Source organism: Castor canadensis, chromosome 17 (assembly GCF_047511655.1).
Source record: "Castor canadensis chromosome 17, mCasCan1.hap1v2, whole genome shotgun sequence".
In the NCBI taxonomy this organism is placed as follows: Eukaryota; Metazoa; Chordata; class Mammalia; order Rodentia; family Castoridae; genus Castor; species Castor canadensis.
Genome location: NC_133402.1, coordinates 50,370,739 through 51,521,661, shown reverse-complemented (window position 1 = coordinate 51,521,661; position 1,150,923 = coordinate 50,370,739). Strand labels below are relative to the sequence as shown.

The 1,150,923-nt window shown below is 40.9% G+C and overlaps 17 protein-coding genes, 2 non-coding genes and 4 pseudogenes across 64 annotated transcripts; 9 read left to right on the top strand and 14 right to left on the bottom strand.

Annotated features, from left to right (window-relative positions):
• The first annotated feature begins 16,938 nt into the window (after positions 1 to 16,938).
• Positions 16,939 to 24,880, top strand: LOC109683583 (IQ domain-containing protein F1-like). The gene is made up of 4 exons (XM_074059295.1): positions 16,939 to 17,203; positions 20,703 to 20,767; positions 23,465 to 23,575; positions 24,446 to 24,880. The coding sequence occupies exons 1-4, from the start codon at positions 16,939 to 16,941 to the stop codon at positions 24,878 to 24,880; spliced, it is 876 nt and encodes a 291-aa protein (XP_073915396.1).
• On the bottom strand, positions 19,143 to 19,272 carry LOC141418694 (small nucleolar RNA SNORA31). The gene has a single exon (XR_012443351.1). It is a non-coding gene; the product is annotated as a small nucleolar RNA SNORA31 (small nucleolar RNA).
• An 8,719-nt stretch (positions 24,881 to 33,599) lies between the features above and the next one.
• On the bottom strand, positions 33,600 to 38,774 carry LOC109683582 (IQ domain-containing protein F5-like). The gene is made up of 2 exons (XM_074059294.1): positions 38,702 to 38,774; positions 33,600 to 34,042 (listed from the first exon to the last, which is right to left on the bottom strand). Exons 1-2 carry the CDS (start codon positions 38,772 to 38,774, stop codon positions 33,600 to 33,602), a joined length of 516 nt encoding a protein of 171 aa, XP_073915395.1.
• Positions 38,775 to 68,010: 29,236 nt separating this feature from the next.
• On the top strand, positions 68,011 to 68,497 carry LOC141418582 (small ubiquitin-related modifier 2-like; annotated as a pseudogene).
• Positions 68,498 to 70,920: 2,423 nt separating this feature from the next.
• On the bottom strand, positions 70,921 to 75,680 carry Iqcf2 (IQ motif containing F2). Its single transcript, XM_074059293.1, has 3 exons — positions 75,513 to 75,680; positions 72,065 to 72,142; positions 70,921 to 71,304 (listed from the first exon to the last, which is right to left on the bottom strand). Exons 1-3 carry the CDS (start codon positions 75,678 to 75,680, stop codon positions 70,921 to 70,923), a joined length of 630 nt encoding a protein of 209 aa, XP_073915394.1.
• Positions 75,681 to 88,460: 12,780 nt separating this feature from the next.
• Positions 88,461 to 91,254, bottom strand: Iqcf3 (IQ motif containing F3). Its single transcript, XM_074059292.1, has 3 exons — positions 91,108 to 91,254; positions 89,516 to 89,566; positions 88,461 to 88,856 (listed from the first exon to the last, which is right to left on the bottom strand). Exons 1-3 carry the CDS (start codon positions 91,252 to 91,254, stop codon positions 88,461 to 88,463), a joined length of 594 nt encoding a protein of 197 aa, XP_073915393.1.
• Positions 91,255 to 123,105: 31,851 nt separating this feature from the next.
• On the bottom strand, positions 123,106 to 124,162 carry LOC109678048 (IQ domain-containing protein F5-like). The gene is made up of 2 exons (XM_074059291.1): positions 124,151 to 124,162; positions 123,106 to 123,555 (listed from the first exon to the last, which is right to left on the bottom strand). Exons 1-2 carry the CDS (start codon positions 124,160 to 124,162, stop codon positions 123,106 to 123,108), a joined length of 462 nt encoding a protein of 153 aa, XP_073915392.1.
• A 3,119-nt stretch (positions 124,163 to 127,281) lies between these two features.
• Positions 127,282 to 190,529, top strand: Iqcf6 (IQ motif containing F6). Its single transcript, XM_074059290.1, has 2 exons — positions 127,282 to 127,641; positions 190,230 to 190,529. Exons 1-2 carry the CDS (start codon positions 127,282 to 127,284, stop codon positions 190,527 to 190,529), a joined length of 660 nt encoding a protein of 219 aa, XP_073915391.1.
• A 23,557-nt stretch (positions 190,530 to 214,086) lies between these two features.
• Positions 214,087 to 224,852, bottom strand: Grm2 (glutamate metabotropic receptor 2). 4 transcript variants are annotated; one of them, XM_074059138.1, is made up of 6 exons: positions 224,730 to 224,852; positions 222,526 to 223,112; positions 219,453 to 220,290; positions 216,472 to 217,547; positions 214,854 to 215,098; positions 214,087 to 214,639 (listed from the first exon to the last, which is right to left on the bottom strand). In XM_074059138.1, exons 2-6 carry the CDS (start codon positions 222,973 to 222,975, stop codon positions 214,597 to 214,599), a joined length of 2,652 nt encoding a protein of 883 aa, XP_073915239.1. In that variant the 5' UTR covers positions 222,976 to 223,112; positions 224,730 to 224,852; the 3' UTR covers positions 214,087 to 214,596. The 4 variants fall into 4 exon arrangements, with proteins under 4 accessions (XP_073915239.1, XP_020023848.1, XP_073915240.1 ...); XM_020168259.2 differs by having other exon boundaries at positions 214,854 to 215,034; XM_074059139.1 differs by having other exon boundaries at positions 222,526 to 223,013.
• A 2,645-nt stretch (positions 224,853 to 227,497) lies between these two features.
• Tex264 (testis expressed 264, ER-phagy receptor) lies at positions 227,498 to 258,471 on the bottom strand. Of its 4 annotated transcripts, none has more exons than XM_020168256.2 (6): positions 258,333 to 258,471; positions 257,363 to 257,429; positions 255,204 to 255,495; positions 245,463 to 245,684; positions 231,392 to 231,569; positions 227,498 to 228,080 (listed from the first exon to the last, which is right to left on the bottom strand). In XM_020168256.2, exons 3-6 carry the CDS (start codon positions 255,459 to 255,461, stop codon positions 227,797 to 227,799), a joined length of 942 nt encoding a protein of 313 aa, XP_020023845.2. In that variant the 5' UTR covers positions 255,462 to 255,495; positions 257,363 to 257,429; positions 258,333 to 258,471; the 3' UTR covers positions 227,498 to 227,796. The 4 variants fall into 4 exon arrangements, with proteins under 4 accessions (XP_020023845.2, XP_073914989.1, XP_020023846.2 ...); XM_074058888.1 differs by having other exon boundaries at positions 231,401 to 231,569; XM_020168257.2 differs by lacking the exon at positions 258,333 to 258,471 and adding an exon at positions 257,673 to 258,175.
• Positions 258,472 to 260,727: 2,256 nt separating this feature from the next.
• Positions 260,728 to 367,216, bottom strand: Rad54l2 (RAD54 like 2). Of its 6 annotated transcripts, none has more exons than XM_074059349.1 (22): positions 367,058 to 367,216; positions 333,701 to 333,949; positions 291,385 to 291,586; positions 290,009 to 290,148; positions 289,466 to 289,582; positions 288,941 to 289,167; positions 287,933 to 288,115; positions 287,665 to 287,798; positions 285,828 to 286,024; positions 284,488 to 284,830; positions 283,711 to 283,888; positions 280,226 to 280,477; positions 279,906 to 280,024; positions 278,637 to 278,755; positions 276,895 to 276,994; positions 275,854 to 276,059; positions 275,325 to 275,497; positions 274,637 to 274,833; positions 271,863 to 272,062; positions 270,184 to 270,273; positions 268,214 to 268,306; positions 260,728 to 266,728 (listed from the first exon to the last, which is right to left on the bottom strand). In XM_074059349.1, exons 2-22 carry the CDS (start codon positions 333,837 to 333,839, stop codon positions 265,734 to 265,736), a joined length of 4,404 nt encoding a protein of 1,467 aa, XP_073915450.1. In that variant the 5' UTR covers positions 333,840 to 333,949; positions 367,058 to 367,216; the 3' UTR covers positions 260,728 to 265,733. The 6 variants fall into 6 exon arrangements, with proteins under 6 accessions (XP_073915450.1, XP_073915449.1, XP_073915451.1 ...); XM_074059348.1 differs by having other exon boundaries at positions 366,987 to 367,209; XM_074059350.1 differs by having other exon boundaries at positions 367,046 to 367,209.
• Positions 367,217 to 367,277: 61 nt separating this feature from the next.
• On the top strand, positions 367,278 to 468,524 carry Dcaf1 (DDB1 and CUL4 associated factor 1). 7 transcript variants are annotated; one of them, XM_074059343.1, is made up of 25 exons: positions 367,278 to 367,417; positions 367,634 to 367,882; positions 411,142 to 411,259; positions 413,345 to 413,421; positions 416,490 to 416,563; positions 419,483 to 419,596; positions 426,056 to 426,193; positions 427,962 to 428,474; positions 428,781 to 428,882; positions 431,709 to 431,867; positions 435,520 to 435,699; positions 436,464 to 436,673; positions 437,587 to 437,756; positions 442,918 to 443,042; positions 444,158 to 445,421; positions 445,974 to 446,172; positions 447,123 to 447,205; positions 447,832 to 447,916; positions 451,646 to 451,879; positions 452,306 to 452,399; positions 452,926 to 453,030; positions 453,393 to 453,466; positions 453,975 to 454,076; positions 461,011 to 461,263; positions 468,086 to 468,524. In XM_074059343.1, the coding sequence occupies exons 3-25, from the start codon at positions 411,150 to 411,152 to the stop codon at positions 468,142 to 468,144; spliced, it is 4,524 nt and encodes a 1,507-aa protein (XP_073915444.1). In that variant the 5' UTR covers positions 367,278 to 367,417; positions 367,634 to 367,882; positions 411,142 to 411,149; the 3' UTR covers positions 468,145 to 468,524. The 7 variants fall into 7 exon arrangements, with proteins under 7 accessions (XP_073915444.1, XP_073915445.1, XP_073915446.1 ...); XM_074059344.1 differs by lacking the exon at positions 367,278 to 367,417 and having other exon boundaries at positions 367,595 to 367,882; XM_020172790.2 differs by lacking the exons at positions 367,278 to 367,417; positions 367,634 to 367,882 and adding an exon at positions 401,453 to 401,662.
• On the top strand, positions 383,221 to 383,628 carry LOC109692270 (large ribosomal subunit protein eL32-like; annotated as a pseudogene).
• Positions 468,525 to 472,411: 3,887 nt separating the features above from the next.
• On the bottom strand, positions 472,412 to 475,253 carry Rbm15b (RNA binding motif protein 15B). The gene has a single exon (XM_020172788.2). The coding sequence runs from the start codon at positions 475,150 to 475,152 to the stop codon at positions 472,468 to 472,470; it is 2,685 nt and encodes an 894-aa protein (XP_020028377.2). The 5' UTR covers positions 475,153 to 475,253; the 3' UTR covers positions 472,412 to 472,467.
• Positions 475,254 to 477,116: 1,863 nt separating this feature from the next.
• Positions 477,117 to 480,208, bottom strand: Manf (mesencephalic astrocyte derived neurotrophic factor). The gene is made up of 4 exons (XM_020172786.2): positions 480,051 to 480,208; positions 479,225 to 479,352; positions 478,414 to 478,555; positions 477,117 to 477,364 (listed from the first exon to the last, which is right to left on the bottom strand). Exons 1-4 carry the CDS (start codon positions 480,133 to 480,135, stop codon positions 477,180 to 477,182), a joined length of 540 nt encoding a protein of 179 aa, XP_020028375.1. The 5' UTR covers positions 480,136 to 480,208; the 3' UTR covers positions 477,117 to 477,179.
• Positions 480,209 to 481,269: 1,061 nt separating this feature from the next.
• Dock3 (dedicator of cytokinesis 3) lies at positions 481,270 to 1,043,140 on the bottom strand. 10 transcript variants are annotated; one of them, XM_074059333.1, is made up of 54 exons: positions 1,043,012 to 1,043,140; positions 920,523 to 920,606; positions 877,332 to 877,372; positions 790,872 to 790,927; positions 754,559 to 754,655; positions 706,461 to 706,609; positions 691,250 to 691,334; positions 685,239 to 685,280; positions 684,401 to 684,555; positions 639,112 to 639,193; positions 632,779 to 632,839; positions 631,446 to 631,593; positions 604,015 to 604,103; positions 599,196 to 599,321; positions 589,110 to 589,234; positions 587,515 to 587,677; positions 586,900 to 587,006; positions 586,178 to 586,349; positions 585,711 to 585,808; positions 583,469 to 583,552; positions 582,736 to 582,836; positions 579,852 to 579,933; positions 567,283 to 567,453; positions 563,683 to 563,875; positions 558,467 to 558,594; positions 556,003 to 556,149; positions 554,373 to 554,471; positions 545,590 to 545,684; positions 543,883 to 543,958; positions 543,394 to 543,494; positions 543,065 to 543,123; positions 540,806 to 540,954; positions 527,154 to 527,239; positions 523,603 to 523,629; positions 523,379 to 523,474; positions 521,979 to 522,039; positions 521,368 to 521,461; positions 518,641 to 518,789; positions 513,925 to 514,011; positions 512,509 to 512,613; positions 503,868 to 504,009; positions 502,687 to 502,853; positions 502,452 to 502,538; positions 501,837 to 502,016; positions 501,134 to 501,217; positions 500,895 to 501,011; positions 498,461 to 498,582; positions 497,081 to 497,219; positions 496,410 to 496,557; positions 490,893 to 491,011; positions 489,467 to 489,554; positions 485,647 to 485,769; positions 485,024 to 485,106; positions 481,270 to 484,113 (listed from the first exon to the last, which is right to left on the bottom strand). In XM_074059333.1, exons 1-54 carry the CDS (start codon positions 1,043,046 to 1,043,048, stop codon positions 483,604 to 483,606), a joined length of 6,216 nt encoding a protein of 2,071 aa, XP_073915434.1. In that variant the 5' UTR covers positions 1,043,049 to 1,043,140; the 3' UTR covers positions 481,270 to 483,603. The 10 variants fall into 10 exon arrangements, with proteins under 10 accessions (XP_073915434.1, XP_073915435.1, XP_073915439.1 ...); XM_074059334.1 differs by having other exon boundaries at positions 490,893 to 490,993; XM_074059338.1 differs by having other exon boundaries at positions 496,410 to 496,491.
• LOC141418617 (importin subunit alpha-1 pseudogene) lies at positions 501,007 to 510,774 on the top strand (annotated as a pseudogene).
• Positions 789,360 to 789,524, bottom strand: LOC141418748 (U1 spliceosomal RNA). The gene has a single exon (XR_012443393.1). It is a non-coding gene; the product is annotated as a U1 spliceosomal RNA (small nuclear RNA).
• Positions 906,315 to 906,433, top strand: LOC141418682 (small nucleolar RNA SNORA73 family; annotated as a pseudogene).
• Positions 1,043,141 to 1,068,201: 25,061 nt separating the features above from the next.
• Mapkapk3 (MAPK activated protein kinase 3) lies at positions 1,068,202 to 1,095,972 on the bottom strand. 7 transcript variants are annotated; one of them, XM_074060163.1, is made up of 12 exons: positions 1,095,659 to 1,095,787; positions 1,095,294 to 1,095,570; positions 1,076,857 to 1,076,996; positions 1,075,610 to 1,075,674; positions 1,075,035 to 1,075,114; positions 1,073,158 to 1,073,281; positions 1,071,965 to 1,072,040; positions 1,071,527 to 1,071,651; positions 1,070,716 to 1,070,801; positions 1,070,353 to 1,070,465; positions 1,069,507 to 1,069,554; positions 1,068,202 to 1,068,474 (listed from the first exon to the last, which is right to left on the bottom strand). In XM_074060163.1, exons 2-11 carry the CDS (start codon positions 1,095,516 to 1,095,518, stop codon positions 1,069,545 to 1,069,547), a joined length of 1,044 nt encoding a protein of 347 aa, XP_073916264.1. In that variant the 5' UTR covers positions 1,095,519 to 1,095,570; positions 1,095,659 to 1,095,787; the 3' UTR covers positions 1,068,202 to 1,068,474; positions 1,069,507 to 1,069,544. The 7 variants fall into 7 exon arrangements, 6 of the variants coding, with proteins under 6 accessions (XP_073916264.1, XP_073916261.1, XP_073916263.1 ...); XM_074060160.1 differs by having other exon boundaries at positions 1,069,444 to 1,069,554; positions 1,070,353 to 1,070,433; positions 1,095,659 to 1,095,783; XM_074060162.1 differs by having other exon boundaries at positions 1,070,353 to 1,070,433; positions 1,095,659 to 1,095,783.
• A 6,781-nt stretch (positions 1,095,973 to 1,102,753) lies between these two features.
• Positions 1,102,754 to 1,107,397, top strand: Cish (cytokine inducible SH2 containing protein). Its single transcript, XM_020174396.2, has 3 exons — positions 1,102,754 to 1,102,946; positions 1,105,417 to 1,105,637; positions 1,105,845 to 1,107,397. The coding sequence occupies exons 1-3, from the start codon at positions 1,102,927 to 1,102,929 to the stop codon at positions 1,106,375 to 1,106,377; spliced, it is 774 nt and encodes a 257-aa protein (XP_020029985.1). The 5' UTR covers positions 1,102,754 to 1,102,926; the 3' UTR covers positions 1,106,378 to 1,107,397.
• A 21,380-nt stretch (positions 1,107,398 to 1,128,777) lies between these two features.
• Hemk1 (HemK methyltransferase 1, mitochondrial release factors N(5)-glutamine) lies at positions 1,128,778 to 1,140,419 on the bottom strand. Of its 14 annotated transcripts, none has more exons than XM_020174393.2 (12): positions 1,140,281 to 1,140,419; positions 1,138,244 to 1,138,321; positions 1,137,772 to 1,138,155; positions 1,137,386 to 1,137,477; positions 1,136,975 to 1,137,068; positions 1,132,615 to 1,132,749; positions 1,132,263 to 1,132,327; positions 1,131,956 to 1,132,005; positions 1,130,943 to 1,131,051; positions 1,130,025 to 1,130,120; positions 1,129,744 to 1,129,857; positions 1,128,778 to 1,129,618 (listed from the first exon to the last, which is right to left on the bottom strand). In XM_020174393.2, exons 3-12 carry the CDS (start codon positions 1,138,000 to 1,138,002, stop codon positions 1,129,582 to 1,129,584), a joined length of 1,023 nt encoding a protein of 340 aa, XP_020029982.1. In that variant the 5' UTR covers positions 1,138,003 to 1,138,155; positions 1,138,244 to 1,138,321; positions 1,140,281 to 1,140,419; the 3' UTR covers positions 1,128,778 to 1,129,581. The 14 variants fall into 14 exon arrangements, with proteins under 14 accessions (XP_020029982.1, XP_073915089.1, XP_020029981.1 ...); XM_074058988.1 differs by lacking the exon at positions 1,140,281 to 1,140,419 and adding an exon at positions 1,139,990 to 1,140,265; XM_020174392.2 differs by lacking the exon at positions 1,140,281 to 1,140,419 and adding an exon at positions 1,139,189 to 1,139,249.
• A 107-nt stretch (positions 1,140,420 to 1,140,526) lies between these two features.
• On the top strand, positions 1,140,527 to 1,150,052 carry C17H3orf18 (chromosome 17 C3orf18 homolog). Its single transcript, XM_020174426.2, has 5 exons — positions 1,140,527 to 1,140,808; positions 1,142,521 to 1,142,900; positions 1,145,345 to 1,145,370; positions 1,146,039 to 1,146,186; positions 1,147,408 to 1,150,052. Exons 2-5 carry the CDS (start codon positions 1,142,667 to 1,142,669, stop codon positions 1,147,486 to 1,147,488), a joined length of 489 nt encoding a protein of 162 aa, XP_020030015.1. The 5' UTR covers positions 1,140,527 to 1,140,808; positions 1,142,521 to 1,142,666; the 3' UTR covers positions 1,147,489 to 1,150,052.
• The last annotated feature ends 871 nt before the right edge of the window (positions 1,150,053 to 1,150,923 follow it).

Sequence of the window (1,150,923 nt, the reverse complement as noted above, 5' to 3'; positions counted from 1 at the left end):
CTCATCACAGCAAGCACCCTGCTTGGTGGAATGTGTCAAAAGAACCCTCAATTTTCCTAATTTCATCAATTAGGCAATTTACTCCTGCTGTGAGGTGAAGGCAGCAAAGGAGTGGAGAGGCTGATGGGACCGCAGGAGCACAGTGAGGCTCCCTCCTCTCAGTGGAAGAAATGAGCAGGGAAAAAGGAAAGCCGTGAGATAACTGGGACTGACAGCTGAGCCTCTCAAGGGGTGGTGTGGTCCCCTCTGGGGAGGAAGCCACAGGGCACCTCCCTGCTCCTGTGCTCTTGAGGCAGGCCTTCTTCTCACTGACATTTGGCTCCTGGAGCTGGAGGAGTCAAGCTGGAAATTCTGTTAGGGATCAGAAGATGGTAAGATTATGTCTGGCCTCAGTTGAGCTCAGCCTCCTGAAGAACGTGATAAATGACATAGGGAAGTCCCTGAGCACACAAACCCTTTCCCATTGGTATGTTCCCAGGAGGAACAAAATTTGAGAAGGAACACTCACATTTGCTCTTGTGACTCCCATTCTCAGCCCTGCACGTTGGGGCTTTATTGCTGCAGTTGATTCTTGAGTAGCAGCTGTATCAGCAAAACTGGTGCCTTCAACTTTTTCCTGGACCTCTTCACTTGCCTTGGCAAAATCGGCTGGTCTGTGAGTGCATCCTCAGCTCTCAGCTCTGTTCCCTCATCTCTTATCCTAAAACTCAGGGTCTAGGCAGTTACTGTACCTGGGTCTACAGGTCAACTGAATGGGTCTTCTAGTCTCAGCCGAGCTTTTGTGGTTGGGGGCTGGGGGCTCTGCTGACTTGGACCTGTGTTTGGGGCTTTGTTGGCAGTAGGCCAGTTGAAGGCCTTGACTGGGAGAGCTGGACTTTCTTCATGGCTAGCCCAGGCTTGTTCACATGTCTGGATAGGGTTCCAGGACAGTGAGCAGAGACATGCAGGCCATCTAGAGGCCCAAGCTCTTGGATCTAGTATTTCCATCACATTCTGTTGGCCAAAGTGAATGGCACATCAGCCCAGATTCCAGGGGAAGACTCCCTTTCAATGGAGTGACTGCCATGTTGTTGCAAAGGCTAGTGAAATGGAAAAATTCCTTTCTGCAATAAAACTCACATGTGTCTGGCCCAATCTAGAGCATCACTTCCTCTCCCTCCTGCCAGCACTGTTGTCTCACTCCTGAGCAGGCAGAGAGAGGATGTTGGTAGAGGGTAGTCTCAAACTGTTGATCCAGGGGGAGTCGGGGATGGAACAAGCAGACCCTCAGACCTCGTAGGAGGTGGTGCGTCAGATGAGCAGTTAGCATCCACCGTAGGAGAAAGGTCTGAACCTCTGACACCCCCTGCTCCCCATGGCACCAGTCCCTTACCACCCTGGGGAAGCTTCTGCCAGTCCTGACTCTGAAAGAGAAGCTGGGATCCAGGAGGTGAAAGTGATGGGCCTGGCAACCTGCTTGATTTCCAAGGTGGGACCATCCTGAAGCCTGAACTTCGACTTTCTGCAGCCCAGTGTGGGGAGGGCTGAGGCTACTTCATGGGGATAGTGGCAATATCTGTCCTGGATACCTGTGGTCTTGTCTGCCAGGTATTCATTTCTACTTCCTTCTGGAAATGGAACCCTAATTTTTCTTGGGAAACTATCACCTCTCCTTGCTGCATGTCCATTGTCTATCCATCCATCAGTCCATTGGCTCAGCAAAAATTTGAGGTCCAGTGATGCCTTGGCTCCTGTCTGGGCCATGGGGATACAGTAATGAACAGGAAAAAGCTTCTGCATTTAGGAAGCTCATCCTCTGGCAGACACCTAACAAAGCCAGATGACTAGTGTTAAAAAGAGGTGACACAGTAAGAAGGCAGGAGCAGGTGCTCTGTAAGTTCTCTGATGTTAAGCAGACCTGATGGCAGGAAGATGGAGAAGAGCATCACCACACTTAGAGCAGCCTGTGCAAAGGCCCCCAAAACGAGAAGCAAGACACACAGAGGGCCACTAGTGTGGTAGGTCAAATGATGGGAAGGTGGGAGAGTTAGCAGTGGAGGACAGGTCAGTTGAGGAGGGGGGGATCTTGGGGGTCATAGGAAATTCCTGGGGTTGTTTTCAAAAGCAATGGAGAACAATGAGGGTTGACAACAAAGTGACTGGAGCTAGTCACATTAAAAAGGTAACTATCCAGGCTGGGAGCCGGTGACTCATGTCTAATTCAAGCTACTTGGGAGGCTGAGATCGGGAAGGTTGAGATTTGCGGCCAGCCTAGGTAAATAGTTTGTGAGATCCTGTTTCCAATATAATCAGAGCAAAATGGATTGGCGGTATGGCTCAAGGGGTAGAGCGCCTGCTTTATGAGTGCAAAACCCTGAGTTCAAACCCCAGTCCCACCAAAAAAATAAAAACACCTGTCTGGCTTCTGAGTTTGATAGGAGTTTGAGGAGAAGGGAGGCTAGTTAGGAAGTTATGGTAGTGCTGTCATGAGTAAGATGATGGCAAGGGGATGGCAGTAGAGGTGGAGACACAAAAGTGTGTTTGAGGTGAGTGTTTGGAGATAGAGCTGACAGATCTTGCTGATGGATTGTGGGATGTAAGATAACATGGTGGACAATGGTGATATGTTTACCAAGATGAGGAAGATGGGGTGGGGGAGGACCAGGATGGAGAAGCTTTCTTGAGCTTGCAACATCCAAATGTCCAGTAGACACTGGAAAGCTGAGTGAGCAATGTGTTTTTTTGAGACAGGGTCTCACTATGTAGCCCAAGCTGGCCTCAGTCTCCTAAATGCTGGGATCACAACAAGTAGGTGTCACCATGTCCAGCTAATTGCTGTTTTATTGCTGGTGTGAAGCCATGGGATCTGGGCTGCCATCTACCCCGTTTAGGATTGGGATGGGCCCTGCCCTTACCCAGACGATTGGATTATCAAATTTCTATAGCCATGGTGGTTGTTCGGGGATGGGTGCATGAAAGTTGTCAATCTAGTTGGATTCAAATTTGGGATTTTTACTTGGAGTTGTTGGGAAGAGAAGTGGCTCTGTGAGGATGAGGTGGGAACTGTTGGGTGGCCATTTTGTCACCATGGTGTGTGTGTCTGTACTGTTAAAAGGAAAGGGAGGGGTGGAGAGGGAGAAGATGCCAGGACAGTATTGTTGGCACTTCTGCATTCAGCTGTGCCTCCGTGGCCAGCCTCCCCTTTGGAGCCAGCTTGCGTTTTTCTCTCACGTTAGCCTCTAAAAATAGACTAACAAATATGGACACATGGTTTGAAGGCTAGGTGAGGACACAGGAGTGTGGAGGGACAGAGTTGAGGCATCCCTAGGCTCTGAATAAGCCACATGACACATTAATGAAAGAGTCATCATCTGTTGACCACACAAAGACCTACAGCTTTGAGACATCACTGACGCAGGCCTCTCACCACGTGGGGCAAATGTGACTTCCTTCCCACCCCATCTCAGTCACCCACAGATGGGGCAGCACCAGGAAGGAGTGGGGTAGATGCTTTTGGGGGCAGCCTCACCACTCACAGTCCTGGGAGTGAAGGGGTCCTAGGATCTTCCTCAAAGATCTGCTTCCCAGGGCCTCCTGCCTGGAGAAGTGTTTGGACATCAAACTCCCCGCAGGAATGGAGACAGAGTGACAGCTGGGCCAGGGAGGGGTGGGCTGCCAGCTCTTCTCCAAGAAGTGCTTATTCCCCTGTCCCTCCTCTCCTGGGGGAAGATACTAGACATCTTTTTGTGCACTCTCTTGCTATCTTTTGGTGAAGTGTTTGCTCAAGTCTTCCATTTTTTAAATTGGGTTGTTTGATGACTTATTATTTAATTTTGAGAGTTCTTGATATGCTCTTTATAGAAGACCTTTTAAGGATTGATTGATTTGCATATAGTTTCTCTGGTTTTTGCAGATTTCTTTTTCTTTTCTGGTGGTACTTGGGTTTGAACTTAGGGCACCACCCTTGCTAGGCAGGCGCTCTACCACTTGAGCCACTCTGCCAGCCCTAGGAAGCTTTCTCTTCCATTTGTTAATAATGTCTTTCACTCAGCAAAAGTTTTAAAATTTTGGTCTTTTAGTTTTCAAAAACTTTAATTTTGGGTTTTTTTCCCCTTATGTTCTTAGTTTTAAAGTTGGGAAATTTGAAGTCAAATTGGTCCATTTGTTTTTCTTCTGTGGATCATGTTTTTGGTGCCATAGCTGACAACGCTTTGCTTAACTCAATATTATAAACTTATTTGTTTGTTTGTGGTGCTTGGGATTGAACCCACACTTGCAAGGCAAGCGCTCCACCCAGCTACAGCCCAGCTGCTGTTAATTTTTTTTTAATAAGTAGGAGGTTTACCCTGAGGTTTCTCCCCCACACACCTTTCCTTCTCTTTCTTTCTTTCTTTTTTTGTTTTTGGCTTATGAATGTGCAATTGTTCCAACATCATTTAAAAAAGTAGACCATCTGAAGCCAGCTTTCTGGCACAGCCCTGCAGTCCCAGCTACATTGGAGGCTGAGGCAGGAGGGTCATTTGAGCCCAGGAATTTGGGGCCAGCCTGGACAACATAGTGAGACTCTGTTTCAAATAAAAGAGAGATGGGCTGGTGGAGTGGCTCAAGTGGTAGAGGAACTGTCTAGCATGAGTTCAAGCCCCAGTACTGCCAAAAAAAAAAAAAAAAGGTAGAGTGAATGTAGCTCAATGATAGCGTGCTTGCTTAGCATGCACCAAGCCCTGCCTATGAACCCTTGAAGGACAACTAAAAACAAGAACGATAAAACAGAAGCACTGGGTACAGGTGGCTCATGCCTGTAATCCCAGCTACTTGAGAGGCTGAGGTCCAGGTCGAGATTGGAGCTTAGCCTGGGCAAATAGTTCCTGAGACCTCATCTCCAAAATAATCAGAGCAAAATGGACTCCTGGCGGTGCGGTTGAAGCAGTAGAGTGCCTGCTTTGTAAGCGGAAAGCCCTGCGTTCAACCCCCAGTTCCACCACAAAAAAAAAAAAAAAAAAAAGAGCAAGTGCAGGGCTGGAGGTGCCCCTCAAGCACTGCCTAGCAAGTGCAACTCTGGGTTCAAATCCCAACACCACTAATAATAATCTATCTTATCTGTCAGATCTTTTAGGAGAGCTTTTTTTTTTTCTCTTTAAAATCTCACGTTTACTACAAAGAGCCAACCCTGATTCTCAAGAGGGCTGATCAGTAGAATTTTTGGCATGGGCACCAGGGCCTCCAAACAATATGGTTGGCACAGTGGGGGTCAGCTCCCAGGGGCCACGTGACCCCATCCTGTACTGCACGTGGACCGGAAGTCCAGGCCCTCTGACCACGACAGGCAGTGCAGAGGAAGGACAGGCTCCAGCGCACTGTCACCAGGGGATGCCCTTGAACCTTGAGGAGGTCGTGCCCCCTCAGCAGTGGCCAGGAGTGTAGACCAGAGCCCCTCACCATGTGAAGCCGCAGCCGGGAGAGGGTAGAAGCTCTTTATAACTCAAGTTGGGGAAGCTACATTTTAGCCCTAGTTTGCAGTGTTTATCATATATTGATGTAGAATTGTTTCAAATACTCTTTTTGAATCACCTGATGAGATCACGTGGTGTTCTTTAGTTTGCTTACAAGATGGGCTATATAGGGTGATTTGTGAATATTGAACCAACCTTGCCTTCCTAGGATAGTCCATGTTGGTTGTTGTGGACTAATCTTTTTATATTTGATTTTTAAAGATTTGATTGGCTAGTATTGATTTTGTTTCAGTGTTCATCAAAAACAGCCTTTATTTTCTTTTAATATCTTTGGTTTGGTATTAGGGTGATTCTGGCCCCTGAAGTCACTTGGAAATAGTTCTGATCTATTCTCTGGAAGACACAGTGTAGACTTGGTGCTATTTCTTCCTTAAGTGTTTGGTAGAATGTGTTAGTGAAGCCATGTGGGTCTGGGAAGCCAACATGGTTTTTATTGGAAAAATTTTAACATCAAAGCCAATTTCCTTACTGCACATAGAACTGTTCCTGTTACCTATTTATTCCCAAGCAAGTTTTGGAAGTTTGTAAGTTTCAGTGAATTTATCTTTTTTTTTTGTGGGGGTGGGGGTTGGGGCTGGGGTGGGGTGGAGATGGGGGGGAGATGGATGGGGGTGGGGATAGTGGTAGGGATCAAACCCAGGGCCCTGCGTGTGTGAGTTTGAAGATGATATGCATAAGAATAGTGTTTTGGTATTTATCCTGCTTGGTGTTCCCTGAGTTTCGCAGGTTTATGGTTGGCTATCTAATTAATTTGGAAAGTTCTTGGCTGTTATTTCTGCAAGTGTTATTTCTGCTGTGTTATTCTTTCCTCTCTTTTTGGTATTCCAACTATACATATTTTACACATTTTTAGAATTTTCCCCAAGTTCTTGGGTCTTCTGTTCCATTTCATTTTCCATTCTTTTTTCCTTTTCACTTCAGTTTTGAAAAGTTATTTTTAGTTGGCATATATTAATTATGGTTTTGAAAATTTCTAATGGCATATGTTCCTGCTCACTGAGTGTTTTTCTCAGCCATAGTCTAAGTCCACTGATGAACCCATTGAAGACATTCTTCACTTCTGTTAGGGTGCTTTTTACCTCTGACATTTCCTTTTGATCTTACTCAGAGTTTTCATCTACTTGTATTACTCATCTGTTTTTGCATTAGTTTTCCATTTGATCTCTTTCCATATGAATCTGAATTATTTTAAATTCCCTGTTAATTCGACTTAGGTATCTGAGTTTTTTTGTGATGATTGTTTTGTGTCTTCAAATTGTATGTGTGTGTGTTTTTAGCATATCTTGTCATTTTTAAATTGAAAGCTAGTCTTGTAATGAATGATAGAAGTTGAGGTACTTGCCTTTAGTATGAGGACTATGTTAATCTGCTAGGATTTAGGCTGTGTTTAGTATCCATCATTCCTAAGTATTTCCTCATGCCCCTTGGCTATCCCTTCCTCTTGTCTCTCTCTCATCTCTCCAGATTGGAAGCCACCAATCTGCTTTATGTCATTATAGGTTACTTTGCATTTTCTAGAATTTTATATGAACAGTATTATGCAGGGTATATCCTTTGTCATTTCTTCCCAACAGCAAATTAATGTTGAGATTAATTCATATTACTACAGTTGTTAATAGTTCATTCTTTTTTATTGTTCTATAGCATCCAACTGAATGGGTGTAAAGCATTTTCTCTCTCCATTTGTGACAGGCAGGAAGCTTAAATAGGGCGTATGGGCATGTGAAGGAGAGAACTGTGAAACTGCAAGGTGTACCCATCCTGACACAAGCCATTAGACTGTGGATGTGACAATTGTCAGTTCTGTGAGGTGTGAAGAACAGTGCTTTAGATCCCTCACACTGTTCCCCATTCTTGGGACTTTGCATAAGTAAAGACCCTGCCCAATGATAACCTTTGCTGCACTATCATAGTAAAGCATTTCTTTAAGAGCAGGTCTGCTGGCAATAAATTCTCTTCATTTGAGAATGTCTTTTATGCCACCATTATTCTGGTAGCATGTTTTTGCTTGATACAGAATTCCAGGTAACAATTTTCTTTTTTTTTGGTACTGGGGTTTGAAGTTGGGGCCTTGCACCAGCATTCTATCACTTGAACTACAACTCCAGTCTTTTTACTTTAGTTTGTTTTTCAGATAGGGTCCCCTGCTTTATGCCTGGAGTTGGCCTTAGACAGTAATTCTCGTATCTCCACCTCTCACCTAGCTGGGGTTGCAGGCATGTACCACCGTGCCCAGCTTGTTTTTTGAGATAGGGTCTTGTTAATTTTTGCCAGAGCTGGCATCAGATCATGATCGTCCTATCTCTGCCTCCTGTACAGCTGGAATTACAGATGTGTACCACTATGCTAACTCAACAATTCTTTTTAAGCATTTAAAATATATTCCAGTTTCCATCTCCATGTTTTTTAATGAGAAATCTACAGCCATTTAAATCATTGTTGCCCATTGGCAATGCATCGTTTCTCTCACTGCTTTTAAGATTTTTTATCTATGTTTTCAACAGTTTTATTATGACATATCTGTTTCATTGTTATTATTATTATTATTCTTGCAGTACTAGGGATGAGTTCAGGGCCTACACCTTGAGCCACTCCACCAGCCTTTTTTTGTGATGGGTTTTTCAAGATAGGGCCTCTTGAACTATTTGCCCAGGCTGGCTTTGAACCTTTGTGCTTCTGATCTCTGCCTCCTGAGTAGCTAGGATTTTACAGGCGTGAGCCACTGGCGCCCAGCTCGTTATTATTTTTTAAGTATACCCTTCTTGGTGTTTAATGAGATGCTGTAAATTTAAGCCTTTTACCAAATTTGGGGAGTTTTTAGCCAATATTTCTTCAAACAATTTTTCTGCAGAAGTTTCTTCCTCCTGTCTTTCTGGATCTCCATGAATGTTAGACCTTTTGCTGCCGTCCCACAGCTCACTGATGCTTTGCTTATTTTCTGATATTTTCCCCTCTATTCAGATTAGCTAATTTCTTTTGTTCTGCATTCAGGTTCACTGAGTTCTTCGTCATGTACATTCTGTGAATTCACCTCTTGGTGAATTCTGTATTTTAATACTATATTTTCAGATCTAAAATTTCCATTGGCTCTTTTTTTAAGCTTAGTTTAGGTTTTGTTTCTCTGCTGAAAACTCCTATCTTTCCACTCGTTTAAAAAGAGTTCACCTTTACCTCATCAATGATGGATAATGTCTAGGTTACTTGGGAATAGTATTAATTACTTTTTCCCTGAAGAATTGTGTTTTCCTGGCTCCTCATATATTGAGTAATTTTTGATCCTGTCCTTTACATTTTAACTGTAGTATCCTTGGGTAAGGTTTATTTTCCATTTTAGCAGATAATCAAACCAGTTAGATTAAGGCCACATAATTGCTTTCTGTGGGTAATGATTCCAGTGTCAGATCAGTTTTCAAAGCCTTTCTGTATTGTCTGGGTCTGCCCCATACCTGTGTGGCTTGGGGGTTAGTCTGGGATTTGTCAGTGATTCATATTATAGTGCATTTTTCAAAGGATATGCAGGTCAGGTGTTAGCTTGAGGCTTGTGTTGGTTTTGCATAGAATTAAAGTATTCTCTTCTGTATGTCTCTCTCTTTTCTGAATTTACCTTATTCTTCTTCTCAGTTCACAGATACTGTGTTCTTTGCTTCTCTGGCTAGAATTATAGGTTTGTTTTAGATCCCCACATCATTGTGGTTGTTCCATGTGTGTAGAGATACCTTTCAGGTGAAGGGTCAGGAGAGGAGAGAGGAAGAGAGGAAGAGATGTAGTGATTTGGAGAACTTTGAGACCACAAAGATTCTTTTGTACATTTTCATTAGCTTGGGAGCTGTTTATTTATTTATTTATTCATTTTCATTCATATGTGCATACAATGTTTGGGTCATTTCTCCCCTCTTCCCCTGCCCCCTCCCTTCCCCCCCGCCCCCTCCCGCCTCTCCCACCCCCTTGCTACCCGACAGAAACTATTTTACCCTTATCTTTAATTTTGTTGAAGAGAGAATATAAGCAATAATAGGAAGGAACAAAGGTTTTTGCTGGTTGAGATGAGGATAGCTATACAGGGAGTTGACTCACATTAATTTCCTGTGCATGTGTGTTATCTTCCAAGTTAATTCTTCTTGATCTAACCTTTTCTCTAGTTCCTGGTCCCCTTCTCCTATTGGCCTCAGTTCCTTTAAAGTATATACATTACTTTCTTTGCGTTGAGGGCAACAAATGCTAGTTAATTTTTTAGGTGTCTTACCTATCCTCACACCTCCCTTGTGTGCTCTCGCTTTTATCATGTGCTCAAAGTCCAATCCCCTTGTTGTGTTTGCCCTTGATCTAATGTCCGCATATGAGGGAGAACATACGATTTTTGGTCTTTTGGGCCAGGCTAACCTCACTCAGAATGATGTTCTCCAATTCCATCCATTTACCAGTGAATGATAACATTTCACTCTTCTTCATGGCTGCATAAAATTCCATTGTGTATAGATACCACATTTTCTTGATCCATTCATCAATAGTGGGGCATCTTGGCTGTTTCCATAACTTGGCTATTGTGAATAGTGCCACAATAAACATGGGTGTGCAGGTGCCTCTGGAGTAACCTGTGTCACAGTCTTTTGGGTATATCCCCAAGAGTGGTATTACTGGATCAAATGGTAGATCAATGTCTAGCTTTTTAAGTAGCCTCCAAATTTTTTTCCAGAGTGGTTGTACTAGTTTATATTCCCACCAGCAGTGTAAGAGGGTTCCTTTTTCCCCCACATCCTCACCAACACCTGTTGTTGGTGGTGTTGCTGATGATGGCTATTCTAACAGGGGTGAGGTGGAATCTTAGCGTGGTTTTAATTTACATTTCCTTTATTGCTAGAGATGGTGAGCATTTTTTTCATGTGTTTTTTGGCCATTTGAGTTTCTTCTTTTGAGAAAGTTCTGTTTAGTTCACTTGCCCATTTCTTTATTGGTTCATTAGTTTTGGGAGAATTTAGTTTTTTTAAGTTCCCTATATATTCTGGTTATAAGTCCTTTGTGAAGTGTAGCTGGCAAATATTTTCTCCCACTCTGAGGGTGTTCTCTTCAGTTTAGAGACCATTTCTTTTTATGAACAGAAGCTTTTTAGTTTTATGAAATCCAATTTATCTATGCTATCTCTTATTTGCTGTGCTGCTGGGGTTTCGTTGAGAAAGTTCTTACCTATACCTACTAACTCCAGAGTTTTTCCTACTTTTTCCTATATCAACTTTAGAGTTTGAGGTCTGATATTAAGATCCTTGATCCATTTTGAGTTAATATTGGTATAGGGTGATATACATGGATCTAGTTTCAGTTTTTTGCAGACTGCTAACCAGTTTTCCCAGCAGTTTTTGTTGAAGAGGCTGCTATTTCTCCATCATACATTTTTAGCTCCTTTGTCAAAGATAAGTTGGTTATAGCTGTGTGGCTTCATATCTGGGTCCTCTATTCTGTTCCACTGGTCTTCATGTCTGTTTTTGTGCCAGTACCATGCTGTTTATATGGTTATTGCTTTGTAATATAGTTTGAAGTCAGGTATCGTGATACCTCCAGCATTGTTCTTTTGACTGAGTATTGCCTTGGCTATTCGTGGCCTCTTGTGTTTCCATATAAATTTAACAGATTTTTCAATCTCTTTAATGAATATCATTAGAATTTTGATGGGAATTGCATTAAACATGTAGATTATTTTTGGGAGTATGGACATTTTTACTATGTTGATTCTACCAATCCATGAGCATGGGAGATCTCTCCACTTTCTATAGTCTTCCTCAATCTATTTCTTCAGAAGTGTATAGTTTTCCTTGTAGAGGTGGTTCACATCTTTGTTAGGTTTACACCTAGGTATTTGATTTTTTTTGAGGCTATTGTAAATGGAATTGTTTTCATACATTCTTTTTCAGTTTGCTCCTTGTTAGTGTATAGAAATGCTAATGATTTTTCTATGTTGATTTTATATCCTGCTACCTTGCTGTAGCTATTGATGATGTCTAGAAGCTTCTGAGTTGAGTTTTTTGGGTCTTTAAGGTATAGGATCATGTCTGCAAATAGGGATATTTTGACAGTTTCTTTACCTATTTGTATTCCTTTTATTCCTTCTTCTTGCCTAATTGCTCTGGCTAGGATTTCCAGTACTATGTTGAATAGGAGTGGGGATAGTGGGCATCCTTGTCTGGTTCCTGATTTTAGAGGGAGTGGTTTCAGTTTTTCTCCGTTAAGTATAATGCTGGCTGTAGGTTTGTCATATATAGTTTATAATGTTGAGGTACCTTCCTTCTATTCCTAGTTTTATTAGAGCTTTTATCATGAAATGATGTTGTATCTTATCAAAGGCTTTTCTGCATCTATTGAGATGATCAAGTGGTTTTTGTCCTTGCTTCTGTTAATGTGGTTTATTACGTTTATTGATTTTCGTATGTTGAACAACCCCTGCATTCCTGGGATGAAGCCTACTTGGTCGTTGTGAATAATCTTTTTGATGTGTTGTTGAATTTGGTTTGCCATTATTTTATTGAGGATTTTTGCATCAATGTTCATTAAGGAGATTGGCCTATAGTTCTCCTTTTTTGGAGGTGTTTTTGCCTGGCTTTGGGATAAGTGTAATACTGGCTTCATAAAATGTGTTAGGCAGTTTTCCTTCCCTTTCTATTTCGTGGAACAGTTTAAGGAGGGTTGGTATCAGTTCTTCTTTAAAGGTCTGATAAAATTCAGCAGAGAATCCGTCAGGTCCTAGACTTTTCTTTTTGGGGAGACTCTTGATTGCTGCTTCAATTTCATTTTGTGTTATAGATCTATTCATGTGATTAATTTCTTCTTGGTTCAGTTTTGGATGATCATATGTATCTAGAAATCTGTCCATTTTTTAACGATTTTCAAATTTATTTGAATATAGGTTCTTTAAGTAGTCTCTGATGATTTCCTGGACTTCCATGGTGTTTGTTGTTATCTCCCCGTTTGCATTCCTGGTTCTATTAATTTGGGTTTTTTTCTCTCCTCATTGTAGTCTGGTTTGCCAGGGGCCTGTCGATCTTGTTTATTTTTTCAAAGAACCAACTTTTTGTTTCATTGATTCTTTGTATGGTTTTTTTGGTTTCTATTTCATTGATTTCAGCTCTTATTTTTATTATTTCTCTCCTATTTGTTTTGGGATTTGCTTGTTCTTGTTTTTCTACGAGTTTGAGATATATTGTTAGGTCATTGATATGGGATCTTTCAGTCTTTTTAATATACGCACTCCTGGCTATAAACTTTCCTCTCAGGACTGCCTTTGTTGTGTCCCATAGGTTCCGGTAGGTTGTGTTTTCATTTTCATTGACTTCCAGGAACTTTTTAACTTCCTCTTTTATTTTATCAATGACCCATTGTTCATTAAGTAATGAGTTATTCAGTTTCCAGCTGTTTGCATGTTTTTTGTCTTTACTTTTGTTGTTGAGTTCTAGTTTTATTGCATTGTGATCAGATAGAATTCATGGTATGATTTCTGTTTTCTTATATTTGCTGAGGCTTGCTTTGTGCCCTAGGATATGATCTATTTTGGAGAAGGTTCCATGGGCTGCTGAGAAGAATGTATATTGTGTGGAGGTTGGATGAAATGTTCTGTAGACATCAAGTAGGTCCATTTGATCTATGGTATATTTTAGAGCTAGGATTTCTTTATTGATTTTTTGTTTGGATGACCTATCTATTGATGATAATGGGGTGTTAAAGTCTCCCACAATCACTGTGTTGGCGTTTATATATGCTTTTAGGTCTTTCAGGGTATGTTTGATGAAATTGGGTGCGTTGACATTGGGTGCATATAGCTTGATAATTGTTATTTCCTTTTGGTCTATTTCCCCTTTTATTAGTATGGAATGTCCTTCTTTATCTCATTTGATCAATGTAGGTTGAAGTCTACTTTGTTAGAGGTAAGTATTGCTACTCCTGCCTGTTTTCCGGGGCCATTGGCTTGGTAAATATTCTTCCAGCCTTTCATCCTAAGCCTGAGCTTATTTCTGTCAGTGAGATGGGTTTCCTTGTAAGCAACAAATTGTTGGATCTTCCTTTTTAATCCATTTCATCAAATTCCTTTTGATGGGTGAATTAAGTCCATTAACATTAAGTGTTAGTACTGATAGGTATGTGGTGATTCCTGTCTTAGTTGTTTGAAGGTTTGATTGTGTGTACCTAAGTTGATGTTACTCTCTACTTTCTTGCTTTTTCTTTTCCTGTGGTTTGGTGCTGCCTGTCTTTTCATGGTTATGTTGGGTTTCACTTTCTGTGTGCAGAATCCCTTGCAGAATCTTTTGTAGTGGTGGCTTTGTGGTCACATATTGTTTTAGTTTCTGCTTATCATGGAAGACTTTTATTGCTCCATCTATTTTGAATGATAGTTTTGGTGGGTAGAGTATCCTGCGATTGAAGTTATTTTCATTCAGTGCCCGGAAGATCTCACCCCAAGCTCTTCTTGCTTTTAACGTTTCTGTTGAAAAGTCTGCTGTGATTTTGTATGTTATTTGTTTTTTCTCTCTTACAGCATTCAATATTCTTTCCCTAGTTTCTGTACTTGTTGTTTTAATGATGATATGCTGTGGGGTAGTTCTATTTTGATCTGGTGTGTTTGGTGTTCTGGAGGCCTTTTGCATCTGTATGGGAATAGATTTCTCTAGATTTGGGAAATTTTCTGTTATTATTTTGTCGAATATATTATGCATTCCCTTTGCTTGCACCTCTTTTCCTTCTTCAATGCCCATGATTCTCAGGTTTGGTCTTTTGATGGAGTCGGTGAGTTCTTGCATTTTCTTTTCACAGGTCTTGAGTTGTTTAACTAATAGTTCTTCAGTTTTTCCTTTTATTACCATTTCATCTTCGAGTTCTGAGATTCTTTCTTCTGTTTGTTCTATTCTGCTGGATTGGCCTTCCATTTTGTTTTTCAGTTCTGTTTCATTCTTTTTTCTGAGGTTTTCCATATCCTGGGTCGTTTCCTCTTTAATGTTGTCTATTTTTGTCCTGAGTTCATTTATCTCTTTATTAATCATGTTCTTTGTTTCACTTTGGTGTTTATACAGTGCGTCTATGGTTTCTTTTGTTTCTTTTTGTGCTTTTTCAAATTCTGTATTTTTGTTGTCTTGGAATTTCTCGAGTGTCTCCTGTACATTTTGGTTGACCCTATCCAGTATCATCTCTATAAAATTCATTGATTACCTGTTTTATTTCTTCTTTCAGATTGTTCTTATGGGCTTCATTGGGTTCTTTGGCATAATTTATCTTCATTTTGTTGGAGTCTGGATCTGAGTATCTGTTTTCTTCATTCCCCTCTCATTTCTGTACTAATTTTTTGCTGTGGGGAAACTGGTTTCTCTGTTTTTTCTGTCTTCCCGTCATTGCCCTTGGTGTTGTTATTGTCCCTGTACTGTGTGCAAATTAAGTAATTTCTAGCTTGTAATAATAGCAATGGTGATATTTAGAATGGAAGGGTGAGAGGAGATGGAAAGCAAAGAAGTTAAAGAAAAATGGAATAACAAACAAGTAGAAAAAAACAAACAAACAAACAACAAAAAAAGTTTCAAAGATATAAACAGGGAGAGATAGTGTACTAATCAACAGTAAGCTGAACAGGCATTAGAGAGACTGAGAGAGGATTGAAAATAAAAAAAGAAAGAAAAGAAAAAGAAAAAGAAATAAATGAAAAAAATACATAAATCTCCAAGTTCAAATGCGATAAAGTTTCAATCTTAATAAATTTGGTGTTTGTCCCTCAGCCTCCAGTCCTGGAGATGGTGTCTCAGAAGTAGTTCTATCATTGTCTCATCAAAGGGGAACCAAAAGTAATAAAAACAAAACAAAACAGCACAAAACAAAAAAACCCCCACAAAGTGTCCCAAGTTCAAATGCAATACAGTTTCAGTAAGGTTTTCAGCATGCAGGTGTAGTTCGGTTATTGTCTCATCAAAGGGAGAGAGAAAAAAAAAAGAGTCTGGACACAGTTCTGTGAATGGTATCTGCGGCTGTGGCTCACCTGCCCACTGCCGTCAGCCTGCTGTTTCTGGAGGCTTTATTTATGCAGATCTCAGGGGTGAGCTTAGCACTCAACTGGCCCCACAGTCTTTATTTACTCAGAGTTCTCCTGGGCATGATGCCACTGCTACAAGCTTTCCCCTTTCCAAACATGCTGGGGGAGGTGACACTGCACCCGCTTTCTCAGGCCTGCATGTTTATTTACAGTTCACATGGGAAGTGGGTCTTTCCCCCTCTCCTGTGGAGTTTTCCTCCCACTGCCACTTTTCAAGCTTTCCCGCCCCTGATTGCTGGGTGTGTGCCACCACCCCTGCCTTCTCCAGCCGGCTTGTGAGGAATTTCCCCTCTCCCCCTTCGGCGCTCAGGGCACCCCACCCTCTTTGCTACATGTCTTTGTTGTTATTGTTTATTATTCAGTTTCTCTTTTTTTCTCTGTGTGGGGGTCGGTCTGTCCAGGGGGCTATGCTGATCTGGCCCAGGGTTGTCTGTGGGAGTACTGCGTACCACTTAGCTCACCTTGTTGTCCGCATCTTCCCAAGCCGTCTGGGTGCTCATGTCTGGCGGCAGTGCGGGACCCCTCCTGGTTTCTCTATTTAACGTGAAGTGGAGATGCTATGCACAGGCTGGAGGTGTGGAGGAGTCAAAGTTTTGCCTCTTCTCAGTGGTTTTTTCCTGTAATGTGTATCTCCAGCATCTCTCCAAGATTTTACTTTAGGAGGCATGCTTTCTGCTTCCTCCCTCTAGCCACCATCTTGGAATTCCTTGGGAGCTGTTTTTAAGGTGTCTGTGCACCACTACCATGACACTGCAATTTTGTGATTGCATCTGACCTTGGGAAGAAGAAGATGAAGAAGAAAAAGACAAAAACCAAGGAGAAGGAGAAGATGAACATGAAGAAGATGACAAAGGAGAAAATGAAGATAATGAGGAAGAAAAAGAAGGTGAAGAACAAGTTGAAGAGGACAATGAAGATGAAGAAGGTGAAGATGAAGAAAACAAAGAAATTGATGAAGAAGATGGAAAAGATGATGTAGAAGATGACAAAGAAAATGAAGGTGAAGATGAAAATGAAGAAGACATAGATGATGAAGAAGACGTAAAAGAAAACAAAGAGGAAGATTAAGAGGAAAGTGATGAAGCTGAAGATGATGAAGAAAGAAAAGATGAAGAAGAAGATGAAGCAGGTGAATGTGAAGGTGATGATGAAGAGGAAGATGAAAGGGAAATGATGATGAAGAAAAAAGCTAATACAAAGAGAGAAGACACAAATGAAGAAGGTGAAGGTGAAGATGGTGAGGAAGACAAAGACAATGCAAGAGAGACAGTGAAGATGAACATGAGGAGGAAGATGAAGAAGACAGAAAAGATGAAGAGGAAGAAGAAAAAGATGAAGATGACAAAATGAAGGAGAAGATAATGAGGGCAATGAAGAAGGAGGTGAAAGCAAAGAAAGATGAAGAAGGCAACAGAGGACAGCAAAGAAGAAGATGAAGACAAAGATGGTGAAGTGGAAGATGAGGAAGGCGAATGTGAAGAAGAGGATGATGAGGGGGAGGAAGGCCAATATGAAGAGGACAGGGAAGGGGAAGAAGAAGAAAGCCAATATGAAGAAGAAGATGATGGTGAAGAAGGCCAATGTGAAGAAGGGGACAAAGAAAATGAGGAAGGAGAAGATGAGGAAGGACAAGAAGACATCTATGAAGACAGCAAAGAAGACAGTGAAGATGAAGAGGAAGACAGAGGAAGAAGATGAAGAAGATGAAGACATGAAGAAGAAGATGAAGACAAATGGGAGAGGAAGAGGAGGAGAGCACCACAACTTCTGGTTTGAGGAAGTGCCTTTTTTGGTGGAAAATGATCCTCTAGGATTATTTGCTATCCACACTTGTGCAGTTCTGAATTTTGGCCTGGTTTTTATTTGGCGGTACTAGGGTTTGAACTCAGGGCCTCATGCTTGCTAGGCAGGCACTCTTACAGCTTGAGTCACTCCTCCAGCTCTTTTTGGTGATGGATTTATTTTTGAGATAGGGTCTGATGAACTAGTTGCCTGGGGCTGGCTTTGAACTACAGTTCTCCTGGTCGCTATCTCATAAGTAGCTAGGATGATAGACCTGGCTTTGGCCTGCTCTTGACTTTTACTTGAAAACTGGAATGCACAGTTCTTTAGTTCTTTCTTTCTTCCCCATTTCTTTACTTTTGTTTGCTTTTTAGCATCTAGTTGCTTTGGTTGTAATCACTGGGAAAGATTGCCTGTAGTACACTTATTCTGCCTTTCTATCTCTGAACTCACTGATATTTTAAAGAACTTTTAAAAGATGGTTTTATATTATTGCCCACATATTTGCCACCTTTGGGGATTTTAATTCCTACCTGCTCCTCTGAGCTTCAATCTGGATCTTCCTTTTGCATTTCTTATAAGTCTGATGTAATGAATTATACCAGCTTTTGTTTTTCTGAAAAGTGTTATTTCACTGTCATTAAAAAACAAGGTAAAACTGGCACCAGTGGTTCATGTCTGTAATCCTAGCTACTTGAGAGACTGATCAGGAGGATTGCGGTTTGAGGCCAGCCCGGGCAAATAGCTCATGAGACCCATCACAAAAAATAACCAGAGCAAAATGGAGTAGAGGTGTGGCTAAAGGGATAGAGTGCCTGCTTTACAAGTATGAAGCTCTGAGTTCAAACCCCAGTCCCACAAAAAAAATCCCCCGAACAAACAAACAAAATCCCCTAAGGTAAAATAGAACAAAACAACAATACAAAGCAAGGTATAATTTATGTACAATAAAATGAAGAAATCTTAAATATGCAGTCAAATGACTTTGGGCAAATGTATATATCCCATAATCCATATATCAATGTATAAAACATTTCTGTCACCCCAGAAAGTTCCTTGCCTTTTTTTTTTTTTCCTTTTGATGGGACTGGGGTTCTAGCTCTGGGCTTTGAACTTGCAAAGCAGGTGCTATACCACTTGAGCCACACCTCCACCCTATTTTGCTCTAGTAATTCTGGAGATGGGCGTCTCATGAACTATTTGCTTGTGCTGACCATGAGCTGCGATTCTCCTGGTCTCAGTCTCCCAAGTAGCTAAGATTACAGGCATGAGCCACGGCACCCAGCTCCCTGTGCTCCTTTCTAATCAATCCCAACTCCCAAGGTAGCCATTGTTCTGATTTCTGTTGTGATGTATTAGTTTTGCACATTTTAAAACTTCATATCAGTGGAATTGTACAATATGTCCTGTTTTGTTTGACTTTTTTGTTTAACATAACGTCTGTAAGGTTTATCCACATCAGTTAGCATGATTTCTCTTTTTACTACCCTGTAGTATTTCATTTTGTGAATATGTCACAGTTTATTTAACTGTTCTCTTGTTTGTAGGTATTTAATATTTCCAGCGTTTGGTGATTCCGAATATAACGCTACTAGCTTTCTTATACAAGTCTTTTCGTGAACCTGTGTTTTAATTTCTCTTGTGTAAATACCTAAGAGTGGAATTGCTGAGACACAGGGTAGGTTTATTTTTAATTTAAAAAGAAATAGCAAAATAAGTTTTTGTATGGTAGTACCTTAAAAAATATATGAGAGTCTCATTTTCTGTACATCCTTGCCAATACTCATTATTCTCAGATTTTCCTTTTCCTTTTTCTCTATTGATGTGTTCTCCAATTCAATCTAGGCTGCCACAAAGATAGAAAGTATAGGGATTATTTTATTTTGCATCCTAGTGGGTGGTCTCAGGTTTTCATGATGTATATTTTTTAAACCATCATAAAGAATGCATAATGGTATTGATACATGACAGTGATGCACCTCTCCCTGGGCACCTGGGCAGGAGTTAAGCATTGTTAGTTAGAGCACTGTTAAATACTCATGAGCTTTTGTTTTAAGCACCTTATATTCTTTATTTTTCCCTTTTAATGCGCTGAGATGTTGGGGGCTGAGGAGACTTCACTTCCTAATTGACAGCTGTTAGACCTTCCCTGGGACCCCGGCTGACTTGAGTGAAGAACTATCAGCACAGCAGCCAGCTCTCATGCCAGCACCAGCTGTACTCTGTGGACATCTTGGGGAAGTCACATGACATCCATAGCTTGCTACTGAAGTGCCTTTCCATCTTCTGAAGGCACTGTCTCAACAAACAACTTACACCAGACATTATGTCACCCCATAAGCCTTGGAAAATTCTAGATGACTCAATTTTCACCTAGGCCAGGCGGGGCTCACTTCCTTCTGATGCCCAACAAAAGGCCTGTGACTGGTGCAAACACAGCCCTTTATTTGCATGAGGGAACTTCTATGACTGGTGCAGATACTCTGTCACACCTCCTTTCTGCCTGTGCAAGAAGGTGTTTGCCTCATTTTGTAAGCAGCTGGGAGACACCCCCTTGTGCTGCCCTGTTTTTTTTTTTTTTTTTTTTTGATGATATTGGGGTTTTAACTTAGGGCTTTGTGCTTGTAAAGCAGGATCTCTACTGCTTGAGCCAGACCTTCAGTCCATTTTTAATCTGGTTATTTTTGGAGATAGGGGTTTCATGAACTGTTCATCTGGGCTGGCCTCAAACTTCTATCCTCCTGATCTTAGCCTCCCAAGTAGCTAGGCACCTTGACCTCTGCCCTGCAGCTTTGCCAGAGCAGGTCCAATAGCGCCTCTCAAGTGGTCTTCCTTGCCACTTTTGATTCTCATCATTAGTAGAGTTGCTGGGCTGGTTACACAAAGACAGGAGGAGAAGCAGCAGAGGTGGCAGCAGTGGCTGGATGGCAAGAGCAGCAGTGGGGTGGGCAAGCAGTTGTGGCATCAGGAGCTGTGGGCAGGAGCAGCATGGTGGTGGCGGTGAGAGCTGCAGTGGACATCTGGGGCCATCTTGGGTAGAGCAGTAATGAAGCCAGCAGTGGCACCTGCAATAGGGGGAACCATGTACAAGAGTGAGATTGGAGGAGAAGGTGGCCAATCAGGACCTCCCTTGTGGGCAGGAGCGTTGGTAGTCTATGGGGCTCCCCGAGTTGGTGGGATAGGAAATAGCAGGGCTATCCATGGCATGGTGGGGTTGTGAAACTGACATCAGCGAAGGTGACTGGAATCCAGGTGGACATAGTGGCATTTGCCTAAGTGCCTTGGGTCCTGACCTCAAGGCATGAGAGAGAGCTGTCACACTGTCCACCCTGCGTGTCACCCCCAGCCAACATTGTCAAGTGCTCTGGCCCCAACCCCAGAGCGTGAGAGCTGTAACACTGACCTCTATGGAGAGCTGTCAGCTGCTCCACACCTGATCCCGGAGGTGCGGACATCCGTGCCACCACTGCGGCTGTCAAACCTCTCAGGCTCGATCCCCAGATATGGAAGCCAGTGTAGCCACTATGACTGCCAGACACATTGGGCCCCAACCACTGAGGCCAGGGGTCTGTACTGCCATCCCCAAGGCATGGGAGCTGAGACCCTAGAGGGTGCCACCTGCCATGCCTGCTGTCATCCACTGACAGCTGCTATTTGCAAAAGTGTCAGGGGGCCAGAATAACTGGACAAACTTCTCCTCACCTACCCAGGACTTCTGTCTGGGTAGAGCAGAACAGTCCCAGTCGTTTGTGACATATTTGACCCAGATGGGAGCCCTCTTTTTGAGACCCACCTAACAGGACAATGGTGATGATCAGCATGGACCTTCCTGTGAGTGAAAAGCAGCCGTCTGAACCTTTGCTTCAATGTCAGCCATGAATGGCAAGGTCCCACCCCAGCTGCTTCTGGCTGTACCACCCTCCCACTCCAGAAGTGTCAACTCTTCCCTACTCCCCTGTCCTTTATTTTGGAGTAGAGCTCACTTGGTTATGCTCATGATGGGTAACTTGTAATAGCCCTGGTTTGATCACCAGGGCAATTGCAATTCAGTTGAATTTTGGATTGGTTGAACCACTTCCATAGTCTGATTCAGAAACTTTAGTTGGCTACAGGTTAGATGCCTTGGAAACTCTATTTGAGGTTGTTGGTTAAGTTTTAATAGTGGTTTTCATCTTGGCTCTGGGGTTTTACTCTGGTCTTGGGGACTTTACTTTGTGTCGCCAGTCATACCACAGTAGTGGCCTTGATGATATTTTCTGAGATTTTTTTTGGGGGGGTAATAGGGTATGAACTCTCTTCTGAGACTTCAATTACATGTTTAACAGGTGACTTGAAGATGTTCCATAGCTCACTGATGGGCCTTCCTTTCTTCCTTCCTTCCTCCTTCCTTGCTTCCTTCCTTCCTTCTTCCCTCCCTTTTTCCTTCCTTCCTCTTTCCCTCCCTTCCTTTCCTCCTTCTCTCCTTTCCCTTCCTTCCTCCCTTCCCTTCTCTTCCCTTCCCTTCTTCTCCCCTCTCTTTTTCCTCCCTCCTTTCCTTCCTCCCTCTATCCCCCCTTTTTTAAATGGAGTCTTACTATGTAGCCCAGGCTGACCTCAAACTTGCAATCTTCTTTCCTCTGCCTCCCAAGTGCTGAGATTACAGACATGTGCCACACACCCAGTTTATCTTCTTGTCTTTCAATAAGCTGAAGCCCATTGATTTAGATTGTGAGGAAAATGGGGATTACCCTTCCAAAAGCATAAAACTTTCACCCCATGTGGATGTGCGCAGATGTGTGTTGGGAGGTAGAAAACCTACTAGTGTTACAACATTATCCTTCTTAAATGGACATGTGCTATATCATTTTTGTCGCTCCAAACCCACAGCTTCTCACCTTCACCTTGTTTACGTTTATGACACTCCCAGGCCCAAATGGCCTCTTCCTCTTTGCCCCAACAACCCTCTCCCCCCATGGGACTCTTCTATACTTACCCCACACATTCAGTGATCCCTGGGGCTGTGACTCTGTGGGGACTCAGGGAAATCCAGATCATGTCTAGGTCCATGACCCTGTAGAAGGGGGGTCCTACTTGTGCAGTAGCTACCCTGAGGCCCAAGGGTAGAGGGAGACATGTGATCATGAGCCATTCAAGGCTGAGATGGTGGCCCAGTCTGGGTCCTGGGCGCCTGCCACATGGGTTTTCCTGGACACTGTGTACATGGGTCACACATAAAACAGCAATTCAACACTTCCGTTCAAAGGAAACAGTCTGAGTAAATACTTTTCTCCCCTTTTATATTCAAATATGCCCATAATTAGGTTCTTAGATACTTCTGTTTATATACGTGTTTTCACTTACAAACGCATCTTGAATGTACATCCTCATCAGTAATACAGATCAACTCATTTTTAATAGTTACATAGTATTCTAAGGTAGAAATGGACTATAAACCATTAAACCAATCCCTATTGATAAATATTTAAGTTTTTCAATTAAATGTTATTACCAAGCTGGGGACCAGGGCTCACGCCTGTAATCCTAGCTACTCGGGAGGCAGAGATCAGAATGATCGAGGTTTGAAGCCAGCCAGGGCAAATAGTTTGTGAGACCCTATCTTGAAAAAACCTATCACAAAAAATGGGTGGTGGAGTGGTTCAAGGTGTAGAACTTGAGTTCAAGCTCCGGTACTGCCAAAAAAATGTTATTACCAATGACTGACCATCTTCATACACCATTATACCAATAGGCTGGTATTTCTGGCATTTTGACTTTGAAGCCAGAGCTTTGAACATTTATGGTAGAAAAGAATGGGCAGCACTTTGTCTTTTCCTTGGAGAGGCTTCTCTGTTGGTAGCCCCCTGGTGCCTGAGTCATAGTTGCTCTTATGACATCATGGTCTCCCTCCTCCACTCTCACTCATGCCATGATTGGCTGAACACGGACCTGAGGGGTTTTGAACCATCTACACCCAGTCCATGTGTGACCAATGGTGAGTAAAAGAGAACCAGACATACTGGGCTTGTTAGGGATGTCCCCATAGACTTCTCAGGATGAGGGGCTCCTCTGACATCTGGAGCCATGGAAGCCAGGGATGTGTGTAATGTATGGAGAGGGAGGGGCGGTGGCCTCCCTCTTACCGTTCCCCATCTGCTGATCTCAGGAGGAGGATCAGCCTAAAGATACTAATGTATCTGCTGAAGATAACGACCCTCAGAAGACGGAAAAGCTGACTGACCTATCCTCAGCATCAGTGACCTTGAAGAAGGCCAAGGTAGGAGGAGCCTTGGCTTGGGTGTCACTGATCCTTGACTCCTAGTTTTGTGGCTAGTCTTTTGCATGGTCTGGACCTAAGAACAGGAGGAAACACATTCTTGTTTCTCCTCCTTTCCCATTGTCTTTTCAGGCTAAAACTGGTTCAGAGACAGAGCAGACAGTGCTCATGTGAAATTCAAAATAGTACTACCTCTCTAGGGCACACAAGGCTGGGACCGGGAAGGCCAGGACTGTGTTGAATGGAATGGACAAGATAGGGGAAGGTGTGTGTGTGTGTGTGTGCATCTGTGCATGTACATTTGCTTGTCAATTAAGATTAAAAGTGTGAAAGTCAAGGCAAGTGAAGATGGGGAAGAGACGACGCAGAACTTTATGGTTGGGGAAACTTTTACTATGAGGACATGACAGAGGGAGGGAGCAGGCTGTGAACTGATGTGGAATCAGGAAAGGGAGGGTGGGGGAGCAAAGGATGTCACTTCCCCAGCTGGTGGGAGGGTCTGAAGGGAAGGGCCATGGGTCCTGGGTAGGTGGGCAGGCTCACACAGAACAGGTAACCCTTGACCCATAGAGCAGAGTTTTGGCTATAGGCTGGTTACCCTGAAGGCTGTGATGCCAGGACAGATAAACCCCTGTTTTATGGATGGGGATGCTGAGACTCAAGGAACAAGGGGATGTGCTTGTGGCCATTAACCTGGAAGTAGCAGTGGCAGGACTCTGACCTGGTCTGTTTCTAGCCAGTGCCCTGCCCAGGGCTGCAAATTTCAGAAGGCCCTGATAGACGGGCAAGACCTATCTTAGTCCCAGGACTCCCTGGGACTAAGGTGGTTGGGGGAGCATTCTTTAAATGTCCCCCTTTTTTCCTTGCAAGTCCTCAGAAAACAAGGAGAAAAATACGCCAGTTGTAAAGATCCAGGCCTGGTGGCGGGGGACACTGGTTCGTCGGACGCTGCTGCATGCAGCCCTCAGGGCCTGGATCATCCAGGGCTGGTGGCGGCTGATGCTATCGAAGCTTATGAACAAGAGGCGGCAGGAGATCCTGGAGACATTTTCACAGGAGGAGTGGGCAGTGGTCAGGCTGCAGTCCTGGGTCCGCATGTGGCGTGTCCGCCGGCGTTACTGTCAGTTGCTCAGTGCTGTCCACATCATCCAGGCCTATTGGAGGTGCCACATCTGTGCTTCGAGGGGTGTCATCAAGGGCCACTACCACATCACATCCAACCAGCTGCACCTCGAGCTGGAGGTCTTGCTAGGCTCAGGGCCTTTCATTGTGACGGAGTGTATCCCCCTCCCAATAAAGCAGTGATGTGGTCTCCTGCAGACTTTGTCCACCAAGCTCCAGGAGGGCAGAGCAGATGAGGGGCGATCTTGGCATCTTGCTTACTAGCTCTGAGGAATCCCGTCTCCCTGTCCAACTGGGGCTGCAACCTTATACTCAGCCTCTAAGACAGAATCTGAGATCCAAACTGGGAGCTGTTAGCCCAACCAAGTGCTTACTCCCACCTTGAACCCCATCTGTCTCTCAAGCTGGGACAGTCCCAAATGATGGCTAAGAGACCTGGGCAGCATGGGAGGTTCCACACTGTTCTACTGCCAACCCTCCCCTCTGGTGCATGTCATACCCCATGCTATCATGGGCCCAGGAGCTGAGGAGGCTGGTCCAGGTACAGCTGGGTCCTCTGAAAGTCCCTTCCTGAGACATGTTGCCACCTGGGGAGGGAATGGGGCCAACTGGTGATAAAAGGCTAATTAAATGGTCAAGAGTCTGCTGCCTGTCTGGATATTGTTATTCCACAGGTTCCTGCAGAGAGAGAGGCCTGGGTTCTGGGTCCTTCCCTACAAGGCTATAAGCTCAGAGCCCTGTGTCCAGCTCAGCCCCATTGACTCTGGTGAGCTGGTCCCTTAGCTCACAGAGTTTCTGAGATGCTGCCCAGAGGTCTCAGGCTCCAGCTCCCTATCATCTTTCCTGTTTTAGGTGTGAACTCTGTATTTTCCCTCTCGCTCTCTTTTTTTTTTTTTGTGGTACTGAGGTTTGAACTCAGGATTTTGCATTTGCAAAGCAGGTGCTCTCCCATTTAAGCTTCACTTTCAGTCCATTTTGCTCTGGTATTTTGGAGATGGGGGTCTCTAGAACTATTTGCCTGGGCTGACCTCGAACTACAATCCTCTGGATCTCAGCCTCCCAAGAAGCTAGGATTAGAGGCGTGAACCATCACTGGCACCCAGTGAGCTCTGTATTTTCTGCTTCATATCCTGCCCGTGTCTTTCTTAAAGCCTGTTTCTCCCACTCAGAAAATTTCTCTCTCACTTTGCTTCCCTTTGCCTTGTGTTCATTGTCTTAAAGCAAAGACTTCTGAGAACCTGAGTCAGGTTGCTGGCTCTGCTTCTCATTGCTATGTGGCCATGGACAAATCAACTCCCCACTCTGAGCCCAAGTTTCCTGAGCTGTGATCTGAGACTAATTAGCCCTACCTTTCAGGATGAATATCAGGCAACATAAAACTTCAGCATCTTCAAAACATCAAGTTGAATCTCTTAAATTATTTGTCAATTACACTTTAATAAAGCTCAAAATATCCAGCATCAGCAACAAAATAAAGCATAGACATTAAATACTGAGGGTCTGTAGAAAAGGCAGCAAATTCTGGGGTCAACTGGAGTGACCCACAGCCCCTGGTTACTGAGCTAACCCCACCCCCAGGCCGCCTCAGTGACAGAGCCAGGGAATATGTTTGCACATCTGCACAAACAATACAGCTCTATTTCTATTTCTTTCTACATCTATATTGAGGTGTCTGAGTTCACACTGACACCTTCAGCTACAATCTAGACTCAGCGTTCATTCTAGTTCTCTCCACATTTCTAACTCCTCTTTCTGAGAGAGAGACTCCTGGTTCTTATTATCCTTAATGAATTTTCTTGCATGACTCTCAGGGAAGCCAAGCAGTTGGCAAGAGAGGGACTGTGTCCAGGTGAACCTGAGACTGGCCTTGGGCAGGAGTGGCAGGGCCTGGTGCCATGTGACACTGATACTTCACCTGGAGAGCTCACCCCATGGGTCTCCCCTGAGATCCATGGAATCAGGGATGCGACACTCATTAGTAGGCTAAGGGGAAATCTAAAAACCAAAGATGAACACCCAGTAAGAGTCACCAAGCTTTGGAGGAAGCCAACAGCAAGAAAAAACGTGCTGTTGTTTCCCTAAACCTCAGAAACACAAACGTGATAGCCAAAGGAAATTTAACTGGGAGTGGTGGCACATGCCTGTAATCCCCACATGCAGGAAGCAGAGGCAGGAGGATCTTAAGTTTGAGGCCAGCCTAGGCTACATAGTGAGATCCTGCCTCAAAAAAAAAAAAAAAAGAACAAATAAACCAACGGATGGGGATACAGTTCAGTGGTAGAGTGTTTGACTAGCATACATGAGGTCCTGGGTTTGATCACACCCCCCGCCCCCAACACACAAAGAGTGAAATTAATATTCTCAGCCGACAGAAGACATCTTGGGTATGAAAGAACAAACCATCATTTAGGAGCTATTTACGAATCTTAGAAAGGAACACCATTGTCAAGATTAATACACGGGATGCATAGCAGGAAGGAGAAAGGGCAGATTTGAGCATGGAATGTTTGACAAGAGAGCCCTCTTGGATTGCACACAAAAGGGCAGAGAAAATAAAACAGGGCAGTGATCCGGGAGTTCCAGTCATGGTTGAGTGTGTGTCCCTGAGAGACGAGGAACAGAGATGAGGCAACGACATTAAAGCATGAATGAGTTTCCCAGAGCCTAAGGGACTTACTTGCCCTCAAGAGATGACGAAAAGCAGATGGAGCACCACACAGATCACAGCACAATGTCATAACTGATGGAAACAAAATACTTAGAAAATTCAAGAGGAAAAGACATCAACAAATGACCTGGCAGGGAGTAAGTTTCAGACTGACATCAGCAATCTCTATAGCAATGCTGGGTGCAGGGAGAATGCAGCAACATCCAATGCTCTGAGCACAGAGTGGCATGCTACTAAACTGTCATTCAAGTGTAAGGACAAAATAGAAGGTATTTTAATTAATTCAAAGTTTGGTCCCCATTAAAGATTTCTGAACAAGGTGTGGTGGGTCATGTCTACAATCCCAGCTACTCAGGAAGTGATCAGGAGGATGAGGCTTGAGGCCAACGGGGGAGAGAGGGAGTTAAGGAAATCCCAATGTCTACAAACCAAGCTGGGCATGGTGGCGAATGACTGTGATCTCAGTTATGAGGGAGGCCGTGGTCTGAGGGCAGCCCAGGGCAAAAACGTGAGATCATATCTGAAAAATAACTAAAACAAAAAAAGGGTGGGGGGTATGGCTCAAGTGGCAGAGCACCTGCCTAGCAAGAACAAGGTCCTGAGTTCAAACCCCAGTACTGCCAAAAATTTAAATAAAAACCTCTGAAAGTATTTCTGGGAACTTAACTCCATGACAACAACAAATCCAGGAAATGATACAAGAAGCAGTAATGAACACAGATTCCACTGAAATTTATTGTCATAAATGAACAAGATTTTTCTATTAATAGGTATAGTTCCATAAAATATGTACACTGTTTCAGATGACATCAGCGTAGGGAGCTGCTGAATGTAAAATGGGTAGAGAAAAGGAAATCTGGCTGAAGTTTTTGCCTGATTTGGGGCACAAATACTGATTTGTTTCAGACTTCCCATCATGCCAAATAAAATAAGTGCTAAAATTTAAGTGTAGCACTAGAAGAAGAGGAATAGGCATATATCTTCTAGAGACATCAGCAAGGCTGAGCATGGTGGCTCATGCCTGTAATCTCAGCTACTCAGGAGGCAGAGATTGGGAGGAAAGTGGTTGGAGGCCAGCCCACGTAAAAAAGTTAGGGAGACCCTGTCTCAATAAACTGGCCATGTCTGTGATCCCAGTTAAGCAAGAGGCCACAGGCAGGAGGATCATGTTCTGAGTTCAACACCATGCAAAAATATGAGACCCTATCTGAAAATAACCTGAAGTAAAAAGGGATGGTGGTGTGGTTTGAGTGGTAGAGCATTTGCCTAGCAAGTATAAGGCCCTGAGGTCAAACCCCAGTCCCTCCCTCCTCCCGGCAAAAGAAATTATGTTTGGCCAGAGTAGAAATCTAAAATACAGTGAGTCAAACAAATCAGAGGTTTGTTTCTACATCAGAAGTTGTTTGTCTGCAGGTGTAGTGGGGCTCACCTATAATTCCAGCACCTGGGAAGCTGAGGCAGCAGGATCAAAAGTTTGAGGCCAGTACAGCCTACATAGTGAGTTCAAGGCCAGCCTGGGCCACATAGTGGGAACCTGTCTCAAAAAAAAAAGCTTAAAAAAACCAAAACAACTGAGCGTGGACAGTCCAGGCCTGGTGTGGCTACTCGTAATGTCATCGCAGAAGTACGCTCCTACTAGTTTGTCACTCACTGTTCTCATGCTCTCAAAACGGTTACCTTAGTGCTGGCTGTCAGGCTTACATCTCAGGGAAGATGGAAAAACGCCCATTTGAACCCAGGCAGCCTCCTTACAGAGCTTTTCCAGAAGATCCACCCAGTGACTCCTTCAGACATCTCATTGGCCAGTGAGTATCACATGACTACTCCAGCTTCAAGGAGGCTGGAAATGTTCATGTAAATGAGCATGTTGGCAGCCAATCAAATCCCAGTTCTTTTGGTGAGCAGGAGGTGGGGTGGCTATGGGCAAGCGGCTTGGATGCTCTGTGGGCTGGGGCTGTGTGTAGCTCAGTGGTAAAGTGCTTGCCTGCCAGCTGTGAGGCTCCGAGTTCCAGACTCAGGACTGCTAAAAAAACAAAACAAAGCAAAACAAGACACCAAATCACTTTACACTATCTGACACAATTTCTAAAATAGTAGAAGGGGAAAAAAGTTCACCAATCTGAAACTCTTACCAACTTAACCAAAAACAGGGAAAGGGTTGGTGGAGTAGCTCCAGGGGTAAGAGCACCTGCCTAGCAAATGTGAGGCCCTGAGTTCAAACTCCAGTGCCACCAAAACCAAACCAAAACAAAAAACGGGGAAAGAAGAATGGATCATAAGGAAAAAAAAAAGCCTTAAAACACAAAATAAGATGGCAGTACGTCCATACATAGTAAGAATCAGTAAACATGAAGTAGTTATATCCATGAAATGCAGCACCTGGGCTCCCCTTCCACAAGAGACTTGCCTCAGCTCCTGGAAGTGCTGGCTGCCCCCGAAGGGGCTCCTTCAGGGATTACCTCAGTGGCAGAGACCCTGCTTTGCCTGAGGCCAGTCTTTGCCAGGTGCCAGCCACAATGCCTGACCCAGGTGAATGGATAAAAGAACCTGGTCACTGGATGCAATTTCCTATGGGATCTGTTGAGCACAGGTGGCAAGGAAATGCTATCAACAGCCATGTATACATTAATATGATGAAATGGGTCAATTCCTTGAACCCAAAACTACCAAAACTTGTCCAAGATGGAATAAATAACTGGAGTTATCCTATAGCTGTTTTCAAACTTGAAGTTGTAGTTAAAAACTTTGCAGATGGTTTTAACTGGTAAGTGCTATATATTTTATAAATGAACACTACTGATTCTGCACCTTCCTCTCCCTCCACCACAAAATAGAAGAGGAGAAGACACTTCCCAATTCATTTGTGAGGCCAGTGCTACCTTGTGCTGTGGCTTGGATTAGTGGCTTTCAGAGTTCCATGTATTAAAATCTGGGTCCAGGGTGATGCTCTCAGGAGGCAGTGGAACTGCTGAGAGGTGGCGCCTTGTGGGAGGGCTTCAGCTACTGTCTCCAAAGGGGATGGTAGGACCCTGTTCTCCTGGTCTCCTCCTCCTCCTCTTTCTCTGCTTCCTGATATAAACAGTTTGCTCTGCTATGAACTCCTGCCACAGTGTGCTGGCCTCACTAGAGGCCTAAAGAAATGGAGCCACTCAACCTTGCACTAGAACCTTCAGAACTGTGAACCAAAATAACCCTTTAAAAAAATAAGTTAATTGCCTCATGTATTTTGTTATAGTGATGGAAGACTAACAAACACACCCTGATACCAGGACCAAACAATAACAGTTAAAAAATAGAAACTAAATAGATCAATATACCTTATGACAATTGAAGTAAAAACATGACCATTGAAGTAAAAAAAAATCAACAAAATATTAGCAAATCCAAGTTTGTAGTCTATACTAAATACACAGTATATATTATACACACATGCATCACAACTAAGTGGGCTTTCTTTCAGAAATACAGTTTCAGTATTTGAAAACCAATTATTTACAACTCACTATGCCAATTTGGTCATATCAATTGAAACATGAAAATATTTGACAACATTCAAATGTGTTAAGTGTGCGTGCATGTGTGTACACTAGGGACTGACGGAGGCCCTCACACCCCCAGCTCCAAACATTAACATTTGTTCCTAACAAAAGCTCTCAGCAAATTAGGACTAGAGAGGAATTTCCTCAACTTGATAACAGTTACCTACAAAAATCCTACAGCTAACATCCTACTTAGTGGTAAAAGACTGAATGCTTTGCACCAAACAAAAACAAGAATGTTTACTCCCATCAATTCTATGTATTGAAAGCCATAGTCAGAAAAAAAAATAAAAGATACACAGATTGGAAGTGAAGAAATAAGACTATCCCTGTCTATAGGTTTTTCTATGTAGAAAATACCAAGGAATCCACAAAAGTCTAGAATGCACAAGAGAATTAATCAAAGTTGCAAGAAACAAGGTTTGCACACAAAATTTGATCATGTTTCTATATACTAACAACAACTGAAAACTTAAATATAAAAATTATTTACTAGAGTTTCATAAGATGAAAAATTTAGGTATAAATCTGATAAAATATGTACAGGATCTACTTTTTGAAAACTCCAAAAAGGCAATGAAAGAAACCAAAGAGGGCCTAAATGCTAAATGTGCTGGAAGACTCGTCATAGTAATGATGTCAGTGATCTCAAAGTGACCTATAAATTTATTGCAATTCCCATCAGAATTCCAGGATTTTGTGTGTGTGTGTTTGTGCGGTGTTGGGGGTCAAACACATGCCAGGCAAGTGCTCTATCAATAAGCTGTATCCCCAACATCCAAGAAAGATTTTCAAAGCTATAGTCAAATTGATTCTAAAATTCAAATGGAAAGTCAAAATGATTACAAGAACCAAAACACTTCTGAAGAAGAACAATAAAATTGAAGAAATCATTCTATCTGATTTTAAGATATTACTGTGCTTCAGGGTTAACTAAGGTTGTGGTATTGGTGAAGGATAGACCTATATGTAAATGAAATAGAGAGAGATTCACACAAACAAAGCCAATCCATTTTTGACAAAGATGAAAGGGATTTCAATGGAAAAAGGACAAATGTTCAAACAATTGGAAATCTCTTTGCAAGTAAAATTGAACCTCAATGTAATTCTTATATAAAAACTCAAAATGAATTGTAGACACAAATGTAACATGTATAACAGTAAAATTTTAGTAGGTAACATAGGAGAAAATCTCCTGGGGTTAGAAAGAGTCCATAGAAGCAAAAAATTATAAATCTGACTTCATCCATGAAAGAGACTATTAAGAGGGCTGGAGTCGTGGCTTAAGTACCTAGCAGAGATAGAAATGGGAGTGTGGTTCAGTGCTCACCTAGCATTTGTGGAAACCTAGGTTCAATCCCTAGCACTGCAAAAAAGAGGAGGAGGAGGAAGGAGAGGAGGGAGAAGGGGGCAAGGAGGAGGAGGAGGAGGTGAAGATGTGGCAAAATTGGAATCTTTGTGTACTGTTGATGGGAGTTGCTGTGGTTCCTTAAAAAAATAGTGATAGGGGTTGGTGGAGTGGCTCAAGTGGTAGAGCATCTGCCTAGCAAGCATGAGGCTCTAAGTTCAAATCCCAGTACCACAAAGAAACAAACAAAAATTAACAGTAGGGTTACCACATGATCCAACAATCCCATATAAGCAGGATCTTGAAGATATGTTTGCATACCCATGTTTATAGTCACATTATTCAAATAGCCAAAAAGGTGGAAGCAACACACATATCAATCATGTAATAAAAGAATAAGAATTCAATGGAATATTATTTAGCCTTAAAAAGGGAAACCTGACACATGAATGTCAAGGATATTATGCTACGTGAAATAAGCCAGTGACAAAAAGACAAGTATTGTCGTGTGAGTGGAATTCTACATAACATTCACAGAGGCAGAAAGTCGCATGGTGGATCTCGGGATGAACAGAGGGAGAAGCAAAGAATTACTGCTTAATGGGTACAAAGTTTCTGTTTTGCAAGATGGAAAAGTGCTGGAGGTAGATGATGGTGAAGAATGCATAACAATGTGAACGGACTTAATGTCAGTGAGGTGTACACTAAAAAGTTCAAATGGTGAATTTTATTTTATGTATATTTTACAATTTGTAAATATATCTTAAATGAGAGAGAGAGAGAGAGAGAGAGAGAGAGAGAGAGAGAGAACGTGCGTGCAAACATGGAGGCTGAGATTGGGAGGACAGCGGTTCCAGCCAAAGGGAAAAGTTCACGAGATCCCATCTCAACAGAAAAAAATGCTCCGCGCGTCATCCCGGCCACAGCGGGAAACAAATAGGAGGACCATGGTCCAGGTCGGCCTGGGCAAAAAGCAAGACCCCATCTCTAGAATAACCAGAGCAAAAAGGACTGCGGGCATGGATTAAGCAGTATAGCACCTACCCTGAATTCAAACCTCATTCCCCCCACCACCAAAAACCAAAACCAAAACCAACAACAAGAAGCCAGGTCCCCATGTTGCAGTGCTACAGCAGGCACCTTGCACACAGTGTCCACCTGGAAACTCTACCTCTCCCCCCACGCAGACACTGCTAACCCATCACAGACCCTTCTCATCCAGCCCCACACCTAATTCTCAGAGCTGACTTGGGAGGTGCCTGGCATCTGCCGTGGGCAGCTCCGACCATGACCTCCAGGAAATACGTCTGAGAAAAGGAGCTGAGGACACAGATGTAGCAGACCTGGTCATTCTTTTATAGGAAGGGGTATGCGTTGCTGCACCTTACAAGCCTGAGAGCCCAGGGAGATTTCGAGTTGAATATTCAGTTGGTTTTCTTTGATTTCATAGTTGCCCTGAATAAAACCACGACTATGGCAGCTGTGCCAGCGCCAGTAGACCTGGATGATGCGGACGGCGTTGAGCAAACGGAAGTACCGCTGGCGAATGCGCCACATTCGCACCCAGGACTGCAGCTTCACTGCCGCCCATTCTATCCGTGAGTAGCGCTCCAGCTGCGTCCGCTGCCTCTGGACCAGCAGCCTGGCCATCGTCTGCCTCCACCAGGTCTGAATGATCCAGGCCCTGAGGGCAGCGTGCAGCAGCGTCCGGCGCACCAGCGTGCCTCGCCACCAGGCTTGGATGAACACAGCTGCGGAATTTTCCGTCATGGTGGTCTTTTCTTTGGGGCCTTGCAAGAGAAAACAGAGAATGCTGAGGACACAGGGAACTCGGGGTGTGACAGGCAGGGATCCTGATCTCTATCAAGGGTGGTCTCTTTCTCCAAAGCTCAGCAGTCACAGTTAGACTCAGACCACCAGGTTGGTGTCTCGCCTTTGCTCTCTCTGGTTGATGAACATGGACACATCACCTTGGTCTTGAGTTTCAATGTCTCTATTTGTAAAATGGGTACACCTACCCTTGCTACATCTCCCAATTTTCCATGGACCTAGTTGGACAGTCTAGAGCAGAAATACCATGATTTAGAGGTAAGTGAGCTTCAAATTTCATCTGGCAAGGACCACCTTCCTGGGATCCATGACCTTCTGTTCAGACCCCGCCCACCTGCTGGAAAAACTGGCATCTTTGGTTCAACCAGATGGGTACCTTCAACTTCAGGAGTATCCTGAGGCAGGGTACCCATCTACCTCCCAAAAGCAGTGAAGGATTCTTCTGTCTTCCCCATGTTACCAACAGCTTAACCTTCAATGAACACATACTTTGGTACAAACACACACACACACATAAACACTAACACACACGTGCTAGAACTGGGCCTTATCATTCTCTTCGAGGATAATTTAAAACGGTTTGTTGCTCTGCCCTTGAAGTTTGGGGAAGGAAAATGCGGGTAAAGATGAGGGTGCCCTCCCTACCACTAGGTGCCAAGCCACTTTCCTGGATTTTTCTGGGACTCCTAACATGGAGAAGGAAGGATCCCTTCTCACAGAGCTATGGGAAACTTACACTGCCCTCTGAGAAAGTTTGGATGGATCTGTTTCACCCCTGACTTGGGGCTAGAGGATCACACCCCCTCAGGTCAGTTCTCTAATAAGTTACCCATGGTTAGGGGTTAGATGGTTCCATCGCCCTTCAGTCTGCACTCCTCCAGCCTCTACTCCAGCAGGAAGAGTGGATGGGGAGACAGCAATGATGTCATAAGGGCACCTGTGATGCAGACACCAGGATGGCTCCCAACAGTCATCCTGAAAAAACCTAGATGGACCTGTCCTCTCTTTCCTACCAGAATGACTACAAAAAAAGAAAACCATCTCAAATACACAAAAGTATCTAGCAATACTCATTATTACCCAAATGATCTTCATTAAGTGGATTTCAGTTCACTTAAACAGTGGCATAGCAAATAGCAATTAGAATAGGTTTGCTCTATGTGGGGTGATATAAGTACAAACTTAGTGAGTGACACAAGTCATGATGAAGAACCAGGTGATCCCAGTAGAAGCACATGTTTATACATATGTTATAAAGGCACCTTTTATTAAAAGGAGGCAGAGTAGATACAAAAAATAACAATGATCCTCTCCAGTAAGAATAGTTTAATTGAGGGAACAGGACAAACTCCCTCACTGTAACTGACCCCCTGAGGTCTGGCTTATCTGCAGACCCTGAAAGAGCAGGACACACAGAAGCCAAAAAATCACAGGAATCTCCCAGACCCAGCCTGGGCCCCATCTCAGACTCAGTTCAAAGTCTTCTGTCTTCCTCTGCCTCTGATGGCCTTGAGGCCACGATCAGACATACAACAAGTGTCACTGAACAAGCAGGGACCTGCCTCTGACTGTACCCAGCCTCTGAAGATCCACCTGGACTTTGGGAGGTAGTTACAGTCCCTGGGTCTCTGAGGCACGTGTTTGTAATGCGTGGAGTGAATATGGGAGAGGCTTGGGTAGGTCTATAGAGAATGCACAGAAGAAGAGGAGGCCATTTGAAGCTGAGGAGCATAGCAGGACAAAGAGGCGGGGAAGACTGGTGTAAGGTGGAGAAATAGTGGGGTACAGTGTGTGCAGCAGGGCTGGAAACACCCATTTGAAGGTGAAGGTGTTGACCAGGCCAACACCTGAGAGACCTATGTCTATTAGATGCCTCCACCTGCCTGCCTCAGAGGTAAGCCCCCAGTCACCGCATTCCACAGTGCATGTTGTCAGCAATGGAGTGACATTAGTCCCACTTCTCAGCTGAGGAAAAGAGAGAGGAAGAGACCAGGGTGTTGCAGTCTCCTTCAAGGGCATGCCCCCCAGTAATTAGAGATCTCCCACTAGACCCCAGCTCCTAAACGTTTATACCACCTCCAGTCATGCCAAACTGAGGACTAAGCCTTCAACACATGGGCCTTTGGGGAACATTCCAGATCCAAACTATAGCGGTCACATTCTGAGGTACTGGAAATTAAGACTTCGACATACTCCTTTGGGAAGACACGTTCAACACCGATCATAGCCATTCACTGACTGCAGGAGTCCCCTTAGGAGGGGACATAGCCTTGGTCAAATCTCTTCTCTATGGCCAAAGCCAATTCCCAGTGGCAGACATCAGTGACCCAACATCAGCAAGTATTCCCAACACCAGTGAGACGAGTCATCTGCTGTGAGGGGAGAATCCACCAGCCCTTCTGTTTGTGCCACTCAGATCTACCTCCATCCCATAGCAAGTTTTCACCACTTAAAAACAGCTTCTTCAGAACTCCAATTGATCTTAGCTCGGAACAAACTCAAGTCTCTACTGTTACCATTTATTTTGAGGCCATTACCCATACTCCTTTTCCCTTCATCCACTTTCCTTTCTAGATTCTCTCCACCGTTGATAGCATCTCTGTTGGGATAGGTGGTCTACCAGTAGGGGAGGTGGGGGTGGTGATCTAGACCCTCCTCTCTGGTGCTGGGATCTCGCTCTCTGATTGAACTTTTCAGGCCTTGACTGCAGTATAGGCGTGTCTGCCATTACATCTGGGCAGCAAGGCACCAAGAGTGAATCGTCCTGCCCTCACAGCATGGCAGCAGCCCAGCTTCTAATGACAGGGGCTAATTGTCCCAGCCACTGTGGTGATTTCTTCATTATCTGCACATCTCTTGCAAAAGGAGACTGAAGTGACCAGGTCACAGCCATAGCTCTAACTCTAATGGAACTTTTACTGTGACCTCGGATGTCTGCCTTTCATCCTTAGAATCTAGAACCTTTCATCAGACAGAAAGCACAATTCCCAAGTGGACAACTGGAAGGAGTGGCAACAGACCCACTACCATTTCCACACATTGGTTCTTAGACATGTACGGTCTACCTATTAGGGACTGAACACCATGTAATGGGTATTGATTAGAGCATGAGGCAGATTGCTACTAACTGTAGGTCACGTTCAGCACACTGCCTGTTTTTGTATATCCTGCAAAGAATGATTTTTACATTTTTTTCAGTGATTGGAAAAAATACAAAAGAATAATAATAATTCATAACATGAAAATTATATGAAGTTAGAATCTCTGTGTTCATAAAGTTTATTGGAATATTGCTATGATTATGTATTTAGATATTGTCTAATAGCCACATTTGCACTACAATGACAGAGTTAAACAGTTGTGACAGAGACCATATGTGGTACTCTCATCACTTCCCACTGCTACTCAGCCCACAAAAATCATAGTGGTCCAGTTATAACCAGTCTTCTGCACGCTACACCTACTGCTGTACTGTGACCATTGTTCATACCAGTGCATACCCATTGTTTCAAAACATGTACACAAAAAAAGCAGACTTTAAATGTCACATTTTAAAGACAATGTCAAAGTATTGTTTTCATTACACAATGACACTAAAGCTGTGCTGAAAGAATACAACATTAGCCAGGCATGGTGGCACACACCTATAATTCTTGCATTTGGGAGGCGAAGGCAGGAGGCTGAGTCATGCGTTCCAGACCGGTCTGGAGGGCTATATAGCAAGACCTTGTCTCAAAAAAAAAAAAAGAAGAAAAGAAAAAGAAAAAAAGGAAAGAAAAAAAACAAGATACCATATATCAACACTGCCAGATTTAGCAATCCACAATATTCCTAATTCACAAGAAGTCGATGATGATGAAAGTTGGAAATTTTCAGCAGTATATCTCATCACAGTAGAATTTATTTACAGAAAGGATAAAGTGAAAATGAGACTGTTTTCCCACTTACTCATTTGCTAGCCAAGCGAAGAAAGTTATTACCAATAGTGAGTTAATGAAATCAATGTGATTGCAGCAGACAAAGAAATGTGTCCAGAAAATAAACTTAACACTGTTAGCCTTTTAATGAAAATAGTTGCTCAAAGAATTAAAGACAAAGGGAACAACATCAACAGCAAGTGATTTCAAGTGGTCTTCCTTGGCTCCTAAAATGAATTGACAGTTGTACCAATGCAGGCCAGCTGTTGTTTCTTGAAGGGGCAAAGGCCAAGTTTGAAGTAATTGAGAATTAGCCTCTATAAATAGTCTGTTTGGAATAAATGTATGTGAGAATAGTTGTTGGAGAAGTTGAGAAAGAAACTAATTTAATACCACTTGAAATGGGATCTTCCAAGATCTGATAAACATGATAGTGAAAATATGGGTGGGGCAGAAAAAAAGCTTAACTGGATAATCTGACAAAGTCCACCAAAAAGCACGGTGCCTAAAGCCTGTGACATGCATTGTTCTATTATTCATTGGTAGGTGTTTTGTGGAAAATATTGGAGTCCATTGGGGGTTAGTATGTCAGTGGCAATTTTACTTGGCACTGACTTAACCATAATCAGTTCGAAGAATTTTTGTCAGAAAAGAAGCAGAATGTACTGACTTAACTGGCCACACAGCAGTTTCGTGGCTTACCTGTGACAAGGTTTGATTGAGAACTTTTAAGCTCAGGGTCAAAGTTAAAATTTTTCTGAATGAAGCAGGCCATGGTGGTACATGCCTGAAATCCAAACTACCCAGGAAGTAGAGATTAGGAGCGTCATGGTTGTGGTTCAATGCCAGCCAGGGCAAAAAGTTAATGAGACTCCATCTCAATGAATAAGCTGGCATGGCAGCACCTGTCATCCCAGCTACATGGCAGGCACAGGTAGGAGGATCAAAGTCCAGGCCAGCCCTCAAAAACTCAAGACCCTATCTGAAAAATAACTAAAGCGAGAAAGGGTTGGGAAAATTGAGCACCAGTAGCTCTCGCCTCTAATCCTAGCCCCTTGGGAGGCTGAGACTGAGAGGATTGCAGTTCAAGGCCAGCTCATGCAAATAGTTGGTGAGATCCCCATCTCCAAAACAACCAGAGCAGTATGGACTGGAAGTGTGGCTCAAGTGGTAGAGTGCCTGCTTTGTAAGCTCTAAGGCCTGAGTTCAAACCTTATTCCCACCAAAAGAAAGAAAAGGATTTGGGGTGTGGTTCAAGCAGTGTAGCATCTGCCTACAAGCACAAGGCCTTGAGTTCAATCCCCAGTACTGCCCTCCTCAAACAAAACCAAAAACTGAATGGCCCTGTGAATAAGCTGCTCCATGGTCTTCATGTTTCTTAATTAATTCACCCTAAAATCAAAGGGCAAAACAATGGTGATAGGTAAAATTTGTACTCTGGTGAAATCTCAACAAGTAATTTTGAATCACAAGTAATATCAGCTTCTCTATATATTTCCTGAGCTATCAAAAGTTCAAAAGGAAATGAGCTATTCTTTCCCACACATATTTGCTGTCTTTTCTGAGTGCAAACTTTAGGTCCAGCAGCAACTGTTTTTCAGATTTCTATACAAGTACCAGGGGAGTTTTTATATTTCTAAGTATGTTTTTCTAAGCAATTGAAGAGCAGCCAGGTATTCAATCGGAAACAATTAATCTACAATATAATAACAAATGTCAAGAGGAGAATCTAATATAACTCTATAAATGTCTCCCAAGTGACGCGTTCTCAGTCAAGCTCATATGCTCATGATTGATAACAGTAAATGTTTTACACAGTACCTGTATTGTGAAAAAGACATTTTCAAAGATGCAACATGTAACATTTCATCACAGACAAGTGCTTGTAATTGATTTTGATGATAGAGTACTAACTTTCAGCCTCAATGAAATGAAACATTATTCCTCCCCCAAATTGCAGTACTTTATTTTCATTATTACAGCTATATCACAAAAAATGTACTTAATTTTGAGCTGGCAAAGTGGCTCAAGCAGTAGAGCACCTGTCTAGCAAGCATAAAGTTCTAAGTTCAAACTCCAGTACCACACACACACACACATACACAAAAAAAGTTTTAAGAAGTCTACTCAATTTTTATTATGTGTTAAATTTTCTCAATAAAAAATTTGTGAAAGTTTTCTGTATCACTACCTGTACATCCTAACATCAATTTTGCCTCTGAGCCTGTAGTCTCAAATATTTACTGTTTCTTTTCTGGAAAAGTTGACCATTTTCCTAATGGCTAATGATGTTGAGAAACTTTTCATGTGCTTGTCTTCCATGTATCATCTTCAGTTAAATGTCTGCTCAAACGTTTGACCATTGTAGCCGGACATGGTGTTACATACCTGAAATCCCTGCACTCAGGAGGCAGAGACAGGAGGATCTCAAGTTCAAGGGCCAACCTGGCTACTTAGTAGCTGCTTGTCTCACAAAAAGTAGACCATTGACCATCTTTTAATTGGGCTGTTTATTTCTGTATTAGCCAGAGCTCTCCAAGAGAAACAAACCAATAGAAGATATAGATATAATCATTAAAAATGATAGAGATGATAGATAGCTAGATCGATGTAAAGATAGAGGTAGCTATACAAATAGATATAATAAAACATAGATATAAAGATACATAGATACAGGTATAAAGATACATACATATAAAGATGAGGTAGATAGATAGATAGATAGACTATGGGAGTGGGTCACTGCGATTATGGATACCAAGCAGTCCCACAGTTTGCCACCTGAAAGTCAGAGAACCAGGAAACCTGGGGAGGAAACCTCTGGATGTCCAAGGGCCATAGGACCAGGAGCTCCCCAGGAGAAAAATGAATGTCCCAGCTCAACAAGAGGGAGGGAATTCATCCTTCCTTGGCCTTTTTGTTCTATTCTAGGCCTTCTTCAGTGTCTTAAATGATGGCCACCACATAGCACAGGACAGTCTCCTTTATTCAGCCTAACATTTCAGATGCTAAACTCGCCCAGAAACATCTCACTGACTCCAGAACTCAAGTTTTAGCAGCTACTAGAGCATCCTTTAACCCAATCAAATTGACACACAGTAGCCATCACAATTACTGATGACTTTTGAGTTCTTTATGTATTATTTATATGAAGAATATGTATGTTATAGATACAAATTCTTTTTCAAATATGTGATTTCTCCCATTATCTGGGTTATATTTTCATTCTCTTAACAGTATCTTTTTTCATTCTCTTAACAGTATTTGGGTTTGAACTCAGGGCTTCGTATTTGCTAGGCAGGCGCTCTAACACTTGAGCCAAGCCTCCAGCCCTAGCTTGAGTATATTTAAGATTGTTTATAACTCTTCATCTAGTAAATCAGGTATCTTGTCTTTCTCAGGGATGGTTTCTGTTGATTTGCTTTTCCCCTTAGACTCAGTATACATTGTTTCTCTATGTGACTTGTGATTTTTTTTTGTTGAAAAGTAGACATTTGAATATCAGACTGTAGTAATTCTAGACATCAGTTTCCCATTGTTCCCCAGAGTTTACTGGGTTTCTGTTTGCTGTGAAGTGTCACTGTGATGGGGATCAGTCCAAGGTATCAATTTGAGGCCTTCTAAAGCCTTCTTCTCTGTCCCTGTGCCTTTACACATGGTGGCTTTCTGGATTCCCCTTTATATGTGGTTGCTTTTGCATGTCCCATTCCTTAAATGTCTGACTCTCAAAAAGGGAAAAAGAGGAGTGAAGGGGGGGAGGGCTCCAGATCTTTGAATTTCCTGGAAGTTACTTGGGTTAGACAGGGAGAGGGTACAACAATGGTGATTGGATAGCAGCAATGACTGCCTGCTTCTGTCTGAACTTCCAGAAGCAGCAATTGTAATCAGAGCCCAGTTCCCAGATATTTGGAGGCTGGAGTCTTGTTAACCACTGTGGTTCCTACAAGTTGAGTGCAAACTGCTTTGGAATACATGCCCTGCTTGGGGTTGGAGTCAGGGCAGGTATGAGGTGGTACTACCAGGTGAAGAGCTGAAATTGAGAAAAATGAATCCCAACTTGTCATCTAAGTTTCTGGACATTGTAAGCCTTCAGACTGACTCCAGAGTTTCAAAGTAGTCACACTGGACAGATTGTGGCAGTGCACTTTCTGTCTCGATGAAGAGATGAATTTTTGGTGACTTCTATTCTGTTGCCTTTTTCTACCTCCATCGTCATGCATGTGTGTACAGAAACTTTCCTTTTTTTCTAAATGAATTTTTATTTACTTATTATTTTTTTGGTGGTACTGGGGTTTGAATTTAAGGCCTCATGGTTGCTTTGCATGCACTTTATCTAGGCATACCTCCACCCTTTTTGATTTGGTTATTTTTGAGGTAGGGTCTTGCATTTTTGGCCAGGCCAGCCTGGACCATCGATCTCCTATTTACGCTTCCTGCAAAGCTGGAATGACAGGTATGTGCTACCATTCCTAGCTTTTATTGGTTGGGATGGGGTCTTACGAACATTTTGCCCAGGCTATACTTGAAACACAATCTCCCCAGTCTCTGTCTCCCCAACATCTAGGATTATAGGCATGAGTCACTGCACCTAGCTAAATTTCCTTTTGTTTTTCTGGAATAAATGACGAAAATACAATTTCTGGGCTGTATAAGATTTGCATAGTTAGTTCTTTAGGAAACCACAAAATTGTTTTCTGGAGAGATTATATTGTTTTATGTTTCTACCAGCAATGTCTGAGAAGTGTGGTTACTCCATAGCTACACCAGCACTTGGGTTTGTCATTATTTTTTATTTTAACCATTATGATTAATGTGTAGTGATTTGTTATTATGGGCTTAATTTGCATTTCCTTAATGGTTAATGAAGTTGAACAGATTTTCAAATGCTTATTTTCTGTCTATCTATCTATCTATCTATCTACAGCCTTGCTTCCATGTATTAAATTCTATTTGGTCAAGGTGTGTATATTCCACTTTATGCATTGTTGACTATAAAATGCTAATATTTTATTGTGGGTTTTGACATCTAAGTTTCTGTGAGTTTTTTTTTTTTTTTTACAATTTTTTTTCTTGTATTCTCTGTGTCTGATTTTGGTATCAATGTAATGCTAGTCTCATAAAAGCTGGAATGCTCTCTGGTCTTCTATTTTCTGAAAGGGATTATGCAAACTGGTTTTAAAATTTTTTAAAGTATTTGTTTAAAATTCTCCAGTGAGGCCATAGTGGCTTGAAAGTTTATTTTAAGGGAGCTTTTAAAGTAACAATTCAATTTCTTTTTTTTTTTTAATCATATGTGCACCCAATGTCTGGGTCATTTCTCCCCCCTCCCGCCAACCCCTCCCTCTCCCCCCACCCCCTCGATACCCGGCAGAAACTATTTTGCCCTTATCTCTAATTTTGTTGAAGAGAGAGCATAAGCAATAATAGGAAGGAACAAGGGTTTTTGCTAGTTGAGATAAGGATAGCTATACAGGGAGTTGACTCACATTGATTTCCTGTGCATGTGTGTTACCTTCTAGGTTAATTCTTTTTGATTTAATCTTTTCTCTAGTTCCTGGTCCCCTTCTCCTATTGGCCTCAGTTGCTTTTAAGGTATCTGCTTTAGTTTCTCTGCTTTGAGGGCAACAAATGCTAGCTAGTTTTTTAGGTGTCTTACCTATCCTCATATCTCCCTTGTGTGCTCTCGCTTTTATCATGTGCTCAAAGTCCAATCCCCTTGTTGTGTTTGCCCTTGATTTAATGTCCACATATGAGGGAGAACATACGATTTTTGGTCTTTTGGGCCAGGCTAACCTCATTCAGAATGATGTTCTCCAGTTCCAACCATTTGCCAGTGAATGATAACATTTCGTTCTTATTCATGGCTGCATAAAATTCTATTGTGTATAAATACCACATTTTCTTGATCCATTTGTCAGTAGTGGGGCATCTTGGCTGTTACCATAACTTGGCTATTGTGAATAGTGCCAAAATAAACATGGGTGTGCAGGTGCCTCTGAAGTAACCTGTGTCACAGTCTTTTGGGTATATCCCCAAGAGCGGTATTGCTGGATCATATGGTAGATCAATGTTCAGCTTTTTAAGTAGCCTCCAATTTTTTTTTCAGAGTGGTTGTACTAGTTTACATTCCCACCAATAGTGTAAGAGGGTTCCTTTTTCCCTGCATCCTCGCCAACACCTGTTGTTGGTGGTGTTGCTCATGATGGCTGTTCTAACAGGGGTGAGGTGGAATCTTAGTGTGGTTTTAATTTACATTTCCTTTATTGCTAGAGATGGTGAGCATTTTTTCATGTGTTTTTTGGCCATTTGAATTTCTTCTTTTGAGAAAGTTCTGTTTAGTTCACTTGCCCATTTCTTTATTGGTTCATTAATTTTGGGAGAATTTAGTTTTTTAAGTTCCCTATATATTCTGGTTATCAGTCCTTTGTCTGATGCATAGCTGGCAAATATTTTCTCCCACTCTGTGGATGTTCTCTTCAGTTTAGAGACCATTTCTTTGGATGAACAGAAGCTTTTCAGTTTTATGAAGCCCCATTTATCTATGCTATCTCTTAGTTGCAGTGCTGCTGGGGTTTCATTGAGAAAGTTCTTACCTATACCTACTAACTCCAGAGTATTTCCTACTCTTTCCTGTATCAACTTTAGAGTTTGTGGTCTGATATTAAGATCCTTGATCCATTTTGAGTTAATCTTGGTATAGGGTGATATACATGGATCTAGTTTCAGTTTTTTGCAGACTGCTAACCAGTTTTCCAGGCAGTTTTTGTTGAAGAGGCTGTCTTTTCTCCATCGTATATTTTTAGCTCCTTTGTCAAAGACAAGTTGGTTATAGTTGTGTGGCTTCATATCTGGGTCCTCTATTCTGTTCCACTGGTCTTCATGTCTGTTTTTGTGCCAGTGCCATGCTGTTTTTATTGTTATTGCTTTGTAATATAGTTTGAAGTCAGGTATCGTGATACCTCCAGCATTGCTCTTTTGACTTGAGTATTGCCTTGGCTATTCGTGGCCTCTTGTTTTTCCATATAAATTTAACAGTAGATTTTTCAGTCTCTTTAATGAATGTCATTGGAATTTTGATGGGAATTGCATTAAACATGTAGATTACTTTTGGGAGTATAGACATTTTTACTATGTTGATTCTACCAATCCATGAGCATGGGAGATCTCTCCACTTTCTATAGTCTTCCTCAATCTCTTTCTTCAGAAGTTTATAGTTTTCCTTGTAGAAGTCACTCACATCTTATGTTAAGTTTACACCTAGGTATTTGATTTTTTTTGAGGCTATTGTAAATGGAATTGTTTTCATATATTGTTTATCTGTTTGTTCATTATTAATGTATAGAAATACTAATGATTTTTCTATGTTGATTTTATATCCTGCTACCTTTCTGTAGTTATTGATGGTGTCTAGAAGCTTCTGAGTTAATTTTTTGGGTCTTTAAGGTATAGGATCATATCGTCTGCAAATAGGGATATTTTGACAGTTTCTTTACCTATTTGTATTCCTTTTATTCCTTCTTCTTGCTTAATTGCTCTGGCTAGGAATTCCAGTACTATGTGGAATAGGAGTGGAGATAGTGGGCATCCTTGTCTAGTTCCTGATTTTAGAGGAATGGTTTCAGTTTTTCTCCGTTAAGTATAATGCTGGCTGTAGGTTTGTCATATATAGCCTTTATAATGTTGAGGAACTTTCCTTCTATTCTTAGTTTTCTTAGAGCTTTTATCATGAAATGGTGTTGGATCTTATCAAAGGCTTTTTCTGCATCTATTGAGATGATCAAGTGGCTTTTGTCTTTGCTTCTGTTAATGTGGTTTATTATGTTTATTGATTTTCGTATGTTGAACCACCCCTGCATTCCTGGGATGAAGCCTACTTGGTCATGGTGAATAATCTTTTTGATGGGTTGTTGAATTCGGTTTGCCATTATTTTATTGAGGACTTTTGCATCAATGCTCATTAAGGAGATTGGCCTATAGTTCTCCTTTTTGGAGGTGACTTTGCCTGGCTTTGGGATAAGTGTAATACTGGCTTCATAAAATGTGTTAGGCAGTTTTCCTTCCATTTCTATTTAGTGGAACAGTTTAAGGAGAGTTGGTATCAGTTCTTCTTTAAAGGTCTGATAGAATTCAGCAGAGAATCCATTAGGTCCTGGACTTTTCTTTTTGGGGAGACTCTTGATTGCTGCTTCAATTTCATTTTGTGTTGTTGATCTATTCAGGTGATTAATTTCCTCTTGGTTCAGTTTTGGATGATCATATGTATCTAGAAATCTGTCCATTTTTTATTGCATATAAATTTATTTTATTTTATTGTTTTATTATTCATATATGCATACAAGGCTTGGGTCACTTCTCCCCCCTGCCCCCACCACGTCCCTTACCACCCACTCCGCCCCCTCCCTCTCTCCCCCACCCCCTCAATACCCAGCAGAAACTATTTTGCCCTTATCTCTAATTTTGTTGAAGAGAGAGTATAAGCAATAATAGGAAGGAACAAGTGTTTTTGCCGGTTGATATAAGGATATCTATACGGGGAGTTGACACATTAATTTCCTGTGCATGTGTGTTACCTTCTAGGTTAATTCTTTTTGAGCTCACCTTTTCTCTAGTTCCTGGTCCCCTTTTCCTATGGGCCTCAGTTGCTTTTAAGGTATCTGCTTTAGTTTCTCTGCATTAAGGGCAACAAATGCTAGCTAATTTTTTAGGTGTCTTACCTATCCTCACCCCTCCCTTGTGTGCTCTCACTTTTATCATGTGCTCAAAGTCCAATCCCCTTGTTGTGTTTGCCCTTGATCTAATGTCCACATATGAGGGAGAACATATGATTTTTGGTCTTTATTGAGTTTTTGTTTGGATGACCTATCTATTGATGATAATGGGTGTTAAAGTCTCCCACAACCACTGTGTTGGAGTTAATATATGCTTTTAGGTCTTTCAGGGTATGTTTGATGAAATTGGGTGTGTTGACATTGGATACATGTAGGTTGATGTTATTTCCTTTTGATCTATTTCCCCTTTTATTAGTATGGAATGTCCTTCTTTATCTCGTTTGATCAATGTAGGTTTGAAGTCTACTTTGTCAGAGATAAGTATTGCTACTCCTGCCTGTTTTCGAGGGCCATTGGCTGGTAAATCTTCTTTCAGCCTTTCATCCTAACCCTATGCTTATTTCTGTCAGTGAGATGGGTCTCCTGTAAGCAACAAATTGTTGGATCTTCCCTTTTAGTCCATTTCATCAAATGGTGTCTTTTGATGGAGGAATTAAGTCCATTAACATTAAGTGTTAGTACTGATAGGTATGTGGTGATTCCTGTCGTTTAGTTGTCTTAGTTGTTTAAAGGTTTGATTGTGTGTACCTAAGTTGAGGTTACTCTCTACTTTCTTGCTTTTTTCTTTTCCTGTGGTTTGGTGCTGCCTGTCCTTTCATGGTTATATTGGGTTTCACTTTCTGTGTGCAGAATCCCTTGAAGAATCTTTTGTAGTGGTGCCTTTGTGGTCACATATTGTTTTAGTTTCTGCTTATCATGGAAGACTTATTTCTCCATCTATTTTGAATGATAGTTTTGCTGGGTAGAGTATCCTGGGGTTGAAGTTATTTTCATTCAGTGCCCAGAAGATCTCTTCCAAGCTCTTCTTGCTTTTGATGTTTCTGTAGAGAAGTCTGCTGTGATTTTGATGGGTTTACCTTTGTATGTTATTTGTTTTTTTCTCTCTTACAGCGTTCAATATTCTTTCCCTAATTTCTGCACTTATTGTTTTAATGATGATATGCCGTGGGGTATTTCTATTTTGATCTGGTCTGTTTGGTGTTCTGGAGGCCTCTTGCAACTGTATGGGAATAGCTTTCTCTAGATTTGGGAAATTTTCTGTTATTATTTTATTGAATATATTTTGAATTCCCTTTGCTTGCACCTCGTCTCCTTCTTCAATGCCCATGATTCTCAAGTTTGGTCTTTTGATGGAGTCGGTGAGTTCTTGCATTTTCTTTTCACAGGTCTTGAGTTGTTTAATTAATAGTTCTTCAGTTTTTCCTTTAATTATTCTGCTGGATTGGCCTTCCGTTTTGTTTTGCAGTTCTATTTTGTTCTTTTTTCTGAGGTTTTCCATATCCTCTGTCATTTCCTCTTTAATGTTGTCTATTTTTGTCCTGAGTTCATTTATCTCTTTATTATTGTTCTTCATTTCACTTTGGTGTTTATACAGTGTTTCTATGGTTTCCTTTATTTCTTCTTTTGCTTTTTCAAATTCTCTATTTTTGTTGTCTTGGAATTTCTTGAGTGTCTCTTGTACATTTTGGTTGACCATATCCAGTATCATATCTACAAAATTCTCATTGATTACCTGTAGTATTTCTTCCTTTAGGTTACTCTTGTGGGCTTCATTGGGTTCTTTGGCATAGTTTATCTTCATTTTGTTGGAGTCTGGATCTGAGTATCTGTTTTCTTCATTTCCCTCTGGTTCCTGTACTAATTTTTTGCTGTGGGAAAACTGGTTTCCCTGTTTTTTCTGTCTTCCCATCATTGCCCTTGGTGTTGTTATTGTCCCTGTACTGTGTGCAATTAAGTATTTTCTGTCTTATAATAATAGCACTAGTGATATTCAGAATGGAAGGGTGAGAGAGGATGGAAAGCAAAGAAGTTAAAGTAAAAGGGACGGACAAGTAATTAAGTAGAAAAAAAGAAAACAAAACAAAGAAACAAACAAAAAAAGTTTCAAAGATATAAACAGGGAGAGATAGTGTACTAATCAACCGTAAGCTGAACAGGCATTAGAGAGACAGAGGATTGAAAATAAAAAAATAAAAAAATGAAAATAAAAAATAAAGAAATAAAAAAAATAAAAATATCCAAGTTTAAATGTAATAAAGTTTCAGTCTTAATAATTTTGGTTTTTGTCCCCAGCCTCCAATCCTGGAGATGGTGCCTCAGAAGTAGTTCTGTGGTTGTCTCATCAAAGGGGAAAAAGACTGGAAAAAACAAAATAAAACAAAACAGCACAAAACAAAACAAAAAAAACCCCCAAAAAGTGTCCCAAGTTCAAATGCAATACAGTTTCAGTAAGTTTTTCAGCATGCTGGTGTAGTTCGGTTGTTGTCTCATCAAAGGTAGGGAGAGAGAAAAAAAAAGTGTGGAGACAGTTCTGAGAATGGTATCTGCGGCTGTGGCTCACCTGCCCGCTGCTGTCAGCCTGCTGTTGCTGGAGGCTTTATTTATGCAGATCTCTGGGGTGAGCTTAGCACTCACCTGGCCCTGCAGGCTTTGTTTACTCAGAGTTCTCCTGTGCATGAGCCTCTGCTACAAACTTTCCCCTTTCCAAGCACACTGGGGGAGGTGACACTGCACCTGCTTTCTCAGGCCTGAGTGTTTATTTACAGTTCACATGGGAAGTGGGTCTTTCCCCATCTCCTGTGGAGTTTTCCTCCCTCCACTGCTTTTACAAGCTTTCCCGCTCCTGGTTGCTGGGCATGTGCTGCCGCTCCTGCCTTCTTTGGCCAGCTTGTTTATTTACAGTTCCGTGAGGGATTGCACCTTCCCCACTCTTCGGAACTCAGGGTGCCCCACCCTCTTTGCTACATGTCTTTTTTGTTGTTATTTTGCTTAATACTCAGTTTCTCTTTTTTCCTTGGGTGGGAGTTGGTCTGTCCAGGGGGCTATGCTGATCTGGCCCAGGGTTGTCTGTGGGAGTACTGTGTACCACTTAGCTCACCTTGTGGTCCACGTGTTCCCAAGCTTTCTGGGCACTGGCGTCTGGCGGCAGCACGGGAGCCCTCCTGGTTTCTCCCTTTAACGTGAAGTGAAGATGCTCTGTGCAGGCTGGGGGTGTGGAGATGTCAAAGTTTTGCCTCTTCTTGGTGGTTTTTCCTGTAAGGTGTATGTCCAGCGTCTCTCCAAGATTTTACTTTAGGAGGCACGCTTTCTGCTTCCTTCCTCTAGCCACCATCTTGGAATTTCTAATTCAATTTCTTTAATGATTATAGAACTGGTCAGCTCATTTATTTCTTCTGATTGAGTTCGTATTGTGTGGTTTTTAGTAATCAATTCCATCTAAGTTCTTGAATTTGTGTGAGTAAAGTAACTGATATTATTCACTTTCCATGATTATTCTTTTAAATTACACATCTTCACAATGAATACTAAGAAATAAAAACAAATGCTTGAATACCCACACGACCACAAAGAAACCTCAAATGGGAATGGAACAAGGCAAGATGGTGGACTGGAAGCATCCACTGTTTTTGACTCCATGAATGAGAAGAGTCAGATAACACAGGAGAGATATTCTGATGAAAGAAAGAGAGGAAGAACATTGGCAATCACAGAAGAGGTAGCAGGACATCAGAAAAGCCATGAGAAACAGGCCACAGTGAAAAGCATCACACAGTTCTAAGCCCTATCCCCAGAACCCTGGGAAAGGGAAGAGATGATGAATGAACATTCACAAGTAAGCCAGACTGACTGCTTTGGTGACAAACTGGCAATTCTGGCTGCAGGATAAGCCCACACCTCCCTCAAGCCTTAAACCCCATGCAGAGATTTGGTTAGATGTTGACTGTCCAGTGCAGAAGGCTATCCTCAGTGAAGAAAGATGTTCTGTCACTCCCCACATTTTTTTTCTCATTGCTTTTTATTTTTTATTTTTGGTTCATTTATTCACATGTGCATACATTGTTTGGGCCATTTCTCCCCTCTGCCCCCACTCCCTCCCTCTTCCCCCACCCCCTCATTTCCAGGCAGAACCTGTTCTGCCCTTTTCTCCAATTTTGTTGAAGAGTAGACATAAGCAATAATAAGAAAGACAAAGTGTTTTTGCTAGTTGAGATAAGGATAGCTATATAGAGAGATTCCTAGCATTGCTTCCGAATTGATTCATCTCTACCAGACATCTTTACTACTTCCTGGTCATCTTCCCATAATGACATCTGTCATTTTAAGGTTACTGTATTAGCTCCTTCAAGTGGGCACATCAAACACTTTCAAGTTTTAGGTTTCCTTCCCTTTCCCTGTTCCTCCTGTATGTGTTCTCCCCTTAGCATGTGACCCATGTCCAATAATATTACAGCATTTATTTTAGGTCTAAAGTTTGCATATGAGGGAGAACATATGATTTTTGGCCTTCTGAGCCTGGCTAACTTTGCTTAAGATGATGTTCTCCGGTTCCATCCATTTACTTGCAAACGACAGATTTCATTCTTCATGGCTGAGTAAAATTCCATTGTGTATAAATACCACATTTTCTTAATCCATTCATCAGTAGTCTCCACATTTTTTATCTTCTCTTTTTTATTTTGTTTTCATCTTTTCTTTTCTCATTAGGATATATTCATTGTACAGGGAGGATTCATTGTGACAATTCCAAATAGGCTTATATTGTACATTGGTTAGATCACCCCCACCGTCTCTCCTCCTTGCCCCACTTAAAGCAATTGCGAGAGGTTTCTTTGTTCTATTTCATATAAGTATACCAAGTCTGCCCACAATATACCCTCACCTTAATCTCCTTCATTCACCCTACCCCAATCACAAGTACTTCCCCCACCATTGTACCTATTTTACAGTCCTGTCTTTCATTATTAATATTTAAGTCAATATTCCAAGGGATTTCTCAATGTATCCCCACTGTGAGTCTACTTTACTTTGATCAGTTAAACCCCTTCCATTGCTCTCCCTTATCTTTTTTACCTCCCACCCCCATTTTCACCAGCTTTCAACACACATCATTATATCCTCTACCTTCACAGATGTTATGTTTTACAGTATTGTCGATGCTCTGACATTCTCTTTTCCTTTCCCTCCTTCCCCAAGTTCCATAGAGTAGTTCCACTATTACAAACATTTTTGAGTTTGTAAATGATCATGTTTGTCTTTGTGCATGTTTATCTTTTGGATCTATCTTCCACATATGAGTAAAAACAAGGCCTTTGTGTTTCTGAGCCTGGCTTACTTCACTTAACATGATGTCCTCCAATTACATCCATTTACCTTCAAACCACATATCATCATTCCTTATAGCTGAGTAAAACTCCATTGTGTATATATACCACATTTTCTTTTTTTTAAATTCAAATTTAAAATTATATGATTTTTATTAACTTTATTGTATGTTTTTATCCCTTTTGCAGCTAACATCTTGATGTTAATTGACACTAACATATGATTTACTTTTTCATGTTATATACATATTTTAAAATTTCAACCTTAACATTACTATTAATGATTAAGTGATGTCTAAGATTTCTTGACAGTGCATCTTGACTTTACAATATATGTCATTAAGTCAGAGTTTGTGTTCAAAAGTGACTTAAAATAATGATCAGTTTGGTATATTTGTATTCAACTTAAGTATTTAAAAAACTTTTTAATTTTTAAATATTCAAATGTATAAATTTACTTGGTATAAAAGTTAAAACTTCTACAAAGAGATATGCTCAGGTTTGTTCTCACTCCAATCCTTCCATCCTATTCCCACCCACCTCTGTATGTAGGGAATGGTGGTTAATACTTCCTTCATTTTTGGCAAGAAAAGCAAATAGGCACATAAGTTATAATTTTCCCTCCCTTATTTTTGTAAGAAACACTTTATATTACAATAAACTAAACATGTATGAAAGTAGAGGGTATAATGAATACAGATTCAAGAGTAGTCAATTCATGGCTGCTCCTGTTTTATGTTACCACATTTTCTTGATCCATTCACCAGTTTTAGGGCATCTGGGTTGTTTCCATAGCTTGACTATTGTGAATAGTGCTGTGATGAACACGGATGTACAGGTTCCTCTATTGTATCCTCTATTGTATTGTCTTACGTTCCTTTGGGTAGATGCTCAGGAGTGTTATCACTGGATCAGATGGCAGTTCTATCTTTTAGCTGTTAGAGGAATCTCCATATTGCTTTTTATAATGGTTGTATAATTTGCATTCCAGCAGCAGTGTATAAGGGTTCCTGTTTTGCCACATCCTCACCAGAATTATTTGTTGTTATTACTCTTGATTATGGCCATTCTAACTGAGGTGAGATGAAATCTTAGTGTAGTTTTGATTTACATCTTTTATAACTAGGGAAGTTGAACATTTTTTTCATGTATTTGCAGGACATTTGAACCTCTTCTTTTGAGAATTCCCTGTTTAGTTCATGTGCCCATTTCTTCATTGGGATGTTGATTCTTTGGAGGTTGAGTTTTTTGAGTTCTCTGTAGATTCTGGGAATTCCTTAATTGGAAGAGTAGCTGGCAAAGATTTTCTCCCATTCTGTAGGCAGTCTCTTGAATCTAGTGACTTGTTCATTTTGCTGTGCTGAAACTTTTGTTTGATGCAGTCCATTTGTTCATTCTTCCTCTTAGATGTTGAGCCTTTTGAGTTCTGCTTAGGAAATCGTTCCCTGTGCCTATCTGTTCCAGTGTATTTACTGCTACTTCCTGTAGTTGTTTAAAAGTTTCAGGCCTTATATTGAGCTTTTTGATCCACTTTGAGTTCATTTTGATACAGGGTGAGAGGCAGGGATCTAGTTTCAGTCTTCTACATGTGGATATCCAGTTTTCTCAGCAACATATGTTGAAGAGGCTGTCTTTTCTCCATTGTGTGTTTTAGGCTCCTTTGTCAAAGGAGCTATAGCTGGTGAGTTTATGTCTGGGTCTTCTATTCTAATCCATTGGGTCTTCTTGTCTGTTTTTGTGCCATTACCATGCTCTTTTTATTGCTTTGGCTCTGTAGTATAGTTTGAAGTTGTGTATTGTGATGCCTCCAGCACTGGACTTTTTGCTCAGAATTGCTTTGGCTATTTGAAGTCTTTTGTGTATTTTAGGATTGATTTTTTCTATTTCTGTGAAGAATGCCATTGGAATTTTGATAGGGATTGTGTTGAACATGTAGATTGCTTTTGTTAGTATGGCCATTTTCACAACTGGTTGATTCTACCAATTTGTGAGCATGGGGGATCATTCCATCTTCTGATGTCTTCTTAGATTTCTCTCCTCAGTGGTTTATAGTTTTCATTGAAAAGGCCTTTGGTTTCCTTCATTAAATTTATTTCAAGGTATTTTATTATTTTTGAGACTATTGTAAATGGGATTGTTTCCCTGATTTCTTGGTCTGTTCATTATTGGTATATGGGAAGGCTACTGATTTCTGTAGGTTAATTTTATATCCTGCTACTTTGCCAAATGACTTTATGATTTCTAATTTTTTGGTAGCGTTTTTAAGGTCTTTTAGGTATAGAATCATGTTATCTGCAAATAGGGATAGTTTGATTTCTTTCTTCCCTATTTGAATCCCTTTTATTTCTTGCTTTTGTCTTATTGCTCTGGCTAGGAATTCCAAAACTATATTGACTAGGAGTGGGGAAAGCAGGCATCCCTGTCTCATTCCTGACTTCAGCAGGAATGGTTTCAGTTGTTCTCCATTTAGGATAATGTTGGCTATAGGTTTTGTCATATATAGCCTTTATTATGTTGAGGAATATTCCTTCTATTCCTAGTTTGTTCAGAGTTTTTATCATGAAAGAGTGTTGAATTTTGTCAAAGGTTTTTTCTGCATCTATTAAGAGGATCATGTGGTTTTTATCCTTGCTTCTGTTTATATACTGTATTACATTTATAGATTTATGTATGTTGAACCACCCTTGAGTACCTGGAATGAAACTGACTTGTCATGGCATATGATCTTTTTGATGTGTTGTTGAATCTGTTTGCCAGTATTTTGTTGAGAGTCTTTGAATCTATATTCATTAAAGATATTGGTCTATAATTCTCTTTTTTTGTTGCATCTTTATTGGGTTTGGAATGAGTATAATGCTGTCTTCATAGAATGAGTTGGTAGTGTTCCTTCCCTTTCTTTCCTGGAAAAGTTTGAGGAATATTGGTATTAATTCTTCTCTAAAGGTTTGGTAAAGTTCGGCCTTGAATCCATCAGGTCCTGGGCTCTTTTTTGTAGGGAGGCTCTTTATTACTGCTTCAGTCTCATCACTTGTAATATGTCTATTTAGGTGGTTAATGGTTTTTGCTTCAATTTGGTTGGTTATATGCATCTAGAAATGTATCCATTTCTTCTAGATTTTCCAGTGTATTTTAATATGTTTTCAAAGTATTCTCTAATGAGCCTCTGGATTTTGTTAGTATTTGTGGCTATATCCTTTTTTAATCTCTGATTTTATTAATTTGGTCTTTTCCCTCCTCTGTTTTGTCAAGTTGGCTAAGAGTTTGTCAATGTTATTAATCTTTTCAAAGAACTGACTTTTTGTTTTATTGATTCCTTGTATAGTTTTTCTTTTTTTTTTGGTCTTGATGTCATTGATTTCAATGACATTGATGTTATTGATAATAAGATTTTATCTTTATTATTTCTCTCCATATGCTAGTTTCAGGTTTGGTTTGATCTTGTTTTTCTAGAAGTATAAGGTACATCATTAGTTGTTTATTTGGGAGGTCTCTGTTTTTTTTTAATGTAGGCACTCATAACTATAAACTTTCCCCCTAGCATGGTCTTTGCTGTGTCCCACAGATTCTGGCACATTGTATTTTCATTTTCATCAGATTCTAGGAACTTTTTGATTTCTTCCCTTATTTCTTGGGTGACCCACTGGTCATTCATCAGTGTGTTGTTCAGTCCCCAGGTGTTTGAATATTTTCTTTGGTTTCTTTTGTTGTTGAGGTCTAGTTTTACTCCTCTGATCTGATATGATGTAGGGGGTTATTTCAGTTTTCTTGAATTTGTTGAGATTTGCTTTGTGGCCTAAAATATGATCCATTTTGGAGATAGTTCCATGAGCTGCAGAAAAGAATATGTATTGCATGGTTGTGGGGTGAAATACTCTGTAGATATCTATTATGTCCATTTGGTCTAATGTGTGCAGTAGCTCTGAAGTTTCTTTATTGATCTTTTGCCTAGATGACCTATCTATTGATGACAGTGGGGTATTCAGTTCTCCCACTATCACTGTGTTAGGGTCTGTTTGTGCTCTTAAGTCCATTAGTGTTTTTTTAAATGTAGTTGGGTACCCCTATATTTGGTGCTTATATGTTAAGAATTAAGAACAATTCTTGGAGCATTTCCTCTAACTAATATGAAGTGACCTTCATTGTCTCTTCTGACTGACTTTAGTCTGAAGTCTACCTTGTCAGATATAAGCATAGCTACTCCTGCCTGTTTATGGAGTCCATTTGCTTGGAAAACTTTTTTCTGCCCTTTGACTCTAAATCAGTGTTTATTTTTTTTCAATCAGATGAGTCTCTCATAAGCAACATATGGTTGGGTCTTTTTTTTTTTTTTTAACCCAGTTTGCTATTCTGTTTTTTGATTGGGGCATTAAGGCCATTGACATTCAGTGTTAGTATTGAGAGGTGCATGGTGTTTCCAGTCATTTTTATTCCCATTGTTTACTTTTTATCTATTCCTCATTTACTGGTTTGCTTGGTGAAAAGGGTTTACTCTTTCTTGCATCATTCTGTCTCACTCTAATTTCTTCTTCTGTGTGTAAGAGTCCTTTAAGTATTTTCTGTAGTGCTGTCCTGGCAGTCATGAATTCCTTTAGTTTTTGCTTGTTGTGGAAGGGTTTAATTTCTCTCTCTCTCTCTCTCTGTCTCTCTCTCTCTCTCTCTCTCTCTCTCTCTCTATATATATATATATATGTATACATATAAACTATATCTATAAACTGTAGATATAGTTTGGATTCACAGCCTACTCCAACAGCCCTTTTTTGTGATTTTTTTTTTGAGACAGGATCTTGTGAACTATTTGCCCAGGCTGGCTTTGAACCACAATCCTCCTGATCTTTGCCTCCTGAGTAGCTAGGATTACAGGCATGAGCCACCAGCACCCAGCTAGGAAGGATAGTTTTGCTGGATAGACTAGTCTAGGTTGACAGTTGCTTTCTTTCTGGGCTTGAAATATGTCTTTCCATGACCTTCTTGCATTTAGAGTTTGTGTTGAGAAATCTGCTGTTATTCTAATGGATTTGCCTTTATATGTGACTTGTCTTTTCTCTTTTGCAGCTTTCATTATTATTTTTTTGTTCTGTAATTGAGTGTTTGATTATGCTATGTCTGCATGTGTTTCTTTTTTGGTCCTGATTGTCTGGTGCTCTATAAGCTTCCTGTACCTTTCTCTAGGTTGAGAAAGTTTTCAGCTATTATTTTACTAAATAGGTTATCTATGCCTTTAGCTTGTATCTCTTCTCCTTTTTCTGTAACCATGATTCATAGGTTTGGTCTTTTCATAGTGTCCCAGATATCTTGCATGTTCCATTCATGTTTTCTTAGGATTTTTTCCTGTTCTTTTACTCTTTGATCTAATTCTTCATTTTGTCTTCCTGATATTCTATTTTCAACTTGCTCCACTATATTTGCTAAGCTTTTGATTGAGATTTTTATTTGGGATCTTGAGATGTTCATTTCAGATTGATCTTTCTCAGAATTTCTATATCTTTATTGAGTTCCTCTTTCATATCCTGCATGGTCTTCTTATTTTCATTCATCTGTTTGTTTACATTCTCTTTGAGCTCTTTTAGTTGTTTATTCATATTCTCTTTGAGATCAGACACTAGCTTTTGTGTCTCTTCTTTGAGCTCACTAATCATTCTATTATTTTTTGGAATTCAATATTTGATATTTATTTATTTTCATTGTTTTTTAGATCTTTACTATGAAGCTGGCTTTTGAGAGGGAGCTATTGCCTTGCTGTTTCATGTTTCTGTGTTGAGATTTATGCATCCAGGGTTGTTTTTGATTCAGGATTCCAGTCCCTTGTGCTCTCATGGTTGGGGTTTTATGAAGGATTGTACAGGACTTGGCAGTGGTTAAGCTCTGGTGGTGGTTAAGATGGGGGGTAGTGGCTAAATATCAATCCCTTCAGCTTCTTATTCTCAAGATGTTGAATTCTATCCCCTGCTTCACATAGGGAAAGAAGGCTTAGGTACTAAAGCTGTCTCTCAGTTATTGAACTGCAGCTTTGAAGTTATGGTAATCACTGATGATCAGTTACAGCTGACTCAGTTCCATACTGTTCCAGTATGTTTGTTTTTCAATTGGAGCAAAGATGAATCTTTGTGGTCCTGGAAGGCTAAAGGTAGGAGGAGTTGTAATGGGACAGAGAAAGAGGGAATGGTCTAGTGGGTAATAAGAGGTAAAAAGTTTATGTAACAGGAGGGGGCAGTGGCTGAGTTAATATAAGGTGTTAATTAGGAGGCGGAGTAGAGTGGGTAGAAGAGATCAGGTAAGTAATAAAATAGGGGTGAAATGGGGGAAGAATATTGGAGAAAATTTAACAGGCAGATAAACAAATATAAACTCCACAGAACTGAAAAAAAGAGAGAAAAGAAAATCTAAGGATCCCTTTTATCTATTGGACTTATTTGTCCTGAAGGAGGATTGCGGGAAGGTGGACAAAGAGAAAGGAGATTGATAGCTAGGGAGTTTTTCTGGCAGTTGACAGGTAGAAAGTATGAATTGGGGAGGGTAGTAGAAAGGAGAGAAGAAGAGAAGTTTAGGGTTGTAAACTTGATGGTGGTTTGAATGTCTGCAGTGAGAGGGGAGGGAGGGAGGTAGATCAAAAGAGGAAATTGGGGAGTAGGAAGGCAAAACCACTGTTGGAATGTACAGAAAAAGAAAAGAAAAAAATAGCTACAAGTAAATGAGTAAGAGATCTACATTATAGTTTCGGCAGCACTTGGCATAAATTTTATGTAAAAATTGTGAATTTTCTATTTCTGTTGTTCTTCCATCCTTCTGTGTCTGAGTCTTTCAGTCCACCAGATGGCAGGCTAAATTGTATACCTGCTTTTGGGTTAGTGACTGGTGCTGTAGAAAGAGAGGAGTTTGCAGATCTAACTCTTCGGGGTTTGTTTTGATCAGCCTCACCCCATTCACATTTGTGTTGTTCCCATATCTCAAGGTCCCCAGAACGTATATACTGTAGTTATGCACCAAGGGCAGGATTTTGTCCAGTTGTTGTCCAACCTCTGGTGGGGTTGGAGGTGCAGCTCCCTGATGGCAGTGCTGACACACTGTTACCCATTCCCTGTGACTTTTGTGGGTTGCTGCTGGGTCCCAGTAAATTTTCCCTGCTGGGCACCTGCTCCTTGAAGGCCTTCCACTGGTGGTCATGAGAGCTCAAGTGTGGGTCTCCCCGGCAGCAGTAGGAGCTGTTCAGGCTTCAGAGCGGGATTCACGCCCTCCAGGGAAGTTTGCTACTTGCTCCAGAGAGGGTTTTTGTTCTGGGCCACAGCATGGTGAGGCTTCACTTCTGCTCACTGGGTCCTCACAGCTCTCCTCAACAGGTTTCATGCTGGGCACCTTTGTTGTTTGAGTGCCAACCTTCTCCATGCAGTTCTTGTGCTGAAGGTTTCAGCTCTTCCAGCTCCAGTGGGGGAGCTGCTGCTTGGCTCCCTGTTCAGCTCTGGTGACTCCCCACATTTTTTTTCCTTTTTCTTTTATTATTCATATGTGCATACAAGGCTTGGTTCATTTCTCCCCACTGCCCCCACCCCCTCCCTTACCACCCACTCCGCCCCCTCCCTCTCCCCCCCCCTCAATACCCAGCAGAAACTATTTTGCCCTTATTTCTGATTTTGTTGTAGAGAGAGTATAAGCAATAACAGGAAGGGACAAGGGTTTTTGATGGTTGAGATAAGGATAGCTATACAGGGCATTGACTCACATTGATTTCCTGTGCATGGGTGTTACCTTCTAGGTTAATTCTTTTTGATCTAACCTTTTCTCTAGTTCCTGGTCTCCTTTTCCTATGGGCCTCAGTTGCTTTTAAGGTATCTTCTTTAGTTTCTCTGCGTTAAGGGCAACAAATGCTAGCTAGTTTTTAGGTGTCTTAACTATACTCACCCCTTCCTTGTGTGCTCTCGCTTTTATCATGTGCTCAAAGTCCAATCCCCTTGTTGTGTTTGCCCATGATCTAATGTCCACATATGAGGGAGAACATACGATTTTTGGTCTTTTGGGCCAGGCTAACCTCACTCAGAATGATGTTTTCCAATTCCATCCATTTACCAGCGAATGATAACATTTCGTTCTTCTTCATGGCTGCATAAAATTCCATTGTGTAGAGATACCACATTTTCTTAATCCATTCGTCAGTGGTGGGGCATCTTGGCTGTTTCCATAACTTGGCTATTGTGAATAGTGCCGAAATAAACATGGGTGTGCAGGTGCCTCTGGAGTAACCTGTGTCACAGTCTTTTGGGTATATCCCCAAGAGTGATACTGCTGGATCAAATGGTAGATCGATGTCTAGCTTTTTAAGTAGCCTCCAAATATTTTTCCAGAGTGGTTGTACTAGTCTACATTCCCACCAACAGTGTAAGAGGGTTCCTTTTTCCCCACATCCTCGCTAACACCTGTTGTTGGTGGTGTTGCTGATGATGGCTATTCTAACAGGGGTGAGGTGGAATCTTAGCGTGGTTTTAATTTGCATTTCCTTTATTGCTAGAGATGGTGAGCATTTTTTCGTGTGTTTTCTGGCCATTTGAATTTCTTCTTTTGAGAAAGTTCTGTTTAGTTCACTTGCCCATTTCTTTATTGGTTCGTTAGTTTTGGGAGAATTTAGTTTTTTAAGTTCCCTATATATTCTGGTTATCAGTCCTTTGTCTGATGTATAGTTGGCAAATATTTTCTCCCACTCTGTGGGTGTTCTCTTCAGTTTAGAGACCATTTCTTTTGTTGAGCAGAAGCTTTTTAGTTTTATGAAGCCCCATTTATCTATGCTATCTCTTAGTTGCAGTGCTGCTGGGGTTTCATTGAGAAAGTTCTTACCTATACCTACTAATTCCGAAGTATTTCCTACTCTTTCCTATACCAACTTTAGAGTTTGTGGTCTGATATTAAGATCCTTGATCCATTTTGAGTTAATCTTGGTATAGGGTGATATACATGGATCTAGTTTCAGTGTTTTGCAGACTGCTAACCAGTTTTCCCAGCAGTTTTTGTTGAAGAGGCTGCTATTTCTCCATCACGCATTTTTAGCTCCTTTGTCAAAAATAAGTTGGTTATAACTGTGTGGCTTCATATCTGGGTCCTCTATTCTGTTCCACTGGTCTTCATGTCTGTTTTTGTGCCAGTACCATGCTGTTTTTATTGTTATTGCTTTGTAATATAGTTTGAAGTCAGGTGTTGTGATACCTCCTGCATTGTTCTTTTGACTGAGTATTGCCTTGGCTATTCATGGCCTCTTGTGTTTCTATATAAATTTAACAGTAGATTTTTCAATCTCTTTAATGAATGTCATTGGAATTTTGATGGGAATTGCATTAAACATGTAGATGACTTTTGACTCCCCACATTTTTGAGAGCGAGACATCATCTTGAGAGGGGGACTATTGTTTGAGAATGAGATACTCTGGGGGCTTGAAAACAATCATGGCTCAGGGAGTCTTGGGATACCCTAACAGTGTCTGGGTGGGAGACAGTTGTGAGAGATGGTCATGTGGAGGGAGATGGTCTGACATGGTTCCACACAGAAGTTCAACAGTGGGGAGCTCCAGCAGTGAATGGCATCGTGGTCAGATGCTCTGCTCTCCCTGAGGAGAAGTGAGTCCAATTGCCTGTTATGATGGAAACAAAGCACCAGGCCTGTGGCTGGCATAGTATTTGGCCTTCAGGATCTACCTCCTAGCTGAAAGTGTTGGCTGCTAAGTGTGTCTGAAGGCCCTGAGCCCAGACTCTATAAATCACATGATATCCATAGCTTCCTCCTCCATGCGTAGAGGTGAACTGCTGGGCAAGGATCTGAAAGCACTGAGGCCCACATCTAGAGACTGAATCCCCATGTGTTTGCTGCCAGGAAGGACTAAGAACCCTGGGTTCAGACCCTCTGAATCACAAGACTTCCATAGCTCCCTCCTCCCAAAGCATGGTAAACTACTGGACAGGGTCTGTAAGTATTGAGACCCAAAGGCAGAGTGACTAGGTCCCTCAATTCTCCTCCAGTCAGGGCAGAATTCAGTGCTCTGTTTGTTCCCCCACTCTCTGATGCATTCAGGGGTCACTCCAAGCTTTGGATACTTGCTACTCCTGGGTACACAAACTGGGGAGAGATTGTGGAGCAAATGGGAACCTGCCTAGCCTATAGGCTATAAAGCTCCCTGCAGCCAGCAGTGGCTCCTAGTATACAAAAGAAGGGAAGCTTTTAAAGTGAAATCAACCCAGAAGTGTACAACCCACCCTCTGAGACTCCAGCTAGTTTTACCTCTATCTGAGTAGTGCTGGAGATTAGGCCCAGTATCCTGGTCACATGGGCAAATGCTTGACTACTAGGCTCTACTTCTAGTCCAGTGTTGAGAAATGGACCTCAACATGGCCATTACACTACACCTGAGCCTGGTCCCACCTAAATATTGAGACTATTTCATACTGAAAGACTATAGGCAATTAAAACTTCCAACAATGACTTGGGCTCAGATGCACAAATCTTAATGTAGAAACACAAGAAATATGAAAAAATGAGGCAGAATGATGTCTCTAAGTCTCAACAACTTCTTAGTAATACACACTAATGATAGTGCAGTGGATGGAATGTCAGGCAAAGAATTAAAAAAAGTGATTATAAGAATGATCAATGAAATTTAAGAGGACGCAAGTAAATACTAGGATCAACGCCAAGAAATCTCGAGGAGCTGAATGAAATAAGACAATGCAGGACATGAAAGAGAATTCAATAAAGATATAGAAATTCTGAAAAAAATATCAAATTGAAACTCTGGAAATTAAAAGCTCAGCAAGCCAAATAAGCTCAGAAGTTCTCTCTAGTAGACTGGATCTACTTTAAGACAGAGCATTAGGCTCACTCAAGCAAGGTAGATGTATCAGAACATGCAGATGAAGATAGAGAAAAAAACTAAAGAAGTAGGAATGGAAGAAATGGAGCATGTAAGACCTCTGGGACACCATTAAAAGAGCAAACCTATGAATCATGGGCATAGAAGGAGAAGAGGTGCAAGCTAAAGGCATAGAAAACATATTCAATAAAATAGAAAATCTCCCCTATTTTTTTGGCAGTACTGGGGTTTGAACTCAGGGCCTCATGCTTTCTAGGCAGCACTCCTATTGCTTGAACCACTTCACCAGCCTTTTTTTTGTGACAGGTTTATTTTGAGATAGGATCTTGTGAACTATTTGCCTGGGGTTGACTTCGGACAGTGATCTTCCTGATCTCTGCCTCCTGAGTAGCTATGCTACAGGTGTGAGCCACTGGTACCTGTCAAAAAAATTTCCTGAATCTTGAAAAAGAGTTGGTCATCCGGGTACAGGAGGCTTTTAGGACTCCAAAGAGACAAGAGCAGAAAAGAACCTCCCTGCATCATATTATAGTTAAAATAGTAGGCATATGGAACAAGCAAAGAGTATTGAAAGCTGCAAGAGGATGTGCCAAGTCACCTATAAGCAAATCCATTAGGGTAACAGTGTATTTCTCAATAGAAACTTTAAAAGCAAGGAGGGCATGAAATGATGTATTTCAAGCCCTGAAAAAAATAAATGCTAGTCTAGATTATTATGCCCAGCAAAGCTATCCTTCATAATTGAAGGAGAAATAAAAACCTTCCATGATTTAAAAAAATAAAGCAATTCATGACTACTAAACCAGTGCTTCAGAAGATACTTAAAGGAATCCTATACACAGAGGTGGATGATAAACACAGTCATAAAAATATGGGTAAAACTAAATCTCACTAGATGAGTATACAAGCAAATGAGGAGTAAGGAAAAATCAAACACCACAAAACCAATAAAATGGCAGGAACTTCCACATAGCTTTCAATAATAACTCTGAATATTAATGATCTAAATTATCCAGTCAAAAGACACAGCATGGTGGACTGGATTGAAAAAACAAGACCTGATCATTTGTTGCTTACAAGAAATGCACCTCACTGGCAAAGACTTCAAACCAAAATTAGAAGAAACAAAGAAGGTCATTTCATATTAATAAAGGGAACCATCCATCAGGAGGATATAGCAATTATAAACATATACATGCCAAAAGTTGGTGCAAACACTACTTCACATAAAAACACAGATAGACCTCCTAACACAACAATAGTGGGTGACTTTAATACTTGACTCTCACCAACAGGTCATCCAGACAAAAACATCAGCAAGGAATTAACACTATAGATCAAACGGACTTAACAGGCACAGTCACAGAATACACAGTCTTCTCAACAATCCATGAACCTTTCTCTAAATAGATCATATCCTAGGACATAAAGCAAGTCTTAATGAATAGGAAAATTGCAATAATTTCTTGTATTTTACCAGACAGCAGTAGAATAAAAACTAGAAATCAATAACAAGAGAAACCACAGAAAATTTCCAAATACATGGATACTGAACAAGTCACTGTTTTAAAAACAGTATGTCACTATGTAGCTCAGGCTATCCTCAAACTTGAAATCCTCTTGACTTGGCCTCCCAAGTGCTGGGATTACAGGCATGTTCCACCACTCTCAGCTAATAATTCAATCTTGAACAGTGGGTCATCGAATAAATAAGAAGGAAATCAAAAATTTTCTAGAATCAAGTGAAAATGAAAACGCAACTTACCAGAACTTTTAGGATACAGCAAAGTCAGTACTAAAAGGAAAGTTCATAGTTGTGAGTGCCTTCATTAAAAAAAATAAGAGAGATCTCATATATAACCTCAAGCTCTTAGAAAAACAAGAACAAGCCAACCCCCAAAACAGTAGACAGAAAGAAATAATAAAGACCAGAGCAGAAATTAATGAAATGGAGACTAAACAAACAGTACAAAGTTGAATCTTTTAAAAGATTAACAAGCCCTCAGTCAAATTAACCAAAAGTAAAAGGAAGAAGACAAAAACTAATCAAATTAAGGATGAGAAAGGTAACGTAACAAATACTAATGAATCTGAGCACAGCATTAGGGGATACTTCTAAATCTATGTTCTAATAGACTTGAAAATCTAGAAAAAATGGACATGTTTCTAAGTGCACGTGATCTACCAAAATTATATCCAAGAGGATATAAACCACCAAACAAATCTATAACAAGCAATGGTAATGGAAGCAGTAATAAAGACTTTTCCAACAAAGAAAAGCCCAGGACTGGATGGACTCACACCTGAATTCTATCAGGCTTGTTCAGAAGAACTAAATCCACTGTTCCTCAAATAAGAAAAAAAGATGTCAAATTATCTCTATTTACAGTTGATGTGATCCTATACTTAAAAGATCCTAAAGATTCCACCAAAAACCTCTTAGATCTGACAAGTACTTTTGGCAAAGTAGAAGGATATAAAATCAACCCAGCAGCTTTTCTATATACCAACAGCAAACAGGCTGAGAAAGAAATCAGGAAAATAATCCCATTTATAATAACCTGAAAAAAATACCTGGGAATAAATTTAACTAAGGAGGTGAAAGACCTCTCCAATGAAAACTATAAAACACTGAGGGGAGAAATTGACAGACACTAGAAGATAGAAAGGCCCCCCATGTTCATGGATTGGCAGAATCAATATTGTGAAAATGGCTACACCACTGAAATCAATCTATGAGTCAATGCAAGCCCCATGAAAATTCCAGTGTCGTTTTCACAGAAGTAGAAAAACAATCCTATAATTCATATGGAAGCAAAAAAGACCCCAAATAGAAAAAGCAATTCTGAGTGAAAAGAACAATATTAGAGGTATCACAATATCTGACTCCAAACTATACTACAGAGCAATAGTAACAAAAACAGCATGGAACTGGCACAAAGGCGACACATAGATCATTTGAATAGAAGACCCAGAAGTAAGCTCACACAGTTACATTATCTGATTTTGACAAAGGTGCTGAAAACATACATTGGAGTAAAGACAGCCTCCTCAACAAATGGTGTTGGGAATTTGGATCTCCACTTGACGAAGACTGAAACTAGATCCCAGTCTTTCACCCTGTATGAAAATCAATTCAAAATGGATCAAAGACCCTAATGTAAGACCTGAAACTACTACAGGAAAGCATAGGAAAAACACTGGAACATAAAAGCATATACAAGAGAGTAGGACTCCAATAGCTCAGGAAATAATAGCAAGGATTGACAAATAATGTTGCATCCAATTAAAAAGCTTCTGCACAGCAAAGAAAATGGTCACTAGAATAAAGAGACAGTCTACAGAATAGGAGAAAACCTTTTCCAGTTATTTATCTGACAAGGGATTAATACCCAGGATATATAAAGAGCTCCAGAAATTAAACACTAAAAGAACAAATAATCCAATTAATAGATGGCAAATGACTTGGACAGACATTTCTTAAAAGAAGTATGATGGCCGGCCAATAAATGCATGAAGAAATGTTCAATGTCCTCAGCCATAAAGGAAATGCAAATCAAAACTACACTGAGACTCCATCTCACCCCAGTCGGAACGGTAATCATCAAGAAAGCGAACAACAAATGTTGAGGATGCATCAGAAAAAGGAACCTCACACACTGTTGAATGCCAATCAGTGCAGCCGCTAACGGGAACAGTATGGAGGTCCTCAGAAAACAAAAATAGCAATACCACATGATCTTGCTGTGCCACTGCTGGCATGTATCTGAAGGAATGTGAGTCAGCATACAATAGAGACACCTGCACGCCCGTGTTCAAAGCAGCATCATTCACAGTAGCCAAGCTATGGAATCAGCCTAGGTGGCCATCAGCTAGTGGATAAAGAGGTGTGGTATATATGCACAACAGAGTATTGTTCAACCACAAAGAATGAAATCATGTCGTACCCAGGAAACCAGATGGAACTGGAACTTGTCATGTCAAGAGAAACGAGGCAGACTAAGAAAGACAAATATGGCATGTTCTCTCATATTTGCAACCTAGACCTAAAAAAAAATGACACATGTGTAAAATGGCAGGACTGTATCCCGGGGAGCAAAAGGACAGGGTGAATGTGGGGTGAATATGATGAAAGCATATGTGCAATTAGGATAATGAAACCTGTTAAATTGTTTTAAAAGGTGGGGGGTAGGGGAGGAGAGATAAGAAGGAGGAATTAAGCCCGGCCCTGGGGCTCAAGCCTATAATCCCAGCTACTCAGGAGAAGGAGATCAGAAAGATTGCAGTTTGAGGCCAGCCTGGGCAAAAAGTTTGCAAGACCCCATCTGACCCAGTGGCTGAGGGTGGTGGCATACACATGACATCTCAGTTATGTGGGATGACAAGTACAAGGATCACTGTGTAGGCTGGCCCCAGGACATAAAGCAAGACGCTATCTCTAAAATAACCAACAGAAAAAGGGGAGGCGGAGTGGCTCAAACGGTAGTGCTCCTGTTATCAAGCACGAGGCTCTGACTTCTACTCCCGGATCACTAGGAAAAAAAAAAAAAGAAAGAGCAATTAATAGAAGGGTGAGTTTGATTAAAGTACATTATCTTCATATAGGGAAATATCACTGTGAAACTTCTTTATACAATTAATACACACTAAGAAAAAAAAACAAAGAAAGATATGCATTATGGTACATGAAAGAAACCAGACTCGAAAGGCTACAGACTGTCACTTCCTTTTACCTGGCATTCTGGGAAAGCCAAAACAACAGGGACAGATACAGATCGGTGATTGCAAGGGTTTGGTGGTGGGGTAGTGATTGACTATCAAGGCCACAGGAGAATTCTGCTTTATGTATTTCAAAGCCCAGCTATTAGGCACATATATAGAAAATATTAATTATTGTGAATATTGAAAGATACGATAATAAGGTTTTTAATTTTTACAAATGTCTCATCTATTAAAGACATATTCTAAAGTATACATGTATTAAATTGTGTAATTTTTTTTTAAGATTACATGCTCCAGTAAGTAAGCAATCAACTCTGTACCCTAGTCAGAGGGGCTGCAGAAGATCAACACAGAGAACCACTGGCTTGGCCAGTTGGAATAGTTGTGATTTCAGTCAGCAGAGCGAGAGGGGACAGAGACTGGAACACTTTCTTTTGCTGCTCCTGGTGCTGCTTGCTCATGGTGAACCTGATACCTCTTTTGTGAAATGGCCGCTGAGGAGACTGGCACTTGCCATGGCCAACAAAAAGCCCAATGAAGGAGTCAAGACCGAGAACATAAATCATATTAATTTGGGGAGGATGGTTGTGTGGTGCAGTTGATGATTAAGAGGCATAGCTGGGCATTGTAGCTCACATCCGTAATCCCAGCACTTGGGAAGCTAAGGCAGGAGGATTGCCAGGTGGAGGCCAGCCTGAGCTACAGTATAGCAAAACCCTGTTTCAGGAAGCAAAACAACAACAAAAAGATGAAGAGGCACACACCACTTAGTAAGCTAATGAAAACCACTGTATACTGTGACCAACAGGGTTTGTCAATGAGGCAGAACAGATTCTGATTTGACAGGCAGTCAATCAATGAAAGACACACCTGTGCAGTTGGAAACGGAGGAGGAAGAGACAATGGATGGGTTCCAGTGGCAGAGACACACCTGCACAGTTGGAAGTGGACAATGAAGATACAATTGGTGTGTTCTAGAAGTAGACAGGAAGTGTCTACTGACAAGGGAACCTGCTACTTTACTCCAGAACTCTGTTCTGATAGACCAAGAGTACATTCTCAGACCACCACACCCCAACTCCTACAGTCTAGTTTTCTGTATTCTTTGATTTTCTCCTTCCCCATTCTTTCTTCTATAAAAAGTAACTGGGTTGTGTGCACGAGCACATCGCATGTTTGTTTTATTTATTTATGTTTTACTAAATGGGCAGTGGTATATTTTGACTGACATAAATGGAGATGAGACGGGGAAATACTGGTCTGTAAAAATTCCTCCTTTTTCCACTCAGCACTATCCAGCTGTACATTCAGCTCTTATCTTTATATTCCACTATGCTGTTTTGCTCTCACTGTTTAAACAAACCAACGCCAACAACAACAACAACAGCAAAATCATCCTTATATGCCTTGCTTAATTGGAGAATTTTAGTGCTTTTCATTTATCGTTGTAAAACCAAGGACAATTTTGGTCTTCAATGGTTTTCTTTTTGGTTTTTGGCAGTACTGGGGTTTGAACTCAGGGCCTTAAGCTCACTAAATAAGCACCCTACCACTTGAGCCATGTCCCTAGCCCTCCAAGGACAATTTTGTACCTTTTTTGTTTTTATTATTTTTTTGTTTATTAGCATATATTAGTAGCACAGGGCATATACACATACGATTACAATATATCTTAATTAGGCTCACCCCCTCCATCATTCTCCCTCATCCCTCCTCCCCACTTCTTAGAAAAATTTCAGCAGTTTTCATTGATCTATGTTCACACATGTATACGAAGTGCATCCACCATATTCACCCTCCTTCACTCTGTCCCTTGCCCTCCCGACTCCCACTGGTAGCCACCTCATACAGGACCTGTTTGCCCATCCTGTCCTTCAGTTTTTGAAATTACATTGATTGTTCAAGGGGGTTTCGCCTTGGTATTTCACACATGTGTATTTCATCCTTTAATCAGAGTCACCTCCTCTGTTACTTATTCTTTCTCTATCACCCTGGTAACTTTTTTGGTTGTAACTCTTCCATGTAGGGCAATCTGTCTTTAAGCAGGGACTAAACTACTCTAGCAAAATGAATCCCTTTTAAACAAAAGTCAAACATTCTGTTTAAATAAACTTCCTATTTAAAATGAGAAAAAAGAGGGCTGGTGGAATGGCTCAAGTAGTAGTAAGTGTGAAGACTTGAGTTCAAATCCTAGTACCACCAAAATAAATACATTAAAAAAATGAGAAAAAAGAAAGGAAGACTGGAATGGATTGAAGAGATAAATGGGAAGAACAGAAGTGGAAATAGTGGCAGTTTTTTGGTATGAGGAAAAGCAAAAAAAAAAAAACTAGAACAGAGATTGGTGAAGGAAGTATTTTTTAAAGAGGCAGACATTGATGATTTGGATAGCAGGGCTAGGCATGCAGGATCAAATAGCTTGAGACGGCAACAGGATAGTAGAGATTGACTTTTGAGGGAGACAAAATTTCATATGTAGGAAAAGCAGTAAGTGTGGGATGGAGAGTGAGGTGGTAGGAAGCTGGGATCCAGTCTGTTCCTCATTTCTTTAGCCAAGTGGGTGGTGACATCATTAACGAGTTCTAGGGCAGAAGTGAAATTGGCACTTGGAGAGGAGATGTTATAAATCCATACAATGGAAATGCAAACATGGGCGAAACTTATTCAGTGAGATATGTAGTCATGCATAGACTAAGACCATGCCTCATATCTTGCTGATAAAATCAGCAAGAATTGGGATAAGTGTAGGGGGAGGGGGACTATCAGAGGGCACCCTGCCTGTCACACTGCCCTTGGAGAGGGGAGTTTTGGTGAGGGAATTGTGGAGAAAGAACTGTGGAGCTGTGAACTTCTATTTTCTACTAGTTCACAGGCTTCTCACCTGCCCATTGTTCTGGCACTACTAAGGCCAACTTCCTGTCCACCTGGGGCCACATGGCACTGCTCCTAGGACAGTCAGCCAAACATGGCCATTTTCTCTAGATGGTTGCCACAGAGGAAACTGAGGCACCCAGACCCTGGGTAACACTCACCCCAGGCTACAGAGCACAGCCTCATAACTTATCCACATATGCAGGGGTGCCCCCCACAGTCTTCAAGGGATGTAGCCCATGTGTCTCCCAGACCCCTGACTGGGTAGGAAGGAATGTGGCTGGGGATGGGACCTGGAACTTCTGGGTCTGTCCTATCAAGGGCAGACTGGGACCTCAGTTTCTGTTTTGACAGCTGAATGAGTGGTATATGACTATTGTCAGTTTAATATGGGGGTCCATCAACACAGGGGGAAAAGCTCACTGAAGTTCTAAGAACAGGAAGTTGCAAGACCCAAATTTCAAGATTCCCACTAAATGGGGACACCATGACACACCAGACCAGGTTAGACCTTTACTGGGGACAGAATACACAGTGCCTCTTCTTGCCAGACCTTAGTTGTTGACAATCTCAATGTGGAACTGCAGGTGAGTGGCGGTGATCACACAGTGGCCCCGGAGGTGGGAGCAGGTCTGGCAGTTGTGGCATAGCCAGTGGCACTGGATGACGTAGATGGCGTTGAGCACCTGGCAGTATCGCCAATGGATGCGCCACATACGAACCAAAGACTGCAGCTTGACTACCGCCCTCTCTCTGTTTGTGTAGTCAATCAACGCGGACCTCCGTTTCTTCTGCACCTTCCTCATGAGTATCAGCCGCCACCAGCACTGAATGATCCAGGCCCTGAGGGCCGCGTGCAGCAGGACCCGGCGCACCAGGGTACCACGCCACCAGGCCTGGATCTGTATTGCTGTTTTGTTTTTCTTTCCCAACTCATTCTACACAGATATAAGAGAGACCACTCAGGGAACTTCCTGCCACCAACTTCCAGGGTCTTCGGGGAAGGGGTCTGGGCTCTCTCACTTAACATCAGCTCTTCCTCAGAGTTCAGGGGAGTTAGCAGAACACTGACCAGGGGAGCCAGGACACCTGGTGGGGACACTTGTTTTCCACCATGGACCCATCAACTCTCCTCAGAGTCACAGTGTCCTCTCCACCACCTCACTGGTGACCAGGTCAAGGGGGAAAGCAATGAGTAAGTAAAAGGTACACTAGGGGTGTACCTTTCGGTAAGGGAACTAGGAGCTCTCTTAGTTCCACTCCATCTCTTCAAGGATTTGGGGGAGGGGGCTCTTAGAGCTTTGGCCTGTTTTTCTCTGTTAATGCCTGACCCCAAACCCACAGGAGCATTTCTCTCTGCCACAAACACCTATTTTGATACTGTGGTAGGTATGCAACCTCACTGCATATTCTGTGCCAGATTCTCCAAATGTGCAACATTCTATTCCCTAGTTCAGAGACCTTTGCTTCTAGCCCACACATTTTTTTTGATGGATTTCATTCTTAACAATCATTTCTATGCCGCAGCCAGACCCAGCTCCAGAGTCCAGGTGGAGAAAGGGATGAAGGGAAAATGAGCCAATATTGATTGACTGCTGGTTATTTTAGACTCAGGTTCCCTAAGAGAATGCCACAGCCCCATGACATGGCTATAAAGGATCTGGATTTTTTTTTTAAACCATGTGGAATTCTACTCACCAGGTTTTTCTGTTGCTTCTTCCTCTCTTTAATTTTGTCTTCTTTTTTCTTTACAATTACAACTACTTCTTCCTTACCCTGTCATTAGAATTAAATGGAAAATGCAGAAATGAGTTAAGAATGTTGTTTTTCTATGGCTCTCTCCAAAGGCACTTACTTCTTCAGAATTCCCTCTTTTCCCAAGACCTGTGAAGTCTAGGGTGAAACCCGCCCATCCCTAGTCCACCAGGTCTCTTACACAAAGTAGATTCCCCATGGCCTGTCTCTAGATGGTTCATTACTCCTGATTTCTCTGCTTCCCAAGGCCTGCCATGACTAAATCTATGAATTCACAATCACATTATGACATAGTGGTTAGGGTATCTTCCACAGGGATGAGTCTTTCTCAGGAAAAAGCTCCATGGGAACTTGTACCACCTGTCTGCTTCCCTCTGTCACATGTGTCAGTGCTCAGGATGGAAAAATAGGGCACTTGAGTGGCATACCATGCCAGTGCTCTCCTGCTGGAAAGGTCCTCCACAGTCCTTTGGTGTGATCAGTCATATAAAGTGCAGGATGGACTATGATAGTGTATTACTACACATCTCCCCAGGGTGTTCTCAGATACAGAATATCCTGCCTTCCCTTGACTTAGGCTTCTTAGGAACCTGAGAAAGACAGACCAGAAAAATCTAGAAAGAAGTAAATAAAATCAAGACTTAAATGCATAGGAAACAACAATGGGTCATGGAAAATAAATTTAAAGATGATATTTTAATAAGATCTGCACAACAGAGAAATGCCTCATAAACTTGGGAGCTGGAGAAAGAGAACAGAGTAGAAGGAGAAAGGTGAGATAACGGGGATTTAAATAAATGTAAGAGAACATAATAACATTTGACCACTTAGAGGAAATGCCTTCCTAGCAAAATGTAACTTGCCAAAATTAAACAAAGAAAATGTGTAAAACTTGATATTGTTGAGAAGGCCATTAAAGATCCACCATAAATAAGGCACCAAGACCAGGGAGATCCAATCTGAATTTTTAAAAACATAAATTCAGATGTTTCCAAAGATATTCAAATTCTGGATTTCCATCAAAAATCTCATGGGGCCAGTGGTAATTTCCTGAACATCATGTTAGGATTTTTGACTGTATGTGCATTTATTTTGAGAAGAAAGGCTCTGAGGTTTTTTGTTTTTTTTTTGATACTGAGTTTTCCCATCTACAAACATGGACTGTGTTTCCATTTGCTTAGGGAATTCTTTCATGTCTTTCTATAATGTTTTTAAATGTCTGTAAACATCTTCATTACTGAATTAATTTTGTGGTGCCGGGAATTGAACACAGGGTCTTGTGCATGGTAAGCAAGCACTCTGCCATTGAGCCGCACCTGCAGCCTCAGGTCTTTTTGCAAAGTTATAATTCACATTCCACAAAACTCACCATTTAAAGTTGCGTAAGTAGTGGTTTTTCGTATATTCACATGGGTGCACAATCATCACTTCTATCTGATTCCAGCACATTTTCATCACCCCCAAAATAAACACCATAACCATCAGCAGTCAACACCCCCATTATCTCCTCTCTCAGTTCCCGGTGACAATTAATCTAATTTGTGACTCTATAGGTTTGCCTATTTTGGGTATTTCACATGACCAGAAATCACATAAGTGGACTTTTGTGTCTGAGTTCTTCCCCTTGGCATAATGTTTTCAATGTTTGTCCACACTGTAGCATGCGTCAATACTTCCTAACTGTCTGTTACCAGATGATATATACCATTGCACGGGTTACACGTGTTTATCCATCCAGTCATAGGAGTTTGGGCTGTTATGCATACTGCTTTTAACATTCATGCACACGTTTTTGTGCGGACATGTATTTTTCTTTTCTCCTGAGTATATCTCTGATTGGAACTTCTGGGCCATATAGCAAACTATATGTTTAGCCACTTGAGTTTCAGACACACTGTTTTCCTTAGGGGTTAGACCATTTTACTTTTCTTCCAGCTGTGATTTACTTTTCTTCCATACGCTTGTGATTACAGTCCCAGCCCTTACCTTCTGATTAGTTATCCTACTGGAGAAGTTTCTCCAGGTTTTTATTTTTTGATGATTAATGATGCCCAACATATTTGTGTGCTCATTGACCATTTGTGCATCTATGGAGAAATGTCTGTTTAGGTCCTTTGCTCATTTTAATTGGGTCACTGATATTTTTATTATATTGTAAGAGTGCTTTATATATTCTAGACACAAGTCCATTATTAGATGCAAAAGTTTTTCTCCATGCGGTGGCTTGACTTCACTACTTTGACAGTGCTGTGGAATGCACAGATATTTTTATTCTTACGAAGTTCAATCAATCCATTCCTTACCCTCTCTCCTCAGTTGCTTATGTTTTAGGAGTCATATTTAAGAAATTAGTGCTCAAGCCAAGGACATGAAGATTTATATCCCTAAATAGTGTCTTTTAGAAAGCAGGGTATCACTTCATGTGATGCTTTTATTTATGTACACCTATGTAATATAAAATATATAAGCTATAGAATATATCTCTTTTTTTCTGGTGAAATCAAATATTTTATTCATCACATGGGCAATTTGAAATCGCCACCTCCCTCCCCCACTGATTCCAAGGTGACATCAGAACAAGGGAAAAGTCCTAATCATTTTACCTCTTAAATGCCACAGTATAGACCACAGCTGGTAAACGCAGAACACCAAGCGCTCTGTGGAAGAAAAGGGAGGTTCCGCACTTCCTGTCTCAGGCTGATGGTAGGCACCTGGAGGCAGAACTGTCCTGTGCAGGTGTCTCTCATCCAACTCAGCTCTTCTCAGAATATTCCCTCTTTCAGCCAGTACCACGTTGATCTTCATGTCCACAGGCACCTCTTCTATGGGTTCCAGGGCCATTACCAGTATTCAATATTGACAATCACCTTTTTTCTCTATCCAGCCGGATGCACACGCCATAGGCTCCATTTGGTTATGGTTTGTAGAATCACTTCTTAGAAAACTGCACACCCAGAGACATCCACCTAAATGTGCACAACTCCTCCATGGCAAGGTTGCAGCTGACACCATGTTCCATCCTTGGAGGTGCTGGTCATGTTCCTCATCCAGCCTCTCTACCCCATGATTCACCCCACAAATTCTGAACAATTTAGTATGGGGTCTCATTGCTGCTGACACCCCACTCAGCTATTCTGCAGATGATAGGGTCATTGGTGTAAATCTCTTTCTGCCACCATCTTCTGAGATGAGATGAGATGAGAGAGAGAGAGAGAGAGAGAGAGAGAGAGAGAGAGAGAGAGAGAGAGAGAGAGAGACAGCGCACACCCTCCCACCCTCCAAGGATAGCCTGGCACCCTTTGAATTCAGTGCAGGTCCCACACAGTGGTTAACATGTCACAGTCCTCGGCTAGGTGGTTGTTGCAGGTATTGCCAAGAATGTGACTCTCACCCTGGCAGGTTGTTTGCTGCTCACAGGACCCAGCGTTGCTGAAGATGATGGGTCCTGTGCTGTACCGATGACAGGGAGGAGGCCCTCCTTCCTCTTGATGATGTTGAGGGATCTGCCATGGCGTCGGTACTGCCAACAGTACTGGGGAATGTGCTGGTTCCTGGTCATGCTGGCATAATTAACAACATCACAGCTTTTGGGGAGATTTGATGGGGACAGGTATTCATGTGGCTGGGGTATTTCTTACAGCCCAACTGCACCAGTTGGTCACCATGCAGGTGTGGGTTGTAAGCCTAATCCTGGCAGAAGTAGAGGCCAGCCTGCATCATTCCTACCTTCAGCATGAGCAGCAAACAGCAGTGGCCATGCTGGCCAGAATGATGCCATGACTCACGGGGGGTCTGGCTCAGGATTCTTGACCCAGCTCAGGTTCTTGCTCTGGTCCAGTGTACCCTGAGTTCTGCATCCTGACCTGCCCTCCAATGTGCTCCACTTGCCCTGCTGGGCCCTTTAAGTGGTGTGGTGGCTGGGCGATAAAATGTGTTTTTTACTGTCAATGAAAAAGAATGTTTACAAGCCTTTTATTACCCAAAGCTTAGATTACCTATAATATATGTAAAGAAAAAAAGGAGGTCATGATAAAGAATTATATTGCTGTGCAGGGATGGCTCACATCTGTAATCCTGACACAGAGATCAGGAGGATCATGGTTAAAGGGCAGCCCAGGCAAATAGTTTGCTAGATCCTATCTTGAAAGTTACCAACATAACAAAGAGCTGGTGGACCACCAACAGGTGTTGGTGAGGATGCGGGGAAAAAGGAACCCTCTTACACTGTTGGTGGTAGTGTAAACTAGTACAACCACTCTGAAAAAAATTTGGAGGCTACTTAAAAAGCTAAACATTGATCTACCATTTGATCCAGCAATACCACTCTTGGGGATATACCCAAAAGACTGTGACACAGGTTACTCCAGAGGCACCTGCACACCCATGTTTATTGTGGCACTATTCACAATAGCCAAGTTATGGAAACAGCCAAGATGCCCCACTACTGATGAATGGATCAAGAAAATGTGGTATCTATACACAATAGAATTTTATGCAGCCATGAAGAAGAACGAAATGTTATCATTCGCTGGTAAATGGATGGAATTGGAGAACATCATTCTGAGTGAGGTTAGCCTGGCCCAAAAGACCAAAAATCGTATGTTCTCCCTGATATGCGGACATTAGATCAAGGGCAAACACAACAAGGGGATTGGACTTTGAGCACATGATAAAAGCGAGAGCACACAAGGGAGGTGTGAGGATAGGTAAGACACCTAAAAAATTAGCTAGCATTTGTTGCCCTCAATGCAGAGAAACTAAAGCAGATACCTTAAAAGCAACTGAGGCCAATAGGAGAAGGGGACCAGGAACTAGAGAAAAGGTTAGATCAAAAAGAATTAACCTAGAAGGTAACACACATGCACAGGAAATTAATGTGAGTCAACTCCCTGTAGAGCTATCCTTATCTCAACTAGCAAAAACCCTTTTTCCTTCCTATTATTGCTTATACTCTCTCTTCAACAAAATTAGAGATAAGGGCAAAATAGTTTCTGCCGGGTAGCGAGGGGGTGGGGGGGTGGAGTGGGTGGTAAGGAAGGGGGTGGGGGCAGGGGGGAGAAATGACCCAAGCCTTGTATGCACATATGAATAATAAAACAATAAAAATTAAAAAAAAAAAGGGCTGATGGAGTGGCTCAAGTGGCAGTAGTGCCTGCCAAGCAACTGTGAGGCCCTGAGTTCAAACTCAACTACCACCACTACCACCAAAAAAAAAAAAAAAAGAATTGAATCCACTAATTCTAAGAATTTTACCTAAGCACTCATACATTTGGTAAGTTCTACAAAAATGTTGAAGTCATAAGCTTATGTAGGAGGAAAAAGTTAGAAAAAAATTCACTTATACTTTCTTTTCTATTAACTTAGGTAGTTACATTTTCAGTGTCCTTTATTTCTTAATATGAATTTAAGTTACTGTCTAAAGATTCCTAATAATATTTATTGTAGGACAAATCTCCTCATTGTGAACTCTCAGTTTTTGTTAATTTGGGAGTGTCTTAATTTTGTCTCTTAAATTTTTTTTTGCAGTACTTTGGCTTGAACTCAAGGCCTACACCTTGAGCCACTCCACCAGCCCTTTTTTTGTGAAGGGTTTTTTCAAGATCAGCTCTTGTGAATTATTTGCCTGGGCTGGCTTTGAACCACGATCCTCCTGATCTCTGCCTCCTGCTAGGATTACAGGCATGAGCCACTGGTAACTGGCTCCTGTCTTCATTTATTTACACACAGTTTTGCTATCATATAATTCTTGGTTGACAGTCTTCTTTCAGCACTTTGGCTTGTCATTCCACTGCCATCTGGCTTCCATAGTTTCTGGTGAGAAATCAGTTTGTGATTTTTTGAGAATCACTTGTATGCAATGTGTTACTACTCTCTTGCAGCTTTCAATAATCCCTTTTTGGGGTAAAGGATGGTAGGGCATGCCTGTAATCCAACATTTGGGAGGCTGAGGCAAGAAGACTGCAAATTCAAGGCCAGACTGGGCTACATCATGTGCCTCTGGTTCAAAAAAGAAACAAGCTCCTCTCTTCTCCGCTCCCCCCCCCAATTTTTTTTTGTCTTTGTCCTTCAACAGTTTATGTGTCTAGGGGTATATATCTTTGAACTTATTCTAATTGGAGTCTGTTGATCTTTCTTCTGGCTTGACTGGGAATTATCTCCCACAGGCTCATGTTGAAAGCTTGGACTCCAGCTGGTGGGGCTATTTTTGGAGGTAGTGAAATTTGGGAGGTAAGGTATATGGATGTGGTAGGGCCTATAAGAAGGAAGTAGGTCACTGAGGACATGACTTTGAAGGTATATCTTGTCCCTGGTCCCTTCTTCCTGTGTCTCGCTGTTTCCTGGCTGCCATAGGAGAGCAGCCTTCTCTGCCACATGCTCCTGCCACCATAATATTCTGCCTTACATCAGTCCCAAAGCAATGGAACCAAGTGAGCATGGAAACTTTGTACCAAAATAAATCTTTCATCTCTTAAGTAGTTAGTGTTATGTATTTGTCATAGCCACTAAAAGTCTAATTAATTCAAGCTTCTTATGAAGATTTATCTTTTTAAATAAATTTTGAGAGTTTTTAGCCATTATTTCTTTAAATATTTCTCTGCCCCTTTCTCATTTGCATCTTCTCCTGGTATTCCAGTGTGTGTGTGTGTGTCTGCCTGTCTACTAAAGTCTCAGTTAGCCTAGTGGTCAGATAATGATTGGTAAAATTTCCTTGAACTTCTAGAAATAGTAAATCCCTCAGTCTTTGCCAAAGATGTCTGTGCGTGAGTTGAGGTTGCCTCTGATACTCAGCCAGGCAGATTACAATTCATTTCCTGCTTGCATAGATGCTCAAGGTCAGCCATTGAGAAGAGTCTTTTCAGTTCTGGCCTGAGCATGCACAGGAAAGCCTATGGCATCTGTACCCCCAGGAATATGCAGAACCCTTCTAAATCCCTATGGACACAGCATTAATCATTTTCCCTCTTAGGTTTTGATTGGTCTTGTGTGTGTATTCCTTCTTTCCTTCCTTCTTTTCTCCCTTCCTTCCTTCTTTCCTTCCATTCATCCACTGACACTTAGGTTGTCATATCTTGGCTACTATGAACAATATTTCAGTGAATATGGGAGTACAGATTTACCCTCACGATACTGAAGTGGAATTCTGGGTTGTTTGGTAGCTATTTTTAATTTTTTGAGGTGCTCTCATATTGTTTTCCATGTGTCTATCCCAATTTTTATCCCACCAACAGTGTATAGGGATTTTTTTTCTTCACATGCTTGCCATCACTTGCTATCCCTTGTCTTTTTGCTAATGCCATCCTACAGATATGATGTAATGGCTCATGGTGGTTTAGGTTTATCTTTCCCTGATGACTAGTGATGTTGACCACCTTTTCACATATCTGTTGGTCATCTATATATTTTCTTTGGAAAAATGTCTTTTCAGGTCCTCTGCCCATTTAAATTTTTGATTTTTTTGATATTAACTTTTATGTTTTTTAAATATATTTTGAATAGTTACACCTCATCAGATACATGGTTTGTAAATATTTTCTCATATTGCACAGGTCTCCTTTTCATTCTGATTGTTTGCTTTGCTGTCTAGAAGGATTTCAGTTTGATGTAGTACTGCTCACTTAGTCTGTGTTTTTTGATATCACATGTAAAAAATATTTGCCAAAACCAAAACCAATGTTGAGGAACTTTTTCCTTGCATATTTTTATATTTGTAGGTCTTATTATTTGAGTCTTTAATTTATTTCAAGTTAATTTTTGTGTATGGTGTGAAGTAAGGGTCCAATTTTTATTCATATGCATGTAGATACCCAGTTTTCTCAATACCATTTATTGAAGAGACTCTCATTTCCTCATTGTACATTTCTGCCACCCTTGTTAGGATTAATTGACCATTCAGGGTTTATTTCTGGGCTTTCTGTTCTGTTTCATTAGTGTATGTGTCTGTTTTTATGCCGGTACCACCCTGCTGTGACTACTATAGTTTTGTAATATAGTTTTGTCATCACAGAGGAGTCAAGGAGGTTCTTTTGATAGAGGAAAAAAAAATCCCTCAACTCATTACCTGGTACCCAGTTTCTATGGTTTTTGCATGCATTGGTGAAAAGAATTTCAAGCTAATTCACAAACTAGAAGGTGAGAAAAAATTTTATTAGGCAAGAAAGATAAAGCAGCAAAAAGTGAAAGGAAAGGGAAACACATACCAAGAGCTTGGGGTGCAAGCACTAAAGACACAATTTATGGCTCTTTCATTAGGACTATTTATATTAACTAGCTCAGTGGCTAGGCACCTGATAACTTTTAATCATTTTGCTATTGCAGTGTTTTGATATCATCCAAGCATGGAGACATTGGGTCTGGAGTAATCTCACTAATCAAAGGGTCTTGTGACATGGGCACCTATTTCTTGTAACTTTTATGGGCATTTTTCTGATCAAGAGAATTGCTGCACCTGTCATTCTTGCATATTATTTATCTGGGCCAAAATCAGAGCATTTGTAGAAGAATTACTTCTCTAATATATATTGTAACTAATTGGGGGTGTGCTGTAAGGAGAAATGTGTGTGCTTTTTAAAAAAGATTATCTAATACAGCATTTAATTTTAAAGCCCTAGCTCTTTGTTTTGTCTTGCTTTAGTTTCCATGCCCTTGATTTTGGTTGCTTTTATTTCCTTGACACCTGTCCCTATTTTATCCTGCCTCAGTTTGAAATCAGAAAGTGTGGTGCCTCCAGCTTTCCTCTTTATTCTCAGCTTGCTTTGTCTGTTCAGGGTCTTTTAAGGTTCTGTATGAATTTTAGTTGGGATTTTTTTAAATGCCTATAACATTCCTGTCATATTTGAAATGCTGAATTTTAGAAAACCTTTCATTTTTAGCAATACTATACTAAGGGTAAAATGCCACTTGAGGAACTGGTTGGAAGAATTCTAGCATTGGATCAAGTTTTTTAAAAATAGAAACTAACAAAAATGTAGTTAAAATTATCCCCTCACAATTAAAATGTTAAAATGATGTTATTTATAAGGAGCAATTGAGTTTCTTGGCAATCCTTTGAAGATAATTTTTAAAAACTTAGTGAGACCTTTCTGATAGCCTAACTTTCTTAATGCAGCCTGGCAGGACTATGATAGGGACAGAAATCACAGGTCAAAGGGGCCACTGAGCCAGAAAGAAGCAAAGCCAAAGAGAGTGGGTAGAGAATGAAGAATTTTCCTGATATCACATTATAGTCATTTATATTACTGTCATTCTGCCTTTATTATATTTTGGAACTTTCTTTTTTTTACATTCTGAAAAAAATAAATGTATCTTATACTGTATCTCCAGTTATTGTAGTATGATAAGCCTAATAAAAGTAGCTATTTAGTTTGAGAGATGACAAGTGTAGCCAGCAATCCAGATTTGTCTGTAGTGGCTTAATTCATTACCTGAGTGTCCCAGTTTGGACAGTAAACTATATGGTTACCCTAGATAAACCCTATTGACTTTGAACTTTTGACTGAAACTCAGTGGGTTGTTGCTCTGCTGATTCCATGAGGAAGTAACCTATAATTAACTAATTAATTAACATAGTTTGAATATTTATTTTTAAATTCTTTCTAGGAAGCAGAAAAACAGCTACTTTATTCAACTCTTTTTTACTGGGTTGAGTGGTCTAAGAAGACACTAGTCCAGAAGATCCCAAGAGACACGAATTGCAAAACAGTAGCAAAACATTATTGAAAGAAAAGGGAAGAAAGTAAAAGGAAGCACTGCAAAAGAAAAAGTAGTGGGTTCCTGCCAGGTGGTGTGGAAGTATCGATCTCTTTGTTTAAAGATCATTTTATAAGTTTAAGGTGGGAACAATCTGGGTAGTCCTTAGGGAAGGGCTAGGGTGGCTGGCAGGTTTGATTGACACAGCTTTGTCACATAACAGGGGTGTTCTGTGGTGTGCTTATGCTAATTTCCAGGTCTTTAATTGTATGTATGAGGTATGACCATTGTCTAAAATTCATAAGGTCTTAAGTAGAGGACTTTACCTGAGAGGTCAAACTGGGGGCTGACCTCCATTCTACCAGGCACACCTGGCTTACAGTTGCCCTTTTGGCCACTATCTTGCAAAGATGTTTATGGCTGCCAGGGTATTTACAACTTAGAGGGGATTTATTGCTCTGTAGATGGCTCAGGGTGGTGTTGGGGGAGTAGTAAAAAGAAAAATCTAGCATGAGAATATCTTTTAAGAGAAAGGAGTCCCATGGCCAGTTATCTTCCTGTTGCTAGTCTGCCTTATATTAACAGTACAAAATAATTATAACCTGGTTAGTGAATCACATAATTCATAGGGCATTCCTAGAATATGGCAGTAGCTGTTACATAAAGTACTGCTTTATAATTATTTCATAAGAACATGCATTTTACCTGTACAAAGAGAAAACAGTCCTTTGCTGGGTACTCTTTGTCCATAAAATAGAATGGTAAAGTCTTGGACTTGGTTTTTCCCTCCAAGGCATTCCCTCCCCATCATCCTCCAGGGCATGCTGGAAAATGCACAGAACTTCAGAGATACTAGAATCATATTCAAACTTTGTTGTTCAAATAAACACTCATTTTTTTTTCATTTTTCTTTTATTATTCATATGTGCATACAAGGATTGGTTCATTTCTCCCCACTGCCCCCACCCCCTCACCACCCATTCCGCTCCCTCCCCCCCCAATACCCAGCAGAAACTATTTTGCCCTTATTTCTAATTTTGTTGTAGAGAGAGTATAAGCAATAATAGGAAGGAACAAGGGTTTTTGCTGGTTGAGATAAGGATAGCTATACAGGGCATTGACTCACATTGATTTCCTGTGCGTGGGTGTTACCTTCTAGGTTAATTCTTTTTGATCTAACCTTTTCTCTAGTACCTGTTCCCCTTTTCCTATTGGCCTCAGTTGCTTTAAGGTATCTGCTTTAGTTTCTCTGCGTTAAGGGCAACAAATGCTAGCTAGTTTTTTAGGTGTCTTACCTATCCTCACCCCTCCCTTGTGTGCTCTCACTTTTATCATGTGCTCATAGTCCAATCCCCTTGTTTAAACACTCATTTTTTAAAGGCCAAATTAGGTTACTTTTTGAGGTGTATAATTCAGCAAGAGCAAATGAATGTGAGTTCAATTTTGGGCTATTTTTCCTTTTCTCAAAAATCTTGGTCACAAGGGGCTGGAGACACAGATCAAAGATAGAGGGTTTGCCTAGCATGCACAAGGCCCCAGATTTGATGCCCAGCACCACAAAAAAATACTTTATAACATATATTCATTCAAACTTAGAATGTTTCTTATTTCTAATGGTAGTGTACAATAAAAACAGAATTTTTTTTAGTGGGACTGGGATTTGAACTCAGGTGCTCTACCACTTGAGCTACACCTCTAGTCCACTTCTCTTTAGTATTTTGGAGATGGAGTCTCAGGAACTATTTGCCAGGGCTGGCCTCAAATTGTGATCTTCCCAATCTCAGCCTCCCAAGTAGCTAAGATTACAGGCAGGAGCCACTGGCACTCAGCTGTTCATTTAGTTTTAAAGAATATTTAGTTATCCTCTGGTAGCTAAATAGTAAAGATCATTCTCAGACTAGGTTTTTCTGTGCTCTGTGCCCAATTTTAATATAGCAAGTACATTTCAATAAGATCTAGCCCAAGGAATTTTTGGGGGTGGTGCTGGGGATCGAACCTAAGGCCCCTCCTACATACTAAGAATGTATACTATCACTGAGTTATGGCTCTAGCCACCAAAGGGTTTTTACCACTGTAGCTTAGCATGTTCGTGAAGTTATCCAAAGGCAGCATTCTTAAGAAATGATGGTGGAGTGGCTGAAGTGGTATAGTGCCTGCCTAGTAAGGGCTGGTGGAGTGGCTGAAGTTTAGAGCGCCTGCCTAGTAAGCATGAGGCCCTGAGTTCAAACCTCAGTACTGCCAAAACAAAACAAAAACAAACAAACAAAAGGGAAACTTCCAAATATTGGAAGAAAAGACTTGATTTTCCTTTCTTAATGAAATGATATTTTCAGAATCAGAGCAGAGATCTATTCCAAGCAAGTAATAATGCCTACTCTTAGAAAGTTTTCCTTGTATAAAAAGAAAAAAAAAAGTCAAGTTTGGTGGTGCAGACCTGAGAATCCCAGCACTTAGTAGGCTGAGGAAGGAGGACAGCAGGTTCCAGTTCAGTCAGGGCTTCATAATGAATTCAAGGCCAACTTTGGTTGGGTTAAGTAGATGCTATCAGTATTTGGTGAAATCTGGTGGTGTCTGAGTAGCAACTTCACTGATTCATTGATTTAAGCCATTATTCAAAAATGAATCCCCAACCAAGTCCTGGTGTCTCACAGCTGGAATACTAGCTACTTGGGAGGCTGAGATAAGGAGGATTGCAGTTTGAGGCAGTTTGTCTTGCTTTCTTTTTAGAAAACGTTTTTTTACTAGTATATATTAGTTGTACAGGGGGATATTTATTAATATTAATAATTATAATTAACTTATAATGTTTTATATATATAGTGTTGCAGTAGATTGTGGTGTGGGATGAAATTATATGATGTCTGCTATTTGCTTTAAAGTAATCCCATGCTGTTGGGAGTATGTTTGAGGGGACAGTATACATGAATAAGACTAGACATTTAAAAAAAGCAATTATTGAAACAGGGTTACAGGTCCTTGAAAGTAAATATATTTTTAGAAATTGTTCTGATAGGTTAACAGTATGTTTTCTCAGAAATATGGATAAGCTCTGAGACCACAGGAATTATCATTCATTACTGATGAGAATGTAAATGGCTGACCTCTATAGAGGGGAAGTCAGCAGTATCTAGAAAAATAACTTATGTACTTAAACTTTGATTGGAATCCAAATTCTAGGAATTTATCCTAAAGATTCATTGGCAAAGACTACCAAATGATATATGCACAGAGATTTTTGTTGCAGCATTATTCGTAATATTGAAAGTCTGGAAAACACCCAAATGTCCATCAGTAGGGGCCTGGTAAACAGTACTCATTTACAGGGTGGAGTGGAGTACCATTCAGCTGCAAACAGGAGTACACACTGCTATTGTGTGGACTTCGCGCTATTACACGTGGAAAAAGAATCAGGGTAGAAAGAAACATTTGAAGCTGCTATTTTTACTCAAAGTGTGTGTGCATCTCTGTTTGTGTGTGTGTGTGTGTGAGAGAGAGACAAATGAAATAAACCATTATAGGTACCCATGGGGAGAGTGTGGATATTTTCTTGCAGTTTTTACCTAAGATACATGTGTGTACATAATTGGAAATAAAAATTAAGTCAAAGTTTTAAAAACACAATTTCTCAAGTTGCAAGCAAAATGAAACAGTAAAGCAAGTTATGATTGTGTTGTTGGCTTAATCACACAGAGGCACTAGTTTGGTTACCTTGGTAACCAACCATCCTGAGGCTATCCAGGAGCTGACCCCTAACACCCACATGTGACCCTAACAATGTAGAAAGTGCAGATAGGAGGATCTTAGTCTGAGACAAGCCTGGGCAAAAACTATGAGACCCTACCTGAAAAAGAACTAAAGCAAAAAGGATGAGGCTCAAGGATAGAGCATTTGCCTTATAAGTGTGAGACTGAGTTTAAACCCCAAAATCGGCTCCCACAGCCCAAAAAGGTCACTTGGGTATATTTGCACGTCTTTAAATTCTCATTTGTTCAATACATATTATGAAGTATTTATGATGAAATATTTTGGGAAATGGAATTTGCAATAAAATAATCCAATGGATTGTATCTCTATATGACATGTACAGAGGGACCATGCTATTCTATCTACTAGTATATGTTAACATTTGAACAAATGAGCAAAAGGGACAATAATTAAAGCCAAGAAAAGAACCTACAGGCAATTATAGTTGTCAAAGCAAGAGACAATGCAGACTTGTACTAGGGAGTCAGTACTGGAAATGGAGAAAAACGGTATGGACTATATTGTAGGGATAAAGCCAACAGCATTCGCTGATGGATTGATGTGGGAAGGAATGGATAGAGATTAGTGAAAAGGAAGATCCAGAAAGGAATTTGAATGAAGCAGATCGAATGACCAAAACACAAAGAGAAGCAGGTTTTGGAGAGAAGCATGATATGTGGGGATGAGAAGTGCTACTTCTGTCCATTATATTTGAATATTAGTCATCAAAGCAAAATGTCAAGTAGGAAGTTGCACTGATGGCCTGGAATTCAGAGGATCTGTCAGGAGTGGGGATGAAGACTTGGGTGGCAGCAGGGAATAACAGATATGAAAGATCAAGTGACTGGAGAGTGTCATCTGGGAGTGAAAGAGGTTTTGGGACTAGGAACTCTAATAGGTCACCCATTAAGACACTGATCATTGGAGAAGCCATCAATAAGGTTAAGAGTAGGCAGCAAAGAAAGAGGAAAAATAGGAGAGAGTAGGGTGTTTCTGAAGCCAAAACTTTAGCCTGATGCATAAATCATGGTAAGGTAGAGCATTGAAACTAGAGAAATTGCAGTAGTTGGTGATTTTAGATGGTGTTAACTTTTACTCTTTAAACAGCCAGCCAAAACAGAGACTTAAATAACTGTTTATTGAGCTCACAGTTCTGTGAAGTGACAATTTGGGCTAGGCTCAGCAGGGTGATTCTTCTGTTCTTAGCTAGGCACATTCAATATGTGTGGTCAGTTGGCAGGGGAGTGGGGGTTGGTGGCTGGTGATATAAGATGGCCTCATCAGAGATGGTTCATCTTTTCCCCATGTGGTCTTTCAGGCAATAGTCTCATTGTTCACATTGTGGATGACTGTTGCAACACTTCTTACAGGCTAGCATGGGATTGACAGAATATCACTTTCTGGCCACCAATGGCCAGAGAGAGTCATAAGGAGTAATACAAGAGGAGGTATGTAGCTTCTATTTCTTATGTGATGGAGTTAAAAAGTCACATTGCAAAGAGGCATGGATTTAAGAAAGGAAGCAATTTAGATAATTTTTGCAAACAATTTTTCTCAATACCTTTGATCACCGTAGTCCCTGTAGAGTTGAGAAACCCAAATGTAGTGAGTTTAGGAGAGAATAGGAGGAGTGGAACTAGACATGTGACAACATGTTTTTCTCTGAGATGCAAAGACCCAGAACAGGATGTGGTCAAGGATGGACTCTAATTATGGAGGACACTTCATATGCTAATGAAAATGATTTAGTGAAAAGGCAGAAATTAATTTAGAGAAACAGATGAGATTGCAGGATTGAAATCCTAACAAAGACAATAGGGGATGGCCAAAGAAAAATCAAAGGAGCAAAGTGTGTGTGTGTGGAGTGGCCCTAGGTGGGAACAAAGATAATTCATGTCAACAGGGGGAAGGCAACAAATGTGGGACACTGGGGTGGAGGATGACAGAAGAAAGATGGGGGTCCAATCTACTGCAATTTCCTCAGTTAAGTGTGGTGACTTCTTCATTTGAGGTCAAGAGGAAGGAAGAGAGAGAGAGGGACATTTAAAGAGAGAGGAAAGAATATGAACTCTTTAAAAGGCTAGCTTAAGAAGTATCTTGAGAAGCTTGTCCATTAGAAATTTGTGATCCTGAATATAGACCAAAACCATAGAACACTATGACTTTTCTTCAAGGAACCTCAGCTCATCTGAGCTCACCTGGGGATGAATTAGACATGTGACAGGTATGAAGCAAGTAGACAGCTACATTTGTCCAAAGGTAGAGAGGGTGGGGGGCTTTTGTGGGTAAATTTGTAAGAGTAGGAATGAAAGCTTGAATGGCACAAGTGGCAAAACATTGGTTAGGTCAATCTCTGAAGAAATCCTAATTAGACTGAAGAAACATTTGGATCTGTGCATAAGAATTAGTATTTCAATAGTAGGGATTGACAGACTTTTTCTGTAAAGGAGCAGATAGTATGTCTATTAGGCTCAATGTTCAATCTCCAAATGATAGTTTTCTGACCTCTGTCCTAGAAGATAGAAGGCAACCATGACAACAGTGAAAGACCAGGATGGTTAATGTGAATATTTTTGCTGTGTTCATTTATAAAGAGGTGCCCAGAATCCTCAGGAATGTAAAGCCCAGTTTTTCCCAATTCCAAGTTCAGAAGACAGGCATGGTTTCAGGGTTATGTAATGGGATACCTGGCTCTATGGGAATTTCATGGTTTGGATGCAGAGTCAGGCCAAGCAAGGGTCACAGGCACTGTGGGGATTAGTGAAGGTAACTTCACTGAAGTCTTCCCCCTAGTCCAGGAGGAGGGGTAGGATCTGAATCCCTGTGGTCCCAGGGTTGTGGAGATCACTGAGACAAAACCAGGTCAGGCATTTATTAAGGCACGGGAGCCAATTCTTGCTGTAGGCCTTTAAATGGATAAAATTTCAATGTGGAACTCTGGTTTCTTGGAAGCAACTTCATATTGAACCTGCAAAAGGCTATCCTTCTGGAAGATAAGGCTGCTGTCCGGGGCCTGGAACACACAGAGACACTGGCATGTTTGGCATACACTTTGGCGACACTGGCACATGCGAAACCAGGACTGGAGCTTGACTGCTGCCTCTTCCTCGACGGCATAGTTCCTCAGCAGGATCTGCCTTAACTTATTGGCCCGCCTGTGAAGGATGGTCCTCCACCAACACTGAATCATCCAGGCCCTGAGGGCTGCAACCAGTAATGTCCGCCGCACCAGGAGTCCACGCCACCAGGCCTGGATCTTCTTAGCTGCCTGGACCCTTTTTTGTCCTGTTTTTGGAACACGTACCTAACCAAGCAAAGAACAGGACACACAGTGAACTTGTCACCATCAGACACAGGTGGTTTTCTTAACAGTCAGCCCTTCCCCTGATGGTTCTAAGGATGAGATTTTACTTCTACTTCTGTCTTGTCCTTGGTTGTGGTCACATCAGCTACCCACTGAGCCATAGTATCTCATCTATAATGTGGGGATACACTTGCCCTTGCCCTGTGGACTTCACAGGTCCATGGAACCAGAGGCAACACTTTCTGATCCAAAAGACCTTTCATGGATATGAGAAAAAAGATGTTCATGTGGAAAAAACTCTGTGTCTATGGCCTGCATCTTAGTCCTGAACCAGCCTGTGACTCTGCTCCTGTTGCCTCATGTGGTATCACAGTCCTCTGGAGTCTTCCCTTACCTCACTTCTAGTGCTGTCCACTCCTTCCTCTCAGTCACTCAACATCTTTGTGGGTCCAGACCATCCTGTGTCTGCCTTTCCACTTCCCACTGCTCTGTTACCTGTCATCTGTGTGTCCTGTACCAAGTTCACGTGGGATAGGAAGGGGATTTAGGGCACAGAAGAGCAACACAGAAACAACCCCAGTGACACGTTCACTTCCAAAGACTCTGAGGTTAGGAGGTCAATGGTTTGTAGTTCATTCATGCTCCTGTGTCCCACCTACCTTCTGTTTCTTTCGCTTCTGTTCAATTATGTATGTATCTTGACCACACTTCTGTAATCAAAATGGGGGTGGGGGGATTATAGGTGAGGGCCTATAATCTGTGCAAAGTCCCCACCACTCCAACTCCCCAATCTTCATCTGGATTCCACAGAGTTGTCTGGGGCTTCCCTCTGCTACAGATCATCTCCCCAACCACAGTGTAGTGAGTATGACAGTCTTACACAACATTCACTTCCCATGATGGGGGCAGAGGTTCAGGTGATCATCTCCCTCTGATTGCTGCTCCTTTGACCCTGCAGGCACAGGATGGGTGGTGGAGGAGATGGCTATGATGTCACAAGGGCAATTGTGACCCAGGTACAAGGTTGTCTTTCCAGGCTCAAAGATGTTGGATGAAGAGGAAACACATGTCCCTCCTGCCAGGGATAGACCAGAGTCCTCAGGGCCTATGAGTGTGTCCTGCCCCAAGGATGATCTCTGGTCTGGCCCACCCCCAGGCCCATTCTGTCCTTGGCCAGAGGAGAGCAGCTCATGTTGTAACAGGAAGGTACATGGGCTTCCATGTACCCCTGACTCAGACTGACTCCCTCTAACCTCTGCCTTTCTACCATGGTGCCCTTCCTTAGGAGGGAGAAATTTCTTCTTTAGTGGGGACCATAGTAAGTATGAAGAGTATTTTACTCAGTTGTGACAAAACACCTGAGAAAAACAAAGGAGGAAAGATTTATTTTGGCTTAAAGTTTCAGAGGTTTCAGTTCATGGTTGACCGGCTCCCTTGCTTTTGGACCATTGGTGAGGCAGTGCAACATGGTAGGTGGGCATGGCAGAGCAAAGGTCTCATTTCATCATAGCCAGGAAGCAGAGAGAAAGGAAAGATCCAGGGACAAGATATATCCTTCAAAGGTATGCCTCAGTGACCTTCATCCTCCAGCTAGGTCCCACCTTCTGTTAGCCCACTTTGCTATGGACTCATCAATGGTTATTGAAATTAGTACCTTCATGATCCAGCTTCTACAGTGCCACCATCTGGGGATCAAGGCTTAAACACATGAGGCTTTGAGAGGGATACTTCACATCCAAATTATAACACTCTGCCCCAGGCCCCCAGAAGGCTCATGCCCATCTCATAATGCACAGTGTATTTAGTCCATTTACATGAGGTCCCAAAGTCCCAACAGTTTTAGCATTTCTCAAATGTTTAAGCTCAAATCTCTTCTATAAAATCAAAAAGAAAACTTGATACTTCTAACATATAATGACACACAGCAAACCATTCCCATTTCCAAAAAAGAAGGAATCATACCAAAGCAAGACCAAAACCCAATAGAACATTAAATCTTGTAGCTTCATGTCTGGCATTGGAGTATATGGTGGCAGGAGGTGGGCCCCCAGGGACTTGGGCAGCCCCACCCTGGCAATCTTGCTGGCTGGCCCACATGGCCACTCTTAGGTTGGCTCTGCTGGTTGCCTGTGGCTTTCCTTGGCAATTATTCCACATTCCTGACATCCCTAACTTCCTGGGATCTCCTTACATCTTTGGCTTCCCTCTTAAAGCTTCATCTTGCAGGGATTCCAAAACTGTCACACATTGCCTTGCTGCCAAGGGTTTTCTTTGAAATCTGGGTGGAAGTCTCTGTGAGCCCATAGCTTTTGCATTCTGCATGCCAGCAAGCCAGCATCATGTGGATGAAACCAAAGTCCACTGCCAGTGGGGTCAGTGCTAGGTCCACTTGGACCATGGCTACAGTGGCCTCTGAGTGTTTAGCTGGCTGAATGTCAGGAAACACTTCAGTAGGTGGCCTATGTGAATGAGGCACTCTGGAGCTCTCTTCTCAAAGCAGTCTTTCAAATGAGTTTACACCTTTATATCCTTGAGCCTGAATCTCAACTGCTGAGATCCCCCTTAAGGCATCTTCCCTATTATTCTACTACAAAGTACTTGGTTTCTTTTTTTTTTTTGGCAGTCCTGGGGTTTGAACTCAGGGCTTTGCACTTGCTAAGCAGGTGCTCTTCTGCTTGAGCCAAGCTTGCAGTCCTTTTATGCTCTGGTTATTTTGGAGACAAGATCTCACTTTTTTTCCCAGTCCATCTTGGACCATGATTCTTCCTATTTTATGCTTCCCATCATAGCTGAGATGAGCGCACAAATGACTAGGCCCAGATTTTTTCCATCAAGGATGAGGTCTTGCAGACTTTTTCATCTGGGCTGGTCTTGAACAGGGTTCCTCCTGATCTTGGCTTCCAACATAGTGGGGATAACAGGTGCTCTCACTACTCCCAGCTATTGTCTTCTTTTAAATGGCATTAATCTCTTCCTCAGTCACAATCTATCTTTGTTCCAACTTGAAACACTCTCCCTTTCTGGCTAAATTGCACATTTTTTCAAATCCATCTGCTCTGCTTTTTGTTCATGAGTCTCCCTGTAAACTAAGCTAAAAGTGCTCAGCAATAGCCATACTGCTTCTTGAAAGGTGCACTGCTTTGAGATTTCCTCCACCAGAGTCACTAGTCTATTACCTTCAAGTTCAGTCTCACTCAAAGGCCTTTAGTCTGCTAGAATTCCTGTTCCAATCTGAAATCTCATGAGCTTAGCCTTTACCCTGTGTAATCCCATCAGCATTTTGGGTTTTGAGTTCCTGCCAGAATCTCCCTTTAAGTTCTGTTTACAGCATTCTGAGCTTTCTTCTAGCTAGGTTCTTTAAACCTTTCCAAATTCTTCCCACAAACCATAGGTTTCTGAACCACATTGTCAGGTATAAACACAGCAATGACCTCGCTTTACCAAACTAATTTATAACATGTAAATCTTTTGGAAGGGGACACTTTGTGTCTATCGCCCTCTTAACAGAGGGTGAGTGCATGAGGCTGAGGATTTGTTATGATGAGACACCTTAAAGGGAGGGGCAGAATCTGTGTCTTCTTTCACGTGGGAGTGATGGACAATGTTGTGAAATGAGGTTGGGAAATGTAATCAGAACTGGCTGACTGGTTTGGAAACATTTTAAAACATGGCCACTGCCATCACCAGAGGAGTTTCAGTGGGAAGGGGACCATTCTTATACACAATGACCTCTGGAAAATTCCTCTACTCCCAAGAAGTGTTAGACTCAGGATGGAAGAGCTTGAGTGAAGCAGCACAGTTTGGGAAAGTAAGTCACAAAACAGCCACAGAAGTGCTTTATTATTCATTTTTATCTGCTTTCTGTTAGATTCTGAATTACCTTTTACACTGCAGTCTTTACCAAGTGACAAGAACACAGTCCTGCCTTGAAATGAAATATTCCTATCTCTGCCTCTCCCGTCTTCCCCTCTCCTTCTCCTTCCCTCCCCTCTCTCCCTTCCTTCCTCTCTCCTCCTCCTCCTTCTTCTTCTTTGGCAATACTGGGGTTTGAACTCAGGGTTTCACACTTTCTAGGAAGGTGTTTACCACTTGAGACACACCCTATCCCTTGTTAATTCTTTTTTAAAGTTCTGGTAGAATTCAGTCATACATCCATCTGGTCCTGGGCTACTCTTTGATAGGAGACTGTTAATGCTTCAATTTCATTCTTATCATAGATCTGTTTAAGTTGTTTATATTTTCTTGGCTCAATTTTGGTAAGGTTATATGTGTCTAGAAATTTATCCAGTTCTTCTAGATTTTCCAAGTTATTGGAATATAAGTTTTCAAAATATTCCCTGATAATTCTCTGACTTTCACTGGTACTGGTGGGGTGGGGAGATGTTGAACCTAGAGCCTTGAGCTTGCTAGGCAGGTGCTTTACCTCTTGGCCCACACCACCAAACCTTTTCTGGTTGATTACTTTTAAGATAGTGTCTTTTTATGCACGGCCTATTCATGCTTTCCACATAATTGGGCTAATAGATGTGTGCCATCATGCTCTGCTTTTTTTGGGTTGAGACAGGATCTTGTGGACTTTTTGCCCATGTTGACATCATACCATTATCCTCTTGATCTCTGTCTACCCTAGTAGCTAGGATTACAGGTCTGAATCACTGAACCCAGCACTGAATTTCATTGGTAGTTGTTGGAATATCCCCCCTTTTTAATCTCTAATTTTATTAACTTGGGTCTTCTTTCTTTTGGTTAGTTTGCCCAAAGGTTTGTCAATCTTGTCAGTTGATTGAATTGAGAAAGGCCTATGAGATTAGTAAAGCATACCTCTGGGCATGTCTGCGAGGATGGTTCCAGACAGGATTAACTATGAGAGGAAGACTGACCCTAAATGTGGATGGGGGCCAGATGGTATAAAAGGGGGAAAAGGAAATAGCCAATGAATATGGGCATTTCTGCCTATTTCTAGTCTGTCATGATGTGAGCTGCTATGTTCCACCACACCCTCCCCACAATGATGAGGAGGTCACAGTAATGATAAAACTAATACACCCATTAAATTGGGAGCAAGGCAAGGATGTCAACTTTCCTCAATCTTCTTTAACAGGGTACTAGAAGTTTTTGCCAATGCAATAAGACAACAAAAGGAGGTGGAAGGTCCATTGATCATAAGGTAAGAAAGAAAATTTTGCATGTGATATGATTGTATATGAAGAAAATCCTAGGCTGAAGGATTGGCTCAAGTGGTAAAGCACCTGCCTTGCAAGCATGAGGCACTGAATTCAAACCCCAGTACTGAAAAAGAAAAGGAAAGAAAAGAAAATCCTAAGCAACCTAGAAAAACAAAACACAAAAACCCCTCCTAGCACTAATGAGTTTGTCAAGGCTTTGGGATGCAAGTCAAACAAACAAACAAAAAAAGTCAACTGTATTTCCAAATACAACAAACACTTGGTCCCCTAAATTAAAAAAAATTAAGCATAATTTGTAATAGCTTTAATAAATGAAATAAATACCTTGTAAATATCACAAAGCATATGCAGTCCATGTTTATTGCGGCACTATTCACAATAGCCAAGTTATGGAAACAGCCAAGATGCCCCAGCACTGACGAATGGATTAAGAAAATGTGGTATCTATACACAATGGAATTTTATGCAGCCATGAAGAAGAACGAAATGTTATCATTCGCTGGTAAATGGATGGAATTGGAGAACATCATTCTGAGTGAGGTTAGCCTGGCCCAAAAGACCAAAAATCGTATGTTCTCCCTCATATGTGGACATTGGATCAAGAGCAAACACAACAAGGGGATTGGACTATGAGCACATGATAAAAGCGAGAGCACATAAGGGAGGGGTGAGGATAGGTAAGACACCTAAAAAACTAGCTAGCATTTGTTGCCCTTAATGCAGAGAAACTAAAGCAGGTACCTTAAAGCAACTGAGGCCAATAGGAAAAGGGGACCAGGAACTAGAGAAAAGGTTAGATCAAAAAGAATTAACCTAGAAGGTAACACCCACGCACAGGAAATCAATGTGAGTCAATGCCCTGTATAGCTATCCTTATCTCAACCAGCAAAACCCCTTGTTCCTTCCTATTATTGCTTATACTCTCTCTACAACAAAATTAGAAATAAGGGCAAAATAGTTTCTGCTGGGTATTGAGGGCGGGGAGCGGGAGGGGGTGGAGTGGGTGGTAAGGGAGGGGGTGGGGGCAGGGGGGAGAAATGAACCAAGCCTTGTATGCACATATGAATAATAAAAGAAAAATGAAAAAAAAAAAAACAAAGCATGTGCAGAATTTGTATGGTAGAAACTACAAAAGACTGATGAAAAAATCAGAGATCTAAAATTGCAGAGACAAATCATGCTCAAAGATTGGAAGATTCAACATAGTAAACATGTCAATTCTCCCACATTGTAAAACTTCCAACTGGCAGCTGCCTATTCAGTCTTCCTTGAAACCATCCCAGCAAGTGGTTTGAACCCCAGGGAAACTATTGCTGAAGAGAAAGGCCTGGTGTCTTTTCTCCAGCATAGTTTTGCAAGAAGCAATTAACCAAGCAAAGCAGAGGATACCCAGTGAACTTATCACCCTCGCACAGGCAGTTCTCTTAATAGCCAGCCCTTCCCCTGGGGTTGAGGACCCAGGAGACCTTGGATGAGGTTTTGCTTCTACTTTTGTCATGTCCTTAACTAAAGCCACATCTGCTACTCTCTGAGCCACAGTGTCTTGCTTATAATGTGCAGATACACTTGCCCTGTGGATTTCATAAGTTCATGAACCAGAGGAAACACTCTGGTCCAGAAGACCCTTTATAGGTATAGAGCCAAAGGAGCCTCAGGAAGAAATAACTGCTTTTATGGCCTGCATCTCAGCCCTGAAGCAGCCTGTGATGCTGCATCCTGATGCCTTGTGGTGTCACAGCCCTCAGGGGTCTTCCCTCATCTCACTTCACATCCTCTTACCTCCAGATCACTGTGGGCCCAGGCCAATCTTTGTCTATCTTTCTATTTCCCACTGCATGTGTCCCACCTTTCTTGTGTCCTGTGCACAATTCACTCAGGAGGTATTTAAGGGACTGCGGGACCAAAGATGGTTCCTCCACTTCAAGGCACCAAGTGTACAGGAGATAAAAATCTGTTTCTCTCACCAACTTCTATTGCTCCTTTTTTTTTCCTGACTTATCTTTATCTTGACCAGATTTCAGCAATCAAAATGCGGGATCATAAGGACAAACCTGTGCCCAGCTCTCCACCCTTTAACTGGGTCGCCTGGCCTCATCCAGGAGAGAAATATTCCAGAAGGGCAATGCTGAGCTAAACTCAGTGGGACCAAAGATGGTTGCTCCATTTCAGGAGACTCTGAAGGCAGAGGATCAATGGTCTCTGGTTCTCTCACCTAAATTCAGTTTCATTATTGCCTCTGATTCATCTTTATCTGCAATCATAATATGGGGGGAGGGTCATAAGTAAGAACTGGCCTCTGTGCAAAGTCTCCACTGCCCCATCTCGCCACCCTCTTCCTGGGTCCCCTGACATCATGTAGGCACCATCTGCCCTTGAGGGAGCAAGTCTGAGAATCTTATATAACATGCATTGCCCATGGTGGGAGGGCAGAGGCTTAGGCGGTGATCTCCATCTAGGTGCTGCTTCTTTAACCCCAGCCATGTAGAGTGGTCATCTCCCCAGCAGGCCATGACCATGATGTCACAAGGGCAACTGTGACCCAGGGATCTGTTTGTCTCCTCCAAGCTCAAAGGTGTTGAATGAAGAGGAGCACCCAACCACTTCCTTCCTGCCAGAGATGGACCAGAGTCCTCAGAGCCTGTGACTATGTCCTACCCCAAGGATGACTTCCATTTTGGCCACTGAAAAGAGCAGCTCGTGTTGTCACATGAAGGCACATGAGTCTCCCAACTTGCTGGCTTAACCTGGCTTCCCCATCCACTGCCTTTCTTCCATGGTGCCCTTCCTCAGGATGGCGAAATTTTTCCTCTTTTTTTTTTTCTTAGAAGTGCTGGAGTTTGAACTCAGGGTCTTGTACTTGCTAGGCAAACTCTCTTCTACTTAAGCCACACTTCCAGCCCAAGAAAGTTCTTTTAATGAGGACCAGAGTGAGTGTGGAAGGTGAGCAGATGGGACCAAGGAAGTGTCATGGTGAAGTATCTCAGGCAAACTCTACTCCTTTCCTCTTGCTGTGGTCACCTTCCATTCCTACCACAGTCCTTTTGTGGCTTGGTTTTGCAACCTGTGTTCCTTAACTCAAGTTCTTCCATCTTGTGCCTGACACTCATGGGGGCAGAGGAATTTTTCTGACAGAAGGCAAAAATGGTCCCTTTTACCCTGTAGACACCTCTGGTTGTGGCAGTGGCCATGTTTAAGGAATCCATATTTCCAAATGAGTCTTGTTGGGCTGTCCCCGCTGTCACACTGAGTGCATTTCCCAGCTGTGACATGACCTCCTGTTTCACAGCCTTGCCTTTCACCTTCCCACAGAGCTTCTGCCCCTCCTCAGACACTCCTGCTTCATCTCCCTCACCTTCCTTCAGGTGAGTTGTAAGTTAGTACTGATTATGACCTGGTCCTCACTTTACTGTGACCATGGGAGTATGACAGATGCTGTGTGGTGGAGCACTCTGATTCCCTGTCAATTCCTGCCTGGCATCTTAATGCACTTTTCATTAGGAAAATGTTGAAATGTGCACAGAACCTGACAGAGCAGCCTATAGCACCCATGCCATAACCAGTGGCTTCCCTTGTTCTCACTGAGCTGTGGGAGTTGTCCTCAGAGCACATGTGCCGAGGTGGCCTGGCCGAATCACAGAGATGGCTGCTGCATCCCACCATCTCTGGACAGGGCATCGCCCTTGTAACCTCTGCCCACTGCATCTGACTGTGCTGAGGTATACGATGTAGTGGTGGGGGTCATGGCTGTTTCACGGGCATGTCTCTGATGAGGACCTGAGTGGACTGTGAGTTTGGAGAGTAAGTACCTGGGCTCCAGGCCTGACACAGTCCCCTCAGGCTGAGTATCTGCAAGTGAGTTGGCCTCTATGAGGAGGCCTGTCTCCTCCCAGGTGGAGTGGAAAGACCACCATTCTGCCTTCTTGCTGGAGCTCTGTGGGAATTCATGTGAGTGAAGTGCTTGGAATGATGCCAGGTCCTTGTATCTGCTCATGCCTTTTGTTGGTGCACACCAGCTGTTGGTGTCTCTGTGTCAATTAGTACTTTCTGTTCTTCGCCTGTTTTTCTATTGATGCCCATGTCTTTCCTTCCTTCCTTTCTTCCTTCCTTCCTTCCTTCTTTCTTTTCTTTCATTCTTCCTTCCCTTCATTGCTCCCTCTCCCTCTCTCCTTTCTCTCTCTCCCTTCCTCCCTCTGTTTCTTCTTCTCTCCCTCCCTTCCTTCCTCTTTCTCTTCCTGTCTTTCTTTCTTGGCAGCACTGGGGTTTGAACTCAGGGTCTTGCACTTGCTACACAAGCACTCTACCACTTGAATCACATTCCCAAGCCCTTTTTGCTTTTAGTAGTTTTTTTTTCAGATAAAGTCTTGCGCTTGTATTGCCCAGGCTAGCCTTAGACTATGATCCTCCTAACCTATGCTCCCTGCACACTGGGATTATAAACTTGAGCTACCATGCCTGGCTTGTGTTTGAGATATGAGGATCTCGTTAACTTTTTGCCTGTGGTTCGCCTTGAACTGCAATCTTCTCATCTTTGCCTCCCAAGTAGTTCCCTGTTTTTCTTGAATACTTTTTTGGATAACTCTCTGTTAGATACAAATTTAGCAAATATTCTTTCCCAGGCTGTCTTCTGCCTTTTAACTTTTTCATGATTGGCTTTCTTTCCACAGACTTACTTAATCATGACATGATCAAAACTATCTAGTTTCCCTTTACTAATTTGCTTTTATAATTTTGTAAACAAGGGTCTTTACATGTAGAATCTTATGTTTTTTTTTTTTACTGGATTCTGGTTTGCTTTTACAATGAGGTCTTCTAATTCTTAATTTTGATGCTTATATAAAAGGACTTCATGAAATAGTTAAAAATTTTTTCCACAAAGATTATCAGGAACTACACAATATAATCATCTACCAGCTTTCTGTCTTATTACCTCCCAGTAGGCTGAAATATGCTCCAGGGTCTTAAGATTGCAATCAAGTTTTAGTGGAAAAACCCCCAAGTTGGGAAGTGGGATTACTTCCAATGTTTGTCAAGGACTTAGATTGGTGTACGCAAGGTAGTAAGATGCCTTAGTATAAGAGGATCAGGGACCTTAAAAAATATACACAGCCAAGCATGTCAGCACACACCAGTAATCCCAGTCCAGGAGGCTGAGGCAGGAGGATGGTGGCTAACCAGTTTGAGACCAGCTTGAGCAACATAGCAATGTTATAGCCAAAACCCCCCCCCCAAAAAACAAAAAACAGAAGAAAGAAAAAGAATATACACAGAGAAAAAGGAGGAGGAGGAGTTGGAGGAGGAAGAGAAGGAGAAGAAGAGGACATGGGATCTCATGTCCTCTTAGCTTAGTATTTTAGAGTCTTTGGTCTGTCTTTATTGGTTTGATTTTAATTTTCCCACAGATGTTTAATGGATTATGCATGAGGGAGAAAATCATTGAAATGTATTACATTTTTGGACAACAATTCCACTATAAAGCCTCAGTTATACAAGTAAGCCTCACTAAGGAGTAAACTGTACAATGTTACACAGTGAATTCAAACACAGTCTTATAAAACAAAAGATCCCACACATGCTGTACCAATCCTCCACATGCCTGCATAGCCAACCTTGAATCTGAGGGCATTTCAGCAGTTTGTGAGAAATTCTGCAGTGGAAATTACACCAATCTGTTTAATAAGGCAGAGGTAGCTCATGAATTTCCTTTTTCAATACTTTCTGCAGCTTCTATTCTACCTTCAGGGGCTAATTCTTTTAAGTGGTTTTGTGGGAAGGGTAGTCACTCCCGATATCTGGCAGGACAAAATAAATATAGAATCTGAAGCCCGCTGAGTGAGAACCAAGGGACAAGTTACTCTTGTCATATGCTGTGGTTTGTCTAAGCGTCTCCCAGAGACCCATGTATTAAAGGCTGGGTTTCCATCCTGCAGTGCTATTGGGAGGCGGTGGTACCTTTAAGAGGTGGGGCCTGGTTGGAAGTTTTTCCAGTCATGTGGGGGCATGCCCTTAAAGGGCACCTCTTCTTTCTCTTTTTGCTTCCTGGCTGCCATGAGATAAGTAGTCTCCCCTGCCATGTACCCTCCTCCATCATGCACTTCCTCACCACAGACTCCAATGAGTCCCACTGACTAGGGACTGACACCTCCAAAATAAACCTTCCCTTTTTTTTAAGTTGATTTTTTTTGCAGTACTGTGGTTTAAATTGATTAAACCTCTGGCATTTTATTACAGCAATGCAACGCTAGCTAATATATCATCTATTCTAATAGCCACTAGGAAAATGAACTGTCCCCAAGTTCATTTCCTAATTAAAGCCATGATTTTTCCAAAATAGTTTCAACCATGATTTTGATTTTCCCAAAAATCAAACTTATGGTCATAAGTTAAATCATTGAATTAAAATGGTAAGTATAATTTTAATGTGGCTGCATGTGTCACTTGGTTTTCTGTCACTAAAGTGACAAAAAACTAGAGAAAAACAACTTAAGGGAGGAAACACTTATTTTGGCTCATAGCTTCTGAAGCCTTATTACATGGTCATGGGCTCCATTGCTTTTAGGCCTGTGGTGAGACAGAAATATGGCAGAAAGGCCTGGTGAAGGAAAGCTACTCTCACCTGATGGTAGCCAGGAAGTAGACAGCCCTTTGTTTGAGGACATTTTTAAAATTGTTTTATTATTCATATGTGCATACAATGCTTGGGTCATTTCTCCCCCCTGCCCCCACCCCCTCCCTTACCACCCACTCCATCCCCTCCCTCTCCCCTGCACCCCCTCAATACCCAGCAGAAACTATTTTGCCCTTATTTCTAATTTTGTTGTAGAGAGAGTATAAGCAATAATAGGAAGGAACAAGGGTTTTTGCTGGTTAAGATAAGGATAGCTATTCAGGGAGTTGACTCACATTAATTTCCTGTGCATGTGTGTTACCTTCTAGGTTAATTCTTTTTGATCTAACCTTTTCTCTAGTTCCTGGTCCCCTTTTCCTATTGGCCTCAGTTGCTTTTAAGGTATCTGCTTTAGTTTCTCTGCATTAAGGGCAAAAAATGCTAGCTAATTTTTTAGGTGTCTTACCTATCCTTACCCCTCCCTTGTGTGCTCTCCCTTCTATCATGTGCTCATAGTCCAATCCCATTGTTGTGTTTGCCCTTGATCTAATGTCCGCATATGAAGGAGAACATACGATTTTTGGTCTTTTGGGCCAGGCTAACCTCACTCAGAATGATGTTCTCCAATTCCATCCATTTACCAGCAAATGATAACATTTCGTTCTTCTTCATGGCTGCATAAAATTCCATTGTGTATAAATACCACATTTTCTTTATCCATTTGTCAGTGGTGGGGCATCTTGGCTGTTTCCATAACTTGGCTATTGTGAATAGTGCCTCAATAAACATGGGTGTGCAGGTGCCTCTGGAGTAACCTGTGTCACAGTCTTTTGGGTATATCCCCAAGAGTGGTATTGCTGGATCAAATGGTAGATCAATGTTTAGCTTTTTAAGTAGCCTCCAAATTTTTTTCCAGAGTGGTTGTCCTAGTTTACATTTCCACCAACAGTGTAAGAGGGTTCCTTTTTCCCTGCATCCTCGCCAACACCTGTTGTTGGTGGTGTTGCTAATGATGGCTATTCTAACAGGGGTGAGGTGGAATCTTAGTGTGGCTTTAATTTGCATTTCCTTTATTGCTAGAGATGGTGAGCATTTTTTCATGTGTTTTTGGCCATTTGAATTTCTTCTTTTGAGAAAGTTCTGTTTAGTTTACTTGCCCATTTCTTTATCGGTTCATTAGTTTTGGGAGAATTTAGTTTTTTAAGTTCCCTATATATTCTGGTGATCAGTCCTTTGTCTGATGTGTAGTGTTTGAGGACTTTGTTGTAATTACTTCTTCAAGACTTATTCTAATGCTTCCTTTGTGAGATGTCACTTACTTTTCAACTCTGGAAATTTTTAAAATTTTCTCTTTATCTCTGATGTTCTGAAAGTATCATGTGAATAAAGTAGAGATAGTTTAATTTTCCTGTACCTTTATGTGTTGTGTACCTCATTATTATTAGCCTTTTAGTTTAAAATTTTATGTCATTCACCTCCAAGAAATATTGTTGTATTAGTTTCTTCATCACTCCTACTCATCTATTTTCTTGATTTTCTGCTTTTATAAATTGTATTAGTTCTAAGTATATATAGCTCAGAGGTAAAGTGCTTGCCTATCATAAGCAAGGACCTGGGTTCTGTCACCAGCATTGAGAAAAAAAAAGATAAAAGAAACAAATTCTATTAGTCAGACCACAGATTGATTTTCTAATTTTCCAAGGTTTTTTTAAACAATATTTTTCATCTTTTTGTCTTTTTGTTCTACTTTCAGAAGGACTTTCTCTATTTTCTTATAGAACCTTTCTCATTCTCTGAGTAGTTGTTTTACAATACTATATTCTTCTTTCATTGATTTGTTATATCTTATTGGTCTCAGACTATTACTTATGGAGTATTTCCTTAACCTTTTCCCTTCTGTCCCCAGTATTATTTCTTTTAAGCCATTTACCTCAGTTTTTGTTTTTATCTCGATCTTTCATGTTCGGATTTCATACAAATGTTGATGATCTTTGATTGCTCATTTATACATCTAAGATTGGAGCACCAAAATGTGAAAAGGAAATCAATGAACATGGGTGGAACTGACTTTCTGGTACCATTCACTATAAGTTGACAAGACACTGGGAGCAGAGCTTCCTTAGCCAAGAAACCCTGGCTGCATGCTTGTGTTAAATATCACCAAGGCTTGCAGTCACTTACTGTGCAGCCTTAGTGCTGCGTTAATTGACTAATTCCCAGAGCCAAAGAACTCCCAGAGAAGGGGCCAGAGAGATGGGGAATGAAACTTGATTGGAAGCCCACAGGGAGCTGAGTTGGCACAAAGGACCAGAGCCTCTCTATTTAGCACACATTTAATTATTGCCTCTGTTTTCAGTATGGTGATTTACACCTACCTTCAGCCATGCCTAAAAATCCCCTGGTATGGATGCTGTCTGGTTGAGCTTAGGCAGGAAATAAACCTCTCTTCTGCTGATTTGGGGAAGGACTATACCTGGCTGTATGCAGGAAGGAGGAGAATGGAGGAAACCCAATAAATCCATAAATGTTTATTGTCCACTTCAGATTCTCAGTGGTTGGTGCCTCCGTTACACACTGTGTTATAATTTTCGTTTTCAAAGTATTTTAGTAGGACTTAGCACATTCCAAACCTGTGTCTCTTCTTTTTACAAAATCGACTTACCTAGTTGTAGACTTTTTTTTCTTGATCTGATTATATTTTTTGCAACAGTTTGTCAAGTTCTTAAAACTACTGATGAGGTTTTTTTTTTAAAATCAGAATTCACTTTAATTTTGTTACAATCTGAGCTTAACTGATTCACTTGGACATAATTGATAACCTTACAATGTCAGGTCATTCTCTTATTGAATATAACCTCTGTTATCTGTAGAAACATTTCTCATATTCCTAGTTTCTTCAGTTCTTTTATCTTGAAAAGGACATTGAATTTTTGTCAACAGCTTTTTCTGCATTTATTGAGATGATCATGTGATTTTTGTCCTTCATTCTGTTTATGTGTTGTATTAAGTTTACTGATTTATATGTTGTATTAAGTTTATTGATTTGCATGTGTTGAGTCATCCTTGCATTCCTGGAGTGGAACGAACTTGATTATGGCATATGATCTTTTCAATGAGTTGTTGAATTTGGTTTGTAAGTATTTGATTTACAATTTTTGCATCTATATTCACCAAGAAAATTGGTCTGTAATAGGCTTGTTCTTTCTTGTGTCTTTATCCAGTTTTGGTATTAGGGTAATATTGGTCTCATAGATTTTGGTAGCATTCCTTCCCTTTGTATTTTCTGGAATAGTTTGAGGAGCACTTGTGTTCTACTTTGAAGGTCTGGCAGATTTCAGCAGTGAACCTGACCAGTCCAGGGCTTTTCTTTGTTGGAAGACTCTTTATTACAGCTTCAATTTCATTACTCATTATAGATCTGTTTAAATGGTTTATAACCTCTTGGTTCAGTTTTAGTAAGTCATGTGCATCTAGAAATTTATCCTAAATGGATCAATTAATTTAGGTTTTCCAGTTTATTAGAATATAAGTTTTCAAAGTATTCCCTAATGATCTTCTGAATTTCATTAGTAATTATTGTAATATCTCCTTTCTTATGTCTGATTTTTAAGTCTTCTACCTGTTCCTTTTTTGCTTAGTTTGACTAAGGATTTGTCAATCTTGTTTATCTTTTCAAAGAACCAGGTCTTTGTTTAATTGATTTTTATATTGTTTTCCTTGGTCTTTATTATTTCTTTCCATCTACTGATTTGGGGTTTGGTTTGTTCTTATTTTTCTAAGCTCTGAGGGTACATCTGTCATTGGAATTTTTTGGGGGGGCGTACTGTGTCTTACACTCACGCTTGGTGGTTTCTACCAGTAGCAATCCACTCTGGTTTCATTTTCTGTGCACACTCTGAGCACAGATGCTGGCTGCTTTGCTGCATATCCTGGTCTCTGGTATCTTTTGCAATATCTGCTGGGGGTGGGGGTGGGAAAACACTATGGGTTGCAAGTATCCACAGTGAAGCACAGGCTGGGGTGGGGGCAGCAGCGGATTGCATGTTTGCCCTTGCCTCCCTACTCTGGTGTTCTGAAACTTAGCTCCTGCATGCAATCACTAGCAAAGGCCTCAGTGTTTGATTTCTGCTAGGATTTCTCCAGAGTCAGGAAAATGTAGTGACCTTTTACTACCAAAGCAGTACACTCAGACAAGGCCTTCTTAAGCTGACTTCGTCACACTGCACCATGATTATATGCTGGGAAGATGAGAAAGCTTCCTCTCCAGAGCCAGTATGCCATGTGGATTCCAGATCCCCTGTCTGTTCAGGCTGCACTTCTGAACTGTGCTGAGGCCTGCACTGCTTGTGTTTTCTGAGCTTCTCCTACTTTCTTTTGCCTCTACTTATGCCCCCTACTACCCCCAAAATGGTGCTGGGTCACTCTTTCTTGCCCTCTGTTCTGCTTTCCAAAGTCTGATTTTGTAAGTCTCTGTCTACTCACAGTTAAACTTCAGGCCCTTCTCACTGTCACCCACCTTGAATAGTGACTGCTGTCCCACTTTCCTGACTCTGTCTTCTGGAGAAGCTGGGTGCTTCTCTGCTACCATCTTGGATTCTCTGGGATGTAGCAGTTGACCAAATTAACGTTAGACTTGACTGGATTTGTTATTGGATCTGGCTAAGTCAGCTGGAATAAATTTGGCATGGGGAAAACATAACACTCATGAACTGGTTGCAAGAATGTAGAAGAGTGTGTGGAGCTTGTCTGTATATCTGTCTTGTAGTACAGTACTGTTTCTGCAGGTAATGCTAACTAATTGATCACAAGGACACTGATATGTGTAGTTTATGTATCCTGCAGGTTGGAAGACTGAACCCAGAACCTGGCAATTAGGTTGTTAGAGGAAAGAAAACCAGTGTAAGTTTTGGGGATCTAAACAGATGTTTACTGGCTAAATAATTTCTAGCATGAAGGTTAGGTAAAGGTTAGTACCTTTCCTGAGACTAAAAGCACATTTTCTACCTGGGTTAAATTTAGGGGCGGGGTGTGACATGGATACAAGTGACATAATTGCTCCCCTTGTGGGATTGTTTGTGGTATTTCCAGCAGTCAGAGAAATTCCATCATTTTTCAATCCGCTGTTTAAGGACATTGATAAAATCAGTACGCTACAAGGAAATTCCACAAATGAGTCAAACAAGGGTTCTTATTCTAGGGACTATGAGGGCCCTTCTGGTAAATATCCCTCTCTATCTTGTGTCATGGAGGTGCACAAATGAGAATCAAAGCAAGCTGATAGAGATAAAAGGAAACAAATTCACAAATAAGGGGTAGGCTATGGATGAAGCAGTGTGATTCTGAGAGCAAAGATAAGGATGACTATTAGCAAGGTAAGTAAACCGATTCCAGGTACAAAATGCACAGAGGCCCAGGATTACTTGTTTGATTTAAATCTCTCATGTGTTCATTTTAAAAAAATTAGTGTATATTAATTATAAAGAAGTTTAATTGTGATATTCCCATATATATATTTGATTGAATTCACCCCTTTAATTGCTCATTCTTATCCTCTTCCCCCTTTAAACAACTTTAATGTGTTTTATTATTCTATTTTCATACATGCATGTGTATGATCATATTTATTCTTCTTTCAGCCTGTCTTTTCACATTCTCTCCTCCTATCGGTTCCCACCTCCAAATAGTCCCTCCCATTTTATACTACTGCCATTCTTTTTTTGTCTAGATTTTGCATAAAACACAGAACATACAATGTTTGTCTTCCTCAGTCTGGCTTATTTCACTTAACATGATGATCTCCAGTTCCATCCATTTTCCAGTAAGTGGCACAATTTCATTCTTCTTTATGGCTGATGGTAGTCTTGGGTCTGAAAGCTACTCAACCTTATTGATGGAACTTATTTCATTAGGTTCAGTGACTATCCTTACCTGGGTGTGATGGGCCCACAACATCACTTCCTGTAACTTTTAGGCAGAATTAGTAGTCTGGATTACAGGGTAAGAATCCTTCCATTTAAGTTCTAAAGTCTTAAAATAGACCTGATCCTCTGTCTGAGAAGGAGGTCAAGTCAGGTCTGATGATGAAGGCAACTCTTGATTTCCATCAAGCCTTTAAGACTTTATTTCTCAAATTTGAGTGGCAGAGCTTGAGTTTTTCCATATCCTATAGTCTTCCACATTCAGGTCCAACGGGGGTGGAACAACCATACATTAACTCATATGGGCTCAGTTTTAACTTGCCTTTTGGAGCAATCCAAATCCTCAGTAAGGCTGAGTAATGAGTTCTACAGAAGGTGGGTCTCCTGGCACAGCTCCTTTTAAGAGTTTGATTGGCATATCCTGAAGACTGGGATCTCCATGTAGCATTTAACTGCCATTTAATACCTAAGGCTCTGGAAGTACTCTTGGTAAATAAGGACTGAAATGCTGGCCCATTATCACTTTGGATAGATTATCCAGAGATAATCTTTAATAAAAATTTTGATACCTCAAGGGCCATTTTAGTCCTGGTGCAAAAGTCCTCTACCCATTCCAAAAATGTATCAGCGAGGACTACGAGATACCAGAAACTTCCCCGAACTTTGGGCATAACTGAAAATTTACTCTGCCAATTCTTGCCAAAATGGCTATTTCTATATTGAACACAGTAAGCTGTTTTTTCTTCCTCCTAGGTTCCTAACTGGGTGAGTGTTAGGATTATTGAGGTAGCCAATGGATATGCCTCTGCCATCCTTTTATTAGCTTTGGAAAGTGGTTGCTGCTATCATCTTGCAAAAACAGTTGTAGAGAGCTTCCTGTCCCAAATCCACCTTTGGTGGGCCTCTCTAATAGCCTGCTGAACTATAGTAACCATGGGGGCTTATTAACCATCCAGGGTACCTTTATTTTCTCCTTTGGGGAGTACATGGGAATACATAGCCCCTACCACCCTTGCTGCCTTCTAAATTGCTGGCCTGCTTTATTATTTCCTCGTTTTCTATTTGATGACCCTGGCAGTGTACTACAGCCACCTACTTAGTCATTTTGAGAGTTTCTAGGAGGTGGAGAATTTTGGCATCATTTTTAACTTTCTTCCTTTTAATAGTCAACATACCTTATTCCTTCCAGATGGCCCATGAGCATGCAAAATGGAGTATGCACACTTAGAATCAGTATTTGCACTAAGACTTTTCCCTTCCCCAACTCCAGGACCCTTATCAGAAAACAAGCACCCTTTTTTATGTTGAGCTTTCTGGCAGCAGAGCCATTAGCCTCTATGGTCTCATCTAGAGCAATGATGGCATATCCTGTATTCTCTTCCCATCTTAGATGAAACTCCTCCCATCTATAAACCATTTGAGCTCTACATTTTCTAAAGGTTTACTTCTAGAGTCTAGCCTACTAGAATAGACCTTTTCCAACATCTCCAGACAGTTGTTAGATATCCCAATATCTTTAACGGGAAGGAGAGTGGTGAGTTTTAGATTATTATTATGTACTTGGAGGGTTATATTTGGATTGTCAATGAGCCTCATGTGTAATTGAAGAGTTTGACTTGGGTTCTATTTCCCTGTCTTTTATCAAGGACTGAGTATAATAGGTTATCCAAACAGTCAGGGGTTGCCCAAAGGATAACTTTTTTGTTTCCTTTAGCAAAAGGTAGTGGCAGCCACAGACTGAAGGCAGGGTGACTGTCCCTTTGCTGCTGAAGTCAACTGTTTAGAAAAGTAAGCCAGCACTTGAGTGAAAGTGTCCAAGTTTTGAATTAGGACTCCCAGGGTCACACTAAATCTCTCACGGACAAGATTTGCTCAATCCAGGAATTCTTTGGACTTTCATAAATTGATTTTCAGTTCTAAGAATGCCTGATTACACCTCTGGATTTTAATAAAAAGGGTCACCATATTTTCCTTTTAATTGATTATACAAAGGTCAGGCTATGAGACCAAAATTGGGAATCCATAGTTTGAAGAGTTGAGTATTTTAGTCTGAGTTTTCTTGGGTTGTAGTGGCTATGAGGATGTCATTCACACGCTGGAGTAAGTTTCTCCAAAACATCCTTACCCAGGACTTCTCCAAATATTGTGGAAGAACTTTTAAATCTTTGAGGAAGCACTATCCAGCATAATTGCTGCTTTTGGATACTCTAGGGGATCCTGCCATTCAGGGACACTTAGAAGCCAGGGCCACATAGAAAAAGGCATCTTTAATATCTAAAGCTGAATACTAATTCTGGTCTAGGGGCAGGGTAGATAATAGGATGTACAGCTTAGATGCCAGTGGGTGAATGTCTTCAGGGACCCCATTTATTGCCCTGAGGTCTTGAACTAATCTCTATTAATCATTGGATTTTTTTAACAGGAAGAATGGGGTTGTTACAAGGAAACTGGCACAATAGAAGGGGTCCCTGCCTCAAAAGTCCCTCTGTGACTGGTCTAATCCCCAGAAAATCTTCTAGTTTGAGTAGCCACTGTGTTCTATTTGAGGGAGTGAAACTGGGCTCTATATAGATGGGAGGGGCTGTCTTAGCACTCCCTACCTTATCAACAGCTCAATCTGATAGGTTAATTCCTGGTAGATCTACTACAAAGTCCAGCATCTCCTTTCTTGAGAATGACAAGGCCATTGCCAGGAGGTGGATCTCAGTCTTGAAAGATTTATCCTTTAGGTATATAGTTGCCTCTAGCTTTGTATAACAGAGCTCTTCCTAGCAAAGGTATGGGACACTCAGGTATGTATAGAGAGGACCAAGACAAAACCTGGCTTCCTCTAAAGTTTCCAAAAGTAGCACAAATTTTGATTTTTCCCTCCATTGTAATGCTAGTATTCTTGATGATGTTGTTCTGCCCTAGTGTCAACAAAAAAGTCTATTTTTCCCTCTCCTACTGTTAAAGTTAGCCTAGGCTCCTCATGGGTAATTTGGGAGGGGGGGGTGGCTGTCCAGGAGCCACATGAGCCCTTTACTGTTCTTATCAAATTGCACCATCTGCTGGAATAACTTTGTCCCTGGAAGACAGAGTTTGCAATTCCCTTTCTGGACACTGTCTTCTAGTGCCTCTTTTTGCAGTATGTGCACTGACTAGGGTTCAGTCTGTAGGTTCTGTGCATTCCTTCTAGTCAAGAGGGTGGGTGACTCACCAGTGTTATAGGGCCATCTTCCAGTAGACCCCATCAATCCTGGCTGACAATGGAGGGCAAGAGACAAAATGTTGGCCATCCTTCAAGCCCTTTTATTAGCCTCTGTAACTTCTGCTTCTAAGTCTCAATTGTTAAGCTGAATGAGGGGGTGTTTGGTTCTACTTCTGACTTTTGTAGTTTTCTATAAATGTCAGGAGCACTGTAAGAACTAAAATGTGATGGTGGAATACATTCACATTTGATGGAGAGAGGGATGGCCCCTCCCTATGTCAAATCAAGATGTGTGTTGGTATAGACTCTTAAATATTCCTGGCACCTTTCCATAAATGTCAAGGGGTCTTCTTTTGGACCCTGGGTTATCTCCCTGATTTTACTCCAATTGATGGGCCTTTTCCCTGCTGACTGGATTCCCTTAACAACCATGGTATGAAAGTGAGTGAGATAGGGATGAAGGAATAACTCAAGTGATAGAACACTTGCCTAGCAAGCCTGAGGTCCCAAGTGACCTGCATTTGCCTCTTGATTGACTCTTGTCTGCTTCTTCTCTTGTCTTTGATAACACTAGGGCTTCCTCCTCACTCATCAGCAGAACATTAAAGAGAGTAAGTACATCAGTCCAAGTGGGCTAATGGGTCTGGAATAGTCTCCTGATTAAATTAAAATCATCTGGATCTTTTCTTGGAAGTCCCTCATATGATCTTTCCAATCATACAAGTCAGAGGAGAAGAGCACACACACAGTGTCCAAATCCCCATTTCCCCGAGGCATCTCTCATAAGGAAAATTGTCCCCTTGGGTTGGTACCTTGTTCCATTTTTAATGCTGGTAGGGCTAAGAGCTTTCTCTGATTTCTCACTTTCTTGTGGGAGAGGGAGATAAAAGATAGGTAGAGATTTATAAGGAGGGGGTTCAATTTAGCCAAGAGATGGAGCAATGAGCATTGGGGTAAGGAATGAAGAGGAAATAGGAGTGGGTCTAGAGGACAGGAAGGGGGAAGAGGGAACCAGAGGAGTCCAAAGTGAGGGTAGAAGAGAAAGTACATCCACCAGGTCACCCGCCTAAGCCAGCACAGGGAGCAGTGGTTTATGCTTTTAATTTCTCAGAAAACTCCAGTCCACACTTCTTTTGGAGCCCTCCATTTTGATAAAGACAGCCATAAAGAACTGAACATATAGAGTCTCATCCCATTTCTTTAACCTTTGTCAATATAAGTCCAATTGTAAAATCATGTTATAATCTAAAGATCCATTGTTTGGCCACATTTTCCTAACCCCCAATTCATCTCAAAGTCAAGCCATACTGGAGTAGAAAATGAGTTGTTTCCTTGTGTCAGGAGATGATATATAAAGAACCTCTAATTCTCTGGGTCTGAGACCTGTCTGCCCATACTTCTGATTTTAGTTGCAAACTTACTTCCAGTTTCCCCGAGGCAATTGCCTACACTAATCCCCCAATAATTTTCTCTTGCTCTTCTGTGTCCACAAAAGTATTTCACATAGTAACAAAGGTGGAAATGCAGGGGGCAAAAAACTGCTTTCTGTGAGGATTAGAGTACACCCAACAGCAGCAGTGAGAACAAAGACAAAATAGGACATAATCCTCTAGTGACAAAAGTTCCGAAAGGAAGGGTAAAAAGTTGGTTCTTGAGATATAAATTTCCATCTCCCAGATATAGGATCTTAGGAGCTGTGATATGTACAAATGAAACCATCAATCTTGTAAGTGGAGAAGCTAAACAATCTAATAGAGCTTTGTTTGGACCAAAAATAGCAGAGCTGAAACTGTGTGGAAAATGAAAGTTTGAAAGGGAAGTGGGTGGATAGAAACATTCCTCAGAATTATTACCAACAAATGCAAGTGAAGGGAGTTCTAAGCATTCCCCTCAGGAAAGGGAAGTCCTTAATGAAGGGAATGACAGAGATAAGTAGAGACAGAGGAGAGAGGAGAATCAGTAAAGAAGGAGGGCTAATTTTTATTAGCATATATTAACTGTACAATGTAATGGGTTTCATTGTGGCATTTCCATACATGGATATAACGTACTTTGATCATATTTACCCCCTCTATGACTCTTTTTAAATCTTACTCCCCCTTTCCCTTTCCATATCCCTGATGGTCACCCTTTAGGTTTCATGAATTTTTAAATTTTTTCCCCTCAAATCCACATAAGAAAGAAAATGTGGTATTTGTCTTAGTCTGGCTTATTTTTCTTAACATGAGCTTCAGTTACATCCATTTTCCTGTAAATGATTTTGTTCTTTATGACTGAATATGCTCCAATGTGTGTATATACAATATTTTCTTTATCCACTCATTCGTTGATGGCCACCTAGGCTGGTTCCATAACTTAGCTATTATGAATAACGCTGCTGTAAAGATGGGCATGCAGTTATCTCTACAGCAAACTAACTTTGATTCTTTTAAGTACACACTCAGAAGTGGTATAGCTGGATCATAGGTAGTTCTATTTTTACTTTTTGAGGAACCTCCATAATGATTTGCATAGAGGCTAGATTAATTCCCACCAATAGTATATAAGGGCTCCTTTTTCCCTGCATCCTTGCCAGAATTTGTTGGTTTTTGTTTTCTTGATGGTAGCCATTCTGACTGAAGTGAGCTGGAATCTCAGTATAGTTCTGATTTGCATTTCCTTAATGGCTATAGATGTTGAATGTTTTCCAAGGTGTTTATTGACCATTTTGTACATCTTCACTTGAAAAGTGTCTGTTCAATTCATTTGCCCATTTATTAATTGGATATTTGCTCTTTTAGTGTTTACTTTTTGAGTTTTTATATATCTTGGATATTACTCACCTATCAGATGAATTAGCTGAAAAGATTTTCTCCCATTCTATAGGCTTTCTCCAATTTGTTAACTGTGTCTTTTGTTCTGTAGAAGACTTTTAATTTGATACAATCCCACTTGTCAATTCTTGCTCTTATTTCCTAAACTATTAGAGTCCTATTCAACAAGTCATTGCTTGTGCCTGTATCTTTCTGCTGTGTTTTCTTTTAGTAGTTTCAAAGTTTCAGGGCTTACATTAAGGTCTCTGATCTATTTTGAGCTGTTTTTTGATCGATAGAGATCAGGTTTCAGTGGATATACGGCTGTCCTTTTTCCCAGCACCACTTGTTACAGAGGATGTCTTCTTTTCAAATTTATGGTTTTTGGCACCTTGGTCAAGAATCTGACGCCTATAGCTGTGTAGCCTTTTTTTCTGGGTTTTTTATTCTATTCCATGGCTCTCTATGTCTATTTTTGTGCCAGTAGCTAAGCAGTTTTTATTATTATGACTCTTTTTGGTTTTTGCATCAGTAACTAGGCTGTTTTTTTTTTTTTACTGTCACTCTTCGGTATAGTTTGAAATAAGGTATTGTGATACCTCCAGCATTGCTCTTTTACGCTCAGGATTGCCTTTGCTATTTGGGACTTTTGTGCTTCCATAGGAATTTTAGGATTGTTTTCACTAATTCTGTAAAGAATGTCACTAGAATTTTGATGGGAATTGTAACAAATCTGTAACTCACTTTCAGTAACATGGCCATTTTCGCAATATTAATTTTGCCAATCCATGAATATCAATGGTCTTTTTATCTTCTAGTGTCCTTTATTTCTTTCTTCAGTGTTTCGTAGTTTTTATTGAAGTAAGTCTTTAATGTATTTGGTTAAGTTTATATGTAGGTATTTTATTGATTGTCTGTTTGAAATTATTATGAATGGGATTGTTTCCCTGATTTCTTTCTCAGAGAGTTCATTGTTGGTGTATAGAAAAGTTTCCAATTTCATATGATGACTTGGATCCTGCTACTTTGTTAAAATTGTTTATTGGATCTAAGAGTTTTCTGGTGGAGTCCTTAGGGACTTTTAAGTATAGGATCATATCATTTGCAAACAGAAAACTTGATTTCTTCCTTTCTTGTTTGTATCGCTTTCATTTCTTTCTCTTGCTTTATTGCTTTGGCTAAGAATTTAAGCACTCTATTGAGTAAGAGTGGAGGGAGTAGACTCCCTTATCTCATTCCTGATTTTAGAGGAAATGTTTTCAGTTTCTCCCCACTTAGTATGTTGACTGTATATTTATCATATGTAGACTTTATTACGTTGAGGCATGTCCTTTCTGTTCCTAGTTTGTTCAGGGCTTTTATCATGAAGAGATGTTGAATTTTGCTAAGGTGTTTTTCTGCATCTATTGAGACGATCGTGTGATTTTTTTTGTCCTTGATTCTATTTATGTGCTTATTTCATTTATGAATTTGCATATGTTTAGCCACCCTTACATCCATAGAATGAAACCAATTTGATAATGATGATTGATCTTTTTAATAAGTTGATGAATTTTGTTTGCAAGGGTTTTAGTGTCTATGTTCATCAAGAAAAATGGTCATTAGTTTTCTTTGTTGTGTCCTTATGTGATTTTGGCATCAGGGTAATACTGGCTTTGTAGAATGAGTTTAGAAGTATTCCTTCCCTTTATTTTTATAAAATAGTTTGAGGAGTATTGGTGTTAGTTCTTGTTTAAAAGTCAGGTAGAATTCATTAGTGAACCTGTCCATTCCTAGGACTTACTTTATTGGGAGACTTTATTACTGCTTCAGAGTTACTGCCCATTATAGACCTACTAAGTGTTTTACACCCTCAATTTTGATAGTCCATATGTGTCTAGAAGTTTATCCATTTCTTCTAGACTTTCTAATTTTTTGGAGCATAATTTTAAAAATTATTCCCTAATGATCCCATTGGTTTCAGTGTTATCTGTTGACCTTTTTTCATCTCTGATTTTATTTGATCTCTCTTTCTCTCTCTCTCTCTCTTTCCTTCACCTCCCCCCACATTTCTTTTCCCCAAATATCTATTTTGTATTTACCTGTTATTTTTTAAATGTGCATTAATTACTCAAAATTAATTATGACATTTGGTTATATTCATACCATTACCCTGTCTTGACCCCCCTCCCCCTCCTGCTAGTTCCCTTCCTCTTCCCAAATAGTCTCCCTGGTACCTTTGTGTCTTTTTTTAAAATGTAGAGTCTCCATATGAAAGGAAACATTTGATATTTGTTTTTCTGAGTCTGGCTTATTTTGCTTAACATGATGTCCAGTTCCATCTGTTTTTTCTACAAATGATGTAACATTGTTCTTTATGGCAGCAAAATACTTCAATGTGTGTATGTAGCACCTTTTCTTTATCCCTTCATCCATTGGTTGGCACCTAGGCTAATTCCATAACTTGGCTATTGTGAATAGTGTTATGTCTGGGTGAGCAGGCATATCTATAGTAAGCTGTCTGACTTTGATTCCTCTGGATCTCTACCCAGATACCCTTAGTTTGGCTAAGGATTAGTCTATTTATTTATCTTTTCAAAGAACTAACTCTTTGTTTCATTGTTCCTTTGTGTTGCTTTTTTTTTTTTTTTTGGTTTTCATTTCATTAATTTTAGCTCTAATCTTTATTATTTCTTTCCTTCTATTAATTTGGGGATTTACTTATTCTTGCTTTTCTAAGGACGTGAGCTATATTATCAGGTTATTTATTTCATACCATTAAGTTATTTATTGCAGATCTCTTTGACTTTTTTAATGTAGGCTTTATAGCCACAGATTCTGTTGAGTGGTGTTTTCACTTTCATTTGATCATGGGAAGGTTTTTTGTTTTGTTTTGTTTTGCTGTACTGGGGTTTGAGGGCCTCACACTTTTTAGGTAGATGCCCTACCAGTTGAGCCATGCCTCCAGTCTTATGTGGGAAGTTTTTTAATCTTCCCCTACCCTAATTACTTCCACAATCCACCAATCATTCAAAAGTATATTATTCAATCTGCATATGTTTTTATAGTTTCTCTTGCTGTTGAGTTCTTGTTTTATTTCATTATAATCGGATAAGATACAAGACTGTTACAGGATTTTGTATTTGTTAAGACATATTTTATGGCCTTTGTTTTGGTCAGACTGGGGTTTGAACTCAGAACTTCACGTTTGCAAAGCAGATGCTCTACAGCGTGAGCCACACCTCCAGTCCATTTTATGGCCTTAAATGTGATCTATTTTGGACAAAGTTCCACGAACTGCTGAGAAGAATGTGTATTCAGCATCTGTTAGATGGAATATTCTGTGTATGTCTGTGGTACAGTTTATCTGCGGTACAGTTTAACTCTGAAATATCTTTGTTAATATTTTGTCTGGATGATCTATCTATTTATGGGGTTGGGATATTGAAATCTTCCATTATGATTCTGTCTGGATCTGTCTATTCCTTTATGTACAGTAGTGTTTGTTTTATGAAATTGGGCATACCAATATTCTGTGTATATATATTTACTCTAATTGTTATATATTCTTGAAGGATTGTTCCTTTTATTACTAGATAATGGCCTTCTTTATTTCTTCTAATTTTTGCTTAAGACCTGCTTTGTCAGATATGAATATTGCTACTACTACTCACTTTTGAATTCCATTTGCCTAGGATATCATTTTCCATCCTTTCACTTTCAGTCTGCCAGTGAAATGAGTTTCTTGCAGACAGAAAACAGTTGGATCATGGTTTTTAATCCAATCAGCCAGCCTGCATCATTTAATTAGAGAGGTAAGACCATTTATATTCAGGGTTATTATTATCGAGGTGTATGTGGTAAATCCTGTAATTTTTTGTTTTTTCTTTTTCCTTTAGAGTTTGCTGGTTTACCATTCACTTTAAAATGTTTCATTCTTTCCTAATTCTCATTTGTTCATCTATTCTTCTCATAATAGTTTTCTTATGAGAAAGAAATTTTCTTTCCTGAGCTCTCATGATTATGACTGTCTTTCTTCCTCATCTATGTGTAGAATTTCTTTAAGTATCTTCTTGGCATAGGGGTCATGAATTTTTTTAGTTTGTGTTTATCTTGGAAGGTTTTTATTTCTCTATTGTGTTTAAAGGATAACTTTGCCAGATATAGTAATTTGGCTGACAAGGTTTTTGTTTAATGGCTTGAAATACATCAGCCTAGGGTTTCTGCTGAGAGTTCTGCTATTACTTTGACAGGTTTGTCTTTGTAAGTAACTTGGTGCTTCTCTCTTGCAGCTTCCAATTTTCTTTTTTTGTTCTTGGCATTTTAACTATAATGTAACATGGAGAGGTTCTTTTCTGGTCATGTCTATTTGGGGTTCCAAATGTCTGTTGTACTTGGATGTCCATATCTTTCCTTAGCATTGGGAAATAGTTTCATTGAATAGGCTTTCTGTGCCTTTAGCTCATATCTTAATTCCTTATGCTATACCAAAGATTATTAGATTTGGTCTCTTTATTATGTCCAGAGTTTTTGAAAGTTGTGGACATAGTTCCTTTTCAACTTTTATTGCTATCTTAATATAATAATTTCTCAGCCTTGTCTCCAATTCATGATATTCCTTCTTCTGCTTGATCTAGTCTCTTGGTGATGGTTCCCACTGAGTTTTAAAATTTGATATATTAAACTTTTCCAAAATTTCTATTTTTTTTCAGAATCTTATTCTGAAAAGTAAGTGGCTGAATTTCTCATCCAAGTCTTGAATTGACTTCTTTCCTTCATTTATCTGTTTATTTGAATCCCTTTGAGGTTTTTTAAAAACTAGACTTTTGAATTCTTTGTCTGACATTTCAACTATTTCAGTATCTTTGAATTTAGTTATTGAAGAGTTATGAACTTTTGGAAGAGGCATCTTGCCTTTCTTTTTTTATTTCTTGTGTTTCTACATTGCTATTTGTACATCTGTTGTGATGGATACTTCTAGTTTTATTTGGGGGTTTTTCTTGGTGAGAAGCCTTCAATTCATTTAAGGTCTCAATCCCCACTACTACTCAGAGGAGAGAAATCAAGCCACAGTAACAATATCAATAATTCAAAAAACAGAGCATATATATTTAAATATAGTAAAATATTTATAAACAACAACTCCCCCAATAAAAATAAAGAAAGGAGTTAAGATGCTTACCGTATAAACTAGGAATTTATAAATTAATAAAGTAAATGGCAGGCAGAATTGAAGAAGCAGCTTCTGTCAATGCTGCAGGCCTGGAGCAAGGAGAGATCCTTTCTGCAAGAAAAGCAGAAATCCCCACCTAGACCCTAGATCTTATGAAATGAAAGTCTTCAGCCACTGGATGAGGGGCACTAAACTATTACCTGCAGAGTGCAGTGGAAGAGACCTCTTATATATAGGAGATGGATGGAAAAAATCTCTATCCTACATTGCAGATGGTGCCAGATATGAATCTGCTTTGTCCCTGTTTATGGTCAGATTTTCTATCCTTTGTTTTTCATAAATATTCAATAATGCATAAAAATTAGCAAAATAAAAGTATTAATAATTAAATAATAAAAAGAAAAAGTACAGAAGAAGCAAGATAGAAATGAGAGGAAAACCATATGGGATAATGGTATGAGACATAAAAGTAAGGGAAAACAAAATTAAAAAATACAGAGCAAGATAAAACACTCAAAAGAAAAAAAAGTCAGTCATTCCTCTATGCCAAGGAGATGGGGAATGGGAAAGACTTCAATTTTTCTCCAAGTTTGTCACTTTGCAGTTTACTTAGTGTGGGAGCAGGATGATATTGAGTCATTTTTTTCTCTGAAGTCCAAACAGGATAGACCAGAGAGAGCTATTTGCAGGCTGAGCTCTGCCCTGCCTTTCCCATTGAGGTACCCATGCTCCTATGACTGGTGCTGGACTCAATTCCTGCCAGTGTTCTCCTTATACAGGCCAGGAAACATGTCAAGTATGGGAGCTGCCCTGAGCCACTAGCTGAGCCCATAGACTCCTAGTTGGATGCCCCTTCTCACCAGAAGTGTCTTGCCAATGCCCAGTCAGGGGCTGCATTTCCACCAAATGTTTCTGGGACTCTGAAAATGTAGAAAGCAGTCAAATCAAAGCAATCCATTCTGGGGGGTAAGGGGTGGGGTGTGGGGACAAGGCATGGCACTGAGTTATCACATGTGCCCTGCCCATGTTGTTCTCTGTCCCAGTGCCCTGCTTGCATTCCCACACCTGTACTGCTCTTTTTCCCAGAGGTCAGGCTACAGTCCCCAAATGTAAGTGCCCTCTACTTCCTTCTGCAGCAGTGCCCACACTTCCCACCACATAGACCTGTGTCCCTGGGTCTGCATCCAAGTCACAGTTTTCTGAACACACACTGATTCTTGAAGAGGTCACTTGTTTAAGCCAGCACAAAAGGAGAGCCCCTGGGGTTTGGATGAATGCAAAGGCTTCTGCTCCCTCTGCCTGAAAGGTTTGACTGTAAAACCTCTCTTAAGATGATTCCCCACCACAGCAACAGTGAGCAGGCTAGAAAGCACAGAGGGCCCCTTCTTCAGTGTCTGCTTGCTATACAGATCACAGATTGCCTATCTTAAACTGAGTTTTTGCAGGATGCCATGTTGGGCATTTATGTAGATCACCAAGGCTTTCATTTCTGTTTTGCTTAAAGCCCTACTAAAGGGGATTTTCCTCCTTCCTTACCATTTTGTCTCTGCTTGATGTTCGGGTTCATTGTTTCTTTCACAAATCTAAAGTTCCATATCTTTGAATTTTGCCTAGTCTCTGTCTACTGCACTCCTGTGCCTTTCCACACCACCCTCTTTTTTTTCTTTCTTTTATTATTCATTTTTTTCCCTTTTTCTTTTATTATTCATATGTGCATACAAGGCTTGGTTCATTTCTCTCCCCTGCCCCCACCCCCTCCCTTACCACCCACTCCACCCCCTCCCTCTCCCCTCCCCCTCAATACCCAGCAGAAACTATTTTGCCCTTATTTCTAATTTTGTTGTAGAGAGAGTATAAGCAATAACAGGAAGGACAAGGGTTTTTGCTGGTTGAGATAAGGATAGCTATACAGGGCATTGACTCACATTGATTTTCTGTGCGTGGGTGTTACCTTCTAGGTTAATTCTTTTTGATCTAACCTTTTCTCTAGTTCCTGGTCCCCTTTTCCTATTGTCCTCACTTGCTTTTAAGGTATCTGCTTTAGTTTCTCTGCGTTAAGGGCAACAAATGCTAGCTAATTTTTTAGGTGTCTTACCTATCCTCACCCCTCCCTTGTGTGCTCTTGCTTTTATCATGTGCTCAAAGTCCAATCCCCTTGTTGTGTTTGCCCTTGATCTAATGTCCGCATATGAAGGAGAACATAAGATTTTTGGTCTTTTGGGCCAGGCTAACCTCACTCAGAATGATGTTCTCCAATTCCATCCATTTACCAGCGAATGATAACATTTCGTTCTTCTTCATGGCTGCATAAAATTCCATTGTGTATAGATACCACATTTTCTTAATCCATTCGTCAGTGGTGGGGCATCTTGGCTGTTTCCATAACTTGGCTATTGTGAATAGTGCCACAATAAACATGGGTGTGCAGGTGCCTCTGGAGTAACCTGTGTCACAGTCTTTTGGGTATATCCCCAAGAGTGGTATTGCTGGATCAAATGGTAGATCGATGTCTAGCTTTTTAAGTAGCCTCCAAATTTTTTTTCCAGAGTGGTTGTACTAGTTTACATTTCCACCAACAGTGTAAGAGGGTTCCTTTTCCCCCGCATCCTCGCCAACACCTGTTGTTGGTGCACACCACCCTCTTTGAGATTCATGGAGACACAGGAAAGTGTTGGGTATCTCTAATCTGCCATCTTCCTAGAGGAAGGGATATTTTTGAAGCACTGGAAACAGCTTCAGAGAACAGGATAGGACACAGGCAGTCAGATAGGCTGTAAACTTCCCTTTAACCATAGAGTAACAGTGCTGAATAGCATTAAAAGGAAACACTGCTAAGGACAAGATATGTAGATAAACATTATAACAGGACATATACATTATCAAATGTAGATTCTGATATTAGAAGGCTTCCAGAAATGTCCTGAAAATTGAACCCCAACTCCCAGATCCTTACTAGGGGCCTGGAGTCCACAGCAGAGTGATCTCTTCCCTCTAGGAGCAGATTTCAAAACTGGAGGGTTGGTTCCACCACAAAAACATCTCTCAACTCCCAGAAGCAGGACCACTGAAGGGTTGGGCATCCCTGCTTGTTTTCTGGGAGCAAGCATACCTGTCTTACTTTCAGGTACTGGGGGCATATGGCTAATCAGACCTCACAGCCCCTTATTGGGGCTCACCCAAACTGGATTCTTTCTCCCTCTCAAATTATGAACCCAATAAAACTGAGTGCTGATTATGCAGTGAAGGAAGGTATATTCTTTGGGGAGAAATAGCTCACAGATCAGTTTCCTATTGGAACAAAAGATGAAGGTCCCTTTTAAGAGTAAAGGGAAAAGGAGAGGATTTTTGATAGTGAGAGATTATTCATCACTTTTTCCAGGGTGCGAGTTGGGTCCATCCTGGAGATGAGGGACTGCATTCCTTTAATCTTTATATGATCTAGTTTCAGACTGGGTCAGAAGCATACCAGGCCAGGATGGTACTGGAGGTTGGGAATATAACAATATAATGTTAGGTCACAATATTACAATGAGATGGTAATGAGTCTGTGCATGAACAGCAGGGCCATGTGGCATCCTTTATGGCTGAAACTAGTTTTGCATGGTGTGTAGTCATTTTTGAAAAAAAATGACAAGGATATACAAAAATCAGAATCAGTGTAGATGGCTGGTGGGATTGTGAAATGGTATAACTGCTAACCATTCATAGTGTCATAATTCATAAGAGCCCAAAGTGCAAACAATCCAAATATCCATTAACAGGCTTATGCAAATCCAGTGTGATATATCCACACACTGGAATATTGTATAGTCATGAAGTACCCATGCTTGCTACAGCATTAATAAACTTTGTAATACTATGCTCAGTGAAAGAAGCAGGACACAAATAATGTATGATTATGATTCTCTTTATATGACTAGGCAGACCAGGTAAATCTATGGACATGGAATGTACATTTTGGGGATGCAGGTCCTGGAGGAGTCGGGTAATGGGGAATAGTTGCTTAATGAGTACAGGATTTTCTTTTTAAGGTAAAAAAATATTTTAGTGCTGATGGCTCACACCTGTAATCTTAGCCACTTAGGATCAGGAGGCTTGCAGTTTGAGTCCAGCTCTGGAAAACAGTTCTAGAGACCCCCATCTCCAAAATAACCAGAGCAAAAGGTACTGGAGGTGTGATTCAAATGGTGCTGTCCTGCTTTGTAAGCATGGAGCCCTTAATTCAAACCCCAGTCCCACAAAACAATTTTCTTTTTTTTTTTTTTAAAAATATAGATAATGATCACTTAATAAGGTGAATATACTAGATCTGCTGACTTGTTAATCTTTTTGTTAATGATTAATCTTACATGGCTAAACTATAGATGGTTAGTCTTATGTGAATTTTGCTTAATTGTACAAACACACACAGTTTTGTATTCTTTCATTTGACGGTTAATAAGACACAGAGGAGATCAGGAAACAAAGTTTATTGCATTAATCTGTCCTGGAGAAGGCTCCCTGTGTGCCCTCAGGGTCACAGAGGGAGCTCCAGGTTTTGTGGGAGCAACAGGACAGTTAGGCCTGTCTTATTGGTATTTCTGTGGAAAGGAAGGGAAAGGCAGGCAAACAGCTTAGAACTGGCTAGTTGGAAGGCCAGAACCCCTGGATGTCAGGCACTGTGAGGTCCTGGTACAGAGCCCAGCTCTCCTGTAGCTGACCCTTTGATGGGAGGGACAGAAAGTAGACAAGGAGCTAAGATAACCTCAGGCCCTGATGAGGGCATCACACACAGGACAGCAGAGTCAGGAGCTGGAGCCAACAGGAGGTGGGCAGGTGCCCATGTGAATCAGGGGCAAAAAGGAGCCTTCCCCCACCAGAGGGAGCATTTGTGCAGACACAAACCTGAATGGAGAAAGAGTGCTCCTTCAGTAGAGGACACACTAGGGGGGCAGGTGGCAAGTGCAGACTCTGGGAACAGCTTGGGGTGTTTTGCTTTGATGACTAGAGCAGGCACTGGGGAAGTGAAATGGCCAGGGCCAGACCATGTAGGGTCATGTGGACAATAGGGAGGGCTTTTGAACTTGTTCTAAATTCAGTGAGGAAACATTGGAGGATGAAGAGTGAAGGATGGCACAGGTCTCCATACTGCACAAGTAGAGGGGATCATTTACATAGACCACAGTGGAGGAGCATCTCTTGAGTTGGTTGCCTTGGCAACCCTGCATCTCTCCCCAACCCTCCCACACCTCTGGTGACTCAGTCACTGGACCCTGATCCTGCAGCACCAGGAGCTCCCATATATCTGATATCCCAGAGCAAACGTGTGAGATGCTTTGTGTAATTTCCCCTGACCCTTTGCTGAGACAGGGACTTCCAGGAGCTTGTGTAACAAAGATACAGTGACACATATGTGGAGCAGACCGAGTTAGTGTTTTATTGGAAAGGGGATGCAGTCCATAATCCGACAAATCTGTGGCCCCATAAAGATATCAAGCTGGAGTTTTAGTTGGCTTGCTGTGAGCTCATAGCTTCCCCCCAAAGCGCCACGAGCATGGCAACTATGCCACCGCCAAAAAGCCTGGATGATGCGGACAGCGTTGAGCAAACGACAGTATTGCAGGCGGATGAACCACATTCGGATCCAGGACTGCAGCGTCACAGCTGCCCGTTCTTGCCGCACAAACGACTCCAGCATCTGCCTCCGTTTCTTCTCCAGCAGCCTGGCCAGAGTCTTCCTCCACCAGAACTGAATGATGCAAGCTCGGAGGGCCGCGTGCAGTAGCGTCCGGCGCACCAGCGTGCCTCGCCACCAGGCCTGGATCTTTCTGGCTGCGAGTTCACTGTTAGCAGGAGGCTTCTTTGTCTGGAAAGTGGGCTGGAAGGTTAAGAAAGGACACTCAGGGGCTGGCTGAGTGGCTCAAGTGGTCTAGCAAGTGTGAGGCGCTGAGTTCAAACCCCAGTACCACCAAAATAAAAGGACACTCAGAACATATTCCCCACCTCTCTAAGCTCCAGGGTGTGCCAGGAAGGGGTCCTGAGCCTGTCAATGATCATCTCTTCCTCTGAAGTTTATGAGCACTGTGCAAGGCTGAGCAGTGGGACCTGGGAGAGCAGGAAGGTATCCCTGCCTCTGGCTGCCATGTCAGTGAAAGTCATGTCAGTTAATGGACACACATCACCTTGACCGCTGAGTCTCTCTGTTCCCATTATACAATGAAGTGCACCTGGGCTTGTGCCCTCACCTGGACCTGGTGTACACTTAGATTCATGGGATCCACCTGGGGCTGGCAGCGTGGCTCAAGTGATAGAGTGCCTCCCTAGCAAGCTGGAGGCCCTGAGTTCAAACCACAGAATTGCAAAAAAAGAGAGCCCATGACCTCCCCTTTAGACCCTTCCACCTAAGGGGAAGTGACATCCTTTGCTCCTCCCACTCTCCCCAGGCTCCACCTCAATCCACAACCTGTTCTTACCGTCTTGCTCATGCTAATATTAAAAGCTTCTCTTCTCCACACAGTTTGGGGTCTTTCTCATCTATTTCCTATTTTCACTTCTTTTGCTTCCCGCACCATAAACATCAGTTAGCACAAATATACATGTGCACACACACACTTACTCCTGTACAATTCTAGACGTGGGTTTCTCTTTGCTTTGCCATACATTCCCCAAACACAGCCCTCACCACCTGACTCCCAGCTTTGCATGGTTTGGTTCTCACTCTCTGGGTTTCTCCTCCCCACACCAAGTCTGCAGGTCTCTGCCAACTGCCTTTCTCAAGCTGGTAAGGCAGCTGGAGAAGCCAGCCAAGGACAGGATAGGGCTTTGGATAGGACAATCATTTGTCCTAGATGGCTGGGACGTTTTTGGTTTCTGATGGGTGTTCTGAGTAATAGTTAATAACATGACTTTCCACTCATACATGTGTCCTGTTGAGACAATAAATCCCATGACCATTCCAGGCTGTGGGCCACAGAGAAGACCATCATCAGTCTGAACCACACGTGCAAGAGAGGTGGCAGATCAAGGGTCACCCCTAACCTTGGAGGCCTACACCACCTACCTTTGGACGGGGTGGGGGTGCAGGTTTTTCCTCTTTTTCCTTTTTCTTTTTCCTTTTTGTTTTTTTCACCCGGTACACAACTTCTTCATTAAAGGTACAGCACCCAGCATCTTTCTGTAACCAGAGTTAAAGGGGAGAAGTGTGGGTAGGTTGATCTTTGTATAACTAGGTACCAATTCTAGCACTCAATTTCCTCAGTTGCCGGGATCTCTAGTGCTTGTGTCCTGATTAACTATGTAAATTTTGAGTGTACCAGCTGTCTCTTACACCACAACAACCGCCCATGTTTTGGAGATAGATGGTCAAATCTCCTCAGGTCTGCAATCCCCTCAACTGCCCATGGTTAGAGTTAGGGTGGGTCCATCATCTTAGGTCTGCTTCCTTCCAGCCACAAGTCTGGCAGGAAGAGTGTGGGAAGGGAGAGTCCAATGATGTCATAAGGGCATCTATGATACAGGCACCAAGAAGACTTCCAAGAGTTGGACACTCTTTAGTGGAAATGTTCATGCTTTCCTGAAGATATGCTTGAGACTGAGCTACACAATGAGACACTGGCCTGGTGCCAGTGGCCCATGCCTGGTAATCCTAGCTACTCAAGAGGCAGAGATCAGGAGGATTGGCTGGCAAATATTTCACAAGACCCTATCTCAAAAATATTCAACACCACACTCACACACACACACACACACACACACACACACACACACACACAAAGGATTGGCAGAGTGGCTCAAGTGGTAGAGCACCTGCCTAGTAAGTGTGAGGCCATATGTCAAACCCTAGTACCACCAAAAAAAAAAAAAAAAGTAAGGCACTAAAAACAGTGTTTCATTGGAATAAAGGTGTATAAAGTTAGTCATTTTGGTCCAGTTGAAAAGACAAAGTTGAGAAAATTTACTATCTGTAGGGAATTCAATACATGGATTTCAGATCAATCATACAATGGAGTGAAATAATGATAGAAAAAGTTTGTGACAAAATGTTCAACATATGATTTACAAAAGGAGATTTAGAAGTGGCTCAGACACATTGTTTACATGAGGCACAGTGAGATATCCCCCAGACATCCTAGAAATGGCTAAAATAAGGAACACGGACAGCACTGAATGACAACGGACACAGACAAGCAGCAACTCTCCCATCCTGTTGGTGGAAAGTCAAGGAACAGCAGAAGCACCATGGGAGTGGCTTGGCAGTTTTTAATAAAGTTTTATATGCATCCACCCAGTAACTGAATAGTTCCACTCCTAGGCACTTACAGATGAAAAATGAAAACGTGTCTCCAAAATGCACGTGCATGATGTTCTAGCAGCATTCTTTTGACTAGTAGGTCAAAAGTGGAAACAACACAAATACCTACAAAAACATGACTAGAGAAAGAATTAGTCATTTTCATGTAATCAAATAATACCCAGCAATACTGTAATGGGATCAGACACCTACACATGCTCACAATTACAGCTTTAGCCCAATATCTAAACTCACTTTACTGACCAGTCTACTTTCAGTGACAGTTTTAAAATGATGGGTTTTTTTTTCTATCTCATTGTCCTAGAACTCAAAAATGTGCCTACAGCTCCAGACAAGATGGTTGTGCTCCTCTCCTTATCTTACTGACCATGGGAATAAAAAACAAATTTTAAAATGTCCAAAACAACAAAGGATACAACTCTGGAGATTGACACCGGTACATCAGAGACTAAGTAGACCTACGGCCACCACCCTGCCCAAAGCCACACCCTGGCCCTCACACCCAGAAGCTTGTGTGCCTGGGCCTTTCTTTAAAAACCAGTACTTCACTCTCCCCCCACCAGTAGGACTGTAGGGTTTTTTTTCTTTTTCTTTAAGGTATCAGCTCATACAGTCATTTTGCCTGACAAGATTAATAAACCTTTACTTCCTTTTCTGCAAAAACCCTTCTGCTATTTGTAAATTGACATTAAGTTTAGGGGACCAAATTTCTGGTATCAATAATAAGGAACACACCGTTAGCCAGAGAAATGTAGCTGAATCTGGAAAACAGGATGCTAAGTGAAAGAAGTCAGACATAAAAGAGCACCTACAAGATGACTCTGTGTACATAAAACACTAAAACAGGCAAAACTCCTGTTTTAGATTATCATATATGTCGACAGTAGAGACGTATCACCTTCAAATGGCACAAAGAAGCAGAGACATATATATATCTTAGTTTGGGTGGTGGTTAGCAGGGAATACAGAACTGTGGCAAGTCATCAAACCAAGCACTTTATGAAACCACGAAGAGAGAATCTGTGTCTCTATACTGATGTGAAGGAGTATGAGGGAAAAAGCTGAATTAAAGAACAATATGGTATCTATCTATGTTTCTGTGCATGAGTTATAAAGCATGAGAAATAGGAAGGTTGAAGATTAGGAAAGTATACACAGTAAGAATGAGCAGTGATTACCTTTGGTGAGGATTGTGGGACTGGGCGCAGGCAGGGTAAACTCCCTCACTGTGGCTGAATCACCTGTGTCTGGCGTATTTGGAAGCACCCACTTATCAACCTTCTAGACAGCAAGATGCATTCAGGCCAGAAAGCTCTTGAGGCCCCATGCAAAGCTCTTATTTATTTGACTGCTCTTTCTCTGCCCCTGAGGGCTTCCAGACCACAACCAAGAGATGGGTCGGGCAGTTGGGCAGCCACTGCAGAAGGGACCCATCTTTGCTTGCTCCTGGACCCAGAAAACTCACTGGGAGCTGTGAGGTCAGTTTTGGCAGAAGAGCATCAGGTTTGTGGAATCAGTGTGAAGCTCTGGCCCCCCTCAGAGCAACTGGCCCAGGGAGCACTGAGAAGTGAGTGTGTCTGCAATGTGGAGGGTGAGCACATGGGAAGGAGGCTGGTGAAGGCTGTAGGGGAACGCAGGGATGGCAGAGGCCATGTGAGGCTGGGGGTTCTGTGTAGTTCATGGGCTAAGGGACTGTTAAGTTGCAGGACAGAGAAAGTACTGGAGCAATGTGTGAATGGGGAAGGCTCAGGTGTACCCTCCTTGATAACATGTCAGACAACCTCAGTGCCAGAACAGCCTCTGATTTCCTTCTTGCTATGGACCATGGCCCCATAATTTTCAAATAATTTAATAATTTTTTTCTTTTCAATTCGCTGAAGCAGAAGTTTTCAGTTGGATCAACTTTTTCTGTTATCCTTAGCAAAAGGATTCATCCCAACCACTTAGCACATTGTCTTGAAAAGTGAGAAGAGTCACTGCTATATCTTTAGCCATTGCTTTGTTTTCAACTTCCTTTTCCCTTTGCTAACAAAAAATATAGATATGTCTAGTTAGAGCAAGCAAGGAAGTTATTTTGTTTTGTTTTGTTTTGAGATAAAGTTTCACTTTGTAGCACAGGCTGGCTTCAAGCTGAAGAGCCTCTTGCCTCTAAAATCCTCCTGCCTGACAGATTTCTAGATACATATGATCATCCAAAACTGAACCAAGAGGAAATTGATCACCTGAATAGATCTATAACACAAAATGAAATTGAAGCAGCAATCAAGAGTCTCCCCAAAAAGAAAAGTCCAGGACCTGATGGATTCTCTGCTGAATTCTATCAGACCTTTAAAGAAGAACTGATACCAACCCTCCTTAAACTGTTCCACGAAATAGGAAGGGAAGGAAAACTGCCAAACACATTTTATGAAGCCAGTATTACACTTATCCCAAAACCAGGCAAAGACACCTCCAAAAAGGAGAACTATAGGCCAATCTCCTTAGTGAACATTGATGCAAAAATCCTCAACAAAATAATGGCAAACCAAATTCAACAACACATTAAAAAGATTATTCACCACGACCAAGTAGGCTTCATCCCAGGGATGCAGGGGTGATTCAACATACGAAAATCAATAAATGTAATAAACCACATTAACAGAAGCAAAGACAAAAGCCACTTGATCATCTCAATAGATGCAGAAAAAGCCTTTGATAAGATCCAACACCATTTCATGATAAAAGCTCTAAGAAAACTAGGAATAGAAGGAAAGTACCTCAACATTATAAAAGCTATATATGACAAACCTACAGCCAGCATTATACTTAACGGAGAAAAACTGAAACCATTCCCTCTAAAATCAGGAACTAGACAAGGATGCCCACTATCTCCACTCCTATTCAACATAGTACTGGAATTCCTAGCCAGAGCAATTAGGCAAGAAGAAGGAATAAAAGGAATACAAATAGGTAAAGAAACTGTCAAAATATCCCTATTTGCAGATGACATGATCCTATCCCTTAAAGACCCAAAAAACTCTACTCAGAAGCTTCTAGACATCATCAATAGCTATAGCAAGGTAGCAAGGATATAAAATCAACATAGAAAAATCATTAGCATTTCTATACACTAACAATGAGCAAACGGAAAAAGAATGTATGAAAACAATTCCATTTACAATAGCCTCAAAAAAAAATTAAATACCTAGGTGTAAACCTAACAAAAGATGTGAAAGACCTCTACAAGGAAAACTATACACTTCTGAAGAAAGAGATTGAGGAAGACTATAGAAAGTGGAGAGATCTCCCATGCTCATGGATTGGTAGAATCAACATAGTAAAAATGTCTATACTCCCAAAAGTCATCTACATGTTTAATGCAATTCCCATCAAAATCCCAATGACATTCATTAAAGAGATTGAAAAATCTACTGTTAAATTTATATGGAAACACAAGAGGCCACGAATAGCCAAGGCAATACTCAGTCAAAAGAACAATGCAGGAGGTATCACAATACCTGACTTCAAACTATATTACAAAGCAATAACAATAAAAACAGCATGGTACTGGCACAAAAACAGACATGAAGACCAGTGGAACAGAATAGAAGATCCAGATATGAAGCCACACAACTATAAGCAACTTATCTTTGACAAAGGAGCTAAAAGTATACGATGGAGAAATAGCAGCCTCTTCAACAAAAGCTGCAAAAAAAAAGTCTGCAAAAAACTGAAACTAGATCCATGTATATCACCCTATACCAATATTAACTCAAAATGAATGGATCAAGGATCTTAATATCAGACCACAAACTCTAAAGTTGATACAGGAAAGAGTAGGAAATACTCTGGAGTTAGTAGGTATAGGTAAGAACTTTCTCAACGAAACCCCAGCAGCACAGCAACTAAGAGATAGCATAGATAAATGGGACCTCATAAAGCTAAAAAGCTTCTGTTCATCAAAAGAAATGGTCTCTAAACTGAAGAGAACACCCACAGAGTGGGAGAAAATATTTGCCAACTATACATCAGACGAAGGACTGATAACCAGAATATATAGGGAACTTAAAAAACTAAATTCTCCCAAAACTAATGAACCAATAAAGAAATGGGCAAGTGAACTAAACAGAACTTTCTCAAAAGAAGAAATTCAAATGGCCAAAAAACATATGAAAAAATGCTCACCATCTTTAGCAATAAAGGAAATGCAAATTAAAACCACACTAAGATTCCACCTCACCCCTGTTAGAATAGCCATCATCAGCAACACCACCAACAACAGGTGTTGGCGAGGATGCGGGGAAAAAGGAACCCTCTTACACTGCTGGTGGGAATGTAGACTAGTACAACCACTCTGGAAAAAAATTTGGAGGCTACTTAAAAAGCTAGACATCGATCTACCATTTGATCCAGCAATACCACTCTTGGGGATATACCCAAAAGACTGTTACTCCAGAGGCACCTGCACATCCATGTTTATTGCGGCACTATTCACAATAGCCAAGTTATGGAAACAGCCAAGATGTCCCACCACTGACAAATGGATAAAGAAAATGTGGTATCTATACACAATGGAATTTTATGCAGCCATGAAGAAGAACGAAATGTTATCATTCGCTGGTAAATGGATGGAATTGGAGAACATCATTCTGAGTGAGGTTAGCCTGGCCCAAAAGACCAAAAATCATATGCTCTCCCTCATAGGTGGACATTAGATAAAGGGCAAACACAACAATGGGATTGGACTATGAGCACATGATAGAAGGGAGAGCACACAAGGGAGGGGTGAGGATAGGTAAGACACCTAAAAAATTAGCTAGCATTTGTTGCCCTTAATGCAGAGAAACTAAAGCAGATACCTTAAAAGCAAGTGAGGCCAATAGGAAAAGGGGACCAGGAACTAGAGAAAAGGTGAGATCAAAAAGAATTAACCTAGAAGGTAACACCCACGCACAGAAAATCAATGTGAGTCAATGCCCTGTATAGCTATCCTTATCTCAACCAGCAAAAACCCTGTTCCTTCCTATTATTGCTTATACTCTCTCTTCAACAAAATTACAGATAAGGGCAAAATAGTTTCTGCTGGGTATCTAGGGGGTGGGGGGGGAAAGGGAGGGGGTGGAGTGGGTGGTAAGGGAGGGGGTGGGGGCAGTGGGGAGAAATGACCCAAGCCTTGTATGCACATATGAATAATAAAAGAAAGAAAAAGAATTATATTGCATATGGCAACTCTGAGGAAAGATCAAAAAAAAAAAATCTTCCTGCCTATCTCTCCTGATTGCTGGGATTACAGTTGTGCATCCAGGCACCACACCCAGGAACTCTATTTTAATAAATGACTGCTACAAACTGATGTTTATCTAGATTTTTGACCTCTCTGGATTATTGCCATATTGTTTCATTATTTCCACCTATTGCCTTTCCTCTACCACTCACTTTCCCTATCTTTTGTTGGATTAGTTGAGAATTCTTTGGAATTTTATTCCTTTAACTATTTTAGAAGTTGAGGGAGAGTGCTTGTTGCCCAGCCAGTCTCTCCATTTTCCTCATTTCCTCCTTAATCAGAGCATAACTATTTGGGGTAGTATTGTACTCAGAGTAAAGGGGGTAGGGAAAGCTCTTTCATCAGCCCCATTTGCAGAAGTGGGGGTTATGTGACACTCACTGACTAATGAGTTGTCAACAGAAGTCACCTGGTGGTCTTCAGGGAAAACAATGTAGGAGACTGTCTCAGGACAGGATGGCCTTTTTGCCTCTAACCCTTTTATTTCCTGAAATGTACATGTGCTAGCAGGCACTCTGGCAGTCATTTTGAGACTCTGAAAATAAGAGTCCAATCACAGGCAAGGAAAAGTGTAGTCATAGAAGAAGCCTGGATATAGGCAGGGGTGGCCCATATCTAGATAAAAATAATCTAATAATCTAAGTATTTGAGCCACTGTTGTTTTGGTTTCTATTATAGTAACCAAACACAATTCCTTCTTGACATGAAATTAATAGGTCTTATTTTGAGACCGGGTCTTGCCATGTAGCCAATGCTGGCCCTTCTGCCTCATCCACGTGCTGGAATTACAGACATGTGCATTTTATTTTATAATTTGCTATTAACATCTAGAGCAAATCACTTTTTCTCATCTCATTCAAAATTAGGCAAGAAGTTTATTTAGGTCAATTCCTTTTCCCAAACCCACTCCTCCAACAACCTCACATGTTGTTAACATCTTGAATATTATTTCCAAATTGACATTAAAGTTTTTAAAGTCAAATTTTTAGACTAAAGAGTAAATTTTTCTGGCTTCTATTGAAATGCTGCTGAAATTTAATTCCCATTGGGATAGGATTAAGAGGTGGTCCTATAAGTGGTAATATTCTTTATAAAAGACCCAGTGTGTTGCATTTTTTTTAAAGCAGCACAAATGGGCTAAAACATGACTGCTTTGGGTAATTTCCCTTTTAGGTTTTGTCTTTCATAAAGCCCATCGCTTAGTATGTATTTCAGGGAAGTGTAGGGAACTTTCTGGATCTCTGAAGATAAGAAATGGTCCTGAATTTGCTCCTATTCTTGAATAATACTTGGGGACCATTTATAATTCTGTGCTGAAAGAGAACTTTCTTCAGAAAGCTGGAGTGCTACTCCTCCCTTTTGCCCTCACTGTTACAGCTGAGAAAGTGGGTGTCAATCTGACTTACTGAGAGTTGGCTTTATTTCCTCTTTAGATATTTCAGTATCTCATCTTCAGCAGTTGAGATGGTGCTACAACATGTTTTGGTTCCATCTGTTTTCAGTCATCTTGGTGCAGTTGGCTGGTTGTCTTCAACTGGGATTCCTTCTAAAGAATCTCTTAAAAACCCTCTCATCAATGGCAGGAATCTGTCATCAACCCTTGGAGTGATTCCTCCCTCTACTCTGCAATTCCTTTCTTAGGAGCATTTGACTAAAGCTGGAATCTCTTGATCTTCCTTTTTGGTGGGGTGGTCTATTGTAGATGTGACATCAGTGGGTGGTCTCCTGGGCAGGGCCTTCCTGAGCAAGGCTGTCACGTGGCACCAGCCCTGCTATGCCTCTCCAGCCTTGCCACAGATCCCCCTGGACACAGGTCTTCTCTTGCCAACTGCATGATTATATAAGTTTTTGAAGTTTGGATGAAAATATTGTAGCAGATTTTCCTTAGTACTTAGAATTTTCCTCTGCAAATGGAAAATGTCTCTTTTAAAAAAATAAAGTACTTCTTCTATGGTTCTCATGATTTTTTTTTCACTTTTCTTCCTGAACAACTCAGTCTGAAAGTTATTGGGTTGGGCAGTGTGACATGAGTGTGTCTGGGAAGAGCTCCATCACAGCACAGAACCAATGAGGATGCCAAGCTGGGCAAGGAAGGCTTTGAAGTAGAGGGGTGCTCGGCAGAGGCACAGGCTGAGGCAGGAGGAGTCCACACAGGTGTTCAGTGATGTATCACTACTGCATATCACATCCAATGGCATAAGGAGGGCATCCTTGGTCCATAGGAAGTTGGAAATTGAGCACCATAAGGAGGAACGCATAGAAGGTCCTGACATTTTCTATCAGCTCGGGTTGGGCGAAGAGGACATTTACATGGACCAGCAGACCAATGAGGGGGCAGGAGCCCAATAAGCTGTTAGGAGCGTATTCGTATGTAAGGTTCTTCTTGACAGTGCTGGAACCTGAGAGGGGTAGGGAAAGTGTGTGGGAGGGTGAATATGGTGGAGATATTATGTACTTGTGTATGAAAATGGACAAATGAGACCTGTGGAAACTATTCCAGGAATGAGGGAGGGGGAATAAAGGAGAATGGTAGAGGGGGTGAATTCAACTATGACATATTGTAAGCACTTTTGTAAATGTCACAATGTACTCACAGTACAACAATTTAAAAAAAGAAAGAAAGGTATCCATGTTGGATGATAGCCTAGCATGGTGATGATAGACCCTGAATAGGTTATGGTGGGGCATCCACAATAGAACAACATGTGACATGGATGTCAGAGCTTAGACAGAATGAGGAGGTATGTGCATGGGAGTAGGGCAGCAGTGGCAATGGAAGATTGTTCACAAAAGGGAAGATCAATCAAATAAAGTAATTTTGAACAATGGGAGCCTAGGTGTCTCATTCTAAGAAATAAGAATTAGAAATATAGGGAGATTCCATAATGGCTCCCACAAAGAAGAATCAAAAGAACAAGTGAGAAGCTGCATGTCAAGGTGGGTGACAATGGACAGGCACAGGAACTCAGCAAGCGAGACATGGGAACCCTGTGAGACCCAGAGACCTGGGATGGCAGCATAGAGAGGAACAAGACACATTGGCAATCACAACCCTAGCTCCTTGGCTGGGAGACTCCTGATTTCCAGGAAAATGTAGACAGGAGACTCCTAGCAGGCCCCATCACCATGGTTGCTGGCTAACCCAGCTATAGGAGAGAGTCATCAGTGGCTTGGACCCCAACTAGGGGAGCTACCTTAGGATGCAGGATAGCTTTGCTTCAGTGAAAGAACCCACACCATCGTTCCACTAACTCCCAGAGCCTAGGCTGTTACAGCATGGCACCGTCATACTGCCTTAAGGTAAGTGGAACATAAGCCTCTGTATATCCCTATCTCTAGGCCCCACAGATATTCCATCACACTAGAACGAAGAGCTACAGCTTTATGAACTCAACCAGGGCCAGCAGTGCAATTGTGATCACAACATTCTACCCCACATGGTGCTTGCACTTCACAGGACAAATGGTTAGCAGGGGTGTGCCATCTGCAAGACCTGAGGAACCAAGGTACTTGCTCCTTGGGACCTGGAGCTTGTCCCCACCACCAATTGTCTGCTGCTGCTTTCAGCTCATGCATCACTTCTGGGCCTGAAGGTGTGCACTGCATGCTCCACTGCTGCTGTCAGTGCCCAAAGCCACCGATTACAGCTGAAGAAGTCATAGGGATGCCAGACACACAGGTGGCACACACCTGTGATCCAAGCATTTGGAGGCTGAGGCAGGAAGATTGCCTGAACTACAGAATTTAAACAAAGAAGCTACAGGGAGTCTACACTATGGCACCCAAATGGAATCAAAGACATTGATTGATACACCTAGATCTTTAGGAGAAAACCTTTTATTACAAACGCTACTGCTGTACCCATGAACAAATATCAATTTAGGGACACAGGAAGTAAGAACAAAAAAAGTAATATGATGCTACAAAGGAACACCATAAACCTTTAGCAACAGATCCTGAAGAAAAGGATATTGGCAAAATGTTCAACAAAAAAACTCAAAAGAATTATTCTAAGGAAACTTAGTAAGATATAAGGGAATACAGACAGATAGTTCAATGAATTTAGGAAAGCAATTCATTATATGAATAAAAAACTCAGCAAAGAGATAGTGATTATAAAAAAGAACCAAACAGCTAGGAACAGTGATTCACACCTATAGTCCTAGCTACTCTGGAGGCAGAGATCAGGAGGATTATGGTTTGAAGCCAGCCTGGGCAAAAAGTTCAGAAAAAGGGACTGGAGGTATAGCTCAGTGGTGGAGCACTTGTCTAGAATGCATGAGCCCCTGGGTTCAATCCCCTGTACCACCAGAAAAAAAACTCAGAAGATCCACCCCCCATCTCAACCAATAAAGCTGGGCGTGGTGGCACATGTCTGCTATCCCAGTGAGAAGGGAAGTGCATATGGGAGGATCCTAGGCCTGGTCCAGGATCTTTGGTGATGATTTCAAACAAGTGAGACCCTGTTTGAAAAATAACTGAAGCAAAAAGGTCTAGGAGTGTGGTAAGTATGATACCCTGAGTTTCAACCCCCCATATCGCCAACAGAATACAATTGAAGTCTGGAATTGTGGTACATCCCTGTAATCCAGAACTTGGAAGGCTGAGGCAGAAGGATCATGAATTCAAGGCCAGCTGGGCTACATAGTGAGATCCTGTCTCAAAAACAAAACTGTTCTTGAGAATCTCACCAACAGTCTAAATCAAGCTGAAGAATTTCTGAACTTGAAGACAGGTCTTTTAAAATGTCCCAATCAGACAGAAATACAAAAAAGAGCAAGGAAAGTCTCCAAGACTTGTGGGGCACCATTAAATTTTAAAAAATTGAATTACAGGGTTTCCAAAAGGTGAGGAGCAGGGAAAATTCATACAAAAACTGTTCAATGAAATACTGCTAAAAATTTCCTCAATCTTGGGAAAGATATGGACATCAAGGTTCAGGAGGCCCAAAGGAGCTAAAATAGATTTGACCAAAAAAGGTCCTCACCAGAGAATATTATAGTCAAACTTAAAATCCCAAAGAATTCTAAAACTGTAGGAAAAATTCATTTAATGGAAATCCCATTAGACTAACAGCATATTTCTCATCAGAAATCTTACAGGCCAGGACAGAATTTATAGTTCTGAAATTAAAAAAAAAACTGCCAACCCAAGAATATTATACTCACAAAAGCTATGTTTCAGAGTGGGTGAGCTGGCTCACATCTGTAATCCCACCTACTTGGAAGACAGAGATGGGAGAATCATGGTTTGAAGCCAGCCTTGGTAAAAAAAAAAAAAAAGTTAGCAAACCTTGTCTCAAAGACCAATCCAGGCATGGTGGTACACACCTGTAACTCCAGCTATGCAGGAGGTGGAAGTAGAAGGATCTCAGTCTGAGACCAGCCCCAGGCAAAAAGCATGAGACCAAGAAGAGCTGGAGGCATGGATCAAGTAGTACAGTGCTTGCCTAGCAAGCTCAAGGCCATGAGTTCCAATCTCAGTACTTCCAAAAAAAAAATCATGAGAAAGGAAGCAAAAGCTGAAGTAATTCAGCATCACCAGAGAAGCCCTGTGAGAAATGTGTAAAGGAGTCCTACATCTGGAAGCAAAAATACCACCATGAAAAGCAAAAATACCACCATGAAAAGATGCAAATAATAAAATTCACTGGTAAGGCAGATATATGATTATATAAGATATAAGTTATAAGGATTAAACCTTATAACTAAAGAAATACACCAAACAACAAAAATAATGAGAAATAAGCTATACAAAAAGATCAGAAAGCAACAAAATGTCATGAGTAAGTTTTTACTTATCAATAATAACTTTGAATGAAAACAGATTAAATTTCTGAATCAAGAGATAAAGAATGGCTAAATGGATTTTTTAAAAAAAGGCCCAATTATATGCTGTTCATAAGAAACTCACTTCACCAGTAAAGACACATAGATTAAAAGTGAAAAAGATATTCTATACAAGTGGAAATCAAATGTGAACAGGAGTAGCTATAGTTATATCAAATAAAATAGACTTCAAAGCAAAAACTGTAAAAAGAGACAAGGATGCCATATAATGATAAGGGATGAATTAAACAAGAGAAATGAAAAATGATAAACATAGGTACCCAGTGCTGAAGCGCCAGTTACATAGAGCAAACACTCATAGACCTAAAAAGAGATAGGGGCTAGTATAATATGAGTTAGAGACTTCAACACATCCCTAAAGCCTCTAAGTCTTATGGGACATGATTAAATGAAAAGAAACATGGAGAATTGACTAAGTCCTTGTCTGTTGCAGGAAAGTACAAGATGAACCTGGATCACATTTTGGGGTCAGAAAATAAGTGCTCAAAGAATGAGGACAATATGACAAAAGAACTCAGAAGCCAGGTTGAAGAGGCTCTTGCTGGACAAATGTAGGATATTTTGAGTAACAAATATAAAGATATTAATGTTTCATCACCAGAGGTCTAACGTAGGAAACAGATGGTCCATACTTAATCACTTTGAAGTATACCTGTGGACGATTCTTACTTACCAAGCGAAGGAGAATAAATGTAGAATGGAGATGTCTGGGAGATACCAATTTAATCAGCTGATCAAGATATTAAACCACACGGCTAAGGCACAAATTAAAATCGCACACGGCTGAAGGGAGCTACGAGAACACAGTGTCACTTCCACGCACTTCCTGCCAAGCACAGAACGACATAGCATGCTTCTAAGTGGTCCTTGTATCAAAGAGGAGTGTCAGGAACAACTTTTAGAAATACAATGAAGGGACTGATGATGAGTTACAACAAATCAACACTGTGGGAGGCTGCTGAAGCAGTGTTGAGAGGGAAATTTGTATCGTAGCCTTAAACCAATAATCTAAGCTCCCAAATCAAGAGGCTAGAAGAAGAACAAAATCAACCCAAAATGAACAGAAGGAAAGAATTGATAGAAATAAGAGCAGAAATCTATAAAATAGAACAACAGAATCAATGAAACAAAGAACAAGGTCTAGGAAAAGATCAACAAACCTCTAACAGGAGTGACAAAATAAAAATAAGACTCACATCACCAATATTGGGAATGAAATAGTTATTATCTCTACTAAAAAGATAACCAAGGGGATACCATGAATAGCTTTACTCACATAGATTTGTCAACTTAAATTAAATGAACCAAACTACCATAATTTAGTCAATAAGAAATAGATAATTGTTCTAGAACTATGACAGAAATTAAATCCATAATTTAAAAAAACTCCATCTAGGTTTCATTGGAGAATTTTAACAAACACTTAAAGACTGAATTAAAATCAAGGCATGGTAATTTCAGTTATTCAGGAGATGGAGGTAGGAGAATCACAGTCCAAGGTCAGCCTGGGGAAAAGCTCGAGACCCTACCTGAAAAAAACAAACTAAAAGCCAATGAACTGTGGGTATGGCTCAAGTGGTATCAAGCACAGGCTCTGAGTTCAGTCCCCAGAGCTTCCAAAAAACAATAGAATTAAAACCAATTTCTATACTGCCTTCCATAAAATAGGAAAATATGAAACTTTTCTTTTATTTAATGAACTCGATACTATCCTGATACCAAAACCAAAAAAAATGTGTCAATAGTCTTCATGAATATAGATGCAAAAATCTCTGACAAAATATTTTTAAAATTCAGCATTTTATAAAAGAGTTATACAATAGGACCAAGTAGGTTTTATTTCAGACTTGATCAACATTCAAAAATCAATTGATGTAATTCACTGCATTAATAGGCTAAAGAAAAATCATATCAATTAATGCATAAAAACACCTGACAAAGTCCCAATACTCCTTCACATAAAGAACTCCCAGAAAAATAGGATTAGAGAGGAACTTCTTCAACTAGAAAAAGAACATCTACAAAAAGAAAATTAAGGCCCTACACCTAACATTGTACTTTATAGTGAAAGTCTGAGTGCTTTGTTACTAAATTGGGAGCAAGGCAAGAATGCCAATTCTCCTCAATCTTATTTATCAGAGTGCTGGAAGTTTTAGCCAATGCAGTTAGGTAAGAAAAGGAAATAAAGGCTACACTGACCAGAGAGTAAGAAGGAAACTGTTTATCTTTTCAGATTACATATATATATATATATAAGAATCCTAAGCAATCTACAAAACAATTACAAAAAAACCCTCCTAGAACTAGAAGGTGAGTTCATCAAGGTCTCAGAATGCAGGATGAGCGAGCAAGTCAACTGTATTTCTACATACTAACAACACATGAGCCCCCCTCAAAAATTTTTAAATGCCAGTTACAATAGGTTTAATACAATGAAATACATGGACATGACTTTGATGGCAAAAACTACAAAACACTGATGGAGAAAAATGAGAGATCTAAGTAAGTAGAGACAAGAAATGCTCATGGATTAAAAGACTTGACATAATAGATCTCCCACATTGTAAAACTTTCCATCCCAACTGCCTACTCAATCTTCTTTGAAACCATTCCAGCAGGAAGGGTGGAGGATCTTTTTGCCCCATGGGAGGGTGGGAATCTAGGGTGCCCACTCTACCTTAGCTAGCATGGGTCAAGGTGAGGTCATAGATTTTTCTCTGGTGTTTGGCTGGAGTAGAGTGGTTATTGTCTAACAATAACAATATCGTGTTAGTCTGCCATTTCCTGGTGTTTTAGCAAAAGAGAGTTTTGTGGGAGGGGGGTATTTTTGTCCTTTCTCTTCAGTGTCTCCTGGTTTCTGGCTTCTTTACTTCCAAGTATAGGATATATGAAGCAAAAGAAGTTCCAGGGAACTCACCTTGGATCATTTCTTGGGTTCTGAAGCCCCTAGTCACTTTGATTTCTTTTCTCTACCTTTCAGTCTTGATGTATATAAATAAATACATTAGTCATGATGTATATAAATATATATATATAAAGTGTAGGGATTTTAATTGAACACTGTGAACTTTTAAAACTCTGAATCTCAAGCTGAGCATTCTCTGCATTAAATTGGGCTTTATCTGCTTGCCTCTTTCCTAGGGAATTAGCCTCAGTCACTGGCGTGGTGTTACCAGTTAAAGGGCTGCAGCGGTGGAGGACACTGGAACTATCTCTCGGTGTAGCTTGTTCCCAATCAGATTGTGCTGAATCCAAAGAGAGCTCTAGATTGCCCATGAGAATTGGCAGGGACTAGTCAGCTGACCTTGATGTTGAAAAGGAGCTCCCTCCTCAAACACATCTGCCTCACTCAGGTCCAGTCTCCAGGGCTGACTACTGACAACCTCTACCCACTCACAGGCACAGGTCTGGAGGGCTGTTGAAGAGCATAAGCTGGGTGGGTGTTAAGAGGTGTTGGCTTCCTGCCTCTCTTCCTGACACATGCTGTGTGACTCCAATGGCAGGTGCCATCTACCTGGGAGATTGTTTTGCCAAGTGGAACCTCTCTTCTGCCCCACCCCCATCAGCCTCCAAACCTAGCCAGCAGATGTTTCTACAGGTTGTGTACCAACCCCCTGCCCCGCCCTGCCTTAGATTCTAACTTCATTTCAAAATTATATTTGGATCATTTATAGAGCAGAAAGAATAAGTCACTTGAGCTCACTGAGTACTTAACCCTTCAGAGACCAGATTTTAAACACCCCTCCTCTCACCCTAGTGATATCTCCAGGAACTTATCTTGGAGAATTTCACACAGTCACCTTACAGAGCTAGACATTCAGGAGAGGCACAGCTCCCACAGGAATGAAAGAGGGTGCTTCTCTTCTTGCTTTGGAAAGAGGAAATTGTCCTAAAGCACCCAAAGAGAAGAGCCTCTCAGACAAGAGAAGCCCGTCATAGGCAGTAGGTCTTGGGCTGAACCTTGGCAACTATACCTACCAATGGTGTTCAGTATGAGACTGGTCCTTGGACCTGAAAATACACCACAATATACCTGGAGACTTTTTCTACCCTCACAGAAAAAGGGCTTTGGGGCTGGGGCAAAAGTCCCTCAGCTGTAAGACCCATGAAGACCCCTAGTTCCCTACACACCTCCTGAATGGTTCCCCCATTCCCATGTAAGGCCCAACCCTCCAAAGACTTCAGACTTCTAGAATGAAGGCTCAGAGATGAACATCTGAGGGACCCAAGGTGAGTGAGGGACCTTGGGCCTAGAAGACAATGCAGAGGCCATGAGACCAGCTGAGAGGGGGGTTGAGTCACAGATGTGAAGAGACAGGGAGATCCAGCAGAGCAGAGGCCCATCAGCACCCACTGAAGCAGGCCCAGCAGAGGAGTGGCAGCCTGGAGAGGGAGCAGAATAGAATTGGGGCTCGGGGAAAGGCATGGCACAGCTGCTTCTGAGGATGTGGGATTTAGAGGCTATGCACCCAAACCTATGACCTCCAGAGGCAAAGGGAATCCTTCTCCCTGCCACCCCTGTCCTCCCATGCTTGTTCGCCCACCCCCAGCCACTCCTTCCCTCCCCCATGTCGTGCCCAGTTCTCCCTGGAAGTAGCCAGCAGAGAGAAGGGAGCCTTGTTGCTCAGACCCAGGGGAGGAAGGCCACAGGCACAGCTGCTGCCTCCAGCCCTGCTCTGGCCTTCCCTAGGAACTGGCTCTGGCTGGCTGCCTCCTCCCCTATCCCTGTGAGATGTGGTGTCTGCCCTGCTGTTGCTCAGCTGAGGTGTCCTGTTCTCCTGGCTCACTGCCAAGCACTGTGCTGCCCCTGAGGGCCCTGGGGCTGGAATCCCAGCCTTCCCAGCTGGCCTTGCTGCAGCTAGACCCTTGGGGCCCTGCTCTGAATGATGCCTGGACAGGGGCTACAGGAAAACAAAACCTAAATTCTATACTCCCTGGGGAAAGAGGTTGGATTAGGTCCCTGTCTCTTTCAGGATCTCATTCAGCTGAGCCTTAAGGTGTCCTTCAGAAATAAACCTTACCAGGTCTGCTATCAAAGACAACAGCCTATGGTGGCTTGGGCCAGGCCCTCATGCAATAGACCTCCCAGTTATACCACCAGATTGGTCAAGTTTGCCAGTTTAGGTTTAGGTATAGGTTTTCCCATTTCTAGGTGTCTATGTCAAAGAATTATCTATTTCAAGTGTACTGGGCAGATGTGATAGGACATGAGGAGGGGTTGGGGCATTGCCTGGGGGCCTCAGTCTAACTGCATCTGCAGTCACAGTTGGCAGCTCAGAACTGGGCCTTGTTAAGAGCTAAAAATGGCTCTCCAAAAGATATCACTGTCAGCTCCCTGGAGTCCGTGAGTGTTACATGAAAGAAAGATGTGATTGACTTAATGGATTTTGTGAAGAGCGGGGGAGCTTATCCTGGCCTATCTGGGTAGGACCTAACTGTAGTCATGTTTTCTTATAAGAAGGAGGCAGAGGGAGTCTTGAGAGAGACAAAAAAGAGAAGGTGATATGAAGATGGAGACAGAGTTGGAATGATATGACCTCAAACCAAGAAATGCAGAAGCCAGAAGTGTCAAGATCCCCATCTAGAGCTTCTGGAGGGAGTGAAGTCTGCTGACACCTTGATTTCCACTGATTTGGTGGTAATTTGTCACAGTAGCCACATAAATACACACACCCCTTAACTTTTAAGTAAACTAGTAAGTTCCCTTTTTGTCTTCCATGTCCATTTTCTGTTATTTGAAGAGTCTTTAAATAGACAGTAGTCTTCATTTAGACAATAGTTTAGTTTAAGAGAAGGGAGACAGGCAAGAGAAAAGGTGCTGTGTAGAGATGGATGTTGGTGAGAAGAGGGTGACTTTGAAGGCAGAGGGAAAGAGGGGGAGAAGAGGGTGACTTTGAAGGCAGAGGGAAAGAGGGGGAGAAGAGGGTGACTTTGCAGGCAGAGGGAAAGAGGGGGAGAAGAGGGTGACTTTGCAGGCAGAGGGAAAGAGGGGGAGAAGAGGGTGACTTTGCAGGCAGAGGGAAAGAGGGGGATGTCTGCCAGTATGATGATGCGGACACTGTCATAGGAAGGAAAAGGCAAGGGGAGGCAGCACAGAGACAGAAAATTTATTCACGATGTAATAGTGATTGATGGAGCTGCCTCATCTGAATGTTTGTGTCCCTCCAAAATTTATATGTTGAAACCTAATCTCCAGTGCAGTTGGATTAAGATATGGGAGCTCTGGGAAGTAATTAGGTCATGAGCCTGCAGCCTTGGTGACTCAGGGGAGCCATGTCATTCTTTTATCATGCAAAGACATTTTCCCCTTGTGAGGATGCCGCAACAAAGTGTCATTTATGAAGCAGAAAGTAGCTCTCCTATACTTTGCTCTTGGATTCCCTGACTCCAGAACTCTGAGAAACAAATCTTTGTTGCTTATAAATTACTCAGTCTAAAGTATTTTGTTATAGCATCATGAATGTATTAAGACAAGAGCCATTATGAAGGTAAATTATGGAGTAAGAACATCCATGATATTCCCAATCTTATGTGTTGGCATATGCATGCATGAGAGAGAGAGAGATTGAGACAGAGATAGTGAAAAAGAGACAGAGAGAGAGAGAGAGAGATGATGTTATTCTGAAACATGACCACAGAATTGCCAAACTAAGGTTGCAGAAATGGAACCTGTTCATTTATGCAAGGGCGAGTTGAAAGTCCAGCCGTGAGAGTGACTGTCTCGGGGGTGAATGGAGATGTCAGCCTTTTGATGTCATATCTACAGTCTGAAGTTAGTGCTGGGGCTTGAACTCAGCTCCTCACGCTTGCTAGGCAGGTGCTCTACCACTTGAGCCACTCTATCAGCCCCTTAAAAAATATTTGAGACACACAAAAAAAAAGACATGATCTTTCTTGGAAAAATGAGCCAGTTTTCCTCTTTTCTCACTAGGATGTGAAATCTATCTAGTTAGAAATGGTTTCCTATCACTGCTGGAAAAGACTCTGAGTCTGGAAGGTAGTAGTATCAACATCGGCCTGGATCATGAACCACAGCACTTGGCAGAGGTTTGCACGGATGTACCACGTGCAAAACAGAACTGCAGCCCAGCCACCTGGTTTATATAGAACCCTCGCCTCCTCCTCCAAGCTGCCAGCCTTTTCTGTTCCAGCAGACTTGCTAGTCTTGGCCTCAACTAGCACTGAGTGAGCAAAGTCGCGAGCACAGCACTGAGCAGTGCTCAGCCCTGCAGTGTATCATAGTCAGGCAGAATCTTCACGGCAGCTTTGGTCTGCTGTGCATTCTTTTGTCTTCAGTGGGGGAGGGCGGAGTAACTTGGACAACCAGCTACCCACATCTCAACCCTAGTGTCTGCCAAAAAGGGAACCCTGGTCTCTCACTTAACAACTAATTCTTCTTTGTATTGTTCCAGAGACGTGGACAGGTGCCAACATACATTAGAAGTCCTGAGTCCGTGTCCTGCTTCAAGCATATACTCATGAATATATACACATTCTCATCTGTAAGCGAAGACACACGTCCTGTTCCCTTTTCAGGCACAGGATCCAGAAGATGACACATGGTGACCTATTAGTATGAGAAACTCTGTTCAGGAAACCAAGACTTATCAAATTTCTTGGAACTTTGGGCCTAGACTATTTTTTGCCTTCAATTTTGTCTCAGTACCTAGTATTAAGTCCATGGCCTTATACATGCCGGGCATGTTTTCTGTCCTTATCTCTATTATTTTTCTCCTTCCACTTCTATGAGGTTTAAATTTCTTTTGTAACTTCTTAATATGAGTAATTACTTATTGGTGTTCTACCTTTCCGAATGCGTCCATTTGAAATACTGTATTTTTCTCTAAGCAAGTTTTAGCTATATCCCACAACTTTTGATATGTAGTATTTTGTTTGCACTCATTTCAAAATATCTTCTAATTACTATTTTTATTTCTTCTTTGACTTATAGAAATTGCCTAATTTCCAATACTCAGATTTTTCTATTTGTCTTTGTTATTATTGATTCATGGCTTAATCCAACAGTAGTCACAGGACACAATCATATGATTTAAATTCTTTCAAGGTGAGATTTGGTAGTCAATTTTGGTAACAATCCACATGTGCTTGAAAATAATGTATTTTAGTTATTTGCACAGTGTTCTATACTAAATCAATGCTATTGCTTGTACTCTTTAAATATTCCATACCCTTACTTACTGACTTGTTCCTTCGTGTTCTATCAGATTCTATCAGATGTGTTAGAATGTCCCATTGTGTTGTGTGTATATTTCTCCTTGTGTTTTTGTCAGTCCTTGATTTATATAGATATATAAATATATATTATATTAAATATACATATTTTGTTAGATGCACACCAATTTAGAATTGCTATGTTACCCCTATGGGCAAATATTTGTCATGATGAAGCAAGAATCTTCATTTTGGATGATTTGCCTTAAAATATGCTTTGTCTGATAGCAATAGTTATACTAATCCCTTTGGTAGCATTTGTATGCTTTATAATTTTCAATCTTTCTATATTTTTCTCTCATAAGCAGCATGATGGATTTTTTTATTCTTTATGTTTTATTCTGAGACAGGGTCTCACTCTATAGCCTTGATTGCCCTCCAGTGTGGAATCCTCCTGTTTTCTCCTCCCAAGTGCTGGGATTACAGGTGTGAGATACCATGCTCAGCCTTAAGCATGCTGTTTCGTTTTGAATCCATTCTGATAATTTTTTTTTTTGTCTTCTAGCTGGAAGCCCTTTGTCCATTTGTTTTATATAATTACTGGTATATTTGCTTCAGTGTACTGTCTCACTATTTGCTCACCATTTGTTTCATCTATTCCATGTATTTTGTCTCCTTCTCTATCCTTTCTTTCCTACTTTTGACTTGATTTTTTTTAACTATTCACTTTTCCTGCACCCCCAGTTTCATTAGCTTGGAAGTTAAGCAGTTTTTTTTAACATTCATTTAGTGATTATCTTAGAAAACAGCCCGTCCAATAGAAATGAAATGAATGTTGCAATATAACCTGTGCGCCATATATGTAATTAAACATTTTCTAGTAATCATAATAAAAAGGAAAAAGAGAAAAGCGAACTTAATTTTAATAATGTATTTTATCTAATCCAATATATTCAAAATATGATTAGTTCAACATATAAGCAATATGCAACTAGCAATGGTAACATTTTCCTTCTTTTTCTTGCGGTAAGTGTTTGAAAGCTGGTGTGCTTTGCAAGCAATGTCTGTGCGACATTTCTAAGCATCAACAGCCACATGAAGCTAGGTTCAGTTGCCATACTGAACCAGGCAGCCCTGTGGAAACACAGGATGCACCCTTAGCTTTTGAATCCTTGGTGTCATTTTAGTACTTTTACCTCTTTTCAGATAATACAAGGAGCTCAGAACCTTTTAATTTCATCTTTCCAACGTACATAATTATTATTTAATGTAGTCCACGTTCACTTATCTTTTCACTGATAGTTTCCACTGATCCTAAATCTCTGCCTACCATCTTGGTTCATTTTCTTTCTTCCTGAAGAATACTGTCCACATGTTTTCTGTTGCTATAACAGGATACCCAAGGCTGAATAATTTATAAGGGGAAAAGGTGTATTTGGGCTTATAGTTCTGGATTACTGGGTTTGACACTGGCATCTATCTACTTAGGTTCTGGTAAGATCCTTGTGCTGCTTCAACTCATGGCAGAAAGTGGAAGGTCAAGCAGTGCATTCAGAAGAGAAAACTTGAGAGGAAACCTTGCTTTACAGTTTGTTTTTCCCCTAGCATTGTACAGACCTCTTGGCTACTATTCCCAATTGAGTGGGTATGGTTATGTCTTCTAAACTATGGTAAATGCCCATAGCTTGTTTTCTAGATGGTTCATTCACCTAGCACAGGGAAGAAGAGGGAAGGAAAAATTATGAGATCAAGAGTGACCTTAGCCCAGGGATGAGGAGACTTGAGTCTTCTTCAGGAAGAAACTCAATGGAAAAGGACTTACCACTTGTCCATTTCCTGCCTGTCAAAAATAAGTTAGAGGATGCAGTGGCCCATACCTGCAAAACCTACTTGGGAGGCAGAGATAGGGAGGGTCACGGTTTGAGACCAGACTGGGCAAAAAAATTTACAATGCCCCCATCTGAACTAATAACTGGATATGGTGGTACGTGCCTGTCATCCCAGCTATATGGGAAGTATAAATAGGAGGGTCGTGGTCCAGGCCAGCACAGGTAAAAACACAAGACCCTATTCAAAAAATAACTAAAGCAAAAAGGTCTGGGGGCATGGCTCAAGTAGTACAGTGCCTGCCTACCAAGCACAAGGCCTGAGTTCAAACCACAGTATCTCCAACAAAAATAAGTTAGAAGTGTAAATTAAAATATGCAACACCGGAATCCCATCACTCACCAGGGTCTCCTCGTGTGTGGGTCATGTCCACTTCTTTCCTTACATAGTCTCTCAAGAAAACAGAAAGAAGCAAGACCACATTGCCTCTTAAAAATCCCCTCGTGTCTTTTTCTCATGTCCTCATGGCCTGCACATGCTTCTGTTGGCTCTGATCTCTTGTCTTTGAATCTAGTCTTCTTTCCTCTTCTTCTGTGGGCTCTTAAGGATTTTCCTCTCAGATAAATCTATATACTACCCAGCATGCATCTCTCCAGCTCTCCTCAATGCTTCCCATTAAAAGACACATTTCCTCTTCATTTTCACCATTTCATATAGGTGGGGAAAATAACAAAGTGGCCATTATGACAAAATCTGTAGCCTTCATACAATATCTACTCCCAAACTCTTGTTCTTACTACGCAGGAGAGGGTGCAAGATGTCCAGTGGTAATATCTTTGGGCTGGTGCCTCCATTGCCTTCCAGAGGAAGCTAGATGAGCTGGGACAGCCAGTGGCAGGTGAATGGGACAAGTTCCACCAGGACTTCCTAGAAGACCAGGTTCCCCTAGACTTTACCTATCCATCTATGTGTTCACCATGACTCTAGGCCATAACAGTGGTGAGATAGCTAGGAAAGGATTTACTGTTTCCTTTCATTACAAGAAGCAGAGACTGCCTTTGGCTTGAAGGGCAACCCAAGGTCAATATGGGGAAGTGAATGTTCTGAAGATGCAGGAAAAGAAACAGTCATAAAAGAGAACATCTCAAAGACCCAAATGGAATGTGGCTACCCCTGGGACTCCCCAGGAGTGTAGTGAGGTTCACTCCGGGCTAGTTACTCCAGTTGGCTAACTCCTTTATGGTCTACTCTTTCTTCTTGCTACCATTACTCCACAATCTCTCTCCTGTCTGCCTTGTAACAATGACTGCTTCATAATTATGGTCTGCCATGCCCACCTGTGGCCAGGCAGCCATGCCTATATGATCCTCCTTTCTGCTTCTCTGCCCAAGGTTCTCCACTTTTTCCAGTTCACATTTCAGGGCATGAAAATATTTTCTATTAGTATATCAAGTGTGTTTGAGGTCAAGTTTTAACATAGACCATTAGATTTTTCAAAAATTATCATTTTTCTGTCTGCTTAGTTTGTGAGTGTCTAAAATAGGTATGTAAGTAGAATGTTCTGCTTTTCTCTGTAGTTCTATCAGTTTTTATTTATATATGTTTGACATTATATTTTTGAGTACCCACAAGTTCCAAATTATTTTAGCTTCTTAGATTAGTGTTCCTTTTATTAGTTTAAAACAGTTCAAGCCAGGTGACTCACACCTGTAATCCTGGCTACTTGGGAGACTGAAATTGGGAGGATCAAGGTTCAAGGACAGTCCAGGTAAATAGTTAGTGAGACCCCCCCCCCTCCAAAATAACCAGAGCAAAATGGACTGGAAGTGTGGCTCAAGGGGTAGAGTGCCTGCTTTGTAAGCACTTAGTCCTGAGTCCAAAGCACAATCCTACAGAAAAAACAAACAAACAAACCAGGAGTTCACAGGCTGGGGATATAGCTCAGTGGGAGAGTGTTGCCTGAGGCCTTGAGTTCAATCCTCAACTCTTCCCAAAAACATAAAACAGGAGTTTACAAATTTTTTTTTCTGTAAAGAACCAGATATAAATATTTAAGTCCTTGCCATCCACTCAGTGTCGGCAGTCACAGGCAAAAGGGACGACTGTGCTCCAATAAAACATTATTTGTAAAAACAGGTAGGGGGTTTGATTGACCAGTATCAGTTCACCAACTCTTGGAATAAAACATTTTTATTTCTTATATTTAAATTATTTTTGTTAAATAGCTTCCTTTATTGGAATTTGCTTGACATCTCCTTATTCTATCCCTTTGCTTATAAACTGTATTACTTTGTTTTAAATGTGACCCCTATAAATATTATATAGATTCATTTGCTGTTTTTAATCTAATCTATCAACCTGCTTTTTTTTTTGGCAGTACTGGAATTTGAACTCAGAGCCTTGCACGTCTCAAGCAGGTGTTCTACCACTTGAACCATGCCCTTTATGCTTCAATTATTTTTTGCATAGGGTCTTGAGCTTTTGCCTGGGGCCGGCCTCTGATCATGATCCTCCTAGCTCTGCCTTCCAAGTGGCTAGAATTACAGGCATGAGCCACCGAGCCACCTAAACCCACTCAGTTTAACCTGCTGGACACACTGATTTCTAATCTCTTTGAACTTACTTCTGCTCTTAGTCTTTGATTCAGGTCTGTCTCACCCCCACAGGGTAGGTCAGTAAGTCAAACTCCAGGCACGACGACTTTAATGTAGTACTGAGTTTCCTTTGCCTTTAGAAGACACAGATCGGTAGATTTAGTCTCCTCAGAGTCCCAGGAGACTCCTTCACCCACAAGGAGCAAGGCAGGTACAAACAATTGTCAGGGACCATTTTAGTTCCCCTGGTCTTTTATGTCATTCTGGACACATACAGGCACACAATCAGTATTAGAATCTGCAACTCTTCTAGACCAGAGCATTCAAAGCAGTCAGGATAGATAAGCAGTCCCTGGTGCAGGGCTTTTCCTCAAGCACACAGATACACAACACAGAAAACCAAGGCCAAGATCTGACCAATCTGATTGGTAAGGACACGATAAGCCACTTTAGATTCTGATTGTTTATGTGGTTCTCCACTCACACAACAAAAAAGGAACAACACAGAAGGGGCCTGATGACTGCCACACGAGTTATGGGGTACCTAGCTGTTGAGGGGCCAGTTTTAGACTGCCACTAAGGGTTTGTGTCCTACAGCTCTGTTCTGAGCAGGGCAGGGCAGAAAACCTCATACCTCATCAAGACCTAGGAGGAGCCTCCCAAGGAAGACAAGGGCCTCAGAGCACCTCGTGCAAGCCTTCCATGATCTTCTGGGCTGGGAGGATCACAGGTGTTCTACCAAGACTCAGTTGAATTGTAGTTTGAACCTCTGTAGCATTCAGAGACAGGTGTATGGTCACTATGACAAAGTCATCCCTACAACAGCATCCTCTGATTTTCACATATTTAGCTAGGACTTCTCAGGATTCTAAGCCACCCCATCAGATACCCTAATTAGTTGTTCAGCTTGGGTTTTAACAAGTCTATTTTCTGTGTTTTAGGCAATAATGGGTGGCAGTGACCATCTCTAGGACTTCTAGTAGAGTTATCAGTACTTACAGTACCAATTGTAGACAAGCTTCCCATCTGTAGGCAAGCCAACTAAATACATCATTGATCCTGATGCAGTCAGAGGTGTTGGCCACAGCGCCCACCCCACTTTAACCAGGCATCAGGACACCTGGGCCAATACCATTGTTCATCTCACACTGTAAAGTTTACAACCACTATAGTCTGAGAACCATACAAAACAGTCTAGCGATATTATAGGATGAGCTTAGCCATCAGGGAAATCCAAACAAATCCATCTCATGCCAGTCTGAATAGCTATCATCAAGAAAACACACAATAACAAATGCTGGTGTGGATGGGGGTGGACCCTTATACACCGTTGAAGGGAATGTAAATTAGTGCATCCACTATGGAAGTGAGTATGAAGGCTCCTCAAAAAACTAACACTAGAATTACTATATGATCCTGCTGTACCACTCCTGGCATATATCTGGGGAGAGGATTTTTGTTTTGTTTTGTTTTTTTGTCTTTTCTTTTTTTTTGGTGCTGGGATCGAACCCAGGGCCTCACGCATGCTAGGCAAGCGCTGTACCACTGAGCTACATCCCAGCCCTCCTGGCATATATCTGAAGGAATGTAAGTTAGCATACAATAGAGGCACCTACACACCAATATTTATAGTGGCACTATTCACAATACCAACTTATGGAATCAGTCTATGTACCCACCAAAAAATGAACAGATAAAGAAAATGTGGTATACACTGTACATACACTATATATATGTGCACAATGGAGTATTATTCAGCCATAAAGAAGAACAAAATTATGTCATTTGCAAGGAAATGATGGACCTGGAGATCATCATGTTAAGAAAAGTAAGCCAGACTCAGAAGGACAAATGGTGAATGTTTTTCTCATATGCAGAATCTATATCTAAAAAAAAAAAGAACATAAAATAGGTACAGTTTGGGTGGGGGAACAAATGGGAGTTAGGAGAAGGAAAAGGGGGGCAGAATATGAGCAAAGCATACCATGAGCACGTATGAAAAGGACATAATGAAACCTTTAAAAAGTGTGTAAGAAGTTTTAACAGGGGTGCTTGGGGAAGAGGGAATAAGAAAATGAGAGGAGATAAACGGCATCAAAGTACATCATGCACTGTTCAGAAATGTCACAATGAAATCAGCAATTAATATATGCTGATGGAAAAGAAAAAAATGTATCACAGGATGAGGCCGAAGGGAATCTTGTCGGTGTCCCAAGCGTCATCTTGCTTTGTCATCTTTAGTAAAGACTACTCCGTTCTGGTTGTTGGGAGGTTTCCAGACTTGTTAGACTAAGTTTTCATTGGTCAGTGAGGGTGGGGGTGGTGGCAGACTGGGTTAAAGTGGCCAGGTGCCCTGCAGAGAGGAGCTGGGCTTAATGGTCCCTCCCTTTATCTCTGCCCATCCAGGGTCTAAAGTGATCTGTCCTTAGCTCAAGAATGAAATTTGGCTGTGTTCCTACAGACCCTAAGCTAGCCTAGATAATCTCCTGCCTCCTGGTGTGTGGACTGCATCATGGTTACTCCATATTGATGATCAAACGCTTCCCAAGAAGTGGTCTCAGAGAAGGGAACATGGAGGGCACCTTTGCAAGCAAAGGAGTCTGCAGAAACTTGCTTGCTTTTGCACTTGATTCACAAGGTCCTTCCTTATTGCTGGAAAAATCTCAACCATTTTCTCTAGGAATTTCACATCTGTACATCAGGTCTTTCTGACCCATCTTCTGTCCCTCTCCCTGCCCCCTTCCTGACTTTGCTTCTGCCATAACAGCCTTCTTCTTATTCCTCAATTATATGGGGCACTTTCCTGATTCAGTGCCTTGACAATCAAACCCCACTTGGTTGCTCAATGTCTCTCCTCTCTCCCCCTTCACCTCTCAGTGACAATTCCCCTGACCGCCTGGATAAAACTGAGACTTCTTCTCCACCCTAGCACGCTCTGTCTCCTTCCCTGTTTGGTTCTTCTCCATAGCAAGTACTGCTGTATAAACACTCCCCATAACTGTCCCGTAAGTAGAGGAATCTTGCCTTTTCTTTTAACCACTGGGACCCCAGTCTTTACAACAGTGTCTAGCACATAGTGGATGCCCAATAATGAAGAAGAACTGAGTGAATAAATTTGGCTCAAGGTCGTTCACCCCCTTGCCCTTCGACAGGCTACTCAGTCCCGGGTTATAGACACGTTTGCCTTTTAGCCACAAGACCTGGTCATAGATCCCAAGCAACACTAAGCTCAGAACTTCTCTTCAAAGGTTTGTTCTTTCAAAAAGTATTGAAACTCCATATATGGCAACTCCACATATAAACATTTATTGTAGACATCTGTTAAAGCAAAGAATAAGACAGATGAGCCCTCCATTCACAGAGGTCACCTTCCCATGTGAGATGAACAACCTATGTGGCTTCCATGCACTGGGGAAAATGCCATTTGTGACTGTATGCTAACAGAAGAAATTTATGGAGTTCATTGTCCAGTTCTAACAGTAGTAACCCTTACAAATATGGAGCCGAGGAGTAAAAAGATTCCTACAAAAGCCCTGGCCTAGCAATACCACTCTTGGGGCTATACCCAAAAGACTGTGACACAGGTTACTCCAGAGGCACCTGCACACCCATGTTTATTGTGGCACTATTCACAATAGCCAAGTTATGGAAACAGCCAAGATCCCCCACTACCGATGAATGGATCAAGAAAATGTGGTATCTATACACAATGGAATTTTATGCAGCCATGAAGAAGAACGAAATGTTATCATTTGCTGGTAAATGGATGGAATTGGAGAACATCATTCTGAGTGAGGTTAGCCTGGCCCAAAAGACCAAAAATCGTATGTTCTCCCTCATATGTGGACATTAGATCAAGGGCAGACACAACAAGGGGATTGGACTTTGAGCACATGATAAAAGCGAGAGCACACAGGGAGGGGTGAGGATAGGTAAGGCACCTAAAAAATTAGCTAGCATTTGTTGCCCTTAACACAGAGAAACTAAAGCAGATACCTTAAAAGCAACTGAGGCCAACAGAAGAAGGGGACCAGGAACTAGAGAAAAGGTTAGCTCAAAAAGAATTAACCTAGAAGGTAAACGCACAGGAAATCAATGTGAGTCAACTCCCTGTATAGCTATCCTTATCTCAACCAGGAACACTTGTTCCTTCCTATTATTGCTTATACTCTCTCTACAACAAAATTACAGATAAGGGCAAAATAGTTTCTGCTGGGTATTGAGGGGGTGGGGGGCAGAGGGAGGGGGTGGAGTGGGTGGTAAGGGAGGGGGTGGGGGAGGGGGGAGAAATGACCCAAGCCTTGTATGCACATATGAATAATAAAAGGAAAAAAAAAAGCCCTGGCCTGTTGGGCAGGGTTCATGCCTGTAATCCCAGTTACTTGGGAACCGATTGGTAGGATCGAAGTTTGTGGCCAGCCCCCTGTCTCAGGTGTAGTGTGCACACCTGTCATCCCAGCTGTGCAGGAGGCATCGGTAGGAGGATCACAGTCTGAGACTAATCCTGGGTAAAAATGTAAGACCCTCCCTGAAAAAGCGAAAAAGGGCTGGGGGCATGGCTCAAGTGGTAGAGCACCTGCCTAGGTAAGAACAGGGCCCTGAGTTCAAACCCCGGCACTGCCAAAACACAAAACAAAACAACAAAAACCTGGCCTAATCAGCAAGCGCAGAAGGAACTCTGCCGCTGATATTTTTCTTGCCACTAGAGGGAGCTCCTCATCAGTCAATTTAATACGCTTAGGAAAATGCTTTGGGAAAACAGATGTTTTGAAATGTTTCCTTCTTTGTGCAATTTTGTTACCAAAAGTAATGCGGTTCACTCATAAAACATCATAGGTGAAAAATTAAATTTTTGTAAATATTTTTAGAAAATGTTGTATTGGTTTAAGATCCACTTATTAAAAATATAAAAATACAACACTTTCTGGTTGGTTTGTAGAACAGCTGATTATTAACAGGAAATATGGAATCTTCTAATCAGACTTCAGAAAAAATCTTTGCATGATTGGTGGATGCAACTGGAAAGAGACTGTGCTGAATTAAGAAAAAGAACAACAATCTCGTCTTCCCTCTTAAAGAGGATCTTTTCCAGTTTCAACAGCCATTAAAATCACTATCAGCTACTAAACTCCAGAACCAAAAGATCACTGTAGGGCAAAGGATTACAACCAAGACTTACCCCCAAATTAAAAACAAAACATAAAAAGCAATTCATCCACTGAGTCAAAGCACATGGAAAATTCCATAGAAAAACAACTGATGAAAAATATTCTGAACATATGAAAAGATGTTTAACTCACCTATAAAAAGAATTAAAAGAAGTCTGGCACCTGTGGCTCACACCTGTAATCCTAACTATGTGGGAGGCTGAGATCAGGAGGCTCATGGGCTAGGCCAAATAAATAAATAAATAAATAAGTTCATGAGACCCCATCTCAACAGAAAAAAAAAAAAAAAACTGGGTGTTGTGTTACTTGCCTGTCATCCCAGGTACTGTAAGAAGCATAAAATAGAGGATCAAGGTCTAGTCCCTCCTGGGCAAAAAGGAAGGACCTATTTCCAAAATAATCAGGATAAAAAAGGGGTAGGGACATGGCTCAAGAGATAAAGTGTCTGCTTTACAAGTGCAAAGCCCTAAGCTCAAACCCCAGTACCATAAAAAAAAAAGATATTAAAAAGAATACTCTATGCAAATTTATTGGAGGTCAAATTTGAAAATAGTGAAGAAATAGATGATTTCCTGGCAAACTGTACATTAGCAAAATCAGTCCAAGAAAAAGTGCAAAACTTTACTAGACACTCAGTACAGAAGATTATATTGTTATATATTAAATACTACCCTGGAAACAAATGAATGTTTTATCTAACCTTTACAAAGAAAAAAAATACAAAGCTTTTTTTTTTTTTTTGTGCTGGGAATCAAACCTAGGGCCTGTGCATGCTAGGCAAGTGCTCTACCACTGAGCAAGCCTCCAAAGTCTTTATTACACGTAATAGAAAAAAGAAAGCAGATTCTTTATTTCATTTTACCAAATCAGCTTAACCTTAACACCAAACTTTTTTAAATGGACCCCAAAAGAAAAATAAACCAGAAGTTGGTAAAAAAATTTTCCTATAAAGAGCTTAACAGTAAACATTTTAGGATTGCTGGCTATATGGTCTCTGTTACAAATATTCAATTCTACAGCTTGCAAGAAGCAGTCCTAGGTAACATGAAATAAATGAGCTGGTAGTGTTCCAATAAATCTTTATTTATTGGACATTGAAATTAAATTTGATATCATTTTCACAACTCTTGATTTTTTTCACAACCATTTAAAATGTAAAAACCATTCTTAGGTCACAAGCTGTACAAAAACAGGCAATGGGTTGGTATTGGTTTGTGTACAGTAGTTTGCTGATCTCTGCAATAGCCCCATAATCAGTATTAATATAAAGATGTGACATTAGACATTGTCAGATAGAATCCAGCAATGTGTCAAAAGAGTAAGACACTAAGAACAAATGAGGTTTATTCTAGGGATGACTCAATACCAGGAAAAATTAGCATGTCTTTATATGAATAATTTAAAAGAAAAACAAAAGCTTCCTGATCAAATCAATATATACTGGAAGCACTGCTCACAAGGTTCAGCAGCTGGGCTTGATGAAATATGGTCAAAATAAGAACCAGTTGCAATGGCTCATGTCTATAATCTTAGCTAGATTGGGAAGATTGTGGTTTAAAGCAATCCTGGGCAAAAAAAGTTAGTACGACCCCATTGCAACAGAAAAAAAAAAAAAGAAAGAAAAAAAGCTGGCCATGGTGGCACACGCCTATCATCTCAGCTACAGCTGGAAGTGTCAAATGGGAAGATCACAGTCCAGGCCAGCCCTGGCAAACACTGAGACCCTATCTCAAAAACACCAGAGCAAAAATGGCTAGAGGCATGGCTCAAGTGGTAGAAGACCTACCAATTGTGGGGCCCTGCATTCAAACCCCCATACTCCAAAAAAAAAAAATACAATAAGATCAGAAAAAATGTTCTTGGATGGTCAGAGTGTTAATGTTCTTTTGAGATAGTCTGTGAGTCTATGAGTCTCTGAGTCTGTGAGCTCCAGCAAATCCTTTCACACTAAGGTATAGTCTACACTTCCATGACCTCATTTGCACGCTAACTTACTTTCTTGATGTTTTCTCTTCTTCCCCTATACTAGATTTTCTCTCTATAATCAATATTTTTCTCTCCATACAATTTGAGACAATACTCTATAACCAACTGATTTGGAAGTTTTCCAGACAGTAAACCAGAAATTAAGAAAGGAAAAAATAGATACAGCCAGGCATGGTGGCACACACCAGTAATTCTAGCACTCAAAAGGCTGAGGTAGGAGGATTAAGGCCAGTCTGGGTACATAGCAAGGTCCTGTCTGAAATAAAACAAAACAAAGCAAAAAAAGAAAAAAGAAGAAAGGAAGAAAGAATAGAGATTTATTTGACTAGGTCAAAATTTAAAATGCTTCATTGGCAAGAGGTGCTTTCATAAACAAATTAAAAAACATAGGGGAATTGCAAAGTTGATGACAGATAAAGGAGGATTAATGCCTGTAATTATAGTGTCGTCCCAAACAGATAGCAAAACCACAGCCAAATAGAAAAACAGCCAAAAGAATCTGAATAGACTAGTAAATATATTTTCAATAAACCTATGAAAACATCCTCAGTCTGTTTAATAGTCCTGGAAATGCAAAGCAAAGCAACTGTGATATTTCTTCCTACTGTTTAGATTGTGAGGATCTGTAAATGTGATAAATGCCTACTGCTGGCAGAGACACACGGTGCTCTCATACGTTACGGTTGGTATAAAAATGTGAATTACAGCTTTTTTTTTTTTTTTGCAATATGTGAGTTTGAACTCAGGGCCTCACACCTGCTAGACAGACACTTTATCACTTAAGCCATGCTCCCAACCCTATTATAGCTTTTTAAAAGAATAATTTGGCGTCATCTTTGACCCCAAAACAATACCTCCCATATACAAGATGCCCTGAACTATTACATCAGTGTGTGATAAAAACAACAAACAAGGTAACACCTACCCGTCAGTAGGGAAGGGAATAAATAAACTGTGGTACTTCCATTTCATGGGATATTAGTTTTCAATAAAAAGCACGGTTAGACCTCTACCAGATGATCTGGTAATGTTCCCACAATGTGTTGTGAACGGAGATGCAAGATACAAAAAATATGATCTAATCTTACATAACAGAGACAAACCCCTATCCGTGAAGTAGATTGACAGGTAGGATTCTATGAGCAACAGGAGAAGCTACAGGACGATAATTTAATATTATTTATGGGAGAAAGGCAACTAATGAGTGTTAATTGAAAAAAATGAGGAAAGGAAAGGATAAATATTAAGAAGATAGTTTCAGACTAAACTTGAGCAAGAGGTCAGCAGCACAAAGCAAGAGGAACAAGGCCAGTGTGGGAGACCCGAAGCGGGCCCTTATACTGTTCCTGTACCATCTCCTCACACCCCCTTAAAAAGGCCATTATCAGGTGCTTGCAGAGGAAGAACTGGGAACTGATGGCAGAACTCAGCAATAAAAAACCACACAGGGCTCCAACTGCCAGCCAAGCAAGTGTAACAGGGACATAACTTACCTGTCTACTTGACACAGCCAAACAACGACAAATCCCAGGCCTATAGGAAACACTTTTTAAGATGTGGGACATTAGGCAACAAAAGACAGTGAGCCCAGAAAGATGAACACAGTTGGCCTTGAAAGGGTATCCAGGCCAGGGCACAGGAAGGGAGAAACAACTCCTTGAGTTGAGGGGAAGCTGGGAGCCCAGGGAAAACAAAGTGGCTAGAATTCACCATACAGACCATAGGAAAGGAGAGAGCTGAAGAGAGAAGAAAGTTTGCAGATCTCCAGAGGATGTCCCTTGCGTATTCATCAATACCAATCAGCTAGAGGAAACTATCTGAGACCAGGGAAAGAGCCACACTTACAGAGAACAGTACCCAGTGCCCAAGAGAGTTAGTTACGGGGCCTGTTCCCACCAGCCAGAACAGGTGTATGGGACACCAGTACTCAGAAGGGTTTTCCTTCAGTAGTGGGGAATAATTAAGACTAAATATGGCTCTCACCTTACCTAATAAAGTTTAGAAGCAAGATGCAAAAGGCTCAAACTGTTTTCAAGCAACAACTGCTTACAAAAAAAAAACAGGAATATTTATAGGAATACAAAAATATCTAGAATCCAACAAAATAAAATTTTCAGTGTCTGGCATCCAGTCAACAATTACCAGGCATACAGAGAAACAAGAAAATACAATCCATGATGGCGGTGGGGGGGGGGAGGGAGGGTGGAAATCAGTCAATCAAAACTGACCCAAATACCAGACTTAGAAGACAAGGACATCAAAGCAGCTACTGTAACTGCACTCCATATGGTCAAAGTTAAATATAAAAGCATAGAAGCTATTTTTTTTTAGAAAAAGACCCATATTGAACTTCTAGAGATAAAAATGACAATGTCTGAGATGAAAAATACAACTGGCAGGATTAACAGATTAGACAGGACAAAAGAAAGAAAGGGAGAAAGGAGCCAGATGCTCACACCTGTAATCCTAGCTACTCAGAAGGCAGAGATCAGGAGGACTGCAATTCAAAGCCAGCCCAGGCAAATGGTTTGCAAGACCCTATCTCAAAAAAAACTATCACAAAAAAAAAGAGCTGGTGGAGTGGCTGAAGTGGCTTGCTAGGGCTGTCTAGTAAGCATGAGGCCCTGGGTTCAAACTTCAGTACCAAAGGAAAAAAAAAAAGAGATGGGGGAAGGAAGGAAAGAAGGTGGGAAGGAGAGAAGGAAAGAAGGCAGGAGGGAGGGAAGGAAGGAAGGAAAGAGAAAGGAAGAAGGAAGGAAGAAGAAAGGAAGGAAGAAGGAAGGTAGGAAGGAAGGAGAAAAAAGGAAGGAAGGAGACCACCACTGAGCTGTGGGCATCTTCAGGTCACTTAATACACATGTAATTGAAGTCTCAGAGAGAGCTGGGCGGAAGGACACAAGTTCATCACTTATAGAGAAAAGGCGTATTTTGCCTCCGGTTTCAGAGGTTTCAGGCTGTAATTAGTTGGCCCCATTGTTTGTAGGTGTGTGGCAAGGCATCATGGTGGGAATGTGTGGCAGAGAGAAATTGTTTACCTAGTGGCCAGGAAACAAAAGAGAAAAATAGACAAGGGTCCCACAATCAGCTTTGAGGTCATGCCCCTAATGACCCAAAGACCTCCCATGAGGCCCTGCCTTTTAAAGTTTCCACCCCCTCCCAAAAGTATCAAACTGGAGACCAAGCCTTTACCACAGGGACTTTTGGGGGGACTTAGTGAAACCATAACAAAAGGAATAAGAAAAATTATTTACAAAAACATGACTAAAATTTTTCAAATTTGCTGAAAACTATAAACTCCCTGATTCAAGAAATTCAATGAAAAGCAAACACAAGAGACAAGAAGAAAGCATCTGAACTGAGGTCTCCTGCTACCAGTAAGACCATGAACTTGAGTGTGGATCCTCCAACCCCAGTGAAGAATTCAGATGAAAGTCCAGCCACTACATTACAACCTCAAGACCTAACCACCCAGATAAGACACTCCTGAACTCCTGACCCACAGAAACTGGGAGGTAGCAATTGTTAGTTGATTTACACACACACACACACACACACACACACACACACACACACACACAGAAAGGGAGAGAAGCACACACACACACACACTTTATAGAATTTCCTTTTGAAAAATTGAAAATAGTAAAAAAATAGTAATTTCTATGCTCTGCATACTTTGAAAAAATGGAAATTAAAAAAAATTTTTATTCATATGTATATACAATGTTTGGGTCATTTCTCCCCTCTTCCCCCACCACCTCCCTTATCCCCCACCCCCTCCCTCTCCCCACCTACCCCCTCACTACCAGCAGAAACTATTTTGCCCTTATCTCTAATTTTGTTGAATAGAGAGTATAAGCAATAATAGGAAGGAACAAGGGTTTTTGCTGGTTGAGATAAGGATAGCTATACAGGGAGTTGACTCACATTAATTTCCTGTGCATGTGTGTTACCTTCTAGGTTAATTCTTCTTGATCTAACCTTTTCTCTAGTTCCTGGTCCCCTTCTCCTATTGGCCTCAGTTGCTTTAAGGTATCTGCTTCAGTTTCTCTGCATTGAGGGCAACAATTGCCATCTAGTTTTTTAGGTGTCTTACCTATCCTCACCCCTCCCTTGTGTGCTCTCGCTTTTATCTTGTGATCAAAGTCCAATCCCCTTGTTGTGTTTGCCCTTGATCTAATGTCCACATATGAGGGAGAACATACAGTTTTTGGTCTTTTGGGCCAGGCTAACCTGGAGAACTCAGAATGATGTTCTCCAACTCCATCCATTTACCAGCGAATGATAACATTTCATTCTTCTTCATGGCTGCATAAAATTCCATTGTGTATAGATACCACATTTTCTTAATCCATTCGTCAGTAGTGGGGCATCTTGGCTGTTTCCATAACTTGGCTATTGTGAATAGTGCTGCAATAAACATGGGTGTGCAGGTGCCTCTGGAGTGACCTGTGTCACCATCTTTTTGGGTATATCCCCAAGAGTGGTATTCCTGGATCAAATGGTAGATCAATGTCTAGCTTTTTAAGTAGTCTCCAAATTTTTTTCCAGAGTTGTTGTACTAGTTTATATTCCCACCAGCAGTGTAAGAGGGTTCCTTTTTCCCCACATCCTCACCAACACCTGTTGGTGGTGGTGTTGCTAATGATGGCTATTCTAACAGGGGTGAGGTGGAATCTTAGTGTGGTTTTGATTTGCATTTCCTTTATTGCTAGAGATGGTGAGCATTTTTTCATGTGTTTTTGGCCATTTGAATTTCTTCTTTTGAGAAAGTTCTGTTTAGTTCACTTGCCCATTTCTTTATTGGTTCATTAGTTTTGGGAGAATTTAGTTTTTTAAGTTCCCTATATATACTGGTTATCAGTCCTTTGACTGATGTGTAGCTGGCAAATATTTTCTCCCACTCTGTGGGTGTTCTCTTCAGTTTAGAGACCATTTCTTTTGATGAACAGAAGCTTTTTAGTTTTATGAGGTCCCATTTATCTATGCTATCTCTTAGTTGCTGTGCTGCTGGGGTTTCGTTGAGAAAGTTCTTACCTATCCCTACTAATTCCAGAGTATTTCCTACTCTTTCCTATATCAACTTTAGAGTTTGTGGTCTGATATTAAGATCCTTGATCCCTTTTGAGTTAATCTTGGTATAGGGTGATATACATGGATCTAGTTTCAGTTTTTTGCAGACTGCTAACCAGTTTTCCCAGCAGTTTTTGTTGAAGAGGCTGCTTTTTCTCCATCGTATATTTTTAGCTCCTTTGTCAAAGACAAGTTGGTTATAGTTGTGTGGCTTCATATCTGGGTCCTCTGTTCTGTTCCACTGGTCTTCATGTCTGTTTTTGTACCAGTACCATGCTGTTTTTATTATTATTGCCTTGTAATATAGTTTAAAGTCAGATATCGTGATACCTCCAGTATTGTTCTTTTGACTGAGTATTGCCTTGGCTATTTGTGGCCTCTTGTGTTTCCATATAAATTTAATGGTAGATTATTCAATCTCTTTAATGAATGTCATTGGAATTTTGATGGGAATTGCATTAAACATGTAGATTACTTTGGGGAGACATTTTTACTATGTTGATTCTACCAATCCATGAGCATGGGAGATCTCTCCACTTTCTATAGTCTTCCTCAATCTCTTTCTTCAGAAGTTTATAGTTTTCCTTGTAGAAGTCACTCACATCTTATGTTAAGTTTACACCTAGGTATTTGATTTTTTTTGAGGCTATTGTAAATGGAATTGTTTTCATATATTCTTTCTCAGTTTGTTCATTATTAGTGTATAGAAATGCTAATGATTTTTCTATGTTGATTTTATATCCTGCTACCTTGCTATAGCTATTGATGGTGTCTAGGAGCTTTGAGTAGAGTTTTTTTGGGTCTTTAAGGTATAGCATCATGTCATCTGCAAATAGGGATATTTTGACAGTTTCTTTACCTATTTGTATTCCTTTTATTCCTCTTCTTGCCTAATTGCTCTGGCTAGGAATTCCAGTACTATGTTGAATAGGAGTGGAGATAGTGGGCATCCTTGTCTAGTTCCTGATTTTAGAAGGAATGGTTTCAGTTTTTCTCCATTAAGTATAATGCTGGCTGTAGGTTTGTCGTATATAGCTTTTGTAATGTTGAGGTACTTTCCTTCTATTCCTAGTTTTCTTAGGGCTTTTATCATGAAATGGTGTTGGATCTTATCAAAGGCTTTTCTGCATGTATTGAGATGATCAAGTGGTTTTTGTCTTTGCTTCTGTTAATGTGGTTTATTACATTTATTGATTTTCGTATGTTGAATCACCCCTGCATCCCTGGGATGAAGCCTACTTGGTCGTGGTGAATAATCTTTTTAATGTGTTGTTGAATTTGGTTTGCCATTATTTTGTTGAGGATTTTTGCATCAATGTTCATTAAGGAAATTGGCCTATAGTTCTCCTTTTTGGAGGTGTCTTTGCCTGGTTTTGGTATAAATGTAATACTGGCTTCATAAAATGTGTTTGGCAGTTTTCCTTCCCTTTCTATTTCGTGGAACAGTTTAAGGAGGGTTGGTGTCAGTTCTTCTTTAAAGGTCTGATAGAATTTAGCAGAGAATCCATCAGGTCCTGGACTTTCTTTCTGGGGAGACTCTTGATTGCTGCTTCAATTTCATTTTGTGTTATAGATCTATTCAGGTGATTAATATCCTCTTGGTTCAGTTGTGGATGATCATATGTATCTAGAAATCTGTCCATTTCTTTAAGATTTTTGAATTTATTTGAATATAGGTTCTCAAAGTAGTCTCTGATGATTTCCTGGACTTCCATGGTGTTTGTCGTTATCTCCCCTTTTGCAATTCCTGATTCTACTAATTTGGGTTTTTTCTCTCCTCATTTTAGTCAGGTTTGCCAGGGGTCTGTCAGTCTTGTTTATTTTTTCAAAGAACCAACTTTTTGTTTCATTAATTCTTTGTATGGTTTTTTTGGTTTCTATTTCATTGATTTCAGCTCTTATTTTTATTATTTCTCTCCTTCTATGTGTTTTGGGATTTGCTTGTTCTTGTTTTTCTAGGAGTTTGAGATGTATCATTAGGTCATGGATTTGGGATCTTTCAGTCTTTTTAATATATGCACTCATGGCTATAAACTTTCCTCTCAGGACTGCCTGTGCTGTGTCCCATAGGTTCTGGTAGGTTGTGTTTTCATTTTCAGGAACTTTTTAATTTCCTCTTTTATTTCATCAATGACCCATTGTTCATTAAGCAATGAGTTAATCAGTTTCCAGCTGTTTGCATGGTTTTTGTCTTTACTTTTGTTGTTGAGTTCTAGTTTTATTGCATTATGATCAGATAGAATGCATGGTATAATTTCTATTTTCTTATACTTGCTGAAGCTTGCTTTGTGCTCTAGGATATGATCTATTTTGGAGAAGGTTCCATGGGCTGCTGAGAAGAATGTATATTGTGTAGAAGTTGGATGTAATGTTCTGTAGACATCAACTAGGTCCATTTGATCTATTGTATATTTTAGATCTTGGATTTCTTTTTGATTTTTTGTTTGGATGACCTGTCTATTGATTATAATGGGGTGTGAAGACTCCCATGACCACTGTGTTGGAGTTAATATATGCTTTTAGGCCCTTCAGGGTATGTTTGATGAAATTGGGTGTGTTGACATTGGGTGCATATAGGTTGATAATTGTTATTCCCTTTTGGTCTATTTTCCCTTTTATTAATATGGAATGTCCTTCTTTATCTCATTTGATCAATGTAGGTTTGAAGTCTACTTTGTCAGAGATAAGTATTGCTACTCCTGCCTGTTTTCGGGGGCCATTGTCTTGGTAAATCTTCTTCCAGCCTTTCATCCTAAGCCTATGCTTATTTCTGTCAGTGAGATGGGTCTCCTGTAAGCAACAAATTGTTGGATCTTCCTTTTTAATTCATTTCATCAAATTCCTTTTGATGGAGGAATTAAGTCCATTAACATTAAGTGTTAGTACTGATAGGTATGTGGTGATTCCTGTCATTTAGTTGTCTTAGTTGTTTGAAGGTTTGATTGTGTGTACCTAAGTTGATGTTACTCTCTACTTTCTTGGTTTTTCTTTTCCTGTAGTTTGGTGCTGCCTGTCCTTTCATGGTTATGTTGGGTTTCACTTTTTGTGTGCAGAATCCCTTGAAGAATCTTTTGTAGTGGTGCCTTTGTGGTCACATATTGTTTTAGTTTGTGCTTATCATGGAAGACTTTTATTGCTCCATCTATTTTGAATGATAGTTTTGCTGGGTAGAGTATCCTGGGGTTGAAGTTATTTTCATTCAGTGCCCGGAAGATCTCACCCCAAGCTCTTCTTGCTTTTAATGTTTCTGTTGAGAAGTCTGCTGTAATTTTGATGGGTTTACCTTTGTATGTTATTTGTTTTTTCTCTCTTACAGCCTTCAGTATTCTTTCTCGGGTCTCTGTATTTGTTGTTTTAATGATAATATGCCGTGGGGTAGATCTATTTTGGTCTGGTCTGTTTGGTGTTCTGGAGGCCTCTTGCATCTGTATGGGAATAGATTTCTCTAAATTTGGGAAATTTTCTGTTATTATTTTGTTGAATATATTATGCATTCCCTTTGCTTGCACCTCTTCTCCTTCTTCAGTGCCCATGATTCTCAGGTTTGGTCTTTTGGTGGAGTCGGTGAGTTCTTGCATTTTCTTTTCACAGGTCTTGAGTTGTTTAATAGTTTTTCAGTTTTTCCTTTAATTACCATTTCATCCTTGAGATCTGAGATTCTGTCTTTTATTTGTTCTATTCTGCTGGATTGGCCTTCCATTTTGTTTTGCAATTCTGTTTTGTTCTTTTTTCTTTTTTTTCTGAGTCACTTCCTCTTTAATGTTGTCTATTTTTGTCCTGAGTTCATTTATCTCTTTATTAATTGTGTTATTTGCTTCACTTTGGTGTTTATACAGTGCTTCTATGGTTTCTTTTATTTCTTCTTATGCTTTTTCAAATTCTCTATTTTTTTTGTCTTGGAATTTCTTGAGTGTCTCCTGTACATTTTGGTTGACAATATCCAGTATCATCTCTATAAAATTCTCATTGATTACCTCTAGTATTTCTTCTTTTAGATTATTCTTGTGGGCTTCATTGGGTTCTTTGGCATAGTTTATATTCCTTTTGTTGGAGCCTGGATCTGAGTATCTGTTTTCTTCATTTCCCTGTGGTTTCTGTGCTAATTTTTTGCTGTGGGGAGACTGGTTTCCCTGTTTTTTCTGTCTTCTCGTCCTTGCCCTTGGTGTTGTTATTGTCCCTGTACTGTGTACAATTATGTATTTTCTAGCTTGTAATAATAACAATGGTGATATTTAGAATGGAAGGGTGAGAGGAGATGGAAAGCAAAGAAGTTAAAGAAAGAGGGAAAAACAAACAAGTAGGAAAAAACAAAACAAAGAAACAAATTAAAAAGTTTCAAAGATATAAACAGGGAGAGATAGTGTACCAGTCGACAGTAAGCTGAACAATTAGAGAGAAAGAGAGAGGATTGAAAAAAAATAAAAAATAAATAAATGAAAAAAAAAATAATTTAAAAAAATCTCCAAGTTCAAATGCAATAGTTTCAGTCTTAATAATTTTGGTGTTAGTCCCTCAGCCTCCAATCCTGGAGATGGTGTCTCAGAAGTAGTTTTGTCATTGTCTCATCAAAAGGGAAAAAAACAACACAAAACAACAAAAAAAAACCACCACAAAGTGTCCCAAGTTCAAATGCAATAGAGTTTCAGTAAGTTTTTCAGCATGCAGGTGTAATTCGGTTGTTGTCTCATCAAAGGTAGGAAGAGAGGAAAAAAAAGAGTCTGGAGACAGTTCTGAGAATGGTATCTGCAGCTGTGGTTCACCTGCCCGCTGCTGTCAGCCTGCTGTTGGTGGAGGCGTTATTTATGCAGATCTCTGGGGTGAGCTTAGCACTCACCTGGCCCCGCAGACTTTGTTTACTCAGAGTTCTCCTGGGCACGAGCCACTGCTACAAGCTTTCCCCTTTGCAAGCACACTGGGGGAGGTGACCCTGCTCCTGCCTTCTCTGGCTGGCTTGTTTATTTATAGCTCACGTGGGAAGTGGGTATTCCCCCCTCTCCTGTGGAGTTTCCCTCCCACCACCACTTTTACAAGCTTTCCCACTCCTGTTTGCTGGGCATGTGCTGCCGCTCCTGCCTTCTCTGGCCTGGCTTGTTTATTTACAGTTCTGTGAGGGATTCCCCTCCCTGCCTCTTTGGCTTCAGGGTGCCCTGCCCTCTTTGCTAAGTGTCTTTTTTGTTGTTATTGCTTATTATTCAGTTTTTTTTCTTTTTTCCCTGGTTGGGGGTCAGTCTGTCAGGGGGCTATGCTGATCTGGCCCAGGGTTGTCTGTGGGAGTACTGCATGCTGATTAGCTCACCTTGTGGTCTGCATCTTCCCAAGCCGTCTGGATGCTGCTGTCTGGTGGTGGTGTAGGAGCCCTCCTGGTTTCTCTGTTTAACGTGAAGTGGAGATGCTATGTGCAGGCTGGAGGTGTGGAGGAGTCAAAGTTTTGCCTCTTCTCGGTGGTTTTTCCTGTAAGGTGTATCTCCAGCGTCTCTCCAAGACTTTACTTTAGGAGGCACGCTTTCTGCTTCCTCCCTCTAGCCACCATCTTGGAATCCCTGCATGCAGGTTTAAATTGAAGATTTACCAGTCTGTTCTGGCCTTGGCTTTCACTGTTGAGGAGCTCAACATAACCCCCATCTTTTACACATGACTCTGGGAGTTGATATATACAATGTTGACTTCAGTACATGGTCAGTATTGGAGACTGCCTCCATTTGGCTCTCTGGACAGTACAAGATCCCTAATTACACCATCTTCTGGGGTCTCCCTGACTTCTCCTCCCAGCACCTGAGGTCTGTGGAGGTCACAGCACTGAGCGCTCCCTTCGCCAAAAATGGAAAATTTAAAGCAAGTTCACAATTACATTTACTTTAATAAATACACATGAATAGAGTCATGTCAGCAAAAATAGTGGAATGGAGAACTCCAAGAAACTGTCCTTCCACTAAAGCAGTAAACCCATCCAAAAGTGTCATGGTCAATTTTCATGGAATCTGAAAATGAATTAAAGCTTACAGTAGTGGAGTGAATGCTTAATCAAGAAAAACAAAGCAACCCTGAATCTTGATTAGAGAGCTTGGTGGCATATTTAACTTACCCTAGCCCCATTGCCCACTCACTCCCCAGATCAGCAGCAGCCTTGAAGACCATACTTGCCTTTCCAGGATAGGCCTAGTGCCAGTGAAATCAGAATGGACATTATTCTCAAAGAATTACACTTTCCCTTTATTTTGCCCAACTCAGAACTCTCCAAGATGGTGAGGTGGCTAGCTGGGAGTTTTCGTGGAAAACATTTAAAAGCAAACAAACAGGCTGGTGGAGTGTCTTAAGTAGTAGAGTGCCTGCCTAGCAAGCATGAGGCTCTGAATCAAAGCCCCGGTACCACCAAAACAAACAAACACACTAGCCACTGCCACCTGGTATAAGAGGTAAGAGTTGATGCAGACAATTGAAAAGACTGGGAGGAAGAGCCTATGGAATGGGGCACTTTGGGGAACCACAGGCTTTGAAGAGCCCAGGAAAAGACAAAGTCCAGCCCAAGCTAATGGGACAATATACCTGCAAGATCCAGACCCTTAACCACAAGACTCTGGAAAGTTAAGACAACTGGTGACTAAAAAATCCCTCCATGACTTAGCTATAGTCAAGGGTTGCCTCTCTAAGTTTCCAGATGAGGACCCCTTCAGATGGCATTTTGCTGAGCTGATACTTAACCTATCATGGGGCCCACTGGCTGACCTTGCTGCCTATTGTCTACCAATCAGCCCATGATACCTTCCAGGCCACTCTTCACTGTTATTGCCAGCTTTGGCAGGCCAAGGTATGTGTGCTTGCCCACAACCTTAGGGGATCCTCAAGTAACCTAACCATTCTCTGTCTGAGTGCACCTCCTCCATTCAGCTGGAATGAGTCTTGTGTCTTCTTGGGGTAGAGTTATCTTGACTTCTGTTGGGAGAATTTGCTACAGCCACTTTTTCCATACCATGCCACCTTCAACTTCACCACAACCACCCAATCTTAGATAAATCCTTGAAGGTCTCCAAAAATGCAAGGTCATCCTCACATCAGAGATAAAGATTGCCCCCAACCCTGCTATCATTTCCTCATGATAGATAGTCCCAATATTTTCATACAGTGGACTGAAATCAGGGCCAATTTCAGATGTAATTGTTGACCTGTTACACCACAGCAAAGCTCCAGCAGGAAACACTTATCCATGCTTACCCAGAATGTAGCATGATTCCTCTTACTTGGCACCTTAGAAGTCACTTCTAGCACAAAACCCTAAGTTAAAGCCCAACTGCTCCATGTCGAAAGTGTATATGTTGCTATACAACAACATATAAGAGATCCCAAGAAGGGATCATATCTTTACATATCCACCCCAGATAAAAATGACTTGGGGATGCTTAGGATCTTAGTACCCAGTCTGCCTCTGGGGCCCAGGGGTAACACAGTCCATTGGGGGGGTTCCCACATTTGTCCTTGGGAGTACACTGGTAGTCTTCTGGAACCTGGGACTTATTATATACACTTAATTCCTATAGCCCTACTCCCACCTCCCTCAACACAAGGGCAAAAACAGAGACCAGAACCACTACTGTAACTTTGTGTCCTAGTGTCTTTGGGTTTTCCTTTATATTCAACCATCCAACCTCCCTCTCACACACACCTTGATTTCCTACTAGGCCACATCCATCACAACAACAGCAAGCTGGTTTTACTCCCATGCTCTTGGAGTATACTAGTACTCTTTTGCTAGCATAAATTGGAATGAGCACTGCAGCTCTAGCCATGAAACAACAAATCATCAGGCCAATATAAATTTGTCAATTGCACTAGCTAAACATATAAATCTGTGAGCAGCATAGCTTTTGTCCTGATGTGACAGTCACCTGAGTCTCTAGCCCAGGTGGTATCAAATAATCAACTTGCACTGTGTGTGTGTGTGTGTATTTGTGTGTCTGTCTGAGATTCTGTTTGTGTGTACCCTAAATTATTAGTGGGGAGGGTTCTGTGCCACCTTAGGAACAACTTGCTACATTTACAAAAATAACTCTGAACAAATACAAGTCAGTTTACAAGCCATGGCTCAACACATATTGGTATATCATAACCTTACCCAGGTTAATGCCAACTGTGGTTCTGGGTAAAGATTTCACCTGATCACTTGGCTCAACCCTACATAATGAGGTAAATGGTTGTGCATAAAATTTCAGGTCATGGCAAGTGCCTTCATATTGTTTGTTTAAATATACTCATCAAATGCCTTACTAGGCTCCTGACTCAGATTTCACCCTTAGCTTTTAGTGTCTCCACTATTCACATGGAATCCATCATTGTACACAAGGTCTAATGCTGAGGCATCATGGGATTGGTCCCAGTTCTCCCTTCTGGCTCACATTCAGGCTCTGCACAAGCAGAAAGTGAAGTCTAATGCAGAGTTGCAAACTGGTGTTGTGAACTGTTGCTCACAGTTGTAAACTGGCAGAGAGCTGAAGACATATCTCAAAATCATACAGAACCCTTTGCAAATACTGAGAGTTTGTGTGGGTGGTTTTGTTTTGTTTTTGTTTGTTTTGATTCCAGGCACTTAAAAAAAACTCTTTTAAGTCACAAACTGACTACTAACAGTACAAAGACATCAGTAGCCATGTAAATCTTTATAAAATCATTTTTTAAAAAAAGTTGTGAAATAAACAGCAACAGCTACAACAAGCAGCAATTACACATTCTGGGCAAGGAGTATGAACTGATTTCCAGAAATGGCACATGTCTAGAAATATTCAAAGAATTCAGTTTTCAGTAAAAAATTATGAAGCATGCAAGTAAAGTATGGCCCATATACAGGAAAAACAATAGAAACTACCTATGAAGAAGCACAGACATTGAACTTACTACACAAAGACTTTAACTCTTTGAAATATTCCCAAAGAACTAAGGGAAACCATGCACAAAGAACTAAAAGAAAACATGAGAACTATGTCTCATAAAATAGAGAATATCAATAAAGAGAAATTGTAAAACAGGAATTAGAGATACTGGAGTTAAAAGATACAATAACTGAAAAAGGAAAATTCCTTAAGGGGATTTTGAGCAAGCAGAAGAAAGAAATGGTAAACTTGGAGACAGGTTAATTGAAATCACCCATTTTGAGGAATGGAAAGAAAAAATAAACAAAAACTGAGAAAGTGCATGGTAGGTAGACTACCTGCCCTAATAGGAAAAGGGCAAAAGGGGTCCTTTGGGATGAAATTAAAAGATACTAGACAATATAAATAAATAAACTAGACACAAATAAATACAGAACACTGGTATAGGAAGATACATTAGTAAATATAAAAGTCAATATGGTGTATTTTTTGTTGTAACTCCTTCCACCCACCCCTGTCATTTAAAAGACAAATACAGAAGTCAACCATTACAAATACATGTTGAAAGATACACAATGTATAAAATGTTATTCATGATAATAAAATATAATGAGAATGTAACTACACCAAGTTTTTATATACTGTTGAAATTAACTTGCATTAATTTGAACTATATTATTGCAAGTTAAGGTGTTAATTATATCAGAGCAACACTAAGAAAATAACTACATATATGTTTATATATAGCACAAGAAACAAGAATGGAATCAAAATAGTTCAGTAGAAAATACCTAACACAAATAGGCAACAGAGGAGGAATTGAGGAACAACAAGGATATGACATATGGGAAAAAATATCAAAATGGCAGAAGTAAGTCCTTTCTTATCAGTAATTATATTAAATTTAAATAGATTAAACTCTAGTCAAAAGGCAGAGAATGGCAGAATGGACAAAAAGAAAAATGATCCAAATATCTGCTTTATACAAGAAACTCTTTGGTTTCAAAAGTCTATTTGTTTCAAAGACACAAATAGATTGAAAGTGAAAGGATGGGAAAAGATATTCCAGGCAAAGAATCCAAAATAGAGCTGGAGTAGATATAATGATATCAGAAAAAACAGATGTTAAGAAAAAAAATGTTATAGTAGCCAAAGAAAGATATTATATAATGATAAAAAAAAGTCAATCCATCAAGATAAAGTAATGGTAAACATATATGCACCTAACAAGAATCCCAAAATATATGAAGCAAAAACTGACAGAAGTAAATGTAGAAATAGTTTAAAAACAATAGCTGGAGACTTTAACATCTCATTTTCAATAATGAATAGGTCAACTAGACAAAAGGGAAATAAGGAAATAGAATGTTTGAACATCATTCTGTAGCAACTAGACCAAACAGACTTATACAGAACATTTTATCCAAAAGCAGGATACCCATTCCCCTCAAGGGAACACAGAATCTTCTCCAGGATAGATCATATGCTAGATCACAAAACAAGTTTCAGTAAATTGAAAAAGATAGAAATTATGTAAAGTATCTTCTGATCACAAAAGAATGTCAACAGAATTCAATATTAGAAGGAAATCTAGAAAATTCACCCATTTATAAAAATTGTTATCACACTTTAAAAACTAATGAATCAAAGAAGAAATCACAAAAGAAATTAGAAAATACTAATACGAGTGAAAATAAAAGCTCAACACACTAAAATTTGTGGGATGCAGAAAAAGTAGTGCTCAGAAAGAAAATAATAGCTGTAAGTGCCTATCTTAAAGAAGAAAAGGAGGAAGAGGAGAAGAAAGATATTACCAAGTGTGGTGGTGCATGCTGTAACCCCACAATTCAAGAGGCTGAGGCTGGAGGACTGTAAATTCAAGGCCAACTTGGGCTACATAGTGAGTTTAGGCCAGCCTGGGATAAGCTCAGCAAACAAACAAACAAAACAAATAACTAAAAAAATGTATTATTATTATTATTAAATTAAAATTTAAAAAATAAGTGGAAGCAGGAAGATCATGAGTATGAGGCCAATCTGGGAAAAGTTAGTGAGACCCTATCTCAAAATTAAAAAATACAAACAATAAGGTTGGAGGCACAGCTCAAGTGGTAGAGTGGTTGCCTAGTATGTGCAAGGCCCTGGACTCAATCCCCAGTACTGTTAAAAATAACAGCAAAGAAAGAAAGAAGAAGAAAATCAAATAAATACAAAGTAACCAGAAGGAGAGAAACAATAAAGATCAGGGTAGAGATAAACTAAACAGGAAATAGAAAAGCAATAGAGCAACAAAATCAAAAGTTGATTATTTTAAAAGGTCAACAAAATTGACAAATATTTAGCTACAATAAACAAGTGAAAAGAAGACTTAACATCAGGAATGAAAATGTGGTCATTACTACCAACCTTATACAATAAAAAGGGCTATAAAATCATACTGTGAACAATAGTATATCAACAAATTAGATAACCTAGATGAAATTGTTAAATTTCTAGAAACATACAAACTACCAAAACTGACTAAAGAAGTATTAGAAAATTTTAATTAAGCCTGTAACAAGCAAAGATACTGAATTGGTAATCAAAAAAGTTTTAATCAAGAAAAACCCCAGGAGGAGATCCAAGATGGAGGTTATGGCATGAAATCAGAAATCTTAAGCTCCATGACTTCAGAAACCACCTTGAGACATTGGAGCTACACTTGGGTAATTCTGATTGCTTCTAGCCAAAACAATAACTGCCATCACATTAGGCACACATAAAATTCAAAGACTGACCTTTAAATCAGCCTTTAATTGCACCTAACAGTCATGAAAATCCAGCATGGCACAGCCAGCAAATCGTGTCCAGCCCTGGGAAAAAAGCCCCCAGCTGTTTCCTTTCTTTCTTTTCTTTCTTTCTTTCTTTCTTTCTTTCTTTCTTTCTTTCTTTCTTTCTTTCTTTCTTTCTTTCTTTCTTTCTTTCTTTCTTTCTTTCTTTCCTTTTCTTTTCTTTTCTTTTCTTTTTTCTTCTTTTCTTTCTTTCTTTCTTTCTTCTCTTTCCTTCCTTCCTTCCTTCCTTTCCTTCCTTTCTTCCTTCCTTTTAATTTTTCTCCCAAGAAGCAGAAGACAGCATCAATCAGAATTAAACTCTGCAACATCCCAGATCCCTAACCTATGGAAAGCCTCCCTACACTGCTGATCCATTTCTCCCCACCAGCCAGTTTCAGTGGTGCTTGCAAGAATCTGCAGAATGAACAGGTAAGCATCACACACCATGTGTGACACTCTTACCCACCCCTTGGGAACATAATCTAGTGCAGCCCCTGGGCAGACTGAAACACCTCCCCAACAAAACTGAACAGTATAAACAGAACTATAATCTAATACCAACATGGAATTGGGGATGGAATGCTGAACCTGCCCCAGAGAACAGATGTGGAGCAAGGAGCCGAACTCTCAGTGTCAAATGCATGTGGGTAAAGCAACAAAGGCTGAGAGTGGGGGTGGGGTGACAAGCCAACCTCCCAGAGGAGCTGTTAGCACCCAGCAGAGGTTGGGAGAGGCACAAACGCTGAGAGCAAGGCTAGGGTAATAAGCCAACCTCCCAAAGCAGGAAAGGTGGTGGATCCCTGAGCTGATCTTGAGGGAAGAGGACAGTATTCAAAACTGAATTGCCCCACCTTGCTGGAGGAGGAGCTGACCAAACAGAGTTGTAGCTGAAGGGCAATGCAGTTGCCACCAGGTGAAAACAATAACAGCTCTGAATACCCTGCACAAACTGGCAGCTTACCTCACCTCCCAATTGCAACTAACCTTGTGGACAGAAGGAACCAAATCCTACACACAAGCCAGTCACCTGTGAGACCATATCAGAGCTCCCACTTGTATGCCAATACCAGGATTGGACACCTAAAGAATAACTCCAGAACTTTTATCAAAAGACTGAACCTTTTGCTTTTCTGTACCTGGTGTTTTAGTTGTGTGTGTGTGTGTGTGTGTGTGTGTGTGTGTGTGTGTTTGTATTATTAACTTCACCAGCACTATTTTCTTATCCCTATTTTTACACCCTTCATTTTCCCTACTTTTCCTGTGCTATAATCCATTGTTCTCCCTCCCAACTACTCTTTCTGCCCCTTCTCATCCACTCTTTCCCCAGCTTCACCTCCCCTCCTATCCTCCCCCAACCTCTGATCACACTACCCCTCCCTCCTTCACATTCACTACCTGCTGACTAGCCTACTATGCCAACTGTACACAACCCCAGCCCCCTGCAATCCTTAACACAAGCATCCTTCACTACAACAACAGAAATACACCCAAACACACACAAGGGCCACAAAACCCAGCAGCCTCCATAACTCTTTCCCTACCCACCCACTGCTTTTCCCATCCCCCCTTTTTAGTGCCACCTTTGCCAATTACTCAAATTTCTATATCTAGCCTAAGAACCATTACTCCCCTCCATGCCCACTGTTTATAGATATTATCACCAAGGGGTTTTCTATATAATATGTAAACAACTGGTCTGACATTGAAGCTGTGAATTTGTTACTGCTAAATTATACCTCCAGGCCAGGGACAGAAAGAGCACATCAACTTAGCTAACAACCAAGTCAGTCACAACACAAAAATTTAAATCAAGAGAAAGCAAACAGGCAATTAAAACCACCAACTAGCCTATCAAGAACATTATTGCACAGCACCAAGTGGAGCAAAGAGAAGAAGGAATGGAAATCATTATCCTCAAAAAAATAATTCGATACAGGATTCAGTGGGAAATGAAGAAAATGGATACACAGTTCCTGACCCCAACAAAGCAATGATAAAGCTCACTAAGGAACCCAGTGATGCCCCCCCCAAAAAAAAAAAACCACTCAAACAGGAAATCTTGGAAGAAATATCTGAGAAATTCATGGAGAATATACTAGACATGGTTAACCAGAACGTACAAGATGCACTCAAGAAATTCAAGAAACCAAAAATAAAGAACATGAGACGACCCAGAAGGGCTGCAGTGCAGAGGGTGAGGTGGCGGTGGGTGGTGCAGAAGATCGGAGCAAGCCAGCGAGTGGGAGCCGCAGTTCAGAGCTCAGGACTCTTGTGGGGCTCTGATGGCAATGAGGATTCCAAGATGGCAGCTAGAGGGAGAAAGCAGAAAGCATGCTTCCTAAAGTGAAATCTTGAGAGACACTGGAGACACACCTTGCAGGCAAGGCCACTGAGAAAAGGCAAAACTTTGACTCCTCCACACCTCCAGCCTGCGCAGAGCATCTCCACTTCACGTTAAACAGAGAAACCAGGAGGCCTCCTGGGCTGCCAGACACCCGCACCCAGACGGCTTGGGAAGACGCGGACCAGGTGAGCTAAGCAGTACGCAGTACTTCCACAAACAACCCTGGGCCAGATCAGCATAGCCCCCTGGACAGACTGACACCCACCCAGGGAAAAAAGGGAAACTGAGTAATAAGCAATAAGAACAATAAAGACACGTAGCAAAGAGGGTGGGGTGCCCTGAGCGCCAAAGAGCGGGGGAGGGGAATCCCTCCCAGAACTGTAAATAAACAAGCTGGGCCTGGCTGGAGAGGGCGGGAGAGGCGGCGCATGCCCAGCAACCAGGAGCAGGAAAGCTTGTGAGAGTGGTGGAGGGAGGAAAACTCCACAGGAGAGGGGAGAAGACCCACCTCCCAAGTGAACTGTAAATAAACACACAGGCCTGAGAAAGTGGGTGCAGTGTCACCTTTCCCAGTGCTTGCAAAGGGGAAAGCTTGTAGCAGCAACTCCCACACAAGAGAACTCTGAGTAAACAAAGTCTGTGGGGCCAGGTGAGTGCTAAGCTCACCCCAGAGATCTGCATAAATAAAGCCTCCAGCAACAGCAGGCAGACAGCAGCGGGCAGGCAAGCCACAGCTGCAGATACCATTCTCAGAACTGTCTCCAGACTCTTTTTTTTTCCTCTCTCCCTACCTTTGATGAGAAAACAACCGAACTACACCGGCATGTTGAAAAACTTACTGAAACTGTATTGCATTTGAACTTAGAACAATTTGTGGGGTTTTTTGTGTGTGTTTGTGCGGTTTTGTTCTACTTTATGTTTTGCCTTTGATGAGACAACTACAGAACAACATCTGAGGCACCATCTCCAGGATTGGAGGCTGAAGGATGAACACCCTAATAAGACTGAAACTTCATTGCATTTGAACTTGGAGGGTTTTTTAAAATTTTTTTATTTTGTTTTATTTTATTTTATTTTATATATATATTTCCTTCATTTACTTATTTTTTATTTTTATTCTTATCTTTATTCTTTTTATTTTTTATTTTCAATCCTATTTCTGTCCCTCTAATGCCTTTTCGGCTTATGGTTGATTAGTACACTTTCTCTCCCTGTTTATATCTTTGAAACTTTTCTTGTTTGTTTCTTTGTTTTTTTTTCTACTTGATTATTTGTTTTTCCCTTTTCCTTTAACTTCTTTGCTTTCCATCCCCTCTCACCCTTCCATTCTAAATATTACTAGTGCTATTATTACAAGCCAGAAAATACTTAATTGCACACAGTACAGGGACAATAACAACACCAAGGGCAATGACGGGAAGACAGAGAAGACACAGAAACAAACAAATGAACTCAGAGAGGACTTTAACAAACACCAAAGTGAAACAAAGGGCACTATAAAAAAAGATATATGAATTAAAAATGACAACACAAAATATAAAAGAGGAGTTGAACAAAGATATGGAAAACCTCAGAAAAAAGAATCAAACAGAAATCCTAGAAATAAAAAATCCCTTTAGTCAAACAAAAAACAGTGGAAGGCCACTCCAGCAGACTAGAACAAGTGGAAGACAGAATCTCAGAGCTCAAAGATAAACTAGAAATTAAAGAAAAAAACAGAAGAAATTTTTGTTAAACAACTGAAGAGCTGTGAAAAGAATATGCAAGAACTTAGCAACTCCATCAAAAGACCAAACCTGAGAATCAGAAGCATTAAAGAAGGAGGGGAGATGCAAGGCAAAGGGATACATAATATATTCAATAAAATAATAACAGAAAATTTCCCAAATCTCAAGAAAGTTTTGTCCATTTAGGCACAGGAAGCCTCCAGGACACCAAACAAACTTGGCCCCATGACATACTATCATTAAAACAATAAGCACAGAGAACAGAGGAAGAATATTGAAGGCTGTACAGAGAAAAAACAAGTAATGTATCAATGTAAACCCATCAAAATAATAGCAGATTTCTCAAAGGAACCTTAAAAGCAAGAAGGGTATAGAGTGAGGTATTTCAGGTACCGAATGAAAATAATTTCAACCAGAGGATACTCTAACCAGCAAAACTATCATTCAAAATTGATGGAGCAATAAAAATCCTCCATGATAAACAAAAGCTAAAACAGTAAATGACCACCAAGCCACCACTACAGAAGATTCTGCAAAGAATTCTTCACAGAGAAGATGAAAGCAAACAAAACCATGAGAGAATGGGAAGTATCAAACCACAGGAGAAGAAAAGACAAGGAATTAGAGAGTAGCATTGATTCTGCTGCACACAATCAAATCCTTAAACAACACAAACAACTAAATGGCAGGAATCACCACATACCTATCAATGTTAACACTGACTGTCAATGGACTTTACTTCCCCATCAAAAGAAGGACACTTCATACTAATAAAAGGGCAATACATCAAAAGGATCACAATTATCAACCTATATGCACCCAATGTCACTTCACCCAATTTCATTAAACATACACTAAAGGACTTAAAAGCACACATAAACTCCAACACAGTGGTAGTGAGAGACTTTAGTACCCCATCTATCACCAATAGGTAGGTCATCCAAACAAAAAATCAACAAAGAAATCCTAGAACTAAATGACACCATAGATCAAATAGACCTAACTGATGTCTACAAAATATTTCATCCAACAACACCACAATATACATTCTTCTCAGCAGCCCATGGAACTTTCTCCAAAATAGATCATGTCTTAAGGCACAAAGCAAGCCTCAGCAAATATGGAGGCTAAATAACATATTGCTCAGGGATCAGTGGATCATAGAAGAAATAAGAAAGGAAATCAAAAGTTTCCTGGAAGTTAATGAAAATGATAACATGACCTACCAGAACCTATGGTACACAGAAAAGGCAGTCCTAAGAGGAAAGTTTATAGCCATGAGTGCATATATTAAAAGGACAGAAAGATCTCAAATCAATGACCTAATGATACATCTCAAACTCCTAGAAAAACAAGAACAAACAAAACCCAAAACAAGCAGAAGGAGAGAAATAATGAAAATAAGGGCCAAAATTAAAGAAATAGAGATTAAAAAAAAAACATTCTAAGCATCAGCAAAATAATAAGCTGGTTCTTTGAAAAAAATAAACAAGATTGACAAGCCCCCAGCAAACCTGACTAAAATGAAGAAGGAAAAGACCCAAATTAGTAAAATCAGAAAGAAAACAGGAGAGATAACAAACAAAAACCAAGGGAATCATCAGAGACTACTTTGAGAACCTATATTCCAATAAATTGAAAGTCTTGAAGAAATGAACAAATTTCTAGATACTTATGACCATTCAACACTGAACCAAGAGGATATTAACCACCTAAACAGATGTATAACATACACTGAAATTAAAGCAGCAATATGCTCCCAAAAAAGAAAAGTCCAGAACCTGATGGATTCTCTGCTGAATTCAACCAGACCTTCAAAGAACTAACACCAACACTCCTTAAACTTTTCCATGAAATAGAAAGGGAAGGAATACTGCTTAACTCATTCTATGAAGCCAGGATTACACTCATCCCAAAACCAGACAAGGACATATTCAAAAAGGAGAACTACAGGCCAATCTCCTTAATAAATATTGATGCAAAAATCCTCCACAAAATAATGGCAAACTGAATCTCCATGATCAAGACGGCTTCATCACAAGGATGCAGGGATGGTTCAACATAAGCAAATCAATAAATGTAATACAGAACATTAATAGAAGCAAAGACAAAAACATTTTATCATCTCAATAGATGCAGGAAAAGCCTTTAATAAGATTCAACACATTTCATAATAAAAGCTTTATGACAAACCTATAGCTAACATCATACTCAATGGGGGAAAAACTGAAACCATTTCCTCTAAAATCAGGAATGAGACAAGGATGCCCGTTCTCCCCATTCCTAGTCAACATATTTTTTTGAATTCTTAGCCAGAGCAATAAGGCAAGAAAAAGAAATAAAAGGAATACAAATAGGTAAAGAACTAGTCAAAGTATCCCTATTTGCAGATGATATGATCTTATATCAAAGACCCAAAAAACTCCACCCAAAAACCCCTAGACATCATAAACAGCTTCAACAATGTAGCAATATATAAAATTAACTTACAAAAATCAGAAGCCTTTCTATACACCAACAATGAACAAATTGAGAAAGAATATAGAAAAACAATTCCATTTACAACAGCCTCAAAAAAAATCAAATGGCTAGGAATAAACTTAACAAAGGATGTAAATGACCTCTACAAGGAGAACACAAACCACTGACTACAGAAGGTGGAAAGGTCTCCCATGCTCATGGATTGGCAGAATAAGCATAATAAAAATGGCTAGACTACCAAAAGCAATCTACGTGTTCAATGCAATTCCAACCAAAATCTCAATGACATTCATCACAGAGATTGAAAAATCTACCCTGAAGTTCATTTGGAAACACAAAAGACTGCAAACAGCCAAGGCAATACTGAACAAAAAGACCAACGCTGGAGATATCACAATACCTAACTTGAAACTATACTACAGAGTCATAGCAATAAAAACAGCATGGTAGTGGCACAAAAACAGGTATGAAGACCAGTGGAACAGGATAGAGGATCAGATATGAATCCACACAGCTATGCCTACCTTATTTTTGACAAAGGCACCAAAAAATATGATGGAGAAAAGACAGTCTCCTCAACAAATGTTGCTGGGAAAGGTGGTTGTCTGCTTGCAGAAAACTGAAACTAGGTCCATGCCTATCACCCTATACTAGTATCAACTCAAAGTTGATTAACGACCTTAATATCAGACCCAAAACCTTGCAGTTAATACAGGAAAGAGCAGGGAATACTCTGGAAGCAATAGGTATAGGCAAGGACTTCCTCAGTAGAACTCCAGTAGCCCAGCAACTAAGAGAAAAGATGGACAAATGGGACTACATGAAATTAAAATCTTCTGCACAACAAAGGATATGATCTCTAAATTGAAGTGACCAACTACAGAGTGGGAGAAAATATTTGCTAGCCATACATCAAAGGACTGATAACCAGAATATACAGGGAGCTCAAAAATTAAACTCCCCCAAAATCAATGAACGAATAAAGAAGTGGGCAACTGAACTAAACAGAACGTTTTCAAAGGAATAAGTCCAAATGGCCAAAAAACATGTGAAAAAATGCTCACCGTCCCTGGCCATAAAGGAAATGCAAATCCAAACTACATTAAGGTTCCACCTCACTCCTGTTAGAATAGCTGTCATCAGAACACCACCAACAATAAATGTTGGTGAGGATGTGGAGAAAGGAACCCTCATACACTTCTGGTGGGAATGTAAGCTAGTACAACCACTTTGGAAGACAATATGGAGGCTTCTTAAAAAACTAAACATAGATCTGCCATATGATCCAGCAATACCACTCCTAGGGGTATACCGGAAAGAATGTGACTCAAGTTATTACAAAAGCACCTGCACACCCATGTTTATTGCAGCAATATTCACAATAGCCAAGCTATGGAAACAGCCAAGATGAGCCACTACCAATGAATGGATTAAGAAAATGTGGTATTTATACACAATGGAATTTTATTCAGCCACAAAGAAAAATGAAATTTTATCATTCACAAGTAAATGGATGGAACTGGAGAACATCATCTTAAGAGAAGTTAGCCAGGCTCAGAAGGCCACAAACAGCATGTTCTCCCTCACATGCAAATTATATACTTAAACAAATGCAGTAATATTATTGGACATGGGTCACATGCTAAGGGGAGAGTGCACATAGGAGGAATAGGGAGAGGGAAGGAAACTTAAATTTTGAATGTGAATGATGTGCTCACTGTAGAGGAGTGAATATAGTAATCTTAAACTGGCAGAGGCCACTATGGGAAGGGGACCAGGAAGTAGTGAAGAGGTCTGGTAAAGATAAACCAGTGTGGGTTGCAAGACACATGTACATGGAAGCAACATTAGAAATCTTTTATATAGCTATCTTTATCTCAAACTAGCAAAAATGCTATGTCTTTCTTATTATTGATTATGTTTTTCTCTTCAACAAAATCAGATAGAAGGGTGGAACAGTTTCTTCCCGGAAGTGGGGGAGGTGGGAGGTGGCCCAAACTATGTATACACATGTGAGAAAAATGTAAAAATGATTTTAAAAAAACCCAGACCAGCCTGCTTTACTGGTATATTTTATTAAACATTCAAAAATACACACCAATCTCTCTAAAATTTTTTCTCAAAATAGAAAAATAAGGAACATTTTCTAACCCATTCTTTGAGGCCAATATTACCCTGCTACCAAAGCCAAAGACACTACAAGAAAATGAAGACTGATACCCCTTATGAATATAGACTCAAAACTCCTTAACAAAATACTAGCACATCAACTCCAATCGCACATAAAAGGATTATACACCATGACTGAATGCGAGTTATCCCAGCAATGCAAAGGAGGTTCAACATAAGAAAATCAATGTAATACACCACATTTAATAGAATAAAGGGGAGAATTACTTGGCTATCTCAGTTGATGCAGGAAAACTAACAAAATCCAGTGCCCTTTCATGACAAAAACATTAAGCAGACTAAGAATAGAAGGGGACATCCTCAACCTGATAAAATGTATCTATGAAAAATCCACAACTAACATCATACTTAATGGTGAGAGATTGAAAACTTTTTTGCTAAGATTGAGAACAAGACAGGGATGTCTGCTTTTGACACTGCTATTCAGTATTGTACTGGAATTCCTAGCCAGAGAATTAAGCAAGAAAGAGAGCTGACAGACATCTAAATTTGAACAGATATTTAAACTAGCTCTATTTGCAGATGACATGACCTTACATATGGAAAACCTGAAAGAATCCACTAAAAGATTTATAGGCAATAAACTAATTCAACAAAGTTGCAAAAAACAAGATCAACCTGCAAAAATCACTCATATTTCTATACACCAGCAATAAACAATTTAAAAATAAAATTAAGAAAGCAATTCTATTTATAATAGCATCAAAAGGAATAAAATTCTTAGGAATAAATTTAACCAAACAGGTGCAATACTTGTACACAGAAAACTACAAAACATTATTGAAAGAAATGTTTTAAACTTCTAAATAAATGGAAAGACATCCACGTTCACAGGTTAGGGAACATAATACTCTCCAATTGATCTACAAATCCAATGCAATGCTTTATCAAAATTCCCACTGCTTTTTTTTTCTTGCAGAACTTGACAAGTTAATTTTAAGGTTCATATAGAATTGCAAGCCACCAGAATAGCCAAAACAATCTTGAAAAAAATGGGGGACTCATATTTCTCAATTTTAAAACTTACTACAAAGCTACAATAATTGAGACAGTGTGGTACTGGCATAAGTATAGATATATAGATCAATAGAACAGAATTGATAGCTAAAAATAAATTCATAAATCTACATTGAATTGATTTTCAACAATGTTCTAAGGGTGAAGCATTTTTAAAAATCTAAGAACAACTGGATAACCACATGCAAATGAATGGCTGCATTCTTACCTCACAACATTTACAAATGTTAACAAAATCAATTGAAGATTTAAATATGATGAATAAAGCTGTAAAACTCTTAGAAAAAAACACGCAAGTAAATCTTAATGATCTTGGATTTGGCAATGGATCCTTAGCTATAACACCAAAGTGCAAATAACAAAGAAAAACTAGATAAATTGGACTTCATCAAAATTTTTTTAAATTGTGCAACAAATAACATTATGAAGAAAATGAAAAGGCTATCTATAGAATGGGAGAAAATATTTTCAAGTCATATGTCTGATAAGGATCTGGTGCCCCAAATATATAAAGAACTCTTACCATACAACAGTAGCAAAAAGCCAAATACAGTCATGCACTACATAGCATCATTTCCAGGATAGGCCACATAAGCAGCAATGGTCCCATAAGATTATATTGCCCAGTGATGTCAGAGCCTTCTTAGTACATCCTGTGATGTTTACACAATAATGAAATTGCCTAGCAGAACATTCTCAGAGCATGTATCCTATTAATAAACAGCACATGGCCACAACCAATTAAAAAATGAGAAAGGATTTAAATAGACATTTCTCTAAAGAAAATAAACAGATGACCAACAAGCACATGCAAAGATCAGTATCATTACTCCTGGGGGCATGAAAACCATTATCACAGTAAGATACCACTTCACACTCACTAGGATAACTATAATTTTTTTTTAACAAAAAGAAAATAACAAGTGTTGGTGAGAGTGCAGAGATTAATGGGAATGTAAAATGATTCAGCTGTGTGAAAAACAGTTTTGGGTTTCCTCAAAAAGTTAAACACACAAAGAAAATAAAAACAGAACAAAGTTAAACACAAAGCTGGGCAGAGCAGCTCACATTTATAATCACAGCTATTCAGGAGGCAGAGATTGGGAGGCTCGCAGTAAAGGGCCAACCCAGGAAAAAAGTTAGCAAACCCCATCTCAACCAATAGCTAGAAATGGTGGTGTATGCCTTTCTTTCCAGCTATGTGGGAAGCATGAATAGGATGATTGTGGTCCAGGCCTGCCTGGGCATAAATGTGAGACTCTATCTGAAAAATAAAACAAAAATGGCTGGGGGCATGGCTCAAGTGGTAGAGCATCTGTCTAAGAAGCATAAGGCTCAGAGTTCAGCCTCCAGTACCACGAAAAAATTAAACACAAAATACCATATGACCAATTCTTAGAATGAAAATTGAAAACATTATGCTAGGTGAAAGAAGCCAGTCACAAAAGGTTGCCTAGTGTATAATTCCACTTACATGAAATGTACAGAATATGCAATATATATATATGTATATATATCTTATGTGTGTGTGTGTGTGTGTGTGTGTGTGTGTGTGTGTGTGTGTGTGCTATCTGTAAGTGTCCAGAATACCCTCCAAGCTGGGACCAATAATAATGCAGAAGATAAAACACTGACTGACAAGGGAAATTTTGGGTTGAAATGTATGAATTTTTACAAGAAAACATTCATTTTAAAATTTAAAATAAATTATTTTAATTGAAAACTTAAATCACAATGTGTATAGTATAAAGCATGGAAGAAGCTGGGTGTGATGGCACAGGCCTGTAATCCCAGTACTCAAGAGGTGAAAGCTGGAGAATCACAAGTATAAGGCCAGTCTGGGCTACAGAGAGAGATCCTGTCTCAAAAAACCAAGACTGGGGATGTAGCTCAGTGGTAGAGTGTTTGCCTGGCATGAGCAAGGCCCTGGGTTCAATTCCTAGCACTGCTAAATCTCTAAATCAGACAACCCAAACTGATCTAATGAGTTTAGACCTGAAACAAGCAAAAAACAAACAAACAAACAAACAAAAAACAGCTACTTGGTTGAGTGACAAAGAAAATGCTGACTATTTTTGTCTTTGTCTTGATTTTTTTTGTGTGGGTATTATTCATATCCTGAATTATCTTCCTTATTTCACTCAGCTTTTTACTTGCAGTCTCTTTGAGTTCATTCAGCTGTTTATTTGTATTCTCTTTGAGTTCATTCAAGTGCTTATATAAGTCCTTTTTAATTTTGTTGAAAATTCTTACCATCATTCTTTTGAGTTCATTGTTTGAGATTTCATCCACTTCACTATCATTAAGTCCTTTATTGTGGAATTGTTGACTTTGGGAAAAGACATGTTGCCTTGCTTTTTAATATTACTTGTGTTTCTACATTAGGATTTATGCATATGAGGCAAGATTTTGGTTGGAATTTTAAATCTGTGCACTTTCAGCTGAAGTATTCACAGTGTTTAGACACTATTAGGGAGTGTCTGGATTGTGGTGTATTTTGTCATTACTGAACAGGTGCCTGCAACCTGCATGGGTATGGTGCATGAACCTGACTAAGAGTGGTGGGGAATGAGAAATAAGACACACACAGACATACAGACATTAAAAAAAAAAAGCTGTGGACGGGAGGGCTGCATGTTCCTGATGGGAAACGTGAGCACCTACCTGAGCCAGAGTTTATTTTATAGGTCAGTACAAGGAAAAGACTCAGATAAAAATCAAGCTTCAATAATTCTTGATGCAAGGTGAAAGGAATGAGGTTTGGTGGGCTAATTTTCCTAAGACTAATGAAGCTTAATTACAACACATCAGTTCTGGAAACATCAAGGCACACAGGACACCTTATCTAAGGTATTGATTAATCTGGCATCAGGGAGTCTCCTAACAGTTCTGGTACTTTATCTAGTTTTGCATCAGGGGGCTGGTATGTGGACACAGCAGGTTTTATTCTTCAAGGAGATGTGAGAACAAAGGTCAAGACACCAGGTACTGGAAAAAATATGGTAGAAGAGGCTGTGCAAACTTCTACCATGGAGAGGCTGTGCAAACTTCATTATATCCCAGTCCAGGGTTCATGCCTGGTCTATAGCAGACAGGGGGTGTGGCTCAGTAGTCAAGCATTTGCCTACAGTGCTTGAGATACTGGGTCTGGCTCCCTACTTCACTTAGAAGATTAGCTGCAGAAGCAATCACAATTGCAAACTTACCAGATGTTTACACACCCAATTTCATCAAATAAATACTATCAGACATAGAAGCACAAAGAAATCCCCCAACACAATAATAGTGGGTGACTTCAATGTTCCACTCTCACCAGGTCATCCAGACAAAAAAAATCAACAAACTTCAGAATCAAATGACACTATAGACCAAGTGGACTTAAGAGACATTCACAGATACTTCATTTAACAGCTACATAATAGATATTCTTCTCAACAGTCCATGAAACTTTCTCCAAAATCAATCACATTTTTGGACATAAAACATGTCTAAAAAATACAAAAAAATTGAAATAACCCTCAATATTCTATCAGACCACAATGGAACAAAACTAGAAGCCAATGGCAAAAGAAATTACAGAAAATATTCAAATACATGGAGACTGAACAATATGCTGATGAATGACCAATAGGTCATTTAAGAAATTAGAGGAAAAAAAACCCTAGAATCAAATGAAAATGAAAACAGAAGTTTTGGAATACAGCAAAAGCAGTGCTAAGAGGAAAGTTTATAGCTATGATCATCTACATTAAAAAAAAGCAGGGATCTCAAACAAAGAACCTAATAATGCCCCTTCAAACTCTTAGAAAACAAAAACAAACCAAACCCTAAATTAGTAGAAGAAAGAAATAATAAAGATTAGGGCAGCAATTAATAAATTGGAGACTTAAAAAACAATATAAAGAATCAATGAAACAAAAAGTTGGTTCTTTGAAAAAATAAGCAAGATTGAGAATCCCTTAGCCAAACTAACCAAAAGAAGGAGGAATAAGACCCAAATTAATGAAAGTAGAAATTAAAAGGGAGATAGCATAACAAATACAAATGAAATTCAGAGGATCATAAGGGAATACTTAAAAAACTTTTATTCTAACCAACTGGAAAATCTAAATGAAATGGATAAATTTATAGATGCATATGACTTACCAAAATTGAACCAAGAGAATATAAACCACTCAAACAGATCTGTAAGAAGTAATAACATAGAAGCAGAAATAAAGACTCTCCCAGCAAAGAAGAGCTGAGGACCAGATGGATTCACTAACAAATTTTAGCAGAGCTTTAAAGAATTAACACCAGTGCTTCTCAAACTGTTCCACAAAATAAGAAAGGAAGGAAAATTTATGAAGCCAGTGTTACTATGGATAAAACATAACAACAAAAAAGAATATTATATACCAATTTCTTTCATAAATATAGATGCAAAAATTCTCAATAAAATACTTTCAAATTGAATTAAGCAACACATTAAAAAGATAATACACCATAATTAAGGTGGATTTATTTCAGGAATGCAAGGGTTTTTCAACATAAGCAAATCAATAAATGAAATACAGCACAGCATTAGAATCAAGGACAAAAAAATGACATGATCATCCCAACAGATGCAAAAAAAAAGAGCCCTTGACTATATTCAACATCCCTTTATGATAAAAACTCTGAATAAATTAGGAATATAAGGAACATACCTTGACATAATAAAGGCTATATATGAAAAAATGATAACCGACATTATACTAAATCGGGAAAATCTGAAATCATTTTCTTTAGAGTCAGGAATAAGACAGGTTATCTACTTCCCCCACTCTCATTCAATATAGTGCTGGAATTCCAGAGCTTAAGGCAAGAAAAATGAATAAAAGGAATAGAAATAGGAAAGGAAGAAGTTAAATTATCCCTTTTTGTTGATGATATGATCCTATACTTAAAAGACCTTAAAGATATTACCAAAAAACTTTCATGTCTTATAAGCACTTTTAGTAAAGTATCAGGATAAAAAAATCAACACATAAAAAGCAGTAGCTTTTCTATATACCATCAATGAACAGGCTGAGAAAGAAATCAGGAAAACTATCCTATTCACACAATAGTCTCAAAAAATGAAATACTTAGAAATTGCTGGGTGCCAGTGGCTCATGCTTGTAATCCTAACTACTCAGAAGGCATAGATCTGAAGGATTGAGGATCTATGCCAGCCCAGACAAATAACTTGCAAGATCCTATCTCGAAAATACCCAACACTAAAAAAGGGCTGATGGAGTGGCTCAAGCAGAAGAGTGCCGACCTAGCAAGGGTGAGCCCATGAGTTCAAACTTTGGTATTGCACCCAAAATTAAATACCTAGGACTAAATTTAACTACAGAGGTGGAAGATCTCTACAATGAAAACTACAAAGCATTGAAGAGAGAAATCTAAGAAGACACTAAAAGATGGAGTGACCCCCATATTCATGGATTGGCAGAATCATATTGTGAAAAGGGCTATATTATAAAAAGCAATCTACAGATCAATGCACTCCTCATCAAAATTCCAATAAGATTCTCCACAGAAATAGAAATAATTGATCTTAAAGTTTATATGGAAGCACAAAAGACCTGGAATAGCCAAAGCAATCCTAAACAAAAAAGAGCAATGCTAGAGGTATCATAACACCTGACTTCAAAGTATACTACAGAAAAACAGCATGGAACTGGCACAAAAACAGACACATACAACGCAATAGAATGGAACAGTAGACCCAGAGGTAATCCCCACATTCACAGCCATCTGAATTTTGACAAATTACCAAAACTATACACTGAAGAAAAGACAGTTTCTTCAATAAATGGTGTTGGGAAAGCTGGATCTGCACTTGTAGGGCACTGAAGTTGGATCCCTGTCTCTCTCCCTGTACTGAAATTGATTGAAAATGGATCAAAAACCCTAATGTAATACCTGAAACTTTGAAATAGGGAAACACTGGAAGATATAGGGATATGCAACAATTTACTGAATAAGACTCCAATTGCTCAGGAAATAAGAGCAAGGATTAACAAACGGAATTGCATCAAAATAAAAAAGTTCTGCACAGCAAAGGAAAGAGTCACTAAACTAAAGAGACAGCCTACAGAATAGGAGAGAATCTTTTCCAGCTATTCATCCAACAAGGAATTAATAACCATAATATATAAAGAGCTAAGAAACTAAACTCCAAAAGAACAAATAATCCAATTAATAAATGGGCAAATGAATTGAACAGATATTTCTTAAAAGAAGAAGTACCATGGCCAATAAACACATGAAGAAATGTTCAACATCCCTGGCTAGAAAGGAAATACAAATCAAAAGGATAATGAGATTTTATCTCACCCCAGTCAGAATGGTTATCATCAAGAATACAAAAAACTGTTTGTAAGAATGCAAGGGGAAAAGGAACGCTTATACACTGTTGGTGAGGATATAAATTAGTGTGGCCACTATGGAAATCAGTATGTAGTTCCCTTATAAAATAAAAATAGACCTAGCCTATGATCTGGGACACCACTACTGGGCATATATGCAAAGGAATGTAAGTCAGTATACAATAGAGACACCTGCACACCTATGTTTATAGCAGCACTATTTACAATAGTGAATATCTATGGAATCAGCCTAGGTGGAGTATTATTTAGTCATAAAGAATAAAATTATGTTATTTGCAGGAAAATGGATGGAACTGGAGATCATCATGTTAAGTGAAATAAGCCAGGTTGAGAAAGGCACATATTGCATGTTTTCTCTCATATGCAGAATCTAGCTCTAAAATGCATGTATATATAACGTGAATGTAAATGTGAGACTATTTGGGGGGACAAACAGGAAGGGAAGAAGGAAAGAAAATGATGGAAATCAGTAATATTGAAGTACATTGTAGGGCTGGCAGAGTGGCTCAGCTGGTGGAGGTCAATGCAGGCCAAGATGCTGGAGCAAAGACGGTGCCTGGCACTCCGACTCTACACCTGCCAGGAGTGGGCAGTGGTGAAGGTGCAGGCACAGGTTCGGATGTGGCAGGCATGCAGGCGGTTCCTTCAGGCTCGCCAAGCAGCCTGCATCATCCAGTCTCACTGGCGATGGCATGCCAGCCATACCCGAGGTCTGATCCGGGGCCGCTATGAGGTCAGAGCCAGCCCGCTGGAGCTTGACATCGAAATCTTCATGACCTAGGGAGCTGGCAGAGCCAAGGAGACTGGATCTCCCTCCAGTAAAAATACTTACTGACCACAGGCTTGCCCTGTAGAGAGTAGACCCATGGATGAAGGCTCAGCCCCTAGCTTTCCTGCCTTCCACCCAGAAAGACTAGCAGCCCTATCCCCAGGGACCCATCCTAGGCCCCTGCTCCTACTATCATACCTGGCCAATCCTGCATCAAAAAATACCCCAGGGCCCAGGTCAATGTCCCACGCCTCAGTCAGCCTTGTTTCAGGCCCCTCCCTAGTTGGGGTAGAACTTGGTTTTATTTTCCTGCAGCCCCTGCCCAGGCATCTCCATTCAGAGCAAGGCCCCAGGGAGTCTGTCTGCAGCAAAGCCGGGATTCCACAGCCCATTCTGGCAGGGAGCCAGGAGGACAGGGCACCTCAGTTGAGCAACAGCAGGGCAAGCTCTGTGTCTCACAGGGATAGGGAAGGAGGCAGCCAGCCAGAGCCAGTCCCTGGGGATGGCCAGAGCAGGGTTGGGGACAGCAGCTGTGCCTAAGGCCTCCCTTCCCTAGGGCTGGGCAACAAGGCTCCCTTCTCTCTGCTGGCCACTTCCAGGAAGAACCAGGCATGACATGGGGAAGGGGAAGAGTCGCTGGGGATGGGCAGACAAGCAGAGGACTGGGGTGGCAGAAGGACTCCCTCTACCTCTGGAGGTCACAGGTTTGGGGGCACAGTCTCTAAATCCTGCCATCCTCAGAAGACCCCCTTTCCCCCCACCCCAACTCCACTTCACTTCCTCTCCAGACTACCACCCCTTACTGGATCTGCCTCAGTGGGTGCTGACAGGCCTCTGCTCTACTGGGTCTCCTTTTGTCTCTCTGCCTCTGTAGCTCAGCCTCCTCTCATCAGGTCTTATGACCTCTGCTTTGTCATCTATGTCCAAGGTCCCTCATCACCCTTGTTTCCTCAGGTGTTCATCTCTGAGCCTCAATCCTGAGACCCTCCCCAAGGTCTTTGGTTGGTTGGGCCCTATGTGGGGGTGGAAGGACTAGTCAGGAGGTGTGCAGGAGGCCAGGAGTCTTTGTGGGCCTTGGGAGATGCTTTCCCCAGCCCCAGGCCCCTTCTGTGTATTGTGGGGGGATTTTTGGGGGCAGGTCTCCAGAACAACTGGATGTGAGGGAGGTTTCAGGGTTCAGTCTGGCAGTGATGCAAGCTGAGTACCTGTTTTCTGACTGGATGCCACTCTTCCAAGGGACCTCCCTTCTGAAGATCCAGGCACAGGTCTCTCCTCCCCTTCTCATCAGTGAGTGATGTGAGAAGTCAAGTCTACAGGGGAGCTTGACAGGAATTCCGCAAGACTAGCCTTGCATCTCTCAGCAGTGACAAGCATTTGAAACCTGGGCTGACAAGAGTTAAAGACTGATTCTCAGCCTTCATAGAACATTTGCATCACCTAAGGCATTAAAAAATACCAACCCAACTAGAGAATCTACTTTGGTGTAGATTTTGGGCTGGTGTGAGGCCTGGGCATTAAGGTTCCGATATATGGCCACAGTTTGGGAAATGCTGAGTTAAGCCCTTCCCAGCTGGCCTTGTAACCCAACTTGGAGAGATGGTCAAACGGAATTCTGAGTTTAACCCAGCAGGATTAAGGTCATCAGGACTTCTCGCTGTCTGACTTTTTTTTTAAATGCAAAGTGTAACCAGGTGCCAGTGGCTCATGCCTATAATCCTAGCTACTCAGGAGGCAGAGATCAGGAGGATCATGGTTCAAAGCCAGCCTAGGCAAATAGTTCATAAGGCTCTATCTTGAAAATAGCCATCACAAAAAGGGCTGGCACAGAGCAATTAGGCAAGAAGAAGGAATAAAAGGAATACAAATAGGTAAAGAAACTGTCAAAATATCCCTATTTGCAGACGACATGATCCTATCCCTTAAAGACCCAAAAAACTCTACTCAGAAGCTTCTAGACATCATCAATAGCTATAGCAAGGCAGCAGGATATAAAATCAACATAGAAAAATCATTAGCATTTCTATACACTAACAATGAGCAAACGGAAAAAGAATGTATGAAAACAATTCCATTTACAATAGCCTCAAAAAAAATCAAATACCTAGGTGTAAACCTAACAAAAGATGTGAAAGACCTCTACAAGGAAAACTATACACTTCTGAAGAAAGAGATTGAGGAAGACTATAGAAAGTGGAGAGATCTCCCATGCTCATGGATTGGTAGAATCAACATAGTAAAAATGTCGATACTCCCCAAAGTAATCTACATGTTTAATGCAATTCCCATCAAAATTCCAATGACATTCATTAAAGAGATTGAAAAATCTACTGTGAAATTTATATGGAAACACAAGAGGCCACGAATAGCCAAGGCAATACTCAGTCAAAAGAACAATGCAGGAGGTATCACAATACCTGACTTCAAACTATATTACAAAGCAATAACAATAAAAACAGCATGGTACTGGCACAAAAACAGACGTGAAGACCAGTGGAACAGAATAGAGGATCCAGATATGAAGCCACACAACTATGAACAACTTATCTTTGACAAAGGAGCTAAAAATATACGATGGAGAAATAGCAGCCTCTTCAACAAAAACTGCTGGGAAAACTGGTTAGCAGTCTGCAAAAAACTGAAACTAGATCCATGTATATCACCCTATACCAAGATTAACTCAAAATGGATCAAGGATCTGAATATCAGACCCCAAACTCTTAAGTTGATACAAGAAAGAGTAGGAAATACTCTGGAGTTAGTAGGTATAGGTAAGAACTTTCTCAATGGAACCCCAGCAGCACAGCAACTAAGAGATAGCATAGATAAATGGGACCTCATAAAACTAAAAAGCTTCTGTTCATCAAAAGAAATGGTCTCTAAACTGAAGAGAACACCCACAGAGTGGGAGAAAATATTTGCCAATTATACATCAGACAAAGGACTGATAACCAGAATATACAGGGAACTTAAAAAACTAAATTCTCCCAAAACTAATGAACCAATAAAGAAATGGGCAAGTGAACTAAACAGAACTTTCTCAAAAGAAGAAATTCAAATGGCCAGAAAACACATGAAAAAATGCTCACCATCTCTAGCAATAAAGGAAATGCAAATTAAAACCACACTAAGATTCCACCTCACCCCTGTTAGAATAGCCATCATCAGCAACACCGCCAACAACAGGTGTTGGCGAGGATGCGGGGAAAAAGGAACCCTCTTACACTGTTGGTGGGAATGTAAACTAGTACAACCACTCTGGAAAAAAATTTGGAGGCTACTTAAAAAGCTGGACATCGATCTACCATTTGATCCAGTAATACCACTCTTGGGGATATACCCAAAAGACTGTTACTCCAGAGGCACCTGCACATCCATGTTTATTGCGGCACTATTCACAATAGCCAAGTTATGGAAACAGCCAAGATGCCCCAGCACAGACGAATGGATTAAGAAAATGTGGTATCTATACACAATGGAATTCTATGCAGCCATGAAGAAGAACGAAATGTTATCATTCGCTGGTAAATGGATGGAACTGGAGAACATCATTCTGAGTGAGGTTAGCCTGGCCCAAAAGACCAAAAATCGTATGTTCTCCCTCATATGTGGACATTAGATCAAGGGCAAACACAACAAGGGGATTGGACTATGAGCACATGATAAACGCGAGAGCACACAAGGGAGGGGTGAGGATAGGTAAGACACCTAAAAAACTAGCTAGCATTTGTTGCCCTTAATGCAGAGAAACTAAAGCAGATACCTTAAAAGCAACTGAGGCCAATAGGAAAAGGGGAACAGGTACTAGAGAAAAGGTTAGATCAAAAAGAATTAACCTAGAAGGTAACACCCACGCACAGGAAATCAATGTGAGTCAATGCCCTGTATAGCTATCCTTATCTCAACCAGCAAAACCCCTTGTTCCTTCCTATTAATGCTTATACTGTCTCTACAACAAAATTAGAGATAAGGGGAAAATAGTTTCTGCTGGGTATTGAGGGGGGGGGAGCGGGAGGGGGTGGAGTGGGTGGTAAGGGAGGGGGTGGGGGCAGGGGGGAGAAATGAACCAAGCCTTGTATGCACATATGAATAATAAAAGAAAAAAAATAAAAAATAAAAAAAATAAAAAAATAAATAAACAACCTATATTCAAAAGTATAATAAATCACTGATTAGAGAGTCAAAAAAAAAAAAGAAATTATTAAGATGGTAAATTTTATCACTAAAAAAGAAACCATTCTAACAACACCAACAAAAATATGGAATAAAGAGTATAATCATCAAAAAAAAAAAAAAACAAAACAAAAAGGGCTGGCAGAGTGGCTCAAGATGAACTCCCTGAGTTCAAGTCCCAGTACCACACACACACACACACACAAAAAAAAAAGCAAAGTGAAACCAGGATCCGTAGAGAGAGCAACACTTTGGGTCAAAACCCTTTTCTAGAAGACCAAGCTTGGAACACCACCTTGGATGTCTCTCCAATAGCCAGGGGTCCTAAACACCAGGAATGGTGTAGAAGTATGAGTGGGTACATTGGAAAACCCCAAGGCAGAGGAAGTAAATGGCCACAGCAGGGAGTCAAGAGCGAGGCCTCACTGTCAAGTGATGCCATGGTCAACATCAATAGAGCCACCTTTCCCTCAGCAGCAGTGAGGTTGTTTGTGGGACCCTCAGAGGCAGACCCCACCGCCCTCACTGCTCGTCTCCACCACTGTTGAGAATGAGCTGAACAAAGAACTCTTGCTGAGAACGCATGCATCGAAACACTCAGGGAGGAAGTGAGGTAGACTGGCAGTTTAGGGACGGGAGTGGGCCTGAGCGCGCTCTGGGAGGATCTCCACCAGGTAACATGTATCCTCAAGAGATTCGTATCCCAGGCTCTCCCATCAATAAAGAAATGTATTGACCCTCAGACTGGCTCAGTCTACAGGTCCCTAAGAAGGTATTCCAGTGACTGGGGACCCATCTCCTGCAGTTCCCTTTGAAGCTAGAAGAAAGGCTCCCCAAATGTGATCTAGTCTCCTTGTCCCTGGGGTCCTGTCCTGTGCTCTCAAGCACCATACCTGATACATTACCAACCTCAGTTATGCTCACATAACTCCAGAGTCCCCATTCTGCCTTATCTTTTGCCTCTCTCTGTCCCAGATGCCAAACCCAAGGTGAGGTAGCCACCAAAGCCACTGCCACGCCACGCTGGAAAGCTTGACAGGGCTGATCACGTCCTACTGAAAATACATGCACTCATACACCCCTGCCTGCACCCCACCAGAGGGGAAATGTTTGGTGTGCAGAAGTTTGAGATTGTTCAAAAAGTAGTCTGGAAGCAAGTGATTATCATGTAGGGAGTTGAAAGAAAAAAATGTTTTATGGGCACTACCAAAGCTGGGTTTTCATATTACTTGTCAACAAAGAATTTAGCAGAGAGTTTGACCATAGGAGGATGACAAGGGATTTTGAGAGTGTAAGTGGCACTACTAATAAATATGCTGAGAACACCAAGTACAAACCAGAACTTTCCTAGGCAAATTGGGAGCTACTACCGTCAGGAGTTATTGTTTTCAGAGGACTGCAGGAGGGGGGAGTGGCAGGAGGGCAGATAAAGAAAGTTCAAGGGCTGGGAGTGTGGTGAAAGTGGTAGAGCACCTGTCTAGAAAGAGTGAGGCCTTGAGTTAAAATCCTAGTACTGAAAAGAAGGAGGGAGGGAGGGAGAAAGGAAGGGTGAAAGGAAGGACAGAAGGGAGGGAGGGAAGAAACAGAGTTCTAGCCAGACAGGAAGAGGCAAAATCCCATCCATGGCCCTGAGGCAGAGTACGAGGAGGCTGAGGTGCTTCTGTAGCTACTGCCTCCAGCCCCTCTCCTCCAGTCACCCCAAGGAGGTCTGGGAATATAACCTGGAGAGACTTCATGGCTCAGAGGTGAAAAGCAGCAAAGCCAAGGGAGGTGCCCAAGTGGCACTGCCCCCATGAACACAATCTCCAAGATGGTGGGGGTGGGGGGAGAAGTGTCAAAAGGACTGGTGGTCTCAAAGAGGCCACAGACTAAGGAACCTCACCAAGGCAGGAACCAGGGCAGCATAGTGAGTGAGTTTAGGAGCCAGGCATTGGCTCACGCCTGTAATCCCAGCTACTCCAGAGGAGGAGATCAGGAGAATGGAGGTTTAAGGCCAGCCAGGCAAAAATTTCTTGAGACCCCCATCTCAACCAGAGGCTGGGCACAGTGGCATGTGCCTGTCATCCCAACTACATGAGGAAGCACAAATGGGAGGATCAAGATCCAAGCTGGTCTGGGGAATTATGCAAGGCCCTGTCTCAAAAATAACCAATGCAAAAATGGCTCAAGTGGTAGAGCACCTGCCTAGCAAGCACAAGGCTCTAAGTTCAAACCCCAATACTGCCAAAAAAAAAAAAGTGAATTTAGATCTGGGAGGACAAGAAGGTTCAACTGTTGGGCATGGACTGAGGACAACATGGGACCAGGAGAACAGCAGGAAAGAACCAGCCGAGGACGGAAAAAGTTGTTGAAGCCAGGTGATGACTACTCACTCTAGCTTTTGGATATGTTTAAAGTTTCCACAAGAAAAATAATGAAAAAGCAATTTTAGTACAAATGCTAAAAGAATAAAGTTTACCTAATAAATTCCATCAATCAGGACTTGTGGTAGCTATCAGAACAAAAAGGTGAAAAACCATGTCTTAAAACAAAAGTTTGTTTTCCTCTCTCATAATGAAGCCTAGCAATGGGAAGACCACTGCAAAACAGCCGCTCAGCGTCAATGGAGTCCCATTTCCTTCCCTGTCTCCACACTGCACCCTGGGATGGGACCCTAACTAGTCCTCATGATCTCAAGGTGATTCCCACCTAGCCATCATGTCACATTTCAGATAAGAAGAGGAAAGGTAAAAAATAAAAAAAGGAAAAAAAAAGAATCCACTCCTGCCAGTTGAACTCATTTCCTTTAAAGGCCTTTCTCAGAAAGGCCCAGCCACTTCCACTTATAATCCATTGGGTAGAATTGTTACCTGGCTCTTGCAGATATAAGGCCTTATATTGCCATGGTGACTGAATTTAGGCATATCCAAAGAGGTGAAAGTCTGCTGTAATATAAACTTCCAGATCTCTGCTGTTTAACTGAAGTGCATTTCTCATGCAAAGCCTGCTGGGGTCCAGGCAGTGTTTCTCTGTGTGTTCGTTGGGCATTACAGGCTGCTCTACCCACGTTCAACTCCATGTGGGGATGAACTCCTGTGATTGCACCATCCTAGCTGAGGAAGGAAAGGCAGGAGAGAAGAGCACCAACAATTCTAGCTTTTACTTGGAAGTGTCATGTCTCACTTCTGTGCCTTTTTGTTTGGTTGGTTGGTTGTTTTAGTGGTGAGGATTGGACCTCACACAAGCTAAGCATGATCTACCACAAGCCCTGCCCCCATCCCCTTGTTCCCATTTTCTTGGCTCAGTAAGCCATGTAGCCATATCTAATCCCTAAGACAAAGGAATTTCAAGCTCCTTTGTGACACTGGTGAACAAACCAATGTCCCCCACACCAGGACTCTATACATGAGGTAGAAGTAAGGGTGGATATTGGGAAAGCAACCAGCAGCCTTGGCCACACTCCCAAAGCATTATGGGAAAAGATGAAAAAGAAAATTCACTTCAATAGAAGCATGAAATGAAGAAAAAAATAAGAAAAGATGATAGCTAGAGGCTGGGTACCAGTGGCTATTGCTTATAATCCTAGCAACTGGGGAGGCAGAGCCCAGGAAGATAGTGATTGCAGGCTAACCCTAGGCAAAGAGTTCTTGAGAACTCACCTCACCTCAAGAGCTGAATGATAGCTGAGCACAGTGGCATGCTTGTCATTTTATCCACAGGGAAACATAAAAAGGGATCAAGATCCAGGTTGGCCAGGGCAAAAAGCAAGATCCTATCTCAAAAATAACCACAGAAAAAAAGGCTGGAGGCTTAGCTCAAGTGGTAGAACACCTGCCTACCAAGCATGAAGCCCTGAGTTCAAACCCCAGTACTACCAAAAAAACAAATAAAACCCAAAGGTAGCTAGAAAGTCCAAAGATGGAACTCAATCCATATTAAATGAAAATGGGTAAAATTCATCTATTAACAGAATCTCACATTGGGTTTTTAAAAAATCTAACCATATGTTGTTTATAATGGACACACCTGAAATGAAAGGAAGCTGTAGGCTGAAACTAAAAAAAAAAAATAAAAGAAAAAAGCAAAGCAAGAGAGAAACTTTAACTGTTTTAAAATAAGTTTAATTATCTCTCCTGAGACAAAAGTATAATGAAGATACAGCAATTAATTTCACCCAGAAGAGCTCACAGTCATGAAGAGTGAGAGAGGGGCCGTCAGTGGATAGGGAGGACCATAATTTGGAAAAGGGAAAACAAGAGGAGAGGGTACCACATGAGTCAGGACGGAGGCAGCTAAAGACTAAAATGCTCAGAAAGAACTGGGCATGGTGGCTCATGCCTGTAATCCCACTACTAGGGAGGTAGAGATCAGGAGGATCAAAGGGGCTCGAGGCCAGTCCAGGCAAAGTTCTTGAAACCCCATCTCAATAAGCTGGGTGTGGTTTAAAAAATAACTAAAGCAAACAAGGGCTGGGGCATGGCTCAAGTGGCAGAGCACTTGCCTAGCAAGTGTGAGGCCCTGAGTTCAAACCCCAGTCCTACCAGAAAGCAAATGCTCAGAGAGGCAAAAGGATGAGGCAACCAAGACTCAAACGCACACATCTGACTCCAGACCTGTGCTCTTAGCCACTCTACTAGCTGCCTCTTCAAGAGACTTGTTACTTTGGCTATAAGAAAGACCCGATCTAGGGGTGCTTTTGAAGAAACACACACAGACACAGAGAAACACACAAAATCACACACACAGACAGAGAAACACAGACACACACAGAGGCACACATACAGGCACATACAAAGAGTAAGTGCAGTTACAGGATAAAATGGAAAGGACATGGGTGGCCTTTGCCACCAAGAAAAGTCCTACAAAATGTGAAACAGCAGATCGTTGTGCTATTAGCCATTCCAGAGCTGGGCGTGGTGCACACCTGGAAGCCCAGCACTCCAAGAGCAGAGGCAGGAAGATCGCAAGGCCCAGGCGATCCTCCTTTTTTTCCAAAAAAACAAATGAAACCAAGTACTGTAAGGTATTCCAAAGTGTGGAAAGTGCAGAAAACTATCTATGATGTAGATATAACATTGATGTCAAAGCCAGACAAGTATGTGTGAGAAAGAAAAATTAAGACCATTCTCAATAATAAATATAGATAATATTAACAACAAATATGGATGTTAAAACCCCAAATAAAATAATAGCAAATTGCAACCAACCATAGATATATGAGATATATGATACATATATATATGTGTGTGTGTGTGTGTGTATGGTAAGTTTTCTCCAGGAAAGCAATAATGGTTTAATATTAAATTCATCAGCACCAGTGGCTCACGCCTGTAATCCTAGCTACTCATGAGGCAGAGATCAGGAGGAACACAGTTCAAAGCCAGCCTGGACAAATAGTTTGAGAGACACTATCTTGAAAAAAACCCATCACAAAAAAGGGCTGGTGGAGTGGCTCAAAGTATAGGCCCTGAGTTCAAACCCTAGTACCACAAAAAAAAAAACAAAACTCCATCACCATACCTATTCTAAAGGAGAAAAATCATATAATAAAATCAAACATCCATTCCCATTTTTTAAAATTACTAATAACGTATAAAGAAAAGAAATTTTATACTAGGGATACAAAGAATAAAAAAATCAAATATTGACTTCTGACTTCGAAAATAGATTGGTGAAACTCACAGCCAAGACAAAATCTTTAAAATCAAGGGTTTTGGTTGTCAGGAGTCACGCTTTTTGAGAAATAACAGCTATGAGATTATAGTTCTAAAAATCTCAGGTCTTAAGAAATTAGAAGTTGTCAAGCACTGTTGCTCATGCCTGCAATCTCAGCTATGCTGAAGGTAGAAATGGGAGGGTAATGGTTCAAGGCCAGTCCAGGCAAATAATTCCTAAAGATCCCATCTCTGAAATAACCAGAGCAAAATGACTGGAGATGTGGCTCAAATGGTAGAGTGTCTGCTTTGCAAATGCCACACCCTGAGTTCAAACCCCAGTTCCACAAAAAAAAAACAAAAACAAAAAACCAAGCTGGATGTGGTGGGAGGGGGATGAGGAGAATGGGAATGGTAGGAGGGGGAGAGGTGGAAAAGAGGAAGAAGGAGGAGAGGGGGACTGGGGGACGGGAAAGGAAGAAGAAGAGGGAGAGGGAGAGGGAGGAGGATTCTTGTAAAGCTACAGTAATCAGGACAGTGTGGACCTGGTGAAAGAATACACATTTGTACCTATGGAACAAAATAGAGTCCAGAAGTAGATGCACAAATATAGTCAACTGGTTGCAAATGAGCAAAAGATATTTGATGGAAAACAGATAGCCTTCTCAGCAGTGGTAACAAATGGACATCTACATGTAAAAAATGAATTGAGACAGACATTACATCCTTCACAAAAATCAACTCAAAATGGATCAAAACCCTAAATGTAAAATACAAGACTATAAAACTCCTGGAAGGTAACAGAGCAGAAAATCTAGGTGACCTACATTTGGCAATGACTTTTTAGATACACCAAAAACAAGATCCATGAAGAAAAAAATGATAAATTGAACTTCATTAAAATTTAAAAAATTCTCAGCTCTGTTCAGAGGATGAAAAGAGTCCACAGACTAGACAAAACATTTCCAAAAGATATATATATATATATATATATATATGTATGTATGTATGTATGTACACATGCATCTGTATATATATGATAACCTGCACCAGTGGCTCACACCTGTAATCCTATCTACTTGGAAGCTGAGATCTGGAGAGTAACAGTTCGAGGCTAGTCCAGGAAAACAGTTTATGAGACCCCCATCTCCAAAATAACCAGAGCAAAATGGACTAGAGGTGTGGGTCAAGCAGTAGAGTGCCTCCTTTAGCAAGTGAAACCCTGAGTTCAAACCCCAGTCCCACCAAAAAAAAAAAAAATATATATATATATATATGTATTTGTATATATATTATAAAGGACTCTTATCCAAAACATACAAAGAACTCTTAAAGCTCAACAATGAGGAAACAATCCAACTTAAAAATGATCAAAAGATCTGAATAGACTTTTCACTACAGAAGATATACCAATGGCAAATATGGTAATACACTCAACATCATATGTCATTAGAGAATTACAAATCAAAACAATAAAATACCACTACACACCTATTGGAATGACCAAGACTCAAAATTCTGGCAACAACAACTGCTAATAAGGATAGGGAGCAATGGGAACTCATTCATCTCTGATGGGAATGAAAAATGAAGTAACCATTCCAGAGGATAATTTGGCAGTTTGAAAAAAATAACTAACTAAATAAATAACTTACCATATGATCCAGCAATTGTGCTCCTTGGTATTTACCCAAATGAACTGAAGACATATCCACACAAAAATTGCACACAAATGTTTATAATAGCTTTACTCATAATTGCGAAAATAGCCAAGCAACCAAAATGTCCTCCAATAGGTGAATGGAGCTGGGTATGGTGGTTCGGGCCTGTAATCCTAGCTACTTGGGAGCAGAGCTCAGGAAGATTGTGGTTCAAGGCCAACTTAGGGAAGTAGTTCTTGAGACTCCCATCTCAACAAATAAAAGCTGGGCGTGGTGGTACATGCCTGTCATCTCAGCTACATGAGAAGTAGTAAAAGGAAGATCACATCTAGGCTGACCTGGGCATAAATTTGAGACCCTATATGAAAACTAAAGCAAAAAGGGCTGGGAGCTGGAGGTGTGGCTCAAGTAGTAGAGCACCTGCCTAGCAAGTGCAAGACCCTGAGTTCAAAAAGTACTAAAAAGAAAAAAAATAGGTGAATGGATAAATACACTGCGATATATCCATGCAATTTAATATTATTCAGTGACAAGAAAGAATGAGCTATCACGACAAACACACACTGTTAGGGTTTGTATATGAAGTGTCCCCCGGAAGTCTGTACATTGAAAGGTTGGTCCCTAGCTTGTGGATCCAATCATTAAGAAGTCATTGGATCATGAGGCTCTGCTTCGTCGATGGAATAACCCATTGATGGACTTGTAATTTAATGGAAGTATTAGGAGGTGGGAAGAAGAAGGTTGCTGGGGACAAGCCTTTGAAGGATATCTTGTCCTGGGCCCTTTTCTCAATCTCAAATTCTCTCTCTCTCACTCTCTCTCTTCTCCCCCTCCTTTTCCCCTCCCCCTTCCCCTCTTCTTCCTCTGTCTCCCATCCCCACAGCTCAACAACCATGAGGTGAGCAGTTCTACTGTGCCATGCCCTTCCAGAAAATGGAGCCCGTGGTAGATTTTTCAGTGGACTGAACAAATCTGAAATTGTCAGCCAAAATAAATCTTTCTTTCTTTAGACTGTTTCTCTCAGATGTTTGTCACAGAGACAAAAAGTTTGACTAACACACACACACACACACACACACACACACACACACACACACACAATGAGAAAGAGGTCACCAACCAGGTATTCTGACTATCAGGACTTCTAAGGGTACTGAAAACTCCTGAGAAAGGGCTGACTGTTAAGAGGAGGAATTTAGTCCCTTATCAGAGAGTCCCTGGGGCTGAGATGGGTGATAGAAAGTTCTCTCTTTTGCTAAGAAAATAGTACACAGAGTGCAGGGACATCCATTGAAGGTACAGTAAACCGGCTGTGTTGCACACAGCCCCCAGGGCATGTGTCAGCAGATGGTGGGTGACACTTGTTTTGCTCCATACAGCAAAACAGGAGGGTGGTGAAGTTTTGGTCTCTGTGGCACGTCCACTGTTTCTGATGAGAAGTCAACCACTATTTTTATTGTTGTTCATCTAAATTCAATGTGTTACGTATTTTCTCTCTGGCTGCTTTAAATTTTTCCTTTTTATTTTTGGTTACCAGTTTGACTGTTATATTAGACACACTGTTGTTGCTGGGACAAAATTCCTGGCATTAACAAGCACAAGGAGGAACGATGCATTTTTGCTCAGTTTCAGTGGTTGAAACCAACTCGTCTATAGTTGTTGACTCCATTGTTTCTGGGCCATGATAAGGCTGAGGAGCATCGTGGTGGAAGATGTAGAGAAGCAGAGATGTGTACCTCATGGCAGACAGGAAGAAAGAGTAGCAGGGAGGGGCTAGGGACAAAGAATATGTTTCCAGAACACACCCCAGTGACCCACTTCCCCAGTTAAGCCCCACCTCCTACAGCTTCACCATCTCCCAATAGTCCATTCAAATTTTGAATCCATTATTGGATTAATCCATTGATGAAGCAGAGCCTTACAAGCAGTATCTGGGGTCAAGTTGTAGCTAGATGAGTCTTTTGAGTGACACTTCATCCCCAATCTTAACAACTATAATGTCCCACTGGAGTTCTCCTTCTATTCATTCTTAATTTATGTGGGTCTGGGTTCTGTAGGTTGATGAATTTCATTGATTTTGGACATTTTGAAATTATTATCACTTTAAATATTTATTCTGCTCTTTCTCTCCTGTGATTTTTGGGTCATGATTGTACATATCATGCATCTTACATATTAGATTATTTGATGTTTGGGGGTTTTCTCCATTCATTTTTTTCTTCATGTGCTTCAGTTTTGATTATAGCTTATCTTTGAGGTAATGGGTGGTTTTTTTTCTTCTCTGTATCCAGTTTTCTGTTTAGTTCATCCAATTTATTTATTTATTTATTTATTATTTATTTATTGGTACTGGGTTTTGAATTTGGGGTTTCACACTTGCTAGGCAGGCACTCTACCTGTGGAACTACTCTGCCAATCCTTTTTTGTAATGTTATTTTTGAAAGAGGGTTTCCAGAACTATTTCCCTGGCTGGCTTCGAACCACAATCTTCCTGATTTCTACTTCCTGAGAAGCTAGGATTGCAGGCGTGAACCACTGGCACCCGGCTAGTTCGTCCCATTTTAAATTTCAGATTTTTTTTTTTTGATGGGACTAGAGCTTTGGACTCAGGTTTGTGCTTGCAAAGCAGACACTCTACTTTTTTAGCCACACCAACAGCCCTAAATTTTAGACTTCTGTGAGTTTTAAATTCTAGGCTTTTCCCATTTCAATTCTGGAATTCCCATTAGGTTCATTTTCAGAATGTCCTTGTCTATTACATTCTCCATCTGCTCACTGTTCTCTCATTGTTTTCTGTGAATTAAACATTAATATTAGCTGTTTTAAAGTCCTTGTTTGCTAATTCCAACAGCAGAGTCATCTAATAACCTCTTCCTATTTATTATTCCCTTATTGTTACAATTTTTGCTATTGTGTTAAGGCAGTACTAGGGGTTGAGCTCACTTTTGCTCTCCCACTTGAGCCACACCCATAGCCCTTTCTGGTTTAGTTTTTTCAATGGGGTCTCACTAACTTTTTCCCCAGGCTGGCCTCGAACCTCCCAATCTCCACCTCCCAAGTAGCTGGGATTACAGTTGTGAACCACCATACATTTTTTAAGTGTCTACAAATGTTAAAAAATTATCTTGGATATGGTAGAGGATATTACTGTGTGTTGTGTTACTTTGTTATTTGTGTTATTTGCCTGTTAATAATGCTGCATTTTCTTTTTTTTTTGTTTTTTTTCATTTTCTTTTATTATTCATATGTGCATACAAGGCTAGGTTCATTTCTCCCCCCTGCCCCCACCCCCTCCCTTACCACCCACTCCACCCCCTCCCGCTCCTCCCCTCAATACCCCGCAGAAACTATTTTGCCCTTATCTCTAATTTTGTTGTAGAGAGAGTATAAGCAATAATAGGAAGGAACAAGGGGTTTTGCTGGTTGAGATAAGGATAGCTATACAGGGCATTGACTCACATTGATTTCTGTGCGTGGGTGTTACCTTCTAGGTTAATTCTTTTTGATCTAACCTTTTCTCTAGTTCCTGGTCCCCTTTTCCTATTGGCCTCAGTTGCTTTAAGGTATCTGCTTTAGTTTCTCTGCATTAAGGGCAACAAATGCTAGCTAGTTTTTTAGGTGTCTTACCTATCCTCACCCCTCCCTTGTGTGCTAAAGCTTTTATCATGTGCTCATAGTCCAATCCCCTTGTTGTGTTTGCCCTTGATCTAATGTCCACATATGAGGGAGAACATACGATTTTTGGTCTTTTGAGCCAGGCTAACCTCACTCAGAATGATGTTCTCCAATTCCATCCATTTACCAGCAAATGATAACATTTCGTTCTTCTTCATGGCTGCATAAAATTCCATTGTGTATAGATACCACATTTTCTTAATCCATTCGTCAGTGCTGGGGCATCTTGGCTGTTTCCATAACTTGGCTATTGTGAATAGTGCCGCAATAAACATGGATGTGCAGGTGCCTCTGGAGTAACAGTCTTTTGGGTATATCCCCAAGAGTGGTATTGCTGGATCAAATGGTAGATCAATGTCCAGCTTTTTAAGTAGCCTCCAAATTTTTTTCCAGAGTGGTTGTACTAGTCTACATTCCCACCAACAGTGTAAGAGGGTTCCTTTTTCCCCGCATCCTCGCCAACACCTGTTGTTGGTGGTGTTGCTGATGATGGCTATTCTAACAGGGGTGAGGTGGAATCTTAGTGTGGTTTTAATTTGCATTTCCTTTATTGCTAGAGATGGTGAGCATTTTTTCATGTGTTTTCTGGCCATTTGAATTTCTTCTTTTGAGAAAGTTCTGTTTAGTTCACATGCCCATTTCTTTATTGGTTCATTAGTTTTGGGAGAATTTAGTTTTTTAAGTTCCCTGTATATTCTGGTTATCAGTCCTTTGTCTGATGTATAATTGGCAAATATTTTCTCCCACTCTGTGGGTGTTCTCTTCAGTTTAGAGACCATTTCTTTTGATGAGCAGAAGCTTTTTAGTTTTATGAGGTCCCATTTATCTATGCTATCTCTTAGTTGCTGTGCTGCTGGGGTTTCATTGAGAAAGTTCTTACCTATACCTACTAACTCCAGAGTATTTCCTACTCTTTCTTGTATCAACTTAAGAGTTTGTGGTCTGATATTAAGATCCTTGATCCATTTTGAGTTAATCTTGGTATAGGGTGATATACATGGATCTAGTTTCAGTTTTTTGCAGACTGCTAACCAGTTTTCCCAGCAGTTTTTGTTGAAGAGGCTGCTATTTCTCCATCGTATATTTTTAGCTCCTTTGTCAAAGATAAGTTGCTCATAGTTGTGTGGCTTCATATCTGGATCCTCTATTCTGTTCCACTGGTCTTCACGTCTGTTTCTGTGCCAGTACCATGCTGTTTTTATTGTTATTGCTTTGTAATATAGTTTGAAGTCAGGTATCGTGATACCTCCTGCATTGTTCTTTTGACTGAGTATTGCCTTGGCTATTCGTGGCCTCTTGTGTTTCCATATAAATTTCACAGTAGATTTTTCAATCTCTTTAATGAATGTCATTGGAATTTTGATGGGAATTGCATTAAACATGTAGATTACTTTGGGGAGTATCGACATTTTTACTATGTTGATTCTACCAATCCATGAGCATGGGAGATCTCTCCACTTTCTATAGTCTTCCTCAATCTCTTTCTTCAGAAGTGTATAGTTTTCCTTGTAGAGGTCTTTCACATCTTTTGTTAGGTTTACACCTAGGTATTTGATTTTGTTTGAGGCTATTGTAAATGGAATTGTTTTCATACATTCTTTTTCCGTTTGCTCATTGTTAGTGTATAGAAATGCTAATGATTTTTCTATGTTGATTTTATATCCTGCTACCTTGCTATAGCTATTGATGATGTCTAGAAGCTTCTGAGTAGAGTTTTTTGGGTCTTTAAGGTATAGGATCATGTCGTCTGCAAATAGGGATATTTTGACAGTTAATAATGCTGCATTTTCGTTTAGTTGTATTACTCCTTGGTTTGGGTTTCAGAGTGAACAGTACATAGAATGATTCCAAGGCTGACTTGCAATAGTCATGTAGAAATAAACTTTCGTTGTACTAAGTTGCTGAGATTTGGGGGGGCTTTCCACACTTAGCCCATCTTTACAAATACATGGCACTTCTTGCCTTCTCTTGGATCTTATGACGTCCACCTCTTCTCCTCAGGACTTGCTTAGTCACCTGAAAGCTTGGGGAGAAGTCAGGGGGCACCTGTTGGGGAGACTGCCATGGTTCGAGGATAAAATGTCCCGCTCAGGCTCATAGAGTAAAGCCTAGTTCCTCAAGCTGGTGGTGCTATTTGGGGAGGTGCTAGAAACTTTAGGAGATGGGGCTTAGCTAGAAGAAGTAGGTGTAGGGGGGCATGTCCTTGGGGCTCTCTGTGACCCTGGCCCCGTGCTTCCTGGCTGCCGTGAGGTAAGCAACCTTGCTTCTCCATGCCCTTCCAGTGTGATCTACCTTACCCCTGCCTAGATGCAATGGAGAGAGCCAACCATGAAGTGAAACCTTGAAACAGTCAGCCAAAACAAAATTTCCCCCTTTTAATTAGTTTATGTCAGGTATTTTGTCACAGCGATGAGAAATTAGCATAGAAATTTGGCACCAGGAGTGGAGTTTGAACCCACACAGACATATGTCCATTGGACTTTGGGGAAGGGTTTACATTTTCAGTCGTAAGCAGTGTAGTTATACCATGTCAGAGAAATTATGACCTTGCTTTTGTATTTATTTGGAAATTAAATATGGCATAAGGAGATAAGTTTGGACCTTAAATTGTGAGTTAACTTGATGGTTAACTTGACTGGATTGAAAGTTGACTAGGAGATTAAAGCAAAGTTCACTTTGTGTGTGTCTGTGAGGGTGTTAAATTTTCTGCTTCAGTATTTTTTGGGCAACACTGGGACGAGGGTAGTTGAATTCAGGGCCTTGCGCTTGCTAGGCAGGTGTGCTACCACTTGGGCCACCTGCCCAGCCTGAAAGGGTTAAATTTTCTGTGTTAGAAATTATAAATGGAATATTATTCAGCCATTAAAAGGGATGAAATTCTGTCATTTGCTACAATATGGATGAATCTGGAGGACATGATTCAAAGTGAAACAAACTAGGCAGACAAATACTGCATGATCACACCTATAAATGGAATCTAAAACAGTTAACATTCACAGAAGCAGGGAGTAGAATGATGGGTGCCAGGACCTGGGGGTGGGGGCAGGGATGAGGAAATATTGTTCAAAGTGTACAAAGTTGAAGTTAGAGCATAGTGGTTATAGTCAATAATAATGTGTTACATATTTGAGATTTTCTAGGAGGAGAGAGATGAGTGATAACAATGGGTGGGTGAATGTAATTCAGATATATTGTGATCACATATGTAAACATTACAATGTATGCCCCTGTACAACAATTATACGCTAACAAAAAAATCTAAATAAGCGAAATACAAAAAAAATAGAAAAATTCTAAGACGTCTTAAAGATCTCTCTCTCTCTTTCTCTCTCTCTCGCTCTCTCTCTCACTCACACACAAAAGATAATTATATGGAGTGATGAAAAATAGTTTAGATGGTAAACCTTATGTTATATACAATTTATCACAATTTTTAATTGTGTTTTTATACACTAACAACTAACAACTAGAAAATGAAATGAGAATGAATGTAGAATTTTTAAGTCTGTTGAAATCACCATAAGAAGGGGACTAAGGTAGAAAGGAAAATAAAGAGGATGAACCAATTTGGGTTAAAATACACATATACATGGAAATGTCACAAGGAAACTCCCTGTACACCTATGTTAAACAAACGCCTTTTTTCAAAAACAGAGAATAGGACACGGGTCCTGTCTGGGTGTTGTTACCAGTGGGAACATGGAGGATATAAGAAAGGGTGTGGGAGGGTGAGTATGGTGGAGATATTATGTACTTGTGTATGAAAATGGACAAATGAGACCTGTGGAAACTATTCCAGGAATGGGGAGGGGGGATAAAGGAGAATGGTGGAGAGGGTGAATTCAACTATGACATATTGTAAGCACTTTTGTAAATGCCACAACATATCCCCAGTAAAACAATAATATTATAATAAAAAATAAAATGAAATGACACTTTAAAAAATCACTTCCAATATCATTGAAAAATCAAATGCTGAGGAATAAACTTAACATAATAACCGTAAAACTCCTGTACTAAAAACTACAAAGCAATGCTGAAAGAAATTAGAAATTGAGATAAATGAAGAGCTGATGAATTCATGGACTGAATGACAATCCTATTAACGTTACAATTTTCCTCACATTGATTTTTTTTTTTTTTTGCAAAACCGGAAAAGCTCGTTCTAAAATTCGAAGAACAACCAAGATAATTTGGGAGGGAAAAAAGCATAATGTTGGAGGGCTCACCCTTCCTGATTTCAAGATTTCTATAAAGCTGCAGTAATTAAGACAGAGAGTAGTGTTTATTAGGACAAACATATGGATAAATGAAACATAATAAAATCCAGAAATTACAGCCAAGGATGCCAGTATAACTCAGCATGGGCAAACAAAGTCTTTGCAAGAAACCATCCTGCACAACTGAGTATCTGTGTTGTAACTTCACACCACACACAAAAATTAATTCATGAAAGATCAAAACTGGGCACAGTAGATCACATCTGTAATCCCAGCTACTCAAGAGATCAGGAGGATCATGGTTTGAAGGCAGCCCCATGCAAAAAGTTAGCAAGATTCCATCTCAACCAATACGCCAGGAGTTACGGTGCATGCCTGTCGTCCCACCTACGCAGGAGACAGGAGGATCACTGTCCAGGCTAGCCCAGGGAAAAACATGAGACCCTGTTTGAAAAATAACTGAAGCAAAGAAGGGTTGAGGACATGGCTCAAGTGGTTTTGCACCTGCCTAGCAAGCACAAGGTCCTGAGTTTAAACTCTAGTACCACCAAAGAAGGAAGGAGGAGGAGAAGGAGGAGGAGAAGGAAGAGAAGGAGAATAGCCTAAAGATTAAAAAGAAGAAGAAGGAGGAGGAGAAGGAGGAGGAGCAGGAGGAGGAGGAGAAGAAGAAGAAGAGGAGGAAGAGCAAGAAGGGCAAAAGACCTAAAAAGCTAAAGTGATCAAGTTTCCTGCAAACATCAGGAGAGGAGTGACATCCGTGACAATGGTAGAGTAGGTGGCTTCCTGAGACCATCCTTCCGCAGAGGTGCTGGAAGCCCACCTGTCTTCCTCCCACAAACCAGGACCAGGTGCCCTGTGTGGGGACAGAGAGGAGCAGCAGACCCTCAGCTTGTCCTCATATACGAGTCCTCCCACCTAGATTGCCAGAAGGTGACACTGGGGGCAAACCCTCCTCAGATGCTCTGTGACTGAAGAGATCTTTACCTCTAAATATCACCCCCCTTTCCTAAGCTCCAAGGGATCTTTTATGGGGAAGAATGTCTTCTGTGGGGAAGAGCTGTGCAGCTCAGGAACTTCCATTTTTACTTCAGATTCATTTTCTTCAATTAGAGTCAAGTAAAATTAAATCTTCACTTAAAAACTAGACATATGGTATGATCCCATTTTTATGAAAGTATTTCTATCCCTCCTATCTGTAAAAACGCATAGAAATATGTCTAGCATGCTGTACCAGAAATGTTAATGATGGTTATATTTGAATCATGAAACTTGAGGTAATACTTTTGATTTTCTTTTTGTATTTTTTCTGCAATGTTTAAAGTGTTTATAGGGAGCACATACTGTTTTCACAGAATGAATAAAGTAATTTTTCCTTTAAAAAATATGACATCTTGACAAGTGCCCCGAGGACTAAAAGCTTTGTTTCCACGTTCTTCTTCCTGCTCACACATCTCCCTCAGTCTCCTCCATGTCCCTCTTCCCTACCTTCCCACCCCTCACTTTTCTCCTTCCCTGTGGTCCCCGGAGCTAGCTTCTCTTTCCTAGGCTGAGAACATGCCATCTCTTTGTGTTTAACCCCAATCCCCCACTAAACCTTTGGGAGAGCAGGAGTAATGACTTTCTCCTTTTTCTGCTGGAACTTGAGGTAGGCACAGTTTTAGTTTCAAGGGTTTGAGGCCCTTGGCAATTTCTCCTCCCTCCCCACGACCTTCACATCAGCAAGGAAAGCAAGACAGGTGGAGTGGAGTAGTGGGAAGTGGACGCTGGCCTGAATGCAGCTATGACCAATGTTCACCCTCAGGATTCTGGGGGATGGGACAGCTTGAGTCTTTGTCCCCAGCACCTTTGACTAATGCATCACTGACTTCCTCTCAGATGCTGATGTTCTGTCTCAAAGGTCTGCTACAGACAGGGCTCAGATATGGGAGAGCATCCCTCACCAGGACTGCCCTTGTGACATGCCCAGAGACAGAGGGGCCTGAGCCACCTCTGCCAAGCCACCGGAACACATGGTTGAGTAAGAGGGACAGGTTAAGGGCTACCCTGTGGTTTTCACAGGAGCAATGCAAAGGACAGGTGACAGGATGGAAGCAGGGGCAGGGAGGATCTTTGAGCAAAGCCATGTGGAAAAGCACCCAGGCCTCCATGTAAACTCTGGCTATCAAGGCAAACAACCTGGGAGTTGTGATTTTGGCTGGTCAATTCACCACGATGGGCAACTCCGAAGAAGAATCCCAAATGCTTGAAATATCTGGTCCTCAGTCCCCAGAAGGAGCAGGACTCTCCTTTGAGGACTCCAAGTCTAGAATAAGCAGACCCAGCAGGTAACCCCATTCCCCTAGCAGAGCTGTCAGGGCTTTGTGGGATGTAGATTATGGCCTTAGTGAGAAGTGTAGGGAGACATTAGTCCAGGCCACCCAGGGATGGGAGGAGGACTTGGGGTGTGGGGAGCTGGTGGAGCCTGCTGAGGAGTGAAGGCCACTACTCACTGCCCACAGTATTATAGGGTGGGGAGAAGATGGCCAGGTAATATAAGCGTGAAGGCTACAAGTGCAGAGGAGCGAAGGGAGCAGGCAGGAGGAAAGGGGTGTGGTGGCATATGTGAGGGCTGGCTCTTAGGAAGTCTTCACTCACTTCTTGTACTTCTCACCTGGCATCTGGCTCTTCCCTTAGATGATGGCAGGGATAGAAGGTTCTCCGACAAAGACCCTTTATTATTGTTGTTGTTGAGACAAGCTCTCACTACATAGCCCAGGCTGGTTCAGGATCCTCCTGCCTCAAGCTCTCGAGTGCTGGGATTATAAGCATGACAATCCCACCTGGCTCCCTTTGTACCTTTCTGGCTGTGAACCAGGTTCATTACTACTTTTTTTTTTTTTATATTTTAATGAAAACCCCTGAGTCATATGTCCTCTTGAGGCCAGGGATGATAGGCGAATGTTCACTGCATCCAGGTTGGCAGGAAGACCCAGAAAAAGCCACACTGGAAGGGGGGAACCAGTGCTCCAGGTGCCATGGGGCACAACTCCTTGGTGCCCAGCCCTTGGGAACTGTGCTCAAACCAGGGTTATATGGGCATAAGAAGCTGGGATAGAGGTTACTTCAATGAGATTGCCAAAATTAGCAGGTAAGAAACAGGAGGCTCAATTAAATTTGAATATCAAATAAACAAAAATTTTTAGTGTGTGTCCCAAATGTTGTGTGGGAGACTATACTAGAAAAGTATTCACTGCTTATGACCTCCATACATTTTACTTTTTTTTTTTAACATTTTACTTTTCATCCCTACATCCCACACATTGGTTGAGAAGAAGTCATTCTTGCAAGTTTTCTTTTTTCATTTTTCTGTTTCCATTTTTTAAATTGTCAACCCAAATTTCCTCAGCTTTCCCACCCGCGAATGCAAATGAGTTCACTTGAAAATCACAAATGTCCTTGGCCTACTGGTCTAACACAGAATCTTGTCCCCTTGAGGTACCACAGCCATTCTTCTGGTTCAGTGCCCACTGCCCTTTAGGCCACATGAGGGCAGCCGTGGCCTGCCCTGAGCCTGGACGTGAGGCTGGGCCTTGGTGCCCTCTGCTGGTGAGCCCCAGATGGCAAACTCAGGAGATTCTGGGCTCTGTCACTGGTCCTCCAGACCGAAGTCCTCCAGGGACTGGAGAAAGGACTGACTTCTCACCAGGCCAAACAGCAGATGAACTCTTCAACTGACCAGTATCTACCCTCCTTCTCACTAGCTCTTTCTGACTTCGTCAAGTGAACAGGTGACTTTCGGTCCCATGCCTGGCTCTGAGCTGACCAGTGGCTCCTCCACCTGCAAGTCAGCCAACCGTGGAAAAAGCACAATGTTCCCAGGGGTCACAGTCACTTACCCATTACTCACACCTGGGTATCCTGCATCCCAGGTCCCTAGGGAAACGTTCCCTGGACGGCCAGATGAGTCTGGCCATTTTAAACCTCCTGCCCTCATCCTGGGAGCACATTGACCAATCTGTAGGGGCCCTATTTAAAGAAGGATGGCTAATTTATTTTCAGTCTCCCTAGCAGGCAGGACTGGGTCTGTCTTACTGACTGCCAGGTCTTATCATCAGTCACAGAACAGAGTCAACAAACACTAGCAGAATGGAGTGTGGGAGACCAGGGAGGTTGTGAGGGGCTTCCCTGAGTCAAGGACAAAAAGTGATTTTTTTTTTAAAATAAAGACACTTTATTTACAGATAATACAAAATAAATCACAGGACAAACTACTGTGCAGGGCAGGTCGGGGAGCGAATGGCCTCCACCATAACCACCCTCTCCATCCCAGAGTAACTTATATAAAAATTAAAAAGGCCCAAGGAGGGGGAAGGTCTGGGCTGGAAGCACCTTTGCTGCTGGGGACTGGAGCTTGCATTCTTCAACCACCTTGTTTTGTTACAGGGCAGAGTGGACCCCGGCTCTCTCCCACTCTGAGCCCCGGGCCTGGCAAGTGGGGGACACAACAGTGAGGGTGGTTGGTGGACATTGTAGAGGTTCCCCAGCTAAAGACCCTGACTTCTGACTCTGAAGGGTTGGGACAAGTGGGTGGGTAAGTGATTTTTAGAGTGGGCATTATTGCAGTGTTCCAGCCGACTTCCTCCTGGCCATGGACGTGGGTCTGTACTGGGCTCAAGGGAGCAGCCATGTCAGGGCAAGACTGTGGGGTCTTCAAAGCGATGATGTTGTTGAGTCCACCACCTCACGGCCATTGCAAACAGTGGGGACAAACTGGGAACCAGACCCTATGGAAAGAAAACCAGAGGTCAGGGCTGACCCTGAGGTCCTCTGAGAAAGGTAGCAGGGGAAATAGGAATGTGGAGGGACGCATGTTCTCTATGCCTCCCTCTGTGTTCAGTGTCATCCTGAGGGCACCCCACCCCAGACAAGGAAACTCAACCTGGGGCAGGGCCCCCATGCCTGAGGACCTGGGTGGAGAGGGTTGCATAGGATGCTGACCTTGGCCAAGGCTGGAGCTGGCCCTGGCAGCAGCACTGCCAAAACGGCTGGTGGGCGCCCGGTGGCTCACCACATTCTTCTGTGGCTGGAAGAGGATGATGTGCAGCTTGGGGGCAAAGAGGCAGCCAAGCACCACAGAGCCGCTGAGGCTGACCGACACGCACATGGTGGTGGTCTGCACCTGCGGTGGGGAAGTTGGGGAGCAAACACAGGTCAAGGATGTCCGTGCGAAAGTCCTGCCCAGGCTGTAGGGAAAGGAATTGGGGAGATGGTAAGCACCCACTGGACCTTGGTCTATTTGCCAAGCCCCAAAGAATTTCTAGGAAAGATGGACACAGTCCCAGCATCAGCCCCAGTGGACCATTCTTCCAAAGATACCAGAGTTCCAGCTGTGAGTGAATATGCAGAGTGCATGTGTGCATAGGGGTGTGTGCATACAGAGGTATGTGCATGGCATACATGCATGTGGGTGCATGTGTATCTGTGTGGTTGTATGTGCAGCAGTGAGTGCTTGGTGGTGAGGGTGGGTATTTGGGTATGGATGAGTGTATAGACAGGGAGATGTGTGTGTACTGGGTGTGCCAGGATGTATGTGTGCACACACTTGTGTGTATACATGGGATATGTGTATGTGTGTGTTTCCATGTGTGCAGGTATGTGTTTGTGAACAAGTGTGTATGTGCATACATGGTTGGATGCTGTGTATGTTTATGTCCCCAGTGAGTCCTTAGCTGCCTGTGATTGGCATGCAAATGCAAATCATATGCAAAAGAAGTCTGAGTCAGTGTAGATTCCCTCCCCAACCCTGGCCTCCACCACCCAAGCAGGTGGCCCAGCAGGTGCAAGCAAAGCAGACAAGCCCAGCAGTCCCGGACCCCCAGCACTGTGCCACCACACCTCTTTCCTGAGGAAAGCACCTGGGCCCGGACTTTTGCTATCATTTTTCTGCTCCTTTAATTGCTAAAACCCTGTCCTTTGCTCCCAAGCTGAGTGACCTTGGGCAAGGACTTGACTCTCTGAGTCTCTGTTTCTTCATTAGTAAGATGGGAAAGCTGTGGCGCTTACTCCAGAGTCACGAGGATTAACCAAGATGATCTGCTTATCCTGTCACCTCCTCAGAGAGGTCTTTCCTGACCATCCCACCTGAAGAAGCCATTGCGCCTTGGAGCCCAGGACACCCATTGAGACACTCAATGCCAGTTGGAACCAAATTTGCTTGGAAGCCAACTGGAGTAGTTTGAACCTTCCTCAACCCTCTCACCTACCCTCTGCTTCACCTCTCCTGCCTTCCTCCATCTGTCAACCCCTTCTCTAGCCAACCCCTCAGTGGAGCAAGGCAGAGTCTCTGCTCACTGCACCCCCATCTCCTCCCAGGTTAGTGGATGACTCCTGAGTCCTTACATCTCTTATCGCTCTCTAACTTGAATTTCCCCCTTTGTCCATTTTGCCAGGCCCTACTCAGTCCTCCCACCTTCTCCTGAGATCCGCACAAGACTGTTGGCCTCTGAGTGAGCATTTAACCTTGTGGAGACTCTGAGTTATCAGTAGATAAAATGAGATACCAGGAAACTCTGGGTGTTTGTCCCACCCACTCCCACCTCTGTGGCAGGTGGCTCACCCGATAGTCACTGGAGGTGACATAGAAGATGGGCAGGAATGCCAGCCAGATGATACAGGTGGTATACATGGTGAAGCCAATGAACTTGGCCTCGTTGAAGTTCTCGGGGCACTTGCGGGTCTTGAAGGCATAGAGCGTGCAGAGGGCGATGAGGAGCACGTTGTAAGCCAGGGAACCCAACATGCTGGCATCACGGTGATTGCAGCGCAATGTCACCACCTCCCGCCGTTCAGGGGCTGTCTCCTTGCCTGTGCCTGGTGCCTCCACCACTAGCCAGGCAGCCACAATGAGCAACTGGCCTGAGATAAGTGCTAGGCAGATGGCCACCTGTGAGGCAGGACTGATGAAGCGTGGCCGCTGGGCACCCTCCCGGGCCCCGCCAAAGATACGAGCAATGCGGTTTGTCTTGGTGAGCAGAGCTGAATAGCAGACAGAAAAGGCAGTGCCCAAACCAAGGCGCCGTAAAGTGCACACTGCTGTGGATGGTTTGGCAATGAAGATGAAGGTCATGCAGTAGCAGAGGAAGACACCTCCCAGCAGGATGTAGCAGAGCTCCCGACCAGAGGCCTTGACCACAGGTGTGGCATTGTGCCGCACAAAGACACCCAGCACAAAGAGGGTGGCTAGGGCACCCAGACAGGCGATGGTGACAGGTCCCACAGCCCACGCATCACCCCAGCGGATGTACTCCTGAGGCAGCTCAAAGCAGCCAGTGAGGCTGGCATTGGGCCAGTAGCCAAGACCACAGTCAGCACAGGTGAACTCATCCAGCCGGTACTCGTAGGGCTGGCAGGGGATGCAGAGCCAGCAGCAGACCTCCCCCGGCTGCACGCTCTTCACCTCATTCTGCAAGCAGGGCTCACTGCAGCGAGAGGCAGGCAGGGGGCCAGCTGAGGGCGAGGCCCATGGGATGAGGCTGGTGTCCAGGGTCAGGCCTTCTGCCCAGTAGCCCACCTTCTGGTAGCGGTAGCGCCCGCTGCCTGCCCGCAGATAGGTGAAGATGTTGTAACGGCCGATACCATCACCAAAGCGGTCAAAGCGGACCTCGTTGTGAGTGTCAGCAGGGCGGAAGGGGGCTGGGATAGGGGAGGGAAGGAAGGAAGAGAGGGTTGGACTGATATGACCTCAATCCTCCCCGCGCATGAACCCAAGCTCCAGGGCTAAAGCAGCCACTAGCTCTTCTGATCCTCACTCCCACACTGAATCCCATCTTGACCCCAGTTATTTTTCTAAAAGAGGTTATGACAAATTATTGTTGCAAAACTCCAACCTCAAACCTCAGACTTCATCAACTCTAAACCCCAAATGGAACCCCAGCCTTAAAGCCCAAACATTTTCACAATCTATGCCTATACCAATCATCGATCACACTCACCAAACCCAATCTTAGACAAAGTCTCCAAATCACAACACACAACACAGCCCTCTCCCCATACTTCATACAGAGACTCCAACTCTAAATGGAGCCCTGGTCCAACTAATCGTAACAATAGCCTGGCTCCAGCCCTTAGCAGTCCTAACACTGACCCAGTCCCAACCTCAGTGGCCACCTGCAACCACTTCCTTTCACAGATTGGCCACTGACACTCTCTACCCTCACTCCATCCCCTACCAACGTCATAGCATCCAGCTGGGCTCAGGAGAGAGGACTACAGTCATCCCTGGGCCCAGCAAGAAATCAGGGTTCAAAGCAAGCAAGTCCCCAATCGTGCATCTAGATTTAAATCCAAGGCCCCCTCCCCAATCCCTACTTCTTCCACCCAGCATCGAAGTTCTCAAAATTCAACTCTAACTCAACCAAAATTCTACCTAAGCACAGCAGGCTGAATATGGCTTTGCTCTAACATTAACTCAATCAGATTCCAGACTCCAGCCCTCTCCCCTGCCCTGATTTTATTATAGCTTGGAGTGTTGATCTTAGAGGAATTCGAAGTCAAAAGTTAGTGAGACCCCATCTCAACCAATAAGTGGGGCATTGTGGCAAGGGCCTTGATCCCAGCTACACCGGAAGCTAAAAGCAGGAGGATCATGGTCTGAGGGCGGCGCTGTGCAAAACACACAAGACCCTATCTGAAAAATAAAAAGAGTTAGGGGTGTGGCTCAAGTGGTAGAGAGCCTGTCTAGCAAGCATAAGGCCCTAGTTCAAACTCCAGTACTCCCCCGCAAAATTTTTTTAAACCCAGTTAGACCTGCAGTGGTTGCATCTATACCTAACATGCGCGGACTTATTTTTTTATTATTTCCTCACAATGCAGTGTAACAACTATTTACATAGCATTTGCATTATATCAGGTGTAAGTAATCTAGAGATGATTTAAAGTAAACAGAAGATGGGTGCAGGCTATTTGCAAACACTACACCATTGTTTTACATAAGGGATTAGCATCCCCAGACTTTGGTGTCCACAGGGGTCCTAGAAACAACTCCTTCCCCTATTACCAAGGTCTAACCCTGGCCAGTGCTCTGTTAGTCCTGAAACTTCTCCCACTGCCCCACAACGATTCTTCCTGAGGCCCAGTGATGATTCTGAAGCATTTATTCATCGTATAACAGGCACTTTAACTTTCGATTTCAGGACACTTTGGGTAGAAAATCAAAGTTAGGGATAGAAATTTTCCTTGAAAAGATGATCAGTGATTCAGACTCTCACTGCTGCCTGATAATATTGGTCTCCTGGCACAATAAAGAGCCAGGAGATAGAGAGCGAGAGCCAAGCAAGGACCAGAGAACCTCAAAGTGACAAGACCAGGGCAGAGGTCTGCTTTCTAGAACTTTCTCAGAAAGTGGAACCTCAGCCCTGGATCCAGCTGGAGTCCTCCCTGCCTAGCGGTCCTTGTCCTGGTGCTGACACCCACCCCTGGTTGAGTCCTTCCTTGTGCTAGGTCCTATGTTTTCTTAGACAAGGAATGGAACTTGAAGGCCTGCTTCCCCTCATCCTCTGAAGGCCAGCAGGGCCGATGGACACTGGCCAGCAATATTACCATCAAACTTGACGTTGAGCACGAAGTCCTTGTAGAGGTGGCGTCCGTTGACAGGCCGCATCGCATCACAGAGGCGGGTGGTGTTGGGGCAGAGGGCGCGGTGCATGTTGTGCAGTGCGTGGGCCATGGCGTACACTGCATTGACCACAAACATGATCTTGGACTCCTGCTCAAAGGGCACAGCCTTCAGAGAGTGGGTTGCACAGTCTCGCTGCCGGAAGCTGCAGCGGAACCTCTGCTCCCAGAACTCACGGAACCAGGGGTTCCGGCTGTTGTTCCAGGGGTCCAGGCTCTGGAAGTAGGAAGCAAAGTCACTGATGGGGTAGGAGGCTAGCTCGATAGTAATGGCACCTTCGGCAGCCCCCTCACTGCCTGCCACCACACTCTCCAGGGCTCCCCAGCCATCGCTGGCCACCCAGGTGAAGCTGGCATTGAGGCGCTGGGTGGCGGCAAGCAGCTCGTGGGCATCCTCAGATCGGGTGAACAGGACAACCACGCGGGCACTGGGCTTCTGTAGCAGGGCTCGCACCACGCCCTCAAAGGCTGCACGGTTCATGGCACGGCCTACCTTCTCTGAGGTGGCCACGCAGATGTTACGGGCACGGGCCTCTAGCTCAAAGGCCTCAATGCCGGTCTCGCCATAGTCACCCTCAGATGCCACAGTGGACACATAGGTCCAGTTGAAGAAGCGGAGGATCTCAGCCATGGCCTTGGCTTGGAAGAAGTCTGGGGGCACTGTGCGGGCAAAATAGTCATAGCGGGACTTGTCACTCAGCTTGGCACTGGTGGAGGCATAGCTGATCTGTGGGATCTGAAAAAGCCTCAGGAGGTTTGCCACCTGGGGCAGAGGCAGAGATGGAAAAGATCAGAGACCAGGTCAGACAAGCACTAGAGACAGATGCACCCCCTACATCTATGAAACCTTGGGGTCAAGGCCTCATAAGGTCAGCCCTGAGGGTTCCCTCTCTCAAGAGACCTGAGAACTTGAAGAGCCCTCCACCTGGGGGTAGAGAGTTTCTGTCCCTTCCTCGGGGCCAAGGGCCCTGAGCCACACTTGAATCAGACACATGGCAAAGAGATCAGGATGTGGCTGGACTAGGAGCAGAGGGAGTCACTAGATGGTGTCTGGGATGCTCCAGGCTCTCAAGCTCTCTCCTTGTAAGGAGGCAAGCCTTCCCCAAGTGTCAACCCTGATGGGATGGTGGAGAAAGAAGGAAAAGGCTCTTTCAGGAAGAAAGGCCCAGATCCAAGTGTCCATGACCCTGGCATCCCAAGACTTGGTCTCCACTGGATGCCTGAGCCTGAAATAAACAAGACTCCTTGCTCTACCTGACTATATGGCACACCATCTCCCACCCTTGGATCCCTGGGGCCAAAGGAATGGGGTCCAGCCAAGGGGGTCCCAGAGGAGAGGGCTAAGTTCTGTACTGAAACTGGGACACAGGGCTCTCACTTAGTCTAAGGCTCAAATCCCTCTTCCAGTTGAGCCTCAGTTTCTCATCCTTGTCTTATAAGCTGCTGAACAGCTTGTAAAAATGATATGGACAAGAGAGAAGGGGCAGGAATGAGGAGGAGTCATTAGCAGGCAGGATGAAGGGCTGGACCTTGTGCTGACCAGGACAAGGAAGAAGCAGCCTGAGTTAGGAGGTAGGCAGCTTGGGATGACAAGGAGGTAACTGGGATCCTGGAGATACAAGTATGAGGCCCTGAATAGAACTGTGGAGAGGAGGGATACACACCAGAGGCTCCTGAAGACATCAGTGGGTAGGAGGCTGCCCACCCATCACTGCCCTAGCCAGGCTGCAAGATGTAGGTGCTGGCATAGCCACACCTGTCTAAGCTACCACCCAGCCATTTCTGAGACTAGCAGGACAGATAGCTGAGGCCTGCCCCAACCCTGTGGTTCCTGCTTGTCTTTCATTTCTCCCAAGCAAACGTCCCAGGTCAGGGGTCCTGGTCCTACCCCGATGGCAATGCACTTTGCCAGTCTCCTAAAGGAAGCTGAGGCTCTAGTCAAGGTCCCCCAGAAGGTCCTCAGTCCAGATCCCAGTTCTGGCCTCATCTTCAGCAACCTACACTGCACAGGCAGGCAAGAATCTGGATGAGAGGTGGGACCCAGTCAGGGAAGGGGAGGATCCCACTGGGCTAAGGAGGCAAGGCAGGCCCAGGGTACAGTGCAGGGAGCAGCAAAAGGAAGTCAGCTGGGCCAGCACTCCTCTGCTGGGGACCAGCAACAGGGCATTCTCTGCTGATCCCTTCTGGGAAAGCAGGAGGAAGTGAGTGGTTCTCTCACATTCTCAGTCCCTTAAATCCTGCACTCCCTGAAGATCCTAGGGTACCTAGTCCCTATCCTACACACATTCTGTTTCTTTTCATCCTGGGTCCCCCGTCTTGTTTCTGTTCTCTGGCTGTTCCTGACTTCTGTCTACCCCTCTCCAATTCAGGGAGAGATGATCTGACAGATTGGGCTGAGAGTCCTAGCTTTACATCTCCCTTTTGCTACCACCTTGGCTTGTGATCTGCCTCTCGAATAAGTCTCAGTTTCCTTGTGTATAAAATGGGTTAAAATGATAGCAGGTGATATTGATTGTGCCAGGCCCTCTAATATGTGTTGCATGCAACACCTCACTAAATTTCCACTACAAACCTAAAAGTAGAAAATTTTATCAATTCAATTTTATAAGGAGGAAACTGAGACACAGGAAAAGAAACTGTGGACAGTCATACATTAGTACACAGGGAGCCAAGACCAGGACTAGTAAGATGTCAGGTTGCTTAACATAGTGTGTGTGTGTGTGTGTGTGTGTGTGTGTGTGTGTGTGTGTGTGTGTGTGTGTGTGAATGAGTGTGGTGTTTCTCTTTTCTTTCCATTTGTTTTTTCCTTAGGGAAGTTTCTCTTACACAATCTCTAGAAGTTAACCCTATTATATGATAAGGAAACTTCTTAATCTTCTATAAGAAGCTACTAAAAGGAAGCTGCTGATTCCCCTTCCAGTTCATGGTATCCAGGAAGTCCCTGCCCGGGAATTCTGTGCCTTCCTCCTCAGCCCCCATTTAGGTGGCCTCCACATACCTGGATAGAGACGTCACTGTAGGAGCCGCCAATGACACCAGTGATGGCAGTGGGAGCATCACCATGGGTGGCGTAAGAGCCGTCGGGGCAGATGTGACGGGAGCCATCGGCACCACGGCTGAGAGAGGCACGCACAAAGTCCAGTGCCTGCTCCAGGGCATGTGTGTCCTTGGAGCAGCTGTCGAGGATGTGTGCACCTAGGCGCACGCCAGGCAGCAGGTGGGGGTCACGGTTGATACGGTCCAGCGCGAAAAGCATGGCCTCCAGGCGCTGGATGCCACGATGTTCATTCACAGGGCCACACTCCTCTGCTGGGCCACCCTTCTGGTGCACCGGGAACAGCCCACCTAGCACCAGGTCCCCCTCCAGAGTCAGCACCTTCTTGGCTGGGCCCTCAGCCACAGCACCCCAGAGCAGCAGCAGTGCCAGGAGCCCAAGAAGCGATCCCATGGCCCCAAAGAGGATGGATGGGTCCAGCAGACCTGGGTCTCCAGGGGATGAGGGTAGAAGCAGCAAAAGGCAAAAAGAGGAGGAAACAGGGGCCAGGAAAGGACAGACAGGAAGAGAGATGAGAAGGGACCCAGCTCCTGCAGAGAGATAGACAGACAGACAGGGAAAAGTAGAACCAGAGGGTGGCTCCCCCCCACCCACCTCTTATTTCCAGCTTTCCCTACTGACTCTGTCCCTCCTCACTCTTCTATCTCAGGAAATCAGGAGCTGTGAAGAGGGTGGAGTCAGTAGGCTAAGAAGCTCCCGGGTCACTCCCCTGGACCTGCCTCTCAGTCTTGCCCTGATCTGGGCTAGAGGTAGGTCCTGTGTCTCTACCAAACACAGCAGAGGGGGAAGGAGGCAGGGAGTGGAGGCACAGGCAGAGGACAGGAGACCCCAGCCAATGCCAAGCCCTATCCAAAACAAAGGTGTCCAAGAGACCCAAAACTCCTAGTACACTTTGCAGCACAGACTATGTCAGAGTTACAAACTCAGGGATTCAGTCTCCACCATGAGCCTTGGATTTCCAAGAGGACCCACAAGGAAGAGGACATAAGAGTCTCTGAGAGACAGTCTCCAACCCTAGGGAAACTGGAGCCCAGGCAAAACCAAAGGACCTAGCTTCTGGTTCTTAAAAGGCCATCTCCAGAGACTTCTGACTGAGAAAGGAATGGAGACCCTATCCCTGTGTGACAGCAAGGTGGAAAGCCTAGTCCCAGGGAAGGCACCCAAGTGGCCACAGGTCCCAAGTCAGCAGGGCAAGTAGATATGAATGTATTTGTCATGGGTGGGGGGCCCGTTGTCTGGTTGGACTCTTCACAGTACTGAGGGTGAGTTCTGGACTCCCTAGCTCCATGTAGGATACTGGGTGAGGTGTTATGACTCTGTTTCTCTTCACTTTAAACTGGGCAAAGAAAGTCACCTTTTCCAATCCCCCCCATCCTCAGCCTCAAAGGTCCTGTCCACCCTGGACCCTGATTCTTAGGGGCCCCCTTTTTCACTCTGCATCCTATCATCTGTACCCCAGTTATCCTCTCCCTCCCTCTTCCACTCTGTATCCTATCATCTGTACCCCAAGTGCCTTCCCAAACATCCACCCCACAAAGGCTCTTAGGACAACACAGGCTTAGAAAGACTGGGAGATAGATACACATCTTTGCTCAAAACAGGAATGGAAACTGAGGCTAAAGATAACAGCAACTAGTTCAAGGACCCCATGTCTTGGCCATGGAGCTCCTCACTGGGCTGGTCTGGTGGTGACAGAGCAGGAGGATTGGGATCCTGTGGGGACCCGAAAGAAGCAGCTTAACCAGGCAAACAGGAGAGAGAAGCAGGAATAAAGACCAGCACAGATAGGGCAGGAGAGGCCTGAATGGAAGCTCAGAAGCTGGGAAGGGGACAGAACCCAGGAGTCCAGCAGCCAGGAGGCAAATGAGCTGGAGAGGCTGAGACAAAGACAGAGGCACAGACAGAAAGAAGGACCAGAGGACGTTGGAGCAGGAGGAACAGGGAAGCAAGATGCAGGGCGTGCATTCTTTGTGGAAGAAAAGCGGGACACCTGGGACTGTCTTCCCGCTTCCCTGGAGCTCCCAGAGAACGATGTCTGGACGCTCCGGCCCGGGTGCCCTAGAACTCGAGGACCCGCGGGGCCCCAGGACATGGGGTCAGGCCCAAAAAAGGTCGGCAGTGACCGCGGCACTACAGGCTCACCCTACCTGGCACGCCCAGCTCTGGCACAGAAGGGATCGGAGTGGAGCAGGGGGCGCGGAGTAAGGGGCGAGGGGCTCCGGCTCCCGCTTCCTCGCTCGCTCGCTCGCTGGCTCTGCGCTCATCACCCGCTCGCCCTGCCGCTTTCAATCGCTGCCCGCCCCGCCCCCGGCCCCGGCCCGCCCCCAATCCCTCCTCCGTTCCTCCCCACTCCGGGTCTACCCCTCCCAACTCAGCCTCCGCCTCCCTTCGGACCCCTCCAGGGTTCCTAGCTCTGCACCTCCGGCAGCTCCTGCTCTTGGCAGGACCAAAGGGCCTGGAGCTGTCCACCGCGTGGTGCTGAATCGCCGGGCGCTCCCACTCTGCGCTGGAGCAGGTGCCTCGCAGCCCCCTCCGCCCCGCAGTCAGGCTGCGTCCCAGAGAGTGGTGGGAACAGGGTTGGGGCACTGGGTTGGGAAGGTCACTGAGCCGGGAGAGTGAGCACAGCGGTGTAGGTTCCTACCTGCTAGAGTGGAAAAGGTGGCCCTAGGGTCTTGAGCTGACATTGGGGGATAGGTAGAGGTATGTGAGAGGTAGGTGGAGTGCTTGGCCTGTTGCCACACTGTCCCCGTATCCTCAGCTCAGCAGCTCAGTCCACATACCAGGCCCCATGTGAGAGTTAAGGCCCGAGTCACTATGAGGAAAATACTGGAGGTGGGGGGAGCAGGAGGAGGTCAGAAGATGGGGCCTCCACTTTCTTCCTGCAGATGACCTTTAAAACTGCTACCCCTCCCCCATGAATCCTGCTCCTATGTACAAAGGGCATTTATGACAGAAATATCAACCTGTGTGGGGTTTCAGGGCCAGGGACTAGAGTCTGGGACCTAGGGGATCTAGGAGGGAAGAGGGCAGAGGAAAAATTTCTGGAACTGGTTTCTGTGTAGGAGGGAGTAAGAGCTGGAGCCCGAACAAAGGGAGGACAGCTCTGAGAAGATACTCTTGACTCTTTCCTCCCACAGTAGGATAGGGAAGGACGCCCCTGGATAGGGGGTGGTAGATAACCTAGAGCCAGGATTTGAGGAGAAAGCCTGCACCCAGATCGAGCCCCTAGAGCCTGCGCCACCTGTCCTCAGCATGTACATGCACTAACAAGTGCTAAGGGGTACAGCATCCCTCCCCATTCCCCTGGCATTGTTCTTTCTTCCACAGGTGTCAGTGGGAGCCAGGTCAGTTCAGGCACGTGCTTATGAAATGCCAAGCCCCAGCCCCTCAGGCACGGCCCCTCCCCATGTGTTTGGCATTTGTGGGGGGATCACAAGGATAAATCTTTTCCCTGGATACAGAAACCTGACACCCCACTGTTCTGGAAAGAACACAGCTTTGAAACAACACAGATACATCAAACACACACAAACAAACACAAGCCCAGTTGTTAATGGGAAACAAGGTGGCAGTGGAATGAGGGTTCAGGGCTGTCAGACAATGGTGGGGAGACAGACATGCTGTCTTCCAACTGGCTCTGCGACTGGCTGCTCTCACCCTCTGGCTGGCTCATAGTGACTGCTCCCTGGGGTAGGTGAGCAATGGGTCTGGCTCCTGGAGCAGAGGGCTTGACAGCAGGAGGGTGCTGAAGTGAGAGAAGCTGCAGTGATCCCAGCCACACTTCCAGCCCACTCACCAAGGCAGCCTCACAAAAGACACAGTGCTGTCTACACAGATACTGTCACAAACAGCAGCAGCACAAGAAGCCTATCACATGGCCTGCAGTAAGCTGCACTGTCCCACTGCAGCACAGATGCGCAATGACAGCTATGTAGCCACCCTCCTGGCTAGACACACAGACAACGACATACACCCAACTTACCCACATACGTGCACATATGGACACAGACACATACATACTTGTACAGTGTAGACACAGCCATAATACATAATACATGTGGACAATACCCAAAAGTACATGTGATGCCCACACACAGCTGTATATGTGAACACACAGCCACATACATACAGCTGTATACATGGTCATGGCCACACAACCATGTCATACATACATATGGACACATGCCATACATGGATGGTTGTTCAGAATCCCTCCCTCACACATGGACGCTGAGCTGCACAGACCCATAGCTTTATACATGTACAAAGTTTTACATATGAACACACAACTGCACACAGCTATACAGACACACAGTCCCATGCAGTTAATTGTACATGGTCAAAGGCTCCATAGAGATGCTTGCATTTCTACCAAGCCAGGCTCATACATCCCTATAATGCAACCACATACAGTTAATCACACAAAGCACAACATTACACACACACAGCCATGCCAAGCCACAATCACATGATGCTTACTTGTGCACAGCCTCACCCAGGACCACCACCAGCAGCGCCATCCATGGTGCACATACATACACCCAGGTACAAAGGCACTGACAGGCATAGCAGGAATGTCTTCTCTTGCTGGGGAGGTCCCAGCATGAGCACAGGCACACTGGAGCCACAGACACAAAGGTATCCCTTGGAAGGAGACAAAGGCAAGCTGTGAGCTCCTCACTCCTGAGACCTGGAGGGCACTGCTTGCTTCTATCCAGCAGCCTGGGAGTCCCTGGGCTGCTGCAATGCAGGAATGGCTGTCCACTGAGGTCACAGCACAGGGAGTAAAGGGCTTCTAATATCCCTCTCCCTCCAGTACTTGGCCATGTCCCTTCCTCTCCTTGTGCTTGGGGGACTCCTACCCACTCCCAACCTATCTCCAAGGTAGAACTAACAAACAAGTGCACAGCTGAAATCCAGGTGAAACAAGAAAATCATTTGCTTTATTCTGGGTTCTGGAAGCTCCAACATGAGTCTGAAAAAAGACAACATGGGCAGCAGCCCAGGGAGGCTAGTACATGTAACAGTCCCTGGCTCCTCTGGCCCTGAGAGCCAAAAGGGCAGTGAGGAGGTTTAGCTAGAGGCATAGGGTGGGGCAAGTGAGGTCCGCCCGGGTACCCCCAGCCTGGGCTGGGGAGGTGAAGGAGAAAAGAGGGCTGGAGAGTTTTGCTCAGTTCCTTATCAACTGCACAACAGGAGGGTGTGGGCTGCAGGTTACTCCTCACCCTTCTCAGGGGTACTAGGCTCCCGAGTGGCCTCCAGAGGCTTGACTTCAGGACCCAGGCGTGGTTCCCCCAAGAGTCCCTCGCCCTCCAGGTCCAGCTCTTCAAACGACGAGCCACTGGCACCTGACTCACTGTAGCTATGCTCACTGCGGTTATCACCATCATCCCAGCCACGGCTGCTAGCCCCAGGAGACAGTGTGGTGGCTGTAGTCTCCCGGCTGCCAGGGCTCACCTCTAGGCTTACAGAACTCGTTTCACTCATCGTGTCAGCTCCTGTGGCCAGGACAAGGGAGCACAGGTTAGGTGGGACTGCCATACAACCCCCCACAGCACCTTCCTCTAGGGAAAGGGCAGGAACTCATGAATAATACAGCTCCCTGGCTCAGGAGGCCCATTCCACCTGCCCTCTGCCCTCTGCCCTGACTGGGGCTGCACTGATAGAACTGAGAGAGTACAGGGAAGGAGGGAGAGAGGGAGAGAGGGAGAGGGGAGCAGCTGGCTGTGCACTCCTCTCCCTACCCTGAATTAGCCTCAGCTCCCTGCACTCCCACAAAGCTGCCATCCCCCACCCCCACTTCCATTAAGGGCCACTCAGCCCCAGGGTGAGGAGCCGAGTATAGAACAAAGAGACCCAAGTAGTGTCCCCTCCACCCTTCATTTCGGGCTTAGAAAGAGGTTTGTCCAGAGCCAGCAACAGAACATTGCCCATGAGGCATAAGGAATGAAGAACTGACCAGGAGACCAGCTGCCCAGCCCTGCCCCCACACAGGCTACAGGAAGTAGCTATATTCAGGAAGTCAGCTGGCCCCTACCCCTGGTCATGTTGAGTACCCACTTGAGGGGGCTGAGACATGAGGATGGAGAAATCCTGAGAAACACTCAACCAGCTGCAAGGAAAAAGGGTGCTAGGATGGAGCATTCTAAGGACTTTCTCCTCCTGTCTGGGTCAACCCAGACAGGTGCTTCCTGCACCACAAAGTAGCAAAAGAGGGCCATGAAAGCACTTTTTATGGTGGCTGGGGGACCCTGAAACAGTGCTGAGCAGCTGAAAGCCCAAGCCCCCAAACTGTTCCACCCCCAATACATCCTCCAAGCAAGTGGCCCTTCACCTGGCCTGTCCGGGAGCAGTCCCTCGATTCACTTCCCCATCAGAGTCACTGAATGCAGGTGGGAGGTGGCAAAGAGAAACAATGAGCTTAGGGCCACTGTGTGCAGGACTCCAGATGGGGAGACATGTCATCCCTCCAGTAGGAGGCAGCAGGGGCAACTGTTAAACATCATGGAAGGTGAGGGGTGGACCAGATTCCTGGCTCCCCCAGCTCCCGTCTCCATGGTGACAGAGCCCTAAGCCAGGTGCATCTGGGGACTGCTTGGCATTTAGACTAACCTGGAGTTGTCCTTTGAGCCACAGCTGGGGTCTAGGGTGATGAGGATGAAGGGATTTGGGATGTGCTCCCCCAATCCATTGTACTATCAAAAGATGCCCTCTTGGGCCCTCCTGGCAGAGATGAGGTGAGCCAGACTGCTGGCCCTGGGCGCTCTTCTTGCTGGGGCCCCTGACTTGGCTCCCCAGGTACAGCATGACAGTAGAATAAAACAAGAGCGCAGGGTAAACTCTGAGTTATGGGTGCTTTCTGCTGAACCTGGGGCAGAATTCCTGTTCCTTACTCACTTCTAAATTGATGATCAGTGCCCCAGGTACTTTGAGCCTGGAAAGTACAAGGAGGGGAATAGTTCTGTCTGCCCACTCACCACTACCTAGGCTTTTGAGACCCCAGAGTACAGTGACCTGAGTGCTTCCTAGCTAGACACCTTCTCCCTCCCCACTCCCAGGCTAGAAGTGATCAGAGGAAGGAGCCCAGGGGTGCCTCCTTTCGGCCCAGGGCTCAGTATGCTGGGATGAAGACAGCCCCTGGGAAAGGGCATGGGAGTGGCATCTCTACAGTCCCACTAAGATGTACACAGGAGGAGGTCCCAGTTTTCTGAGCCTGTGTCCCTGGAGAGAAGATGCCAGGCAAGGTAGGGCAGCACCTAAATCCCCAGGGCTGTTGGGGAGGGGATGTGAAACTACCACCTTTACCCAGTCCTTCCCTCCCTCCTCTGCCCACAGCCAATGCAAGGAGATCAAATATTCATCGCTTCTCTGAAGCTAAATAATACATCAATGTAATAACAGGCACAAGGCAGCTAATCACCCCTTTTCACCTCCCAGCCCAAGCTGAGGCCCCAGCAGGGAGGCAGGCAGGGACAGGCCAAGCCTTGGGTGGACAGGCACCCACCAGGCACCCACCATGCACCCACTACGTACTGCTGGGTAAGTGGCATGCACCTGGCGGGTGGATGTGCAGAGTCTGCCCCGGGTGTCAGGACAGGCCCTGTCGGAGGTGGGCAGACCCCCTCAGCCCCTACACCAGAGTGGGCGGGGAGGTGGTGGGGAGGAGGGCAGGCTGAGGAACTAGGGAGTGTGGGAGCTGCGGCTGCAGCCAGCTGTAGCGGGTGCCAAGCAGTCCTTTAACACCCCTGGCAGGCAGTGTTTGGGAGGAAAGGAAGCTGGGTGGGTGGGCCAAGGAGGGGGGAAGCGGGTAGCAAAGGGAAATCATAGGAAGGTCAAGGTGCTTTTCCTTCTTGCCCTGAGGGCTACTTGGGCCTGCTGACCTTGTGCCATGTCCTGTGCCCACAGTAGGGGCATGAAAATTGTCTGTCAGGCACTACAGGCAGAAGGGAGCAGTACCCCATGGAGGTAATTAAGTGGCAGATGAAGTTAACTGTGTTGGACACAGGCCCCTAGGGAGTACAGACTGCCTCCCAGTACCCTCCCCTCCCAGTCCCTGTCAACACATGTCTTTCTAGGGTGACCTTGGCTATTGAAGACTGGATGAGCAGTCTTTCCTAGAGAAGGAAGAGGGACTGTTCCTCTCCTCACAGCCCTGGACCACTTCTAGAAGTCGTAGGCTTCCAGAATCACATAGGGGTCCACCAGAACAGTCAAGGAATGGGCCTCCTGGTGCCATCTGGCATGTTACCAGCAAGCCCTTTGCCTCTGGGGTCAGCCTAGGATCACAAGAGGTCAGGGCAAAGGGGTGGGCTAGGTGTAGGCAAGCAGCCTGTTGGCCTGGCCCTCAGGCATTTTGGCTGCCAGCAGGTACATGGGCTGGCTCTGGTAGCAGGGGCTCTGGGAGGGACCCCATACTGACGGACAGGAAAACACCTTGTTCTCCCCTTACTTTCCAGATCTAGTACCAATCATACTTCCTGATGAACCCTACCCAATGATTCCTTTCCTGAGCAGCCTCAGCACCCTTCCCATGAGCATCCAGCTGTCTGTGATCTGGGTTTCCAAGGGTACTCCTGTTTCATCTGAAGGGAATACAGGCAGGGTGTTTGTGTTGCCAGGGTGACCGTGTGTGAATCCATATCTACACGATCCACATGTCTGGGAATAAGCAACTCTGTATGTGGGTCCTGAGCTGGGATACACATATCTCCTTCTTCCCTCTGCCAAGCATAGTATGACACCATAGTACTAGCCAAGATGGAGGAGCCTTCTCAATGCCCTGGATGTCCAGAAGAGGGGCTTCTCCCACCTTTTATACCTGTGCCATCTACTTGGGCATCACTGGCCTCCACAAGCCCTCGGAATTTCCGTTCTGTCTCCTTCACCTCAGGCACATAGAAGTCTCCCTGCCGTGCCAGTGGGCACATGAAATGGATCTTGTCTTGCTGGTAGATCTCCAGCCGAGGGTGGGCACACAGCTTCCGCTCCTAGTCAGAGAGTTGCAAAAGGTAAAATAAACCTAAAGGGCCCCTGATCCACTTGTCTCTGAGTGGTCCCAGAAACTGTCTACTGACTTTTCCTTCCAGAGGGGTTGGCTGTGCCTCCCACACCAATCCCTCCCAAGTTTCAAACCCCTACTGAAGGAGGACATGCAGAGCCCCCAAGAGGGGACCCATACTCCAGAGTGTGATGACCTAAGGGTCCAAGACTCCTTATGACAACACACTAGGGCAGGTACTAAGAGAACTCAGAACCTAGAACAGCTAATTCTATGTGTATGTCTGGAATCAAAAAGCTGGTCTGAGAGAGCCATGAAACTAGACCATCTGGGACAGGGACCCCATAAACTATATGGTCCTAGACACCTAAGCCAAGGTCTTGGCTGTCAGACTTTCCATCGCGGAACTCACTGGACCTGACTTCATCTTTACCCTGGACAATGCTGACTGACCCAAAGATATCAAGTGAGGCCAGTGCACCTGACCATTGGACCTCTAGCCCCTGCCCACAGAGCTCACTCCCATTCTTATTTTCCTGCTAGGTCTATGTCAACCTCTGAGACTATCAAATGTGGCTCCCACATCTCACACCTGGACCCAAGATTTTAGCCAAGGGGGAGGAGGCAGACCCTGAGCTGGAGGGACAAGTGGGACATGTGAGTCTAGCTCTGGACATTACCCAGAGGCTGAAGTACCAGCTTCTGGGTCCCAAGTTCTGGCAGGCAAGCCACATCCCTCTGCATGGACAGAGACCACTGTGTTCCCTATCCACTAATATGTGAAAGCAGGCAGACACATGCCAGAGCTGCCTTGAGGAAGGCAAGAAAAATCAGAACAGGGGTCAAGTGCATCTCGCTCTAGAGTCTGTTCCCCTTTCCTGCAATGGAGCACAATTACCCACTAAGATGACTGTGAGGCCCCTGCCCTGTCACTGCTCACCCGCCAACCTTCACAACATGGCTATTTATAGCACCCGCCAGCTCTCACCACGAGCTCTGAAATGAGCCTTCCACTTAGCAGTAATGAGAGACTTAACTCCTGGCAGGCAGAAGCCACTCCAGGATTCCACTTGTCCACCTGCCTGGCCAACCCAAGGGTTGAGGAACCTCCTTCAATTAAAGCCAGCAAAGAGTGGTAAAATTAGCACACAGAGGGAAAAGGAAAGGAGGAGTAAGCCTAAAAGGCGGACCCAGTCTGGACCTTCAGTGTCAGCTGGAAAGGGTGTATCTGGGAGGTCACACTGCGGGTGGACAGCCTGGCCCAGGTCAGCTGCAGCTCAGCCTCAAACTCCATAGGTGACCCAGGCTCAGCCTTTCATCTTTAGTCTCCATGTTCCCAACTGCAGAGGGCAACACATAGCCCTGATGCTTCCAAGGTCAGTAAATGAAAGTCATCTTTAGTAGTCTGAGTCCAATCTTTCATGCCAGTCTGGTTGCTCTCCAGGCCTCCTCCGTCTCATTAGTCCATGCCCAACTTCTGCAATCTCTAAACACACCTTTGATTCTTTTGATGGCTTTCTTTATTTCTCCACCTGCCCATGTGCCCACTACAGCTCTTGTCCTTAGGAGCAGACTGATGAGAACACACCAACAGGGAATAGGAGCTATCAGATTCAGGTCCCTCCAATGCCAGCACTTGAGGGCAGGTGTCTGCCAAACCTGAGCTCCACTCAGCAAACTGGGCCAGAGTGCCAAGGCCAGAGTCAGGGAGGCTCCCTGAAGATGGTCCAGGTTCTTCCTCCCTGGTAGCGAGAGGAAAGGAAAGGGTCCCCAAATCCAGTCAGAGTATAGCCTTCACCATCATCCTCATGCCCTGGGCATTCAAAGGGTCCAAACCGCAGCAGCAGCAAAGTGGCCTATGGCCATCCCAAGGCCTTGGGGGCTGCTCCCAGAGATTAAAGTTTCTGTTCACCCAGAGATTCCAGGGACAATGGGGACTCTACCCCTACCCCAATCTCCCTAGTTTCCCTTCTGGGGAAGCTTGGCAGTCACAGGGAAAAGAGGGAGGTAGTGCTCTTTCTACACTCTCTTCTAGGCTGGGCATCAGGGTGGGCAGCACCAGGCAGACACCCTGTGCCACCTGCTCTGTCAGCCCCCTTGCTATCAGGCAGGAGACAACTCTGTGGCTGCTCTGCGCATCTGCCTCCTCCAGAGAGCCCAGCTCTGAAGTTGCCTGGCTGTGGACAGCCCCGTTGCCATGGAAACTGCATCTTCCATCCTTGCCATCGCCTTCATCTCAAAGCCATCGGGGAGAACAGAGGAACGGGGGAAACAGAGGATAACTGTGGCCCAGCTACACAACCCTTCCTTCTCCGTCCATCCCTCCCTCCTTGCAGTCTTCTACACAGGGAACACCAGCTGCCCAAGCCTTCCTTAGATGTGAACCCATCCTGGTGCTGACCCCTGAACCCACCACTGCCATCTGGGGGCTCCTGGCCTGTCCTACTGGAAAGAAGCTTGGAGTTAATTAAAATCCCACTGACTGCTCACCCCCAAATCATTATAATACATGCCAGGTCCTGCCAAAATTCAGACTCAGGGGCAGAGAAGGAGGAGCAGAGAAGGCAAAGGGGTGAACTTCCAACTTCAGCTGACAGACAGGGTAGGGGCTTATATCTGCCTCTGCAGTTCTTCCTAGGAAACCCCTCTCCTCTCTGTACTCTGCCCACCCAGCAGAAATGAATCTAATGGGGGCTGGGAATGGACAGCAAGGGAGCAGGAATGGCAATATGCCCTGTCCCTGAGTGATCAGGCAGAGAGGACAAGCCCTTTCCCTCCCAGCCAGATGCAGCCTCTGGGAGAGGAGAGTGGCCAAGGGATAACTCTTGGGTTCTTATTGCACAGCAGGAGCTTTAGCCAGGGCAACATGTCAATGAGCCAGTACATATTAAAAAATCATTGGGGGAAGACAAGGCCAGCTGCCTCTCCCTCAGCTAGCCCCAGGGAGCCCTTGGAGAGCAGACTGCCAATGGCCAAGGACACCACTCAATGCCATACTGGGCTGGTACTGCTGGGTAAAAGAACCTGGCTAGGCCTGAAGTCCTTCCAGCCCTAGCATATTCTCTTCTGCAGCCCAGACAGTCAAAGGGACATGGAAGCATCACTAGGACAAGGGAACCTACTCTGGCCACGAGGCCACTGGCCAACTGACAAACCCACAACCCAGAGCAGCTCATGCACACATACAGACTCACAGGAACCATCAGGCCCTCTCCAAGAGAGGAGATACGCAAATGGCCACAGCCCCCTTCACCTCTCCACAGCAGGAAGTTAGCCAATCATGACAAGGTTTCACCAGGAACTGCTAGAGACTAGATTTAGAGGCCTCCATCCCTCAGAAACACCTCCAGGCCCCCTCTAACCTGGGCCTTCCATAAGCAGAAACAAGGGGGAATTTGGGATACCACCAACAATGTATGGAGACCTCAGTCATTAGCATGTCTCCCGTCACCATCCCACCTTGCACCGACATCTGCTATCACTCAGGAATCCTAGCAGATGGGAAACTCATCACCTCACAAAAAGCCACCATCTCAGCCACCTTAGGAATACATGAGACACTTGCTTCTCATCTCAAGCTCAGCAAGCATCAGCCCTTTACACTCAGGACTCCCACAAAGGGCTAGACTGGTATGTGAGCCAAGGTTTCCCACCAGGACCTACAATAACTCCTCTAGCACGTGTTTCTGAATTCAAGGAGAAGGAGGAAGGAAGTAAGAGAGAGGACCTGAAGTACCTTATTTTGTGTTTTGCTCTCAGAACATCATCCTGTGCACTAGCTTCAGCTAAGGGTGTGAAGGCGATAGAAGACAGAAGAGGTCAGGTAAAGGCTGGAGGCTGAGGATGGATCTCACTTCCAAGATGCCCATGTTCTGGGTTTGCTTAGAGCTAGGTAGCAAATGCTCAAAAGGAGGTGGCCATGAGTGCAGACAAGGACTGGGTCAAATATCTCCTACATGAGCTCCAGGCCCAGAAAAGGAGGGGTGTTCCTGATCCATCCTAACCCCATCATGGCCTCTTACCTCTTGTCTCACTGGGTTGAGAGGCCTTGGGCTCCCTGTTTACCCTTTGCTGCCCAATCCTACCCATCCCTCCATGCCAAGAGGCCACACAGCCAGCAAGCAGCTGTTGTATGCCACCCAAAGTGGTGGCATTTCCTCACTGGAGGAAGTGATGCATGCTCATTTTTAATTACACAGACACCAATGTGCACCCGCCTGAACACAGCAGTCCCTGTAAGTGGGGGCTCAGACCCTGGAGGCCCCTCAAGCAGCCGGTCTGCATCTCATGTGCAAAGTGCTTGGGGGAGGCACAGCAGGGAGGCTGCAGCTAAAATGTAGCTCATTGTTATTATTCTGCCCAGGAACTTCCATCAACTTCCCTCTTCCTGGCTCCTTCTCATCCCTACCGAGCCTCCCAATGGCCTTTGGCCCAGAACCTAAACCTGTCTGTGGGGTGCTCTGGAGGGGCACCTCAATGGCAGGAGGGAGAGTCTGCTGAAGAGTTAATGAGCACCGTCTCTTCCCCTCAGTAGCAGAAAAGCCCAAAGCTCAGAAAATGAAATGCAAAGGAGACAGACTGTCGGGGAGAGAAGACGGGGAAAGAAGTAGCAGACAGGGCCCCATGCATGATCCCAGAACCTTAGCATAGCTATTAACAAATGGGTAGCTTCCCTGTAGGCCTCAGTTTCCCCAACTATGAAATAAAGGGATTAGAATAGGTGATCTCAAAAAAAAGAATAGAGTCAAGCACCAGTGGCTCACGCCTATAATCCAAGCAACTTGAAAGGTTGAGATCAGGAGAATCACAGCTCAAGGCCAGCCCTGGTAAATAGTTCCCAAGACCCAATCTCTAAAATAACCAGAGCAAAATGGACTGGAGGTGTGGCTCAAGTAGTAGAATACCTGCTTTGCAAACATAAAGCCCTGAGTTCAAACCCCAGTCCCACAAAAAAAAAAAAAAAAGTGGGGAACTGGTAATGAAGAAAGAAACGCCATTATTTAAAGATAAGGCAACCATACACCTGGAAAACCCCAAAAGAACCAATGATGGAACCATAAGCATTAAGTCACAAAGGTAAGAAAATCACGGCCTGTTTTTCTGTATACCAGTCAGCCAATTAGAAAAATACAATGGAAGCAAAAGCTCAAGGCCTTCTTGGGGTCAGGTTTAACCCAGGGCCAGTCTGGGAGACCCCTAAATGGCAAGGGATGACAGGGGATTTAGGCAAGCAGAGCCAGGCCTGGGCAGGAGCTGGGGGAAGACTGCAGAAAAGGGAAGGTGTGAAGGAGCGGGGTGGGAAGGCGAGGTGCTGTGCCTGGCACCCCAGCCTGCTGTGCCTGCTGCTGCTGCTGCCTGAAGACTTTTCATTTTCACCTCAGAGCCGGCAGCTCGCCATACAATTTACACCTCTGCTCATCTCCCTGGCGCTTCCAGGCCCTGGCTTCCTGGGCAGCTCACAGAGGGTCCTCGGCAGCAGACAAGTATTTGGGTAGGCTGGGGCACTAAGGAGCAGAAAAAGGATGATTCCCTCTAAGCAGGCACAGAGACACAGGACCTTATTACACCCTAGTGACCGAGTGGACTAGAAAGCCCCAGCCTGCAGCTATGCCCAGGCTTTCCTTTCCCCAGAGCACAAATGGCCAATATATAACCCCAGCTCAGTCCAACTCTGAGTTGGGACCTCTAGGCTGGGGAACACAGCAGTCAGTGGCCCATGGAGCACTCAGCCAGAGCTCTGGGTGGGTCAGCTCCAGGATTCCTAGAAGGTCACCATCCTCACAGCCTCTAGAGCCTACTCCCTCTCCAAGATTCAGCCACTCTTCACAGTATCTGTGTAGTCAAGGACCTTGAGCCCTGTCCGGCTCACAAGCTAATGACAACATTGCTGATTGATTATCCAGCAGCAGGAAAGCTGCTCAGTGCAGATGGAGTCATGAAACCAAGCACCTGGGAAAGCCAAAACAGTAGGGAAATGCCAGAGGGGAAGGACAAATAGGCAAGTAGGATGTAGAGGAAATGGGGCAGAAGGGAGGCAGGGAGGGAAGAAAGGAGGAGATAGCCCTGAATTTCCCAGTTCCCACTGGCACTCTGACCCCTTCTCCATTCCTCAGAGAAGTCTTTTCTGCTTGAGGCCTTGGGTTTCCTGTCTGCATACTAGACAACTAGCCTCTCCTTAACTGTGGGCTCTGCCACAGGAAGAGATAAAATAAGGGATTCCTCTTTGGGATTCCTCTTCAGAATCCCTTCCCCATCTTGGTCCCAAATCCTAAGATTTCTGGAGAAGAGCAACAGACTTCTTCCTTGGTAAGTTCCATCTGCCTAGGGAAGGCAGCCCCCTCTGGATTATTGGTAGCCCAACCCCACAGCATCATCCAGACAAGCCTCAGCCCCCAGGGTCCTGCAGGGCTGCCAAGCTACAATATCCTAGCTGGTATTTCAAGAGTGGTGGCTCCCACGCCACCCCAGCAAAGGCTGGCTTTGTGCTTTTAGTCCTGTGGGAGGGGAAAAAAGAGGGGTGAAGCAAGAGAACCTGAAAAGTAGATTCTGGTGCCTAGGTCAGCAGAGGGCAGAGGACTGGCCTCCTGTAAGTCCTCCCACCCTTCAATCTCCCAAATTCAGCTTTCTAAGGCGTGCTGGAGAGCCAAGCCCTGGCGTGGTAGGAGGGTCTCCTCTTGGCCTAGGGGTATCTGAAAGTGAAGAGTTACTGCTGCTTTCAGTTAACTTCTGTTTTCTGCATTCAGAGTTGGCTACAGCCTCAGGCTCTTCCTCCCCATCTCCCTGTGCTCAAAAGTACTGCTCTGAAGCCCATCTTGGACGCTATCACTCATCTGCTCATCAGTGATTCCCTCATTCCTGCAGGAGTTGGCTTAATGCCTTGGGCCCAAACTCTTCCTCCTCCTCGGCACTCCAGCCTCACTTGTTCCAGTGCCTCTTCTAGACCTGCCTTTATATCTAGAGAACACTGGCCATCCTTCCAGATTCAGCCCAAATGCCACCACCCCACAAGAGTTGTTTTGCCTTTTCCTGTGACCACCCTTGCCTCTCCCCACATCCCCCAAATGGCTAAGCTGTGGTTGGGTCAGATGGGAAAGAGCTCTGGGGGCTTGTCACTCAACCCTAGGTCCTGGGTTGCTTAGAGGCCAATTAGCAGCTGGCAAGTGACCTGGCCCTGGAGACCCAGTGAGGGAAGTCTGTGAATGGAGTAGCCTAGAGATGTCTGCAGCAGCTGCTTCTTATGCCCACAGCAGTTGTAAGGCCACCCTTAACAAGTGCCTGCTGGGCAGATCGGCAGGTAGACCAGCAACCTCAGTCTCCAACTCTGACTACCAGAGCTGGAGACAATGAAAAAATAAAAATAGAGTGAAAAAACAAAAACAGAACTAGAGACAGAGGGTCCAGTGGGTGCATCCAAGGCCCACCCTGGCACCATCCCAATGTATCCTAAATTCATGACAAGTCCTCAAGTCTTCTGGTCCCAGTTCCATTAATGCAGAGTAGCAAAAGATATGCTGCCATAAGATTGATCTTCTTCCTAGGGGACCCAGTCTGGATTCATCCACTACTTCATCCTTTGGCCTTGGGTAACGTCCTCTCTTTAAGGCCTCTGTCTCACCATTTGCAGATGCTAGCTTTGATTAGGACACTAGCTGGTCCCCATACCCAGACAATGCCACACAAAGGAGGACTCTGTAAATAACTGCTGAATTAGAGACCAAACTGAGGTGCCAAGAGGGCCTCCCCAAACTTATTTTTCACCATTTGGGGGCACTGGTCTTGTGCATACTAAGCACATGCTCTATCATTGAGCTCCACCCCCCAACCCAGCCTCCCTTATTAAAATAAAGCTTGGAACCCTCCCATGTTAGCTGGGCCAAGGTGGTAGGTAGGGAGAGGGAGATCACCATAGATTTCAAATTCCCCACAGGACTCCCTCACCTGGGTTTCTATTGCCAGGGCCCCATTTTTCTTCACTGGTATTTTGGCCCCAGCATGGACTCAGATTCACCCACTGACTCCCTCAGAGTCCATGAGGCAGGTGAAGAGGAAACACAGGGTTCTGAGCCCAGTGGGCAGAACCTAGATTCTGACCAGGCTGTTGTGAGCTTCCTTCCAACCTACAACTCACTGGGATGACTCACTTCCACAGGCATCCTTCTGGGGCCCCTGTTTCTTAGTTCCCAGCTGGCTGCCCCATGATACTGCTGTCACCATCCCACCCACTTGAAAGTTCAGTCGCCTCCATCCCAGAGAGATTCCCCAACCAGCAGCTCCCCAAGACTCCCCTCAGGTCTAGCTTCCAATCACAGTGATGTTCTTCTAGAAACAACTGCCTCTTCTTGAAGCAATACCTCCATTCTGCCAATGCACTTCAACCTGCATGAGGATGAGCCTGGTGTCTCCCAGCTCCACTCACACCAAAGCTACCACAGCATTCTCAGGATCTAGAACAGGTATGCAGCTGGCAGGGGTGAAGGCCCAGTAGTACACCTCAATTAGTACAGAGGGTTTCAAATCAGTTCAGCCTCAGAAGCCCTCTTCCAACAAAAACCCAAGTATCATCTGGATTGGCGATTCTTAGGCAGAGCTAATCCAGCTGATTGCAGATGAGGGTCTGAGTAGAGCCCCCACCCAAGGTTGCCAGCCACAGGACACCTCAGCACAGCCCCTAGGCTCCCATCCCAGAGCGAGAAGTATGGTCTGGAGTCCCTGTCCTCCTTTAAGCCCCTGGTAGGATAATCCCAGTCAATCCAGCTTAACCCAGAACTAGGCCACCAAGGTTCCAATCCTCACAGGCACACCACATCCCTCTGGCAACTCCTATAGCAACACTTCGCTCCAATTCTATGGAGAAAGTGCCAAATCTGACCTCCAGAACCTTCCTGCCATCAGCCACTATGTGAACAATGTCCCGTCTTCCTAAACTTGGGAGAAGATGCTCAAGCCATTTTCCAAGGACCTTCCACTAAGAACTCTCAGAATTCAGAGATCCTGTAGAAAGGGGTTTTTGGAAAAGATTCTGGACATTGTTTGGAAGGGAGTCAGGCAAGGTGGGGGGTGGTTAGGCCAGTCTAGCTATTTTCTCAATGACCCCTATCCATTGCTACAGTCATGAGCCAAGTTCTACACTAGGTACTTTTCACACACAATCCCACACATTGTGGGACCCCTAGTTCCTTCATTCAGTTCTGATCGCTCCTTGTGCCTGAAGCCTTCCCCGGATACTTATTGAAACTGGCTGTATCATGAGGTGACTTGGGGACCTTTACCCATTGTTCTGGGCTCACATCTGCCCCCACCCCCCACCTTGCAATTTTAAGGAAGCCCAGTTCCCTATTCAGCTTCAAGAAGATATCCCCTTCCTGGGACTCAGGGAGTGGTCTCCTCTTGTTCTGGAGGCCACCCTTTGCACCACCACAGAGGAGCAGCATGACCAACCTGGGGCATCTTCTACATATGGAGATGGTTGACACAATACCCAGGGACCCCTCAAACAGATTGTCCCAGAGTACTCAGCCTATGGAGAAAAACGCCTCCATTTGCCAGGCTGACAAGGTAAGGTTGGCCACAGAACCAGAGATTGTCACACAGATCACAAAACTAAGATCTAGCCATCCTTTCCAGAGAAGTCTCACAAATATATTTCACAATGACCCCACAGGCGCCCTGCTATCTCAGGAGACCAATCCTACCCAAGGCTCAGGGACATCTGCAACTGCCAGGACAGCCGCTGCTATCCACCTCCCCAGCCCAAAGCTCTCTGAGACCCATTCATCCCCACCTCTCACCCCAGCCTCTGGGGAAGCAGGTGAGCCTGCCAAGCCCTGTCTCTCCCTACCTCCTGGCAGTAGGACTCTAACCTCCCTCACCCTTCCTGAAACAGAATGCTGATGGCTACTGTCATTCCATTTGAAGAACCTTCACGGCAGGTCCAGATCCAGAAAGGGGGTGTGTGTGTGTGTGTGTGTGTGTGTGTGTGTGTGTGTGTGTGTGTTGTGTGTGTGTGTGTGTGTGTGTGTGACATGCACAGCTGGCAGGTCCAGATCCAGAAAGGGTGTGTGTGTGTGTGTGTGTGTGTGTGTGTGTGTGTTGTGTGTGTGTGTGTGTGTGTGTGTGTGACATGCACAGCTGGCAGGTCCAGATCCAGAAAGGGTGTGTGTGTGTGTGTGTGTGTGTGTGGTGTGTGTGTGTGTGTGTGTGTGTGTGTGTGCTGTGTGTGTGTTGTGTGTGTGTGTGTGTGTGTGTGTGTGTGACATGCACAGCTGGCAGGTCCAGATCCAGAAAGGGTGTGTGTGTGTGTGTGTGGTGTGTGTGTGTGTGTGTGTGTGCTGTGTGTGTGTTGTGTGTGTGTGTGTGTGTGTGTGTGACATGCACAGCTGGCAGGTCCAGATCCAGAAAGGGTGTGTGTGTGTGTGGTGTGTGTATGTGTGTGTGTGTGTGTGTGTGTGTGACATGCACAGCTGGCAGGTCCAGATCCAGAAAGGGGGTGTGTGTGTGTTGTGTGTGTGTGTGTTGTGTGTGTGTGACATGCACAGCTGGCAGGTCCAGATCCAGAAAGGGTGTGTGTGTGTGTGTGTGTGTGTGTTGTGTGTGTGTTGTGTGTGTGTTGTGTGTGTGTGTCTGACATGCACAGCTGGCTAGCTGTCAAGGCTGAGAGAGTCAGAGGCACCTAGAGTCTCATTAGTAGCCTCCTTTCTCTGACCAGAGGGCAGTGGGGAAGAAGGGAGGGGTGGGAAATGGCCTTACATGGTTCTTGCTGTCTTCTGGGATGATAGGCAAAGGGCCACCATGTCAACTGTAGGTTATAACTACCAAACAGAGCCAGCTTCTTCCTCATCTCGCCCTCAGCTTAGTCAGGCTACAGGGTCAGGGCAGACTAAACACAGGGGCAGGGGTTATCCCCCACCCTGCCATGGAAACAAGCTGAGGACCTTGAGTTGTGCCTCCTCTGCAGGCAGTCTGGCCTCTCTTACACTCTCCCAGCTGGTGGTCACACCCACAGAAGCTGGCCTCCCACACATCTCTGGGAGAAACCCCTTTTCTCCCCCATACCCCTGGCTTCCTGTCCCAACCCCCACCCCAGGAGAAAGGAGCCCAGAGCACAGCTGACAGGCTCCTACAAGAGGGGGAGTAAGGAGGAAGGGCTTTCATCAAAGAGGTGACGTCAAAACTAGGCAACTTGTGAAGCTGTCAGGGGCCAGGAAATTTGGACAAAGGTGTCTAAAAATAAATCCCTGAAGCCAGGAAAAAGCTTTGTCGGCTGAGTCGCTTGCCACCACACCACACGCCATGCACCCTGTTCTGAGGTCTTGAACCCATGAAGTCTCTTCCCAGGAATGCTCCTCCAAGATTAGCCCTTGAGGTTAGAGGATGGCAGAGACAGGATCAACGCACCTGCTCTCCCTTTAAATGAAATGAGCAAGGACCTCCCTGAGCTGGAATGCTGAATGGGCCTAGAGCACTGATGACTCCCACACACACCCTCACTGCCTGCCCATATCCCTACCTCTAGTCCAACCCCAACTCTGGCAACCACATCCTCCTCTGGGCTGCCATCCTCCAGCTCACAAAGGAAATTCACCTCTACCCTCCCCTGGCCTCTGCCCTACCAGAACAACAGCCATCCTGTCTCCAGCAATTTCTACCCCTGCTTCTTCAACCCTAGTCTTGACCCTCAAGGCCATAGCTGGTGACCCAGGCCTTGTTTATTCATTTTCCCAGTCCTGATACCAGACTCTTGCACCACTTTACCCTGGACCTGTCTGGGATCCCATTTCCATCAACACCTTATCCCTGTCCCCAGGCTGTTTCTGGAGAACGAAGTTGCAAGGCTCCTCTCAGTCTACCAAGTTCCCATTCTTGCTGCCTCTCTTGTTCCCTGACCCTAGCCACACTGGCCATGCCCTCTGAACAGCCCTTGCTGCCAGGCTGTTCACTGCCCACCTGGCTCCACAAAGACTAGGAAGCACAGGACAGCCTCCCAGGTCAAATGTTGTCACAGGCTGATGTCCTTCAAAATATCCTCTGGTCAAAGCCTCACTGAACGCCAAACTCTACACACATCACTGCCACCCAGCTGTCTCCACACTCCCACCCAGATATCTCTCAGGTGGTTCCACTGACACAGCACACAGAGCTGATTTCCCCCCAAACTCAGATTCCCATAATTCAGTGAAAAACCACCAGGTAATCATTCACCTATCCAGACCAAAGAGAGGCAGAGCCCACTGTGACACCCCCACTTCCTCATTCTTCAACAAACAACCCGCCCCATCCACCAGTTCTACCCCGACAAATCTCCATGCTGGTGTGCATGTCTGTGGCCACTGGCCCAGCTCAAGCTGCTATGTTCACACTGGGATTCACAATGACCTCCTAAGTACACCCACCTGCCCCTGATCCATGATATAGTCCCACCCTGCCCAGGGATGGGACAGCTTGTCATATATAGACATGGCTCTGACTAAATACTGCAGAGACTCCCTACCACATTGATTGAGGCTTTTTGGGGGGAGGACTATACAGGGGTTTGAACTCAGGGCCTCATGCTAGCTAAGCAGGTGCTCTACCTCTTGAGCCACTCTGCCAGACTGTTTTTGTGTTAGGTATTTTTGTGAACTACTTGCCTAGGCTGACCTCAAACCACAATCCTCCTGATCTCTGCCTCCACAGTAGCTAGGATTACAGGTATGAGCCACTGGGACCTGGCTTGATTCTTTTTTTTTTTTTTTTTTTTTTGGTGCTCTAGGCAAGCACATTATCACTGAACGATACCTCTGGACCCCCAATGCTTTTTTTGAGACATGGTCTCTCTCTATGCAGGACAGAATGGCTTCAAACTTGCAATTCTTCTGCCTCAGCCTCCACAGTAGCTGGGATCATAGGTATGAGCCATTGTACTCCATCCCATCCCCCCAGTGCATTTAGATGAAACCTGTGCTCCTCATCCTACTCTACTTACAACATTCTTACCTCCTCTCCAAAGCCTAGGAGGACTCTGCCTTGAGGCAACTACCTCTGAGAAGCTGTCCCTGATCACTTTATCCTAGTGAGTCTCCTGACTTTCTTAGGTAGCATGTATGTATCTCATTTTTGACTGACATTTATTACCTATCTTCATTACCCACTGGAAATGCCTCTTTCCTGCACCAGCATTTCACATCATGACATGCAGAGCATCCAGCACATAAATACTCAATAAACACAAGTTGAATGAATAAACAATCGCTTCCAAGCCCAAACTCAGGTCATTACACTAGCACCCAAGATTGTAAACTGTTTAGAGGAGAAGAGAAGGACAACAGGGCAACTTTTTAAGATTTCTATAGACATAGAGATACCCCTATCAAACCTCTTGGTGCCTGGCTTTTCTCTTTCCTCTAGGCAGGCTGGGTTGTTGGTATGACTTCCTCTAGGGTCAGGAAGTGGAGATGCCTGCCATTGCTGCCCCAGTCCCACTCAGGGAGCAAATGTCTGGCCCAATCATAGGCAGGACCAGGTAACACATGAGAACTGGGGGTCTGCCCAGCTACTAAGAGCCTCAGGGCCATGCTTGGCAGCCTTCAGCAGAACAGGGACAAGGCAGACTGTCAACCTGTTTAAGCCCGGAGTGCAGGATGAGCACTGGTCAAAGCCAGAGCTAAACTGGCCAGGTTTCTGAATAAGCTCTTGGAAGATGCTCTGGCCCTGACATGGTCTAAAGCATCTGAAAGAGATGCTAACAGCCTCTGCCAATCTTTCTAGCTCCCTCGGCACCTGCTCCATGAGGTCCCCAGAGTGCTGCTCTCTCCAAATCACTTCTTCCTCCCATCCTGGGCATTCCTCCTGGTTCCCACCCCAGGGGCCTGGCTAACCCCCCACACATACCAGGCCTATGCCTCACCTTGATGTAGGTGTCCAAGGCAGGATGAACTCGTTGGATAGCCAGCCAGATGGACAGGGTTGTGGTGTAAGGAAAGGTGGCTGTCACAACATGGCTGGGTGCTGGGAAGGAGAATATCTTGAAGCCAAATTTCTGGTAGAGGTGGATGAGTTCAGGACAGGGTGACTCCTCTCCTTCACTCAGGATGCTGCCCACTGCACAGCGACACTTCTCAGGGGCCACCTGTAGAAGCAGAGCAGAGGTCAAAGTTGGACAAAAGAGGGAGGCCCTCAGGCCATCTGTCCTCTGCATCTAGGCCAGCTCAGGCCTGGAGAACCACCTATTCTGATAGGCCACACTGTCCCAGATACCAGGATGGAGCTGACCATTTTCTTGCTGAAACTTTCCATGGCCCCCACCTGTACATCCTACTGCAGGACTCTCACCCATCACTCCATTTATTCCTTCCATAAACATGCCATGCCCCATGCTAGAGACCTAAGGGTTATGGTGAGAGAAGAGACTTGATGTCTGTCCTCCAGAAGCCCAGGAGAGGGAAGCATAGAGAAGACCTCTAAACTGTCACACTCCAATGGCCCGTCAACATACTCCTGAGGGGACCCTCCCATCTGACCTGTCAGCCCCCAACACCCAGGGCCTTTGGCAGGACTACAGACCAGCTGATCTTAAAGTCTGGATCCAGCATAGCCCAATTAGTTTGTTTCCCCCTATCTCTTGAAGGAGCAAGCCTGACTGGTAGGGAAATTGTGGCAGGCAAGGGAGCAGAACTGAGGAGTGGGGACAAGGAAAAGAGCCCATAGCTCTCTTTCCTGGTCCCACCCCATGAAAGCAAGAGTGCTTTCATGCACACATGGAATAAAGATCTGAGTGGGGATCTGGCATCTGGTTGTGGAAACAATTGGTCAGAACCTGAGATGACACTGGTTAGAAAATAAAAGTCTGAGAGGTAATCTCCTCCCAGGTCAACCACCATTATCAGCACCCCTAGACCTTTTCTCCAACCCTTGCCACATCCTGGGACCTGTCCTTTCCCAAGTCCCTTCCTGGATAAGCCAAAGACTGCTGATTCCATCCAAGTTTTTCAGTGTTTTAGAGAGTCCCTATCCTTCCTCGTTTGGCTCCCAGACGCTCCAGCCAGACAAGGTTCTTATGTGAGCCTCCAACCCTTCCTAGGACTAACCAGGCATATAGACTAGCACTCATTTCTGGCATCAGGTAGCCCCAGTTTGTCTCACCTCCTTCTACCTGTTTCCCATGTCTACTCTCCTGCCATCTAAGTCTACACCAGCAATTGCACACCCAGGAGTAGGTATTTCTGAATCCAGGACACTTAACACAGATCTTGTGCTCTCAGGCCTATTGACCCCTAAATTTAAACTGATCATTCCCTCCGCCTCCACCTATTTCCCTCCTTAGCTCTCCCTCCCAGCACTATGGAGTCATCATTACCCATTTGCCTCTGTCCTCCTATAACAACCCTTCATAAGCCCTGTCAGCAACCTCGTGAGCCTTTCTCAGCCCTGTTTTGCCTCCTCTACTCTGGCAGCCCAGCCCTGCCTTAGAATCACACTTTGACTGAGACTTAGGTACCTAATCCAGGCTCTGACCTTCAAGAAGACCCTAAGGGTCACTCAGCAGTCTGTGGCTCTGGTCCTCTTGCTGTCCCATTGGATCCTATGGCATAAAGTCTAGCTCAGAGCTTCAGTGGCAGGCAGTATGTGCAATGGTCAGAACCACAGCTGGAGAGAGGCTGGCCAGGTTCTGACGCATGAATTGTGAGCTCCTGACCAAGTCCCTTGGCTTCTTAGAGTGCCCATTCCTTGATATGTATTTAGACATGTCATATTAAATGGTAAACAAGAGCTTATCCAGGGCCCAGTACTCCCAAAGTGCTCCATAACTACTGTTGGTTAGTAGCTATGATACAGTCCCAGCAACTGTCCCTTGGCCTAGAATGTCCATCTACCCTACCCTCTGAATATGCAGCTCCTCCCCACCCACCCTTCCCCTCTTGGGAAGCCTTTCAGGGTAGCTTGGTGATAGTCCCTCCTCTCCCAGTACCCCTCTCCCTGATATTTTGCAGTAAACTCTCTTTCCCATACCGAGTCCACTAGCGGCACAGTCCCCTCTCTTGGCCTAAAGCCTCTCCCATTCCATCCTGAGCACAGAAGACTGCTGCAGTATCACCTCTTGTCTCTAGATGGTGCATCTGCACCACTCGCACCCCAAGAACTGCAAATGTCCAGATGGGCAGAGGTTCTCCCAGGCCTCCTGCTAACAGGCCAAGGAAAAGAGCCTGTCACAAAGCCTATCTGCATGTTATTGACCCTAGCTACCTATGCTGAACAACAACAAAAATCCATCCAATATAGACAAAAAGGAGAAATTGGTAGAAGGCCACTTGGTCTTTCCTCTCCATCCCCTGCCTGCCTGGGTTTGGGTCCCTGGGTCTTTTCTGGGATCACTTCAGCAGCCCTCATGGAACTCCCAGCCCAACACCTTCTTTAGTCAAAAGGCACTAGAACACATGAACCTCTCAATGGCTCTCAGTTCACCTCTGATGAAACTAAACTCCTGAGTCCAGTATGCAAGGTGGGTGTGGCCCAACCGACACTACCCCAGTCTGTCCGCACACTCACCTCACACTCTTTCTGCAGCTCTAGGCCCCAGCAGGGGCAGGGGCCCAGACAGGCAGGCACCCACTGAGTATCTACATGGCAGAAGGAGAGACATATCCAGGTTTTGGCCCAGACCGCCTTGCCAACCTCCTCTCCCACCACAGCCCCGCACATACCCACATGGAACTATTTGCAGCCAAACATGCCACATTTTCCTATGCTGCCTACTTCTGTATAAGCTGCTTCCTCTGTCTGAAATGTCCCTCTTCACCCTATTCCAAAGTTCCTTCTGCCTGGGAAACTCCTGTCCACCCTGCAAAACTCAGTTCAACCTACTCACTGAAAGCCTTTTGTTGCTCCCCACCAAGTTGCCCCTCCTCTCTGAATCCAAATACCCACCTAGGAACAGGTCTTATGCTAAACTGTAATGAAGCCTTCTCGTCTCTTCCCGTAACTCCAGGCGTCAAGGCAGAAAGGATCCTTCCCACACAGAAAGTTCTTTGGGTATGTCAGTGATGATGTATGTACACAAACACACACACAAGTCCTGTACTGCCATCAAACCTCCTCTCCTCCATCTAGAGAAAGAGTTTCTGCCAGGGGAAGGAGGTGGCTAATGTGACAGGGGTCCTGGGATCCTGGTGGTATGTAGGTCTCAGGGGCACTCTTCAACCTCAAATCTATAAGCAAGGACATTTCTTGCCCCCTCCCCTGTCCTGGCCAGTGGTTAGAGGGCAGACTAGGAGGTCCCTAAGCAAGCCCCCCACCTGCTAAGCAGCCTTGTCAGATCTGAGAAGCAGCTGAACTAGGTACCAGCAAGAAGAAGATAGGATAGCCAGGGAGTGGCAAGGCTGGTCCAGTAGGAGAAGAAAGAGTCTCTGCTCTCCTAGGAAAGCCCAGGACTACCTCCAGGAGAATGGTTTTACTAAGGTTGTCAAGGGCCTAAAAGTACCAGTATCCACATAGCAAGAGACTCCATCCACTTTGGTTCAATGCAACATCTTAATTTGTACCTAACCCTAAGAAAAAGAACTGGGTCTCCCACTTGTCTGCACCTTTTCCTACCCATATCAGCCAATTCTCTGGATACCTGTTACTAGAACAAGAGTTGGACCAGAAGTACACCAGCCAGGGGCCACAAAAGGGAAACAGGGCAGTGGTCATACCCACCATCACATTGGGTAAAGGAAAACTCACCCAGGACCTGCCCTGAAAACAAGAATACCAGGAAAGAGACAGAGGCCTGCTAAACCCCAGGGCATCTCCTTCAGGCTGTGCAGCTTCCTGAGTCCCAGCATTGTGAGAAGAGGGCAGTCTGCTTGGAACCTGAAGCTTCCAGGTATGAGATGTTCCTGAGGCTGGTCCCACTGCTCCTTCCAGAGAGACCCTGACAAATCTGTGATGTGAGACCACAGTAAAGAGCACCACCTTGGGGACCTTGCCTGGCCAAGACCTAGTAACAGAACAAGACTGTTATCTTCCAGAATCCAAGAAAGAGAAGTGATGTCAGCTGGCCCAAACCAAACCTAACCAATGGGTTCGGTAGTAATGGCCAGCCCCAGGCCCACAATCTGCATAGCCAAGAGGGACAGCTGCACCAAAGGGCTGCCCTGATCTCTCCTATGCCAGCCCACCCAACCCAGAGCTGCCAAGGCAGGGGAGCAGTAGAGGCAGAGTCCTGAACCCACCTGGTACTCCCAAGGGAACAGAGCAGCAGCACCTGCCCACTATAGAGGTTGGACACTGGATCTCATTTACCCTCATGGGTGCTGCAGGTCCACACACCAAGCCTCAGGTGACGAACTTCCCTGAACTGGTGGTGCGCAAAGGCACACTGGGGCAGGCAACAGTCAGGACATAGGCTGATGCAGATAGGCAGGCCAGAGGACAGGACTGGAGGGAAGGGAGGAGTCAGCAGGGTACCAACCCTCAAAGGGGTCTGGCGCTTTCTCAGAGATTCCATCTAGAATTCTTCTCTCCCCCATCCCCAGAAGCATACTCCTAACAATGGCTGTGTAGGAGTGGTGACAAAGCCTCACCACTTGCCTCAATTGCAGCCTTCCATGTGTCAGTGCTGTTATTAACCCTGTTCCTGAGGCCCAGGAAACCAAGCTACTCAGCAAAGGTCAAACAGCAAGGCAGTGTTCAGAGTCAGGATTTGAAGCCAAGCAGACCACCTCTAGAATTGCAACACCTAGCCCATGGCCATTTGGGAGTTTAAGAATTCAGCCCTGGCTAGGAACAGACTGCATAATGGCCTTTCCCTGCACAGAGCCTCCTCACACAGCAACCTGCAGGAGGTGGGCTGGGCTCCTAAAAGTATAAAAGCCCAGTTGTATGAGGCTCTCAAGAGGCAGGGCTGATGTCAAGTGTTCTATGCACCCATTAGGGGCCAAGAATTGGGCTTAGTGTCATTATTTAGTCCTCACAAAAATAAAAACCATCCCAGGGACTGCAGCTCAGTGGTAGACTATGTGCTTAGCATGTCAAGGCCCAGAGTTCAATTCCCAGCAACAAAACAAAACAAAACCTGAGGAAGAGAGTTTTTAATTCCCATTGGACAGATCAGGAGACAAACTCAGAGAAGCCAAGTGACTCACCCAGAGTCACATGCTGGTAAGTAGTTGGAGCCTTGATTCACAGCCTCAATTCAAATCCAAAAGAGTGAATCCAAAGCCTTCACATCACCTCACCTCCCTTCCAAGGGCTGCTCTAGTGGGCAAAGAGGGGCTCACCTTTACAGATCTGTCCCATACTTAACCTGCTGCAGAGGAAAAATCTGGGCTCTACCTGACAGAAAATACTCATGTGGTAATTGGGGTAGGGGACAGCCTGAACCCTTAGGAAAATCAGCCCAGACCATATTCCCATTGTTCTTGTTGAGAAGGTCAATCCTGGGAAATCGTACTCCTCCTTCCCTTCCTAGGCTCCATCTGACCTAAGTGCTTCCAAGAAGGCCAGGGGAAGCCACATGCCCAGGCACACTGAGTGGTGAGGAGGAGGGTGGCACAATCCTAAATCAGAACTCTCACCAGATTCATGTCCTTCAGACTTGGCAGCCCCAGGCCTTGATTCTCAGTGGACTAAGAGGAATAGGGGTCAAGGCAGGGTAGTTTTCAAAAGGCAGAACCCAAAATGCCACATTTCCTCACCCACTCCATGCCTAGGGCAGGTATGCCCTGCTAGGTGGTGGATATGAGCAACAGATTCAGGCCCACCTGGGCCAGATAAATATAACTGGCTGCCATACCCTCTTGCTTCAGTCAGGCTCTCACAAGGGCAGACAAGGTTACTTAAGCCCCAAACAGCAGCGGAGGTGATGGCAGCAGAGGGTGGGGCAAGTGGTGACAGACAGGACAAACCCATGTCATGGTAGGTCATAGTGGGCATGGGTGAGAGCAGCCAGCCACCACAGCCAGCCCACAGGCCAGAGCTGGCCAGGATCCAGTGAGATAACAGGTCCTCCAGTACTTTACTTCCCCTCTAACACTTAAGGCTCACAGAGTGACCAGGCCCAGGAGGGGAGGCTAAAGACAATTTCCAAACCCCCAGCATCTCCCTAAAAGCAGGGCTAAGAAAAGAGCAGTTTTCCAACTATGACCCTTTCCTACCTATGCAAAAGCAGCGCGCACAAGTGTGGGTGGAGGGGTGGGGCAGATCTGTGACTGATATCTACCTACATCCCCTTCCTTCAGGAACCTTAAAGAGGAAATGGCCCAGGTGCCGGTGGCTCATGTCTATAATCCTAGCTACTCAGGAGGCAGAGATTGGAGGATCACAGTTCAAAGCTAGACCAGGCAGTTAGTGCGGGTCTTGAAAATACCCAACACAAAAAAGGGCTGCTGGAGTGGCTCAGGGTGTAGGGCCTGATTTCAAACTGCAGTACCGCAAAAAAAAAAGAGGAAATGGGCCCTTGACACGAGAGGGAGATCTGTGATCTACTGCCAAGGCCTGTCCATTTCCTGACACATGCTCCCCTCTCCCCACCCTCAGCCTTGCCAAGGCCTTCAGGGATAGGGAATGGAATTCTTCCTCCCATCTCACAGAAACCATCTGCTTGGACCTTGCGGCCTCCTCCCATACAGGACTCTAGGACTAATAGCTCAAGCAGCATTTGATGTGAAAGGGTTCACAGCAACTGCCACTGTCTTGACTTGGACATATCCTTTCTTCTGACACTTCCTGGACCCAAACCAAAGTAGGGCTTTGCCAGGTCTTTCTCAGGGAATAGTCTCCCCACTGCCCACCTCAGGCCAAGAAGGGATGTAGCTGGGGAACTGTCAGTCTACACCTCATCAGGGAAGGCAGCATACAAAGCCAGATGGACCTCTAACCTGGTTATTCACTGGGCCCACTCACAGAGCTTGTAACAGTCTGAACTCCTGTTGTGCTACGCTGGGAAGAGTGGAGATGAGAAACACAAAAAGTCAGCCTTGGTTGGGTGTGTGGCTCAAATGGTAGAGGGCCTGCTTAGCAAGTACAAAGCCTTGAGTTCAAACCCCAGTACTACCAAAACAGTGTGTGTGTGGTGGGGGGTGGTCAGATGGATACAGAAGCAGCCTAGGGAGCAGTAAGCATGGGTTCTCAGCCTTCCTCAGGACTGAGATGGGACCTCCCCTTCAACCTCCTGACACCCCCACACTCAGAGGTCCTGAGAGCTGGACAGTGCCCCAATGCCCAGCACAAAGGTTGGCACAAATCCAGTGCTCAAATATTTACTGAATGAAAACTCCTGTTCTCTGCACCTCAGTCTCTGCCTCTGCCAATATCAGAGTGTAGAGTAGGAGGCCTGAGGTCCTTCCAGACAAGGTGGTCATAAGCCCCTGAATCCTTCAGTTCTCGATCAAGCAGAGTAGATACTGTCCAGCTCCAGAGTAGGTGGGGAACCAAGTATCCCAGAGCCATCCCAAGTGCCAGGGTAAAGCCAACTCTGAATGTGGACATAGGTACCTTCTGGAGTGACCCAAGACTGGGAAGGGTGGGATCAGAGGGGTCACCTTAACCTGTTTATGCTCTATGCTGGCCAGATATTCACAGCTAGGTTAAGGGTCTGGGCCCAGGTCAGGGTGTTCAGCCTGACCCCTCAGCATATACTAATGAGCGTTTTTCTGTCCTTTTCTTTGTAAACATTTCTTGAAGACAGGTGCTGTGATGAATGCCTCACCTACATCACTTAAGTGAACCCTTATCAGGCTATAACTATAAAGCAAGTATTTTACCACGACTGTGAGAGGATGAAATACAAACTTGGAAAGGCTATGTGATATGTGCAAACTCACACAGCAAACAGTGATAAGAGAATCAGAACCCAGAACTGCCTGCCTGAAGACCATGCTCTCAGTCAATAGCTCCCTGGAGCAGCACCCAAGTCACACTATACCCAGCCAACCATGGACACCCAAGACCCATCCAATCCCTGGGAAAGCTGCAGGTGGGCTGCCTGGAAGCAGTGGCCAGACCAGGGGGAGAGTAACCCTTGCCAAAGTTCTTCTGTCTCATTTTTCCTTGGCCCAGACTCCAGCAGTGACCCCAGGATTCCTGCTGCCTTGGCCTTTTCCCATCCTGGAATTAGACCCTTCAACCCAAGAGGCAATGTGCTACTTCCCATCCCATTTGGGTCCCAGTGCTTTTCGACTTTACTTAATGTCATCTCCCAGCCACGCATTCACAAAACCTCAGACAATGTCTACTCATCCTTCAACCAGCCCACGTCACCTCTCACATGGGCCCAATCCAATCTCTTCAGTGGCCTCCCTGCTCCATCTCCTTCCTTCTTCCACCTGCCCTCCAGTTAGCCTCCTTAAACAAAAGTGTTACCACACCCATTTTCACAACCTACTGTACCTCTCCTCCGCGTGGCCCATGGAACCTTTCCACCTCTTTCTCTACCTGCCAGATGTCCATTTGGCCACACTTCTTCATCCCCTGTCCTGGGCCTTTGTTCTTATAGTTTTCTTAGCTAAATGGCCATTCATGGCAGAGCCAAATTCTACTCAAGGGAGAAGGCCCAGATGAAATCCTCCTCTTCTCTGAGCCTCCCCAGCAGACTTGAGGCATGCTACCTAAATGCTCAGTTCTAACTTCTGTAGACATTGAGCCCAGTGTCTTGTTAGAAAATAATTTGTGTGAGGTTGACTTGCCAACCACGCCGCTTTCTGACGGCATGGCCAGGTTTGATTCATCTCCAGAGTACAGGTATAGCGCAGGACTAGGCACATAGAAGGAATCAGCACTTCAACTGAATGCCCCAGTGAGAGGCCTGGTCGGCAGACAGTGGGGAGGCTGTAGGCCTTGTCCACTTAATCTCTCCAGGCAAGGAAATCAAGGCTAAGGATTTCAAGTTCCTGGTTTGGCAGGGCTTGAAGAGCCCTTGGCAGAGATGCCAGTCCATCCAGCTGTGGGCAGCAACACCCCATAGCCTGGCAGGAGGCTACATTGGCAAGACCTGACTCACTGTAGGCTATAGTACAGCCAGATGCTCACAGGGTGCCAGTGATGCTGGATTAGCCTTGACCCCAGCATCCCGGACATTCTGAGCAGCGCATCTGGCTCCACTTGGCTCTCTCCCAACCAGGCAACTTGAGGTCTACAGAAATGCCATTATCACTGATGTCAGAAGGCATCAGAATGGCTAGAGAGGTGGGATTTCAAGCCCACAGGCTACCCTCTCAGTCCTGAAGGGTGGCCTACCACCACAGCAGGAGAGCTGAGGGCAGGAAAGCAGAGAAACAAGATGTAACCCTAGAGAGTAGGAAGAATCCAAATGGTATGGCCTTAGACCACTAGCACCAAATGGAGTTGAGGGAGAGACGAACAGCAAGAGGATATACACCAAGGTACCAAGGTCCAGGAAGAAGCTAGGGACTCACAGTGATATGGTCTACTGCACTCAAAAATCCATACTAGACATGAGCAAAGAGAAATAGATGTGGGCAACCAGAAAGGCAGGTAATGGATACCTGAAGCAGTAGTCCAGGAAGGGACTTTAAACTCAAAGAGGAGGTAGTCTGCAAGACCGGATCAATGACTTTCCCATCCTTACCTCAGAAACCCAAACTTCCCTCTCCCACCAAGCCCTGACCCACATCCATTCATAGGGTTCTACCCCATAGAGGTTCCTTACCATGTGAGGGTTGTCATAGTAGACAGCAATGGAGTGGAGCTTGGGAGAGATGCTGCAGCTCTCGGTGAAAAGCGGCCCAGTGTCACCATAGGGTCCCACGTGGAACTTGTAGGCCACAGTGATGTTACGGATGGGAGGTGAACCAGCACTCACTGCCACCCCAGCCAGCAGCCCTGAGTACCCGACAAAGGCCAGCAGCGTCAGCAGAAGTAGCAGAGTCAGGCCCCCAATCAGGCCCAGTAGTAGTAGGTCCGACATGGCTCTGGGCCCCCCAGACAGCACCCCAAGGCAGCTGCAAAGGAGACAGAAGGGAGAGGAGGCTGGCAGCCTTCTCTGACAATACCTGCCTGCCTGCCAGCCAGTTCTGGCCCAGTCTCAGCCCTGACTTGGGTGTTCTGACCCAGGAGAGGGAGGAGCCAGAGGGTGTTTACACTCAGAGTGACCTAGAAGGGAGCTACAAAGGATGACTGAAGCCACAAGCTTCTTTATTTCTTAATCACTAGTCGCTGAAGCTCTCAGAGCAGCTCTGCCAGGCAGCTGGCAGCCCTGGTCACACTTGGGGAAACTGAGTCATAGAGGGGCAGATGAATGAGTCAGCCAAGGACATACTCTTGGTCCTGATCAGTCTCCCCCAAGATGGGCCAGATACCACCAGCCTGCCTTGCCCCCACATTACCTCTCCCTCCCTAAATGAGCCACACCGCCAGCCCAGCCTTCCCAAGCCTCATGCACTACCAACAGCAGGAGGACAGACAAGTGTCAGGATCCACATATTTATTAACAACTAGGAAAACCATGAGGAACAAAATCCTAGGGGGAAAATGTACCATAGGAAGAGAATTTCACAGGAAACTCCTAGGTACATTTGGCTTGCAGAGACCTTGCTTTCCAGCAGCTCATCCATCCAGAACCAGAGGAGAGACCAGAGCAAAACAGCCTGAGCAGTCAGAACAAAGTCCAGCCCTAAGCTTCCCAGACATAAACCTCCAATGCTAACAAGCTTCGTTCCACTTTCACAAAGCACAGAAAGTTAGAAACAGTTAAGAAGAGGGAAGAAGGTGTGGTGGCTCACAACTGTAATCCCAGCTATTTAAGGCAGAGATCAGGTGGATCAAGGTTCGAGGTCAGCCAAGTTGATCTCAACAAACAAGCTGGGAGTAGTAGTGTGTGTCTGTGGTCCAGCTATAAGGAGGCCAAAAGTAGGAGGATCAGGGTCTGAGCTCCAAGTAAAAAACCATGAGACCCTATGTGAAAAATAAGCAAAACAAAAACAAAAAAATGTCTGGGGGCATGGCTCAAGTGGTAGAGCTCCTCCTGCTTAGTAAGCAAGAAGTCAACTTCAAACTCTAGTACTGACAAAAAAAAAAAGTAAAAGACTGCTAGAGTGGAAACACAAAAGAGTGGGGAGTAGCAGTTACTCATAAGAGGTACAGAAGTTATATACTAACAAGCCCAAGATCAAGGAGCAGCCACTGAGTGAACCACTCTAGGCAGACTGTCTAGGTCTCCACAAAGCTTGAATACCCTCTTACAGAGTGCTTCACCCAAGTAGACTGGGGAGGGAGGGGGATATGGCAGCACAGAGAGGACTGCTTAAAGAGGAAGAGGGAACATGTAACAGGTTTTAGAGCTGAAAACACAATGCTTCAGTCCTACGGAAAACTTAACTTTACGGAATTATTTCTTCCCTGTGAGTTCAGGCCAAGTTGGAGTCAATGAGCACACAGTGTTTGCCTCAAAAAAAGACCAAGTAATTTTCTAAATTCTGGGCTGTTTTTGAGGTGTTTCCCACTGGCCTCACCCACCTGTGCTCCTGCCTGTTGGTTTGTCTTTTTTCATGCATTTTCTGTCCTATTCATCCTGCCAGCAGTTAGTGTCATCCCTCTTTTCTTTTGATGATCATGAGGTGGAAACTGTCAGCATCTGGGCCACCACTTGCCCCAGGAGTGACAAGCCCTTATTCTGACCAGCCCTCTCAGCTGCACACTTCCTGTTTCAAGAGAATTAAGTTCCCACCTTTCTCTTCTTCCCACCTCCCTCAGAAAGGGGATAAAATGCTCCTGTACGCCCCAGAGCTTGGTCAGCACAGGAAGGCGGAGAGGCAACATAAAATTCCCCCATATGAAAAGAGAAAAGGAGACAGGGCTGGAGAGGCTCACCTGAAAAATCAGGCTCACTTTTAGCAACTCATGGCATCCAGTGCAGCAAGGGCCAAGCGCTCCAGTGCTGGGGACAGAAAGGAACAGTCACTCCAGCCCAGGAAATAACCAGTGAGCAGGGTCCTGACTAAGCCCTTTCCAGAGAAAAGGGGCTCTACAGGCACCCCCTCCGGCCCCATCCTCAGATCCTTTGGGAAAAGAGGGGCCGAACCCAGCCTCACAAAGTCAGGGATTTTCACTAGGGCCCTGCTTATGTCCCTCTTCCCGGAGGGATCCAGCCATCACATTTGGCGCTGAAACTGCCGCTGACCTTGGGCAGACTCTGCCCTCTCTCTAGCCTCAGTTTTTCCGCAGGTCCGAAGCCCTGGACAGACGCCTCCCAGGTGCCGGCGAGCGTCCGGCGCCGGCTTCCTGAAGTTGTTCGCGTGCGTTGCTGCGGAGGACCCGGCCCTTAAAGGGCCCTGCGCTGGCAAAACTTGGGCTCTAGCTCCGAGCTGGAGCACCGCGGGTCCAAGGCCCCGCAAGGAGGATGGGCTCCCCTTCTTATCTCGGCTTCCAGCCGGTTTGCTGGAAGCCTCTCCTATTTGTCCAGCCCCTGTCTCTTTGCCGAGGGCCTCTCCGAGTCTCACACACCTCAGCAACTTAGGGGACGCTAAAGTTTGCGGCCAGAGCGGCCAAGCGAGGCCTGGCCAACAGGGCGGAGTTAAAAAGATGTCTCTCGCCTGTTTTCCCCCAACCCCACCGCCCCGGGGCGTGCACCGCACCCACGGCAGTGGTCGGCAAAGGGGAGCCCACGGTCTTATTCAGGCCCTCGGACACGGGGCGAGATAATATGCAAAGGGCGGCCCAGGCCGCGAGGCCACGGGAGCCACGGAAGGGTCGCGGGAGCACTGAGGTTGTGCCGGCGCAGCGGGGGGTGTTCCAGACCCGCGCACTGGCGGGAACGCCTCTCCTCAAGTCCGACCCTCACCTCAACAGCCGCCCCGCGGACGCCGACCCGCGCAGGCGGTTAGGGGCTCGGTGGAGCAGCCTGCGCGCGCCCGCTGTTCACGCTTGCTCCGCCCCCTCTCGCGGCGGGCCGAGGCCGTGGCCGTGGGCGCGTGCGCTCGGGACCCGGAGGGCTGAGGCCTGCCCCGCCCCGTCCCCATGGCTACGTGCGCGCGCCAATCCCTAGGACCTGGCTGGGGCGGAGCCCTCCCCGCCTCCAGGAAACCACTAGGCTGCTGAAGGTGACAGAGCAACACCCCAGTGGGTATCTGGGTTGGCGGGAGCACTACAGCCATGGCCTGGCCAAAGGTGCGGGGGAAGACGGCCCGGTGGCCTGCAATAGAGCGCTAGGCTGGAGTCCGGGAAAACCAACTGAAGAGGAGCGTTTGTACAGGTTAGAAAGGCATGGCACGGCAATGTCAGCCTCTAGTATTTGTACCACACTTACCCCTACCGCTCTCTCACTGAGGCTTCGTGACAGGCCTGGGAACCACGCAAGACAGAGCCCCTTGCTCCCGTTTTGCAAGTGAGGTAGTCTAGGCTCAGGGAAGCAGCTGGGGAATCCAGCCTCTGGACAGCAAAACATCTGCTTCTGCCTTCACTCTCCCACTCACCTTCCTTTGAGGACAGAAGTGATCAGAAACAAACCAAAGCCTCATGCTCCAGAAGTTCACGTTCCAGGGGAATGCCTCTTTCTAGGCTACTCCTTCAGTGCCCTAGAAATGGGGGGAGGGGTGGGAGGAGCCTTTCTGGTTTACCATAACCTAAGTAACTCCTAAGGCAAGTGTAAGCTTGATGAGTTCAATCCTCAGCTTAGTTCAGTCCTCAGTTTCTGAGGACCACAAAACACTCTGCTAGGGGTTCTCCTTCCAGATTTATGGTGGAGGCAGGGAAGGTGACAACTGTGCTCATAAGCTTTGCTGCTCACAAGCTTGGCTACAAGACAGGCTAGGCCAAGGACTACCATGGTGCTTCTGACAAGAATTGCTGTTTAGGAGGGGATCACCTAGAAGTAACACCAGGAAGGTGGCTGTGGAAAAAGAAGCCATAGAGCTTGTGGATACCACTATTACATAGCAATGGGCAGGCTGGGCACACACATGCAGCTGTAATCCTGGCTTCCTTTTCCTCTGCATCACATTCTCCCATAGGCAAGGAGAACTGAGCCTCATCCACAGGGCCAAGTCTGTCCCAATACTCTGGGCAGACTGCCAGAATAGGCAGCTGGCCCCTCTCAGGCACTCAGGGCTGGGCCAGCAGGTTGTGACAGTAGTTTTACCTGTAAACATCAAACATATTATGATCAGGTGCTCCAGGCAGGTGGGCTATACACTGGGAAACATTTCCTGTGACATAAGGAGGGGGTGTGGCACTGAGTCAGAGACAGCCTCTGCCTTCAGGGTTTGCACAGCAATTTCTCCTACTTCTCAGAAGTTGATGCGCTTCTCCCAGGAAATCATTTGTCTTTCCTTACCCTGTCCACTCTGCTCACGTCCTTTAACCTGGTTGGGAGCTCCAGAGCCCCACTTGAGAGTTCAGGGTGTACCTTAGGAGCTTCAGCATTCTGTTGTGGAAAAAGAGTCAGCCAGCAACTGAACTGTAGGCCATCAGACAGCCAAGGCTTCAACAGTGGTGTGATACTTGCAAGGCCTCAACTGGCCACTGGGAGGCAGCAGCCTCCTTTGCAAGGCATTTTCTTCACTCCCTCTCTCAACAGGAGACCTGCTCACCTTCTGTCCACCCTCAGCCCTATCTCCCAATAGCAAATATTCCCCTATCATGAGCTGAGACTTGGGTTTGGTCTCCTCTTGCCCTCTTCTAGCCAGGGAATCCCCACAGAGGATCTTTAATTCTCCCTTTATAAATCTCCAGAGAATATTTCCCCAGGACCCCACCCCTTAAACTTGGGAAGCTAGAATGGCCTATTGCCTTCTCCCCATCCCTACCCCCCACTCCAAAGCACTGGTATGCTTTCTGTGGGCAATGGCTAGCTCTCAACTCAGATGACAATCAGAGAACACACATACAGTGTAAGATGCTTTCCAACACCGCCACCCTTCACTTTCCACCCTCTGAAGGCACTGATGCTGACCCAGTTCCACAGCCTAGACTCACAACCTAGACAGGGCTGGCCCTGAAGGACCAGCTAAGCCTCAACAACTCCAAGTCAGCTTTGTTGTTTCCCCCAAGAGCCTGGAAATACAGTGCTAGCAGAGTACCCAAACCTCTTCAGGTAAACAAAGGAGAAAAAACGAGTGAAACCCACTGTTTCCCACCTGTTTCACCCCCAAGTGCTGTCCCACTTGGGGGACATATTCCTTTTACCATCACCCAACTAGGCAGCTGTCCAGACAATTCCTTGACCAAATGACACTGCCTTCTTGAGTTTAAATTTTATTTTACAAAAAGAGAAATAAAGAAAACTGATAGGCAGTTATACTGACTTACAATTGTTTGCTTTTTGTTTTTTTGTTTTTTTTTTAAAAAAAAGTGACATGAAACACAAGTAAAAATAAATACGTCATAGAAACAGCCAGTTGCCCAGTCTCTGGGGCAGAAGCGCCTGCCCTGCTGAGAGAGGAGGGAAGCCCATGATCACACCAGCAGCTGGATCACCCAGCCACAGATGCTCCTCTAAACCAGGCACAGGTCCCAGGCCTCAGGGGCATCCTGAGGAAAGAAGAAGGAAAACCAAAGCCAGGTGCGAGGGCCCTGGGGCCACCTCATCTCTCTCCACCCTCCCCTCCCCCCAGGAGCAATGTGGCCTTAGTGGTTATCCATTGCAACCCCCCTCAACCCACCTGGACCCTCCAATCCCTCTGAAGAGGGCACAAGGAAAAAAACCTGTCTTGGGCAGGCTTGGTGGATTCTTCTCGTGAGTCCCCAGCCCACCCTGAGTAACACACCCACTTACTAGTCATTTTACACCAAGGTGCACATGAACACACTTGTGCTCATGCATACAACACACACACACAACATACACTCAAACACAGCTGGGCTGAGCTCTCTTGGGGGGAGGTGGTCCTGGGTTAGGTCACAGTATGAGGTCCCCTCTCGTCTGAGCATCATCCCAGTAGTGGTAGCAGAGAGTACCCAAACCTCCCCGGGCCCTCTTCATTGCAAACTGCAGCCTGCCTAGCAACTTCTCCCCACCACATTAGATGACTATAACAGACTTTCGAAGAGGGGAAAGGCGCAGACGGGTCCCTGAAGAGCAAAGAAGGTGGAAACTACCTGCTCAGGAAGTTCATCGGTGTAAGACTCAGGTATCCATAAAAGGCCTAGGGACAAGGTAGTGGCACAGGACAGACACTGAAGGGTCACAGCAGAATACACTAGGCAGAAAAGTTGGTAGGAAGGGAGCTGAGTCTGAAGGTGAGCAACAGACAGTGAATCATTCTCAAATAAGTCTTGAGGTGCTCATTTCCTGGGAACAGCCAGCAGAGGGCCAGAAAGGCTCCTGGGGTCCTTTGGAAGAAGGATGATTTCTCTCAGGAGTTTTGGTGGTGGAAGAGCAACTAGCTGAGTGCACAGAAAGCAAAGTTCAGATGGGTGAGACTAGTCCACTGAGAAATCAAAGGGAAGTGGGAAGCAGCAGGTCATACCCAGGAACACTAGGATTGAGGAATGTAAAGCCCCCAGAAGACCTTCTCCATGGGATAAGGACTCAGGTCCAGAGCAGTGAATGCCAGGCTTAAATATACTGACATACAGAGAGCCTTGCTCTGCTGGCATCTTGTAGTGACAGTCTCATCTACGTGGCTGATGTTTGGTTCTTTCAGCCAATCAGCAAAGCTTATCACAGCTCTTTGCTTCATGCTCCCAGAGTGGGAAGTTTTGTTTTCAATTGTGAGTCACAAATATAATCTACACACTAATTCCTAGGGAACACAGTTATATGGACAAGTCAGTTATGATGAAGCCAGGAGATAAGATAGATACCTTAAGCAGCATAATTCAAAGGAGTGAGAACTTCAGAGATATTCACTCTACAGGAAAAGATCTGACTCAACATGGTTCACTTACTTCCCATCTTAAACAGCTTTGTCCCTGCCAGCAATCTTTAGCCACAAAGACATTAAGAAAAGGAAATCAAGCATCACTAGAAAAGGTAATCTTGAATCATTCTAGTACTGTATTTCCTAGGATAAAAACTTAAGCTACACCAAATCAGTAGGACTTGAGAGACTCTTGAAAACATTCCGTGGAAAACAGTAGTGAGGGAAAATGCCTGAGCCAGGCCAGATTGGCTGCTTTCCCTCTGATCACCAATGGTCCTTCCTACCCCATAACTCAGGTTTGCATTGTGAGTGGAATCCACCATCAAGCATTTTTTTTATTTTTTTATTTTTTTGGCTTTTTGTGACCAGATCTCCCTCTGTAAGCCTGGGGCTGGCCTTAAACTGGAGATCCTCCTGTCTCAGCCTCCCAAGTGCTGGGACTACAGGCATGAACACCATGCCCATCTTGGCTTACCAAGTGTTTTTGATCAAAGAAACTGTAAAACATGGTTCTTAAGCTCTGGGACACTTCAGTTTCCCTTACACATATGCTCATGCTTGGTGTGCATGCATGTTTGGCCACCAGCACACATGAAGAGACAATAGAAAAATCAGAGAAGTGTTTTCAGTTTCATTAAAAAAGAAAAAAGAAAAACCCATAGAACTGATTTCATTTTAATTTCCAATGATCTCTTCCCCACCCTCACACAATAGAAGCTGTACATCATCAGAAAGTCTTCTGTAGCCAAGTCAGCTTCCCAGAATTATGGCCTTTGCTGAAATGAAGCAAGTCTCAGGCCCTAGAACCACACTGGGTACAAAGCACACATGTGCTGCCTCTCAGAATACCTATTTACTTTCTGGCAACTGAAAAGGCCTGTCCCTTCAATAACTGGTTTCTGTTCCCTACTGAAATAGTTTCTGGCTTCTCAGATGACTGCAGTGATTTCCTGTGAGAGAACACAGAAACAGAAACACCCTTTTCCCCCAAACACACATGCACATGCGCACACACATACACGGGCACACATCTCTGAGATCCCAATGTTCTAGGGTCTGATGCATTTCTGTAACCCAGGTTCTCAGTGTATTCTGCAAATTGAAGATTCAGACAAGCTAACTCCTACTGCACCAAACTCAACCTGAGAGCTTACTCCAACTGATTCCCTTCACTATCCACTCTTGAGCTGCATCTGACAGAGAAAGCACTGGTTGGAACTGCTATTTTTAAATTATTAAAATAATTTGCATAGCTAAATTGTAGATCTAAGGCTTCTATGAGTAGAAGAGTTAAGTATCTGACAGGGTGCTTATGAAAACAAAGAAAGCTCCTTAAGTTCCACTTTTGGTGTTACTGGACAGCACACAAACATGCTCTCACACACACACACACACACACACACACACACACACAAACATACATGTACACGCATCCCACCACCCATTTCCTGTCTCTTTTCTGGGGAAAATTCCCCAGAGTCTGCTAAGGCCCTCCAAGAATGGAAACGGGCTGGTCAGAGGCAGGTGTGTAGCTGCCCAGTCAGGGAGAAGTCAAGGGTAGATGGTAAAGCTCTAAAGCCAGACAAGATTTGTTCACCATTTGTTCACTGCCTGACAAAGTGGAGGTGGGGTGGGGTGGGGGGAGAAGGCCAAGAAGACACAGGACACGCCAATAATAGAAGACAGCCAGTGTTTATGCTTAAGGACTAGAGTCTCCTTCCCTGGCATTGGCAACAAGGAAGGGGAAACCAGAGTACTAATGTATCCATGTTCTTTTAAGACAAAAGCCGGACTTAAGGCTCCTACAGAGGAAGGGTTTTTCCATGTTCTTTCAGAGCAGACAGACACCAGGCCCACACTAATCACCTGATAGGCTGAGAAGTCAAGATATTTCCTAACAGGAAATCAATAGTCCATTAGCTCAACCCAGCAGCTGCCTATCCACAGCTTCACTATTCAGTAGAGAGAGCCAGCCTCCGAAATCATCATAGAAGGAAGGACACAACTCCAATTCTGGAGTTCACTTACCTCCCAATAACAAATTCCATGATCCCAAGTTACAATCTCTGTGGAATGAGTCTCACCATCAAGAACTATCCAGTCTCAGGATTCCCTGATGTTCCTGAGAGGCCGTCTTCTCAAAACATAGTCATTTATTCTAACCCTTGGTCAAGTCTAACTCTCTTTTCCTAATCAATTCATCATCTACCCAGGATCTTTTTTGACCAACAGCTATGGAATCTGGGTTATTTTTAAACTTCCTTTCTCCTTCTATGTCCTACCCTTGTAACCCCTAATCTCCCCCACCAGCCCCCCCAAAATAAGACACATGAAAAGTTCAAATAATAAATAGTTGCCCATAAGAAATAAATTAACATGAAGCTCTCTAATGGAGAGGGAAAGGAAAAGGAAAGGCCACCAAGTTAGGCAGCTGGAGGCTTAGTTACACCCTGGTGAAGAATGTCTTTCCAGCCACAACTCCATGACCTCTCACTCACACTGCAGTGCTTTTCTATCCCACCTGAAAAGAGAGATCTGCTCAAAGACAGCCACTGGGAAAGGACACAGAGATTGGTAATGCCCATTTTCTCTCATGATTTTCCCCAAGCTCTAAACAAATGTGGCTCTGAAAACCAGGGACTTGAGTTAGCTGGGCCTTCTCTTCACCCAACTGGAAGGAAACTTGTGATTTCCATGGCTCTTCTCCTGGGTTCACCCTGATGTTCGACTAATAGTTGCCATGAACCACCTCACTCTGATTTTCATTTAAAAAAGATAAATTCATTTTTTAGTTCCTCCCTCCCTCCCACCATCACCCCTGTTCTGCTACATACATGTACATACATATACATACACACTCATAAACACACATTCCTGGTCTGCTTCCTTCCCACCCCCTAAAAAGACCCCACTTTGCATGGGATCTCAGTCTGCTCTCCCTGCCCACCCTCCTTCTCTGACTCACTCTCCTTCCCTCCCCTCCCCTCCCCAGGCCAAACTAAGTCACCCAGTAAGGCAGCTCTCCTGGGAGAGAATGTTCCCAAATGGGATGTGAGCTTTGACACTCAGATGGGCGAGCAAGCAAGCAGACAGCATAAGCAAGGCAGGAAGGAAGAAAGACAGGCTGCCCTGTCCCTCTATCCCTATTTTGGGTCCCTGATTTCCTGCTATTGCTGCTCTGTTGAATTTTTTTTTTCTTTTTTGCCTCTTTTGTTAAGCATCAACAGAGCCTTGCCACTGTGGCCAACTACTCTTCTTTGTTGTCTTCTACCTTTTCCCTCCTGCCAAGTACCCTATTCTCACAGAGCCCACCCCACTGCCTTACAGCTTGGTGGGCAACCTGCTAGGGTCCCCAAGTGAGGTGGAGAGGGGCTCCCCAGCTATTTCCCAGTGACCTCTATCACATCATCATCTTTATCCTCATCATCATTGGAGCTGAACCCCACCTCGGCAACCTCATGTGAGTCAAATGGAGGCACCTGGGACCGGAGGAGGCCACCAGCTGGGTAGCCTGCATGTGGGGACATATAGCCTGGGTAGACAGACATGCCCCGTGAAATGTTGCTGGGCAAGACAGGGGAAGGAAAAGGCGCAAACATCCTCGGCTCGGACAGGAGTGGCTGTGAGAATGGGAGTGAATAGCTGGGTAGTATCCCTGGCACAGAGGGGTTGAGCATGAAGGAGGGGTTGCTGGCAGTGACTGAGGTAGCCGTGGAAGAGGAACTGACGGGGCCTGCTGGCACCAGAGGGTCAGTAGTCACTGGAAACACCAGGCGGGCATCTGCCAGCAAATTGGACAGCTGGTAGTAGGAAGGTGTACTGCCCATAAACAGGGAGTTCTCCCCAGCCTGGGAGGTGAAGGGAGGGGTGAGGTTATGGTTTAAGGAGACGGGTGGCATGGCAAACCCGCCAGAGACTGGATACCCGTGTTCATACGGCTGCACGGGGGCAGGCAGATGGCCTTTCCTGGACCGCCGGCGGGCTGACTCCTGGGTGGCAGATGGAGTGACCAACTTTCGCTTGTGGCCTCTTAAGTCCAGCATTGGGTGCCTGCTACCACAGGGCTGGCCAGTCACCAAGAGGGAACTATTGAGGCAATGACCCCCAAGGTGTGGCTCAGTTCCAAGAACTGTCCCAGGAACAGCACTGTTGTCCACAAGTTGGGCTGGGGGGCCAGGCAGGGTGGCATTGGTGCTTGGGGAGCTCTGACAGGATTCCCGAGCAGCAGCCACATCTGCATACTGCTGGAGCTCACTGATGATCTCTGGGCTGTCAGGAGAGACGGGCCTGGCTAGCCCCTCAGGGTCAGGGGCTTTGGGTGATGAGGCACTGTGTCTGCCGTTGCTTGTGGATGCAAGAGAAGGTCCCTGGGAACCTGGAGAAAAAAATACAGGAAACTGAGACCAGAATAGCAAGGGATAGAAGAGGGATTAAAGGGAAAAATTCCATTTAAGAAAAAAAAAATATTGTCTTATGGTCCCCAAAATTCTAAGTTTTATGTCTAAACAATATCATCCAGTCAACCTTTTTCCAGTCCCAAAGAAAGAAAGCTGGGCTGGTAGAGTAGCACAAGCAGCAGAGTGCCCACCTAGCAAGCGTGAGGCCCAGAGTTCAAACCCCAGTATCACAACCACCAAACACAAAAAAAAAAAAAGAAAAGAAAAAAAGAAAGAAGAAAGAAATCCCTTGATTCTAGATAAAAGTCTATCCACAAAAGGGCAAGTAACTTTTCTATACCTCAGGTTCCCCCATTTGTAAAATTCTACCAACAGTGAATCCTACAAGATAATGGATAAGAAACAGATACTCATTCTTAAAACTAATCAGACTTTTTCTGAGGGCAACAGATAGTCAGTGACTTGGGGGCGGTGGGGAGGGGGACATGAAATTAAAGACCAGCCCATCCTGATTTGAACACAAAACAAAATTCACAGCTATGAAATACAATTGGGATAACTAGGAAATCTGAATATGGCCTGGATAGTAGGTAGGATATGAAATTGTTAACTTTTCTTTTACTGTGACAATGGTGTTGTGCCTAGGAGGAGAATGTCCTTAATTTTAAGAGATGCTTTGAAGTATTTAGGATAAAATGAAATGATGTCTTCAAATTACAAATGTATCAAATTATAGAAAGGCAGGGAAAGACAGAGATTTATAGAAAATGACTGGGTCTAGGTGCTCTTTTTCTATCCTGTCTGTTTTTGTGAAACTTTCCATAATTCAAAGAGAGAAACAAGAGTAGTCTAACTCTCGTATCTCAGTGGTGGAATGATGAATTAGAACCATTCCCACTGAGGAGAATTTGACAAGAGTTCATAACATTGTTAATATGCCATACATATACCCTTTAACCTTTGACCTGGCAATCCCACTTCTAGGAATGTGTCCCATAGTCACCCACATGTCAGTAGTAGATGAGTAAAATAATCTAAATGTGTATCAATAGGGAATTATCTAATACGCTGTGTTATACCCAATCCTGTGCAGACCCTCAATGAGGCTTATCTAGAAGAAATTACAAGAAATGAGTGAAAAAAAGAATAAATAGTATGGTATACTAGTATTTGTTTTAAAAGTACCAAGAAAATTGATCTGCATAATTCACATACATATATTTTATACACACACACACCTGTAACATGTATAGAATATCTCTGAAAAAAATAAAAAAGAGCAGCACCTCCAAGGAGGAGCAATGGCTAGCTGATGATATGGAGGAAGAAAAACCTGCTTTTCACTTGCCCGTTTTTGTGTCATTGAAACTGTTAACCACGTAACACATTATCTGTGCAAAAAATAATTACAAACGAAACCAAACCAATTTGTGTAAGTCAATGGGAAATTAATGCCACCATACCTGAGGCAGCCATCCGACCATCTTCAGGAGCCTTTGGTTTGCCAGTTGCACGGACAGCAAAGATCCGCCCATCACTGGTGCGGATGTACGTCCCTATGAAGAGACATAAGGTAGGCTGTTTAGAAATAGATACGCAGTGTAGCCAACCCTGAGAAATTCCAGGCCTAGGCACCATGGGCTGGGAAACAAATTGGGTCTCAAACCCCCTCTCAAGACCCCTGAAATGAGTGGGATAACTGAGCTATGACCCCTAATTATTCACCTACTCCACAAATGTTGATTGCTAGCCTACCAAGTACCAGGCACGGTTCTAGCACTGAATTACTCAAGACAGAAAGGGATCTGTCTCATGGAGCTTAGTCTCTCTATAAGAGGAAACAGATTAATTATACCAGAATGTATCAGGAAGAGTTCAATGCAATAGAGAAAATAAATAGGTGTTGTGAAAGAGAAAAAATGGCACCCTCTGTTCCAGGTATTTTGGCACAGGTCCTCTTCTAGATCTTGAAAGAAGTAGCCTTATTATCCCAATAATCTCCCTCACTTGGTAGAGAATTCAAGACCTGCATTCTCTTCCCACAAGGCACTAATCTACCTTCTCTTCAATCTTGCATATGTCATTTGATCAATATTCTGGAATGTCATGGCCATCTCTAGGCCAGGGGTTGGCAAACTTTTCATTAAGTGTCCAGAGAGAGTAAACATTTGTGGCTTTATAAGCCATACGGTCTTTGTCGCAAGTACTCGATTGTGCTACTGTAATATGAAACATTTTGGCATAGCTGCATTCCAATAAATCTTTACTTACAGACACTGAAATGTTCATTTCATAATTTTCACATCACAAAATACTACTTTCAAATTCAACCATGTGAAAATGTAAAATTCACATTTAGATTTCAGGTACAATAATAGGCAATGGGCTGAACTTGGCCCATAGGTCATAGTTTGCTGACTCCTGCTCTAGGCTAGGAAGAGCACAGTTAAAGGACTGGTTCTAAACTAGGAAGAACCCAATATGAAAGGTAGGTAGAGTCATATCTGTGTGTGTTTGAACTTCATGGCACCTTCTCCCTGAGCCTAAAGGTACTCTGATCCAACAGAGGCTAGGGTAAAATCTCCTTGCCAAACATAAAGCTCAAGCAGGCTTACAAAGGAATGGAGCTTAATTAAAGGCTCACAGGAAGACAGGCTTAGATTGTGTCCTGATACTGTTTAGCCCAGATTTTTTTCATTCCAGCAATCTCAGTTCCCTCTGTAAGGAGGTCAGAGATAGATATGGACTTTTTCAATTACCACACTTGAATATTCTATCATGTAATCCTTGTGTACTGATTCATCTACACAATACATGTCCTAGCCTGGGACCCCCATCCTGCTCTAAGCAAGTGTGTATAAATAACATAATACCACATATGTTGACTTATAACCCATTCCACAACTCTTTCCCTCCAATTTTGTTTTCCTGGTATCCATCCATCCTCATCCCAAGATTCTCCATAAGAACAATGGCAAAACCCAGTGCCAATGGTTCATGGCTGTAATCCTTCCTACTTGGGAGGGTGAGATCTCGAGGATTGTCATTCAAGGCCAAAGCAGGCTAATAGTTTGTGAAACCCTATCTCCAAAAGAATCAGAGCAAATGCATTAGAGGTGTGGCTCAAGTGGTAGATTCCCTGCTTTGCGAACATGAACACTGAATTCAAACTCTAGTCCCACCAAAACAAAATCAAACCAAACCAAACAATATAACCAAGAAACCCTAATTATCTTCTTCTTAAGCTGTTGAATGACAGCCTCTGGGCTCAACCTTACTAAGCTCTTATAAATGCCATTTTCTCATACTTCTACCAATTGTAACATTCTTATGGGATGCTTCCTATGCCCTCAGATCAAGCCATAGTATTTACTCTGCTTCCAGCCTAGAACTCTCAGCCAAAGGTAGGGGATAGACCCTTGGCCAGACTTACCTTTCGTCCCCCGGATGATGTGGATGCTCTCACCAGCATTAATTCTTGCCTGAACATCTGTGGAGCTGTTGAGTCCAGGAATAACAATATCTAGTGAAAAACAAAAATCACATTTAGATTAAATAGGGCCTGACTGAAGAAGGAAAAGAAAATGCAAAGTCCTACATATACCCCAAGTCCTCACTGGTTTCACACAAGCCTTTCTGTAGAGCAAAGGTTCAGAACCAAGGAAGGTAAAGCAAGCAGAACCTTTTACATTTGTCTGAACAAATAATATAATAAAAACAACCTGTTTAGAAATATGATCCTCTTTCTGATCAATTTCCCTTGCTTTTAATTAGAAATTTACAGTTTTAGGGAAGGGCAAGGTGGCTGAAGCCTATAATCCTAACTGTTGCAGAGGCAGAGATCAAGAGGATTGTAGTTCCAGAGACAGGCAAAAAGTTCAGGAAACTTATCAATGGCTGGACACAGTAGGACACATTGTCATCCAGCTTTGCAGGGAAGCACAAATAAGGATTGAGGTCCAGGTCAGTCCAGGCATGAAGAAAGACCCTGTCTTAAAAATAATCAGTGCAAAAGAGTCTGGAATAGAGGGTCTTCTTAGCAAGCACAAGACCCTAAATTTGATCCCCCAGTACTGACCCACCCCCAAAGAAATTCAGAGCTTTGGGTTTAGAAAGGACTTTTTAGGGGATTGGTACTTGTTTGTGTGTATGGTTTTGGGGCTGTTTGTTTCAGACAGGGTCTCACTAAGTGACTCAAACTTTCAATCTTCCTGCCTCCACCTACCAAGTGCTGAGATTATAGGCAAACACCACCATGCCTGGCTTAATAAGTTTTAGTTCAAATGGTGATTTCCATGTGATTTTTTTTTCTCCTCCCTAAACTATTTTCATGTATCCATTCAATGTCACTTTAGGCTCTGAAAGTAGCCTCATCCCTTTCCTTCCTAGTGTTACACCATATCTAGAGAAAAGTAGTTCCAAGAATCAGCAGAAAAGTAGGACTGCAAAGGGTTCTCTTTTTTATTTTTGCACATTTCAATTTTTTAAAAACGGAATGTATTGTTTTTATCTTTAGAAAAATCAAAGAAGATATTTTCATTAAAATTTATACATCATGAATTATTGCTAAATAACAAGATATAAAACAAGATCATGAAATGCTTTCCTTCTCAATCACTCTGAATCCCAGAACTAACTCTAGGGGTAGGTAGGATACCCACCTCCCACCACTGCTCATTCCCACCATGCTCAATCTACATCAAAGTCACACAGGAAGAAGCAAGTAACATTCAGGTCTTCTAATTACATCAGGAGGTTGATTGTTGTCCTTCATACCTAGCTGACCCTATAGTCAGACAGGGCACAGCAGTCATAGCTCTTGAGAACTTCTGAGGCCAAGCCGTGGTTCCAGGAACATTTCCACAATCCCTATAGTGCTCAGAGGATCCCACCCACCATACTCAAGAAAATGTAGTTCTGTATTATTATTTTTAAAATATTTTACAAGAATGTAGATTCCTCAACACAAGGGACTGCTATCTTCTCTAAGTTTTACTACCGTGCCAAGTATAGTAAGGTCTACACAAAAGGTGTTTAAAAAATACTTCCTGAATGAACAAAGTTATGTAAAAAGGGACAATACCCCCAGAATAGAACCCAGGAGTTCCCAACCTGTTGTGGTGACCACCTTCTGCACAAGGACTCCCGCCCGCTGCAGGTAGTTAATGGGGAAGTTCATGGATGGATTTGTGCTGGAGGCAGAGCTTACAGTGCCCCCCAGTGGGACATGCCGGGGCATCATAGGGATGGGGGTGGATTGTACAGGACGAACACTGGCCACAGGCTTTTCATCACCCTTCAGTGTTGGCTGCCTGCAAGAGAAAGACAAACCCACTCAGAGTTGGCAGAACAGCTGTAGAACCTCTCCAGACAGCAAAGAGAAGCAGGGAAGAACCTGCAGGGTCTGGTCAACTCAAACAAAGACTTATGGCAGGACTGAGACAGAGTGGCAGAGGGTTAAAAGTCAGAGATAGAGTCAGATGTCAATAGAATAAGACCTTTCTGGAGATGGAGGGTGCCATCTGCTCCTATAGAATTTGGATCATCTATATCAGGAGTTAGTCTCTGAAGGAAAGTTAGAATGATACAAAGATGCAAAAGGGAGGACCATAGTGTACGCTAAGTTGAAGACCAATGGGTACAATTTTCCCCACTCACCCTGAGATGCCAGGAGTTCTGGTGATCTTGATAGACGAGCTGTTCCAACCTTAGCCATCTCTCCTCTCCTCTTTCCTTCTCTCTCTCTCTCTCTTTCTCTCTCTCTCTCCCTCATACACACACACACCCTCAGGTATCAGTAAGTAATACAGACACCCCTCTCTTTTCCATATTTACTTTTCATCAGGCTCCTCCTGGCTTATGCTTGGGCCAGTCTCCACAATGCCCTCTAGTCATGACCACCATATGAAAGCAGCAGCAAAGCACTGTGCACAAACATTAAGCTTCTAAAGGGCACGGTATCACAGCCAACTTGAGCTGTGAATCTCTTACTACCAAAATGTTACCCCATGGTCAATGGTGCATTCCTCACTGCTAACCTTCCTTTTGACTGTATGTTGTTACTTTTGGGGAAAATTACTCCTGATTCAAAATGTCTAAAATAAATCCCTATCCCTGTCTTTGGGCCTGGGAAAGAGATTCCCTTAAACTAGTATTTTCTTCCTCATCTGACTGAAGACTGGTCCATAAGAGAACACTTTATACCACTCTGCTGTCAGTGTTATAATGCATGTATGACTCCTCAATCATGCTGCTCTCAGGCTGCTATAGCCCTTTTAGGCTAGAACCTCCTTTGGTCCTATGGACCTCTAATTCCAAGACAGGCCAGATGCATAGGTCTGGGCCCATTTCCTCAATTTCTTCATTGGGTTTGTAGGAGTTGACAGTGAGTTGACAAGAGTTGGAGGCCCCAGTCAATAAGAATCTCAATGGGTCAATGGGAGTCAATGGGTCAGATGTCAATGGGACTCCATGAAGGATCAAAAGTCCAAAGGGAGGGCTGTAGCTGTAGCTCAGCGATAGAGTGCTTACCTAGCATGCGCAAGGTCCTGGGTTCAAGCTCCAGCCCCACCCCACCCCCCAAAAAACAAAAAGTCAGAAGAGTAAAAAGAACCCAGCCCAAGCTGCATACTCTGACAGGAATTTGGGAAAGAAGACCTCCTCACATGTATCCACGTAGAATAAAGAATCAACAAATTGATGGTATGGTCCCCCAAATGCTATGAGAATCTGGTGCCTCCACAACGCCAGAACTGGGCCAGAAATGGAGCTGACATCTCTCACAGCCCAGTTTGAACCATTTGTTACATCTTCCTCCCACATGGCTCAGGCTTAGTTTACCCTGCTGTTATAGAAGAGAAAAAGAGATGCAATACTATCTTAGAAAATGAAATAGAAATAAGAAGTTTGAAGGCTTTGAAAGGACTTTCTACTTGAAAGCATGTTTGTTATATAAGAGATGACATATTTGGGCTAGGGGCTGATAGAGCATTTCCCTAGCACATGAAGGCCCTGGGGTCAATCCCCAGCACTGCAATTAAAAAAAAAAGGTGGGGGGAGATTTACTCAAAAAAAAAAAAAAATCAGTGTCTTATATAAAATCTTATATGGTTTAATTTCCTCATTTGGCAAGGTGTCTCTATCTACCTAAAATGTTAAATCTATTCCTCTCGAAAATAATCTTTAAGAAAATCAGACAATTAAAAAATGCAAACCATTCAATTAGGCAGCTGATCTGGTTACTAAATGGGAATGTGAGGGTTGTGAGGTACTTTGTCTTGAAATGGGAAAAAAAAAAGACACATAGATATCTACTCTGTAATATCTTACATAGAGCCTCCCTTTCCTCTTAGCAGTTGGCTTTCATCCTGATCATATGCTCCACAGCTCCAGAAATTGTACTTAAAAAATTTTTTTCTCTTTTTTTTTTTGCTCAGAAGTATAACACGGTCACAAAATGAAAACCTATTAGGAGTAGCAGAACTCCCCAGCTCTAATCCAAGGCCCAGAGATATATATATGGTCTTCACCCTTGAACTTCACTGAGATCTAGGGCCAAGGTGATAGGGGTAGGTTGTAGCTATCTGGAAGGCTGATGTGGCTGATGTGGTTTGGGAAGCTACACTCCCTATGCCACTCAGAGGTTCAAAGGGCTCACCCAAGTGACAAAGCTAGCAGTTCACTTTTCCAGCCAATGTAGTTAATAGCAAGGTTACTTACAACACCAGGATTGCTGAACTGCTTTGGCATTTGACCCTAAAGGAAGACCTTTTAGTTCACAACAGACAAAAACCAACTTACAGACTCTCCCTTTGGTTAAAATAGCAACCAAATGAAAGGTATTTGGGCCTGGGCCAGCCATAGGACCGCCCATTTTTGAAACGCACCAGTTCCTCTGACTGAAGGCAGGGATGCTGGTCAGGCTCTGATCACTGGCAGGGTAATACTGAGCATACGATGGGCGGGTATAGGGCACTGATGTGCGCTTGTCCTCCTCGTAGCTTTTCTTTGCTGCTTTCTTCTCAGCCTTGGTCAGCTTGTGATCCTTTCGGTTGAGGAGCAATGACTCATGCTCGAAAGGCTCCTGGAGACACAAGGGATACTGTTGTTTTGATTTGTGCCAACATGTCTGATGCACAATAAGCCTTACTTTTGAACCAAGAAGGGTCTGTCTCTAGCACTAATGAAGAGCCTGCTCACAGACACACAGACAGGTTCTATCTGTCAAGACTATAGTTCACAAACTTAACCTAATATGAGCTTATATGCCTAAGCCTCTCTGCCCTATCAAAAGGATGGGGTAGTTCAGAGAGTTAAAAACTACATTTTTTCAGAACTTTTCTCTCTCATTCTGCTAGGAAAACTCACAATGGTCAAATTATTCCACATGGCTGAGCTCAGCATTTCTAAGACTAGATTGGTGTGAAGGCAGGAGGTTGGGGTAGGGAGAGGATTGTGTGGGGCAAGGAAAGGAACTTGAGTCTAAGCTCTCTGCATGAAATACCATTTTAGATGAAGGAAGCAAGCTTGTCAGACAAGTCTTCCTTGACTAAGTATGCCATGCCAGGGACTTACCTTGGTGATGAGGTGAGGGTACTTCAAACAAGCAAGTTGCAAGACTGACTCCTTGATCCCCTTTACATTCAAGGATGTTTGGGGAGCTGGCTCCTTCTCAACAAAATGCAGCAGGTTTTCTACCTCCTTTCTGGTGAAGTTTAGCATTGGATTTAGATCATCCACCACCCGATCTAGAAGGGAGAAAGTGAGCGCATGGCAAAGAAGACTGAAAACAACTACAAAGTTCAGAAGAGAGAAAGGATGTGCATGTGACATTAATGTCACTAACACCACATCAAAAGTCAAAGACCAGGTCTGAGACCCTGGTAAAATGGAAATATCATAGAAGAGAAAATTCCTAACTAGCTTGACTGGCTCTTATCATTAAACCCACCTTCAACAAGTTGAGGTCAATTCACTTTTAAGCCATGAGACTGCTGGCTTTCAGTGATTCAAAGACTGCCTGGGTTTCCACACCCTGCTCATCTCTTCCCAATCCTGCAGTCTGTGTAGAAGTGCCTCCAGAATAGCCTGGAAGATGGCCTACCTGACATGCCCTGCTTGGAAATCTGCCGGTCATAGATCTTCTTTTCAAGTGTATAATCAGCCACAAGGCGATAGATGTGACAGGGTTTTTTCTGGCCATAACGGTATACCCGACACACTGCCTGAGCATCATGGCAAGGGTTCCAGGAAGCATCAAATACCACCACTCGGTTGGCACCAATCAGATTGACGCCCAAGCATCCGGCCCTTTAAAACACAAGCCAGTATCACAGAGCCCTTAAAGATGGTTTCAAACCATGTTTGAACTCCATAATCCCAACATTATTCTCTTTGTTCTAAGCACAATAAATTCAAGGATTTTGCTGTCTTCTGATAACTAGTATGTACTCCAAGCACTGAAAAGTGTGCCCTAAAATCCAACATGGCAGGGCCTACAGCTGTCTACCCCTCTGTACAAAGTAAGGCCCCCACATCTTAGCCCCAGAGTAATGTCTCTTGGTGAGGGGAAACTTTGGCACACAGATGTTACTAGTGTTTCTCTCTAATAGCTGAGGGAGATCATGGGCTCATACCCTGCAGAGCACATTCTGAGGGCAGAAGGCAGCACAGCCTTTGAGGTGCATGAGACAAATAATGCCATTGGCCTTTACAGTTACACTGCACATTTCATTTTGTTGTTTTAATACAGGGTGTCACATATGTAGCTCAGCTAACCCCAAACTCACAATCCTTCTGCTTCCACCTCCCCAGTGCTGAGATTATAAGTATGCACCATCATGCCAAGCTGCTCTTCAGTTTTTAAAGCATTTTCACATTCTTCACATTGTCTAAGCCTAAGAACATTCCTGAGGAAAAAAACCTAATTGTGACAACTGCTAATGAAGATCTCAAAGAAATTTATAACACAAAAATGACTGGTTTTCTAACACAACTTCCTTTGGGGATCCTCTCTCTGAATTCAAAAACAAGTTATAAACCTGAGCAGATCTCTTCTGACAGAAGATGAGCCTTTGGGGTATGTGCCCAGGCGATCAATTGCTTGAACACACCCCTTTGACTTCTCCTCTCAAGCTCCACTCACCTTGTGGAGAGAAGGAACAGCCAGGTGGTGAGATTGCTGGGGTCATTGAACTGATTAATGAGCCTCTCCCTCTCAAAGGCAGGGGTGCTACCATCTAGTCCTAGAAAGGAAGGAAAACCACAAGAGGTGGACATATGAGGGCAAGGGAACTCAGCAAAAATCACAGAACAAATGTGTTTTAAAAACAAAATGGAATAAACAGAAACACACAGCACTCAGATCCTCCTCCCTGGATATACCACCGGTATATAGTAAGGTCCAAGCATCTATAATGGAGTACCATCAAGTGATTCTCACATGTAACATGGCTTCTAAATTACATTTTTCCCCTTCAGTATCTTAGGCAAATTCTAAGGCCAAGGTTCCTATACTTAAGAGAGGAGGGGCAAGAGTGTGTCAGCTCATGTAAGGTAAGAGTACACAAGACTACTCACATAAGGAACTTAGAAAACACTGGGTTAAGGTGACCTCTCTGCTTTGGCCCTGGGAGTCCTGGTGAGTGCAGGAATACTAAGCATTTCGTATTTTCGTATAAGTAATGTTCCTCCACAAGACATCTGCCTTTTGTTGTATGTATGTATTTTTATTTATTTATTTAGTGACAGAGTCTCACTATGTAACCCAGGCTGGCCTTGAACTCACAATACTCCTGCCTCTGCCTCTGGGATGCTGGAATTACAGGCAAGCACTGTCACACCTGGTGAGGCATCTGCATTTTAACAAGCTCCTGAGACTAAGAACTGGCTATAAGGAGACATAAGAGAAACAGACCTGGAGCAGTGAGATGGGACATATGAATGAAAGGGGAGGGTGAAGCTCAAAAGGGGGAGAAAAAAAATCACATTCAGTTAAGACGCAGTATAAATAAGAGAGGAAGGGCAATATTTACTATGTCAGGTGAAGGCAAAGCAAAGAATATGAAGTATCAAATGGGGAACTGAATTACTACTGTTGAAGGAAGCAACAGTTCAAATGCCTAATACTGGGGCTTCTCAATCAGGACCCCAACTTTTTACAACCTGAGTTCTCACAATTTCAAAGCAAAAGCTCACCCTGACTCATGGGCAAGCCGATACAGTACACAAGCTCTGGGTCAGACCCTATTACTTCATAGGACAGACCCTTATAACATCCAGCCAAAAGGTCAACAGAGCTGAGGTCAATGTTTCTCAACCTCTTTTTTTCTTCCATTACCATTCTTTCCCTAAGGAGAATTTTTAGACATTTTTTCCTAATCACACCATGTCTTCATGAAATTTTAAAACCCCAATTTTTCATCCTCTTAGGGTTATTTGTTTCCCTCATAGAGAAACATGAGCTAGGCTTATGCTCACTCTGCCTTGTCTCCCTGTAATCTCTATACATTCAAATTCTCCTCACCTTTTCCTGAAGGTTTCTCCATCCATCCTCACCACATCAATTCTGTCCTCCTTAAAACCCCAGTCTGGGCACTCAATCAGTGCTACTTAGTATTTACCCTTGAGTTATTGCATCTCAAAATGAAGATAAGGTCTATGCTTTCCACTTCTCTCCACTCTCCCACCTCTCCCAAGCCCCTCAAAACCTCTAGGACAGTGAGTCATACACAACAGATGGCTCTTAGTATATCCCTGCTCCCTGGCTAATCCCAGATGTTTTGCACTGGACAGAGAGGAGAGTTGGAGAAGAGAAAAAGAAAGAAGGAAAGTAAATCCTTAAGCAGATCTTGCCAAGGTTCCAGGAACAAAGCAGCAAACACTCACGGAAGTAGCTGACATTTCGAACCCACTTCTGCGCTCCTTGACCCTCAGCACCAGACAGACAGGGCACTTCTCGTTTCCCTAGGAACTCCTCGATGAGAGCCAATGTGGAAAGGCTTTGGCTGAAAGGGGAAATGTGATTCAGATGGCTCCCAGACCCAAAGGAACCTTGTTCCCAACAGGCTCATGCTCATGTTTAGCACCTTAACAGTGGGAACTCTCACAACCTGCTCCCAGTAAGTGGTAATTCCACCAAGAACACCAGGGTATTTCCCTAGCCCATAATGAGAGCATAGTTATCCACATACTTATTACCACCAACCCACTGAAAAATGTTTTTCCATTCCTTATTTCCTCTCTTGAAAAAACCTGAGGTTTCGCCCAATGCTCAAAGAGCATTCAGAATTACAAATCAGCACCACATGGCTATACACTGAATTTGACTGTGGTCCACAGGCAACCTTAGGGATCTTACTAGGGAGACAGAATCACTCAGCTGCTTCTAAAACATGTAGAGAGCCAGTCTCTACAGAAATGATCCTTAAAATCAAGAGGATGTAAGTTAGAATCACTATTGCCTTCTTAAAATGTATCACATGTGGAAACCCACACTCTGAGGCTCCCAAGCCAGGCTCCTATCTTTTGTCTTTCCTTAGGGTATAATCTGATCAGAACAAAAGAATGCAATCTACTTCATGTCTGTTTTCCTGGGAAGTCAAAGCCCCAGTCACACTTAGAATGTGACTTTGGTACAAATCACATAACTTATTAGGCCTTGTATAAAAAAAAAAAAAACTTAAAAAAGGGAATGGAGATAGAAGCAGATTAGACCAGGGGTTAATAAACATTTTCTGCAAAGGGCCAAACAGCAAACATTTCAGATTTTGTAGATAACATATACTCTATTGCACATTACTGGTATCTTTTTATAGAACTTTAAAAATGTAAAAGCTATTTTTAGATCAACAAAAATGGGCCACAGACCAGATTTGGTCTGGGCCACAGTTTGATGGATCAGACTAGACTGTAAACTCCAAGGTTAGCCTAGGATTCTACATTGTTCTTTGTGGGAATATTACATTTGGCGGAAAGACAGAAAGGGGTGGTAGTAATAAATGAAATGAATATGGCTATGGATATGCAAGGAGGTCTTCACAATAAATGCTTGGTTGCATAGGACTGGAGAAAGAAAAGGGGGTTGGGTATGAGCCTAGTTGGCCTCACTCTGGTGGCTGCATTAATCCTTCCCATAGACACACAGCCCCTTCCTACCTGAACACAAGGATCTTGTCCCCAAGCTTCACGCTTTCCTCAATCAGGTGAAAAAGCAGTACCATCTTGGGAGAGTTTTCCAAGACTCCAGTCTGGTAATTTGTCAGAAGGTCCTTGGCCTGCAAGATAGAAACAAGGCTGCTTGGAAGAGATCCAAAGCCAGATGACTAGAAATAAAATTCTCTCCCTTCAAGGCAACAGTCCTTTATAATTCCCTGTACAGACCTCAACAGTGTGCACCCTGTCCTCTCCCCAGCTAAGCCATGTACCTTCCCTTCTCAGCAGTAGTTTATGGTTACTGAAGGATCTGCTTGACTCACCCACTCGTACGTGACGATGTTGTTGCCTCGCTCCTGGAAAGGGTTGAAGCCAACCCCCTGTAGAAACTTGCTATTGGTTGTCTCTCCCATTGAGGAAGTCAAAGTGCTATCCTCTCCCTTGTTTTTTGTTCCCTGTGGTGGACAGCGGGCACTGGTCCCCGCTGAGCCGAGCTCTTCCACATCTAGATCCTGCTCATTGGCCAGATTTTCCTTCTGAAGGGCTTCATATAGCACATCAGGGTGATTCCAGATCTGAGGTTAAAGTACAGGGAGGTGGGGTAAAAAACAGAGAATACTTGAAGGGTGTCCCAAGGAATCTGTAAACATGTACTTGTTTGCACACACAGCTCCCACAGCACACAGTCATACCACAAATCAACATATCCCCAAACCCTTCACAAAGAGCCTGCATTCACTTTCACTACCAATTCTTATGACCATGACACATGAATGTTAACATTCACACAAGGAGTAATGCCAGTGTGTTTGGTAAAAGCTGTGCCACAAGCTTTGCATTCCCACTCAAATAAGACTGAGAATTTTGTAGTTTCACTGTGTGGTTATAGTCAGTTATCAAAGAAAACAAGACTAATCTCATCCTATGGACAAAATATATCTGACTTATGTCATTTTAGAGGCTATTCCTAGTAAGAGTTGAGGATTCCTAGGAGAGGGGAGAGAAAGAGGAAGGAAGAATGTACTGGTCCCAAAGCACTGTCACAGGACCACTTTTTCCCTAGTTCCCTGGCTCTAGTCTAGGATTGCGGCTACAAAAGAAATATTTTGAAACACAATCTGTCTCCAGGTGTAGTGGTATAGTGGTGCATGCCTGTAATCCCAGCACTCAGGAGACTGAAGAAGGAGGATCTTGAGTTTGAGGCCAGGATGATCTATATAGCAAGACCCTGTGCAAAAAAAAGGGTGATTTTGCAGGATATGTGCACTGAGTGCTCAACACTAGGCTCCTGCTACATGGATGAAGTGGGCTGAATGCCCTACTGACTGAGCTACCAGGATTGCCAGTCCCAGGCATTCCAGGCTGAGTATGAGGACCTTCAATGCACTACATGCCTAGGATACCCACGTATCCCCACATCTCTGCCAGGGTTTCCTGACCTGATAGGAGGAAGGCATGGGGAGGTGGTGCCAAGGGTTGCTCCAATACCTGCAAACCAAGATGGTCAACTTTATGGGGGTGACCTACACTGTGACTTTCATCTTTTGAGGCCTCATACTTGTGATCTATAAAATGAGTATGATCTAAACTGTTGAGAGGATTAAATGAGACAATGCTTGTAAAAGTTCTTTGCACAGGGAGCCCTGGAAGCAGAGCCTGGAGAGCATGCCTGCTGTCACCCAGGACCACAGGCAATGTGAAGAACCCCCATGAAGCAGGCCTTCAGTGGGATGCAGCTCCTTTACTTTCAGCACCACTGCTCAGGTGGCTACCAGGTTAAGGCCAGTACATCATAATGTGGATAAAGACTGGTTAGCATCCCTGGAAGCACCCAGATCATCCACCAGACTTTGACCATCCCTGAGTGCACAAGACTAACAGAACCAGACAAGTGGGCACAGGGAAACTGTAGACCTTGCCGGCCAAGGGTAGCTGAGAAACCATACCTTCTAGGCCAGCACCCTAATCCTCATGCCAAGAAAGAACAACAAATACAGACTAATCAGCCATACTCCATCTTTCTGTGATGAGTTGCTGTTTGACTCCCTACCCAATGGCACCAACTGAGAGGTCTCTTGGATGGTAAAAAGGGATGCTATGCTGTCATGCTCCACAATCCTCTTCTGGACACCAACAGCTACCCCAAGGGAAAACCGTTCACCCCACCCTAGAGAGACCCCACTGCAAGCCATTCATCCAAGCCTGTCCCTCCAAGACAGACCCCAAGGTTGTGGCAGACTCCCAGAAGTTGTCTGCAGATGAGTTAGATGCTCTATGCCCTCTGAAGCAGAGGCATTTCCCATTCCCTCACCCACCTGAATATCCCCAACACCAGTCTCACCCAACCACCAATGTCCCCCATGCAAATGGATCTAGGTATCCCAGATCTTCCACACCCAAAGCTCCCCATGACTCCCAGGGTTCATTCAGTCAGTGCTTCAGTGCTAGCTACCCCATAGGAGGGAGGTGGGGCACATACAGAAACCAAAGCCTCCCTGGAAATGAAGTTTTCTAATCAAGGTGCCTATGGTCAGGGTCAGGGTCACAGCAATTTCCTCAGGGTCACCAGACATTGGAGATGCCCCCATGGAAGTCCCAGAGAAAGAAATGATGGGCAGTGCTTCTCTTTATCCTAACAATCTCTGGTTGCTGGCCCTGTCTAAGCCATAGCCCGAATCATTGTCAACTGTTATCTAGCACTAAGTGTGAATTGCCACCGTAGAGGGGTCCTTCCTGCTCCCTTCAGTCAGTTTCCTGCTCAAAACTTAGTTCCACCTGAGTTTGGAGGCATCAGAGGAGTTTTCCAGGGCTGGGTGGACAGAAGGGAATCTGTGTGATATGTGGGTAGACATTTTTTTATTTTAATATTCAATGTATTTATTTGTGTGTATTATCAGTAGTTCATTGAAAAAAGAAACCTCACCTGTCCCCAGATATATATCTTTAGCTGACTTATTAAAGTAGTGGTCAATCAGGAATAGGTCTGCTGAGAGCAAAAGTAGACATACTAAGAAAAATTAAACATGAGCAAGATCTCAAGCCAATTAAATGCAGATCAGATGGAAGGTACCCCTCATAACTTGTCTAAGCTCTGTGTGTGTACTTTTTTGTTTGGTTATTTATTTATTGGTTTTGTTGTTATTGTTTTTTTAAGACATGATCTCACCATGTCATTCAGGCTAGCCTTAATCCTGCTGCCTCAGTCTCCAGAGTGCTGAGGCCTAAACAATATATTTCTTTTTTTTTTTTCTTTCTCTAAACTATGTATTTCTTTTATTCCTTCTTTCTTTATTTTATTATTTTTTTGTGGGACTGGGGTTTGAACTCAGGGCTTCATGCATGCAAAGCAGGTGCTCTACTGCTTGAGCCACACCTCCAGTTCATTTTTTCATTTTGTTCTGGTTATTTTAGAAATAGAGGTCTTACAAATTATTTGCCCAGGCTGGCCTTTAACTACAATTTTCCTAATCTCAAGCTCCCAAACAGCTAGGATTATAGATGTGAGCCACCAGCACCCAGCTTCCTATTTATTTCTTGAAGACTGATTATACTAGCATTGAAAAGCTCCACCCAACAATATTCCTCCACCATCTTCCCCTTGTCCAAGTGAAAAAAGAAAGTGATATCTCAAATTTGGTATAACAAGTGGAGCTGAGCTGCACTACCGCAGGTGGTAACAATTATACTATACTTGGAGGTGGCTTCTCTCACTTTATTCTTCCATATCAAGGATTCCCAGCAGGAGTAATTTCCTAGGGATCGTGTGCATCCTCAGTCCCCATTCATTTTCCTGAGAACCCCAATGCACCTTGCAACACACGCAGAAAGCCTTTAGAGGGTTCAACCCCAGCCAGCCACTGCTACCACAGTCCCGGAAGCGGTCCATGAATTGTGTGTACAAATCTCGCTGGATCTTAGAGAGCCGCACCAGAATCACATTCTCTTCCTTAGCAGGGAGATGAATCTTCAACACAGTGTGGCCTCTCCTACAGAGGCAAAGAGATCAGAAGTGGCAAGTCAGGCAGTCCTTGAAATGCAGAGTAGTTCAGCACCATGAAGAAGAAACTCATCTTAAGGATGAAAACTAAATCAAGGAGGCAAATGACCTATCCCAAGTCATGAATGACTGGGTGACTGAAACCAGAAGAATGAACTTCAGGTCCTTGCTCCAATTTAGGAATGCCTCTTTGAGCTTTCTCCATACCACCTTAATGGGAAAATCAGCGACTGCATTACATTACCCTAAGCTACATCTACTGGGATGCTAAAACTGGTAAGGTCATACCATAGTACCACCTCTATACTTTCGCACAAGTCCACAGAATGCTGGCTCTCTCTGCAAGTATCTTCAGCAACTTTCAAGGTAATATATGAGTGAACCACTTCTTGGTGGTTCATTTTAGGAGAACTGAAACTGTAGCTAGAAATTTACATCTGTTATTTACACAAAGGAGTTTCACTACTTCCCCCCAGGAAGGGCCCTTGTAGGGTAACATCTCCCCTGGATAATAGCCTCAGCATGTCCACTACCCCTCTGAGGGAGCTCTCTGAGTATTCAGAAAACAGGGCCCTGAGTATGGCTCACCTTTGCACAAAGCCCTCCAGGAGACTGTGCAGGACATGGCTCCGGTACCGCATGAGACGGACATCCTGAGGCGTGCTGTCAATGCACTGCCCATTCAGGATAGGGCGTTCAAACATGTTGCTGAACTCTTGCCGAGTGCCAAGAAAGTCTGGGCGTACAAAGTCCACCATGCACCAGTACTCGATGAGGTTGTTCTGCAGGGGGTACCCAGTCAGCACCACCCGGCGGCGAGAACGTATGTTCTTCAGAGCCTGTGAGGTGCTGGCCTGGCAGTTTTTAATGCGGTGTCCTTCGTCACAGATCACCACATCAGGACCAGGGCGGCATAAGGCCTTTTCAAACTCTAGGGAGGGAAGAGGATCCGGAGTCAGAGGGAAAGGGCCTGCTCTTAGTCAATAATATGAGAAGTAGGGGAGCACCCTGGAGGAGACAGAAGAAATGAAGGAAGCAGGAAAGCAAGAGTCAGCCCCCATTGGTGAAAGGGAGCCAGCCATTCAAGCTCCTGTGTGGTATGATGCTAACCTGACATTGACTCTTGCAATCAGCATCCCTTTTCCCCACTCCTTTCCTTGCTTCATTATTATTTTTTTCTTTAGGCTGAGTAACACTGACTTGCATTCCTAGGGTTTACAACTACAGGACAACTGAGACAGGGACCTCACAAAGTGCCAGCCTAGGACTAAAACTGTGTCTGGATGAAATCAGTGGGAAAAATCCAAACACTTCAGTGGACTCTCACCATTGCCAGCATCTTGACTCCTTCTGAGGGCTGGCTAGTAGAAGCTAGTTAAAGGACAAGGTCTTCCTGCAGTTATTCACCAGTCATTGCTAAATGGCATATTCATTAAAGCTCTACTACAGAAGCAAACCTAGAACAAAAAGACCTATAAATTGAATGGCCTATGAACCCTTAAAAACTTTCTTCCCCAAATGAGCCCTGCACCTTATAAGATTATGAATGGAACTAGAACTATGAGCAGAATGGTTTTCACTAAAAGCAACTGGGATAAATTCACAAGCATTACTAGTCGTCTTTTTTTTTTTTTTTAAGTGTTCTCAGAAAACCTCTAGTGGTAATAAAGTGGTAAAGGCAGTCACTTTCTCAACTGTTCTGAAAGAGAAATAAGGATGGGAGAGTCTCCCCCAAGACAGGGTATGGCCTGCAGAAAAAGCAGCACCTTCTTCAGGCCACTGAAGGCTGCCCTGCCCATCCTGGGGTCCAGAATTACTGTCCATGACAATGATCCACTTCAGTAATACACTTCATACCCATCTAGGTGGAAACACTATTTCTTTTTACCTAAAAATACCCTAGAGAATTTCCAAGACTGGCTGCCCACCTCTCCGAAACTCCTGCTGTCGATCTTCCTCATCCAGATCAATAATGACTGGATGAGACCGTTTCTTGGTTTTCTTCGGTCGACTTGTGGCAAAGGATTTCTTCAGAGTGAGGAGTCTGTACATTTCATACCCCATCAGAAGCACCCCACCCTCTGACACCCAATCAGCCATCACTTTAGCACGAGATGCCGTTGTCCTGCAAGAATGAACACAGAAAATTGTGTGAGATTTGAAATATATTTCTATTAAGTTGGACAGAGAGAAAATATCATTGTTTCTGCTGCTATTCATGAAGAATTTCTCCTAATCAAAGCTATGTTGTTATCCACTGAAAATTCCTTATTGCCAAAGATTTCATAAGGCAGCAAGAAGAGCACTGGTCAGGTAACCAAGGACTTTCCTAGCATCCCAGAGATACTGACTGTACTGAGGATGGACTGGATCATTGATGATGGTTAAACAAGAAATAGTAGTTCAGCCAGGAGCTAGTGGTTCATACCTGTAATCCTAGCTACTTAGAGGGCTGAGATAGGAAGGATAGCAGTTTGAGGCCAGCCTAGGCAAATAGTTCAAGTACAGTTCTGCATTTTGTATGCCAAGCTCCAGTGAATAAAGACCCATGGAAAAACAGTAAAGGTACAGAGGCAGCAGAAACCAGATAAACCTAAGCAGTCACTCCTTAAAAAATAACCATAACAATATTTTACATGTGGACTAATAATCCTGAAATCTAAGAGAGCAGAGCAGGCAATTGACTAATTGTTGGGTCACTCAGAGTCTCCTTATTTTAAAGTGTGTGACCAAATCACAAAAGTCAGCCTCTGTAGAAAATAAAGTCAATTGTGCCAGTGAGGGGAAAGGAAAGTATGAATAACTGGCATGGACCAAGAAATAGCTTACATTTTTGGGAATCAGGCTGACTTTACAGAATAGAAATATAAATAATTTTATTTAAAACTAAAACAAACACCAGGTTTATACCTTTCAAAGTTTTAGAAGTTTTACCTTTAAAGGTCAACTATAAACCAGTCTCTAAAAGAAGACATTACTGATTAGGTTTCTAAGAAAAGAGAAATATAAAAAGTAAAAAGTTGCCAGGTGCTGGTGGCTCACACCTGTAATCCTAGCTATTCAGGAGGCAGAAATCAGAAATATCACAGTTTGAAGCCAGCCTGGGCAAATAGTTCACTATTTGAAAAACCCTATCACAAAAATTGGGCTGGTAGAGTGGCTCAAAGTGAAGGCCCTGAGCTGAAGCCCCAGTACCACAAAAAAAAAAAAAAAAAAGAAGTAAAAAGTTGGAGTGTTTCTTTAAATTATGCTGAAGTTTGCTACTACACACACTGGAAAACATAACCATGCCTGGAGATATTTTATGACATAAAAGCATCCTAGAGCAGAACACAAGAAACTCCACAGGCTACATAACTGTGGCTTTACTGAAAATCTAGGTAGAGAGGGGAAAAAATTAGAGCAAGAACAGAGAAAGGTGCACATCAAGAAACCAAAAAGAACGGGGCATTGGGGGCTCACACCTGTAATCCTAGCTACTTGGGAGGTTAAGATCAGGAGGATCGAAGTTTGAGGTCAACCCAAACAAATAGTTTGCAAGACTCCATCTCCAAAATAACCAGAGCAAAAACAGACTAGAGGTATGGCTCAAGTAGTAGAGCACCTCCATGGCAAGTGTGAAGACCTAAGTTCAATCCCCAGTCCTGCCAGAAAAAAAAAAGGAATCTGGAAGACAGTGTTCAATACTTAAACAAGACTGTTCTGACATCTAGATCTCAGGGAGAAATCTAAAAGGAATGGGCAGAGAGAAGGCAGGCTACCTACTTGTGCTCATCATTCAAGATGTGAACTTTAAAGAACCGAGGCTGGACTTCTTCAGGCTTGTTATCAGCTGGAAGGGCTTCAGGAGCTGGAAGCCACATGTTGAACTCTGCCAACCAGTTCTGAAGAGTATTAACCTATCAGAAAGCCAAGTCCAAAAAGAATTCTAAGAAATAAGCTCAAACAAAGATGACCTCATCAACCTTTTTAGTGCCCAGTAACCCAGAACTCTTCAGAGGGGTGACTAGGAGGAACCTTCCGAAAAACTTACTGGCACAATGGCAAGGACTGTTTTGGCTGGCGTGTGACGGAAGAGAACATCAATGAAGGAGATCACTTGCAGAGTTTTCCCCAGCCCCATGCTATGAGCCAGGATACAACCAAAACCACTACTGGTTTTAAACCTCTCCAATGACTCAACTAGGTTATCATACAGGAACCGGATCCCGCCAATCTGATGAGGGACAAAACAAAACAAATGTTAAGAGGGGCTGGCAAAGACCAGAGCTCTAGTTTTACTCACTTTGGAATTGGCCAGAAATAAACAAATGAGCCATCTTGTTGTAACAGGCAGCTGTGGTGTGAACAGCCACAGAAGTTTCTTTGTACCCCTGACTGGTCTACTGGTTGGTGATGGTCTTAGAGAAAACACAGAAAACCATTCCCTGGCATAATATCTAATATTAGAGTCTGCAATACCAAATTCCTAACAAAGTCTTTCATTCAACCTGGCTGCCCTGGTCCTTGGAGAGGGCATCTCATCCAGGCAACCCATCCTATAAGGAATAATTCTTGCTGTTGGAAAGTTCTTAAGCTGACTCAATCCCTGACTTTATGGAACTTTTCACTCCCTGGTCCTGGTTCCAAGCTCTGGATCAATGCAACCTAGTCTGCTCCCAACTATCAGAAACTCCCTTGATATCTGATTATCATGACTCTTCTGGATACACATCTTTCTAATTAAAGCACTGCTCTCCAGAGCCCTACTCAAGCTCTTTCTTCATGATCTCACAGAAGAAGGAGCAAGACTGTGGCCATGAGCTCCTGTGACTTCTACATGACAGGGAAAACCTAAGGCTTATTTTTTCTCTTTCCCACCCCTTCACAGTCACAGGAATCTTGAAGCATTAACTGCTAGAAGGAAGGATCAGACCTTTCTAATAGCCCCTCATGGGATCAAATAACTACTTCACAGGCTATGATGCTAATAAGCACCAACAGGCAATGGTTCCAGCAAGGAAACACAGGGAAAGGAGATGGGGGTCAAGATACGCTGTACCTGATGAGGTTTCACAGCCCGTGCCAACTGTGGGGCCAGGAAGACATTCTCCTCCTCAGGAGGGTGGTTCAGGTTGACAAGGACCCGCCCAAGAGCGTCATGCTGGTTTAAGGCGTCATTTACATGGGTACCACCCTTCTCCTCTTCCTCATCCTCCTCGCTGACAGACTCACTGCTGTCTACAATGTGCAGAGTGTCCTCCTCTCCAGAACTCAGTTCAATCACCTCTGAGACAACAAAAAAACAAAACAAATACCCAGGAAGCAGAGAGAATTTACCACCAGTTGTCAGAGAAGAACACAGACACCCAGCTAGAACTTGTCATGACTTACAAAAAATTTTATTATTTTATTTCTTTCTTCCAGCTTCAAGTTAAAGGTAAACTTATATTTACTGAAGTGACTGAGGGCAGTTTGTCAAACACCCTCAACCAAAAGAGTAAGGACTGAACTTTTTCAAAAGTACAACAATCTCAAGGTGAACACTGACCAGAAGGAAGGGGAGGCACCTCTGGCTCAATCTTACCATCTCGACTGCTTTTTTCATCCTCACTGCCACTGCTACTGTCCAAACAAATGACTTCCTGGGCCAAGACCCGAGGAGGCAGTTGGGGACCATCACTCGCATGTAAGACAATTTCCTCTAGAAAAAGATGGAAGAGAATGTCAAAACCACATTTAGCTGAAACATATTTTCCAAAACAATTCATCACCCCTCCTTCTTTGTTGCTCTCATGAGGAGTCTCCACTGGGAAGAGAAGCAGAGAGGTGTCTCAAAATCCTCAGTACTCTTTCCAAAATCCCTTTCTCTACTGGCTCTAACTTCCTGCTATCTACCTGACCACCAGAAAAGGTCAAATCCATTGGCATGTTAAGACCTAAAGTTAAAGGGAAAATAATTTCAATGAAATTGATTTGAGGAATACATTATTTTTCCACCTTTACTTTTTAAATGACAATTACAGGATTCCTGAGAGGCCACAATCTTATTCCAGATCTACTGTTGACCCCTATGTACACTTACCCCCATCCCAAGGACAAACCCTTTCCTGCTATACGCACTGCTTACCAGGTAGGAACTCCAGGGGAACAGTGGGAATGGGGGCTGCGTAATCTTTCCTCTGCTGCTCCAGGCGCTTCCTTCTTTCCAACTCTTCCTGCTGTGCTGCTTTGGTAACGGGTTCCAATTGATCCTCCCGGAGTAGCTTTCTAAACATTTAAAAAAGAGAGCACTTGAGCTCACTTACAATTTGGGCAATATAAGGGCAAGTTCAAATGGGAAATCACCACTGCTGAGCTCAGAGAACTGAAGGGGGAGGAGAATAAGCCATTTTGGCTCTCACACTAAGCCTTTGCAATGGACAGGATTTTTAGAAAAATATGACTTCAAGCCAGGTGTAGGGGCTCAAGCCTGTAATCTTAGCTACTTGGAAGGTAGAGATAGGGAGGATCATGATTTCAGGCCAGCCCAGAAAAAAAGTTTATAAGACCTCATTTCAACCAATGGGTGAATGCGGTGGTATACACCTGTCATTCAGCTACCCTATGTAAGGAAACATAAATAGGGAGGGTCATAGTCCAGGCTGGCCAAGGCACAAAACAAGACCCTATCTTAAAAATAACCCATACACAAAGGGCTGACAGAGTGGCTCAAGTGGTAGCATGCCAATCTAGCAAGCATGAAGCCCTGAGTTCAAATTTCAGCATGGCCAAAAAAACCCCAAAAAGTTGTGATATGGAAAAGGAGGATTATTGGGATTCTAAATCCCTATGCACAAACTTAAAGTAACAGTTTCAAGATGTCAGGTTTTCTTAAAAATGTGGGGTACGAGAAGAAAATGGTAGCATTTATCTTCTTTTACTGGCCCAAGTTGTTACTTGGCAGAAGGAAGGACTGTTGACAATTTGGATGACTAAGAAAGTTCATATTTGATCATCTTTTAGCTCAAGAAAGAAGCCCCACTTCAAGTCAATCTCCCGCTATCTGAAGTTGAGTTCTAAAAGATCAGAAGGGTTGTTGTTGTTTTAATCCTCTTGTTTCAAGACATAAGGAAAAATGAAGGCTTTATCATCCTTGGACCAACACCCAAGGCCTCCTTCTCAGCAGTGCTCAAGGTCCTTCTACATACTCCCTGCATCCTCTACAGCTCAACCCAGTGGGCCTGAGCTACACCTTCATTAATGTTTGTTTGTTTTTGAGACAGGTCTTACTATGTAGCCCAAGCTAGCATGGAATTCATGATCCTCCTGCCTTAGTGCTAGGATTGCAGGTGTGCACCAACATGCTCAGCACCTTCACGGTAGATGAGGGCACACAGTTGGGTACTTTTCTCCTTTGGAAAGAGGACTCTCCTATTCAATCCAGTCCTTCTACTACTACCAGCCTCATGACAAGGGAAATATCTCTACCACATTCCCTCTCCCCTTACCCAGGGCATAGCTCACCGTATATTTCTCCTCATATGAGAGGGCTTCTGAGCCCTCTTCTTTTTGGGGTCCTCAGAGGCTAGGATCTTGCCTTGGTGGTGCCTAAGCTGCTCTGAAGGCTCAGAATGAGATGAGGTAGTTGAAGTGCACCGTGGCGGCCGCTGCCCATCTTCCCCTAGCTGGGCATGCTCAGTGCCACACATGCCTTCTAGGGATGGGTCTGAAAAAAATAAGAGGTGGCTTTATTACTGGGGGGGAAGAATGGGATTTGATGCCAGACATGCCTGGGGTCAAATTTCAATGCAGCAACTTATCAGCAGGTAACCCAAAGCAAATTACTTACATCTCTCTGAATGTCCATGGATGCATCTATGAGGCTAGTGATGCCCACATCTTGACCTTTTGAGGACTAGTGAGCATTCCTAGACACAAGCCTGGCCCACAATAAATGACAGCCATCCCTTACTATCATTTAGCACTACGAACAGAGTTAGGAGGCACTGTGGCCTCAGAGCACCCAGGCAGGCATAGAGCCTGAGAAAGTGGGTATCAAATAGAGCTCACAGTCTCTTGTGTGACTCTAAGCAAGTTCCTCTACCTCTCATCTGCCAAGTAGAAGGTGCTTTAGAGTGTTCACCTATTCAACTTGTCAACATTAATGAGGACTTACAATATGACAAGCACTGTCCTAGATGCTTCATCAAGGGATAGTTGAAAGACTCCTTCCCTCTAAAGGAGGTTGTGTTTACACACAGACACATGGCAAGGTATACTAAACACCATAGGAGAAGCAAGTCAACAGACCTAAAGAACTTAAAGGTTAAAGTGAGAGATAATCAGCTAAACCAAGAAAAAATTGTGTTAGGGTCACAGGAGTATGAAAGACTATTTCCTGCAATGACCACACAGGAATCACATGGGAGGTACAACACCTTGAAAGAGCAAAATGTCTAAAAGTAATGCCTGACAGAAGAAAAAAGGGAAGAGATAACCTGAAAATCATTTGTGGCATCAAACGTGACTGAGGTCAAGGAGCAGAGTCTATGTCCTCTCCTGAGCCTGCTAAGCAGCACTGAGCTCATTGAGTAGACAAGGCCTTGAGAGTCACATAGACCATAATAAGCCTGTCCCCAAATCTGTAAGAACCCCCCAAATGTAGGTACTACACGACTAAAGGGCCTTTCCCAAAGGAAGAAAGAGGAATTTGAAACTACATCATAATGCCAGAATAGAGGTGCACTAGTCAATTCCATTCAGCACTTAGGCAGGAAAGACCCAGATTGTTTTTGTTTGTTTGTTTTCTTTTGTTCTGTTTTGGTTTTTGAGACAGGGCCTTACTATACAGTTCAGGATGGCCTCAAACTCACAGTCCTCCTACCTCAGTCCCCTGAATGCTGGGATGATAAGCACACACCATGATACCCAGCTCTGAAGTTTATTTGGGTTTGGTTTGTTTGGCTGGTTGGTTTTGGTGACTTTGTTTGCATTTAACCAAACTACAGACTTTATTTGGATTTCACTAGTTTTCCCCTAAATGTCTTTTTCTGTTACAGGATTCTATCAAGGATACCACATTGCATTTAGTTGTCCGGTTTGCTCACTGAAAACATTATAGTTTAGCTCCCCCTAAACTATAGAAGCTTCTTGAAATATTTTTTATCTCTCATGATTTTGACACTTTTTGGAACCAAAAATCACTTGATTCTGGTCATGTATTTTGTATACTGTCCCCTGCTTGAGTTTATCTGGTATTTTCTCATGATTAGATCAAGTTTATAGCTTGAGGGGTAGGGGAGGAGAATAATCACAGAGTTGGTGAAGTGCCCTTCTCATTACATCTTATTGGGGTACATGATATTAACATGACTTAATACACCTGATCACTTGGTTAAAGTGGAATCTGACAAGTTTCCCACTGGAAAATTATTACCTTTCCCTTTCTGTATTTTAGTCATTGGAAGCAAATCTCACAAAGCTCAGTTCATATTAGGAAGAAAGAGGAGTGTCAAAGAATTCCTGGATATATGTTTTTATGTTGAGTACTACTATTCAAGATATAAAGTATGGGTTGTACCTTTCATAACTTTCTCCCTTACTTACAGTAACTCCAAAAGGTAAGTTTTGTTCCTCCCATTCTAAATACAAAAAACTGGAGTTGAGAGGTCTTGCCCATTAGTATATACAAAATAAGCAGAAAAACAGAAGCAGGCAATTAAGAGTATGAGCTTTGTAGCTGTACAGCCCTGGCTTTGAATCCCAGCTCTGATACTAACTAGCTCTATGTTTATAGGTCCAGCTTCTGAGCCAGATTTCCCATATCTCTAAATTAGAGGTGTCTGGGGTTGGAGTACATATAACAGTGGTAGAATGTTTGCCTGGCATGTATAGGCCCTGGGTTCCATCTCCAGCATGCAATGAATGAATGAATGAATGGGGATGTCAATAACTCTTTCATGGAAGGTACTATTCAAAGCCTGGCCTACCTAATTCCATAGAACTCCATATTCCCAACCAGAGAACTGAGTCCAGGAGCATAAAAAGCTCTGGAGCCTTGGGCAAACAAGCTGGGTAGAAATATCTACTTGTGGGGAGAACTCAAACCTCAATTTATATAACCTATTCAAACACCAGAAATAAAGCAAAGGGAGGAAGCAGAAATGACATGTGCAAACTGCATTTTGTTGTCACGAAATGAGTATCTTTTTGGGGGGCGGGGGAAGGGGGGGATAAGGTCTTGCTGTGTACCTCAGACTGGCCTAGAACTCACTATGTAGCCCAGGCTGGTCCCAAACGCAAGAGCCTCTTGCCTTAGCAAGAGGTATTGGGATTATAGGTGTGAACCACCACACCTGCTAAAAATGAGTGCTTCTTATTACCCACACATGCACACACCCAACATGAAGTTGTAGGTCACACCTTCTTTTTAAACCTCAACATGAGAGACTATGATAAGCTAGCCACTGTGATTTTTCCAGCTGCCTTTCAGTTTAACCTAACACACATTTGAGCGTATGCTACATACCAAGTCCTATGCTACAGCACAATGGCTTGGACTACATGGGGAAACATATGCAGTGTGGTAAGTGCCTAAAAGCAACAATACTGGGAGAGGATACCTAATCCAGCCTTCCCTAGGGCTGGGCGTGATAGTGCTTCTTGGAAAAAGTGAGATCTCAGGTTAGTCCAACAGAATGGGAAGGCCTCAGCTAGCAAAAGAAAGGAAGAACATCCTAGGAAAATATGGGCACATATGCAAAAAGCATAGTGCCCTAAGACAGAATGGTTGGGAAAATACATGCAGTTCTATATTGGCTAACATGAAGTAAGCAATGCAGCTGCAGGAAGGGCCTTCCAACCAAACAACCACTTTTCTCTCTCCTTCCAGGAGCTCTTCATCCAAAGCATACTTGGGTGGGAGGATTCAAGGCCTTTCTCTGCATGTTGCACAAAACCCCTGTCCTGGTGAAGACTAACCCAAGTCCTCTTCTTCTTAACATACTAATTTCCCCTGGTCCAGTGGCAAGGCAAGGAGGAGAGGCTAACGTGGTCATTATAAATGTAGGGAGAGATGGGTGGTATACACACCCATTCATATATGGGTGCCGAGAGTGATTTACTCCCTCCCCTGCAGTGACACTGGCAGCACCTTCTTTGACCTTCACACTGAGACACCACTGAGGTTCAGGTACAGCCTTTGCTTTTTGAAGAGCAAAGGAGAAATGGCCAAGGAAGGCATCACCCTAAGAATGCCCAAAATGAAGACTGCACTCACTCCTGTAATCTCAGCTACTTGAGAGGCAGAGACGAGAGGATCACAGTAATAGGCCAGCCCGAGCAAAAAATATAGTGAGACCCTATCTCAAAGAACAAGCCGACATGGTGGCTCACACCAATAATATCAGCTACACAGAAGGCTAGGGTAAAAGAATCATCATCCTGGTGAATGCTCATAATGGAACACTATAATACCATTTCATATGTGCAAGAACTTAAAACATCACACTACCCTTCTCTACTACCGTTGTAGCAGCCCTTTTACAAAAGGCCTCACTGGGACAGCAGAGCTCAGGGTGGTAAGAAGCATTAATGAGCTACTGGCTCATCTAGTGTGAGCCATGGCTCATAGACATATTCTACCTGCTGAGGAAACAAGGTACCATTGCATGTGTGTCCAGCTAGACACAAAGAACTAAAAGAGGTGGGGGTTGCAGCCCAGTGCCAGAATGCTTGCCTAGCATATGTGAGCACCTACAGAAAAATAAAATTTAAAAAGAGAGAGAGAGGAGAGAGAAGCTTCAAAGTAGAGTTTCAAGTCTGACTAACTACCCTCTTCAGTTCTCTCCAGTTTCTACCTGAAACAATACAGGAGTAGAGCTCAGCAAATTCTGTTCTCCTTTCATAGAATGATCTAGCCCATCTCCACAAAGAGCTAACACTTCAACAGTACTTTCACTTTTGTCCTAACTCACAGCCCTAAATTCTTCCTCCCAAATGAATAGCTGTTTGGTTGGACAGCAACCTTCCCAGGAGGGCTAGACACTGCTAAATGACCATAGCAACACTACACCTGTGGCCCATACGCCAAATACACTCTGGGAGGGTTGGCATACTTCAACTTACTGTTTTGCTGGCTCCTCTGGCCTGGTTCTGATAACAGCCTTGCTTTGTTTTTATTTTTGTTTTTTCATTGAGCTATACCCCTAGTCCTGATAATGACCTTTGATATTCTCCTGGTCTTGTTTTGTTTTGTTTCGATTTCACAAGCAAATTTATTGGGCAACCACTTGGAAGAAGAGTTGAAGGCAAGGTTAGAGACTAGGCAGATAGGACAGAATCAGAACACAGAAGCAGGTCTTGAAGGTCAGGCTAAGGAGTTTGAAATTGATGGGTTGGGTTATGGGAACTTATTGCTAACTGTTGCATTTCCTTGTGTATTTCCTTCTTACTTCTCCCTCTCAGACTGAAGAGAGAAGAAAGAACACAACCTGCTGGTCTTTCAGTCTTACAGACAGAGTCACTATCAAACATCCATTCTAAATTACGAGGACTGGCTATGAACCCCTGTTTGGCATGGGGCTGAATGGAGCCAAGTGCAACGGCAATTTAAAACTCATCAGACATCGTATACATGATTTATATGCACATTTAGTTCAGACACAAACTTCCTTCTTTTCTATATACTGGGCATACAGGTCTAAATCAGTTCCTTACCACCCAGCATTCTTTGAATGAATCCTCAGCTTCGGGTTCAACAGTTATCTTTTGCTTGTTAAAGAGCTTTAGTTTACACATGGGCTAATATTTGCAGTTTGTTGTCAATGTTTTACAAATGCTTCATTGGTGCTTCATGATGCTTATTATGAAGTTTCTGGTTTTTACATAACACAAAGCCACACCTTTAGTGAACTATTCTTATTTTTTTTAATTCTATAATTAAATTTTCCTTAAGCCAAAATGCAACTTTTCATTATTTATACTTTTTTTTTTTGGCATGACCAAGGTTTGAACTCATGGCTTTGTGCTTACAAAGCAGGTGCTCTACCACTTGAGTCACACCTTCAGCCCATTTTGCTCTGGCTATTTTAGAGATAGGATCTCATGAAACTATTTGCCTGGGCTGGCCTCAAACCTCGATCCTCTCAATCTCAGCCTCCCAAGCATCTATGATTACAGGAATGAGCCTCCAGTGCCCAACATTATATACACTTTTGTGCCTTCTGAATATTGAATCATATAAATTCACAACCTAAGCAAAATGGTTTAACTTTCAAAAAACAGCCCTCCCAAAATACTAGAATACAACCTCACAGCCAATCAATAAGACCCCCAAAGAAAAAAAATCAAAAGTCCAACAAGTAGTTAATGAGACATATGCTATGCCAGACAGCAAATGTACATTAGTATTTGCATGGCTTAAAAGTCAATGATTATTACCATCCTAGCTGAGATCACAGAGCAAGACCGAGTGCAAATACCCCTGAACTTTCTCCTTCACATGAGTCAACCATGAGTAGCAATCACCAGAGTTATACGAACACCAAAGAACACTTACATAAGCTTCTTGGGAATGAGTTATGAATACCACCACAAATTTGACTAGGCAAAACTGTAATTCTGGGAGTTGGAGAGTCTGGTACATGTCATTCAATGAAGGTACAAGGTACAAACACTTTCAGGATCCTTCCATCAGATGTTCCATCTCTTCTTTCTCCTCCTTATGAAAAAGATTAGAGGACTCCAGGTCTCGGCATGTTTTTCCTGACTGTAATGTGGTAAGCCACATATAGTGGGGGCAGGTGTAGTAGCACATAAACATAATCCCAGCACTCAGAAGGCTGAGGCAGGATGAGCTACATAATAGTAAGAGACTCTATCTTCAAAAACAAAAACAGGGCTGGAGGTGTGGCTCAAGTGGTAGAGCATCTGCTTAGCAAGGGTGAGCACAAATCTTAATACAAAAAAAAAACAAAAGTATGCTTCACAAACAAAAACAGCCAACCAAAAAAGATGTATGCACCACACACTATGAAGTATGCGTACACCTGAATCAGAATGTAATTTAAAATCTTGTTCCTAATTTCAGAAATACAGGAGACAGTAAACTATGTCCAACAACACCACATAGATGCAGTCAGCAAAATGCAGAATGTTTAAAACTACACAGTAAGTAGGGGAGGTTGAGGCAGGAGGAGAGTTTGAGGACATTCTGGGATACATAGCTAAATTCAAGGCCACCCTGGACTACATACACAGACCCTGTCTCAAAAACAAAACATAAAACAAAGTAACAAATCTCAGAAAGGATGTGGAGACACTGGAACCCTTATACAGTGTTGTAAAATAGTACAGTACTATGGAAAACAGTATGGGAGTTCCTGAAAAAAATGACAAGTAGAATTATCATATAATTCATCAGTTCTACTTTGGGAGTATGTTTTAGTCTGTTTTGTTTTGCTGTAACAAAGCACCACAGACTGGGTAATTTACAAAAGGAAAAATTTGTTTCTCACACTTCTAGAAGCTAAGAAGCCCAATATCAAGGTTCCAGCACCCAGCAAAGGCCTCTTCCTGTTTCATTCCATGAAAAAAGGGGAAGGGGAAGAGAGTAAAGAGCAAAGGGAAGCTGGAGGGAGGAGGACTGTCAAACTTACCCTTTTATCAGAAGCTTACTACCAGGATAACTAACTCACTCTCTACAATAATGGCATTAAGCCATTCATGAAGGCAGAACACCCAGGACCTAATCACCTCTTAAAGGTTCCACTTCTCAACACTCACATTAGAGATCAAGTTCCCAACACATGAACTTTAGGGGATATGTTCAAACCATAGATTTAAAATCTCAAAAGAACTGAAAGTAAGGTTTCACTGAAAAAACATTATTAAAGCAAAAGAAAGGTTTTTGAAGAATTTGTATACTCACTTTTACAGTAGCATTATTGGCTGGGCACCAGTGGCTCACACCTGTAATCCTAGCTACTCAGGAGGCAGAGATCAGGAGGATTGTGGTTTGAAGCCAGCCCCAGGCAAATAGTTCAAGAGACCCTATTTCAAACAAAAACCCATCAGAGGAAAAAATAGGGCTGGCAGATTAGCTCAAGTAGTAAGCTCACCTGCCTAGCAAGCAGGAAGCCTTGAGTTCAAACCCCAGTGCCCAAAAAAAATGGCATTATTCACAAGCTAAAATGTGGGAAACAACCCAGTGTCTACTAAAAGATGAATGGAGATGGAGGATAAAGGAGAATGATGAAAGGGTGAATTTAACTAAGATACCTTATAAGCACTTTTGTAAACGTCGCAATGTATCTACAGTACTATAATTATATGATTTAAAATAAAAGATGAAATGAAAGGTCTGGGAGTATGGATCAAGTGGTATGAGCATCTGCCTAGCAAGAGCAAGGCCCTGAGTTCAAACCCCAATTCTTTCCCCCAACCCCCAAAAAAGATTTCAAAGATGAATGGATAAGGCAAGTGTGGTACTTTGATGTCCTGGATTTTTTTTTTTTTTTTTTCTTTTTGAGACAGAGTCTTGCTATGTAGCCTAGGCTGGCCTAGATGAAACTCGAGACCCTTCTATCTCAGCCTATTAATTGCTAGGATTACACAGGTGTGGACCACCACACCCGGCCTTATACAACACAATCTTACTCAGCCTTAAAAAGGAAGGAAATTCTCACATATGTTATGGCATGAATAGACCTTGAGAACATTATGGTGCAAAATGAGTCAGTCACAAAAAGACAAATACTTCATGACTGCACTTACATGAGGTACTTAGAATAGCCAAAATCATAGAAACAGAAAGTAAAATGATAGTTTGCCAGGGGCTGGAAGAAGGAGAAATGGGGATAGTGTTCAATGGGTACACAGTTTCGGTTTTACAAGATGTAAAGAATCTGGAGATACATGGTTGTGAAGGTTTCACAAAAATATGATTGTATGTAATACCAAGAACTAAGCACTTAAAAAGCTTTAAGAAACTAAAATTTATGTTGTATATATTTTACAAAAAAATTTGGAAAACAAAAAATTCCCCACAGTTCTAACCCTTGAGAAGCTTTTTTAATTTTCACTTCTTCCATTCTCTTGCTTTTCCTTTGAGAGTTCATTTTAATTTCATGCCAATATTTAATTTCATGTCAATATCTTCCAAAGCCCTGCCTTCTGCCCATTCCTGCCCCCTTATAAAAACCCAGCACTTCCACAATAAGGATAAAAATACAATTCTACTTTCTGCTAGTTTTTCTATACATAGAATAATCAACACTTAAACACTGGGAATGAAGGCGTTACTTTATCTAATACAAGTCAACACTCACATATACTTATCAAAAGGGCATACAACTAAAATTACAACTTTGGTAAAGAAAGGTAAATAGAGCTATAAGAGATTATCACAAAAAGAAAAAAAGAGATTATCACAGAGGGAAATTTTTCTAGTAAGGAGGGTCAAAGAAGCAGAGGAAATGATGAGTATAGATCTAGGATAGAACTAAAGGCTAAACACAAGATAACTAAGTAAAATGGAGAATAATAGCATTTCTAACAGAACAATAATATTAAGCAAATCAGCAGAAGTGGCAGACAGAGTTCAAGAAACTAAAAAGGCTACATCCCCATCTTGTATGCTACCGATTTTCTAGATGTCAGATACTGAGGGTAAATTTGAAAACATATGGAATAAAAAGGATAAAGGAGGTGGGCCTGGTGGCGCACACATACATGCAATCCCAGCACTCAGGAGGCTGAAACAGGAGGATTGAGAGTTCAAGACCAGCCTGAGCTACATGGTAAAACACCAAGTATAGTGACGAAAAGAAAAACAAAACCAAAACTACATAGGGAGTTCAAGACCAGCCTAGGTTACATTGTGAGGCCTTGTCTCAAACAAACAAACAAACAAACAAACAAAAACCCAGCCAGGTGCAGGGGGCTCACACCTGTAATCCTAGATACTCAGGAGGTGGAAATCAAGAGCATTAGGGTTGAAAGCCAGCCCTGGGCAAATAGCTCTTCAGACACTATCTCAAAAATACCCAACACAAAAAAAGGACTGGCTCGAGTGATAGAGCTCCTGCCTAGCAAGTGTAAGGCCCAGAATTTAAACCCTAGTACCACCAAGAAAAAGAAAGGGGAGGGGTTCTATGACTAATTCAAAGTTAGGATTTAGGCAATGGTGGTACATGCCTTTGATCTCAGCACTCAGGAAGCCAAGGCAGGAAAATTAAGAGTTCCAGATCAGCCTAGCGACACAGTGAAACACTGTAGGCAGGCAAACAGGCAGGAAGGCCATTAAAAAAGAGAAAAAAAGTAAGTTTGAGGCTAGTCTGGCCTACTCTGTCTCAAAAAAAGACAAATTATTAAAAAAACTGGAAATTTGGCTTTCACAAAAGTAGTGTTGGCACTGATATGGAGAAATTAGAAATCTTATGTACTACTGGTGGGAATGTGAAATGGTATAGCTGTTAGGGAAAACAATATGAAGGGTCCTCAAAAAATTGAACAGAATAACCCTTTGATCTAGCAATTCTACTTCTGGTATATTCTCAAGAGATTAGGGAAAGAGACTTAACATATTGTACAATGTTCATAGCAGCATTATAATAACCTAAATGTCCATTAACAGATGAATGGGTAAACAAACCTTTAGTGTACACATAACATGGACTATTACTCAGCCTTAAAACACATTTTAACTTTGATGCAGTTCATGAAAGAAACTTGAAGACATTTTGCTAAGTGAAATAAGGCAGACATTACCAGGAGCCAGTGGTTCATATCTATAATCCTAGCTACTTGGAAGGCTGAGATCAGGAGGATCATGGTTTGAAGTCAGCCCCAGGCAAACAGCTCATAAGACCGCCCCCTCCATTTCCAAAAAAGAATAACTAGAGCAAAATGGACTGTAGGTATGACTCAAGTGGTACAGTGCCTGCTTTGCAAGTGTGAAGCCTGGAGTTCACACCTCAGTCCGACTTAAAAAAAAAAAAGTCATATACCAGTGGCTAGGGTAAGAGGGAAATGGGGAGTTATTGTTTAATAAGTATAGAGTTTCAATATGGAATGATAAAAAAGAAAAGTTCTGATGATGGATAGTTGTATCGGTTTCTTAACAATGTAAACATGCTTACTCTCACTAAACTATACAGTTAAAGTTGTTAAAATGAAAATTTTATGTGTATGTTTTCACATACACAAAGTTAGCTTGGTTATAATGCTAAGAGCAAAAAAAGTCAGACATAAAAGTCCACGTATACTGAGCGCCAGTGGCTCACGCCTGTAACCCTAGCTACTCGGGAGGCAGAGATCAGGAGCATCACAGTTCAAAGCCAGCCCGGGGAAATAGTTCTGTGAGACCCTATCTCAAAAAAAAAAACTTCACAAAAAAGGGCTGGTGGAGTGGCTCAAGGTGTAGGCCCTGAGTTCAAACCCCAGTACTGCAAAAAGTAAAAAATAAAAAGGCCACATATTGTATGATTCCAATACAATTATTTGCCCAGAATAAACAAATATATAGAGACAAAAAGTAGATTAGTGGTTGCCAGAGGCTGGGGAAAGGGAGTAACAGGAGCAATCACTTATGGGTTATGAGGTTTCTTACTGTGGTCGTGAAAATGTTCTGATTTGGAGAGAGGTAGCAGAAGTACAACGTGGCAAATATACTTAAAAAAAAACAAAACACTGAATTATTACCTTAAATGTTGAATTTTATGATATATGAATGATAATCTTAAAATATATTAGGTCTACTCCTGCTAAAATAATACAGCTTGTGGCAAACTAATGATTGCAACAAGAACAACTAGAAATTCATTTTCTTTTTTTAAAGAACTTAAAAACTTTTAAAGGCATTGAAGAGATGCTAAAATCATCAGAGATGAAGGGAAAAGATCCAGAGAAGGGGGAAAAAAAACAAATCAAGAAGTGATGATCTCTCTTTGGCAATTCTACCTTCTGGGGAAAGCAGCTTAAAATTAAAGCCACCAACACACAGGGAATCTTACAAAGCAGCAAAGAAATCCGAAGAACTTTTGACAGTTTCATAGGGCTAAAAAAACAAAAAATAGAGAAGAGAAGCCAGTATCCTGGGGAGAAGGGAAAGGCAGATCTGAGCCAGCTCAGTCCATTTTGTGTTCAAGTCATTTTACTGCATCATAAAGCTGACCGATGTAAGTGATTAAAAGAAAATCACTGAAAAGCAGAGCAGACTTTCAAGGTGGAGGAAACATAAAAGATTAGAATCCAGTACTCACTAGAGCAAATCTAAACCCAGTGAGCACCTAGGTTAGGCTCTCAGCTGGATCCTCTCCATCCCTGCATTCATGGATGCAGGAGTGTGTATCAGAAGTAGACAATCCAACCTCTATTCAGCTCTGTCCAACTACAGTAAGGGTATCAGCCTCACTCAAGAAGAAGAAAGAGAAACCCTCTCTAAAGATATCATCCTTTGGGGCAGGAGGCATAGCTCAAGTGGTACACCACTTGCCTAGCAAGTGTGAGGCCCTGAGTTCAAACCCCAGCACTAAATATATTCATATTTCATTCACAGTCCCTGTATGCATTCAGCTTGAAATGAATGTAGCCATCGTGAGTTGTAACCATCATGACTGCCTCAGAACAACTCTAGTCAGGTTTTCCCAGCAAACTATAATAGACAATGCCATTACAGTAGTATATACAACTTTACAAGAAGACCCTGGCTTCAGGGATGTGCCTGACACTTTAACATTATCTTAAGAACCAGAACCACTGGTGATCCAGATACACGTTAAATAAAATTTAATATGTAGTCCCACACTCCTGTAAGTCCCAGCACTTGGAAGGCTGAGGCAGGAGGAGCGAACTTCAAGAGCAGCCTGAGTGACATTGGAGACTCTGTCTCAAGAAAAACAAACAAACAAACCCAAAAACAGCACAAGGGAGAACACAGTAAAACTATTAGAAACCAAGAACAAAAAGAAAGTCTTAAAAGCAGTCATGGTTCGGGCAGAGCACATTACCTTCAAGGAGCAACATTAAGAATGACAACAAACTTTTGAGACAGGAAGGACAGTAGAAGAGAGTGAAAACTTCTACTGTCAAAAAGAAAGTACTGCCAAACTAGTATTTTATACTAACTAATATATCCTTCAGAAATCAAGAAAAAATAGGGCTTATGGTATAGCTCAAGTGGTAGGGTACTTGCCTAGTAAGCACAAGGCCAGGAGTTCAAATCCCTCTGAACACCTGAAACACAACTTAAGAACACAAAAAGTTAGCCAGGTGCAGTGGCTCACACCTGTACTCCTAACTATCTGGAAGGTGAAAATCAGGAGGACTGAGACTCAAGGACAGTTCAGGTAAAAAGTTCCTAAGATCCCCATCTCAACCATAATAAGCTGGGCATGGCAGTCCCATACCTGTTATCCAACCTACAAGAGAAGTACAATTATAAGAATCATGGTCCAGAATGGTCTAGGCATAAATGGTGAGACACTATTTAAACAATACCTAAAGCAAAAAGGGCTGGGGACATGGCTCAAGTGGTAGAGTACCTGCCTAGCAAGCACAAGGCCCTGAGTTCAAATTCCAGTACTATCCCCCCTCCCCTAAAAAAGAACACAGCAAATTGGAAGTACAAGTATAAACACTAACAAATGTTAAGTGAAGGTTGATATATCTACACTAATTTCAGCTGAAATAGACTTTAGGATAAGAGGCATTACTAGAAATAAAAAGAAATGTTGCATAATGACAAAAGGGTCAATATTTCAGGAAGATATAGCAATACCAAATCTATATGCACACAATAACGTATCTTCAAATGTATCAAAACTAACAACTAAAAGGAGAAATTCACGAATCTATAATCACAGTAAGAGACTAACATACCTCTTTCAATAATGAAATCAGAGCCCATGGGGGGAAATCAGTAAAGATACATAAAGTGGAATAGCACAATTAATAAACTTTGTTAACTGACATATTTGTGACATTTCACACACATGACAAAATGACAAAACACACATTCTTTTCAACAGCTCATGTATCATTTACCAAAACTACCCACATACTGGATCAAATGGGCAAATCTCAACAAATTTCAAACCAATGATTCAGAGTATATATTTTACTAAGGGAGAATTTAGATAGATGTAAAAAATCAAAAATAACTAGAAAATCTTCAACTGTATCTATATACTTTTAAGTAACCCCACAGACTTCTAAATGACCCATAGGTCAAAAAAGAAATATTGGACTGGGGGTGTAGCTCAAATGGTACAGTGTTTGCCCAGCATGGATGATAGCCTGGATTTGATCCCCAACACAAAAAAAAAAAAGAAAGAAAGAAAGAAAAAGAGAACGCCAATGGAAATTACAAAGAAATCATAGAACATTATAGAAATATGAGGCTCAAACTTCCACGTTGGACCAGTCCTCTTGAGTTTTGCTTTGTGTTTTGTTTGGTTTGGTTTGTGATGGGGCCTCACTATATAGCAAAGCTACAGGCCAGGCTGGCCTCAGACTTGAGATCCTCCAGCTCCAGCTTCCAAAGTGCTAGTATTTACAGGCATGCACTACCTTACATGGATGAGGTGATTTTTTTTTAATGGAAGCAAATTATTTGACTCTTCTTTTTACAAGATCTGGAGTACATTTTCCTTGAGTCTGGGTGGATTCATGACTATTTAAACCATTAGACAGGGCTGGGGCTTGAGTGATAGAGCGTCTGCCTAGGAAGCTTTCAAACCCTACTACCGCCAAAAATAAAAGTAAAAAAAATAGTAGTACAAGTTAACACTACGGAAGCCTGAAGGCTAGGTCATGAAAGCCAATGCAGGGCTGGCAGAGTAGCTCAAAAGTGTGAGGCCCTGAATTCAAAAAAGAAAAGAAGAAAAGAAGAAGAAGAAAGAAGAAAGAAGAAAGAAGAAAGAAGAAAGAAGAAAGAAGAAGAAAGAAGGAAGAAGAAGAAGAAGAAGAAGAAGAAGAAGAAGAAGAAGAAGAAGAAGAAGAAGAAGAAGAAGAAGAAGAAGAAGAAGAAGAAGAAGAAGAAGAAGAGGAAGAGGAGGAGGAGGAAGGAGAAAGGAGGAAGGAGGAAGGAGGAAGGAGGAAGGAGGAAGGAGGAAGGAGGAAGGAGGAAGGAGGAAGGAGGAAGAAGGAAGAAGAAGAAGAAGAAAAGCAAAATCTGCCTTTCATTTGGGCCACTGTATTTGGAACTCAGCCACCACATAAAATGACCGACTATCCTGAGGCTGCCATGCAGGGCACCGGCCCTGGACATATGGAGTGACTATATGTGGGCATTCCAGTAGACAAAGTTAGGTGAAGTACCAGCTGACAATAACCATCAACTCAGCCAAACGAGTTCACTTGTATGCCCAGCCTAGCAAAGCCTTTGGGTAACTGAGAGACCTCAAGTGAAAACTGTCTAGCCACTGCCTCCCAAAATATTTGACTTAAAATCATGAGCAAAATGCAATGAGTAATAATGCAGCCATAGAAATGTGAATATTCTCTCTCTGTAAACAATAATAAAATTGGACCAAACAGGAGGAAAGTAGGGGGCTTTGTTTGCTTGCTTGCTTTTTTTTTTTTTGAGACAGGGCTTTGCAATGTAACCCAGCCTAGTCTGGAACTCAGCCTCCTGAGCACTGGGTACGCACCACCAAACTCAGTCTCAAGAAAGTGCTTTGAACAGCAATGTCAAACAAGTGGTACAAAGCTATAAGCCCCCAGAAAGAAGTAACTCGTAAGGGGAGCCAAACTGCCCAGTACTCTGCCTGGGGACAATTTCCTATTGCAGCATGAACAGCTTGAGTTTAAAGCACCATTAAACTGATGAGGCTGAGATCAGAGCTTGGGGCAGTTAAATTGGCTGAAATATTGGAGAGGGCATTAGAGAGAAGGGAATGGAATCCAAGTGAAGCACTCTATAAGTGTGTAACTAGAAGGCTTGTCTACACATGCACACACCACTCTAGGCTTACCAGAGAGCAGCAGTTACTGGGTTGAGAGCAGAAGAGACAGTAGAAGCCTAACAGTGCTAGGGAAGATCTGTGGCATGGTAATTTGGGAGTTCCAGACCTGCCAGCATGGAAATATCTCATTAACAGTGTATTAACACCCCTACCATCCAGCTGAGACAACAAAAGGCTGTCCCATAGGAATAATAACCTACCCTAAACTAAGTGCTACACTAGATGCTCCCTAGTAGGCCTTCATACTACCTGTGACTTTAACAACTAAGCCCTGTCAAAATAAACTTGGTAAATACCTAGGACTTCCCTAATTTTTTTGTAAACCAAAGCTTTACAAATTTAAGGTGAGCAATCAATAACTGAAGTACTTGCTAATAACAATTTTCAGAGAAAAATAATAGAATGCAATCTCTACAAGGATTAAGCACAAAGACCATTGTTTCATCAAAATTCACTATAATGGAAAGAAACAAACAAACAAAAAAATACAATCCAGCTGGGCACTAGTGGCTCATGCCTATATAGTCTGAGCTAATTGGGAGGCTGAGATCAGGGGGTCAGCCCAGACAAATAGTACATGAGGACCCCTTCCCATCTCCAAAATAACCAGAACAAAATGGACTGGAGGTATGATTCAAACGGTAGAGTGTCTACTTTACAAGCACGAAGCCCTTACTTCAAACCCCAGTCCCACCAAACAAAATTTTAAAAATTAAAAAAAAAAAACAAAAAAAACAAACTGGTGGAGGGCTGGGATGTAGCTCAGTGGTACAGCACTTGCCTAGCATGCGTGAGGCCCTGGGTTTGATCCCAGCACCAAAAAAGAAAAGACAAAAAAAAAAAAGCTGGTAGAGTGGCTCAAGTGGTAAGGTCCTGAGTTCAAGCCCCAGAACCACCAAAAAAAAAAAAATTAACAAAGAAAAGAAATATGATCCATAGATAGAAAAATTTAGTGCCTATAGTACCAAACACTCTAAAGGTTGAGCCAGAAGGATTGCTTGAGCCCCGAAGTTCAATACCAGTGTCCAACATGTTGAGATGCCATCACAAAAGAATTTTTTTTCTATCAAGAGAAAGAAACCCTGATAGTCTAGATGTTACTCTGCCAGCCAGGCCCTTCCTGATGGATACCCATTTTCAATAGCTATCCATATGGAAAAACAATAAAGTTCAATCCTTACCTCATTTCACTTTATACATAAACAAAAATTCAAAATGATGAAAGGCCTAAACATAAAAGTTCAAACTACAAGGCTAGAGATGTCACTCAAGGGGTAGAGCACTTGCCTAGCAAGCACAAGGCTCTGAGTTCAAACCCCAGTACCACAAGGAAAAAAAGTTCAAATTATAAAATTCCTAGAAGAAAATATTTATGACTTTAAGGTAGTCAAAAATTTCTTAGGTAGAACCCAAAAAAGCTCAAACTAAAAGAGAAAAAAACCAATAAAGTGTGCTTCATCAAAAATAAAAACTTCTGATTCCACCTCACCCGTTAGAATAGCCATCATCAGCAACACCACCACCAAGTGTTGGCGAAGATGTGGGGAAAAAGGAACCTTCTTACACTGCTGGTGGGAATGTAAACTAGTACAACCACTCTGGAAAAAAATTTGGAGGCTACTTAAAAAGCTAAACATCAATCTACCATTTGATCCAGCAATACCACTCTTGGGGATATACCCAAAAGACTGTGACACAGGTTACTCCAGAGGCACCTGCACACCCATGTTTATTGCAGCACTATTCACAATAGCCAAGTTATGGAAATAGCCAAGATGCCCCACTATTGACAAATGGATCAAGAAAATGTGGTATCTATGCACAATGGAATTTTATGCAGCCATGAAGAAGAACGAAATGTCATCATTCGCTGGTAAATGGATGGAATTGGAGAACATCATTCTGAGTGAGGGTAGCCTGGCCCAAAAGACCAAAAATCGTATGTTCTCCCTCATATGTGGACATTAGATCAAGAGCAAACACAACAAGGGGATTGGACTATGAGCACATGATAAAAGTGAGAGCACACAAGGGAGGGGTGAGGATAGGTAAGACACCTAAAAAATTAGCTAGCATTTGTTGCCCTCAACGCAAAGAAACTAAAGCAGATACCTTAAAAGCAACTGAGGCCAATAGAAGAAGAGGACCAGGAACTAGACAAAAGGTTAGATCAAAAAGAACCTAGAAGGTAACACACATGCACAGGAAATTAATGTGAGTCAACTCCCTGTATAGCTATCCTTATCTCAGCTAGCAAAAACCCTTGTTCCTTCCTATTATTGCTTATATTTTCTCTTCAACAAAATTAGAGATAAGGGCAAAATAGTTTCTGCCAGGTATCGAGGGGGTGGGGGGGGAGAGGGAGGGGGCAAAGTGGGTGGTATGGGAGGGGGTGGGGGCAGGGGGGAGAAATGACCCAAGCATTGTATGCACATATGAATACTTTAAAAATAAATAAATAAATAAATAAAATAAAAACCTCTGAAGCTGAGCATGGCAGTGTATCCCAGCATTAGGGAGGGTAAGGCAGGTGGATCACAACTTTGAGGTTGCCCTGGGCTACATAAGGAAAATGTCCAAAAAAAAAAAAAACTTCTGAGCCAGGCGCTGGTGGCTTACACCTGTAATCCTAGCTACTTAGGAGGCAGAGATCAAGAGGAGCGCAATTCAAAGCCATCCCAGGAAAGACCCTATCTCGAAAAAACCCATCACAAAAAAGAGCTGATGGAGTGGCTCAAGGTGTACGCCCTGAGTTCAAAGTTCAAACCCCAGTACCACAAAGAAAAAAAGGAAAAAAAAAAAAAAAGTCACTCCTGGGCTTGCGGCATGGTGCAAGCAGTAAAGTGCCTGCCTGACAAGCATTAGGCCCTAAGTTCAAACCCCAGTAGTAGGAGGAAAAAATAAAACAAAACCTAAAGAGAAAGGTCAAGTCACAGTTTTTTCTCTCTTCTCTTCTCTTCTCTCCTCCCCCCTTCCCTCCCCTTTCCTACCCTCTTCCCTCCCCTCCCCTCTTCTGTCTCTCTCTCTTATATATACATATATATATAATGCATATATATATATATATATACACACTCTTAAAACTCAAGAAGGTAATCAACAACCCAATAAAAGACAACTGAAAAGGAAAAACAGATACTTTACAAAAAGTGATATACAAATGGACAATGAACATAAGAAAAAATGTTCAGTACCATTAGGAAAATGAAAATTTAAACTGTAACAATGGGTGACAAATATGATGTATGCACTTTTCATGTATATATGAAAATAGAATAATGAAACCCATTAAAATTGTTTAAAGGGGACAAATAAGAGGGTGAATTTGAGCAAAGTATATTATATATATGGAAATATCACAACGGCACCCTTTCGTACAATTAGTTTACGCTAATAAAAACTATAATGAAATACCACTTGACACTCACTAGAATGGCTAAAATCAATAAAGTTGCCCATACTAAGTGCTGGCCAGGATATGGAGTACCTGAAACTCTAATACACTGCTGTCAACAATATACAATGGTACAATTCCTTTGGAAAACATTTTGGCAGGGTTTTTTTGCTTCGTTTTATTTTCACTCTAGCAATTTCTTAATAAGTGAAACATATACCTACAATATATCATTCAGTTCTTGATGTTTTATCCAAGAGAAATGAAAACATATCTCTAGCTTTAAAAAAAAAAAAACTATGGGAATGTTCAGAGTAACTTGATTTATAAGAGTGAAATGTCCATAAACAAGTGAATGAATAAATAACCTTTAGAATAGTCATATAATTGGAATTACTCAGCAATAAAAAGAAATTACAAATACATGCAACAGTACAGGTGAATCTCACCTTACACTGAGTCAAAGAGGCCACACACAAAGGAATATGTATTGCATAATTTCATTTATATGAAATTGTAGAACAGGAAAAACTAATCTATAATTACAGAAATCAGTTCATCGGTTGCCTGGAAAATGACTATGAAGGGGCACAAGAAAAGTTTTTGGGAAAATGGCATTTTCTTTATCTTCATTAGCATGGTGTTCACATGGGTACATACAATGGTCAACAATCATGTACATGTAAAATGTGAATTTTATTTATTTAAATTATACAATAAAGTTGATTTTTAAAAAATTACGTTTACAAGGAAAAATCATAGTCTTAAATGAACATGCTAAAAAAGAATAAAGGGAGAAAAATCAACAATATAAATTTCCTTCTCAAGAAAATCAGAATAGGAAACTAAACCCAAGAAAGTAGGAGAGAGGAAACAAAGAATGAAATACAAGTTCAGGAGAGAAAACAAAATCAAAATTTACTTCTTTAAAAAGATAGGCACAGAGCTGAGGGCTGGGATAGCTACTTGGGTATCTTGAAAATACCCAACACAAAAAAAGGGCTGGTAGAGTTGCTTAAACTGGTAGAGTACCTGCCTAGTAAGTATTTGGCCCTGAATTCAAAACCCCAGTACTGCTCTCCCCTCAAAAAAAATTGATCAATGAGGTTGGTTTTTTTAATGCCAGTAGAGAAAAATACATATGAATAAAGTCTACTTTTTTATATTAGGGGTATATCAGATCTTATTGAGGATATTTTTGCAAGCATACATTGATGCTCTCTGTGGGTCAAGCTTTCTCTAACTCTATAAATGTTATACACAGAAAGTCAATATATTTGCCAATAGGCCTAAATGAGTTTAAAAAAAAAACTCTTGAAAATCAAAATGTGGTACACCTTCAAAATAGTCATGGAAAACAGTTTGAGGAAAAAAATAAAAATCCTCATCACAGTTACTAACTGGGAAGAAAAAAAGTCTTCATAGCATTAATATTACAGAGCATTAACAGATTCTAAATTAAGCATGAGATCTTTAAAACTGAGAGCAAGGTGACCCATACCTTTCTGACTACCCAAGAAACAACCTAAGACATGAAGAAAGGCTCTCACAAGGGAAGGGAACAGCTACAAATCATTTTTAAGCAGTACCACAGCTGTACAGAGTTCCTCAACATCAGCATTAGTGACACTGTGGGCTGGATAGTGCTTTGTTATGGGGGCTTTCTTGTAGGATGTTTCACAGCACCCTTAGCCTCTATCCACTAGATTCTAGTAGCATCCTCCCAGCTGTGACAACCAAAAATGTCCCTGGACATTGCCAAATGTTCTCTCAAGGGGCAAAGTCACTTCCAGCTGAGAATCACTGCTTTAGCAGAATCAAGGCTAAAAATAATAAAGAAACAATCATTTGTAAACACAGCTAAAGGTTTTTTCAGCCCATCTTAAATTCTAGCCCTGTGGTGAGAGAGATTTTGTTTTGACTCTGTCCAGCCTCATGATGAAGACAACACAAAAAAGGAGTGGCAGAGTGGTTCAAGAGGTAGAGCGCCTGCCTAGCAGGTTTGAAGCCCTGAGTTCAAACCCCACTACAACAAAATTGAATAAATGAATGAATAAACAAATAAAATAATTCAGGATTGGCAGGGTGGCTCAAGTGGTAGAGCAACTGTCCATCAAGCGTGGACAGTTCAAACCCCAGTACTGCCAAAAAGAAGTATATATGTATATATATTTTTCTCACACATTGTTTAGACTGGAGGCGTGTTGCAAATAAGAAACCCTGTGGTCAACCTCCAGTACCATAAAAAAAAAAAATAATTCACAGATTTAGATGTTACTTACATTAACAAAGGATTAGTGTATCCAGAATTTTATAAAGAACACTTCTAAATATGAAAAGTACCACTTCTTCATATAGCCAAAACTGACCATCACAGTGACTTGAAGTACTCTCTTACTTTATCCAATCACCTAACTTCATTATTCCACCAGCAATAGGTAAAAATTTGCTAATTTCATCTGTCTTTAACCAAAGCCCCTATGCAAACATGAACGCTGAGCCACATATTCAGCTTGATTCCCCACTTCCTTCCATCCTCAGAATTCCAACTTCAACCCACACACAGCCATCACCACACATTAAAGGAAACTCCACAGTCCAGGGAACAGACTGTGTAGAAACCTGGGTCCTCCCCAAAAATGGCTGCAGTTCATTCACACCAAGAGCTGCTACTTGGCCCCAGTAATAGAGCTCTCTTAGCAATTTTACCTTCAAGGGTCTCTCAGCTCTTTAGCAAAGAACTTTAGAAAGGAATGGGCTAGGGATCTGAGTAGGAAGACAGAGGTGATGGAATGCTTTCATTTACTTCCCCAAGTATGAGTGACCCAAACATGAGAGAAATAAAAATGGAATTAAAGACTTATTCACATTATTCCTGGACACTTCCAAATCAATTACTTAAGAACAAGTGCTTCCTCCACCTGTTATTAAGCACTACAAGGAATAAAACAGTTCAGTTGCTGCAGCTGCCTGATGTTATATAATCAGAGAGAGGTGTCAGGGTACAAGAGCCAAGTCAATCATCAACCTGTACCGGGTTTCCTGCTCTTCTTGTAAGCTCCAATTGGCAGCCTCTCTCAAAACAGCCCAGAAAGCAATAGCCTGGCATCTCTAGTGAGCCTGGGAACTGACATGGGAGGGACAAATGGGACCTCTGCATCCCAAAAGAGGAGATTTTTTTTTTTAAATGACAGGAAAAAGGCTATCTGCAGACTTGAGGAATCCTCGCTCTTCCTCTGGGGCCTAGGCAAATAAAGCCCCACACTGCTTATTGTTATACCCATTCTCCCTCCCAGCAATCCGCTTTCTTTTTTCTTTTGGGAGGGGACATTACTGGGGTTTGAACTCAAATCTTCATGTTAATGTGCTGGTACAGGTTGTGATCAGAAGATCCCGGTTTTTGTGCTCCAAATGGAAAAATCCAAGCACAGCACAAGGATGGGGGGAGGTAAGATAGCTTTACTGAGAAAAGGGGAGTCACCTGTTCTGCCAGGTGAGGAAAGGGCAGAAGAAGAAGGGGGCATGGTGGAGTCCGCCAGCAGAGAGAGCATGCTTTTCTTTTTCAGGTGCCTTTAAAACCTACACTACCCCATGGGAGGGCAGGCCCAGGTGGTTCCCACTCAATAATGATCTGAGAAGGGAGGGACATGGGTGGTTCCCAACCAGGTGAGGGTGGTGTAGCCATCCCCGGGCAACCTACATGAACCCCAAACCTTTCCTACTTCTAGCCTGCCTCACTCACACTTAGTAGGCAGGCACTCTACCACTTCAGACACTCTGCCAGCCCTTTTTTTGTGTTGAGTATTTTTGAGATAGGATCTTACTTTTTACCCTGATCCTCCTGATCTCTGCCTCTGAGGTAGCTAGAATTATAGGCATGAGCCATCAGCACCCAGCTGGGTCTCACATTTTTGCCCAGGACAGGCCTCAGATCTTGATCCTCCTACCAATGGCCTCCCATGTAGTTGAGATTATAGAAGCACACCACCATGCCTGGCTTGTTGGTTGAGATGGGGTCTAACTAACTTTCCTGGGCTGGCCTCAAACGTCAATCCTCCAGATCTTCCCTGTCCTAAGTAACTGAGATTATAGGCATAAGCTACTGGGCCAGTCCAAAAGGCCATTTTAAATAGTAGCAGAGTCATAGGGTAGCATACAAATCTTTCCATAACACATAAACTCCACTAGTGTCCCATGAGCATGGCCACAACAAGAAAGAGGGAAGTAGGAGGGCACAAGTGCTACCCCTCTTAAAAGGGGGCAAAAAGAAACACAAGAGTTCAGTTCTCTTTCTTTTATTTGAAAGAGGACTTGGGTACACATAGTAGAGTGATAATTCTCCAACATGTACTAACTACTATGTGTCTACTAACCAAGAGAACAGAAAACAGTAAAACTAGCATGAACAAACAACAGCATGCTAATAACCTACAGGGGAGGAAAAAAGTCAACAGAAGTCAGTTTCCTTTCCCATTCTACTGGTGAACAGTTTGAAACACTAAGGCTACAAACCACAGAACAAGAAACCCCTCAAAATTTCCAGAAAGATTCAGTAGTCCAAAAAGGGCTAAACAAAAACTGGGGTTCCATGAGCATGAAACTTGACAGCAGACACCTTGCTGGGAATGCAAAAGACATCTGTGAGAAGAAAGACACCTTTGCAGAATCCCCAAATTAAAGAACACATAATCTCCTCCACAAAATGCATTCAAGTAGAACTAAAAATTTTAAATGATCCTTTCACACCCTTAATGATAATAAGAATTTCTGATTAGGGAACAGATGCTATGCAAGGCAGAGCTAAATTATTAGTCCCCATATTCCAACCTAAACTGAGAATCATTTGAAGGCATGCCTTGAAAAACAAAAGATAAACTAATATGTGTCATGAGCTTTTTTAACTACTCCATTAGTTGGAAGCCTAATTGTTAACTCTGTTAATGCAAAAGGCTAGAGAGTAAACCCTGATCAGAGAAAGGCAGGAAAAGTCTTTTCTGATTAGTCATATTAAAAATAAAACAAATGTTTGCTGGGTGTGGTGGCACAATCTGTAATCTCAGCAGTTGGAAGGCGGAAGCAGAAGACCCCAGTTCAAGGCCATCCTAGGCTACACAGTAAGACCCTACTGTGAGGGTGTTAAAAAAAAAAAAAAAATTTATACTGGTCCAGGTGGTTCACACCTGTAATCTTAGCTACTCAGGAGGCAGAGATCAGGAGGATCTCAGTTCAAAGCCAGCCCTAGGGAAATAGTTACCAAGACTTATCTAAAAAAAAACCCAACACAAAACAGGGCCGGCAGAGTGGCTGAAGTGGTAAAGTAGACTGCCTAGCAAGTGTGAGGCCGAGCTCAAACTGCAGTACCACCAAAAAAAAAAATTTTTTTTTTCCTTGAGGCCACAGAAAATTAAAATTCAAAGTACCTATCTGAGAGCATTGCTGCTTTGCTTCTGGTGAAAAGAAGGAAGGAACAATTAAAAGAAATTAAAAGAAGAATGGCTAGAACAGAAGTTCAAAGTCCCAAACCCAAGTACCAGTGAGGGGGAAAAAAACTGGACTGGATACATGGCTCAAGTGGTAGGGCACCAAGTTCAAATCCCAGCAGAAGAATGGTTAAAAAAAAAACACCTAGATTAAAATTGACTATCTCGAACCAGGCATGGTGGCACTTGTTTGAGGCCTGCCTGGGCTATATAGATCCTATCTCAATTTAAAAAAGAAGAAGAAGAAGAAGCCAGACACCAGTGGTTCACACCTGTAGTCCACTTACCTACTTGGGAGGCTGAGATTGGGAGCATAGTGGTGTGGTGGTGTGGTGGTGAGTCCTACCCAGGCAAAAAGTTTGTACACACCTGTCATCCCAAATTACACAGGAGGCTGAGACTGGGAAAATCATGGTTCTAGGCAGCCCAGACAAAAAGAGTTCCCGAGATCCCATCTCAACAGAAAAACGCTGGGTATAGTGGTTCACGTCTGTCATCCCTGCTATGATGGAAAGTATAAAATGGGAAGATGGTGACCCAGGACAGCCTGGACAAAAAGTGAGACCATTTCTGCAAAATAACCAGAGCAAAAAGGGCTAAAGGTGTGGCTCAAGTGTTCAAGCACTTGCCTAGCAAAGCCCTGAGTTCAAACCCCAATACCTGGAGAAAAAAAAAAAAAATGAAGACGTTAAAAGAAGAGTGGAAGCATCTCTAGAAAAGTCATCACAGACATACCCAGGTGTGCTTTTTGTTAGATTCTAATGACAATTCTAACTCAGGTCTCGAACCTTTGTTTTTACTTCATTTGTGTGCCCAGCATTGCTAAGCTGCACTGCCTGTCAATACAGCTGCAGAAAGTCAACAGTTGCTGCTGTCTTTCATAATATTACCTGAGAAACTACATTCAAAACTAGATGTATTCAAAACACATGGATCCTACTTTTGCACTCTAAATTAGACCAAAAACCACTTGAAGACTTTGGAAGAAGTCTTTAGGAAATTTAAAGACCTTCTCTTTAAGAGGAAGTTAGGGCAGACATAATAACTAGTAAATTGCTGCAGCCCCATACACAAGTCTCTAGCAAGGCTACAGACAGATCCTACTCCAGCCTCAGTCATGGCCAAGGCCATCCAACAACTACTTCAGTCACTAGCTCTGCTCCAGTCTACCAGCAATACTTGTTTGGTGACTCATTCAGTTACCAAAACCATCTTATCAAGATCATGCTCTAATTTTTCCCCTTTTATAGATCAGGAAATTTGCTCACAAAGATTTAAGTAGTAAAGGTAGAATCTGACTCCAAATGGGTGATAAAGCTCCAAAGGACATGTGCAAACCAACCACACTGCACTATCTCCCCTCTACTTCCACTTCCTTAAAAGTTATATGGAAAAAAAATAAGAGGGAATTCAGAAACAAAACCATATATGTACTGTGTCTTGGTTTACAATAAACAGCACAACAAAAATGCAATGCAGGGTGCTAGATCAATCAGATAAACCATAATGGAGGGAGAGGAGGCAAACCTCCATCCCTACCTCACTTCATACAGAAATCAATTCTAGATGGATCAGACCAAAATGTAAAAGTGAAACATTAAATCCTCTAGAAGATAATAAGAAAATAGCTTCATGATTTGGTTGACAAAGATTTTTTAGACAAGGCACAAAAAAACCTTGTTTTTTTTTCCCCAACACACGAAAAGATGTTAAATTTGATTTCATTAAGTTAAAATATCTACTAATCAAAAATATAATTAACAAGCCAAAAAATCAAGCAATATAGAGGGAGAGAATACTTACAATATACATGTTAAACAAAAAATCACCTACATATAAAGAATTTCTAAAACTCAGTAAAAAAAGGAATAAAAATGGTCAAAAATTGTCATGTACTTTTCAAAAGCAAAAATGACCTTAAGCATATGGAAAGGAGATTAAACACCTTAAAAGACAGAAGGAAAGGTCTCCGGAAACCGCCATTATGACCTCCCTGTGACCTTAAAGAGTGGCAAGAAGTAAAGGCAGAACAGAGAGAGTGAGATCAGGACTGATCAATCAGAATGTTGCAAGCACAATCAACTATAATGCTGCTTTCTGCACACTTAATTATCATAGAAATTGAGCAACACCCTGGAGGGAATGGATAAAAGCCTCACATCAAGTCATTTCTCAGGCACCCTCTCTTGAGGACGAACCCCCCCCACCAACTCTGGGGGGCTCTACTCTTCCATTTCATACTTTCTATCTCAATAAACTCTCCCACTTTACACTTTTCTCGATGTCCATGAAGTTCATTCTTCAGATTCATGGGACAAGAACCTGGTTTTAGGTCCTACACAAATCTCCCGTTTCAACAAGTAACCCAGAGAAATGCAAATGAAACCCACAATCCAAAATCCTCCCTTCAGTTGGGCATAGCACATGCCTGAAATTCTAGCACTTAGGAGGCAGAAGGATCTCAAGTTTGAGGTCAGTCTGGGCTATATAGCAAGCTCTAAACCAGCTTGGGCTATAGATTAAAACCCCTAATTATTGAGAAAGAATATTAAAGGTCCTACAAAATCACTCTGACACGGGTTTGCAAAACAATCCTCAGCCACCAGCATGCCCAAACACTCTGCCTCTTTTGTGTCTAAGCCTGACACAGAAAGGAAGGACAGAAACTGGTATCAAAATTGGCACTACTTAATTTCAAACAGGGAGGTCACCATAAACTCTAATTATGCTATTCTGGAAAAAATCAGTCCATCAATACTCAAGTTGTCTCAGGAAAAGGTGATAGAACTTCCTGATAAAGGGAAAAAGGAAGACAGGACAAATACAGAATAAAAAGACCTGGCTTGAATCTGAAATTTAAAGAATGCTACTGGTCATCTAAATTGAGAACAAAATGCTGAAACCTCACTGGCTGAAATGCAATGGGGAGTTTAGCGGTTTCCATTGGTCTGTTTTAGTGCATTCAGTCAGTCACAGGATCTGACTACTCCCCCAACTCATTCACAGCACCTTTTTTCTGGTGGTTCCTTTTGTTCCTAAAAACATCCCATTGTACCCCTGTGACTGGTGACTCACACCAACAATCCTAGCTACTCAGGAGGTAGAGATGTTCAAAAGCCAGCCCAGGCAAATAGTTTGCAAGAGTCTATCTCAAAAAAGCCCTTCACAAAAAAGGGTTTGTGGAATGGCTCAAGGTGTAGGCCCTGAGTTCAAACTGTTAGGAAAAACGCCCACAAAGAAAGCTCAGGAGAAAACTCTCACATCCATAGAGCAAAGTTTAATGGCAGGCCCAAACTGCCAGGCTGCCCAGGGAAAAGATGGCACAGCAGGGAACCTGGGCCAGGCGTGGCTTTTATAGAAGGGGGAGGTTAAGGAAGTTAGCGCATGCGTGGTAGTCTCTGGTAGGGGTGGGGCTGTCTTAGAGCGCTGGAATTTCTGTTAAGGGGCGGGGCTGCCATTTTGGCCAATTCACAAAATGATGACATTATTGTTCTATCATTCCCCTATTTTTTCTTTAATAATGATGGGGGCAGGGGCTGAGGATCAGGAATTGGGGCGAAGCATCAGCTTCTTAGCTGCTTCCTGCTTGCAGGGGTTGCTGTATGGGGCAAGATCCTCAGACTCCTGCTTCCTGGTGGGGGCCCTCATAGCAGTCCTCACAGGTTTGGAGAGGTTGATATCCCTGGAGGTACCACTGGTTAAACTTTTGATTAGCAATAGCAGACATGGCAGTCTAAAAGAAATCTTTGTACTGTTTTTATGATACAAAGGAGGAAGCTTAAGAATATGAGAACAAGAAATATAGGCATTAGGATGGGCATTAGCCAGGAGAACCACTGTGAAATGTTATTCCCTAGAGGATTCTCCATTTTTTCTAACTGTTCCTTGAGAGGGGCTGCCACTGGGGGATCCCATTGAGCCTGACAGCAGTGGGTGTCATGAGAATGACCAAATGAGGGCTGGTCCATCAAAGTCCCAGTGGAGAAGGTAGAATATCCTTTTAGGTGAACAAGATCCCCTGGCTTAACAGAAATTGTTATAGGGTGGGGCAGGATCTGGTCTGCATGCTCTCTGAGAAGTTCCCTGAGAAGGGTAAGATAAGGTAGGTAGTCAGCTGGAGGAGTAGAGTCTGTTGGAGGCAAGTTTTCTAAGAGAAATGGGTGGCCACACATTATTTAAGACCCAAATAGGAATATTAGGAGGAGCATAAAAGGGATAAAAGGTGTCTTGCTAAGGGACTGCATACCTAGGGATCTAAATTCTGCAAAATCCTGTAACTCCCAAGCTTGCTGTAAGCTGTCTTATGGTATGGGAGGAGGGAAACGGAAGATTGGGTTGATGCACTCATGACTCAGGGAGTGAGTCTGTCCCTTTAAGGCCCCACCTACATCAGTGAACTGTGGGAGGCAGGGGCTGTCAGGATTTAGGTTAAATGTAACACTTTTGGATAAAAGAGAGTTTTAGCTCATTTTGTATATAACTTTGTAAATGTTTGTACCATATTTAGATAAAGTATAGATACAACACTGTTACAAGGTGGTCATTTAAGACACATAAGGAAAAATGTAAATGAACTCTGATTTAGTAGTACTTAAAGCTTGGCAAGATCAGCAGAAAACACAAATAATTTCTTTGATAAAATCTTTCTCTGTAACGGTTTTTTGTAGATGTTATTCAGAGTACAACAATATTAAGATAACCTTGTTATTTTATAGACATAGAGAATTTGATTTTACTTTGACATGACCCTAAAAATCTTTTAGGCAACTCTTATACTCAACTTTATCATACATCGAAGCTTTTTATTATACACTTTTAAAATTTACTCAGACCTTTATTTATTTATTTATTTATTTATTTATTTTTACTCAGACCTTTATATAAGATATTAAGCCCTTTGATGGTTTGTCTTTATCCCTTCTATTTGAAACAATCTTTAGGACAAACCCTTCTTTATAAAATCCTTTCTCATCCAAAAACATTTTTTTCCTTTAACTTCTCAAAAAATACATTTATTATCTATCTATATCCTTTTTAGTTGCTTACTTTGTAACGTGTATCTTAAAATTAACTTTTATAAGAATTTTGAATTTATTATATGGACTGGAGTAACTAATCAGTAGCCCTTGGTGTTCTAAGGAATTTATGATATGAATAAGGCCTCATAGTCAGGCTTGAGGGGATATTGTTTTGGGTGTGGAAACTGTGAGGGATTTTTGAGTTTTATTTGAATAGGGTGGGCCGTCCAGGCTCTCCCTATACTCATCTCATCAGTCAACATTGTGGAATCTATTTGTTCCTGAAGGAGGGGGCAGCAGAAATAGCTGCCTGGGGGAGGAGAATTTGAGTTTTTAGTTGAGATAATAAATCTTGTCCCAGCAGGGACATTGGAGTTTTAGGTACTATGAGGAAAGAATGACAGAAGAGGAGGTCTCCCAAAGAGCAGGCCAGCTCTAGGGGCTTGCCAGATTTGCCCTGAATGATAACTTTTGTCATTGGACAGGGGACCCGGACAGAAAGGTAAAACAGAGAAATGAGCTCCACTGTCTAGCCGGAAAATGATCTTTTGGGGTTTTTTTTTTGTCATAAGGGCTACCATGAGACTCCTCAACATCGATGCCAGGAAGTGGAGTGTGGACAGGGGGCCAGGACCCATCAATCCATAGGAGGTGACATCTCGCCTTCCATCTAGAGACGACGGATGCCACTTAGACCTCCAGTGGTTACCTTTGCAGAGAGTGCAGGGTCCTAGTTGGGGCAGGGCTGTCTCCCGGGCTGTCCCCCCTTAAGCATTCTCTGCAGAAATGTCCCTCCTGTCCACCATGGTAGCAAACTCAAGATGTAGGCCCCAGTCGGGTGGGGGCAGCAATGAGGTCATGTCTCTTTTCTTTCTCTCTGTGAGTAATGTCCCAGTTATAATATACAGATATGGCTAGTTGTATTAGTTAGTTGAGCCAATGACTTTTCTCCTTCAGCCATAGACTGAGTTTTCTACAAATATCAGGGGCTGACTGTTGGAAATTTATCTTTGAGGAGAACCTCTCTCACCTGTGACTCTGGGTCCATTGTGGTATGTTTTCTGATAGCCTCCTTAAGAGGCTTGTAGAAAGGTAAGGGTTTTTTTTTTAAGGCATTGCTGTAAAGCAAAGTTGTTATTTTACATTGACACCTGATACTCTGGAGAGCAGGTCTCTAAACTGTTCTGGGCCTCAGTTTCCTCACTTGAAGAATGAGGGATCTGGTCTAGGTTAAATTACTTTCTTCCACTATGAGATGGCTGAAGTGGCATTAACACCATTTATCGTCTTTATCAGTTTTTTTTTTTCCAATTTAGTAATGTTGGGGAATTGAACCCAGGGCTTTGCACATGCTGGGCAGACACTCTCTCATTGATCTATGTCTTTATCCCCAAATATATATATATATATCTATATATATATCCCTCCCCCCACTTTTGGCTGTATTGGGCTTGAACTCAGGACTTTATGCCTGCAAAGAAGCACTCTACTGCTTGAGCCATATCATCAGCCCTTTTTAGTGTGGATCTGTCAAGGGGACTGCCTGTGTCCCTGTAGGTAGGCACATTTATTCCCTCATTTCCAGGTGCCACTAGTATTGTGGCTCATTGTAAATGGTAATCATTTCCAACCTGAGCGGCCTGGGTCAGAACCCATTGCATTTCTAATGAGACAAGAGTCTGGTCTAGTAGAAGCATAATATCCTTTCATGTCAATTGAAAGGTTTGGATCACAGAGATAAAGGTTTGAATGTATTTGTCTGGGCATCAGTATCGCTGTCCAGATGTTTTTAAATTTCCCTTAGATCTGATAGCTGGAAGAGGACATAGACTGGTCCTCTTCCTACCATTACCTGTTGAAGGGGGAAGCACCAATTAGGACGTTTTGAATATTGGGGTGGCTTAGAAGGTAGGGCAGAGGGTAGAGCAGTAGGGGTGGCCCTTGTCATTGATAAGGGGCTTTTCTGGTCCTCCTTTCCATGTTTATCCTGTGGCTTACAAAGAATGGCCAGCGTTTGAGTATCTAAATAGTAATTGTGGAGCCAATCTGAGATGAAAGAAAATTTGTATGGGGACCTCAGTTTACTTTTTTTCCTTTTATAGAAAAGGTCTAATTGGAGTATGGTATTGTAATTTAAGGAACCCTGTGAAGGCCACTTCTCTTGGTCACCCAAGGCATATTGAGGCCAGGCCTCAGTACAAAGCTTTTAATATCTACAAGCCAGAAGACTGGAAGGTGCAGATCCCATCTAGAAAGAACAAACCGTTAGGATCCTGTCTTTTAGCTAACAGCAGGCAGCCTCTTTAATAAAGGCTACTTTTTAACAAAGGAATAAATCGTCTGTAAAGTTAGAGAAGGGCATTCAGAGGGCCTCTCAGGCCAATAACAGTACCATATGGGACAACTAGTGTTAATATTTGGAGGGAAAAATTTATGTTGAGGCCAAAGGTATAGAAAATTTTAAATGAGACGTTTAGAGACCACAGTAATGTCCATTTTGCTATTTCTGGAACTATAACCTTGAGCTAACAATTGACTTACAAGGGTTGGGTCTGATGTTCCATGGTGTGTGAGGTGGGGCTAGGAGCAGAGCTTCTACAAGGCACCACTCCCTCCACACACACCTGGGACAAATGACCCTGACTGCCTAGGCCTGATCCTGTGGCCTGTCGCCCCTCCCCCCTTCCTGTGTACTCTGCTCGCATTTATTCTAGGGGAAGTGGCGGCGGGCCACAGCCATTGCCACATGTGGCTGGTGGCCCAGGATGTGCTGGGTCCTCTCTATGAATTTTCTTAGCTATGGCAGGCGTTTTTGCTGTGTCCAGAAGCCGGCATCCTGTGCACAGGTGCGCCTGTTTGCTTTCCCTCCTCCCCTTGTGGGGGCGGAGTTAGGGCGTGAGCGTGGCAGCCCCAGTTTTTTGTAAGCGTTTTTTGTAAAGCAGCTGATTTAAAGTTACTTTAGATTGAGAAGCCTGGCAAACTAGTTGGAATAACTTAAGTCATAAGGTACTATGCTACAAGTTTTTCATGGGAGGCAGGGTCCCAGTAAGCCCAGGGAGGGGAAGGCAGCCAGAGACAAAGGACATGCGGTGAGACCATGGAGGAGGCAGAAAAGGTGTCCTGACATCTTAGGTAAGGGAGGGGAAGGCAGAGCCTGGAGGCATGACACACGCCTGAGGGATTAGCCATCACCTGCATCTCTATGTCACTCCCATTGACTGGTACTGGAACACTTTCAACAACATGAAACCTCCACTCTCCAACTGCTGTCTCAGGAAAAAGGGACATTAGGGGGAATAGAGAAGTACTCAGATAATCAAACAGGACTCCCCCAACGCAGCATGAGGCATACCTGAATAAATCCCAGGCTTGGCTCAGTCCACAGGGAGGGAGCATGAGCTCCCAGAGCCAGAATCACCATGAGACCAGAGTTGTCAAGGAATGGCTGGTTTAACACCATGACGGAAAAGTCCCTCAGTAAGATAGGAAGAGATAGGCATGGTAAGCAGCACAAGAAGTCTGCTTACATGGGAAAGGAGGAAGTTTGGGAGAGGAATTGGTTGATTTAGAAACTGGTTTAGAGACTAATAGAATCTGCACAAGGGAACAGAAAGTACAGAGGGAGGGTTTGGTGCAGAGAAAGGGAAAGGATTGGATGTAGTAAAGTTCCTTCCATTTACCAGCACGCTCACAGAGATTGTATAAATCCCTTAAAATATTGGGATTGAAAGTGCCATTAAGTGGCCATTTGGAGGCATTGTCTAATGGGTATTGGGGCCAGGCCTGATTACAAAGAAAAATGAGCTTTCGTGGCTTCAGATAAGGTGTTAGGCAGAGGGGCTGAAAGTTGGCCAGGAGACATCCCAGTGGGGAGTCTGAAGGAATTTGGAATGGTCCAACTCCCATGGTGAGGCCTGACCTGAGGAGAGATATGGTGGGTGTCTCCAAAATGTCAGGTCCTCAGGAGAGAGAGAGAAAGATGTGGAGCACCCAGAGGGAACATCTTCACCATAGCGGGTCCACAGTCCCTAGTGGGGAACCCAGTTCCCAGGGACGACAGCAAGTTGCAAACTAGCACTAGGGTTTTGAGGAAATGAGAGACAGAGAGAGAGAGAGAGAGAGAGAGATCACAGCTCTACATGCAAGGAGGACTCACAGAGGGAGAGAGGACCTTAAGGGAATATTGGCCAGTGGTGGATGGCTGTTGGAGGCACGCTGGGGCTGAGGAACTTCCCTGTGAGCTAGTGAGGGAGTGGCGTTTTTTGGGATCGGGGGCTCCGGTAAAGCAGCTCAGATCCCAGAGGAAGGGAATGGGAGTTGAGAGAGAGAAAGAGAGGGATGGGGTGGGGGAGGCCAAAAGAGCAAGGTCAGTGCTGGGAGCGCAACCGGATCCGAGTCACGGCACCAGCTGTTAGGAAAAACACCGCTCACAAAGAAAGCTCACGAGAAAAGTCTCATGTCCATAGAGCAAAGTTTAATGGCAGGCCCAAACTGCCAGGCTAGCCGGGGAAAAGATGGCACAGCAGCAAACCTGGGCCAGGCGTGGCTTTTATAGAAGGGGGAGGGTAAGGAAGTTAGCGCATGCGCGGTAGTCTCTGATAGGGGTGGAGCTGTCTTAGAGGATGGGAATTTCTGTTAAGGGGTCAGGGCTGCCATTTTGGCCCATTCACAAAATGGTGACATTATTGTTCTATCACAAACCCCAGTACTGCAAAAACAAACAAACAAACAAACAAATCCCATACTTCCCTGTCTTCATAAAGAAAAAGAGAACAGATCTAGATTTGTGTTCCAGATTTTTCATCTTGTGGAAGGGAACCAACCTAAAGGTTCAGCAAGGACTTGCCCAAGATCACAAAAGTTTAGAAAAGGATGGTTGACTTGCCCTGAGGCATGCTCCTTTCTACTATTACACTTTTGTGTCCTGACTCAAAGGCTTTTCAAGGCCACAGTCACAGTTTGGTTGAAGCCAATATGGACTGCCTCCAATCTCTCTCAAATCACCAGTTTCTCCCTGCCTCTGTGATCATTCCCATTGTCATAGAAAAATAAAATCTCTCCAGGCATGGTGAGATTACACCTGTAATCCCACCACTGGGAGGACAGAGGAAGGAAGATGCAAAGTTCAAGGCCACCCAGGTTACATAGTGAGAACCTGTCTCAAAATGAATAAATAAATAAAATCTAGTAACTTTAGAAAACCTTTTCTTGCCAGGGATGATGGCACAAATCTATAATCCCAGCATTCAGGAGGTTGAGGCAGAAGATTCAAGGATTCCAGGCCAACCTGGGATAGGTAGGAAGAACCTGTCTTAAACGACCAACTCTTTTCCCTTTACTACTACCTCTATTTTCTGTTATCCACCCCCCATAGTAAAACTTCTCAAGAGTTGATTGTTCTTGGGCTAGAAGTGTGGCTCAAGCAATAGAGCACCTGCCTGGCCAGCAGGAAGCTCTCCCTGAGTTCAAATCCCAATACCATTCAGAAAAGGAAAAAAAAAAAAAAAAAAAACTTGTCTACTTTGTCTGTTCTTGGGGACATCCAATACTCTAACCACCTGTTATTGTCTGTTATTGTTTGAGCTCCTATCACTGTCCTGTCTGAATCTGATCAAGGGCACTAAAGGATCTCTACATATTCTTTAAACTGCTAACTCAAACATTTAATTCTGAATTCTCATATTTGAGCTGGGGGCATGGCTCAAATGGTAGAGACTTGTCTAGCAAGCATGAAGCCCTGAGTTCGAACTCCAATCCATCTAAGTCCTCATACTGCTGGAGTTATTGGCAGTCTTTAACATAGTTGATCCTCCATTTTTTTTTTTTTAATGCTTTTGTTACTTGGCTTCCACAGCCTTTTCTCTTGGTTCTCTTCCTATCTTGGTGTCCATTTCTTCTGTATTCTTTCCCTCTCCACCTCTAAATATTGATATACCCAGTACTTAGTCTCTCAGACCACTTCTCTTTAACTTTTTTACTCCTCAGATGAGCTCATCCTGTTGCACACTTTAAACACAGCTGTGTCTCATGTTTTTTTCTCCAATCTAGAGTTCCCTACTTCAACCCAACAGTCCAACTGCTTTCTGAACATCTCATCTTAAGAGGCATAAAACATTAAACTGGCTGGCAGAGTGGCTCAAGCTTTAAGAGCACCTGCCTAGCAAGCATGAGGCCCTGAGTTCAAACCCCAGTACTGCCAAAAAAAAAACAAGAGAACATATAGAAGGGGGTCAGAGGAAAAGCAAAAAGCAAAATCCCTACAGAAGAGTCAACTTAACCAGGGCCTCTCAAACTTTTCATTGAAAACAGCCTAAAAAAACAGAAAATGTTCTCCTCCCTTTGAGGATCTTAGGGTACCATCCAAAGCATTCAAGGCATACTCTAAATTTTATTTGAAGATTTGTTTTGGCAGTACTAAGGTTTGAACTTAGGGCCTCACGCCTTGCCAAGCAGGCCCTCTACCACTTGAACAACACCCCCAGCCCTTTTTGCTTTAGTTATTTTTTGAATAGGGTCTCACCTTTATACCTGGGTTGGTCTAGAACACAATCCTCCTATTTACATTTCCAATGTAGCTGGAATGACAGGTGAAGTGTGCCAGCATACCCAGCTTTTCATTGGCTGAACAAGGTCTTTTGAACTTTTGTGCCTGGACTGGCCTCTAAGTGTGACCCTCCTCTACCTCCCAAGTAACTAGGCTAGCAAGCGTGAGCCATCATGCCAAGCCTGAAGATCTTATTTTAACTTTTCTTTTCTTTTCCTTTCTGGCAGTATCAGGGTTTAAATTCAGGGCCTTGCAAGGACTCTACAACTTGAGCCACACCTACACTCCTTGAAGATCTTTTATCTTGAAAATGCATGTGAATTCTGATTTCTGTGTCATAATTTTCAATTAAAAAAATTAAATCCCTTACCAGTTAAAGAACTGAATCTCAACCCACCACCACTTTACCATTATGCCAATAAAATTAACACTTCAACAAGATTTGTCATGTCATCACAAAGCTTCAAAAACTCCAAGAATCCCTATCAAAAACCAAGGAACTAAATCTCTAGCAAGCATTTACTCTTGAGAATAAGCAATACTTTTGTTTATTTTGTTGGGTTTTTTTTTGGTACTAGGATTTGAACTCAGGACCACACACTTGCTAGGAAGGCACTCTACCACTTGAGCCACTCTGCTAGCCCAACAATATGTTCCTTAAGTCTGTACTTATAGTTAGGGCTGGTTTACTGTCCAGTTTTTTACTTTTAGGAAAACTCTACTCTTGTCTTAGCAGAATAAGGTGCCCAAAATATGGGCCAAACAGCCTAGATGAATAGGCTGTACTCAGAAGCAAGACTCCTGCTGGAAAACCATGCAAAAACCAGAGTTACCATCACAGATAAAGATGTAAAAGCACTAGGGCAAATGAACTGGGGCATCTGACTAGAACAAAAGTACAATAAAGACAATGCAAGTGGTAAAGAGAGAGGGAATCTCATTGTTAATGAAGGTTCATCATACATACTTGAAGAACAACTGAAATTTTTGAGTGAAATAAGACATTGGATCCATAAATTCAAATGAATGTTAGTAAAAATCTATACATAAGAAGTCTGTTAAATGAATATATTGAGGCTGGTGGTACAGTTCAATGGTAGAGTGCTTGCCTAGCATGCAAAAGGCTGTGGCTTTGATCCCTAGCACCTCAAACAAATATATTAAACTCAAGACTCTCTCTCTCACCACCCCCACACACAACTTTTAGTACATACACAAAGCCTGCTTTCTCTTTGTATTATTCTCACATGTCTCTCTACTGTAGGGGGTCAAAAAAACACTGTGGTTTGAACCAAAAAACCTATTTTGGGGAAATAACTTTAGGATTTTTGCCATTTGTACAAATGGACAGACCCTTGGAAATACCCCTTGATGTATGGCAACCTCCAGTTACCAGGGTCATCAAAAATGAGTCTACTACAGGCTTAAAATAGAGTGACATCAAGGAACTCAAATGTGCTAATGAACCAACAAGACACACACACACACACACACACACACACACACACACACACAGAAAATCTTAGCAAAGCCATGAAAATAACTACCTGTGCACTCATCAACCATATCCCACTTTCACATCCACTGAAATATAAGCAACACCAAGAAACTTTTTTTTTTTTTGGTCAAGGTTAAATTATTCCAGGAGTTCTGTTCATCTACATATTTCACAATATCTGGAAGAAAAGACTGAACTTAAAGCTAAACAACAAGAAAATTCTAGGCCAAGCTGGTGCCGGCAGCTGCTCACCCCTGTAATCCTAGCTACTCAGGTGGCAGAGATCAGAAAGAGTGCAGTTTGAAGCCAGCCCAGGTAAATAGTTCAAAAGACCCTATCTCAAAAGTATCCAACACAAAAAAGGGCTGGCAGAATAGCTCAAGTGGTAGAATGCCTACCTAGCAAGCATGAGGCTGAGTACAAACCCTAGTACCACCAGAAAAAGAAAAAAAAAATAAATAACAAAACAGGTCAGGTGCAGTGTACTATAATCCCAGCTACTAAAGAGGCACAGCTGGGGAGAATCATAGCTCAAGGCCAACCTGAGTTTGAGTTCAAACCCCAGTGAAACTACTACATAGGAAAAATCAATTCCCAGAGAGAAAGGAAGAGATTCAAACCTGATGCTCACACCCAAATCTGCCCATCATTTCAAAAGAAGAGAAAGACCAGTACAGACATCAAAAGAAAAGAAGAGGGGACTAGAAAGTCAAATCCAAAATGTCTTCCAAAAGAAAAAAAAATGTCTTCCAATGTATCATGGATCCCCTAGCATGTACTATCATTTCCCCATTTGCAGGTTTTGCTGATGACAAATTCATAGTGATATTTCTCTTTTTTTTTTGGCATTACTGGGACTTAAACTTAGGACATCATGCTTTGCTAAGAAGGCACTCTACCACTTGAGCCACTCTACCAGTCCTATTTTCCACCAGTATGTTTTCAAGATAGGGTCTCCTGAACTATTTGCCCAGAGCTGGTTTTGAACTGTAATCCTCCTGATCTCTGCCTACTGAGAAGCTGTGATTATAGACGTGAGCCACAAGCACCTGACCCATGGTGCTATTCTTCAATTATCACAAATTATATTCTATCGTAGCCAATTCCAGACTAATATCTCACTAATCAAAATTCAAAGGTCAATACCAAGGAAAAGGTAACATCCTAACTTATTGTAACACAGCTAAAAACTTATTTAACCCCCCAGCCACTCCCTATTCTGCTCTTCATAAAGGTCTCATCATCTCCCCACGCCTTACCCATTCCCCTTTTCCACCTAATACCTAGTAAGTGACCAAAGCTCTACAGCATTCCAATGCAACAAGTCTGACCATTTGCTCCTCTTGTGCAGCTCAACTGACCAAAATGGATTGAATCCTCATTATTCTTTCCTTTAAGTCTGTCACATACTTAGTGGGTCTTCCCCATCGGGCCATCTATTCTATGTACTGCTGGAGTAACATTCCTAAAGTCAAAGGCCAGTTGAATGCTCCTCTGCTACAAATTCCATCAACTCCATGCTGCCTATAAAACAAATTCTAAACTTCATGATCTAACCTCAAGCCATCTGTCCAGTCTCACTTTGGTCATCCTCCTAGTGTATCCAGTACCCTATCAAAGACAGTTCATCCTTCTCTAGAACTTGTCATACTTTCCCTTCTATCTGCCTTCTATTTCCCTTCTATTTTCATGCTATTACTTCTAACACGCTTTCATGATTGCTCAGTACTATTAGCAATCAACTTCTTCCCTCAGAGCAAAAAACAAGAAAGCAAATACACCACAGGCAAGAGGATTATAAGAATCTATAGTTTTAACCAGGTGCCAGTGGCTCACACCTGTAATCTCAGCTACTGGGGAGACTGAGATTAGGAGGGCTCCAGTTGAAGGCTAGCCTGGACAAATAGTTTGCAAGACCCTATCTCCAAATAACCAGAGCAAAACAGACTGGAAGTGTGGCTCAAGCCATAGAGTACCTGCTTTGCAAGCGAGAACCCTGAGTTCAAACTTCGGTCCCACCAAAAAAAAAAGAAAAGAATCTATGTTCTCAGAGTATAATAGGTTTGAAAAAGGAGCACCATCTTGAAGACCAAAAGCTCAGCTTTCTGCTTTTTTTCTAAGTTACACTGAGTAAATGAATCTCCTTTCTGAGCCTTAGTTTCCTCATCTGTAAAATGTATCTACTCTACCTAACGCTCAAGATTATCAGGACAACTAAGTAAAATAAAATGTTTGTAAAACAAAGGAGCTAAAGCAATACTTAAAGAGAAATTAGTAGCTTTAAATATTTATGTTTTTTAAAAAAAAGTTTGAAAATCTGTTTTTTGAGGCAGGGTCTTCCTATGTAGCTCCTTCCAACTGGGATCCTTCTGCCTCCACCTCCCAAGTGCTGCGATTACAAACCCACCCTACCATACCCATCTAAAAGTTTTGTTTGTTTGAGGGTTTTTTTGGTGGTACTGGGGTTTGAACTCAGAGCCTCATGCTTGCCAGGCAGAAGCTCTACCACCTGAGCCACTCTACTAGCCCTTTTTTGTGTTGGGTATTTTTGAGTTACAGTCTTGCAAATTGTTTGCCCAAGCTGGCTTCAAACCGTGATCCTCTTGATCTCTGCCTCCTGAGTAGCTAGGATTACAAGTGTAAGCCACTGGCACTGGGCTCCCATATAAAAGTTTGAAAATTAATAAGCTATGTATATTTTTAATAAATTTGGGAAGGAACCAGACATGGTAGCATACTCCACAAAAGTTCTAGGTAGACCTGTTTAAAAAAAAAAAGAAAAGAAAAGAAAAGGAGTGCGGCATGGCTCAGGAATGGCATGAGTTCAATCCTCAGTAGCACAAAAGGAGGAGGAGGAGAGAAGTAGGAGCAGTAGAAATAGTTGCTGTTTGATGGCTAGGAGTGTAGCTCCATGATAGAGTACTTGCCAGCATTCAAGAGGTTCAATCCTCAGTACCAAAAAAAAAAAAAAAAAAAAGTTTCAAAGAAAGCAAAAATAAACCCAGAAGTAGAAGGAAGAAAATTCTAAAGTAGAAATTACAAAGAAAACAAACACCAGAGTCAAAGGGTAGTTCTTTTGAAAAGGATAATAATATTGTTCAGATGTTTGTACAACCTATGAAAAATATAAAGTAAGCTATCATTATCCAATAGAGATGTAACTTTAAATAAAAAGGATGTTAAAGTAACAATTTCCTTTTTGAAAGGGCTTCTCAAATCTTAGTAGTGACATTTGGGCCAGATAGTTGTTGGTGGGCTGTGGGGTTCTTCTATGCATCCTTGGTCTCTACCCACAAGATGCCAATCCCTACCCCCAAGAAGTCATGACAACCAAAAATGTTTTTACACATTGTAAATTATCTCTTTGGAGGCAAAATCATCTCAGGTTGAGAATCACTGCTCTAAGAAAAAAAAAAAGCCACACCAAGCTTTGTCAGCTAAAACTAGCTTATTCACAATCATTCCTAATTTTACAATAGTTTGCTGCTCTGCCCATTAGGACTGGGGGATGATAGCACACCAAGGTAGCAAGAGCCAGACTGAAGAAATAGGCAGGTCTTAGATGTGTCAGCAAAACTGCATAAAGTGTTCAAAATAAGAGAACCAGAAAAGCAGTAAGAGCCAAAATAGTAGCAGTTGCCACAAGTAACAGAAGTATCACTTTTTTTTATTTTTATTAGCATATATTAGTTGTACAAAGGAGTTTCATTGTGGTATTTTCATACATACATACATACATACAATGTACTTTGACCAAATTCACCCCCCTCTATTACTTTTTCTCATAGAAGTATCACTTTTACTTCTAGGAAAAGTTGGGAAGAATTACATAGCTCTCATTGTAGTGAAATATAAAAACGGCTCTTGAGTCAAAGTTCAAGAAGTCAGGTACAAGAAAAAGAGAACAAGAACAAGAAAAGGAGATAGTATCTACTGGAAACATCTGTTACCACGCTGAACTTCCTAAGTACTAGAAATAAGTCATTTCAATCTTTTAAAAAATTATTCAATTTAAGAATGTAATAAATATTCTTATATGGGGGGAGGGGTAATAAACCTGTAATCCTAGCACTTAGAAGGCTGAGACAGGAGGATTGTGAGTTCGAAGCCAGCCTGGACTACATTACTCCCAACTAGGCAGGAAGTGAGGAGTCTCGTCCCAGGCCAGCCCTGGACAAAAATGTGAAACTCTATCTGAAAAATGAACTAAAAGTAGAAACCGCTGGGGGCATGCCTCAATTGGTAGAGCACTTATCTAATAAGTGCAAGTCTCTGAATTCAAATCCCAGGACTGCCAAACGTAAAAAAAGAAAAGAAAAAGAAGTGAGGTAGTCAAAGGAAGAAGTGAGCTGAGCAAATCAAATTGGAAGAATCTAGAGGGAGTCTACCAGCTATGGAGATGAAATCCCCTTCCAGTAGGAGAAGTTAACAATCACAAGTGGCAAGTGGCAATAACAGAGCAACATGCAAGAGGTTCTCAGCTTTCTGGGGCTATGAACCTGTCTGAAAATCTTTCCCCAGACAATTCCCTCATGTATACAGAAGCAGAATTATAAGTATAGTTTTAGAAAACTCATAGGCCATTCACTCATAGTCATCCCTACACCCATCTGAAGGGTTTACACCCCAGGCTGTCATCTCAGGTCTCCTCCATGACCTGGGCAAGTATGTTCCACTCTTACATCACTGAACTGAACCTGCATATGTCAAAGATGAGCTACATGCTAAAGATCCTTCCAACACTAAAACAGGGCTTATGTGAAGGAACAATCACCTATTTCCTGTAAATGAGCATAAAACTTTTGCTTTTGCTGTTCTCAGCCTGTCTTCTCACTATGGGTGATCTATAAAACCCAACTAGAAGCACCACACTCTCCCAGTAAAAATTCCACTAGAAGAAAGAATAAGGCCATCTCTATCACTCAGCAGAGCTACTCACCATCCAGCAGATCTTCTTCGTCATCCCTGTCATTCTCCTCCACTGCCACCTCCTCCTCCTCCTCCTCCTCTTCCGCATCCTCCAGCTCCACGTCCGGGTCCAGGTCTGGATCGCTCCCTGAGGCAGATTCGTCTGACATGGTTCCCAGAAGTCCTCAGTGGGCATTACCGACTCATGGTCCACTGTGGGAGTCCCAGGAGGAGGACAACAGGCATTGGAATCACCAAGGTTTCACTTAGGAGCACAAATCTTTCAAAGAAAAAGAGAGTGAAAATGAATTATCTGGAGCTTTTCTATGCATGCAAGGCAAGCTAACCAACCTTCTCTATGAAAACATATCTTGATGACTGCCCTGATCAAGTGTCTCCTGTTCCTTTGACAAGAAAATATCTTAAAGTAACAATAACTATACAGTTATATACTGCAGAATTCCCGTTTGCTCACTCCTTCTTGTGTCACCTGTTTCCTGAGCAACATCTCCCTGTATCCCTATCTATGCATACATCTACACATACATCTATTTAGAGTCACAGGCACTATACTACATATAGAGTAAGAAGAAAAAAAGCACATAGAGAATGGGAAAAGCTACTATGTGCCAGGAAGAGCTGCTATTTTATACAGGGCATCAGAGAATTCTCACTTAACAGAAGACAGAAGGAAGGGAGGGAGCCATACATCTATCTGGAGGGATGTGTTCCAGGCACAGCAAGCATCCAGCATTGAGCCCTGGAGTGAGAGTGACTGGGAATATGCAAAAGATTAAGGACTAGGTCCTGCTTACCTCCTCCCATGCCTCAGCATGTAAGGATCCTCAGGTATGGGCCCCTATGGCCACGTCTTTCTAAAGCTCTGTCCTACCCCTTGGCCCAGTTCCAGCTCCATTACTTCAAAGAAGCCTTTGCAAATAAACTGCCCTCTAGACATCTGGAATCATATTCCCGATCCTAACTCCATCAGCCATACTAATCACACTATGAATCTTCACTGAAGGCTTCATATGGGCTAACTAACAAAGAGGTTTACCTATTTAGTCTCACCTCCTGACCCACCAGTAAAACCCTAAGGGCAAGGATTTAGATAAGCATTGTCTTTGTACCCTGGAACCAAAAGCATGTCCTATACCCTATTTGTTCATTCACATTCACTGTCTCCATTTATCAACCTGCTATACTATGTCTAGGAGCTATGCACATCTCTCCTCCCTCTCTTTCTCCTTCCCTCCCTCCTTCTTTCTTTCTTCTTCCCTTTCTTTCTTCCTATCTCTTTCTTATCAATGTACTATTACCTATAAAGGTCATTTCTTCTTGAGGGGGGAAAAAAAAAAACCCCACAATGTAAAGACTTGGCTAAATGAGGTAGTTACAGAACTACCCATATAGCAAGAGCAAAAAGATAATTTGCAGACTCACTAATTCTTTTCATTCTTCTGTATATTTCAAATTTTTCATAATAAAAAGGGGAAGAAAGAATAAGGCAAATCATCTTTTACAAGACAAACTGTTTCAGACAGACACATAAACAATCAGGTCATTCTTAAATTTCTCCCAACTCCCAGAATAAAACCCAATGTACAAGTCTCTAATTATTCAACACAAAAACTATTCCAGAACTGAAATCTCTTATTAAGATTCAGACACAATTCCAAACAGAACTTCTATCTTCTCCCAAACTAAAGCAGGAAGAAGAAAAGAAGAGTATAATGACAACTGAATCCTTTAGTATTTTTGTAAACTAGTTTAGGAATACTTACAGTTAATAACAGGAATTACAAGCCATGGTGGTACATGCCTATAATCCCAGCACTTAGAAGGCTAGGGGCAGGAAAATCATGAGTTCCAGGCCAGCCTGGACTATATAGCAAGACTCCTATGTCAAAACAGAGGGAGGGAAGGAGAGAGGGAGGGAAGAGGAGAGAGACAGAGAGAAACAACCTGTGTGACTACATGAGTCATGTACTTAGCCTCTTAAGACAAGTAGAGCAAGTTGGTGGCATGGCTCAAGCGGTACAGCTGCCTGTCTAGCAAGTCTGAGTTCAAACCCCAGGACCACAAAAAAAAAAAAAAAGATACAGAACTAAAGTAAACAGTAGCTGTGAAGTGATTTAGTAAGAAATATTTAAATTTATAACTCACTTCCAAAAACATCAGCAGAGCTAGGGGCTTGGCTCAGGCAGTAAAGAACCTGCCTAGCAAACCCAAAGCCCTGAGTTCAAACCCCAGTACTGCCAAGAAAAAAGAAAATCAGATAACATTTGCAAAGAACAGTAACGAACAGAAAGAAAAGTGATCCACAAATACAAATTACTATAACTAATGCTGGGCTATTACTCATTTCATGATCAGGCAGTTTCCAAATCTCTGTAGGAATGACCATCTTGTACCCTTGGTTGGTACTTAGTAGGTCTCAGAAAGTAACTAATAAACAGATATCAATAGCTTTAGAAGTGAAATTTATTTCTCAGCATTTGTAGTGAAATATATCTGAACAACAAGAATATGGTAATTCATCAGCAACTACTCTGTTTGAAAATGAGTAATCTACATAACCCCTGTTTCCTCCTAGACTAATTGAGATAAAAGTGTTTTCTTTGCAGTATGCTTAGCTGATTATGGAGTGCTTTTAGAGAACAATTTTTAATTAGCAGGTACATTTAGGTACCTGAATGCTATTCTGAAGTGGTAAAATGACAATCACTTAGAGTGAACAGTGATGAGGAAAAGCTTTCTATATACCTCCTGTTAACAAACTACTTAAAAACAATCTCAGCCCCAAGTTCCTGATAGAGGCAAACATCAAATAAAAATCCAGCTACTATTAGAATATGAGAGATAGTGATCCAGCCTCCTATTCAAAACATTTTCAAAACAAAGACACTTTAAAACAGGACCCAGGGTAGAGGGAGAGAATGGGAGGATAGATAACAGGTATCAGAATACAGTTACATAGGAGAAATAAGTTCTAATGTTCTATAGTTCAGTAGGGTAACTACAGTTCACAACAATCAATTTATATTCCCTCTCTCCATTTATCAACCTGCTATACTATATCTAGGAACTATGCCAGGAACTATGTATATCTCTCCTCCCACTCTTCCACCTTCCCTCCCTCCTTCTTCCTTTCTTCTTCCCTTTCTCTCTCTTCCTATCTCTTATCAATTTACTATTACCTATAAAGGTCATTTCTTCTTGAGAGGGGAAAAAAAAAACCCACAATGTAAACACTTGGCTAAATGGGGTAGTTACAGAATTACCAATATAGCAAGAGCAAAATGTTAATTTGCAGATTCACAAAATGTGATTTTAAAATGTAGATTTTGGCAGGGGGAAGGGGGGAGAAATGGCCCAAACATTGTATGCACACATGAATAAAATAAAAATTTTAAAAATAAATAAATAAGTAAATAAAATGTAGATTTTACTTAACAAATTAGAATGAACTGAACACCAGTGTCTCACGCCTGTAATCTTACTCAGGAGGCAGAGATCAGAAGGATCAAGGTTAAAAGCCAGCCAAGGCAAACAGTTTCTAAGACCCCCATCTTGAAAAATACCCAACCAAAAAAGGACTGATGGAGTGGCGCAAGTGATACAGTGCCTGCCGAGCAAATGTGAAGCCCTGAGTTCAAACACCAGTACCTCCAAAAAAATAAAGAAAAAAAAAAATTTAGCTCTTGCCTGCCTTGGGGCTCCATGCCTATAATCACAGCATTTGGGAGAAAGAGGCAGGAGAATCATGAGTTCAAGGCCTGTTTGGGCTATATAGCAAGGCCCTATTTAAAAAAAAAAAAAAAAAAACTTAACTTAATAGACATGAGGAGGAAAGCCAAAAGCCAATAAGGAAAAAATTCATCTGCCCCCCTTGCTCCTCATTCCATGTGAAATACCACTTAATATGCAGTATAGAATCTCTGTCTCTATTACCCAGAGAAACTAGCAAAGTGATTATGGGTGTGCTGCACCTTAATGAGGACCTATGTTCCCACAAAGCAAATTCTGGGAATCGAATTCTATTTTAATGAAACTGGAGAATTAGCTATTTAAAGGAACTCTAAAGACAACCAGTATGAAAAGCAAATCATTCAACACCTAAGCAAGTTAGTAAGTCTACTTTAATATACTGGATTTGCTAAAAGGAGGTTATAATTGCAAAGAAACCCACAGCTAATCCCAGCCCAGCCACTCAGCAATCTTGAGCATAAAGGAAAAGGTTACTCAGTCCTGTAAATTCAAAATCAACACCACTTGCCTATAGAGCAGTGAGTGAGTGCTTGGCCAAGAATCAATGGAATTAATCATACAGGCAGAGTCTTTAGAGACACTGGGGGGAAAGAGAAAAGGACATACAATATATTAACACACAGCCTTTGTTCACAAAGCAGAGCATTCTGAAGAGTCCACACAAATCATACGACTGAAGGTGCACACACACTGCCTCATCACTGTGGGGCAGCCACACAGTATCAAAAATGTCTTCCATAGCATTATGGAAGATCTCCTGCCTTTTAAACAGAATTCTAAGAATCCTACTCACCAAGGTGTATAGGTGCATGTGAAATTCAGCAAGCAGAGGCAGGAGGATCACAACTTCAAGGCCAGCCTGGGCTATATAACAACACCCTGTCTCAAAAGAAAAAAAGAAAATAAAAATATCCTGTGCCAGGAGTTGGTGGTTGTAATCCCAGCTGCTCAGGAGGCAGAGATCAGGAGAATCGTAGTTCAAAGCCAGCCCCCGGCAATTAGTTTGTGAGACCCTATCTGAAAAAAAACCATCACAATGGCAAAGATACCTGCCTAGCAAACATGAAGTCTTGAATTCAAACCCCAGTACCACCAAAAAAAAAAAAAAAATCCTTTCCACCTAATTAATTTTTTGCCCTTAGGTAGTATTAAATTTTCTCAAATAACCTTGAAGCAATTCCGTAAGTGCAGCTGACTTTTTTCATGGGAAATATAAATATAACCCTGGATCTAAAGTAATTTACAAGAGGATGGGCACCAGTGTCTTGCACCTGTAATCCCAGGTACTTGGGAGGCTAAGATTGGGAACTTCATGGTTCAAAGCCAGCCTGGGCAAGTTTTGAGAGTTCCCCATCTCAATAAATAGCTGGGCACAGTTTCATATACTTACATGGGAGGCTGATTGGAAAAACTGTGATTCCAGGGTGGAGGGGGAAGGGGCAAGGCGGGGGAAGGGGTGTTGTGATACCCTATCGCAACAGAAAGAAAAAGCTAGGTATGGTAGCAATGCACCTGTCATCCCAAAAATGGTGAGAAGCTTAAAACAGGAGAATCGCAGTCCAGACCAGCCTGAACATAAAAAACAGATCATACGAGGCTCCCAGTTCAAACCCCAGTCCCACAAAAAAAGAAGAAAAAAAGTGAGGCCCTATCTAAAAATAACCACAGCAAAAAGAGCTGGTGTGGCTGTGACTCAAGCAGCAGAGCACCTACCTGCAAAAGCACAAAGCCCAGTACCCTCCAAAAAAGTCATTTACAAGGGAAAAAAAGTATTTTGCAAACAAGAGAGTTGGGGGGCACACCTTGAGTGGTAGAGGGCTGCCTCCAAGTGCAAGGCCTTCAGTTCAAACCCCAGTACAATGGAATAAAAAAAAAAAAAGAGGAAAAGAACGGGAAGCCAGGCACCTGTGGCTCACGCCTAGAATCCTATCTACTCTGTCAGGAGGACAGAGATTCAAAACCAGCATGGGCAAACAGTTCTAGAAACCCTATTTCAAAAATACCCACCACAAGATAGGGCTGGGTGGAGTTAGAGCAACTATCTGGCAAGCATGAGGTCGTGAATTCAAACTCCAGTCCCACAAAAAAAAAAAAAAACCCAAAAAAAACAATAGGTAAACATTCAAACCAAAACTTTGAGAATACCCCTTCAAGAAAACTCACTAGTTTGAACTGGCTCAAGTTGTAGAGAGTCTGCCTAGCAAAAATTCCAGTATCTAAAAAAAAAGCCAGACAACAGTGGCTCACACCTATAATCCTAGTTACTCAAGAGGCAGAGATCAGGAGGATCAAGGTTCAAAGCCAGCCTGGGCGAATAGTATGAGAGACCTAACTAAAAAAATAAAAAATAAAAAATCTTCACAAAAAAAGGGCTAGTGTAGGCCCTGAGTTCAAGCCACAGTACCACAAAAAAAAAAAAAAAAATTCAGTCCACATGTAGTATTCACTAAGTAGTACCTACAGGACCTTACAGCCTGCTAGAAATCCACTGTGGATCACTAAAATCATTTCCAGCCAGACACCTGTGGCTCACAATTGTAATTCTCTATTTAGGAGGTAGAGATGAGGAAATCTTGATTTAAAGTCAACTCTGGGTAAACAGTTTTGAAGACCCTATCTTGAAAAAAACCCATCACAAAAAAAGGGTTGGTAGAGTGGCTCAAGCAGTCAAAGCACCTGCCTAGCAAGCATAAGGCTCTGAGTTCAAACTTCGGTGATGCCAAAAAAAAAAAAAAAGATGATAGCCCTATATCCTCATGGAGCCTAATCCCCACATCACAGTGAAAAGGGCAAAGAGGCTCAAATGGAAAGGTCAAGAACAATCAAAAGGAAAGGGCAGATCAAATGCCCAGGCAGCATTGGCTCAATGATCAAATCATTGGAGAGGATGGCAAGGGAAGGGCCCTCATTTTTATGCCATTCAATAATCCCACCTCACCCCTACTGTTCCTGATTAGTGGGTTGATTCTCATTCAACTACTGGCTTCATAGCTTAAAGGATATTCATTCATTCTTTCTTTCTTTCTTTCCTTTGTTCCTCCCTCCCTCCCTCCCTCCTTCCTTCATTTATTTATTTATTTATTTTGGTAGTACTAGGGTTTGAATTTAGGGCCTTGTGGTTGCTAGGCAAGTGCTATACCACTTGAGCTATACCACCAGACCTAAAAATCTACTCTTTGCACTCTTTTGCTGCACCTGGGGCAGCACCCTAACTTTGACATTGTACCCAATAACTGAGGAACATCTGGAACACCCCACAAACATACTACTTGGTATACAAGTTGTTTTTATACTACAGTTTTTTCTTAGTTGGTATCTACTCCAAAGTTTTAATGGATGACTACTATTTTGATGTACACTAATACTTTTAAATCATTCTATAGAAAAAAAAATGACATGCTAACATATTGTATTTCTATGGCTTTTCAATTTTTCACTTGACTTTGCCAGTGACTTGGATACACTGCACTTAGCTCCTCAAAGACACAGGTAAACCTTCAGGCTCTCTTACCATGATAAGGATATAACACAAAGATTTGGTATTTGCCTCTGGTCCCCGACTAGAAGTATGAAAACCCTTGGAATTTACTGACAGGAATCTTTTGTTATTCATGAGCCCTTTAGATCACACAAGGTTTAAGTAACTTAAGGTAGGGACCCTAGAGAGCCTCAGGATATCATTAGACACCTGAAAGATCAAGTGACTGAAGGGCAGAACTTAAGCTGTAGCCAATCAACTTTGGGGGTTAGAGTTCTATAGAAACTTTTTTTTTTTTTTTTTTGAGACAGTCTCCCTGGGGCTCAAATTATACTCCCCCCCCTCCTCCTCCCTAGTAGTTGAGACTACAAGCATGCATTACCATACCCAGTTGAGTTCTATAAGTCTTGAACAATGAAACTTGGAGAGCTTCCAGATTGATGAACACATCAAAGTTGGGGAAGGTGGCACTAGAAGAGTGCACAGAAGCTCTGCACAATCTTGCCCAATACCTTGCCCTATATATCTCTAATCTTTGGCTGTTCCAAAGTTGTATCCTTTATAATAAACAAGTAAAGCAAGTACATTCCTGAGTTCTGTGAGCTGGTCTCAGTTCTGGCAAATTATGAAAGTTAAGGAAGTAATCACAGTATAGCTGGTCAGTAAGAAGTTATGGCTTGCATGGGACTTGAGACTGAGTCTGAAGTAGAGGCAGTGCTGTGGACAAGCTCTTAACCTATGGGATCTGCTCTAACTCCAGGTTGTATATCAGACTGAGCTGAAATGTTGAACATCCAGTTGGTGTCCAGAGAATCAAAGAATTGGTTTTTGGTGTTGGAAATACAGATCTGCAAAGTGTCAACAGAAAGTCTGAAATTCTATTTCTCAATTTCCCATGCCTGTAAACAAATTGTGGCATTTGAATCAATGCAGAACGTAAACTGCATTTTTGCTAAAAGTCACATTTAAAATTGAATTGAATTAGGAATTAAATGATAAACAGTTTGTAAATGGAAATTCAAAGTGGGTTCGACCACCTCAATTCACAAAGAAAGAATTACAAATGAACAAAATCTGTTTCAGATGCACTATTTTCCATATTTCCAATGGAAAACAAAAACTGATTATGAGAATTGGAAGAAAAGTAGAACTGATAAAGAACATTAGTGACCTAAGCAGTTCAAAATATTGAAGATGATCCTCAACTTATGATGGGGTTATGTCTTGATAAACCCATCCTAATTTGAAAATGCATTTATGCATGCTACATGCATGTATGAAAATGCGAAAATGAAACCCATTTAAACTTTGTATAATGGAAAGGAAGGGAAGAAGGGGAAGGGAAGAGAAAAAAATGCATTTACTACTCAGGAGGCTGAAATAGAAAGATCATGAGTTCAAAGCCAGTCTAGGCTACAGAGCAAGACCCTCACATAAAAAGAAAGAAGTCAGCCAGGAGCCAGTGGCTCACACCAGTAATCCTAGCTATTTGAGAGGCTGAGATCAGGAGTATCATGGTTCAAGGCCAGCCACAGCAAAAAGATCACAAGACCTCATCTCCAAAATAAACAGAGCAAAAGAGACTGGAGGTGTGGCTCAAGCACTACAGTACCTGCTTTGCAAGTCCTGAGTTCAAACCCCAAATCCCACCAAAAAAGAAAAAAGACAGGTGTGAGGGCTCACCACTGCAATCAGTGACTCACCCCTTCACCTCCTTAGGAGGTGGAAGATCAGGAGGATCAATTCAAGGCCAGCCAGGGCAAAAAGTTCACCAGACCTCATCTCAATCAACAACTGAGCACAGTGGCACACACCAGTTATTCCCAGCTACAGTGACACATTTTTCAATCACTGAAAGAAAAGACTGTCACTCTGAACCCTATATCCACCAAAACTGTCAGAAAGGAAGGTTAACAACACAGTTTGTTGTAGGAATCAGTGGTTACTCCACTGATTTTGTGACTGTCTGAGAACTGGAGCTCACTGCAGCTGCCCAGCATTGTGAGAGTATCATACAGCATTGGGGATACTGAAAGTCATTGTGTCTAAAGTGAAACGAAGCTTGTTATCAATTAAAAACAGAGTAGTCAGGTAATATTTCAAATCTGTACTTTGAGATAAAGTATTCTACTAGCGCAGGAAAAGATCAAAATTGGATGTAAGGTTTAATTTCTAATGAATATGTACCATTTTTTCACCTTGTAAAGTCAAGAAAAATCTCAAGTTGAATCATCATTAAGTGGGGGGCCATCTATAGTCTGATGCTTTCCCTCTCTTAGCCAACATACCCCCTTAGAATACCAAGTCTTGTATTGAAGGAATGAATCACATAAATGAGTTCTATTCAAATACAATCCCCCTTTCTTCTCAAAGGGCCAGCACCTTTCTGTGCATGCCATGAGAAAGTCAAAGTCAACACCAGAATATTAGAAGATAAGGGCTGGAGGCATGGCTGAAGTGGTAGAGTGACTGCTTCAAATTAAAGAAGACTGTGCTGGATGTGCTGATGCACACCTATGATCCCACCACTAGAGAGACTGAAGTAGGACGATCTTTGAGTTGGAGGCTAATCTGGACTACAGAGTAAGTTCCAGGTCAGCCTGGGCTATAGGACCCTGCCTCAAATAATAATAATAATAATAATGACAATGATAATTATGAGACTAAATGCAGTGTGGAATCCTGGGTTAGATATTGAACTTGGGAGTGGAAAATTATAAAGGTCAGAACTGGGGATACCTGATGCAACTGAGTTCGGACTGTGGACTAGATAACAGTGTTGTGTCATTATTAAATTTATTTACATTGGGCTGAAAGTGTGCAGTTCAAGTGGTAGATACCTGCCTAGAAAGGCCCTGAGTTCAAACTCCAGTACCACCAAAATAATAATTTTCTTGACTTTGAAAATTGATTTGAGGTTATATAAGAAAATGTCTTATAGGGAATATTTTTATCACTTAGTGATAAAAATTTTTTTTTTGAGACAGGGTCTCGCCATGTAGCCTAGGCAGGCCTCGAACTCATTATCTTCCTGTCTCTCAACATGAGCCACCACACCTGGCAAAATAACTTTATAAAAGATAGTCAGCAAGGAAAAAAGTAATTTTTCTCCTAATTCTCCAGAGATTTAAACACTTAACAAGTACAAAAATAGTTTACTACAAAGTACAGATTTAAAATATTACCTATTGCCTATTGTTAATTAGTAACAAATTGGTAACATACTTTCTTTCCTTTCAGACACAATGACTTCAGGTTACCCAGCATTCCCTTGTAGACAGAATGTCCTTTGCTAAGTAAAGGGTAGGTCTCTTTCCCTCTTCCCCTGAGCCCAGCAAGAATTTGGCAAGTCTCACTTGGGCTGTCACTGGAAGGCTTTAGGCATGATTGGGGTCAAAAACAAATGGCATCCCACAAGCAGACAGAAACTGGACTCACCAGCTTGCCCTTTCCCTATGTGTGGATGTGACCCAGTTCTGAGGAGTCTTCTAAGGAGATTTATATAATCTACCTAGACTACAAATTTCATTGTAACTTTTTAGCCAAAGTTATTCTAACCTTTTCTCAGCTATATCTTAGGATCTGGCTGGCTCTCTCTCTCTCTCTCTCTCTCTCTCTCTCTCTCTCTCTATATATATATATATATATATATCCAGAATTATAGAAACAAAGCAGACCAAGATTCTCAATATCAGCAAAATAAGTTTCACAGAAAGTATACACTTGACATAAAGCCAATATAGTGAAACAGAAAAAAGGTGTCTTCGTTCAAACTAATACTCCTTTAACTTCTCTGAGGAAAAGTATATGCAGTCTGGACAAAACCCAGGCTATAGATTTTGCAACTTGAGAACTTGCAGGAAACCTATTTCTGTAGTTAGAAAATAATGGATGTTAACCCTTGTAAAAAAGGGCCATCAGTGAAAGACCAGAATATAGCCCATGGGGGTGTGTGTGTGTACATACCCAGCCATGTGCATCCCAACCCACTCTGCAAATGGACACTATAAACATGGAGACAAGGCCAAACTTCATTATAGCAAATGACAGATACAAAGACCAAAATAGTTCACACAAGGACCATATTGTCAAGATACTGTCATAGTAGAGCAAGGGTTGAAATGAACTAAAAGCTTGACAAAATATTTTAAAAGAAAAAAGTGAGAGGTGGAGGCATGGCTCAAGTGAAAGAGTACCTACCTAGCAAGCAAGCAAAAGGCCCTGAATTCAAACCCCAGTACCACAAAAAAGAAAAAAATGGTTGATGGCTAGTTTAGAGAAAGAATAATCAAAGGGAAATGACAACAATTTATTCAGTCCAAAAGCTAAGTGCTTTATGTATAATTATACTGCACAAGGCCATTCCCTGTGGGGATGATACATGTTTCAAAGAGGAAAACTCAGGAACCAACAGGAAATTTATAATGCATTTTCTTCTCTATATACTGAACACTTAGCTGGGCCTGGTAGTAACACAGCTATGATCCCAGCACTAGGAAGGCGGAGGCAGGAGTTCAAGGCCAGCCCAGGATACAGAGAGCCCTGGTTTCAAAAAAAATCAAAAACAAAAAACACCTGGCTTGAATACACTCACATTTTTACCTGGTCTCATGGCACCCAAAGATACATACATTCATCCTGGTGCAGTTAAGAGTACCATCTGGCCAAACAGAACGATGCACACCTGTAATCCCAGCACTCAAGAAACTGGGGCAAGAGGACAGTGACTCAACACCAGATTGAGAAACTGATCAAAAAAAAACCAAAATAGCCAGGCACTGGCCTGTAATCCTACCTATTTAGGAGGCTGAAATCAGGAGGATCCTGGTTTGAGGCTAGTCAGGACAAATAGTTCGCAAGACCCCATCTCCAAAATAGCTAAAGCAAAGGGACTAGAGGCATGGCTCAAGTAGTAGAGTGCCTGCTTTGCAAGTACAGAAGACCCTGAGTTCATACCCCAGTCCCACAAAAAAAAAAAAAAAAAGGGGGGGGGTGGCCAGATGGGGACATGGCTCAGTTGGTAGAGTACCTGCTTGGCAAGCAGGAAATTCTGACTTCAAAACCCATTACCACAGGTGCTGGTGGTTCATAACTATAATCCTAACTGCTCAGGAGGCAGAGATCAGGAGGATTCTGGTTCAAAACCAGCTGAGGCAAATAGTCTGTGAGACTCTATCTTGAAAATAACCAACCCAAAAAAGGGCTGGCAGAGTGGCTCAAGTGGTAGAGTGCCTGCCTAGCAAGTATGAGGCCCTGAGTTCAAACTCCAGTACCACCAGAAAAAAAAAATGACCCAGTACCATTAAAAAACAAAACAGGAGTCCCAGCTACTCAGGAGGCACAAATGGGGAGAATTATGGTTCAAGGCCAACCTTGGCATAAAGTTAGTGAGACCTATCTCAACAAACACACAGACATGGCAGCAGCTCTAGAACCCAGCTACTGAGAGATGGTAAGTAGGAGGATCATGGTCTGAGGCCCACCCTAAGCAAAAAAAAAAAAAAAAAAAAAACACAAGACCCTACCTGAAAAAGATAGAGCATCTGCCTAGCACACAGCCCTGAATTCCAACCCCAGTACTGCCCAAAAACCAAAAACAAACAAACAAAAAAAAAAAGTACCAACTGGGCTACAGAGGAAGGCTATACCTTGGAATTAAAGCCCAACCTCTGCCCCATCAGTGATCACTATGCCAACCTACAAAATTGGCAACCACTATCTTAAGACAATCTAGTTGAGTAAGCAGAACACCTAGAGCTACTGCCAAATCTCAAGAACAGAAGCACCAGGCCTGTACTATAGCAGTAGGATTAATGAGGTCCACTCTTCTAGTCAATCAAACAATTATTAAACATATTTGTGACCTATTCTCAAGTAGACATTTCCCCAGTACTGCAGTCCAAATAAACATGTCTATCCAAAAACGGAGAGGGGAGTAAGTAATAGAGAAGACACCCTCCAGCTCACCACAGCATACAGATCAAGAAGTGCAACTCACTGTAACATAACAATGAGGCTGAACAAAAGGCCCTGCTAAGTCAATGGTGATAACTTCAGAGCATTATAAACCCAGGGCTAGCAGCTGCCATTCAGCCTTACTAAGAGATAAGCTACTAAACACTCCAGGCCATACCAGGATCTCACCACTTCTCCCATTAACCAAAGACAAAAAAATGGGGAGGAGGGGGCACCCATAGCAAACAGTTCTTTTTTTTCTTTATTTTTTTTTGGTGGTACTGGGGTTAGAACTCAGAGACTTGTGCTTAGTAGGCAAGTCCTCTACCAACTGAGCCATGAACCCATTCCCATAGCAAACATGGCAAACAATTCTAACAGGAACTTACATTCAAAAGTCCCCACTTTAAAATATTCCTGCTCTTAATGAGGTTCTTATCATTAAGTTATTTTTGTGCTAGCATGGATATGGCACACTTAGGCAAACCGCTACTTAATTCTTGATTTGATATTAAGAATTATACAAACTGGACTTTATTATAAAGTACAGCAAAAAAACTATAGAAATTATAATAATAATTACATTATTTTGAACTTCATAAGCGTTTTCAAAATATCATAAAAAGGACTCGTTTAGTTTTCAAACGCCTTTAACACTGCAGTTGAAGACCACAGTTAATCAAGAGATCAATAATTATGAACTACACCATGTCAAATTCCATATTTAACATAAACCAAGACTGTGACATTTTATAGCTTCCTTACTGATTTGACTTTTCCAGTAAAAGCCTATAAGATTAAGTGCAAATGATTTTTTTTTTTTTGCTTTAAAGCAAATGAAGGAGGAGGAGGAAGAGGAGAAGCAAAAGAGAAAAAGGACTGATTGAGGAAGTACTTGAACACTGGGTATACCAGAGGCAGGCCAGCACCAGAGGAAGATCCCAGTCCCAACTCTAGAAACTAGCTGGTAGAAACCAACAAGATAGCAACACAATGAAAAAGGTACACCTAACAAGTTGGACAAGGACTCCCTCCTTGGCACACTGGCAGACAAGAGACCCTGTACATGGACATGATGGTATATACCTGTCTCAGCACTCAGGAGACAGAAGTAGGAGGATGGTAATTCAAGGTTAGTCTGAGATATGCAGGGAACACCCTGTTGAGGTTGAGAGAGAAAAAAACCTGTATAAACCACCTGGAGATACAGATAAAATTATAATGAGCAGCCTTTTTAAATGTACTTCTTGTGTGCACAGGAAGGTAATGGAAATCCCCAAGAACCAAGAATGAAAAGCAACCTGAAAAGAGAACAAGACCCTTAACTCTTGAGAGCTGACACTGCAGCAGTTCTGAGGTAAGGAGAGGGTGCCAATCTTGGGGAAAAAAATAAAAGACAATGTCTTGTGCTCAAAGAAGATAAGAAGAAAGGACTCTGACCTTGACATAAAGCTAGAGCCTTGAAGATCTATACTGTCATGAAAAAGTAGACTAGGAACAATCTGCCCACTAATACAGGAGACAATATAAAAGTTTCTGTCAAACTAGGATGGAGAAGTGTGTTAGTCAGTTTTTTCCTGGCTGTGATCAAATACCTAAGAGAAACTTTTTTTTTTTGCAGTACTGGGGCTTGAACTCAGAGCCTACACCCTGAGCCACTCCACAGGCCCTTTTTTTGTAATGGGTTTTTCAAGATAGGGTCTCAAGAACTATTTGCCTGGGCTTCAAACTTTGTTCCTCTGCCTCCGGAGTAGCTAGAATTACAGGTGTAAACCACCAGTGCCAAGATGAGAAAAACAGAGGAAGCAGTAACAGGAAGGGGTCAGGACCAAATATACCCTTCAAAGATATACCCAACCAACCCCTTCCTCTAACTTCAATCTAATCAAGTTGAAAGTCAAGACTAACCATCACAAGGAGGAATAAAAGGTATCCAATGGGAGTCTGTAACCACCAGTCTATACTCTCCAACCAGTCTGAGTTTTAAATACATACTTACCTATATTGTCCAAAAATTTAATCAAACCTGAAGTTGTCCAATGCAAGTGATATACCTTACTGCCTAGCAGCAAAGGCAAAAAGGCATCTCTGATATATTCCTCAACCCAGACCAAATAAGATTTCCTCACATAATGCCTTTCTGAATATAAACTTCACAATCCAACAGTACAAATGAGAAAACAAATAGAAGCAAGAGCCAACATGACTTCTAAAATCTGATAATAGAACCACCAAATTAAAGGAGATGAAATACAGTACTATCTCAAAAGATGCAGGAAAGACTTTGATAAAATTCAAAATTCAGTTGGGCACCAGTGGCTCACACCTATAATCCTAGCTACTCAGGAGGCAGAGATCAAGAGGATTAGAGATCAGCCCAGGCAAATAGTTCATGAGACCCTATCTTGAAAAAAAACAATTACAAAAAAGGGCTGATGGAGTGGCTTAAGATATAGGCCCTGAATTCAAACCCCAGTACTGAAAAAAACAAAAAATTCAAAATCCATTCATGATTACAAAAGTAAATAAACTCTTAGCAAACTGGATGAGAACCTCTTTCATAGGATAAAGAGAATCCTATCCTATCCTATCCTACTGGAAACAACCACCTTACATAGTATGAGATACAAGGAGCATACCCTTTAAATTCAGGAACAAGATGACAACGTAACTTAGTGGTACATTACTTGCCTGGCTTATGCAAGGCCCTGGGTTCAATTCCTAGCACCACAAAAATAAATAAATAAAGTAAATTCAGGAACAAGACATGGTTGCATGGTTTCTATAAACACCAAATTAAAGGTTATAAACAACAAAACAAAAAAATTCAAAAAGAACAAAGAAAAAATGTTTTAACAGTCAAAGATCATATTATTTCAACAGAGAAAAATGTACAAGCAAAGTACTAGAAATACTGGTGAGCTCACTAAAGAGACTGGGTGAAAAAGTAATATAGAAAAACCAATTTTAGCTGAATATGATGGTATACACCTATAATCCCAGCTACTTGGGAGACAAAGGCAGGAGGATCACAAATTCAGGACCAGCCTGTGCAAAGCTAGAAGATGCTATCTCAGAAACAAAATAAGGGGTTAGGAGTATAGTTCAAGTGATAGAGCAGTTACCCTGTATTGCCAAAAAAATTTCATTAAATAAAAATAAAAACAAAAGGATTGGGGGTATATCTTAACTGGTAGAGCACCAGTACCACAGAATGGGTAGTCAATAAAAATGTAATTTTTTTTGCCTGCCTAGCAAGTATGAAGTCCTGAGTTCAAACCCCACTACCACCAAAAAAATAAGTAAATAAAAGTATAATTTTTTAAATATTATTAAGAATAGCAACAATCACCTTATGATATGTTTCTAATACTCAAATCTGGCAACTCATACAGACTTCTCAAAGCATCTGATGACTGGCAGTTAGACTGAGTAGTGTACAGAAGTGAAAAGCCCTCTTTACTCCAAACTCAGATCTACACACTGACTTGAGGAGTCATACTTTCCACTGTCATCAATAAAATGGGAAGAAATAAAGCTTCCTTCATTTGGAATTCTAGAAAGGAATCAAAAACATGAAACACAAACCTATTTCTTAACAGCATTCTATGATAAACATATAAAAAATATGCACCACACACTCCTAAGCTGTGACTGCCCTTTATCAAACTCCTTTTTCCTCATTATATAATGTTTGAGCCAGCTTCAACACCCTATGTCTGGTTTGGCCAAGAAGCCAATATCTATGCTTTGCTGAATCTTAATAATATTAACTAGTCTTCTCTAAGAGACCCTCTTATACCTCTTACTCTCCCTCCATTCCTAACTCCTCACTCTATGTTTACATGTGGCAAGACATCCTAATCATATCTTCAGTTACATCTAATGGAAAACTCTAAACCTAATGCATTCTGCTAACTGTGGCACACAGGGAAGCACTCCTTGTCTTCCTCTGTAAAGCTTCAGGAGGCTGAGGCAGGAGGACTGCAAGTTCAAGGTCAGCCTAGGATACATAAACATAAATTTGAGGCCAACTTAGCAAAACCTTGAGAGAGAGAGAGACAGACAGACAGACAAATGAGAAAGTGGCTGGGTACACCTGAATCTCAGCACTAAAGAGACTGAGGCAAGAGGATTTTGAAGTCAAGGCCAGTCTGAGCTACACAGTAAGTTCCAATCCAAGCCTCAGCTTCAGAGTGAGATGAGAAAGGGGAGGGGAGGGGAAGGGAGAAGGGGGAGGGGAGGACAGAAGGGGGAGGGGAGGACAGAAGGGGGAGGGGAGGACAGAAGGGGGAGGGGAGGGGAGGGGAGGGGAGAGGAGAAGAAAGAGCCAGAGAGGGAGGAAAGGAAGAGAGGAAAGAAGAGGGAGGGAGGGAATAGACATGGAGGGGAAGAGAAAAGAAAAAGTAAAAATACAAAGAGAAGAGCTAGGGGTGTGGCTCCAGGGGCAGAGTGCCTGCCTAGCAAGAGGGAGGCCCTGAGTTCAAACCCCAGTACCCCCCTAAAAAAAAGAGAACAAAAAAGAGAAAGAGCAAAAGAGACAAAGGGAAGAAGGCAGAGAGGAAGAGAATATAGAAAGGCAGAGGAGGACTAGGGGAGTAGCTTAAGTGGCAAAGTGCTTGCCTAACAAGCAGAAGGCCCTGGGTTCAATCCCCCATCACAGTAAAGAAACAGAAAGTCAAAAAAAAAAAAAAAAGAGGAAACGCCAGATTTAGAAGTATTCTGCCAGGTACAGTGACACACATGTATAGTAGTACCTGCTAGAAAGGCAGCTGAGGCAGGAGGATCACTTGAGCCCCAAAGTTTGACACCAGACTTGGAAAAAAAAAAAAACTACTTAGGAGTTAAAATAGGCTACTATTGTTCTTCAAGCCTCAATGAAAGAGTAAAAGGTAGTTAAAAAAAAAAAAAAAGAAAGAAAGAAAATAGTTTCTTTTCCAGGTTTCCCTAACCAAAGCTTAGGATACTTGTGTCACCACCTCTCAGGATGAAGACCAGATTCCACACATATCACCTTTTATCATCAGTACACTGAGGAGGCAGCAGACCTTTGACAGGGTAGGAGCTCTTTGGTATCAGAGAGACCTGATAACACTTCACTGAAGGAAATTACTTAGCTTCTCTTCATCAATACACCTACATCTCAGGTCAGGATTCACATAGCATATGATCTGCAACATAATAAAGATTCAATAACTTAGCACAACAAAAAGCCTACAGAGGCCTGAAACATATTTTCATATCTCTCATGAAAACACCTTCTAGATTAACCATGGCTCCAGCCCATTTGGAAGCCCCTGTAGATGAGAGAGTACAGTACCTATCAGTATACTGGTTCTTCCACTCAGGGAGAGTCTGTTTCTATTTCCAATGTGTGTATGACACATTACACCATTATCTAATTCCTAAATAAAACTGATTTCAGAGAGTTCATCTCTGAAGTAGCAGCTGGGATATAGTTTTACCCAAAAGTTAAGTAAAAATAAATTGGCTTCAGCCAGGTGCCAGTGGCTCACACCTATAATCCTAGCTACTCAGGAGGCAGAGATCAGGAGGATCAAGGTTTGACGCCAGTCTGGCAAACAGTTCAAGAGACTCTATCTCGAAAAAAAAACCATCACAAAAAAAGAGCTGATGGAGTGGTTCAAGGTGTAGGCTCTGAGTTCAAACCCCAACACTGCAAATAAACTGGCCCCAAGACCAGAAAATATGCATTCCTCTCAGGCAAAAATGGATAAACTAATTCTACTAGCTTATAATACTATTTATAATATTTATATATTTATTATAATACTAATTCTATTATTTCTATTCTAAAATACTAGGGAAGGAAAGAACCAGGAGACAACCAAAATAGCTCATAACGTAAGGCTCACCCATAGTCAGAAAGGAGATCAAGTGGAGCTCTAGAATGTCATCAGTTCAGATCTGAAGTAGTCAGGAAAGGCAGAGTTACCATGTGTGAAACACCAAAGTTACTAAATTTGAGATATCTAAGACATAAACATTCTACATGTAAAGACAAAGAAAAGATTTATGGATCAATGAACCGATTGCTTTACCATCATTAAATCTCAAGACTCCTTATGACAGGTTAGGAAGGTAGAGCAATGTAACCTTGGGAATAATGTAAGTGGAAACAAAATTCGGTAACATTAAATGTGAAAGAGAAACAGTTTTCAATTGAGTAAGCTATTGTCTAATGGCTACCAGGAGATGAGGGGAGGGACTAGGAAACAACTGCATAGTGAGTATGGGTTTCTTTTTATATAATGAAATGTTTTGGAATTAGATAGTGGTGATGGTTGTAAACCTGGTGAATATACTGAAATCACTGAATTGAGCACTTTTAAAAATGAAGTTAAACACTTAGAAATGATGAGTTTTGTGGCATATGAATTATATTTCAGAAGAAAAGGAGAAATGGAGGGAGAGAAGGGAGAGAAAGAAGAGAGGAACAAGGGAAGCAAGGTAGAACGATAGAAAGACTGAGTTTCGCCCTAAATAAAAAATAAAGAAAGAAAGAAAGACTGAGTTTCCACAGGAAGTCAGAGATGTTAATAACTTTGCCTGAAAGGCTGATAAAGACTTCCCAGAGGAAGAAATAGACTTGAATGTTAAAAGACAAACAGAAGTGCTTGGGACATAGATCAAGTGGTAGAACTCCTGCTTAGAACCATGAGGCTAGAAAACAGACTGGGGTCAAATACAGACTTGAGTGTTCTCACCACGCACAGCTAGCTGAAGCTTCAAATAAGGAAGAAACTAGGGAGTGTGTCTAGTGTGTAGTGGTAGAAGACTAGCCAACGACAGATTAACCCATGAAAGGTGGAGAAAAGGCATCTCACAGAAAGTCATAGAAAGAAGCAAAGAATCAGACAGAAGAGAATGCTATCAGGAAAGACATCAGCAAGGTAGGCAAGACCAAAAAGGTCAAATACTACAGAAATATCATGTACATTAGATGGAGTCACTGGAACTACAGAGAAGGTTAGAATTTAGTGCAGGAATTTTTTTTTTTCTTTTGACAAACTGGGGTTTGAACTCAGGGCCTTGTGCTTGCAAAGCAGGTGCTCTACTGTTTTCAGCCACACCTCCTGTCCATTTTGCTCAGGTTATTTTGGAGATGGGATCTTTAAACTATTGGCCTGGGCTGGCCTAGAACCGAGAACCTCCCTATCTCTGCCTCCCAAGTAGCTAGAATTACAGGTGTGAACCACTGGCAGCCAGCTTAATGCTGACATTCTAAAAGTGGTTGAAGTCTGCCTAATGTTTTCTCGGTCTGTCAGGGTATCAGAATCTTGGGATCCTGTTAAAAATACAAATCCCAGCGCTAGTGGAACAGCTCAAGTGGTAGAGTACCTGCCTAGCAAGCATGACACACTGAGTTCAAACCCCAGTACCACCAAAAAAAATACAAATCCCAGTCAGGCAATGGTGGCTCAACCTATAATCCTAGCTACTTGGGAGGATGAGATAGGGAGGATGGAGGTTCAAGGCCAACCCTGGCCAATACTTCAGAGGACCCCATCTCCAAAATAACCACAGCAAAATGAAGTGGAGGTGTGGCTCAAGTGGTATAGCACCTAGTTTGTAAACACAAGACCCTGAGTTCGAACCCCAGAACCACCAAAAAAAAGCCTAGTTTGTGGCATATTGTTACAGCAGTCTGAACTAAGACAATGACCTTGTACAAGTGATTCAGTCTCATTAAGTTTGTTTCCTTATCTCTAAATTGGAAATAATATATTGGGCACCATCGTACATGTCTGTAAGCACGGCACCCAGGTGAGTGAGGCAGGAGAATCTCGAGTTCTATATCAGCCTGGACTACATCACAAACCACTGTCTCAAAAATAAAAAATAAACTGGAAGCTGGGCCACCAGTGGCTTACGCCTATAATCCTAGCTACTCAGGAGATAGAGATCAGGAGAATCTTAGCTCAGAGCCAGCCCCAGACAAATAGTCCCTGAGACCCTATCTCGAAAATACCCAATACAAAAAGGGCTGGCAGAGTGGTTCAAGCAGTAGAGAGCCTGCCTAGCAAGCATAAAGCCCTGAGTTTAAACCCCAGTACCAACAAATAATAATAATAATAATAACCTGGAAGTAATAGCATGGCCATCAAATTAGTTATTGTGAGGACTTTATGAGCTTTGAAGATACTCACCAAATGAATGTAATACATTTGAAAACAAGCTTTTAGCAACCCCAACTACAGAAACCATAGGAGGATTTTTAACTGTAGAAAGATAGGTAAAAGATAAGCCTTTCAGAGGGACAAGAGAGGAAAAGTTCATGTGAGAGTTTATCTTCCACTTCTCCTATTCTTGGCTAAAGATAAAAGTCTCCTGAACTACTCAGTTGGTGCTTGGTCTTGTTACTGATTCCACAGTTCTAAGAGAGAAAACAGACCCAGTTTAGGGGCAAAAACTGGTAACAGATTTGGTACCCCTTAGAGCTGGCAGAGTGGCTCAGGTGTGGCTCAAGTGGAAAAGTGCCTACCTAGCAAGCATGAGGTACTGAGTTCAAACCCCAGTACCACCAAAAAAATTTGGTTCCCCAGTGGGACATGGCCTGTTCAACTATGCTCCCCCATCAGAAAACCATTTCCTGTGACTAAGAAAGCATTCAATCAGCAGTGAAGAAACACTGAGAGGCTTTTTTATTTTTTTGGCTTGTGGTATCCACTGTAAGTAAGGCAGAGCCTGGCCCTTGGGGGAACTCACTTCTGGGAGGTTAATATCTCTATTGTGAGGATCCCCCTACCACAAGCACAAAGAGATTCACTTCTGATAGGTTGAGAGAAAAGCTGCAGACCAGGGACCTGGCAGCTGGTGGCACTGTGAGGACATTCCTGTAACTTTCCTGGCATCAGGATCTGGGATTGGTAACATTTATGTCCTATAATCATATTTATCTTCATATCCTATCTTAACCTCAGTGTTTTCTTTTGTCAAAGAACTTCCTCTCCTGTTGTTTCCTCCCTTGTACTCTGAATAGCCAATTCACAGACAACTATTCATCTTAACCCCTTTCTGATAAAAGGGGGCAGAGGAGCATCATTGGGTAGGCATCTGTGGGGTAAAAACCCATAATCGATAAGAAATTCTTTTTGATCATATGATTAGCGGTCTCCTTGTTTTGCCAGGCCATAGCAGACCACAGGGGATCTCCCATTCTTTGAGATATCTACTCTGGCTCTGACCTGATGAAACAGGAAAGGAAAGCTTCAGAAAGCTCAAGGGGATGCTTTCTCAGGTTGATGGCTTTATTAAGTATTTTTTGCCCTATTCATTGAAGGACTACATCTTATTAGAAGTGTGAAGTCCTGAGTTCAAACCCCAGTATCAGCAAAGGAGGAAAGGGGGAGAGAGGGAGGGAGGCAGAGAGGGAGGGAGGGAGGGAGGAAGGAAACAAACAAAAGCAGAAAAGGATTGGGGAATGAGTCCAGTGATACAGCACATGCCTAGCAAGCACAAGGCCCTCAGTTCAAGCACCAGTACTACAAAAAAATAAAATAAAATAAAATAATACATTTTTTAAAAATCTCTCTCTCTCTGCTGATCAGCAATTAAAATAGGGAAAGATATTAACTAAAGTCTGCATAATAAGCTTTTCACCCAGTTTTTACTTAAATCCTTCTCAGTGATAGCTAAGTTCTGTGCCTTTGAGATATAAACTTTCTACTTAGTTTCTACCTCTGGAAATACAGATTTACAGTAGCTTAGAGCTATGGAGGAAGTAATCACATCAATAGTCTAATTTTTTTAATGGCAAATGATTAATCTAAAAGGAAAACTATAAAATCTTTGGAGTTTTTGTCTATTTTCATGTATGGCTACGTGCATGTGTGTATTGTATGTTACACCTACATGTGTGCTTATCCTTGTATACTGTTTGCATAGTATACCAACTAGTTTATAAGTAAATGAGTGAGTAAAACTGTTAAATTAGTCTTTATTTTATATAACTTAGGTAAATCTTTATGAAGTAAGTTAACTTGTTGGTAAGATAAAATAGAAATATCTGCAGGATTGTTATCATATATTTTGTTGGTGTTTATATTTGCATCAGTTAGAAGTTTAGGATATAATGTCCATCACTTTCTATTTTTTAAATACAACTTCCTGGGTCTTCATTATTATTATTGAGGAAAGGAATAATTTTGACTAAGTTCAGGAATTTTGTAATGATTATTTCATGCATTACAATTTTAAAGAAAACTAGGAGAAAGAAACCATCAAGTAGGAGATGATATAAAAAAAATCATGGGTATGGAATATATTTTTGTTAAAGAAAAAAAGGAGATGCTTTTGTATGAGAAAGGATTTTTATATGGTTAAAAAAGTTTTGGGGACTGGAGGTGTGGTTCGTGGGTACAGCATGTGCTTTGCAAGTGTGAAACCCTGAGTTCAAACTCCAGTCCCATCAAAATAAAAAGTATACATTAATATACCAACAGTCATAAAACAAATTTAAAAAAAAAAGTTTTAGAAGGCCAGATGCCAATGGTTCTTACCAGTAATCCTAGTTACTTGGGAGACAGAGATCAGGAAGGTCAAAGTTTAAAGTCAGCCCTAGCAAATAGTTCATGAAACCCTATCTCAAAAAAAAACCCATCACAAAAAAAGGGCGGGGTGGGGGGGTGGGGGGAAAGGCTGGTAGAATGGCTCAAGGTGTAGGCCCTGAGTTCATATCCCAGTTCTGGGGGAAAAAAAATGGAAATAGATCAAAGTAAAACTACAACAGGTACTTACATGGTTTTTGCTGAAAAGCACTGACTCCTTACTTGGGCCCTTGAATTAACTAAAAGCAGGAGAAAAGTTTGGCATCCCTGCCTCAATTTGGCATGTCTTTGTCTAATCCAGTAAGTTAACAGGTTTATAAGGAGGGATCTAAGAAACTGGCCCAAAGAAAATGGAACATCAGAGCCTCCCCACAGAATGTAAGCTAGTAAAGCCACTTTGGAAAACAATATGGAGGCTTCTTAAAAAAGTAAACATAGATCTGCCATATGATCCAGCAATACCACTCCTCGGGATATAACCAAAGGAATGTAACTCAGGTTATTACAAAGGCACCTGCACACCCATGTTTATTGCAGCACTATTCACAATAGCCAAGCTATGGAAACAACCAAGATGCCCTACTACCGATGAGCAGATTATTATTATTGTGGTATTTATACACAATGGAATTTTATTCAGCCACAAAGAATGAAACTTTGCCATTTCCAAGTAAATGGATGGAACTGGAGAACATCATCTTAAGTGAAGTTAGTCAGGCTCAGAAGGCCAAAAATCACATGCTCTCCCTCATATGTAGATTATAGACCTGAAACAAAAGCAGTAATATTATTGGACATGGGTCACACACCAAGGGGAGACCACGCACGGGAGGAATAGGGAAAAGGAAGGAAACCTAGAACTTGAATATGATTGATGTGCTCACTGTATAGGAGTGAATATAGTAATCTTAAACTGGCAGAGGCCACTATGGGAAGGGGACCAGGAAGTAGTGAAGGAGTAGAGATGAACAAATGTGGGTTGCAATACACATGTGCACGGAAGCAACACCAGGAATCTCTCTGTATAGTTATTTTTATCTCAAACTAGCAAAAACAGTTTTTCTTATTATCTCTTATGTCTTCTCTAAAACAAAATCGGAGAACAAGAGGCAGAACAGGTTCTGCCCAGAAAGGGGAAGATGGGGGAGATGGCCTAAATAATGTATACACATTATAAGTAAATGTAAAATACACATTTACTTTATAAGTAAATGTAAAAATGGTAAAAATTAATAATAATAATAATAATAAAAAGAGCCTCTCCACAACCAGCAAAAACAACTTCTCTAGAACCCTTCCCAAAACTATTGAGATATACCATCAGAACACACTTGGGACTGGGACTCTTTAACTACTCCTACCTCTCGCCCTTGCCCTAACTCTTTGTCTATTTAAGGCTAAAGTTCATGTCTGTACCCTGAACATGGCTGAAGATGGGCTGAGTACTTATTTTGCCTCTTCCCAAGACAGTGTAATAATAAATCTCCTTTCTCTGTCCTTCACCATGTCTCACGTTTAGCATACAGGGGTGAGTGGTCAGACATGACATGTGGAAGCTCAGGGGTTTGAGCCTGGTATCCAAAACTCTGGTTTCAAAACCAGGTTAAAGTATACCACAAAAAGGTTTTTGGCGGGGTGGGGAGAGGCGGAAATGAAACTTTTCCCTATGTTTAAAGCAACAAAATTTTTTTAAAATATTGATCTGTTCTTGGAAGTATTTACAAAGAAGTGGCTTAAAAAAAAGTAGCTTAATTAACAGATTTTGTGTTTTATCAAGATAACTTCTTATGTTTTTGGTCATCTATTGGATTTCTATTACTTAGGGAAACTAAGTTTTAAAATGTTTGTTTTAAAGCTTTTTTAATAATCACTTTATAAGTGGTTAAAATAACACCTATTATTTAAGGTTATGCCGTATTTGATACCATATATATGTAACTACAGATGTACATAGAGTTAAGAGCTTAATATGCTGTGTTGCTGAGTTTTGTCTAAATGTTATATAAAAGGTTGAATAGTTAAGTGGGAATGGGAATATAATGGAGGGGCTGAACTTGTTCAAAATATACTATATACACATATGAAACTATCACAATGAAATCCCTTCATATTATTAATTTACACTAATTAAAAAATAAAATAAAATTTTTAAAAGTTTGAGTAGTTAAAGGTACACAGGACTAATACCAGTAGGTGCCATTTTTATACAATATGCATTGCATCTAGACCTTAAACACACAAAATAGACAACAAAACTCTTGGCACATCTGCTGTTGAATTTGGCACCATTTAGATAAAAGGACCCTATTATTCAGGCAGTGCTGCTATTTAAAATCTGGTCTGCATCTATTTGCTTTAATAGTAAATATTTTTGCTATTTATAAAATGTCAACTGCACTGATACATCAAGTAATAAGTCTATTTATGGCCAGTAATACTGTTTCCTAAATGTGTAAGAGGTCTAAAGCTAACCTATGTACAATAACACAGTCGAAAACAAAATCACCTAATTACAGTTATTCTGCTGAGCCAAAGATTCTAAATTTTGCTCCAAAGGTAAAAGCTTACTCTATATAGGACGTATTGCTATGGTGGTAATTATTACTTGTATTTGTATTCCCCAAGTATGTTAATTGTATGTTAATTGTATTTGTGTTCCCCAAGTGTACAAACCTTCTAAAATGCAATACTTAGGAAAACAGTTTACCAAGCAGGTGTCTCCAAACCCAAAATCGTTAGTAATAATAGTCTTTTCAGGCTTATGTTTATTAAGATCATCATGGCGGGTGGGGTGGGGACTAGAGATCAAACCCAGAGCTTTGTGCATACTAAGCAAGCACTCTGCCAACTGAGGTCTGTCAAGCCCCTGATCATTTTTTGAGCAAAGAAAATTGGATGTCCCTAAATACTGCACTCTAAACAGTGCCACTATGATCACTGAAAAGTCTGGACAGCAGTCACCTAGAGAGTACATCTATAAACAAGTACAAATTTAAGAGGGGATTTATTTATATCACTTAACATTTTATAATTGGATAAAAGAAACTTGCTATGGGATTATGGAGTAAATTTTTAAGTGTATTTTTTTTACCCCTCCTCCTTAAGTGTATTTTTTAAAAATAATGAGAACCTAATTAATAAAGATGGCAATGAAAAACTTTAGCTTAAGATTTGTCAAAAGCCAGGTTTACCTAGGATAAGGCTCGGCCTTTTACCAAAGAAATAACAAAAGTTAGAATTAAACCCCCTAGAAAGCCAGGTGCCAGTGGCTTACACCTGTAATCTTAGCTACTCAGGAGGCAGAGGTCAGGAGGATAGCGGTTTGAAGCCAGCCCGGGCAAAAAGTTCCTGAGACCCTATCTTGAAAAACCCATCACAAAAAGGACTGGTGAAATGGCTGAAAATGTATGCCCTGGGTTCAAACCCCAGTACCACATTAAAAAAAAAACACAACCACTTCAAAACCAGTAGAACTGGCTGGCCTTCTGAGTATTCAAAAACCAAGACTTGGAGACCCAAGCCAAAAGATGATAGAAGGGGTAAGAAGACAGCCCAATATTTTGGACCTTAATATCCACAGTGAGTCAGGCATACAAAGATTACAGGGTCCTTTGGAAGATGACCCTACAACTCTGGTTAAGCCATCTGTCCTCTCTATAGTGAGGCCACAGAGACCCCAGAGGGTACAGGCATGAGCCACTAGCACCCCACACAAGATTATTTTTTAAGATGGAAAAATAAAGTACTTGGCACCGTACCTAGCACATAGTAAATAAGCTTTCAATAAATGTTGACAATTATCTTTTATTATCCCATGGGAATGATATAATTCTAGCTATACTTTGGAGCAATTAAATTATATTATCCAAAAAAGTCAGAAAATTTCCCCAATTTTTAGACAAGCCAGGAAAACAGAGGATTCCTTGAATTTGGAGATCAAGGATTTAGTACAAGAGTTAGTACCAGCCAGTGCTATTGACTCATGCCTGCAATCCTCTCTACTCAGGAAGCAGAGAGCAGGAGGACTGCAGTTCAAAGCCAGCCTGGACAAACAGTTTGAGAGACACTATCTCGAAAAAAACCCATCACAAAAAAGGGCTGGTGGAGTGGCTCAAGGTGTAGGCCCTGAGTTCAAAATCCCAGTACCATAAAAAGAGATAGTACCACTGGGCTTTCTTCATTCCTGATTATAGAACCATCAACTGGTTTTTAAAACTTTTTCATAAATGTGAAAGCAAAGTCTACTTTATCACTTACAGATCAGTATTTATTGCAAAACTATTATTGTAAAGAATTGTGCTGCCAGGTGTGGTGGCCCATGCCATTCCCACAGCACTTGAAAGGCTGAGGCAGTATGATGGCAAGTTTAAGGCCAGCCCCACATAATGAGACCCTGTCTCAAAAAAAAAAAAGGAAGAAAAGAAAAAAGACCTAGTGCTTTTCTTTCGGCTGGCTTTGTGTACTTGAAGCCACTTTATACCTTTGAACTTTCTTCATCTGTAAAATGGGAATATCTGCCTTACAGGGATGTTGGGGGAACTAAAGTGAATAAATGCATAAGGTATCTACATATATCTAAGCTAGACTTATCATAGTAAGGCAAGTATTTTTCATTTCTGTGTAATATAATTATTCATCAATGCTGCTATAAAACCATGAGTGTTAGCACCTTCAACGTGCCTGTGCTAGCTGAATTTTTCCATGTTTTTATTGCTTCCAAACAATATTAAAAAAAATCTGAGGCCTGGGGACACAGCTCAAGTGATAGTACACCTGCGTAGAAAGTGAGAGGCCCTGATTCCAACCTGGTACTCAATGCTGCTAAGAAAATACTTTCAATTTAACAGCTGCTGCAAAATCAAAAGTACCATTTGCTTTGCCTCAGTTTTCCTTTTTATCTCATGTCAATTTTTTACTTAAACCTAACTAGTTACTTTTCATATTTTCCTTTTCTGCAGTCTGCTATGTTTATCATTCTCATGTAAAGAGAAGCTGGGGGTGTGGCTCAAATAGTAGAGCACCTGCCTAGCAATCTTGAAGCCCTGAATTCAAACTCCAACACTGACAAAATAAAAGGAATAAAGAATAACTGCATTATGGAGGCTTCAATAAGCTACTTGGCCTTGAGAAGAATTTCTACATAGTCTAATCTATCCAATCTAATTTAGATAGCATTCACTAAATTATTTTATCACTAAAAACCAACAGAGTGATTAAATGACCTAGCATAATTCTGTACCGTCTAGGTAAATAACTCAGAACATACAGCCTCCTAACAAAGAATTAACAAATATATCATTTTCAGTATTAGTACAAAAGGCTGAGCAAAGAACTGGTACAAATAGTTTCATAGTCACTGAATTCAACTTCTTCTGAATTTAAACTTTATCCAAATTCTTGAATAAAATTTGGTCAAATAATCTTATTTCCTGAATATGGAGACAATGTGTTCATCAGGCCTCCAAAAAGTCTACCAGCCAGACTCAAAACCACTTATACCTTTATAACTAGGCCTTAAGTGCTAGCAGAATTATAGCACAGAAAAAAACTAAGATAAGGGAGGTGCCAGGTCCTAAAGGGCCTTGTGAGATGATGAAGCACAGACATGCCAGGGTCTAGATATCAGTGGTATTTTGAAGCCAAAGGAATATTATTTCCTATTATCTGGAATTAAAAGAGCACCATGAATGGAGGAGGTATTTGACTAGGGCAAGACTGAAAGGGATTCAGGGGTCAGTTATTTAGAATCATTGCTAGTCTCTACTTAATTTTCCTCTTGAATATTAGTGAGACTACTTTTTTCCTCTCACAGGGAAAAAATATAACTCAATCCTATTATCTGAAAACCTGTGAACCTTCTGTTCATCAAAAACATGTCTGAACAGAGTGCTAGATTCTATCAAAGTTGCCACAATTAGAGAAAGATGATAGATTTTTACCTCATCTGGAGCTTTTCAGGCAAAAAGACCAAAGCCAGGTCTCTGATGCCAGCAGAAGAAAACTAGAGAAGCATCTTGATCAGGGACCACATAGAACACAATGCTACCTGCCATACTCCAATGTTCTGTCAATGGAAATGCCCATCGTTCCCGAACAAGGACATGCCAAACAGTTACCTCCTGGCTTCTCCATAGAAACTGCCAGGGGTTAAAAAAAAATAAAAATCTACCAGTTGCAGAATAATCTTGGACTTTATAGTGAGGTCTCCTGTTTACCAATATTAAAAAGGACCTCAACAATTCCCAACCTGGGTAACAGCAGATGCACACTACACACCTACCTTCCTCAACAGACAAGGAAACTGAACTGAGCCCTCATCCCTACATACCACCCAGTCAAATTCTTACTACTAATACTACAGAGAATAGTGGCCACCATATAGTAACATGTTAACTTTTATTAACCGCCAGCATTTACCCCAAAAAGCACAAGGCCCTCATCCTCAGATCTCACAACAACATAGCAAAAAAAAAAAAAAAAAAAAAAAAAAAAAGTTGTATTAGCCCCATTTTGCAGATGAAAAACAAAACCAAAGCTCAGAGAGGTTAAAAGCATACCCAGGGCCAAAAAGCAAGCAAGAAATGCCAAGTGTGGTGGTTTACACCTCTTCTATAATCCCAGCACTACTGGAGGCTGAGGAAAGAAAGACTAAGAGTTAATTCAAGACCAGCCAGGGCTACATAGCAAGACCCTGTTTAAAAAGAAAAAAGGGGAAAAAGAAAAGAAGAAGCACAGGTGGGATGACTCCAAAGACCATGCTCTTCCTATTGTACAACTCTCAGAATTTTTCTAAAGAAAAAAGAAAAAGAAATTCTAAGCTTTCCTACCTAGATTTTCTGAAGTTGACCCATTTGACTACTAAGTAGCCAAAAACATTTCTTCAAGTAATCACCTTGCCTTCAAAGCAACATATGAACCAGTTTTTATTTTCTTTGGTCAAGTGAATATCGCAGATGAAAAAATGAGAGCTATCTCAATGAATTTAGTTATGATCTAAGTGCCTTGATTTTAAACATCTTCATTTATTTTTGGTCAAGATATACACACAGAAGAATAGAGGAAAGGGGAGAATTTTTCACTAGAGCACAATGAAGGTTAAGAACTAAAGGAAAAAATACTCAGGCTTACACTATATCTTATGCAGCAAAAATTAAGACAAGCAACTTCAAACAGACTAAGCCTTACCTCAATCTTATGCTTGCTGTTACAGAGAGGTCAGCCCTCTAAGGGATGAGCACACACTCCCAGCCTACACACAGTGAACCAGACACAGGGTAAGCAAGCCTTCATGCTCTCAAAACCACAGTAGGAAGAAGAGTGTGATGGCTTCCTAGGGAACCTGAACACATACAGTATTTGTAAATCACTGTTCATTGAGGCAAACACAGAAACAAAATGTTTTATCCTGTGGCTTTTCTACAGGAGTACTTAAATTTAAGGTATATCTAAATAAAATGATACATAAACAACTCTGTATCAATGTGACCAGTTATTGCTAAGCTTTTTGCATGGAAATGTGAACACAGCAATTGTCCCTATTGAAAATTAACACACTATAAAAACCTTATTCAATGGCTTTACTAACTTAAAACTTGATACACAACAATCACGTTTCCTCATAGATATAGCTGCCTTTGAATTATGAACTAACACTATCAAAAAGTGAGAAATGTCACCATTGCCAAGGTAACAATGTCTATCATAACACAGCCTGTCATAAGGCAACAGACATGGATTTATGAAAGAAGAAAATTTTAAAGAGAAAACCTTTGAAGAGAAATAATTTTTAAAGCTTTAAAACAAGCCCTAGAATATTTTAAAACTATCAGTGTAAGTACAAAAAGAATTGCCTCACATCTCGCCAAAAAATTTATACTAGTCTCCAATTAGCAGTATCTCCTAAATAAATTCTAAGTAAATTTAGAAGATGCAATGATTCTGACACTGGTTTTCTTCACGTAGGTTCCCCTTTAATATCTTATCTACAGACAACACATCAACTTTTTCTGAATAACACATGCAGAGCTCCAGCACACAGCTGCAAGCCTCAGAGTTGGAGTTTGCACACTGCCTTTCAGTGATACATATTGTACAGGGCGATAGAGTATACAGGTCAAATTCACTGAAGATGGATAACAGTTCTAGTGACGAAAATGTCCTTTTATTTAGCAGGGATGCCAATATGACAATCACTACAATTTAACAGATTCAACTTAATCACTTCATAGCAGTAAGAGAAACTGAAATTTCTCGATTTAGTGATCCAAAAAGCTTTTAGCAAGATGAACTGGTAAAGTTTTCCCAACTTTCTATAGAGTTACACACATTAAACAATGACACACAAATTAGTGAAAAAGTCTTAGATTTAAATGGAATTGGACTCAAAACTCCTAGAATTTACATATACCATAGAGTCTAAGTCTGTCTATCATTATAAGCAAAAGCCACAGTGCTAAAAAGAAAGCATGAGTCACAATTCACAGAGGAAAGGGGAAAAAAATGAATAAAGCACAGAATCCAAAGAAATTCCTTACTTAAAATGTTATCAATGATACACTGCTTTGACTTGTAATAAGAAGGAAAGATCCACACTATCCACTACTCAGGAACAAACTTATCAAGCCCCCCAAATACTCCTTCCAGCCTCATCTACCTCAAAGTCCAGGCACCAATATAGTAAGCCACATCCGCTAGCAAGAAACAGGAATTCTAACAGATCTGAGTCACCCACTCCCCCGCAGTCAGAGGTCATTCTCTATCAGAAAACCCACCCTGCAAAGTTCCGTTGTTCATCTCCCAGGCCGCCACCACCATGACCCACATAAAACTGATTCTTCAACCTCAGCATCTCTGACCCTCCTCTATCCTCCCCAAATCACAATCCCCAGCATCCTGATCCTTAAAGCACCAGACATTACTCACTGTGTGACAAGTTCTCTGAGAACCACTCTATCGCGGGTGCATCTGATGGGCCGCGGGGGATCTGGCTATTTGCTCAACTCTCCTGTGCCCAGCTGAGCTGCTGCCTTTCCAGGAACTAATCACCAGGTACTTCAGAGAAGCTAAACGCTCCATGCCTCTTCTCTCCCAACCCGATCCCAGTTTGACAAACTCCCAGATCTCGCCAGGGGGTATGGAAGAGACGCATCCCCAAGTGCCTCAGAGACCAGGCACACAGAGGCCACTAAAATTCCAAACACAAGCCCCACCCCCTCCACCCCGCTACAGTCCAGCCTCTGGGACGCCAGTAAGAAGCGCCACTATAGTTAAGTCGCGGTGCCTCTATGACTCCTTTCCCTGGCTACTACAGTCCCACATATCAAAACGCCGAGGCCCCGGGTGGAGGCCAAGACCCCCGCCAAGCCTCCGACCACTGGAGTTTCTCAGGTCCGACCTTATGCCCCAAGGCCCAAGCCTCCAGGATCATCTTTCTGCCCCAGGCGGCTGCACGCCAGTGGCTCCGGCTGCATCCCTACTGTGCCCCCATTGTTGCGGGTCCAAGAGGCCCCGGCGGAGAGCCAGGGGCCGGCACCGGCTCTCACCTCCCGGGCCACAGATCCCGGCCGCACAGATCTGGGCAGGGCCGAGAGACCTCACGTACCGCCGCGCCCACCTGGACGATGTCTGCGGCGGCAGGGGCTGAGGCAGCGGCTGAGGCGGGAAGCGGCCAGCCAGGCCCGGGCGCCGCAGGCTGGATCTGGCCAAGCGTCGGTCTTCTCCGGTGGCGGCGCTCTCAGCCTCCGCTCGCGGTCCGCCTCAAAAAGCGTTCCCCTCCCGGCCCGCGCACTTGGCCACCCGGACGGGAACATGCGCCGCCGATAGGAAAGTTCCGCTGTGCGCGAACTGGAGGGTATTCCAACCCTGCAGCGATTCTTCCCTAGATAGAGCCGTTTGTCTACTACAGTAGACCATTTCAGGAGTGAATGTTGCACAGAAATCCCAGGCCACAATCTCCCTGGGAATGATGCCAACGGTGGGTTCGACCGAATGGGTTTGCATTCGCTGATCACTTAGTGCCATTGAGCCTGGGTTCCTCCTCCTTTCTCAGTTGGGAATAACTCCAGAGGCTTACAAGAAACGATGAGATGATACAAGTGCCTGTGGCGGAGATATGGGGCTCCACATTGGGGTACGGTCATTGTTGATGTTGCTACTGATGATTGCTACTACTACTATTGCCTCCCAACAGAGTCGTGCTTAACCCTTAAGGGCCCCTGAAATGGATGGGCACCATGTAATTCGGATTTTCCTCCTCCACACTCTCCTGCCGTTGGGTTTCCTGTTGGCAGAAGCTGGTTTCAGAATTAACTGGAAGAGGAGCAAAAGGGTGCTTTTGAAGGACGGACTGCAGGAGGTCCCAAAAGGTGATAAGTGGTCAAGGAGACAGTTCTCCTTCCCAGGAAACTTCTGTGCACCGGGGAGACATCTCTGCCCTCAGGTAATACTCAAAAAGGCTATAAAACCCAATCCCCAGCCCGACCCACGGGACCACGGGTTTCCTGGTCCCCCTGCATTCCCCACTATGCAGTCTTTCTCTTCTCTTCTCTATAAATAAATTCTTTCTGACCTCTGTTGCGGGAGTCAGCCTGTGCTTTCATTCTCAGAGCGGGCTCAAGAGCCCTGAGCACCTGAAATTCCTGCGCATGTCATCTGTGCATCACTTTCTTGATTGCCAACCCTCAAGGGAGGTTAAGGGTGCAGCATTTCCTCCAAGTTGGGGATTATGCTACGTGGGCTGAGACTGTATTGTCAGCTCTCGCCACTACAGCCCCGGGCTTTCTCCTTCTCTTGCCTAAAAGTGAATATCGGTAAAGTGATGAAAAGATTATGTAAGTAGGTCTTACTTTTGAAGGCTTCCTTTTGTCTTCCTCATGAAATTGAGTATAAAAATTCCTTTCTCATCCCCACCTCTCTTTTTTTCCAGGTCTTCACACCTCTAGATACCAGAAATAGTTACTTTCAGAGCAAATTAGGTTATAAAAATACAAGTGTGTTTTCCCAAACTATCAATGGGAATTTAGGTCTGCAGAAGGTGATCCAAAAAAGTATCACAACTTTCACATGTTGTCAAATTTTTCCATTCTCATTTATCCCCTTGGCTTCTGAGACTCAGGAAATTTTACCTTGTTACCTTTCTCCCTTGTCTCAAGCGACTCTCCTGAAAAGTCCTGGTATCAGCTACTTGCACTTGAATGAAATTTTATCACTGTGTCACATAGTGATACACACCTGGCTTTCCATTTAAATTATGTTCTGGAATTAACAAAAGGGCTCTGCCTAACTTTATTTTTTTAGGTGCTATATAGAGTTTGAACTCAGTGCCTTGTGCTTGCTAGAGGGCTCTGCCTGTCTAAAAGCATTTTGGTATCCTCTGGAAACAGTGGGCTCATAAGTTAAAAAGCAGCATACTCAGCCTGACATGGTGATGCATACCTGTAATCCCAGTAGTTGGGAGGCTGGGGCAGGAGGATCTTGAGTTCCAGGCCAGCAGGGACTACATAATAAGACTCTATCCCAAAAAAAAAAACAAAAACAAACGAACAAAAAAGTATGCTCAAAGTCTAGAGAGGTTCTCTACTCTTAGAGCAATTTCATCCTAGGCTGTTAATGGACAAAATATGCCTCAAATGCTGGTTTACTCCTTTCGGCTGCCTGAGGTCAGATCAGCACCTTGACCTGAAATCCTGCATTTTCCTCAGTTCACCTCCTTACTAGGACCCTCTGGGTGATACATAAAGCAGATTTGACCTCAAGAGTTGAAATGGGTTTTAACCAGGCGCCAGTGACTCAGGTCTGTAATTATAGCTACTCAGGAGGCAGAGATCAGGAGGATGGAGGTTTAAAGCCAGCTCCAGAGCAAATAGTTTGTGAGACCCTATCTCAAAAATACCCAACACACGTGAGGCCTGAGTTCAAACCCCAGTACCACCAAAAAAAAATAAACAAATAAAAATTTTAAAATACCCAACACAAAGAAAGGGCTGACAGGGTGACTCAAGTGATAGAGCACCTGCCTAGCAAGTGTGAGTCCCTGAGGTCAAACCCCAGTACCACCAAAAAAAAAAAGAGTTAAAATAGATTCAGATGAGAATCCCAAAGATGACCAAAAAAAGGAGAAAAAGACCAATGAGGCTGGCCAGATCCTTGATAAAGGAGTTCTGTTGTTTACACACACACACACACACACACACACACAAAGACCCAAGGCACAGAATCAAACACATCCACACTTAAACTTTCTCCCCTGTCACTAAGCTTGGAGCAACAAGAGCCAACATTGGTCACCCAGTGATAGAAGCCCCTTCCATTCCCTCCTCCCAGGATGCCCTGACTCCTCTGTAACATCATTGCTTCCTTGCCTTTCTGAAACTTCCCTGACCCCTTGGATGCCCTCACAACCACCTTTGGGGTTCATGGTACCTCCAAATTGACCTATAGGAACATTTCAGGTGAAATCCCTAAAGAGATTTACACATATATCTACCTATCAAAGGATCTACCTTCAAGTGAGGTTATAAGATCTGGGAACTTCTTGCTGATATTAGGCAACATTAGCCAGAAACTTTTTTTTTTTTTTTTTTTTTGCGGCACTGGGTTTGAACTCAGAGTCTCACGCTTGTTAGGCAGGCACTCTTACCACTTGAGCCACTCTGTCAGCACTTTTTTGTGATTTTTTTTTTTTTTGAGATAGGTTCTTGAAAACTGTTAGCCCGGGCTTTGAACTGTGATCCTCCTGATCTCAGCCTCCTGAGTAGCTAGTATTACAGTCATGAGTCACAAGACATTGGCTGACCACAGTGGCTTTTTAATTCATCAAAAATTAAAAATAAAGAAAGAAAAGAAACTAGAACTAGGCCTTCATCACCACCAACTCACACCTGGCAAAGCATTCTTTTTTTCACTGTCTCATCTCCTCCTCACTGCATGAGAGTTAGCTCAGTCCTGCCTGCACTAGCCACACTTACAGCCCACCCCCACTTCTGAATGCCAAAGCCATTATCACTCTGACCCATGGTCCAAGGTGACAGACACAGAATGTTTTGTTCAATATTTATCCCATTCATGGGAATTTTTGTTGTTGTTTTCTTGAGGCAGGGTATTGCTCTATAACCCAGGCTGGCCTCGAATTTGTCATCCTCCTGCCTCAGCCTCTGAGTGCTGGGATGACAGATGTGCACCACCACACCTGATTTTTTTTACATTCTTTTTGGAATCTTTTTTTGAGATGGGGTCTCGCCATGTTGCCCAGGCTGATCTCAAATTCCTGAACTTGTATGATCCTCCCACCTCTGTCTCCCTAGTAGCTGGGACTACAGGAGTGCACAACTATGTCTGGCAAAATTTTGGTCCATTTCCTCCCAAGATATGTTTTTCTTCTTGTTTTGCAATGCTGAGGATTGAGCCCAGGGCCTAGGCAAGTGCTTTACCACCAAACTTCATTCCCAGCCCCAAGAATTTTTTTTCACTTTCTGTGTGTATATTTCTCTCATCACCTAGATTATAATCTCCGGGGTGATTTTTTTTTTAATTCACCCATTTCTAATGAAAGCTTGGCATAATCACTGCACCATTAAATTTCCCATTCTGCAACTATTTACTAGGTACCAAATTTGTACTGAGAAATGTGCTCATGGCTGATAATAAGACGGGTCAGATAAGACTGTATGCATTTTACAGATATTAATTCATTTAATCCTTACATAGACATTATGAATAATGTACATCCAATTTCAAAGGTGGAAAACCTGAGTCTGGGAGGTAAGAAGAGGAATGGGATTTGAATGCAGAACATTCAGAGTCCATGCGTGTGATCATGCACTAAAATAAATGAAGAATTATCAAAATTGAAGTTGGAGGAATCTGGTCTCTGTCCTACAGGGATGTTCATTCAGCAGACATTTACTGTTCCCCAAGTGTATTTCTTTCTTGCTGTGGTGTCTTTTTTTTTCTTTTTTTTTTTGGTGTGTGGTGGGGTACTGGGGTTTGAACTCAGAGCCTCATGCTTGCTAGGCAGACACTCTACCGCTTGACTCACTCCACCAGCACTCATGTCTTACTTTTATTTTATTTTTACCCAGTTATATTTCTGATGCTGATTTGCCTGGAGTATATAGCACTGAGTCAGTAGAGAACAGGTCTCTTCCCTCCTTTCCTAAATAGGGGAGACAGAACAAAATAATCAGATTCTAGTAAGTGCTGAGAAGAACATAAAGCAGAGACCTGTACTGGAGAGAGGCTGTTGGGAGAAAAGATGCATTGGGTAAGATCATCTCAATGATGTGACCTGTGAACTGAAACAATGTCAAGAATGTTAGAAGTGGGGGAACTGGCAGAGTGACTCAAGCAGCAAGAGTGCCTGCACAGCAAGCACGAGGCCCTGAGTTCAAACCCCAGTATCACTAAAAAAAAAAAAAAAAAGTTACAAGCCAGGCGCTGGTGGCTCATGCCTGTAATCCTGGCTATTCAGGAGATGCAATCAAGAGGATTGCAGTTTGAAGCCAGCCCAGGCAAATAGTTCACAAGACCCTACCTGTAAAAAATCCATCACAAAAAAGAGCTGGTGGAGTGGCTCAAGATGTAGGCCGTGAGTTCAAACCCTAGTTCCACAAAAAAAAAAAAAAAGTTGGAGAAGCAAACACAAGGCTCTGAGTTCAAACCCCAGTACTAAAAAAAAAAAAGAAAAAGAAAATGTTAAAGAGCACCTTAGGAAGAAATAGAGAAGAACCCTAGGCAAAAGGACCACAGCTCAGGGGTAGTGTGAGATGCAGTAAGTACCCCTGGATGGCTGCTCCAGAGGGTGGAGAAGTAGCCTTTAACTCTGCCTCCAGATTCTGTGGTCTTGAGAGAATTCCTGTCAGGACTGGCCCTGGGAAGGACATGAAGAAGCTGTTGATCAAGTTTCCTATGGAAGCAGCATAGACACTGTAATTAATAAATGACAATGGAAATTTGATAATTTAATTGACAAACAGCATAGAAATAGTGGCTAAAAAAAGAAGTCCATTCAGTTTCATTAACTTCCTCTGGATTGGGCATGGTAGTACACATCTGCAGTCCCAGCTCTTTGGGAGGCTGAGGCTAGCCTGGGCAACAAAGCAAGATTCTGTATCTTATGTAAATAAATAGTCTGTAAAGAAATACATACTTGCCTCACATGTATGATGCCCTAGGCTCAATCCCCAGCACACTTAATAAGTAAATGAAGTGGCTACCCAGTCCCCATCATATCACCCTATTTTCTTTTCTTTCTCTGCAGAGCACTTAATGCTATCTTAAATTTTGTGTCTATTTTCTGTCTCCTGTCATAAAATTGGGAGGTCCAGGGAAACAAGGACTTGTTGTCTATCTTACCAGGATCCCCAAAACCAGAACAGGTACAGAATTGCTCAATAATTATATTTGGTAAATATGAATTTATGTTGGGCCCACCATTGAGGCAGGCCTATAAAGCATTGGGAATAAAATAGGGGGAGGGAAAGAAAAGCTCTCTTGGAGGTTTCTGGCATGCCTGGGAAATCCTATGTAGATTATAATACCCTGAGCAAGGTCATCTCTCCAAGGATGGTACAAATCACATGCCATGGGAAAGGACAAGGGGTTCTTTGGCACAAAATGTGAGTGTAGTGCAATGGAAGACTTGCTGAAGAAGGGCCTCTATGAATGAGGAGGTTTGGGATAGCAGGACAGAATGAGAAAAAGCATGGTTGTAAGAAAGATAAGAAAGAAGTAATGAAGTTCCAGGATAACATGGAAACTTAGACGTTTCCTCTGTGCAATTCTGTGGATGAAAAGTCAGAGTAACAAAAGAGAGATTCTACCCTGAAGAAAGACAGAAGAGCATTAGGAATAAGGAAAGATGTCACAGGACAGCTAAAAAGCACCAAGAAACAGAAAGGCAATGCAGAGAAAAGTAGGAACCAGGCTGCAACTCCCTGGGAGGAAGGAAACCCACAGCCACAACCAAAAGGTAAGCCAGGCAGCCCTGATGACAACAGACTGGCAGTCCTAGTGACAGGAAAAACTCATGGTTTTCATAAGCCTTAATTTCAGTGCAGGTGTTTGTTGTGTCAGTGACTCCTCCTGCATGACATCCTAAAATTGGAGAAGAAATCCATTGCATCAATCAGAGTACCATAGTCAGGTGACATCTTGAAAGGGAGCTTATTGTTTGAGACAGAGCTACTCTGGGGATCTGAAAACAAGGAATAATCCACAAGCCTGGGGACATCCTGGAACAGTGCTGGGTGGGAGACAGTTGGACATGGACCCACTGAAAAGTGTGAGCAGCAAGGAGCTTAAGCTATGCAGGTCACAATGGTTGGTAGCCCTGCCCTCTAACAGTTACAGGCTGGCCTATGCTCACTGAGGAGTGAGCTGGTGGCCTATGGATTACTATTAGAGACTGAGAGCTTTGAATTTTGGCCTGAGGATCACTGAGTTTCTTATGCCTCACTCTGCAAGATGGTTTACTTCTGGGCAGGGTCTGGAAGTGCTGAAACTTTTACCAATGGGTGGTCTCAGAAAACCCTGGTCAACAGGAGCCGGTGGCTCACTCCTGTAATCCTAGCTACTCAGGAGGCAGAGATCAGAGGATCATGATTTGAAGCCAGCCCAGGCAAATAGTTTGAGAGACCATATCTTGAAAAAAACAACCACAAAAATAGGGCTGGTGGATTGGCTCAATGTGTAGACCCTGAGTTCAAACCCCCAGTACCGCAAAAAAAAAGAAAGAAGATGAAGAAGATCCTGGTGAAAAAGATCTCAGGTTCTTGGTGTCACGAACAAAGAATTGAGTGGAGATACACAGATTGCAAAGCAGCAGCAAAGTTTTATTGAGAGTGAGTGGAAGCAGGAAAGTACACTCCCCAAAAAAGAGAACAAGTACAGGCTCTGAGCAAGGTGGCTTAAGAGCAGCACTTGTAGTTCAAGAGCACCAATGGCTCTTTACTATGATTTTTAGTATTGTTTTTACTTTATTGTAGTTTATTTTGTTGTTGTTGTTGTTGTTGTTGTTTTTGAGAAAGGGTCTCACTCTGTAACCCAGGCTGACCTTGAATTCACAGTCCTCCAATCTCATCCTCCTTAGTGCTGGGATATCAGGAATACACCACCAGCACTTTATTTTTTTAAGCCTTTACAGTTTTTTAATTTTTAAAAAAATTTTTTGGTAGTACTGGGGTTTGAACTCAGGGCCTCATGCTTGCTAGGCAGGTACTCCACTTGAGCCACTCCACCAGTCCTTTTTTGGTTGGATATTTTTGAGATAGGGTCTTGTGAACTATTTGCCCAGGCTGACTTTGAGCCTCAACCTTCCTGATCTCTGCCTCTTGAATAGCTAGGACTACAGGTGTGAGCCACTGGCCCCTTGTCCAGTTTTTATTTTTTATTTCTCATTTTCCCTTTATCTAATTTTATTTATATATCTTCTTTATTTTGTAATCAGTTTTTTGAGGAGTTGGTACTGGGATTTGAACTCAGGGACTTGCCCTTGCCAGCCAGGCACTTTACCACATGAGTCATCCCCCAGCACGTTTTTACTTTGGCTATTTGTAGAATAGGGTTTTACTTTATGCCCCAGCAGGCTCTGGACTATGATATTCCTATTTGTGTTTCCCACATAGCTGGAAGGACAGTCATGTACCACCGTACCCAGCCTTATTGGTTGAGATAGGGTCTCTCTCTCTCTCTTTTTTTTTTTGCAGTGCTGGGACTTGAACTCAGGGCCCACACCTTGAGACACACCACCAGACCTTTTTTGTGTAGGGTTTTTTTTTTTTTTTGAGATAGGATCTCTTGAACTATTTGCCTGGGCTGGCTTTGAATATGCCATCCTCCTGATCTCTGCCTCCAGAGTAGCTAGGATTACAGGCATGAGCCACTGGTGCCCAGCTATTGATTTTTTTTTTTTTGCAGTACTGGGGTTTGAACTCAAGGCCTACACCTTGAACCACTCCATCAGCCCTTTTTTGTGATGGGTTTTTTTGAGATAGGGTCTTGTGAGCTATTTGCCCAGGCTGGCTTCAAACTGTGATCCTCCTGAACTCTGCCTCAAGTAGCTAGGATTATAGGCATGAGTCATCGACATCAAGCACCTTTTTTGATTTTTAATTTTATAGTTTTACATTGTTTTTGCCACTTCCTTTTCTATGGTTATTGGAGGGTAATAGTTGTCTTTAATTGATTTTGTTGGCAGTAATTGTTTGAATTCAGAGCTTCATGTTTGATAGGCAGGCACTGTACTGCTTGAGCCAGGCCTCCAGTCCTTTAATTGATTCTTATTGTGTTTCTATATCTGGTTTGTCTTCATGGTGTTGCTGTTATGGTAGTTTATTTTCTCCTCTCAGAGGAGTACCAGGGATGAACCCTCAAGAGAAAGCTACTTACTAAGAAGACCCCTTATATAAAACCATAAGAAATATCCATCCCAACAGATGTAAAGATAGTAACATAGAAACATGAAAAATTTGAAAAGGCCAGTCTACATAAGTCCTCCAAAAGTTCATAACCCTTCTCCTCCTCTTTCTCCTCCTCCTCCTCTTCCTTCTCCTTTTTCTTCTTCTTCTACAGTGCTGGGGATCAAACCCAAGATGCTGGACATTGTAAGCATGTGCCACACCACTAAGCTTTTCATAATTCTTCAATAACTAAATCTAAAGATAATGAAATGGTTGAAATGCCAGGCAAAGAATTCAAAAGTTTAGTTTTCAGGACCAGATGCATTGGTTCATGCCTGTAATTCCAGCTACTTGGGAGCAAGAGAGAGGAGGATTATAGTTTGAGCCAAAACTCAAGAGAGACTACATCTTACTATAAGAATACATAAACAAAAGAGAATTAGAAAATAATCAATTATTAATCAGTAAATCAACAAATGTCTATGGTGAAGAAAAGAGAAATTAGTACATACCTTCCAATAATAGCCCTAACTGCAATTGTCTTAAATTTCCACTTAAAAGATGCAGAGTGGCTGAATGGATTAAAAAAAAAATCCAGCTATTTGTTGACTGCAAGAAACTCACCTCATTGGCAAAAGCGCGCGCCGCGCGCGTGCACACACACACACACACACACACACACACACACACAGAAAGTGATAGGATAGAAAATGATATTCCAAATAAACAGAATCTGAAAGCAAGTAGCAGGAATCTGCAAAGCAGACTTCAAGGCAAAATGAGAAGGAATAAAGAAGGATGCTATATCCCCATCAAGAAGAATATATATGCACCAAATTTTGGGGTACCCACTTTTACAAAATACACACTATTAGACAGACAGGTAGGACCAAATACAATAATAGTGTGTGACTTCAATATCCCAGTCTCATGAATAGATAGACCATCTAGGAAAAAAATCAACAAAGAGGGTGAGGTGTGGTAGGATATGCTGTAATCCCAGCTACTTGGAGGGAGAAATAGGGGGATTTCTATTCAAGGCAAGCCTGGGGGAAAATGTAAGTGAGATCCCATTGCAGCAAAATAGTTGGATGTGGTATTCCATGCCTTTAATCCTAGCTACTCAGGGGAGGGAGGTAAGAGGGATTGAGGTTCAAGGCCGGCCCAGGCAAAAGTAGGAGACCTGTCTAAAAACAAACTAAAGCAAAAAAAGTCTGGGGGCATGGCTCAAGTGGTAGATCACCTGCCTAGCAAATATGAGGCCTTGTGTTTAAACCCCTGTACTGCCTCCCAAAAAAGTGTACTGTCCAATTGCCATGGGTTTGCATAATTTTTGTAGTTTGTCTTGCTAGTAATGTATAGTTTTATTTCATTGTAATTTACTGACCAGAAATTATTTCAATTTTTTTTATATTTGATAAGACTTGCTTTATGGCTTAAAATGTGATCTATTATGGCAACAGTTCCACAGATTGCTGAGAAGAAGGAATATTCTGAATCTGTTGGAGTAAATATTAGATGTCTGTTAAGTCCATTTGATCTATGCAGCTAGGTTTCATTTAACTCTGAAGTTTCTTTTCTTTTTCTTTTCAGAACTGAGGGGTTTTTTTATTATTCATATATGCATACAATGCTTGGGTCATTTCTCCCCCCTGCCCCCACACCCTCCCTTACCACCCACTCCACCCCCTCCCTCTCTCCCCCCACCCCCTCGATACCCAGCAGAAACTATTTTGCCCTTATCTCTAATTTTGTTGAAGACAGAGTATAAGCAATAATAGGAAGGAACAAGGGTTTTTGCTAGTTGATATAAGGATAGCTATACAGGAAGTTGACTCACATTAATTTCCTATGCATGTGTGTTACCTTCTAGGTTAATTCTTCTTGATCTAACCTTTTCTCTAGTTCCTGGTCCCCTTCTCCTGTTGGCCTCAGTTGCTTTTAAGGTATCTGCTTTAGTTTCTCTGCGTTGAGGGCAACAAATGCTAGCTAATTTTTTAGTGCCTTACCTATCCTCACACCTCCCTTGTGTGCTCTCGCTTTTATCTTGTGATCAAAGTTTAGTCAGTCCCCTTGTTGTGTTTGCCCTTGATCTAATGTCTGCATATGAGGGAGAACATATGATTTTTGGTCTTTTGGGCCAGGCTAACCTCACTCAGAATGATGTTCTCCAATTCCATCCATTACCAACGAATGATAACATTTCATTCTTCTTCATGGCTGCATAAAATTTCATTGTGCATAGATATCACATTTTCTTGATCCATTCATCCATAGTGGGGCATCTTGGCTGTTTCCATAACTTGGCTATTGTGAATAGTGCTGCAATAAACATGGGTGTGCAGGTGCCTCTGGAGTAACCTGAGTCGCATACTTTTGGGTATATCCCTGAGAGTGGTATTGCTGGATCATATGGTAGATCAATGTTTAGCTTTTTAAGTAGCCTCAAAATTTTTTTTCAGAGTGGTTGTACTAGTTTACATTCCCACCAGCAGTGTAAGAGGGTTCCTTTTTCCCCGCATCCTCACCAACATCTGTTGGTGGTGGTGTTGCTGATGATGGCTATTCTAACAGAGGTGAGGCGGAATCTTAGTGTGGTTTTAATTTGCTTTTCCTTTATTGCTACAGATGGTGAGCATTTTTTCATGTGTTTTTTGGCCATTTGAATTTCTTCTTTTGAGAAAGTTCTGTTTAGTTCACTTGCCCATTTCTTTATTGGTTCATTAGTTTTGGGAGAATTTAGTTTTTTAAGTTCCCTATATATTCTGGTTATCAGACGTTTGTCTGATGTGTAGCTGGCAAATATTTTCTCCCACTCTGTGGGTGTTCTCTTCAGTTTAGAGACCATTTCTTTTGATGAGCAGAAGTTTTTACAGAACCAAGTTTTGAACTCAGCTCCCCACTCTACCACTTGAGTCCTTCCACCAGCCCTCTGACAGTACACTTTTGAATGATCAACAATGCATTGGAGAAATTAGGGGGAAAATTAAAAAATTCCTACCATCAAGTCAAGATGAAAACAAATTTCCAAAACCTTTGGGACACAAAGAAGATAGTTCTAAAAGGGAGGTTTATGACTGTAAGTGCCTACATTAAAAAATCAGAGAAATTTCAAATAAATAACCTAATTATGCACCTCAATATCTCAGAAAAATGGGAATAAGCCAAAACCAAAATTAGTAGATGGAAAGAAATAATAAAGAAGTTAATCAACTGGAGACTATAAAAGAACACAAAATAAAAGCAGAGTTGGTTCTTTGAAAAGATAAACAAGATTGACAAACCCTTAGCTAAACTAAACAAAAGAAGAGAATGAAGACCAAAATTAACAAAAGATACTCAATAGATACCACTAAAACCTAGAAGATCATTAGGAAATATTGTGAAAATTTCTCTCTTTCTCTCTCTCTCTCTCGACTGGGGTTTGAACTCAGGGCTTTGGGCTTGCAAAGCAGGTGCTTTACCACTTGAGCTACATATTTGCCTGGGCTAGCCATGATCTCAGCTTCCCAAGTAGCTAGGATTACAAGTGTGAATCTGGTGAAACTTATATTTCAATAAAGTCAAACATCTAGAAGAAATGGATAAATTTCTAGACACATATGACCAACCAAAATTGAATCAAGAAGATATAAACAACCTAAACAAATCACTAACAAGTAATGAAATTGAAGCATTAATAAAAAGTCTCCTAAGAGAATGAGGTAAAAAACTCAAATCACATTATTTCTCAGGCACCCTCGCTAGAGACACCTCCTAAATCTGGGGGTCCTACTCTCCCACTTAACATTTTCTATGTCCATAAACTCTCCCACTTTGCACTTAAAAAAAGTCTACTAACAAATAAAATCCTAGAAGTAATGAACTAACTGCTGAATTCTCCTAAACTTAAAGGACTAACATTGATACTCTTTGAACTATTCCATAAAATAGAAAAGGAAGGAACACTACCAAACTCATTCTATGAAGCCAGTAATACCCTGATACTAAAACCAGATAAGGATACAACAACAAAAAAGAAAATGATAGATGAATTTTCTCTTTTTAAAAAAATCATATGAATTTTTATTGTATTGTATTATGGTACTGGGGATTGAACCCAGGGCCTCATGAATGATAGGCAAAAACCAAACCATTCAGCTACATTCCCAGCCCTAGATGAATTTTCTTGATCAACACAGATGCAAGGATCCTCAATAAATACTTGAAAATTAAATTTAAAAGAATATTAAAAAGATTATATACCATAACTAGGTGTAGTGGCTCATACCTATAATTCCAGTTATTCATAGGCAGAGATGAGGAAGCTCTCCAGGTTGAAGGCCAGCCTGTGGAAAAAGTGAGACCCCATGTCAATGAATAAATTGTGTGTGGCACTCATGTCTGTTATCCCAACTCTGTGGGTGGGGGAGCATAAATAGGAAAATCAAGGTCCAGGCCATCCTGGGCTAAAATATGAGACCCTGTGTGAAAAATAACTAAAAACAAAAATAACTGAAGGCATAGCTCAATGGCTCAAGTGGTAGAGCAGCTGCCTAGCAAGTGCAAAATCCTGAGTTCAAACCCAGTACCACCAAAAATAAATAGATAAATGAAAGATCATACACCATGATGAAATTGATTTCATTCCAGAGATGCAAGGATGGTTCAAAATATAAAAATCAATAAGTATAATACAGCACATAAATGGAATCAAAGACAAAAAATCACAAAATCATCTCAATAGATAAAGAAAAAGCCTTTGACAAAATTCAACATCGCTTCATGATAAAAGATCCGAAGAAGCTAGAAATAGAAGGAGCATACCTCAACAGAGGAAAGGCTGTATGTGACAAACCTATAGCCAACATTTTGCTGAGTGGGGAAAAACTGAAATCATTTCCTCTAAAATCAGGAAGGAGACAAGAGTATCCACTTTGTTTGCTCTTATTCAATATAGTGCTGGAACTCCTAGCCAGAGCAATAAAGCAAGAAAAAAAATCAAAGGAAAGAAAAATAAAATAAAATTATGATGCTATGATTATATACTTAAAATACCATAGTGCTCTACCTGAAAACTCTAAGATCTCAATTTAACAAGAAAATCAGCAAAGTAGCAGGATACAAAGTCTATACACTAATAATGAACTCACTGAGAAACATATCAGGAAGATAATACCATTTACAATAAACTCAACAAATTAAAATAAAATAAAATACCTAAGAATAAACCTCACCAAGGAAGTGAAAGACTTCTACAATGAAAACTATAAAACACTGAAGAATTAAATTGAAGAAAACACTAGAAGATGGAAAGAGCTCACTTCTTATGTGTTGGCAGAACTAATTTTTTTAATAGAATGCCTGTACTGCAACTAATATTGTTAATATGGCCATATTACCAAAGGTGATATACAGACTCAAAGCAATCCCTGCCAAATCCCAATGTTTTTGCAGAAATAGAAAAATCCACCAGGTGCCAATGGCTCACACCTGTAATCCTAGCCACTTGGAAGGCAGAGATCAGGAGGACGGCAGTTCAAAGCCAGCCCTGAGCAAATATTTCAACAGACCTATCTCAAAAATACCCAACACAAAACAGAGTTGCCGGAGTGGCTCAAGTGGTAGAATGTCTGCCTAGCAAGTGTAAGGTCTGGAGTTCAAACCCCAGTACCACAGTAAATAAATAAGTAAATAAATCTGGCACCACGATAAATAAACAAATAAACAAAAGGACTGGGGACACAGTTCAGGTGGTAAAGTGCTTGCCTACCAAACCTGAAGCCCTGGGTTCAATCCCAGTACCATTTTAAAAAAGGACAGGACTAGAGGCATGGCTCAAAAGGTAGAGCACCAGCCTTGCCAAGTGAGAAGTCCTGAATTCAAACCTTAGTATTGCCCAAAACAAAAATAAAAACCAAAATGGACAAAGTAGTTAAATAGACATTTCTTCAAAGGAGATAAACAAAATGGACAGTAATGAAATGAAAAGATGTTCACATAATGAATATTAGGGAAATGCAAAATTAAGCTGAGCATACTTGTAATACTAGTTACTCTGGAGGATCGCGGTTCAAGGCCAGCCCAAAACAGTTATAGTGGCACATGTCTTTCATTCCAGTTTGTAGGAAACATAAATAGGATTGCAATCTAGGGTGGCTGAGACATAAACATCAGTTTGAAAAACAGAAATAGCTAAAGCAAGGTTGGTGGAGTGGCTCAAGTGGTAGAGTGCCTGGCTAGTAAGTGCAAGTCCCTGACTTCAATCCCTAATACTGCAAAAAAAAAAATAATATAATAAAATAGCTTAGGCAAAAAGGGCTTGGGGCATGACTCAAGTGGTAGAGCACCTTACCTAGCAAGCTCAACACCCAGAGTTCAAATTCCAGTACCACAAAAAAATGCAAATTAAAACCACAGTGATATAACATTTCTATCCATCCTAATATGTGAAATGTGGAAAACAATATGGAAGTTCCTTAAAAAAATTAAACATAGAATTACCACGATTCCAATTCTCAAATAAAATCAGACACTTGAACAGATATTTTTACATCATAGCAGCTTCATTTACAATAGTCAAAAGGTAGTGCAAGTGGCTCACGCCTGTAATCCTTGCTGCTCAGGAGGCAGAGATCAGGGAGATCGCAGTTTGAAGCCAGTCCAGGCAAGTAGTTCTGAGAGAGCTTATCTGGAAAAAACCCTTCACAAAAAAGGGCTGGTGGAGTGGCTCAAGGTGTAGGCCCTTGATATATGTATATATATATATAGGACAAATCATTCCATTCATATGAGGTACCTACAATGGTCAATTTCATAGAGGCAGAAAGTGAAATGGTAGTTGCCAGGGGCTCCCCTTTTGTGGTGCTGGGGATTGAACTCAGGGCCTTCTGCATTCTAGGCAAATGCTGTACCACTGAGCCCAGGAATGGGCAATTATTGTTTAGTAAGATCTGAGTTTCAGTTTGAAAAGACTAAGACATTCTAGAGCTGCATGGTGGTGATAGTTGCACAATGTGAATGTAATGTAACTGAATTATATACACTTAGAATGATGAAAATGGTAACTTTTGTTCCATGTATATATATATATATATATAATTTATTTATTTATTTATTTATTTTTGTCACAAAAAAAGTGGCAGAGACTGGGCATGGTAGTGCAGGCCTGTGATTCCAGCACTCAGGAAGTTGAGGCAAGAGAATGGAGAGTCAAGGCCAGCCTGGGCTACATAGATCCTGTCTTTTAAAAAGGAGTGGGGGTGACTTGGGATTTAGCTCAGTGGTAGAATGTCTAACATGAATTTGATCACCACCACTGCCAAAAAATAAATAAGACAAGCGCCACTTCCCCCTCCCTCTTCTTCCGCACTGCTTAAGAAGTGGTCACCTACTCGGCACCATGACTGCGCTCAGACCTCTGATGAAGCCCAAGATCGTCAAAAAAGAAGACCAAGAAGTTCTTCCTCCACCAGTCAGATTGATATGTAAATATTAAGCGTAACTGGTGGAAACCCAGGGGTATTGACAATTGAGTACGGAAACAATTCAAGGGCCGGATCTTGATGCCCAACAGCAGTTACGGGAGCAACAAGAAAACAAAGCACACGCTGCCCAGTGGCTTCCGGAAGTTCCTGTCCACAATATCAAGGAGCCGGAAGTGCTCCTGATATGCAAGAAATCTTACTGCAAAAAAATCACTCACAGTGTTTCCTCCAAGAACCACACAGCCATGGTGGAAAAGGCATCCCAGCTGGCCATCAGAGTCATCAATTCCAGTGCCAGCCTGCGCAGTGAAGAAAACGAATAGACAGCCAGAATGCGCATTGTATTTGTGCTTAAATAAACCCTCAAAACAAAAATAAATAAATAGACAAAACAAGCAACAGAGAGATACACACACAAGCTCCCACCCTGATGTGATCCCTCCAAGAGGGTTGCGGGTTGTCAGAATCTGTGCCATCCTGCTTGGATTTCCAGGTACAACACTTTGAAGCCTTCACAGCTAAGAACTGAAACCTCCAGAGAAAAGTCGGTGAAGAACTGAGGACTATGACAAACTGAAGCTGAATGAAAAGTATGTGAGCAAGCTTTGACGGTCCTGTTGAGCCTCAAGATGATTGAAGCCACTGCAACCTTTTGAGACCCTGAACCCTGAGCCAAAACTACACCCAGAGGCTGCGGCCGTGGCTCAAGTGGTAGAGCCTTGCCTAGCAAGCACAAGCCCTGAGTTCAAACCCCAGTACCTCCAAAACAAACACATACACACACACACACAAACTACACCCAGATCCTAATCCTCAGAAATTATGTGAGAAAATAAATGATACTTTAATCTCCTAAAAATAAAGCATTATAGTATGCACATATGAATAAAAGGGAAAAAAAGCATTATAAAAAGTTTAAATTAGGGTTGCTAGCATTGCCTAGCAAATGTGAAGCCCTGAGTTTAAACACCAGTACTGCCAAAAAAAAAAAAAATTAGGAAAAAGAAACAGGAGCTGGCAGAATGGCTCAAGTGGTAAAAGTGACTGCCTAACAAACATGAGGCCCTGAGTTCAAACCCCAGTGCCCAAAAAAAAGAAAGAAAAAAGACAAAAAAAATTAAATACAACAAAAAATATGAGGGACTGAGGATGTAGCTCAGTGGTAAAACATTTGAGGGCATGTGTTCAATCCTCAGCACTGCAGAAATAAACACATAAATACAAATAAAAATAAATAAACAAACTGGGCACTGTTTGATTACACCTGTAATCCTAGCTACTCAAGCAGCAGAGATCAGTTCGAAGTCAGCTCAGGCAAATAATTCTCAAGACTATATATCAAAAAAAACCATCACAAAAAAGGGCTTGCAGAGTGGCTCAAGGTGTAGGCCCTGAATTCAAACCAAGTACTGCAAATAAATAAACAAACAAACAAGAGCTGGGCACCAGTGGTTCACTCATGTAATCCTAGCTACTCATGAGGCACAGATCAGGAGGATTGCAGTTCAAAGCCAGCCCAGAGCAATAGTTCAGGAGACCCTATCTTGACATATCCAACACAAAACAGGGCTAGAGGACTGGCTCAGGTGGTAGAGTGCTTGCCTAGCAAGTGTGAGACCCAGAGTTCAAACCCGGTACCACAATAAATAAATAAGAACTGGATATGGTGGCATATAACTGTAATCCCAGCTATTTGGTGGCTGAGGTATGAAGATTGGTTGAGACCAGGAAGGCTGGCCAGTCTTGGCAACATAGTAAAAGAAAAGTTTTAATAAACAGAAAATTGAAAATTGGACTCCCTCAAAATTTAAAGCCCTTGTGCATCGAAAGATATCCAGAAAATGAAGACAACTACACACAGTGGGATAGATATTTTCAAATCATATATGCAATAATATGCAGAATTCACAAAGAACCCTCACAGTTCAACAACAAGATAAACCAATGTGGGTTGTAATACAAAAATAAAATTAAATTAAAAAACAAGATAAACAACCCAACTTATTTGTTTATTTTTTGAGGTTGTGGGGATCCAATCAGTGCCTCATACATGCTAACTAAGCAAGCTCTGAGCTCCATCCTGAGCCCAAACAAGCCAATTTAAAAATAGGCAAAAGGCTTCATGACAGGGACTAAAATATGTCCAAGACTCCTGGTCTTTCTTTGATGTTCTTATGGTCACTGGATGGGGACAAAGATGGTTGTTCCTGGTCTTTGTCTGTTTAGGGGAGTGTGGGAATCCCTGGGATCCACCTTTGCACACTATCCTCTCCTACCCCCCAAGTTCCCCCTCCTCTTCCTGCGTTTGCCATGTCTCCCTAGCTACCCTCCCTGTTGGGCAGAGTTCCCACCTTGGGCTTCCTTCTGCAGGGAAAACTGTAATGGGCCAGGATTAGGGGGCTGTTTGCAGCAACATTGGCAACGGTTCACAGTTCAATAAATGTTGAATGCATTTTAAAAAAATTAGGCAAAGGAGGTTAAGGATGAAGCTCAGTGGTAGAGCCCTTGCCTAGCATGCAGGAGGCATGTTGTTTGATCTCCAAAACCATCAAAGAAATAAAAAGGACAAAGAATTTCAATAGAGCTTCCTCCAAAGAAGACATACAAATGACAAATAAGCACGAGAAGATGTTCAACACCCTTAGTCAGCAGACAAACACAAATCATAACTACACTGAGATGCCACTTCACACCTACTGGGATGGCTATAATAATTTTTTTAAAACCATCAGAAACTAACAAGTATGGTTGTGTATGTAAAGAGATTGAAACTTTTGTGTGTTATTTATGTGGGAATGTAAAACAGTGCATCCACTGTGGAAAACAATTTAGCAGTTCCTCCAAATTTACCATATGCCTTAGCAATATCATTCTTAGTTGTATACCCAAAAGAATTGAAAGAAGAGACAAACAGATACTTGTATACCATGTACATTGCAGCATTATTTACAACAGCCAAAATGTGGAAGTAGTGTAAGCGTCCATCAACAGATGCAAGATAAACAGTAACAGTATATCCACACGAGTGGACTATTATTTAGCAAAAAAAATAATTAAATATTAATACATCCTGCAACATGACGAATCTTTAAGACAGACAATATGCTAAGTGAAAGAAGCCTGAAACAAAATGTCACATATTTTCGGATTCCATTTATATGAAATATCCAGAGTAGACAAGTCCACAGAAACAGAAATTAGTGGTTGCTACGGAGTATGGGAGAAAAGATAGAGGTTCCAGGATTTTATTTAGGGGATGTGAAAATTTTGACACTAGGTAGAGGTTATCGTTGTACAATATTATGAATATTCTAAATACTACTGAATTCCTAAGTTGAGTTTTTTTTTTAACATATTCCCTTTTATTTATTTTTTTTTTTTCAGTTCTGGGCTTAAACTCAGGCCTACACTGCAAGCCACTCCACCAGCCCCTGTTTTGTGATAGGGTCTCATGAACTATTTGCAGAGGCTGGCTTTGAACAGAAATCCTCCTGATCTCTGCCTCCTGAATACCTAGGATTACAAGTGTGAGCCACCAGCACAAAGCAGGGTTTTTTTTCCGTTGTTGGTTTTTTTTTTTTTTTTTTTTTTTTTTGGCAGCACTGGGGTTTAAATTCAGAACTTCTCACACTTGCTAGGCAGGTTCTCTTACCAATTGAGCCACTCCATCAGCCCAAGATTTTTTTTTTCGGGAGGGGGTAGGTGCAGAATTAAGCTCAGGGCCTTGTACATGGTAGGCAAATGCTCTATCACTGAGTCCTGAGTTGCTTATTTAAAATGGTTAATTTTGTGTTATATGAATTTTACCTCAGGCTGTTTTTTTTTTCTTTTTACGGTGGGACTAGGGTTCAAATTCAGGTCTTTGCACTGCAAAGCAGATACCCTACCGCTTGAGGCACACTTCCAGCCCATTTTACTTTGGTTATTTTGGAGATGGGATTTTGTGAACTATTTGCCCTGGCTGTCTTCAAACCAGGATCCTACTGATCTCAGTCTTCCAAATACCTAGAAGAACAGGGAAATAGTTTGGGAGACCCTATCTTGAAAAAAAACCCTTCACAAAAAAAGGGCTGGTGGCTCACGGTGTAGGCCCTGAGTTCAAGCCCCAGTACTACAAAAAAGAAAAAAAATGCAGAGGTGAAAAAAAAGGGAGTGAAGGAATGGCTACAAATATTCTTTAAAACTGTTAAATGTATGTATGAGTTTATTTAGTTCAGAGAAATTTTAGCCAGCATCTGCACACTTTTAAGGCAATTCCTCCATCTTCTATGAGAGAGAAGAGGGTGTTACCTCTACATAAGGTGGGATGAGATTTCCCAGACTCAGCTGCAGTTTTGCAATTATCTTGGTTATCATCTGTTCTTAATGGGATTGCATCTAATTGCTCCAGATGAGACCAGGTCTGCCAATCTCAGTAGCCCCCATTTTTGAACAATGAGTATTGGGTTCAATGAGCATGCGTTGCAGAGGATATTAGCTTTGCCACTGCCCACCCCTGTGCCAGAAGAGGGTTCAGTTTTCCCTCAACAATGTAATATTCCCACAACAATAATAATAAAAAAATTGATCTCAAAACAAGAAAAAAGAAGAGAGGATTTGGTTTATTCAACTGAGCCTGGGGATTTGTTATACAAAGACAAAAGTCATAGTCCCTGGGGCTCCTAGACAGTACACAAACATGATTAGAATACAGCCTTAGTCCTGTGAGAACAGAACTACCCATAGGAGCTCAATTTGGCTCAGATACTCTTAAGGCCAGCCATGATGGTCCCTGGTAATCCCAGCCCTCAGGAGGTTGAGGCAGGGTCTTACTATATAGCTCCCTAGCCTAAGATACATAGTGAGACCCTGCCTCAATAACAAGATACTCTCAGGACTCTCTTCCCCCATTGGACCATTCTCCACCCATTTCTAGGCCTTACCTTCTCCTATAGCACTCACCTGATGTGTTTCTGTAAAGTGTAATTGGATCAATTCAGGCCACCTTTTCCTCTTGATACAACTCTCCTCCCAGCTAGTAAACCTACTCCCCTCTAATGCCCAGCCCAAATGTCACCTTTTTCTGTGATGCGTCCATGAGCCTGAAGGCCAGTCCTTTTTCTGGGCTTCTTGGCCCTCTCATCCAACAAAAAAAAATTTTGAGATAGGGTCTCACTATGTAACCTAAGCTATGTAGCTCCTGTCTCATCTTCCTGAAGGCTAGAATTTACAGGTGTGCACCATCATCCCAGCCCCACCACAAATATTTATTAGGAATTTTTGTTGTTTTTGTTCTGGGGACAGAGTTCTAAAATGTGGCTTCTATCCATAGAGTTTTATATCATGGAGGCAGATCAGTAGCAAGCATTAGACCAGTGGTAGTTACCATCACTGTAAGAAGTAAGGACAGAGTAAATACTCCCTGAAGAGGTACAGGAGTCATCTTTGGGGGGTTTTTAGCCCATCCTTCTCTGTATAAAACTGTCTACCTACACAGGGGTGAGGCCTGGGGACCATGCCTGTGTTATGTGTCTTAGTCTCCTACCAATAGCTGATTGACTCAGAGAGAATACCTGATTTCAGGTGGACCCATTGGCTTCTGTATCCCAGGATTTAGAACCAGATTTCAAAGATGCATAGAGCCAAGAGCCATGCAGCAACCAGGCAGAGGGCAATTGGGCTGAGAGTCCCAGAGAAAGGGAAGAAGGGAAGGACTAGAATTCCTGTCTGTGGAGTCTGAAACAATACCCCATTTCTCCTCATATTTTGCTTAAAGGAGATTTTAGATGTAATCATAATGACTCTGACTGAGGCAGGAGTGGCTCAGAAGTCTCCCAACCTAGACAGGGGTGAAAGTCTAGAAGGCAGCAGGCAGGCCAGGGCAGGGACAGGAGTTGGGTGAAAGAGAAAAGAGGAGTCTAAAGAGAGAACAGCAGAGGCAAAGGCCAACAGGTGGAATCTGCATGAGTAAGACACAAAAAGATGAGGTTGGAGATGTGACTAGGGCCAGGGTTAAACAGGACCTTATAAGTCATACTGAAAGTCTAAGACAACTTAAATATCATTTATCTATTTTGGCAGCCCTGGGGTTTAAATTCAGGGTCTCACACTTCCTAGGCAGATGTTCTTACCTCTTGAGTCACTCCACCAGCCCTTTTTTGTGAGGGGGTTTTTAAAGATAGGGTCTCATGAAATATTTGCCTAAGCTGGCATCCAACAGTGATCCTCCTGATCTCTGCCTTCTGAGTAGCTAGGATTACAGGTGTGAGCCACCAGCACCCGACTGAATGGCTGTTTGTGTGGCTGTAAGCATGAGTCAGGACTCTGTATCCTGCTCAGCATAGAGCTCAATGAATGAATGAAGGAACAAATAAATGAATACCCAGAACAGGGAGATGAATAGAAACAGGAAAATTACAGCATGGTTCTTCCCATAGTTCCCTTCGTCCATTTCTCTCCCCTCCTTTGTAGCCTGCCCTTCACACTCACTACCTGCAGGAAACCTACCCAGATTGCACCCAGTCACCATACTGAAGGTCTTAGATCTCCAGGCTAGCCCTTCTCCCACCCCTCCTATCTTCTTGACTGAAGAAAGAGGGGTGTAGGAGACTGAGGAGGGAGAATACGAAAAGGTCTGATCTTGACTGCAGCACAAAACTTGTGTGCCATGGTCAGAGAACCAAGCCAAAAAAGCTGTAAAAATTAAAGATGAGTGTGAGGAGGGAAAAGTAGGAGGTATATCAGTGGATGGGAGAGAAACCTGCTCAAGTTTCTAAGGAATCAGGGTCCCTGCTCCAGCAACCCTAATTCCAGGTACCAGGGCTGGTGGAGTGGCTCAAGTGGCAGAGTGCCTGCCTAGAAAGCATGAAGCACTGTGTTCAAACCTCATACTGCCAAACAAACAAACAAAAACCCCTCTAATCCCAGGCATCTAACGAGGCCAGGATGCTTCCTTATCCCTCACCAGGAAAAGTGTCCCAACAGAGCCAGTGGAGGTCACCAGGCTTTTCCAGCCCCTCTGGAAAGTGGCCATAATTAGGCTGCCAAAGGCCTGGGTAAGGGAATGCCATAGAACAAGCAGTCCTTGGGGTGCTGCCTGGGTACTCAACTCATGTCTCTCTTTTTTTTTTCTTTTTCTTTTTTTTGCGGTACTGGGGCTTGAACTCAGGGCCTGCACTTTGAGCCACTCCACCAGCCCTTTTATGTTATAGGTTTTTTTGACATAGGGTCTCTTGAACTATTTGCCCAGACTGGCCTCAAACCACAATCATCCTAATCTCTGCCTCCTGAGTTTTTAGGATTACAGTGTGAACAACTGGAGCCCAGCTCTAGTTTTACTCTTCAATACCATATTTCTTTCTTTTCATTTTTTTGGGTTTCTTTATGTAGCCCAGGCTGGCATGTGATTGACAATCGTCCTGCCTCAGCCTCCTGAATGCTGGAATTACAGGTGTTTTATTTTCATCAAAGTAGCGCATGCTCAACATGCTCAGGTTGGCAGAGTGGCTCAAGTAGTAGAGTACCTGCCTAGCAATCATGAGGCCCTGAGTTCAAACCCCAGTACTGGACACACAGAACTCCGGCGGCCACTGCTGGCACGGTGTGAGCGCCGGGAACCTCCCGCCCACCCTTCCCAGTGGCCTGACCAGGGGCCACACAGATGTGGGGACCACAGAAGCGAGATGCACTTTAGAACAGCGTGTGCGAGTCCAGTTGCCATCGCCTGTCCAGCCCGGGGGCTGGCCTGGGCTTTAGCAGCCTTCCACTAACTTATTTTGCTTGGCTGGGGTTTGGGGGGGCACCTTCTGGGGTGCATGAATCCCTCAGCTCTGGTTTAATGTATTATATTTATTTGGGGCCGACAGAGCCCCAATAAAGGGTTGGAAATGGTAAAAAAAAAAAAGAAAATATTTTTTTAATGGGTGGTAAGGGAGGGGTAGGGGCAGGGGGGAGAAATGAACCAAGCCTTGTATGCACATATGAATAATAAAAGAAAAAGGAAAAAAAAAAGAAAATATTTTTTTAAAAGTAAAGTAGTACATACTTAATTATTTAAAAGTCAGAGTAGAAAAAAGCTTATATGGAAAACCTAAGGGCTGGTGGAGTGGCTCACTGGTAGAGTGCCTGCATAGGAAGTGTGAGGCCCTGAGTTCAAACCCCAGTACAGCCAAAAAAAAAAAAGAAAGAAAAAAAGAAAACCTAATATCTCTCTTCCCTGCCTCAGATCCCAAGCCCAGGTGGTAAATGGCATCTTCTGCTTTTTTTTTTCCAGTTACTGGGACTTGAACTCAGGGCCTATACCTTGAGTTCAAAGGGTTTTTTCCAGATAGAGTCTTGACGAACCATTTCCCTGGGCTGGCTTTGAACTGTGATCCTCCTGATCTCTGCTCCTGAGTAGTTGGGATTACAGGCATGAGCCACTGGCATCTGGCTAATCTTTTGTTCTTTTTGGCAATACTGGAGTTTGAACTCAGGGTCTTGTGCTTGCTAGGCAGCACTTGAGCACGCCCCCAGCTTTTTAAAAATTTTAGTTATGTTTTATTATTATTATTATTGTACTGGGGGTACATTGTGACATTTCCAAAAGTTCTTACAATGCATTATAGTTAAATTCACCCATTCTTAGAATGGTCTCATTTTTCCATTTAGTTATTTTTTTTTAATTTTTAAATTTTTTTCATTTCTAATTATGTTTTAAATACACTGAGATTCTCCTATTTACACTTCCATGTAGCTGGGATGACAGGCAAATGCCATCACGCCTTGTGTTTATTGGTTGAGACTGGGGAGGGGGGCGGTCCTCAAAATTTTTTGCCCAGGCTGGCTTTGAACCGTGATCCTTCAAACCTTTGCTTTTCAAGCACCTAAGATTATGTAGGAATGAGCTACCTTGCCTGGCTTACTTGTAGTAGTCTTGCTGGATGAGAAAAGGGTGAACTCAACACAGAAAGGTGGTTATAATTTGAAGCAGCCTGGGTGAAGCGATGTGTGGCCTGGGAAAAATTGTTCTGTCTTTCGTAGTTTAAGGCTTTCATGTGAAAAACAAGGAGCGATACCTACATACCCATGTTTGTTGTGGTAGTGTTCACAATTGCCAAGTTTTGGAATTGGCCTCACTGCCCATCAAAAGATGATTAGTTTGTTTGTTTTCTGGTTTTTTTTTGGCTGCACTGGGGTTTGAACTCAGGGCCTCATGCTTGCTAAGCAGGTGCTCTAACCACTTGAGCCACTCTGCCAGCCCAAGAGAGGATTATTCAGCCATAAACAAGAACAAAATCATGTTTTTAAGAAAATGTATGAAACTGAAGATCATCACATTAAGTGAAAGAAGCCAGACTCTGAAAGATCAATATCAATATTACAAGTTTTCTTTCATATGTAAGATCCAGACTCCTTTTTCTAGTGGTGCTGGGGTTTGAACTCAGGGCCTCATGCTCACTAGGCAGGCAGCTTTACCAGTTGAGCCACTCTGTTACCCTGGGGCTGCCTTTGATCCTCAATTCTCCTGATCTCTGCCTCCTGAGTATCTGGGATTATAAGCCTGGTGAGATGTAGATTTTTTTTGAAACAATGACATGAAGTCGGGCACTGGTGGTTCAAGCCTATAATCCTAGCTACTCAGGAGGCAGAGATCAGGAGGATCACAGTTCTAAACCAGCCCAGGCAAATAGTTCCAGAGACCTTACCTTGAGAAAACCCATCACAAAAAAAAAAAAAAAAAAAAAAGACTGGTAGAATGGCTCAAAGTGGAAGCCCTGAGTTCAAACCCCAGTACTGGAAAAAAAGAAAAAGAAAAAAGAAATACTAAACAAAATTTCACTGGGATAAAAAAGAAAAGTCTGTGACAAAATGATACTAATGTGTAAAATTCGAAATCATAGCTCAAGTAAAACCCTACTTGTAGGGAATACAACGGAGTCTTCTTTCCCTCAGGCCAGACCCATTTCACAGTACACCTGCTGCACACCACAGAGCAGATAGCAAAAGCCCTCCATGGAGGCATGGTGTCAATGTAGTGACAGAATGGCCAAGAGAACTCCTTGACCTGGGAGGAGGTACATGATGTGGAGTTACTTTCAACAGAATGAATGACTGAGATCAAGATCAAGATCTGCAGACCCTTAGAGGCAGTGGGGTGCTGCCTCAGTTGCCAAAAGTCTTCAAGATTCCGGTCTGCCCTTTTTTTTTTCTAGTTGTAAAGTAATTATACAAATTTGTAATTGTAATATTTCAAAAAATTGTAATATTTCCACAGAGGCATGTGATGTACTTTAATCAAACTCACCCCTTTATCACACTCTCTTAATCCCTCTCCTCCTTCCCCTCCTTTTCAAACAGTAGTTAGAGGGGCTGATGGAGTGGCTCAAGTGGTAAGAGCACCTGCCTAGCGATTGTGAGGCTCTAAGTTCAAACAGTATTTAGTGAGTTTCATTATGCTTTTTTTTCTTTTTTGGCAGCACTGAGGTTTTAACTCAGGCCTTTATGTTTGTTAGGAAGGTGCTCTACCACTTGTGCCACTCCACCAGCCCTTTTTGTGTGATAGTTCATGTCCTATTATTATTATTATTGTCATTATAATTTATCATTGTTATTATTATCTTGGGTCTAGAGTCTGAATATTCCAGTCTGTTCTTAGGTTTTGGGAAATGATAGGGCTCTAGATCAGGACACAAGGCTTCTGGGTTCCAGGCTGCCCTGCCACTGCAAGGGATGACAACCCATGTGCTGGGGTTGCACATGCTGGTCAACCTTGTGTACAACACAAGGTACACAAGGTATCAAGCCAAGGTGTCAAGCCAGGCTCAGGAATCCTAACTTGAAGCATAGTTTTGTTTTTTTTTCTTTTTCTTTTTCTTTCTTTCTTTTGGGGTTTGTACTCAGGGCTTCACAGTTGTAAAGCAGGTGTTCTACTGCTTGAGATATACCTCCAGTCCATTTTGCTCTATTTCTTTATTTTTTTTGGCAGCACTGGTGTTTGAACTCAGGGCCTCACACTTGCTATGCAGGTGCTGCTACCACTTGAGCCACTCTGCTGGCCCTTGCTGAGTTTATTTTGGAGATGGGTTCTCACAAACTATTTGCCAGGGCTGGCCTTGAACCATTATCCTACGGATCTCAGACTCGCGTGTAACAGGACTATAGACGTAACTCACTGGTGTCTGGCTAGTTCATTTGCTTTTGAAAAAAGGCTTCCATCAAGTGACTGTCTCCATCCCTCACGTCCAAAGTGTGACCTTCTATGGAAGTGACTGCTTTTCCACACTCTTTGAGCTTTCTCTTCCCTTTTGTTTTCTCCCCTGGGTTGGCTCTGGTGGGAATCTCTGCTTTGGAGAGAGTCAGCACTGGGCTCTGGTTTCTTCTCCTGACATTCTTCTTCCTCTGAGCAGACCAACAGGTAGAGCCATCCAAGGCCACTGGGGTTGTTTTTTAATGTAGAATTTGGTAGAACGTGCATGCCCAGGAAGCAGACAGAATATTCAAATGGATAATCACAGATGGATTGCATTGAGGGGACAATCTGGTCCTGGCTTGGGGTTTTAACAACTCTTCCATGGAGCATCAAAAATATCAGTGATCATGACCCTTATAGATACTCAGTTCAGGGCAAGGGTCTCCCCAGGGAGTCTCAAGAGATAGGAACACAGCTAAGGACCATAACCCCAGGCCCCAGCAGTTCTAACCTTTTGGCAATGACTGAGACCTGAGAAATTCCTCATCCCCAGGTCACACTTACTATAACCTGAGGTAAGTCCAATGAGTCCCTTCAGGCCCCACTCTCCTCTCCGAATCCAAAGGTCGCTTCTAATGTCTAATGTCTAATGTCTTTTCTATTCCTTCTTTCTTTTTTTTTTTTTTTTGTGGAACTAGAGTTTGTGCTCAGGGCCTCACACTTGCTAGGCAGCTGCTCTACCACTTGAGCCACTCCTCCAGCCCTGTTTGTATTAGGGTTTTGTTGTTGTTGTTGTTGAACTATTTCCTTCGGGCTGATTTGCCTTGGGCTGGCTTCCAACCACAATCCTCCTGATCTCTGCCTCCTGAGTAGCTAAGATTACAGGTGTGAGCCACTGGAGCCCAGCAGCTTCTGAAGTCCTCCCTCTCAACAAGTCATTCCCTCAAGTCCCTGATTGTCTTTACCTCTGACCCTGGGACGAGGCAGCCAGCTTTGTGACTTCACAAAAATCTATCTTGTGACAAGTGTTGGCCTGGTAAAGCAGGAGCTTGGCAGAGGGGGCTCCCCCCAGAAACATCATGTGATTTTTCATAGAGATATACCCCACCTCTAAGGGAATGAGAAAGAGCTGTCCCACGGTAAGAGCCCAAGATACTCTCTGCACCTAGAAATGTCTCTTCTCTCTCTCTGTTTTTCCTTCTTTCTTTTCTTTCGGTGGGCCTGGGGTTTGAACTCAGGGTTTCATACTTGCAAAGCTAACACTCTACTGCTTGAGCCATACCTCCAGTCCAAGAAAAGTGCCCCTCTTTGATTTGGCTTTGGCTTCCAGGTCTAAGTAGATGCTCCAGGCTATATCTGGCAACATGTCAGGGGTCCAGGCCCATGCAGTCAGGTTTGTAGAGGGGTAGGAGGTGGTTATTGGAGGTGATGGTGGTTGGTCTCTGAACTGAGCAAGGAGGGGGTAGTGTCAGATAAGCCTTCTCTCATTAGACAAAGCTGTTCTTCTCTAGGTCCTTTCAAAATGAAATCACTGGTACAGTGGAATCTTTATCTGACCTGAGTTTGTATCAGAGTCTGCCCAGCAGTCCCCAGAGTACCTCCAAATGGGTCATGTCAGAGATCCCTGAATTTTTTGGGAATGACTTCTAGTTACAAATAGGCAATGCCAAAAATCCAGGGACTTCTAAGACCTTGAAGGCAAGGCCAGTACAGACAGTCCCTGATGTAAGGCCAGTACAGATAGTCCCTGATGTTGACTCCTATTATTTCCTCACAGAGGAAGCTGGAGATGATTACTCCTAACCTTTGCTGCACCTGTTCTCCAACCTCCAGCTTGGAGCATGGCCTCTGGAAAGGGCAGGGCCCCAAGGGTCGGCAGGGATAACTGGCAGCCTCACTGGGGGATCATACAGGAAGGGATTGGGAGGTCCTAGAAGGTAGAGTTTGGCCCTCTTCATTCTGCAGTTCCTGCAAACTGTGAAGTTGGTCCATGATATACTATCTCTGGCCATCTCCTTTGGCCCCTACTTTGATTACAACATCACTGTTCTGCCAATGAATCCCTGGGAAGAAGGCGAGTGTGCTCTGGGTAAGCCTTCATCCCAGTAGGAAGGCAGTGTGGATGGGCTGGTTTGGGGTTTGTTTACAACATGTCTGGTTTCACATCCAAGGGGCTCCTTAACCTTGACTGCTCTTCATCCTTGATTAGATGCAGCCATTTCAGGCATGAGAAAGCCTAAAGAAGACCCTCATGCCTTCACTCTCTATTGAGTTTTTAGTTCTCTTCTGGGATAGAGAGTGGACAGAACAGGTGCTTAAGGGGCTTATTTGGTGGGATGTAGCTCAGTGGTAAATAAGTGCTTGCCTAGCATGCGTAAGGCTTGTTTTTGGTATGAGCTTGTTTCTCTTTTAAGTGCAAAGAGCCTGAGCTCCTCCAGCAGGCAGTAATGGAGTCAAAGAGAAACCAACTAGGGATAAGGCACTGGTCCTGAAGAACTCTAACAGGGACAGCCAGAGACCAAACTTACTGCATGTCAGGTCTCCAAGTTAAGTGCTTTACATTTAATTCTCATAACAGTGCTGCAAAGGAGATATTCCCATTTTTTTCAGCCAGGTAAACTGAAGTTCAAGACAAATGATATAATTCAGTCAGAGTTCCACAGTTGATAAATAGGAGCACTAGTATTGGGACCCAGGTTTATTTAAGTTCAAAGCCAGACTGAACCATCTACTCCTCCACACTCTTTCCAACAGAGTGAAAGAAACTACTTTCTTTTTCTTTTTTGCAGTACTAGGGCTTGAACTTAGGGCCTACAACTTGAGCTACTCCACCAGCCCTTTTTTGTATTGGGTATTTTCAAGATAGGGTCTTTTGAAGTATTTCCCTGGGCTGGCTTCGAAACTTGATCTTCATGATCTCTGCCTCCTGAGTGGCTAGGATTACAGGTGTGAGCCATTAGTGCCTGGCACTACTTTCTTTCTTTCTTTTTGTTTTCTTGGCAGTAGGGTTTGAATTCAGGGCCTCACACTTGAAAGGCAGGCCGTTTTAATGATTGAGTCCTTTTTTGTGATAAGTTTTTTGAGACAGGGTCTTGCTAATTATTTGCCCAGGGCTGGCTTTGAATGGTGATCCTCTTGATCTCTGCCTCCTGAGTAAGCTAGGACTATAGGCGTGAGCCATTGGTGCCCAGCAAGAAACTACTTTCTCATCCCTAACCATTAGTGATAGAGTTAGAGACTGTCAAAAGTGGAGAATTTGAACCTGATATCACCTTAATCATCAGATTTTGGACAAGGGAGTTTTTTTTTTTTTGCCATATTGAGGTTTGAACTCAGGGCCTAATACTTGCTAAGTGCTCTAACACTTGGTCACTCTGTCAGCCCTTTTCTGGTTGGGAATTTTTGGAGATAGGGTCTGTCAAACTGTTTGCCTGGGCTGCTTCAAACCACGATCCTCCTGATCTCTGCCTCCCAAGTAGCTAGGATTATAGACGTGAGCCACCAGTGCCTGGCTCTGATTCGCTTCTTACCATTTTTACAGATGAGTAAAGTGAGACCTTTAGGACCACAGGAAGGGAGTCTTGGGGTCTTTGGCTGAGCAGTGGCTTTGAGGTAGGGTTGCCAGATAAAATATAGGATCATCAGTTCAATTTGACTGTCAGATAAACAATAATTATTTTTAATTTTTAGCGTAAATGTCCTAAATATTGCCTCACTGTCCTCTCTCTGGCTGGGACCCTGGTACCTGGGATCTGGATAGAGATGAAGGTGATTGTCACATTTCTCTCTGGACTCAATGAAATTGTGCTTGTGGGAGAAGGAGTGGGGACCAACTTCTGGAGACTAGATGGCTGGACAAGGTGGGAGCTTAAACTATTGTCTTTTCAGAGCCTCAGTTTTTTCTTCTGTTAAAATGAGAGTTGTAGTGTAATCAGATAGGAGTGGTTACATTGTGCACCTCTTGGGGAATGGGGTTGTGTTCCCTCTACTACTCATTTTCTTGGGAACTTTTGGGGCCCCAGGCAGGGCAGGCCAACTGCTGAATGACTGGGATTTTCTCTGTCTAGGCTGGGATCTCCAGAACCTGGTAGCCCTTCCTATTCTAGGTAGCTTCTGTGACAGTCCCGGACACTTGCAGTAGCAGTCTTGTTTAGCTAATGAAGCACACAAGTGGATGTGGGGCTCATTTCCCATCCCTAGAGATTTATAGAGAAAGCAAAGGACTTGTTGGGTGGCACCATGGTGGATATAGCGGAGTAACGTGAGCCTAGAAAGAGGTGTGAGGAGAGAAAGGTCATAGAAGGGTAGGGAGGAGAGGGGAAAGAAAGGAGGTACAGCTTGAGGCCCAGAAGGCTTGGTGCTGTGGATTTTTTATGCTAAAGGGTGGACATGCTTGGAAGAGGGGTTGGTAGAGTATGTAGCCCTTGGTCCTGGGGCCAGGGCTTGGTTCTTCTTGTCCTTTCCCAGCTGCTTTGGAGCCCTGAAGGTATAACTTCCCTTCCTTTAAAATGGGAGCTTCTTCTTTCTTAGGTACCCCAGAAGAGAGGTTGTCTCTCTTGGGTTCCAGGTAGAACAGGGTAGGACAGAGTTGATATTTTACAAAAGAGACCAAGAAATCTTATGAGTCCAAACCCATGTGCCAGAACCAAGCTTGGCGTGTGGGCCTGGATTATCTATGGCTTTGTGTTTATGCACGCTTAGACGTGAGTGTTGGCTGTGAGTACTGGTACCTAACGCACAGATGTGTGTGCCTCTATATCTGGCACATGTAGGTAATGCCTACCCTTTTGAAATGTGCTAATGAGCACACTTGGAATGCGTGTGCAGCTGGGAAGGTCTGGGTGCTTTCCCCTCCCCTTCCCTGGGTGGGGGCCTGGGGTGCCTGGGAGTTTTGGTTGTGTGTTTGGGGAGTGTTGGCAGGGGTAGAGGGCTGCAGGAATTACAGGGTGGAGATTTTTGAGGGATCTGTTGCTGGTAGGCCTTGTTTTGCTTCCCTAATCTCCTGGGCCTGTATTTCTCCCAAACTGCTCCTTGATGCCCCTTACTCCCAACCACTCCAGGGCCCTGACTGGGTTTCCAAAGGGAAGCAGTGCCATCTGCTGATAGGCTGAGGCACTAATTCCTGCTCTGGTGAGTTGGGCTTTGTCTTTCAGGACTCCAGGCAGTGAAGTCAGTATTGGTTGACTTCAAGGTGGATGGCTAGACCATAGACAGAGGGAAGATATCTAAGGCTCAAGTACTCCATTCCTATGCAATTTGGATTCATGATCCAGAGAGGTTATGGAAGGAAAGTTGCCTGATATAGTGTTGAAAGAAAAGCGTAGGTATGTTATGAGCCCAGCCTCTACCTTCTAGACTCATAAATCTGGTCTCTTCTCTCTTCTCTTCTCTTCTCTCTCTCTCCTTGTGTCTTATCATTTTTTTAAGACAGGTCTCATTCTGTAGCCCAGGCTGCCCTAGAATTAGCCATCCTTCCACCTTAGCTTCCCTAGTGCTGAGGTTACAGGTGTGTACCACCATGCCTGGCTTGAGCTTCATTTTTTCATCCAACTCTGTGGATTTTTATTTCTCATCTGTAAAGTTGGTTAGCCATACCTACCCTGTGGGGTGATTAATTTGGGAGAGGATGGATAAAAATATTTGGGTCAGAGCCAGGTTTGCTGTAAAGTACAACTAAATGACATTGACTGCTTTAGTCAAAATTCCAGAAGCACAGGGAGCTGTGCGCGTGAGAGAAGGGATTGCAGAAAGGCAACACATCTGTGGTACTGTCATTACACATTCTAGAATCTATGCCTTGCCAGGTGCAGGTGAATTAAACCTGTAATCCTAGCTGCTCAAGAGGCAGATACTAGGAAGATCCCAGTTCAAGGCCAGTCTGGGCAAATAGTTCTAGAGACCCTATCTTGAAAATGCCCAACACAAAAATGGGCTGTTAAAAGTGGCTCAAATGGTAGAGCACCTGCCTAGCAAGCATGAGGCCCTGAGTTCAAGCCCCAGTACTGTCAAACAAAAAACAAAAACAACAAAAAACCAAAAACTATACCTTGAGCAGCTGCTATGCTAGTCTAAACTACACATTTAAGTGAAGAAGGCAGTTCTTCTGGAAAGAGGACAGTGAAATCCCATGATCAATGGAATCAAGAGAACCAGCATCCAGGTTTCTAACTAGCTTGTGGAATCTGATCATGGTAGCAGGTTCGCTGTGTCTTGTGTTTTCCCTGTGAAATTATTGGCTGTGAGAATTCCATGGAAATGCACAGCAATTTGCTCAGGACTCCAAGACAGATAATGAGTTGCATCAGGCCTTGAAGGATGGATAAGTTTTTTGTGGAGATTCTGCTCCACTGTGATGTTATGTTTATCTTCAATACCCCCTCCCTAAAGGATTTCTGGTCAGTCAGAGTCTTCTGATTCTGCTGCTCATTGGTTGGTGAATTTGGCAAGTCATTCATTCTGACCTCACTTTTTCCACTGTAAAAAGAAAAAAATTAAATGACCTCTGAGGTCAACCCTGCCTTCATCTATAGGCTATTTTTAATTTCTCTGCCTCATATGTAATATTTGGCAATAAATATGTATTGATTCTTCAGACTATGTCTTGAGTAGAAAGATCAATGACTTCCATTTAATGAGTAATGTTATTTCTGATATGTTTTGGGGAAATACTTTCTTTGATCCTGGTATAGTCTGGGGATGATGTGACTAATAGGAAAACGCCACAAAAATCTCTTCACTGACACAGCGGAGAATAAAGTACTGAAGTATCAGGCAGTTATGGCCCGGATCGAGTTCCTCACTTTTCGTTTCCTCCTTCCGAAGCAGCCAATGAGTACACAGCAGTTCACGTTTAATACAAAAAACTACGAATCCCAGAAGGCAATGCGGGGATGAATTGCTTATGAACCAACCAGTACTGGTGGACCCCGCCCCTAGACGCGGAACTTCATTTCCCAGGCATCCCTGGGACTCTTCGATTTTCCTCCGCTGGCGTTTCCCTCTCGTCCCCTGCTCGAGATCCCGGCGCCAATTCGGTGCGCGCGCGCGCGTCGCACGTACACGCGAGTGACGCATAATATGTGGGACGCTCTGGAGCCGTGGTCGCGCTGTGTGTGTGAGTGAGGGAGTGTGAGTGCGGGACCTGAGGCGGTGTGTGTGAACTGTGGCCGCTGGCGGGGTCAGGGGACGCGGCGGAGCCGCCTGGGAAGGTAAGTGGGGAAAGGAGGGGGACGGTTCTCTGGGAGGGGCGAGAGGAGGCAGGGAGCAAGGCTGGCGGGGCGGGAGAGTGGGCGCTGGACTGGGGGAGGGGCGGCACCTGCTTGGGCCGCCGGCGGGGAGGGGGCGGGCCCGGCCACTGGGGAGGCTGGGCCCTGGGCCTGACAGGACTTTTCCTCTTCTTGATACCTGGCCTGGGGGCGGGGCCTCCACGTTCTTCCAGTCTCTTAAAGAAGCTTCCCGAGAGTAACTCTTCCGCCCGGAGTGGGGGGCAGGGGTGTGCCCTTCCCTACCTGGAGGCGGGGCTCCTTTCGTTTCTCTTGTCACTCTTTCAGTCCTCCCAGTCTTGGTTCCGTACGTTCTGGGGGGCTCCATCTTCCCTGCCGTACAGCGGACCCCTTTCCGGATTGTCTCCGCCTCTAGCCTCAGTCACCTGGGCGGGCTTTCCCCTCCCTCGGCCTCGTGCCACCTTTCCCTGCTCCCGCCTGGCTCTTGGACCGGGCGTGGGGGCGGAGCTCTCCGGCCACTCTTCTTACCGCTACGGTGGAGTTGGGACTGGAGAGAGAGGTGTGCTTGTCCCGCAACGCGGAGTCAAATCTCAGATTGCCCGCCGCGCTTCCAGGGACTCTTATTTCTGGGGGTTGTAGTTTTCAAGTGGGACGTCAGAGTCGTTTGCCTAACTCCGTCTTCTCTTCCTAGACGGTGTCGATCTGCTTCCTCCTTTTGCAGTGGTAGCACTCTAGTTTTCCATTTGTTGAGGAAGTAGTTTGGAGTGTTAATAGAAGTTCTTTTTGAGTCACAAATGACTCGTTCTTGCCCACGTCATGTTGCTCTGCTTTTCCTTAGTGTGTCTTGCCGGCGAAGTCTTTTTATTAGTCTGCATGTTTTAATTATTTATATTACCAGCATCTTTCTGTTCCAGACGCTTAGTTAATGTACAGAGTGAGAGGTTTATTGGTAGTGTCGTCCTGAATTTTTTTTCCAGTTTACTGGTTTACCTTTAAGCCTCTTTAACAAGGAATTAAAACAGGTATGGTGGAGTTACTCAAGTGGTAGAGCGTCTGCCTAGCAAGCGTCAGAACCTGAGTTCAGGCCTCAGTACCACAAAACAAAAAACAAGGAATTAATTTAGTATATGTCTTTTCTTTCTTTTTTTTTTTTTGTGGACGGTTTGAACTCACGGCTTTGCACTTGAAGGGCAGATACTCTTCCACTTGAGCCACACCCCTTAGCCCACAATTTAGTATATTTCTGTTTGATGATGTCAGGATTTTTTTTTTTTCAGCTGGAGGTGTGGCTCGACCAATAGAGCACCTGCCTAGCAAGTATGAAGCACTGAGTTAAAAAAAAGATTAGTGTTTTGTATTTATGGTAGTTATTCATTACCCATTATTATTATTGTTTTTTTAGTGGGACTGGGGTTTGAACTCAAGGCTTTGTGTTTATAGTGCAGGTGCTCTACTGCTTGAGGCACATCTCCAGTCCATTTTGCTCTGGTTGTTTTGAAGATGGGGTCTTGCAAACTATTTCATGGGTCTGGCCTAGGACTGTGGTGCTCTGAATCTCAGCCTTTCAAGTAGTGTGAGCCACTCTTGCCTGGCCATTTCCCATTTCTTTCTTTTTTTTTTTTTTTTTTTTTTGTGGTTCTGGGGCTTGAACTCAGGACCTACACCTTGAGTCACTCTGCCATTCCTTTTTTGTGATGGGGTTTTTCAAGATAGGGTCTCTCAAACTGTTTGCCCATGCTGGCTTTGAACCTGGATCCTCCTGATCTCTGCTTCTTGAGTGGATAGGATTACAGGTGTGAGCCACCGGTGCTGGCTTCCGTTACCCATTTTTTGAGTGATGGTATGTTTTTGGATGTTAGGGACATAATAGAGACTTTCGGGGGAATGTAGGAAAATCAACTCAACATTTCTTGGATAGTTTGCTACAGTGTTTTACCTTAGTTGTTCAGTTTTTCAACTTAATAGAGAAGGAATCTTGTAAAATGAAGCACATATTAAATTGAAGTAATTGGAGTTGGCTTAATACCAGTTGTGCTGTCTTTGTAAAGGAGCTAGTTGTGGAAATCAGTAAAGTCATACATGCTGTTATATGTCATAGTAAGTATTGAGAACATTTTTACTTGAAGGTCTAAACTTGGAATTTCCTTTTTTTTTTCTTTTTTCTGGCGTTGAATATTGACCTAGGCCATCTCTCATGTGGGCACAAGTCCTACCACTGAGCTACATCCCAACCCTTTCTCCCTTTTTAAATACAAATGATTGAGGATTCAAACCTTTCTGTGGACCTTTATCCTTTTGTTGTTGTTGTTGTTTTGTAGCACTGGGGTTTGAACTCAGGGACCCAGTTGTTAGGCAGGTACGCTACTACTTGAACCTCTCTGCCAGCTCTTTTTTGTGTTGGGTGTTTTTGAGGTAGGGTCTCTAACTATTTGCCCCCACTGGCCTTTAGCTGTGATCCTCCTGAGCTAGGATTAGGCATGACCCACCAGGGCCTGGCCCCCTCCCTACCCCCCAGCAACTGAATCTTGATATAGCTCAGCCTCCCAGTCTCCTCAATGCTGGGATTACAGAAGTGTACCATTACACCTTGCAACTTTTTTTTTTCTCAGTACTGGGGTTTGAACTCAGGGCCTACACCTGGAACCCCTCCACCAGCCCTTTTGTGTGAAGGGTATTTTTGAGATAGGGTCTTGGGAACTGTATGCCTGGGCTGGCTTTGAACTGTGATCCTCCTGATTAGCTAAGATTATAGGCGTGAGCCATGGGCACTCAGCTACTGCACAGCCTTTTAAATTAACAGTAGGTAGTATGTTATACACAAAGTCTTACACTTTGCTTTTCTCACTTGACAACAATATATTTGAGAGTTGGTCCAAATTAGAAATAGCTTCTCAACTCCTTTTTTTCTCTTTTCTCATTCTCTTTCTTTTCTCTTCCCATTTCTTTCTTTCGTGTTGGGGGTAGATCCCGGGGCTTCTGATTATGGTTGCTACACTACTGAGCTACATCCCCAGCCCCTCCCAACTTTTTATTATGAAAATTTTCATACTTTTCAATAGGAAAGGTAAAATAATCATGAAATGAACATGGTTATCTTTTTAGTTTTGACAATTATTATTTTCCTATACTTATACGTGTAGTATGTATTGTGGAATCACTTGAAGGTGTAGGCACATTGCCCCTTTGGCACATACTCTTTTTTTTTTTTTCTTTTTTTGTGGTACTGGGGTTTGAACTCAGGGCCTATACCTTGAGCCACTCCCCTAGCTCTTTTTTTGTGGTGGGTAGTCTTGTGAACTATTTGCCCATGCTGGCTTTGAACTTCTGTGGTCCTGATCTCTGCCTCCTGAGTAGCTAGGATTACAGATGTGAGCCATCTTGGCTTGGCTCATATTCTTTGGGATAAGGAAATTCTGTTTATTTGAATACATGTCTTAAGGTTTTATGCTTCATTGTATAGGCAGTATCATTTATTTTTTGTTTTTGAGATAGGGTCTCATTGTGTTTCTCATTGAAGTTGAGATCCTCTTGCCTCTGCCTCCTGAGTGCTGGGATTACAGGTCTTGCCACCAAGTCTGGCTTAGACAGATTGTTTAGCCCACAATAACTGTTTCCATTTTCCCATTTTACAGATAAGGAAATTAAGACTGACCTTCCTTTCTTCCTTCTGTTAAACAGCCAAGATCTCACAGATACGTCAGCAGAGTTGGGATTTGAATTCTTAAACCTTTTTCTATAATGTATCAGTTGCTTGGTCTTGGGGATCATTCTGAGTTTGTTTCCTCGTCTGTTTAAAAAAAAAAAAAAAAAAGATGGAGTGACTCAGGTGGTAAAGCTACCTGTCTAGCAAGTGTGAAGCCCTAAGTCAGACCCCAGTACTGCCCCCCCCAAAAGGGGGGACAAATTGTTTATAAAAACTCCAAAGAATATATGTAAATTACTTAGCTCAATATCTGCCACATTCTGGATATTCCCTCATTGGTAGTCCTTGTGTCATTGCACAGATGAGAATTTCTGCATACCACTTAAAGAACTTTCGTAAAACATGGTGAGTTGGTGATTTGGAGATGTAGCTCAGATGCTCTGGATTCAAACTTCAACACACACACACACACACACGAAGAAACCCAAAAATTAAAAATCAAGCTGGGTATTGGTGACTCATGCCTATAATCCTAGCTACTTGGCAGGCTGAGATTGGGAGGATAACCATTCAGGGCCAGCCCAGGCAAATAGTTCACTAGGTCCCATTTCCAAAAATAATCAGACTAAAATGGACTGGAGGTGTGGCTCAAGCAGTAATGCATCTGCTTTGCAAGCTAGAAGTCCTGAGTTCAAACCCTAGTCTCACCAAAAAACCTTCCCAAAACCAAAAAAACCAAAACATGGCAAATTGAATAACACAGCCTCACTGTCTTGTGCAGAATAAAATGACTGTATTTTTTACATTTCATTTATAGTGAAATGAATTCGCATTGATAGTATTTTAGTCTTAAATTTATATTTTTCTTGGGCAAGTGGTTATTCCCAAAGTTTTTCAAGCACAGATTAATGGTAAGTTCTGAAAATGATACCAGAACTATTCTAAGCTGAACTCTAAAATTTTAGTGGTCCCTCCCCACCAATGGGGTTTGAGCTAAGGGCTTAGCACTTGCACAGCAGGTGCTCTACTGCTTGAGCTACACCTTTAGCCCAGTTACAGTGTTTTAATACCCTTAAAAGTATTTTGTTTAAATTGTTCAAGGATGTTGGTGAACTTTGAAAATAATATGTTAAAAGTATTGGGAGTGGTGCTACATGCCTGAACTCCCAGTATTTGGGAGGAGGAACTCCAGTTTGAGGTCAACCTTGGTTACCTAGTAAGTTCAAGGCCAGCCTAAGCTACCTATGAGACCCTGTCTGATAAAACCAAGGACTGATGTATTTCAGTGGTAGAGCTCTTGCCTAGCACCATGAGCAAGGCCCTAGGTTTGATTGCAGTACCAGTGTTGGAGAGGGAGAGAGAGAGATTGACTGATTGCTTAAGTTAACTAAGTTACATTCCTTCCTGGGTTATTTTTTTCCCATTAAAAAGATTGTAGCTGGGTAAGGTAGTTCATGCTTGTACCTAGCTACTCAGGAGGTGGAGATCGGGAGGATTTCATTTTGAGGCCAGCCTGGGCAACTGCCTTTCAGCCCATAAAAGGGTTGAGCATGGTGACACTCACCTGTTACCCCAGCTACAAGAGAGGCATAAATAGAATCTCTGTGCATGCTAGATCTCTGTCCATATGTGAAAACATACATAATATACTTCTATATTTACATTAAAGTATAAGGTTTTTTTTTTTTTGTGGTATGGGTTTGAACTCAGGGCTTTGCACTTGCTAGTAAAGTGTTCATTTTAAAGTGTACAATTCATTGGCATTTAGTAGATTGATGATGTGGTACAACCATCGCCTCTTTGGAAAAGTAGGCAAAATAGGAGAATGCACAATATGGTGCAACTATCGCTTTCTAGTTTCAAGACCAACTGTGCTCTAGCAATCACTTCCCATTTCCTACTGCCCCTTACTTCTGGCAGTCACTGCCCAGCTTTGTGTAGTGTATGGGTTTCAGTGTTTCATATAAATAAGTTGTGACTATTTCTATGCTTTCCTTACTTCACGTTCTTTTTTTTTTTTCTTAGTGACAGGATCTTTCCATGTAGCCCTGGTTGGTCTTGAACTTGTTACGTAGTCCAGGCTGGTCTTGAACTTTCAGTCCTCCTGCCTCAGCCTTCTACCTGAGCCTTTCAGGTGCTGTGATTATAGGCATGCACCACCATACTTCAGTGTTTATGCTTTTCATTTTATAACTAAGAATGTTTAATTCTAAGAGTTTTATACCTTAAGCCTTTAAAAAAAAATTACTGGGGTTACATTGTGACATTTACAGAAGTTCTTAAAATATATCATACTTGAAATCATTGCCTACATCATTCTCCCTTATCCTCCCTCCCCCTAGTAGTTTAAGCTTTTAACATTTAGATCTTTGATTCATTTTGAGTTAATTTTCGCTTATGATGTGAGACAAAGATCTAACTTCTCATGGGGATATCTGATTGTCTCAGCACTACTTGTTTAAAATCCTTTATTTTCTTTATGGGTCTTGGTACCTGTGGTGACAATTGGTTAAGTATAGTATGAGGGCTTATTTCTGGATTCTGTATATATGTATTTGATGTTACTGGGGTTTGAACTCACAGTCTCACACTTGCTAGGCATGTGCTCTATCCTGTGAGCTACCCTGTTAGCCCTTTTTTAGTGTGTTGGGTATTTTTGAGATCACGTTGTGCTTTTTCTTTTTTTTTTTTTGACTGGGCTGCCCTCTAACCTCAATCCTCCTGATTTCTGTCTCCTGAGTAGCTAGGTTTACAGGCATGAGTCACCGGCACCTGCTAATTCTATTGTATTTGTCTATATGTCGATAATAAACAAAAACTCTGATACCAGTATCAAAGTTTTTTTTTTTTTTTTTGGCAGCACTGGAGTTTGAACTCAGGGCCTTGCACTTGCTAGGCTGGTGTTCTACCACTTGAGCCACTCCGCCAGCTGTTTTGATTAGCTTTGATGTAAGTTTTGAAATCAGAAGTGTACATTTTCCAACTTTGCCTGTTTTCCCAAGGTGGTTGTGGTTATTTGAAGTCCCTTAGAATTACATATGAATTTTATTATTTTTGTGGCACTGAGGATTGAACCCAGGGCCTTGCCCATGCTAGATAAACACTCTTCCTTTTTTTTTTTTTTTTTTTTTTTTTTTGTGGTACTGGGGTTTTAACTCAGGGCTTCACGCTTAGTAGGCAGGTGCTCTACCACTTGAACCAATCTGCCAGTCCAAGGCGGGCACTCTTATCACTAAGCTACATCCTCAGCCCTAGTTTGTATCTATACAAAAAAAGGTTATTGGAATTTCAGTAAGGAGTCCATTGAATTTGTAGACCACTTTGGAAAGTACTACCATTGTAATATTAAGTCTTCTAATACATGAACACAAAATGTCTTTCCAGTTATTTAGGCTATCTTTAATTTTTGATGCTTTTTTTTTTTTTGGTGGTTTTGGGATTTAAACTCAGGGCCTCTCACTTGCTAGACAGGTGCTGTATCATTTGGGCTGTGCCCCCAGCCCTCTTGGCTTGGCCCCCAGCCCTCTTGGCTTGGCTATTTTTGAGATAGGGTCTTATGTTTTTAGAGATAGGGTCTTGCATTTTTGCCTGGGCTGGCCTGGACTGAGATCCTCCTATCTACACATAGCTGGGCTCATAGGTTTGTACCACCAGGTTTGGCTTGTTGGTTGAGAAGGAGTCTCTACCTTTTTGCCTGAGCTGGCCTCAAACTTTGATCCTCCCAATCTCCAATCTTCAAGTAGCTGGGATTACAGGTGCACAAACCACCTTAGCCAGTCAAGAAATTTTTTCTTTTTAAAAATTTCCCTTTCTAGCCAGGTGTCATGGTGCCTTCCTATAATTCCAGAGCTTGGAAAGATGAGGAAGGAGGATCAGGACTTCAAGGACAACCTGAACTACATAGTGACTCTCAGGCCAGCCTGAGCCTATGTAGTTAGACCCTGTCTGAAAAACAAACAACAAAAACTTATTTCGGTTTCTCATTGTTCATTGCTAGCATACAGCAGTACAATTAATTACTTGACAACTTTGTTGAATTTGCTTATTAACTTTTTACTGTTGATTCTTAAAGATTTTCTGAATATAGGATTTTATTTGCAGTTAAAGATACTTCTTCTTTCCAGCTTGAATGACTTTTCTTCTTTTTTCTTGCCTAACTGCTCTGGCTAGAATTCCAGAGAAGTGCTTAATAGAAGTTTCAAAAGTGAGCATACTTGACTTGCTTTTAATTTTAAGGGGAAAGATTTCAGTCTTTCACCATTGAGTATGCTAGTTTTAGGGTTTTTTTGTTTGTTTGTTTGATTTTTTGGTACTGGGGCTTAAACTCAGGACTCAACCTAGAGCTTTACCGCTAGCCCTTTTTTTGTGATGGGTTTTTTTTCAAGATAGGGTCTCACGAACTATTTGAGTAGCTAGAATTACAGGCATGAGCCACCAATGCTCGGCCAAATTTTAGGTTTTTTATAATGTCCTTTACCTTGTGAGAAGTTCCTAGTTGATAATTAAATAAATATATATATTTTTTGTGGTACTGGGGTTTGAATTCAAGGTGTTCACCTTGTGCCACTCCACCAGCCCTTTTTTTGTGAAGGGTTTTTTTGAGATAGGGTCTCAAAACTATTTGCCTGACTAGCTTCAAACCACGATCCTCCTGATCCCTGCCTCTCAAGTAGTTAGGATTACAGGCATGAGCCATTGGTGCCTGGCTTCAACCTGGGAACTTTCACCTATTTTCTAGCTTCTTTTTATTTCTAGGAAATCAGCCGTGAGGGAGGTTAGGAGGCCTGAAGGATATTTGGGTTTATAGTATTCCTTCCCAACTTCCATGCTGTGGAAACAATACCCACTTCACTTCTTAGCTTTTTGATCAGAGTTAACAGGAATGTGCCATTTGTTTTTCATAGAACTTTCCTCCAAAGACTAACGAGCAGAAAATTTTGGGGAGTAGTGCTTGTCATGTTTTTGTATTAAAAAATATAGCTGCAAAGTAGTTTTGGATCTAGACTTGTGTTATTGTTATAATAATAGTTGTGTGTTATATATATTAGTTATACATACTTTTTGTTTGCTGGTGCTAGAATAAAATGTAGGGTCTCATGAATGCTAGTGTTCTACCACTGATATATAGAGAAAGGAATCATAGCTTTTGTCTGATCCTCAGTGGGATATTTAGATAGGGTAAGAAACTCATGGGCCTAGTGGCACATGCCTGTAATCTCATCACTTGGAAGACTAAGGCAGGAGGATCATGAATTGGAGGCCAAACTGGATTATGTAGTGAGAGTTGAGGCCAGTCTAGTCTACATATCAAGATCTCAAAAAAAAAAAAAAAAAAACCCATTTTGATCCAGTTTCCTGTTTTTGTTTTTGTTTTTTTTTTTTGGTATTGGAGTTTGAACTCAGGGCCTGCGCCTTGAGCTACTCCACCAGCCCTTTTTTTGTGATGGGTTATTTTGAGATTAGGTCTCTTGAACTATTTGCTCGGGTTGGCTTTGAACCACGATCCTCCCTCTCTGCCTCCTGAGTAGCTAGGATTACAGGCATGAGCCACTGATGTCCAGCTCCCTGCCTGTTTTGACAGTTGAGGAAATAGACTGAGAGAGGTCAAAGGACTTTTTCATTATACTTGATAGGAGTTTGGAAGGTTTCTTACTATACCATAAATAAAATTATCTGAAGGGCCCAAGAGTTCAATTTGTCTTTTGAAATTATTTCCCTGAGTTGCTCATTCCTTTTCTAACCCCTCTTCACTTTTTTGTGGAATGTTTGCCATGTTTATTGTGTTCATTTATTATTATTGTTGATGTTTTGGCTTCCTTAGGCCAAGTCATGACTACAGTAGCAGTACATGTGGACTCCAAAGCCGAGCTAACTACCTTACTGGAGCAGTGGGAAAAGGAACATGGCAGTGGGCAAGACATGGTACCTATCCTTACTAGGTATGAATAATGAAGGTGGTTTTCATATACAACTTTTTTTTTTTTTTCTTGTGGTACTGGGACTTGAACTTGGGCCTTCACCTTGAGCCACTCCACCAGCCCTTTTTTGTGATGGGTTTTTTTGAGATAGGGTCTCATGAACTATTTGCCCGGGCTGGCTTCAAACCAAGATCCTCCTAGTCTCTGCCTTCTGAGTAGCTAGGATTGCAGGAGTGAGCCACTGGCACTTCATTATCATATCCTACCCTCAACTTTTTCACTATACTAGGATATCCAGCAACACAGAGCCTAAAGTAGAGAGCCACTATTATTAAGGAGATAATCATCTGGGAAAGCAATTAAGCCTAACAGATAAACAGCAATACTGAGTAGTACAAAACAGAATATAATGAAGTGCTAAATCAGGAAGTATGGTTTGGTAAATATAGAAGGGATTATGAGAATAGAAAAAACTTGAATGAGATAGTTTCTTTTATTTACTCAAATATTGGGCCTTTTATGTGTCAGTTTGTAAGAAGTACTTCTCTAAACCTCATCTTCATTTGTCACTAGAAGCATCACCTTTTGTGACAAAGAGAATTTTCAGTTTTTAGAAGGAAAGAAAGGAAAGACAAATGTTTTGATGGTTTGATTAGGCCATGACGTTTTAGAGAACTTAACCCTTAAGATTGGGAAATTAGGTTTTGTGGAAGTAAAGCATGCAGGCTTTCTGGAAGTAAAGCATGCAGGTTTTGTGGAAGTAAAGCATTTAGGACAGAGAATGTTAGGTATTGGAGAGTACCATAGCCTTATATTTGTCATTATAATAGATTAAAATGTCAGTCTTAATTAGGATACTCAAGAAGTAATTTTTCTTGTTTTAATAAAGAATACAGGGCTGGGAGTGCAGCTCATGTGGTAGAGTGCTTGCCAAGCAAGTGAGAGGCCCTGGGTTTATCCCCAGTACTGCCAAAAAAAGAAAAAGAAAGTAACTTCATAGCCTGGCATAGTGGTACATAGTTGTAAATCCCAGCACAAGAGAGGATGAAGTGGCAGGATCAAGGCCAGCCTGAACTGCATAGGTAAATCCTGTCTTAAACGAACAAAAGTACGAATAAAACGGAATTTAATATATACAAGAACATGAATGATTTTCAGAATAGGATAGTAAAGTAAGCCAGGCATAGTAAGAGTATACATAATTACATTTATATGAAATTCTGAGCAGGTGAAACTAATCTTCAGTAAGAAAAAGCAGATGAATAGTTACTTGGGTAGGAGTGGAGGCTTAGATGACTGGAGGAACATTAATAGGCTAAAGTTAACAGCACACAGAGAGGCTCTGAAGTAGGAATGAATTTGTATTCTTTGAAGAGCGGAGGAGGCCATGTGACTGAAGCTTAGTGAAAGAGGTAGAAAAGTGAAAGAAGTAGTTAGGAAGCTGATAGAAAACAGATAATTGTAGGCTCTGGTGGTGCTTGGGCTTAATTCAAGGTATTCTGGTAAGTCACTAAAAGTCGGAGAATAAACTGTGTCAGATTAAGCATAGAAACAGGAAGCAAGATCAGTAAAAAGGCCATTGTAAGTAATCAAGATAGTTAATGGTGGGGGTCTGGATGAATAGAAGTGGTCAGGATTTAGAGAAGTGATTGGAAGTGGTCAGGATTTAGAGAAGTGATTGGAATAAGGGAGATATCTTATAGGTAGAGCTAACAGGTAATAGGAGTTGTGGGGAATGAGGAGAAAGGAAGATTTTAATGATGACTCTTTAGTTTTTGCCTTCTGAGGTGGTGGTAGTGCTGTTTTTTGAGGAAGGGAAAGTTTAGAGAATAATGAATTTGGAGATGGAAGTTGTTTTATGAGATGATTGTTTAGGTTTCCATGCTTATCAGAAAAATAGGATTTTTCTAAAGTTTTTTTTTTTTTTGTGGTGGTACTGGGGATTGAACACTCAGGGCTTCATGCTTGCTTGGCACTCTGCAGCTTGAGCAATGACTTCATCCCTGCTTTTATTTTATATCTTGATTGCTCAATTGACTGGTGTAGGTAGTGGTGTACTTTTTGGTATGCTTGTTCAGAGTTGACCCCTTTTTCCTTTTGTATTAGGATGTCTGAATTGATTGAAAAAGAAACTGAAGAATACCGTAAAGGAGATCCAGACCCATTTGATGATCGACATCCTGGTAAGATGTGTTTTCTTAAATTTGGATCTTTTTTTAATTTTTCTTTCTTTTTTTGAGACAGAGTCTTCCTATGTTGCTCAGGTAGACCTGCCTAAAACTTTTGGATCCTCTTTCCTCAGATTCTGGAGTAGCTGAGATTACTACACATCACTGTCCTCAGTTGGTCTTTTTTCTTATGAAAGAAAATTGCTAATAGTATTTTTAACTGAAAATGGGTTTTTCTTTCTAATAATAATTGTCTTATTTGTGGGGAAACAGTTGAGAATGTATTTAGTGCTTTCCTTTTAGTTAAGATGTTGAATAATAAACAGACTTTTTCTGTTGTAGTGCTGGGAGTTGAACTCAGGATCTTTCTTTTGTGTTGCTGGTGCTCTACTACTTGAGCTAGTCCACCAACCCTAAATAGACTTTTTGTTTTGGTGGGAGTAGGGTTTGAACTCAGGGCTTTTGGCTCGCAAAACAGAAGCTCTACCACTTGAGCCACATCTCCAGTCCATTTTGCTGTAGCTATTTTGCAGATGGGGTCTGTCAAACTGTTTGTCTAGCCTGGCCTCAAACCTCGATCCTCCCTATCTCAGCCTCCCAAGTAACTAGGATTATTAGTGTGAGCCACTGGTGCCTGGCCTAAACAGACTTAGTGTCAGCTTTAGTGCCTTGATGAAGTACACTGTCTTGTGTTAATTTGGTTTTATTTTAGGCTAATTTAGTTAAAGTCATCACAAACTGTCCTGCTTTGGTGTGGAATTTGCTGTAATACAGAATTATGTGGAGCTTGAAACTTTGTCATTTAATATTTTCTCTAATGTAGATTATTAGTGGGTAAAGCTGAAGTCATGTATGGACCACTGCATATAAACTATAGCCTGAAGTAGTCCTTTGTAAATCTGAAATTTTGTATGTGGAGAAATAGTGTGAAAAAGTAGAAGTTATCCAAATACAAAAATTGTATATATACCTGAATTGTTTCAGGGTTTATTTCTTTCTAACTGCTAGGCATTAAAATGCTAGGCATTTTAAATTGATTGTCTAGATTTTTATGTGATGTTACCTACTCATGACATTTATAGCCAGTCTTAGAATATTCAGTTTAACCCACATCTTCAGTAAGGCAATAAAGCATGAAGACATCAAGATCAATGAGAAATCAGAAACTTAAGTTAATACATAGGATTATGAAAGAATTAAGAGATGATCATGCTTAGTGTTATTGCCTTGGAAAAGATGAAGTGGTAATGAGGAAGAAGGGAGGGAAAATGATAGGTCTGTTTGTCTTTTTTTTTTTTGGCAGTTACTGTGGTTTAAACTCAGGGCTTTGTGCTTGCTAGGCAGGGCCTCTAGCCCTTTTTGCTTTGGTTATTTTGGAGATAGGGTCTCACTTTTTGCCCAGGCCAGAGTGCAATCCTGTTTTACACTTTACACCATAGCTGTTGCTGGAATGGCAGGTGTTTGCCACCAGACCCAGCTGTTTTTCCTGGAGACGGGGATTGATGGGGACTTTTGACTGGCTGGCCTAGAACTGTGATCTTCTTGACCTCAGTCTCTGGCATAGCTTGGTATGATAGGCCAGTGCCACTGTACCTAGCTATTGGTTGAGATGGCACAGGTTGGCCTTGAATTTTGATTCTTTTGGTCTCAGCCTCCCAAGTAATTAGTATTAGCTAGAAGTAGGTGTGGGCCACCAGTGCCCAGCTCTTTGTTTGTTTTTTTTTTTTTTGGTGGGAACTTAAAAAATGTTTTTTACTCATCACTTTTTTTTTTTTTTTGGTGGTACTTTGGTGTGAACTTGGTAGCAGGTGCTCTACTGCTTGAGTCATACTCCCAGCTCTTTTTTGCTTCAGTTACTTTTCTGATAGGGGCTCATTTTTTTTTCCCCTGGGGCTAGTTTTGGATATTAATCCTCTTAACTATGGCCTCCCAAGGAGCTGGGATCACAGGCCTGTGCCACGATACCTAGCTTATTTATTAAGATGGGTTTCAAGTAATACTCCCTCTACACATAACCTGGGCTGGCTCCAACCTTGATCCACCAGATCTCCACCTCTGCGGTAGCTGGTATTACAGGCATGTACCATTGTCCCTCTTCCCACCTCTTAAACAATATGTGTCATTGACTTAATTTCCTTTATTATAAATAAGGCTTTTAGTTTCATGATTTATAAACAGTGAAAGGTAATATAAAGTCCTTTTCTTTTGGTTTTTTTTTTTTGAGACAGGGCTTTAGTATATAGCCCAGGCTGTCCTCGAATTCTCAACTCTGCCTCTGACTTCTGGCTGGGACAGCTTCCTTTTTTGTTCTTATGATACCATTCTGTAGCTTTTCTATCTGTGAATTACTTTTAGGTGCTAATTGCAGGTTGGTTGAAAATTTCCTGTCAGTTCACTTCTTGTCTTTATTCTATATTGTATACTTTATTGTATATTGTATACGTTGACAAAATTTGCAACTTTAATGCTTTGAAAGGAACTTGAATAAAATAGCTGGAGGTGTGGCTCAAGTGGTAGAGCCACCAAGCAGGAGGCCCTGAGTACAGCCCCTTCCCCCCACCAAAAAAAGTATCTGTTTAAAAAATAAACCAACAATTCTTCTAGTCATTAGCGAATTCTTTTATCTTTAGTGCATTGAGTAGTAACTAGGTCTTTCAAGCTGCCTTTTTTTCCCTAAGGGCTAGAAAGTTAAGATGGTCCAGATTACTGTATCTTTAGGATTGTTGATTGCTCTGCTGTTGTCCTTGGAGTTGGAGAGATTATGTTGGAGCCTATCTTCTCTAGGCCACCTATCAAAAACTATGAATTCAGGGGCTTTCTTTCTCTTAGATGCTTTTATGATTCTTTTATAGACCTTGTGTGCCTTTGGTGATGCTGGTCTAGATCCAGTGGAGTATTATTTAATTGAACATTGCCGTGTAGACAGTATGCTGGGAAATAGGAAAGTTAGAGTGCAGTATCTTGGATTGGGGTGTAGCTCAAGTTTTAGGCAAGTGTGATACCCCAAGTTAATCCTCAGTACTAGAAAAAAAAAAAAGAGTGCAGTGTTTCATTCCTTTGTTCTTCCTTTCTTCTTTTGGTAGGTCGAGCTGATCCAGAATGTATGCTGGGCCACTTGCTGAGAATACTCTTCAAGAACGATGATTTCATGAATGCAGTAGGTTTGCTTCTTATTTCTCTCTAGAGATTATCATCAGCCATATTTATTTATTTGTTTTTATTTGTTTGTTTATATAAATGGTTTGCTTCTACCTAATGCCTTTGCACAATTGGGGAATAGAGTGGGTAGATTGTTTTGTTTGGTATTGGTTCAGTTGAAGTAAGAATAGTCATGGATTTCTTTCTTGCCAAAGTGTTGGTTATGATCAAATTACTTTCTCTTTGGTGTGTATTTTGTCCAAATACTGGTAGGGTCTCGCAAGGTACCTGTGTTCATTCTTGGACAAGATAATTTTGAGTTTGGAAATGTAGGAGTTCATCTGGGTTCCTGAATGGGAAAAGGAAGAATGATGTACATTGTATGATTCTGCACTAAAATTATGTGTGCATTGGGCTGTTGGTAGATAGGAATGTGCTTTTTCTAACTCAGGGCTGTTTTGAAGAGTAAATGAGGAAATAAATGTATGTAGATATTTCACTCACAACTTCTGAACGTAGTGGGTACCCTCTTGCTTTAAATACATTAATGGTTTCCTACTGCCTTCAATGTAAATTTTAAATTCCTTAGTTTGATATAACAACTTAATCTGAGCCAGATGCCAGTGGCTCATGCCTGTAATCCTAGCTACTTGGGAGGATGAGATCAGGAGGATGGAATTTTGAGGCCAGTCTGGGCAAACAGTTTGGGAGACCCCATCTCCAAAATAACCAGAGCAAAATACCGTGAAGGTGTGGCTCAAGCAGTAGAGTCTGCTTTGCAAGCGAGAAGCCCTGAGTTTAAACTCCAGTCCCACCAAAGACAAAACAAAAAACCACCCCCACAAAAATAAATAAAAAACTTAGTCTAGCCGGGTGCCTGTGGTTCATACCTGTAATCCTAGTTACTCAGGAGGCAGAGATGAGGAAGATAGCGCTTTGATGAGATTGGGCTCGTTCAGGGTGGTATGACCATAGATAGAACATAGCACTTTGAAGCCAGCTGAGGCAAATAGTTGAGAACTTACCTCGAAGATACCCAACACAAAAAAGGACTGGTGGAGTGGCTCAAGTGGTAGAGCACCTGCCTAGCAAGCATGCGGTCCTGAGTTAAAACTCCAGTACCACCAAAAAGCAAAAAAACAAAACTTAATCTGTTTCTGTTTCGTTCAGCTTCATTTCTCTCTATCTTTTTTTTGGTGGTACTGGACATTGAACTTGGTCTTATGCTTGCTAGGCAGGTGCTGTACTGCTTGGGCAACTCTGCCAGTCTTCATTTCTATTTTTAATTTTTATTTTTGGCAGCACTGGGGTTTGAACTCAGGAATTTGTGCTTGTGAGATAGGTGTTCTACCACTTGAGCCATACCTCCAACCCAATCTAGCTTCATTTCTTTTCCTTTATCCCTTTTTTCCTCCCACTCATTAGCTACTACTCCCTATTTGTCCTTTATATTCTGGCTTAGAATCTTTTCCTCTTTAAATGCCTCTCTGAGTCCTTTGCCGGGGTTCTGTGGCTTCTTAAGAGACTTTCTGACATCCTGTACTTACATTTATTTTCTTGTCACCTCTGTTGGATTGTAAACCTTTTGATGGTGGGAGTGTGTCAACAATTAGTGTGATATATTCAACACAGAATATAGTAGTGGTAGCTATCATTTAAATTTTATTCCTCTGTTATTAGCATATACTAATTGTACAAAGGGGTTTTATTGCGATATTCATATACATGCATATAATGTACTTTAGGGATCAAATTTACCTAGTCTGTTAGTCTTTTATTCCCTCTCCCTTTTTTTTTTTTTTTTTTTTTTTGTGGTACTGAGGTTTGAACTCAGGGCCTACACCTTGAGCCACTCCTCCAGACTTTTTTTTAAGGATTTTTTCGAGATAGAGTCTTGTGGACTATTTGCCTGGGCTGACTTCGAACCATGATCTTCCTGATCTCTGCCTCCTGAGTAGCTAGGATTTCAGGCATGAGCCACTGGTGCCTTTGCTTCCCTCTCCCTAACTTAATAGGGAGGGAGAATAGTAGTAGTAGAGATTCAGTAAAAATTATGTGATTGCCAAGAGGGAACATTTTATTAATACATATGTATATATAGTTTGTTTTAAAGTTCAAAATCTACATTAACCATTGTCAAGAATCTGGGGCTTATCTTACCCTCCTTTATACTTCTGAAAAAGTATATGTAAGGGTGAAGTGGGTACCTTTTGAGCTTTAGTTTCTGTGGTTGCTGAGTTGTTTTAGAGGAATTTGGCTTTTAAAGCTATAGAAAAAAATTCTGTGTATCATCTTGGTGAAGCAGAATCATAACTATAATAATGAAAGGCTCAATTATAGTAGTTGTGAAGTTTTCTTTTCATATCATGTAAGGATCTAGGCATGGTGGCTGACAACAGTACTTGGGAGGCTGAGGGAGGAGGATTGAGAGTTCAAGGCCAATCTGGGCTACATGTTGAGACCTTGTCTCAAAAAACAAATCACCCTTCCAAACCCCAACAAACTTAAAAAAGAAAGTGATGGGAATGTATTAAGAATTTTTTTTTTTTTTGGCAGTGCTAGGGTTTGAATTCAGGACTTGGTACTTGCTAGGCATGTGCTCTACTACTTGAGCCACCTCTCCAGCAGGATTTTAGAGTTCCTTTGACTGTGTTGAGTTTCAGACAAATAGTACTTCTTTTCTTTTTTGGTGGTACTGGGGTTTGAACTCAGAACCTCACGCTTACTTGGCAGGCATTCTTACCAATTGAGTCACTCTACCAGTTCTTTTCTTCTTTTTTTTTTTTAAATAATTAATGCATGGTACAAGTTAGTGGGAGTCACTGTGGTTTCCATATATGCATGTATCATGTATTGATCATGTGCATCCACCTTTCTTTTACCCACTCCCCTCCCTTCTCTTCCTACTCCCTCTTGGCCCCACTTTCCTCCTTTATAGCTGGTGAACGCATATGTGATGACAAGCCGAGAGCCCCCTTTAAACACTGCAGCTTGCCGACTGCTACTGGACATCATGCCTGGGCTGGAAACTGCTGTTGTCTTTCAAGAAAAGGTACTTAGTTGAAAGAAAAAGCCATAGTTCTGTTTTGTAATTGAATGGGGATTGTTGAATTTGTCTTTGTTGTTAAAATAATTTTATTACAGTTTTTTTCTTTTTTAAGTAGTAATGTGGTACGGAGATTTCAGAAACCCAGTTAAGCAAAAGAAATATTTAAAAAAATTGTTTTGGATGAATACCTGCTACCTGGGTGTGCTAGTTTTTTCTTTTTTTTTTAAATCCTAAGGTCAGCATGGCACCAGTGGCTCATGCCTATGATACTAGCTACTTGGGAGACTGAGATTGGGAGGATCAAGGTTTGAGGCCAGCCCATGCAAATAGTTTGTAAGACCCTATTTTGGAAGTATCCAACACAAAAAAGTTGGATACTTCTGAAAAAGTATTGTGTTGTATCCACTCCGCCTTGGCGGAGTGACTCGTGGTAGAGTGCTTGCTTTGTAAGGCCCTGAGTTCAAATTCCAGAACTAAAGGAAAAAAAAAAAACCAAAACTCCTAAGATCGTGGTTTTACAGTGAATTTTTTTTTTTTTTTTGTGGTACTGGGGATAGAACTCAGAGCGTTGGGCATGCTAGGCAAGTGCTCTGCCACAGAGCTACATCCCTAGCCTAAATTTTTACTCTTGATGTTGAGGGGTCTTCCCCAGTGATGAAGAACTTTCTATTCTTTGAGGAAACTTATCCTATTCTTGGTAGTATTTGGTACTAATTTAGGTAACATTTGAAGAGAGGTTTTGTGCTAGGTGCTGGGAATATTTTGTCAGTAAGATGGGGACTTGCATTCATTATGTATGTAGGCTTTTCTTTTCATTTTCATTATTTTTGGTGGTACTGTGGTTTGAACTAAGGGCCTGTGTTTCCTAGGCAAGTGCTATATCACTTGAGCCACACCCTCATCCCTTCATGTATGTGTTGGACAAGCAGACACATTTAACTGTAATTTGAAATAAAAAGTACTATGAAGTTGGGTGCTGGTGGAGGCTGAGATAGGGAGGGTTGCAGTTTGAGGCCAGCCTGGGCAAATAGTTTGTGAGATCCCATCCCCAAAATTACCAGAGCAAAATAGACTGGAGGCATGGCTCTAATGGTAAAGCAACTGCTTTGTAAGCTTGAAGCCTTGAGCTCAAACCCCAGTTCCACCCCAAAAAAAAAAAAAAAAAAATTTGCTGCATGAATTGAGTATGCAACATAGCTTGCTTGCTTTATTTTTGTTTGGTGGTACTGGGATCTGAACTTAGGACTTTGTGCTTGCTAGGCAGGTGCTCTACCACTTAAGCCCCACCTCCAACCCTTTTTGCTCTGGTGTTTTTGGAGTTACGGTCTCACTTTTTGCTCAGGCTGGCTTGGACTGTGATCTTCCTATCTCATGCTTCCCACCGTAGCTGGAATAAAAGGTGTGTGCCACCATGCCCAGCGTTTTTTTTTTTGTTAGGATGGGGATCTCAGAAACTGTTTTGCCAGGTCTGGCCTGGAACTGTGATCCTTTCAATCTCAGCCCTCCCAGCTAACTTGGGATGACAGGTATGTGCCACTGTGCCCAGCTATTGGTTGAGGTAGAGTCTTATAAACTCTGGGCTTGCCTTGAAGTATGTTCCTCCTGATCTCAGTCTCCCAAATAACTAGCATTACAGGCTTGAGTCATTGGCACCTGGCTTTTTAAAAAAATTATTACTATATTTTTGGTGCTGAGAATTGAACCCACATTCTAAACATGTGCTCTACCCCTGAGCCATACCCTTAGTACTTGTTTTATTTTTAAAGATAATAAGGGGGTGGGGGCAGGGGGGAGAAATGACCCAAGCCTTGTATGCACATATGAATAATAAAAGAAAAAAAAATAAATAAAGATAATAAAAATGTAATCTTTGAAATAACCACCAAATGAAAGATACGGGTATACTTTCCATTTAATTATTACTATTTTTATTTTTGGCAGTATTGGGGTTTGAACTCAGCATTTTGTGCTTGGCAGGCAGGCATTTACCGCTTGATCCATGCCTTCAACTATGTTTTAAGTTTTTTCTGATACACATTCTCACAGTGTTGCCCAGGCTAGCCTTGATTTCCTAGGTTTGAGTGATCCTCTTACCACTGTTTCCTAAGTAGCTGGAACTATAGATATATACTGTCATACCTGGTTCATTTAATGTTTTCTATTTGTTTTTGAGATAGAGTCTGACTGTGTAGCTCAGGTTGGCCTTGAACTCAAGATCCTCCTCCCTTAACCACCTAAGTGCTTGGGATTACAGGCATGTGCCACCATTACTTGGCTTCTTTAACTTTTAAGAAAATTCACAGTAACTTTTATTACAGAATACTTGTGCCACATAAGGTATTTTAGAAACTAGCATTGTAATTAATGTTATAATTTGAGGTATTGTATGAGACTTTATTTTTTGTTTTGGTACTAGGGATTGAACACAAGGCCTGGCATGCTACTAAATGTGCACTCTGTTCAGAACTATAATCCCAGTTCCCAGACTAGATTTTAAAGTCTCCTGTTTGGCTACTCCTGTATCAGAAAAATATATATCCTCATAAAAAATATTTTGATACAGATTCTTTTGGAAGTCAGATTGATGAGTACTTATTGCAATGTATTTTAATACCCAAGGTTTATAGAAGAGCACAGATACTTTTGCTGTCCTTTGTGAAAATTTCTTGGTTGCTATTGTATGATAATCAACATTTTTCTCTTTGAAGTCTCAAATTACTGGGGATAGGGTGGATAAAATCAGAATGAAATTTCAGAGTGTGTAGTTTTTTTTCTTTTGGTACTGGGGCTTGAAGTCAAGGCCTTCTTCACTTTGAACCATTCTACCAGCCCAATTTTTTTGTGATAGGGTTTTCCAAGATAGGGTCTGATGAACAATTTGCCTGGGCTGACTTCGAACTGTCATCCTCCTGATCTCTGCCTCCTGAGTAGCTAGGATTATAGGTGTGAGCCACCCCACTTTTTTCTTTCATGTTGTGTACTGGATATCGAATCCAGGGTCTTGAGCATTCTAGGCAAATACTCTACCACCTAGCTACATTCTCTGCCCTCAGTTTTTTGGAAGCTTCTTACTTTGTAGATTAGGTTGGCCTTGAATTTGCCATGTAGCATATGCTGGCCTCCATTTCTAGATCTTCCTATCTCAGCCTCCTGAGTACTAGGATTACAATGTGCCACCATACCTGGCTTTAAAGTGTAATTTTTTTGTGGTACTGGGGAACTCAGGGCCTTATACTTGCTAGGCAGGGGCTCCTACCACTAAGCCACTCCACCAGCCCTTTTTTGTGAAGGGTTTTTTGAGACAGGGTCTCGAGAACTATTTGCCAATGGCTGGCTTTGAATAGGCAGTTCTCCTGATCTCCGCCTCCTGAGTAGTTAGGATTATAGGCATATGCCACCAGCTCCTGGCTCTCAAAGTATAATCTTTAAGACAGTATTTTCCTGATTTTATATTGGAACATTAAGATCTCCTCAGAATGTGAACAGAATTTTATAAATAGTGTCCTTGAGGTCACTTAGGTTGATGACTACTCTGTATTGAGGGTCAGCCCTGTACTAAGTGTTTGATTTGTTTAGTTGCTCTTTGGGGCACATTTTCCTCATCTGCAAATACAATAATATTTGGATTGTATGAACATACAGTATTGATTACCACTCATACCAACAGAGTTAATAATCATGTGGGATTAAATAGATTAATATTTGTAGTCTGGGCTAGGTGTGATGGCCTATACCTATAATCCCAGTACTTGAGTAGCTGGGGCAGGAGTTAGAGAGCAGCTGGGCATGGTGGTGCATATCTGTAATCTCAGCTACTTAGGAGGAAGAGATCAGGAGGAATGAGGTCTGAGGCCAGCCCTGGCTAAGAGTTCATGAGATCCCATCTCAACCAGTGATGGTGAGATGGCATGCACCTGTTATCGCAGCTATGTGGGGAAGCACAAATAGGATTGCATTCCAGGCTGGCTTGGGCATAAAGTAAAATCCTATTTCAAAAATAACCAGTGCAAAAGGGGTGGTAGAGTGGCTCAAGTGATAGTGTGCCTGCCTAGCAAGGGCGAGGCCCTGAGTTCAAGCCCCACTAATGAATGCCCTCCCCCCAAAAAAAAGAAAAACCAAAAAAACCTAAAAAGTAAGGACAACCAGGACAACATAACATTTGAGGGCAGCCTGGTCTACATAGTGAGACCTTCTCTCAAACAAAACAAATTAAAAACCTCAAAGAAAAACAATTTCTGTGGGCGCTGGGGATGTAGGATAGTGGTAGAGCACTTGTCTCGCATGTGGGAGGCCCTGTTCCAATCACTAGTACTGCCAAGAAAATTTTTTTTTAATAGATTGTCTTTATTTTGAGTGCTGTTTAGGTGTGCTACATGCAACAATATAGATAAATTGAAAAAAAACCAAACAAACGTGATGTTGAGCCACATGAGGTGGTACATGACTCTAGTCCCAGTTACTTGGGAGACTGAGGTGGGAGGATCACTTGAACTCATGACTTTGAGACATAACCAAGACCAAAAAACAAAAAGAAACACAACATATGTTTAGTAAAAGAAACAAGTTGAAGAAAAGTATATCCAATACCAATTTGCACAGTTCAAAAGCAAATAACACTTTGTAAAAGTAGCAAAATAATTGTTAAAATCTTGGAAGGTTTAAACTCCTTTGAGGATGGTAGGTGAACAGGTGGTATAGGGGCAGGAAATGTGAGAGGTTTCTATTTCTTTTTTGTTGCTGGGGATTGAACTCAGAGCCTTGCATATGTTCTGCAGTGCTCTTGGGTTGTGTTCTACCACTGAACACGTCCAGGTCTATTTTTTAAGCTGGGTGGTAGAATGTAGGTGATTTTCATTTTCTTTGGACTACTCATGTTTATGTGAAGTATATTTCGTAACGAAAACTAATTAAAATGTTTGGTACTTCTTTAATGGAGAACTTCTCTGCATTAATATGTGATTTGTGCATTGTGAACTTATACAAAGGGTATTTTAAATATCCTTTGGTTATGGAACTTTTTTTTTGTAGTACTTGGGCTTGAACTCAGGGCCTTCACCTTGAGCCACTCCACCAGCCCCATTTTTGTGAAGGGTTTTTTGAGACAGGGTCTTGAGGAACTGTTTGCTTGGGGCTGGCTTGGATTGTCCTGATCTCTTGCTTTCTGAGTAGCTAGGATTACAGGTGTGAGCCACCAGCACCTGACTGGAATTTTTGAGGAGCCAACCTTTAAAATAGGACTAAATTCTGACGATTATTGATTTTTAGCTTGAGTTATAATGGGTAAATAAGATTCTCTTGCACAAGTTTTTTTTTTTTTTTTTCCTGGGCAGTAGGAGGGTTTGAACTCAGGTCCTTGTGCTTGCTAGGCAGATGCTCTACCACTTGAGTCACCCCTCCAGCTCTTTTTTGTCTTACTATGTAGCCCAGACTGCCTTGAACTCAAGATCCTGTTGTTTCAGCCTCCTGAGTGCTAGGATTATAGACATGTACTACCAGGCTCAGCCAGATATTTTATTAAAGCCATCTACTATTAGGCACTTTAGTTTGCTTTATTTTTTATTCTATTTATTTTTTGAGATGGTCTCATTATGTTGTTCAGGCTAGTCTCAAAACTTTTAACTCAGCCTCTGGAGTATCTCAGGCTACAGGTGTGTTCTACCATGTCTGGCTGCATTTTATTTATTTATTTATTTGATGGTACTGGTTTTGTTTTTTTATTTTGGGTGGGACTTGGGTTCAAACTCAGGGCAAAACAGGTGCTCTTATCGCTTGAGCCATACCTCCAATTCATTTTGCTCTGGTTGTTTTGGAGGTGGGGTCTTGAGAACTATTTCTCTGGACTGACTTTGAAATTCAATCCTCCCAATCTCAAACTCCTAAGCTGCTAGGATTATAGGCATGAGCCACCAGCGCTTCATGGTGCTGGGGCTTAAACTCAGGACTTTGTACTTGCTAGGCACATGCTCTACTGCTCGAGCCATGCTTCCGTCCCATCTGGCTGCACTTTAACTTTTTTTTTTGGACTACTGGGGTTTGAACTTAGGGCCTTGTGTGCTTGCCAGGCAGGCTCTCTACCACTGGAGCTGAAGCCCCATTCCTTTTTACTTCTAAGTTGTTTTTGAATAGTATTTCCCATTTATGCCTGGGCCAGCCTGGACCTTAATCCTCCTCTTTATGCTTCCTATGTAGCTGGAATGACAGGCATATATAACCATGCCCAGCTATTTTTTGAGATGGGATCTTGAGAACTTTTTGGGCTGGCCTTGAGCTGTGCTCCTCTTGATTGCTGCCTCCTGAGTAGCTAGAATTATAGGTGTGAGCTATTGCACGTGGCTGCATTTTTAATCTTGTAAACAGTTTTGAAATACTTACTTACTTTTGTCATGAAATTGAGATCTTTTCCTTATATTTTTAGCTATGAAAGTGGGCCTTTTCTGAATTGTACTGTTTCCTTTACTATAGGAAGGAATTGTTGAGAATCTTTTCAAATGGGCCCGAGAGGCTGATCAGCCATTGAGAACGTATTCTACTGGACTGTTAGGAGGTGCTATGGAAAATCAAGATATTGCTGCCAACTACAGGGATGAAAATTCACAGCTGGTAAGGATCATCTTAGAGTGAATTGCTGCCTACAATGGGAGAGTGAATCTTCACAAGTTCTTTTTATTGTCATAATTATAATATCAACATTGTAAGATTACTGTCCATAATAAGAATTTTTATATTTTTTTATATTGAAAATAGCTGTTTTTCATATTGCCATGAATCAGTGACATTTTATAATAGGTAGAGAATACGAGGGCCAAGTGTGGTGGTTCATGCCTGTAATCCTAGCTACTGAGGAGGTGGAGATCAGGAGGATGGAGGTCTGAGTCTGGCCCTGGGCACAAGCATGAGACTCCTCCTGAAAAATAACTAATCAACAAAGGGCTGGGAGTGTGGCTTAAGTGGTAGAATACCTGCTTACCGAGCTTGAGGCCCTAAGTTTAAACCTCAGTATTGCTACCCTAAAAGAAGAACACTTCATTCCCTGTATGTAATTCTCTTTCTCTCCCTAATTGTTGTGTTAAGAATATCTTAAAACGATAAAAGTTGAAAGAATTTCATTGAATAGTTATATTTTTATATATATATATATATATATATATATATATATGTATACTACCTAAGTGAATTGTTAATATTTTACTTATACTTTATATTAAAGTCAGGGCTTTATGCTTTCAAAGCCAACTGTAACCACTTCAGCCACACCACAAGCCCATTTTGCTCTGGTTATTTTTGGAGATGGAGGGGTCTCTTGAGCTGTTTCTCTGGGCTGGCCTTGAACCTTGATCCTCCAGATCTCAGCTTCCCAAGTAGCTAGAATGACAGGTGTGAGTCCCTGGCACCTGGCTGCTTATATTTATTTTTTTTGCATATTCATCTATCTGTTCTGTCTTCTGATCATCCACTGTTCTAAGTTTTTAGAAAATGCAAATCAAAATAAGTTGAAGATATAATTTTTCCTCTCTTTTTAAAACCAAACACAATAGGGTTAAAAAAAGATGGACAAAAGTAGGTTCTATAATTATATACATTTATATGACGTTATCTAACCATACAGCTTTAAATAGATAAAAGTTTTTGAAGCCTTCATATCTTACTTTTTTGAAGGCACTTTTAAAAATCCTTGAGTATATCTAGTTTTTGCTTTTTTTTTTTTTTGGTGGTATTGGGGCTTGAACTCAGGGTCTCGTGCTTGTTAGAATGGCACTGTACACTTGAGCCACTCTGCCAGCCCTCTTTTGTGTTGGGTATTTTTGAGATAGGGGTTCACAGACTTTTTTCCCAAGGCTGGCTTCAAACCACAGTCCTCCTGAACTCTGCTTCCTGAGTAACTAGGAATATAGACATGAGCCATAATCACCTGGCTAGTTTTTGCCTCTTTAGGTGTAGTGGTTTTAGCCTACTTTGACCCAAAAAGATTAGTTGTGAATTATGTAATTTTTGTGCAAATCTTATGGTTTGGGTTCTTTGGAAAATTTTCTGAGAAATAAAATTTGTCCATAGCCTATTTCATCAAATTATAGGAATCAAGTCAACATATTTATCAGATCTATGTACCAGGTATTGGGCTAATTGTTTGAAAATCCAGTTCTTTTTAAGTGGAAATAAGAATTATTTAATAAACTGGGCATGGTGACATATACTTGTAGTCCTAGCACTCTGGAGGTGAAGGCAGGAGGATCCATGGTTCAACTCTAGCCTTGCTATGTGGCCAGACTCTGTCTCAGACACACCTCTCCTCCAAAAAATTATTTAATAAGAATCATATAAATTAAGATGCAAAATAGATGATCCCTTTTACTCCAATGTTTGTTGATAGGTGGCAATAGTGCTTCGAAGACTGAGGGAGCTACAGCTTCAGGAGGTGGCTCTGCGGCAAGAAAACAAGCGTCCTAGCCCACGGAAGCTCTCTTCTGAACCCCTTTTGCCTCTGGATGAGGAAGCTGTGGATATGGACTATGGTGACATGGCTGTAGATGTAGTGGATGGAGAACAAGAAGAAGCTTCTGGAGACATGGAGATCTCATTTCATCTTGATTCAAGCCACAAGACCAGTAGTAGAGTGAACTCAGCAACCAAACCTGAGGAAGGAGGATTGAAGAAAAACAAATCAGCAAAGCAGGGTGACAGAGAGAGCTTTAGGAAAGCCAAACAAAAGTTAGGATTCTCATCTTCTGACCCAGATCGCACATTTGTTGAGCTATCTAATAGCAGCTGGTCAGAAATGTCCCCCTGGGTGATTGGCACCAATTATACCCTTTATCCTATGACTCCTGCTATTGAGCAGCGACTCATTCTCCAATATTTGACCCCTCTAGGAGAATATCAGGAGGTAAGTTTCTCAGGAAAGGATACTGTTCACATTGTGGGACTATCATGTTTATTTCTGGGGTGTTTTATGGTAGCACTTTATATACTGACATGTTCTTAACTGTGCTCCATAAAGGTCTTCATCCCAAACTAGTAGGGTCTTAATGCAGGTCACTTCTGATAAGGTCTGTTGGATCAAAGTGTGTTCATATATTTATTATTTATGGAAGCAGAATGCCTCACATCTTTAATCTGCCTTCATAGAAGGTTATTAATGTGTGAAAATTAAAGCCATACTTTTAAGATTTATTTTTGGTCCTCATTTCAGTTACTTCCCATATTTATGCAACTTGGATCACGAGAGTTGATGATGTTTTATATTGATCTGAAACAGACTAATGATGTCCTGCTTACATTTGAGGCACTCAAGGTAAAAAAAATTTTTTTTTTCTTTTTGGCGGTACTGGGGTTTGAACTCAGGGCTCTGCACTTGCTAGGTAGTTGCTCTAGTGTTTGAGCCACCCCTCCAGCCCTCAAGGTAAAATTCTTAAAAATAAGACTATGGAAAGCTGAATGTACCATTTCATACATTCAAAGGAAGAGCATTTTATTGTTAGAAAGTTTTACTATTTGTGGTGTTCAATACAGTGAATATAGTAGGCCAGAAGGAGATGACTTTGCAGCTCTTGAAATGTAGCTGTGAGGCACTGAATTTTTAATTATACTCAATTTTAGTTAAATTAGCCACATGTGACCAGTGACTGTTAAATCAAACAGTACAATTCTAGAGTATGGTACGACTACGTTTAAATTCAGGGCTTCATGCTTGCAAAGCAGAGCCTCTACTGCTTTAGCCACACCTCCAGTTCAAATTCCAGAGTATATTGAAGTAGAATTGAAATGAGGAAAATTTCTTGTCAGCCCCCCAGAAATTTTAAATATGGAGGAGGTCAGACATAACTGTGGAGTGAAATGTGGAGTGCATTTGTGTGTGTTTGAGTGTCTCTGTGTAAAATGTGTACTCAAAGTTGAACAGCAGAATGATGCTGGCCCAAGGGTATTGGGCCAAGGGTATTGGCTTTTAATGCACAGTCTGTTCCAGAATGCAGTGGAAAAATTGGGGAATTTGCTATATCTATAGGGTTTTCCCTCTTTGTCCCCCTACTGGGGTTTGAACTTGGCTTCATGCTTGCTCTGCCACTTGACAAACACTCGCAGCCCTTTTTTGCTTTACATGATTTTTCAGATAGGGTCTCGCTTTTTTGCCTAGACCCTGACTCAAACCATGATCCTCCTATCTGTAGTCTTCTAGGTATCTGGGATCATAGGTGCACACTATGCTGGGCATATTGATTGATGGGCTGGCTTTAAACTGAGATTCTTCCAAACTCTGCCTCCCAAAAAGTTGGGATTACAGGTGTGAACTTTATCTGTAGGTTTTTGTGTGGGGAATTATAATGGGTGTCATCATTTAGCTGTTTCCATGCAAAGTCATAAAAAGTATCAAAAGATAAATATGAACAGGGAAAAAAATCTCAAAAGATACCCTTCTTACAGAAAAATAAGACTATGGAACGCTGAATGTACCATTTGGTACATTCAAAGAAAGAGTCATGTGGTACAAGAGAAGGGACAGATATTGAAGCTGGTCGAAACAAAATGGGTTAAAATAGAAAATTGAGGAGGAACTGGACCTTATATAGACATACAATATCAGGAAAGAAACAGGCAGAATCTTTGCCCGCAGGAGTGAGGTGGGTTGAGTTACAGGAAGTGGTGAGCCAAGAAGAATAAGGTTCTTGATAAATGTTGACCCTGCTTATTCTCTGTTTGCTCACCAACCTATCATGGCAGTGGAATTGGGGCCATATGGTAGTTAGTAAACCTGTCATGTGGCCTAAGTGTTAGAGGAAGTCCACACATGCTTTAGCTGTCTCATGAGGGAAGGATTAAATGGTAGTACAGCAGGGGTTTGTGTAATAAGACAGGCAATAGGATAATGAAGGGATGGATTTGAACTACATATTATGAGAAGTCTAAGTCTAGGTATTGAGAGAACTTCTGAAGAGGATATGTACCTGTTGTTTTAGCCATTGACATTGACAAAATCTGTTCAGGCATAAAATCATGTAATTACAAATCTGTGTTTTGCTGTTCCTGGAAACAGGAGGGGGAGCTCTAGCTCTCCTGAAGCTGTCCATGCTGGTCTAGGTTCAGAGTCATCAAGCAGCCTGTTGCTGGCATTGTACTTCCCGCTCTTAAAATTGTGCAGAAGATTGAGTCCCCCTAGTGAGGCTAGTGAAAATTGAGTAGTAAATTAACAAAACATAAAAGATAAAATTACTGGTTTTGGTGCTTTGCTCGATTGTTCTTGGAGATATACTGAGAGTTAATTTAAAAAGGGGCAAAGTTTTAGACTTTGTTAATTGAGGTTGGAACAGACTGACTATATTAAAATAATTGAATTGGAAAGGTTAATAAAAAAGTCTGTTAGGGAAAACTGTAAACTAATGAAATGGTTGTAAGATTATGGTATTACTTACAGTAGTAGTAGTCGTCGTGTGTGTGTGTGTGTGTGTGTGTGTGTGTGTGTGTGTATGTGTGTGTATGTGTGTGTTACTTGGGATTAAACACAAGGCCTTGTACATGGCTAGGCAAGAGTTCTACCATACTAGTGAGCTACTGGGGCTTGAAATCAGTTCATCATGCTTGCTAGTCAAGTATTCTCTCTTGAGCCACACCCCATTCCCTCCCCCCTTTTTTTTGTGTGCTAGGAGTTGAGCCGAGGGCCTTGGACATGCTGAACCAGCACCCCCCCAGCGTTTTAAAAATTTTTAAATTTTGAGACAGGGTCCCTTTAAATTGCCAAGGCTGGTGTTGAAATTGGAATCCTCTGCCTCTGCTCTGTCTTGTGAGTAGCTGGAATTCATTCCAGGCATGGCTGCTATGCCTTGCTCACTTTTTTTTAACCTTCATAAAAACCTTTGGCGTAGATCATGTGTTTAGTGTATGCAGGGCTCTGGGTTCAGTGCTCAGTCCCCAAAAGCCCCAATAAGAGGAATGTTGTTGAATTTTATTTATTGTGTGTGTGTGTTTCTTTCCCTTAGTTAATACTGGCTCTTTTTTCGTGAGAGGAGATTGTTTACTTAAAGGACTCTAGTGTTTAGCAGCATCGCTTAATACTATGTCAAGAGATTTTGTGATTTTTTTTTTTTTTTTAGATTATTCCATGGTAACATGTGTCCTTGTTGTTTAGCACCTAGCATCTCTCCTGCTCCATAACAAATTTGCCACAGAATTTGTTGCACATGGTGGAGTGCAGAAATTACTGGAAATTCCTCGTCCTTCTATGGCTGCAACTGGTGTATCTATGTGCTTGTATTACCTGTCCTACAACCAGGATGCTATGGAAAGAGTAAGTCTAGTCCATTCAAGTGTATGAGAATGGAACTGATGGGGACTCTAAAAGAGCATATTCACAGAACAACTTTTGGATAAGAAAAAAATTAAGTAGTTCAAGGACTAAATTGTGACAAAAGATTAAAGAAAGATGCAAGGAATATGAACATGTTATCTCTACAAAACAATTATAAAAATATAAAATTGTTTAGGAAAGTTTTTGAAATTTTCTGATTCTAGTTGGAAAACACAAGATGGATTGGAGTTTAGGAGCTTTATTTGATCTTTGCCATTTCTGTGGCATTAAGATTTATCTTCAGGCACTTTTCATATGTCCCTTAGTAGATTTACAGCTCTTTCCTTTTTGGCAGTATCCGCACTCTACCACTTGAGCCATGCTTTCAGCCCTTTTTTTTTTTGTCTTTTCTTTTTTGGTGCTGAGATTGAACCCAGGGCCTCATGCATGCTAGGCAAGCGCTGTACCACCGAGCTACATCCCAGCCCGCTCCCAGCCCTTTTTGTGTTAGGTCTTCTTTTCTTATTGTGCTATGGGATTTGAAGTCAGGTCTGTGAGCTTTCTAGGGAGGCTTTCTACCACTTGAATCATATGCTAGCTTACTTTTGTTTTTTGAGGTACTTGGGTTTAAACTCAGGGCTTCATGCTTGCTAGCTCCAGCCCTTTTTATTTTGTTTACTTTGGAGATAGGGTCTCACTTTTTGCCCAGGATGGCCTGGATCTAGATCTTCTTTTACGCTTCCTGTCATCTTTGGGATGAAAGGTATGTACCACCATGTCCAGCACTTTACTGTTGAGATGGGTCATGTGAACTTTTTTGTAGGGCCAGCTTGAAACTGCGGATCCTCCTGATCTCAGTCCTTACTGTAGCTTGGGATGACAGGCACACGCCACTGTACCCAGCTTTTGGTTGAGGCGGAAGGGTCTTGTTAACTTTTTGTCCAGGCTGGTCTAGAACCATGATCCTTCTCCATCTTAGCCTCCTAAGCAGTTAGGATTATAGGCGTGTGCCATGGGCACTTTTTTGTGGGACTGGGGTATGATTTCTGGGCTTTGCACTTGCAAAGCAGTCTCTCTACTGCTTGAGCCACACCTGCAGCCTTCTAGTCAATTTTGCTCTGGTATCCTTCGAACAGTTTGCCCCAGCTGACCTTGAACTGTGATTCTTCCAATCTGAGCCTCCCAAGTAGCTGGGATTACAGGTTTGAGCCACTGGCATCCAGTCAGTCATTTTTGGGATATGGTCTTGAGTTTGTGCCAAGTTGGCCTGGACTGAGATCCTTCTGTTTACTCTTCCCAAGTGTGGGTATGACAAGCGCATGCCACCATGCCCAGTTTTTATTGATTGAGGTGTGGGGGTCTCTCGAACTTTTTTTCCTAGGCTGGCTTTGACCCTTGATCTTTCTCATCTTTGCCTCCTGAGTAGCTAGGATCACAGATGTGAGCCACAGCTACTGGCTGTAGTTTACATTTTTAAGTCAGTTTAATTGTAAAAACAAAAAGACGATGCTTTGCATGTATTAACAAATTTGTGGTGAAGATAGCAAAATTACTGTAGCTGCTCTTGAACCATCGTGGTTCCCGTTTGGTTCTGTTGTTTTTTCAGTTAAGTCTTTCATGTTAGTGATTTTTTTGGGGTGCGGGGCAGTCCTGGAGCTTTGCCTCAGGGCCTTTCACTTGCTGGTCTGCCCCTTGTGCCACTCCCCCAACCCTTTTTTGCTTTAGTTTTTTTTATCGGGTAAGGTCTCACATTTTTGCCCAGGGCCAGCTTTGGACCTCAGTCCTTGTACCTAGGGCCTTTTGAGTAGCTGGGATCATAGGCATGCACCACCACACCCAGCTTCTTGAGACCAGGTCTTGATAACTTTTTACTTGGGCTGACTTTAAACCGAGATCATCCCTGTTTTCTGCTCCCAAGTAGGTGGGATTATAGTTGTGTGCCACCATGCCTGACCTGTTCAGTGATTTAAAAGAAAAAAAATGTAATGAGCCTGGTGCTGGTGGCTCATGCCTATATTCCTAGCAACTCAGGAGGCAGAGATCAGGAGCATCAAGGTTTGAAGCCAGCCCAAGCAAAGTTTGTGAGACCTTATCTCGAAAAAAACCTATAGAAAAAAAAGGGCTGGTGGAGTGGCTCAAGGTGTAGGTCCTGTGTTCAAACCTCAGTGCCTCTGTTCTCCCCTCCCCCCCCAAATAAATAGTGAAAATAGAACAATGAACCCTGTTGAAATTGTTCTAAGAAGTGGGGGAGGAAGGATAAAGGAGAAAGATGGGAGGGAGTGAATCTAATTAAGATATGTAAATGTTACAATGTCCAACTATAATATGCTAATTAAAATGTAAATGGGTTGTACATTTGAAAAGTACCACTAGGTAAGGTCTTATGATTTCTATTTATTATTGTTGTTGTTTGTTTTTTGCTTTGAGACAGGGTCTCTCTGTGTAGCCTAGGCTAGCCTCAAACTTGTGATCCTGTCTCAGCCTCCCAAGAGCCAGATTGCAGGTGTGTGTCACTATGCCTAGCAAGGTCTTGTCATTTCTTTCTTTTTTTTTTTGGTGACACTGGGTTTGAACTCAGGGCCTCATGGTTGGTAGACAGGTGCTCTACCACTCGAGCTACTCTGCCAGTCCTTTTTTGTGTTGGGTATTTTTGAGATAGGGTCTCACAAACTGTTTGCCCAGACTGGCCTCAAACCTTCGTCCTCCTGATCTCTGCCTCCTGAATAGCTATGTTACAGGTGTGAGCCACTGTGCCTGGCTTTTTTTTTTTCTTTTTTCTTTTTTGGTGGTATTGGAATTTGAGCTCAGGGCCTTGAGATTGCTAGGTAGGTACTGTATTACTTGAACCTATCCTCCAGACTCTTGTTTCTGTACCTGGAATTTTTTTTTTTTTTTGTAGTATTGGGGTTTGAACTTGAGGCTTCCCACTTGCTTGGCAGATGCTATACCTCTTGTGCCACACCCCCATCTCCAACATTTTTATAATACTCTGTGTGGTATGTCTTTTTTGGTAGAGTGCTGCTAATTTTTAATTCTGCCCTGTCTTTGGCTTTGCTTTTATTTCTTAATATAGTCAATTTTTTTCCTTGAGTTCAATATCCTGCAAGGATTGGTACTTGAGAATAGTAAATTAATCTGTGTATATATGCAGAGTTAATTGTGATTAAGGTATAGAAACAAGTAACAAGCAAAACTTGAGAATGCTTCTTTAAGTAATTGTCTAACTCATAGACATCAAAATGCACATGAATGAATCATTGAGTCAATGGATACTAAACTTGTAGACTTAATATTATTAGGCTTATCCACTGTCACTACCTTGGGGAAGGCCTTTAACCTCTCTGAGCTGCTGCTTCATCTGTTAAGCAGGAATCCAGTACCTATGTAACAGAGCCTTTGGGATCATTAATTTTGTTGGCACTCAGTAAGTATAGGCTGAATTTAAATAGTTATCTACATTTAGGTAGTTTACATGTTTGGAATGATTATTTCCTAAAATTGCAATTGTAACTGAAACCAAACTATGACTTAGAATGCTGTCATTGTGTTTTGTAACGAAAGTTGTCTATACTGGTAAGTTTTTCTATTGCTTTCAAAGATTCTTTGGCTCAAAATTTGTAAAAATTATTTTTTAATTTTTATTTTGTTGCAGGTTTGCATGCATCCCCACAATGTTCTATCTGATGTAGTGAACTATACCCTGTGGTTAATGGAGTGTTCTCATGCCTCAGGATGCTGCCATGCTACCATGTTTTTCTCAATTTGCTTCTCATTCCGGGCTGTCTTGGAACTATTTGACCGCTATGATGGTCTTCGTCGCCTGGTGAACTTGGTGAGGTTCTTTCACTGGCTTATCCTGCTAGAAGTAGGGGTCCTGCTTGATTTGGCTGTTCTTCAGGATCACCTAATTGAAGAGAGGATGCTTCCCCTTGGAGTTTTGCTGTTACTCTTTTTATAAATTATTTATTCTTCCTCATTCACAAGTTTGTCTTTGTTATTTTCTTTTTTTTGGTGCTGAAGATTGAACCTAGGGCCTCATGCATGGTAAGCATGTACTTTACCACTGAGCCACCGCTTCCCCCAATCCTATTCCCTTTCTCTTTAATGGTTGGAGGACTCACTTGCGTCATTTTAGACTTGCTTTGGATATTGTACTGTTACAGAGGGAATTACTGTTGATAATTTTGATCTTCCTCAAAGCAACAGCTTTATTTCTGCATATCTTTTTTTGATTTTTGAGACAGATTGCTAGGTAGCACAAGTTGGCCTAGAACTTGCTATGTAGCCCAGGCTAGCCTTAACTCATGATCTTCCTGCCTGTGCCTCCCACATGCTGGGATTACAGTTATGTACCACCATGCCAAGCCTCTTGACTAAAAGCAGAGTTATTTTTTTGACAGGGGTTTAACATTTTGCTTGTATGTGGTTACTGTTAGTGTGTTGTGTACATAGATTTACTTTGTTGTTTGATAATATTGTTAGGCGTATAAACATTAACCAAAATCTTTTTTCCTTTTTTGTTACTCTTTTACATTTTTCCTCCCTGCCTACTCTTTCCCTCTCGTCTGCCCCAATCTTGTACCCGCTTACTAATAGATTAGTACTTTGGAGATTCTAAATTTGGAAGATCAGGGTGCACTTCTGAGCGATGATGAAATATTTGCTAGCCGCCAAACTGGGAAACATACCTGTATGGCCTTGCGCAAGTATTTTGAGGCTCATCTGGCCATTAAATTGGAACAAGTGAAGCAGTCTCTTCAGAGGACTGAGGGTGGTATTCTTGTTCATCCTCAACCCCCATACAAGGTAAGAGGATTAAGAGGATTTTTTGTTTTTTGTTTTTTTGTGTGTGTGTGATGCTGGGGATCAATCTAAGGGCCGTGTGCATGCTAGACCAGTATTGTACCAGTGAGCTACATCCGTGGCCCAGGAGATAGTCTTAAAAGGGGCAATCTTGTTAATAATCTCTTTAGCATCTCCAGCCTGAAGCTCATATTCAGATCAGTGGAGTCTCTGCAGGACACACATAGTTGTATTTTACTTGCCCTGTGTGGATGCAGAACAATTGAAAGTGATTGTAATAAGTTGAATTTCAAGTGGTTTTTGTCAAGCATACTTTTTTTTTTTTTTTTTTTTTTGGTGGAACTGGGGTTTGAACTCAGGGCTTTGAGCTTGCAAAGCAGGTGCTCTACCACTTGAACCACACCTCCAGTGCTCAAGTGGTTTTTGTTACCACTTAGAATTTGCTATTTCTCTGGGATACTAAAACTAAATGATGAATTAGTGTGTGCAAAAGAGCATTCTTTTATGAAAAGTACTAGATATCCTACTTCCTGTGCAGAATTACTTTTGAGAATTACTTTTTGTCTGTTTTGAAACCTTTTTGATATATTTTGAGATCATAACTAGTATCTGCATGTTATAAAAAATTCACAAACTGAGAGGCTATCAGTTAACTTGGTTCTCCTTAAGCACTGAAATACATATAAGGTACCTTTTATGATTTTTTTTTGTTTGGTTTTTTTGGGCAAAATGTGAGTTTAGTTATAAATAAAATAAAGGATTAAACATGTAGTCATTGCTTCACCTATGGATTGTTGACTCAATTGTGGAATTTGAAAGCTGTTTTAAAACCTGTTGACCAATGAGCTGTGCTTGAAAAGGAACAAGCGGATGATAGTTAAGGTATAACATCAATCTTGTATTTCTTTCCACATAGGCATGTTCATATACTCATGAGCAGATTGTGGAAATGATGGAGTTTTTGATAGAATATGGCCCAGCGCAGCTGTATTGGGAACCAGCTGAAGTCTTCCTCAAACTTTCTTGTGTGCAACTCTTGTTGCAGCTTATTTCTATTGCCTGCAACTGGAAGACCTATTATGCAAGGTGGGACCAGAGAGATTTCAAATGAAATTTGATCTTGCTTTTTGCTTTTGCTAAAGTTGATGTTGTCTTGGTTTGCACATGGTATACACTTTTATTGAACTGAATTGAAATTTTAGGCTTGAATCTGAGAAAGTAGGCTAAGTATGATAATGTGATTTTTAGGATGTTTGTTTCTGTGAATGGTCTTGGTGATTGTAAACATTGTACAATAGGCAAGGACCAACATCTGTACTTTGAAGAGAAGTTACATAATTTATATGTATTAGCTATAGAGCTGGAGTTGAATTCCTATCATGAGACTGGAGTCCATTATCCTTTGTTACTTTGACTTTAAATATCTTACTTCTGCTTGACAACCATATGTAATATTTATCTTACTTTCACATAAAAATAGCTTTTTGTTCTTTGTATTTGAAACACTAATGCTTTTTACAGTTCAGTTAAAAGTAGTTAGCAGAACAGAACAAGGCTCAGAAAAAGGCAACTCATATAATTAGGAAGTTGGGTGGATTCTATTAGAGAATAATGTAAAAAGAACTAAAACTGAGTTGGCATTGTGGCAGGTGCCTATAATCCCAGATACTTAGAAGGCTGAGGCAGGAGATTTGAAATTCAGTGGTCAGTGTGACCAATAAATAAAGACTATCTCAAAAAAACAAAACAAAACAAAACAAAACTATATTTTGTGTGTTTTTCTTTTTGCAGTGCTGGGGAATAAAACTCAGGGCCTCACTCATGCTAGGCAAGCATCCTACCACTGAACTGTACCCCTAGCTCTAAACAGCATTTCTTGACCTCCTTTTCCATCTCTAGTCACTTTCATAAAGACAAAAGGTGCTTATTTAGGGGAAATCTAGCTTGTTTGCTAAATTGCAAGACATTAAATCTAAGACCATTGGAGCAGTTGTTCTCAAGCTTTCTGGCTTTCAGACAAAAACCGTTGAGTACTCTAAAGCGCTTTCTTTTTTGAGTTGTATCTATCAGTGTGCACTATATTAGGAATTAAAACTCAGAAAATATAAACTATTTGTGAATTTACTTTACAAATAATGTGAACCTATTGTATGTGTTCTACTCTACTGCTTGTGCCTTGCTTACAGCCCTTTTTGCTTGGTTATTTTGGGATAGGGTCTTCTAAGTCTGGCCTGGACTATGATATTCCTATTTTAAGCTTCCTGATGTTATTGGGATGATAGGCTCTCACTACCACACCCAGCTTTTCCCTGTTGAGATGGGGTCTTGCAAACTTTTTTGCCTGGTCTGGTTTTCCTTATTTCAGCCTCCCAAGTTGCTAGGATTATAGGTGTGAGCCACCAGCACCCAGTTTATATTATTTATTTTTTTGTGGTACTGGGGTTTGAACCTCAGGGCCTGCTAGGCAGGTGCCATACCACTTGAGCCACTCTAGCCAACCCTGTTTTGTGTTGGGTATTTTCGAGATAGGGTTTCTTGAACTGTTTGCCTGGGCTGGCTTCAAACCTTATTCCTCCTGATCTCTGCCTCTGGAATATCTAGGATTACAGGTGTCAGCCACCAGCCCCTGACTGTGAGTTTATTTATTTATTTATTTATTTTACATATATATACTAATTGTACAAGATACTGTGTTTCACTATGATATTAACATACATGTATACAGTGTCCTTTGATCACATTCACCCGTTACCCTCTCTTTTCCGTCTACCACCTCCTGTTGGTTCCCTTCCTCTTCCCAAATAATTCCTCTCTACTTTCGTGGAGCTTCTTTATTTTTATTTTTTATTTAGTCTATTTATTTTTTCTTTTGTTTCATCATTTTTACATTTATTTACATGTGTATACATTGTTTGAGCCACCTCCCCCCTTCTCCTGCCCTCCTCTGATTATGTTACCATTTCTTTTTATAAAAAATTTCCAAAGAAATACCAGATGACTTTAGTGAATTAAGAAGTCTGTCTTAATATTTCTTACCTGCTTCTATACTCAGTCTTGTGATATCATGCAGTCTGGAAAATTACACTTCACATTCATGAGTAGATGAGAGTGAGAAATGAAAATAATCAGTATTTTGAACACAGCTTGGCTTTATAGAACCATTGGATCTTCTGAAATGGGTCTTGAAAACTCCCAGCAGTCCCTGACTATACCTAAAAAGTTGTGTGTGTGTGTGTGTGTGTGTGTGTGTACGTACATACATACGTACGTACGTACACGCAGTGCTGGAGATTGAACCCAGGGTCTTGTGCATGTTAGGCAAGCACTCTGCCACTTAGCTATTTTCCCAGTCTCGAGAACCACTGTTTTAGATTATTGAAAAGAAACAGGTTGGTTTTTTTTAAGTACTGGTGCTTCACCTTGAGCCACTCCTCTAGCCCTGTTTTTGTGAAGGGTTTTTTGAGATAAGGTGTCTCAGAACTATTTGCCTGCACTGGCTTCAAACCGAGATCTTCCTGATCTCTGCCTCCTGAGTAGCTAGGATTATAGGCATGAGCCACTGGTGCCTGGCAGAAGTAGGTTATTGTATTTACTCAAAGAATTACTTAAGATAACCAAAGCTCACACTAAGGCTAGGAATGGTGATACGTTTTTGACTGGCAAATTTGCATTTGGATTATTGAAAAAAAATATATATATATCTCCTTTATTTTCAAAGTATATTCAAGGGGTGGGGGTATAGCTTAGTGGTAGAGTGCTTGCCTGACATGCACAAGGCCCTAGGTTTGATCCCTAGCACCACAAAACGTTCCCAGGACCTCATACTTGCTTTATGACTGACCCTACACCCCAGCCGAAAAGGTTTAGTTTTAAAAACAAAAACTTGGCACAGTGGCTTACACCTGTAGTTGTAAGTTCCTTGGGAGGTGGAGATTGGGAGTACCTCTGTTTGAGGCCAGTGTAGGCAAAAGGTTAATTGAGACCCCATCTCAACCGACAAGCTGGGTGTGGTGAATGTCTGTGGTCAAAGCTACACGGGAAACCATAGGTAGGGGATTGTGGTCTGAGGCTGGCCCTGGGCAAAAATATGAACCTATATCCAAAAATAGCTAAAGTAGAAAATGACCGAGGTCGTGGCTCAGTGGTAGAGAGCCTTCCTAGCAAGCACGAGGCTCTTGAGTTCAAACCTCAGTACTGCCAAAAAAAAAAAGAAAAAAAAAGATTTTTCCTTCAGAACATACAGAACCTTATAAAAAGAAAATTACTTTTCTTTCCTCTCCTCCCTCCCCTCCCTTCCTTTCCCCTCCCTTCCTTTTCCCTCCCTTCCTTTCCCCTTCTCTCCTCTCCTTTTCTTTCTGAGACAGGATCTCCTCATGTAGCCCATGCTGGCTTTGACCTTGCAATCATCCTGCCGCAGCCTCCTGAGTACTGGCATTGTAGTCATGCGCTGCCACGCCTGGCTAAAAATTACTCTTCTTTTCCCTCTATTCCTCCAACTCTCTGAAAATTACTCTTTTTAGGAGGGGGACTGGGGCTCAAACCCAGAGTCTACTAGGCAATTATTGTACCAATGAGTTACAGTTCCAGTCCCTGAAATTGCTCTTAATCACTATTCATTTTCTGTCTTCTATTATGTATATAAACATGCACAGATTATTATATTTAATCACATTCATCTTTTTAATGAAATATTTCAAAATACAGAAAGGTGTAGAGAATAATATGATTCTGTGTACTCATTTTCAGTGAGTGATGACATTTTCAGTGAGTGATGACATGTTGTATCCTCAGTCTCTTTCCTTTTTCTGCCTCCCCAAGAGTGACCAATCTTTTGCATTTTAAATGCATTCTCTCCATTCATGTTTTTATACTATATTTGTCTGCATTTCCATAAGCAATAATATAGTACTGCTTTTAAGTTACGTGAATATTTTCCTATATGAATCTTTATAACTTGGTTTTTCAACCTTTATGTTTGTGATACACACACACACACACACTTAAATATTAAAAGTACTGTATTTCTGTACTACAGTTTGTTCCCATTTCCATTTAGTGTGTGGTGTGCTGACTTTTTGGGTTGTCTTGAAGGTATGATGTGTAGAGTCTGGGTTTATAGGGTGTCTGCATTTTTACATTTATTGGATGTAAAATTTATTGGATGTTGCCAGGTTATTTACAAATGATGTTTTTAAGAATTTGTTTTATTTTTTGTAGTATTGGAGATTGAAACAGGGCTTTGTGAATGCTAGGCAAGTACTTTACCACTTGAACCACACAGTTAAGTTCTTTTGCTTTTAGTTTGCTTTCAGTTAGAGTCTCAAGCTAAGTTTACCTGGGCTAGCTTCAGACTGCCATCCTCCTCCTACTGCTTCCCAAATAGCTAGGACCACAGGCATGAACCACCATGCCTGGTTTATTTTTAAGATGGGGTCTCTCTATCTTTCCCTGTGCTGTCCTTGAACCATGATCCTTCTGTCTCTCTTGAGTAGCTGGAATTATAGGTATGTGCCACTACTCCCAGCTTTTATTTTCCTTTCCCAAAAATTTCTCTTCTTCCTATGACTTAGTACTGTTAGATTTTTAATTTTGTATCTTTCTGTTTCGTTAATGTTGTGTTTTGAGCCCTTCCCTTGTCCTTTAGAGTTTTTTTTGAAGTGTGGCTCAGGTGGTAGAATGCTTGCCTAGTAAGTTTGAGGCCCTGAGTTCAAATACCTTTGTGGGAAGGGGTGAGGGGCTTCCCCAAAAAAGGATTGTCAATTGCTGTAGGAGATTTATCATGTTTTTTGGATTTTGGAGCATTTTGTATTTTAAGATTTTCAGATTAGGGATTCTCAGTGGGTAAAGTCTATGCAAGTGATTTTAAAATCCAAAGAAAACACTGAATTCTAAAACATTACTGGGTCTATGGCCATACCACCCTGAACGGGCCCGATCTCGTCTAAAACATTTCTGGTCCTAAGCATTTCGGTAAGGAGTACTCAGCCCATACAGAAACACCTGTTTGTACTTCTGAGTGTTTTCTTAGGACAGATGGAAGTGAAATTACTGGGCCAAAACTTAGGAATATTTTAAGACTCAAGTTCCACATTTCCAGATTGTCTTCTAGAAAGAGTGTATGGTATATCCTCACCAGCATTAGGGACTTTTAAGAGTTACACAAATGGCAGTTCTGATTTGTTCTATCTCTTTAAAGCTGTGTGGCTATATTATAGTTTCCCTTTAACTAATTTTTATTTCTATTTAGAAATGACACTGTGCGCTTTGCTTTGGATGTCCTTGCTATTCTCACTGTGGTGCCAAAAATCCAGCTTCAGTTGGCAGAATCAGTGGACGTATTGGATGAGGCTGGTTCCACAATCTCAACTGTAGGTAGGTTGCACCTCATCATTTTTGTTGTTGCTTGAGGTGGATTTGTTTTCTTTTGCTATTCTGGCTGTGGTTACTCGCTAATTTTGGAATATTAGAATAGAAGGTAGTAGAGAAGGGTTCCTTGCGTGTCCCTTGTTAAGGGTTTCATATAAGGAAATTATACTAATAATCTCAGAGTTCATAAATGGTTCAGGTTTATGGGACTAACAGGTTGGAGCAACAGTAAAAGACTTAAGAGGTTTTGTAACCTGAACACTAAAAATAATAATGGCAGGGAGCTCAAAATGGGTAGCAGCTATCATACACACAGAAAAGGAAAACATCCTTTGTTTGAAGATACACCTTATTAAGAGCAGGCTTTGAGGGTGCTGCTTAGGTCAGCATGAGAGATGGTGTGACTGACGGGGTCCTCAGATGCACCACTCTGGGGAGAAAGTCAAAGGTTAAGGCACTTGTTTTTGGGTTTTTTTTTTTTTTTTTTTTGGTGAGAGTAGGGTTTAAATTCAGGACTTTAATGCTTGCAAAGCAGGCATTCTCCCACTTGAGGCGTACCTGTAGCCCCTTTTGCGCTTGACATTTTGGAGATGGGGATCTCATGAACTATTTTTCTGGGCTATTTTTCGAACCTCTATCCTCTCGATCGCAGCTTTCTAAGTAGCTAGGATTACAGGTGTGAACCACCAGCGCTTGGCTCAGGCACTTGTTTTTAATTTTCTTAATACGTAGTGGAAAAGGTTCCCATTTCCAAAGTAGCAGCTAAGCTCAGGGATTTTTGTTTTCCTTCATAAGGTTTTAATTTATTCTTAGCTATTTTTGCTCTGTTTATCTAGGAAACATTGCACACCAACCTTGGTGACTTCCGCATGATACTAACACCAGTTTCCTATTTAATTACTACAAGATATTGCAACATAATGATTCATTGTAGTAGAACTGACTTAATTTTACACAAACAATTCTTGTACTTTTAAAAAGAAGTGAGGTAGATTTTTTTTTTTTTTTTCATTCTCCCAGTAGAACAGAATGAATAGAACTCCAAATTTTGAATCTGGAACAACCACTGAACTTAGCTGTCAGTTTTATGAGGAATAATATAATTTTTCCCCTCTTCATAGGTATCAGCATTATTTTGGGAGTGGCTGAGGGTGAGTTCTTTATCCATGATGCTGAAATTCAGAAGTCAGCACTTCAAATTATCATCAATTGCGTTTGTGGCCCAGATAACCGAATATCGAGTATTGGCAAGTTTATCTCTGGAACTCCTCGGAGGAAGCTGCCTCAGACCCCCAAGAGCAGTGAGCATACCCTGGCCAAGATGTGGAATGTGGTGCAGTCCAACAATGGTATCAAGGTTCTTCTGTCCTTGCTGTCCATCAAGATGCCCATCACAGATGCAGATCAGATCCGGGCTCTGGCCTGCAAGGCCTTGGTGGGCCTGTCTCGCAGTAGCACTGTCCGGCAGATTATCAGCAAACTGCCTCTTTTCAGTAGCTGCCAAATCCAGCAGCTGATGAAGGAGCCTGTCCTGCAGGACAAGCGCAGTGACCATGTCAAATTCTGCAAGTACGCTGCTGAGCTCATTGAGCGGGTGTCAGGAAAGCCACTTCTCATTGGCACTGATGTGTCCCTAGCACGGCTACAGAAAGCAGATGTTGTTGCCCAGTCAAGGATCTCCTTCCCTGAGAAAGAACTGCTTCTGTTGATACGAAACCATCTCATTTCTAAAGGGCTTGGAGAGACAGCAACTGTGCTGACAAAAGAGGCTGACCTGCCTATGACGGCTGCCTCCCATTCTTCTGCCTTTACCCCAGTAACTGCTGCTGCTTCTCCTGTCTCTCTTCCCCGAACCCCTCGTATTGCCAATGGCATTGCAACTCGACTGGGTAGCCACACTGCTGTGGGTTCCTCTGCCCCTTCTGCCCCCACTGCCCATCCTCAGCCTCGGCCCCCCCAGGGTTCACTAGCTCTTCCTGGTCCATCTTACGCAGGCAACTCCCCTTTGATTGGTAGGATCAGCTTTATCAGAGAGAGGCCGTCACCTTGCAATGGCAGGAAAATCAGAGTCTTGCGGCAAAAGTCGGACCATGGCGCCTACAGCCAAAGCCCAGCTATAAAAAAGCAGTTGGATAGACATCTTCCTTCCCCACCTACGCTGGACAGTATCATCACAGAATATCTTAGAGAGCAACATGCTCGCTGCAAGAACCCAGTTGCCACCTGCCCACCTTTCTCTCTCTTTACTCCTCACCAATGTCCTGAGCCAAAACAGAGACGGCAAGCGCCAATAAACTTTACCTCAAGGCTAAACCGCAGGGCATCATTTCCAAAATACGGAGGGGTAGATGGCGGATGCTTTGATAGGCATCTTATCTTTAGCAGGTAAGGAGACACCCCTCACTCCCTGAAAATTGGAATGATTCTTCTGTTTAAATCAAAGTTTTTGGGCAGAGGAGGGGTGACAAGTTGAGGAAGCCATTTACTGGCCTGGAATATTTCTGTAAGTTTAGGTGATACAGGAACAACGTAAGTGTACCACCTTTTGTCAGTCTGTGGGTTCCTTGTGATTGTTGACAGTATATAACTATGATACTCTGTGCTGTCATCTGTTCTATTATGTTTTCTAGAATTCATACAACACACTGTTGCTAATCAGGCATGTAAACTTGTCTTTGTGCTGGTCCAGGTTTCTGTCCATTCTGATCTTTTGTAAATCTTACACATAGGTTGTGGAGATCCTTTTATGTTAATTAAAGTGAAAATGAACCATTGAAGGTCACTGTAATGTTTCAGAACCCCTTTTTTTTCTTTTTGAAAGGAACTCACTTTTTGAAACTGACCCGGTTCTTGTTTCTTTCCTTCTAGCAAAATTTTGGTTTTTTTTTTGAGTTCTTGCACATTCATTGTCTGATCCTCATCTTTTATTTTGCTTAGATTTCGTCCTATTTCAGTGTTTCGGGAAGCCAATGAAGATGAGAGTGGCTTCACCTGCTGTGCATTCTCAGCACGGGAGCGTTTCCTGATGCTTGGCACCTGCACAGGGCAGCTGAAGCTCTACAATGTGTTCAGTGGACAGGAGGAGGCCAGCTATAATTGTCACAACTCAGCCATCACACACCTTGAACCTTCCAGGGTAAGAATTCCTTCTCTGGATGTTCTCAGTCATTCTGAGATGGATTGGTGAGCTGGAGTAAGGGAGACTCACCCTTTATTGGGCTATTTGAAAAGAGTCTTCACCTAGAAAGTCTACTTGAGGTTGACTCATATTTAGAGGGAAACTGAGGAATATTGCCAAGTATTCAGAGAGGAACCATTTTTGGTATCTCTAGGGCACTATAGGTACATGTATTTAAATCCTAGTGGCTTCTAAGCATTTCTTTTTTCTCTCTTTTTTTTTAATTATTGTGCTGGATAGGGGTACTTTGTGGCATTTACAAAACTTCTTACACTATATCAACTATATCATACTTGAATTCACCCCTGCATTTGATTTTGTTTTTGTTTTGTGATACTGGAGTTTGATCTCTGAGCTTCACACTTGCTAGGTAGGTGCCCTACCAGTTAGTCAGTCCATCAGCCCTTTTTTGTGTTCGGTATTTTTGAGATAGTGTCTCACACACTGTTTGCCCGAGCTGGCCTCGAACCTTTATCCTCCTGATTGCTGCCTCCTGAGTAGTTAGGATTACAGGTATGAACCACTGGCCCCTGGCAGCTTCTGAACATTTCTTGGCTCTGGAGAGATTTTTACTTTTTCTTACAGTGGCTTTTATGCACGTGTTTTATTCTATTTTTGTATTTCTCGTAGTGCTAGGGATTGAACCCAGGGCCTCAAGCATCCCAGGCAAGGACTTTACCATTGAACTAATTTCCTAGCCCTTATTTTTGGTTTTGTGAGACAGGGGTGTTGCTCTGTAGCCCAGCTTGGCCTTGAACTTATGATCCTGCCTCTGCCCCCAAAGTGCTGTGATTATAGGTGTACTACACCATGCCCAGCTTTATACATTTATTTTAAAATGCTGGTGTCAGATATTGATACCTGAATATTTGTGAACTCATGATTACCTGCTTTTGGTCTTCTTTTAGGATGGTTCCTTGCTGCTGACATCCGCTACTTGGAGCCAGCCTTTGTCTGCGCTTTGGGGAATGAAATCAGTATTTGATATGAAGTATGTATTTGCTTTTGTCTACATGTTTTTGTGTTTTACTTAACCTAATTTATATTCTGTTTCAACTGTTTTAGACTGTATGCCTTATTTTTTTTTTTTTTTTAGTGTTGGGTATTTTTTTAAATAAAATTTTTAATTAGGATATATTCATTATAGGGGAGAGGGAGATTCGAAGTGACAATTCCAATCAGACTTATATTATACATTATTTATATTTCCACCATCATCTCACCCTCATCATCTCATGTTTAATAAGCTTTTATCTTTCTTAAATCCTAGATATTCTTACAAAGTATTTATATTCTCATTATGCAGCAGACCCTTCTAACCCGAAAGATATATCTACATATTTTTTTATGTTCACATGTGACAAAGGCACCTTTTCTGGGGTGCCATATTAGCCATGTTTCTTACCAGGGAATTCTGTGTATTATTTGGAATCTCTTTGGATGGACAGGTTGAGGGAATTTTCTTTTTAATGTTAGTGCTTAATTTAATCCACTGTTCCTCTTTGGGAACCGTGGATCTTCAGGTAAGTATGGTTGTGCCAGAGATTGAGGATCACTTTTATTTTCAGTTATGTCCTGAAGGTTTGTCACTTAGGTACTTCTGTTGTTTGTCCATAGACATTCCTTCACAGAAGATCACTATGTTGAGTTCAGTAAACACTCTCAGGATCGGGTCATAGGTACAAAAGGAGACATTGCTCATGTAAGTAACTAAGAATTCACTGTTTTCAAGCTGATTTAACCCATTTGTTTGTATTGAGATCTTCTGGATGGAATGTGGGGACTTAAGTCCTGTTGGCAACTAGAAATTTCTAAATGAGGGATGGGGGATACAGCTTAGAAGTAGAGTGCTTACCTAGCATGTACGAGGGAGGCCCTGGGTTTGAGCCCTAGCTTTTTTTTTTTTTTAAGTACTAGGCATAGTGGCATATACTTTAAAAAAAGAAAAAGTCAAGTGCCATGGCTCATGCCTGTAACCATAGCTGCTCAGGAGGCAGAGATCAGGAGGATCTCTGTTCGAAACCAGCCTGGGGCAAATAGTTTATGAGACCCTATCTTGAGAAAAAAAAGAAAAGGGCCGTTGGAGTGGCTCAAGCTGTAAGTGTCTGCCTAGCAAGGGCAAGGCCCTGAGTTCAAACCCCAGTGCTGGAAAAAAAAAAAGAAAAAAAGCCCCAGAGAGCTAGGCATAGTGGCACACACTGTCATCCTAGCAGAGGCAGGAGGAGCTTGAGTTGGAGGTCAGCCTGGGCCAAATAGCAAAACCTTGTCTCAAAAAAAAAAAAAAAAAAAACCATTACTCAGTGAGCCAGGTATGTTGGTACTCACCTGTAGTATCAGCTACTTAGGAAACTATAAGGCAAGAAGATCGAAATTTTGTGAGACCTTTCCTCAAAATAAAAAAAGATGGGTGCTTTGACTCATGTCTATAATCCCAGCTACATGAGAGGTAGTGATTAGGAGGATCTTGGTTTGAGGCCAGTCCAGCCCCCATCATTCAACCAATAGCTGTGTATTGTACATGCCTGTTATTCTAGCTATGCAGGCTGGCCTGGGAATAAAGGGAGACCCTATCTCAACAAGAAAGCAAAAAGGGTTGTGGGCATGGCTTAAGTGGTAGAGCACCTGCTTAGCAAGCTTGAGGCTCTGAGTTTAACTCTCAGTACCACCACCACCAAAAAAAAATGTATAAGGTTAGGGATGTAACTCAGAGGTAGAACACTTGCCTAGTGTACTTGAGGCCCTCGGTTCAATCTCTAGTACCTCAGAACAAAATACAAAAAATTAAACAAAAAAATGCAAAATGCTCGATTATCCTTCTAATTAGAATCTAGAAGACAATAAAGTAGTTCTAAGCTATATAGGAAAAACGTAAAAGGGCTGAACATGAACTTAATCTGGCAATTTGAGAAAGGTATATTACCACAGCAGATTTTTTTGTTAGCTTGTTTTTTGAGACGAGATCTCAGTATGTAGACCAGGCTAACTTCAAATTTACTATCGTCCTGCCTCAGCCTCCCAAATGTTGGGATTACAGGTGTGTGCCACCTCACCCAGCTAAGAGCAGATATTTTTTGAGTCCTTACCAAGTTTTAGATGAACTAAAAATCCTCCTAGCTTTATGGAGCATCATTGGGGAAACAATAAATAAACAGATGCTGCCGAGTAAAAGAAATCAGGCTAAGAGGTAGGAAATGTTTGTTGGTGGTGTGGGGTTCTTGGGTTTTATTTAGGATAATCAGCATGGGTAATGTTTAAACAGAACCCTGAAGGAAATGTGATTATCACCCAGGTATCTGGGGAAAAGTTCCTAGGCAGAGGGAATGGAAGGGAAAAGCCCTTGTTTGGAAGGAGGGATGGAGAGGAAAGGGTAAGAAGTAAGCAGAATAGGGGCCATATGCTCTAATAGTTTGGACTTTTGCCTTTTCCTCCAAGTGAAATGAAGACACTGGAGGGTAATCAGAGAATACATGATTGAATGTAAAATTCCTAATGTGTGATTCTGGTTTTTGTGAGAGGAAACAAGAGCAGGCCATTCAGGTAAGTTACTGTACCAGCCAATATGTGAGAAGAGTGATGTGGCTGGGCCCATGTAGGTATGCTAGAGGTGATGAGAAATGGTGGGACAAAACCCTAGGTCTGGGTTGGGACACAGGAATGGAGATTCTATTAGACTGAGTTGGGAATGAAGAGTTAATATGCAAATTGGGAGTTTAGAGGAAGGATATTCGATGGGAGATATATATATGACCGTTAACTGGTGATTGTATTTAGAGCCATGAACCTGGATGAGATCAAGGGTGCTAGAGAAGAGAAAGGATGTGAGAACAGAGCTCTTGCATGTGCCAGTATTCAGAAGTTGGCAAATGAGGAACTTGGGAAGGAGACCAGAGTGAGTAAGACAGAAGGAAATTCAGGAAAAATACATGGCCTGGAAGCCAACTAAAAACTGTTTTGAGGAAGGATTGATCAGCAGGTCAAAGTACTGATGAGTTGCATAAACAGAGAACTAAGAGGAAACTTTGATTTAACAAGGTAGAGGTGAGGCTGTTGTTAACCACGTCAAGAAATAGTTCTGAACCCTGGTAAGGAGAAAACCTGCTTTGATTAGGTTCATGAAAGAAAGGAGAAAAGTGAAAATACTGAGTGTAGACAATTCTTTTGAAATGTTTTTCTCTCTCTTTTTTTTTTTTTTTGGTGGTACTGGTGTTTGAACTCAAGACCTCACCCTTGCTAGTCAGGCTCTACCACTTGAGTCATTCCGCCAGCCCCTCTTTTGAAGTGTCTTTGCTGTAAATTGAGGTAGAGAAGTAGTGTGGGGAGGATGTGGGGTGGTAAAATTAAGATTTTTCCCCTCAACTTTTTATTTGAAAATGTGAAAACATAGAAAAATTGGAAGATTAGTTCATACACCCACTACCCTGATTTGTCTGTTTAATATTTTGCGTATTTTCTGTGTAAATGTATGTGTTTTCTTGACTCATTTGGAAGTTGCAAACACTATGACATTTTATCCCTATCTCTTAAAGCATATATCGTCTAATAATACTTTATTACATAGTCACACTTAACCAAATTTAAGAAAATAAGGCTAAATCCCAAATATCTTCTAATACTCAGTCCATACCCAGTTTTCTTATTATTCCTGATGTATTTGGTTTCAGATGTTTTTGTTTTTGTTTTTTGAACCAGGATCCAGCCAAGATTCACATACTGCATTTGGTTGTTATGTCTTACTAATGTTTTAAAGGCAAGAGCCATTTCTGCAGTTTTTATGACATTGACTTTTGAAGAGACCAGGCCAGTAGTCTTGATCTGGATTTGTTTTGATTATTTCTTGTAGTGTCTTCTTGTTTCTACAGCAAAGGAGGAGTTTTTTTTTTTTTTTAAGATTGGAAATACAGTATGTCTATAAGCTGATGAGAAAAATCTGGTCTCCACATGAGTTACACATTATAGGCTATGGAATTTTTTAATAAGGTGGGGGAGCCAAAATAGGCACATTGGGAGATTTGGAGGAGAAAAGGGAATTTTGTTAATGACTTTTCTCCAAAAAGTAACCTTTAGGGAGTATTCTGTGGGTCATCACTGATTGATCCATGTGGAAATCGTAGAAACATTTTTTGTTTCTTGGAAAGGGAAGGGTAAGAAAACTTGTTTTTATTTTTTATTTTTTTTAATTCCTAATGCAGTTTCACTTTTCGTTTTCTTACTTGTGGGAAAGGGTTTTTTCAAACCTTGAACGGGAACCAGAGCACTCATACTTGCTTGGATGGGTATGATCTTCTACCTTTCAGTTACTTAACGATATTCAAGCTTTTGTAGTTTTGGGGAATTGGAAAGCCTTGGGAGAAAGATTTTACACAGTTTTTCTTTAAATTTATCAATGGATGGATTGGTCTGATTTTCTCTTCCCACCCCTTCTTCTCTAAAGATTTATGATATTCAGACTGGCAACAAGCTGTTGACTCTGTTTAACCCAGATCTTGCCAACAACTACAAGAGGAACTGTGCCACCTTTAATCCTACAGATGATCTTGTCTTAAATGATGGCGTCCTCTGGGATGTCCGCTCTGCACAGGCCATCCACAAGTTTGACAAGTTCAACATGAACATCAGTGGCGTTTTCCATCCGAATGGGCTTGAGGTCATCATCAATACTGAGATTGTATCCTTTATACTCATGTCTTTCTTTCCATTTGTTATCTAGTTTGTCATGCAAAATATTTTAAATGCTTTAGGAAGGACTTTATTTTTGCTCTAGAAAAATGAGTTGCTAGACATACAAGAGGAAAATAAAGTATTTCTTTTGGGAAGAATGGAGCTCATGTAGTGTTTAAACATATGGGGATACTGTACAGTATTTTCAGGTACATCAGCCAATTACTGACTTTTAAAGTATCAATACTAAGGAAGGGGGAAAAAAGTGATATTTTAGAATTTATGTGAGGTTAGCTGAGAACTTTTGTGTGCTGGGGATTTAGCTCAGTGGTTGAGTGCTTGCCTAGCATGCTTAAGGCTCTGGGTTTGATTACAGCCCTGAAAAACAAACACAACTTGTGATTAAAATAGTTTTCCTTGACCACTCTTCTAGTGGGACCTTCGAACTTTCCATCTTTTACACACTGTTCCTGCTCTGGATCAGTGCCGAGTGGTGTTCAACCACACGGGGACAGTGATGTATGGAGGTAATAAACCTTTCATTTCGTTCTTTTTGCCTCTACTCTGCCCCTTCGCATAACTGGTTGCTTCCTTTTTATAAATATCTCTCGCTTGTGAAAAGCACTTGAAAGTTGTAACATAAAAGAAAATGATACTATAGTGGTGACAAGAGAAGGTAAAAGTAATGTTGATTTAGGGTGAAAGGCAACTAATTTTGAAGATAAATCTTGTATAGAAAAAAATGTCTAGCAGTAATTTCCATATGCATCACCACGAACTTAAAAACCTTTACATTTGTTGTCTTGGGATATTAGAAGCCTTCAACTGTAACACTTACTGGAACTAGATGTGAGGTTGAGGATATTGTTTGCTATAATATGTTGGATATGCAAGGACTCTACTTCAAGGAGAGCTAACTAAATGTGCAGTAAATTTATTTATGAGGAAAATCACTGAAATCTGGGTTGACCATTAAAATTTTCTGTACTAGTAAATACAGGATGGTTCTGATTTTTAATAGTGTTTTGTTATCTTGCCCTCCCCCTCAACTAGCTATGTTGCAGGCAGATGACGAAGATGACTTAATGGAAGAGAGGATGAAAAGCCCTTTTGGGTCATCCTTCCGAACATTTAATGCAACTGACTACAAACCTATAGGTAAGCATAAAGAGACAGGCATTGATCATTTTTCATGTCTGGGTATTCCTTTTTTTGGGGTGCTGTGATTTGAACTTAGGGCCTCGTGCTTGCTAGGCAGGTGCTCTACTACTTGAGCAACTCTGTTTGGGTATTTTCCAGATAGCATTTTACGAATTATTTGTGTGAGGCTGCCTTCGAACCACAATCCTCCTGATCTGTGCCTCCCAACTAGCTAGGATTACAGGCATGAGCCCAGCTGGGTGTTCCTTTTTTAAGATCCTGATGAACAGGGGAGTTCTGAACAGTCACCTTGAGGAAAAGCAGGTTTTCAGGTCACAACAGTAGGCCAGTCCTGAGTCTTACCACATTCTGTTTTCCAGCGACCATTGATGTGAAGAGGAATATCTTTGACCTATGTACAGACACCAAAGACTGCTATCTTGCTGTCATTGAGGTAAAGGAGCTTATAGGGGTTCTGCTCTTTTGTTCTGATGTTTAGGGTCATTTTCAAAATTTTAAACTATAAGGCATTTTGTCTGATACCAGAGTTGTTTTAAAGTAACACTGTAGATGGTAGGCTATTTATAACCTCCTCATTTGATAAGATTTTGGAGATAAATAGTACAAGAGAAGTAGTAAAGAAACCCAAATATAAGATTGCGTCCTTTTTGACTTACACTGTCATATCTTTCTCAGAGGAGTCTATTACTCACTAGCGCATACTGGCTTATTCCAAGGATGGTGGTCTCTCCTGTGCTTATAACCCTCACTGGCTATGCCTTCTCATCCTATCTTTCTTTCCCTCTCTGTGTTCTAGGTATAACATTTTCAGAATCTGCTCAAGAATTTTAGGCATCAGAAGCTTTGATAATTACAGAGTCAAGGTCATGGGAAGTAGTCAGAGCTGAGGTGTGGATGTAGGCCTTCTCAAAACTCACGGCTAATTGGATATTTTATTCCAGAACCAAGGCAGCATGGATGCCCTGAACATGGACACAGTATGCAGACTATATGAAGTAGGCAGGCAGCGGCTGGCAGAGGATGAGGATGAAGAGGAGGACCAGGTTAGTGATCTTTGATTCTTTTTGCTAAACAGAGCTTCATAGTGGCTATGCTTTTCTGTCTTTTGTTAGAAGGAATTTTAAAGATCAGCCTGTTACCGTATTTGGAAGGCCTGTCAGGTGTCTGAGACTCAGAAGAAAGTGGAATTTTGTTTATGAGACTTTAACCAAGCCAAGTGTGGTGGCCAATGCCTGTAATCCCAGCAGTACTTAGCAGGCTGAAGCAGGAACATCACAAGTTTGAGGCCAGACTGGGTTACTTAGTGAATTTGGGCTCTATGGCGAGAGAATTTTCTCAAAAAAAAAAGACTTCTGTTTGTAATTTGCAGTCTAACAATCTCTGATTTTTTTTTTTTTTTTTTTGAGATTTTCTTGCTATCCCTGCCTCAAGATAAGGAGCCCCCCAGTGGGTGTGGTGGTGCAGTCACAAAGACAGTGGGATACTATTTCTAAAACAAAATTACAAAAAAAAGATAAACAATCCCCATATTCTAGTATCAGTACTGCTGGAGCTGGATTGTAGAAGTTAACCTTTATAAAGTTTTGGTGTTTGTTTTCTCAGTTTTATGACATATCCATTTTCAGAGCAACAGAGCTGAACTTATAGGTAAAGAGAAGATTTTGGTCATTTGAGAAGTTGAACATACATGAAACATGAGTATTGTGTCCCACAGTTTTAGCTGTTCCTTTTTCACAGGGGATTTTAATTTGTGGTCATATGATGGGAAATGTTTGCTTGTGTGATACTGGTATTGCCATCAGAGTGTCAGCAGGTCTTTTCCTGTATACTGGATTCATGTGATACTCTTTCTAAGCATATCATTCTGTCTAGGTCAGATTCTTTTGTTTAATCTCTTGAGAAGTAGTTATTGTTGAGTGCATAATACGAAGTTGAAATTGAGTGACTAGCATTTGACTTTCTGTTTTTGCAGATATTAAAACTAGTAAATTATCTTTTTTCCAGATCTCAAGTTAATTCTTTTTTTCTTTCTGTGACACTGCTTAGTCTTAGGGGGCACAGAAATGCCCTGGGTGAGGAGAGGGGTGCCATGGGATGAGAAGAAGGGTGCTTTCCTCTGTTTGCATTACTACAACTCTTGCTCTTATCCTTCCCCTACTTGTTGATAATTCATGCTCGTGGTTAGGGCTAATGAAATAGCTTTCTGATAGGGTCCTTCCTAATATTCAAAAGAATATTTTAAAAATAAAAACTTTTTTTTTCTTTTTCTGGTACTGGGAATTGAATCCAGGGCTTTGTGCATGGTAAGCATGAACTCTCATTAAGCTAACATCCCAAGCCTTTTTTTTTTTTTAAACTTTGAGACAGGGTCTCAATAAATTGCCCAGTCTGGTCTTGAACTTGCCATCCTTCTGCCTCAGGTTTCAAAGTAGCTGGGATTACAGATTGATACTACCCTACCATGCCTGGCTAAAAGAAAAAAGAATAAAAGCAATAATTTTATGAATTCTTTTTGGATATAAATCTAATATTGTGGACTAAAAACCCATTATTTTCTCTCTTGTTTAGTACTGACTAAGCAAGTGCATTTTGTGCTAGTTTGAGATCTAAGTATGTATTTCACTGTTGTTATTAGCATAAACTAAATGGAGTTTGTTCTCTAAATTGAGTCTTTTTTGAATAGTGTATCATCTGTGCTTCAAAGGTGATTCAGACAGGCACTGGTGGCTCACACCTTAATCCCAAGCTATCCAGGAGGCAGAGACCAGGAGGATCGTGGTTTGAAGCCAGCCCAGGCAAATAGTTCGAGAGACCCTGTCTCAAAAATACTTAGTATAAAAGAGGGCTGGTGGAGTGGCTCAAGTGATGGAGGGCCTGCCTAGCAAGGCAAGTTGAGGCCCTGAGTTCAAATCACAGTACCACAAAAAAAAAAAAAAAGTGATGCAGTACACCTGGATCAGATATCTGAAACAGGCACTGTGACTCACGCCTGTAATCTCAGCTACTTGGGAGGTGGGGATAAGGCGGATCATGGTTCTAGCCCTCCTAGGCAGAAAGTTGAGAACCCATCTCAATCAGTAATCCAAGCATGGTGGGGCTTGCCTGCGTTTACAGGTACAGAGGAGTCACAGGTAGAAGGACTGAGGTTCGAGGCTGGCCCTGGGCAAAAAGTGAGACCCTATTTGAAAAGATCACCTAAAGAAAAAAGGTTTGCAAGTTTGGCTCTAAACTTCATATGGTGCTTTGAGTGAGTTACTTAACTGCTGTCCATTCTTTTATTCTTGCTTCAGTTTTCTACTTTAGACAGCCCACTTCCTTAGTGCACATATTTTTCACATTAGTTGTCATAAAGTAAAATGTAGCTTAATAGCTGGGTGTGCTGGTACATGCCTGTAATCCCAGCACTTGAGGCAGGATCATGAATTTAAGGCCAGCCTAGATTTGGCTGTTGGTTTAAAAAAAGAAGAAGCTGGGCGCCAGTGGCTCACATGTGTAATCCTAGCCGATCAGAAGGATCGAGGTTCGAAGCCAGCCTGGGCAAATAGTTCGAGAGACCCCCATCTCGAAAAACCCATCACAGAAAAGGGCTGGTGGAGTGGCTCAAAGTGTAGGTCCTGAATTCAAGTCCCAGTACTAGGGGGAAAAAGAGAAAAACAAGATGGTGCTAATTATCAAGCTATTTGTGTGTACATTGCAGTGGTACTCCCATGGGTTTATTCATACTAACAGCTATCAGTTCTGTTTCAGGTGCTTGGATATTACATGTTGAACTATTAGATCTGAAGCAAATTCCAGGTTTATTTTTTCTATCCCAAACCATTATCCTTGCCCTTCCTTATATTCACAGTTTACTAGGCAGTGAGTAGTAGGTCTTTTCTGGGATATCACCTATTCCCTGTGAGGCCTTGTATCTGCCTTTGAGAGGACGGACAAGCTCAAAGGAAAGCTGGGATTGCTCAGGGCACTTTGGGAGCTTGAGGGCTGTTGTCTGTGTTGGCTTCATTCTTGCATGCGTCAAGCAGTGAAGGAAGTAAAGGAACAGAGATAGGTGACTGGTCGTGGAAGCAAGAGACCATCATACAAGAACAACTTAAGCGTTCCCTTCTCATATCCAAACTCTCCAGAGTGCTTGATTCATGGAAAAGACTGTCCTTCTGTGGTTCTGTTTAACGTTCCCTTGGGGTAGTTGAGGGGGAAAATATTAGGAAGAGGGTAGGGTGACTTTCTGGCTTTGAAGAAAATAATCGAGGCTACCTCAGGATAAGACAGGCTCAAGAAGGTCCTAGTAAAGTGGATCTGGGACCCAGTTTGTAGACTAGGTGTCTGCATAGTTGTCTGACATGGGTAAGTTAGCATTGCTTCCAAATTTCTCAGAGTTGAGGCACATTCCACCGCATACCAGTTCCACAGTCCTTACTGGCCATGTAGTGACTCTCAAGCTTAAAGGATATCCACTGGAGAACTGGTTTTCCCTTCAAGACCTTGGCGTTTGAGTCTTCATTTAGACAGTATAATATATTTAAGTAAGTCTCCTTAGTAGCCTTAATTGTTGATCTGTAGTCCTTCTGGAATCTTGATAGTGGTATTTTGCTGTGTTTACTTTTCTCCATTGGGTTTCTTCCCCAGTGACTCTTTGTGTGCCAGCTTCAGCTTTTTTTTTTTTTAAATTCACTTTCCTTTATATACGTCATCTGATTTTAAAACTACAGACTGTCCATTTTCATATGAATCATTTGCTATTCAAAGTTTTGTCCTAGTCTAGGATATCTGCTCTTTGCAGATGTTCCAGGTATTACATATGGCTTAGGGATGCAAGCACCTGTGACCAACACCTTTGAATTTCCCTTTTCACCTTAGTAAAATAAGCTCAGAAGTATGAATGGTCAGTTGCCATCTGCTAAAATGCTCTAGGATAAAATACTTACATAAAGTGGTTATTAAAAAGCTTTTATTGAGGTATAATTTACATATCATAAAAACAGTTGCATTTTGCCCTTAGGGTTAATTGAGTTTGCTATTATTGACAGGAAGGGATGAGCCATGTCCATGAATGAATTTGACAGCCATGTAGACTTGGTTTCTTAGGCTAGCAGTCGGCCTGCCTGCCTTCAGGAATTTTATGAAAGCACAGATGAGCCAGTTACCTATTAGAGCTCATATTATTCATTGAAAATTTGGTGCCTGTGTTTTTAAAAAGCAGTTCGGTCAACTTTGTTGTTGGCTTTTATGAAAATTATAAAATCAAGGATTAGTATTTGATCATTGTTCCTAGATTTTAAAAGCTAATACACTTAAGTTAAAAAATTATAGTTAACCGTAACTTTATAAATACCAAATTCAACAAGGGAATAATGCTCTTTTTTTTCCACTTCATTTGGAATCTGGGACACACTGCTGTGCTTCCTGTGTGTTCTCCACTGCCTAGAAGCGGATGGTAAGAGTCTTTACTAATTCCACACCTACTGTACCCCCCCTGGCCAGAGCTGAATGTGGTGACTCCTGAAAGATTTTTTGTTTTTTTCCCAAAAAAATTAAAATGTACTTAAAATTAGATTCTGTCAGTAAGGACATAAACCTATAGCTTTTAAGGATAGTTAATACCAGGAGCAAGTGTTAAAAGAAGTAGGAATGTAAAGTCAGCAAAATAAGACAAGGTAAAGTATCAGTCAGGTTTGAATTACATTTTTAAAGCTATTCTAGTTTTTGAACTATGACCAGTGGTTTGGCTTTCTAAGAGACTGATTATATTTTAGGAGGAAATACAGGGTAAAAGCTATTTCTCCTGAAAAACATTCAAAAAGAGTTTTTAATGGTCTTAGAAACAAATGCACTAAATAATTAGAAAATTGTATCAAATTCTGCTTAAGTCCTAAAGAACAAGTCAATTTGATGCAGCAGAGGCAGCTAGTGGGAATACCTTCATTTACCTTTTCAGTTCTGTCCTATGGCATCAGTGGGGACAAGGTGCATTATCATAGAAATACAAGGTACTTTTAATAAGTACAATTCCTGGCCGACCCTTTCAAACTCCACTTGCATGAATTTTACTTGGAAGGATAGACTCTTACCATCCTCCTGCACCCTTAGGTGGAGGGTAGGCAGTGTACATTTGGAAGTGTACGTTTGGAAAAAGTTTTCTTAGGTGATTCTGATGGTCACACCTGAGTAAGAGCCACTGGTTGAATCAAACCCACCTCATTTAGCAAGAAATTGAGATTCAGAGAAAGTTGGTATTTGATAGAAGTTCAGTAAAAGATCATTATCTCTGTTGTTACTACATATCATAGAATGTATCACAGAGCCCTTGGGAGGTTTGAGCCATGGAACGGATTAGACCATTTCCCAAAGAGCTTATACACACATATACATGTGCAAGAGAATTGTCTTTCTAGATTTGCTGGTCCACTGATGCCTATTTGAACAGCTTCACATACCTGCTCAACTGTGGACCTTTTAAAGTTATGATACCCTGGTTTGGGGTACAGCATCCCAGGACCACAGACCAAAACTCCCTGCTGCCAAAAAAAAAAAAAAAAAAAAAAAAGATTGAGAAAGTTGTACTATCTTAAATTTTAAATATAGTTGTTCTGTATTATAAAGGCTTGAGAGATATAGGGTCCCCCCAACCCCTTCTTTACTGTTCTTGTTTTTAATTGTAGTCCTTTGGTAATAGGTTAGAGTTAAATTTGATCAAGGCCATAAAAATATGTTTGGAAAAGAAAGGGCCAGAGTTATAATCTGGCAAGTACTTTGGATTATTTCCCCTGAATTTTGATCCCCTTCTCTTTTCCCAACTATTGGTGTGAACTTGTCTATATTTCAGTGTATCATTGCTGCCTCTAGGAATTCTTAGCTCCTTTCAGGTGGGCCAGTGCTTAGTAGCCATCCTTCTTTGTGCCTCTGGATGTGACATATGGCTAAAGCTGTGAATAGTGTTCTCAGGCTATTAACTTGTGTGTATTGACACCCCCTCCTCATATAATCTGATATAATCATATAAGGTATAAGCATTGGTGTTTCTGAGGTATGTAAAGGTATCAAATTTTTCTCATGTAGTTGGACAGAAACTATTAAAATTTCTAAATCACTACCTTGAACAGTACATCAAAAAGTCTCTAGTGGTGGTTCTAAAATTGACAGAGGCCCAAAAACTGAGCTCCTTTGTGGAATAAGCCTAGTTTACATTACAGCTGGTAAATACTGGTAGTACTGTAACAACTCTTGTGTGTTTGTGCAGGAGAATGGACCCAGGGCCTTGTGCATGCTAAGCGATATTTTATTTTACTTTTTTTAAACAAAGCTCAGGGTACCTGGAGAAAAATGTTTCATTGGTTTTCTTGCCTTTGGGAAGCTGCCTTAAGAATGGAAGGCTGGATGGTTTCTCTAGCTTTTTTTTTGCTCCTAACAGGAAAAGTGCTCTGCCTTATAAGCCTGTTTCATTAGAATGTTCAGATGTAATGCTTATTTTTATGGTAAGCAGTATTAGGGGTTGCTCACATTCTGTTAGAAGATCAAGGGAACAAGCTTGAAGGGCTTAGGAGCTGGAAGCTCAGCAGTTGTGTTCTTTCTGTTTTGTTAAAATGTGATTTGTTAGACTCTAGGTAATAAAGCTTTTCTTCCAGTGCCTCAACTCAATTCGTTTGCTTTGGTTGATGTAGGAGAGAAAGAAGAGTCCCCTTTGGGCTCCTAGAATACCGAGGCTTTTGTGAAGCAAGTTGTCTGTTTCCTTGGATAAAGGGATATATGACCAGAATGCCTTTGTGGAGTGACCAATGATACTTATCTGAGGGGTGCTTCAAGTGTCTTGGGCTCTACATGTGTGCCTGTCTCAGTCATCATTGACAAGTCTGGCTGGCCCACAAGATTTGTGGTAATACAGATTACCACCTGCTCTCTTGACAGTTTATTCCTCACCATGTGGCCCACATGGATTAAGCCTCTGTGTTTGTCCTAATGGACCCCATGCTCTCTTACCAGGAAGAGGAAGAACAGGAAGAAGAGGATGACGATGAAGATGATGATGACACTGATGATTTAGATGAACTTGACACTGATCAGTTGCTGGAGGCGGAACTGGAGGAGGATGACAACAATGAGAATGCAGGAGAGGATGGGGACAATGACTTCTCTCCCTCAGATGAGGAGTTAGCAAACCTTCTAGAGGAGGGAGAGGACGGGGAGGATGAAGACTCTGATGCAGATGAGGAAGTGGAACTGATCCTGGGGGACAGTAAGTATAGGGCAGAGTTTGGGCTGAGCCTTGGCACCTAGGGCAAGGTCCCTTATCTTGTGCCAACCCAACTCAGAGGGCAGCCATACCTGGGTTCTGTGCTCTGTAACTGCTGATTGACCACTCTGGTCCTTTGAGGAAAAGCAGTATGACATCACTTATCCTGTGTTCTCCTCTGTCAGCCTATATAACCATAAAAACGACTGTCATATCGACACCTTTTATGCAAGGTTAGTAAATTTTTTTTCTTTTCTTTCAGGCCACAGTAAATGTTTTTTGCTTTGTGAGCCATATAGTCTCTTGCAGCTGTTGTTTTGAAAAGGCAGTCATAGACAACATGTAAATGAATGGTTATGATTGTGTTCTAATAAAACTCTTATTTGCAAAAATAAGCAGTGGGCTTGTAGTTTGTCAGCTCCTGCTTTGGAGGATAGGGTTAGAATGAAAGGTCCCAAAGCATAGCTGTCCTTTCAGGGCCAGTCAGAGGCAGCTCCTCACTGGGTGCTGTTCTTTTCTAAAGTCACAAACAAATTAAGACCCTCTTCTGGAAAATGATCCCTCCTGAAGGCCAAGGGATAAATGTTTCTCTTTGGTAACTGTTCACTTTGTTTTTCCCCTCTTATTTCAAAATTTGAAAAACATGCTCAGTGTTTCTAGTAATTTCCCACCAGTAGGTTTCTGAAGTTAAATCTCCTGCCTATGCTAATGAATCCTGAATAAACCACTAATAGTTTTAAGACTCTTGTAAGTTCTACCACTGTACTCTTGTATTTCTTAGGATGACACCATGAGATGTGTCACTGTATCAGACTTGTGCCTATCTGTGGTCCTAGTTCTTTGTAGTGTTGCTCTGCCTAACTAGGGAGCAGTCCCTGTGACATCCAGTCATTTTTCATGTAGCTAACCTAACTAGCACTCTAGTAGTCATGGTAGGTATTGTGTCTAATAATGGTGGCCACTAATCACATGTGGCTATTTAAATTAAATTAAAAATTAAGTTCCTCATTTTCATGGCTGCATTTCAAATGCTCAGTGGCCACACGTGACTATCATGTTGAACAAAATAAATATTTTTTGTTTTGTTTCTTTATTTTTGGTAGTACCAGAGTTTTAACTCGGGCCTCTAGCTTGCCAGGCAGGTACTCTGCCACTTGAGCCATGCCCCCAGTCCTTGACAGCGTAGATATAGAGCATTTGCATCATTCAGAAATTTCTGTTGTGATGATTTAAGCCTAGAAGACGCCAAGCCGCTCCATTAGAGGTGCTTGGTTTTTATGTTTGGTGACAGGAGAGGGGTGAGGTGTATACTCAAGTACATGCAGAAGACACTCCTGTTGTAGTTGTGTCGTATTTATATGACATTCCTGTTCCTCAGTGACTTGAGTCCATTTTCTTTGGGACAGATCTTATATGTGCTTGTAACCCTGAAGACTTGTTAGCATAAGTCCTCATACCAAAGTTGTATTTGAGGAAGCTCTTTGAGAGAGGGAGTGCCTTAAATCTGCCCATCTGCTGTTTCTATTAGTTTTTTCATTTTCCATATTTAAAGGTTGGGGTGATTCAGTGGATTAGTTCCAAGCCATGGTCAGAGAGTCAGATGGAGACGGACTAAGGGACACAGGGCAAGTTTTACTAAACCTTTTTGTCACATGTGAATAGTGAGCTGTTAGGAGCAACTTATATGCCCCTTCAATTATTAGTGGTTAGTAAGGCAAGTTGGGGGTGCAGGGATCAGTCAACAGGTGAATGTCATTCCTATTTCCAGTGTTTTCTTTTGGGTGGTAGTACCGGGGTTTGAATTCAGGGCTTTGTGCTTTCAAGACAGGTTCTCTGCCAGTTAAGCCATATTTCCATAACCTCTAGCTGTTTTTTTTTTTGTTGTTGTTGTTGTTGTTGTTTCTTTTTTTTTTTGGTGGTACTAGAGATTGAACTTGGGACCTTGTGCTTGCTAAGCAGACTCTCTACCACTTGAATCATACCCACAGACCTGTTTACTTTGGTTATCTTTGAGTCTTTGAGATAGGGTCTTGCTCTATGCCCAAGCGAGCCTGGACTGAGATCCTCCTGTTTGTGCTTCTCGTGTAGCTGGAATGACAGTCACATGCCCACCACACCCAGCTTTTCATTAATTGAGATGGGATCTTGAGAACTTTTTCTTATAGCCGGCCTTGAATTATGATTCTCCCAGTTTCCACCTCCCCAGTAGCTAGGCTTACAGGCATGGGTCACTATGCCAGGGTTTTTTTTTTTTTTCTTCCAGGTAGGGTGTGGGGCTCAAGTCATAGAGTGCCTGTCTAGCAAGAAGTGCCCTAAGTTCAAGCCCCAGTACTGTGGGGGAAAAGAAAAACATAAGATATTTTACCAAAACCTAAGATTTATAAAAGCTTCTGGACAAGCTCTAAGCTATTTGGTTTGGTTGTAAGACAGGGTCCCACAGTCCAGGTTGGCCTTGAATTCATGATTCTCCTGCCTCAGCCTCCAGAGCGTGGGATTATAGGCATCACCATCATGATGGGCTCACAAACTGTTTTTGAAGGAGGGAATACGTACTTGTCAGCAAAGTTACAATATTACTAGGGAGGGCTGTGGTGTTTGTTCAGTGTTCCCATTTTGGTTCAAACAATCCAGCTTGTCCATCCAAAGTGCTTAAATAAAGTTAAAATTGGCTAGAGAGCATTTTCTGAAGAATTAAACCTGTCTCAACAATCTATATGACACTAGCAGCTCATGCTTTACAGGAGTGAATCAGATATAGATGTGCTAATGTGCATTTAATCACCAAAGGACTGAAGATGTCCAGGCAGATTAAAAGGTATACACACTTGATAATGAGATCGATTTAAGTATCATCCATGGCAGGGAGCATAGTCCACATCTAGCTGTTTCTAGGGCTGGGTTTTGCTGCTCTGTTTCATCGTTTGCTAGTGGGTTAGGAGCGAGCACTTAACAAAGCACCTGTGCAGGTCTGCAGTGCTGGGGACCACCTATTGTTCAGAATTTCTAAACTTGTTGCTTCCAACCTGTCTGCATCAGGGAGATAAGTTTTGATCATGAAACATACTTTAGGTGCTACCATTGGGTATTTCAGAAGAAGTTCAAGTTTAAAAGTCTCCCTCAAAAGGGAATCCCAGGCCAGCAGTGACCAGTGTGTTAACCTTCAGCTGGTTGTGCTTTAATGCGAGGTACTGGGTCTGCCAGCAGTGCTGGGTTTTCTTGACCCTGTGGTGCAGCCTGGCCATCTTGTCAAGTACTGAGTTTACCCTGCTCTCACCAACCAGGGTCTCACTTTGCAGCATAGGCTGGACTCAGATTCATGATCCTCCTGCCTCCGTCTCTGGAGTGTTGGGATTACTGGCATGTCCCACCACTCCTGGCTCCACATCTTCTATTCTTTTTTTTATTTTTTTTTGGTGGTACAGGATTTGAACACAGGATCTTGACTTGCTGGGCAAGCACTCTACCACTTGAGTCATGCCCCCAGCCTTTTTTTGTTCTAGTTTCATTTCAAATAGTGTCTTGCATTTATGCTTGGGCCTGCCTGGGCCTTGATTCTCCTATTTATACTTCCCATTTAACTGGAATGACAGGTGCATGCCATCATACACAGCTTTTTAGTTTTCTTTATATTGGTTGAGATAGAGCCTCTTGACCTTTGTGCTGGGGCTGGCCTGAGACCTCCATCCTCCTGATTGCTGCCTCCGGAATAGTTAGGATTACAGGCATGTTTTATTGTTAACTTGACTTTGAGCCTCTCAAGCTCAAAGATTACTCCCTCCTTTTTGCTGTTTAGGTAATTCCTTCTTTTTAAGGCAAAGATCATCTGGGAAACTTTTTTTTTTTTTTGAGTAATGTTGAAATTGTTTATTTTTTTATTTATTTTTTTTCATTTTTCTTTTATTATTCATATGTGCATACAAGGCTTGGTTCATTTCTCCCCCCTGCCCCCACCCCCTCCCTTACCACCCACTCCGCCCCCTCCCGCTCCCCCCCCTCAATACCCAGCAGAAACTATTTTGCCCTTATCTCTAATTTTGTTGTAGAGAGAGTATAAGCAATAATAGGAAGGAACAAGGGTTTTTGCTGGTTAAGATAAAGATAGCTATACAGGGCATTGACTCACATTGATTTCCTGTGCGTGGGTGTTACCTTCTAGGTTAATTCTTTTTGATCTAACCTTTTCTCTAGTACCTGTTTCCCTTTTCCTATTGGCCTCAGTTGCTTTAAGGTATCTGCTTTAGTTTCTCTGCATTAAGGGCAACAAATGCTAGCTAGTTTTTTAGGTGTCTTACCTATCCTCACCCCTTCTGGGAAACTTTTAATTCTGTTGGGTATGAGAATATTGACACTTTAACTGGGGTGACCATTTATGTTATAATAGATGACAGCTTGAGGACATTTCTGCTGGGACTCAAGAATTGAGGTGGAGATGTAAAAGTGCAAAGGTAGCGTCTGCGGGGTGTCCTCCATTGCTCTTCTTTGGGTTTCATGGGAGATCCACAACAGCTCTCAGTAGAGCAGATAAAATTTTGCCTCATATTCATCTAGAGCAGTAGCTCTTTTTTGAGGATTTGGAATTCTTTCAAAATATGGAAGTCATAGAAATGATAGAAAACCATAAACATGGGCCCATATAACTTTGCATAGGTTCGGATTCTGCAGGGAACTAGTGATTCCAGATACAGAGAAGGGCACCTTGGAAGAGCCCCCCCTAGGAAGAGGAGTACCTTGACTCCAGGGTTTATGTGTGTGTCCACAAACAAACAACCCAAAAACCTGTATGTAGGTAGAGCAACAGGTTAAACATTTCCACGGTTTTTTATAGTTAGATTGCCTTTGCTTTAAGGCCTTTTTGTTGCTGTTGTTTGTTTTGGTGGTACTGGGGGTTGAACTCAGGGCCTCACATTAACTTGACAGGTGTGCTACCACTGAGCCACTTGGCCAACTCACGTTAAGACCTTTTAGAATGAGAGTTTCCAGCAAGGGTGTAGGATTCTGTCACTTCAGAACTTGGAGGATAAGAAAAGGTTACTAAGTAAGGCAGAGAAAGAAGTCCTACCACCTAACCACCCTGTGGGGAGTTGGTGCTCCATCCCTAAATGTCCTCTCAAGCTCTGAGCCATTTGGTTAAGGAAGATCATGCTATTATCCTTGTTACAGTCCTGTGTTTGCAGTCCTTAGATTTGATACAGAGTTGCTAAGACTTTTAGCTTTTTTTGTTTGTTTTGTGATGATGAGAGGGGGGATCCAACCCCATCCCAGGCAGGTGGGTCTGGCATTGCTGGCTTTGTGGAGTGTGCAAGCACTGGAGAGTTCTTAAGAGGTCTGCCACAAGTACCTGGTAGGGACATGGCTCTGGGGAGGAGGACCTGCCCTTCCTGTGTCCCTTCCTCCTGGAGTGCTTGCAGCAGAGAAACTGCTGTGTTCAGTGTCTGAGATATAAACCATTTGACCTTTCCATCATCTCTCCCCACTCACCAAAAATCAGGCCATGTTAGATCCGCGAACACTGGTTTCCAGCCATCTCTTTTATTTTAGGACTTTTGTGTCACTGCCAGGCTTTTCATGCTTTTACTTCTGTTTTCATGGTTTTACTTTTTTTCCTGAAGGAGCTTGTAGTGAGTGAATGAAGATTTGGGAACGTGTATTGTTCTGCCTTAGGCACCTGGAAAAGGCTGATGGAGGAATTCTTTGCAACTTGCTTGTGCCTTTGACATGGAAACTCTAGAGCCTATGGGTGGATGTTTGCAGGGCTCAAGCTCAGGGTTTGTCCATCCACTTTCCTGGAACCCTTGTTAGTTATTTTATAGTTTCTTGAGTAATCAAAGTGGGCACTGAGAGGCCTTTCCTTTTCCTTAGCAAACATTAGTGTGTCCTTATGAATTAGGTGCCAGGTTTCTCTGATTTTGATCAGGCAGGCATGGTATATCTACTTTGGAGGGTTTTTGTTTGTTTTTTTCTTTTTTTTGAGAGACAGGGTCTCTCTGTGTAGGCCTGGCTGGTCTCAAACTCTCAATCCTCCTGTTTCAGCCTCCTGAGTGTTGGGGTTATAGAAGTGCACCACCACATCCTGGTCCCTTTTTGCTACCACCTACTTTCACCCCTTAATTCTTCCAGAAGTGTTAATGTATTTATCCCTGCCTGAAAAGGCAGATGGTCAAACAGAGGCTCCTTGCCGCAGGGCCACCTTCCAGGCCTTCACAGCTGCTACTGCTGGCCTCTGCCTTGTTTGTAGATCAGTCACTCTTTTCTGGTAGTGTTGCAGGCTGGCCTGTTTTTTCTTGGGAATTTGTTCCCTTCAGTTTATATTCAGAAATGACAGGAGTGATGACTATATCTGCCTTGTGTAGTCTTCTGAAAACTGGAGAAGGGAGTGGCTGAAGAGGTAAAGAGAAGTCTCTTTTAAGATTCAACCTTTTTAGTGGTCCCTTGGGTCAGGGTTCTGTTCATCCCTGGGGCTCATGTTGGGGCTCAGGATGCCAGGGGCTTAGGGCAGGGACCTTACAGTGCTTCCCTCCGCCCTACCCCCCTGCAGCCCAAGTGCCTTGGGTGGAGGCTTCAGAAGGCCTGATCCCTTTGGGGCTTCCCAGTTAGGAAAGCAGAGCTTCCAAGAAGTCTGGGTCCTTCAAAAGGTAAGAGCAAGAGGTCCCAGGGGTGATCATTGTTGCCGGCAACAGGTGCATTCTCAGTGCCAGCTCCAAGGAGTTAATTGATGTGTTTTCTTCTTTCTGGAAACTGGTAATTAACCAGTGTGTAAGTGTATATGACTGCAGGTGCTTCCTTTAACCCCAGTGAATAATCTCGCTCCCTTCTCTTGCCTTTCAGCTGACAGTTCGGACAACTCTGATTTGGAAGATGACATCATCTTATCTCTGAATGAATGAGGCACCATTCCACTTGGAAGATTCTTGGCAGGCAAGAAACAGTGGTGAATTCAGAACATCTTCCCTTCCTTTTCTCCCAGGGCTGTCTGTTGAGGAACTGCATGCCCTGCATTCAGAGAACTATGGTTTAGAGTCTCACCAGAATCCGAGGGTCCTTCAAAAAACAATAACAACCACAAAAGACAACAGGGGTCAGGCCCTGTCCTGCTTCCCCCTTTCTCCTAGGATGGACACATCTTTCCTCAAGGGAAAAAAAACAAGCAAACATGTCTCTGGGGTTATTTCACAATATATTTTCTTTGTATAATGTTCTTTACTTAAAGAACAAGAAATAGTTTTTTATAAAACTTAAAAAAAAAAAAAAACGCATTTATAGCTGAGGGTGTGAACTTACATCCACCAGCCTCCTGTCCCCGCACCTCATTTTCTTTGGAAGAAAATGATGTCTAAAGAACAATATAGAGGCATTTTTACATACATATTTAAATGAAAAGGAAAATCGTGTTTCTTAAATTGATAAGGATTAAGAATATTTTATTATAAATATAATATATGATTTTTTAACCTGTTTTGTTGCCTCATATGCTGTCAGGTTAATTTGTTTTCCTTTGTGCCAGAGGGGGAGGAAGGCACTGCTTGTTTGCTGAGTAAATGCCTAAATTCATCCACCTTCATGGTTTGGGGGCAGCATGGTCATTGTGGGTATTGGTTTTGTGGAGTTGAGAGAACTTAGGATATAAGTTCACTCCCTCTATTTTTTTTTTTTTTTGATTCAGTTTTTCAAAATCTTTTTTTTCTCCCCTTTCTCCCCAATGTGGAAATTACAAATCAAAGGCCTTTTTCTTTAATGTAAAGTGTATTTATTTAAAAAAAATACAAAATAAACTACAAGTCTCTTTGTTTATGGCCTTTCCCTAATCTCATTTACCAAAGTGGGGTGTCCCTTTCCTTGCAGCCCTAACTAGGCTATATAGAAGACCACTTCTAAAGGAGGAAGAGCAGGGTGGTAGTGAGAAGCTGTTCCTCCCATAGGAAGCTCCAGGGAGGACAGTGGCTTGGTCAGTATGAGCCTGGCCTGCAGCTCTTTCGAGGACCTGCTTTTTGTAAGAGTAACAGGGTGAGAGGAACTTGGGACCATACCCACTGTGCACGGATCTTTCCATTTGGTTTGGGATCAAGAAGGCCAAAAAGACCCATGTTTTGGAAAGTTTGATGGAGTGAGCTGGCAAAGCTAAGGAGAGCATCCAGGTCTCCCTGTAGCTGGGGTTGTAAGTGTGTTACTGCTCCTGAAAGGGATTGTCATGGGACATGAGCAGTTCTTTAGTCTTGGTGGTTGAGAGGCAGTTGGGACTGAGGCTTAACTTATGGGTACTTCAGGGGTCTCTAAAACTGGCCTAAGTATAACCACCTACGTTTTACTCACCCCCACCCTCTTTTTTCCCCCCCACAATAAATAGAAGACACTGATCCTCTTTCTTTGATTTTGCCCAAATGACAGCTTCTTGGTTTCTTTTAAATAGGTTTCACACAGCTAAAGAGGCTTTTCTCCCTTTACTGAGAGAAGGGACACATTTGGTTATGAAGTAAACAAGCAACACAGGATGGCTAAAATTCTCCAGTGACAGGTGATGCCTACTGGGCTCCGGGACAATACTTTGTCATTGTCATATGCTGGTGTGGGCCTGTGCCACACAGGTACTTGCTGGTTCTCCAGAGAGCAGAGGCCTCAGCTCTTGATTTGCTCCATGCCTCAGCTTTAAGTGGGTAGCTGACACAGCCAGTGGGATGGGCTGACTGTTGGTTCTGAAGAGAGAGAACAGCTTACAAGTCCAGGAGCAGTTAGTGCACCAAGTTCTGTCGATAATGAAGCTGAGCCAGTCTCCCTGGACTCTGCAGTAGCTCCTGGGAGTACCCACACGTCTCTGAGGTGGAGAATGGTATCTCTAGTGGGAAAGTAGTATTCTGGTTAACTTGACAGCACACCCTCAGGAACGAGTCCTAAGAGACTCAAGAAATATCCTCTTTGTACCACCAGGAAGAGTAGGGGTTTGGTCTTCAAGCGTCTTGTAGCTGACCCCAGGTGGTGGCACTGGGCCCCTGAAACTAGGCTTCTGACTAAGGGCAATGTTGTGAAGCAACCAGGGTCTTGGCCACTGACCTACCTCCAGCGCAGGCAATAGAACACAGGCCTGTTGTCTTAAGAGCAGAGGGAAGGAAGGGGTTGAGGTCAGAGGAAGGGAAGGAAGGAGGGTCACACAGTAGGATGTAGCTCTTCACCAAAGTGCAGCAGTTATTGGTGGAGCCAGAGAGCACCCTTCCCTAAAGGTGTGGATGAACACAGGCTGGGGCATCTCCTTGGTTCTGCCTGGGAGAGTGGGAAGGTGTATGCTGGGTTCAGAGCTCTGAGGAAAGATAGTAGCCCAGATGTGCCATGATAGCTGTCCTGTTACTCAAGACACTTGTTGCAGATTTGCAGGAAAAACTGCAATGTGTTTTCAAAACGAGGTCCACTCTTGCTTCTGGTGGTGCTAACTACCTGGGAATGTTGCAGGTATGACTTGGGGTGCCACCCTGATCTGTGTGCTCAGATACCTGGGGGCTATGTCCACTACTCAAGTAGAAGCAGACAAATAAATACATTTAACGCTGTGTTAATATTTTGTTACAAATGTGCAGTTCTCTCACAAGTACCAGCCAAAGCCCAGCAAGCAGCACTTCCCCCTGTTCACTCCCAATCTCTAGTGTCTCAAAGCACCTTTGTACTGGTGCACATGCAGCCTCCTCCTGAACTCCTAGAGCCTAGTCACTGGGTATGCCTTGCGGGGGCGCAGAACCTATGGTTCCCAGGCCTTTGGAGGCACATCTGTTACCAGGGCTTCCACTCTCCTTAGCCCTGACAATGATCCACGCTGCCACACAAACTATGGAGAATGACATGCAGCTCTGTTCTGTGGTGAAGTTGTGGCCTGCTCTGATTTTCCTACCTGGCTTCTGATACTCTTGGGCTTATTTGCCAGCACAGGCCTCATTACCTAAGGAGATAAATGAATGCAGTCTAAAATTCCTCAGGCCACATTCCCCTGCCAGTAAGGATGCAGTGCAGCCTCATCCTTTTCCTTTCCACTTGGTTCAAGTGACTTTGGGTTTTTAGCACTGCCCAACATCTCAGTGACTGTGACTTCGTTTTCCCAGTAGTAACCAGTTTTCTTCCCTGTACGGGAGCAAGAAACCATCATGTCACTTAACAAGGGCATCTTCCTCCCCACCACACTGCCATGCAGCACTAGAAGTAATTCAGTCTGGGGCTCAATGTCTTCCTCAAAGCTCTAGGCATGACTGTGACACAGGGCCATTCTATTGACACACCATCCTTAAATCCCCAAAGGAAGAGCAAGAAATCAAACACCTGGGTAAAGTTCAAAATAAACTAAGGCAGGATGCCTCTAACTTTCCATTCCAGCCTGTGGCTTCCAGGATCCTTGGGAATCAGAGGCAGCTCTGTCTCTGACAGCGGAGGCCCCTGGGCTACTTAAGGCTAAAAGAGAGGCCGAACCAGAGGGAGCCTGGACAGGTCATGGGCATCCAGACCTGTTGGCATCAATACTGCACTGCTCCTTCCTGACGAGCAGGACTTCCCAACTGCTGAAAACTACTTGCTGTCAAACAGACTTTTTTCATGGGGCACTGTCCAATAGCTACAACTCAAACTGATGGATACAGGGAGGACAAAAACTACCAGCAGTTGTTAGCACAGACCTTTGGCTCAGCTCCTTCCTCTGCATGGGCTCTGTTAAGGCTGGTGCAGCAGGGCCCGGGGCCCCACAAGCCTGCTGGCCTTCAGCTAAGACTGAAAGTGAGTGTGAGAATGGTCCTGACTCAGCAACAAGAGCTGAGAGCCACTAGCACAGCAGGTTTTGGACACAGTGGTGCTGGAAACATGATGTAGGACATACATACACTGGGAAGTCTTCCATTCTTTAAGGAAAAACTTGATCAAACCAGGACTCTGATCGGATTAAAAATCTGTCCTCTGACAAAGGCTTTACTGACAACTCTTCATACAGTTAGTCAAAAAAAAAAAAAATACAGAATACAGCAGACAGTATCTTGTACACTAGAAGCCAATGTAACAGGAGTTCCTTCTCATGGTTGTTAAAAAAAAAAAAATCCCCCAAATCTAAGAACTTAGTTTTAGTGATGGACAGGATTCCCACCATATGAACCAAAATTAACTCAGCGAATTCAAACAAAGGGAGTAGAGAAGAGATCAGATTTAAAATAACTGCTTTTGTGACACAAACAGCTGGAAAAGACAGGTTTGGGCTAGGCAGTGTCTCTTACTATAACTATCACCATGTGTTCTTCTTCTAGCTTGCCCAATGTCCTCAGTGCTGACTGGAGGTACTGCTGTGAAAAGTCGCAGGGTGGGAAGGCGTAGAGCATGCCCGTGCTGTCTCTGCCCTTGGACCCCCCCACCGGCAGGCTGATGACCCCTGCGGCCTGCTTCTGTTTCAAGTAGGAGACCAGGTTCCTGAGAAGCCGCCTCTGTAGGCCTGGCTCCACCGTGGGCATCCCTTCAGTGCCAGGCCCGCTGGGGGTTGCCTGAGTGGCTAGGAGCACTGCATAGCCATTGGGGCTCCCCTGCTTGATGCGTCGTGTGACCTCATCGAGCTTGGGCTGGTCCAGTCGAAGGCGCTGGGCAATCTTCAGCTGAGTCAGCTTGCTCCCGGAAGTATGGTCTTTGAGGAGACCGCTGATAACTCCCTGGTCCCCCTCTAGGATGTGCATAGATGTTGGGAAGCAGCTGTTTTTCAATACGAGAAGCCCATTCCACCCCAGCTGCAGCGTCTGAGCATACTCCGAAAGAGTCTTTAGCTTTTTGGTCTCATGTTTTGGCTCCTCGGGAGGCTTGGGCTCGGCCTCAGTGGCCCGGTGGTTGCGCTCGCTCTCTCTCTTCTTCCCGTGGGAAGAGTCTGGAGCCTCATGGTGGTGGTGGTGGTGGCCCCGCTCCTCGGCCCCATGTCTGCTGTTGCTGAGGGAGTTGCTGCCCGACTCCTTGGTCCCTTCACTGGAATGGTTCTCCTTGCGGCTGCGCTCAGGGGTGCGATCTGAGCCTCGATCGGACAGCTGCCCCCCACCCTTGGTCCTGCTCCGTTCCTCATAAGGGGAGTGGCTTGTCCTCCCACGGTCGCTGGAAAGGCTTCGTCGCTTGCGCCTCTCTTCCCAGGGCTTGGGCATGCCTCGGTCCCCGTCTGCTCCCCAGCGCTCGCCACTGCGGCTGCGCACTGAGCGGCTATAGCCCTCGAGGCTGTTTCTGCGGTCAGAACTTTTACTGAGGCCGGTCCAGTCTGCTTCCAAAAAGGTCCGGTCTCTGTCTGAGTACAGAAGGTGTGGGGGGGTCCTGTCCCGCACCCTCAGGTCGGCATCCAGGTTTCGGTGGCGGGTGTAGCCGTCCGCGAGCAGCTCATAATGCACAGGGAGGGGCGAGGGCTGGTACTGCTGGGGGTAGCGAGTCTCCTCGGCTTTGGCAAAATCCACCCGGAGCCTGCGGTCTGGACCACCCAAAGGGAAGCCCCTCATTTTAGCACAGGCGGCCTGGGCGGCGTCCAGGCTCTCGTACTGGATGTAGGCAAAGCTGTCTCCTTTGACGTGATCAATGGTCCGAATGCTCCCAAAGCGATCAAATTCCCGGGCCAGAGCCGCCAGCGAGGTGTTGGGTCCCAGGCCGCCCACCCAGAGGCGGGTGGTGGGGTTGGCCTTGCCATAGCCTATCTTAATGGGGTTTCTGCCAATCACCCGGCCCGACATAGCCACCTTAGCCCTGTGGGCCATGTCCAAGTTCTGGAACTTGAGGAAGGCATAGGCGCCACCTTGGCCGCGGGCAGGCCTCTTGATGACCACCTCCTCAATGATGCCATACTTCTCGAAGGCCCGTCGAAGCTCCACCTCGGATACGCTGTGGTCCAGGTTCCCGATGAAGAGGTTTCGAGTGGCCCGCTGGTCGTCCTCGGGCATCAGGTCCTCCTCGCACACGGCGGGGTAGCCGTAGGGGCGCCCGCGGTCGTCGTACAGCCCGTAGTAGTCCAGGGCCCGCTCCCGGGACAGCCCCACAGCAGCGGCGGCGGCGGCGTCCAGCGCGAAGGCTGCGGCGGCGTGGCGGGCGCGGGGCTCTCGCAGGGGCGGGGCGGCTACCGGGGACAGCGAGCGCTGCTTGTACTGGTAGCCTCCATGCAGCGGCAGGTAACCCAGGGGGTCAGCGGGTGCGGGCGGCCCCGGGGGCGGCGTGGAGGCGGCGGCGCTGCTGCTGCTGCTCCGCCGGCTGCTCCCGCCGCCTCCGCCGCCGCCGCCGCCGCGCAAGTACACGGGCTCTACCTTGAGCGGGCGGTCGTACAGCAGCAGCTGGCGGGCCAGGGCGTGCTGGCGGGCCTCGCGCGCGTCCTGCGGGTGCCGGAAGTTCACGTAGGCCACGCGCCCGAGCTCCGGCGTGTGCGACAGGCGCAGGCTGATTTCGCCGAAGCGCTTGAACTGGTGGAAGAGCCGGTCCTCGAGGTGCTCCGCGGGCAGCGCGGGGCTCAGGCTGCTGATGAGCAGCGTCTTGTACTCCGGCGCGGCCGTGGAACCGGGACCCGCAGGTTCGGCCCCGGGCGGCGGCGGGGGCGGCGGCAGTGGAGATGCGCGGGGCGACGCGCCGGAGGCGCCCGGGTCCCCCGAGGCCTTGCCGGCCCGTCCCCCGCCGCCGGCGCCGGAGCCCGAGGAGCGCCCGCTGCTCACACGGTGATTCGCGTCCCCGGCGCCACGGCCATCGCGATGCCCGCCCCCGCCGCCCCCACTACCGCGGGGCTTGTCACGGGCCCGCGCTGGAACCGGGTGCTTGGTGCCGCCGGAGGCCTTGTGCGCCGCCCGCCGCCCGCCCGCCTCCGCCTCCCGTTCGCGCTCCCGCGGCCGCTTTGCGGACGATGACGAGCCACGCCCGCTCGGGCTCGAGTCTCGCTCGCTTTGCCGCTTCATGGCGCCGGCGCGGCGGGCGGGCGGCTTGCGGGCCCTTCACAGCGGCAGCAGCAGCGGCAGTCCAAGAGGCAGCGCCCCCGGCGCCGCCATCTTGGACAAAAGGACTCGGCGCGGCGGCGTCGGCGGGGCGGGGCGGGAGCGGCGCCGAGGGGCTGGGCGTTGCGTTATCAGGCTGCGCCGACCTACCACGTGACTGTAGTGGGCGGGGCGAGAACTGCGCCCGGTGCGTCTCATCAGGCTGCGCCGTCTCGTGCCACGTGACGCTGTGGTGAGCGGATGAAACCGTAGCGCTGGCGCTGCTGCGTGACTGGCGTGGCCAAGGATGGGGCTGACTTGGGACCGGAGCCTTGGGCAGCGGCTGGTGGGCTGGCTCACTCTGTCCCGGGCCCAGAATCTGGGTCTCAGCTCTGTGTTCCCGGGCCACTTTCTGCCAGTTCTGGGACCCGTGCTGACTGGAGCGTCCGTGGGTGTCCAGAGTCCCAAGCCAGACCCCGTCTGACCTCTTTACGTGTAGTATTCCTCTTCTCCCCGCCCCCCACTAGGTTGAGCGATCCCCATTCTCCTTCGTGGCATCTTCTGACTGGGTCCAGAGTTGACATCTCCACTTCTGACGCACAGATCCCAAAGATCCACATCTTGGGCGTCCCCTGCATTCAGGTTCACCAATAGCTGTCCAGGAAATGCCATGAAAACTATGGCTATGGATGCAGGTGAGACGTGGCAAGGTCCAGGCACAGAAACTAGAAACAATGCACCTGCAGCTTACAGAGATAGGCACCGGGTCCAGCCTTCTGCTGTGGGCATGTAGGCAGACGGCAGACTGGAATGATTGACTCGGCGCCAATGGCAAAGAGGCCAAATTAGTGCCAGAAGTTACCATTGCTTTCCATACTGAGTTTTTATTCTCCAGAGATAAGGGTTGCTTGAGCCAGTGGAGCACCTAGCTCAACATCAGGCACAGAACTTGCACCCAGATCTCCCCTCTTCCCACAATCAGAACGTTCACAGGTGCAAGAGGAATGGTCTTGGATAGGCTCCATGGTAGGCTACAAGAATGCCCTTACAGGCGAACTGGATTCAGTAACCACAGGAATGAAGTGATCTGAGGTAAAACCAACTCCTTGGAAAGCACAACTTCTTAGTCCCTCCTTTCAGGTGATCTCTGGGCTGGAGGGGCAGGCGTCTCCATTGAGCAGCAACTCACACTGACAACTAAGTACTAACAGGAGAGTAGCTAGAATCCAGACTGCAAACAAGCTTTCAGGACCTTCACTGGTATCTAGAGGAAATAGGCAAAAGGCAGCCCACCCACTGCCTCTTTGTATCAGCTGACTCCGGCCCAGTAGGCATCAGAGGCTTGGCACTGAGTTAGACCACGAAACTGATGAGCAAGCCAGGCAGCGTATCTTTACACGTAAGTAAGTTATTGTGGGAAGGCACAAGCCATGTACTCTCAGTGCCCAGAAATAAGACCCTCTCCTGAACTTCAGACTCAACCTATGCCCAGATGCTGTGCAACCTCAGGTCCCTCCAGGATTAAGGGGTGGGTTCAAGCTCAATCCTGCCCTAAGGCTTAGGTGTCTGACAGCCTCCAACCCTGCAGAATCCACATACATCAGCTGGCCTCAGCCCCATGTACTGTTCTGGTATTGTTAGCACTGGTGGGTGAGAGGCAAATGGAATATCCCCCAAACTCCTTGCAAACCAGAAAGCATAAAGCTGACAGGATCACTGTAGGGTAAAATCCTATGTTAGCATTCACTTTAACTCGCCAAGGACAGCAGGATTTTTTTTCCCCCTTTAATAAAAAAATCCCAGACACACTTTGAAGTCCTAGAGTAAACCAGCAACAGACGGAAGTGAATCCCCCCATGGGGACACTGTAGAGTCAGTATCATCAGGAAAGCTCCAGGCTTCACATCTGATATTGTCAGGAGCCCTTAAAAAATAAATTACAAAAAGGCTATTTTGGGAAGAGACAGCTGAACTGTTTTTTCCCCCCTCAGGAGCAGCAGGAATTGGGTAGACTACAAATCCGTCCGAGCACTGGCTGCCTTGGGGGCATATTTAGGCATCAGTTCATTTATCTTCCGGATGTAGTCAGACTTTTCTGCACAGCCTTTGCACATCTCTCCCCAGTCATCCAGGATCTTCTTCAGCTCTTTCACTCGGAGTTTCTTCAGGTCCACTGTGCTCAGATCGATCTGCTTATCTACATGAAAAGCAGGGAGAATAAGTGGCTGGGTGGAAGTAGCCATGGCCTCCAACAGTACTGGAAAAAGTCACCCCCTGCATGGCCAAATCTTAAAACAAGCAGCTCTACCGACTATAGAGGAGAGACACATGCAGAAATATGTCAGTACTACATTGCCTCACAAAGAAACAATTGGCCCCTTCACTAGGGGGCAGCCTCAGGCTGTTAGTGTCGGCCCTCAGGACATGCAGTGTAGAGAAACCACATGGTCCTCAGAGGGGGAACACAGCTTCATCCCCCAAGTGCCTCTTGCAGAGTCACCACAGAATGATAGTCCCAGATTGGTGACAAAACAGCTAGATCCTCTAGTCTCTGTCAAGACCGGAGTCAGGGGCTTACTCTCTGTGCCCCCTTGTGAGCAGAGTGGGCTAGTTGTGACCTGGGCTAGTTGGAGCAGACCAGGATCACTCTCAGAAGACCAGGCATCCTTGATACAAAAGGACAAACACAGGCCCTTGGACATTCCAGTCATAATAAAAACACTGGCAGTATTTAAATTTCACAAAGAGTTCTGGCTCTTTCTGAGCATTGGGACTATGTGCAACCAGAGATGGGTTCTGCCAGAGATGCTGTGGCTTCTGTCACTTTGGACCTTCAGAGGTGTAGCCACCATAAGCCAGTTAAACCCCAGTCTGAACAATCCCTTCTCTGCTCAAAAACTTCTCATGCTCCCAACTTCACTCAGACTAAAGTCAAAGTCCCCAAAACCTATACAAGGCCCTCTGTGGCCTGCTCATCAACTTGTCAACTGGCTGGCTTTATACTGCCTGTCCCTACTCTGCCTAGAATGTGCTTCCATTAGCTTGCTGACATGCAGCATTCTTAATGGGGCCTGTTCTGACCTCCACAAGTCAATGCCAGACCCCCAGCCCACGCCCTCCACTGGGTGCGATTTGCTGTGCTCTATATCCACTCACAATGGCTCTAGAGTATCACCTTCCTCTCCCAGCTAGCAGGTAAGATCAGAAGGTGCACAGCTTGTTACAAGAGCGCCTGGTTACACTCACCGTACTTTAGTTCGCAGATCTGGCTGTCTTTCTTCTTTAGCTTCTCACAGATCTTCTCCACAGGGATGTGGGCAGCCAGGGGCTTTGACACCTCGTTGATAATCTTGGTGGCTGCATCATCTGTGGCCCCAATGTAATAGCACTGCAGCAAGAAAGGACAATGGCCTTCAGGAAAGGGCACTTAAGAGCCAACTCCTTCAAAACATCTTTCTGCCAAGGTCTCATTTTTTGGTGCCCTAAATCGACTGGCAGTCAGATTCAGTCAGTTAAACCCTGGGCCCTTAAAATATGCTCAGTCCCAGGGCTGACAGTCACCCAGTGGGTTGAGAAAACACCATGTTCAAACCTTTAATAAAGAAACAAGAAACTGCCAGGAAAACTAAGGCTAGAAAGCCATTGCTTCACCAGGATTCTTGCCCTGACCTAACCAGTGGACACCTTGTTAACTATTTCTTTCCTCACAAAGACTGTCTTCTCTGCCTGGGATGCTCTCCTCAGAGTTACCTTTTGACTACGTTGTCTAATCAGCACCCATCCCACCCACTGAGCCATCTCAGTCTATCTTCTTCACAGCACCCATTCGTTGCATTGTTAGCCTGCCATTTTTCTCCTCTGGTATTCCCAGTGCTCAGCTTGCAGTAGTGCTTAACAACTACTAACTGGATAAAACTGTCACAATTGGAGAACACATGATGCTTCAGTCCTTCAGAGAGGATTTGAAACCACTTCAGTCTCACATTAGTTTACAGAAAGAATGCTGGCCCATCATGAAGAAGAGAGCCAAGGCCAGCTGAGGTCAGAAGCTACTCACCAAGCGATTCTCTTTGCCTCTTGCTTCACGGCAGAATGTTATCAGTTCTTTTTCAATAATGGCTGGTGAGAATGTGACATCTCGGTCTTTGAGATCCTGGTAAAATCTTCCCAGATAAGAAATACAAACTGGAAAAAGAGAAAAGAAAGATGCTCAGCAATTAACCAGGTGGCCCCCCACTTCACCAGGAACTCTGTCAGCAAGTTTAACAGGAGACATGGAGGTTTATCCATCACTGGTTTTTCTCAGGTGCCCACACGTGGACACAGCTCGGCTCCAAGACAGTGGGGGTCCCCTGGCACACCCAGGGCATGCAGGGTACTGCGTATCACTCCAATGACCCACCAGCGACTCCTCCCTGCTCCTTTCATCAAGTTTAAGCCGAAAGGGAACACGTGTCCTTGAGAAGGGACTTACTGTGACCTCACAAATGGACAGAATGGAGAGTGAAGAGACACTATCAAAATGCTTATGTCCAAACACAACCCCGAACCCCGAAGAGCAGCTTCACGACCCTAACAGACCCGTGCGAAACGCATGGCCGGCCCTGCAGACCCCCGATCCGGGACAGGACTGCTCCCAGGAACCTCTGGACAGTGACGAGAAAGGGCAGAATCTCCGGCGTGACGTGGACTTCAGGCCAAGTTTCCAGTACCATACAGTTACCACTTTTTCTCATCGCACCAGTGTTTACTAGGCCCTTCTCCTGGCGGACCCCACTGGGCCCGGCAGCCGCCACCCGCCCCAGCCCGGCCGCTCGCTGGTTTTGTGGGTTTCAGCGCCTCCGCCAGGACGGCCACGGAGCGCGGGCCCATGACCTCCGCACCTTCGCAGTCGCCCGGCCGCAGCGTCCGGCCGCCCGGGAGCACGCTCAGGGCCAGCGCTACCGCCAGCCCGTGCGTGGCCCACATCCTCCTCCTCCTCCGCCGCCGCCGCCACCGAAGACCGACTGAACCGCACCCGCCGCGCTGCACCGCCTCCGGGTTCTGGCCGCACGCCGGGGCTTCCCATTGGTGGGTGGCCACTGCACCCTCCCACATGCTGCATCCTCACTGGTCCACCTACGTCTGAGCCCAGACCGACGGCTCCACGCTGCCCTTCCCCATTGGCTAGCGGTGTCTGAACCCTAGACAGTTGTCGGCCTCTGATTGAACCCGGGCTGTCAGCAGGAAGCGGCTGGGGCGGAAGCGCATGGACCGCCATCTTGGGTAGGGGCAGTCGTCGGGGCCGCAGCCTAGTGCCGAGGGTGACAGTGGAATCCGTCCGGTGCCCTGCATCTGCTGAATTGTTCTGCGTACCCCGTCTTGGGCCCCACACCCGCCCAAGAAGCCCTGCGGATCTCCACGCCCAGGGCCCCTGACTCGTGGCGCAGGTTAGGAGTTTGGCAGCCGGGACCCAACAGGGAAGGTGGAGGCGAGTGGCCGCGAACAGGACTCCGGAGGACGTTTGTTTTGGACAATCACGTGGGCGGAGGAGCCAGCCCGTAGTGTGTCTGCGGAGGCCGGTTGCCTGAAACCCGTCTTTCATGAGTGGGCAAACTGCAGAACCTCCCAGAGGAAGGGCTTGAGGCCTGCACCTCGGAGGGGGGCGCCTGCCCGGCGCTCCATGCCGAGGCTTTGGAGTCGCTCAGTGTCGAGGCCGTGGGGACAGACTGGTGGGGGTTTGTCCCTCACTCTTGGAAGCGCTCTGCAGTTCCTCCCGGCTGCCCAGTGGCCTCGCGAGAGGGTCCTGTGGGTCAGCACACAAGCACCGGAGGACGTAGCCTCCTGGGCTGCCTTGCTTCTAAGCGCAGGGCTTGACCACCTGCTCAGGACAGAAGGGTGATGTCTGGGGCTAAAGAAGGGTCGGAGAGGGGCACCTCTGCTGTTCCCATTCAGTGAATTCAGTGGATCATTATCAGGTATTCATTTTTAATTCGCATCACAGCAGTCAAGGGAGTGGGGGAACGGGAAGAAGTCAAGTGGCAGATATTTACATCTAAAACTCACATTGCTTGTTGGATTTAGAACATGCTACCACAATATATACAGTAAAATACTCCTTGGGACACTGGTACAAATTTTTTTTAACTTTTTCTGGTACAGGTAAGATCATTTCTAAGTCACTTTTTCTTTAGACATTAATACACAAAAGAAATGGTTAATAAGTTTTCTCGTTTTAAATAAGCACAGAATGCCAGAGGTTAAAAACACATTTATAGGGCTGATTACCAATAGGACATCACACTCTATACATTTTTTGCTCAAATTCCTGTACAAATACACAGCATTCAAATAGGTATTTACAAATAAGCTTGAAAGAATGAAAATCAGTATTTCACAATCTTTTCAAAGGATTCTTATCTCTGGCCTCCCATTTTCCCACAGACTGGCTGATGCTCCAACAAAAGGGATTCAGAATGTGCCCCATTTTATCCAGTTAGGGGAAATGGGGGTGTGTGGGGGAGGGCCTTGGCAAGGCCAATGAACCTGCACTCCTCCCAACCTCCTTTGTCACCATGTGAAAAGGTGGATGTTCTTACAGGATGACTGCCTGGTCTAGAGACTGAGGTTCACAAGTTCCTGAATAAGAGTCAAATGCACAGCTAGCCCCTGATCTCTGACACCTGTTAACCCAGATGGTCCCAGAATGGAAACCTGCAAGTGTATCCAGGATCAGGAGCAAGTGTGCCTTTCAAGCTGGGGGCTGCCTTGACTCACCTACCCCCTCAGCAGCCACTTCCCTGTTCTTGGAGTGATCCTCATGGTATCAGAAAAGCCCCACACTGCAGACACCTTTCTATCTTTCCTAATAGGTTGCCTGCATTTCTGTTCAACAAGTTGGCATTTGTTTATAATACAAAAGTCATCCTGACTGCAGCCTTTTCTGTTTGGAAAGAGCTATGGAGAAAGGATGAGGGGCTAGGGTCCAGGGCCTGGCCATGGAGGCCAGACAGGACAGCAAAAGGAACTGGGGGCAGCACAACTGCTCAAGAAGGCAGTCTTATGACCATCACTAATGTGGACTCAAGCAAATGAAAAAAAAATTATCTCAAGACAGTTTTTCTTTTTTTTTCCCCAAAGTAACTTAGAAGCACCCTGGTAAAATATTACTATACCCACCCCACCCCATACCCCCAAATAATACACCAAGAGGAAAATCAGTGCCCTGACCTGAAAGTTTCTTATTTAAAGACACCACTGCACCCTACCCAACAGACTGGGGAGGCTGGAGAAACCGCCCTCCTGTCTGCCCCAAACGAACCCTGAGTGGTGGTCCCCATGGGGCCTGGTGCGGGGCGCTGTACTCTGCTGCTTGGAGGATAACAATTCTGTGTGACTCTCTTCTTCCAAAAGGCGAAGTTTCCTCCCATCGTTTTTACCTAGGAGCTTGCTGAACCTGACCACATGTCCTCAGGGCCTGGAAGCCTGGCTGGGCAGCCAACCCCATGGCTCAGAGGTAGTGCTGAAAATCCCTGATTCAGGAGCTGATGGTAGGCATTCTGGCCCCTGGCACACCCCAGCCTCACTCTTAGTCCTTCTCTCTCTTTAACGCATGGGAAGGGGCCTAGCCTCTAGTAGGAATAGCCCTTCTGGCTCCACTCCTCCTGAGATTCGAGTCCCAGGAGGTAGGTTAACCCTTGCAGATCCGTTCGACAGGGAGGCTTTTGCAGGTCATGAGGTGTTTGAGTGGAAGGGAGCAAATGGTCAGAAATAAAAGTGATGAGAAAAGTCCAAGTAGGAGTAGATGAGGCTGGCCCATGGAAGCCTGGCAGTGTGCCCTGGGCATGCAGTTAGGCTAGTTACATGCCTGAGTCAGCACGTTGGTCTGACCAGCCCCTCAGTTGCACACTCCTGGACAGAAGAGTGGGCAGGTGGGCAAGCATTTGTGCAAAACGGATTTTGGCCCCTTTGTCCACTTGTGACATGTAGCCCACGTGGTCCTTGCAATCCCTGAATGCAACCATGAACTTTTCTGTCCACCTAGCAAAGGAAGAGGTCCCTAGTGCAATTTCCATTCTGTGCATCTCAACCCTGGAGGGAGGGCCTGGGCTCCTGCTCCTGGGCCCTGCAATGCTGCAAAGCAATTCTGTCTGTGCAATATCTCCATATAGCTCCATGTGGTCTGGAACTGCAGGAGGAAGAAAGCATCTACTGCATAAAGGAAAATCCATAGAAATGGAATGTAAAAAAGGAAATAAAAAGAGAAGCCACAACCCTTCATGCTGCTGTGGCCTCTGAACATGGCAACATATGAGTTCACGGCAGTAGAACAGAGACTCAGGGTGGTTCTCTCCCGAGTGCCAAGCCTCTCTCGCTCCCTAGGAGGGATTTGCTTTTCAGACCTGGAGTGCTTGGGCAAGCTGCTCACTGAAGGTGTTGCAGCTGCTTCCCTGCCCCTCACTGTTCCCCTCGGCCGTGCTCCCAGGCCATGCGGGCCTGCTCCTCCTTGGTGCTCCCAGGAGGCAGTGAGGCCTTTCGGTGCAGGCCTCTCGGCCTCTCGGCCTCTTCGCGCAGCAGCACTCCCTCATCGTGTTCCAGGGCTGGCAGGCGGGGGTGGTAGGGCTTGGGCGGCAGCGCAGGCGGGTCCGTGGGGTCCTGAGGGATGACACATCCTGGGGCTGAGTGGCTTCTGCATGGCTGGACCTTGATGGAGTCCAGGACAGCGGATTCGGAGAGGCTGTAGTGGACAGGGAGGTAGGGCGGCTCAAGGTCTTCGTCGCCATTCCAGGCCTGGCTCGGCATAGAGTCCATGGTGTCAGTTCGAGGTGGGACCTCTGAGGAGTGCCCAAAGTTACTCTCGCTTAAGGAGGACACACCACTGCTGGCACTGCCAGACAGTGTAGAGTTGCTGCCATCCAGGCCCGACTGAGGGCTTGTGGGGGAGGCTGGGATGGGGTGGAGAGGAGACTGTGCGAAGGAAAGGGTGGGATGTTAGAATCCCTCTCTCTAGACAGGCTGAATGGCCCGCCATGTGGAGACCAAGAGTATGCTTACTAATGAACTTTAACCCTATCAGCTGCATGTTTCTTATTTCTTCATTACCCACCCCCCATGCCCCAAGCAGGCCAGTGGAGTCCCAGAATCACTGCATTTTTTCTTTTTTGAGGTACCAGGACTTGAACTCAGGGCTTCATGCTTGCTGGGTAGGCACTCTACCACTTGAGCCACTCCACCAATCCAAATAACTGTATTTCTGTGGGCAAACAAATGGCCCTGTGCTGGCTGCTGGGCACTGGTGTACCCTGGGGCTAAGTCCCAGGCTGTCTGTGGACTGGGTTACTTATAGAAGGTCATCAGGCTAGTTGGGGAGGCAGAAAGAGCCCTGGTGGGCCATGGACCAGATGAATGTATTCTGTTATTAAAATTTGGCAGACTCACTCCCATTTGCAGAGAAATTTGTAACAGCAGAGTTTAATGTCTTGTTTTTCATAAAGCTTTGGTGCCTAATGTTTTTTTTTCTCCCACTGGATACTAGTTTAAAAATCTCTATAACCCACCACAGGGACATTTATTTGCTATTGGACCACGGTGTGTCAAGGTCCTGTGGTGTTAAGCCCCCAATTTTCTCCATGCTTACTGTTCACATACTCTTGGTACCATGTGTTGTCTTTAAGACCCTCTGGTCTCCCTGTCCTCATTGCATTTGTCGCAGAATGTATTGGTTACCTGCGGCTCAATTGTGGCTCTGGCCACCCCTAGCTTCTCAAGGTTGAGCTCTCAGGGGCAAAGAAGCAGGGAAGCACTCAGGTTCTTCTTGTAGACCCCAGGGTGACTCTACAGGAGTAGAGACGGTGGAACTGTCCCTTTAGTACATTACCTTGCGCAGAGTCCGGGCAGGGAGAGCTGGAGGGATATCGCCCAGAGGATGGTGGAAGGCGTCAAAGTGTAGGGAGTAATGACCTGCAAAGAGAACAGAACCAGAGCCTCAGCTTGACACCTGCTTAAGCTGAGGGCCAGCACCATTTTGCTAGGCCAACTGGGCAGGTGTACAAAGAGTTCCCTTGGGACCTCTCAGCACTGAAGGCCATGGAAAAACCTTTTTTATATTGATGTTCTCCAAAACATAGACTGGGGTAAAAGACTCACTCCATACAGTAAAATTCAGTGCTTCAGAGCCCATGGAACAACAGGCTGCAGGCAGTAGCATCCCTAGCCCACTGGCTGGGCGATGACAGGGTAGTGAGCGGCACACCTGGCACAGTTGATTCCCGTTGTCTTCAGCCTCACTTGCTGGGATGACCTTACTGAGCTAACCTGGACTCAGAAGCCTTACCAACTCCAAAGTCCAGCAGGATTTTTTCTGTGGTGTGAATGTTTTCTCCTTGGCTGCGTTGACTCAAAGAATGGCCTATCTTCTCAGCCTGGACAGCTGTTGATCTGGATTTTGAACAGAGTCTGAGACCAGGGACTATTTGGGGGACCCGCTGGAGGTCTTCTTACCATGCAGCAGGCTTCGGGGAGGCACTGGGGGGGCCAGGGTGTGCCCCGTGTGGGTAGACAGGAAGGGCTGGGCCTCTTGGGCTCCGCTATCCAGGCTCCAGCTGCTGGGGGCTGCGGGCACTGCTGAAGGGTGGAAAGAGATGGCGTGAACAGAAGTTACTTCTTGAGCAACCCTCTGGGAGAAGCTTGTCCTACAACCTGCGGCTCTTCTAGGTATGTGTTGTGTATCCAGTACACATGGGAGTGGCATGCCAGCTCCTGGAACTAAACAGTGAGCAAGGCCAGTGACCACAGGGGCAAGTGCCAGGGATTGAAACTAAGAGGACGGCAACAGAGTGAGTGAGCTGATATCTGAAGGGTGCTCAGCATGAGGCAAGCTGAAAGAATGTACAAGGAATGAACATATGTGGTCCCTGGGATCTGCGAGCAGAAGAAGAGAAAGCAGAAGAGAAGAGTAGAACAGGTTGAAGAGATTGAGAATACAGAGAGAGTGCAGACCATAGAGCTCTTCCCCAAAGTCAAGAGTAAGGGCTCTTCCACTGCTTAGGCTCTATGGGAAAAGCAAGAAGCAGGATAGGAGGCAGAGACTGTCATTCCAGAGCTCCCAGAGCACAGCCAGGTAGTGGGCAGGAGCTGCCTCTCAGAGACGGTGGGTGACACTCAAACTTTGACCCATCCCACTTTTACGCCCACTGGATGTATTTGGGAAGCACAGGAGGTTTTTCTAGGCAAGGAGAGATGTGCAACATAACTGGAGGAAAATACAAAGCCCAGGAGTTGCAGCCAAGACCCACTGACTCACTGCTTCCTGAGGGAGGAGGGAGGGCTGTGGAACCCATGGATAGTTTAGAACATCTAGAGAAGTTACCACCTGCCATGGATGCAGAATATACAGTGGGCCCCAGAGTAAGGAAGTCCAGTGCCACGATACTCATCTCTCAGCCACAGTTGGGGTGAAAGATATATAGGACAGGAGAAGAGAGGAACAATGGCTAGAACTTAGGATCTGGGGTGAACTGTACAAGTGCAGGAAAGGGATGTAAAGCCTGTTAATTCTTCCTAGAGAACAAATGCCAGCAAGAAGAAACATGCCTACAGGAGACTGATGGACGGGGTGAATTCAAGTATGATGTATTTGATATATAGTAAGAACATTTGTAAATGCCACAATGTACCCCCAGCACAATAAAAAATAAATGAATAAAAAAATGAATAAAAAGAAATATGCCCTTTCTGGTGATGGAGCCTTGGGCTGTTAGCAGCAGGGAAGAGCAGCTCACAGTTTAGGTGTCTGCCTACTGGCCAGACAGTAGCCAGAGGTTTGGTTTCTTCCTGGCTCAGGCACTGAGTAAGGAATTCCAAAGACCTGATGGGAGCTTGGAGCCTCTGAAAGGGAAGGAGCTGGATGGAGTCTGGCATTCTAGGGGATGTGGCCAAAGAGGCTGGGCCCACAGTGATCCATGAATAAGTGTGTGTGTGGTCATGTCCATTTTCCTTCTTGCTCAGGGTTTGGTGTGGGCTTGCAGCATAGCACCAGGCAAAACTGCACTATCTAAACAGCCTCAGTTCTAAGAAGGATTGTAGTTGGTAGAGTTGATGGCTGACAGCACAAGGAGGGGAGTGGCAGCCATTCAGCAGTGGGCAGATACTCAGCTGTCACCTGTAGGGAGGAATTCTGAATCATATGAGTAATCAGGGGGATTCCATCAGACAGCTTCCTAAGAGAGTCTGAGTCATTACAAGAACAGGCCCAGCCTTACCCAGGCTCTTTTCCCAAAAGAAAAGTACCATCTCTATAAAAAGATACAAATCTCAGGAAAGAATATGCTTGGAGATGGATCTGAATAACTTCCCTAAAGAGATCCAACAACCCAAGATCTTAGATGTGCCCCTGGAAGAAATGTGAGACTGCAAAAGTTTACCCACAAGGGTCCAAAGGAACTTGAGGTCAGGAAGGCTATGGTGGAAGAAAGATGGCAAGGCTGTAATAGTGTACAAAAGGGTGCCTGCCTGAGCTATTCTATGTGAACCAGAAGCTACCAACTTGGACCTCTTAGCTTGATGACTATGGGCAGTGGATCTTTTCCATGTAGGAAGGCTAAGATAGAACTAATCCTAGAAGAGCAATATGCACTGGGCTTTGCCATCTCTCTCACCATTAGCTATCAAGTACTGGTCTGAGGTCCTCAGCACATAGCCCCTATCCCTGAGGGCAGGTTTGCTTGGTCTGGGAGTTTACTGCCTGGCAAAGGAAGATAACTGCAAGTAACAGATGAGATCCTCAGGGGATCTAGGACCCTGACCAACAAGAAAATGGTGACAAGTATGCACAAAAATGTGAAGTTCCTACCCTAGGGTCCAGGTAGAAACCTGGGGAGTATTCAGACCTATGTGTTGCCACTGGGAAAATGTGTAATTTGTTGTTCACTAAGAGACTAAGTGCTGATCTTGTGATACAGACATGAGGAGTTCTGAGCTCAGCCTTTGTTCTGAGACAACCCTCCTTCCCTTCCACACCTAGGGAGGGCATATCCAGCTTCTTTTGTGGTGTGGCCTGAGGCCTGAAGCTCTTCTGTGTCCAGTTGGCATAGCATCCTGGTCTGGCCACCAACATTCATTTGAGTTCTGAGCCTGTCTAGGCTCTTGGCTAGTTCTGAAATTGTTCTGCATTTCAGGCAAAGAAAACTCACTGTGGATTATGGCCCTTGAGGCCAAAAAGGAACTTTGTTTTGGGTCATGGGTGCTGGAGTCCAAGATGCTGCATGTTTCCAGGATGTGCAAACTTGAGGCTAGAAAGGCATCTTCAGGAGGCCCTTTGTGGCTGAGCATGTGGCACCAATGCCCGACAATCACTGAGGTTGTGGACTTAGCGTCTTGTCTTTTTATAGAAGACAGAGAGGTCCTGTCCTCTAGGATGAGCAAGGGAGGAACAATGATAGTGGGGATAGCAGACAGCAGTTGGTGAGGAGGTATAATGACAACATGATGACAGTTTTGGAGGACATATTCTGATGGGTTAGAGGACAGCAGGCTATTGGTGGGAACTGAGTATTCCATAAACCCCAACAGATGGAGAAGAGTAGAACTTGCAGGCTAGGTTCGGAGTGGCAGGAAAGATCATCACTAACCCCATTTAGGTATTGCTCTGTGTTAAAATTAACTTAGGTGTCTAGGGCTTCAGGCCAAGGCCATATGGGTCAGAGGCTGGTTCTTCTATTAGCTTTGCAGAGTAAAATGCCAATATCCAAACAGCTTCAGTTTGAAGGAGGATTTCTCAGTCTTATGGTATAGTTGATGGCCTTGCAGAGTAGATGAATGCATAGCAGCTGCTGGCCACAGTGGCTACAGGATGAATGGATTCCTCTGGAGCACCCAGTGCTTCCCCTGGAGAAGCTTATCTTTGGGAAATTCACTTTGGTGTGTTTTTTCCATTCCTCTTGAGATTTTTTGTTGGCTATAGACCCATTCTGGACTCCAAGGAGAGGTCTCTGAGGGCCAAAGGGACCACAGGGCCTGCTGAATTCTGGGGCTGGTTAAAAAAAGCATAGGGGAGGGCTGCCCACAGCAGCCTGAGTTTCCATAAAGTTGGGCTCAGGTGCAGGTGGGCCTCTCTGAGGGTGGGCCCTGAAGAGAGGGAGAGATACAGATAAACCAATATGATCCAAACCAGATATGGGCTAAACAGTGAGCCTAAGAATTGGTCAGTGCTATGGAATAGATACACTTGGGTGCTGGAATGTAACCCTGACCACTCAGGGATGAGAGTCATACACTCAAGATGAGGACATGTTGGGGAACCCCTGGAGATGGGGAACAATACCTTTTTCTGCTATAGATAGATTGGGATCACTGCAGGGTTTGCAGGCTCCAACAACTTGCTGGAACAGGGCCCGCTGGAAGTTTGGTGGCTGAGGGAAGGAGAAAAATATCATGCTTATATATGAAATATAGGTCTAAAATGACAATAATAAATAATGAAAGTGGGATGTGAATGTAAAATGGGGACTGTGGGAGAGGGGCCAAATCAGTGGAAGGGACGAGGCGGATAAGAGAGGATACTGGGAAATGAAGAGATTTGAAGCATATTACATATATATATATATGAAAATAGCATAATGATACACACTGCCATTTGAAAAGGGGGAGAGGTGAATTTTTTCAGAGTACACTATATGCATCTAAGGAATTTTCATAATGCAACTCCTATTAATAATAAAATTAAAAAAAACCATCAAAGAATGTGAAAACAACCATCTGTATCTTGGGAGGCAGTGTTATGGACCACAGGACCAGGATGTTCTAGGATCAGATGCAGAAATCATAGCGGGATGGCTTATGCTTGAGATGTGCTGAAAGCTCCATGCCAGCCCTGGGGAAGACTGTCCAGAGGTGTCTGGTTCTGAGCCCTTCTATGGACATTTGAGGTATCACCCACGTTGTCTTGTGCAGGATCTAAGTACCTCAATATCTAACTGTCTGCCAGGGAGACCCACTCACAGAAAGGATTTAAGGACCCCTCTTACTACACAAGCACTGACAGATTTTACCTCCTGGGGAGGCTCTGCAAAGCTCCATGTTAGCATCAAGGATACAGAAAGGCAGCACCCAAGTCTACTGTCATACAGCCACCACTGCCCATCAGGTTTTCTCCCTCTGCCTGTCAAGGCTGATTAGGTACAGGGAGGTGCCACTGAGAAACTCCTGGCACTCTTCGGGGAGGTGGTGCTTACGTGGAGTTGAATTTTATGCAGGGGCAGATTGAACTGAGGAAAGAACTAATTGATGCAGCTTCCTGGTCCAGGCTCCTGGGCAGGGTGTTTGGAGAGCTGTTGCAAATTGTGTGCAGAGCAGGCTGGACAGATACAAGCAGCAGAGCCTGCCCCAGTGAGGATGCCCTTCACACATAGAGGAAGGACATCTTCTAGACCTATGTTCTCTACAGCCTTTTTGGGATCGGTTGAAAAACTCAATTTCCTCTGACAGAGGAATGGGGGATGAGTAGTCCAGGAAGCTGGCCAGATAGCCATACAAGCAATACTGGTTCCAACCTTGCTAGTGTTCTACCCACACCTGAACTCTGTCTGGTCCTCATACTCATTGTATTCCCCATCTGGGAGCCCAACAGTCTTTTTATGGCAGAACGAGAGAGGCACACAAGACAATAAAGAATGTCCAGCAAATGCAGTGGAGGGAGCCCAAGCCAACACACTTGTAGCAGAGGGCAGCCATCAGGTTGGATCTACTACCTGTCCATTCTCCAAGATGGCTGCTGGATACATGGCACTGCTTGGGCGGTCCCGGTGTGTGGGTAACAGCAACATCATTTCTCGGGCATGGCGGTACTTATCTGGCAGAGAGGGAGAGCCTGTAACCAAGTGAGAACAATCACGCACAGATGACAAACCACAGATGGAGGGCTCAGCAGTCAAATGTCCCTCAGGACTGGAGAACCAGAGTAGGTGTCCCCTTACAGTTGAGGTAAGCTTACCAACCACGAGCAATGAAGCAAACCTGATGGGTACATGGTGGTATCCCAGCCAAGGGACTCTGTCCCACTGAGGCAGAGGGTGAGGACAGTTGAGGACTAGAGGAGGCTGGTTAGGGCCCCTGCACCCAGTGCTCTCAGGGCATGGGTGTGGCCTGGATGCTGGGCTTTCCCAGGTATCCCAGACATGGGCACAAGTCAGCTTGCAATGGAGCCATCAAACAGAGACAAGAGACACTTAGATAACTTCACATAGTTCTGACTTGACATACTGTGTCCCTAGATACTTACCTTCTCCTGACACTAGAGGCCCCAGTTCTCTGACGGTCTCCTGCCACCTTTTGCCAGAGGGTTCTCCCTCTTAGATTCTAGACCTCTAGCACTTAGCCTGTGACTTCCTTCTAGTCCTACTGTATCCCTAGAACCAGGTTGGCTGGGCACCCAGAGGCATGCATACAGGTAGCTCTGATACTTGCCCTCAGTGAGCTCAGGGGCATGGAACCCAGAAATTGTGGGACTTTAACCTAGGCTCCTGAATAAACCTGGTTCACATTTTCTTCCTATGAGGCTCTGTAGTGACTTTCCCTGGCCTGCGGTGATGAGGTCAGACCATGCTGGGTGTCAGGTGACCCAGTCCCCATGGATTCAGACCACGGCTATAGGTAAAGGAACCTGCCATCTTTATGTTTCTTAAGAGGACTTTCCACTGAAGCAATAAGAGTAATTTGCTGGCTTTTTTGAAGTATGAATAATGTGACCAGCCCCACAAATGTGCATTGCTTATTGTGCCAGACACCAGAATATTCAGTAACAAGCCTGGAATCCACCAATCTCTTCATGGGAGGGTCACCTGGATCCCCAGCTGGCTCAGGTGGTTGAAATTCCTCTATATAGTGTACCCTGAGAAGCCATGCAGCTGAGACCAGGCCATGGGCTCCAGTGAATACAGTTCTTAGAGGCTCTGTGTCTCCCAAACCTAGAATTTTTAGGGCTTTCCTTGGAGTGTGTAGTGCCAGTACTGTTAGGACACAGTTAAAAAATTTTCTTCAGCCAGCTTCTCCCAGGAGTCCTTGAGAAATTCCTCGCGTTCATTTTAGCCCAAGAAGTCAGCATAACAAATACCAGTAATGTAACTTTCCTCACAGTTTTTATGTAATTTCTTCCACAGTTGGCCTGAGAGATCCTGTTTGCAGAACCTCAGGGCTGGCTTTGAAACTTAATCATTGAAAATGTCCTTCATTGATAAGGGAATGAGCAAAGTATGATTCTTTGAAAAAACTGGGTTTGAATTTGCTACACTGTGGTTTTAGTGATTTGTATTTTCTCTTTTAGAACCTGTGCTTTTAGGCAACTGCAAGAAGATGGCTATGTAAAGAAAAAGGAAAAATGTTCCAAATACCACTGATTTGTCTAGTGCCTTACCACCGAGAACCTCAGGATGCTCCTTGAGCCTGGTGGGCCAAATCTGGATAGGGCTCGCCTCCATTTAGCAAGCACGAAAAGAAACACAGCACCTTTACATCAACTCAGTCACATCAAACTTCAAATACCCATTCTACACCAGGAATGTAGCTGGAACCGCCTCTCTTAGGCTATCCGCGTTTGCTCACCTTACAGAGCTCATGGCCCTGGTGTACAAGGTCAACCCCTGATCCACATGAGGATGAAGGGACAACAGCCTACAGATACAGGCAGAGCCCAGAGGCTCTGCTGAGGATTTGCATTCATATTATGTTGGCCTCTCTGGTGCTGTAACAAAGGAGGGCTGTGCACTAAATTTTCCAACTCTTGTTCTACTTCCCTCCCACTGTCCTCTGTCTGATCCCATGGCAGGAGAGGGTGATGGTTACTTTCCATGAATACATTTAAATGCCATGAAGGCTTCTATGTTTACAGGACTTTTGAACTATTTCAGTTGTACTCTGATAATTGTTAGGGAAGATAAATCCCAGGGAATCTCTAGGTTTCCCAGCACTAATCAGCCTTTTAACCACCAGGGGGAGCTGCTGACTTACACGGGTCATTCATCTTAGGTTTCCAAAGCAATAGGAACCACAGTAGACAGTATCATTGGGTATGGGAAGGAAGGACACTGTCTCATGACCACTCCTGGGAATGGGGAAATAACTCCAAAGAAGAGGACTCCACTTTAGACCTTCATGAAATCTTTCTCCTCACTGGCAACAAGGGACATTAACTCCAAATGGGATAGCCCTATCTCATCTTTGCCCAGAATGTATCTACCATGGTATCTGTCACATTTATTTGAAAACCTCAGCCTTATCCTATGATGCCACACTCAATCCTCTGTCTTCTCTCACAGGAACTAACACTGTGCCTAATAGACATTGGGCCCTTCTCCAGGTGGGTCTGCACATGGATTGTATGAATGTTGTGGTCTAGAAACAACTTCCCCCCACACCTTTTTTTTTCAGTGCTGGGGGTTGAACCCAGGGCCTTGCACTTACTAGGCAAGTGCTCTACTACTTGAGCTATATCTTGAACACCTTTGTCTTTATCTTTTTTTTGAGGTAGGGTCTTGCTAATTTTGCCCAGGGTAACTACAAACTTGAGATCCTCCTGCCTCTGCCTCTTGAGTAGCTGGGATTAGGTGTGCACCACCACACCTGGCTGACTTCCTCTCTTTATTATTGCCTCTGCCTTTATCATCATTCCTGCTTGGTTCCCAGTTCTATTTAACCATTTTGCTTATTTGTGCACTTAATATCTACCCCAGAAAGGGATGGGGCTTTTCTCAACCTTCCTCTGAGAGTTTGTCTCTAAACATGGTGACTATCAATGCCTTCCTTTACATGCCATTTCTTACAACATGAGGTGGAATCTTGTTCCTCTCTTTGGCATCTGAGTTGGCCTTGGTGATTTGACAGGCTAATTTAAATGTGACAAGGGAACTTTCTAGTATATCCAAGTCTGGGTAATAAACAGCCTTGCAGATTGCAGCTTGTGCTTGGGTCTGTTGCAATGCATGCTGCTCTGGGAGAAAATAAGCAGTCATGCTGAGAGAAGCCCAAGCCACTTGGAAGGGTCATACATAGGAACTCAAGTTGACAGCTCCTGCTGATAGACATCACCAACTGCCAGTCATATGAATGGCCACTGGACTCAATGTAGTCCAGTTGAGTCCAGGTGACAGCTGACTTGGTGACCCCTGCTAACTCAGAATAGTGAGAGTTGATAATATATTGTTTTAAGACAAGTTTTGGGTGAGATTTATTACACAGCAACAGGTAACCAAGCTATTTGAAACAAAGAGGTTATTTCCAAACAAAAATACTTTCTCTCTATTCCACTCTGATGTAGTGCTCCCTCAGATAAGAGTCATGCAGATTCTTTACTGAGCATTCAGTAAAAATTTGGTAAGTAAACAAATCAGTAACTAGTTAGTGGGAATGACAAAGGTGGTCAGAGGCAGCCTGTAAGGTCCCTGACAGCAGTCACAGCCTAGAGGAGTATCTGAGCAATGTCGGTACTGAATTAAAATATTCATCCCTTAATGCCTTCTGACTGAGATCTTTCTTCAGCAAGAATAGCTGAAGTCTTAGCTATGGTTGAGCATATCTTACAGACTTTAGGTTAAAAAAAAAACAACAAATCCCAAATGGGATTTATTAAATCTGTTTCTACAATTTTAATCAGGAGCATTTTTTGCAAGACACTGTAAATGCTGATCTTCAGACCTTCATCAGGGTGTTCACAACTACTTCTCAGGGTTTCTTTCCTTTTTATTCTCAAAGCCATCTCTGTGTGTGTGTGTGTGTGTGTGTGTGTGGTCTCTGTATGTGTGTGTGTGTGTGTGTGTGTGGTGGGACTGAGTTTGCAAAGCAGGTGCTTTACCACTTGAGCAACTCCTCCAGTCCATTTTGCTTTAGTTATTTTGGAGCTAGGGTCTCAAGAACTATTTGTCTGGGCTGGCCTGGAACTGTGATCCTCCTGATTTCAACCTCCCAAGTAGCTAGGATTACAGGCGTGAGCCACTGGCACCCAGCTGTGTGCCTTCTTTATAACATGAAGCACTGTCTGTTCTTCATGTTTGCAGCCTTTAGCTGACAAATCTTTAGCATGTACCAATTTGTTGGTCCATCTGTCCTATTCAACACTTGAGAAGCCTGCTTCCAACTGCTGGCTCCCCTTGTCTAGATCCCACAGTTCATACGAGGAAGGCAATAGGGGTAGTAGAATGGGCACCAGATAGAGGGTTGGTAGGTGTTAAGACCTGTATTCAAAATTCAGCTTTTGCTCTTTTCATTGGACCTGTCTTGCCACAGCAATGAGGGGATGCTTCAGGTGGAAGTCTGTGACTGCCCTGTTGTAACCTTATTCCCTTCCCTCCAATTTGCCACAAGTCTTCCCAGCTGGCAACCGTCTCTTTCCACTATTCCACACTACCTCCATTTCCATGACTCCTATTGTAGACCTCACAGGTTTGTGTACTTTGGAGGGATTCTTTCCTTTGTGGTCTTCCATATCATAATTTTGTGCTATTTTTCTTTATATTAATAATTAGAAGGACAAAAAGACCCTGTCCTTCTGAAGCTGGCAGCAACAGCCAGTTGGCAGGCTCAGACCACTGCTACTATTTTGCATGGTCAACCCTAGGAAGCTTTAGAACTTAAGTGCCACAGATGATTTCCATTCCAATGCAGATGTTTCTATCTAAAAGAACAGAATCAACTTTCACTGCAGAAACAAAGACCATAATGTGAAAAAGATGCTGTCTCTAAAAAACAGCATTTATCCACTTGAGTAAGAAATCAAGCAATATTTGGCAAAGTAAATAGTTTTTTAGAGAGTCATCTCTCCTGATTAAACTTTTTCCAACTGAAATAAATTGTCTTGTTTGATGTTACTGTTTTATAATAATGTTTTCCAGTGTTAATTTTATTTTTCAAATTTACTTTTTGTACTTTGTCATCAAGTTTGATTCCTCAAGACAAAAGACTCATTTTTCCCTTGACTAAGATCTTTATTCTTGTGAACATTTCAATGGGAAAGAACTGAGCTTGTGTCTCTTACTCTGTAGAGGCAATGCTGGCTAACTAGTGCTGGCTCAGTTGCAAACACTGCCACAGCTGTGTCTAAGCCACCTGGAGTGAGAAATATGGAGACAGGGACCCTGGAATCCTTCCTTGGTTTTAAAAGCACAAATGAGCTTTTAAGTCACAGGGCCACTCTCAAAGACACAACCACAGATGAGGATGAGTGGGGTTCATGAAGCCCTCTCTTCTCCCTCTGTAAGCAGCACCCTTGTCATCCTTACCTCGGGCACTGGAAGGGGCAGAAGTAATCATCTGGGATGGTGCTGAGTGAGTGGAACTCAGGCTGGAGGAAGAAGGGCTTGCCTGGGACGAGGACAGAACAGAGACGTTGGTGACTGAGCCCTGGTACCTGGGATTGTGATACGTGAGCTGCAAAGGGAGAAAAATCAGCAGGATAGAGTTCTGAATTGGCTGTAGGGCTGGTGCAGAGTTGGCTTCTTCATGACCTGAAGTGCCCAGACCCAGTGCTTGGTGCTACATCCTGGGCCCTGATGAAGCCAGGCTGATGGCCACCACTAGGGACTTTACCCATACCACCCCCATGGAGCAAGGCTATTGGGTTGGCTCTACTATGGTTCGTGTGGAGGATGCAGGACTTAGTCATAAGGAATGCCAAGCAGGAGAGTAATCTGACAGAGGGTCTTTCCCATGGAATCTGTGAGAGCAGGTAGGGCTGAAGCTGGATTCCCTTCTTGGGAAATAAGGCTTAGGGACCGAGACTTGAGATGGCAGGTAGAAAGAAGGCAGCTTTACTAGCTCTGGAGAGGGGTGTTCTGAATTCAGCAACTAGACAACTTGGCAGGATTGCCAGCCCTCAGACCAGATCCTCCAACAGAAAGGTGAGTCCTCTAGGCATGGTACCCTGCTTGTTCTCCTTGGACAGCTCTGGTACCTGCATGTGATGGTACAGGTCCTCAGGAGCCTCGCCCATGGAGCTGTCGCCCATCATCACCATGTTTCCCGCTTCACTAGACGCATGTGAGGAGAGAGAGGATGATGAATGGCGGCCTGTGCCCATCAAGTTCATGGGGCTGTGAGCAAGAGTGGGAAATAGGGAGGAATCAGGCCATGGCTGAGAAAGCATGATGGGTAGTAGGGGCAGTAGAGGGATGTGTGAAATGGTCATCCTCAGCCTTGGCCACCACTGGTTTGGAGAGTTTTATAGTCAATGTTCACATCTACCTGAGGCCTGGAGCAGTCCTGAGCCCCATTCTGCTCTCAGGAGCCCCTGGCCTGGGAAACCCTGGTGCAACCTCTAAAATAGAATATGGCCACTTAGTCTGATGTCATTAACAGTTTATCAAGAGGAATGAAAGAGATATGCTGAATCAGGTTAAGGATTCTACATCTCTCTTATTATGGGATGTTAGTCTGAGCCAGTATCTACTCTTGACCATACTATGCTAGGATCTGCATCTAGGTTCAGAAGTGTCTTCCTTGGTATAAAGACACTATGAAATTGCTGGCTATGAATGATCTGTGGGTTTCCTTCCACCCTGTGGCCACAGGCTACCCAACAGCTTTCCTCTGTCAATATCAGGAAGCCCTTCATTTGTTCTTTCTCATTTACTGAGTTCCCACTCTCCTGGGTGGCTGCTCATACTGAAAAACAAATCTAAGTAACAGAGTCTTTCACTGGTCACCTCTTCTAAACAAACCTGGCCTTCCTACCAGGTTTTGAGGCTCTGAATATCCTTAGTTGAGCCTAGTCAGGCCAGAACTCTTGAGTTTCAAGCAGCTACACCTTAAATATCCACCTCATCATATTATTCTCTTCTTTAAATGAGGCAATCCTCATTCCCCTTGGGTTCACAGCCAAAGGTCCACATGAACAACTCCATGTAGAGCTGGTTGTGATCACCTTCCACACCCTGGAACCCTTCACTCCAGCCACTTGGCTCTACTCATTATGCTGGACAGCTGGCTTGTTCACACCCTGAGGATTCAGTATGTGTCACTTTGCCTGGATCTCATCCATCACCTTTATAACCCCAACTCTTTTCTTCCTAGCAAGGTTCTAAGTGTCTTTTAAGACTTGTTCCAATGCTTCCTCTTCCGTGTTCCCGCAATACCATGTATACATGTCACAGGATTGTGACTGACTAGATGCAGAGCACGGGTACTGTAACAGGAGCTGCGGCAGGGCTGTGTGCATGGGTAAGAGGGAATGCAAGTACATACAAGCACTCTCTGGAACTCCTTTCCTGTCATGCTCATCCTCCAGAATCACCTCTCTGGAGAGAATGGAACTCTCCCTAACCTAAGTCCATACCTGTGCCGGTGGCTCATCTTGATGTTCTCAGGGCTCATTGGGCTATGGGATGCCAAAACATTTCCCCGTGGTGTGCTTGTGCCTGAACATGCAGGACTTAGCTTATCCAAACCTGGAAATTCCTGTTGAGAAATGAATGTTTGTTCATAGAGAGTAAAGAATAGGTAAGTCAGGTGTAGGAAGGATGACCTGGCTGGTGGTCAAAAATGTAAAACAAAACTATGTTCTGTATTGCTGACTTCTTTTGGACAATGACTCCTTTAGAACTAAACACTGTCTTAACTGTATTGGAAGTGAGATGAGAAGGCACAAGTCCCTTTGGTTGATTCCATTAAGTGACGCATACTTGGAATTGGCTGAAGTTGGTCTGAGCTCACAGGGTTGCATTAACAGGCCTTCTCATTACAGAATAAGTAGAGCAAGGGCTGGGAAGGACGAGAGGAAGAACTTAGTATCAGGTGTCAGTCAGTGGAATGTCTTATGTAAGAACTGGTGCTGGGTTTTATTGGATTGCTAAAGGCCCCAGATCTTAGTGACCTGAGTTAAGCTGCCTATGACATAGTCTATGGGGAAACAGGAAACAAAGTGCTGATGTAAGTAATTGAAAAACAGCACAGTTCTATTTTAGCATAATTAAATTCTTATTAAGTATGTAGACTTCTTGGCAGAAACTTCTAATCTCAAGCCCTCCTGGGTGATAGCATATTGGTCTGTGTCCCCGTTTGTGACTCTGAGGAAATAAAGCACAACTTTCTAGGTTTCCTCAAATCCTGGATAATCTATGGTGGACTCTAAGTCTACTGGGGATTTTTCTGAGCCTGGCCTGAAGTAGCAGATTTTCCATTCTCTTCTTCCACAGCATGTATAGGGCTGAAATACGCTTCTGCATTCTGAGAGGACACCTCCATGTATGTACACCAGAGATATTGACATATATGGGGAAGCACTTTGTGCTTTTTGCTGAAGTGACCTGACTTCCCATGTGGCAGAAAACCTACCCTGTGGCCAGGCTCCACCTGCTGTGATGGGAAAGTCTGCATATAGCTGAGATAAGCCAAGCTGGCAAGAGAAAAAGTGTAATGAGAGGTGATGGAATTCTCATCAGATTCAGTTCTTTACTAAGTGGACACCTCAGTTTTAAGGAGAAACACTTATTTTCTGCATGTTTCACCTTGAAACATCATCCAAGAATCCTAACAGGAAGGAGAAATTTAGGCTCTATAGGCTTTCCTGTGGAAAGTGTGCCCACCTCTCAAACTATGACAAGCTTTTCCACTTTTTACTTTTCATGGTGTCCATACTTGTGCAGAAACAGGATGAGACCTGCACTGGAGTCTGGGGACTAAGATGACCATAACTTGCAGTGTTGAATAACAAAGTGGGTTAGTTCCATGCTAGTCCACTGAGTCTGAATGTTCCAACCTCTCCTAGGTCCTCTGTGGCCAGGGGTAACTCCTAAAGAGGAACTTTTTGTCCATGATAACCTGGTCCAGCATCTAACAGGCCTGCTTCCTTGCTTCCCTGCCACTTCTACCTTGTAGTCCCAAGTAATGAGGAGCGCGCCTGATGAAGAACAAACTTGGATTTATAGTCCCTGAGAAACGGGAGTCATCCTATTTAGCAGGAAGGCTTCTCTAGAATACATATGGAGTCAGCTTCATGGTTAAAACTCAGGGAAGGATATGTGAATAGGGTCCTCAGGGATACCTAAGCCCTATCCTCAGTCAGCAGCATTCTCTGTAAAGACTCTGCCAAGGAAAACTGGGTCCTAGAATACAGGTCCTGCCTGTGTGTATCAGTCCATGGGCCAAACACAGCTGTGAAGGCTGAAGAGCCAGGCTACAGATAGGGAAACATCTGAGACCTGGTCTAGCTCCAGAACCTGCCTAAAATATCTTAAGAGTAGCAACCATGAAAAGTATTGTATGTCTTTTTTTGCTTTTCATTTTTTTTTCTATTGAAAGTACTGTACGTCAAATATGTGAGTCTGAGTTACTAGACATCATGGAAGAAGTTGAGATAGAGAAGGGCATTAAGAGGGAAGGAAAAGAGAGGAAAAGGGAGGAGAGGAGAAAGATAGGGAGGGAGAAAGAAGAGCAATGAGTTGAGACAGCTGGCTCAGGCCATGTTTTAATTCTTTAGGATCTTGCAAAGAGATCTATGTACTTTAGCTCTTCTAATCTGCATATGAAAACTTCTACCCACTAACACAGTGCCCTGAAAAATGTTCTTTGCCCTTGAATCTGACTCCTTCCTTGGGAATGAGTTAATGAGCAAACGAAAGAATCTTCAGCACCCTTGCCATGGATAAAGCAATCATCCCTGCCTCCTGCCCCTCTGTGGCAGGTACAGTTTCTCCCTCCTACCTACTTTTCTTTGGCTGTGGCATAGATCTGGAGAAACTGCAGCCCAGGCAGGTCAGGGATCAGCTTACATGGTATAGACTGGCCCGCATCATCTGGAACTGATCAATCAACTTCTTATGCAGAGGCCGCATTTCTGGGTGAACAAACTTCTCATGGACTGCTAGCCCAACTCCAAGGACATGGACCTATGGAGAATGCCAAACAAGGCCTCTCTGTTAAGGAGGAAGCAGATGCTGAGAACTGCAGTCATCTTGCAGTGTGTGGTCTTTCCCATTGGTTGTGGGCCTTCAACTCCTGCAAACCATACCTGCTCCTGCATTAACTCTTTCAGCTGGGCGATCTTCTCTGCATCTCCTGGATGCTTGGTGATGTAATCTTTATCAAAGAAGGCCTGTGAAGGGAAGGCCAGGTATAAAGACTCCTTCCAGGACTACCACTTACGTGGGGTCCCAGAGGCCTGAGTCCACAAATTGCCTCCTCACAGGTGCAGATACCAGAACCTCTGGCTTGACTTGTTTGAACCTCTGGCAATCAGGTATGTGGTTTTTTGTCTTTTGTGCTAAGCACTGGAGATGTACAAGTCACCTGAGCCTGGATGCTGGTCCCAATTCTTCATGGAGCCTGGATGCTGGATGGCCTAGGAAGGACAGGTAGGTCTGATGGCCTGGGAGCGGTGGCTAGCTTCTTAGCCAGCCTATAATGCACTTTTCATGAAGGGCTGGACATAGGGCTTCCCTGTCACTTAACTTTCTCCTATAATCAGATGGATTACCTATCTGTCAGATCTCATTTAATAAAAATGAAGAAAAAGCCCAACCAGATATTTGTACCACAGAAATAGGGAGTGCCAAGAGCTTACAATCTCACACCAAAACCATCCCAAGCTAGCTTAGCCAGAAAAGGGCTAGCTGGGAAGACTTCCCAAGGAGGCTGCCATCTTGAGAAGAGGAGCCTATGAACTTTCTTCCCAGCAACTGCCTGTGTGGATTTAGTCCAGGGCCCCAGCTTACCTCCTGGTAGCGTGCAATGCCTCCATTGACAGCTGCATCAATGACTCCATTCAGGCACATGCTGAGCAGGTTGATATTACCATGCACCTGCTTGTGTTGATACTGGCTGATCAGGGCTCGCAGCTCCTGGTTCTTATTCTCAACAACCTGGATAGCATTCTCCAGAGGGCTCACCTCCACCTGGGGGCACATAGCAAACAGAGTCCTCCCAGGAACAATGATAACCCCCCATCATGTTCCTGAGAGCTGGGATCTATGACTTGTGATTCTGATTTTCCTTCCTCGCTCCTGTTGTCTCAGGACTTCCTTGGCCCTTTCTTTTCTTCTTCTGATTGATTTATAGACACCTGGAAATACAGCAAGCAGTGAAGAGTGCTAGTTCTGAAATCAAAGAGCTCCGACTTCTTTTTTTCATTTGTAAAGTTGGAGATTAAAAATACCTGCTGCCTAAGGGTACTGTGTGGTTTAGATGAGAGAAGATACACAAAGTTTCCAGCACAGGTTTGACCTGGGAAGCCAAGGCCAACCAGGTGGCTGAAGTTCTTTCTTTCTTTAGTCCTTAAAGAAAGCTCCCCAGAGTCAGGACTAAGTGGGTGCCTGTGAAGTATATCTCACCAATTCCCTTCTTTCCACTTCAAACCACCGAGAGATTCCAGGCAAGCTGTGGGTTAGGGTCAGCGTGGTACGCTCAATCCACAGGCTCTGCAGGGAGGGCACAGGCAGACGTAGGTAGTTAGATAAATTTTGTCATACCCTGCCTACCTGAGGGTGCAATTGTGCTGAGTTCCTAAGAAAGTGGGGCTTGCCACAATGCTATGAGCATTGCCCCTGCTTTCCTAGAGTTTTTCACCTTGAATTCATTCTCCTTGTCCTTGGGGCCTTTGTGGAAAGGTCTGTCGTACCGGAACTTCCTCACATTGTTGACACGATAGAAGCTCTTGACACGATCTGGTACCCTATCCATCTGCAGAACATCCACATATTCTGGAATGGGTGTCACTGCATAGATCTGCAAGTCTGGGCATGAAGTGAAGGGGAAATCCAGGCTTGCCAATGAGAAAAATCAGTCATCTCCTCAAAGGAAAGAGGTACACTATAACCCTTGTTCCCTACTGACTGGTGGTAGCGGCAGATAAGATCTTAAGGGGCAGATGAGATATAAGCACAGTTAGATAAATCTCTCTATCTGCTCCTCTTTCTCCCTGCTCTAGCAGTGAGACTCATGAACATCCAGCCAAGGTGAGATGGCAATAGCTATCTGTTAGCTAATTCTATGCTTTCCTTTTAAGAGGAGAAAAGAGATCAGGAGAATGCAGTACCCACCCCACAGGAGTGAGAGAAGGTTTTGAGGTCCTGGGCTTGCCCATGGTAGGTAAACTGTCTACAAAAAACCTTTTAATAAAATACTATCTGTAGTTTTTGTGGAGAGAAAACAGATGTGAATCTGCTTTCTCTCCCTTCTCTGCAATAAGTTTGCTATAGTCATGATAACTTTCATGTGGTCTCTAAGGAAGCTGTGTGAAGAGATGGTAGGAGCCAGCCAGTGTTTGCAATGAGACTTCCAAGTGCCAATAAATCAAAGGTTCTCCCCATCCCTTTCCCATCCTTGGCACTCCAGTCCACATAACAAAGACCAGGGACAGAAACTGTGCACAAGGAAGTAGAACAGGCCACAGCAAGGTGGTAAACCAGTGACAAGAGCCCTGGTGGAACCCCAGTCACCTTGCACGCTGACTGCTCTTGACTGCCTTGGCAGGTCCCCCATAGGGTAGGATGGAGACTAAGCTGCTGATGGCAGTCAGCCTGAGAAGCATCCCTCTGATATGAGCACACATGGCTAAGGGCATCGCACTGCCTGTTCTGAGGCTTGAGTGCTTTGCTAAGTGTGGTCTCAGGGATGAGGACACAGGTTTACAACTATGGGTAACTTAAATAAGGTTGGAAGGCCAACCACATGGTTGAAAGTTGCCTGGGTGTGACTCACCTAACAGGATTCCAGCCCTCTCCCCTCCACCAAGTATCAAAAGATACACTGAGCATCACATTGTAGGATGGCGTCATCAGGATGGTTAGGATGCTGCATGGCGACAGCCTGGGGGAACTCGCTGAGCATCCTTTGCTGGAAGGCCTCCAGCCTCTCATAGTCATGGCCACGGCACACGTATTCTTTGTTCTGCCAAAAATATGAGAGCATACTCTATACCTTGTCTGTAGCCTCCCCTCTACCTCCACATGGGAATTCATAGTTACTCATTCCAAAAACACACTCTAGGAACCTCCTCTATACCAGGCTTGGGGGCAGGCACAGAGCATAGCACTTGGTCCCTGTCCTAAGAGGAATGGCAGTTGAGGAGGGAGAGGGACAAATGAAGGGAGAATTGCACTGTAGTGTGGCAGCCATGGGGATGGGCTCCAGGCAACAGGGAGGAAGGAGAAATACCTTACCTGGGATTTTGGGAAAAGCCATGTTTAAAAACAGTCCCTAAAGGCCCACCTGGTATAGCCTGCTAGAGATGAGTAGAGGAAAAATAATCTGTGGGCACAGTAACAACCTGGGCAGTGACAGCCAAAGCTGGAAAAGGTGTAGTTGAAAAGAAGGACTGGTGAGAATGGCTGAAAGGCCAGCAAGAGGGCCAAGGAATGACTGCTATGGGTAATACCATATAATTTTAAATAGAGTGTGATCAGTTATATACTTTTGAAGGATCATTCTTGTCAGCTAGGAAAAACAGCCTAACAGTGCCCAGTTGGTATTCAGTAATTATTTATTGCATTTATACCCTCCCCCCATTTTTTTTTCAGTACTGGGGTTTGAACCCAGGGTCTTGAGCTTGCTAGGCAGGTGCTCTACCACTTCAGCCATCCATGCTCTAGCACTGTAGGGCTTCAGTTATTTTTCAAGTAGGGCCACATGTTTATGCCCAGGCTGGCCTGAACTGCAATCCTCCTGTCCACGGCATCCTGTGTAATTGGGACCACAGACACATGGCACCATGCCCAGCGTATTGATTAAGATGGAGCCTTGCTAACTCTTTGTCTGGGCTGGTCTTGAATCCTGAGTAACTGGGATTATAGGTGTGAGACACCACACCCAGTCAATAAACTCCTTTGGTAGTAAGCTCCTTTGCAAACGTGTCAGCAGAACAAATCAGTATTATTTGAACTACATATTCCTTAAAACCTTTTGTTATGTCATATCTGGTTTGGGTTATGTCTCAGTTTTTCTATTTGTGGACTGAGGTCTTCTTATGGACAAGATACCGCCAAACCCTGCTGCTCTGCCTACCTCTCACAGCTGGTTATGAGTGGGTAGCTGGAGTAGGTCCCTCTGAAACCCACTGGTGACACTGCCCACCCAGCTGTCTCACCAGACCCGCTACAACAAGTGACAGTGGCAGTCCCTCTTGGCAAGTATGCAGAGAGAGAGGGAGATTGTGAGGGAGAAGGAGACAGAAAGTCTCCATAAAGCCAGCTGTATACTTCTAAGGCCAGGCCTTGGAGGACCTCAGTCTTCTCAGAACAGGATTTCTGTCCCTTCCTATTGCTTCTCTTATTGTGGGAAACTCAGATGAGGCTGGGTCATGTGTCTGGATGAATCAGAGTGGAAAGTTAACACCAGAAGGGAAGTCAATGTTAAGAGGGACAGGCTAGACCGACAGTAGCCAAAGGATGGAGACATTTGTAAGTCTCCTGCTTGATAAACAGAACTGATAAAGAAAGTAAGATTATCCCTTGGTATCCACGGGGGATTGGTTCCAGGATGCCCCTGAAGATACCAAAATCCATGCATGTTCACATCCTCCTGTATACTTTAAATCATCTGTAGATTACTTAAAATACCTAGTATAATATAAATGCTATGTAAATCGTTATACTATTTTTATGTAGGGAATACTAAGACAAGAAAGTAAGTCTATACAGACACTTTCCCCCCAGGTGTTTTCTATTCATGGTTGGTTGAATCCTCGGATGTGGAACCTATGGGTAGGGCTGACTCTACTTGTGAAGAATTGGCATTTTCATATTCACTCACATATATATAATAGTCACCTGTGTCTGCTTATGGATCAAATGAAAAGAAATAGGAATTACCCCAAGAAGGGAGAGCTGGATGTTTTCTAGTCTCCTTGAAGATTAGTAGATAATCACATTTGTGAGGTGAGGAGGGCAGAAGGTTCAGAGAAACCAAGCTGAGCATGTTTGACAGCCTGCCTACTCAGGGGTAGTGAGGGAGTAGTCAAGTCTAATGGAGAAGGCCCAATAGTAGGAAGGCATATAGTGCTGACCTTGAGGGTGGCTGTTGGTCTCATATTTGCTTGAGCAAAAATCCCCACAAAAGTCAGATCTGGCTGCCACTACTTTGCACTTTGTTTCTGCCATTTACAAGGCAAACAGTTACCTTCATGGGGCTGTATTCCATTTGCCACAGATGAACTGAGCAGCTGAAGGAAGGGAAGGCAACATGAGGTTAGGCCAGGGAAATCTATATACATGAATCAACTTGTGGAGACTGCTCTTTGGATGGAGATGGGAAGATCTGAAAACTTTTGTTATTCTTCTTTTGCTGGAGCCTTTGAAATTACCTTTGAACAGTTAGACTGTTACTTCCAAGTATGATCTGGACAGCTCAGATACAGGTTCTATGCCAGGTCCTACTTGTCAGAAAGCTCTGAGAACCCTGAAATATGTATATACCTTGTGACATATATAAGACATGTACAAGAGAGGGTAGGAGCCAGGTTGAACCTCACAGAACATTCTTGGCAGGGAAAGACACGTGAAACAACCAAGGCCTGATTTTGTAATATCCAAAATGATGATGTTTTGGAGTGATATCTGGTTTAGAATGTACAAATTGTGGATCTACACAAAAAGAATAAGATGACAATGAAGCATAATTTGCAAAAATGAGAAAGAAGTAGGTCACAAGTAGAGCTATTAGTTTGTCAAAGAACTTTGTGGAAATGTTCTTTGGTTTTAATTCTTTTTTTTTTTTGGAAGGAGTGGTTACTGGGTTTGAATTCAGTGCTTCATGCTTACTAGGCAGTCTCTGTACCACTTGAGTCATGCCTACAGCTTTTTGCTATTCTTTTTTTTTTTTTTGGTTTTGTTTATTTATTTTTATTGTTGTGCTGGGTGGGAGTACATTGTGGCATTTATAAAAGTTCTTACAATATATCATATTTGAATTCACCCCCTCTATCACTCTCCTTTATCTTCCCCTCTCCCCATTCCTGGAGTAGTTTTAACAGGTATCATTTTTCCACTTACATATATGTGTACACAGTATTTGCAGTATACTCACCCTTTCCCTACCTCTTTCCACCTCCCACTGGTACTAATGCCCCTAGACAGGACCCTTTCCACCCTCTTGTTCTCCAATTTTACAAAAAAAAAGGACATTTTTGTTTGTTTAGGATAGCTACCCAGGGAGTTTCCTTATGAAATTTCCATGTATATGTATTATAACCCGAATTGGTTCATTGCCTCCATTTTTCTTCTTTTCATCTTAGTCCCCTTCTTATGGTGATTTCAACAGATTTAAAAAGTCTATATTCATGCTTGTATAGAGAGTACATCAACCATATTCACCTTCTTAACTTCCTTCTTTTACCCTCCCTCTCTTATATGTGACCTTCCTTAGTGTGACCTGTTTTTCATAATATTGCTGTATTTGTATTAGGTCTATATTCCACATGTGAGAGAAACACAAGTAGCTTTTGGTCTTCTGACCTGGCTAACTTCACTTCAGATGATGTTCTCGATATCCATCCAATTACCTGCAAAAGACAATCACTTTTTGTTCTTTTTATTTTTAGTGGCACTGGGGTTTGAACTCAGGGCCTCCCACTTGCTAGGCAAGCACTCTTACTACTTGAGCCACTTCACCAACTCCTTTTTGGTTCTTTTTGAGAGATGGTCTCATTTTATGCCCAGGCTGGCCTGGACCACAATACTCCTATTTATACTTCTCTCCTAGCTTGGATGACAGGTGCGTGCTACCGTGTCCAGATTTTATTGGTTGAAATGGGGTTTTAAGAACTTTTTGCCTAGGCTGGCCTTGAACTATGATTCCCTTGATCTCTTCCTCCCGAGTAGCTAGGATTACAGGCTTGAGCCATGTGCTTGGTTCTAATTCTTGTATAATTCCTTTCTCCTCTTTTGCTGACTTCTACCTCCATTGCTGTTATATGATCTTTGATGACAGGAGCAGCAAATATGTCACTTCTGAAATGCCCAGACTGAATGTCCAGTCACTACAGGTGAAGGAGGCCCAGTCTTCCTAAGGAAGTCTCTCTACTCATTCATATTCTGCAAGTAAGAACACTTCTGTGGAATAGAGTTGGAGCCTTCCTGGGGATCACAATTAGAGTAAACTTGCTGTCCCTGTTGTATCTACTATCCCCATACAGGTAATTTTTCCTTTTAGCTTAGAATGATTAAGCCCTAGGAAAAGTACATACTGACCTGGTTTACATCTGAAATGTAGTTTTCCTGAACTCTGTTCCTAGCAGACTGGATTTCTTTTAGGGAGTCAGTAAGCCTAGATGACCCTTGATGGGACACCAAGCTTGTTATTGCTCATTGGCTAAAGCAATTTTTCCAATAAGATGAGACCCCAAATATTATCAAAGGGATCCTGTGAATTTTCCCAGTTGCTTCCTGAGGTTTGTGGGCACTGAACTTTAGTAAGATACTGGGACTGAGGCAATCAGAGCTAGTCTTGGGTCTCAAATGAAGATCTGGCTCACTAATAAGGATAGCTTCATTTTAAATCATCCAAGAACAATAAATATCTATGGGATACAGTCTACATACAGGACCAGGCTAACTACTTCTGGAGCCTATGAGTTGTGCTGAATAAATACAAAAATCACACACTGCCTCTGGGCTGAGCCACAGTGGATGTTCTGAGGGCAGCCTGTGAGCTCTGCACCACCTCCTATGAAAGCCTGAGCCCTGGGTATAGCTTTCTTCCTTTATCTCCTACCTACAACCACCAATGAAAATGATAGTTCACAAGCTTGCCTGTCTTAACAAATTCAAGAACAAGGAAAAAGACAGTACAGAAATGGGGTAGCTCAAGTGGTAGAGCACCTTCCTAGCAAGCGCAAGGCCCTGAATTGAACACCCAGTACTGCTCCTCCCAAATGGAGTAGCACTGTATAGAAGTTAATGAAAGCTAAGGGTGACCAGATGCTGAAAAGGAGAAATATAAACGTGTTTTCTGATGATGCTGTTTCTCCACTGCAGAAAAACTACAATGGAGAAATAGGGCACTGTGAATTGGTCTGATGATGACACTGTCAAAGGTAAAAATAGCAACAATTTGGAAAGCCAGTTCCAAGTTACTGAAGCTGCTAGGAAACTGCTTTCTAGGAAAAAACAGCCCCCCAACAGATAATATAATCTAGACTGGTTTTATTCCAAAACTTACCTCTTTTTTGGGCAGACCTGATTGTAATCCCACTTAATTTGAATCTGCTTGGGTATTCACTAACATTGCTTCTAGAATGTCAGAACAGACCAAGGCTGTTCATTACTCTGTTGGCATTTCCCATGATTAGATCAGTGAACAAGCTATATGGGCTCTAGGAAACATGGTGGGGGTTGGTTTAATTTTCTGAGCCTTGGTTTTCAAGTATGGGATACTTGATCTATTGTTAGTTTTTCTTGCAGCTCCTGATATATCATCTTCAGCATGTAGTTACTTGAATCTTGATAATTTCAGACATTTGCTGTAACAAGAATCCTGAAACTCCATTAGATTTTTTTATTTTTTGTGTGGTACTGGGGTTTGAACTCAGGGTAGGTGCTATACCACCGTTGTGCCATACCTCCAGTCCTTTTTGCTTGGTTATTTTGGAGATAGGGTCTTGCTTTTTTGCCCAGGCCTGCCTAGACTGTGATCTTCCTATTTTATGCTTATCTACCACCTCTAGAATGATGGGCACGTACCACCATGTTCAGCCTTTTTTTTTTTTTTCCTGTTGAGATGGGGTTTCACAAATTTTTTGACTAGGCTGGCCTCAAAGCACAATCCTCCCAATTTCAGCCTTGCAGGCAGCTAGGATAACAGCTATGAGCCACTGGTGCCTAGCTTAGATTTTTTTTTTGGTACTGCAGCTTGAATTCAGGGCCTCATGCTTGCTAGGCAGGTACTTTTATGACTTGAGCAATGTCTCCAGTTCCTATTAAATACTGTTGAGCAAATTTTTCCTATTTTAGTTTTGTATCATGCATCATGAAGAACCAGAGGCATTAGTAGATACCTGCTGAGCTGTTTCCTACCTTACTGATGGTCCAAACAAACACAACAAAATGGTTATGAACCAGGAGTTGTGCCCAAATTTGCAAAACTTCTAGGACATACTGAATTGCCAATTGTGACTCCCATGCTAAGAATCATAGAGAATACTATCACTGAAACATGTGAGCAGATTCACAAGATGCACAAGTACTTGACATATTTCCCAGTTTGCTAAACTTCAAACTAGTTATATGCAAAAGGAAACCACATGGACAACGTCAAACATCACAGCTGGTCATCAGGACCAGAAAGAGCAGGTTGTAAGTTGTGGATTAGTCCCATTCCTCTTTTGCATTCTTTCCCATCTAAATATTAATCAGGCCCAACCCTGCTTAGCTTTTAAGATCAGACAGGATTGGGTGCATTCAGAGTGGTATAGCCATAGACTCTTGACATTCTCCCTTACGCAGACTTTAAGATACAAAAAGAAGTTGTATGGGACATGGCTAACTATGTAAGTGGTGGAACAGTTGCACAGATTGTATACCTCATTGACTGTAGTATAGTAAAACCATTGAAAAACCTCTTAATTGTGAAAGATAACATTATCCTGGTTATTCTAATGCCATTTTAATTATCTTTCAGGCTGCTGAGAAACTTGGTGAAACTGAAAAATTTAATGATTGAAGAATGTTGGAGGCTTGGACAAAATTCAAACTCTAAAAAATCATGAAATGAGTCTGGATACAAGGCTTCATTAACCTTGATCAAGGAGTATTTCCCAGTAGAGGAAGAGAAAGATCCAAGGATGTACCTTCCAAGTTCAGGGACTCATAGGATCTTTAACTTTTAGACTGTACAGCTGAGGAATAAGTTGTTTGTTGTGTTGTATACTATGTTTAATGTAAGTTTGTCTTACTGTTTCTCTACTAAGAATTTTTTTTTTGATGGGACTAGGGTTTGAACTCAGGACTTTGTGCTTGCAAAGCAGGCACTCTAGCACTTGAGCAACACTGCTGGTCCATTTTGCTTTGGTTATTTTGGAGATGAGGTCTTGTGAACTATTTGCTGGCCTTGAACCTCAATCCTCCTGATCTCAGCTTCCCAAGTAGCTAGGATTACAGTCATGAGCCACTGGTGCCCGGCTAGAACTTGTTTTGGTGGTCCATGGGATTGAATTTAGGGCCTTTACCACTTGAGCTATTATCTCTAGTCCTTTTTGCTTTTAGTTTGTTTTTCAGATAGAGTTTCATGCTTTTATGCCCAGGCCAGTCTTGGACTGTGGTCCTCCTACATCTGCCTCCTGAGTAGTTAGGATTATAGGCATAAACCACCATATCCAGCTTGTTTTTGAGATAAGGTCTTGCTAACTTTTTTCCTGGCTAATTTTTAACTACCATTCTCCTTTCTCCATCTCCCTAGGAACTGGGATTACACATGTGTGTCACCATGCCTGGATTTCTTTTGAGACAGGGTCTCACTATGTAGCTCAGGTTGGCCTCAAACTCATGGTCCTGCTTTCATCTGTAGAGGGCCAGGATTACAGGCAAGCACCACTAGCTTAAGAATTCTTTTTAAATGTGGCTTGTTGTTATAGCTATTTTTACAGTGAAACTATACTTAGACAGTTTCAAACTATACATGCTACATGAAGCTCGTTCTCTGAATGGGTTTCTTATTTCTATGTGGAATGTCATATCTTGCAGAGACCTGTAAATAAGAAGTAAATTTCACCCTTTTTTTATTCCAAAAAAAGAACACTAATGCAACTGCTTAACTGTTGTCACTAGGTCTATGCTCAGTCATTCCTTCTGCTCTGTTTATATTTCAGATCAGATTTCTGGGAAATGGTAGAGAAAAATTGCTATTGTCATCTTGGGTCAGAGAAGTGACTTCCTACGACAGTCTTTCCATAGCTAAAATTAGTGCTTTCACAGGGTCCCAGGAGCCAAGTTGACTATCCAATAGTTCTCATCCTAGCTATATTAGCTACAGTACAGCCATGAGGGAAAATACTCATCTTAGATGATAAACCCTAAGAGACAGTCCTACTGTTGAGGTCAGGGGTATACTGATGTCATTGGCTAAGATGAACCATAATGGAGATTCCAGGTATTGGAGGCAGAAGTTGGAAGGTACCTACATGAGACATTCTTAGACCCTAGTCACTTCCTGAAGGAAATTGGTTCATTTGGTAAGAGAATTACCCTACCTTCTTGGTAGCTACAATGATACAGCAGACTAAAACAGAATTAAAGGTGGCAGCCAGTCTAGTTAAACAATGCCAAATGCATTCTGTTGACTAATCAGTCTTTTGGAAAAATGTGTTCAGTAAAACAGGCTAAAAGAAAAAGAAACTAAAAGTTTTAAGTGAATTATATGTATAACATATAAGTCCTTGTAACCACCTGACAGACTCACCCGAAGGAAGAAAGGAAACTTCCTGCCATAGAAGCCGACCCGGAAGAACTCAGGCTCTAGGCGTTGCTGCTCTATAATGTTGTCATAGTAGCTGGCCTCCATTTTCTGTGAACAAGAAAGGTGACTGCCTTCAGGTTGGCTTGACTGTAATTGGTATCCAAAGCAAGTTCTCCTAGGCCCAAATGGACACTGTCTTCTGGAAAGAGATCATGGCAATTCCATCCAGATAAGAAGAAAGTGGGCCCCTAGCCCTGACCAGTTCTCTCTAAGGAACTGAATCACAGAAGATGCAGATCCTTCTTCACAGCCATCTGATGGTGGGATGGGGACAGATCTGCCCACTAAAGCCCTATGCAGCTGTTCTTAATGTCCTCTCAGGGCATAGGCACAGACTCATGGAGACCTGGGTTTCTTGCACTTGAGAGGCACATATTTAACATTAACTTTTTATGTCCATGTATTTCTAGTTTTGACTGACACTATACCATTTGACCCCTGACTGGGATTACTTGTAGCTGGCTACCAACATTTTTCAGTACCATTTCACATCAGTACAATTGTATCCACTCTTGTTCATCTGACTAAAGATGCTAACCACAGTGAATAAGGCTCAGCTGTTAGCACCACTGGTACTGGTTTCAATTTAGCAGTTTTAAACTTTAAAAGTTAACTAATATTACTGGTAAGATTTTTCAGTCTGGCTGACCTGGATTCATATTTAGAAAAAGCTGGCTGAAACTTTGGGAAAATAGTTCTAATGAATTCAGCCTAGCAGGAAGCAGTGGCCTTCAAATATCAGTTAAGAAACTACTTGTAAGGAGCCATGCCCTAGCCCCAATCTGGACAAGGGGATGGAGAAGAATTAATTAGTCACAGAATGAGGATGCAGGGGATAGTTGGCTGAGACTGCTACTCTCTTTTTGCTGATGAAACCAGTGGGGTTATGATTCAGAAGTTAGCACCAGCAATCCAGAAAAATTTCATATAGACCTATGAAGTCTACAAGGTATTTGACTTAACTTTTGAATATTATGCTTCAAAGAAAGGAGGAAAGACAAATTACTTAAAAGTACAACTCAAGGTGGGGAAAGATCTTATAATGAAGTCTTTAGCTGAAGCATCCTTGCACAAAACCATTTCAAGAAAAGCTTCTTCAGGACACTGGGATGCCTTTTTCCTGAATATCCCATCCTATTATGCTTGTGCTAGGCTTCTCCCCTCCCTGAACAACAGTGGCCCTTGGCTTCCAGATCATAAAATCATTTGTCAGGTGTTTGTTTTGGTTTCCCAGTCAGACTGCAAGTACCTTGAGGGTAGGAATATTGGCATCTATAGTCCATGGCACTAACCCAAAGGCTGTATGTCTCACTCAGAAATTTTGGTCAGGGCTGGGGTGGAGGAAGGGGCAAAGCTCACCCGAATCCAGCTGAGGCTCTGATAATCATAGAGGTTCTCATACTGACATGCCAGCTCCCTGCATAGTGGGATTCCAAATTCCCAGCTCTGCATCAGAAATAAGAATAGGTCTTTAGCACTTCAGGCATCCTCAGGGTTGCCTAAGCCCCCATTGAACACATCAGAAAATTTAACAGAAGGCCTCCTGCTAATTCCATCTCATGTATCACAGGGAACATATACTTCAAAACCAATTTATGGACTATGACACACAGCACTGTGGCTTTCTAGCTCAAGCACAGGTTTCTGGTATCTGCTTAGGCCTTTCTGACTACCTTTTTAAGAACAGGTACATTTCGGGTGTGTTATTTTTTAAAAATTACTTACTTTTTGTTGGATTAGTCTTGATTAGTTGACAAACTGCACTAGGACAGATACTTTGCTTATTTACTTTATGCTCAGACTCTAGAACAATGCTAGGTATGGCAGGTAATCAGTATTTATTTAATGAATTAATAAGGGGAGCAATGATCTTTAAATTAGCATCATTTAAATTCAGAAATGAGTATGGAAATCATGAAGAAAGGAGCTACCAAGGACTTGGTAGTATGCCTGACAACTTCCTTTATGACTAGAACTTAAATTAGGCTTCAGATGATCATTGCCTAGCCAAATCTCAGGCTATTTTGCGACGTGGCTCCCATTATAGAAAAAGGCCCATAAAATAGGTGCCTGAGGGAGACTGCATTGGAATTTATTAAGACAACATTGTCCATTTCCTCCTTTTTTGATGATGCTAAGTTCTAATTTCAGGTCTCTGTGCATGTAGGAAAGTACTCTACTACTGAACTATATCTCTATCTTCCTTCCTTCTTAATATAATATTTTTTCTCTCTTGGTTAAATTGGGAATCATCAGTTTACTTAATATTTTACCCAGGATCTTCTCCCCAACTTCTAAATACACATTAAATTTTATTTTAGGAAATGTCACATATATGTAAAAGTAGAGGGCATAGAAGAATGAACCCCTAGGTAGCCATCATCCAGTCTCAGTAATGACCAACTCAAGACCAATCATGCAGCATTCATACCCTATCCATTTATTCCTCCCATGGTTTCTGAAGCAAATCTCAAATATATAATTCTACCAATAAACACTGCAGTATGATCCTTAATAAGGACTATTTAAAAATATTATTTGAAATAATATCAGGGAGAAAGAAAACACTTTCCTTTGAGATTGTATTTTTATAAAAGAGCATATTATTTTGATATTGGAGAAATCAATGCCATATGGACTGAAATTGTAGGACCAATTAAAAAGGCAAATAAACCAAAGGGATTTTTTTTAAGTACACTTTGGTTCTTTGCCCCAATATAATGCCACCTCCTCAGTAGGCCAGGAAACATCTTGTACTACAGTATCACAGCATTAAAGGGAGCACATGTTAGTCCTCCCTCAAATTCCAAGTTCTGCTTGGATAAGATGCAGCCAAGGAACCATAACATGACTAGCCATGGGGGTGGCTAAGCAGATGAACAGTGTACAGACTTTTGGCCAGCCTGTCAAGAGCCACCATGGGGGATGTCTCACTTAGGTGATGAGGATCCCACCTGGGGCTAAAGGCACTCTGCCTGTTGACAGAAGTTCCCAATAAAACAGGTCTTCTCTACTGGATCAATGTTCACCTGTTTTGTTGATATCTCTGCCCTAATTTGTAACCCTGCTGTTCTAAGGCACTTCCCTCTCTCAATGTCTTTAGTGTGGCAAGACCAAGTGTTTTAAAGACACTCTGCCAGCCTTGAGGGGTGTATTAGAACACTGGTGGATGTGAGGACTTTGAGAATTGTCTCTGGACACAGGTAGGGAATGCTTTGCAGGTGTAATGCATCCTCAACTACATCTTTTCCCTTGGCTTCTCTCTCTCTCTCTCTCTCTCTCTCTCTCGGCAATACTGGAACTTGAACTCAGGCATTTTACTACTTGAGTCACTCTGCCAGCCCTAGTTTCTCTCCTTTACGCAGGAGGAAAAGCTTTAACTCCTTATCAGTGCCTGAAATCCAATCACTTCTACCAGCTCTGGCAAATGTGTGTTTTAACACATCTTTGTCATCCCCTCTCAGAAATGGCACAAAAACTGCACTGAACTAGGACTCTGTTTAGTCCAAAAACATGAGAACGGAAAGGCTTCAGTCTCATTCTGGTAGTTTACTTCTGTTTACACATATCAGAAGTAACAGTCATTCCTTCAGAGGAGTGCGGGCCATAAGTGAACACTCAAGCAGGACAGCCCCTGTCCTTCTGCAGAGATACCTGGCCTAAGGCCTGATGATCTGTATGCTAGATGAACAGGGGCCAGAGGCCTCTGCCCGGATTCTTCTCTTCTTTGTTCTCTCTGCCTGGGGATGAAGAACAAGCCCCCATCTTCACACCTCCTCTTCCTTCTCTCAACTTTCACTCTGCCAAGCCCTGTCTCTGAAGTTTCCCTCTCTCCTTGTCTGGCACAGGAGAGCTAATCCTCTGTGGAGCATCAAGGACCTGGGGCAGGTTCCTAGGTTAACTATCCCACTCATGGAGAGAATGTTCAGAAGAGGTCATGGCTATGAGTCTCTTGGGTACCCAGGAAATAAACATGGGACCCAAGGACTCCTATGCCTATTTAAGGCTTATTTAAGGCAGACAGCAGAAATACTGGGAGTGTGTGGAAGAAAAGTCAGGAGGGGCCTGGTTTATGGGGCAGGGTATACTGGCAGTGCTAAAGGCTAGACCTCTTTTTATCTATCCTTCCTTCTGGGTCTCTTCCTTTTCTCCTCTCCTTCAGTTGCCAAGATGGATTTTCTCCTGATGCCAAACATCTCTGCCCCACAAAAACTGTTTTTTTTTCTGTAGTAGGTTTTGCTTTTCATTAAACAACAACAACAACAACAACAACAACAAAACCCTGAATAGCCTTACTTCCTGATTCCATCAGGAGCTGAGGCATAGGAACACAGAAGGTGTTCCTTCTGGACCTTCTGGATAAACCTAAGAGAGTAGACCTGATAAATGCACCTTGGAGGATGAGCTCATCAAAGGGCTCATTGAGCAACCTGCAGCTGAGGTAGAGTTGCTGAAAGATATCAGAGAAGGTAGCCTGTGAAGCCTACTGGTCCTTCTCCCCTTCTTGCCCATCTAAAATACTATCAGATTTTACACTCTATTCCCTAGTCCATGTCAAGGCTTAATCCTGATTTCCTATGTACTACTATAATGTGGGATAAAGAGGAGGTCATTTCTGCTCACATTGTCCCACCAGTAAACTCAATCAGATCAGGATTACTCTCTACTCTGCTCTTTCTGTCCCTGGAAAGATAGAGAACTTAATACTAAAGCCACTCATGCACATTAATAACATGTTTATGTCCTTCTCTCTGGGTGGGGAGGGCATGTTGGGCCTATGGGTAGTGGCATCTCCAGGTCGACTGATGCCAGGAAGACAGGCCTAAAACCATGCTAGTGAGGGTTCCTAAGTCAGGCCCTGGACCAGCAGAGGAGGAGCTCTGGGTCAATATTGAGTGGCTGAGAGCAGATCAAGGGTCTTCCTTCTGGGTTAGGTTACATGAGAGCTTCTGTGGTTTTGGAAAGGTTCTTGCTTCACTAGAGCATCTTCTGCATAGGTGAATGTTCTCTGTTTTCTGAGTGAAAATTTCTGAGAAATACAAAAGTTCCTCTTGTCATGTAAAAAGGGAGAATGTGTTCTGATTTATGGGTAAAAGACTAAGTAATGTTTAAATCTTTCTTATTGATGATGAAAAAACTCATTTCAAAACACCAGTTTCTGAAAATATCACAAAGAAACCCCTTTTATACAATTAATATATGCTAATAAAAAGAAAAATAAATAAAATACCAGTTTCTATTTGTTTGAGTCAGGGGTTCAGCCACTACAGTTTTGTGAGTAATCCTATTTTAAAATGTGTTCAAAGATGATAAAGATGATTAATGAGACAACAGCCTTTTTTTTTTTTTTGTGGTACTGGGGTTTGAACTTGGCCTCACACTTGCTAAGCAGGTACTCTACAACTTGAGCCATGCCCCAACCCCTGAGAGAACAGCTTTAATAAGTTAGATATCCCCAGCCTTCCCAGTGCATGGGTCACATACAATAGTAGGGTGCTCAGAGGGTCCCAGGAGGAGCTCTCTCAGAGGTCAAGAGGTCCTAAGGAAGCCTTAGCAAGTACTTCCCACAGAAGTGAGCTTGATTTAGAATAACCACAACATGAGAGAAGCCCAGGCTAGGCTGTAGATAGGAGAAATCCAAAACAAGAATCTGTATCAGTAAGAGGCAGTGTAGTCCTCCTTTGGCTAGGATTACAATCCATTTTTACCACTTACATTTTCTATAGCAGTAGATTAGAAAGTCACATTAATTAAGTTAATCAAATACAGACAGGGCCCAGAAGCCCCTGCTATAGGAACATAAGCATTTATCATTTATAGATATGCAAAGCTGTCATGTGGGGTTTTCTCTTACTCCTCTAATCTTTAATCAGCTTCCAAGCCACAGAATTAAGCTGTTTTTTTTTAACACCCAGGCAAAATTATGCTGCCTCCAAATCTGATGCTTATACATGGGTACCTACTCACTCAATGCCCAACACACCACCTTTTGCAGCTGCTGCCAACCCTACAGTGTCAAGATGTCTTGTGGCACAGCAAAAACTGAAGGGTGAAAGGCTTGCCTATTATACCTACCTTGCCTTTGTTGAAGTAGTGAATGATCTTCCGGCACAGTCCCTCTTTCCGCTGCCACTCTGTCTGAGATGGGTAGTGCAGGAACTCCCGTAATGGCCGGTCTTCCCACTGAAGCAGCTCACAGTAAAGGAGCAGGGTAAAAGCAGCCTCTGTGGGGATAGGTAGCATGGAGGCCCAGGGCTTCCTTTCAAGGGTCCAAAAGCAGCCTGGTGCCAGGGGTCCATGCTGAGCAGGATATAAGGGCAAGGCATACACAGCCCAGGTCAGGGACACTGGATACTAAAGGTGAGACAGTAGGGTTGCCCAGCAAGCCAGTAACAATTGTCCACAGCATGAAGAGTCACAGATCCTGGCAGATACCTTCATCTCAGGGCCTGGTCACCTGTTCTGATTCCAGATAAAGACTAAAGAATGGCTTAACTACATAACGGTTTGTGTACAGGTTGTCTCCTTTTGAGAGACACTGACTCTTCAGAGAGAGCTCTTGCATTACTTTTTGCTCAATTTTCTCTAGCTTCCTTTCCAATATTCTCAGAACTGGCCCTCATGGGTGAGCACCAACCAAGCCTTCCTTTAGCTCCCCCCCCCAATACCACCCTCAATGCTTTGAGCTCTATTTTCTGTCCTTAGCACTGTCCTGGAACAACCCTTTCCCCTCATTTCTACTGTTTCTAAAAGGACCAAACAGGAGTGTGAATAGTAGCAACAATGTGATGGGCCTGGAGCCTGGAGCCAGAGGCTCCATTTCTGGAGAAACCTAAGTTGATACTGGACTCAGAGTGAAGGCCTGGCAATATCTTACTTTACATGTGAAACAATTAGTGAAGGTTTTATAAAAACACAGCAGCTTGTTATCTAAATTCTAAGAGATGAGTCACATTGAATTACTGCCATCTCTCAGGGTTCTCGTTACTATTCTATTTGCTAATTTTTAGTGGGCATTTCTTATTGGCATGTTAATTCGTTCTAGCTCTGCCTTGTTTTCAAAACCATACTTAAAAATGCTTTCAATGATTATGAAGAATCTCATTTCTAATTATTTTGTGACCCACTTCCAGTTTTAGCCAGATCTAGTTGTCTGTGACCACTCTCTAGATCCCTTCTCATTCTTGCCCAGGGATACACACACTTCTTCACTGGGTCTAGGAAGCCTTTTCTCTTTGGGGGCAAAATAGTCTTCTTTCTGTGGCACTCAGGGTCTCCTTTTGGATCTCAGGAAACCATGATAAATCTTTTTACCCTGTTTATATTATTTTTAGATTTCATTTCTGGAACTATCAAAAGCAAGGCTTAGCACCCTTCTCTGTTCAGATCCTTGATTCAGCTTCTAGGAGTTTAGAAAATACCTGCTATGACACATGGAATTTATCAAAACCTTTTTCTTTTATTGCCCTCTCACAGAGCTGTTGGATCATGGGTGGAAGTGGATGACAAATTCAGCCATGTCATGTCATTTCACTTCATTTTTTTAAAGACAGGATCTTGCTATGTAGTCCAGGCTGACCTCAAACTTGTGATTCTGCTGACTCAGCCTTCAGAGTACAGCCCAGTCATTTTAGATACACTTCTTGGCAAGATGTGCTATCAGAAAAAGATGTGCTACCTATACTGAATCCTCTCTAACATCTAGCAATAAGGAAGGAGGGTTCATTGTTTTTATAAATCCATCTAATTCTAGTAACATGTGCAGACAATAGCACAAATTTCCTCATCTATCATACAAATTCAAGTCCTATAGCCTAAGTGCTAGGACAGAGCTTGGTTTCCACAGTGGAAAAAAAATGGCTATTTTGGGAAAATAATGGGACCAGACAGAACACAAGTACATGTACACATTCCTGATTCAGAGTGACTCTTGGTTAAAAAAAGGTATGACAGGAACCTTTTTTTTTTTGTGGTACTGGGGCTTGAACTCAGAGCCTACACCTTGAGTCACTCCACCAGCCCTTTTTTTGTGATGGGTTTTTTTGAGATAGGGTCTTGCAAACTATTTGCCTGGGCTGGCTTCGAACTGTGATCCTCCTGATCTCTGCTTCCTGAGTAGCTAGGATTACAGGTGTGAGCCACCAGCGCCTGGCCATGACAGGCACTTTGGACTGAATTGTAGACATAAAGAAAGAGCCCCCATCTGGCCTGTCAAGAAGTCATTTGAGATGGGGGTATGGCTCAAGTGGTAGAGCACCTGCTTAGCAAGCAAAAGACCACAAAGAAAGAGTATTTTCCAAGGAGTCAGGCCAATACTTCCATGTGCTCCACTGGGCACTTAATGTGGGGCTGCTGTGCAGTAGCTGGAGAGAACTTAAGTCCAAGGCAGATACGCCAGGGAGTTCTGAAGTTCCAGGATTAGGAGATATTCCTTTGTTATAGTCTTGCTTAGCTCCAGCTTTTGTAGGGCCTAACAAAGGCTCTGTCCATGAGGAGTGACACTGAACTCAGGATGCTCTGAATCTGGTGTACCAAAATTTGGTGCACCCTTGAGTCTTCAGAGTGGTGGATAGGAGGGAAGGAGACTGAATAGCCTCCTTCATTGATGAATGCCATTGAACTAGGTCTGCTTGCTTTTTCTTCACCAGGTGCTACAAAGGAGTTGAGGGAAAGGAATGCCTGTCATATCTCCACCACTACTGAGATATGACAGGCACTAGCCTGGAGCCTTTCTCTGTTAGCTGTGCCTATCTACCAGTCTGTCCTTGAGAACAGGCATGGCTCTCCCCCTTCCCCACTCACCTGTGTAGTTTTCAGCCTGTAAGTGCATGTCACAAAGCTTATGGATGTATCGGATATACATTTCTTCTTTGTTAATCTCAGATTTGTAAAAGTTCTGTGTGAGACATAAATACACACACTGTGAGAGTGTCTGCCACCTGGGGAGGCCATAACTGAGCTCCAGCCAACCAGCCAAAGTACTGGCTGTGCTGGACAGGATGGGGAGGGCATATCCTGGAAGCAGAGAGCACCAGAAAAAGAAAGGACCAGCCAGAAGGCACAATTTCTAGGGGGATAGAACCACTGAAAGGTCTATGGGAGTCCTGAGTGGAATGAAAGAAGAACTGTACCAGAGAAGATTGGGGATCAAGGGAGACTGTGAATCAGGGTATATCAGGGTAACCAAGAGGTCAGGCTAGAACTCTGTCCAAAGAAAAGCTCATTTCATTCCTTCTGCAAATGGGAATGCATCTGATAAGGTTCAGGACTCCAAGATTCCAGGAACAAAGTTAAGTCTTGACTCAAATTTTTAGGTCATGTAGCCATGTACTGTAGAAAGGACAAACCAATCACGGTGCAGGATGGAAACTATCTCATCAGGCAGACAGAAGGAAGAGCCTATGTCCTCTTACCATGAGGTTAACAGTGCAGCCTATCTTCTTGTTCTCGGTTTCCTCTCCTTTCATGCAGTCCCTGGGAGGGAGAACACAGAGGAGTGTACATAATATGAAGTGGTGAGCCTGAGGCAAAACACAGAACTGCAGTATCACTGGGGCATTAGTATGACAAAAATTCAGATCAGGATACCCTCAACAGAAAGTGCTTCCATGGTTAAGGGCCGTATTGTGAGCTCCCTCTAAGTTTTGTACCCACTCCTGGTGCTCAAAGATCTCTGTTCTACCAAGCTCCTTGTTATAGTGGCAGAATGCAGAGACCAGGGGCTACATCAGGGTATTACATGACACATACTAATGTTCTTAGCACAGAGGGACATGTCAGTAAAGCGGAAGGCCAAATCCAAGTTCCTCAAAAAGCACAGAGTTCTTCATAAAGGGCAAGTTTCATTTTGTGGGAAAGTGTTGAACAGAAGATAAGACTCTTTACTCAAGGACCGAGCTTTACTCAAGGACTATTGCTTTGGAGCTGTGTTTAAACTCTTTATTGTTCCTACCTAGTACTCATCACCTTCTTTTTGGCTCCTAAAACACACCCTTAGCCATCATCTGAACTTTTCAGCCTGAATAACTGAGGCTGCAGTGGTCATTTCATTGTTACTTTTGGATGAATTCAAAGACCATGATATGACTAGAAAGGCAGGGTTTCATGTAAAAAATTCTAATTCCACATGAACTCTCAGACTGAACATAATATTGAACTCTGAGCTCACAGACTGTTTCCTCTAATCTATTCACAAGTGGGATCAGGGGGCAGAAGTAAACTTTAAGCAAGGAATGTAGGCATGAAAAAAAGGAGTGTCCCAGTATCTGAAAAAGAACATGAAAGTCCTTCTTGGTCACATATTTTGGTACTAGGTGATATTTCCTTGCTTATCTTATGGCTCTGATGAAGGCCTGCACTAAGGGACTACAGAAGTTCCCTGCCTTGCTCTGGAGGTAGTTTTTCTTTCTTGCTATGCCCATTCCTCTGAGTCTTGACCTTTCTGGATAGAAGACCAGAGGGCTGCATGTCCCTGGGATGCCTCATGAATACCCACATCTTGCGGGGATCCCAGGAAGCCCTAGCCTACTCCTGAGAAAAGGTGTGCTATTCCTGGTCATCAGCGTATTCTTAATGACTGGTGATGGTACCCAGCACCAGAATAGTCTTCCCCATGAAGGGCACATGATCTCATTATGTAGTTCAGGCTGGCCTTGAACTTGTGATCTTCCTGCCTCAGCCTTCTCCATGATGGGATTAGAGGCATGTGCCATGCCTGGCTCTCACATGGTCTTAGTTTTAAGGTCAAGGGAATACCTTTGCAGGAGAGAGAATTCTAGTAGATAAGAGGCTGGATAGGTGATTGAGAAAATACCTGTAGTCAAGAAGGCGTTCCATGAGGCGAGTGACTGAGGTAACAAAGGAAATGCCAGTCTCACGCCATGTTTCCTGTTCAACCTTCTCCAGCAGGCTATTGGTGCAGGAATAGAGGAAGCAAACAAAATTCATGAGCCTTCTTTAGGCACAAGAGCAAGGTCTAAGAGCCCTTGGCGGCTGTGATGAATCTGAGACAGCAGACTTACCACACTGCAGTCTTACCTGGGGTAGGGCCCAAACAGCTGGGTTCTACTCCATGCAGCAGAAAGTAAAGACAAGGAGGTTACTGGAGTGGCAGCAATAAAAATGTCTCCCATTTCCCTATACATGATCCTAAGGACACCACTGAGGTGGAAGTAAAGGAGGGGCTCAAAGGCCCCTTAGGCATATACTCAGGCCTATTCTCAAGGAGCAGCTGAGAAAGATAAGAGACCATGGAGGGATATGTCTGGCTTTGCCAATTGGATGACTGCCTCTATTGCCCAGAATGAGCCTCATCAAACATACAAACCAACTTCTTCATATGAATCAAAGGAAGGTTATCTACCAGCCTCCATGGCTCAGTATAAGCTGAGAGCAAGTCCAGGAGCCACACTCAGTCATCCTCACTGTCTGAGGATGTTAACAAAAAAAGTGTGCCAGAGTCACTAACTCAATGCCCAGCTCATATTAATTATTAATTTACAGTCCCATGTTCCTGTAATCTTAGGGTAGACTCTGCGGGGATTCTCCAAAATGCCTAGCTTTTGAGATCTTCTGACATCTCACAGGTCTGTCTGTTCTAGAGGATGATTACCTGAACTTTTTCTGCTTCCTCCAGTAATGATATCAGGTGTAGGTCTTTCACCACACAACTCTATTCCTAATTCCTTTGCATGTTGTTTCTTGGTCTCTAAAGTTGTAAGAGTCATCTGGAGTGATTAGCCCAACTGGCAGCCAGCACTGGGGAGTCAAAACCATAGCCTGGCTGTTGTTAATGCTTCTGTTATAACAACTGTCTCCCTACACAGAGCATTTGCCTGGGCCAAGGTATCAGAGAAAGGGAGGGTTTCCCTTGTGATCCATGTTGCTGGAGAGAGAAAGCAAGATCACAACTCTGGTCTCTGAGTTGTGTGGATAATGTCATTGCAGTAGCATTTCTCAAACTGTTGTATAGAACTCTGCTGTCCTGGATGACAAGGTAAGGTGTTCTGTGAGTACACAAGCCTGGGAAATGCTGAGTATATCCTTATTTTGAAGATTTTTATACCCTTTTGTACATTAAAGGCTTTGAGAAATCCTTCAATACAAAGACTTGATAAATTTTAACTGAATCTTTTAAAATTAATGAGCTTATGATTAAGTTTTTTTTCAGCAGATCTACAAACATCTTCCCAAAATGCAAATTAGGAAATGCTGCTCCATGTTGTTAGTGGCTCTCAGTTCTCAGTCTGAATATAGTAGGATTTACAAATGTTATTTGGTCAATTAATTAGTAATTTTTTTAAAGCTATTTTTCCCTTTGCATTAAAGAAATTTGCTAGTGGCCAAGGAAGAGATTTCTCTGCCTTGTTTCCACAATTAGAAACATTTTCATTTGCTAGAGGCTTGGCTCCAGTGGTACAGTGGTCTGCCTAGCATGCACAAGACTCTGAGATCAAATCCCAGACCACTACAGAATGGATTCATTTTCATAAATTATAGTTATTTAAGAATCAAATAAATTAAATAAAAATTTAAATGTAAAATATGACTCATAAAACAACAGAACAGGCATGAAAGAATCCCCCCTCTTGAAACTGAAAGATCTGGGTTACCTTTTACTGGTTAGATAAGGGAGAGCAGTCCCATCACCTCTAAAGCGGAAAGGAGGACAATCTCCATCCCACCCCTCATGCCTTTAGAGGCATGTTGTGAGGATCAAATAAGATGGGGAATGTTAATACATTATTTATTTATTTATTTATTTTTGAGGTATTAGGGTTTGAACTCAGGGCTTCACGCTTTTTAGGCAGGTGTGCCACCACTTGAGTCACTCCACCAGCCTGGTTAATACCTTTTGTACATGGTGAAGTTTTAAGTAAACATTCAGTATTATATACTGGAAAAATACTTTAATGAACTGTCTCCAAAATGATACTAAAACACAGAAAATCGGGTACTCTAGAGTTTAAGATTCTCCTTTTTAGGGTGATAAAAGAGCAACATCACTCTATATGGGTGGGCCACAATTTCTCTGAGTCCCCTCTTTGGCCTTAGTCTTGTGGCAAATCCTGTAAGGTCTGTTGGCCTCCATTAACTCAAGACAGGAATGGTGGGCCTGGGGGAGTCTTGATACAATTCCATACAACTACCTCATTTCTCAGCTGAAAAACTGCCTGGAGAGGGGGTGTGGCTTATTCAAGAGCCCATTGTAGTTTTGAAGTTAACTGCAATGTCTTACAAAGCAGGGCAAATAGGATCCCCTCTTTTATTTATTTATTTTTATTGTTGTGCTGGGGGTACGTTGTGACATTTACAAATGTTCTTAAAATATATTATTCTCTTTTATCCCTCCTCCCTCATTCCTAGAATAGTTTCAAGTCTCATTTTTCCATTTTCATACATGAGTACATAATATTTCTACCATATTCACCCTCCTACACTCTTTCCTTATATCCTCCCCACTCCTGTGAGGGGAGCAAATAATAGAAGTGACTTTGTCTTAGATAAGTGAAACAGGAAGGTTTCATCTAAAGAGACACCAGAGAAGCAAGATAGCAAAAGGCATCTATAAAGTGTTAATGGTGGGCCTCAAGGCCAGGGCGAGCTGACCATACCCTCCTGGAATGTCCAGTTTGATAAGATGGGGGGTGACCAGGTGGTTAATTCAGCTGAAAGTCAACTAGATGACATCCCATCCCACATGTAGTTTCAAGGTATAATGGGTGGACCTAAGTCAGGCAGAGCCCTGTATCATCTCCTAGACTTCAGTCATTCTTTGGCTATTGTTTTTTTTTTACTATGCCCCTCCTGTGCAGGGAACTTTGCTTTCCTTTCAATACACTTTGCATTTGCTTTAATCTTAACTCCTGGTCCAGCATCTTCAATCATCAACTTTGCCAGCACATGAACTCAGGATCAGCAATCCAGTTTTACTGGTACCCACTGGTACCAACCCCCAGACCAGACCTGTTTTACTTTCCTGTTCTTCATTTTTGAAAAAAGACATTTTTGTTTGTGATAGTTATATAGAGAGTTTTATTGTGACACATATATATAATTATTAATGTATTAATACATTATATATATATTTATATGGAACCCCTCTTTTAGAAGAGAATCTTCCACTCCTGGAAATGCCAGTATTCAGTCCTAAACCGACTGACTTCTCATGAGCTGTTTGCCCAACTTGACATAGTGCATGCTATGAAGATAAACAATGACCTTCTTCCTGTCAGAAAATCTAGGAGTTAGTTAGTACTTGTCTCTTCATAGCTCTTCAGTCAATCATGACAATCCATGAGAGAGTTTGCTTCCTTATTTATTTATTTATTTAATTGATTTATTGGTGTGACTGAGGTTTGAACTAGGGTTCTTGCTTGCAAAGCAGGCACTCTACTGCTTGAGACATACCTCCAGTCATGGCTTTCTTACTGACAGAAGGTGAGCACTGATACCACCAGGAACAACCATTTCTCCTGATACCCAACCCAACCTCTGAAGCATGCCCAGTATAGGTTTCACCTTTGCCCTTCACTGGTCTACTTCATTCCCTCCCCAAATGTGGGACCCCTGGGGCGGGGGCAGCTTACAGCAGGCTGAAGAGCTCCCTGTAGCTCTCATCACCTTTCCCTTCTGACACCATGCTGTCCAGCTTATCAATCAGCTCAGCCTCCACCTAAAAGAAAGCAGATTTCATACATTCAAACCGAACTCTGAGAGAGAATGAGAAATTATCAGTCCCCTTGCTGGGTGAGGATGGTGGGAAACCACTTTTCACATTCTTTTTATTAGCATATATAAATTATACAGAGAGGTTTCATTGTAATATTTACATATGTGCTTGCAACGTATCTTAACAGATTCACCCCTCCCATCATTCTTCCTCTTTCTCCCATTCCCTCCTTAGAACATTTTCAACAGGTTTCATTATTCTATTTTCATAGACACATACAAAGTACATTTACCATTTCACCCTGTTTACTCTCTCCCCTCCCCCTGGTATCCTCCTTGACAGGACCTGTTTTACGTTCCTGTCCTTCATTTCTTTAAGTTAATACGATTGTCAAAGGGGTTTTGCCTTGGTGTTTCACATGCATATATATCATACTTTAATCAGATCAACTCCCTCTATTACTTACTCTTTCTCTATTTCCCTGCTCCCCCGATTACTCAACAGCTTGCTTTTGACATTTTTGACCTTGCTCCAAATAAATTTCAGGGAAGACAGGATCTCATCTAGAGCATTAAGAAACTACCTTGCCTTCCCCAATTAGGAAGGTCTCCCAACAAAATTGTTTTGGATCTAAAAGAGGCCTTTGCCTGTCTGTCTCTACCTCCCTCTTTTCATTTCTTCCTTTCTTTTTATCTCTCCTGTCTTCTCCCCTTCCTTCCTTTTTTTTTTTTGTGGTGCTAAGGATTGAACCAAGGACCTTGCACATGCTAGGTAAGCACTCTACCACTGAACTACAATCCTAACCCTATTTTTTTTTTTTGAGACAGGATCTCCTTATGTAGGCTAGGCTGAGCTTGAGTTTGTGATTCTCCTGCCTCAGCCTCCTAAATGCTGGGATTACAGGCATGCATGACCATGACCAGCCACTGCCACTTTTCTAATAGGCCTCACTGACCTGAGGCAAGAAATCAGTGGTAAGTGATGTCAAACAAACCTTTCTATCCTTCATTAGCCTTTAAAATGTGATATGATGATGTTATTTATACAGATATTTCATATAAACGAACAGACAACAAAAACTCTGGCATGGCTGTATCAAATAATGTGATACAACGGAAGCATTTTCTCATTCCATATATGACCAAAGAATCCTAAGAAAGATAAATAACAAAAGAATAATTAACAGTAAATTCACTGAACTCAATTAGGGCCTGTGACATTTCGTTAGCAAAAATGAGAATGGATGAATAAATATTATCATCCACCCCCTTTTTTAAATAGTGGCCTGTTACATGGTCAGGGCTGGAACTGTCTACACTAATTATGTGGCTTGAGGAATCAACTACTTAAACACACACTTCAGAGGAAACAGAAAGTTTGAGAACTGGGGCCCTTTGGGATCAATGCCATCTTGCTCTCTCTGTATAGAGAATAGGCTCTGCAGGAACTTGTCTGGGGCCATATAAAGAGCTAAAGTCAGGTAGATATGGTCTAGAAGTTAAGGTGTCTCACTCCCAGTTCACTGCATGTCTTATCTTGTTGGCTACAAGCTTCCCAAGGAAATGGCCTGATGATAACAAAGGATTTCTCTTACATGAGGTACAGGTAAATTATACTTCCTAGAACACAGCCAAGGTGGGGAGGAAACCCAGAGCAGCAGAGAGTACAAAGAGTACAAACAGGGTAGAGCAGTCCATTGGTGTACAAAGGGTTTTCAAAATGGGTCTCTGGGCCAGTAGCCTTGGATTTTATGTTAAAAGTAGAAATACTCAGACTTCTTCAAGCCTAATGGATCAGAAACTCAGGCTGAGGATATGGAAGTCCATAATCTGTGTTTTAATAAGCCCTCCAGGCACTTCTGATGCCTATCTAAGTGTTAAAAAACTTTTGCATTAGGAAAAAGAAATGATGATGGAATGATGTGGAGACATTACTTTATTACCTCTGTAGAGCTATGAAGGAAGAAATTATTAGGAGAAATTTAAAACATGGGATACTGAAGATCAATGCATGCAAAATCAATGTCTCCAAGTCAAACAATATAAGTTAATCAAAAATATCCATGTCACAATTAGTAATGTTCTATAGAAGCAATATTCATGAAGAGACACCTTGTTATTCATTCAACATTTGTCCTGTGACATTAACCAGCTGCATAGTTCTGGGCAAATACTTATTAAAGTTCAAATTTCCTCATTTGTGAGAATTACATTCCTCTTTGATGTCAGCATGTCCTGGCTCTTGAGAAGTGCTCAATGACTGCTAGTTTTGGTTTTCATCTCTATGAGCCCACCATATCTTAGGTACCACATTGGGTTCTGAGAAATAAAATAGCTCATCATCTGGTAGGGGAGGTAGAGACAACAGCTGCCACACCTCAGAATTGTCAGGGCTCAGATGGGGCATACAAAGAAAAAGGGCAGATCTGGATCTGAGAAATCAACAGACAAGTGAGTTTCAAGAAGTAGTGCTATAAAAACTTAAGAAATATTTTTGCTGTTTGATACAGTGAGTATAGGTTGAGAAATCTACCTAAGGAAATATTTTTCGAAATGTAAACAGCAAAAGTTTGAAAAAAAAACCCTAAGTCCCTAAAACTAGGATCTTGACTAAATACATTGTAGTCTAGCCATGTAGCCTCAAAATTGATTGTATCAGTCCTCTGTTATTACAGGAGCATTAACTGACAAAAAGATAGTCAAGACAAGTTGCTATCAGAAAGGGTATTATAAAGCAATATATACAAGTCCATCTCTTTTTTGTGTGTGGTACTGTGACTTGAACTCAGTGCCTACCACTTTGAGCCACTCCACCAGCCTTTTTCTGTGATGGATTTTTCGAGATAGGGTCTCGTGAACTATTTACTTGGGTTGGCTTCATACTGTGGTCCTCCTGATCTCTGCCTCTCTAGTAGCTAGGATTACTGGCATGAGCCACTTGCACCTGGCAACAACAATTCCATTTTTTAAAATTAAAAATGTCTATATATTGAAGGAAAAGTCTAAAAAAAGATATAAGCTGTCTCCCCGGTTACTAACAATGCTAAGAATATGATTTCAAAATTTGCATTTTAGCTTACTTGCATTTTAAATCTTTAAATCACACATAGTAAGGGGCTTCATTATGATACTTCCATACATGAATATAATGTACTTTGATCATAGTTACCCCTTTTATTACTGTATCTTCTCCCTCTTCCTTCTTCCATTTTTTCCTTCCCCTTCCACCTCCTTAGTATTTTCCATTTTCCTTTCATAACTTTAAAAGAATTTTTGTCTTTTATTTTTCCCAAGCATCCACAAATGACAGAAAACATGCAAAACTGTCTTTGGGACTGGCTTATTTCACTTAACATGATAATCTCCAGTTTCATCCATTTTCCAGCAAATGATACACTTTCTTTTTTCTTAATGGCTAAAACTCTACTGTGTATATATACCACATTTTCTTTATTCATTCATCCGTTGATGAGTGCTTAGATTGATTCCATAATTTGACTATTAGAATAGTGCCATGAAAGATGGGTCTTTAGGTGTCTATATAGTAAGCTGACTTTCTTTTGGGAATATACCCCAAAGTGGTATGGCTGGATCTTATGTCCAGTACTGTTTGTTTAATGAAAGTGTACAGACATGTGGTGCATATATTTTTAACAATTGTTATCTGGATGAACTGTTACCAATATGAAGTATTTTTTGTTCCTTCTTACAGGTTTGTAATCTGTTTTCAAATATGAGTATAGCTATTCCTACTTGCTTTCAGTTTTCATTTGCTTAGAATATCTTTTTTCTATCCTTTTACTTTTATACTATGCTTGTCTTTGACAGTGAGGTGCATTTCTCGAAGGCAAGTACTTGGATCTTTTTTTTTTTAAATTCAATCATTCAGTCTGTTTTTTAACTGGAGAAAAACCATTAACATTCAGAGTTATTATTAAAAGGTATGTAGTAAATCATGCCATTTTGTTGTTTTGTAATCTACTCTTTTGAGATATATTCTTTTCTGTATTGGTTATTGTTTATCTTCCTGGATGTTAGGTTTCCTTTAAGTATCTTTTGCATTGCTGGCTTAGTAGTCATTAAGTCCTTTAGTTTACTAGGGAAGGTTTTTATTTCTACTTCAACTATGAAGTACAGCTTTGCTGGATTCAGTAATCTAGGTTGGCAGTTATTTTCTTTCAGGGTTTGAAGTACATCATTGCATGCCCTCCTGGCTTTCAGAGTTTTTGCTGAGAAATCTGCTTTTATTTGGTGGGTTTGCCTTTATAGGTGACTTGGGGCTTATGTCTTTCAGCTTTCATTATTTTGTTTGTTCTGTATATCTAATGTTTTAACTATAACATTTGGGAAATTTTCTACTATAAATTTATTGACTATGTCCTCTATGTCTCTTTCCCTTCCCTCCGTCTTTTGATCCAGTCTATTTGTGAGGCTTTCAACTTAGGGTGTTTTTTTGTTTTTGTTTTTGTTTTGGCACTGGGGATTGAACCCAGGGCCTCATGCTTCAAGTGCTCTACTATTTGCACTATGCTCCAGGTCAGATCTTTTGTTTTTATCTTGTTTATTACACAGGGTCTCACTACCTTTGCATGGATTGGAATTGATCCTCCTGCCTCTGCCTCCTGAGGAGCTGGGATTACAGGTGTACACCATCACTTCTGGCTTCATTGATCATTGTTATAATTATTCTTTTGAATTCTACTTCACTATCACTGGAGTTCAATATTGTGGAACTGTTGACTTTTGGAGGAGTAATGTTGCAGTTTTTTATATTTCTTGTGTTTCTACATTGAGATTTATATTATCTGAGACCAAGCTGTTGGAGGTTTTAATTACCTGTGTTCTTACATTTGAAGTATTCTCAATGTTTATGGAAGGACTGGATTGTAGGGTCAAGGCATAGTTTTTCACCACTGGGCTGGGGGTGTAGCTCAGTAGCTAAACATTTGCCCATGTACTCAAGACACCAAGCCTGATTCCAAGCATCACTGAGAGAGAAGAAAACTTGCTGGAGTCTTTTTGCTTCTATTATTCAGGGGGTTGCTTTATGCAGGCTCAGGGGTAGGCCAGTTTAGGGTCAGCTGTCAGCTTCAGGAAAGCATTCACTTTAGAATGCTCTGTATACTTAGAGCTGCTACTAGTTCTGATGACCTTTTGTACCCTGTGGGCTGAACAGGTCCCTACTTGCCCCACATACCCCCTGCCCCCAGAGGCAGCAAGTGTCCAAGGATATGCATGTCTCCCAGATATGTCACAGAGTGGGAGAAGAAAACAGATCATTGAGTTCTGCACTGGAGGAGGAGCACAGGGTGAGCTCAGCCCTCTACCTGCTAGTTTTAGGACTTTTGGACCACTATATACCCTCTCTGTGGGAGGAAGGAGGCTGGAGAAATTGAGTGATATATGGGAACTGGGCTCAGATCTCTCAGTCTTGCCTGGCGGCAAAACTCATGGAGCAGTGAGGCAGCTCTGGAGGCTGAACAATCTGCCAGCCACAGGCTCAGAGCTCTGCTTCTGCAGTGATCCTCAGGTGATAGGGATTGCTTCTGTTACAAAGGGTGGAGCCCCCAACCACTGTGACCTTTACTGCCTGTGCTCTCTGATGTTGAAACTTCCTATTGGGTCCATGTCAGACCTCTTTCTCTATGTAACAACCTCTCATGGCTGTCTCCCACCCAGACACTTAGGTGGGGTTTTTGCCAAGGCTCCCTGAGCTGCAATTGTTCCTTGTTTTCAGGTCCTCAGAGTACCTTACTCTCAAACAACAACCTATCTCAAGACAGTATAGCACTATGAGATAGAGGGTACAAAAAAAAAAGGCTCTTGTAGCCAATGCTAGTCGGTCTTAAAGGAGGAAACGTCACACCAAATCCCCCTAGTGGATTTAAGGCTTGTGAGGACTGTGGGCTTATCCTGTGGCTAGGTCTGCCAGTCTGTTGTCTCAGGTTTGCCTAGCTTACCTTATGATTGTGGCTTTGGCTCCCTACAACCCAGGGAGGCAGAGTTGGAGATGTGGACTGTTTCCTACTTTTATCTTCATATCTTTTCTGTTTCTCCATGTTTTTATTTATTTATTAACATCTTGTCACCTCTTTCATGATTCCCCATGCTTTTCCTCTCTTTTTCTCTTTGGAATAGTTTCTCCTTTTTCTTATTCATGGAGTCACATGTAGGAAGCTTCTAATTTGCCACCTTGCTCTGCTTTTTTGAATGGTCAGATTTTTAATTCTTTTACTTTTGGTATTACTTAAAAATTATAAAACTACAATTTCAGTAGCCATAGGAAAAAGGCTACAGTAAGAAATAGGAGTAGTGACAGTGCCAAAACTGTGAAAAGCACAATCAAAATCAGGACCAAAATGTCCTTGAATTTTGGTGATTCAAAGGTTTTGGTTGACCTTCAAGAGGGTACTTTCAAAGATGTGTGTGGAATATAGAGTTAACTGAATTGATGGGAGGACAGAAGGTGGAAATGTGGGGATTAAAAGAGTAGATGTCCATTTTATAATATTTGATGACAAATGGAAGCACAGAAATATTTTTTTCTAAGTACAACAAAGTTTACTTGGCTTGCTGCACATTAATTATTCATGAAAGTTTTATTAGGAAAAAGAACACAGCTCCTGACCTGAGTCTTGAAACATGAGCTCCAATGTTTTTCATTTAGTTTCATTTCATTTAGTTTTTCACAAAATGAAACCTCTTTATTCAGTGTTAGTGATGGTGAAATATAGCTCAGTTTGTCTTTTAGTAGACTCAGATGGCCCACAGTCTAATTCTGCAATGTCATATACTTCTGAGTAACTGGACTTTTGCACATCAAGTAGTTGTGTGTTTTGTACAATTAGAAGGCACAGGCTGTGACAACACAGAAAAGCCATGGTTCTTTTTTGGAATTTCCCAAAGTTCGGAGGCATTAGAGTTGCACACTCCCAAAATGGAGTTATCTTAAATATTCTGAACATTGATTTAAAAAGAAATCTAGATCTAGCACTGTATTTAATAGTGAAATATTCAGGGCCTTCCCCTAAGAGCAAGACAAGTTTGTTTATTAACATCACTCTTATTTAATACCTGGAGGTCTTAGCTGATGTAATTATGCAAGAAATAAGAGATACACAGATTAGAAAGGAAAAAATGAAACTGTCTCTTCACAGATGACTTGATTGTTTAATATAAAATCCCAAGGAACTTACAAAAAAAAGCTTCTAGAACTAACAAATGAGTTTAGTACATAAGGTTAACATACAAAATTCAATTGTATTTCTTTATACTAGCAACAAACAACTGGAAAACAAATTGGAATCACTTGTAGTAACACCAAAAATCCAAGAACATACTTATATATAAATTTAACAATATTATGTATGAGATCTGTATGCTAATAGAACAAAACACCAGGACTGGGAATGTAGCAAAGTGGTGGAGTGCCTACCTAACATTCATGAAGCCCTGGGTTCAAGTCTTGCATCACAAAAACAAAAATAAAACAAATGAAAAAACTCCTATAAAACACTGAGAAAGAAATCAAAGAATACTTAAGGACATGGAAAGTCTTCTTCACGGACTAGAAGACTCAGTATTAAAATGTTAATTCTTCCTAATTTTATCTATGTAATCTCAATAAAAATTCCAGAAGTATTTTTTTGTTTGTGGAAACTGACATGCTAATTCTAAAATTTATAGGAAAAGGAACTAGAATAGTAAACACAATATAATAGTGAAGGTAATGTGGATCATATATGAAGCAATGGAAAGAACAGTATCCAGAAAGATTCACAAAAACATGATTGATTGATTAAAAGTTTTTAAATTGACAAATAATAGAATATATTATAATACTAATGGAATATATATTATATCTATGTCAGGTACAATATGATGTTTTGATATATCATGAAATGATTAAATCAAGGTAATTACCATATCTATCACCTGACCTACTTACTGGGTTGTGTATGTGTGTGTGATAGTTTAAAATCTTATTTTAGACAGGGTTCTGCTATGTAGCCAAGGCTGGCCTCAGACTCATGATCCTTTTGCCTTGACTTCCTGAGTGCTGTAACTTTAGGTGTGCATCACCATGCATGGCTAAGATCTTTTTTTACTTTTGATGGGACTAGGTTTGAAATCAGGGCTTTACACTTGTAAAGCAGTTGCTCTACTGCTTGAGCCACACCTCCAATCCATTTTGCTTTGGTTATTTTGAAGATTGGGTCTTGTAAACTATTTGACTGAGCTGTCCTTGAACCACAATCCTCCCAATCTCAGCCTCTCAAGTACTAGGATTATAGGCATAAGCCACTAGCACCTGATGAGATCTACTTTTTTAAAAGCAACTTTGAAACATACAACATATTATTATTAACTAGAGTCACCATGTTATACAACAGATTACTAATTTATTACTAATTTATTCCTCCTAACTGAAACTTTGTGCTCTTTGATAGTCATTTTTTCTTTTTTTTTTGCAGTACTAGAGCATGGGTTTAGGACCTCACGCTTGCTAGGCAGGCTCTCTTATCACTTGAGCCACTCCAACAGCCCTTTTTGTGTTTGGTATTTTCAAGATAGAGTCTCTTGAACTATTTGCTTGGGCTGGCCTTGAACCTTGATCCTCCTGATCTCTGCCTTCTGTGTGCTGGGATTATAAAAGGTATGCCTCACCATGCCTCATATTAATTGAGTTTTGACAAAGATACAAAGATAATCCAAGGGGAAAAGATAGTCTTTTCAACAAAAGGTGCTGGATAGTTGGATATCCATAAATTCTCTACCCAAAGAGCTTTGATCCATACTTCACACTTTATACACAAATTAACTTAAATAGAGTTAAAAATTAAATGTAAAAATATGAACTTCGAGAAGAAAACAGAAAAAATTTTGTGCTCCTTCATTAGGCAGACAGTTCTTAGATATTGTCCCCAAAGCATGATCTGGGCTGGCAGAGTGGCTCAAGTGGTACAGCAATTGACTAGCAAGCATGAGGCCCTGAGTTCAAACCCCAGTGCTGTCAAAAGAAAAAAACAAACAAACAAAAAACCCCCAAAACATGATCTACAAAAGAAAAATACTGATATTGGACTTCATAAAAACTTTTGTTCTATGAAAGGTACTATTTAGTAAATAAGATATGCTAAAGACTTTGAGAAAAATATTCATAAATCATATTCAACAAAGGACTTATATCCAGGATATATAAAGAACCCCTAAAATTGAACAGTAGTTGAGCCAGGCATGGTGGTATACACCTTTAATCCCAGCACTGTGGAAGCTGAGGCAGCAGGATCATGATTTTGATAGGGAGTTCAAGGCTAGCATTGGTTACCTACTGAGACTGTCTATGAAAATCCCACACAATAAAAACAAATAAACCACTTAACAATGTTAGGAAACAAACAATCCAAGTGAAAGTGAAAAAGTTTGAATAATCATTTCACCAAAGAAATATAAAGATGGTAGATAAGCATGTGAAAAGATGCACAGCACCATTAGTAATTAGGGAAATGGCAATTAAAACCACAATGAAATATATCTACGTATCTATCAGAATGACATGAACAATACTATTAGTATATGCAGCAACTGGAACTCTCATATGCTGGTACTGGGGACTTCAAAGTGGTACAGACTTTAAAAATTTTATTTCTTTTTTCTTTATTTATTTAATTTTATTTTATTCATTTATTCACATGTGCATACATTGTTTGGGTCATTTCTCCCCCCCTGCCTCCTGCCCCCCATCCTCTTTCCCCCTCTCCCCTCACTTCCAGGCAGAACCTGTTCTGCCCTTATCTCTAATTATGTTGAAGAGAGAGTATAAACAGTAATAAGAAAGACAAAGCATTTTTGCTAGTTGAGTTAAGGATAGTTATACAGCGAGACTCCTAGCATTGCTTCCATGTACAAATATGTTACAGCCCAAGTTGCTTCATCTCTAACTGATCTTTACACTGGTTCCTGATCCCCTTCTTGTGTTGACCTCTGTTGCTTTAAGGTTTCTGTATTAGTTCCTCTGGAGTGGGGCATCCATTCATCAGTAGTAGGGTACCTTGGTTGTTTCCATAAATTGGCTATTGTGAATAGCGCTGCAATAAACATGGGTGTGCAGGTGCCTTTGGAGTAACCTGTGTTGCTTTCCTTTAGGTATATCCCCAGGAGTTGGATTGCTGGATCATATGGTAGATCTATATTTAGATTTTTAAGAAGCCTCCAAATTTTTTTCCAGAGTGGCAGTTGCTCTAGCTTGCATTCAGACTTTAAAAATTTTAAATGTTTGTATTAGTATATGATAGTTATATAGAGGGCTTTATTGTGACATTTCCATAGATACATATATCACATACTGGTTTGGTTTATTCCCTCCATTATTCTCACTCTTCCCCCATTCCCCTTCTTAAAATGACTTTCAATTTTCCATATTTATACATTTGTATAGAAAGTACCTCAACCACATTCACTGTCCTTCATTTACTCTTCTCTCCCATTCTTACCCTCCTCTAAACATGACCCATTTACATTCCCATTCTTCATTGTTAACATGTCTGTTCATTGTTCAGTGGGGTTCTGCCTTAGTATTTTACCTGTAAATATATTGTGCTTTAATCAGTCTAACCCCCTCCTATTACTCTTTCTTACCCTTTTCCCCCTACCTTGTATTGTTCAACAGTTTTTGGTGCACTTTGTTGTGTTTTGTTCCTATACAGATGTCATGTATTTCAATATTATTCACTCTTGATCATTCTCTTCCTCCTTCCTTAGTTTTCTCTAACAGTCCCACTTTTGGAAACATGTTTTATATATATGATACATATATCATATATATGATAATGCTTCTATTTGTATGGGATCTATCTTCCACATATGAGAGAAAACATGTGATCTTTGTCTTTCTGAACCTGATTTATTTCACTTAACATGATGTTCTCCAGTTCCATCTGTTTATCTGCGAATGACAAAATTTCATTCTTTTTTATGGCTGAATAATATTCCATTGTATATAGAAACCATATTTTCTTAATCCATTCATCAGTTGTAGGGCATCTGGTATGTTCCCATAGCTTGATTATTGTGAATAATGTTGCAATAAACATTGGTGTTCAAGTGTGTTTATTGTATCCTGACTTATATTCCTCCACATATAAGCCTAGGAGTGGTACTGCTGGATCATACTGTAGTTTAGTTTTTTGAGAAACGTCCATACTACCTTCCATAGTGGTTTACTAATTTACATTCCCACCAACAGTGTGTAGGGGCTCCTTTCCCCCCAAATCCTTGTTAATATTTATTGTTTGTGTTCTTGATGATAGCCATTCTAATGGGAGTGAAGTGGAATCTTAATGTGGTTTTCATTGATTTTCTTTTATGGCCAGGGATGTTGAGCATTTCTTCATGTGTTTTTTTGCCATTTGTACTCCTTCCTTTAAAAAATTTCTGTTTAGTTCCTTTGCCCATTTCTTCACTGGGTAATTGATTCTTCAGGAGTTTAGTTTTTTGAGTCCCTGTAAATTCTGGTTATTAATCCCTTTTCACAAGTATAGCTGGCAAAGATTTTTCTCCCATTCTGTGGGATGCCTCTTCAGTCTGGTGACCATTTTCTTTGTTGTACAGAAGATTTTTAGTTTCATGTAGTCACATTTGTCAATCCTTTCTCTTAATTGCTAGGCCATTAGAGTTTTATTTAGGAAGTTATTGCCTATGCCTATTAATTCCAGTGTATTCCCTACTCTTTTCTGTAGTAGTTTCAGTCTCAGGCCTTATAATTAAGGTCCTTGATCCACTCGGAATTTATATTTGTACAGGGTGAAAGACATGATCTTGTTTCAGCCTACATGCAGATGTCCAGTTTTCCCAACAACATTTGTTGAAGAGACTGTCTTTTTCCATTGTATATTTTGGGCACCTTTGTTAAAAATCACGTGGCTGTAGCTGCATGGCTTTATGTGGTACGGCCATTTTGGAAAACAGTTTAATAGCTTTCTATAAAGCTAAACATACATTTATCACAAGACCCCACAATTCTACTCTTAGGTATTCATTCAAGGAAAATGAAAGTTTTTTTTTGGTGGGAGTGGGGTTTGAACATAGGGCTTTGTGCTCTATTAGTTGAGCCACACCTCCAGTCCATTTTGCTCTGGTTATTTTGGACATGCAGGGCTTATGAACTAATTGCTTAGGCTGGCCTCAAACCATGATCCTCCTGATCTCAATCTCTTAAGTAGCTAGGATTAAAGGTGTGAGCCACTGGTGCCTGATAATTAAAGTTTTATATTCTTATAAAAACTTGTAAAAATGATTCAGCACCTTTATTCATAAAGTCTTTCAAATGGTGAATGAGTGACCTACTGCTCATAGTAGAAAACACTATTGATACATGCAATAACATGGATGAACCTTTTATACCATTATGCTAAGTGAAAGAAGAAATTCTCAAAAGGCAATCTGATTCTACCTATATGACATTTCTGGAAAAGGCACAACTATATTGATGGAGAGCAGATTGGTGGCTGCTTTGGTTAAGAGTAGAGGAAGGGCTTGACAAGAAAGGGACAGCAAGACAGAACTTTTAGGAATTTAAAAAATCTTGACTGAACTAGTGGTAACTCAGCTCTATGCATTTGCCAAAACTTGTTGAACCATAAGTAAAAAACAGTGAACTATGGGCTGAGGGTGCAGCTCAAGTGGTAAAGCACCTGCCTAGTAAGCCTTGAGTTCAAACCCCAGTATTACCTGTTCCTACCCCAAGAGTAAATTTTATTGTCTATAAATTTAAAAAAGAGATATATTTAAAAATTACCATTTTCCTGGTTTGCTCACTGTTACACTCACCCATCCTAAGACCACTGGTTCATACCAGAATCACAGGTCGGGAAGGAGTTTAGTGAGGAACTGGCATAATTCTTTAACCAAATGCAGAATTTTCTTTTCCTGGGAGCTCTGCTCCCAAGATCAACAACAAAGATGAATTCTCATCTCCCAAAGCAGGGCAGATTACAGTGGATACTTGTGCCGCTAACAAATTATTTCTTTTATTAGCTAAAATTGGCTTTCCTAACAATGGCCCCTCTATTAGTCCTAGTACTACTCCTTGGAGCCACAGAAATAAAGGCAGGGATCATCTCCTCCACCTCAGTGTTGGCAGAAGAACTGCACAAAGGGACAACTTGAAGTACTCAGTCATAAACATCTTTTAGATGCATAGTCTATGAAATCCTGCTACTCCGAGCCATAAGAAGTCATCTGGTCTGGCTCCAGTCTTAGAAATGCCTGGACTATACAGTGGAGGAGGACAACAGGCTTCCAGGGTCAACTTCTGAGTGAAACTAGGAGGGTACAGTCTTGGTTATTATTTTTTCCATCAGAAAGTTCCTTCTACATGATATTCATTCCTTTCCTCTGATTCTTTTCTGGCCTCTAACTTGATGAAGATAATCTACAAGTCTACAAATCCAGCAAGTAACAGAAAACCCTTTAAGAGAATTCAAGATGGCCATACTACAGCCCATCCCCACAGGAAGAATGGGTTTATTCCAGAGGACAGCAGCCTGAACACTGTGAAGTGCCATTTTACCTGTTTGAAGTTGCCATTTTTCCTCTGCTCCCAGTCCATCATGTCGTGAAAGATGGGGATCATGATATTCCGCACTTCTGGCTGTGGGACCAGAGTCACACCCAGGAAAGGACCGATCATTCCCGGAATAAAGTGGATCTTATGTTCACCTGAACAATAAAACCCAACAGGTATTAGTGCATGACTTCTTTGACCCTTCTATGGAAGATTCCCAAGTGGGGCCACAACATATGGTATGATTTATACTGAGGATGGGAAAGAAGCTTGTGGCAGAGTGTTTGCCTAGCACAGCCTGGGGTTCAATCACTATCTTTAGTGTTTTCAGCACTGAAAACCAAAACAATCACCACTAAACATTTCTGGAAGCTTCTAAATCATCTGTCTCTATGGTTTTCTGAGGTACTCTCAGCTTTTTAGAGTTGATGGGTAAAACTGGCCTACCTAAGTAAATATTCAGCAGGTACAAAATTGCCTTTTCAAATAATTTCCTTAAAGGTTCCACAAACTACCTGAAAATCTCTGAGGTCAAAGAATAGTGTTTGCTATTCTGGACAGAATGGAATTTCTAAGTAATGTGTAATAAGTTTCAGATGGTCTATTTATTTAGCAAAGAAAAATCCAAATATTTCTGCTTTATACACATTTTCCTTGGGATTTTGACCTATAGCTTAAAGGCATTTAATTGATCAGGATATCTTGGGTCCTGGTTCAAGCTACCAAAGGCCTCTTCAATGCCTGTGCCTATGTATGCCAAAAAACCCCCATTTCTGAGCTGCACAACCCTACATTGACAGGTTGGCTTGAAGACTCTCTTTGTCCACTCTAACCCTGAATGTCTTCACACTCTATTTCTGATGGTAGCAATATACTTACTCAGATCAGATTAGCTCACTCAACTTCCTTTATGAGGCCTTTGTATGGAAAGTGAATGATGTGAGTTTTCCTGTGATTGGTCCTGTTCTCAGAAGCCAGTACCAGCCTGAGGACCAATGGGACAGGACTCTATACTTCTTTGCAATTGTGAAACAGAAAGAACTATCTTCTGAGTTCTACTTTTAGTCCTTTAGAGACTAAGGAAGAGACAAACTGTGGACCAGTATAATAATTGCTACAACCACGTGAAATCATTTCCACCAAAAGCAAAATTAGGCAGGAATGGCTTCATAAGGAAAATCTATCATCTTTTTTATTTCTTCCATCTTGAAAGCCTATCTAAGAAGCAAATGTTAGCCCTAAGGCTGATTTTGCACATTCTGATCTTGGTACTCAATATAGTTATTAGTCTCTTGGGTTCCTGGGAATTCCATAGTCAACTTCAGGGTTAAAAATCCATATCCAAATTCTGCTGTATGCAGGGAATAAGAGTGCTAAATCTGGAAAGTCTGCTTAGGGAAATGTATCTCCGCTCAGGGATGGAAGGCCCTATTGCTGGCAGAAATGTCGTACACCTTGCTTGCTCCCTCTAGGTTATAGGTGGGCATAGTTAACATATGATTACGAATTTATGACCATCATTCATGGCTTCAGAGCCATGAGCTTAATTAAAAGTAGACTTCTCTTGAAACAGTAACAGCAGCATCTCTAGCTTCCTGATGGGATGTTCAGATCCCTACAGTATTGCGGGCTGACCCAGGTAGTCATCAAGGCAACCCAAGGGTTTTACTTGAAACACTGATCTGACAAGTTTAGATTCAAAGCAGTGGCTACTACAAAAGCTGTGGAAAGAAGGGAAGCCAAAAATCAATCTCATCCAGAGGTTGCAACATTGTTCTCATAAGTTCCTTCATATGACTGGTGTCAGGTACATGATCTGCATGCATGAATACCAGAGCTCCAAGAAGTGTTTTAATCTTTCTTAAAATTAATACCTGCCATTTTTCATGTGCTGGGTATCTCCAAGACCTATGCTTTGGAGCCTGCAACATCCACACCACGACATGAAGAACACAGAAAATATTAAAGGCATGGATTCTCAAACAGGGAAAAACCTATTAGATTCCTCCTTTTCTTTTATTCCTTTGATTTTAGTTCTCAAAATAGGGACTGTGCATATGTAGTACTGGAGTCTTACTTCTCAGCCAAACTCTCCCTGCCAAGGGCTTTCTGCACATGTGCTATACCATCCATTTGAGGTATTATGCTAAAGTTATATAAGGATTTTTTGGGCCTAAATTAACTTCTTTGGGGGAAGTTATTAGTCCTGGTACTTTTAAATTTGACTATGCAATATGTGGAAGAGTACAGGGAGAAAAGACCTACCCAAATTCTGCCACATGCTGAACAGTTCATAAGCCATCATCACACGCATGTCTCCATACCTGGGAATGGTGACACAGAAGCCAGATGTTAGTGGAGGAAGGGTCTGGAAGATAGGGTTGAAAATCTTATGAGGCCAGAACCTCAGCACTGTTTGTTTCTAATGCTTCTCAAAAACGCTCAGCCATTTGGATCTTGAGTGAACTTTCACATTAAGCTCATTGAGAAACTACCCATGTGAGAACCTTGTGGACTTTGGAAGGAGCCTGTTATAGAAAAATAGTCCCATCTGGGCAAATGGCAGGGAGGTAAACAGGAGACATCTGTCTTACTTATCTAGAATCTTCTTCCTTTTGGCTGGAGTAATGATTTCTAGCTGGAGGCTTGGCTGATTTATGAACAGAACTGCCAGACTAAAATAAGAATTCCACACCTAGAAATAAAAAGAAGAATCATACGACAGCTTGAGTTTTTAACCTTGCAAGGAGAGTTACAAAATACATGAATGTAACACAGAATCTGTTTTATAATCTTAACATCCTAATTTTTTTCCCTTTTAAGTAATTTTGCAAATAGGCCCTTTAGCCCTTTTCTTTCTTGATTCCTCCTGAAGCCAATAGTGTTCACTCTGGACTATTTATGAGTATGCATACTCATAAATGTCTGGCCACCCAATACTTCCATCAGGGAAGTCTTCTAGTTATCATCAGGCTTGGAAGCTGTTTGATATTATGAAAATATTAATAAAGCAAAAAGAAACAAGTGTGGGTTTTTAGCTTTCTGAGGTTATTATGATATTGATGGATTTCAGGAGCTCCTACCTTGAAGTCAAAATCTGTCTCTGTGAAATTCTTGTGCAGTGCAGAGGACAGGTACTGGACAGTAGTGACTATAATACTGCAATAAGGAAACAAAGCATTGGCAGAATTAAAAGACTAATAATCATATCTGATAGCTTAGCATCAGTTGTCTATGGCCCACAGGCAAACTACTTGAAGACAACTTGCTCCCATGTGAAAGAGAAGATGGTGTAAGTTCCACAGGAAAATCAGTCTTGGAGAAATACCCCATAGATAGTAAGATAGCATAGGACATCAGTAGGTCCTTGATATTACTTCTCTCTGGGCCTTATGGTTTTTTGAGATTTCTTTTAGCTCAAAGATTAATTTCTAGTTTTTTGGGGGGACTTTTGGGTAATCAATACATACTACGGTAACCTTGTAGAATTTAGAACATGATTTTATTATTTTATTTGATAATAGATTATAGTTATTAAATACTTCCTTTTGTCATATACTAGTATTTTCATCTAAGAGCCAATTTGAATACAAATTTTAGTCTGGAATATCACTTTTAATCTTATTCTGGGAATACATAAGGGACAATGGGAGGCTACCTTGCTGGAGTGCATGCGTTGAAGTAGAAAGGAAGTGAAGTGGGATGGGTACATGAGGGTTTGATTAGAAGGCCTTGCCTACACAGCAAAGGGACTGATGTATAACAGTGGTCAGTTGGGCTTTGGTGCAGAAGAGGCAAAAACAATGCATCAGTGAGACTAGTCCATTAGCAGAACGGGTGACAAATTTTAAGGGTAAAAGCCTTGAAAGAGGCTGCTCCTACAAGATAGGCTGTAAAGCAAAGTATTAGAATAGAACTAAGAGACAGAAATAAGAATGATTCAAATGGAAAATCCACTATTTGAGGAACTATATGTGCAACTTTATAACCATTATTTCATTGTCTTCTGGACAGCTGGAGGGAGAAGAGCCCTATAAAAGGTACAAAGTGGAAAAATCATGGTGGCTTGCTAATATATCTAACATAAATAATTTTACTACATTCTGTATAATGCCAATGTAAAAGGAAGATCAGTGGGAGAAGACAGCAGGCTAAAGACTGAAGGCCAATTAGTCTTGAGTAGAGAGATCAAATGAGCCAGCCTTTTACCACATGTATCACTCATCTGGTTTGCCAAAAGAAAACACAGGTTAGAAATATGAATGGGCAGACAAGTTAAGAATAGCCTTAGAGTGAATTCTGTGCTCATAGTCACAAGTGATTATAGCTTTGCTGCCAAGTCTCAAATGGGTAGGTAGCACTAACTGTGGAAGGCAAGCATTGTCTGGCAAATAACACAACTCAAACTGGGAGGAGAGCTTGGGACACTGTCTAAAGCTATAGAGCAGCAGAGGCCAGTGGCCCCTGGGCAGGCCTTCTTTAAGGAGGATCCTTTCTTTGGGTATTATATTTCACATCCTTAACATATCCTTTCCTATCCTTATTATACCAACATTTACCAGGTACTTAGAACCCATTTAAAAAATATCTGATTCTTTCCTCTCCTCGTCCTGATGGTCAATGGCCAAGTCTGACTAATTGTGCCTCTAAACATTTTTTTCCATTTGTCAACTCCTCTCTATTCCCACAGTCTTGGCTTTCATCTTTATTTTGCTCTTTTTCACATATGTACACTCTTTTTGGTCCAAGAAGAACTCTGTGGATGCCAGTACAGGCCCTTTCTTACTCACTTGCTTGTGAGCAGTCTCATCACCATCCAGTCCCGAGGGAAGACACTCATTTTCATTAGGTTCCGGAACACACAGAAAATCTTCAGCAGGAATTCCTGACCACAGAGTAAAGATTATGTAAGATACTAGCAAACATTTCCTTAAAAGGCCCTTCCTGGTCTCTAGACCATGAGTATATGTGGGACTAGTGGATTTGTCTGGTTTTCTCTTAAGTTTGCTTCTCTCTTACAGGACTACCTGAGAGTGAATTCTGGGTACTCTCCCAGGCCTGATGGGACTAGACCCAACTTGGACAGAACAAAGGCAGCTCTGAACCAACTCTATCCCATAGAACCCAAAGTTCAAAGCACAGGGAAGACCAGTATCTAGCAGAAATAGTGTCAGACTGACCCCATGAACTTCATTCTGTGGGTCAAAGGCCCTAAGTGTTTGACTGCAAGAACATATTATTTTGGCTGTTAAGAATACAATGATGAGAGAAGTACTTTAGGAATGGTAGAGTAAAAACCTCTGAAAATTCCTGGGGGTGTAGGTCAGTGGTAGATATAAGGCTCTGGGTTTAATTCCCAACACCAAAAACCAAACTTATACTAAAACCAAACATAAAATAAAAACCCTCTAAAAATCTGCAGTGGAATGGCTAAGACTGATTAACAATTCAGTGTTACAATAATTTGAGGAATATTTAGTCAGAAAAAATGGATGAATCTTGGTAACAACAATGAGTTTTGTTGCATTTAAATTTTTTCTATTCCCATCTTCTCTCCCTGACTCTTTAGCCTTAAAAATTGTAGCCCTGAAAACAATCACCGATAGAACCATGGCAATAGCTATGAAAACCAGCAGCCTACCCACCACTGGAAGGGACAGAATGGTTTTAGAATTTCTAAAAAAGCCCCTTCTTCCAGAGAATTGTTATTATTTGACCTGGTTGGCAGCTCCCTGGAAAAGTCCTGTGAACTGGGATGATTTTTGTTTAAGCTGACTGAAAACTTACTCAATGAGAAAGCTCTATGTCCAGGGCATTTGTTGAAAAAATTCAGTAATATAATTTAATGTTCTAGCTGCATGAATCAGCTATATCAGTTTGGGCAAACAGAGAATGACAAAAAAAAATTCTAGGAAAATTTGAGTAATAAAATATCCAAAGAGGACTGTGAAAATCTCTGACACATTTATGGGACTCCAGAAGGCAATACACATTATTGTGCAGAGCTGTGCATTCCTCCAGGAAAGATCCAAGGAATCCTAATCTGTCACCTTCTGGCTGACCATGAGGCTCTGTACAAGTAGGAAGTAAAGGCTAAGACAGAGCTATAAATTGCTGGAGTGCTGAAGCTGAGCCCCAATATACATACCCCCTTAGCAAAGTACAGAGAATTACTGATTTAAGGCATTTAAGAACATTTCTATCTAGTTATTAGATGATCATTGATGTAACTGAATGGAGACTTCAGTGGAGGCACAACAAAGAATACAGACAAAAAAATTAGTTCAGGAAAGCCACTAAACAAACATCATTACCAACAAAAAACAACAAAAAAGCAACAACAAATCTTAGGGATGTGGGGATCTGATTTCCAGAGTTGCCACATTACATAAAACATTAAGTTTTCAACAAAAAATTCAAGTCATAAAAAAGAATAGGAGGCCAGGTACAGTGGGTTTCAAGACTCTAATCCTAGCTACTTGGGAAATGTAGCTGTTCAAGTCCAGCCCTGGAAAAATTTCTTGAGACCCCCATCTCAACCAATTGCTAGGCACAGGTGGCATATGCCTGCTACTGTGGCATTCCAGCTATGTGGGGAAGCACAAATAGGAGGACCACAGTCCAGACCAGCCTAGTCATAAAGAAAGACCTTGTCTCAAAAATAAACAAAGTGAAAATGTCCAGAAGAGTGGCTCAAGTAATATCTAGCAAGCATGAGGCCCTGAGTTCACACCCTAGTACCTCAAAAAAAAATAAATAAAAAGGAAAATATGGCTGATACACAGGAAAAAAGAAAAAAAGAAGTCCTATAAGACAGCCTAAGTGTGACACACATTTATAATTCCAGCTGGAGTTTGGGACGATTGCAGTTCAAGGCCAGTCAGGAGAAAAAAAAAAAATTAGGGCAATCCCATCCCAACCAACAAGCTAGACATGGTATTGTGTGCCTATAAACCCAGCTATTAGGAAGTATAGGTAGGTGGATTGTGATCTGAGGTCAGCCCTGGGCAAAAATTTGAGACTCTATCCAAAAAATAACTGATGAAAAAAAAGGGGGATGGCTCAGTGGTAGAGTGCCTGCTTAGCAAACATGAGGCCTTGAGTTCAAACCCCAGCACTGCCAAGAAAAAAGAAAACAGCATAAGTATAATGTCTTATCATGTTCTCTTCATAGAGAATATCAATAACATAGTAATTATTTTAAAAGCATCAAATAGAAATTCAAATAACTGGAACGAGAAAATTCACCACAGAGGTTGAGCAGTAGATTTGGGCCGCATCAGAATCAGCAAACTTGAAGATAAGGTAATTTAAATTATCCATCTAGTCTTGAAGAAAAACACTCATTTTCACCAGGAGTAAGAGGAATAGGAAGGAAAACAATGAAAAAAGGGAACAGAACCTCAGAGACCTTAAAGGGCATTCCAGAAAGAAAGGAGAGAAAGGGGAAAAACATTGTATGAAGAAAAAATGGCCAAATAATTCTCTAATTTGATGAAAATGTCTTTAATGTATACATTCAGGAAGATCAGTGAACTCCAAATGGAATAGAATCAAAGAGATCCACATAGAATCAAACTGTCAAGAACCCAAAACAAAGAGAATCTTGAAATCAACCAGAGAAAATTCATTGTGGTAGAGTACTTGCCTAACACATGTGAAGCCTTGGGTTTAATCCCTAGTACTGACAACCTGTCTCCCCTCTACCCCCAATTCAAACAAAACAAAACAAAACAACCCCAATTCATCATGTACAAATGATTCTCAATAAGATTAACAGGTGATGTACTGTTGCTGAGAGGGTATTTGGAAAAGAAGGGATCTTCCCAAAAGTACAAGGAAACTACTCAATTTTCTAAGCCTATTGAGACTTCCCAGGAACATGGAATAATGACAAAATAAATTACAAAGTAACTCACGAAGGGGCATATAGAAGAGATTTATTTAGCAGGAAGACAAAGCAGGGTGCAAGGAAAGAGGAAGAATAAGTTGGCAGCATTTTCTGACAAGGTTGTCAGAAGGGGGAGGTTCAATGCAGTCTTCATCCCGTGGTATTTATGTTCATTAACTGGTCTTGGGATTTCTAGTTAAGAACTGACCATCTGGATGTATGGCCACCTAGAAACTTCCCAGATACTCTGTTTTGATATTTTGACTCAAGCCTAGATACAAGGGTCTGAGTTGACCTTATAATCAAAGAATCTTCTATTCTTTATGGTCTTTTTTATGCATTCTTCCCAGTTATGGATTTACAAACATAGGCATTTCCTATTCCCAGACCTAATACCCTCTGGGGTGGTATATCTCATTTAACATATAAAAGAGAAGGGAGGGCAATGGAAAGAATGCAGGTCTGTACATTCTTGACAAGTGAAGATATCAAATTAAAACTCTTTCCACAAAGAGCTTGGTATGGTGGCACATGCCCATATTCCTAGTTTTCAGGAGGCTGAGGTGGAAGGATTTCGAGTACAAGGACAGCTCAGCTACATAGCAAGACTCTATCTCGAATTTTTTTTTTTCCTATAAAGGAAGTCCCAGGACCAGATGGCTTCACTGGTAAATCCTATCAAATGTTTAAAGTTTAAAGAATTAAATAATTTATTTGTCTTTTTTACTATATCTACTTTCAGTGTGAAGTGGTATCTTAATGTGATTTTTGTTTTCCTAATGACTAATAATGTTTAGTGTCTTTTCTTGTGTTTATAGGTTATGTGTATGTCTTCTTTGGGGAAAATGACTACTTAAATCCTTTGCCTTTTTTTTTTTTTTTTTTGCATGTGCCTTGTGCTTGCTAGGTAGTCACTCCGTCACTTGAGCCATACTGCCATACTCCAACCCTCTCTTGCCAATTTTTGAATTGGATTTTCTTCCAATTACATATCGAAGATTTAAAAAAAAATATTCTAGTGCTTTACTGGACTTTTGATTAGCAAACATTTTCTCCCATTCTGTGGGCTGTCCTTAGCACTTTCTTATTGATGCCTATTGAAACAAAAAAGTTTTAAATTTTGATTAAGTATATCTAATCTTTTTTCTTTTGTTGCTTATGCTTTTGGTGTCTGTCCTATCTAAGGAACCACTATAAACTAAGGACATAAAGAAATACTTCTATGCTTTATTCTAATAATTTAATATTGTTTGTGCTTATATTTATCCATTTTGAGTTAACACAAAGATTTATTTCTCAATTTAATTTTTTTGATTTACATGCCTATCTTTATGCCAGTACCGATTTTAATTACTCATTATTATCTGTTTAGTGGCATTGAGGTTTGAACTCAGGGCCTCACACTTGCTAGACAGGCGCTCTACCACTTGGGCCACTCCACCAGCCCTTTTTTGTGTTGGGTATTTTAAAGATAGGGTCTCAGGAACTATTTGCCTGGGCTGGCTTCAAATCGTGATCCTCCTGAGTAGCTAGGATTATAGGCATGAGCCACTGGTGCCTGGCGATTACTTATTATTTTTTAAGTTCTGAAACAGGGAACTGTAAATTCTTCTTTTTCAAGAGAATGTTTTGACTATTTTGCATCCCTTTCATTTCAATATGAGTTTCAGGATCACTGTTGATTTCTGTAAAAATGAAGCTGGAATCTTGAAAGGTCCTGCATCAAACCAGTAGACCAATTTGGGAGTACTACCATCTTAACAATATTAAATTTTATAATTCATAAAGACAGGATGTCTTTCTGCTATTTGGGTCCTCTTCAACTTCTTTTCCTAATTGTTTCATTTATTTTGATGATTTCATAAATGGAATTATTTTAAATTTCGTATTTCAGATCATTCATTGCTAGTATATAGAAATATAATTGATTTTTGAATACTGCTCTTAATCCTGCAATTTTACTGAATTTGTTTATTACTTTTAATAGTTTTTTTGTGGATGCCTTATATTTTTGGTATATAAAACCATGTATGTTATCTGTGGGTAAAGATTTTTACTTCTTCATCTCTAATACATGCCTTTTGTTTCTCTTTTTTTCATGTCTTGTTGACTCAGCTAGATCTTCAATATAATAATGGAAACAACTTAGAGCAGTCTTCATTCCCTTGTTCCTGATCTTAGGGAGAAAGCATCAAACTTTTGGCATTAAGTATGACATTAGCTATAAATTTTCACAGATGCTTTTTACTGGGTCAAAGAGATTACATTTTATTTCTTATCTGTTGAGTGATGTGTGGATTCCTGTAATCCTAGCTATGTAGGAGGCTGAGGTCAGAAGGATGGTGGATCAAGGACAGACCTAGGAAATAGTTCGTGAGACTCCATCTCCAAAAACAAACAGAGCAAAATGAACTGGGGTTGCTCAAGAAGTAGAGCACCTGCTTTGCAAGCACAAAGCCTTGAGTTGAAACCTCACTCCCTCACAAAAAAATTCCTTTTTTATATGCATTGGAATAAGCATGTGGTTTTTATACTTTATACATCCTTGGATAAGTGGGGTATTATATTTATTAATTTTCATATTTAACCTAATCATACATTACTGGGATAAATCCAATTTGAACATGGTATACTATCACTTCATCATGTTGCTGAATCCAGTTTGCTAGCATTTTGGTGAAGATTTTTTTTTCCATTTATATTCACAAGGGATATTGGTGTACAGTTTGCTTTTTTTGTGATTGTTGCCTGACTTTAATAATGACCTCATAATATGAGCTACGAAGTGTTCTCTCCTTTTCTAATTTTTGAAAGAGTTTGTGAAAGATTGGTATTGAGTCTTTGAAAATTTGGCAGAATTCACCAATTAAGGTATTTGGGTCCTGGGCTTTCTTTGTGGAAAGTTTTAATTAACTTGATCTTGTTTCTTGTGGTAAGTCTTCTAAGATAGATACAATCAGAGACATGGAATTGTACGCTTTTTTTTTCAATAGAATCTTGCTGTATAACCAGATTGGCCTCAAACTTGTGATCCTCTTGTCTCCACCTCCCAAATGCTAGGACTACAGGTGTGAATCACCATGCTGGGCCTTGTACACTTTAGAAGTATGAATCTTATGGTATGCAAGTTATATCTAAATAATGCTGACTAAACCCCACATGAGTAGAACTCCATATTGAATATGGTAGACTGAACAATTTCTCTATACCTCTGCATCTTCTAAAATGATAAGAAAGACAAATACACTGACCCACAGAGACAAAGAAAACAGGAGAGCAGACAGTACAAAAATGAGGTCCACAGACACTGAAAATTAAAAAAAAAAGAAGAAATTGTAGTAACCGGCTTAATAGACTTGAGAAATCCAATAATCAAGAGCCTTTGGAGGTGAGAGCAATAGGAAGCAAGAATCTCAGGAAGGCAAACAAACTGGAAGCACCATCAGATACCTCTGTGGGACTAGGATACAAGGGTTAAAAGATTAGTTTCCCAAGATCCTCTCTGCTGTCTCATGTTACTAAGTAATCAACCTTTCCCTTCCCTGTCAGAAGACTGAGGACTATTCTCTGAAGTTAGGATCTCTCCTCAAGGATACAATAACAGCTGAGGGCTGAGATGCCAACATGAAAACAAGCATTGAGAGAAAGTTTACCTTCTTAACCTTAGACTCATAGTTCCTTTTTGCTATTTGGTTCCCCAAATATGAATAGACTACTCCATCTCCAGCCAGTATAGAGGATTCCTCTCAAGTCCAAAAGAATAGGACTACAGATAAAGGAATTAGGGTGTGTCTTCATCAAAAAGACCTTCTTTAGTCACCTACAGGGAAGTCTGCCAGAGATAAGCCTTGCTTACATCTAAGAGCTTCTAATTTGCACCAAAGGACTTTACTTTTAGATACAGCCTGACTTCTAGGAGTCTTGATACAAAGGAGGAAAGTCTTCAACACAAAAGAAAGACTGGGCTGGGCATGGTGGTACAGGCCTATAATCCCAGTGCTTGGGAGGCAGATATAGGAAGATTGTGAGTTTGAGGCTAGTCTGAGCTACACAGACCCTGACTCAAAACATCAAGGGCTGGGGATGTAGCTCAGTGGTAGAGGTCTTACTTAGCATGTGCAAGGCCCTGTATTTGATCCCCAACATCACACAAAACAAAACCCCAAGAAACAAAAAACCCAACCCAAACAAAAAAACTAACAGCCTCCAAACAAAATGAACAAAACCAACAACTACCCTGCCAAAAAAAACAGGAGGGTAAGTTTGTAGGAAAAAAAGTGACCTGACAGTATCTGACAGCTTTGACAATGATAAAAGTTAGAAGAAGAGGTATATTAGAAAGATGATAACAAGAGTAGAAAATCCTAACCAGATGTGAAAACAAAAGCAAAACTAAATATAAGCAAATCAGAAGAGAGGAAATTAATTTCTGGAAAAATAAGTTGCACAGAAAGGAAATATAGTACAGCTCTTGGCTCACCACAGTACTTACCTAGCTGAAATAAAGAAAGCTTATTACCAATTTAAACAAAAACATATGAAAACTACATTAGAAGAATGGGAGGAAAAATGTGTCTAATAGAGGAATGATTTGTGAGACTCATCCTCAATTTCCTTGGGAAGAAGAAAATAGGTAATAACTAACAATATCCAAAATTTTTTAGTAGAAGCTTTCTGAAGAATAGTAAGACTGCAAGTGGCTGCCCTTGGGGAGTAGGGAGTAGATATTTGTCAGGCTAAACCAGAGAACCACTGTTTTATGTTATAAACTTAGTTTTAATTTGGCTTTTAAAATCATATATGCATATTGCTGCAATGAAAATAAACATTTAATTAAAAAGTAAGAGAATGATGTCAGCCTGATTGAGAGTCAGTTAGTATAACACAAACAGGATGAGAATTATCTAAAATAGCGAAGTGTGGCCTTTCTGGCTCCACAACTCAGCTCAAGCTCTGCTTAATCTAGACGTGAGCTCTGGGTGACTTTGGCTTACTTTAAGGGCTGTTAATGATACCTATCTGTGGAAGGGGAGGCAAGATGAGATACTAGACAGTGACAACTGACATTTATTAATTGACATGATATGGTTAATAAACATAACACAAATGAGAAACAGTGGGATGTACTACTATGAAGTACAAGAGACTAGGTACTTAATCCAGGAAGGAAGTGAGCAACATGCTTTAATGCAGACACAAGCCCTAGGAATCTGCCAACAGCTGATCCCACATTCAGTTTGGGCAATGCTTTCCTGTTGTCTGGACCCCAGGCCCATTGCTCTGCAGTATCTGTCCCTCAGTGGTCCAGATTCAGAGACTGCCAGTCCAAGGTATATAGTGCACACTCTCTATGGGTATTTTACAGAAATACATTTAAGTGAAGAAAATTGTCAGCATCATCATTATTATAATTATTAAAACAGTGAAGCCTGGTTTGCAAGGGAAAATACAAGGGGAACTGCCAAATTCCTAAGAAAGGGAGGAGTTCTGATTTGGTGAATAAGTTTGGCTCAGAGTAGCCTCTGATACGCGCACATGGTCACAGGGTGCTATCTGTCAGAGAAAACTTGCCAGTGTTACTGGGGTCTGGCTATGTAGGGACACTGCATCTTCCTAACAGGAAAGAGCCTGCGGCAATCTGGGCTGCATACTTTTTTTCCTTGTTGAAAGGCACTGGCCTACCTTGAGTTCATCTTTGCTCTGGAAGTTGTCCAGGAGGTGTTGGTAATGGGTATCACACATCTGACGAAGCAATGACAGAAGGCAGGACACATACTCCCCCTGGGAACCAATCCAAAAAAAGATTTAGCACAACCAATCACAAAGGTTGTGTTTCTCCAATACACAGAGGGAAAGGAGAGAAGGGAGGGTCTGAAATGGCCCCAATGATCATGGAAGAACGGTGGTAAGTCTGGCCCTTAAAATGAGTACTCTTTTTCTGGAGGGCTTTGGAGTTTTAATAAGGCCTGTGATGCCCTAACTTACAACAAAGCAGTACTGAAAAATGGAGGAAGTATTCTCATTTTTCCCCCAGGAAAGATTGGTTAAATAATCTTTTATTGTCAGAGCACCACACTGGAATCTATAGGGGCTACTTGGAAGAGGGAGCTTGGCCTTTTTTTTTAAGAATTTGGACCTGTTCATCCTGCTAAGACAGGAAAGCCTTTCTCTAAGGACTTTCTGGGGGTACTTCCCAGAGCTTGCATAGGGCAACTGGACTGAGCAAATGGAACACAGAGGATCAACAAGGCAAAGTAGCTAAAACTGACCTTTTGGAGGGAACAAGCTGTGGTTTTAAGACAAATAAAAATTTAAGGATAATTATGAATCTTCGAAATTTCTTCAAGTTCTATTGGGATAGATGGAAGAAAACCCTCTTCAAGGACTCCAAAAACAATCTTATGGCAGTTTTTTGGCATAAGCAGCCAAGAATGGCCTCCTCCTAGAATAGACTGCCTCGTCAGAAGGGAGGGATGAAAAGTACTTTACTTGGATGATTTTCAATTGTTTCCAAATTCATGGGAATTTAACAGTAGTTTTTTAGTCTTTCAAATCCTTTCTAGATTTCTGAAATTATTATATGTATGAAAAATATGTATATATATAAACTTTAGTTTTTTAAAAATTTAATTTCTGAATTATACATTAATGATACCAGATTTCATTGTAATAATTCCATACATATATATAGTGTAGCTTGAATAAGTTCACCACCCCTTGCCCAGTTTCATTTGAAAAATGGGCCCAAAGTGCTATCTCTTTCCCTCCCGAGAGGCTTTCTTAGCTTGTTTCTCGCCTAATTAGATCATATAAATTCATCATTCAGAAATGCCTGTGCAATTCTACCTCATTGCATTTTTCCTAAGGCTATTCATTTAGATATAAACACTAAGGACAAAGACAACTGATTTGCAGATATAAGAAAATTATTTAGGAAAGCCTATATGAGAGGATTCCTAGAAGGAATATCTATTTGTTATTTTCAACCTCTTACAACACCTTACCAGTTTCCTTCTTAATTCACATTATAGAAAATGACTTGGCTTTAAGGCAAAGACCACCTGAAACAATGCAGGAAAACAAGGTAAGAAGCATTCCCTGAATCTGCCCTAAAGTAGACTTCTGGGGGTATGAAACTAGAGCTTTCAGAGTAGAGAGACAAGTCAGATTCAGGAAGGAAGGAAGAGTGTATCATGCTGACCACCATGCAGGGGAGAGGCTGAGATGAAGGTGGTGGGATGTGAGATGGGGTGATATGGAGGAGCCCCAGGTTAGAAAAGAAGACAAGAAAACCTGAATGTTAGTTACTAACAGTGATCTCGGCTGTGCACTGCGGGCACCGCTGCCCTCTTACCGCCTCCTGAGCGTGTGATTTACTCATGATAGTGAGCAGAGTCTGCAAGAGCACATCCAAGAGGCTCTCCACCATCATCTCTACCTCCTCCATGACATCTGCTTCCTGAAGTGAGTAGCGAAAGAGTACACTGTTAAGCACTAGGCTAAACCAGTGTTTAGCCGGCAGCACTTACTAAGTCAGTCATGTCAGAACAGTCTTCTGACTGGATTTTCAACACTGGGCTCTTAGTCTCACCAATGTACAGTATCAAGGAACCCACGGCAGTGGCTGCGAAAGGAGGTGAGGCACACCTGTCACTGTTGCCCAGACATAGTAGCTGGTGACTTGCCCCTACAAACACTACCCAGATTCTGAATCTCAGGTAGGCTCATTAATTTTGACATACAGGGCAGAAGTGAATGTCCTGAGTTAAAAGTTTTCTTTGATTTCTGTAGTATGGTCAGGAGAAAGCATAACCATGCTGACTAAAATTTTCAGAAAGGATAATAGTTTGACAAATGGTAAAGTGTGGCCAACAGCATCTTCACTAGTGCTGATGCAATACAGAAATACTGTCTTTCTGAGGTTTCCTCCTTGGTTGCTCTCAATCTTTGTGAGCCCTGACTGCCGCCCAGATATGCCTGCATCTTTTGCTCATGTTTCCAGTTCACCTGAAGAACTCTACTCTCAATCCATCTTTTCCTGGCAGCCTCACAAAAATAATGGAACATGTCTTCTCACTGCAGGCTGCTTCCTAGCCATCAGAATTTTGGAAGAGTCTGTGTTATCCTTTTATAGACGCTCACATTCATTTCAAATTCTGTAGCTTGATTTTAATTATTTAACAAAGAAATTCCCATTGCCTCTTCTTCAAGATCTTTATACTACTACTGGTCCTAATGTCTACCTACCATTCATCCATCCACTCATCCACCCACCATCCACCTTTCATTAAACATTTACCATGTACTGGTCACCGAGAACATTAATACATAGAGGTGAAACAAAGGAGATAATATCACTGCTCTCATGGAACTTATAATTCATTGGTCCCTCTACCCATCCATCCATCCAATATAGTTATATTCTGCCTCATTCCAAATGAGGAATTTGAACAACTCTTGGGACTAAAGTCATCTTCACCATCTTTTAAAGTGATTGTAATACTCTTTTCTATGATATATCTTTGAGCAGTTGTAGGCAACTAATTATACTATTTCCCAAAATATAACCAAACCATGTCCTTCACTAATTCCTCCTTCTCTTTATTTGGCTTCAATTTCTCCCCTTTGTTTAGCAATAAGCTTTCCTCAGGTATGACCTTGGGCTACTAGCAGACTTTACATATTTGGTGTGGCTTCTCTGAGACCCGATGGGAAGGAGATATGTCAAGACTTGTCTGGAGTCAAGAGCAAACAGTAGGGTCACTACCACAATCACAGCCACTCTCTGAGAAGCTAGGCCTCTGTTACCAGATGGTATTTTAATTCTGGACAACAGAGCTCCTGTTCAGGTCCCTGTCTCTTTTTCAAACTGAACATATTCTTTCTTTTAGATGTCTTTCCTGCTCTACCTGTACAGCCCAGCCTAGTCTCATATATGCTTATCACCTGGCCCCTGGTCTTCACTTTAAATACACTTGAAATTTTATTCTCTAGAAGTCTTCAATTAAAAAAAGTTATAATAAAAACCCATTTTGTTCTTCATTCTTTATATTTTTCAAATTTTCTATAAGAAATATATACTTCTATTATAGTAAGTATATAACATACACAAATAAATTCCTATTCTCATCTATGTCTTTTCTTTGCTCCTTCCATGCCTCAATTACCTACATCCTACCATACATCTCTTTTAAAAAGAAAAAAAAAGAGGAAAGAAAATAGGCAGACGCATTATTGGTTGAAAGCTGACTTCTAAAATACAATTCTACCATCCCTCAGGGCTCAGAGCTCTTGTGGGCAACATATACCTCTTTTGTATCCTGAACTCATCTGGCATGGTGTAGGAACGCCATATGGGTAGAATCAAGCTGTCAGGAAGCTTAAAGAAAAGTATGAATGAGCAACGTGTCCCTTAGTCTGGATCTGCCTTCCTGTGCTCATGTTTAATATCCTAAGAAAACTATCAGAAAATCAGAATTAATACTTTTGACAGAAACTGAGCATGGTGTAAGAATGGGCTTTCTGGTACTAGAAGTAACTATATTTCTGAGTAGTTTTATGGTAGTGAAACTTCTTAAAACAACAAGACTATACTGTATTGAGAAACCCTCTGGGCACACACAGGCCTCCATTCATTTGGGTACCTCCCTGTCACTGATGAAAGCATCTCTCTGATGGAGAAGTGTACAAAACAATCTTTGTTGGTCTGCCTTTAGCTACAGTAACACAAGATTAGGGCACAGCTGAGCTGGATGGAGTGGGTGTGGGGCCACTACCAGAGAGCTGGTCTTGATGATGGAGAAGATGCTGCCAAGAATCCCTGAGCAGATTAGCAGCTCTTTCTGCTGTCTCAGGTGAAGGTGAATGTGATGGAGAACCACAGGAAGCAGGATGCGGCGGGATTCTGGGAGAGAAAACACAAAGACGAAGAAGCCCTTTAGAGATGAACTGGTTACTGCTAGAAGCCAGTGTCATGTGGAACTTAACTGTTTTCAAAGCAGGAGGGGTTGAGACTGGAGCAAAGTTAGAGGTCACTCCCTTTCCTTACAAGAGTCTAAAAGGCTGGTGCATAGAAATTATAAGCCATCCCATGACATTGTTCTTCCATCTTTCTTTCCTTCATTCTTGATCAGGGTCCCTCATTCGTGACATTTTATGCAAGATGAACGGTGAAGTCTACTTCCAAATAAATTTTTTCCCTTTATTGTTGTGCTGGGGGTACACTGTGGCATTTACACAGGTTCTTACAATGTATCAAATCTATGGTACATGAATTCACCCCCTCCACCATTCTTCTTTATCCCCCCCACCGCAACAGGTGTCATTTTTGCATTTATATACATGTATACACACTTTACAATGTACTCACCTTCCTACCCCCTTTCTCCATCACCTCCCCTGTCCCTCTGGTGCCAGCCCACCCCCCTAGACAGGACTTGTTCCATCTTTCTATTCTCTGATTTTGCGGAAGAAAAAAAAGAAAAGATAAAACGAAAAACATGACATTTTAGCTTGTTTGAGATAAAGGTAGCTACACAGGGAGTTTCCTTGTGATATTTCCATATATATATATATATATATATATATATGTATGTATATAACCCCTACTTGTTTATCTCCTCTAATTTTCTTCATTTTACCTTAGTCCCTTTCTTATGGTAGTTTCAGTTGGCTTAAGATTTCTATGTTAATTCTTGCATAGAAAGTATATAAAACATAGTCAAGTTCTTAAGTTTCCCTACCCTTCCTGAGCATGACCTCCCCTTAGTGTGACCAGTGTTTCATAATACTGCTGTATTTGTATTAGGTCTATATTTCACATGAGAGAGAACATGTTGCTTTTGGCCCTCTGAGCCTGGCTAACTTCACTTAAGATTATGTTCTCCAGTTCCATTCATTTACCTGCAAATGACAAAATTTCACTCTTCTTTGTGGCTGAGTAAAACTACATTGTATATAAATACCACATTTTCTTAACTCATTCATAAGTAGTGGGGCATCTTTGCTGCTTCCATAGCTTGGCTATTGTGAATAGTGTTGCTGCAATAAACATGAGTGTGCAGGTGCCTTTGTTGTAAGGTGGCTCACAATCCTTCAGGTGTATCTGTAGGAATGGTATTGCTGGATCGTATGGCAGTCTATTTTTAGTTTTTTAAGGAGCCTCCATACTGTTTTCCATAGTTGTTGTACTAACTTACATTCCTACCAGCACTGTATGAGGTTCCATTTTCCCTGCATCCTCGCCAACATTTGTTGTCATTGATACTCTTGATGGTAGCTATTCTAACAGGAGTAAGGCAGAATCTTAATGTGGTTTTGATTTGTATTTCCTTTATGGCTAGGTGTGGTGAGCAATTTTTTTCATGGTTTTTTTATAGTATTTGGACTTCTTCCTTTGAAAAAGCTCTGTTTAGTTCATTTGCCCATTTCTTCCTTGGGTCATTGATTTTTTTGGAAGTTTAGAGTTTTGAGCTCCCTGTATATTCTGGTTATCAGTCCCTTGTCTGATGTATAGCTGGCAAAGATTTCTTCCCATTCTGTGGAAGCACAAAAGACTGTAAACAGCCAAGGCAATAATGAGCAAAAAGAGCAATGCTCACAATACTCGACTTCAAACTATACTACAGACCTATAGCAATAAAAACAGCATGGTACTGGCACAAAACAGATGAAGACCAATGGAACAGAATAGAAGACTTGGATATGAATCCCTGTAGCTACACCCACCTAATTTTTGACAAAGGTGCCAAAAACATACAATGGAGAAAACACAGCCTTTTCAACAAATGTTGCTGGGAAAACTGGCTATCTGCCTGCAGAAAACTGAAACTAGATAGATCCATGTTTATCACCTTGTACAAGTATCAACTCAAAGTGGATTAAAGACCTTAATATAAGATCTGAAACCTTGAAGCTAGTACAGGAAAGAGCAGGAAATACACTGGAAGCAATAGGCATAGGCAATGATTTCCTCAGTAGAACTCAGGTGGCTCAGCAATGAATTTTTTTAATGCTTACTCATTTCAAATTAAAAGCACAGTTTACAGTGAAAACTCCATGTAGATGTCACACTTAGCATGAACTACAATGACTAGATCTGTAGGCTCCTTTTCACATCCTGGCTAAGTAAATCAGTCACTCCTATTCTGGTAAACATTCACCTTGGCAAACCACAAGACCTTCCTCCTTTCCCCCACAGGCTTGTTAGGTTGCTTCTTGGTGTGTCCACAGCAATGAAAGCAACTGGAGTACAACATTTGCCTTGTCATAACCTTTGATAACTGGCCAACACTTACTGCCAATCCTACTGCACACATTCAAATATTTTTCTTTTCTGCTCAATGTTACCAGAATAACATTTTCATCAAGAAGAGATTACATTTAGGACTATGAATTGAGTAATGCTGAAATCTAGTTCAAATTCCCTTACTGACTCATTTGGAGTACTTAGGTGGGTTGTTAACTCTTCCTCCCACAGGCTTGATCTTCCTCATTTGTATAATGGGTTGTTAAGGCCTCTTCTAAAAGGTACTTCACAGAGGTGGTTAGGAGACAAAGTGAAATACAAGTGTGAACATGTACTCCTATGTGGTCAGTGATTGTGTGATCCTGAAGATCCCATCATACCTAGCTAGAATGATTCAGTAAGATTATTAGTAACACAAACAAGCCATGGCATTTTGGATTTATTTTTCATATTTCACTGTAGTTAATTGTTGCACATGAACTTCAGAAAGAAATGTTTTTAGGCAAAGATAAATTACATGACACACAAGAGATTTTGGCACTGTCTTGTCAAATACTTAGAAAATGTCGAAATAGACTGGAGTAACAGATATTCTATGTTTAAAAGGGTGCTTGGATAAAGGAAAAATTGATACTGCACTTTGTTGACCAAAATACCAACAGAATTGGCTTTCTAATAACCAACAACTCCTTCTAGACCAAATGGTAGTTTGTTATTACTATCTGTTAAAGAAGACACAAGACTGGTGTGCTTAGAGAAGGTGTTGGTTAAATGATACCACTAGTAAAGAACCTTTTGCTTTGAGAAGATGCTGTGACTCCGACATACAATGAGAATGAAATGCAAATGAAAATTTGGTGATGGCTTGCCATAAAATCCAATTACATGGTCCATAACCACACAAATCTTAAGAAAAATTTTTCTTAACATGATTATATGAAGCAGTTAAACATATACAAAAATACTAGAAATAAAGTGAGAGCAGCCAGTAGTTTCACTTCTTAAATATTCTGAAAGTATCTTCTTTAGGTGGGGCACAAAACTGGAGTGCTGATTTAGTGACAGTGTGTCCAATCATTGACAAAATTTTCAATCCAGGAGGTGGAGAAAAGAGAACAGTTACTGGTGGAGAAGGGCTGACTTTCTTGGTGGCAGCTTTACTGTCAGCAATATTTTTTATTGGCAGAGCTAAGTCAAAAGGAACATCTATTTATTATTGCAAGTATGTATTGCACTGAGCTGAGAAATTGTTCTTATGCTTTAAAGTAAAACTTTAAAAATTAATCAGCAACCCCTCCCCGCCATTTCTTTGGTGGTATTGGGGTTTGAAGTCAGGGCTTCATGCTTGCTAGGCAGGTACTCTGCCTCTTGAGCCACATCTCTAGCCCTTTTTGCTTTAGTTATTTTTTGGATAGGGTCTTGTATTTTTGCCTGGGCTAGCCTGGACTATGATTCTATTTATGTTTCTCAAATAGTTGGGATGACAGGTACGTGGCACCACACCCAGCTTATTGGTTGAGATGAAGGTCCCCCTAACTTTTTTTCCCAGGCTGCCCTCAAACTACAATCCTTCTGATCTCTGCCTCCAGAGTAGCTGGGATTACAGATGTGAGCCACTGTGCCTGGCCAAAAATTCTTATTATAAAATTTGTAATAGTAATTGTTTTGCTAATGTTTCAGATTTATTCCTGTGCCCCAGAGGTTTATTCTAGAACAGTGATATTCTACTTAAAGCATCAGGCTCATATTGATCTTAATATATGGCCACTGAGTATTTGCCTCCTCAAGGTTGCATTTGCTCACAACTAATGTGGTTTCAGGAATAAATTCAAAGTTTCTTTCTTAAAGGCAGCCTGGGCCATTGATGTGTTTGGCTGTCCTAGGGAGTGTGAATGCCTCCATTTCTTTCTCTAATCCTTAGTGGCTCTTCCAATGAAGAGGAAAAGGAATATACTGACTGGTGAGGCAATGAAACAAACAAGCACAGGGTTCTCAGGGCCCCATTTCAGAGCCTCTTATTTCCCAGGCTTATTCTTATCAATTTGGGCTGCACCTTTTTGTTTTGCCCTCCCTTCTCTCCCTTTGTCTTCTCAATCCTACTAGGGGTGTGGGAGGCTCCATTATTGGTAACTGGTTGGACTTGTGGCTGAGAGACAAGGGCCCCAACTGCTATAGATCAAATGTTTGTGTTCCCTCAAAATTCATATGCTGAAACCTAACCTCCAGAATGATGACCTTTGGAAGAGTGGGGCTTTTGCCAGTGATTATATCATGAGTGGTCATGTATGGCATTAGTGCCCTCTGACAAAAGGCCCCAGAGAGCTTTCTTGCTCCTTCTGCCATGTGAGAACACAGAGAAGATGGCTGTGTGTGAAACAGGAAAGGGTCCTTACTAGACACCAAATCTACTAGCACCTTGATCCTGGACTTCCCAGACTCTAGAACCATGAAAAATAAATATTTGTTGTTTTAATGCTACCTAGTTTATGATATTCTACTATACAAGCATGAACAGACGAAGATAAAAACCATGGACATACTCTATGGTATGTTTACCTATGAATAAATTGCGAGTGAGGCAGTAGGTCTGGTTGGATTTTCTAACATAGTTTACCAAAACCTACATTTTAAGGGTCACTGTTTTTTTTCTATGATGGCTGATAAAACTGATCATTTGATTACCACTTGACTATCACCCTGAAAGGGAAGAAATTAGAGTCTGAGTCTCATCCCAACTTGATTTACCTGAAAATGAAAATAGGCGGCTGTCCACTGTCCTGGCGATGGACTGCAATTTCACCACGTCCATTGACTGTCCAATGTGCACAGTGCTGGGCATGCTCCCCAGTGTCCCTCTCACAAACTCTGCCACCTCTTGCACAGTGAACATTTGCAGCAGCTCATCAAAGATGGTTGGGAAGGAATTAAGGAGTGCAGCCTGCAGGAGCAAGTGAAGCTGTGGTTAGCTCACAGTTAAGTCTGTCTTTCTTGCATGTTCAATGGTACAAGGTGGAAAGGGGTTGAAAAAGTATTGCAGCACTCCTACCTTAGGCCCTTGATGTAATTTACCCAGCCCTAGAGCACTTTTTGTGGGGCATGGAGCAAGGAGAACCAAAAAAGGAAAAGAAAACAACAGAATTTATTGGGCTCGGGTTACTTGAAACTTTCATAACTTGCCAAGGCATTTTCTGGCAAGAGAAGTATAATAGAAATTTGCTCAATGTAGCTTAAGAGTCATAGCTATTTTTTGCTCATAAGATGGATTTAAATTTTTCTTGTCTCTATGATGAAGCTGTTGGCTTTCCAATTTTGGTTCTAAATATAAGCCAGGAATGTTTCAAAAGAAAGTGTGGCATAGAAAGCTGAGGCCTTCAAGCAGCACCAGCTAAACTCCATTCTTAGCTAACAATCCAGCTCTGACAGCTGGACCATTTCCCCAGGATATGTTTATATGTGACCATGAAATCTGAAGAGTCTGTAAATTACTTCCTTTATTATATGATGCTTGACAGTCTCAAGTGTAAAATCAAAACAATGGGAAATGTATGGATTTAGTCAGCCAGAAACTCCTGAGGACTGTCTGTAATGTTGGCTTAAGACTTCAGTGACTCAGATAGCCCAGCAGAAGAGAGAAGATGTGTGTGTGTGTGCGTGTGTGTGTGTGTGTGTGTGTCGTAGGCTTTTAGTATCTGAGCTCTGGAAAACCCATGAGGTAGCATCTTGAATTCAATCTGATTGTTACAGAGCCTTTGGGAGACAGACACTGTAAGAGAACGAGAATGTGTTTTTGAATTGGACGGACATGAGTTCAAATTCCAGGTTTAGTCCAGTTGTAGTGGTACACACCTGTAATCCCATCTACTTGGAAGCTGAGGCAAGAGAACTGCAAGTTTGAAGCTACTCTATGACACAGCAAGACCCCCCCATCAAAAAAATCAGCTTTACCACTTTCCTGCCATTTAACATTTGGCAAGTTACTGCCTAATCCTCAGTTTTCTCATCTATAAAATGGGGATGAATCATTACTTATCTCATGATATTGGTATGAGGGAAAAGATCAGGTATATATGAATTTCTAGTGTAGTGCCTGGAACTGGCTTTCAATAAGTGCTGGTTCTTATTTTCCTCTCTTGTTTAAATGGAAGCAGCATGAGAAAGCTTTCTGCACTTCTTAGTCCTCTTCTACCTTATTAACCCAAGATTTACAAAGGGAAATAGAAGTGCCACCTTGAGACCAGAAGATGAGCACTCACTCTTCCCAAGTGTCAGGAAGTGAGTCAGGAAGGGGCTGTTTTTCTTGACTGATTTACCAGGCAGTATAGACTGCCATGGAAAAGGCCTGTAATATTGTTTTCATGTTCAGGCCTGACCCAAGTATAGAACTCATTTGAATTATATCTGTAGGTTTATAACTCCCTGAAATATCAAGCAGATTATTTATAGTAATTAGAACAAGCACAAAACATATAAGCAGTTCAGATACAAAAGACAAAGGGTGGGGGTAGGGGCATCATAGTCAGTAACAAAGAGTATCTGATTTGTTCTCTTAAATTCTGAGATTTCCTATACTTACGCACCAGGACAGGATACTCCCACCCTTATAGCTTCTAGTAGTCATAACAAAGATACAAAGTCTATGTGAATAATAAACTTGTTAAGAGTTCTAAAACTCGTGAAATATGAGCCTGGTACCAAAGAAACAGGTCTAAGTTGAGCCCATGTGGCAGAAGTATGCCATTGAGTATAAGTATTCAGAAAGCATATCTACCTTTCTCTGCTTGCTACCTCCAATGTCTTCAAAACTCCTTTGGGATGAGGGGAAGAGTAAGTGGCCTTGGTTCCCATTCTAAGGAACAGAAGGGCTGGGGGCAGGGGCAGGGGAGAAAAATGAATTTCTTGAGGTACTTAGAAGAGGAGATCATGAAAGGAGCTTTCCTTACAGAGGTACTTGGAAATCTTGAGGAATTTGCTTATAGTCTACCTCCTAGGTAATCACCTGTCCTCTGGGCCAAAAGGCCCAAAGGCAGTTATCAAGGGACAACAGAGAAGCAAGTGGAAAGCAAAAAAAAAAAAAAAAAAGTAGATGATTCTAAACTTAAATGAGATAGGGTTTAAGCATGCACTTTCACTAACAACGTAGGTGGCTGTGACAGAATTAATGGACGTGAGACAGGTTATCTGATCTTTGCTGACGGGGTTTGGTGCAATAATTGGCTTCAGAAAGTCAAGGAACTATAATTCATTAGATAAAATTCTGATATTTTATAAGAGAAAATAACCCCCTTGTCTAGAATAATGAATTGTTTTAGTCATTCTTGTGCAAGGCTGCATAGAAAAGGTAATAGATTAGCTGGCCAGATAGTTTTAATATAAGGAAGCAAATTTCCTTCCAACACTGACATTTGTTTTTTTCTTTTGGTGGTACCAGGGTTTGAATTCAGGGTCTTGTGCTTACTAAGGAGGCACTTTACCACTTGAGCCATGCTCCTAGCCCTTTTTGTGCTTTAGTTATTTTTCAGATAGTATTTTGCTTTTTTTTTTTTTTATTTGCTTGCCCTGGGTCAGCCATGGGCTATGATCTTCCTAATTATGCCTCTTGAATAGCTGGGATTACAGCATGCCCACCTTGTTGGCTGAGATGAAGTTCTGCTTATATTTCCCCTGGGCTGGCCTTAAACCATGATCCTCCTGATCTCTGCCTCCTGCGTAGTTGGAATTATAAGCATGCCACACCACACTGGGACCGTCTAACACTGATATTTCTTTTCTTTTTGTTCTTTTTTTTTTCCAGTACTGGGGGTTGAACTCAGGGCTTTGTGCTTGTTAGGCAGGTGCTCTACCACTTGAGCCATGTTGCTAACCTACCAATATTTCTAATAGAATCTAATCCTAATTCTTAGTCAATGCTTTTCAGTTACTCCTACTGGTTTTCAATTTATCTCCTTCTTTACCTGGAATGGACAAATACTAATCAAATTTTGAAAAAAATTAACAGTGATTAGCTAGGAAATGAATTCCCTATATATTCTGAGTATCTTCTATGAATAAGATGCTCATAAAATAAACTATAGAATGGTAGCTAAATAAATTTGGTCTAAAGATAGTTCAAAACAACAAATTTGTGCTGCTTCTCCAACATAATGCCACCAGGCTGTCTTACACCTGGTAGCTGAAGCAATGCAAAAAGCAGCATTTTGTTCTATTAGCTGTTTCCTTGTAAATCATCCCCTACTCAACACACAGGGTACTGGCAGTACTCTTCAGTTCTGGAACTCAGAACAAAAAAACCCCACTTGTTAAGACAGACAAGGAATCCAGTAGCAAAACTTTCCACAGCTCACAGACCTGAGTGAAAAGGAGTGTTTCTGAGTTTCTGCTGTCCAGACTGAGCACAAACCGGATGGACTGGAAAAGTTCTTGGATGCTGGACCGGAATTGCTCCTCTTCCATGCCACATGTGGCTCGTGAGTACAGGATCCGTGACTGCACAATGAACTTGAAAAGGTACTCCAAGGCCTAGAAATGTGGAAGGAAAAGTAATGGAGAGATACTGAAGATACCCAGAAACCCACATAGCAGGAAATTAAGGGCAAAGTAACAGCAAATTCTATGCTAAAATCAGGTAAGAAGCAATTCCAATCATGGATAGATACTTCTATTGCATTTTTAATTTTTATAAACCTCTCAAAAGTCCAAATTGGTACTATACAGCACCTGCCTTTACTGAGAGAATAATCAAATGATTTTACAACTGTTTTCTGAGGTTCTGGAATTAAGGAGCAATAGGCTGTTATGGAAAGAACTGAGTTGAACATTCATGATTAAAATAAAATTAAGCTTCTCTGTATTTTTTTTAGGATCAGGAAATGCAAGGCTCCAAAGGCAAGGATATAGCTAACTAAGTCACTAACTGACTAATTAACTAAATAATTAACTAAACGTCCTTCTCATGTATGTGTATGTTACATGGTGAATAAAGACAGGAAAGTAAGCTAGATTTTCAAAAACATGAAAAAAATATGTATTCTATATGCTTTTCAGTTATTTCTATTACTTTTCAATTTGTTTCACTCTTAACCTAGAATGGACATGTATGTGTGTGTACATATATGCATATACAAATATGCAGCTTAGGCTGGCTTCAAACTCTGAATCCTCTTGCCTCAGCCTCTTGTGTGTTGGTATTACAGGCATGTGCTGCCACACTTGGCAAAACTACTCTTGAGTTTATTATAAAAAGTAAAGGCTCCTTAAGGAGTTTTCTGCATCTTTGGGATATAGGTGGGGCTTGCCATAGAGCCTGCCTTTTTATGAGAAGTCAAGGAAGTCTGGAGAAAATCTGTCCCAGGTTGCATAGCAACTAGAGGGCCTGACACTCCCCACAGTCTTCCAACCAGGATATCTGCCATAAACAATTCAGAAGACAAGTTCCCATAAAATGGTTTGGGGTAGAATGTGCTTCTGAGGAGTCCCTGCATTTTGGCCTATGCTTGTTAGTAGAGTAATTTTCTCTTAAGAGAACAGCTTCAAGAACAAAGACTGTGTTTTTTAATCAAAGAAATGTCACATATTTCCCAGACAATGGAAAGACAGAAGCATTGGATAAAACAAGTGGAGCCGTTACTTGAAATATATAAAAGGAAACAAACCCCAAGCTACCTTTTATGATCTGTCAGAAGGTTTGGCAAAACAAAGCTTAGTATCTTGTGGCCCACATGAAATTCATCTGGTACTGGGGGCTGCTAGTTTGGAAAAATGTGTTTTGCAGGTGTACACCAGACACAGAAGAGTCTGTAGAAGAAATTTTAGTATGTGACCTCCCCTCTACAAGAGCCCCTGTTCCAGAGTCCCTGTTACATTAAGGAAATGAAAATCAAAACCACACTAAGATTCCACCTCCCCCTGTTAGAACAGCCATCATTAGGAACACCACCAACAACAGGTGTTGGTGAGGATGTGGGGAAAAAGGAACCCTCTTACACTGCTGGTGGGAATGTAAACTAGTACAACCACTCTGGAAAAAAATTTGGAGGCCTCTTAAAAATCTAAATATAGATCTGCCATACGATCCAGCAATACCACTCTTGGGAATATAACCAAAGGAATGCGACACAGGTTACTCCAAAGGCAACTTGCACACTCATGTTTATTGCAGCACTATTCACAATAGCCAAGTTATGGAAACAGCCAAGATGCCCCACCACCGATGAATGGATTAAGAAAATGTGGTATTTATACACAATGGAATACTACTCAGCCACGAAGAAGAACGAAATCTTATCATTTGCAGGTAAATGTATGGAACTGGAGAACATCATCCTGAGTGAGGTTAGCCAGGTCCAGAAGACAAAAATCCTATGTTCTCCCTTATATGCGGACTTTAGATCAAGGGCAAACACAACAAGGGGATTGGACTTTGATCACATGAAGAGGCGAGAGCACACAAAGGGGGTATGAGGACAGGCAAGAAACCCCCCCCTCAAAAAAAAAACAAGATAGCATTTGTTGCCCTCAATGCAAAGGAACTAATGCAGAAACTTTAAAGTGACAGGGGCCAACAGGAGAAGGGGACCAGGAACTAGAGAAAAGGTTAGTTCGAGAAGAATTAATTTAGAATGTAACACATATGTATAGGAAAGCAATGCAAGTCAACTCTCTGTATAGCTATTCTTATCTCAACTAGCAAAAACCCTTGGTCCTTCCTATTATTGCTTATACTCTCTCTACAACAAAATTAGAGATAAGGGCAAAATAGTTTCTGCCTGGTAGCGAGGGGGTAGGGGGGAGAGGGAGAGGGTGGGGGAAAGTGAGGGGGTGGGGGGAAGCCGGGAGAAATGACCCAAACATTGTATGTACATATGAATAAAATAAAAATTAAAAAAAAAGAACCCAGGCCCTACCCTCATAATACACTCTAGCACCCTGTTCTACAACCTTGTTTATGTGTGCCTCCCCTTAGGACATTGACAACATGTTCTTTAAGAGAATGAGCTGGTCTTACTGATCATTCCATCTTAGTACCCAGAACAGATGATGACTGCTCAGTAAAACATTTGTATGAAGGAGACCAAAAATGAGACTTGCAGCCTCAGATATTTACAGCATGTGTAAAGAATGGGTGGGGTAAATAGAGATCTATGATTTGATTTTTCCTCTTCAATCTGATGATGCTTGAGGAAACATCTGATATACCTGTTACCAGGTGGAAAAGAAGAACAAAAACACAGGCCCTGTATTTAGTATAGATCATGTAACAGTAAAAGAAGACAGAGAAAAAACATGAAGAAAAAATGATGACATTCTTCTTTTATTGCTAACTGGAAATGGTGGAAAAACATGGTTAAAAAGTAACTCAACAAAGTGGTTAAGGTGGTTAGAGTGTCTGCCTAACAAGCGTGAGGCCATGAATTATAACCCTAGTACCACAAAAAAAAAAAAAAGGATTTAAAAAAAGCAATTAAAAAAAGGTAACTCAAGTACAAGAAACACAAGAGGTAGAAAGAGAAGACGTGGTCTTTATTTATATAAGAGGACACAAAACTTTTGAGCAAACAAAAGAATATCACGAAGAGTATCTCACATATGGTTCCCTATAGCAGAAGCAATAGACAATGGTGTTAATGTACAGTGAGGCCAGTTTCCTGTCAATTGGAGCTACTCAGCAATGAAAAGCAGGTTGCATTGTCAGGGAACCTGCTCAAGCAGGGTCACAGACATTTGTCTAGATCATTAAAGACTCTGGGTTCTTCCTAAGGCCCCAGTTTTAAGATTATCTTTTTCTCCACATATCCATATACAGTGCATGCATCCACTCAGCTCAAAGAATACCAAAAAATACCTCCCCCCCATATTTAGTAACCTTGAAAGAAAGGAATAGTATTGGAAGATCTTAATTTTACTCAGCGTTGCTACCATCATTAGCGTTAGATGGAGTTTAACAACATTCTAAACAGTGGAATGACTGGTGAACATCTATAAAATTATTGTTGCTGTGGGAGATAGGAGTGGGGTGGCTTCCAGTCCCCCATTATACCGTATTGTGCCCTTCCATATCCTGAATCCCAAAGCAGCAATCATTTCTTTTCCCCACAAGTTTGCAACATTGTAGCTCTTGGTAGTACTACAACAATTAAAGATTAGTTATTCCCTTTTTAGACAGAAAATCTGGTTCTTTATTTACTCAACATATGTCACAAAACTTCTAAGTTTGCCAGCATCCTCCTTTGGCTTTTTCTCTTCCCATTTTCAGATAGAAATATTGCAATATTTTAAATGAGAGGGTTAGAAAATAGTAAAGGAAATTTAGGAAAATCAAAATATATTTACTGAAAACAGGCTTGTTTCATGTTAGTATTAGGAGCTTAACTTTAAGATAATGGTAAGGGATGGAGGCATGGCTTAGGCAGTCGAGTGCCTGCCTCCAAAGCTCAAAGCCCTGAGTTCAAACCACAGTACTGCCAGAATGCTATAAACAGTATGGCTTAGGAAAATAGTGATGTCGGTAACATAAAACAATGCAGAGAAGCAAAGGTCATACAAAATAACATCAAACCTTGTCTAAGTGGAGTGCAAACCTAAAAGGGAAGATGCCCACACCTTTCTCCTTTTCTTTCTTTTTTTTTCTTCAGTACTGGGTTTTGAACTCATGGCCTACACCTTGAGTCACCCCACCAGCCCTTTTTTATGATGGGCCTCAAGATCAGGTCTCTTGAACTGTTTGCCCTGACTTGCTTCAAGCAGCGATCTTCCTGATCTCTGCCTCCTGAGTAGATAGAATTACAGGCATGAGCCACTGACACCTGGCCCCTTTCTCCTTTTCTAATGCTAGCCACTGGCTGGCTCACTCCTATTATTGGGATCTAAGATATGGTGGGACATCCCACCCTAGAGAGAACCTAAGATGGAGGTTAGTCAAGTATTACTGTTTTGTAAAACCTATTTTACAAACTATTGAAGAAAGTCTGTAAGGATATTGTTTATTGTCAGCATTCCCACATAAGCCTTGTGTCTGCATGAATTTGATAGGATAGTCTTTAAAAAAAGATTATGGTGGCTCTGGGCCCCATGCTTTCTAGTACTCTACCACTTAAGCCACTCTGCCAGCCCTGTTTTGTGTTGGGTATTTTTGAGATAGGGTCTTGAAAACTATTTTCCTGGGTTGGCTTCGAACCTTCATCCTCCTGATCCCTGCCTCCTGAGAAGCTAGGATTACAGGTGTGAGCCACTGCACCCAGCTAAAAATAAATATTTCTATTCTTCAAAAAAAAAAAAAACAGTGGAATAGATTTGGTAAAAATCAGGAAGGGAAGTAAGGCCAGGAACTATATGTGCATCCTTCTTCCTTCCTGTTTTAAGATAAGATTATCAGTTTTTTTTCTTCTCCACAACTGCCCCCAACCTCAACAGATCTCTCTATCAGCATCCTTCTCAATATTTCTACTAAAATTACAAAGGGCAGAGTAGGACACTTGTGTGCTTTCTGTGTACTTTTGCAATTTCTTATGGAGGACACACAACTTCAAATTCCACGCTAAAGAGAAATTTATAAATATGAGTCGGGAAGGATGAAGCAAGATGGTGGCTAGAGGGAGGAAGCAGAAAGCGAGCCTCCTGTAGTGAAATCTTGGAAAGACGCTAGAGACACACTTTGCAGGCATAATCACTGAGAAGAGGCATAACTTTGACCCCTCCACACCTCCAGCCGGCACAGAGAATCTCCACTTCATTAAACGGAGAAACCAGGAGGGCCCCTGGGCCGCCAGTTGCCCGCGCCCAGACAGCTTGGGAAGACGCGGACCAGGTGAACTTCGCGGGACCGCAGTTCTCCCACAGACAAGCCTGGGCCAGAGCAGCATAGCCCCCTGGACAGACTGACCTCCACCCAGGGAAAAAAGAGAAACTGAGTAATAACCAATAAGAACAATAAAGACACGAGGGAAAGAGGGTGGGGCGCCCTGAGCGCCGAAGATTGGGGGAAGGGAATCCTTCCCGGGACTGTAAATAAACAAGCAGGGCGGGCCAGAGCAGCAACCAGGAGCGGGAAAGCTTGTGAGAGTGGTGGAGGGAGGAAAACTCCACAGGAGAGGGGGGAAGACCCACTTCCCACATGAACTGTAAACAAACATGGTGGCTGGCAGGAGCAGCAGCACCGCCCAGTAATCAGAGCAGGAAAGTTTGGGAAAGTGGCGGTGGGATGAAAACTCCACAGGAGAGGGGGGATGACCCAACTCCCACATGAACTGTAAATAAACACACAGGCCTGACAATGCGGGTGCAGTGTCACCTTTCCCAGTGTGCTTGGAAAGGGGAAAGCTTGTAGCAGAGGCTCCCGCACAGAACTCTGAGTAAACAAAGCCTGCGGGGGCCATTTGAGTGCTAAGCTCACCCCAGAGATCTGCATAAACAATGCCTCCAGCAACAGCAGGCTGACAGCAGCGGGCAGGCAAGCCACAGCTGCAGATACCATTCTCAGAACTGTCTCCAGACTCTTTTTTTTCTTTTTCTCTCTACCCTTGATGAGAGAACAACCGAATTACACCTGCATGCTGAAAAACTTACTGAAACTGTATTGCATTTGAACTTGGGAGACTTGGTGGGGTTTGTGTGTGTGTGTGTGTGTGTGTGTGTGTGTGTGTGTGTGTGTGTAGTTTTGTTCTACTTTATGCATCTCCTTTGATGAGACAACAACAGAACAACATCTGAGGCACCATCTCCAGGATTGGAGACTGAGACCGACACCCAAATTATTAAGACTGAAACTTCATTGCATTTGAACATGGAGGGTTGTTTTTTTTATTCTATTTTTCATCTTATTTTAATTCATTTTTATATATAGATATTTCTTTCATTTACTTATTTTTTATTTTTATTCTTATCTTTTTTTAATTTTTGATTTTCAATCCTCTCTCTGTCTCCCTAATGTCTGTTCAGCTTACTGTCAATTAGTACACTAGCGCTCCCTGTTTATACCTTTGAAACTTTCTTGTCTGATACCTTGTTCTGTTTTCTCCTTCTTGTCTGTGTATTTGTTTTCTCCTTTTCTTTAACTTCTTGCTTTCCATTTCAGCTCACCCTTGCATTCTAAATATTACCATTGTTATTATTACAAGCTAGAAAATACATAATTGCACACAGTACAGGGACAGGAACAACACCAAAGACAATGACGTGAAGACAGAAAAAACAGGGAAACCAGTGTCCCACAGCAAAAAATTAGTACAGGAACCAGAGGGGAATGAAGAAAACAGATACTCAGATCCAGACTCCACAAAATGAAGATAAACTATGCCAAAGGACCCAATGAAGCCCACAAGAATAATTTAAAAGAAGACATACTACAAGTACTCAATGAGAATTTTATAGAGATGATACTGGATAGGGTCAACCAAAATGTACAGGAGACACTCAAGAAATTCCAAGACAACAAAAATAGAGAATTTGAAAAAGCAAAAGAAGAAATAAAGGAAACCATAGAAGCACTGTATAAACACCAAAGTGAAAGAGAGAACATGATGAATAAACGGATAAATGAACTCAGGACAAAAACAGACAACTAAAGAGGAAACCAGCCAGGATATGGAAAACCTCAGAAAAAAGAACGAAACAGAACTGCAAAACAAAACGGAAGGCCAATCCAGCAGAATAGAACAAACAGAAGACAGAATCTCAGAACTTGAAGAAGATATAATAATTAAAGGAAAAATCGAAGAACTATTAATTAAACAACTCAAGACCTGTGAAAAGAAAATGCAAGAACTCACTGACTCCATCAAAAGACCAAACTTGAGAATCATGGGCATCGAAGAAGGAGAAGAGGTGCAAGCGAAGGGAATGCGTAATATATTCAACAAAATAATAATGGAAAATTTCCCAAATCTAGAGCAATCTATTCCCATACAAATGCAAGAGGCCTCCAGGACACCAAACAGACCAGATCAAAATAGAACTACTCCACAACATATCATCATTAAAACAACAAGTTCAGAAAATAGGAAAGAATATTGAAGGCTGTAAGAGAGAAGCAACAAGTAACATACAAAGGTAAACCCATCAAAATCACAGCAGACTTCTCAACAGAAACATTAAAAGCAAGAAGAGCGTGGGGTGAGATCTTCCGGGCACTGAATGAAAATAACTTCAACCCCAGGATACTCTACCCAGCAAAACTATCATTCAAAATAGATGGAGCAATAAAAGTCTTCCATGATAAGCAGAAACTAAAACAATATGTGACCACAAAGCCACCACTACAAAAGATTCTGCAAGGGATTCTGCACACAGAAAGTGAAACCCAACTTAACCATGAAAAGACAGGCAGCACCAAACCACAGGAAAAGAAAGAGCAAGACAGTAGAGAGTAACCTCAACTTAGATACACACAATCAAACCTTCAAACAACTAAGACAACTAAATGACAGGAATCACCACATACCTATCAGTACTTAACGCTTAATGTTAACGGACTTAATTCACCCATCAAAAGGCACCGCTTGATCAAATGGACTAAAAAGGAAGATCCAACAATTTGTTGCTTACAGGAGACCCATCTCACCGAAAGAAATAAGCATAGGCTTAGGATGAAAGGCTGGAAGAAGATTTACCAAGCCAATGGCCCCCGAAAACAGGCAGGAGTAGCAATACTTATCTCTGTCAAAGTAGACTTCAAACTTACATTGATCAAATGAGATAAAGAAGGACATTCCATACTAATAAAAGGGGAAACAGACCAAAAGAAAAAATAGTAATTATCAAACTGTATGCACTCACTGTCAATGCACCCAGTTTCATCAAACATACCCTGAAAGACCAAAAAGCATATATAAACGCCAACACAGTGGTTGTGGGAGACTTTAACACCCTATTATCATGAATAGATAGGTCATCCAAACAAAAAAATCAATAAAGAAATCGAAGATTTAAAATATACAATAGATCAAATGGACCTAGTAGATGTCTACAGAACATTTCATCCAACCACTACACAATATACATTCTTCTCAGCAGCCCATGGAACCTTCTCCAAAATAGGTCATATCCTAGGGCACAAAGCAAGTCTCAGCAAATATAAGAAAATAGAAATTATACCATGCATACTATCTGATCACAATGCAGTAACAGTAGAACTCAACAACAAAAGACAAAAAACATGCAAACAGCTGGAAACTAAATAACTCATTACTTAATGAAGAATGGATCATCGATGAAATAAAAGAGGAAATTAAAAAGTTCCTGGAAGTCAATGAAAATGAAAACACAACCTACCGGAACCTATGGGACACAGCTAAGGCAGTCCTGAGAGGAAAGTTTATAGCCATGAGTGCATATATTAAAAAGACTGAAAGATCCCAAATCAATGACCTAATGATACATCTCAAACTCCTAGAAAAACAAGAACAAGCAAATCCCAAAACAAATAGAAGGAGAGAAATAATAAAAATAAGAGCTGAAATCAACGAAATAGAAACCAAAAAAAACCATACAAAGAATTAATGAAACAAAAAGTTGGTTCTTTGAAAAAATAAACAAGATCGATAGACCCCTGGCAAACCTGACTAAAATGAGGAGAGAAAAAACCCAAATTAGTAGAATCAGGAATGCAGAAGGGGAGATAATGACAAACACCATGGAAGTCCAGGAAATCATCAGAGACTACTTTGAGAACCTATATTCAAATAAATTTGAAAATCTTAAAGAAATCGACAGATTTCTAGATGCATATGATCATCCAAAACTGAACCGAGAGGAAATTAATCACTTGAGTAGACCTATAACACAAAATGAAATTGAAGCAGCAATCAAGAGTCTCCCCAAAAAGAAAAGTCCAGGACCTGATGGATTCTCATTGACTTCTATCAGACCTTTAAAGAAGAACTGATACCAACTCTCCTTAAACAGTTCCACGAAATAGAAAGGGAAGGAAAACTGCCAAATCATTTTATGAAGCCAGTATTACACTTATCCCAAAACCAGGCAAAGATATCTCCAAAAAGGAGAACTATAGGCCAATCTCCTTAATGAACATTGACGCAAAAATCCTCAACAAAATGATGGCAAACTGAATTCAACAACACATCAAAAAGATCATTCACCACGACCAAGTAGGCTTCATCCCAGGAATGCAGGGGTGGTTCAACATACAAAAATCAAAAAATGTAATAAACCACATTAACAGAAGCAAAGACAAAAACCACTTGATCATCTCAATAGATGCAGAAAAAGCCTTTGATAAGATCCAACACCATTTCATGATAAAAGCTCTAAGAAAACTAGGAATAGAAGGAAAGTACCTCAACATTATAAAAGCTATATATGACAAACCTACAGCCAGCATTATACTTAACAGAGAAAAACTGAAACCACTCCTTCTAAAATCAGGAACCAGACAAGGATGCCCATTATTCCCACTCCTATTCAACATAGTACTGGAATTCCTAGCCAGAGCAATTAGGCGAGAAGAAGGAATAAAAGGAATACAAATAGGTAAAGAAACTGTCAAAATATCCCTATTTGCAGACGATATGATCCTATACCTTAAAGACCCAAAAAACTCTACTCAGAAGCTTCTAGACATCATCAATAGCTATAGCAAGGTAGCAGGATATAAAATCAACGTAGAAAAATTATTAGCATTTCTATACACTAACAATGAGCAAACTGAAAAAGAATGTATGAAAACAATTCCATTTACAATAGCCTCAAAAAAGTCAAATACCTAGGTGTAAACCTAACAAAAGATGTGAAAGACCTCTACAAGGAAAACTACACACTTCTGAAGAAAGAGATTGAGGAAGACTATAGAAAGTGGAGAGATCTCCCATACTCATGGATTGGTAGAATCAACATATTAAAAATGTCGATACTCCCTAAAGTAATCTACATGTTTAATGCAATTCCCACCAAAATTCCAATGACATTCATTAAAGAGATTGAAAAATCTACCGTTAAATTTATATGGAAACACAAGAGGCCATGAATAGCCAAGGAATACTCAGTCAAAACAACAATGCAGGAGGTATCACGATACCTGACTTCAAACTGTATTACAAAGCAATAACAATAAAAACAGCATGGTACTGGCACAAAAACAGACATGAAGACCAGTGGAACAGAATAGAGGACCCAGATATGAAGCCACAAAACTATAACCAACTTGTCTTTGACAAAGGAGCTAAAAATATACGATGGAGAAATAGCAGCCTCTTCAACAAAAACTGCTGGGAAAACTGGTTAGCAGTCTGCAAAAACTGAAACTAGATCCATGTATATCACCCTATACCAAGATTAACTCAAAATGGATCAAGGATCTTAATATCAGACCACAAACTCTAAAGTTGATACAGGAAAGAGTAGGAAATACTCTGAAGTTAGTAGGTATAGGTAAGAACTTTCTCAACGAAACCCCAGCAGCACAGCAACTAAGAGATAGCATAGATAAATGGGACCTCATAAAGCTAAAAAGCTTCTGTTCATCAAAAGAAATGGTCTCTAAACTGAAGAGAACACCCACAGAGTGGGAGAAAATATTTGCCAACTATACATCAGACAAAGGACTGATAACCAGAATATATAGGGAACTTAAAAAACTAAATTCTCCCAAAACTAATGAACCAATAAAGAAATGGGCAAGTGAACTAAACAGAACTTTCTCAAAAGAAGAAATTCAAATGGCCAAAAAACACATGAAAAAATGCTCACCATCTCTAGCAATAAAGGAAATGCAAATTAAAACCACGCTAAGATTCCACCTCAGCCCTGTTTGAATAGCCATCATTAGGAACACCACCACCAACAGGTGTTGGCAAGGATGCGGGGAAAAAGGAACCCTCTTACACTGTTGGTGGGAATGCAAACTAGTACAACCACTCTGGAAAAAAATTTGGAGGCTACTTAAAAAGCTAAACATTGATCTACCATTTGATCCAGCAATACCACTCTTGGGGATATACCCAAAAGACTGCGACACAGATTACTCCAGAGGCACCTGCACACCCATGTTTATTGCGGCACTATTCACAATAGCCAAGTTATGGAAACAGCCAAGATGTCCCACCACTGACGAATGGATTAAGAAAATGTGGTATCTATACACAATGGAATTTTATGCAGCCATGAAGAAGAATGAAATGTTATCATTCACTGGTAAATGGATGGAATTGGAGAACATCATTCTGAGTGAGGTTAGCCTGGACCAAAAGACCAAAAATCGTACGTTCTCCCTCATATGCGGACATTAGATCAAGGGCAGACACAACAAGGGGATTGGACTTTGAGCACAAGATAAAAGCAAGAGCACACAAGGGAGGGGTGAGGATAGGTAAGACACCTAAAAAACTAGCTAGCATTTGTTGCCCTTAATGCAGAGAAACTAAAGCAGATACCTTAAAAGCAACCGAGGCCAATGGGAAAAGGGGACCAGGAACTAGAGAAAAGGTTAGATCAAAAAGAATTAACCTAGAAGGTAACACCCACGCACAGGAAATCAATGTGCGTCAATGCCCTGTATAGCTATCCTTATCTCAACCAGCAAAAACCCTTGTTCCTTCCTATTATGGCTTATACTCTCTCTACAACAAAATTAGAAATAAGGGCAAAATAGTTTCTGCTGGGTATTGAGGGGGTGGGGGGAGAGGGAGGGGATGGAGTGGGTGGTAAGGGAGGGGGTGGGGGCAGGGGGGAGAAATGACCCAAGCCTTGCATGCACATACGAATAAAAAAAAAAGATAAGATTATCAGGAATAAAGGTCTTTGCGGCACAACTGAGATAAGGAAAGGGGAATTACATGGATCAGGGCACTCATTCCTGAGAGCATGGCAGTCGGCTGGGATGTCTACACTTGATTCGAGCACTTTATTATTGAGATTACCACAAATAATGCAGTAGTGGCCCCCTGCGTACGGCAAGCTCAGGACATTACCCTCATGGCTTCCTGAATGTGATCCTGCCGAATCAATTCTGCTGAGCAGTCCATATACCACTTCAAACAGCGGATGAGCTCCCTGAAAAACACAAATTATCCAAACCTCATTTTAACACAAAGGCAAGGCAGTCTTTACTATTTAATTCATCAAACAGACAATTCAGAAATAATATTCTGCTGATGAGCTAGAATGCAGTGATGGATACATTACAGCTGTGGAATTTTCCTATCATCTGAGATAAGACATTTCTTGTCTATAAAGACTTGCCATATTTTAATTATCAATTACGGTCACTTTTTCCCCCACTTATTTTCCTAAAGACAGACTGGACGTGCATTTTGTTTCCTCTTAAATTGCTGTTTTCAGAATACACAACACTGACTTATAAATAAAAGTGTACAGTCCTATGTATCACCCCATCCCCTCCCCCTCTACCTCATTTCCTGAGGAGCGAGTCACTTGAGAGGAAGGATATATTATTGGGTGAGAAGGTCTACATAAGACCACAGAGGTCAAGACTACAGGCTGTGCTCACATCTCAGCCTTATGAGTACCTAACTCTGTATCCTTGGACAAGTTATTTAATCCCACTGTGCCTCAGTCTTTTCCTTTAAAATCTGGAGGAAATAACACTACATCTCAAAGTTATTGAGAATACTAACAGGATGACACATAAAGCACATACCTTAGTGTCTGTTCTCCAAAGCGACATTAAAATATCAGAGTTTTAAAGATTCTGCAGTCTTGCCACTATTGGATTTTATGTTTTCAAATATCTTACTAATTTCAAAAAAGACAATGATTTATTGTTGCTTTAAAAGTCTTAAATAAGCTTTGTTTCTCATTTGCTTACTAATTACAGTATCTTTTTATTTTCTGACATTTACTTTGGGTGATATTAAAAATATATATTTAAATCCATATTAAATAAATATATATTAACATATTAATAATATATTATATAAATAATAAATATTTAATATGCATTAAATATACTTGGATCACATGGTAAGGGGAGAGCACATACGGGTGATATAGAAATAGGCAGAAAACCCAAAACATGAAAGCGTTTGATGTCCCCACTCCAGAGGAACTAATACAGAGCTAATACATGAGAAGGGGATCAGTAACCAGGGTAACCAGGGTAAAGATCAGTTAGAGATGAATCAACATGAGTCGTAACATGTGTACACGAAAGCAATGCTAGGAATATTTCTGTATAGCTATCCTCAACTCAACTAGCAAAAATGCTTTGTCTTCCTTATTAGGCTTCTCTTTTCTTCAACAAAACTAGTGATAAAGGTAGAACAGGACCTGCCTGGAACTGAGAGGGGAAGGAGGGAGAGGGTGGGGGAGGGGGGAGGGGGGAAGGGGGGAGAAATGACCCAAACAATGTATGCACATGTGAATAAAAGAATAAAAAGAATTGTTAAAAAATAAATAAAATAAATATACATTAATTATATATTTTAAAAAATACATTTAAATATATTACATAAGTAATGTATATTTAATATACATTATATAAATATAATATATATTATTAATATTAATACATATATTATACAAATACCATATATTTAATATGTATTAAGTATATATTTAAATATTATATATTATTAAATATTATATAATAAATATATGGAAAATTAGTACTCATTTTTAGTTAGCTTTACCATCATTTTTTAGAAGAAAATGTAACAAATTATAGTTTAAGATGTTAACTTAAAGCTCAGAGCTAACATCATATTCAATGGTGAAAGACTGAAAGCTTTCTTCTAAGATCAGAAATATTTGCTTTTGACATTGTTTTTCAACATGTACTAGAAGTTCTACCCACAGCAATTAAGCAGGAAGAGGAAATAAAAAGCATCCATATTAGAAAGTAAAGCTGTTTTCAGATGGCATGATCACACACACACACACACACACACACACACACACACACACATTAAAGATCTTACAACAAAACTAATTCAGAACTAATAAATGAATTTAGCAAAGTTTCAGGACACAAAAATCAGTTGCATTTCTATACAAAATGAAAATCTGAACAGGAAATTAAAAGAATTCCATTTGTAATAGGTATCAAGAAGAATAAAATACTTTAAAATAAACTTAATTAAGGAGGCAAAAGATGTGTACACTGAAAACTACACAATGTTGCTGAAAAAATTAAAGATAACACAATAAAGGAAAAGATACCCCACATTCATAGATTGGAAATTGTTAAAATGTCAATACTATCCAAAGTGATCTACAGATTCAATGCAATCCCTATTAAAATGTCAATATCATTATTTGCAAAAAAAAATGGTAAATCCACACTAAAATTCATATGAAATCTCAAGGCTCCCATAAAAGCCACACACACATGATGGAACATTATTCAGCTGCAAAAAGGAAGGAAATTTTGACATATGCTAACATTGTGGATGAACTTTGAAGAAATTATGCTAATGAAACAAGCTACTCATGGATGGACAAATACTTTATGATTCCTCTTACATGAGGCACCTAGAGTAGTCAAAATTCAGAGACAGAAAGTAGAATGGTGGTTTCCAGGGCGGGGAAAAGGGGAGGAAATGGGACATTATTGGTAATTGTTACAGATTTCAGTTTCGTAAGATGAAAAGAGTTCTGGAGAGAATGGAATTCTGGTGACAGCTGCACAACAATATGAATGAATGTAGTTAATTCCACCGAACCATAAACAGAAAATGGTCAAGATGATAAATTTTATGGTATGTGTATTTTACCACAATTTAAAAAATACAGTAAAAAAGTCAACTGAATAAATGCTGGTTGCAGCAGAACTTTTAAAAATCCTGTTTTTCTGTTCAAACATAAGCCCTAATAATGATACCAAGTGCAACTTACTTGTATGCCAGGGCTCCAGCAAAGTGCTTCTGGATGTACGTATCCATCACAGGTCGGAAGTGGAAATACTTGATGTCTCGGAGCAGATTGATGATGAACACCTAGGAGGGATGGAGAGTAAGTCGCCAGGATTCACTGGAGACCTCAGACCTAGCTCTAGCAGGAAACATATTCTTGCATCTTTAAATAATGACCAACTGTCAGCATTCTCCATGGTAGTAAATATAAGATTTCCCTATGTCTGAATTTCTTTCTTGTTTTTTCTCTTCCTCTCATCCCAGCCTGCTAATCCAAATGTAGAGCTTATCAGTTTATGCCTATGCTGTTACTCTTAAGTTTTTTCATTCACAATAATGCTGAGTGGTACAATATGCATCAGGGTCAGGCAAAACAATACCTGTAGGTGCATAAATACCCGGGTGTCCACAAAAACTTGGAAAAGTCAGGGGGGAAAAAGATTGTTCTTTGAGCAACCCAGTAATAATGATGAGATTAAGGGTCGAGAACTAAAAAGCCTAGGTCTGACCTGACCAAGCTGAATTCTTCAGACTTCATCTTGATGGGAGCTGGTGATTTTAACTAGTTGATCTTCCTTGTGTGACATTCCTCAGTCCCTTTTCTACTGGAAATATCTGCACCTTTTGCTGACTTGCTCTAAGCTGCTTCCCTTAGATTTTTCTGAAACATGTGACAGGAATAATTAATAAAAATGCACTGTCAGGAAGTAACTTACCAGAGACTGGAAAACCAACAGGCCGTATTTCTCTGTATTATCATCCAAAATCACAAAGAGTGTATCTAAGATGTCCTGTAGAAACTAAAACAATATAAAAAGAAAAGAATTTAGATCTTGGAACCTTGCATGCATGGTCAAACTTTATTATACCAAAGAATTTCGCTCTCAGAAAACAAAGTGAAAGACCTCATAGAACTTTTTGGAAGTACTAGGGTTGAACACAGGTTATAGAATCTTAAGACGTAACAAAACTTGTCTAGTATTCTACCTCCACCTAGCTAAGGGATAACAAGGTAGACATGGGGTGTTTGCTTTATAGTCCAAGGTGAGAGAGATATGAAGAGGCTTTTTCTATTGGGTAAGTGCTATAATTTTAAGGAAAGAGCAGTTACTAAAAAAAAGGAAATAAAAAGAATCAGTTATTCTAATGCCAAATTCTTTTTGAGAAAAAGAGCTCTCTTTCATGGAACCCCAAATGGTTCAGTAGTCTCTTGCTTTCTACTATGGCCTGACTATATGGAGCACCTTTGGATAAGGTTGTGGCAAACTAGGATTTACCTACAGAAACTATTTTTTTGACTTAGGAATTAGAATCTCAGCCAATGAGGGCTATCAACAGGGGTAAATAATCTGGCAGTGTTCCTCATTATTATTGTTTTTTGAGCATGTGCCTTTTTTTTTTTGAGTTGCAAAAAAAAAGTGAGAGTAATAAGTACTGATGGGTGCTTGGATTTTTTGAGAAATCAAATCTAATATCTTGCCAGTCAAGTCCCCTTTAAATGATACGATTTATTGTAAATCAACATGAGGTAAAGTATAGATTAGGGTATTGATGGTTCAGTCTAATGTTGAAACCAGGTGAGGAATACATGTAGGGTTTTTATATTACTGTGTACTGCTAGGTCTGCTTAAAAATTTCCAGAAAACAGTTAAAAAAAAAAACTTCAAAATGCCAGCATATACTCTTCACATTCTCTTCTGGCTGATTTAACACAGATGCTAAACTAGATATGCTGGTAGGATGTTCTCTTGTCAGGAATGTGACATTTCACCTTTAAAAAAGTCAAGACTCCTGGTCTGTGTACTGACTGATATTTTTAATATTTTCAAAAGGAAAATATGAGGATGAATTTATCTTAAGCTTGAAAACTAGTATTAGCTTGTCTATGAAGAATTTTTTTGAATTTATGATAATCTGATAAATTGACTAAAACAAAATTTATACATTAACTTCATAAAAGTACACAGACTTTAAAACTGTTCCTCATTTGGAGATACTTTGTTGTGTATTACTAAGTCAATGGAGCTACTAAATGAAAGTAAAGCTAGCACATCCATGCTAAGTAACCTGTAATTGAGATGCAGAACTAAAAATACTGATTATGGATAGGATGATTTCTTGATATTTAATCTGTAGCTTATATTCTATGTTCTTGCTGATGATTAAAAGCAACTCCACTTTCCTCAGTAGAAAGTTCAGCACTTGCTGGGCTTTCACCACCAGGAAGTGCCTGGGATGTTCTTGAGCTAAAAACCAGGTAGGCAAACCTTCTGCCCAGAGGAGCGCTACGAAGACAACTGGGGACAGACAGTGCTTGTGTCAGCTTGTGTCATTCATTGCATGGCAAATATCACAAAGGTACCTGGAGAAAACAGTTGAGGTAGAGAGCAAAGCATGTTTCCCTAGAATGGACTCCAAGTAAGAGATGGGACAAATTCAGCAGCCACAAGTTAGTGAACAGTATTCATAGTTCTTATAAACAGCAGAGTAAATTCAGAGACATCAGGATGGGTTTGTAATAAAATGGTTACAAAATAAGGAAAATGAGAAAAAGACCTAAAGAAGGCAAAGGAGAACAGATAGAACGCATGCTACACAAAACGGAGGGATTGGTTCTGAGTAGATGCTCTTTGGGAAAAAACAGTCAGAAAATAGGGTTTATAACTTAAATATGTTTTTTGTTATTGTTTGGTCTTGAGAGACAGGGTCTCGCTATGTAGCCCAGGCTGGCCTCAAACTTGTGATCCACTTGCTCAATATCCCAAGTGCTGGGATTACAGGCATGAACCACCATGCCCAGCTTTAAATATAGTTTTTAAAGTTTATAAAGCAGCTAAAAAACTAAATAAAAGCAAGACAAACCTCCAAAACTATTCCTATTCATCTATCATATGTCCAGATAAATGGTCTTAGAGACTAACTGCCAGAAACCATGTGTTTGTATTGTAAAATATGTACCTTAACAATTTCCTCGCCACTGACATGCCGCAGCCGCCCTAAGATGTCCATGATCCGGTCTGGGAAGGCCTTCCATTTCAGTAGAGCAAGGAGGTCCACTAGAAAGCAAGCCCAAAAAATGGTGAACCCTGGCTCTTCTAAGGTAAAGCAAAGTTCAAACTCTCCTAGCCAAACACACATGGGATCTAAAGGAACAGAACTAACTGGGAGCACCACAACAGACTCTTTAGTACTGAGATCAAAGCCAAAGATACATCTGCACACCCTGAATGTGCACTCTGGAGCTACTAAAACCATAGGAAACCTTGAAGGCTGCTCTTACTGTTTCATTCAATTTGAAATGAAAAGAAGACCCTTAGTCTGGCATGAAGAAGTAATCATTTCTGTTTCCCTTAACATACAATAACAATGTAGAGACAATGACTCAGGACAGTAGAGAGTACCACCCTGCAGCCACCATCACCTACCATTCTGGGTGAGTTTGGTAGAAGAGAGTTGTGTGGAAATAAAAAAAGACTCTTTGGTGCTGCGTTGGAAGATGAGGCTGGAGGGAATGTTAGGGCAGCCATTGTAGTCTTCTTTGCAGCAGGGCAAGCCCAGGTATAGAGCATGGTTGTTAAACGTGCTATTCTCATCACACTGTAGAGAATAAAAAGTAGAGAGCAGAGAATGTTTCCTGAGCCATGCCATGGGCAAATACCAAGTCCCAGGGAATTTTTGAGTTAATGTTTATTATAATCTTCCTAAGGCTTGACCTTTGGCCTCAGATCCTCTTGGAAGAATACTTTCTATTTAGAAACTTTCCAGAACAGCTTATGTGCTTTTTAAACAGAGTATGTAGCTTCCACCTGGTGTGCAAACAACCTTAAGTGGCAGCTATGTTGTGACAGCTAACAGTATTATGATCTCAAATAGCAGGTCTCAGAACATATAGCTAAGACCATAATAACAGAGGGGCTGGTAATGGATTTCCATCCAGTGAAGTGGGAGGTGAGAAACAAAGAGCCTGTTGGCATTAGTTGTGGGTGGAAGGCCAAAGCACCTAGAAAACAAAAGGCTACCCATAGTTGTTTTGTTGTCACCATTAGCATAGTACCCTGAATCCTCTGGTCTGTCCAATAAAAACCACCTGAAAACCATGTGGCCACAGGGAGCAAAGGGTAGGGATGAAGCCAGCCAGGTACCATACCTTGTACACATAAAGCTCGTGAATATCATCTGAGAGGGTGGTGCCATCATCACGCATCAGGGGTGAGAATGCAAAGCCAAAGAGTTTCTTTTCTCCTTTGTCCTTTGCTGCAATCAGAGCCAAGTATTAGTTGTATTTACCCTTCACTTTTCTTTTTAATAGAAATTTCCTTGTGCTTGCCACCTATACTCTTTTGCCCCTTACTTCTTTCATTAACTGGCAGCAACCTGACTACAGGAATAACAAGAAGTATGCTGGAAGGAGTTTCCATTTATATCTTAAGGTATAAAGGCTACCAGGATCCAAACAGAACTAAATTGATGGCTTTGATGAACCAGGGGTCCTTAAGTAGTTTAACAGGTACAAATGAAACACCCAAAGAAGAATGACATAGGGTTATTTCAGACTCTATGAAGAGCCAATATCAGATTGCATGGTTCTGAACCACTGCTTTTACAGTCCAAAGCACAACCTGTGATAATATCCTATCTCTGAGTATCCATTTATTATCAACTCATTGTTTTGCTCCAATAATAAGAATCCTCTTAATTACAATTCCAGAAAGGAGTGGTATATTCATATTCTCAAGAAAATGTGAAGAGAAATCTCACTCACTGGAACAATGTCTGAACTCGAAACGCAGGTGGGAGCCCCGGAATCTGTCAATGGGGATAGGCAATTTGATAATTTCTCCCCAACGAGGACTATTACTGTGGTAGAGGACAAAGGAGTGATAGGAACTCCTATTTGGCTCTCCTGAACCCAAGCTGATACAATCCTGGAAGAGGGAAACAAAATAACATGTTATCTTCACCAAGGGAGCACTCCAATTTCTGTGTCAGAAGGACACTTTACTTTCTCCCATGTGAATATCTTAGTTTTGCACCAATCCAAATCTATGAGATGAGAATGCATTTGACTTAAGTTCAATACTTTTAGAAGCACTTGTGTAGCTGGTATAAGCAATCAGCAGTCAGAATGCTCCTTGTTCTCCTTGGGGCAGAAGTAACCAAACACAAGGTAGGCTTTTCATTTCAAAGAAAGGAAATATTGAGCTCCATAAGAGATGTCAACTGTACATAGCATTTTAGTAGATCAGGAGGAAATATTAAATTACAAAGTGAGGAGAGCCTGTTTACTAATTTTCCTCAGTGCAATGTTGGACTGGCATTTTAGGCCAGTCCCTAAATTGGAGCAAGAGGCATTCAGTTCAGATACCAGGAAGAATTTCTGCAAAGACTATATGACATTATTAAAGCATAATATAGGGTTTCCTTAAAAAAAGAAAAAGGCAGAAAAAACACGTCAAGTGATTCAAGTTCAGTCCTGCATGAACTGGAAGCTTTGGGTAACACACTCAGGAATAGTACCCTGTCCACACGGGTGGCACAACTGGCTGACAGCTCTGTTGTTCTTGAAACTCTCTATGCAAACCATGGGAATATGTACATCCTTGGATTAGGTTTTTTAAAAGACACAAAGTCATTTTTCTATCATATCTTTTTATTTCAACTTTCTCAACTTTGTTTTGCTTTGGTGGATGATTTAAACTAATTTTGCCTTTTCCTCTGTATTATGGGGATAATTTCTGTTCTGCCTATATCACTGGACTACTGCCAACACAGAAGTGAGGATTTGCTTTCTGCCAAGCGCAATGCAAATAGTACCTTGTTATCCACCAGAGTCTTTACCATGACACAACTGAGGAGAAAACTGACACGTTAACAATGAAGAGTGACAGAGGATCCTTGTAGTACACTGGCTGGAGATAATGCTCCAGGGCAGAGTCTGCTGTTCTTGTACCATGTCTTGGTAACAGCAAGTGAGTGTCTAAGTCCCACCCTTGACAAATGGCAAACACAATTTTCTTTGTTAGCTTAAGGAATAAAAAGGCAAAGAGGGATCTAGTTACCAAAAAGTAGGCAGCTCTATGCTAGGTGGAATGGCAGAAGAGAACATGTAGGACAGAACTAAAGGGAATAGGTATAAATTGGAGCAGGAGGCATTCAGTTCTGATACCAGGAAGAATTTCTGCAAAGACTATATGACATTATTAAAGCATAATGTAGGGTTTCCTTGAAGAAAAAAAGGCAGAAAAAAACACGTATTGAATGATTCAAGTTCAGTCTTGCATGAAGGAAACAGGCATCTAGACAAAGTCCACTAGAATTATTAGCTTCCATTCCAAATGATCAACTGGCAAATCTTACCTTCAAGATTTCTCCATCTGCATAAAGCACATACATGGTCACTTCAATATTCTTTTGTACACTCTTTCCCCCTCTCTCAAAATCTCCCTTCTCCAGGGTTAGGTACAGATCATTGCGGATATCACCTGTGAGGAAAGAAATACCTTGTTCTCATGAATATAGAAGCCACACTGCCCCATTTACATGGAGGACCAGGCTAGCATTTGGACCCTCAAGGGCTCAGGTGGGTGCTTAGGGCATTCCAAGCTTGGTTAACAACGATGGACATTCTATCAATATCAAGACTCAGGAAGGTTAGTCATGTGTCCTTTAAGTATGGATTCAAAAGGTGTTTACCACTGCTTAAACAGGGTAGAGAATCTTTTCTTAGACTGTAGGTCAGTCTCTCCTCTCTCCAGAATAATAGCTGTACTCTAAGTCCCTCAAAGAGGGGTGATTTTCAAATCAGTAGGAATAGTACTTATTTTAATCATGTCTGTCTTAACTATTAATCCCTTATTTCCCCTAAAAAATATTTTTCTTTTCTTTCCTTTTTTTTAAACAACTTTCAAACCACTTTTTTATTTTGGAGGCTCTGCATTAAATCTTATTCCCTTGCTAGAGTGCTAGGCTGAGGGAGATGACTACCTGCCATCTAGTTTTCCTTCATTTTGCTTGTAAATGCTTGCTTGGGTAACAGATTAGTCTCCAGAAGTACAGGTGCAAAGGCAATGGGGAAGCATCTATTGTGCTCTTATTGCTTTGCTGTGCTCTGATTCCAGTTCATTAGTGTTCTACTCAACACTAAGCAGGAAAAGCTCAAAATATTAGTTCCAAGGTGACCTAAGTCACAACTGCCTTTTTAGGGGAGGTGAGTTGAAAGGAGATAGGGTTGCTTATTCATGTATAAGAAGAGCTTATTTAGTATGCTCTAAGTTTCTAAATCTCTAACATGATCAGTTTTATTCACATATTCTAAAGAAAGGCTTTTGACTTTTAAAAGAACATAGTAAATAAAGGCCTGTGGATAAAAATCTTCAAAGGAAGAAAAAAATGGCAAAGGAAAATAGGTAAGACGAAAGTGAAGAGATGACAAAACAATTAACTTGCAAAGCAAGTTGATTCAAAAGCCAGAGATCTTTTTAATTCAGTTCTTAGAAAAACTGGAACATCAAAATATATTCTCTATCTCGAATCACAATGACAGAAACAAAGTTTGGTTTTGATTGGCAAGTAAGCTTTTTGGGTTTTCTGAGAGGTACACGACAATGCCTTCTTTCTTGCACCAACTGTCCCTATGATTGTGGAAGCACCTGAGTGCCTCTCACACATGAAAAAGGGATAGAACAGGACTGGCGTATATGTGAGGTTTTCTTTTGGGGTCTTCATGAGTAGTCCTTTCATTCTTCAGATCACCTTCTTAGTCTACAAATGCAATCTTATAATCACAGCTATATGAACACATAATCGAGGTTTTCAAAATGCTTTGGCTGAAATGGAGAAGAGCAATCTGTGACAAGTAATTAAATATTCTCTGAGTGCCCTGAAAACTTTCTTTAATCTGTCAAGACCACCAAACCCAAACAAGCAACCTCAAGAATACCATGAAGGGAAGAGGAAAATGTGTTATGAAAATCATAAACAAATTCAACTGTTGCATATGTGGGGCAGTCTTAAGGGTGTCTATCCTTGCCGTCTGCTCAGACTTTCCTCCTTGGTGGGGTAGAGTCTGTGCTTTGAATTCTGATGAGTTCAGAAGTTTAATCTGCTTTCTTTGTCCATCCCTGCTGGGGCGACTCCTATAGCACTCAGGCGTGCAGGTGGGGTGGAGAAGGTGGGTAGAAAGAGAAGGGAAACTCAAATTCATCAGTTTGCCACTGTCAGGACACAGGCTAAACAAAACCAATTCTGAAAGTCCTGAAAATCCCAAATTCAAACTTAATTGGGACCTTTTCTATGGACTCTTATTATTATAATGGGATTAAATCAGAGCTGGTTGCACCTGGAATTTTTAACAACTGAAACAAAGTCATCTTCTGATAAAAGCCTTTTAGTTGCACATTAGCTCTTCTATTAAATTTAAATAATTATTCAATTTCTGGAAGGATTTAGCATTAAGTCAATAGTCTAGACATTTTAATGTCTAATCTAAATATTAGGTACTTGGTTTAAATATTACCTTGGTTTGCACTTTCTGGAAGTTATTCTAAATAATTCATGTAGCTTTTAAAAGTAAATACCTGCTGGCTACTAGCAAGGTTCTAGCTTGTATGAGCATTTTTAATTTTCTATGGGTCTCTATAGGTTAACCATGCTATAGTAAACATGTCCTTGAAATGAAATGTTTTCAAACTTTTTCTAGCAATATATGACAGAATAACACAAAATGGCATTGTCTTGCAGCCTGTTAATAACAGAACTTGATCTGAGTTGATTTTATAGAATGAGCTCGTAGTTTCTGAGCAAGACATTTTAACCCAAAGTGCCAATTTCAAGATGGAAGAACTGAGCTAGATATTGCTATGGTTTTCATTCTTTTTTAAAACAGAATGGCTTTGGTGATTGCACTTGAAAAAGTTTTAACACATGTAACTATACTGAGTTACAGGCAGAAGCAGCTTGATTTCATCAGGTGTTGGCTCTTTATTTGGAGAACAGACCTGTCTGGATCAAGGCTGCTTAGTCAGAACAGTTATTATGCTGCCTTATGGGTTGCAATTTTGCAAATTATGATTTCAGTGTAAAGCATAGCGCTCTATGAACGTTAATGTTGCTAGGAAGGGCTTCTTGTTCAAAGCTCTGAGACCATTTAAATTGAACTCTACACTAATTGTCCTAGAACCAGGAGAAAAACCTAAGAAGCAAATGTGAAAAACTCAGACCTGTCCTATAGATAAGACTCCTAATCCTCCCCCGCTCTTCAGCTGTCCCTATTGGATGCCGTATGTTCACAAAATCTACAAATGGAATCATACCTTTGGGTTAAGCATTGTCTTCAAGAGGTTCCTATAAATGTCAACACAAATTGTCAGGAAATATTACTGGGAGAATAATGGCAGGCACATTATAATGAAGATGGGAAAGAGAAGACCTGAGCAATATTGTATTTGAATTACTTGGGGAGCTTGCTAAAATGGATTTCTAGCATCTACCCAATTGAGATTATAGTGGATCTTGTGTACACATATTTAAAAAGTTACTAGGTGACTCTGTTGCTCTCCATAGTTTATACCAGAACAACAAGGTCCGTTGGGAGGAAACTTATAAAGTTTGGTTGAGAGTAAGGGGCTGGGTAACACATAGGTAATTTGGAGAAGTGATGGGAGGGTGAAGTTTTTCTGCAAGTATAGAAGTAGGTCGTTTCTGAGTATGGTCTTACTGATGGGTCTCCCTTTTAGGAAGGACCTTAAATGGTTCTACCTTTCTCTGTCAGGTGCCCTCTATTTCTTAAGGATGGCAGAGGCTCTTATAGCATCAATGGTGCCTTACATCTCTGAAAGCTTAATGCTTGGCTGCTATGCATCAATTTCTTGAATGGAAATGAACTGAATTGAGTTTATTTTTATAAGAGGGCCTCAGAATGAATATATTGTCTCTGCCCCTTTCACAATTCCCATATAGCCAATGTCAGCTGTTGGTACAGTGGCAGGTCAAGGAACTAGGTTTCCAAACCAGGTTTGGAAACTTTTCCTATAAGACCATACAGTAAGTATTTTAGGCCTGTGGGTCACATGTATCTTTGATGCTTGTTCTTTGTTTTCACAACCTGTTAATATGTTAAAAAAAATTCTTGAGCTGGGTTTCTGTCCCAGCACTCAGAGGTTAAGGCAGAAAGTTTACACATTCGAAGCCAGTCTGGACTACACAGTGAGACACTGTCTCAAAGAACAAACAAATAAATAACAAATAAACACATTCCCAGTTGGCAAGCAGTACAAAAACCAGACTGCTTATTGAATTTGGCCCAGAATATAGTCGGCAGATACCTGGCTTGGAATGTTCATGTATGAAGAATATCTACACTACACTGCAATTACACACACACAAAAAATCCAGATTCCTGTGAGCTTACACAAATAACTGCTGGGAACAAAGTAATGAATTTGAGGCTACCTTATTATGACAGGGATTAGCCTGAAATACTTTTGAGGTCCTTACGGAGTGAGAGGTATGAGAATGAAACAGTGCTGTTCAGCTACCAGAAATCTTAGGGGGTTGGAGCACTGTAATAGTTACTATGTGCCAAGGTGGTCAGTGGACAGGTCTGATGTCCCAAACATGAATCCTAATATGACTCTGGAGAAGCAGAGCTTCATGACATGTTTGTAGGTTTCTTCTCAGAGCAGGGTTCTTACAGGTCTAGTTCAAGCACCAGAACCAAGAGAATCTCTTGTTAAATACTCTAGCTTTCCTTGGGAGTTTGAGGCCATATGTCTCACATAGTTACAGCCTATGTGGAATTCCATCCCAGTAGAAATGGTCCACAAGGGCCATATAAGTTGGGGTACTCAGTCTGATTTGGATTCTTTATTATATTCATGACTCTTCTGTATAATTTACTCATATCACTTATTAGGAGGGTTTGGGTTCAAGTAAAACAGTATTTAGCAGTATATTTTTTACTTTGTTCTAGACAGGTTTGGAACAGGCTTCTTTGGATATGCTTTCTTTTCCTTGAGACCATGGAAAATAAGAATTAACTTTCTTGCAGAAGACACAGATGCTTACTTGGGATAATGCCAATTTCAGGAAGAAGTCTCCTTCCAGCATTCATTGAGATGTAGAAATATTAGCAGCCATTCTACATGCAATTTCAAGCATGCAAGACCAATGTTTTGAATTTTGAAGTAGTTCTTATTTTCTTTCTCTTTTTTTGGTGGTACTTGGATTTGAACTCAGGGCCACACATTTGCTAGGCAGGCACTCCACCACTTGAGCTACTCCACCAGCCTCTCTTATTTTGTTGAGGAAGTTCTTTGTAAGTGGTTCTTATTTTCTTGGGGAAAAAGACCCTTGGGAGTACTCAAAAAGATGGGTTCTTTATTTTTCTCATCATGCCTCCAGTGTCACACTCTGATTTCTATCACTATAAAGTCAGTGATGCATTCTGCTCTAACAGGATGACATGTATGGATAAAGTGTGATATAATTATATATAGTTAAATCCTTTCTTGGATCAAGGATGTGGTGATATTCCAATTTCTTGTGGGACCAGAAGTGATTATTCCTGTGCCATCTCTTAGAAATGATGCCCAAACCTTATTTATTTATTTATTTTTAATGCCCATGAGGTTAAGCAGGTTTCAGCCAAAGCCTCATTTGGTACAGACTGACCACAATCTCATGCATCCACTTGTAGTAAGTCATTATATCACTCCCCTCAAGGAGAGCTTTCTTTTGAAAGCCAGGTCTCTACGTTTGCTCTTCTTCTGAGGTATGTCCTAGCAGAGCTAAAGAGTGAAACTTTCTGCTTTTTTGATTCTGTGTAGCTTGAGTTAAGTACTACTTGTTTTCTTTTCAACTGGAGTAATTCATCTGTCTCATATAAAAATTCCTTCCTGTATCTATACACCTCAGCCATGTTAAGTTTTCTTAACATTCCAATATAGCCTCAGTTCTTAATGAGCACCCAAGGCAGTATACAGTGTTTTAGGATGGGCTGGTAGCTTCACTTTTTAAGTCTTGTCAGTTACTCAGGAAGGTGAGGTTGATGAAGGATTAATAATGTACATGACGTCCCATCCCAGTATTGTAACATTCCATGAAACAAATGAAGATGGGAATAAAGCAGGCCATACACAGAAGGACAGACAAAAGCAGGAACTTACACCCAACTATCTTCATCTCTGCATCAGAAAGAAAGGGGCGAGAATGGGCGGAGAGCACAGAGAGAAACAAGAACAATTAAGACAAACAGGAAAACAGAAAGAAACATCACTTGCAGGTCAGTGATGAAGCATGCACTTTTTATCAAGGGTAAAAGAAAATGACAGAGTGTAATTCTGAGCACAAGGGCAAGAAAATTAGAGGGTCCTCTAGAGGGATGCCATGTCTGACTTTCTTAGCTATTTTCTAATGGGCAAGTCCAGGGCAACCCAGAGAGGAGCAGTATTTATCTCAGATCTGACTTGGGAGGGGCAAAACATCCCTAAACTGGAGTACTTTCTAGGACATGGTTCTCAAAGGGGTTCCCAGACCAGTAGCATCACCATTACTTGAGAACTTGTGAAAAATGTAAATTACTGGGCCTTACCTCAATGCTACTGAATCAGAAATTCTTGGGGTGGGCCCAGCAATCTGTGTTTTTCTAAGCCTTGCAGTGTTGTACACTAGAAGAACTACTGCTTTATGGGAAAACTTAGTCTTTAGAACAATATACCAATTCAGAGGTGGATTTTTTAAGGCAAAGCAGAAGATCATTTAACTAATATGAAACTTGACCTATATCACCCACAGTCAATAATAACCTTAGAAATTCGAGACTTAGAAAACAAGTTAAAACATTGTACTTCCCACAGAGCCATGACAGAACTCTATATTTCAGAGTTCTGAAACTCTAGGGAATAGACTTTCTTGGAAAGATAAAAAATAAGAGAATGGCACAGAAGATATTGGCACATCTCTGCTGACTTAAGAAATGGTCTGGAGAAGGCTAAAATTCCTTCTCCCCCCACTTTTTTTTTGGCAGTTCTGGTGCTTGAACTCAGGGCCTTATGCTTGGTAGTTAGCTGCTCTACCACTCGAGCCATGCCCCCAGCCCTCTTTTTGCTTTAGTTATTTTTCCAATAGGCCTGGACTGTGACCCTCCTGTTTATGCTTCCTGTTAGGATGACAGGTGTGCGCCACCACACCTTAGCTTTTTATTGTTTGAGATGGGGTCAAACTGAGATCCCTGATCTCTGCCTCCTAAATAGCTAGAATTATAGCCACGGACCACCACATCCTGCTCAGCTCCTTCTTGAATAAGTGGTTTTAAATCATTCCTTTTAGGTTACAGTTCTTTGGCTGGCAGTGTTCTTTAAAGAACTGTTATGGCAGAAACAACGTTAACATCTATTTGTTCTCCTGGAACATATGACCTACTCCAGTCTTTCCTACTTATCATCTTCTTTAAAATATCTAGAAAAGAACAAAAAGTGTACTATGGAGTTATTAGCTTTTGTACTGAACTAAAATGAGTCTGAAGGGAAGAAGAAAGTACCCAGAGAAATAGAGATCAAGCAACAAAAGGTTATATAGATTCAGTTTAAAAATGGCTTAAATTCCCCTATTTGTTCTTTTATAATCTGACATGTTCTGTGTTGGCATGTTTTCTCTGGGGATTCATGGATGATAACCCCTAAAATACCCAGAAACATCACTGTTGCCTCTTACTCATTACTGTGGGCCATGAGCAGAGCTGGATAACTATATAATCAGCGTCTCAGTCACGGCACAGGGGAGGATGTTTTCTGCTCACAGCATCCACTTGATGTATATGCACACTCCAACGGAAAACAATAGTAGGAGGCCAGAAGGACCTTTTTAGAAATGGCATGTTAGATATTTGTGACTAGAGCTGTCTGAACTCTTCCATATAGTTCTGTCAATATATTTTGGCAGGGATCTATCTGGGCCAGTCTGACAAAAAAAAAAGACCTCTCCATATGAGTTTCTGCCAAATGTTGGATAGTTTTAAAATAAGGATTACAGTTTATGAGTAATTCTAATTTTTCATTTACTATAATTTCTCAGACTTAAGTATGGAAATGCTCACAGTTACTGACAGTTTCTTTTCTTGTTCTTTCTCCAGGTGTCCATGTGTCAAGAAGATGAAGTTGTAACTTCTTATAAGTTACTCACACCAGCACTGTGAGACTGAGGGGCTGTTGTTGCCCAGGTACAATTCTCACAGATGAAGGGTGGCCCAGCTGCAGGAAGATGGATGGACAGGGCTTGGAAGACTCACTAAGTCTACTCTTGTCGTGGTCATTGTTCACCAGGACAGACTGGCCATAATGTAAAACATTCCTGTTGTTCTAGCAGGACTGAGAAGTACAGCCCTATCACCTTGCCCAAGGATGGCAAACCCATTCTGACAGCATATTGGAGGCATTTTAAGGGGACTGGCAGTTGTTAATAACTCACAACCCTGGGAGTAGCCATGAGTGCAAAAAGATCTTTCCTGAGTAGGACAAAATGGTAGAGAAGGGGACAAAGGATGCACAAAAGACTGTTTCCTTACAGGTATAGCCCTCAGCACTTCAAAGGCAGACAACCTAGAAAACAGCACATTTATGTCCCCCTCCCTTGCTCCCTGTCGCAGACCTTCCAAAATTGCCCAGTCTCTCTACCTTATAAGGCAAATCGTATCATGATCCCTTAGCTGCTCAGGGAGGGGAAAACTCCCTTAGCATCAGCTTGCCTCACCAATGCTTGATATTGCAGAGTTTCACAGTCATATCCAACTTAAACAGAAATTCTTTATAAGCCCCTATGCCAATGACACAAAGAGATGCAGAGTACTCCATAAAGGTCTCTTTCCATAGATGAGGTTTCTCAGTATAACTTGAAATCAAATGTTGAAATACATTTTTGAGTGAAGCTTATTTCTTTCTAGTTTTTGCTTACTTGAATTTAATCCAATGTGCTATTAGGAAGGTAATGTCCAAACATTAGACAAAGAACTTCTTAAAAGAAAGGAAGGACTTAAAAGTTCTTAGAATATGTTACTTAATTATGTGAGCCTGGGTATTTAATTTAAAAAACACCATCATATCAATTTTGGTAACTATTCTGTTTTTCAAAGTCATGTTGCCAAGAAGCCAGGGACTATGGGCTCTTGTTTTCTTGATAACTGAAGAATGGTGTCAGGACAGCATGGGAGATATGTCCTATAAAGCCCTCACCTCTACAATAGATAGGGGGTGTTTCATAAGGATAAAGTCTCCTTATCATTTAGGGATAAATATAATTTATCCAATGGCCTAAATTCCTTATCCAAAAGACTGTCCTTGTTCATGAGTAGGAAACAAAGGCTGTGTACAGCAACTTGCTCTTCACTCAGTGTCCATGGGCAGAGAATGAGGATGATAGAAAATAAATCTGGTCATAGCCAGGGTAGCTGGAAGGCAGCTAGAATAGATCACATGGGCCTTGTCTATGTGCAGGCCATGTTCCCCTTTGGGAGATATGCTGGAAAATGTTTTCAACGAGAGTTATTTAATGAAGCACCATGAAGAACTTCTAATAAATAATACCTAAAAATGATAACAATTTATTTAAGTGTACCCTGGCCTGATTCTTTTACATAAAAGCAAATATGCTTTTAACAGAGCATTAAAACTCAACTGAGAGGGTAAATCTACTTCTTCTGGAATCTATCCAGATAATCAGGTATTTGCTCATTCTAATTTCTGTCTCCTTGTTCATATCTTTTTAGTTATCAGACTGTGTGCTACCCATCTCAACTATGCCTCTCTCCCTCCTTCACTCCCAACAGCCCCTTTGGCTCTGATGGTCCATTTTGGATCCATCTATCCACATCTATCCACATCTATCTCTGCTCATATGCTTAAGAAACATGAGCTTGATAATGGCCTATTAGAACCACACTTGAGAGTCAATACATTGATACTTCCTGCCCTGGATCTCCATTGATTATTAGGTGATAGGGAGAGGGGTGAGATAAAATGTACTTGTGATTTCTACACAAATGTAATTCACTGATACTGCAGGCACATATTTTGGTATATTCTTTCCTATAAGCAGTTCTTGTGAGGCAATCCTCTTCTAAGGAATGCGACAGAAGAGAAGGGTACAAAAAGGTATCTCTGCAGAAAATTCCATATTGGTTCCTAAAACTCAGCCTCCACAAAGCCTATCTGCTTGATTACCATGTTGCATTAGTGAGTATAATAGGGCTTCTGGAAAGAAAAATGCTTATAAGAAAGAGCCAAAGGGCCACTAGCTGCAGACTACAGTTAGCAACCTGACTCAGGATGTGAAAAGTATTTAACAGCTGCAGGGCTTTTCCACAGCATGGCTCACTATCCACCAAGGAGAGGTGTGCTGGACTCTATTCTCTCAACCCATCTCCCACCCCATCCCCAAAGTAGTTCTGCCTACCTGGCATGATGACATCAGGAAATCCCAATTTTCTTGTAAAGGCCAATCCCCTATTAAATATCATGGGATTTTCTCTTCGAATCTGCTCCATGTCTCCACGAAGAAGCTGCAAAGAAATAATAAGACCTACAAAAACAAAAACAATTTTTAAAATTCAGAATCAGAGAATCTACCCTGTTTTGTACTAGAAAAGACACAAAAGTTTGGTCTTTCTTTCTTTCCTTCATCTCTCCCTCCCTCCAAGCTATACTTTCAGCTCCTCTATTTATCTTGAGAAAAAGTTTGAAGCATAAGTCATTTTGAAGCAGCATTTGAGAAAGATAAAGGAATTTAACTCAAGGTGATCTCAATATCCTACAAAATTACTCTAACAACATCTGAGAGATTGAGTTATCTTTCTCTCTGCTCCCCAGAGCCTAGCTCAAGGCTTCCTGGTCCATACAGAATACAGAATGAGAGGGTTTAACTACTTATGTTGTACATTCAGGAACTAAGATAAGTATACACACTAGAAACAAGTAAGATCAATGAAGACCATGGGTCAAGGTGTCCCACATGCTGGAAATAAGTGAACTAAGACTTTCTTTTTTTAATTACATATTTCAATGTGTGGTGTCTTATGGTAGGAGTGTGCCAAAGTGTGAGAAGTAACTTTCTGGTTTGATCTTGTACTGGCTTGTGAAAAAAAAAATCGAAAAGTAGGTATCACATTCTTCCTTCAGGGAACCACCACACCACAAGAAAAACATGGCGTACCTTTTTGGGGCTAAGCCTTAACTTAGACCTTACGAGAATTTTAGACCCTCCAAAACTTGGTAGCATATGTAATGTCCCCTCAGGCGAATTAACTTCTTACTCACTGGTACCCTTGAAATTCTGCACAGTTAGAATGTCCTGAAATTCTCCTCTCTATTTCACTTTCCCAAGTGCAGACCCTAGCTAAGGAAGAGGTCAAGCTTGTATTGAGTTAGGAAGTATCAACTCTAAAACTGTGAATGGACTAGCTGTTAACAGAATGAGGAACTTAGATGCTGATCTATGGGTTAGCAGGAAGCATGCTCAATGGGAGCTGATTAGAAGATGAACATCTACGGAAATGAGGGAAGAAGGCATTATTATAATGAAAACAGTAATAAGTACAACCATAGAATAAGAATCATCTGGGATCAGAGAGTAGGGAAGGGAATAGAGAAGCAGACAAAGAGAGAAGTGAGACAGAGAGTCATTGTAGACATTGTATCTGGCAGAAAAAAGTACCTCAGAAATCAGGACTCTGTATTATGGAAAGAAAAAATATGGCTCTGCTTTAGTTTAGACAGAACTACAAGTGATTCTGCTAAATTCATGTATTCCAAAAAGCCCTGAGATTACATATATGGTAGGTATCCCAAGTACCCTGAAAAACGAACATGGCATTCCAGTTGGTATTCTGGTTTAATGATCAGGGTTTGGGTTTTGACCCCTTTAAAGTAACTTTTTACAGGCTAATCACTGTGTGAACTAAACTATAATTAGTTTATGAACTTGAAAAGCTGGGAGCCAGAACTAAGATCATATTGACCTCTGGAGAGGAGAGTAGCTTGGGATATACCTGGCCCTCTCTTACAATCCCAACTCATTCATTTTCATTGTCTTCATATAGCTATCAAATCTTATCCTCAGTAGACAGAACAGCATGAACAAATAGCTGAGGATGGGATAGGCTCCAGAATATGAGAGGATGGTGGTTGGAGGGCAAAGGAAAAAAAAAAGCCACTCTTATCATCATTCTGTATTGGCAAGAATTCAATCAAGTATCAGCTGACTGCTTTTAGTCCCTGTATTTCTTCCCTTTCCCTCTCCCTTCCTTCCCCACTCCTTACCTTCCTCCCTTTGTTCCTCCCTCCCTCCCCCTCTTTTTGTACTGGGGTTTGAACTCCGAACCTCAGGCTTCCCAGGCAGGCAATTTACCACTTGAGACTTAAGACACATCCCTAGTCCTTTTTTTTTTCTTTTTTTTTTTTTGCTTTAGTTATTTTTCAAAGAGGGTTTCATGCTTTTTTGCCCAGGCTGGCCCCACACCACAATCCTACCTACATTTCCTCCAAAACTGGAACCCACAGGCACACACAACCACACCCAGCATATCTGGCCCCACACCACAATCCTACCTACATTTCCTCCAAAACTGGAACCCACAGGCACACACAACCACACCCAGCATATTTGTTGAGATGGGGGTCTTGTTAACTTTTTGCCAAGCTGGCCTCAAACTGTGATCCTCCAGATCTCTGCCTCTTGAGGAGCTGGGATTCTAGCCATGAGTTACTGTGCCCAGCCCTAGTCTCTGTATTTTCTATGCATCCAAATTGCATTGCTTGAGATGCAAAGCAAAACTTCTGAGGATACAGAATGAAGGTTCTTGGAATCACAGGTAGTTTGGAGCAAACCAAATAAGCTACCTTTAAATAAGAGGAAAGTTTTAGTTTATGCAAGACATCAAGTGGAAAGACGTATTTATTTTCCGCACTCAAAATCAATTTAGTAATTCCTTCTGCATTCTTAGATGACTTAAAGAAAAACACTATGATTTCGGTCCCCACAATGAATTGTCTGTGATTGTTTAACAAGTAGTTGCGTGTGGTGGTTCATAATTGTAGTCTCAGCTACTTAGGAGGCTGAGGTGGATGATCTCTTCAGCCCACAAATTTGGGCAACAAAATGAGACCTCATTTCAAAACAAAACACAACTATAAAACAAACAAACCCACAAAAGAACAAAATAACACTAAAGCTTGGTGACAGTATATAGCAAAGTAAATTAAGTTTTATAAAGATGTATCTTTATAATTAAGACTAACAAAAGACCTGAACTATCCCTTGAGCAATCTAAGAAATTTTCTGACACAAAGACTTAAGAGTTCAGCAGTAAAAAAGCCATGCTCAAAAGAGAGAGGAAGTAGCCTGGAATCTAGAGACCTGGGCTCCTTCATAGTTCAGCCACGAAGTAATTTCTCTGAGCTTCCATTTCCTTTTGCTAAACAAGGAAGTTGAAATATGTAATTCCAAGGTCTCAACCAGCTTCCAACACACTTCAAAAAGAAGTAGACTATTTATCCTCCTGACTTTTTCTGCAACGGCACAGAAACTTCCCTATAATAGGGCCATCCTAAACTAAAGGCTCTCTGAAATATGTGGTGTCCCAGCACAAAGAAATGGGTATCTTTCTAATGTTGTTTAAATGACCATTGTCTTTAAGTTCTAGACAAAATTCATAGACTGAAGATGGTATAGTCCCTTCTCACTTTGGGAGCAAGGTACAACTCATCACATTAAGCTGGTAAAGTCTTTCAGTTTTTAAAAGTATATATTATTACCATTACCTCTCCTTTATAATGTTCTCCATGTTTTATCCTGTCATGTTCTAAGAATTTATAGTTAAGCGTACCCAATCAATCAAGTAAATAAAGCAAAGTACATGATAAATACTGATGTGAATGGTTTCCAAATTGCTATTAACTTTCTTATATTTCATTTATTTATATTTGCAGTGCTGGGGATCAAACCCAAGGCCTTATGCATATGAGGCAAGGGGTCTACCTCGAAGAGATTCCCCTGGACTTTCCTACATTTTAAAAACGAGATTTCTTTCTTTTGCTTTAGCCTATTTTTAGCACACTGCATGGAATGCATTGTCATCTAGGCACATATATATGGAAAAACAATAACTTAAAAATAGTGAAAGAGGCTCTCAGGGACATGCACTTAAGAGTTTTAAAGAAATCAAGTGATCCTAATAGATGGCTTCAACCCTTGCAATCTCTGATGTGGGTCAGAAGAGATTCTCTTACTTACTCATTTACTGACCCTGACACAGCAAAAAAAGGTCTCATCAACAAGTACTACTCTTTAGGAAATGCCATGCCTTGCAATGGCTTCAGCATACTGTTATATAAGGCCAAGTTTTAATTTCCAATAAGATATATGACAGTTAAAAAAGAAGTTATGCAAAAGAGGTTGTGAAATGATTTGGAAGTTAAAAACTATTAAGAGAAATACAGTTCCATGTAAATTAGGCAGCTATCTGTAAGGGCATATAGAAGCTTCTAGGCTTTTACATAGTGCATCTAATTTAATCAATGTTCAACTTAGAAAATACAATCTAATATGTAGAATTTTACTGAGATTTATATAGAGATTATTTAAACTGAGATTTACAAAACAAAAAGGGAAAAAGAGAAGCTGCTTTGAAATAAAGATTTTCTATTCTAGTTCCATAAAGACTGATTTTGGCAAGGCCAGTCACTGATTCTCAGTCATGTCAGGCTTTTGTGAGGATGCTAACACTGAACAGGAATAGAATTTATTTTAATTTTTTTTTTGGTTTGGGATGAATGTGTAATTTTTGTTCAGGAAAACAGACCTCACAGTGTGACAAATTAAAATATTTCTTCTCACTCTGCATTTAAACTGGAATTCAAGCTACTTATCAAAGCACATGGAATCATAAAAAACCCAGAAAGTGTATTTTGGCCAGTAGATACTAGGGATGGCCTCAAATTATTATAAAAATAATTGACAATTTGACTTAAAAGAAAGCACTATGATTTCTGAAACAGAACTGCCACCAAAATGTCCTTTGATTAACAAGTAGCTAATGTGGTGGTGCATGCCTGTAGCTTCAGCTACTTGAGAGAAAGTAGGAAGTACCTAAGAAGGGAATAAACATCTGTAGAGAATGAAACTTTACATAGAGCAAGCAATGAACACTAACCGAGGTGCTGTATGATCAACAAATGCAAATGCAACACAAAATTTTCTAGCCAGAGAAATACATCACCATGGCTGGCACTGGGAGCAGAATACTTGGCGCTGGACTTTCGGATGATGTTCTCATGGATCTGGGCCCACTCACTCTCATTGTTGCACCTGCAACAGAAGACAGGATTTATTGCTCCCAAGAATTTTAAATATCTGGTCTGATGTCTCAATGTGTAACAAAAAGTTTATAGGAAAAAGGATTCATCACTTTCCTAAAGAAATGAGTATATGTTTTGCTAAATCAGACAAGGCTTTTTTTCTGTTAAGTATAGAAGATTCACACTTATGGAAAAGGAAGAAACTCTAACATGAATTTTACATGTGTATGCATATATGTACATATATATTATACATATTAGTGTATTTATGTGTGATTTAGAATGTCTAAAAAAGAATCTCTACAAATATATGCACACATATATGTATCATATATAATTGTATGTATATACATATGATTCTTTCAGTGGTACTAAGGATTAAACCCAGGATCTTTTGCATGCTAAATATGTTTTCCCACTGAAATATATCCCCAGCTACACATCTTCATGTTTGCTAGGCAGGAACTCTACTGTTTTAGCCATACCTCCAGCCCTACGTATATATTTTTAAATGGCAAAATCTCCTCCTCTCTATAGTACACTCCCATATGACAAGTTCTTCCTTCTTTAGTCGTACACCCTCTCCTCCCCTCACATGCACATGCTACAGAGGAAAGTTTCTGATAGAAAAAATAGTGTGCTATAAAGAGGGGGAAAAACAGCTTTTCTCAGTAAGTAGTACTGCTCATAGCTGCCATGACATTGGCTTTATGCTGCCACCCAACTGTCTTTGTACTGGCCCTACAGAAAAGTCCTGCTAAACTTAGGCAATGAGGATACTATTTGCTTTTAGCTGTTTACAATCAGAGCAGGACACAAAAAGCTTGGGAAAATAGTGGGTTTGGTTCATTGTAAAATACTCTGTGGTCAAGGGGAAGGAGGGCTTAGCAGATAAGGCTGGATGCCTAAATATGTAAGAATAAAAAAGTTCCTAGGAACTTCAGGATTGGGACAAAAGAGAGAATGAAGGAACACCACTGCAACTCTGTTAAGTTCTGATGTTTCAGGGTCTTACTCTGTAAAGGGCAACTCAAAGAGAGCTGCAACCAGCCAGCCACTTGGAACAGGACTTAGAACAGAGACTAAGAGTTCCTGATCCTAACATAGACACTTTTGTCAAACCCTTGGGATATTAGGGTAATTTCTTGAAAATTCCATCTGACACTCAAGTAGTCCTACTTCTGAGACATTCTGTCTTAGAAAGATATGAACCTATGCAGAAAACAGGGCCATGAACAAAGAAAAACCCACAAGATCTTTCACTGATTACTCAGACCTGTCTACTTTTACATGGCTACTGCCAGGAGGAAACACCAATGTAAGAGTTAAGGCATCTGACATCTAGCAGTATCAAGTGCCACAGGTTTCTAAATGAAATGGTTTATATAGAGGCTCCTCAGAGATAAAGAAACTCAGTCAATAGCTTAGTGATGTTACCCAATCAGTGGCTCTTTGGACTTCTTAGCCAAATAAACAAGCCTCATGTACGCAGGGCTGTTCTGATGAACATAGCCCAGAGTTCTGAGGAGAACTTCTTGCTTATAGAACACCTTCCAAACAAAGGAACAGGGAGAGAGGATCCTTCTTCAAAATGATCACTTGTGATTAAGCAATAAAAAGTGAGAGCACAGCCATACACCCAGGCCCTCCTTTTACATGTGCACTGTTTCATCTTATTCAAGTAGTAGTAGACACATTAGAGAAATTCTCAGTTAGTGAGGATCTAAAAGACTTGCCTGGATATCAGTTTTTTTATTGTTACTTTCTAGGTTTATAAGATTAGTAGTTACTATTACTAAAACCTGCTATGGTTTGTCATAAATAACATACTTCCTCCCTCAGGACAAAAAAAAAGCATTAAAAATTTACCCCCTTTCATCCTTAAAGGATGAAGTGAAGGGTAGTTTCTCTACTTACTGTTCCCTTGGCAATGTAATAGGGCTGGTGCTTTGTTAACCACATCAACAGTGACAATGTGTATTATCTCACTCATATGTACTCTTTCACTTAAGACAAATGATTCAGGTATCAAACTGATGGCTTTTCCCTGCCATTCCTCTTCCTTTGCACACATTTTAACTATTGGTGGCCTCCACAGCTCTGAGTCAATTCCTTCTTACCCTAACCTACAAGCCTTCTAGACTATTTTACTCACTCCCACAGCTTCAACTACCACTGGTGGGTGGTAAATCCCGAAAGGTATCCATAGCCCAGACTGATCCCTAAGTTCTTGTTCTTATGTCCATAAGAGCTCATTATTTCTTCCCAAACTAGTACCAGAGACACCTTCTCACTAAGTGGAACCCAGTAGCCAGCATGTTCTATAGATTTTGCTATATTAAAATCTGTCACATTAGAATGTTCCTGTTCATTGCCTTACTTTGGCCATTATCATCTCTCTTCTGGACTAGTATAATTACCTTCTAATAGGTCTTTCAAACCATCCACCTTTCCAGAATGCCAGTCTGGTGATATGGCCACCCTTGTCTTGTATGCGTTAAGAGTTTAGTCTTTTTTAGTGGGTTACTTAAAGCAACCCTTTTCAGGCTCCTCCCTCACTTCTCCAGATCTCTCTTAGTTTGAAAACAGCAGCAGCTTTATACCTTTATCCATGTGCATTCCTTGCCTAATAGCTACAAAGGCTGTACTACTAATTTTTTCTCTTTTTCTTTGTTGCTCTCTGTCTTCTGTCTCCTTTCTCTTCTTTCTTCTTTTTTTTTTCAGGATTCAGTTAAATATTGCCTGTTCTATGAAGCCTTTCCTGAGTTGCTCTCTTTACCACTCTCAATGCTCTACTCTGATCATGGACATGGCCACTATTTTTTGGGGGGGGGGTGAACCTATACTAAATGCTGATTTTTAGAATAATGTAAATTTCATTTTAGGGCATCTATTTGTCTATTTCACTCTACTATAAGCCCTTAAAAAGCAAGAATTAGTTCTTGCTAATGATTGCCACCATGCAGTAAAACTTGTAGCACATATTAAGTCCTTAATTTAGTGTTTGCTGAATAAACAAAAAGAGGAATTTCCAAAAGTCAACTGGTTGTTTCTTAAGCTTAAATCTTACTAATTAAGAGTCTGCCATTGTTTTGTACCAAATTGTATAAGCTAAGACATCTGTGAGAATAAGTAAATTAAAAAGTGTATGTCATTCCATAAAGCATGTTTGATTCCTTCAAACATTAAATTTCCTATTAGAATAATAATTCTATAATAATAATAGAATAATAGAATAATAATTCTTAATCAATACTTACTACAGGTAGAAATAAACTAATTTAAATCATTGTAGTTTTAGTATAAAAAGGGCCATGCAGTAAGTGGCACATAGAGAAAGCCTGGGTGGGAGTTAGGGTTCAAGCCTTAAGACAGACAACTAGACTTAAGACAGGCAGAGGTAAATGAGGGCCCAGGGCCTACAGTTGTCAACATGTGAACCACTACTGTGTAAAACATCTATTCTGGAGGAAATAGCAATGGGCTGCTTACTGGTCAAGTTTTCACTGGAGGTTCATTAGAACCATTCAGCAGAAGAGAAAGTCACAATTTATAGAGATAAGGCAACAATTCTGGTTCCATCTATGAAAGGTCTTTTCTTTTTTAACTGACTGTACAAGTAACTGATTCCACAATAATTTGAGAGTATCTGTTAGCAAGAGAAACATAGTACCTCAATTTTCATTATGGATTAACACTCAGGCCAGTAAAAATCAAAACATTTCATTGCACCATTTGGGATAAAACATATTATAATCATCAAGAAGAAAACAAATTCAAGGCAAAAATATGATGACTTCAAATAATACCACTTCCTCTACATACCACTTTCTTTATTATCAAGAAAATATGAGGCAGCTGAAGGCAAAGACAGAGCAGGGGCTTATTGTAGAGAACCTGACTCTGGCAGGAGGTTTTCTTTGTAGAACAAGGAATAAATTTCCAACCAACACCCTCCCCCCACCCCCATAAGTTCAATACCTAAGAGTAATAAGAGCAAGAGTTGACCCTTCCTGGCAGGCTTTCTATATATTAATTCATTTGCTTACCACTGCATCCCAGCAAGATAGATACTAGTATTATTCTCCCTCCCCCCTTTTTGGTAGTACTGAAGACTAAACTAAGGGCCTCATGCTTGCATGGCTCTACCACTTGAGCCATGCCCCAAGTCCTTTGGCTTTAAGTTTATTTTTCAGAAAGGGTCTAAAACTTTTGCCTGGGTTGGCCTCAAACTGTGATTCTCTTACCTTGACTACTGAGTAGCTGGGATTATAAGCATGTACCACCACATCTGCTTGCTTTTGAGATAGGGTCTCTAACTTTTGGCCATGATGGTCTCAAACTGCAACCCTCCTATCTCTGCCCCTCAAAAACCCAGCATTACAGGCATGAGCCATAATGCTCAGACTCTATTATTCCCTTTTTAAAGATGAGAAAACGGGCTGGGCATGGTGGCTCACACCTATAATCCTAGCTACTTGAAAGGTGCAGATCAAAAGGACTGTACTTTGTGTCCAGCCTGGGCAAAAAGCTTGCAAGACCCCATCTCAACCAGTGAAAAACTATGTGTGGTAATACACACTTGTTATTCCAGGTTTGTAGGAAGCATAAATCCAGGTATGCAGGAAGCATAAATAGGAGGATTACAGTTCAGGATAGCCTGGGCATAAATGCGAAACCCTATCTAAAATAACCAAAGCAAAAAGGGCAGAGGGATGACTCAAGTGGTAGAGGACCTGCCTGCAAGCAGCCTTGAGGATCAGGCCAGAGCAATGAGGCAAAAGAAAAAAATAAGAGATACACATAGGCAAGAAAAGTCAAATTATCCCCATTTTCAGATGACATGATCCTATAATTGAAAGACCCTAAAGATTCTAACAGAAAATCTCTAAATTTGACAAAAATTACAGCAAAGTAACAAGATACAAAATCAACATACACAAGTCAATATATTTTTTAAATATACCAATAGCAAACAGTATGAGAGAGAAATCAGGAAAACAATCCCATTCACAATAGCATCACAAAATACCCCAAATAAACTTAACTAAGACAGTGAAAGTCCTCAGTAATGAAACTATAAAAAGTTGAAGAAAGAAAATGAAGACACCAGATGAAAAGACCTCCCATATTCATGGACTGGCAGAATCAATATTATGAAAATGGCTATACTATCAAAAGCAATCTACAGATCCAATGCATTATTCACAAAAATAGAAAAACCCTAAAATTCATATGCAAGCATTAAATACCCTGCACAGTTAAAGCAATCCTGAGCAAAAAGATCAATGCTGGAGGTATCACAATACCAGACTTTAAATTATACTACAGGAGCCATAGTAACAAAACCAACATGGTACTGGCACAAAAACAGGAACACAGATCAATGGAATAGAATCAAAGGCCTTAAAATAAGCCCATAGAGTTACAGCATTTGATTTTTAACAAAGGTGTAAAAAACATTTGTTGGAGGAAAGATAGCCTCTTCAACAAACAGTGTTGAGAAAACTGTATGTTTTCACATGTAGAAGATTGAAGTTAGATCCCTATTTCTCATCCTGCACAAAAATCACTTCAAGACAGATCAACGATCTTGATGTAAGACCTAACTCTCTGAAATTACTAAGGGAAAACATTTGAAGATGGAGGCATAAGCTGCACTTTCTAAACAGGACTGTAATAGCTCAGGAAATAAAGAGCAAGAATCGACAAATGGACTGCATCAAATTAAAACGCATGTGTACAGCCCCCAGACTGGGAGAAAATCTTTGCCAGCTATCTATCTGACAAAAGGATTAAGACTCAGAGTACATAAAGACCTCAAAAAAACACTGAAAGAAAAGAAAACGCAATTAGTAAATGAGTTGAGCAGACACTTCTCTAAAGAAGTACAAACGGCAAATAAATACATGAAGAAATGTTCAATATGCTTAGTCATAAAGGAAATGCAAATCAAAACATCAATGAGATTGCATCTCAGCATAGTCAGAATAGCTATCATCAAGAAAAGAAATAACAAATGCTGGTGAGGATGTAGGGCAAAAAAGAATCCTTATGTCCTGACTTATGAATGCAAATCACTGCAGCTACTATGGAAATTAGTATGGTAGCTTATCAATAAACAACTACCATATGATACCACTCCTGGGCGTAAACTAAAGGAATGTTAAGTCAGCATACAAGAGATACTGCACATCCATATTCATTCATTACAATGCTATTCACAATAGCAAGCATGGGAAATAGCCTAGATTCCCATCAACTTATAAAGAAAATGTAGTATAAAAAACACAATGGGGTATTATTCAGCAATGAGAATAATAAAATTATGTCATTTGCAGGAAAATGGAACTGGAGAGAGAGCATCATATCTAGTGAAATGAACACACTCAGAAAGACAAATTTATTACCTATTTTCTCCTATGAATGATGTAGACCTAAAAATAATGACATGAATGTAAAAGGGGGAGTGTTTGGGGGAGGACCAGTGGAAGGTGGCAGGGTGAAAGGAGAGTGATAGGGGAAGAATATGATAAAGGTACACTAAATTCATGTATGAAAATAGAATAATGAAACCCAGTAAAAATTCTACAAAAAAGAATAGAATAGAGGTGGTGAATATGATGAAAGTACATTAGATGAATGTATGGAAATATCACAATAAACCACCTTTGTACAATTAATATACAGCAAGTTAAAAAAAACCAGAAATCTACATGTTTAATGCAATTCCCATCAAAATCCCAATGACATTCATCAAAGAGATTGAAAAATATACTGTCAAATTTATATGGAAACACAAGAGGCCACAAATAGCCAAGGCAATACTCAGTCAAAAGAACAACGCTGGAGGTATCACAATACCTGACTTCAAACTATATTACAAAGCAATAACAATAAAAACAGCATGGTACTGGCACAAAAACAGACATGAAGACCAGTGGAAAAGAACAGAGGACCCGGATACGAAGCCACACAACTATAACCAAATTGTCTTTGACAAAGGCGCTAAAAATATACGATGGAGAAAAGACAGCCTCTTCAACAAAAACTGCTGGGAAAACTGGTTAGCAGTCTGCAAAAAACTGAAACTAGATCCATGTTTATCACCCTATACCAATATTAACTCAAAAGGGATCAAGGATCTTAATATCAGACCCCAAATTCTAAAGTTGATACAGGAAAGAGTAGGAAATACTCTGGAATTAGTAGGTATAGGTAAGAATTTTCTCAATGGAATCCCAGCAGCTCAGCAACTAAGAGATAGCATAGATAAAAGGGACTTCATGAAACTAAAAAGCTTCTGCTCAACAAAAGAAATGGTCTCTAAACTGAAGAGAACACCCACAGAGTGGGAGAAAATATTTGCCAGCTACACATCAGACAAAGGACTGATAACCAGAATATATAGGGAACTCAAAAAACTAAATTCTCCCAAAATTAATGAACCAATAAAGAAGTGGGCAAGTGAACTAAACAGAACTTTCTCAAAAGAAGAAATTCAAATGGCCAAAAAACACATGAATAAATGCTCACTATCCCTAGCAATAAAGGAAATGCAAATTAAAACCACACTAAGATTCCACCTCACTCCCGTTAGAATAACCAATATTAGCAACACCACTAACAATAGGTGTTGGTGAGGATGTGGGGAAAAAGGAACACTCTTAAACTGCTGGTGGGAATGTAAACTAGTACAACCACTCTGGAAAAAAATTGGGAGGCTTCTTAAAAATCTAAACATTGATCTACCATATGATCCAGCAATACCACTCTTGGGGATATACCCAAAAGACTGTGACACAGGTTACTCCAGAGGCACCTGCACACCCATGTTTATTGCGGCACTATTCACAATAGCCAAGCTATGGAAATAGCCAAGATACCCCACTACCGACGAATGGATTAAGAAAATGTGGTATCTATACACAATGGAATTCTATGTAGCCATGAAGAAGAATGAAATGTTATCATTCGCAGGTAAATGGATGGAACTGGAGAACATCATTCTAAGTGAGGTTAGCTTGGTCCAAAAGACCAAAAATCATATGTTCTCCCTCATATGCGGACATTAGATCAAGGGCAAACACAACAAGGGGATTGGACTTTGATCACATGATAAAGTGAGAACACACAAGGAAGGTATGAGAATAGGTAAAATACCCAAAAAACTAGATAACATTTGTTGCCCTCAACGCAGAGAAATTAAGGCAGATACTTTAAAGCAACTGAGACCAATAGGAGAAGGGGGACCAGGAAATTGAGAAAAGGTTAGTTCAAGAACAATTAACTTAGAAGGTAACACACTTGTACAGGAAAAGCAATGAGAGTCAACTCCCAGTATAGCTATCCTTACCTCAACTAGCAAAAATCCTTGGTCCTTCCTATTATTACTTATACTCTCTCTTCAACAAAACTAGAGATAAGGGCAAAATAGTTTCTGCCTGGTAGCGAGGGGTTAGGCGGGGTAAGGAAGGGAGGGGGAGGAAGGGAGGGGGTGGGGGTGAAGGGGAGAGAAATGACCCAAAGATTGTATGCATATATGAATATAATAAAACAAAACCAAAAACAGAGCAGGGGGAGGGACAAGTGTGAAAAATATGCCTGTTATCCCAACTCCTTAGGAGGCAGAAATCAGGAGGATCACAGTTTGAGGCCAGTCAGGAAAAGTTAGAAGAACTCCATCTCAACAAATAAACTGGGCAGTGTAACTTCATGCCTGTAATCTCAGTTACAGAGAAGCACACATAGGAGTATCATAGCCCAAGGCTTGCCCCAGGAAAAACCCCAGACTCTATCCAAAATCTAAAGCAAAAAAGGACTTGGGACATTGCTAAACTGGTAGAGCAATTGTCTAGCAAATGTGAGGCCTTGAGTTCAAACCCCAGTAGCCATAGAGAGTGTGATTCTCTGACATTTTGATTTTAGAATTCTGGTCTCAGAATGTTGAGAATGTATTTCTGTTATCTAAGGTCACCAAGTGATAATGTGCTACAGTGGCCACAAAAAACTAATATACAAGCCCATAAGGCTTATAGAATGAGCCTCAAATTTAAATTTTGTTGTGAACAAAGGTGTCACATTTATGTACATCACTTACATAAACACACTATACATTTATACCTATGCTACTCAACATTTACATGTATTTTTATCTATATATACTATGCATCTACATCTTGATTTGTTTTGATCTCAGGGAAATCTACAAAGTAACTTTAGCTTCCTCAACCTGAAGAAATAACATTTCATTCCTAGTTTACTAACTCAAAATTGTTAAGTAATTGAGAATGAATGCTGAACTTTGTCAGATACTTCTTTTTGTATCAGGATGACTGTAGAGTTTTTCATGTTTGATTGATATGACACATTATATACCAACTATGCTTGATTCGAGTTTAGCTTCTGTAATTTGTGCCTTAAATCATGGAAATTTTTTTCCATGAAAAATTTTTGTAAATGTTTTATGGGCAATGGGAAAAGATATGTTCTGGTTTTTGGACAAAATATTGTTTAGAGTTGGGAAGACCATATGATCTGGTGAGCTGGGATACATCATTTACTCCTGTTGTTCTGGCATCATATCACTTGTGTGACTATCATGATACTCTTGTTTAGACTATAAATTATGATCACCCTATTTATAAGTAGGGAGCAAGTAATTAACAACATGTATCGTAGGCCATTCAGGCGTGCTTCTTACCATTCTGTCCCTTGTTTCCTCAGTTGTTAAACAGAGGTGACAAGAGCCCATAGTAAGTGTTTAATGATGCTATAATTATCTGTTGCATCAACCTTTTCAGATTTCCTTAAATAAGATTTTCTCCATACGTACATACTTATTTTTGTCTTCTTTTAGTGTATTCTTCTTTATGTTTTTAATAATTTGGCTATTATACTTTACGTGTATACAGGTCATGACAATTAGATCTCACTGTATTCCACCATATATTGGTATAAAATGAAATTTCTATCCTTGTAGAGAAAAAAGGGGGCTTTCTGGAATAGTGGAGAGAAGGCAGAAGTGCTGCAAAAGGTGCCTGGTTCTGGTGCTGCTTTCTCTTCTCAGATTAGAAGATAGAAATGCTAAGGCTGAGTTTGGCCAGTGTTCCCTTAAATGAAGCACATGGACTGTTGTGAAAATTCACCAGAATGGGAGTGTGAACTCTGAGTTTAACAGGTAGCAAACAGCTCTACTGCACAGAGACCAAGTAATCAAGGGCTGGTCCTGATAGGAATTTTGGTGCTGAAGGAGAGGTGTGTCATATGCTGTGTTTGTGCCATTCCAAGAAGTTACTTTGCTTCCTACAGTGATTATGGGTTCTTGGAGGGGGAAATAGGCCACCTTATAACCTTATAGTTGGCATGTGTTCTCTTTTCATCAATCCCTGATACTAGTAACACAATATATCTATATCATACCTTTTTTCTTATACTTTATTTTTATCATTAATATTGTGACATTTGTTTGCATTCTGTTTGCACTGATCATTAAACATAGCCTGTTTACTTTTAGTCTTTTTGTGTTTCTTAGTATCTTCATGAATCTCTTAATTTTATATATAGGTGAATTTTGCTTTTTGACTCTGGCGAAATTTTATATTATGGGAAATTTTTCATCTCATTAAACAAATATACTGTTGCTATAATTGATATGGATGGGATTTCTTTTGTGCTTTGCTCTTTCACAGAAGCTTTTCAACTGTGTGATCTGTGTTCTTATTTGCATCTTTGTGGTAAATTATTACACATCTGCATTAATTTCATTAAGGGTTATACCTTAGGTTAAAAGTGTCCAAGTTTTAACTAACAGAAATATTAATGCTGTTTTTAAATATAATTTGTGCCTGTATTGGTTAACAAAAGTAGGATAACTCAACAACACTAAAACAAAATGCTGACCATAAAGAAGAGAAATACTCTGAAAATAACATGTTCTATAAAGCCTGTGATATGGCTTTTACTCCTAGCATTTTTTGTTGTTATTGCTGTTGATGAATCATTACAGGTTAAACAAAATATTGTTAATATTGTTTAAAGTTAAAATTATTTAAAGCTGACAGAAAACAAAATTATACATATATAAATGGGGTACTAAGTAATGTTTCATTATGTGTATAAATTGTGCACTGTTAAATAAGGTAAAAAAAATCTATCCCCTCAAACATTTGCCATTTCTTTTTTCTTTCTTTCTTTCTTTTTTGCAGTGCTAGGATTAAACCCAGGAACTCATGCATGCCAGGCAAGTGTTCTAACAATGTGCTATATCCCCAACCCCATTTATTTATGGTGAAAATCTTCAAAATCTTTTCTTCTAGCTTTTCAAAATATACAGTATATTATAGTCTCTATAGTCACCCTATTGTAAAATAACACATGAGAATTTCTTTCTCCTAACTGAAACTCACTATCCAATAATCCCACCCTTTACTTTCCCCAGCATCAGGTGACCATTTCAACATCTACAACATTAACTCTCTTAATATTCCACATGAATGAGATCATGTAGTACTTAACTTTCTGTGGCTGCTTTATTTAACTTAACATAATGACTTTAGTTCCATCCATGTCATCACAAATGGTAAATTTCAGTCTTTTTTATGGCTGAGTAGTATTTGACTGTGTTTACGTACCATATTTTCTTTATCAATTTATCACTGATGGACAGTTAGGTTATTTTTATTTCTTGGCTAATGTGAATAATACTGCAATAAACATGGAAGGGTAAATATCTTGACATATTGATTTCATTTCCTTTGGATCATATGGTAGTTCTATGTTTAATTTTTTGGGAGATTTTGAACTCAGGGCCTCACACTTGTGAAGCAAGCATGCTACCACTTGAGCCATGGCCCCAACCCTTTTTGCTTTAGTTATATTTGGGATAGGTCATGTGTTCATGCCTACACCGGTCTGGACCATAGGCTTCTGATTTACACTTCCCACATAGCTGGGATGACAGCGCATGCCATCACACCCAACTTTTTATTGGTTGAGATGGAAGAATTTCACAAACTTTTTGCCCAGGTTGCCTAGAACCACAATTCTCCCAATCTCTCTACCTCCCAAAGTAGCTAGGATAATAGGTTGTGAGCTACCATACCCAGCTCCTATGTTTAATTTTTTGAGGATAAAAGATTAATTTTAAAATCAAAATGTAATCACTATCATTCTCTTATTCTTCCAAGAAAGGTGATTAACTTGCTGAGTCACTTTCTTAGCCACAGTGTGACCATATCTTTTCTATAAGACGGGGAAGCCCATTTAGAGTGGAACATTAAGCAAATACATACTGACATTAGTATTGAAAACTGGTAATATTTTATGTGATCATCATGGACCCTGAAGCAACCTTGTGTCTTAATTCAGCCAATGTCTGCGGCCATACCCAAAACAAAAGCAAAAGCAAAAGCAAGCAAGCAAACAAAACCCCCAAAAACCAGAAGGCTCAGAAAAAGTCATAAAGTGTATGAGTATGTCTTAAGAAGTATGTAAAAAATGGAGATTATGAAAAGCTTACGTATGTGATTAAGTTGACTATAATTTAATAATTACCTAAAGAATTTTCTAAAGTCAAAATCAAAGGTTAAAAATTAATTTACTAAAACCCAATTCTCTATTTAAGGCTTAAAATTTATTATTCTGTTCTTAGTAACATTTGCAAAAATTGACTTAAAAGAAAGATTTTATATTTTATCAAGATAACTACTTGTGTTTTTAGCAGATGCTGTCAGGCTTTTGACTATTTAGAAAAGTGAACTTTCACTGAATCTGAGTTCATTTAAATATATGTTTATGTCAAAATCTTTTAAATGGCTACCCTAAAACTGATTAAACAACTATTATTTTAGGTGATTCTAATATCTTCAGTGCCCTATATGTATGTGATTAAAAGTATGTAGAGCTATATGTCTGAACTTTATCTAAATTTTGTACAAACGTTTGCAGTAAAAAATGTATAAATTTAATACAAGTAAAATGACCAGCTGATGATCTCTTTTCATTGCATCTAAACCTTCTACATACAAGCAAAACTTCTGAAATTTCTTTTGCCTGCCATTTGGACATGCCTACATCTACTTGTCTGAACAAAATAAGTATTATTGTATATATGAGATATACTTGCACATTAGGAAATAAGTCTATCTGGAATGACAGGGACTGTTCCCCTTTTAAGAGACCTAAAGTTTTCATATCTGTCAGTGCTGTACACCCATTACCTTACTGAGCTAAACATTCAAAATTGTACGCTAAAGGAAAAAGCTAAATTAGTATGTATACATGACATTTGTGTAGCTGTGATGCCTAATTGTTGCTTACTTCAATGTGTATTAAAGATATTTATATTCCCCAAATATATAACCTTCTAGAATGCAAAACTTAGGAAAGCACTGGTGTACAAATTAATTTGTTAGTGATGCTTCTGAAGGTTTGTGTCCATGAATTCTTAATTGTAACAAGGACAGCTTGTCAGTGCTGACATAATGTTGTCTATCATAATTATTATCCTAAAATTCTGTATGCAATGGAAATAAATGGACTGTTCTGTCAGCTGCTGAATTGTTTTTCAAAATTTTAACTATAGCTATTCTAAGTCTTTTGTTATTATAGTTTTGATTGTTCTCTGGAACATTTGCAGTCAGGTTCATAAAGAATGACTCTTACGAGTACCTATTTGTCAAATGAGTTAGTGTTTTAAAAAATATTTGCTTTTGTTGGTTTTGTTTTGTATTGTATTGTTCTTGTAAAACTTTGTAACTGTTGTCTGTTGACAACATATGTCCCTCCAACATAGGATCAGATCAGATCATCCGTGAAAAAGCTAACCTCAGCAATTGAGGGACTTTTTTTTTTATTATTATTGTGCTGGGTGGGAGGGTACATTGTGGTATTTACAAAAATTCTTATATCAAATATAACATATTTGAATTCCACCCCCCATTCTCCTTTATCCCTCTCTCCCCATGCCTGGAATAGTTTCAACAGGTATCATTTTTCCACTTACATACATGTGTGCATCGTATTCGCATTATATTCACTCTTTTGCACTATATACACTCTTTCCCCACCACCTCCCCTTCCCACTTGTACCAACTCCCCCAGGCAGAACCTGTTCCACCTTGAGGGACTTTCATTAAAGTCAAACTACAGAGTGGTAATTGGCAGGTATCTTGAGAAAAAACTGTTCAGAGACAAAGAGTTTAGAGAAAATTATTCAGACACAAGGGGAGTTGTCAGAATCCAAATGAATTCACTTTTGTCAGTCTTTCCAAAAATAAACAAAGTCCAGAGGTTGTGAAGAAGAAGTTTTAACCAGGTTACCCAACACATCTTTGACAGAAGGAAAATTCATAGTTTTGGCTAAGGCCTTCTATTTAAGTAGAGAGAAAAATTGCTATTTCTACTGGCTCTAAATACATATTTTTATTTGCCCTTACTCAAGTTCTTTAAAAAAGAGGATCCTCTAGGTAAGACACATAAAAAATTAGCTAGCATTTGTTGCCCTCAACACAGAGAAACTAAAGCAACTTAAAAGCAACTGAGGCCAATAGGAGAAGGAGACCAGTTACTAGAGAAAAGGTTAGATCAAAAAGAATTAACCTAGAAGGTAACACACACGTACAGGAAATTAATGTGAGTCAACTCTCTGTATAGCTATCCTTATCTCAACTAGCAAAAACCCTTGTTCCTTCCTATTATTGCTATTACTGCTTATACTCTCTCTTCAACAAAATTAGAGATAAGGGCAAAATAGTTTCTGCTGGGTATTGAGGGGGTGGGGGGAAGAGGGAGGGGGCGGAGTGGGTGGTAAGGGAGGGGGTGGGGGCAGGGGGGAGAAATGGCCCAAGCATTGTATGCACATATAAATAATAAAACAATAAAAATTAAAAAAAAGAGAATCGTCTACATGATGTATTTAATTGGATGTCTTTTGTATTCTGCTTTATTATGGTGTTTCTAGTTTCAGGCTTAAACAATATGTTCTTTTAACTTATATTCTTCAGCTATTATGACTTGTGCACTTCTCCCATCCAAGTACTAAGCAGGCCCAACCTTGCTTAGTTTCCAAGATCAGATGAGATCGGGTGCATTAAGGATGGTATGCCCAGAAACAACTTGTTCCCTTCTCCTGTACTATATCACTCACTGGCCTGAAACCTACAAGGCCAGATTGGCCAACCCCCTAATTTCTTCAAGATTGAGGAATGTTTAAACATAAAGGGGGAATTGTAACAGATACTTAAACAGCTTTTGCTGAGAAGCACTGACTTCTTACTTGGATCTATGAATTAACTAAAGGTAGGAGGAAAGCTTAGAATTCTTGCTTCCATTTTGTAACTATGTCCTTTGTTCTAAGCTATTCACCTTGGAATATATAGCTTCTTTGGACCCCTCCCAAACCAAGGACTCAGACAACGATCCACGTAGCTATAACTAGGGTTGTTTAATAATTATGCATACCTCCTTCCCTCTGCCTCCAATTCTTTGTCTATTTAAACCTAAAGCCCATGTCTGCACTCTGAAGATGTCCTGAAGTGCTTACTTTGCCTGTGCTGGTAATAAGCCCCCTTTCTCTGCTTCAAAGAAAAGGATAGAAATGCTAAATGTAGTTCTTCAGCTGAATAAAGGATGTCAATTAGTGACATGAAAACATTTGAAAGTATACATATTTATGGTCAATTTTGGAATACTCTAACACTATAATGGTAGTAATGTACATCGCTTATAACATTAGTATAAAGTTTAAAAGACAAAATTTACTAATAGTGACAGCTATAATGATTTGTTAATGGACACAAATTATAAAAAGATATAAATGGCTGAAAGGGAATATGGTGGATGTATCTTTTATTCATATATGAAAAGGGAAAGATGAAACCTGCTGAAATTGTTCTAAGAAGGAGGGGAGGGAGGAACAGGGAGAACAATGGAGGGGTGAATCTAACTAAGATATATTGTAAACACATGTGTAAATATCACAATGTATCCCCATGTACAACTGTTATATGCTAATAAAATCTTAAAAATTAAAAAAGAGATATAAATGGCAACCTGAAGAACATAAAATGTATGTGTGGGAAGTTTTTATATACAACTGAAATTATTAGAAACTTAAAGTATATTATTGTAATTCTAAGAGTTTTTTTTAGATACTGGGGTTTGACTTCAGGATCTTATGCTTGGTGTGCTATCACTTGAGCCAGGGCTCTTAGCAATTTTTGCTTCAGTTATCTTTCACACAGGTCCGTGCTTTTTTGCTTGGGTCAGCCTCAGACAGGAATCCCCCTACCTACACTTCCTTCATGGTTGGGATCACAGGTGTGCACTAGCACACCTGCTTCTTTGTTGAGATGAGGCCTTACTAACTTTTTGCCTGGGCTGGCCTTGAACTGTGGTCCTTCCAATCTCCACTTCCCAAGTAGCTGAGAATACAGGCATTGACCATTGTGCTTAGCCCTCTAAGATGTTTTATGTAAACCTCATGGAACACAGAAAAAAATCCTTAATAATTACACAAAAAATAAAGAAGAAGGAATAATAGTATATCAGCACAAAATATCAAAACATCACAAGATGTTTTTTCCTCTCGCAAGAGAGGAAAAAAGAAAAAAAGGAACTACAAAAATAGTCAGAAAATAGTGAACAAAATGGTAATGTAGGTCCTTACATGTCAATAATTAAATTTTAGAATCTAAAGACAGATGAAAAAGGAAGATCCAGCAATATGCTGCTTAAAAGAATACTCCCTTTAGCTTTAAGGACACAAATAGGCTAAAAGCAAAAGGGTGGAAAAAGACATTCTATTCAAATGATAACCAAAAAAGATCGCAGTAATGGCTCTATTTATATTAGACAAAATAGATTTTCAGTAAAAATCTGTCACAGGACATAGAAAGTCTATGTAATTATAAAGGGTCAATTATTCAAAGTATACAATTGTAAATATATATGCACCCAACATTGGGACACTTAAATACAGAAAACAAATATAAATAGTTTTGAAGGGAGACATAGATTGCAATGCAATAATATTTGCAGCCTTCACTACTCCACCTTCAACACTGGGCAGGTCATCCAAACATAAAATCAATAAGAAACAGCAGACATGAGTAACACTATAAACCAGATGGACTTTAAGAACATATACAGAATATTCCATCACAGCACACACGTTCTTCTCTAGTGCACATGGAACATTCTCTAGGATTGAGCATATATTAGGCCATGAAACAAGTCTTACCAACTTTAAGAAAACTGAATTCATATCAAGTTATATTTTCCAGCCACAACAGCATAAAACTAGAATTCAATAAAGAGAAAAAAATGAAAATTCACAAATAGGTGAAAATGAAACAATACTCTCCTAATCAACCAACGGGTTAAAAAAAGAAATCAAAAAGTAAAATCCAAGCCAGGCATGGTAATATGGACCTATAGTCCCAAATACTGGGGAGGCTGAAGCAGGTAGACTGCTTGAGCCCAGGTGTTGGAGGTCAGCTTGGGCAGCACAATAAGACCCTATATTAAAAAAACACTCAGTCTGTAATCCCAGCTACTTGGGAGGCAAGGACTGGAAGAACTGAAGTTCAAGGCCAGCCCAGGCAAAATTTTTGAGATGTCGCCGCACTTTAACCAATAAATTGAACACTGTGGCATGTATCTATAATCTCAGCTATGTAGGAGGCTGTAGGTAGGAGAATAGTGGTCTGAGTATGGCCTTGGGCAAAAACTTGAGACCCTACCTGAAAATAACTAAGGCTAAAAAGGGATAGGGGGTCCAGCTCAAGTAGTGAGCCTGCCTAACAAGTACATGGCTGTGATTTCAAACTCCAGTAGTGCAAAAAGAAAAAAAAATTAAAATACATTTTGTGATAAATGAAAATGGAAACACAACCTATCAAGACTTATGGAATGCAGCAAAAAAGTTCAAAGAGGGACATTTATAGCAATGTCTACAGAAAGAAAAAAGAAAGAGATCTCAAGAAAACAATGTATGCTTCAAGGAACAAAGAAGCAAACAAAGCCCAATGAAAGGAAAGTCAGAAAATAATAAAATTAGAGAAAAAGAAATAATAGGGACTAAAAAGAAAATAGAAATGATCAATATAACTAAAAATTGGTTTTGTGAAAAAAAATCAGCAAAATTGACAAACCTTTGGCTAGACTAAAAAAAGAAAAAGAGAAAATTTTAAGTGGAAGTAGTGATACTACAATTTATACCACAGAACTATAAAGGATCACAAGAAATTATTATAAGCAATAATATGGCAAAATTGTATAACCTAGAATTGTAGACACATAAAATTTATAAAGACTGCATCATGAAGAAACAGAAAATCTGAAGACTAATAATGAATACAGAAATCGAAAATAAACCTCCCCAATATTGAAAATCTCAGGACCAGAGGCCTCCTAGGTGAAATCTACTAAATATACGAAGAAGCATCAATGTCAATTCTCATCAAATTCTGCCCCATCCAAAGAAAAATAAAGAAGAAGAGGCAACATTTCTAAACCCTTTTTAAATTTGGCAGTACTGGGGTTTGAACTCAGGGACTCACACTTGCTAGGCAGGCACCCTACCACTTGAGCTACACCCCCAGCCCTTTTTTTGCTTTAGTTATTTTTAGATAGGGTCTTAGGTTTTTACCCAGGATGGCCTCAGACTGCAATCCTCCTACCTATGGTCTCCTGCATGGATGGGATCACAGGCACATGCCACCATGCCCAGCTTATTTATTGAGACGGGTTTGCTAATGTTCGTCTGGGCTCGCCTTGAACCACAATCTTCCTGATGTCCAATTCCCAAGTACCTGGCATTATGGTGTGAGCCACTGTGCCCAGCTTCTAAATCCTTTTTATGAGGCCAACATTACTCTGATCCCATAGCTAGATAAGGATACTATCAGAAAGGAAAATCACAGGCAAACATCTTTGATGAAATAAATGCAAAATTATCAATAAAATGCTAGCAAATGGAATCCAACAGCACATTATAAGGATAAGACATCATGATCAAGTGAGATTTATCCTTGGGCTACAAGAATAATATAAGCAAATCAATAAATATACTATACCACAAGAACAGAATTAAGACTAAAAATCACATAATCTTCTCAATAGATGTAGAAAAAGTGTTTCATTAAATTCAATATTCTTTCATGATGAAAACTCAATAAATTAGGCATACAAGGAATGTACTGCTGGGTATGGTGGTACATGCCTACCATCCCAGCACTTGGGAGGCTGAGGCAGGAGGATCACAAATTCTCGACCAGCTCGGGCTACATAGCAACATCCTGTCTTCAAAAAAAAATCATCAGAAATATATCTCAAAACAATGGTCATATATGATACACTCACAGCTAATTCAACGGTGAAAAGTGAAAGGTGTTCCTCTAAGATCAAGAAGAGAACAAGTGTTTTAGTTTACTCTCTGCTGCTGTAACAAAATACTGAAATAGGAAGCCACAGAGATTCAGGGGCCAGACTTGCTCTCTTTATAATAACCTATTCTCTGTATGAAAACAATTCCATTTACAATAGCCTCAAAAAAAATCAAATACCTAGGTGTAAACCTAACAAAAGATGTGAAAGACCTCTACAAGGAAAACTATACACTTCTGAAGAAAGAGATTGAGGAAGACTATAGAAAGTGGAGAGATCTCCCATGCTCATGGATTGGTAGAATCAACATAGTAAAAATGTCGATACTCCCTAAAGCAATCTACATGTTTAATGCAATTCCCATCAAAATTCCAATGACATTCATTAAAGAGATTGAAAAATCTACTGTTAAATTTATATGGAAACACAAGAGGCCACGAATAGCCAAGGCAATACTCAGTCAAAAGAACAATGCAGGAGGTATCACGATACCTGACTTCAAACTATATTACAAAGCAATAACAATAAAAACAGCATGGTACTGGCACAAAAACAGACATGAAGACCAGTGGAACAGAATAGAGGATCCAGATATGAAGCCACACAACTATGAGCAACTTATCTTTGACAAAGGAGCTAAAAATATACGATGGAGAAATAGCAGCCTCTTCAACAAAAACTGCTGGGAAAACTGGTTAGCAGTCTGCAAAAAACTGAAACTAGATCCATGTATATCACCCTATACCAAGATTAACTCAAAATGGATCAAGGATCTTAATATCAGACCCCAAACTCTTAAGTTGATACAAGAAAGAGTAGGAAATACTCTGGAGTTAGTAGGTATAGGTAAGAACTTTCTCAATGAAACCCCAGCAGCACAGCAACTAAGAGATAGCATAGATAAATGGGACCTCATAAAACTAAAAAGCTTCTGTTCATCAAAAGAAATGGTCTCTAAACTGAAGAGAACACCCACAGAGTGGGAGAAAATATTTGCCAATTATACATCAGACAAAGGACTGATAACCAGAATATACAGGGAACTTAAAAAACTAAATTCTCCCAAAACTAATGAACCAATAAAGAAATGGGCATGTGAACTAAACAGAACTTTCTCAAAAGAAGAAATTCAAATGGCCAGAAAACACATGAAAAAATGCTCACCATCTCTAGCAATAAAGGAAATGCAAATTAAAACCACGCTAAGATTCCACCTCACCCCTGTTAGAATAGCCATCATCACCAACACCACCAACAACAGGTGTTGGCGAGGATGCGGGGAAAAAGGAACCCTCTTACACTGTTGGTGGGAATGTAGACTAGTACAACCACTCTGGAAAAAAATTTGGAGGCTACTTAAAAAGCTGGACATCGATCTACCATTTGATCCAGCAATACCACTCTTGGGGATATACCCAAAAGACTGTTACTCCAGAGGCACTTGCACATCCATGTTTATTGCAGCACTATTCACAATAGCCAAGTTATGGAAACAGCCAAGATGCCCCACCACTGACGAATGGATTAAGAAAATGTGGTATCTATACACAATGGTATTTTATGCAGCCATGAAGAAGAACGAAATGTTATCATTCGCTGGTAAATGGATGGAATTGGAGAACATCATTCTGAGTGAGGTTAGCCTGGCTCAAAAGACCAAAAATCGTATGTTCTCCCTCATATGTGGACATTAGATCAAGGGCAAACACAACAATGGGATTGGACTATGAGCACATGATAAAAGCGAGAGCACACAAGGGAGGGGTGAGGATAGGTAAGACACCTAAAAAACTAGCTAGCATTCGTTGCCCTTAATGCAGAGAAACTAAAGCAGATACCTTAAAGCAACTGAGGCCAATAGGAAAAGGGGACCAGGAACTAGAGAAAAGGTTAGATCAAAAAGAATTAACCTAGAAGGTAACACCCACGCACAGGAAATCAATGTGAGTCAATGCCCTGTATAGCTATCCTTATCTCAACCAGCAAAACCCCTTGTTCCTTCCTATTATTGCTTATACTCTCTCTACAACAAAATTAGAGATAAGGGCAAAATAGTTTCTGCTGGGTATTGAGGGGGGGAGCGGGAGGGGGTGGAGTGGGTGGTAAGGGAGGGGGTGGGGGCAGGGGGGAGAAATGAACCAAGCCTTGTATGCACATATGAATAATAAAAGAAAAATGAAAAAAAAATAATAACCTATTCTCATGGGAACTAACCACAAACTCTTTTTTTTTTATTCATATGTACATGCAATGTTTGGGTCATTTCTCCCTCCTTCTTCTACTCCCTACCTTACCCGCACGCCCCCTCCCTCTCCCCCTCACCCCCTTGATACCTGGCAGAAACTATTTTGCCCTTATCTCTAGTTTTGTTGAAGAGAGATTATGTATAAGCAATAATAGGAAGGACCAAGGGTTTTTGCTAGTTGAGATAAGGATAGCTATATAGGGAGTTGACTCGCATTGATTTCTTGTACACGTGGGTTACCTTCTTGGTTAATTCTTCTTGATCTAACCTTTTCTCTAGTTCCTGGTCCCCTTCTCCTATTGGCCTCAGTTGCTTTAAGATATCTGATTTAGTTTCTCTGCGTTGAAGGCAACAAATGCTATCTAGTTTTTTAGGTGTTTTACCTATCTTCATACCTCCCTTTTGTGCTCTTGATTTATCATGTGATTAAAGTCCATTCCCTTTGTTGTGTTTTCCCTTGATCTAATGTCCACATATGAGGGAGAACATACGATTTTTGGTCTTTTGGGCCAGGCTAACCTCACTCAGAATGATGTTCTCCAATTCCATCCATTTACCAGCGAATGATAACATTTCGTTCTTCTTCATGGCTGGATAGAATTCCATTGTGTATAAATACCACATTTTCTTGATCCATTCATCAGTAGTGGGGCATCTTGGCTGTTTCCATAACTTGGCTATTGTGAATAGTGCTGTGCCTCTGGAGTGCACCTGTGCAGGTGCCTCTCGAGTAACCTGTGTCACATTCTTTTGGGTATATCCCCAGGAGTGGTATTGCTGGATCATATTAACCAGGACCTCTTGAGAACTGTATCAATCACTTCTAAGGACAATGCCCTTAATGATTTAATTACTTTCCAGTAGGCCCATCTTGTAAAGCCTCCACAATCTCTCATTGCTACCACACTGGGGATCAAGCTTTCAGCACATGAACCTTTGGCAGATTGATTCAAACCAAACCCAAATCATAGCAACAGGGTTGTTCACTATTACCACTTCTATTCAACACAGTACTGGAAGTCCTAGATATAGTAAATAGGCAAGAAAAAAATAAAACAGGATTCAAATTAGAAAGGAAGAAGTGATCTACATTTGCAGATTGCATGATCTTACATATAGAACCATCAAAACTCCATAAAATCTGTTAGAATAAATGAATTCAGTAAGGTAGGAAGACATAAAATCAACAAACAAAAATCAGTTGCATTTCAATATAGTAACAATGAACTATTCAAAAACAAATTAAGAAAGCAATCCCACTTACAATAGCACAAAAATGAATAAAATATTTGGGAATACATTTAACCAAGGAAGTAAAAGATCTGTACACTGAAAACTATAGAACATAGATGAAAGAAATAGAAGAAGACAAACTATTATTAAGATTTTTAAAAAGCTTTTGAAGAACAAAGGAAATAATAAGTAAAATGAAAAGGAAACCTACTGAATGGGAGAAAGTATCTGTAAACCACATGTCTTAATAAAGGATTAATATAAAAACATATTAGGAACTCATAAAACTCAATGGCAAAAGAACCTCCACTCCTATTAAAAATGGAGAAAGGATCTGAACAGACATGTTTCCAAAGAAGGCATACAAATGACTAACAGATATATGAAAAGGTGATTTCATCACTAATTATCAGAGAAATGCAAAGCAAAACCACAATGAGATACCAACTCATACCTGTTAGGTAGTCCATAATCAAAAGACAAGAGACAACAAGTACTGGTGAGGGTGTGGAGAAAAGGGAACCTTTGTATAATATTGGTGGGAATGTCACTTGGTACTATTACAGAAGACAGTATGGAGGTTCATCAAAAAATTAATAGTAGAACTACCATATAATCCAGCCATCCTATTTTTGTGTATATATCCAAAGAAATTGAAATCAGCATCTCAAATAGATAGCTGCATGCAAATGTTCATTACAGCATTATTCACACTAGCCAAGACAAAGAAACACCCTAAGTGCCCAGTGACAGATGAATGGTTAAAGAAAATAGGATACACACACACACACACACACACACACACACACACACACACACAATGTAATATTATTTAGCCATAATAAGGAAATCCTGCCATTCGTGGTAACATGGATGAATCTGGGGGACAGTATATAACATAAAATAAACCAGATCTTACATGTGAATGATAAAAAAGTCAAAACTCACAGAAGCAGAATGGAATTGTTGTTGTCAGGAACCAGGGGTCGGGAAAAAAAAAAAGAGGAATGTCTAAATGACCATAAGACCTCCCACTAGACTCCACTTAGTACCACAACATCCCAACAGCATCAAGCTGGGGAGTAAGCATTTAACTCATGGGCCTTTCGGGGCCATTCCAGATCCAAACTATAGCAGGCATCCTGTGAATCCTTTTATTTTGGACATCAGAGTAATGTATGGGTAAGTTACATTAGCCTGAAATGACCTCAATCAATGTTAAGTTTTAGTTGCACATAAAGTTATCTGACAGGTGTTTTTTATTATTATTATTATTATTATTATTATTATTATTTACATCTAAAGATACACAGTTAGTAATAATGCTTGGTATGACCACCAAATCAAAGTGTGGAATGTTATTATAAAAATCACCTTAAAAACAGAAAAATAAGTTCACACGAGTGGACTTAAAACAAATCAAAACACCAACCATGATTGTCCAACCATTAAGCAAATATGTAGTTGGGCCTCAAGATAAATTTCTGGTGGGAAAACATTATCAAGGATTCAAAGAATGATGCATCAAAACAAGCCTGATGAAAGTGAAAATACTGTGCCTCAGAAAACCATGTCTGTTGCGTCAGAAAGTAGGTCTAGAGATAACAGAGGGAGGATGATGGCATGAATATGTGTGATGAATTTGAATAATTTTTTTCACAAACTGTAAGAATGGGGAATACTTCTCAATTTTACATAATATGTGATTGAGTATATAATTTGTGATACATATTTTGCATAACATGTGATATGAAATATATTGAAACCAAAATATTAAATTAAGATGCCAAAGTATTTATTTCATTAAGGTTGGCCTAAAATGCTTATTTGGACTTTTTCATTATGAAATTGGACAGTATTCATCACATATTCAGAGTCATTTTGTATTTGGTGACATGTGCTATTTATGGACACCTACCCTTTCCATTGTTGGTTTAAGCTCCTGGAAAGCCTTTCCTTTTATTTCTTAGGCTCCAGGGACAGTACTCCCTGTGCCTGTTTGTGACACATTTCCTCTCTAGCCAACAAGAAACATGATACCTATATATCAGATTAAAATGCAGACCAGCTTTTGATTCAGGAAGCAAGCTAGTTTTCATGTCTCGCTTGCTGCAATTTTCTTAAGAGGATGTGGTATCTGTCTTTCCTGTCCACAGGATAGTTAATAATATCAGAGTAGTATCCTTGGCAAAGACATACAGGAGTTTGAATCTTCTATGACAGAGGCTGACTGAATAATGCAAAAAATGATGAAATGTCAACAACTGAGATATTTTGACAGTTCACTGATTAAATCTATACAAGAGATTTTCTTTCTTGTAAAAATCCTGTCCTAACAAAGGCTTAAAGCACTATCTATAGCAATTAGGAAACCCTTTAGGATTCCAACTCAATTTAACCAACAAACATGTCACGTGAAACATACTGGAAAATAATGCTTCTCCTCAGGGTTGGATTCACTGTGCTAATGTGTATTTAAATGACTAATTCTAGAATAATTCTACACTTCACAAAAAATCAACTTCACAAACATGCATTTGGGAGTCTGTCAGAAAGTCTATTAACATTTTTAAGTAGAAAAATTATTCTAAATTTTAACTCTATTAGTCCTTCAAAAGAATAAATTAAAACTATCTTTTCTATAGACACATCTTTCTTCGGCTTTTAAAAACTGACATGGCCTACAGGAAGGAACTAAGAAAATACTACATATGAATCCCACTTCTTGCAAAGTGGCAATTGGTACTGAATATTGTTGTTTTAGAAGCAGTTAAGCAAATTACGTATGACAGCATGATTTCAGGAGGGATGCTGTTCAAGCCTGTATCTGAAATGATTATTTGCACTATAGCAAGGCATAGTTGATACATGCAAAGTCATATAATTCCAGAGTAATATCCTAAGTCCCTTGCCCTTGGAGGAGATACAATGGAGTAAAGTGATGATAATAATGATGATTTTTGGATTTGTGTTTAGTCCTTTGCAAAGAGAGGAATAAGGCATATGAAGAAGGTTCTACCATACAACAGTGAAGAAACTCAGTATATAGAGAAAAGAGGAAAAGGAGGAGAAAACTGGCCAAATTTTTGTCAGTGACTACTTCAAAGGAAGAACCTTGCCTCATAAAGTACACAACTCTGAAAAGAACAGAGCCGAAGAAAAAATATGTGATGAAATTATTTGGGCTTTTATTTTGAAATTAATCAAATGTGGCTAATTATAGAAAACCCTGAGTTAAATATAATTGTGAATTAAGTTTGTTTCATGTCTGAGTCTGATAGAATAACAGCTAATGCAGAAAAATGTCTATACAATAGTATGAAGATATATTAACATGGTGACTGGCAGAATTTGACTAAATTTGGAAAAATGTTACTAGGTTAAAAATAAAAGAGAACTTTTTTTTTTTTTGTGGTACTGGGGCTTGAGCTCAGGGCCTACATCTTGAGCCACTCCATCAGCCCCTTTCTGTGATGGTTTTTTTCAAGACAGGTTCTCACAAACTATTTGCCCGGGCTGGCTTTGAACCGCAATCCTCCTGATATCTGCCTCATGAGTAGCTAAGATTACAGGCGAGAGCCACCAGTGCACGGCTGGGGGGCTGTTTTTTTATTTTAAATTTAAAATTTTTATTTTAAATTCTCAGAAATATAGTTGTCTTTTTGCTTTGTATTGTTTTACTGGTGGTAGTGGGGTTTGAACTCAGGGCTTCACACTTGCTAGGCAGGTGCTCTATCATGTGAGCCATACCTCTGGCCCAATATAGTCATTTTAAAAACTCACCACAGATCATTTTAAACATTACTGTTTGGTTCTAAATTTCTATAATTAAAGACAGATTATATGCTTGAATTCTGTATTTCTTTTCTTAATTCTGTTTTTTTCTCTATTATTTAACAAGAGTTATGAGGAGATGGACTGCTTCTATAAGGCAGATTCCTTGGCTGAAGAACACTACAAATAATGTTATGCCTGGTTGGATGTGACTTACAGATAGTAGAAGTAAAGAGTAAGATCTTGGCTCCTCAGAAAAACTGGCTCTCTTCAAAGATAGGGCATGACTGACTCATGATTATTCTTTGAAGCAATCTGTACCATGGGCCAGCTCGGTTACAGTAACTGTTGGGCAAATATTAGACATAGAAGACTTTTATATCCAAGACACATGAGAACTTATATTTTGCTTTTCTGAAAATACATAAGATTGGGAAATAAATGAATATTCTCAAGAGAACAAGAAATGTGTACCTACAGACTTTCACTTTAGGATAGGAGATTCCAAATTCAAACGTTTCATAATGACCTGAAATTAAGATGCTTGGGTTCCATCCCAAACCTTAGATCAAAATCTTTGTATTTTCAAAAAACTCCCTATTTTATATCCTGGTGATCCTGTGTCCAAAGGCTTGAGAACTGCTGCTCTCAGGATAGTGCTGGGATGTCTTGTGCTGCAAATCATTAAGATTCCTGATGTCCATTACTCACGTGTAAACCTTAAGAACAAAATCCTTTTCTTCCTTCAATTCTGTGAGTGACTGTATGACATCCAAGATGCTTAGGACTGCACAGCCATATGGTCGCCTGTAGTGCAGGTGAGCTGGGCCCTTCTTGGAGTCGTTCAGAAGCATCCGGCCTTGGGCACAGGAGAAAAACACCAGTAAGACTGAGAAGTTCATACTACTCTCCAGCATCTCCTGGTTGATGTCCAAGGATGCCAGAGCTACAAGGACCTAAATGATCCTCTAAGCTGGGACTTAAAGGTAGTCATCCAAGGGTATTCATGAAGAGCAACACCAAACATGCCTCTCGCCAAGTCTCTTCTCCTGCACCACATTCAATTTGCCTTATCACCAATGTCTGAATCAACACAAACAGTTCACTTATTAATCAAATGACAATAAAAGAATGACTTCATGAATTTCTTAGAAAAATTAGGGTGCCAAGAGATTTAAACTCAGCAGGCATATTAAAGACAGAAAGTTCAGTAGTTTAGTTTTACAAAACTATACATGCAAAGATAAAAAGGGCACTATCCAAATTCTTGTGCCCAGAACCACTGTGGGAGTGAGCACAGTCTTGGGAGTGAATGGCTGCTTACTTTTCCTGTTTACAAAGGCTGTGCTTTATCAAGTGCAGCAAAAATAGTTGTTTCATTGTCAAGGGATTAAAAATATTTTTGACAAAAATATTTGTCAAAAAAACAATTTGCCAGAACCCTTTCTTTGAAGGAAAACAAGGTTAGTCACAGCCCTAAAAGTTAAGTCTTAAACTTGAAATAAGGATGGACAACTCAACATTATAACAATAGTGAAAATCACTTTTTCCATTTCAGTTTGGGTAGAAATGAGATGCCACACATCTTCTGGACTGATGGCAATAACCTTAATTTTGTGGAAAATGCCACAGATATGTAGTTTTGAATGTAAATTACAGCAAAGGCACATGCCACCTATTAAGTTTGCACTTGGGTAACTTGCTTAAGATCTCTGAGGGGGAAGGCAGGTATGAGGGCAGGGCATTATGACTCAAAGAATGTCAAAAAGCAGATTACTGAAAATAAAAAGCTTGGGCCCAAGAGTAAATAGAGAGCAGAAAATTTAAAGTGAATAAAATACATCCATTTTTATCAAACCCAGCTATTACTGCAACAGCTGAGGTTAAGGCAGAACTTTTTTTTAAAAAAAAAAAAAAAGCAGGACTCTAATCCTGAGACCTGAAATAACAGGAAAGATCTGGGAGAAGACAAGCTCATTCACTGGAGATACTTATCCTAAGTTGGGCCAGTCTTAGTCAAGTGAATGGATAAGGAGGACAGTACCTATTCGGATCACATGGGCAACTATATATAAATCTCTCTTCATGTCTTTGCTGCTCAGATCCTAATAAAAGAGAAAAAAAAGTAAATTCAGGCAAGGAATACATACAAAATAATTAAAATTTCATTTTAAACCTCTTAATGGCTTATTTTAGAATATGTTATAGGTGGGAGAAATCATTACAATATAGTTCACTGTTTCTAAGCTATCCAGAGAAAGTCTAGATATCTTTTATGCCTTTGCAAGTATTTTATTGTATTTTAAGTATTTATTGGCAGTATTTTTCCAACTTTCATTTAGGTCACCTAAAAAATACCAAATAACTACAAAGGTTTTCATGTTGGAAGTCATATGGCCTTAACCCATGTTTATTCTATCATCATGCAAAAACATTTTATAACAAAAAGAATAAATGTTCAGTGCAGAAAAACTGCAAAATTTCCAAAGCCCATTAATGACTGAAATGCTAAAATTTCACTCTCTACTAATTTTACATTTATTCCACGGATGTCCACAAATGCATATTACACACTAGCTATGCTCCATTTAAAGAGATTAGTTTGGTCTTAGTATAACTCGATAACTCGATCTAAGTTTCTAAATTTAGACATTACTTTTACTAAATTATAAAGTTGAAAATAATTTTATTGAAAAATTTTAAGGCATTCCTTTAAATAAAAAAATTTATCTGGAATCAGAGACTTTTCAAACTAAAGAGTAAAAATTCCCTGTTCTTATACATTAAATATTTATGTTTAACATGCAATTTAAAATAAAATGTTTACTTATATTTTCTTTAGTACATTATATTTGAAGTATTACAGTTCTGTTTTAGATTTTTCACCAGGTCATCAACTTGCTGCTCACTCCCAACTATTCCTCTGATTTAGTGATAACTGATAGAGTAATTTTTGGCCTTAATGGGACAGGTTCCCATGATTTCCCTTTTGCTTCTTGGAAAGGTCCTTTACTTTCATTTCCTTTCCAGCTTCCATTATTTGGTTGGTTCCATATGCTTGCTCTCTTTAATAAAGGAGGAAAAAGGGGAAGTCTTGATTTGGAGTAAGCCTAGAGATACAAAGTCACCACATTTCTATCCTGTTACACGATTAGCATTAAGGTGGGGCAAGCAAGGTACCTAAGGTGCAAAATTTAAGGAGGCACTCACTCTTGGGATACTGTGTTTTGTTTGCCTTACCCTTTCCCAGCCCTGCCCTGTTGAATGACTCTGAACAAATGAAAGAAAAGGAGACATTAAAAAATAATGTATAATGGTGAAACTGAAGGTTTTAGATTGTAGAATGTCATAATAGTTTAAGATTTTTTTCTTTGGTAGTATGAGGTCTGAACTCAGGGCCTTGTGGTTGGTGGCCAAATGCTCTACTGCTTAAGCCATACTACCACCCCTCTTTGCTTTCAGGTTATTTTCCAGACAGGGTTTTAGTTTTTGTCTGGGTCAGCCTGGGACTGTGATCCTCCTTACCTACACTTCTTGAACAGCTGGGAATACAGGTGTGAATCACCACTGCCTTGCTTGTTTGTTGAGATGGGTTCTAACTTTTTGCACAGGCTGGTCTCAAACCATATCCTCCCAGTCACTACCTCCAGAGTAGTTGGAATTATCAGTGTGAGCCACAGTGCTCAAGCACCAAGTTCTTACAATCATGCTCTCTTCTCTCGCTCTCTCTATATGTATATAAGATCATCTATGTGTTTATATGTATGTTTGTTTTTTAGGTTTAGCTTCCACATATAAGGAAAATCATGTGACCTTTATCCTTCTGAGCCTTGCTTACTTGGCTTAACATGATGATCTCTAGTTTCTTAACTTTTTCTTAATTTCCTCAATGATCAATTGATTGTTCAAAAGTGTTTTACTCAATCTTCATGAGTTTAAATGTTTTTAGTGGTTTTCCTTCCCAATGATTTCTATTATGGTCTGTTAGGATATAGGGGGTTATTTCAATACTTTTGTATTTATTGAGATTTGCTTTATGACGTAGGATGTGATCTCTTTTGAAGAAAGTTCCATGGGCTGCTGAGAAAAAATGTGTGATTGGCTACTGTAGGATGGAATGCTCTATAAATGTCAGTTAAGCTCATTTTGCTCATGGTATTTTTTTTGGTAGTACCGGATTTGAACTCAGGGCCTCATGCTTGCTAGGCAGGCACTTTACCACTTCACCAAGCCCTATTTGTGTGGGGTATTTTTGAGATAGGGTGCCACAAACTATTTCCCTGGTCTGAGTTTGAACTGCAGTCCTCCTTATCTCTGCCTCCAGAGTAGCTAGGGTTACATGTGTGAGATATCACTACCTGACTGTCCATGATATTCTTTGGTTCTAGGATATGCACCAAGTTCTTAAAGTAATAAAATATGCTTACAATGAAATAGGCTACAGAGTAATTTAATATAACTGGCATTTATGGAATCACAAGCATTTATTTTTTGTATTAAGGCTGTCTTTTAATATTGAAAAAAGATGTTTCAGGCTCTATTTCACTAATTTCTCTAACTTAAAATGAAATTTAAAATGATATTCCTAAAATGACACTGTATTTTGACACTTATTAAGATGGACACTAATAAGTAGAAACTGAAAAACATTTTTGTACATTTTTATGTGGTTTCTGGGATTAAAATATGTCTATTACTGAAGGACGCAGAAAGGTTGGATACATTTCTAAAATGAAATGTTCCTTCCATATATTATATTGTATTAATCCAGACTTTGAAAGGACTAGCACTATATCAACTTAAATATAACTAAAAAATTCAAGCCAGCTACCAAAGATTACCAAACATTAACCAGATGGATTGTGCACAAGAACACTGGACTTCTCCTTTGGCTCTGGCTGATTGAACAAAAGGAAGAAGCTTTAAGTATAATTTATGGTTATTTTATAAGTGACTACATAGAGGTTCTTTCTAACTATCTTATACATGGCACCCAGAACTCTCAATAGTATTTATTTGCAATCAATTAAAAAATAAAAAAGAAATTACTGCAAGAAAATATTTTAAGTAAAACTATTATTTGTGGGTTGCACACAATTTCAATGTAAAAGTCATCTTATTAAATGTTAAGGGCATGATCAAGCACAGTTACCATAGGGTTATTAAACATATACCATTTAAAACTGAGCACCAAATGTGGCTATTCATGTTAACATACAAAGACCTGTAAAACCAAGGTGGGAAGAGAGGTAAGGCACTCACCACTCATCTTCTGAGTAGTGATTAGATTTGCTCCCTGGACTAAACCTTCCAATCGTGCATAACTAAGAAGCTGGTTGCCAACAACATAGTAGGTAAAGAGGTAAGTGAGGGCAGTGACTCAGTGCCCAGCATCTCAGTAACTGATGTTCAAGTCAAAACAGAGGAAAGTTAACTTTGCTTTCCTGTGCCTAGGCTAATCTTCTATAGAGACAATGGGATTTACAAATAGAAAATAAAACCAATTTATTCATACTTAAACAGCACAAAAGGAGAAATATTTTAATATATAATGTTATTACCAAAATAAGCTAAATTCTGGACTCTAAGAAATAACTTTTTTGTTTTTGTTTTATTTTATACTGGGGGTTGAACTCAGGGCCTTGTGTTGCTAGGCAGGTGTGATACTACTTGAGCCACTCTACCAGCCCAAGAAATTACTTCCAGATTGGGATATGTGCTATAAAATTCAATAGCAAGTAAGCATATATTCATTTATTATGTAATAAATCATTATTGAGAGTTTAGCATTTGACAAACACTGTATGCAAGCAAACATATAAACATAGTCTCATACATTCATACACACAGCCACTGTTCACCATGAGAGTCAGCAAAATCCTCATTGTATTGGACAATCATATAAGTATGAAACACCTCCTTGAATAAAATTCTTCCTTTGTAGGAAACTAAAATCTAACAAGATAAAACAAAACAAAACAAGGCTTCAAAGAAAACAGGGTTGTACCATGGATCATGTGGCTACAATGGAAGTCTGCTGAGTAACCTTGTAAAAGATTCAGTCTGTATCCTCCTCTCTTCTGATGCCAATGTCAGCATCAATCATAGCCATAGCTACACTTTCTTGCATTTAATTTTGAGACTTTGTAGCACATACCCCAATCTGGAAAACTCCTTTATATCATAGGAGAAACTCACGTCCTAGATAAAGAGAAAACATTTCCCACTAAAATTATTTCATATAGCTGGAAATAAAACATGAAAGTGCTGGTTAAGATAATCTTGTTCAGATATCTCATGTGCTTTGTAAAAATTCCTCAAGTCATGCTAAGGACTTTTTTTTTTATCTTATTTCATTTTGGCAATACTGGGTCTGAACTCAAACTACCACTTCAGCCACACCTCTAGCCCTTCACACCTTTTTGCCTGGTGCCAACCTTGGACTACAATCCTTCTATCTTCACCTCCTGTGTAACTGTGATTACAAGTGTGTTCTGCCACAGTAAGCTTGGTTTTTGAGATAGAGTCTTTATAACTTTTCCCCAGGCTGACCTTAAATTTCAGTCTTTCCATCTCTGCCTTCTGTATAGCTGAGATTACAGGTATGAATTACCACAACCAGCCCTGCTTGGGACTTAAAAAAATCCAGGGTTTATACTACAAAGGGAACTATGGAAGTAGTATATTTAACAGCCTTAAGCTTTCCCATTGTGACAAAATAGGAACACATCATGAGTTTTATATGCATCTTTGATTTGTAAGTTGAAGCGACAGCTTTGACTTCTGGGTCCATATAGATAACTAAAATGTTAAATGAAAATTTGGACTTACTATAATTACATTAAAATATCATCATAATTAAGCTCATTTTTCAAGAGACTGGAACTGTGCTCATCTTATTTAAGAATTCAAGGACAGCACAAGTACACAGCTCTGTTCCCACAAATACAAACAGTAAGGTATAAACAACTGCTCATTGTTTTATCAGATAGTATCAGGAATAAGAATCTAGAAAAACCTCCTAATGTTACTGAGACATTATAGATAAGAGGGGTCTCATCTCTTCCTAATTGTTTCAGAAAGAGGTCTCAGGGACCTCAGTGGTCAGGCACTCCCATTTCAGAAGTTCTTAGCCCATAGTCTAACCTAAATCCCCTCAACTACAATCTGTATTGTAGTTGTTTCCTTTGTTCTTCTCTTATGGAAGACAGAGCATTGATCTTTCCAAATCAAGCCACCTTAACCATCTTCATAGTTACATTACTTCCTAAGCTTTGAATGCTGAGCTCAAGGAAATACAGAATACTATTTTTGCATAGGCAAATTAATAAATCTTTCTGTGCATCTGGAGTACTTTCAATGAAAACTACTCCTGTGAAAGTGTTTTCTGATTGTGCAGTAATATCATTTGACATTTTGAAAGAGTCAGTTGTAGTAAATGAACTGAAGTGAGGTGAACATATGCAATTTTAGCTCTCAAAGAAAGTCACATGTAAAATCTCCAGATAAATACTATTTGCCTTTAAGAGGTACAACATAAGCCTGAAGACTTCTATTACCTATAAGGTGTTTTCTTGTTGCTGTTGTTGAGATGGGGTCTTGCTAATTGCTCAGGCTGGCTTGGCACAGGCACAGGCACAGGCTACCTTGCCTCACCAATGAGTTTTGACGCATCTCAAATGCGCTCTTATGACTGAATCAGATCAAAGAATCCACAAACAGTCAAAAATGGTTTAAAATTGGGACACAGTCTTATTTTCTTCTTCAGTAAATAAATTAATTCAAATAAATAAACTTGGGTAGTTAAGTTTTTTAACTGGATAAAAAGTAATAAATCCAAATTAATTTGAAGAATACAAAAGGCAATGTAATACTGTGAGGTTTAGTAGCTCTCAATGAGTAGATTACTAAGTATTCCGAGTTGATGGCTTTATGATTACAGAGACCATCAATAACAATATGGTTATTCAGAAAAAACTCAAGTACAGATCATAGAAGAAAAAGACTCTCCATTTGGTATCCAGAAAAGAACTATTCAGTTTGTCTCTTTTTATAAGAATTTACTAAGACACTACTAAGCTAGAGATTTGTTGGATGCCTTTAAGAGAAACCATACTTATACATCAGAGATTTTGTGTGAAATAGTTTATAAAATCTACCTCAATAAAAACTACTTGATTATATTTCTTTAATAAAAATTCAGTTAAAACCCATAGCTAATTTAAGTTCTCTAAACTGACAGAAACATAAATCAAGTCCTATTCTCAATGGTATGAGGGGAAAAAAGAATAAATGCTTGTTTCCAAGGTGATAATATCCACACAGCAGGCCCCTGGTTAAAGTCAGTAGCATAAAAGGGAGAGAGAAATGAACATACTGTGAAAAGGGCACACATTCGCTCTATTTTCTCTGGGTTCCTTGGCCCACCGTTCTTGTTCAGTCTCACGAGAAACCGCTCACTGAAATGTAGGAAAGAGAGAGAAAGAAAAAAGTAAGGAACTGCACACTCTAGAACAAATAAAAAGGGCATACACAGAAAAGCCCTAAACACTTACAGAACAGTTTGTAATGATAGGCAAGGCCCAAACCACACTTCTACTCACAGCACACTATTTTCTGTGCCAATCCAACCTGCAATGGATACTCTAAAAACTGCCTGATAGGTGTTGATATTTACTTGCCAGTTGTAGCTGTGTGTCTTCTCTCTCTGAAGGTGTGTGGTCCCTGAGGGCAGTAATGACCAACGTGTTGTATGTTTCTCCCCAATCCTCTACCACAAGGCACCTGGCTTGATGCTAAACTCTTTAATGTAACATATGCATTCTTTGATGCAAGCACTCAAATGAAAAATATTCATCATACTACAGTTAAAAGAATCTACATAATCCAATTTACATATTTCTATATATAACTCTAGGGCTAAGAAAAAATGTTACAGGGATTTATAAAGATGGTTGAAAAATTTTAAAAGATGTATTGTATCTAGTTATAATAAGAAGTTAACAGAGCCACTAAATACATTATTCTTCAATAACATAAGTTATTCCTGAAGGAAATTATAGACTACAAAAACCTTAGAAGCAGTGTTTGTAACATTAGGAGAAATATCTCTTTTCTCTCTCATCTCCTTTTCCCTGTCCTGAATTTCATTCCCATCTCTCCAATCTAAGGTACGCTACCAATTGGAACAGGAAAACTGAGCTACAGTAAAGGCAAAGTATGAGATTCTAAAAGTTATTTACTTCCTTTGCACCCTTAGTCATACTCACTAAATACATGTGATATCAGTAAAGGTTGGTATTAAGTACTGTACTAGAACTATAATAGCAACTGCATAGTTTGATTAGTTTGTCCATGTATATATTTGTTTAGTCAACAAATATTTATTAAGTTCTCTGTGTTAAACATGGTAACACAAATATGAACAAAATAAATACATACAAGATATTTTTATTCACAGAGTTCATGGTCCTGTTAGACAGTGAGACATGCAGAAATGAACTTAAAGAGATTTAGGTCAGATATAAATTTGAGATTCTCCATATAGGGGAGTAAGTGAGAATATGTAAGAAATGTGCATAGAATTGAAGGAAAAGAACTTTGGGAATAATCCCAAGGGTACTGAGTAAGAAATAGGCAAAAGAAGAAAAAGCAAAATAGATATATAGGGACAAACAGAAAAACATAAGAAAAACAAGAAGGGCAGTAGAATACTGCTTCAGTCAGTGGAAAGTTCTAAGAAGAGGTAAGAGTCCGCAAAGCCCAGGACCATTGAAGACCATCAAATAAAGACAAAACTGTGTCTGTTAAATATTAGAATAGTAATCATTGATTAATCTGCCAAGAACTATTTTAGTTGATGGTAGAGAAAAATACCAGTGTGAGGAGTAAGAAATGAGGAAGCACAATGAGTCTGTGCCACTCTGTAAAGAGTGACTGTGAAAATGTAGAAGTGATGCACTTCTAGATAGTAGCATGTGTAGTTAAGGAAAGTCTTAAATGATAGGGTAGGTAATCCACATGTGTACAGGCAACTGATTTTCAAAAGAGGTATCAAACTAATTCAGTGAGAGAAGCATTAGTAGTTTATCAAACAGTGATGAATAACCCACATGAAAAAAAAACCCTGAATTTTGACCCTTACCTACCAAAAATTATTATCTTGAGTGGATCACATACTTAAATATAAGAGCCAAGATTATAAAACAATAAGAAATCAATGCAGGAGAAATATAGGAGAAAAATGAAGTACACTGTATCTTGTTCACATTTCTATTTCTGTATTTAACATATAGTAGTAAACTTTGTGGCCTGGTAATATTAAGTAAATATTGTGAATAAAAAAAGATAAACTGCCAGGTGTGATGGCACACACCTGAAATATCAAATGCCTGGAATGCAAAAATAGGAGGACTGTGGTTTAAGGCCAACCCAGGTAAAAGTATGCAAGATCCTGTCTCAAAGAACAGCTGGGCAAGAGTGGTGGTACATGCCTGTAATCCTAGCTAAGTAGGAAGATCATTGTCTGAATCTTGACCCCAGGCAAAAGTGAACACCCTATGTGGAAAATAACTAAAAGCAACAAGGTCTAGGGACATAGCTTAAGTGGTAGAGTGCCTGCCTAGCAAGCATGAGGTCAAAAAAACCCAAATCAACCCCCAAAATAATTATATGTGAATGTTTATAACAGCTTTATTTATACTCACAATAAAAAATTATATACTGAGAAATATAATAATATGAATCTCAAAAGCATATTAGCTAAGTGAAAGAAGTCAATCACAAAAGACCATCTACTCTATGTCTCTATTTAAAAGACAAAACTATAGGAACAGATTAGGAGTTGTTAGGGCTGAGGAAGGAGGGTAGATATTAACTGCAAAAGTATAGGGAACTTTTTGGGGTGACAAACATTCTATTTCTTACATGATGAAGGTTTCACATATATTTGTCAAAATATATGAACTATGCATTAGAAAGGGCAAATTTTATTATATCATATAAAATTATATTCAACAAACCTGACTTTTAAAAAAAGAAGAGGGGATATGTATAAGAACATTTACCCTCGAAGAGGACAATACTAATACATGGAACAGTATTGAAGACAAGAGGAAGTAACTGGTAAGGAAAATTCCCTTAGGAGGTAAAAACTAACAGAATCTAGGAAACAGTGAAGAAGGAAACAACAAATATAGAATGCAAATATGTTTGTGGGTTTTTTGGTGAGACTGGGGTTTTAACTCAGGACAAGTGCTTTGCTGTTTGAGCCACACTTCCAGTCCATTTTACTCTGGTTATTTTGGAGTTGGGGGGGAGGTCTCCCAGACAATTTGCCTGGGCTGGCCTCAAACTGCGACCCTCCCGATCTCAGTCTCCCAAGTAGCTGTAGTGCCTGTTTGTACTTTTACTAACAGAAAGATGAGGCTTATCAGAGAAACAGGAAAAAAAAAAGCAAAGTACAATTAAAAAAAAAAGACATCAGGAAAAATTCTTGAGACTATTTGAAAGAAAACATACCAGGGAAAAGGAGAAAAGATAATTTCTGAAAGGACAAGTGTCAATTCTTTCTGTGAAGTATGTCTTCAAACTTTTTTTTTTGTAAAGTGTCTCGTTATATAGCCCAGGCTGGCCTAGAACTCATGATCCTCCTGCTTTAGCCTCCTGAGTGCTGGGATTACAGGCTATTGGCATGTGGTACTGCACTTTTTTTTTTTTTTGAGGCAGGGTCTCACTATGCAGCCTGGGCTGGCCTCAAACTTGCTTTGTAGTCAGGCTATCTTGAAATCTCAATCCTTCTGCCTTAGCCTCCTGAATGCTGGGACCACAGGCATGCACACCACACCTGGCTTCTTCAAACTTTATATCTCTCTCCATCTTCTTCAGTTCCACTAGTTCAGACCACTAGATTCTAGCTTGGATTATTCTAACAGTTTCTCAGATGGTGTCTCTACTTCCTTGTATGCTTACCTAAAACATGTTCTTTTGGAAAGATTGATCCTTTTCAAATGTGAAACAGATATATCATTTCTCATCTTAAAATCCTTTCATATAGTCAACTGATTTTTTACAAGGGTGTCCAGATGATTCAATGATGTTGTAAACAACTGGATGCAAAAGAATTCAAAAGAATGAAGCTGGACCTTTAACTCATACAATATAAAAATGGATCAAAGATCTAAATATAAGAGATAAACTACAAAACTTTTAGAAGAAAATTTAGGCATACATCTTCATGACCTTGGATTGTGCAATATCTTTGTGTGTGAGTAAGGGACACCTAAAGCACAAATAACAAAAGAAAAAAGTAGGTGAACTGAATATAAAATTAAAACCTTTGTACTTCAGAGGACATCCTCAAGTGAAAGACAGCCACAGAATGAGAGAAAATATACCTAGAAAATATAAAGAACTCTTAAAACCCAATAATAAAAAGGCAGTGGGGGATTTAGCTCAGTTATAGAGTGCTTGTCTAAAGGCCCTAACTTTAGTACCCAGCACTGGGAAAAATGCAATATGAAAAATAAACCAATTAAAAATGGGCAAAGGACTTGAATAGATGCTTCCCCAAAAGAAAATATACAAATGGCCAGAAAATGAACAAAAAAACTGTTCAGCATCATTAGCCACCAGGAACTGCAAATCAAAACCACAATGAGAACATCACTTCACACCTACAAGAATGGCTTTCTTAAAAAAGACAATGACAAGTGTTGGGCAAGGAAGTAGAAGAACTGGAACTATCATATACACTGTTGGAGGCTATGTAAAATGATAAAGCCATTTTGGAAAACAGCCTGAAAGTTTCTCAAAAGGTTAAGTATAGTTAATAAATGACTCATCAATTTGACTCCTAGTTATATATCCAAGAGAAATGAAAAACATGGTTAGACAAAAACTTGTATATGAATGTTCCCAGCATTATTAATAATAGCTAGAAAGTAATAACCGGAATATCCATCAAGAATGGATAAAGTATGGGAGGTATATCCATATAACAAAATATTATTTTCATAAAAGGAAAATACTGATGTGTGCTACAGTGAGGATGAACCTTGAAAATATTAATTTAAGAGACAGAAGCTAGTTATAAAAGACCACATATTGTATGATTCCATTTTTATGAAATGTCCAGAATAGGCAAATCTACAAAGACCAAAAAAAAAAAAAAAGATTAGTAGTTGCCTCGGATTGAGGATTTGGAAGAAATGGGGTGAGTGGTGAAAGGGATACCTTCTTAGGGTGATGAAAATGTTCTAAGATGGATCATAATCCTGTAATGGTTGAATAATTCTAATACACTAAAAGCCATTGAATTGTATCCTTTGACTGGGTGAATTCTTTGGTAATTGAATTATACCTCATAAACTTTGTCATGGCTTACTCTCATTCTCAGGTAATAGGTAAATTCCTTTCCAAGATTTGCAAGCCCTTGCATGGAACACCTTGCCTATTTTTACAGCCCTATCTTATCTCACATAATCATTCATTTCTTGCTAACTACTCTGCACACATTTCCTAGATACAAATTTCATAAACATGCCAAGCTTATTCTTGCTTTAGGACCTTTGCATGTACTACTATCAATGCCTAGATTACTATTCTTTCTATCCAAGTAGTTGGCTCATTGCCATCCTTCAGGTTGTCAAATGCCAGTTTCCCAGAGAAGCCAATTCTCATGACATTAGCAAGAGCAGTGCTTTTCCCCTCCCTATTACTTATTTTCATCATCCTTATATCACTTGACACGAACTATTTTATTTACTATCTTTCTCTTATACAGAGAATGAGCTAAGGGCAAGGGCATTTGTTAACTGCAATACTGTTAGTACTTCCAAAAGCTTGACCTATAACAGGCACTCAGTAAATGCTGAATGAACAAAGGTGGAGAGCTCCTGAAGAACTACTGTGTGGTATGGGGAAACTGTATGGGAAGCATACTATAGCAAAAATGTCCATGAACCAAGAGGAAGCAAACAAGATAGCACAAATCAACTTTCTAACTTGATGACCAAGGATTTAGAAGTATCAAGTATGTTGTGACAGACAGTCTCTCAGTTTCTCACTAAAATCCATGTTTTCTGTTTCTTCCTAGGTTCCCAGCTAAACTAAACTTCTTAGTCCCCTTGTAGCTGAATATAGCCATGTGACTGAGTTTAGGATGTTGAACTGTAAATGAAGTGATATACACAAACATTAGGCCTACCCTTAAAAACCTCATGTATATGCCTTCATGTGTTTTCCTCTTCTAGCTATCTGGAATAGAGAAGATCTCCCAGGGCAACCTTGGGGTCATGTATTGATGATGGAAGGTTATCTTGGTCCTTGAATGACTGTGTGGGTGAGGGTACTTTACTTAATGCAGATTCACCTACCCAGTGGCTATTATGCAAGTATGAAAAACACTTTTATTGAGTTTAAGCCATTATATATTTTCCTTTTATTATGGGATAGGGTCTCATTATGTAGTCCACACTGGCCTTGAACTTGTAATCCTCTTGCCTCAACTTCTGAAGTGCTGGGATTACAGATGTGTACCACAATGCCCAACTTCTTATTTTTTTCCTTTAAGATTTATTTAGTAGGGCAACTTTGTTTTCTTTCAACATTTTTATTTCCATTTTAAAATGGCATATATTTATGGAGTATAGTATAATAACTGGATACATGAATACAATATGTAACAATCAGTAGAATTTTTATCTCTCTAAAACATTTATCATTGTTACAGCATTTATCTTTGGTATAGCAGTTGATCTATCCTAATTAATATTTTTGTATGCCATGCATGTAACGCTTAATTAGCTGTTAACTTGATAATTATCTCCATAGATACACAAGTATTAAGAGTAATTTTAGGAAGTTTATGGTTTTTTTTTTCCCAAGAAAATCTATCATTACTTCTGTACTCTTCTTTGGAAAACATACTATCGCTCTCATCATTACAGTACCACCTCTGTGACTCTCAAGAGCAGACATCCACTAAGCAGGCTGCCCTCTGGAGTTGCTTACAAATAGGGGGTACTACTCTAGTACAAAGATAAAAGGGTAGATGAGGCAAATTCCTAGGTGAACAGGGGATGCTTGTCCTATCTGCATTCAGGAACTTCTCTCTTTCTCCTCAACAGTGAAAGGAAATTCCAAGGGTTAGTTCTTATAGTGCCCACCTGAGCTTCTTATTTCCTAGAATCTTTTATGCTTCTGGTTTCACCTGACCTGCTTTCAATTTGAGAAACTCAAAATAACTTTCTTCATTTCAAAGTGCTTTAGGCATACATATAATTATTTCCTGTTTTGACAGATTTGCCAATGGATATGAAAAATAAAAGTTATTTTCCACTAACATTCAAACTATTTGAAGACAAATATCTATCCAATGTTCTCATGATTTGGCAACCACTTTTCTACAAAAGAAGTGGTCAAATATTATTGGGAAATACTACGTAAAAGAAGTTAGATAGATTTGTATATTATAGGACTTCTCAGATGCTTAGGATGTTATGTGTTTTATGTACCAGTGAGACTGATATCTGATCCCACAACCCACTTCTATGTAAGGGAATAGAGTCTATAGGAACATAGTTTGATAAATGCTGGTCAAATACATTTGCTAAGTAGAGCCAGAGCAACTACTCATTTTCCACAAGGATGTAAAAGGAACTATGGCCAAAAGAGTCAAATTTGCTCATGAGCTTTTACAAACACCCATACCTTACATTGCAGCAACAAGACCATTCTTGCTCTTAAATAATATGGATGAGAAACCCTGTTTCTCATTTACTGGTTGATTTCTTTCAAAAGATGATTAATACTCTTCCTCTTTACTGATCTATGTTATAAGAGAAGTAACCTACATTTAGTTGCCTTTATAATGAACTATAAATATAAAGAATACAAAATTACATTAATTTCATGTTATTGAGCAAAGACTTACAAATGAATCCCATAATTAGAATCTGTGAAAAGTCTAATGGTATCTTACTTTTAAGATCACTTGCTTTTACAAGCATTATAGTTCCTAATGGCACTACATTTTCACACACTTCTCCACTGTTGGAGATTCATGCCTCCTTTTATTTTTAGGAAATGTTTAGTAACTACATCAGGCACTAAGGTGGATGCAGAGTTTCTCATCTTCAAGGAGAATCTTTCCTAAAGGCTGTACTTTGGGAATAATGGCAGTTTCCTCCAGCAAAATCAGAGGATTTCCCCCAACTCTTTCAATTTAATGTCATGTTTTTCATTTGGACTTCCCTGAAGATGGATGCCAACGAAGCATCTCTCTCATGTTAACCTGCCAGGTGCTTGAAAACAGGCAAGTAGTCCCATGGTTGTACTACACTGTACAACCCAAAGGATTAGGCAATATTTAATATTCCCTCATAGATTTATTTTCTAATTTAGACCACTTGGCTTTATTTCTTGAGTTTTTCAAGTTTTCCCAATTCATTTTAAAGCACATAGAGCAAACAAGCACAAAATGGTTTTATAAAGGCAAATCAGGGTCCAGTGCTAACATTTCCAAATTTATTTTTAGTATTATCTTTTCCTCTCTTGCCAACAAATCCTTACTCTGTTCACAAACATGAAAAATTAAAAAGCAGAGTTACTTTGGTTGAATCAGAGGCAGGGGCACAGGTGGGGAAGTAATCCTTCCTTCTTAAGCCTCTACCCCAACAATGACCTGTCCATGAGACACTTCAGGGCTACAAGGATCTTACACAGACAAAAATGTGTTTTTTTTTTTTCTTTTACAAAACTGGAGAACAGAAGGGCAGAACAGGTCCTGCTTTGGGGAGGGGGAGAGGGTTGGTACCAGTGGGAGGGAGGAGGAGGTGGGAAAAGGGTGTGGAAGGGTGAATATAGTGCAAATACTCTGTATACATGTAAGTGGAAAAATGATACCTGTTGAAACTATTCCAGGAATGAAGCGGGGGGAGGGGGGAAATAAGGGAGAGTGGTGGAGGGGTGAATTCAAGTATATTTGATGTATTATAAGAACTTTTGTAAATACCGCAATGTACAACCCGCAGCACAACAAAAAAAATTTTAAGAAAGAACATTTTCAAATACTGATAGAATTCAAGTGTTCTTTCTAGTGTTCCTTTTTTCTTCTCTTTCTTTCTTTCCTCTCTCTCTCTCTCTTTTTCTGCAGTACTGGGGTTTCAACTCAGGGCCTTCATCTTGAGCCACTCCACCAGCCCTATTTTTTTGTTTGTGATGTGTTTTTTTGAGATAGGGCTTCATGAACTATTTTCCCAGGCTGGCTTTGAACCATGATCCTCCTGATCTCTGCCTTCTGAGTAGCTAAGATTACAGGTGCAAGCCACCAGCGCCCAGCTAGTGTGCCTCTTTTCTCTTTATTTTTTCAACAAACATTCATTAAATCCTATCATTTTTCTAAAGAAACTGAGCTAATACAAAGGATACAGAAATTAAATAATTCTTGTCCTTAAAGTTCTGAGTCTAGTGGGACACAGATACAGAGAAACAAAACTTTCAACATAATGTAAAAAAAGCTATAATTGTACAGAAAATGGTTAACAGACTACTTTTAAAAATGTTTTTATTAATTTGCAATAGTTGGACAGAGGTTTTTGTGGTGACATTTCCATGTATGCACATAATGTACCCTGGTTTGGTTTATCTCCCAAGTTGTTGTCCCTCTTCCCTCTCTCCATTCTTAAAATGACTTTGACGAGTTTCAATGTTCCATGTTCATACATATATAGAAAATACATCAGCCATATTCACCCCTCTTTACTCTCTTCATTTACCCTCCCCTTCAGCTAGTACCCTCTCCTTAACATGGCCATTTCTACATTCTCGTCCTTCATTGTTTTAAGCATCTGCTCATTGTTTAGTGTAGTTTTGCCCTGACATTTTTCCTGTAAATATATTATACTTGTCCTTTCCCCCCACCTCATATTGTTCAGTGATTTTCAACTCATTTCATTGTCTTACTCTTATACAGATGTGATATATTTCAGTATTATTCATTATCATTCTATTCTTCTTTCCCTCCTCCCCTAGTCTCCTCTAACTGTCCCACTATTGGAAATATGTGTGTGTATGACAATGCTTGTATTTATATTTATCTTCTACTTGACAGAAAACATGCAAATTTGTCTTTCTGAACCTGGCTTACTTTACTTAACATGATGTTCTCTACTTCCATCTACTTACCTCCAAATGACAACATTTCATTCTTCTTTATGGCTGAGTAATATTCCATTTTATGCATACATACACACAGATACATACACATGTATATATCACATTTTCTGTTTTTTTTCTTTTATTATTCATATGTGCATTCAAGGCTTGGTCATTTCTCCCCCCTGCCCCCACCCCCTCCCTTACCACCCACTCCTCCCCCTCCCTCTCGCCCCCACCCCCTCAATACCCAGCAGAAACTATTTTGCCCTTATTTCTAATTTTGTTGTAGAGAGAGTATAAGCAATAATAGGAAGAACAAGGGTTTTTGCTGGTTGAGATAAGGATAGCTATACAGGGCATTGACTCACGTTGATTTCCTGTGCATGTGTGTTACCTTCTAGGTTAATTCTTTTTGATCTAACCTTTTCTCTAGTTCCTGGTCCCCTTTTCCTATTGGCCTCAGTTGCTTTTAAGGTATCTGCTTTAGTTTCTCTGCGTTAAGGGCAACAAATGCTAACTAATTTTTTAGGTGTCTTACCTATCCTTACCCCTCCCTTGTGTGCTCTGGCTTTTATCATGTGCTAAAAGTCCAATCCCATTGTTGTGTTTGCCCTTAATCTAATGTCCATATATGAGGGAGAACATATGATTTTTGGTCTTTTGGGCCAGGCTAACCTCACTCAGAATGATGTTCTCCAATTCCATCCATTTACCAGTGAATGATAACATTTCATTCTTCTTCATGGCTGCATAAAATTCCATTGTGTATAGATACCACATTTTCTTGATCCATTCGTCAGTACCGGGGCATCTTGACTGTTTCCATAACTTGGCTAATGTGAATAGTGCTGCAATAAACATGGGTGTGCAGGTGCCTCTGGAGTAACCTGTGTCACCATCTTTTTGGGTATATCCCCAAGAGTGGTATTGCTGGATCATATGGTAGATCAATGTTTAGCTCTTTAAGTAGCCTCCAAATTTTTTTCCAGAGTGGTTGTACTAGTTTACATTCCCACCAACAGGGTAAGAGGGTTCCTTTTTCCCCGCATCCTCGCCAACACCTGTTGTTGGTGGTGTTGCTGATGATGGCTATTCTAACAGGGGTGAGGTGGAATCTTAGGGTGGTTTTAATTTGCATTTCCTTTATTGCTAGAGGTGGTGAGCATTTTTTCATGTGTTTTTTTGGCCATTTGAATTTCTTCTTTTGAGAAAGTTCTGTTTAGTTCACTTGCCCATTTCTTTATTGGTTCATTAGTTTTGGGAGAATTTAGTTTTTTAAGTTCCCTATATATTCTGGTTATCAGTCCTTTGTCTGATGTATAGTTGGCAAATATTTTCTCCCACTCTGTGGGTGTTCTCTTCAGTTTAGAGACCATTTCTTTTGATGAACAGAAGCTTTTTGGTTTTATGAGGTCCCATTTATCTATGCTATCTCTTAGTTGCTGTGCTGCTGGGGTTTCGTTGAGAAAGTTCTTACCTATACCTACTAATTCCAGAGTATTTCCTACTCTTTCCTGTATCAACTTTAGAGTTTGTGGTCTGATATTAAGATCCTTGATCCATTTTGAGTTAATCTTGGTATAGGGTGATATACATGGATCTAGTTTCAGTTTTTTGCAGACTGCTAACCAGTTTTCCCAGCAGTTTTTGTTGAAGAGGCTGCTATTTCTCCATCATATATTTTTAGCTCCTTTGTCAAAGACAAGTTGGTTATAGTTTTGTGGCTTCATATCTGGGTCCTCTATTCTGTTCCACTGGTCTTCATGTCTGTTTTTGTGCCAGTACCATGCTGTTTTTATTGCTACTGCTTTGTAATATAGTTTGAAGTCAGGTATCGTGATACCTCCTGCATTGTTGTTTTGACTGAGTATTGCCTTGGCTATTCATGGCTTCCTGTGTTTCCATATAAATTTCACGGTAGATTTTTTGATCTCTTTAATGAATGTCATTGGAATTTTGATGGGAAATGCATTAAACATGTAGATTGCTTTAGGGAGTATCGACATTTTTACTATGTTGATTCTACCAATCCATGAGCATAGGAGATCTCTCCACTTTCTATAGTCTTCCTCAATCTCTTTCTTCAGAAGTGTATAGTTTTCCTTGTAGAGGTCTTCCACATCTTTTGTTAGGTTTACACCTAGGTATTTGATTATTTTTGAGGCTATTGTAAATGGAATTGTTTTCGTATATTCTTTTTCAATTTGCTCATTGTTAGTGTATAGAAATGCTAATGATTTTTCTATTGTTGTATATCACATTTTCTTAATCCATTCATCAGTTGTAGGGCATCAGGGCTGTTTCCATAGCTTGGCTAATGTGAGTAATGCTGCAATAAACATGGGTGTGTGAGTGTCTTTATTGTATCCTGACTTACTTTCCTCTGAATATATGCCAAGGAGTGGTATTGCTGGATAATATGGTAGTTTAGTTTTTTTGAGGAAGCTTAATACTGCTTTCCATACTGTTTTACTAATTTACATTCCCACTAACAGTGCATAAGGGCTACTTCCCCCACATACTTGCCAATATCTATTGTTTGTGTTCTTGATGATAGCTATTCTAACAGGAATGAGGTAGAATCTTAATGTGGCTTTCATTTGCATTTCTTTTATGGTCAGGGATGTTATGCAATTCTTCATGTGTTTTTTTGGCCATGTGGGTTTCTTCCTTTGAGAAATTTCTGTTCAGTTCCTTTGCCCATTTCTTTATTGGGTCATTGATTCTTTGGAAGTTTAATTTTTCAGCTTCTTATGAATTTTGGTTATTAATCCCTTGTCAGATGTATAGCTGGCAAAGACTTTCTCTCATTCTGTGGGCTGCCTCTTTAGTCTGATGACGATTTACTTTGCTGTGCAGAAGGTTTTTAGTTTCATGTAGTCTAATTTGTCAATCCTTTCTCTAAACTGATGACTACTGGGGTTCTATTTAGAAAGTTATTGCCTATGCCTATATGTTCCAGTGTATTCCCTATTCTTTTGTGCAGTAGTTTCACATTTTCAAGTCTTATATTAAGGTCTATGATCCATTTTGAATTGGTATTTCTTCAGGGTGAAAGTCAGGGATCTAATTTCACTCTTCTACATGCAGATATCCAGTTTTTCCAGTAACATTTGTTCAAGAGTCTGTCATTTCTCTATCATATGTTTTTGGTTTTAGTCAAAAATCAGGTGGCTGTTGCTGCATGGATTTATGTCTGGGTCTTCTTTTCCATTGCTCTTTGTGTTTGTTTTGGTGAGAGTACCATTCTGTTTTTATTGCTATGGCTCTGTAGTATAGCTTGAAGTCAGGTATTCTGATACCTTCAGCACTGCTTTTGCTCAGTATTGCCTTGGGTATTTGTGGTCTTTTATGCTCCCATATGAACTTAAGTATGATTTTTTAATATCTGTGAGGAATGTAATTGAAATTTTGATGGGGATTGCATTGAACATGTAGACTGCTTTTGGTAGAACAGCCATTTTCATGATGTTGATTCTGCCAATTCATGACCATGGGAGATCTTTCCATTTTCTGATGTCTTCAATTTTTTATCTTCAGTGGTTTATAATTTTAGTTGTAGAGGTATTTAATTTCCTTTGTTAAATTTATTCCTAGGTAGTTTTTGAAGCTACTGTAAATGGAACTGTTTTCTTACATTCTTTCTCAGTCTGTTCATTGTTGTTATATAGAAAAGCTACTGATTTTTGTATATTGATTTTGTACCTTGATACATTATTGAAGGTGTATATGATGTCTAGGAGATTTTTGGTGTAGCTCTTCAGGTCTTTTAGGTATAAAAACATGTCATCTGCAAATAGGGATAATTTGACTTATTTTCTTGTTTGAAAATTCCTTTTATTTCTTCTTCTTGGTCTTATTGCTCTCGCTAGGAATCCCAAAACTATGCTGAATAAGAGTGAAGAGAGTGGACACCCTTGTCTTGTTCCTAACTTTAGAAGAAATGATTTCAGGTTTGTTGTACACAGTCTTATACAGTCTTTATTATGTTGAAGTTCATTCCTCCTATTCCTAGTTTCATCAGGTTTTATCAAAAAAGGATGCTGAGCTGGGCATGGTGTCTCATGCATGTAATCCTAGCTATTTGGGTGACTGAGATCAACAAGTTCATGGTTCAAGGCCAGCTGAGGCAAATAGTTCATGGGACACCATCTCCAAAATAACCAGAGCAAAATGGACTGGAGATGTCAGTCAAGTGGTAGAGCACCTGCTTTGTAAGCATAAAGCCCCAGGTTCAAACCCCAGTTCCACCATACACACACACACACACACACACACACACAGAAAGGATATTGAATTTTGTCAAAGGCTTTTTCTGCATTTATTGAGATGACCATGTGATTTTTTTCCTTCTTCTGTTTAAATGCTATATTACACTTATTGATTTGCATATGTTGAACCATTCCTGAATCCCTGCATCCCTTCATCTGAAGCTGACTTGATAATGGTATATGATCTTTTTGATATGTTGTTGAATTCAGTATGCCAGTATTTTATTGAGGATTTTTGCATCTATGTTCATTAAAGAGATTGGTCTATAATTTTCTTTTTTGGTTGGGTCCTTGTCCGGTTTTGGGATGAGTATTATACTGGCTTCATAGAATGAATGTAGTAGTGTTTGTTCCCTTTCTCTTTCATGGAATAGTTTAAGAAGTGTTGGTAATAGTTCTTTAAAGGGTATGGCAGAATACAGCAGTAAATCCATTGGGCCCTGGGATTTTCTTTTTTAGGAGACTCTTTATTGCTGTTTTGATTTCACTGCTTGTTATAAATTTATTTAGGTTAACAGACTATTGGGTAGTCTGGCCCTAAGAGGTATTGAACAGGCTCTTGAAAGACTGATAAACTTTTGTCATTTTGCAAGGGGTAGTGGTGATGGGAAAAGAATTGCAAGAGGAGCATGATGTAGCTTGTTCCATGGAGGTGCTCAGAGCATGAGTTAAGAGGGCACTGGAGAGCAAGAAAGTGGTCAGAGGTGTCATGTAACAATGCAAAACTGTATTTGAGGGTTCTCCAAACCTGGCAGCTTATTTAAAATGCAGATTTCGGAGCACCTCCTCAGATATACTGGATCAGAATCTCTAGAGAAGATGGTTCCTGGAAGAAGTACATGTCAACGGACTTAACGCTCCAATCAAAAGACAGATTGTCTGATTTGATCAAAAACCAAGATCTGACAATCTGTTGTCTACAGGAAACACATCTCATAGCCAAAGAAACATAAAAACTAAAAGTGAAAAGTTGGAAAAAGATATAACAGGTATGCAGAAAATGAAAACAAGTAGGAGTCTGTCACATAAGACAAAGCAGATTTTAAGTAAAAATCACCCAGAATACATAAAGAAGGTCACTAGATACTAATAGAGGGATCAATCCTTTAAGAATATATCACAATTCTAAATAAATAAATAAATGAATACACCAAACATCGGTACTCTCAAGTACATAAAACAAACAATTCTAAGCATAAAGGAATAGTTAGGTTCAGTTACAATAACAGTGGGCAATCTTAACACCTCAATCTCATCACTAGAAAGAACATCCAGACACTAAATTAACAAAGATATTTAGAGCTAAACAATACTATGGATGAAATGGGCTTAATAGACTTTGCTGTAGCATTCCATCCTACAGCAGCCAATTACACATTTTTCTCAGCATCCCATGGAACTTTCTCCAAAACAGATCACTCCTACATCATAAAGCAAATCTCAACAAATATAAAAAACTTAAATAATTCCCTGGTTCTAACAGACCATAATGGAATAAAATTAGAAATCAATGGCAAAGAAAACTACAAATAAAACACTGAACATTTTTTTTCGCTTATTCATATGTGCATACAATGTTTGAGTCATTTCTCCCCGCTACAGCCAGCCCCCTCCCTCTCCCCCCACCCCCCCTTGCTTCCAGGCAGAAACTGTTCTGCCCTTATCTCTAATTTTGTTGAAGAGAGAGTATAAATAATAATAACAAGGACAAAGCATTTTTTGCTAGTTGAGATAAGGACAGCTATACAGGGAGATTCCTAGCATTGCTTCTATGTACAGATGTGTTACATTCTAAGTTGATTCTTCTTGAACTGACCTTTTCTCTAGTTCCTGATCCCCTTCTCCTATTGGCCTCTGTTGCTTTAAAGTTTCTGCATTAGTTCCTTTGCATTGAGGATATCAAATACTATCATGTTTTTTAGGTTTCTTACCTATCCTCATACCTCCCTTGTGTGCTCTCTCCTTATCATGTGACCAAAGTCCAATCACATTGCTGTATTTGCCCTTGATCTAAAGTCCGCATATGAGGGAGAACATACAATTATTGGTCTTCTGAGCCTGGCTAACCTTGCTCAGAATGATGTTCTCCAGTTCCACCCATTTACTTGGAAATGATAAGATTTCATTCTTCTTCATGGCTGAGTAGAATTCCATTGTGTATAAATACCACACTTTCTTAATCCATTCATCAATAGTGGGGCATCTTGGCTGTTTTCATAACTTGGCTATTGTGAATAGCACTACAAATCTTTTTCAGTACTGGGGCTTGAACTCAGGGCCTTCACCTTAAGTCACTCTACCACCCCTATTTTTGTGAAGGGTTTTTTCAAGATAGGGTCTCACAAACTTATTGTCTGGGCTGGCTTCGAACTGCAATCCTCCTGATCTCTGCCTCCTGAGTAGCTAGGATTACAGGCATGAGTGCCCAGTGAATATAGGGTTTTTTATTGTTGTGCTGGATGGGGATATATTGTGGCATTTACAAAAGTTCTTACAATACATCAACTATATTATACTTGAATTCACCACTTCACCATTCTCCTTTATCCTCCTTATTCCATTCCTGGAATAGTTTTAACAGGTATCATTTTTCCATTTACATGCATGTGTACACAGAATCTGCACTATATTCACCCTCCTACTCTCTTTCCCCACCTCCTCCCTCCTCCCACAGGTACCATCCCCCTAATGCAGGACATGCTCTGCCCTCCTATTCTCTGACTTTGTAAATGAAAAAATTTGACATTTTTGTTTGTTTAAGATAGCTACACAGGGAGTTTCCTTGTGACATATCCATGTATATATGTATTATAATCTGAAGTGGTTCTTCTTTCTACCTTAGTCCCCTTCTTATGGTAGTTTTAACACGCTCAAAAATTCTATATAAATTCTTGTAAAGAGGGTACATCTACCATATACAACTTCTTAACTTCCTTCTTTTACCCTCTTTCATTCTTTGTGACCTCCCCTTAATGTGACCTATTTTTCATAATATTGCTGTATTTATATTAGATCTATATTCCACATATGAGAGAAAACATGTGGTTTTTGGCCTTCTGAATCTGGCTAACTTCACTTAATATGATGTTCTCCAGCTCTATCCATTTACCTGCAAATGACAAAATTTCATTCTTCTTTGTAGCTGAATGAAATCCCATTATATATAAATACTATATTTTCTTAATCCATTTAACAGTAATGGGGTATCTTGGCTGTTTCCATAGCTTAGCTATTGTGAATAATGCTGTAGTAAACATGGGTGTGCGAGTGCCTTTATGTAACCTGACTTATATTTCTTGGGTATATCCCTAGGAGTGGAATTGCTGGATCATATGGCAATTCTATTTTTAGTTTTTTAAGAAGCATCCATACTGTTTTCTATAGTGGTGGTACCAATATACATTCCTACAAGCAGTGTATGAGGGTTCCTTTTTCCCCTCATCCTTGCCAACATTTGTTGTTGTTTGTGTTCTTGATGGTAGCCATTCTAACAGGAGCGAGGTGGAATCTTAACAAACAACACTCTTTTGTTCATTTTTTTGGTGGTGCTGGTATTTGAACTCAAGACCTCATGTCTGCTAGGCAAGTGCTCTAACACTTGAGCCACTCTGCCAGCATGAACAACACTTGAACAATCGATTCATTATTGAAGAAATTGGGAAAGAAATATAATTCAGAAATTAAGAAATACCTAGGTTCAAATGAAAATGGGAACACAACTTACTAGAACCTGTGGGACACAGCAAAGGCAATTTTAAGAGGGACTGCTCTGATGAGTGTCCACATCAGAAAATTAGATCTCAAGTAAACAATCTGATGATGCACTTCAAGCTCTTAGAACAAGAACAATACAATCCTAAAAGTAGTAGATGGAAAGAAATTATATAAATCATGGCAGAAATTAATGATTGAAGACCAAAAGAATAATACAATAAATCAATGAAACAAAAAGAGTTGTTTCTTTGAGAAAACAAACAAGATGGACAAATCTTTAGCCAAATTAACAAAAGAAAGGAGTAGACCCAAATTAAGAAAAATCAGAGACAAAAAAGGGGGTTCATAATAGATACCAATGAAATTCAGAAGATCATATGGGAATATTTTGAATGTATATTCTACCAAACTAGAAAATAAAGAAAAAATAAATTTCTTGAAACAAATGACCCATCAAAATTGAACCAAGAAGACATAAACTACTTAAACAGATCTATAACAAGTAATTGAGACAGTTATAAAGTACCTGCCAACAAAGAGAAATTCAGTCTAGATGGATTCACTGCTGAATTCTAACAGGCCTTAAAGAAGAACTGACACCAATGCTTCACTATTCCATAAACTACAAATGGAAGGACTATCACCAAACTCATTTTACAAAGCTAGTATTACCCTAATACCAAAACCAGGTAAAGATACATCAAAAATAGAAAGTTACAGCAATATTCCCAATGAGGATGGCACAAAAGTCCTCAATAAAATACTTTATTTTAAATCCAATAACACATTATAAAGATCATGCACCATGGTCAAAGAGGTGTCATTCCAGGGATGCGATGATGGTACAACACACACAAATCAATAAACCTAACACAACACATAAACAAAATCAAGCACAAAAATTACAGCATCATCTCAATAGATACACAAAAGCCTTCAACAAAATTCAACATCCTTTCATCATAAAAGCTCTGAAGAAAGTAGGAATAGAAGGAAAATTCCTCAACATTATAAGGGTTATATATGATAAACCTGTAGCCAAAAATCAAACAAAATGGAGAAAAAGTGAAACCATTTCCTCTAAAATGAGGAATGAGACACTCTCCCCACTACCAAAAGCAATCTATGTGTTCACTGTAATCCTCATCAAAATTCCAATGATATTATTCACAGAGATGGAAATCCTAAAGTTCATGTGGAAGAACAAAAGGCCTCAAATAGCCAAAGCAATCCGGAGCAAAAAGAGCAACACAGGAGGTATCACAACACCTGATTTAAAAGGATACTACAGAACCATTGTTATGAAAACAGCCCAGTACTGGCACAAAAACAGACATGAAGACCAAATGGAACAGAACAGAAGACCCAGATACAAACTCACACAGCTACAGCCATTTGATTTTTGACAAAGGAGCCCAAAACATACACTGGAGAAAAGATAGCAGCTTCAACAAATGGTGCTGGGCAAACTGGACATCTACCCGTAGAAGATTGAAACTAGATCCCAGACCCTCAGCTTGTACTAGTATTAACTCATAGTGGATCAAAGGTCTTAATGTAAGATCTGAAACTGTGAAAATACTGCAGGAAAGAATAGGGAAAATACTGGAACACATAGGCATTGGTAATAACTTTATGAATAGAACACCAACATTTCAGTAATTAAGAGAAAGAATTGACAAATGGGACTGCATCAAACTACAAAGCTTCTTCACAGCAAAGAAAACAGTCACTAGACTTAGAGACAGCCTACAGAATAGGAGAAAATCTTTGTCAGGTATACATTTGACAAGAAATTAATAATCAGAATATACAGGGGCCTCAAAAAACTAATCCCACACAGAATCTACAGTCTTTTCAATAAATAGGCAAATGAAGAAGTACAAATAGCTAATACATAGCATTTTCCTCTATGCTCAATATGAAGAAATGTTCAATATCCTTGGCCATAAAGGAAATGCAAATAAAATGATACTGATATTTCACCTCATTCCAGTCAGATGGCTATCATCAATAACATAAACAACCACAAATGCTGGACAGGACATGGGGGAAAAGGAACCCTTATCACTGTTGATGGAAATGTAAATTCAAGCATCCACCATGGAATGCAGTATGGAGGTTCCTCAATGAACTAAAAATAGACCTACCATATGATCCAGTAATACCACTCCTGGCATATACCCAAAGGAATGTAAGACAAGAATGATAGAATCACTTATACACCTATGTTTATTGTAGCACTATACACAGTAGCCAAGCTTTGCAAACAGCCCAGATGCCCTACAACCAATGAATGGATTAAGAAAATCTACATATACACAATGTTGTATTACTTAGTCATAAAGAATGAAACTATGTTATTTGCAGGTAAATGGATAAAACCTGAGCTCATCATATTAAGTGAAATAAGACAAGCTCAGAAGCAAAGGTTGCATGTTTTCCCTCAAATATGAAAGGTAGACCTAAGAGATGTGTATGTAAATTCATATATGATACATAAATACATATATAATACATATGATGCTATATACATATATATGTGAGAGAGAATATGATTTTAATAGTGGGTATGTCTGAGGGGAGGCAGGAGAGGAAAAGAGAATGGTAAGAGAGTGAATAATATTGAAATATATTGCATCTGTTTGTGAAGACAGTATAATAAAAGGCATTTTAAGTTGTTGAATGATAGGGGAGCAAAGTGATAGAGAAAGAGTAAGTAATAGAGGGGATTAATCTGATTAAAGTGCGATATATACATGTGTGAAATATCAAGGTGAAATTCCCTTGAACAATCAGTATACACTTAAAAATGAAGTACAGGAAAAGTAAACAGGTCCTAGCTGGGGAAGGGTATCAGTGGGAGGGACATGGTAAACTGAGAGAGTGAAGGAAAGTGAACATGGTTGATGTACTTTGTATATGTGTGTGAAAATTGAACAATGAAACATGCTGAAATTATTCTTATAAAGGGTGAAGGGGAGATGAGGGAAAATGATGGAGGGGGTGAACCTAATTAAGAAACATTGTAATGACATATGTAAATGTCACAATGAAGCCCTCTGTACAACTAATATATGCAAATTCAAAATTTTTAAAATTATCTTAATTGTTGTTAGGTTCAGCAATTTTAGAAAACACATTGTGCCTTAAGGAGGCACTGAAAGTTCAACCCTGAGCAGCAATATGATACTGTAAGTGTTTAGAATGATTACCTTGACTGCCATACGGAAGCCAGGTTAGTAACATAGAAAATACTCCAGAGACAACTGGACAACCTATGATGTAGTTTGGGGACTTGAAAGAGGTGAATGAATGTGAGAGTCAACAGACAACATATAAAGGAGGAGGACAGAAAATTCAGGTATACATACTGAATTTGCAGTCTTTTGGGGACATGAAAGAAAAGTGAACAGAAAACTCAAGTCTAAACCTCAGAGAAAAGATGTAGATGAGACTCTGGTCTCATCTCATTGCAGCAGCAATACCAATGGCAGCCACTTAATGCATATCTTTTATGTTTTAGGCATTGTTTTAAGTATTTCTTTTCTTGCCTAACTACATCTAACCTGCGCAACAGTATTTCACCTCTGAAACTGAGTTAAAGAGGCAAAGCTCCTAGCTCAACATGAGAAAGTTAAGACAGTGGTGAACTTGGAATTCAAACCTGGATCTTTTTGACTTCAAAGCCCATATATACTTTATCTGTTATTTCACCTTATGAAATGAACACTAGAAAAAAAGTGTTGGGGGGTGGTTCCGTTCCATGGGTAAACAAATAAGGGAAATGTTGTAAACCAAACCTTGCCCTGGAGAGACATGGGGAATGTATGTGGCACAGGCTCCTAGAGGTGCTGCATCAAAGGACACTTAGCTAGTCCCAGGATGCTGATTACCCACATGGAGCCCCTTGGCTGTTCTGACTATGAAGTACATGCCAAGCTCCTTCTCCAACTCTTGTGGTACCTAGTCTGGTAGAAGGACATGGCATTTCCACTGAGAGAAGATGGTAGCAATAATTTGCCTGTTTAAACTCTTGAATGACAATCCCAGATAACAAATTCTTTTCATTTTTCTGTAAAGCCCAAGATACACAGGAATAAACCTCTTGCCACATATTCTCAAATAGTAATAATAGCATTTATAATTATATAGCCAATACTGAGTCTTCAGAAATCATGAAAATGAAATAAACAGTAGTTTAATGATCAGTTATGTGAGGAGCTACAAACAGTTGTTTTTACTCTTATGATTTCTGCTCTGACTCCAGGATCAAGCTCCCAATTCTAATAATAAAAAGCATACAGGTGAATAAATAGGGGTGAAGTTAAGAGGCTCTGCTGACAGGACAGCACAATACTAAGTTAGTTCATCTTTGTCATCTCCAACATGTGGGTCATAATGTTTCTGAGAAAGGTGTGCATCCATGTAGGAAAGTTAGGCTGACACTGCATTCCATGTGTTTTGTTAATGGAGACTAACATACATGTTATACTTCTCAGCTGAAAGTTAAACACTCTGAAGTATCTATAGAAAAGTAATCAGGCTAGGCCCATGATGCCCCTCACCCAAAGCAATGTTTAAACAGCAGATGCTTCTCTTTATTCAGGAATAGCTCTTTTGCTTACTGTAGACAAATGTACTCTTCCCAAGAGTTAAGTTAAACCTAGTAGTTCTCAAGAAAATGCTGAACAAATATACAAATGAATAATGAATTAAACTTGAAGATCTCAATTTAACTAAGAACTCTTTTCATCAAGAATATAGAATGCTAAAGGGCAAAATAGTTTCTGCTGGGTATTGGGGGGGGAGAGGGAGGGGGCGGAGTGGGTGGTAAGGGATGGGGTGGGGACAGGGGGGAGAAATGAACCAAGCCTTGTATGCACATATGAATAATAAAAGAAAAAGGAAAAAAAAAGAATATAGAATGCTATCCTCTCAATTTATCTGACTATATTTAGATAAACAATCAAGCACTATCTCAAAAATATAAAATATTTAAGAACAAATCCCTGATGACATGATTTAATGTTTTCCTACTTTTTATCATACTTTTTCCCCGTTTTATTTACTATGCAAACTGAAAAGACTTAAATACTAAAGTATGATTGTTCTCTAAAGTTAATATTAAGTAAATACTGTTTTATAAAAGGTCATGCCAAAGATAATCCAATCATGGCATTTTCTAATGGATATTCTAGTAACTGAAAAAAAGATAATTTCAAAAATTTACTCTTTCATTACTAGGATCTAATTGAAAATAAACTTTCAGCAAACATTTCTCTTTCTAGGAATTCAATGCACAGGACTTATATATAACATAATTAAGTCAAACAAAGAAACAAAAGTTGTTTTTTTAATAAGACAACAGCAATTACCAACATGTATACTATTACTTCAGAATTTATCATGAAGTGCCTCATATGATAAGAGGGAACCTGGCAGGAATACTCCAAGTTTTCATAGAAAGTATGTCTCCCCACTACTAGTCCTCTCCCTTTTATTACCTATCTTGGTATTAATAATCTTTTTTTCTCTAATTTCCAATTCTTTGTTCAGAATGTGGATGTTTTTGATCTTTTTAATTTCATTCCTTTAGTCAATATACAAATTTTTCTCTGGTATAAAACAGGATAAGAGGAAATATTTACAGATGGGAGAAAAATCACACTTTTATCTAAGGGTTTTCCTGGTCTGTTATAGAATTAACACACACACAGACATAAACTCACATACTCTCTCCTACACACACAGAGGCAAATTTGGCTTGTTTCAACTACAAAAATCCTCTAAGAATACCAGAATATTCATTACTTACCTTTGTAAACTTGTTCTTACTACCATTTTTATAGCATTGGGGGGGGGTTGAATTCAGGGCTTCACACTTGCTAAGCAGGTACTCTACCACTTGGGCCACTCTGCTAGCCCTTTCCGCATTGGTATTTTTGAGATAGGGTCTCACTTTATGCTCAGGCTCAAACCATGATCCTCCTATTTGGACTTCCCATGTAGCTGGGATGACAGGTGCATGCCACAGTGTCCGGCCATTGGTTGAGATGCGGTCTCACAAACTTGTTGCCCTGCCTGGCTACAAACCATGATCCTCCCAATCTCCTCCTCCTGAGTGGCTAGGATTATAGGCTTGAGCCACTGCACCTGACCTTTTATCACTATTTTTTCTGATGTTTCTGTGTTTTAGAAAGGCTTTGTCATACTGTCTAATGCATTCTATGTTGTAACACAAGACAGAGGTACATGTAAATTTAGCCCTCCAATGAGGGAATCCTGGTTTTGAATATTAGAACTTGTAAGAACCAAAAATAAATACATGCAGGGAAACAGAAAAATCAAGATTGCTTCCAAATGTAAAGTAGGAAATTCAGTCAACCAGAAAGCCAGGCTAATACTTAAATCTGTCGGACATTTTGCTTGATATTACCCAGGCGTTTGAAGTGTACAACTGCAACAGCTTAGGAATAATCTTAGGGGGGAACAGCAAAGAGAAATTTTCTAATTATTTTCAATGTTTTAGTACTTAAGACCTAAATTTTTTAAAAACAGTTTAAAACACAGAAACAAGGTATACTGAATTGCTAAGTTCTTTTTTCCTTCTTTCCTGTTGTTTGGATTTTAAGTGTCTATTAAAGGCCCATGTGTTAAAAGCCTGGCCCCCAGCTTGGTGCTATTGGGAGACAGTGGAAACTTTAATAGGTGGGGCTTAGTGGGAGGTTTTCAGGTCACTGAGGGCATGCTTTTAAAGAGGATTGTGGGACTCTAGTCTTTCCTCCTTCCCCCCCACCTTTTTTTTTTGCTTCTTCCCTGTGAGGTGAGCTGATTGCTCTACTGGGGTGTCCACTTTGTGCTGCCTTACCACAGCCCAAAGCAATGCAGCCAATCAATCATAGACTGGCATCTCTGAAACTGTGGGCCAAAATAAATCTTTTCTACTACAAGTTGATTATCTCAGATATTTGTTATAATGATGGGAAACTGATGAACATATTCTCCCTTAATATGAAAAACTGGTGATATTATTTTGAAAAGAATATTACAGTGAATATTACAGAATATTAGTAAGACATAGAAACAAGATTTCAACCTGCCTGGCTTCTCCAAAGCCTGTACTCATCCCAGTTGTCCTTCATTATATAGTACCTAAATGGTAAAAATGGTATTTAATATTGATAAAAAGAAACCGATCTGAAAATTGCTAATCTCTCTAAATATTATATATCTATAAATGTACAAGATATGTATATTTGAGAAGTCAAAGGGATAGCTCTCATTCTTAATTCTCCCCTTTTGCTTCATGTCTGTCTTTCTATTGATGTCCTGTATACATCCTTGATGTCTATCCTTTATGTCTATCCTTTCTGACATAAAACCCTGCATAATCAGCTCACTAGAATTTAGTGATGTTCACATTCTATGCTATCCAACTGCAGTGACTAGTCATATAGAATTATTGATATAAAAATTAAATGAAGTTAAAAACTTAGTTCTTGGTCACACAAGCCATATTTCAAGTGCTTGATCATTACATGTGGCTAGTGACTATCATGTGTATTATAATTAGAACATTTTCATCATCACAGAAAGTTCTACTGGGAAGCACAGATCCTCAGGGACTGTGGGGAACAGGTTATGAAGTAATGGGCTCTGCACTATTATTGCACAGCAGCATTGTCCTCAAATCACAGAAAACTATCTCCAGTCTCAAGGTACAAAATATAATGCTTTAAGTACCAGTATGAGGGCAGGTAGGGGTCTGGGGCTGGAGGAAGGGTATTTAGAGGGTCAGATCTAGGAATGGCACTCTTTGTCTCTGGGACAGGTAGGCATTTCTGGCCTCCAAGGCTTAGAAATGGGCATCTCAGAGGTGACGTGACATCAGAAAACCTAGAAATCAAAGCATAAATGAAGAATTACACGGACAGGGTGGACCAAGAGTTTATGGGCCAGGAGCTTAGGGTGTAAGTGAATAGCATGGATGTCAATGGCTAGGGGTTTGGGATAAGAATCAAGGCAGTCAAAGAGAAGTATAAACAACTGCAAGTGAACATGTCCTATGTACTCTTCTCTTCAACTCCTTCTGAAGTTTCTATTGAGAGTGGGAATAGATTAATTACAGTTTTATGAAAAAGTGTATACTAATGTCAGAGATTTGCTCCGTGCTTGGGCTGGGACAACACAGACTTGGAATGGGGACTTGGCAGTTTCTGACTACTGTGATCAATGTAGGCTTCACAATATTTTTAAGTAAACACAATCTCTTCTCTGCATGTAGAATGTGATAGCCATTGGAAGAAATTCACTGCATATGCCAGGATGGGCTTGGCTATCTTCTAGCCTATGATTCAATGTACTACAAGGACTCTTATTATAACACAGACTAAGACTTTACCTTCTTAATTTATTTTATATATTTCCTACAAAGTGAAGTGAATCAAAAAGAACATGTATACAAATAACTTTTTATAGTTTTTTAATAAAATGACTACTTACTGAGATTCACTATCTTCTATGCATTATACCTGTTAATGGTCACTGTTAATAGCAACAACAACCCAGTGAGGTAGACCCTACAATTTCATAGTTGAGGGATTAGAAGTATAAAGCTGTTAAGTAAACTTCTAACTTATTTGGCAGCACTTAACATGGAAAGGCAGGTAGGGCCTAGACAGAGCATGAGTTCAGAGTGTTTAGGGCAAGGGAAAGGAAGGACAAATCTCAGGAATCCTCAGCAGACTTACGTGGCTGAGGCTGGAGAACTTCATGTAGGGCTAAGCTTGGGTGGTGTTAGATCATAAGGGTGCTGAATTATCAGGGGCAAAGGGATAGTCAATAGATTTGTCATGGCTCAGTACACCTTTGTTAGGCGCTAAAAATATACGATAGAGAAAAGACAGCCTCTTCAACAAAAACTGCTGGGAAAACTGGTTAGCAGTCTGCAAAAAACTGAAACTAGATCCATGTATATCACCCTATACCAATATTAACTCAAAATGGATCAAGGATCTTAATATCAGACCACAAACTCTAAAGTTGATACAGGAAAGAGTAGGAAATACTCTGGAGTTAGTAGGTATAGGCAAGAACTTTCTCAACGGAACCCAAGCAGCACAGCAACTAAGAGATAGCATAGATAAATGGGACTTCATGAAACAAAAAAGCTTCTGCTCAGCAAAAGAAATGGTCTCTAAACTAAGAGAACACCCACAGAGTGGGAGAAAATATTTGCCAACTATACATCAGACAAAGGACTGATAACCAGAATATACAGGGAACTTAAAAAACTAAATTCTCCCAAAACTAATGAACCAATAAAGAAATGGGCAAGTGAATTAAACAGAACTTTCTCAAAAGAAGAAATTCAAATGGCCAAAAGACACATGAAAAAATGCTCACCACCTCTAGCAATAAAGGAAATGCAAATTAAAACCACACTAAGATTCCACCTCACCCCTGTTAGAATAGCCATCATTAGCAACACTACCAACAACAGGTGTTGGCAAGGATGCGGGGAAAAAGGAACCCTCTAACACTGTTGGTGGGAATATAAACTAGTACAACGACTCTGGAAAAAAATTTGGAGGCTACTTAAAAAGCTAAACATTGATCTACCATATGATCCAGGAATACTACTCTTGGGGATATACCCAAAAAGATGGTGACACAGGTTACTCCAGAGGCACCTGCACACCCATGTTTATTGCGGCACTATTCACAATAGCCAAGTTATGGAAACAGCCAAGATGCCCCGCTACTGACGAATGGATCAAGAAAATGTGGTATCTATACACAATGGAATTTTATGCAGCCATGAAGAAGAATGAAATGTTACCATTTGCTGGTAAATGGATGGAATTGGAGAACATCATTCTGAGTGAGGTTAGCCTGGCCCAAAAGACCAAAAATCGTATGTTCTCCCTCATATGTGGACATTAGATCAAGGGCAAACACAACAATGGGATTGGACTTTGAGCACATGATAAAAGCGAGAGCACACAAGGTAGGGGTGAGGATAGGTAAGACACCTAAAAAATTAGTTAGCATTTGTTGCCCTTAACGCAGAGAAACTAAAGCAGATACCTTAAAAGCAACTGAGGACAATAGGAAAAGGGGACCAGGAACTAGAGAAAAGGTTAGATCAAAAAGAATTAACCTAGAAGGTAACACCCATGCACAGGAAAGCAATGTGAGTCAATGCCCTGTATAGCTATCCTTATCTCAACCAGCAAAAACCCTTGTTCCTTCCTATTATTGCTTATACTCTCTCTACAACAAAATTAGAAATAAGGGCAAAATAGTTTCTGCTGGGTATTGGGGGGGAGAGGGAGGGGGAGGAGTGGGTGGTAAGGGAGGGGGTGGGGGCAGGGTGGAGAAATGACCCAAGCCTTGTATGCACATATGAATAATAAAATAATAAAAAAGAAAAAAAACAAAATTAGAGATAAGGGCGAAATAGTTTCTGCTGGGTTTGAGGGGGTGGGGGGAAGAGGGAGGGGGTGGAGTAGGTGGTAAGGGAGGAGGTGGGGGCGGGGGGGGGGGAGAAATGACCCAAGCATTGTATGCATATATGAATAATAAAACAATAAAAAACCAAAACCAAACCAAAAACAAAAAAATGTACCTTTGTTAAAAGTAGAGTGTGGAGAAGCCACAGTAGGCAGGTGGGATGTTCTTAGGAACTGTTCTCAGAGTGAACAGTCCTCATGTTGAGTTCCAGACAGGATTCAAAAGCTCTGTGTAACTTCTGAAGTAGGATGTAAAGGGTTGTACGCATCTGAATGTATATGCAATCTTCTAAGGAGACAGTATTAAAGGGTTCCAGCTTTCTTATTCTTTTTTTTTATTCATATGTGCATACAAGGCTGGGTCATTAGCTTTCTTATTCTTGATCTATCTCTGTGTCTTCACACACTCATGAATATAGCAGGTCTATGACAGATGTTGGGATGCTGTGCCGAGCTGAGGGAGGCTGACTATAAATTGATCCCTCTATTTCTTATAGTTAGACTTTCTGACTTTTTACTCTACACAATGACACTAACGAAATTACGTTAAACTGTTCTTTGAAACCATTCATAGGGTGCTCAGCTTTGTCTATGTGAGCCTTAATAAACATACATTTCTTAATAGAAATAAAAATGTTTTGGTATAAAAACAGAAGATAAACTGTTTAAAAGTAAGGCAACTATGTATTTCAGGGTTTCTGGAAACAACAAATTCTGATTTCAACAAGTTTTTTCCTTAGCTTTCCCCACCTAAATCTGGGTGCATGACATGCTCTGAGAGATATGATATTATGGGTATTATAGGTAGTTGTTGACAGAGAGACTTGCCTTTTGGTTTTTGGAAGGGATCATGAACACACACTAAGTATAGATATCCGGGCTGTTGGGAACTATAACTATGACCATTGGGTTCCCTTAAAACTTTCTGATTTCTATCTCTGGTGATATGCTTAACAATTCTCTCATGAGACCCTGTGATGATATGGAGTAATAGAAATAATGCAGAGAGTAGAAAAGAATTTGAATATTTTACTCGATGATGTAATAACAAACTGTTTAGCCTCATTAGTTTCAGGAACTGAATTAAATTATGGATATAAAGCTTCTGGCATCAGGCTTAGCATATGACATGCTCTTAGGGAGTGTTTGCTTCTACCCCCCTCTCATTCACCACAGACACTAATCCAAACCCTTATATTTCTTCTTAAGCCTCACAGGAAACTGTAAATCATTGGATATGAATGTCTTCAAATTATCTTTAAGACTTACAGCCTAACTCAATTTATTTCTAATTGCTGGCATTCCCAATCCCTGTGGAACTATGCCCCATTGAGCAATCTCTTCTCACTGAAATCTGCATGTCTCCTTTCTTTGCAAGTTCCTTTTCCAGTTCTAAGAGCCTTCCCAAAGTCCTGCCCGTTTCCTTTCCCACCAAACTTTTCCAGAAAGTGGAGACATTTTTGTCTCCATGCACTGCCCATCTACTCCTCAACCAACTTGGTTTGCTTTTTTCTTCTATCAGGCAAACCAAAATACTCCATTCAAATGAAAATCTCCACTGATGGCCTCTGAATGAAATGACCATCATCATGTCTTGCAATGTGCACCCTGACACTGATGCTGGCATGATATAATGCTGGTCAATTAAAAAGTCTGTCCCCTGCCCCATCTCTGCTCTTGAAATATTTCCTTTGATGGCTTCTGTTGATTCTCCTTCTTTTGACTATTCCTTTCCAGTCTACTTAGCTGGATTGTCTTTCTCCTCCTCGCCTTAATTCCAAGTTCTTTTCTCAACGCAATTCTCTCTCTACCTTGATGATCTGATACACTCTTTTGACTTCAACATTGTTGTGGACATCCAAATCTCTGGCCTAGTCTGCTCCCTTCAGATTTCTCATTGCAATAATTTAGGTGATTTTAAACCACCTAAATACTTTTACCGTATATATCCACTGACTCCTTAGTATTAAGCAGTATTTTGAGCTTGTTCGTGGTACTGCCATTCCTTTCTTTTAGAAAATGACAGAGTGAGACTCTGATTCATGGGCCTGCCAAATTCAGGGACAAACTAGGATCTGCTGGAAATTAGAATTAAGTGACTGGGTGGTTGAGAAGCAGCAGGAATTCTGTAACCAGCAGCCCAGCAGTTGTTAGTCACTGAGATTTTATTAGGGAGGAAGTATTTGTACCCGGTGCTTCTCAAACTGCAGACAGACTACATGGAGATCTTGTCAGAAAAGCAGATTGTGGAGCCTCAAAAAAAAAAAATCAAATACCGAGAAATAAACTTAACAAAGGAACTAAGCAACTAAGACAAATGGGACCACATGAAATTAAAAAGCTTCCGCACAACAAAAGAAATGGTCTCTAAATTGAAGAGGTTGCCTACAGAATGTGAGAAAAATCTTTGCTATCTATACATCAGACAAGGGACTGATAACCAGAATATACAGGGAGCTCAAAAAACTAATTTCCCAAAAAATCAATGACCCAGGAGAAATTCCAAGATGGCGGCTAGAGGTAGGAAGCAGAAAGCGACCCTCCTATAGTGAAATCTTGGAGAGACGCTGGAGACACACTTTGCAGGCAAAATCACCGAGAAAAGGCATAACTTTGACCCCTCCACATCTCCAGCCTGTGCAGAGAATCTCCACTTCACGTTAAACGGAGAAACGAGGGCCCCCGGGGCCGCCAGTGGCCGGCGCCCATACGGCGTGGGAAGACGCGGACCAGGTGAGCTTCGCGGTACCGCGGTAGCCCCACAGACAAGCCTGGGCCAGAGCAGCATAGCCCCCTGGACAGACTGACCTCCACCGGGGGAAAAAAGAGAAACTGAGTACTAAGCAATAAGAACAGTTAAGACACGCTGGAAAGAGGGTGGGGCGCCCTGAGCGCTGAAGATTGGGGGAAGGGAAGCCTTCCCGGGACTGTAAATAAACGAGCCGGGCGGGCCGGAGAGGCTCTGGCAGGAGCGGGGCGCGCGCCCAGCAACCAGGAGCGGGGACGCTTGTGAGAGGAGGGAAGACCCACTTCCCACGTGAACTGTAAATAAACACGCAGGCCTGACAACGCGGGGCAGTGTCACCTTTCCCAGTGCTTGGAAAGGGGAAAGCCTGTAGCAGAGGCTCCCGCACAAGAGAACTCTGAGCAAACAAAGCCTGTGGGACCAGGTGAGTGCTAGCTCACCCCAGAGATCTGCATAAATAACGCCGCCAGCTACAGGCTGAGAGCAGCAGGCAGGCAAGCCACAGTTGCAGATACCACTCTCAGAACTGCCTCCAGACGCTTTTTTTTCTTTTTCTCCCTACCTTTGATGAGAGAACAACCGAATTACACCTGCAAGCCGAAAAACTTACTGAAACTGTATTGCATTTGAACTGGGGACACTTGGTGGGGCTTTTTTTTTTTTTTTCCTTCTGTGTGTGTGTGGGTGTAGTTTTGTTCTACTTTATGCATCCCCTTTGATGAGACAACTACAGAACAACATCTGAGGCACCGACTCCAGGACTGGAGATTGAGACGGACATCCAAATTATTAAGATTGAAATTGCATTGCATATAAACTTGGAAGTTTTTTGTTTTTGTTTTTGTTTTTTTAATTTTCTATTTTCCATTTTATTTTAATTCATTTTTATAAATAGATATTACTTTCATATACTTATTTTTTTTTATCTTTGATTTTCAATTATCTCTCTGTCTCTCTATTGTCTGTTCAGCTTACTGTATATTAGTACACTAACACTCCCTGTTTATACCTTTGAAACTCTCTTGTCTGATACCTTGTTCTGCTTTCTCCCTCTTGTCTGTATATTTGTTTTCCCCTTTTCTTTAACTTCTTGCTTTCCATCTCAGCTCACTCTTCCATTCTCAATATTACCATTGTTATTATTACAAGCTAGAAAATACTTAATTACACACAGTACAGGGACAGTAACAACACCAAGGACAATGACGGGAAGACAGAAAAAACAAGGAAACCAGTTTCCCCACAGCAAAAAATTAGTACAGGAACCAGAGGGGAATGAAGAGAACAGAAACTCAGAGCCAGACTCCAACAAAATGAAGATAAACTATGCCAAAGGACCCAATGAAGCCCACAAGAATAATTTAAAAGAAGACATACTACAAGTACTCAATGAGAATTTTATAGAGATGATACTGGATAGGGTCAACCAAAATGTACAGGAGACACTCAAGAAATTCCAAGACAACAAAAATAGAGAATTTGAAAAAGCAAAAGAAGAAATAAAGGAAACCATAGAAGCACTGTATAAACACCAAAGTGAAAGAGAGAACACAATGAATAAATGGATAAATGAACTCAGGACAACAATAGACAACAATAAAGAAGAAAACAGCCAGGATATGGAAAACCTCAGAAAAAGGAACGAAACAGAACTGCAAAACAAAACGGAAGGCCAATCCAGCAGAATAGAACAAACAGAAGACAGAATCTCAGAACTTGAAGATGAAATGGTAATTAAAGGAAAAACTGAAGAACTATTAATTAAACAACTCAAGACCTGTGAAAAGAAAATGCAAGAACTCACTGACTCCATCAAAAGACCAAACTTGAGAATCATGGGCATCGAAGAAGGAGAAGAGGTGCAAGTGAAGGGAATGCGTAATATATTCAACAAAATAATAACAGAAAATTTCCCAAATCTAGAGAAAGATATTCCCATACAGATGCAAGAGGCCTCCAGGACACCAAACAGACCAGATCAAAATAGAACTACTCCACGACATATCATCATTAAAACAACAAGTTCAGAAACTAAGGATAGAATGTTGAAGGCTGTAAGAGAGAAAAAACAAGTAACATACAAAGGTAAACCCATCAAAATCACAGCAGACTTCTCAACAGAAACATTAAAAGCAAGAAGAGCGTGGGGTGAGATCTTCCGGGCACTGAATGAAAATAACTTCAACCCCAGGATACTCTACCCAGCAAAGCTATCATTCAAAATAGATGGAGCAATAAAAGTCTTCCATGATAAGCAGAAACTAAAACAATATGTGACCACAAAGCCACCATTACAAAAGATTCTGCAAGGGATCCTGCACACAGAAAGTGACACCCAACTTAACCATGAAAAGGCAGGCAGCACCAAACCACAGGATAAGAAAAAGCAAGACAGTAGAGAGTAACATCAAGTTAGGTACACACAATCAAACCTTCAAACAACTAAGATAACTAAATGGCGGGAATCACCACATACCTATCAGTACTAACGCTTAATGTTAATGGACTTAATTCGCCCATCAAAAGACACCGTTTGACAAAATGGATTAAAAAAGAAGATCCAACAATTTGTTGCTTACAGGAGACTCATCTCACCGACAGAAATAAGCATATGCTTAGGATGAAAGGCTGGAAGAAGATTTACCAAGCCAATGGCCCCCGAAAACAAGCAGGAGTAGCAATACTTCTCTCTGACAAAGTAGACTTCAAACCTACATTGATCAAACGAGATAAAGAAGGACATTCCATACTAATAAAAGGGGAAATAGACCAAAAGGAAATAATAATCATCAATCAGTACTCACCCAATGTCAACGCACCCAATTTCATCAAACATACCCTGAAAGACCTAAAAGCATATATAAACGCCAACACAGTGGTTGTGGGAGACTTTAACACTCCATTATCATCAATAGATAGGTCATCCAAACAAAAACTCAATAAAGAAATCCAAGATCTAAAATATGCAATAGATCAAGTGGACCTAGTAGATGTCTACAGAACATTTCATCCAACCTCTACACAATATACATTCTTCTCAGCAGCCCATGGAACCTTCTCCAAAACAGATCATATCCTAGGGCACAAAGCAAGCCTCAGCAAATATAAGAAAATAGAAATAATACCATGCATACTATCTGACCACAATGCAGTAAAAGTAGAACTCAACAACAAAAGTAAAGACAAAAAACATGCAAACAGCTGGAAACTAAATAACTCATTACTTAATGAAGAATGGATCATTGATGCAATAAAAGAGGAAATTAAAAAGTTCCTAGAAGTCAATGAAAATGAAAACACAACCTACCAGAACCTATGGGACACAGCTAAGGCAGTCTTGAGAGGAAAGTTTATAGCCATGAGTGCATATATTAAAAAGACTGAAAATCCCAAATCAATGACCTAATGATACATCTCAAACTCCTAGAAAAACAAGAACAAGCAAATCCCAAAACAAATAGAAGGAGAGAAATAATAAAAATAAGAGCTGAAATCAACGAAATAGAAACCAAAAAAACCATACAAAGAATTAATGAAACAAAAAGTTGGTTCTTTGAAAAAATAAACAAGATCGATAGACCCCTGGCAAACCTGACTAAAATGAGGAGAGAAAAAACCCAAATTAGTAGAATTAGGAATGCAAAAGGGGAGATAACAACAAACACCATGGAAGTCCAGGAAATCATCAGAGACTACTTTGAGAACCTATATTCAAATAAATTTGAAAATCTAAAAGAAATGGACAGATTTCTAGATACATATGATCATCCAAAACTGAACCAAGAGGAAATTAATCACCTGAATAGACCTATAACACAAAATGAAATTGAAGCAGCAATCAAGAGTCTCCCCAAAAAGAAAAGTCCAGGACCTGATGGATTCTCTGCTGAATTCTATCAGACCTTTAAAGAAGAACTGATACCAACCCTCCTTAAACTGTTCCATGAAATAGAAAGGGAAGGAAAACTGCCAAACACATTTTATGAAGCCAGTATTACACTTATCCCAAAACCAGGCAAAGACACCTCCAAAAAGGAGAACTATAGGCCAATCTCCTTAATGAACATTGATGCAAAAATCCTCAACAAAATAATGGCAAATCGAATTCAGCAACACATCAAAAAGATTATTCACCACGACCAGGTAGGCTTCATCCCAGGGATGCAGGGGTGGTTCAACATACGAAAATCAATAAACGTAATAAACCACATTAACAGAAGCAAAGACAAAAACCACTTGATCATCTCAATAGATGCAGAAAAAGCCTTTGATAAGATCCAACATCATTTCATGATAAAAGCTCTAAGAAAACTAGGAATAGAAGGAAAGTTCCTCAACATTATAAAAGCTATATATGACAAACCTACAGCCAGCATTATACTTAACGGAGAAAAATTAAAACCATTCCCTCTAAAATCAGGAACCAGACAAGGATGCCCACTATCTCCACTCCTATTCAACATAGTACTGGAATTCCTAGCCAGAGCAATTAGGCAAGAAGAAGGAATAAAAGGAATACAAATAGGTAAAGAAACTGTCAAAATATCCCTATTTGCAGACGACATGATCCTATACCTTAAAGACCCAAAAAACTCTACTCAGAAGCTTCTAGACATCATCAATAGCTATAGCAAGGTAGCAGGATATAAAATCAACATAGAAAAATCATTAGCATTTCTATACACTAACAATGAGCAAACGGAAAAAGAATGTATGAAAACAATTCCATTTACAATAGCCTCAAAAAAATCAAATACCTAGGTGTAAACCTAACAAAAGATGTGAAAGACCTCTACAAGGAAAACTATACACTTCTGAAGAAAGAGATTGAGGAAGACTATAGAAAGTGGAGAGATCTCCCATGCTCATGGATTGGTAGAATCAACATAGTAAAAATGTCGATACTCCCCAAAGTAATCTACATGTTTAATGCAATTCCCATCAAAATTCCAATGACATTCATTAAAGAGATTGAAAAATCTACTGTTAAATTTATATGGAAACACAAGAGGCCACGAATAGCCAAGGCAATACTCAGTCAAAAGAACAATGCAGGAGGTATCACGATACCTGACTTCAAACTATATTACAAAGCAATAACAATAAAAACAGCATGGTACTGGCACAAAAACAGACATGAAGACCAGTGGAACAGAATAGAGGATCCAGATATGAAGCCACACAACTATGAGCAACTTATCTTTGACAAAGGAGCTAAAAATATACGATGGAGAAATAGCAGCCTCTTCAACAAAAACTGCTGGGAAAACTGGTTAGCAGTCTGCAAAAAACTGAAACTAGATCCATGTATATCACCCTATACCAAGATTAACTCAAAATGGATCAAGGATCTTAATATCAGACCCCAAACTCTTAAGTTGATACAAGAAAGAGTAGGAAATACTCTGGAGTTAGTAGGTATAGGTAAGAACTTTCTCAATGAAACCCCAGCAGCACAGCAACTAAGAGATAGCATAGATAAATGGGACCTCATAAAACTAAAAAGCTTCTGTTCATCAAAAGAAATGGTCTCTAAACTGAAGAGAACACCCACAGAGTGGGAGAAAATATTTGCCAATTATACATCAGACAAAGGACTGATAACCAGAATATACAGGGAACTTAAAAAACTAAATTCTCCCAAAACTAATGAACCAATAAAGAAATGGGCATGTGAACTAAACAGAACTTCCTCAAAAGAAGAAATTCAAATGGCCAGAAAACACATGAAAAAATGCTCACCATCTCTAGCAATAAAGGAAATGCAAATTAAAACCACACTAAGATTCCACCTCACCCCTGTTAGAATAGCCATCATCACCAACACCACCAACAACAGGTGTTGGCGAGGATGCGGGGAAAAAGGAACCCTCTTACACTGTTGGTGGGAATGTAGACTAGTACAACCACTCTGGAAAAAAATTTGGAGGCTACTTAAAAAGCTGGACATCGATCTACCATTTGATCCAGCAATACCACTCTTGGGGATATACCCAAAAGACTGTTACTCCAGAGGCACCTGCACATCCATGTTTATTGCGGCACTATTCACAATAGCCAAGTTATGGAAACAGCCAAGATGCCCCAGCACTGACGAATGGATTAAGAAAATGTGGTATCTATACACAATGGAATTTTATGCAGCCATGAAGAAGAACGAAATGTTATCATTCGCTGGTAAATGGATGGAATTGGAGAACGTCATTCTGAGTGAGGTTAGCCTGGCTCAAAAGACCAAAAATTGTATGTTCTCCCTCATATGTGGACATTAGATCAAGGGCAAACACAAGGGGACTGGACTATGAGCACATAATAAAAGCGAGAGCACACAAGGGAGGGGTGAGGATAGGTAAGACACCTAAAAAACTAGCTAGCATTTGTTGCCCTTAATGCAGAGAAACTAAAGCAGATACCTTAAAGCAACTGAGGCCAATAGGAAAAGGGGACCAGGAACTAGAGAAAAGGTTAGATCAAAAAGAATTAACCTAGAAGGTAACATCCACGCACAGGAAATCAATGTGAGTCAATGCCCTGTAAGGCTATCCTTATCTCAAACAGCAAAACCCCTTGTTCCTTCCTATTATTGCTTATACTCTCTCTACAACAAAATTAGAGATAAGGGCAAAATAGTTTCTGCTGGGCATTGAGGGGGGGGAGCGGGAGGGGGTGGAGTGGGTGGTAAGGGAGGGGGTGGGGGCAGGGGGGAGAAATGAACCAAGCCTTGTATGCACATATGAATAATAAAAGAAAAATGAAAAAAAAAATCAATGACCCAATAAAGAAGTAGGCAACTGAACTGAACAGAAAGTTTTCAAAGGAACAAGTCCAAATGGCTAAGACACATGTGAAAAAATGTGTGTATCCCTGGCCATAAAAGAAATGCAAATCAAAACTGCATTAAGATTTCACCTCACTCCTATTAAAATAGCTACCATCAAGAACACCAACAACAGCAAATGTTGGTGAGGATGTGGGGAAAAAGGAACCCTCATGAACTCCTGGTGGAAATGTAAGCTAGTACAACCACTATGGAAAATATGGAGGCTCCTTAAAAAACTAAAAATAAATCTGTCATACGATCCAGGAATACCATTCCTAGGGATATACCCAAAGGAATATCAGTCAGGTTACTACAAAGGCACCTGCACACCCATGTTTATTGTAGCAATATTCACAATAGCCAAGCTATAGAAACAGCCCAGATGCCCCACTATGATGAATGGATTAAGGAAATGTGGTATTTATACACAATGGAATTTTACTCAGCCACAAAGAAAAAATGAAGTTTTGTCATTAACACATAAATGGATGGAACTGGAGAACATCATCTTTTTTTTTAATTTTTATTTTATTCATATGTGCATACAATGTTTGGGTCATTTCTTCCCCCTTTCCCCATCCCCTCCCTTACCCCCCACCCCCTCCTTCTCCCCCACTACCCCCTCACTACCCAGCAGAAACTATTTTGCCCTTATCTCTAATTTTATTGAAGAGAGAGTATAAGCAATAATAGGAAGGAACAAGGGTTTTTGCTAGTTGAGATAAGGATAACTATACAGGGAGTTGACTCGCATTGAATTCCTGTGCATGTGTATTACCTTCTAACTTAATTCTTCTTGAACTAACCTTTTCTCTAGTTCCTGGTCCCCTTCTCCTATTGGCTTCAGTTGCTTTAAAGTACGGAGAACATTATCTTATGTGAAGTTAGTCAGGCTCAGAAGACTAAAAGTTACATGTTCTCCCTCATATGCAGATTATAGGCCTAAAAGAAATGCAGCAATATTACCGGACAGGGGTCACACTAAGGGGAGGCTGTGCACAGGAGGGATAAGGCAAGGAAAGGAAACCAAAAATTTGAATGTGGTTGATTTGCTCACTGTGTAGGAATGAATACAGTGATCTTAAAGTGGCCAAGGCCACTATGGGAAGGGAACTAGGGTGTAGTGAAGAGGACTGGTGGAGATGAACCAGCTGGGGTTCCATATATATATATGGAAACAACACAAGGAATCTCCCTGCAGAGCTGTCTTTATCTCAAACTAGCAAAAACACCATGTTTCTCTTATTATGTTTATTCTACGAAATCCAGAACAGGAGGATGAAGCAGGTGCTGTCAGGACAGAGGGTGGAGGGGGTGGCAATGGTGGGAGCGGGGAGGTAGTGGGGAAAGGAGTAAGAGGATGAATATGGTGCAAATAATGTATACACAATGTATGCAAATGAAAAAATGATACCTGTAGAGTAAATGACAAGTTATTTAGTTTAGCAGAAAAAAAAAAGAAATGCAGATTATGGTTCAGTGTTGAAGGTAGGAGTAGGGGCCAGGACTATCAATTTCTAACAAATGTCCACACTTTGCTGTCGCTATTTATCTTCATCAAACTTTGAATAGCAAAGTTTGAAAGGACTATAAGTCATTTATTGGGCCACTGGGTACAAAAACTAGGGAGTAAATCTTAGTATTAGTGTTGGGATGCAAGAGATTAAATGGAGGCCTTTGTGACCCAGTGATTTATTTGGGGTCCTGTGGTATCTTAGTGTCTTGTGATTAAAGTCTGTTTGATTTATAGCCCAAGGGGGTTATGAGTGGCCCTGGAGTTTGGGCCACCCTCTCCCAGTACCCTCTCTTGTCTCCCCTCTTTCCCCTCTAGTCTAATGGAGAAAATCTTTATTGTACCTTCTTTTCTTTTTGGAATTATGTTAAAATATACACAATATAAAAGTCCCCATCATAATCATTTTTGAGAACATGGATCAATAGTGTTAAATATATTCATAGTTATGAATATGAATAATTTCCAGAACCCTTTTCATGTTAGAGAAATAAAATTTAGTACCAATCAAGCAACAACTTCTCATTCTCCTTTCCCCTTACCTCTGGCAACTGCCATTCTACTATCTATTTATGGATCTGATGACTCTAAGTACATCTCTATAAGCAGAATCATATATAACTTATATTTTTGTGAATAGCTTATTTCATTCATGTCAAGGTTCATCTATGTTAGCAAGTGTCAGGATTTCCTTCCTTTTCTGTTGAGTACATATACATACCATATTATGCTTACAAATTCGTCCACTGATTAATCCTTGGTTGATTCTACTTTTTTTGGCTATTATGAATAGTGCTGTTATAAGCGTAAGTGTAAAAACACCTCTTCAAGGCATTAGTTCCAGTTCTTTCGGATTTATACCCAAAAGAAGAATGGCTGGATCATATCATAATTCTGTTTTCAATTTTTTCAGGAACTGCTATACTGCTTTCCCCAACATCCTCACATTTAAAATTTCTACCAACAGGGCACAAGATCTAATTTCTTTACATCCCTGCCAGCACTTGCTATATTCAGTATTTTTTAATAGTAGCCTTTTTAATCAGTGTAAGGTAGTTCTTCTTTGTAGTTTTGCTTTTTATGTCCCTAATGATTAGTTATGCTGAACATCTTTTAATGTGTTTATTGGACATCTGTCTGTCTTCTTTAGAGAAATGTCTATTCAAATTCTTGGCTGACAATAACTGGGTTGTCTTCTAATAAGTGGTAAGAGTTCATATATATATATATATATATATATATATATATATATATATATATATGTATATATATAATGAATACTAGACCATTATCATATATTATATATATGATTTTCTAAGTATTTTCTTTAATTCTGTTGGGACTTCACTTTCTTGATTTTGCCCTTTGAAGTATAAAAAAATTTAGTTGTGATGAAGTCCAACTTGTCTTTTTCTTTCATTGCTTGTGTGTTTTCAGTATCATTTCTAAGAATTATCATAAAACCTAAAGATGTAAAGATTTATACCTGTGTTTTCTTCTAATAGTTTTATAGTTTCAGTTATTTGATTCATTTTGAGTTAATTTTTATAATAGATGTGAGGGAAGGTTTACCTTTATGTATGAAGGCTATTTTACAGTTTTTTCTTTCAGCTCTCTGAATATAATACCACTACTCTTCTTTCTGTCCCATTGTTTCTGATAAGAAATTAGCCATTTACTATATAGTTTTTCTGCATATGACAAGTCATTTTTTTCTCTTGCTGCTTTCAAGAATTTCTCTGTTTTTGGCTCTGAAAGTTTGACTATGTTACGTCTAGGTATTCATATTTTTGTATTTATCCTACTTTAGGTTCGTTGAATTTCTTGGATATATAATGTTTTTCAACAAAGTTAGGAAGCTTTCAGTCATTTTTTTCTTGAAATTTATTTTCCTCTCTTAAAATATTCCTTTTTCCGGCCTAAATTTCTACATTTGCACTCCTGGGTCTATTAGGCCGTTTGTAGCTGAGTTCAATTACTGAGCTCTTTCAATGATCAAGGGACTGAACAGTCAAACATGGTTAAGAAATAGGTTCAGTTCTTGAAGCTTACTATCAACAAACATCTAGCTCTAGTAGCAAACAACAGCATTGTCATCCCTATTGTTTCTGACTCATGCCTTTGTTTTTTTACTTACAGTTCTTGAATATCTTCTCTTCTTGAATTTATAACAAAATACAAAATCCTGTCACGGTTTCATGGCCTTGCATAATCTGGCCTCTGCTTACCTTTTCAATCGCTTTTGTGACAGACACCTTCTCTCACTATATTCTACCTACACTGACTTCCTCTCAACTCTTGACTGTACCAAGTTTTCCCCTGCCACTAGATCTTTGCCCTAGATCACATTAGTTTCTGTTTTTGCTTCCTGATACATTAAGGCTTAGCCTTGAATGCTGGAAGAGCTTTCCTTTAATCAATTAAGGTCTTTACAACACTCTACATAATTTTCCTTTATAGCACTTTCCAAAATTTTAAAACTGCATACTTATCTGATCACATGTTTAATGTTGGACTCTCTACTAGACCATTAGCTACAGAAAAATAGCAAATATCTCTCTTACTTACCTTAGTATCCCTAGCACCTATCACAATACCTAGTATATGCTTAACAAATATTCGCTGAAGAAATAAATTGATATCCTATATGGGTCATAGTCACTGTTTAGCTCACTACATTCATTTTCTCTAAAAGCCCTTTCTGGTTTCTCTATCTCTTGGTGATCCTCTTCTTCCTTGACTTGTTATTACACTTACGGTACTCCCACATGTAAAGAAGACAACTCCCACCAGGCATAGTGGTGCATGCCTGTTAATTCCAGCTCTCAGGAAGCAGAGATAGGGAGGCTCACAGTTCAAAGTCAGCCTAGGCAAAACATTATCAAGAACCCATCTCAGCAAATAAGCCAGGTATGGTACCGAACACTTCTATTCCCAGCTATGATGGAGGTGGAGGTATGAAGATTTCAGTCCAAGGCTGGCTCAGGGCAAAAGGGTGACCCTACCTGAAAAATAAAACTAAAAGCAAAAAGGTCTGAAGGCTTGACTCAAGTGGTACAGTGCCTTGCCTAGCAAGTGTAGGCTTCAAGTTCAAACACATATCACTGAAAGGAGAAGAAGGAGGGGGAGGATGAGAAAGAGGTAGAGAAGGGAGAGGAGTGCTAAAGCAACAAAATGAATTGAGTTTAGGTATGTTGAGGTAGAAATGCCCAAGGGACATTCAAGGGTATATGTCTGGTAGAAAAAAGGAAATGAGGGCCTGAAGCTCAGGGAAGTCTCAGCTAGAGATTTAGATTTCATGTCTAAATATTTCTGATTCTGTTCTGAATGATGAAATATCAAAAAAGCAAGTTACAGCTACCAAGGTCCTGTAAGTTGCTACTGCTTCCTCCCTAAAGGTTAATACTAGCCAATTTATACCAGAATGTACTATGCGGGTTTGCAGTATGTCATCCATTTTAGTCCCTCCAGGTTTGCCTGTGGAATCAGCAATGAGAGAAAGTGGAGGGACAGCTGTTGTCTTTTATCAGCAATCCTTGCTCACATGTGCTGTTTGCACAGAGGTGAAATATCTTAGCAGCAATGAAAACTAGTCTAGCACCATTTGACTGGAGACTAGACTAATAGTATTTAATGGTAAAGACAAACTTCAAGAATTCTCTCATTCTCATTCTCTCTCTCTCTCTTTCTCCCCCCACCCCCCACAGCCCCAACTCCCTTCCTCTTATTCTCCTCTCTCCCTTTTCACATAGGGTTTGGTGCTTTTGGCCCAGGGAACTCTCACACCATGATTCTCCTACCTATGCCTCTAGCTTAACTGGGGCTATAGCATGCTTCACCATACCCAGCCCCAAGAATTTCTCTTTATGAGAAGATACAATTAAATTCTTTCTTTAAAAATGTTTAATAGTTTTTTGAGGTTAATTTATAAACAATAAATCCAAAGTTAGAATAACTAGTGCATTGATGATACCATACAGACAATAAACCTGAGCAGTGGGGTAGCTCTGCTGGGCTTGGATTTTTTTTTTCAATAAACCTGATAAAGCATGCACTAGGTATGGGCACCTGTGCAAGGTTCTGGGATTATGGAAAGAAAAGACAAAGTCCCTATGCTCAGGGATGACAATGTTGTCAAACTGCAGTCCATGCACTCTTAGCAGTTCCACAGAGTACTGGGTGGGGATAGGGACATAGTGAGATTTCTGCTGTTTCCCCCTTCCCTTTAACAATGGATAAGTTCTATTTTATCTGTCTCATATAGTAGACTTTCTCCTAAAATTTTGAGGGAAGGATTCTTATACATGCAAAAGATAATAAAGTTTACAAACTTCTGGTGTACTTGAGAAATAAGAGCAGCCCAGAGTCTACACTCACCCAGCCATTCCTGTAGTCTTGCCTATGTGCAGCACTTTTAATTGCCATCAACACCACCACTACTTTCTCTACAATAGTTTCCCCAGAAGCACATACTAGGAGCCACTGATGACAAAAATAACTCATATGCCTTGATCAACTGTGTATCATTTTATTCCTATGCCAAAGTGAAGCCAATTCTTTAATTTTTTCATTAAGATCAAAGAATTATAGAGAATGCCAATTAACTTTTTCTTTTGTATGGTTATAATTTCCATTTTAAATTTTCCTACATGTAACATGTAATTAGAAAAATAAATTTAAGTAAAAGAACAAACAAACAAAAAAACCCTATAAAGTATTCCTAGCACAAGAAGTTCTCAAGCAATATAAAGTAACCCAAGACTTATTTTTTCTCTGCCCCACTTGGGAGATAATCATAGAAAAATGTCTGAACTCTCTAAAATATGTTGGCTATAAAGATCATCTCATACCTTCAGAGATTTGTGGTCTCCAGAAGATGGGAAGCCGAAAGAGTCTACTTGATTTTTCTCTAGCCTTCAAGGGAGAAAGTACTACTGCACTTAAGGGCTCCACTGTTCTGCCAAAATACATAATCTACTAAATGTCAGTCTGTTCTGCTGCCTTTTCTCCAATCCAAGGCAAAAAAGGAATATAAAAGTATACCAACTTTCCCTTCTGCCAAAAAGATGTTCTCCTCTTTATAAAGCTAGAATGGCATTTAGGGCTAGGTCTGCTCTCAGACAGGACACTAAAGACTCTTTCTCTGTGAACCCTCTCACTCACATGCAAGCCAAGCCAGAGCCCAGGACTTTCTGCATTCTGAGGCTGAGTGTCTCTACTGCATTTGCTTTGCTCTACAATTCTCCTCTGCCTTTTCTCTGGCACTGGACACAGTGTACTTTCCTCCTCCTTAGGTGGTTACAGCTAAGACTCAATTTTGAGCTTCCATGTAGAAATAGGCATAGAAAAACAGAGGCTACAGATGTGTTATAATTTGAATCTAGAATGTCCCCCAAAGATTCATATGTTGCAGGCTTGGTCCCAAGCTGCTATTGCTAACTAACGGGAAGTGGTGGAAACATTAGGAGGTAGGACCTAGTTGGAGGAAGTAAGTTATTTGGTCATGCCATTGAAATGTATATTGGGACTCCAATCCCTCCTCTGTCTCTCTCTGCTTCCTGGCTACTACAAAGTCAGCAGCTTTGCTCCAATCACACGCTCCCTGCCATAATGTTCTGCCTTGCCTAAAAGCAATGGAGACAGCCAATTATGAACTGAAACCAGGAATTAAAGTCTTTCTTCCTTTTAAGTTGCTTATCTCAGGTATTTTGTCACAGTGACAAAAGGTAACACATCATGGTATGGTTTGAATGACTTTAAAGTACACTAGAAATCGGGGTCAAACCCCCAGATAATAAGGCAAGGCTAGATTATCTTGTTTTGACTTTTCTGTGCATCTCTCTTCTCTGAAGGCCAGAGATGTCTATGACCCACACTATTCTAATATTGAACGCACAACCTCACCAAAATTTCCAGTGACTCTTACCTGATCTGCTTGCCTTCTCTCATGTCATATAAAGAAAAGAAGACATCAGTATCTTCTCCAATGGTATTGTAGGTGAAACTCTTCAGGCTGAGGAAGAAGTGATGTGGCACTGGCATCCGACAGGTTTCCCCATGACGTGGGCGCATTGTATCTACCTAATGAGGAATGTAAAAAACAACAACTTCTATTTTATTTATTCATTATTGATCATTAAAAAATAAATTACTAGGTTTCATTATACAACTGAAGAAGATTATTTAACAGCGACTAAACATGTGGTTTTGGCTAGTAAGGGATACTCTGTCAATAGATTTGGGTAGAGGTGGGCAAGCAAGCAGCTGAGAGGAGTAAATGTAATGAAGGAGATAAGAGAACAGCAATTTCAATTTACATGTGAATCTCAAAAACTCTCAGGTCACAAATCCAAATTCTCCAGGGATCAATTTTCAAAGTTGTTTCTTAGAGATTCTGTCATAACTCTGATGGACTTGGTTACACTGGTAATAGTTACCATTCTAAATAACATTTTAATTTTTTCCAAAAGGATTCATTTTGGTCTCCCAGTCTATTTTCTTTTTATTGTGCACAGAGCAATGGAGACTGGCCAAAACTCCTTGGAGGTCAAGGCTCCTTAGAAGAAAGGCACCAAACAATCAAGAAGTCAGGTGTTATATGTCATTTCATAATGCTTTCATATGTTATGATCTCTTGCAAGAAATAGTTGAGAGAAAAGGTTTCCCTCTTCACAGAAGTCACCACCTGTATTAGGACTGTAAGGTATTATGTTTCCATGTTTGCTACCTAACTTTAGACTTTGCATTTCCAGGGAGTTGCTTACCTGGGAGGTGCTCTGCTGTACACTCTGTCGGCTAGACAAATGCTATGGGGAGAAAGAAAGATGGATTCATTCTACAGGAAGGAAACTAACTTTAATAAGCACCTCTATGCTAGGTAGTCTTCAATGACTTTTATATTCATGATATCATTTATTAATGTTCATTCTTGGAACTGAATGCTCCTATGATGTAATATATAACATATGATATAGTAAAATCAAGCTTCCAACAGCGAGTAAATTATTGCATAGAATGTATATGCACAAAAGGAAGCTTCATATATAAAATTAGGTGTAGCTCAGTGGTAGAACACTTGTTTAGCACGCTTGAGGTCCTGGGTTTGATACTCAAAACTAAAAAAAGCCCCCCACCCCAATCAGGCTTTCTATGGTTCAATGACCATATTCTACTGTAAGGTTAGTGAAAAAATGAATTCTATTGCTTTTTTTTACATTCAGGGGATACTTTAAGTCATTCTTTATTGACATATATATTTATGGCTTACTCTTAAAAATGACCATCAATTTTGCTAGTCATAAATTTTCAGTTAGAACTATGCACAGGAGTTTACAGAACAGCTAACTTCAGTATGAAACTTCCCTGATAACAATAACAAAGGTCATTTTAGCTTTTACAGGCATCAGATTTTGGGAGATATTTCTATCTAGTCTAAAAGTACACCACACTGGCAGAGAAAGGCACCAGAACTGGCATTTCAGAATTTTTCATGGTATTGTAAGGAAAAACCACTATCCTGTTGTCAGGCAGTCTTTAGCTGGTTAGCCAATACTTCCCTCTTCACAGCATTTATCACATGCATCAGGACTATAATGCATTATGTTTCCATGTTCGCTACCTAACTTTAGACTTTGCACTTCCAGAGAGCAAAGTATTGTCTTGTTTATCTTTATATTAATGAGTGTACCAATGTAAATAAAAATATAAATTAAGAAATGCATAGAATATGTTACTGCCTCTGCCAATTTTCTCCAGTAGAAAAGAGGTTTTCAGTCTTTTAAAATCTCTAGTCTATGAAAATTTACCAATACCTGAAAAAAATAACCTATGCAGATTTGGACATCATATTAAACTGAATATAAAAATGAATTGACTGCTCTATACACTGGGGACTGTATTTTAAGAATTGTGAGTCTTCATGTATGAAAATGGAAAAATGAGACCTGCTGAAACTATTCCAGGAATGGGGGTAGATGGAGGATAAAGGAAAATGAAGGAAGAGGTGAATTCGACTATGATACATTGTAAGAACTTTTGTAAATGTCACAATGTACCCCCAGAACAATAATATGATAATAAAAAGATGTAGATTTAGCTGTCAAAATTGCTTCCTCAAATTAATGTATGTTTTGTACATTTGCCCAAAGCAATGAATAAATTTCCAATAAAATAAATAATTTCTTTCCCTTGGGGGACAAAAGAATTGTGAGTCTTACAAGGAATTATAAGGCATATCTAGTCAGGATCATCAATGAAATGATGCCTGATTTTTAGTAAATAATCAATTGGCTTTTTCCAGACATGGAAGCATAAGCATTAATTTATTAAAAATATTAAACAGTACTAAAAGACAATAGAATAACAAGTTCCCAATGTATCTACGAGAAAGGATAATAATGAAGCAGGAAGTTATAATGGGTTGAGCATTCTGTTAGATCTTGTCACAATTTGGAAACTCTCATGTTATATAATTTTCAAGTGTTCCCATTTCATAAAGAGGCATGACTAATTAAGATTAACTAAATACTTTGTTGATGCCCTAATTAAGTTTAACATAAATACTTGTTGATGCTCTTTGAGGCTGTTTTATATTTTGGGTAGCTTCTATTCTCTGTTGTTAAAATAGGTTTAGATTTGTTGTTAGGCAGAAGCAAGAATTGAGAAACACTAAAGGTTTCCTTTGGTTTTTGTCATATAGAGTAAGAAGTCCCATTGTGTATTTAAAGAAATTCATCAATCATTACCATTCAACACATGTACTGGTGCTTAATTTTCTATGAAAAAGAAAATTCTCCAAATGCAAACTTAAGGTATAATTCTATTTATAAAGGCTTTGTGTAAAATGTATGGCAAGGAGTATTATTAAAATCACAAATCTTCATATTGAGTTTTTTCATCTCTAATAATAGATTTAAATTTTAATATAAAGAGCTATTCCTTTGGACCTTGTTGTTAACTTTAAGGTAACTTTAAGATTTGACCAAATCTTTTTACTATGCATTTCTGCATGCAGTGTAACACAAAAATTCTAAGTGGTTTTAAATAAATTGGTGAACCCTAGTTTTTCTTCATCATGTCTAATTATTTCTACATGAAAGCAAATACATGAGATCAAACAAAATTCATCAGAAAATAAAGAGGTTTTTCTTGGACTTTAGGCTTTCCTGACAAATTAATATTTTTGACAAAGTATAAATTTAATAAAAGTAAAGCTCATATTTTTAAAAGTTAAATTCCTTAAGAGGCTTGCAATAAAAGTTGTCAATCCCCTGCCCATCCTTCTTATTCCCCAGAGACATAGTTTTGGAAAACACCTCTCAATACTATTTTTTACAAGGTGAAAGTAATCAAATAAATTTATGAAGTCTGGTTTTTCTCCTGGAGATACCCTCCTGATTACCCTTTGCTCTTCTACTTTAGTCTAGACCAGCTCTCTCTAGATCTATTACATAATTGTCATCTTGGGGCTTCCCTCTCGTGGTCACATTACAATTCTTTACTCCTCTCATTTGAATCAGATTCAATTACTTGGATGGCACGGCACACAGTAGTACTTTTTGGTTTACTCTTCCATATTTTTTTGAGACAGGGTCTATTCCTTCACTTAAAAGCAATAACAATCTTTTCTTCAGTACTTTACTGACAAGAGGCTAAAGATAGTTGCTGTTGTTTTGAGACTCTAGGTGTCCAAAAAATTCTCTTTAGACTACTCTCCCACTTGATAATGTAGGTAAGTAAATACAGAATTCTAAGTTGGACTTTTTTCCCTCAGAATTTTGAAGACACTGCTCATATTTTCTAGTTTTCAATGCTGCTGTTAGGAAGCCACATGCTATTCTTTCAAGAAATCCTTTGTATGTGACTTATTTTTCACTCTGGAAGTTTTCAGCTCATTTTATCATAGAGGTAAACTGAAATTTCAGAATTAAATGTCAAACATTTTTTGGGAATCTGGAGACTCATATATAAATTCTGGAAATCTTTATACTATGATTTTTTGCTAGGCAAATACTACTACTTTAGCCACACCCCCAACATAAATTTTCCCAGGAATTTTCTTTTTTTACCTCTGTTTTCTCTTCTGAAAATCCAATATAAAGACAGTGGAACTACAGGATTGAACCTCCAATTTTTGTAACTTTTATCTCCTATTGTTAGCTTGTTCTGTATTCAGAGAGATTTTCTCTATCTTCTAAACTCCATACCACATTTATCCCAATTATCTCATTTTTAATTTTCTAAAGCTGCTTGGATTGCTGCACTGTTTCATAATTACAGACAGAAATCACTGTTTCTTCTGCCTGCTTCTTCCAAGTTCGTTTCATATGTGTTTGTTCTGGTCTCTAACTTTCATTTAGGATATTTTTTGTTTGTTGAAGCTTGCCTCTCTGGAAATATTGTGTGGGGTCTGTTGATCACTGGGTTTTACTGTATGGAGTTTCGGTAAAAGAAGTGGTTCTCTCATCCAGTCTTACTTTTTCAAATATATATTATCTGATTTCTCTAAAACTGTTATATCTAAACTTTACTCAGGAACTCCAGATTTTGTATATTGCTCTTTGGATGTATTAATGGCACCCTGAACTTAAAAAAAAATCCAGAACTATTGATCTCCACTGCTCACCCCTGAAACCTGATTCTATACTGTTGCCCATCCCATAGCTGGGCAGTCAAAACCACAGAAGTCATTGTTTTCTGACCTTTCTCTGTACTGTACGTATGTATACCAACTCAATCAACAACTCTGATTGGTTCTAAATTCACAATATATTTAGGATCTAACAACTTCTTTCTACTTTCACTGTTCCAGTTCTAGATAAAACTACTGAAATTAATATCTTTTGTTTAAATGACTGTTACCTGGTTCGACTTTATGATCAGAAACCCATATGTGGTCATGTCACTCTCATGATTCTATCAGACCTCTAGAGAGGGTTTAATTTATAGCATACGAAGTTCTTCATGATTTGGCTCCTACCTGCTTCTTAGCCTCATCTTCCATTTACTAACATATAGTTACATGTGAGATACTTAATGTCATATATTTTCTCAAACTCCATACTTCCCTACACTGTGCACCATTTTGGAAAGTTCTTCTTTCTCTTTTTCTACCCCTAGGAAATCAGTCATTACTTCTAATGGATCAGCATATACTTTCCTTCCGCTGTACAGCACATGCATGACAACAGTTTGTTTGTGGTTTATTGATTCCACTAGAATAGAGTTTCTAACATGGGGTCCACGATCAGGCTTCAGAAGCAAGTACTGGGAAGACTTTCCATCAATTCCCTAAAACTGACCGTAAAACTTTCATGCAGTTCATACTTTCTTGTCATGGAAGGAAACTTCAACTGATCCTCTATGACTCAGAAAGGGCTAGGAACCAACAATCTAGATGGTGAGATTCTTCTTCTTCTTTTTTTCTTTGGTGGTACAGGGGCTTGAACTTAGGGAATCACACTTGCTAGGCAGGCACTCTACCACTTGAGCTACTCCGCCAGCCCAGACAGTGAGATTCTTGAGGAAAGGAGGTAAGCATTATCCATTTTTTATCTCTATTATCATATGACTACCACAGATCATAGACTAAACACTTGTGTACTTTAGTAAATATACACAAGGAAATATGCAGAAGCAACAGATATGTGTATATTATTTAGGCAAATTTACTTAAGTCTTCAACCAGGCAGCATACTTTGGTACCCTCTATGGTCCCTAAAAGTATTCCATTTTCTTAAAGGATTCATTTTTCTTCTTCTTTCTTTTCTTTTTGGCAATACTGGGATTTGAACTCATGGCCTTGTGATGGGGCAGGTGCTCTACCACTTCAGCCTTATACTCCCAGCCCTAAAGAAATTCTTTCTTCTTGAGACAGGGTCTCATTATACAGTCTAGGTTGGCTTGGAACTTGCCAGTTAGCTCAGGCTGACTTTGAATTTATGATCCTCTTGCTTCAGCCTCCCAAGTGCTGGGATTATAGGTGTGCTCCAACCAGTTTAAAGGGATTCTGAAACTTGCAATTTTCATTGGTCTAAGTTTAACTGTCATTTAGGTTTTTACTCTTTTACTTTAAAATGTTGCATATTTCTTTTATTTACTTCTCACCCAGCCTGTAAAATGCATCTTGGTTATCAGTCACCCTAATAAATTTTTGTAACACCCAACAGACATCTAAGGGTCTATCAGATGCTTAAAAATTTTGCCATTCACAATATTCTTCCTGTGATTATTGCCTCTGCCATGTTAGGAGTGCTCTGGTTTCCTCTGTTTCAAAACAGCTCCTAAAAAACTTTCTTACATTTATGTATCTAGGCCCCCTTATAAGCATTATGCAGAGGATAGTTGAAAACAAAAATCTCAACATGTCTCTTAAAGCAGCATGTCTCTAGAAAGATTGGTACTTTACTGCACTAACTAGCAATTGATGCTTTGCAGCTTCAATCACCTTCTCTTCTTAACAGGTAGGGGAAAGAGACATAATGTTAGTGATTACTGTAGGGTAAAGGAAAACTAGCAGAGCAAAATCAACAGAGAAGTGACTCTAGTCAGTATAGTAAGCCCAACATCTCTATATGTGTTTCTATCTAGAAATCAAGTATGATATGTACTAACATGATAAGATTCTTTAAATATATTGAGACAGAAGCAAAGGAAAAAATTTAGAAATATTGTTTCTAAAACATAATCATATAATTGTAATCTATAACAATATTAGGGAAAACAAAGGAGAAAATGGGGTGTACAGGAATAAATCACCCCATGTTAGACTTCTTACCATTTTATAGAGATCTGAGACACTAATCTGGTCTGAATCCACTACTTCAAAGTCCTTCCGAGGCACCAGGTCCAGGCCCAAATGCCTAGTAAAGAGAAAGACCACACTCAGTATGCCATGTCCTCAGATTACTCATCTCTTTTTATGTGCCTAGGAACCTGTGCCTGCCATCATGATGTGGACAGAGGTTCAGACACTGTCCCAGCAGGGACATACCTTTATCAACCAACATCTAATTGTGTTCACTTTGGGGTAAATAAATGAGGCTAGGAATTTTAAGGCTGACACAATTCCAGTCATCAACAGTTTCACTTTATAACAGAATGATTGATTTCACTGAGTGGTTTTCTTTAGATCATTAAATTATGTTTATTTTTTATTTCACCCAATCCTAATAGTATGTTCAAAGTTTAGTCATGCATTTATTTCATTAGTATGAAAAAATTACTCAGGACTCAAGTAGATTTGTAATTCAAAACATAAAAATTACCTCAAAACAACACTAAACTCAAAGAGATGTATGTTTTGGTTTCAGTTTTATCTTATTTTCAATTTAATTAATACTGATATTGGCAAAAGCCTGACAGGTGTTAGCACTAATATGGTAAGGAACATTAGATACAAGTTTAACTAAAGAGTATTAGTACTTAAGACAACAGTATTTAGAAGCACTGGCATAATTTTGGACAGGAAGAAAACAGTGCTGGTAATTAGTGGTTTACTCAGTGATAGTATGAAGCAGTAGCAACAACTCTGGATATAGCCAGCACTCTTGGGTTCAAATGTTATAAATAATTTACATTCAATAAATGTTAGCTCCTTTATCACACTCTAAGATAATAGCTTTAAACCTGGAGCTTGGAAGACCTAGAGGGTTGTAGACTTCTGAAACTGAGTATGACCAGTAGATGATTGTGTGTGTGTGTGTGTGTGTGTGTGTGTGTTCATGTCTAAATTTTTTCTAAAAAGATCTATACCTTTACATTAGAGATTCAAAGATGTGCTGTGACCACTTGACTCTAAAACAAGGGTTATGGATTATTGTGTCTGGCAAAAGTATTCCATGAGACTTTGAAAAGAAAAGCATTCTTATTTTCAATTAGACTATGAATGAGTTTTAGAACATGCTAGCAAAATGAAATCTATAGACTTGTTCTGTACACAAAATTAAATTCATTTAAAAGAAAGTCAGGTATTCATACAAATGCAGATTTATTTTAATTATAATTTATAGCCTGTTTATAGGAAAAAATCTGAAAAGATTAAACAAATTGTAACAAGATGGTAAAATACAAATAGAGAACCTACATATCTATATGAGGAAGATGCAGGCAAACATACTAATAGCAGAAGTTAAAGTGATTACTATGATTAAGAAATAGACTTTACACATATACTTTCTAGAAGGCAAGCGAAAAGAGAAAACACATACCATTAAAGGATAGCTTGTATTATCCTTTATGTAAGGATTATATAACACATATAATGGATATTATAGCTTGGGCTATCTTTTGGGAAACTGAGTTTCTAAAAGGAAAAATGCTTTGGAACTAAATGACTTTTATTTAAAAACTCAGTTTGATGAGATCACTCATACACTACTGGCCTTAACTTGATAGTTTCAAATTTAATGAATTTGTTGAAGTTAACATACTTAAATCTGTAAGGGTTTATTTTTTCTACCACTGGGATTCTACCTTTTTAAATCAAAGAAAGATTCAATTCAGTTACCTTTTATTATCTATTCTTAATTTTTCTGAAACAATTTCAGGCCTCTGGCTTCTGACACTACAGCATACAAAGGCAACAGTGCCCATGAAGAGCAAAAGAAAACTAAAGCATGTTCATTCTATCCCCTTCTTCTAAAAAGTAATTTTCATTACAAAAGCAAAAATTTTGCAAGCATGACAGCAAATATTTAAAATAGAATGGAATGCAGTGTAAAGATCACAAGAATAGTATTAGTCAGTACTTGTATTGGGAAACTGGAACTATAAAATTGGTCTTTTAAAAGAAAAGAAGCTGGACATACTATAATCCTAGCACTCACTGAAGTAGGAGATTATGAGTTTAAGGCCAGCCTGGGCTACACAGTGAATTAGAGGTCAGTGTGAGCTATATAGTAAGAGTCTGTATCAAAAAAGAATGAAAAGAAGAGAAAAATAACACAGTATTTCATACATATTTAACAACTGGAGGTCCAAATATACAGTCATCACTTGGTATCCATAAAGGATTACTATTTCCAGTAGATACCCAAACTCCAAAGATGCTCAAGTCCCTTATGAAAAATGGAATATTATTTGCATACGATCTACGCAATTTTCTCTATACTTTAAATCATCTCTATATTACTTGTAATCACTAATGAAATGGAAATGCTATATAATTATAGTTGTAATAATGTACTGTTTAGAGAATAATGACAAGGAAAAAAGCCAGATGCAATTTTAAAATGTTATGTATCCTTGGCTGATTTAATCCATAGATACAGAAACCACAGATATGGAACCCAGAAAAAGGGAGGCCATCTGCATATGGAATGGTCTGAGTGTTGTAATTAGGGCACACATGAAAAAAATGACTAAGCAAATAACCCATCCAAATAGATGTTTCAGATACACCAACTTAAGAAAACTCCAGATGGTAACTAAGGAGTTAGGGCTGGAACTGAGTGTATGTGCTTTGTTGTGCTGTGGCACATACAGTGATAGGCCTGTCTGGCATCCATGCATATTCTTATCTTAGCATTATGGCATCCTTAGCTTGTCAACCACCCCAACATATGCCTATTCACTCGTACCACACATACTTTTTGAAGTATTATCATTTATCAGACCAACAGTTCTGGATATGGGGAATACAATAGTTTCGAGTCAAACAAATGTTGATATTCATCGTACTTTTTCCTGAGAACAGAATGCTTTCCTGCTGCTAGAAGTAACCAGAAGACAATACATTTAATTATGTTGGAAAATAAGAGAATGACTAATCAGCAATCTGGTAAGAACTAAAGACAGAATTATGTCTACTGAGACTATCTTCAATGGAGGAAAAGTAGTTTGTAACCTGGTGATTATCCTCATGAGGAGAATGTTGCATAGTGAGAAGCAACATTCACTACAAGTTTCACACTGAAAAACAGGTTCCAGGCTATTACTTCCTATGGGTTACTTCAAGAATAGTGAATAATAAATACAGAGAATGATCAACATGGTCTCTTCTCTATCCTCACAGCAAAGGGAAGCAATGCAGCAGAGTAATCAGGAGCATGGGCTCGGATGTTGGATTGCCTGGTTTGAATCTTGACTTCCACCAAGCCACGTTGTCTGATCTGATATTGTAGGTTATTCTAAGAGTAAATTAATGTAAAGCACTCAGTATAGTGTCTGGAATTGTAAACTGCTGTTGTTATAATTATTACTACTATGTGTAATATATCATGAACAAAAATATGGTTTAAAGTATAGGGATTGTGATAAAAGAGGTACAGTATCTGAATTAAAAAAAACCTCTTAAAACAGATGGTCAGAAGCAGGGGAAAAACATCCATGAATATCCACATATAGATGTAGTACAGAGTCAAGTTTCCAAAAATAGTTTTACTAATTGCTTAGGTGAACAGTCTTCACAAAACACCAACTCTTCCCTTACTTATTATCACTAATCGCTAATTCATTTTTTATGAGAAAACATTTATTAGGAAAATTTCGTATATTTTAACATGGGATTGTTGGATGTATGTTAATAAATAACTGAATATTTTAAAAAACCTAAACAGTATGTTACTATTGAGTAAATGGTAGTATTCTTGTCTTGTACTATATGCTTTTTTCCGTTTTACATTTTTATTAAAAACTAATACACCTGATTTTATACTGAAACTAAACTTTTTTTTATTCAAATGTGCATACAATGCCTGGGTCATTTATCCCCCCTGCCCCCACCCCCTCCCTTATCACCCACTCTACCCCCTCCCTCTCCCCCCCACCCCCTCAATACCTGGCAGAAACTATTTTGCCCTTATCTCTCATTTTGCTGAAGAGAAAGTATAAGCAATAATAGGAAGGAACAAGGGTTTTTGCTAGTTGAGATAAGGATAGCTATACAGTAATTTCCTGTGCATGTGTGTTACCTTCTAGGTTGATTCTTTTTGATCCAACCTTTCCTCTAGTTCCTGGTCCCCTTCTTCTATTGCTAGTTGAGGTAAGGATAACTATACATTAATTTCCTGTGCATGTGTGTTACCTTCTAGGTTAAATCTTTTTGATCCAACCTTTCCTCTAGTTCCTGGTCCCCTTCTCCTATTGACCTCAGTTGCTTTTAAGGTATCTGTTTTAGTTTCTCTGCGTTAAGGGCAACAAATGCTAGCTAATTTTTTTAGGTGTCTTACCTATCCTCGTATCTCCCTTGTGTGCTCTCGCTTTTATCTTGTGATCAAAGTCCAATCCCATTGTTGTGTTTGCCCTTGATCTAATGTCCATATATGAGGGAGAACATATGATTTTTGGTCTTTTGGGCCAGGCTAACCTCACTCAGAATGATGTTCTCCAATTCCATCCATTTACCAGTGAATGGTAACATTTCATTCTTCTTCATGGCTGCATAAAATTCCATTGTGTATAGATACCACATTTTCTTGATCCGTTCATCAGTAGTGGGGCATCTTGGCTGTTTCCATAACTTGGCTATTGTGAATAGTGCTGCAATAAACATGGGTGTGCAGGTGCCTCTGGAGTAACCTGTGTCACAGTCTTTTGGGTATATCCCCAGGAGTGGTACTGCTGGATCAAATGGTAGACCAGTGTTTAGCTTTTTAACTAGCCTCCAGATTTTTTTCCAGAGTGGTTGTACTAGTTTGCATTCCCACCAGCAGTGTAAGAGGGTTCCTTTTTGCCCGCATCCTCGCCAACACCTGTTGGTGGTGGTGTTGCTAATGATGGCTATTCTAACAGGAGTGACGTGGAATCTTAGTGTGGTTTTAATTTGCATTTCCTTTATTGCTAGGGATGGTGAGCATTTTTTCATGTGTTTTTTTGGCCATAAGACTTTCTTCTTTTGAGAAAATTCTGTTTAGTTCACTTGCCCATTTCTTTATTGGTTCATTAGTTTTGGGAGAATTTAGTTTTTTAAGTTCCCTATATATTCTGGTTATCAGTCCTTTGTCTGATGTATAGCTGGCAAATATTTTCTCCCACTCTGTGGGTGTTCTCTTCAGTTTAGAGACCATTTCTTTTGATGAGCAGAAGCTTTTTAGTTTTATGAAGCCCCATTTATCTGTGCTATCTCTTAGTTCTGAGTAGAGTTTTCTGGTTCTTTAAGGTATAGGATCATGTCGTCTGCAAATAGGAATATTTTGAGAGTTTCTTTACCTATTTGTATTCCTTTTATTCCTTCTTCTTGCCTAATTGCTCTGGCTAGGAATTCCAGTACTATGTTGAATAGGAGTGGAGACAGTGGGCATCCTTGTCTACTTCCTGATTTTAGAGGAAATGGTTTCAGTTTTTCTCCGTTAAGTATAAAGCTGGCTGTAAGTTTGTCATATTTAGCTTTTATAATGTTGAGGTACTTTCCTTCTATTCCTAGTTTTCTTAGGGCTTTTATCATGAAATGGTGCTGGATCTTATCAAAGGCTTTTTCTGCATCTATTGAGATGATCAAGTAGTTTTTGTCTTTGCTTCTGTTAATGTGGTTTATTACGTTTATTGATTTTCATATGTTGAACCACCCCTGCATTCCTAGGATGAAGCCAACTTGGTTGTGGTGAATGATCTTTTGGATGTGTTGTTGAATTCGGTTTGCCATTATTTTGTTGAGGATTTTTGCATCAATGTTCACTAAGGAGATTGGCCTATAGTTCTCCTTTTTGGAGGTGTCTTTGCCTGGTTTTGGGAAAGTGTAATACTGGCTTCATAAAATGTGTTAGGCAGTTTTCCTTCCCTTTCTATTTCGTGGAACAGTTTAAGGAGGGTTGGTATCAGTTCTTCTTTAAAGGTCTGATAGAATTCAGCACAGAATCCATCATTGGACTTTTCTTTTTGGGGAGACTCTTGATTGCTGCTTCAATTTCATTTTGTGTTATAGATCTATTCAGGTGATTAATTTCCTCTTGGTTCAGTTTTGGATGATCGCATGTACCTAGAAATCTGTCCATTTCTTTAAGATTTTCAAATTTTTCGAATATAGGTTCTTGAAGTAGTCTCTGATGATTTCCTGGAATTCCATGGTGTTTTTTGTTATCTCCCCTTTTGCATTCCTGATTCTACTAATTTGGGTTTTTTCTCTCCTCATTTTAGTCAGGTTTGCCAGGGGTCTATCGATCTTGTTTATTTTTTCAAAGAACCAACTTTTTGTTTCATTAATTCTTTGTATGGTTTTTTGGTTTCTATTTCATTGATTTCAGCTCTTATTTTTATTATTTCTCTTCTTCTATTTGTTTTGGGATTACTTGTTCTTGTTTTTCTAGGAGTTTGAGATGTATCATTAGGTCACTGATTTGGGATCTTTCATTCTTTATAACATACGCACTCATAGCTATATACTTTCCTCTCAGGACCGCCTTTGCTGTGTCCCATAAGTTCCGGTAGGTTGTGTTTTCATTTTCATTGACTTCTAGGAACTTTTTAATTTCCTCTTTTATTTCATCAATGATCCATTGTTCATTAAGTAATGAGTTATTCAGTTTCCAGCTGTTTGCATGTTTTTTGTCTTTACTTTTGTTGTTGAGTTCTAGTTTTATTGCATCGTGATCAGATAGTATACACGGTATAATTTCTATTTTCTTATATTTGCTCAGGCTTGCATTGTGCCCTCGGATATGATCTATTTTGGAGAAGGTTCCATGGGCTGCTGAGAAGAATGTATGTTGTGTAGAAGTTGGATGAAATGTTCTGTAGACACCAAGTAGGTCCATTTGATCAACGATATATTTTAGATCTTGGATTTCTTTATTGAGTTTTTGTTTGGATAACTTATCTATTGATGATAATGGGGTGTTAAAGTCTCCCACAACCACTGTGTTGGAATTAATATATGCTTTTAGGTCTTTCAGGGTATGTTTGATGAATTTGGGTGCGTTGACATTGGGTGCATACAGCTTGATAATTATTATTTCCTTTTGGTCTATTTCCCCTTTTATTAGTATGGAATGTCCTTCTTTATCTCGTTTGATCAATGTAGGTTTGAGTCTACTTTGTCAGATATAAGTATTGCTACTCCTGCCTGTTTTGGGGGCCACTGGCTTGGTAAATCTTTTCCAGCCTTTCATCCTAAGCTTATGCTTCTTTCTGTCGGTGAGATGGGTCTCCTGGAAGCAACAAATTGTTGGATCTTCCTTTTTAATCCATCTGATCAAGCGGTGCCTTTTGATGGGTGAATTAAGTCTGTTAACATTAAGCATTAGTACTGATAGGTATGTGGTGTTTCCCATCATTTAGTTGTCTTAGTTGTTTGTGTGTACCTAAGTTGAGGTTACACAACCTCAACTGCCTTCCATTTTGTTTTGCAGTTCTGTTTAGTTCTTTTTTCTGAGGTTTTCCATATCCTGGGTGGTTTCCTCTTTAATGTTGTCTATTTTTGTCCTCAGTTCATTTACCTGTTTATTAATTGTGTTCTGTGTTTCACTTTGGTGTTTATATAGTGCTTCTATGGTTTCCTTTATTTCTTCTTTTGCTTTTTCAAATTCTCTATTTTTGTTGTCTTGGAATTTCTTGAGTGTCTCCTGTACATTTTGGTTGTATCCAGTATCATCTCTATAAAATTCTTATCGAGTACCTGCAGTATTTCTTCTTTTAGATTATTCTTGTGGGCTTCAGTGGGTTCTTTGGCATAGTTTATCTTCATTTTGTTGGAGTCTGGATCTGAGTATCTATTTTCTTCATTTCCCTCTGGTTCCTGTAGTAATTTTTTGCTCTGGGAAACTGGTTTCCCTGTTTTTTCTGTCTTGCTGTCATTGCCCTTGGTGTTGTTATTGTCCCTGTACTGTGTGCTATTAAGTATTTTCTGGCTTGTAATAATAGCACTAGTTATATTTAGAATGGAAGGGTGAGAGGGGATGGAAAGCAAAGAAGTTAAAGGAAAACGGAAAAACAAAGAAATAAGTAGAAAAAAAAAACAAAACAAAGAAACAAACAAAAAAGGTTAAAAAGATATAATCAGGGAAAGACAGTGTACTAATCAACCGTAAGCTGAAAAGGCATTAGAGAGACAGAGAGAGGATTCAAAACCAAAAAAAAAAAAAATAATAAAATAAAAAATAAAAAGAATAAAAATAAAAAATAAGTAAATGAAAAAAAAATATATATATATAAAAAAATCTCCAAGTCAAATGCAATGAAGTTTCAGTCTTAATAATTCTGTTGTTTGTCCCTCAGCCTCCAGTCCTGGAGATGGTGCCTTAGATGTTGTTCTGTAGCTGTCTCATCAAAGGGGAAAAATAAAATAGAACAAAACTGCACAAAATAAACAAACAAACAAAACACAAAAAAAAAACCCCACAAAGTGTCCCAAGTTCAAATGCAATACAGTTTCAGTAAGTTTTTCAGCATGCAGGTGTAGTTAGGTTGTTTTCTCACCAAAGGTAGGGAGAGAGAAAAAAAAGAGTCAGGTCTGTGAATGGCTATCTGTGGCTGTGGCTTGCCTGCCTGCTGCTGTCAGCCTGGTGTTGCTGGAGGCTTTATTTATGCAGATCTCAGGGGTGAGCTTAGCACTCACCTGGCCCCGCCACAAGCTTTGTTTACTCAGAGTTCTCCTGTGTGAGAGCCGCTGCTACAAGCTTTCCCCTTTCCAAGCACACTTCGGGAGGTGACACTGCACCCGCTTTCTCAAGCCTGTGTGTTTATTTACAGCTCACGTGGGAAGTGGGTCTTCCCCCCTCTCCTGTGGAGTTTTCCTCCCACCACCACTTTTACAAGCTTTCCTGCTCCTGATTGCTGGGCGTGTGCTGCTGGTCCTGCTGGCTGGCATGTTTGTTTATAGCTCACATGGAAAGCAGGTCTTTCCCCCTCTCCTGTGGAGTTTTCCTCCCTCCACCACTCTCACAAGCTTTCCCACTCCTGGTGCTGGGCGCTTGCCACTGCTCCCACCCTCCCCGGCCAGGCCCGGCTTGTTTATTTACAGTTCTGGGAGGGATTTCCTTCCCCCACTCTTTGGCGTTCAGGGCACCCCACCCTCTTTGCTATGTGTCTTTATTGTTCCTATTGCTTATTACTCAGTTTCTCTTTTTTCCCTGGGTGGGGGTTGGTCTGTCCAGGGGACTATGCTGATCTGGCCCAAGGTTGTCTGTGGGAGTACCACATACCACTTAGCTCACCTTGTGGTCAGCATCTTCCCAAGCTGTCTGGGCACGGGAGTCTGGCCGTGGCCCCTCCTGGTTTCCTCATTCATTTTTTCTAAGAATTCAATAAATACTTACTACAGCCTATTATATGATAGGTTCATGCTGAGCTTAGGGACACAACATTGAATAAGATATGTACTCCTGACTCAGTATTCTTTCAGGTGGAGTTCTCAGAGGCTTCTATATGAAATTATTTGAATTTTATATTTCTTTTTAATGTTCCATATTTTATTCTATTTTCTATTTTATCTTTTTCTCCTCAGGTTCCTGGTCTGAATTACAGAACACAGAAAATAATTTGAAGTTAATCAATTACACACAATGAATGCTTTAGGGCACTAGGCCTTAGTTCTTGCCCAGAATTGGTTGGGAAAAGATGGAGATAATAAGATTTAGTGTGGACAGTGCCTTTTTCTAATGCTTATAGTAAAGACAGCATACAGATAATAACTATACTAATGAAAGAATAATATATCCATAAAATAACATATAATGAGATTTAACTAATAATAGCTTCCTTTTACTAAAAATTTACTTGGGCTAGGCCTTCTATATCTATCATCTCTAAGAATTATGGGAAATAAACAGTATTAGATTCATAACGGAGGAAACTGAGATTCAAGAGGTTAATTAAGTGGTCAATTAAGAGATCAGAGCTAAGTTTTTTCTCAAGCTAGGTCTGTCTCACTCTGAACCTAGGGTATTTCTATTATACCTGGTGCCATTCTAGTAATAACTGTAAAAGCTAAGTGCTAATGGCAACAAATGATTGTAATCAATTCTGTCATAATAGTTTGAGGAATAAATCTGTGTCAATACATTAGTCCAGAAGAAAATAGATGCCTACTGATTAATGAGTGTCCATCAAGCATGACAACAAATCCATTTTATTAATCAAATACATTCACACAGTGCCTATCAAGGGCAAGTATTATGCTAAATACAGGGTATAATGATCAGGGGGAGAGAGAGAAAGACAGATTGACTGGAACATGAAACTTTTAAAGTATTTTGACCACTCACACTCCGAATTCTTGAATAGAGCAAGACATTGACCAGTGAACAAAGTATCAGATATCAGAAGAGCCCTAACTGAGATGTCACTGGAGACTTCTGCTAATTTCAGATGTTGTGAAGTTGAAAAATATCACCATGTCATCAAAGGGAAAAGTACTGAGCCATCAACCTTTCTGGGTCCTACCTAAAAAAATCTACTCAGGGCAATTTGTTGGGAGGTGTTGTTTAGTCCAACAACAATTACTTTGATAAGGGATATAAGCTAAGTGGGAAGAAAGAGATAAAGATGAGTTATTGATGAAAATCTGAGAAAGAAAGTAGGAAAGAGGGGGAAGGTGAAAAATGATAGAGGGGGAATGAGGGAAAGAAAGAATAAAATGCAGCATGGTGGTGCATGCCTATAATCCCAGCACTTAGGAAGTCAAGGTAGGAGGATTGTCAGTTTGAGGCCAGTCTGAGCTACATAGTGAATTCAAGGCCAGCCTGACCTCATAAGACCCTGCCTCAAAAAAAGAAGAAAAAAGGACTTGAGGTGTGGCTCAAGCAGTAGAGTACCTGCTTTGCAAAAGCAAAACCCTGAGTTCAAACTCCAGTCCTATAAAAAAAATGAACAAATAAAATAAAAAAGCTAGAATTATAAATTTATAAATTGGTTTGTATTTAATTTTGTGCCTATACAATAAAGGCACCAATATTTCATTTGAAATATAATGTTTAGAAATGTTATTTTAATTCAATAAAAGCTAATATTTACATTTTATTTAAATTTGTACTTTCTACCTGAACGAGACTCAGAAAAATTCTATAAACTTTTCTAAGAATAAAGTATTTCTTACTTAGGTATTTTATTAAGGCAGAAATCAATTAAGTTGTATCAATTCTGAATTACTGCAATTTTAATTTGGCTGTGCTGTATTTACTGTAGTGATAAGAAACTCAAACATCTTTACAGAGGTAAAGAAAATATTAAATTAATAAAATTAACTACATTTCTAGACACATTATATTATTATTCCTTTGAACTGAATAGAACTAATGGACTAATGGACTAATTCATCACTAGATGTGATGACTAGTCTACACATATATAATGGGATAACATATAAATTTATATGCCAGAATCTTCAATGTTTTGGCCAAATAAATAATTCCTAATCTCAGAATGTAGATGTGATAGTTCTGCATTTGATTCAATAATCTAAATAAGGACTATAGGACCAGTACAGTTTTTATCCTTGCAAGTTCAAATTAGCACTCAGTTGAGTGCTAAATTATGAGACATTTAGTAATCATACTTGGAGACTAAAACAAAGATCAAATAGCATACCAGACTAGAAACTCAGCTGCTCTGTTTTAAGATTCACACTTAACAAATAGTTTGAGGTCCTGCAAAAGTATATGGACTTTGGGATCAGTTCTAGGTACAAATGCCAGTTCCACCACTCATTATACTATAAGTAAAATGGAGCTCTTGTCTTATAAAGGCATAGTAGTATTTCATTTCAATAGTACTTACAAGTGAAACCATGCACTTGCCACAGTGACACAGGTACATGCACTCCATAAATTATTAATAGTTTTTAAATAGATTCTGAAAAGGCAGAATGTATTTATGTATGTAAGAGCTTATAGAAAAGGCATAAAATTTGAAATCATATGTGATTGATATTTAATTATACCAATTAAAACATTAAAATATATCCAGGAAACATTGTGCATCTGTCATTATTTTAACACGTGCTAAGCTTCTGTGTTTTATAGCATCAGAACAAGAAGTAGGGAACTATCTAGGCAGAAAATGATAATGATGAATATGGTTATTAATGCTCAGCTTTTGCGTGGGACAGACTCTTTTACACAAGCTAAAAGTATAAAAAAAATTTTATAGTAAACCATCTCTTCGAAATCAAGCAAGCACAAGGGAGAATAGTTCTACAAATCTGGAGTAAATGTGTCTTTACTTTTACCTTTATTAATGTTTAACAGCATAGTTTAGAGAACATTATCTGATCAATGTACACCTGAATTCTTGTTATAATATACAAGTATTCTGTGGTGTGTACCAAGCGACTCATGTTAACAGTCAAGAAAGGAGGGGATTAAACAAAACTAACAAGAACAGTCACTTCAAAAAGGTTACAAATAACCAATTTAGGGTTATATTTTTTTATTTTTACTAATAACCAGTGCCTTTCTAGGTTGTATTTGAGTCCATATTTCCTGATTTATTCTTCCACTGTATAGGAGGACATCTGTAAGTCCCTTCTACAGAAGGGGGCCATTAGAGGTAACTTGAATACCTAAAAATGGTTTTATTTGATCCCTACACACAATTGGTTAGATTGCTTACAAAATCCTGGCTGGCAAATCATTTCCCCACAGAACTATGAAGACATTACTTTATTATCTTCTAGCATCCAGTATAAATGCAGTGTCATTACTTTGTAAGAGAACCTTTTCCCCGTAACTGAACACCTTTAGGGATCTTCTCTTCATCTTCGGAGATTTTTGCTTTGGAGTCTTTTCTCTTTTCTTTTTCCTCCATTCATTATACTAATTCTGCAATAAGCCCTTTCAATCTTAAGACTGCTGTTTTTGGCTCTGGGAAGTTATTATTTTTTTTGTAAATTATAGTATCTGATGTTGAACCATGTTTTATTGAGCTTCTGGGTTATACTTCTTTCCTTAGCTATTTCACATCTTTCTGTTTTATCTTCAAATAGATCACATACAATTTATCTTTTCATTGTGAATGCTTTATTTTGGAAGTCACATTCTTTTTTTTTTCCCCCATAGAATCTTATTATGCACAGTGGGCCTCCCAATTCTCTTTGTGGATATTTGAGGATTTTGTTTTGTTTTTAAGGTTCTTTACAAATTGCCACTTCTCTCTGGAGACAGGTCATTTCCTCTTGATCCTGGTTTCTCTCTTCCCAGAGAAGAATTTCTTTAAGTAACTGGTGATGTTTGATTGTTCATTCAGATCTAAAATATACTAGAAGAGATGTAGGGAGCTTTTATATAGGTGCAGGTGACTGGCAAGCTTCCCATTCTGGTAAGTGGGAGGGATTTGGTCATTATACTGTGAGATTTTAAAATGACAGATTATAGAGGGCTCTGCAACATGGTCCTAGTTCACCCTTGTTGTTGCCCACTTTTCCCCCAAATTCTTGGTTTATTTGTTTATCTGAAAGGGAAACACCTGGTCACACATTCTGTTCGTGGGCCAGAATACTCCTTATACATACTTTTAAGGCCTCCCTTTTTAAGCTCCAAGGTTCTCTATACCCTCCCCTGACTCTGGGAACAGCAGGGGAGAGTGACTCCCTCCTTAGGCTAAAGTTACCTACACATATGATAGCCTTCTTCTGTCACTGATTTACTTTCTAGCTTCTATAAATGGATTTATTTATTTATTTGTTTGTTTGTACCCTCATCCCCTTTTATTTTATATCATTTCAATAATGTCTTGAGAAAGGAGAGGAAGTAAAGACACATACTTAAATATACTTGAGGTATCTGTATAGCTGAAGTATGAAGCAACCCAGTTACTTTGAAGTTCAATGGATCTGATTTTAAGAGAATTGAAACAAAAGCACCTTAATATATCAACTAGAATTTAGGAAGAAATAAAATTTCACATGCCAAAGTATTAGAATTTTATGTCTAGAGCAATAGAAAATCATCATACCCACTATACAAATACAGGACTCTTTTTGAATGACAAGGTAATTAAGAATATTCTAAAGTACATATGTAGGGTTTGAGGGCTATATATATCCAGATTCATTTAATGGCTATAAAATTAAAGGACTCTTGGTTCACATTTATTTTATTTTTTTTTAAGTTGCCCTTTCTTTTCTTTTTTCTTTCTCTTTTTCTTCTCCTTTTTTTTTCTTTTTGGCACTTGAAATAATATGTAGGATAGTTAGAGCAGTCGTTTATTATTTAAAATAATTTACTAAACTTTTTTTTCTTTTATTATTCATATGTGCATACAAGGCTTGGGTCATTTCTCCCCCCTGCCCCCACCCCCTCCCTTACCACCCACTCCTCCCCCTTCTTCTACCCCCCACCCCCTCAATACCCACCAGAAACTATTTTGCCCTTATTTCTAATTTTGTTGTAGAGAGAGTATAAGCAATAATAGGAAGGAACAAGGGTTTTTGCTGGTTGAGATAAGGATAGCTATACAGAGCATTGACTCACATTGATTTCCTGTGCATGGGTGTTACCTTCTAGGTTAATTCTTTTTGATCTAACCTTTTCTCTAGTTCCTGGTCCCCTTTTCCTATTGTCCTCAGTTGCTTTTAAGGTATCTGCTTTAGTTTCTCTGTGTTAAGGGCAACAAATGCTAGCTAATTTTTTAGGTGTCTTACCTATCCTCACCCCTACCTTGTGTGCTCTCGCTTTTATCATGTGCTCATAGTCCAATCCCATTGTTGTGTTTGCCCTTGATCTAATGTCCACATATGAGGGAGAACATACGATTTTTGGTCTTTTGGGCCAGGCTAACCTCACTCAGAATGATGTTCTCCAATTCCATCCTTGGTTCACATTTAAAAAAAAAACAAGATTTTTAAAAAGTAATATTCTGATAGTGAGGTCTAGAATCAAGGAATCTGATCTGGAAGAAACCTCAAAGATAATATAGTCCAATTCTCTAATTCTTTTTTCTAAAGATAAAAAAAAGGCTGAGAGAATTTTAGACTAGAATCAACAACTATACCTAGAGAACTGAAGAAACCTTAGTGTAGAATATAATCATTAAAGAGAATCTTTGATCAGGCTCAAATTCCCTGAAGACTGAGTTATCATAAACGAAACGAGAGATGCCCAAGTAATGTTCATACTTACTCATTACCCCAGTCCAGGCGCACAGTGATGTGTCGCTTAACCTCCCGCACCTGATCCTGAGTCAGGTGACCAGACAGTAGTTGCCTTCGCAGGTCAATAAGTTCATTCATCACATGGCGTAGTTTGTAGAAAAGATCTACTTTGTGTTTCTGAAAGGGTATTTTTGGTGTTGGGTGAAATATAAAAGGAATATAGAGAGGGAATGAAAAGAGAAAGAAAAATAGTTAAACTATGAAAAGTGCTCATTTCTCTGAACCTTAAAGGCAATGTAAAGATGAACTTATTTAACAGTCTTAAAGTCTGGAAAATAAATCCAAAAATAAAATTTTAATATATTTAGTCACAAAAAGTCCTAATGTTATTAGTTCCTACTAAAATTTGGTGATAGTAACATCTAACCTAGTAACATAATTGATCTGAATCATACAAAAGTAACATTTCTACCCCATCCTGGACCACTCATTTCCAAGTAAATCCAAGTTACTAAGCTTAATCAGAATGGTAAGCCACACAGTAGCCCAAAGCTGTTTTCTCTGACAGAAGTTATAATGCACTTAATAGCAAAGATTTCAACCACCCAGAAACCATCTCTGGTTTTTCGAGGAGGAACACTCAAGTTGAAAGAGGGAGAAGGAGACTTATTTGCCCTATTTTGAAGCAACTAAAGTTTCAATATAAAGCCAATCTCTGGAGTGAGGTTCATTTCTTAGTTTCTAGGCCTCATATAGCTTTCTAGTTAGCTTTTCTAAATAGTGTGTGTCCCTGGAGTCATAGATTTCTAGACTTTTTAGTTTAATAAAAAGTGTCACCTTTAGAAGAGGTAAGTAGAAACATCATAATGAACTTAATTATGGACATTGTAGTGGTTATTACCTTACAAGTAAAAAAATGTAAGTGTTCTGAGAGTAGATACTTCAGAAAAAAAGACGTATTTAAGAACAGATTTAAAAACTCAAATCCTATTTTCTCACAAGTGAGTCTTGGTTTTCAAATATTTAGGATTCTGTTTCTGTTAGAGAGAAGAATAATTCTGTATGATAATTAAAATTCTTGGAAAAATTCTTATAATTTAATCAATCTATAAGGAACATTTTAAAAGTCAGATCAACAGTCACTACAATGTTAGTCAAATAGCTACATGGGATTTACCCTTTAAAAAGGCATGTGCTGAAATAAGCGTGATTCAGGTGAAGATATAACAGTAAAGCAGGTACAATGTGGGGGTATACCTGTGGGAAAGGGGAGGGTGAATGGAGGAGATGAAGGTGGGGGAATACGGTTGAAGGGCTTCATATACATACATGAAACAGAATGATAAAACCTCTTGTAATTGCTTTAAGTGGGACAGGGAGGGGGTTGTTATTCAGAATTGGTACAATAAATCCCCCCTGTACAATGAATATATGCTAATAAAAATGAAAAGAAGTAAGGGTCCATCTCAAAGACCAATTGCATATAGAAGAGCACAGGAAACATTAAGTCTAAATACATCAAATAATTTGTCATCCTTTCCTTAGTTGAGGAATAGATGGTATACTGTATACCTTGATGGTATACAGTACATGCTTCCACCACATGCATTTTAAAATTTTTTCTCAGTACTGAGGACTGAACTCAGAGCCTTGTGCTTGCTCAGGGCACTCCTTCAGTTCTTTTGCTTCAGTTTGTTTTTCAGATAGGCTCTCAAGCTCACTTTTCCTGGGTTGGCTTCAAGATTGTGATATACCAGCACACCAGGATATTTTTTGAGATACAGTCTTGCTAACTTATGTCTGGGCTGAGCTTGAACATTGATCCTCTTGCTTCTGCCTTTCAAGTAGCTGGGACTACAGATGTGAGTCACCATATCTGGCCCCATGAATTTCTTATTGATAAAAGTTACTTGTATAAGTTTAAAATAGACAGTTACAATTGTTACTTTTATATCAAATCATACATAATAATCCACTGAATGCATGCATACACAAGCACTCATCTATTTAACTAATTAACAAATTCTTATGAGAACACCTGCTGAGCATTTTTACTGTTATGATCGAAAGTCTACGTCCTCATGGCACTTTCATTTTTGACAGCAGAAATAGACAAGAGACAAATAATTAACAGTTCTAAGAAGAAATATTAAAGAAGAGTAAGGACAGTGAGTAGCCATGGGTGGGCTGGCTGGGTTGGGGAAAATGTATTGTTAGATAAGGTAATCAGAGAAAGACTTCTTTGGGTACTGAACTTTGACTAAAGACCCGAATTAAGTAAGGTGGCAACATTTGGGGGAAACTGGGGAAGTTTTGCACTTAAGAAACAGGTGAAAAGGCCTTGATGTGGCAGTGCATTTGGCATGCTCAGGATAAACAGGGAGATCAGTGTGCCTGGAGCAAAGTGAAAAAGGGTAAATGATAATGATGCAGACAGAGAGGTGGGGTTTATAAAACCTAGAAGGAGGTTGGATTGTATTCTAAGCAAGACGAAGATTTGAAGTCAGATCATGACATGATCTAACAAGTCTTGAAAACATCATTCTTGATGAGGACAAACCATGAAAAGGTAAACAGGAAAGCAAGGGTTCTAGTTAGGAGACTACTTATTGCAATAATTCACAGGATGATGGTTGCTTGGATGAAGGTAAGAATAGTGATGCTGGTCTGGAGGCATGGCTCAAGCGGTACAGTGCCTGCCTAGCAAACACAAGCCCTGCCTGAGTTTAAACCCTATTACCACCCCCCCCCCCCAAAAAAAGATGATGTTAAAGAGGGGCATGGAGTCGTTGTTGCTGTTGGTGATGGTGGTTTTTGAGACAGGGTTTCACTATGTAGCTAAAGCTGTCTTCAGGTTTGCAATCCTTATACCTCAGTAGATCCTGGAACCCCTATCTACAAAACATGTCAAAACTCTAAGCCCTTCCAAGCCAGGCATGGTAATGCATATCTATTATTCTAACACTTGGGAGGCTGAGGTAGGAGGATTTCACGATGTGGGACAGAAATAGACAAGGATCACTCCTGTTTTATGGCTCAGGAAACATGTCTAAAAAAGGGAAAACAAGTTCAATTTTGGACATGCTAAGTTTGACATTGGGTTCCAACACGTGGAGACAGGAAAACTAGGAATATCTAGCAGACGAAACTAAGAAAGAGTAACCAGTGAGGCAAGAGAAAGATCAGAAGAGTACTGTGTCACAGAAGCCAAAAGAAAACTGAATTTTAAGGAGAACTCTCAACTGCATTATCAAGTGCAGGTTAAATATGAAATGAGAATTGGCCAGGACATTTGGCATTGTGGTGGCTGTCACTGACCTCTACAAGAGTAGTTTTGATAAAATGGCTGGTGTTCAAGAGAAAATTTGAGAGAAGGAAGTGGAGAAAAAGCACATGCATCTCTTTTGAAAAATCTGCAATAACTGGAGACAGAGAAATGAGTAGTAAAATGGGACTGTGTAGCAAGGGAGAATTTTATTAAAATGGGGCAAAATTCAGGATAATTACTTGTATGATGAAGTGAATGATCTAGTCAAGGGAAAATCTGATGATTTGGGTATTAAATTCATTTTTTTTTTGGGTGGGAAGGAGTTTGAACTCAGGGTTTTGTGCAGGCAAAGCAGGAGCTCTACTGTGAGCCACACCTCCAGTCCAGGTGTTAAATTCTTGAACAGCCAAGAGGAGATGGGCCCCAGAGCAAAAAAGGATATACAGTTGTCCCTTGGTATTTAAAGAGGACTGGTTCCAGGACCTCTGCAGATAACAAAATCCTAGGATGCTTAAGTTTCTTATATAAAAAGGTATATTATTTGCATATAATATGTGCATATACTCCCACATTCTTTAAATCACCTCTAGACTTACTTATAATACCTAATACAATGTAAATGCTATGTAAGTAGTTGTTATAGTGTATTGTTTAGAGAAGAACAAGAAAAAAACTATATACATGCTCAGTAAAGATATAATTTTTTTCAAATATTTTTGTTTCATGGTTGCTTGACTCCTTGGATTCAAAGGATCAACTGTATTATCACAAAAAGGACAGAAAATGGACAGTGACACAGAGAGTTGGGAGATTTGATTCTGCTTCACTCTCAGAGAAATAAGCAAACCATCAGCTGAGAGTGAATGGAATGGGAAAGAGTGTTTGAGGTTTGAAGTTTGAAAATCAAGGAAACTATATACAACAGTTTCTTAGGGAATTGTAACTAGAATTGACAGGAGAATGATAGTTCCAGTTGCTAGATGGTTTTGAGATTTGTAAACCCTAATTAAAAGTGAGGTTGTTGGCTTTTTCTAGCCAAGTATCATGAAGTGTACTAATTTGGAAACATGTGTGTGTGTGCTATGATACAAATGTTTGTGTCTCCCCAAAATTCATGTGTTGAAGTCCTAATCGTGAAAGCAATTATATGAAGAGGTGGTACCTTTTGGGACATGATTAGGTCATGAAGGTAGAGCCCTGTCAAATGGGATTAGTGCCTTTATAAAACTGGCTCAAGGGAGTTTGTTTACACATTTTACTATGGTAGGATATGGTGAGAAGGTGTCAATTATGAAGTGGTGGGCTCTTATAAGACACTAAATCTATGAGTGTCTTGATCTTAGACTTTCCATCCTCCAAAACTGTGAGAAAGAAATTTCTGTTCTTTATAAAATGCTCAGCTTATGGTAATTTGTTATAGTAGCCTGAACAGGTCAGTATGTATGTGTGTATATATTTACGTGTATGTATATGTTTTTATACACACATACACATATGCAGTATATATACAACAACACATGCACATCTATATGCATATAATATCTATGCAAGAATACACTAATATCAGGCTGGCAGAATGGCTCAATTGGTAGAGCGCCTGCCTACAAGTGTAAAGCCCTGAGTTCAAATCCTAGTACCACCAAAAAAAAAAAAAACAAGAATATACTAATATAGTCTTTTAAGGCATTAGACACAATTTTTAATCAGGAATTTCAGATATTTTTAAAAGATGACTACAGTATCTCCTATTCCAAGTATTCTTTTGCAATAACAGAACACTAAACACCTTTCATCATGAGATGGGGTCTATGTCTCCATGTCCTTGAATCTGGGAAGGGCTTGAGATTTCTCTGACCAAAAGAACATGAGAGCTGTGTTCCAGGTCAGTTCTTAGCTCTTAACTAGTCTAGCTATTTTTGCTTGCTGCCTCTTGGGATGCTCCCTCTCAGAATTAAGCAGCTCTGCTGTCAAAATCCCAAACTCCATGTTGAGGCCACATTATACATTTTAATAATTAGTCCCAAATGAATGTTTAAGCCATCCCAGTTGAGTATTCAGAAGCCTATGGCCCCTACCAATATTTAACTACAACAGAGTGAGAAATAAGTGAAACTGCCCAACTCAACTGTTTAAACAATAGCAAATAGTGTTTTAAAACACTAAGTTTTGGGTGGTTTGTTATACAGGTAATTGAACAGTTACACAGTTCTTTTTTTCTTATAGAAAATGAGTTACTGTTTTTAACTATATAAAGATCGAAACACCTATGCTAACCTATTGGGCAAAGACACATTACGTTGTTCTTGTTATTCAAGGCTAATTTAATGACCTTTTTTGATCTTTTTGACCAGGCAAAGCAGTGGACGTTCCACCAGTTTTGCTCTGATACCACATGACATGCCTGGGTTTATTAGCAAAACAGAGCACATACCACTGAAGGTGAACAATCTGAGCAACTAGTACCAGAGCACATGATTCATCTAGGATCAGATGATGCCACAGGACACTAAATATGCCACTTGGGACAGACAATAATTTTCTACTGAGAGGCTTGCTCCTCAGTGGATTAAAATAACAGTATAATAATTAGGTTGGTGCTGTAGGTCTAGTTTTTTCAGCATAATCATCCCAAGTTCTTGTTACTGCTAAAATAAGCAAAAAAAAAATTCCAGGAGCAAGAGCAGGAGCAGAAGCAGCAGGAGGAATCAGAGAGGAGCAGGAGGAGTGAGGAGCAGAAGAAAGGGAACAAAGAGGGGGAAGGGAGGAAAAAGAAATATATACACATATTAGCAACATCTTGTTCAGCCTCTTTACCAGCTCTATGGACTAATATCTATTACATGGATCACAGAATATTTGGAAGATACATAAAAGAGTCCAAGGTAACCATAAATTTAGAATGATTTCAGAAACCAAATACAATTTACCTCATGATTGTGACATAGTCCTCAGAACTCACTAGAAAATGAGTTTTAATTCTTACGATTTAAAAAGTTTTACTAAACTACTGTAACCCAATGTGCAAAGAAAGGTTGTACAACAATTCTTCTGAGTTAGTAAATGAGCATATTTGTAGAGTATGCACCATAAAATGTTGGATGTTACAACCAAACACTGCTGAGTTTATATCTCTGTTGATGCGAAATATTTAGAACTTTATCAATTTCAAGATACAAATGAAGTAAATGAATACCCATAAATATGCCTATACATGTCTAAATTGGTTAATATAAGCTAATACATGATTATAAATCCAATTAAAAGAAAATTACATCAAGAGTACTACATTCCTTAAAGAGAATAAATATCCTGTTTTTATTACTAAAAACTTTACATGAAAATCAATTTAATGGAAGTTAAACATGACATTGAAATTTCAAGTTGTTAAGAGAAGATTCCCAGATCTCCTTTATTTTACCTCTTTTTTTAACATTCCCTTATTTATACTTAGATGATTTATTTTCTTTATTTCTTTTTAACAAATTAACCACAAAGAACTCGATTTTTATCTGTTAAAAATCTTCCATTCTTTTTTAATTATTATACTACTAATAATTGAGTCTCTTACCATGAAGTAACCTCCAATTCTATTCTAAATGTTTTATTATACTCCCAAACGCATCCCAGTATCATGTAAAAACTTTTTAAACTGTATTACCTGCAACTCGACCTTTATTCCAAAAATATCTTTAAGTCCAGGAATTTAAAATAATCTTAAATTATTGAAAAATATAGTTCAGCAAAGGCTTGCAACTGAGTACAGAAGAGAAATTTTGGTGAAACAAAACAGTATGTAAACTCAAGCTATTTCACACTGAATTTTAAGTACATATTTGAAACAAATAAACATGTAAAGAAGCAATGTGGAAACTTTGTGTGTACTAATATAGGGATATGCCTATACAATCTATTTCCCTGGCATGCATATCTATTCCTTCACCTCTCACGAGCCAGAATGCCATCCTTACTCCAACCTCAGCTCAAATACATCCTCCATTACAGACTTGATAACCCAAATAACACCCTTATAATTTAATCCTTCCTCACAACACAAATATTTGAAAGGGACCTAAGATTTTAAAAACCCTTTGTTTTAGTTTGTTGCATGCTTATATCACCTAATATAGACCTTAATAGGAAGGGAACAAAGCCAACTGATAGGTAGTGAATATATTAGTCATGAAAAATGAAGGATGCAGTTGCTGAAGTCAAGGGCACCCATTCACAACTCTTATTTTTGGGTGGTTTTTTTTGGGGGGGAGCAGTATTAGGGTTTGAATTTAGGACCTCACACTTGCTAAGCAGCACTCTACCACTTGAGTCACTCCACCAGCCCACCCACTCTGAACAGGGAAGATTTACCTAACAGTTGGCAGCAGGCAGCTAAGGCATTCTCAGGCTCATAGTCCAGCCCTTCTACACAAGACAGAACAAGCCCACTTAAAGACAGAGCATAATATGCTTCCCTAGGAGTCTCTTCTTAGACAGAAAGTCCAATAACAAACGAGTCTAAGTCATTCCCCTTTTCCCTTTCCCGATTTTTTTTTCAGTACTGTGGTTGGAAGTCAGGGCCATTTGAGCCATGCCCCCAACCCTCCCTGTTCTTCAAATATTAAAGATGAAAGTTGGAAAGTAGATGATTTTGGCAGAGAAAAGGAAACCAAAAACAGCTCTAGGGAGACCAAAAACAGTGATGGGGGAAGACAAATAGTAAGAAACTAGAATGACACTGGAATGACATGACAAGAATGTCTCAACAATACTGGAAGCTAGAAATAATAATAAAGCAATGCTTTCAAAATTTGGGGTTTTGTTTATTTGAGACAGGGTCAGGCTGGCCTGGAACTTGCTATGTTGCCTCAGCTTCCTGAGTGCTGGGATCATGTTTACCACCATGCCTGACCAAAATTCTGTATTTATAATTTTATATCCAGCCAAAGTATCAATCCATGGTAAAGAAAAGTTAAATACATTTTAAATATACAAAATCTTTACAAACATTTTTCTCAGGAAGCTACAGGGAGAGAATGAGGAAGCAAACCATTATTAAGGTGACAGTGGTTTCATGGAAGAGACAAAGGAGAGAAGCAAATAAAATTCTCAGGCTAGATAAATAAAGGAGGTGACAGGGCTTCACATAAATATAACTGAGAGAAAATTAAACTGAAAGAGGAGCCTAAAGTGTTTGAATAAGCTTAAGGGAGAGATTTTTTTCACTTCTGCCAGAAGGTAGGGACATAGAAGTCAGAAGAACTAAGACAAATTAAAATGGAGAAACAATTACTAACTATGAGAAAAACAAAGCTATACAAGAAAGGATAGTGCACTACATGTGAAGGGTTTCACACAGGCATGGTAGCAACTGAATATTAATTTTTAAAAAGTTGATACAAGTACTTTGGAAGTATTGAAGGAGGGGAAAGGTGTATGTGTAAGACATGAGCATTAAGAGTTTAACTTTTGTCTTCTAAAATAGGAAGTTCATCAAATGATATCTAAAATAGAAAAAAGATATTCATTAAGAGAATATTAATTAGAAATACTAAATATTGGAGAAACAACTAAAAGAGCTGGGGAAAAAAAAAAGAAGAAGAATGTGAACTGGGAATAGAATGAGGGAAATGGAGACCTGATCTATTTTCCAAATGAAATGCCCAGTAGTCTTTAATATATAATTTAAAACCCATGTTTACATACATCTTTTGACTCTTAAAAAAGATGAATTTGAATAACCTCTACCATAAATGGTGTTCCGCCATTCCAGATCCCAAGTGGGTTGTTAATGGGTCACAAAATTAAGTGGTCTGAATTCAGCCTTCATTCCTGTTGGCTAATTTAAATATTAGTAAATGGAACTAGTAAAACCCACTTTTGTACAATTATCTTCTGTCAGAATCAACACAAAAGCCAGACCACTTATATGTCTCATTCGCAGAGCAGATGAGAAATGAAACACATTCCACAGAACAAGGCAGCCCTGGAGAAAGCTTTTGCTCTTGACTACAGGATAGTATCTGTCCATAAACAGCTTTCACACTCTGGTAACAGTACATACAGGGCAGCAATGGTAACAGCTACCCTGCAGACCTTTATGATCTGAGTCGTCCTGTTGCAGCAAAGAAAAAAAGGCAGAAGGTACACATTTACATGCAAATTGTCTAGAAATGCAGCAGGAGCAATCCTTTCACACAGGCCTGTAATTCCCAGGGCATCCAGTAGTTCCTTACTAAAGGTCTTACCTTACACTAAATCCTACTTCTGGTTTACTCTAGTCCTCTTAAATGACTCTGTCCTACCTATGGTGGCGGGGGGGTGATGCTGGAAACTGTAAACAAAAGTACAACCAAGTACACCTCTCAAGTTCCTCACTAACAAAAATAATACGAGAATATTTCATGCCTTCTTACTTCTGATCCTTGCTCTGGAGTTTCTTTAATACAGAGGCAATATACAATAGTGGCTAAGGAAGGAGGGAAAGAGGAAAGACAGAAGGAGAAATGAGAAAGGAGAAGGGAGAGAAGGAGAGAGAGAAGGACGGAGGGAGGGAGAGAGAGATTGATTACACAGGGTAATTTTGGCCAGTATGTGGAAGGTTCTGTAACTGTGGCTATTACCATATCACTTGCCTGGCTCTGCCTCTAGTAGATAATCTGCCCTAGACCTGGCTCCCAAGCATCACCTAATCTTCTAGATGTGCTTCCAAACAATGAACACAAGCAACTTCATCAGGTCTTTTTCATCTGGCCTTTGCTCTTTTTTGTCTTACCATAAGTACACCTAAAAAACAATAGTCCCTTTCAACCTCTAATGGGTAACCACAATCTTGGTTTGTATCCTATTATTCCTTCATATTTTAGCTGCTTATGTATATTGTAGCTGCTTATTTCCTTTAAAAGTATGGTTTAATTTTGTCTTTAAAACTTTATATGAAGAAATTCTCTATCTTCCTGATGACATGAAACTTCACTTATGAGGAATGTGCTACACTAAATAAGGTATACAAAGGTTATTTATGGGTTTTTTTCCTTAGAAAAGAAAAAGTTATTAAGTCCCAAACTTGAGCCCAATAGGCTACCATCAGACTGTTGTAGCACAGAATATAAAAATTAAAAAAAAATAAAGCATTTTCAGTTAAGTTATTCTCATGAAAATATATGGTTATATATAAAACCACATAATGTTGTACCTGATGGTTAATTTTATGTATTAAACTGACTGAGCTAAGGAATATCCAGGTAACTCATAAAACACTTCTCTGGAAGTCTCTGGAAGAGAAGAGCTTGTGAACCAGTAGACTAAGTAAAGAAAACCACCCTCACTAATATGGGTGGGTATAATTCAAACTGGTGAGGACCTGAATATAACAAAAAGGGAGAGGAATGGTGAATCTGCTCTCTCCACTTGAACTAAAACATGTATCTTCTCTTGCTCTTGAATCAATACTCCTAGTTCTTGGGATTTTTGACTCAACCCAGGGCTAGAGATATAGCTCAGTGGTAGAGTACCTGCCTAACATATATGAGGTCCTGGGTTCAATTCCCAGCAGTGGAAAAGAAAAAAAAATACCCATACCAGGATTTTACACACCATTTACCCCTCGATTCAGTCTCTGAATTATACTGAGGCAGGCTAGAAGTAGGAAAAGTTTGGGGCTCATGAAGGTTGCCTAGGGACCACCCTCATGTGGCTGGGAACTGTCCATGCCCCTCCCAACTCGTTCATTATTGGGTGGTAACCTCCTGGGCCTGCTCTCCCATTGGGGTAGTGTAGTTTTTAAAGGCACCTGAAAAAGAAAAGCACTGAGCCCACCATGCCCCCTTTTTCTTCTTCCCTTTCCTTACCTGGGAGGATGGGTGTCTCCCCCTCTCTTAATAAAGCTATTCTACCTCACCCTATCCACATGCTCTGCTTGGACTCTTCCATTTGGAGCACAAAAACCAAGATCTTCTGGTCACAGACTTCACTAACACTGTTAACAATACTACCAGCATTCCTGACTCTTACAAATGGCAAATCAGTGGGCTTCTGTCCATCTATAACCATGTGAACCAACGCATTTAATGAATTCTCTCTCTCTCTCTCTCTCTCTCTCTCTCTCTCTCTCTCTCTCACACACACACACACACACACACACACACACACACACACTTGATTCTGTTTCTCTGGAAATCCCTGACTTATTCACTATAATTCTATAAATCTCTTGTATCAATAATATAGTTGATATTTACTGGACAGAACATCAATTTAAAGTTATATAAAATAACTCTATTTAGTCTTTCTGATTTGTAGTTTTTGTTTGCAATATAAACCATATTGTATACACAGACATGCATATGTATAATTTATAAATACATGTGTGTGTGTCAAAAAAAATAGGTTATGATCCACAATGAAAAAAGTCTGGAAGTCACTACTTTAAACTACCTCTAACATAAGCAAGTGTATCCAGTCTCACATATTGTTCAATATAGCCACCCTGAACTTCTCCCAATTTTAGGTCAATTCCATGGTAGTAGAGAGGGTGCAACAGTTAACTCTATTTCTTTCCATCAGTACAGTTCCATCTTAGGTTTACATCTTTAATTCACTTTTGAGTTGAATTTTTATGTAGGGTATAAGGTAAGATCCATTTTCATTCTTCTTCTTATATTCAGCTTTGCTAATGCCATTTATTGAATAGACTCTTCTTTCCCCACTGTTTAGTATTGGCATCCCCTCTTCCTTATGTGCTCTCCACTCCTCTTCTATATCCTTAGTAATCCTCCATTTACTTTCATGTCCTTTTTTTCATGTCCCCTAGATTCCACATATGTGAGAAAATGTGACACTTGTCTTTGTGGGACTGGCATATTTCATGTAACATGATGACCTCTAGTTCATCCACATTCCTGAAAATGACATAATTTCATTCATTCTTCTTTATGGCTAAGTAAAACCTCATTCTATATACAGCACATTTTCTATATCCATTCATCCACCTAGGCTGATTCCATAACGTGGCTATAGTGTTGTGTTAAGCATGATATCCAGGAATCTCTGTAACAAGCTGCCTTTGATTCTTTGGAGCATATACTTAGAACTGGTCTTGATGGATCATAAAGAAGTTCTAATTTTAATTTTTTGAGGGACCTCCATGCTGATTTGAATAGTGTCTAGACTAATTCACATTCCCACCACTAGTGAATAAAAGGTTCCCTTCCCCCTCGATGTATCCTTGCCAGCATTTGTAGTTGTTTTTGTGAAATAGCCATTCTCACTGGGATGAGGTCAAATCTCAATGTACTTTTAATTTGCATTTTCCCAATACACATTTTTGTGGGTAATTACTGACTATTTGTACGCTATTTGAAAGTGTCTGTTCAGTTCCACTACCCATCTATTGATTAGATTATTCTTTTTGAAATTTTTTACTTCTTTATATATTCTAGATATTGATGCCTATTGGATGGAGTAACTGCCAAAGATTTTCTCTCATTCTGTAGGCTATCTCTTCACTTTGTTTATTATTTCTTCTGCTATATAGACGCTTTTTAATTTGATGCAATCACATTTATCAATTCTTATTATTTTCTGAGAGTCCTACTAAGAAAGTCATTGCTTATGCCTACATCCTAAAATGTTTTTCTATGCTTTCCTCTAGTAGTTTTGAAGCTGATTTTTGTATAGGGTGAGAGACAGAAATCTACTTTCAGTCTTTTACATGTGGATATCAGCTTAGTTAGGGTGGTACAGATATCAGTGGGTGTAGATTATTCACTGTATGATCACTCATAATTGGAGTGGTAGCCCAGTAAGGCAATGGAGGTTCTTCAGGCATTAGTGAGGCCAGCCCTGCTGCCAGCAAGGGCCTCTGGCTCTGGTAGCCCCAGCAACAGTGGCGGATCTAAAATGTCTGCTCTCAGAACAGGCAGTGATGTAGGCCAAGAAAGTATATGAGAAGAGGTGGTGGCAAGAAATACAGTGTCCCCTCTGTGGTCCTGATAGCAGCTCATGCCCAGATGAAGTATGGGGGCAAAGCAGCAGCAGGTACTATGGAGTCTTCTCATAGCCCTGTTAGCAATGTACCTAGATGTGGGGATGGGCACTGTGGGCATTGAAGCATTTGTTCCTAGCCCTAACAGCATCTATATCCAAACAAGGCACAGCACTGGGTAGAGACCTCATGAATACTTACTTTCAGTCCTAATGCTGATATGAATTCATGTGTGGCCAGTCATGCCTTTGGTTCCAGAGAACAAATCCCTTGTCTCTTGAAGGTGGCACCCTCTGTTCCCATCTGTGTCATAATACCTATTCCTGGTAATGTAGGGCACCAAATGCCCTTGGAAGCTGGGGTTAATCTGCTGGCTCAAGTTGGGTTCACAAGGCTGCAACCCTCTGCAATAGTGTGGAGGAGTCTGTGGAGCCCCAGAGATAAAATATGCCAGGGTTTCTGACCCCTGCAGCAGTATGAAATCAGACATACCTCACTTCTCAAGATGGTGCCTAACCACAACAACCGGGGTTCTTGGGATTTGTGGGAAGATGATGGAATCCTCCTGCAAAGAAAGCTATTATACAGACTCTAAGCTAGTCTGCAAGCTTGTGACAACTTGGTTATAAGTCTGTGACAACTGTGAAACTTTCTAGTAGCCAGGATTGCCAGTTATCAGTGTAGTTTGCTGGGACTCTCCCACTCATTCTTATCCCTGCAAAGGGGACTCTTACATCCACAGCCTCCAGCTAAGGAGTCAGGATGGCAGTTTCTGGGATGCAGCTGTCCCAGTTCTCCAAATCTTATAAATTTTTAGTCTTTCTCTTGCTGACTTCCAGAGTTCTTCCATGGTTGCTCACCTCAAAATGTAGCTATCCAACCTGTTGCTTTGGCTCTACTAGGTAGAGGAGGAAGTAAGTGGTAATCACCACTATTTGGCCATCTTTGAATCCTTACAATTTACTTTTTTTAAAAGAAATAATTTGTATCCTTGACATATTAGTATAGCTTCAGTTATTTTTAACAGTTTTACATTTTATAATTTATATTAAGGATAAAATTGATTCACCCACTGCCATTATACTACTGGTATTTTGGCAGGTAGATTTTATTTTTTGGCAGCAATGAGGTTTGAACTCAGGGCCTCATGCTTGCTAGGCAGGTGCTCAACTACTTGAGCCACTCCATCAGCCCCTAGTACTGATGTTTTGGATCTGATGGTATACTGCTGTTCACCTGTGAGTTTACATTATCATGGTTTGTGTCACTAATGAATATCCTCTTCTTTAAACTTGAAGAAGTCACTTTATCATTTGCTTTAAGGTAAGTCTAGTGGTGAAACTCTGTCAGCTGTTATCTGAGAAAATATTTTATTATGCCTTCACTTTTGAAAGACAGGATTGCTGCATATAATATTCTTGGTTGGCATTTTTTCTGTCATAACTTTGAACATATCAAACCATTACCTTCTGATCTATAGGGTTTCTGTTGAGAAGTCCACTGATAATCTTATGATACTTTCCTTACTGCTTCTAAAACTCTTTCTCTGGCCTTTGACAACTTGATTATGATGTATCTCATTAAGGGCTTTGTCTTACTTGGTGATCTTTAGGTTTTGGGCATCTGGATTTTTTTTTCTTTTCCTAGGCTTGGGAAGTTTCCTGCTATTATTTCTTTGAGTATATTTTCTGTTCATTTCTCCATGTTTTCCTTTTGGTACACTGATAATACATGTGTTGTTACACTGGATAGTATTTTATAAGTTTCAGACTATTCTCACTCTTTTGCATTGTTCCCCCCACCTCAGAATGTTTGATTTCCCATGATCTGTCAAGTTCATGGATGTTTTTCTTCTGCTCTATGTAGTCTTCTTTTGAACACCTCTAATTAATTTTTCATTTCATTTGTAGTATTCTTTGGCAGTACAATTTCCCTTTGGTGAATTTTTACACTTTTAAAAATCTCTATGTTGAAATTCTCAGTTTGTTCTTGCATTATTTTTCTGACTTCAATGAGCATCTTTATCATCATTACCTTGAATTCCCTGTCAAGTAAATCACATAGTTCTACCTCAGGTCAGTTTCTGGAGATTCATCATGTTCTTTTAATTTAGAAAAATTTCCTGTTTCTTCATTTTTTTTCTTTATACTCTACGTTGGATTTCTGTAGATAAGACAACTACCTATCCCAGTCTTGTCAGACTGTCTTCAGTAGGAGACTAATCCCACCAATATGTCTGGCCAGAGATTTTAAGGTGTCTTTCGTTTGTCCAGACTGCTGCTTCTGTTTTTGTTGGCCTCTGGGGCTTAGCATGTGCAATGTCTTGGCAGTTCTATGAGACAAGTAAGGTAGGAGTCAGTCTCTCTATAGCTGGAAAGATTTGAGGGTTGAACATACGCTCCAGTTCCTTCTATTTTCATGGTGAAGCTGAGCTCAAATGTTTATTTCTACCATATGCACTCAGCCAGGGGGAGAATCTATGGCAAATAATGTACTAATCTTCAGGGTGTACCCTCTAATCTTGAGGAAATAGTTGCTGTATATCTATCTCTTTGTTTTCTGTTGGGACTACCAGAGCTGTGTTGGTAAGTAGGCAGTCCTTACTGGGACTTGGTGCATGGAAACCTTCCAGGAAGAATGAACATGCTGAATTTATCAATAGAGAGATTCTTAAGGAAGACTCATTAAGTGTCCAGCTCTGGGTGCCAGACAGCCAGCTATTGTTGTTTTCCCTGTTATCGTTCCAAAGCAAATTCATTAGAAACCATGAAGTAGCACACTGGAAATGTGTGCCATAAGCATCATCCATGGGGGAAAAAACAGATGATACACATTTCTGCCCCCTTTTTGTACTGCTCCAATGGTATGCAGCACCTGAAGTGTTTGCATTCTTCTTTAAAACCATCTCTTTGTTCTATGATCTAGAAAAACTCCTATATACCTAGTTCTTTCTGCTCAGAGAGTTAAAAGGTTTAAAATATGGTCTTTTAGTAGGTAGCTATAAAGGGGCACTTGGTGCATAGCATACATACCTTTGGGGGAAAAACAGGGAGCTACATTTTTGAAGCCCCTTCTCTACACTGCTCCTGGAGGTTAACACCCCTGGAAGTGCCTATGTACCCATATAAAAAAAAATCTGCCGTATTTTTTTTTTTTATGAACCAGAGAGATATGTGTATGCCTATTTCTTCTGCTCCTAGAGCTACAAGTTCTAAGATTCAGTCCCTCAGGTGGGATCTGTAAAATCTAGAGGTATGTCTCTTCGGAGAGATTAGTCTCTTCGGAGAGATTAGTAGACTGGAGCTACTGCAGAGGTGAGCCAAAAGAGAAGGCTCAAGAAATGTTGCCAGATTCATATTTCTCTGTCGCTTCAACTCTGCAATCAAAGTTAGTTAAAAGTCAGGCTGTCGAGTAGCTATTGGAAGACTATTATGACACAGTCTCCCCTTCTAGGGAGAAACTAGAGCTGCACTGTCTCCTGGAAAATGAAGTCCCTGGAAGTGCTTGAGTGGCCATATAATGTGAAGTTCCAAATGTATGTGAAGTTCCAAGCCTCCTTCCCACCAGGAGAAATTGGATTAGGAATCCTTTTGCAATTTCATGACACAGTCCCCAAGGTTTGCCCATGCCTGAATGTGTCTCAGCTTTTACTACTCATTCAATGTGAATGTTTTCTCAGTTGCCTGGTAGACAGGAGTCTAGCTATCTCTGACTTTCTTTCAAAGGCAACTGATCCATGAAAAAATGTTTATTTGATGCATCCATGGGTGGAGGGAGAGCCAAAAGTTTCCTATTCTACTATGTAGCTGACATCACTCTGGTGGACTTACAACATTAGTTTATGTCAGGAACACATATTTACATGGGTGATTCTTTATGTTTCAAGATCCTATGTCCCATATTTGAGGAAAATCCAGTTACTGTATTTGATGAGTCTAGAGCATACCAGGTAAGATTTTTTAAATGCTTTTATGAATGAACAACAATAATTGCTTTTTCTCACAACCATTTATCCAGAATTAACAGACCAGTTATTTATTTCCAAATACTTTGAGGTTGCTAAGGTCAAATTCAGGTTGAGAAAGAATGTTATACCAAGTAAAAATGTAATTTATCAAAGGTCATTAAGTGGGTAAGAGAAAAGCTATAGCCAGTACTCTTCAGCTGACTTCAGAAGATGACAGAACAGAAAGTTAACACTAAGAAAAGCAATTTTCTCTTACTGACCCAGCCCCATAGGAACAGTAGCCAACAGTTGTCGTCTGTAGGCCATGGGCCTATCTGATCATTACACTATGCCCACTATTTTGCCAAAAATAATCATAACAGAGTGAGAATACTGAGACATTCTGGTTTTAAATCATGCACTATATCCCATTTTATAACTGACATTTTGTCAACTCAATTCAAACACTTAGTAAGTAACTATATATGGAATGCATATAGGAGCCAGAGTGTTCCTAGACCTTTGGAAGAAACATCCTGTTTGGACCAAGAAATATGAACCAAAAAAAGACAACAGAGCAAGCAAGGAGGAGGGCTGACAAGTCGAAGTGCAAAAGATACCTTTTTTTTTTAAATCAAATTTATTAAAATTCAAGTCTTTGTAGATTCTAAAAAGAAGAATAAGCTTTGAACCTTACACAAATTAACTCAAAAATGGAACACAGGTACATATGGAAAATATGAAAATATTTTTAACTGGTGGATAGGCAAATAATTAATATTGTGATAACAAAAGCATAATTCATAAAAGAAAATATCAAAAATTTGACTTCATACAAATTAAAAACTTTTGTTCTGCAAAGATACTGCTAGTAAATGAAAAGACAAACTACAAAGGAAAAGTATTTGCAAATCAGTGTCAGCAGGACTGTGCAGTGGGAAGGTGGCAGTACGGTTTCTCACCACTGGACTGGGGGATGGCTCAGCAGTCAACCTTTTGCCTGTGTGCTCAGGGCACCAGACCTGATCCCCAGCACCACTCAGACAGAGGAAATCTAGCTGGAGTTTCTTTTTATTTCCTTGCACATGGGTTGATGCTATTTACAGGTTGGGGGTGGTACTGGCTAATGTCAGCTGTACACTTCTGTGATGCTTCCACCTTAGCAACTTCCTTCCTTTGTGCACTGGAAACCACTGCTGGCCAGAGATTTTTGTTCTATGGAACAAGCAGATCTAAGGAACATGCACTTGCTGCACAGCCCCCTCCCCATTTGTGCCCCCAGGGACAGCACACATGCAACCCTTAGGTTATCCTCCAAATGCATCTTATAGTGGAGGAGAGGTATGGAGCACTGAGCTGTGCACTGGTAGTGGAGAACTGAGGGACTCCGGAGCTCTCCCTGCAGGTCTCAGTTCTTTAAGACCCTTGCCCAGAAATCTGTCACCCTGTGGAAGGAAGGAGGCTGGAGGACATCGTGTGATCCGTGGGTCCTGTGTTCAAAGCTCTTAGCTCTGCTTGGCAGCAAGCACCCACAGCCAGCAGATAGCTCCTGGATGCTGAGCATTTTGCCAGCCACAGGCTTGGTGTTTTATCCAGTGATCCTCAAGCAATGGGACTTGCTCTCAGCAGAGAGGACAGTGCCAACAATCATCACACCCTTCACTTCCTGGGCTCCGAGCTGCTTAAACTTCTTAGTGGGTCTACAATCAACCCTCTCCTTTCATGTCTCTCTCTCACAGCTGTCTACAACCCTGACCCTGTGCCAGGGTGACTCAGACTCCCTGAGCCAGAGTGATTCCTTGGTTTTCAAGTCCCCAAAGTAGCTTAGTCTCAAATACTATTTGGCAGTAAATGGCTGTGCCTGGCAGGAAATTCCTGGAACTGTTTTACTCCATGGCCATGGGCTTGGTGTTCTGCTTCTATTGTGATCCCCAGGCAATTGTGGCTTGCTCTAGTCAGGGAGGACAGAGCCACCAACAATGCCCTTCACTGTTCAAACTCCAGCTACTAACTTCTCTGCAGGTTCACAGCAGATCTTCTATCTCTCCATCATCACCTCCATCCAGACACCATGGCGTGATGTCCAAGACTCCCTGAGTTGCGATTGTTCATTGTTTTTAAGTCCCCAGAATAGCTCAGTCTCAAACCACACCTGGTGGGAAATGCCCAGTTCCAGCAGGAAGCTTTGGGAGCTATACTACTGAAAGCAATCTTCAGATTCAATGCAATCTCCATAAAAATTCCAATGTCATTCTTCACAGAAACAGAAAATTCAGTCCTAAGATTCATATGGAACTACAAAAGACCCTGAATACTCGAAGAATTCTAAGCATAAAGGGCAATGTGGAGGTATCACAATAATTCATTTTGGAAAGATGTTTGGCAGTTTTTTAAAAAACTAAATACAAATTTACCATATGGCCCTGATATTCTTCTCTTAGTTGTCTACCACCTCCCAAATGTTCATACAAAGACTTGCACATAAAGGTTCCTAGCAGTATTCATAAAAACCTAGAAATGGAAACAATCTAAATGTTCATCAACTACCAAATGGATAAATAAAACATATGTCTACAGAACAGAATATAAGAAACCAGTAAGTATGAATAAGCTAATTTATGCTACAACACTGATAAACCTCAAAAACATTATGCCAAGTGTAAGAAGCCAAAATAGATAACCTAGAAGAAATTATTCTAAGTGAAATAAGCCAGATACAGGAAAAATTATACTACATGCTATCACCTACATATGGAATCTTTTTTTAAAAATCATGCATATAAAAGCAGATGGAACAATGATTATCTGGGATAGGAAAAATAGGAAGATGTAGGTCAGAGAGCAAAAGTTACAGTTATGTAGGAGGAATATGTCTAGAGATCTGATGTATAATATGAGAATGACAGTCAATAATATTGTATTGTATACTGGAAATTTGCTAAGGGGAATTTTAGGTTCTCACATTACAAAAACAAAGAAAAGCTGGGGGTGGTAGTTCATGCCTATAATTTCAGTTACTCAGGAGGTGAAGACAGGAGGATCCAAAGTTTGAGGCTAAGCAGGGCAAAGTTAGTGAAACCCTATCTCAAAGGGGAGAGGCAGCTGGGAGTGTGGCTCAAGTGGTAGAAAGCCTGCCTAACAAACTTGAGGCCCTAGGTTCAATCTCCAAGTACTGGGAAAAAAAAGCCAACTATGTGAGATGTTAATATGCATGACATTAGTACTCTCTTCACTATGTAAAAAAGAAGTCAAATATAAAAATCTATATATATCTATTTGAAATTCTCACAAAAACATAAATCCACAGAGACAGATTAGTAATTGTTTTGGGATTGGTAGGAATGGGAACTGACTGAAAATGTGCATGAACTATCTTTGTGGGGTTACAGAAATATTCTAAAGTTTAATGTGGTGATGTTAGCACTAGTCTGTAAGTTTGCAAAAATGATTTAACTGCATAGTTACATGGATGAATTTTTGGTAGGTCAATTATAAAGCTGTTTTTATAAAGAAGCTCTCTGATGTCTAATAAAAAACATAAATATTAAATAATGCATATCTTAAAATATATAAATTCATTTCTTGTACACTGTCAATTTTCCCACACTAGAAAGTGAGCTCTAAGAGCACAGGGATTTTATCTTTTCTATATACTGCTACATCCTCAGCAGAAATGTGGGTACCTTGTAATGTACTGAACATTGAAAGCATCTAATATTTGTTGAGTGAATGGTTGAATGAATTATACTTATTCTGTGATGAGAACATAAATTTCACATGTGCTCAGCACTGTCCACCACTAATCCCACACCCTTCCACAAGTGCACCCAGAGCAATGATTATCCAGGAGATATATATATATCTATATCTATAGATCTATAGACCTATAGATCTATAGATATAGATATACAAAAACATGAGAGAGCACAGAGGCTGGAACAGACATGAGGTCCTTGAGTCACCTATCACATTTCTGGGAAGATAAGACTTGTAAGTCAAAAAGCATTTGGAAATGCCATTTTAATCAAGTGATCTGGTTCACTATACTTAGAAATCATAATTTTTGTGAAACTCAAAGACTGAACAGAACCAAGGTATACAGAATGAGAACTAAAAGTACAATTATTTTTCCTACAGAGGACAACCAAGTAAAGATAGCTTATGAGCAAAGAAATAACATTAAAAAGGGTGAAAAGAATGGTTTGCAGTAAGAAGCAAACTAAATCTTACTAGAGGGAATGAATTTCCAGATGACAGTAGTGGGAGTAGATATAGAATAGAGAAGGTGAAAAACATATCAAAGGAAGAACTGCTATGAGTGAGAAAACAAGGTAGGAGTGAAAAAGAAGTAACTACAGAAGAAAACCAACTAGAAGACCAACAAAAACAAAAAGTATCAAATTGCAAATAAGCCTTCAAACAGACAAAGGGAGTAAAATGGGAAGTTATAGAATGGAAAATTAGACTTTAGGCAAACAATTTAACAATCCTCTCCCTCTAAATTAACCTAGTAAAGTCAATGAACAAATAAAGGGAATCAGGATTATTCTAACATGTGTTAAAGAATAATACAAATAATCTGTCACATACAAGAAGGTGTCTGATATATTCTGGCTGATATTCAACAGGATAAGCATTCCTGAATGCCACAGATTTAGTAAACAAATACTATTTGTCTAAAGAAATCGCTCCCTGAAATGTTGGGTTCTAGTTTAATAATGTACTACTATGTAAATGTACAGGATGAGAAGACAAAAGAAGCTGTTTTTAAAAGAAAGTTATTTATCTCTCTGTCTGTGTCTCTCTCTCTCTCACTGTCTCTCTCTCTTGTAGTACTGGGGCCTCACTCTTGCAAGGCAGATGCTCTACCACTTGAGCCACGCCCCCCGTTTTTTGCTTTAGTTATTTTTCAGATTGGGTCTTCTATTTTTGCCCAAAATGGCCTCAGACCACAGTCCTCTTACTTTTACCTATGTCTCCTGCATACCATCATGCCCAGCTTGTTGGATAAGATGGAATCTCACTAACTTTTTGCCTGGGCTGGCCTTGAACCTCAATCCTCCTGGTCTCCGCCTTCTAAGAAACTGGGATTATAGACATGAGCCACCACATCCAGCCTTGTTTTTTTGACACAGGGTCTTACTATGTAGCCTAGCCTGGCCTCAATCCTTCAACCTCTGCTTACCAGTTGCTGAGATTACAAGTATATGCCACCATGCCTAGCCAAAACTTTCTCAAAATTTTAAATATTTAAAATAAACACATATTACAAAAAATTATTAGCACAGTATTTTAATTTGTGCATGTATTAACATTACCTAAATTTTTCAATGAAAGAAATGGTTAGTAAGATATTTTTTAACTTTTTCATTTAAAAATCTTTACAATTAGTGGTTAACAAGTACAGTTCATCTTAATTGGATCTAAATTTCTTAAAATGGAAACATATTCAAAGCCAGTCACATATATTCTAGTTCCATTTTGCCTACTTAGCTAGATAAAATCTATCTCTTTCAGCTTGGCTATGATGGTCTACTTATCTAATCTTCAGGTGATTTTTTTATTTGTAAAACAAAGGGGGAGGGGAGAAGCAATCATTCCTGCCTACCTTCAGTGATATAGTGAGGATAAAATGGAAAAACAGATGCAAAAGCACTGACGGTACCAAATAAGTGGCAGTATAATCATTACCAAAACTCAAACTATTTTATAAAATAAAATATGAGGTTGCTTATTTTTATTAAATCTCATAAATAGCCTAAATAAATTAATCCCAATTCTGTAACTCATGAGATAAATATAAATAATGTAATTATAGTAGGAATTTCAGTATAGATATGAGGAATTTGATTTGATAATATGTGGCCCTTAAAATATCTTTGCTTCTAATACCCAGTCATGGGCACAAAAGCATCTTATTTCCTATTGGAGTTGTTCTCTAATCAAGACTCTTCCCTAGTCTCACAGCTTTCCCTAAAACATCTATAAAAAGCAGTGTGAAGTTCAGATGGATATATTGGCACAATGTTGTCAATTGACTTCTCAAATTCTAAACTAAATGCAAATGAACTTTAAAGATAAGTGAGTAACCATTTTTTTTAATACTGCACATATAAAATAAGCACCTGATCTCATAAAATGTTAGAATCATGGTAGAGTCATGGTCGGCTCAGATTGATGTGAAATGATAATTTGCAGCACAGGTTCCATCATCTCCGCAGACGTGCAGAGCTAATAGAAGGCATACATCAGAGTCAACATTTAAAGCTGGTGGCAAGGATAACAGTTTAACTGCTACCCCAATTGCTTCCCTTGGGCCAGTCACTGTATTAGGCCCTTTATATAAATAATGTAATTTGTACATTAACTTCTCCAGAGGTTTTATTTTCATTATTTTGTAGCTGGAGAGTCCAAGACTCAGAGAAATTGCAAATCTCCATTAACATCAAAGAGCATGTGAATGACTTGAATAGGATTTAAACCCAGCCACATTTAATTCTTGAATCCTTGTTCATTACATACTTTTATATATTCAAAGCTCAGATACACATATATCTGAGAATCTGAGCACCCTAGGTAAAATTAAAAAAAGAAAATTAATCAAGTAAAAATATTAAATCATACAAGAGCTATACTTATCTGGTGCAAAGACAACACAAGCCTTGCTGCCATGTTAAAACCAAGACTCTGATGAGTCAGGACGAGGAGCTCCAGCAGATCCTGTCACATTTGATGAGCAGGGCATCACTGTTAGTATTCAATGAGGTTACTATGGCATGACACCTGTCTACACTGGACATAAGCATACTTGCTCCACCATGGACTGAATTATTCCTTCATCTGAGTACTCCAGTGCCAATTTGGAATAGCAAATTATACACAAAAATGGCCAAATGCCATTTTTGAACAGTTATGACCACAGCTGGGGGGCTAACAACCTTATCCAATAAAAAGTGGGGAACATGTTTTTGAGATAGAATCTCAAAAACTGGACATGGGAAATCTCCCAGAGAAAGCAATAGTGAAGGGTGTCTTCTGCCTCAATATCTCCTTTCCTGTCTTTTAACTTTTTCCTTATCTTCAGTACTGAGTTTAAAACTTCAAAAACATCTTTATTTTACTATACACTCCCTTGGGTTTTGGCTGGACTGTAATTAACATTACCATCATCTGCTGAGAAGCATGCTTAATCTCGGTTCTTTCTGGCTTCATTATTTCTTTGATAGATTCTTTTGTTCTCCAAAGCCATTTCTCTGAGTCACAGACAGTATCCTGCGAATTAATGTGGATCAAATGACAAATGCTTTTCAAACCAAGACATTCTAAGAAAGAGTGAGTGGTTCCTGGTTTTAAGACACCAACAACGGCAGCCACAATATGCTTTATGGTACCATTTATTTGGTTAGCTCTATTCACCTGACACATTGAGGCTGGTGGTATACTTATCAACAGGAAAATCAGCAAGTCTAAGTTACACTTCTGAAACTCTTAACAAATTTCTTAAATATTCATCAGATAGAAAAATCTTCACAATTCCTGACTTCAAACTTATACTACAGAGCCATACAATAAAAATTGCAAGGTACTGGGCACAAAAACAGACATGAACACCAGTGGAACAAAACAGAAGATTCAGATATGAATGCATACAGCTATGCCCATGTGAATTTTGACAAAGATGCCCAAAATATACTATGGAGAAAAGACAGTCTCTTTAACAAATGTCGCTGGGAAAATTCCATATCGGAATGCAAAAAACTGAAACTAGATCCACCAGTCACACCCTGTACAAAAGTCAACTCAATGTGGATTAAGGACCTTAACATAAGGTATGAAACACTGAAACAACTACAGGAAGTACTAGGAAGTACACTAAAAAATATAGTCATAGACAATGACTTCCTAAATGGAACTCCAATGACTCAGCAATTAAGAGAAAGGATGAACTAATGGGACTGCATCAAACTCAAAAGCTTCCACACAGAAAAAGAAGCAGCTAATAGACTGCCTACAGAATGGGAGAAAATCTGCCAGCTATTCATCTGATAAGGAACTAATAAACACAATCTTCAGGGAGCTAAAAAATCAACAACCCAATGAAGAAACGCGCACATAAATTAAACAGGGAATTTTCAAAGGAAGAGGTACAAATGGCTAATAAATGTACGAAGAACTGTTCAATTTCCCTGGCCATAAAAGAAATGCAAATCAAAACTACACTAAGATTTCATCTCACCCCATTTACAAAGGCTATCATCAAGAGCACAACAACAATTGTTGGTGATGGAGCAGGGCAACAAGAACCCTTATACACTGTTGGTGGGAATGTAAACCAGTACAACCACTATGGAAAGCAATATGGAGATTTCTTATAAAAACTAAAAATAGAACTGCCACATGATCCAATGATACCACTCCTGGGCATACGTCCAAAGGAATGTAAGTCATGATACAAAAGAGACACTTGTACACTGATATTTATTGCAGCACTATTCACAATAGCCAAACCATTGGAAACAACCCAGTGGCTACAATTCAGTTGTAGCCAGCCCTACAACTAAGGAATGGATTAAGAAAATGTGTGTATGTGTGTGTGTGTGGTGTGCGTGTGTGTGTGTGTGTATTACAATGGAGTTTTACTCAGCCATAAGGAAGAATGAAGTTATGTGGTTTGAAGGCAAATGGATGGAATTGGAGGACATCATGTTAAATGAAGTAAGCCAGGTTCAGAAAGACAAAGACTGCATGATTTCTCTTGTATGTGGAACATAGATCTAAAAGATAAAACATATACACAAAAAACAAACATGATGATATGCAAACATATGTAGAACATGTTTGTAATAGTAGAATTATCTATGGAATTCGGGGGAGGAGAGAAAGGAAGAGAGAATGTTAGACAGTTAACAATATCGAAATACATTACATCTGTACAGGTAGAAGATAGAACAATATGTATTAAAAGCTGTCCAATAATGGGGGGTGGGAGGGAATAGGTAAGGACGAGTAATGGAAGGAGTTGAACTGACCTAAGTATAAATTACTCCCAGCATGGATACTTCAAGAAACCCCTTTGAACACTGACTCTGGAATTAATAATGAAAGACAGGACTGTAAAATAGGTATGGTGTACGGGGGGGGGGGTACTTGTGGGAGGAGGAAGGGTGAATGGAGGAGTTGAAGGTAAGGGAATATGGCTGATAGGTTTTATATACACATATGAAATAGAATGATGAAACCTCTTGCAGTTGCGTTAAGTGGGGTGATGAGGGCTTTGTGGGGGGGCAGTTTAAGGCTACTCAGAATTGTTACAATGAATACCCCTCTACAACGAATATATCCTAATAAAAATGGAAAAAATATCTTCAACTATTTAAATGCTTCTTAAGGGATTCCACAATAAAGTAGCTTAAAGTAAGAATATTCTTTTAAAAAATCAAGATCTTGGTTTCATTGATTTATAAGCCAGAGTTAAAACACTTCTAACATAAACCCAATCTGATATATTAAAAAATGTTTACACAGTAACGTGTATGTTCAAGGAGTTCTGTAAAAGAATGGTTTAGACTTGTTCATGTTAGGAAAGGATATTTTTCAGAATCTAGGTGGTAGGCATTAATTATCCTCCAAGAACAGAAGAATTTAGGCATTTTACTAGAATGCAAAAAGCATTTTCAAAAGCATACAGACTTTTTATTTTTAATCAGGGTATATTTATAATACAAAGTAAGGAGCTTCATTGTGGTAGTTCCATATAGACAAACTGGTTTTTACATTACAAGATGAGAATCATAAACTAAAAATTCTATTTCTACCTCGGCAAATGACCACGGGCAAGTAATTAAACTTCTCTGCATGTCAGCTCGTGCCACTAAAATAGATACTGATCACCTCTCTTAGGGGTAATATGAGGGTTGATTCATTCATTTGTAGCAAACTCAGCTTCCTTAAGGAATGCACAAGAGAAATAAATGATAATAAAGGGGATCTGTATGAATCCACATTTACTGCTACATGGCCTTTCACATATGGTAGTCACATGAATTTTGAAGCAACATGAACAAGGATATTTTTTCCTTTCAAACCAACAGACTACCAAAACAAATATGAGCAATCTAAAAGAAAAGAAAACACGTGAAACAAACAAACAAAAAAAACTAACAACAAATCTAAAATCACAGCAAATAATGTTCACTCCAAAAATATATTTCATTTAAATATTTCTGAGGTTTGCATAAACTCTCTTCTATTTAAAATATAAGCAACTGAAACACAAGAACCATATCATAAACTTTGGTGCATTTACTGAGGATCAAAAGTATCTATCTACTGAATGGGGAGAATTTAATTTTAGTGCTAATAAATAAAAATAAATTTGATAAAGATTTACAAACCATAAAGTATGAGATACACATATCATGTCATGCTTAGCGATTCTAATTTCTCAATTAGAATATGGCTTAATACATGTAAAGATAACGTCACCACTTTCGTTAAGAATACCACACCAAATGGTAAACTTCCATATGTTAAAGAGTAATTCTATTAGCTTTTGATGCATGGTGTCCCAATTTCTCCTGTTCGTGGAAAAAAACTACAGGGAGCTACCTATTACACAAAGCAGCTATTTCTATGGCCAAGTCTTCAAACCTTCATTGGAAGTAAGGGAAGGAAGATGGTACTTGGGGAACATATGATTGAGTGCAAAGCGAACAATCCCAATACACTAATTATTCAATCAAACTCATCCAGGTACTGCTGTGAAGAAATCCTGTGGGTGTCATTAAAGTTATTACTCAGTCCACTTTAAATTTGGGCAATTATCCTGGATTACTATGAAGACTCTTTAAAAGCAGAAAAGGAAGGCAGTAAAGTTACTCAGAGATGTGACAGAGAAGTAAGAAGAAAGATGGGGCAAAATAGCGGTCACAGAGATCTGAAGTATGACAAGTGTTTGACCCACTATTGCTGGCTTTAAGGAAGTCACAAGCTAAAAGTGTGGTTAGGCTGTAGAAGCTTAGAACATCTCTTGACCAACAGTCAACAAGCGAATGGGAAAGTTAGTTTCTCAGCTGCATTGAAAGTGGACTCGGTTGATTCTACCAACCCATGAGCATGGGAGATTTTCCATCTTCTGTAGTCTTCCTTGATCTCTTTATTCAGAAGTTTGTAATTCTCCTTATAGAGGTTATTCACATCCTTTGTTAAATTTACTCCTAGGTATTTGATTTTTTTTTTGAGGCTACTGTGAATGGAATTGTTTCCATATATTCCTTCTCAGTTTATTCGTTGTTGGTGTATAGAAAAGCTAATGATTTCTGTAAGCTGATTTTGTATCCTGCCACCTTACTGTACCTGTTTATGGTTTCTAAGAGTTTCTGTGTAGTTTTTTGGGTCTTTAAGATATAGGATCAGATCGTCTGCAAATAAGGATATTTTGACAGTTTCTTACCTATTTGTATTCCTTTTATTTTTTCTTCTTACCTAATTGCTCTGGCTAGAAATTCCAGTACTATGTTGAATAGGAGTGGGGATAGTGGGCACCCTTGTCTTGTTCCTGATTTTAGGGGGAATGGTTTCAGTTTTTCACCATTAAGTATGATGTTGGCTGTAGTTTTGTCATATATAGCCTTTACAATGTTGAGGTACATTCCTTCTATTCCTAGTTTTCTTAGAGCTTTTATCATGAAGTGGTGTTGGATCTTGTCGAAGGCTTTTTCTGCATCTATTGAGATGATCAAGTGGTTTTTGACTTTGCTTCTATTGATGTGCTATATTACATTTACAGATTTGCTTATGTGGAACCACCCCTGCATCCCTGGGATGAAGCCGACTTGGTCTTAGTGTATGACCTTTCTGATGTGTTGCTGGATTCGGTTTGCCATTATTTTATTAAGGATTTTTGCATTGATATTCATTAAGGAAGTTGGCCTGTAGTTCTCCTTTTTGGAGGTTTCTCTGTCTGGTTTTGGGATGAGAGTAATATTGGCTTCATAAAATGAACTAGGCAGTGTTCCTTCCCTTTCTATTTCATGGAACAGTTTAAGGAGAGTTGGTATTAGTTCTTCTTTAAATGTCTGGTAGAATTCAGCAGTGAATCCATCAGGTTCTGGATTTCTCTTTTTTGGGAGGGTCTTGATTGCTGCTTCAATTTCTTTTTGTGTTATAGATCTAGTCAAGTGATTAATATAGTAAAAATGGCTATACTACCAAAAGGAATCTTCATGTTTAATGCAATTCCCATCAAAATCCCAATGACTTTCATCACAGAGATTGAAAAATCTACCCTAACGTTCATTTGGAAACACAAGAGACCGCGAATAGCCAAGGCAATACTCAGCAAAAAGAGCAATGCTGGAGGCATCACAATACCTGACTTCAAACTATATTACTAAGCAAAAGCAATAAAAACAGCATGATACTGGCACAAAAACAGACATGAAGACCACTGGAAAAGAACAGAGGACCCGGATATGAATCCACACAACTGTACCCACCTCATTTTTGACAAAGGTGCCAAAAATATATGATGGAGAAAAGACAGCCTCTTCAACAAATGCTGCCAGGAAAAGTGGTTACCTGTCTGCAAGAAACTGAAACTAGATCCCTGTCTTCGCTTTGTACTAGTATCAACTCAAAATGGATCAAAGACCTAAATATCAGACCTGAAACTCTGAAGTTACTACAGGAAGGAGCAGGAAACACTCTGGAACTAATAGGTATAGGCAAAGACTTCCTCAATAGAATCCCAGCAACTAAGAGAAAGGATTGACAAATGGGACTTCATCAAATTAAAAAGCTTATGCACAACAAAAGAAATGATCTCTAAACTGAAGAGACCACCCACAGAGTGGGAGAAAATATTTGCCAGCTATACATCACACAAGGGACTGATAACCAGAATATACAGGGAACTTAAGAAACTAAACTCTACTAAAATCAATGAACCAATTAAGAAATGGGCAACTGAACTAAACAGAACTTTCTCAAAAGAAAAATTCAAATGGCCAAAAAATACATGAAAAAATGCTCACCATCTCTAGCCATAAAGGAAATGCAAATAAAAACCACACTAAGATTCTTCCTCACCCCTGTTAGAATAGCCATCATCAAAAACACCACAAACAACATCTGTTGGCGAGGATGTGGGGGAAAAAGGAACCCTAGTCCACTGCTGGTGGGAATGCAAGCTGGTGCAACCACTCTGGAAAAAAATTTGGAGACTTCTTAAAAATCTAAACATAGATCTGCCATATGATCCAGCAATCCCACTCCTGGGGATATACCCAAAGGAACGCAACACAGGTTACTCCAGAGGTACCCACACACCCATGTTTATTGCAGCACTGTTCACAATAGCCAAGTTATGGAAACAACCAAGATGCTCCACTATTGATACACAATATTGATACACTATTGATACACAATATTGATACTATTATACACAATGGAATTTTACTTAGTCATGAAGAACGAAATCTTATCATTTGCAGGTAAATGGATGGACCTGGAAAACATCATCTTGAGTGAGGTCAGCCAGGCTCAGAAAACCAAAAATCGTTATGTTCTCCCTCATATGTGGACTTTAGATCTAGGGCAAATGCAGCAATGTGGTTGGACTTGGATCACATGACAAAGGGAGAGCACATACAGGATGTATGGGGATAGGTAGAAAACCCAAAACATGAAAGCACTTGATGTCCCCACTCCAGAGGATAACTAATACAGAAACCTTAAAGCGACAGAGGTTATCATAAGAAGAGGATCAGTAACCAGTATAAAGATAAGTTAGAGATTAATCAACATGGGTCGTAACACATGTGTACACAAACGCAATGCTAGGAATATTTCTGTATAGCTATCCCTAACTCAACTAGCAAAAACGCTTTGTCTTCCTTATTATGCTTGTGTCTTTTCTTTAACAAAATTAGTGATAAGGACAGAATAGGGACTGCCTGGAACTGAGGAGGGGAAGGGAGAAGAGCATGGGGGAAGGGTGCAGGGGGGAGAAATGACCCAAACAATGTATGCACATGTGAATAAATGAATAATAAATATAAATAAATAAATAAATAAAGTGGACTCACCCACAGTTGAGTAAGTCTTAGAAATGGATTCTCCCCCTTCCAGAAGAGAAAGCAAACCTGCCCATACATTTATTTCAGCTCTATGAATTAAACAGAGGACCTATTTTGTTCTCCTACTTCTGGCCCACAGAAACTGATAAATGAGTACTCTCTTATACATGTGTAATTCATTAGGGACTTGTGCAGCTCCCAGATTCATCCCTCAAGCTATCTGAATCTGATGCGACTTACCTGAATAACTGACTTCACATTTTAATAGACTGAAGCTTAAAAAGTACAGTGCAAACACTTTAAAATGTACTCAGGGGGCACTCACCAAATATTCATTAGTTACAGCTTGTTATTATTTTTAGAATACAGTTTTCAATTTCTGTATAAAGATATCAACTCACTAAAAAGTCTCTGAGTAATTGCTCTAATCGCCCGCACTTCCTTTAGGAGAACAAACCAGCAGGAATAATGAATTTTTTATTTTTTTACTTAACACATATAAGCAAAATTTTCCTGACAGCAATTAAGGGGGGTTTTCTCACAGCATAAGAGAGGGGATCTTATTTTAATGACATTCATTCTGACATTTAATACCACATTTATTTTATTTATTTATTTTAAAGGTGACTGTGACAGTCACCTTTAAAATATCAAGATGGTCATAGAAGATTGATACTATAGAGATACAGTTTAAAGCTGGCATAAATCTAATAATCAATTAAGGCCTCTTGCCCAGTATCACAAATGAAGACACAGCATTCTAGAGCTAAGGTTCTACTTACAAGAAAACACTTGTTAATGATAGGAAAATCAAGAATCAGGACCTTCTAAATTATTTCACAAAACTCCTTTCTCAACACTTTGTCATTGTTTTATTTAAAGGTAGATTTAAAAAATATTTTTCTGGTTTAAAAAAGTTATGTGAGTTCTCAAAAATTTAAAAACTTAAAAAAATAAGAAAATGAGTATCATATAATCCAAGTTTTGGAGGAAAAAAATTAATATTCTCATGACAAGAGACAAACTCTTAAAAATTCAGGTGTCTCCACCTGAATATTCTGGGAATATAATGGCATGATATGGTATGTTCTCCCAAGTGAATGAAAAGTTACTGAACTTTGAACTAGCCTCTACACAAAGTAAATCACAACTTTTGGTAGGCCTTCTGAGATTTTGGAAGCAACACTTATCATATTTGAGTGTGCTACCTCAGTCCAACTATCTATATCATCCGTATGGTTGCCATTTTTGAATGGTGATCTGAACAAGCAGAAGGCACTATAAGGGCAGGCCGCAGTATAAGCTGCTTTACCACTTGGATCTTAAGATGTAGCAGATCCAATGACACTCAGCATCCATGGCAAACTGAGATGCTGAGAGCTTCCAGGAAGCACAATAGGAAAGTCACAATGTAAAGCATTAGGATTTTGTAACAAATTTACACCCTCTTCCTCAAGTAACTGTTCCTTTTTTTTTTAAGCCTAGGTTTTTTTGTTTGTTTTATTTTTTGTTTTGTTGAAGCTATTCTGAATGGAATTGGTTTTTTAACTTCTTTTTAAGTGAGTTCACTGTTGGTATATATAAAAAGCTACTGTTTTCTGTATGCTGAATTTTTACTCTATAACTTTGCTAATGTGTTTATCATATCTAAGAATCTTTTAAGTTTAGGACATTACATGCAAATAGGGATAATTTGACTTCTTCCTTTCCTACTTGTATACCTTTTATTTCTTTCTCTTGCCTTATTGCTACAATATGGGTGAATACTAAAGACATCATCCTAGGTGAAATAAGTCAGTCACAAAAGGACTGCACAATTCTACTTATATGAAGCACTGAGTCATATTTATAGAGACAAATATAAAATGATGGTTTTCAGGGTTTGTGGGAAGGGAGAAATGGGGAGTTAATGTTTAATGTGTGTAAGAGTTTTCAGTTTGACAAGATGAAAAAAGTTTTGGAGGTAGATGGTAATAGAGGTTGCACAATAATATAAACATATTTGTGTCACTAGACTAAATATTTAAAATGGTTGAAATAGTAAATTTTATGTTATACATATTTTGCCACAAAATTTTAATTAAAAATGATCAGATAGATATATAGTTTCATTTTTGTATCAGAATTCAGAGAATACAGGTAGAAAATAAGTAGTCAAAGGAATGAACTATGCCAGTTACCAATTTATTGCCTTGCACATCCAAATTCACTTTTAACATATTCTGCAAAAAGTGAATGTAGAGAAGATGAAATTTAACCTGAGAGATACCAAGATGGCGATTAGAGGGAGGAAGCAGAAAGCATGTTTCCTAAAGTAAAATCTTGGAGAGACACTGAAGATACACCTTACAGGAAACACCACTGAGAAGAAGCAAAACTTTGACTCCTCCACACCCTCAGCCCGCGCATAGCATTCCCACTCCACGTTAAACAGAGAAACCAGGAGGGCTCCTACGCTGCCAGATACCAGCTCCCAGACCACTTGGGAAGACAAAGACCACAAGGTGAGCTAAGTGACATGCAGCACTCCCACAGACAATCCTGGGCCAGATCAGCATAGCCCCCTGGAAATACCAATCCTCATCCAGGGGAAAAAAAACTGAATAATAAGCAACAAAAACAAAAAAGACATGTAGCAAAGAGAGCAGGGCGCTCTGAGTGCCAAAGATGGGGGGAGGGGCAATTCCACATTGAACTGTAAATGAACAAAGCAGCCGGAGAAGGCAGGAGAAGCAACACCTGCCCAGCAACCAGGAGCGGGAAAGCTTGTAAAAGCGGTGGTGGGAAGAAAACTCCACAGGAAAGGGGGTAAGGCCCACTTCCCAAGTGAACTGTAAATAAACACACTCGCCTGAGAAAGTGGGCATAGCGTCACCTCCCTCAGTGTGCTTGGAAAGGGGAAAGCCTGTAACAGTCACAGTTGCGCCCAGGAGAACTCTAAGTAAACAAAGCCTGTGGGGCTAGGTGAGTGTTAAACTCATCCAAGAGATCTACAAAAATAAAACCATCAGCAACAGCTGGCTGACAGCAGCGGGCAGGTGAGCCACAGCCTCAGATACACATTCACAAAGCTGTCCCCAGACTCTTTTTTTTTTTCTCTCTCTTCCTTTAATGAGACAACAACCGAACTACACCTGCATGCGGAAAAACTTACTGAAACTGTATTGCATTTGAACTTGGGACACTTTGTGGTGTTTTGTTTTTTTGGGGTTTTTATGTAATTTTTCCCCTTTGATGAGACAAAGACAGAACTACTTCTGAGACACCATCTCCAGGATTAGAGGCTGAGGGACTAACACCAAAACTATTAAGACTGAAACTTCATTGCATTTGAACTAGGAGACTTTTTTTTCAATCCTCTTTCTGGCTCTCTAATGCCTGTTTAGCTTACTGATAATTATTAAACTATCTCTCCCTGTTAATATCTTTGAAACTTTTTGTTTGTTTCTTTTGTTTTGTTTTACTTGTCTGTTTATTTGTTTTTCCCTTTTTCTTTACCTTCTTTGCTTTCCCTCTCCTCTCACCTTTCCATTCTAAATATCACCATTGTTACTATTACAAGCTAGAAAATACTTAATTGCACACAGTACAGGGACAATAACAACACCAAGGGCAATGACAGGAACAGAAAAAACAGGAAAATCAGTTTCCCCACAGCAAAAAATTAGTACAGGAACCAGAGGGAAATGAAGAAAACAGACACTCACACCCAGACTCCAACAAAATGAATATTAACTATGACAAAGAACCCAATGAAGCCCATAAGAATAATCTAAAAGAAGAAATCCTACAGGTAATCAATGACAATTTTATAGATATGATAATGGACATGGTCAACGAAAATGTACAGTAGACACTCAAGAAATTCCAAGACAAAAAAAAAGAGAATTTGAAAAAGCACGAGAAGAAATAAAAGAAACCATAGAAGCACTGTATAAACACCAAAGTGAAAGAGAGGACACGATGAATAAATGGATAAATGAACTCAGGACAAAAATAGACAACATTAAAGAGGAAACCAGCCAGGATATGGAAAACCTCAGAAAAAAGAACTAAACAGAACTGCAAAACAAAAGGGAAGGCCAATCCAGCAGAATAGAACAAACAGAAGACAGAATCTCAGAACTCAAAAATGAAATGGTAATTAAAGGAAAAACCAAAGAACTATTAAACAACTCAAGACCTGTGAAAAGAAAATGCAAGAACTCACCAACTCCATCAAAAGACCAAACCTGAGAATCATGGGCATTGAAGAAGGAAGAGAGGTGCAAGCAAAGGGAATGCATAATATATTCAACAAAATAATAACAGAAAATTTCCCAAATCTAGAGAAATGTATTCCCATACAGATGCAAGAATACTCCAGAACACCAAACAGACCAGACCAAAATAGAACCACCCCAAAGCATATCATCATTAAAACAACAAGTGCAGAGACCTGAGAAAGAATATTGAAGACTGTAAGAGAAAAAAACCAAATACCATACAAAGGTAAACCCATCAAAATCACAGCAGACTTCTCAACAGAAACATTAAAGCAAGAAGAGCTTGGGGTGAGATCTTCTGGGCACTGAATGAAAATAACTTCAACCCTAGAACACTCTAACCAGCAAAACAATCATTCAAAATAGATGGAGCAATAAAAGTCTTCCATGATGAGCAGAAACTAAAACAATATGTGACCACAAAGCCACCACTACAAAAGAGTCTTCAAGGGATTCTGCACACAGAAAGTGAAACCCAACATAACCATGAAAGGGCATGCAGCACCAAACTACAAGAAAAGAAAAAGCAAGAAAGTAGAGAGTAACCTCAACTTAGGTACACACAACCAAACCATCAAACAACTAAGACAACTAAATCACAGGAATCACCACATACTTCTCAGTACTAACACTTAATGTTAATGGACTTAATTCCCCAATCAAAAGGCACGATTTGACGAACTGGATTAAAAAGAAAGATCCAACAATTTGTTGCTTACATGAACCCATCACACCAACAGAAATAAGCATATGCTTAGGATGAAAGTCTGCAAGAAGATTTACCTAGCCAATGGCCCCCAAAGACAGGCAGGAGTAGCAATATTTATCTCTGACAAAGTAGACCTGAAACCTACATTATCAAACAAGATAAAGAAGGACATTCCATACTAATAAAAGGGGAAATAGACCAAAAGGAAATAACAATTATCAACCTATATGCAACCAATGTCAACGCACCCAATTTCATCAAACATACCCTGAAAGACCTAAAAGCATATATTAACGCCAACACAGTGGCTGTGGGAGACTTTAATACTCCATTATCATCAACAGATAGGTCATCCAAACAAAAAATCAATAAAGAAATCCAAGACCTAAAATATATCATAGATCAAATGGACCTAGTTGATACCTACAGAACATTTCATCCAACTTCTACACAATATATATTCTTCTCAGCAGCCCATGGAACCTTCTCCAAAATAGATCATATCCGAGGGCACAAAGCAAGCCTCAGCAAATATAAGAAGACAGAAATTATACCAGGCATTCTATCTGATCACAATGCAATAAAACTAGAACTCAACAACAAAAATAAAGACAAAAAACATGCAAACAGCTGGAAACTGAATAACTCATTGCTTAATGAACAACGGGTCATTGATGAAATAAAAGAGGAAATTAAAAAGTTCCTGGAAGTCAATGATAATGAAAACACAACCTGCTGGAACCTATGGGACACAGCAAAGGCAGTCCTGAGAGGAAAGTTTATAGCCATGACTGCATATATTAAAAAGACTGAAAGATTCCAAAAAAATGACCTAATGATACATCTCAAACTCCTAGAAAAACAAGAACAAGCAAATCCCAAAGCAAATGGGAGAGAAATAATAAAAATAAGAGCTAAAATCAACAAAATAGAAACAAAAAAAAAACATACAAAGAATTAATGAAACAAAAAGTTGGTTCTTTGAAAAAAAAAAAACAAGATCGATAGACCCGAGACAAACCTGACTAACATGAGGAGAGAAAAAACCCAAATTAGTAGAATCAGGAATGCAAAAGGGGAGATAACAAAAAACACCATGGAAGTCCAGGAAATCATCAGAGACTACTTTGAGAACCTATATTCAAATAAATTTGAAAATCTTAAAGAAATGGACAGATTTCTAGATACATATGATCATCCAAAACTGAACCAAGAGGATATTAATCACCTGAATAGATGTATAACACAAAATGAAATTGAAGCAGCAATCAAGAGTCTCCCCAAAAAGACAAGTCCAGGACCTGATGGATTCTCTGCTGAATTCTATCAGACCTTTAAAGAAGAACTGATACCAACCCTCCTTAAACTGTTCCATGAAATACAAAGGGAAAGAAAACTGCCTAACACACTTTATGAAGCCAGTATTACACTTATCCCCAAACCAGGCAAAGAAACCTCCAAAAAGGAGAACTATAGGCCAATCTCTTTAATGAACATTGATGCAAAAATCCTCAATAAAATAATGGCAAACTGAATTCAACAACACATCAAAAAGATCATTCACCACGAACAAGTAGGCTTCATCCCAGGAATGCAGGAGTGTTTCAACATACGAAAGTCAATAAACGTAATAAACCACATTAACAGAAGCAAAGACAAAAACCACTTGATCATCTCAATAGATGCAGAAAAAGCCTTTGATAAGATCCAACACCACTTCATGATAAAAGCCCTAAGAAAACTGGGAACAGAAAGAAAGTACCTCAACATTATAAAAGCTATATATGACAAACCTACAGCCAGCATTATACTTAATGGACAAAAACTGAAACCATTTCCTCTGAAATCAGGAACTAGACAAAGATGCCCACTATCTCCAATCCTATTCAACATAGTACTAGGATTCCTAGCCAGAGCAATTAGGCAAACAGAAGGAATAAAAGGAATACAAATAGGTAAAGAAACTGTCAAACTATCCCTATTTGCAAATGATATGATCCTATACCTTAAAGACCCAAGAAACTCTACTCAAAAGCTCCTAGACACCATCAACAGCTATAGCAAGGTAGCAGGATATAAAATCAACATAGAAAAATCATTAGCATTTCTATACACTAATAATGAACAAACTGAGAAAGAATATGTGCAAAGAATTCCACTTACAATAGCCTCAAAAAAATCAAATACCTAGGTGTAAACTTAACATAGGATGTAAATGACCTCTACAAGGAAAACTATAAACTTCTGAAGAAAGAGATTGAGGAAGATTATAGAAAGTGGAGAGATCTCCCATGCTCATGGATTGGTAGAATCAACATAGTAAAATTTCTCTATACTCCCAAAAATAATCTACATGTTTAATGCAATTCCCATCAAAATTCCAATGACATTCATTAAAGAGATTGAAAAATCCACCATTAAATTTATACAGAAACACAAGAGACCACGAATAGCAAAGGCAATACTCAGTCAAAAGAACAATGCTGGAGGTATCACAATACCCGACTTCAAACTATATTACAAAGCAATAACAATAAAAACAGCATGGTACTGGCACAAAAACAGACATGAAGACCAGTGGAACAGAACAGAGGACCCAGATATGAAGCCACACAGCTATACCCAACTTGTCTTTGACAAAGGTGCTAAAAATATACGGTGGAGAAAAGACAGCCTCTTCAACAAAAACTGCTTGGAAAACTGGTTAGCTGTCTGCAAAAAAGTGAAAATAGATCCATGTATATCACACTGTACAAATATTAACTCAAAATGGATCAAGGATCTTAATATCAGACCACAAACTCTAAAGGTGATACAAGAAAGAGTAGGAAATACTCTGGACTTAATAGGTATAGGCAAGAACTTTCTCAATGGAACCCCAGCAGCACAGCAACTAAGAGACAGCATAGATAAATGGGACTTCATAAAACTAAAAAGCTTCTGCTCAACAAAAGTAATGGTCTCTAAACCGAAGAGACCACCCATAGAGTAGGAGAAAATATTTGCCAGCTACACATCAGACAAAGGACTGATAACCAGAATACATAGGGAACTTAAAAAACTAAATTCACCCAAAATTAATGAACCAATAAAGAAATGGGCAAGTGAACTAAACAGAACTTTCTCAAAAGAAGAAATTCAAATGGCCAAAAAAACACATGAAAAAATGCTCACGATTTCTAGCAATAAAGGTAATGCAAATTAAAACCACACTAAGATTCCACCTCATCCCTGTTAGAATAGCCATCATCAAAAACACCACTAATGACATCTGTTGGCAAGGATGTGGGGAAAAAGGAACTCTAGTCCACTGCTGGTGGGAATGCAAACTAGTATAACCATTCTGGAAAAAAACTTGGAGGCTACTTAAAAATCTAAACATTGATCTACCATATTATCTAGCAATACCACTCTTGGGGATATACCCAAAAGAATGTGACACAGGTTACTCCAGAGGCACCTGCACACCCATGTTTATTGTGGCACTATTCACAATAGCCAAGTTATGGGAACAGCCAAGATGCCCCACCACCAATGAATGGATTAAGAAAATGTGGTATTTATACATAATGGAATTTTATGCAGCCATGAAGAAGAACGAAATGTTATCATTCACAGATAAATGGATGGAATTGGAGAACATCATTCTGAATGAGGTTAGCCTGGCCCAAAAGACCAAAAATCATATGTTCTCCCTCATATGCGGATATTAGATCAAGGGCAAACACAACAAGGGGATTGGACTTTGATCACATGATAAAGAGAGACCACACGAGCGAGGTATTAGGATAGGTAAGACATCTAAAAAATTAGATAGCATTTGTTGCCCTCAACACAGAGATACTAAAGCAGATACTTTAAAGCAACTGAGGCCAATAGAAGGGGACCAGAAACTCAAGAAAAGGTTAGTTCAAGAAGAATTAACTTAGAAGGTAACACACATGCACAGGAAATCAATGCGAGTCAACACCTTGTATAGGTATCCTTACCTCAACTAGTAAAAAAAACCCTTGGTCCTTCCTATTATTGCTTATACTCTCTCTTCAACAAAATTAGAGATAAGGGCAAAATAGTTTCTGCCAGGTAGTGAAGGGTAAGGGAGGGTAAGGGAGGAGCGGGGTGGGGGGCGTAAGGGAGGGGGGGAAGAGGGAGCAATGACCCAAACATTGTATGCACATATGAATAAAATAAAAATTAAAAAAAGAAAAAGAAATTTAACCTGAGCAGTAAACAAGATGATGGCCAAAAGAACTTTAACACATTATCTCTTTCATTTTTCCCAAAATATTCCAGGAAGAACCTAACTATGTATGTATATAGATGTTTATATTGTTGATGCTTATTGTATTTCTTCAGAAAATGAATTCTTCAGTTGGGAGTTATCCACATCCATTTTATATCCAATGCACTGAATATGCTGAAGTTTTTAGTTTATTGAAGTGGAAGTGTCTAATCATTCAGGAAATTATTGTTTCCTGCATCTGTGAAAGGAACACAGCAGGTCAATGTCCTAATATGGATGGCTTCATAACTAGGAAGGGAAAATGAAAAGGGGACCATTCATAATAGTCTTTTAGGGTTCCTAGAAACCAGGAAGGGTGCAGGATCTGTTATATCCAATCTCATAATATTGCCCTAATATAGAGGAGGTTGTTGGAAACTTACTACATCAATCAGGCAATTCATTTATTGATTATCCTCGAAATCGAATGTTAATTTCTAAGCAGGAAAAAAATCTGATTTTTAAATTAGATTTTAAAGCTGGAATTTTTTTCTTTATCCAATAATTGCTTGATTTGGCTTAATTTTAAATGAAAAACAATGTTTTCTTAAAATTAATGAGGAAAGGTTAATAAACTTCCAAGGAAACAATAAATATGCATCAATTGAAAACCACCTCTGAAATTTTTAGCTAGGAATTACGAAGTTAGAGAATGGTTTTAGGAACTGTGACATCTACCAAAGAAAGTAAATGTCACACAAGTAATTTACACAAATTAAGAAACTCACTTAAATTTAATCAGTCCTTAGCACCTTCTATTTGCCAGGTACTCTGGAAAAGGCTTTTATGTACTGTTGCTTGTTTGTTTGTTACTATTTGTGTTCATAATAACCAATATCCTGGCACTTCTCTCAATTTTACAGATAAGGAGATGAAGACTCTGAGTGTTTAAGTACTTTATAGTAAGCCACAAAGCTTACTTCTCTCAACTATTATATCCATCTAAAACTGGTATTATGCCTGAAGAGTATGGCCTGACATGGAACCCAGTGAGGCTGATACTCCAGGGTAGAAATTGGGACTGGAGAGAAATAAAGAAGTTGGCCATTTGGGGAAGCATTATAAAATTCTTTACATAGGAATAAATTAGTAAGTAGAGCCTTCTTAAGCAAGAAAATATATGTGGTTTCTAAGAGCAAATTTCTAAAAATAGGGTATTTCTTTAGGAGAGAATTTTGAAAAAAGGAGACATCTGCTTTCTTGGAAATACTCTTTTTTATGCACAAAGATAGCACAGTTTTTAGTCTTTCAGTTGAAGAAACAGAGTTACACACTCAGTCATTTCTAAACAATACTGCATTCCTACATGTTTTTAATCTATAGATTTAGAACATCATACCTGAAAAAAATCATTTTCGGCTCCTGCTAGGCAAAAACATTTCCCAGGAATTAGGAAAGTGTTAAAATATTTCAACCTTTTTAAACATGATTCATACCTAGAAAGCAAGCCTGAGAACTGGGTATCACTGAAAGAATATAATTAGGAATAATTTCCTCTTCCAATTCTCTGAACACAAATATACGAAGATATACAATTTCACTGGGGCTGCCTTTGAGAGTACACAAGCTTGCCCATCAACCCATCACTTTATGTCTGAAATACTAAATGTGTTTCTCAATACTTAACATCATTATCTTAAAATCCTCAGAATTATAATTACTAGGGTCTGAAGAATTTTAAGGTTTTTCCAGTTGTGCTAATCACACAACTAATATCCAGCTGGGCATGATGGATCACACTTGTTAATTCTAGCTACTCAGGAGGTAGATATTGGAAGGATTATGGCTTAAAGCCAACCCCTGGCAAGGAGTTCATGAGATCCTGATCAACGGCTGGGCATGGTGATGAGCATATGTCATCCCAGCTACTCCTCAGGGAAGAACAAATAAGAGGATCGTGTTTCAGGCCAGCAAGACTCTATTCAAAAAATAATTAAAGAAAAAAGGGCTGGGGGCATGGCTCAAGTGCTTGCTTAGCAAGTACAAAGCCCTGGGTTCAAATTCCACTAGAGCAAAAACAAAAACAAAATAAAAAAAAAGAAACTTGACATAACCACCAGCAAATGGAGGTATACATTCTAACAGAATTCAACGGCAGAGGATAGTTTAGACTTTCTTCTTTGTTAATTTAACGAAGGATTTATTATCACAATAATTTAATTTGCATCCCTTTGATCATTAGTAAAACTGAACATTTCTCTAATATACTGCTTTATGAATGGCTTATTTGTACCTTTGATGATTATTTATTGGGGTTTTAACTAGTTTTCTCATTGATTTTATACAGCGAGATACTGACCTTTATTGTCATATACGTTGAAACATATTTCTCATAGCTATTTGCCTTTCATTATATTTTCCTTTTGTTTTCAAAATCAGATAAATTAAGACTGTTAGAAAGTATTGCCTAGATTCATTTTGGCTCTTAAGTATAATTACACCTCAAAAGACAGCTATTTAAAACAATCATTTGGTACTTGTTATGTTAACAGTAGCTTAACCAGAAATGCTGAGATTTGCTAAAATGGCAAAAAAGGTGAAAATTTCATAGACAGAAAGGAAAAAGTTTAAACTATATTGACAATTTTAAACTTCCATGAAAAAGCATAAAAATGACTACTTGCGATAATCATCTTTCCAAAATAACCCCCCATTTTCATGCTTTTTCACATCTCTGGAAAAATAAGTCTATAAGCCTCAAATGCACATCTAAAATATTTTTTAGAAATTAAAATTTCAAAGCTCTTATATCAAACAGCAACTCTAATTTATCTAGAACATTTTTAAATAATACCAGCTACTTTAACAGAAGATGTATTGGTACCATTTAATTTTTAGGCACAACTCATTTATTCTCAAAAATTATTATCAACTTACCAAAAATTTTTAAAGGAAAGCCTGGATGATTCTATTTTTTTCTTTTTTTGGCAGTACTGGGGGGCTTGAACTCAGGGCCTCATGCTCATTAGTCAGGTACTCTACCACCTGAGCCATTCCACCAGCCCTTTTTTTGCATTGGTTATTTTTGAACCACAATCCTCCTAGTTCTGCTTCTCCGCATAGCTGAAAGGGCAGGAGAACTATTGCTCCCAGCCATTGGTTGAAATGCGGTCTCACTTTTTTCCTGGGCTAGGCTTGAACCATGATCCTCCTGATCTCCACCTCCCAAGTAGCCAGGATTATAGGCTTGAAAAACTCCGCCCAGCCTCTAATCTTTCTTATCCATATCTTTATTACTTTCCCATGTTTTACCTAAAATCCAATTGCCCATATAAACAAAATATTCAAGAGCTGGTGAAGACATCAGTCCACTATTTTACAAATAGGTCTGGCAAAAAAAGAAAAGTACGTAAGAGCTGTACAGGGAAATGATTTTCACAATCATTTATTACCAGTGATTCCTTAGGACTCATCTTCCCTCCCTTCCTCCCTCCCTTCCTTCCTTCCTGCCTTCCTTTTTTTGTGGTACTGGGGTTTGGATTCAGGGCCTCATGTTTGTTAGCCCAGGTTGGCCTGGGACCGTGATCCTCTTACCTATTCCTCTTATGTAGTTGAGATGATAGCTGTGCACCATCACACCCAACTTGTTTGTCGACATGAGATCTGACTTTTTTTTGTCTCAACTATCCTTGAACCACAATCTTCCCAGTCTCTGGTTTCTGAGTAGATAGGATTACAGGTATCCAGTCACTGTGCTTGGCCTCATTCTCCTCGTTTTCTATAGTAGTAGAAACCCTGATTTTTTGACTAGTATATGACCATCAGGAATAATGTTTAATTTTCAGCCTCTGTTTCATCTAGAGGTTACATTGTGATTTCAGTTTTAACCAAAAAGATGTAGACAGGAAGTGTGTGCAACTTCTAAGAAGTGTCCTTAAAAGGAAGGCATATGCTTTTTTTCCCCTCTCCTCCTTTATATTAGCCAGAATGTATATATGCTGTCTAGAGCTACCAAGCAAAGTACTATAATGAGGAAGATAGAGCAAGAGGACAGAATGAGCCCAAGTCCTTGACTATAGAGTTGCAATACAAAACTCAGACTGCCTATGCTTACTTGGGAAAGATAGAAATGTCTATTGTGTTTAAAATGCTATTATTTTACTTAAGAGAATAGGAGAAGTGGCATTTCCAGATAATCTCCATCCTAATTAACATACTTTCCTTATCAGCAGAAAATAAGCAACTACTAAAATCATAATAAACTGAATGACATGTATTAAGGATACTCCATAAGACAAAGTAATGTGTTTATTAAAGTCCTAGTGTCTATGAACCCAGGTTTGGGTTTTGGTTGGGTGTTCAACTGCTTGTATGACTTTGGACACATTCCTACCCTCTCTAAATTCACTTTTCAATCTAATATGAAAAGAATAATAGTGATTGTTAGAATTAAGATGAGATGTGTAAACTATGAAGAACATGCACAAGGCAACCACTCAGTATATGTCAGTGATACTAATGCACTTCAATGATTGCGTATATAACAGTGGTCCCATAAGATTATATCATCTATTTATAGCCATTTTATTATATGCAACTATACTCTGTGATGATGTCACAATAACGAAATTGTGTAAGGATGCATTTCCCAGATACATCCTCATTATTAACACACAACTATATTGCTATCAATGTAAAATCAATAAATTACTTACTAATTGTATTTTTTGCAGTGATGGAGACCAAACTCAAGATTTTGCACATGCTAGGCAACTACTCTACCACACTAGCGCTCTATCCTATTGTTTTTAATGATTTAACATAAGAATTATATTAGCTACATCTCCAACAAAGCTGTCTCCCCTATGAATCAGATTTGTTTAACTTGTTTTCTTGAAGGGACAGTAAAGAAAAATTAAAGAGACGAATGGGCATGGTTCCTATTTCAGATAGTTAATATGATTAAAGAACAATATCAACTGGTTAAAAAGCTGCCTATTAACTACTAATCATTAGATTTGACTTTACACAGAAAGTGCTAACATGTATATTTTAAATTCAAATGTTACCAAAATTTGGATCTTTCCATAATCTAAATGTTCCTTGAATATAGATAAATAAGTAACATCAATTTTTAAGACTTTTTAAAAGAGAAGTTTTAGGTCTATTGTAAAAACAAGAGGAAGGTATAGATTTATCAAATATCACCTTGTCTCCTTATATATTTAAAACACATCCTTATCAACATTCCCCACCAAAGTGATACATTTATCACAGTGACACATAATAGTCACTAAAGTCCAAAGTTTACATTAGGGTTCACTTTTGGTATTATACCTATTATGGTTTGTACAAATGTATAATGACATGTATCCACCATTACAAATCATATAGCAAATTTTCACTGCCCTAAAACTCCTCCGTGTTCCACCTATTCACCCACTCCCACCACTACTTTAATCCCTGGTAAACACTGATCTTCTTATAATCTCCATACTTTTGAGTTATCACCAACTTTTTTTGGCAGTAGTGGGGTTTGAACTTCTGGTTCATGGTTGCTAGGCAGGCGCTCCACCACGTGAATCATACTGCCAGTTCTTTTTACACTCGGTTTATTAAGATAGGGTCTTGCTTTATGCGTGGGCCGTGATCTTCCCTTTCCACATAACTGGGATGACAGGCACATGATCATGACTGTGCCCAGCCTTTTGTTGAGATGTGGTCTCGCAGACTTTGAGGCCAGCCTCAAACTACAATCCTCCTGATCGATCTCTCAAGTAACCAGAATTATAAGGTTGGGCCGCTGTGCCTGTCATATCATTAACTTTTAAAGAGTTGCTAAATATCTTCCTCCTGGCATTTAATTTGTTCTCATTTCTAGAAATCATTTTCCTTTATGATCTAAACTTATTTTCTTAAGTTTTAATAATACATTTTGTATAACCTAACATATACAAAATATCTGTTCAATATGTACTAAGTATAGAAATGTGCTAATGAGATATTTTCCATCAGTTTCTGCACATTATCTTTGAATTTCAGCACATTATTTAATTCACTCATTCATTCATTTGGTAGTGCTGAGGATTGAATCCAGGGCCTCCCACAGGCTAGGCAAGCCAATCTACCACTTGAGTCACACCTCCAGTTGTTTTTGATTTAGTTTATTTTTAAGATAGAATATCATGCCTTTTGCGGGCAGCTGGCCTCAGACTGCAATTCTCCTACCTTCATATCTAACCTAGCTACGATTACAGGCCTGTACCACTATACTAAGCATTTTTAAATAAAGATTCATTAATACAATGGGATTTCACTGTGAAAATTCCATAGATGCCTATGGTATACATTGAACTAGTCACTCTATTATATTCTTTTAACTCTCTGCCTCCTCCCCACTTTTCAAACAGTATTTGGCAGGTTTCATTATGCTTTCTTTATATAATGCAATATACTTCAATCATCTTCAATCCCGCTCTACCTGCCCACTGATTCCCCCTGACAGTTCCCCTTTTGCACTCATATCCATTATTGCTATTATTTTCATTTTCGACTATATTCCACATATAAGCAAAATATGTGATATTTGGTCTTTGAGCTTGACTTATTCACTATTTCATTGTTGGAGCTAATCATTGACAGATGACTGGATCATAAGGGCTCTGACCTAGTTAATGGATTATCCATTAATATATTCATAGCTTCATGCCATTATTGGGAAGTGGTAGAATCTAAGAGATGGGGCCTAGATGGAAGAAGCAAGCAGGTTACTGTGGGGAGGGTGCCTTTGAAGAGTGTATCTTGTTCCTGGCTTTTATCTGTCTATCTCTTTCTCTCTGCTTCCTATCCACCATGAGGTTAAGCAACTTTGCTCCACCATATGCCACCTCCCCATAATTCTCTGCCTCATCAAACATGGGCATAGAAGCAACAGAGCCAAGTGACCAAGGACTAGAACCTCTGAAATAATGAGCCAAAACAAATCTTTCCTCCTTTGTTTGTATCAGGCATTTTTGTGTTACAGCAATGAGAAATAACTAACAGGATTTCTATTGCATTTTCAATTAATTGCTAGCCAAGTATTTTTTTTATTGCTTTATTATTCATAAGTGCATACACGGCTTAGGTCATTTCTCCCTCCTGCCCCCACCCCCTCCCTTACCACCCACACCACCCTCTCCCTTTCCCCCCCACCACCTCAATACCCAGCAGAAACTATTTTGCTAGCAAAGTATTATAGATGGCATATCCTTTAATCTTAACAGTTATAAAAAAACCATTAATACAATTTCTTGGCTTTTAGTCACTATTAGGATCAGAAATGATAAAAGTTAACCCAACTGGTAAGTTTGTTTATTCATTCAGTAAATACCTGCTTTATAAAAAGCATATGGAGACACAACAATTCTATAAAACAGCTAAGATTCCCAGTTATGAAACTTACATTCTAGTGACCAGAGTAGGATACAGGCATATGAATAACGTTTTCTTCCAGTTGCAAAAACTCAGTTTACTACATTTCAGCTAATATAGGAACATACATTTGGAAAAATGAAAATATTAGTAAATTTCAAACTGCAGAACTGACATAGATCAGATATCCTTTCTTAACTTAGTACAACATACCTTTAATGTTCTATTAAACTATACTCAACTACTTACCACATATAGTTGTTTCCACAGACTGGCCCATTCTTGTAGAGTTGCTGTAACCTCAGTCACAATAGAATCTTCAAGAGGAACCACAGTTTCATATTGCCTAGAAAGAGCCACAACATGTTCCATGTTATCTTTGATAAAATCTTAGACTACTGTCTGCTGCATTTTTCACTGTGTGTAACTCAAATTTCAAATTCATGCAAATACAAAAAAAAAGTACTTCTAATTGAGCAAAAATCTTTCTGCAGTGATCTGCAATGATGTAACTGGGCTTAATTAATGTGAAAAAACTGGAGTTTTACTATATGATTCCTAATTTTAGTATTTTTAGAAACATGAATTGAAGACACAGTTTTTAAGCATTAAGTTTCTTTTTTTATTCAAGGACAAACCATACACTACTAAAATCTAGCTAAGATGAATTTTTTAAAATCATTTGTGCCCTTTAATATTTTCTTTAATGAAAGAAAGACTTGGTGGGAAGACTAGAAGGGGGAATGGATTTTGAAATTTTATAAGAACTACCTTATACTGCCACTGAACTTTATTAGAAACTAGTGTGAGTATAGGAATTCTACAAGTGGTAGAGGAATTCTGAACACAGAAACAGAAATGTGCTTAGATTCTCTTAGGCTGTCTCATAAGCAGCATCCACTATGATGCCAATCCCTGTGATAATCTGTGGTAATTATCAAGGACTGATGAACAAAAATGGACAAGGTACCTATCTTCAAAGAGCTCTTGGTCTGGATAAGGAATCAGACAAACAATCACAACAAATAAATATAAGCAGTAATAAATCTAAAATGAAAATAAAAAGGTATGGTGAGAGTTTTTACCTTATGGACACAATTAAAGATGAGAGGATCAGTGAACTCTTCTCTGAAAAGGTAGCAAGGACCAAAACATTAAAAAAAAAAAATCATGGTTGGATTCCAAGATGGCAGCTAGAGGGAGGAAGCAGAAAGTGTGCCTCCTATAGTGAAATCTTGGAGAGACGCTGGAGACACACCTTGCAGGCAAAACCACCGAGAAGAGGCAAAACTTTTGACGCATCCACACCTCCAGCCAGTGCAGAGCATTTCCACTTCACGTTAAACGGAGAAACCAGGAGGGCCCCCTGGCCGCCAGTCACCCACGCCCAGACGTCTGGGGAAGATGCGGACAAGGTGAGCATAGCAGTACTGCGGTACTCCCACAGACAACCCTGGGCCAGAGAAGCATAGACCCCTGGACAGACCGACCTCCACCCAGGGAAAAAAAAGAGAAACTGAATAATAAGCAATAAGAACAATAAAGACACACAGGAAAGAGGGTGGGGCACGCTGAGCACTGAAGATTGGGGGAAGGGAATCCTTCCCGGAACTGTAAATAAACAAGCCGGGCAGGCGGGAGCAGCAACCAGGAGTGGGAAAGCTTGTGAGAGTGGCGGAGGGAGGAAAACTCCACAGGAGAGGGGGGAAGACCCACTTTGCACGTGAGCTGTAAACAAACACGCAGGCCTGAGAAAGCAGGTGCAGTGTCACCTCCCCCAGTGTGCTTGCAAAGGGGAAAGCTTGTAGCAGCAGCTCACACACAAGAGAACTCTGAGTAAACAAAGCCTGCAGGGCCAGGTGAGTGTTAAGCTCACCCCAGAGATCTGCATAAATAACACCTCCAGCAACAGCAGGCTGACAACAGTGGGCCGGCAAGCCACAGCTGCAGATACCATTCTCAGAACTGTCTCCAGACTCTTTTTTTTTTCTTCCTCTCTCCCTACCTTTGATGAGAGAACAACCGAACTACACCTGCATGCTGAAAAACTTACTGAAACTGTATTGCATTTGAACTTGGGACACGTTGTGGGTGTTTTTTTTGTGTGTGCAGTTTTGTTCTACTTTATCTGTCCCCTTTGATGAGACAACTACAGAACAACATCTGAGGCAACATCTCCAGGACTGGAGACTAAGATGGACACCAAAATTATTAAAACTGAAAATTCACTGCATTTGAACATGGAGGTTTTTTTTTTTTTTTTCATTTTGTTTTATTTTATTTATATATATATATATATATATTTCTTTCATTTACTTATTTTTTATTTTTATTCTTCTCTTTATTCTTTTTTATTTTTTATATTTTTTATTTTTATTCTTCTCTTTATTCTTTTTTTTTATTTTCAATCCTCTGTCTCTCTAATGCCTGTTGAGCTTACTGTCGATTAGTACACTAACACTCATTGTTTATACCTTTGAAACTTTCTTGTTTGATTCCTTGTTTTGTTTTCTCCTACTTATATGTTTATTTGTTTTTCCCTTTTCTTTACCTTCCTGCTTTCCAGCTCCTCTCATCCTTCCATTCTAAATATTACCATTGTTATTATTAAAGCTAGAAAATACTTAATTGCACACACTACAGGGACAGTAACAACACCAAGGACGATGACGGGAAGACAGAAAAAACAGGGAAACCAGTTTCCCCACAGCAAAAAATTACTACAGGAACCACAGGGAAATGAAGAAAACAGATACTCACATCCAGGCTCCAACAAAATGAAGATAAACTGTGCCAAAGGACCCAATGAAGCCCACAAGAATAATTTAAAAGAAGACATACTACAAGTTCTCAATGAGAATTTTATAGAGATGATACTGGATAGGGTCAACCAAAATGTACAGGAGACACTCAAGAAATTCCAAGACAACAAAAATAGAGAATTTCAAAAAGCAAAAGAAGAAATAAAGGAAACCATAGAAACACTGTATAAACACCAAAGTGAAAGAGAGAACATGATGAATTAATGGATAAAGGAACTCAGGACAAAAATAGACAACATTAAAGAGGAAACCAGCCAGGATATGGAACACCTCAGAAAAAAGAACGAAACAGAACTGCAAAACAAAACGGAAGGCCAATCCAGCAGAATAGAACAAACAGAAGACAGATTCTCAGAACTTGAAGATGAATGGTAATTAAAGGAAAAACCGAAGAACTATTAATTAAACAACTCAAGACCTGTGAAAAGAAAATGCAAGAACTCACCGACTCCATCAAAAGACCAAACTTGAGAATCATGGGCATCAAAGAAGGAGAAGAGGTGCAAGCGAAGGGAATGCGTAATATATTCAACAAAATAATAACGGAAAATTTCCCAAATCTAGAGAAAGATATTCCCAGACAGATGCAAGAGGCCTCCAGGACACCAAACAGACCAGATCAAAATAGAACTACCCCACCATATATCATCATTAAAACAACAAGTTCAGAAACTAAGGAAAGAATATTGAACGCTGTAAGAGAGAAACAACAAGTAACATACAAAGGTAAACCCATCAAAATCACAGCAGACTTCTCAACAGAAACATTAAAAGCAAGAAGAGCATGGGGTGAGATCTGCTGGGCACTGATTGAAAATAACTTCAACCCCAGGATACTCTACCCAGCAAAACTATCATTCAAAATAGATGGAGCAATAAAAGTCTTCCATGATAAGCAGAAACTAAAACAATATGTGACCACAAAGCCACCACTACAAAAGATTCTGCAAGGGATTCTGCACACAGAAAGTGAAACCCAACTTAACCATGAAAAGACAGGCAGCACCAAACCACAGGAAAAGAAAGAGCAAGACAGTAGAGAGTAACCTCAACTTAGATACACACAATCAAATCTTCAAACAACTAAGACAACTAAATGACAGGAATCACCACATACCTATCAGTACTTAACGCTTAATGTTAACGGACTTAATTCACCCATCAAAAGGCACCGCTTGATCAAATGGATTAAAAAGGAAGATCCAACAATTTGTTGCTTACAGGAGACCCATCTCACCGAAAGAAATAAGCATATACTTAGGATGAAAGGCTGGAAGAAGATTTACCAAGCCAATGGCCCCCGAAAACAGGCAGGAGTAGCAATACTTATCTCTGACAAAGTAGACTTCAAACTTACATTGATCAAACGAGATAAAGAAGGACATTCCATACTAATAAAAGGGGAAACAGACCAAAAGAAAAAATAGTAATTATCAACCTGTATGCACCCAATGTCAATGCACCCAGTTTCATCAAACATACCCTGAAAGACCTAAAAGCATATATAAACGCCAACACAGTGGTTGTGGGAGACTTTAACACCCTATTATCATGAATAGATAGGTCATCCAAACAAAAAATCAATAAAGAAATCCAAGATTTAAAATATACAATAAATCAAATGGACCTAGTTGATGTCTACAGAACATTTCATCCAACCTCTACACAATATACATTCTTCTCAGCAGCCCATGGAACCTTCTCCAAAATAGGTCATATCCTAGGGCACAAAGCAAGTCTCAGCAAATATAAGAAAATAGAAATTATACCATGCATACTATCTGATCACAATGCAGTAACAGTAGAACTCAACAACAAAAGACAAAAAACATGCAAACAGCTGGAAATTAAATAACTCATTACTTAATGAAGAATGGATCGTCGATGAAATAAAAGAGGAAATTAAAAAGTTCCTGGAAGTCAATGAAAATGAAAACACAACCTACCAGAACTTATGGGACACAGCTAAGGCAGTCCTGAGAGGAAAGTTTATAGCCATGAGTGCATATATTAAAAAGACTGAAAGATCCCAAATCCATGACCTAATGATACATCTCAAACTCCTAGAAAAACAAGAACCAGCAAATCCCAAAACAAATAGAAGCAGAGAAATAATAAAAATAAGAGCTGAAATCAACGAAATAGAAACCAAAAAAAACCATACAAAGAATTAATGAAACAAAAAGTTGGTTCTTTGAAAAAATAAACAAGATTGATAGACCCCTGGCAAACCTGACTAAAATGAGGAGAGAAAAAACCCAAATTAGTAGAATCAGGAATGCAAAAGGGGAGATAACGACAAACACCATGGAAGTCCAGGAAATCATCAGAGACTACTTTGAGAACCTATATTCAAATAAATTTGAAAATCTTAAAGAAATTGACAGATTTCTAGATATATATGATCATCCAAAACTGAACCGAGAGGAAATTAATCACTTGAGTAGACCTATAACACAAAATGAAATTGAAGCAGCAATCAAGAGTCTCCCCAAAAAGAAAAGTCCAGGACCTGATGGATTCTCTGCTGAATTCTATCAGACCTTTAAAGAAGAACTGATACCAACCCTCCTTAAACTGTTCCACAAAATAGAAAGGGAAGGAAAACTGTCTAACATATTTTATGAAGCCAGTATTATACTTATCCCAAAATCAGGCAAAGACACCTCCAAAAAGGAGAACTATAGGCCAATCTCCAGAGGCACCTGCACACCCATGTTTATTGCAGCCCTATTCACAATAGCCAAGTTATAGAAACAGCCAAGATGCCCCGCTACTGATGAATGGATTAAGAAAATGTGATATCTATACACAATGAAATTTTATGCAGCCATGAAGAAGAATGAAATGTTATCAGTCGCTGGTAAATGGATGGAATTGGAGAACATCATTCTGAGTGAGGTTAGCCTGGCCCAAAAGACCAAAAATCATATGTTCTCCCTCATATGTGGACATTAGATCAAGGGCAAACACAACAATGGGATTGGACTTTGAGCACATGCTAAAAGCGAGAGCACACAAGAGAGGGGTGAGGATAGGTAAGACACCTAAAAAATTAGCTAGCATTTGTTGCCCTTAATGCAGAAAAACTAAAGCAAATACCTTAAAAGCAACTGAGGCCAATAGGAAAAGGGGACCAGGACCTAGAGAAAAGGTTAGATCAAAAAGAATTAACCTAAGAGGTAACACACACACACAGGAAATTAATGTGAGTCAACTCCCTGTACAACTCTCCTTATCTCAACCAGCAAAAACCCTTGTTACTTCCTATTATTGCTTATACTCTCTCTTCAACAAAATTAGAGATAAGGGCAAAATACTTTCTGCCAGATATTGAGGGGATGGGGGGAGAGTAAGGGTGTGGAGTGGGTGGTAAGGGAGGGGGTGGGGGTAGGGGGGAGAAATGACCCAAGCCTTGTATGCACATATGAGTACGAAAACAGTAAAAAAAAATCATGACATGAAAAATATGAGGGAAGGGAGAAAACTAAGTACGGTGTCACCAGAAAAAAAATACACAAATCTCACTGACTTGGAAAACTTTGTCATATATCCACAGTATAAGAAAAAAAGAAAATGGAAAAAAAAAAAGATAACATGGCTGGGGTCTGTGCTATCTTCTTTTAAGATAGTTAAGACTCTATATTTTAATGCACGTAACATGAATGAAATATTATTGAAAGGTTGTTGAAAGCAGGATCATGACTTGATAATATTTTAACAAAGGCTATACCAATTTTGAGAGGCAATGAATTATTTTCTGGGATTAAAGATTTTATATATATTATACTGAGGTGGTTGGAATCAATATTCCTTTTTACATTTTTATTAGCATATATTAGCTGTATGAGGGAGGGTTTCATTGTGACATTTATACATTTACTTACAATGTAATTAGGTTCACCCCCCTCTAACATTCTTCCTTCCCCTTAGGACAATTTCAACAGATTTCATTGTTTAATTTTTATACACATATTCAAAGTACCCTCCTTTACCCTCTCCATTTACCCTCCCCCCTTCCCACTGGTACCCACTGCTGGACAGGACCTGTTTTACCTTCCTGTCCTTCATTTTTAAGTGTATGCTAATTGTTTAAGGGGGTTTCACCTTGGTATTTCTCACATGTATATATTATACTTTAATCAGATTAACCCCTTATTTTACTCACTCTTTTTCTATTGCCCTGCTTCCCTATTATTCAACAGCTTTCAGTGCATTTTGTTATATTATCTTCATGCACAGATGCAATGTATTGTAATATTATTCACTTTCTATCATTCTCTGTTCCTCTCCCACCTCCCCACACTACCCTCACAGAGACCCACGATTACAATCATGCTCTCTTCTCTCACTCTCTCTATATGTATATAAGATCATCTATGTGTTTATATGTATGTTTATTTTTTAGGTTTAGCTTCCACATATAAGGAAAATCATGTGACCTTTATCCTTCTGAGCCTTGCTTACTTGGCTTAACATGATGATCTCTAGTTTCTTAACTTTTTCTTAATTTCCTCAATGATCAATTGATTGTTCAAAAGTGTTTTACTCAATCTTCATGAGTTTAAATGTTTTTAGTGGTTTTCCTTCCCAATGATTTCTATTATGGTCTGTTAGGATATAGGGGGTTATTTCAATACTTTTGTATTTATTGAGATTTGCTTTATGATGTAGGATGTGATGTCTTTTGAAGAAAGTTCCATGGGCTGCTGAGAAAAATGTGTGATTGGCTACTGTAGGATGGAATGCTCTATAAATGTCAGTTAAGCTCATTTTGCTCATGGTATTTTTTTTTGGTAGTACCAGATTTGAACTCAGGGCCTCATGCTTGCTAGGCAGGCACTCTACCACTCCACCAAGCCCTATTTGTGTGGGGTACTTGAGATAGGGTGCCACAAACTATTTCCCTGGTCTGAGTTTGAACTGCAGTCCTCCTTATCTCTGCCTCCAGAGTAGCTAGGATTATATGTGTGAGATACCACTACCTGACTGTCCATGATATTCTTTGGTTCTAGTATATCTTTGTTAATTTTTTGCCTGGATGTTCTGTCTATTGATGAGAGTGAGGTGTTGAGATCTTCCTGTAGTATTGTACCTGAACCTGTCCCTTTTGCAATCCATATTCTGATCTGTTAGCTAAAGAGAACATCATCCACCTAGAAACAGAACAGGAAAATCCATTTCACAAAATTATCACTCATGTCATTTCTTTCCAAAGAAAGTTAGCTGACAAAGCCCTGGTATGTTCAAAGATGACTTAGTGCACTAATACTGAACACCAATGAATATATAAGTTGTTTGATTATGTTTTATTATTTTAGTCTCTTTCATTTTGTTGGACCTAGTCCAACAAAAAATACTGTGAAATAATGCCACAATGCTATCCGTATCCATCAACTTACAAGCTGATTAAAGTAAAAGCTTCTAACAAGGGCTTGTTAAGAGCAAAATGACACAATGATGACATCAGCAAGATGGTAAAATAGGTGCTTTTTACTGTCTTCCTCCTGCAGAAAGATTACTTTTGACAACAACCCATGGATGAATTTCTTTGTGGGCATGTAGGAATTTAGAAGTGTTTGAGCATACCACAGAGTAAAATATTCCAAAGACAGACTAAAGAGAGCAAGAACAAAGTTTTGCTTTATCTGAATCACCTATAAATCAATGTGGCACAGTTCAGTGTCATGAAAAAACAGCCTTGGCCTACAGTTTATCCCAAAATGGAAAGTGAAGCACAGTAAGTGAGCACCCAACTCTACTATCCATGTGAGATACTGCCCAAAGAGCTTACTTCTTTCTTAAAACACCCAGAATACTGAGTTGATCAGCGTATCTTAGTGTTTGGGAAAGACCGGGAGCAGAAAAGAGAGGACATGGACTATACTGATACCACACACCCTACCTGGAAATCAATCAAGTTGCTTGGGATGTATCAGTTATGAATCCCTACACAACTGGCCCACTGGTACCTCAAAATGCCCCAACAAGCATCACCCATATCTCCCAGGCCAGTTTCCCAAGTTGTGAGAGTATAGCCAGAATGATTCTGAGTATCTGGCAGAAGGCACATAAACTTGAGCATTTCAGGATATTACCCTAGGGAAAATAAATTGGAGGCTCTCAAGACCTGGCATGGTTTTATGGGATCAAGAGAAGACACACACAGTTTTAAGAATTCCTTCCCTAAGATGAAACAAGAGGTATTGAGTGGGTACAACCTTAGAAGAGGTCTGAAATGGCATCATAGTCCTTAGCAACAATGTTGGTTTAAACCATTTCCCTCAGTTAAGATTGGAGGAGGTGATTATACATTCAAATGGGATGACAGAAATGCAAGACCTTCAAGGAATACACACACACACACACACACACACACACACACAAAATGGCACCACTAAAGGAACAAACTGACAAAAACCGACATTCTAGTAACCAATACCAAACAAATGAAGACTTATAAATTTTCTGACAAAAAATTCAAAATCATTGTCTTAAAGAAGCTCAATGAGGTACAATAGAAAATATACTGATCAGTAAAATCAGAAACACAAATGCATAAACAAAATGAGAAGCTCAAAGGCTATGGCTATACCTCAGCTGGGAGAGTACTTGCCTTGCATGAGCAAAGCCCTGCGTTTGATCCCCACCACTACAAATAAATACATAAATAAAATGGCATACAAAATAAGAAGTTCACTAAAGAAAAACCATAGCAAAGTATCAACAAAAAATTCTGGAGCTAATTTGCATTATTGGAGTTTTGGAAGAAAAACAAAAAGGAGGGGAAAAGTTATAAAAGAAATAATAGCTGAAAACTTCTTAAATCTGGGGAGAGATCTGGACATTCAGATATATGAAGATCAACAATATCCAGTCAAGTTCAACCCAATGGAAACGATACACTGAGATTATAATCTAACTGTCAAAGACAGAGAAAATTTTGAAAGCATCAAGGAAAAGAGGTTCATATCTCCATCAGGCTCCTAGCAGATTTCTCAGTAAAAACTTTGCTGTCTTAATATATTCAAAGTTGTAAAAGGGGAAAAAAAACCTACCAAGAAAGAAAACTTTACCAGGCAAAGCTATTCTTCATAAAGGAAAACGAGATACTTTCCCAGAAAAATAAAAGCTAAGACAATTCCTTACAAAATATGCATGACAAGAAATGCTAAAAGAAATTCTTAAAGCTAAAAATGAAAGGACACTAATTAGTAACATGAGAAACATAAAAGTAAAAAATATCTTTTCCAGAAAACAAAAGTAAGCAACATCACTACTATTAAATCTGCCTTGCAGAAATGCTAGAGGGTTTTTTCCAGCCAAAATGAAAGGATGCTAATTAGTAACATGAACAGATATTAAAGTATAAAATCTGCTGACCAAACTCAGAATGCTCTAATATTGTAGTAAATATCTGAGTACCTTCACACTATAATGGTGGTATGTAAATGACTTATAACACTATTATAAAATAAAAAAATAAGACTGGGTATATGGCTCAAGTCTGCCTAGCAAGCGCAAAGCCCTAAGTTCAAACCCCAATGCCACAAAATAAGTAAATAAATAATTAAATAAATATCTTGAATACAACTGAGGCTACAACAATTTGTCAGTGAATACACTACAAGACAGATAGAAATTATAACACCAAAAACATAAAATAGGGATGGGATATAGATCAGCAATGAAGTGCTTGCCTAGTATGCACAAAACCCTGGGTTTCAACCCCCAGGGGTGCAAAATTTTAAAACAACATAAAATGCAGGGGTGTAGAATTTTCATATTTGATTAAAATTAAATTATCAGCTTAACAGACTGATATAAGAAGTTTTATGCAAGCCTAATGGTAACAACAAGAAAAAAAGTTTATCCAGAAAGAAACAAGGATTTAAACAGACCAGTAACAAGTAAGAACACTGAATCAGTAATCAAAGTATCTCCAACCAAGAAAAGCCTAGGACTGATGGCTTCACTGGTGAATTCTATCAATCATTTAAAGAATTAATGCCACTTTTTCTCAAATTCTTCTGCAAAGATGAAGAGGGGAGAACACTTTCCAAACTCACATTACAACGTTAGCATTACCCTGACACTAACGTCAGAAAAGAAAAGAACTAAGGCCAATTTCCCTGATGAATACTAATGCAAAAATCTAACAAAATACTAGCAAACCAAAATTGACAGTACATCAAAAAGGACCACACACCATAATCACATGGGATTTAGCCCTGTGATATGAGGATGGTTAAAAATAGGCAAATCAGTAATTGTAACACATCACCTTAACAGATTAAAAGATAAAAATCACGTGATCATTCTCAACATGTTGAGAATGCATGTAACAAAATTTAATATCCTTTTATAACTTAAAAAAAAATCTTTCAACAAATTAGGTATAGAAGAAATGTTCCTCAACATAGTAAAACCACGTAAGACAAGTCCACAGCTAATATCTTACTTAATGGTAAAAAGCTGAAAGCTTTTCAGGCATGGTGGCACATGCTGTAATCCCAGCACTCATGAGGCAGAGGCAGAGGCAGGAGGATATCAGGTCACCTTGGACTATACACTAATTCAAGGCCAGCCTGAGCTACACTGCAAGACTCTGTCTCAAGTGCTCAGTGATACAGCACTTGCCTAGCAAGCACAAGGTCCTGGTTCAATCTCCAGCACTGCAAAAAACAAACAAACAAACAAAAACCTTGAAAACTTTTCTTCTAAGAGTAAGAACAAAGCAAGAATATCCACTCTCACTACTTCCATCCAATATATAGTACTAGAAGCCCTAGCAACAGGAATTAGGCAAGAGAAAGAAATAAAAGTCATCCACATCAGAAAGGAAGTAAAAGTATCTATTATTGGATGCAATTGTCCTAAATGCAGAAAACCTTGAAGACCTCAAGAAAAAAACTGTTAAAACTAATAAACTAATTTAGTGTAGTTGCAGGAGATAAAAATCAATATATAAAACCCAGTAACATTTCTATACAATAACATTTAGCTATACAAAAAACAAATTTTCAAATACTATTAGTAGGGACTAGGGATACAACTCAATGGTACAGTACTTTCCCTAGCATTTGTGAGGACCTGGGTTTGATATTCAGCACCACAAAAAAATCTTGTTTTCACAAACGTCAAAAGAATAAAATATTTAGGAATAAATTTACCCAAGGAGGTAAAAGATCTTACATTTAAAAATATGTGCTAAATGTGTAATATCAACTATTAAGTTCTAGTATTGTCCTAAAGGAAAAGGTTCCCTATAAACAACTGCAGTTAGAAAGGTTAGTTTTGAAAGAAAAGCAGGTGTGAAGGGTGCCCTCTTGCTTTGCTATGCTATGCTATGCTACGCTACGTTATGCTATGCTATAAAAAGAAATTGGGAAAACAATGAGCAGTGCATGTTAAGGAGGATTCATGCTGGGACCCATGGTCAATGCATATTTTTTTAGCATATATTAGTTGTACAGTGGGGTTTTACTGTGACATCTACATACATGCCTACAATATAATAATATTCACCCCAATCATTCTCCCTCATCCCCCTTAGAACAATTTCAACAGGTTTCATTGTTCAATTTTCATACACATACACAAAGTACATTGACCATATTTACCCTGCTTCAACATTCCATTTACTGTCCCCCCCATCCCACTGGTACTTACCCATGGACAGGACCTGTTTTACCTTCCTATCCTTCATTTTTAAGTGTATATTGATTGTTCAAGGGGGTTTCATCTTTCTCTACAGTCTTGCTCCCTATTATTCAACAGCTTACAATGCATTTTGTTATGCTATCTTTGATATAACACAGAGTGCCATCAGTGCATTAAGTGATTTAACCTTGACACTACAGAAAGAGGAAGACATGGGAGATGCTTTAAGTGTTTTATTTTAGTAATATTAATATAGAAATGACATACAGGATAAACTAGAATATAGTTTCTTTGGAACTTCCTCTATTTGTTTTCCAGCTACTTTAATCATTGACATTTATAAGAAACTTACATTATTCTATTTTAAAGTTGTAAGACTTCTGACTTGCCTCAATCTATGCTAACACCAGCCTAAATTAATACCAATTACTTTTTCTTATAATATGCCATCAATAGCTTTAAAATTCAGAGATAGCACTATTTCTAAATGTACTGCTCAATGAGCCACGTAGAATGTATTCAGAACACTAGGAGAAAAAAAATAAGGCAAATTAATAAACTGATTTCCAATAGGATCCTAGGTTCAGATAGGCTGGAGAGTTTATGAGAAATAAAAATTTGGCAGTGAAAAAACAGGATCCTTTCATTAGATAATTATTTCACAGCAATGTAGCTAAGAACATGCACTATGGAATAGGATAACTTGGCTCTAATAGCTGGTTTCACCACTTCCCAGCCATGCTACTTTGGAAAAGATACTTGAACTCATAACTCCTTGCTTTTCTTATCTGAAATAAGTGCACAATTCCACCTAAAAATCTGTGATTCCAAAGTGTTATGTGATGAATGTAAAGTATCATATAAAATGCCTCACATATAGGATATTTAATGGCAGTTATTTTGATCCTTAATATTTAAATTTTCATTACTTACAAACAGCTAAGGAATATCTAAATTAAGCAATGTCAAAATATCTAGGTTTTAAACACTTTAAACACATATTTTATGAAGACTTCTTATCAAAATAAGTCTATAAATGTTTATTTTTATATTTCCTTTGCTCCTGATATACGGCAATAATAGATAAAATACAAAAGCAGAAACCAAATATGTTTCTGAGCTCCAAAACAAAAATAACAAGTCAATGGAGCAGCCAACAGAACAGAAAACACAGAGCAGTGAACCAAGGTAAAAATCACACACTTTCTAGGCTTCAATGTCAATGATACACTAACAACTAAGAACTCACAGGAATAACAAAGATTAAAAAAAAAAGCACTCCAAATGAGAAGGGGACTAAGGTAAGATTCACTGATTGAAGCTCTCCAAAAGAAGGCCAACATGAGGGCTGGCAGAATGGCTCAAGCAGTAAGAGTGCCTAACTAGCAAGTATGTGGCCCTGAGTTCAAACCCCAGTGCTGCCAAACAAAAAAAAGAAGGCCAAAAGGAGGTACAGCAACAACTACTACTAAACCTCACATGGGACTATAGATTTCAGCAAGACGCAGGGTTAAAAAGATTGAATCAGTAGATGAAGGAATCCAAGATGGCAGATGGAAAGTACCCAGTAATTGCTCACTTCTCCAGAGGACACAATAAAAACATCAGGAGAGTAACTACCTTCAAGGTGAATGACAGTAGGAAGGCAATGAAGTTTAGACTTGGAAAAATTTAGAGACTTTGGAAGGATTGCAGTTCAAGGCCAGCCCAAGGGGGAAAAAAAACCCAGTGGGACTCCATCTCAATCAATAAGCTGAGTGTGATGGGGCATGTCTGTCATCCCAGCTACATGGGAGGCTGTATGGAGGAAGACTGTGATCCAAGGATGGCCCTAGGCAAAAATGCAACACTCTAGCTGAAAAATAACTAAAAGCAAAAAAGGGCTGTTGAGTGTGGCTCAAGTGACAGAGTGCCCGACTAGCAAATGCAATGCCCTAGTGCCCCAAAAAAATGACCAAAAAACTCAAAAAGCATATAAATACAAGAAATAAGGAAGAAAATGCAGGATGTGAAAGAGCAATTTAATAATGAATAGAGATTTTGAACAATTGAAATGAAAAGCTCAACAATTCAAATTTTAAAACTCACTTGAAATCCTTATCAATAGCTAGATTAGCAGAAGACAGTATGAGGGCTTAAAAATAACGATGATAATTAGTCCATTCAGACAGAATTGATAATTAGACCATTCAGACAGAATTAATGAAAAGAAATTATGAACACTACATGCAAGACCTTGAAGACACAATTAAGAGACCAAACTTACAAATTTTTGGTACAAATGAGGGTGCTAAGGTAGAGAATAAATCCATAGACCATCTATTCACTAAAACAAAAGTAGAAAATTTCCCAAATCTTGGGAAAGGTATGGATACCCAGGTAAAGGAAGCACTTAGAACTCCACACAGACATGACTGGTAAAGAAACCCCACGTGCCATACTACAGTTAAAATGCCAAGAGTACAGAAGAAAGAATATTGAAAGATTCAAGAAAGAAGTTCTAAGTCACTTATAAAGGCAAACCCCTCAGAATAATAGATTTCTCAGCAGAAATTCTAAAAGCCAAAAGAGTATGAAATGATGGATTTCAAGCCCCTAAAGAAGCTAATTGCCAACCTAGGTCACTATATTCAACAAAGTTACCCTTTAGAATCAAAGAAGAAATAAAGACCTTCCAAAAGATTGAACAAAAGCAACCTCCTCCCCACCTCAGCCAATGGTCAACTGCAGGGAAGGAGCTCTAAAAATGCTTTTGTAGGACCTGGCTCTATACCACGGGCAAATGAGTAGCTGACAGTAACTTTACAAGCACTAGTCAGACGTGCTCAGGGGTGGATAAGGAGAGAAGAGACAAAATCTCCCACTTCTGGAAGCAAAAATTCTAAACCATATGAAGATTAAAATTTTCATAGGATTTAAAATAATACAAATATATTCTTTGCAGATAAAATTAATTCTATTGAAGAGCCTAATAAACATTTTTAAATTTTAGGATGATTATAGAAATGAAGGAATAACTTCCATTTACAAAAAGGAAAAAGTATAAAACAAAAGTAAGCAAAAATAAAACAAAGCCAATGATATGCAGAACAATCACCTAGAAATCTAACAAATTAAAGATATTTTCACCTAAATGCTAATCAACAACTGAATGGAAAAAAGAAATGTGGTTTTCAGGTTGAGTATCCCTTATTCAAAATGCTTGGAATCAAAAGTATCTCAGATTTTGGAGTTTTTAGATTTTCAAATATTTGCATAGACTTTACCAGTTGAGCACCCCTAATCTGAGAATCCAAAATCTGTAACTTGGCACTCAAAAAGTTTCAGAAATCAGATTTTTAGACTAAGGATGTTCAAACTGTACATACATATAATGGAATATTATTCAACCTTAAAAAGATATGAAATTTTCATACATTCTACAACATGGATGAATCTTGAAAACACTAAGCTAGTGATATAAACCAGACACAAAAAACAAATATTTTATTATTTCATTTATATGAGGTAGCAAAAATAGAAAAACTCAGAGACAGAAAGCAGAAAAAGAGATCACCAGGGGCTTGGAAGAGGAAAAAAGGGAAGTTATTATTTTATTTAAAAGGTACGGAGTTACTCTTTGGGATAATGAAAAAGTTTTCGGAAGAATTTTTGGTTTTGGCAGTACTTGGATTTCAACTCAGGGACTTACACTAGCTAGGCAAGTACTCTACCACATGAGCAACAACCCCAGAGATGAATCTTGACGACAGTTGCACAACACTGTGCATGTACTTAATTCCAATGGATTGGATACTTGCAAAAAGTTAAAATGGCAAACTATGTTATTTATGTTTTACCACAAAAACGTAATCAAAGAAAAAAGAGAAAATATCAATAGAAAGGATATATACTGTACAGAATTTAATGGAAAATTAGTTGCAAGATAGAAAATTTGAGAGCTGGTGGTGTGGCTCCAGTTGCAAATCACCTGCCCAGCAAGCACTAAGCCCTGAGTTCAAGCCCCAGTACCGACAAAAAAAAATATATACAATTTGATATACTCTAACTGGAAGGATAATCTCTGGTCTATAAACCAAGAGTACAAAAAATAATGAATGCTCAATTTTCCAATGCCTAAGAATCTACTTTTTGAGCTTCAGCACTCACATAGCCAAAAAATACAATTCAAGTTTTCATGAAGATTGCTTAATTATAAAGATAGTTGAATTCATGGCCTTTTCATAAATATCCAGTTAAAAGACAGAGTTCTGACTTGTAAAGAATGGCAACCTGACAGAGGATAGAAGAAATATATTGGATAACTCAGAAGATCCTAAGTTTCACCCCTACTAAACTACCTATTGGTAAGGGTATCTTTGCTTGTCTTGTCTGAAAACTTTTGAGATCACCTCACATGAATTAGTTATCCTGCAAAGTGAAGCCAATTTTCTTTTCTTCTTTTTTTATTGTTTTATTATTCATATGTGCATACAAGGCTTGGGCCATTTCTCCCCCCTACCCCCACCCCCTCCCTTACCACCCACTCCACCCCCTCCCTCTCCCTCTCCCCCCCACCCCCTCAATACCCAGCAGAAACTATTTTGCCCTTATCTCTAATTTTGTTGAAGAGAGAGTATAAGCAATAATAGGAAGGAAAAAGTGTTTTTGCTAGTTGAGATAAGGATAGCTATACAGGGAGTTGACTCACATTAATTTCCTCTGTGTGTGTGTAAAGCCAATTTTCTTTATGCTCTACACTACCCTATCACTGGCTCCTGTGTCCAATGAACCCAATGTGTTTATGTCTCAGACATGCTGAATTGAATGCTGTGAAAAGGAAACGAGCTATGCATAAGCTCAACTCTATATACTTTCCCTAATTGCGGCTTTTCTGGTAGAGTCAGAACTGGCCAGAAGCAGTGAGCAACCTTGAGATTAACATGGACTAATAGCCAAGTTCATTATCTCGGACCTCATCCTTCATAAAGAGGATAAAATCTGTACTGTCTTTCCCAGAATACTTTATTCCAAAATATGACCTTCAGTAAAATACTGACTACCATATTTGCCATAATGTTATTGAATATAAAACTGCTATGTGAGCAAAGAACTCACTTGAAATGAATAGAAGGAAGATAAACACTTGATGCCAACAGGATTCACTGGTATTCCTAGTTGTAGGAAACTCCATCTTCTGAACTTCTACTGAAATCCCTCATGTAGGTCATAAATCACAAGCCTTGAAACATTCCATACTCCCCAATCTTCCTGTCTTTTTCCTACCTCTGCCTTGGTTTTAAAAACAGCAACCTATTCTGCACAACAAAAGAAATGGTCTCTAAACTGAAGAGACCACCAACAGAGTGGGAGAAAATATTTGCCAGCTACACATCAGACAAAGGACTGATAACCAGAATATACAGGGAACTCAAAAAACTAAACTCTCCCAAAATCAATGAACCAAAAAGAAATGGCCAACTGAACTAAACAGAACTTCCTCAAAAGAAGAAATTCAAATGGCCAAAAAACACATGAAAAAATGCTCACCATTTCTAGCCATAAAGGAAATGCAAATCAAAACCACACTAAACTTCCACCTCACCCATTAGAAATAGCCATTATTAAAAACACCACTAACAACAGGTGTTGGCAAGGATATGGGGGGAAAGGAACCCTTGTACACTGCTGGTGGGAATGCAAACTAGTGCAACTGATAGAACAATAAAGTCGCCATTTTGTGAATCAGCCAAAATGGCAGCCCCGCCCTTAAACAAATTCCCGCGCTCTAAGTCAGCCCCACCCCTACCAGAGACTACTGTGCATGTGCTAACTTCCTTACCCTCCCCCTTCTATAAAAGCCACTGCTCGCCCAGACTCGAGGCTGCGCCATCTTTTCCCCGGCCAGCCTGGCAGTTTGGGCCTGCCATTACTTTGCTCTATGGACGTGAGACTTTTCTCGTGAGCTTTCTTTGTGAGCGGCATTTTCTCTAACAGCAACCACTCTGGGAAAAAAATTGGAGACTTCTTAAATATCTAAACATAGATCTGCCATATGATCCAGCAATCCCACTCCTAGGGATATACCCAAAGGAATGCAACACAGGTTACTCCAGAGGCACTTGCACACCCATGTTTATTGCAGCACTGTTCACAATAGCCAAGGTATGGAAACAACCAAGATGCCCCAATACTGACGAATGGATTAAGAAAATGTGTTATTTATACACAATGGAATTTTACTCAGCCATGAAGAAGAACGAAATCCTATCATTTGCAAGGAAATGGATGGAACTGGAAAACATCATTCTGAGCGAGGTTAGCCAGGCTCAGAAGACCAAAAATCTTATGTTCTCCCTCATATGTGGACTTTAGATCTAGAGCAAATACAGCAATGTGGTTGAACCTGGGTCACATGATAAGGGGAAAGCATACACAGGAGGTATGGCGATAGGTATTTGATGTCCCCACTGCAGAGAAACTAATACAGAAACCTTAAAGCAACAGAGGTCAATACGAGAAGGGGATCAGGAACTAGTGAAAAGGTCAGAGATGAATCAACTTGGAGTGTAACACATCTGTACATGGAGGCAATGCTAGGAATCTCTCTACATAGCTATCCTTATCTCAACTAGCAAAAACGCTTTGTCTTTCTTATTATTGCTTATACTTTCTCTTCAACAAAATTAGAGATAAGGGCAGAACAGATTCTGCCTGGAAGCGAGGGGGGTGGAGGGGAAAGGGAGGGGGCAAGGGGAAGAAATGGTCCAAACAATGTACGCACATATGAAGAAATGAATTTTTAAAAATGCAGCCTAACCCCGCTCAGTGCACTCTCGCACTCTCACCCCTGGAGATTGCCAGACACCCTTTTGTCTCACTAATAAAGCGTGACTCGACTCCGTAGAGATCGCTATCCTTCTTTGTCCATTTTATCAGCCCTTCCCTAACATTTTGGTACCCTAACACTAGTTACTTCATCATCCAGAGCAATGAACTGTACAGAACAATAAAGACAACTATAATAGATGTCATTATGCAGCTTTTTAAAAGTTGAGGCAATATCTACATGATATAACCAACAATGAATAAAGGTAAGAGAAACAAGAATGGGTCCAGAAACAAGAGGTAGAGATGGAAAGGACACTTGTCACTATCACACAAAATGATTCACTTGCAAATTTTTTGCCTCCCAACTCAAGGACAAAGGCTTTGCTAATTTAGAATTCAGGGGACATATGTATACACCAGATAAAAACATTATTCCATTATACTGAAGCTGAGATTACCAAGAGGCCATTTTAGGTTCCTAAATGTACTGCCACTGTACAAAGAGAGTGGGGGAAAAAACGGCAGCTTGCATACTGGTTGGCATGATTTTTACTAGTCCTCAAGAAGAAATAGGTTTGCTGGTAAACCACAGAAGTAGGAAGAAGTACAGTGGTGTTCAAAGGTTCCCTAGGGAGTATTCTAATACTGCCATGCTCTGTGGTAGCATCCCCAAATATACATAACCACTAAGGACTCAAACATCATACACCTAAGTACCACCTAAAGCAAACATTATGAAATGGGTAGTAAACAAAGGAAGTCTCTGACAAATTGATACCTATGACCAGGGAGATAAACATGTCTGTAATATCTATTATACAGTATCTCTTGCTATATCACATGTATAAACATATTTTTTACTTCAATGATATCTTCCCCTTTCCTTTACCTAGATATTTTTTCCTTGCTTACTATTAAAGGGTAGTAAGAAAGTTTATATTCACATTGTAGTGTACAAATTACAGAGAAGCAAAAGACAAACATAATGAAATTAGAGAATATTCTAGAGATTATCAATTTGGAAACATATTCAAAGTATCAAAGTTTTAGCTAAAGCCAGTATGCTCCACTACCTACGAACGGATTAAGAAAATGTGGTAGTTGTGCAACAATGCAATTCAGCCACAAAAAAGGAAAAATTTTGTCATTCTCAAGTAAATGGATGGAACTGGAGAACATCATCTTAAGTGAAGTTAGCCAGGCTCAGAAGGCCAAAAATCCAATGCTTTCCCTCATATGTAGATTATAGACCCAAAACAAATGCAGTAATATTATTGGACATGGGTCACAAACTAAGGGGAGAATGCGCACAGAAAGAATAGGGAAAGAGAAGGAAACCTAAAACTTGAATGTGTTTGATGTGCTCACTGTAGAGGAGCGAATATAGTACTCTTAAACTGGCAGAGGTCACTATGGGAAGGGGACTAGGAAGTAATGAAGAGGTCTGGTAGAGAAGAACAAATGTGGGTTGCAACACACATGTGCATGGAAGCAATACTAGGAATCTCTGTATAGCTATCTTTATCTCAAACTAGCAAAAATGCTATGTCTTTCGTATTACCTCTTATATGTTCTCTTCAACAAAACTGGAGAATAAGAGGAGTAACAGATACTGCCCAGAAGCAGGGGTGGGTGGGAGGAGGTAGCCCAAACAATGTAGACACATGAGTAAATATAAAAATGATAAAAAAAATTAAAAAGGAACACCTGAAACCTGAATAAATCAATAACCATTAAAGAAACTGAATTAAACCAAATAATTAAATTTTTCTTTTTCTAAAAAAACTCACTGCCCAAAGATAGCAGGTCCATATATTTTTAAAAGCAAATTTTATCAAACCCTTAATCATTAATCTCTATGCTAATTTTTTCAAAGTCTAGAAACACTATGAAGGTTGTCTTACACATTATACAAAGATATAATAATCTTTATATCTAAACTAGTCGAGAAGATTAAAAAAAAATCACACCAACCTTATATGTAAACACATAAGCAAGAATCCAGAAAATCAAAAGTAGAAGTATAATAAAATCTGTCCTAGGCCATGTGCAATGGCTCACTCCTATAATCCCAAGTACTCCAGAGGCAGATATCAGGAAGATCACAGCTCAAGGACAAAAGTGGGTGGCAGAGGAGGGAGGATAGTTAGTGAGACCCCCCCCCCCAACTCAACCAACAAGCCAGGTGTGGTGGCACACACCTGTATTCTCAATTACGCAAGGGACAGTAGGTAGGAGGATCGCAGTCTAATGCGGGCCTTAAGCAAAAACACAAGACCCTACCTGAAAAATAAGCAAAGCAAAAAAGGGCTCATGGTGCAGCTCAACTGGCAGATGCCTAGCAAGCATGAGGACCTGAGTTCAAACCCTAGTACATTGCAACCATGAGGGGTTTCTTAAGATGAAGTACTTGGAACATCTTTGCCTTGCATCTAATATTTTAAACATTACATTTTTCATAGGTTTTTTTCCCTACTTTGCTAAAAATATGTATTTTAAGTAAGTTGATTTAATTAACTGTTTTTTGCACCAATTTAATGTATAAAACCTATTAGAAACACAATCCAAGTTGTGCTATTCTGCCTCTTTCTTCTGATAATTTGAAATTTGAAGGGAGTAACATAGGAACAGAAAAGAAAAGAGGAAGATTTCAGGAATGGTTTCCTAAAAAGACTGTCCATTAAGTAAGTGATGCCATTAAGTAAGATTCACAGAGCTATTTCAGCTCATGTCCTTTCTGAAAAGTTTACTTTAGCTTTTCTCTTTCATTCTGTGAGCTACCTCAGATCTTTACAATATTTTTAAAGGATATTTTGTTTTAATTTTAAATTTCTAGTGAATGGGAAAAATTTATCAAAATAGTTTTGCTTTCTAACATCTTCTACAAACTGTAGGTCTTTTTATACCAGAAAAATACAATACCTCACCTCCCTACTTTATAGATTCCATGATATCATTCTGGAGGTTAGACTGTCATTTGCTCTAGAATTCAAAATGAATATATATAAATGTGCTTAGACAACTAAAATTCCTTAAAATAAATAAGAGAATTGAATTGAATTAATAGAATTCAACTGAATTGAACTGAAATGAAATGAAACAATGGCAATCTAAACCTAGAAACAAAGATGTATCAGGTGTCTGATGGCTTTCATTATGAAGTACAACCTGAAATAATCAGTAACAATAAATACTCTTTGATAAACATGATTATTTCTATAACCAAGAAAGGTACTGTAATCATATAGGGTAAGGAAATGCATCCCATGTAATGTGATATATGTGTACAACAAACTGCATGCCACTAAGATGCTACAGAATGTATGTGCTAATTGTGCAGAAGGTTTGACTTAAGTAGTGATTATCACCTCTTATAGACCCTGTATCATTTTCACAAATAAATTACTTAATAAATCTACTTTACTATATTGAAGTAAAATCAACATAGTCTAATTAGATAAGGAAATTCAAAAAGATTATTTTTCTTAAATTTACATAAAAACAATACTGATGATTTTACTCATCAACAGCTTTCCAAGCTAGCTTTCGATAATGTTGTTACTACTTGCTTATTTTCATAAAATCCAAATGCTATGAAATGTCCATAGATGCTCCAAATACCTTTTTAAAAGAATATGAGAGGCTGGCGGAGTGGCTCACATGATAGAGCACCTGCCTAGAAAGCATTAGGTCCTGCATTCAAACTCCAGTACCACCAAAAAAAAAAAAAAGAATATGAATTTAACATAAAAGTTTTGTTATAGACCAAAGGGAAATAGCTAAAAATGAGGTAACAAGGGTAGACTCAGGAGTCCATATACCTAGCGACTACCAGAAGTTGGCTAGCCTGGAATATCTGATTATGTTGAACTTCAGAGTTGGGTATTTGTCACAATGTACAGAAATGAGCTTCAGGTAGGTAATGGAATTTTTAAAAGTTAAACAGGCCTTAAAGGATAAAAATGATGGCTCATAAATCCTGAATTAAGGTTAAAGTTAAGGGGAAAAACAAGTGAGACACAGAATACACAAAGTGGTAATGGCAAGACCATACATGACAACAGAACTCTGATCCACAACCTGCCCAAAAAGTCAAACCACAACCTCTACAACTCAGCCCAGAACAGTCAGGAACTAGTCAACTGACTGTCAGATACCCTATTTTTTGTCATCATTTCAAGTCAGGGCCAGTCACAGAAAACTAAATATGCTTCCCAAACCAATCCTATAAAATGCCACACCTCAGAAAAATTGAAAACATGGGAAGAAAGACAGCATATTAATAAACACTCAGTACATTCCTGAGGATCCACAAGAACAAAACAAAGAAATATGTGCATGGCTACAGAGAGGTAGGGATATCCTAGAAAGGTACTGGAGTGTAACCATAGATAGTCAGTGACCAGGTGAAACCCAGAAGTATTGGATTTTAGAATTGTAAAACATCAATTGTAACATCAAGTGCTCAGTGTTGCAGAAAGTCCAACCTCTGAAAAAGAAGAGCAAGATCGGCTCTGTTTGTGTGTGTGTGTGTGTGTGTGTGTGTGTGTGTGTGTGTGTGTGTGTGTGTGTGTTGTGTGTGTGTGTGTGTGTGTGTGTGTGTGTGTGTGTGTATCTGTATGGGAGCCAGGATTGAGACTAATGTCTGAGGCTGGTGAATTACTCAGTGCCAGTGGCTCCCCCACACCTCCCAGTGCAGACTGCTTTGGTTTGGTCATCTTCTCCATTTAGAGGGCATAATTCATGTGACTCCCACATAGAAAACAGGCTCTTCAGGTTCCAACACACTCTGCACAGAGTCAGAATCCACCAAATGTAGCCTAAGACGCCACATGCTTCTTAGGCACTAGTTCTTATACACTAATATGCATAATCCAATTGTAATTAAACTCAAGACTACACAACAAACTATTATTCCAAGATATATCATCAAGTCTATCCTATAAGAAGACTCACACTTTAAAGTAGAAGAGATATTCATCCCAACAGATCCACAAACTCCAACATAGAAATCCAGGAATTATGAAGAAACAAGGCAATCTGACTCCTCCAAAAATTCGTAACTCTCAAGTAATGCCAAAGATACCAGATAAAGAATTCAAAAGGATGATTTTTTTAAACAGCAATGATTTCTAAGAAAACAGAAACAACTGAATGATAGAAGGAAGATAATGCAAGGTGTGAATGAGAAATTCAATAAAGAGCTCGAGATCCTGAAAAAGAACCAAAGAGGAATCCTGAAATTGAAGAAGCTCAATAAATCAAATAAACTCACTTGAAAATATCACCAGTAGACTTGATCAAGTGGAAGAAAGAAGAGCAAGGCATGAGGGTTGAAGAGGTATCACATTCAGTCATTAAGAAAGAAAAAAATTAAGAAATCATAAACACAATGTTCAAGACATTTGGAACATGATTTAGAGACCAAATTTAAGAACAATAGGTATAAAAGAAGGAGCCAACTACATGCTAAAGTCTACTCAGTGAAATAACAGCAGAAAACTTCCCAAATCTTGGGAAAGATATGCACATTCAGGTACAGGAGGCATTTATCTCCAAATAGACAGTACCAAAAAAACGAATATCTCTATATCACACTATACTTAAATTGCCAAGAGTGCAGAACATAGAAAGAATATTGAAATCTGCAAGAGAGAAGTTCCAAGTCACTTATAAAGGCAAATCTATAAGAATAACAGCAGATTTCTTAGAAACTCATAGGGGGTATGAAACAATGTATTTCAAAGCCTTAAAATTTTCCAACTAGATTACTATGTCTAGCAAAGTTATCCTTTAAAGTTGAATAAAAAATAAAAATCTGGGGCTAGGGACTTGGCTCAAGTGGCAGAATGCTTGCCTTATGTCAGGCCCTGAGTTCAAACACCAGTACCAAAACAAAAAAACAAAACAAAACAATACTCTTCCAAGATAAGTAAAACCTAAAGGAATTTGTGACAATTAAGCCACCATTGCAGAAGATACTTTAAAAAATCCTACAGAAAAGGAAGAAAGAGATATACAATCAGAAGAGTTTAAGAAAGGATAAATTTGACTTGAAGAGAAGATAAGCACATTAAAGTTAGGAAAGTATCAAACAGTAATTCAGTAAATAATAAAATCTCTAAGAGGAATAAGGGAGAAATAAAAGATCACAGAGTATTTGAAACAACTAGAAGAAAAACAAAATGACATGAATTAGTTGTACATACCTTTCAGTAATAACCCTGAAAGTAAATGGTCTTAGTGCTCTAATTAAAAGACACTGACTGGTTGGATTTTTTTAAAGGAAAAAAACTAACCTACCCATCTTCTGCCTGTAAGAACTCACCTCACCTGCAAACATATACACAGAATGAAAGTAAATGAATAAAAGATGATATTCCAAGCAAATAGAATCTGAACGCAACCAGGAGTAGTTAGACTTGTATCAGACAAAGCAGACTTCAAGACTTCAAAATAGAGGAGACAAAGACAATCACTACATGTTGACTAAGGGCACACTTCATCAAGAAGATACAATATACTGGATGTTGGTATGCCCAATTTCATAAAACAAACACTGTTGAACGTAAAGAGATACAGGTCCAATACAATACTAGTATGTGACTTCAATATCCCACTCTCATTAATAGTTCATCCATACAAAAAATCAACTAAGAAACATCAGAATTAAACTAGCACTGGCCTCGCAAGCATGAGATCCTGAGTTAAATCCCCAGGCCTCCCAACAACACCCACCCTCAAAAAACAAACCTATGTTGAGAAATTCCAAATCACTCCAGTCATCAATGCAAAAAAAAATAAATGCCTGGAAAGATGCAGGGGGAACAGACTCATACATTGCTGAAAGGAATGCAAACTGGTTCATCCACTATGTTCCTCAGTGGACATTTTCTTTGTGGTTACCATAAAGTTTACATAAAACGTCTTGTAACAGTCAATTCAAAGGTAATAACATGAACACATGTAAAAAGGCTACAATTTTAATTTCCTCTAAAACTTTGTTACTTATGTCATAATCTGCATATTTTACAATGTCTACTGATTTACAAATTTTATATAGTTATTCTTACTACTTCTGTGCTTGAACTTTTATACTAACATTAGAAGTGACTTTAATAACTCTTTGATACTATTAGTGTTTTGTATATTTACATATATTTATATTCACCTGTGAGTTCTGTATTTTCAAATGATTTCATGTGGTATCATATCCTTCTGTTCCAATTGGAAAAACTCCCTTATGCACTGCTTATTATGCAGTTCTAGTAGTGGCAACTCCCTCAGCTACTATTTGGGAAAATCTTTCTCTCCCCTTAATCTTTGAAGGATAGTTTTTCTGGGTATAATATTTTTGGTAAACAGGTGGTTTTTTCCCCCCTTTTTAATACTTTAAATATACTATCCCACTCCCTTCTAATCTGAAAAGTCTCTAATGGGACATCTGCTGACAGTCTTGTAGAGACTCACTTGTACATGAGTGCCTTTTCTCTTGTTGCTCTCAACATTTTCATATTTGACTTTGGACAATTTGATCATAATGTGCATTAGTGTGAATGTCTTTAGGTTTATCTCAACAGGGTTCTTTTGGGTTCAAGGATTGATGTCCTTGGAATTTTATAGGAATTGCATTGAATATGTAGACTGTTTTTGGTAGTATAGCCATTTTAACAATGTTTATCCTGCCAATCCATGAACATGGGAGATCTTTTCATCTTCTGGTGTCTTCTACAATTTCTCTCTTCAGTGATTTATAGCTTTTATTGAAAAGGTGTTTGGTTTCCTTCATTAAATTTATTCTAGGTATTTTATTTTTTGAGGCTATTGTCAATGCAATTCCTATCAAAATTCCAATAACATTCCTCACAGAGATAGAAAAAAATCTATCCTAAAATTCATATGGAAACACAAAAGACCCTGAAAAGCCAAAGCAATTCTGAGTAAAAAGTCCAATGCTGAAGGTATCAAAATTTCCAACTTCAAACTATACTACAAAACCCTAACAATAAAAACAGTATGGTACTGGCGCAAAAATGGACATGACCAATGGAATAGAATAGAACACCAAGACATTAACCCATGCAGCTACAGCCAACTGATTTTTGACAAAGGAGCCCAAAGCATATTATGGAGAAAAGACACCCTACTCAACAGATGTTGCTAGGAAAACTGGATATCCACGTGTAGAAGACTGAAACTAGATCCCTGACTCTCACCCTGTACCAATATCAACTCAAAGTGGATCAAAGACCTTAATATAAGGCCTGAAACTTTGAAACCATTATAGGAAGTAGTAGGAAATAAACCAGAAGATACAGGCATAGGGAATGGCTCAGCATCTAAGAAAAAGAATGAAAAAATGGGACTGCATCAAACTCAAAAGTTTTTGCACAGCAAAAGAAATAGTCACTAGACTAAAACAATTGCCCATAGAATGGGAGAAAATTTTTGCCAACTACCCATGCAATAAGGGACTAGTATCCAGAATCTACAGGGAACTCAAAAAACTCAACCTTGTGGAGATTCCTCTAAAAGTAAAAATAGAATGCTGTATGACCCAGCAATATCACTGCTAGGGATATACTTGAAGGCATGTAAGTCAAGACACAATAAAGACACTTGCACACCAATGTGGACTGCAGCACTGTTCACAATAGCCAAGCTATGGAAACAACCCAGATACCCTATAACTGATGAAGGGATCAAGAAAAAAAATATATATATATATGAGTTTTATTTAGCCATAAAGAAGAATGACACTATGCGGATGGAAGGTAAATGGATGCAACTGGAGAACATCATGTTAAGTTAAGTAAGCCAGATTCAGAACGACAAAGGCCATATGTTTTCTCTTCTATGTGGAAAACAGATCCAAAACATAAACATATGCACAAAAACAATCATGATCATATACAAACTCACATGTAGAACATGTTTACAATAGTGGAATTACTCCAGGGAACTTGGAGGAGAAGGAAAAGGAAAAGAGAATGACACAGCAACAATATTTAAATCCAAAACATCTGTGAAGATAGAGAATATAGTGATATGTATTGGAAGCTGTTGAATAATGGAGGGTGGGAGTAAAGGCGTACAGGAGTGTAATGAAAGGGGTTGAATGGACCAAAGTAAAGTATACTCACAGCAGTGATACACTGAGAAACCCCTTTGAACACTGACTTAGGAATTAATAACAAAAGACAGAACTGAAAAATAGGTACAGTGTGTGTGTGGGTACTTCTGTAAGGGGGGAGGGTGAACAAAGGAGATAAAGGTGAGGGAATATGGTTGATGGTCTTAACATACTTATATAGAATAGAACAATGAAACCTCTTGTAATTGCCTTAAGTGGCACGGAGAGATGGTGGAGGCAACCTAACCAATGAACAATCTATTAAGCCTATATGGAATTGTCACAATGAATTTCCCCCATGTGTAACAAATATTTCCTAATAAAAAAATTGATGTCCATTTCCCTCCCTAGATTTGGAGAGCTTTCAGGCATTATTTCTTTCAATACAGTTTTGTCCCTTTTGGGTGAATATGGTGCAAATACTATGTACATATGTATGTAACTGGAAAAATGATACCTGTTGAAACTAATCCAGGAATGGGGGCAGGGAGGATAAAGGAGAATGGTGGAGGGGGTGAAGTATGATATATTTTAGGAACTTTTGTAAATGCCACAATGTACCCCACCCACCCAGCACAACAACAAAAACATACAGCGAACTTAAAAAAAAGTTGTGGGCTGATCCAAGATGGCAAATGGAGCACAGAGGCAGACAGCATGAGCTTTGTGAATCAGGGACCTTGCTGAGATGCTAGAGCCATGCTTGGCAGAAGTGAAGCACCAAGGAGAGTAGAAACTTTCACACCCTGAACCCCTAGCCCGTGGAAAGCTTTTCCATACTGCGTTACACTGAGAGAACAGGTGGAGTGCTGCCACTGCCATCTGCCAGCTCCAAATCTGCTTGGGAGATGGTTGGCAGACCAAACAGGTAAGCACCAAGCATCACGTGGTATTCCTCCAGCCACCTATGGGATAAACCAGCACAGCCCCCTGGTCAGACTGAACCCCACCCTACAAAAAAAATACTACTGAACAATCAACAACAAACTGAAAATTAGTGCACAGCAGAGGGGCGGAGTTGCTGAAAGCACACCAGAGAAGAGGGGAAGAGCAAGGAGCTGATCACTGCATGAACTATCAGTAAACAAATGGCTGGAAAAGCAGGAGGACTGACAGCAGACGGGTGATAGGCCTCTGCCTGAAGTAGGGCAGGTGGCAGACCACAGGGTTCATCTCCTGGAACAGTAAGCAGCACCCAAAGTTACAGGGCTCTGCAGGGCTGAAGAACAAACAGTGAACCATCACAACATGCTGACAGTGGGGGGACCAGCTGATGGATCACCGACCTAGCCCCAGAGAAAGGGGGCAAGGCAAAGAAACAAGACCAGTAAACAAGCATAGTGAAAGCCAACTCCAAAGTAGGACAGCTGGTGGACTACAGAGCTATCTTCTGAACCTGACAGCATGCAGGCTTAAGCTGCCACACCTCACTGGGGGAGGAGCTGACCAAGCAGCTGCTGCTGAAAGACAGAAGAAAAAAAAACACTACCCATAGGCCAACCACCTGGCAAGACTGTGACAGAGCTTCTGCTTAAATACCAACACCAGAACTGGACTCTGGAGGAATAACACAGAACTTAAACTAACACTAAAATTCTATTGTTCCTGAACCTGGTGGAGCGTTTGTTTGTTTTGTTTCTTGTTTGTTCATCTCTCCCCACTGACTTTTTTGCTTGTTTTTTCTTTTGTAGTTTTTATTGTTGTAAATTATTTAATAATAAATTACACCCAGAGGAGGTACAGAAATAGCACACACATGCTTAGCTAACAACCAGTACAGTCACAAAAGAAAATTAAACCAAGGGAAAGAAAACAGGTCACTGAAACCACCAACTAGCCTATCAAGAATATAATTGCACAGTACCAAAGTGGAGTAATGGGAAGAAGAAAAAGTGATGGAAATCATTCTCCCCCCAAAAAATAATTTAATACAGGATTCAGAGGAAATGAAGAAAATGCATACCCAGTTCCGGACTCCAACAAAACAAAGATAAATGACACCAAGGAACCCAACGATGTCCACAAGAACTTCCTTCAAGAAGAAATCCTGCAAGTAATCATTAAGAATTTCATGAAGATGTTCCAGACATCGTTAACCAAAACATACAAAAGGTACTCAAGAAAATTCAAGATACCAAAAACAAAGAATACATGAGACAAAGAAACAAATAAATGAAATCATAGGAGCTCTAAATAAACACCAAAGTGAAACAGAGAACACTACAAATAGAGAGATAAATGAATTAAATACAAAAATAGACAATATTAAAGAGGTAGTGACCCATGAAATGGAAAACCTCAGAAAAAAGAATGAAACAGAAATACAAAACACAATGGAAGGCCACCCCAGCAGATTAGAACAAGAGAAAGAAAGACTCTCAGAACTTGAAGACAAATGGAAGTTAAAGGAAAAACTGAAGGGCTATTAGTCAAACAACTCAAGACCTGCGAAAGGAATCTACAAGAACTCACCAACTTCATCAAAAGACCAAACCTGAGAATCATGGGCACTGAAGAAGAAGAGGTGCAAGTAAAAGGGATTTGCAATATAGTCAATAAGATAGTACCAGAAAATTTCCCAAATCTAGAGAAAGTTATGCCCATTCAGGTACAGGAAGCCTCCAGAACACCAAACAGACTTGACCATAATAGAACTACTCCACGACATATCATTAAAACAACAAGCACAGAATAGGGAAAGAATATTAAAGATTATAAGAGAGAAAAAACAAATAACATACAAAGGTAAACCCATCAAATCACAGCAGATTTCTCAATGGAATCCTTAAACGCAAGAGGTGCATGGAGTTAAAGGAAATGTAAATCAAAACCACACTAAGCTTCCACCTCACCCATTAGAATAGCCATCCTCAAAAACACCACCACCAACAGGGTTGGCGAGGATGTGGAGAAAAAGGAACATTCATACACTGCTGGTGGGAATGCAAGCTAGTGCAATCACTCTAGAAAAAAAATTGGAGGCTTCTTAAAAATCTAAACGTAGATCTGCCATATGATCCAGCAATCCAACTCCTGGAAATATACCCAAAGGAACGCAACACAGGTTACTCCAAAGGAACCTGCACACCCATGTTTATTGCAATGCTATTCACAATAGCCAAGGTATGGAAACAAGCAAGATGCCCCACTACTGATGAATGGATCAAGAAAATGTGGTATTTATACACAATGGAATTTTATATCTAGGGCAAATACAGCAATGTTGTCAGATTTGGGTCACTTGAAAATGGGATAGCACATACTGGAGGTATGGGGATAGGTAGCAAACCCAAAAACTGAAACCATTTCCCCTAAAATCAGGAACAAGAAAAGGGTGCCCACTATCCCTACTCCTATTCAACATAGTCCTGGAATTCCTAGCCAGAGCAGTTAGGCAAGAAGAAGAAATAAAAATAATACAAATAGGTAAAGAAGCTCTCAAAATATCCCTATTTGAAGATGACATAATCCTATACCTTAAAGACCCAAAAAACTCTACCCCAAAACTCCTAGACACCATAAACAGCTAAAGCAAGGTGGTAGGATACAAAATCAACTTACAAAAATCATTAGCTTTCCTATACACCAACAACGAACAAATTGAGAAAGAACATATGGAAAAAATTCCATTGATAATAGCCTCAAAAAAATCAAATACCTAGGAGTAAAATTAACAAAGGATGTGAATGACCTCAACAAGGAAAACTACAGACCTCTGAAGAAAGAGACTGAGAAAGACTACAGACGGTGGAAAGATCTCCTGTGCTCATAGATTGGTAGAATCAACATAGTAAAAATGTCTACACTACCAAAAGCAATCTACATGTTTAATGCAAATCCTATCAAAATCCCAATGACATTCATCACAGAGATTGAAAAATCTACCTGAAAGTTCATTTGGAAACACAAGAGACCACAAACAGCCAAAGTAATACTCAGCAAGAAGAGCAATGCTGGAGATATCACAATATCCGACTTCAAACTATATTACAAAGCAATAGCAATAAAAACAGCATGGTACTGGCATAAAAACAGATATGAAGACCAGTGGAACAGAACAGAGGACCTGGATATGAATCCACATAGCTATGCCCACCTTATTTTTGACAAAGTCGCCAAAAACATACGATGGAGAAAAGACAGCCTCTTCAACAAATGTTGCTGGAAAAAGTGGTTATCTGCCTGCAAAAAACTGAAACTAGATCCATGTTTATCACCCTGTACTCAAAATGGATCAAGGACCTTATAACAGACTCCAGACTCTAAACTTAGTACAGGAAAGAGCAGGGAATACTCTGGAAGTAACAGGTACAGGCAAGGACTTCCTCAATAGAACCCCAGCAGCTAGCAACTAAGAGAAAGGATGGACAAATGAGACTACATATAATTTAAAAGCTCCTGCACAACAAAAGAAATGGTCTTTAAACTGAAGAGACCACCCACAGAGTGGGAGACAATATTGTACATCAGACAAAAGACTGATAACCAGAATATACAGGGAGCACAAAAAACTAAACTCCCCCAAAATCAATGAACCAATAAAGAAAGGGCAACCCGAACTAAAAAGAACTTTTTCAAAAGAAGAAATTTAAATGGCCAAAAAACACATGAAAAAATGCTCACCATCTCTGTCCATAAAGGAAATACTAATCAAAACCACACTAAGATTCCATCTCACCCCTGTTAGAATAACTACATCAAAAACACCACCACCAAGAGGATGTGGGGGGGAAAGGAACCCTCATACACTGCTGGTGGGAATGCAAGCTAGTGCAACCACTCTGGAAAACAATATGGAGGCTTCTTAAAAAACTAAACATAGATCTGCCATATGATCCAGCAATCCCACCCCTACAGATATACCCAAAGGAATGTGACTCAGGTTCCTCCAGAGGCACCTGAACACCCATGTTTATTGCAGCGCTATTCACAATAGCCAAGTTAAGGAAACAGCCAAGATGCCCCACTACTGACGAATGGATTAAGAATATGTGGTATTTTTACACAATGGAATTTTACTCAGCCATGAAGAAGAACAAAATCTTATTCACAAGTAAATGGATGGAACTGGAGAACATCATCCTGTGCAAGAGTAGCCAGGCTCAGAAGACCAAAAATCATATGTTCTCCTTTATATGCGGACTTTAGATCTAGGGCCAATGCAGTAATGCAGTTGGACTTGGGTCACACACTAAGGGGAAAGCACATATGGGAGGAATGAGGATAGGTAGGAAACCCAAAACTTGAATGTGTTTGATGTGGCCACTGCAGAGGAGTTAATACAGTAACCTTAAAACAACAGAGGTCAATATGGGAAGATGACCAGGAAGTAGTGAAGAGGTAAGGTAGAGATGAATCAATTCAGGTTGTAATACACTCATGCATGGAAGCAATGCTAGGAATCTCTCTGTATAGCTGCCCTTATCTCAACTAGTAAAAACACTTTGTCTTCCTTATTTTAGCTTATACCTACTCTTCAACAAAATTGGAGAACAGGGCAGAACAGGTTCTGCCTGGAAGCGAGGCGGGTGGAGGGATAGGGAGAGGGCAGGGGACAGGGGGCAGGATGGAGAAATGGCCCCAACAATATATGCACATATGAATAAATGAATAAAAAAAAGTTTTGTCCCTTTCTCTATTCTCTTTCTGGTCCTTTCCACATTGCATATACAGTAGTTCACTTGACAGTGTCTCATAAATTTCTTAAGTTTCTTCACTCATTCTTTTTCCTTTTTGTTACTCTGTATGGATGATTACAAGTGACCTGTCCCTGAGTTCACTGACTCACTGTTCTATTTGATCAAGAATGCTATTCTATTGACTTTTTAATATCGGTATGATATTCTTCAGCTCCAGAGTTTGTTTGGTTCTTTTTTGTTATGATTTCTTTCTATTTGTTAATCGTTTATTCATATGCCATTTCTCTGATTTCATTTAGTTGTCTATCCCTATTTTTTTTATAATTCACTAATCTTTTTAAAGATATTATTTTGAATTCCTTGTCATGAAATTCACAGAACTCCATTTCTTTAGGGTTGGTTGTCAGATATATATTTTGTTCCACTCAAGCTGATTCTTCATATTCCTGTAGCTTTGGTTTTGTATCTGCACATTTGAAGAAACAGCCATCTCTCCCAGTGTATTTAGACTGGCTTCAAAATGGAAAGTGCCTCATCAATCAGTCCAGCTGAGACTCTGGGGACCTCTTGAACCATATCAATAGATATATATGCACAATTCCTCCTGGGAATCTCAAAATAATGCACTTTCTCCCAATCTCTGAGACCCATGCTGGATACAGTAAGTCATCTATCTCTTTTCCCTAAGCAATGCATTAAAAAGCCAGGACACTAGATGCATACTTTACACTTCTCCCTTCCTTTTACATGAAAAGTCTCAGAGATATGTACCCTCTCTCAATCTTGCAGACCTGCACTGAACACAGGGAGCTTCCTATTTCTTTTCTCCAGGGCAGTGTTGAAATTGTTCTAAGAAGAGGGGAGGGAGGCAGAGGGAGAACCATGGAGGGAATAAATCCAACTAAGATATATTATAAGCACATAGGTAAATATCACAATGTATTCCCTTGTACAACTATTATATGCTAATAATTTTTTTTAACCAGAGGAGAGCACGAATGCAATTCTTCACTACCACAAATTATGCAATCGAGTTTTCTGCATTTGGGGAAAATCTCAGGGGTCAGCACATCTGGAGTGCTATGGGTAAGTCTCACCTTGAGGAAACCACCTTCATTACCATGGTATCTCCCCTGCCAGGTAAGATTATAATAAAATAATTTTTTAAAAATAAATTATATTCTTACAAGTCCCCAATAAAAGTATTATCTTGGAAGGCAGACCAGTCACTTACTAATAATTACTACCTCTAAATCTACCCTTCTAAGCACTGATTCTGTGGCTGAGATCATAAGCTTTGTATTACATTCTCACTTGTCAGCTGGGGACATTAGACAGACCCTGGGGAAAAGAAATAAAGAGGCATGTTTCTTGTTTGCTGCTCCTATAAATAATTTTCTACCAGTGAAATATTTCCAGATTCCAGTTGCCTTTGACATTCATAGAATCCTCTCTCATTGCCACATTCTTCATATATGCTATCAGCAGCTATGTGATGCTGCCTTCTCAAATGATTGAACTCCACTGTCTCAAGAATCCATTCTGCCAGGTTCCTGAATTCTGGTATTCCCACCCCGTCATATTTTATACCATTAGGGTGTAGGCTGCTGTGTGCAGTATTCATCCTTAAGCTACATTAGTATGTTTCCTTTTTTGTTCTTTCACTCTTCAAATGCATGTAATTTCCTATATGAAATTCCACCTCATAAGTTGAATTAAACTACATAAATTGTGAAGTTTCTGTTTTCATGACTGAACCCTGAATGACTAGGATATGCTGATGTTTGCTCACTTTCTGGTCAAAAAACATTGCAGCTACAGAAGGCTATCTTTGAAAATTATGCAGTACTTAAAATTTATTTTTTAAATGATAAGGTTTGAAAAGTTAAATAACTTTATAAAACAGGACATGATAACAAAAAGTATTTTAAAATCACTCACATTCCCAACATACAGAACAACAAATGTTAACATTTTGATATATTTACTCCCTGTCTCTCCTCTGTGGAGATGCCTTTTGTTTTGTTTTTCAGAGGGGTGATCAAATTATGTATCCATTTTGTACAATGTCTTCTCATCCTGAAAGTATGTCTTTAATGTTTTTTTAATTTCTACTTACAAACAGAATATTTTCAGTTACCTTCACTTTGACATGTAGGTACAAAATGAGATTCAGTTTTAATTTCTACTCTATCAATGACTATTCTCATAATAGTACACACATAGTACATGTTTTTTAAAAAGCTTGCTTCATTGCATAATTGTTTTCACAAAATTCACAACTCAAGTTACTTTGCCAGGATACAGAAAAACAGATTAGAACTGTATTTTAAGAGGAAAAAAAAACAACTATGTCCTCAGAATTTATGTATGTATATATATTATTTATATATATATAAAATGAATGTATATTTCTGTCCAAAAAACCTGTCAGCAATATATTTTATGCTATGAACCAAAAGTTGTAAATAAATTTAGTAAGGCCAGTTACTCACCCCCTATTACTGACAATTGCCTTTTTCAAGTGAATATAATTTGCAGGAAAGATGCCCTGTAAAAGAGAAAAGTAAATTGTTATTAACATCTCGTATGTAACAAAAGAGCAACAGAAACATAGTAGATATCTTATTGTAACAACCATTTTGCATATGAAAAATATAGTTGTATAAAATATACAGGAATTTTATAGCCATGTGCAATCAAATTCTATCATCAGAAGAAAACTTTAACCAAAGAAAACTTTAACCTTAAGCATTATAAAAATAAATTTTAATTGTAAAGAAGAGTTATGGATTAAAAGTATTTCATCAAATCATTCTCAGCACATAGTATTATGTACAGGTCATATATGTATCTCCAAAACCATACACCTCATCTAATCAACAACTTACAGATTACCCAGCTCTAAGTTAGAGAAACAATTCTCAGACTTTGGCTAATATTTAGATTCACAAAATGCATAAATTGGGGGCATTTTATAAATATTTATTCTTTTACTCTTTTCATATGGTTTCCACTTTGGTATTCGCCATAATTTGATTTCATTTCCTAGGGATAAGAAGTATATTTAAATTTTTTTTTCAGTTTTCCAATCATTTCATTCCTTCTGATGTTTGAAAAATCCATTCAAGTAAAACATAGATGACCTAAATATTTTCATACTCTTTCTCTCACAATATACCAATTATAAATTCAATCTATACTGTACAAGGCCATCAACAACTAAACTGCAGTAATACATTTTACGTATTGGCTCAAAACAAAAGATAACCTACACACATACAGGGAATCCTAGTATGTGAGAATATAGGTACTTAAAATAAGATAAAATACACAACCGAATGCAATCACACCTAAATAATGACTGGTGGTTATCTATAAATGAAGGCTTGATAATAAAATTTTTAAACACACAGGACCAGCTTATGCTTCAGAAGACTCAGGAACTATACTTTCCACTATTCCTCTTGCTTGGTACACCTAAAAACTTAAGATATTATTTTTAAAAAACAATTTAAGGAGACTATAAAAAGTGGGAGAGAATAAGGAAGACCAAATAGGGATTTTGTCCACAAAAATCAAGAGTATTAAATTCTGTAGATTTTCTTTTCATCTTACATGTCCCATTACATGTCCCCTACCTGGAACTGGAGATGCTGGATATCTAGAAACACAAAGGCACATATAAAAAGCGACCCCAGTAGAAGGCTGCTTTTGCTAGCCAAAGGATCAGGCAAGTGTTATCCTATAGACAGAAAATGTTTACAGAATAACCACTATAAAATACCACCATTAAAAAAAAAAAACTGTGACCTAAATTCCCCAACATGAGCATGGTAGATTGGAGAGATGAACTTTTACCTTCATTAGGCCATTATGAGACATTCAAGCTACACACTAGGGCACTGTCAGAGAAAGTTAGTTAGGGATCTAGAACTTTCTACCCTCATTACACGATAGCAGTGCAGACTACCTAAGGTATTTGAACTTCCACTTCTAAATCATATTGATGAGACAAACACACACACTCACCAGCCGGCTGAGGCAGTGTCAAAGGAGGCCAAGGGGAGAGTTGGGACTTTCATATGCTAATGTCAATAGAAACCATGTGGGGTATACTAAAGAGACATTAAAAGTGCCTACTAGCCATGTAAGGATCAGGGTATATCTAGCAGGCCAGCTCCTACCTATGATCAGCAGTAATGAGGCTCTCTCCCCTTGGGCTGTCAAGAGTCAGGGGGAAACATACACTTCTATCTCCCCTGGCAATAATATGGCAGAACCACTCCTTCCCCTACAGGAGAACTGCCACAAAAAGCCAGCTGAAATAGGTTAGAATAAAATGCATTATTTCAATATAATACCCCAAAGGTTCAGGTTTCAACAGAAAATCACTTGCCAGGAAGATATCAAACTGAATGGAAAAAAAATCAATACACACCAACACAAAGAGGCAAAGATGTCATAATTATCTAACAAACACCTTTTTTGTAATTTTTATTAGGATATATTCATTGCACAGGGGTGATTCATTGTGACAATTCCAAATAGGCTTATATTGTACATTGATTAGATTGCCCTACATCTCTCCCCCTCAGCTCCCTCCCTACCCCACTTTAGGCAATTCCAAGAGGTTTTATTGTTTTATTTCATATAGGTATATGAAATCCATCAACCATACTGCTTCACTTTAATCTCTTTCATTCACCCCCCCAACAAGTACACCTCCACACACTATACCAATTTTATACTGTTTTTGCTATTAATTTCTATGTCAATGTTCAAAGGGGCTTCCCGATGTATCCCTGCTGTGATTATACTTTACTTTGATCCACTTAACCTCTTCCATTACTCTCCCTTCCCACCCCACATTATTTATCAGCTTTCAATACATATCATTATATCCTCTACCTTCACAGGTGTTGTTTTCTAATAGTTGATGCACTATCTTTCTCTTTTCCTTTCCCTCCTCTCCTGAGTTACACAGAGTAGTTCCACTATTATAAACATGTTCTACATATGAGTTTGGATATGTTCATGTTTGTTTTGTGTATATGCTTATCTTTTGGATTTATCTTCCACATATGAGAAGAAATATGCAGCCTTTGTCTTTGTAAACCTGGCTTAGTTCACTTAACATTATGTTCTCCAATGGCATCCATTTACCTTCCATCCACATTGTGTCATTCTTCCTTATAGCTCAATAAAACACACACAAGTACATATATATGTGATATATAAATGTGAGATATATATATATATATTTCTTGATCTCTTCATTAGTTATAGGGTATCTGTGTCGTTTCCATAGTGCAGCTATTATGGAATAATAACTTATATGGATAGTAACTTATAAGGATAGTTGCCAAAGATTTTCTCCCATTCTGTGAGCAGTCTCTTTAGTATAGTGACTGTTTGTTTTGCTGTGCAGAAACTTGAGTTTGATGCAGTCCCATTTGTTCATTCTTTCTCTTAGATGTTGAGTCATTGAAGCTCTATTTAGGGAGTCATTCCCTATGCCTATTATTCTCCAGTGTATTTCTTACTTCTTCCTACAATTGTTTCAAAGTTTCAGGCCTTATATTAAGATCTTTGATTCACGTTGAGTTGATATTGGTACAGAGTGAAAGACAGGGATCTAGTTTCAGTCTTCTACATGGGGATATCCAGTTTTCGCAGCAACATTTATTGAAGAGGCTGTCTTTTCTCCATCATGGTTTATGGCTTCTTTGTTGAAGATCAGTTGACTGTAGTTGCATAGGTTTATGTCTGGGTCTTCTATTGTTTTCCATTGGTCTTTATGTCTGTTTTTTTGTCCTGATACCATGCTGGTTTTATTGTTGTGGCTCTGTAGTATAGTTTGAAGTCAGGAATTGTGATACTTCAGCATTGGACTTTTGATTCAGAACTGCTTTGGCTATTCAAGGTCTTTGTGTTTCCATATGAATTTTAGGATTTATTTTTCTAATTATGTGAAGAATGTCATTGGGATTTTGATAGGAATTTCATTGAACATGTAGACTGCTTTTGGTAGTACAGCCAATTTCACAATGTTAATTCTGCCAATCCATGAACATGGGAGATCTTTCTATCTTCTGATGTCGTCTTCAATTTCTCTCTGCAGTCATTTATAGTTTTCACTGAAAAGGTCTTCAGTTTCTTTCATTAAATATATTCCTAGGTACTTTTTCAGGCTATTGTAAATGGTATTGTTTACCTGATTTCTTTCTCAATCTGTTCACTGTTGGTGTTTAGGAAGGCTACTGATTTCTATATATTAAATTTTTATCCTGTTATTTTTCTAAAGAGTTTATGATTTCTCAGAGGTTTTTTTGGTGGAGTCTGTGGGGTCCTTTAGGTGTAGGATCATATCATCTTCAAACAGAGATAATTTGACTTCTTCCTTCCCTATTTAAGTCTCTTTTATTTCTTGCTCTCGTCTTTTTGCTAAGGCTAGGAATTCCAAAACTATATTGAATAGGAGTGAGAAAAGCAGATATCCCTGTCTCATTCCTGACTTTAGTAGGAATGGTTTTAGTTGTTCTCCATTTAGTATAATTCTAACAAACATCTTAAAGTCATTATAAATATGTTTAAACAAACAATGACAAACTTATTTCAAAAAATTTAAGAGTCTCAACAAAAAACCCCAGAACATTTCATCAAAGAAACAAAACATGTTAATATGGACTCAAAAGCAAAACACAGGATATACCAGTGAACCCAAATATAGAATAATAAAAATGGCAAAATATGAACTACAAACAGGTAATAGGCTAAAAAGAAATGACTAGGACCTCAGGAAACTGTGAGATTATGGCAAAAAGAAAATACTTAATATATTATATGATCAAGTCCTGGAGTGTGAAGATAAAGAGGTCAATACAGGGCTGAAAAAGTACATGAAGAAATAATGTTCAATATCTTTTGCCATTAAGGAAACATAATCAAAACTACATTGAGATTCTATCTTACCTCAGTCATAATGGCTATCATCAAGAATACAAAAGAAATGCTGGTGAGGATGCAAGGAGAAAAGGACCCTTATACTATTGATGGTAATGTAAATTAGTCCAGCTCCTATGCAAATCAATATGGAGGTTTATGAAAAGGCTCAAAATAGTACTATAATATGATACTGCTATATCACTCCTGAGCCAATACCCAAAATAATCAGTCAGCATACAACACAGACACCCACACACCCATATTCATTGTGGCACTACTAACAATAACCAAATTTTGGAATCAATCTAGGGGCTCATCAATGGATGAAGGGATAAAGAAATTATTGTATTATATACAATGGAATATTGTTCAGTCACAAAGAAGAATGAAATGTCATTCACAGGAAGTAGATAGAACTAAAGAGCATCATGTTGAACAATATAAGCTAGAGCCAAAAAGACAAATATTGCATGTTCTCTCTCATGTGTGTATTCTAGACCTAGAAACAAACAAATAAACAAAAACCATGAATGTAGAAGGGGGAACTATAAAGGGTTGACCAGTAGAAGGAGGGAGGGGTACAAGAGAGGTAAGGGGGGGTAAGTATATTCAAAGCATATTGTATACATGTATAATAGTAATAATGAAATCCATTATTTTGTAAAATTTTTAAAAAGTAAAAAAGAAATAATGGCATGGTGGTGAGGACGTAGAGTAACAAGGATTCTGTTCATTGCTTAGGGAATGCAAAATAATATAGTCACTATTAAATACAGTCTGGAAATTTCTTACAAAATTAAACATAACCACACAATCCAGCAACAGCACTATTAAAATTCACACACAGTTGAAAACTGATTTGCACACACACACACAAACTGCAGCTAAATGTTTATAGTAGCTTCTTTCATAAATGATAAAAAAGGGAAACAACAAACCTGTCCTTCAATAAGTGGATAATCTGAAGTCTACCCATACAATGGATTATTATTTAGCAGTGAAAAGTAAAACATGGAGGAACCCTAACTGCATATTGCTAAGCAGAAGTCATCAAAATGAAAAGATTATGTATTGCTTGATTCCAACTACATGACATTCTAGAAAAGGCAAAACTATGACAGTAAAAACAACAGTTGTTCCAGAGCTCCTGGGAAAAGTGGGGAAGGAATTAATACAGAAAATACAGAAAGTCATTAGAACAATGAAATTATTGTTATGATGCTATATAACAATGGATACATGCCATTATGAATTTGTTAAAATATCTAGAACTGTATAACAGAAAGAGTGAGCCCTAATATAAATAAATAATATTAATACTGTATCACTATCAGTTCATCAGTGGTAACAGATGCCCCGTACTGATACAGGATAACAATAGGAGAAACTGTGGGGAGGAGGAAACTATATTTTATGTGTAATTTCTCAGTAAACCTAAAGTTGTAAAAAGACTAAACTCAAACCCAATTTATGAACTGATGAATGGATAAGTGAATCTGTGGTATCTCCATACAACTGACTATTTTATTCAACCATAAAAAGGAATGAAGTGGGGCTTCGGGGCAAGATGGCAAAAGGTAGAACTTTTCTCCATCAGACCTGGTGAATGAGAGTTTGGATAACAAAGAAGAGAATACATACAGAAGTGTCAAAGAGAGGAAGAACATGGAGAAACACAAAAGAGTGATAGGATATCTGAAAACTATAGCTAATCAAAAAGACAACAGACTAAATCAAGACACAGTTTGCAGTTACGGCCTGGACTCCAGCTCTATCTCCCCCAAGGGGAAGGGAACTGAAATCTCCATCTCAAGGTAAACCAGGCAGCTGCTGACATAGACTGGCAGACATAGCTCTGGGATAATAACTATACTACCTATAAACCCTAACTCCAGTGCAGGGACATGATGAGACATCAATTTCACCTGTCCAACATGCCAGCTACAGACAAGACAACCCTTTATCCCCCATACCTCAGAGAGCTGTGGCAAGGTGCCATCTTGAGAGAGGGCCTACTGATACAGACTGAGGTACTTGATGGAGGAGGCTCTTAAAAAACAAGGAGCAATCTCTGCTGGAGCATCTGGAGACACCTGACTGCAGAGAGGCTTTGACTTGCAGCAAGCTGAAAAGTTAAAGGGAGCGGAGGTAGGGAATTGATGATCTTGCCCAACTTCCTGTGGTAAGTTTCTGAAACAAATCACCTAGCTTTTGCTGGTAGAGTTCACATATCTGAAACTCCTTGTAGACAGGCAAGTTCCGAGACTAAGAAATTCAGGGACATGAAAAATCATAGCCCAGAGAGTTTTGGAACTCCCAGTCGCAGTGCCTGTGTGAGCATCTGCAAAATGGCAAACTCAGTGAGTGAGAGGGTCCCTACAGGAACTAGAAAAACAGCAAAAGTGCCCAGAGGTCAGCAACCCCACCCAATCCTGCCACAGCAGCTCCACTGAATAAGGTCAATTCACAAAACAAAACAGCAGAGCCCCCAGGGGCTGAGAACTCAAATTACAGCAGCTGCTTGACTGCAAACAATAACAAGCATTTTCCAAACTGAGCAACTACAGGGACTTAAAAGGTTGCAACCCTGGGAATTCTAGGTCTCAGAACCACAGTATCTGTGTAAGAGACTGCCTCTAGAGGCAGACATAGAGAGGGTGAGGCTTTGGGGCAATCTGAAAAGTAGCAAAAGGCCCAGAGGTATATGCTATTTTAGCCCTACTCACAAAACTAGTGGCTCTTAGATCTGTCTGCATTTCCATGGGAAGTCTCACTTCCCCACCTACAGAGGCCAGGCAGTCCCAAAACAAGTCAGAGGGGAAAGGCCTAAGAGAATTGGCCTGAAGAGTGTAACTGTCCCACCTCCCTCCCTTGAGGTCCCTGCTGGTGTAGCAGGGACCTCAAGGTTGTACCTCTCAAGGTTGTACCTCTAAACTAGAGGTACAACTCTGCCCCTCTGAAGCTGTTCCCTTAACAACCAACACAAGAAAGACTAACTCGGAAAAACCTAGGGGATAACAACAACACTTCCTTCCAATGAGAAATATAAGTGGGTATGTTTGTCAGTCATCTTATTTTGGTTGTTTTCTCTGTCTTTTTTCCCCTTCATCCAACTTGTTTTCATTTTGCTGTTGCTCTTTTTAGTCCTTTCTTTTATTTATTTATTTGTTTGTTTATTTATTTATTTATTTATTTATTTTTCTCTTTGTTTAAAATTTGGTTTCTAATTTTTGGAGTCTTTTTCTCTTTTCTTTTTATTTCTCCTTCTCCTACTATTATCTCCTTTACCTACCTCCCCTTCTTTCCATTGGTCCCACTCCCCTGCATTCCCCATGCCCAACCTCCATAATACTCAATTTCCAATCTTTATACCTTTCAACTGAAAGGAATAGGAGGTCTCAGCGGGCCCCAACCCCCTTGTTGGAGAAACCAGTACCAAACATCCCATGTAGATAAGATAAGCAATGCGGCAGGGCTCAGTTAGGGCATATAGAATGTGGGGAATGTGAGCGGGGGGTACATACAAGATGTGAAGTACGTGCAAGATGTGAGGTACACGCAAGATGTGCTCTGCCTGCTTGCCCAATGTTGATAACGAAAATATGCATGTCACTGCGGTCTATATAAGATTTCCCCTAAAGAGGCTCAGGGTCGTGTTTTCCTAACCGGTCCTGCATGTCCGTGTGGGAGCTCGACCCTGGCTAGCCAGCCCAATAAACTCTGCTTTGTTGATTGCATTCACGCCTGGCTCTCTGTCTCTCGGGGGAATAGGATTCCGGGTCCTAACACAACCAGTGTTAAGCTCCCAGACCAAGCCCACTTTGAGAGGAAAACAGTCTTTTCTATCAAAGTGTGTTGCCATCTTACCAGCTTGCAATTTTAGGTACTTGTTCACTAAGCTCCATTTTCGTGCCCAAATGACTACCTACACCACCCCCAAATTCCAAGTGTAACATTCCAAGTGCACCCAAACTCAATAAATCCAAATAAAGGGGGCAAGGACCCACCATGTCAGAGATAAAAATGCAGACCTATGGTCTACCCCTTTGTGCATGCTGTGCCCATGTGCCTGCACACCCTTTTGCAGAAGTAAATTTTGCCTTGCCAAGACAATTCTGTTTCTGTGTCTTCAGTTGTGACCCCGATGGATTTTGGGGGTCTTATTTCTAACAATTTGGAGGCTTGTCCAGGATAATTCCATCAGGAAGCCCCTTCCCCAAAGGGAGAGGCATCCCTCCACCTTGATGCAGTGGCCTCAGAGTACCAGGTGACCAGCGCTCTTAAGACTGGAAATCCATTCTGAGCATGAATTATCTCAACAGCACAAGGTAAAAGTAAAGGACAGACTGCAGGAGGTCCCAAAAGTTGGTAAGTGGTCAAGAAGACACCCCTCCTTCCCAGGACATCTCTGCCCTCAAGCAATACTCAAAAAGGCTATAAAAACCCACTCCCCAACCTGACCCACAGGACCACAGGTTTCCAGGTCCCTCTGCGTTCCCCATGATGCAGTCTTTCTCTTCTCTACAAATAAAATCTTTCTGACCTCTGTTGCTGGAGTCTGCCTATGCTTTCATTCTCAGAACAGGCTCAAGAACCCTGAGCACCTGAAATTTCTGCGTGTGTCATCTGTGCATCAAGACAAGACCAGGAAATTAGAGAGGGTGAGCATCTATTGGACATTCAGACCAACCAGGTAGACAGGGATGGGGAAACATCGTAAGTAAAAAGAAACTAATCCAAGTGGCATGTGGCTGAGGTTTGAAGCTGCTTTTCTCCTGGATTGTTTTCCACCTAATTTTAAGTCTCTAAATCTGTCTAAACTCTCTTTTAACAGTTAACCCTCTTAAGTCTTGCTTTCAAGATGGCACACTTTTCCCATTACAGACATCTCAAGACCAGGAAAGGGCACAGGTCATGTCCAAGTTGCTGCAGGCGGCAACCATGGGCTGGCTCATTCACTCTCCTGGCCAAGACACCACATGGTTGGGATTATGGATCCATGCCCTCTGCCTCATGTGAGCACAGGCTGGAGGGACCAGAGAGGGAATTTCGATTTGCTGTCTAAGCTTTTCTTTATCTCCTACAAATGCCCATGAGTTTAAAACTGAGACCTTAGTATTCCAGGTTGTTACATTAGCTAAAAGGCAACAAGATAGCCCCCTTCTTGGGTTCTGTTATGGATTCAATAAGATATTTGTTTTCTGTTTTTTAAATGATTATAAGGAACTCCTTCCCTGAAATTAACTCTTGATGGGCTAATTAGTTCTATTTTTTCCATGCTTACTAAAATAGCCAGATATCACCAGTTTTATTGGTGATGTAATCCCTTTTTCCCTGCCTAACATACATATTCTAATTTTTAAAAAATCACCTAATTTTTGGTGTAAATTAAGAGGCTGGACTCATGCATCCTATATCCCTTTTCCAGAGGATATAGGATGCCAGCTTTCCACCCAAAACTAGGTTCCCTAAATTTTCTTTAAAAGGTTTGACTAATAACAAAGTTGCTGTAGTATATAAGGTAAACTATTATTAGAGGTTATTTTAAAAGCACCCTCTAGGGGTAAATCTAAAGTCTTAAAAGAGGCCATTTTAAGTTAAGACCCCAATCTTTGATCCTAGTTGTGTGTCTCAATATGCCTAGTAAAGAGACCTCCTAGAGGATGGGGAAATCCAGGGACCCAGCAATGAGGACTGGGGAGGTGCAATGATTAAAAAGAGACACCTCCATAAAAATAACTGCAGGTTTAATTATGCTCATTAAGGTGTGACAAGATGTCGTCGGTGTAACAAGATGTCGTTGGTCCTTAAGTGTGTAGATTAATTGTTCCAAATAAAGGGAACAGATGCAAATATGCACAGCTCCATTTCTGTCTTTTTTTCCTTCGGTCTTTCTTCTCCAGACACAGATTGAGATGGCATAGAAGAAAACACAGTCCTGATGATTCTCCCTTAGGATTTTATGAGCTTGCTTACTACACTAAGGGTACTACTAAATGGGCAAATTTTTAAAAAGGAAATAATAATAAGACCAATCTTATTAAGATTGGCATTAAGATGCCTCTGAATTGGGCCTTAAAAGACTCCAATTGCAACTTTGGTATTTTGAGCCATTTGAGTTACTTTTAAACTGACTTTGAGTTTCTGCAGTTTGTCTAACAGGGAAATTTGGATTCTATTTTGTTCTTTAGCAGAAAAGGGATAGTACATATTAAAACAGGAGGTTTAACGAGATTTGTTGTGATCTGCATAAAAATTAAAGACCATGAACTTATTTTGTTGTGACTTAAGGACAATTCTAACTTACTTGGATTCTATTTTGGTCTTTAGCAGAAAAGGGATGGTACATATTAAAACAGGAGATTTAATGAAATCTGTTATGATCTGCATAAAAATTAAAGACCATGAACTTATCTTGTTATCTAAGGAAAATTCTAACTTATACATGGTTTAAAAGGTTATTCTATGAGTACCCTCTAGTTGCTTTTATGTGTCATTGTGTATATGTCTTGCATTTATGATTGTTCTGGAATTCTAGGTCATCTATGTGTGCTTAAATTGACATTTATGGCATGCCTAAATTTTTTTTTTGCATATGTGTATTTAAACAACTTTAAAATGATTCTTATTATAGAGTTAATATAAAGGAATTGCTGATTCTGTTCTCTTCTCTCCCTCATCTCTACTGCTACTACTTTTTAGAAAAGCCAAGTTTTCAAGGTTTTATTTTAACCAGGTCTAACTAAAATACAGGCATTATTTTATGGGCAGTAATCTTGACCTATTTCATCCTGTCTTACATTCAACTCTTTCATAACTGGATGTGTCTTTCAATTACTTGTATAGACAAACAGTTTAAAATTGCCTTTCTTCATTGGTCTATATAGTAAAAATAAGACTAATTAAAAAGACAATTTTATTTAAACTTAAAATTCTTATAAAAGTTATTTTAAAATACAAGTTACAAAGTCAACAAGTAGAAAGGATATAATATTGAGTATGTGTCTGGAAAAAACGTTAAAGGGAGAAAGAATACTTCTGAATGAGAAAGAATTCTGTAAAGAAAAGTTTGTCCTAAAGATTGTTCCAAATAAACAGGGATAGGACAAGCCATCAGAAGGTTCAGAATGTCATATAAAGGTCCTGAGTAAGTCTTAAAAGTGTATGATACACAGAGTTTATAAAAGTTTATATGTGTAATTAAGTTGACTGTAATTTAAGAGTTAGCTAAGGGATTTCCTAAGGTCAAAGTATTGCTTGTGGAACTCATCAGGGTTTGGACTCTTTAGGAAACTGAGTCTTAACTAAATGTCTTTTCAGTGATTTTAATACATTTGTCATGCTAAAAATGTGTGGACTGTATTTCTAAATTTCATTTAAATTCTATACAAAATTTTATGGATTAAAGTTATAAAAGTTTAATGTGACCAACATTTGGTCAATAAAAAAAAAACCAACTAATTCTATCTGGGGGCACTAACACTGTCTCCTTAAGCTTGTAAGAGGTCTCCAAGCTTTGCTAAATTTTATTCTAAAGGTAAAAATTTAAATTAGCAGCCCTAATAAGGAAAAAGCAATACAGCCTCTTGTTTTCTATGGAAACGTAAACGTAACTTATTTTACGGTAAAAGGCATTCAAGGCTGTGGAGGCATTCCTCTTCCCCCTAAAGGCCTATAAATTTATCCCAGCTGTAAAAAAATATTTAAAAGAGCAATAGTTCAAGAATCATTATTTGCTTATGATAAAGGTGGAAGTTTCTTTATATTTGATTCTGAAGATAGTACTGTAACTTTTTGGAATATAACCTTTGCTTATGGATCAGTTTCTCTGAAATTATGAGCTCAGTCTCTCTTCAGCTCTATCCCTTAGGCAACAGGGACTGCTGCCCAGACCCCACCACTTGAATTTCCAGTACATCCACACTGGGAGATTACATCCTGATCCTGACTTGGAGTGGAGAGAAACTATAGCCATCCTGTGAGGGACATTATCAGGTATTACTCACTACCAAGACTGCAATATGTACTGCTGAGAAGGGATGGACACACTACCCCTGAATAAAACGAGCTCCCAAGGAAAAACAATGGACTGTGTTTTCAGAGCCTGGCAACACCAATATAAAAAGAATATAGTGGGACTATCCCTTTTCACTTGGTAAACTGTATATTTACCTTTGATGTCAACCAAACTTCTCCTTTGACTGTTAAGTTTGATGCATACCTTGTACCCTCCTGTGGGCGATCCCCAAGAACAACATCAACTCTGGGCTAAGACTATATATGTGCTCATACCCTGGCCCTAGAGAGAATCTGGTATCATGATGACTTTGATAAAAACCATGTGGGGGCTTGTCAGACATGCGGTGGACTAAACAGTATAAGGGTTGGACCTCATCAGCCTACAGGGAGGAAAAGTGGAAACAATTACAAAGTAATATCCAAATTAGTAGAGCACTCTCTCCCCAACTGCCAACTCTACCAATGCAACCCCTTTTGTTGGTCATATATGACCCGCATATCATGACCACAGAGCTTTTCATCTTGAGGCAGTAGGGATTGGGAGCTGATGTCTCTAGAAGAGACCCCATAGGTATATTCCTTTTGAGATTAATTGAAAATACTATGATTACATTGTCTCCTGACAATAGACTCCTATCTCCTACGCCACCCCTCAAAAACCTAACAGTGACTAAGCCAAGGTAACTGTAGTGGGGGTTAAAGATTTAAAAACAGACTATCGTATTAAAACTGGTTATGGGGAGACTAATGCCAAGTTGAAATGGATTAAACATTCTGTCCACACCTTAAAAAAAGTGAAGTTACCTGTGTGCAACAGGAAGAGCAGAGCCTCAAGTTGTACCTTTCCCTTTGGGATGAACCTCAGACTCTGCTAAAATGTAATATATAAAAAGGATGGCCTAGGGCAATGAGTCTTGTATGACCATGTCACTACTGTTTGCCATGGTCAAAGTTTCTGGGGGGGCAAAAGCTACCCCAGTCAATTAGACCCCCATCCTAAAAGTCTAACTATACCTCATGCCTCTCAGGATGGAGAGAGGAATTAAGAGTTACTGAGAAATGCACACAGGTGCAGTGAAGGCCGATCCTTTGAAGTCATGAGCAATAAGTCTGCTCTAACTGTCACCAGGGCACTTGAGATTCTTCTGGTCAAATGGGGTGCACTTACACTCTAGTCCAATAGGCTATCCCTTTCACCCTGGCATTCCAGAAACCCAAACTTTCCCTAACCAAGGAATGACAGAAATGAGATCTTGTTTCCCCAGGAAAGAGGGTCATTTGACTCCCATGTCTACATAGATGTCATTGGGGTCCCACAAGGAGTCCCTGATGAATTCAAAGCAAGGAACCAGGAAATAGCAGGATTCAAATCAGCACTATTCTGGTGGTCCACTATTAATAAAAATTTGGACTGGATTAACTATATTTATTGTAACCAGCAGAGATCTGTCTGCTGTACTAGGGATTCATTGAGGGGAATTGCAGAACGACGAGGCCCCACCAGTAAGATGGCATGGGAAAACTGAGTGCCTCTAGACATGATTCTGGCAGAAAAGGAGGGCGGGGGGATGTGTCCTGCTTGAGGATGAATGCTGTACATTCATCCCCAACAACAAAACTCCAGATGGGACCATGACCAAGGCTCTCCAAGGCCTGACAGCACTGTCAAACAAACTGGCTAAGGACTCATGGATAAATGACCCCCTTACTAACTGGCTAGAGCAATGGTTTGGGAAATGTCAGGGGATGATAACCTCAATCTTAACATTCCTCCTTGCTGTATTTGGGGCAATGGCTCTAACTGGGTGTTGTGTTATACCCTGTACACAGGGACTAATTCTTAGACTCATAGAAACTGCCCTAACTAAACAAACTTACATATCATACCAATTATTGTTGAGTATGGCTGAAACAGAGAGTCAGATAATGTTAAACGAGTTTGAAGAAAAGAATGGAAAATGAAAAGGGGGGACCTGTGAGGAAAACAGTCTTTTCTATTAAAGTGTATCACCATCTTAGCTGCTTGCAGTTCCTGGTTCTTGCTCACTGAGTTCCATTTTCGTGCCAAAATTACTACCTACCCCACCCCCAAATTCCAAGTGCAGTTTTAGCTAATCACGAGCAGACTGTGCACCTGAACTCGATCAATCCAAATAAAGAGTGCAGGGCTCCACCGCACAGGGACAAAAATGCAGACCTATGGTCTATTCCTTTATGCGTTCTGTGCCTGTGTGCCTGTGCACCCTTCTGCAGAAGTAAATTTTCCTTGCCAAGACAATTCTATTTCTGTGTCTTCAATTGTGACCCCGGTGGTCTTCAAGAGTCTTATTTCTAACATCTTGAAGCCAGAGTTTTGCACCCATACAAGTTTAGTGGGGAAACAAGATAAGGGTCCCAACTATTCCTTACTCATTCAAATGCATGATTTATTACTAAATTTTTAACCTTGTTATTGCAATAGGTTATCTGCTTACACAAGGCAGTAAAAGAAAACTTAGACCAACAGATGTGCAAATCACACTGCAAAACTTTAAATATGAAAATCTATGCCAATGTTTCACCTCAAAACTCCCACTACCACTCAACATTTGAATTCAAAGATAATGGATTTGTCAAAATGTCTGAGAGAGAATTCAGAAACCTACTATTAAAAATGATTAGTGACCTCAAAGAGGATTCAAATAAACAAATAAGGAATTTAGGAAATAAATCCAAGACCTAAATAAGCAAGTCAGCAATGTGGAAGAGAAATTCACCAAGAAAATGAAATTATGGAAAATAATGAAGTATAAATGTTACAAATGAAAACCTTAATAAATCAAATACAAATTACAGTGGATAGTATAGCAGACAAGATCAAACAGAAGAAAGAGTATCAGAGATGTAGGACAAGATCAAGAAGTGACTGCACATAATCACAAAGAAAAAAATGAATACACATAAATACAACATACGAGAACTTTGGAACATGACCAAAACTAAGAATTCACAGGGTGAAAGAAACAGCTAAAATACAAACTAATGGCATAGGAAACCTATTCAATGAAACCACAGCAAAAAAACACCCAAATCTATGTTAACAAAGAGACACTCATGTACAGGAGGCATTTTGAACTCCAAATTGACATGACCAGAAAATATAACCCCATTTCATATCATAATTAAAAAGCCAAAACTAGAGAACAAAGAAAGGATACAGAAAGCTGCAAGAGAAAACAACAGCTTACATACAAAGTTAACATGTAAGAATTACCTCAGAATTCTTATCACAAACCTTAAGAGCCAGGAAAGCATGGAATAACATAACTCAAGCTCTGGGAGAGAGTAACTGTCAACCAAGAAGAGAGAGACAGAGGGAGAGAGAGGGGGAGAGAATTAATCTGATTAAAGCACAATATATACATGTCTGAAATACCAAGGCAAAACTCCCTTGAACTATCACTATACACTTAAAAAATGAAGGACAGGAAGATAAAACAGGTCTAGTCCAGGGGTGGGTACCAGTGGGAAGGGGGAGAGAATAAGGACAGGTGAAGGAAGATGAATATGGTGGATGTACTTTGTATTCATATATGAAAACAGAACAACAAAACCTGTTGAAACTGTTCTAACGAGGAGGGGATGAGGTCAAGGATGGAGGGAGTAAATCTAAAATACATTGTAAACACTTATGTAAATGTCATAATGTTAACCCCTATACAAATATGATATGCCGATAAAAAATAAAATAAAAAATTGTAAAAAGGAATAAAGTACTGATACATGCCATAACATGAATAAACCATAAAAACATTATGCTGGGTAAAGGAAAAATACACAAGGACATACATTATATTACTCTATTTATTTGAAATACACAGAATAGGTAAATCCACAGAGACAAAAGGCAAATGGTAATTGGGAGTTGGGGAGATGCAGGAATGTGACTGTAGTCACAAGAGTTTCTGTTTGGAATGATAAAAGTGTTTGTTTTTTTTTCCCAGTACTGGGGTTTGAACTCAGGGCCTCATGATTGCCAGGCAGGCACTTTACCACTTGAGCTACTTCACCAGCTGATAAAAATGTTTTGAAACTAATTATCAGTGATGTTTGTAAAAACACTCTAATAAATGTCACTCACAGGAAATGTATATTTTTGCCACATATTTAAGATTTTTAAAAGTAATAAATAATAAAATATTATTACAGCTCTGTAGCATGATTTAAAGTCAGCAATCTAGTATCTCTAGCATTACTCTTTTTTGCTCAGGATTATTATGGCTATTTTGGGTCTTTTGTATTTCATACGAATTTTAGGATTGTCTTTTCTATTTCCATGAAGAATGTCATTGAAATGTTTGTGTGGGAGTGCATTCAATCTATAGACTGGTACGGGTAGTATGTACATTTTAACAAAATAAATTTTCTAATGCTTGAATATGGAAGGTCTTTCCATCTACTAAGATATTCTATAAATTCTTTATTCAGTACTTTATACTTTTCACTGTAGAATTCTTTAACATTTCTGGTTAGGTTTATGTCTATTTTTTTTTGAAGATATCATGAGTAGTATTTGGTATTGGCACAAAACCAGATATGTAGAACAATGAAATACTAGACCCCACTACAGCCATCTGATTTTTTATAAAGGTGCCAATAACATATGCTGGGAAAAAAGACACCCTTTCTAACAAGTGGTGATGGGAAAGCTGAATATACACATATAGAACACTAAAACTAGATCCCCAGCTCTCACCCAGTACAAAAAGATCAAAGACCTTCAGGTAAGACCTAAAACTTTGAAATTAATATAGAAAAATATAGGAGAAACACTTCAAAATATAGACACAGGAAATATCTTTCTGAGTAAGACTCCAATAACTCAAGAAATGAAAGCAAGAATTGACAGATGCAATTATATCTCATTAAAAGGCTTCTGTACATCAAAAAATCCATCAACAAAACAGAGAGAAGCTACAGAATGGGAGAAAATCTTTGCCAGCAATTCATCTGGATGAATTGGCATTCATCTGGAATGCCAAGTAACCATGGCGGTCTTGGAGCAGGTGGAGGGTCCCAAGGCTAGCACCAAAACCAGACCCCCCTGATTTATAATTGCTTGATAACTCTCCTGCTTGTTTCCCTGCTTGCAAAACTGCAGGAACTTCCCATTTCTCAACTTGCTATGCATGTCAACTCATTCCATCTGGTGATCACAGATAAACAGAGGCCAGCAGCCCAGCTGTTCTCTGGGAGGAACACCATCCCTCCCTCATGGTCTTTGTTTGGCAGTTCCTTACAAATATAAGAATTCAAAAGAACTTAAAAACTGAGTATCAAAAAACAAGTAACGTAATTAATAAATGGCAAGTGAACTGAATACTTTTTTAAAGAAGAAGTGCAAATGTCAAATAAATACATGAAAAAGTTTTTAATAACTTTAGTCATAAGGGAATTACAAATCAAAATTATAATGAGAGGGACATCCAAGATGGTGATTAGGCAATGGAAGCAGAAAGCCTAAGCTCCAAGACTCCATAAACCTCTGAGACGTTGGAGCCATACTTAGGTAATTCTGACAGCTTCTAGCCAAAATAATAATGGTCATCACACTAGGTGCAGGAAAAAAATTCAAAGACTGATCCTCAAATGAGCCTTGAATTGCACCTAACAGCTGCACAGCCAGCAAGGCGGGTCCACCCCAGGGGAAACTCTCCACCCCCCATGGTGATTTTTTTTCTTTTTTCTTTCATTCTCTTCTCCTTCCTCAATGAAGCAGAAATAAAGCATCAACCAGAATCAAACTTTCAACATTCTGAACCCCTAGCTCTCCCCACGTCACATTACACTGAGAAAATTTGATGCCATTTCTTGCCACCACCACCACTGCTGCTGGCTCCAAACCTGCCTGCACATCAATTGACAGAACAAAGAGGTGAACATCACACACCATGTGGGAATCCAATATTGATTCCCAAGAACATAAACCAGCATAGCCCCTGAGCAGACTGATCTGTCCCCCAACAAAACTGAATACCATATAGTGAACTGTAATCAAACACAGACAGTGGAGGGGTGTAACACTGAAACTGCACCAGAGGAAGGGGGAGGGACAAGGAGATAATCTCAGTACTGAACTATCAGTAAATAAACACAGGAAAGGCAGTGAAGACTGAGAGCAGGCAGATGATAGGCCACTTCCCAAAGCAGGGCAGGTAGTGGATCACAGAGCTGATCTCCTAAGCCAGAGAGCAGCATCAAAAACAAAACTGCCCTGCAAAACTGAAAAACAAACAGCGAACTATACTAAAACAAAGACAGCAAAGGGGCCAAGTGAAACACAACCTCCCAAGAGAAAGGGGGCAGGGCAAAGAAATAAACCCCCAGCGCTGAACTCTCAGTAAACAAACACAGCGATAGGCTACCTCCAAAGCAGGGCGGGTAGTGGATAGCAGAGCTGATCTCATGAACCAGAGGGCAGCATTCAAACTTGTACTGCCCCACCTCGCTGGAGGAGGAGCTGACCAAACAGCTGCAGCTGAAGGATAACACAGCTATCAGTTGGGGAAAAAAATACCTCTGACCACCCTCCATGATCTGGCAAACCTACCGCATCTCACAATTTCAATTTAAACTGGTAGACAGAGGAAAAAAAAACACTACTCACAAGCCAATCACGTGGTGAGACCACATCAGAGCTTCGGCTTATATGCTAATACCAAGATTGGATGCTGGAGGAGTAACTCCAGAATTTAAATTAAGACTGAAATTCTATAGTTCCTGAACCTGGTGTTTTTTCATTGTTCTTTTTTCCTGTTGTTCTTTTTGTTTCTTTGTTTTATTACTGTGGGTTTTTTATTTCTATTCCTATTTTCTTTTTGTTCTCTCTATACTATCAACGGTACCTTCACCATCTTCTCATCCCTACTCTCACCCCCTTCACTATTCCTCCTTCTCCTGTGCTAAAATCCATTGCTCTCCTTCCTAACTACTCTTTCAATCCCTTCTCATCCACTCTCTCCCCCTGCCCTCACCTTCCCCTCCCATTCTCCACTAACCTGTCACTGGACTACCCCTCCCTCCTATACATTCACCACCTGCTGACCACCATACTATACCAAATTTACACAACTGCAATCCCCGACACAATTGCCCTACACTACAACAACAGAAATACACCCAAACACACATAAGGGCCACAACCCAGCAGCCCCCACAGTGCTTCCCCCACTCACACACCCCACCACCTTCTTCCCCTTTTAGTGCCACCCTAACTAACTCCCCAAATTTCTATAGCTAGCCTAACAACCATTAACCCTCCAACTCCCACTGCATATAGATGTTACTACAAAGGGGACTTCTATATAATATATACACAACTGGTCAGGTATTTAACCAGTGAATTAGCTATCACTAAATTAGCTACTGCTAAATTTCTGTCAGGACCAGGGACAGAAATAGCATACCAACCTAGCTAACAACAAAGACAGCCACAACACAAAAATTAAATCAAGGGAAAGAAAGCAGGTGAATAAAACCACCAACTAGCCTATCAACAACATAGTTGCACAGTACCAAGTGGAGCAATGGGAAAAAGAAGAAGGGATGGAAACCACTATCTTCCAAAAAAAAAATAATTTAATACAGGATTCAGAGGGAAATGAAAAAAAACAGATACCCAGTTCCTGACCCCAACAAAACAAAGATAAATGACACTAAGGAAACCAGCAGTGCCCTCAAAAACACCATCAAAAAAGAAATGACTGCGAATTTCTTGGAGAAGATACTAGACGTGGTTTAACCAAAGTGTACAAGATGCACTCAAGAAATTTCAAGACATCAAAAAAAAGAACATGAGAAGATACAGAAACAAGAAAGTGAACTCATACGAACCCTAAATAAACACCAAAGTGAAACAGAGAACACTATAAATAGAGAGATGAATGAATTAAAGATGAAAATTGACAATATTGAGGAGGCAGTGACCTATGATATGGAAAACCTCAGAAAAAAAGAACAAAACAGAAATATAAAACACAATGGAAGGCCACTCCACCAGACTAGAACAAGTGGAAGACAGAATCTCAGAACTCAAAGATAAAATAAAAACTGAAGAACTGTTCGTCAACCAACTCAAGAGCTATAAAGGGAATATGCAAGAACTCAATGACTCCATTAAAAGACCAAACCTGAGAATCATGGGCAATAAAGAAAGAGAAGTCCAAGCAAAAGGGATTCATAATATATTTAATAAAATAATAACAGAAAATTTATAAAATCTCAAAAAAGTTTTACCCATTCAGGTACAGGAAGCATCCAGGATACCAAACAGACTTGACCAAAATAGAGCCCCCCACCAACAGCATGTTATAATTTAAAAAACAAGCACAGAGAATAGAGAAAGAATACTGAAGGCTGTAAGAGAGAAAAAAACACATAACGTATAAAGCTAACCTGACCAAAATCATAGATTTCTGAATGAAAACTTTAAAAGCAAGAAGGGCATGGAGTGAGGTATTTTGGGTACTAAATGAAAATAACTTCAACACTAGGATACTCTACCCCAGCAAAACTATCATTCAAAATAGATTGAGCAATAAAAATCTTCCATGAAAAGCAGAAACTAAAACAATATATTGGAGCTAGCTTTTTCTTTCGCTCCTTTGTTGGAGCGAGCTTTCTCTCACTCCTGATTATTAACAAACCTAACTGGGCCTAACTGGGTGAGACTGGAGATTCAAAAAGGACACAGGATAGACAGACAGACAGAAAGGGGGATCAAGTGTGTTGGGTGGAGATGTACAACCTTCATTGTTTCTTTTCTCTATTATTTCTATTCATTAACTCTGCTTATCTCTATCTTTATTCTTTAAGGCCTTACTCCTTTACAGTTCTTTAAAACCTTGCTTCTAAAGTCTTCTTTAAAACCTTGCTTTGCTATTCTTTAAAACCTCTTTTCTTAGATTTACTCCGTCCCATGTTTTCTCTTAGCTTTTCTTTAGCATAATCTCTCCTAAAGTCTTTGCCCTCAGACTTGCACTGTCCCATGCTCTCTATCTTTCTTAAAGCCTCTGTGCTCAGACTTGCAAATAACAGCTGCACCTAAAAACTTCATATGCATAACTCTTAAAAGTCTCTTTCCTTAGACTCGCACTGTCCCATATTCTCTTTAGCTTTTCTTTAGCTTAGCTTTTCTAAAGCCTACGTATAAAGATCTTGGTGCAGACTTGCACTGTTCTCTCTTTAGCTTTCTTAAAGTCTCAGCCCTCAGACCTGCTAGCAATTCCCCTTTAGCAATTCTCCTTTACCAATTCTCCTTCAGCAATTCTTTTTCCCACTTCAGCAATCCTCCCTTCAATTCATTTTCCCTTCCAAAGCCTCCCACATCAAAAAGCCAGAAGCCCAAGAGCCAAAAGCAAATGCCTCAAAGCAAAAGCCCCAAAGCAAAAGCCTCAAGCAAAAAGCCTGGTGTCCTCCTTCAGTGAGTCTTTTATTTCCAGTGGTAAACAGGTGGAGCAGCAGTTCTAGGGGAGGGGCATGACATTGTAACAAGAGAAACCTGCATTCCTGCTTCTCTGAATGTAAACAACGTTGGAGAAGCAGCTGTTCTGCATCTTGCTCTTCTGTGGCCAGGTGCTGTGCCAATCTCAGCCTACAGATAAACATCTTAGAAAAAAGCAATTGAGCTGCATCTCACCTTGCTTATATCCAGTTCTCATAGGCTTCTCATAATACACTCTCCACAATATGTGACCACCAAGCCACCACTACAAAAGAATTTCCAAGGAATTCTACACACACGAGATGAAAGAAAACAAATCCACGAGATGACGGGCAGTATTAAACCACAGGAGAAGAAAAGACAAGGAATCAGAGAGTAGCAATGATTCACCAGCACACAATCAAATCCTTGAACAACAAAAACAATGAAATGGCAGGAATTACCACATACCTATCAATATTAACACTGAATGTCAATGGACTCAACTTCCCAATCAAAACACCATTTGGCAAACTGGATTAAAAAGGAATATCCAATAATCTGTTGTTTACAGGAGACCCATCTCATTGACAGAAACAAACACTGCCTTAGGATGAAAGGCTGGAAGAAGATTTACTAAGCCAATGGCCCCCGAAAACAGGCAGGAGTAGCAATACTTATCTCAGACAAAGTAGACTTCAAACTTACATTGCTCAAACAAGATAAAGAAGGACACTTCATACTAATAAAAGGTGAAATATACCAAAAGGAAATCACAATTATCAACTTATGTGCACCCAGTGTCAGTGTACCCAATGTCATCAAACATACTCTAAAGGACCTAAAAGCATATATAGTTTCCAACACAGTGGTAGTGGGAGAATTTAATAACCCCTATCACCAACAGGTCATCCAAACAAAAAAATCAATAAAGAAATTCTAGAACTAAATCACACCATAGATCAAATGGACCTAGTCGATGTCTACAGAATATTTCATTCAACATCCACACAATATACATTCTTCTCAGAAGCCCATGGAACTTTCTCCAAAATTGATCATATCTTAGAGCACAAAGCAAGCTCAGAAAATATAAGAAAATAGAAATAATCACCTGCATTCCATCTGATCACAATGCATTAGAACTAGAATTCAACAAAAAAAATAGCAGCAGAAAATATGCAAGCAATTAGAAGTTGAACACACATTGTTCAATGATCAGTGGGTCACTGATGAAATAAAACAGGAAATTAAAAGGGTCCTGGAAGTTAAGGAAAATGAAAACACGACCTACCAGAACCTATGGGACACAGCAAAGGCAGTCCTAAGAGGAAAATTTATAGCCATGAGTGCATATATAAAAAACACAGAAAGATCTCAAATAAACAACCTAACACTACATCTCAAACTCCTAGAAAAACAAGAACAAGCAAAACCGAAATCAAGAAGAAGGGGAGAAATAATAAAAAATAAGGGCTGAAATTAATGAAATAGAGACCAAAAAAACATACAAAGAATCAATGAAACAAAAAGTTGGTTCTTCAAAAAAAAAAAAAAAAAAAAAAAAAAAAAGATTGACAGACCCCTGCCAAATCTGACTAAAATGAGGAGGAAAAAGACCCAAATCAGTAAAATCAGAAATGCAAAAGTGAAGATAACAAACACCAAGGAAATGCAGGGAATGATCAGAGACTACTTCAAGAACCTATATTCTAATAAATTTGAAAATCTTGAAGAAATGGACAAATTTCTAGATATTTATGACCATCCAAAACTGAACTAAGAGGATATTAACCACCTAAATAGATCTATAACACGAAAAGAAATTGGAAGACACAATAAAGAGTCTCCCCAAAAAAGAAAAGTCCAGGACCTGATGGATTCTCTGCTGAATTCTATCAGACCTTTAATGAAGAACTAATACAACTCTCCTTAAACTTTTCCATGAAATAGAAAGGGAAGGAATACTACCTAACTCATTCGATGAAGCCAGTAGTACACTCATCCCAAAATCAGACAAAGACACATACAAAAAGGAGAACTATAGGCCAATCTCTTTACTGAACATCAATGCAAAAATCCTCATTAATGGCAAACTGAATCCAACAACGTATCAGGAAGCTCATTCACCATCACCAAGTTGGCTTCATCCCAGGGATGCATGCGTGGTTCAAAATATGCAAATCAATAAACGTAATACAGCACATTAAGAGAAGCAAAGACACAAACCTCTTGATCATCTCAATAGATGCAGAAAAAGCCTTTGATAAGATTCAACACCACTTCATGATAAAACCTCTAGGAAAACTAGGAATAGAAGGAATGCACCTCAACATTATAAAGGTTATATAGGACAAACCTATAACTAACATCATACTTAATGGAGAAAAGTTGAAGCCATTTCCCCTAAAATCAGGAACAATACAAGGGTGCCCACTTTCCCTACTCCTATTTAACATAGTCCTGGATTTCCTGGCCAGAGCAATAAGGCAAGAAGTAATAAAAGTAATAAAAATAGGTAAAAAGTAAACTGTCAAAGTATCCTATTTGCAGACGACATGATCCTATACCTCAAAGCTAGACAACATAAACAGCTTCAGCAAATGTGGCAGGATACAAAATCAACTTACAAAAGTCATTAGCTTTTCTATACACCCAACAACGAACAAATTGAGAAGACATATATAAAAACAACTCCATTTTACAATAGCCTCAAAAAACAAATCAAATACCTAGGAGTAAAGTTACCAAAGGATGTGAATGACCTCAACAAGGAAAACTACAAACCTCTGAAGAAAGAGACTGAGAAAGACTACAGAAGGTGGAAAGATCTCCTGTGCTTATGGACTGGTAGAATCAACATAGTAAAAATGGCTATACAACCAAAAGCAATCTACATGTTTAATGCAAATCCCACCAAAATCCCAATGACATTCATCAACAGAGAGTGAAAAAAATCTACCCTAAAATTCATTTGGAAACACTAGAGACCATGAATAGCCAAGGCAATATTCAGCAAAAAGAGCAACGCTGGAGGTATCATAATACCCGACTTCAAACTATATTACAGAGCCATAGCAATAAAAACAGCATGGTACTGGCACAAAAACAGACATGAAGACCAGTGGAACAGAATATGTGAATCCACATATCTATGCTGACCTTATGTTTTACAAAGGGGCCAAAAACACACAATGGAGAACAGACAGCCTCTTGAACAAATATTGTTGGGAAAAAGAGGTTATCTGCCTTCAGAATATTGAAACTATATCCATATCTATCACCCTGTACAAGTATCAACTCAAAATGGATCAAGGACCTTAATATCAGACCCGAAACTCTGAAGTTAGTACAGGAAAGAGCAGGTAATATTCTGGAAGCAATAGGTATAGGCAAGGACTTCCTCAGTAGAACCCCAGCAGCCCAGCAACTAAGACAAAGGATGGACAAATGGGACTACATGAAATTAAAAGGCTTCTGCACAACAAAAGAAACGGTCTCTAAACTGAAGAGACTACCCACAGAATGGGAGAAAATATTCACTGGCTATACATTAGATAAAAGACTGATAACCAGGCTGGTACACTGGCTCAAATGGTAGAGTGCCTGCTAGAAAGCATGAAACCCCGAGTTCAAACCTAAGTACTACCAAAAAAAAAAAAAAAAAGACTGATAATGAAAATATACAGGGAGCTCAAAAAAACTAAAAGTAAAAATCAATGGCAGATTTAAGCCCTAAAACATCACTGAAGGTAAATTATCTAAATATATTAATTAAAAGAAAAGGATAGGTCAGAGGCAAGATTGTGGATTACTAACAGCCTCCACATACCAGAGCCTTCACAAACCTGAATAAAAGGAGGAAACTGAGGGCCCTAGGGGAAATATATAAGATTCCACAGCCAGAACACAGCAGAGCTTTATTCAAACCCAGAAAGAGAGAAGCAGAAGAAAAGGTTTGCACTGCTTCCAACTCCAGAGCCCAGTGCCAGCTCTCCAGGAATGGGGAGGAGAAGCTGAAATCTTTACCTCAAGAGCAGCACAGAGAAGGTCGCTACCCAAACAAGAAGGTGCCCAGTGCACAACCTGCTGAGGAAAGCTGCTGGCACCAGGTGAGCAGAAGCTGCACCCACAGAGGTCCCAGGGAACATGGCAGAGTGTGGCATGTCCAGGAAGTTACTGAGTGAACGGGGCAGCAGTAGCAGGGACGGTGGTCACAGCAACAGCAAGCTGCTCCTCCAATCCCACCACAGAGACCCCTGCCAGTGAGGACATCTGACAAAAGTCTGCGCCTGTACATAACTACAGACAGTAAGTACTAGGGAGCTTGAGTGGGGAAATCTGCAAGATGGGACAGTGTGAGACTGGCAAGTTGATAGTACAAACTCCAGAGATAGTACTCGGATCTCCAAACAGTGGAGATCCAAATGTGCTTAGATTCTCCACCCTCACTGGAGAAGGAACACAGACTATCAACTAACACCATTCCAGAGGCAGATATCCAATTAGACTGTAATTTAGTGAACCAAATGGAAGTGTCAGATACGAAGGGAAACAAAATTCGCTGCTCAGAAAAGCACTAGAAAAAATTGTAATTTTTATGTAAACTTATGTTCATTGCTGTTAAGTCTGTGACACTTATTTTTAATTCATTTGTTTTTATCTTATTTTTCTGTATTTTCCAACAGCAGTTTTGCATCCTTGCCCCTGAGTTTTCTCTTTGGTACTACCTTTTCTTCTTCTTCTTCTCTGTAGTCATCATATAAGAGCCCTGAAAACCCACTTTTCAGTTTGTAACCTTAAACAATTTCTTCTCAGCTCCTTTTCTATTACTCTCCCCAATGTATACTTTCCACCTGTCAACAACCAAAACCACTTTCTAGTTCATAATTTTCCCTTTCTCAGTCTACTCACCCACAATCCTCCTTTACTACCAATACTTTTAGTGGGTAAATAGATGGCCAGATTATGTTTGCAGTTTTGTTGTGTTTATATTTGTCTCTGTGTTAAACTTTCTCCACTTTTCTGCCCCTTTTTCCCCTATCTTAATACCTACTAAATCTCTTCTACCTATCCCAGTGTGCTTAGTTAACCTCTTCTATTAGCTCAGCCACTACTACTTTCTGCTACATAAAACTTTTCACCTCATATTATTTACTAGAGTTATTCTCCATCTCCTTCCTGTCTCACTACCCTTACAACCCTCAGTCTTCCAAGACCACAAACATTCATCTTTGCTCCAATAAACAACTAAATATTGGAACAGCAGCAATAATTGGTCCCCATTAGAGATTACTTCAGTTTCAAGACTGCATTTTAACAACTGTGATAGCTTTAGCAGCTAGGCCTCCAACTCCCTATGTGGAACAGGGGGGTAGCATCTAGCATCTTGAGAACAAGAGGCTGATGGGTTGACTATTGAGCCACTTCCGAACCTAGAAACAAGAAAAAAAAGCAGAGCTCAAGCACCATGCAGTCCTATATAATCTCTCAGAAAAACCCATCTAAAGGGACACAAGGGATTAGAACCTCCAAACAAAAACAAACCCAGATGCATAAATCTCAATGTAGAAACATTAAGCAAAATAATAGTAAGAATGATCAGTGAGCTCAAAGAGGAGACACATAAGCTAGTGACTGAACTTGAAGAGGATATGAATAAACAACCAACTCAGCACAAAGAGAATTCAAACAAAAATGAATGAAATAAAGATAACAATATAGGATATGAAAGAGGAAATCAATAAAGATATAGAAATCCTGAAAAGTAACCAATTTAAAATGAATAGCTCAATATACCAAATAAAAACCCCAAATGAAAGCTTGGCTGACAGTGGAATGAGTTGAAAACAGAGTATTAGTAAAAGAAGAAAAAGTAGAGGAATTAGATTAAGCCGTCAAAAACCATGAAAAATGAGAATATATGAATAGACCATGCACACTGTCTGGGATACCAAGAAAAGACCAAATCTACAAATCATGGTCATAGAAGAAGGAGAACAGACACAAACTAAAGGCATACATAACTTATTAAAAAAAATAGCTGAAAACTTCTCCAATCTTGAGAAAGAGAGGGACATCCAGGTACAAGAGACTTACAGAAAACCAAACCATCAGGACCAGAAAAGAAACACTCTCAGACATATTATAATCAAAATACTGAATATACAGAACAAAGAAAGTATACTGAAAGCTGCAAAAGAGAAACAACAGGTCACATATAAAGGCAAACTCATTAGAATAACAGCAGAATTCTCAACACAAACCTTATTTTTTTTCAATTTTTATTTTATTCATATGTGTATACAATGTTTGGGTCATTTCTCCCCCCTTCCCCCTCCTTCTTTACCATCCCTGCTCCCCACTCCCTCCCTTAACCCCACTTACCCCTAGCTACCAGGCAGAAACTATTCTGCCCTTATCTCTAATTTTGTTGAACAGAGAGTATAGCAATAATAGGAAGGAACAAGGGTTTTTGCTAGTTGAGATAAGGATAGCTATATAGGGAGTTGACTCACACTGCTTTCCTGTATATGTGACAACACAAACTTTAAAAGCAAGGAGAAAATGGAAAGATATATTTCAGGTCCTACAATAAAACGACTGTCAAACTAGACTAGTGTATCCAGCAAAACTATCCTTAATAGAAGAAGGAATAAAATCCTTCCACAACAAAACTAAAGGAATTTATTATCACCAAACCTGCACTACAGAAAATACTTAAAGGAATCATGCACACAGAAAAAGTTAGTGTCACACAGGAAAATGCAAGAGAGAATAAACCCCTCTGACCAAGCAGACCAGCAAACAAGGAATAGAGAAAAAGTAAACATCAGGGAGAAAAATACTGGAAATACTACATACCTCTCAATACTAATACTGAATGTTAATGGCCTCAATGCCCAAATCTAAAGACAAAGAATAGCAAGTTGGATTAAAAAAGCAAGACCCAATCATTTGCTGTTTACAAGGAATAAATCTCACTGAGAAAAACAAACATTTGCTTATAATGAAAGGGTGGAAAAAGATTTTCCAAGCAAGTGGACCCCCAAAACAGGCAGGAGTAGCTGTATTTATATCTGAAAAAGTAGACTTCAGACTAAAATAAGTCAGAAGAAATAAAGAAGGTCACTTCATATTAATGAAAGCAAAGACTCATCAAAATAGATATTGTAAGACACAAAGCAAGTCTTAACAAAATTTAAGAAAACTGAGCTGGTCGTGGTGGCACATGCCAGTAATCAATGAGGCAAAGAGGATGAGGCAAGAGGATTATGAGTCTGAGACCAGCCTGGGCTAGACTTTTAGGACTGCATCAAACTAAAGAGCTTCTGCACAGCAAAGGAAGCAGTCACCAGACTCAGGAGACAGCCCACAGAAAGGGAGAAAATCTTTGCCAGCTACTCATCCAATAAGGGATTAATATCCAGAACCTATAGGGAACTCAAAAAACTCAGCCCCCAAAGAATCAACACCCCAATGAAGAAAAGGGCACATGAATTAAACGGAATTTTTAAAGAAAGAGGTATAAATGGACAGTAAATATATGAAGAAGTGTTCAACTTCTCTGGCTATAAAAGAGACACAAATCAAAAGAATATTTAGATTTCTTCTCACCCCAGTTAGAATGGCCATAATCAAGGGTAATAACAACAAATGCTGGCAAGTATGTGGCAAAACAGGAACCCTTATACACTGTTGGTGGGAATGCAAATTAATAACAACCATTATGGAATGCAGTATGGATCCTCAAAAAGCTAAAAATAGAGCAGCCATATGATCCAGTGATACTGCTTCTGGGCATATATTCAAAAGAACTTATGTCAGGATACAATAGAGACATCTGAATGCTGATGTTTATTACAGCACTGTTCACAAAATAGCCAAGCTATGGAAACAACCCAGATACCCTGTAACCGATGAAGCAATCAAGAAAACGTGTATATATGTGTGTGCGTGTGTGTGTGTGTATGTTTTATTTAGCCACAAGGAATAATGACCATGTTAACCAGGACATCATATTAAGTGACATTAGCCAGGATCAGAAACACAAAAGCCACATTTTTTCTCATATGTGAAAGATAGATCCAAAGATAAACATATACACAAAAACAAGCATGATCATTTACAAATTCAAAAATAGAACACATTTGTAATGGTGGAACTACTCTATGGAACTTGGGGAAAGAGGGAAAGGAAAAGAGAATGATAAAGCAGCAGTAATATCACATAACGTAAAATGTGAAGGTACAGGGTATGAGGATGTGTATTGAAAGCTGTTGAAAAACGAGGGGCAGGAGGTAAAAGGGTAAGGGAGAGCGATTGAAAAGATTAAACAGCCCAAAGTAAAGCACACCAACAGTAGGCATACACTGATACATCCCTTTGAACAAATATTAGCATCAAAAACCAGTACTGTAAAATAGGCACAGTGTGTGCGGGGGGCGGGGGGAGAGAAAGGAGGGTACTAGTGAGAGGGAAGGGTAAAGGAAGATTAAGGTGATGGTATATGGTTGATGGACTTCATATACCTATATGAAACAGAACTAAAAACCCTCTTGCAATTGCTTTAGATAGGATGGAGAGGGGGCTGAAGGAGAGAGACAATGGGGGAAATGTAAATATGTACAATATAAGTCTATCAGAATTGTCACTTTTAATCCCTCCATATAATGAATATATCCTAATAAAAATTTATAATAATTTAAAAACTGAAATAAGCCCCTGTATCATATCTGATCGCAATGGAATAAAATTAGACCTCAACTACAAAAGAAACTACAGAAAATATTCAAACACATGGAGGCTGAATAACACATGGCTGAATGTGGGTCATGGAAGAAATAAGGGAAGAAATCAAAAATTTCCTAGAATCTAATGAAAATGAAAACACAACCTACCAGAACCTGTGGAACACAGCAAAAGTTGTGCTAAGGGGAAGGTTTATAGCTATGAGTGCCTACGTTAAAAAAACAGAGATCTCAAATAAATAACTTGATGGCCCTTGAGTTTTTAGAAAAACAAGAACAAGTCAAATGCAAAACTAGCAGACACAGAGAAATAATAAGGATCAGGGCCAATATCAAGGCAGTTGAAACTGAAAAAAAAAAACACATACAAATAATCAATGAAACAAAAAGGTAACTCTTCAAAAGGATTAAGAAGATCAATAAAACCTTTAACCAATCTGGCTAGATGGCAGGGGGAAAAAGACCTACATTAATAAAATTAAACATGAAAATGAGGCTATAACCACAAATACCAATGAAATCCAGAGAATCATTAGGGAATACTTTGAAAACTTATATTCAAGTAAACTGGAAAATCTAGAAGAAATGAATAAATTTCTAGATGCATCTAACCAACCACAATTGAACCAATAAGCTAACAAACACCTAAACAGATCTATAACAAGCAATGAAATTGAAGCAATAAGAGTCTCCTAACAAAGAAGAGCCCAGGACCTAATGGATTCACAGCTGAATACTACCAGACCTTTATACAAGAACGAATACCAATATTCCTCAAGTTTTTCGAAGAATCAGAATTCTATGAACCAGAATTACACTCATTCCAAAACTCAAGAAAGATACAACAAAAAAAGAGAATTACAAGCCAGTAATTACAGGAAGTAGTAGGAAATACACTGGAACATACAGGCATAGGCAATGACTTCCTAAATAGAACTCCAATGGCTCAGCAATTAAGAGACAGGATGAACAAATGGGACTGCATTAAATACAAAAGCTTCTATGCAGTAAAAGAAACAGTCTCTAGACTTAAGAGACTACCCAAAGAATGAGAGAAAATCTTTTTCAGCTGTTCAGGTGGTAACCAGAATCTACACAGAACTCCAAAAAATGAGCCCCTAATGAATCAACAACACAATGAAGAAATGGACACATGAATGGAATAGGGAATTTTCAAAGGAACAGGTACAAATGGCCAATAAATACATGAAGAACGGTTCAACTTCCCTGGCATAAAAGAAATGCGAATCAAAATTACACTGAAATTTCATCTCACCCTAATGAGAATGGCTATCTTTAAGAACAAAAACAACAAATGTTGGTGAACATGCAGGGAAACAGGAGCCCTTATACACTGTTGGTGGGAATATAAACTAGTACAACCATTATGGAAAATAGTATGGCAGTTCCTTACAAAAACTGAAAATAAAACAGCCATATGAATCGTGATACTACTCCTGGGAATATAGCCGAAGGAATGTAAGTCAGGATGCAGTAGAGACACTTGCACAGTAATGTTTATTATAGCACTATTCACAATAGCCAAGCTATGGAAACAACCCAGATGCCCTACAACTGATGAATGGGTTAATGGAGCTTTATTCGGCCATAGGAAGAATGAAATTATATGATTTAAAGGCAGATGGATGGAATTGGAGGAAATCATGTTAAATGAAGTTAGCCAGGTTCAGAAAGACAAAGACTGCATGTTTTCTCTCACATGTAGAAGATAGATCCAAAAGATAAACATATACACAAAAACCAAACATGAGCATACACACATTTATATGTAGAACAAGTTTGTAATAAAGTAACTACTCAATGGAATTGGGGGAGAAACAGAAAGGAAAAGAGAATGATAGTCAACAATATCAAAATACATTACATCAGTTCAGGTAAAGGACATAACAATATGTACTGAAAGCTGTTGAATAATAGGGGGTAGAAAGGAAATGGTAAGGGAGAGTAACAGAAGGGGTGAAACTGACCAAAGTAGAATGTATACACAGCTGGAATACATTGAGAATTCAACAGTGACTCTGGAATTAAATCAACAATGACTTTGGCATTAAAAATGAAGAACAGGATGATAAAACAGGTATGGTGTGGAGGAGGTATCTGTGTGTGGGGGCATGAATGGAAGAGATAAAGATGAGGGAAAATGGCTGATGGACATTATATACATACATGAAACACAACAATAAAACCTTTTGCAATTGTTTTAAGTGGGGCAGGGATAGGACTGGGAGGGGATGGTGGGGACAACCTAAACAATGTACAATGAAAGGCTATTTAGAACTGTCAAATTAATCCCCCATACAATGAATATACGTTAATATAAATGGGAGGATTGGCAGAGTCTGAAAGTGGACATGATCCACGTATATGTCATCTATTTTTAAAACTCACTCTAAATATAATATAGGCAAGCTGAAAGTAAATGGATAGAAAAGATACTTAAATACTGCTAAAAAGAAAGAAGTTATTAGATCAAGTAAACTCCACAAGAAAAAAATTACCAAACACTAAAGAGGAACATAATACAATGACATACAGCCAACTATGAAAAGACCGCAATCATAAATGTGTATCTATTAAACAATACCTATAAAATATGAACCATAAAACATGGATACGTAAGAAAAAGAGAAGTCTATAGACACTTATAGAAGAAGCAGACAGAAAATGAGCAATGACAGAGAACTCAACAATACCATCAACCAACATAAAATATAATGAAATCCTTAGAATATCTTCCTAACTAAAACAGAATACTTTCCAAGTATTCTTTCAATCTTGGAAATATACCAAGATAGAGCATATCTAGAGGGCAGGGAAGCTCAGAAATTTGAAAGAAATGAAATCATATATAGAGTATTTTCATTGGCCACAATGGAATCAAAGTTAAAAATCAATAGTAGAAAAATAAAAGAAAAATTTCTAAGCATTTGGAAACAAAACATACTTCTATATGTCCACGTATCAAAAAGCAATTCTCAATGAAATTTAAAAATTACATTAGACAGAATGAAAATGACAATACAAGGGCCTGGGTGTGTGGAACAGTGGTAGGTGTTTGCCAAGCATGTGCAAACACCTAGTACCATCAAAAGTGAAAAAGAAAGAAAGAAAATGGCAACATATCAAAGTTTGTGAAATATAGGTAAAGCAGTCCTGAAAGGGAAATATGTGACAACTGAATGTACATATTATTTTAAAAGCTTCAAATCAATAATCTAAGTTAATAGATTAGAAATAATTCAAGAATTAAAAGAGAAGAGTGAAACAAAACTAAGGCAAGCAAAAATAAATTAAAAGTAGAAATCAGTAAAACTGAAAACAGGAAAACAATCCAGAAAAATCAATGAAGCATAAAGTTGATCTTTGGAAAAGATCAATAAAGCTTACTAATTTCTACTAAGATTGGAAAAAAAGAGAAGATACAAATTGTCAATATCAGGAATGCAACAGGAATATACCACTACAGAATCTACAAACATCATAAGGACAATAAGAGTACTACAAAAAACTCAACACATAGCAAGGTAACTATCTGTAGTCACTGGACCAATTCTTGAGAAACACAAAATACCACCACTCATTTTATATGCATAACCGATCATTTCAATTGGCTTATAACTACGAAGGAAATTGAATTCTTATTTGAGAAATTCCCAAGAAATCGCCAAATCCAGATGGTTTCATTACTGAATTCTACTACATGACAGGATAGCTAAACTAATTCTATAAAATCTCTACCGTAAGGAAAAAGGAAATAAGGTAACACTTCCCAATTCATTTTAGAAAGCCAGTATTAACCTGACACAAAAATCAAATATAGTATTTTTTTAAAAACTACAAAACAATATGACCAATATAAATGTAAATATGCTTAACAGAATGTTATTAGATATAATTCAGATATAAGAAGAGTTATAGGCTGAAAGATTACTCTGGGGATGAAGGCATTTTCCATATTGAAAAATCAGTGTAACCTACCCCTCGAGAAGAAAAATCACATGAGCATATCAGTCATTATGTAAAAGGCAGGACAAAATCCAATACCCACTTAAGATCAATAAATCTCTCAGTAACGGGGGATAACGGGAGCAATCGATCAAAATAGATCACAGGCATACATGAAAATGTCACAATGAAATCTTTTATTCTGTACAACTAATGTGAATAACAAACATAATGAACAAAGAGGGAAAAAAGACAAAACTCTCAGAAAAACAAGCAGAAAGAGAGAGCTTCTTCCCAAGTGATAAAAAGCACTTATAGAAAAACCTGAAGCTAACATTATAATTAACAGGGAAAGAGTGAATATTTTCCTCCAAGAATAGAAACAAGGAAAGGAGTTCCATTTTCACCAGTCTTATTCAACAGTGCCTGAAGTTCTATCCAGTACAATAAGGCAAAAATATAAAAAAAGGAGACCTGGGAATCAGGGAGAACCAGAGCAACACATGAATGACTGCCAGTGCAGTGCCTGCAACTAGCTGAGAGGGAAGCAAAATGGGAGTCTAAAAGTAACAGCCCCTGGGAGACCAGAGGAGAACTTGCAAAAACATTTATTGTCTACCTGCTGTGCTGAGGTTCTGGATCAAAGTCTTGCAGGTGCAAGGTGAGCACTCTGCCACTGAGCATAACACCAAAGTCAGACAAACCCTGGTGGCCTAACCTATTCAGACTCAAAAAGTTCCAGCAGGAAGAAGCCACTGATCCCTCTCAATAATGAAGAAATACTGACTGGTTTTTGTTTTGTTTTATTTTGGGGTGTTTGGGGCAGTTGTTATTGTTTCTATCTTTATCTTCTTTCCTTACTGTTTTGTCTATCTCTCTACATATTTTACTGTTCTCGCCACTGTTCTCTCCCTCAACCATATCTTGCTTCCACACTTTTCATTTCCCTGTTTCCCCTTGCTTTTATTACTTAATTAGCAATATCTACACCATTAAAATTTTTCAACTCATAAATTATGCTACAAGATTCCTTTATAAACTTACTTGGTGAGTAGTTGATATTTACAATACTCTTTTATTACATTAAATATCTGGGTGGTTTTTTAATTGTTGATTTCATTATTAATACCTGCTTCCTCCCTTCTGTGTGGTAGTTAAAAAGACTTCCAACTTAACAGATTCATTCACAAATTGCAACATAGAAACACAACTAATACAAAAAAAGCAAAGCAATTTGACTCCTCCAAAAGCTCATAGCACACTAATAACGGAATCCAAAGTTAATGAAATGGCTGAAATGCCAAAGAATTCAATGGCTTACTTAAAAAAATTATTAATAACCTCAAAGAAGACTCCAACAGATAAACAGGGTAAGGAAATTTATTCAAGACCTGGAAAAGAAAGCAACATGAATGAGAAATTCAGCAACAAAATTTAGATACTAAGGAGACTAAAAACAGAAATAAGGTCAAATTACAACAGTAGAAAACAATTAGGAGATGAGATCAAGTAAAAGACACAATATCAGGATTAAAGACAAGATAAAGGAAATATTGCATTTAGACAGCTACAAAGAAAAGAATAAGGCATACTAGCATGACCACAAGCTTCAAGAATTCTGGGATACAATCAAGAAACAAATCCTAAGAATCTATAGGATAGGAAGAGCTGAGATACAAACAAAAGGAATAGAAAACCTATTCAATGAAATTATAGCAGAAAACTTCCTGAACACTGGAAAAAGATATGAACATCCAAGTTCAGGAGGCATTTAGAACCCCAAACTAGGTATGACCAGAAATGAACCTCTATATGCCACATTATAGTTAAAATGCCAAGACTATAGAACAAAGAAAAGATATTGAAAACTGCAAGAGAAAAATAACAACTGACTTACAACAGCAAACATAGCAGAATTACTTCAAATCTTTGATAGAAACCTTAAAAGTCAGGAAAGCATGGTATAATCTATTTCAAGCTTTGAAAGAAAATAATTTCCACTCAAGATTAATACATCCAGCAAAATTACAATTTGAAATTGGTGGAGAAATAAACATCTTCCAAGATAAGCATAAGCAAAGGCAATTCATGACTATTAAGCAAGCACTTCAGGATATACTTAAAGGAACAAAACACACAGAAAAGGAAGAATGAGTCACATAACCGAGAGCTCAGGAAAGAATACATTTCATGAATGGAACAGATGAACACATACGAATTAGGAAAGAATCAAACATGTTCAACTCAGGAAATGAGCAAACTCCTAAGATGAGCAAGGACAAAAGAAAAGAACAAATAAAACTCAAATCCACCATGAAAATGAGCAACAAAATCACAGAAATCAGCAAATAACCCTAAATGTAAATGTTTTTCACTCTCCAATCAAAAGATGTAGACTGGCTGATTTACTATCCATAAGAAACACACCTCACAGTCAAAGGCATACATAGACTAAAACATGAAAGAATATAAAACGCTGTACCAACCAAGTGGAAATCAAAAGCAAACTGGAGTACCTATAGTCCAGCTACAAGCCAAAATTAGTCAAAAGAGATAAAGTCACCACATAATAATAAAGGGAATAATTCATCAAAAGACACAATTCTAAATGTGTATGTAACAAACATTAGCGCACCCAGCTTCATAAAGCAAACACTACTGAAAATAAAGAGTCAGATAAGAATAGACATAAAAATAGCATGGCACTTCAATACTCCTGTCTCATCAACAGATCATCAAGACAAAAAAAAAATTAACAGTGATGCCTCAGAGTTCAACTGCACCAGAGTGATATCAAAGAGACTGAACAGACATCTATAGATCATTCCATCAAATGGTTGCAAAGACAAGTTCTCAGCAACCTATGGACGTTTCTCCAAAATAGATCATACGTCAGGCCATAAAAGCATATCTTAACAAGTACAAACAATCAAAATGATTTCAAATATTTTAACAGGTCATGATGAAATAAAATTTAAAATTACTACCATGAGAAATTACAGAAGCTATTAGGCAAACACACAGAGATCGAACAACAAACTTGTTTTTTTCTTTAAAGATATATTTTTTTCCAACTTCCTTGTGTTTTGGGGTTTTTTTATTTTTTATTTTATTCATATGTGCATACAATGTTTGGGTCATTTCTCCACCCTTCCCCCCGCCCCCTCCCTTACATTCCCCCCCACTCCCTCCCTTACCCCCCCTTACCCCTCGCTACCTGGCAGAAACTATTTTGCCCTTATCTCTGATTTTGTTGAAGAGAGAGTATAAGCAACAATAGGAAGGACCAAGGGTTTTTGCTAGTTAAGATAAGGATAGCTATACAGGGAGTTGACTCGCATTGATTTCCTGTGCATGTGTGTTATCTTCTAAGTTAATTCTTCTTCAACTAACCTTTTCTCTAGTTCCTGGTCCCCTTCTCCTACTGGCCTCAGGTTCTTTAAAGTATCTACTTTAGTTTCTCTGCGTTGAAGGCAACAAACGCTATCTATTTTTTAGGTATTTTACCTATCCTCATACCTTCCTTGTATGCTCTTGATTTATCATGTGATCCAACTCCAATCCCCTTGTTACAACACACTTTTTAAAAAAAAAATTTATTTTATTCATATGTGCATACAATGTTTGGATCATTTCTCCCCCCTTCCCCCACAACCTCCCTTACCCCCTACCCCTTCCCTCTTCCCCCCTACCCCCTCACTACCTAGCAGAAACTATTTTGCCCTTATCTCTAATTTTGTTGAGGAGAGAGAATAAGCAGTAATAGGAAGAACCAAGGGTTTTTGCTAGTTGAAACCTTATCTCTCAATCCCCTTGTTGTGTTTGCCCTTGATCTAATGTCCGCATATTAGGGAGAACATACGATTTTTGGTCTTTTGGGCCAGACTAACCTCACTCAGAATGACGTTCTCCAATTCCATCCATTTATCTGCGAATGATAACATTTCGTTCTTCTTCATGGTTGCATAAAATTCCATTGTGTATAAATACCACACTTACTTAATCCATTCGTCAGTGGTGGGGCATCTTGGCTATTTCCATAACTTGGCTATTGTGAATAGTGCCGCAATAAACATGGGTGTGCAGGTGCCTCTGGAGTAACCTGTGTCACAGTCTTTTGGGTATATCCCCACGAGTGGAATTGCTGGATCATATGGTAGATCAATGTTTAGATTTTTAAGTAGCCTCCAAATTTTCTTCCAGAGTGGTTCTACTAGTTTGCATTCCCACCAGCAGTGTAAGAGGGTTCCTTTTTCGCCACATCCTCACCAACACTTGTTGTTAGTGGTGTTGCTAATGATGGCTATTTTAATAGGGGTAAGGTGGAATTTTAGTGTAGTTTTAATTTGCATTTCCTTTATTGCTAGAGATGGTGAGCATTTTTACCTGTGTTTTTTGGCCATTTGAATTACTTGTTTTGAGAAAGTTCTGTTTAGTTCACTTCCCATTTCTTTATTGGTTCATTAATTTTGGGAGAATTTAGTTTTTTGAGTTCCCTATATATTCTGGTTATCAGTCCTTTGTCTGATGTGTACCTGGCAAATATTTTCTCACACTCTGTGGATGATCTCTTCAGTTTAGAGACAATTTCTTTTGTTGAGCCAGAAGCTTTTTAGTTTTATGAAGTCCCATTTATCTGTGCTATCTCTTAGTTGTTGAGCTGCTGGGGTTCCTGTGAGAAAGTTCTTGCCTATACCTATTAATTCCAGAGTATTTCCTACTCTTTCCTGTACCAAATTTAGAGTTTGGTGTCTGATATTAAGATCTTGATCCATTCTGAGTTAATATTGGTATAGAGTGATAAACATGGATATAGTTTCAGTTTTTTGCAGACTGCTAACCAGTTTTCCCAGCAGTTTTTGTTGAAGAGGCTGTCTTTTCTCCATTGTATATTTTTAGCACCTTTGTCACAGACAAGTTGGTTATAGTTGTGTGGCTTCATATCTGGGTCCTCTATTCTGTTCCACTGGTCTTCATGTCTGTTTTTGTGCCAGTACCATGCTGTTTTTATCGTTATTGCTTTGTAATATAGTTTGAAGTCGGGTATCGTGATACCTCCAGCATTGTTCTTTTGACTGAGTATTGCCTTGGCTTTTCGTGGCCTCTTGTGTTTCCATATAAATTTAACAGTAGATTTTTCAATCTCTTTCATGAATGTCATTGGGATTTTGATAGGAATTGCAATAAACATGTAGATTACTTTTGGGAGTATAGACATTTTTACTATGTTGATTCTACCAATCCATGAGCATGGGAGATCTCTCCACTTTCTATAGTCTTCCTCAATCTCTTTCTTCAGAAGTTTACAGTTTTCCTTGTAGAGGTCGTTCACATTTTTTGTTAGGTTTACACCTAGGTATTTGATTTTTTTGAGGCTATTGTAAATGGAATTGTTTTCATATATTCTTTCTCAGTTTGTTCATTATTAGTGTATACAAATGCTAATGATTTTTCAATGTTGATTTTATATCCTGCTACCTTGCTGTAGCTATTGATGATGTCTAGAAGCTTCTGAGTAGAGTTTTTTGGGTCTTTCAGGTATAGGATCATGTCATCTGCAAATAGGGATGTTTTGACAGTTTCTTTACCTATTTGTATTCCTTTTATTCCTTCTTCTTGCCTAATTGCTCTGGCTAGGAATTCCAGTACTATGGAGATAATGGGCATCCTAAAATCGTTCCTGATTTTAGAGGTAATGGTTTCAGTTTTTCTCTGTTAAGTATAATGATGGTTGTAGGTTTGTCACATATAGCTTTTATAATGTTCAGGTACTTTCCTTCTATTCCTAGTTTTCTTACACCTTTTATCATGAAATGGTGTTGGATCTTATCAAAGGCTTTTTCTGCATCTATTGAGATGATCAAGTGGTTTTTGTCTTTGCTTCTGTTAATGTGGTTTATTAAATTTATTGATTTTCGTATGTTGAACCACCCCTGCATCCCTGGGATGAAGCCTACCTGTTCGTGGTGAATAATCTTTTTGATGTGTTGCTGAATTCGATTTGCCATTATTTTGTTGAGGATTTTTGCATCAATGTTCATTAAGGAGATTGGCCTACAGTTCTCCTTTTTGGAGGTGTCTTTGCCTGGTTTGGGGATAAGTGTAATACTGGCTTCATAAAATGTGTTAGACAGTTTTCCTTCCCTTTCTATTTCACAGAACAGTTTAAGGAGGGTTGGTATCAGTTCTTCTTTAAAGTTCTGATGGAACTCAGCAGAGAATCCATCAGGTTCTGAACTTTTCTTTTTAGGGAGACTCTTGATTGCTGCTTCAACTTCATTTTGTGTTATAGATCTATTCAGGTGATTAATTTCCTCTCACTTCAGTTTTGGTTGATCGTATGTATCTAGAAATCTGTCCATTTCTTTAAGATTTTCAAATTTATTTGAATATAGGTTCTCGAAGTAGTCTCTGATGATTTCCTGGACTTCCATGGTGTTTATTGTTATCTCCCCTTTTGCATTCCTGATTCTACTAATTTGGGTTTTTTCTATCCTCATTTTAGTCAGGTTTGCCAGGGGTCTGTTGATCTTGTTTATTTTTTCAAAGAACCAACTTTTTGTTTCATTAATTCTTTGTATGTTTTTTTGGTTTCTATTTCATTGATTTCAGCTGTTATTTTTATTATTTCTCTCCTTCTATTTGTTTTGGGATTTGCTGGTTCTTGTTTTTCTAGGAGTTTGAGATGTATGATTAGGTCATTGATTTGGGATCTTTCAGTCTTTTTAATATATGCACTCATGGCTATAAACTTTCCTCTCAGGACCACCTTTGCCATGTCCCATAGGTTCTGGTAGGTTGTGTTTTCATTTTCATTGATTTCTAGAAACTTCTTAATTTCCTCTCTTATTTCATCAATGACCCATTGTTCATTAAGTAATGAGTTATTCAGTTTCCAGCTGTTTGCATGTTTTTTGTCTTTACTTTTGTTGTTGAGTTCTAGTTTTATTGCATTGTGATCAGATAGCATGCATGGTAAAATTCCTATTTTCTTATGTTTGCTGAGGCTTGCTTTGTGCCCTAGGCTATGATCTATTTTGGAGAAGTTTCCATGGGCTGCTGAGAAGAATATATATGGTGTAGAATTTGGATAAAATGTTCTGTAGACATCAAATAGGTCCATTTAATCTACTGTATATTTTAGATCTTGAATTTCTTTATTGATTTTTTGTGTGGATGACCTATCTGTTGATGATAATGGGGTGTTAAAGCCTCCCACAACCACTGTGTTGGAGTTAATACATGTTTTTAGGTCTTTCAGGGTATGTTTGATGAAATTGGGTGTGTTGACATTGGGTGCATACAGGTTGATAATTATTATTTCCTTAGGGTCTATTTCCCCTTTTATTATATGGACTGCCCTTCTTTATCTCGCTTGATCAATGTAGGTTTGAGTCTACTTTGTCAGAGATAAGTATTGCTACTCCTGCTTGTTTTCAGGGGCCATTGACTTGGTAAATATTCTCCAGCCTTTCATCCTAAGCCTATGCTTATTTCTGTTGGTGAGATGGGTCTCCTGTAAGCAACAAATTGTTGGATCTTCCTTTTTTAATCCATTTCATCAAACGGTGCCTTTTGATGGGTGAATTAAGTCCGTTAACATTAAGTGTTAGTAGTGATAAGTATGTGGTGATTCCTGTCATTTAGTTGTCTTAGTTGTTTGAAGGTTTGATTGTGCGTCTAAGTTGAGGTTACTCTCTACTTTCTTGCTTTTACTTTTCTTGTAGTTTGGTGCTGCCTGTCCTTTCATGGTTATGTTGGGTTTCACTTTCTGTGTGCAGAATCCCTTGAAGAATCTTTTGTAGTGGTGGCTTTGTGGTCACATATTGTTTTAGTTTCTACTTATCATGAAAGACTTTTATTGCTCCATCTATTTTGAATGATAGTTTTGCTTGGTAGAGTATCCTAGGGTTGAAGTTATTTTCATTCAGTGTCCCAAAGATCTCACCCCAAGCTCTTCTTGCTTTTAATGTTTCTGTTGAGAAGTCTGCTATGATCTTTTTTTTTCATTTTTCTTTTATTATTCATATGTGCATACAAGGCTTGGTTCATTTCTTCCCCCTGCCCCCACCCCCTCCCTTACCACCCACTCCACCCCCTCCCTCTCCCCCCCCCAATACCCAGCAGAAACTATTTTGCCCTTATTTCTAATTTTGTTGTAGAGAGAGTATAAGCAATAATAGGAAGGAACAAGGGTTTTTGCTGGTTGAGATAAGGATAGCTATACAGGGCATATGGGTTTACCTTTGTATCTTATTTGTTTTTTCTCTAGTACAGCCTTCAATATTCTTTCTCGAGTCTCTGTACTTGTTGTTTTAATGATGATATGCTATGGGGTGGTTCTATTTTGGTCTGGTCTGTTTGGTGTTCTGGAGGGAGCTTGCATATGTATGTGCATAGATTTCTCTATTTGGGTAATTTTCTGTTATTATTTTGTTGAATATATTATGCATTCCCTTTCCTTGCACCTCTTCTCCTTCTTCAATGCCCATGATTCTCAGGTTTGGTCTTTTGATGGAGTCGGTGAGTTCTTGCATTTTCTTTTCACAGGTCTTGAGTTGTTGAACTAATAGTTCTTCGGTTTTTCCTTTAATTACCATTTCATCTTCGAGTTCTGAGATTCTGTCTTCTGCTTGTTCTATTCTGCTGGATTGGCCTTCCATTTTGTTTTGCATTTCTATTTCGTTCTTTTTTCTGAGGTTTTCCATATCCTGAGTTGTTTCCTCTTTAATGTTGTCTATTTTCTTTCTGAGTTCATTTATCTCTTTATTAATCATGTTCTTTGTTTCACTGTGGTGTTTATACAGTGCTTGTATGGTTTCTTTTATTTCTTCTTGTGCTTTCTCAAATTCTCTATTTTTGTTGTCTTGGAATTTCTTGAGTTTCTCCTATACATTTTGGTTGACCATATCCAGTATCATCTCTATAAAATTCTCATTGATTTCTTGGAGGATTTCTTCTTTCAAATTATTGTGGGCTTCATTGGGTTCTTCTGCATAGTTTGTCTTCATTTTGTTGGAGTCTGGATCTGAGATTCTGTTTTCATTTCCCTCTGGTTCCTGTACTAAGTTTTTGCTATGGGGAAACTGGTTTCCCTGGTTTTTCTGTCTTCCCATCATTGCTCTTGGTATTGTTACTGTCCCTGTACTGTGTGCAGTTAAGTATTTTCTAGCTTGTAATAATAACAATGGTGATATTTAGAATGGAAGGGTGAGAGGAGAGGGAAAGCAAAGAAGGTTTAAAAAAGGGAAAAACAAACAAGTAAAACAAAACAAAACAAAACAAAAAAACAGTGTCAAAGATATAGACAGGGAGAGATAGTGTACTAATCAACAGTAAGCTAAACAGGCATTAGACAGAGGATTAAAATTTTAAAAATCTCCAAGTTCAAATGCAATAAAGTTTCAGTATTAATAATTTTGTTGTTAGTCCCTCAGCATCCAATCCTGGAGATGGTGTCTCAGAAGTAATTCTTTCATTGTCTCATCAAAGGGGGAAAAAAACAAAACACCACAAGGTGTCCCAAGTTCAAATGCAACACAGTTTCAGTAAGTTTTACAGCATGCAGGTGTAGTTCGGTTTGAACAACACACTTTTAAATGACCAGTGGGTCATTGATGAAATCAGTCCTACACTGAAACAAAACTGAAAACTCAACTAATCCAGAACATTTGGATAGCAAAGGCAACACTAATAGGAAAGTTTATAGCTACAAGTGCCTACAATAAAAAATTACAGGAGGGGGGAGGAGGCAAGTGACACAAACAATGTATACACCTGTAAGTAAATGTAAAAACAATAAAATAAAAGGAGGAAAGAAAAAAAATTATAGAAATCTCAAATAAATCTCGAATAAACTAATATTGTGTCTCAAAGTCTTAGAAAAACAAGAACAAACCAAAACCAAAATAGCATATGGAAAGAAATAATAAAGATCAGGGAAGAAATTAATGAAATGGAGACTAAATCAATGAATCAATGAAAAGAGAAATGGTTCTTTTAAAATATAAACTAAATTGACAAACCCTTAGCCAAACTAACCAAAAGAAAGAGAGAAGACTCAAATTAATAAAATTAAGAATCAAAAAAGGAGTTATTACAACATATACCAATTTAGAGGATTATCAAAGTATTTTGAAAATTTATATTCCAACAAATTGGACAATACAGAAGAAATAGATAGCTTTCTAGGCACATACAATCTAACAAAGTTAAATTTAAATATAAATTTCAAGATGGTTCCCACAATTAACTGGTAAGAATGGCTCACTGAGAGTAAATATTTGTACAAACAACATGGTTTATGATGAATATCTGCTTTTCTACTTAGCGTGTGGAATTTTGTCACATGTTAGGCAGGGGCTGCCTATTTGACAAGCCCCCAATAAAAATCACTGTTCAGGCTTGACCAAACATTCCTGGTTACCAACACTTTACTGTGTTGTCATAACCTTATTGCTAGAGGAATTAAGCATATTCTGTGTGAATTCACTAGGGAAAGACTCTTAGAAGCCTGCTCCTGGTTTTCCCAGAGTTTACCCATGTACCTTTTTCTCTTTGCTGATTTTGCTTTTCGTTCTTTCATTGTAATAATTCACAGCTGTGAATACAACTGTTGGAATTAATAACCCTCCAGTGCCAAAAACAGACATATGAGAGACAGAGAAAATCTTGACAAGGCAATTTCTTTTGATCAAAAGGGTGCAAGCATGTGCTCACTCCAGCTAAGCAAACACATAAGCACAAAATGGCCAACTGTGGCTCCTCCTTATATCCCTGACACAGCTGTACCTGCCCCTAACCTGGGATTTGTCCAGATCAAAAGTTCACAATCTCCCTCTATTGGCTAAAAGGATTAGGGAATGGGTTAGGGCATACAGTTTGGCCAGCAATGGAGCCATACAAGAATTCAGAAGAAGAAGCAGGGACCCGTTAAACATGCTAGTCACCTAAGATGGCAACCTGAAGAATTTTTAAGTAATCTAAGAGGGTAACAAATACCTTGATAGAAAAGATCATTTTTGTTACATTTCCCCCCTCTTTTAATTGAAATTCTTTTCTTCAAACTCATTCAGGACCATTGGCTCTCATGTTCCTTTGTTTCTGATAGAAACAAATTATTTTGGTAGAGCAGGGGTAATCATTTGGTGAGGGCTGTCTCAATTAACCACTGTATTAGTCCTCAGACACAAGGAATTATGCAGCATCCTACTAAAATTAAAACTCCAGCCACTATGATCAAGGAGGTTAAGATCGAGGTCATCCAGCCCTTCCATCTTCCAAACCATGCTTCCATTCCAGTCAGTGAAGGGATCATTTATACCTGAGTTTTCAGCTAACTTGTTAGATAGGGTAGTTAATCTCTGTAGGGCCTTAGCTCCATCAGGGGCTGTATTATTTGGTATATATGTGCAACACGAAACTCCAATCATTATGCAAACTCCTCCCTTTTTGGTCAACATCATGTCTAACGCTAGCCTGCTCTCCCAAGCCATCTGGCTAGTTGGTCCCAATTGCTCTGCTATTCCTTTGATAGCATCCCTGGTATAGTTAACAAACCTTTGTTGGTTATAATAAATATAGTTAATCCAATCAACATCTTTATTTGTAGTGGACCACCAAAAGAATAATGATTCAAATCCCGGTGTAATTTGGTTCCTGGGTTTGAATTCATTTGGCACTTCCCTAGGAACCCCAATGGCATCAATGTAAACATGGGGATCAAAGGTGCCTCTGCAGTTGGCTGCAGTGTCTATGTCTATGTCTCTCCTTTGTCTAGGTGTAGTGGCACAGGCTGGGGATCTAAATGCTAGGGTGAAAGGGATTACCAACTGCACCAAAGCACAGGTGGCTGCCCAGTTACCTGAGAGAGTCTCAAGTACAGGTCCTCTGCAGTACCAAGAGTGTGGACTGGTTTGTGAGGCTGTTGAAGAATCAGCTTTCACTTATCCCATCAGATTTCCCACATTTGTCAATAGTCTCCCCTCCGCCCCAATCTGGTGAGGCATGAGATATAAATATTTAGGGCAGGTGGCCTAATAGTGCTCGGGGGCTGACCCGCAGGACCTCTGACCTCTGGTAACAGTAGTGATAGTGTCTGGCAGGATTCATTACCTGAAACAGAACCAACATGCAATACATTCCATCTGGGTCCAAGGACCATCCTAGTGAAAATGACCACCTGAGACTCTGGTCTCCCAGTAGTACAAACGTAGCAATTGCTCTTATTTAATGTGTGGACAGAATATTTTATCTATTCCATCCACACATTCGTAGCCCTGTACCTGATTTCAATAGCCACAGTTTGTCTTAGGTCCTTGACTTCTACTTGAAGTTACTTGAGTTTGATTGTTGTATAAATGTGGAGGTAACATTGGAGCAGAGGTAGAACTTAGTGTCACCTGGGAGGGTTTGGGAGCTAGACGGAGCTCAAAGGCACATAAAGGGTCTGTCCCTGAGACATCTGCCCCCAACCCATATCTACGAAATATAGATGATTCTCATGTCATACTCCAAGGACTTTCTACAACTAATCTAAGTGGGTTACATTGTTTATCTTTATAAGTAGGAGAGGGGTGTGTCCAAAACAGCTGTAATTTCTACTGTAGTCTGTTAAAAGACTGCCAATTATTTTGTATGGTCGAAATCAGTCTTTCCAGTGCCCTGGGGGTCTAATCCAGCCCTTAGGATTTTCATAAAATGGGGAAGTGTATCCTTTATATCCAGTGTTCCACCCCACATCTGTCCACTCTGGAAAGATACCAGGCTTCCCTGTGGGTTCCAGGATAGGGCACATATAAAGGGAGTATCCTTAGAGTTGGAGTTGGGATGTAAAGGATGTAAGGTCTCCATAAGGAAGGACCTGACATGCATCAAATTCAACAATTAAGAGAAAAGTACTCTTGAGTTACATAGTAATAAGCATACCATTTCCCAAATGAAAGAAAAAGAATATTTTCACTATAGTCTTTTTTAAAGTCATTTTGGTATCACCTGGATGTGAGAGCACAGCCCACTGTTCCTTCTGGTCAGGTGGGCGTGCCTTTTTTACCCATGTGTGATGAGTCCACCCTCTCTCTGCAGTCCATACAGCTGTCTCCATGGTCAGCAGGATCAGGAAGGGTCCTTCCCAAGCTAGCTCAAGCTTATTTTCTTTCCAGGTCTTGATCAGCACATGATCACCAGGCTGGTGTGGGTGAATGGGAAAGTCAAGTGGAGGAACCTGTGCTAATAATCCCTTTTTCCTAAAACAAAGTAAGGTAGAGGACAATCCAAGTGCCTAATTTTTGAGGAAATAATCTTTGGTTTCAAGGGAAGGTATATCAGTAACAGAGCTAAGGTAAGGAAGCCCATAAAACATTTCATAGGAGCAGCCAATATCCTTCTAAGAGGCTGTCCTAATTCTGAGTAGTGCTATGGGAAGACATTTAATCCAAGGTAATCTGGTCTCCAAGACTAATTTAGTGAGTTGGTTTTTAGGAGTCTGATTTATTCTTTCAACCCTCCCTGAGGAAGGTGGATGCCAGGGAATATGATATTCCCATTTGACCTCTACAGCCTTCATAAGTCCCTTAAGGACATTAGCAGTGGAATGACTCCCATTTTCTGAGTCTATATTTTCTATAACCCCAAACCTTGGGATTATGTGTTCTAGAAATATGCTAATTACATTTGTAACAGTGGCCCCTGGGAGAGGGATGGCCTCTATCCAGTGAGTGAGATGGTCTACAATAACCAGGAGGTATTTAAGACGACCTGTTTTGGGTATCTCAGTGTAATCTACCCAAATGTTTTGAAAGAGTCACAACCCAGGATTTCTGCCCTCCAGCTCGTCTCTGTCTCAGACCTTGCTTGTTAGTTTTTTGACAAGTAAAACATCCTTCTGATACTTGTTTGGCTAGTTTACAGATCCCTATACACCCACAGGCTCGCAAAATGTGTCACACATGGTTTGGGGTCCCCAGTGGCTCCCCTGATGGAGATAAGTAAGTTCTCTCATTAAGGGCTCTGAGATCACTTTCATCCCATTGGGAAGAACCCATTTTCTGTGTTCATTCCTGACCGCCCCACTTTTTTTTAGTTGTTCTTCCTTGGAGGGGGTAAAGATAGGGTGACGTGAGGAGCAGGAAGGTGTGAAATGAGACAGAAGACCAGGACCTCAGGGGTGAGAACAGCCTGTTTTGCTGTCTCATCTACAAAAGAATTTCCCTGAGCCTCAAAGTTTACCCACTTTTGGTGTCCTGGCACATGGACTATGGCTATTTCTTCAGTTAGTTTTAGGCTCTTGTATTTGTTTAATTAATTCTCCATGAACCAAGTCTTGGCCCTTGCTATTGATTAAGTCCCATTCCATCCAGATTTTTCCAAAGCTGTGGACCACACCAAATGTATATTTCAAATCAGTGTATATGGTCCCTTCTTTGTCCATTAAGTGTTTTAAGGCCTGATTTAGAGCAAACAGTTTGCAAGTTTGTGCCAACCAACTATTAGGGAATTGGCCTGATTCTATTATAGTCATGGCCTCCCCATCTACTATAGAATATCCATTATGCCTTTTTCCTCTATTACCTGAGAGGATCCACCCACAAAGAAATGGAACCTGATCTGGAAAGGAGTTTCCCCAGAGGTCTGGCCTCACTTTTGTTCAATATTCAATAATAGATATACATTTATGTTCGGGGACTCCTACCTCCTGCTTTCCTGTCAAGAAAGTGGCTGGATTTAGGGCCTCATCAGTAGTTAAAGTCAGATCATCCTTTTCTAGCAAGATAGTCTCATACTTTAGGATCCTGGAATCTGTCAGCCATTTACCCACCTTCTGGTTTAAGATTGTTCTAACTTGATGGGGAGTGCTAATAATTAGGTTTCCCCTAAAGGTGATTTTCTGCTTTCTTTGGTTAGAAAGGCTGTAGCAGCTACTGCCTGAATGCACTCAGGCCAACCTCAGGTGACAGGATCCAGGAACTTAGATAAGAAGGCACAGATTGACGTTGGCCTCCATGTTTTTAGGTTAGCATCCCAAAAAGGGCAACTCCCTTATTTACATTCACAAAGAGGTGAAAAGGCTGTCCAAGAGAGGGCAAGGCTAGCACTGGAGCTGTGATAAGGGCTTGTTTTAGCTCATCTACTTGTTCAATCTCATTGGGGGTCCAAATGACGGGGCCAGGTCCCTCTTGATTCAATTTGAGATATAAAGATTTAGTTTTAAGGGCATATGAGTCTATCCACAAATGGCAATATCTCACTAAGACAAGGAACTTCCTTAATTCTTGTCTTCTTCCTGGGAGCAGGAGATCAGTAATTCCTTCTCTTCTTTCTGGACCAATCCTTCATTGGCCCTTACTGATTAAATATCCCAGATATTTTACTTCAGTCTCAACAAACTGTAACTTATTCTTTGAAATATGAAGTCCCTGGCTTCCCAGAAAATTTATAAAGCTAATGGTTGTGTTGATCACCTCTTCCCAATTATCCCTGACAAAAGTAAATTGTCCACATACTGGAGAAGGCACATGTGGGGGTCTAACATGAACTTTTCTAAGACTTGTTCTAAAATCAGGACTACTGGGTGTTTAGTTTGGACTATTTGCTTTATGGTTCTAAGGTCTTGAACTAACTGGTAGGACCCGTCCATCTTTTTGACTGGGAGGATTGAGGTATTGATGGGAGATGTACAAGGTTCAAGGAGCCCATCTCGTATCGGTCCCTCAATAATTGGCTTCAAACCTATATTCCCCTCCATAGGAATAGGGTATTGTTTCCTCCTAACAATTTCCCCAGTCTTCAATTGAACTTTGATAGGTGTAACCTGGAGGCTACCCCAGTTCCTGTCTCTAGCCCAGACTATTGGCTTAATTTGTCTCTTGGGCCATGGGGTAAGCTGATTTAGGGATGTTTGTATTTTATCCCTTTTTACATGTAAACCAATTCCTAACTGGGTCATCAGATCTCTTCTGAACAGACTGGTACCTGCCTTAGGGATTAGGAGAAATTGTATCTTAGTGGTCCTGTCTTGGAAATAAACATCTGTTTCTTGTAATATTTTAGCTGGAAAGCTTTCTCCCTTTACCCCAGAAACTAGTATCCTCTCTGGGGAATAGATTAAGCCCCAGGGCAGAAGACAGAAAGAAGATCTGAAGGCCCCTGAGTCAATCAGGAAGGTGACAACTTCACATTGTGGTCCCACTTCTAAATTTATCAAGGGCTCTGAGTGGGACCCATCAAGGTAAAAGAGCCCCTGACTCCCCTATTCTTTATCAAAAGTCATTAAGGGAACAGTTTCCCTATACTTTCTTCCCTTTTCTTGACATTCTCTCTTAAAAGTGTCCAGTCTCATCACATTTAAAGCACTTATTTTGTCCTCTTCTTTGTTTTACTTTCTGACTTTCTGGTCTCTTATACCCCAATGCAGGAGATCGGGCTAGCTGAGGTCCAACAGAATATGAGTTTGGCCTTTCCCTATTAACTTGCTGTCCGATAGGGTACTGATTTGGTTTTCCCCTATTAACCTGTTCAATAGCAGATTACATAATCTTTGCTTTTTGTTTTTGTTTTAGTTCCTCTCTCCTTACATACACCTTTTGTGCCTCTCCTAATAATTCCTCTATGGATCAATTTTTCCAATTTTCTAGCTTTTATAATTTTCTTGCTGTATCTGGCCAGCTGTTTGTAACAAAGTGAAATTTTAACATTCCCTATCCTAAAGGGTCTTCTAAGTCTAACCCAGCATGCTTTCTCATCTGATCCTTGAGGCAGCTCATGAACTCACTCGGTCCCTCATCCTTCCCTTGTTGGAAATTAAAGGCTTTAGAGAGGTTTTGTGACCTTGGCACTGATTCCCGGGTTCCCCTTATCATTAAATCTCTTAAGTCCCTCATATTTTCTCAGTGTCCTGGAGTTCTGTTATTCCACTAGGGATCTTGGTTAGGAAACATAACATCAGCTGCCAGAACATTCTGTCCTGGGGGATGTTCACACTCCCAGATATCCATTGCCACTCTATGGACCATAGCCCATTCCTCCCCCGAGAAGAGAATTCCCAAAATAAACACTAACTCAGCCCAAGTATATATCTGTGGTCCCAAAAATTGATTCACCTGTTCTGAGACCCTGAAGGGATCCTCAAGAAGGATCCCTTTTTAAAGTTTCGGACCTCAGAGCTGTTAAGAGGGGCATTTATGAACCCAATTTCACCTCCTTTGATGGGAACCTCCTTGAGAGAAAAGAGGAAGTAGGGTCTTTTCCCTTGAGACTGAGGAAAAGGTAGATTCTCAATGTCTCGATGACATTGCTCTAACTCCTTCTGGAGTCATGGTAGGGATGGGCTTAGGGTAAGGAGTAGGGGAACAGGGAGTTTAAGGAGGTTAGCGATGGAAGGACTAGGAGAGGGAGGTGGGGAAGCAGAAGCCTGGGGGACAGGGAATTAAAGGGGGGTGGAAGTGGAAGCCTGGGGTGCAGGGAGTTGAAAGGGGGCAAAGGTGAAAGAGTTAGGAAGAGGTGGTGGAGAGGCAGAAGCCTGGGTGGCAGGAAGCTGAAAGGGGGCACAAGTCAAAGAGTTAGGAGGGGGAGGTGGGGAAGCAGAAGCCTGGGGTGGCAGCGCAGGGGCCAGATCTGGCACCTGAGCCATAGGAACAGCAGGGTTATAAGGGGGGGAAACAAGGAGAGTAAATCCCAGTAAGAAGGGGTTTGGGGTTTTTTCTTTTTGTCTTTTTTCCTTTTCTTTAAGTGGAAACAGGACTATAGGACTCTGTCTCCAACTGAGGGCATATTCCATCTCCTCCCAAATGACTGGGCTCTTGTAACTGAAGGCTTTAAGATGGGTTCTTGGGTCTAGATAAAACAATATTATTTGACCTTTCCTTGTTCCCTTCTCACCTTAGTATGGAAACTATCATCCCAATATTTTAACATCTTTCCTAGGGGGTTCTCCGAGGGTATGTTATCCTGGGCCTTTGTTTTCTGTCTGCCCCCCCACCTTTGCTGCCTTTTTATTCCCATTTCTCCCTTCTGGTCAACCATGCTCTGTTTATCAGGAGCTCAAATCCCCTTTTTGACTTAGAGGTTTCGTGCACTCTGATTCTTTTTCACTTTGTCTGTCTCTGCCCACATTCTCTGTGGGAGCTTGAGGTACCTCTTGGTAGCTGGCAGGTCAGTATAAACTCGTGACCCGGATTAGATTCAAGAATGTAATCTTCCTTAAATAGTATGAGGCCACCTCAGAACTATAGATCAGGACTCCACTTCTCTTCATGTCACACGACATACCTCATTCACACATCACAGAGCCCCAAATATCCCTACCACGAAGACATTACTTGGTCACCCCCATGACGTTTCTTGTCTTGGTTTGTGGACAAAACTTACATGGTCACAGTGGTTCCCGTCTTCAGAGCTCTTTTACCCACATTGTCAAGAAATTCTGGAGTCTGAGTTCATTCACAGATCCAGAAAGCTGTCGCTCTCAGGGGCCACTGCAATTAGGCAGCAGGACAAGTCTCCCTGGGGAAGGGCCAGGGCCCCCTTTCCCAGACAGAACATAGAATCCCAGATGAGCTCCCAAATTGTTGGCATTAATAACCCTCTGGTGCCAAAAACAGACACACAAGAGACAGACAAAATCTTCAAGGCAATTTCTTTTGATCAAAAGGGTGCAAGCATGTGCTCACTCCAGCTAAGTGAACATGCAAGCACAAAATGGCTGACCATGGCTCCTCCTTATATCCCTGACACAGTTACCACTAACCTGGGATTTGTCCAGGTGAAAGGTTCGCAATCTCCCTTGACTGGCTAAAGGCTTGGGGGATGGGTTAGGGCATACAGTTTGGCAGGCAATGGAGCCATACAAGAATTAGGAAGAAGAAGCAGGGACCCTTTAAACATGCAAGTCACCTAAGATGGAGACCTGAGGAATTTTTAAGTAATCTAAGAGGGTAACAAATACTTTGATAGAAAAGATCATTTTTCTTACACAACTACATGCTGAATCCTGTGACTCCTTGTAGAGGCAAATTGCTCACCTTGTGAGCCAGGAAGCAAAGAGGTAAACACAACAATAAATAAACCTTTAAACACAACAATTAAACAAGCAAAATAGCACACAGCCCTCACACCCTTCACCTCCCACAATCTTCTCCCCAACTATAACAGTATAAATTCACTGATAATAAGGCTCATCTATGCAATATAATTAAAATGTAGCTATCAAGAAAATACCAGGTCACAAACCCTCAAAAATCTCAGTACTGAATAACAAGGCTAAAAGTCAATTTTCAAAAAGATTTCGGTTAGAGCTAATACTGATGATACCTAAAGCACTCCTTCATTTAAAAATAACACCCCATGAGGATAGGTAAGGCACCTAAAAAATTAGCTAGCATTTGTTGCCCTTAACACAGAGAAACTAAAGCAGATACCTTAAAAGCAACTAAGGCCAATAGGAAAAGGGGACCAGGAACTAGAGAAAAGGTGAGATCAAAAAGAATTAACCTAGAAGGTAACACACACGCACAGGAAATTAATGTGAGTCAACTCCCTGTATAGCTATCCTTATCTCAACCAGCAAAAACCCTTGTTCCTTCCTATTATGGCTTATACTCTCTCTACAACAAAATTAGAAATAAGGGCAAAATAATTTCTGCTGGGTATTGAGGGGGTGGGGAGGAGAGGGAGGGGGCGGAGTGAGTGGTTAAGGGAGGAGGTGGGGGCAGGGGGGAGAAATGACCCAAGCCTTGTATGCACATATGAATAATAAAATTTTAAAAAAATAATAAATAAATAACACCCCAAAAAACAGCATTAGATTAGATCTGAGTATGATCTGGCAACTAACCGAGTCTACATCAACATGAGTACATCACAGTTAAAAATAAATTGAGAAAATGAAATAACTCTGAGTGAAGAGAAATTGAAACTGAAGTTTTTAGACCCCAAGTCCAAACTCCTGGGTTTCCATATGTCAGGTCCAACCACTCACCCAAAAACCCTAAATAAAGAGACCCAGAGAAGGGCAGATAAAGAAGATGTATTACATGGCATAGGACACTTTGTGAGAAGAGGCAAAGAAAGCACTATAGTCCATCTCCAGCCATTCTTGGGGTACAAATGTGAGGTTTAGCTTTAAATAGACAAAGAATTGAGGCAGGGAACAAAAGGCATACATAGTTGGTTAAACAGTCCCAGTCATGTCTATTTGGGTGGTTATACTGGTTGGGTATGGCCTGTTTGACCTTTATCTCAGTCCTTGTTCTTTGAGATTTCCTGCAAAGTTGTTATCTCTGTCATCACTTGAGAACAACATGGTTCCCAAGGGATGATTACTCCTGCCCCAAGGTGTAGTCTCATCATTTGTGGGTGATCTGTCTTCCAAGGCTCTGATGTTCCTTAGGGGTAATTTCAGTCCCTTGACATAAATATGTTATTGATCATTCCTGTATTTCCTTGATTCAAAGGTGGCTGCAAGAAAGAATGACTGAGAGCAAAGGACAACAGGTACAAAATGGAGACAGAGATGCCAAGCTTTTCAACTGTTTTTAGTTAATCTGTGGACCCAAATAAGGAGTCAGGGCTTTTCAACAAAAACAGTTTAAGAACCTTTTATAAAATCACATCTTCTGAGTTTGACGTAAAAACAATTTGCTGAGGTTTAACTGATGTACCATAAACTGCAGATATTTAAAGTGTACAATTTGATGCCTTTTGACATATATGCCCTATTAAAACCATGGGCACAATTAAAACAATAAACATTTGCAAGTAATCCCAAAAGTGTTCTCATACCTTTTTGTAATCTATCCTTCTCTTCATCACTATTGGCATGCAACTGAACTTGTTTAAAGCTATAATTATGAATTACTGGCATTTTCCCAATTTATTTAAATAAATAAAACTATTCATTAGTCCTCCACTCCCCAAATCACCATTACAACCTTATTATTTCCTAGAATCTACAGACAATATAGATTTCTAGGAAATCTATATCTTCCTTTCATGCACAACTTTAATGTGGCAACTTCTCTATCTTCTATCACTCAACTGAGTAGACTCTGGCCTTTTGCTACTACTACCTAACCAAATGTAATTTTATTAAAAATCATCATCAATGGTCTCTTAATTGTCAAACATTGAGCAATTCAGTATTCATTCTGCTAGACTACTCCATAGTACATGAAACCATTAATTACCCTTTTTTCTTTTTTTGGCAGCACTGGGGTTCAAACTCAGGCCCTCATGCTTGCTAAGCAATTGCTTTTCCTGCTTGAGCCACTCCACCAGCCCTGCATTCTATTTAAAAAAACAAACAAAAAAACCTCTCTTCTCCTTAACTATGATCTCCATTTCCTTATCTCATTTTCCTAGTTTATCTTTCTCTGTCTTCCAAAGTTGGCACTCTTAAAATAAAAACAAAAAGAAAGTGTTGGCATTCATTGAAGTCTCATTTTCAGCCCTCTGCAGTCGTAATATTAGCTGACATACCTAAAGAAGCAAATACTTATCATGCTCTTACCATGTGCTAGGCCTTGTATTTGGGGCTTCATATAATCTCACTGATCCTTCATAACAATCCTATGAAATAAGTAATACTAGTGATGCTAGAATTAGGAAAAATTCAGGACTTTTAGAAAATATATGACTTAATATTGTATTTCACATGAAACATTCCTCTCTTTTTCTGAACCTTCTTTTCAATTGCAAATGTGTGCAAGTTATTTACATCCTAGCTCAAGGACAACTCAAAACACCCTCATCTGGCCCAGGAACCACCCCTGCCCTTCCCCACTCATTGTTTATTGGTTGGAAATTACCAGGATCTTCCCTTCCCACAGGTTAGTATAAGTTTTAAAAGTACCTGGAAAAGAAAAACATACTCTGATTCCAGCTTCCACCTAGTTCCACCATGCCCTTTTGTAATTTCCCTCCCTAACTTCTAATAAACTCCATTTACACCCACAGGTCCTGCCATGGATTCTTCCACGTGGGACATAAAGAATTTGGAAATCTTCTGACCAGAGACTGCACCATTGCCATTAACATGTGGTGAGCCAGCCAGCAATGATGGTGAGCTCCAGACTATTTCAAAGGGTCATTTCTACTCCCTTTTCTTCTCTTCCTTCTGACTGTATCTCTCTGAAACCACAGCCAAGGGAATGGGCTGAGCTCTCCCTCGGGAAATGCAGCTGGGAGACACCAGGTCCAGGGGTCCCAGTGGAACAACCATGGGAAGCAGAGGTGTCCACCACCCTAACATGTGACCCTAATCCTAGGTGGCATGCAGGGTTGAACTCAGGAGATGCACAATCCAGGGGACAGGCAGCGTTAAAACCACGGCACCCTTCCCCGATGCGCAGGTGGCTGGCACAAACCAGCATCCCACCCAGAACTTGAGGCTGAAAGATGCTGGTATGCATTGCATTATTCCACCCCCATCGAGTGCCAGTCATGTGGGACCCACACACCCATGCTCTGGATCTCTGATCCACCAGTGCCACTGGGTACTACAGGTAGCTACTTGGGCCTGGAAGGGCAAAGCCACAGGGGTGGCAAGTGCTGCAGGGCACATGCTTACAACACAGCCTGAACAGTCTAGTTTGCCCCCAAGGTCCTAGGCGCCAACCATGTTAGCCACTGACTCGGGCCTCAGGCTGGCACCATCTTCCTCTTCCTCCCCTGTCCCACATGCTCTCTTGCCCTCCTGCCATGCCTGTTTGCCCCCAGCACACAGTCCCAACTATCACTCTCATTCTCTCTGTCTCCATGGCCTTCAACAGTCAAAGAAACACTCACCCCAAGGTTGTTTTCCCCTGTTCCATGGACACATTGCTCTGGCCTGTCATTAAGTGGCTGGCACCCTTCACTAATGGGGCTAATGTGGTTAGTTACCAGATCCTAAAGACAGTTTCTAAGTCTCCTTTCTTTAGGGAAGCTAACAAAGGCTGGCAGAGTGGCTCAAATGGTAGACCATCTGCCTAGCAAGTGTGAGGCCATGAGTTCAAATCCCACCTTAGTTTGCTTTATTTGGTTTCCTCATCAGGATAATAATTGGGTTAGTATTCAGGATCAGCACTTCATCCAGGGACCCTCATGCAGGGGTACAGAGATAGCCCTTTGGAGAACAGTTGATTTGAAGATAGGGTGCGCTGCCACTTGCTCATTTGTGGAGATGTCCATCATGAGCCAAATCTAAAGGATTTGCACCCAGGACTTCCTTGATTTAAGAAGGACACCTGATGGATCTTGGAAGCTCTCTTTCTCCCTCTCCTTAGGGCAGATTCCCCTCTCCTTTTCCCTTTCTGTCTTCTCTAGCCAGCATATGGGAAGCCAATATATTCACCAATTGGCTGTATCCTTAAATAGTGGGGGTGCTTTGACCCTGCTAACCTAACAAAGGATGACCTGAAGTGCCTTAATGCCCATAATAGTAACTCATATGGGCAGTAACATCTCTCTCTCTCTCAGGGGAAGATGTCTTTTATTCCTATGATAGATTGCTATTTTGAGCCTGTATGTTGCATGTAACATGTCTTTATGTTCCATTTGAGAACATAAAGAAACATTTATATTCCTTTTCAAAAGACCACGTTGTCACAGGAAATGCTGCCACCATGATGGAGCCACTACATGTTCAGTGCCATCTTGCTACTCCCTAGGGACAGGAGAATTGTGGGTGACGCCATCTTGTCATCCCCTAGGAAAATTATAACTAATTTGTGTTTGAAGTACTCTAAATTAATATAGTTTTGTACATGTTGCTTTTAATGCATTAATCTGTTAAGGATTGGACTAAAATAGGGTGTTTGTGTTAATGATCTGTTGTAAACTACTTAAGAATTCAGTTGACTAATCTACTACTAAAAAATAATGACAAAGGGATGTCTTGCCTAAGAGTACACATGGAATTAATGTGATTGTTTTGTGTGTCATTGTGTGTATTCTGTGTATGACTTAGTCCATCTCCTACCAATGTACTTGTGGCCACTGCCTTTTTACTTTTTGAGCTCATACATGCATGCTTAAATTGACATTTTTTAGCGTGTGTGTGTGTGTGTGTGTGTGTGTGTGTGTGTGTGTGTAGATGTCTTTAGGCTGGTTCTTAAACTATTTTCATAAAGTGAATGTGTAAAACTATTGTCTCAAAAGTTATCTAAAGATCTGATCCCAACCAGGTCTAACTATACTCTACCTTAGGACTAAAGAGAATTTATGGACAATAATCTTATAATCTGTTTCACTCTATCATGATTATATTTACATTCAACTCTTCGATAATTAGGTTTCTTAACTCATGTGTTCTTGTATATTGCTTTTATTAAAAAAAAAAGAAAGATAGTTTAAGTGACTTTTCTTCCTGAGTCTTCTTTTAAGGTATAAGGTTGCTAAGAGTATTTTATAAAAAAAAAAGTTATCTGAATTCAGACTTTTACAAAGGTTATTTTGAGATACAAATTAAGGTCTTAAACCTTTTAAGTTTATATTGAGTTGACTAGGTTAAAGTTTGCCTAAAAAAGTTTATGACAATAAAGTTTGAGGTCAAAATTTAAGATACTAATGTATGTCTAAAAAAATGAGTTTCTGTTTTATCAACATAACTGTCAGGGAGTTTTGGTGCTGTGGGCTGGTACAAAAATTACCAAAAGCGAAACAAAAGTGCACCCTCCAGATGGGATGATTGGACCTCAAGTTTTTATTGGGGTCTACTAAAAAATTAATTAATCCTAAAATACTGGATCATGTATGTAATTAACTCTCGATGACTGAGCCTGTTATTCTTGGGTTCTAGGTACTACATACAGTCAGCAACAACCCTGCTGTGTGTCCCAAGCCATTCTGTTAGTTAACATCAGCAGTCTAGGATGTGATTTCTTGGCAGCATCCAGTCATCAGGTTTCATTATTATTCCCTTATCTCTGTTTCTGTATCTAATCACTTGAGACATTAATCTTGTTGGTTTATTATTATTGTCTTTTCAGAAAATGTATTTGTTCCCCATTCTTCTCAGTTTCCCAAATGACTACAACCCCATGGCCTGGTGTGTGCATGTGCTGCAGGTTCTTCCCTCACAACCACAGACTCCTGAGCTCTATGCCCACAACTTCACACCACAACAAATGAAGGCCCTAAATCTTAGGAAAAACTGACTGGACTGTGGGTCTGTATGCCCATTTCTTTGAGTCTTCACATGTATTAATTTGTGTGCCCTTTAAAGAATACAGTGTTCCAACTGAGAGGGCCTTACTTCCCAACCCTAGTGCACTACATGGCATAAAAAATTAACAGAAATCACCGTATCCTAAATATAGTTTTTTCCCCCTAAAGGATTTGGTATTATTGCTTATACTAATGCTCCAAAACTATTCAGTTTTCTTGCACTAAGAAACGGTTTCCCCATTATTGACTCCTAGCTTCCATCAGCCAAGATTACCATGGTGTGATTTGGATCTGGTAGTTAATTCTGTACTGGTTGCACAGTTCATATTGAGATGTTTCCTTTTCTAACACTCAGCATATTGTCTTCCTTTATATTGTTATCTTTTTATTTTACATGTTGCTTTTAGTGTCATCCTGATTTTTCCCCATTGTATGATAATTCTACTGATGTTTTATTGTTTATTGGTAAACATATTTTCATTAAGAGTTTATTTTTAAAAACAAAATCTCATCGAACTCAATGAGTAAGTTCCCTTCATATCCCATTTGAAATTATTTATTATTCTTTCCATCCTGCCTAAATCAATCTCTGCTAGACATAAAAACCTAAGTATTTTTCCACTAACATTGAGGAAACTAAGTAAAAAGTTTTTAAATGGTTCATACCAAAACTGCCTCATATGTGTATCTAAATGTTATAAAATCATTTACAGAGCATGTGTGTGTGTGTGTGTGTGTGTGTGTGTGTGTTTGTAAACAACTATAGCTCTTTTATCTAAGGTACATTCTATCTACTAAGGTCTTTGACATTTCTGCTGTTTATGAAGGTCTTTGACATTTCTGCTGTTTATGACAAATACTAAGAGGTCTGTCATTTAGCCTAACATTGGTTTGTCTCAGCTAGATAAACACTACAGTATATATATGCAACTGAACATTAAAACAGGGGCTATTTAGATTATTGACACTGCCTTCCCCTAACTATTGGTAAACTTTGGGTTTTTAACTGCCAGTACTGTCAACTTGTTCCTTTACCTAACCAAAATTCAAGGTTTAAACTGTGATGTTGTTACTGGCTCCTTTGTATGTTACTTGTGTTTGTGTTCAAATACATATGCCTTCTAAAACACCAAATTGTAAAAAGACAATACACCAAACTGGTATCTTAGCCATCTTTATGAATTCGTACAAATGTTCCCAATTGTAATAAGAAAGGTTTAGTAATACTATATAAAATTAGAAGTAATTAGACTGCTATGTTAATTGCTGAACTATTAACCATGGTTATTTTAACTTTTGTCAATACAGTTCTAATCCTTCTGGAACATTTACAATTATAGACAAGCCCACAGAAAATGACTCTTACAAGTATTTATCTGTCAATCAAGTCTGACATTCTTAAGTATGAGGGTCATTTTGCATTTTCCTTGAAAACTTTATAACTATTGTCTGTTGACATTTTACAACAATTTGAAGATGTCAGTACATACTCTATGATGGGACAGACAGACTGAATTAAGCCCAGCTTAAGAGCCATTTTTTAACAAATCTTTTTGTTGCTTATTTTGGCCAGAAATGTCACATTGGCATTGACTTTTGATCTATGTTACTTCCTCTCCACCATGGGACAAATCTGACTTTCCAGGGGAAAGCTCCTCCTGACAATAAAGGACCAAACTGCAAAACTGACAATCTTCAGAGGCAATTGATCAGAAAAAGAGTTTAAGATGACTATAGTACAAATAAGGGGACTTCCTCCAGGTCTAGATGGAGTCAATCATGCCAGACCTCTAAAAGTAACCAGTGCCAAGAGATTTTTTAAAAGGGGCTCTTTTACTTATGCTTTCTGATATTAAAGCCTTAGGACAAAAGGCAAACTCATGCCTTTGGCCAAGGCCTTCTGTTTAAATGAAGACAATATAACCATCTCTACTAACTCTAAATCTGTCCTTTTAAGAGTACTCAGAGTTGTTTATACACTCTCTTGTATTCTACTTTCAATGGTATTTATCTTCTACTTAGAGTCACTGTGAGTCTTCTTTCGGTACAGAACTGACTCCTATTGATGTTTATCCTCTACTTGGGCTGGCACCTGCCCCACGTACACCTGGCCCTTAATGTAGATATTACCCCAACAGTCCTTAACTGCCCCACTGTAGTAGCAGTCCAAATAAGGGGCCATTCAAGGGTTAGGAATAGCTAACCCTAGTGATGGTTGTCACTTTTTAAAATGAAAAATTAGGTTCTTTATCCTTGCTGCTACACCTGGCAAGGCCCCTTCTGATAATTCCATCAATATTCATATTCAGGTTATGCCTTCTAAACCAGATTTATCTCTTCCAGGATAAAAGCCTTTAAGATCCAAATCATGAAGCAACAGGGCTACTGATCTCTGCAGATGAACCAGACCTCCATGAACAGCCTTGATCTCCATGAGTGTTGGGTCTGGAGACCTAAAGGGCAGATGAGTGAGTATCCCAGGCCCCCATGGAGAGCACTATGATTCCTACATCCTGAGAAGGAGTTGTAAACCTCCATTCCTGCATCCTAAAGAGGAGATACTGGGTCTGATAGATCTGCCACAGGGCTGATGAGCAAAATGCTCTCAAGATTGTTTCCCCTCCCCCAATAAGGGGCAAATAAACCAGTTCATCTAAGAAAGGCTGCAAATCTATAGCCAATGAAAAGAACCAACCTAACCCAGAGTTAAACCGTCCATTAAAAACCCCAGCGTTTGCCTGAGCAGTGAGCTACTGGTTTCCGGGCTCCACTGCGCTGCTCTAGCTTTAGCCTTTCCTTTCTCTCTAATAAATCCTACTTTGTATACCAGCTTTGGCTCACAAATCAATCAACTACCTCACAATCCAGTTCTCTGGCCTGTGAAGGCAAGGTCCCTTTACACCAGCCTGCAACACTTCAAACTGGCACATAACATGAGGAACCTTGATTATGCTGGACAACAGGAGTCACCATTTGTTCACATGAGCCCTGTGGGACAGAAGAGAGACAATTTCCCTTTGTATGTAGGATCTACTGCCCCTTGTCAGCTTGAAGCAGATTCAGAATAAGAGAATACCAGCCCTTCAACAATCTCAAAAAGAATTTTTCAGGATCTTGTCTCTCAGAGGGAGGGTGAGGTAGGTTAGAATTAGGGAAACTTTGAGACTCTTAGAAAATATGACTTAATATTGTATTTTGGGTTCAACATTCCTCTTTCTTTGAATCTTCTTTTCAATTGTAAATGTGTGTAGGTTATTCACACTCTAACTCAAGGATAGCTCAAACCACCCCGGCCTGGCTCAGGGACCACCTGTGCCCCTCCCTACTCATTAATTACTGGTTGGGAATCACCAGGCTCTTCCCTTCCCTTAGGCTAGAATAAGTTTTAAACGCACCTGGAAAAGAGAAACCCTCTCTCTGCTTCCAGCTTCCACCTGGTCCCACTCTGCCCTTTTGTAATTCCCCTCTCTAACGTCTAATAAACACCATTTATATTCAGGTGTTCTGCCATGGAGTCTTCCGTGTGGGGACACAAAGAATTAGGAAATCTGCTGACCAGAGACTACACCCTTATTGTTAACACTAGCATCCTCATTTCAAATACACACAAAATTAGACAATATTATAATGAACCTCCATCAACCTATACATTTCAACTATCAACCTTTGACAATCTTGATTCATGAATCTCCCCCAATTATACACACTGAAGTATTTTAGAATAAATTACAGAAATCATCCACAAATACTTCAATATATATCTTTAATAAGTCCTATTTTATATTATAAAGGCCCATGTGTTGAAGATTTGGTCCTCAGGGTGGCACTTTCGGGAGGTGGCAGGACTTTTAGAAGGAAAGGATATTAGGAGCATGCCTCCAAACCAGATTTTGGGAGCCCCAGCCTATCCAGTCTTCCCCTCTTTGCTTCCTGGCTCATGAGATGTATGGTTTTCTCCCCCAAAACTACAAGCCAAAATAAACCTCTTTGTTAAGTTAATTATCTCTGGTATTTCCCTATAGTAACAGGAAGCTACAATACTACATTAACAATAGTGGATCTGTGCCTCAGTTGACTGACAAGATTCCAAGCTGCCAGAGACAAGGTCCAAATTCCTTAGTATTCTTTGTATTCTTTGGTATTTAAAACTCTAAATATGGATCCAACTTACTTTTCCTGCCTCACCACTCATCACTTTCTTGTACTATGCTGTAGATGACTTAGACTATTTGTTGTTCCCAGAATGTACCTTACAAATTTTTTTTGCCATGCAAAACATTCTATAAGGCTTTTGTTCCTACCTCACAGAATTCTAGGCAACCTGTTGACAATTACTATATAAAAGTTGTTCCTGAAACCACAAAATATAAGTAAATACAAACTCTATTATTTTTTCCTTTTGAGCATACATTTTATAAAAAGCACAAAATTATAATCAAATACCTGTTCTTTTCTTAATTTTATTTTATTCTTATTCCTTAACTCTTTATGTATGTTCTTAAGAAATTTAATATTTTGATAACCCTCACAAATATACAAATGATTTCTCTAATAGAAGATTAAACACTGTCTCAAAACTTTGTTTTGTTCTGTAAAGTTATAAAACCAAAGTAAGTATTACCCCAGGACAATGCAAAAAATAGTCCTCAAAAAACCCAAAGGATGCCATGCCAGGCACCAGTGGCTCATGCCTGGAATCCTAGCTACTTGGTAGGCTGAGATTGGGAGGATCACAGTTCAAGGCCAAGCAGGGAAAGTAGTTCACAAGACTCCATCTCCAAAACAACCAGAGCAAAATGGGCTGGAGGTATGGCTCAAGTGGTAGGGCACCTGCTTTGCAAGCGTGAAACCCTAAGTTCAAACCCTAGTTTCACAAGCAAAGAAAACCCAAAAGGTAAATTATCCTTCAATGACTTACTGCAAAATTTAGTAAGCCATGCTTCCTTGTTATGCTTCTCTTAAATATAATTTCAACAGATAATCATGAAAATAAATAACTGAAAGGATGTTTTATAATTACCCCTATTTTTCCTTCTAAATGTTAAATCTTACTGCAAAGTATTGCAGGAAGCGAAAAGATTAAGCTTTGGGTTTTTTTTTAATTATCTTAGAGGAAGAAATGTTTCCTCATATACTAATATATCTGAATGCTATCACTGCTGTTCTACCTCAGAGATTAAGATTTTATCTTAAGTTTTACTTTATTACTAAAATAAATCATACATAACTAAACACATACTTTAATATATCATTTTTTAAATTTTTCTTTAACCACTAATAGGTATGAAAAAGCTACAGAAAATGTTACTTACTATGACCACAACTAGGAACAAATAGGGGTAGGGAAGTAGCTTGGTAGCAGAGCACCTGCTTATTAGCACATGTGAGAACCTGGGTTCAATTCCCCCTTGCCCCCCACACATATCCTGGAAAAAAATGACACAAATAAGAGATATATAGGAATGCATTACTTTTTTGTATGATTTTAAGTATGGAGTTTCCATAAATAGTCATCTTTTCCAAACACTAAAGAATTTTCCTCATGTTTCCACAAAAATGTCACTGTAACAGGATGAAATTCAATCACTAGTACTGCCTTTCCATATGTGAATTATTTTAGTTTAAGAATACAGGTAGTGGATGTTAGGACAATCTGACTGCAACATCTGTCACCCCATCAATCACCAGGGTTGATTCAGCTGATCTGACTAGTGAGGCAGGTGTCCCCTTCCTCCCTCACCACTCCATGTGCATCCCTCCAAAAGCTGTTCACTCAGTTGAAAAGAATGACCTTCCCTGATAGAAGAAGACTGTTCTTTGATCAAAAGTATTGAGTAGCTGCTAGAACCTCCAAATAAACTGCCAAGAATATAGGCACTGACTGGCAGACAGGAGGCTAGCAAAAGCATGATGACACTATCAAGGGACACCAGTATGGCAGACTTAAGTTGCAGCTATTTATGAGGCATTAAGACTTTTCTGGGTTAGCAAAGTTGTAGTTTCTTGGCATTTCATGTTTCTCTTCCCAGTAAGCCTCCACACGACCATGGACTCATTACTTCAGGCCCATTTCTTTCCTGTTCGTGCTATCAATATCTAACTCAGTAATGATTCCTCATATAAGAGAAACCATGTGATAAATTAGGGCTGGCAGAGTGGCTCAAGCAGTAGAGTGTATGCCTAGCAAGCATGAGGCCCTGAGTCAAAACACCAGTACTGCCAAAACAAACATGTGATAACTTATCCTTCTGAGTCTGGTTTATTTCACTTAACATGATGATCTCCAGTCCACCCATTTTACTATAAGTGACATGATTTTGTTCCTTATTTCTGAATAATGTAACAGATAGGAAAGACAGATAGGGCATATGAACCTATAAAGGGTAGAACTGTGAAGCCACATGTACTGACCCAACCCCTTAGACTACAGATGTGGCAATCATCTATCAGCTCCCTGTGAGGAAAGCAGTCTTTTCTATCAAAGTATATCACCATCAGGTGGTTTGCAGTTCTAGGTTCTTGTTCACTGAGCTCCATTTTCAGGCCAAAATTACTACCTACCCCACCCCCAGATTCCAAGTGTAACATTAGCCAATTGCCAACAGATGGTGCACCAAGCATGACCAATCCAAGTAAATGGGCAGGGCCCACTGCATCAGGAATAAAAAAGGACCAATTAACCGCTCTTCCTGTTTGTTGTGCCAGTGTGTGTGCCTGTGCACCCTTCTGCAGAAGTAAATGTTGCCTTACCAAGATGATTCTCTGCTTCTGTGTCTTCAATTGTGATCCCAGTGGTCTTTGGGGGTCTTATTTCTAACACCCCTGAGGCACAATGCTTTACATCCTTCACACCTGTGCCCCCATTCTACTTTAAGGGGCAGGGGTCCTTAACGTAGAGTATGTACATAAGTAAAGACCCCTTCTCAGTAATAACCTCTGTTGCATTATCATAGTAAAGCATAGACCCTGGGGTGGAAATATAAGATGCTAATGAGACATGTGATACATGAAGAAGCATGACAAATGACTATACACGTCTGTCCCTCACCACTTCTCTTCTGTATGTGATAACATCAGGGAGGGCAAGCCCAAAAGGCATGTAAGCCCAGACCACAGAACCTCATGAGCTACTCTTCCTTTGGGGTAGCCTGCTGCTATTGTCCCTGACATTTGACCCACACTGCTCTATCTATAGAGTAGTCTTCACTACCTCCTCTCTGTAATAAACTTTGTTTGCTTTTGCTTTCAGAACCAGCTGGTGTTTGATTTCTATCCTACATGAGACAAGAAGGGAAAGAGGAAGGAAGGAAGGAAGGAAGGAAGGAAGGAAGGAAGGAAGGAAGGAAGGAAGGAAGGAAGGAAGGAAGGGAGGGAGGGAGGGAGGGAGGGAGGGAGGGAGGGAGGGAGGGAGGGAGGGAGGGAGGGAGGAGGGAGGAAGGAGGGAAGGGAAGGAAGGAAGGAAGGAAGGAGGGAAGGGAAGGGAGAGGAAGGAGGGAAGGGAAGGGAGGGAAGGCTGGTTGGTTAGAGTGGTGCAATGCCTTTATTTATACTGAGACAGTGCCTTTCCCTGGGGCACTGGGGCAGAAGTTAAGCACTGTTAACTACTATTAAGTTCTGTTAAATGCTATTAGAATTGGTAGCTTTGTGCTGAACTTTCCTTAAGCCTTTATTGTAAACACCCTTTTAATGTTTTCTGTGAATGATTAAAACTATCAACAGCAGAATGTTTGACAGGCCCTTCCCTTATGCCTGGAAACCTTGAGCAAAGAACTGTTAGCCAAAGCATTCCCTTTATGGGTAGCCAGCTGGACTGCCCCCATGGTAGCCTTGTAACGGGGGCTTAAAAGCTGCTTTTGCTGAGGAGCAATGACTCTTTACTTGGACCCAGGAATCCACTAATGACAGAAAACAGTTAGAGGACTGCAATGCCTCTTTTCCATAGATATGGAAGGAAGAAATTGACAGTGGGGAAAATGTTACCAGGACCACAAAACAGAAATACTTGTTTGGCCAGCTTGCCTGCTGGCAAGTTTACTCTTCTTATTGATCAAACTGACTTTTTTTTTCTTTTTTGCTCTTTGTCTACATGCTGGAGAATCCAAGGTTAACTCTTTTTGTTCTTCAATTAAACCAGGTAGCTCTTTATCCCGTATCACTTACTAACCTGCCAGCCAAGACACACAGCATTAAAGAAGTTGCACTGGACATCTGGCCAATCAAGGCCAACCATAGTAAACATGCATCTAGTCATGCAGTCAAGCTCAGCCCATGAACTCTCCTTTAAAAGGTAGACATCGTCTCTCAGTAGGGAAACAACAGAGCTTTGAGAGGTTGATTCTCCCTGTCCTTCTCTTTGCCTAACAAATAATAAATCTTATTTCCTTTTCCCCAAAACCCTGCTGTCATTATTTGTAAACAGTAAATTGACATTGAGGCCAGGGGACTGATTTTCTGGTAATAGCCTGGCTCTTTTGGATATTTTACAATCACTCTGAGGACGCTGCAACAGCTTCAGTGCACCCCTACAACCATAGCTGAAGATATCCATCAGTCATGACCACTCTAGGTAGCCAGGACTGGCCTTGAAAAGTAGCACTTTAAGCAAGACAAGCTTCAATAAACTCTAGGTGACCACGTAGCTATTTTTATCCAGACCAGAAGAGAAGCACTTCCCATAGGGGCCTACCAGAGCAGCCCATGAAGGGTTGTGCCATGAATGATGGCACAAAGCACTCTTGCCACACCCCCTCTGCCTGGCTTTATAATCAGGCTCTTCATCTCACTTTTCAAGTCAGTCAGGAGATACCCTACTGTACTGCCCCTGGTGTTGTAACATCAAGCCCAATAAAAACCTTCTCCCAAATGATCCTTTCTTTGCATACTTTTGATTTTTATAACAAGTAGAGAAGAATGAGCTGGTAACATAAAGAAGAGACAGCTGAGTGGTAGCAATGGTAGAGGCAGCAATGGCAGTCACAGTGACAACAGCAACAGTGGTAATGGTAGCAGCAGTGGAAGCAGTAGTAGTGGCAACAGTGTGACTAAAAAGTTCCAGAATGGCTTGGGCAGAGACAGGAGGGAGCAAAGTCAGTGGAGAGTACAAACGAAAGGAGAACTATAGAGGAACTATAAGGGACTGTAGGCCCCAGGAAGAGTTCTGGGGAGGTTCAAAGCCCTAAAGGCTGGGTGTCCCAACACCCAAGGTCTGAGAACTGTAACACTAGGGTTACACTTGAGAGCTATGTCACTAACTGATATTAGGAGCCACGGATCCTGACATCCAAGGCATGGGAGATACAATACTAACTGGGGTTGACTGCTACCAGTTGCTGCTGCTGCTAGCTACTACTAAAAGACAAGGATTCCAGTAGCTGTCAAATGCTGGACCATGGAAATCAACTTTCAACATGAGCCTAGAGCCATAAGTCTCTGGCCTCGACAGCATGGAGCCATTAGTTTCTAGTTCTCTAGATTTGAGGCTATAAGGCTCTGAGTCTGTCAGCCAAGCCAATAAGCCTTTGGAAACTAAATGGCCCAGGTCTGACAACACTAGAAGAACAACTGCTGGTCTACTCATGATTTCTATCTGTATAGAGCAAAAGGTACCCAGCCAGCTGATTAGTAATAATACTGCATTCTTACTGTACATTAAGTGAATGTACACTGGAAGAAAACCCTATATAGTGTTCAAAGCTTTTAGCTATCATTTAAACTTTATTCAAATATGAATGTAGTAAATATAGAAAGACCTTTGTTCAAAATATATACCTTGGAAAACACCAGAGAATTCATAATGAAAAATTACAGAAGGAATGAATATGGAAAGATATTTAATAAAAAAGGAGGTCTGAATGAACAGGATTCATGCTAAAAACTACTAATACATTTATTCTTTAAATATTACTCAATCACCATGTCTAATGAGAGAGCCAAAGTCAAAACATGAATATATATATATTTTTATACACTTAAAATGAGGAAGAGATTAATTTAGGAGAGGTATAATTATGTTCAACATACACTATTTGCATTAAAAGAATTTGAGAAAATTAAAGACATGAATGCAAAATGGAGACTACTTTGAGGGGGATGCAAAAAAGAGGGTAATGGAAGGATGTATATGACTGAAGACCCTTATATGCATATATGAAAATAGAATGGTGAAAAAAATATTTTTAAAAGGGGGAACAGAGTAATACAGGGGGTAGATTTTACCAAAGTACTTTATACATACATCTATAGAAATATCACAATGAAACTACTTTGTACAATTTATATATACCAATAAAAAATAAAAAAGAGAATTTGAGGTAATATTTATCTTATGAAAGGTAAATATTATTTATGTAACTGAACTCTTAATTCATTTGTTACTACTCTTTATTCCCAGTATTTCTGTGAGAGCATGTGTACAATTGTGGCTCCATCAAGTCTATTAAGGAATGCTTTTATATTAACTGGAAATCATCCACATCAACATTTCAGGAGCAGACTAAAGTAATGAAACATAATGTGCATGAAGAATAGCAACATTAAGAGGCTTTTGTGGTACACATGTAAGAGTGTTACATTTCATGTATGAGATATGTATTCAGTAGAACATTCTTTTTTGTCATCTGTAAACAACTTTTTAAAACTTTTATTGTATTCATATGTGCATACAACGTTTGGGTCATTTCTCCCCCTTCCCCCCGCCCCCTCCCTTAGCCCCCCCCCACCTCCCTTACTCCCCCTTACCTAACCTCCCTACCCAGCAGAAACTATTCTGCCCTTATCTCTAATTTTGTTGAAGAGGGAGTATAAGCAATAATAGGAAGGACCAAGGGTTTTTGCTAGTTGAGATAAGGATAGCTATACAGGGAGTTGACATGCATTGATTTAATGTACATGTGTGTTACCTTCTAAGTTAATTCTTCTCGAACTAACCTTTGCTCAAGTTCCTGGTCTCCTTCTCCTACTGGCCTCAGTTGCTTTAAAGTATCTGCTTTAGTTTCTCTGCGTTGAGGGCAACAAACGCTATCTAGTTTTTTGGGTGTCTTACCTATCCTCATACCATCCTTGTGTGCTCTCGGTTTATCATGTGATCAAGTCCAACCCCTTGTTGTGTTTGCCCTTGATCTAATGTCCGCATATGAGAAAAAACATACGATTTTTGGTCTTTTGGGCCAGGCTAACCTCACTCAGAATGATGTTCTCCAATTCCATTCATTTACCTGTGAATGGTAACATTTTGTTCTTCTTCGTGGCTGCATAAAATTCCATTGTGTATAGATACCACATTTTCTTGATCCATTCGTCAATAGGGGGGCATCTTGGCTATTTCCATAACTTGGCTATTGTGAATAGCACTGCAATAAACATGGGTGTGCAGGTGCCTCTGGAGTAACCTGTGTCACATTCTTTTGGGTATATCCCCAGGAGTGGGATTGCTGAATCCTATGACAGATCTATGTTTAGATTTTTAAGATGCCTCCATCATATATTTTTAGTGCCTTTGTCAAAAATAAGGTGGGCATAGCTGCGTGGATTCATATCCAGGTCCTCTATTCTCTGGTTTTCATGTCTGTTTTTGTGCCAGTACTATGCTGTTTTTATTGCTATTGCTTTGTAATATAGTTTGAAGTCAGGTATTGTGATAAATCCACAATTGCTCTTTTTGCTAAGTATTGCCTTGGTTAGCTGCAGTCTCTGTGTTTCCAAATGAACTTCAGGGTAGATTTTTCAATCTCTGTGATGAAAGTCATTGGGATTTTGATGGGATTTGCATTATACATGTAGGTTGCTTTTGGTAGTATAGCCATTTTTACTATGTTGATTCTACCAATCCATGAGCAGGGGAAATCTCTCCACCTTCTGTAGTCTTTCTGACCTCTTTCTTCAAGGGTTTGTAGTTCTCGTTATAGAGATAATTCACATCCTTTGTTAAGTTTACTCCAAGGTATTTTTTTTCCTGAGGCAATTGTAAATGGAATTGATTCCATACATTCTTTCTCAGTTTGTTTGTTATTGGTGTATAGAAAAGCTAATGATTTCCGTAAATTGATTTTGTATCCTGCCACCTTGCAGTAGCTGTTTATGGTGTCTAGGAGTTTTTGGATAGAGTTTTTTTGGGTATTTAAGATGTAGGATCATATCGTCTGCAAATAGGGATATTTTGAAAGTTTCTTTACCTATTTGTATTCCTTATTTCTTCTCTTGCCTAATTTCTCTGGCTAGGAATTCTAGTACTATGTTAAATAGGAGTGGGGATATTGGGCACCCTTGCCTCATTCCTGATTTTAGGGGAAAATGTTTGTTATTCACCATTCAGTATGATGTTGGCTGTAGGTTTCTCATATATAGCCTTTACAATGTTGAGGTACATTCCTTCTATTCCTAGTTTTCTTAGAGCTTTTATCATGAAGTGATGTTAGATCTTATCAAAGGCTTTTTCTGCATCCATTGAGATGATCAAGAGGTTTCTGTCTTTGCCTCTATTAATGTGTTGCATTACACTTATAGATTAACATGTGATGAACCACCCCTGCATCCCTGGGATGAAGCCAACTTGGTTGTGCTGAATGATCTTTCTGAAGTGTTGTTGGATTTGGTTTGCCATTATTTTATTGAGGATTTTTGCATCCATTTTCATTAAGGAGACTGGCCAGTAGTTCTCCTTTTTTAAGGTGTCTTTGGTTTTGGGATGAGTGTAATACCAGCTTCATAAAATGAGATAGGCAGTGTTCCTTCCCTTTCTGTTTTGTGGAACAGTTTATGAAGGGTTGGTATTAGTTCTGCAATAAAGGTCTGACAGAATTCAGCAGAGAATCCATCAGGACTGGGACTTTTCTTTTTGGGGAGACTCTTTGATTGCTGCTTCAATTTCATTTTGTGTTACAGATCTATTCAGGTGATTAATGTCCTCTTGGTTCAATTTGGATGGTCATAAGTATCTAGAAATCTGTCCATTTCTTCAAGATTTTAAAATTTATTTGAATATAGGTTCTCGAAGTAGTCTCTGATGATTTCCTGGATTTCTGTAGTGTCTGTTGTTATCTCCCCTTTTTTGTTTCTGATTTTTCTGGTGTGGGTTTTTTCTCTCCTCATTTTAATCAGGTTTTCCAGAAGTCTGTCAATCTTATTTATTTTTTCAAAGATTCAACTTTTTGTTCCATTGATTAATTTAATGGTTTTGTTGTTGTTGTTGTTTCTATTTCATTGATTTTGGACCTTATTTTTATTATTTCTCCCCTTCTGCTTGTTTTGGGATTTGCTTGTTCTTCTTTTTCTAGGAGTTTGAGATGAAGCATTAGTTCATTGATTTGAGATCTTTCTGTCCTTTCAATATATGCACTCATGGCTATAAACTTTCCTCTTTTGCTGTGTCCCATAGGTTCTGGTAGGTCATGTTTTCCTTTTCATTATCTTCCCAGAACCTTTTAATTTCTTCTTTTATTTCACCAATAACCCATTGATCATTGAGCAATGTGTTGTTTCTTCATTTCCCTCTGAATCCTGTACTAATTTATTTTGGTTAGGGGGAGAATGGTTTCCATCCCTTTTTTGTCTTCTCATCATTCCACTTGGTGATGTTTCTGTCCCTGGTCTGAGTGTAATTTAGTATTAGCTAACTGACAATAGTAAAACTAACAAAACCAAGAAAGAAAGAGAAAAAAAATAGAGAACCAAAGAAATCAACAGGGAGAGATGGTGAACGAACAGCAGTGAACAAGACAAACAGAGAGAGAGAGAAAAAAATTCCAGGTCCAGGAACAACAGAATTTCAGTCTTAGTAGTTCTGGTGTTACTCGTTCAGCATCCAGTCCTGGTGCTGGTAGTTAAGTGGCTCTGTCATAGTCTCACCAGGTGGTTGGGTCAGCAGACAAGCTTTGTGGACCACTATCTGCCCTATTTCAGGCAGATTCTCATCACCTGCCTACTGTCAGCCTGTCTGCCTTTCTAGGCTGTGTTTATTGAAAGTTCATGTGGAGATCAGCTCCTTGCCCCTCCCCCCTTCTCTGGTGCGCTCAGTGCCCCCTGCCCCCTCTGCTGTATGTCCTTTTCAGTTCCTTATTTATTATCCAGATTTTTTGTGGGTTTTTTTTTTGCAGGGTGGGGGTCAGTCTGTCCAGGGGACCGTACTGGTTTATTCTAAGGGTAACTGTGGGAATACCATGTGCTGCTTATTTGCTCATCTGTTAGTCTGCATCTCCCAAGCAGGTTTGGAGCCAGCATCTGGCAGCACGGGAGCCCTTCTGTTTCTTCAGTGTAATGTGGCATGGAGAAGCTTTGTATGGGCTGGGAGTTTGGGGTGTCAGAGTTTTCCTTCTTCATGGTGGTTTTTTCTTCCAAGTGTGGCTCCAGCATCTCAGCAAGATTTTTGATTTATGGAGCTCACACTGTCTGATTCCTCCCTCTAGTCGGCATCTTGGATTCTCCACTAAACAACTTTAAAACAAACCTCTCTTTCCAGTCCTTATTTTTCATTTCAATGCGTTCCCTGGAGAGTGTTCCCTGGCTGAGCCCCCTGCAATCAGGTCCCTCTTCGGGTGCCACCTCTTGCGTCCCAAGACCTTGAGTCTGTGAGAGAGCACCGCAGCTGCTCTAGTGTAGCATTCTGATGCATAGTGACAGACATAAACATTTTTAAGTTTAATAAACTGCTCTACAAGTTACGCAATAAGGAGAAAAATAATGCCACACGATTGTCTTTATAATATCAGCAGTTAGAAGACTTAAATATTGTTTCATATTACAAAATATATCTCTACAGATTTCAGATAACATGAATTTATTATAAATCTGTATTTACTAAATGATTAGCCTCAGTCTTGAAGTCTGATGAAAACACAATTCCATATATATCATTATGTAAGATAATAAAAAATTGCTTCTTAAATGTTTACAATGTGCATTGACCATACTGTGGGTATCTTTCAATGTTTTATTGAGACTCTGTGTCTCAATAAAACTTTAATACATAAAAGTGAACTGTTTTTAATGTGCTTTTAGAAAGAATACAAATATAAGCTATTAAGAGTACACAGATACCTATTGCTAATAAATGCTGCAACAACTTAAAATTCTAAAAAGGAGTAGACATTAGTAAAATACACAATCACAGAAGTACCAGATTAGCCTAAAGTGAAGAAATTAATAGAATCAATATGGACAAAAAGAGTTCTAATACTATCTTGGGTAGTGTGATTTAGTTTCCTGATTTAAAGGAGCTGTCAAACCATTTCAAAGACTAGTCACAAAATAACCTCTCCCCCAGAGAGTAAATTCTTTGGGGAAAGAATTTAGAAACAGGAATGAGATTCTCAGTACTTCTCAGTCATGCTGAGAAGCCAGGTGAAGAGAGATCCTAAGACTACTTGGAGGAGCCCAATTAACATATCTGAGTGGTCTAGCTGAGGATGCCTTACTATGGAAATAGTTTCTAGTTGTATTTTAGTTTTAAATCTTGATTAAATCACCAGAAAGTCAGAATGTGAATAAGAAATCTTAAAAATGAATGAACTGTTTTTCTTCTTCTATATGAAATATTTTCTTAACTATCTTGTGCAATGCAGGCTTGGTGGACACGAACTGCTTTAGCTTCTCCTTATTCTGGAAGGTTTTTCTTTCTCCAGGGAAATTAAAGAATAGGTTTTCTGGATATAGTATTCTTAGTTGGTGGTAATTCCCTTGCAGAGCTTGAATCATATTGCTCTCTGCTTTCCTGTGTTTTTAATGCTTGCACTGAGAAGGCTGGAGTAATTCTATGTATATGGTATTTTTCTCTTGCAGCTACTGGTATCTTTTCTTTGTTCTCTAATCTTGGCATTTTTAATTATGGTATAACATGGAGTTATTCTTTTTAGGTCATGTCTATTTGGAATTCAAAATGCCTCCTGTAATGAAATCCAAATGGCAAAAAAAAAAAAAAGAAAAAAAAACATGAAGAAATGCTCAATATCCCTGGCCATAAGGAAATTCAAATCAAAATCACAATAAGATTCCACTTCACTCCTGTTAGAATGGCTATCATCAAGAACACAAACAACAAATGTTGGTGAGGATATGGAGAAAAAGGAATCCTCATACTCTGCTGGTGGGAATGTAAATTAGTACAACCACTATGGAAAAAAATATGTAGGCACCTCAAAAAACTATCATATGATCCAGTACTGCCATACAATCCAGCAATTCCACTCTTAGGAATATACTCAAAGGAATGTAAGTCAGGTTACAAAAAAGACACCTGCACACTCATATTTATTGCAGCATTGTTCACAATACCTAAGCTATGGAACACTACTGATGAATGCCCCACTACTGACAAATGGATTAAAAATATGTGGTATTTATATACAATGGAATTCTATTCAGCCACAAAGAATAATGAAATTTTATTGTTTGCAGGTAATGAGTGGAACTGGACAACATCATCTTCAGTGAAGTTAGTCAGGTTCAGAAGGCCAAAAGCCACATGTTTTTTGTCACAGGCAGAATACAGACCTAACACAAATGTGGCAATATTATGGGAAACAGGACATGCAAAGGGGAGATTATACTCAAGAGGAGCAGGGTAAAAGAAGGAAGTTAAGGTGAATATGGTTGATGTACTCTCTACACAAGAATGAATATAGAATATTTAAACTGGTTAAAACAACCATAAGAAAGGGACTAAAGTAGAAAGAAGAAAAATAGAGGAAATGAACCAAATTGGGCTATAATACATACATACATACATACACACACATACATATATGGAAGTGCCACAAGGAAACTCCCTGTGTAGCTATCTGAAACAAGAAAAAATATTTCTTTTTCATTCTTTTGCAAAATCAGGGTTTGATAACAGTGTGTGGGGGGGAAGTAAGGAAAGGGTGTAAGAGGGTAAATGTGGTACAAATACTGTGTACACGTGAATGTAAACAGAAAAAAGACATATGTTGAAACTATTCCAGGAATGGAGGAGTGTTTAAACGAGAATGGTGAATTCCAGGAATGGTTAAAGGAGGGGGTAAAAGGATTCCAAGATGGTGACAAAAGGGAGGAAGCAGAAAGTGTGCTTCCTAAAGTAAAATCTTGGAAAGACACTGCAGATATACCTTGCAGGAAAAACCACCAAGAAGAGGCAAAACTCCAACACCTCCACAACCCTAGTCCAAGCATAGCATCCCCACTCCACATTGAACAGAGAAACCAGGAGGGCTCCCACACCATCAAACGCCAGCTCCTATCCTGCTTGGGAGCAGCAGTCCACCAGGTGAGCAAAGTGGCACATGGTACTCCCACAGACAACCCTGGACCAGATTAGCATAGCCCCCTGGACAGACTGACCCCCACCCAGGGAAAACAAAAAAGAGAAAAAAACAAACCGAGTAATAAACAAGCAGCTGAAAAAAAAAAGACACATAACAAAGAGGGCAGGGTGCCCTGAGCTCTGGAGAGTGGGGTAGGGGTAATCCCTCATGCAAATTGTAAATAAGACCACCAGAGAAGGCAGCAGTGGCAGGACACCCCAGCAACCTTGGAGAGGGGAAAGCTTGTAATAGCAGCTGTCCTGAGGAAAGCTCCACTGGAGAAGGGGGGAGGGGCACTTCTCCATGCGAACTGTAAATTAAAGAAATGACAGAAATTGCAAAAGGTGGGTAGGGCTGAATACTGGAGAAAACAAAGGGGACATGCGTCCAGTAGACCTCTAAATAAACAAAGCCTGCAGCAGCAGATGGCTGACAGTAGGAGGCATGTGAGCTGCAGCCTCTGATAGACATTCACAAAGCTGTCTCCAGACTCCCTTTTTTTTTTCTTCCTTTGATGAGACAACACCACCAGATGATGAGGACTAAAGAAACTATATTCCATTTGAACTTGGGATTTTTTTTTCTTGCTCTTGTTTTTTTGTTTTTTCCCCTTTGATGACAAAACAACAGAACTAATTCACAGACACTGAGAAGTCTTCAGGACTGCAGGCTGAAGGACTAACACCAAAATTATTAAGACTGAAACTTTATTGCATTTGAACTTGGGTTTTTGATCATTATTATTATTCTCTGTCTCTCTAATGCCTGTTTAGCTTACTGTTGATTAGTACGCTATCTCTCTCTGTTTATTTCTTTGGCTCTGTTTGTTTGTTTGTTTGGGGTTTTTTGTTTGCTTTGTTTTTTTTTTTCCCTTTTTCTTTAACGTCTTTGCTTTCCCTCTCCTCTCACTCTTCTATTCTAGGTATCACCATTGTTATTATTACAAGCTAGACAATACTGAATTACACACAGTACAGAAACAGTAAAAATAGCAAGGGCAATGATGGGAAAATGGAAAAAGAGGGAAACAATTTTGCCCCCAATAATAAATTAGTACAGTAATCAGAGGGAAATAAAGAAATCAGATACTCAGATCCACACTCCAACAAAACGAAGATAAACTATGCCAAAGAACCCAATGAAGCCCACAAGAACACCCTGGGAGAAGAAATTCTTCAAGTAATCAATGAGAATTTTATAGAGATGATACTGGATATGGTCAACCAAAATGTGCAGGAGACACTCAAGAAATTCCAAGACAACAAAAATAGAAAATTTGAGAAAGCACAACAACAAATAAAAGAAAGCACAGAAGTACTGTATAAACACCAAACTGAAACAAAGAACACGATACATAAAGAAATAAATGAACACAGGAAAAAAACAGACAATATTAAAGAGGAAGTGACTCAGGATATGGAAAACCTCAGAAAAAAGAACGAAACAGAAATGCAAAACAAAATGGAAGGCCAATCCAGCAGAAGAGAACAAGCAGAAGACAGATTCTCAGAACTCGAAGATGAAATGGTAATTAAAGGAAAAACCAAAGAACTATTAGTTCAACAACTCAAGACCTGTGAAAAGAAAATGCAAGAACTCACTGACTCCATCAAAAGACCAAACCTGAGAATCATGGGCATTGAAGAAGGAGAAGAGGTGCAAGCAAAGGGAATGCAAACATATTCAACAAAATAATTACAGAAAATTTCCAGAATCTAGAGGAAAACTATTCCCATACAGGTACAAGAAACCTCCAGAACTCCAAACAGACCTGACCAAAATAGAACTACCCCATGACATATTACCATTAAACAAGTACAGAGACCCGAGAAAGAATACTGAAGGCTGTACAAGAGAAAAAAACAAATAACATACAAAGGTAAACCCATCAAAATCACAGCACACTTCTCAACAGAAACATTAAACACAAGAAGAGCTGGGGGTGAAATCTTCCAGGCACTGAATGAAAATAACTTCAACCCTAGGATACTCTACCCAGCAAAACTATCATTCAAAATAGATGGAGCAATAAAAGTCTTCCATGATAAGCAGAAACTAAAACAATATATGACCACAAAGCCACGACAAAAGAATTTTCAAGGGATTCTGCACATAGAAAGTGAAACCCAACATAACCATGAAAGGGCAGGCAGTACCAAACTACAGGAAAAGAAAAAGCAAGAAAGTAGAGAATAACATCAATCTAGGTACATACAATCAAACCCTCAAACAACTAAGACAACTAAATGACAGGAATCATCACATACCTGTCAATACTAACACTTAATGTTAATGGACTTAACTCCCCCATCAAAAGACACCACTTGCTGAACTGGATTAAAAAGGAAGACCCAACACTTTGTTGCTTACAGGAGACCCATCTCACTGATAGAAATAAGCATATGCTTAGGATGAAAGGCTGGAAGATTTACCAAGCCAATGGCCCCCGAAAACATGCAGGAGTAGCAATACGTATCTCTGATGAAGTAGACTTCAAACCTACATTGATAAAATGAGATAAAGAAGGACATTCCATACTAATAAAAGGGGAAATAGACCAAAAGGAAATAACAATTATCAACCTATATGCACCCAATGTCAACACACCCAATTTCATCAAACATACCCTGAAGGACCTAAAAGCATATATTAACTTCAAGACAGTGGTCCTGGGAGACTTTAACACCCTACTATTATCAATAGATAGGTCATCCAAACAAAAAATCAATAAAGAAATCCAAGATCTAAAACACACCATAGATCAAACGGACCTAGTTGATGTCTACAGAACATTTCATCTGACTTCTACACAATATACATTCTTCTTAGAAGCTCACAAACCTTCTCTAAAATAGATCATATCCTAGCGCACAAAGCAAGCCTCAGCAAACATAAGAAAATAGAAATTATACCATGCATTCTATCTGATCACAATGCAATAAAACTAGAACTCAACAACAAAAATAAAGACAAAAAACATGCAAACAGCTGGAAACTGAATAACTCATTGCTTAATGAACAATGGGTCACTGATGAAATAAAACAGGAAATTAAAAGGTTCCTAGAAGTCAATGAAAATGAAAACACAACCTACCGGAACCTATGGGACATGGCAAAGGCAGTCCTGAGAGGAAAGTTATAGCCATCGGTGCATATATTAAAAAGACTGAAAGATCCCAAATCAATGGCCTAATGATACATCTCAAACTCCTAGAAAAACAAGAACAAGCAAATCCCAAAACAAGCAGAAGGAGAGAAATAATAAAAATAAGGGCTGAAATCAATGAAATAGAAACCAAAAAAAACATACAAAGAAATAATGAAACAAAAAGTTGGTTCTTTGAAAAATAAAAACAAGATCAACAGACCCCTGGCAAATCTGACTAAAATGAGGATAGAAAAAACCCAAATAAGTAAAATCAGGAATACAAAAGGGGAAATAACAACAAACACCATGGAAGTCCAGGAAATCATCAAAGACTACTTTGAGAACCTATATTCAAATAAATTCAAAAATCTTGAAGCTATGGACAGATTTCTAGAAACATATGATCATCCAAAACTGAACCAAGAGGATATTAACTACCTGAATAGATGTATAACACAAAATGAAATTGAAGCAGCAATCAAGAATCTCCCTAAAAAGAAAAGTCCAGGAACTCAAGGATTCTCTGCTGAATTCTATCAGACCTTAAAGAACTAATACCAACCCTCCTTAAACTGTTCCATGAAGTAGAAAGGGAAGGAAAACTGCCTAACATATTTTATGAAGCCAGTATTACATTTATCCCAAAACCAGGCAAAGACACTACAAAAAAGGAGAACTATAGGACAATCTCCTTAATGAACATTGATGCAAAAATCCTTAATAAATTATGGCAAACCAAATTCAACAACACATCAAAAAGATCATTCACTATGACCAAGTAGGCTTCACCCAGGAATGCAGGGGTGGTTCAACAAATGAAAATCGATAAATGTAAATAAACCACATTAACAGAAGCAAAGACGAAAACCATTTGATCATTTCAACAGATGTAGAAAAACTAGTACAATCACTCTGGAAAAAAATTTGGAGGCTACTTAAAAAGCTAAAAATTGATCTACCATATGATCCAGCAATACCACTCTTGGGATATACCTAAAAGAATGTGACTCAGGTTACTCCAGAGGCACCTGCACACCCATGTTTATTGCAGCACTATTCACAATAGCCAAGTTATGGAAACAGCCAAGATACCCCACTACTGATGAATGGATTAAGAAAATGTGGTATTTATACACAAAGGAATTTTATGCAACCATGAAGAAGAACGAAATGTTATCATTCGCTGGTAAATGGATGGAATTGGAGAACATCATTCTGAGTGAGATTAGCCTGGCCCAAAAGACCAAAAATTGTATGTTCTCCCCCATATGCGGTCATAGATCAAGGGCAAACACAACAAGGGGATTGGACTTTGAGCACATGATAAAAGTGAGAGCACACAAGGGAGGTATGAGGAAAGGTAAGACACCTAAAAAACTAGATACCATTTGTTGCCCTCAATGCAGAGAAACTAAAGCAGATACTTTAAAGCAACTGAAGCCAGTAGGAGAAGGGGACCAGGAACTAGAGAAAAGGTTATATCAAGAAGAATTAACCTAGAAGGTAACACACATGCACAGGAAATCAATGTGAGTCAACTCCCTGTATACCTATCCTTATCTCAACCAGCAAAAACCCTTCGTCCTTCCTATTATTGCTTATACTCTCTCTACAACAAAATTAGAGATAAGGGCAAAATAGTTTCTGCTGGGTATCGAGGAGGTAGGAGGGAGAAGGAGGGGGCGAGGGGAGGTGAGGGAGGGGGTGAGAGTAGCGGGGAGTAATGACCCAAACATTGTATGCACATATGAATAAAAAATAAATAAATAAAATAAATTTTAAAAAGAAAAATCATTAGCATTTCTATGCATTAATAATGAACAAACTGAGAAAGAATATATGAAAACAATACCATTTACACTAGCCTCAAAAAAATCAAATACCTAGGTGTAAACTTAACATAGGATGTAAATGACCTCTACAAGGAAAACTATAAACTTCTGAAGAAAGAGATTGAGGAAGACTATAGAAAGTGGAGAGATCTCCCATGCTCATGGATTGGCAGAATCAACATAGTAAAAATGTCTGTACTTCCAAAAGCAATCTACATATTTAATGCAATTCCCATCAAAATTCCAATGACATTCATCAAAGAGATTGAAAAATCTACTGTTAAATTTATATGGAAACACAAGGGGCCATGAATAGTTTCTCAGTAAAAAGAACAATGCTGGAGGTATCACGAGACCCGACTTCAAACTATATTACAAAGCAATAACAATAAAAACAGCATGGTACTGGCACAAAAACAGACATGAAGACCAGTGGAACAGAATAGAGGACCCGCATATGAAGCCACACAACTATAACCAACTTATCTTTGACAAAGGCACTAAAAATATACAATAGAGAAAAGACATCCTCTTCAACAAAAACTGCTGGGAAAACTGGTTAGCAGTCTGCAAAAAATTGAAACTAGATCCATGTATATCACCCTATACCAGTATTAACTCAAAATGGATCAAGGACCTTAATATCAGACCCCAAACTCTACAGTTGGTACAAGAAAGAGTAAGAAATACACTGGAATTAATAGGTATGGGCAAAGATTTTTCTCAATGGAACCCCAGCAGCTCAGCAACTAAGAGATAGCATAGATAAATGGGACTTCATAAAACTAAAAAGCTTCTGCTCAACAAAAGAAATCTTCTCTAAACTGAAGAGACCAGCCACAGAGTGGGAGAAAATATTTGCCAGCTACACATCAGACAAAGGACTGATAACCAGAATATATCAGGAACTTGAAAAACTAAATTCTTCCAAAATTAATGAACCAATAAAGAAATGGGCAAGTGAACTAAACAGAACTTTCTCAAAAGGAGAAATTCAAATGGCCAAATAACACATGAAAAAATGCTCATCATCTCTAGCAATAAAGGTAATGCAAATCAAAACCACACTAAGATTCCACCTCACCCATTAGAATAGCCGTTATTAAAAACACCACTAACAGGTGTTGGCAAGGTTGCAGGGTAAAAGGAACTCTTTTACACTGCTGGTGGGAATGCAAACCAGTACAACCACTCTGGAAAAAATTTGGAGGCTTCTTAAAAAATCTAAACATAGATCTACCATATGATCCAGCAATACCACTCCTGGGGATATACCCAAAAGAATGTGACACAAGTTACTCCAGAGGCACTTGCACACCCATGTTTATTGCAGCACTATTCACAATAGCCAAGTTATTGGAACAGTCAAGATACCCCACTACCGACGAATGGATTAAGAAAATGTGGTATTTATACACAATGGAATTTTATGCAACCATGAAGAAGAATGAAATGTTATCATTCACAAGTAATTGGATGGAACTGGAGAACATAATTCTGAGTTTGGTTAGCTGGGCCCAAAAGACCAAAAATCATATGTTCTCCCTCATATGTGGACATTAGATCAACAGCAAACACAACAAGGGGATTGGACTTTGATCACATGAAAAAGCGAGAGCATACTTGGGAGGTATGAGGATAGGTAAGACACCCTAAAAACTAGATAGCATTTGTTGCCCTCAATGCAGAGAAACTAAAGTGGATACTTTAAAGTGACAGAGGCCAATAGGAGACAGGTACCAGGAACTAGAGAAAAGGTTAGTTCAAGAAGAATTAATTTAGAAGGTAACACACATGCACAGGAAAGCAATGCAAGTCAACTCCCTGTATAGCTATCTTAATCTCAACTAGCAAAAACCATTGGTCCTTCCTATTATTGCTTATACTCTCTCTACAACAAAATTAGAGATAAGGGCAAAACAGTTCCTGCCTGGTAGTGAGGGGGCGTGGGGAGAGGGAGGGGGCTGGGGGATAAGGGAGTTGGCAAGGGCAAGGGGGGAGAAATGACCCAAACATTGTATGCACATATGAATAAAAGAAAAAAAAATTTTTATAAAGGAGGGGGTGAATTCAAGTATGATATGTTTGAAATAATGTAAGAACTGTTGCAAATGCTACAATGTAAATCCACCTAGCACAACAATAAAATAATAAAAATGCCTCCTGTACATGGGTGTCTACAGCATTACATAGAGTTGGGAAATTTCCTACTATTAATTTATTGAAAATGTTTCCTATACTTTTGCTTTGTATTTCAGCTCTTCTTCTACCCCATGAATTACTAGGTTTGGTCTTTTGATCGTATCACAGAATTCTTGTATGTTGTAATTGTAGCTATTCATTTTTTTGTTATTTTCTGAGTAAAGTATTTCCTCAATTTGGTCCTACATCATTGATATTCTTTCTTCTACCTGATCTTGTCTACTGATAATACTATCCACGGTGGTTTTTATTTGATTTATTAGGGTTTTCATTTCTTACATTTCTCTTTAATTTTTTTGGTGATGCTCACAAAAAAAGTGGTGTTCATAATTTCCATTTCCTTGCAGAATTTCTCATCCATTTCACTAACTTTCCTGTCTACATCTTGACTGATTTCCTAACTTGGTTTATTTGAATCCTCTTTGAGGTCATTGATCATTTTTAACAGTAGGCTTCTGAATTATCTATCTAACATTTCAACCAATTCATCATTCTTGGATTCAGTTCTTGAATTGTGAGGCTTTGAAGAGGTGGAAATGCCTTGAGTTCTCATATTTAAATTTCTATGCTGTGATTTATGCATCTGTTGGAATAAGTTTCTCTGTTCTTCCTTGCATATGTGAAAATACCTACTACATCAACATCATCAACAATTCAACAACAAACCAAGTATGTGAATAACTAAGAAACCATGTGAACCCTTATCTGCCTCCCCAATAAGGTTGTATGGGAATAAAACCCTGATTCCTAAGGGATAAACTGGTAGCTTAACACTGGTTGAATATATAATAATTGGAAACTGAGTAATTTAAGGAATGAGGGGAAGGAAGGAGAGTGATAGGGAGAGGGGAAGTGGTATAGGAAATAATATTATGAGAGCACTATATAGTTATTACACAGAAATAGAGAATGGTTGTTAAAACAGGGATTTAAAAAATCTGACAAAAAGAAAACAAATTTTTTAGAAGCCTGTATTTCTCACTGAAGAGAAATGTGCATACTGGATGGGCTCTGTCCAAATTTTCAGTGTTTTCTTCCAATCTTTAATCCACAGAGAAAAAAAAAGAAATACAAGGAAAAAAATATCTGTGAGCAGTAGTTCTCAATTAGGGACAATTTTGCCCCATAACCCTTATGGCAGTATCTGGAGTCCTTTTCCTTCCAACAACATAGCGGGAGGGGAAGGTAGGAATTATCTTCTAGTGGATAAAGGCCTTATATGCTGCTTACATATTGAAATTGCATTTGATAGCCCCTACAACAAATAGTCCAGCTCAAAATATCAATAATGCAAGAATGATAAAGCCCACCTATGAGGAATTAAATTTTCAATTAAAAATTGCTTCCTTATAATTATTACCTTAAAAACTAATAAAATGAATGATTCCACTGGCAAAACTAATGGCTAAAACTCTGAAAAAATTTTTTAAGGAAAAAATATGATGTATTTTCTATATAAGAAAAAGCATAATATATCAAATATTAAGTTCAGAAACATATAAGAAAATTTGACAATATTAATTCTAACAGTAAAAAATGTCTTCAATACATTAGTGTAGAAGTGTTCCTAATGATATTATAACTTACATTAAAACATTTTATTTGATTAAATTAGTATTAATTGTAATAGACTGAACACATAAGACATGGCACATGAAAATCAGTATTCTATCATAGTAACTCTTGTTAAATTCATATTTTAGCAAGAATATTAAGATCAACCAAAAAATGCCTAGTTGAACATTATTTGAATTTTTTCCATTTTTTATTTTAGAAATAAATTCATGTAATCATGTAGTTCTATAGGACTAAGTGTATGAATGAGTAAATTTACTTTTTATCAAATACTTGAAGGAAAAAATATCAAAAGTCCTGAATAGGCTTCTTGAAGATAAGCTATGAATGCATTTGCTTTTTAAGTCCTTTCAGAAAAATCATTTTAATATTGCTGAGACAAAGAAAGCATCTTATATTGTTTTGTTTTGTTTTTGTCTTTTCTTTTTTGGTGTTGGGATTGAACCCACAGCCTCGCGCATGCTAGGCAAGCACTGTACCACTGAGCTACATCCCAGCCCAAGAGTCTTATATAGTTTTATAAGGGAAAAAAATGATTAGGTTCTACAAAATATTAAAAGCTGGACCAGTAACAGTTGTTATTATGTTAAACATACTAGGCAGCTCTTACATTAAAAGAAGTCATGATAAACTTTTCATTACCTTTACGTTTGGCTTCTTTGTTGAAACTCCTCTGTACCAACCTAAAACAAAACATACAAAAAGGTATATTAAAATCATATTGCTATCATTTTCTGTAAGAGACCATAATAGGAATCTTTCTAGGGAAAAAATAGGTGTATACAAAGCATTCTCAATGTAAACTTATTGGGATCTACAGTAGTACAAAAGAAAATTTCATGGTGACTACATTACCAATTTTCATCACAAGGCATAAAGCCCTTCAAAACTTAATTAAGACACAAGAAATAGAAAAGACCTCAAGGGACATGTAATTCAACTGCACAAAGATTCCCAGATAAAGATGATGGAGGCAAAGAAATGCCAAGAAAAATTGGTGGACTATATTCCAGAATTTGCTTCCTGATCCACTTAATCTCCCATGTAATATTTTCATTTCTTTGTAATATTTCCCATGTAATATTCTCATTTCTTTGCCTTCTAATTGCTAAAGTCAATATGCCTGCTAGTACAAATCTCCCTCTTATTTGATACCCTTTCAGCATCCATACAGAGCAATGCTAACAAAAGTTTCAATTACATAAAAATAATAATTTTCGGGGAAATTTTATTACCAACTTTTCTCATTTCCAATCTACTATTTTCAAAGTTTTGCTATACTTTCCTTAAGAGGAAGCAATTCCTATATGGAGGAGGAAATAGCAACAGTAGTATTTAAAGAAGGAAGAGGAAGAAAAGAAGTAGGGATTATAAATAATAGCTATCATTAATTGAGAACTTATTGTCCTTAATTCCATGTATTGGAATTGAGAGCTTTTTCCATGTATTAAACTTTAAACCAATAAATCTATGAGGAAAAAGATCAACTTTCTCCCACATGAGAACAACAAACTACAAAAGAGGATAAATTCTTGTTTCTGTTTGTTGCAATGGCTCAAATTTCATTAGCTCATTTTAAAACTTGAGTCTTAATTTCTGCATTTATTTTTTAAAAACTGATAATTTTATTAACATGACACTTTACACTATATTAAGAAGCTAATGACATCAGAGTGGTATAGAAGAATAAGACTCTCCATCTCAGTAAGAACCACAAGAACACTACAAAAAGCTACAACAGTCAAAGCAGCGGTGTATTAGTGAAAGACCAGGCATACAAATCTACAGAACCAAATAAGAGCATCCAGAAGCAGACACACATAGAGAGTCAGCCAATCTTTGGCAAAGGAACAAATACAATACAATGGGGAAAAGACAGTGCTTTCAACAAATGATGCTGGAAAACTGGATACCAACAGGCAAAAAAATAAATCTAGATGTAGACCTTACATAAGCCACAAAAATTAACTCAAAATGGATCTTAGACCCAAATGTAAAATGCAAAACTGTAAAACTCCCAGAATATAACATAGGAAAAAATTCAGGTGATACTGGTTATGGTGATGATTTTTAGAAATAAAACTAAAGGCATGATTTACAAAAACACTGGCAAATTGGACCTTGTTAAAATTGAAAGTTTCTGCCCTATGAAAGACACTGACAGAAGACTAAGACAAGCTACTGAGTAGGAGAAATATCTACAAAAGAAATATCTGAGAAAGCACTGTTACCCAAAAAATACAAAGAACTTTTAAAACTCAACAACAATAAACAGCCAGTCAGGTATGGTGGTATACACCAGGAATCCCAGCACTCAGGAGGCTGAGGCAGGAAGAACACATGCTCAAGGCCAGTGTGGGATACATGGTGAGTTCAAGGCCAGCCTGAGCTACAAAGCAAGATAATGTCTCTAAATAAGTGAGTAAATATATAAGTATCCAATTTAAAAATAGGCAAAAGATGAGAATATATACATCTCATCAAAGAAGACATATAAGTGGCAAATAATATGAAAAGATGCTCATCATCATATTTCACTAGGGAATTGCAAATTAAAACAATGAGTTACCACTACACACATACTAGAATGGCCTCAATTTGGCCATTTGACAACACCAAATGCTGGCAAGGATGTGGAACAACAGAAACACTCATTCACTGTTGATGAGAATATAAAATGATACAGCATTTTGGAAGACAGTCTGGAAGCTCTTTATACAACTAAATATACTCTTACCAACCGCATGACCCAGAAATGCACTCTTTGATATTTACTCTAAATCATTTGAAAAAACACCTACATACACACAAATAACAAACTATAAATCAGAAAGTAGAGCAGCTTTTTTCATAACTGCCAAAATTTGGAAACAGCCAAAATGTTCATTAGTAGGTGAATGGGTAAATAAACTATGGTACATTCATACTGTGGAAGGTTCTGGCCAGGCATAGTGACTCATGCCTGAAATCCCAGCACTCACAAGGAAGATTGTGAGGTTGAGGCCATCCTGGCCTACACAGTGAATGAGGCCAACCTGAGCTATATAACAGAGGGAGACCCTGTCTCAAAAAAAAGAAGACACAGCTATTCAGCCATAAAAGACATGGAGGAACCTTAAATGTATACTGTTCAAGCATTTAATTCCATGTATTGGTGATAAGCATGTGATACCCTATTCCCTTCCAGTGAACCCCTCTCCCTGACCCTCTTGTCTTTAGCCCTGATCTAAGCAACTTCATAAAAAAATCATTGTCATGAGATATGACGATGTGAAGCTCAAGAGAATTGTGTTTATTAAATTTCAGTTCTCACCTTTTCTTTTTTATTAACATGTATAAATTTTACATACTAATGAGAGTCAGGGTGATATTTCCATACATCCATACAGTATTCAGTGATCAAATCCAACCTCCTTTTGCTAACCTTCCCCCAACACACACCAATCTCTAAAAATCACTATTCTAATTTCAGGTTGACTTTTTTGGCTTCTAAATATGAAAGAGAACATACAGTATTTGTCTTATGACAGGAGTTCATTCTTCTTTCTGGCTGAATATATGCCACATTTTCCTTATCCATTCATCTGCTGATTGGCATCTAGGCTGAATTGACTCATCTATATTTTAGCTATTCTAAATAGTGTAGCAATAAACATGGGTATGCAGGTATCTCTTTGGTATACTGATTTCATCTCCTTTGGATATATATTCAGCAGTAGGATCTCTGAATCACGTGGTAATTCTATTTTTAATTTTTTTTGAGGAACCTCCACATTGTCCCCCATTATGGCTGTAATAGTTTACATTCCCAACAACAGTGTTAAAAAGGTTCTGTTTTCTTCATATCCTTACCAGTATTTGTTATTTTTGGTCTTCTGATAACAGGCATTCTAACCAGGGTGACATAATATCTCACTGTAATTTTGATTTGTATTTCCCTGATGGCTAGTGATAATGAGCATTTTTTCATTCATTTGTTGGCCAATTATATTTCTTCTTTATAGAAGTGTCCATTTAAACTGTATGCCCATTTTAATTGAATTACTTAGGTGTTTTCTTAAGGTTTTGAGTTTCTTATAGATTCTGATATTAAACATTTTCCCATTCACTCTGTTGGTTGTTTCCTTTCCTGTGCAGAAGCTTTGTAGTCTGATATAATAACGTGTCAAATTTTGCTTTTATTTCCTGTGCTTTTTGAGTCCTATCCAGAAAACTATTCCCTGTACCAATATTGTGAAGTGTTTCCCCTATATTTTCTTCTAGTAGTTTCAGACTCTCTAGTATTACATTTATAGCTCATCCACTTTGAGTTGAGTTTTAACCAGAGTGATAGATAGGGATCTGGTTTCAATCTTCTGCATGTGGACATTCAGTTTTCTTCAACTGTCCATTTTTGGCACTTTTATCAAAGGTCAGTTGGCTGTAGATGCACAGGTTTGTTTCTTGAATCTCTATTCTAATCCTTGTTCTATGTATCTGTTTTTACGTCACTACGATGCAGTTTTTGTTACTATGGCTCTGTAGCAATGTCTTGAAATCAAGTATCGTGATGACTCCAGCTTTGTTCTTTTTGTTCAAAATTAATTTGGCCATTAGGGGACTTTCATGCTTCCATGTAAACTTTAGGGTTATTTTTTCCAATTATGTGAAGAATGTCATTGAAATTTGGTGGGAAGTACACTCAATCTGTAGACCACTTTGGGTAGTATGGATATTTAAGGATATAAATTATTGGGCTGGAGGACTGGCTCCAGTGAGACAGTGCCTGTATAGCAAGAACATAAATTCTTCGATCCCTGAACATGGGAGGTCTTTCCACTATTTGTGTCTTCAATTTCTTTCTTCAGTGTTTTATAATTTTTAATGTAGAGGACTTTCATGTCCTTGGTTAAATCTATTTGCTATGTTTTTTGTTTTGTTTTGCTTTTTGAGATAAGGTCTTGCTATTATAATCCAGGCTGGCCTCAAACTCACTACTGAGTCCAGGCTAGCCTTGAATTCAGGATCTTCCTGTCTCAGACTCCTTAGTACCAGGATTACTGGTGTTGCCCACCATGCCTAGCATACCTTTCTTACTTTTTATAATTATTGTGAATGAGATTTATTTCATTATCCCTTTCTCAACAAACTCTTTACTGGTATATAAAAAAACAGCTGAATTTTCTATGTTGATTTAGTATCCTGCTACCTTACTGAATTTTTTATCACTTCTAATAATTTTTGGGTGGAGTCTTTACAGTCTTCTAAGTATAAAATCATATCATCTGCAAACAGGAATAATTTGATTCATCCCCTCATATTTGTATGTCTTTTATTTCTTTCTCTTATCTAATTGCTCTGTCTAAAATTTCAAATACTATACTGAAGATGAACAGTGAAAATGAACATCTTTGTCTTGTTCCTGATCTTAGAAGAAATGCATTCAGCTTTTCCCTATTCAGCATAATGTTGGCTATGAGTTTGTCATATATAGCCTTTATTATATTGAGGTAGGTACAATAGTTCTTATTATGTTCAGAGCTTCTAGCATGAAGGAATATTGAATTTTATCAAATGCTTTTTGGCCTCTGTTGAGATAATCATATTAATTTTACCCTTTAGTCTGTTGATGTATTACATTTATTGACTTGCATATGTTGAAACTTTGCATTCCTAGGATGAAACCACTTGATCAAGGTCAATGATCTTTTGATATGCTATTGGATTCTCTTCACTAGCATTCTGTTGAAAATTTTACATGTATATTCATTAGGGATAGTGGTTTATAGTTTGCTTTAATTTTTGTGCCCTTGTCTGATTTGATATAGAGTAATAATGGCTTCACAGAATCAGTCTGAAAGGATTCCCTCTCTTTCAATTCTTCGAAATAGTTTCAGAAGAACTGTATTAGTTGTTCTAGGTTTGGTAAAACTCAACAGTCTTGTTATCCAGTCCTGAACTTTTTTCCATTGAGAGATTTTTTTTACTACTGATTCAACACACTTCCTAAAACCAAAACATGGTCTCCAACTTTGCCAAACATGTCCATTCAAGAAGAATTGCAGAGGGTGAAGAATGCATAGAAAGAATAACACAATCTTTTGAGTTCTCTTACATATAGACCAAAAAAGTTCATAACCTTCCAAAGACATAGATCAAGTCAATAGGAAACAGATGCTTTTCATGAGCTAGTATAAGGATGCATCTTTTAAATGTGTTCACATATTGTAGAGGCATCTTGGACAATATAACTTTGCAACTGTTATTCTCCCCTTTCCTTTTCACACTACTATTTTTTTTATTCTTTCCAATCCTTCTAATTTTATTATCCCTCTTCCTGTTTTTCTTGAGCTTCTAATAACAATGTTGAATAGAAATGGCAGTAATCAGCATACTTGTCTTATGCTTGATTTTATTTTTTCACATTTTATTAGTATATATTAATTATGTAATATGGAGTGTTTCATTGTACTATCTCCATATTTGATATAATTGATTATATTCACTCCACTATTCTTTCTGAGCCCCTATCCCCAATATTTCCCTTTTTATCTTTCTGACAATTTTTAAAGGGTTTCGTTATGATCTTTCCACACACGCTTACACCATACTTTATCATATTCTCTCCTGCTCACCCTCTTTTTCCCCTCCTCCCACTGGTTCCCCAACCACAAATAGTCCCTCACTTATAGCATTTTTTTTACATTTTTATTATAATATATTAGTTGTACAAGGAGGTTTTCTTTGTGACATTTACATATAGCTTACAAATTATCTTAATTAAATCCACCCCTTCCATCATTCTCCCTCATCCCTCTCCCCCTTCTTAGAACAATTTCAACAGGTCTCATTATTGTATTTTCATTCATGTATACAAAGCACATTGACAATATTTGCCCTCTTTCACTCTCTCCATTTATCCATCCCTCTCCCACTGGTATCCATCCCCAGACAGGTCCTATTTTACATGCCTACCCTTCATTTTTTAAGTGTATGTTGATGGTTAGATGATGTTTTGCTATAGTACTTCACACGTGTATACTGTACTTTAATCAGAATAACCCCCTCTTTACTTTCTCTGTTGCCCTGTGCCCTATTATTCAACAGCTTTCTGTGCATTTTGTTATGCTATCTTCATACACTGATGTAATGCAGTTCAATATCATTCACTCTCTACTCTATGCTGCTCATCCACTTTTTCCCACCTCCCACCACTCACTGGTTCAACACACACACAAACAGTCCCCCATACATGGTTACTTTTTTTTCTTTAAATCTAGCTTCCACAGGTGACAGGAAACATGCAATATTTTACTTTCTGAGTCTGGCTTATTTCACTTAATATGATGAGCTCCAGTTCCATCTATTTTCCTGAAAATTACATAATTCCATTCTTCTTTATGGCTGAATAATAGCCCATATTGTATATATAATACATTTTCTTTATATACTCATCTGTTGATTGTCAACTAGGCTGGTTCTACAACTTGACAACTCTGAACAGTGCTGCAATAAACATCACAGTGCAGGTATCTCTACTGCACTTTGGGTACAGTAGCGATTGTACATTCCTTTGGCATTCCTTTGGGTACATACCTAAATTTCAGGGTCTTATGGTAGCTCTATTTTTAGTTTTTTGAGGAACCACCATACTGATTTCCAGAGTGACTGGACTAATTTACATTCCTACCAACAGTGTATAAGGATTGCTTTTTTCCTCCACGTCCTTACTAGCATTTATTGTTGTTTGTTTTCTTGATGATAGCCATTGTGACTGGGTTGAAATGGAAACTCAGTGTAGTTTTGATTTGCATTTCCTTTATGGCTGAGGATGTTAAACATTTCTTCAAGTATTCATTAGTCATTTGTACTTCTTTTGACAACAGTCTGTTCAATTTATTTGCACATTGTTTCCTTGATCATGGCCATTCTGACTAGGTTGACATGGAATATCAATGTGTTTTCGATATGCATTTCCATGATAGTTAATGTTGTATTTCTTGGCCATTTGTACTTTTTCATTTGCAAGTGTCTGTTAAGTTCATTAGCCCATTTATTGATTGAACTATTTGTTCTTATGTTGTTTACATTTTTAATTCTTTGTATGTTCTAAACATTAAGCCCTTGTAGGATGAGTAATTGGCAAAATTTTCTACCATTCTGAACTTTGTCTCTTCACTCTTGTATTTCTTTTGCTGTGCAGAAGCTTTTTAATTTTATTCACATTTGTCAATTCTTGTTATTTCCTGAGCTACTGAACTTGTATTCAGAAAGTCACTGCCTATGCCTGTATCTTGAAGTGCTCCTCCTATGTTTTCCTCTAATAATTTCAAAGTTTCAGATCTTATGTTCATCTGCTTAAAGTTGATTTTGTGCAGGGTGAGATACAGGAATCTAGTTTAAGTATTCCATATGTTATATCCATACTTCCCAGTACCACTTATTAAGGCAGCTTTTTCTCAATGTATGTTTTTGGCACATTTGTCAAGAATCAGATGGCTGTAGTTGCCTGGGCTTCTTTCTGGATCTTCTATTCCTTGTTTTATATGTCTGTTTTGTGCCACTTCATCCTGTTTCTGTTATTGTAGCTCTGTAGTATAATTTGTAGTCAGTTATTGTGATGCCTCCAACATTGTTGTTTGTGTACAGGACTGCTTTGGCAATTCTGGGGGAGGATTGTGCTTCCATATGAATTTTATAACTTTTTTCTACCTCTCTGAATAATTTCATTAGAATTTTGATGGGGATTTCATAAATTTATGCATTACTTTTGGTAATATGGCCATTTTAACAATATTTATTCTACCAGTCCATGAACATGGAAGGTCTTTTCAACTTCTAAAGATGTCTTCTACTATTTCTTTGTTCAGTGCCTTACAGTGTGCATTGCAGAGGCACTTTAACATCTTCTATTAAGTTTCTGCGTAAATATTACACTTTGGGGTGCTACTGTAAATAGGAATGTTTACTGACTTCCTTTTCAGCAGTTCATTTATGGGTAGAAAAGATACTCATTTTTGTATGCTGATTAACTATCCTGCTACTTTGACAATAGTGTTTATTGGACTTGTCTTTGGTTGAAGTCTTTAGAGGGGTTTACATATAGGATCATACCATCTACAAATATGGATAAAGACTTCTTCTTTTCCTATTTGTATCTCTTTTATTTATTTCTTCTGCCTTATTGATCTAGTTAAGATGTTAAGCATGATAATGAATAAGTGGTGACAGTGGACAACCTTGCTCAGTCTTGGGTTTAAAGCAAATACTTTCGAAGTTTTTCCCCATTGAGTACAATGTTGGCTAACAGGTCTATTGTATATAGCCTTCTGTTAAGGTATGATCTTTCTATTCCTAATTTCTTTGGAGCTTTTATTATAAAAGGATGTTGTATTCTAAGGTACTTCTGGATCTATTAAGATGATTGTGATTCTTGCCCTTGATTGCTTATATGTTGTATTATGTTTTTTGATTTGCATACATTGACTCACCCTTGCATTCCAAGAATAAATCCAACTCGACTGTGATACATGATATTTTTAATGTGTTGTTGAACTGGATCGACAAACCCTTAGACAAACTAATCTAACTCTTTGTTTCACTGATCCTTTATGTTGTTCTTTTAGTTTCCATTTCCTTCTACTAATTTTGGAATGGGCTTGTTTTTTGTTTTTCTAAGACCATGAGGTGCACCATTAGGTTATTTAAGATCTCCCAGATTTTTTAATGTGGGCATTTATAGCCTCCCTCTTAGAACAGCTTTCATTGTATCCCATAGGTTTTGATTATGTTGCTTTTACATGTTCATTTGGTTCTAAAAATTTTGTATTTCCCCAATTATTTCTTCAATAACTCACCTCATCATTCAAAAGTGTACTATTCAATCTCCATGTATTTATGTAATATCTATAATATCTCTTGCTGTTGATTTTTTGTTTTATTCTCTTGAAGTCTGCTAAAATATAACAAGCTATTTTAATTTTATTTGTTAAGTTTTGTTTTATGACCTAAAACATTTATTTCGGAGAAAGTTCCATGGACTGAAAAGAATGTGTATTCTATATTTGTTGGGTGGAATATTCTGTAGATGCCTGTGAAGTACATTTGATTTTAGTTTCATTTAATTCTCACGTTTCTTTATTGATTTTTTTGTCTGGCTGACTTATCTCTATTGGGTATTAAAGTCACCCACTACTATTATATTTGGACCTATGTGTCCCTTCATGCCCTTTAGTATCTATCTTATGAAACTGAGTATACTAACATTTTAAACATATAAATTTCAATCATTCTATCTCCCTTGTGGGTTGTTCTTTTTATCAGCTTATAGTTACCAGCTTTATCTCTTCTGACTACTTTCAGCTTGATGTCTACTTTGTCAGAAATGAGTATAGTTATTCTTGCTTGCTTTCAGCTTCCACTTACTTGTATGTCATTTTCCGTCCTTTCACTTTCAGTATACGAATGTCTTTTGCTGAGAGGTGTATTGCTTGCTGACAACAAATAGATGGATTTTGGTTTTGTACTCCAATCAGTTGATCTGTGTCTTTAATTGGAGAGTTGAGACCATAAACATTTCAGGTTAATATTGAGGGTTTTTTTGCACTTTCTGTAATTTTGTTGGGTTTTTTTTCTAGTTGATTCATATACTGTTTGTTCTTTCTTTCTCCCTTGTTCATCTTGGGGTCCTGCTGGTTTATTGAGTTGAAATGATTGATTCTTCCATTCTTCTCATTTATCTATCCCTATCCTGAAATGTATTCCTTCCTAACCTCTCATATTTGTGATGGTCTTTCTTTTTCCTCTATGTATAGGATTCCTTTTCTTCCTCTTTATGTAGGATTCCTTTAAGTATTATCTGCAATGCTGGCTTAATGATCATGAATTCTATTAGCTTATGATTATCTTGGAAGTTATTCTCCAACCATTTTAAAAAGATAACTATGCCAAATATAATAATCTTGGTTCACATTTACTCACTTTCAGAGCCTGAAATATGTCATTACATGCTTTCCTGGCTTTTACAGTTTCTGCTGAGAGGTATGAAGTAATTTGGAAGATTGTGCCTTTATAAGTAAGTTGGAATTTTCAATATTCTCTCTTTGCTCTATAGTCTTAGCATTTTGACTGCAATGTTATATGAAGAGTTTCATTTCATGTTTATTTGGGGTCCTAAACGCCTCCTCTATATGGATATTCCTATCTTTCCCTAGATTTGGGAAGTTTTCTTCTACAATTTCATTCAATAGGTTATCAATCCCTTTACATTGTACCTTACCTCCTTTTCCATGTATTCTTAGATTTGGACACTTGTCCAAGACCAAATAGTTCTCCAAACCTATGGTCATATTTGTTTGTAATTCTTTCATTGACTGCCTTCAGTGCCTGACATCATTCCTGTGCTTGGTCTAGTCAATCAATGGTGCTTTCTACTGTGGGCTTTTTGTTTTGTTTTATTTTGTTTTTTGATTTGGTGAGTTTTTCAACTCCAACATTTCTCTTTTTTTCCCCACAATCTCAATATCCTTGCTGAATTTCTCACCCATGTTGCTGACATTCTTGCCTGTCTTCCTTACTTTCACTCAACAGTTTCTTTGGGATCTCTCTGAGGTCATTATCATTTTTTAAGTAAAGTTTTGAATTCTTTCTCTGGTATTTTAGTAACTTTGAATTCTGTTACTGAGGAGTAATGAGCTTTTCAAGGAGTAGTGTTGCCTTTTTCTTTCATATTTCTTGTTTCTCTCATATGATTTCTGCATCTACTGGGATGGATATATCTTCCAGTTTTATTCAGTAGACTTCTTAGTGATCTTCTCTTGAAAGCACAATCTCCAGCACCACTCAGAGAGAAGAAAATAAGCCACAATAATAGCAACAACTGCATTCACTTTCTTTCTGCTTTATGTACTGAAAGCCACTGTTGGCCAAAAGCTTTGCATGCTTCCACAGACTCCACAGGTCCCTAAGTCTGTCCTCCCAGAGGCAGTAAGTGTCCAAACATAGGGGTGTCTGCTGAATGCAAGAGGGAGCATGGAAGAAACACAGCACTGAGTTTTGCACTGGATGGAAAAAAACAAGGGACCAGACACTCTATCTGCTGGTCTCAGTCCTTTCAGATACCACCAGAAGTTAACCACCTGTGGGAGGAAGAAGGCAAGGAAACTGAGTAATCCAAAGAACTTGGGTTCAGCACTCTTGGTTCCACATAATAGCACACCCCACACAGACAGTAGGCAGCTCGTGGAGGCCCAGCAATTCACCAGCCACAGACTCCAAGTGAAACACGGCAGGAGGCAGAGGAAACCTAAGCAGTCAGGGCATGGTGCCTGTGATAAATTAAGAAGCACGAGACTTTTGAGTTCCAAAGTCTCTATGAGAAAACAACAGGCATGGAGACTTCCAAGATCTCTGTGAGAAAACAACTGGCACAAAGACTCCCAAAGTTCCTGTGGGAAAGTAAAAAAAAAGAGAGGATCCAAGATGGCAACTAGACTGCAGAAGCAGACAGCACGAGCTCCATAAATCAAAAAAACTTGCTGAGATGCTGGAGCCACAGTTGGCAGAAAAAAAGCACCAAGAAGAATCAAAACTTTGACATCCTAAACCCTCAGCCCATAGAAGGTTCTCCATGCCAATTACACAGAAAAAGCAGGTTGGCTCTGGCACCACCAGCTCCAAACCTGCTTGGGAGACATTCAGCATGCCAACAGGTGAGCACCAAGCATCATGCGGTATTCCCACAGTCACATCTGGGATAAACCGGCATAGCCCCCTGGACAGACTGACCCCCTGCCCCACAAAAAAAAACTGAATAATAACCAAGGAACTGAAAAGGAACATGCAGCAGAAGGGGCAGGGTGTTATAACTACACCAGAGAAGGGGAGAGGGGCAAGGAGCTAACCTCTGCACAAACTTTCAGTAAACAAAGACTGGAAAGGCAGAAGGGCTGACAGCAGGCAGGTGATAAATCGCTGCTTGAACTAGGGCAGACAGTGATCCACAAAGCTCATCTACTGAGCCAGAGAGCAACATCCAAAGTAAAACGATGCTGTAAAATTGAAAAACAATCAGCAAACCATCATAACACACTGACAGCAGGGAGCCAGCTGACAGATCTCTGACCTTGCCCAGAGAAAGGGGGTGAGGCAAAAAAAACAAGCCCCTAATAAACCAACGCAGTGAAAACCCAACTCCAAAGCAGGACAGCTGGTGGGCTACAGAGCTGTTCTCCAGAACCTGAGGACAATATACAAACTCAAACTGCCACACCTCTCTGAGGGAGGAGCTGACTAAGCACCTGCCACTGAAAGACAGGAAAAACACTGGCAACACTCCCCAGACACCTGGGGAGACTAAGATAGAGCCTCTGCTTAAATACCAACACCAGGACTGGATGCTGAAGGAGTAACACCAGACCTACTAAGACTGAAATTCTATTGTTCCTGAACCTGGAATTTTTTTGTGTTTGTTTTGTTTTGTTTTGTTTCCTGTTTGTTTCTCTGTGTGTGTTTGTCATGCCCCCCTGTGATTTCTTTGGGGGTCTTTTATTTGTTTTGTTTTGTTATTGTTTTATTTTGTATTGTTAGTTTTACTATTGTGAGTTAGCTAATACTAAATTATACACAGACCAGGGGCAGAAATAGCATACATGCACTAACTTAAAACCTAATACATCCACAAAACAAAATTAAACAAAGGGAAAGAAAACAGGTAACTGAAATCACCAATAGCCTATTAAGAACATAGTTACACAGTACCAAGTAGAGCAAAGGGAAGATGTAAAAGGGATGGAAACCAATCTCCCCCAAAGAATAATTTAATACAGGATTCAGAGGGAATTGAAGAAAATTGATACTCAGTTCCAGACTCCAACAAAATAAAGATCACCTACACCAAGGAACCCAATGAAGCCCATAAGAACACCCTGAAAGAAGAAATCATGAAAGTAATCACTGAGAATTTCATGGAGATATTACTATACATGGTCAACCAAAACATACAAGAGGCACTCAAGAAATTCAAAGACACCAAAACTAAAGACTATGAGAAGACACAGAAACAAATAAATGAACTCATACAAGCCCTAAATAAACACTAAAGTGAAACAGAGAACACTATAGAGAGATAAATGAATTATAGGTGAAAATTGACAATATTAAAGAGGAAGTGACCTATAATATGGAAAACCTCAGAAAAAAGAATGAAACAGAAATATAGAACACAATGGAAGGCCACTCCACCAGACTAGAACAAGCGGAAGACAGAATCTCAGAACTTAAAGATGAAATGGAAATTAAAGGAAAAGCTAAAGAACTATTAGTCAAAAAACTCAAGACTTGTGAAAGGAATATGCAACAACTCAGCAACTCCATCAAAAGACCAAACCTGAGAATTATGGGCATTGAAGAAGGAGAAGAGGTGCAAGCAAAAGGAATTCATAATATTTTCAAAAAAATAATAACAAAAAATTACCCAAATCTAGAGAACCTATGCCAATACAGGTACAGGAAGCCTCCAGGACACTAAACAGACTTGACCAAAATAGAACTACCCCACGACATATTATCATTAAAACAACAAGCACAGAGAATAGAAAAAGAATATTGAAGGCTGTAAGAGAGAAAAAACAACCATACAAATGAAAACCCATCAAAATCACAGCAGATTTCTCAATGAAAACCTTAAAAGCAAGAAGAACGTGGAGTGAGGTATTCCGGGCACTAAATGAAAACAACTTCAACCCTAGGATACTCTACACAGCAAAACTATCATTTAAAATAGATGGAGCAATAAAAGTCTTCCATGATAAACAGAAACTAAAACAATATATGACCACAAAGCCACCACTACAAAAGATTCTTCAAGGAATTCTGCATGCAGAAAATGAAACCAAACAAAACCATCAGAGCACAGGCAGTACCAAACCACAGGAGAAGAAAAGACAAGGAATAAGAGAGTAACACTGATTCAGCTGCACACAATCAAACCCTTAAACAACAAAAACAACTAAATGACAGAAATCACCACAAACCTATCAATACTAACACTGAATGTTAACAGACTTAACTCCCCATCAAAAGACAACTGGCAAACTGGATTAAAAAGGAAGATCCAACAATCTGTTGTTTACAGGAGACCCATCTCATTGACAGAAAAAAAACACTGGCTTAGGGTAAAAGGCTGGAAGAAGATTTATGAAGCCAATGACCCCCAAAAACAGGCAGAAGTAGCAATGCTTATCTCAGATAAAGTAGACTTCAAACTTACATTCATCAAACGAGATAAAGAAGGACACTCCATACTAACAAAAGGTGAAATACACTAAAGGAAATAACAATTGTCAACCTATATGCACCCAATGTCAGTGCACTGAGTATGTTTCATCAAACATACTCAGAAGAACCTAAAGCATAATAGACTCAAACACAGTTGTAGTGGGAGACTTTTTAATACTCCCCTATCACCAATAGATAGGTCATCCAAACAAAAAATCAATAAAGAAATTCTAGAACTAAATCACACCATAAATCAAATGGACCTAGCTGATGTCTACACAATATTTCATCCAACTGCTACACAATGTACATTCTTCTCCCAGCCAATGGAACCTTCTGCAAAATTGATCATATCTTAAGGCACAAAGCAAGCCTCAGCAAGTGTAAGAAAATAGAAATAACCCCATGCATTCTATCTGATCACAATGCATTAAAAAAGAACTCAACAACAAATACAACAGCAGAAAACATGCAAACAACTGGAAGCTAAACAACACACTGCTCAATGATCAATGGGTGATTGATAAAATAAAAGAGGAAATGAAAAGGTTCTTGGAAGTTAATGAAAATGAAAACACAGAACCTATGGGACACAGCAAAGGCAGTCTTTTTTTTTCCCTCTGTAAATAATTTATTTCCTCAATGTAAGTTTAAGTAAGAATATAAATATCCATGGAATCACTATGCAGGCCCCTGTGGCATGTCTCCTTGATCTCACCTAGTTCTGCATCCAGAGATGGCCACAGCATGGAGTATTGGGACATTCCTTATAGCATTGCCATCAATAAGCAACGTTTTTCTTAGTTTTGCCTATTCTGGATTTTGAATGAGATAGTAGTGTCTTTCATCTATCATTAGTTCTGTGCTGAAAATAGATTCTTTTCCGGTTTCTCTGCCGTACACTCTTCCACACAAGGTGAAAGTTAAACCTTGTACATCAGCCTCTTCTTACTCATTTTCTTTTTTTTTATTCATATTTGCATACAATGTTTTGGTCATTTCTCCCTCCTTCCCCCACCCCCTCCCTTACCCCGCCCTGTCCCCTCCCTCTCCCCCCAACCCCCTTGCTACCCAGAAGAAACTATTTTGCCCTTATCTCTAATTTTGTTGAAGACAGAGTATAAGCAATAACAGGAAGGACCAAGGATTTTTGCTAGTTGAGATAAGGATAGCATTGATTTCCTGCACATGTGTGTTATCTTTTAATTCTTCTTGATCTAACCAGCAAAGGCAGTCTTAAGAGGAAAGTTGATGGCCATGAGTTCATATATTAAAAGGACAGAAAGATCTCAAATCAATGAACTAATGCTACATCTCAAACTCCTAGAAAAACAAGAATGAGCAAATCCCAAAACAAGCAGAAGGAGAGAAATAATAAAATTAAGGGCTGAAATTAATGAAATAGAAACAAAAAAAAATACAAAGAATCAATGAAACAAAAAGCGTGTTCTTTGAAAAGACAAACAGACCCCTTGCAAACCTGACTAAACTGAGGAGAAAAAAATACCAAAATCAGTAAATCAGAAATGCAAAAGGGGAGATAACAACTAACACCATGGAAATCCAGGAAATCATCAGAGACTACTTCAAGAACCTATATTCTAAAAAAAATTTAAAATCTTGAAGAAATGGACAGATTTCTAGATACTTATGACCATCCAAAATTGAACCAAAATGACATTAATCACCTGAATAGATCTATAACACAAAATGAAATTGAAGCAGCAATAAAGAGTCTCCCAGAAAAGTCCAGGACCTGATGGATTCTCTGCTGAATTCTATCAGACCTTCAAAGAAAAACTAATACCAACTCTCCTTCAACTGTTCCACAAAATAGAAAGGGAAGGAACACTGCCTAACTCATTTTATCAAGCCAGTATTACACTCATCCCAAAACCAGACAAAGACACCTCCAAAAAGAATTATAAGCCAATCTCCTTAATGAACATCGACGCAAAAACCTCAAATAAAATAATGGCAAACCAAATCCAACAACACATCAAAAAGATCATTCATCACAACCAAGTCGGCTTCATCCCAGGGATGCAGGGGTAGTTCAACATACACAAATTTATAAATGTAATACAGCACATTAAGAGAAGCAAAGACAAAAACCACCTGATCATCTCAACAGATGCAGAAAAAACCTTTGATATGATCCAACACCACTTCATGATAAAAGCTCTAAGAAAACTAGGAATAGAAGGAAAGTACCTCAACATTATAAAAGCTATATATGACAAACCTATACCCAACATCATACTTAATGGAGAAAAAGTGAAACCATTTCCCCCAAAATCAGGAACAAGACAAGGGTGCCCACTGTCCCCACTCCTACTCAACATAGTACTGGAATTCCTAGCCAGAGCAATTAGGCAACAGAAGAAATAAAAGGAATACAAATAGGTAAAGAAACTGTCAAAATAACCCTATTTGCAGACGACATGATCTTATATGCTAAAGACCCAAAAAAAACTCTACCCAAAAACTCTTAGACACCATAAACAACTACAGCAAGGTGACAGAATACAAAATCAACTTACAAAAATCATAACGAACAAACTGAAAAGGAATATATGGAAAAAATTATTTACAATAGCCTCAAAAAAAATCAAATACCTAGGAGTAAACTTAACAAAGAATGTGAATGAGCTCTATAAGGAGAACTACAAATCCCTGAAGAAAGAGATCAAGGAAGACTATAGAAGATGGAAAGATCTCCCGTGCTCATGGATTGGTAGAATCAACATAGTAAAAATGGCTATACTACCAAAAGCAGTCTACATGTTTAATGCAAATTCCATCAAAATCCCAATGACATTCATTACAGACATTGAAAAATCTACCCTAAAGTTCGTTTGGAAACACAATAGACCGTGAATAGCCAAGGCAATACTCAGCAAAAAGAGCAATGCTGGAGGTATCACAATACCTAACTTCAAACTATATTACAAAAGCAATAGCAATAAAAACAGCATGGTACAGGCACAAAAACAGACATGAAGACCATTGGAAAAGAATAGAGGACACGGATATGAATCCACACAGCTATGCCCACCTTATTTTTGGAAAAGGTGCCAAAAACATACGATGGAGAAAAGACAGCCTCTTCAACAAATGTTGCTGGAAAAAGTGGTTGCCCATCTGCAAAATACTAAAACTAGATCCATGTTAATCACCCTATACTAGTATCAACTCAAAATGGATCAAGGACCTTAATATCAGACCCGAAACTCTGAAGTTAGTACAGGAAGGAGCAGCAAACACTCTGGAAGTAATAGGTATAGGCAAGGACTTCCTCGGTAGAACCCCAGCAGCTCAGCAACTAAGAGAAAGAATGGACAAATGTGATTTCATAAAATTAAAAAGCTTCTGCGCAACAACAGAAATAGTCTCTAAAGTGAAGAGACCACCCACAGAGTGGGAGAAAATATTTGCCAGCTACACATCAGACAAAGGACTGATAACCAGAATATGCAGAGAACTTAAAAAACTAAACTCTCCCAAAATCAATGAACCAATAAAGAAATGGCCAACTGAACTAAACAGAACTTTCTCAAAAGAAGAAATTCAAATGGCCAAAAAACACACGAAAAATGCTCACCATCTCTGGCCATAAAGGAAATGCAAATCAAAACCACACTAAGATTCCACCTCACCCCTGTTAGAATAACTATCATCAAAAACACCACCAACTATAGGTGTTAGCAAGGATGTGGGGAAAAAGGAACCCTCATAAACTGCTGGTGGGAATGCAAGCTAGTGCAACGTCTCTGGAAAAAAATTTGGAGGCTTCTTAAAAATCTAAACATAGATCTGCCATAGGATCCAACAATCCCACTCTGGGGATATACCCAAAGGACTGTGACACAGGTTACTCCAAAGGCACCTGCACACCCATGTTTATTGCAGTGCTATTCACAATAACCAAGTATGGAAACAGCCAAGATGCCCCACTACTGATGAATGGATTAAGAAAATGTGGTACTTATATACAATGGAGTTTTACTCAGCCATGAAGAAGAATGAAATCTTATCATTCTCAAGTAATAGATGGAACTAGAGAACATCATTCTCAGTGAGGTTAGTCAGGCTCAGAAGACCAAAAATCGTATGTTCTCCCTCATATGCGGACTTTAGATCTAGGGCAAATGCAGCAATGTGGTTGGACTTGGGTCACAAACAGAGGGGGAGAGCACATACAGGAGGTATGGGGATAGGTTGGAAACCCAAAACTTGAAAGTATTTGATATCCCCACTGCAGAAGAACTTATACAGAAACCTTAAAGCAACAGAGTTCAATATGGGAAGGTTATTGGGAACTAGTGAAAAGGTCAGATAGATATGAATCAATTCAGGTTATAACACATTTGTGCATGAAAGCAATGCTAGGAATCTCTCTGTATAGCTATCCTTATTTAACTAGCAAAAACACTTCGTCTTTCTAATTATTGCTTATCTTTTCTTCAACAAAATTGGAGGAAAGGGCAAAACATGTTCTGCCTGGAATCCAGGGGAGGTTGGGGGGAGAGGGAGGGATTGGGGGTCAGGGGGGAGAAGTGGCCCAAACACTGTATGCATATATGAATAAATGAATTTTTTGAAAGAATGTAAAGAAGATATGCCTATAATGCGTAAAAACCCTTGGAGTAAATTATAAACTATAAAAAAAAGAAACAGAAATTCTAGGAATAGCTTTTTTGGTATTTTTTGAGGGGGGGATTACTAGGGTTTGAACTCAGGGCCTCATGCTTGCTAGGCAGGTGATCTACCACTTGGCTACTACGACAGCCCCAAATTGAAATTTTAGAATTGAAAAATATAGTATCTGAAATTTAAAAAAGAAAGTAACAGACACAGAGGTCACATGACATATGGCTAACTTCCTCATCTAGAGGAATGTGGTTGAATCCTATTCATTGTCTAAAGCGTGATCAGAGACTTGATAGGACAAGAAATACATAAACAAAGCAAGCAGAGGCCTGGTTGGCCCACGAAGGCAATCCAAGTGGCTGCCAGCCAATCAGGATAAGAGTCTTTGTTTGAACTTTCTAAATATAAGCCACGAGACAAAGAACAGTTAGCAGCAAACCTGTTTTGGGACCCCTACCACCTGTAAGACAGCTATGGGATCTTGGCTCTTTGCTCTTTCTCCTTCTCAATAAATTTTCCTGCTTTTGCCCACTCTCATTGTCCATGATTTTCATTCTTTGAAATTGCAAGACAAAGACCCTGGGCTCAGACAGAACAAGTCAGTAACACAAGAACTTGTATCTACAGTGATTTACATGTGGTGGAGTTCATTCCTCTCCACAAGGATAGGGCTACCAACTACCACGCCCTCACTGCCCAAACTCTCTACTGGTTAAACTTCTCAGTGGGTCCATGTTAGACCTTCTTCCTCTCTACAACCACCCAACCACCTCTTACAACAGTCTCCTACCCAGACACTGTTTTCAGGTCCCTGTAGTATTGCAGTCTCAAACAATAGGCCCCCCTCTCAATATGGTGCCTGGCTATAATTCTCTGAGATCCAGAAGCCAAAAAAAGTGCCATTCTTTTCTCACACTAGTCTGCCACAAAGGGGGAGTCACTGTCACAACAAATCATTACCCACCACTGGGTTTACAGTTATAAGAACTGTAGGATTATCCTGTGACTATGCCTACCAGTTTGTTGTCACTAGGTTTTTCTGGCTTACCTTGAGGTTATAGCTTCAGGAATTCTTCTCCCACTAGGGAGCAGGCCTGGAACCTGTAGATTGTCTTTCACTTTTCTCCGTATCACTTTTCTGTTTCTCCGTGCTATGCTATTTATTTATTTGATCACCTTTTTTGTGGTTCCCTTGCTTTTCCTCTCTTTTTCTCTTTGAAATATAGTTTCCCCTTTCTTACCTGACTTTTCACATCCACATGAAGCATCTAAACCATCATCTTGCCCCACCTACTAGTCTGTGTCTTTTTTACAGTACTGGAATTTGATCTCAGGGCTTAAATCACTTTATCATTTGAATCATGTTTCCACTACTTTTTGCTTTCAGTTATTTTTCTGGTGGGGTCCCACGCTTTTTGCCCAGAACTGGCTTCAAACTGTGATCCTCAGACCTCCACCTCCCATGAAGCTCGTATTAAAGAAATATGTCATCACATCCTACTTGTTATTTGAGCAAGATCTCGCTAACTTATATGCCTGAACTGGCCTAGAACTGCAATCTTCCTATATCTACCCCCCAACAGCTGAGATTACAGGTGTGCATCAGCATGCCCAGCTTGTTTTTGGAAACAAGGTCTCACTAACATTTTTGCCAGGTTGCCTCAAACTGTGATTCTCCTATCTCCACCTCCTGAGGTGTAATTACACTCCTGGCCCCAATCTATGTATTTTAATTGGAGAATTGAGACCTTTATCAGAGTTATTACTGAAAAGTAGGTACTAACTCCTGTCATTTTGCTGTTTTATTAAGTTTGGTTATTTCCTGATCTTCCATTCTAGTGAGATTTATTGTTTCCTGTATTCTCATGATTGTGTTTATATTCCCATTTTGTGTGTAGGGCTCATTTAAATATTTTCTGCAGTGCTGTCACAGTGGTCACAAATTCCTTTAGTTTATCACGGAAAGTTGTATTTCCCCTTCAATTATGAAGGATTTCTTTGCTGGACACAGTAATGTACCTTGGCAGTTATTTTCCTTCAGGGCTTCTGTCCCCTCTTCAACTTTACAGTTTTTGTTGAGAAATATGCTGTTATGCTGATGGGTTTGCCTTTATATGTGACTTGGTGCTTCTTGCAGCATTCAGTATTCACTCTTTGATCTACATACTCAATGTTTCAACTATAACATGATGTTAGAACATTCTGTGTGGGACACTCAAAGCCTCCTGTACCTAGAATTTCCCAAGATTTGGGGAAATTTTCTGTGATTATTTTATTAAATATGTTTTCTATACCTTTAATTTGTATCTATTCTCCTTCTTCTATGCCCATGTTTTATAAGTTTGGTCTTTAGTGGTGTCCCAGAGGTCTGTCCTCCTTGTACCTCCTTACTTTTTCTGTACTGTCTGAATATTCTCATTCATCTACACTGTCTTCAAAACCTGATTTTCTGTTTTCCACTTGGCCCAGACAATTGGTGAAGTTTTCAACTGAGTTTTTTTATATTGAGCTTTACATTTTTAAATTTTCAATTTAATTTTTTTCAGAATTTCTGGCTCTTTACTGAATTCCTGTTTCATATTTTCAACTGTCTTCCTTATTTGATTCAGCTGTTTATCTGTGTTCTTTGGATGCACTCAGGTGTTTATTCATGTCCTCTTTGTAATTTAATTGCCCATTCCAATAATCATTCTTTTGAATTTGTTTTCTGGAATACCATCCACTTCACTATAAACTATCTTACTGTGGAACTGTTAAGTTTTCAAACAGTCACGTTGCCTTGGTTTTTTTCCAAATTTCTTGTGTTTCTGCTTTCAGACTTGCATATATGGAGTCAAGTCACTGTTTGGACATTTTTATCTCCTATATTCTTTCAGTTGAAGTATTCACAATAGTTAAGTGGGAATAGGTTGATTTAAGTTTAAGATTCAGTCCCTCATCATTAGACTGAGGGTATAACTCTGTAGTCAAACACTCAATAAGCTCAGTGCACTGAGCCTGATTCCCAGCACCACTCAGACAAAAGAAAACTGACTATGGAAGCAATCATAAATGATAGACAAACCTGCTATGGAAATACACTAATAACCAATTAAAAACAATCACCACTACAACTCCAATAACATTAGACAAATGAAGTAGCAAAGATGATACTGTGTGAACTAAAAAGATATTAGTTAATAATGGTAGGAATTCACACAAAATAAGAGGAATACTATTAGTGAATAGTGTTAGAAAAATAAGAAACATAAAAGGAGAAGAGGGAAAAGTGAATAGAAGGGGGGAATGAGAAACAAGAAGGGAAAAGGTAGGGAAGATCCAGAGAAAGGTAAAATCAGAAAGTTTTTGAAAAAGCAAAAAGTACAATGAAAATAAAAAATTTAGAAAGGGGAAAGATGAAAAAGAAGAAACAAAGAATGCTGATGTAACTGAAGACAGAAAACAAATTTTAAAAGGTGGTGGGGTAAGGAGAGAGAAGAAAAACAAAGGATTAAACAGTAAATAAAATCTGGGTGTGGTGGTTCACATCTACAGTCCAGGCACTTAGGATGCTGAGGCAGAGACCATAAGCCCCAGGTCTGCTGTACCTTATAATGAGAGCACATATCAAAAACACATAAAAAACAAGTCAAAGACATTAGATATTAGATAGAAAAGTAACATAAGAAAAATATAAAAGCAAAGATAAAAAGAAATTGTTCAGGAAAATGGCATTTCAAAATCTGTATGTAAATATTTAAATCAATCAGGCTGATTCAAAGCATTTCTGTAGAGAAGCAAACAAGGAGAAAAGAACAGAAGAGAAAATAAAAATGAATTTTTTATTTTTTAAAAAAAGACAATTTTCCCATCCTCTAAGGATGTATATAGCATGGAAAGCAGCACAAAATCTTGATCAATGCCGGCTAGCTTTCTTTGTCCATTTCAGCTGTATGTCACTCGCCACCAGGACCAGAGTCTGCATACTCTGTGCACTATTTGGCTTCCTCTGCATTGCTTGCTTAGCTACCAGAGGGGATGGTTTGTAGGCTGAACCTTCAGTAATTACGCTTGGCTAGTCCTGCTTCCCAGGACTAGTTGGAGCATACCACATGATACCTGATGTCAGGTTCCTAGTCTCTGGCACCTTCAAATTTCTGCTATAAGGTAGAAGAACTCTATGGGGATGCAGTAACCAACTCTACAGGGCCTATATGCTCTATCCTCCAGGTCTCTGACTTTCAAAACTTAACTGCTGCCTATAATCACTTGTCCCTGCTCCTTCCTCTTCCTGGAGTTCTGGTAGCTAGGTTTCCTACTTGACTGCCCACATGGGAAGTGACTAATACTCCCCTCTGTAACTCTGTAACTCTTACAGTTTCCTACTGAGTACACCTCTCTGTGATTTTGACTCAAAATTCTTTCCCCTATAGCTAAGCCAACTCTGTAGCACAGCACTTAGTGAGAAAGTATCTGAGCCCTGCTGTGGATTCCTAGGGATAGAAAAATGCAAAGACCTTTTAAAGTGCATTAGTACTACTGTGCCACACCCAAATACCAGGAAGAAGACAGAACTTTCCCCATGCCTATATGCTACGTAGACTATAAGACCCCTGTCTGAGCCTCTTCAACAAAAACTGCTGGGAAAACTGGTTAGCAGTCTGCAAAAAACTGAAACTAGATCCATGTTTATCACCCTATACCAGTAGTAACTCAAAATGGATCAAGTACCTTAATATCAGACCCCAAACTCTAAAGTTGGTACAAGAAAGAGTAGGAAATACTCTGGAATTAATAGGTATAGGCAAGAACTTTCTCAATGGAACCCCAGCAGCACAGCAACTAAGAGATAGCATAGATAAATGGGACTTCATAAAACTAAAAAGCTTCTGCTCACCAAAAGAAATTATCTCTAAACTGAAGAGACCACCCACAGAGTGGGAGAAAATATTTGCCAGCTATACATCAGACAACGGACTGATAACCAGAATATACAGGGAACTCAAAAAACTAAACTCTCCCAAAATTAATGAACCAATAAAGAAATGGGAAAGTGAACTAAACAAAAATTTCTCAAAAGAAATTCAAATGGCCAAAAAACACATGAAAAAAATACTTACCATCTCTAGTCATTAAGGAGATGCAAATCAAAACCACACTAAGATTCCACCTCATCCCTGTTAGAATAGCCATCATTAGAAACACCAACAACAACAGGTGTTGGCAAGGATGTGAGGAAAAAGGAACCCTTATACACTGCTGGTGGGAATGCAAACTAGTACAACCACTCTGGAAAAAAATTTGGAGGCTTCTTAAAAATCTCAACATAGATCTGCCATAGGATCCAGCAATACCACTCTTGGGAATATAACCAAAGGAATGCGACACAGGTTACTCCAAAGGCAACTTGCACACTCATGTTTATTGCAGCACTATTCACAATAGCCAAGTTATGGAAACAGCCAAGATGCCCCACTATTAATGAATGGATTAAGAAAATGTGGTATTTATACACAATGGAATACTACTCAGCCATGAAGAAGAATGAAATCTTATCATTTGCAGGTAAATGGATAGAACTGGAGAACATCATCCCAAGTGAGGTTAGCCAGGCCCAGAAGACAAAAAATCATATGTTCTCCTTCACATGCGGACTTTAGATCAAGGGCAAACACAACAAGGGGACTGGACTTTGATCACATGATGAGGCAAGAGCACACAAGGGAGATATGAGGATAGGCAAGAAACCCAAAAAAACAAGATACCATTTGATGTCCTCAATGCCAAGGAACTAATGCAGAAACTTTAAAGTGACAGAGGCCAACAGAAGGGTACCAGGAACTAGAGAAAAGGTTAGTTCAAGAAGAATTAATTTAGAATGTAACACATATGTACAGGAAAGCAATGCAAGCAAACTCCCTGTATAGCTATCCTTATTTCAACTAGCAAAAACCCTTGGTCCTTCCTACTATTGCTTATACTCTCACTACAACAAAATTAGAGATAAGGGCAAAATACTTTCTGCCTGGTAGCAAGGGGGCAGGGGAAAAGGGAGGGGGTTGGGGCAGGGGGGAGAAATGACCCAAACATTGTATGCACATATGAATAAAAGAAATTTAAAAAAAAGACCCCTGTCTGGTTGAGATTTCAAATCTGCTCATTATTGAGTCCAGTGTTGTGTTTTCTGAGTCTTCATTACTTTTTTCATTCCCCATCCTTCTGCCACCACTGCTTCTGCCTGGTATTTCTCCCTCTCCCTCTCCTTCTTTCTCTCCTGTTCTCTAAATTTTCAGGTTTTCTTTTCTAAAGGAGATTCTATCTTTTCAAACTCCAGAGACAGAAATTATGTCAGCTACTCAAACAAAAAAATTAATGTAAATCATTAAGTAAGTAAAAGGTGGTAAACAACTACAAATGTAAAAGAGAACCTTACAATATAAAAGAGGTAGCAACTTTAGCAGTCCCAAAAGACTAAGCTACAAATGTGTGAGGAAATGGCAGGCTATTTTAGCAACATTCTATCTAGTAACTGCAAGGTGAGGAAGAATGTTGCTGGAAGTCATTCTTTGTTTGCCATGGGAAATACTGCAAACACCAACTATCTGAAAAGCAGTTTGGCTCCAGGATGAAACAAGAATCACATCCTTTCTTCATCCTCCAGCCTAGTAGGTTTTCTGCAATATGCCTTACTGCCAGAGACTAAGACATATTCAGCTGACAAGGAAGAAATGTGCTTCGCAGACTCCAGCTACAGTATCATAAGGAAAGGCCAGAAACAGTGGGTTTGGAACTCAGAAGCTAAAAAAATACAAAAAGCTGGCACCGTTGGCATCATTAGGCCCTTCTTATCCTGATCAGATTTCTCTTGTTTAATGAGTATAGTCTGACTACCCAGATTTCAAGAGCCATGTGGAGGGGGAAGGTTAGAAGTTTTATCAGTAAACATTCAATAGGCATATTATCACTTAATTCAGTTTTCAATACAGAATTCATTTCCTCAACTATGAAATTTCCCAGCCCACAGATGCTCTATTTAACCTCTATGAAAAACCTCACAGGATGAGAGGAAAGCCACAAAATTCGATAAGGGAGAAGATACATGTATTTTTTTTCCATCCTGAGTTCCAAAGGTCCTTGGGGCTATAGTTTCCTATACCTTTTGAGAATATGTTGTATAAATGAGATTAGTTCTCAGCTATTCCCACTAGCAGCTTGGGATTCAGCTATCTAAAGTCTGCTAAATCACAGTTTCTACTCTCAATTTCTTACCAACTTTGCTTATCCAGTGGGTATACTTTTAATCCCTGTATTTTCAATTGGTAGTGCTTTAGAAAGGAGCAAAATTACATGTAACTATTCAATATTTCATTGTAAACATTCTAAATGTTCTTTTCACAGGATAGTAAATTTTTATCCTTTGACAGTGTGTAAGCTTACTAAGAGAATTCCAAAATTTTTTAACAGTACTGTGGTTTGAACTCAGGGCTGATTTATGGTTACAAAATTTTAAAAAGAACTAAAGATCCTATACAAAAAATGTGCTCTTTTTCTGAGTCCTAAGCATAGCACCCAAGTAAAGTAAAAATGAAAAAATTGGGAGAAATATCATTCATAGAATACCTGAATAGAAATTGAAATTGTCTTGGCAATAGCTGAAAGGATATTAATTCATTTATCCACCTAAAATTTTCATAAAAAATAGCTATCTTTCATGTCTTATAGAAAGAGATCTTGATGCATCACTAAGTCATGCCCATGGTGAGCTACCTTCAAAACTCAGGAGGAAGCAAATGCATAAGTAGATAAAATTTCAAGTCCTGAAGCTTCCTTTTCCTATAGCCTATAGTCAATTACTAGCTTAATCTCTCATATAACACACATGAATGAAAACTTTCCTGGTGACCAGAAAAACATAGCTTAAAACTGCTTCCATTGGTCAGGTATCCAAAAATAGAAAAACTCATAACCTATTAAACATTCATTCATTCACTTATTAAAGTAACTTACTAGGATAAAGAACCCATTAAGACTTTGGATCTCAAGATTAAGGTCATAGTTGCCTCCCTGCCTAACTTTGCTGACATCCACACTGAGGAGGATATTACTAATAGGGGCACTCGGGGTCCACAGTGAGATCATCTCAGATTTTGACTCTGTGAGTGCTCATCATGTCCCTCTCATCTTGCCATAAAGCTAGTCTGTTCCAAATTATGTCCCAGGACAATATGCAGAAGCCAAAGAGAAGTTGAAGCATTACTGTAGACTGGCTATAGATGAATCTCTCCCCATAATATAACTAGTTCTGCAGCCACCTAGGACTGCTGAATCTAAGGGGGTGAGGTGAGAGTCTGAAAATCACTTACAAGTCTATATATCAGAACTAGCCAAACAAGATCCTGAGGCCCCTCAAATTCAGATTCAATAAACATTTATTGGGGAATTTGTATATCAGCAAAAATGTTTTTATATACATGTATGCAACCATACTAAAGAGGTTGGCAATTTTATCTCATTGTTAAGGTCATGGAAAATGAGGCTCAAAGAGTTAGAAAGTTTGCCCAGAAATATGTGGCACATAAGCACTGAAATAAAGCTTTTATGAGAAAGCAAAAGAAAGGAAAGAAATAGAGCCAGTTGCCAGTGGTCCACACCTGTAATCTTTGCTACTTAGGAGGCTGAGATCAGGAGGATCGTGGTTCGAGGCCAGCCTAGGGAATAAGACCCCATTTCAAAAAAAACCAGAGCAAAATGGACTAAAGGTATAGCTCAAGAAGTAGAATGCCTGCTTTGCAAACACCAAGTCCTGATTTCAAGCCACATTTCCAGCAAAAAAAAAAAAAGAAGACAAGAAAACAAAGGAAGAGATCTGAAGAGATTGTTGTAAGACTATTGTTGGTCTTTTGAAAACTGATCACTCAATAAGTTCCAAAACACTTAACAGCTTAATACTCAGGGCAGACAAGGAGAATCCTAATCTTTATTCTGCCACATACAACCTATATTCCTTTCAGCCTTTTTAAGCTTTAGTCCTCAACTAGAAAATAGAGATAGTAATATTTCACAAGATTATTGTGAGGATTAGCTAAAATAATGAATGTAAGTAACTACTACTGTTGCCTAGAATATTGTAAGTACTGAGCAAATGGAAATTATTATAAAATTCTTATTTTTAAACATTATTAATTTAATTTACAGACTGAATGGGAAATCTTTCAAAGGCATTTAAAGTAATAGTTTTAAGGGTTTAAAACTATATATTATATAAAGGTACACTAAATACTGCTTTTAAATTCTATGAAAATTTTTGTACATAACATATATTTCCTGGAGTAAATAAAAATAAAGTCTTATAGCCACAAAAAGTCATCTTCAGTTCAGAAAGATGTAAATTTTATCCATATAATTTGATGAAAACTTAAAATTTTAAGCATCATTAGTAAATGGCAGGGAATATTGATCCACTAAAGTACAGCAGAGACTAAAAAATGGTATCCAACCTCGTAGTCTCTTTAATCTTTATTATATAGTTTTTCAGTAACATTAGTAATAATGAAATACCTTCTTTCCTTTCTGTCTGTCTGTCAGAAAGTTAACATTCTTTTGCTGCTACTGTTCTTGGTTTGAATATTCCAGTAAGGCAAGATAAGAAAAGAAGAACTAAATTCAAACAAATGGAAAATAACACAAAATAGTCTTACTGGTTAGAATATACATGGATCAAAACTTTAAAAAAAGAAATCAGTGTTTCCATAACACTGAAGAAGAAGCTGGGCCTTCAGTTGGCACCTGCGTATTTTTATGACTTCTCAGAGTCCTGTGGGTAATGGCTGAGGAGACAAATCATGCAGGAAGCAATGTTTAAAAAAAAAAAAAGAAAAGAAAAGAAATCCGAAGATTTCTAGATGATTAAACCCTGTCTGACCCTGTCTAGTCACTAACAGATTCACCTTGAGAAATATAAAGACTGAATCCATTGTTTCTTTTCTTCCTCTGCAAACCAAACAATTATGGCAATATCTGGATTCATTCTACTCACAAAAGCAGCAAAAGAATTAACCAATACTCATAATGACTTAATTCCTTTGGCTGAAAGATTATTTTTTAAACTTTGGTTAATTTAAGGAATCATTTGTTCAATATCACTTTAAAAGAGAATCCTGTCGTTAAATTTGTATTATTAACTATACTACATCTACAATATAACTCAGAAAAAGATCATATTTTTAACTCTCCAGTTTGACAGTGGATATGTTCTCACAGAAGAGTCAACATTAATTTCACGGCTACTGCCAGCACAGAAACAGGCAGCTAAATCCAATTAGATTAAGAGAATGAGAAAGTGGATAGATGGTAGAAATGCTTAGGGTAGTAGAAACTGGAATCAAGTCAGCAATCTATAGCAGGAATACATGAAAAGATTCAAAATCAAAGCAGGCTATGGATCATGAATCTAGGTAGTAAGACAGGACATTAAAAACATAGTTCCAGAGAGCTATTCAGATGAAAAATCAGCAAAATGATGCAATTTAAATAACTGGCATGAATCTTCTATCATAAAGCATATGCTGTAGAAAACCAGAAGCAGCCATAAAATTTCTTCCATTCGCTCATATAGAAGCATGAGGCCAGGAACTGCATATAAGTAGAATTCCTGAATTAGAAGAGATGTAATTAGGATAAGGTGTCTACTTCAACTGGTTCTTGAAATAATTAGATTCTGACACAACTTACAATAGGAAAAATTACATTAACAGTCTAACATCATGCAACAGTCTGAGACCACCTAACTGCCACTATGAACAGTTTCTTATTTCTAAATACCTTAAATACCCATCAAACTCTAAGGCTTGATAAACCTCTCTTAAGGCAGCCCAATGCTAAATACTTGTAAAATTTATCCTGCTCCTCTCCCTACCTCCTTCCACCTCAGATAAAAGTCAATAGCTCAAGATATGAATACCAGTGGAACAGAAGACCCAGATATGAATTCACACAACTACGCCCACCTGATTTTTGACAAAGGTGCCAAAAACATACAATAGAGAAAAGACTGCCTCTTCAACAAATGTTGCTGGGAAAACTGGGTATCTGCATGCAGAAAACTGAAACTAGATCTAAGTCTTTCACCCTGTACAAGTATCAAGTAAAGTAGATTAAAGACCTTAATATTAAGACCTGAAACTTTGTAGCTAGTACAGGTAAGAGCAGGGAATACATTGGACTTAATAGGCTTGGACAATGACTCCCTAAATAGAACTCAAATGGCTCAGCAACTAAGACAAAGGATTGACAAATGGAACTACATGAAATTAAAAAGCTTCTGCACAGCACAAGAAATGGTCTCTAAACTGAAGAGCTGCCCACAGAATGGGAGAAAGTCTTTGCTAGCTATACATCTAACAAGGGATTAATAACCATAATATACAGGGAGCTCAAAAAACTAAACTCTCCAAAAATCAATGACTCAATGAAGAAATGGGCAAATGAACTGAACAGAGTTTTTTCAAAGATGAAGTACAAATGGCTAAAAAACACGAAGAAATACTCAACATCCCTGGCCACAAAGGAATGCAAATCAAAACCACATTAAGATTCTACCCAACTCCTGTTAGAATGGCCACCATCAGGAACACAAACAGCAACAAATGTTGGTGAGGATGGGGAGAGGAGGAATGAACCTCATAGACTGCTGGTGGGAATGTAAATTAGTACAACCACTATGGAAAACAGTATGGAGGCTCCTTGAAAAACTAAAAATAGAACTGCCATATGATCCAGCAATTCCAATCCTAGAGATTTACCAAAACAAATGTAAGTCAGGTAACAATAAAGGCACCTGCACACTCATGTTTATTGCAGCACTGTTCACAATACAAAGCTATGGAAACAACCAAGATACCCACTACCGATGATTAAGAAAAAGTAGTATTTATATACAATGGAATTTTATTCAGCCACAAAGACGAATGAAATTTTGTCATTTGTAGGTAAATGGGTGGAACTGGAGAACATCATCTTAAGTGAAATTAGTCAGGTTCAGAAGGCCAAAAGCTGCATGTTTTCTCTCATATGTACAAATACAAAAGTACAACATTATTATGACAAATGTAACAACATTATAAAAAAACCAGGTCACTCTTGGGGGAAGTCACATACGAGAGGGAGAAGGTAAAAGATGAAAGTTAAAAAGGTGAATATGGTTGATGTACTCTCTATTCAAGAATGAATATAGAATTTTTAACTCTGTTGAAATCGCCATAAGAAGGGGACTAAGGTACAAAGAAGAAATATAGAGGAGCTAAACCAAGTCAGGTTATAATACATATATACATAGAAATGTCACAAGGAAATTCCCTTCATAGCTATCTTAAACAAAAATGTCTTTTTTTTTGCAATTATAAAATTGGAGAATAGGAGGGCAGAACAGGTCCTGCCTTGAAAAGGGGCGGGGGTTCCAGTGAGGGGGGAGGAGTGGGGAAAGGGTGTGGGAGAGAGAATATAGTGCAAATACTGTGTACACATAAATGTAAATGGAAAAATGATACCTGTTGAAATTATTCCAGGAATGGGGGGAGGAGGAGATAAAGGAGAATGGTAGAGGGGGTGATTTCAAGTATAATATATCTTATATATTAACTGTTGTTAATGCCACAATAGACTCCCACCCAGCACAATAAAAAAAATAAATGGTTATTTTTAAAAAGTCAATAGCTCAGACCTCTGTATAGAAGGCATACACATTGCATTGGTCTTTTAAACTAACATGTTCTAACATAAATGTATCTCTACATATCTGTCCATCAAACAGACAAGCATTCTTTGCAGGCAGAGATAACCATAGCATTGTACTTTTGTATAAAAGCCAGGCCAAAGAGGATCTGCACAATTACATAATTCTCACCCAGAACAATACTAAAAGTATTCCACTAATGTACTGGAGTCCTTTACTCACTGCCTGCTTAGAACATTCATTCATGATATTTTCTTGAACTCAAAATAGTGTAAAAATATTTCCTGCACTATTTTTGTGTTTAATATTAGGCATTCACTATAAGCTAAATTTTTCATCTTATCATCTGTCTTTTTTTTTATGGTACTGGGGTTTTGAACTAAGAGTATTTTGGGATATGCCCTAGTCCTTTTTGCTTTAGTTGTTTTTGAAATAGGGTCCTGTGTTTTTACCTGAGCAGGCCTAGACCACAATCCTAGTTAAGCTTCCCATGTAGCTGGAATGACAGGCACATGCCAACAGGCCCAGCTACTGGTTGAAATAGGGCTTCACCAACTTTTTGGTCAGGCTTGCCTTGAACTTCAATCCTTCTGATCAATGCCTCCCAAGTGATATAAGCTGTCAGTTTTTAAAGAAACAATACAGAATTAAGTATAATAATCAGAAAGGCAGGTGCAATGGTATGTGTATAATATAAGTACTACCCGAGGATTCACTATGATAAAGGCTTAGTTCCCCAAGGGTGGTACCAGAAAGTGTTATGACCTTTAACAGATGGAAGAAGCATGTCCTCAAAAGAGGTTTACGGGACCCCAGTTCGGATCTCTTTTCACTTTCCCTCTTGCTCTCGCTCTTGCTCTTTCTCTCTTCTCTGGCTTAAGATGTGACCACAAGCTCCTACATGCACTGCTGCCACAATGTGCTACCCTCACCAGAAGCCAAACCAATGGGGCGTGATATTGGACTTGAACCTCCAAACTTATGAGCTAACTAAACCTTTTTTCTTTATAAAGTTTGTTGCCTCAGTATTTCATTGTAATAATGCAGAGGTGAATAATAACAGCAGATGCAAAAGGAGAACTATATTTAAATATTTAAGGGAAAAGAAAAATAAATCCTGAAAGAAAACTTTGGTATCAAATACAAGCCTAGTCAGTAATTAAATAACTCAAAATGTATACATTCAATTCAATATTAATTTTAGATTTCAGCTTTAAAAAGTACAGAAACACAATTGTTTAAAAAAGTGCATAGAACACAATTATTTAATGTTGGGGTTAACAGTGAGGACAGCAATGTTAGGACCAGACCCCCTCCCTCCTTGTAGATGGCTTATTAGAAACTCCCCATCCAACCCCAAAGACTGACAAAGGGACAGCTGCTAACCTTTATCTCCCCAGATGGGTGACAAGGACAGTTGAGCAGACAGTGACCTAACTACAACTTATCTTTCTTGGTTGCCTAGCAATGGTATTCCTTCATGACCTTCCTGGTTCTTTTCCACTAGCCCCCTATATCAGCTCAAGGTTGTATGTGGGAATGGGCTCTAGTTCTCTTGCTGGGGTCCCCCTCCACAAGGCTCCTGCCTGAACAATAAACCCTGTGCTGGTGTTTGAGTTGTCTCACTGCCTCTTCCATGCCTCTTTGATTTCTAACATTAAACATTACATGAAACACATAAATAATTGTGTTACTTTTACCTCAATAAAAGTTAAAAAAACAACAACAACAACAACAAAAAAAAAAAACTAGGTGCCAGCAGTTTACACCTGCAATCCTATCTACTCAGGAGACAGAGATCAGGAGGATCACAGTTCGAAGCCAGCCCAGGCAAATAGTTTGCCCAGACCCTATCTCGAAAATACTCAACACACACAAAAAAAAGAGGCTGGCAGAGTGGCTCAAGTGGTAAGAGCAACTGCTTAGCAAGTATGAGGCCCTGAGTTCAGACCCCAGTGCCACCAAAAAAAAGTTTTAAAATTAATTAATTGATTGATTAATGCACATAGCCTAGGAAAAAGATTATTTAGATGAAAGTAGGCAAAAACCACTAGAATTTACAGACAGAGAGAAAACCAAACAGAAAACAGATCCTAATTCCTGCTACAACCTGGGTAGCCAGTACAATGGCATAAGGTTTCTAAACCCTGTGCAGAACACTGAAGGGTTTGTTTTCAAAATAACTATCTAGTCGAGGAGAAAAAGATTTAAGGATAATGGTATTTGGATTGAGGCAGAGACTTTAATGAAATGCAGATGTAAAGATAGTCACTAGATCAGCTATCAGTGTCACAAAATACATGTGTCAAAACCCACTAATCACAGCCAAAGAAGTCACAGTTAATTTGTGGGGGACAAGAGAGGATAAAGAGGGTGAATATGATAAAATACATTGTATCTATGTATGAAAATGTCATAATGAAACACATTTTGTACAATTAAAAAAAACCTGTATATTAAAAAGACCACTTGAAAATAAATTCAACACTGTACAATAAACTAATATCCTAAGGCATCAAGAGAAGGCTATTCCTTAAGAAGGTTCCCACATAAAAAGAAGAGTACTAGATGTGTGGCTCAAGTGGTAGAGCACCTGCCTAGCAAGTGCAAGGCCCTGAGTTCAACTACCAGTACCACCAAAAAAAATGGGTGGAAGAGATTTTCATCCCAACTGATAGGTAAATCTTAACATAGAAACATAGGAAATATGAAAATATAATGTAACATGACTCCTCTAAAATTTATTAACTTTAGTAATGAGTTTCAAAGACACTGAAGTAGATGAAATACAGGAGAAACAATTCAAAAGAATGATTTTTAAAATGATCAATGAATTCAAAGAGAACACAAATGAATACAAAGAGATTAAAGAAGACATTGCAGGATATGAAAGCACAGTTTAGTAAAGTGATAAAGATTTTAAGGTGGGCACAGTGTCTCACATCTGTAATATCAACTACTTAGGAAGTGGAAATCAGGAGGATCATGGTTTGAGAACAGCTCAGGCAAAAAAGTCACTGAGACTCTATCTCAACAAATAAACCAGGCATGGTGGTGCACACCTGTGATCCCAGCTAGGCTAGAGATGTAAATACAAAGACTGAGGTCCGAGGCGGGACCAGGGTAAAACACAAGACCCTATCTAAAAAAGCTAAAGCAAAAAAGGGGTTAGAGTATGGTTCAAGTGTTAGAGTGCTCACCTAGCAAGCATGAGGGCCTTGAGTTCATATGCCAGTACCTCCAACAAAAGAAAAGAAATTCCAAAAAAAGAACCAAACCAAACCAAAGCTTGGAAAGGAAATGTGAAAAGCTAAATAAATCAAATATTAAAATTCAGTAGAAAGCCTCATCAAATAGGCTAAATCAAGTGGAAGAAAGAATACCACAACTAAAGGGACCAATATGCAGGATTGTTAATAGGCAACACACTGCATGTCTCTGTGAATCAGAAAAAAAAGTCTCAAGTATATGGCTGCAAGGAGAGGTGGGCATGTTTGTAAGCTAGGAAGAGGGCACCAGAAAAGGGACAGATAGTAGCTAGTTTTGGTATTTTTTAAAAATACCAAACTCTAAAACAGAGCAAATACCCTGTTTGGAGGAAGCCCAGAACCGCCACATGGATCTGATCCATTCCACAACCATCAGCCTTGTTTCTAAAACTCTTCTGTTTTGATGTAACCCTGGGAAAAGCCACCTTCACGGGCCACCCATGAACAAAACATCGGCATGGAGGGCTAAGCACAAGTTGGCAAACTTTGACCAGTCCCCAGACAAAAGCCAACAGGCATTTATGCACAAAAAGGCTGAACAAACAAGCGAGAAGGGGTGAAACAGTTTCTGAGGGCCACCACCCAGCCAAGCCCAGCATGCAGATGCAAATACTTCTAACCCCCAAGAAAACTTTTGGCTAAGTGGACTGATTCAAGACCCCCACATGTGGCCCCAGAATAGGTGGGAGAAGCCACTCAGCATCTGGGTTTCTACCCCAAAACAAAAGAAGGGCATGGAAGCAAGCAGACCAACTGGCTAGAGTTCAGCATCTGGGTCTCTACCCCAAGATAAGGAAAGGCACAGAAGCAAGCAGGCCAACTGGCTCAAGCTCAGTATCTGTGTCTCTACTCCCAAGACAAGGAAGGACACAGAAGGAAAACAGCTAGCTGTCTGGAGCCCTAAACCTACTGACCAACTCAGCAGTGCAGTTATATACCTAACTGACAGGAGCTATTCTACCCTCACTCTCTGAACAAAATAATAAACGGAAGGCCTAGTTGGAAAAGGGGAAAAAGCTTGCCCTTGATAAGCCATAGCAGCCACTGGATTCCTGAGTCAGGCAAAACTGTGGGCTTTGAGAGTGGCAGAGTGCTTTCTGACCTACTGGCTGTGCTCAGGGACCCCATGAGCCATTCCCCAACTGCTAATTCACATGCTTAGAACCACCCACCTAAACCCTAGCAGAGTAGCCAAATCCCTGGGAATCACTACTATACCACAACACCTGACAATCCTGAGCACTGAGGGACCAGGAGTAAATACAACAGGATTACTATAGACACAAAGCTGAGGACCAGAGATTGGAGGAAAGCACCAATTATGATACAGCCCACCAGAATACACTCTTCTCCTCAATAAGGAAGAAATGACTTTAAAATTTTTTCAATTCTTTTATCTCTTTTATATATTATCACCTTTTTTCTTTCTTATTACTTTCCTACACTATTCTACTGATGATTTATTCTACCTCCTCCTTTTATTACTCTTGACATTTTCATCCTTTTGGAATCTCTTAGAATCCACAATAACTGCACTATATTCCTGCATACTAATATTTTGTTTACCTGCTGCCCTCTCACTTCACTCCCCTTTTCCCCATCTTCTTTCTATTTCTTCCCTCATCCCACTCAATTTTTAATGCCTAATTTGTAACTCCTACACAAATAATTTTTATTTTTTAACCCCTACTGTAAAATATAAGAACACCAGTCCACTTCATATATAATGTGATTGGTTATATAAAAAAAATGTTGCCAATGGTATTTTACTTCATTTAAGCATCTGCTTTGCTACTGAATTGGTGAACTTGTTATTACTGAGTTATACCCCCAGACCAATGATGAGAAATGGCACAGCAACCCTGACACTACACCCAGTCAATAGAAAGACTTTAGGTGACTAAAACCCCAACCAATGAATTGGCGTCAGATGAACAAATCTCAATATAGAAATACACTGAACATGAAAAAGCAAGACAATATGAAATCTCAAAAGTTAACAACAGACCTGATAGCATGGCAAAAGTGGTAGAGTACCTGTCTAGCTAAAGTATGAAGCCCAGTACCACCAAAAAAATTTTTTAACTCAACAACCACAGAACAAGGAACTGAATGATAATGAAACCTCAAATTTTGAGTTCAAAAGAATAAGAATGCCCAATGAAATTAAAACGACATGTACAAACCCCTCAATGAAATCAAAGACAAATAAATGGCTAAATGAATTAAAAGAGAATATAAATAAACAACCAAATGAATTCAAAAAGGGTACAACTAAGCAGCTAAATGAACTCAAGGATGATACAAATAAAAAGCTAAATGAAATAAGGAAGAAAATGCAATCCAGTGTATGTCTTTGGCTCTTTTGTTAAAGATCAGATGGTTGTAGCCATGTGGTTTCATTTCTGGATCTTCTATTCTATCCCATTGATCTTCATGTCCATTTTTTTGCCAGTACCATGCTGTTTTCGTTACTATGGCTCTGTAGTCTAATTTGAAGTCTAATATTGTGACTCCTGCAGCATTGCTCTTTTTGCTAAGGATTACTTTTGCTATTCAGGGTCTTTCATGCTTCTATATGAATTCTAGGATTGATTTTTATAATTCTGTGAAGAATGACACTGAGATTTTGATAGGCATTGCATTGAATCTGTAGATCACTTTTGATAGTATAGCCATTTTCACAATATTAATTCTGCCAAACCATAAACATGAGAGGTCTTTCCATCTTCTGGTGTCTTCTTTATTTTTATAGTTTTCATTGTAGAGGTCATTCACCTCCTTGGTTAAGTTTATACCTAGGAATTTTTTGAGACTATTGTGAATGGAATTGTTTTCCTGGTTTCTTTCTCAGCCTGTTCATTGCTGCTCTACAGAAAAGCTACTGATTTTTGTATATTGATTTCATACCCTGCTACGTTGCCAAAAGCGTTTATCAGATCGAAGAGTTTTTGGTGGAATCTTTGGGGTCTTTTAAGTATAGAATCATATCATCTGCAAATGAGGTTAATTTGACTTCTTCCTGGAAGCTTTTTGAGTCCCTTTTATTATTTCTCTTGCCCTAGGTTTGGCTAGGAATTCCAGTACTATACTGAATAAGAGTAGGGAGAGTGGACACTCTTGTCTCATTCTTATTTAAGAGTAAACAATTTCAGTTTTTCTACATTTAGAATGATGTTGGCTGTAGATTTGTCATATGTAATATATATGACAATATATGTATTATATTGAGGCACATTTCACTTCTAGTTTCTATCCAAGAGTTGCAGAATACCCAGTTTTTTCATTAGCTTGTTGAACTATCTCAAAAATAGATATTTCAGGCCCTAAAGAAACACCAGACAAATAGAAAAAACTGAAATAATTTCTTGCATCTTATCAATATACAACAGAATAAAACTAGAAATCAACAACTGGAAAAAACAAAACTATACAAATGCATGATTATTGAGCAATGCACTTCTAATGAGCAGTGGATCATTGAAAAAAATATAGGGGAGTTTTTTTAAGTCACAGAATCCAATTAAAAGGAAAACAAAACACACTAGGATCTGTCAGATACAGCAAAGAGAGTTCTAAAAGGGAAGTTTAAAATTATGAATGCCTACATTTAAAAAAGAGAGATCTCAAATAAAGAATCTAATCATGCATATCTCAAGATATTAGGAACAATAATGCAAAAATCAGTAAAAAAAAGTGAAAGAATAAAAATATAAGCCAAAATAAATGAAATAGAGATTAAAAGAAGAATGCAAACAATCAATGAAACAAAGAGTTGGTTCTTTGAAAAGATAAATATAATTGGCAAATCCTTAGCCAAATTAACCAAAAAGAAATGAAGAGGAGACCAAATAAAATTTGAGGTAAGCTTAACTTTTTTTTTTTGTGGTACTGGGCATTGAACTTGGGGCCTCACACTTGCTAGGCAGTCACTCCATCTTCCCTAAACTTTAAGGTAAAAAGGAGGCTTTACAAAAGATATCGCAGAGGATCATTAGGGAGTACTTTTGAAAAACTGTATTTTAATAAACTGGAAAATCTACAACAAATGAAAGAATTTCTAGACACAGATGACCAACCAATATTGAACCAAGAGAATATAGACAAATCAAAAACAATCAATGAGACTGAACAAGTAATAAAAGTCTCCGAACAAAGAAAAGCTTAGGACTAAAAAAGAATCACTGATGATTTTTATCAAACTTTTTTTTGGTGATACTGAAGTCTGAATTCATGGCCTTGTACTTACTAGAAGGGTGTTCTACCACTTCAGTCATACCCCAGCCCATTTTTGATTTAGTTATTTTTCAGATGGGGTCTTGCATTTCTGCCCTAGGACCAGATTCAGACAATCATTACCTATACCATTCCACATAGCTGGGGTTACAGACACATGCTATCACTCCTGGCTTGTTGGTTGAGATGGGGGGGGGTCTCACTAGGTTTTTGCCCAGGCTGTCCTTAAATCACAATCCTTCCCATCTCTAGCTCCTGAGCAGCTGAGATTACAGGTATGAACTACCATGTCTGGCCAATTTTTATCTGAATTTTTAAACATAAAATAATACTTTCCTCACACTAATCCATAAGAGAGAAAGGAGAAGAACACAATCTACAAATCCATAAAACAGAAAGGAGAAAAACACAATCTACAAATCAAGCACTGCTCTTGTATCAAAGCCTAATAAGGACTTTTCAAAAAAAGAAAACTATACACCAATATCCTTGATAAACATATACACATAAAATCCTCAATAAAATAGTTTAAAATCCATTCAATAACACATTAAAAAGATTATATTCCACAATCAAGTTGGTTTCATTCTAGAGAAGCAAGGATGGCTCAGCATATGCAAATCAACAAATGTCATACAGTACATAAATACAATCAGCACAAAAATATGATTGTCAATAGATGCACAAAAAGCCTTCTGTAAAAAATTCAACATCCTTTAATAAAAAAAAATGTGAAGAAACTAGGTATAGAAGGACGATACCTATAAACATGACAAACCTACAGTCAAACTTACATTGAATGGGGAAAAACTGAAAGCTTTTCTTCTAAAATCCAGAATGAAATGAAGGGGTCTACTTTCTCTAGTCCTCTCAACATAACACTTAAAATCTGACCCACAGAAATTAGGCAAAGGAAAGAAAGAAAAAGGGAATAAATATAAGAGGAGGAGGAAGTGAAATTATCCATTTGCAGATGATATGATAATATACTTAGGAAACTCAAAAGCCTTCCAACCATAAGACTCTTAGAACTGATAAATTCAGCAAAAGAGCAGTATACAAAATCAATATACAAAAATTAGTAGCTTTTCTATAAACCAAAAATGAACTCACTGAAGAAATCAGGAAAACTATTCCATTCTCTGTAGCTCAGAATAAAATAAAGTTAAAATTAAATACCTAAGAATAAACCTAACCACAGAAATAAAAACCCCTGTATAATAAAAATTTAAAAATAAAGAAAGGAATTGAAGAAAACACTTGAAGATGCAAAGATTTCCCATGTTCATGCACTGGGACAATTAATATTGTTTAAATGGCAATTTATCAAAAATGATATATAAATTCAAAATAACCCCCATAAAAAATTTCACTGACATTATTTACAGAACTAGAAAAAATAATCCAAAACTTCATATGGAAGCAGAAGACATCAAATACTCAAAGTAATCCTGGGGACCCCATAATACCTAATTTCAAAATATATTACAAAGATGGTATCAAAAGCAGCATAGTACTGGTATTAAAACATACACATAGATCAGTGGAACAGAATACAGCACACAGAAATAAACAGCCACATCTACAGTCATCTGATTCTCAACAAAGCTGCCAAAAACATTATTTCTCATCCTGTATCAAGAAGAATTAACCTAGAAGGTAACACAGATGCACAGGAAATCAATGTGAGTCAACTCCCTGTATAGCTATCCTTATCTCAATTAGCAAAAACACCTGGTCCTTCCTATTATTGCTTATACTCTCTCTACAACAAAATTAGAGATAAGGGCAAAATAGTTTCTGCCGGGTATAGAGGAGGTGGGGGAGAGAGAGACGGGGGGCTAAGGGAGGGGGTGTGAAGAGGGGGGAGAAATGACCCAAACATTGTATGCACATATGAATAATAAATAAATAAATAAATAGATAAAATATACAATAGATCAAATGGACCTAGTTGATGTCTACAGAACATTTCATCCAAATTCTACACAATATACATTCTTCTCAGCAGCCCATGGAACCTTCTCCAAAATAGATCATATCCTAGGGCACAAAGCAAGCCTCAGCAAACATAAGAAAATAGAAATTATACCATGCATTCTATCTGATCACAATGCAATAAAACTAGAACTCAACAACAAAAGTAAAGACAAAAAACATGCAAACAGCTGGAAACTGAATAACTCATTGCTTAATGAACAATGGGTCACTGATGAAATGAAAGAGGAAATTAAAAAGTTCCTGGAAGTCAATGAAAATGAAAACACAACCTACCAGAACCTATGGGACATGGCAAAGGCAGTCCTGAGAGGAAAGTTTATAGCCATGAGTGCATATATTAAAAAGACTGAAAGATCCCAAAACAATGACCTAATGATACATCTCAAACTCCTAGAAAAACAAGAACAAGCAAATCCCAAAACAAATAGAAGGAGAGAAATAATAAAAATACGAGCTGAAATCAATGAAATAGAAGCCAGAAAAACCATACAAAAAATTAATGAAACAAAAAGTTGGTTCTTTGAAAAACTAAACAAGATCGACAGACCCCTGGCAAACCTGACTAAAATGAGGAGAGAAAAAACCCAAATTAGTAGAATCAGGAATGCAAAAGGGGAGATAAAAAAAATCAAGTCAAAATGGATTCAAAGACTTTAATGGAGTACCTGAAACTTTGCAACTATCAAAATGGATTCAAAGACTTTAATGGAGTACCTGAATCTTTGCAACAAGAGAATAATAGGGAGGACATTTAAACAAAGCATGATATATACGTGTATAGAAATGTCACAGAAATCCATTAATGTGCACAATTATTATGAGTTAATAATTATAATAAAAATATACAAGGAAAAACAAAATTCCCTTCTCTTCTTTTGCTAAGACTTTTTATCAAGAAGGGATGCTGATTTATACTTCTGTTTTAAGAAAAGTTAAAATGAGCACTGACCTAGACATCACTTTCCAGAAAAGTGTACTCTCAAACATATGGTTTCTGGGTCATGGTAGGCTGCACTTACTCCCACACCATCTTAACAGTAGCCCAACTGTATCAGAGGTCCACTCCACATGCATTGTCTCCATATTCACGTCACAACAATTCTAATCATGCTGAACTGCTAGACTAGGCTACTCAAGTTATACCCCATGGTATCAAATTTTCTGAATGCTCTGATTCTACGTGATTTCCCTAACTTTATTGTCCCATAAATGTTGTTGATTTTACTGCACAATGTTGAAGAATTTGATATATTTCAAGAAGGCATAAATGCTATAGTAAAAATGCATATATATGTCACAGAAGAGGATAGTCAAGCCAAAGATCACTTTTGACCTAATTTATAGCTTAAGATTATGCCTAGTCAATCTGAAACACAAAAATGAAAAAATGAACTGATTACAATTCATCTGAATGCAGATAAACATGGGTACATTATCTATTTGTAGTAACTCAAAATAATCATTTGACAAAATATGTAAAATTCAAGTTCTGACAGCTAACAATTAAACTATCTAATTGCTGCTACTACATTAAGGCAAAAAAAAACCCACACCTTCATGTGAACAGACATCAGGAAAGATTTTATAACATTAGTTAATAATGTCATTAACTAGGACTTCAAAATGCTAATAAGCTATTAGCATAAATGATATACGGTATTTCCACTAATATTTGATCACTAGTTATATACTTAGTAGGTCCACACTTACCTTCACATTTTTCAAGAATCTGGACTGTTTCTCCAATTTCTAAGACCAATCCTTGAGGGACAGATCCACGAAAGCTGCATATCACTAGAAAAAGTAAGAGTAAGTATATAAATTAGCATTTTTAAATACTTAGGGTCAGAGTCATTGCATTAAGCACTAAATTTTCTTCAATATATCTTTCCTTACTAATTCCTTTTTCTAACATGCAAACCTCTTTCAACACAGTTAATATTTTTAAAGGTATATTAAGTAGTTCAGGACAGGGAAGTTCATTACAGCAAAATTATTACTCTTGAGCAGTGTATGCATATGTGCATGCATGAAAACATGTCTATAAACAGAGTCTTTCTGTCCCTCATGTGGCTTTTTTGGGCAAGTGTATATCCATTACTTAAGAAAAATTAAGAATGGGAACATCTTTCCTACTATAAACAGACATTTAAATCCAGATATTTGAGTAAGGCACCAAAAAGACAAACAGAAAGCTGCTTTGGTTTGTATATAAACCAAAAATCAGCCCTCAAAAAAGGCTCATGTGTTGAAGGCTCAGTTCTCAATCCTTTCGGAAAGTGATTGGATGAGGACTCTGACTGCATCAATGAATTCATCTACTGGTGGATTCATAATCTGATGGCATTACTGTGAGGGGATGTAAATGTTGGGAAGTAGGGCCTAGTTGCAGGAAGTAGGTCACTGGGGCCATGCCATTGAAGGATGTATCTTGTCCCCTGCACCTTCCTCTTTAATTCTTTTTAATTTTTATTGTTTTATTATTCATACGTGCATGCAAGGCTTGGGTCATTTCTCCCCCCTGCCCCCACCCCCTCCCTTACCATCCACTCCGCCCCCTCCCTCTCACCCAACCCCCTCGATACCAGCAGAAACTATTTTGCCCTTATCTCTAATTTTGTTGTAGAGAGAGTATAATCAATAATAGGAAGGAACAAGGGTTTTTGCTAGTTGAGATAAGTGCTATACAGGGAGTTGACTCACATTAATTTCCTGTGTATGTGTGTTACCTTCTAGGCTAATTCTTTTTGATCTAACCTTTTCTCTAGGTCCTGGTCCCCTTCTCCTATTGGCCTCAGTTGCTTTTAAGGTATCTGCTTTAGTTTCTCTGTGTTGAGGGCAACAAATGCTAGCTAATTTTTTAGGTGTCTTACCTATCCTCGTATCTCCCTTGTGAGCTCTCGCTTTTATCTTGTGATCAAAGTTCAAATCCCCTTGTTGTGTTTGCCCTTGATCTAATGTCCGCATATGAGGGAGAACATATGATTTTTGGTCTTTGGGGCCAGGCTAACCTTACTCAGAATGATGTTCTCCAATTCCATCCATTTACCAGCAAATGATAACATTTCATTCTTCTTCATGGCTGCATAAAATTCCATTGTGTATAGATACCACATTTTCTTGATCCATTTGTCAGCAGGGGGGCATCTTGGCTGTTTCCATAACTTGGCTATTGTGAATAGTGCTGCAATAAACATGGGTGTGCAGGTGCCTCTGGAGTAACCTGTGTCACAGTCTTTTGGGTATATCCCCAAGAGTGGTATTGCTGGATCAAATGGTAGATCAATGTTTAGCTTTTTAAGTAGCCTCCAATTTTTTTTCCAGAGTGGTTGTACTAGTTTACATTCCCACCAACAGTGTAAGAGGGTTCCTTTTTCCCCCAAATCCTCACCAACACCTGTTGTTAGTGGTGTTGCTAGTTTACTCTTTTATTTCATCAAGGACCCATTTATCATTGAGCATTCTTTTGGTCAGCTTCCAGTTGTTTGCATGTTTTTTACTGCGGGTTTTGTTGTTAATTTCTAGTTTAAATGCTGTTTTTATTGCTATTACTTTGTAATATAGTTTGAAGTCAGGTATTGTGATACCTCCTGCATTGTTCTTTTGACTGAGTATTGCCTTGGCTATTCGTGGCCTCTTGTGTTTCCATATAAATTTAACGGTAGGTTTTTCAATCTCTTTAATGAATGTCATTGGAATTTTGATGGGAATTGCATTAAACATGTAGATTACTTTGGGGAGTATAGACATTTTTACTATGTTGATTCTACCAATCCATGAGCATGGGAGATCTCTCCACTTTCTATAGTCTTCCTCAATCTCTTTCTTCAGAAGTTTATAGTTTTTCTTGTAGAGGTCGTTCACACCTTTTGTTAGGTTTACACCTAGGTTTTTTTTTTTTTTGAGGCTATTGTAAATGGAATTGTTTTCATATATTCTTTTTCATATTCTCTTTCTGCTTCCCGAATGCCATGATGTAAGCAGCCTCTTCTGAAACATACTCTTCCTACTGCAATGATATTCCACCTCACCTCAGGCCTAAAGCAGTGGATCCAACTGCCTTTGGACTGAAACCTCTAAAACTGTAAGACAAAATAAGTCTTTCCTCCTTTTAAATTGTTTCTCTTAGGTATTTGTCATAGCAACAACAAAAAAACTGGACTAACACAGTAGACTTTGTTCAACTGTGATATTAAGAAAAGTCAGACAATCCAGGTGTGGTGGCTCACGCTTGTAATTGCAGCTACTCAGGAGGTAGAACTGCAGTTTAAGGCCAGCCTTGCCAAAAAGGAAATGAGACCCTATCTCAATTGATAAGCCAGATATAATGTTCCCCACCTGGGATCCCAGCTACTCAAGATAATCCATAGGTAGAAGCACCACAGTCTGAGGCCAGCCACATGCAAAAGTATGAGACACTATCTGAAAAATAACTAAAGCAAAGGGGTGTGGCTCACGTGGTACAGCACTTGCCTAGCAAGCCTGAGGCTCTGAGTTCAAACACCAGTACTTCCAAAAGAAAAAGAAAAGTCAAACTAACAAAAGAGAAAACTATATCCCATGGAGAGAAACTAAGAACTGTGATAACTAATAGAGAAGTGACTACAAACCTAAACCATATGGCAAATCAGACAGGTAAAGTAGAGAAAGATATGGAGCATTCTGCAACTTCAATACCAGTTTCCCTGCGGGGGCCAGGGAACCAAGTACCACAACCATAAGGTAAGCCAAGAGTACAATCCACTCCCCATATTAGCAGCTGACTATCAGTTCTGTCTACAGGAAGAATCTACAGCCACACATGTTTTAGGTCCAGTATTGAGATTTGGTTTGACAGTGATTCATCTGTACAAGCTAGCTCTGAAGAAAAAAATACCCATTATATTGCTCAGCAAACTCTCAGAAGACTGTAACTAAAAGCCTTCTATAGAGGGATCTCATTATTAGGTATTAAACCCTCTGAAGACCAGAAAGCAAAAAATGATCTCAATTCAGGATTCCTGTAAAAGCCATGCTGTGTTGAATATGTGAGAGGGGTCATTAGAGACTTTCTTGGCTGAGAGGAGGACCTGACATAAGCCTACCAAGAAATAAAAGCTGCAGAGAGCACAGGCCTATGATTTAAAGGGTAGTCAGCCGTGGGTGGCCCTGCCCTCAGTAAATAGAAGTGAGACCAGTGTGATACCAAAAGGGAGCCAGGTTTGAGTGTACCAAGTTAGAGACTGACAGATCACTTGGTTCCCCAAACACCTTCACCCCAGCACTGAACTCAGTATTTTAATAGCCTTCCAACCTCTGAAGTTTCTCAGGAATATGCACCCCCCCAAGTGCTCAGTCTAGATTTATCCTGGCCAAAAATATGATCAATCAATGTAGCCTACATGCCCCTAAAACATGGTGGGAGAAAAGGACTTGCTGTGTGCCACATTTTTACTGCACAGCTGGCCAAACAGATTGAGAGCCTTGGGACAGAGTAAATACCCACTTAGCTCAGTCTAAACATCACACAAATTAGATTAGCAAAAAGGGCTCACAATGGCAATACTACACCCCTAGGTGTAGTTCAAAAGCCTTCAAAAGCCTTCCCTAGGAAACCCAAACCTGGTCATCATTACCTCAACTAACCCAGTGAAAAACAGTGGAGAAATTTGTATATGGCCCTAATCAGGCTGACTTCTGGACTTTTACATTCAAAACGGAATATACAGCTGCACATCTTCCAATTGAGAAGAGAGTACAGCAGTGGATGGTCCTACCCTCAGTAAATAGGAAGGAGACCTGTGTGGTATCAAGACAACCATATTTAACGGTGCTGAGATGTAGACTGACAGATCACTTGGCTCCCCTAGCACCTTCTCAGCACAGAACTCAATAGTTAACAGTTCCCCACCCCATGAACTCTAACATTCCCCAATCCAAATTCCTAAGCTAGGAGAAATTTTTAACTCATTTTTGTTGTCTTTGTTTTTTGTAGAATAGTCTTTTCTTTTTCCATTTTCTTTTCCTCCACTGATTTTATCTTTTATTTTCTTCATCTTTTTTTTTTCATTTCTCATTATTGTCCCATAGTTACTTTTTTTTCTCCTTTTTTGAGGGGGGGTTGGGTTTGGGGTTTTTTGAGGGTCTCACTACGTGGCTCAGGCTTACCTGGAACTCACTTATATAATTCAGGACACCTTCAAACTCACAAGCCTTTTCTTTCCATCTTCCAAGTGCTGGGATTACAGGCATGTGCTACCATGCCCTATTTTTTTTCTTCTTTAACTGGATTTTTATTTTGCTTTCCCTTTTGGCCTCTTCTAATTTTTCCCATACTTTTTTTAAAAGTATTTTTTAAATTTTATTTACTTTTCTGCCACCCTTTTTTTACCCTGCTTTTTTTTCTTTTTATTGTTTTTATTGTATTTTATATTAGCTTTGCTCCTTTTTCTATTATTATACAAGTTAATTGTGGTTTTTAATTGGTTATTACTATATTTCTATATGTGGTTTCTTTTTATTACTATTCTTTTATTCACATGTGCATACATTGTTTGGATCATTTCTCCCCCCTGCCCCCCTCCCCCGCTCTCTTCCCCTCTCCCCCCTCAGTTCCAGGCAGGTCCTGTTCTGCCTTTATCACTAGTTTTGTTGAAGAAAAGATACAAGCCTAATAAGGAAGACAAAGTGGTTTTGCTAGTTGAATTGAGGATAGCTATACAAAAATATTCCTAGCATTGCTTTCGTGTACACATGTATATGTGGTTTCTTATAAGTAGGGTTTGTTACTATATTTACCTTCTTCCTGAATGGTGCTGGGGTCAAATCTGGCACTTCAAACATGCTTAACAGGGGCTTTGCCAGTGAACTACACTCCCATCCCAGTTAAGATAAATTTTAGCATACTCCAGCCATAACCTCTTCCCACTTAAAGCTTGGTGGATACTTCAACATAAATAATAAGGAAAATAAAAGCCCTCAGCTGATGGCATGCCCCCTTTCCAAAAACATTCACCCTATAGCAAAAGAGGAAAGATAAGACACAAGGGTTATAGACAATACACATATGAAACACCGCAGCATAGATTGCACCAATACACTTTCAGATTGCATGTGCTGACTACAGTGGAAGAATAACCACAGAGGGTATACCCTACTCCACTGTTTTCAAAACACTTGCCTTAAATTTCAGAGGGAGTCTGGCATTCCTGTGACACCTACAGAGAAAGTGGATTACCCAGGCTTTAACATATTAAGTGCTATTTCAAATCCTACTAATTGCAGCAAAACAAGTCACAGGGAAATTACACAAAAAGTCCACTCTGAATTAAATTTAACAATATACAATAAACTGGTATCCCAGAACACATTGTCAAAAGAAGGCTTGTCCCTAAGAAGGCCCCCCATAAAATTCAAAGTGATTTCTCTCACAACAGATACACAAATATCGAACTCAAGAAATATGAAAAAATAAGGCAACATGAGGCCTCCAAAAGTTCATAACACTTCAATAATGAATCCAAAGATATCAAAGTAGATGAAATGCAGGGCAAAAGATTCAAAACTCTAATTTTAAAAATGATTGGTGACTTCAAAGATGATACAAATAAACAGCTGAATAAAAGAAGGAAGATACTACAGGACATGGACAAGAAATTCAGCAAAGACATTTGGGGGAAAAATAAATCTTGGAAATTAAAAGCTCAATCAATCAAATGAAAAATTATCAGTGGAAAGCATCAACAATAGACCATATCAAGCAGGAGAAAGAATACCACGGCCTGAAGACAAGGTTGAGGAATTATCATGTTCAAATAGTAATACAGAAAAAAAAAAAGATTACCTGGTGCCAATGGCTCAGCCTGAGATCAGGAAGATCATTGTTTGAGGCCAACCTAAGCACACAGTTTCTGAGACCTCATCTCCAAAAATGCAATCAGGGAAAAACAGAATGGAGGTGTGGCTCAAGTAGTACAGCACCTGCATGATGCTCTCAGTTCAAACCTGAGTCCCACAAAAAAAAAAAAGAAGAAGAGGAGAAGGAAGAGGAAGAGAAAAGAGGCAAGAGGGAGGAAAATAAAGGAAGGAGGAGCAGAAAGGAATGAGGAGGAGAAGAAATAATTATGGCCACAACATTCAATCCCCTGCAACATGATTAAGAAAGCAAATGTATGAATTTTTAGTATAGTCAAAAAGACCTACAATACAGACTAAAGCCACAAAAAATATATTCAGTGAAGTAATTGCAGAAACTTTCCCAAATCTAGGAAAAGATATTCACATACAGGTACATGAGGAATGTAGAACCCCAAATTGACATGACCAAAAAATTACCTCCCCACATCATATTAATAGGTAAAATCTCAAGAGTGTAAAACAAAGAGAGTATTGAAACCTGTAAGACAGAAGGACCAAGTTATTTACAAAGGCAAAACGCATCACAATAAATGATTTCTGAGAATAAACTCTAAATGCCAGGAGAAAATGGATGTGCTTCAAGACCTGAAAGAAAATAACTGCCAATCAAGATTCCTATAATTAGCAAAATTATCCTTTAAAAATGAAAAAGCCTTTAAAAATGAAAAAGAAATAAAGACCTAAAAGAAATAAAGATAAGCAGAAACCAAAGAGATTCATGACACCAATGTATTACACAAGATACTTAATAGGATCCTACACACAAAAAATGGAGGAAAATATACACAATCATGAGAGCCCAAAAAGAGTAACTCTCAGTAGAAGAATAAACAAATGACAATTAGAAAAGAGTCAATCATCATGAACTTAGTAAACCAGCAAACCCATCAAGATCCTGGGACAGATTCCCAGCACCACAAAAAATGATAGATAGACTGACAGACAGATAGACAGAATAAAACCCAACTGTTGCCTGCAAGAAACTCACTCACTAGCAAAAAAAAACCAGACTGACAGTGAAAGGATGAAAACAATATTCCAAGAAAATGGAATTCAAAAGCAAGCAAGAGTAACTACAGACTGACAAAGCAGACTTTAAGTCAAAATTAGCCAAAAGAGACCAAGAATGTCACTATATATTAATGGAGGGAATCATCCACCAAGAATACATAATTATTAAAAATGCATACACTGACTATCAGTGCACCTAACTTCAAAGACAAACACTACTATACATAAAGGAACGTCAGGTCCAATATAATAATAGTGGGTGGTTCAATAACCCACTCTTATCAATAGATAGATCATCCAGACCCAAAAAAAATCAATGAAGAAACTTCATATTTAAATTGTACCATAGATCAAATGAGCTTAACAGACATCTACAGAATATTTCATTGGAGAGTTGAGCATGGACTAAAATCTCTGAAACCATGAGCCTTATAAGTCTTTCCTCCTTTTAAATTATTTTCCTAAATATTTGCCACAAAGACTACAAACAGATAGAAAAGTGAGAAATGACATCATTGCTGTGACTATTCCATGTGATTCAGAAGCATTTTGAACTGGTTTATGAGAGGAATTTGAAAATTTTAGAGAAGCAGGATAGGAAAAAGCTTAGAATGCTGATAAGAATATGAGTAAAAACTGTGCTCCAGAGGTTTAAGACGGCAACAAGGACTGCATGGAGAATTAGACTAGAGACAATGTGTCACATTACGGCAAAGAATTGTCTGCATTTTGACCATATCCTGAGACTTTCTGAATTTAAAGGGGACAGACTAATTAATAAAGCAGAGGTAACTTCAAGGCAGCACAGCATTCATGCTGTGTTGAGTATATTGCTGGCTGCTTTTGGCCAGATTAACAATGAGAATCAGGAACAAAAAGCAAAAAAGAAAGATCTGAAAAACTTGCAACTTGACCAGAAAAGGAGTGTGTTTAAAGTTGGTGCCAAGGAAGGTGTGGATGCTGAAGACATTACCACCATTAAAAGGAGGTATTTTCAATCAAGACTATAGGAAAGATTACTAGAGAGCATGTTAGGCATTAGCTAGATACCACCCGTGGAAGGGTATAAAGGTAAAATTCATTTGAAAGACTTCACAATTTTTTAAAAAGCCAGGCATGTTAATACACGCCTGTGATCCCAGGCAGGAGTATCTCAAGTTCATGGCAAGCCTGAGCTACATACAGCAAGTTCAAAGCCAGTCTGGGTTTTTAGTGAGACCATGTCTCAAACAAAAGACAAAAGAAGTAATAAATTTTAAAAGAATGAATAAGTTAATAATTTTGCTTCAAGAAGAGAGTTCCTCTGGGGCGCCCTCTTCTCAAAGAGACACCTAGGAAAGTGTTTCCCAAAGTTCAGCTATCCAAGCACTCACAGGCTGCTGTAGCTATGGTCCAAGAGGGCACAGCTACTGCTCAAGCTGGTGACAGACAATGGTGTCAGCTACATCATGCTGACATTTCAGGTATATGGAATAAAAGAGCTGTGAGGACATGGAGTCTTTCACCTCTATTTCACGGGAAGACCTAGGAAATCAAGTAATGTGTGGCAGTGTTAAAATCCTAGAGGGTTGCAACTGAGAAAGCAACATTGAAAGCTGTGAGAATGAATCTGAAGATACAGTGGCAATCCCAAAAAGTTACAGATTCCATAACCATGGAATGTCTGCCAAGGAAAGCCACAGACAGTGAGAAGAACCAGTCCAGAAGACATGCCATGTAGGCTGCAGCCAGAAAGGCTGGAGGGTCAGGGCTGCCCAAACCGTTTGGATCCCACATTATTCCAACATATTCCCTGGATCCCAGATGAGAAGCTATTGGATTTAATCTTTACCTTTTTGGATTTTGGCCTTCCCATGGTCCTCCCCCCAACCCCCAAAAAACAAGTTGAACAGTTGGTACTCACTTAGAAGTGCTATTTTAGAGGCCAATGGATCATAAGAGCACTAAGTACATCAATGGATTAATACATTGATAAGTTAATTGTGGAATGGACTATTAGGACATGGGGCATAGTTGGTGGAAGTAGTTCACTTGGGGCATGGCTATGAACGGTGTATCTTACTCCCGGCCCCTTTCTCTCTTGCTCTTCTCTCTGCTTCCTGGCTACAAAGAGGGGAGTAGCTTTTATCCCCCATACCCACTTCTGCCATGATGTCTGTGCCTTGCTACAAGCCTAAAAACAATGGAGCCAAAATCATGGACTGAAACTTCTCAAACACCAAGCCAAAATAAATCTTTCCTCCTTTTAAATTCTTCTCTCAAAAAATTCTTAGAATCAAATGAAAATGAAAGCCCAACTTTTTATCGAACCTTTGGATACAGTAAAAGGCAGTTTATAGAGCTATAGTTACCTGCATTTTAAAAAATCAGGTAAATGCCACAATGTAACCGCACCTAGCACAACAATAAAAAAAAATCAGAGATACTAAATAATATAGTCATGTACCTCAAGGCCTTAGACAAGCAAAACAAGCTAAACTCGAAATTACTAGACAGAAAGAAGTAATTATGATCAGGGCAGATAGTAATAAAGTGGAGATTAAAGGAACAATACAAACAATCAGTGAAGCAAAAAGTTGGTGTGTTGAAAAGATAAGATTGATAAACCTTAGCTAAACTACCCATGAAAAAAAGAGAAGGCCCAAAGTAATAAAACCAAAGGTGAAGTGGGGGTATTACTACAGATACCAATGAAATCCAGAGGATCATTAGGGAATATTTTGAAAACTTATATTCCAGTAAATTGGAAAATCTTAAAGAAATGGATAAATTGCTAGACATGTGAAATATCAAAATTTAACCAAGAGGGTATAAACAACCTAAACAGATCTATAAAAACCAGTGAGATTGAAGGAGTAACAAAGATTCTCCCAACAAAGAAAAGTCCAGGTCTGGATGGATTCACTGCTGAATTCTAATAGACTTTTAAGAAGAACTAACACCAATTATTATCAAACTATTCCAAAAAATAGAAGGAGAAGGAACTCTATAAAACTCACTCTATGAAACCACTATTACTCCAACACCAAAGGTAGATAAGGACATAAACACACACACAAAAAAAACTAAAGACCAATTTCCTTTTTGAGCATAGATGCAAAAATTCTCCATAAAATAAATACTTGCAAACTGAATTCAACATATATCATAATCAAGTTGGTTTTACTCCAAGGATACAAGGAAGGTTGAACATAGCTACAAACAAGGCGTACAAACAGAAACAAGGACAAAAATCACATGATTTTCTCAACAAATGCAAAAAATCCTTGGACAAAACTCAGTATTGCTTTACCATAAAAGCCCTGAAGACTAGCAAGTGCCAGGCCCTGAGTTTAAACCCCACTACCACAAAAAATAATAAAAATAAAATCCTTGAAGAAACTAGTTATAGAAGGACCACACCTCAATGTAATAAAGGATTTATATAACAAACAAATAGCCAACATACTCTATGGGGAAAAATGAAAGCATTTCCTCTGAAATCAGGGGCAAGACAAGTGTGTCTATTCCCTCTACTCTTATTCTTTATAGTGCTTGAATTTTTAGCCAGAGTAATAAGGCAAGAGGAAGAAATAAAATGGATAAAAATAAGAAAGGAAGAAGCCAACCTATCTCTATTTGGAGACAACTTGGAGTTAAAAGATCCTAAAGACTCCACTAGTTAAATCTGATAAACACTTTCAGCAAAGTACAAGAATGCAAAATTAAGACACAAAACCAGTAGTTTTTCTATTTACCAATAACAAACATGTTGAGAAAGAAATCAAGAAAACAATCCCACTGACAATAGCTTCAAAAAAAATTTACCTACGGATAAACTTAACTATGGAGGTAAAAGACCTCTACAATGAAAACTACAAAACACTAAACATAAAATGCCTCCCATGTTCATGAATCAGTAGAATTAGTATTGCAAAACAGTTACACAACCAAAAGCAATCTATAGATTCAATGTAATACCCTTCAAAATATTAATGACATTCTTCAAAGAAATTTTAAAAATCCTAAAATTCATATGGAAGCGCAGCCAACCATACATAACATAGTCCTGAGTGTTAAGAGTAATGCTGAAGATACTACAATACCTGATTTCAAATCATACTACAAAACCATAGTAACCACTACAAAAAAAAATAAGACACACAGAACAATGGGACAGAATAGTGGACCCAGAAATAAACTCATACAGCCATCTGATTCTTAATAAGATGCCAAAAACACACTGGAGAACGGATAGGCTCTTCAGTTAAGTACTGCTGGGTAAACTGGATATACACACATAGAAGACTGAAACTAGACTATACAATAATCTATTCAAAAAGGATGAACTAATACAGAAACCTTAAAATGACAGGTTATCATGAGCAGGGAATCAGGAACCAACGTAAAGATCAACATGGGTCGTAACACATGGGTATGTGAAAGCAATAGTAGGAACTTTTCTGTATAGCTATCCTTAACTCAACTAGCAAAAACGCTTTGTCTTTCTTATTATGCTTATGTCTTTTCTTCAACAAAATCAGTGATAAGGGCAGAACGGGACCTGCCTGAAACTGAGGGGGGTGGGGGAAGGGTGAGGGAAGAGAGCAGGGTAAAGAAATGACCCATACAATATATGCACGTGTGAATAAGTGAACAAAAAAATAAAAAGTAATAAAATCATTTTTAAAAAGGATCGAAGTCCTTAATGTAAGGACTAATACTTTAAAACCACTGAAGAGAAACAGGAAAAACACCTTAAGATTCAGGCATAGGCAATGACTTTCTGAACAGGAACACAAAAGCTTGGAAAATAAGAGTAAGAATTAATAAATGGGATTACATCAAATCAAGCACCAAAGATAAAGTAATCCAACCAGTAAATGGGCAAATAAATTAAACAGTTTTCAAAAAAAGTAGTACAGATAGCCAATAAACATATGAAGAAATGTTCAGCATCCTTAGCCATAAAGAAAATGCAAATCAAAACTATACTGAGATTCCATCTGACCTTAGTCAGAATGTCAATCAGCAAGAAAACAAAAAGCAACAAATGCAAGCCAGGATGTAGGGGAAAAGAGAGCCTTATAAACTGTTGGAGAGAATGTAAATTAGTCAAACCAACTATGGAAATAAATTCAGCAGTTCCTCAAAAAACTAAAAATAGAACTACCATACAATCATGCTATACTACTCCTGGGTATATTCCCAAAGGAATCAAAGTATTAAATAGAGATACTGTACAATCATGTTTACTGTGGTGCAATTCACAATAACCATGTTATGGAATCAGTCCAGGTGTCCTTCAACACATAAATGGATAAAGAAAAATGTGATATGTATACACAGTGGAGTCATTAAAGAAGCCATTCAGTCATCAAGAACAAAAAATATGTCATTTGCAGGAATACAGATGAAACTGGAGATCATCAAGTTAAGCAAAGTTAAGTCATACTCAGAAAAACAAGTATTCCATGTTTCTGCTCATATTCAGAAGTTTTTTATTTAAACAATGAAAGTAGGCAGGGTGCTGGTGGCTCCTTTCTATAATCCTAGCTCAAATAGGATGACCATAGTTCAATGCCAGCCCAGGCAAAAAGTTTGCAAGACCCTATCTCAACCAATAGCTGGGCACAGTAGTGCATGCCTGCCATCCCAAGTTATGTGGGAAACTGAGATCAGGAGGAGAGTGGGTCCAGGCTAGCCGAAGCAAAAAAAAAAAAAAGTTTGTGGGAACCAATCTCAATGGAAAAAATCTGGGCATGGTGGCACACACCTGTCATTCCAGATACACCAAAAAGTGTAAAATAGGAGGATCATGGTCCAGTCTGGCTTAGACCAGAGCAAAAAGGGCTGGAGGTGTGGCTTAAGTAGTAGAACACCTGTCTAGTAAGCACCAAGCACTAGGTTCAAACCTCAGTGCCACTGAAAAAAATGAAAGTAATAAGGCAACTATTCAGGAAGAGGAAGGGGATCAGCAAGAGAGTGACAAGAAAGGGTAATGGGGGGACTTACATAGGATCAAAGTACATTATATACATGTATGAAAATGTCATAATGAAATCCATTATTTAGGATAATTACTATAGATCAAAAGCATGCCAAGAATTGCCTAAATTGATTCCAAAACTTCGACAACTACTAAAGTAGCCCAACAATAAGAAAACACAATTTTAAAATGGGAAAAAAAGATCTGAACATTCATTCCAAAGAAGGTAAACAGCTGGCAGTTTAAGAGATGCTCAACATCATTCATCATTAGGTAAATGCAATTCCTAGTCACAATAAAATACAATTATACACCAACAGATCTTAAAATTAAGAAGAATGCCCACAACAAATGTTGGTAATGATGTGGAATAACTGGAATTCTCATATACTGCTGGTAGGAATATAAAGATGATACTATCATTTAGGAAGAAAGATTAGCAGTTTCTTTAAAAATTAAATATACACCTATCACATAAACTGGCTCCATTCCTAGATATTACCTCAAAAGCAATGCAAAATACAACCACACCAAGATTTATTCATGGATTTCCAAAGCAGCTTTAGTTGTACTAGAAAAAAATGGCAACTCAATCTATCCAACAATAGAAAGCTCAAACAATTGTGGCATGCCATACAATGGAATACTATTCAGCAAAAATAATTAATGAACCATTGATATATGCAATAACAAGAAATATCCCCAAATAATTAGAATAAGTGAGAAGAAGCAACCAAAAATGAGTACATGAAGTACAACTGATTTATATAAAAGTTAGAAAAAGGTGCTTGTTTGGAGATGGGGGAAGGAGCAAGAGAAGAAAGGTGAGATGAAAGTGCAAGATTTTAAATGAAAACTACAGGGAATAATTATAGTAATGGATTCATAGAAAAAACACAGGTCAAAACTTAACCAATGGTATACTTTAAATAGGTATAGTTTATTTGTGTCAATTATAATTCAACAAAGTGATTTTTGAAAGATGACACAGTGAACTAAGGTGTCTCACTTTTACATCCAACAGGTATAGTTACCAGTCTTATAGAGAAAGAAAACAGGTAGCAAATTGTTCAATTACACTACCCCAGGTCACAGAACTAGTAAGAAGTAAAACTAGGATTTGAACCCAGAACATGGAGCAGACATGTATCTCAGTGGTAGTGCACTTGCCGAGCATGCACAAGGCCTGGATTCAATTCCTAACACCACAAAAAACAAAACAAACAAACAAAAATCAAATTCAGAACTATGCAATAACCAAGTCGGTTCACTTTTGTTTTGAAGGAGAAATGGACAGGGTTCCATTCAACAAATATTTATTAGATGACAAACACTATTCTGGGCTCTGGGAAGTAGAAGTGCTTAAATAAATACATAAATAAATAAAAGAAGACCTTGCACTTGTGGAGTTTAAACAATCTAAGAGTAGACAGACCATAAAAAAACAAAGGTAAATGATGTATTGGACAGTAAGGTAAATATTAGAGAAAAAATTAAGTAAGGTACTATGGAATTAAGTGGCTCAGTTTTTAAAATTAAAAATATCTGAAGGAAGATTCTGCAGAACAATGCAAAAGACACAGCCACTAGTGTGGAAAGGATATGTGAGAGTAAAGGAACAACTAAATTACTTGATTAGTCTAAAAAGTAAAAACAGTTAAGAAAGAGGATAATACACTGGTAGACTGATTTCAACATAACCCAAAAGAATGTTCAATTTAGTGCAATTCTGAGGTATATACCTGCAGTATAAAGGACAGTTATGCTATTCCCCATAATAGGTCACAGAGACATTAAGACAGCAAGATGAAGAAAAAATTGTAAGAGATGTAACTTAGAGAATAGAAAAAACAATTATGTCTAAATCTAAACAAAACCCAAAAAATTCAAGTGGAAAAAATGACCCAAAAAGCTAGTACAATAATCACAGCACACAGTATCAGCTTGCTGTTTACTTAGCTGAAAAATGGCCATAATGCAGTAGCATAATTACAGAGAATTCATTCTGCCTAGAATTGCAAAAAAAAATATGACCTTAAAAAAAAGACCTGAAAAAACCCAAAACATTAGCAGTCATACACTGAGATCTGAAATTTGACACAACCCAGGCTCATAAGGCACAATAGATAAACTAAAAGCAAGCAATAAAAATAAAGTGATACTTTAAGGCAAAGAAAAAAAATCCTGCCTGTGGTTTTCAAAGACTGCTTCAGTGTACTGACTACAAAACATACCAACACTGACAAAATGCTGGATGCCAAACTGGGAACTTAATATTCACCTATAATAAGAAAAAAGATAAAGCCTCTAAATTACTTTCCTTTTTCCTTTAATAACCTAATTTCATAACTCTAGCACAGAAGCTTTTCTTAGATTTTGATGAAAGCTAAGGCCACGTTTAAGAAACATGCATGTAAGTTCTTAAAGTCCATGGAAAACAGAAATCAATTTCTAAAATGATTGCAACCATTTTGCACTCAAGTCTTCAAATTCCTGAGTCAAGCACTCAAATACCAGGGCCTCATAGTTCTTCACAAAGAAAAACCCTTCAGATCTTGCATTCACTAGCATTAGGAAAAAGCCTCCCATACAAGGAGAGAAAATTCATGATGAATTACTAAGTTTGTTAGGTTGAGAGCATTAAAACTACTACTTGCTCTATTCTAATTTATAGTCAGGCCATAAGATTCAAAATTTAAATTAAAAAAGCAGCTAAACAAATACAAGCATGTAATTTCATTCCTTCCTAAATCCTAACCAAAACCATGATTAAGAGCAGTACGTCAGCAAGATGACAGAACAAGTTTCCAGTGTTTACCCCTCACAAACATCAATTTGAACAACCGTTCAAGAACAAAAATATCTTCATACGGGCTAAGGAATCCAAACAAGAGATTATAGCACCTACATACAGCACAGTACAATATGAAAAGACAAAACGAAGAGTACAGGAAGAACAGTTAACACATAACTTGTATCACCCCTCCTCCAACTTCACACAAGAACAGAGACACTCTTCTTTTTTATTTTATTAAACCCAGGCAGAGACTTTTTTTTTCTGTTTTTTTAAATTTTTATTGTTTTATTATTCATATGTGCATACAATCCTTGGGTCATTTCTCCTCCTTGCCCCCACCTCCTCCTTACCACCCACTCCGCCCAGTCCCTCTCCCCCCCCCACCTCCTCCATACCCAGCAAAACTATTTTGCCCTTATCTGTAATTTTGTTAAAGAGAGAGTATAAGCAATAATAGGAAGGAACAAGGGTTTTTGCTAGTTGAGATAAGGATAGCTATACAGGGAGTTGACTCACATTAATTTCCTGTGCATGTGTGTTACCTTCTAGGTTAATTCTTTTTGATATAACCTTTTCTCTAGTTCCTGGTCCCTTTTTCCTATTGGCCTCAGTTACTTTTAAGGTATCTGCTTTAGTTTCTCTGCGTTAAGGGCAACAAATGCTAGCAATTTTTTAGGTGTCTTACCAATCCTCACCTCCCTTGTGTGCTCTCACTTTTATCATGTGCTCAAACTCCAATCCCATTGTTGTGTTTGCCCTTGATCTAATGTCCACCTATGAGGACAGGCTAACCTCACTCAGAATGATGTTCTCCAATTCCATCCATTTACCAGCGAATGATAACATTTCATTCTTCTTCATGGCTGCATAAAATTCCATTGTGTATAGATACCACATTTTCTTGATCCATTCATTAGTAGTGGGGCATCTTGGGCTGTTTCCATAACTTGGCTATTGTGAATAGTGCCGCAAAAACATGGGTGTGCAGGTGCCTCTGGAGTAACCTGTGTCACAGTCTTTTGGGTATATCCCCAAGAGTGGAATTGCTGGATCAAATGGTAGATCGATGTCTAGCTTTTTAAGTAGCCTCCAAATTTTTTTCCAGAGTGCTTGTACTAGTCTACATTCCCACCAACAGTGTAAGAGGGTTCCTTTTTCCCCGCATCCTTCCCAACATCTGTTGTTGGTGGTGTTGCTGCTGATGGCTATTCTAACAGGGGTGAGGTGGAATCTTAGCGTGGTTTTAACTTGCATTTCCTTTATTGCTAGAGATGGTGAGCATTTTTTCATGTGTTTTCTGGCCATTTGAATTTCTTCTTTTGAGAAAGTTCTGTTTAGTTCACTTGCCCATTTCTTTATTGGTTCATTAGTTTTGGGAGAATTTAGTTTTTTAAGTTCCCTGTATATTCTGGTTATCAGTCCTTTGTCTGATGTATAGTTGGCAAATATTTTCTCCCATTCTGTGGGTGTTCTCTTCAGTTTAGAGACCATTTCTTTTGGTGAACAGAAGCTTTTTAGTTTTATGAGGTCCCATTTATCTATGCTATCTCTTAGTTGCTGTGCTGCTGGGGTTTCATTGAGAAAGTTCTTACCTATACCTACTAACTCCAGAGTATTTCCTACTCTTTCTTGTATCAACTTAAGAGTTTGGGGTCTGATATTAAGATCCTTGATCCATTTTGGGTTAATCTTGGTATAGGGTGATATACATGGATCTAGTTTCAGTTTTTTGCAGACTGCTAATCAGTTTTCCCAGCAGTTTTTGTTGAAGAGGCTGCTATTTCTCCATCGTATATTTTTAGCTCCTTTGTCAAAGATAAGTTGCTTATAGTTGTGTGGCTTCATATCTGGATCCTCTATTCTGTTCCACTGGTCTTCATGTCTGTTTTTGTGCCAGTACCATGCTGTTTTTATTGTTATTGCTTTGTAATATAGTTTCAAGTCAGGTATTGTGATACCTCCTGCATTGTTCTTTTGACTGAGTATTGCCTTGGCATTCGTGGCCTCTTGTGTTTCCATATAAATTTAACGGTAAATTTTTCAATCTCTTTAATGAATGTCATTGGAATTTTGATGGGAATTGCATTAAACATGTAGATTACTTTTGGGAGTATCGACATTTTTACTATGTTGATTCTACCAATCCATGAGCATGGGAGATCTCTCCACTTTCTATAGTCTTCCTCAATCTCTTTCTTCAGAAGTGTATAGTTTTCCTTGTAGAGGTCTTTCACATCTTTTGTTAGGTTTACACCTAGGTATTTGATTTATTTTGAGGCTATTGTAAATGGAATTGTTTTCATACATTCTTTTTCCGTTTGCTCATTGTTAGTGTATAGAAATGCTAATGATTTTTCTATGTTGATTTTATATCCTGCTAACTTGCTGTAGCTAATGATGATGTCTAGAAGCTTCTGAGTAGAGTTTTTTGGGTCTTTCAGGTATAGGATCATGTCGTCTGCAAATAGGGATATTTTGACAGTTTCTTTACCTATTTGTATTCCTTTTATTCCTTCTTCTTGCCTAATTGCTCTGGCTAGGAATTCCAGTACTATGTTGAATAGGAGTGGAGATAGTGGGCATCCTTGTCTTGTTCCTGATTTTAGAGGGAATGGTTTTAATTTTTCTCCGTTAAGTATAATGCTGTATAAGTATATGTTTGTCATATATAGCTTTTATAATATCGAGGAACTTTCCTTCTATTCCTAGTTTTCTTAGAGATTTTATCATGAAATGATGTTGGATCTTTTCAAAGGCTTTTTCTGCATCTATTGAGATGATCAAGTGGTTTTTGTCTTTGCTTCTGTTAATGTGGTTTATAAAGTTTACTGATTTTCGTATGTTGAACCACCCCTGCATCCCTGGGATGAAGCCTACCTGGTCGTGGTGAATAATCTTTTTGATGTGTTGCAGAATTCGGTTTACCATTATTTTGTGGAGGATTTTTGCATCAATGTTCATTAAGGAGATTGGCCTATAGTTCTCTTTTTTGGAGGTGTCTTTGCCTGGTTTTGGGATAAGTGTAATACTGGCTTCATAAAATGTGTTTGGCAGTTTTCCTTCCCTTTCTATTTCACAGAACAGTTTAAGGAGGGTTGGTATCAGTTCTTCTTTAAAGGTCTGATAGAATTCAGCAGAGAATCCATCAGGTCCTGGACTTTTCTTTTTGGGGAGACTCTTGATTGCTGCTTCAATTTCATTTTGTGTGATAGGTCTATTCAGGTGATTAATTTCCTCTTGGTTCAGTTTTGGATGATCATATGTATCTAGAAATCTGTCCATTTCTTTTAGATTTTCAAATTTATTTGAATATAGGTTCTCAAAGTAGTCTCTGATGATTTCCTGGACTTCCATGGTGTTTGTTGTTATCTCCCCTTTTGCATTCCTAATTCTACTAATTTGGGTTTTTTCTCTCCTCATTTTAGTCAGGTTTGCCAGGGGTCTATCGATCTTGTTTATTTTTTCAAAGAACCAACTTTTTGTTTCATTAATTCTTTGTATGGTTTTTTTTGGTTTCTATTTCGTTGATTTCAGCTCTTATTTTTATTATTTCTCTCCGTCTATTTGTTTTGGGATTTGCTTGTTCTTGTTTTTCTAGGAGTTTGAGATGTATCATTAGGTCATTGATTTGGGATCTTTCAATCTTTTTAATATATGCACTCATGGCTATAAACTTTCCTCTCAAGACTGCCTTAGCTGTGTCCCATAGGTTCCGGTAGGTTGTGTTTTCATTTTCATTGACTTCTAGGAACTTTTTAATTTCCTCTTTTATTGCATCGATGATCCATTCTTCATTAAGTAATGAGTTATTTAGTTTCCAGCTGTTTGCATGTTTTTTGTCTTTACTTTTGTTGTTGAGTTCTACTTTTACTGCATTGTGGTCAGATACTATGCACGGTATTATTTCTATTTTCTTATACTTGGTGAGGCTTGCTTTGTGCCCTAGGATATGATCTATTTTGGAGAAGGTTCCATGGGCTGCTGAGAAGAATGTATATTGTGTAGAGGTTGGATGAAATGTTCTGTAGACATCTACTAGGTCCACTTGATCTATTGCATATTTTAGATCTTGGATTTCTTTATTGAGTTTTTGTTTGGATGACCTATCTATTGATGATAATGGAGTGTTAAAGTCTCCCACAACCACTGTGTTGGCGTTTATATATGCTTTTAGGTCTTTCAGGGTATGTTTGATGAAATTGGGTGCGTTGACATTGGGTGCGTACAGATTGATGATTATTATTTCCTTTTGGTCAATTTCCCTTTTATTAGTATGGAATGTCCTTCTTTATCTCGTTTGATCAATGTAGGTTTGAAGTCTACTTTGTCAGAGATAAGTATTGCTACTCCTGCTTGTTTTCGGGGGCCATTGGCTTGGTAAATCTTCTTCCAGCCTTTCATCCTAAGCATATGCTTATTTCTGTCGGTGAGATGAGTCTCCTGTAAGCAACAAATTGTTGGATCTTCTTTTTTAATTCATTTTGTCAAACGGTGTCTTTTGATGGGTGAATTAAGTCCATTAACATTAAGTGTTAGTACTGATAGGTATGTGGTGATTCCTGCCATTTAGTTATCTTAGTTGTTTGAAGGTTTGATTGTGTGTACCTAACTTGATGTTACTCTCTACTGTCTTGCTTTTTCTTATCCTGTGGTTTGGTGCTGCCTGCCTTTTCATGGTTAAGTTGGGTGTCACTTTCTGTGTGCAGGATCCCTTGCAGAATCTTTTGTAATGGTGGCTTTGTGGTCACATATTGTTTTAGTTTCTGCTTATCATGGAAGACTTTTATTGCTCCATCTATTTTGAATGATAGCTTTGCTGGGTAGAGTATCCTGGGGTTGAAGTTATTTTCATTCAGTGCCCGGAAGATCTCACCCCACGCTCTTCTTGCTTTTAATGTTTCTGTTGAGAAGTCTGCTGTGATTTTGATGGGTTTACCTTTGTATGTTACTTGTTTTTTCTCTCTTGCAGCCTTCAATATTCTTTCCTTAGTTTCTGAACTTGTTGTTTTAATGATGATATGTCGTGGAGTAGTTCTATTTTGATCTGGTCTGTTTGGTGTCCTGGAGGCCTCTTGCATTTGTATGGGAATATCTTTCTCTAGATTTGGGAAATTTTCCGTTATTATTTTGTTGAATATATTACGCATTCCCTTCGCTTGCACCTCTTCTCCTTCTTCGATGCCCATGATTCTCAAGTTTGGTCTTTTGATGGAGTCAGTGAGTTCTTGCATTTTCTTTTCACAGGTCTTGAGTTGTTTAATTAATAGTTCTTCAGTTTTTCCTTTAATTACCATTTCATCTTCAAGTTCTGAGATTCTGTCTTCTGTTTGTTCTATTCTGCTGGATTGGCCTTCCGTTTTGTTTTGCAGTTCTGTTTCGTTCTTTTTTCTGAGGTTTTCCATATCCTGGCTGTTTTCTTCTTTATTGTTGTCTATTTTTGTCCTGAGTTCATTTATCCATTTATTCATTGTGTTCTCTCTTTCACTTTGGTGTTTATACAGTGCTTCTATGGTTTCTTTTATTTCTTCTTTTGCTTTTTCAAATTCTCTATTTTTTATTGCCTTGAAATTTCTTGAGTGTCTCCTGTACATTTTGGTTGACCTTATCCAGTATCATCTCTATAAAATTCTCATTGAGTACTTGTAGTATGTCTTCTTTTAAATTATTCTTGTGGGCTTCATGGGTCCTTTGGCATAGTTTATCTTCATTTTGTTGGAGTCTGGATCTGAGTTTCTGTTCTCTTCATTCCCCTCTGGTTCCTGTACTAATTTTTTGCTGTGGGGAAACTGGTTTCCCTGTTTTTTCTGTCTTCCCGTCATTGTCCTTGGTGTTGTTACTGTCCCTGTACTGTGTGTAATTAAGTATTTTCTAGCTTGTAATAATAACAATGGTAATATTGAGAATGGAAGAGTGAGCTGAGATGGAAAGCAAGAAGTTAAAGAAAAGGGGAAAACAAATATACAGATAAAAGGGAGAAAGCAGAACAAGGTATCAGACAAGAGAGTTTCAAAGGTATAAACAGGGAGTGTAAGTGTACTAATCGACAGTAAGCTGAACAGACATTAGAGAGAGAGAGGATTGAAAATCAAAGATAAAAAAATAAAAAATAAGTAAATGAAAGTAATATCTATATATAAAAATGAATTAAAATAAAATGGAAAATAGAAAATTAAAAAAAAAAGAAAAACCAAAAAACTTCCAAGTTTATATGCAATGCAGTTTCAGTCTTAATAATTTGGGTGTCCGTCTCAATCTCCAGCCCTGGAGTTGGTGCCTCAGATGTTGTTCTGTAGTTGTCTCATCAAAGGGGATGCATAAAGTAGAACAAAACCACACACACTCACACACACACACACACACACACACCCCCAAAAAAAAAAAAGCCCCACCAAATGCAATACAGTTTCAGTAAGTTTTTTGGCTTGCAGGTGTAATTCGGTTGTTCTCTCATCAAAGGTAGGGAGAAAAAGCAAAAAAAGCGTCTGGATACAGTTCTGAGAGTGGTATCTGCAACTGTGGCTTGCCTGCCTGCTGCTCTCAGCCTGTAGCTGGCGGCGTTATTTATGCAGATCTCTGGGGTGAGCTAGCACTCACCTGGTCCCACAGGCTTTGTTTGCTCAGAGTTCTCCTGTGCAGCAGCCTCTGCTACAGGCTTTCCCCTTTCCAAGCACTGGGAAAGGTGACACTGCCCCGCATTGTCAGGCCTGCGTGTTTATCTACAGTTCATGTGGGAGGTGGGTCTTCCCCCCTCTCCTCTGAAGTTTTCCTCCCACTGCCACTTTCAGAAGCTTTCCTACTCCTGCTTACTGGGCGGTGGTGCTGCTCCTGCTGGCCGCCATGTTTGTTTACAGTTCACGTGGGAAGTGGGTCTTCCCTCCTCTCACAAGCTTCCCCACTCCTGGTTGCTGGGCGCGTACCCCCGCTCCCGCCAGAGGCTCTCCGGCCTGCCTGACTTGTTTATTTACAGTCCCGGGAAGGATTCCCTTCCCACAATCTTCAGCGCTCAGGGTACCCCACCCTCTTTCCAGCGTGTCTTAACTGTTCTTACTGCTTATTACTCAGTTTCTCTTTTTTTTTTCCCGGGTGGTCAGTCTGTCCAGGGGGCTATGCTACTCTGGCCCAGGCTTGTCTGTAGGGCTACCGTGGTACTGCGAAGCTCACCTGGTCCGTGTCTTCCCAAGCCGTATGGGCGCCGGCCACTGGCGGCCCCGGGGGCCCTCGTTTCTCCATTTAACGTGAAGTGGAGATTCTCTGCACCGGCTGGAGATGTGGAGGGGTCAAAGTTATGCCTTTTCTCGGTGATTATGCCTGCAAAGAGTGTCTCCAGCGTCTCTCCAAGATTTCACTATAGGAGGGTCGCTTTCTGCTTCCTACCTCTAGCCGCCATCTTGGAATCCTCCAGCTTTTTAGTTTTATGAAGTCCCATTTATCTATGCTATCTCTTAGTTCCTGTGCTGCTGGGGTTTGGTTGAGAAAGTTCTTACCTATACCTACTAACTCCACAGTATTTCCTACTCTTTCCTGTATCAACTTTAGAGTTTGGGGTCTGATATTAAGATCCTTGATCCATTTTGAGTTAATCTTGGTATAGGGTGATATACATGGATCTAGTTTCAGTTTTTTGCAGACTGCTAACAAGTTTTCCCAGCAGTTTTTGTTGAAGAGGCTGCTTTTTCTCTATCGTATATTTTTAGCGCCTTTGTAAAAGACAAGTTGGTTATAGTTGTGTGGCTTCATATCTGGGTCCTCTATTCTGTTCCACTGGTCTTCATGTCTGTTTTTGTGCCAGTACCATGCTGTTTTTATTGTTATTGCTTTGTAATATACTTTGAAGTCAGGTATTGTGATACCTCCTGCATTGTTCTTTTGACTATTGCCTTGGCTATTCGTGGCCTCTTATGTTTCCATAAAAATTTAATGGTAGATTTTTCAATGTCTTTAGTGACTATCATTGGAATTTTGATGGGAATTGCATTAAACATGTAGATTACTTTGGGGAGTATCGATATTTTTACTATGTTGATTCTACCAATCCATGAGCATGGGAGATCTCTCCACTTTCTATAGTCTTCCTCAATCTCTTTCTTCAGAAGTGTATAGTTTTCCTTGTAAAGGTCTTTCACATTTTTTGTTAGGTTTACACCTAGGTATTTGATTTTTTTTTAGGCTACTGTAAATGGAATTGTTTTCATACATTCTTTTTCAGTTTGCTCATTATTAGTGTATAGAAATGCTAATGATTTTTCTATGTTGATTTTATATCCTGCTACCTTGCTTTAGCTATTGATGGTGTCTAGAAGCTTCTGAGTAGAGTTTTTTGGGTCTTTCAGGTATAGGATCATGTCGTCTGCAAATAGGGATATTTTGACAGTTTCTTTACCTATTTGTATTCCTTTTATTCCTTCTTCTTGCCTAATTGCTCTGGCTAGGAATTCCAGTACTATGTTGAGTAGGAGTGGAGATAGTGGGCATCCTTGTCTGGTTCCTGATTTTAGAGGGAATGGTTTCAGTTTTTCTCCATTAAGTATAATGCTGGCTGTAGATTTGTCATATATAGCTTTTATAATGTTGAGGTACTTTCCTTACTTTCCCTCTATTCCTAGTTTTCTTAGAGCTTTTATCATGAAATGGTGTTGGATCTTATCAAAGGCTTTTTCTGCATCTATTGAGATGAACAAGTGGTTTTTGTCTTAGCTATTGTTAATGTGGTTTATTACATTTATTGATTTTCATATGTTGAACCACCCCTGCATTCCTGGGATAAGGCCTACTTGGTTGTGGTGAATAATCTTTTTGATGTGTTGTTGAATTCGGTTTGCCATTATTTTGTGGAGGATTTTTGCATCAATGTTCATTAAGGAGATTGGCCTATAGTTCTCCTTTTTAGAGATGTCTTTGCCTGGTTTGGGATAAGTGTAATATTGGCTTCATAAAATGTGTTAGGCAGTTTTCCTTCCTTTTCTATTTCGTGGAAGAGTTTAAGGAGGGTTGGTAAAAGATACTCTTCTTATGTTAATAGGGAATGAAGTAACAAACTGACTTTACTGCATATCCCACTACTAAGCCCACCCTGATGAAGCCTGATACCAGACAGACCCCCCAAAGACCAAGGCTCCACGCCTAACACCACACTAGCATCCATGGACTCAGGCTGAAGGCCCTTCCAGGAACAAGTTAGCTCCTGTAAGCCAAACTGCAGGCTGGCTCCTATGAACCCAAGCTCCATGCCAGCCCTAACGACCTGGTTTCCCAGGCCAGCCCCCACAGACTGCAGTGCCAGGTGAACCCCTATGGACTCAGGCTCCAGAACAGGAATGACAAATCCAGGCTCCAGGCCTGCCACCATGGACAGATACTCCAAGCCAGCTCCCGAGGATTCAATTGCCAGGTCATCCTGTGAGACCTAAGGATCCCAACACCAGGCCAGTCCCCATGAAACCCAGCTGCATACCACCAATTTTAGATCCAGAGTCCAGACCAGCAACTACATATGTAGACTCCAAGCCCATGCCTGAGGACCAGGACACCAGGTAAACCTTTGTGGACAAAGGAGTTGCCCAACTATATACTAATCAAAGCACCATACCACCTAAGAACTCCACCATCAAGCCCACTTGTACAACTCACCAGATGGCCTGACAAGAATCTCTAGATAGACAAACTGGTAAAGAGCTTGCCCTACCACAGCCAATCTGGTACAGATTGGAAAAAGTACCTTATTTTTCTAACATAAACACCAATGCAAAGTCAAAGCATCACAAATAATCAGGGAAATGACATCACCACCACCAAAGGAACTAAATAAACTATCATTACCTGAACTCTAAAGAATGGAAGCCAGGCATGGTGGTACACACCTGTAATCTCAGCACATAAGAGATGAAGGCAGGAAAACCACCAATGGAAAGGGGAAGGGAGGGAGGGAAGAGAAGGAAAGGGTAGGGAATGGTAGGGACACAATAACTAAACTGAAAAACTCCACAACAGCTTCAACAGCACACTCAATCAACTAGAAGTCAATAACTCAAAGATCACTTGAAATTACTCAGCCCAGAGACAGAAAGAAAAAAGGGAGGGGGCTGGAGGTGTGACTCAAGTGGTTGAGCACATGCTTAGCAAGCTCAAAGCTCTTGAGTTCAACCCTCAGTACTGCCAAAACAAATTATATGTATGTATATTAAAAAGGAAAAAGAATGGAAAATGATGAGGAAGGCCACGGGGACGCCACAACATGCATTTTATGGGGCACCAAAAGGCGAAAACAACATATCCCTTTATGGATGTCAGGGAGGGGAGAGAAGAGGGGAGGGAAGAGGTGGCAGGGAGGGGAGGGAGGAAGGAAGAGAGAAAAGTAATGACAGGGCTAAGGGTGTAGTTCAGGGGTAAAGCATTTGTCTAGCATGTGCAAGGGCTAGGCTTGATCACCAGCAAACACACACACACACACAAATGACCTAATGATAAAGAAAATAAACTTTCCTAATTAGAGAAATAAACATTCACATCTATGACATCCAAAGATTAAAAAAAAAAAAGAACTCTTCACTAAGATCACTAAGATACATTATCAAATTCTGAAAGGTCAAAGACAAAATATTTTCAAGACAGGAGGAAAAAAAGCAATTTGTCCCATACAAGCACTCCTCACTAAATTATCAGTATATTTCTCAGGAGAAATCTACCAGATGATATAATCAAAGTGCTAAAAAAAAAAACTGCTATAAAGAATACTATACTCTGCAAAACCGTTCTTTAAAAATAAAGAAGGGATAAAACTTTTTCCAGACAGAAGTACCTGAGACAATCCATTCCCTCTAGACCTACCATACAATGATGTCAAAAGGAAGTCCTCAAAGTGAGAGAAAATGCACTGTGAAGGTGACAAAGTGGCCAAACTGAGAGCAGTCTAATAATGCAATGACAGCACATAAGCCAGTTTTACCTTTAATATAAAGGTTGTAAGACAAAAGAATTTTTTAAAAACTATAGCTCCAATAATATGTGAGGTGATTCTGCTTTTGTTTTGCTTCACAGGCTATTATTTGAGTAGGATCTCATGTTTTTGACCAGGCCCGCCCGGACCATGATCCTCCTATTCATGCCTCCTGAGTGGCTAGGATTACAGACATGAGCCACCATGCCTGATTCAATAATTTGTTAATGGATACTCAGTATTAAAAGATATATCTAAGTGTGGTGATTCATGTCTATAATCCTATATAATTGGGAGATGGAGATCAGGAGGACCACAGTTTGGGACCAGCCCAAGCAAAAAAGTTCACAAGACAGCATCTCACCCAATAAAAGCTGAGTTTGGTGGCAGCACTGCCATCCCAACTATTCAGGAAACATAAACAGGAAGATTGTGGCCCAGGCCAGCCAGAGCATAAACATGGCACCCTAATTGAAAAATACCTAAAGCAAAAAGGGCTAGAGGTATGGTCAGGTGGTAAAGAGCCTGCCTAGCAAGCACAGGGCCCTAAGTTCAAATGCCAGTAACACCAAAAAAAGAAAAAAGATGTAAGATGTAGGGGGAAGAGACAATTTCATGTAAAGAGGAGTCCCAGGTTTTTAAGTTTTGACAAAAAGTTTGTGTGCTGTGTACAAAACATTATTTTGAACTGTGTATATATTGTGTAACTGCTAAATCAATCTAATTAACATATTATGTCACATGCTTCTATAGTGTGTGTGCTTAGAATACTTAAAATCTCTTCCCCTAGTAATTTTTAAGAATATAGTACATAATAACTATAGTCACCAGGGTATAATTGCAAGAACTTTTATATTCTATCAAAGTTTTCGCCTATAAATAAATTAAGAGGTATTTTGAGTTAGCCTCATGGCATCATCAAAAAAAAAACATAGTAGTAGATACACAATTAATAAAAGGCATCAAAGACTTCTATAAATAATCATCAAATCACAAAAGAAGACAGAACGAGAAAGGGAAAAAGAGGTATAAACAAAAGATGATGAACATGGATTGGAGGTGTGGCTCAAGTGGTAGAGTATCTGCTTTGCAAATGCAAAGCCCTGAGTTCAAACCCCAGCCCCAGAAAAAAAAAAAGATGAACGGTATGTCAGTAGCTATCAATAATTAAGTATAAATGAATTAAACTCACCAAGACACAAAGTGGTTGAATAGATCAGGAAAAAAACCAAGATAGGCCACTCACAAGAGACTCAGTTTAGATTTAAGGACATAAATAGCTTGGTAGTGAACAAATGGTAAAAGATAGTCCATTGAAATGTAAACAAAACAAGAGTAGGGGTAGCAAAACTTGTATCAGACAAAACAGACTTTAGCCAAAAGCTGTTACAAGAGAAAAAATGCATAATGATAAAGGGGTCAGGTTGAAACAATACCAAATATGCTTATATCCAACGTCAGAGCATCTTAATACATAAACCAAAAATTAACACATCTAAAGGGAGAAAAAGATGGCAATGCAGTAACAATAGAAAACCTCAATATATCTCTTTCAATATTACTACCATTATTATTACTATTAAAACAGAAAATCAATACAGAAACAGTGAACTTGGACAACACTATACACCAAGATGACTGAACAGACATACATATAGAACAGTCCAACTAAAAGCAGACTACACATTCTTCTCTGGCCTCAGGACATTCTCCGGAAACATCATGTTAGGGAACAAAACAAATTTTAATAAATTTAAGAACACTGAAATTATATTAAGAATCTTTTGACCACAATGGTATGAAAATACAAATCAATAATACAAGGAAAACTGGAAAATTCACAAATATATAGAAATTTTAAAATACTCTGAACAACTAATAATTGGTCAAAGAGAAAATCAAAAGGAAAACCAAAATATATCTTGAGACAAAAAAACTGGAAATACAATATACAAAAACATGAAAAAAGCAGCTTTAAACTGGAAATTTATAGTGACAAATGCCTACATGAGGATAAAAGAAAGATCTCAAACAACCTAAATTTATACTTTAAAATGCAAGGGGAAAAAGAACAAACTAAGCCCAATATCAGCAGAAAAGAGGAAATAAGAAGAATCAGAACAGAAATAAAATAGAAACAAGAAAAAATAGACAAAAATACTATAACTAAAGGTTTGTTGTTTTCAAAAGAAAAATAAATACTTACCTAGTCTAAGAAAAAACAGAGAAGTCTCAAAATACACATGAAAGATGAGACATTATTTCTGACACCATAGAAATACAAAAAATCATAAAGGGCTACTATAAACAATGATACAACAAGAAATTTTATAACCTAGAATGGAAAAATCCCGAGAAACAAACAACTTACCAAACCCGAATCATAAAGAAATACAAAATCTAAAACAGACTAGTAACAAATAAGGAATTTGAATCAATAATCAAAATTTCCCAAAAAGAAAAGCCTAGGACCTCATGACTTCATTTTGGGAAATCTACCAAACATATAAAGAAGAATTAGTATCAATATTTCTCAACCTCTTCTAAAACGCTGACATTTCAGGAACACTTCCAAACTCATTCTACTAGAGCCAGGTGTGGCTGTGCATGCCTGCAATCCCAGCACTTAGGAAGTGGAGACAGGAAGATTGCTAGTTCATGGTCAGCCTGAGTTTTATAGGGAGTTCAAGGCAAGCCTGGGCTACACAGTGAGGGCACTGTCCAAAAAAAATACTTACTACACAAGACCAGCATTACCCTGATACTAAAGATAAGGAAACTAAAAATGCAATATAGGTAAATTTCCCTATTTAACATACATGCAAAAATCCTAAACAAAATAGTACCAAATCAAATTCAATAGTATCAAAAAAGGATCATACACACCATGATCACAAAGGATTTATCCCAGAGGTGCAAGGAGGGTTCAAAATAGACAAATCAGTAAATATACCACATTAAGAGACTGAAAGACAAAAACCACATGGTCATCTCAGTCGATGAAGAGAAAATGTTTAACAAAATACGACATTCTTTCATGGTAAAAGCTTTCAATAAATTACATATAAAAGCAATGTACCTCAATACAATAGAAGCCATATACAGAAAGCCCACAAATGATGTCATACTTTAAGGTAAAAACTTGAAATCTTTTTCTTCAAGGTCAGAAGGAAGATAAAGATGCCCATTCTCAACATTTCTCTTCAACAGAATGTTGGAAGTCCTGGCCAGAGAAATTAGGCAAGAGAAAGAAGTAAAAGGCTTCCAAAAGAAATAAAATTGTCTCTGCAGATATATGATTTTATAGACAGAAAGCCCTACAAACTTAAACCCCTAAGGCTAATAAACAAACTCAGTGAAGTTATAGTATACAAAATCAACAAATGAAACTCACTAGCATTCCTATACACTATGAGTGACCTATCCAGAAGAGAAATTAAGAAAATACCATTTGTAAAAGCTAAAAAAAAGAAGATAAAGCACATAGGAATAAATACAACTTAGGAGGTGAAAGATTTATACACTGACAACTATAACACACTGATGAAAAAAAATAAAAAGACACAAATATATGAAAAAACCTCCTATGTGAAATGGAAGAACTGATATTATTGAAATGGCCTTACTACCTACAGCAACCCACAGATTCAAATCAATACCTTTCACAATTCGAAAGACATTCATCAAAGAAATAGAAAAAACAACCCTAAAATATTTATGGTAACATAAAAGACCCAAAGTAACGATCTTCAGCAAACAAATAAAGCTAGAGTCATCATACCACCTAATTTGAAAACATATTACAAAGCTAGGGAATGAAAACAGCATGGTACTGGCCTAAAAACATAAATATAGGCCAATGCAATACAACAGAGCTTGGAATGAATATAAACTTGAAGTCAAATGATTTTTAACAGACACGCTAAGAGCACACACTGGAGATGGAACAGTCTCTTAAATCAATGGTGTTAGCCATATATTTTTCACTTCTTTCATAACTTCCCCTTCATTTATTACTGGACCATTAATATCTCTACCTTTAATTTTTTATGTATTTTATTTTTTATTATTGTTGTATTGGAGACACACTGTGGTATTTACAGAAGTTCTTATATCATACTCCTGTATCCTTCCTTCCCCCAATTCCTAGAATATTTTCAACATGACTTATTTTTCCATTTTCATATATAACTACATAATGTTTCCACTATACTCTGCCTCCTTTACACTTTCCTTATATTTTTCCCCCCTCCACTGGTATCAATTCCCCAGACAGGACTTGTTTTACTGTCGTCTTCTCCATTTTCGGGGGGGGAAAGTATTTTTGTTTGTTTAAGAACTCTGCAGGGAGTTTCCTTGTGACATTTCCATATATGTATGTATTATAACTCAAATTGGTTCATGCCCTCTATATTTCTCCTTTCTACATTAGTCCCCATCTTATGATGATTTCAACAGTTTTAAAAATTCTATGTTCATTCTTGTATAGAGAGTACTTCAACCATATTCACCTTTTTAACTTTTCTTTCACCCTCCCTCTCATTAGTGATCCCTTCTTAGCATAACGTGTTTTTCAATACTGCTTATATTTGCATTGTGTCTGTCTCCCATATATGAGAGAAAACATGTGACCTTTGACTTTCTGAACAAACTGAGAAGGAATATATGGAATCAATTCAATTTACAATAGTCTCAAAAAAAATCAAATACCTAGGAGTAAACTTAACAAAAGATGTGAATGACCTCTCCAAGGAGAATTACAAACCCCTGAAGAAAGAGATCAAGGAAGACTACAGAAGGTGGAGAGATCCCCCATGCTCATGGATTGGTAGAATCAACATAGTAAAAATGGCTACACTACCAAAAGCAATCTACACGTTTAATGCAAATCCCATCAAAATCCCAATGACTTTCATCACAGAGATTAAAATCTACCCTAAAGTTCATTTGGAAACACAAGAGACCGCGAATAGCCAAGGCAATACAGAGCAAAAAGAACAATGCTGAAGGTATCACAATATCCAACTTCAAACTATATTACAAAGCAATAGCACTACAAAGAGCATGGTACTGGCACAAAAACAGACATGAAGACCATTGGAACAGTACAGAGAATACCGATAGGAATCCACACAACTATACGCACCTCATTTTTTACAAAGGTACCAAAAATATATGATGGAGAAAAGACAGCCTCTTCAACAAAGGTTGCTGGAAAAAGTGGTTATTCGTCTGCAAGAAATTGAAACTAGATCCATGTTAATCACCCTGTACTAGTATCAACTCAAAATGGATCAACGACCTTAATATCAGACACGAAACTCTGAAGTTAGTACAGGAAGGAACAGGAAACACTCTGGAAGTAATAGGTATAGGTAAGGACTTCCTCAATAGAACCCCAGCAGCCCAGCAACTAAGAGAAAGAATCAACAAGTGGAACTTCCTAACATTAAAAAGCTTCTGCAAAACAAAAGAAATGGGCTCTAAAGTGACAGACAGACAAAGGGCTGATAACCAGAATATACAGGGATCTTAAGAAACTAAACTCTCCCCAAAATCAATGAAACCATAAAGAAATGCACAACTGAACTAAACTGTCTCAAAAGAAGAAATTCAAATAGCCAAAAAACACAGGAAAAAATGCTCACAATCTCTAGCCATAAAGGAAATGCAAATCAAACCAATACTAAAATTCCGCCTCACCCCTATTAGAATACCTATCATCAAAAACACCACCACCAACAAGTGTTGGTGAGGATGTGGGGAAAAGGAACCTTCATACACTGCTGGTGGGAATGCAAGCTAGTGCAACAACTCTGGAAAAAAATATGGAGACTTCTTAAAAATCTAAACATAGATCTGCCATATGATCCAGTAATCCCATGCCTAGAGATATACCCAAAGGAATGTAACACAGGTTACTCCAAAGGCATCTGCACACCCATGTTTATTGCAGCGCTATTCACAATAGCCAAGTTATGGAAACAACCAAGATGCCTCACTACTGATGAATGGATCAAGAAATTGTGGTATTTATACACAATGGAATTTTACTCAGCCAAAAAGAAGAACAAAATCTTAACATTTGCAAGTAAATGGATGGAAGTGGAGAACATAATCCTGAGAAGGTTAGCCAGGCTCAGAAGACCAAAAATCATATGTCTCCCTCATATGTGGACTTTAGATCTAGGGTAAATACAGCAATGTTGTCGGACTTGGGTCACATGACAAGGGGACAATACATACAGGAGGTATGGGGATAAGCAGAAAAACCCCAAACATGAAAGCATTTGATGCCTCCACTCCAGAGGAACTAATACAGAAACCTTAAAGAGACAGAGATCCACACAAGAAGGAAATCAGGAGCCAGTGTAAAAATCAGCTAAGAGTTTGTCCTGAGATCTCTGTTCTGTCTCCCTCCTCTATCCTAGAGGGAGCCCATTGCTGCATATGTGTCTCCCAGGGTCCTTTCCCCTCTGGCTCCTGTTTAGGTCCAGCTAATAGATGCACTGTTCAGAGACTACAGAAACTATCTCCTTGTCCAAGTTGCTTCAGAAATTAATTTTGGAAAACAGGAGGGCTAACTAGCTGCGACCAGACGCCAGCGCCCAGACCACTTGGGAAGACGCAGACCACAAGGTGAGCTAAGCGGCATGTGGTACTCCCACAGATAATCCTGGGCCAGATCAGCATAGCCCCCTGGACAGACCAACCCCCACCCAGGGAAAAAAGGAAAAAAACTGAATAATAAGCAATAAAAACAAAAAAGACATGTAGCAAAGAGGGCAGGGCGTGGTGAGAGCCAAAGGGGGGGGAGGGGAAATCCCTCATGGAACTGTAAATAAACAAGCTGGGCCGAAGAAAGCAGGAGCAGTGGCACATACCCAGCAATCAGGAGCAGGAAAGCTTGTAAAAGTGGCAGTGGGAGAAAAACTTCACAGGAGAGGGGGGAAGGCCCACTTCCCACGTGAACTGTAAATAAATACAGCAGCCTGAGAAAGCTGGTGCAGTGTCACCTCCCCTAGTGTGCTTGGAAAGGGGAAAGCTTGTAGAAGCGGATTGCACACAGGAGAACTCTAAGTAAACAAAGCCTAAGGGGCTAGGTGAGTTTTAAAATCACTCCTGAGATGTGCATAAATAAAGCCTCCAGCAACAGCGGGCTGACAGCAGCCGGCAAGGGAGCCACAGCCTCAGATAGTCATTCACAGAACTGTCTCCAGACTCTTTTTTTGTTCTCTCTTCCTTTGATGAGACAACAACCAAACCACACCTGCATGCTGAAAAACTTACTGAAAATGTATTGCACTTGAACTTGGGACAATCTGTGGAGTTTTTTTTTCTTTTGGCTTGGTTTGGGTTTTTTTGGGGATTTTTTCCCCTGTGATGAGAAAACGACAGAACTACTTCTGAGAAACCATCTCCAGGATTGGAGGCTGAGGGACTAACACCAAAATTATTAAGACTGAAACTTCATTGCATTTGAACTTGGAGATTTTTTTTCAATCCTCTGTCTCTCTAATGCCTGTTCAGCTTACTGTTGATTAGTATACTATCTCTACATGTTTATATCTTTGAAACTTTTTTGTTTGTTTTGTTTTTACTTGTTTATTTGTTTTTCCCTCTTTCTTTAACTTCTTTGCTTTCCCTCTCCTCTCACCCTTCCACTCTAAAATCACCATTATTTTTATTACAAGCTACAAAATACTTAATTGAAGACAGTACAGGGACAATAACACCACCAAGAGCAATGAAGGGAAACCAAACTCTAAAGTCCCATTTATCTATGCTGTCTCTTAGTTGCTGTACTGCTGGGGTTCCACGGAGAAAGTTCTTGCCTATACCTACTAATTCCAGATTATTTCCTGCTCTTTCCTGTACCAACTTTGAAGTTTGGGGTCTGATATTAAGATCATTGATCCATTTTGAGTTAATATTGCTACAGAGTGATATACATGGATCTAGTTTCAGTTTTTTGCAGAATGCTAACCAGTTTTCCCAGCAGTTTTTGTTGAACAGGCTGTCTCTTCTCCATCGTATATTTTTAGTGCCTTTGTCAAAGACAAGTTGGTTATAGTTGTATGGCTTCATATTTGGGTCCTCTATTCTGTTCCACTGGTCTTCATGTCTGTTTTTGTGCCAGTACCATGCTGTTTTTATTGTTATTGCTTTGTAATATAGTTTGAAGTCAGGTATCGTGATACCTCCAGCATTGTTAAGACTGAGTATTGCCTTGGCTATTCGTGGTGTCTTGTGTTTCCATATAAATTTAAGGGTAGATTTTTCAATCTCTTTAATGAACGTCATTGGAATTTTGATGGGAATTGCATTAAACATGAAGACTACTTTTGGGAGTATAGACATTTTTACTATGTTGATTCTACCAATCCATGAGCATGGGAGATCTTTCCACTTTCTATAGTCTTCCTCAATCTCTTTCTTCAGAAGTTTGTAGTTTTCCTTGTAGAGGTTGTTCACATTCTTTGTTAGGTTTACACCCAGGTATTTGATTTATTTTTAGGCTACTGTAAATGGAATTGTTTTCATATATTCCTTCTCAGTTTGTTCATTACCAGTGTATAGAAATGCTAATGATTTTTCTGTGTTGATTTTATATCCTGCTACCTTGCTATAGCTGTTGATGGTATCTAAGAGCTTCTGATCAGAGTTTTTTGGGTCTTTCAGGTATACAGTCATATCATATGCAAATAGGGATATTTTGACAGTTTCTTTACCTATTTGTATTCCTTTCATTCCTTCTTCTTGCCTAAATGCTCTGGCTAGGAATTCCAGTACTATGTTGAATAGGAGTGGAGATAGTGGGCATCCTTGTCTAGTTCCTGATTTTAGAGGGAATGGTTTCAGTTTTTCTCCATTAAGTATAATGCTGGCTGTAGGTTTGTCATATATAGCTTTTATAATGTTGAGGTACTTTCCTTCTATTCCTAGTTTTCTTAGAGCTTTTATCGTGAAATGGTGTTGAATCTTATCAAAGGCTTTTTCTACATCTATTGAGATCAAGTACTTTTTGTCTTTGCTTCTGTTAATGTGGTTTATTATGTTTATTGATTTTTGTATGTTGAACCACCCCTGCATTCCTGGGATGAAGCCTACTTGGTCGTGGTGAATGATCTTTTTGATGTGTTGTTGAATTCGGTTTGCCATTATTTTGTTGAGGATTTTTGCATCAGTGTTCATTAAGGAGATTGGCCTATAGTTCTCCTTTTTGGAGGTATCTTTGCCTGGTTTGGGGATAAGTGTAATAGTGGCTTCATAAAATGTGTTAGGCGGTTTTCCTTCCCTTTCTATTTCATGGAACAGTTTAAGGAGGGTTGGAATAAGTTCTTCTTTAAAGGTCTGATAGAATTCAGCAGAGAATCCATCAGGTCCTGGACTTTTCTTTTTGGGGAGACTCTTGATTGCTGCTTCAATTTCATTTTGTGTTATAGATCTATTCAAGTGATTAATATCTTCTTGGTTCAGTTTTGGGTGATCATATGTATCTAGAAATCTGTCCATTTCTTGAAGATTTTTGAATTTATTTGAATATAGGTTCATGAAGTAGTCTCTGATGAATTCCTGGATTTCCACGGTGTTTGTTGTTATCTCCCCTTTTACATTCCTGATTTTTCTCATTTTAGTCAGGTTTGCCAGGGGTCTGTCGAACTTGTTTATTTTTTCAAAGAACCAACTTTTTGTTTCATTAATTCTATGTATGCTTTTTCTGGTGTCTATTTCATTGATTACAGCTCTTATTTTTATTATGTCTCTCCTTCTATTTGTTTTGGGATTTGCTTGTTCTTGTTTTTCTAGGAGTTTGAGATGTATCATTAAGTCACTGATTTAGGATCTTTCAGTCTTTTTAATATATGCACTCATGGCTATAAACTTTTCTCTCAGGACTGCCTTTGCTGTGTCCCATAGGTTCCAGTAGGTTGTGTTTTCATTTTCATTGTCTTCCAGGAACTTTTTAATTTCCTCTTTTATTTCATCAATGATTCATTGTTCATTAAGCAATGAGTTATTCAGTTTCTAGCTGTTTGCATGCTTTTTTGTCTTTATTTTTGTTGTTGAGTTCTAGTTTTATTGCATTGTGATCAGATAGAATGCATGGTATAATTTCTATTTTCTTATATTTGCTCAGGCTTGCTTTGTGCCCTAAGATATGATCTATTTTGGAAAAGGTTCCATGGGCTGCTGAGAAGAATGTATATTGTGTAGAAGTTGGATGAAATGTTCTGTAGACATCAACTAGGTCCATTTGATCTATTGTATATTTTAGATCTAGGATTTCTTTATTGACTTTTTGTTTGGATGACCTATGTGTTGATGGTAATGGGGTGTTAAAGTCTCCCACGACCACTGTGTTGGAGTTAATATATGCTTTTAGGTCTTTCAGGGTATGTTTGATGAAACTGGGTGTGTTGACATTGGGTGCATATAGGTTGATAACTGTTATTTCCTTTTGGTCTATTTCCCCTTTTATTAGTATGGACTGCCCTTCTTTATCACATTTCATCAATGTAGGTTTGAAGTCTACTTTATCAGAGATAAGTACTGCTACTCCTGCCTGTTTTCGAGGGCCATTGGCTTGATAAATCTTCTTCCAGCCTTTCATCCTAAGCCTATGCTTATTTCTGTAGGTGAGATGAGTCTCTTGTAAGCAACAAATTTTTGGATTTTCCTTTTTAATCCAGTTCGTCAAACAGTGCCTTTTGATTGCGGAATTAAGTCCATTAACATTAAATGTTAGTACTGATAGTTATGTGGTGATTCCTGTCATTTAGTTGTCTTAGTTGTTTGAAGGTTTGATTGTGTGTACCAAGATCGAGGTTACTCTCTACTTTCTTGCTCTTTCTTTTCCTGTAGTTTGGTGCTGCCTGTCCTTTCATGGTTATGTTGGATTTCACTTTCTGTGTGCAGATTCCCTTGAAGAATCTTGTGTAGTGGTGGCTTTGTGGTCACATACTGTTTTAGTTTCTGCTTATCATGGAAGACTTTTATTGCTCCATCTATTTTGAATGATAGTTTTGCTGGGTAGAGTGTTCTAGGGTTGAAGTTATTTTCATTCAGTGCCCAAAAGATCTCACCCCAAGCTCTTCTTGCTTTTAATGTTTCTGTTGAGAAGTCTGCTGTGATTTTGATGGGTTTACCTTTGTATGTTATTTGTTTTTTCTCTCTTACAGCCTTCAATATTCTTTCATGGGTCTCTGCATTTGTTGTTTTAATGATAATATGCCATGGGGTAGATCTATTTTGGTCTGGTCTGTTTTGTGTCCTGGAGGGCTCTTCCATCTGTATGGGAAAAATTTTTCTTTAGATTTGAGAAATTTTCTGTTATTATTTTGTTGAATATATTACCCATTTCCTTTGCTTGCTCCTCTTCTCCTTCTTCAATGCCCATGATCACAGGTTTGGTCTTTTGATGGAGTCAGTGAGTTTTTGCATTTTCTTTTCATAGGTCTTGAGTTGTTTAACTAATAGTTCTTTGGTTTTTCCTTTAATTACCATTTCATCTTCAAGTTCTGAGATTCTGTCTTCTGTTTGTTCTATTCTGCTGGGTTGGCCTTACATTTTGTTTTGAAAATTCTGTTTCATTCTTTTTTCTGTGGTTTTCCATATCCTCAGTCATTTCCTCACTGATGTTGTCTATTTTTGTCCTGAATTCATTTATCTCTTTATTAATCGTGTGCTTTCACTTTGGTGTTTATACAGTGCTTCTATGGTTTCTTTTATTTCTTCTTGTGCTTTTTCAAATTCTCTATTTTTGTTGTCTTGGAATTTCTTGAGTGTCTCCTGTACATTTTTGTTGACCATATCCAGTATCATCTCTATAAAATTCTCATTGATTACCCGTAGTATTTCTTCTTTTAGATTATTCTTGTGGGCTTCATTGGGTTCTTTGGCATAGTTTATCTTCATTTTGTTAGAGTCTGGATCTGAGTATCTGTTTTCTTCATTTCCCTCTGGTTCCTGTACTAATTTTTTGCTGTGGGGAAACTGGTTTCCCCTGTTTTTTCTGTCTTGCCGTCATTGCCCTTGGTGTTGTTATTGTCCCTGTACTGTGTGCAATTAAGTATTTTCTACCTTGTAATAATAACAATGGTGATATTTAGAATGGAAGGGTGAGAGGAGAGGAAAAGCAAAGAAGTTAAAGAAAGAAGGAAAAACAAGTGAACAAACAAAAAAAAACAAAACAAACAAAAAAGTTTCAAAGATATAAACAGGGAGAGATAGTGTACTAATCAACAGTAAGTTGAACAGGCATTAGAGAGACAGAGATTGAGAAAAAAATTTTAAAAATAAATAAAAATATAAATATTTAAAAAATTAAAAATTTAAAAATCTCCAAGTTCAAATGCAATAAAGTTTCAGTCTTAATAATTTTGGTGTTTGTCCCCCAGCCTGCAATCCTGGAGATGGTGTCTCAGAAGTAGTTCTGTCATTGTCTCATCAAAGCGGGAAAAAAACAAAACAAAGTGTACCAAGTTCAAATCAAATACATTTTCAGTAAGTTTTTCAGTATGCAAGTGTAGTTCGGTTGTTGTCTCATCAAAGGTAGGGAGATTAAAAAAAAAAAGTCTGGAGATAGTTCTGTGAATGACTATCTGAGGCTTTGGCTCACCTGCCTGCTGCTGTCAACCTGCTGTTGCTGGAGGCTTTATTTACGTAGATCTCAGGAGTGAGCTTAACACTCACCTGGCCCCTTAGGCTTTGTTTACTTATTCTTCTAGGTGCGACCACCACTGCTACAAGCTTTCCCCTTTCCAAGCACACTGGGGGAGGTGACACTGCAGCAAGCTTTCTCAGGTCAGCATGTTTATTTACAGTTCACATGGGAAGTGGGCCTTCCCCCCTCTCCTGTGGAGTTTTTCTCCCACTGCCACTTTTACAAGCTTTCCCGCTCCTGGTTTCTGGGTGTGTGCCACCGCTCCTGCCTTCTCCAGCCAGCTTGTTGTGAGGGATTTCCCCTCCCCCACCTTCAGTACTCTGGGCACCCCACCCTCTTTGCTATGTGTCTTTTTTGTTGTTATTGCTTATTATTCAGTTTTTGTTCTCTTTTTTCTGTGGGTCGGGGTCGGTCTGTCCAGGGGGCTATGCTGATCTGGCCCAGGGTTATCTGTGGGAGTACCGTGTGCCACTTAGCTCACCTTGTGGTCCATGTCTTCCCAAGACATCTGGGCACTGCCGTCTGGAGGCAGTGTGGGAGCCCTCCTGGTTTCTCCATTTAACGTGAAGTGGGAATGTTACACATGGGCTGGGGCTGTGGAAGAGGCAAAGTTTTGCCTCTTCTTGGTGGTTTTTCCTGTAAGGTGTATCTCCAGCATCTTTCCAAGATTCTACTTTTGAGGCATGCTTTCTGCTTCCTCTCTCTAGCCACCATTTTGGAATCTCTACTATGTTCTTTAAAAAAAAAAGGGATAGAGGCATGGTTCAAGTGGTATAGTGCCCACCTAGCAAGCATAAAGTCCTGAGCTCAAACCCTGGTACCACAAAAAATGAAATAAAATGAAAATGCCAGTAACAAAGTCTGTTGACTACAGCAAAGGCAGTAGCCATGAGTGGCTACATTTAAAAATGAAAAAGCTCTCAAACAAATAACCTAATGATTCACCTCAAGGTCTAAAAAAGCAATCACAAGGGAGAGGGTGGGGGAGAGGTGCAGGGGGGAGAAATGACCCAAACAATGTACACACATGTGAATAAATGAATAATAAAAAGTTTAAAAAAAAAGAAAGAATGAGCCAAACACAAAATCAGTACAAGAAAAACAGTAATAAAGAGCAGGGCAGAAATTATACTCTAATATATCAGAAAACACAGAATGGACATATTTCTAGGAATGTATGACCTTCCAAAATTGAACCAAGAGGATATAAACAAACTAAATGGATCTATAAAGTGCAATGGAATTAAAGCACTGATAAAGATTTCCCAACAAAGAAAACTCTTAAAACTGAATGTATTTACTGAAGAATACTATCAAACCCTTAAAGAAAAACATCAATGTTCCTAAAACTACTCCATGAAACAGAGAGGGAAATAAAGCTTCCAAGCTCATTCTATAAACCCAGTATCACCCTGATTTTGAAAACCAGAGAAGGACACATACACAAAAAAAAAAAAACCTGCAGACCAATTTCCTTGATGAACACAGACACAAAAATCCTCCATAAAATTTTTGCAAACCAAATTAAACAACACATTAAAAAGATTACACCACATGATCAGGTTGGTTTCTTACCAAGAATGCAAGGATATTCATTTCAATAGATGCAGAAAAACCTCTGACAAAATTCAACATCCCTTTATGATAAAAGCCCTGAAGAAACTAAATATATAGAAGCATCATACCTCAACACAACAAAGGCTACCTACAACAAATCTATAGCCAGTGTTATACTAAATGGGGGAAAACTAAAAGCATCTCCTCTAAAATAAAGAAGTCAAGGGTATCCCTTTTCTCCTTTTATTCAATATAGCACCTGAAGTCTTAACCAAAGTAATCAGGCAAGAGCAAGAAATACAGGGGACACAACAGGAAACAAAGAAGTCAAATTATCCCTGTTTGCAAATGATATGAGCCTATACATAAAAGATGCTAAAAACTCCCCAAAAACTCTTAGATGTGACAAAGGTAAGAAAAACATAAGTTGGAAAAAGGCACTTTCTATAACAAGTGGTACTAAAAAATCTGGATACCCACAAATCTTTCTCAACCTCTACAAATATCAATTCACAAAGGATTAAAGACCCTAATGTAACATCAGAAACTTTGAAACTTCTAGAGAAAAACATAGGAGAAACAGTTGCAAAGATACAAGCATAGGTGATGAATTGCAGAATAGAACTCTCAATAGCTCAGAAAATAATGGCAAGAACTGACAAATAGGATTCCATTAGATTAAAAGCTTCTGCACGGCAAAGGAAACAACACAGTGAAGAGAGAGCCTATAGATTTGGAGAAAATCTTTGCCAGATAGTCATCTGACAGAGAAGTAACATCTAGAACATATAAATAACTCAAAAAAATAAACACCAAAAGAACAAATAATGCAATTAATAAATGGACACATGAACTAAACAGACAGTTCTCAAAAGAAGCATGAATAGTCAATAAATACATGAAAAAATGTTCAACATCTTTGGCCATCAGGGAGATGCAAACCAACAATGAAATTTCATCTCACCCAAGTCAGAATTGCAATCATCAAGAAAATGCAAAACAAATGGTGAGGATGTGGGGAGTAAAAAAAAATAATTCTCTGTTAGTGGGAATGTTCAGCCATTATCCAAATCTGGATGAAAGTTCATCAAAAAATTAATGGAAATACTGTATGACCCAACTAAATAATTCAGTTCTGGATATACGCACAAAAAAAAAATCAAATCCACTCACTGCAAAAACACCTACATAATCAAGTTTATTGTAGCACTATTAATAATACTCAAGTTAGGGAGTCAGCCTAAGTCCCTACCTACAGATGAATGGAATAAACAAAATGTGGTAATCACACACACACACAAGCACACACACTCACACTGGAGTATCATTCAGTCATAAACAAGAATAAAATAATGTCATTTTCAGAAAAATAGATGGAACTGAAAATCATCAAGTTAGATAAAATAAGTCAGTCTCACAAAGACAAGAGTCACATTTTCTTTCACATGAGGAATATAGGGAGACCAAAAGAAAAGACATGAAAGAAAAGGTCTATGGAGGAAGAGTAAGATCCAGGCCAGTCCAAACAAAAATGCAAGACCCTATCCAAAAAATAACTAAAGCAAAACAGGCTAAGGACATCCATGGATCAAGAAGTAGCGTACCTGCCTTTTAAGCACAAGTCCCTGAGTTCAAATCCTAGTACTGCAAAAAAAAAAAAAAAAGAAAACTTTGCTTTGGATAATCTTTTTAACAGGAATATCCAATTCGCCAAGCATTTAATAAACATCTATTTAATATCAGGAATTATACTCATTACTATTAAGAAAAGACTAACAAAATAAAAGATATTGTTCCCAGGTAGCCCTTAATATTTTGGGAGAGATAAGGAAAGCTAAATTACCAATATAATAAAATATAGAATACATAAATGCCTATAAACAAAGCATAAGAACAATGTTGTGAGTACACAAAAAAACAGTATTTTAAACAGAAATGAGTGAAAACTTTATAAAATGATTATCAGCTAGGACTGGAAAATGGATGAAAATTGCTTCAAATATAGTTTAGACACACACTAGACAGAAAACCCCATAAGCAAAACCCAGAAGAGGAAAAGGCATTTTGTGGGAACCAAAAAACCCTTTTAAAAACAGTTGCTAACAAATGTTATTATATATAAAGCTGACATATTATTCTAGTTCTTTAGTATTAATCAAGTATTTTTTGTATATGTTCTTAAGATTGTGAAAATCTTAATTTCATGGATTCTCTTCTTTTTAATAGTACACTCTTCATAGGCGTTTAGCAGTAAACATCTGAAAATGAATTAATTATATCTACAAGAATATAGGTTGATAAACTTTTTTTTAAATAAATGGTATGTTCAATGAAAGATTTATTCATTTTAGTATATCCAGTTTTTATTATATATTTTGCCTTAAGTAAACATTGCTTTACATTGCTTTACTGTCTTAAAAAGAAAAAGAAGCCAGGCACCAGTGGCTCACACCTGCAATCCTAGCTACTTGAGAGGCTGAAATCAGGAGGACCACAGTTTGAGGCTGACCCCAGCAAATTGTTCCCAAGACCCCCATCTTCAAAATACCAGAACAAAATGGACTGGGTATGGCTCAAGCAGTAGACTGCCTGCTCTGCAAGCATGAAGTCCTGAGTTCAAGCCCCAGTTCATCTAAAAAAAAAAAAAGATACTAAGGTCATTTGAATAAAGTTAATACTTTTAAGGGGGTTTTGGGGATTAATGGGGTTTGAACTCAGGGCTATGCACTTTCTAGGCATGCACGCTGTATTTGAGCTGCACCTCTAACCGCTTTTGCTCTGGTTATTTTTGAGATAGGGTCGCACTTTTTGCCCAGGCTGGGCTGGACCATGATCCTGCTATTTATGCTTCCCACAGTAGTTGGGCTGACAGGCACTTACCACAACACCAAACCATTTTCTTTTGAGATAAGGATCTTGTAAACTTTTTGCCCGGGCTGGCCTCAAACCAGCCTATCTCTGCCACCCGAATAGCTAAGATTACAGGTGTGAGCCACCAGTACCCATTTTTTTTTAAGTTAATATAGTCAGTTGGACAAAAAAATAAGCCTTAAGGCCAGGGATGATAGGTACATGCCTGCAATTCAACACTCAGGAAGCTGAGGCAGGAAGATTGCAAGTTTCAAGCCAACCTGGGGTACATAGTCCAAAAAGAAAAATGCATAAGCCTTGTTAATCACCTAAAAATTTGAAAAATAAGAGCACAAAAAAAAGATGTAGACAAAGAATACATAGCCATTTTTTTAAATGACAGGGTTGAAATCACACATAGATCATATCTATGATGTGAATGGGCTTTACTCACATATTAAAAGGCAAAAATGATCAGTATGGATCACAGAGCAAGATCCAACTACATCCTGTATACAAGAGACACATCTAACAAACAGTGATTCAAAAAGGTGAAAATAAGGGAATTTTTCACCTATGATATATTTCACACTAGTTTTTTATATGGCATAGGGCATAAATCAATATTAATTTTTCTATATGAATATCAAGTTCTTCCATCAATATCTAATGAAAAATTACTTATTTCCCATTGAATTATACTGGCACCTTTGTCAAAAATCAGTTGTGTATATATGGACTTTGTTTCATATGTCTATCTTCATTCCAACCCCATAGTGCCTTGAATATTGTAACCTCACACTAAGTCTCAAAATGAGACCACATAAGTTCTCCTACACTATTCTTCTTTTTAAAAGCTTTTTATAAATATTATGGAGGTAGATATAATTGTTTAGTTCCCAGACTTAAGGGAGAAATAATTCCCTCATATATAATTAATCATAATGTTAGCTGTGGTTTCTTCATAGATGCCTTTCATAAGATTGAGAAGGTGCTTCCTTTTCTTAAGTAATTAGGTATTTTCTTTTATCATGAAAGGATGCAAGTTTGTCCTAATTTTTTTGCATATCCTAAAATGGCTGCACTTGTTTTTCTTTTTTATTCTGTTAATATGGTAAGTTACAGTGATTTTTCAGGACTTAAATTTTTGAGCAGTTTTAGGTTTGCAATAAAATCTGACAGAAGTAAAGAAATCTCTCATATATCCATTGCCCCAGCACATGTATAGCCTTTCCTCATCATTAATACTCCCCTCACCAGAATCATGCATTTGTTACAATTAATGGACCCTACACATCATCATAATCATCCAAATTGATAGTTATTCTTGGTGGCACATGTTCTACAGGTTTGGACAAACACACAGTGACATGAATCCATCATTACATTACCACACCTGATCTACTTTTCAGTATTAAATTGACCTTGCCTTTCTAGGGTAAATAATCATTGGTTGTGGAGTATTTTCCTTTTTATCTAGTGCTAGATTTAATTTGTTAATATTAAAGGTTGTTACATCTATGTTCATAAGGAATCGCGATCTATATTTCAATCTCCTTGTTAGGTCTTAGATAAATATAGAGCTGATTCTATAAATAAGGTACAGAATCTCTTTTGCTTTCTAAAAAGGTTTATACAACATTGGTATTATTTCTTCTTTAAATGTTTCATAGAATTCACAAGTGAATTCACAAGTTTTCTTTATGGGAAAGTTCTTTGATTAGAAATTCAATTTCTTTGATATAGTTTCACTCCAAGTTTCCTTTTTTTTCCCTGTTTTGTTTAATTTTGAGAATTTTGTCCAATTGCTCCTTCTAAGGAAAATTTAAAATAAAATATAAAATAGTATATAAAATTTATATAAAGTATATATTATGATGTCTTCCTCTTTCATTACAAATGTTTTCCTTATTCTTAAATTCATCAGCCTTGTTCAAAATCTTTTTTGTCAATACCAAGAGTTGAACTTTGAGCCTCATGCTTGCTAAGTAGACACTCTACCACTTAAGCCATTCCACCATCCTTTTTTCTGTTAGTTATTTTTGAAGAGGACCATGAGCATCCTATTTGTGCTTCTCCACACAGCTGGTATAGCAGGCACTTAACATCACATCCAGCCATTAGCTGAGATGGGGTCTCACGAACTTTTTGCCCAGTTTGGCTTCAAACTGTGATCCTCCTGATCTCCTCCTCACAAGTAGGATTACAGACTTGAGCCCAGTTAAAATTTATCATGTCTATCAATCCTTTCCCAAAATAAAAATGCTTTTGGTTCCACTGATTTTCTCTAGTCTTTGTTACTTTCTATTTATTCATTCTAACACGTTTTGTGCTTAATTTATTGGTTTTTTTTTTTTTGAGTCTGTCATGTGGGTAGCTTACATCACTGGCTTTAAATCCTTCCTTCAATATAAGTAGGCAAAAATTGTAAAATTTCTTCTCACCATGGCTGTATTGCATTCATAAATTTGAATGGACAATATAATTTTTCAACTCAAAACATTTTCTAACTTTCTTTGTGACTTTTTTCATGACACATAGGCTATTTAGAAGTATTTCCAAATATGTGAGGTTTCCTACATGTCCTACTATTTGTTTTTAATTTTCTTTTACTCTAGTTAAGAGAATATAATCTGTATGGTTTCAATTCTCTAAAATTTAGTAGGATATGCTTTGGCCTATCATATGGTCTATCTTGGTGAAGCATATGGCAATATAAAAACGCATTCTCTGTGGGATTGAGTATACTAAAATTTCAATTTTGTTGAGTTTTGGTTGAAAGTATGGTTTAAATCTTTTAAAATCTTACTGACATGTTGTCTGCTTCTATCAGTTACTAAGAGATGGATATTAAAATCTACAACTATTTTCATGTATCTCTCCATTTCTTCCTTTAGTTCTGCCAATTTTTTGCTTTGCAAGTTTTAAAGCTGTATTAATTGTACATACACATTTAGGAGTTTTAGATCTTCATGAAATTGTCCTTTCATCATTATCAAATGTCCTTTGTTTTAGTAATTCTTTTTGTTTGTTTGAGACAAGGTGCCACTATGTAACCCAGGCGAGCCTCAAACATGCAATCCTCCTGCCTCATGCCTTAGTATTCTTTTCTTCAAGTCTACCTCCTCTGACATGAACACATCCATACCAGCTTTCTTATGAATAATGTTTGCACGGTATATTTTTTTCTATCCTTTTAATTGTAATCTTTAAAGTATATTTGGGTACTGCTCTTTAGTGTGATGTTGGTTTTTTAAATATTTATTTCATTTACATTTAATTATGTAACTATTTATATGATTTGGTTTAATTCTACAGTCTTAATATTTGTTTTCCATTGGTTTTCTGTTTTGCTTTTTCGTGGTACTGGAAGTTGAACTGAGAACTTTGCATTTGCTAGTTCTACCACTTGAGTCACACGTCTAGCTCTTTTTGCTCTGGTTATTTCTGATATAGGGTATCACTTTATGTTCAGACTAAGCTGGATGACAATCCTACTATTTATGCTTCCCATAGTACCTGGAATAACAAATGCATGCCACCACACCCAGTTTTTTTTTCTATTGCGATGAGGTCTCACAAACTTTTTTGCCCAGGCTAAACTCAAACATTGATCCTCCAAATCTCTGCCTCTGAGCAGCTAGGGTAAAGACATGAGCCACTGGTGCCCAGCCACATTGGTTTTATCAGTACCATTTGTTCTTTGTTCCTCTGTTCCTCCTTTGTTTTTGGTGCAATGTTATTCTCTTGGATTCCCTCAGTACTTTGCCCAGGGTTTCCTTTAGTTCTTAGAGCATATTTAAGACAGCTGACTTTATTTTTTTTATTTTATTATTCATATGTGCTACAAGGCTTGGGTCATTTCTCCCCCCTGCCCCCACCCCCACCTTTACCACCAATTCCGCCCGCTCCCTCTCCCACCTACCCCCTCAATACCCAGCAGAAACTATTTTGCCCTTATTTCTAATTTTGTTGTAGAGAGAGTATAACCCATAATAGGAAGGAACAAGGGTTTTTGCTGGTTGAGATAAGGATAGCTATAGTGTGAGATTCCTCTCATTGCTTTCCTGTACATAAGTGTTACTTTCTAAATTAATTTTTCTTGAACTGACCTTTTCTCTAGTTCCTGATCCCCTTCTCCTATTGGCCTTTGTCACCTTAAAGTTTCTGCATTAGTTTCTCTGCATTGAGGACAACAAATGCTATCTTGTTTTTTGGGTTTCTTACCATCCTCGTACCTCCCTTGTGTGCTCTCAGTTTATCATGTGATCAAAGACCAATCCCCTTGTTCTGTTTGCCCTTGACCTAAAGTCCACATATGAGGAAGAGCATATGGTTTTTGGTCTTTTGGGCCTGGCTAACCTCACTGAGAATGATGTTCTCCAATTCCATCTATTTACCAGCAAATGATAACATTTCATTCTTCTTCATGGCTGCATAAAATTCCATTGTGTATAGGTATATTTTCTTAATCCATTCGTCGGTGGTGGGGCATCTTGGCTGTTTCCATAACTTGGCTATTGTGAATAGTGCCGCAATAAACACGGGTGTGCAGGTGCCTCTGGAGTAATCTGTGTCACAGTCTTTTGGGTATATCCCCAAGAGTGGTATTGCTGGATCAAATGGTAGATCAATGTCTAGCTTTTTAAGTAGCCTCCAAATTTTTTATTAGAGTGGTTGTACTAGTTTACATTCCCACCAACAGCGTAAGAGGGTTCCTTTTACCCCGCATCCTCACCAACACCTGTTGGTGGTGGTGTTGCTAATGATGGCTATTCTAACAGGGGTGAGGTGGAATCTTAGTGTGGTTTTAATTTGCATTTCCTTTATTGCTAGAGATGGTGAGCATTTTTTCATGTGTTTTTTGGCCATTTGAATTTCTTCTTTTGAGAAAGTTCTGTTTAGTTCACTTGCCCATTTCTTTATTGGTTCATTAGTTTTGGGAGAATTTAGTTTTTTAAGTTCCCTATATATTCTGGCTATCAGTCCTTTGTCTGATGTTTAGCTGGCAAATATTTTCTCCCACTCTGTGGGTGTTCTCTTCAGTTTAGAGACCATTTCTTTTGACGAACAGAAGCTTTTTAGCTTTATGAGGTCCCATTTATCTATGCTATCTCTTAGTTGCTGTGCTGCTGGGGTTTCATTGAGAAAGTTCTTACCTATACCTACTAACTCCAGAGTATTTCCTACTCTTTCCTGTATCAACTTTAGAGTTTGGGGTCTGATATTAAGATCCTTGAACCATTTTGAGTTAATCTTGGTATAGGGTGATATACATGGATCTAGTTTCAGTTTTTTGCAGACTGCTAATCAGTTTTCCCAGCAGTTTTTGTTGAAGAGGCTGCTATTTCTCCACAGTATATTTTTAGCGCCTTTGTCAAAGACAAGTTGGTTATAGTTGTGTGGCTTCATATCTGGGTCCTCTATTCTGTTCCACTGGTCTTCATGTCTGTTTTTGTGCCAGTACCATGCTGTTTTTATTGTTATTGCTTTGTAATATAGTTTGAAGTCAGGTATCGTGATACCTCCTGCATTGTTCTTTTGACTGAGTATTGCCTTGGCTATTCGTGGCCTCTTGTGTTTCCATATAAATTTAACAGTAGATTTTTCAATCTCTTTAATGAATGTCACTGGAATTTTGATGGGAATTGCATTAAACATGTAGATTACTTTTGGGAGTATCGACATTTTTACTATGTTGATTCTACTAATCCATGAGCATGGGAGAGCTCTCCACTTTCTATAGTCTTCCTCAATCTCTTTCTTCAGAAGTGTATAGTTTTCCTTGTAGAGGTCTTTCACATCTTTTGTTAGGTTTACACCTAGGTATTTGATTTTGTTTGAGGCTATTGTAAATGGAATTGTTTTCATACTCTTTTTCAGTTTGCTCATTGTTAGTGTATAGAAATGCTAATGATTTTTCTGTGTTGATTTTATATCCTGCTACCTTGCTATAGCTATTGATGATGTCTAGAAGCTTCTGAGTAGAGTTTTTTGGGTCTTTCAGGTATAGGATCATGTCGTCTGCAAATAGGGATATTTTGACAGTTTCTTTACCTATTTGTATTCCTTTTATTCCTTCTTCTTGCCTAATTGCTCTGGCTAGGAGTTCCAGTACTATGTTGAATAGGAGTGGAGATAGTGGGCATCCTTGTCTTGTTCCTGATTTTAGAGGGAATGGTTTCAGTTTTTCTCCATTAAGTATAATGCTGGCTGTAGGTTTGTCATATATAGCTTTTATAATGTTGAGGAACTTTCCTTCTATTCCTAGTTTTCTTAGAGCTTTTATCATGAAATGATGTTGGATCTTATCAAAGGCTTTTTCTGCATCTATTGAGATGATCAAGTGGTTTTTGTCTTTGCTTCTGTTAATGTGTTTTATTACGTTTATTGGTTTTCATATGTTGAACCACCCCTGCATCCCTGGGATGAAGCCTACTTGGTCGTGGTGAATAATCTTTTTGATGTGTTGTTGAATTCGGTTTGCCATTATTTTGTTGAGGATTTTTGCGTCAATGTTCATTAAGGAGATTGGCCTATAGTTCTCCTTTTTGGAGGTAAGACAGCTGACTTTAAATGACTGTTTAATGCTATGATACCAATGTGTCCCCAAATTTCATGTGTTGGAAATTTAATCACTGAAGTCATATGTTAATGGTATTTGAGAGAATGATTGGGTCATGAGGGCTCTGCCCTTACACATGGATTATTAATTGTTTAACAAGGGACTTCATAATAGCAAAAAGTTCTGTCTAGTTAGCTTGCTCTGTCTTACCATATGACGACACTCTTCACCACTATGGGACTCTGCAGAGAACGTCATCAGCAAGAAGCCCTTCACTAGATGCACCCCCTCAACCTTTGACCTCTGAGCCTCCAGAATCATGAACTGAATAAACCTTAATTCCTTATAAATTACCCAGTCTGTAGTATTCAGTTATACTAGCAAAAATGAACTAAGATATCTATTAAGTAAGTCTAACATCCAAGCTTTCTCAGGAACAGTTTCCGTTCATTTCTTTTTCTCCTGTGAATAGGCTGTGCATTTTTCGGTTTTTTGCAAGTCTCATTTTTTTTGTTGTTGTTGAAAATTGAGCATTTTGAAAATTGTGACTCTAGAAATCAGATTCTTCACCCCCTTCCCAGAGATTATTACTGTTTTTGGTAATAGTTGTTTATTTAGTCACTTTTCTAACTAGTTTTGCAAAAAGTATATTCTTCATAATATGTGGTCACTAAAGCCTCTGTTCCCTTGGCTTAGTGATTAGCTTATAATTAGACAGAGTTCCTTAAATGCCTGCAGGAAAAAAAAAAAAACCTCGCCCAGTCTGCAGATCAGCCTGAGCTAGGGGGCATTCCTTCAACAATTAGCCAGGCAATTTACATGTCTGCCTTTGCCTTCACTTTCTGCTTACACATAAACAAAGGATAAACCAGAAGTGCAAGCTTAGGGTTTGTGTCTGCACAAGGATTTCTGGTTTCCTAATATACACTTTTCAAAGTCTAAGTCAAGTCTCCAAGATCCAGAGGCTGGAGAGAACATAGCACATTTGAAACGATGTAAAGATTCAATATAGCAAATTAATATCTCAGTGACAAAGGATGATGTTGGAGAGGTAAGCAGGTGTCAGAGGTCAAAGAGGCTTTAAAAACACTTTAAGACATTTAACAGAAGCAATAAAAAGGTTTTCACCCCAGCAACTTGGGAAGCAGAAGCAGGAAGATCTCAAGTACAAAGCCAGTCTCTGCCAAGTTAGAAAGGTCCTATCTCAAAAACAAATACAAACCAAGGACTGGGGGTGTGACTCAAGTGGAGAACAGGTGTCTAGCATTTTTGGAGGCCCTGAATATAATCTCCACTACCACAAAAAGGGGGAGGGAGAGAAAAAGGGGGAGAAAAACAGCAAAACTAAATACAAAGAGATCAACCAAAAAAACTAATCCAGCAATCCAAAAACAAAAAATGGCATCCTGCTACATTTACCTCAAAAGATACTTAGAATCATTAATTTTTGGTAGACAACTAAATATGGAGTAGCAAAATTCTAGCTTCATCTGACTCACATCATTTATTGAAACAAAAAATGCTAAAACAGTAACAGATTGGAGGACACAAGAAGATCACAAATTCCATCTAGACATGTAGCTGTAGATATCCAAATGGACAAATCTAGAACTGAGTGGGACATATGTACTCAGAACACATATCTGAAATATAAAATATTTAACAGATACAGACAAGTAACACTTTTTTGCATTGTCACTAAATCCAAGACATAGTATAATTACTGCACTTGAAATAATCAATGTGAATAAATTCTTGAAAAGAAACTCAGCATCTGTGCCTACCACAAAATAAGTGCTCAGCAAGATTTTCATGAATTGAAAGTTAATTTCTTTCTGTAAAAACTCCAACAAGGTTCCATAACTCTAGTCTCTTCTTCCCATTACACACATCATAGATTAACATCACTAAAACAAAATGTTTGTTTCCTAAGATTTTGGTAGTTTCCTGATATACACAATAGCAAATCCTAAATCTCAACCCTTTAAGAATCTTTCAACTTTTATCTTCAACTGAGGGTTTTCATATCCCTGTAGGAAGATAAAGTCCTACTATAAAAGATAAAATGCCACATGGTTTTAAGATAATTCTTTTCCTACAGCACATACTATGCATTCTAGGCTTCACTTAAATTAACCTATCTAAGTCTAGCAATAATTCTATAAAGAAGGCAACATAATTAGCCCTGTTTTACAGATAAAGAAACTAAGTAGCAAAAAGAGCTCTTCTGAAGAAAAAAGAGATAATTTGTTTACATATCTTCAACCTCTATAATAATATAGTTTTTAAAAACAGACCAGCCTGATCCAGCAATACCACTCTTGGGGATATACCCAAAAGATTGTTACTCCAGAGGCACCTGCACATCCATGTTTATTGCGGCACTATTCACAATAGCCAAGTTATGGAAACAGCCAAGATGCCCCACCACTGACGAATGGATTAAGAAAATGTGGTATCTATACACAATGGAATTTTATGCAGCCATGAAGAAGAACGAAATGTTATCATTCGCTGGTAAATGGATGGAATTGGAGAACATCATTCTGAGTGAGGTTAGCCTGGCTCAAAAGACCAAAAATCATATGTTCTCCCTCATATGTGGACATTAGATCAAGGGCAAACACAACAAGGGGATTGGACTTTGAGCACATGATAAAAGCAAGAGCACACAAGGGAGGGGTGAGGATAGGTAAGACACCTAAAAAATTAGCTAGCATTTGTTGCCCTTAATGCAGAGAAACTAAAGTAGATACCTTAAAGCAACTGAGGCCAATAGGAAAAGGGGAACAGGTACTAGAGAAAAGGTTAGATCAAAAAGAATGAACCTAGAAGGTAACACCCACGCACAGGAAATCAATGTGAGTCAATGCCCTGTATAGCTATCCTTATCTCAACCAGCAAAAACCCTTGTTCCTTCCTATTATTGCTTATACTCTCTCTACAACAAAATTAGAAATAAGGGCAAAATAGTTTCTGCTGGGTATTGAGGGGGGGGAGCGGGAGGGGGTGGAGTGGGTGGTAAGGGAGGGGGTGGGGGCAGGGGGGAGAAATGAACCAAGCCTTGTATGCACATATGAATAATAAAAGAAAAATGAAAAAAAAAAAAGACCAGCCTGAGAACATAAGCTGAACATAATGGTTCTCTTTTCTCACCTCCCTTTGCATAAAAGTCACACTTTATTCATCTTGAAACTAACCAAGGTGTACTGTCTGAAGTGTGGGACAGTGAATTACAACAACAAACGGACCATTCAAAAGTACTGGAATAAAACCAGTGCTATTTGTTTTATACTTATTTCTTCTTAAGGGCAAAATATGACTTTAGTTAGACCTAACAGACAATTATAAAAACATTCCACCCAATAGCTGAATGTTTTTTCTTACTGAATGCATTTGAAACTTTTCCAAGAAAGATCATATATTCAGCCATAAAGCAAACTCAGTACATTTGAAGGACTGGAATCATGCAAACTATGTCCTCTAATCAAAGTGAAATTACAAATTGGTAAAAGAGGGAAATTCACACATATGTGGGAATATGACAGCACACTCTTAAATAACCACTGGGTCAAAGAAGAAAAGATAAGGGAAAATAGAAAAGACTAAGATAAGTGAAAATGAAAGAATCACAACTTGCCAATCTTACAGGAAGAAGTTAAAGAAGTCCTCAGAGGATCATCTATTGCTGTAAATACCTCATTAAGAAAGAACTAGCCAGCCAAGGATGGTGCAAACCAATAATCTTGGCACTGGACAGGTTAGGGTAGAAGAATCGTAAATTCCAAGTCAGCCTGGACTGCATAGCAACTTCAAGGCCAGCCTGAGCTATAAAGCAAGACCCTACCTAAAACAAAGAAGAAAGGGGAAAAAATGGGATAAGGCTGAGAGGCAGAGTGCTTGCTTGCATGTGCAAGGGCCTAGGTTCTATCCCAGCACTACCAAAAAAAAAAAAGAGAGAGAAAAAAAAAAAAGATTTCAGATACCCTAGCCTTGAACCTTAAAGAACTGGAAAAAGAACAGAAAGTTAAGCCTAACTGACCAAGATTTTAAAAAGGAAGGGAGGCAGGAAAAAAGAGACGGAGGGAGAGATGGAAAAAGGAAGGGAAAGAGGGAAGGAAGAGGGAGGGAGGGAGGAAGGAAAAAAGATTCAAAGCACTAAAATCAGGAACAAAAAATAAGACATTACTACCAACCTTATAAAAATAAAAGGGATTTAACGAACACTAGGAACAAACACCAACAAATTAGATAACGTCAATGAAATAAACAAATTCCTGGGAAGACTCAAATTCCTACTAAAATAATGGAAAACTTAAATATACCTATAACAAAAATCACCCGATTTTTAACTTCCCACACTTAAAAAAAAAAAAAAAAAAAACCCAAGTGGCTTACTAGAGAATTTGACCAAACATTCAAAGAATTGATATTATTCATTCGTAAACTCCCCTGAAACAAGGGAAAGAACACTTGCCAACTAATGGGACAGTACTACACAGATAACAGAACAAGATGAAGGCATGACAGGAAAACTATACATGCGGCACTAAGATTTGAACCCAGGGCCTTATGCTTGCTAGGCAGGCACACTTACAGCTTGAGCCACTCCACCAGCCCTGAATATCCTTTTATTGACACAAATACAGGAGTCCTCAACAAAATATTAGCAGTACTTTTAAAGTATTATATATTATAAATTCCAGTAGGATTTATCCCAAGAATTGCAGGACTGGTTCAGCATAGGAAAATCAATTAATCTAATATTAATAGAATAAAGCACAAAAGCTATACACTTGATGTAATATATATAGGAAAAAGAATTTGCCAATGTCTAGTACTATGGCTTGAACATGTCCCACAATGTTCATATGTTAGAAACTTATTCCTCAATTCACTAGTTGGGTCATGGGAACAGTACCCTGCATGAATGAGATCAATGCTGTTATTGTGAGTAGTTTCTTTACAATGGGAGTGGTTCCTTATAAAAGGACAAATTCACACTTGCCCCTACTTACTCCCACCATCCTCCCCTCTCCTGCTTTGCTCTTCCACTACAGGAACACACAGCAAGAAGGCCTTGATCTTAGACTTCTCAACCTCCTGCACCATGATCCAATAAATTTCTGTTCATTATAATTACCCAGTCTCTGGTATTCTATTAGAGCAGCACAAAACCCATCAAGGCATCCAGCATCCTTTCATGATAAAATCACTCAATCAACTAAAAATAGAAGTAAGCTTCCTCCACCTGATAAAGGAACCTATAAAGGATCATCAACAATTAACAGTATAAGATTAGGAGGATCAAAGATGGCAACTAGGGTGCAGAGGCAGACACCATGAGCTTTGTGAATCAAAAATCTTGCTGAGACACTGGAGCCACACTTGGCAAAAATAAGGCATCAAGAAGAATCAAAACTTCCACACCCTGAACCCCTAGCCCGTGGAAAGCTTCTCCACACATTACACTGAGAAAACAAGAGGGCTCCCACACCGCCAAACACTGACTCGAAACCTGCTTGGGAGACATTCGGCAGACCAAACAGGTGAGTGCCAAGTGTCACGCAATACTCCCCCAGCCATCTCTGGGACAGACCAGTATAACCCCCTCAGCAGACTGACCCCCGGCAAAAAAAAAAAAAAAAACTGAACAAACAAGGAACTGAAAACTAGCACACAGTAGAGGGGGTGGAAACTCTGAAAGTGCACTGGATAAAGGGGGGGGAAGAAGCTGATCTCCACCTGAACTTCAGTAAACAAATGGCTAGAAAGGTGGGCAGGCCGACAGCAGTCTGGTGATAAGCTGCTGCCTGAAATAAGGCAGGTAGCGGTCCACAAACCTCATCTCCTTAGTCAAACAACACTACAAAATTGAAAAACAATCAGCAAATCATCACAACACACTGACAACAGGGGGCCAGCTGAGGGATCACTGACTGACCTTCCCCAAGAGAAAGGAGGCGAGGCAAAGAAACAAGCCCCAAGTAATCAAGCACAGAGAAAAACCAACTCGAAAGCAGGACAGCTGGTGGGCTACAGAGCTGATTCCAGAACCTGAGGACAACATACAAACTTAAACTGCCACACCTCACTGAGGGAGTAGCTGACCAAGCAGCTGCCTCTGAAAGAGGAAAAAAAAAAAAACTAAACATTACCCAACCACCTGGTGAGACTATGACAGAGTTTCTGCTTAAATACCAACACCAGGACTGGATGCTGGAGGAGTAACACCAGAACTTAAACTAAGACAGAAATGCTGTTGTTCCTGAACCTGGAATTTTTATTTGATTGTGTGTTTGTTTCTTTTGTTTCATGTTTGTTTGTGTTTGTACATCTCTCACTGTTGATTTCTTTGGGTTTTTTTGTTGTTATTGTTGTTAGTTTTACTATTGTGAATTAGCTAATACTAAATTATACACAGACCAGGGACAGAAATAGCACACACACACTCAGCTACGAACCCAATACAGCCACACAAAAAAAATTAAACCAAGGGAAAGAAAACAGGTCACTGAAACCACCAACTAGCCTATCAAGAACATAGCTGCACAGTACCAAGTAGAGTGATGGAAAGATGAAAAAGGGATGGAAACCATTCTCCCCCTAAAAATGATTTAATACAGGATTCAGAGGGAAATGAAGAAAACGGATACTCAGTTTCACACTCCAACAAAACACAGATAAAAGATGCCAAGGAACCCAACGATGACCTCAAAGAAGAACTCCTGCAAGTAATCACTGAGAATTTTGTGATGTTACTAGACATGGTTAAAGAAAACATACAAGAGGCACTCAAGAAATTTCAAGACACCAAAAATAAAAAATGTAAGACACAAACGAATGAACTCATAGGATCCCTAAATTAACACCAAACTGAAACAGAGAACACTACAGACAGATAAATGAATTAAAGACAAAAATAGACAATATTAAAGAGGAAGTGACCTATATGATATGGAAAAACCTCAGAAAAAAGAATGAATCAGAAATACAAAACACAATGGAAGGCCACTCCAGAAGACTAGAACAAGCAGAAGACAGAATCTCAGAACTTGAAGACACAATGGAATTTACAGAAAAAATTGAATAGGTATTAGTCAAATAACTCAAGACCTGTGAAAGGAATATGCAATTCACCAACTCCATCAAAAGACCAAACCTGAGAATCATGGGCATTAAAGAAGAAGAAGAGGTGCAAGCAAAAGGGATTCATAATATATTCAACAAAATAATAACAGAAAATTTCCCAAACCTAGAGAAAGCTATGCCTATTCAGGTACAGGATGCTTCCAGGACACCAAACAGACTTGACCAAAATAGAACTACCCCATGACATATTATCATTACAACAAGGACAGAGAATAGAGAAAGAATATCGAAGGCTGTAAGAGAGAAAAAACATACTAGGTAAACCCATCAAAATCACAGCAGATTTCTCAACGGAAACCTTAAAAGCAAGAAGGGCATGGAGTGATGTCTTCCAGGCACTGAATGAAAACAACTTCAACCCTAGAATACTAAACCAGCAAAACTATCATTCAAAACAGATGGATCAATAGAAGTAGTCAACAAAAGCAGAAATTTAAAAAATGTATAACCATTGAGCCACCACTACAAAAGATTCTTCAAGGAATCTGCACATAGAAAATGAAAGCAAACAAAACCATGAGAGGAGGGGCAGCACCAAACCACAGAAGAAGAAAGAAGGAATCAGAGAGCAACATTGATTCAGCTGCACACAATCAAACCCTTAACAACAAAAACAACTAAATGACAGGAATCACCACATAGCTATCAATATTAACACTGAATGTTAACAGACTTAATTCCCACATCAAAAGACACCACTTAGCAATTTGATTAAAAAGGAAGATCCAACAATCTGTTGTTTACAAGAGACCCATCTCATTGACAGAAACAAGTACTGGCTTAGGGTGAAAGGCTGGAAGAAGATTTACCAAGCCAATGGCCCCCCGAAAACAGGCAGGAGTAGCAATACTTATCTCAGACAAAGTAGACTTCAAACTCACATTGATCAAACAAGATAAAGAAGGACACTCCATACTAATAAAGGGGGAAATACATCAAAAGGAAATAATAATTACCAACCTATATGCACCCCAATGTCACTGCATCAAACACACTCTGAAGGACCTAAAAGCATATATAGACTCCAACACAGTGGTAGTGGGACACTTTAATACCTGTCACCAACAGACAGGTCATCCAAACAAAAAATCAATAAAGAAATTTTAGAACTAAACCACACCATAGATCAAATGGACCTAGCTGATGTCTAAAGAATATTTCATCCAACATAAGCAAAATATACATTCTTCTCAGCAGCACATGGAACTTTCTCCAAAACTGATTATCTTAGCACACAAAGCAAGCATCAGCAAACATAAGAAAACAGAAATAATCCCATGCATTCTACCTAATCACAATGTATTAAAACTAAAACTCAACAACAAAAACAACAGCAGAAAATATGCAAACAACTGGAAGCTGAATAACATACTGCTCAATGATCAGTGGGTCAATGATGAAATAAAAGAGGAAATTAAAAAGGTTCCTGGAAGTTAATGAAAATGAAAACACCACCTACCAGAACCTATGGGACACAGCAAAGGCAGTCCTAAGAGGAAAGTTTATAGCCATGAGTGCATATATTAAAAGGACAGAAAGATCTCAAATCAATGACTTAATGCTATATCAAAACTCTTAGAAAAATAAGAACAAGCAAAACCCAAAACAAGCAGAAGAGAAATAATTAAAATAAGGGCCAAAATTAATGAAATAGCAACAAAAAATACTATACAAATAATCAATGAAACAAAGAGCTGGTTCTTTGAAAAAATAAACAAGATCTACAGAACCCTGGCAAACCTGACTACCATGAGGAGAGAAAAAACCCAAACCAGTAAAATCAGAAACAAAAAAGGGGAGATAACAACAAACACCACAAAATTCCAGGGAATCATCAAAGACTAGTTTGAGAATCTATATTCCAATAAATTTGAAAATCTTGAAGAAATGGACAAATTTCTAGATACTTATGACCATCCAAAATTGAACCAAGAGGATATTAATCACCTGACTAGATCTATAACACAAAATGAAATTGAAGCAGCAATAAAGAGTCTCCCAAAAAAGAAAAGTCCAGGACCTGATGGATTCTCTGCTGAATTCTATCAGCCCTTAAAGAAGAACTAATACCAATTCTCCTTAAACATTTCCATGAAATAAAAAGGGAAGGAACACTGCCTAACTCATTTTATGAAGCCAGTATTACACTCATTCAAAAATCAGACAAAGACACCTCCAAAAGGGAGAACTACAGGCCAATTTCCTTAATGAACATCAATGCAAAAATCCTCAATAAAATAATTGCAAACTGAATCCAACAACATATCAGAAAGATTATCCACCACGACCAAGTCAGCTTCATCCCAGGGATGCAGGGGTAGTTCAACATACGCAACTCTATAAATGTTATACAGCACATTAAAAGAAGCAAAGACAAAAACCACTTGATCATCTCAATAGATGCAGAAAAAGCCTTTGACAAGATCCAACACATTTCATGACAAAAGCTCTAAGAAAACCAGGAATAGAAGGAATGTACCTCAACATTGTAAAGGCTATATACGACAAACCTACAGCCAACATCATACTTAACGGTGAAAAACTGAAACCATTTTCCCTAAAATCAGGAATGAGACAAGGGTGCCCACTACCCCCACTCCTATTCAACATAGTACTGGAATTCCTAGCCAGAGCAATTAGGCAAGAAGAAGAAGTAAAAGGAATACAAATAGGTAAAGAAACTGTCAAAATAACTCTATTTGCAGAAGACATAATCCTATATCTTAAAGACCCAAAAAACTCTACCCAAAAACTCCCAGACACCATAAGCAGCTACAGCAAGGTAGTAGGATACAAAATCAACTTACAAAAATCATTAGCTTTTCTATACATCAATAACAAACAAATTGAGAAAGAATATATGGAAAAAAATCCATTTACAATACCCTCAAAAAAATCAAATACCTAGGAGTAAACTTAACAAAGAATGTGAATTATCTCTATAAGGAGAACTACAAACCCCTGAAAAAATAGAGATCGAGGAAGACTACAGAAGATGGAAAGATCTCCCATGCTCATGGATTGGTAGAATCAACATAGTAAAAATGGCTATACTACCAAAAGCAGCCTACATGTTTAATGCAAATCCCATCAAAATCCCAACAACATTCATTAAAGAGATTGAAAAATCTACCCTTAAGTTCATTTGGAAACACAAAAGACCAGGAATAGCGAAGGCAATACTCAGCAAAAAAAGCAATGCTGGAGGTATCACAATACCCAACTTCAAACTATATTACAAAGCAACAGCAATAAAAACAGCATGGTACTAGCACAAAAACAGATATGAAGACCAGTGAAAAGAACCGAGGACCCAGATCACAGAGCTATGCCTACCTCATTTTTGACAAAAGCACCAAAAACATACAATGGAGAAAAGACAGCCTCTTCAACAAATGTTGCTGGGAAAAGTGGTTATCCATCTGCAAAAACCTGAAATTAGATCCATGTTTATCACCCTGTACTAGTATCAACTCAAAATGGATCAAGTACCTTAATATCAGACCCAAAACTCTGAAGTTAGTATAGGAAAGAGCAGTGAATACTCTGGAAGTAATAGGTATAGGTAAGGACTTCCTCCATAGAACCCCAGCAGCTCAGCGACTAAGAGAAAGGATGGACAAATGGGACTACATGAAATTAAAAAGCTTCTGCACAACAAAAGAAATGGTCTCTAAACTGAAGAGCCCACCCACAGTGGGAGAAAATATTTGCCAGCTAAACATCAGACAAAGGACCAATAACCAGAATATACAGGGAGCTCAAAAAACTAAACTCTCCCAAAATCAATGAACCAACAAAGAAATTGGCAACTGAACTAAACAGAACTTTCTCAAAAGAAGAAATTCAAATGGCCAAAAAACTCATGAAAAAATGTTCATGATCTCTAGCCATAAAGGAAATGCAAATCAAAACCACACTAAGATTCCACCTCACCCCTGTTAGAATAGCTATCATCAAAAACACTACCAACAAGTGTTGGTCAGGATGTGGTGAAAAAGGAACCTTCATACACTGCTGGTGGGAACACAAGCTAGTGCAATCACTCTGGAAAAAAATATGGAGGCTTCTTAAAAAACTAAACATTGATCTGCCATATGATCCAGCAATCCCACTCCTAGGGCTATACCCAAAGGAATGTGACATAGGTTATTCCAGAGGCACCTGCACACCCATGTTTATTGCAGCACTATTCACAACAGCCAAGTTATGGAAATATCCAAGTAATGGAAACAGCCAAGATGCCCCATTACTGTCAAATGGATTAAGAAAATGTGGTATTTATACACATGGAATTTTACTCAGCCATGAAGAAGAATGAAATCTTATCATTCACAAGTAAATGGATGGAACTGGAGAACATCATTCTGAGCGAGGTTAGCCAGGCTCAGAAGACCAAAAATCATATGTTCTCCCTCATATGCGTACTTTAGATCTAGAGCCAATGCAGTAATGCAGTTGGACTTGGGTCACACGCTAAAGGGAAAGTACATACAGGAGGAATGGGGATAAGTAGGAAACCCAAAACTTGAAAGTGTTTGATATCCCCACTGCAGAGGAATTAATACAGTAACCTTAAAGTGACAGAGGTCACTATGGGAAGGTGACTAGGAAGTAGTGAAGAGGTCAGGTAGAGATTAAACAATTCAGGTGTTATACACTTGTGCGTGGAAGCAATGCTAGGAATCTCTCTGTGTAGCTATCCTTATCTCAACCAGCAAAAATGCTTTGTCTTTCTTATTATTGCTTATATCTTCTCTTCAACAAAATTGGAGAAAAGGGCACAACAAGTTCTGCCTGAACAGAGGTGGGGGGACAGGGAGGGAACAGGGGTGAAGAAATGACCCAAACAATGTGTGCACATATGAATATATGAATAAAGAAAAAAAGATTAAATGTTTTCCCCTTAGGGAACAAGACAAAAATATATACTTTTTAACACTAAGGTTGAGGTACTAGCCAGGGCAATTTGGCAAGAAAAAGAAATAAAAGGAATCCAGATTGGAAAGTAAGAAGAAAAGCTTGCTCATGGCATGACCTTGTGAGTTAAAAAGTCCTGGGTTGGAGGCATAGCTCAAGTGGTAGAGCACCTGCCCAGCAAGTGTTAAGGCCTTGAAATCAATATCCATTACCATTAAAAAGAACACTAAAAAACTACTCAAATAAATAATTCAGCAATGCTGCAGGACATGAAATCAATATATTATCAATTGTACTTCTATAGACCAGCAAGAAACAATGAAAAACTACAATGAAGAAAATATTCCTATTATTTTATAAATAAAATTCCATTATCAAGTGATATCTTTTACCTATTACCAAGAGGAGAAGTCTGAGTACTTCTGCCTACTGCATTTTTGTAATCAGAGTTGCCCAAGAAAGCACAAGACAATCGAGCACTATATAGAGCAATGTTTTTCTCACATAAATAAGAAACAGAGCAAGGTCACAGTTTCAGTAGTGGGCACTGGCCCCCAGTAGCCACAATGAGTACATCCCAGCAGTTGACATAGAGCAACTGGCCTGCATGTACCACTCTTGTGCCATAGCAGAAGAATCTTGTCCTCTCCCCACAGAGGAAAGATATACTAGTGGGGATGGCCAGGTACCATATGACACACATGATTAAGCAGAACAAAGGACCACAAACTGAGTCTGAAAAAGAGGAAAATGTTTCCACACACAGTAATAAATCCAGCACTGGCTGTGAGGACTCTCTTTGTAAGGACATATTCCAGGTCCAAAGCTTATTTTTAAGAAGCCAAGAGGAGGTCAACAGACTATTCATTAAAAGCTGGGAATACAGCTCAGTGGTAGACTGCTTTCCTAACATGTGAGAAGTCCTGGGTCTGATCTCTAGCACCACAAAAAAGAAAAAAAGACTGCAGGAAACTGCTTATCCCAACTCCATTTATAACATCAAAAAGAATAAAATACTTAAATATATACTTTTTAAAAGAAGTATAGCCCTACATCTCTTCAGACTACCCCCCGTACTAAAAGGCTTTGGCCTGACCAACTGAGAACCCCCAAAATCCTGTATCTCTGTTATGGCTGGTATCAGTCCATGGATATTCTAAATACTACCAAGAGGTTGTTGTTTGTTGCCACTTTCCTGGAGAGCAATTTGGTGCTAAAATAAAAGCCATAAAATAGGTACTTCTTTTGACTCAACAATATCACTTCTAGAAATTTATCCTAAGGGAAAAGTGCAGGATATACATGAAGATATAAAACACAAGATGAGGATCAACCCAGGTGAAGATCAACCTGTCCAAACACTGAAGAAATGTTTATCAATATGACAGGAAGACACTAATTCTCCACCACCAAATTCTGAACTTCACTCATAAGGGAAGACCAGGAACCCTTGGGAATTGTTAGGAAACATGTGAAAGGACACAATTTCCTAAAGAGAGTAAGACACGGTTCCTAGAAGGTAACACATATGCACAGGGAATCAATGTGAGTCAACTCCCTGTATAGCTATCCTTATCTCAACTAGCAAAAACACTTGTTCCTTCCTATTATTGCTTATACTCTCCAACAAAATTAGAGATAAGGGCAAAATAGTTTCTGCTGGGTATTGAGGGGATGGGGGGGAGAGCGAGGGGGTGGAGTGGGTGGTAAGGGAGGGGGTGAGGGCAGGGGGAAGAAATGACCCAAGCCTTGTATGCACATATGAATAAGAAAACAATTTTTAAAAAGTGCAATTTCAACTATGTCAGCTTGAATCCTAAAAAAAAAATCATTCATTGTGAATGTGGAAGAATTCTTACCTATAAGGATATTCATCAAAATGTTTATAATAGAAGAAAGTTGGAAACTACATATATGACCATCAAAAAGGAATTGAGTAAATTCTGGCACATCAATATAATGACATTGTATAAAATCATTAATAGTTAAAAAGTGAAAAATAGAGTCTAAAACTATAAAACACTGCTGAAATAAATTACAGAAAAACTAAAATAACTGGAAAGACATCAAATGTTCACAGTTCAGAAGACTTGATATTGTTAATACTCTGCAAATTGATCCACAAATGCAAACAATCCCTATCAAAATCACAGTTGCCCTTCTTGCAAAACCTCACATGCTGATCTTTAACATTTATAGGGTAATGCAAGAACCTAGAAGAGCCAAAAACAATCTCGAAAAAGAAGAGAGTTAGAGAACTCAATCTCAAAGCTTACTACCTACACTAATCAAGACAGATGATACTGGCATAACTCTCAAAGAAATAGAATTGAAAGTCCAAAAATAAACACTTAGATTTATACTTAGTTGATTTTCAACAAGGTTTCTGACCTTCCAAAAAACCAAAAGGAAAAGAAGTCTTTTAACCAAATAGTACTACGACAACTGGATATTCACATGCAAATGAAAACTGTATCCTGACTTTAAAGTATACACAAAATTCAAAATTGATCAAAGATTTAACATAGAAGCTAAAAATATAAAATGCTTAAAGAAAACAGAATAATTAATATCTTCATAACTTTAGTATAGGCAATGACTTCTTAGATACACTATCAAAAGCAAAATAAAAAACAGACAAATCAGACTTTATCAAAATTAAGAACTTTTGGGCTATAAATGATACTAACCAAAAAGTGAAAGGACAATCCGTAAACTGGAGAAAAATATTTGCAAATCACATATCTGATAAGGGATTTATAACTAAACTATATAGAGACCTTTTCTAAAAATCAATTTTAAAAAAGAATAAACTGATTTTGCTCAGGGGATCTGAACAAGCATTTCTCCAAAGGAAATACACAAATTGCCAAAACCCAGAAGAAAAGCATGGTGAGCATATGAGGGAGAACATGCAGCTTTTGGCCCTCTAAGCCTGAGGGCCAAAACTATGGTAGAATCTTAATGTGGTTTTGATTTGCATTTCCTTTATGGTCAGGGATGGTGAACAATTTTTCATGTGTTTTTCAGCTATCTGAACTTCCTCCTTTGCAAAAGTTCTGTTCAGTTCAGTTTCCCATTTCTTTATTGGATCATTGATTGGGGGAGTTTAGTTTTTTGAGCTCCCTGTATACTCTGGTTATCAGTCCCTTGTCTGATGTATAGCTAACCAAAAACTTTCTCCCATTCTGTGGGCAGCCTCTTCAATTTAGAGACCATTTCTTTTGTTGTGCAGAAGCTTTTTAATTTCATGTAGTCCCATTGTTGATCCTCTCTTAGTTGCTGGGCTGCTGAAGTTCTACTGAGGAAGTCCGTCCCTATGCCTATTGCTTCCAGTGTATTCCCTGCTCTTTCCTGTACTAGCTTCAAGGTTTCAGGTCTAATATTAAGGTCCTTAATCCACTTGGAGTTGATACATGTACAGGGTGACAAACAGGGATCTAGTTTCAGTTGTCTGTAGGCAGATATCCAGTTTTCCCAGCAACATTTGTTGAAGAGGCTGTCTCATCCCCATTGCATGGTTTTGGCACCTTTGTCAAAAATTAGGTGGGCATATCTGCATGGATTCATATCCGAGTCCTCTATTCTGTTCCACTGGTCTTCATATCTGTTTTTGTACCAGTGCCATACCGTTTTTATTGCTACAGCTCTGCATTACAGTTTCAAGTCAAGTATTGCGATACCTCCAGCATTGCTGGTTTTGCTCAGTATTGCCTTGTCTATTTGCCGTCTTTTGTGTTTTCAAATGAACTTTACGGTTGATTTTTCAGTCTCTGTGATGAATGTCACTGGGATTTTGATGGGAATTGGGTTGAAAAATGTAGATTGCTTTTGGTAGTATCCATTTTACTATGTTGATTCTACCAATCCGTGAGCACAGGAGATCCTTCCACCTTCTTGTAGTGTTCTTTGATTTCTTACTTCAATGGTTTGTAGCTTTCCTTGTAGAGGTCATTCACATCCTTTGTTAAGTTGGTTCCCAGGTATCTAATTTTTTTTGAGGCTACTATAAATGGAACTGTTTTCTTATATTCTTTTTCAAGCTGTTCATTATTGGTGTTTAGAAGGGCTACAGAATTCTTTAAGTTGATTTTGTATCTTGCTACTGTGCTGAAGCTGTTTATTGTGTCTAGGAGTTTGGGGGCAAAGTTTTTTGGGTGTTTTAGCTATAAAATCATGTCATTTGCAAATAGGAATAGTTTGACTATTTCTTTTCCTATTTGCGATCCTTTTATATCTTCTTTCTGCTTTATTGCTCTGACTAGGAATTCCAAGACTATGTTGAACAAGGAGTGGGGAAAGGGGATACCCTTATCTCGTTCCTGACTTTAGGAGAACTGGTTTCAGTTTTTCCCCATTAAGTATGATGTTAGCTACAGGACTGTCATAGACAGCCTTTATTATGTTGAGGTACATTCTTTCTACTCCTTCTTTCATCAAACTTTTTATCATGAAATGGTGTTAAATCTTATCAAAGGCTTTTTCTGCATTTATTGAGATGATCAAATGGTTTTCTGTCTTTGCATCTGTTAATGTACTGTATTATATTTAATGATTTGCTTATGTTGAACCATCCCTGTGATGAAGCCGACTTGGTTTGGTGTATGATCTTGCCAGTATGTTGTTGGATTCGGTTTGTCATTATTTTATTGAGGATTTTTGCATCAATGTTCATTAAGGACCTTGGCCTGTAGTTCTCTTTTTTGGATGTGTCCTTGTCTGATTTTGGGATGAGGGTAACATTGGCTTCATAAAATGAGTTGGGCAGGGTTCCTTCCTTTCTATTTCATGGAAAAGTTTAAGGTATTGGTATTAGTTCTTCTTTAAAGATCTGGCAGAATTCAGCGGAGAATCTGTCAGGTTCTGGACTCTTCTTTTGGGTAGACTATTACTGCTCCAATTTCACTGCATGTTATAGATCTGTTTAGGTGATTAATGTTTGTTCTCTTGGTTCAGTTTTGGACAGTCATATGTATCTAGAAATTTGTCCATTTCTTCTAGATTTTCCAATTTATTTGAATATAGGTTCTCAAGTAGTCCCTGATGATTCCCTGGATTTCCTTGGTGTTTGTTGTTATCTCCCCTTTTTCACTTCTGATTTTACTAATTTCGATCTTTTCCCTCCTCATTTTAGTCAGATTTTCCAGGGGTTTTTTCAATCTTATTTATTTTTTCAAAGAACCAGCTTTTTGTTTTGTTGATTCTTTGCATGGGTTTTTGTTTTGTTTTGTTTTGGTCTCCATTTGATTTCAGCCCTTATTTTTGTTCTTTCTCTCTTTCTGCTTGTTTTGGGTTTAGCTTTTTCTTATTTTTCTAGGAGTTTGATATGTAGCATTAGGTTGTCTATTTGAGATCTTTCTGTGTTTTTTATATATGCATTCGTGGCTACAAACTTTCCTCTTTGGACTGCCTTTGCTGTGTTCTATAGGTTCTGAGAGGTTGTGTTTGCATTTTCATTAAATTCCAGGAACTTTTTTATTTCCTCCCTTATTTCTTCTGTGACCCACTGATCTTTGAGCAATGTGTTGTTCAACCTCCAATTGTTTGTGAATTTTCTGCTGCAGCTTTTGTTGTTGAGTTCTAGTTTTATTGCATTGTGATCAGATAGTATGCAAGGGGTTATTTCAGTTTTCTTATATTTTTTGAGACTTGCTTTGTGCCCTAAAATATAATCTATTTTGGAGACAGTTCCATGGGTTGCTGAGAAGAATGTATAATGTGCTGTTGCAGGACGGAATATTCTGTGACACCATTTGATCTATGGTGTCATTTAGTTCTAGGATTTGTTATTTTTTGTCTGGATGATCTATTCATTGGTGATGGAGGAGTACTGAAGTCTCTCACTAACACTGTGTTGGGGGTTACATGTGATTTTAAGTCCTTTAGTGTATATTTAATGAAGTTGGATGCACTGACATTGAATGCATGTAAGTTGTTAACTGTTATTTCCTCTTGATGTATTGCTCCTTTTATTAGTATGAAGTAACTTTCTTTGCCTCTTTTGACTAATGTAAGTTTGAACACCACCTTGTCTGATATAAGTATTGCTACTCCTGCCTGTTTTCAGGGCCATTAGCTTGGTAAATCTTCTTCCAGCCTTTTACCCTAAGTCAGTGTTTATTTCTGTCAATAAGGTGGGTGTCTTGTAAACAAAAGATCGTCAGATCTTCCATTTTTAATCCAGTTTGCCAAACAGGGTCTTTTGATGAAAGAACTGAGTCCAGTAACATTCAGTGTTAACACTGAGAGGTATATGGTGACTCCTGCCATTTAGTTGTTTTTGTTATTAGAGGATTTGAGTGTGTACAGCAGCTTCAATGTTACTCTCTGAGTACTTGTCCGTTCTTCTCCTGAGGTTTGATACTTCCTGTCCTTTCGTGGTTTTGTTTTCATCTTCTGAATGTAGAATTCATTGCAGAATCTTCTGTCTCTCAATTTTAAGAAAAAGATTCCACATATGAGAGAACATACAATTATTTGATTGTATTGGATTATTTCACTTAACATTAAGATCACTATTCCATCCATTTTCCTGCAAATAACAGAATTTCATTCTTCTTTATTTCTGAGTAATACTCCATTGTGTATGTACACCACATTTTCTTTACCCATTCATCACTGGTTGATAGCACCTAGGCTGATTCCCTATTTTAGCTATTGGAAATAGTGCTGCTATAAACATGGGAGTCAAGTATCTCAACTATATGTTGATTTACATTCCATCAGGTATATACCCAGAACTGGTATGGCAGATTCATTTGGTAGTTCTACATTTGGTTTTTTTAAGGAACTCCATACTGATTTCCATAGGAACTGCACTAATTTACATTCCTACAAACATTGTATACAGATATCTTTTTTCCCCATATTCCAGCCAGCATTTATTGCTTATTGTCTTCATGATTTTCACTGGGATGAGGTGGCATCTCAGTGATGTTTTGATTTGCATTCCCTTTATGTCTAAGGATGTCTAAGGATGTATTTCTTAGCCATTTGTATTTCTTCTTTTGAAATTAGTATGTTAATTTACCAATGATTAATCAGATTATTTGCTCTTTTGATGTTTAAATATAGTGGATATTAATCCTTTACCCAATAAATAACAGTCAAAGATTTTCTCCCATCATGGAGGTTTCCTTTTGATTCTCAAAATTGTTTCCTTTGCTGTGCAGGAGCTTTTTAATTTGATGAAATTCCATTTGTCAATTCTTATTTTTTGGGCTACTGAGGTTCAATTTAGAAAAGTGTTACCTATTTATACTATCTTCAAGAGCTTTCCCTGCATTTTCCTCTATCAGTTTCAAAGTCTAGTCTTATATTAAGATCTTTGATCCATTTTGAATTGATTTTGGTACCAGGTGAGAAATGGTTTCAGTCCTCTGCATCCAGTTTTTGCAACACCATTTGTTGAAGAAACTGTCTTTTCTCCAATGTAGTTGGTAACTTTGTCAAAAATCAGATGGCTGTACCCGTGTGGGCTTATTTCTGTATCTACTATTCTATTCCATTGATCTACATGTACACTTTTGTGCCAGTACCATGCTGTTTTTGTTACTGTGGCTCTGTAGTGTGATTTGAAGTTAGGTATTGTGACACCTCCAGCTCTTTTTACTCAGTATTGTTTTGGCTATTCGAGGTCTTTTGCACTTCCAAATGAATTTTAGGACTTTTATTTTTCTGTGAAGAATGACACTGGAACTTTTATAGAGATTGCATTGAATTTGTAGATTGCTTTGGGTATAGCCATTTTCACATTATTGATTCTGCTGATCCATAAACAAGGGAGGTCTTTCCATATTCTAAGGCCTTCTCCAATTTTTTCAAGGTTTTTATAGTTTTCATTGTAGAGATCTTTCACCTCCTTAGATAGGTTTATTCCTAGTATTTAATTTTTGAGACTAGTATGAATGGGAATGTTTTACTGATTTTTTCTCTCAGTCTGTTCATTACTGGTATATAGAAAAGCAACTGATTTTTAATGTTGATTCTGTATCATGCTATTTTGCTGGAAATATTTATCAGATCTAAGAGCTTTTAGGTCTAATAGTGTTTCCTTCATGAAACTGAATGCACCATTTGGTGCATGTACATTTACAATAGTTAAATCCTACTGATAAACTATTCCCTTTATCAGTATGAAGTGACCTTCTTTGTCTCTTCTGACTAATTTTAGTTTACAGTCTACTTGTTAGATATGAGTATGGCTACTCCTGCTTGCTTTCAGGCTACATTTGCTTGGAAAATCTTTTGGTTTAACCTTGAGTTTTTCTTTGTCAGTGAGGTGCATTTTTTGTAGGTAACAAATGGTAGGGTCTTATTTATTTATATAATCTCAAACTATCTCCCCAAGATACTTAAAAGGAAAGTAGTAATACTACAGGGGAGGAATTTGAAGATACCAATTTAACCAAGTCATCAAAGTCAATAGTACCAGTAATGCAACAAATAGGTATCTCATGTATCACCTAATGTACTGAGAACTGCTCCAGACTAAAGAAGACAAAGACATGATAACTAAAATGTATGTACCATATTAAATCCTAAACCATAAAACAAGTGAAATTTTCTTTTGGTATTATGGACATTAGTGATACTATTGACAAAATGTGAGAAATAGCTAAACAATAGTAGAATATAATGTTAATTTCCTGACTGAAAAATGTACTGAGGTTATATAGGAAAATGTCCTTATTTTTAGAAAGTACACATTAAAGTACTGAGAGGTAAAAGGGCATCATGTCTGCAAGTTGGAGATAATGATAAAGAAAACATGTTAAAAGAGTAACATCTGTGGACCATAGGGAATATAGGTGAAGACAATTCCAAAATTCTTTTTAACTATCTGTGAAATCTATGTTAAATTATTTCAAAATAAAAAAACTTTAATGTTTTAGACTCTTTCCAAGAAAAGTAGTGGAATCAGTTCAAGTTTACATAGTCTCTCAAATTTCAAAATTAAGCCAAATAAATAAAGCATTAAAATAAGAAATCTATTACATTTTCTGTATTAGAAAATGTCCCACACTCCTTTTATAAATTTTGAGGACTACTGTAAATATTCAGTTATTCAAACAAGATGAGGATTAACTGCTTCCCCCTTACCAAAAGGAGCACCACAAAGACCTCACATACATACAAATGGTCTGAACACACCAACTTAAAAGACATTGTCAGAATAAATGCAAAAATTATTACTCAAGCTATATGAATTCTTCAAATCATGACATATCGCTGGGTGGGTATATATTTATCAGTTTTCCCTTACTGTAACAAATACCTGAGATAAATCAATTTAAAAAGTGGAAAGGTTTATTTTGGTACACAGATCTAGAGATTTCAGTCCATGATTAACAAGGCAGCACATCATGACAGGATTATGTGACAGAGGAAATTCATTCACTTCATGGCAGAGCACAAAGAGATAGTAAATGGGTTCCCACTATCTCCTTCAAGAGCACCACTCCAGAGATTTAAGAATCCCACTAGCCCCCAACCTCTTAGCACTTTAAGAGGTACTACTGCAGGTGGGCTAAAAGTTAAAAAGATAGAAGAGGATACATTACACAAACATTAATCAAAGGAAAAACTACACTTACATGCAATAAAATGAATTTCAGAGTAACGAAAACCACTAAGGATAAAAAAGGATATTACATAATGATAAGTTCAATTCACCAAGAAAAGAGAAGAATTCTAAATATTCATGGATAAAATGCATGGATACAGAGGACAGAATCAGCAAAGTCTGAAGAACAGAAAGAAAAAAGATTGACATAAAGTAAACAGGAACTAAGGAACTTGAAGATACCCATGAAGTTGGCCAATATATAAATCACCGAAGTCTGTATTAGTCAGCTTCTTGTCACCGTTAACAAATACCTGAAATAATCAACTTAGAAAGGGGTGATTTGGGCTCATAGTGTTAGAGGCTTTACTCCATGATCAGTTGGCTCTGCTGCACTGAGGCATGAGGTAAAGCAGCACATCATGATAGGAAGTGCATGGAGGAGTAAAGTCACTCACCTCATGGCTAGAACATGAAAAAGGAAACCAAAAAGAAGAGGATCCCAGGGTCCCACAATCCCCTTCATGGGCATGCTCCCAATGACCTAAAGACCTCCCACTAGGCTTTTATATTTTCCACCAACAGTCAACAGTGACAAAGGCTGGAGAATAGGCCTTCACACATGAGCCTGTAGAAGACATTCCAGATCCAAACTACAGCAGAGATAGCAAAGAAAAAGATACAGAAACAGTACAGAGAGCTTATTTGGAAAAATAACCAAAAACTTTCAAGATGTGATAAAAGACATTAATATGAACATCCTAGAAGCCTAATAAACTCCAACCAGAATATACTCAAAAGCACCCACAATGCAACACATAATAATCAAACTGTCAATAACTACCAAAGACAAAGAAAGAATCTTCAAGTTTCTAAAGTGAAGAAATTTGTTATGTACAAGAAAATCACCATAAGGTAATACAGGAGGGATTCCAAGACAGCAACTAGAGGGAGGAAGTAGAAAGCGTGCTTCCTAAAGTAAAATTTTGGAGAGGTGCTGGAGAAACACCTTGCAGGAAAAACCACCAAGAAGAGGCAAAACTCTAACACCTTCACACCCCCAGCCCGTGAATAACATCCCCACTCCACATTAAATAGAGAAACCAGGAGGGCTCTCACACCACCAGATGCCAGCTCCTACTGGCTCGAGAGAAGCAGACCACCAGGTGAGCTAAGCAGTATGCAGTACTCCCACAGACAACCCTGGGCGGGATCAGCATAGACCCTGGACAGACTGACCCCCACCCAGGTTAAAAAGAGAAAAAAACAAACCGAATAATAAACAACAAAAAAAGACACATACCAAAGAGGGTGGGGCACCCTGAGCGCTGAAGGGGAGGAGGGGCAATCCCTCACAGAACTGTAAATAAACAAACCGGCCAGAGAAGACAGGAATGACACCCCCGCCCAACAACCTCAGAACAGGAAAGCTTGTAACAGTGGGTGTGTGAGGAAAGTGCCACTGGAAAGTAGGGAAGGGGCACTTCCCATATGAACTGTAAACAAACAATCCAGTCAGAGAAGGCGAGTGTAGCGCCACCTCCCGGAGTGTGCTATGAGAGGGGAAAGCTTGTAACAGTGGCGGTTGCACACAGGAGAACTCTAAATAAACAAAGCCTGGGGGGCTAGGTGAGTCTTAAGCTCATTCTTGAGATCTGCAATCAATAAAGTCTCCAGCAACTGGTAGCTGACAGTAGCGGGCAGGTGAGCTGCAGCCTCAGATAGACATTCACAGAACTTTCTCCAGACCCTTTTTTTTCCTCTTCCTTTGATGAGACAAAGACTAAACTAGAAATATATGCTAAAGGACTAACTAAAACTGTACTGCATTTGAAATTGGGATATTTTGTTTTGTTTTGTTTTTGTTTTTTTTCTTTTTCCCCTTTGATGAGACAATGACAGAAATACTTCTAGGACACCATCTCCAGGATTGGAGGCTGAGGGACTAACACCAAAATTATTATTAAGACTGAAACTTTACTGCATTTGAACTTGGGGGTTCTTTTTTTTATCCTCTGTCTCTCTAATGCCTGTTTAGCTTACTGTTGATTAGTACACTATCTCTCCCTGTTTATTTTTTTGGCACTGGTGTTTTTTTTATTTTTGTTTGTTTTGGTTTGGTTTTGTTGTTTATTTGTTTTTCCCTTTTTCTTTACCTTCTTTGTTTTTCCTCTCCTCTCACCCTTCCATTCTAGATATCACCACTGTTATTATTACAAGCTAGAAAATACTTAATTGCACACAGTTCAGGGAGAGTAACAACAGCAAGGGCAATGAGGGGAAGACGGAAAAAAGAGTGAAACCATTTTCCCACCAGTAATAAATCAGTACAGGAACCAGAGGGAAATGAAGAAAACAGATACTCATATCCAGACGCCAACAAAACGAAGATAAACACTGCCAAAGAACCCAATGAAGCCCAAAGAACATCCCAAGGAAGAAATCCTGCAAATAATCAATGAGAATTTTATAGAGATGATACTGGATATAGTCAACCAAAATGTACAGGAGACACTCAAGAAATTCTAAGACAATAAAATAGAGAATTTGAGAAAGCACAAGAACAAATAAAAGAAACTATAGAAACACTGCATGAACGCCAAAGTGAAACAAAGACACGATAAATAAAGAGATAAATGAACTCAGGCCAAAAACAGACAACATTAAAGAGGAAACAACTCAGGCTATGGAAAACTTCAGAAAAAAAGACTGAAACAGAACTGCAAAACAAAATGGAAGGCCAATCCAGCAGAACAGAACAAGCAGAAGACAGGATCTCAGAACTCGAAGATGAAATGGTAATTAAAGGAAAAACCAAAGAACTATTAGGTAAACAACTCAAGACCTGTGAAAAGAAAATGCAAGAACTTACTGACTCCATTAAAAACAAAACGTGAGAATCATGGGCATTGAAAAAGGAGAAGAGGTTACAAGCAAAGGGAATGTGTAATATATTCAACAAATCATTACAGAAAATTTCCCAAATCTAGAGAAATCTATGCCCATACAGGTGCAAGAGGCCTGCAGGACACCAAACAGACCTGACCAAGATACAATTAGCCCATGGCATATTATCATTAAAATAACAAGTACAGAGACTCGAGAAAGAATATTGAAGGTTGTAAGAGAGAAAAAACAAATAACATACAAAGGTAAACCCATCAAAATAACAGTTTCTCAAAAGAAACATTAAAAGCAAGAACAGCTTGGGGTGAAGTCATCCGGGCAGTGAATGAAAATGACTTCAACCCTAGGATACTCTACTCAGCAAAACTATCATTCAAAATAGATGAAGCAATAAAAGTCTTCCATGATAAGCAGAAACTAAAACAATATGTGACCAAAAAGCCACCACTACAAAAATTTCTTCAAGGGATTCTGCACACAGAAAGTGAAACCCAACATAACCATGAAAAGGCAGGCAGTAACAAATTACAGGAAAAGAAAAAGCAAGAAAGTAGAGAGTAATATCGATTTAGGTACATACACTCAAACCTTCAAACAACTAAGACAACTAAATGACAGGAATCACCACATACCTGTCAGTAGTAACAATGTTAATGGACTTAATTCCCCCATCAAAAGGCACCATTTGGCGAACTGGATTAAAAAGGAAGACCCAACAATTTGTTGCTTACAGGAGACCCATCTCACCAACAGAAATAAGCATAGGCTTAGGATGAAAGGCTGGAAGAAGATTTACCAAGCCAATGGCCCTTGAAAAGAGGCAGGAATAACAATACTTATCTCTGAAAAAGTAGACTTCAAACCTACATTGATCAAACATGATAAAGAATGACATTCCATACTAATAAAAGGGGAAATAGACCAATAGGAAATAACAATTATCAACCTATATACACCCAATGTCAACACACTCAATTTCATCAAACATACCCTGAAGGACCGAAAAGCATACATTAACTCCAACACAGTGGTTGTGGGAGAATTAACACCCCATTATCATCAATAGATAAGTGTTCCACATTAAAAATCAGTAAAGAAATCCTATATCTAAAATACACCATAGATCAAAAGGACCTAGTTGATGTCTACAAAACATTTCATCCAACTTCTACACAATATACCTTCTTCTGAGCAGCTCACAGAACCTTCTCAAAAACAGATCATATCCTAGGGCACAAAGCAAGCCTCAGCAAATATAAGAAAACAGAAATTATACCATGCATTCTATCTGATCACAATGCAATAAAACTAGAACTCAACACAAAAATAAAGACAAAAACCATACAAACAGCTGGAAACTGAATAACTCATTGCTTAATGAACAATGGGTCATTGATGAAATAAAAAGAGGAAATTAAAAAGTTCCGGGAAGTCAATGAAAATGAAAACACAACCTACTGGAATCTATGGGACACAGCAAAGGCAGTCCTGAGAGGAAAGTTTATAGCCATGAGTGCATACATTAAAAAGACTGAAAGATCTCAAATCAATGACCTAATGATACATCTCAAACTCCTAGAAAAACAAGAACAAGCAAATCCCAAAACAAATAGAAGAAGAGAAATAATAAAATAAGAGCTGAAATCTCTGAAATAGAAACCAAAAAAACCATACAAAGAATGAAACAAAAACTTGGTTATTTGAAAAAATAAACAAGACCGATAGGCCCCTGGCAAACCTAACTAAAATGAGGAGAGAAAAACCCAAATTAGTAAAATCAGGAATGCAAAAGAGGAAATAACAACAAACACCGTCAAAGTCCAGGAAATCATCAGAGACTACTTTGAGAACCTATATTCAAATAAATTTGAAAATCTTAAAGAAATGGACAGATTGCTAGATACATATGGTCATGTAAAACTGAACTGAGAAGATATTAATCACCTGAATAGATCTATAACACAAAATGAAATTGAAGCAGCAATCAAGAGTCTCCCTAAAAAGAAAAGTCCAGGACCTGATGGATTCTCTGCTGAATTCCATGAGATCTTTAAAGAAGAACTAATACCAACCCTCCTTAAACTGTTCCACAAAATAGAAAGGGAAGGTAAACTGCCTAACACATTTTATGAAGCCAGTATTACACTTATCCCCAAACCAGGCAAAGACACCTCCAAAAAGGAGAACTATAGGCCAATCTCCTTAATGAACATTGATGCAAAAATCCTCCACAAAATAATGGCAAACCGAATTCAACAACACATCAAAAAGATTATTCACCACAACCAAGTAGGCTTTATCCCAGGAATGCAGGGGTGGTTCAACATATGAAAATCAATAAATGTAATAAACCACATTAACAATAGCTAAGACAAAAACCACTTGATCATCTCAATAGATGCAGAAAAAGCTTTTGATAAGATCCAACACCATTTCATTATAAAAGCTCTAAGAAAACTAGGAATAGAGGGAAAGTAAGGAAAGTACCTCAACATTATAAAAGCTATATATGACAAATCTACAGCCAGCATTATACTTAATGGTGAAAAAATGAAACCATTCCCTAAAACTCAGGAACAAGACAAGGATGCCCACTATCTCCACTCCTATTCAACACAGTACTGGAATTCCTAGCCAGAGCAATTAGGCAAGAAGGAGGAATAAAAGGAATACAAATAGGTAAAGAAACTGTCAAAATATCCCTTTTTGCAGATGATACGATCCTATACCTTAAAGACCCAAAAAACTCTACTCAAAAGCTCCTAGACACCATCAACAGCTACAGCAAGGTAGCAGGATATAAAATCAATACAGAAAAATCAATAGCAGTTCTATACACTAATAATGAACAAACTGAGAAACAATATATGAAAACAATTCCATTTACAATAGCCTCAAAAAAAATCAAATACCTAGGTGTAAACCTAACATAGTATGTGAACGACCTCTACAAGAAAAACTATAAGCTTCTGAAGAAAGAGATTGAGGAAGATTACAGAAAGTGAAGAAGTCTCCCATGCTCATGGATTGGTAGAATCAACATAGTAAAAATGTCTATACTACCAAAAGTAATCTACATGTTTAATGCAATTCCCATCAAAGTTCCAATGACATTCATTAAAGAGATTGAAAAATCTACCGTTAAATTTATATGGAAACACAAGGAGCCACAAATAGCCAAGGCAATACTCAGTCAAAAGAACAACGCTGGAGGTACCAAAATATCCAACTTCAAGCTATATTACAAAGCAAAAGCAATATAAACAGCATGGTATTGGCACAAAAACAGACATGAAGACCAGCGGAACAGAATAGAGGACCCAGATATGAAGCCACACAACTATAACCAACTTGTCTTTGACACAGGCACTAAAAAATACAATGGAGAAAAGACATCCTCTTCAACAAAAACTGCTGGGAAAACTGGTTAGCAGTCTGCAAAAAACTGAAACTAGATCCATGTATATCACTCTATAGCAATATTAACTCAAAATGGATCAAGGACCTTAATATCAGACCACAAACTCTAAAGTTGATAAAGGAAAGAGTAGGAAATACTCTGTAGTAGGTATAGGTAAGAACTTTCTCAACAAAACCCCAGCAGCACAGCAACTAAGAGATAGCATAGATAGATGGGACTTCATAAAACTAAAAAGCTTCTGCCCAACAAAAGAAATGGTCTCTAAACAGAAGAGACCACCCTCAGAGTGGGAGAAAATATTTGCCAGCTAAACAACAAAGGACTGATAACCAGAATATATAGGGAACTTTAAAAACTAAATTCTCCCAAAACCAATGAACCAATAAAGAAATGGGGAAGTGAACTAAACAGAACTTTCTCAAAAGAAGAAATTCAAATGGCCAAAAAACACATGAAAAAATGCTCACCATCTCTAGCAATAAAGGAAATGCAAATTAAAACCACACTAAGATTCCACCTCACCCCTCTTAGAATAGCCATCATTAGCAACACCACTAACAACCGGTGTTGGCAAGGATTCGGGAAAAAAGGAACCCTCTTACACTGCTGGTAGGAATGTAAACTAGTACAACCACTCTGGAAAAAAATTTGGAGGCTACTTGAAAAGCTGAGCATTGATCTACCATATGATCCAGCAATACTACTCTTGGGGATATACCCAAAAGACTGTGACATAGGTTACTCCAGAGGCACCTGCACACCCATGTTTATTGCAGCACTATTCATAATAGCCAAGTTTGGAAACAGCCAAGATGCCCCACTACTGACAAATCGATTAAGAAAATGTGGTATTTATACACAATGGAATTTTATGAAGCCATGAAAAAGAATGAAATGTTATCATTCACAGGTAAATGGATGGAACTGGAGAACATTATTCTGAGTGAGGTTAGCCTGGCCCAAAAGATCAAAAATCATAAGTTCTCCCTCATATGCGGTCATTAGATCAAGGGCAAACACAACAAGGGGATTGGACTTTGATCACATGATAAAGCGAGAGCACACAAGGGAGGTATGAGGATAGGTAAGACACCCAAAAAACTAGATAGCATTTGTTGCCCTCAATGCAGAGAAACTAATGCAGATACTTTAAAGTGACTGAGGCCAATAGGAGAAGGGACCAGGAACTAGAGAAAAGGTTAGTTTGAGAAGAATAAACTTAGAAGGTAACACACATGTACAGGAAAGCAATGCGAATAAACTCCCTGCATAGCTATCCTTAGCTCAACGAGCAAAAACCCTTTGTCCTTCCTATTACTGTTTATACTCTCTCTTCAACAAAATTAGAGATAAGGGCAGAATAGCTTCTTCCTGGTAGCGAGGGTTTGGGGGGCTAAGGGAGGGGCCAGAGGGGTAAGAGAGGGGGTGGGGGGAAGCGGGAAGAAATGACCCAAACGTTGTATGCACATATGAATAAAATAAAATTATAAATAAATAAATAAGGAAAAGAGAAGAGAAGGGAAAAAAACGCTATACAGATTTCTTGCAGAAACATCTGAAGGTCAAAAAAGAGGTAGATATATTCAAAATGCTGAGGCAAAAAAAAAAAACTGTCAACAAAGAATCCAACATCCAGCAAAATTACCCTTTAAAAGTAATGGAGAAGACATTCCCAGATAAACAAATAACAACAAGAGTTTATTATCACTACATTTTTTGTAAGAAATACTTTATCCTTTGAGTTACAATAAAGAGACATAGACAGTAACACAAAACTATAAAAAAGTAAAAGATCAGTGATTAAATACAAAGACAATTGTAAAAGCTAATATTATTTTAACTTCTGTTTTTAACTCCATAGTTTTATTTTGATATGATGATTTTAATGCATTATAAAAACAACTATCAGTCTGTTTTTAGACTCACAATATATGAAGGTATAGTTCTATAACATCAGTAACTGAAAAGGTATGGGATAGAGCTATATAGCACTTAATGCACATTATTGAAGTTAAGCTGATATAAATGCAAATTGAAGCGTTATAACTTTACAATGTTGTACATAATACCCTTGTTAATCAAAGATATCAGCAGGAATATACATAAAGAAATGAAAAGGAAACTTAAGTGTTTCATTACAAAAAAAATCAACTAAAAAGTAATTTAGGAAATAAGAGGCAAAAAAAGATAAGGCATATGGAAAACAAATATCAAAATGACAGAAGTCCTTCCTTACCAACATTTACTTTAATGTGAACAAATGAAAGTCTCAAATCAAAAGACAGGGACTAGCAGAAGACATTAAATCTAAAAAAGGTTACAGAAGACAAAGGAAGGTATTATATCTTAGTAAAAAGTTCGATATAGCAATGACAGTTACATATATGTAAACATGTAATAAGACAATCAAAATCTATGAAGCAAAAATTTTTAGAACTGAAGAAACGATTCTATAATAATAGTTGAAGATTTCACTATTCCATTCTCAGTAATAGAAAGATGGAAGTAAATAGAGGACTTGAACACAATAAACCAAAACTCTATCTAAAAGACACATACAAAACACTCAGCGCAAGAACAGAATATGTTAAGTGCACATGAGATATTCTCCAGGATAAAGTATGTTATGAATTTGTCTCAATAGATTTTAAAAGGTAGATATCATTCAAAGTACCCACTCTGACCACAACAGAATGGAACTGAAAATCGATTAACAAAAGAAACATTGGAAAATTCATGAATCTGGGGAAATTAGTACACTCTTAACTAATGGGTTAAAGAAGAAATAGAAAAAGGAAAGTAGAAAATTCTTGGAGAAGAATACAAACAAAAATTCAACATGCAGAAACATAGAATACGAAAACAATGCTCAGAAGAAATTTTATAGCTATAAATGTTTACATTAAAAAACAAAAAAAAGAAGCCAAATGTGGTGGTATACACCTATAATCCCAGTTACTTGGAAGAAAGAGATCAGGAGGATCGTAGTTCAAAGACAGCCCTGAAAAAAAAAAAAAGGTAGTAATAGTCCAATTCAACAATAAAAAAAAAAAAATCTGTCATCCCTGGCTACATGGAAAGCATAAGTAAGAGGATAGTGGCCCTAGGAACACACTGGCAGAAATATCAGATTCTATCTCAAAAATAACCAAAGCAAAAAGGGTTGAAGTTGTGGCTTAAGTGGCAGAGCACCTGCCTAGCAAACAGGAGGCCCTGAGTTCAAAACCACAGTACCACAAAAGAAAAAGAGCTAGGCATGGTGATACACATCTATAATCTCAGCCTCTCAGGAGGCTGAGGCAGGAAAATTGCTTGAGCCCAGAAGTACAAGGCCAGCCTAGGCAATACAGTGACACCCTAACTAAAAAAGGGGAGGGATGAAGGGGAAAAACAGAGAAAAAGGAGGTAAGGGAGAGAGAGAGAGGGAGAAAGGAAACCTCAATCAACAGCTGAATTTTACAACTTAAGGGAATAGAAAAAATTAAATCCAAATCTAGCTAAGTGAAGGGAATAATAAAGATTAGAGCAGAAATAAATATGAAAGAGAAAATTAACAAAATCAAAGTTAGTTCTTCGAAAACATCAACAAAATTGAAAAATACTTTGCTATATTGACTAATTTAAAAAGAGAAAAAAACAAATTATTAAAATCAGAAATGAGCAAAGATATTAACAATTGTATAGCAATAAAAACAGTTATAAGAAAGTACAGGTAGTCCTCAACTTACAGTGGTTTAACTTATAATTTTCCAACTTTACCTTGGTACAAAAGCCAGACAGACATTCAGCAGAAAGCATACAATGATGTTCAGTAGATTAGGTATATTGAAGGTATTTTTTTACTTATGACATGTTCAATTTATGATGTATTTACTGGGGCACGATTCCATCACAAATTGAGGACCATCTGAACTATGAACCACTCACTATAGACCAACAAATTAGAAAATCTAGAAGAAATGGATAAGCTTGTAGAAACATAAAGTCAAGCAAAACTGATTAATTTAAAATGAACAAACCAGTAATAAACTGGTATCACAAACCTCACAACAAAGAAAAGCCCAGGACCACATTGTGATTTCACTGGAAAAGCCTACCAAACATTTAAAGAAGAATTAGCACAATGCTGCTGAAGTTTTCCAAAAAAAATGAAGCAGCAATTCTAAGATCATTCTATCAGGTATTACCTTGGTACCAAAGCCAGATTAAGTATTACAAAAAACTACAGTCAATATTCATCATGAACCACTGATGTAAAAATCCTCAACAAACCAGAAGCGAACTAAATTCAACAATACATTAAAAGAATTATAACCATAACTAAGTGGGATTTATTCCTGAAATGCCAAGACAGTTAAACATGCAAAAAAACAATGTAAAACACCACATTAACAGAATGAAAGATAAAACTATACCATCACCTGAAGTAAGGCAAAAATAGCATTTGACAAGATTCAACATCTTTAATGATAAAAAAAATCAACAAATTAGAAATATGAATATATTACCACAACACTATAAAGGCTACATATGGAAAGTTCACAGCTAGTATCATGCTCAATGTTAAAGACTGAAATATTTTCTTCTATGATCTTCTATGCCAATTCTGTTCAACATAGTATTGAAAGTCATAGCCTGAGCAACTTTAAAAGAAAAGGGGAGTGGCTAAAGCAGTAAGAGTGCCTGCTTAGCAAGCATGAGGCTCTGAGTTCAAACCCCAGTGCCACCAAAAAAAAAAAAAAAGGAAAGGGGAGGAAAAGGCATCAAATTTGGAGAGGAAGAAGTAAAAATCATCTCCATTCACTGATGACATCATCTTATATGTAAAAAAATTCTAATGATTACACACACACCTGTTAAAACTATTTAATTAAGCTAAGTTATAGGATATAAGATAAACAGATGAAAGTCAATTGTGTTTCTACACACTAACAACAAATAGTTCAAAAAGGAAAATAATAAAATAATTCTATTTACATCAGAACCAAAATAATAAAATACTTAGGAATAAACCTAACTAAGAATGTTAAAGAATTATATACTGAAAACTATAAAACAGTACTGAAGGAAATTAAAGAAAACACAAACACATGGGGAAAAAAATCTCATGCACATGAATTGGAAGACACGCTATTATTGAAATGTCCAAACAATTCAATAGAATTGTTCTCTAAACCTCAATGTCATTTTTTCAGTACTGGGGTTTGAACTCAGGGCCTCATGCTTGCTAGGCAGGCACTCTATCACTTGAGCCACTCTACCAGCCCCTCAATGTCATTTTTTAATACAAAAATACATCCTAAAATTGAAAGGGAATCTCAACAGACTCCAAAGACTTTGAAAAAATGGCAAATAATTCATATTTCCTGATTTCAAAATACACTTCCTAGCCTTATTAACCAAAACAGATGTAGTGAAGGCATAAAAGCAGATAGAGACAAATGACATGAAACAGAGAATCCCAAGATAAATCCCCACATATATAGTTAACTGACTTTTGGAAAATAATGCCAATACTACTTAATAAGGAAAAGCCAGCCTTTTCAACAAAGGGTATTAGGAAAATAGGATAATCATATGCAAAAGAACAAAAACCTCATCATACACAGTGTACAAAAAAGTAAAACAAGGTGGGCACCAGTGGCTCATTCCTGTAATCCTAGCTACTTAGGAGGCAGAGATCAGGAGGAACACAATTAGAAGCCAGCCTGGGCAAATGGTTTGCGAGACCCTATCCCAAAAATACCCAAAACACACACATACACATACACAACACACACACACACACACACACACACACACACACACACACTCACACACACAAGGCTGATGGAGTGCCACAGTGGCAGAGTGTCTGCCTGGCAAGTGTGAGGCCCTGAGTTCAAACCCCAGTACCAACAAAAAACAAAAAGTAAAACATAAGACCTAAACATAAGACCCAAAACTATAATACTCTTAGAAGAAAAAGAGGGTGAACCTCCACAATACTGTACATGACAATGACTTCTTAGATATGATACCAAAATCACAGAAAAAAAATGCCAAAAAAGATACATGGGACTATGCCAAATTTGAAAACTTTCAATATAGGAAAATGACAACATATTGAATGGAAGAAAATATCTACAAATTATATTCAGAATACATAAGGAACTCCTATACCTCAACAAAAAAAATTAGATAACCCAATTTAAAAACAAACAAAAGACTTGAATAGATATTTCTCTAAAGATAAAATACAAATGGCCAACGAGCACATGAAAAAATGTTTAACATGACTAATCATAGAAGAAATGGAAATCAAAGACACAATGTGATACCACTTCACTCCCATGACACTACCTAGAGGGGAAAATAACGGTGTTAGAAAATTCAAACCCTTGTGTACTGCTGGTAGTACTATAAAACAGTGCAACTACTATATAAAAACAATATAGAAGTTCCTCAAGGAATTCCAAGATGGCGGCTAGAGGTGGGAAGCAGAAAGCGACCCTCCTATAGTGAAATCTTGGAGAGACGCTGGAGACACACTTTGCAGACATAATCACCGAGAAAAGGCATAACTTTGACCCCTCCACATCTCCAGCCGGCACAGAGAATCTCCACTTCACGTTAAACGGAGAAACCAGGAGGCCCCCGGGGCCGCCAGTGGCCGGCGCCCATACAGCTTGGGAAGACGGACCAGCTTACTGTCGATTAGTACACTAACACTCCCTGTTTATACCTTTGAAACTCTCTTGTCTGATACCTTGTTCTGTTTTCTCCCTTTAGTCTGTATATTTGTTTTCCCCTTTTCTTTAACTTCTTGCTTTCCATCTCAGCTCACTCTTCCATTCTCAATATTACCATTGTTATTATTACAAGCTAGAAAATACTTAATTACACACAGTACAGGGACAGTAACAACACCAAGGACAATGACAGGAAGACAGAAAAAACAGGGAAACCAGTTTCCCCACAGCAAAAAATTAGTACAGGAACCAGAGGGGAATGAAGAGAACAGAAACTCAGAGCCAGACTCCAACAAAATGAAGATAAACTATGCCAAAGGACCCAATGAAGCCTACAAGAATAATTTAAAAGAAGACATACTACAAGTACTCAATGAGAATTTTATAGAGATGATACTGGATAGGGTCAACCAAAATGTACAGGAGACACTCAAGAAATTCCAAGACAATAAAAATAGAGAATTTGAAAAAGCAAAAGAAGAAATAAAGGAAACCATAGGAGCACTGTATAAACACCAAAGTGAAAGAGAGAACACAATGAATAAATGGATAAATGAACTCAGGACAAAAATAGACAACAATAAAGAAGAAAACAGCCAGGATATGGAAAACCTCAGAAAAAAGAACGAAACAGAACTGCAAAACAAAACGGAAGGCCAATCCAGCAGAATAGAACAAACAGAAGACAGAATCTCAGAACTTGAAGATGAAATGGTAATTAAAGGAAAAACTGAAGAACTATTAATTAAACAACTCAAGACCTGTGAAAAGAAAATGCAAGAACTCACTGACTCCATCAAAAGACCAAACTTGAGAATCATGGGCATCGAAGAAGGAGAAGAGGTGCAAGCGAAGGGAATGCGTAATCTATTCAACAAAATAATAACGGAAAATTTCCCAAATCTAGAGAAAGATATTCCCATACAGATGCAAGAGGCCTCCAGGACACCAAACAGACCAGATCAAAATAGAACTACTCCACGACATATCATCATTAAAACAACAAGTTCAGAAACTAAAGAAAGAATATTGAAGGCTGCAAGAGAGAAAAAACAAGTAACATACAAAGGTAAACCCATCAAAATCACAGCAGACTTCTCAACAGAAACATTAAAAGCAAGAAGAGCGTGGGGTGAGATCTTCCGGGCACTGAATGAAAATAACTTCAACCCCAGGATACTCTACCCAGCAAAGCTATCATTCAAAATAGATGGAGCAATAAAAGTCTTCCATGATAAGCAGAAACTAAAACAATATGTGACCACAAAGCCACCATTACAAAAGATTCTGCAAGGGATCCTGCACACAGAAAGTGACACCCAACTTAACCATGAAAAGGCAGGCAGCACCAAACCACAGGATAAGAAAAAGCAAGACAGTAGAGAGTAACATCAAGTTAGGTACACACAATCAAACCTTCAAACAACTAAGATAACTAAATGGCAGGAATCACCACATACCTATCAGTACTAACGCTTAATGTTAATGGACTTAATTCACCCATCAAAAGACACCGTTTGACAAAATGGATTAAAAAAGAAGATCCAACAATTTGTTGCTTACAGGAGACTCATCTCACCGACAGAAATAAGCATATGCTTAGGATGAAAGGCTGGAAGAAGATTTACCAAGCCAATGGCCGCCGAAAACAAGCAGGAGTAGCAATACTTATCTCTGACAAAGTAGACTTCAAACCTACATTGATCAAACGAGATAAAGAAGGACATTCCATACTAATAAAAGGGGAAATAGACCAAAAGGAAATAATAATCATCAATCTGTACGCACCCAATGTCAACGCACCCAATTTCATCAAACATACCCTGAAAGACCTAAAAGCATATATAAACGCCAACACAGTGGTTGTGGGAGACTTTAACACTCCATTATCATCAATAGATAGGTCATCCAAACAAAAACTCAATAAAGAAATCCAAGATCTAAAATATGCAATAGATCAAGTGGACCTAATAGATATCTACAGAACATTTCATCCAACCTCTACACAATATACATTCTTCTCAGCAGCCCATGGAACCTTCTCCAAAATAGATCATATCCTAGGGCACAAAGCAAGCCTCAGCAAATATAAGAAAATAGAAATAATACCATGCATACTATCTGACCACAATGCAGTAAAAGTAGAACTCAACAACAAAAGTAAAGACAAAAAACATGCAAACAGCTGGAAACTAAATAACTCATTACTTAATGAAGAATGGATCATCGATGCAATAAAAGAGGAAATTAAAAAGTTCCTAGAAGTCAATGAAAATGAAAACACAACCTACTGGAACCTATGGGACACAGCTAAGGCAGTCTTGAGAGGAAAGTTTATAGCCATGAGTGCATATATTAAAAAGATTGAAAGATCCCAAATCAATGACCTAATGATACATCTCAAACTCCTAGAAAAACAAGAACAAGCAAATCCCAAAACAAATAGAAGGAGAGAAATAATAAAAATAAGAGCTGAAATCAACGAAATAGAAACCAAAAAAACCATACAAAGAATTAATGAAACAAAAAGTTGGTTCTTTGAAAAAATAAACAAGATCGATAGACCCCTGGCAAACCTGACTAAAATGAGGAGAGAAAAAACCCAAATTAGTAGAATTAGGAATGCAAAAGGGGAGATAACAACAAACACCATGGAAGTCCAGGAAATCATCAGAGACTACTTTGAGAACCTATATTCAAATAAATTTGAAAATCTAAAAGAAATGGACAGATTTCTAGATACATATGATCATCCAAAACTGAACCAAGAGGAAATTAATCACCTGAATAGACCTATAACACAAAATGAAATTGAAGCAGCACTCAAGAGTCTCCCCAAAAAGAAAAGTCCAGGACCTGATGGATTCTCTGCTGAATTCTATCAGACCTTTAAAGAAGAACTGATACCAACCCTCCTTAAACTGTTCCATGAAATAGAAAGGGAAGGAAAACTGCCAAACACATTTTATGAAGCCACTATTACACTTATCCCAAAACCAGGCAAAGACACCTCCAAAAAGGAGAACTATAGGCCAATCTCCTTAATGAACATTGATGCAAAAATCCTCAACAAAATAATGGCAAATCGAATTCAGCAAAACATCAAAAAGATTATTCACCACGACCAGGTAGGCTTCATCCCAGGGATGCAGGGGTGGTTCAACATACGAAAATCAATAAACGTAATAAACCACATTAACAGAAGCAAAGACAAAAACCACTTGATCATCTCAATAGATGCAGAAAAAGCCTTTGATAAGATCCAACATCATTTCATGATAAAAGCTCTAAGAAAACTAGGAATAGAAAGAAAGTTCCTCAACATTATAAAAGCTATATATGACAAACCTACAGCCAGCATTATACTTAACGGAGAAAAATTAAAACCATTCCCTCTAAAATCAGGAACCAGACAAGGATGCCCACTATCTCCACTCCTATTCAACATAGTACTGGAATTCCTAGCCAGAGCAATTAGGCAAGAAGAAGGAATAAAAGGAATACAAATAGGTAAAGAAACTGTCAAAATATCCCTATTTGCAGACGACATGATCCTATACCTTAAAGACCCAAAAAACTCTACTCAGAAGCTTCTAGACATCATCAATAGCTATAGCAAGGTAGCAGGATATAAAATCAACATAGAAAAATCATTAGCATTTCTATACACTAACAATGAGCAAACGGAAAAAGAATGTATGAAAACAATTCCATTTACAATAGCCTCAAAAAAAATCAAATACCTAGGTGTAAACCTAACAAAAGATGTGAAAGACCTCTACAAGGAAAACTATACACTTCTGAAGAAAGAGATTGAGGAAGACTATAGAAAGTGGAGAGATCTCCCATGCTCATGGATTGGTAGAATCAACATAGTAAAAATGTCGATACTCCCAAAAGTAATCTACATGTTTAATGCAATTCCCATCAAAATTCCAATGACATTCATTAAAGAGATTGAAAAATCTACTGTGAAATTTATATGGAAACACAAGAGGCCACGAATAGCCAAGGCAATACTCAGTCAAAAGAACAATGCAGGAGGTATCACAATACCTGACTTCAAACTATATTACAAAGCAATAACAATAAAAACAGCATGGTACTGGCACAAAAACAGACGTGAAGACCAGTGGAACAGAATAGAGGATCCAGATATGAAGCCACACAACTATGAGCAACTTATCTTTGACAAAGGAGCTAAAAATATACAATGGAGAAATAGCAGCCTCTTCAACAAAAACTGCTGGGAAAACTGGTTAGCAGTCTGCAAAAAACTGAAACTAGATCCATGTATATCACCCTATACCAAGATGAACTCAAAATGGATCAAGGATCTTAATATCAGACCCCATACTCTTAAGTTGATACAAGAAAGAGTAGGAAATACTCTGGAGTTAGTAGGTATAGGTAAGAACTTTCTCAATGAAACCCCAGCAGCACAGCAACTAAGAGATAGCATAGATAAATGGGACCTCATAAAACTAAAAAGCTTCTGTTCATCAAAAGAAATGGTCTCTAAACTGAAGAGAACACCCACAGAGTGGGAGAAAATATTTGCCAATTATACATCAGACAAAGGACTGATAACCAGAATATACAGGGAACTTAAAAAACTAAATTCTCCCAAAACTAATGAACCAATAAAGAAATGGGCATGTGAACTAAACAGAACTTTCTCAAAAGAAGAAATTCAAATGGCCAGAAAACACATGAAAAAATGCTCACCATCTTTAGCAATAAAGGAAATGCAAATTAAAACCACACTAAGATTCCACCTCACCCCTGTTAGAATAGCCATCATCAGCAACACCACCAACAACAGGTGTTGGCGAGGATGCGGGGAAAAAGGAACCCTCTTACACTGTTGGTGGGAATGTAGACTAGTACAACCACTCTGGAAAAAAATTTGGAAGCTACTTAAAAAGCTGGACATCGATCTACCATTTGAGCCAGCAATACCACTCTTGGGGATATACCCAAAAGACTGTTACTCCAGAGGCACCTGCATATCCATGTTTATTGCGGCACTATTCACAATAGCCAAGTTATGGAAACAGCCAAGATGCCCCACCACTGACGAATGGATTAAGAAAATGTGGTATCTATACACAATGAAATTTTATGCAGCCATGAAGAAGAACGAAATGTTATCATTCGCTGGTAAATGGATGGAATTGGAGAACATCATTCTGAGTGAGGTTAGCCTGGCTCAAAAGACCAAAAATCGTATGTTCTCCCTCATATGTGGACATTAGATCAAGGGCAAACACAACAAGGGGATTGGACTATGAGCACATGATAAAAGCGAGAGCACACAAGGGAGGGGTGAGGATAGGTAAGACACCTAAAAAACTAGCTAGCATTTGCTGCCCTTAATGCAGAGAAACTAAAGCAGATACCTTAAAGCAACTGAGGCCAATAGGAAAAGGGGACCAGGAACTAGAGAAAAGGTTAGATCAAAAAGAATGAACCTAGAAGGTAACACCCACGCACAGGAAATCAATGTGAGTCAATGCCCTGTATAGCTATCCTTATCTCAACCAGCAAAACCCCTTGTTCCTTCCTATTATTGCTTATACTCTCTCTACAACAAAATTACAGATAAGGGCAAAATAGTTTCTGCGGGGTATTGAGGGGGGAAGCGGGAGGGGGTGGAGTGGGTGGTAAGGGAGGGGGTGGGGGCAGAGGGGAGAAATGAACCAAGCCTTGTATGCACATATGAATAATAAAAGAAAAATGAAAAAAAAAAAAAAGAAGTTCCTCAAAAAAATTAAAACAAGGACTGCAGGCATGACTCAAGTGGTACAGCACCTGATTTGCAAGCACAAAGCCCTGGGCTCAAACCCCAGCCCCACCAAAAAAATAATAATCAGGGGCTAGGGGTGTGGCTCAAGTGGTAGAGCACCTGCCTAGCTAGTGCAAGGTCCTGAGTTCCCACTCCAGTACCAGAAAAAAAATAAAGAAAAAAATTAAAAGTACGATTTAAGCCAGATTTCCTCTTGTGGATACATACCCAAAAGAATTGGAAGTAGAATCTCAAAGAGATAGTTGCACTTCCAATTTTATTGCGGTGCTATTCATAATAGTGAAGAGGTAGACCCAAATGTCCAGGTACAAATAGATGAAGAAAAAAAGATAAGGATGTACATACCAGTAAAATCTTATTCACCTTTAAAATGAATAAAATCCTGCCTTATGCTGTAACATGGATGCACCTTGTGGGCATTATGCTAACTGAAATAAGCCAGTCACAAAAAGACAAAATATTGTATGACATCACCTACACGATGTATCTAATGTAGTCAAATTCACAGAAAGAGAAAATAAAATAGTGGTTACCAGAGATGGGGGAAGTGGAAAATTGTAGATGTCATTTGATCAGTATAGAATTTCAGTTTTGCAAGATAAAAAAGTTTTGTAGATCTGTTTTACAACAATGTGAATATACTTAACTATACATTTAAAATGGTTAAGATAAATTTCATGTAATTTTTTTGACTGTACTGAGACTGAACTAAGGGCTTCACACTTGCTAGGCAGGTGCTCTACCACTTGAGCCACTCCACCAGCCTCATGTTATGTTTTTTACCACAATAAATGTGCATTTGAAAAAGAGTACTATTTATAACTGTGTGCCAACAAATTGGATAAACTAAATTAAATTAATAAATTCCTAGAAACACAAAAACCTGCTGAGATTAAATCATAAATTTTAAAAAATTAAACAGATTCATAACTAGTAAGGATTGAATAAACAATCAAAAATCTCCTAGGGAAAAAAAAAAGTTCTAGATCTGATGACTTCACTGGTGAATTCTAACAAACATTTAAAAAACACCATTCCTTCACAAATTTTCAAAAACTGAAGAGAGAAAACACTTCCCCACTCATTCTATACCAGCATTGACCTGATACCAAAGCCAGACAGATACTGAGCAAATACAGAATATCCATCATGAACACTGCTAGTATTTTATTGAGGATTTCTGTTGCTTAAGTCACTCAGTCTATGGTGTTTTGTTATGGCAGCCTGAGCCTTTTTTCCCCCCTTGGCAGCATTGGGGTTTGAACTCAGGGCCTCTAGCTTACTAGGCAGGCACTCTACCACTTGAGCCATGGTCTTGTGGAGGAGTTCATCAAACAGAATTCAGCAGCATATAAAATGGGTTCCCAACATGACCAAGTAGAATTTATAACTGGAATACAAGGATGGTTCAACATATGAAAAACGATCAATGTAATACACACATTAACAGAATGAAAGAAAATTATATGATCATCTGAATTGACACATAAAAACCATATGTTAAAATTAATACACATCAATCATAAAAAATGCAACTAAATAGGAATGGAAATAAACCCATAGCTAACACACACAATTATGACACTTTCTGAAAGCTTTCTCACTAAGACCAGTAACAAAAGACACCTAGTTTTATGACTTCTATTCAACACAGTACTGACAGTTCTATCCAGAATAACTAGGAAAGAAAATAACTAAAAGGTATCCAAATCGATGTGAAAGAAGAAAAATTAGGACCTTCCAAATAGGTGAACACATGGAGGTTCCTGGAGGATAATGGCATGGAAGCTCCACACCATTCCCCCCACACTTTGCTGTTCTCATGTATCCTTTAGCTTCTTTCTTAGATCACTTTTCTTCTTCCTGAAGTACATTTAGAACATTAAAGAGGATATGGGATAGTAGGTACCTCTGTTACCAACCAGGAAAACTTTTACATTTTCATTTTACCTATAAATATTTTAATATACTTTTAAAGTGGCAAAATTATCTTTATATGCTAATGATATGACCTTATATAGAAAAAAAGCAGTGCTAAAAAAGTTAAATGTTAATCAACAAAAATCAGCTGCAATGTTTATTCAAGAGCAATGAATAATCCTAAAAAGAAATTAAGAAAACATTCCATTTTCAATATCAAAAAACAAAATACTTGTGCATAAATTTAACAAAAAGATGAAAAACTTGTATAATAAAAATGTGTAAAACACTGCTTAAAGAAGTTAAAGAATACATAAATAAACATGAAGATATCCTGTGTTCATTGACTAGAAGACTAAACATTACTCTTGTTTTGTTTTGGGTTTGGGTTTGGGTTTGATATGGTTTGTCTTGGACTGTGATCCTCCTATTTTAGGGTTCCCACCATCGCTGGAGTGACAGATGCACACCACCACACCCAGCTTTTTTCCACTGAGATGGGGTCTGGAATAGTTTTTTCCCAGGCAGACTTGGAACTGCATTCCTCCCAATCTCAGTCTCCTGCATAGCTTGGGATGAGTGCATGCTACCATGCCCAGCTATGGGTTGAGATGGGGTCTCATGAACTCCATGAACCATGACACTCCCCATCTCAGCTTCCCAAGTAGCTAGGATTACAACCATGAGCCACTGGTTCCCAGACTGGTACTGGTGTTTGAACTCAAGTCTTCTCACTTGTTAGGCAAGCACTCTATACTTGAGACACACCCACAGATCTTTTTTGCTTTAGTTTTTTTGTTGTTGCAGTTGGTACTGTTATTTAAACTCAGGGCTTCACATTTGCTATGCAGGTGATCTTCCACTTGAGCCATACCTCTAGCCCTTTTTTCTCTGGTTATTTTGGACATAGAGTCACATTTCTTGCTAAACACAATCCTTCTATTTTATGCTTCCTGCCATAGTTGGGATGATGGGCACACACCACCATCTCCAGCTTTTTTTTCCACTAAGATGAGGTCTCACAAACATTTTTTGCCTGGGCTTGTCTGGAACCATAGTCCTCCTGATCTCAGATTCCCACACAGCTTAGGATGACAGGTGCACACCACCATATGTAGCTATTTGTTGAGATGGGGTCTCTTGAACTTTTTGCTGTGGCGGCCTCAAATCACAATCCTTCTGATCTCAGCCTCCCAAGTAGCAAGGACTATAGGCATGAGCCACCAGTGTCTGGATTGCTTTGGTTATTTTTCAGATAAGGTAGAGTCTTGTGTTTTTGTCTGGAGCCTCAGACACAATCCTCCTACCTTTGCCTCCCACATAGCTGGGATTACAGATGCACACCACCATGCCTTGCTTATTGCTTAAGATGGAGTCTAGCTAACTTTTTGCTCAGGCTGGCCTCAAACTGTGATCCTCCAGCTCTCTACCTGCCAAGTAACTGGGATTACAGGCATGTACCACCACACCCAACAAAACTTAACATTATTAAGATGGCAATGCTACCTAAAGCAACCTACAAATCAGTTCAATCCCTATCAAAATCCCAATATTACTTGTAGAAATAGAAAATTTCATCCTAAAATGCAGACAGAGTATCAAGGTCTGCAAAAAAGTTAGAGGACCCAACTTCCTGATTTTATAAACATTTCAACAAGGAGAGATCATTCAATGGGGAAGGACAGCCTCTTCAACAAATGGTGCCACAGAAATGGAATATTCACATACAAAAAAATGAAGCTGAACCTTTACCAATCACCACATATAAAAAGAAAAAACCCTCCAAATGAATCAAAGAGATAAACTTTAAAAACTAGAGTTAAGAGATGAAGCTCTTAGGAGAAGGGGAAAGCTTCATGACACTCAGTTTGGTCATTATTTCTTAGATATAAATTCAAAGGTGCAGACAACAAGAGAAAAACAGACAAATTGGACTTAATCAAAGGTTAAAACTTCTATGCATCAAAGTATGCTAAACAACAAAATAAAAAAATAACCCATATAAATGGAAGAAAGTATTTGCAAATCACATATCTGATAAGGCACTAATATTTACAGCAAACAGAGAATCCCTAAAATTCAAGGAAAAAAAAAACCACATTTGAGTCAGGTGTGATGGTACACACCTGTAATCCCAGCACTTGTTGGAAAGTTGAAGCAGGAGGGTCACAAATTTGAGGCCAACCTGGGCTACAAAGTGAGTTCCAGGCCCACCTGGGCTACATAAGTGAGACCTTGTCTCAACAACAAAAACAAACAACAACAACAAAAAAACCCAGAACTGGGGACATAGCTCAATAGCAGAGTACTTGCCTAGCATGTACAAAGCCACCAAAAAATAAAAAGTCCCAATTAAAAATCAGGAAAAGGCATGAATAGATGTTTTTCTAATAAATATATACAAATGTCCAATAAGTACATGAAAATATACTCAACATCACTAGCCATAAGGAAAACGAAAATCAAAACTACAATGAGATACCACTTCTCACTGCTAAAATCAAAAAGATATTAAACAGCAAGTATGAGTGAGGATGTGGAGAAACTAGAACCATTGTGAATTGCTAGTGAGCACATAAGAAAAATGGTGCAGCCTCTAAGGGTATGACAATTCATCAAAAAATTACAAATTACCATAAGATCTAGCAATTCCGTCTTTGAGTATATATCCTAAAAGAATTTAAAACATACATCCACACAGAAACTTGTAGATGAAGGGTCATATGAAAATTGTTCATAACAGTAAAAAAGTGGAAAAATCTAAATATCTATGCTGAAGAATGGATAAACAAAATATGTCAATTCATACAATAGGCTATTATCACAAAAAAGTAATGAAATACTAACACATGCTAAAACACAGATAAACCTTGAAAACATACGTTCAATAAAAGATGCCAAACCCAAATATAATAAATATATTATATTATTCCATTTATATAAAATGCCCAGAATAGGCAAACCCTTAGAGACAGAAGGTCAGTTAGTAGTTCACAGATATAAGGGAGAGTGAATGGGCAGTGACTGCGAATGGGAAGGAGCTATTTTTAGGATGATGAAAATATTCTGGAATTAAATAATGGTGATGGATACACAACTCTATACAAACATATTAAAACCAGTAAATTATGTTCTATAAAGAATAAACTAGCTGGGACTGGTGGCTGACACCTGTAAATCCTAGCTACTTGGGAGGTTGAGATCAGGAGGATCACGGTTCAAGCCCAGCCTGGGCAAATAGTTTGTAAGACTCCATCTTCAAAATAAACATAGTAAAAAGAACTAGAGGTGTAGCACAAGTGGCTGAGTACCTGTTTTGCAAGCGTGGAGCCCTGAGTTCAAACCCCAGTCCCACCAAACAAACAAACCAAAAAAAAAAAAGAATAAACTATTCAGTAGATAAATTATATCTCAATAAGGCTGTTTTATTTTTTAAATACAAACAAGGAAAACAGCATGCAGTAAAGGGAAATTTTAAGTAACTCACTTTTACCTCAAAAAAAAATACTACAGACTTCAGGATGTATGACCAAATATAATTAACAGAACAAATCAGACAAAAGCAGGTAGATCCACTATTGCAGAAAATTCTCACAGATAAAATCTTTTTGAAAAGTACTGGGATTTAAACTCAGAGCCTCATGCTTACTAGGAAGGCGCTATACCACTTGAGCCACCCTGCCCCCACAGAAAAATTTTTAGAGCATTAGAACACTTGGAGAATTATAAACATAACGACTGGTTATATTACATGAAATAAATTTTAAAACCCATGAGTCCATACTGATACTAAGTAAGAGAAGGAAAAAAATTAATGGCGAAATAGAAACCCTATAAAAAAGCAAATCAGAGCCAGGCATGGTAGCTCATACCTGTATTCCTAGCTACTCAGGGGCAGAGAGCAGAAGGACTGGGGTTCAAAGGCCAGCCCAGGAGTAAGTTCACAAGAACACATCACAACAAATAAAAAGCTGGGCATGGTGATACATACCTGTCATCCTAGCTACGTGGGAAGCACACATAGAAGAATCACAGTCCAGGCCAACCCAGGCGTAAACACAAGGTCCTATTTTGAAAAACAGCTAAAGCAAAAGGGCCAGGACATGGCTCAAGTGGTAGAGGGCCTTCCTAGAAAGCACAATGCCCTGAGTTCAAACCTCAGTACCTGGGGGCAGGGGGAAGTAAATCAGAAATATAAAGGGTAGTATAAAATAAGTATACATAACACAGAAAAAAAGATAAATTGAAATGTTTAATGTTTAACATAGGGGTTCTCAGCCAGAGGTTAAAGACAAGCTTGAAGAAGCCCATAAACAATTTTCCATGCCTAGTAAAAATTTTATTCTGCATATATGGGTTTTCCATTAACAATCACATTATTTTTTTATAATACTAGGATTTGAACTCGGGGTCTTGCACTTGCCAGGCAAGTACTCTACCACTAAAGCCATGCTCTCAGCCCTTTCTGCTTTATTTTTTAGATGGGGGTCTCACACTTTTACCAGGGCAGGCCTCAGCGCCCTCAATCCTCCTACCTTCACCTTCTGCATAGCTGGGATTACAAGCATGAGCAATCAGATTTTTTCAAAACAGAATTATCACCCAACTACCCCTCCAAAAAATAAAAAAATAAAAAAATTACTAGATTAGAGAAAATGTGCTATAAATGACACCATTATAAATCAACAAGTCTAGCTGATTTAGGGTCCAGCTCATTTATAAATCCTACTTATAAACTCCAGTGCTGCCTAAATAATTTGTTATAAAGGAAGCTTTAGGAATTCTTTAAAATAAAAAAAATTACTAACACTTAGCACTAAACTCTAATTTCAGAACTTACCTCTGTTGAAGATTTTGAAAACAATTACCTAGTTGAAACAGTCGAAAAGAAAATGTAGCCCAAGGTGTTAATTCCATTTACTTTATGAACTAATAAAATATAATTGTCATTTCTTCAATCAATAATCTATTTCCAACTTACAATCTACAAACACCAAAGAAAAACTGTTCTTCCTGTGTAAGTTAACAAAGTCATTTATAAAGCAAAAATGCCTATTTCAACTTATTTTCTTACTAAAATTATACATAAACTCATACCTCACATGAGAAAAGACAGATATAGTTATTTTACTGCAGAGGTAAATAAAAGTAGTTAAGACATTTGTTTACCATCATAGGTTTTCCATGTTAGGAACAGTATTACCCAGTTCATTTGATAAATAAATTCCTGTGTTCTCTTATCATCTAGTTTTTCTGAATCTAAAATCACTCTTTTTTTTTCCCCCTTGATACCAGGGCTTGAACTCAGGACCTTACATTTGTTAAGTGTGTTCTCTACCATTTGAGTCATACCACTAGTCCTTTTTGCTTTATTTTTCAAATAAGGTCTCACTTTCATGGCCAGGCCAGCCTGGACCACAATCCTCCTATTTACATTGGAATACTCCTCCATTTGTCTCTTTCCCTTAATCACAATGTTTCAATGGCTCCTCACTGCCACAGAATAAAAGCCAAATTCCTTACTCTGACATGCAAAAAAGAAAGAAAGAAAAAAAAAACAAGAACAATGCTGGAGGTATCCAGTATCACAATGTCTGACTTCAAATTATACTACAGAGCCATAGTAACAGACAGCATGGTACTGGCACAAAAACAGACACACAGTTCATTTGAATATGACCCAGAAACAGGCACACAGCTCCAGTCATCTGATTTTTGACAAAGACGCCAAAACCATATGTTGGAGAAAAAACAGCCTATTCAACAAATGCTATTAAGAAACTGGATATCCGTAAGTAGAAGAACTAAATTAGACCCCTATCTCTAGCCCTGTATAAAAATTAATTCAAAATGAATCCAAGATCTAATTGCAAGAACTGAAACCTTGAAACTACTTGGGGAAAACCCCTGAAGATACAGGGATAGGCAACAACATTCTGCATAGGACTCTAATTGCTCAAGAAATAAGAGTAAGAATTGACAAATGGGATTAATCAAATTAAAAAGCTTCTGCACAGCAAAGCAAACAATTACCAGACTCAAGAGACAACCTATCAAACAGGAGAAAAATCTTCCAGCTATTCATTAAATAAAGGATTAATATTCAGAACATATAAAGAGCTCCAACAATTAAACACCAAAAGAACAACCTAACTAATAAACGGGCAAATGCCCTGTGCTACATGTCCTTTCCTCACACCCACAGGCGTGGTCCCCACCCTGCGTTTGGTGTTACCGATCCTGGCTGGGGACTTCACAGCCTCTTCAGACCCTGCATTTAGTCAACCCATGAATATAGAACACCAACCTGTGCTCATTATAAATTACCAGGATGTCCCAAGGACCTTATCCCTGTCTGTGGCAACAACACGGCCACTTATGCCAAAGTACTCTGTGCATGAAAATCTGGGAGGATGGTCACAATATTAAAATTATCCGAAGTGAGCTATGCTGATGGAGCAGTTTGCAGAGAAGATAGAAGACCCCCTTCCCCCACTAGGTGAATCCATTCCTTTTCTCTTTTCCTATGCTTCTATGCATGAGATTTGTTAACTCACCTTTTCTGAGAGGAGGTGTTTAAGACAGTTATGTATGATGATGGGTATGTTTTTTAATCCTTTTTCTTGGCTTCTGCCCTTCAGTTCAGCTTATCACCCAGGTGATTTGTACATTACCTTATTTAACTGGAATAAAACTGGCACTGAATTTTTTTAAATGGGCAAATGACTGAAAAGTTTTCAAAAGAAGAAATAGCCAATAAATACATGAAGAAATGTGCACTATCTTTAGCCATAGGGGAAATGCAAATCAAAATGACCCTGAGATTCTATCTCAGAATGGCTATCCATGAAGAAAACAACAAATGCTGGCAAGGATGAGGGAGAAAGGAATACTTACACACAGTTGGTGGGAATGTAAACCAGTACAGCCACTATAGAAATCAGTAGAGATTCCTCAAAAAATTAAAACTAGAACTACCATGTGATCTCGCTATACCACTCCTAGCATGTAAGTTAGCATACAACAGAGATACCTGCATACCCATGTTTAAAGCAACACTATTCACAATAACCAAACTATTGAATCAGTCTATGTGCCCTTCAACTAGTGAGTGGAAAAACAAAATGTAGTATTTATACACAAGAATATTATTCAGCCATATGAAGAATGAAATTATGCCTTGTACAGGAAAATAGATGGAACTGGAAATCACCATGTTAAGTGAAATAAGCCAGACAGAAAGGTAAACATTGCATGTTCTCTTACATGCAGAATCTAGACCTTAAAAAAAAAAAAGAAAGAAAGACAAAAGTATAAAATGGGAAGAGAGCTGTTTGGAGGTGGAAACCAGTGAGAAGGGGGAAGGTGAAAGGAGAGGGTGAAGGGGGTGAATATGCTCAAAGTAATTCATAAACATATATGAAAATAGAATAATTAAACCCTTTAAAAAGCAGGACAAGAGGGATAAGAAACAGTAATAGAAGGGTGGATTTGATCAAAGCACATTACATGCATTTACAATAATATCACAATAAAACCCCTTAACATAGTTAATACACACTAATAAAAAAATGGTCAAAATGGAAATTTTTATGCTTTATATATTTTGCCACAACAGAAACAACTTTAAAACAACCACAGGAGAAAGACCTCAAAAACATGTATTTAGCAATAGTTTCTTAAGTATGACACCAAAAGTAGACAATAAAAGAAAAAATAGGAGGATTCCAAGATGGCGGCTAGAGGGAGGAAGCTGAAAGCGAGCCTCCTATAGTGAAATCTTGGAGAGACGAGGAGACACACTTTGCAGGCATAATCACTGAGAAGAGGCATAACTGTGACCCCTCCACACCTCCAGCCAGCGCAGAGAATCTCCACTTCACATTAAATGGAAAAACAAGGAGGGCCCCAGGGCCGCCAGTCACTGGCGCCCAGAAGGCTTGGGAAGACCGGACCAGGTCACCTTCGCAGTACCACGGTTCTCCCACAGACAAGCCTGGGCCAGAGCAGCATAGCTCCCTGGACAGACTGACCTCCACCCAGGGAAAAAAGAGAAACTGAGTAATAAGCAGTAAGAGCAATAAAGACACACAGGAAAGAGGGTGGGGCGCACTAAGCACCCAAGATTGGGGGAAGGGAATCCTTCCCGGGACTGTAAATAAATAAGCCGGGCAGCTGGAGAGGCTCTGGCGGGGGAGGGGCATGCGCCCAGCAACCAGGAGTGGGAAAGCTGGTGAGAGTGGCGGAGGGAGGAAAACTCCACAGGAGAGGAGGGAAGAACCATTTCCCACATGGCGGCTGGCAGGAGCAGCAGCACCACCCAGTAATCAGGAGCAGGAAAGCTTGTGAAAGTGGCAGTCAGAGGAAAACTGCACAGGAGGGGGGGAAGACCCACCTCCCACATGAACTGTAAACAAACATGCAGGCCTGACACCGGGGGTGCAGTGTCACCTTTCCCAGTGCTTGGAAAGGGGAAAGCCTTTAGCAGAGGCTCCGGCACAGGAGAACTCTGAACAAAGCCTGCGGGGCCAGGTGAGTGCTAAGCTCACCCCAGAGGTCTGCATAAACAATGCCTCCAGCAACAGCAGGCTGAAAGCAGCAGGCAGGCAAGCCACAGCTGCAGATAACATTCTCAGAACTGTCTCCAGGCTCTTTTTTTCTTTTTCTCCCTACCTTTGATGAGAGAACAACCGAATTACACCTGCAAGCCGAAAAACTTACTGAAACTGTATTGCATTTGAACTTGGGAGACTTGGTGGGGTTTTTTTTTTTCTTTTGTTTGTTTTGTGTGTGTGTGTGTGTGTGTATGTGTGTATGTGTGTGTGTGTGTGTGTGTGGTCTTGTTCTACTTTATTCGTCCCGTTGATGAGACAACTACAGAACAACATCTGAGGCACCATCTCCAGGACTGGAGACGGAGACGGACACCCATATTATTAAGACTGAAACTTCACTGCATTTGAACTTAGAGGTTTTTTGGTTTTTTGTTTTTTTTTTAATTTTCTATTTTCCATTTTATTTTAATTCATTTTTATATATAGATATTTCTTTCATTTATTTTTTATTTTTATTCTTTTTTTTTTTTGATTTTCAATCCTCTGTCTCTCTAATGTCTGTTCGCCTTCCTGTCAATTAGTACACTAACACTCCCTGTTTATACCTTTAAAACTTTCTTGTCTGAAACCTTGTTCTGCTTTCCTCCTCTTGTCTTTTTGTTTTCCCCTTTTCTTTAACTACTTGCTTTCCATCTCAGCTCACCCTTCCATTCTAAATATTACCATTGTTATTATTACAAGCTAGAAAATACTTAATTGCACACACTACAGGGACAGTAACAACACCAAAGACAATGACGGGAAGACAGAAAAAACAGGGAAACCAGTTTCCCCACAGCAAAAAATTAGTACTGGAACCAGAGGGGAATGAAGAAAACAGAAACTCAGATCCAGACTCCAACAAAATGAAGATAAACTATGCCAAAGGACCTAATGCAGCCCACAAGAATAATTTAAAATAAGACATACTACAGGTACTCAATGAGAATTTTATAGAGATGATACTGGATAGGGTCAACCAAAATGTACAGGAGACACTCAAGAAATTCCAAGACAACAAAAATAGAGAATTTCAAAAAGCAAAAGAAGAAATAAAGGAAACCATAGAAGCACTGTATAAACACCAAAGTGAAAGAGAGAACACGATGAATAAACGGATAAATGAACTCAGGACAAAAATAGACAACATTAAAGAGGAAACCAACCAGGATATGGAAAACCTCAGAAAAAAGAACGAAACAGAACTGCAAAACAAAATGGAAGGCCAATCCAGCAGAATAGAACAAACAGAAGACAGAATCTCAGAACTTGAAGATGAAATGGTAATTAAAGGAAAAACCGAAGAACTATTAATTAAACAACTCAAGATCTGTGAAAAGAAAATACAAGAACTCACCAACTCCATCAAAAGACCAAACTTGAGAATCATGGGCATCGAAGAAGGAGAACAGGTGTAAGCGAAGGGAATGCGTAATCTATTCAACAAAATAATAATGGAAAATTTCCCAAATCTAAAGAAAGATATTCCCATACAGATGCAAGAGGCCTCCAGGACACCAAACAGACCAGATAAAATAGAACTACTCCACAACATATCATCATTAAAACAAGTTCAGAAACTAAGGAAAGAATATTGAAGGCTGTAAGAGAGAAACAACAAGTAACATACAAAGGTATACCCATCAAAATCACAGCAGACTTCTCAACAGAAACATTAAAAGCAAGAAGAGCGTGGGGTGAGATCTTCCGGCAATGAATGAAAATAACTTCAACCCCAGGATACTCTACCCAGCAAAGCTATCATTCAAAACAGATGGAGCAATAAAAGTCTTCCATGATAAGCAGAAACTAAAACAATATGTGACCACAAAGCCACCACTACAAAAGATTCTGCAAGGGATTCTGCACACAAAGTGAAACCCAACTTAACTAGGCAGCACCAAAAAACAGGAAAAGAAAGAGCAAGACAGTAGAGAGTAACCTCAACTTAGGTACACACAATCAAACCTTCAAACAACTAAGGCAACTAAATGACAGCAATCACCACATACCTGTCAGTACCAACACTTAATGTTAACAGACTTAATTCACCCATCAAAAGGCACTGCTTGCCGAAATGGATTAAAAAGGAAGATCCAACAATTAGTTGCTTACAGGAGACCCATCTCACCAACAGAAATAAGCATAGGCTTAGGATGAAAGGCTGGAAGAAGATTTACCAAGCCAATGGCCCCCGAAAACAGGCAGGAGTAGCAATACTTATCTCTGACAAAGTAGACTTCAAACCTACATTGATCAAACGAGATAAAGAAGGACATTCCATACTAATAAAAGGGGAAATAGACCAAAAGGAAATAATCATCAATCTGTATGCACCCAATGTCAACGCACCCAATTTCATCAAACATACCCTGAAAGACCTAAAAGCATATAAAAACACCAACACAGTGGTTGTGGGAGACTTTAACACCCCATTATCATCAATAGATAGGTCATCCAAACAAAAAAATCAATAAAGAAATCCAAGATCTAAAATATGCAATAGATCAAATGGACCTAGTAGATGTCTACAGAACATTTCATCCAACTTATACACAATATACATTCTTCTCAGCAGCCCATGGAACCTTCTCCAAAATAGATCATATCCTAGGGCACAAAGCAAGTCTCAGCAAATATAAGAAAACAGAAATTATACCGTGCATACTATCTGATCACAATGCAGTAGAAGTAGAACTCAACAACAAAAGTAAAGACAAAAAACATGCAAACAGCTGGAAACTAAATAACTCATTACTTAATGAAGAATGGATCATCGATGAAATAAAAGAGGAAATTAAAAAGTTCCTGAAAGTCAATGAAAATGAAAACACAACCTACTGGAACCTATGGGACACAACTAAGGCAGTCCTGAGAGGAAAGTTTATAGCCATGAGTGCATATATTAAAAAGACTGAAAGATCCCAAATCAATGACCTAATGATACATCTCAAACTCCGAGAAAAACAAGAACAAGCAAATCCCAAAACAAATAGGAGAGAAATAATAAAAATAAGAGCTGAAATCAATGAAATAGAAACCAAAAAAACCATACAAAGTATTAATGAAACAAAAAGTCGGTTCTTTGAAAAAATAAACAAGATTGATAAACCCCTGGCAAACCTGACTAAAATGAGGAGAGAAAAAACCCAAATTAGTAGAATTAGGAATGCAAAAGGGGAGATAAACACGATGGAAGTCCAGGAAATCATCAGAGACTACTTTGAGAACCTATATTCAAATAAATTTGAAAATCTTAAAGAAATGGACAGATTTCTAGATACATATGATCATCCAAAACTGAACCAAGAGGAAATTAATCACCTGAATAGATCTATAACACAAAATGAAATTGAAGCAGCAATCAAGAGTCTCCCCAAAAAGAAAAGTCCAGGGCCTGATGGATTCTCTGCTGAATTCCATCAGACCTTTAAAGAAGAACTGATACCAACCCTCCTTAAACTGTTCCACAAAATAGAAAGGGAAGGAAAACTGCCGAATACATGTTATGAAGCCAGTATTACACTTATCCCAAAACCAGGCAAAGACACCTCCAAAAAGGAGAATTATAGGCCAATCTCCTTAATGAACATTGATGCAAAAATCCTCAACAAAATAATGGCAAACCTAATTCAACAACACATCAAAAAGATTATTCACCACAACCAAGTAGGCTTCATCCCAGGGATGCAGGGGTGGTTCAACATATGAAAATCAAAAAATGTAATAAACCACATTAACAGAAGCAAAGACAAAAACCACTTGATCATCTCAATAGATGCAGAAAAAGCCTTTGATAAGATCCAACACCATTTCATGATAAAAGCTCTAAGAAAACTAGGAATAGAAGGAAAGTACCTCAACATTATAAAAGCTATATATGACAAACCTACAGCCAGCATTATACTTAACGGAGAAAAACTGAAACCATTCCCTCTAAAATCAGGAACCAGACAAGGATGCCCACTATCTCCACTCCTATTCAACATAGTACTGGAATTCCTAGCCAGAGCAATTAGGCAAGAAGAAGGAATAAAAGGAATACAAATAGGTAAAGAAACTGTCAAAATATCCCTATTTGCAGATGACATGATCCTATACCTGAAAGACCCAAAAAACTCTACTCAGAAGCTTCTAGACATCATCAATAGCTATAGCAAGGTAGCAGGATATAAAATCAACATAGAAAAATCATTAGCATTTCTATACACTAACAATGAGCAAACGGAAAAAGAATGTATGAAAACAATTCCATTTACAATAGCCTCAAAAAAAATCAAATACCTAGGTGTAAACCTAACAAATGATGTGAATGACCTCTACAAGGAAAACTATACACTTCTGAAGAAAGAGATTGAGGAAGACTATAGAGAGTGGAGAGATCTCCCATGCTCATGGATTAGTAGAATCAACATAGTAAAAATGTCGATACTCCCAAAAGTAATCTACATTTTAATGCAATTCCCATCAAAATTCCAATGACATTCATTAAAGAGATTGAAAAATCTACCGTTAAATTTATATGGAAACACAAGAGGCCACGAATAGCCAAAGCAATACTCAGTCAAAAGAACAATGCAGGAGGTATCACAATACCTAACTTCAAAGTATATTACAAAGCAATAACAATAAAAACAGCATGGTACTGGCACAAAAACAGACATGAAGACCAGTGGAACAGAATAGAGGACCCAGATATGAAGCCACACAACTATAACCAACTTGTCTTTGACAAAGGAGCTAAAAATATACGATGGAGAAATAGCAGCCTCTTCAACAAAAACTGCTGGGAAAACTGGTTAGCAGTCTGCAAAAAACTGAAACTAGATCCATGTATATCACCCTATACCAAGATTAACTCAAAATGGATCAAGGATCTTAATATCAGACCACAAACTCTAAAGTTGATACAGGAAAGAGTAGGAAATACTCTGGAGTTAGTAGGTATAGGTAAGAACTTTCTCAACGAAACCCCAGCAGCACAGCAACTAAGAGATGGCATAGATAAATGGGACCTCATAAAGCTAAAAACTTCTGTTCATCAAAAGAAATGGTCTCTAAACTGAAGAGAACACCCACAGAGTGGGAGAAAATATTTGCCAACTATACATCAAAGGACTGATAACCAGAATATATAGGGAACTTAAAAAACTAAATTCTCCCAAAACCAATGAACCAATAAAGAAATGGGCAAGTGAACTAAACAGAACTTTCTCAAAAGAAGAAATTCAAATGGCCAAAAAACACATGAAAAAATGTTCACCATCTCTAGCAATAAAGGAAATGCAAATTAAAACCACACTAAGATTCCACCTCACCCCTGTTAGAATGGCCATCATAAGCAACACCACCAACAACAGGTGTTGGCGAGGATGCTGGGAAAAAGGAACCCTCTTACACTGTTGGTGGGAATGTAAACTAGTACAACCACTCTGGAAAAAAATTTGGAGGCTACTTAAAAAGCTGGACATCAATCTACCATTTGATCCAGCAATACCACTCTTGGGGATATACCCAAAAGACTGTGACACAGGTTACTCCAGAGGCACCTGCACACCCATGTTTATTGCGGCACTATTCACAATAGCCAAGTTATGGAAACAGCCAAGATGCCCCAGTACTGACGAATGGATTAAGAAAATGTGGTATCTATACACAATGGAATTTTATGCAGCCATGAAGAAGAATGAAATGTTATCATTTGCTGGTAAATGGATGGAATTGGAGAACATCATTCTGAGTAAGGTTAGCCTGGCCCCAAAGACCAAAAATCATATGTTCTCCCTCATATGCGGACATTAGATCAAGGGCAAACACAACAAGGGGACTGAACTTTGAGCACATGATAAACGCGAGAGCACACAAGGGAGGGGTGAGGATAGGTAAGACACCTAAAAAACTAGCTAGCATTTGTCACCCTTAACGCAGAGAAACTAAAGCAGATACCTTAAAAGCAACTGAGGCCAATAGGAAAAGGAGACCAGGAACTAGAGAAAAGCTTAGATCAAAAAGAATTAACCTAGAAAGTAACACACATGCACAGGAAATCAATGTGAGTCAATGCCCTGTATAGCTATCCTTATCTCAAGCAGCAAAAACCCTTGTTCCTTCCTATTATTGCTTATACTCTCTCTACAACAAAATTAGAAATAAGGGCAAAATAGTTTGTTTGGTATTGAAGGGGTGGAGGGGAGATGGAGGAGGCAGAGTGGTGGTAAGGGAGGGGGTGGGGGCAGGGGGGAGAAATGACCCAAGCCTTGTATGCACATATGAATAATAAAAAAAAAAATACTGAAAAATAAAAAATAGATAAATTGGGCTTCATCAAAATCTATACATCTAGACACTACCAAGAAAACCCACAGAATGGGAAAAATATTTGAAAATCACCTATCTCATAAGAGATTACTATCCAGAAAAGGTAAAGAACTCCTACAATTCAACAAAAAAATGAACAAATGAATTCAAAAATGAGCTAAAGAATAAACAGTTCTCCAAAATAAAATATACAAATGGCAAATAAGCATATGCAAATATTTTCCACATCATTAAAGATTAAGAAAATGAAACTCAAAACTGCAACAGCATACTCCTTCACACCCATTAGAGTTGTTTTTATTTTTTAAAAAAGTGGAAAACAATAAAATTAAATTTTTAAAAACCAGAAAATAAGCAGAGATGAGGATACAGAGAAACTGGAACCCTCGTGCACTGCTGATGAAAAAGTAACAATTCAACTGTACATCAACAGATGAATGGATAAATGTGATATATACATATATGTATATATGTATACCATAGAATATTATTCAAGTCATAAAAAGGAATAAAATTCTGATATACTATTTACCATGTGCATGAACTCTGCAATCTTTATGCTAAATGACACAGTCAGTAAAAGACAAATATTTGTGATTCTATTTATATGAGGTATTCAGGATAATCAAATTTGTAGAGGCAGAAAGCAAAATAGAAGTTACCAGGGGCTGGAGGGAAGAAGGAAGGAATGGGGAGTTATTCCTTAATAAGTAAGAGTGATACTCCTCATTCTCCACTGGGATGATGAAAAATTTCTGCAAATAAAAGTAATGGTTAAAAACATTTTGAATGCACTTAATGCCACTGAACTGAACACTTAAAATGGGTAAAATATAAATTCTTTGTATATCATTCCAGAATAAAAGAATAGACCCTAGATGTATGACTCAGTGGTACAGTACTTGCCTCACATACATGAGGTGCTGGGTTCAACCTCCAGCACTAAATAAATAAATAAATAAAAATAACAAAAAGTTAGCAAGATTTCATCTTAACAACTCTAGTAGGCATAATGGCATACATCTGTGGTAACAGCTATTCAGGAAGCCTTAGGTAGGAGGATCACAGTCTGAGGCCAGTACCAAGCAAAAACTGCAAGATCCCATCCAACAAATAACTGAAGAAAATAAAAGGCTGGGAGTGAGGTTCAAGTGGTAGAGTGCCTACCTACCTAGCAACTTCAAGGCTCTGAATTCAAACCCCAGAACTGCCAAAAAAAAGCGAGGTGAAAAGTAACAAATTAAAACAAATCACTACTCTATATAAACACAAAAACCTTCAACAGCTTCTGAGAAAGGAAATCAATAAAAATAATAAGTGTTGCTGGATGTGGCAGTTAACTCCTGTAATTCCCAGCACTCAGAAGACTGAGGCAGAAAGACTGCAAATTTGATGTCAGTCTAGGCTACATAGTGAGATCTTGTCTCAAAAAAAGAGTAATAAATATTTTTAAAATGGTGCTTTGTGGGACATAGTATCATTACCTACAATCATATATGACTGCCTCAACAGAGCTTAAGTATTTCCATGTTTAAATATACTGAGTATTTTTCTTTTCAAAATTTCCTTCTATCCATAGAGTTCCAAGCAAACCTAAGTGCTTCTTCCCATTCCTACACCAAAAAAGCAAAACAAAACCTCCTCTCTTTCTTGGCTTTCTTCATGACAAGATGGTTGCAGCAGTACCAGATGTCATAACCTACATGTACTCAGTCAGAAGGAAACTGCCCTCTGCACAGACCCAATCTGCATCTATCCCAGACAGATACTCCTATAGAGCCCAAGACAGGCCTTGACCATGAGCCAAAAAAATGTTTTAACAATATTGAGTCTATCACAAAGGCACTGAATCAAAAAGAAAGAAGGGGAAGGAGAAGGGAAAGGGATGGGGGAGAGGAGGAAAGGAGAGAGAAAAGGAAAGGAAAGGAAGAGAAGGTTAGAAACAAAAAGGATATAAGCCACTTTAGTTTTCCATCTGATTATTCAGTTTCCCTTGACCATGTCAAATTCAGGTTTAGCTTGCAAATGGAGGCTAGGGAAAAAAGCAAACAGCAATGAGTGGCTGACAAATTGGAAAACAAAGGAAAACAAATAGCTAAAGAGAAAAAGAATATACATAGAAAGAAAAACAAAACAAAATGAAACTACTACTTCAAGTCACTGCTAGTGAGACAAAGAATCCCACATATTCGCCCATTCGAAATTCCCTAGGAGCATGAGAAATTAACTAATAAACAAGGAAACCATTAATTAGAATTAGTGATTTTCCTATGGATTTTAGTGAGGAAGAAACAAGTACCACCATATTAACATCATAATAGCTTATTTGTATTAATAATATCAAATCACCACAAAGTTCAAATAAACAACTGATGCCTAAGAAGTGAAACTGGTAGTAGAGGACCCTTTTCTTTTGTAATACTTGAGAATTCATTCCTTTCAAGCATGCTTCAATTTTGCTATTTTTGAAAACACAAGCCTGTGAAAGGAAATATGTAATGTCCTATGTTGACAAAGGTACAAAAAACAATATTCACTGTTCTGAAGGACAACGTGTCAATAATTCATCTCAAACAACAAACTGCTCAAACATAGTAAATTAGGTAGATAACAGTACATCTGTCTTATAGAACAGCAGTCACTAAAACAGTGAGCACTCTAGATGGAAGAAAATGTCCACAATATAACAAAGTTAAAAATCATAAAATATAACAGTATGGCCCTAAATTTATTTTAAAGGCCTATTTACATGTGAATGCAGAAAAAAGACTGGGAAGATATGCAAATATATTACGAGAGATTATGACTCAGTAAAGAAAATAAGACATAGGGAGGAAGGGGGGAGGCGCAAGGCTCAAGTGGTGAAGGCCTGCCCGTAAGCAGGAGGTCCTGAGTTCAAAATCCCAGTACTACCAAGAAAACATCACTTTCATTTTATTTGTGTGTGCTTTCCTATATTTATTGACATTTCTACAGTGAATGTGTATCTTACATCATCAGAGGAAAATGCAACATAGAAAAGTAAACTCACATAATATAGCATATTGAATTCAAAATATAGGGAAGACTGGAATATGTTGTATTTTAGAAAAACAACCAAAATAGAAAAAAAATCACTTCTTGGTACTTTTTGAGATTTAACCTTGGACTGGAAGTGTGGCTCAATCAATAGAGCGCCTGCTTTACAAGTAAGAAGCCATGGCTTCAAACGACAGTCCTACCAAAAAAAAAAAAAAAAAAAGATTTAACCTTGAGTTGTCTGGAAAAGTCACTCATCTAAAATCACAGCATTTCCCAAAGATGCCAAATGAAAAGAGGTAATGGTAAGTTCAAACTGCATCATGATTACCTGCTGCAAGATTTCTAAATTACTGTTGTGATAACTCAAACTCTAAGTGAGATGGATTCCTACTGAAATTCCAAAGCTTCCACCCAAAATCAGTCATTTGGACTCAGCTGTTGGCAGCAAACCTCCCTAACAGACTCAGGAAAGAAAAAGGCCAAGGGAAAAAAAAAGTATACTCATGATGTCACAAATATCTAAACCAAATATTAGATTCACAGCTTGTCTTTTAAAATATTCTCAGGATAACAAAGCAAAATAAAACTCTTCCCTAGGATGGATTCCTAATTAAGTATTTGTTGATCACTCACTATGTGCTAGACCCTGGTGATACAAAAATGAAGACAGTTCCTTGCCCTCAAGCAGCAAAGTCCTCTGAGGTAAAGATGTAATCAAATATGATCAAAAGGAAGAAGTGACATACTCGAGGCTGGTACCAACTGCAGTAGGAGCAAGAAGCAGCACATATTTATACCAGGCAGACCTGTGGAAGGCAGCAATGAGATGACATTTGGACTTTTTCATGGCATTCCCCAGGCAGAAAAAAGTAGTCATGGCATTTCAGTCATATTATAATCTGAGCAAAACAACAAAGGTGGAAAACTGTAAGCCTTTCTGAAAGAGAATGAGTTCTCGAGCATATTTACAGAATAGGTTTATTAGTCAGTTTTCCATCACTGTAAAAAAAATCTGAGATAAACAGATTTATAGACAAAAAAGGGTTATCTTGGCTCACAGTTTTGGAGATTTCAGTCCACAATTAGAAAGACCAAACTAGTGATTTTCAGGGTTTGGGAATGGGGGGACCAGCACATCACGGCAAAAGCATACAGCAGATCATTCACCTCATGGCCAAGAAGCAAGAAAAGAGAGGAAGAAAGAGCTGAGGTCCTCCTATTCCCTTCAAGGGTGCCTCTAATGAACCACCCAATATGTACCAAGTCTTAAAGGTTCCACCACGTCCCAACAGTGCCACAAATTAGGGAATAAGTCTTTAATACCTGGGCCTTTAGGGGACACTCAAGATCCAAACTAGGCAGTAGGGAATGTAGAAAGAACAACAGAAGCAAAACTCAAGAAAATTTTAGCACTACCCTTCCTCCTATGTATGAAGATGAAACGAGGTTAACATCTTTTCAGTACTAGCATTTCTTTGTCACTCCTCATACTTAAAAGTAGATTCACACAGTCTTCTTGGTCATGTCTTTCTTCATTATTAAAACACCTTGACCACAGATCATAGTCTGGCCAGGAGGCCACCTGAACCCCAAACCTTTGTGTCAGGTTCACAAAGGTGGCACAGCTGGCACTGTCAGGAAATGTTCATCCAGACAATGTGCACTGAAAACATAACAAAAATCTATACACTTGACACTTCCCTCTGGGGCAATAAAATATTTTCCTATCATAGTCAACATTTTTGGGGCACTACTAGGGCTTGAACTCAGGGCCATATCTTTGCCAGGCAAACACTCTACCACTTTAGCCACACTGCTAGTCCTATTCAACATTTTTATTAGCAACTTGGAAAAAGATAAGCCACTTGGATAAGACAGGCATATCAACGGTATACGTAAAGAATCAAGGAAAAGATGATCACAAACTTAAACTTCAAAAAGATGTGATAAGTTGTACTGATGAATCAAATACAGTGGCTAAAATGTAATGGAAATAAAAATTTTTTTAAAAAATAAAACTAAAACTTAATGTCCATGTTTAACATTAATCTTACAAGTTCAGGATAGAGGAGATATAGTTTGACTTTGGTTCAAATGAAATAAAACCTAAAATTTAGTTGGTATAAATTCAGTATGAGCAATTAGGGTGAAATGGTAGCTCAAAAGTATCCAAAAATCATGCTTAATGCTGTATTAACAAAAATGTTCAATTTGATACTACAGATACATGTATAAAACCTTCTACATGCCTAGTACTGAGTTAAATTTCTACAAATACAAAGTTAATTATGACACAATTCCTACCTTTAAGAATTTACAGCCTAGCCTCTAATCCCTGCAATTTGGAAGGTGGAGATCAAAGTATGACTCGAGACCAATCCTGACAAAAAATTAGGGAGATACCATCTCGACCAACAAAGCTGGCATGATGTCGCCTGCCTATAGGAGGCATCACCAGCCAGACCAGCCCAGGGCAAAAACCGCAAGATCCTACCTTAAAAATAACTAAAGCAAAAAGGGATGGAAATGTGATTCCACTGGTAGAGTGCCTGCCCAGCAAGCATGAGGCTGAGTTCAAACACCAGTACAGCCAAAAAAAAAAAGAAATGTTATTTTAACAATGGGCTACAAAAGTCAACTAAAAAAATCACCATCAATTTTCTTTTTTTCCAGTGGTACTCAGGGCCTTACATTTACTAGGCAAGCACTCTACCATTTAAGCCTTGCCCCCAGCCCTGTTTCCTTCACTTATTTTTCAAATAAGTTCTCATGTTTATGCTCTAGCCAATGTGGACCACATCATCCTCCTTAGGCTTAGCTGGAATGACAGACACAGGTCACCATGCCTTGCTTTTTATTGGGCGAAAAAAAGTCTCCTGATCTTTTTGCCTGGGCTGGCCTTGAACTGCCATCCTCCTAATCTCCACCTCCTGAGTAGCTAGGATTACAGGCATGAGTCACAATTACTAGCTGCCACTAATATCTTTTAATGAAACAAAAATGAATAGAGGACTAGACCACTTATCTAGTAGCAGAGCACTTATCTAGCAAGCACAAGGCCTGAGTTCAATACCCAGTACTGCAAAAAAAAGAAAAAAGTATCAGAGTATACTAAACAAAGTGCACAGGAAGAACCATATGAAACTTTAAATTTTTTCATATATATGTGTACATGAATATGTATTTGTGAATTTACAAACATGTAAAATAGCAATTTTAAATGTATTTCTTATTGTAAATCACAGTCAAAAGCTGGAAAGACAGTCTAATGGGATAAAGTACATACACCACTATAAGGTACAAAGTACTGTAGGATTTGACAGAATAAAATACCCTACTAGAAAAAGAGGTGGCCATGGACAAGACCCTAGAAAAGAATTTAAAAGACAGCAATATATGAGGATAGCCCTGACAAACAGAAAAGAGATCAAGAGATAAAGATATGGGAAAAAGGGACCCTATATAGAAGGAATAAGATGAACAAAGACACAATGCAGTAAGTAAGAAGTGTTTAATGGACAGCAAATGGTCCAAGCACAATGGCAGCAGTGGTATAATTAAGTGCAGACAGAGGAAGTTGTGGAAAGCTCAGTTTGGTTAAGAAATAAAATACACGTCAGCATATATGGCTGAAAACTCAAATTTGAGCTGGAACGTGCTGGACACAGAGTAAACAAGAATGCCAGTTATTCTAACTAGTCTGGAGTCTTAATCATATTATCTCTAAGATCCCTGAGAGTTCTAAAATGTATGAATTAGTAAAGGACTATGATCCAAGTTACTTATATGTAGGCAAAGAACATAATTTACAGGAATGTAGAGGGAGCCATTAATTCTATTCATTAATAAAAAGAATAATGATCTAATTACAGCTATCTAATAATAAAATGAGCTACCTCAAAAAGTGGTGAGAGTGCTATCACTGGGTATGTTTGAAAAGGGCCAAATGCACTTTTTTTTTTTTCAGTGATGATACTGGGCCAAATGCACATCTGTATGAGGTATGGTACTAAATCTTTAAGTTCTTTATTTATCATGCTTTAATTCTCCCATCAATGTTGGTTCTCACTCATCAGCAAGAGCTCATGAATGAGTTCAGAAGGGAGAGAGAGAGAGACAGAAGGAAAAGGTTAGGATTTTATCCTGCTGTAGATGAACAGGAAAAAGGAAGTTTCTGAATGACATTTCCCGACACAGTCACTATATTTACTAAAGTATCCTAATGTGTGACATCAGCAAATCAACTGCAAGTACCTGAGCCACAGCTAAAATAATGTGGTGATATATTTATGAATTCAAAAAATTTAAAAGGCTTTCAGAGCCTGTATGTGCAAAAATTTTATAAAATCTTGCTTCTCCATACAAAAGCTGTCAAGAGAGAGTATTTTAAGAAACTTAAAGCATAATCATAAACAGGTTTGTTCATTACAGTACAAGCATAACATACAGAACCCTAATATAGCATACCCAATGATGCTCACACATGGGAAATAATTTCAGGTCATTTTTATATCAAGAACTAAGAATTCAAAACACAAACTATTAAAACTCTAATACAAACTATTAAACATGCTGGAGGCATGTTAGAATGCTTGCCTAGCAGGCACAAAGCATTAGGTTCAATCTCCAGCACTTCAAAAATTAAAATTAAAATTCAGCATCGATGTAAAAATATGGTATTGAGGCTGGGGACATGGCTCAAGCAGTAGACTGCCTGCCTAGCAAGCTCAAGATCCTGAGTTCAAACCTCAATATTGCCAAAATATATATATATGTGGTATGAATAGAAAGTACTTTCAACCTCAATTACCACCTTTTCATATTGCCAACGTTTCAGAATGTGCCCTTTTGAACATGCCTAAAAATGCTAGACAGAAAATAGTTTTATGTTTGCAACTTGCCTTAGTATTTCTAAAGCGTATTGTAACATGCATGGTAAAGTAATCTGTAAATCCTAAATCTATTGAATACAATAGACCCTTGGTATCTGCTGGTATATGGTTCCAAGAATACTTCTGTTGAGGAAAAACCATGAATGCTCAGGATACATTGAGTTCAGTGTTGTACTGCAGATGCTTGATTCATTTTTCCCATAACACTGCCCAACTTCTGCTAAAGACATGCTATCTTTCAACAAACCTAAAATTTTCACTTTATCTCTTCAATTAAGCACATTAACTTTTATCTTGCTTTGAGGATACCATTTGCTTTTGGGGGGAGGCAGATTTTCACAAAATAAAGGACAGGAAAACACTCAGCAGATCACAAATGATTTAAACACAACTGACAATAACAGGACTGACTGAGCTCCACATGCACTTAGCTGCAACAGTGCATAAAGAAGAATTGAAATTGTTTGTTTTTGAAATTTCTTTTGATTTTTTTTATCAAAACTATGTGTAGTAAATTTGCAAATAAGGCAAATTGTTTGGCTTTTGTTTATGTGCGTGTGTGGTGCTGCGAACTTAGGGCCTCCCACTTGCTAGGTAAGTACTCTCTATCACTTGAGCCACACCCCCAATCCAGTTATTTTTTTCAGATAGAATCTTGAGCTTTTTTTCCTGGCTGGCCTTGGACCATGTTCCTCCTACCTACATCTCCCATATAGCTAGGATTATAGGCATATGGCCACCATGCCAGTCCCTTGAATATTGTTACATATTGACTTTTCTACAAAAATGTTAAGCTGAGCAGGGCACCAGTGGCTCACACCTGTAATCCTAGCTACTCAAGAGGCAGAGATCAGAAGGATCCCAGTCAAAGCCAGCCTGGGCAAATAGTTTGTAAGACCTGATCTTGAAAAAACCCATCACAAAAAAAGGGCTGATGGAGTGGCTCAAGGTGTAGGCCCTGAGTTCAAACTCCAGTATCACCCAAAAAAAAAAAATGTTAAGCTGGGCATGGTGGCTGACATACACCTACAGTCCCAACTACTCAGGAGTTCAAGACCAGCCTAAGTAATATGTAAGACCCTATCTCAAAAAAGAAAAATAACTGGTAATTTCCTGCTGATTAGTTCCTGTTTGCTTTATAGACTAAAGACATCAAGACAAATCCTTTTGTTATGACAAGCCATCAATAAATGTTTTCTTAATTCGACTTCTTTCTTCCCTACAAAAACAATGTCTTAAAAGAGGGCAATAACACCCAACATACTCCTCAGGGCATTATAAAAACCTGCCTTCTAACCCTCTTACACTGTTGGTGGGAATGTAAACTAGTACAACCACTCTGGAAAAAAATTTGGAGGCTACTTAAAAAGCTGGACATCGATCTACCATTTGATCCAGCAATACCACTCTTGGGGATATACCCAAAAGACTGTTACTCCAGAGGCACCTGCACATCCACGTTTATTGCGGCACTATTCACAATAGCCAAGTTATGGAAACAGCCAAGATGCCCCAGCATAGACGAATGGATTAAGAAAATGTGGTATCTATACACAATGGAATTCTATGCAGCCATGAAGAAGAACGAAATGTTATCATTCGCTGGTAAATGGATGGAACTGGAGAACATCATTCTGAGTGAGGTTAGCCTGGCCCAAAAGACCAAAAATCGTATGTTCTCCCTCATATGTGGACATTAGATCAAGGGCAAACACAACAAGGGGATTGGACTATGAGCACATGATAAACGCGAGAGCACACAAGGGAGGGGTGAGGATAGGTAAGACACCTAAAAAACTAGCTAGCATTTGTTGCCCTTAATGCAGAGAAACTAAAGCAGATACCTTAAAAGCAACTGAGGCCAATAGGAAAAGGGGAACAGGTACTAGAGAAAAGGTTAGATCAAAAAGAATTAACCTAGAAGGTAACACCCATGCACAGGAAATCAATGTGAGTCAATGCCCTGTATAGCTATCCTTATCTCAACCAGCAAAAACCCTTGTTCCTTCCTATTATTGCTTATACTCTCTCTACAACAAAATTAGAGATAAGGGGAAAATAATTTCTGCTGGGTATTGAGGGGGGGGAGCGGGAGGGGGTGGAGTGGGTGGTAAGGGAGGGGGTGGGGGCAGGGGGGAGAAATGAACCAAGCCTTGTATGCACATATGAATAATAAAAGGAAAAAAAAATAATAAAAAAATAAAATAAAATAAAAACCTGCCTTCTGAACTTGCCATGTTCTATATATACTCATTATCAATATAAATCATTACATTCAGAAGCAGAGCAATAAATGCTATGCAGTCTTATAAAACGTCAATATAGAAATACATTCCTTTAAATATATCTATCTAGAGTAAACTGAAAAGTCTGTAGAATATGCCTCAACTTTCAAAACAGAGCCACCCATTACTGATGAATTCCATTCAGAGGCAACATCGGGTAATAAAACAATCTGAGACTTAGAATCCTAAAGTCAGGGGTTCAAATTTCAACTCAGCACTAACTAGGTTAGTACCTTACACAGTCATTTCACTTCTGGTGTAAGGCTCTCAAGTAGAATCATGAATGTGGACATTCCCTGAAAACACTAAACCTATAATCATAAAAATCAAACACATCCTTGCTTTTCAAAACAAAAAAAACAATTGTTTTTTTGTTTCAAAAACAATCCTGGATATATGATAATTTCTCTATCCCTAGTGAATGTCTCTACCTTTAAAAGAGGTACTGGGACCCTTCCAGAGCCTTCACAGTCTAGGCTTCCCTTGTGAGGCAAGTACCTGAGGACCCCCCCAGGTCATCACAGTGAGTTACAGTCAGTTTGTCAATAGATTTACTCAAATTTTGTGAACACTGGCTCTTTCAGATCTGGTTTCATGAACCTGCTCCCTCCCCACCTTCAGACTGCTTAGTACCACAAGATCTTTACAAGTTAAATTTCTAACTCAAGGCTTTACTTAAAAAAAATTACACACACACCCCAATCTCGGGAAAACCAAGCAAGAGAAAAAGGAGAAGACATATGTTACTTTTTAAATTGGGAAAAAATAAATGTAACATTACAGAACTAAAATATAAGGTTTTCGGGAGTATAACAAAGAAAATTTTTCATGGTCTACTAATTGGGGATTAGTAGAACAGAATAGGAATGAGCACAGTGGTACACACCTATGGTCCCAGCTAGTCAGGAGGTGGAGATCAGAAGGATGTGGTTTGAGGCCAGCATGGTAAAAAGTTAGTGAGACCCCCATCTCAACAAACAAGTGAGGCATGGTGGTGCAATGCACACGCCTGTGGTCCCAGGCATGAGGGAGGTGTAGGTAAGAGGACTGCAGTCTGGAGCAGTCCCCAAGCAAAAACGTAAGCCCCAAAATGGCTGGAGGTATAAGCTCAAGTAGTAGAGCACCTGCTTAGCAAGTGTGAGACCCTGAGCTAAAACAAGATGACTTTCTGTAGCAGTTTCCACTTCTAGGGTGTCAAAGCAATATATATACTCAAACCATTGCTGCTTATCTATCCTGAGTTTAGTGACAAAAATTTTATTTGTATTCATTGTGAGTATTTCCTGCTACTGCTGTTGGAAAGTGACAGAAGTACTAATTTGGGTTTTGGTTTCCCTGTTTTGGTACAGTGTGAGGAAATAACTGGATTTTTCTCATCTAATGTACTCTAGAGTAGGAAGTTTCTTGGAAAGGTAAAATAAATAGAAGGACTGGTGGAATGGTCCAAATGATAGCGCGCCTGACTGGCAAGTGTGAGGACCTGAGTTCAGACCCCAGTACCACCAAAAAAAAAAAGAAAGAAAATAGGATGCAGAACTTTCTAAGCAATCATGGACAGAAAAGAAAGCAAAGATTCTCTAATAGACATAAGGAGTCAAAACCCATGCTAAAACACTCAAGTATATCACAAAGTACTACCCATTGCTAAGAAAAAATTAAAGGTATTATACAATTGTTGAATGATGAAAAAGGACTAGCAACCTCTGAGATCTAGTTACTTCATTTGTATAACAGAAGTAACATCAGGACTACTCTGGGAATCTACGTAAGGCAACCTAAGTGGGAGTCACCACTGATCCTCAGAAAAAGACAGTGCCCTCCACACCTCCTAAAGTCAATCACAGAATATTACAAGAGAAAAGGAAGCTCAGGTATCACCTAGATCTAAATGAATAAACTGAATAATTCAGAAATATAACTACTACAGAACTTCTACAATATAAAAAATTAAAAGGAAGTAAGATTATTACTACAGTATCTCAAAAGCCTTGCCAATGTCAAGTAGAGTTGAGTAGCTGCAGGGGGGAAAACAAAAACCTTTGTACTGTTCCAACAGAGGCTCCTTCCCTTGCTATTATCAGAGCAAAAGAAAGTCCTTCCTCACACTTCTCCAAATTTGTGGGAAGTAAATATAAGTAAGTTTTCCCTCCTTGGTGTGGGATTATAGGTTGGCAAGCAGAAATAGAAATTTGTGCTCCAAGTTACTCATAAAAATCAAAGCTGAACTCCAAACATTTTCTCATAAGAACAATGATGATAATGGTTAAATTTTCAAACTAGCCCTCACAGAAATTAAATACAACTAAATAGCATTTTAACTGACAATTTTTCTCATTCTAAATACAATACTGAAGCTACTTTTTTAATTGAACTGGATTTTAACAGAAGGCTTAGGAGTGTATCCCTAACCTACTTATGGGAAAATGTATCCTGAGTTTTAAACAATTTGCACAAAAACTTTTAGACCATAACTGAGGAAGGGACAGTCAAAGAAAGCTGTAGGAGAAATAGGGAGTTGTCTTGTTTGGCAGAAAAGGCATCTAAATTATCCCAAACCGCAGCTGCAAAGAAAATGTCTTTAATAATTCTCTCTCACTTAGCAAACATTTAAGTCCTGCCCTGTGCCCAATGCTGTGGTCCCTCCACAGAAAATAACACTTTTTCTAAAGCTAAGCACATGGTTCTAACAGTCCAAGAATTTCATTTCATCTTATTTAGTAAATCACACATCAAATCCTAGTTCTTTGAGATTTCACACAGACCTATTTTGATTGCCTTGAATTACCTCCATCTCAGAACTAACACTACTAGTGTTATTACTCTTAGTACTGGAGGGAAAAGAAGAAACTAATGTTTATTAAGTACCTGGTGTGCTGTCATTTGATTTTCACAAGCCTACAAAAGATAGGTAAGCATTATCCCTAATTTACACATTAAGAAAATTATGTTAAGTAACTTTCCCACAGCACTAGTAAAGAGAAAACAGAAATCTGAACTTCCATTCGCTACCTGGACTACGACTGAGTTCTTCCCCAGAAAGAAAGAAATTAGTCAGATACCACTGGACAGCTGACCACTTTCGCATCAATTACCTGTTATTCTAAGTAAGCAGTTCTGATAGCAAGTTATCAAGAAGATAAACCATCAGTTTCTCATTTCACGGCATCAACTTAGTATTTGGGAATGCTCTAAGGCAAAGGGTCCCTAGAGGTAAATGCCTGTTTCATAATTTCCCAATTCTTTCTCAACAGAGACTCTAAGACTAGGGCTCCTTTTATCACTTCCACACTAACGCAGCTAATTAAAAGCTTCGAAGTTACCCCTCAAAATAAGATTTTTCTACCACCATAAAAGACCTCACTGCATGTCCTTGAATTCAAATAAATGCAATTTTTTATATAACTTGCCTGATAGTATTCCAAAACAATTGTTACCACTGCAGTTTTTAAAAGTTGTTTTATAATGAATTGTGAACTAAATTTTAATTAAACTGTAGTGAAAGTGAAAACCGAAATCTTTATTTAGATAGATTTCTTATCTAATTTTTTCCATTGCAAGCTTAGAAAGAAAAAAAAACTGTGCATTCAGCATTTTAAATGTTTCTATCCGACCATGATGCTAGATAATTTACAATAATGCAATGTGGCTGAATGCCCTGTCATGTAATTGCCACCAAATACTAACATTGTAAAAGTGAACTACTCAGTCCCTTAAATCACTGAATATCCTTTTTAAAGAACCTGAATGATAAAAAGAATTATTTCGCTTCACACTTAGAATAAATAAAAAGATTTCAAGAGGAATAACATTCTCCTCTGAAAACAGATTTTCTTAAACAAAACCGTGTCTACAAAATGCACCAAACTCAACATTGACACATGTCCAAAATACTTCCCATTGTAAGGTTAATTATTTCTAAGGCTGATGGCAAAACAAAATAAAATAGATCAAATATCTGCACTCAAATGTCTGCAAAATTTTGAACAGGGAAAATGATGTCAACGTTTTTCATCCTTTTCTTTTTTACGCCCAAGATTCCAGTTCGAAAATAAACACCCATCAAGCTGATCAACTCGGATGCAGAAACTCATTAAAATCGAGGTTTGGATGCAGAGGAAGCAGATTCTTAGAATTTAGCTTCTTGGGTAAACTGCTCTGCGCCCCACATCAAAAACCTCGGGCCACTGCCACGGCCTTGCCCGCCCCTCCCGCGGGCCGCACCTGCTGAGGCCGCGCCGCCAGCGCCCCCTGCCGCCCTCCCAGCTCTGGGAGACCCCGCGCCCACCCCCGCACCCGCACCCACCCCGCGCCGAGGCCGCGCAGCCTGCGGACAGTAACAGGGGCGCCAGGGCACCAATCGAGGCGTGGCCAGGTGCCTGGCCCCGAACCCCAGCCACAGCAAGGCCCGAGCCTCACCTACCTACTCCGTATTTCTCCTCCTCTGTGGGGGTCCACATGGCCGGGCAGGGTGCGGACCCGCGGCTCGGCGGCCGGGCGACAGCGCGGCGGGGACGGCCGCGGGCCCGGCTGTGGCGCACCGCGAGGCGAGGCGGGGGCGGTCAGGCGGCGCGGGGCAGTGGGTGGTGCATCCCTCACAGGCCGTCCGGGATGCCGCCGCCGCCGCCGCCGCCGCCGCCACGTCCGAACGGCGAGGCTGCGTGGAGGTGGGGGGAAGTGCGGGCCAGCAGCCCCTGTTGGCGCGGACGAGGGCTCGCTACTTGTATGTCGCCACCGCTCCTGCGCCGCTATTCGGCTTCTCACAGCTCCGCCGCCGGGTTCCCGGCGCTGCCGCGACTCGGCTCGCCTCAGCGGGCTCGCAGGACGCCCGCGCATGCGCCGCTCTCCTGCGCGCGGGGGCTCGCACTGCCCGGGCTCGCGCCGCCCGAGCCCGCGCGCGATTCCACCCGCTGCCGCCGCGCGCCAGCGGAGGGAAACCCGCGAGAGACCATTGGACTGCCCCTCCGGGGGAGGACAGGCCCCTCAGCCCACCCAGACCCTTTGGCTACTCCTAGCGAGGGAGGAGGGCCAGGCCCGGCATGTGGAAAGCCCTAGACCCTTCTCTGGTTTCCACTTTCATTGCATCTGCCAGGCACACAGAGATGGCCGCTGGCTTTCTGGTCAGAGGGACGATCCAGAAAGGGAGGGGACGGCACCGTTTTTAAACCCATCCCGTTATCACCCACAGTGCTCTCACAGCCACATCCTCTGAAAGGTCCCTCCTTGCCATACTGGAGCCCGAAGGGTGCATTCGCCTTGGATGCTGGGTCCCCATGATACCATCTTGGACGAAGCCACTAACACCTCCTGGATTCTTGTCCTGTTTGTTGAGTTGACCAGTGTGATGAGTGTCTGAGGCCTGAACAGACTCGGCAGCCTTCCCGGTAAATAAGCACTTGCTCCCTGAGTTCTGGAGCACAGCCTCTATTGCTCCTAGGTCTCTGCCTCTCAGTAGTCCTACGTTCTGGTTCCATGCTAAAACATACATCCTCCCTTTCCTCCCTAAGAATGAATTCATTCTGGTGACTACAAAGAACACCTTGTGACACCCCACCCACCCCCATCAACCACTGATCAAAGACCAAGACTTCATTCTTCCTATATGTGTACCACATGGTGTTTCCAGCAGATCCATGTCTGTCACCAGCACTACTGAGTCAAAACCCTGGTGTCAAGGAAGGTATGAGGATAGGTAACACACCCAAAAAACTAGATCACATTTGTTGCCCTCAACGCAGAGAAACTAAAGCAGATACTTTAAAGCAACTGAGGCCAGTAGGAGAAGGGGACCAGGAACTAGAGAAAAGTTTAGTTCAAGAAGAATTAGCTTAGAAGGTAACACACATCACAGGAAATCAATGCGAGTCAACTCCCTGTATAGCTATCCTTATCTCAACTAGCAAAAACCCTTGTTCCTTCCTATTATTCCTTATACTCTCTCTTCAACAAAATTAGAGGTAAGGGCAAAATAGCTTCTACCTGGTAGTGAGGGGTAGTGGGAGTAAGGGGGGGTGAGGGAGAGGGCAGGAGTAAGGGGGGAGAAATGACCCAAATATTGCATGCACATGTGAATATAATAAAAAAAGAAAAAAAAAAAAAACCTGGTGTCATCCCTCACTATCACTCCTTGACATCCCCTATTCTTCAAAACATAGCACAGCACCTCACTTCCATGAAGCCTACCCTAATCCTACAGTCAGCACATTAAATCCTTTCCCATTTTTGATTGGGATTCCAGTTGTGTTCATTTGTCTTATTTCCCCATAGGACTGTCAGTTTATTAGCTTGTAGGCAAGCTCCAAGCTAAAGTTACCTTTCTGGCCCCTCAGCACCCAACCCAGCATCTGGTGCATGGCTTTTGAGTGTGAAGACTAGTACAAGAGTATTGTACTAGTAATCCCAGCACTCTGGAGACTGAGACTGGAGGATCAAAAGTTCAAGGCCAGTGAGCTATACAGAGAGACCCTGTTCACAAAAAAAAAAAAAAAGTTTTCTTGGTGACCACTAAATTTTATTAATTCCGCCTTCAGTGTCCTTTGTGATTGGTAACTCCTCCCAAGGCTGATTGTGCTCACCTGTATTACTGTCACCACTTTCTGATCTATGGACTCCTCCTCCCCCTGACCAATGAAGGCTGCCTACTCCTGCCCCCCCCAACACACACACACAAAAAAAGTCTGTCCTGTGAATTATTGAGTTTCTCAATAGCCATGTACACATGGTTGGGGGTAAGGAAGGGCCAAAGATCCAAGAACATATCAAAAGAGATGTCCTTGTTTATGCAGCTGATTCTTTGGTAAGATAGATTGCTGTCCTAAAGCCATCATGGAGGGTATACGCTCCCACAAAGCTCTCCCCAGCAAGTTCCGACCAGCAAGAGGGGGCTGAGCAACACAGCCTTTTGAACAAGCATAAAGCCCTTATTTCATCCTCTAGTTCCACTCCCTTGTCTGATGCACGTGATGACAACTGCAGAGTCTAAGACCAGTTTTCCCAACGTTCACTCTCTTGTTTCCAGTCTAAATCCATCTTAGATGATGATTTTCCCAAACAAAGAAAGTCCTCTCTATGCACACTCAGCTCTGGAGTGAGAGAGCATTAATTGCAACTGGTGAAAGGAAAAGAAATGAGGCCAAGGTGGGAAAGAGTGCATGTAATTACATCTTAGATTCCTATACTCTTCCTGTTTGTACCAAATTTAGTTTGTTTTCTTAAGGTGAAGCAAAAGGGCATCGCATAAACTGTGGAGAATTGACCTTCAGCAGAATCATGCACCTGCTCTTCTGTCGCCATAGCATCTGGTTTGAGCCTTCCCTTTCTTAGGATCTCAATCCACTTGACACCCCACCACAAACACACACACACACACACACACACACACACACACACACACACACACACACACACACACACCACTCCCAACTGTGAGCTGACTTCCAGCTTGCATCTGGAAATCAAGACCCTCAGCACAGACTTTCCCTCCCCTTCATCCACTCTTCCTGTGTTCTTGCCAATACCCAGACTCCTGCCTGCTTCTTCTCAGGATCTCCAGGAACCCACTACACAATTGTTGCCCCCTGCTCACATTTTCAGCCCATCCTGTGCTACACACTCATTCTCCTCCCCCAAGAGCACCAACTTTGTTGGTAGCCTCATCCTCCCATTTCTTCTTCCTCCCTTCTCCACCGGACTTCAAAGGAGAATCATCCACTCTGGATCCTTTTATATCAGTGCAATTTATTTGATTCTCAGTCCCTGAATGTCTAGTTTCTGAGCTTGTCACCTTCTAGAAACTGCTCTCCCAGAATTTTCCACACATAAGCATCTACCATTTCCTGGTTCTGCAGAGGCCTTTGTAAACAGTATCCCTCTGCCCACATCCTCTACTCCCTTGAAGCTCACAGATCATCTCAGCCCTCCAAGGGCTATCTCAGGGCTACTTTCCTCAGGAAGGCTTCCTCAACTTCTCTCAGAAGGGATTTTTCTCTCCCATCAAGGCCTTTCCTATAGCACTTACTCCTTCCACTGTCCTCTGGGAGGGCAATCTAACTGCCTTGTGCATGGACAAACATTTATTTGACAAGAATTGCTCTTCACTCATTTAATTCCACACAGAGGCTAACACAGTGCATGCCACCTAACAAGAACTTAATATGTATATGTAACATGAATGATCTGCCTGCCTGTATGTTTACTGAAACAATAATAAAATAGTCTGAAAAGAGAATTAGGATATTTGCCTCAGCAAATCACAAATCTCCAAATTCAGAAGTTTGAAGTAATTTAGAATATATTTATTCTATACAGATGCATTAGTTTTAATTAAAGTTTCATTGAGACATCTTACTGAGTAGCTATGTAAAGACAAACATGGAGCAATTTATCTAAGAAACAAAGAAGTCTGCAAACAGCTTGACTTATCATGTCACTGTTGCTTTTGGGTTAACCTTATTACCTTAGATGATAAATTGCAACTTGATGAGTGAGGAATGAATAAAATTTTCAGCAGGAAATTCTTTAAGATAGGTGGCTATTAAAAGAAACCTATAACCAAACAAATTTTTTAAATAATGTATAAGAAATGCAGTCAGAGCCTGGGCGCCGGTGGCTCACATCTGCAATCCTAACAACTCAGGAGGCAGAGATCAGGAGGATCACAGTTCAAAGCCAACCCAGGCAAATAGTTCATGAGACCCTATCACACCCATCACAAAAAAAAAAAAAAATCACAAAAAAGGGCTGGAGGAGTGGCTCAAGGTGTAGGCCCTGAGTTTAAGCCCCAGTACCACAAAAAAAAAAAAAGAAGAAGAAAGAAAGAAAGAAAGAAATGCAGTCAGCATCATATTTTCCTCTTAAAAGAATTTAAGCATATCAATAATTCTTTTGTCATAAGCAAATTCCATAATGGTAAATCTCTCATCACCTTTGGCAAGTAAGACTGGCCCTTGTAAAACTTGATGAGCTTCACCTTATATCTTCTCTCCTTGTGTTTTGCTGCCTGGAGAATCAGACAGTAGCATTTAAGGAGACAGCCAGGCTGATGACTCAGCTCATAAACAATGTGTGGCCACAAAGATCATGTCTATCCATGAGCATTCTAGAGGCTCTTGCTGCTGAAGTAGGCAAGCAGTGGGGAAGTTGCACGCGATGCTCATTCTCCCAAGAGTTTCTGGCTGCATTGCCAAAGCAGCACTCTCTTCCCTCTCCCAGTGGTTGATTTGATGGGATGCTCTGTCCAAGCAAGTAAGAAAACTTTAGAGAAATGCAGTTGGTTTAGAGACAACTACGAGCAAAGTCAAGGTGATAGCACTGGCATTCTGCTTTCTCTTGACCAGAAGGTGCCAGCAGTCACAGCTTCCACCCACACAAAGCCCAAAGCTAGGTTACCCAACTCATCTCTGCCCTGCTAGGCTCCTCAAGGAGTGAATCTTATCTGTTAGTAAAGCATCTGCAGAACTAGTTTTCTTCATGCAAAGAGAAACCTAAGCTAGTGTCATTTCCCTACCCCCTCTTATATTCTCCCAACCAACCAACACTTTGTAGGAAGTCTCCTTTCAGGAGGCAGCATTGGAATAAATGGCTAATCTAGTCACACAGAGATGGCAGATAGAGTTAGGTCCTTTCTGGTGAGTAGACCTACAGTGACTAAAAGATATTATTAGTATTTTGCTTTAAATTTTGTTGCATCTGACTATCTATGCGGCAGGGAAAGGATAGTGAAGAGTGTGAAAGAGAGACAGATTAAGCAGTGCAGTATTTCATTATTTTTCCTAAAATGACAAACTTTAACCATCTGTTTCTGTTTAATCAACCCATTCAAAATATTATTAAAATGCATATTTCTTGCAGTTAGCCAGTATCTTCAAATGAGAATTGACCAAAGTTCTCCTGATTTCAATCCCTGGAAACTGATATGGCACTTCTGGATAGGCTACAGCTGTCAACCCCACCATGAGAAACACCCCAAGATGTGTCCAGATGTGACTGAGAATTCTCAGCACTCCTTGCTCACACAACACTATGAGCAATGTAGAGAAAGTGACATGCTATATTCTTTTTTCATCTTCAGTGCCTGGCACACAGAATGTGACATATAGTAGGTACTCAGTAAATATTGTTTAAATCAATATATTAATAAAAGCTCTCCCCAGAAATGAGAGCTTTATTTCAATAAGGTTTTCATTTGCCTATTGTTTTCTGGACAGGAAAAAGGGAAGAAATAGAATTGTAAAAAGAGACACCCCCTCCAAAGGAAGGGAAAAATAGAAACTTGGCATTACTTAGTTTTCCTTTCCCTTTGGGGGAAATAACTGTACCCTTGAATTTCTGCACTAAGTCACCAAGGAGGGATTGAAATTAAAAACCTTGGAGAGTAATTAGCAAAAAAAGTTCTAATGTCAAGAAGTGAATTTTATGGGACCATATTTGTAATATTAATTGAGCCTCTGCATAGCCAAATGGTGAAATTATTGCTCCAATACAAATAGACCCAAAAGAGAAAAACAGCCCAAAATAGCACAGATCAGGACAGAGGTAATTTCTCCATACATAAAAAGCAACCAATTGCAATATCTTCACAATTCACTTGAGTTAAGTGCAAAACAAAGCCTGTTTGCTTGGTGCAGCACCACCTACCCTGTGTCTGAATTGCTATGGGACTGAGACTAGAAAAGGAACTGAGACTTTCTTCTTGCCAGCTCTTAACATTTTTGAAAGTGTGAGAAATTTGAATCTTTCCTTCACCAATATTTATCGAGCACCTATTGTGGGCCAGGTCCATGGCAGAAAATGTCTTATGGTTTTTCCCATCGTGGAGTTTATCATCTAGTTGTAAGAAAGAAAAATTGAACTAATTATCACACAAATTAAATCCCTAATTGGAGACACAAGTATAGTGTATAAAGGGAGCATCAGTCACAGGGACTGACCTAGTTTGCAAGTCAGGGAAGACTTCCTGGAGGAAACAATATTTAAATTGGAGCCTGAAAATGCAGACAAATCCTTGGATGTATCCAAGGAATGAAAAGCCCAGTGTGTGTTGGTGGGAATGTAAACTAGTAAAACCACTCTGGAAAAAAATATGGAGGCTACTTAAAAAGCTAAACATTGATCTACCATTTGATCCAGCAATACCACTCTTGGGGATATACCCAAAAGACTGTGACACAGGTTACTCCAGAGGCACCTGCACACCCATGTTTATTGCAGCACTATTCACAATAGCCAAGTTATAGAAACAGCCAAGATGCCACACTACTGATGAATGGATCAAGAAAATGTGGTATCTATACACAATAGAATTTTATGCAGCCATGAAGAAGAACAAAATGTTATCATTCGCTGGTAAATGGATGGAATTGGAGAACATCATTCTGAGTGAGGTTAGCCTGGCCCAAAAGACCAAAAATCATATGTTCTCCCTCATATGTGGACATTAGATCAAGGGCAAACACAACAAGGGGATTGAACTTTGATCACAAGATAAAAGCAAGAGCCCACAAGAGAGATATGAGGATCAGTAAGACACCTAAAAAATTAGCTAGCATTTGTTGCCCTCAACACAGAGAAACTAAAGCAGATATCTTAAAAGCAACTGAGGCCAATAGGAGAAGAGGACCAGGAACTAGAGAAAAGGTTAGATCAAAAAGAATTAACCTAGAAGGTAACACACATGCACAGGAAATTAATGTGAGTCAACTCTCTGAATAGCTATCCTTATCTCAACTAGCAAAAACCCTTGTTCCTTCCTATTATTGCTTATACTCTCTCTTCAACAAAATTACAGATAAGGGCAAAATAGTTTCTGCTGGGTATCGAGGGGGTGGGGAGGAGAGGGAGGGGGCGGAGTGGGTGGTAAGGGAGGGGGTGGGGGCAGGGGGAAGAAATGACACAAGCATTGTATGCACATATGGATAATAAAAAAATAAAAATAAATTAAAATTTTTAAAAATAGCGATGAAAGATGACCCCAGGCAAAAAAAAAAAAAAAAAGGCCAGTGTGACCAGGATGTGATATGTGAATGAGCAAGTAAGTGGGGAGAGGTGTGGCTGCAGTAGGAGTCAGGGCCAAGGTGGGAGCCTAGGTGGGTCCCATAACAGGGCACTAACCATTGCCAGGCCATAGGAAGCAGAGAGAAGACATAATTAACATCAAATCCTATCACCCAACCTTTCAAGGAGATCCTGGGGAGCTTGTTGAGGGATGAACCTAGGAAAAGCTCCTTTCTTTTGGGTGTTGAGCACAGAGCCATCACTGCACATTCCCCAATTCTCTGCACACCCAAAAAAAGGCTGTGTAAAAGCATCTGGAACCACTCCTCACCCAGAACTACTCCAGGAGTCTCTCTCCAGTTTGAGCTACTCTCAAGATGACACACCTGTGCCCAGGCTCCAGCCCTCATCTCTCAGGCTCAGGCAGGAAAAGCAACTCACCCATCTGCACAGTCTACAGGATCTAGGAAGGGTTCTGGGACCCACTGCTTTGATTGCATTCTTGACACCCTGCTTGTCACCTACAACCCTGCACATACTAAGGGTACAAGGAAAGAATAGTGCCAAACATGCCATGGCCCTGAATCTGATCAAGGACCACTACTAAGGTTCTGACCCAACCCATACAGCAGCAGAAAAAGTATTCACCACATCACCACTGAGGAAGAATGACTGTAAGAAATGGAGTATATTCTCCAATTAGCACTGGGGGTGATGGATCAGAATTTATTATGTGTAATCATAAATTATGAAACAATCAGAGAAGTGATCTTGATCTAGAAACCTGCCATGCCAGGCACCTCAGCAATTTTTTATGAAAACTCATCACTGGTTGGCCCCTGGTGAAACCACATCTGCACTCAGCCTCCTACCCCTGATCTCAGTCTGTCACTCCAGCTCACTGACAGCTTTAGGATTTTTTTTTAAGTTTCAGGTAACCTAGCAATAAGAAATAGAATCTGAGAGCTCTGGAGTCAGAATTTGGCTCACACCCAGCCCTAGACACTTCCAAGATGGGTGACCCTCTGTAAGTAATTTAACCTCTCTGAATCCAGTTTCTTCCTATGTCAAGGGAAAAGCATAATAGCTTCCACATCAGAAATGCCTCTAAGGATGATACCTACAGAACTCTCAACACAGATCCTGGCACAAGGTAAATGTTCATTAAACATTGGAAATTTGCCCCCCTCTCTACCAGCTCACATTGCTTCCTGGAAATGTTGGGTCTCCTCAGATTTGGGGGACCTGCTTCTTCTCCAAGCCGGCCTCAGAGAACTGAGCTGCTCACACCAGCCTCTTACCAGCCAGCACTTAGCTCAGCACCAGTCTCTTCTCTCTATTTAACACCAAGAGGTATTGATTTCCCCCGTGCTATTTCCATGATACAACACCCTTGAGAACTACAGATTCCATCAGTTTTCCTCCATGACCATCAAATCCCCTGCTCATAGCCACTCTCCCTAGAGCCACAGGGTATTCAGCCGCTGAAGCATAGATCTGTTTCATTTTGCACTTGCTTAAAGGTCAAACATGAATTTCTCCCCATTATTGTACTGTGTCTTGTCACACAGACTCTCTGTTTCATGGATTAGTCACAGTCTTGCTATCAAATTAAATATTCCTCAGTGGTTATTTTTAGAGCAATCTTTTTCTAACTCTACATGGTGCAATGATGTGTGTGTGCACCCACAGCTCTGGAATCCAGGCATTACCAGGTGGGCTCCAAATTGTGTGAGGCCTCAAATTCCTCTAGAAAGCAGCAGTCAGTGAAGTAGTAGCGTTTGTAGCCTGGCTCTGTTCATGGATTCCTCTGTCCGGCCCAATATATTTCATCCTGTTATGCCTCAGATGGTCAATCATTCATAAATCAGTCCAGTAAAGGCCCAAAGGAGGTATTTAACACAATTATGAGTGAAGCCATCCCAACCTCTTGGCTGTCTGCTGTATCCTAGTCCAAGGACACCAAAGAAAATAGTGTCCTCATGTCCTGTATTCTCATGGTGACAGAAAAGGGGCTGTCACCCTCCTGCCTGAGGCCTGAGCCAGTGACAGTTGTTAAAATCCTGCCTAGTCCCATGCCTGCACACTCAGGCCATCATCAATAGAGAAATGAGGTTCTCAGCACAGAACTAAGTCTCAGTCTCACCTGGGGTATGTATGGGAAGAAGTGGCTGACTAAGAGCAAGTCTTCTTTACCTACTTAAAGACACCATGAAGATAAGAAGCTGCTGCATGTACCTTGGGTCTTAAAAAGCTCAAGGCATAGCTAAAGCAACAGAATCCACGGAGTAACTAAGTTATAATTCAAGGCAGAATTTAGCATTTTCCCCTGGGGCATGGTCTGTGGGGAGGGTGGCAGATTTCTCCCTCTTGATGTTCCCTTCCAGGTGTGAGTCTCCACTGACTGTGATCTGTGAGGCCTTACTCACCCACAGCATGTGAGAGGTCCAGGGGAAATAGCTGGGGGCAGAGTCAACGCTGGCTTAGAGGAGAATTTGTGAGAGGCTGCCATGAGGACTTTAACGGGAAGAATATGACTCTGAGAACTGACTGGATATAGGGGGACATACAGGACACAATGACTTGACCTTGGAAAGCTTCAAGTGAGGACAGCCTTAGCAAGATCTGTTGAGCCATTCAGATAGCTCATTCGAAAAGGTACAAATGTGCGTCACTCAATGGGAACTGCTACGTCCCATGAAGAGGAATGGAATCGGTAAATACACAGATGGAAAACTGAGCATCTTATTTAACCACAAGACAAAGACAAACTGGAGCTATGATGAGATCCCTCTTTGACCCATCATATTTTTAAAAATTTTTAATGACAGTGTTCAGGCAGTTAGTAATGTTAATGTAGGCTGACTACTCCAACTGGGATGTTCCAATTGACCACCTACTGACAATATGGCAAGCAGATACCAAAAACCTAAAAACTATTCGTCCATAAAAATGTATTAGGGTAAGTTCATTTACATAAATATTCAATGTAATGCTGTCCATAAATATTGGAAATAACCCAAATGACCCTAGTGGGGGATGAATTGATTAAACCTAGGGCATTATCCCATAAATTTTATGCAACAAATAATAACCACCAAAGCCATATATTAACATGGAGAATATTATGCAACATTCAGTGAAAAAGAATGAAACCCAAAACTTCACAGTGTGGTTGTGGTTATACAAGAACAAACACATGTAGATACAACCAGAATAAATACAGCAATAAATAGTGCCCTCCTCCTTCTCCTCTTCCTCCTCCTACTCCTCGTTCTTCTTTTCCTCCTCCTCCTTCTTTCCTTTCTGCAGTTTCCCAATGAGTATATGTTGCTTCTATTCAAACTCAAATGCATAAGGCAATGTAGATTTCTCTGGACAATAACACACATAGGCAGAATGTGGAGCTGGACAGCTCTGAAGCCTGTTCTCCCATCCTCCTTGGAGTTTATGCTTCCTGCTGAGAAGCAGAAGAGGTTCTCAAAGCATTGAGCATGGATTCCTATACCTGTTCATTCTCCCCAGTCTGGCTCATCTACTCATCTTCCTGGAAGGCCCAGGCCCTGACTTTCAGGACACAGTGTCCAGTTTTCTCTTTCTTTCTGGCCAATGAGATCTGTGGTCACTCAAAGCAGAAGCCAAGAGCTCCTCAAAAATCCTCATGGGGTGATTGAGAATGGCTGCCATTACTCTGCCCTGTGCTCTCTATCTTCACCTCCACATTGATAGTTTTCACTTTACCCAGTTGGTCTTCCAGTCTTACTGCTCCACAGAAACACCCATACTGAGGCTACCAAGGATGTCTTTGATGGCAAATCTGACTATAACTTCTCTGTTTTTGTCCTACTTTACCTGCTCAGCATCATCCAACACAGAGACATCCCTTTCTTGGAACATTTGCTTTTAGAGTCTTACAATAAACTATGCAGTCATCTCTGTGAACCTATGTGTTCCACATCAGTGTATTTAACCAACCATGAAAAATATTAAAGAAAAATTTGTGTGTACTAAACCTATAAAGATTTTTTTTCTGTCATTATTCCCTAAACAGTACAATGTACCAACTATTAGCACAGCAGTTACGTTGTGTTAAATATTATAAATGATTTAGAGATGGTTTTAAGTACACAGAAGGATATGCACTGTTTATTTGCAAATACTATGTCATATTATGTAAGGGATTGGAGAATCCACAAATTTTGTCATCCACAGAGGGTTCTAGAATCAGCTCTATATGGATATTGAGGGGGGACTGAGGATTATACTCTCTTGATTTTCCTCCTACCTGGCTGCTCCCTCTCAGTCTACTCTTCTGGTACCTTCATGTCTTCCCAACATCTGCCCCAAGACTGCAGCCCCTTTTCATCTTTCTCCTCATTCTCTCCTCTCTAGTATGGACTTATGGCTTTGGACCCCATCTAAATCATGATGTCTCCCAAAGCTGTGCCTCAAGTTCAGTCATTCAAGTTACCTTCCTGACATATTGGGTTTCTAATAGTATCTTTAAAAGAAAGTGGCCAAACCTATCTCCACCCTGTCTCCTCATCTCAGGAAGCAGCACCTCCATCTCCCCAGATGACTCTAGTGTTCAATCCTTTGCGCCCTCCCTCTCTCATACCCAGATCTTTTTTTTTTTCAGTACTGGGGCTTGAACTCAGGGCTCTACCTTAAGCCACTCCACCAGCTCTTTTTGTGTTCAGTATTTTTGAGATAGGGTCTCATGAACTATTTGCCCTGGCTGGCTTCAAACTGTGATCCTCCTGATCTCTGCCTCTTGAGTAGCTAGAATTATAGGCATTAACCACCAGCACCTGGCCAGATCATATTTTTTAAAGTATAAATCACAGTACAGCATTCTCTCCAGTCTGAAAGCCTTGTGAGATAAAGCCCCAGCTACTTCCTCTGCTCTCAACATTGCTATTCTATATTGTATTGAATTGAAGTCCCAGTCAATACAACAAAATAAGAAAAAAATAGAAACATAAAGATTGGAAAGGAAGAAGAACTGGGGTTTTTTTGGTACTGGGGGTAGAAACCAGGGCTTTGCATGAAGTTGTGTTTATTCACAAATAACATCACTATGTATTAGAATACTATGTATGTAGAAAGCAAATAAATAAATATAGCAATGTCATAGAATACAAAAATCAATATACAAAAATAATTATATAAATATATAAAATAATTGTAACATATAATACATAATTGCAATATATAAAAATAATAACTACTGGGAAATTTAAAATATTTTAATTATATTTATAATAACATTTAAAAACTAAAAATATTAGGAATAAATATAAGGTAAGATGTGCAAGACTACAAATATTACTGAGAAAAATATAAAAAGATCTAAATAAAAAGAAAGATATACTATGTTCATAGACTGAAAGTAATTGAGACACTACAATACTGGCAAATATGATCAATGGAGGATACTATAGTCAAGAATTGGACACACAATACAGTCAAATGGTTTTCAATAAGGGTGCCATAGCAATTGAACAGGAAAGAAACACCTATTTTCTTTAAGAATAGTGCTGAAGTTACTAGTTATCTACATGGAAAAATATAAACCTCAATTCTACTATACATAAAAATCAATTACATACATGGAAGCAATGCTTGGAATCTCCTTATATAGCTATCCTTATCTCAACTAGCAAAAATGCTTTGTCTTTCTTATTATTATTTATACTCTCTCTTCAACAAAATTAGAGATAAGGGCAGAACAGATTCTGCCTGAAAGCGGGGGTGGGAGGGGAGGAGGAGAGGGAGAAGAAATGGCCCAAACAATGTATGCACATATGAATAAATGAGAAAAAAATCAATTACAGGCGAATCATGATCTCAAATATAAAAACTAAAAGTGGGGGAGAAACATAGAGGAATATTTTTGTGAGCTTGGGATGAGTAAAGATTTCTTAGAGAGGACATAGAAAGCACTAATCATAAAAGAAAAATGATAAATTGAACTACAAAAATACTAAAAAGAAAAAAAACCCTGCTTATCAAAAGTAATGTTAGGAAAATGAGTAGGCAAGACAGAGTTAGAGAAAACATCCCTACTACATATATCAGGCAATAGATGTGTATCCAGAATATATAAGAACTCCCACAATTCAGTAATAAAAAGCAAATAACTCAATGTTTGAAAATAGGCTAAAGACTTAGATATTATGTGAATGGCTAATAACTATATTAAAAAGTCCCCAATAGAAATACAAACTAAAACTACAATGAGACATTACTACATAACCATCAGAATAGCTGAAATAAAAAAAGACTGATCACACCAAATGCTGGTGAGGAGGCAGAACAGCTGAAAGTCTCATAAATTTCTGGTGGCTATGTAAAATGGTACAACTATTTTTTTAAATCTGGCAGTTTTTTAAAAAGATAAACATACAAGCCAGGCATGGCAATACATGCCTATAATCCCAGTACTCAGGAAGCTGAGTATTTGGGAGTTTGAGGCCAACCTGAGCTACATAGCAAGATCTAGTCTCAAATAAAAAGTTAAACATACATATAATGTATAACCAGAAATTTAACTTCAAGGTATTGATTAGCCATTCTAGTCTGAGACATTTACCCAAAAGAAATGAAAGCACACATCTACACAGAGACTTGTGTGTGACTATTCATAACAACCTTTTTCATCGTATCCAATACCTGGAACAACCTAATAAACACTAAATTAAAGTATATTCATAAAACATACTACTCAGCAATTAAGAGTAATCATAAAAGAGGAAAGGACTATTAATATATGATTGAATCTCCAAAAGAAGCTAGACACAAACGGCCATATACTTATAAAACTGTAAAATTTTCATTTATTTGAGGCTGTAGAATAGACACAATTTGCCTATGGTAATAGAAATCAGATCCTATTTGCTGGGGTGTGGGAGATGGCATGATTGGGAACTGAGATGATGGAAATGTTCTATATCCTGATTGGGATTCTGATTACGTGGTTATATGAATTAGGTAAAAATTATCTAAATTTATACAATATGTACTCAAGATTCACTTTATGTAAATTATACCTCAAAAACAAACTTCAGAAGCTGCTTGCTTGAATATAACAGCGGTCAGTGGACAAATTTTGAGGGGCATTCTGAGAGCCCATTATGGGTTAGAACAGTCCCCTTGGATGTGGTTTGGAGATGGAGATGGAGATGGAGAATCAACATATTGATGATACACAGCATGTATTTGATCAAGTCATTCATCAGATTCAATCCAGACCTTGACTTCTGGGCTTAGAAATTAGCCTCTAAGAGCAGGAAGGATCTATGCTGTGTGAGATGGGGCAGAGCTGCCAGGACATGAGGCTGGAATAGGGGGCCTGGAACCAGACGATGCCCTCAGAATTTGTCTTTTACGTAGGAAGTTTTCTCACACCAGTTCTGGGAGCAGGGAATGGGAGAATACACCCAAAGCCTACATGGTAACTTAAGTGCATGAGCACTGATGTGACCTTAAAAAACAATACTCCATCTCCTGCTCCTTCTACCTACTCTCTCTTTCCTCCAGGTTGGCCTCTGGTCTCCCAACTGTATTTGCCCCTGGCTCCCTGGACGCCAGGTTTTCAACTATTATAAAACTCTTCTGGGTAAATAGCAGACCACCTCAGTGTCTGCACAGCAGAGACCTCCACAGGGCACAGGAGCCTGTGGACTCCTAACTGCCCTGGTCCTTCTGTCATATCAGATGCTAATCCCCTTCCAGTCCCCTTTCCCCTCCCCACCCTGTACAGTTGGCCCAGGGCCCTCCCATTCCCTCTATCCTGGAGTAACCGTTTCTTGGACTCTCAACTCAAATTCAAATGTGATTTTCTCATATGTTCTCAAATTGCATCCTCCCAAGAATTCTGTGAGCATCACTGTGGCCATTTCACAGCAAGGAAACTGACAACCTAAAGAAGGGAAGATTTGTCTGAGACCATGTACTGCAGAGCTCTGAGCACTTCCTGACACCAGAGAAGAGCAGTGGTCAGCCACGGTCTTCAAGGTGTTGAACTTGGAAATCCTGCAGAACCTGGAGTGGGCAGTGCCAGACCTAGGACCTAGGACCCAGACCTAAGACTGTGACGCTCCATGGGGATAAAGTCTGGAAGCTGTGGAAGACATTTGGGGAAGAAAAAAGAAGGGGAGTCTTTCTCTCCTCCCTCCACCCACTTGTAGGATATAGCCTATGTTTTGGTGCTCCTGTCTAGATACAAAGAGATCCCAAGGGCTTAATCTTCTTCTTTTCTTTCTGGCGGTACTAGGGTTTGAACTCAGTGTCTCATGCTTGTTATGCAGGCGCTGTACCACTTGAGCCATGCTCCCAGCCCTTTTTGCTGTCATTTATTTTTCAGATAGAGTTTTGTTTTTCCTGGGGCCAGCCTTGGACCTCAGTCCTCCTACCTATACCTCCCACATAGCTGGGATAACAGGCACATGACTCCATACCAGACTTGTTGATTGAGATGGGGTCTCCCCAACTTTTTGCCTTGGGCTGACCTCAAACCATGATCCTCCTGATCTCTGCCTCCCAAGTAGCTGGGATTATAGATGTAAACTACCACACCCAGCCCCCAAGGACTTCTTGAACAGTGGACAAAATTAAGATTCATTCATACTGGCAACCAATGGCCACAGAGAAACCACTAGAGGTGGCATCTGGGCCCAAGGTCCCTAAACCCAACTATGAAGCAGCATCTCACAAAAAGCCTGTAGTAAATGCAGACACACCCCAGGCTGAGGCAAGTTCTCAAGGTGGAGGCCCCGGAGAGGTTCTGACAAGGCCCAAAGCTGGGAGAACCCTGGAGTCAAGGGGCAGCAGGAAATGAGGAGTCTAATCAGGCCTGATTTATCAGTGGGTATTAGGTGTAAAATGAGTGAGAAGGACAGCGCCTGCCTCTTATGACTACTGCCAGGCTACATGAGCTGAAAGTTTCAGAATATATCCATCAATAACATGAGTTTTCCTTTTTCCTTCCACTTGACAGGAAGTCCCAGGTCAGGGGCAACCACAGGGCTGAAAGCATGAGAAGTTCTTAGCTTGCCTGGCAAACACACCTAATGCTAGTTTAAGAATGTCCTAGGGCAGGCCTGATGAGGAAGACCCTAATTGAGGGTAGGCATGAGCCAGGGGCTGATGATGACTTGAATGAATTGCCGTAGGCTGTCCCTGAGCAGTAGTCAGTCTCAGTCACTTTTGGAGAGGGATGCCTGCCCTGAGGCCAGGAAAAAATGTTAGGTGAGTTCTTCTACTCCTGCTTTACCAATTGCCAACCCCATGAAGCTGCTGCTTTAGTCCAAAGTCTCTAGTGGCTCCCTGTTGCTTCTAGATCCATGTCCATACTCAATCTGGCATATATTTTTCCACCCTAGACTGGGCACTTAAGGTTTAAGAGAGCTCCTGCCCTCATCCTCTCTGTGCTTTCCTGGCCATAGTTTTCACTCCCTGATGTGGCAAGACTCTTCCCAAAGCTGTCTGTGCCTCTCTGCTCTGACCTTCCCAAAGTCCCATTTTCTTTTGAAACCCACCTTAAGTCCCAAGGCTAAGCAAAGCTGCATCTCTTCCCAGGACCTCTACAACCTTAATTCTGGGAAAACATCCTGGTACAGAATAGCCTGTAGGGAGTAAATACATTTCCAGTCAGAGAAGTAGGGACTCCAATTCAGACAAGCTGTGGCTTTCAATATTTCTACAGCTACAGTGAGCAGTCAAGAAGTCCTATAAGTATGTCCAGTTTGGGACAATTTATGTCCTGGGAGTGACTGGCAGTAATAGGACATCTGCCCCCAGTCCAAGAGTCAGTGGTTTTAGACTCAAAGAGCCCCTGGGCCAAAGCAGAACCTGTGCAGGGCAGGGATGGGTCCTAAAAGCCCCACTCACAGGCCTCCAGGCTCTCTGGGCCCCTGTAGCCCAGTACCCCCAGCACCAGCCTCTGCACACACCTGCCCTTCTCTCCAGACTCCTTACACCCACTCCCAGTGCCTAAGGCTAATGCTTGCTAGCCCAAAGCTCAAGGAAGTCTAATTAAGAGACATGGCATCTTCAAGCACAGTTGCTGAGAAAGTCCTAGCCAGGAATAAGCAAAAAGGGAAAAACAGCTTTGAAGAAGAAAGTGAGAGGGAACTATGAGGCCAGGAAAGGCAAAGTAGTTAAACCAGTGGCTATGGAGGCTGCATGTGGGGGGAGGGACAGTCTAGGCTGAAAAAGTCACTTGTGTGCCTTAGTTTTCTCATTTATAAGACTAGAATTAGGGCCTGGCATAGTGTTCCACACCTGTCATCCCAGCTACACAGGAGGCGTAAATAGGAGGATCATGGTCCTTGGCAAAAAAAAAAAAAACATGAGACCCTACCTGAAAAATAACTAAAGCAAAAAGGACTGGGTGGGGGGAGGGGCAGTGGCTCAAGTGGTAGAGCACTTGCCTAACAAGTAAAACACCCAAGTTCAAACTCCATTACTGATAAAACAAAACAAAACAAAAAGCAGAATTAAATGTGATAAAGCACTGTCTAGCTCTAACCTTCTCAGATTCTATCTAGAATTGCCTGCCCATTCCAGCTCTCAAAGTCATTTCTGAACCACACTTGGGTCAACTTTCACTGTTCCTGGATTCATTCCTGTCCTTGGAGGTCTAGGAATGAAACATAGAGTGCAGTGGTCCAAGAGGCATGATATTTTTCCTTCAGGTAATTGGACCCTGTGGGAGGAAACATCAGAAGCACCAAAGCTGGAACCCACAAGCTCTTTCTTTTAAGTACCTCCTGACGTCATCCTTTTCTGCCCCCCAAATAAGGGTTTCCTTCAGACAGACTTCTTTTGCTCACGGCTTCAGCTTCTAACCTTCTATGTGACCTCAGTTGGACAAGTCAGCTGACCTCTGGCTACCTTCCTTCCAGAGAGTAGAAACTGGCCACCTGTTTCTCTCCTAAATCCTTTCCCACCCACTGCATCCTTACATCCTCCAGACAGTCTCAGGGGAAAGGGTTTACCCTATCCATCTAGCTCTCTGAGGAAACCCATCTGACCTCCAGAGCAAAAGAAGGATTAAAACTTCCCAGAATCAAGCCCTGAAGAGTGGAGGTGGGAGGAGGGGTGGCTGTAGCAGAGCCCTTGGAATCCCCTCATTCCTTGGCAGCCTGGACCCCTGACCTGGATTGACTCACAGACTAGGGGGAAGAAGAGCTTGTCTCTTGCTGGCTGAGATTATGGCATGTGACTATTGCTGAGAACTCAGGATCTCTATCCCGAACATACCTCCAGTGAGATCAAATCCTGGTATAGGAGCTCACTAAGACAAATCAGCCCCTTCTTTCCCTAGCCCAGTGGGCAGGCCCTATCCTTATAGAAACTATCTCTAGAGGTGAGTTAAATCTTATTGCTTCTTGCTGTGGAAACAAACATGGCCATTGACTTTGCTGATATTAACACCACCAGTGAGCTTTGTATCTTCAGTTAGCAGTTTCAATCTATTGCCAACATAAGATATTAAATCCATTTCAGAAGCTGATGGTCTCTGTGCAAAGTCAAAGACCAGGTGAGGGTTGATTCACATCTGGCTAAGTGGTCCTTATCCCTGGACCACTTGTGATAAGGGATAAGATTCTGTTCTGGGGTGGCCTAGGCAGAACCTAGGGAAAGGCATCTCCAAAAAGCTCAATTTGAGCTCCAAAAAGCTCAATCCAGAATGATACCCACACAACGCCTGTCTCAGGAAGGCTGGCAGAGACCAGCACTCTCCAGGTACAATGTGCTTATTTTCGTTCTCCAGATACTCAAAGGCCTTTTAAGCTGTGGAACCTTTGCACTTCCTATTCCTTCTGCCTGGAATTCCTTCTTCTTCCTATTCTTATAGTCAACTTGTTGTCATTTGTCTTCAGCCAAATCTCTATTCAGAGATTTTCCCTGAAAATCAGCCCTTCTGTCCCTGCCTGTCACCTCATGCTTTAGCTGTGGGCTCCATCACTGGAGAAGGAGTTCCATCTGCTTAGCTTGTCTTAGCCAACAGCACAGGGAGGCTTCTCATGGTAGGTACTCTGGGCCAGTCCATCCCCTCACGCAGCCGGTGCAGTACCCAGCCCTGTCCCGCTCAGTCTCTTGCTCCCTTCGTGACTGTGAGGAAGAGTTCTGTGGACCTGCTTAGCTATCATTGAGAAGAGCCTCCTGTGCCTCACTAGCTCCTCAGCATCCCTGGAAGCTACACCACACAGCCTACTAGACTCGGGAACCTTCAAGGAGACAGAGGCCCAAGGGAAGTGGGCATCTCTGTCAGATAGGAGCTCTAACTGTAGCTTTTCCTAGGAAGATAACCTCTTTTCTGAGACTTTAGCCTGTGACTCACACTTCTCTGACTGCCATAATGTCCCCCCACACACTGCTTGTGTGAGGTGAATTTTTTGGGACCTCTGACATGCTGAGATCTCTGAATATCATGCCTTACCTTTCCCAGTCTCACAGTCCAGGGGGAAGACATTGATGTTCATGTGTTTGTTTGTTTGCTTGCTTTGCTTTTTGGTTTTTTGAGATAGCATATTGTTATGTAAGCCAGGCTGGCTTTGAACTCAAGATCTTCTGAGTGCTGGGATTACAGGTGTGTACTACCATGCCAAGTTGTCCACATGTTCTAATGAGGAATGGACTCAATGATTAAGGGGGTGGTTGTCCAAGGTCATGAAGCAGAGTCAGGAAAGGACCCGAGGCTGTGTGACTAAGACAATGGTCCCATTTGTAGGGAAACCCTGTAACTTTAAACCTTCCTGATAGGTACTGGTCACTCTCTAACCAGGGTCAGGGGCCAAGGGCCACAGAAGATCACTCCAAGTGTTCCTTTTCTAGCAGCTAGGAGCATATAAGATCAGGGGAGGGGACGGACAGGTTTATGATACCTCCAGGAATCCAGGTGACATTGGAATTCTTTGGCTAGGCACAGCTTTCATGTTAGTGACGGGATCTTGGAGAGCCATGCTCCTGGATTCAGAACCTGGTCCTGCCTGGAACCTGGAAACTTTCTCTTGGTGCTAGTCAAACTCCAGTGACTTTGTCTGCAAGACAGACATAACTTCTGCCTAGGAAGCTACTGGAAGAAGAAAAATGTAAGGGAGGCCATTTGTGAGATATGCCTGGTACACACAGGTACTCAGGTACTCAAAACCTGAGCTTTAAGGTATGAGTGCAAATGAAAGGGAGGCTGAGATGGGGTAGATGCTTACACTGGGAGGGCTGTTGCCAGGGGTAGCTTGGAGGCTTGCCTCATTCCTGCACAGAGACCCTCTGCCAAGTGTGAGGGTCAATTGCCCCTCCTGCTTTGCTATGGACACAGCAAGACCAGGGGCAGGGATGGAGGTGTAATCTGCTTTGTCCATACAGCCCCTGCAGCAGGGCCCACCTTTGCAGGATAAGGCAAGTTCCCCAATGCCTCTCTGCTGTCTTCTCATCCCCATCACCTCCTCTTTACACCAAAGCGAACTTCCCACCAGAAAAGGAAACACAAGCCTGTCTAACTGTCATGCCCACCCAGCTATCTCTGCTCCCCTTGACAGCCTCTGGTTGTAGCCCACCAAGCAATGAAGACAGTTGCTCTCCGCTTGTCCTCACCGAGTCTGGAATCTCTGAGGCAGAGATAGTGGGAGAAAGGACAATCTAAGAGCTATTTTGCCATGTGAGAGCCCTGACTCCTGTCCTCTGCAACCATGGACCTTAGCAAGCCACTTAGCTAATCTGAGCTTTGGTTTCTCATATACATACTGGGAATCACAGTGCCTGCCTTGCAGGATCAGAGATATGTTTTGCTCATATCTAATTCAGTGGTCCATAAACTTTTTTAAGCACATAAATTCTTGTTCAATTTAAATCTCAGGAGAAATTCCAGGATATAAAATAGCTTTTTTGGAAGGGGGGGAGGGTGGATAGGACTCCTCCACCAAATCCTGGAATCTCAGAGAGTCCAATGTGAAATGACAAAACTCCAACTCTGACAGCCAGCTCTGGAGCTAACTGGAAATGCCACAGCAATAAGAGGAGGTGGATAGATTGTTTGACAAATGGGCATCAAATGTGGGTGTCTCTCTAGGGAGGCAGAGGGGGGTGTGGTGAATATGCCACACATGAGAATGTCCTTGGGGCCCTAGAAAGGATAAACTGCCTCCAGGAGCCCACTTTTTCACCCTGAGCCCACTACTCTGATCTCTCAAAGGGCAGGGATCAGGAAATGAGACCCCTTGCTGTGGCTGCCTCTTATTAATCAGACTTGGTTCTCTGTTCTTCACGTAGAATGCCTTGCCTCAGCCTGCAATGCCCTTTCCCTAAATCTTACCTATGCATATCTGGCTTGCCCTTTGAGTTCACATTGTCACACAACCAGGAAGCCTTCTGTGATTGTCCCCAGCAGAGAGATGCAATTCCTTCCTCTCTTCCTGTAGCACATAAGGCAGTGGCTAAGAGCTTGGGGCACAGTTTCCCCATCTGTAAGATGGGAATGTGAGGACTAAGTGAGGTGATCCATGTAAAGCCACACAGACCTGGCACACAGTAGGCACTTAGTAAACAGCTGTTCTTTATGATGCTCTGGGCTCTCCTCCACCCGTCCACTTTCAAGTTCTGGCACACAGATGTCCACTGAATGCTAACCTGGGTGACCAGCAGGTGGCCCCACACCCCAATTAACCTGTCTTGATGGCTGCCAGTTCCTCTGAGCTCCAGGAAAACATTCCCTTGAGCCCAGCCACCTTCTTCTGGACAGGGAAAAAGAAGATAGAACTGGCAGGGTGCTGGGATGCATCACCTAGCAGAGGCTGGTGACTGAGGTCTTTGGGCTCAACCATCCCTCTCATCTTCTCTATCACAGCCCTATCCTTTATGAGGGTTTCTCTTATTAACAGGTAAGAAAACTAAGGTGTAACATTCTTTCACAGTCCATCGACTGGTAGCAACATGTCTACAAAGGGTACAGAGCTAATCTTCTTCTATTTAATCAGTATCATATTTTACCAACGTAATCCTAACAAAATGAGAACAGCCAGGCTGGATGTGGTGGTACAGTTCTGTAATCCCAGCTACTCTGGAAGCAGAGGCAGGAAGATCCAGAGTTCAGGGCCAGACTGGGCAAAGATAGGGAGACTCTATCTCAGAAACAAAATACAAACAAAAGGGTTAGAGGCATGGCTCAAGTGGTAGAGTGCTCGCCTACTATGCTGAGGCCCTGGGTTCAATCCCTTGCACAACAAAATACAAAGAGAGCAAGAGAGGGAGAGAGAAATAGCCTTGACCAAGGTAACTTTGGTAAACCAAAGTTCAGGTCTCCTGGCTCTAAATGAACCAGCCAACCTGCTGACTTTGATTCCAAGGGGGTAAGTATGCATTCTTCTCAGTGGAACAAAAGAGAAATTTACCCAGATGGGCTCAGGGCAGCTGTGAGGACCCACTAGAGCTTTGGAGGCTCAGCCTAAGGCAACAAAGTCTGGAGACAGCTACACAGGCTTGCTACCCCCTTCCCCCACCCCACGTCTGCCAGGGAGAGAGAGTTTTAAGCCGACCTTAAACATTGAGACCCCTGCAGAGACTGCAGCAGACTGCATTTTGAGCCTCAATTCTGATGCTGCAGTGAAGGGGCTGAAACAAGGGCGAGGGCGGAGAGGGGCTGGTATAGAATAGCAATGAGCCAGACTGCTGGAAGCCAGCCAGTCTCAGGTTCTGAGGACATAGTCAGGGGCTACATCTCTCTGTGTCTCTCTCTGTCTCTCTCTGTCTCTCTCACTCACACACATGCACACACACATGCACATGTGTATTTAGACCCCTGGTTCAATTCTTTACTGAAAGCTCCCAAGGAAACCACTACAGAGCAAATGCTTGTGTGTCTGGATTAACTGATGTAAACATGTGGCCACTGGGATTCTTAGCTTACCTGATACCATTCGATTGTCAGGAATTTGTTCCCATTTCACAGTTATTCTGAGGCTCAAAAAGGAGTGTGAGTTGGACAGGCGGTACCAGAGGTCAAAGGGCCAGGCCTGGGCTGGACTTATTACTAGACCTCTTGGTCTCTTGGAATTGGCTGAGTAGATAGTGGGACATAAGGAGGCAATCCTTCCACCCTCTCCTCTACCTTACAGCATCCCTCCCTCGCCTAGTGACAGGATGGTGCATGCTCCCCTCCCCCAACAGCCATGTGCCCAGTGTAACCAATAAAAATCCTTCCCTGGGACTGACAAATGGACAGCCCCCTCCAAGACTTCTGCAGCTATTGTCCAGCTGTGGAGAAGGTGGGTGCAGCAGAGGACCAAGGCTAGTCCCAGCATGGATCAGTAGTCAGAACCCTAAAGCAGTCTCTGTCCTTGAGGCCCTGGTCCCAGTTGTTCTGCCTTCAGTCCTATAACTTATCTAGCACCTTACCTGGCCTCTGGAGTGTGCCAATTCTCCCTTTTCACTTAAACTGCCCCGTGACACTATTTCCTCCTAAAGCCATGTCCTTCCTTCATAGACCATATCAAGGCCACATACCTTTTATCTGGCCAGCATTTCACGAGTATGCTAGCAGAGTTGGCCTGAACCACAGGGTTCATGTGGACCTTCACATTCATCTAGCCACCCTCCTTTGAAACCCAGGGGTGGAATGGAGGACCAGAAGGCCCACCTGTTTATGTCCTGGAGAGGAAGCCTTGGGAGTGAAACCCCACATGTGCAGAAGGCCTGATTTTCTGGTCGGAAATTCCCAGAGATAGATTTGGGGCTGCACCGCTTTTTCCTCAGGCAACTTTAGATATTTCTCTCCATCCTGATGACTAAGGCTCTGGAGGTTGGCTAATGAGGCCCAGGTACCCTGCACCCCATTAAGTACTTCACACACACATCATCTGCTCAAATCTCCCAGATGACACCATGAGGTGGGCACTCTCATCTCCAGTACACAGTTAAGGAAATAGAGGTCAGGGAAGCTGATAGACCTGCCCAAGGTCATCCGGTTGGGAAGTAGCTTGCCTGTCCCCTGCCTTCTAACATCTCTGCACCCTCCCCCACGCCCTGAGGAAAGAGGGGTGGAGAAGTGATAAGTGCCTGTGCCAGATGAGCTCTTTAAACTGATAGGTTTCAAAATTGAAGCTGGGGGAGAAATGCCACAGTAACGGCCCCCTTGAGGCTGCCCTCAAGGGCTCCCGAGGGGTGAGGGTACTCTCTTACTGGAGTGGTGAAAAGACAGTCTTCCAGCATCCTGCTCCCTCCTCTCCCCGATATTCTTGCTGCCAAATGAAATCTGGCAGCTTCTGAAAATAGCTCAGCACTGCAGCAGGCACTCTGCCCGCCCTTCAGCAGGCTGGCACGCAGCTGGGGGTGGACACTGTGGGCAGACGCTGGCACACACAGGGCTGGGGGTGGGTGTCACACACACAGTGCACAGGGGCGGGCACAGAGCTGGGGGCATGTGGCAGCTGCCATCCCTCAGTCCCTCTGACCTTTCCACACTGAGTGAGGCCACAGTGGCTCTGGAATCAGTCTGGTATGTTTACCAGGCCGGAGGTACTCTCTCCAGCCAGAGTTAAATCACTAGTGTGAGTGAGCAGCTGCCCTTTAGTCACTTTTATCCACACACATAGACAAAGAGAAGCCTAAGAATCAGGGTAAAATGTCAAAAAAGGTGTTTATTAATAACTGTATATAAAACAGGCAGCATCATTCTAGCTGACAAGGTCTAGGGTTTCCCAGTCAGTGAGAGAGGCCAGGAACCCATAACTAGGCTGGTGTCAGGCACTTGTCAGGCCTTGTACCTAGGCAGGGTGGGGCTGGGTAAGCCTGGATCAGCCAGGAAGGGCCCTCTCTGCTCCAACTTAGGCTGAAGCCAGGACCAGAGCTTCTGAGCATGGCTCAGCTGCCCTCCACCACCTCAGGTCTGACCTAGAGTACAGAAAGAGACCTCTGGTTAATGAGGAGCCAATCACCCCTCTCACAAAAGTACAGCCCCTACCATCCACAGAGAGGGGCTTTCCTACCTGAGATCTGGTGAGCAAGTGGGGGATAGGGGCTTTTGTCACAGTGACATTTTCCAAAGTGGAAAAGAGTTAAAGGTACCCCCCACCTTCAATTGAGATGAGAAACTACCCTTTGGGGAGGGGGTAGTGAGAGGATGCCTAGGCCCAGGGACTCCTTTGGGGGAGAACTCTGAGTACCATCTGGACTAAGGCTGCAGAAAGGCAGGGCTAGACCACCCAGGGAGGCAGGCAGGCTGAACTCTGCAACCTCAGCAAGACCAAAGAGGGTGAGTCTGAGAAGGGCAGCCAGTATAAGAGAGACCAGTCTCCTCAAGAAGGCAGAGATGGATCCTTGATTGCCCCTCCTCCCTCTCCCCCATCCTTCCTCACTCACTCAGCATTGACAGACAGCAACATTGTCCCTGGTCACCATGGCAACCAATGGTCGAATGTCTTTTTCAAGGCTGGGCCCATCTGCCCACCCTGCAGGGGATTGTCTCCACAGAAGAAGGGAAGCCTAGCCACAACTCTCAGAGACGTAGAAGACTAAGGCTATGCTCCAAGGTGAGACAGAACTGTGTCTCCACTCAGGCCACACTGGCCAAAGGTGCTTCAGCTGCATCAGCAGGTTCCCCAGTTAGCCTCTACCCCTTTTCTAGGGCCTGAGCCTGGACTGGGACTCTGAAGGAGGTTTTGGGTCAGGCTTCTCCATCTGGAAGTTCCAAGCAACAAATTAAAGCAACAAAATAATTCTTTTGATGAAAGAATGACCCTGGGCCCTCCTGGCCAGAGCCTCAGCACACCATGGACTATCACCAGGCTGAGAGGCCTGGCTCCTCAGAGGCCCCAGGAGCTACTGGTTGTTGCAGCCCTGGGAGGCTGAGGAGCTGCCTGCCTGCTTTTTTCTCCGCTTATTGAGGAGCCGGTTGTTAGAGGTCTTCAGGTCCTTGATCTTCACCTGGTCGTAGTCCACCCGCATGGTGGCCAGGGCACTGGTCATCTCTTCCTGAGGACAGATATCAAAAGAGAACAAAGAAGTCAGGAGGTACTGACCTTAAAAACCATTGCTGCCTAGCAGCCCCTTAATAAAGTCAGTGGTGACAGTGACAGTGTGTGCTATCAGTGCCCACTGTGTGCCCAGCACTGGGCCAAGCTGTTAGCATCACATAATCCTCCCTACAGTCCTTTGTGCAGGACATTGAGCTTATTTACTAGGGCCCAGGAAAATACTGACTCCCTGGAACTACAATAAGCGTAAGTGGGAAAAAGAACTGAGCCAATGCCACTTGCTTAGAACCACATGGCCTGCAGAGAATGCCATCTTACTGGGCACACAGGGCACTGAGGCCTAGAGACTGTGGGTCCCCAGGGCTCTGAGCTGCTGTCACATATCGTCAAACCTGACCTCTGCTGAGTCTAAAACAATGCTGACCACACTCACAAATGTTGGTCATAGAGAGGTTATGACAAGGACTGGAGATATAGCTTTGTGGTAGAGTGCTTGCCTAGCATGTGCAAGGCCCTGGGTTTGATTACGAGCAACACAAGAAAAAAAAAGACTTCTCTGAAATGTTAGGGCCAATCCTTGGGCCCCAAACTATCATCAAGCCCTTGTCCCAAAGTCCTCCCTACATTAAGAGAGTGAGCCAAGAGCACCACCGCCCAGTGCTCAGAGTGCCCTAGTTAGACCACTAAGTAGTCACTGACACCCAGTCCTCCAGGTATGGGGAAGGAGACAAACTCCCAGACTCTGGGGAGCTAACACCTTGGAAACTGCAGGAAGACTGAAGCAGAGTCTACCCACCTTGACTTCATCCCAGTGGTCCTTGTCCTCCTGCAGTACTCGGGCTGTGTGGAGTGGGGTCTGTGGCACCACCATCGATTGCTGGAAGAAGTCCCAAGTCCATGGGTTAAAGCCTGGGGATATGTAGAACAGCACTGGCTACCCCCAACCCACTCCCTTCCTCCCAGTCTTAGATGGGGAAACTGAGGCTCAAAGAGGTGAAGGAGCCTGAGTGGAGTGGCAAATAAGGCTGTAGGTAGGTTACTACTGCATATCTATACACAGGGCCCATTCCAGTCCTGTATCTGGGCTTTTGGAGCCCTCCTACCTGGCAGCCCTACTCCAGCCCAACACCCTGCCTGCTGTGGGGGAAGAGGTGCTCACATTGATCCAGGGATGGTTCATGAACTGTGTGATGGTTAGCCTCTCTGTGGGGTCAGTCTTCAGCAGCAGGCGGATCAGCTGCTTGGCTGGAAGACCCAGGAAAGAGGGGAGCAGTGAGATTACAGTTCCCCACCACTTCCCACAGGCCATAAGCCCTGCTGAGCCAGGGCTACATGTGTTCCCACATTTCCAACCCATAGTCAGTAATGGTGAGTTATGCCAGGCATGGTATCCCAGCTACTCCGGAAGTGGAGACTGGGAGGATCACAGTTCAAGGCCAGCCCAGGTAACAAGTTAGCAAGGCCTTATTCCAACAAACAAGCTGATCGTGATGATGTACATCGTAGTCCCAGCTACTCCACAGGTGAAGTAGGAGAACTGTTATCCAAAGCCAACCCTATTCAAAAAAAAAACTAAAGCAAAAAAAGATGTGGCTCAAGTGGTAGAGTGGCTGCCTAGAAAGTAAGGGAGACCCTAAGTTCAAACCTCAGTATTGTCAAAAAAAAAAAAAAAAAAAGGAGGAAGAGAAACAGTGAGCTCACAGTAATTTGTTATAAGCCACTAAGTGTTTAGGATAATTTAAGTAGCAATAGACAAAATGAATGAGGATTAGGAGCTGGAGTAGGTTTTGAAGAGGCAAGTTTTGAGCTCATGTGGCAGAAATAAATACTGAGGCTCAAAAAAGTTAGGTGACTTGCCAAGGGTCACATAGCTGGGATGTGCGGAAGCCAGGATTTGAATGCAGATTAATTTGGGTTATCTCCCAGAATGACCATGGAGGGATTCAGGTAGGGCACAGAAGTTCACTTACCATCCTCAGAGACCTCTGACCACTCAGGATTGGGGAAGCCATACTGGCCCATGCGGATCCTCCTCTTCATCCCTGGGGAGATGGCCTGACCCGTGTTGGAGTAGAAGGGTGGGAAGCCACACAAGCTGGGAGGGGGAGGAGGTCATTTGGCACAAGTGCTGGGGGCAGACCCATTTTCTACCCCAAGCCCTTCTCTGGGGAGATAGGCAGTCAGACACCATGGTAGTAACACTGGCCCTCTGGCTTCCCCGCACAGTCCAGGAACACCATCAGCCCTTGGCATGGAGAAACCCTCAAGCAGCCTGAAGGAATGGTGTCCCATGACCAGAAGGGAAGGGTAACACACAGTCCCTTACTAAGGACATGGGGTTGGGGACCAATGGTACTGAAGGTACATGGAGGTAGGAGGTCAGGACAGGGGACAGGGATGGTACTCACAGGATGTACATGATGACGCCCAGGGACCACATGTCACATGACTTGTCATACTTCTCTGGACCGAGGACCTCAGGGGCTGCCAGGGCAGAGGGCATAGGAGGGCTCTCAGCCCCAAGGGTCTTGGGGCCCAGGCAGGAGCCAGAGACTGGGCAAGGTGAGGAACAGGTGCCCAGGCTGGGAGGTGGGGCAGAGCAGACTAGTGTCTGGCACCTTCTGGGAAGGCAGCATATGTGTGAAGTTGGGGAAAGAGAAACAGCTCCCAGGGGGAAAAAAAAATAAACTGCTTTCAGATATCCCCTCCTTTGGGCCCCTCTGCCAGTCTCAACTTGGTGAGGGAGGGGAGGGGAAGAAGAGTATAGCAATGTTCTGCCATTGAAAAGAGAGCCTCAGCCCACCTGCCCCTTGCCTCCCTAGATCACAAGCAAGGAGGAGGCCAGGGGCAGGCCTCTGTACTCCATTGGCAGCTTGGCTGCCATCCATGGACTACGGTCTTCCATCTATGCAATGAGGTCAGCAGGCCAGAAGATTTCTAAGTTAAAGTACTAAAGAATATGTCCTGGTAAATAGCTGTCATTTCAACTGTTTCTGGGGGCTTCCCATCCTCTCAGTAGCCCTCCCAGAGGCCTCTCCTGATGGAGAAAAGCCTTTGTCACTGCTCCACTTTCAGGTAAAGGGCACTTGCCACAAAGCCTTTCCTGATCCTGGGAGCTTTTCCAGGAGGAATAAATATAAACACACCCCCAGGACCCATCCAGATCCTGACTCAAAGAACCCTCTCAAACAAGGCAGGTGACTGGTATCCTGTGTTCCTCTTATATAGGAGAAAATGCCTGCCCACTTTCTGAATATGAAACCCAGGAAGATAAAAACTAGAGAAAAACAACCGCGGTTGGGCTCCATCCTGAGCTGATGGCAGCCTTTTATCACATATATATTTAGAGCTGCTGTGATGTCATTCAGCTCACAGGCCACAGCCAGAATTTTCCTGGATCTATTTTCAAAAGCAGAAGCTGAAGTTTGGGAGAATATTTTTGCAGCCTCCGGCCCCCGCGTCACCCGCCTCCATGCAGACAGTTCTCCCCCTCCCTCCTCACTGGGCTTTAACACTTTGGTTTCCAGATCTGATGGCTGTTCTATACCACAGCAGGGGACAGTGAGGGTAAGGAGGTACAAGCCAGGTCCAAAGGACTCACCCACATAATAGGGAGTGTAGCAGGGGGTCTGCAGGGCATTTTGAGTGGTCTCCTTGGCAAAGCCGAAGTCAGTGAGCTTAAGCACAGCATCTTTTCCCTTAGATGTGTAGAGCAGGTTTTCAGGCTAGGCCAGGAAGAGAAAGCGTTGGAAAGCATTGGAGTTAGATACCAGGGGGAGCCAGAGCCCTAAGTGACCTTTAGTCAGACTTCCCACCTCCATTCCAATGCAGGACAACCCAGGTCCAGTTCATAAAAAGACCATAACGTTGGCCACTGACAACATGGACCAAATATAGGGAAGCCAAGGTGACTGGGAGGTGATACCTTCATTCACAGAGAAGAAAGTGAGACAGGTGCTCAAAGCTATGAATGATCATGTGCCACAGAGCACCTAGGGGCAGGAACTTCTGATTCTGACTTGGTGAGGCTGCCACGAAACACCAGAATGAAAGAGAAGACAGACTGCTCATAAGCCAGTGTTGCAAGCACATGTTCCACCCCCAGCCCAGAAGGAAGCCTACAAAGCCAGCAGGCCAAGCCCACCTGTGATTGCTCAGGGCAGAAGGCCCCCACAGTTTAGTCCCCAGGAGCTGCACAGAGACATCATTCCCAATTGCAAAGCACAGATGGGCCTGACAGATGGGGGCAGTGGGGAGGACTACTTGGAGGAGGCAGCTCTGAAGCCGGCTTTTAATGAATGTGTAGGATCTTGGCCCATGCTGAGGAGCAGAGAACAGCCCGAAGTAGAGCTTAGGTAGCAGGACGGGGTATTGGATGGTGCTCTGGTTTAGGACCAGTGGGAGCAATTTCTCAAGTTCTGTTTGAGATGATCTGACCTTGGGCTGTAAAAACAGAGAATCAGGTTTAGCGTATACAAAGGCATCTGCTCTGCAGAAGGCTTTTTTCCCCTTAGGAAAAAGAGAAGTCAAGGCCAAAGTAAAGCAAGGATTCAGAAGCTGGATCTGTTGTGGCTCCACACATATCCTGAATCAAATGGTAACTACAGGTTGCCAACACTCAGCCAGCAGAAGGACCTGACACAGCAGCCAGCCCATCAGCCCAGGCTTAGGAAGAAATAAACCCAGCGGGTAATGCTCCAGGTTTGGGGCTTAGGCCAAGAAGGGGTAGATTCTGTTCTGAGGGTGGTTCACATATGCACTTTTATGTGTGTACATGCCCATGGGTGTGTGCTTGTAGGGCTGCCTAGAAGAACCAGTCCTTCCAGAAGACGAAATTTAGAGCCCTGTGCTTCCAAAATATCCCTCATTCACTGGGAAGGCAAGCACAGGACTACCAGTGCTCCATCCCCAGTGCCCAGCAAATGGCTTCTTTCTGTTAAAATGCTGGCACTCAAGGGCCTGATCTGTTGAAACTACAGTTGTGACTTTACTGAGAACTCAAAAGCACCAGGAAGACCCTGCCTCTGAGGCCTGGCACATTGCATGGTCACAAAATTTCTTGCTGATCAAGTGAACAAAGAAAGAATCCCAGTGCAGCAACTTCACAGCCTTAGGCAAGCTACTTAATCATACTCTGAGCCTCAGTTTGCTTGCCTGGAAAATATGTGATGGCCCCTCCCTCACAGGTGTGGGTGAGTATTAAAAGAAATGCTTGTCAGTACCCACTGGCTGGAGGTAGGCAGTCAGTTATTCTCAATTATTCTTGGGATTACATAGTGTTTGAAGGAAACAAGGAGATCCATCTGGAAAGAGTAGAATAAGCATGCTGACCCATGGGAGGAAAGGCTGAGAAGAGCAGTCTCAGTCAAGAAACAGGCTGATCAAAGAACCTGGCTTCCATTCAGTGGACACTGGAAAGCATGAGGGGCTATGAAGTGGGCAAGCACCTCATTCCCTGTGCCCCAGGCTGGGGCTCACCTTGACATCTCGGTGGGCAATATTCTGGCCATGCAGGAACTGGATGGCAGTACCGATGTCTCGCATTATCTCTGCAGCCTCTGCAGACACAGGCGGGGGGCAAAGGGGGAGGGTCACTGATGCCAATCAAAAATCAGGTGTCCTGAGGCTCCCATGCTATCATCCCTCTTGGGCATGGTCTAGCAGGCCAGCACAAAATGGTGACAGCAGTCCTCTGACTGAGGACCTCCATCCTATCCTAGACTCCTACTCCAGATATCCCAGATTCCTCCTAGGATGCTCCCAACCCACCTGGGCCTCTTTCCTCAGGCCTATGCTGCCTCTCACCAGCTCCACTGCCAGTCAGCACCAAGAGGTTCTGAGGTCTCCATCCCAGAGCCACAGAGACTCCATCTCCAACAAGATGTCACAGACTCACAGAACCCCTTGTGGAGAGGGGAGGACGGGACAGGATGTTCCACCCTCTCTAGTTCAGATGGGAAGACGATCGCACAGAGAGGAGCACGCCCTTGCCTAGCATCACACAGCAACTGTCTCACCCAGACAGCCCCACTGGTCCAGCTGCCTACATGTACCTCTCTCGGTGAAGGCCTGGTCACCACGCTCCTGAATCCTGCTGAACAACTCACCACCTTCCATGCTGCAAGAGAAGGTGACTGTAAGCAGAGGGAGCTGATCAGGCATCACTCCACCAGATGGGATTCAGATTCCAGGCCCTATGGCAAATCCCCTGGTAAATAGCCAGTCAGCTTCTCTGTGCTGTGGAGAACCTGGTATGTGATGGACTGGTGGGTTGATCTGAACTCTCAGAAGTAAAAGAAGGTGGTTGCCTTAGGTAATTGCCAGGAAGCCCCTGTTTTCCCAGTAGGCCTGGCCCTACCAGGCTATGAGAATATGGGCAATCCTAACCCCATCCAAGCCTCAGCTTCCCCAAATGCAGAATGAGATGTGAATTCTTCTCTTTGTGACCCAGTGTTCTGAGTGCCTACTGTGTGCTGTGTCCTGGGTTCCACCATTCATGTGCACTGCTCTGTGTCCCTGGGTTAGTCCCTTCACTTCTCTGTGACTCAGCTACCTGTTTCGTAAAAGAAGACTAGCACCAATCTCAGAGTCATGAAGATTTAATTATGAGATATATCTGGGGTAATGTGAATAGTTAAGCTTAGGGTGAATGCTACATTAAGATCTTCCTCCACATTTGACATGGGAGTTACAGAGGTTCAGAAAGGTTAGCAAACTGCTTACATTCCCAAAGCTAGTGGGTGGCAAAGCCAGGATCTGAACCCCAAATCTGTAGAGCTAGCTAACCTGTGCAGGGAGAAAGGACATGGAAGGCAAATAGGAGGAACTGAGGACTGGATAGAGCATCCAGGCTCTGAGGAAGCCTGAGGCCAAGCCACAGTGCTGGTGGCAGAGGCCCAGGGTAGAGGAGGCCACTGGCTCCTGGTCCCAGGTCTCATCACCCAGCATCCTGGGACCATGGGAACACAAACCCCGAAGGAAAGGAGAAAGCTGAAGGTATTGTGTGTGTCCTACTCTTTCCCAAATTTCCCTGCCCATCCATGTTCAGGGCTTGGCTGCCTTCTCTGGCAATTCTTTGTAGAGTAGAATCACATCCAGGAAGCCATATGAGAGCTGCTCTTGAGGGAGTGCCCTGGTAGCCAGTTTCACAGCTCCATGGCAGGACCACTCCACCACTACACAGGGACTGTGGTGGCACCCAGAGCTGTTATGTGAAGAAGAAAGAAAGTCCAAGAAAAATGGCAGGGATCTTGGGGACAAAGGGACACCAAAGGGGCTCCAAGGCAGAGCACTGGCATACCATTCCATGACGATGAGGAGGCAGCGCTTGCTGTGATGCATGTTCTCATATACATCCAGGATGCGCACAATGTGGGGACCACCTGAGGCCTGCCAGTGGTGCTCCACTTCCTGCCGGGCCTTGGGGCTGTCATACAGGAGCTGTGGATGGTGGGCACCAAGAATGTCAGGCTCATACCTACTGCCCGTACTTTGTAGATAAGGACATGTAAGCTCAGAGAGGCTTGTGACCTTCCCAAAGTTACACAGCCTATGAGGGGCAGAATGGAGATGTAAATCCAGATTTTCCTGCCTTGTGGTCTAATGAATCTCTAGACTTGAGGGTCAGCCCTGGGTGCAAGGAGCTTAGCCAGTACCTCTAGGTAGCCTTAGAAGATGGTTGGCAGGCTGAAGGGGCTCAGAGGCCAGAGAAGCTCCTCCCTTCTTGGGGGCAGAAAATGAAGTAGAAATTTAGGTTTTGTAATCAGATCACATCAGCTATGGGACCCCAGGCCAGGGGCCACACTACTTTTGAGTCTCATTTTTACAATGGAGAGGACACAATTATCTCATTTCTCAAGCCAGGATTAGGGATTGTACATGTAGAATGCACAGAATAGCACCTGGCACAAACTAGGCCCTTAGTGACTCACTGTGCTCCCCATCCAGCACCTCTCAGTGAAAGTGGAGGTGCTGGAGGAAGGCTGGGGGAAAGGGACCAGACAGGCAAATCTGCCCAAAGCCCCAGAACACCTAGGAGGTCTCTGGAGCCAAGAAGGCTTTCTGAGGAGGGGTTGAGGCCCACGTTCATCAGCCTACCCTCTGGGACCCAGCTCCAAGTGGAAGGAGACAGGCCACACTCCTGAAGAATTGAAGGTAATTAAGCCTTCACATACTCCATGAGTGGGTGCAGGAAGAAAACTGTCACTATCAAGAAAAGTGCTTCCAAAATGAGTTGCTTGGTCATACCCTCCAAGTCTCCAGCTCCTAAGGTAACTTTGTAGTCTCTCTAGGAGCCTCTATATAGGGCCAAGGGGACAATGCGAACTTCCCTGCTAGCGATAGAGCCACTTCAAGCTGACCTAGACTCTACTCTCATTCCATGCCTACAGACCCCAGCAGAGAACCAAAAGTGTAAGCAGGGGGCAGGGTGGACATAGCAGAGGGAGATGACAGCCAGATGGAGTGGGATGTGGGTTTTGGAATGAATTCCTCCAATGAGTTGTTGTGACCTCAGGCAGTATGCACAGCTCCAAGCTGCAGCCCACAATCCTGTAAAATGGAGTAATAACAGAGTCATCCCCACAAGATGCATCACAGCATGGCAGGCATTGGGTAGGCGGGTGTCAGGATCCTCATTCAGGTTAACTCAGCCCAGGGCTGTGGCTGCCAGCTATGAGGCTGATCACCGGAAATGAGCAAAGCCTCTTGAGCAGCCATGCTCAGAGGAGCTGCAGAGGAAGAAGTCAGCATGTAGGGGAAAAGGACTCAGAATGGGGACAGCAGGGACAAGCCATCCCTCAGCAGGCTTGCTCACCCAAGGCCCAGCCACATTTTATGTTCTAATTGATGAGGGGTGAGAACCAGAGCGTGGACTAGCCCTGCTCAGCTCAGTACTCACAGGACTCTAGGCCACACTAGCCTCAGTTTCCTCCTCTGCTGGATGGGGAAAGCCAGACCATTTTATGCAGGGCACTGTGGGGGCAGGCTATAGGGCCAAGCTCTCCAGATAAAGGTAAACTGGGGCAAGGCAACGTCCCAGGGAGAAGGAAGAAATGCAGTAGTTTCTGGAGCCTAGCTGTTCCTTTACCTCTGAAGATGTTCCCCAAATGCAGGCAGTGCAAGAAGTATAAGAAACCTGGGTTGGATAAGCTCTGGGGTCCCTGACCCATTACTCTGACCAGAGTGGGCATGCATGGGGCTGCTGTGGACAGGCTCCTGGCTGAAACACCATGGAGCTTGGCTTCCCAGAGTACCCTTGAGTCCACACCCCACACAGGCTCACACCAGCCTCATGTTCTCCATGCTGCAAGTAAGGTTTAGTCCCCAAGTCACCACAGCAGCCCACCTCTATATGTCCTAAGGAGCTCCAGTCAGGGTATTCCAGTCCGTAGCCACAAGACCCAAGATGCACCATCTTCCTTCCCTGTCCATTTTTTTCCTTTGCCTCCTAACCCTCCCCCTGTCCCCAGCCCCCTGTCCCCTCCTCCCCAGCCTGACCTGTTTCCTGTCAGGCCTCCCAGGCTGAATCCAGAGTCCCCTCCTCACTCTGTTCACCCCTCCCCCACTGTACTCACTCCACCCCAGAATGCGCTCTCTTTTCTCATAAAACTCCAAGCCCATAGCTAGAATGCTTTCAGTGAAGTCCTCAGTCAGCCTCTCCCCCACTGACCCTCTCCACCTATGGATACAATAAACACCCCCTCCAGCTGGCATCCAGGCTTGCCTTTTTTGCCTACCTCATGACCTGCAGGCCCCAAATACCATTTGTTCTGGCCAGAAGGATTTATCTGCTCTACTCAAACAGGCCTCTCTCAAATCTCCAGATCTATGCCTGTGCCGAGCTATGCCATGCTAATTCTGGCCCCATCCCCTTCTCCAGTGGGTCCAGTCCCCCTTTTTAAGGAATATTCTAGGCTCCATCTCTGCCTCTAGAAAGTCCTCCTAGTCCCTCTCCTAACATTTTTGCCTCTTTTCCTGTGGCTTGGTTGGGATCAGCTTGATGGCAGAGGCAGACAGGTGAACCAGAGATTCCTGGCTGGGACCTGGCAGGAAACATTGTGCTCCTGAGTAAGCGAAAGATGGCAGATGGACAGGGACTGGAGGGAGATAGAACACACGAGAGGGAAGGGAGGAGGAGGAGGATGACCATGGAGGAGCCAGGGAACCTCGGAGTTAGACCTGACCTATGCTTTGCTAAGGTGGAGGAGCAGGCGGAGTTGCCCTGAGTTGAAGCTTCTCGATGCCCTCTACTCTGCTCAGCCAAAATTTAGGAACCCATTTCCCACATAGATTAAAGAGTCCTTCTCAAGCACCGAGGCCCTAAGAATAGGCCTAGGCACAGGGAGACTGCTGTCCCCAGAAAACAAAGTAAGTGCTTCCTCTGCCCTCTGCAGGGGAGATCAGAGGGACAAGAGCTGGACTTGAGCTGACTCAGGCTCAAGGAATCCCCTGGGCTATCACTCCTGACCCAAAACATACTCTAAATCTCCCAGAGTCTTAATTTCCTCATATTCCTTTCCCACAGCCAGAGCCTAGTTCTTCTCCAGGACTCCCCTTAACATCACCTCTTCCCAAAAGTCCCCTCTGACCACCCTGACTAAAAAGGACCTTGAAGGTCCCTCACTCTCGCTTCACCTTTTATTTTTCTTTCTCTCTATATATATTCTATTTGTTTATTGAAGTATAATTTACAGATAGTAAAATGCATAGGTCTCACAGGTCTGGTTTCAATGAGCTTTGACAATTGTGCACACCCTAGGACCCACACCCTCATCAAGAAGGAAAACATTCTCAGCTCCCCCAGAAAGCTCCCACATCATCGCCCTTTTTACGGCCTGTGCAGCACTTGCTCACAACCTACAATTAGCTTGTTCCTTTGATAACTCTTTAAACAAACACACAGATACTGTACTTTCAATGTATCTGGCTCTGTTCACAGCATGTTATAAATATCAGGAGGAGAGGACTTCATTATCATTATTTTTAAGTGAGAAAGTGAGGCATGGAGCGAGGAAGTAACGGGTTCCTGATCACATGGCAGTATACCACCACTACCACTTCCACCAAGCTGCCATTATGCTGTGGACCTTCAAGGCAGGGCTATTCTGCTTAGTCACCTCTGGATCCAAATCTTGGGGCACAGGGCTGGACTCAGATAATATTTATAGATTGAATGAACATATCCATAAAGTAGGTGTAAGGGGAAGAAACTCTCACAATGCATCATCAGGACAAGATAAGACCAAATCAAGGAGGCCTCACGCAGGCTCAAAAGATGGGAGACATGACATCCTGACCAAACTTGTTCCCTGCTGCCCCAGGGCAGCCTGTGCCGCATCCACTCTCCCTGGTGAACCAGACTTTACCTCCTCCTGCTGCACATTGACCTCATTCATGCAGGTATATGATTCTTCATAAAAGGTGTCCCCAAACAAAAGCTCCATCTTCCCAAGCATCAGAATGAGCACAGACTCAAGGAACAGGAGGCCCGGGCTCAACCCCTAGTTCAGTATGACCTGGAGCTAGTCCCTTTTCCTCTCTGGGGCCTCTGTTTCCCAATGTGACGCTACAGAGCTTAAGCTAGATGGAGAGGGGGTAATAAAAGAGGCCTCTGGACAGGGGCTTTCTGCAAAGTACCTACTGTAGATAGTCCCATTCCCATAGCACTCTACCCATGGAACAGCCCCAGGGTCTCCATGGACTCCATATCTACAAACTTGAGCCCACTGGGGGCTACTTGGAATGGGCAGTAGTCTCTTGGTGCCCAATCACAGCTGGGAGGTCAGGAAGGAGATTATGACAAACCAACAGACCCCTGCTCTTGCCTCACTCTAGTCCTATGTACTGTGGGTTCCCAGGAGTCCACCAAAGCTGAAGGATTTGTGCTGATGGCACCCGGCAGCTCCACAGCTCCAGCCAGTGCCCAACACACACACACACACACACACACACACACACACACACACACACACACACACACACACACACACACACACACACACCAAATAGCAATGAGGAAGAACTCTGGCTTTCTCCTGAGGAAGGACATTTCTGGCTATAGTTGAGGGGTGGACCCCCGCAAAAGCTCAGCAAGCTTTGGATTTGAGGTGACATGTCCTTGAACAAATAACACTCCTCTGACCTCAGCCTTTGATTCAGTGGTTTCCACCTTCCCTTTTCCCCTCACTCTCCTTTGCCAAATTCTCTCATCTGCTCCCAGAACTGGCAGCAAGATGTTTGAGACCCCTGTCGACCTCATCAGCCAGTAAGCCTTAGCAGAAATTAGAAGCAGAGAGGCCCATGCCCCACACAGACACTTGCTTGTGCCCCTTTGGCACCACCAGATGGACTGAGAGCCCCAGAAGAGCCAGGGCCCCTTACCTCTTCCAAACTCTGTCCCTTCCCACCCAAGGGCAGAGCTTAGAGAAGGCAGATTAATACTTGAGTTCCAGAACTGGGAAACAACAGCAGCATTTGCCTGCATGGAAAACAATTTGCAGTTTACAAAACACTCTGCTGTCCTTTATCTCATGGGAATGCTTGGTGCCACCCTATGAGGCAAGCAGGGTGGGTACCATTAACCCCAATTTGCAGACTGAGGAAACAGAGGCTCAGGAAGATGAAGTCATTGCCCTGGGGCCCCCTGCCACTGTGTGAGGAGACTGGAAGTGGGAGGAGAACGGGACTTTTGAGAGAGCATCCAGACCACCCCTCCCCGAGGGGAGAAAAGAGGAGGGGGTAGCCTCAAGTTGGAGAGGCACTAGGCAAAGCCACAGCTTGCTCAAGACTTGGGAAACTTGTTCTAAAATAAATGTGTGAATAGGTGTGTAAATATGAAGGGGTGGAGGGGCATGTGTGAGCTTGAGAACATCAAAGTATGCATGTACGCCTACATGCATGTGTAGGGGTGCATGCATGGTAGGTGGAAAGTATGGGGTAGGGCATGTATCTCTGTGATAGTGAGTTTGAACTCTCAGAAAATGGGACTCATCCATCCATCTATTCTCCAAATATTTTCTATTTCTCCAAAGTACCTAGCAGAGAACTGGCCAAAGGAGCTGCCCAAGAAAAACTGGCAGTCTTACACTGTAACTCAACCTGTGACAACCTTGCCCAGGATAGTAACCAACCCTGGTCACCTCCATTCAGACCTTCTTTCCCACTGAGACCCACCTCCACTACAGGGTGTTGACCTGTTTTTGCCCAAAGCTGAGAAAGCACTCTGTCTTCCTAGAGAATCACACAGAGCTGGGATGTTGACAACTCTAAAGACACAGCCTTGGGAACCAGCCCCCAGTGCTTCTCCTCCAGCCTCCTCCCTGTCCAGGAAGGGCCATCTACCCAGATCCACATACATACCCATATATCTGGTGTTCCCATCTAGTTTACTCCAGGGCTGGGCTCGTCTCAAGTAAAAGTGTCTGTCACACACAGAAGGCGTCAAGACTACCAGCCTGACAAACAGCCTCCTCCAACACCCCTGCAGCCAAAACCCCAACCTCCATATCCCTGGCCAGTTAACCTGTCACCCTGGCACAGCTACTCTGTGACTATGGCAGTAACACCCACTCTTTTCAGAGGAAGAAAGCTGACGTGTGATCCTTCCCATCGGTGAGGCAGTAACAAATTAAGAAGATGATGCTGTAGATGTCATGCCAAGTCACAAACCAAAGGGACATCAGCTCTATGGCAAAGGGAACTCCTCAGAGGCCAGAAGTCTAGTTCCTCTTACTGCCCCTTGGGTCACCCCAAGTCCCATTATTTCCATGTGCCTTGGTTCTTGACCACAGGATTTCAGTCATTTTGTAAACCCAAAGTATGAGAGGTCAAATAAAGGTAACTGATTCTCTTTTAAAGTAAAAAGATAAAACTACCAGAACCTAAGTTTATAACTATAAACAAAGACAAAATTTTTTTTGAGACAGGGTCTTTCTATGTAGCCCAGGCTAGCCTCAAATTCTCCATCCTCCTGCCACAGCTTCAAGTGCTAGAATTACAGATGTGAGCCATCTCACCCAGCTTCAAAGACAAATTTTAATTTTGAGCTTCCTGGAAGCCTTGGCAAAGAAGGAAACCAGGTAAACTCTGCTGCTTTTATCAGAAACATAGATATTCCCACTGAACTTTTTCTAAGACCAAATTTTAAGGGATTTAGTATCAAATTTTACATAAAAGGGAAAGTCTAACGTTCTAGCAACATCTTCAAGCAATTTTGCAAAAGACACAGGAAGATTCAAATGAATGTATCTAAAATGGATTCCACCATAAAAACCAAGGTGAGCACGTATCACTTGCCTGGCACACCTGCCAGGGGTGCTGAGATAACAGCCCCAAGCCCTTTACTTTCTTAGGATTCCAGGTTTGTTCTGTGCCAGAGGACAGAGAGGAAGTGGCAAGGACTGGTATGTCTCTTCAACACCTCTCCCACTTCAGGGGTCTCATCCTTGCTGGGGCAGGCCGGAAAACTGAAGCACTGTATTTCTAGCTGTTGATTAAAGCACAGTGTTTATGCTCAATGCCAAACACTCAGCAGAACTGGACGCACAAAATAGAAAATCTATACCTAAAGGAAAATACAGGTTTTGACTCAAACTGTTTATACTGTAGTGAGCTTGTATTCTCTACAAAGGGAGGCTATGGATAAGAAAAATATTCCCTCTTTAACATGAGTTTTCAATCCAGACATCCCTAAGATGCCTTCTAGCTCCTAATTCTACAGTTATTTGTGATTGTTCTCCCAAGGAGACTCATTTCTATTTTTATAAGAAAGATCCCTGGAAGAGTAGTACTCATTTTTCAGCCAGTTTTTAAGACTACCCCTGCCTCGTCCTGCTAAAAACTGTAAGGTTATTAACACACTTGGCCTTGGGCAACCAGTGTGACCTTGCTGGTTGCTTTGCCCACTGAGAATATGGACCAGAGCCTCAGCCTCTGTTCTTAGGGCAGACATCAGGGATGGACCTGACCCCAAGTTCAGTGTTCAGAAGCAAGTATTTCCTTAAGACCTCAGCAATGACCTTATAAGGCCAGAGCTATAGCCCCTCAAGAGTACCAGTGCTATTTGGAGAGCTGGCGGTAGTGTCAAATCTAACACAGTCTCAAATTAGAGCCTCAGACATGTGTCATTATTCTCTCACACACTCATTTTCCCAGCTTTTGTAGCTCATTAACAGAGCTAATGGAACCAATTTTGTAGCTATGGATTAGTTGGCCTCATGCCAGATCATGCTTCATTAAGTTCTGACCACAACCTGTCTTCCATCTCACCCTGTCCATTTATGAGGGAGGTTCGCTCATGTGATACCAATGACCCCAAAATGCCCATGCCCCAGCAGGATGCTTGGGGATGGAGTCAGGCGTTAGTTCCACCTTCACGGCGACTGTCGCTCCACAGTGCTTGGCTAAGCGTGCAGCGCTCACCATACCCAGAGAAGAACCAGCAGCACCCTTACACCAGGGAAACTGACTCTCTGAAAGGTTAATTGCCTTGCCCTAAGTCACACAGCAGGTAGTGAGTCAAGAACTGAATCCAGACCTGTCAGTTTCCAGAAAGTGGAGAACACACACACACACACACACACACACACAGCTGCTCTGCCCCTTTTCCACGCAGTTGGGATGCTTAGAGTGGGCATAGGTCCCCACAACACCAGCCTGGGGAAAATAAAATAGGAGGGCCCAGCCACTCCTTTCTGGAGCTTGGCTTCACACTTCTCATTTTTCCAGGTAGCCACAGGATAGAAAGAGAACACAGACATGGAGCTCAGATTCGCACAATGACAAGCACATACTGAATGTGTTAAGGGTCTACTGCGTCATGGGTAGAAACCAAGTTTGCTTGAAACCCTAGCTTCAGGATTCCCCTGGGCAGTGCCTTGAGGTAGCCTCATGCTCTTCTTCTTCCTGTTTTCCAGAACTCAGAGAAATCTAGGTACAGCCTCTGGGACCTGGGAAAAGCAGAATCCCTCCAATCCAGCAGATCACAGAAAATGGTCTCAGACCCTCAGAGGGGCAAGGTCAGAATGGCTTTCCAAAGATTGGTGAAGAATCTAGAGTCTATGGATCCTATTTTGCTGTTAAAGGCATAGTAAGGAGGGAACAGGTCTTCATGGGTAGAAAAAGTGCCAGTGATCTCCAGGGAGGGACTCTGGGGAGTAAGAAGCAAGGCTGAGAGCTGGTGACCCAAGACAGGAACTAACTATCTCTCGTCTTTGGTAGACTCTCAGGTGGCAGACAGCTCCCCCATATATCCTTCTGAACAATGTACTCTGTTGCAAAGTATGTGACTTTAGGTCACTCCCTCAACCTCCCTGAACCCCATCTCCCTTTCTGTGAAATGAACTCACACTGTCCTCAGACCTATTTCATAGGTAGAGAAAAAAGCCGAGAGAGAGAGCTGTGACCTCTTCCCAGAGGATACATGGTGGGTAACTGGGTGAATCAGACAGGTGCCAGACCCTGGCATTCCACCCACAATCTTCCTGCAGAGTCGTGGAGAGACCATACATACCCTCTTTCAGCCCCCAAGTACATGCATACTCAAAAGACCAAGCTTATTATATTCTTCTAACTTCTCAAAGGAAAAAACGTTTTTCTATTAAAATCAGCTACATAATTCATGAAATATTACCCTGGTATTATTTCTTCTGTGACAGAAAAAATAAAAATGGGACCTTTTCATCATACAACTGAAAGATTTTAGCAAATGCAGTGTTTTGTTCTAATCTCAGAAATAATGTCCCTTCAATGGCCTCTCTTTATGAAGAGACCCCAGCCAGTCCATGGTATACATGTCCCCAACTGGCCAGGAGTGCTTCAGTGATGTCTGCCAACATAGCTGGCACAGGGCTACAAAGGACACTCTCTCTAAGTGGGGGGTGACCAGGACAAGTGAGGCCATATCCAGGTGACCCCTGTGAGGTACCCAGGCTCTGGCGAGCTCTGGAGATAGGGGCCCAACACATCTCCAACTCTCAGGAGAATGACATCTGTTCTCTCTCCCCCTGGAGATGACAAAGAAATAAGAAGTGAGAGGTTGAGAAGGATGGACTAGATCTCACCAGTAGCATGACACAGAAACCCTAAGGAACCTTTTGGGCTTACCCCCCCACCCTAACCCCAACTCTACCATTCCTGCAACCTGCATCAGCTCTGCTCAACATTTTTCCCTCTTGCCTCAGCTTCAACCATATCCCTGCAGCTCCCCACACAGGCCCATGTGAGCACAGGTAGCCATTGCTCCACTTGGGCTCCTCCAGGGGCACTTGCAACATGTCCAGACTTCTAGCTTCCCTTGGCCCCTGACCCCTCTCTCCATCTGCTCCTGTTCAGCCAGAGCGGTTCTAAGATCCCAACACCTGTCCAGCTTGTGGAAGAATTTCTTGTCTCTACGGATCGTGCCATGGAGCCATAGCCATAAGGAAGAGAAAGGGAACTACCTTGCCCTCTGAGGGACTAGGGTGGTGGCAAGGCAGCACAGAGGGGCACCCTTGCCAAAGGAATGGGATACAGTGACTCATTCCCATTCTCTCAGTCCTTGCGAGGGTAAGGACACTCCCTGATACTGCTCATCCTGCATTCAACCTAGCCATGGAGGAGAATGGAGAGAAGTCCTCAAAACTGAGTCATAGCCCCAGAGCTCCTGTCCTTAGCTAACTACAAACCCTGCTGGTGGCATCACAGCAGTCAACTCTTTCTCTGTCAACACCATTCAGTGAGTGGCTAGGGAAAGATATCCTGGGGCATCCTTTGGCCAATCTCCATGCTGTAAGAGCAGCCACAGCAAGGGCCAAGGGCCTCCCCCCTACCACCTGTTTCCCTGGCAATGCCCATGGTCACTGCCCACCAAAAGTGCGTTCAGAGCCAGAAGGGAGGCCCTTGCCAAACAAAGCGCCCAGCCCCTCATTTTACAGATGGGCAGACTGTGGCTCCTGGTCCCAGCTGAGCTGGAACAAAGGGAAGGGTGGCTGAGAGCCAGGACTTGACCACAAGCCAGGCTTGGGTTCCAGCCCAGCCTAGACACATCCCTGCTATGTGGCCCTGGGTGAAGTTACTCTGCTTTTCTGAACCTCAGTCTCTGCATCCACAATGGGGTGGCAGCTCATATGCTGGAAATAGCCTCTGAGCTTTACTGGGCGAAGGGTTCAGACACAGTCTAGAGTCTGTGCTTATCCCAGACAGTGCAGGGTCGGCTCACACTCCACTCCACCCTCTGGAAAATGGAAGCAGGTTTCACCTCATTTCTTGAGTCGTCCTCATCCCCTCCTAGCTCCCCTACTGGCTCTGAGGCTCCCTGGCTCAGGTCACACCCCAGTCCCTTCCTTCTCTGATTGCAGCCTGAGAACTTTAGGGGTCATAATGTACCTACTTGCACACTGTTGTCCCAAGCAATAGCCTCAGACCAATGGACCATAAAAGGAAACCCAACAGCAGAGACCGCAGCTAAAGTTGACTTCCCACACTCCACAGGGGACGCCTCAGGTTACAGTTCCACCCAAGTGCACCTGACTCCACTGTCCTGACTGCCAAAGCTCCAGCACCTGGTTAAGGCCAACAACAGGAGGGGCAGGTGCTTCTTGCTCCACTCCTACCCCCACCCTTCCCTGGGGTGGGGGTGGTGGTTACAGGCTTACTAGAATGAATCCCCAGCCCTCTCAGGGTAGAAGCCAAGCCTAGCCTGAAACACTAGAGACAGACAGTGGCAAGGCCTGGGAGAGGAGGGACTGAGCAACAGCAGAAGAAAAAGGCAGGAAAGGAGAAATGAGAAGGACAAGAAGACAAAGAAAGACAGGGCCATGCAGATAAAGCAGCAAGAACAAAGCCCTGGCTATGGGGTGGGGGGGGTGACTCAAGTAGTAGAGATCCTGCCTAATTGTTCTAAATTCAAAGCCAAAAATAAAAAAAAAGAGAGAGAGGGAGAGAGAGAGAAAGGAACCCTAATACCAAATCAGCATTTTAAAAAAAATCGATATTCTGTGTTTCTCGCTGTCCAGTACTGAAAAGGCCTCTGGGGGCTCCTGGTTCCCCCAAATAGATATCTTGTATTTCTGCTCAAGGCAAAGCCTCCAAGGTTCCTATATAGCAGTTTTCCAATCATAATTGCACAAAGCCTAATTCACTTAATTCCGAAAGGGCAAGAGAGTAGGGAGGAGCCCAGGAAATACAGCTCCATTCACATCCTTCTTTCTGCCCCATAAGGGACTGGCTTCCTTAGGTAGAGAGGGAGCCCAAATGAATCCTTATGAAGGCCAATAATGTACCACCAAAAAATGCACCCCAGGCAGCCAAAGAAGAGCTCCACCCTCTGAGAGTGTGTGCTGGCCTATGCTGTGTCAGTGACAGTTACAGCCACCAATACTAAATCCTGCTCCCTGCTACACAATCAAACTCAGGTTCAATTGCACCACAAAGACAATGGGTTTACAAAAGATTTCCAAACTCCCTTTTGTCCAAGGTCACATGGGGAGAAAGTGGCAGAATGGATTTTATGCCCAAAGTCCTGCTCTCTCCACCCCAGGCAGCCTCTCATTTGGGGCCTCACAAGATCTCAGATAGATGGAGTGAAGGCAATGGAACCAGTGTTCTGGGAAAACACTGGAGCTTAGGGAAGCCTTGGTTGCCCTGCCCTGAGCAGCAGAGCCAGCCCTCTAGGAAGGGCTTTGCATACCATTATGGCACAAGTATCCTTGGAATGACCCTCACACAGGGATGACTACTATCCTCATTTCTTGCTTAATTGCCATCACCCTTGGACACATGCAGCCAGCCTCAAGACCGGACCAAGGGAGGCTGGGAGCTGCAGAGCATGATGCTCCAACTGCTGTCCTCACTCAGGAATCTCCCATGACCATGTCTAAGGAGTGGAAGGAATGCATAAGGAATGCAAGGAGGAAAACCACTTCCCCAAGTTCAAAGCTCAGAAGAAGCCAGTGCCAGTGGCTCATGCTATAATCCTAACTACTTAAGAGGCTGAGATTGGGAGGATCGTGGTTCAGGACCAGTCCACGTAAATAGTACACAAGACCCCATCTCTAAAATAACCAGAGCAAAATGGACTAGAGATTTGACTCAAGTGGTAGAGTACCTGTTTTGCAATCATGAAGCCCAGAATTCAAACTCCATTCCCATAGGGGGAAAAAATACTCAGAAGAGATAAGGAGGCCTCTGTTGTCATGAAGACCAGGCCCTGAACACAGCCCAGGTGACCCAGAGGCCTCTGCAACAACCCTAGCAATGGTGATCTGCCCTTTAAGGTCCTACACAATGCTTCTTCCTCCCCAAAGCCTTTCAATCCCTCCATAGCTTCCCAGGACCTTGACACCAGCCCCACTGAGATTAGCCACACCCCTCCAGGACATAAGACTGAGAGTGAGAAAGTGGCACTCCACAGGAGGTGCTGAGTGTCTAAGCCAGGCATGTAGTCACACATACTAAACCCCTCTCTGTTGTTGAGATCTTCCTCTGTCATCCATATTCTTCTCAGACCAGAGATCTGCATTATAGTAAGCAACCTCCTCCAGGAAGTGTCCCCACCACTGGCCCAGACCCAGATAGTTTTCTCTCACCCACTTACAGCCAGACTGCCTATCTTGTGATACTCAGGGCTCTGCTGGGCTAATCTGAATCTCACAATTAGGTTGTGTGGACAAGCCACACAACTTTCTGAGGGGTCCTGAAGCCATCACGGTCCTTGTGTGCTGATCTTGTGGGATCACCACGTATGTATTCACAGGCATAGAATTCCACCCAGTGAGTGAACTGGGCAGATGTAGGCAAACACCAGCAGCATCACTTGGGGCCAAGCTGGGGATGCCTGGGCTCCTAATAGAGCCATGGCAGATAATGTCAGTTTCCTTGTTGTAGGGGTCAGGTCTCAGAGACCCTTCCATGTCTCCAAGGACCTGCATGAGATGGGCAGAGGATGGGGGGTGGGAAGGCCAAGAAGGAGGAGACTTAAATGCTAAGACTCTGATATCACACTTCCTAGGCACAAATCCCAGCCCTGCCATCTTGGGCAAGTCTTTTGCCTCTCTGAACTTCAGTGTCATCTCATCCATGAAGAGAATGTGTTGTGCACTGGAGACAGGGCCTGCCAGATAGAATGCTCTGGAAAACTGCTAGTTGCTTATGGAAGTATTTGAATCCATAGCACCAAGGCCTAAACCCTAGAGAGTCGGCATTAGCTCCTGGATGGGGTGGGAAAAAGATCCTGGAAGCCCAACAAAGAGGATCTTGAAGGGAGGTTGGAAGCACAGCTTTTTAATCAGGCATGCTATAAAATATCTCAAAACAACAGGGGGCCTGTTGCATTTGTAGGTTTGATGCTTTTGTCAAATCTTGTTAGCAAATTGCTCACCCCTTTCAGTTCAGAAAGCTCCAGTACAGTAGCACTCAAGCTCCTCAGATTCTTTCCTTCAAAACTGGGGAGAACCTCGGGCACAGTGAAACCATTTAATTTCTAAGGACTCCATTGTACAGGGCCACCAGCCCATCCACGTGTTCCTGACTTGTTGACTCCCTAACAAGTGGCTCTGCAGAGGCTGATCTGACCGGTCTAGAGATGGTAGGTGAGGGGGTGGCAGCTGCCAAATGCGGAAGGGCCTGGCCTGTCCAGTAGCCCCACTGGCCTCAAATCCAGCTCTGCAGCACCAGCCCCAGCAGGCCAGCCCCACCCATGGAGTAATGGAACCTGTCCTCCCCGGAGGGTGGGGCATCCAGGGTCCACTGCCTCTCCCTCTACATCTCATTCGCATTCTACCTTCCTCCTGCCATTATGGATAAGAAGAGCCCCTCCGCTCAGAATGTGGCCCAGTCAGCTGACCGTATAGAGGCCACTTCCTTTCTCCACAGGCCTTTCCCATAGGCTCTGTGTGAGGCAGCAAAGCCGTTGGATTCCTTTGTGTAGTCCCAGGTCTCAGGGCCAGGCAACATTTTCCTGTGACTCACCTCCAAGATGCAGTCAGAGAAACTGGAAAAAGTCTATCTCCTAGTGCTCCTTCCAAAGTTTGAAGGGGCTAAGTCTGGGTATTTTAATAAGTATTTATAAGCCTCTACTATATAGCAGGCTCTGGGCTCAGGTGTAACAAGGAAACTTTGAGTCAAAGGTGAGTATTAAGGCAGGTTCCACTGCCCCAAAGGCAGGGACTCTGGACAGATTCCTGGAAGAGGGGGCAGTGGGGCTGGATCTTGGCAGATGGGAATAGGTTCCCCACTGTGAGAAAAAGATGTCATGTAGGAAAGGAAAGGAAAGAGGGCAAGACTGCAAAAGCCTGGAATGCCACATTTAGAGACTCAAAGTGTGTAGTCAAGTCCCAAATCCCTGTGTGATCTCAGGTGAGATTTCTGACTCTCCAGGGATTCATTTCCCATCTGTTAGGGAAAACAGGCCCTCTTTGGTGTTGTACTTCAGGGCATCATCGTGATCCCACATGCAGCACACAGAGTAGCCTCACTCACTGTGGCCATCTGGCACCAAGGTCCTGGGGGAAACAGCCCCACCAACCTCCTTGTTACTGGGACATGGAGGAAGTTGCTCACTGCAGGGACTCCACCTGGAGGACTTGGCAGGGTACCACCACTCCAGTGTTCCACTCTTCTTAACAAAAGAGTAAAGAGGAAGTATCAGTAGCCTACAAGGGCTTCCAAAAGGCTCCAGTGATCAGAGGAAAAGGGCCCCCACCCCTGCAGTCCACAGCAGGACCTCACCTCTCCTCCCATATGCAGTCCCTCTCTGTCTCCTCAGGACCTTCTATTACTTTTATTTAAAGGTACTAAGTGCCATGGTCACTTCTGCTTGCCAGAAGGGCAACAACCAAGTGAACGGGACAAAAAGTCAGGAAGGAGGGAAGTTCTAACCCTTGCTACAATCTCCCTCCCTCTCCTATCAAGCCTATGACTTCTGACTGCTCATTCCAGGTTCCAATTTTCACATATGTGATAAGGTTTGAGGGACTGAGTCTTAGAGGTGATGGGAAGACTGATGAGTGACAATCTGTAGGCCTGGTCCAGTTAAAACTAAAGGTAAGGCAGGCCAATTTACCAGTGAGGCCTGGGAGGGGGCACAAGCAAGGGGTCAGCAGAAGGAGCATGAGGTCTGCCTGCCCTCCATGTGCTCCCCTGAGGCAGCCTGCCCTCCAGTTCTTGCCAACAGAACAGTAACAAGTGCTTGGGGTGGAATGGAGCACAGAAAGGTTGAACTGGCAGTGGAACTTGGCCAAGGGAGATCTTGGCCAAGGGAGATCTTGCTGTGGGCAAAGCCATGATGGAGCAAGCAGTAGTCAGCGGCTAAGGGAAAGAGGAAGAGGCCCAGCTCCCCAGGGAGGAGGTGCCTGCTCCTCCTGGGCCCTACCAAACAGCAACAGCTACAGGGACAGCAACCACAATCTTCCTGTTTTATGAATGCCAGCTGCATTCCAGGCTTCCTGCTCAACACTATCTGCCATCCTGGGCAACAGGGTCAGAGGAGCAGGTATGGAAAGAACAGCAAAGATGGCCTAAACAGGTTCAGGCTACAGGACAAGGACAGGCCAGCCTAGTAATCTGAGGTATAGCCCTGGGGAGGCAGAAAGGCACCTAGGCTGAGCTAGAGCAGCTGGGGAGAGGGTAAGGCAGAGGCAGGAAGAGGGCTAGGACCCGTTCATGAGCTGGCTGAGCTCCCTGGGCCCAAATCTCCCCACGTGCTGAGGCCTCCAGGTACTAGGAGAGGGTAGAAGCAAAGTGAGGAGATACCATCTCTACTGACATGGCCACAGTCACAATCACGAAACATACACAGTCACTATGCCAGAAGGTGGGCTGGCACCATTTGGGGATGGAGTAAGGGCCTGCCCAGTTGGGTAAGAAATTCTACACTTGGTCACTGGGAAGGAGAGGAGCCAAGAAGAAGGAGCTAGGGTGAGGGCCACATCTAACCCCTATCATCCTTGAAGGTCAATTTAGGGCCAGGTCCTAAAGATGCTAAGCCAGGAGCCCCAGCCATGCTCACCCATAATCTAAAAGGGTTCAAAGAGGAACCCACTCCAGGCCTGCCCTAGTTCTCAGCCCAGGACAGGGGAAACACTGAGGCCCTAGATCCAAAAGGAGGTGCTGTGGGAGTCGTTGCAGTCAGAAGTTCCAGGCCACTTGTCAGATATAGTATCTATGGAGAAGGGACTAGGCCCACCCTGTACTTAAAGTCAGCACTGCCTAGTCTCACAACTCTGGCCTCCCACCTACTCCTGCCTTGTTTACAGGCCAAAGCCCTGGTATTGAGAAGAGGTTCTCTGGCTTCCAGCAGCCCCTCACCTCCCCCAGGCTGCCTCCTATCCTAGCCTCAAGATGGAAGAGATAACTAATGGCAAGAAAGAGAATAAAGACTCATTTCTCATCCCCTCGTGCCCATCTGTCCCTCAAAAGGGATCCATCTGTCCCTTTTCCCTGAAGGACTCAAGAGAATCCCATGTTAAAGACAGCCCCAAAAGTCCATTCCACTGTTGGGTTAGTGGGTAAAGAAGCTATGTTGGGGGCCAGTTCCACCGGTTCAGTCTGATCTTCCCCCAGATCTGCCCTCATGATCTCTCTAGAACCATCAGGGGAGATGACCTCCTCTATCAGCCCCAGTGCCCCTGGATACTTATGGATCCCTGCTCAGACACTTATGGATCCTGTGCCCTAAATAAGTCCCATAGCCTCTCCAGGTCTACACCAGCTCTATACCAAGTACTCTACCTGCTTTGTCTCATTTCAAGCCCACATCAACCCTTGCTCTTTCCCCCTGAACAAAGGCAGAAACTTGACTTCAAGAGTCCAGGATAGTTGTCCAAGGTCCCAGAGCTGGAAAACACAGAGCTGAGAGCCACATCTGTAGGACTCTGCACTCAGGCTCATGATTGCAACTTATAAAACAGAAAAGACCTTTTGCTGTGCTAACTTCCAGGAGTGACTCTCCCTGTTCTACCCATGCAGGTGCCACTGGCTTGAGCTACAGATGAATAAAGTTCCCAGTGACAGTATATTCAAATGATTCTGGGTATGGGTTGGGGTCCTGGGCTAGAAATGGGTGTATTAAGCCAGAATCAGGTACCTAGATCAGCTACTCCAAGACGCCCACCTAGATTAGTATGCCAGGCTTCCAGGGAGCCTAGAGTATGATGTAGGTAAATGGCTTGCCCACCCTCTACCCAGGAACTAGGGTGGGTCAGGCTTGGAGCAGGGCCTATCCCATTCAAACTGGGGCCAATGACTCAGACGTCCAGCAGCCATCCCCTGTCCTCAGGTACGATGGGTATCAGCCTTGCCCACTGACCAGCTCTGGGAGGCTCACACCATTCCAGGTAGACCAGGCACAGGGAGGAAGCAGCCCAACCTCAAGCTTTGGTGGGGACTGAATCTCAGGCCAAGGGAAACTCAGACCCATCCCAATCACAGGAGCTTCTCATGGTGCAGCCAAGCTCTATCAGCCCACCTCAGGCCTGAACACATAGGCCCCAAAGAACCTGAGTGTAGAGCCACTCCCTCCCTCCTTCCGGGTTCAACAGCTCTACCCAGACTGACTCCACCCCTCGTTGAGACTCCCTAGCTTAGCTAGGCTCTGTCTCTTTTTTCCCATGTGTAAGAAGATCATGAGTTTATCCTTACAGAAGACTATGAAGATGAAACAAGATGCTGAGAAAAGAAGTTTAGCAAGGGCCTTGGACATAGGTGCACCCAAAGGTGTCTGCTGTTGGGCTCTCCTCAGGCCTCAGTGAAGGGGTCACTAACCTTCAAAGCACACTTCTGCCCAGTGCGCCGATGGAAGCACTCCAGCACCTTGCCGTTCACACCCAGGCCCAGCACCTGCTTGGACAACTGGTAGTCATCGGTCACCGCATACTTCTTGGGCTCTCGCCGTCCCCCAAGAGCTGGAGACCCGCCCAACCCAGGTCCACCGAGTGCACCTGGAGGGGGCGCAAGGCTCTCCTGCTCCTCTGCGGTCTCACTATCCATGGCCCCCACGGGGCGCTCAGAGATGGCCCCAGCCTGGCGCGTCCAGGGACACCTGGGGAAAAGGAAAAGAGTAACTCCACGTCCACACTTTTCCAACATACCCCAGCGTTGGAGCCCGAAAGCTGGACTAGGAAGCTGACCCGGAACAAACTGGGAACCACCTGAAAGTACCAACTTGCGGCCGGGGGCGGTGGTCGAGCTGCCAGGCATAAGCGAGCCCCGCCCCGGCACGTGTTGGAAAGGAAGGAGCCGGGCGCCAAATGGCCCGCCGCATAGGGGGCCCAGGGAAGGCGTACCTGGAGAGGGCGCACCTGGCGGCAATGTACTTGGTGGCGGAGAGGGCGAGAGGGGCAGGGGTGGCGATCGCCAGAGCCAGCAGCCAAGGGGCGCCCTGGGCGGAGAGTCACGCCGCCCGCGACCCACGTGACTCCCCCTCCCCCCCCCCCAACTCCGAGCGCGTCATTCCGACTTGGGGCCCCGCTAGGTCAGCCTTAAAGGGCCAGGCAGGCCAGGGATGGCCCAGGCAGAGCAGGAGCGGGATAAATGCCCCGCCCCAGAGCCCCGACAAACTAGGGGGCGTGTCTTCCTGAGGGGGCGGTAACCTTCCTAGCTCTGGGACTCCAGCAGAGACCCCTGCACCTGCTGTGCCAACCCGGGGTTTTACCTGCGACTCAGAAAGAGACGGGCAGGACATTTTGTTTCTCTTGAAGCCTCCACTTAGGTCGGGTGTTTTTCTGCCCGCTTGCCAGGCGGCCCTCTAGTATGGCTTGCTAGACTTCAGACTTTCCTAGTGGTGGCTAATCGCCTCCCCCACCCCACCACTCCGGAAACCAGCTTCTTAATTTTTGCCAAAATGCTGAGGAAAGTGGCAAGTCGTTTGATTCACGACTCACTAGTCCCTGGTGGCTTTGGGCGTCTCTCCAACACTGGGTGACTCTCTCCTTCTGTACACTTCCTGTTCATATTCTTGGCTCATTTTTTCCTTTAGAATACAAGTATTTTTGAATCGGAAATCTTACTTTTTCCACTTGGTCAGATTCATCAACTTTCACCTTATGGTTTGAGCTTTTGGTATTTAAAAATTCTGCACCGGGTGTGGTGGTACACATCTTTAATCCCGGGGTTTTACACTTACGAGGCTGAGACAGGAGGATCATAAATTCCAGGCTAGCCTGGGCTACACGGTAGGTTCCTGACTTAAAAAACAAAAGCAAAAGCAAAACAAAAATCCAAACTCTCTCCCTTCCACCCCAGTGACATGTTCTCTATTAGCTTTGTAGTTTTCCTTTCCATGTTTAGGCCTCTACTTCATTCTGAGCCCAGCTTAGCCTACCTTACATATTTTGAACCAGTTTTACAGAGGAAACTGAGGTGCCCAGAGAGGAAACAGCTGTGTAGAGACACAGCAAGTGTGGCAGTGACTATCTCCTAGGGCAAATGTATGGTCTCCACACATCCCCAAACCCCATCCCCAGGCTGAAAGCTGAGAGAGCCAAGTGAGGTGGCTCTCTTTTGAGATTGAAAAGGTGCGGCTCCTGGCAGAGCCTCTGCGCAGGGCTCTTCTGCCATCTACCGGCCATCTTTAGGACTGTAGGAACCATGACCTCAGTCCCATCCAAGCCATTCTTGGATGGGTCATGACCCAAGAGGCCTTCCTGCCACAACACAAACGAATGCCTGGGCTGCAGATCCAGGTTGGTCAGAGAAGTAGCTCCTGGAGAGTGGTACCTTAGTGCCCTGCAACTGTATCCCTAACCCTGAATATCTCTCTGAGTGAATGAAAAGACGCTATAATTATTGTGAGTGTGCCTGTGTTGAGTGAGGACAGGGTTTTGGGATTCTGTTCCTGTCTCCTCCAGGCAACCGTCAAGCTAGCAGCTTGAAGTTTGGTAAAGCACAGTTCTCCAGACAACAGCCTCAGCTGACCATACTCAACACTTCCTGCAGCAGACATAGGTGTGGGCTTTATCTAGACACCCATGACCTCACAAAGACCAGGTAAGGGAGGGCATACCCATCCATTTGACCCACACTGCAGATAAACAGGAGTGACAGCACAGAGACTGGGCAACCTGCTTGATGTCAGCAGCTATCAGAATAGGGCCCCCATTCCAAATTCAAAACACAATCTCAGGGCTGGGCTCTTACTCTCAAACTGCGGCCTCCTCTTGTGGTCCTTCCTGCCTCCACACACTCATCCACATGTAAAGGCATACTTTTACACATGCACACACACAATGACACAGATGGGCATACATATGCATAGGCAAACCTGTGTAAGAGGTGCTTAAACTTTTTTTGCTATAAAGCACTGTCTCCTTACTTGGGCCCATAAATTAACATAAAAGCAGGAGAAAAGTTTGGCATTCTCTTTCTCCATTTTGTACCTATAGTCCTTTGCTCTGAGTCATTGTCTCTGACAGCCATCCAAGAATCAAGGAAGGACATGACATAACTGATAATATCTTCATGACAAGGGACTGAATCTACCCCTAAGGAGCACCAGAGTCTTGCAGGAAAGACTACCCCTTCAAATGAGGACAATTACCTATAATGATGAGACTGAACACTGAAACAGGAAGAGTAATCATGTCTTGGGAACCAGATCTCTCCCCTCAAGTGATGACAGTGATAACAACTTCTCCAAAACCCTTAAAAGAACAAGAACTGAGATAATGGTCAAACAGGCCCTACTCAACTACTGTCTATACATACCTTTGTCCCCTACCCTAATTCATTGTCTATTTAAAGCTAAAACTCATGTCTGCACCTTGAAGATGGCTGAAGATGAACTGAGTGCTGGGCCATGTAATAAACCTCCTTTCTCCTTTCTCTGCCCTTCATCAAGTCTCTTTATTTATGGCATATCAGGGCAAGTGGCTGGACCTGACACATAGAATCCCAGGAATTTGGGACTTGTGTTCAAAACTCCAGCTTCATGTGCACACAACACATATATGCACCGATATACATGCACACAGCCACACACATTTATGCCCAGCTGGACCCAGGATTGATGTTCCTTAGTCCCACCTGAAAATCAGATCCAAGATCTCAGAGCTTACAGAGAGCCCTCCAATCTGGAAACTTCTACCCCTGAGAGGCTGGAGAAGGCACTGCCCTCTGGATTCAACTGTTTTGGGCCTAGGGAACTTAAGGCTCAGTAAAGGACCCACTGTTATCAGAGGAGGGGTGAGGGATTTCCTACAGCTTCCCAGTTTCCACAGGTACTTGAGAACCATGTGTGAAAAGCATTTTAAGGTGTCATACAATGAGTCTCACAAGGTGAAAGTTTTAGCAAGAATTTATTTTAATGTACAGGATAAAGTAGGGAGAAGTGGGGGGGGGGAACATTTCCTGTTTTCCATACAAGAAATGAAAGTAAAGACTCAAAATTGTGGTTCATATCTGTAGTCTTATACTTCTGAGCTGGGGGAATACAAGTCGAAGTCTAGTAACCCTAATCATTAGACAATGGATCTAGTGGCCAAAATGGAGAGGTCGTTTAGGCCCACCTAAAACACAAGGATAATGGGTGAGTCTTAAGACTTCCCCTTGAAGACATTCCCTTTATTCTTTCTGTCCTTTTACCCATTGGAGGATCACTGCAGCTTGTTAATATCTTGACAAGGAAGACAGATGTAGAGAACCCCTTTTAATTCTCCCTGTTCTTGTAACTTAACATCTAAAAGGTGGAGTAGCTACTCTAGCTTTTCAGTTTTTACTTCCTTATTCTAATGTCTGGCCATTTTAACATTTATTAATACTATAATTTCCATTTCTACATCTATCCTGCCTCATCCTAAGGAATAAAGGGCTAGGCAGATGAGGGTTGAGGCTTGGGCTGGGCATCTCAGTGTACACACTGTGAAGATGTCTTCTTTTCTTAAACATGGAGTTAATTTACGAGTGCTCTAAAAATGGTATAATTATGTTTTTAAGTTTGTCTATTTTTATTAAAATTTTTAATCACATAAATCAAACTTGGCTTGTTGTAATTCATTTAAACCATGCAGAAGTATAAAATGTAAGCAATGGAAATGCTTCTCTCTTCCCAGTCTCATAACTCAATGCCAATATTTACAGACATACAAACATTCCCCACATCCATCATAGACAGAGGGTTTGCAATTATTCACTTAACCCAGGAAAGTCAGAATATTTGGACTATATCCTCTCAGTGCTCATGTTCCAGCAATCACCTGCCACACTGATGGGAGGATTTAGTAGGGATGATGGTTGAGCCTAGGTTCATAATGACCCTCCATAATAGTTGCGTGTCCAAGGGGACAAAGACAGGCCTTTAAAATAGCTTACAGTGACCAAGGGCTCCATGGCCTAAGGGAGGAAGGAGCAGTCCCCGCCCCGCCCCCCATGACTGTGCTTTAGAAGAGGGAGGCTACCCATGGTGAGAGGTTAGAGGACCAAATCAGGTGAGGAAAGCACTGGTGTGTATTATGACTAATGTCGTGATTATTCTGGGTGGGGAAAAGCTGGGGGATCCTGCAGAATTGTGAATCCATAGGGTTCGCAGGAGGGAATATCCTAGGAGGGACAATCTATGGAGATTTAGCTAGTTGCAAGAAGGAGCACCGCTGGGTGGCAGTGTGGGCCCAGCAGTTGGAGAGGGAGGTCATTCACCAGCAGCAGGCAGAGCAGGAGAGGTAATAAGATGGCAAGGCCTGAAGCAAGTTGGCACTTTGGACAGAACAGGAGAACACCAGTGTTTCCAGAAAGCAGGTTAACTGCATAGAGCTGCAAAACTCAAAGTTCACAAAAGATGGTTGGACCCTTGGACTCCTTTGGTTTACATGTATGCTTTGTTTACACATCCTTTGGTTCTATGTGTAATACCGATGGTGTCCCCTTGACATTGACTGACTTGGGAATGGGAAAGCTTGACTGAATACCTTAAGGCTGGATCCTGGAGGTTGCCTATGAGTTGGCAGGTCATCCGTACCTACTGATGAAGTGGAGGGAAAGGTGTAGGGCCTTGATTGTAACCCACTTCTTGCCAGCTATGAGAGATCTAGGGTACATTGTAATCTCTGTGGCTCAGTTTCCTCACCTGTAAGACAGGATAACATGTGATAGCTGTAACTATGAAATGAAGCTTGAAATTGTGAGTGTGTTTATTACCTAGGAATGAGTGTTCAGTAGAGTAGTCACGATGAGCAGGAAGGGTACAGTCTTGGGATAGCAATCTTGGAATTTGACCCCATAAAAACTCAAGATTCAAATCCATAGCTCTGTTGCATGGCAGCCGTGAAGCCCCTTTGTCTTCATAGTAATGGGGCAGTAGACTATTCCTACTGAAGAGCAGGCACCCCACAGGGGCCCCATGCTGGGCTTTCCAGGTATCCCAGCCCTCAAAACAGGTAATGAGGAATCCATCCTGCTCCACACATATTCCAAGAAACTAGTTTCTGGCTTATTCAGGAGGGGCTGACAGGGCTATACTGAAGTCTGGCTTCCCTTCAGGGCAGTTACAGAGAAGAGGGTCCCTTGGAGTCATTTCTCATCTTAACCAATTATTTTTTTCTGTTTCACAGGGTTTTGCTTTGATGTCTCCTTTGTCCTCTGTTCCATCCTGGGTAGGGCACACTAAGCCTTGTCTGCCTTAGGGAAAGCCCAGACACTATTCATTCAGGCCTCTAAACACTGCTAAAGGTATGTCATCTCTGCCCTGCATCTTGCAGCCCACCACTTTTCCAAGGAAACTGGGGACATACGCTGGGCAGTGCTTCAGGGTGGTGGAGGGGTGGGCCCTGCTGACTCTTCAGATCTCATCTCCCTGTGTCCTTCTAGCTCACAGGTTTGGAGGAGGCTCCTCTAGTCCAAGATTCTCCCTGGTGAGTCCAGTGAACTAGAAAAAGGTAGAGTGGGTCAGGGGAGGAGTGTGAACTTCTGATTCAGAGCTGGGATCAAATTCTGGCCCTGCTGTTTCTTTACAAGGCATTTCATTCCCTGAGACTCTATTTTCTCCTTTGCAGAAGTTGTTGAGAATCAGTTGTTGAAAATCAAATATAAAATGTACTTGTGGATGGTAGCAGTGTCACTGTTCTGCTTCCCTCCCTCTATAACACTAACCCCAAATTATCTCTTGTTTGGAACTACAGATCTCTCCTACCATTTTGGGGAGCTTGCCAAAAGTGAGTACACTGTAATCTCTTTATGCCTCAGTTTCCTCACCAGTAAGACTGGGTAACATTGATAATTGTGACTATGAAATGAAGCTGGAACTGCTGAGTGCACCTATCACACAGCAAGCATTCACAGAGGTGAGCAGAAGGGGTATAGTCTCAGGGTAGAGATTTTAGGATGTGGCCCATAAAGACCCAGGTTCAGAATCGCAGCTCTACTGCATGGCAGATGTGATGTCCCAGAATGGACAATTTGGGGGATGACTGTCCTGCCTACCTCCGCAAGGCCATAGTCACTTCCCTTATTGGCCAGGCCAATCAGAGGCTAGGCGCAGGGTCCAGACCTGATGCAAAAGACTGGATGTGTCTTCTCTCCCAGACTCTTTCAAAGAAAACGTTCATGCTCGGATCTCTTTGGCTTGTGGTGGCCACAGGCAGACCTCAGTGGACCAGCTCATTTTTGAGACCGCCCTCTACACTTGACATCTCTCTTTATGTCTCTCTCTAAACCCCACCTCATGCCACTCACCTCCCATGACCCTTTACACAGAGTCCCAGGTCCAGGCGAGGCCCGATAGAGAGGGGTAGCACACGCGACAGTCTGCCCTGGAAGAGCGGCTAGCTAGGACAGCCCAAGACCCCGCCCCCGCATCGGCTCTAACTCAACAGTGAGATAATCCGGCCCATCTCCAACGAAGCAGAATGCCGGAAGGCAATCTGAGCTCGGGTTGCGGGAGCCGAAGCCCCTCCTTCACCTCACTTAACCAAGCCTCGCAAGGGTACCTCTAGGTCCAGCCCCGCATGGGTACGTCAGTCCCGGGCCCACGCTCTGCCATTGGCCTTCCTAGCCACTCGGCTCCACCTCTTGCGTCGCGATTGGTCAGCTCGCTGAGCCCCTCCCAGTTTTCCTGGAAAGTTCTTGGAAATTTGTCAAAGGTGTTTCCTTTCACAGCCCCAGGCTCCAGACACTGGTGCCCTGGCCCCGGCGCCCCTCCCCGTCCCACTGAACAGCCTGCGGTTCTAGGAAGACGCGGCTTCCGGGAAGGGCTGGGACTCGGTGGACAAAAGATTAGGAGGTGGCTGGCCCCGCCCCGTCCGACCGGCCCGCCCCGCTCACCCTCCCTAGCAGCCGGCGCCGCAGCCTCTCAGTCCCTGCCTGTCGTCCGTGCGCCCTGGAACCCTGACCTGCTCTCGTTCAGCGCCCACTGGTTCCCTTCTGTGATCCAGCCAGCCTCCCACTACAGAGTCGCCGCTGCCACCGGGACATGGTGCTTTGCGTTCAGGGGTAAGTGTGGCTCTCCGCCCCAGCGCAGCCTCCGCTGGGGGAGCACGGGAGAGCACAGGCCTCGTGCTAGCTGCCGAACTTTGGGAGGGCTTGAGTGGCTGGAGGTGCGGAAGGATCTCGAGGGGTGCGGCGCCTACACACTTGGGCTGGCAGGTGATAGAAGGAAAGCAGGTTGGGCTCCCCTTGGAGCAGATAGATGGACGCCAACGGCAAGGGAGCCCCCAAGATGTGTCTTAGCAGCCCAGACCAATTTTGGGGCCCAGAGTGGCCGACCTTAGCATGCCGGCTGCCCTACCTACTGGTGACCTTGGGCTAGCCCTTAACTACCTCTGTGTTCAGGTGTCCTCTCGCCTCCTACATGCTAGCAATTAGGCTGTCCTCTGGAAGCCAGTCTAAGATCTTTAACTCTACCCAGGCTGGCGCCTGTTAAACTAATAGCTCTTGGGAGCACCCCTGCAATTGCCTCACCCCTCCTTTCAGCCCAGTCTGGGGTAATAAGGACCTTGGCTCCTGCATCCCATCACCAAGTTTCCCAAAGACATGGGGCGGGGGACAGAAATGGAAGTGGGGTGCTGATAAGACTAAGTCTTGGCCTCAGCTGAGGTTCTGGCACACCTTGCTCACCATGGGCCCTTCAACCAAAGGTCTAGTGTGCTCCACTGATCTGACAGGAGCTTAGAAAGTTCCAAGGAGAAGGGAGGGAATCTAAGTGGGTATTCCAACCCAAGGAGAGCTGGGTGGGCCAGTGGCAGCTGTTATCAGAACTGGCATGGGCATGGTGCCAAGTGAGGGAAAGTGGAAGGTAGGGCCAGGACCAAATACCCCTTGCTCTGAGCAGTCCTTGGTCCAAGGGAGAGGACATGGAAGTACTGGTAAAACTACTTCTCTCTAGCTGTCTCTGCCATGTTCCTTCCTCCTCTGAATTTTGGAACTCTTGAACATACTCTCCAAGCACTGCTTTCTTCTTTGCAAGTCCCCCTCTGCCACCCCCATTCTGGATCCCACAGCCTCCTTCATTTTGCCTTAACTGAGGGGCCCATTGTAGCCTCATGGCAAATAATGAGTGTTTGGAAGCAAGATCTTTCACATACACCCACACCCCTTCCAAAAGCCACAGGACAGCTGGTGCCCTCCTATGGTAGAGGGCAGAGATTCCCAACTCTACTGAGGGGGTCCCCCCTTCCCCTGGCTGAGTTCACCCCGCTGGCATGTGCTCCCAGGCAGGATTCACTGTCTGGGCTCCAAGGCAGGCACACACAGGTACCTAGAACTCACCAGTCCCCACCCCCACATGATGATGACAGAACTATGGACACACCCCAGCCCAGATACATAGTCACTCAGCAGTAGCCTGTAGTGATCAACACAGCTGTTCCACATCAACCCCAGAAGTGCCCACACTCACTCGTGGGACCTATGCAGAGGCCCTGCTAGGCTGTCTGGCTTAGCCAAAAGCTCTGGCCTGACTGGCTATCCACCCACCATGCTCCCAAAAAGTGCCTAAGCCAAGCTGTGGGCCCCAGCAGTCAGATCACCTCAGCTCCCCAAGTGGGATTTCAGAGCTCCCATGGAATAATCAGGGTAGGTGTAGAAAAGTACTTGGCAGGCCATAGCTTACCAGAGTTGTGTGGCCCCTTGTTATGAATGGCCATAGGGTTGTGACCTTTCAATCATCACCTACACTCTCAGGTCTGACTTCTCTGCCTGTCATCTACTACCAGCTCCTGCCTACCTCTTGTTGCCTCACAAGCAATACTTAGCACTGTGTGCCCATGCTGTTATCTCTACCTGGAGTGTTTTCCCCCAGTCCCTGCCTTTGGCCTGGCAAATTCAGCTCAGGAGCAAGAAGACCCTGACTCCTCTATGACACCCTGTGCTTTTATGGCTTTGAATGATAATTACTCTAAGTACTGCCTTCCCCCAGCCAGACACTAGACTTAGAACTGAGGCCTGGGATATATTTTGTTAGAAGTGAGGAAGGACCAGCAGTCCCTTTCTTGGGCCAGTCCCCCTGCCACTCTCCCAGAGAAGAGGCCCCAGGATCACCAGGCTGGGTGGGTTTCCCCTAGAATGAAACTACTGCTTAGATTTTGGCTAGCTCAGTTCCCCTAAACCCAGCCATGTAAGGATGTGATATTGCCAAACCTCTGTGTCTAGGCTGGTGGTCCCTGATTTGGGCCAGGGGGGGTGGGGAGGTGGAGAGAAACTGAAGCCCAGAGAGGAGGAAGCTTTGTGTGAGATCATAGAGCCTCGCAGAGCTGACTTGCTAGGATGCAGTCTGGAATGTGGATCGAATATCCTGCTCTTTGGTAGGAGCTCACATTTATGGGAGATGAGACTTGCCGGTCCCTTTAGAGGTCACTGTCCATCCCAGTCCCTCAACTGGAAGAGAAAAAGCCAGGATGGGGACTTCTCTAGAAATGAGAGAAAAATGGGACCTTTACTCAACTGCCCCTCCATCCCCTTCTAGATCTTGTCCTTTGCTGGCTGTGGAGCAGATTGGGCAGCGGCCCCTGTGGGCCCAGTCCCTGGAACTGCCCGAGCCAGCCATGCAGCCCTTGCCTGCTGGAACCTTCCCAGAGGAGGTGGCAGAGGAGACCCCTGTCCAGCCAGAAAGTGAGCCAAAGATGTTGGACCCTGAGGAGGATCTGCTGTGCATAGCCAAGACCTTCTCCTATCTTCGAGAATCTGGTGAGTCTGACAGAAGAGGCCTTTTCCTGGGAAGTCTGGCAGGAGAAGCTTAGATCCTTGTGGAGCCTAATTTGGGAGGCATGACTGTGCCCTAAAGTCTGATGGGAGAGGTACAGCCCTTTCTAGGGAAGTGTAAAGGGGAGGCACAGTCCCAACCTGCCCTGGGTTGGTACACTCAACTAATTGGTCCACTTTCCCTTTGTCTAGGCTGGTATTGGGGTTCCATTACAGCTAGCGAGGCTCGGCAACACCTGCAGAAGATGCCAGAAGGTACATTCCTAGTACGAGACAGCACCCATCCCAGCTACCTATTCACACTGTCAGTTAAAACCACCCGTGGCCCCACCAATGTGCGCATTGAGTATGCTGACTCCAGCTTCCGCCTGGACTCCAACTGCTTGTCCAGGCCTCGCATCCTGGCCTTCCCAGATGTGGTCAGCCTTGTGCAGCACTATGTGGCCTCCTGTGCTGCTGACACCCGAAGTGACAGCCCTGATCCTGCTCCCACCCAAGCTCTGCCTGTGCCAAAGCAAGATGCACCTGGTGACCCAGCTCTGCCCACCCCCGCAGCCACTGCCGTGCATCTAAAATTGGTACAGCCCTTTGTGCGCAGGAGCCATGCCCGCAGCCTACAGCACCTGTGCCGCCTTGTCATCAACCGTCTGGTGACTGATGTGGACTGCCTACCACTGCCCCGACGCATGGCCGACTACCTCCGACAATACCCCTTCCAGCTCTGACTGGACCACGTACCCTGCCCAATCCTATGCAGTCACATGCTGGAGGGGACACAGTCCCCAGCTGGACTCGGGCTTCTGTTATCCCTCCTTCAGTCATCCTGGTGCCTGCATGCATGTGACTGCTGGACCAAGAAGAGCCAGCAACAGCAAGGCAGGGGGTGAGGGTAGGAGTCACACAACTCAGAGGTCAGCACCCCCAGCTCAAGATACATTTGGCTCCATTGTGGTGAGCCATGTGTCAGAGGAGAGAGAGACGGGCAGGACCTTGTCTCACCTTGGGGGCTGAACCCAGGCCTCTACTTACTTGCCTGCCCCAGACACCTGAGCTGTGTAGACTTTCCTGGCCCTGGTTTCTCAATTCGTAGGGTGGGTCAGGCTCCCTACCTCCAGCCAGCCTCTGTTTCTGGGAGGATGGCAGCCAAAGGAACTGAGGTTGACAGTGACAGCCCCCTTGTGGGGGAACAGGCTGCCTTGGGGAACCACACAGTTATGTAGTATTTATTTATTTATTTTCCTTGGGGTTGGTCTCGGGTGAGCCACCCCAGCTTGGTTCTTCCCTGTGGAGAGCCCCATCCTGAGACGCGTGGCTGGACCCAAGGCAATCCTGGATATCCTGGTACTGACCCACCTGCCTGTGAATATGTCCAGTCTCTTCAGTCCCCAGCCCTGTCTTAGGGATGGTGGGTGAATGAACAAGAAAATGAAGCCAGAGCCTCAAACCCCACCAGAGTCTGTGCTCACCCCCTTGCAAGGGGGCACCATAGCTGCACAAAGCTGGCCTCAATGTGGCACAAGCCCCGCAGAGTATGTGCAGTGTTAGGAAGGGGGTACTGCTGCAGCTCTAATGGGTTTTCTTCCTGCCCAGAAAAGGTGCCTGCATGTTAGAGGAGGAGAAATACACATCTGATAAGACTTTATAAAATAATTATTATGACACAAAACCCAGTTTGGTAGTCTTTTTTCTTCCACTGATTTTTCTGTAATGACAATAAAATTATCCCTTCCATTTTGGAGCCTTCAGTGGGGCCTCTTTTGAATTCTGTACACAGTTTGTCCCCTTTGGTCCTATTTTCATGATTCCCTGTTTCACATCTGGACTAGCAGAGGCCGAGACATTTAGTTAAGCAGTCCCTGCTGGGGGAGTTACTGAGGGAGGGAGGAGACAAGAGAGCAGCCTTTCCCCTCTCCCTTGTTCTCCTAGGAAAATGAGAGACAGGAGGTGAAGGCCCATCGAACTGCCTATAGGGTCACTGTTCAGGCCACTGCTGGGTAGGGGGTGGTGACAGAGCCAGGCCTGAGTAAACAGGAAGTGCCCATTCAAAATGCAAGTGGAAAATGGAGGGGGAGGGGTGTTACTGTGGCCCACACTCAGCAGGCAGCAACTTTTGATAAGAGGGAGCCAACAGAGAACTCAGTCCTTGCAGGGAGAAGGTACAGTGAATACAAAAGCACTGAGACATGACTGGAAAGCTCATATTCCTGACAGTAAAACCTGGGAGAGCTCATTCTGGGCAGCTGAGTTGGGGATGGGCTGGTAGGGTCTGCCTGAGGTATGAATGTCAGTATTCCAGCTCAGGCTGGTTGACAGAGGTTCTTCTCTCAGAATCTTCTTGCACACCAGAGATGCAATCAAAATGAAAACCTCCTCCAGTATTTGATGGTCTGTCTTTGGAACACTTGGGCTACTGGAATCTTTCTATGGCCTGAAATTTTCTGTATCTTGGCATGAGGACCTCAGAGAAAACTTCCTCTGAACTTTGTTCATAGCCTTCTAACTTTTTTTTTTTTTTGGAAGCAATTCTAAAGTTCCTGTTGTCTTAACCCTCAAACATTAGAAGTTGTAGATTAGAAGAGACAAATGCTGGTGGATTGAGAGCAGGAAAGAGTGAAGAATGGTATGTTTATAAGAAGGAGGCAGGAAAAAGATAAACAGAACTATGGAGGCCCAGGACCTTGGGGACATAAAAATGTTTATGACAAAGATTAGGAATGACATTGGGTAAAAGGGAACAAGAAGTGGGCAAGGGAGGGAGAGCTGTCTTTACTGGGAGCCCAGATATCCAGCCTGGCACCTTCCCTGATGCTGGTGGCATCTTGGGCCCTTAGCTGGCTTATGTGCCTCCTCCAGGTCACCATGACCCTGGCAGGGCTGTCCATGGTTTCTCATTCCTTCAGCCTTAATCTTAGCCCCTTTGTGGCTCCCAAAACAAATGAGGTAACCCTCTTGTCATCTCCACCCTAGCTCTGAGTCAGTGAATGGGCCAGTGATGGACATAAGGGTACTGTTCCCCATCTGGACAGACAGCTGCTGTGGCAAGAGGAAGCACAGAGGAAGGGGGATGTCTCAGGGACACCAACAGCAAGGACTAGGCGAAGGCTTTGCACCCCATGAGGCACTCCCTATAGCACTGGCAGTGGGGTTTAAATACTACTTAATCCACAGAGAGGAAACGGAGACTCCAAAGACCAGGAGCAGGCTCAGCCACTCAGCAACTGGGCACAGAACAGAGCTCACCCAGACTGCCCATCTGCCCCTGGACTGCTATATGAGATGGAGAGACAGGACAGTGGTTTCCAGGCAACTTGCTCTTGGATGCTGGCTTTAATCCACATCTCTGCCTGCTGAGAACTCTAAAACCATTGTCCTGGCCAATGGGGTCCTGTCCTTCACCCTGCTTCAGCTCAAGCCAGGGTCCAGCTCTTTCCTGGGGAGGGGCTGCCAGCTACTTCTGACACCTGACATTTATCACTTTGTTTCTCTACCAGGGGAGTTATCAATGCCTGCCTGGAATAGGGACAGTGGAGGGCATGTTGTTGAACTCCAGACCCATGTCAGAGACCCAGTCTAACTGATGTCAAAAATCTTCAGGCCAATGCAATCACTTGTGGGTGGTCCTGGGCCAATAAAAGGGGCACCCCTGCTGGCACTAGCTAGGGAAGAAGGGTGAGCCATCTGGTGGGTGCATAGGATCCTGCACAACCTACAGACAGTAACTGTCTGTAACCCTTCACCAGCACACGTGCTGCTCAGACACCAACTGGGCCAGACTCCATCAAGGCCCTGGGGACAAAACAGGGAAAAGACAGACATGGTCCCCATCCTCATGGGGCCCATGGCTAGTGAAAGAGAGGTAATAAACAAGTGAACAAGTTTTGAGAGTATAAAGAAAACAAAGCAGGTGGCAGGACATAGAGTAGTTTTGGGTGTGGGGACACCCCTGCAGCTGAAAGGGTCAGGGAAAGTGCTAAATGGAGTGGCAGTGAACCTGGAGACCAAGCAAAGAGCAGGAGCTGGTCATACAGGTAATGTGGTTAAGTGATACCCCCAAGTGCAAGGAACCACCCATGCAAGGAACCTGTGCAATTGCTTCAAGGCAGAAACAAACCTGGAATCCAGAACCAGTGAGAAAGACAGAAAGGATACATGATTTAACTCAGCCTGGTGGAGCACCTCTCCATTCTAGTGGGGAGAATTGGATTCTGATGCTCATTTCTAAGGGATGCACCTATCAGCTGGGCAGGATGGCTCCATCAGGTAGGAGGCCAGAAAGAAGGTGGGAAGCCAGAAGAGGCAAAGGTGGCAAGTTTGTGACCCTGGGTGGGGTTCATGTCCCACTGAGTTCTCACTGCAGCCCTGCACACCACAGAGGCTGAAGAGGTAAGGTACAGAGAGGGGTAATGACTGGCTCAGGGTCATAACTGCTCTTAAGAGACAGAGCCGATGTTCAAACCCTGACTCTAGGCCTTGTTTGCTCTGCTTTGCCTCCAAAGGCTGGCTTGCTAAAGCCTCAGAGCTCCCAAGATGCAGAGGGCATGCAGATGCTCAGCAGTGCTTTCTGGAGGAGGCAGCTAGGAAATGAAACTTGGAGGATTCTGCCAGGCCACAGGGACATAGATTTGGAGAGTGAACCTGTGTGGTCCCTGGGATCGTAGGTCTCCTGGAATGATTTTGGGGCGGGGATGCTGCTAAGCTATCCAGGTGTTTCTTGTTGGTAAGGTTTTGCTAGGATGCTTAGCCCAGGATCACTGAGTGACCCAACATGGTCTGAATCACTAGGACCTTTGCACCTAGGCTTGGGTTTTAATTTGCTGACTGACTAGGTCTTTCTAGGCCAAAGCTTGGCACATGTTTGAATGGGGTTTGGCATGGTTGAACTGGCTTCTCTCTCAGATAGGACTCCCTCCCACCCTGGTGGCAAGGGGTCGGGGGGCTGACATGAGGTCCAGCCAAGAAGATGGGGTCCATGAATAGGGTATCTGAGCTGGGGATCCTACCAAGGCCCTCTTCATTCAGAAGTGAAACCTAGGCAGCCCTTTTACTCGAACCTGTTAGACCAGTTTTAATCTAAAATAGGCATAACTTCGCCAGAAACTCAACAGCCTCCCCAAATCTTGCTGGTTCAGTGGGGCAGCACAGCCAGCCAACCAGGGGTCACCCCAGTGGTCACTCTGGGCAGCATTGTAAGACAGGATAGACCAGGTCCCTGGAGGTTTAATTCTGGCCAGACTGCAGACCACAGGGTGGGTGGAGAGTGGCTGGGCTGGGCTTTGAGGGAATGCCGAGTAAAGGCTGATACTCATCTCTGAGCAGAGATGCAACAGGCACAGGGCAGAGGATACCAAAGCTGTCTGCGCAGTGGAAAGACAGCGTTTCCATGACCCAGGCCTGGTTGAAGCAAGCATGGCCCAGACAGCGGGAAGCCTCTGAGGGCTGAGGAAACTTGGGACTACCCCAACTTCTCCAGGAAGTCCTCCAAGACTATTCCACTCACATAGACCCAGTCCAGTGAATTCACTGGCATCAAATATGCCCTGATGGTGTGGCTGAAGAGGACATGCTGTCCAGCAAATGCTGTCCAGGAGGCAGAGTCCTGCTCCAGGGACTCTTTCAGAACTCAGGACCAATGACCCAGACCTGACTCTTCCTGTCTTCAGAGCTGAGCTCCTCCCCCGTCAGAGATATGGTTTCACTGAGTCTGGGTTGGGCCAGGGCTATACTCTTAAAAGTTTCAGCGTCCTCCCAGGAAGCATGTCACCCTCCCTGCCCCCATCAGCCCCACATCACAATGTGTGTGTGGTGTGTGTGTGTGTGTGTGTGTGTGTGTGTGCGTGTGTGTGTGTGTTGACCTTTCCACTTGGCCAACGTTACTTTGTTTTTCCTCAACTCTTTCCAGTGGATGGCTGTGGTAGGAGGAGCTGCCGGGAGAGAGGTCTTCAGGAAATTTTTCCTCAAAGATCAGAAATTCGGAACTTGAGGGGATATGGGAAAATGAAGACTTATCCAGAAGGAGATGGGTTCCCAGGGCAGTCTGAGCAGGAGAGGGGGTGGGAGAGGGAAGGAGGAGGGACCTCCTTGGCAGAGCACACTGTTAGCGCTGGCATATGGTTGCCTGTGGGGTGTGCTCTGGGATCTTGGTGTCAGTCTGGCATCTACAGGACAGACTGAGCTTAGGCAGGCAACAGTGGGTGACCCTGGGCAGATTGCTTTATCTCTCTGAGCCACATATGGGTCAGTGTAGGCCAAGGTCCTGGGTTTGCTATATGTGGGATCAGCTTGCTCTCTCCTACCCCAGAAGTGCCCAGACTGTGTTCCTGTAGCCCTGTATCCCTTCATTTGAGGCTCCAAGTGTCTGGTTGAGAGCTGTGGACTCCGGGGGCAATAGCGCCCCCCCCAGTATGTTGTCCCACTCCCTTTCTCTTCTGGGTTTCAGCAGGTGAACTGGGGGTGCCTCGCAGAGGGCAGAGAAGGCCTAATATGGGTACCCTGCCCCCACCCTGGTGAGGTGTTTTCGTCAGAATCGCAGCAGCTGTGGCTGGAGGCCTCTTCCCAGGAAGAGCCCAGCGCCTCTTCCAAGAACTCGGAGGAGGGCGGAGGGAGGGGAGCGGGGGAGTTAATTTTAAACCAAACAGCCTTCCCTGCTTCTCAGGAACTGGTTGCTCAACGTGCTCTGGCAGGTCCCAGGCGGGTGGGCAGGCCTGGTGCCAACTCAGAGGTGGTGGGGGTAGAAGACACACCCTACAGGAGGGGCCCAGTGACCTTGAGAGAATTTGGACCCTGTCCTTGCGCACTCATCAGGGTGTGTCTCTCCCTGGCCCCACTCACCTGACTCAGCTTGCTGGGGGGGTGGGGTGGGGTGGGTTACTCAGTTCTGAGCAGCAAGGTGATATTGTAACAGGATTAATAATGCAGGCGTCATGCTTTTTCAAGCCCCCCAGAACTGACTCTCCCATCCCCTTCCCTGCACGGAACCTGACCCAGCTCTCCCCTTTGGAGGTCATCTATGAGGACCTGCTCTGAAGCCAGGTTAAACCCTGGGCCAGTTCTCTATGGAATAGGACTCTGAGCATCAGGCTAGTGGGGTGGGGAGGTACAGAGTAGAGTGCACCAAGCTAGCAGAATTTCTGGGCCCAAGGAGCAAACCTCCTTTATGTGGAGGGAGAACTCATGGCTGCTCTGGCTGACTAGGGGTCAAGGCACCTTCGCTTCACTGACCTCCTGTCCCCCACCTCAGTGTAGCCATCGCCTCCTGGCCAACAGCCTGGGCGAACCTCCCAGTGTCTGGTCCAGAGTATCCTTTCCTGAGGTACCCCTCCCCCACTAACATCCCATCTCCCCATCTGCCCTATGAGACCCCAGCAGCCTGGCAGGGTGAGGCCTAGGTTCTAGGAAAGAATCCCAAGCAAATGCTGCCAGGAGCTATAGTTCTTGGAACCAGCCCTGCAGGGTGAGGGGACATTTCCTGGAACCTGCTGACCATTCCAGGGAGAAAGGCTCAGAGGACAGTCAGTGACCTGGAGGGGGTGAGGATAGGGTGCTGAGGCCTAGCTTGTGTCCCCACTTCCAGGAAGCCTTCCCTGATTGCAGGTGCCTCCTTAGACATCCCCATCCCAGTGCTGGGGCTGCTGGGTCACTCTATGGCATGGCTTCTACAGTGATCAGTGTCCAGCCTGGGTCAAAATGGACAACCAGAAATGGATGAGCATAGGGATAAAAGGGGGCATGGGTGCCTGCAGGGGTCAGTGTGTGACACAGGTGAAAGGGGGATGTTAGGCCTGAGTGTACTGCCCAGGTCAATGAGCAGCTAGAGGTGAGAGGAGCCAAGAGACAGTAGGCAGGAAAGCAAGATGAGGACAGCTGTTCCAGGCCCTGCTTACTGAGCCTGGGAAGGCAGGCTATGGCTCCAGTCAAGGCCAGCTTTGTCCCTGCCTTCATATCCCTGTCCCACAGCAGGCCCAGTTTTAGCATCAAGCCACCTAGACTCCTCCTGGCACCATCACCTAGTTGTGCAGTCTTGCATGCATGTGGCTATCAGAGCCTTGGTTTTGCCACCTGGAGAGTAGACAGGAGGGAGTACAGGTGCACAGGCACTGTTCCACACCTGGCTCCTGGAAAGGTTGTGGAGGGTGTGACTTGGGTGGGACCAGGATGAGGTTCAGTCAAACTTCAAGGGAATGACCACACCTCCCCTTCACAGGAACCAGGGTCAGTTTCAGAACAGGGCCTTAAGGTCTCCTTGAGAGACTGAAGGAGTGGACAGAATTGGCACAGAGAGGAAGTGTGGGCCCCTTCCCTGCTCTGGGGAAACCTTTGTACCTGTTTGCCTTCAGAATGGAGAAGCTCCCCTGGCCAGGCTGGATAGAGGTGCAGGCAGGGACTCACCTTTCCTCTGACATCCTCAGGTCACTTGTTGGCTCTCACTGAGCACAGATCCATGTCACAGAGAAGCAGTAACAGGCCATCCTCCAGGGACTACTACTGAGGTTGAAGGCCCAGGTCAATGCCTAGGGGTTAGCTGCAAGGTGAGGCTGTGACAAAGAATTCCTCTAACACTTGTGGGAAGGCAGTGGAGACAGACTAGGAAGGGACACAGGACATCATTGTGCTCCCACTTTGGAGCAGCTGGTTTCCCGGGGCTGCCTGGGTCAGTTGGCAAGGGTGGGAGCACTGCATTCTCTGCTACTTACAGTCCCTGGCGCCTGACCTGGTCAGGTTGGCACTGGCTAGAAAGAGTCTGTGATGAAAGACCTTGAACTGAGGTCCACTCAACTTGGATGGCAGAGCTGTGGGGTGACATCTGCTGGGCTTGCAGAGGATACCTGTGCCTATCCTACAGGTGGTTTCAGAGCCAGGTAACCTGTGGCATGACTTCAGCAAGTCATAAATGTCTCTGAAACTCAGTTTCCCCTCTGTAAAGTGGGGGTGATGTCATCACCTTATGGAATCATTATGAGGAGTAAGTAGTATGTTGTAGACTTGGAGACCTTTGTTTTTCCTCAAGGTCTTCTCTCTGGGTCTCATCCCACTCTAGCTCTCCCTTTCCCATGAGCCCATGTACACATGAGTCCCAAGAGCACTTTTTCAGTCAAGAATTTACCTGTAGACATGTCTGCTTTTCCTTCCCACTGGAGCACAGGCCCTGATGTTTGCCATGTCTGGGCAAAAGGACAAATGGAGGTTCTCATACCAGAATACAAATATTTAAAAATAATAAATCAAACTACAAACTGCTAACAATGTTCTACCCTCCTACTCAACAAGTAAAATTTCACAGCAATACAAAACATCTGTAAGTTGATGGCTTTTATATGTCTGAAAGTCAACAGATATCAAAGATGATCAAGCTTAATGATTATCGCTCATGTCTAGATGTTCAGTGATAGGGCTGAGGTTTCAGTAAGAGAACAGAGATTTGCTGAATTCATAAGGTAAACTGTATTTATTCTGTAATACTAAATTCAAGCAAATGATTGTTATAATCAAGATTTTCACATAGATTCTGTTCTTTCAGCAGTACTGATTTACAAGATTAAAATTATACACTGTATTCCAAGAGCATAATAATATAAGTAAAATTGAATGAGTAGAGCACTTGCCTAGCATATACAAGGCCCTGAGTTCAACCCCTGACACTAGAAAAGAAAATCTTAGGTAAATTAGATTAAATGAAAAATAGAAAAATTTTAAATATACTCCTGAGAGTTAATTTTTAAACAATCAAATTCATCTAGTAAAAGTGAAAGACTATATGTTATAATGAACTGTCAAATTTAAATTAAAATGATTTAAGACTAAAATTTTACTTACATTAAAATTTTTATTTTCAGTTCTGGGAATTGAATCCAGGGCCTTACATAGATTAGGCCACTGTTCTGCCACTGAGTCACACTCAGCCCTGAAATTTTTATGTTAAATGTTTTCATAGATTTAAAACCTTCCAGCCCACAGTCAAATTCTCCATGAAGGCTGACACACGGTGGGGTCCTCTCTGAATCAGCAATGCAACCTGCATGTATTTCTCTAGGGCCCGAACAGAGTTATTATGACAAAGGACGTTTGGGTTTGTTTCATACTGTGCCAGTGCAGGATGTCAGATCTCCAATGATGGTGATGACTATGTATTCTTTAGTAAATTTATTGGAAATCCATCCTTTGAATGTTATGTATTTTAAATAACAAGTCCAAGTCAAATTAGGAAAGAGATTTCGGAAAACTTTAAAAAAAAATAATACAGACTTCCTCACACCTACCACCACCATAAATTCTTTGGTGGAACAAATACCTCAATGTAAAAAAAATGAAACCCTAAGCATTGTTTGGAACTCCTCCCCAGGAGTTTAGCAGTATGGCTCTGACTGCCCTATTCCAAACAATCTTTACAAGGATGATTTCTGTAGTGAATAGCCTTAGAAAGTAGAGGTAACCTGTTCTTGTTTCTGAACCAGGAGTCTTGTGTCATCTGTCAGTGTCCTTGAGAATACAAGCTTACAAGATGGATAAAATCTCAGCCTTCACAGTTCTCAAAACAAAGGGCAGAGGAAGTGAGACAGGGAAGGAAAGGAAACCAAAGCAGGTGTGTTAATGACTGAGTTCCCTCTGTAAACAACTGAAGCTTGGTTCTCAGTTGCAAGGTGTTACAGAATACTCCTCAAGGTTGTCCTGCCCAAAGGACAAATCCTAGTGAGGAAGCTGGAGCATGTACTCACCAACTCTCCCCCTTTTGTTGGCTTAGGGCTGCCCCAGGGAGTTGGCTCCTGGCAGTCGGTTACTTACTCACCTGGCCTCTCTGCAACACAAAAAGCCTCAGTTGAGCATTGCAACTGCTATGTGGGAACTGGAATGTGAGGTGATGTGAGCTGCTTGGATCCCACCTGACTGTGAGCTCTATGTGAGCAGGGCCCTGTCCCAATTTTGCTCATCTCCAGGGCCCGCACAGTGCCCAGAAGATGGAGATTAAATGCATGCCTCATGACCCATGGCAAAGAGCCTGTTTACTTGCCTTTCTCCTCCACTAGCCCACAAGTTCCTTATGGGCAGGGACTACCAGTTTTTCTTTCATACTTTAGTACCAAGTGTAGGCATGGCAACCGCAAATGTTCATTGAAGGTTTGTTGCATGAATTAAAGGTGGAAATAAATAAGCTTCTAAAACAACCAAAAAAATTTTTTTAGTAATCCAGGACTACACTGAACCACCTTTAATTAGAGAAAAATCTCTCTAGCCAAAATGAATTATCAGGTGCACTTGATAGGGAAGAGTCAGAGACATCCCCATGTAAGTTAAAAACAGACACAAATGCTCTAGTTATTACTGTTTTCCAATTTTTTATTTTTCTCAATTTGTTTTTGTTTTTTGAGACAGGATCTTGCTATGTAGTCCAGACTGACCTGGAACTCACTATGTGTCCGAGGCGGACCTCAAATTCGCTATCTTCCCGCCTTTAGCCACTGAATGCTAGAAGTACAGACATGTACCACCACACACCAGTTTTGTTGTTTTTGTTTCTTGCTGTGCTAGGGATCAAACCCAGGACCTTGCACATGCTAAGGCAAGCTCTCTATTACTATTTTTTTTAAGGTCTTGGCTAAACTATAAAACAAGGAAAATAAATAAGAGCTATAAGCGTTAGAAAGGAAAAGACAAATTTGTCATTATTTTCAGTGGTAAAATATCAATGTAAGAAATGCAAGAGAAGCAATGAACAGCAAATCTTACAAGGGAAACCGAGAAGGTGGCCACACTAGATAAACCCACATAAAGCAACAGCTTGCCCATATACCAGCAAAAACCAGTTCAGCCATCTCTTTACAACAAATAACAAAATAGTATAACATCTGAGACTAGCAAAGCAAGAAAGCCACCTCTTCATTAGGGGCCCAGTGTAGACTGGGGAGGAGGAAGTGAGACATGGGAAAGTGAAAGCCACCTTATTCTTGGCCGTGAGTTTCAACCTCCTCACAATCCTAACTCAACAAACCTTCTACAGGGCCTTCAAGCCAGGTGTGCAGGGAAGGTCCTGATGTCCTTCCTGAACTAGCCCTTGCAAGCCAGCTGTCCCAGAGTGTGGATTGGCTGTCCATTGTAAGACAGCTAAGCCAAGGACAGTGGCAATATCAGCAGCCCTGTCAGGATTCCTAGGCTCAGTCTGAGGCTTCTGCAAGCAAGCTCCCTGAGGTCTCTTAGTAAACAGACAACATCCCACAAACCTGAGGGTTCTCTATGCTTTAGCTTCCACCCTCACCTCTCCAAATAGGCACAGTTGAAGAGTGCTTAGATCAGTCTTGCCTACCTACAGCACAGTGCTCTGGGCTTCTCTGAATGACAGCAGCCTTCCCTGCCCTTGAAGGGCACACAGGGTCTTGCTGGGCCTCTGGAGGAGGAGTGGGGCTGGAGGCAGGTGGAGACTCTGGAAAAGGTACTCCAGTGTGACTAGCAATCTAAAGAGCTGAGCTGGTCTAGGTATGGCTCCAGCTCCCTAGCCTTGAAGATGCTCTGTCCCAAGCCTAGGATTATAGGGGCCAATTTTCACCTTAGTGGGTGAGAGAGGGAGACAGAGGCTGGAGGGACTGATGAAGTTTGGAATGACTGATTTATTCAGGGAATGAAAGAGAGGGAGGGAGGGAGGGAGGAGGAAATTCCGGGTGACCAGGCTATCCCAGGTAAAGGGAACAGTGAGCAGAAAATTCTGGGGATGGTCACTGAAGGCTAAGATGACCCAAGGCTCATCCAGTCACCAGCCTCATCTCTCAGTGGTAGATGGAGTATGGCCACTAAGTTCCAAGTACCAGACCGAAAGTCAGGGATTTGGATAAGGAGTTCAGGTCTGGCTGGTTCCCCTCCCAGACCTGCTTCAACTTGCTGTGTGACATTGGGCAGGCAAGTTGTGGGTCCCTCCTGGGCTTCAGTCTTCTTTTCCATGAAATGGGGGAACAAGCTTGAGCTTCTGTGGGCTCCCATGACTCACACACACACACACAGTCCTGACCTGGTTTCAAGAGCCTAGGGCTCCCCCATCAGAGGGAGGCCCTGTGCAGACAACTGTCACCATAAATACAGCCCCGTGTTCAAGTCCCCCACCTATGCACATACATGTCTCATGATGTGTGTGATGTGGCCTGATCTCGCCAGGGCCTAATGCCTCCCATGGCTCCCTATCACTGAGCAGAGCAATCATAAGGACCCAGCCGCTCAGTGGAGCCTATCATGAGGGGTCCAAGTCCATGAGTTCTGGGCAGGGCCTCACATAAACCATCCTACTCCCTGGGCCTGGCTTACATATAGTTGGTGCTAAATAAATGATTGTAAATAAACTATGAGCCTGGGGATGGGAAGGGACAGGACAGATGAAGGCCTCAATACCCTCCTCCCCTAAACTCAGCTCTTAGCAACCCTAGGACCCCTCACAGAGGATGCTAGCAAGAAAGGAGAACTTGTCTCAGATGCTGTATCCTCACCTGACCCTGAATTCTGCCCCACCCGAGTGGCCCCAAGGGAGGCTGAGGTGCCAGGCTCTTAGCTGTGACTCAGCGGAAGGAAGAAAGGAAGGGGGGTGGGGGTGGTGATGCTGCAGCCCTAAAGGGTTTTGCTTCTCATTTCTCTCTTTCCAAAGCACAGCCAGTTCCCAGAAATGAAGGTACCCAGAACCAGAGAAACTCCAAACTTTCAGGGGCACTGGGTTCCCCAGTCTGCCCACTTTGGAGGCACCATCAAGGACTTAGGGAAGCCCCTAGTCCATGTCTCCTGCTTGGGACTTTCTTCCCTGCCCTAGACCAGGGATTGAGTGCCTAGCCTGTGCACCATGGAGCCAGGTGGGGGCTGTGGACTCTAGAGAACTTTCAGAAGCATGTGGCCCAGATTCACTTGCTGTGACACATGCTGGGTGGGAGGAGGTGCCTCTGGGCCATGTGGGGAGGGCAGGGAGCAGTCAGGGCAGGCTTCAAGGAAGGAGTGGTCATGTAGGCGCATCAGTGTACTCCAGATGCCCTACCCTACATGTAACCTTTCTCTCTTTCCCTTTCCCTTCCTTCCTTCCTTCTTCCCTCCCTCCCTCCCTGCCTCCTTCCCATCCTTCCTTTTCCTTTTTCTTTCTCTCTGTCCTTCCTTCCTCTTTTCTTCTCTCTTTCCTTTCCCTCTTTTTCTTTCTTTCATACTTTTAACTATTAAAAAACAATTTTAAAAACCACACACAGACTCAAATGGGCACAGCAACCAATTGCTATATATCCAAATTTTCATGTGGTCAGAGAATAGCGTTTGTGCTTGAAATAAGGCTTCTCCAGCTGACCCTGTCAGGGGCCACCAGGTGAACTTCAGAAGCATCACTACTGTTTACAACCACTTATCTGTGAGTCAGGTCTCTTGGTTCTGTACTACCAAAATCAAGCACTGAAAGAAATTGGATTCTTAAGCCAACGTAAAATTGCAAGTACCATCCCAGCCCCCAGTTCAAACGTTTGTGTTCATCGCTGTTCATTTTGACGGAGTTTATGCTAAGAAAGAATTTCATCTTGTAGGATAGATATATTACACTGTTAAGATGCTTGTTTTGTTTTGTTTTGTTTTTTGTAGTGCTGGGCATCATGCCCAGGACCTTACACATGCCAGACAAGGGCTCTACCACTGAACTATACCAATGGCCCCAAGATGCTGCTTTTATCTTTTTATTATTTTAATTGTGTAGATTTCTTTTTTATTATTCTGAATAGTACATATTAATTGCACCAATTAATGGGATTCGCTGTGATATTTCTACACATTGTACATTATGCATTGATCATGTCCATCCATCCTTCTATCCTTACTGCCTCACCACCACCACGTTTATCTTTTTAAAAAAACACATATTTGAGTTTCACATGAAGCTTGGTTTGAAAAGAACAAGCTCTCCACACCTCTAGGGGTCTGGGGCAGAGTGAGGAAGACTAGATTTCAGCATAGGCAGAGAGAGCAGGGAGGTATGATTAGCTCTTGAGCTGTGGAGTGCCTGTAAGAAGGTTTTTTAGACACATCCATCCAGTGCCTCCTCCCAGAACTTCCCATGCCTAGGGACCTGAAATGCTCCCCCTGACATGGTGGACTTCATATCCCTCCACACTGAGGTAAAGACTTGCTTCCCTCCATCACCTGCCAGAATGGGAATCTTGTGTCTGTCAGCTCCACCCCAAATCCAGAATACAGAAATCTGATTTCAGTAGCAGTCACTTTCACTGTCCTCTTCTCACCCACACCCAGATTGCTTTTCCTACCCTCTTTGCTGCGAGTATGAAAGTTGGGCATTCAGAGGCTACTGGGAGGAAACTTGACCTGAGTCTGGTACTTTCTGTTTGTCAATACTTTCCCTTTGTCCTAGAGACCCATGTCAGCCCTGGGCACCTTAAACAGCTTCCAGGCACCTCTGAGAGTTGAGGTCCTAGGCAGCAGGTAGCCTCTGTAGCCTGCTCACTTCCCTCCTGTCTAGATGTCAGAGGATTAGGTTCAACCCCAACATGGCCTATTGCTAACTGTTGGTAAGGTAAGCCTAATGTCCTTGATGTGTTGATAGGAGGATTTGTGACAGAGTTTGTGGCACCTGGCATTGTGTATGCAAGACAGATGCTCTGTTACTGTTGTTGCCAGCACTCAGGCCTGGGAGGGCGGTCTTCCAAACTCCACCTCAAGGGCTGCCTTTGAGCTATAGCCCCTACATGGTCACATCTGGATCTCCAGATGCCCAATAATGCTTCTGGAATGTCTGTCCCCAAAACCCCAGTTCCACATCAGGGGCGGGGGGGGGGGTCCCAGGCTCTCCAGGTTCAAATCATAGCCTTGGGCCCCATCAGGGTCCTGGCCAACCCATACCCCATGCACCCTGCAGTAATGGTTGTGAGCTGGTTGTTCCAGAATGCCTGATACCACTCTGAGCCTCAACAGTTGCAGCCTCCACCTCCAATCTCTTTTTCCTAGGAGAGCATTCTCAATGCTTACCTGACCCTGGAACATGGCTCAAAAATCTTGGTTTTAGGTCCCTGGTCACAGAAGTACACTCAGAGCTCAGCCAGGAGATTCCACCCCACTCTCTCACCCCCACTAATCCCTGTCCATCTGTCTTCAGGCATCCAGGATATTGCCCAGACATCCCTACTTCCTGGCATATCATCCCTATCTCTGGCCTGGTCCGATGACTAAGGCCTCAGACCCTAGGTCATAGCCTGTGCCAGAATTCCAGCTCAGCCAGCATATGAGCAACTCTTATAGCCTTTCTCACTTCTGGTTCCTTTGACTGTGAAATGAGGGGCTCACAGCTTCCACCTTATGGAATGGCATAAAGACTGAGAAAGATTAATTCCAAATGTTCTTCGCTCAGGTGCACCATTTTCCTCCTTATCTTATAGCTAGCTCTTCTGCTGGGGGTCATCTCCCTAAAGCCTGGCACATGGTTGGGCTTGGAACACTGAGATCCTGACCCTGTACTACATGTGCCTCAGGAGAGGAGCCTGTTAGGGTGCTGCTAGGTTTCTATAAAGCCTTGTAGGGAAGAGCCCTGGAAACTCCTGCTCCTGACAGCCTCGTCCTCCCTTCTAGTTCGGCTATGCAACCTGAACCATGGCCACACCATGCTAAGCTTTGGTGTCCTCAACTGCAACATTGGCATGATTCTGTGACTTTTAAAGCTAATAAATGCAAAGCAGCTGCTTTGGGGCCCAGTGCCCAGCAGGAACTCAAGAGGCCTGGGGTGAGGAGGGGTGTCTGAATCCTTTCCCCAGCTGCAAAGTCCAAGGGCAAGCAAGGCTTGAGCAGCACCCACTTGGGAATTGCTCTGCACACTCTGCATTCTGATTTCCAGGAAGGGAAGAGGGACTTGGCTGCCCCTCCTGACAGATGGGACTATTCCTGGAAAGCACAGTGGGGTGGGGGTCTTCAGTAGGTAGAGGAAGGGTTGGCCACTGGGAGACCAGGGCTCCAGTCCAGTCCTGCCCCTGCTCTGCCGAGCTTCAATTTCCTCATCTGTAGCATAGGGATCTCTGGGTGCATCTAGTGCCAACAATCTACCTGCTTCCTGGGTTTAGTGGGGAGGATAGCTGATCTCTCTACTCCCCTAGACACCAGCCCCAATAGAAGGCTGTAAACCCAGTAGAACAGGAGCATCCTTGCTCTGAGAGGCAGAATTTCTGGGGAGACTCTAGACCCTGAGAAAGGGGCTACCTGGCCAATCCTGCCTCCCATGGGACAGGGCTACTCTCAACTAACCCCAGGTGGAAGCCAACCTTGTTCAGATGCCCACTGAGGCCAAGATAAGCTCCCTTTGTCTCTCCCACTCTGTGAACTATAAAATCAGCCTTCCCTGACCACCTTCCTGCAGGACCATTGTGGGGAGAGGACAGTATCTGGAAGAGGTTCCTAGAACTTGAAGCTCTTCCATGTCTGACTCCTGGTTATGAGGCCAAGGATGCCAAAGGTACTTCCAGATACCTCAGGAGGGCCCTGAGGGCCAGGGCTGAGGGCTGTGTAGCTAGTTCCCTCAGAGGGGGATGTACCCACTCATTCTGTGTGGGGAACTGTACTCTTCTCATAGATGTCAGGGCTTCAGATAAGACCCAGATCTGGGTGTTCATACACCTAGTGGCTACAGTTGAACTTATGTGGCTCATGAACCTGGCCTAGAGGGTTTTATGGTCCAGAATCCCCAAGTTTAAGAGCTGTGTGGAGAGTCATGTGAGCACCACATAATTAATTGGCCACAGGATCTTGGAAACAATGGGGACTGAGAGCATTGTATCAAGAGTCAGAAAGCAAGAACTGTGTGACTCAAGTAAGATCCTTCTCTCTCTTCCCAGAGAGGGAAGAGAGAGAACAAGCATTAGACATGAATCTTGCTGTAATCCACTCCTTTCGGTACAAATAGACTCTCTTAGCTTCATCCAAATCATATCCAGAGGATTTAGGGCCACTCTGAACCCTTAATCCCAGGTATCTAGACTATCTGCCTCCCAGCTTCTCTCAAGCCCAGCATGCCGCACATCTGCTCATGTCTGGCATCCCAGTAACTCTCCATACGACTCCTGGGTTAGTACTGTGGCCTCAGGAGCTCTAGGCCTTGGCCAGGTGGAATGGTGTCTCAATAGTCCCTTAGTACCCCTCATTCAGAGGACGGTCCCAGTCTCAGCCTGAACAGTGACAGAGTGAAAGGCATCAGTGAGGCTACTTTAGTTTGGAGAACCAGGACACTGAGATCCCCAGGGATAACCAGATTCCATTCCAAGGACACAGAATGGTGACACAGACCTGCCCAAGCCTCTGACAGGAGCTGAGTACTGGCTGGTGGCTGGAAGGAACCCAACGCTCCACACTCACATAGAGGGATCAGGCCATCAGTCATGGGGTGATGTGCTCATTTCACAGAAGTGGCACTGCTCATACTCCACAGGGCTTCCGGGCCAACCATGTGACTCCATGAGGTGTGAAGGCCAGGCTTGGACCCAATCTTGGAGGTCCTCTTGAAAGGTTGGGTGGACCTCACACCACTAGAGATACACCATGGAAACCAGCCTTGCACCCTCTCCCAGTCCCACTCCCCACCACTCCCAATGCCAAGGCCAGCCTCTCTGGGACCCACCCTGGTCAGGTGCCCTGCTCTGGGAAGGACCAGCTCTCCAAACACATAGAGCCATAGGGTAGGGGCTTACACAGTTCAGGCTGGCAGATGGAGAAGAATTCTACCGAGTGTTCAAGGCAATGTGTCATCTCAAAATTCACCCAGCCTCTGCCCATTTCCGCATTCCAATTTCAAAGCCACTTACATTCTTAAGTGTTTGTTACAGTTGTACTGTTATAGTTTGGACTCAAAATGTCCTTCAGAGGTTCATGTGTTGAAGGCTTGGTCCCAGCTGGTGGAGCAACTGGGAGGTGGCAGAAACCTTAGGAAGTAGGGTCAAGTTGGATGAAGTAGGTCACTAGGGTGAGCCTTTGAAGAGCATATCTTGTCCTTAGACTCCTATCTCTCTCTCTCTCTCTTTCTCCTTCCTTCCTAGCTGTCATGAGGTGAGCAGATTTCCTTTACCATACCCTTCTTCCATGATATTTCTGCCTAAAAGCAATGGAGCCAGCCAACCATGGACTGAAACCTGTGAAACTGTTTCAAACTGTGCCAAAATAAATCTTTCCTCCTTTTAAATTGTTTGTGTCAGGTATTTTGTCACAGCAATGCAAAGTGACTACACAAGCACTCTACCTAGAGCCCCAAAATCTTTAGTAGTTTCCTATGGCTGATGCAGCCACCTCTGCTTCCACTGTCACACCTCTCACTCTGATACTGCTACCTGAGTCTTATGGTTTACTGAAATAATCCAGGACAACCTTCCCATCTCAAGATCCTTAATCACTTCTGCGGTTCCTTTTGCCATGTGTAATCTTACAGATTTGGGGGATAAAGACATGGGCATCTTTGGGGGTCATTATTGTGCCCATAGGAGATTTGCTTTGCTAGTCCCAAACCAGACCAGGGACTAGTCCAGTGTCTTGTCCAGGGCATAGGAATCTTAAGGCGGGATCAGGCCACCATCCTTGCCACCACTTTGGCTAGGGGCTACCTAGAGCCAAGAGCTCCAGGAAACCTGGCGCCTGTTCCTCCTGCTGCCAAGGACAGGCTGTTCTCCTGGGGTGGCTGTTGTGCAGGGATCAGATGCACTTGAGCCCTTGAAGAAGTCATGGCTCAACTTGAACAGCTGCCTGGCTCAGGCAGGAGGCCAGGCTCTCACAGCTTCCTCTTTGATGACTAGAATACATGAGACCTGCTGTCAGGTCAGATGTAGCCCACATGGAAATTCCACCCCTATTCTAGAAAATATACATACTGTTACCTTATTGGTGGACATTTATTGAACTTGATTATGCCAAACTCATAGGGGGCCCCAGAGAGAGGAACAAGACAGGAAAATTTCCAAATACATGGGACAGAATATTATTGATGCCAGCACAGATATAGGCAGGGGGCAGGCAGAGAGAACACAGAAGTCAGGACAGATGTCCTAAGGAGGTGGCGTTTTTTTGTCAAAGCTTGGAGGAGACAACTAAGACTGGAAATGGTGAACAAGGGTATTCCTATGGGTATATGGCTGGGGCAAAGGGAAGGAGTGTTCAGAGAGTAGAGAGCAGCACTATAGGGCAGCTAAAGTCCAGGACAGCAGAGAAAAGTATCTGAAGGTAGTTGGGGAAAGACATGCTGGCCTGTAGAGGTTAAAGGGTTTCCTACTTCAGGCCAGCAGTTCTCAAGCCTTTTAGTAGTGGCTAAATATCAACCTACTCAGAGCCCCAGCAGAGCCAGGGAGGAGTCCCCAGGACCTTTCCCACAGCTGTCCTCCCCAACCTCTTCAGATTAGACTCTGCAGAACACAGACCACACTTAGGTGATGAGAGTCAGCCAAGGAGTTAGGGCAGGGATTGGGGGAAGGTCATGGCCCGGGGTCCAGGTGGGAGCAGAGAAGCAGAAAAGGGTATTTCTTACAGTTAGGGGTTTGAGGGCACATTTTAATAAAATAGTTGTATAAGCATCTGGGAAAAGGATCCAAATGTCAGACAAGGCCACAGTTTCCCCAGCTGCTGGAGGAGGGGACAGAATTTCTTTCCCAGAGTACTTCCAACAGGGATTCCTGCACTCCCTGCCCAGGTTCTGAGTTCTGGCAGAAGGAAGCTGAGGGGCAGTAGGTACATCCCTCAAGATTTCAGGAAACTGCAGACCCTGGGCTGCACCATCAACTCTATGTCCTTGTCCTATTCTGCCCCAAGGGCTTCTTGACCTATGCCAGAGTCTCTGGCTCTGGCATCAAGAGTAAGGGAGGGGAGAGGGCAGGTAGAACCTGACTTTCCCTGAGCAGAAGCCACTGGCTGACCTGGTCTGGGCCTCAGGACACTTAGACCGTAGTCAGGCGGGACTAAGTGGTGACATGGGCCATCAGGCTACTAAACTCTTGGTGGCTTCATCTCCAGAGGGCAGAGAGAAGCCAAGGGCCCAGGACTGAAATCCTGCCGTCCTCCTTTTCAGACTGCCTGTGTTAGTGCTGAGCACCAGACACATACAAGAAGGTGCAACGCCCTCCCTCCATGTTCTATCCTTGAGGCAGGCAATGAAAATACCCACAATGTGCAAGAAAGGTACATCTCATCAGCTCCTCACAACCGTTCTATACAATAAAACATGATGGTCCCATTTCTTAGGGCTTGGAAGCCAAGGCCGAGTAAGATGAAATCTTCCACCCAAGGTCACATCCTAGTGAGGGGCAGACTCCAGGATATGAACCCAGACTGGGGTGGTTCCTGCATCACAGCTCAATGTCTAGGGCCCAATCAAGCCAGTAGCTGTAGGCCAAGGCCCTGCCTTGCCAGTCCACTTGGCTTGATCCTTTCTCCCAATGGAGTTAAGCCCCACATTTTTCTGGGAAGGAAGTTGTTCCTAAAGGTGACTGCTGCCCCAATGACCCCAGCTGTCCCTACCCTATCATTCTCTATCATTATACTCTCTTGGGTGCCATACCCACAGGCTTGCCAGGGCCTTCCCTCAGTAATGGGCCTGAGGCCAGAAGGGTAAGACTATTAAAGCCAGCCAGCCTTGGCTAAGGTATAGTCCAGGCTGTGGGACCAGGGGACAACAGACTGCTATGAGGGTAGCTGTTCTAGGTACCACTAAGACAGTAAGAGCCACAGGGTACAGGCAGGAGGAGAGAAAGGGCAATAGTCATGAGGGCTCTGGAAGACAAAGGTCTAAGAGCATAGGATGATCAGGCAGTGATGAACCTTGCTCTGGCTATGTCCCATCCTGCCCTCCAAGGTTCTTTCAGGACAGCCATGAGGGGAAGCTTCTGGCTCTTCCACAAAGGAAGCTAGAGGCAACTCAGAGTCCACATGACTGGGGCTGGGCATGGGCTAGGACACTAGGGCCAGATTCTGGGGTTCTTAGACCTGTAGTATGGCCTCTGCCAAAGCAAACTTACCCCCCAACCACAACAGCAGATATCACCCAGGCTGAGTATGACTCCAGCAAACAGAGACTCCCCTAAGGCAAGGACTTAACTTCCTATCTCCACTTGGCCACCTCCTATCATGGGACTTCAGGCAGGCCATGACTTCTCTTGGCACCTTGGTCTCTCTGCCTGGACAATGGTTATTCAGATGACAACATGCATGCTCCACTTGGCTGACCAAGTAAAATGAGATGAGGCTGCCACTTAGCATTGCCCTTGGACTCAGAAAAGTCAGCTTCTCACAGAGAATGGAACTGCCTGTGGTCCCACTGCAATACATTGCCCTGGAACTCAGTTACCTTGGCTCTAGCAGGGAATGATGCCTAGACCACATTGCCTGTGGCCTCAGGGCAGGTCCTTGAAAGTACGAGAGCAAGGGAAAGTCTGATAGAATGAGCCAGCCTGGTCTCCTTAGGACTCACCTTGATGCAGCTTCATACCAGCACTCACCAACCAACTCCTGATGCTATTGACAGGAGGGCTGGTCTTTGGGCCTCTTGGTGGCCATGAATCTGCACATACCAGAGCTGAGATAGATGTCACAGCTTGATGTCTTGGTTTCTTACTCTCCCCAGTTCCAACTAGGAAGAGATGGGCTATTTGAAACCCCAGGTCAACTTGGAAAGTATCTTTAGCTAAAAGTTATGAGAATAAATATAAACAAGACCCCTGGTATCCCCCAGTATATAGTTCCAAGGAGACTATGATTGAAGGGAAAACCCTGAATGCTCAAGATGCATGTTACTGTGGATGCTTAACTCAATTTTCTTTTTTGATTCATTTTCCTCATAATGCCACCTAACTTCCACTAAAGACATGACACCTTTCAACAAATCCCAAATTTTAACTTTATCACTTAAAAACATTGCATGCCCTTTTTAGTTTGAAAGCATTACCATAACTTTTACCTTGCTTTTTGGGCACCATTTGTTTTCTGGGAGGCAAATCACACAAGGATTTAAACACAACTGATGATAACACAGGCATGACTGAGAGCTTCTCTGCATCAACTGATCTGTGTAAAGCATGCACAGGAATTTAAAATTTTTGTATTTGAAATTTTTATTTTATTAATTTATTTTTACTGCATTTGGTCAAAGCCATGTGTAATAAATCAATGAATCAGATGGGCTTACTGTAAACAAAAGCCCTGCCCACCCTTATTGGCTCAAGTCTTCAGTTAAATGAATGTGGGCATGCAACCCCAGAACTGTGTCAAAGACCCTCAGCACCATCTCCTCCAGGAAGCAGGCAGGCATTCCTGAGCTGAAGTTCCTGTCTCAGATCTTAGGTCAGTTAGGGAAATGTGTGTGAGTAACACTTCTTCCACACAGGCTGGTGGAAGACTATATTGACTCAAGGAGTAAGTTATTCTATGCAGGGCCTCATGATTTTCAAGATTAGGTGTGAACACCCATGTGCCTTCCTCACACTGGGCACCAACTCCACCAGATGGGGACTAACAGCCAGCCTTGCTGGAGCAGGAGGAAGCTCTGACTCCCAGCCCTACCTGGGGGTAAGGGATCAGAGACCTATGAATCATAACAAAAACACCTGGTCACCATTTATTGCTCTCTAAATATTTTATTGGCCATATTTCCCAGTAGCTTCACAGCAATATCACTGACAAGAACATGGAGTAACCTGCCTTTGGCCACTCTGATGTGATGAAGTTAGACTACAAACCCAGATTTTCTCAGCTCCTGAGCCAAACTGTAGATGCCCCTGCCCTTTGCTATCCCAAGGACACCCTACTCTTGTTTCCAAGTCTCCTAAAAATACACAGCATGGGGAATCACAGAACATGGAAATTCTACAAGCACCTGGGGTTCTGGAAAGCATCATCCACTGCCCTCTAAGCATCATTCCAAAAAGGGTTAGTCAGGCATATATGCAGGCCGGGCCCCTGGCCAGGCATCCACAGGGCAGCCACTCTATGGTCCAGACCTCTGGATGTGCAGGAATCGGGGCCTGAGGAGATAGGAATGAGGGACTGGTTACCACCTTGGTCCCAGAGAATGCACAGGGGATAGGAACAGCTGGAGAGTGGAAAGACCCCTATGACCATGGGAACTGAGGAATGGGTAGTGCCTTACCTCCCACAGAAGTCCCTGCGCACAGCCACAAGATTGAGGTACAGGTCAGGCTGACTCTGAAGCCAGCTTCTGACAAGCTCTGGATGCCTCGGGTCCACTTCCAAAAAGATGCTTCTACATAAAGGGAAATGGATCATCTCAACTCAGAAGGGCCAGGACCTGTACTTCTGGGTTGCCTGGACTAGGACAGGTGGAGGCAGGATGACTGCTATGGTATATGCCCAGTACTGAGAGCAGAGGAGGCTGCTAGGGACAGACCACGAGACCTGCCCCATCCATACCCAGAATTCTTCAGGAGCTTTGGAGCCAGGGTCAGAATATGGGTAATGATGTCCAGGCCTTCCTCCCCACCATCCAGGGCCACTGGGTCTTCATAACTGAGTGGGAAAACAAGGGGCAGTGAGAGCCTGGAATGGGGGGATGTGTATCTGAAAGTGTGGAGGAACTGGACAGGGCCTTCAAGAAGGGACTCCCTTAAACTTAAGACTCTGGGTTGAGAGGCAAGTGTGAGGACCCAGAGGAGGTAGTCTCCAAATAGATGGCAGCTCCTACTTCCTTACTATGGGCAGCACCACAACAAAGCAGTGCCAGGCACACTTGCTGGGTCCCACTGACAGATAGCCCCCAGAATGTGAGGGTCTCCTACAACAGACTGCTCCTGTTCTTGATCTAGAAAAGTCTGGAGCTGGTCCTGATCATTCCTGAGAGCCCAGAAAGGGGGGATGAGGACCCCAATGCACACTACCACTACTCATTCAGTGGTTCTTGGCTACCCCTGGATGTCAGCCCATATAGAAGTAGGATGGCTCAGTGCAAGCCTGGAGGAGAGTTTTAGTTCTGCTTTTCTGATAAGTTCCTTTAGGATTTTAGACAAGGTACCTTCCCTCTCTGGGCATCAGTCTTCTGTAAAATGACACACCCACTTACTGAGTACCTTCTACAAGGCCTTACTAGGTCCAATGCTTTAGAGTTGTCCTCCTTATGGCCATAAAAAGCTCTCCAACTCCTCAGAGGCAGGAAATTGAGGCTCAGAGAGGGTCAGGGGTCATGCATGAGTCTTAAGTGGGAAGATGGAAGCCAACACCACAGCCCCTTTCAGTTCCCACCCATCTCCTCCAGATGATGTGGTCTTCCAAGGTACAGCAATCCCACTAGGTCTTCTCAGGCCCTCTCCCACCCATCCTGCCCCCACGCAGCACCTTCGGATCTCTGGGGCCAGCTGTTCCATGTCCTGGTGGAAGATGTAGGGAGGGTTGCTGACAATCAGGTCCACGGGACCCCAGGGCAGAAGGTGTGTGCAACTCCCCTCTGCAGTCAAAGAAGGAGAAACACAGAATGGACTGATCTATTGAGAGCTAAACAGTGGCAGCTCCACCTGCTACCATGTCTCTTGGGTAGTTCTTACCAAGCCACATCTTGAGCTTGTCTCTGCAGTTTAGTACCCAGAGTTCCGAGGCATCAGTCTGGCTGGGAGTGTGCATGCTCTGACATGCAGCACTTCATCTAGAGTGTCCTTGCTCTCTTTCCTTCTTGTTAAAATCGCCTTGTTAAGCAAGATTCATTTCAAGTGCTGCCTCCAGGAAGCCTTCCTGATTGCCTGAGCAAAGCAAAAGCCTATCTTCTGTAGTTCCCTGACTTAGCCACACACTCTGCCTTATGGCCAACATGGTCATGGAAAGTACATGGAGGGCAAGCCTGGCCTTAGTCAGCAATTACTGACGTCTTTGTTTCTTGGTCCTACACCAGGTGTGCCACATGCCATGGATAGAATATATGAGACTCAGCACTTCATGGGTAGTGGGACAGAGCCAGAACTGGAGCTGAAAAGCCAATGACTATAAAAACCAAGGCTGTTCTGTGCAGTGCTGTGACACTTTGCAGGCCAGGCAGAGGCAGGGAGGGCACGCATGTATCTCTATCCTGAAGGCTTTCTTTTGAGTTTCTGTTTATCTCTTGCCAGCAAGCAAGCCCTAGTAAAACTCATTAGTTATAGGGAACTGAAAAGATAAGAAGGACCCTGTGGCTGGTACTCTCATGGTTCAGGTCGTCAAGGAAACAATAGCAACTTGTGTGTCCTCAGCAAGGACTGGTCTGAGATAGCCTGTGTATCTGACTATGGGGGAACACTATCCCCATCTCACCCATGATCATCTACCCAACAGCACCTGCATCCAGGATCCCTACCCCAAGGAAGATGGACAGAGGAAGATACCTAGGGTCACATCAAGGAGGATGATCCGAATCCTGTCCTGCAACTGAAGCCTGGAGAGATAGGGAGGTCGAGGTGAGCAGGTGAGGTCTTGGCTACCAGGACCAGGAGGGATACCAAACCCTTCTTGGACCAGTAAGGTACCCAGTGCCCATAATCCATTCATAACCCTGTGGAACCAGTGCCAGGCCACCCTCTTTGCATCTCCCTTCTTGGGAGTGGAAATACTTAACGCTTGAAGAAGGGTCAAGTTCAGGTCCCAAAGACTGACTTCCCAATTCTGGCTCTCTGGCTCTCCCAGCCTACTTACCTCTGAACATTCTCACAGGTCAGACTGATGGCAGCTTCCTTCTTATCCACAGCAATGACTTGGCTCTACCCCAAGAACAAATGAAGGGAGGCAGTGCTGGGAGGTGCTAGATCTGGGAACCTTCCTCTGACCCCCCACCAGAAAAGGAAGGAAATATACAACAGCTTTTTCCTACTGCCAGGATCTAGTCAGACAGATGGGGATAGTAGTTAGAGGCTGTGACCATGCTGGTTTGTCCAGTCACTTTCCCTTAAGTGCTTCTAGCAGAGGGATGTGGGGACTAATGGGAAGGACAATGAGCGGCAATCACTGTCTGGTCAGGATAGGATAGAGGGATACAGAGGGGGCTTACCTCAGGGAGCTGGCTCAGCAGGCTGAGTGAGATGGCTCCCGATCCACAGCCTACCTCCAGAATGAGGGGGCCATGTTGGCCTTTCACTACATAGGATCTCTGGGCAATCTCCTCCAGCACCCATTCAACAAGTTCCTGTGACACAGAGAATCTGGATCAAACTTAATACCAATCTACCTTCTGAGGGTCTTGGCAAAGAGGCCCAAGCAATTAGTCCTGTGTGAATGTAGACAGAGATGGTCAAAGCCAGGTTGACCTTCGTGTTAGCTGGGGCTGTAGGTAGGTCACCCTGCCTCTCCATGCCTCAGTTTCTCCATCTGTAAAACTGAGAACAGTTGAGGATCACCCTCTTTGTGGGAATATGGTAAGTATTAAACAGAATCACATTTGTTGCATGACCAGTGTACAATAAACCCCAGCTAAGCCCTTTCCATACATCCTCCCATTTTGTGCTCACAGAAATGCTGAGAACCATACCTGATGGCTACTCTCTGTGCCTATCCCTTCCCAGAGCTTTCCCTGTATTAATTTGTTGGATCCTCACAACTGGCCAGGAGGAAACCGAAAGCCTGAGGATCAAGGCCCTGCCTACTGTTCAGCGGCTGGGAGTTGCGGGGTGCAGCTCAGCAGCAGGGTACTTCCCAAGCACATGCAAGGCCCTAGATTCCATCCCCAGCACACATATACACAAAAAATCAGGGGCTGGTGTGTCCCCAACTTCCTCACAGAGCTGAGTTTGGAAGGACCCCAGGAAGGCTCCCAGGCCAAAAGGACAAGAAATTCCCTCCACTGGACAGGGACACAATTCTAAGACTCATACCTGAAGAGGGCTGTAGCACACATAAGCATGGGTGTGATAGGAGGTGTGAACTATACCCACCTTGGCAGCAGGAGGACACTTTCTGATAGTTTCACTTTGGATAGAGTTTTAAATCTTGTCCACCATCTGCTGCCCAAAGGAACTGTGTATGGTTATCAACATAGAGGGATGCTGCTGTCCAATGGCTCAAATGTTTCCTACCAGCAGGAGAGCAGGAGGTCCAAGGAATAGAATAAGGAATGGAATAGGGAAAAGGCAGTGTGGTCCCTTCTCAGAGGCATCCCTTTGAACACAGGCAGAGACTTAGGCTTTACTGGGATCCCAGCTCCCAGTCAGCACTGGCTCAGGGAACTGGGAGGAGGGCAGCATGTACATGCTTCTGTCATCTGAAAATAGGTCCACCTTCTCCAGAAATCCCTCCTCAGCCCCTACCCACCCTAAAGATCAGCCCTCCTCAGCCCTACCTACCCACCGAAGATCTAGGATGGAGCTTGTCTCTTCCCACCAGACACCATGATGGGAAGACCTGGGGTCTGACCCATCACAGTGTGTCCCACTAGCAGGGCTTGCCTGATGAGGGGCCCCATGCTACTTTTCAAGTGCTAGACAAGGTCTCTGTGACCCTGCAAAGCCATCCTCTGAGTCTCACATCCCCATGTTCTCCCAAACTTCTAATGGGCACCAGCCAGGCCCAATGGGGCAGATGGCTCCAGGTCACTCAGATCCATTTGCCTTATAGGTTCACTGTGCTGAGTCTCCCAAAGTATTTCATCCTTCCAGGTCCCCCAACCTCAGTAGCAAAGCTACTCCAGAGTAACAACTCCAGAGCTGGAAGAAGCTGGCAGTGGTTCCAGCCCTTCACTGCACTAAGAAAGCTACTGCCTACAGGCAAAGGAGCTCAACTCCCACAGGGGAGGGCTTCCCTTCACTTAGTCCCTGTGCCCTATACCAGGCACAGGTGGAGACCACTGGAGTGCGTGTAGCAAGCTGGGCCCACAGTGTTAGGACCAGCACACAGCGTGCAGTCTAGGGCTGTGGCTGAGAGCCTGTGGTGAGCCCACGTGCTGAAAGGCAGGCAGGATGATGAAGACTTGTCAGGGGTGTGAGTCTCTGGGTTTCCTGGCCACAGACAGCCCAGTCTGGCTGGAGAATGACCCCTCAGTCAGCCACACAGGCCAGCCACCTCACAGAGATGTCCCTGACCTCAGACATACATTCACTATATGAATGGCCACCTGGAGCAGGGTGTGAGCCTGAGAGACTGGATCCCATCATCACCAGTGGCCTCTTGATCTACCTTCCACTCTAGACCATGGGAAGTTCATCTTGGTTGTGAGACCATCTAGGGGGCACAGGTGACAACTATCTCCAAGAAGTCTAAAAACATCTTCCTCACACAGTGAAGATCTTCGTTCGGTCTGAAGTGGTTGCTCTCTGGGGGACGCCAAAAGCTAAGCTGTCACAGGCCCAGGGCAACTCCCCCAGGTGAGCATGGGAAGAATTCAGGAGCATGGTAGGATGGAAGGGCAGGAGCATGAGAGAAGGAGGCAGAGAGTCGGCAACTGTTGGCTCTGCCTGGAGCCACTGTCCCAACATGGACTCTACACCCACTAGAGAAGATAGTCCAAGGCATTATTAGGACCTGAGTACCAAGAGCACCCTCCATTAAGATCACATCCCTGCTGAGATGGCCCCAGGAAGGTAGCATTGCCACCCCAAAATCAATTGCAGACAAAACACTGAGCCTCTCACAATGTATACAGCCTCACCACACCAGGTGGGCTTGGAATGGCTTGCACCCAAGTCTTGAGTTTCCTACTGTACACACTGCCATGTAGGAGATTCAACCAACTTCTCACCCCCCCCAGGGAAAACCCAACTCATCAGGCCACAAGCCACTTGCAACTCTGCATTTCAGACTTTCACACCCATCATCAGAAACCACCCTTCAATGGATGGAGAGAACAGAGACACTGCAATCCTCCTCTGCACCCATTCTCCCCACTCTCTGCCCGCCGCAGGCCACGTCCTCTTGAGTTCTTGGTAAGGCACCCCCGCCCTAGTGCGGCTTCACATTGGGGCAAACCTGGTGAGTTCTCAGAAATGTCTGTACAGTGAGGTAAGGACCTGGCCTCCCAACCACAGTGCCCTCCCCTCTTCCCCTCCTCTTGCAGAGAAACTGCTTTTCTGGTCCAGTCCCACTCAAGAAAGTGTTGGGGGGGGCACACATGGGAGATAGAAGCTCACACTAAAACTCAGAATCCCAGAACACATGGCTGATGCCAGGTCAGTTCCAAAGGTACTCAAAGGTCACCATGGTAGCTGACCTCCCATGCCCTGACCTTTGGCAGCCTTAGGGAAGGGCAAGTCGCCTCCTGGAAAAAAGCCACATGTTTTGGGGAGCCTCAGGGTGTCTCCAAAGTCTACAGGTGGCAGGCCATATCCTACTCTTAGTCTCCCAGGTCAGGCCAATCCTAGATGGGACCACCCATATGAGGAGTCAGGAAGTCCAAGTGCTGCCCTATATTCCCCACCTGGATGGCCCTGTGACTTCATTAAAGCCTCAGATTTCCTACTGTTCCTGCCCTAACACTGAGCAGTGATGTGAGGATCCAGTTTCCCAGCCACATGATATGACAGTGAAAAGGGTCAAAGGGTTTTTTGGCAGGGGAACAGAGGGTAGGAGAGTAAAGGAAGGCTTAGGGACTCTATCTAGGGAAGGTAGAAAGGGGCCTGATCCTTTCCAGGAATATTTGTGTGTTTGGATATCTTTCCAGAAACAACCATTCTTGGAGCCTGGTGCCCTCTGATTTAACCACTAGCCCTCACACAGCCCAGCACTACCCCCTAATCTGCTCCCTCTGATTCCCAGCTCTGCCATCCACAAAATAAGGTGTAAGTCCATGAAGGACCATTGAAAACATCTCTCCCAGAATCAGGATGCCTCGCCAAGGGACAGCATGCATGAGTCACAGTTCTAGTAATTTGAGGAATTGTCATAGGTAATTACCTGACAAGACAGTAGATCTAAGAGGACCAACAAGTCACAGATTACCTGGTCTGAAGGTCTAACCCTTTTGTATCTGAGCCCAAGGGGATAGTGACTTGCCTATGGTCACACAGCTCATACCAGGCCTCCGGTATCCAACTAGAGCCTTCTCCACTTTCCTCATTCCTGGAGGACATTTGTTTCCCATGAGTTGGTAGGTTATGGGCCCAAAGGATAGCTCCTAAGGAAATGGCAAGAACAGGCTGAGCACTTGGGCAGCACTATTTGGGACACTCTGTCTGAGTTACTGCTGGCCCTGGGAGCTGGGGTAGTAGCTTAGGATGTGAGAACAGTCAAGTGAATGGGGCAATAGGAGTCTTCTATCTTCATGGGCCTGCCAACCCAGCCAGCAAGAAGACATATGTCTAAAAAGGGTACTGCTTCTGAGGATGGCAGTAATAGAGCTCCAGCACCCCCTGGAGGAAAAATAAGGTAAGGCGGGTATCTTGAACACTCATCTCCTTCCTGTCTTGTCCCAGTTGCACATTCACCTCTGTCTCTGGCCGAGGAATGAACACTGGCGGTGCCATCTTCAGACTGAGTCCTTGAAAGTCCCACTCCCCAAGGATGTACTGCACAGGCATCCTACAGTAAGGGCAGTAAGGTGGTCATCAGTGTCAAAGCCAGGAATAATAAGACTATGCCTGGGTTGAGGGCAACCACTTGTGGCCAAGGCTGTCAGCCAGGGTCATGGCTCCAGTGCCCTAGGATCCCTAAATCAGGCCTGCTTTCTCTCTCTTCTTCCTGCTTACTACCTTGGCCCCCCTCTTGCCATTCCCTCACCCCAACACCTCCCTAATCCTTGGATACTTTCTTCCCCCGATCATGAACTTGGTAGAATTAGGGGAGGCTGGATCCCTGCTCTACACACAGAGCCCTCAGGTCTGCCCATGGGTGCTCACCTCTGCAGTCGGCGGCTACACAGCTCCTGGATGCATTGCAGCTGCTGAGGGGTCAGTGGCTGGGTCCAAAGTACTGGCTTCAGGCTCTGAAACTGTCCCCACAGATAATATAAGTGTATGGCTCCATTGGTTCAGGGACCCCAACCCAGGTTTCTTATGTGGACAATGTCTATGGGCCAAGCTTCAGACACCCATGAACCCGTACTATCTGCACATACTGTAACAGTTTGTTTGATAATTGAGTTAAGTATCTGCTTAAGACATTCCTTTAGAAAAATCTCACCTGTCTCAGCTAAGCAACCTTGGTGAAGCCAAAAGCCTGATGTCACTTTCCCAGAGTTCTCCCTTCTTCCTCTTCCCACCCTTTTGACAACACCGCACTTAACTGTTTTAGCTCCGAGGACATGAGCCACGATGTACTCACTGGATTCCTGGGCCTCTGGGATGCCTCTCTTCTCAAAGACCCTTGTCCAGTGGTTGACCACCCCTGTAGCACTCAACAGCCCTGCCAGAGATGGATGGGACGGCCATGAGCTGAAGGCCCAGCCCCAGGTGCCTCCTCTCCTTCCCCTAGAACTGGACAGGAGGGCCCTCAGCATTTGGCCCCAAAGTTTCATCTCTCAGGAAAAGGCTCTCTTAGTGCTCCTAGGTTCCCAAGTCTTCCTCGTAATGTCAGCTGCTGGGGTAGGTGCTGGCCCTGGCTGGGTGGAGATGGAGAGGCACAAGCTCTGCTCCCCACAATGTTTTGGTCCTCAGTTGTGTTTGCCACCCTAGGTTGAGGGAGAGGAGAATCAGGAGTTGCTGGAGGATACCCTTTTTCTTGGTCACCTCCTTGGCTCCATTTAGACCCTCACCCACCTATTTGATTCTTCTTGTCTTGGCCAATTGTGCTCTTCACATTTTCAGTTGAAGCAGGCTGAACCTGTAGCTCAGACCCTGTTAATAAATAGTCAAGGCATAGGTTTGAGGATAGGAAAAAATCTGTCTGAACCTAGTGTGTGTGTGTGTGTGTGTGTGTGTGTGTGTGTGTGTGTGTGTGTGTGTGTGTTTGTTTGTTCTTGGGTACATCACATCACTATTTCTGATTTCCAGTTTCCTCCAGTTGGGGCAAATAATACCAATTCCATGGGGAGGGTGCCTTTGTCAATGAATGTCAAGGGCCTTGAAACTAGCTCACCACACAGGAATTTGATGTTACAAGATTTAACTAATGCTTCAAGTGGAAGAAGACTTGCTAGGGAGCTTTGTTTGTGATATTTTATATGTACTATCATTATGTGGATGCTGAAACTTTCCCTCTAATTTAACTCATAATCCCAGGTGTTAGCATACATTGTCAGCTTAAAAATAAATAAATAAAATGTTATATTTAAGTTGTCAAACAAGTTTAACTGGTTTTAAATCAGTGGTCTCCTTTACTCCCAGACAGAATTAAGGTCTAAACTAGCATTTACTCTGCTCCTGCTAATTGTCACATTCTCAGACAAGCAGGTTCCGGGGCGGGGGAGGAAGCGACTTGCCCACGGTCACACAGCTAGGAACTGCCCTAGGCAGGACACAAATCCGGGTCTGCCAGACTCCAGAGACGACTGTCCACCGGTGCGCTGTCCCGTGAAGGAGCCGAAGCCCAAAGTCGGAAGGCAGCCTACTTCCCAGCTCCTCATGGGTATTATCAAAGTCGCCTCTCTCCGAGCCTGTTTCCCTAACTGTACTATGGGGCCGGCCAGGTCTCAAAGGTGTTGCAGACCACGCGTGCCCAACCTGACCGCCCCGCTTCCCCGCCCCCGATCCCCAACCACCCACCCTCAGAGGAAAACGACCCTAGGATCCGTAGCCGGATTTGCGCATCCCGCATGTGCTCCCTCCCACGGCCCACTTCCGGGTCGGTGCAGTTGAGAAAGGGCTCGGGTAGACCCTGTTGCCCAGCTCCAGCGTTCCTAATGCTGTGACTCCCCACCCCGCCGCCCCGCCCCCTGCTCCCTCCCGCGCGGTCCGGGAGACTGAAGGGTGGGAAGGCTGTGAACTCCACGCCCTCGACATCCGCAGCTTCACGCGCAGATGGACTCAGTGGAGGGCAATGGAGTAGCAGGTGACCGAATGATGACCAGACCCTGGGACCTCTCGACCTCACTTGAAATTTTTGTTTTGTTTTTGCGGTACTGGGGTTTGAACCCACGACCTCACGCTTGTTAGGCAGACGCTCTACCACTTGAGCCACTCCATGAGCCCTTGACTTCACTTGAATGTAGGATTTGGAGCAGGGAACTGTAAACTGAATGCCGAAGAACTGGGTTCGAATACTGATTCGAACTCGTCGCGAGGCTTTGTCCAGGTATTCCGACCTCTCTGGGTCTCAGTTGCTAAAGTATGGTTTAGTGACACCCCCTCTCAGAATCTACAGTTAACTAGGTCACTGTTAAATAAACTACTACTAAACACGTGGCTTCCAGGCACCTGGTTACCCCAGGATCCCCGTAAGATCCTTTAAAAACCTGTGCATTAGAAGATGTCTGAGAGCTTCTCCCCTGCTATGATCATGCTGTGGATGGAAGCTACTGTGAGGGGTAGACTTGCTTAGGTTGGAATTCCAAATAATAATACCACCTAGATGATTCCATCCTGCCCTCAACTTCTCTCGAGTGAAGATTCCCCACTTCTAGCCCACGGTGAGAATCATTACGAAGGCGAGACACAAGATGGGTCAGAAGCTTGCTCCAGGTCGAAATCAGTAGAGAGTCAAGCCAGAGTTCAACTCAGGCCCAAAGAACTCCCTGTCCAGTGCTCTCCCCAAGCCTCCTCTGGACGTCTGCGTCTTTTGGGGAGCGGGTCTGTCCCTGTGCAGGTGGAGCTGGCCAGGAGCCTAAGTTCTGGCCCAAAAAGAATCTGGTCACTCACGGTCCCCTGCCGGACTTCAGTGCAGGCCACCTGGGTCAGCGGTGGTCTCAAGAGAGCCCGGCTCCCGGCTTTTGTCTCTTGGCTCTCGGCTTTTGGCTCCCGGCTCTTGGATCCCAGCTCCGGGCTCTCAGCGCTGGAGAGCCGGGGGCGGAGCCATATCCGAGCGACACGTGAGCGGGCCAATACTGGGCGGGCTCTAGGTCTAACAGCCAATCTGGTCCGGGGGCTCGGAGAGGGCCGGGAGGCGAGGTGCTGGAGCTTAGGGGATCCCCAGAGGCTGCTCCGCCCCGCCCCACCCCCTCTGTGGTCCCGGCCCTGCCCACCCTAGCCTGGGCTGACAGCCGGCGCTTTCTGCTGCTGGCAGAGTGCAGTAGCCCGCCTGGCCAGCGACTTGGAGCGTGCAGGGAGGGCGAACCTCGGGTCCGACCTGTCACCCCCAACGCTGGGCCTGGATGCTCCCCCAGCCCTGGCCTCCCACCCGTCGCCCCTAGCCTCTCAGATTGAACTCGGCTCCCCGGAGAGGATTAAGTAAGTGCTGAGGTCGCTGCTTCTGAACAAGAATGGAGGAATCCAAGGGTCGTGGAAGCGGGTATGGGGGTGAGGCAGGGAGGACTGAGGGACCAGGTAGAGAACGGCATGCGGGTTCTCGGAGGTCGTGGTGCCCACCTCTTTCATCCGGTTTCTCTTCACCTTTGGACCAGGAGGCAGGCCCAGAAATTGGTCAGCAGAGTGCCTTCTCTCGTTTGGGAGGAGGAGTAAGCAGAACCCCAAGAGCAAGTTAAGGGTCTGGCCCAAGGTCATGCCTGGGGTCAGTGGCAGAGCCAGGAAAAGAACCTGAAACCCTTATCTTAGCCTCACTAGAGCGGGAGAGCAGGGAAGATGAATCTACCCTACACATGTCCCTCTGCCAGCCTTGCCCTTTCCTAAGGGGCCATCATTGATGTGTGCACATCTCATACACATCCTTGCACCTGCCCAAGGAGGCATCCCATGTACACCCATGAACCACACAGAGAGACATATGTGCAGCTATGAGCTAGGAATTCCTCCTCTCTCTAGGCCTGACTGTCTGCAGCATGGCTGGGACCCCTTCCCACCCCTGCCTTACCCAGGCTGGGCAAATCTTGTACCTTTTGAATCCAGAGGAGGAGGGAAAGAGAGGCACTTTAAAATAGGAGCTCTATCCCTACCTCCAAGATTTTCTCCTTTTGCCTTGCTTCTTATCCCTAACAGCCTCCAGATCCCCTGTGAGGGAAGAGGAGTGGTCCAGTGACCCCAAAAGCCTGCAGAGAACCCTACCAGAGGATCTGGCCTAGCCTTTCCTTCCTGTCTCCTGATCTCTCCACACAAGCCCCTACCCCAACTCCAAGCACAGCCTGGACCACACAGCAGACTGGGTCCAGGGACTCCTGTACCCTCCACCTTCCTAACTGGATTGGCCAGGGGAGAAGATGGAACATTTCCTGGGTGCTCATTGTGAACATAGCTTGTGCTAAGTCTTTTCTAGGGACTTGTTTATTCTGACCTTATAACACTGTGGTTTTTTTTTTTTTTTTTGGCAGTACTGGAGTTTGAACTTTGTTTTTGTTTTTGTTTTAGATTATTTTTCAGATAGGGTCTCCCACTTTTTTGTTCAGGCTGGTCTTGAACCAAGATCCTCCTGATTGCCTCCTAAGTAGCTAAGATTATAGGTCTGGCCACCGTGCCCTGCCCTGGGGTTATTCTTGATATCCTCACCTTAGATTTAGGAAAAGTGAGACAGATTGAAGGAGTGACTTGACTAGAATCACTAAGTGGCTGAGCCCAGACAGGATTCAAAGATAGGCCTGACTCCTGGGCAAGTGTTTCCCACCAGGGAAGGAAAATGATGGAGTTATTTTTTCACAAGCAGGATGAGGGATATGGGTAGCAGGGAGTGAGCAGGTGGAGAGGGGAAGAATATGGGATATGGAGATAATTGCTCAGGGAAGGAGCTTTTTCTTTCAAACCTCCCTGTTACCTTTCCTATCTTCTAGATATGATCCATGATCATCTTACCCACACCAGAGGTGACAGGGCTTCATTTTCATGTTCCTAAGCCTACATAGGAACTATAGATATATAAAGCAATGTATCCTAATGCCCTTGAATTTACCCTTGCCCTTGCCCTCAAGCCTTTACTTTCCTAGTACCTTTAGAATCCTGAGGAACTTCATCCCACAGCTATCTTTAAAATCATGTTTTTATCCTTTCCTTTCCAGAGCAAGGCAAGCAGGAGACTCCCTTTATCAAGGGGGCTGCTGTGCAGTTGACTACCACAGATGGTAGAAGCCACAGACTTGGATACTTCTGATATCAGAAATCAGTGGGCAGGTTGACTGAACACAGGTGGTCTCTCAGCATCAGCATGAATGCCAGGATTCTGTCTACTCAGGGCTGGTTCAGCAGCCACCCACCCACCACTGAGCTTGACTTGGAGCCTGCCACTGATGGACCCACCTCAGAGACTACCACCCTCACCCCAGAAACTACAAGCTTCAATGACTCCAGAATCCCTGACGTGCCAGGTGGCACAGGTGGCGTGGGTACCATGCTTCTGTCCTTTGGGATCATCACAGTGATTGGCCTGGCTGTGGCCATGGTGAGAGCTGGGGCAGGCTGAGGCTGGTCAGTGTTTAGATTTACAAAAACAGAAGACAATTGTCCATCAATGATAATACAATCCTCCTTCCTACCCCCATCGATGTTTATCAACTGGGGGCCCATAAACCAGAGAGGCAATTCTTGTTGGAAAAACCAGATAAAATTCTGAAAAAAACAAGGTGTTTTGAATTGAGGAATGAAGTCCACATTGGAATTGGGGAGGAGGGTGTTCCAGAGAGAGGTGTTCCTAAGAGGCAGAAGTTTGAGAAAGGCAGGAGGTTCTGTGAACAGCAAGCAGAACAGTGAGGCAAAGGGGAAATTGCATTAAGAGTAGAGGCAGAGGTGGTTGGAATGGATTTGGGGCTGCAGAATCTGGGTGTGATGCTCTGGGCATTGCAAGCTGTAGGCAGTGTTCGTTCACTCATTCACTTGACAATTACTTACTGAGTACACGCTCTTACCTCTGGGACCCAACAGGGGCTGGGAAGATGAGGTCCTACCCTGTGGTTCTTATGAGGAATGGGTTAAAAGTCAAGGGTTTTTTATCTAGACTGTATGGTCAGGGACAGCTGGGAAGCAACATTTGAGCTGAGACTCAAGGTGAGAGCATGGCCTCAGTGTCATAAGAAGGAGCAGAGTTGGGTGGCCATCAGAACCAAGATGAGCTGGAGAGCTGTAGGTATCCCCCAATAGTGATATAAGCACTCAGATGGTCACTAAAGGACCAGTGAAGATTGTACAGGAAGCAGGTTACACCTGAGGTCCCCCAGAGGGCCTGCAATGGCAGAATGCCACCAGGCTGTGATGGCTGGCCTTAAGCTCAGGAGCTCTGACAAATAGGGCTTGGTTGGGGAACTGGGTTTGTAGCTCAGTGGTAGAGCACTTGCCTAATGGGCACAAAGTCCTAGGTTCAAATCCTTGGTGCCAGAAAAATAAAGACCAGAACAGTCCATCCATGGCCTGGTTGACAATGATGTTAATCCAGGGTTACCATATGGGCCCTGCAGGCTCCAGACAGCTGTCAGGGAACAACTACTGGCCAGCAAATAGGGCCAGGATGCAGCAAATGCAGAGCAAGGCCAGGGCTGAGAGGGCAGGAGCAAGCCAGAACACCAGTGTTTTCCCTTGATACCCACGTGGTAGTTAAGCAGACTGGGGCACCCTGACTTCAGGGCGAAATAGCCTAGAATCTGCCTGGTTACTCTTGGCAAATGATTTTGTCCTAGGAATGTGGTAAAGGCCCCTTTGTTCTAGAGGAACATTCAAAGGATCAAGGTGGTGACCTTCTGACAAAGGTGGAGAGGTAGGAGGTTATGGGGCAAAGGCAGTGGAGAGTTGGAAATGCCTCCAGGTTATAGGAGAAAAGAATTTTAGAAGTGTCCCCTAAATGCCACTTCCTTTCCCCTTGTACCATCCCTGAGTCGGGCCATAGGTGCAATGAGGAGTAAGCCACTGCCAGCTTCATGTCTCACACAGAAGTGTGAAAAATGCTTGGTACAGTCAGGAGCAGGAGAGGGCTTCTTGGAGGAGGTGAGGCTGCAGCTGGACAGTGAGAAGTGGGAAGATTTGGAAAGGAAGGTGGGAACATGGCAGCAGTTGGGGCAGAGGGAGTAACAGAGCAAAGGCATGGAGATTGGATGAAGGTTTCTGGCTTTTCCTGAAGCTCCTTCTGAATCACAGGCCACAGGGGAGGGAGGAGGATTTGGAGTGAGGGCCACAAGGCAAAAGGGCATAGGATGCTGTGGCTAGAGTCACTTGCTCAGGATGGCAGGGGCTGACCCAGAATGTCCAGAGCTCCTGTTGAATCTACTCACACGAGAGCAAGAAGTGCCACCCTCATGTGACCCTCTGGAAGGCGAGAGGTAGCTTGGGACACTCTAGTTTCTTTTCAGGCCTTTGCGGTCCCACAAGAGAAGCCCTGGGCCAGACTTGGAACCAAGTCAGATTCAAGCTGTGGGTATGCTACAAAGAGCGTGAGAGCTAGAGAGGATTTAGGACAGACTCTGGTGATATGGCTTTCCCTCAGGCAGAAGCAGTCATATTCCCTGACAGAAACTGCCAGTTGGGGAAGAACAAGATGGTAGCAGAGGTCCTTGGAGTCCCTCCCCAGGGTGGTGTCCCAAGTCTGATCCTTCTCCTTTGGTCCTAAGGAGACACTGTCAAAGCTACAGTCAGTATTGGAGATCTGGGGCCCACCAGCCCCCAGCCAGGCATAAGTGTGGTTTTCCTACTGCTGAGTCCTCAGACCCAGTCTGGACACTGTCAGCATCTAAAGACATCAGAGGAAGGTATGAATGTAGGACGTCTATGTCACTTGGATGAAGACCTTGAGGACATAAGCCTCCCACTCATCAGCCTCCACCCAGCCCCCTGACTTCAGGGCCTGCTGAGTCAATCAGGGCCTCCTTTCCTCACCATCTGATGCTGCTTCTTCTTTTGCAGGTTTTGTATATCAGGAAGAAGAAGAGGTAATTCCCCAGTTTCTACTTAAAACTTTAGTTTCTGGGCAGGGGTGGGCTGGTCTCAACTCCAGGGGATGTGGGTAAGGAAGGAGAAAGAGTCTCCATCACTGGGGCCCCTCTCCCTGGTCAGAGAATCAGGGCCTCTTCTGCCCACTCAGGGTTTGGGGTGACCACTTTACCTCAGCTAGAGTTGAGGGCCCCCACTAGTGTCTCACATATAGTCAGGCAGATGTGAAGATTCTGGGTAACTAGGTATAACCCTGGAATTGCGGGGGACAGGGAGAAACTCTGGAGATTATCTCCACCCAGCTGCCTAACGACCTTTGTCCTGCTGCCCTTAACTGACTGCTACTGGCTCCCCTTCCCTCACCCCAACCCCCAGAGGCTATAGATTGCAGCAGAACCCTGGCCCAGGGAGCCCCTGTGGACCCTATGGATGACAGGTACATAGCCTCTGGTCATGTAGTCCCAGGAGTGTCTAACTTCCTATGCCACTCATCCAAGGAAGAGCTGGTACTGTAGAGGCAAAGATGTCTGTGATTGAATCCCAAGGGAAAGGTCAGGCTCCCAAATCATAGTTGTGCGTTGTGGTTCACCCGGCCAGCAGGCAGCACGTGGGAGCTGGGAAGAGGAAGGGCTTACTCTGACCTCAGAAGCATCTGCCTCACTCACAGGCTGGAGAAGCTGCGCCATCAGCTCATGCCCATGTACAGCTTTGACCCCACAGAGGAGCAAGATGAACTGGAGCAGGAACTGCTGGAGCATGGGCGGGATGCGGCGTCTGTGCAAGCTGCTGCCTCTCTGCAGGCCACGCAGGGCAAGGTGGGCACTGACCAGGTTCCCCATCCATCCTGTAGCCAGCATATCTCCACTCCACCCTCCATCCTTTCCATGCAGTTTGCCAGCACCTGCCAGGAGGTCAGGTGGCCACTATTGGGTATATCAATCTTGTCAAGTCTACTCAGAAATGATGGAATTGTTCTATGGCCCTCATAGACTCACTGCTCAAGGCCAAGCCAGACTAGGGACAGCCCTGGGATCCATCCTGGTTCTGCCCTGATAGCCTGCTTGTCTTGTAAGTCCCATTGGTATCTCTGAACCTAGTTTTCTCAACTGCAAATAAAAATCCTAATTCTTGCCCTGTGTTTCCCCCAGCCCATGCTGTCTGGGAAAACAGGAAAGGACTGATGGTGAGATTGTTGGGGGCCAGAACCCTGGGTTCCTCTGCTCCCTGAGGTTTCATGGTCCTGAGTGAATTGTGGATGTGGTCAGAGTGTTTGGCAGTGGCACCTCCAAGTAGGCTAGTGGATCCTAGTCATTTACAGTCCAAGGCCAGTGGTGACCTCAGCCAAACACACCTTCTATATCCAAAGGGATAGACACCCATGTGGTTATCCTGCCAGAACCACTGGGATGCCTGACCACTTGTTACCAAGCCCCCAAATCTCCAAGGGCCAGATAACCGTGAAGGGGCTGAACTCACCCCAATCCATCCAACCTCTTTGCAGTTTCCTGAACTCAGGAAGAATTGAAGCTGAGAGTCTGGAAACCCCTTGGTTTTGCTGCCAATTCTGTGTCATTTGGGTCAGGACACATTGCACCCTTAGGATGTTCAGAAATCACACTGACAATCTTGATCTACCCAGCCTCCAGCATCACTGGAGGCTGGGTAGATTATAATTTGATAGTTATTTCTTGTGCACCTCCCCTGTGTGGGCCCCTGTTTGTGGGGAGAGCGTACAGAGACGAGATCTTTCCTGCTGGGAGAAAGCTAAGCATGCATAGTTAATTTAGTGCCTGGATCCCACAGTGAGTACTGCAAGGTGACAGAGTAAGTTGGCAATGGTTTGGGTGTGTGTGTGGGGGGGTGAGGCAGGGTGGAGAGTCATCTGAGCCTGGTCAGATTTCTAGGCTGAGCTTGTGGGGAGGGCATTCCAGGCAGAAGGTATAGCTGGTGCCAAGGAAGTCAGTGTGGAAGTGACTGGGCCAGAGCGTACATAGCCTTGGTCAAGGTCTCTGATGCCCCTCTCTGTCTCCCTGCAGAGCACTCTCCCCTCTCAGGGCCCGCTGCAGAGGCCCAGCCGGCTGGTATTTACTGATGTAGCCAATGCCATCCATGCGTGAGCAGCCTAAGGACAGGCCTGGATTTCTGACAGAGACATCATCACAGTGCCCACAGAGGTGCCCACTCACTGACTGTCAAGACCTATTCTCAGGACCTGTGCTGCCAAGAAGGAAGGGCCAGGCCAGGCCCCAGCTGTTCTGCAGATTCACCTGCTGACCCTCCAGGCTTGAAGAGAGAGCCCTGGCCTGTCTAACCACCCAACCACTGACCTCTCCTGACCTGACAATCCTAGCATGAAGGGCATCCCTCATACAGGAAAGTTGAGAGCCACTACTGTGTTCCTGGTCTCTTGGCCACACCCCTCATATCAAAGTCTGCCTCTGTAATGTGAAGGAGATGGCTGGTGGGGGAGAAGGTTGGGAAGGGAAGGAGGAGAGGACCGTGATGGAGAAGAGAGGGGTTCTCCTCTGTCTGGGAGAGACTTGTTTTTTATTCTAGACCCTTTTCTTGGGTAGCAAAAGGCAACCACCTAGGTCACAGGGACAGAGTAGGGCAGCACCTATTATAGGCCCTGAGAGGCCCAGGGATACAGCTGAAACTGCCCAGTAGGCAAGATGCCAAAAGGGCTGCTCACACTCAGGGCCCATCCATATTACAGGAGGTCCATGGGGTCTCCTAGCAACACATCCCTGGAAGTCAGCCATTTGTTGGATTCAAGAAAGGGTGGAAGCTAAGGGAGAAGGAATTGGGGGATTGGGTGTGGAGGTATGCAGCCCCCCAGACCTGCTGCAAGGTCTCATACATGTGCACACATGCAGACACATGCTTGCCCCAGGACAGGGGTCAGGATGGAAACCCTCTGCATTGGAGTCACCATCAAGTTGATCCTACCTTATGGCACGTAGTGAAATATTGGGATGTGCCATTCCCTTGGCTTTTATTGTTCAGGGACTCTAGGGAAAGCTCCAAACCAGGTTCTACTGTTCACTGCATTTCTTCAATGGGTTCTAAAAGCTAGGCTGACTTGCTTCTGGAAACAGCTTCCTGACTATATCAGGGATATGGTGTTCAGGGAGAGGCTGTTAGTCTGAGGGCAGTGGGCATAGGCTATAGGGTGGTGTAGGTAGATCTGACTAACTGGAAGGGTTGCCCTTTGAGGAAAAGACCTAAGAAATATGGTCATTTTTTAAATTCCCCCTTCTTCCCATCTATGGGAAAGGCCACTCAGTGTTCATGGAGTGGGTAAGAGGGTCTCTGAACTTGGCCTTCCCCTAAGCCTTGGAGGGTCAGGGGCATCTGAAAAAGACACTGGGAAGAGACTGGAAAGTTTTTCTATACTGGGAATGCACGCATACACGAGCACACGCAAAAGCGTGTCCTCAGTCTCGCCACCATTGTGTCCCCTGCTGGTTGGAGGGGACGTGGGGGGTGGCATGTACAGATCTTCCATCAGGCAAATACCACATGTCAGAAGGTGAGGGCCTAGAAGTCCCTCGTGGGGGAAGGTTCTGGATTTATTCCCTCCTCTAGATGCTATAAATACTTTAGCACTTGAGACTGGAGGGCTGCGGGTAATTTAGGATGCACAAAGCTGTAATTTAACTCACAGCATCTCTATGTGTGAGAACATTAAAGATGTAATTAAGATGTTTACATGAAGAGAATGGAGCCTGTGACACTTGGGGTGCAAAACCCCAGGAGGGAATGGGATGGGTGAAGGACTGTGGGAGGCCTAGGGATAGTTGCTTGGATCTCAGCTATGAGGGGCAGCCCAGCAGGTTTTCCTTGATCTGAGAAAATGCTTTGGGCCCAAATTTGAGGATTATCTGGACCTCAGACTATGACTGCTGAATGGGATCACAATATCTGCCAAGTGGATAGGACCTTGTGGGACCAGCCCAGAGCAGGAGTGGGATTATAGCACCCAACAGGAACTGGGTCCAAAACACAAAAAGGAACAAAGTAACATGGCCTTCACTGTAACTCAGGGTGTGGGTAGGAGATGGGAAGCCATTAAGGTCATGTGTGTGGAACCTGCCTCACGGTTCAGAAGGGTTAGGAGGAGAATGACACTAGGGTGACCAGCTATGCTAGTTTTCCTAGCAATATCCCAGGTTTAGCACTGAAATTTGTATAAGTCAAGACCCTAAGTGACCCTCTTCCAGAGAGCTGAGCCTTCAGGCTAGCATGATAAAACAAGGAGGGGTGAGCCTGCCAGTTCTGTAATGAAGAGCTGGGGTGAAGATGGGGACTGTAAGAGAGGGCCACAGCTGGACCTGTCAGTGATGGCTGTGATATTGAGAGAGAGTCTTCTTCAGCAGACCGGCAGGATTTCTGAGGGCTATGGGGTGAGAGAAGTGGTGGACAGGATGCGTGCTGCCACACTGGAATGTGGGTATTGCGGAAGACATGTCTGGGGATCCTGAAAAAAGGAGGCCTGTGGAGCAAGGCTGACCCCCAGGGACCAGGGTGATGGAACTCCAGGAGGATCCCTGTGCCCCTTTCCCTGCTGCCTGCCCCAAGCCCCTTTCGTCATGGGTGGGCCTGACTAGGTGATGGGCACAGGTCACTATCTGTGGATGGCAGGAGCTCCTCCTCTTCATTTGTACCCCACTTGCTCATCCCTTCCATCCATATTCTGTTTTTTAGCTCTTTCTCCCAGTCCTAGAGGAAAACCGAATTCCTGGGTCTTCTACAAAATGTAGGATTGATAAATATTGGGGTGGAAGGTTCTGTGGGCATGTCCCCCTTGTGGCTTTGATCCGGGGAGGAGAAAGTTGTCCAGGACTCTCCTCACTGCCCCAACCAGACAGTGGGGTGAGATAGAGTTGCCCACTGTTACTGATCCTGAAATTGACTGTTAGTTGGAGCCCTCTGGGAAATGCCCTCCCAACACACACACACACACACACACACACACACACACACACACACACACTTCCATGAGTGAAACCTCTTCTCATGAATAGCAATCAGGTTTCAGGTTAGAAACTGTGGTGGTTGGTGGTTGGTAGTATCAGAGTGGACGTGAATGGGCACGTTCAAAGGAGGCCATCTTCTTGTTTAATATAGTGAAGTGTCACCTTTGAGCCAAAGTGAATAAAATAATCCTGTTGCCTGGCTGCAGGCAGACAGTGGGGATGCATTCAGAATGTAAAGGAAAGTTCTTGTTGGAGGGAGAGCCTAGAGACGAGCAACACTCTGACCTTGCTGTAGACTCTTTCCAGAGTCATTCCTTCCACCACTATGGCCCTTAGAAGGCCAACCCATACTTCATTCCATTCTAGATGGGGGAGAAAGACATCAAATAGGAAAAGGGGTATGAGGGCGCTATGCTATATGTCTGTAACTTTATAGCTGGAATCAGGGCAGGGTCAGGAAGTACCTGGGTGTTCAAAGACTGGGGGCAAATAGTCCTACTCTCTCCCATGTGGCTGTACCCTTCAGTAGGCCTTGTTGTGGAAGGCCTTGGGAGAATGGTTAGGGAAACCCTA

What these genes read in the sequence shown, in the direction of transcription:
- Hemk1 (XM_074058986.1), bottom strand. Translation starts at nt 1,139,240, where the DNA reads ATGCGGGATGCGCAAATCCGGCTACGGATCCTAGGGTCGTTTTCCTCT. An exon ending in AGACAAGAAGAATCAAATAG is followed by an intron (nt 1,137,891 to 1,138,243) that starts GTGGGTGAGGGT and finishes CATCTCTGGCAG; the next exon opens with GGCTGTTGAGTGCTACAGGG. An exon ending in TTCCTCGGCCAGAGACAGAG is followed by an intron (nt 1,132,750 to 1,136,974) that starts GTGAATGTGCAA and finishes TCTGTGTCACAG; the next exon opens with GAACTTGTTGAATGGGTGCT.
- Grm2 (XM_074059138.1), bottom strand. Translation starts at nt 222,975, where the DNA reads ATGGGATCGCTTCTTGGGCTCCTGGCACTGCTGCTGCTCTGGGGTGCT. An exon ending in GCTCAACGTCAAGTTTGATG is followed by an intron (nt 217,548 to 219,452) that starts GTAATATTGCTG and finishes CCCCTATCCCAG; the next exon opens with CCCCCTTCCGCCCTGCTGAC. An exon ending in TCACCTCCAGTGACTATCGG is followed by an intron (nt 215,099 to 216,471) that starts GTGAGCCACCTG and finishes CTTTCCCTACAG; the next exon opens with CCTGGGCAGGACTTTCGCAC.
- Iqcf3 (XM_074059292.1), bottom strand. Translation starts at nt 91,254, where the DNA reads ATGGTCCAAGTGGACCTAGCACTGACCCCACTGGCAGTGGACTTTGGT. An exon ending in AGAAAACCCTTGGCAGCAAG is followed by an intron (nt 89,567 to 91,107) that starts GCAATGTGTGAC and finishes TTTTGATTACAG; the next exon opens with AAGTGTGGTCAAGATACATA. An exon ending in AGAAGCGAAAGAAACAGAAG is followed by an intron (nt 88,857 to 89,515) that starts GTAGGTGGGACA and finishes TTGCTTGGTTAG; the next exon opens with GTACGTGTTCCAAAAACAGG.
- Cish (XM_020174396.2), top strand. Translation starts at nt 1,102,927, where the DNA reads ATGGTGCTTTGCGTTCAGGG. An exon ending in ATGGTGCTTTGCGTTCAGGG is followed by an intron (nt 1,102,947 to 1,105,416) that starts GTAAGTGTGGCT and finishes ATCCCCTTCTAG; the next exon opens with ATCTTGTCCTTTGCTGGCTG. An exon ending in CTCCTATCTTCGAGAATCTG is followed by an intron (nt 1,105,638 to 1,105,844) that starts GTGAGTCTGACA and finishes CCCTTTGTCTAG; the next exon opens with GCTGGTATTGGGGTTCCATT.
- Rbm15b (XM_020172788.2), bottom strand. Translation starts at nt 475,152, where the DNA reads ATGAAGCGGCAAAGCGAGCGAGACTCGAGCCCGAGCGGGCGTGGCTCG.
- Dock3 (XM_074059333.1), bottom strand. Translation starts at nt 1,043,048, where the DNA reads ATGTGGACCCCCACAGAGGAGGAGAAATACGGAGTAG. An exon ending in CGAGTTCAGACATTGTTCCA is followed by an intron (nt 587,007 to 587,514) that starts GTGAGTGAGATT and finishes CTCTGATTGCAG; the next exon opens with CAAAGGACAAAGGAGAAAAG. An exon ending in TCTATCTATAGCAGAAAAAG is followed by an intron (nt 485,770 to 489,466) that starts GTATTGTTCCCC and finishes TCCACCCTTCAG; the next exon opens with CAGTGCCCGCAGCCCCCAGC.
- Tex264 (XM_020168256.2), bottom strand. Translation starts at nt 255,461, where the DNA reads ATGTCGGACCTACTACTACTGGGCCTGATTGGGGGCCTGACTCTGCTA. An exon ending in ACTATGACAACCCTCACATG is followed by an intron (nt 245,685 to 255,203) that starts GTAAGGAACCTC and finishes CTGCTTCTACAG; the next exon opens with GTGGCCCCTGAGAAGTGTCG. An exon ending in CCTTGGACACCTACATCAAG is followed by an intron (nt 231,570 to 245,462) that starts GTGAGGCATAGG and finishes CTCTCTGACTAG; the next exon opens with GAGCGGAAGCTGTGTGCCCA.
- Rad54l2 (XM_074059349.1), bottom strand. Translation starts at nt 333,839, where the DNA reads ATGTCAGACGAATCTGCCTCAGGGAGCGATCCAGACCTGGACCCGGAC. An exon ending in CTGGAGGGCTTTGTGCAAAG is followed by an intron (nt 283,889 to 284,487) that starts GTGAGCCATACT and finishes TTGCCTCTGTAG; the next exon opens with GAGAGGCCACACTGTGTTGA. An exon ending in ACATCGTCACGTACGAGTGG is followed by an intron (nt 280,025 to 280,225) that starts GTGAGTCAAGCA and finishes TCTATCTTGCAG; the next exon opens with GCCAAGGACCTTCTGACAAA.
- LOC109683583 (XM_074059295.1), top strand. Translation starts at nt 16,939, where the DNA reads ATGAAGAAGGCAACAGAGGACAGCAAAGAAGAAGATGAAGACAAAGAT. An exon ending in CTCCACACCTGATCCCGGAG is followed by an intron (nt 20,768 to 23,464) that starts GTGCGGACATCC and finishes TGCTGATCTCAG; the next exon opens with GAGGAGGATCAGCCTAAAGA. An exon ending in TGACCTTGAAGAAGGCCAAG is followed by an intron (nt 23,576 to 24,445) that starts GTAGGAGGAGCC and finishes TTTCCTTGCAAG; the next exon opens with TCCTCAGAAAACAAGGAGAA.
- Mapkapk3 (XM_074060161.1), bottom strand. Translation starts at nt 1,095,792, where the DNA reads ATGCGGCGGGCCATTTGGCGCCCGGCTCCTTCCTTTCCAACACGTGCC. An exon ending in CTACACTCCCTATTATGTGG is followed by an intron (nt 1,072,041 to 1,073,157) that starts GTGAGTCCTTTG and finishes CTGCCCTGGCAG; the next exon opens with CCCCTGAGGTCCTCGGTCCA. An exon ending in TGAACCATCCCTGGATCAAT is followed by an intron (nt 1,070,434 to 1,070,715) that starts GTGAGCACCTCT and finishes GACTTCTTCCAG; the next exon opens with CAATCGATGGTGGTGCCACA.
- LOC109683582 (XM_074059294.1), bottom strand. Translation starts at nt 38,774, where the DNA reads ATGGCCTGCTTCATTCAGAAAAATTTTAACTTTGACCCTGAGCTTAAA. An exon ending in TCAATCAAACCTTGTCACAG is followed by an intron (nt 34,043 to 38,701) that starts GTAAGCCACGAA and finishes TTCTCTTGCAAG; the next exon opens with GCCCCAAAGAAAAGACCACC.
- Iqcf2 (XM_074059293.1), bottom strand. Translation starts at nt 75,680, where the DNA reads ATGACCAGGAACCAGCACATTCCCCAGTACTGTTGGCAGTACCGACGC. An exon ending in GCAGCAAACAACCTGCCAGG is followed by an intron (nt 72,143 to 75,512) that starts GTGAGAGTCACA and finishes TTCTAATGACAG; the next exon opens with GGTAAGGAAGAAGTAGTTGT. An exon ending in AGAAGCAACAGAAAAACCTG is followed by an intron (nt 71,305 to 72,064) that starts GTGAGTAGAATT and finishes ATATCTGTGTAG; the next exon opens with AATGAGTTGGGAAAGAAAAA.
- C17H3orf18 (XM_020174426.2), top strand. Translation starts at nt 1,142,667, where the DNA reads ATGAATGCCAGGATTCTGTCTACTCAGGGCTGGTTCAGCAGCCACCCA. An exon ending in TTGGCCTGGCTGTGGCCATG is followed by an intron (nt 1,142,901 to 1,145,344) that starts GTGAGAGCTGGG and finishes CTTCTTTTGCAG; the next exon opens with GTTTTGTATATCAGGAAGAA. An exon ending in TATATCAGGAAGAAGAAGAG is followed by an intron (nt 1,145,371 to 1,146,038) that starts GTAATTCCCCAG and finishes CCTCACTCACAG; the next exon opens with GCTGGAGAAGCTGCGCCATC.
- Manf (XM_020172786.2), bottom strand. Translation starts at nt 480,135, where the DNA reads ATGTGGGCCACGCACGGGCTGGCGGTAGCGCTGGCCCTGAGCGTGCTC. An exon ending in GCGGCCGGGCGACTGCGAAG is followed by an intron (nt 479,353 to 480,050) that starts GTGCGGAGGTCA and finishes CTCTTTTTCCAG; the next exon opens with TTTGTATTTCTTATCTGGGA. An exon ending in GAGGCAAAGAGAATCGCTTG is followed by an intron (nt 478,556 to 479,224) that starts GTGAGTAGCTTC and finishes TTCTTGCTGCAG; the next exon opens with TGCTATTACATTGGGGCCAC.
- Iqcf6 (XM_074059290.1), top strand. Translation starts at nt 127,282, where the DNA reads ATGCATTCAGGCCAGAAAGCTCTTGAGGCCCCATGCAAAGCTCTTATT. An exon ending in GCAGGGATGGCAGAGGCCAT is followed by an intron (nt 127,642 to 190,229) that starts GTGAGGCTGGGG and finishes GTAATATTGAAG; the next exon opens with TACATTGTAGGGCTGGCAGA.
- Dcaf1 (XM_074059343.1), top strand. Translation starts at nt 411,150, where the DNA reads ATGACTACAGTAGCAGTACATGTGGACTCCAAAGCCGAGCTAACTACC. An exon ending in TTACATTTGAGGCACTCAAG is followed by an intron (nt 428,883 to 431,708) that starts GTAAAAAAAATT and finishes CTTGTTGTTTAG; the next exon opens with CACCTAGCATCTCTCCTGCT. An exon ending in CAAAAGGAGACATTGCTCAT is followed by an intron (nt 447,917 to 451,645) that starts GTAAGTAACTAA and finishes TCTTCTCTAAAG; the next exon opens with ATTTATGATATTCAGACTGG.